The 997,307-nt window shown below is 56.3% G+C and overlaps 343 protein-coding genes and 8 non-coding genes across 351 annotated transcripts; 172 read left to right on the top strand and 179 right to left on the bottom strand.

Annotated features, from left to right (window-relative positions):
• Positions 1 to 96: 96 nt before the first annotated feature.
• F5144DRAFT_592533 (uncharacterized protein) lies at positions 97 to 1,114 on the top strand (the record flags this gene model as incomplete). The annotated part of the gene is made up of 2 exons (XM_066790371.1): positions 97 to 447; positions 578 to 1,114. The coding sequence occupies 2 exons, from the start codon at positions 97 to 99 to the stop codon at positions 1,112 to 1,114; spliced, it is 888 nt and encodes a 295-aa protein (XP_066642684.1).
• Positions 1,115 to 1,335: 221 nt separating this feature from the next.
• On the bottom strand, positions 1,336 to 2,184 carry F5144DRAFT_602359 (glycosyltransferase family 2 protein; the record flags this gene model as incomplete). The annotated part of the gene is made up of 2 exons (XM_066791198.1): positions 1,336 to 1,954; positions 2,066 to 2,184. The coding sequence occupies 2 exons, from the start codon at positions 2,182 to 2,184 to the stop codon at positions 1,336 to 1,338; spliced, it is 738 nt and encodes a 245-aa protein (XP_066642683.1).
• Positions 2,185 to 2,720: 536 nt separating this feature from the next.
• On the bottom strand, positions 2,721 to 6,570 carry F5144DRAFT_222031 (uncharacterized protein). The gene is made up of 4 exons (XM_066783148.1): positions 6,214 to 6,570; positions 5,948 to 6,147; positions 5,201 to 5,878; positions 2,721 to 5,144 (listed from the first exon to the last, which is right to left on the bottom strand). The coding sequence occupies exons 1-4, from the start codon at positions 6,415 to 6,417 to the stop codon at positions 2,828 to 2,830; spliced, it is 3,399 nt and encodes a 1,132-aa protein (XP_066642682.1). The 5' UTR covers positions 6,418 to 6,570; the 3' UTR covers positions 2,721 to 2,827.
• Positions 6,571 to 6,910: 340 nt separating this feature from the next.
• F5144DRAFT_592531 (uncharacterized protein) lies at positions 6,911 to 7,857 on the bottom strand (the record flags this gene model as incomplete). The annotated part of the gene is made up of 3 exons (XM_066790370.1): positions 6,911 to 7,184; positions 7,223 to 7,581; positions 7,780 to 7,857. The coding sequence occupies 3 exons, from the start codon at positions 7,855 to 7,857 to the stop codon at positions 6,911 to 6,913; spliced, it is 711 nt and encodes a 236-aa protein (XP_066642681.1).
• Positions 7,858 to 8,290: 433 nt separating this feature from the next.
• F5144DRAFT_221945 (uncharacterized protein) lies at positions 8,291 to 9,162 on the bottom strand. The gene has a single exon (XM_066783145.1). The coding sequence runs from the start codon at positions 8,871 to 8,873 to the stop codon at positions 8,418 to 8,420; it is 456 nt and encodes a 151-aa protein (XP_066642680.1). The 5' UTR covers positions 8,874 to 9,162; the 3' UTR covers positions 8,291 to 8,417.
• Positions 9,066 to 10,555, top strand: F5144DRAFT_648352 (uncharacterized protein; the record flags this gene model as incomplete). The annotated part of the gene is made up of 2 exons (XM_066792951.1): positions 9,066 to 9,087; positions 9,242 to 10,555. 2 exons carry the CDS (start codon positions 9,066 to 9,068, stop codon positions 10,063 to 10,065), a joined length of 846 nt encoding a protein of 281 aa, XP_066642679.1. The 3' UTR covers positions 10,066 to 10,555.
• A 1,425-nt stretch (positions 10,556 to 11,980) lies between these two features.
• On the top strand, positions 11,981 to 15,499 carry F5144DRAFT_221949 (uncharacterized protein). Its single transcript, XM_066783146.1, has 3 exons — positions 11,981 to 12,216; positions 12,289 to 12,828; positions 12,883 to 15,499. Exons 1-3 carry the CDS (start codon positions 12,115 to 12,117, stop codon positions 15,460 to 15,462), a joined length of 3,222 nt encoding a protein of 1,073 aa, XP_066642678.1. The 5' UTR covers positions 11,981 to 12,114; the 3' UTR covers positions 15,463 to 15,499.
• A 522-nt stretch (positions 15,500 to 16,021) lies between these two features.
• F5144DRAFT_571436 (uncharacterized protein) lies at positions 16,022 to 16,647 on the bottom strand. Its single transcript, XM_066788830.1, has one exon. It carries the CDS (start codon positions 16,415 to 16,417, stop codon positions 16,166 to 16,168), a length of 252 nt encoding a protein of 83 aa, XP_066642677.1. The 5' UTR covers positions 16,418 to 16,647; the 3' UTR covers positions 16,022 to 16,165.
• Positions 16,640 to 17,213, bottom strand: F5144DRAFT_602355 (translation machinery associated TMA7; the record flags this gene model as incomplete). Its single annotated transcript, XM_066791197.1, has 6 exons — positions 16,640 to 16,666; positions 16,737 to 16,751; positions 16,814 to 16,866; positions 16,948 to 17,014; positions 17,093 to 17,115; positions 17,192 to 17,213. The coding sequence occupies 6 exons, from the start codon at positions 17,211 to 17,213 to the stop codon at positions 16,640 to 16,642; spliced, it is 207 nt and encodes a 68-aa protein (XP_066642676.1).
• Positions 17,214 to 17,838: 625 nt separating this feature from the next.
• F5144DRAFT_489959 (kinase-like domain-containing protein) lies at positions 17,839 to 20,982 on the top strand (the record flags this gene model as incomplete). Its single annotated transcript, XM_066785765.1, has 5 exons — positions 17,839 to 18,545; positions 18,598 to 18,839; positions 18,889 to 19,781; positions 19,836 to 20,204; positions 20,761 to 20,982. 5 exons carry the CDS (start codon positions 17,839 to 17,841, stop codon positions 20,980 to 20,982), a joined length of 2,433 nt encoding a protein of 810 aa, XP_066642675.1.
• Positions 20,983 to 24,423: 3,441 nt separating this feature from the next.
• F5144DRAFT_221958 (uncharacterized protein) lies at positions 24,424 to 25,664 on the top strand. Its single transcript, XM_066783147.1, has one exon. It carries the CDS (start codon positions 24,524 to 24,526, stop codon positions 25,457 to 25,459), a length of 936 nt encoding a protein of 311 aa, XP_066642674.1. The 5' UTR covers positions 24,424 to 24,523; the 3' UTR covers positions 25,460 to 25,664.
• Positions 25,665 to 26,841: 1,177 nt separating this feature from the next.
• F5144DRAFT_602353 (kinase-like domain-containing protein) lies at positions 26,842 to 28,507 on the top strand (the record flags this gene model as incomplete). Its single annotated transcript, XM_066791196.1, has 2 exons — positions 26,842 to 27,490; positions 27,651 to 28,507. The coding sequence occupies 2 exons, from the start codon at positions 26,842 to 26,844 to the stop codon at positions 28,505 to 28,507; spliced, it is 1,506 nt and encodes a 501-aa protein (XP_066642673.1).
• Positions 28,416 to 29,397, top strand: F5144DRAFT_221667 (uncharacterized protein). Its single transcript, XM_066783144.1, has 2 exons — positions 28,416 to 28,980; positions 29,072 to 29,397. Exons 1-2 carry the CDS (start codon positions 28,617 to 28,619, stop codon positions 29,320 to 29,322), a joined length of 615 nt encoding a protein of 204 aa, XP_066642672.1. The 5' UTR covers positions 28,416 to 28,616; the 3' UTR covers positions 29,323 to 29,397.
• A 51-nt stretch (positions 29,398 to 29,448) lies between these two features.
• Positions 29,449 to 30,153, bottom strand: F5144DRAFT_571411 (uncharacterized protein). Its single transcript, XM_066788829.1, has one exon. It carries the CDS (start codon positions 29,724 to 29,726, stop codon positions 29,472 to 29,474), a length of 255 nt encoding a protein of 84 aa, XP_066642671.1. The 5' UTR covers positions 29,727 to 30,153; the 3' UTR covers positions 29,449 to 29,471.
• On the bottom strand, positions 29,960 to 30,833 carry F5144DRAFT_221602 (uncharacterized protein). Its single transcript, XM_066783142.1, has one exon. It carries the CDS (start codon positions 30,687 to 30,689, stop codon positions 30,192 to 30,194), a length of 498 nt encoding a protein of 165 aa, XP_066642670.1. The 5' UTR covers positions 30,690 to 30,833; the 3' UTR covers positions 29,960 to 30,191.
• Positions 30,834 to 31,702: 869 nt separating this feature from the next.
• F5144DRAFT_221595 (uncharacterized protein) lies at positions 31,703 to 32,641 on the bottom strand. Its single transcript, XM_066783141.1, has one exon. The coding sequence runs from the start codon at positions 32,555 to 32,557 to the stop codon at positions 31,931 to 31,933; it is 627 nt and encodes a 208-aa protein (XP_066642669.1). The 5' UTR covers positions 32,558 to 32,641; the 3' UTR covers positions 31,703 to 31,930.
• Positions 32,642 to 36,845: 4,204 nt separating this feature from the next.
• F5144DRAFT_489360 (uncharacterized protein) lies at positions 36,846 to 38,006 on the bottom strand (the record flags this gene model as incomplete). The annotated part of the gene is made up of 1 exon (XM_066785724.1): positions 36,846 to 38,006. The coding sequence occupies one exon, from the start codon at positions 38,004 to 38,006 to the stop codon at positions 36,846 to 36,848; it is 1,161 nt and encodes a 386-aa protein (XP_066642668.1).
• Positions 38,007 to 39,360: 1,354 nt separating this feature from the next.
• On the top strand, positions 39,361 to 41,221 carry F5144DRAFT_592525 (hemolysin-III related-domain-containing protein; the record flags this gene model as incomplete). The annotated part of the gene is made up of 4 exons (XM_066790369.1): positions 39,361 to 39,487; positions 40,189 to 40,697; positions 40,771 to 41,001; positions 41,063 to 41,221. 4 exons carry the CDS (start codon positions 39,361 to 39,363, stop codon positions 41,219 to 41,221), a joined length of 1,026 nt encoding a protein of 341 aa, XP_066642667.1.
• On the bottom strand, positions 41,141 to 43,752 carry F5144DRAFT_221466 (uncharacterized protein). Its single transcript, XM_066783140.1, has 3 exons — positions 43,705 to 43,752; positions 42,383 to 43,632; positions 41,141 to 42,336 (listed from the first exon to the last, which is right to left on the bottom strand). The coding sequence occupies exons 2-3, from the start codon at positions 43,599 to 43,601 to the stop codon at positions 41,372 to 41,374; spliced, it is 2,184 nt and encodes a 727-aa protein (XP_066642666.1). The 5' UTR covers positions 43,602 to 43,632; positions 43,705 to 43,752; the 3' UTR covers positions 41,141 to 41,371.
• Positions 43,753 to 43,971: 219 nt separating this feature from the next.
• Positions 43,972 to 48,335, bottom strand: F5144DRAFT_571399 (uncharacterized protein). Its single transcript, XM_066788828.1, has one exon. The coding sequence runs from the start codon at positions 48,175 to 48,177 to the stop codon at positions 44,410 to 44,412; it is 3,768 nt and encodes a 1,255-aa protein (XP_066642665.1). The 5' UTR covers positions 48,178 to 48,335; the 3' UTR covers positions 43,972 to 44,409.
• A 270-nt stretch (positions 48,336 to 48,605) lies between these two features.
• Positions 48,606 to 50,566, bottom strand: F5144DRAFT_648306 (uncharacterized protein; the record flags this gene model as incomplete). Its single annotated transcript, XM_066792950.1, has 3 exons — positions 48,606 to 50,115; positions 50,215 to 50,257; positions 50,323 to 50,566. 3 exons carry the CDS (start codon positions 50,564 to 50,566, stop codon positions 49,035 to 49,037), a joined length of 1,368 nt encoding a protein of 455 aa, XP_066642664.1. The 3' UTR covers positions 48,606 to 49,034.
• A 529-nt stretch (positions 50,567 to 51,095) lies between these two features.
• Positions 51,096 to 53,102, bottom strand: F5144DRAFT_489302 (uncharacterized protein; the record flags this gene model as incomplete). Its single annotated transcript, XM_066785721.1, has 3 exons — positions 51,096 to 52,012; positions 52,069 to 52,249; positions 52,308 to 53,102. The coding sequence occupies 3 exons, from the start codon at positions 53,100 to 53,102 to the stop codon at positions 51,096 to 51,098; spliced, it is 1,893 nt and encodes a 630-aa protein (XP_066642663.1).
• A 9,046-nt stretch (positions 53,103 to 62,148) lies between these two features.
• F5144DRAFT_547626 (ankyrin repeat-containing domain protein) lies at positions 62,149 to 67,403 on the top strand (the record flags this gene model as incomplete). The annotated part of the gene is made up of 6 exons (XM_066787481.1): positions 62,149 to 62,209; positions 62,403 to 63,490; positions 63,598 to 63,733; positions 63,986 to 64,384; positions 64,524 to 67,292; positions 67,378 to 67,403. 6 exons carry the CDS (start codon positions 62,149 to 62,151, stop codon positions 67,401 to 67,403), a joined length of 4,479 nt encoding a protein of 1,492 aa, XP_066642662.1.
• Positions 67,404 to 68,914: 1,511 nt separating this feature from the next.
• On the top strand, positions 68,915 to 69,782 carry F5144DRAFT_571375 (uncharacterized protein). Its single transcript, XM_066788827.1, has one exon. The coding sequence runs from the start codon at positions 69,109 to 69,111 to the stop codon at positions 69,451 to 69,453; it is 345 nt and encodes a 114-aa protein (XP_066642661.1). The 5' UTR covers positions 68,915 to 69,108; the 3' UTR covers positions 69,454 to 69,782.
• A 2,757-nt stretch (positions 69,783 to 72,539) lies between these two features.
• Positions 72,540 to 74,050, top strand: F5144DRAFT_221076 (uncharacterized protein). The gene is made up of 4 exons (XM_066783138.1): positions 72,540 to 72,792; positions 72,844 to 73,157; positions 73,249 to 73,670; positions 73,749 to 74,050. The coding sequence occupies exons 1-4, from the start codon at positions 72,643 to 72,645 to the stop codon at positions 73,994 to 73,996; spliced, it is 1,134 nt and encodes a 377-aa protein (XP_066642660.1). The 5' UTR covers positions 72,540 to 72,642; the 3' UTR covers positions 73,997 to 74,050.
• Positions 73,668 to 75,776, bottom strand: F5144DRAFT_511153 (uncharacterized protein). The gene is made up of 3 exons (XM_066786548.1): positions 75,223 to 75,776; positions 75,121 to 75,166; positions 73,668 to 75,068 (listed from the first exon to the last, which is right to left on the bottom strand). Exons 1-3 carry the CDS (start codon positions 75,416 to 75,418, stop codon positions 74,120 to 74,122), a joined length of 1,191 nt encoding a protein of 396 aa, XP_066642659.1. The 5' UTR covers positions 75,419 to 75,776; the 3' UTR covers positions 73,668 to 74,119.
• Positions 75,737 to 79,071, bottom strand: F5144DRAFT_629524 (uncharacterized protein). Its single transcript, XM_066792384.1, has 2 exons — positions 77,977 to 79,071; positions 75,737 to 77,871 (listed from the first exon to the last, which is right to left on the bottom strand). The coding sequence occupies exons 1-2, from the start codon at positions 78,828 to 78,830 to the stop codon at positions 76,104 to 76,106; spliced, it is 2,622 nt and encodes an 873-aa protein (XP_066642658.1). The 5' UTR covers positions 78,831 to 79,071; the 3' UTR covers positions 75,737 to 76,103.
• Positions 79,072 to 79,961: 890 nt separating this feature from the next.
• F5144DRAFT_t92 lies at positions 79,962 to 80,033 on the bottom strand. Its single transcript has one exon. It is a non-coding gene; the product is annotated as a tRNA-Cys (tRNA).
• Positions 80,034 to 81,296: 1,263 nt separating this feature from the next.
• Positions 81,297 to 83,209, bottom strand: F5144DRAFT_532296 (aspartic peptidase domain-containing protein). The gene is made up of 2 exons (XM_066786963.1): positions 83,117 to 83,209; positions 81,297 to 83,034 (listed from the first exon to the last, which is right to left on the bottom strand). Exon 2 carries the CDS (start codon positions 83,017 to 83,019, stop codon positions 81,445 to 81,447), a length of 1,575 nt encoding a protein of 524 aa, XP_066642657.1. The 5' UTR covers positions 83,020 to 83,034; positions 83,117 to 83,209; the 3' UTR covers positions 81,297 to 81,444.
• A 1,262-nt stretch (positions 83,210 to 84,471) lies between these two features.
• F5144DRAFT_620596 (uncharacterized protein) lies at positions 84,472 to 85,587 on the bottom strand (the record flags this gene model as incomplete). The annotated part of the gene is made up of 5 exons (XM_066792028.1): positions 85,366 to 85,587; positions 84,773 to 85,269; positions 84,731 to 84,734; positions 84,563 to 84,643; positions 84,472 to 84,528 (listed from the first exon to the last, which is right to left on the bottom strand). The coding sequence occupies exons 1-5, from the start codon at positions 85,540 to 85,542 to the stop codon at positions 84,472 to 84,474; spliced, it is 816 nt and encodes a 271-aa protein (XP_066642656.1). The 5' UTR covers positions 85,543 to 85,587.
• A 448-nt stretch (positions 85,588 to 86,035) lies between these two features.
• F5144DRAFT_648278 (uncharacterized protein) lies at positions 86,036 to 87,206 on the top strand (the record flags this gene model as incomplete). Its single annotated transcript, XM_066792949.1, has 4 exons — positions 86,036 to 86,081; positions 86,141 to 86,277; positions 86,468 to 86,650; positions 86,710 to 87,206. 4 exons carry the CDS (start codon positions 86,036 to 86,038, stop codon positions 86,830 to 86,832), a joined length of 489 nt encoding a protein of 162 aa, XP_066642655.1. The 3' UTR covers positions 86,833 to 87,206.
• On the bottom strand, positions 86,805 to 88,149 carry F5144DRAFT_648276 (CYTH-like domain-containing protein). The gene has a single exon (XM_066792948.1). It carries the CDS (start codon positions 87,748 to 87,750, stop codon positions 86,998 to 87,000), a length of 753 nt encoding a protein of 250 aa, XP_066642654.1. The 5' UTR covers positions 87,751 to 88,149; the 3' UTR covers positions 86,805 to 86,997.
• Positions 88,150 to 88,223: 74 nt separating this feature from the next.
• F5144DRAFT_571363 (uncharacterized protein) lies at positions 88,224 to 90,382 on the top strand (the record flags this gene model as incomplete). Its single annotated transcript, XM_066788826.1, has 2 exons — positions 88,224 to 89,137; positions 89,192 to 90,382. Coding segments are annotated over exons 1-2 (1,324 nt in total), but the record flags the coding sequence as incomplete, so codon positions are not given.
• Positions 90,383 to 90,652: 270 nt separating this feature from the next.
• Positions 90,653 to 92,324, top strand: F5144DRAFT_489301 (P-loop containing nucleoside triphosphate hydrolase protein; the record flags this gene model as incomplete). Its single annotated transcript, XM_066785720.1, has 3 exons — positions 90,653 to 91,038; positions 91,107 to 91,219; positions 91,297 to 92,324. The coding sequence occupies 3 exons, from the start codon at positions 90,653 to 90,655 to the stop codon at positions 92,322 to 92,324; spliced, it is 1,527 nt and encodes a 508-aa protein (XP_066642652.1).
• Positions 92,325 to 92,744: 420 nt separating this feature from the next.
• On the bottom strand, positions 92,745 to 94,066 carry F5144DRAFT_220965 (uncharacterized protein). Its single transcript, XM_066783137.1, has 2 exons — positions 93,466 to 94,066; positions 92,745 to 93,384 (listed from the first exon to the last, which is right to left on the bottom strand). Exons 1-2 carry the CDS (start codon positions 93,824 to 93,826, stop codon positions 92,837 to 92,839), a joined length of 909 nt encoding a protein of 302 aa, XP_066642651.1. The 5' UTR covers positions 93,827 to 94,066; the 3' UTR covers positions 92,745 to 92,836.
• Positions 94,067 to 94,631: 565 nt separating this feature from the next.
• Positions 94,632 to 97,307, top strand: F5144DRAFT_629518 (P-loop containing nucleoside triphosphate hydrolase protein). The gene has a single exon (XM_066792383.1). The coding sequence runs from the start codon at positions 94,690 to 94,692 to the stop codon at positions 97,147 to 97,149; it is 2,460 nt and encodes an 819-aa protein (XP_066642650.1). The 5' UTR covers positions 94,632 to 94,689; the 3' UTR covers positions 97,150 to 97,307.
• Positions 97,308 to 97,835: 528 nt separating this feature from the next.
• F5144DRAFT_220924 (uncharacterized protein) lies at positions 97,836 to 100,339 on the bottom strand. Its single transcript, XM_066783136.1, has 6 exons — positions 99,998 to 100,339; positions 99,216 to 99,927; positions 99,038 to 99,161; positions 98,781 to 98,971; positions 98,621 to 98,706; positions 97,836 to 98,559 (listed from the first exon to the last, which is right to left on the bottom strand). Exons 1-6 carry the CDS (start codon positions 100,206 to 100,208, stop codon positions 98,060 to 98,062), a joined length of 1,824 nt encoding a protein of 607 aa, XP_066642649.1. The 5' UTR covers positions 100,209 to 100,339; the 3' UTR covers positions 97,836 to 98,059.
• Positions 100,340 to 101,526: 1,187 nt separating this feature from the next.
• F5144DRAFT_490062 (uncharacterized protein) lies at positions 101,527 to 104,795 on the bottom strand (the record flags this gene model as incomplete). Its single annotated transcript, XM_066785772.1, has 7 exons — positions 101,527 to 101,616; positions 101,696 to 101,821; positions 101,950 to 102,354; positions 102,759 to 102,911; positions 103,390 to 104,292; positions 104,473 to 104,570; positions 104,657 to 104,795. The coding sequence occupies 7 exons, from the start codon at positions 104,793 to 104,795 to the stop codon at positions 101,527 to 101,529; spliced, it is 1,914 nt and encodes a 637-aa protein (XP_066642648.1).
• A 414-nt stretch (positions 104,796 to 105,209) lies between these two features.
• Positions 105,210 to 105,299, top strand: F5144DRAFT_t117. Its single transcript has one exon. It is a non-coding gene; the product is annotated as a tRNA-Lys (tRNA).
• A 622-nt stretch (positions 105,300 to 105,921) lies between these two features.
• Positions 105,922 to 108,552, bottom strand: F5144DRAFT_592508 (ankyrin repeat-containing domain protein; the record flags this gene model as incomplete). The annotated part of the gene is made up of 2 exons (XM_066790368.1): positions 105,922 to 107,695; positions 107,738 to 108,552. 2 exons carry the CDS (start codon positions 108,550 to 108,552, stop codon positions 105,922 to 105,924), a joined length of 2,589 nt encoding a protein of 862 aa, XP_066642647.1.
• A 170-nt stretch (positions 108,553 to 108,722) lies between these two features.
• On the bottom strand, positions 108,723 to 109,724 carry F5144DRAFT_220803 (uncharacterized protein). Its single transcript, XM_066783135.1, has one exon. The coding sequence runs from the start codon at positions 109,569 to 109,571 to the stop codon at positions 108,870 to 108,872; it is 702 nt and encodes a 233-aa protein (XP_066642646.1). The 5' UTR covers positions 109,572 to 109,724; the 3' UTR covers positions 108,723 to 108,869.
• A 530-nt stretch (positions 109,725 to 110,254) lies between these two features.
• F5144DRAFT_491230 (glycolipid transfer protein domain-containing protein) lies at positions 110,255 to 111,073 on the bottom strand (the record flags this gene model as incomplete). The annotated part of the gene is made up of 4 exons (XM_066785847.1): positions 110,255 to 110,549; positions 110,626 to 110,744; positions 110,807 to 110,865; positions 110,926 to 111,073. 4 exons carry the CDS (start codon positions 111,071 to 111,073, stop codon positions 110,255 to 110,257), a joined length of 621 nt encoding a protein of 206 aa, XP_066642645.1.
• Positions 111,074 to 112,223: 1,150 nt separating this feature from the next.
• On the top strand, positions 112,224 to 115,440 carry F5144DRAFT_648256 (uncharacterized protein; the record flags this gene model as incomplete). The annotated part of the gene is made up of 6 exons (XM_066792947.1): positions 112,224 to 112,366; positions 112,461 to 112,488; positions 112,570 to 112,722; positions 112,790 to 113,127; positions 113,235 to 114,994; positions 115,061 to 115,440. The coding sequence occupies 6 exons, from the start codon at positions 112,224 to 112,226 to the stop codon at positions 115,273 to 115,275; spliced, it is 2,637 nt and encodes an 878-aa protein (XP_066642644.1). The 3' UTR covers positions 115,276 to 115,440.
• Positions 115,441 to 115,957: 517 nt separating this feature from the next.
• Positions 115,958 to 116,854, top strand: F5144DRAFT_511122 (uncharacterized protein). The gene is made up of 2 exons (XM_066786547.1): positions 115,958 to 116,521; positions 116,596 to 116,854. The coding sequence occupies exons 1-2, from the start codon at positions 115,983 to 115,985 to the stop codon at positions 116,774 to 116,776; spliced, it is 720 nt and encodes a 239-aa protein (XP_066642643.1). The 5' UTR covers positions 115,958 to 115,982; the 3' UTR covers positions 116,777 to 116,854.
• A 1,211-nt stretch (positions 116,855 to 118,065) lies between these two features.
• Positions 118,066 to 119,250, top strand: F5144DRAFT_489808 (Endonuclease/exonuclease/phosphatase; the record flags this gene model as incomplete). The annotated part of the gene is made up of 2 exons (XM_066785757.1): positions 118,066 to 119,082; positions 119,191 to 119,250. The coding sequence occupies 2 exons, from the start codon at positions 118,066 to 118,068 to the stop codon at positions 119,248 to 119,250; spliced, it is 1,077 nt and encodes a 358-aa protein (XP_066642642.1).
• Positions 119,251 to 123,759: 4,509 nt separating this feature from the next.
• F5144DRAFT_220657 (glycoside hydrolase family 7 protein) lies at positions 123,760 to 125,949 on the top strand. The gene is made up of 2 exons (XM_066783134.1): positions 123,760 to 124,520; positions 124,583 to 125,949. Exons 1-2 carry the CDS (start codon positions 124,112 to 124,114, stop codon positions 125,749 to 125,751), a joined length of 1,578 nt encoding a protein of 525 aa, XP_066642641.1. The 5' UTR covers positions 123,760 to 124,111; the 3' UTR covers positions 125,752 to 125,949.
• On the bottom strand, positions 125,916 to 128,876 carry F5144DRAFT_511113 (uncharacterized protein). The gene is made up of 6 exons (XM_066786546.1): positions 128,632 to 128,876; positions 127,931 to 128,568; positions 127,813 to 127,844; positions 126,589 to 127,749; positions 126,395 to 126,537; positions 125,916 to 126,280 (listed from the first exon to the last, which is right to left on the bottom strand). The coding sequence occupies exons 1-6, from the start codon at positions 128,703 to 128,705 to the stop codon at positions 126,031 to 126,033; spliced, it is 2,298 nt and encodes a 765-aa protein (XP_066642640.1). The 5' UTR covers positions 128,706 to 128,876; the 3' UTR covers positions 125,916 to 126,030.
• Positions 128,877 to 128,968: 92 nt separating this feature from the next.
• F5144DRAFT_532257 (uncharacterized protein) lies at positions 128,969 to 130,539 on the top strand. The gene is made up of 2 exons (XM_066786962.1): positions 128,969 to 130,191; positions 130,281 to 130,539. Exons 1-2 carry the CDS (start codon positions 129,239 to 129,241, stop codon positions 130,390 to 130,392), a joined length of 1,065 nt encoding a protein of 354 aa, XP_066642639.1. The 5' UTR covers positions 128,969 to 129,238; the 3' UTR covers positions 130,393 to 130,539.
• Positions 130,540 to 130,986: 447 nt separating this feature from the next.
• F5144DRAFT_220613 (uncharacterized protein) lies at positions 130,987 to 133,270 on the bottom strand. The gene is made up of 2 exons (XM_066783133.1): positions 131,410 to 133,270; positions 130,987 to 131,264 (listed from the first exon to the last, which is right to left on the bottom strand). The coding sequence occupies exons 1-2, from the start codon at positions 133,159 to 133,161 to the stop codon at positions 131,169 to 131,171; spliced, it is 1,848 nt and encodes a 615-aa protein (XP_066642638.1). The 5' UTR covers positions 133,162 to 133,270; the 3' UTR covers positions 130,987 to 131,168.
• An 8,125-nt stretch (positions 133,271 to 141,395) lies between these two features.
• On the top strand, positions 141,396 to 143,353 carry F5144DRAFT_511107 (uncharacterized protein). Its single transcript, XM_066786545.1, has 4 exons — positions 141,396 to 141,605; positions 141,680 to 141,949; positions 142,130 to 142,813; positions 142,868 to 143,353. The coding sequence occupies exons 2-4, from the start codon at positions 141,893 to 141,895 to the stop codon at positions 143,042 to 143,044; spliced, it is 918 nt and encodes a 305-aa protein (XP_066642637.1). The 5' UTR covers positions 141,396 to 141,605; positions 141,680 to 141,892; the 3' UTR covers positions 143,045 to 143,353.
• Positions 143,354 to 143,592: 239 nt separating this feature from the next.
• Positions 143,593 to 146,524, bottom strand: F5144DRAFT_511106 (uncharacterized protein). The gene is made up of 2 exons (XM_066786544.1): positions 146,179 to 146,524; positions 143,593 to 146,120 (listed from the first exon to the last, which is right to left on the bottom strand). Exons 1-2 carry the CDS (start codon positions 146,290 to 146,292, stop codon positions 143,748 to 143,750), a joined length of 2,487 nt encoding a protein of 828 aa, XP_066642636.1. The 5' UTR covers positions 146,293 to 146,524; the 3' UTR covers positions 143,593 to 143,747.
• Positions 146,525 to 147,408: 884 nt separating this feature from the next.
• Positions 147,409 to 149,124, top strand: F5144DRAFT_602317 (uncharacterized protein; the record flags this gene model as incomplete). Its single annotated transcript, XM_066791195.1, has 2 exons — positions 147,409 to 148,595; positions 148,776 to 149,124. The coding sequence occupies 2 exons, from the start codon at positions 147,409 to 147,411 to the stop codon at positions 149,122 to 149,124; spliced, it is 1,536 nt and encodes a 511-aa protein (XP_066642635.1).
• Positions 149,125 to 149,685: 561 nt separating this feature from the next.
• On the bottom strand, positions 149,686 to 150,642 carry F5144DRAFT_571298 (uncharacterized protein). The gene is made up of 2 exons (XM_066788825.1): positions 149,819 to 150,642; positions 149,686 to 149,748 (listed from the first exon to the last, which is right to left on the bottom strand). Exons 1-2 carry the CDS (start codon positions 150,473 to 150,475, stop codon positions 149,740 to 149,742), a joined length of 666 nt encoding a protein of 221 aa, XP_066642634.1. The 5' UTR covers positions 150,476 to 150,642; the 3' UTR covers positions 149,686 to 149,739.
• A 279-nt stretch (positions 150,643 to 150,921) lies between these two features.
• On the bottom strand, positions 150,922 to 152,365 carry F5144DRAFT_220476 (uncharacterized protein). Its single transcript, XM_066783132.1, has 2 exons — positions 151,843 to 152,365; positions 150,922 to 151,774 (listed from the first exon to the last, which is right to left on the bottom strand). The coding sequence occupies exons 1-2, from the start codon at positions 151,942 to 151,944 to the stop codon at positions 151,091 to 151,093; spliced, it is 786 nt and encodes a 261-aa protein (XP_066642633.1). The 5' UTR covers positions 151,945 to 152,365; the 3' UTR covers positions 150,922 to 151,090.
• Positions 152,366 to 153,704: 1,339 nt separating this feature from the next.
• Positions 153,705 to 155,081, bottom strand: F5144DRAFT_592496 (glycoside hydrolase superfamily; the record flags this gene model as incomplete). The annotated part of the gene is made up of 1 exon (XM_066790367.1): positions 153,705 to 155,081. The coding sequence occupies one exon, from the start codon at positions 155,079 to 155,081 to the stop codon at positions 153,705 to 153,707; it is 1,377 nt and encodes a 458-aa protein (XP_066642632.1).
• Positions 155,082 to 155,966: 885 nt separating this feature from the next.
• On the bottom strand, positions 155,967 to 157,452 carry F5144DRAFT_571295 (glycoside hydrolase). Its single transcript, XM_066788824.1, has 5 exons — positions 157,092 to 157,452; positions 156,978 to 157,035; positions 156,523 to 156,910; positions 156,252 to 156,444; positions 155,967 to 156,194 (listed from the first exon to the last, which is right to left on the bottom strand). The coding sequence occupies exons 1-5, from the start codon at positions 157,108 to 157,110 to the stop codon at positions 156,088 to 156,090; spliced, it is 765 nt and encodes a 254-aa protein (XP_066642631.1). The 5' UTR covers positions 157,111 to 157,452; the 3' UTR covers positions 155,967 to 156,087.
• A 5,950-nt stretch (positions 157,453 to 163,402) lies between these two features.
• Positions 163,403 to 168,854, bottom strand: F5144DRAFT_629501 (pectin lyase fold/virulence factor). Its single transcript, XM_066792382.1, has 4 exons — positions 168,491 to 168,854; positions 168,177 to 168,428; positions 163,911 to 168,111; positions 163,403 to 163,783 (listed from the first exon to the last, which is right to left on the bottom strand). Exons 1-4 carry the CDS (start codon positions 168,611 to 168,613, stop codon positions 163,512 to 163,514), a joined length of 4,848 nt encoding a protein of 1,615 aa, XP_066642630.1. The 5' UTR covers positions 168,614 to 168,854; the 3' UTR covers positions 163,403 to 163,511.
• Positions 168,855 to 169,208: 354 nt separating this feature from the next.
• Positions 169,209 to 172,010, top strand: F5144DRAFT_532236 (uncharacterized protein). The gene is made up of 4 exons (XM_066786961.1): positions 169,209 to 169,986; positions 170,383 to 171,037; positions 171,100 to 171,660; positions 171,729 to 172,010. Exons 1-4 carry the CDS (start codon positions 169,444 to 169,446, stop codon positions 171,941 to 171,943), a joined length of 1,974 nt encoding a protein of 657 aa, XP_066642629.1. The 5' UTR covers positions 169,209 to 169,443; the 3' UTR covers positions 171,944 to 172,010.
• Positions 172,011 to 172,019: 9 nt separating this feature from the next.
• Positions 172,020 to 173,363, bottom strand: F5144DRAFT_620575 (uncharacterized protein). The gene is made up of 2 exons (XM_066792027.1): positions 173,081 to 173,363; positions 172,020 to 172,999 (listed from the first exon to the last, which is right to left on the bottom strand). Exons 1-2 carry the CDS (start codon positions 173,286 to 173,288, stop codon positions 172,167 to 172,169), a joined length of 1,041 nt encoding a protein of 346 aa, XP_066642628.1. The 5' UTR covers positions 173,289 to 173,363; the 3' UTR covers positions 172,020 to 172,166.
• Positions 173,364 to 175,592: 2,229 nt separating this feature from the next.
• F5144DRAFT_571274 (tRNA synthetases class I, catalytic domain-containing protein) lies at positions 175,593 to 178,478 on the bottom strand. Its single transcript, XM_066788823.1, has 6 exons — positions 177,764 to 178,478; positions 177,514 to 177,704; positions 177,303 to 177,463; positions 177,143 to 177,254; positions 176,113 to 177,095; positions 175,593 to 176,063 (listed from the first exon to the last, which is right to left on the bottom strand). The coding sequence occupies exons 1-6, from the start codon at positions 178,198 to 178,200 to the stop codon at positions 175,983 to 175,985; spliced, it is 1,965 nt and encodes a 654-aa protein (XP_066642627.1). The 5' UTR covers positions 178,201 to 178,478; the 3' UTR covers positions 175,593 to 175,982.
• Positions 178,479 to 179,378: 900 nt separating this feature from the next.
• Positions 179,379 to 180,704, top strand: F5144DRAFT_220364 (uncharacterized protein). The gene is made up of 2 exons (XM_066783131.1): positions 179,379 to 180,160; positions 180,236 to 180,704. The coding sequence occupies exons 1-2, from the start codon at positions 179,502 to 179,504 to the stop codon at positions 180,423 to 180,425; spliced, it is 849 nt and encodes a 282-aa protein (XP_066642626.1). The 5' UTR covers positions 179,379 to 179,501; the 3' UTR covers positions 180,426 to 180,704.
• A 3-nt stretch (positions 180,705 to 180,707) lies between these two features.
• F5144DRAFT_571269 (armadillo-type protein) lies at positions 180,708 to 185,062 on the bottom strand. Its single transcript, XM_066788822.1, has 3 exons — positions 184,509 to 185,062; positions 181,198 to 184,186; positions 180,708 to 181,139 (listed from the first exon to the last, which is right to left on the bottom strand). The coding sequence occupies exons 1-3, from the start codon at positions 184,655 to 184,657 to the stop codon at positions 181,116 to 181,118; spliced, it is 3,162 nt and encodes a 1,053-aa protein (XP_066642625.1). The 5' UTR covers positions 184,658 to 185,062; the 3' UTR covers positions 180,708 to 181,115.
• Positions 185,063 to 186,312: 1,250 nt separating this feature from the next.
• Positions 186,313 to 187,516, bottom strand: F5144DRAFT_220319 (concanavalin A-like lectin/glucanase domain-containing protein). The gene is made up of 3 exons (XM_066783130.1): positions 186,988 to 187,516; positions 186,686 to 186,906; positions 186,313 to 186,618 (listed from the first exon to the last, which is right to left on the bottom strand). Exons 1-3 carry the CDS (start codon positions 187,431 to 187,433, stop codon positions 186,536 to 186,538), a joined length of 750 nt encoding a protein of 249 aa, XP_066642624.1. The 5' UTR covers positions 187,434 to 187,516; the 3' UTR covers positions 186,313 to 186,535.
• A 1,050-nt stretch (positions 187,517 to 188,566) lies between these two features.
• F5144DRAFT_571265 (uncharacterized protein) lies at positions 188,567 to 189,359 on the top strand. The gene is made up of 2 exons (XM_066788821.1): positions 188,567 to 188,811; positions 189,099 to 189,359. Exons 1-2 carry the CDS (start codon positions 188,716 to 188,718, stop codon positions 189,318 to 189,320), a joined length of 318 nt encoding a protein of 105 aa, XP_066642623.1. The 5' UTR covers positions 188,567 to 188,715; the 3' UTR covers positions 189,321 to 189,359.
• Positions 189,360 to 189,883: 524 nt separating this feature from the next.
• Positions 189,884 to 192,019, bottom strand: F5144DRAFT_220274 (O-methyltransferase-domain-containing protein). Its single transcript, XM_066783129.1, has 3 exons — positions 191,005 to 192,019; positions 190,346 to 190,951; positions 189,884 to 190,252 (listed from the first exon to the last, which is right to left on the bottom strand). The coding sequence occupies exons 1-3, from the start codon at positions 191,858 to 191,860 to the stop codon at positions 189,924 to 189,926; spliced, it is 1,791 nt and encodes a 596-aa protein (XP_066642622.1). The 5' UTR covers positions 191,861 to 192,019; the 3' UTR covers positions 189,884 to 189,923.
• An 879-nt stretch (positions 192,020 to 192,898) lies between these two features.
• F5144DRAFT_490351 (fungal-specific transcription factor domain-containing protein) lies at positions 192,899 to 195,206 on the bottom strand (the record flags this gene model as incomplete). The annotated part of the gene is made up of 8 exons (XM_066785792.1): positions 192,899 to 193,137; positions 193,169 to 193,170; positions 193,211 to 193,900; positions 193,952 to 194,557; positions 194,615 to 194,839; positions 194,906 to 195,006; positions 195,059 to 195,078; positions 195,137 to 195,206. The coding sequence occupies 8 exons, from the start codon at positions 195,204 to 195,206 to the stop codon at positions 192,899 to 192,901; spliced, it is 1,953 nt and encodes a 650-aa protein (XP_066642621.1).
• A 1,349-nt stretch (positions 195,207 to 196,555) lies between these two features.
• Positions 196,556 to 199,888, top strand: F5144DRAFT_491482 (fungal-specific transcription factor domain-containing protein; the record flags this gene model as incomplete). The annotated part of the gene is made up of 4 exons (XM_066785866.1): positions 196,556 to 196,732; positions 196,805 to 197,336; positions 197,405 to 198,140; positions 198,196 to 199,888. The coding sequence occupies 4 exons, from the start codon at positions 196,556 to 196,558 to the stop codon at positions 199,886 to 199,888; spliced, it is 3,138 nt and encodes a 1,045-aa protein (XP_066642620.1).
• Positions 199,889 to 200,188: 300 nt separating this feature from the next.
• On the bottom strand, positions 200,189 to 202,107 carry F5144DRAFT_612140 (uncharacterized protein; the record flags this gene model as incomplete). Its single annotated transcript, XM_066791712.1, has 2 exons — positions 200,189 to 201,732; positions 201,768 to 202,107. 2 exons carry the CDS (start codon positions 202,105 to 202,107, stop codon positions 200,189 to 200,191), a joined length of 1,884 nt encoding a protein of 627 aa, XP_066642619.1.
• A 1,765-nt stretch (positions 202,108 to 203,872) lies between these two features.
• F5144DRAFT_571257 (uncharacterized protein) lies at positions 203,873 to 204,480 on the top strand. Its single transcript, XM_066788820.1, has 3 exons — positions 203,873 to 203,889; positions 203,951 to 204,052; positions 204,106 to 204,480. Exon 3 carries the CDS (start codon positions 204,138 to 204,140, stop codon positions 204,369 to 204,371), a length of 234 nt encoding a protein of 77 aa, XP_066642618.1. The 5' UTR covers positions 203,873 to 203,889; positions 203,951 to 204,052; positions 204,106 to 204,137; the 3' UTR covers positions 204,372 to 204,480.
• A 1,192-nt stretch (positions 204,481 to 205,672) lies between these two features.
• On the bottom strand, positions 205,673 to 207,527 carry F5144DRAFT_532211 (major facilitator superfamily domain-containing protein; the record flags this gene model as incomplete). Its single annotated transcript, XM_066786960.1, has 4 exons — positions 205,673 to 205,888; positions 205,949 to 206,855; positions 206,956 to 207,168; positions 207,225 to 207,527. The coding sequence occupies 4 exons, from the start codon at positions 207,525 to 207,527 to the stop codon at positions 205,680 to 205,682; spliced, it is 1,632 nt and encodes a 543-aa protein (XP_066642617.1). The 3' UTR covers positions 205,673 to 205,679.
• A 616-nt stretch (positions 207,528 to 208,143) lies between these two features.
• F5144DRAFT_592482 (uncharacterized protein) lies at positions 208,144 to 209,451 on the top strand (the record flags this gene model as incomplete). The annotated part of the gene is made up of 3 exons (XM_066790366.1): positions 208,144 to 208,544; positions 208,670 to 208,905; positions 209,018 to 209,451. The coding sequence occupies 3 exons, from the start codon at positions 208,144 to 208,146 to the stop codon at positions 209,449 to 209,451; spliced, it is 1,071 nt and encodes a 356-aa protein (XP_066642616.1).
• Positions 209,452 to 209,598: 147 nt separating this feature from the next.
• On the bottom strand, positions 209,599 to 211,401 carry F5144DRAFT_220118 (uncharacterized protein). The gene is made up of 7 exons (XM_066783128.1): positions 211,347 to 211,401; positions 211,069 to 211,255; positions 210,981 to 211,008; positions 210,712 to 210,929; positions 210,259 to 210,617; positions 209,984 to 210,195; positions 209,599 to 209,926 (listed from the first exon to the last, which is right to left on the bottom strand). The coding sequence occupies exons 2-7, from the start codon at positions 211,115 to 211,117 to the stop codon at positions 209,746 to 209,748; spliced, it is 1,047 nt and encodes a 348-aa protein (XP_066642615.1). The 5' UTR covers positions 211,118 to 211,255; positions 211,347 to 211,401; the 3' UTR covers positions 209,599 to 209,745.
• Positions 211,402 to 212,096: 695 nt separating this feature from the next.
• On the top strand, positions 212,097 to 215,530 carry F5144DRAFT_571247 (uncharacterized protein). Its single transcript, XM_066788819.1, has 2 exons — positions 212,097 to 212,778; positions 212,937 to 215,530. Exons 1-2 carry the CDS (start codon positions 212,585 to 212,587, stop codon positions 215,113 to 215,115), a joined length of 2,373 nt encoding a protein of 790 aa, XP_066642614.1. The 5' UTR covers positions 212,097 to 212,584; the 3' UTR covers positions 215,116 to 215,530.
• A 1,397-nt stretch (positions 215,531 to 216,927) lies between these two features.
• Positions 216,928 to 218,402, top strand: F5144DRAFT_219916 (uncharacterized protein). Its single transcript, XM_066783127.1, has 4 exons — positions 216,928 to 217,028; positions 217,082 to 217,179; positions 217,253 to 217,533; positions 217,605 to 218,402. Exons 2-4 carry the CDS (start codon positions 217,092 to 217,094, stop codon positions 218,178 to 218,180), a joined length of 945 nt encoding a protein of 314 aa, XP_066642613.1. The 5' UTR covers positions 216,928 to 217,028; positions 217,082 to 217,091; the 3' UTR covers positions 218,181 to 218,402.
• On the bottom strand, positions 218,253 to 219,011 carry F5144DRAFT_462647 (kinase-like domain-containing protein; the record flags this gene model as incomplete). Its single annotated transcript, XM_066784984.1, has 1 exon — positions 218,253 to 219,011. A coding segment is annotated over one exon (759 nt), but the record flags the coding sequence as incomplete, so codon positions are not given.
• A 914-nt stretch (positions 219,012 to 219,925) lies between these two features.
• F5144DRAFT_219904 (uncharacterized protein) lies at positions 219,926 to 223,867 on the bottom strand. Its single transcript, XM_066783126.1, has 2 exons — positions 223,804 to 223,867; positions 219,926 to 223,632 (listed from the first exon to the last, which is right to left on the bottom strand). The coding sequence occupies exon 2, from the start codon at positions 223,603 to 223,605 to the stop codon at positions 220,081 to 220,083; it is 3,525 nt and encodes a 1,174-aa protein (XP_066642611.1). The 5' UTR covers positions 223,606 to 223,632; positions 223,804 to 223,867; the 3' UTR covers positions 219,926 to 220,080.
• A 2,126-nt stretch (positions 223,868 to 225,993) lies between these two features.
• Positions 225,994 to 227,742, top strand: F5144DRAFT_219873 (ribosomal protein S5 domain 2-type protein). Its single transcript, XM_066783125.1, has 2 exons — positions 225,994 to 226,489; positions 226,542 to 227,742. Exons 1-2 carry the CDS (start codon positions 226,206 to 226,208, stop codon positions 227,638 to 227,640), a joined length of 1,383 nt encoding a protein of 460 aa, XP_066642610.1. The 5' UTR covers positions 225,994 to 226,205; the 3' UTR covers positions 227,641 to 227,742.
• A 368-nt stretch (positions 227,743 to 228,110) lies between these two features.
• F5144DRAFT_602290 (uncharacterized protein) lies at positions 228,111 to 228,979 on the bottom strand (the record flags this gene model as incomplete). Its single annotated transcript, XM_066791194.1, has 2 exons — positions 228,111 to 228,887; positions 228,941 to 228,979. The coding sequence occupies 2 exons, from the start codon at positions 228,977 to 228,979 to the stop codon at positions 228,111 to 228,113; spliced, it is 816 nt and encodes a 271-aa protein (XP_066642609.1).
• Positions 228,980 to 229,660: 681 nt separating this feature from the next.
• F5144DRAFT_219840 (Aldehyde/histidinol dehydrogenase) lies at positions 229,661 to 231,464 on the bottom strand. The gene is made up of 3 exons (XM_066783124.1): positions 230,936 to 231,464; positions 229,986 to 230,870; positions 229,661 to 229,932 (listed from the first exon to the last, which is right to left on the bottom strand). Exons 1-3 carry the CDS (start codon positions 231,338 to 231,340, stop codon positions 229,819 to 229,821), a joined length of 1,404 nt encoding a protein of 467 aa, XP_066642608.1. The 5' UTR covers positions 231,341 to 231,464; the 3' UTR covers positions 229,661 to 229,818.
• Positions 231,465 to 231,885: 421 nt separating this feature from the next.
• On the top strand, positions 231,886 to 232,934 carry F5144DRAFT_547575 (Pre-rRNA-processing protein ESF2; the record flags this gene model as incomplete). Its single annotated transcript, XM_066787480.1, has 2 exons — positions 231,886 to 232,550; positions 232,601 to 232,934. The coding sequence occupies 2 exons, from the start codon at positions 231,886 to 231,888 to the stop codon at positions 232,932 to 232,934; spliced, it is 999 nt and encodes a 332-aa protein (XP_066642607.1).
• Positions 232,935 to 233,050: 116 nt separating this feature from the next.
• On the top strand, positions 233,051 to 234,168 carry F5144DRAFT_648172 (uncharacterized protein). Its single transcript, XM_066792946.1, has 2 exons — positions 233,051 to 233,803; positions 233,899 to 234,168. The coding sequence occupies exons 1-2, from the start codon at positions 233,197 to 233,199 to the stop codon at positions 233,937 to 233,939; spliced, it is 648 nt and encodes a 215-aa protein (XP_066642606.1). The 5' UTR covers positions 233,051 to 233,196; the 3' UTR covers positions 233,940 to 234,168.
• Positions 234,169 to 234,323: 155 nt separating this feature from the next.
• F5144DRAFT_490047 (NMD3 family-domain-containing protein) lies at positions 234,324 to 237,408 on the bottom strand (the record flags this gene model as incomplete). Its single annotated transcript, XM_066785771.1, has 5 exons — positions 234,324 to 235,842; positions 235,897 to 236,083; positions 236,228 to 236,316; positions 236,461 to 237,214; positions 237,252 to 237,408. 5 exons carry the CDS (start codon positions 237,406 to 237,408, stop codon positions 234,324 to 234,326), a joined length of 2,706 nt encoding a protein of 901 aa, XP_066642605.1.
• An 821-nt stretch (positions 237,409 to 238,229) lies between these two features.
• F5144DRAFT_629478 (HAD-like domain-containing protein) lies at positions 238,230 to 239,724 on the top strand (the record flags this gene model as incomplete). Its single annotated transcript, XM_066792381.1, has 2 exons — positions 238,230 to 238,246; positions 238,305 to 239,724. The coding sequence occupies 2 exons, from the start codon at positions 238,230 to 238,232 to the stop codon at positions 239,236 to 239,238; spliced, it is 951 nt and encodes a 316-aa protein (XP_066642604.1). The 3' UTR covers positions 239,239 to 239,724.
• A 652-nt stretch (positions 239,725 to 240,376) lies between these two features.
• Positions 240,377 to 244,696, bottom strand: F5144DRAFT_592470 (uncharacterized protein; the record flags this gene model as incomplete). The annotated part of the gene is made up of 10 exons (XM_066790365.1): positions 240,377 to 241,830; positions 241,887 to 242,327; positions 242,494 to 242,567; positions 242,597 to 242,656; positions 242,716 to 242,726; positions 242,827 to 242,937; positions 243,452 to 243,620; positions 243,694 to 244,048; positions 244,119 to 244,206; positions 244,271 to 244,696. The coding sequence occupies 10 exons, from the start codon at positions 244,694 to 244,696 to the stop codon at positions 240,377 to 240,379; spliced, it is 3,189 nt and encodes a 1,062-aa protein (XP_066642603.1).
• A 944-nt stretch (positions 244,697 to 245,640) lies between these two features.
• On the top strand, positions 245,641 to 247,219 carry F5144DRAFT_488476 (WD40-repeat-containing domain protein; the record flags this gene model as incomplete). The annotated part of the gene is made up of 3 exons (XM_066785664.1): positions 245,641 to 245,867; positions 245,957 to 246,197; positions 246,248 to 247,219. The coding sequence occupies 3 exons, from the start codon at positions 245,641 to 245,643 to the stop codon at positions 247,217 to 247,219; spliced, it is 1,440 nt and encodes a 479-aa protein (XP_066642602.1).
• A 330-nt stretch (positions 247,220 to 247,549) lies between these two features.
• F5144DRAFT_511027 (uncharacterized protein) lies at positions 247,550 to 250,747 on the bottom strand. Its single transcript, XM_066786543.1, has 4 exons — positions 250,311 to 250,747; positions 249,659 to 250,254; positions 248,352 to 249,610; positions 247,550 to 248,288 (listed from the first exon to the last, which is right to left on the bottom strand). The coding sequence occupies exons 1-4, from the start codon at positions 250,469 to 250,471 to the stop codon at positions 247,794 to 247,796; spliced, it is 2,511 nt and encodes an 836-aa protein (XP_066642601.1). The 5' UTR covers positions 250,472 to 250,747; the 3' UTR covers positions 247,550 to 247,793.
• F5144DRAFT_571167 (Rof/RNase P-like protein) lies at positions 250,748 to 251,896 on the top strand. The gene has a single exon (XM_066788818.1). It carries the CDS (start codon positions 250,966 to 250,968, stop codon positions 251,683 to 251,685), a length of 720 nt encoding a protein of 239 aa, XP_066642600.1. The 5' UTR covers positions 250,748 to 250,965; the 3' UTR covers positions 251,686 to 251,896.
• A 620-nt stretch (positions 251,897 to 252,516) lies between these two features.
• Positions 252,517 to 252,616, bottom strand: F5144DRAFT_t91. Its single transcript has one exon. It is a non-coding gene; the product is annotated as a tRNA-Arg (tRNA).
• Positions 252,617 to 252,803: 187 nt separating this feature from the next.
• On the bottom strand, positions 252,804 to 254,697 carry F5144DRAFT_571163 (uncharacterized protein). Its single transcript, XM_066788817.1, has one exon. The coding sequence runs from the start codon at positions 254,491 to 254,493 to the stop codon at positions 253,246 to 253,248; it is 1,248 nt and encodes a 415-aa protein (XP_066642599.1). The 5' UTR covers positions 254,494 to 254,697; the 3' UTR covers positions 252,804 to 253,245.
• Positions 254,698 to 257,863: 3,166 nt separating this feature from the next.
• F5144DRAFT_t90 lies at positions 257,864 to 257,958 on the bottom strand. Its single transcript has one exon. It is a non-coding gene; the product is annotated as a tRNA-Leu (tRNA).
• A 918-nt stretch (positions 257,959 to 258,876) lies between these two features.
• Positions 258,877 to 259,677, bottom strand: F5144DRAFT_491260 (uncharacterized protein; the record flags this gene model as incomplete). Its single annotated transcript, XM_066785850.1, has 1 exon — positions 258,877 to 259,677. One exon carries the CDS (start codon positions 259,675 to 259,677, stop codon positions 258,877 to 258,879), a length of 801 nt encoding a protein of 266 aa, XP_066642598.1.
• A 696-nt stretch (positions 259,678 to 260,373) lies between these two features.
• On the bottom strand, positions 260,374 to 261,186 carry F5144DRAFT_602275 (uncharacterized protein; the record flags this gene model as incomplete). Its single annotated transcript, XM_066791193.1, has 2 exons — positions 260,374 to 261,000; positions 261,124 to 261,186. The coding sequence occupies 2 exons, from the start codon at positions 261,184 to 261,186 to the stop codon at positions 260,374 to 260,376; spliced, it is 690 nt and encodes a 229-aa protein (XP_066642597.1).
• Positions 261,187 to 261,522: 336 nt separating this feature from the next.
• F5144DRAFT_t118 lies at positions 261,523 to 261,603 on the top strand. The gene has a single exon. It is a non-coding gene; the product is annotated as a tRNA-Ser (tRNA).
• A 254-nt stretch (positions 261,604 to 261,857) lies between these two features.
• Positions 261,858 to 262,967, bottom strand: F5144DRAFT_219494 (uncharacterized protein). The gene is made up of 2 exons (XM_066783123.1): positions 262,771 to 262,967; positions 261,858 to 262,659 (listed from the first exon to the last, which is right to left on the bottom strand). The coding sequence occupies exons 1-2, from the start codon at positions 262,782 to 262,784 to the stop codon at positions 261,966 to 261,968; spliced, it is 708 nt and encodes a 235-aa protein (XP_066642596.1). The 5' UTR covers positions 262,785 to 262,967; the 3' UTR covers positions 261,858 to 261,965.
• Positions 262,968 to 263,929: 962 nt separating this feature from the next.
• On the bottom strand, positions 263,930 to 264,003 carry F5144DRAFT_t89. The gene has a single exon. It is a non-coding gene; the product is annotated as a tRNA-Val (tRNA).
• An 886-nt stretch (positions 264,004 to 264,889) lies between these two features.
• On the top strand, positions 264,890 to 265,846 carry F5144DRAFT_219468 (uncharacterized protein). Its single transcript, XM_066783122.1, has 3 exons — positions 264,890 to 265,287; positions 265,347 to 265,445; positions 265,531 to 265,846. The coding sequence occupies exons 1-3, from the start codon at positions 264,965 to 264,967 to the stop codon at positions 265,757 to 265,759; spliced, it is 651 nt and encodes a 216-aa protein (XP_066642595.1). The 5' UTR covers positions 264,890 to 264,964; the 3' UTR covers positions 265,760 to 265,846.
• Positions 265,847 to 266,410: 564 nt separating this feature from the next.
• On the bottom strand, positions 266,411 to 268,080 carry F5144DRAFT_648144 (uncharacterized protein; the record flags this gene model as incomplete). Its single annotated transcript, XM_066792945.1, has 3 exons — positions 267,230 to 268,080; positions 266,702 to 266,829; positions 266,411 to 266,527 (listed from the first exon to the last, which is right to left on the bottom strand). Exons 1-3 carry the CDS (start codon positions 267,705 to 267,707, stop codon positions 266,411 to 266,413), a joined length of 723 nt encoding a protein of 240 aa, XP_066642594.1. The 5' UTR covers positions 267,708 to 268,080.
• On the top strand, positions 267,829 to 269,137 carry F5144DRAFT_219458 (uncharacterized protein). Its single transcript, XM_066783121.1, has 2 exons — positions 267,829 to 267,875; positions 267,976 to 269,137. Exon 2 carries the CDS (start codon positions 268,049 to 268,051, stop codon positions 269,099 to 269,101), a length of 1,053 nt encoding a protein of 350 aa, XP_066642593.1. The 5' UTR covers positions 267,829 to 267,875; positions 267,976 to 268,048; the 3' UTR covers positions 269,102 to 269,137.
• Positions 269,138 to 269,833: 696 nt separating this feature from the next.
• On the bottom strand, positions 269,834 to 273,667 carry F5144DRAFT_490567 (salt tolerance down-regulator-domain-containing protein; the record flags this gene model as incomplete). The annotated part of the gene is made up of 2 exons (XM_066785803.1): positions 269,834 to 272,059; positions 272,126 to 273,667. 2 exons carry the CDS (start codon positions 273,665 to 273,667, stop codon positions 269,834 to 269,836), a joined length of 3,768 nt encoding a protein of 1,255 aa, XP_066642592.1.
• Positions 273,668 to 274,941: 1,274 nt separating this feature from the next.
• On the bottom strand, positions 274,942 to 276,243 carry F5144DRAFT_620544 (uncharacterized protein; the record flags this gene model as incomplete). The annotated part of the gene is made up of 4 exons (XM_066792026.1): positions 276,154 to 276,243; positions 275,366 to 275,625; positions 275,157 to 275,253; positions 274,942 to 274,971 (listed from the first exon to the last, which is right to left on the bottom strand). Exons 1-4 carry the CDS (start codon positions 276,235 to 276,237, stop codon positions 274,942 to 274,944), a joined length of 471 nt encoding a protein of 156 aa, XP_066642591.1. The 5' UTR covers positions 276,238 to 276,243.
• F5144DRAFT_571138 (P-loop containing nucleoside triphosphate hydrolase protein) lies at positions 276,244 to 277,796 on the top strand. Its single transcript, XM_066788816.1, has 5 exons — positions 276,244 to 276,513; positions 276,623 to 276,701; positions 276,768 to 276,773; positions 276,914 to 277,105; positions 277,303 to 277,796. Exons 1-5 carry the CDS (start codon positions 276,476 to 276,478, stop codon positions 277,591 to 277,593), a joined length of 606 nt encoding a protein of 201 aa, XP_066642590.1. The 5' UTR covers positions 276,244 to 276,475; the 3' UTR covers positions 277,594 to 277,796.
• Positions 277,797 to 278,138: 342 nt separating this feature from the next.
• F5144DRAFT_571113 (mitochondrial 54S ribosomal protein mL40) lies at positions 278,139 to 279,265 on the bottom strand. Its single transcript, XM_066788815.1, has one exon. The coding sequence runs from the start codon at positions 278,994 to 278,996 to the stop codon at positions 278,364 to 278,366; it is 633 nt and encodes a 210-aa protein (XP_066642589.1). The 5' UTR covers positions 278,997 to 279,265; the 3' UTR covers positions 278,139 to 278,363.
• A 139-nt stretch (positions 279,266 to 279,404) lies between these two features.
• On the top strand, positions 279,405 to 284,125 carry F5144DRAFT_629462 (CobB/CobQ-like glutamine amidotransferase domain-containing protein). Its single transcript, XM_066792380.1, has 2 exons — positions 279,405 to 281,595; positions 281,643 to 284,125. The coding sequence occupies exons 1-2, from the start codon at positions 279,861 to 279,863 to the stop codon at positions 283,979 to 283,981; spliced, it is 4,074 nt and encodes a 1,357-aa protein (XP_066642588.1). The 5' UTR covers positions 279,405 to 279,860; the 3' UTR covers positions 283,982 to 284,125.
• F5144DRAFT_571110 (uncharacterized protein) lies at positions 284,126 to 285,720 on the bottom strand. The gene is made up of 2 exons (XM_066788814.1): positions 285,540 to 285,720; positions 284,126 to 285,451 (listed from the first exon to the last, which is right to left on the bottom strand). The coding sequence occupies exons 1-2, from the start codon at positions 285,540 to 285,542 to the stop codon at positions 284,444 to 284,446; spliced, it is 1,011 nt and encodes a 336-aa protein (XP_066642587.1). The 5' UTR covers positions 285,543 to 285,720; the 3' UTR covers positions 284,126 to 284,443.
• Positions 285,721 to 286,330: 610 nt separating this feature from the next.
• Positions 286,331 to 287,914, top strand: F5144DRAFT_547555 (uncharacterized protein; the record flags this gene model as incomplete). Its single annotated transcript, XM_066787479.1, has 2 exons — positions 286,331 to 286,900; positions 286,964 to 287,914. The coding sequence occupies 2 exons, from the start codon at positions 286,331 to 286,333 to the stop codon at positions 287,912 to 287,914; spliced, it is 1,521 nt and encodes a 506-aa protein (XP_066642586.1).
• A 2,346-nt stretch (positions 287,915 to 290,260) lies between these two features.
• On the top strand, positions 290,261 to 291,232 carry F5144DRAFT_571104 (uncharacterized protein). The gene has a single exon (XM_066788813.1). The coding sequence runs from the start codon at positions 290,523 to 290,525 to the stop codon at positions 291,036 to 291,038; it is 516 nt and encodes a 171-aa protein (XP_066642585.1). The 5' UTR covers positions 290,261 to 290,522; the 3' UTR covers positions 291,039 to 291,232.
• An 808-nt stretch (positions 291,233 to 292,040) lies between these two features.
• On the bottom strand, positions 292,041 to 293,714 carry F5144DRAFT_490194 (ribosomal protein S5 domain 2-type protein; the record flags this gene model as incomplete). Its single annotated transcript, XM_066785780.1, has 2 exons — positions 292,041 to 292,986; positions 293,083 to 293,714. The coding sequence occupies 2 exons, from the start codon at positions 293,712 to 293,714 to the stop codon at positions 292,041 to 292,043; spliced, it is 1,578 nt and encodes a 525-aa protein (XP_066642584.1).
• Positions 293,715 to 294,883: 1,169 nt separating this feature from the next.
• On the bottom strand, positions 294,884 to 297,251 carry F5144DRAFT_602263 (thiamine diphosphate-binding protein; the record flags this gene model as incomplete). The annotated part of the gene is made up of 5 exons (XM_066791192.1): positions 294,884 to 294,942; positions 295,001 to 296,692; positions 296,762 to 296,829; positions 296,895 to 296,996; positions 297,085 to 297,251. The coding sequence occupies 5 exons, from the start codon at positions 297,249 to 297,251 to the stop codon at positions 294,884 to 294,886; spliced, it is 2,088 nt and encodes a 695-aa protein (XP_066642583.1).
• A 1,561-nt stretch (positions 297,252 to 298,812) lies between these two features.
• On the bottom strand, positions 298,813 to 300,182 carry F5144DRAFT_218899 (uncharacterized protein). The gene is made up of 3 exons (XM_066783120.1): positions 300,063 to 300,182; positions 299,316 to 300,001; positions 298,813 to 299,030 (listed from the first exon to the last, which is right to left on the bottom strand). The coding sequence occupies exons 1-3, from the start codon at positions 300,069 to 300,071 to the stop codon at positions 299,018 to 299,020; spliced, it is 708 nt and encodes a 235-aa protein (XP_066642582.1). The 5' UTR covers positions 300,072 to 300,182; the 3' UTR covers positions 298,813 to 299,017.
• Positions 300,183 to 300,659: 477 nt separating this feature from the next.
• F5144DRAFT_218812 (uncharacterized protein) lies at positions 300,660 to 301,795 on the top strand. The gene is made up of 2 exons (XM_066783119.1): positions 300,660 to 300,934; positions 301,059 to 301,795. The coding sequence occupies exons 1-2, from the start codon at positions 300,752 to 300,754 to the stop codon at positions 301,536 to 301,538; spliced, it is 663 nt and encodes a 220-aa protein (XP_066642581.1). The 5' UTR covers positions 300,660 to 300,751; the 3' UTR covers positions 301,539 to 301,795.
• Positions 301,796 to 302,011: 216 nt separating this feature from the next.
• F5144DRAFT_218796 (uncharacterized protein) lies at positions 302,012 to 302,985 on the top strand. The gene has a single exon (XM_066783118.1). The coding sequence runs from the start codon at positions 302,118 to 302,120 to the stop codon at positions 302,625 to 302,627; it is 510 nt and encodes a 169-aa protein (XP_066642580.1). The 5' UTR covers positions 302,012 to 302,117; the 3' UTR covers positions 302,628 to 302,985.
• Positions 302,986 to 304,119: 1,134 nt separating this feature from the next.
• F5144DRAFT_488930 (uncharacterized protein) lies at positions 304,120 to 305,085 on the top strand (the record flags this gene model as incomplete). Its single annotated transcript, XM_066785693.1, has 1 exon — positions 304,120 to 305,085. One exon carries the CDS (start codon positions 304,120 to 304,122, stop codon positions 305,083 to 305,085), a length of 966 nt encoding a protein of 321 aa, XP_066642579.1.
• Positions 305,086 to 306,218: 1,133 nt separating this feature from the next.
• F5144DRAFT_648102 (uncharacterized protein) lies at positions 306,219 to 309,268 on the top strand. Its single transcript, XM_066792944.1, has 3 exons — positions 306,219 to 308,528; positions 308,582 to 308,980; positions 309,035 to 309,268. The coding sequence occupies exons 1-3, from the start codon at positions 306,396 to 306,398 to the stop codon at positions 309,191 to 309,193; spliced, it is 2,691 nt and encodes an 896-aa protein (XP_066642578.1). The 5' UTR covers positions 306,219 to 306,395; the 3' UTR covers positions 309,194 to 309,268.
• Positions 309,009 to 311,017, bottom strand: F5144DRAFT_218791 (transferase). Its single transcript, XM_066783117.1, has one exon. The coding sequence runs from the start codon at positions 310,808 to 310,810 to the stop codon at positions 309,344 to 309,346; it is 1,467 nt and encodes a 488-aa protein (XP_066642577.1). The 5' UTR covers positions 310,811 to 311,017; the 3' UTR covers positions 309,009 to 309,343.
• A 429-nt stretch (positions 311,018 to 311,446) lies between these two features.
• F5144DRAFT_571073 (SNF2 family N-terminal domain-containing protein) lies at positions 311,447 to 314,833 on the top strand. Its single transcript, XM_066788812.1, has 7 exons — positions 311,447 to 311,866; positions 311,922 to 312,007; positions 312,068 to 312,160; positions 312,219 to 313,195; positions 313,251 to 313,523; positions 313,578 to 313,682; positions 313,729 to 314,833. Exons 1-7 carry the CDS (start codon positions 311,605 to 311,607, stop codon positions 314,597 to 314,599), a joined length of 2,667 nt encoding a protein of 888 aa, XP_066642576.1. The 5' UTR covers positions 311,447 to 311,604; the 3' UTR covers positions 314,600 to 314,833.
• A 94-nt stretch (positions 314,834 to 314,927) lies between these two features.
• F5144DRAFT_571072 (uncharacterized protein) lies at positions 314,928 to 316,173 on the top strand. Its single transcript, XM_066788811.1, has one exon. It carries the CDS (start codon positions 315,070 to 315,072, stop codon positions 316,012 to 316,014), a length of 945 nt encoding a protein of 314 aa, XP_066642575.1. The 5' UTR covers positions 314,928 to 315,069; the 3' UTR covers positions 316,015 to 316,173.
• Positions 316,174 to 316,181: 8 nt separating this feature from the next.
• On the bottom strand, positions 316,182 to 318,251 carry F5144DRAFT_218620 (glycoside hydrolase family 61 protein). Its single transcript, XM_066783116.1, has 2 exons — positions 317,778 to 318,251; positions 316,182 to 317,720 (listed from the first exon to the last, which is right to left on the bottom strand). Exons 1-2 carry the CDS (start codon positions 317,971 to 317,973, stop codon positions 316,657 to 316,659), a joined length of 1,260 nt encoding a protein of 419 aa, XP_066642574.1. The 5' UTR covers positions 317,974 to 318,251; the 3' UTR covers positions 316,182 to 316,656.
• A 1,358-nt stretch (positions 318,252 to 319,609) lies between these two features.
• F5144DRAFT_602253 (chaperonin 10-like protein) lies at positions 319,610 to 320,121 on the bottom strand (the record flags this gene model as incomplete). The annotated part of the gene is made up of 3 exons (XM_066791191.1): positions 319,610 to 319,634; positions 319,699 to 319,757; positions 319,828 to 320,121. The coding sequence occupies 3 exons, from the start codon at positions 320,119 to 320,121 to the stop codon at positions 319,610 to 319,612; spliced, it is 378 nt and encodes a 125-aa protein (XP_066642573.1).
• A 1,131-nt stretch (positions 320,122 to 321,252) lies between these two features.
• Positions 321,253 to 323,882, bottom strand: F5144DRAFT_489520 (kinase-like domain-containing protein; the record flags this gene model as incomplete). Its single annotated transcript, XM_066785734.1, has 4 exons — positions 321,253 to 321,881; positions 321,935 to 323,261; positions 323,471 to 323,727; positions 323,843 to 323,882. 4 exons carry the CDS (start codon positions 323,880 to 323,882, stop codon positions 321,253 to 321,255), a joined length of 2,253 nt encoding a protein of 750 aa, XP_066642572.1.
• Positions 323,883 to 324,889: 1,007 nt separating this feature from the next.
• On the bottom strand, positions 324,890 to 325,815 carry F5144DRAFT_218615 (mitochondrial 54S ribosomal protein uL11m). Its single transcript, XM_066783115.1, has 2 exons — positions 325,432 to 325,815; positions 324,890 to 325,373 (listed from the first exon to the last, which is right to left on the bottom strand). The coding sequence occupies exons 1-2, from the start codon at positions 325,558 to 325,560 to the stop codon at positions 325,038 to 325,040; spliced, it is 465 nt and encodes a 154-aa protein (XP_066642571.1). The 5' UTR covers positions 325,561 to 325,815; the 3' UTR covers positions 324,890 to 325,037.
• Positions 325,804 to 327,607, top strand: F5144DRAFT_629444 (Svf1-like-domain-containing protein; the record flags this gene model as incomplete). Its single annotated transcript, XM_066792379.1, has 6 exons — positions 325,804 to 325,829; positions 325,888 to 325,913; positions 325,974 to 326,067; positions 326,130 to 326,345; positions 326,397 to 327,198; positions 327,248 to 327,607. The coding sequence occupies 6 exons, from the start codon at positions 325,804 to 325,806 to the stop codon at positions 327,350 to 327,352; spliced, it is 1,269 nt and encodes a 422-aa protein (XP_066642570.1). The 3' UTR covers positions 327,353 to 327,607.
• On the top strand, positions 327,608 to 329,187 carry F5144DRAFT_571058 (histone-fold-containing protein). The gene is made up of 5 exons (XM_066788810.1): positions 327,608 to 328,025; positions 328,105 to 328,152; positions 328,464 to 328,551; positions 328,619 to 328,681; positions 328,736 to 329,187. The coding sequence occupies exons 1-5, from the start codon at positions 327,931 to 327,933 to the stop codon at positions 328,835 to 328,837; spliced, it is 396 nt and encodes a 131-aa protein (XP_066642569.1). The 5' UTR covers positions 327,608 to 327,930; the 3' UTR covers positions 328,838 to 329,187.
• On the bottom strand, positions 329,167 to 330,582 carry F5144DRAFT_218461 (uncharacterized protein). Its single transcript, XM_066783114.1, has one exon. The coding sequence runs from the start codon at positions 330,296 to 330,298 to the stop codon at positions 329,426 to 329,428; it is 873 nt and encodes a 290-aa protein (XP_066642568.1). The 5' UTR covers positions 330,299 to 330,582; the 3' UTR covers positions 329,167 to 329,425.
• Positions 330,583 to 332,341: 1,759 nt separating this feature from the next.
• Positions 332,342 to 334,342, top strand: F5144DRAFT_571049 (alternative oxidase-domain-containing protein). The gene is made up of 3 exons (XM_066788809.1): positions 332,342 to 333,133; positions 333,188 to 333,293; positions 333,497 to 334,342. Exons 1-3 carry the CDS (start codon positions 332,754 to 332,756, stop codon positions 334,115 to 334,117), a joined length of 1,107 nt encoding a protein of 368 aa, XP_066642567.1. The 5' UTR covers positions 332,342 to 332,753; the 3' UTR covers positions 334,118 to 334,342.
• Positions 334,343 to 335,581: 1,239 nt separating this feature from the next.
• Positions 335,582 to 338,709, top strand: F5144DRAFT_532100 (uncharacterized protein). The gene is made up of 2 exons (XM_066786959.1): positions 335,582 to 337,172; positions 337,234 to 338,709. The coding sequence occupies exons 1-2, from the start codon at positions 335,927 to 335,929 to the stop codon at positions 338,259 to 338,261; spliced, it is 2,274 nt and encodes a 757-aa protein (XP_066642566.1). The 5' UTR covers positions 335,582 to 335,926; the 3' UTR covers positions 338,262 to 338,709.
• A 750-nt stretch (positions 338,710 to 339,459) lies between these two features.
• F5144DRAFT_602246 (chaperonin 10-like protein) lies at positions 339,460 to 340,622 on the top strand (the record flags this gene model as incomplete). Its single annotated transcript, XM_066791190.1, has 2 exons — positions 339,460 to 339,867; positions 339,942 to 340,622. 2 exons carry the CDS (start codon positions 339,460 to 339,462, stop codon positions 340,620 to 340,622), a joined length of 1,089 nt encoding a protein of 362 aa, XP_066642565.1.
• Positions 340,623 to 340,859: 237 nt separating this feature from the next.
• Positions 340,860 to 341,432, bottom strand: F5144DRAFT_489256 (uncharacterized protein; the record flags this gene model as incomplete). The annotated part of the gene is made up of 1 exon (XM_066785716.1): positions 340,860 to 341,432. The coding sequence occupies one exon, from the start codon at positions 341,430 to 341,432 to the stop codon at positions 340,860 to 340,862; it is 573 nt and encodes a 190-aa protein (XP_066642564.1).
• A 904-nt stretch (positions 341,433 to 342,336) lies between these two features.
• Positions 342,337 to 342,956, top strand: F5144DRAFT_218292 (uncharacterized protein). The gene has a single exon (XM_066783113.1). It carries the CDS (start codon positions 342,584 to 342,586, stop codon positions 342,905 to 342,907), a length of 324 nt encoding a protein of 107 aa, XP_066642563.1. The 5' UTR covers positions 342,337 to 342,583; the 3' UTR covers positions 342,908 to 342,956.
• A 1,369-nt stretch (positions 342,957 to 344,325) lies between these two features.
• Positions 344,326 to 348,047, top strand: F5144DRAFT_218233 (uncharacterized protein). The gene is made up of 4 exons (XM_066783112.1): positions 344,326 to 344,704; positions 344,917 to 346,691; positions 347,195 to 347,315; positions 347,755 to 348,047. The coding sequence occupies exons 1-4, from the start codon at positions 344,510 to 344,512 to the stop codon at positions 347,776 to 347,778; spliced, it is 2,115 nt and encodes a 704-aa protein (XP_066642562.1). The 5' UTR covers positions 344,326 to 344,509; the 3' UTR covers positions 347,779 to 348,047.
• Positions 347,697 to 351,651, top strand: F5144DRAFT_218189 (uncharacterized protein). Its single transcript, XM_066783111.1, has one exon. The coding sequence runs from the start codon at positions 348,057 to 348,059 to the stop codon at positions 351,363 to 351,365; it is 3,309 nt and encodes a 1,102-aa protein (XP_066642561.1). The 5' UTR covers positions 347,697 to 348,056; the 3' UTR covers positions 351,366 to 351,651.
• Positions 351,652 to 352,144: 493 nt separating this feature from the next.
• On the top strand, positions 352,145 to 352,216 carry F5144DRAFT_t119. Its single transcript has one exon. It is a non-coding gene; the product is annotated as a tRNA-Gly (tRNA).
• A 251-nt stretch (positions 352,217 to 352,467) lies between these two features.
• F5144DRAFT_218161 (major facilitator superfamily domain-containing protein) lies at positions 352,468 to 354,265 on the bottom strand. The gene has a single exon (XM_066783110.1). It carries the CDS (start codon positions 354,117 to 354,119, stop codon positions 352,500 to 352,502), a length of 1,620 nt encoding a protein of 539 aa, XP_066642560.1. The 5' UTR covers positions 354,120 to 354,265; the 3' UTR covers positions 352,468 to 352,499.
• A 524-nt stretch (positions 354,266 to 354,789) lies between these two features.
• Positions 354,790 to 356,374, top strand: F5144DRAFT_571035 (snare-complex protein syntaxin-18 N-terminus-domain-containing protein). Its single transcript, XM_066788808.1, has 3 exons — positions 354,790 to 355,063; positions 355,134 to 355,843; positions 355,901 to 356,374. The coding sequence occupies exons 1-3, from the start codon at positions 354,950 to 354,952 to the stop codon at positions 356,139 to 356,141; spliced, it is 1,065 nt and encodes a 354-aa protein (XP_066642559.1). The 5' UTR covers positions 354,790 to 354,949; the 3' UTR covers positions 356,142 to 356,374.
• Positions 356,375 to 356,961: 587 nt separating this feature from the next.
• F5144DRAFT_490795 (ATP-NAD kinase-like domain-containing protein) lies at positions 356,962 to 358,842 on the top strand (the record flags this gene model as incomplete). Its single annotated transcript, XM_066785819.1, has 4 exons — positions 356,962 to 357,115; positions 357,191 to 357,244; positions 357,310 to 358,388; positions 358,474 to 358,842. The coding sequence occupies 4 exons, from the start codon at positions 356,962 to 356,964 to the stop codon at positions 358,840 to 358,842; spliced, it is 1,656 nt and encodes a 551-aa protein (XP_066642558.1).
• Positions 358,843 to 359,220: 378 nt separating this feature from the next.
• On the bottom strand, positions 359,221 to 360,567 carry F5144DRAFT_532083 (nucleolar protein,Nop52-domain-containing protein; the record flags this gene model as incomplete). Its single annotated transcript, XM_066786958.1, has 2 exons — positions 360,105 to 360,567; positions 359,221 to 360,029 (listed from the first exon to the last, which is right to left on the bottom strand). The coding sequence occupies exons 1-2, from the start codon at positions 360,154 to 360,156 to the stop codon at positions 359,221 to 359,223; spliced, it is 861 nt and encodes a 286-aa protein (XP_066642557.1). The 5' UTR covers positions 360,157 to 360,567.
• Positions 360,568 to 361,489: 922 nt separating this feature from the next.
• On the top strand, positions 361,490 to 363,064 carry F5144DRAFT_491103 (pyridoxal phosphate-dependent transferase; the record flags this gene model as incomplete). The annotated part of the gene is made up of 3 exons (XM_066785839.1): positions 361,490 to 361,609; positions 361,686 to 361,745; positions 361,988 to 363,064. 3 exons carry the CDS (start codon positions 361,490 to 361,492, stop codon positions 363,062 to 363,064), a joined length of 1,257 nt encoding a protein of 418 aa, XP_066642556.1.
• Positions 363,065 to 363,354: 290 nt separating this feature from the next.
• On the bottom strand, positions 363,355 to 366,181 carry F5144DRAFT_216877 (NMDA receptor-regulated protein 1-domain-containing protein). The gene is made up of 3 exons (XM_066783109.1): positions 365,079 to 366,181; positions 363,887 to 365,026; positions 363,355 to 363,824 (listed from the first exon to the last, which is right to left on the bottom strand). Exons 1-3 carry the CDS (start codon positions 365,980 to 365,982, stop codon positions 363,646 to 363,648), a joined length of 2,223 nt encoding a protein of 740 aa, XP_066642555.1. The 5' UTR covers positions 365,983 to 366,181; the 3' UTR covers positions 363,355 to 363,645.
• A 201-nt stretch (positions 366,182 to 366,382) lies between these two features.
• Positions 366,383 to 367,643, bottom strand: F5144DRAFT_571018 (caffeine-induced death protein 2). Its single transcript, XM_066788807.1, has 2 exons — positions 367,342 to 367,643; positions 366,383 to 367,262 (listed from the first exon to the last, which is right to left on the bottom strand). The coding sequence occupies exons 1-2, from the start codon at positions 367,406 to 367,408 to the stop codon at positions 366,736 to 366,738; spliced, it is 594 nt and encodes a 197-aa protein (XP_066642554.1). The 5' UTR covers positions 367,409 to 367,643; the 3' UTR covers positions 366,383 to 366,735.
• Positions 367,644 to 367,697: 54 nt separating this feature from the next.
• On the top strand, positions 367,698 to 368,913 carry F5144DRAFT_216824 (uncharacterized protein). The gene has a single exon (XM_066783107.1). It carries the CDS (start codon positions 368,198 to 368,200, stop codon positions 368,837 to 368,839), a length of 642 nt encoding a protein of 213 aa, XP_066642553.1. The 5' UTR covers positions 367,698 to 368,197; the 3' UTR covers positions 368,840 to 368,913.
• A 2,890-nt stretch (positions 368,914 to 371,803) lies between these two features.
• F5144DRAFT_490546 (uncharacterized protein) lies at positions 371,804 to 374,685 on the top strand (the record flags this gene model as incomplete). Its single annotated transcript, XM_066785801.1, has 4 exons — positions 371,804 to 372,712; positions 372,800 to 372,856; positions 373,279 to 373,690; positions 373,775 to 374,685. 4 exons carry the CDS (start codon positions 371,804 to 371,806, stop codon positions 374,683 to 374,685), a joined length of 2,289 nt encoding a protein of 762 aa, XP_066642552.1.
• A 587-nt stretch (positions 374,686 to 375,272) lies between these two features.
• Positions 375,273 to 376,671, bottom strand: F5144DRAFT_489268 (D-isomer specific 2-hydroxyacid dehydrogenase; the record flags this gene model as incomplete). Its single annotated transcript, XM_066785717.1, has 5 exons — positions 375,273 to 375,354; positions 375,413 to 375,675; positions 375,747 to 376,273; positions 376,307 to 376,371; positions 376,616 to 376,671. 5 exons carry the CDS (start codon positions 376,669 to 376,671, stop codon positions 375,273 to 375,275), a joined length of 993 nt encoding a protein of 330 aa, XP_066642551.1.
• A 468-nt stretch (positions 376,672 to 377,139) lies between these two features.
• On the bottom strand, positions 377,140 to 379,387 carry F5144DRAFT_216865 (adenosylhomocysteinase). The gene is made up of 2 exons (XM_066783108.1): positions 378,187 to 379,387; positions 377,140 to 378,089 (listed from the first exon to the last, which is right to left on the bottom strand). Exons 1-2 carry the CDS (start codon positions 379,085 to 379,087, stop codon positions 377,608 to 377,610), a joined length of 1,383 nt encoding a protein of 460 aa, XP_066642550.1. The 5' UTR covers positions 379,088 to 379,387; the 3' UTR covers positions 377,140 to 377,607.
• Positions 379,388 to 380,162: 775 nt separating this feature from the next.
• On the bottom strand, positions 380,163 to 381,376 carry F5144DRAFT_490305 (eukaryotic translation initiation factor 3 subunit H; the record flags this gene model as incomplete). The annotated part of the gene is made up of 3 exons (XM_066785789.1): positions 380,163 to 380,724; positions 380,797 to 381,242; positions 381,296 to 381,376. 3 exons carry the CDS (start codon positions 381,374 to 381,376, stop codon positions 380,163 to 380,165), a joined length of 1,089 nt encoding a protein of 362 aa, XP_066642549.1.
• Positions 381,377 to 382,259: 883 nt separating this feature from the next.
• On the bottom strand, positions 382,260 to 382,993 carry F5144DRAFT_488480 (uncharacterized protein; the record flags this gene model as incomplete). The annotated part of the gene is made up of 2 exons (XM_066785665.1): positions 382,260 to 382,473; positions 382,524 to 382,993. The coding sequence occupies 2 exons, from the start codon at positions 382,991 to 382,993 to the stop codon at positions 382,260 to 382,262; spliced, it is 684 nt and encodes a 227-aa protein (XP_066642548.1).
• An 875-nt stretch (positions 382,994 to 383,868) lies between these two features.
• On the bottom strand, positions 383,869 to 385,209 carry F5144DRAFT_648034 (mitochondrial carrier domain-containing protein; the record flags this gene model as incomplete). Its single annotated transcript, XM_066792943.1, has 5 exons — positions 383,869 to 384,729; positions 384,798 to 384,927; positions 384,965 to 384,988; positions 385,041 to 385,059; positions 385,178 to 385,209. 5 exons carry the CDS (start codon positions 385,207 to 385,209, stop codon positions 383,975 to 383,977), a joined length of 960 nt encoding a protein of 319 aa, XP_066642547.1. The 3' UTR covers positions 383,869 to 383,974.
• Positions 385,210 to 385,684: 475 nt separating this feature from the next.
• Positions 385,685 to 385,921, top strand: F5144DRAFT_570984 (uncharacterized protein). Its single transcript, XM_066788806.1, has one exon. It carries the CDS (start codon positions 385,698 to 385,700, stop codon positions 385,899 to 385,901), a length of 204 nt encoding a protein of 67 aa, XP_066642546.1. The 5' UTR covers positions 385,685 to 385,697; the 3' UTR covers positions 385,902 to 385,921.
• Positions 385,922 to 386,247: 326 nt separating this feature from the next.
• F5144DRAFT_216731 (uncharacterized protein) lies at positions 386,248 to 390,368 on the top strand. Its single transcript, XM_066783106.1, has 3 exons — positions 386,248 to 386,650; positions 386,717 to 387,102; positions 387,154 to 390,368. The coding sequence occupies exons 1-3, from the start codon at positions 386,594 to 386,596 to the stop codon at positions 390,080 to 390,082; spliced, it is 3,372 nt and encodes a 1,123-aa protein (XP_066642545.1). The 5' UTR covers positions 386,248 to 386,593; the 3' UTR covers positions 390,083 to 390,368.
• Positions 390,369 to 393,007: 2,639 nt separating this feature from the next.
• On the bottom strand, positions 393,008 to 395,900 carry F5144DRAFT_570974 (P-loop containing nucleoside triphosphate hydrolase protein). Its single transcript, XM_066788805.1, has 3 exons — positions 393,774 to 395,900; positions 393,434 to 393,677; positions 393,008 to 393,365 (listed from the first exon to the last, which is right to left on the bottom strand). Exons 1-3 carry the CDS (start codon positions 395,637 to 395,639, stop codon positions 393,130 to 393,132), a joined length of 2,346 nt encoding a protein of 781 aa, XP_066642544.1. The 5' UTR covers positions 395,640 to 395,900; the 3' UTR covers positions 393,008 to 393,129.
• A 2,853-nt stretch (positions 395,901 to 398,753) lies between these two features.
• Positions 398,754 to 400,297, bottom strand: F5144DRAFT_488774 (uncharacterized protein; the record flags this gene model as incomplete). The annotated part of the gene is made up of 4 exons (XM_066785682.1): positions 398,754 to 399,098; positions 399,540 to 399,590; positions 399,669 to 399,794; positions 399,860 to 400,297. Coding segments are annotated over 4 exons (960 nt in total), but the record flags the coding sequence as incomplete, so codon positions are not given.
• Positions 400,298 to 403,201: 2,904 nt separating this feature from the next.
• F5144DRAFT_602228 (uncharacterized protein) lies at positions 403,202 to 403,645 on the top strand (the record flags this gene model as incomplete). The annotated part of the gene is made up of 1 exon (XM_066791189.1): positions 403,202 to 403,645. The coding sequence occupies one exon, from the start codon at positions 403,202 to 403,204 to the stop codon at positions 403,643 to 403,645; it is 444 nt and encodes a 147-aa protein (XP_066642542.1).
• A 172-nt stretch (positions 403,646 to 403,817) lies between these two features.
• F5144DRAFT_547519 (XAP5, circadian clock regulator-domain-containing protein) lies at positions 403,818 to 405,029 on the bottom strand (the record flags this gene model as incomplete). The annotated part of the gene is made up of 2 exons (XM_066787477.1): positions 403,818 to 404,141; positions 404,199 to 405,029. The coding sequence occupies 2 exons, from the start codon at positions 405,027 to 405,029 to the stop codon at positions 403,818 to 403,820; spliced, it is 1,155 nt and encodes a 384-aa protein (XP_066642541.1).
• A 228-nt stretch (positions 405,030 to 405,257) lies between these two features.
• F5144DRAFT_216551 (uncharacterized protein) lies at positions 405,258 to 407,067 on the bottom strand. Its single transcript, XM_066783105.1, has 4 exons — positions 406,677 to 407,067; positions 406,485 to 406,608; positions 406,261 to 406,426; positions 405,258 to 406,212 (listed from the first exon to the last, which is right to left on the bottom strand). The coding sequence occupies exons 1-4, from the start codon at positions 406,907 to 406,909 to the stop codon at positions 405,272 to 405,274; spliced, it is 1,464 nt and encodes a 487-aa protein (XP_066642540.1). The 5' UTR covers positions 406,910 to 407,067; the 3' UTR covers positions 405,258 to 405,271.
• Positions 407,068 to 409,509: 2,442 nt separating this feature from the next.
• F5144DRAFT_216528 (uncharacterized protein) lies at positions 409,510 to 413,085 on the top strand. Its single transcript, XM_066783104.1, has 6 exons — positions 409,510 to 410,780; positions 410,832 to 410,999; positions 411,058 to 412,036; positions 412,095 to 412,173; positions 412,227 to 412,537; positions 412,599 to 413,085. The coding sequence occupies exons 1-6, from the start codon at positions 409,735 to 409,737 to the stop codon at positions 412,944 to 412,946; spliced, it is 2,931 nt and encodes a 976-aa protein (XP_066642539.1). The 5' UTR covers positions 409,510 to 409,734; the 3' UTR covers positions 412,947 to 413,085.
• Positions 413,086 to 413,777: 692 nt separating this feature from the next.
• F5144DRAFT_547516 (uncharacterized protein) lies at positions 413,778 to 415,828 on the top strand (the record flags this gene model as incomplete). The annotated part of the gene is made up of 3 exons (XM_066787476.1): positions 413,778 to 413,880; positions 413,952 to 415,213; positions 415,271 to 415,828. 3 exons carry the CDS (start codon positions 413,778 to 413,780, stop codon positions 415,826 to 415,828), a joined length of 1,923 nt encoding a protein of 640 aa, XP_066642538.1.
• Positions 415,829 to 416,931: 1,103 nt separating this feature from the next.
• F5144DRAFT_216323 (uncharacterized protein) lies at positions 416,932 to 419,078 on the bottom strand. Its single transcript, XM_066783102.1, has 2 exons — positions 418,755 to 419,078; positions 416,932 to 418,642 (listed from the first exon to the last, which is right to left on the bottom strand). The coding sequence occupies exons 1-2, from the start codon at positions 418,889 to 418,891 to the stop codon at positions 417,046 to 417,048; spliced, it is 1,734 nt and encodes a 577-aa protein (XP_066642537.1). The 5' UTR covers positions 418,892 to 419,078; the 3' UTR covers positions 416,932 to 417,045.
• Positions 419,079 to 423,507: 4,429 nt separating this feature from the next.
• F5144DRAFT_602222 (ribose 5-phosphate isomerase A-domain-containing protein) lies at positions 423,508 to 424,335 on the bottom strand (the record flags this gene model as incomplete). The annotated part of the gene is made up of 1 exon (XM_066791188.1): positions 423,508 to 424,335. One exon carries the CDS (start codon positions 424,333 to 424,335, stop codon positions 423,508 to 423,510), a length of 828 nt encoding a protein of 275 aa, XP_066642536.1.
• Positions 424,336 to 424,840: 505 nt separating this feature from the next.
• F5144DRAFT_648016 (major facilitator superfamily domain-containing protein) lies at positions 424,841 to 427,550 on the bottom strand (the record flags this gene model as incomplete). The annotated part of the gene is made up of 12 exons (XM_066792942.1): positions 424,841 to 425,449; positions 425,506 to 425,634; positions 425,696 to 425,875; positions 425,936 to 426,072; positions 426,126 to 426,245; positions 426,338 to 426,348; positions 426,388 to 426,411; positions 426,481 to 426,654; positions 426,724 to 426,941; positions 427,003 to 427,193; positions 427,252 to 427,307; positions 427,368 to 427,550. 12 exons carry the CDS (start codon positions 427,548 to 427,550, stop codon positions 425,235 to 425,237), a joined length of 1,638 nt encoding a protein of 545 aa, XP_066642535.1. The 3' UTR covers positions 424,841 to 425,234.
• Positions 427,551 to 429,009: 1,459 nt separating this feature from the next.
• Positions 429,010 to 430,628, top strand: F5144DRAFT_570934 (uncharacterized protein). Its single transcript, XM_066788804.1, has 4 exons — positions 429,010 to 429,401; positions 429,455 to 429,796; positions 429,855 to 430,229; positions 430,278 to 430,628. Exons 1-4 carry the CDS (start codon positions 429,197 to 429,199, stop codon positions 430,433 to 430,435), a joined length of 1,080 nt encoding a protein of 359 aa, XP_066642534.1. The 5' UTR covers positions 429,010 to 429,196; the 3' UTR covers positions 430,436 to 430,628.
• A 31,668-nt stretch (positions 430,629 to 462,296) lies between these two features.
• Positions 462,297 to 463,607, bottom strand: F5144DRAFT_510886 (uncharacterized protein; the record flags this gene model as incomplete). The annotated part of the gene is made up of 3 exons (XM_066786542.1): positions 462,297 to 462,768; positions 462,835 to 463,309; positions 463,406 to 463,607. The coding sequence occupies 3 exons, from the start codon at positions 463,605 to 463,607 to the stop codon at positions 462,297 to 462,299; spliced, it is 1,149 nt and encodes a 382-aa protein (XP_066642533.1).
• Positions 463,608 to 465,226: 1,619 nt separating this feature from the next.
• Positions 465,227 to 465,893, bottom strand: F5144DRAFT_476054 (uncharacterized protein; the record flags this gene model as incomplete). The annotated part of the gene is made up of 3 exons (XM_066785033.1): positions 465,227 to 465,635; positions 465,667 to 465,761; positions 465,786 to 465,893. Coding segments are annotated over 3 exons (612 nt in total), but the record flags the coding sequence as incomplete, so codon positions are not given.
• Positions 465,894 to 471,773: 5,880 nt separating this feature from the next.
• On the top strand, positions 471,774 to 473,469 carry F5144DRAFT_490618 (uncharacterized protein; the record flags this gene model as incomplete). Its single annotated transcript, XM_066785807.1, has 2 exons — positions 471,774 to 472,755; positions 472,817 to 473,469. The coding sequence occupies 2 exons, from the start codon at positions 471,774 to 471,776 to the stop codon at positions 473,467 to 473,469; spliced, it is 1,635 nt and encodes a 544-aa protein (XP_066642531.1).
• A 198-nt stretch (positions 473,470 to 473,667) lies between these two features.
• Positions 473,668 to 475,186, bottom strand: F5144DRAFT_510880 (uncharacterized protein). Its single transcript, XM_066786541.1, has 5 exons — positions 474,520 to 475,186; positions 474,162 to 474,448; positions 474,091 to 474,104; positions 473,868 to 473,895; positions 473,668 to 473,758 (listed from the first exon to the last, which is right to left on the bottom strand). Exons 1-5 carry the CDS (start codon positions 474,880 to 474,882, stop codon positions 473,683 to 473,685), a joined length of 768 nt encoding a protein of 255 aa, XP_066642530.1. The 5' UTR covers positions 474,883 to 475,186; the 3' UTR covers positions 473,668 to 473,682.
• A 790-nt stretch (positions 475,187 to 475,976) lies between these two features.
• Positions 475,977 to 477,226, top strand: F5144DRAFT_510879 (uncharacterized protein). The gene is made up of 2 exons (XM_066786540.1): positions 475,977 to 476,447; positions 476,511 to 477,226. Exons 1-2 carry the CDS (start codon positions 476,200 to 476,202, stop codon positions 477,034 to 477,036), a joined length of 774 nt encoding a protein of 257 aa, XP_066642529.1. The 5' UTR covers positions 475,977 to 476,199; the 3' UTR covers positions 477,037 to 477,226.
• Positions 477,227 to 495,574: 18,348 nt separating this feature from the next.
• On the top strand, positions 495,575 to 497,891 carry F5144DRAFT_570860 (uncharacterized protein). The gene has a single exon (XM_066788803.1). It carries the CDS (start codon positions 495,800 to 495,802, stop codon positions 497,729 to 497,731), a length of 1,932 nt encoding a protein of 643 aa, XP_066642528.1. The 5' UTR covers positions 495,575 to 495,799; the 3' UTR covers positions 497,732 to 497,891.
• Positions 497,892 to 497,942: 51 nt separating this feature from the next.
• On the bottom strand, positions 497,943 to 499,677 carry F5144DRAFT_216112 (uncharacterized protein). The gene is made up of 3 exons (XM_066783101.1): positions 499,068 to 499,677; positions 498,621 to 499,006; positions 497,943 to 498,560 (listed from the first exon to the last, which is right to left on the bottom strand). The coding sequence occupies exons 1-3, from the start codon at positions 499,326 to 499,328 to the stop codon at positions 498,104 to 498,106; spliced, it is 1,104 nt and encodes a 367-aa protein (XP_066642527.1). The 5' UTR covers positions 499,329 to 499,677; the 3' UTR covers positions 497,943 to 498,103.
• A 1,222-nt stretch (positions 499,678 to 500,899) lies between these two features.
• F5144DRAFT_570854 (uncharacterized protein) lies at positions 500,900 to 502,571 on the top strand. Its single transcript, XM_066788802.1, has 3 exons — positions 500,900 to 501,461; positions 501,557 to 502,191; positions 502,243 to 502,571. Exons 1-2 carry the CDS (start codon positions 501,014 to 501,016, stop codon positions 502,138 to 502,140), a joined length of 1,032 nt encoding a protein of 343 aa, XP_066642526.1. The 5' UTR covers positions 500,900 to 501,013; the 3' UTR covers positions 502,141 to 502,191; positions 502,243 to 502,571.
• A 61-nt stretch (positions 502,572 to 502,632) lies between these two features.
• Positions 502,633 to 503,304, top strand: F5144DRAFT_491348 (uncharacterized protein; the record flags this gene model as incomplete). The annotated part of the gene is made up of 1 exon (XM_066785855.1): positions 502,633 to 503,304. The coding sequence occupies one exon, from the start codon at positions 502,633 to 502,635 to the stop codon at positions 503,302 to 503,304; it is 672 nt and encodes a 223-aa protein (XP_066642525.1).
• A 3,515-nt stretch (positions 503,305 to 506,819) lies between these two features.
• Positions 506,820 to 508,179, bottom strand: F5144DRAFT_647986 (major facilitator superfamily domain-containing protein; the record flags this gene model as incomplete). The annotated part of the gene is made up of 4 exons (XM_066792941.1): positions 506,820 to 507,288; positions 507,352 to 507,650; positions 507,702 to 508,034; positions 508,132 to 508,179. 4 exons carry the CDS (start codon positions 508,177 to 508,179, stop codon positions 506,820 to 506,822), a joined length of 1,149 nt encoding a protein of 382 aa, XP_066642524.1.
• A 479-nt stretch (positions 508,180 to 508,658) lies between these two features.
• Positions 508,659 to 511,821, top strand: F5144DRAFT_570846 (fungal-specific transcription factor domain-containing protein). The gene is made up of 6 exons (XM_066788801.1): positions 508,659 to 509,041; positions 509,121 to 509,243; positions 509,319 to 510,000; positions 510,087 to 510,611; positions 510,679 to 511,397; positions 511,479 to 511,821. Exons 1-5 carry the CDS (start codon positions 508,995 to 508,997, stop codon positions 511,393 to 511,395), a joined length of 2,094 nt encoding a protein of 697 aa, XP_066642523.1. The 5' UTR covers positions 508,659 to 508,994; the 3' UTR covers positions 511,396 to 511,397; positions 511,479 to 511,821.
• Positions 511,822 to 512,803: 982 nt separating this feature from the next.
• On the top strand, positions 512,804 to 514,220 carry F5144DRAFT_532017 (uncharacterized protein; the record flags this gene model as incomplete). The annotated part of the gene is made up of 4 exons (XM_066786957.1): positions 512,804 to 513,015; positions 513,120 to 513,352; positions 513,433 to 513,983; positions 514,059 to 514,220. The coding sequence occupies 4 exons, from the start codon at positions 512,804 to 512,806 to the stop codon at positions 514,218 to 514,220; spliced, it is 1,158 nt and encodes a 385-aa protein (XP_066642522.1).
• Positions 514,221 to 514,427: 207 nt separating this feature from the next.
• F5144DRAFT_216002 (uncharacterized protein) lies at positions 514,428 to 515,447 on the bottom strand. Its single transcript, XM_066783100.1, has 3 exons — positions 515,403 to 515,447; positions 515,225 to 515,318; positions 514,428 to 515,119 (listed from the first exon to the last, which is right to left on the bottom strand). The coding sequence occupies exons 2-3, from the start codon at positions 515,249 to 515,251 to the stop codon at positions 514,538 to 514,540; spliced, it is 609 nt and encodes a 202-aa protein (XP_066642521.1). The 5' UTR covers positions 515,252 to 515,318; positions 515,403 to 515,447; the 3' UTR covers positions 514,428 to 514,537.
• A 1,578-nt stretch (positions 515,448 to 517,025) lies between these two features.
• On the top strand, positions 517,026 to 519,041 carry F5144DRAFT_215977 (major facilitator superfamily domain-containing protein). Its single transcript, XM_066783099.1, has 3 exons — positions 517,026 to 517,373; positions 517,461 to 517,540; positions 517,605 to 519,041. The coding sequence occupies exons 1-3, from the start codon at positions 517,203 to 517,205 to the stop codon at positions 518,911 to 518,913; spliced, it is 1,560 nt and encodes a 519-aa protein (XP_066642520.1). The 5' UTR covers positions 517,026 to 517,202; the 3' UTR covers positions 518,914 to 519,041.
• A 374-nt stretch (positions 519,042 to 519,415) lies between these two features.
• F5144DRAFT_620493 (uncharacterized protein) lies at positions 519,416 to 520,398 on the top strand. The gene has a single exon (XM_066792025.1). It carries the CDS (start codon positions 519,507 to 519,509, stop codon positions 520,278 to 520,280), a length of 774 nt encoding a protein of 257 aa, XP_066642519.1. The 5' UTR covers positions 519,416 to 519,506; the 3' UTR covers positions 520,281 to 520,398.
• A 3,507-nt stretch (positions 520,399 to 523,905) lies between these two features.
• On the top strand, positions 523,906 to 524,645 carry F5144DRAFT_647965 (uncharacterized protein; the record flags this gene model as incomplete). The annotated part of the gene is made up of 2 exons (XM_066792940.1): positions 523,906 to 524,025; positions 524,095 to 524,645. 2 exons carry the CDS (start codon positions 523,906 to 523,908, stop codon positions 524,563 to 524,565), a joined length of 591 nt encoding a protein of 196 aa, XP_066642518.1. The 3' UTR covers positions 524,566 to 524,645.
• Positions 524,646 to 524,810: 165 nt separating this feature from the next.
• On the bottom strand, positions 524,811 to 525,862 carry F5144DRAFT_602194 (Alpha/Beta hydrolase protein; the record flags this gene model as incomplete). Its single annotated transcript, XM_066791187.1, has 3 exons — positions 524,811 to 525,104; positions 525,164 to 525,322; positions 525,380 to 525,862. 3 exons carry the CDS (start codon positions 525,860 to 525,862, stop codon positions 524,811 to 524,813), a joined length of 936 nt encoding a protein of 311 aa, XP_066642517.1.
• A 941-nt stretch (positions 525,863 to 526,803) lies between these two features.
• Positions 526,804 to 531,402, bottom strand: F5144DRAFT_647962 (uncharacterized protein; the record flags this gene model as incomplete). Its single annotated transcript, XM_066792939.1, has 7 exons — positions 526,804 to 527,466; positions 527,499 to 527,503; positions 527,721 to 528,061; positions 528,386 to 530,712; positions 530,746 to 530,886; positions 530,926 to 531,021; positions 531,055 to 531,402. 7 exons carry the CDS (start codon positions 531,400 to 531,402, stop codon positions 526,804 to 526,806), a joined length of 3,921 nt encoding a protein of 1,306 aa, XP_066642516.1.
• Positions 531,403 to 532,701: 1,299 nt separating this feature from the next.
• Positions 532,702 to 534,294, bottom strand: F5144DRAFT_215896 (uncharacterized protein). The gene is made up of 2 exons (XM_066783098.1): positions 533,262 to 534,294; positions 532,702 to 533,201 (listed from the first exon to the last, which is right to left on the bottom strand). Exons 1-2 carry the CDS (start codon positions 533,852 to 533,854, stop codon positions 532,820 to 532,822), a joined length of 975 nt encoding a protein of 324 aa, XP_066642515.1. The 5' UTR covers positions 533,855 to 534,294; the 3' UTR covers positions 532,702 to 532,819.
• Positions 534,295 to 535,853: 1,559 nt separating this feature from the next.
• On the bottom strand, positions 535,854 to 537,095 carry F5144DRAFT_488703 (alternative oxidase-domain-containing protein; the record flags this gene model as incomplete). The annotated part of the gene is made up of 4 exons (XM_066785677.1): positions 535,854 to 536,024; positions 536,094 to 536,549; positions 536,604 to 536,703; positions 537,043 to 537,095. The coding sequence occupies 4 exons, from the start codon at positions 537,093 to 537,095 to the stop codon at positions 535,854 to 535,856; spliced, it is 780 nt and encodes a 259-aa protein (XP_066642514.1).
• A 7,678-nt stretch (positions 537,096 to 544,773) lies between these two features.
• Positions 544,774 to 546,090, top strand: F5144DRAFT_592398 (uncharacterized protein; the record flags this gene model as incomplete). The annotated part of the gene is made up of 1 exon (XM_066790364.1): positions 544,774 to 546,090. One exon carries the CDS (start codon positions 544,774 to 544,776, stop codon positions 546,088 to 546,090), a length of 1,317 nt encoding a protein of 438 aa, XP_066642513.1.
• A 372-nt stretch (positions 546,091 to 546,462) lies between these two features.
• F5144DRAFT_620489 (uncharacterized protein) lies at positions 546,463 to 551,997 on the bottom strand (the record flags this gene model as incomplete). Its single annotated transcript, XM_066792024.1, has 8 exons — positions 546,463 to 548,016; positions 548,091 to 549,556; positions 550,020 to 550,189; positions 550,419 to 550,513; positions 550,584 to 550,728; positions 551,036 to 551,226; positions 551,276 to 551,413; positions 551,978 to 551,997. 8 exons carry the CDS (start codon positions 551,995 to 551,997, stop codon positions 546,903 to 546,905), a joined length of 3,339 nt encoding a protein of 1,112 aa, XP_066642512.1. The 3' UTR covers positions 546,463 to 546,902.
• A 913-nt stretch (positions 551,998 to 552,910) lies between these two features.
• F5144DRAFT_570817 (uncharacterized protein) lies at positions 552,911 to 553,886 on the bottom strand. Its single transcript, XM_066788800.1, has one exon. The coding sequence runs from the start codon at positions 553,489 to 553,491 to the stop codon at positions 553,150 to 553,152; it is 342 nt and encodes a 113-aa protein (XP_066642511.1). The 5' UTR covers positions 553,492 to 553,886; the 3' UTR covers positions 552,911 to 553,149.
• A 2,378-nt stretch (positions 553,887 to 556,264) lies between these two features.
• F5144DRAFT_490429 (peptidase family M49-domain-containing protein) lies at positions 556,265 to 556,779 on the top strand (the record flags this gene model as incomplete). Its single annotated transcript, XM_066785797.1, has 2 exons — positions 556,265 to 556,306; positions 556,393 to 556,779. 2 exons carry the CDS (start codon positions 556,265 to 556,267, stop codon positions 556,777 to 556,779), a joined length of 429 nt encoding a protein of 142 aa, XP_066642510.1.
• A 104-nt stretch (positions 556,780 to 556,883) lies between these two features.
• F5144DRAFT_592396 (uncharacterized protein) lies at positions 556,884 to 558,188 on the bottom strand (the record flags this gene model as incomplete). The annotated part of the gene is made up of 1 exon (XM_066790363.1): positions 556,884 to 558,188. The coding sequence occupies one exon, from the start codon at positions 558,186 to 558,188 to the stop codon at positions 556,884 to 556,886; it is 1,305 nt and encodes a 434-aa protein (XP_066642509.1).
• A 748-nt stretch (positions 558,189 to 558,936) lies between these two features.
• F5144DRAFT_647945 (uncharacterized protein) lies at positions 558,937 to 559,473 on the top strand (the record flags this gene model as incomplete). Its single annotated transcript, XM_066792938.1, has 2 exons — positions 558,937 to 558,944; positions 559,020 to 559,473. The coding sequence occupies 2 exons, from the start codon at positions 558,937 to 558,939 to the stop codon at positions 559,405 to 559,407; spliced, it is 396 nt and encodes a 131-aa protein (XP_066642508.1). The 3' UTR covers positions 559,408 to 559,473.
• Positions 559,474 to 559,532: 59 nt separating this feature from the next.
• F5144DRAFT_491745 (P-loop containing nucleoside triphosphate hydrolase protein) lies at positions 559,533 to 561,077 on the top strand (the record flags this gene model as incomplete). The annotated part of the gene is made up of 3 exons (XM_066785881.1): positions 559,533 to 560,046; positions 560,105 to 560,648; positions 560,735 to 561,077. 3 exons carry the CDS (start codon positions 559,533 to 559,535, stop codon positions 561,075 to 561,077), a joined length of 1,401 nt encoding a protein of 466 aa, XP_066642507.1.
• Positions 561,078 to 561,092: 15 nt separating this feature from the next.
• Positions 561,093 to 561,910, top strand: F5144DRAFT_490551 (uncharacterized protein; the record flags this gene model as incomplete). The annotated part of the gene is made up of 2 exons (XM_066785802.1): positions 561,093 to 561,580; positions 561,676 to 561,910. Coding segments are annotated over 2 exons (723 nt in total), but the record flags the coding sequence as incomplete, so codon positions are not given.
• Positions 561,911 to 562,359: 449 nt separating this feature from the next.
• Positions 562,360 to 563,223, top strand: F5144DRAFT_570798 (uncharacterized protein). Its single transcript, XM_066788799.1, has one exon. It carries the CDS (start codon positions 562,503 to 562,505, stop codon positions 562,998 to 563,000), a length of 498 nt encoding a protein of 165 aa, XP_066642505.1. The 5' UTR covers positions 562,360 to 562,502; the 3' UTR covers positions 563,001 to 563,223.
• Positions 563,224 to 563,658: 435 nt separating this feature from the next.
• Positions 563,659 to 564,945, top strand: F5144DRAFT_602181 (Mss4-like protein; the record flags this gene model as incomplete). The annotated part of the gene is made up of 1 exon (XM_066791186.1): positions 563,659 to 564,945. The coding sequence occupies one exon, from the start codon at positions 563,659 to 563,661 to the stop codon at positions 564,943 to 564,945; it is 1,287 nt and encodes a 428-aa protein (XP_066642504.1).
• Positions 564,946 to 564,995: 50 nt separating this feature from the next.
• On the bottom strand, positions 564,996 to 565,965 carry F5144DRAFT_570795 (uncharacterized protein). Its single transcript, XM_066788798.1, has one exon. The coding sequence runs from the start codon at positions 565,824 to 565,826 to the stop codon at positions 565,197 to 565,199; it is 630 nt and encodes a 209-aa protein (XP_066642503.1). The 5' UTR covers positions 565,827 to 565,965; the 3' UTR covers positions 564,996 to 565,196.
• Positions 565,966 to 566,376: 411 nt separating this feature from the next.
• Positions 566,377 to 568,733, bottom strand: F5144DRAFT_570793 (uncharacterized protein). Its single transcript, XM_066788797.1, has one exon. It carries the CDS (start codon positions 568,521 to 568,523, stop codon positions 566,754 to 566,756), a length of 1,770 nt encoding a protein of 589 aa, XP_066642502.1. The 5' UTR covers positions 568,524 to 568,733; the 3' UTR covers positions 566,377 to 566,753.
• A 1,816-nt stretch (positions 568,734 to 570,549) lies between these two features.
• F5144DRAFT_215755 (uncharacterized protein) lies at positions 570,550 to 571,375 on the top strand. The gene has a single exon (XM_066783097.1). It carries the CDS (start codon positions 570,891 to 570,893, stop codon positions 571,254 to 571,256), a length of 366 nt encoding a protein of 121 aa, XP_066642501.1. The 5' UTR covers positions 570,550 to 570,890; the 3' UTR covers positions 571,257 to 571,375.
• A 1,216-nt stretch (positions 571,376 to 572,591) lies between these two features.
• On the top strand, positions 572,592 to 573,339 carry F5144DRAFT_647929 (uncharacterized protein; the record flags this gene model as incomplete). The annotated part of the gene is made up of 2 exons (XM_066792937.1): positions 572,592 to 572,680; positions 572,775 to 573,339. The coding sequence occupies 2 exons, from the start codon at positions 572,592 to 572,594 to the stop codon at positions 573,295 to 573,297; spliced, it is 612 nt and encodes a 203-aa protein (XP_066642500.1). The 3' UTR covers positions 573,298 to 573,339.
• Positions 573,340 to 574,069: 730 nt separating this feature from the next.
• On the top strand, positions 574,070 to 575,481 carry F5144DRAFT_531976 (Alpha/Beta hydrolase protein; the record flags this gene model as incomplete). Its single annotated transcript, XM_066786956.1, has 2 exons — positions 574,070 to 574,470; positions 574,530 to 575,481. Exons 1-2 carry the CDS (start codon positions 574,220 to 574,222, stop codon positions 575,479 to 575,481), a joined length of 1,203 nt encoding a protein of 400 aa, XP_066642499.1. The 5' UTR covers positions 574,070 to 574,219.
• Positions 575,482 to 578,542, bottom strand: F5144DRAFT_215718 (glycosyl hydrolases family 31-domain-containing protein). The gene has a single exon (XM_066783095.1). The coding sequence runs from the start codon at positions 578,411 to 578,413 to the stop codon at positions 575,756 to 575,758; it is 2,658 nt and encodes an 885-aa protein (XP_066642498.1). The 5' UTR covers positions 578,414 to 578,542; the 3' UTR covers positions 575,482 to 575,755.
• Positions 578,543 to 579,001: 459 nt separating this feature from the next.
• Positions 579,002 to 581,143, bottom strand: F5144DRAFT_215720 (uncharacterized protein). Its single transcript, XM_066783096.1, has 3 exons — positions 580,700 to 581,143; positions 580,487 to 580,636; positions 579,002 to 580,427 (listed from the first exon to the last, which is right to left on the bottom strand). Exons 1-3 carry the CDS (start codon positions 580,876 to 580,878, stop codon positions 579,152 to 579,154), a joined length of 1,605 nt encoding a protein of 534 aa, XP_066642497.1. The 5' UTR covers positions 580,879 to 581,143; the 3' UTR covers positions 579,002 to 579,151.
• A 320-nt stretch (positions 581,144 to 581,463) lies between these two features.
• F5144DRAFT_570785 (uncharacterized protein) lies at positions 581,464 to 582,925 on the bottom strand. Its single transcript, XM_066788796.1, has 2 exons — positions 582,273 to 582,925; positions 581,464 to 582,198 (listed from the first exon to the last, which is right to left on the bottom strand). The coding sequence occupies exons 1-2, from the start codon at positions 582,782 to 582,784 to the stop codon at positions 581,574 to 581,576; spliced, it is 1,137 nt and encodes a 378-aa protein (XP_066642496.1). The 5' UTR covers positions 582,785 to 582,925; the 3' UTR covers positions 581,464 to 581,573.
• A 219-nt stretch (positions 582,926 to 583,144) lies between these two features.
• On the top strand, positions 583,145 to 583,791 carry F5144DRAFT_489770 (uncharacterized protein; the record flags this gene model as incomplete). Its single annotated transcript, XM_066785752.1, has 2 exons — positions 583,145 to 583,230; positions 583,293 to 583,791. The coding sequence occupies 2 exons, from the start codon at positions 583,145 to 583,147 to the stop codon at positions 583,789 to 583,791; spliced, it is 585 nt and encodes a 194-aa protein (XP_066642495.1).
• A 678-nt stretch (positions 583,792 to 584,469) lies between these two features.
• Positions 584,470 to 585,963, bottom strand: F5144DRAFT_592386 (S-adenosyl-L-methionine-dependent methyltransferase; the record flags this gene model as incomplete). Its single annotated transcript, XM_066790362.1, has 8 exons — positions 584,470 to 584,501; positions 584,542 to 584,636; positions 584,667 to 584,714; positions 584,750 to 585,271; positions 585,336 to 585,376; positions 585,440 to 585,509; positions 585,569 to 585,753; positions 585,814 to 585,963. 8 exons carry the CDS (start codon positions 585,961 to 585,963, stop codon positions 584,470 to 584,472), a joined length of 1,143 nt encoding a protein of 380 aa, XP_066642494.1.
• Positions 585,964 to 587,910: 1,947 nt separating this feature from the next.
• Positions 587,911 to 589,556, bottom strand: F5144DRAFT_215579 (uncharacterized protein). Its single transcript, XM_066783094.1, has 6 exons — positions 589,235 to 589,556; positions 589,107 to 589,177; positions 588,835 to 589,046; positions 588,691 to 588,772; positions 588,332 to 588,623; positions 587,911 to 588,268 (listed from the first exon to the last, which is right to left on the bottom strand). Exons 1-6 carry the CDS (start codon positions 589,263 to 589,265, stop codon positions 588,018 to 588,020), a joined length of 939 nt encoding a protein of 312 aa, XP_066642493.1. The 5' UTR covers positions 589,266 to 589,556; the 3' UTR covers positions 587,911 to 588,017.
• A 27-nt stretch (positions 589,557 to 589,583) lies between these two features.
• Positions 589,584 to 590,842, bottom strand: F5144DRAFT_570773 (NADP-dependent oxidoreductase domain-containing protein). Its single transcript, XM_066788795.1, has one exon. The coding sequence runs from the start codon at positions 590,744 to 590,746 to the stop codon at positions 589,787 to 589,789; it is 960 nt and encodes a 319-aa protein (XP_066642492.1). The 5' UTR covers positions 590,747 to 590,842; the 3' UTR covers positions 589,584 to 589,786.
• Positions 590,843 to 591,945: 1,103 nt separating this feature from the next.
• Positions 591,946 to 593,844, top strand: F5144DRAFT_215571 (HAD-like domain-containing protein). Its single transcript, XM_066783093.1, has one exon. It carries the CDS (start codon positions 592,178 to 592,180, stop codon positions 593,768 to 593,770), a length of 1,593 nt encoding a protein of 530 aa, XP_066642491.1. The 5' UTR covers positions 591,946 to 592,177; the 3' UTR covers positions 593,771 to 593,844.
• Positions 593,845 to 594,336: 492 nt separating this feature from the next.
• F5144DRAFT_647905 (uncharacterized protein) lies at positions 594,337 to 602,638 on the bottom strand. Its single transcript, XM_066792936.1, has 13 exons — positions 601,808 to 602,638; positions 600,777 to 601,708; positions 599,765 to 600,440; positions 598,504 to 599,458; positions 598,411 to 598,464; positions 598,294 to 598,377; positions 597,997 to 598,260; positions 597,899 to 597,957; positions 597,856 to 597,859; positions 597,724 to 597,822; positions 596,028 to 597,681; positions 595,799 to 595,830; positions 594,337 to 595,593 (listed from the first exon to the last, which is right to left on the bottom strand). Exons 1-13 carry the CDS (start codon positions 602,392 to 602,394, stop codon positions 594,622 to 594,624), a joined length of 6,372 nt encoding a protein of 2,123 aa, XP_066642490.1. The 5' UTR covers positions 602,395 to 602,638; the 3' UTR covers positions 594,337 to 594,621.
• A 415-nt stretch (positions 602,639 to 603,053) lies between these two features.
• On the top strand, positions 603,054 to 606,047 carry F5144DRAFT_531955 (uncharacterized protein; the record flags this gene model as incomplete). The annotated part of the gene is made up of 3 exons (XM_066786955.1): positions 603,054 to 603,281; positions 603,400 to 604,232; positions 604,664 to 606,047. The coding sequence occupies exons 1-3, from the start codon at positions 603,177 to 603,179 to the stop codon at positions 606,045 to 606,047; spliced, it is 2,322 nt and encodes a 773-aa protein (XP_066642489.1). The 5' UTR covers positions 603,054 to 603,176.
• Positions 606,048 to 606,143: 96 nt separating this feature from the next.
• Positions 606,144 to 608,622, bottom strand: F5144DRAFT_620470 (uncharacterized protein; the record flags this gene model as incomplete). Its single annotated transcript, XM_066792023.1, has 3 exons — positions 606,144 to 607,019; positions 607,574 to 607,578; positions 607,722 to 608,622. The coding sequence occupies 3 exons, from the start codon at positions 608,620 to 608,622 to the stop codon at positions 606,144 to 606,146; spliced, it is 1,782 nt and encodes a 593-aa protein (XP_066642488.1).
• Positions 608,623 to 609,524: 902 nt separating this feature from the next.
• Positions 609,525 to 610,696, bottom strand: F5144DRAFT_215435 (uncharacterized protein). Its single transcript, XM_066783090.1, has 3 exons — positions 610,247 to 610,696; positions 610,019 to 610,189; positions 609,525 to 609,952 (listed from the first exon to the last, which is right to left on the bottom strand). Exons 1-3 carry the CDS (start codon positions 610,604 to 610,606, stop codon positions 609,587 to 609,589), a joined length of 897 nt encoding a protein of 298 aa, XP_066642487.1. The 5' UTR covers positions 610,607 to 610,696; the 3' UTR covers positions 609,525 to 609,586.
• An 874-nt stretch (positions 610,697 to 611,570) lies between these two features.
• On the bottom strand, positions 611,571 to 612,481 carry F5144DRAFT_215506 (uncharacterized protein). Its single transcript, XM_066783092.1, has 3 exons — positions 612,312 to 612,481; positions 611,930 to 612,246; positions 611,571 to 611,859 (listed from the first exon to the last, which is right to left on the bottom strand). Exons 1-3 carry the CDS (start codon positions 612,373 to 612,375, stop codon positions 611,608 to 611,610), a joined length of 633 nt encoding a protein of 210 aa, XP_066642486.1. The 5' UTR covers positions 612,376 to 612,481; the 3' UTR covers positions 611,571 to 611,607.
• Positions 612,482 to 612,836: 355 nt separating this feature from the next.
• Positions 612,837 to 614,701, bottom strand: F5144DRAFT_215495 (uncharacterized protein). Its single transcript, XM_066783091.1, has 3 exons — positions 613,699 to 614,701; positions 613,094 to 613,615; positions 612,837 to 613,003 (listed from the first exon to the last, which is right to left on the bottom strand). The coding sequence occupies exons 1-3, from the start codon at positions 614,616 to 614,618 to the stop codon at positions 612,871 to 612,873; spliced, it is 1,575 nt and encodes a 524-aa protein (XP_066642485.1). The 5' UTR covers positions 614,619 to 614,701; the 3' UTR covers positions 612,837 to 612,870.
• A 1,394-nt stretch (positions 614,702 to 616,095) lies between these two features.
• F5144DRAFT_629376 (uncharacterized protein) lies at positions 616,096 to 616,713 on the bottom strand (the record flags this gene model as incomplete). Its single annotated transcript, XM_066792378.1, has 3 exons — positions 616,499 to 616,713; positions 616,293 to 616,432; positions 616,096 to 616,216 (listed from the first exon to the last, which is right to left on the bottom strand). Exons 1-3 carry the CDS (start codon positions 616,538 to 616,540, stop codon positions 616,096 to 616,098), a joined length of 303 nt encoding a protein of 100 aa, XP_066642484.1. The 5' UTR covers positions 616,541 to 616,713.
• Positions 616,714 to 619,495: 2,782 nt separating this feature from the next.
• F5144DRAFT_531946 (uncharacterized protein) lies at positions 619,496 to 620,931 on the bottom strand. The gene is made up of 3 exons (XM_066786954.1): positions 620,691 to 620,931; positions 620,136 to 620,614; positions 619,496 to 620,030 (listed from the first exon to the last, which is right to left on the bottom strand). The coding sequence occupies exons 1-3, from the start codon at positions 620,871 to 620,873 to the stop codon at positions 619,502 to 619,504; spliced, it is 1,191 nt and encodes a 396-aa protein (XP_066642483.1). The 5' UTR covers positions 620,874 to 620,931; the 3' UTR covers positions 619,496 to 619,501.
• Positions 620,932 to 621,742: 811 nt separating this feature from the next.
• On the top strand, positions 621,743 to 623,286 carry F5144DRAFT_592372 (Alpha/Beta hydrolase protein; the record flags this gene model as incomplete). Its single annotated transcript, XM_066790361.1, has 3 exons — positions 621,743 to 621,854; positions 621,975 to 623,005; positions 623,113 to 623,286. The coding sequence occupies 3 exons, from the start codon at positions 621,743 to 621,745 to the stop codon at positions 623,284 to 623,286; spliced, it is 1,317 nt and encodes a 438-aa protein (XP_066642482.1).
• Positions 623,287 to 625,028: 1,742 nt separating this feature from the next.
• On the top strand, positions 625,029 to 626,636 carry F5144DRAFT_547469 (uncharacterized protein; the record flags this gene model as incomplete). Its single annotated transcript, XM_066787474.1, has 2 exons — positions 625,029 to 625,746; positions 625,816 to 626,636. The coding sequence occupies 2 exons, from the start codon at positions 625,029 to 625,031 to the stop codon at positions 626,634 to 626,636; spliced, it is 1,539 nt and encodes a 512-aa protein (XP_066642481.1).
• Positions 626,637 to 626,861: 225 nt separating this feature from the next.
• On the bottom strand, positions 626,862 to 627,316 carry F5144DRAFT_489095 (GTP cyclohydrolase 1 type 2/Nif3; the record flags this gene model as incomplete). The annotated part of the gene is made up of 2 exons (XM_066785706.1): positions 626,862 to 626,916; positions 627,030 to 627,316. The coding sequence occupies 2 exons, from the start codon at positions 627,314 to 627,316 to the stop codon at positions 626,862 to 626,864; spliced, it is 342 nt and encodes a 113-aa protein (XP_066642480.1).
• Positions 627,317 to 627,659: 343 nt separating this feature from the next.
• F5144DRAFT_547468 (uncharacterized protein) lies at positions 627,660 to 628,872 on the bottom strand (the record flags this gene model as incomplete). Its single annotated transcript, XM_066787473.1, has 3 exons — positions 627,660 to 627,669; positions 627,924 to 628,760; positions 628,832 to 628,872. The coding sequence occupies 3 exons, from the start codon at positions 628,870 to 628,872 to the stop codon at positions 627,660 to 627,662; spliced, it is 888 nt and encodes a 295-aa protein (XP_066642479.1).
• A 5,036-nt stretch (positions 628,873 to 633,908) lies between these two features.
• On the top strand, positions 633,909 to 635,410 carry F5144DRAFT_215280 (uncharacterized protein). The gene has a single exon (XM_066783089.1). The coding sequence runs from the start codon at positions 634,083 to 634,085 to the stop codon at positions 635,145 to 635,147; it is 1,065 nt and encodes a 354-aa protein (XP_066642478.1). The 5' UTR covers positions 633,909 to 634,082; the 3' UTR covers positions 635,148 to 635,410.
• A 1,223-nt stretch (positions 635,411 to 636,633) lies between these two features.
• F5144DRAFT_647845 (ankyrin repeat-containing domain protein) lies at positions 636,634 to 638,450 on the top strand (the record flags this gene model as incomplete). The annotated part of the gene is made up of 2 exons (XM_066792934.1): positions 636,634 to 638,242; positions 638,344 to 638,450. Exons 1-2 carry the CDS (start codon positions 636,898 to 636,900, stop codon positions 638,448 to 638,450), a joined length of 1,452 nt encoding a protein of 483 aa, XP_066642477.1. The 5' UTR covers positions 636,634 to 636,897.
• Positions 638,451 to 638,457: 7 nt separating this feature from the next.
• F5144DRAFT_620460 (Fip1 motif-domain-containing protein) lies at positions 638,458 to 640,139 on the bottom strand. Its single transcript, XM_066792022.1, has 3 exons — positions 639,804 to 640,139; positions 639,700 to 639,749; positions 638,458 to 639,644 (listed from the first exon to the last, which is right to left on the bottom strand). Exons 1-3 carry the CDS (start codon positions 639,966 to 639,968, stop codon positions 638,837 to 638,839), a joined length of 1,023 nt encoding a protein of 340 aa, XP_066642476.1. The 5' UTR covers positions 639,969 to 640,139; the 3' UTR covers positions 638,458 to 638,836.
• Positions 640,140 to 640,219: 80 nt separating this feature from the next.
• F5144DRAFT_570727 (nucleoporin FG repeat region-domain-containing protein) lies at positions 640,220 to 641,940 on the top strand. Its single transcript, XM_066788794.1, has 3 exons — positions 640,220 to 640,406; positions 640,489 to 640,971; positions 641,028 to 641,940. Exons 1-3 carry the CDS (start codon positions 640,339 to 640,341, stop codon positions 641,848 to 641,850), a joined length of 1,374 nt encoding a protein of 457 aa, XP_066642475.1. The 5' UTR covers positions 640,220 to 640,338; the 3' UTR covers positions 641,851 to 641,940.
• Positions 641,941 to 643,220, bottom strand: F5144DRAFT_570725 (DNA-directed RNA polymerase III, subunit Rpc31). Its single transcript, XM_066788793.1, has 2 exons — positions 642,920 to 643,220; positions 641,941 to 642,854 (listed from the first exon to the last, which is right to left on the bottom strand). The coding sequence occupies exons 1-2, from the start codon at positions 643,064 to 643,066 to the stop codon at positions 642,126 to 642,128; spliced, it is 876 nt and encodes a 291-aa protein (XP_066642474.1). The 5' UTR covers positions 643,067 to 643,220; the 3' UTR covers positions 641,941 to 642,125.
• Positions 643,221 to 643,362: 142 nt separating this feature from the next.
• On the top strand, positions 643,363 to 644,782 carry F5144DRAFT_629365 (uncharacterized protein; the record flags this gene model as incomplete). The annotated part of the gene is made up of 2 exons (XM_066792377.1): positions 643,363 to 643,676; positions 643,734 to 644,782. Exons 1-2 carry the CDS (start codon positions 643,556 to 643,558, stop codon positions 644,780 to 644,782), a joined length of 1,170 nt encoding a protein of 389 aa, XP_066642473.1. The 5' UTR covers positions 643,363 to 643,555.
• On the bottom strand, positions 644,758 to 651,390 carry F5144DRAFT_570722 (uncharacterized protein). The gene is made up of 3 exons (XM_066788792.1): positions 651,147 to 651,390; positions 649,627 to 651,025; positions 644,758 to 649,574 (listed from the first exon to the last, which is right to left on the bottom strand). The coding sequence occupies exons 2-3, from the start codon at positions 650,893 to 650,895 to the stop codon at positions 645,231 to 645,233; spliced, it is 5,613 nt and encodes a 1,870-aa protein (XP_066642472.1). The 5' UTR covers positions 650,896 to 651,025; positions 651,147 to 651,390; the 3' UTR covers positions 644,758 to 645,230.
• A 715-nt stretch (positions 651,391 to 652,105) lies between these two features.
• Positions 652,106 to 653,555, top strand: F5144DRAFT_592363 (2-oxoacid dehydrogenases acyltransferase-domain-containing protein; the record flags this gene model as incomplete). Its single annotated transcript, XM_066790360.1, has 2 exons — positions 652,106 to 652,417; positions 652,491 to 653,555. The coding sequence occupies 2 exons, from the start codon at positions 652,106 to 652,108 to the stop codon at positions 653,553 to 653,555; spliced, it is 1,377 nt and encodes a 458-aa protein (XP_066642471.1).
• A 1,003-nt stretch (positions 653,556 to 654,558) lies between these two features.
• Positions 654,559 to 655,336, bottom strand: F5144DRAFT_215140 (uncharacterized protein). The gene has a single exon (XM_066783086.1). It carries the CDS (start codon positions 655,196 to 655,198, stop codon positions 654,773 to 654,775), a length of 426 nt encoding a protein of 141 aa, XP_066642470.1. The 5' UTR covers positions 655,199 to 655,336; the 3' UTR covers positions 654,559 to 654,772.
• On the top strand, positions 655,337 to 655,715 carry F5144DRAFT_215141 (uncharacterized protein). The gene has a single exon (XM_066783087.1). It carries the CDS (start codon positions 655,475 to 655,477, stop codon positions 655,673 to 655,675), a length of 201 nt encoding a protein of 66 aa, XP_066642469.1. The 5' UTR covers positions 655,337 to 655,474; the 3' UTR covers positions 655,676 to 655,715.
• Positions 655,716 to 656,196: 481 nt separating this feature from the next.
• On the top strand, positions 656,197 to 659,411 carry F5144DRAFT_215181 (uncharacterized protein). The gene is made up of 4 exons (XM_066783088.1): positions 656,197 to 657,140; positions 657,193 to 658,908; positions 658,964 to 659,212; positions 659,270 to 659,411. Exons 1-3 carry the CDS (start codon positions 656,322 to 656,324, stop codon positions 659,027 to 659,029), a joined length of 2,601 nt encoding a protein of 866 aa, XP_066642468.1. The 5' UTR covers positions 656,197 to 656,321; the 3' UTR covers positions 659,030 to 659,212; positions 659,270 to 659,411.
• Positions 659,412 to 659,998: 587 nt separating this feature from the next.
• F5144DRAFT_215113 (glycosyl hydrolases family 11-domain-containing protein) lies at positions 659,999 to 660,975 on the bottom strand. The gene is made up of 2 exons (XM_066783085.1): positions 660,605 to 660,975; positions 659,999 to 660,518 (listed from the first exon to the last, which is right to left on the bottom strand). The coding sequence occupies exons 1-2, from the start codon at positions 660,886 to 660,888 to the stop codon at positions 660,101 to 660,103; spliced, it is 702 nt and encodes a 233-aa protein (XP_066642467.1). The 5' UTR covers positions 660,889 to 660,975; the 3' UTR covers positions 659,999 to 660,100.
• A 646-nt stretch (positions 660,976 to 661,621) lies between these two features.
• F5144DRAFT_570698 (uncharacterized protein) lies at positions 661,622 to 662,081 on the top strand. Its single transcript, XM_066788791.1, has one exon. The coding sequence runs from the start codon at positions 661,664 to 661,666 to the stop codon at positions 661,862 to 661,864; it is 201 nt and encodes a 66-aa protein (XP_066642466.1). The 5' UTR covers positions 661,622 to 661,663; the 3' UTR covers positions 661,865 to 662,081.
• Positions 662,082 to 667,167: 5,086 nt separating this feature from the next.
• Positions 667,168 to 667,810, bottom strand: F5144DRAFT_570694 (uncharacterized protein; the record flags this gene model as incomplete). The annotated part of the gene is made up of 2 exons (XM_066788790.1): positions 667,168 to 667,188; positions 667,239 to 667,810. A coding segment is annotated over one exon (415 nt), but the record flags the coding sequence as incomplete, so codon positions are not given.
• A 2,150-nt stretch (positions 667,811 to 669,960) lies between these two features.
• F5144DRAFT_592360 (uncharacterized protein) lies at positions 669,961 to 670,851 on the top strand (the record flags this gene model as incomplete). Its single annotated transcript, XM_066790359.1, has 2 exons — positions 669,961 to 670,690; positions 670,802 to 670,851. The coding sequence occupies 2 exons, from the start codon at positions 669,961 to 669,963 to the stop codon at positions 670,849 to 670,851; spliced, it is 780 nt and encodes a 259-aa protein (XP_066642464.1).
• Positions 670,852 to 671,056: 205 nt separating this feature from the next.
• F5144DRAFT_215078 (uncharacterized protein) lies at positions 671,057 to 673,787 on the top strand. Its single transcript, XM_066783084.1, has one exon. The coding sequence runs from the start codon at positions 671,295 to 671,297 to the stop codon at positions 673,626 to 673,628; it is 2,334 nt and encodes a 777-aa protein (XP_066642463.1). The 5' UTR covers positions 671,057 to 671,294; the 3' UTR covers positions 673,629 to 673,787.
• A 280-nt stretch (positions 673,788 to 674,067) lies between these two features.
• On the top strand, positions 674,068 to 675,871 carry F5144DRAFT_592358 (uncharacterized protein; the record flags this gene model as incomplete). The annotated part of the gene is made up of 4 exons (XM_066790358.1): positions 674,068 to 674,442; positions 674,734 to 674,796; positions 674,976 to 675,102; positions 675,168 to 675,871. 4 exons carry the CDS (start codon positions 674,068 to 674,070, stop codon positions 675,869 to 675,871), a joined length of 1,269 nt encoding a protein of 422 aa, XP_066642462.1.
• Positions 675,872 to 676,172: 301 nt separating this feature from the next.
• On the bottom strand, positions 676,173 to 676,738 carry F5144DRAFT_490827 (uncharacterized protein; the record flags this gene model as incomplete). The annotated part of the gene is made up of 2 exons (XM_066785821.1): positions 676,173 to 676,344; positions 676,407 to 676,738. The coding sequence occupies 2 exons, from the start codon at positions 676,736 to 676,738 to the stop codon at positions 676,173 to 676,175; spliced, it is 504 nt and encodes a 167-aa protein (XP_066642461.1).
• A 467-nt stretch (positions 676,739 to 677,205) lies between these two features.
• On the bottom strand, positions 677,206 to 678,357 carry F5144DRAFT_629356 (ferritin-like domain-containing protein; the record flags this gene model as incomplete). The annotated part of the gene is made up of 1 exon (XM_066792376.1): positions 677,206 to 678,357. The coding sequence occupies one exon, from the start codon at positions 678,355 to 678,357 to the stop codon at positions 677,206 to 677,208; it is 1,152 nt and encodes a 383-aa protein (XP_066642460.1).
• A 367-nt stretch (positions 678,358 to 678,724) lies between these two features.
• Positions 678,725 to 680,794, top strand: F5144DRAFT_531908 (cytochrome P450; the record flags this gene model as incomplete). Its single annotated transcript, XM_066786953.1, has 4 exons — positions 678,725 to 678,899; positions 678,988 to 679,409; positions 679,515 to 680,517; positions 680,574 to 680,794. Exons 2-4 carry the CDS (start codon positions 679,059 to 679,061, stop codon positions 680,792 to 680,794), a joined length of 1,575 nt encoding a protein of 524 aa, XP_066642459.1. The 5' UTR covers positions 678,725 to 678,899; positions 678,988 to 679,058.
• A 345-nt stretch (positions 680,795 to 681,139) lies between these two features.
• Positions 681,140 to 682,441, top strand: F5144DRAFT_490612 (uncharacterized protein; the record flags this gene model as incomplete). The annotated part of the gene is made up of 4 exons (XM_066785806.1): positions 681,140 to 681,492; positions 681,551 to 681,603; positions 681,658 to 681,742; positions 681,817 to 682,441. 4 exons carry the CDS (start codon positions 681,140 to 681,142, stop codon positions 682,439 to 682,441), a joined length of 1,116 nt encoding a protein of 371 aa, XP_066642458.1.
• A 183-nt stretch (positions 682,442 to 682,624) lies between these two features.
• F5144DRAFT_620447 (mannosyltransferase putative-domain-containing protein) lies at positions 682,625 to 685,310 on the bottom strand (the record flags this gene model as incomplete). Its single annotated transcript, XM_066792021.1, has 3 exons — positions 682,625 to 683,923; positions 684,300 to 684,453; positions 685,189 to 685,310. 3 exons carry the CDS (start codon positions 685,308 to 685,310, stop codon positions 682,625 to 682,627), a joined length of 1,575 nt encoding a protein of 524 aa, XP_066642457.1.
• Positions 685,311 to 686,685: 1,375 nt separating this feature from the next.
• F5144DRAFT_490165 (uncharacterized protein) lies at positions 686,686 to 688,046 on the bottom strand (the record flags this gene model as incomplete). Its single annotated transcript, XM_066785778.1, has 4 exons — positions 686,686 to 687,447; positions 687,498 to 687,710; positions 687,763 to 687,870; positions 688,017 to 688,046. The coding sequence occupies 4 exons, from the start codon at positions 688,044 to 688,046 to the stop codon at positions 686,686 to 686,688; spliced, it is 1,113 nt and encodes a 370-aa protein (XP_066642456.1).
• A 1,808-nt stretch (positions 688,047 to 689,854) lies between these two features.
• Positions 689,855 to 691,302, bottom strand: F5144DRAFT_214994 (uncharacterized protein). Its single transcript, XM_066783083.1, has 2 exons — positions 690,813 to 691,302; positions 689,855 to 690,754 (listed from the first exon to the last, which is right to left on the bottom strand). The coding sequence occupies exons 1-2, from the start codon at positions 691,162 to 691,164 to the stop codon at positions 689,895 to 689,897; spliced, it is 1,212 nt and encodes a 403-aa protein (XP_066642455.1). The 5' UTR covers positions 691,165 to 691,302; the 3' UTR covers positions 689,855 to 689,894.
• A 1,768-nt stretch (positions 691,303 to 693,070) lies between these two features.
• Positions 693,071 to 701,859, top strand: F5144DRAFT_647796 (uncharacterized protein). Its single transcript, XM_066792933.1, has 10 exons — positions 693,071 to 693,522; positions 693,587 to 693,673; positions 693,740 to 693,797; positions 693,850 to 694,183; positions 694,241 to 694,766; positions 694,842 to 695,583; positions 695,642 to 698,581; positions 698,651 to 700,422; positions 700,480 to 700,806; positions 700,870 to 701,859. Exons 1-10 carry the CDS (start codon positions 693,343 to 693,345, stop codon positions 701,710 to 701,712), a joined length of 7,809 nt encoding a protein of 2,602 aa, XP_066642454.1. The 5' UTR covers positions 693,071 to 693,342; the 3' UTR covers positions 701,713 to 701,859.
• Positions 701,860 to 702,998: 1,139 nt separating this feature from the next.
• F5144DRAFT_570665 (uncharacterized protein) lies at positions 702,999 to 705,042 on the bottom strand. The gene is made up of 3 exons (XM_066788789.1): positions 704,707 to 705,042; positions 703,552 to 704,644; positions 702,999 to 703,455 (listed from the first exon to the last, which is right to left on the bottom strand). Exons 1-3 carry the CDS (start codon positions 704,815 to 704,817, stop codon positions 703,355 to 703,357), a joined length of 1,305 nt encoding a protein of 434 aa, XP_066642453.1. The 5' UTR covers positions 704,818 to 705,042; the 3' UTR covers positions 702,999 to 703,354.
• Positions 705,043 to 705,158: 116 nt separating this feature from the next.
• On the top strand, positions 705,159 to 706,753 carry F5144DRAFT_612017 (uncharacterized protein; the record flags this gene model as incomplete). The annotated part of the gene is made up of 4 exons (XM_066791711.1): positions 705,159 to 705,932; positions 706,011 to 706,095; positions 706,168 to 706,314; positions 706,368 to 706,753. The coding sequence occupies exons 1-4, from the start codon at positions 705,534 to 705,536 to the stop codon at positions 706,751 to 706,753; spliced, it is 1,017 nt and encodes a 338-aa protein (XP_066642452.1). The 5' UTR covers positions 705,159 to 705,533.
• A 528-nt stretch (positions 706,754 to 707,281) lies between these two features.
• On the bottom strand, positions 707,282 to 708,179 carry F5144DRAFT_491395 (uncharacterized protein; the record flags this gene model as incomplete). Its single annotated transcript, XM_066785859.1, has 2 exons — positions 707,282 to 707,863; positions 707,940 to 708,179. The coding sequence occupies 2 exons, from the start codon at positions 708,177 to 708,179 to the stop codon at positions 707,282 to 707,284; spliced, it is 822 nt and encodes a 273-aa protein (XP_066642451.1).
• Positions 708,180 to 708,973: 794 nt separating this feature from the next.
• Positions 708,974 to 710,088, top strand: F5144DRAFT_489466 (uncharacterized protein; the record flags this gene model as incomplete). The annotated part of the gene is made up of 3 exons (XM_066785730.1): positions 708,974 to 709,375; positions 709,440 to 709,524; positions 709,583 to 710,088. 3 exons carry the CDS (start codon positions 708,974 to 708,976, stop codon positions 710,086 to 710,088), a joined length of 993 nt encoding a protein of 330 aa, XP_066642450.1.
• A 61-nt stretch (positions 710,089 to 710,149) lies between these two features.
• On the bottom strand, positions 710,150 to 710,991 carry F5144DRAFT_214811 (uncharacterized protein). The gene is made up of 2 exons (XM_066783082.1): positions 710,659 to 710,991; positions 710,150 to 710,599 (listed from the first exon to the last, which is right to left on the bottom strand). Exons 1-2 carry the CDS (start codon positions 710,688 to 710,690, stop codon positions 710,212 to 710,214), a joined length of 420 nt encoding a protein of 139 aa, XP_066642449.1. The 5' UTR covers positions 710,691 to 710,991; the 3' UTR covers positions 710,150 to 710,211.
• Positions 710,992 to 711,368: 377 nt separating this feature from the next.
• On the bottom strand, positions 711,369 to 713,639 carry F5144DRAFT_489775 (fungal-specific transcription factor domain-containing protein; the record flags this gene model as incomplete). Its single annotated transcript, XM_066785753.1, has 6 exons — positions 711,369 to 711,617; positions 711,714 to 712,202; positions 712,311 to 712,824; positions 712,905 to 713,214; positions 713,243 to 713,398; positions 713,531 to 713,639. The coding sequence occupies 6 exons, from the start codon at positions 713,637 to 713,639 to the stop codon at positions 711,369 to 711,371; spliced, it is 1,827 nt and encodes a 608-aa protein (XP_066642448.1).
• A 4,110-nt stretch (positions 713,640 to 717,749) lies between these two features.
• Positions 717,750 to 719,165, bottom strand: F5144DRAFT_647770 (glycoside hydrolase family 18 protein; the record flags this gene model as incomplete). The annotated part of the gene is made up of 3 exons (XM_066792932.1): positions 717,750 to 718,729; positions 718,804 to 718,952; positions 719,017 to 719,165. The coding sequence occupies 3 exons, from the start codon at positions 719,163 to 719,165 to the stop codon at positions 717,750 to 717,752; spliced, it is 1,278 nt and encodes a 425-aa protein (XP_066642447.1).
• A 3-nt stretch (positions 719,166 to 719,168) lies between these two features.
• On the bottom strand, positions 719,169 to 719,643 carry F5144DRAFT_570646 (uncharacterized protein). The gene has a single exon (XM_066788788.1). The coding sequence runs from the start codon at positions 719,631 to 719,633 to the stop codon at positions 719,304 to 719,306; it is 330 nt and encodes a 109-aa protein (XP_066642446.1). The 5' UTR covers positions 719,634 to 719,643; the 3' UTR covers positions 719,169 to 719,303.
• A 2,093-nt stretch (positions 719,644 to 721,736) lies between these two features.
• F5144DRAFT_214755 (uncharacterized protein) lies at positions 721,737 to 722,815 on the bottom strand. The gene is made up of 2 exons (XM_066783081.1): positions 722,521 to 722,815; positions 721,737 to 722,439 (listed from the first exon to the last, which is right to left on the bottom strand). The coding sequence occupies exons 1-2, from the start codon at positions 722,557 to 722,559 to the stop codon at positions 721,771 to 721,773; spliced, it is 708 nt and encodes a 235-aa protein (XP_066642445.1). The 5' UTR covers positions 722,560 to 722,815; the 3' UTR covers positions 721,737 to 721,770.
• Positions 722,816 to 723,004: 189 nt separating this feature from the next.
• F5144DRAFT_547441 (uncharacterized protein) lies at positions 723,005 to 725,066 on the top strand (the record flags this gene model as incomplete). The annotated part of the gene is made up of 2 exons (XM_066787472.1): positions 723,005 to 724,628; positions 724,987 to 725,066. The coding sequence occupies 2 exons, from the start codon at positions 723,005 to 723,007 to the stop codon at positions 725,064 to 725,066; spliced, it is 1,704 nt and encodes a 567-aa protein (XP_066642444.1).
• Positions 725,067 to 725,340: 274 nt separating this feature from the next.
• On the top strand, positions 725,341 to 729,102 carry F5144DRAFT_214746 (uncharacterized protein). The gene is made up of 2 exons (XM_066783080.1): positions 725,341 to 725,620; positions 725,684 to 729,102. The coding sequence occupies exons 1-2, from the start codon at positions 725,495 to 725,497 to the stop codon at positions 728,939 to 728,941; spliced, it is 3,384 nt and encodes a 1,127-aa protein (XP_066642443.1). The 5' UTR covers positions 725,341 to 725,494; the 3' UTR covers positions 728,942 to 729,102.
• A 704-nt stretch (positions 729,103 to 729,806) lies between these two features.
• On the top strand, positions 729,807 to 730,151 carry F5144DRAFT_602126 (uncharacterized protein; the record flags this gene model as incomplete). The annotated part of the gene is made up of 1 exon (XM_066791185.1): positions 729,807 to 730,151. One exon carries the CDS (start codon positions 729,807 to 729,809, stop codon positions 730,149 to 730,151), a length of 345 nt encoding a protein of 114 aa, XP_066642442.1.
• A 411-nt stretch (positions 730,152 to 730,562) lies between these two features.
• Positions 730,563 to 732,214, top strand: F5144DRAFT_214738 (glycosyl hydrolase). Its single transcript, XM_066783079.1, has 4 exons — positions 730,563 to 730,680; positions 730,774 to 731,126; positions 731,184 to 731,256; positions 731,309 to 732,214. Exons 1-4 carry the CDS (start codon positions 730,591 to 730,593, stop codon positions 732,146 to 732,148), a joined length of 1,356 nt encoding a protein of 451 aa, XP_066642441.1. The 5' UTR covers positions 730,563 to 730,590; the 3' UTR covers positions 732,149 to 732,214.
• Positions 732,215 to 732,882: 668 nt separating this feature from the next.
• F5144DRAFT_547437 (uncharacterized protein) lies at positions 732,883 to 733,743 on the top strand (the record flags this gene model as incomplete). The annotated part of the gene is made up of 2 exons (XM_066787471.1): positions 732,883 to 733,234; positions 733,343 to 733,743. 2 exons carry the CDS (start codon positions 732,883 to 732,885, stop codon positions 733,741 to 733,743), a joined length of 753 nt encoding a protein of 250 aa, XP_066642440.1.
• Positions 733,744 to 733,903: 160 nt separating this feature from the next.
• Positions 733,904 to 734,488, bottom strand: F5144DRAFT_570639 (peptidase S8/S53 domain-containing protein). Its single transcript, XM_066788787.1, has one exon. The coding sequence runs from the start codon at positions 734,347 to 734,349 to the stop codon at positions 734,044 to 734,046; it is 306 nt and encodes a 101-aa protein (XP_066642439.1). The 5' UTR covers positions 734,350 to 734,488; the 3' UTR covers positions 733,904 to 734,043.
• Positions 734,489 to 734,523: 35 nt separating this feature from the next.
• Positions 734,524 to 735,990, bottom strand: F5144DRAFT_461713 (Pro-kumamolisin, activation domain-containing protein; the record flags this gene model as incomplete). The annotated part of the gene is made up of 2 exons (XM_066784981.1): positions 734,524 to 735,330; positions 735,499 to 735,990. Coding segments are annotated over 2 exons (1,299 nt in total), but the record flags the coding sequence as incomplete, so codon positions are not given.
• An 800-nt stretch (positions 735,991 to 736,790) lies between these two features.
• On the bottom strand, positions 736,791 to 738,624 carry F5144DRAFT_647762 (Cation/H+ exchanger; the record flags this gene model as incomplete). The annotated part of the gene is made up of 4 exons (XM_066792931.1): positions 736,791 to 737,987; positions 738,043 to 738,168; positions 738,230 to 738,436; positions 738,576 to 738,624. 4 exons carry the CDS (start codon positions 738,622 to 738,624, stop codon positions 736,819 to 736,821), a joined length of 1,551 nt encoding a protein of 516 aa, XP_066642437.1. The 3' UTR covers positions 736,791 to 736,818.
• Positions 738,625 to 739,733: 1,109 nt separating this feature from the next.
• Positions 739,734 to 740,213, bottom strand: F5144DRAFT_570634 (uncharacterized protein). The gene has a single exon (XM_066788786.1). It carries the CDS (start codon positions 740,049 to 740,051, stop codon positions 739,821 to 739,823), a length of 231 nt encoding a protein of 76 aa, XP_066642436.1. The 5' UTR covers positions 740,052 to 740,213; the 3' UTR covers positions 739,734 to 739,820.
• Positions 740,214 to 742,392: 2,179 nt separating this feature from the next.
• Positions 742,393 to 745,625, top strand: F5144DRAFT_629341 (uncharacterized protein; the record flags this gene model as incomplete). The annotated part of the gene is made up of 3 exons (XM_066792375.1): positions 742,393 to 742,630; positions 743,680 to 743,761; positions 743,832 to 745,625. The coding sequence occupies 3 exons, from the start codon at positions 742,393 to 742,395 to the stop codon at positions 745,564 to 745,566; spliced, it is 2,055 nt and encodes a 684-aa protein (XP_066642435.1). The 3' UTR covers positions 745,567 to 745,625.
• A 2,223-nt stretch (positions 745,626 to 747,848) lies between these two features.
• On the top strand, positions 747,849 to 750,966 carry F5144DRAFT_531859 (P-loop containing nucleoside triphosphate hydrolase protein). The gene is made up of 2 exons (XM_066786952.1): positions 747,849 to 748,350; positions 748,510 to 750,966. The coding sequence occupies exons 1-2, from the start codon at positions 747,898 to 747,900 to the stop codon at positions 750,655 to 750,657; spliced, it is 2,601 nt and encodes an 866-aa protein (XP_066642434.1). The 5' UTR covers positions 747,849 to 747,897; the 3' UTR covers positions 750,658 to 750,966.
• A 2,289-nt stretch (positions 750,967 to 753,255) lies between these two features.
• F5144DRAFT_490140 (uncharacterized protein) lies at positions 753,256 to 754,910 on the bottom strand (the record flags this gene model as incomplete). Its single annotated transcript, XM_066785776.1, has 4 exons — positions 753,256 to 753,296; positions 753,353 to 753,862; positions 753,914 to 754,386; positions 754,582 to 754,910. Coding segments are annotated over 4 exons (1,353 nt in total), but the record flags the coding sequence as incomplete, so codon positions are not given.
• Positions 754,911 to 757,125: 2,215 nt separating this feature from the next.
• On the top strand, positions 757,126 to 757,874 carry F5144DRAFT_214591 (PLAC8 family-domain-containing protein). The gene is made up of 3 exons (XM_066783076.1): positions 757,126 to 757,368; positions 757,427 to 757,544; positions 757,606 to 757,874. Exons 1-3 carry the CDS (start codon positions 757,266 to 757,268, stop codon positions 757,796 to 757,798), a joined length of 414 nt encoding a protein of 137 aa, XP_066642432.1. The 5' UTR covers positions 757,126 to 757,265; the 3' UTR covers positions 757,799 to 757,874.
• A 76-nt stretch (positions 757,875 to 757,950) lies between these two features.
• F5144DRAFT_531853 (beta-lactamase-like protein) lies at positions 757,951 to 759,093 on the bottom strand (the record flags this gene model as incomplete). The annotated part of the gene is made up of 1 exon (XM_066786951.1): positions 757,951 to 759,093. The coding sequence occupies exon 1, from the start codon at positions 759,076 to 759,078 to the stop codon at positions 757,951 to 757,953; it is 1,128 nt and encodes a 375-aa protein (XP_066642431.1). The 5' UTR covers positions 759,079 to 759,093.
• Positions 759,094 to 760,130: 1,037 nt separating this feature from the next.
• On the bottom strand, positions 760,131 to 760,943 carry F5144DRAFT_490499 (glycoside hydrolase; the record flags this gene model as incomplete). Its single annotated transcript, XM_066785799.1, has 3 exons — positions 760,131 to 760,411; positions 760,472 to 760,837; positions 760,892 to 760,943. 3 exons carry the CDS (start codon positions 760,941 to 760,943, stop codon positions 760,131 to 760,133), a joined length of 699 nt encoding a protein of 232 aa, XP_066642430.1.
• A 768-nt stretch (positions 760,944 to 761,711) lies between these two features.
• F5144DRAFT_570610 (malate dehydrogenase mitochondrial precursor) lies at positions 761,712 to 763,426 on the top strand. Its single transcript, XM_066788785.1, has 3 exons — positions 761,712 to 762,040; positions 762,237 to 762,354; positions 762,420 to 763,426. Exons 1-3 carry the CDS (start codon positions 761,987 to 761,989, stop codon positions 763,256 to 763,258), a joined length of 1,011 nt encoding a protein of 336 aa, XP_066642429.1. The 5' UTR covers positions 761,712 to 761,986; the 3' UTR covers positions 763,259 to 763,426.
• On the bottom strand, positions 763,427 to 768,043 carry F5144DRAFT_531846 (uncharacterized protein). The gene is made up of 3 exons (XM_066786950.1): positions 767,414 to 768,043; positions 764,281 to 767,348; positions 763,427 to 764,208 (listed from the first exon to the last, which is right to left on the bottom strand). The coding sequence occupies exons 1-3, from the start codon at positions 767,768 to 767,770 to the stop codon at positions 763,671 to 763,673; spliced, it is 3,963 nt and encodes a 1,320-aa protein (XP_066642428.1). The 5' UTR covers positions 767,771 to 768,043; the 3' UTR covers positions 763,427 to 763,670.
• A 2,697-nt stretch (positions 768,044 to 770,740) lies between these two features.
• On the bottom strand, positions 770,741 to 773,211 carry F5144DRAFT_531841 (uncharacterized protein). The gene is made up of 2 exons (XM_066786949.1): positions 772,275 to 773,211; positions 770,741 to 772,222 (listed from the first exon to the last, which is right to left on the bottom strand). The coding sequence occupies exons 1-2, from the start codon at positions 772,992 to 772,994 to the stop codon at positions 771,128 to 771,130; spliced, it is 1,815 nt and encodes a 604-aa protein (XP_066642427.1). The 5' UTR covers positions 772,995 to 773,211; the 3' UTR covers positions 770,741 to 771,127.
• Positions 773,212 to 775,068: 1,857 nt separating this feature from the next.
• Positions 775,069 to 777,292, top strand: F5144DRAFT_214483 (amino acid/polyamine transporter I). Its single transcript, XM_066783075.1, has 3 exons — positions 775,069 to 775,504; positions 775,570 to 776,456; positions 776,516 to 777,292. The coding sequence occupies exons 1-3, from the start codon at positions 775,234 to 775,236 to the stop codon at positions 776,975 to 776,977; spliced, it is 1,620 nt and encodes a 539-aa protein (XP_066642426.1). The 5' UTR covers positions 775,069 to 775,233; the 3' UTR covers positions 776,978 to 777,292.
• Positions 777,293 to 777,437: 145 nt separating this feature from the next.
• On the top strand, positions 777,438 to 778,572 carry F5144DRAFT_531836 (uncharacterized protein; the record flags this gene model as incomplete). Its single annotated transcript, XM_066786948.1, has 2 exons — positions 777,438 to 777,609; positions 777,691 to 778,572. The coding sequence occupies exons 1-2, from the start codon at positions 777,607 to 777,609 to the stop codon at positions 778,570 to 778,572; spliced, it is 885 nt and encodes a 294-aa protein (XP_066642425.1). The 5' UTR covers positions 777,438 to 777,606.
• A 121-nt stretch (positions 778,573 to 778,693) lies between these two features.
• F5144DRAFT_214386 (thiamine pyrophosphokinase) lies at positions 778,694 to 780,179 on the bottom strand. The gene is made up of 3 exons (XM_066783073.1): positions 779,667 to 780,179; positions 779,528 to 779,604; positions 778,694 to 779,478 (listed from the first exon to the last, which is right to left on the bottom strand). Exons 1-3 carry the CDS (start codon positions 779,860 to 779,862, stop codon positions 778,816 to 778,818), a joined length of 936 nt encoding a protein of 311 aa, XP_066642424.1. The 5' UTR covers positions 779,863 to 780,179; the 3' UTR covers positions 778,694 to 778,815.
• Positions 780,180 to 782,008, top strand: F5144DRAFT_214434 (uncharacterized protein). The gene is made up of 2 exons (XM_066783074.1): positions 780,180 to 781,421; positions 781,485 to 782,008. Exons 1-2 carry the CDS (start codon positions 780,497 to 780,499, stop codon positions 781,748 to 781,750), a joined length of 1,191 nt encoding a protein of 396 aa, XP_066642423.1. The 5' UTR covers positions 780,180 to 780,496; the 3' UTR covers positions 781,751 to 782,008.
• Positions 781,765 to 782,920, top strand: F5144DRAFT_570587 (uncharacterized protein). Its single transcript, XM_066788784.1, has 3 exons — positions 781,765 to 782,207; positions 782,474 to 782,524; positions 782,696 to 782,920. Exons 1-2 carry the CDS (start codon positions 781,864 to 781,866, stop codon positions 782,487 to 782,489), a joined length of 360 nt encoding a protein of 119 aa, XP_066642422.1. The 5' UTR covers positions 781,765 to 781,863; the 3' UTR covers positions 782,490 to 782,524; positions 782,696 to 782,920.
• Positions 782,921 to 783,060: 140 nt separating this feature from the next.
• Positions 783,061 to 784,594, top strand: F5144DRAFT_570576 (uncharacterized protein). The gene is made up of 3 exons (XM_066788783.1): positions 783,061 to 783,393; positions 783,451 to 783,895; positions 783,956 to 784,594. The coding sequence occupies exons 1-3, from the start codon at positions 783,192 to 783,194 to the stop codon at positions 784,161 to 784,163; spliced, it is 855 nt and encodes a 284-aa protein (XP_066642421.1). The 5' UTR covers positions 783,061 to 783,191; the 3' UTR covers positions 784,164 to 784,594.
• F5144DRAFT_602107 (uncharacterized protein) lies at positions 784,272 to 785,992 on the top strand (the record flags this gene model as incomplete). The annotated part of the gene is made up of 4 exons (XM_066791184.1): positions 784,272 to 784,296; positions 785,134 to 785,183; positions 785,334 to 785,815; positions 785,959 to 785,992. The coding sequence occupies 4 exons, from the start codon at positions 784,272 to 784,274 to the stop codon at positions 785,990 to 785,992; spliced, it is 591 nt and encodes a 196-aa protein (XP_066642420.1).
• Positions 785,993 to 787,337: 1,345 nt separating this feature from the next.
• F5144DRAFT_592328 (uncharacterized protein) lies at positions 787,338 to 789,793 on the top strand (the record flags this gene model as incomplete). Its single annotated transcript, XM_066790357.1, has 5 exons — positions 787,338 to 787,451; positions 787,765 to 787,907; positions 788,403 to 788,762; positions 788,827 to 789,156; positions 789,283 to 789,793. The coding sequence occupies 5 exons, from the start codon at positions 787,338 to 787,340 to the stop codon at positions 789,791 to 789,793; spliced, it is 1,458 nt and encodes a 485-aa protein (XP_066642419.1).
• A 670-nt stretch (positions 789,794 to 790,463) lies between these two features.
• F5144DRAFT_547417 (uncharacterized protein) lies at positions 790,464 to 791,445 on the bottom strand (the record flags this gene model as incomplete). Its single annotated transcript, XM_066787470.1, has 4 exons — positions 790,464 to 790,522; positions 790,597 to 790,866; positions 790,943 to 791,242; positions 791,313 to 791,445. 4 exons carry the CDS (start codon positions 791,443 to 791,445, stop codon positions 790,464 to 790,466), a joined length of 762 nt encoding a protein of 253 aa, XP_066642418.1.
• An 833-nt stretch (positions 791,446 to 792,278) lies between these two features.
• Positions 792,279 to 794,021, top strand: F5144DRAFT_570555 (kinase-like domain-containing protein). The gene is made up of 2 exons (XM_066788782.1): positions 792,279 to 793,729; positions 793,783 to 794,021. Exon 1 carries the CDS (start codon positions 792,402 to 792,404, stop codon positions 793,671 to 793,673), a length of 1,272 nt encoding a protein of 423 aa, XP_066642417.1. The 5' UTR covers positions 792,279 to 792,401; the 3' UTR covers positions 793,674 to 793,729; positions 793,783 to 794,021.
• Positions 794,022 to 796,834: 2,813 nt separating this feature from the next.
• Positions 796,835 to 797,756, bottom strand: F5144DRAFT_213995 (uncharacterized protein). The gene is made up of 2 exons (XM_066783072.1): positions 797,144 to 797,756; positions 796,835 to 797,008 (listed from the first exon to the last, which is right to left on the bottom strand). Exon 1 carries the CDS (start codon positions 797,623 to 797,625, stop codon positions 797,164 to 797,166), a length of 462 nt encoding a protein of 153 aa, XP_066642416.1. The 5' UTR covers positions 797,626 to 797,756; the 3' UTR covers positions 796,835 to 797,008; positions 797,144 to 797,163.
• A 131-nt stretch (positions 797,757 to 797,887) lies between these two features.
• F5144DRAFT_592326 (Myb/SANT-like DNA-binding domain-containing protein) lies at positions 797,888 to 800,333 on the bottom strand (the record flags this gene model as incomplete). The annotated part of the gene is made up of 4 exons (XM_066790356.1): positions 797,888 to 798,934; positions 799,006 to 799,506; positions 800,053 to 800,222; positions 800,291 to 800,333. The coding sequence occupies 4 exons, from the start codon at positions 800,331 to 800,333 to the stop codon at positions 797,888 to 797,890; spliced, it is 1,761 nt and encodes a 586-aa protein (XP_066642415.1).
• Positions 800,334 to 800,870: 537 nt separating this feature from the next.
• Positions 800,871 to 801,985, top strand: F5144DRAFT_592325 (aspartic peptidase domain-containing protein; the record flags this gene model as incomplete). The annotated part of the gene is made up of 2 exons (XM_066790355.1): positions 800,871 to 801,818; positions 801,878 to 801,985. 2 exons carry the CDS (start codon positions 800,871 to 800,873, stop codon positions 801,983 to 801,985), a joined length of 1,056 nt encoding a protein of 351 aa, XP_066642414.1.
• Positions 801,986 to 802,557: 572 nt separating this feature from the next.
• Positions 802,558 to 803,549, top strand: F5144DRAFT_570543 (uncharacterized protein). Its single transcript, XM_066788781.1, has 2 exons — positions 802,558 to 803,024; positions 803,105 to 803,549. Exons 1-2 carry the CDS (start codon positions 802,631 to 802,633, stop codon positions 803,287 to 803,289), a joined length of 579 nt encoding a protein of 192 aa, XP_066642413.1. The 5' UTR covers positions 802,558 to 802,630; the 3' UTR covers positions 803,290 to 803,549.
• Positions 803,550 to 803,554: 5 nt separating this feature from the next.
• On the top strand, positions 803,555 to 804,855 carry F5144DRAFT_213662 (uncharacterized protein). Its single transcript, XM_066783070.1, has 3 exons — positions 803,555 to 804,117; positions 804,184 to 804,597; positions 804,659 to 804,855. Exons 1-3 carry the CDS (start codon positions 803,890 to 803,892, stop codon positions 804,752 to 804,754), a joined length of 738 nt encoding a protein of 245 aa, XP_066642412.1. The 5' UTR covers positions 803,555 to 803,889; the 3' UTR covers positions 804,755 to 804,855.
• Positions 804,856 to 805,734: 879 nt separating this feature from the next.
• Positions 805,735 to 808,601, top strand: F5144DRAFT_213635 (glycoside hydrolase superfamily). The gene is made up of 2 exons (XM_066783069.1): positions 805,735 to 807,898; positions 807,984 to 808,601. Exons 1-2 carry the CDS (start codon positions 806,125 to 806,127, stop codon positions 808,388 to 808,390), a joined length of 2,181 nt encoding a protein of 726 aa, XP_066642411.1. The 5' UTR covers positions 805,735 to 806,124; the 3' UTR covers positions 808,391 to 808,601.
• On the top strand, positions 808,602 to 809,526 carry F5144DRAFT_570533 (uncharacterized protein). Its single transcript, XM_066788780.1, has 2 exons — positions 808,602 to 808,851; positions 808,922 to 809,526. Exons 1-2 carry the CDS (start codon positions 808,804 to 808,806, stop codon positions 809,225 to 809,227), a joined length of 354 nt encoding a protein of 117 aa, XP_066642410.1. The 5' UTR covers positions 808,602 to 808,803; the 3' UTR covers positions 809,228 to 809,526.
• A 124-nt stretch (positions 809,527 to 809,650) lies between these two features.
• On the top strand, positions 809,651 to 812,301 carry F5144DRAFT_570529 (uncharacterized protein). Its single transcript, XM_066788779.1, has 4 exons — positions 809,651 to 810,170; positions 810,245 to 811,418; positions 811,474 to 811,668; positions 811,771 to 812,301. Exons 1-4 carry the CDS (start codon positions 809,881 to 809,883, stop codon positions 812,128 to 812,130), a joined length of 2,019 nt encoding a protein of 672 aa, XP_066642409.1. The 5' UTR covers positions 809,651 to 809,880; the 3' UTR covers positions 812,131 to 812,301.
• A 1,863-nt stretch (positions 812,302 to 814,164) lies between these two features.
• Positions 814,165 to 817,751, top strand: F5144DRAFT_570527 (kinase-like domain-containing protein). The gene is made up of 5 exons (XM_066788778.1): positions 814,165 to 815,215; positions 815,289 to 815,632; positions 815,708 to 815,880; positions 815,933 to 817,331; positions 817,391 to 817,751. Exons 1-5 carry the CDS (start codon positions 814,661 to 814,663, stop codon positions 817,482 to 817,484), a joined length of 2,565 nt encoding a protein of 854 aa, XP_066642408.1. The 5' UTR covers positions 814,165 to 814,660; the 3' UTR covers positions 817,485 to 817,751.
• A 25-nt stretch (positions 817,752 to 817,776) lies between these two features.
• Positions 817,777 to 820,219, top strand: F5144DRAFT_570523 (Alpha/Beta hydrolase protein). The gene is made up of 3 exons (XM_066788777.1): positions 817,777 to 818,681; positions 818,759 to 818,914; positions 818,977 to 820,219. Exons 1-3 carry the CDS (start codon positions 818,162 to 818,164, stop codon positions 820,029 to 820,031), a joined length of 1,731 nt encoding a protein of 576 aa, XP_066642407.1. The 5' UTR covers positions 817,777 to 818,161; the 3' UTR covers positions 820,032 to 820,219.
• A 67-nt stretch (positions 820,220 to 820,286) lies between these two features.
• Positions 820,287 to 820,905, bottom strand: F5144DRAFT_629318 (uncharacterized protein). Its single transcript, XM_066792374.1, has 2 exons — positions 820,600 to 820,905; positions 820,287 to 820,529 (listed from the first exon to the last, which is right to left on the bottom strand). The coding sequence occupies exons 1-2, from the start codon at positions 820,824 to 820,826 to the stop codon at positions 820,436 to 820,438; spliced, it is 321 nt and encodes a 106-aa protein (XP_066642406.1). The 5' UTR covers positions 820,827 to 820,905; the 3' UTR covers positions 820,287 to 820,435.
• Positions 820,906 to 822,309: 1,404 nt separating this feature from the next.
• On the top strand, positions 822,310 to 824,778 carry F5144DRAFT_570517 (Tannase/feruloyl esterase). The gene is made up of 3 exons (XM_066788776.1): positions 822,310 to 823,112; positions 823,180 to 823,968; positions 824,078 to 824,778. Exons 1-3 carry the CDS (start codon positions 822,630 to 822,632, stop codon positions 824,423 to 824,425), a joined length of 1,620 nt encoding a protein of 539 aa, XP_066642405.1. The 5' UTR covers positions 822,310 to 822,629; the 3' UTR covers positions 824,426 to 824,778.
• Positions 824,779 to 825,524: 746 nt separating this feature from the next.
• Positions 825,525 to 826,694, top strand: F5144DRAFT_592320 (uncharacterized protein; the record flags this gene model as incomplete). The annotated part of the gene is made up of 1 exon (XM_066790354.1): positions 825,525 to 826,694. The coding sequence occupies one exon, from the start codon at positions 825,525 to 825,527 to the stop codon at positions 826,692 to 826,694; it is 1,170 nt and encodes a 389-aa protein (XP_066642404.1).
• Positions 826,695 to 827,842: 1,148 nt separating this feature from the next.
• On the bottom strand, positions 827,843 to 830,847 carry F5144DRAFT_213356 (sulfate transporter family-domain-containing protein). The gene is made up of 3 exons (XM_066783068.1): positions 829,917 to 830,847; positions 828,719 to 829,856; positions 827,843 to 828,668 (listed from the first exon to the last, which is right to left on the bottom strand). The coding sequence occupies exons 1-3, from the start codon at positions 830,405 to 830,407 to the stop codon at positions 827,937 to 827,939; spliced, it is 2,361 nt and encodes a 786-aa protein (XP_066642403.1). The 5' UTR covers positions 830,408 to 830,847; the 3' UTR covers positions 827,843 to 827,936.
• Positions 830,848 to 831,244: 397 nt separating this feature from the next.
• F5144DRAFT_547403 (uncharacterized protein) lies at positions 831,245 to 833,719 on the bottom strand (the record flags this gene model as incomplete). The annotated part of the gene is made up of 2 exons (XM_066787469.1): positions 831,245 to 832,624; positions 832,682 to 833,719. 2 exons carry the CDS (start codon positions 833,717 to 833,719, stop codon positions 831,245 to 831,247), a joined length of 2,418 nt encoding a protein of 805 aa, XP_066642402.1.
• A 935-nt stretch (positions 833,720 to 834,654) lies between these two features.
• Positions 834,655 to 836,187, top strand: F5144DRAFT_488976 (cytidylyltransferase family-domain-containing protein; the record flags this gene model as incomplete). Its single annotated transcript, XM_066785698.1, has 3 exons — positions 834,655 to 834,807; positions 834,871 to 835,252; positions 835,328 to 836,187. The coding sequence occupies 3 exons, from the start codon at positions 834,655 to 834,657 to the stop codon at positions 836,185 to 836,187; spliced, it is 1,395 nt and encodes a 464-aa protein (XP_066642401.1).
• Positions 836,188 to 836,585: 398 nt separating this feature from the next.
• F5144DRAFT_570511 (3-ketoacyl-CoA thiolase) lies at positions 836,586 to 838,461 on the bottom strand. The gene is made up of 4 exons (XM_066788775.1): positions 838,058 to 838,461; positions 837,807 to 837,987; positions 837,171 to 837,747; positions 836,586 to 837,101 (listed from the first exon to the last, which is right to left on the bottom strand). Exons 1-4 carry the CDS (start codon positions 838,120 to 838,122, stop codon positions 836,677 to 836,679), a joined length of 1,248 nt encoding a protein of 415 aa, XP_066642400.1. The 5' UTR covers positions 838,123 to 838,461; the 3' UTR covers positions 836,586 to 836,676.
• A 1,006-nt stretch (positions 838,462 to 839,467) lies between these two features.
• F5144DRAFT_213349 (glycosyl hydrolase catalytic core-domain-containing protein) lies at positions 839,468 to 841,200 on the top strand. The gene is made up of 2 exons (XM_066783067.1): positions 839,468 to 840,552; positions 840,612 to 841,200. Exons 1-2 carry the CDS (start codon positions 839,918 to 839,920, stop codon positions 840,955 to 840,957), a joined length of 981 nt encoding a protein of 326 aa, XP_066642399.1. The 5' UTR covers positions 839,468 to 839,917; the 3' UTR covers positions 840,958 to 841,200.
• A 201-nt stretch (positions 841,201 to 841,401) lies between these two features.
• On the top strand, positions 841,402 to 843,314 carry F5144DRAFT_570505 (major facilitator superfamily domain-containing protein). The gene is made up of 4 exons (XM_066788774.1): positions 841,402 to 841,626; positions 841,707 to 841,775; positions 841,830 to 842,275; positions 842,347 to 843,314. The coding sequence occupies exons 1-4, from the start codon at positions 841,444 to 841,446 to the stop codon at positions 843,272 to 843,274; spliced, it is 1,626 nt and encodes a 541-aa protein (XP_066642398.1). The 5' UTR covers positions 841,402 to 841,443; the 3' UTR covers positions 843,275 to 843,314.
• F5144DRAFT_570504 (glycosyl hydrolases family 43-domain-containing protein) lies at positions 843,315 to 845,420 on the top strand. Its single transcript, XM_066788773.1, has one exon. The coding sequence runs from the start codon at positions 843,656 to 843,658 to the stop codon at positions 845,267 to 845,269; it is 1,614 nt and encodes a 537-aa protein (XP_066642397.1). The 5' UTR covers positions 843,315 to 843,655; the 3' UTR covers positions 845,270 to 845,420.
• Positions 845,421 to 846,354: 934 nt separating this feature from the next.
• On the top strand, positions 846,355 to 849,173 carry F5144DRAFT_570501 (GMC oxidoreductase-like protein). Its single transcript, XM_066788772.1, has 7 exons — positions 846,355 to 847,019; positions 847,082 to 847,114; positions 847,165 to 847,430; positions 847,493 to 847,619; positions 847,674 to 848,138; positions 848,204 to 848,979; positions 849,036 to 849,173. Exons 1-7 carry the CDS (start codon positions 846,812 to 846,814, stop codon positions 849,063 to 849,065), a joined length of 1,905 nt encoding a protein of 634 aa, XP_066642396.1. The 5' UTR covers positions 846,355 to 846,811; the 3' UTR covers positions 849,066 to 849,173.
• F5144DRAFT_510629 (cytochrome P450) lies at positions 849,174 to 852,981 on the bottom strand. The gene is made up of 5 exons (XM_066786538.1): positions 852,565 to 852,981; positions 852,457 to 852,503; positions 851,616 to 852,389; positions 850,120 to 851,535; positions 849,174 to 850,065 (listed from the first exon to the last, which is right to left on the bottom strand). The coding sequence occupies exons 1-5, from the start codon at positions 852,701 to 852,703 to the stop codon at positions 849,190 to 849,192; spliced, it is 3,252 nt and encodes a 1,083-aa protein (XP_066642395.1). The 5' UTR covers positions 852,704 to 852,981; the 3' UTR covers positions 849,174 to 849,189.
• A 745-nt stretch (positions 852,982 to 853,726) lies between these two features.
• Positions 853,727 to 856,383, bottom strand: F5144DRAFT_531780 (Alpha/Beta hydrolase protein). Its single transcript, XM_066786947.1, has 8 exons — positions 856,235 to 856,383; positions 855,866 to 856,143; positions 855,271 to 855,791; positions 854,759 to 855,203; positions 854,556 to 854,697; positions 854,365 to 854,481; positions 854,147 to 854,311; positions 853,727 to 854,078 (listed from the first exon to the last, which is right to left on the bottom strand). Exons 2-8 carry the CDS (start codon positions 856,019 to 856,021, stop codon positions 853,780 to 853,782), a joined length of 1,845 nt encoding a protein of 614 aa, XP_066642394.1. The 5' UTR covers positions 856,022 to 856,143; positions 856,235 to 856,383; the 3' UTR covers positions 853,727 to 853,779.
• Positions 856,384 to 856,646: 263 nt separating this feature from the next.
• F5144DRAFT_592309 (uncharacterized protein) lies at positions 856,647 to 857,742 on the top strand (the record flags this gene model as incomplete). The annotated part of the gene is made up of 3 exons (XM_066790353.1): positions 856,647 to 856,717; positions 856,835 to 857,425; positions 857,631 to 857,742. The coding sequence occupies 3 exons, from the start codon at positions 856,647 to 856,649 to the stop codon at positions 857,740 to 857,742; spliced, it is 774 nt and encodes a 257-aa protein (XP_066642393.1).
• A 2,010-nt stretch (positions 857,743 to 859,752) lies between these two features.
• Positions 859,753 to 864,517, top strand: F5144DRAFT_592307 (uncharacterized protein; the record flags this gene model as incomplete). The annotated part of the gene is made up of 8 exons (XM_066790352.1): positions 859,753 to 860,211; positions 860,506 to 860,531; positions 860,856 to 861,296; positions 861,394 to 861,890; positions 862,026 to 862,858; position 862,912; positions 863,308 to 863,483; positions 863,600 to 864,517. The coding sequence occupies 8 exons, from the start codon at positions 859,753 to 859,755 to the stop codon at positions 864,515 to 864,517; spliced, it is 3,351 nt and encodes a 1,116-aa protein (XP_066642392.1).
• Positions 864,518 to 865,732: 1,215 nt separating this feature from the next.
• Positions 865,733 to 866,790, top strand: F5144DRAFT_490583 (glycosyl hydrolase family 61-domain-containing protein; the record flags this gene model as incomplete). The annotated part of the gene is made up of 5 exons (XM_066785804.1): positions 865,733 to 865,793; positions 865,845 to 865,902; positions 865,976 to 866,333; positions 866,400 to 866,592; positions 866,687 to 866,790. 5 exons carry the CDS (start codon positions 865,733 to 865,735, stop codon positions 866,788 to 866,790), a joined length of 774 nt encoding a protein of 257 aa, XP_066642391.1.
• Positions 866,791 to 867,235: 445 nt separating this feature from the next.
• Positions 867,236 to 867,835, bottom strand: F5144DRAFT_647673 (uncharacterized protein; the record flags this gene model as incomplete). Its single annotated transcript, XM_066792929.1, has 3 exons — positions 867,607 to 867,835; positions 867,414 to 867,546; positions 867,236 to 867,341 (listed from the first exon to the last, which is right to left on the bottom strand). The coding sequence occupies exons 1-3, from the start codon at positions 867,743 to 867,745 to the stop codon at positions 867,236 to 867,238; spliced, it is 378 nt and encodes a 125-aa protein (XP_066642390.1). The 5' UTR covers positions 867,746 to 867,835.
• Positions 867,836 to 868,898: 1,063 nt separating this feature from the next.
• Positions 868,899 to 870,940, bottom strand: F5144DRAFT_570491 (uncharacterized protein). The gene has a single exon (XM_066788771.1). It carries the CDS (start codon positions 870,559 to 870,561, stop codon positions 869,026 to 869,028), a length of 1,536 nt encoding a protein of 511 aa, XP_066642389.1. The 5' UTR covers positions 870,562 to 870,940; the 3' UTR covers positions 868,899 to 869,025.
• Positions 870,941 to 871,351: 411 nt separating this feature from the next.
• On the top strand, positions 871,352 to 873,899 carry F5144DRAFT_213218 (uncharacterized protein). Its single transcript, XM_066783066.1, has 3 exons — positions 871,352 to 871,715; positions 871,794 to 872,314; positions 872,405 to 873,899. The coding sequence occupies exons 1-3, from the start codon at positions 871,454 to 871,456 to the stop codon at positions 873,611 to 873,613; spliced, it is 1,992 nt and encodes a 663-aa protein (XP_066642388.1). The 5' UTR covers positions 871,352 to 871,453; the 3' UTR covers positions 873,614 to 873,899.
• F5144DRAFT_531765 (concanavalin A-like lectin/glucanase domain-containing protein) lies at positions 873,741 to 875,053 on the bottom strand. Its single transcript, XM_066786946.1, has 3 exons — positions 874,440 to 875,053; positions 873,960 to 874,364; positions 873,741 to 873,899 (listed from the first exon to the last, which is right to left on the bottom strand). Coding segments are annotated over exons 1-3 (693 nt in total). The 5' UTR covers positions 874,727 to 875,053; the 3' UTR covers positions 873,741 to 873,898.
• Positions 875,054 to 876,049: 996 nt separating this feature from the next.
• Positions 876,050 to 877,304, bottom strand: F5144DRAFT_570488 (phenazine biosynthesis protein). The gene has a single exon (XM_066788770.1). The coding sequence runs from the start codon at positions 877,147 to 877,149 to the stop codon at positions 876,121 to 876,123; it is 1,029 nt and encodes a 342-aa protein (XP_066642386.1). The 5' UTR covers positions 877,150 to 877,304; the 3' UTR covers positions 876,050 to 876,120.
• Positions 877,305 to 878,939: 1,635 nt separating this feature from the next.
• F5144DRAFT_647672 (uncharacterized protein) lies at positions 878,940 to 879,821 on the bottom strand (the record flags this gene model as incomplete). Its single annotated transcript, XM_066792928.1, has 1 exon — positions 878,940 to 879,821. A coding segment is annotated over one exon (882 nt), but the record flags the coding sequence as incomplete, so codon positions are not given.
• Positions 879,822 to 881,352: 1,531 nt separating this feature from the next.
• F5144DRAFT_647669 (uncharacterized protein) lies at positions 881,353 to 883,616 on the bottom strand (the record flags this gene model as incomplete). Its single annotated transcript, XM_066792927.1, has 3 exons — positions 881,353 to 881,381; positions 881,450 to 883,234; positions 883,304 to 883,616. The coding sequence occupies 3 exons, from the start codon at positions 883,614 to 883,616 to the stop codon at positions 881,353 to 881,355; spliced, it is 2,127 nt and encodes a 708-aa protein (XP_066642384.1).
• A 1,057-nt stretch (positions 883,617 to 884,673) lies between these two features.
• F5144DRAFT_620400 (uncharacterized protein) lies at positions 884,674 to 886,185 on the bottom strand (the record flags this gene model as incomplete). The annotated part of the gene is made up of 2 exons (XM_066792020.1): positions 884,674 to 885,500; positions 885,546 to 886,185. The coding sequence occupies 2 exons, from the start codon at positions 886,183 to 886,185 to the stop codon at positions 884,674 to 884,676; spliced, it is 1,467 nt and encodes a 488-aa protein (XP_066642383.1).
• A 406-nt stretch (positions 886,186 to 886,591) lies between these two features.
• On the bottom strand, positions 886,592 to 887,957 carry F5144DRAFT_570485 (kinetochore complex Sim4 subunit Fta1-domain-containing protein). Its single transcript, XM_066788769.1, has one exon. The coding sequence runs from the start codon at positions 887,871 to 887,873 to the stop codon at positions 886,917 to 886,919; it is 957 nt and encodes a 318-aa protein (XP_066642382.1). The 5' UTR covers positions 887,874 to 887,957; the 3' UTR covers positions 886,592 to 886,916.
• Positions 887,958 to 888,683: 726 nt separating this feature from the next.
• F5144DRAFT_570483 (FYVE zinc finger-domain-containing protein) lies at positions 888,684 to 891,364 on the bottom strand. Its single transcript, XM_066788768.1, has 3 exons — positions 890,831 to 891,364; positions 889,908 to 890,772; positions 888,684 to 889,858 (listed from the first exon to the last, which is right to left on the bottom strand). The coding sequence occupies exons 1-3, from the start codon at positions 891,119 to 891,121 to the stop codon at positions 888,984 to 888,986; spliced, it is 2,031 nt and encodes a 676-aa protein (XP_066642381.1). The 5' UTR covers positions 891,122 to 891,364; the 3' UTR covers positions 888,684 to 888,983.
• Positions 891,365 to 891,462: 98 nt separating this feature from the next.
• Positions 891,463 to 892,618, top strand: F5144DRAFT_570481 (putative NAD(P)-binding-domain-containing protein). Its single transcript, XM_066788767.1, has 2 exons — positions 891,463 to 891,709; positions 891,793 to 892,618. Exons 1-2 carry the CDS (start codon positions 891,605 to 891,607, stop codon positions 892,465 to 892,467), a joined length of 780 nt encoding a protein of 259 aa, XP_066642380.1. The 5' UTR covers positions 891,463 to 891,604; the 3' UTR covers positions 892,468 to 892,618.
• Positions 892,619 to 892,826: 208 nt separating this feature from the next.
• F5144DRAFT_490277 (uncharacterized protein) lies at positions 892,827 to 895,325 on the bottom strand (the record flags this gene model as incomplete). The annotated part of the gene is made up of 3 exons (XM_066785786.1): positions 892,827 to 893,503; positions 893,559 to 895,221; positions 895,281 to 895,325. 3 exons carry the CDS (start codon positions 895,323 to 895,325, stop codon positions 892,827 to 892,829), a joined length of 2,385 nt encoding a protein of 794 aa, XP_066642379.1.
• Positions 895,326 to 896,319: 994 nt separating this feature from the next.
• F5144DRAFT_592295 (uncharacterized protein) lies at positions 896,320 to 897,133 on the top strand (the record flags this gene model as incomplete). Its single annotated transcript, XM_066790351.1, has 2 exons — positions 896,320 to 897,011; positions 897,070 to 897,133. The coding sequence occupies 2 exons, from the start codon at positions 896,320 to 896,322 to the stop codon at positions 897,131 to 897,133; spliced, it is 756 nt and encodes a 251-aa protein (XP_066642378.1).
• Positions 897,134 to 897,486: 353 nt separating this feature from the next.
• On the bottom strand, positions 897,487 to 898,112 carry F5144DRAFT_488875 (acyl-CoA N-acyltransferase; the record flags this gene model as incomplete). Its single annotated transcript, XM_066785689.1, has 2 exons — positions 897,487 to 898,004; positions 898,076 to 898,112. The coding sequence occupies 2 exons, from the start codon at positions 898,110 to 898,112 to the stop codon at positions 897,487 to 897,489; spliced, it is 555 nt and encodes a 184-aa protein (XP_066642377.1).
• Positions 898,113 to 898,593: 481 nt separating this feature from the next.
• F5144DRAFT_213069 (Metallo-dependent phosphatase-like protein) lies at positions 898,594 to 901,247 on the top strand. The gene is made up of 5 exons (XM_066783065.1): positions 898,594 to 899,136; positions 899,205 to 899,260; positions 899,315 to 900,242; positions 900,316 to 900,631; positions 900,736 to 901,247. Exons 1-5 carry the CDS (start codon positions 898,863 to 898,865, stop codon positions 901,169 to 901,171), a joined length of 2,010 nt encoding a protein of 669 aa, XP_066642376.1. The 5' UTR covers positions 898,594 to 898,862; the 3' UTR covers positions 901,172 to 901,247.
• Positions 901,248 to 903,137: 1,890 nt separating this feature from the next.
• F5144DRAFT_592292 (uncharacterized protein) lies at positions 903,138 to 904,585 on the top strand (the record flags this gene model as incomplete). The annotated part of the gene is made up of 5 exons (XM_066790350.1): positions 903,138 to 903,338; positions 903,401 to 903,623; positions 903,676 to 903,722; positions 903,832 to 904,036; positions 904,137 to 904,585. The coding sequence occupies 5 exons, from the start codon at positions 903,138 to 903,140 to the stop codon at positions 904,583 to 904,585; spliced, it is 1,125 nt and encodes a 374-aa protein (XP_066642375.1).
• A 159-nt stretch (positions 904,586 to 904,744) lies between these two features.
• On the top strand, positions 904,745 to 906,445 carry F5144DRAFT_647623 (uncharacterized protein; the record flags this gene model as incomplete). Its single annotated transcript, XM_066792926.1, has 3 exons — positions 904,745 to 905,331; positions 905,415 to 906,036; positions 906,118 to 906,445. Exons 1-3 carry the CDS (start codon positions 905,016 to 905,018, stop codon positions 906,443 to 906,445), a joined length of 1,266 nt encoding a protein of 421 aa, XP_066642374.1. The 5' UTR covers positions 904,745 to 905,015.
• A 396-nt stretch (positions 906,446 to 906,841) lies between these two features.
• F5144DRAFT_570458 (uncharacterized protein) lies at positions 906,842 to 911,985 on the top strand. The gene is made up of 3 exons (XM_066788766.1): positions 906,842 to 907,122; positions 907,364 to 911,307; positions 911,371 to 911,985. Exons 1-3 carry the CDS (start codon positions 907,016 to 907,018, stop codon positions 911,709 to 911,711), a joined length of 4,392 nt encoding a protein of 1,463 aa, XP_066642373.1. The 5' UTR covers positions 906,842 to 907,015; the 3' UTR covers positions 911,712 to 911,985.
• Positions 911,986 to 912,028: 43 nt separating this feature from the next.
• Positions 912,029 to 915,595, top strand: F5144DRAFT_212960 (uncharacterized protein). Its single transcript, XM_066783064.1, has one exon. The coding sequence runs from the start codon at positions 912,261 to 912,263 to the stop codon at positions 915,348 to 915,350; it is 3,090 nt and encodes a 1,029-aa protein (XP_066642372.1). The 5' UTR covers positions 912,029 to 912,260; the 3' UTR covers positions 915,351 to 915,595.
• A 6,928-nt stretch (positions 915,596 to 922,523) lies between these two features.
• Positions 922,524 to 922,979, bottom strand: F5144DRAFT_489147 (uncharacterized protein; the record flags this gene model as incomplete). The annotated part of the gene is made up of 2 exons (XM_066785710.1): positions 922,524 to 922,715; positions 922,857 to 922,979. 2 exons carry the CDS (start codon positions 922,977 to 922,979, stop codon positions 922,524 to 922,526), a joined length of 315 nt encoding a protein of 104 aa, XP_066642371.1.
• A 607-nt stretch (positions 922,980 to 923,586) lies between these two features.
• On the bottom strand, positions 923,587 to 924,684 carry F5144DRAFT_547375 (uncharacterized protein; the record flags this gene model as incomplete). The annotated part of the gene is made up of 3 exons (XM_066787468.1): positions 923,587 to 923,754; positions 923,995 to 924,297; positions 924,544 to 924,684. The coding sequence occupies 3 exons, from the start codon at positions 924,682 to 924,684 to the stop codon at positions 923,587 to 923,589; spliced, it is 612 nt and encodes a 203-aa protein (XP_066642370.1).
• Positions 924,685 to 926,321: 1,637 nt separating this feature from the next.
• Positions 926,322 to 928,944, top strand: F5144DRAFT_491263 (uncharacterized protein; the record flags this gene model as incomplete). The annotated part of the gene is made up of 3 exons (XM_066785852.1): positions 926,322 to 926,366; positions 926,526 to 926,706; positions 926,780 to 928,944. 3 exons carry the CDS (start codon positions 926,322 to 926,324, stop codon positions 928,942 to 928,944), a joined length of 2,391 nt encoding a protein of 796 aa, XP_066642369.1.
• Positions 928,945 to 932,292: 3,348 nt separating this feature from the next.
• Positions 932,293 to 934,603, top strand: F5144DRAFT_611950 (uncharacterized protein). Its single transcript, XM_066791710.1, has 3 exons — positions 932,293 to 932,657; positions 932,719 to 934,114; positions 934,183 to 934,603. Exons 1-3 carry the CDS (start codon positions 932,596 to 932,598, stop codon positions 934,441 to 934,443), a joined length of 1,719 nt encoding a protein of 572 aa, XP_066642368.1. The 5' UTR covers positions 932,293 to 932,595; the 3' UTR covers positions 934,444 to 934,603.
• A 250-nt stretch (positions 934,604 to 934,853) lies between these two features.
• F5144DRAFT_212798 (uncharacterized protein) lies at positions 934,854 to 936,353 on the bottom strand (the record flags this gene model as incomplete). Its single annotated transcript, XM_066783063.1, has 3 exons — positions 935,988 to 936,353; positions 935,474 to 935,930; positions 934,854 to 935,395 (listed from the first exon to the last, which is right to left on the bottom strand). Coding segments are annotated over exons 1-3 (1,237 nt in total), but the record flags the coding sequence as incomplete, so codon positions are not given.
• A 1,034-nt stretch (positions 936,354 to 937,387) lies between these two features.
• On the bottom strand, positions 937,388 to 938,599 carry F5144DRAFT_212795 (uncharacterized protein). Its single transcript, XM_066783062.1, has 2 exons — positions 937,871 to 938,599; positions 937,388 to 937,803 (listed from the first exon to the last, which is right to left on the bottom strand). Exons 1-2 carry the CDS (start codon positions 938,146 to 938,148, stop codon positions 937,506 to 937,508), a joined length of 576 nt encoding a protein of 191 aa, XP_066642366.1. The 5' UTR covers positions 938,149 to 938,599; the 3' UTR covers positions 937,388 to 937,505.
• Positions 938,284 to 941,018, top strand: F5144DRAFT_212786 (uncharacterized protein). Its single transcript, XM_066783060.1, has 3 exons — positions 938,284 to 938,527; positions 938,586 to 938,973; positions 939,030 to 941,018. The coding sequence occupies exons 1-3, from the start codon at positions 938,419 to 938,421 to the stop codon at positions 940,525 to 940,527; spliced, it is 1,995 nt and encodes a 664-aa protein (XP_066642365.1). The 5' UTR covers positions 938,284 to 938,418; the 3' UTR covers positions 940,528 to 941,018.
• A 193-nt stretch (positions 941,019 to 941,211) lies between these two features.
• F5144DRAFT_t120 lies at positions 941,212 to 941,294 on the top strand. The gene has a single exon. It is a non-coding gene; the product is annotated as a tRNA-Gln (tRNA).
• A 75-nt stretch (positions 941,295 to 941,369) lies between these two features.
• On the top strand, positions 941,370 to 944,030 carry F5144DRAFT_570418 (major facilitator superfamily domain-containing protein). Its single transcript, XM_066788764.1, has 4 exons — positions 941,370 to 941,973; positions 942,032 to 942,135; positions 942,214 to 943,384; positions 943,438 to 944,030. The coding sequence occupies exons 1-4, from the start codon at positions 941,839 to 941,841 to the stop codon at positions 943,612 to 943,614; spliced, it is 1,587 nt and encodes a 528-aa protein (XP_066642364.1). The 5' UTR covers positions 941,370 to 941,838; the 3' UTR covers positions 943,615 to 944,030.
• Positions 944,031 to 945,747: 1,717 nt separating this feature from the next.
• F5144DRAFT_531717 (uncharacterized protein) lies at positions 945,748 to 946,733 on the top strand (the record flags this gene model as incomplete). The annotated part of the gene is made up of 2 exons (XM_066786945.1): positions 945,748 to 946,209; positions 946,301 to 946,733. The coding sequence occupies 2 exons, from the start codon at positions 945,748 to 945,750 to the stop codon at positions 946,562 to 946,564; spliced, it is 726 nt and encodes a 241-aa protein (XP_066642363.1). The 3' UTR covers positions 946,565 to 946,733.
• Positions 946,734 to 948,104: 1,371 nt separating this feature from the next.
• Positions 948,105 to 950,200, top strand: F5144DRAFT_212685 (TAM domain methyltransferase). Its single transcript, XM_066783059.1, has 12 exons — positions 948,105 to 948,511; positions 948,571 to 948,612; positions 948,684 to 948,774; positions 948,827 to 948,849; positions 948,907 to 948,925; positions 948,985 to 949,107; positions 949,165 to 949,187; positions 949,246 to 949,283; positions 949,334 to 949,358; positions 949,421 to 949,533; positions 949,588 to 950,007; positions 950,069 to 950,200. Exons 1-12 carry the CDS (start codon positions 948,218 to 948,220, stop codon positions 950,118 to 950,120), a joined length of 1,263 nt encoding a protein of 420 aa, XP_066642362.1. The 5' UTR covers positions 948,105 to 948,217; the 3' UTR covers positions 950,121 to 950,200.
• On the bottom strand, positions 950,169 to 952,023 carry F5144DRAFT_510556 (histidine phosphatase superfamily). Its single transcript, XM_066786537.1, has 2 exons — positions 951,752 to 952,023; positions 950,169 to 951,689 (listed from the first exon to the last, which is right to left on the bottom strand). Exons 1-2 carry the CDS (start codon positions 951,843 to 951,845, stop codon positions 950,353 to 950,355), a joined length of 1,431 nt encoding a protein of 476 aa, XP_066642361.1. The 5' UTR covers positions 951,846 to 952,023; the 3' UTR covers positions 950,169 to 950,352.
• Positions 952,024 to 953,147: 1,124 nt separating this feature from the next.
• On the top strand, positions 953,148 to 954,134 carry F5144DRAFT_592280 (uncharacterized protein; the record flags this gene model as incomplete). The annotated part of the gene is made up of 2 exons (XM_066790349.1): positions 953,148 to 954,006; positions 954,076 to 954,134. The coding sequence occupies 2 exons, from the start codon at positions 953,148 to 953,150 to the stop codon at positions 954,132 to 954,134; spliced, it is 918 nt and encodes a 305-aa protein (XP_066642360.1).
• A 284-nt stretch (positions 954,135 to 954,418) lies between these two features.
• F5144DRAFT_570406 (Emopamil binding protein-domain-containing protein) lies at positions 954,419 to 955,614 on the bottom strand. The gene is made up of 2 exons (XM_066788763.1): positions 955,108 to 955,614; positions 954,419 to 955,019 (listed from the first exon to the last, which is right to left on the bottom strand). The coding sequence occupies exons 1-2, from the start codon at positions 955,361 to 955,363 to the stop codon at positions 954,559 to 954,561; spliced, it is 717 nt and encodes a 238-aa protein (XP_066642359.1). The 5' UTR covers positions 955,364 to 955,614; the 3' UTR covers positions 954,419 to 954,558.
• A 133-nt stretch (positions 955,615 to 955,747) lies between these two features.
• On the top strand, positions 955,748 to 958,411 carry F5144DRAFT_629275 (uncharacterized protein). Its single transcript, XM_066792373.1, has 2 exons — positions 955,748 to 956,970; positions 957,970 to 958,411. Exons 1-2 carry the CDS (start codon positions 955,798 to 955,800, stop codon positions 958,027 to 958,029), a joined length of 1,233 nt encoding a protein of 410 aa, XP_066642358.1. The 5' UTR covers positions 955,748 to 955,797; the 3' UTR covers positions 958,030 to 958,411.
• F5144DRAFT_488859 (uncharacterized protein) lies at positions 958,110 to 959,567 on the bottom strand (the record flags this gene model as incomplete). Its single annotated transcript, XM_066785688.1, has 2 exons — positions 958,110 to 958,366; positions 958,436 to 959,567. 2 exons carry the CDS (start codon positions 959,565 to 959,567, stop codon positions 958,110 to 958,112), a joined length of 1,389 nt encoding a protein of 462 aa, XP_066642357.1.
• Positions 959,568 to 960,166: 599 nt separating this feature from the next.
• Positions 960,167 to 961,507, top strand: F5144DRAFT_489792 (uncharacterized protein; the record flags this gene model as incomplete). Its single annotated transcript, XM_066785755.1, has 5 exons — positions 960,167 to 960,218; positions 960,286 to 960,337; positions 960,405 to 960,423; positions 960,588 to 960,878; positions 960,968 to 961,507. 5 exons carry the CDS (start codon positions 960,167 to 960,169, stop codon positions 961,505 to 961,507), a joined length of 954 nt encoding a protein of 317 aa, XP_066642356.1.
• A 1,906-nt stretch (positions 961,508 to 963,413) lies between these two features.
• On the top strand, positions 963,414 to 966,017 carry F5144DRAFT_212411 (uncharacterized protein). Its single transcript, XM_066783058.1, has 2 exons — positions 963,414 to 965,002; positions 965,059 to 966,017. Exons 1-2 carry the CDS (start codon positions 963,706 to 963,708, stop codon positions 965,718 to 965,720), a joined length of 1,959 nt encoding a protein of 652 aa, XP_066642355.1. The 5' UTR covers positions 963,414 to 963,705; the 3' UTR covers positions 965,721 to 966,017.
• A 95-nt stretch (positions 966,018 to 966,112) lies between these two features.
• F5144DRAFT_212382 (pyridoxal phosphate-dependent transferase) lies at positions 966,113 to 967,903 on the bottom strand. Its single transcript, XM_066783057.1, has 2 exons — positions 967,510 to 967,903; positions 966,113 to 967,448 (listed from the first exon to the last, which is right to left on the bottom strand). Exons 1-2 carry the CDS (start codon positions 967,667 to 967,669, stop codon positions 966,184 to 966,186), a joined length of 1,425 nt encoding a protein of 474 aa, XP_066642354.1. The 5' UTR covers positions 967,670 to 967,903; the 3' UTR covers positions 966,113 to 966,183.
• Positions 967,904 to 968,137: 234 nt separating this feature from the next.
• Positions 968,138 to 969,559, bottom strand: F5144DRAFT_488956 (uncharacterized protein; the record flags this gene model as incomplete). Its single annotated transcript, XM_066785697.1, has 1 exon — positions 968,138 to 969,559. The coding sequence occupies one exon, from the start codon at positions 969,557 to 969,559 to the stop codon at positions 968,138 to 968,140; it is 1,422 nt and encodes a 473-aa protein (XP_066642353.1).
• Positions 969,560 to 971,341: 1,782 nt separating this feature from the next.
• On the top strand, positions 971,342 to 972,789 carry F5144DRAFT_570388 (uncharacterized protein). The gene has a single exon (XM_066788762.1). The coding sequence runs from the start codon at positions 971,753 to 971,755 to the stop codon at positions 972,599 to 972,601; it is 849 nt and encodes a 282-aa protein (XP_066642352.1). The 5' UTR covers positions 971,342 to 971,752; the 3' UTR covers positions 972,602 to 972,789.
• On the bottom strand, positions 972,732 to 975,488 carry F5144DRAFT_647591 (glycoside hydrolase superfamily; the record flags this gene model as incomplete). The annotated part of the gene is made up of 2 exons (XM_066792924.1): positions 974,864 to 975,488; positions 972,732 to 974,811 (listed from the first exon to the last, which is right to left on the bottom strand). The coding sequence occupies exons 1-2, from the start codon at positions 975,058 to 975,060 to the stop codon at positions 972,732 to 972,734; spliced, it is 2,277 nt and encodes a 758-aa protein (XP_066642351.1). The 5' UTR covers positions 975,061 to 975,488.
• Positions 975,489 to 976,340: 852 nt separating this feature from the next.
• Positions 976,341 to 976,593, bottom strand: F5144DRAFT_602039 (uncharacterized protein; the record flags this gene model as incomplete). The annotated part of the gene is made up of 2 exons (XM_066791183.1): positions 976,341 to 976,529; positions 976,588 to 976,593. 2 exons carry the CDS (start codon positions 976,591 to 976,593, stop codon positions 976,341 to 976,343), a joined length of 195 nt encoding a protein of 64 aa, XP_066642350.1.
• F5144DRAFT_570383 (uncharacterized protein) lies at positions 976,508 to 977,197 on the top strand. Its single transcript, XM_066788761.1, has 2 exons — positions 976,508 to 976,650; positions 976,718 to 977,197. The coding sequence occupies exons 1-2, from the start codon at positions 976,618 to 976,620 to the stop codon at positions 977,006 to 977,008; spliced, it is 324 nt and encodes a 107-aa protein (XP_066642349.1). The 5' UTR covers positions 976,508 to 976,617; the 3' UTR covers positions 977,009 to 977,197.
• Positions 977,198 to 981,528: 4,331 nt separating this feature from the next.
• On the top strand, positions 981,529 to 982,296 carry F5144DRAFT_602038 (uncharacterized protein; the record flags this gene model as incomplete). Its single annotated transcript, XM_066791182.1, has 1 exon — positions 981,529 to 982,296. The coding sequence occupies one exon, from the start codon at positions 981,529 to 981,531 to the stop codon at positions 982,294 to 982,296; it is 768 nt and encodes a 255-aa protein (XP_066642348.1).
• Positions 982,297 to 982,771: 475 nt separating this feature from the next.
• On the top strand, positions 982,772 to 984,210 carry F5144DRAFT_212270 (ADP-ribosylation/Crystallin J1). Its single transcript, XM_066783055.1, has one exon. It carries the CDS (start codon positions 982,911 to 982,913, stop codon positions 984,006 to 984,008), a length of 1,098 nt encoding a protein of 365 aa, XP_066642347.1. The 5' UTR covers positions 982,772 to 982,910; the 3' UTR covers positions 984,009 to 984,210.
• Positions 984,211 to 985,660: 1,450 nt separating this feature from the next.
• F5144DRAFT_212310 (uncharacterized protein) lies at positions 985,661 to 986,554 on the top strand. The gene is made up of 2 exons (XM_066783056.1): positions 985,661 to 986,087; positions 986,211 to 986,554. Exons 1-2 carry the CDS (start codon positions 985,789 to 985,791, stop codon positions 986,530 to 986,532), a joined length of 621 nt encoding a protein of 206 aa, XP_066642346.1. The 5' UTR covers positions 985,661 to 985,788; the 3' UTR covers positions 986,533 to 986,554.
• A 1,593-nt stretch (positions 986,555 to 988,147) lies between these two features.
• Positions 988,148 to 988,900, top strand: F5144DRAFT_592269 (cutinase; the record flags this gene model as incomplete). The annotated part of the gene is made up of 2 exons (XM_066790348.1): positions 988,148 to 988,651; positions 988,724 to 988,900. 2 exons carry the CDS (start codon positions 988,148 to 988,150, stop codon positions 988,898 to 988,900), a joined length of 681 nt encoding a protein of 226 aa, XP_066642345.1.
• A 360-nt stretch (positions 988,901 to 989,260) lies between these two features.
• F5144DRAFT_602034 (cytochrome P450) lies at positions 989,261 to 991,104 on the bottom strand (the record flags this gene model as incomplete). The annotated part of the gene is made up of 6 exons (XM_066791181.1): positions 989,261 to 989,408; positions 989,460 to 989,694; positions 989,760 to 990,042; positions 990,098 to 990,368; positions 990,425 to 990,978; positions 991,033 to 991,104. 6 exons carry the CDS (start codon positions 991,102 to 991,104, stop codon positions 989,261 to 989,263), a joined length of 1,563 nt encoding a protein of 520 aa, XP_066642344.1.
• Positions 991,105 to 992,905: 1,801 nt separating this feature from the next.
• F5144DRAFT_547351 (uncharacterized protein) lies at positions 992,906 to 993,661 on the bottom strand (the record flags this gene model as incomplete). Its single annotated transcript, XM_066787467.1, has 1 exon — positions 992,906 to 993,661. One exon carries the CDS (start codon positions 993,659 to 993,661, stop codon positions 992,906 to 992,908), a length of 756 nt encoding a protein of 251 aa, XP_066642343.1.
• An 889-nt stretch (positions 993,662 to 994,550) lies between these two features.
• F5144DRAFT_647584 (uncharacterized protein) lies at positions 994,551 to 996,003 on the top strand (the record flags this gene model as incomplete). The annotated part of the gene is made up of 2 exons (XM_066792923.1): positions 994,551 to 994,955; positions 994,995 to 996,003. The coding sequence occupies 2 exons, from the start codon at positions 994,551 to 994,553 to the stop codon at positions 995,907 to 995,909; spliced, it is 1,320 nt and encodes a 439-aa protein (XP_066642342.1). The 3' UTR covers positions 995,910 to 996,003.
• Between the last annotated feature and the right edge of the window lie 1,304 nt (positions 996,004 to 997,307).

The following is a 997,307-nucleotide window of genomic DNA, read 5'->3' as shown; positions in this document are numbered from 1 at the left end:
ATTACCGTTCCAATAAGTACCTACTTAATCCATACGCCAACAATTGAGTTTGGAGCTTTAGCCTCGCTCCCAACCGCGCAATCCCAATAGCCCATCATGTCTGAACGGATCAACCAGATTGCCCGCCAACTCAACTACCCAAAGGGGCTGCTCGCGGGCCAGGTCGCCATCATCACGGGGTCCGGCCAGGGTATCGGGGCCGAGTGCGCGAGGCTGTTTGCGAACGAGGGGGCGAAAGTGGTGGTATCGGACATCGACGCCGCCAAAGCCGAAGACGTAGCTTCCCAGATCAGAGCCAACGGTGGCGAGGCCCTCGCTGTGGCCGGAGACCTGCTCAAGGATGAGTGCATCACCGAGCTCATCAAGAAGGCGGCCGAGTTTGGCAACGCTAAGATCCACATCCTCGTCAACAACGCGGGCTTTACCTGGGATGCCGTCATTCATAAGGCAAGCATGACTCCCCCTCTTACCCCTCCATTCCATCCGATTCCATCCCGTCCCATCCCCTTCCATCTCCCACCCCCTCCCGACCCCTCCCCCACTAACCCCCCGCGCACCGCGCACCGCACGCACACAGATGACCGACCAGCAATGGGACACAATGCTGGCGATGCACGGCACGGTGCCCTTCAAGCTGGTGCGCGAAGCGGCGCCGTACTTCCGGGTGCGGGACGGGGCGGCGCGCAACATCGTCAACATCTCGTCGACGTCGGGCCTGCACGGGAACGCGGGCCAGCTCAACTACGCCATGGCCAAGGCCGGCGTGGTCGGCCTGACCAAGACCATCGCCAAGGAGTGGGGCCCCGCCTTCGGCGTGCGCGCCAACACGGTCGCGTTCGGCCATATTGAGACGCGGTTGACGGCGGATAAGGAGGATGGTGCGTTTGTGGAGGTGGCTGGGCAGCGGGTGGCGTTGGGGATTCCGGGGAAGCAGAAGAAGGCGGCTGCGGAGGCGGCTGGGGCTGGTGCTGGGGCGGTGCCGTTTGGGGATATTCCGCTGCGGAGGCCGGGCACGGCGACGGAGGCGGCGAGTGCGGTGTTGGCGATTGCGTCGCCGCTGAGTTCGTATATCAGTGGGCAGACGATTAGTGTGACGGGCGGGAGGAACATGTGAAGTGGAGTGGGTGAGTGAGTGTGATGGGGAGAGGGTGGATGTGACAGTTAAATATTGGATTGCATATGATGAACCACACAACAACGCCTTAGCCCAAATTCCTCCCTGATCATACAACAAGCCCCTTTTCGCTCATGCTCTTGGTATCTCTCAGTATTACCTCCCCTTCCCCCCCACCACCCCATATCCCCTTCACACCTGGCATTCCCCATCTTCCCCACCTAAGTCGACCACCAAAGCTGCAGCACCCCCTTCGCATACTCAACAATCTCCTCCCCACCCAGCTTACTATCCCCATACACCCGGTCCACAAACGAAATCGGCACCTCCCCAATCGTGTACCCCTTCGACTTCGCCGTGACCGCCAGCGCCATCTGCATGGTAAACCCGCGGGCATCGGTGCTCTCAAACAGCTTCTCGAGCACATCCCGCTTATACAACCGAAAGCTCCCCGTCAGGTCACTGACCCCCGGGCGCAGCACGGTATCCGCAAAGATATTCGCGCCCTTACTCGTCAGCTTGCGCTTGAGGTCCCAACCATACACGCCACCGTCGCCGGCGTAGCGGGTGCCCGTGACGATGTCGAAGCCGCGCGCGCGCTGCAGCGCGATCATGCGCGGGATGAACTTGGGGTGGTGGCTGAAGTCGGCGTCCATGATGATGATGCGGTTGCCGCGCGCGAATTTGAGCCCGTGCACGTAGGCTGTTCCCAGGCCCAGTTTTCCCGTGCGGGCTTGGAGCTGGACGTGCGGCGCGTAGGCTTTGATGAGTTGCTTCGCGACGTCTTGCGTGCCGTCGGGCGAGCCGTCGTCGACGATGACGAGCTCCCAGTCGATGTTGCTAGGGGGAGGGCGGTGTTAGTTGTGGGGGGGTTGACAATTGCATACGGCTTGAGGGAGAGGAGGGTATTGGGTTGGGGGGTAGCGAATAGCGCATATGGGATCGACGAACTTCTCGGTAAAGGTGCGGTTCAGCAGCCAGGTGATGATGGGCAGATTTTGGCGTTCGTTGAAGGTTGGTAGGATCACCGAATAGGTGTCCTTGTCGGAGGACGACTTTGCGGGCGCCATTGTGTGTATCACGGGGTGGAATTGGGGGATTTCGAGTTTGGTGGTGCGGGAGGAAGAAATCACAGTTCGATGGAAGCGCAGGTGGCCAGTTTGGCTTCTGGCCAGACGCGACACGACGTTCAGCGACGGGAGCACATGCAAGGGCCCCCTGAATGGTTTCTTGGCAGTGTCCATCTCAAGTGGCCGCCGAATCCCCAACCCCTGCCAAGAACTTTTCTCATGGCCTGGATGCCTGGGCTTCATTCATTCACTTTAACGTCTGACTACCAACTTTCAAAAACATTTTCACGAATATTATTCTCGCACGAGAAGTTTGTTTAGCAAAACTCCAAAAATCAATTTGAGTTCTACGCTCTCTACACAATCTAGCTCGACTTCTCTCCAACATGGGTATCCAAATTGCCAACTCTAGGCCACAACCGATTATCATCCCCTTCTTTTCTTCCTCTCTTCTCTTCCTTTCGTCCTCTCCTCTTTCCTTTCATGTCCTCCTGCTCCCTCCTTTTCCCATCTACTCTTCCTCTCCTTCATAAACCAACTCTAACTCGCCCCCGATATTCATAAATATGGGTCAACGGCGATAGCCTCGCCCAATACCCAACTCTACCATGCAAGACATAAATCATTGCCCTCATAACAGCACTCACACAGGGGGAATACCCTGCGATGTCCCCTGTTGCGTCGTCGCGGGGGTCAACGGGCCCGCAGACTGCGCCTTGGAGCGGGACTCGGTGCGGCTGGCACTCATGGTGCGTCCCGCGCTCAGCCAGTTCTTGATGTTGCCAAGACCCATGCTCTTGTAGAACTTCTTGGTACCTTCCTCACCCTGCGACCAGCTGCCCTGGACCACCTTGTGGTCGTCGAGGATGTTGAGCGTGCGCTTGGTGTACTTCCACGCCTCAATGCCCAGCACGTAGATCACCGTCATGCCGATGACCACGCCCCACTCCCAGCTGATGGCCGTGTGCTTGAAGACGTCACGGTTGAGGTAGGGGATGTACACGGTCGGGAACACGCTGACCAGGCCGATGGCCACCGCCCAGAAGAGGAACCGGTTGTTGTACAGGTCCTTGAACAGCGGGAACCGCGACGTGTCCTCGGGGTTGAGCCGGAACATGGACCGCCGGATGTCCTTGAACTCCCACGCGCTAAGCAGGATGAGCCAGGTGAGCTCGGCGAAGACGGCCGCGCGCGCCCGGAACACGGGGATGCACGAGTCCGAGAAGACGCGGTTGCAGTCGTGGCCCAGCGCGCCGTCGTACATGCCGTAGACCACGATGACGAAGGTCATGAGCGTGCAGGTGCCCATCAGCAGGCCGTATACCATCATGTCGGCGAGGATCTGGTTGGTGAAGACGCCACGGCGCTTGTCGTGCGGCGGCTTGCGCATCACCTCGGCGCTCGCCTTCTCCCGGCCCAGGCCGAAAGCAGGGAACGACGACGTGACCATGTTGATCCACAGAATTTCCAGGGGGGAGATGGGGAAGACGGAAAAGCCCGTCTCGTCTTGGAACCCGAGACCGGCGATCAGCAGAATAACCTCGCCGACGTTGCTGCTCAGGAGGTGCAGCACGAACTTCTGGATGTTCTCGAACATGCGGCGGCCCTCCTTGATCGCCGAAACAATACTGTTGAACTTATCATCCGTCAACACAATCTTGGCCGCCGACTTCGCCACATCACTCCCCGAGCCCATCGCAATGCCCACATCAGCCCTGCTCAGCGACGGCGCATCATTGACACCATCACCCGTCATGGCCATAAACGCATCCCTTCGCCTCAGCGCCTCCACCATGCGCGATTTCGTCTCGGGAGCGCAGCGCGCAATGACCAGGGGCAGCTCCTCGAGGGCGTCGATCTCGGCCTCGGTCATCTTGTCAAAGTCGGTCGCCTTCATCACCACCGTGTTGGCGACGCCCGACGGCAGCACCCCCATGTTGCTCGGCAGGATCCCCACCTCGCGCGCGATCGCCTTGGCCGTCTCCGGGTGGTCGCCCGTCAGCATGTGCACCTTGATGCCCGCCTTGGAGCACTCGAAGATGGAAGGGGAGGTTTCGCGGCGAGGGGGGTCGTAGATGCCGGCGAGGCCGAGCAGGATCAGGTCTTGCTCGACGGCCGTGCGCGCCGCGTCTTCGGCGGGGTCGCTGTCGTCGTCGCTGCCGGAGGGGGTAGGGTTTGTGGCGGCGGCGGCGGCGGCGTCGTACTTGCCGTTCCAGGGGCGGTAGGCCACGGCCAGCACGCGCTGGCCCATGGAGGCGAAGCTAGTCATCTGCTCGAGGATCTTGTCCTTCATCTCGGGGGTCATGGGTTCCTGGTTGTCGCCGGTGCCGACGTAGGCGCAGAGGTCGAGCACGCGCTCGACGGCGCCCTTGGTGAAGACGATGCTGTTGGCGGCGTCGATGCCGGCGTCGTTGTCCTGCGGCGCGTCGTACACCACCGACATGCGCTTGATGCTGCTGTCGAAGGGGAACTCGCCCACCTGCTTCCAGCCGAGCCCCTCCATGGCCTTCTTGTTGCGGTCGAACCGGTGCGTGAAAACCTGCAGCGCGATCTCGGTCGGCTCGCCCGTCGTCTTCCACGCGCTCTCGCCGTCGTCGTACCGCACCGTCGCCAGGTTGCAGAGGGCTGCTGAGAGCATGAACATGCGCAGCTCGGGCGTCATGTCGGCCATCTTGGGCTCCGCGGGCTTGGGGTTGAGCTTCTCGTCCGGCACACCGTCGAACTTGATCGCTTGGGTGGTGCGCTCCTCGTCGAAGTCGCGCTTCTTCTCTTCGGCTTGCGGCTGGTCGCCTACTGTGCCCTTGTAGGGGTCGTTGGGGTCGGTTGAGCCAGAGACGGTGTAGATGTGCGACGGCGGCAGCCAGACCTTCTTGACGATCATGGCGCCTTGGGTCAGGGTGCCGGTCTTGTCCGAGCAGATGTTGGTGACGCCACCGAGGGCTTCGAGCGCGGAGAGATCACTGGTTGAAACGCGTTAGATTCTGTTCACAAAAAAAACGAAAGGGGGATCACATACCGAACGACGACGTTGGCCTTCCTCATAACAGTGGTTGCCACAACCATGGAAATGGTCAAGACAGCAACGAGCGACTCGGGGATGATGGCAATACCAGTCGAGATGGCGTAAATCACGACCTCCTTCGGCAGCGGCTGGACGAACTTGTTGACGCCAAACACGACCACAGCCAGGAGCAGCGCGCAGAAGAACAGAAAGTAAGCCAGCTTCGCCAACTTGATCTGCAGCGGCGTGCCCTCAGTCAAACCCAGAAACTTGCCCAAGAAGTCATACGTGCGGCGCGCACCACCCTTGATGGGCTGGGCCTTGCCGTACTTCTTCCAGTTCATGGAGCGACCAGCCTTGCGGCGCTTCTTGTTGGTCGAGGCGGCGATCTTGCCGACCTCGGTCTGCATGCCCGTGGCGACGACGATGCCGCGGCCGCGGCCCTTGCGCACGATGGTGGTGGCGTAGGCCATGTTGATGCGGTCGGCGATGCCGACCTCGTCCTCGGACGCGGCGGGCTTCTCGGTGCCCGGCACCAGGATGTCGTTGTTGGTCTGCTTGTCCACGGGGATCGCCTCGCCCGTCAGCGACGACTCGTCGCAGTTCAGGTTCATGGCCTCGAAGAGCCGCACGTCGGCGGGCACTGTGTCGCCCATCTTGAGGTTGATCACGTCGCCGGGGATGACTTCGGCGCTGCGGTGGGGGGTCGCGTGTTAGCCTCTGGGTGGGGGGCGGATTGGGGGTACACAGACTACTACTCACTTGGGAATGACGATGGTCTTGCCGTCGCGGAGAACGCTGGCGCTAGGAGAGGACAGCGCACGGAGCGCGTCCATCTTCTTCTCGGCGCCATACTCTTGGTAGAAACCAATTGAGACATTGAGCACGATGACGGCCGCCAGGACGCCGCCCTCGATATAATCAGCCACGCCAAAGCTCAGGGCCATGGCGAAAAAGAGAACCTACGCGAGCGCATGAGTACGAGGCTAAGGGGGTTATAGAGGTCATAGGGGGGCAATGGCACGCACCAGGATCATGGCATTGCATAGCTGTCTGATAAAGATGGTATACCAGGCAATGCTGCCGCCCACATCCAGCTCATTGGGGGGGTATTGTTGCTGCAGCTCGGCAGCCCGGGAGGAAGTCAGGCCTTTGTCGACATCTGTGCCAACGGCCTGCTCAACCTCCCGGACCGAGAGGAGAAATGGATGTTTGGGGAACTCGGCAGCCATCGGACGACGGGGACGAGTTCAAAGCGAGTACACGGGATGAACAAGACCTCGAACAATGGGCACTTTGCTTCATTGGCGTATAGAAAGGGGAATGGATGGAAGGCTTAAATCGCAGAATCAGGGCTGCGATTTCTACGATACCAAGCAAGAATAGAATGGAATGATATCGATTGGAGGGTTGATAGTCAACAACGATGACGACAGACAAGACATCCAAGGGGGGGGGGGTAGCTTTCTTTAAGTAGCCCCAAGAGCATGATCTTGGGTCATCCGTCGCCGCGGAAAACCCTGCCGTCCCATTGCCGCTTCACGCTCTTTTCCTCACCGATAGCTCGGGAAAGCGCACAGGAACCATGTTTGGGCCTGTTGGGCCAAGACCAAACCAAGAGGTATATCCCAGCGTGCCCAGCTCTCTTCCGGTGTTGAGTCGCAGTTCAGCGCGGCGGGTGTTGCTGATGCCCCACTGTGGGGGAAGCGTTGAGCCTCTCAGCATCTAGCCTGGGACTGATAAGCTGCAACGGGGTGGCGATGGCACGTTGGTGGGCTCCGAAGGCGTTGTTCTTTGACTCCGGGGGGCGGCTTGGGGGTTATTGGTCTTTGTCAAGCCGATGCCAGGAGGAGCTGTGATAGGGCGAAGGCCCCGCAAGGAATGCGCAGCGAGGTCATCCCGCTTGGCGCCGAGTCTCGGCATGCCGTGTCTTCCTTGTTCCCCACGCTTGGCGCCGCCGGTTCTCCGGCTCGATGGCGGCCGGACTTGCTCGGCCCTGCTCGGCGTCCCTCATCGTCGGCTCCCCCGTCCCCGTACGCCCCCCCAGACCCCCCATTGTGCCGTTCCTCGCCATTATCGCCCTTTTCTCCCGGGAATGCCGCTGTTGGCGACGCGACACAACATGTTACAACATGACGGGAACGGTGGCTGGGGGTCCAGACTCTCTCTCTTCGCCTATTGCCTCGCTGTTCCTCTCGCCGTTCCTGGGCACGTGGGCCGATTCTGATTGCTCTTGTCTTGGCTGCAGCCTCGGCGTGTATGGTCAGTGGCTGGCGAGGCTGGGCATCTCCCGATGATTTCAAACAAGCCGCCGCATCCCATGTTCCTGGGTGGGGTTTGATGGGATTCGATAGGGTTCGATAGGGTTGATGATGGAACCGGCGCGACTGGGCAGTCTCGAACACTCACCAAGTCTCACCAAGTCTTACCAGCTCAGTGTACAGGTCTCACCAAGACTCACCAAGTCCAACGAGTCTCACAAGTCTCAGTCGGTCTCCCGTTCCGATCACGCAAGCGCGAGGATCTCGTTGCTTGTCGGTGCTTGTTAGTGCTTGTCAGTGCTTGTTATTGCTTGTCAGTGCTTGTTTACCTACACAGCATGCCGTGTTGCCGATCGGCTGCCCGCAATATGCGACTGACGCCATGCCCAGACGGTAGGGCTGCTCATCCATGTGGGGGAAATTGGGGGAATTGGAGAATTCTTAGTTCTTGACACAAAAAAAGGTAATATGGAGGTTTGCGCCTGTCATGTCGGATGTTGGAACACGAAACCGGAGTTTCAATGTGTCGATTCGCTCCAGACCGCCTCCAACCTTAAATCTCCTAGCGCCCGTGTGCTGCACCTTCTCGTGGCGTGGCGGGGCCGGGTAGGGCACCACTGGCGAACCGGATCGCGACGGCAGGGCCTTTCAGTGCCGGCAGTACAGGCGAACTCCAGCGCAGTTTGGGGGGGCTTGGGGGGACCCTTGGGGGGCTAGAACCGCCGGTGCGGTATTATTATCTGAATGAATTGGAGCAACAGGATTGGATTGAAATTCTGGCGGGGTCAATTGGGGGATCCGGGGCCTTGAGAGAGCTGTTGGGGGTGGAAGAAAACCATTGGTCCAGCGGATCATCCATGGCTAGATTTGGTATGGGAGATGTCAACAACGAGGGAGCGGTAAACAACCTGGACACCTCAGCCTCTAAGTTAACAAGTCAACAAGTCTAGAGCGGGCTGCCGGGGGCTGGTTTACGCTACGAAAAAAATCGACTGTTTTGCAATTTGGCAATCTTCAAGTGTCGTCGAAGGAACGGAGGGCAATGGCACAGATGGCGTCATCACGTTGTCGAATATTTTAGGTGGGTACCTTCCATCCTGGGCCGCACACAACCATGGAAAACAGGAACGACTCGCATCGTTTCGCAACCTGAGGAGCCGAGATCCTGCGGTTTCTCTCGGCCCGGCGACCAGACACCATTTGGTGTGTACTGTGTAGTGGAATACCCCCTTCAATCTGCGCCCTCGGCTAAGGTAAAGGATCGATATGGAACCCTTCTGTATGTAGCACACGGATCGCCAATATACATTATTCCGGCGGGGTTGATCCGTCAGTGCGACGGCATACACAGAACACAGAAACATGGATGCTTCGTACCGTGTGCGATGAGACGCTGCCACAGTAATCCGCCGCATCCCCAACCTCATACCTGTTCTCCCGCTTTTCTGCCTTCTCCAATTGCCATCTTGTTCCTGAGTCTGCCATCGAGTTCTCGACGAAACCAACTTATTCCACCACGCATTGGCCAATTCTAATCGAGATATCAGTCCGCCGACCCTCGATCTCGAGCTATTTGAGACTACGACCTAGCGCTATTTTGCCCTTACGTCATTTTCGCGATGCCTGCCGAGGTCGAGAAAGGTGAGATACCACATCGGCGCCGGAAACAAGTCGCGCCATCGCCCTTGAATTGGATTGCGCCCATTAAAACAGACCTCATACACTGAAAGCGTCTATTTTATTATTCGCCAATTCCAAGTTTGATGCTGACATTGATTGGTTCCGCGATGTCTAGCCACTCAGCAGGGCGAATCTGCTGGCCCGCCTGTCGCCGCCGCGACCAGCGTCGCAGAGATTCCGGCACCCGAACCAGCAGAGCCCCTAACCAGCGGCGGAGTTGGGGGTGCGGTTCCGGACCCGAGCGCGCCGCAGGAGAATACTGAGCCGACATCTGCTGATAAGCCTGCAGAATTTGGCGAGCCGGCCGCGCTGCCGACGGCGCCCATGGTGGAAGATTCCGAGCAAACTAACGGCGCCGCCAAACCGGTCGTGGCCGAGCCAGTGGCCGCCGCGGCCGCCGCAGCCGAAGCAGAAAAGGCGTCAACAGAACCCGTCCCCGCCACGACCGAAACACCCGGCGCCAACGGCGAAGCCAAACCGGCCGAAGACGTCGAGATGGAAGGCAGCGCCCCGGTCGCGGACGCCACCGCAACAGACGAAGACAGCACCGCAGCCAACTCCAAGAAGCGCAGCGCCGAAACTGCGCTCGGCCCCGACGCCCACGCCGAAGGGGACGCAGTGGGTGGCAAAAAGGCCAAGACCACCGTCAGCCCGGAGGCGGCGGCCACGGCCGAGATCACCCCTGGCGCCAAGCCGGAGGAGGCCAAGACGGAGGCCAAGACGGATGAGGCCAACAAATCGCCGGCGGAGACCAACGGCGGCGGAGCTGGAGCCGGGGCTGGGGCCAAACCCGCCGACCCTGCTGCTGCCCCACCTGCTCCCCCTGCCAAGAAAGGGGGCCGGCCGAAGAAGCAGCCCGGTAAGGTCGCGGCCGCGGCCGCGGCGCTGATGGGGAAGACGGCGCGCAAGACGAGGAGTCAAGGGCCGGTGGAGCTCTGAGTTTTGGGTGATTTTTGCGTTCCTTTTGTTTTGGTCTTTTTTTTTTGATCCGGTTCGTGAAATGCGGGTTGGAGATGGGGCTTTTGGGGAGGGTTAGTGGCTGCTGACTGGCTCGAAACCCAACGTGGGGTGGTGGTTGATTTCTTGCGTTTCGTCGTTTCGTCGTTTCGTCGTTTCTTCGTTCCTCTTTTCTTTTCCTCCGTGCTTTTTTTCTCCACGAGTCAAGCCGACGAAGCCCCTTCATAGTGGGCCGTGGACTGTATGTACGATAGAGGAATGCTTTCACTATGGCCATCGCGCCATCGGAGTTAACAGGCGTGAGCTGGTTTTTTATTCTTATGCTCCCCGACTGCCCTACACGTGAGCTCAATCCTAGATTGGCAACACACCGGGAAACTGAGATGCGCGTCTTCAAATAGAGATGGTTTGTTCGCTACCCCAACACTTCATGCCTCCCTACCTATCAAATCTCGTCAGCTGCCCCTCCTTATCCACCACTAGCGGTGCTCAAGACATGTGTGTATGTGCATAGGGCGGCCTGGGCTGGCCACGAGGTTCAGCCGCATGACGACACGGACTGGTCCGATCGGCCGAACCATCAGACCCCGAGATGCCCGTGCCCTGAGACTTCTTCAATTCTTCCATCTCGCCGACCTCGTTTCTTGATAACACTCATCAGCCCAGCGATGGATGGGCGAGATGCTCAACGGCTCGCGTGCAACGATCTGCGAAAAGGCGCACGGCAACGTCTGATCTCTCGCCCGATGTGGCAAAGTTGCTCGATCCCGGGGGCGTGGGATGGCGCGCCAGTCCGGCCAGGAACGGGCGGATCGTCCAATCAATGGCAGGGACCCTTGAAATTTATCTTTATGCAACCACTTTCCGCGAAGCAAACATCGATTCCCTCAAACCCTCCGAAGTAAAGGATTGAGGGTTGTTGAGTTTCGTAAACATTTGGGATCAACACTCAGCTTGAAGGACGGGTTAACGTTGCTCTGCTGACTTTCTCGTACCTTAACCTCGACCGTTTGGATGCGACACTGACGTTGTGCACCTCCCTGATTTCGTGCATCCAGAGCTCGTATTGTGAGTCGGCTGCCCCACCTGATGGCTGTTTGGTGGGTCGCCCAACCGGGGAAACGGCTTCCCCGGAGCAAGTGGCAGTGCCAAAATAGCACTGTCGGGCATCATTGGATGGAATCGCGTGCCCATCGCTTTGTTGAGGTCGCAGCATTCTCAGGGGCGGGATGCCTCTGAAAGCTAAACCTGGGGCAGAGAGAGGCGGAGCACCAGGTTTGAAAACCGTTTAACTTGACGACCTTGATTATTTTTTAATGCAGAAGCTGGGTTGTAACGGCAGAAACTTTGGCGTCGGCTCGTTGCTTGGCATTAACCTTGTGCCGGCACCTTGCACCTTGCACCTTGCACGATTCCAGAACTTGGTCCCCTGTACTGTGTTGAGTTACCCAGGTCCCGACCCTTTTTTTTCCTCAGAACAACATTCTCGACCTACCTCCTTCAGATTACCTCCGCTATTCTTCACAGACAACAATAGAGAGATTTCGACCACCGCTCGTTACGGTCGATTTCTTCAGTCACTCGTTTTCTTCAACCACCGACAACCACCTTCCCCCCTTCTACCCTTGTCGATCTCGAACCCCGTCGGCCGGTCATTTAAAAGCGACGCACCATTCGCAGTCTTGGCGCTGATCTTCCCCCGTGCGGAGCATACGTCACTCTCTCGAGCATCAGGTCTGGCAGCCCACGCGACAGGAATCTAGAAACCTCGATCACGCTTTGAAGAAGGTCGGGAATCTTCCAACTGCGGTACAAAGACGACTTTGCCTTTGACGCGTGGGTTCGTGAACAAGAGGAGGGAAATTGCGTACAAAGTAACGAAAGACGAAACAAACGGACTCATCCTCAACTCTCTGACTTCTTCGCCATCTTTCGAGCTCCGATTGCCTCGCTCGGGATCCCAGTTCTCTGGTTACGACTCTGTCCTTGCTGCCCTTCGTGGGCATTATCAACCCCTAACTCAGAGAAACCATGGACATTCTACGGCGCCTTCTCGAGCGCGATGTTGGGCCCAAGGATCCCGCTCAGGTCCTTCTGGAACTTCTATCGGACCCCTTCTCCTCCCAGGCCAAGGTACGTACTCCCCGTGCCACACACCTTTAGCCCTCTGCCCAAGTTCTTGCTAACCAACTAACGCGCCTCTAGCTCCAACAACAAGCTATCTTTGCCGCCTTGGGCTCTTCCCTGGGCGTGACAGCCGCCATCGCCATCTGCTTTTCCTTCCTCCGGCCGTACAATAGCGTTGTATATGCCCCGAAACTCAAGCATGCCGATGAGAAACATGCCCCCCCACCCTTGGGGAAGGGTGTCTTTGCGTGGGTCGTGCCGCTGTGGTCAACATCAGAGCTGGACATGATCAACCTCGTAGGCATGGATGCCGCCCTTTTTATACGCTTTACCAGGATGTGCCGCAATATCTTCCTGGTCCTCTCGTTGCTTGGCTGCGCCATCCTCATCCCGATTTACTGGGTCAACTTCGCGGCCGAGGAAGCGTCGTGGGTGACTAGAATCACACCGTTGAATGTGTGGGCCAGTTCCCATTGGGCGACAGTGACATTCGCTTGGTTGTTGACGGCTGTGGTGTGTGGCTTTCTATGGTGGAACTATAGGAAGGTCTTGCAGCTGAGGCGCTTGTACATGAAGAGCGAGGAGTACCAGCAAAGCCTCCACGCCCGCACGTTGATGGTACGAATCCTAGCCTTCTTCTGCCTTCCCGGGCCTCAGCTAACTGGATTTTAGCTGTACGACATCCCCAAGACCCTTACCTCGGACGAAGGCATTGCCAGAATCATCGATAACGTCGCCCCGAACTCGTCCTTTGCGAGAACTGCCGTCGCTCGTGACGTCAAGGTCCTCCCCGACCTCATCCAGCAGCATGAGAAGGCCGTCCGGAAATTGGAGAAGGTGCTGGCCATCTATCTCAAGGACCCGCACAACCTCCCGTCAGAGCGGCCCAAGTGCCCACCCTCCAAGAAGGACCCCTCATACGGCACCTACCCGAAAGGGCACAAGGTCGACGCTATCGACTACCTCACACAACGGATCAAGGTCCTAGAGCTGGAGATCAAGGACGTTAGGCAACGTGTGGATAAAAGGGGCTCGATGCCGTACGGGTTCTCGTCCTACTCGGACATCGCCGAGGCGCATGCCATCGCTTACGCTTGCCGCAAGAAGAAGCCGCATGGCACCATCATCAAGCTCGCCCCGAAGCCAAACGACATTATCTGGGACAACATGCCGCTCAATTCGTCAACCCGGAGCTCGAGACGGCTTTGGAACAACCTTTGGATGGCGGTTCTCACAATTCTCTGGATTGCTCCAAACGCCATGATCGCCATCTTTCTAGTTAGCCTGTCTAACTTGGGGCAGGTCTGGCACGACTTCGACGTCTCACTCAAGGAGAACCCCGGGATCTGGTCCATTATCCAGGGTATTGCTTCTCCGGCGCTCATGTCGCTCGTCTATCTCGTCCTCCCCATCATCTTTCGGCGTCTGTCCATCAAGGCGGGCGACCAGACCAAGACTGGACGCGAGCGCCACGTCGTGGCGAAGCTGTATGCATTCTTCGTCTTCAACAACCTCATCGTCTTTTCCATATTTAGTGCCATATGGACTTTTACGGCAACCGTTGTTCAGAAGACTGAGAAGGGCATCGATGCTTGGGAGGCCTTCATGGACGCCAACATTGGGCAGACTCTTTTCATGTCCCTCTGCGGTGTTTCACCTTTCTGGGTCACCTGGCTCCTCCAGAGACAACTGGGTGCTGCGATCGATCTGGCGCAGCTCTGGGCCCTGCTGTCCAGCTTCTTCATGCGCAAGTTTTCGAGCCCTACGCCTCGCGAGCTAATCGAGCTCACTGCCCCGCCACCGTTCGATTACGCGAGTTACTACAATTACTTCTTGTTCTACTCGACCGTCGCCCTCTGCTACAGCGCCATCCAGCCGCTTGTCCTACCCGCCGCAGCTATGTACTTTTGCATCGATGTGGCACTCAAGAAGTACCTACTACTCTATGTCTTTGTCACCAAGACGGAAAGCGGCGGCATGTTCTGGCGCATGTTGTTCAACCGTTTCTTATTCGGCTCCATGCTTTCTCACCTCGTTGTCTTCTTGATTGTATGGGTTCGCGGCGATGGGACTCACGTCCAGGCCTATGCCGTCGCTCCTCTCCCCTTTCTCATGATTGCCTTCAAGTTCTACTGCGCCCACGCCTTTGACAAGAAGATGCATTTCTATGCCACGACGTATTCCGCCCAGCAGCGTGCCGAGACCGGGTTCGACGTGAAAGAGCAGAGCGCGCGGAACGACCGGCTCGCTTCTCGCTTCGGTCACCCTGCCCTCTACAAACCTCTCATCACGCCCATGGTGCATGCCAAGGCGCAGAACCTCCTCGCCAGCGTCTACCAAGGCCGACTAAGCGATGGACGAGATGCTACTTACGACGATTCCGTCACGGTCAGCGGCTATAGCGATACCTACGCCCTCGACAATATGTCGACGGGCAAAGCCGGGAAGCTTTCTCCTTCCGTTCCCGGCTTCGAAGTCGTTCCCGAGTCCCGCCTAGACTTCGAGTTCTACAAAAACCGCGATGAGTTCACCGCGGACCACGGCGGCGGCGACATGTATGGCCGACACCCAGATATCAACCGCCCCGGCACTCCAGGCACAATGGGCAGCGGCCACTCCGACTCCCGCCCAGGCACACCCCAAGGCGGGATGGGCTTTGGCGCCGCCGGCAACAGGAGGACGTACTCGCAATACCCGGAGTCATCCGCCGCTGGCTCAGCCTACCCACATGGCTACATGTCCTCGGCCGCGGCACCAGGCGCAAACAGCTACCCAGGCCAGTCACTATACGTGTCCGACCCGCCCTCTCGCTCGCGCAGCCCCATGTACGCCAACGCCAACGACAGCGGCACCAACCTCGTCGCCGGCGCCGCCGGCATGGCCGTGTCCACCCCCGCCTACCCCCCAACCCCGAGCTCGTACAACTCACACCACAACCGTGATATGAGCCTCGACCCCGGCCCGATGCCGTCCATCTCGAGCCGCCACTCGCCCGTCTCCGCCGGCGGCTTGGCCGGTAGCAGCAGCCTCCGCGCGCCGGGGATGCTAGGTGGTGGACCGCACGGGTATGGCGGCCTGCCGCAGACGGACGACCTGGATATGGTGCAGTCGCCGCCGCTGCTGGGGGCGCCGTCCGCCCAGGATCCGGCCCAGTATGATTTCTTCCGGGGGAGCGGTGGGAGGAGTGGCGACCGAAGTGGGACGCCCGGCGCGGCGACCAGGGGGCCTGGGGGAGGCAATTACCGGGGTTGAGGTTAACAGACCGCCTGCTGTGAGGATGGTGGAGATTTGGCGAGATGAAGGGAGATAGAGTGGATTTCACGGGGTTACCTAGCAAAATGGCGCCAGATCTTTGAAAGGGAACGGAACGGAGCGGAGCGGTGCACAGATGTGTCTTTTCTTTTGATCTTTGCGAATTTTTTCCCTCGCATGGGCGGCATTGTTTGGCGTTGGCAGGTTTGGTTGCGCTGCATGGATATGCCCCTTTGCTGTTGGTACATCACGGGCTGGCTATCTCGGTTGGGTGACTGGCAATGACACTTTTTGTGATAGAGGACATATTGTAGAGGACTGCTATGGTTGGTGGTACGTACATATGTACAATTTTGTAATTGGATCGTGAGAGCGGTTTTGGCTTGTCGCGGGATCTCTCCTTTTCTACGTGGGTACATTGGGGAGGCGGTTTTGATATGGATGGATGGCTTAGGGGGGAGGGAGACCTTGCTTGTGTGGATGAGGGGGTTGTATGGAGTCTAGGACAAAATAAATGGCTACAAGTTTTGAATGTCATCAGGCTTCTAATCCAACGGACCCTTCTCGTCGATCTTCATTCTCCGTGTGGTCACCCTTCGTAAACTCACCATCATCCTTTTACCGACACGCTATAAACCGCCAGACACGGTGACCCGCTGCATTGATTCCACACCTTTAAACTCAACATTGCTGATACCCATCTTCACCAGGACGGTTTGTCAACCCCGGCCCGTGGCTCTGACATGAGCTCTCCGTCCCCAACAGGGTTCACATTCCCATTCTCTGAAGGCTTGCCAATCTTGCCCCCGGTCGTAGTTAACCTCCCCACCGTGATATCGTCGGGCGGTGCAAGGAGGGAACGTCGGCCGGCAAAACTCACACAGTGTATTTCAGGGGTAAATCGGAAGCAAGACAGCAGCAGCAGGTAAAGAACGTAGCTCGTCATCCTCATCATCCTCGTTATAAAGACCGTGTCCTAGCAAACATGTCGTCGTCCTACACCCAGGCTGCCCACTGTCTACTAGCCCTATGCGCCCTAAAATATCCCAACCCTGATCCAACACCGATACCAGCACCGGCACAGGCACCAGCACCGGCACCAACCGGCACGGGTGCTCCAAGAACCGCAACGCCACGCGCAACACAACGCAACGCCCCGCTTCCCGATGGGGGGGGTTTATTTCTTGCCCGACTTCTTGATGCCCTTCACTGTGTGTTAGTATCGCGATGTGTGTGGTCAGGGGTAAGGGTGGCGAATAAAAGGTGAGTCGTACCTGGGTACCGGTGTTCTACAAAGGAAGAGGGTCAGCAATGGTCAATCAATGGTGGCAAGAACAGAGCAGAGACTTACCAGAGGGCCCTTGCCTCCGGCCTTGGCCGCGAGATCCTTCTTGGCCTTCTCATCTGCAGGTGTGGTTCGCTACGTTAGGAGGCTGGGTTCGAAGCGAGGGTGAGGTTTTTTGTCTGGGGGATCGGAATCCGTACAGGCACGCTGCTTCTCTTGGAAGGCCTTGTCCTCCTCATCGAGCTCCACCTTCTGCTTCTTCGCGGCCTGTTTTACGCAACGACATCGTTAGTTACGGTCGTCGTGGGTGTCCCTTTCGGGGGAACGTCGTTTTGCGATGCGCACCTTGAGGGGCTTGGCCTTGCCGCCTGTTGCGATGGTGTTAGTCGGATCAGATATCTTCAGGGTATCAGTGGAGTAGGATGGAAACTCTAAAAAACATACCTTCTCTGCTTTGACCACCCATTTTGTGAGTTGAGGAAAACAAAGTCTGGAATTGGTGTATTGGTCTTTGGATGGCAGGTGCACTGTTGCAAGGTGCAGGATAAGGTATGGAAAAGTCGGGTGCGTGAAGTTGTCAGCGAAGAGACCCCACGAAGACAAGCCCAGGCGGCAAAGCCCATGCCAGCCGAGAGCCTGGCTTGGGCGGTGAGTCGGCGAAACACCGGGGAACCTAAGTGCGCTGGCAGGCTGGCAGGCGCTGTCTCTGGGGTCGCCACCCGACAAGGCAGCCTGTCAAATGCGCTAAGCAAATGGCCTGGGGCATCTCTCAACTTTCAGCCTCAAACGTCACTACCAGGGTTTCAACGAGTCAGGCTTGTTCCATCCCACCACCATCACTGCACGACACGACACCCCAATACCACTGGTTATCGACTTCAGCATCAACCTTACCCAGAATACCGTTGCTATTTTCGACCTTTGCAGCCCGTCACCGTTCGAACGAAAGAAAGCCCGCCACTCACAACAGGTCCTGCTCGGGCATCTTTTGAAGATTGAGACGAGGGAAGATCACAGCGTGTCGTCTGGGGGAACCGATAAGCGAGGACAACAACGGAAAAAGGGGGTACACTCGCGGGTCGGTACATACAATGACGTCCTCAGCATTCAGCTCGGATGAAGGGGAAATCGTAGAGGCAACTCCCCTGCCTCGCTCTGAACAAAACGGTGATGTTGACCGAAACGGCAGACATCGAGGCAGATTCCCGTCGCGCACGCCCGAGGGTGACTTGCCATCGAGAGACTCGGCCGACGGATCTAGACGGAGCCGCTCACCTCGTGGCTGGAAGCGGCCTCGTGAGGACCGACGTGACCGACGCGACACACGCCAGTTCCGCGTCCATTACGAAGGCGGCTCACGTGATGACCGCCGCCCATACCGCGATCTAGACCGCCCTCCCTCGCGCGGCTCGGACCGCTACGACGAGCGCTCGAACACTCGCCATGGCAGCCGCGAACCACCACTATCTCGCCCCGGAGGGCACCGCCCTAACGGCTATGACCGCAGCCATGGCCGTGACCGCAGAAATGATGGCTATCAAGACAAGCGGCCTCGGACCCGCAGCCGGTCCCCCCGCGACGGAGACGGCAGGGGAAAGAGAGGCGGAGGCCGCCATGGAGCCGATTTGAGGTCAGGGGAAGACAAGTACAGTGCCCCTACTGAGAGACGCCCACAGGATGGCTCCTTGTCCAAACGGGCCACTCCGGTGGAGGCTCCTGATTCCACGCAAAATGCTAAAAGTGATAAAGGTGCTACGGCTGAACGAGGCATCGACCATGTTGCCATCTCACAGACCAGGTAATACCCCCCGTCACCCGATCATTGGACAAGGCTGACATAAGTTTCAAAGCGCACCTCCCGAACCTGATATGGACTGGGACCCAGATACGGCCCTAGACGAAGAAGCTGCCGTGCAGGCCGAGATTGAGCGTCGGAGGCGTGCGAGAGAGGCGGCTCTGAAGCGGGGCCTCGACGCAGCAACTCCCACAATCCAGACGTTGCAAATCGCCGATAAGCCCGCATCCACGCCAATTTCTACTCGCCAGAGCACGCCGGGGCTCCAGAGGCCTGATGGTGCTACCCCGTTGTCAAGTAAGCCTTTCCTCAGTGTTCGCGGTTGATTCCTTGCTAACCACACCAGATGGCCCTTCATCACCCGGCCTGTCCCCCGGCGAAATCCAAGCGGCTCTGTCTCCCGGGGTCTTTAACTTTGCTGACGATCAGGCACTCATAAATGCCCGCGGTGATGCCAAAGCTCTCGATGAGGATGGCCCCTCAGCTGCTGACTACGACCCCACGCTCGACATGCGGGAGGATGAGCGGCGAGATGAAATGCGCCATGGGAATGTAGGTCTGCATGGTGAGCCGCGTCCTGCCTCTCAGGACGAGGTAAAGGCACCTGTTCCCGAGAAGAAGGAAGACGTGGACACCAAGAAAGATGAAGATGACGATGATGATTTCGACATGTTCGCAGACGACTTTGCCGATAAGTTCGCCGCGCCAGTACCTGCCCAACCCGACGCAGCCCAGGACGTGCGGGCGCCGCAAGGCGGCGGTGGCGGTATCCTGGAGGGCGACGACAAAGAGGGCTACTACAAGATCCGGCCGGGAGAGCTGCTAGATGGTCGCTATCAGGTATCGACGACGTTGGGTCGTGGCATGTTCTCGGGGGTGGCCCGTGCCGTCGATATCACCACCAAGAAGGACGCGGCCATCAAAATCATGCGGAACAACGATGCACTGCGGAAAGGAGGCTTCACCGAGATCAACATCCTCGAGAAGCTCAATGCGGCTGATCCGGATGACAAGAAACACATCGTTAGGTTCGAGCGGTCATTCGAGTACAAGGCGCATCTTTGCATGGTTTTCGAAAACCTGAGCATGAATCTCCGCGAGGTCCTCAAGAAGTTTGGCAACAACGTCGGCATCAACCTGAACGCGACGCGGGCGTACGCCTACCAAATCTTCCTGGCGCTAGGCCACATGCGCAAGTGCAGCATCGTTCACGCCGATTTGAAGCCTGACAATATTCTGGTAGGTCATATCCTGCCCCTAGCAGTATGACACGGGTGCTGACTTGTTCTCCAGGTGAACGAAGCACGCAACATGCTTAAGATCTGCGATCTGGGCACAGCGATCGACCGTTCTGACGCTGCGACGGCGGCAACCGAACCCATGCCGTACCTTGTCAGTCGGTTTTACCGTGCGCCAGAGATCATTCTCGGTGTGCCGTTCGATTATGCCGTCGACATGTGGTCCATTGGCTGCACGTTGTATGAGCTCTACACCGGCAAAATCCTTTTTACGGGCGAGAACAACAACCAGATGCTCAAGAACATCATGGAGATCCGGGGCAAGCTGAGTGCAAAGCTCTACCGGCGCGGCGAACTTGCACACAACCACTTTGACGAGGTGGGCAACTTCATCAGCGTGGAACGAGACAAGATTTTGGGCAAGGTGAGTTTCAACATTCCTTAACCTACATTTCCCTTTCACAAACTGCCACCCCCACTCCCACTCCCCTTGCTTGAAACTATTCTCGGGTCGTTCTATCGTTTCATCGGATGTTCGATTCCCGAGTCTATTTTTCCCAGCCGGGCGGCAGCCAAGATGCAATGCTGTGCCGCGCGCTACTCTGCCGCGGCCGCATGGGCCCCTCCCGGTCAACGGGCGGTCTCCATGACGCGCCCGCCTCCCCCAGGCCTGCATCGTTGTGCAACAGGAGATGCACCCCTCAAACTGCTGGCGCGCATCATCGTGGCCCAGGCGAGGTTACAGCAGTCCAGTTGGAAACCACAGATGCTCGAATGGCGTTCTGCAGCGGCCCTTCACCGGCCTCAATTCCCGCTCCTATTCCTGTCCTGTCCTGTCCTGTCCTGTCCTGTCCTGCGCTATCTTGTCGCCGTGGGAACGTGCTTCCATTCAAAACCCCGTTCCATAATTACCCGCTCTTCCGCATATGCATAACATGACGAGAATAAGGTCTGCCTTACTAACTGACTACCCGCCACAGACAAACATCCGCACCCTCGCCAGCGTTAAGCCGACGCGGGACTTGCGTACGCGCCTCCTGGCCGCGTCTGCGGGCATGGATGACGCCGAGAGCAGGGAGCTCAACCACTTTGTCGACCTGCTCGAGCGGTGCTTGACGCTGAACCCGGATAAGCGCCTCACGCCTGCCGAGGCCCTCAAACATCCGTTCTTTACCCATCGGGTGCATGTTCATGGGCGGTAAGGGCGAGCGGTGGTGGCCCCGCTCGGGTTATTTTCGGGTACCAGAAACGGGTTTCGTTTAGCGCATGCGGGCTGAGGGCGGGCTTTGGGACGGCGTTGTCGCGGTTGGGTGAAGGTGGCGTCCGGGATGAGGAGGCGCATGGCATGGTGTTGGAATTATGGGCGGCTTGACGGGTTGGCTCGGTACATTGGGAGAAATGATGACGATATGGGATACCTAGAGATGAGTCGTGCACATCTATTTCGTCTTACCTCACAGCGTCATCCACGGCAGAAGTTTGTATTGTGGGACCTGCGGCGTTTGGAAGATCCTACGTACCCAGCAGTGTCATCACTGCCTAGATAGCCTGATATGGAAATAATACGTGTTTTGGCGGCCTCGTTTTCTGCTTCGGCATTGCTGTGCCTTTCATCGTCACTGTTGCTACACACCGGTGTTGCCCTCTTTCTGCTGTTTGCCGGTTTCTGTGACGATGATGCATTCACCCGTTCCCCGCCTGCCTGCCACTATGTGTGTACAGGCTATTCGGGGTCTGTACTCCCTCCCCATTGGAGTCCACCTCGGGGGGTGTACGCTGTGGTTTGTTTTGCATCTCGCCCAAGATATCATGCTTGTTGGTGGCGTTTCCCTGCACGATGGTTGGATGCAGTGGATGATGTATGTACATACCATACATACCAACTCCTTTGCCGCCCTCACATAGATGATGCGATGCAGGTGACCCCCGTCCAGCAACATGTTCCCGGCGGTTGCTGTTACCGGGACGGACGGCGCCAGTCAGCCCTAATATCAAATCGCACTCCACGAAAACCGATGCGAGCGGTGATTGAGTGGTTGATGATTGGGGGCTGTGGTGCAACTTCCCTCCGGCTCCTCCAATGTTTCCCCCCTTGCTTATTCAGGCGTGTCCCTGATCCCGATGCCATCGGACGAATAATCCCCTCCCCCCCCTGTCTGGTGATTGATACCCGTGCAAGAGAGGTGACGCCGCAGGGAGGAACACGAAGCTCTCCCCATCAACACCCCCAACCCAGAATCCATCCATCCATCCATCCATCCACTCATCCCCTTTTTCTACACTGCACTGCACTGCACACACACACACACGCACGCAACGAACCGACCGTGCCAGGCGACAGGCGGGTTTATGCACCCGGGTGGCTCAAGCGCACCGTGGACGCAACACACGCCGGGATCCGGTTGAACAAGAAATCCCATGCCGGCCGGCGGCGGGGGGGGTGGGTTTGCAGTTCTGCCTCTCGCCGCGCCGCAGCTGCGCCGCCTCCGCTTTCATGTTGTTTCCCTGCACGGGCGTCCATGACTGATCCATCCATGGCTGGATCCATCTACCTGGATCCCAACCCCAATCCCAACCTCTCTTTCTCAGTTCGTCCCGATCGGCCGCCCGGCCGCGCGCGCGCTTAGGTTAGGTCAGGTGGCCGCCGCGAACGGTGGCCAGTGCGTAAGATCTCTGTATGTAAGATCGGATCGTTGAGCTTGGGGCTGGTTGGTTCCCTGGCTTCCTGCCTGCCTGCCCACCTGCCTCACCAGCCGTGTGAATAAGGCTACACGGCAGATATGTTAAAGGCGATGAGTGGTGGTTGGTGGTTGGGGTCACTTGGGGGCTGGTGGAAGGCCAGCCGCCCGCCGCACGCCCGCCGCATCTCCCCGTCCTGTGGCACGGGCAAGACAAGAAAACAACAAACAAACAAATGGCGGCGCCCTGTACGACGGTAGGTCTGTTACGTTGTTAGCCACCAGTTAGCCAGCCGGTCGGTCGGTCGATCGGTCGGCCGATTGGTTTGTACTTGGGGTTGTTATGTTTGACGAGGCGGCGGGCAACCGGAGGGAGGCGACCTCACACGGGCATCGGCCCCGAGGGGTTGGGTTGGGTTGTGAGATGGGAGATGGGATCATTGGGGGCGGGATAGGTGGCAAGTGGGTATCTTGCCGAGCAGGTTCTGATCTGTGATCGACGAAACACAGGCGCGCACAATGTGTCCAGCTGAGGGGGTTGGCCTACAGTCCATGGCCTCCCCGCCGCTTGGGCTTAAGTTTGGGGCGTGTTGCTCGCTCGCTCGCCCGGTCCCCGGGGCAACGAACGGGCGCGAACAGGCGAACTGCGGCCGCCCGCCGTGGCCGGCCATCTCACTGTGGGCTCTTCATGTTGGTTGCTGGCCGGTCGTCCGGCGTTGCTGACTAGGTTGTGAGATGCTTAATCTGTGTTGATGTGGGTGTGTTGTACGGGGAAGAGGGAGAGATATCGGCCGTTCATCGTACTGCAAATGCTGCCCGGGCCGCTTGAATGACAGCTTGAGGATACCTGGTAAGTATTGATATCATCAATCATCCAATCACACCCATTCACAGCACTTCCGCCAGTCCTGTGCCACACACAAGCTGCTAGCTATGGGGTGTTGTCATGACTATACATGCGCATGCACATATGAAACATATAACATAAGTGAAGGCATATTTGTATGTACCTACCAAGGTGGTAGCAAAATATAGACGATATAGAAACCGAAGGAGGATTAATTATCCATTGGATGTTGTCTCAAAAACGACGTCATAATCTAATTGCGGGACACCAATTGCACCTTGTATTGTCAGTCTCCTGCTCCTGTTTTCTCCTCCAGCCAAGGGTTTCTATATCATGGACGCTCCCGAAAAAACGTCCCAGGCAAGGGTCGGAGTCTGGTTCGAACCTGGGACCTCTGAGCAACTATCACAAAAACGGCGTCGCAATTGCGGGACAGCAATTATACCTTGTATTGTCATAGATGTGCGAGTCTCAGTACTTGTCTGAACACTTGGGACGCTGGCATTGATTCCAGGGCGCGTCTTGTATCAAGCTGTGGCCAATACCGTTGCCGACTGGACTATCACTAAAGGAAAAGTATTGAAGTCGTAAATGTCCTTAGTTCTGACCTCCATTAAATGCGGGTTAGGGTACACAGTACACTCGATTTGACTCAACTACGTCAACGTATGTGTTTTTGTATGTCTTTCTCGTACCCATCTAGCATCTATCCGTTGTTGTCTCCCATACCATATTCACCTGTGACATGTAATTTCAAGCTTCATAGGTCCCTACCTATCTATGTATTTATGGATGATTTTGTTTTAATTATTGATAGATAGGTATTGATAGATAAGCAAGAGTCATGGAATTATGTCTGAATGCTACCGTTTCCCCTAAGCGAAGGGCAAATCCACTAGAATTTGGGACCGAGGCCAGACCTGATGGGCTCGCGATGGAAACAGGGATTAGCTTGCGTGCCTTGTCCCTGTGCCTGTCTGTGCTTCCTGTTTGCCTCAGGCGCCGAGTGAAGTTTTAGCCCTCAGTTGCCACGAGCCACGCAGCCACGGTATCGGGGACATCCCATCAGCGCTAAGCCGATCCCCAAGCTCGCTTGACTCTCGGGCTTGATGAGTTTGGGTGGTTCCACAGCCAGGTGCCCCCGTTTCCACTAATTTCAATTTCGATGACCGCCTTGGCATTTCAAGGTTTGACGACAGTTACCATCGGCAAGCAATCATGGTGATGGACAGATGGGGTCAGATCGATCTTCTTGTGTGGCTCGGAGCATTGCCCGCGAGCCCGCTTGCTTCGCGTCCCTCGCATGCTTCGTCAACGGCGGCTGGGCGGACACGCAGGCGGGCCATGGGATTGATCAAAGCATCCAGGTTTTGCATCGCTTGGATCGGTTTGCCCCGCCACCATGCAGGTTTCGTTGCACTGCTGACTGCCGTACTTTTTCTAGATTGTTGGTGTGAGGGTTGCCTCAAGGAACACGGGCCCCAAGCGGGTTCCAGGCGGGTTCCAGACGAACAGGCCTTGCCCCCTCCCTCCCATCCACAGCCAGCGGCTCAGCGGTCGGTTCCCTCGCGCTCGTCACCCACACCCATCGTTTCCTCCCGAGGTCGGCTGCGATCAGCCGGCCCACTTCTTGCACCGATGCATGCAATTGCAGAAACAAACAGCTCATGGGTGCGCCTGATGAATCACCTCCCAGACCCGAGGTGTGGCAGCCCATCCATGCAGTCTCTGATCTCTGACAAGCCGCGAGGGTCTGGCTCAAACATCCCACAACACCAAGAGAGTCAGTCGGTTTCGGACTCTGCACCCCGGCCGCTGGACCGTCAAACCGTGTCAACAACACAACGAGCCATGCGGGACTTTGTAACTATGTACCTAACTACCGGGAACCCTGGAGCCCTGGAGCCTCTCTCGCCCGTCGTGCCACATACTGCGGTACACATTCACATAACTCCAACAAGAGCGGGTCCTCGTCCGAGTGAAAGAAATCACAGAACCCCCCGGAAGCTGGCTTGTGGACCGGAGAAGTGTACATACGTGGACACGCGTGTGGACACACACCCGACTCACGAACCTCGCCCCTCCCGTCATAGTCATTATGCCCGCCCCCGAGCATGTTTCGCCGGCGCCAGCCGTTGCCCGTCGCTTCAATGAGCACTTTCGGCTTTGCCAGTGCTTGCCAAACGGCAGCGAGGGCAAAGGAGCTGGGCTGCTTGTCACGGGGGCTCGCTTGCATTTGCCCGACATCATCAGCCCACCACACCACCACTCTCTCCTTTGTGTTGCTGCTTGACTCACCCCTCCCGCCAGACCGAAGCAACCGAAGTCCTGCCCGCTGCTTGGCTAGAATCCCAACGGCATGTGGTGGGGGGGGGGGGCGTGTCAAGGGGGCAGTGACACACAAGCCGCTCTGTGACTGGGCGGGCATGTGTCAACTTAGGGCCTAGTCTCGTAATCACACATTGCTCTGGCATTGCTCTGGCCGTTCGTTAGCGCGAAGCCTGTTCTTGGCCGTCGGGGCCAGTCGCAGGACCGCCAAGGGTACCAGGGTCCCGCCACACCATCTGTTTACATCCACACCATGTTCCTTCCGAGCTAGCGCCGCGCACCCAAGATTAAGAATAGGATGGCGCATTGCGGTTCCCATGGTCTCAGCACAAGGATGTGCTGGCCTGTGCCGGTGAAGCCAGGAAGGGGGTACGTACCCCCGGCCCGCCGAGGGGCGGCCACCCATGCTCCCGCCCCTGGGCAATGAAGAGGCGTATCCAAGACTGGGCCCGTCTGACATGGGCCTTTCGAAGCCAATCAAGCCACAGTAGCAGGGAAACCACGCAATTCGAGGCATCGGGCAAGGGGGGGAGGGAAGGCTCCTGGGGAACGGGGCGGTGGTGGACCTGGCCAGTCATGCCGTCGAGACATAACAACGATCTTCCAGCCTGCATCACTGACGCCTCACTCCCATCGCCGACCGCCCTTTTTCTCGACACTCCTTCAAAACCGTCCTTTTCCCTCTTCCCTCTTGGGTCTTCTATCGCATCTGGTCTTCCTTCTCGCCAGTTGCTTGTGGGAACCCTACCACGTCAAAGAAGTCGTCGCCTCCTTACCGCTTCACCACAACACACCGCCTCTAATCAACTGTGGAACCCCCGCTCTCTCCCCGTTGACACCCAACCATACCGTCTCACCAAAGCTGGCTTGACCCGTTCACTCGAGGTCACCTTTTGCGAACCTAGGACTCGGACCCGCCCCTATCAAGAGAGAAGACTCTCTCTCACAGCCCAGGAACTTCCGAGCCCAGCCCAGCCCAGCCCAGAGGGACAAAGGACTAAACCGGCCCTTTTTTTGGTTTTCGAGGACATTGCCAATCCGTCGGGCCTTTGCCAAGGATCCGTTTCCTGCTTTTCGTCTACTTCCGTTTCCTCTTGTCTCTCTGTCTATCTTGTCTCTTTCTCTCTCTCCGCCCCCTTCTGGAACCCGGAACTTCCAATCCCAAACCCAAGGAATCCATCGACAGGAAGAAAGCAAAGGGCTAGATCATGCAGCATGTTCCAGTGTTCGGCTACCCCACTCCACCAGCCTCGCCAGCTTTCGGCCACCCCATCTCAACATATCGCTTCGCCCCGGCGGCCCCTGAGGAGAGGTTAGGAAGATTCATCACCAGCTCGCTCCAGCTGACGGGCATCGTGGGCACTGGCGCGTACGGCGTGGTCTACTCGGCCGTCGACACCAAGTCCAGCGTCCGCTATGCCGTCAAGTGCCTGAGCAAGTTCAACCCGGATGGGACACCACTGGACCGCCGCCAAGTCACCTTCCAGACCCAGGAGATCAAGCTGCACTACACCGCGTCCAGTCACCGCAATGTGGTCTCTATCCTGAAGATCATCGACTACCCGGACTGCATTTACGTTATCTTGGAGTACTGCCCCGAGGGTGATCTGTTTTATAACATCACCGAGCGCGGGCAGTATGTGGGTAAGGACGAGCTGGCCAAGAAGGTCTTCCTCCAGATCCTGGATGCCGTGGGACACTGTCACAGCCTGGGCATCTACCACCGGGACCTGAAGCCGGAGAACGTGCTCGTCTCGGACCAGGGCGAGACTGTCAAGCTGGCAGACTTCGGCCTTGCTACGTCCTCTGAGCGATCCGAGGAGTACGGTTGCGGCTCCACTTTTTACATGTCTCCAGGTAGGTCTTTCATCAACATCTGCTGCGCTCATCTCTTCACCCCCCTCCTCTCTTTTCTTTCCTATCCGGCCCCAGGAGAAAACAACCCATGCGACTTGCATTTCCTTTCTTTTCCCCCCTTCGACACCAACTGACTCTTTCTCTTTTTCCTCTCTTTTAGAATGTCTGGACCCCTCATCAAGGAGGCCGTTTTACTACTGCGCACCAAACGATGTTTGGAGCTTGGGAGTCATCCTGGTGAACCTCACCTGTGGACGCAACCCATGGAAGCAGGCATCCTACGAGGACTCCACTTATGGTGCTTACACCAAAAGCCGGGACTTCTTGAAGACCATCCTCCCAGTGTCGGATGAACTGAACGACATACTGGGAAGGATCTTTACCCGGAACCCGGATGAGAGGATCACTCTTCCTGAGCTGCGCGCTCGGATCTCTGCCTGCTCCCGGTTCACCGAAAACTCGACAGCCCAGCTGCCCACACAGCCTGCATCGCCGGGCCAGACCACTTACGTTTGCGAGGAATCCACTATGGACGACGAGTACGACTACGAGCACGATGCGCCACTCTCGCCCACCTCTTCGGATGGAGACTCGTGCTCGTCCGACGAAGAAGGATCTCTCACCTCGACCTGCCCCAGTGTCGACGACCTGGAAGAGGACGACTTCCTTGAGGACATGCCGGAGGCCAAGACGCCCCCACCCCAGGCACAAGCACCACCGGTAGAGCCGGCCATCTACGAAGCTGAGGAGCCGAGGATGATGCCGTTCCAGCAGCACCATCACCTCCCGCCGCAGGAGTACATGCACCCCTACCACCCCATGGCCGGCCCGCACCCAGCCCAAGGCATGCCCATGCCCGTCCAGGCCTGCGCACCGCCCTCCAAGTTCCCGCTGCATCAATATGTCTGCGATGTCTTGAGGTATGCGCAGCCGACGCCGCTGATGCCACAGCTACACCATCCGGTTCCGTTTCACCAGCAGGTTCTTCCGCTGTTCCACATGCAGGGGTGCTACTAAGCTCTCAAGCCTTCTCCCCATTCTTCCCCAAGATGATGGGCGGCGCTCCTCTTTTGTTGAATCATGCCCTCAACCCTGGATTGCCTGCCGTTCCTGTTTCGGGGATGGAATGTCCGCGCCGGTCGCTGGATCAGCTCGACCGCCGACAAACAACAACAAACAATCAAATCACACGTCGGCCGTGTTGGATCACCCATTTTTTAATCAACGGAAGTCCTCACAGCCAAGCCCAAAGGGCCACGACGAAGAAACGTTTCACCTATCTGACTCCCCAAGGCGGGACGTCATTGCAACAAAACCAAAGTATGAATTTAATGCTTGCGCAAGGTTCTGTTTTATTCCTATCCGACACCCGAGGACCCTTAACGCGGAGCCATCTGGATCACGCCACGGTCTCCGGAGGACGGATCTTCTCTTGTCCATATTTTTAAAACCAAATTCTGTATTTTTTTTTATTCTGTTCTATTTCTTTAGTTTCTTCCCTTTGTTACGCCAAGGCGCTCGGAATGGTTTGGGAGCATATCTTCGGCGCTGGGGGGGACAGGTTGGGGGGGGGGAATACAGGAGTTTCCTGGACCAGGGTCGGTTGCGTCGTCGTTTCTTTCGCAGCTCAACATCTTTTTTTAATACCCCCGGTCTTGTGTTGTTTTTGGTTGGGAGGGCGGCGGAAAATGTGGGACATGGGATATGAAGATGAACATTTACTTGTTAGACATTACCCCTGGGTCAATAACCCATTGCGAGCGTGGGCGCAGTGTCGCCGGCCGCAAGAACTGATTACGTTTTTCTGGACAGGAAAGAGGGCGGTAGCCTGAACCTCGATAGATCTTTCCCTGCCTTTATGGGTGGGAAGCTGTTGATGGGATAACTAGCTAGATCACTGGGTAATACCTGACTGGCAAGACAAATACAATACGATGGAATGCTCGCAAGAGAGACATATCACTCTGAACTTGACTCAGTTTCACACTTGACTTACTTGGGTGGTGGTGACACAGTAAACCAACCCGGCCTCTTTCTCGGGACTTTTGGGAATGATGATGTGATCCAAACCCGCCGAGTCTAGACTCGGTTTAGCTAACTCGCTTTGATGCCAACCCGCCGTCGCCGCCGCCAACGCCATGTTCCATAGGGCGGGCCAGAGCAGCCAAAACGGCAAATCGTCAACAACAAAGGGAAAGCAACCCGTTCCCGGCCCTCCACGTGACGGATCCGCCATGCTGATGATGGGCTTGGCCGCCCCCCGGAATCATTGAAGGAAGCGGCCCCGTTCTTCTCGCGGATCCCAATGCTTGCTTGCCCCTTGTCTGCCTGCTTGCTTGCTTGCTTGCTTGCTTGCTTGCTTGCTTGCTTGTTCTTTCTGGATCGCCAATCCTTCCTTTGCCACTCCTGGCGCTAACTATGTAAGACCAACGATGTACAGTAGCACTGGCAACTCACATTTCAGCGAAAGCGAGTCCAACTGCGACCTGCCAAGGAAGGGGGAAGGGGGGGGGAACCCGGCATCATCGAAAGTGCCATTCTGGAAATCTGGGAATTAAAAAAAAAAAATCCCACCACCACCTCCACCACCACCGCCTGCCTGCCTATCTGCCTATCCATCCCCAGCAAGGCTTCTAGCGCGTGTGAACGACGAGTGTGAGTGTGTGAGTGACATCCTCGGAATTGACGTGCAGCTCCCAACTCACTCACCAACCAACCCAACCAACCAACCCATACCATCACCACCCCTGCCCCCTTCCCTCCCCCCGCTTCTCCCTTCGCGCCGCAGTCGTGCGTTGCGCCCCCCCCCCCCCATCATCCCCCTGCCACCGCCCGTTACGTTGGTTTGGGTGGGACTGGTGTGGTTGCCCAAAGCCGCAATGTTGCCCCGTTTCTCCCGCCCGCTGCAGGTATGTACATAGTAGGCAGGGCCGGGCGGAGAACAGAATGAGGGAACGGGATGCGGTGGTTGGTTAGGAAGTCTGTGAGGGGGCTGCGAGGGCTGCGAGGGGGGATGGGGACGGGCGGGGGGCTGATTGGTGATTGGGTGAGTGGTGATTGGTGATTGGTGATTGGTTGCTGGGGAGCGGCGCCACGTCGCCTCGCTTTTTGGTGGTGGTGTTTTTTTATTGACTGTGTATGTATTATTTGCGGTGGTGTTGACTGACTTGCGACTGTTGTGTTTCGCGATTTGATGCATGCAGCCCTACTTTCAATGCTTGACGGCTTGAGCGGGGGGGTTGGGGGTGTGTGCCCCGTGCTTGCTTAGCCCTGCCCGCCCGTTGGTGAATGATACCCAGTTATTGCTTCTTGTGAATGGGAGCTAACGACCTCCCTAGTATGCTACTTGAACTGTGTATGTCTCACTTGTTGGGCGATGGTCGGTGTTTTTGGGGAGTGTGGATTTACGCTAGTTTGGTGTTTGGCGTTTTGTTTATTGTGACAACTCTCGGCTCTTCTCCTCGTTCAGGTCTCATTCATCAAGTCTCATGTTTCGTCTTCATGGAACGCAAGATTGCAAGGTGACTTTGCATTCGCAGTCAGCCTGGAACGAAGGCGGGTTGCATCGCATCGAATGGACGTGCGTCTATCGAATATTGAGGCCCTGGTTGGCCCTTCGGAGAGTGAATGTGGGGGACTCTGCGGGCCAAACCAGAAACGAGGGAAATGTGAGGCTTGCATGCAGGCATCCCTTTGATTGGCACGCACGGACATTATTTACTCTCCTTCTCCAAACCGGTTGTGCCCAGCCGCCGTTGTGCCGGTGAGCGCGGGGCGGCGGCGTGTCGCTCACGTTTTCGATCGGAATTTGCTCTTGCTTTTTTTTTCCTCTTCGGTTTCTGCATTTCCCTCTTCCCCATCCCCCTCATCCCCCAATTTCTCCACCTGCAGTTGGGCGCCCGTCAGCCTCTCAGGTAATTGGCCCGTGCATAATATTGACTGTTTCTTTGCTCCACTTTACTTTCTCAGGCTTCCGCTTGTCTCTGAAGTGAACACAGTCCTTCGTACACTAGCGCCCTTGTAGTTAGAACTCTCTAGAACCCCGCTTTCGGTGGTTTCCTGCATTTCTCCTCACCCCTCACTCTCAGCCCAACAAGCTCAGAAACCCTGTTGCGTGAGAAAAGCCACTTGCTTTTCAGCTGGTCCCCATTTCGGGCATGGAAATGGTAACATGGCTCGAGCATGGGACGGGACGGACTTCGGGACTCGGCTTCTGGAAGTCTCTCTTTGAGTCCCTGATGATGAATTCACGACCGGATTCTTTGCTGCTTCCGGCTCATCTGACTTCAAGGCCCTGCGAGTCATCTCCAAATCCGCAACCAGACGTTTCCTCCTTTGTCATCGGAGCGTTGCCTCTCTTTCACCTTGAAAATACACATCGGCCGATTCCTCAGTCATTTCCCTCGGAAGTATTCGTACTTGATAAGAGTCAGTCTGATTCTACACCGTGTTTGCCTGGGTTGCCAGGTTGCCTCCCTCTGCCGTGCCCCAGCCGCCCTCGGGCTCATCACCAAAGAGGCGGAGGCCGGCAGATCTCGGGGTCGACTCCGAGCAAGTTTGCCCTTCATTGTCCATCACCACCATCACCACGGGAAGATTACCAAGTTTGCCCATGTGATCAGCAGAGGGTGGCGTGCCGGCACTCTGGGAGGCCACCTCGGACGGCCCGGTTCCTGTCCCTCGGTGACGGTCTAGCCTCGCGAGCTTGGATCGAGAGCCAGGCATCGTCGTCTGTGCCCGCCGCTCGCCGTGATGGATGATGGCGTTCCCGACGATGGCACCCTTTGTAGGCACGCCTATTGGCCTGGCCGGAAATGGATGACGCACCTTTGTCTGCCCTCGCCCAGCTGCTGATCCTCCAGGTTCGCCATCCCTCGGCCGATGGCACCCACCCTGTGGCGCGCGCGCCGACTCGTCGCCCACATCATGGCGCCGCCGAGGATCTACTTTGATGAGTGTGGGTTGTGTGGTGAGTTGAGTGCCTTCGAAGAGGACAGAAACGACAGGACCGGATCGACCGCCGCCCAAGGTGCCATGTTTCCAGGCTGACAGTCCCTCCATCGGCATCCCCACTGTTCCCCCAAGGCCCCCAGGCCCTCCCGATCTTTGGACGATGGCTCTAAGGTCCAGTCAACCTGTCAATGCCATCTCTACGGTGGGCCCGATGCAGGTGAGTGCTTTAAGTGCTTGCATTAGCGCCAGCTTGGGCCACGGCACCAGCACCACCGCTCTGCCGAGCCTCGAAGATATCTGCATGTCTGCCTTCTTGCCTAGCTCCTAGTGTATGTACTTCGTAGTGGCCATACCAACGGCCAGCTCCGTGCAAAGAACTACCCGTCATCGATACCCACTCGCCGACGGGTTTTGCGCCCCGGGATTAACCAGGCGCTACCATGCGCTGAGTGGCGCCGGGGGATTATTTGGGCCACCAGGCCGCATGCCCCTCCCTACCTTGCCTACCCCATCTCCCCAAGCCGCCTTCCCGTTGCCGGCTCTGGGCCCTCGATTGGATCGGACTCGGAGCTGTGAAGGGACTCGGATCTGGCGGTGAGAGAGCAGATCCGGCCACTCAGAGGCCTGCTCCCGATCCCGGCCCATCTGGTTGGCCCACGGCAGAACAACGGAGATGGCCCAGATGTGCTGTCTCCCCCTCCCCTCGATAGCGAGCTGCTTCGTCGTATGGGGTTGGGTGACGGCGCGCGCGGTTGGAGACCCGGCCCCGGCCGGCTGTGTTGTGTTGGGAGAGTGCGTGGTTTCTCCCCCATCTCCCATCTGCCGAATCGGCCGTTGTGATTGTGATCCCACAGCATAATAATAATAAACAAAGCGGCCGCCAAGCTGCGGTGTGCTACGCATTGCATGGTGTGTGATCGAGATTGCAGCTCACATGCTGTGGACGCTGATGGGCCCTTCTGGGGTTTCAGGGTTCCACGGGTCGTTCGAGAACTCAGCTACCGAGTCAGCAAGAGAGAGGTGTCAAGAAGTTGGCCATAGCTCCTAGGTGATCCGTATTCCTCTTAGTAACGAGTACGTGTGCTCCAGGTGTGATGCCGGTGCAGAGCCGCAGCCAGGCATGGAACCCATGAGCAACCCAGCACAGACTTGTTGTTGCCGTGTCACATAGCTGTTGGATACTACCCATATTCCTTGTCTATGGTCCCTGCCTGGCCCTCACAGCGGTTGCCTCGACTCCATGGGTGTGGAGTAGTCTAGGCCAGGCTTTGCCTTCAGTTCAGACACCAGGTTAATGCTGTCTGGCCGGGCAGTGCCGATGACTCGCTCAACTTTTAGGCGAAAACCCCAAGGTGTCAATCGAAGGTTTGAGGAATACCTGACTAGGGTCAATGGAGCTCCATAGTACAAGCTAGAGTCAGCTAACCCTAAGTCGAAGTGAGAGTACTCTTTTCGTCGCTGGGATGCAACAGATTTCTTGCATAGATAATATAGTACTTGATGAGAGACTAGTTGATCGTGGATTGTTGTTCCATATCAATTAAGTGTGCCATTGATGCCTGTCTATCGATTGCCTCTGAATCTGATTTTCTTGACTTCAGAGTTTTGGTCGATTACGTGGCTGATAGGGTATATTATAGGCCTCTACCGTAGTCAAGGTACATCGAATAAGGATCGGTAGATAGAGGTGGCGGGTGGCAAATGGGCCAAGGCCCGATCTTGTAGTAACTAGGGTGATAAGCAATAAAACAGCACATAAAATGATGGATGGCTTGACTTGACACCAGAGATACAACTTGGGTCACCCCGTCGATTCATCTACCGGGTTATCAGTCAACTGACATCACTACAGCATCTTAACACTGAACCAATGTTGTACATAGACGAGCCGAATCTCTCCTTTTGAACAAGCGCGGCGATGTCTGAGCGTGTTATACCGAGGGCCCTCGCAGAAAGCCACGTGGACGGTCTATTAGATGTATGCTATCATGCTAATTATGCTGCCAAACAGGCGTTGCTTGGAAGCCAACCTGCCGACGATACCTATCCGATATATCGTGAGTCTGTTTTTGACCATGATTGAGGGCTCCACCTCGCTGGGTACATTGTTCCTGGGAGGCTATCTTGACCTGCCCGAGACGTTTACGGAACTCCTTACGGAACGAGGACAAACTGATAATATTGGCAGCAGCAGTGGCAGAACATATATTGAAAACAATGGCGACGGGAGATGGGAGTTTTCAACCCTTCAAGGCCTTTGAACGGAGTCGTGTGCATAGCTATTAGTCGAGATAGTTCTACACCTTTCCTCCTTTGTTCATACACTTGACAGTGTGCTTTACCGAGTCTGAGCCAAGGGCCGATGGCATCAGTGGAATAAGTAAGAGACTACCTAGACTAGGCAGTCTGCAACACAACCTCGTCGCCAACCCCCAAACATTGGGTGATGGGTGATGGGTGATGAGTGATGATGGCCCAGCGGCCATGATATATCTCTATTTTCCCGTAAACCCAATCTATCGCGTCCCTGTCTAAGTCTAACCCATATCCAAGTAAGCCCATACGCCCAACAACGTCAACAACCAATCCTTCTCACCACCGTCCAGCCGTATGAATAGAGGCCGGGACTTCCTCCCCACTTAACCTCACACCTCTCCCATCACAACAACAAACACCACCCACCACCTATCACCCGTTCCCATCCTCACCCCCATCCTCACCCCCATCCACCCCACCTACCCCCTACCCCCCTACTCACTCACTCACCCCCTCCTCACTCCCTTTCTCACTCCCTCCCTCCCTCACTCACCCCCTACTCACTCACCCCCTACTCCCTCCCTCCCTCACCCCCTTCTCACCCCCCCCCCCCCTCTTACTCACTAACTCCCACTCATCTACCCCACCACTCCCTCACCAGCACCGGCCGCTGCGCCTCCAGATCAACCTCATCCCCAACCTCATCCCCATCCTCCACCGTCACCGCCCTTGGGTTCGTCTTCCTCGTCCCCGGCAGACTGGACGGCAGTTTGGTGTAGGTGTGCCCGGCGGATGTGTTACCGTGTTTAGAAGAAGAAGAAGGAGAAGAGGAGGAAGGGGCGTTGGTGGGGGACTTGGTGGTCTTGGTGGTGGTCTTGGTGGTTGTGAGTGTGGGTGCTGGAGAGGCGGGGGGAGGACTTAGTTGGTATAGTGCGTTGTTGGGTTTGGGGCTGGGGTGTTTTCGGGGTATAAAGGGGGTGCGTGGGGCGGGGGTTGAGGGTTTGCTCACCTGTTGCTGTGGGGTTGGTCATGTGGGTGAAGAAGCGGTTGAGGCTGGAGACTAGCCTGTTCCACTGGTTGTGTGCGGGTTGGTGAGGACGGGGTTGGCTGGGACGGTGGGGGGAGGTGATGGGAACGCGTACAGCGGAGGAGACACCCATGTTGGGATGTTGAGAGGTGGTTTGATGGGGAGTTCGAGACGGGTTTTGCTGGCGGTTATGCTCTGGTGGGTTTGGTTGGGGTGAGTAGGTTCGCAAAGGGGTGAGTGACCAGACCCTATAAGACGACTCGATGATCGCTCTCATGCAAACCGAAGACAAGCATCAGAAAACCGTTCATTTCGAGCACGGGGTGGCTTGGTTTGGCCCGGAGGATGGCAAACTAGGAAGTCCCCCGTTCTTGTAGACGGCCTCGCCCAGTTCAGAAGGTTCTCCGAACCAACAGCGCCGCCGTAGCGCCGGCGATGGCCGGGATCTTCCCTTTCTCTGCCGACACCGCCGGGCTGTGTTGCCCGGAGTAGGTTTGACCTACGCAATCCGCATCTGCATTTAATACTGGCGACGCTTGACGCGTTGCCATCGGCCCAGTTGGCTGGCACGTCACGCAAGATTGAGCATCAGGGTCCGTACTCAGCCACCGGGATTGTAACGCAAACAGGACCCTACAGTCATTAGGTTACTGATAGGGAGGGCTTCTCGAGTGCCTAACGGAGTAATGAAGGTTGCCTAGGGAGTCAGGTCATCTGTTTGGCCGAGGTCCGGGGAGGGTTCAGGGTTTGCAGATCTTTGGGTGGCAGAGCATGAACAACACAGCGAGGCGACAGCACGATGCAAGTGGGACAAGTTCTTTTTGGAAAAAACGGTTTGGTCAGTCAATCAAGCCTTTGATACTCTGACGCGAGAAGCGCGAAAGGAGATACACAGTACAGGGGGTAAGGGAACAGAAATAAGAAATAAGACAAGATTAACGAGAGGAAGAAGGGGTTTTTTTGCCTCAGCCCGCCCAGAGCCGAGCACCATCTCCTCTACCAGGATATCATCACTCTCCCCATCCACCAACCACACCACCCCACCCCAGGCGGTAGCGTGAGCCATGCCCGGGAGGCGGTCCCCAAGTTGGCGACGCCAAACCAGCCCACGACGACGCTCTAGTCGGAGGGCTTGATGGTGGTGAAGGTGCCATCGGGCGACTTGACGATGATGATGCCGCAGCTCTTGAGGAAGGCGGCCAGCTTCTCCATGATGATGGCCTCCTCGGGCGTGTGCTTGTCCTTGTGCATGAGGGTCTCGAGGGCGATCTGGGCGCCGTTGAGGTTGGGGCACTGCACGAAAGAGCCGCCGTCGCGCTTGCCCGGGGTGAAGGTCGAGCCGGTGCCGGGGGGCGCCGAGATGTTGGTGATGCCGGCCAGGTAGTACAGGGCGGCCTTGATGGCTTCGATGTCGTCGACGTCTTCGGCGGACTTGTTCCTCTTGTTCTGCAGCCGGATGAGCTCCCGTTCCAGGGTCTTGATGACCTCCTTCGTGTTGGTGAGAGCGTCGGACGGGAGGGTGAAGCCGCGCTTGCCGGGGGTGAAGGTGGAGCCGGTTCCGGGGGGCGCCGAGATGTTGGTGATGCCGGCGAGGAACTTCAGGGCAGCCTTGATGGCGGCGATGTCGTCGCGGTCTTGTTGGGTCTTGTTCTTCTTGTTCTGCAGCCGGATGAGCTCCTTCTCGAGGGTGATGATGACCTGCTTGGGGTTCGTGGTGGCGTCGGGCGGGAGAACAAATCCGCGCTTCTTGGTGCTTGGCTCAATCCCGCCCACGATAGGCGGCAGAATGCATGGGGGCTGCTCGTTGAGAGGGACATCGGTCAAGCAGGTGGGCACCTCGCCCTGGCCGGGGATGAAGACGCCTGTGCCATCCCCAATGCTAATTTGCCGCTTCGCCTTCGTGCTCGGTACGATGGGGCCAACGATGGGCGGGAGGAGGCAGGGAGGTTGCCCTTGGAGGGGTTGGTCGACCAGGCAAGGAGGCAGCTCACCCGGGCCGGGGATGAAGGTGCCGGACCCGGGTCCGATCCAGATTTGCCGCTTCCCAACTTCCCTCTTGGTGCTCGGGTTGATGGGGCCGACGATGGGAGGGAGGAGGCAGGGCGGCTGTCCTTGGAGGGGCTGGTCCGTCAGGCAGGGAGGCAGCTCACCCGGGCCGGGGATGAGGACGCCGGACCCAGGTCCGATCCAGATTTGCCGCTCCTCGATGGTTTTCGCTGTGGGCAGGGCCTGAACGGCGCTGAGGCCGATGAGAGACAGGGCAAGGGCGGATCCAACCATGGTTGCGGTGTGGAATGCGTCTGCTCAGGGGTGATTTCGTGGTAGCGGGGGCCCGTGGTGGAATAATGGGGTCGGGTCACTTGAGATATCGGTGGGTTCCGTGTTGTTGATATAGACTTCGTCGTCTCTCACCACCTGTCATATGCACTGCAATCTGCTCCCGTCGTTGCCATTGCCACTAGCTAGAATATTTATAGAAGTTAGCATTTTTGACATGGCGCATCGGCCGGCTCGCAACACGATAGCGTGAGAAATGGTGACATGGACCGGCCGCATCACGATGGTTTGTTTGGTGGCGACAATCTCTGTGCAATATGGAATAGATGAAAGCGCGAGGGCAAGACCCAAAGTTATGATATGGCTCGGCATATTTATCCGGGACCCTGACGGTGGCCGCCGGCCTCCTTCGGCCAGTCTCGGTGACGCCCAGAGTTTGGCGGTTAGTAGGCGAGCCAAAACTAAGGTTGCACCCTCAGAATTGTGCCTATATCCGCAGCTCGAACCAGCCAGTTTGGGTCGACGGCGGTGCAGGGCCGCGATAAACCGAGTCCGTTGGAACTGAGGTGCGGAATTGTCAAGTCTGGCTATTTTTGGACCAACGTGGTGTTTTGCATTTTGTCCCAGGTTCGCATTACCCACGGGGAATTAGGCCATTGCTCGTTCCCTGGTTCACCAACGAGCACGGATGCGCGGCGATATTGCTGCAGTTTGACGGGGAGCCAATATGGTTTGGCCCCATGGCTTGGATGCGATTCTGGAGTTGTATTCGAAGCTCGGCGCGGACTGCCATGGTCGTATTAGGGACAGCCTGGCCAGAGAGCTTGACAGCGACAGCTCTGAAGCTCGCCGGAGTTGCGGCGCGACCGAGGTAAGTCTCGACTCGGCGAGATGCTGCCTTCGTCGTGAGTGGCCGCTGCGCGTTCTGGCACCAGCACCAGCCAGCACTTTATCCGGGTCCAGGTCCTCTCGCTATCGTTCTCTCCGCCTCTACTTTAGTTGACACTTGTCGTACACGGTAGAGTGTCGTTGAGGTGTTTGATGCTGCAGAGACATGCGAGGTTAGAAGAAAGCTCCAAGAATAGAAATAAAGTTGGTCGAGCACTTGGGTGACCCGGGTATCTGGAGTCTTGGGCATGGTGATAAGCGGTTCCAGGTCGATCCAGTTCCGGGAATGAGGACACAGACCCGCCGTGGACGGCTGGGCCTCGTCTGGGGCCACAACCCTATTCGGCATCTGCGGGAGATCTGTCAGGGACCAGGCGCAACGTTGACGTTCGGCCCTTGTGCGGCTTCACTTGAAGGTTGCCCGCCATCTCTGCCGAATTGTGGTGTTGTACCGGGTCGGGTCTCAGGAATGTGCTCCGGCGGCAGGGGTTGTGATAACCCGATTGATCAAGCCATCGGCCGCGGAGTGAAAATTCCTTCGGAGTTGATTGAGGACACCATCATCCATCAACGCAACCTGCAGCTCGACACGGCAAGTCTGCAACGGCGGAGGAGGAAGATCGCATTTGCATGTGAAAGGAAAATCCCGTCATGGCCACGGCAAAAAATTGGAAGATCGGGTCTTGGCAACGGTCGACGCAGTCGATTGAGATAGACGAAGTGCCGATGAGATGGAAGGATGAAGGAATGGGGCGATGATCATCGCGAGTTGGTGTTGAGGACTCAGGCACTGGCCCTGGCACTGGCAGCAGACAACCCTAGCAGCAGATTTCAGACGGCTGTCAGGTGCTGACAGGTGCCTCCAACGTACCTCGGCCAAGCAGCGAAGTGGAAACCTCCTTCCTGCTTGTGATGACAGGAGTCCCAACAAAAAAAGGGCAAAGCCGCAGGGAATGGGGATTGATCCTGCCGTTGTTGGGAAGCATACTTTGTAGGGGCGCAATAATCCACAAAAGCCCGCCGCGGAAGGCCAACAACAGCAGGATTAATTCACCACCAAACACCAACACACCAACGAACACCAGCACGACGCAACAAGTAGAAGGAGGTCTTGCATTTGCACATTCACTAGTCACGCCGCCATAAAACAAAAGGACTTCCCCGGCCAATCATCGCCCAACCCAGCATCCATCCACCATGCCGCCAACCACCGGCAGCACCACCACCGCCCCCCACCGCGGCCCCGACCCGGGACCCCGGGAGCTCCGGCAGCGGCAGCGACAACCCCCCATCCCAGGACCCCCCCAAACCACCACCTCCCCAACCCTATCAACCACCCTCCCCTGGAACGCGCTCCTCCCCTGGGACGCGCTCCCCCCCTGGCGACGCGACAACCCCTCCATCCTGCACGGCTACCGGCCGACCTCTTACTCCCTGCTCCTCTCTTTCCGCAGCCTCTTCCACCTGCACAACGAGAGCGTCAACATCTGGACGCACCTCCTCGGCGCGCTCACCGCGGCATGGTTCTTTTGGGTGGGCGGGGTGGTGCTGCTGGGGGGGGCGCGGTATGAGACCGCTAGCGCGGCGGATGCGGTGGTGTGGGGGTGTTTTTTGGGGGGGGCGGTGGGGTGTTTGGGGATGAGTGCGGTGTATCATGCGGTGTGTAATCATAGTGAGGGGGTGGCGAGGTGGGGGAATAAGATGGATTATTCGGGGATTGTGTGTTTGGTGGTGGGGAGTTTTGTGCCGGCGTTGTGGTATGGGTTTTTTTGTAGGCCCGCGTGGCTGACGGGGTATTTGGGCGCGGTGAGTTCTCCTGTGTGCTTGGTTGGTTGTTTGTCTTGTGGGGTGATGTGATGTGCTGACGGCGGGGTGGTAGATTGCGCTGCTTGGGTTGGGGTGCTTGGTGGTGTCGTGGTTTGAGCACTTCCGCACGCCGGCGTGGCGGCCGTATAGGGCGCTGATGTTTGTTGGGCTGGGGTCGTCGGGCGTTGTGCCCATCTTGCATGCCCTGAGCATCTACGGGTACAAGGAGCTTGATGAGAGGATGGGGCTCAGCTGGATCATCCTCGAGGGCGGCCTGTATATCTTTGGTGCCTTCTTGTATGGGGTAAGTATCTTGAAGGTTGCCGGCGAGCCGCGAGGTACATGGTTGCTAACGTGTGATGCAGGTCCGCTTCCCAGAGCGCAAGTACCCTGGCGCTTTTGACATCTGGGGAAGCTCACACCAGATCTTCCACGTTTGTGTTTTGCTGGCGGCAGCCTCACACGTGTATGGCATGGCTAAGGCGTTTGACTATCACCACAGCGTCCTTGGGTCACAGTGTTGAATGGCGGGCAATATAGACCGGTTTATAGAAGAATAGACGTACAAGATCTCCTGGTTGACTTGCGGGCTGTGTTTGACGCCTGTGATGGTCATAAAGCTAGCAAGCTGGTTTGTTGATTTGCTGGAGATGCTGACCTCACGGCAGGGGCCATCACTCTACCCCGAGATCCATGACTTTGATCAGGCCCGAGGCCATGGCGCACGCCGCCCAGCAGCTAAACTGCACGTTGGGATTCCACAGGATAGTCGTCACGCGGGTTAGCGGCTCGTGGATGATCACCCGGGACGCGAGCTTTTCGTCAAGCTCGGCCTCGCGGTCTTCAGCCTCGTCACCAGCCTTCTTCCTCGCGGCCTTTTTCTTTTTGGCCGCTCGTTTCTTCCTATCCATCTCCTTCCGCTTCTCCGTCCTCGGATCATCGTTCTCTTCCGGGAGGAAGCCCTGCAGAATCCTCGCCGCGCCCCTCAGCCCCGACCCACCGGGCTGACCTGGAGCCTCCTGGTCAATGGGCCTGTACTCGTGCTCAAAAATCTTAAGCTTGCGCAGAGGCTCGCCTTTCTGCTTGAACAGCTTCTGCAGCGCGTTGCACGAGAACACCGAGCCGTCCGCGCAGCCGACCAGGACGAAGGGGTGCGTCGCCCCCGACGATACACAGGTGAGGGTGTTGGGCCCCGTGGTGATGCTGCGTGCTTGGCAGAAGTAGCGGTAGTGGAGGAAGGCGATGGTGGTGTTGGGGGTCGACGACGGGTAAAGCGCCATGAAGCCCTGCATGGACTCGTTCCAGCAGAGCAGGTTTGGCTGGAAGCTGATGGCGGGCACGGGGAAATAGGTGACCTCGGAGCTCGGTTGGGACAGGTCCGTGAGGGTCGCGCAGCCGCCCACCGGGATGGATGCGACGAGGTAGGGGTTCGAGGGGTAGGCCGAGCAGATGTCGATAACGTTAGTGGTGTGGGCGCCCACGCGCTGCAACAGCTGGCGCGGGTAAATGGACCACAGGGTGATGGAGCCGTCCGAGTGGCCCAGGGAGATGCGGTTCGTATTCACCCACGTTAGGCAGGTCACGCTGACGTCGTAGTCTTCTGTCAGGCCAAGAGTTACCATGGGCGCGTCTATCCATTCTGTGCGAAGTTAGCGGGGAACATGGGCCCGGCCGCATCGACGTACCGTAGAGGGGGGCGTCTTCATCACCGACAACCTTGGCGTCAATAACGCGGACGCTTCCGTCATCGTTTAGGAAAGCGAGCAACCCATAGAGATCGGAAGAGTCGAGCGGGACCGGGCAGAAAGCCAGCCGTTTCGGCCTGCCCCAGTCAAAGCACTTGACACTGAGTAACCTCGGAGGTCGTGCAGAAGGGGAGGCGAGCTTCCCGGGAATCTTCTCCGGGACGAGTTCCCAGAGCTGAATACACCCTGTCTGTCTCGAAGCCATCTCCTCGTCCAACTCCTCACGGGGGACCGGCTCCTGGTCGGAGAAGGGTATTGTCGCCACGGCAAGAACCTGGATATCCTCACGGGACAACGCTGCCCACGACATGGCGAGCGGGATGCCGCCCACATTCAGCGTCCAGCCGCTTGGCGTCCTGTCACTTGAGGCGTCTGGGTCATCCACCGGCAACCCCGACGGCGAAGTCGACAGACCCTCACCCTGGCCAAGCCTAACCTCCTTTTGCCTGTCCCAGGGCCCAACGAGGGTGACAATATCACCCTCGACCTGAGGGACCAACCTTTGGCCCTCCTCAGGGGCGAGCACGCGGGACCGCTGAAGCTCGGGGGCACTGATCTGAACGTCGTCGTACCAATGGAAGGCTCTCTTCTCCTGGCCGCGCTCGTGGCCGCTTGGCAACCAGGGGCTCGGCAGGACGCCGTGCTGGTGGTCGGGCGGCAGTCTCGGGGGCAGGACGGGGAAGTCGGCCCAGCGGATCTCGAGGTCCCAGATGACCTTGATGCGCGCGTACTCCGGGCCGTACATGGCGTCGCGGAGGGCGCTGTACCGGGCATAGCGGCGCAGTGGCCCGGCGTAGACACGCGTGACGATGCGTGTCTCTAGGGGGTAGTGGGGGATGTCGTGGAAGGTTTTGCGGCTTTGGATCATGCCGGCCCCCGTGTTGCGCTGCTTTTTGGTAGGCTGGCCTGGGTCAGTTTTTGCCTCGGTGGTGGCACCCCCCCCGGGGTCTGGAACGGCATCGTCGTCATCACTTGTCGCATCACCATCGGCTTCCCTGTCGTCGTCCTCGGCTTGGGGTGCCTCTAATTGCTCATCGAAGTCGTCGTCATCCTTGGACTGGTCGTCGGGGACGGAAATAGGTTCATCTTCATCGTCAAAAGTGGTGGGTTCTTCTTCGACGTAGCGTTTTCTCACACCTCGGGTGCTACGAAGACGCATCGTCCAGGTTCTGCTGGCGGGCTAATTTGTGCTAGGATCCTCGTCAGAGCATTGAGTGTTGAGGGAGGGTGGCCGTGATATGCGAGGGTTGATGGCAGCTAACTAGAGAGGGTTGTTTTGTGAGGGTTGACTTGTGAGGGTTGACTTCCATGTGAGGGTTGGAAATGGCCCCACTATAGCTGTTGCAGTCGATTCGAAGATTTGTGAATCTTAGATGCACTACTACATAATTAGGGGAGCTTGGTCCAAGAAAGAATCCACAGATTATGTTTCCAGCCCCTGTGCCTGTGAGGTGACGTGGGATGTGTTGATGGGAATGGGATTGGCGGCGGGTAACAGCCGCTGGAACTTGGCAATAACTACAACATAACTTTTAGGGCTGAAAATGTGGAATGCTGCTGTGTGGTGCAAACGCCTTGTCCGTCTTGGCACGGCAACACCGCTTGTAAATTTTGCGGGCAGGTGCCCAGGCACCCTCTGGCCAAAAAAAAAAAACGAACTTCCATTGCAAAGGACCCAAGCAGTCGGCACCCACACTTGGAGTTTGGCTTTTTTTGCCCACGGAGCTTGCTTCAAACGACTACAACAGGTCGTAATTGAAGCTATTTACATCGCGATAGCGGTAAGTTTACCACTTTCGGCCATTCCCTCTTGCCTTCTCTCTTTTCGGGGGTTTCCCCCTTTACTCTCTACTTCTGAATTCTGATTCACCTCTTCTACTCTTCTATCCTTCTCAGAGGCGGCTTCTGCGGAGCTCCTGGCCACGCTACCCAACTGGAAGTACAGTAACAACTGGAACCGACTAGTGCTAGACTGAGGTCTGGGATAGTTCCTCCGACACAGAATTAACGGACACGTTGCTTGCCTTGAACTGTTGCCAGCCCTGCAGTTCTCCCTTCAGATTGGCGAGCCCCTTCGCATCGATGGAATCTGGGCCGTGCGACACCTTGATGTGGCCGGCTGCGGCGTCAAGCAGCATTGCGCCTTCGTCGGATCGGCCCTGCACGTACAAGCGCCGCGCGACGTTGGCCATGCTGTCGTAAAACGCCTCCCCGGACCTACCATCGAGGTTTTTGATGATCTCCCGCAGCATGCTCTGCCGTGTTTTCTCATCCTGATCTTGTGCTTCTAGGTAATCCTCGGCAAGTCCTGGCGGCTCCAGGCTTGGAAGAGGTATCGCGCTGGCCGCTAGCTCAATGCCCCTCTCCATGGTGGCCACCGCTTCTTCGTCTCTGCCCTGGCTGCGAAGGCATCTGAAGCGAGTTATATGGAATGTATCACACCTATTGTATGGGAACACGCCGCAAGTCTCGGGGACCCTTTCAACCGCTTCGACGATTCGGCGGAGCAACTCGTCGATTTCTTCTCCTTCTTTGCCTCGTGCCACCGTTGAGATCTCGCCGCCCATGATGTGGATGGCCGTGCGGATGGGGCCATTTCCGTTTTTGTTGACCCAGTGCTCTCGGATTAACTTGACGGCGAGGTCGCCAGCCTCCTGGAACATGTCGGCCTGCACCATGGCAATTACGTGGCGAACCAAGTACCCGAGTGTTCTGTCGTCTCCCTCAGCATACACCTTGTTTATTTGCTCCATCATGGTTCGGATCTCCTTCTCGCCCTCGGCAAAGCGTCCTCGTTTCTGAAGGATGGATGCGCGGATCGACATGCTGCGGTAGACGGCGTCCAAGCCAACATACGAGACTTTGGCGGCCCGATCGCATATGTCATCGCACAAAGTCGTCGCCTCATCGTACTTCTCGCGCTCGCACAGAGACTCCGCCCTGTTTGCCAGGCACCTGAGCGTCACGCTGTGCTGAGGTCCCATCGCCTTGTTGGCCACGGCGATCGTTCGGTCGATCAGCTTCTCGGCGGCGTCAAGGTTGTTCTCGGTGCGCCACACACGGTCGGCGAGTATCACCCAGACGTGCGCCCCAAACGCGTCGTCGGGCCCGGGCTCCTCCTGAATGAGCGGCTCGATGTGGATGCCGAGGCTGTCGGGGCCCTCTCGGCAGACGGTCATGGCGAGCATAGAGCGCTTCTTCCACTGGGCTAGTTGGCCAGCCCGCGTCAACCACATGTGGATGCAGGTGCGCACTAGGGGGTGCATCTTGAGCACGCCCTCGACGGTGCTCGGAGTCACTAAAGAGTAGCCCATCAAGGTCTCAAGATCCGCTGCCAGTTTCTCGTCCGTGCCAGCCTCGGCAGTGTCATTGGCTCTGCCGCTGTCGTCGTCGTCGACGTCGTCGTCGTCGTGTGCTTGCGCGTGGCCAAGCAAGGTGAAGGGAAACACGATGCCTTTGGCCTCGAGTTTGGCCAGCCGCTTGTTCTCCGCCCCCGTCGCGAACACGCCTATTGGCAACTGAAACTTCCCGCGGTATTTGGAGCCGGGCTCCATCTTAACCCACTCAGTCCACAGGCGCGAGTTGTAGTCGGGAACTAGGTTCCAGTGGTAGGTGCCCTTGTGCCACATCTCCCAGAGCTTTGCCTTTACCCTTGTGAGGGACAACGCGTCGCTGTTCTTTGCCGACAGTAGACTTTGAGCGTTATAGTCGTATGCACTCTTGAGAAACCGCACCGGGATGGATCGGGGGTCGAAGAAGCTCATCAGCGATAAGAGATCGGCTGCTCTGGGCTGCTCGCGCTGGATCTTGTCCAGCGTCGCCAGCCACGTGGTCAGGATGGCGTTGGATGCCCCTGCGTACCGGCGGCGCTCTTGGTATTCGGTGCTGAGCAGCTTCATGCTCTTTTGCACATCCCCGCCGCGCAATATGTCGGCGTAGCCCCTGACCGACATCCGAGCGGCGGGGCGGTTGATGTGGGCTGTGGCCTGGGAGATGGCCAAGGGTACACAGCCGAGCAGGTTGACCAGCTCCCGGGCCTCCCTCTCCACAAAGGCGTTCCTGTTGGAGATTTTGTTTTGGAAGAGCTCCAGGGCTTCCTCCTCGCCCATGGGAGGCACCTGGCGCAGGTTCTCGAAGGAGCTCCCGGTCAGCTTGTCAGCGGCCGTCGAGGTGCGGGACGTTATCAGAACAAAGCCGTGGCTCGTCTGTGGCAGCAGTTGCGTCAGGTGTGGGTCGTCGGCGGGGAGGATCGAGGCATCGTCAAAGTTGTCCAGGATGACGGTCCACCGGCCGTTTTCCTCGCGGCCGAGCCAGTTTCCAACCTTGCGAAGCGTGTCAGTGGGCCAATCTCTCCGGCCGGGCGTGGTGAGACCCAATCTCTCGGCGATGTCATGGTACGATGACTCGAATGTTTTCCATGTGCTTGCGTTGACCCAGAAAACGTGAGACTTGTTGCGGATCGCGTGGGCAAACTGGATGGCGAGCTGGGACTTCCCGATGCCCCCGAGGCCAACCAGGGCCACGCGCTCCCCCCCTCGCCGTGACATATCGCTCAGCCACGTAAAGATTTCTGTCCCTCCAACGAAGTGTGGATCCGGCATAAAGGGCAAGATGGACTCTGGCCGGGAGGTATCTATGGCCCTGCGTATCGCCTTGTCCGATGGCGTATGCAGCATGGCAATGCCCTTGGCCGCTGCCGCGGCCGTCGCGGCTGCATAGGTTTGCCAGCTCTTGTTTTTGTGACTGTCAGCGTAGTCACACACCGCCTTGACTACAAGACAGGGCACCTGCTCCCAAATGCCGGCTGCCTCCATCTCAAAGGCGATGACGTTCTCCCGCTTGGCGATGGTATCCCGCCCAACCCCTGACTTCATGACCGTGTCGCCTGTAGCCACCTCGCCAACATGAATGGCCGGCTGAAACACATCGGCATCAAGCTCTGTGCCAGAGGCAGCAGCTTCCAGCCGTGCCGCGACCCGCTCCCTCTCAACCAAGTAGCTGGCATCACATCCCAGCTTGTCGCAAGCGCTTTCCATGGCCTCCTTGCACGCCTCGTCCGAATCCTCGTTGTGCGGCTGGCATTTACAGTCGTGTTCGATATGGTGTATGTGGCGGTAGTGAGAGTGGAACAGCCTGTCGGACGCCGGATCGGGAAAGGCAAACTTTGTGTGGTGTGCCTGTATCGCCTTCAGGAAAGTCGCCGTCCTCGCCTGCAACCTCTCTCTCCCGAACTCCATGCTCAGGTGAGAGAGGACGCTTGCATTCCCCTTGACCGGGGCGCTCAGGCTGTTCTGGGGCCCGCTCTTTCGCTCGAACCCATGGGGATATTGTCTTCCGAAGTCATACTGCACCACCGAACTGCTGACGACGACGTCACCCAGCAAGATCTCCTTGTCCCCAACCTTGGGCACGCCGCCGCAGATGCCCACCAGCAAGACAAGGCTCAGGCCTGGGTAGCTGAGATCTAGATTACTCGCCACGATGGCCGCGTTGACTTTGCCCATGGTGGGCTGGCCTGCTCGGATGCGCAGCGAGGTGAGCACGACATTGTGCGGCCCCATCCGCCCGTAGACGTAGTAATTGTGGTCTCCGGCCGCTTTCCCCAGCCTTGAGCCAACATCGTCGGGCCACGCTTGATCCAGCGCAGCCACCGCGGCATCGAGCTCCAGAGGCAGAGCGCAGACCACGGCGATCTCGAAGTCCTCGCGGGACGAGGGCGGCTCAAACGCCATCATAACGGTAAAGACCTTAAAGCCGTGCTTGGTGCCTGAAACAGAATGAAGACGACTCAAACCATGTCCATGAAAATGCAAGAAAAACAGGAAGAGCCGCCGAGCTGAGGGGTTAGAGAGTTTGGGGGCCAAGCGGGGATCCCGCTGTGCGCCGCAAGGCTATACTCCCGCCTGCAGAAGAGCGGCGCAGCTGAATGGGTCCCTGCTAATTCGATGTGGATTGGACGTATTAGAGTGGTATAGCGCCCAAGACGGGTGGATTACAGGCCAGAAACGGATAATCCATCGAGTTATGTTGGAGGTAAAGTATAGAATATCACTAAACTGCCTCTAGGTACCGAGGTACAGTACCCTAATCTCTATCTCCGGGAAACCCACCACCTACCGATCCAGAGTACAAGCCGCTCTAGCCCCGCTTCATAAAAACCTTTGAAACGTGTCTGGCAGACCCTGACATCGAGAGAATGCCGCTTGAGAAGTAGAGTGTTGGTGGAAAGTGTCAAGGAGGACGTCCTCGCCCAACTCCTCTACCAGCACCTAGGTATTACCGTATTTCCTTTACTGTTTCCTTGAATTTGCGGCGCACGGGGAAGAGCTATTAAACATCTTCCCTAGGCCTGGGACAACTTCAATCAAAACTCCTTGGTGAATAACAGATAAAGGTCGTTTAGATCGCTCTTTCTCTCCTCCTTGCCACGGCGAGCAAGCCTACAACCTCTGGGCCGACTACCCAGACCTGAATCAAACTGCTGAATAAAGCAAACTCACAAATCCTACTTCAACATCTCATCTTGACATGTAACAATTGACATACAACCGCAGATCGGCCCAGCGCCTAACTACCATACCCGCCTCTTCCCTCACGCAGGCAACTCCGACGCACCCTCCTGACCTGTCTTAGAACCCTCCGCTGTCGGGGGCCTGTGACCCTGTACCTCACCCTGCGCTATATGATAGGGTTGCTGACCATGATCGCCCTGAGCCATATGATAGGCTTGCTGGCCATGATCACTCTGAGCCATGGGATAGGGTTGCTGACCATGGTCACCTTGGGCCACATGATACGCTGGCTGACCTTGACCACCCTGGGGCATATAATAACCATATTGGCCATGCTCACCCGGCGACATAGCCATATAATACCCTTGCTGCCCACCGAACCCACCAAACCCACCACTCTGCACCCCCCAACCCCCGGCAACAGGAGTAGCAAACCCACTCCCCAACCCACTCCCCAGCCCACTGCCCGGCGGACTCAGCGGCGGGCTCACAGGCGGCGACACATCGCCCAGCAACTCGGGCCTGGCCACCCACGCCCCACCCCCACCACCCCCACCACCCCCAGCACCAGACAGTTCCGAAAACGCCAACTGCGGCACCTCCGGCGAGGGCATCTCAGCCAGGGGGGGCGACTTATCAGCGCCAGCATGCGGCGGCAGGGCCGGGACGGTACCCGTCTCTGCGCCGGGGAGTGTGCCGTTGTTGGTGTTGTTATCTTGGTTCTTGTTCTTGTCATTGCCACTGCTGTTGCGGCGGCGGCGGAAGACCAGCCAGAGGGCGGATAGTGCGCCGAGCAGGAGGATGGCGCCGATGGAGGCGCCCGTGGCGATGCCTGCGATTGCGGCCGTGCTGAGGCTGCTGGTGGTGGGGTTGTTGTTTTGGTTGGAGTCGGTCGATGGGTTGGTTGGGATGGGGCTCGGGGGGGAGGTTATGGTGGTGGAAGAGTCGGTGGTGGTGGTTGTGAAGGTTGACTTGGACTGGGTGGTGGTTGGCAGGTGGCCTGAGGACCACTCGATCGTGCCTCCTGTTTCGGTCGGCAGAACCCCGATGCCGGGGATGATGGATGGGGCATAGAAGGCGATGGAATCGTCGTCGGAGGGACAGCTGCACTCGTCGCCTTCTCTGATATTAGTCGGCGCGCCTTCTTCTTCGCAGGCCACCCTTATTGATTGGCCGTTAAATTAGTGTTGTCTAGGTGCTATAGCTGGCCCGAGAAACCGAGGGGAACTATAAGCTATGATATTGATAAGTGATACGCACCATTGATCGAATCCGCAGTAGATCAAGCCTGCCCAGGGGTAGTCTGGTTGTGGTTTCTCGTCAGTCATGCAATTCCATAACTTGTGGGCATCGTCGTCATCGTCATACCGCGGTACGACTTCTTATCAGGGCAGCTTGCGTCCTCGTAATATAGGTCGGTGCATCCGGCCAAGTAGGTTGTGCCATATTCTTCGTTGTAGCAGGCGCCTTCCTCGAGGCAGTGGTCGCCTTTTTGACAGCAGTGAATATTACCGAATGCCACATTTCCGTAGGGGATGAGTACGCCGACCATAAAAGTTCTTGCTGCATAGTAGCAGGTGCCATTGCTCACGAATGGGTCGGGGTCGACCATGCTGACGGTGATTTCCAACACTCAGTAAGGTTGGGGCGAGGATGGGAGGAGGTGAATATATTAACTGCCGATGTAGAAATAGCAATAGGTGGGATCGGTAGGGTTTAAGCGTGAGCAACTAAAAGCAGAAATTGCCAGTAAAATGAGTGTGTTTCGGGGACATCGAAACGCAGGAAGGAGCGAAAGGCCGCATTTTCATTTTTCCCATTCTGTGTTTGCTCCCGTCCGTGAAACCAAGCCCGCCCAAGTTCACTACATTGTCCTCTTCCGTGTTCGTTTTGTGTATTTCTTGGATCTTTGATTTTCCTTCGGCCACTTCGCGAAAATAAAGCCAACCGTGAGTCCTGTGACTTCCGAGCTGAACCATTGCCTATTATTCACACACACTTCATCAACTAGGTTATGACATGATCACAGACTCGTGACTCCTTCATGGTTTGCACAACATTATTGAACTATTTACAATAATTCGAGTATAGTGTCACATACCCACCCGGTAGTCGTACTAAACAAGGATGTACGCGGCTACCTACACCTTCCGGCAAAGCCGCCCATTTTGTGTCGGGATCCACGGCAGCTGGTCCGTTACATACCAATCCTCAGAGCCGACCGCCGTCGGGGCATAGAACAGACCCGTTGGATCGTACTTCTTCTTCAGCTTGAGCAGGCGGTCATAGTGCGCACCATAGAAGGCCTGCTGGAAGTCGGGCTCGTTGATGTCGCCCTCGGACATGTACGAGCCCGCACCGGGCGACACCTCGCGCCAGCGCGCCATCCAGTCGTTGGTCAGCGTCTCGCTGGCCTGCTGGATCACGGCGTCGGTCGAGCCGGCCGGCCACCCCGCGCTGAGGATGAAGAAGCCCTTGGCCTTGCGCCACGCCGGGTTGACGCTGTTGTCCTGCTTGGCGCCCGGGTTCGGCGCCGACCGGATGTTGTAGCCCACCAGCGTGCCGCCGCCCTCGACCGCGTGCCGCACCGCCGCGAGCGTGTCGCCCAGCTTGGCCGCCTCGAAGTTCTCCTTGGGGAAGAGCCGCGAGGCCGCGTGGCTGGTGGAGCCGCCGACGCCCTCCCCGTTGGGGAAGGTGTCGGTGTAGGCCTGGTACATGGTCGGGTAGTCTTTGATGACGGGAGTGATGGCGATGCCCAGGTTGGCCAGGTCGTCGAGGAAAGGCGTGACGAGCGAGGTGAACTCCGGCTTCGTCATGTTGGCGCCCCACATGGGCATCATGTTGAAGCTGAACTCGTTGGGGCTTGTTCTCCTCACGAGGAAGTAGCCGAACGCGCCCGCGGAGGTGAAGGTGTCGAAGTAGGTCATGTAGGCGCCGAGGGCATCGAAGAAGGTGTCGGGCGAAACGTCGGGGCCGGTGGTATACGAGTAAGTCATGGTGGTAGTGGGCACCTTGGGGTAAGCCCGGATAGTGATCGACGTCACTACACCGTATGTGCCTGTACTCGAGTTAATAACGGGAATCTTCTGACAAGCAGAGATAGGGCAAACTTACTGCCACCGCCACCGCGGAGGGCCCAGTACAGGTCCGGGTTTTCATCCTCGTTGGCCCTGACGAACCGCCCATTGGGCAGCACCACGTTCAGTTCCAGAATCTGGTCAGCAGCCATGCCCACGAGAGCCGCCATGGGCGAGTGGCCGCCTCCGGCACTGTACCCGCCGGCAATACCCACAGTCTGTGGTGGTATGTTAGTGGTCAGCGGCCTCGTGAGGGGCAAGGCATGAACAACTTACCCGGCACATGCCGCCAACGACAGTGACGTCGTGCTCTTCAGCAGCAGCGTAGATCTCTTCCGTCACAACACCACTGCCTAGCCGGAACGCGGGTCCGCTGTATCCCCTGCAGTTGTAGTCGGCCAAGAACTCAATGTCCTTAAGCTTGTGCGTCCAGACCGAGAGCGCCCCCGCACCGATAGACTTGTCGGCGAAGTCATGGCCCGTGTTCTTCACAACCAGGCGGAGGTTGGAGTTGCGCGCAAAGTTCAGCGCAAGCTGGATATGCTCGACCTTGGTCACGGCGACCGAGTAGGCCGCGTAGCCGCCCAGGGTGCAGTTGCTGGCGGTCGGGTCGTCGGTCGGCAGACACGTCCGGCCCTGGTAGAGCGGCCACATAATCGACGTGGGGTCGTCGACGTGCAGGTAGGGGCTGCCCCATTTTGCCGTCACCTCCGCGCAGGCGGCCGCGTCGTACTCGGGCCGGTTGCTGTAGCACGGCGCCGCGAGGGGCACCGTCTCGATGAGCGCACCGCCGAGCGCCGTGTTGAACTTGGCCCAGGTCTGCTGCGACGGCCACGCGGCGTCGCCGGGCATGGCTCGGCACTTTTCTTTTTTGGCATTGAGGTCGGAGGTGGCCGCCGCGTCGCCAAAGCTGAATAGGGGGTCGCTTTTGGCGACGGTTGAGTCCGTCAGTTGGGCATTTTCCCACGCGAAGCGCGTAGGACACTTTGCTGCGATGGCCGCAGCGCTGGTGTGGTCGGCGAACACGGCCAAGAGGGCTGCGATCGCCGTGGACCGGAGTGCAGAAGCCATTTTGGCGGCTGTGAAAAGTGTCTTGAGGGAGCAGCTTGGGGAAGGTGACAAGAGGCTGCTTCCTTGTCCATCCATGCCCTCGGAAGCCGGCACCTTATATAGGCCTCCTTCCTCCCAATTTAGCTCTGAATGCGCACTACCCTCATGAGGGGAAGACGCGCATCCGGTTACCGAAAAACCCCAGCTAGTGCTGCCGGGCATCCTTGATCATGGCATGGTGTTGAAGAACCAACCATGCCGAAAATGCAACCTCCCGCATGTGAACCTTGTCCGTTCATTGCCAATTGCGAACCGTAAGCCGTCCCCTCCCCGGCATTCTCCCCCTGTAAGCCGTGACCAACAACATGGCCGCTTGGGGTTGAATGCAAGGAACGATTCCGAGCCAATAGGGGGCCCCTGGATCCATGCAGACCGCATGGCAACCGCAGCAAGCCTCCTGCACCAGGGTCGTGTCTCACTTGCCAATGTCCGAAGCGGGAGCAACTTCATCTCTCGCAATGAGGGGACTTTGCTCGGCAGGCAGACCTGACTTCCGTGGAGTTGTGGTTTTCGGAAGAAAGTGAGGGAGTAAATAAACCTCCCTAGTAGCCGGCTGCGGGGAGTCCGGAGGTGGCCTTGGCACGGGCCGGCCGTAGGCATTGTCGGAGGTGCCGTCGGAGGTGCCGGAGTTGGAGATTCTCGTCCCATCGCAAACTCGGTGTATTAAGTCACTGGCCTCCCGTCTCTCTCCGATACAAACACTCACCAGCGACCACGATTCCGACTCATGCTCCCTCAGGTAGAAGCAACAAGCACGGTCAATGCCAAAGAATAGAAAAAAGAAAAAAAAGGAAAAAGAAGCCCTTCAGGCACACCTGGCCCTTCCCAACAACCCAGCTCCCCACTCCTCCCCTCCCACTCCTTCCGAGGATGGTCTAGCCGTCCACCTCCATCTCCGAGCCAACGTCACCGGCGACGTCGTCAGGGGAGACGTACGCCGGATCGTTGGCATCGGCGACGGAAGTGGGGGCAGAGGGCTTCGAGTACGATGGGAAGGCGATGGAACCCATCACCGTCATTGGTTCCCCTTCGATGGCCAAGGGGGGTACATGATTAGAGAGCATGGGCTCAGTAATCGACGGGTATTCGATGACGGCGATGCGGCGAGTGGGAGGGATTTGGACGAGGACGGCAAAGCCAGAACACGATACCTAGGCAGTGAGGGCGAGAGATTTCCTTGTCAACTTCCTGGCTGCTATCGCCGTCCAGATCCAACCATTCGGGCGCAAGCCGGCGGCGCTGATCGACTATGTAACCAACCATCAGTCGGTCCTGCAAACTCCACCTTTGGGCCATGTCGTCTCCAGATTCCTTGATATCTACTTTCTCAACACATTGCAGCAGTCGCCGGGGGGGTTGTGGGTGGAAAGAGTGGTCTCCTCGCCGGTCATCCTTATACGGTCCTAAGCTTGGTGTGTTCAAGGTACCTGAACGAGGAGCATAGGATGGACGGGGAAATGGGATGGACAGGAATGATGGGATGGACAAAGAGGATGGGATGAATGGGGGCAATCAGACGGAAGTTCAGTATGCACTTTCACCCCGGGGGCGGACGCAACAGGACGAGAGGGATGAGGGACTGTTTATATCCCTACATCGCGGACTTGATGGGGCGTTTGATGATTACGATATGGCCCATCGCCAGCGGAGGACACTGGCAAAACCCGCATCAGCCATATAACCAGCGGCAAATCGACATCGATGACGAGGTGCCCAAGCATCTTGATGGTGCTGGCCATCGGTGAAGCGATGTAATCGACCTTCACCGTCCTCTCCATAGGAGTCTCGTGTTCCTCGGGGATGTTATCCACCGGGTTAGGGCGATGGATATATTTGAGCGCTCGTCGCTATCGGTAGCCTCGCCGCGGTCGCCACGTAGGGCTAGATCGCTCATTTCTTCGTGAGGTGGTGGTGGAAGATTGCCAATATTGTTAACGGAGAAGAAAGTTGGAGGCTCGGCTCAGGCGATCGGCCCTCAGTCCAAAAGGACTGCGGGCTCGCAAAATTGGTATAACCATGCCCATACAACCATTCGAAACATACCTTAGGTACACCACCTACAAAGCCCCTCCCTCCCCCAAAAAGGACAAATGCTAAGATATAACAAGAGAAGAGAACCCCACCACTACCTATCCATAGGTAGGTAGGCACCAATTCAGGTCTGTTCTCCTCAAGCATCCACCATGTGACGGCAGGTTCTAACCCTAACCCTGGCCGCAACCCGAGTGGTGGTCTGTGCGCCTCCCACCTGTGTTTTCCCACAGTTGTGCGAATCCTATATCTTAATTCTTTTCTTTTCTTCTCTTTAGCTTTAGATTCACGTAATTGAGTGGGATCATTTGAGCCTTTGTGCCTCTATTCCTCGCTCGCTCGTCACAATCTAAAGCTCATTTTCCATCGCCTGGGAAGGCTTCAACAATCCCAACTGAAGAACCGATTGGGGTCGCTGTCATACGACCGACCGACCGAACACACTGCTTGGCAGTCAACCGAACGAATCAGCAAGACAGCTGAAGATCCACTGATCTGCGGACCAGCCGGCCGAACGAACCGATTGGACAAGATGTCCCAGAACGAAGGTGCGCGTGCGCGCAAGGAAGTCCGCTTCAACGATGCGGCCGAGACCCTGGCGAAGAACACGAAGCGCCGCGACGGCAGACGACTGTCGGCGCCCACGATTGAACATGACGATGAACCCGAGCACCCGGCTCGGCCGACTTACGAAGATTTCAAGCGAGAAGTCACCGATTGCCTGGACAATGTCCGGTACCGTCAGACGACTGATGACCTGGTGTCTGAGACGCGGGTTAAGATTGCCCAGTTTGCGGATATCTACCAGAAGAAGACCCGTACTAGGGAACCCGGCATGCCTCTACAAGTCTGGGTCGATGGGAATGACATTCCTGGTGTGACTGGAGTTGTCGATGCCGACGAATTTGCGAAGCTCGTAGTCTCAAACCCCCACGAAGTGTTCAAGGAAGTCAAGCTGCGTTGTTTCATGGCAATGGCATATGCAAAACAGGTCAAGGAATTGCACGCAACGGCGCAGGAGCTGGATAACAACATGAAGCTTATCCACGACTGGGTTTCTGTCCTGCACGACAGCCCTGCGGTGGCTGCGGGCGACCGAGTTGATGACTGGGCCACCACCATTACCGACCAGCAGGCTACCATCGATCGCTTGCAAGAAGAGGCCCGCGACTTGAATCAAGCCATCGCCGACATGGTGGTGCACAGCCGAATCCACAACCAGGGAGGTCGCCAGGGCAGTGTGGCCTCGAATGCGACCAATCCCGACAACGGCAGCAAGCGTAGCGGCAAGGTCCCTGACCCCCCGATCTGGTACAATGAGGCCGATCGCGACACGCAAGAATTTGAGCACTGGCACCGTGCCATCGAAAACAAGATGAAGGTCAATGCTGACCATTTCCACGACGATACGGCCCGACAGGCCTACATCGAATCGCGCCTGGGAGGCAAGGCTTCTCGCGAACTTGCGCCGTACCTGCGCGATACACACCCTGAACCGATCAATACCTCGACCCGGTTGCTTACCCACCTCTGGGAGAACTACCACGATCCCAACCAGGCCGAGAAGTCGCTGGACGATTACAACAAGTTGAAGATGAAGCCTGGCGACGAATTCAACACGTTCAAGAACGACTTTGTACGCCTTGCTGGTGAATGCGGCAAAACCCGTGCCCAGTGGAAGGCCGAGCTCAAGCGCAAGTTGACGACCGATCTGCAGCGCCAGTTGGCTGCTGCATACGTGGACCCGACGGTCACCTTTGATCAATTTGTTCGTCTGGGTTCAGAGATTGCCTTGGTCAACAAGCAGGCCAAAGAGGAAGCGGCTGCGCGCCGACAGAACGGACCAGTTGCTCGGCCGCCATCCGGCAGAACCAACCCGGCCAAGATTATTGCCAATGGCAATGGTGGAGGTCCAACCGCCGACCGCGGTGGTGCCGCACCGACTGGCCTAACCCCCGACATGGTGCGCAAGTTGTACGAAGAAGGCCGCTGTTTCCATTGCCGCGAGAAGGGTCATCTGAGCAAGGATTGCCCCCAGAAGCCCCCCAAGCCGGCAGCACCAACGGCTAACCCTGGGGATCGCGAGGCCCGTATTCAGGAGATTCAGCAGCGCTGGGCAACGGCCCAGCCGGAGGAGCAGGGCCAATCTAATCAGGACCAGTCGGAAAACTAGAATCCCTGGGTAACGAAGTCTCCCTCCCAGGGGTGATGTCTGTTGAGAGTGGTGGAGCTGGCTTCCTGTGCGGTTATCTCGGTGGTGAACCTCTCCTTACTACCGTTAAGATAGCGAATAATGGAACGTCCTTGACTACATCCGCCGCTCTGATCGATACGGGAGCAAACGGATACCTCTTCGTAAGTAAGAAGTTTGCATCGCGGCTGCGAAAGACCCTGTTTTTGAAAGAATTCACTGCATTTGAGCCCGCGGCAGTTAGCGGGCACGATCGAAAAAACCCCCAGATGATCACGGCTGCGCTGCAGGGCCATTTGACGATACAGAACCGAACTATTCGCAACGAATGGATGATCGAGATCAACACAATTCACGACTTGATTATCGGCCGCAAGTGGTTCGACTTCCACGACGTGATGGTCGATTGTAGGCGCCGTCGCCTAGTTTACCCGGTCGAATGGCTCCCAGATCCGACTTGTTGGAAGGCCAACGACATCTCGTTGGACCATGTGGGCAGCGAGATGATCGTCCCAGACCTAAAGACCATTGAGGATATTCAACGACGCGACCGGTTGATGGAGCAAGAAGATCGTCGTCGCCGGGATGGTCGAGCCTCAGCAATCCGGAACCGGATCGCCGAACTGGAAAGGCGAGAACCGACACCACCCAAGAAGACTGTTACCTTCGCTAGCCAGGTCACAATTTTAGCCCGACCGCTTCTAGACCCAACCGCGCCGACCACGCCTCAGGACGAGGGTCTCCGCAAGATGGAACGGGCCCTAGGGACGCGGTTGCCGCCGCCTCCGCCGCCATCTAACACGACGATCGCCGCGATCCGAGGTCGCCCTGGTCGGACGAACCCGGACCCTTCCAAGCAGGGCACCGATGCCCAAGGTCCGTATACCCTACGACGTGATTCCATTGGCTGGTATAAGCATCGTCCCCTCCAAATGGCGGTGCTGGGAGCGATTGGTTTCCACCGAGCCGCCCGGGACGCCCGGACCAGCTGGATCACTCTGAACGAGCTGGATAGAATGATTGAGAGCAAGCGGATGGAATCCGACGGGTCAGACCTCCGGCAACAGGTACTGAGCCAAGTCCCTACCGCCTACCACGACTACCTGGATGTGTTTAGCAAGGCAGACTCGGATACAATGCCCCCATCCCGAGCCAAGGTCGACCACCATATCGAACTACTGCCCGGCAGGCAACCTGAAGACCTTGGGTATAGCTCCCTGTACAAGCTGTCCGTCGAAGAACTCGAAACAGCCCGCAAGTACATCGCCGAGAACCTCCAAAAGGGATTTATCGAGCCCAGCAATGCTCCCTGGGCCGCGCCGATCCTATTTGCCCTGAAGGGCGATGGGTCACTCCGCTTCTGCGTCGACTACCGCAAGCTCAATGCGATAACCAAGAAGGACCAGTACCCACTGCCTCTGATTGACGAAACCCTCGCCCGAATTGCCAAGGCGAAGGTGTTCACGAAGATCGACATCCGCCAAGCGTTTCATCGAATCCGGATGAGCCCGGACAGCGTGGATTTGACTACCTTCCGGACAAGGTACGGCGCCTACCGGTTCAAGGTGCTACCGTTTGGGTTGACCAACGGCCCAGCCACTTTCCAGCGATTTATCAACAATACGCTGATGGGCTACCTGGACGATTTCTGTAGCGCGTATATCGACGATATCCTGATCTTTTCCGAGAACCAGAAAGATCATGAAGAACATGTGCAGAAGGTCCTACAACGATTACGTGAAGCCGGCCTGCAAGCCGACATCAAGAAGTGCGAGTTCAACGTTGTCAAGACCAAGTTCCTAGGCTTCATTGTTGGGACTGACGGCATTGCCCCCGATCCAAAGAAGCTGGACGCTGTGGAGCGCTGGGAGACGCCGACGACCATCAAAGGTGTTCAATCCTTCCTCGGCTTCTGCAACTTCTACCGTCGGTTTGTCCGCGAGTATGGACGGGTCGCCCGCCCGTTGATCAACCTGACGAAAAAGGAGGCCCCGTTCGCCTGGACAGCCGATTGTCGACGTGCGTTCGAAGAGCTGAAGCAGCGGCTCCTAACCGCTCCCGTTTTGAGCCATTTCCATCACGGAAAGCCAACCCGGGTTGAGACGGATGCGTCGCAGGGTGTAATCGCCGGCGTGATGTCCCAGCTGCAAGAGGACGGCCAGTGGCACCCAATTGCTTACTTTTCCGAAGCCCTGCGCGGGGCTGAACACAACTACCACATCCACGACAAGGAGCTGTTAGCGGTGATCCGAGCACTACAGTACTGGCGGGCAGAGCTGATCGGTCTGCAGACCGAAGAGCCTTTCCTAATCATCTCTGACCACGAGGCATTGAAGTACTTTAGCACTAAGCGGCTACTCAATATCCGACAGGCGGGCTGGGCAGAGTTGATGGCCCAATACCACTTCCAGATCACGTACCGCCCGGGTAGCGAGAACGCAGCGGCCGATTCGTTATCCAGAAAGACTGAAGACACCACGACGCAGAAGGCGAAGCGCGAGGCATACCGTACGATGCAAATCTTTACGACTGCTCGCCCTGGCCGTGAGGCAGACCGGAGCATTACAGCCGTAGCCACAGTCCTGGCACTCGACGAGGATGTCTCACCCCCACAAGGCTCTGGGTTCCAACTGGTAGACGACCTCCTAAACGCCAACCGTACTACACCCGAGCTCGAGGAATATCGCCAGCAGGCTCGAGTCGAGGAGAGCGATTTCAGCTTGTTTGGTGACCGCCTATTACTCCACGCAGGGAAACTAGTCGTACCAACCAGCCTTCGAACCCGGGCGATCCAGGAAGCTCACTGCCGACTGACGACCGCCCACCCGGGCCGGAACAAGACCAAGAAGCTGGTCAAGGCGAGGTACTGGTGGCCCCGGATGACGGGCGACATTGAGACCTTCGTCGACAACTGTATGCCCTGTAGGTCTTCGAAGTATCCCCGCGACAAGACCCCAGGACTGTTGAAGCCGATCCCGGCCCCACAGCGTGGCTGGCAATGCCTGGTTGTGGACTTCAAGTCGATGCCCCTCGACAAGTACGGATACGATAACGCGTTGGTCATGATTGACCGTTTGACGAAGGCATCATGGACCGTCCCATGCAAGAAGGACGCCACTGCACGCGATGCGGCCCGGATGTACTACGAGGGGCCATACAGGATCTTCGGCTTACCGCAGGAGGTCATCAGTGATCGCGGACCCCAGTTCAGGGCCGCTTTTACGGATGAGCTCTCCCGTATCCTCGGAATTGACTGGAAATTGGCTACGGCGGGTCACTCCCAGACCGCTGGTCAGGTCGAGAACCTGAACCAGTATATCGACCAGCGATTACGACCGTTTGTGGGCCATTATCAGGACAACTGGTCGCGGGCGATACCCGCTCTCGATGCAGCCCAGATGGGCCTACCGCACGACAGTACCGGGATACAACCACACGAGGCACTGTTCGGCTTCCCGATGCCGATGCCGTTCGACTGGGAGGCTCGGACTCAGAGCTTCGCCGACCACACCAACGCCGACCAATCGGCTCGGGAACAAGCCCAGGATACGGCACGTTGCATCCAGGGCTACGTCGACTACGCCCGCGAGATGATCCAGAAGGCCCAAGCCAGGCAAACGGAACAAGCGAATCGCCATCGCCGCGAGCCAGACTTTGATGTCGACGACCGCGTCATGATCATCAAGAAAAACGAACTCACCGACCGGCCGAGCGACAAGCTATCTTACCCGATTACGCAGCAGCACTACCGAGTGATCGGGAGGACGGCCGAGGGCGCCTACCAGCTGGAGGTCCCCGAGACATGGAAGGGATCGACAGTGTTCACAGCCGACCGATTGAGGCGTTACCCGAATAACCCATTGCCCGGCCAGGCTGCAGAGAACCCACCGGGCGAAGACGAGACTGGTACGGGTGCCGAGGAATGGGAGGTCGAGAGGATCCTGGCTAGCCGTCTGCGGTACGGCAAGCTACAATATCAAGCAGAGTGGCGCGGATGGGACCCGGATCCCGAATGGTACCCAGCATCGGACTTCAAGAACGCACCAGCGGCCCTACAACGCTACCACGATGATAACCCGGACCAGGCGGGTCCCCCAATGCGTTTAACCGAATGGTTGCTGGCTGCGGCTGAGGATCGTTTCGACGATGTGGAGCACCCGGACGATGACCGGCCGGTTGTTAGATCTGCGTTACCACGGACGGCGCGACGGTTACAACGGAAGAAGGTTTAACTGGGGAGAACGATTACAATCCGGTAGTGGGAAAGCTCGAGGCGAGCTTTTTTGGACCCGGGGGATGTGACGGCAGGTTCTAACCCTAACCCTGGCCGCAACCCGAGTGGTGGTCTGTGCGCCTCCCACCTGTGTTTTCCCACAAGAGGGACCGTGCCGCTTCGCGGCCCGCCAAAGGAAGCCTGGAGGAACGCGCCGGTGCAATTAGCCCACGGCCGCATCACAATGCCGTCGTTCGATTAGTTTTAGGATGGCTGATAAATGTTGGGAAGCAAGCAAGAGCAGTTCTTTGGTCAGTCTCAGAAGTTAGTAATACAGCACAGCGGTGCTCTAGGGCTGGCTGGTAGTTCGGGGATTTTGAGCATGGTTTGGTGACGAGAATGGGTTTCTACTTACAACTCCCACAGAGCCAACTGGTACAAAGCAACTGAAATCTGCAAAAAGAACTGACAACTCAATTAACGTTCTTTAGTTCCTGAGGCAGCCGGACACCCGTTATTCCAACAGATGGCTGCCGCAAAAGGCAGTTTCTTGGCATTGATCACTTCCAATCATGCCATCCGGCGGGCTAGAGGGTGCTGTATGCAAGCGCCCACAGCATCAGGGCCCCCAACGTGCGTGTGTGTAATTGGTGAGAGCCTGTTGTTGCGGCCTGATCCCACCCGGCCTGGTCCTTTTCAGCTTGCTCTCGTTTTTCTATGGCAACTGTTGTACAAGGCTGCGCTCCCCAGTGTGATAAAACAATATGTCGTTGTCACGTCGCCTCTCTCTCCTCGGGTGACTCAATTCCAGCTTCCGTCAATGTAGGCCAACCGTATAATCCTAACATTCTGCTCGTCAATCTGACGGTCTCATCCGCTTTCATCCGCACCATGACATCCCACAACGCTCTCGACAGCCCCGACTACTATGGGGTCGCTTGGATCGCTGCTCTTCCCATCGAGCGGGCCGCTGCAAAAGCGATGCTCGACGAGGAACATGCGCCTCCAACTGGCTTCGTTAGACACCAAACCGATGCAAACGTTTATACATGGGGTCGGGTGGGTGAGCACAACATCGTCATCGCCTCTCTTGCCGCCGGAGTCTATGGAACTACCTCGGCTGCGACCACGGCCTCGAGCCTGCTTGCCTCTCTGCCATCCATCCGTGTTGGTCTTTTGGTCGGCATAGGCGGCGGCATCGCCCGACCGGACGAGGATTACGATATACGGCTCGGCGACGTTGTCGTGAGCCAGCCCGACGGGACCACAGGCGGCGTCTGCCAGTACGACTTGATCAAGGCCAAGTCTGGTGACAGGCGTGAGCGCAAAGGCTTTCTCAGACCACCTCCGACCGTCCTCCTTAATGCGCTTGCCAGCATCCAGGCCGATCACGAGTCGATGTACTCCAAGGTTCCCAACTTCCTTCAACAGATGCTAAAGAAGAACCCGAAAATGAACAGGAGATCCAAGCAAAGTCCTGGCTATATTCACCAGGGCACCGACAACGACCGGCTCTTCCAATCTTCGTGCGACCACGTCCCCGGGCCGGACTGTCGGGGCTGTGACACGGCTGGCGAGGTTGAACGCGATGCTCGAGACACCACCGACCCCGAGATCCACTACGGGACTATCGCATCCGGCAACTCGCTTGTTAAAGACGCCGCTACGCGTGATCGGATTGTTGCCGACATCGGCGAGGACTGCATCTGCTTTGAGATGGAAGCAGCCGGCCTGATGAACCACTTTCCCTGTCTTGTGATCCGAGGGATCTGCGACTACGCCGATTCCCACAAGAACGATCGATGGCAACGCTATGCCTCAGCCACCGCCGCTGCGTATACCAAGGAACTCCTAGCGTACGTGCCGGTTCAGGAGGTCCAGGAGACCAAGAGGGCAGGGGACGTGCTTAATCAAGTTAGTGGTTCTATATCCTCCCATGCCCCGTGGCCTGGCCGAGCGAATAAACAAGACACAGTAATCACCTCACTTCGGAGGCATTCTGACTTACATTAATTAAACAGAAACTCGATAGTGTGCAGCAGACCACTGATTCCATCCAGGCCGACCTTCGTACCGAGAAGATCGAGCGCTGGCTTCGACCCTCTGATCCCTCTACAAACGCCAACCACGCGAGGGAGCTCCGCCATGAGGGGACAGGTGCGTGGCTCCTGGAAAATCCGGTCTTCCAAGAGTGGCACTCGGGGTCGCGTCGATATTTATGGCTGCATGGGCTCGCGGGATGTGGAAAGACGGTTCTCAGTGCGACTGTGCTGGATCATCTCGCAAAGGGAAACGACCGTCGTATCCTCAGCTTCTTCTTTGACTTTAGCGACACGGCAAAGCAGACCGTAGGTGCCATGCTGCGGTCACTTGCTTTTCAACTCTACCGAGACAAGGCTAGTTCTGCAGGTGTTCTTGACGCCTCATTCCAAGCACACCAGGACGGCCGTGACCAACTTGCAACAAAGACGCTCTCAGATGTTCTATTCAAGATGCTTGCCGTCCAGAAGAAGGTCTCCATCATTTTGGACGCCTTAGACGAGTCGACAACGAGGGCCGACCTACTCCTCTGGATTAAGGACGTAGTGTCCAGGCCAGAGCTGGACCACGTCCAGCTGATTTGTACCGGTCGGCCTGAAGCCAAGTTTCTGCACGACATCCCCTCGTTGATAGGGGAGGGAAACTGCTTAGAACTCAACAGGCAGGCTGTCAACGCCGATATCCGATCATACGTCGCAGCACAGCTTTCGCAACGACGCGAATTTCGGGACAAGCCCTTGTCGCAGGATCTCCTCGAGCTGATCCAGAGTAAGGTTGGGGACGGGGCTGGCGGGATGTGAGATATCACTGCTTCGATCGATATGCTGATGGTTTGTTGACACGGTGCTTAGGTTCAGGTGGGCGTTCTGTCAATTGGACAGCCTAGCTCGATGCCGTCATGAGGCAGCTATTGAGGAGGCTCTCGCATCTTTGCCGCGGACCCTGGAAGACACGTACCGACGCATGATTGAATGCATACCGACGGAGCTTAAAAACGACGCGATGCGGCTCCTGCAGTTTCTAGTGCACTCGACGCGACCTCTCAAGCTGGCCGAGGCTAAAGAAGTAATAGCAACGCAGATCGAAAACGAGCCGCGAGGGTTTGACGTCAAGCGTCGACTGTTTTGCGATACTGATGTTTTGGACTACTGTCCTAGCTTAGTGACAGTCGTTCAGGGCACCGACAAAGAGCTACATCTTGCCCACTTTTCGGTCAAAGAGTACCTTCTCGGAGAGGACCAGTTCAACATTACGACTGCTAGCATTCCCATCGCAAGGACATGCTTGAGTTATCTTACAGACATAAACGGTAGCCACAAAGAGATTAAACAGGGTTTCCCAATGGCAAGATTTGCGGCGGAAGTCTGGACAGACTATGCGGGGTTGGCTCAAGCTTCAGAAGATATACTTCGAGCAATGGTTAGGTTCCTAGAAGAGGAAGTGACGTTCCAGCGATGGGCTCGTTTGTATCAGGCTGATAGGGCCTGGGACCATGATCCAGGTCCTCCACGAGGCCCCAGGCTCTACTATGCTTGCTTCGCTGGGCTCGTAACAGCTGCGCAAATTCTTATCAGCAAAGGAGCAGACGTCAACGCGCAGGGCGGCGAATACGGCAACGCTCTCCAAGCCGCCTCATCGAGAGGCCATCAAGAGATTGTCAAACTGCTCTTGGATAAGGGAGCAGACGTCAACGCGCAGGGCGGCGAATACGGCAACGCTCTCCAAGCCGCCTCATTGAGAGGCCATCAAGAGATTGTCAAACTGCTCTTGGACAAGGGAGCAGACGTCAAAGCGCAGGGCGGCAGATACGGCAACGCTCTCCAAACCGCCTCATCGGAAGGCCATCAAGAGATTGTCAAACTGCTCTTGGACAAGGGAGCAGACGTCAACGCGCAGGGCGGCGGCGAATACCGCAACGCTCTCCAAGCCGCCTCATCGAGAGGCCATCAAGAGATTGTCAAACTGCTCTTGGACAAGGGAGCAGACGTCAACGCGCAGGGCGGCAGATACGGCAACGCTCTCCAAGCCGCCTCATTGAGAGGCGATCAAGAGATTGTCAAACTGCTCTTGGATAAGGGAGCAGACGTCAACGCGCAGGGCGGCTTCTACGGCAACGCTCTCCAAGCCGCCTTATCGGAAGGCCATCAAGAGATTGTCAAACTGCTCTTGGATAAGGGAGCAGACGTCAACGCGCAGGGCGGCGGCGAATACCGCAACGCTCTCCAAGCCGCCTCATCGAGAGGCCATCAAGAGATTGTCAAACTGCTCTTGGACAAGGGAGCAGACGTCAACGCGCAGGGCGGCTTCTACGGCAACGCTCTCCAAGCCGCCTTATCGGAAGGCCATCAAGAGATTGTCAAACTGCTCTTGGATAAGGGAGCAGACGTCAACGCGCAGGGCGGCGGCGAATACCGCAACGCTCTCCAAGCCGCCTCATCGAGAGGCCATCAAGAGATTGTCAAACTGCTCTTGGACAAGGGAGCAGACGTCAACGCGCAGGGCGGCGAATACGGCAACGCTCTCCAAGCCGCCTCATCGGAAGGCCATCAAGAGATTGTCAAACTGCTCTTGGACAAGGGAGCAGACGTCAACGCGCAGGGCGGCTTCTACGGCAACGCTCTCCAAACCGCCTCATCGGAAGGCCATCAAGAGATTGTCAAACTGCTCTTGGATAAGGGAGCAGACGTCAACGCGCAGGGCGGCTTCTACGGCAACGCTCTCCAAGCCGCCTTATCGGAAGGCCATCAAGAGATTGTCAAACTGCTCTTGGATAAGGGAGCAGACGTCAACGCGCAGGGCGGCGGCGAATACCGCAACGCTCTCCAAGCCGCCTCATCGAGAGGCCATCAAGAGATTGTCAAACTGCTCTTGGACAAGGGAGCAGACGTCAACGCGCAGGGCGGCGAATACGGCAACGCTCTCCAAGCCGCCTCATCGGAAGGCCATCAAGAGATTGTCAAACTGCTCTTGGACAAGGGAGCAGACGTCAACGCGCAGGGCGGCTTCTACGGCAACGCTCTCCAAACCGCCTCATCGGAAGGCCATCAAGAGATTGTCAAACTGCTCTTGGATAAGGGAGCAGACGTCAACGCGCAGGGCGGCTTCTACGGCAACGCTCTCCAAGCCGCCTCATTGAGAGGCGATCAAGAGATTGTCAAACTGCTCTTGGACAAGGGAGCAGACGTCAACGCGCAGGGCGGCTTCTACGGCAACGCTCTCCAAGCCGCCTCATTGAGAGGCGATCAAGAGATTGTCAAACTGCTCTTGGATAAGGGAGCAGACGTCAACGCGCAGGGCGGCTTCTACGGCAACGCTCTCCAAGCCGCCTTATCGGAAGGCCATCAAGAGATTGTCAAACTGCTCTTGGATAAGGGAGCAGACGTCAACGCGCAGGGCGGCGAATACGGCAACGCTCTCCAAGCCGCCTCATTGAGAGGCCATCAAGAGATTGTCAAACTGCTCTTGGACAAGGGAGCAGACGTCAAAGCGCAGGGCGGCAGATACGGCAACGCTCTCCAAGCCGCCTCATTGAGAGGCGATCAAGAGATTGTCAAACTGCTCTTGGATAAGGGAGCAGACGTCAACGCGCAGGGCGGCGGCGAATACCGCAACGCTCTCCAAGCCGCCTCATCGAGAGGCCATCAAGAGATTGTCAAACTGTTTGAAAAAAGGGGCGGTATGACATCGTCTTTGAAGCGCTCCAGCTCTAGAATTCCAGGCAACCTGAAAAAAAAAGCTTCGTCCTATGGTCCCTGAACCAGTTGATCAAATGGCCAATCGAGAGTAGAAGCTCGTTGCGATGCGTCTTGGGTTCGGGTCCTAGATGTTCGATCACCCAGGTGGAAATGGGGAAGTCTATAGGATAGCCGCCATCTCCTGTTGATACCTCTCGTGTAAGAAGCCAAGAAGGGAATCAGTTTGTACGCGGGCTAAACCGGGACCTTCAGTATGAGCAGCTTCCACTGGCCGTGTTCGTAGGAAATCCAAAGCTGAGGTCAATAGGAGTAGGTTCTTATTAAGCTTAAAGTTGCTGTAGATAGCGAGCTTGGTCTCAGCTAACTATTGCATTTCAGCCACACATGACACTCCAGGTGGGGAACGACGGCGGCGTTGGGGCGAACGTCGAGAGCATCGATCCTCAGGCGCACTACGAAGCCTTCCTGAATGTCCTATCCGCGGCCCGACGTAGCGAAATCAAGGATATGAAGAGGCGAGGGCAGTTGACCCAAACCAGGACGACAACACTGCTGCCCAGCGTGGTCGCCATTTCTATACCATGCTACAGGACCTCCAAGATTCGCCTTTCCGTGGCATGGGACTTCCCAGCCGCGAGGAGATCGACGCGATATTAAAGGTCCAAAAGAAAAAGGATGGTCTCCACACGCTGCTCCTGACGGGCGCCAGCGGCGGACAGAGACTGGACAGCTCGGCAAAGCACCTAGCTGCGCATAAGCTGTTCCTCCAGTTCACGGCCGTCGTCATCCTCCGCGAACAGGTTCGCGCGGCCGGCTGTCCAAGGCTGCGGGGCTTCCTCCGGCGCCTGCGCAACGGCGAGTAGACCAAGCTGGACTTCCAGCGGCTATGCCAACGCCTCTATACACCGTCGTGCAAGTCCTCCTTCGTAGATGGCCTCCGAGCCATCACGCCGCTGAACCAAGACCGGTGGGACCTGAACATGGCGGCCGTCGTCCAGTGGGCTCGTGCCCACGGCAAACACACCTCCATATTCGTGGCCAAGCACGACACTGAGTCAGGGAAGCGACTAAGTGTGGAAGAGTTATGCCACGTGCTCCGCCACGGAGACGACTCACAGCTGCCGACCCCCGGCTTGTTCTTCTACGCCCAAGGCATGCCGGTCGTGGTGACTCGCAACCAGTTTGTCGGGCTGAAGGTGGTCAACGGGGCACCGTTCAAGGCCGTCGACATCTTCCCTGATCTCGCCGCCGGCACCATCGCCCTCGCCAGCGATGTGACTCTCCATCTTGGACCCCCCGTGGCCCTCCTCCTCGAGTCGGACGATAGCGCGGGCCTCGCCATTCCTGGGCTCCCCAACGGCACCACCTTGATCAAGAGCAAGACGGTCGCCATCCCGAACCAAATGCGGGGCAAGGGAGCCAGATGGAGGGGCAAGCCGGGCTTTCGGTGGGTTACCCACAGAACGGGGCCTCTCTGCACGCCGGCCTTCGCCATGACGGATCAAAAGAGCCAGGGAAAGCAGTTCTCGGACGTGCTCGTCAACCTCAAAGGCGTCCACTCCAGCGGTACGGCGACGCGGCCCAGTTTCATGAGCCTGTACGTGCAGCTATCGAGGGCGGAGAGCTGGGACGGGCTGCATCTGTTTCGGAAACCGGCGCGCGGCGATTTTATCGAGCCCAAGAATGTGCTTGACAAAGACATGAGAAACGCTATCTTCAAGCTGGAACGACGGGGCAAGGAGACCAGACGGCGCTTCGAGGAAGACCACAAGCACGAGTCGTGGCTTCGAGAATGGGATGCCATGCCTGAATCTGGCCAGGGCACTGAAACCGCCGACGAAGAGGACGCGTCCCTCTGGACCGAGGCGGGAATCTAACGCAGGTCTTTTTCAGAGTTGCTTCTATAGTGTAATACACCACCTCTTAATGACGTTTTCGTCTTTGTGGCCTCCGGGCGAGAAGCAGGTTCATTGTGATCATGACGGTGTCTGGTTTTGTTTCCGGCGAATAACGAGCCAAGAAACGGGAAACGGCCTCTCGGACGGCGCCAAGCAGGAAGAGAACAAAGGAAACAGACGGCACCTCCGGCCAAGCCAAGCAGGAAATAAACAAAGAAAACAGTCACGAGTGCCTGTTCCATAGGACGAAATTAACGACACTGTTTTCCAAAGAGGAAGGAGAGAGGTCCATCCATTCTCGGCCGTCGGTGAACCTGCCTCGCCGCCTAGGAGTGTGCCATCTCATTGGCCCTAGCCTACGAAGCGGGATAGGCCCCCACAACCGAGTCTAAGGGAGACAGGAGCGGGAAAAGCTTCACAGTAATACAGGTTAGGAATCGGCACTGCTTTTTTTAGAGGGGCCTTCAGCTGAAAGAAGAAGACGAAAACTGGTCTGTGCTTGGAGCATACCATGGTTTTTGTCGGAAAAGGAACCTTTCGGAAGTACTCGTTCCTCGTACGTTCCTCCAGGCAAAAGGAACCTTTCGGAAGTACTCGTTCCTCGTACGTTCCTCCAGGCAAAAGGAACCTTTCGGAAGTACTCGTTCCTCGTACGTTCCTCCAGGCACAGTTGTGCGAATCCTATATCTTAATTCTTTTCTTTTCTTCTCTTTAGCTTTAGATTCACGTAATTGAGTGGGATCATTTGAGCCTTTGTGCCTCTATTCCTCGCTCGCTCGTCACACACCCCAAAGTTCACCCACTGATCCCAGGATTCGACATCCTCGGAATTGCTCAATACCTCCTCGAAAACCTGCGACATGGAAGCCCCTGTCGGTTCCCAGGCAAGTAATGATAATGCCTAGGTAGATCGGGCCGTCGTCGTGTTGGGTTACTGTCCACGAGCAACAACGTGTTCCTGGCCGTTGCGGCAAGTGGTTATATGGCTGATGCGGGTTTTGCCAGTGTTTCCCCGTATCAGATGGCAAATGCCCGCCACCGCTCAAGTAAGAACTACCAATACATATTGCATTTTTAAGGTGGTTGTCGTTCCGTGATTGTGGTGTTGAGTCCTGCAGGTACATGTTTGCATTCGCTTGCCAAATGCTGTGTCTACTGGCTGACCACCGGTACTACCTAAGGTAGGCTATATACTAACACCCTAGGCTACTACCTCCCCACTGATGGCAACCCTCGGCCATACCCTAAAGGTAGTCAATGATAGCAGGTGTTATCCACGACTTTTTGTAGCGGTAAGCTAAGGCTTCTCTAGTCTTCAGCGAGGACGATGACGAGGATGTCTTCTCAAATAGGAGGAGTAAGGTAGTACGTCGCCGGGGACAAGCTTTATCACAACTCGGACAATGAGAAGGCTAGCCCCTTCAGAGGAAGGACAGCTAGTTGGAAAGGGTAGGTAGTGACGGGGATGCCGAGGCTGTAACGACACCCACCAGCACTAAGCGCAACAGCTTTGGCTACATCCCGTCGTCTCCATTTACTTTGCCTAAGAATAAGGATATATCTCCGTGTTCACTCCTACTTAACTTTTGCTAACATTGATTATTAGAGACAAAGCGTACAGCCATCCCCGAGACGCCTACCAAGACACAAACCAAATACGCCGCTACAGGCGCAGTTAAGAAGTCAAAAAACAGGACTCGAAGGTGCACAAAGCCAGTGGATAGAACCGCCGCACCTCGGCTTGGAGACATATTGCTGGAAACGGCAGACCACGAAGGACATGTCAAGGGTGGTGCAGTTGAGGTGGCTGGGGTTGGTGACCAGCACCTAACCAGCAACAGCCTCAGCCCCGCTCGCCCAAACTGCCGGGGACCCAAGGATGGTGACTAGCGGCGCGGGGCAGCGGGGTTGACGAGCTTGAGACATGGCAGACACGAGGACCGAGAGACCGGGGACATGGCAGGGGAGGGCGTCCTGTCATCTTTTCGGTCAGCTGTCCGTTCAATCACATTGGGGTCTTACCGAGACCGAAATCATCAAGTACCTAACCTATGATGAAGGAGTATGAGCTCGGGGTCTCGGGTTTTGAATGACCGAACCTTGGCGGCTCAATCTCTTGAGTCCCATTGCGATTCTTCAGAGGCCAGGGATGGTGCTAAGATGATTGGGACACTTCCTAGGTCGATCTGGCTGCTAGTCTTGCTTTCAATCGAGCCTTGGGCATTCAACCAAGGGAATGGGTTGGGTTAGCCATCATAAAACCCCAGAGTGCACGGGCTAGCATGAGGGCAAATTAGTGACGCCGAGCTCGAGGCCGAGATGAGTGACGAGGCGAAGACCGAGATAACGAGATAGAGATTGACTCAGAACGAGTTATAGAATATTAAGATGAAGGTCGAGTTGAAAACAAGTTAGAGAATTGAAACAAACTATCAAGTTCCCGAATTACATGTCCCGACCTATATGTTGGAAATGATCTTGCCTATTTCAAAGGTGTCTTCAAACCCCTGAGAAGGCTGGGAAGGTATGAGTGGCATCGTTTGAGGACAAACCCAGCGGCAATCAAATACTCGCAGAGTGTCCCGTGGGATACAGACTCATAAGGAATCATGAACTGGAAGTGAGCGTTGTAACGCGACGGAATCAATATCAATTAGAACCCGACACCGGAGCCATCGACTTTCTACGATGTAATGCAATTCATAATCGAATGACAATAATAAACCATGTCCATGGCCGGCGTTATCGGGGGCTCGGCCTCAGCCAAGGACAGGAGTCACCAAACCCCCATGGCTTCTTTCAAATATAGCTTATCTCCGTCCTCGTATATAGGCTCAACCAGTCTTGGATACCAGCTCGGTTTCGCCAGAGAATGGCGTGCTCTCGTTCCCCACGGCAAACCACATGGGGGTCCAAGCACATGCCACCCGAGCGTGTGGACACACACGACCAGCAGGAGCAGTAGAAACCTCCCAAGACGCGATGACGCGATCCGCTCCGCGTCTAGCATCACCACCAACCCACAACGGAAGTCGCCGACACACAGCAAACCCGCAGCATCTCAACGCTCGCACCCATGTCTCCGTCCTAAACCCGCGAAACTGCCTGCCGCCGTTGCGGGGTGTGGAGCAGTCGCGTGGTTATCAGATCGGACCCCTCCGGCCGGAACCAGCTCTTTGCCCAGATCGGCAACCGTACGGGAGGACCTCACTTTGCGCCGGCCGTGATTGGGACAGAGGGGACTCGCGCAATTCTATCCATGTTGCTTGCCATCCTCGAAGCTCCGACCCCGCAAGTCGTGTGGGCGCGGGATGACGTTGCCGAGAGGTTATAAAGGGGGCGCCTGCTGGGTTTTTGGAGGCGTCTGAGACATTCGAGTAAGCGAGGTTCTTAATTCAAACGACTTGCCAGACCACAGCGTCGGTACTGAAATATGGCTCCCTCCGCAGTCGAAGTCGAAACCGTCACGGTCCCGGATGTGACCACTCTGAAGCTCCAGGCCGCCGGCCCGTACAAGGAGCTGGCCGCGACAAAGTATGACGCGGAAGGCGAAGCGGGATTGAAGGGCCACAAGGCAGCCAAGGTTGGCAGCACCTCCTCAACTCACCACCCCAACGCCCGCTAACCCGCCCAGTACCCGCACTACCTCCCGACCTGGAACCCCGCGGAAAAGTACCCACCGCTCCAGCCGTTCCAGCACACGGAGCACGGCAAGGACGCGGACCCGTCGTACCCGAACCTGCTGCCGGAGGGCGCGGTGACGGTGACGAACCTCACGCCGACCATCGGCACCGAGGTCCGCGGCATCCAGCTGTCGACGCTCACCAAGGCCGGCAAGGACGAGCTGGCGCGGTTCGTGGCCGAGCGCAAGGTCGTCGCCTTCCGCGACCAGGACTTTGCCGACCTCCCTATCGACGAGGCCCTCGAGTATGGCTCGTACTTTGGCCGGTAGGTGTCCCACGTCCCATTCCCTGCGCTCGCACCAGGGGCGTTGGCAAGCATCCCCGTGTGAGAAACAGAAACTGACCTCCACATACAGCCACCACATCCACCCGACCTCCGGCGCGCCCGAAGGCTACCCCGAAATCCACCTCGTCCACCGCGGCGCAGGCGACACCAGCGCGGAAGCCTTTTTCGCGAAGCGCACCTCCTCCGTCGCGTGGCACTCAGACGTATCCTACGAGCAGCAACCACCAGGAACAACCTTCCTGTACGTGCTAGACCGGCCGGCGACGGGGGGCGACACGCTGTTCGCCGACGCGGCCGAGGCCTTCCGGCGCCTCAGCCCCCTCTTCCAGCAGCGCCTGCACGGCCTGCGCGCCACCCACTCCGCGGTCGAGCAGGCGGCGGCGAGTCTCGCGCGGGGCGGTGTGCAGCGCCGTGAGCCGGTCATCAATGAGCACCCCCTCGTGCGCACGCATCCGGTGACGGGCGAGAAGGCCATTTATGTGAACCCGCAGTGTACGTCCCCCTCCCCTCTCTCGTTTCCCCACCCCCCGTACCCGCAATACCACAAGCCTGACACTAACCCACCCCCAGTCACGCGCGACATCGTAGGCCTCAAAAAAGAAGAATCCGACGCGCTCCTCAAGTTCCTGTACGACCACCTCGCGTACGGGGCCGACTTCCAGGCGCGCGTCAGGTGGGAGGCGCGCACGGTGGTGGTGTGGGACAACCGCGTCACGCAGCACTCGGCGCTGGTCGACTGGAGCGACGGCCAGCGCCGCCACCTGGCGCGCATCACGCCGCAGGCGGAGCGGCCGTTCGAGACGCCGTTTGAGGGGTGAGTGAGTCGGATTCTGGGGTGGTGGCTGGATTTGGATTGGATTGGATTGGGAGGGGGGGGGGGGTGGTGGGTTGGGCTGGGTGCCTGAGTTGGTGTGTGTTATGTACGTTTTGGATTGATGGTGTTACATGAAGGGAATCGAGTTGATCGCTGCTGTGTTGGTTTCTGAGCTTTTGTTGTTGCTGCCCTGGGCTTTCGTTTCGCGCCGCCGTCGTTGTTCTGCCCTTCTGGCCCGCAACCTGGCGAAGAAGTCGTCGTCCTCGTCTTCATCCTTGGGAGCGGCAACCTCTTGTTTTGTAGACGTTTCCTGTGCCAGGGTCTGGAGCCGTGCGGTGCCAGCTTTTAGAAAGGGATTGCTCAGGCCGTCGGTCTCAGTTTTAATCTTTGCGGGCGGTTCTGAAGCTGGTGCGCGCTGAACCGGGGGCTTCTCGGCCTTTTCCACACGCGGCAAACTGCTGGCATGTTTCCGAGGCCAGGACGGTAGGCCGTCGAGGTCATCGTCTTCGTCGGAGCCCGACGTGGTTTCTTGTTTAACCCTCGTGGAGGGCCTTGTAGGCGGCACTACACTTGCCCGATGGGACAAATCCATGCTGTTGTTCCGCACCATCGTCCGCGCGCCTTGTCCACTCGGTCGGCGCCGGGACGGACTGCCACCTGCCGTACCCCGGTAACTTGAGCTGGGCCGTGAGCCGGGTAGCGAGGTTAACGGCACGGTGGGTTTCCTCGGACTGTCCATCAGCCCCTGTAATGATGATGTAGCCGGCCGCCGGGATGACGCCTCCTCATCCGAGCCGTCCCTGCTGGCCCGCTTACCCAGGGTCTTAGCGACGGCCTGACGCTGCTTAGAGGATGCGTCGAGGGCCACATGGCGCCGTTTAACCAGATCTGTCATCTCCCTCGTAACAGGCCGCGATATGCTCTCGATGGTTTCCGAGTTCCGCGACTTGGCCAGCCCTTTGAGTCGCTGGTACTCGGCGGCGTGCAGGTGCCGTGTGAAATCCCCTGCCACGGCCCGGAACTCGTCCTCAACCATGCGATATTGGTCATCGTGAGCAATGCCTTCGATCATAAGCCTGCGGCTGTTAGCTGTTGTTGTCGCTGAATCGAACTGGGGCTGAGACTCACTCCTCCTTGAGCGGCTCTGGCGGGGGAGAGGTGGATGGCGTTCGAGCTGAAAAGATTAGCCTCGTTTTCGACCGCCAAGAGACGTAGCTGAGGTGAATATACTGGAGGTAAGCCCCAAACTGCGCCTCGGCTTCCTGGACCTATCTGGCGTCGGCTCTGTCTTGCGCGTCGGGGTGGGGCGGTGAGATGGTGCAGGACTGCGGCTGGCAGATGGCGCAGGGCTCGCTGCGGTTTTGAGACGGGATGACGTCTGCTTTGCCGCGCCGGTGCCGACCTTCCATGGGAGTTGTCGAGGCATGTTGAGCCCGAGTCCTTGGATTGTAACGTTGTATTGCGTGTTTAGTTGGTACAGTCTCTTCGATTTGATTTTCAAATTGTTGAACCTTAGGATCCTCGATGATCAGCGATGAGCAGCGGCTGCTGCCTGGCGGACTGGAAAGAACCAGCGCGTGAAAATCGATGAAATCGTCCGACTTATTTGAGAATCGTGGAATGTAGATGAGTTTGCCGGTTTATGAATCTCACTCTACTTGGTAGTCTGATGAAGCTAAATGATGTGCTGTGGTAAAATGAGATGAACTTAGTTTCGAAATAATACCGTGGCTTGATACCGTAAGTATGTAATTATTACCATGATGTTACAGGTATCGTTCCCCGTCATCTTTTTTATATCATGACATTTGAGAACGACGAGGACAGAATGGCACAGAGATGAAGGAAAGTACGCAGGAGACTATGTTACGATTTATCAGGCATGGTTGTATTATAGCAAGTTTTTAAATTTGAATTAAGCTCAAGCAGGTATTAGGTTAGCAGCCCCAAACCCATGCTGCGATAACACAGCACAACCATTACCCTTTCCATGCTCCTCCATGCGCCTCCATGCTTAAGGACCATGCTGTAGAAACTAGGTAAATAAAACAAAACCGAGAATGGAACTCAATGCAAACGCTCAATCCACCCTTCGACCCATCCCCCCCCAATCAATGCCCCCGCCAATGCTGTTCCCAATCCCTCGTAAAACTAAACGCACTCATCCGACTCCTCGCCTTCCCGGGCCCAAACGTCGCCACCCTCGTCCGCTCCAACACATCCCTTGGCGCAAACCCATAATACACCTTCCCACCCACCACCGTCCCCGGATCCCCATGCGGCCCAGCCCCCATCCCCATCCACATCCCCGGCACGGCCCCCCCCATGGCCACCGCCATCGCCGCGGGCGTGCCATTCGGCCCCGGCTCGGCCACGACCCCATACCCCCACTTATGCTCCAGAATCTCGCGCGGCACCTCCCCCCACTTACTCGCCTTCCACGGCAGCGCCTCCAGACACGGCGCGCGGGTCGCCGCAACGACAGACGACACATGCGAGTCGCGCACGTGGAAGTTATTCTGGCGGAGGGCAGCCGAGCCCAACACGACGGCAAACAGCGCGGCGCCGATGGCAGCCGCGTAGGCGATCCACAGGTCGCGGCGGTTGTAGACGTAGGCGTTGGCGACGCGGGTGCGGGTGCAGGGGTAGGCGAGCCCCGGGGCGTCGTTGGGGTTGCCGGCGGGGTCGGTGACGCCGCTGCGTTGGTGGGGTTGGGCCGCCCAGGACACGATGACGAATTGGGGGTTGGAGAGGAGCGAGAGGGTCATGTTTTCGTAGAAGGCGCGGATTTGGTCGGGGAGGTGCGGGTGTGGCAGGTAGGTTTCCGTGTTGATGAGGCGGGTTTTGGCGGCTTCGGATTCGACGATGGCGAAGGGGGCGTATTGGATGAGTCCGCCCAGGTAGGCGCGCATGCGCTTGCCGAGGGAGTGGTAGGCGGCGGTTTCGCGGTAGTTTTCGAGGTCGCTGGGGAAGATGTAGTTGGATTCGGGGGTGGCGGTGGTGTTGTCGTTGGTGCCGTCGTCGGAGATCTCGCCGGGGAGGAATTTGGTGTCGACGATGGGGCGGAGGTAGGTTCGGTTGAGTACCGTGGTGGTTTGGTCTGTGTAGGTGTGGTTGAACTGGACGGTGTAGTTGACGAGGTAGTGCTCGCAGCGGAAGACGACCGCCTCGAAGGCTGTGTCCCAGCCAGGGACCGTCCTGTTCTCGGGAGGCTTGCCCGGCCCCGTGTGGTTCGCATAACCAATCCACAGCACGGGCTCCGTCCTGAAAGCGCCGAAGTGCTTTGGGTAAGGGGGTTCCATCACAGGTATGCCCCCGGCAGGATCCGTCATCACGTCAACCTGCTTGTTGTAGTATTCGCCTTCGCTGGCCTCGGCCAGGTAGCCATAGTTTCCGTTGGGTGCCAACTCGCCCGCGTTAAATGGCACGCCCTGTCGCTTGAGGGCGTCTTCGTCGAGCTTCCGGCCCTTTGCCAAGATGTCGCACTTATACCCCGGGGCAGTGAACGATATGGTGTAGCTGCAGTTCCAGCCGCCGCCGCACGTTTCAAAGGCGGCGCCTTCCCTGGGGATGACGCCCCCTGTGAGCGCGCTCTGGGCTGCCACTAGCTCGACTTGGGCGCTGCTCTCGGTCCAGTAGTCAAAGTAAGTCTCGTTGAAGGGCGTATCGGCTAGTTCTATCGAGTTCGGGACGGTGCAGTTCCACAGGGAAAGAGAGACGCCGCGGACGCCGTTGAGCCGGTCGACCATCCTCCAGTTCTTTTTCCTCTCGGCATCGAAGTTGAGCGTGCGGACACCAAAGCACTGCTCATGCTTGACCTCGGTGAAGGGGGCCACGGTCAGGGTGGCCGGTGTCAGAATGACAGTAAGGGGGAAGAGCCTGTGAGAGTCAGTAACGCTCAATAGGTAGTAGGCAGGAGCAGCGCCATGAAATCAAAGGAATGAACCCAGGGTGGGTAGGTGTGAGAGAAACACAATCACTCACCATGCTAGGACAGCCAAGCACACGGCCACGCGAGCTTTCTTGATAAACTCCCAATTCAGCAAAGCCTGTGGCTCAGTCACGGCGGCAAACAGGCTGTCGATGGTTCTGAGTTGCAGTGAGTTGTTGATAACCGTGACCCAGATATGTTGCTGGTAGGCAAAGACGACGGCGGCCACGAGTGATGCTTTGGCGGCATAGGACAGGAGACCGCCGAAGCGCATCATGCGGATCTGGTCGTCGGCGGGCTTCCCGTCAAGGCCGTGATAGAACGCATGGTGACCGACTGCGAAGGCGAACCCGGCAAGAAACAATCCGTACATGTGCCACGCGCCACTAACCATCTTCCACCCATGCGAATTGGTCAACCCGGCGAAGCGGGGATTCCCAGGGCCATTGGGTGGTGGTGAGCCGCCATATGGATGTGACTGCGGATAGTAGTAGTGCGGAGGGGATCCATCGGGACTGCCGATGGGGTACTCGTGTGATGTGAGGTTGAACTTGGACGGGTCGGTGACCGGCGGGGGACTCGTCGGAGGGCTGTCCGAGTTTTGCTGGAGCGAGTCCCGAGAGATGGAGTAATACCCCGGATACTGGGCAGCATGGTTGGTAGACTCGATGCCCAGGCCCACACTGGACGGGCTAACTGGGCCCGCGGCCGCCGCTTGAGGCGCTCGGGGCGGTGGGCTCACAGGTGCAAAAGAAACCCCCGGACGCGGTGGCGGCGGGGATGGCGAATCGAGATCTGGTGTTGGTGCCATGGGGTTCCACCCTCCATTTCCTGTCTGGTCGGTTTGGTGATGGAAGTAGGGCTCATAATGATCTGGCCCGGCCTGAGCTGATGAGTGTTGATCCATCGCGGCGGTGGGAAGGCGAGAGGTTCATGGGCCGCTGGGGTTGGTGGCTTGGGACAACGGAAAGTTTGTCTGAACCTGGGAATCCTGGAGAATGGAGATCGGCTGGGGATACAGCAGTGACAGTTCAAACACTGGCATGCTTAGAGGAGGGGAATATGCTGCATGCACGTCATGGGGGTTGGGGGCTGGCTTGGTAATAATGGCGACCGTGGCTGCGACCCGAGAGTTGGTGCCAGGTTACACTGGTCGAAGCAACGGTAAATTCGCTTCATTCATTGTTGGGTACTGTTGGCGGTGGGAAACGAAAACACAACATTTTTCCCCACCAAACTGTTGCTTAGCATGTGGGAGCACATCCCCGACCACCCACTGCCCGCGCGACCGCACATCACCTACCACTTGGCACTAGCACAGTTGCACCAGCAGCACCAATGCCACCACCAATGCCAGCCACTGCTCACCAGCTCCCGGATCGGCCCTAAAGTCCGTTTGTTGACAAGGGAGCACGCGAGCCTGATGGGGGCCGAAGACATGGAAATAGAAACACGCTGCGGGGCAGATGCGGAATGCATGGTTATGATTCCTCAAAATCCGGTCGTTGCAAACGCGGCCGGGGACCACAATGACTTGGCACAAGATGAAAGCGGAAGTGAGCAAGGCTGGGTAAAGCTCTGTAAGCTAGCGAGATGGTGGCTGAGCGGGTTTTGGTGGAGCGATGGATGGAAGCTCGGGGGGCGATCATGCAAGCCTGCAGTCGTTGGAACCAACAGCTCAGCAGAGCTGCAGCGGTGAGTGGCTCGCCAGTCGCCGCAGCCAACATCGACTGCACCTTCCCATGCTCGTCCCCGATCTTGGTCGGCAGGCGCGGGTCGAAATCCACGTTCTGCACAGTGATTTCAAAATAACCTTCGATCTGCGGAAGCTAAGCCTAGGCCTTGGCACGTGCTTGGGCCGGGTGGAACGGACCACGAGGTCGCCGAATTTGAGTGGCACGAAGCGGGAAAACGCAGAAATGGGATGAAAGCAAGGGGCCATCCCCAGAATCTTGCATTGGCGGTTGATTACGTTGGCGGGTAGGTAACGAGCGAGATTTTAATGCCCAAAAAGAAAGTGCAAAAAATAACGAGTTACAGGACGAAACGCGATTTGAACGCGTGACCTACCGGACTGCAGCCGGTTGCTCTACCCCTGAGCTATTCGTCCAGGTCAGGGCCGATCATAGACGATGCCGGCAAATTGTGGGTCTATGATGGCCAAAGCGCATTGCGTGATTCAGAGAATTTTGGATAATATGGTTCTGAACCTAGGGCATTTTGGACCCCTGTACCCCTGGCAGCATGGCATGGCAAACAAACAGGTGCGAACTGGAGATACCTAGGTTACTTCCGGAAACAGAACAAATCGAGGGTATGAAGGAGAAGAACTAGATGTTGCTTAGATAGTTCCGTAGTTCTAGGGACCATCAGGTTTTCGAAACACATTCACAGGGACTTGGGGGGTTCAAATATGGAGGTTTTAGTGTTTCACCGTGTGCTATTAAACCTCTCTAGTCTTCCTCTTCTTAAGGCAGACTGTCACGGATTAGGACCCGTACGGTCTTGGCTTGCAGGACGCGGGACGTCCCGTCCAATCATTCACGGAAACATAGACCAATCATAGCACCAGAAGGGAGTGCTCCCGGCGCTCCCTTCAGGGCCCGGGAGCACGGGGAGCATCTACACTCCCAACGCTCCCAATGCTCCCCGGGAGCATAGGGAGCACTGGGATCAACAGCTCAGATAGCAGTATATAGTCACTCGTTCTGGAGAGCTCTGGGAGTTCTCCAGTTAGCAATCACAACTACAGTTCACTACAAGCTCGCAAGCCTACTGTTGAGACAAGTCTATTGTTGTGCACCCTTTGGCTGCACCGAACCTAAGCATCCACGAGAGATTACCTTCAACGAAGCTGAACCCTAACAGGATAGGATCCTGAAGTAGGTTCGTCACACAGACGCAGAACCTCCCCCTTATCTTCCCCTCTTTCCGCCGCTGCCTCGAACCCGCACGCACTGCGATACGCACCCCCCCTGAACGTCGAGGCTGACGCCTGTACTTCGTATAACACTGTGAGGGACGAGCTGTAGAAGGGGATAACGGAGTGACTATAGGTCAGCGTTATCCGGGGGCTGTGGTGGTAGCCCGTATTATCGAGGTTAATTTCTTCGAAGAGCGGGACCAGGCTGTATGAACTCATGCCACTCCCGTATATAAAGATATAAGGTCGTTAAGAAGTGTAGGACCAGAGAGTAAAGAATTGACCATCGTTGGATACTTGAGGTTTGTGCGGCCTTGAGCTTGCTCCGTGTACCCCTTAAAAGGATGGGACAATTATGATTTGGATTGGAAACACAAATATGTTCGAATAGCCGACCCGGGCTTTCTAACTCAACGAATATTAGATTTTAAAGACCTAAAAAAGAGAATAGTTGAAAGTGACAGGGAAGATAGGTACATATCGACAAGCTTTCGGACTCCGACAACCACATAAGGGTGTACCTAGTTCCTCCAAAATACGGGATCATGTCCGCTCTTCCCATCTCGGCATCAACGTACCAGACCCGCCTTTCTCGCCCTTAACGCTCGGGGACGTTGCTAATCGGCAGCTCATACACGGCGGCGGGAGACTGCAATTCGTGGGGAATTGGCTTCCCCAACTCAACCGCTCTACCCTGCCCGTCCATCTCTGGCTGCTCCTTGGGTGCTACCTCGGATCGCAGTGCCTCGGGCTGCTTTACCTTCCGCCTCCAGAAAAACCAGACGGCGACGGCTGCCGCCGTCAGCGCAGCTACAACGCCCAAGACAATGCCCACTACCGATCCCGTAGATAAACCACGGTTCCCATCTTCTTCTAGAACAGTCCAGCTCGGTAACCAGCTCCGCTCAAATTCTTCAATCGGGCTTGTCTGTAGGGTGGTATCGCCCGGGCGTAAGATCTGAACGACCCTCTGCACGGGTTCTGGCCCCGGAGCCTGGGCCAGAAATGTTATGTCCTGCTCAAAGTTGGCGCCAACGAACGCTGCCTGAAGAAAGGCACGCCCTAGCGCCCAGATCCCATCCTCGGTGTTCCAGGGCTTGCAGGGAAAGTAGGGTGTTGGAGTCGGCATAAGGGGCGGCTCGAGCATAAGGTTGAGCAGGCGGAAGGGAACTTTGATGGTGATGTTGGTAGCGGAAGGGTCAGAGAAAACAAAAGAGAGATAGGCGGGCGAGCGTACAATGCGTTGGTACGTAGGATCACCTGTATCCCAGAGGTAGAGGCCGAGCCTGTCGTTCCACCTTACGGGTAGCCGGCGTGCGGCGGCTTCGCACGTCCCCGGGGGGAGGTAGATGTATGGAACCGTCGGGTCAAGTACGACAAGCGCTGTTCCAGACTTAGCCCCTTCCGCCTGCGCGGTCTTTTCTGCCGAATCTCCTTCAGTGTCTTTGGTCCCCTGCCAAACGCTCCCTTCACCCCCGGCAAACGGCGACCCACCGACTTGGGTCCCAAGAAGGACGTCGACGAGGAATAAAATCGAAGAGCCAGAACGAAATCTGTCCAACGGAAAGACGCCAACGGATCCGAGGGCCCGATTCTTCTCGTATCCCCCAAAAACCAACGATGCTGGCTGGCCGAGCGCAGCGCTACCCATGTGCAGGCCGAATGATGTAGACGCTATAACGCCCGACGAGTTCCACGACTGCAGGATGCCCGGAAGCTCGCCAGTAGATACACCTAGGCCAAGTGTACCTACACGCACCGAATAGTTGCTCCCGTCCGGCAGCTCGTACACCCACTCCTCGACAGCGTCGAGCGTCGCGTTGAACCCGGTGCCGCCCGTGAGGAACGATAATATCCGGTCCCCTCTCTCTAGTTTCAAATAATCAACAACGATTTTACCCCGCCAGCACCCGTGGATCTGCGATTTCGTCTCTCTGGCGCCACAACCGCCCTCATCCTGTCCGAGAATAAAGACGGAGGCCGAATCGGTTACCGTGTAATTCCCCCCCAAGGCGGGTGACAGCACTTTGGACCTATACCTCCAATCCGGCCACGCAGCAGCAAGGGTACTATTCCTGGAGACGCCGGCATCCATTGTGACCGCGTGCCACGGCCCATCGGGCCCGTACTCGCCTTCCCACGACACTTGTAACGTACCCTTAACCGAGTTCATGGCCGGCGCAGTCGGCTATACGGAGAAGTTGTTTTGTAAGCTGCGATCTATCGCTGTGCACTACATGTAACTAACGCATTCTTGGGGACATACGTACGTACGTATAATGTAGCTCTATGTGGTGTCTACAACGTCGAGAAAGGCGTGAGGGGACTCCAGGTAGTTGCCGTTGGGTATCTACGCATCCAAGAAACCAGGGAGGGGAAATTGACCTCTATACATCCTCTCCAGCTCCGGCGAACCTCGCGATCGACCTCCATGCATCCGAAGAACCCTGCATAAATTAGGTGCGACATGACGCGTAGTCAGGGCCGAACCGCCGGCGGACGGCAGGATGGATAAACTAGGATTCAGCTTGAATCCGATTCTTAACTGGAATGGCGTCCGTGTTTAAAAGGTTCAGGTATCATCTATAATGGATTCATCAATACCTACCTAGGTAGGTAAGCAGCACAGATTCATAAGGAGCCCCGAAGAGAAAGATAAACCGTATCTATCTGTTGGAAGACCAACAGCCACGATTTCAAAGTTATTGCACATATGATGAGAGCTTACAACAATAATTTGAGGTGCTCATAAGCCATTCAGAAGTGATTAATTTATCTCTGGTTCTATCTTTTTCTCCTCTCAGAGCTCTTGAGAGCAGGTGGCTTTATCCTAAATCTCTCCTTTGTCTCCTTAAGTTAACCCGTGGTTATCCGGATCTTTGTGGTGCCAGATGCCATGAATCCGTTTCCGGTACCTGTCCGTTTCCGGGTGTCATGACCGTTTCCGGTGCCATGACTTTCCAACACTATCTTTTATTGATACAGCTACTATCTTCGGTCTCAATTACGCACAACCGAAAGCCGTATTCAAAGTTCAGGGTGGTAACCGGCACAATTACCTCAATATCTTCGGCCGCTTTCGAAACATCTTGGTGGTACGACTCCCACCCTCCCGTCCTACACACCAGCCGCTCCCATGGTTCTTGCGGGCCGTAAAAAAGATCGACGGCGAGATGCCGGCCTTAGCTAATCGAAGACCGTTATCGAAATTGTAGTAACGTTAATTATGCCCAGAATATTGAGAGGCGGGCACGTGGCGGGTTCTCAATTCGCTCGCTGTCTGCGCACCACCACTCGCGGTCCACTACACCACCTTACTTAGGTAACAGCCACGGCTCTCGCTTGCCTAAGTAGGGCGGGCGGGGGTAGGTTTGGGGGAGATTAGGGGTTGGTGGCGTGTTGGGATCATGATGGAATGGGTGCCCCGAGTTCTTTCACGCGTATCAAGGATTTTGATGTTTGGGATGTCATTGTGTTAAGAATTAGACTCTTCATTACAAATAAGATTAGGTACCCAAGGTAGGTACATGCAGGTAGCATTGTAAGTAGATATCCAAGTGCATACATGACAAGATTAAGAATGCCCTTCACACCACGACAACAAGCACGAAATCACCACAACAAACTACCAAGCCAGCTCCTCCTCACTGCCACCACCACAACCCCCCTTCCCCCCCTCCGGCTTCGCCCAGTCATACAGCCCCCCCCCGCTACACAAAAGCCTCCTCATCCCAGAACACGCTCCCCAGAGCAGCATCCACGCCCACTTCCAAGATCGGCTTCGACGGTTGTTTTCCCTGTCCGATCCAGAAAGCGCAGATACTCATACAGGATGAGATAGCTCCTGGCCATGAGGCGGTAAAAGTTGGGCTCCGGCACCAGACCGGCCTGGCCCACGTGGCGCGCGCAGAAGCCCGCCCTCGAACGCCCCGTCCGAGATGGTGAACTTGTGCCCCCCGTTGCGCAGCGTCGCCGCCGAGTCGTTCTCCCCCGACACGATCAGCACCTGGAAGGCTTTCCACCGGTGCGGACGCAGCGCGGTGATGTGGCTGTTCATGTCTTCGGTGGCGATGAGCTGGTTGACGACGGTGTTGAGCTTGAATAGCACGCCGTACTCCCTGCACCAGGCGGCGAGCTGGTAGAGTTTCGGGACTTGGTCGCTGCTGCCGCGGCCGATGGCGATGTTGGTTTGCTCGTTGAAGGAGTCGCAGCTGACGGCGAGGATGTCCAGGTTGGCGGCGTGGTGGCGGAAGAAGTCCTCCTTGATCAGGCTGCCGTTGTTGACGATGGAGACGGACTCGAGGTTGAGGTCGGTCTTGCAGTAGTCGATCATGGTGCCGAGTATTTTGGGGTAGAGGAAGGGCTCGCCGCCGGCGAAGTTGATCTTGCGCATGCCGGCCTCGGCGAGGAGGCGGAGGGCGGCCTTTTGGTGCGGGAGGTCTTCGATGTGCGAGGTCGTGGCCGTGTGGAAGCATTAGCCGCAGGCCTTGTTGTAGCGGCGTGTGAAGTGGTAGTTGACCGAGACCGGGGCCTTGCCGTTGCGGCTGGGGATGAAAGGAATCCAGGATGGGGGGATTCGGTAGCCATCCGGAAGGTTCTTGTAGGCAAAGACCAGAAAGTGACAAAGCAAGGTCAAGGCAATAAGAACACCAAAGGTAAGAACCCCAAAGGTGCTGTCGAAGATGGTGAACAGCATTGCGACTGAGGTCCAGGAGAAGATGGCATGCCTGGTAGAAGTTGATGCGAGACTTCTGAGGGGGGTTAAGGAAAACACGAAGAGGGAGTTCAGTGTTCAGAAGGCTGCTCTTATAGAATCCTGAGCACATGGTTTCAGTCGTGTTGGTACGGGCCTATACGCCGAGATAGGTAACGACAACAATGAACTTTTGCTTGCTTTTAGGGCCAGGGCTTGACTCTTTGCCCTACTTGACTCTTTGCCCTATTCACAAACGGCTTTGGTTTGGCCACGACTGAGTCAAAGCACCAAACACCATCAAGCTGCTTGTCTAACGATCAAGCACTCCAAGACAACGACAAAATTGCTTGACAACTAGATCTGCTTGGTGATCTTTAAAGTCGCAAACATGAACGCAGGTGAGCACAAAGTCACCATGTTCCCTGGCCTTTCTCAGCGACTCTTAGCTAACTATCCACCTTCAGTCCCCCTCGACAGTTCTGTCCGCATCGACATGGGCAAGGTCGAATGCGGCGACCGTTCTTTCATCTTCGTCATTAGTGAGTAGACACCATGTTCTTCGTTCAATTTATTCCTAGCTGACAAACACCGCGTCTAGGTTCGCCTGGAGCTGGCAAAGGGGCTCTGTCAGCTCGACTTGCGAACGACAATGACTTCACCCACATCTCCGTCGGTGACATGCTCCGCGAATATGGCAAGGGTACCGGCATGATGCATGGGATTATCAAGGGTTTTGTCAACAATAATAACGTCCTGTCCTCGCTGTGGCTCTTCCCCATCCTGGGGGATGCCATCTCCGCCGTCCCCGACGGCCGAACCATCATTCTGGATGGATTTCCGAGAACCTGGGAACAAGCCAGGGCCTTTGAGGAATCGGTAAGTACCTAGAGACTACAAAAAAGTTGAGTTGGTACTAATCCATTAGTTTACCCCCCCGGCTCTCGTTATCTTCGTCGATTGTTCCGTGGACGTGGCCAAGGAGCGGGTAGGGGAGGATGTCGACCCCGAAGATTTCGACACGAGATACTATGAATATGTCAACGACAACCAGAGAATCCTCCTGGAGTACATCGCCGTCTTTCCGGAACATCGGGGCAAGCTGGTCGAGGTGAGTGTGGTCGGCGCCGTGTCGGTCTGAGTTCTTGTCTAATTGACATCGAATAATAGATCAACGCCGACGGCGACAGGGAGACTACGTACGGGATTTTGAAGGAGGCGCTGCGCCCCAAGCCAGAATGGTCGGCGTTGCTCGGCTCTCCGACCTCCCCTCCCCCGTCGCCGTCCTCTTGAGCTCAGAGTGAGGAAGGTCGAAGGAGCGGGCATCGCACCGGTTGATAGATAGTCGCCATGCATTGGTGGTCGGAATCTTTGCCATAAATTGACTATCAACAAAAACCCCTGTCTCAGTCTCTGACATGCACCCGCAACAGTGAGCACCTCCCCCCAAGGGACCCCTCAAACCTCGGCACCCCCCCTCCTCTCCAACATCTCAAAATACGCCGCCAACTTCCCCACCACCTCCCCCCTCTCCCACGCCCACGCATACCTCTGCATAAACTCCTCCACCCTCCGATCCATCCCCTCCATCATCACCCCCTTCTCCCCCTCCCCCACCTCACCCTCCACCTCCACCTGCAACTCCACCTCCCCCACCTCATGCCCAATCCCCCCCCCTAGGCCCACCACATCCCTCACCACCCGAAACTCCCCATCCACCACCCACCCCTCCCTAACCGTAACCAACTCCGCCATCACCCCCAACCCAAAGTCTTCCCCCTCCCCCCCCTCATGTCTCACCCCCCGCCCCAACACCCGGCTCACACACTTCCGCACCTCCGCCTCCCCGCGCAGCTCCTCAAACCGGCTATTCACGAAATCGCCGCCTTTCCGCACTTTGGCCTCCCAGGCGCCGTTGCGGCGGCGTATCCAGGCGCCGGCGAGGGAGAGGGCGTGGTGGGGCGTGTCGTAGTAGGTGTCGTGGAGGGTGAGGCGGGGGAGGGGGTGGACTGTGTGGAAGAGGGGGTGGTGGTCTAAGTGGGGGGGTTGGGGATGGGGGGTGGTGGTGGTGAGGCCGGTTAGGGTGGGCACGGTGAGGCGGCGGAATTTGCGCTCGACTTCGAGGATTGTTTTGGGGGTTGGATTGGGGGTGGTGATTTGGGGGAGGGTGGTGAAGAGGGCGCGGGTTGTGCGGAGGGCGGTGGTGGCCATGGTGGGCTTTTGGTTTGGGTTCGATGTTGTGAAATAAGAGTTGATCGATGGGTTAAGTTCCAGGTTGTTTGCAATCGTGGTTGGCGATGACCAGTCGGATAGCTGTTGGCAACCCGGTGTTAGAGATGCTTATTAAATCAACAGGCAGTTGTTCGTAGAAGTATCGGAAATCTCAATTGGTATTGCGATGCGAGGCAATGTCCCTCTCGGTTTTGGTCAATGAGGGATTGGGTTGGACTGTTGGCAACATAGAAATTGGGTAACTCAGGAGAGAGTTGCCAGGAATAGCACTGTTCTTGCACAACAGATGATAAAAATTAGGAAAACAACCAACACAAGGACCGAGGACGCGTTGTTTATTGTGCACGGTTCCCGTCAACGAGGCCTACAGCTTGTGACACCAAACGCCGAATCACCTGACATTGGAAGCCAGAAATGGGCCGGGAACAAAACGAATTTCACTTGTTTAGGTACTCGAAGGTGAGATTTCATTTGGGTCTTTCCTCTATGTCTTCCATGGTAGGGGCTCATTCCGTGTCAGTCCAGTCTCCAAAGAAGAAACAGTACTGGAATTTAGGTAGAGTCTGGTGTCAAGTCTTCTTTGCTAACGGCCAGCCCACTGTTCCATAGGCCAGCTGCGCCCACTGTGAGAGGTGCAGCCCGCCACGAAAAGCTTCCCGTCCCGAAAGCTATCGCCAAATCGGTTGTCATACCCGAAAATCCAGGCCTGATGGAGTATGTTGATTCTGCAACCCCTTCACATCCCAGCCAATGGTGGTAGGCGGTTCAACTTAATTGCATCGCCCTCTCGGCCGCTGCATGCTGTCTTCCCTTTCTCCTATTCTAATATGGCTCAACCTTCGTATCATTTTCCGGAATCAGCGATACCATGTCCGGAGACGCAGCAGCATCCAAGAAAATGCGGCCTAGTGAACGCTGGGCATCATTCGACGATTGGAACTACAACGGAATGAGGCAGCGTCTCGAAGGATTTATGGCGTCCATCAACAAGGCGGCGCTGACAGAGCATGCCTCAGCCGTACTCGGCTCGCCTGCATCCATGAGCAAGCCCTTCTCTGCCGGCCAGCACTGGTGCTGCTTTGAGCTTGTTGCGCCAGACGACCGCTTGCTCGTCGCACGAGTTCGGCTACCGAAACACCCCGAGAGCAACAGCACGAGCGCGGACGAGGAGTACTTGATCCAATGCGAAGTTGCGACAATGAAATTTCTGCGGGCGAGTGTCAGGACAGTCCCCGTGCCTAAACTCTACGCGTACGAAGCGCCGGGGTCTGTAAGGGCTGTCAAGGCTGGGGCCACCTACATGCTCATTGAAGGATTCTATGGTAATTCTCTCCAAGATATTGACCATAGTATTTACAACCTTCCTGTACGTTCTACTCCGCTTTCGCTTTGGTGATATGCATGATTCTAACCCGTGAAGGTCTCGACCCAAGAGCACGTTTTCGCACAATGGACATCTTTCCAGGCGGAAACTGCCACTTTCACCTTCTCACAGATTGGTTCCATCTCGAAGTTTTCCACAGACACTGGCCCTATCATTGGCGCCATCGCTACATCTTCGACCGACGGCCTTCCAGCCGCCGGCCCTTTCCATTCCGGGTGGGACTACTTCGTTTCCGTAGCAGAAGGTCTTGTCGTTCGGGCAATGCAGAGGAAGCAATCTGACACGGAGAGTAACCGGTTCGCTACCCTTGGCCCTATCATCTTTCGGAACATTGTGCGCGACACAGACATTTTCAAGAGCAGCCACGGGCCGTTTCACTTCAACCACATGGACATGGGCATGCAGAACATTCTCGTCGACGACGACTTCAATTTTGTTGCCATTATTGACTGGGAATTTGCACAATCGGCGCCTTGGGAAGTGAATCACTATCCCATGCCCATCCCGCTCATCTCCTCCGACAGGGAAACCGTAGACATTCTTTACGACCCCCGACACAGGGCCCATCGCAACACGTCGCGGCAGGTTGGGGCGAGATTACTATACCGGCAGAAGTTTGAGGAGGCGGAACGAGCCCTCGAAAAGAGAGGAAACCCACTGCATGCATCGATTGCTGATGTTCTTGAGGGGAAGGCCTCTAGGATCTACGGCGTGGCTGGGAAGATCGGCGTCTTTCATGGCGTGGAGGAGGAGCTCACGTACGAGCTGGTCCGACTCGGGTACGGGCTCACCGGCCAGGAAGCAGAACAGCATATTCAGATGGTGGCGGAAGAGATGGAGGGGGCGATGGCTGCCGGAGTAGATTGAGGCCACCTAGAGCACTTTCTCCTCCCTAAAATGAGGTCGGTGGTTGAATGAATTGGTTTAGTTGTAGAGATGCCATCCGCACCCAGGCAGACCAGCCTGACGTCTACAAATTGGCTTCCGAAAAGGAAAAGGGTCTTGAGGTTAATGTGGCGGCCGTTCGTAAGAGCCTGGCCCCACAAACCAACGACGACAAGGAACATGAACATGAAAACGTACATGTACCGAAATAGGACCTAGCCTTACCTTAGCTCGTGTAGTATGGTGAGGCCGTGAATGTCGGCTAGGTTCCGTCATACATCTAGTGTTCATTGTAGCGGACCAGGGAACAGGTAAATCAGATTCCGTGGGGGTCTTTGCGGGATTGGTCAAGCAAGGGCTGCACGAAATCGCTCGTTTGGTCCAGCCCCCGCCAGGTCTCTGAGGCCTACAGCCAACTAAAGGTGAGCACATGAAAGGAGGGGCAGAGGGGTACTGATTTGCACCGTCCAAATCTGGCTTCAATCTTCATCTCTTGACTTCTCCCGCCCTCACAACTCGTTCTGGATCCTTTGTCTATCGAGGTTACAGACCGTATACCCATTTTCTTTTCCCTTCTGTTTTCCACCTTTCGAGCACCCTTGAGAACGAACCATGAGGCTTCCAGCCACTCCTTACCCCGATGAGGAGGATCGAAGGCAAGAAGCTACTATCGTCTTCAACACCAGCCCTTTGCATTCGCCGACCAGCAGTGATGTCACTTTGCCGGCCGTAGGGGACTCCGACAACGGTTTCGAACTCGAGTACGATGGCAACAACACCGATATCACCGAGGATGCTATCTTTACCGACACCGACACCGACAGCGAAGCTGACAGTGACAACGACGCTGCTGACGGCGCTGGTTCCTATATCGATATCTCATCGCGTGTGGGACGACCAGAAGACTGGTCATCAGGAGCGTACTCGACTTTGAAGTCGCTCGTAAGCGCGGCGAAAGGCGCAGCCTCAAAGCGCGTTGTTCGGTTCATCAAAAAACAGTCAGTACCCTTTGCCGAGTTATTACCTAAATTGTCTGGCCAGCCAGAATCTGACCTGATTGTATTAGTCTTAAAGGCACCAAGCTTATTTTCGTCGTCGGCCAGGCTGGGACTGGAAAGTCCAGTTTGCTCAGCGAAATTACTGGCCAGGACATCAACATTGGCAAGAGTCATAAATCCGGTTAGTGGTCCCCCCAAGCCCGGGAAGCAAACCTGGAATGATGGAACGGAAGTGAAACTAATATTTCCTGTCCTTAGGCACGGAGGAGTACGAAGTCTGTCCAGCCGTCATCGATGGAGAGCAATACCTGTTTGTTGACACGGCCGGGTTCGGAGCCGGTGATAGGAGGGACTTTGACAACTTTTTCGACGTTGTGACCTGCCTGGACGCCCTTGCTCCATTTGTCACCATTGCCGGCCTTATCTTTGTCTACGGTGGCACTCAGGAGCGCATGTATGCCCACGACCTAACGACAACTCAGTGGGTCAAGTGCTTCTGCGGGCCCGAGTTTTACCAATACATCACTATTGTGACGACCAAGTGGGATTCGTTGCAGGAGGAGGCCTTCACAGAAGCCTGGGAGAGGTTCGACGGCGTCATCAAAGACCCGGTCGTCGCAGACATTCTCAGCCCAGCCCCTGTCGGCACGAAACGCTATCACCCGGGTTCAGTTTACCACCACGGCGTCGTGATGGACGACGCCAACCCCGGCACGCCACTGAGATGCCTTCCCAAAACAACCTGCGCCAACGAGCGGACGAAGCGTGCGAGAGCCAAGATCATGAACCGTTACAGCACACGGCCAGAGGTCAAGCCCCAAATCCTCCGGGAAATGGCAGCCGGTGTGCTCTGGTACGAGACCGAAGCCGCCAAGCTACTCAGAAACAGCCATCTCACCATCAAACTCACCTTCGTTGACCACTTCCTCCGTGTCACGGTCATTCCGGACAAGAAGCCCGCGGAACTCAACACAAACCGCAGGGGCCGGAGAACCGCCAGCACCTTACCGCCCGCCCCTGCACTCCTCGCCCTCCCGCCACCAGACCCAACCCCCGTGACGGAGAAGCCAGCCGAACCCAGAACGAAGCCCAAGGTTCGCAAAACCACTAGCACCCTGCCGCCTGTTCCTTTAGTACTCACCCTCCCTCCGGCGGCTAGATCAGGGGATCCTTGGACGGAGAAGCCGAAGCGCGCGTGGTATTCGCGGATCTGGGACTGGCTTGAGAAGGCGAAAGAGATAGCCTTCTTTTTTCGGCGGCAGAAGAGGGATTCAAACACATGTTAACGTCCACGGCCCACGGTGGATGGAGGCTTGTAGGCCTGGTTACTGTAGTAGGGTGGCGACGCGGATCTTGTCTTTGGAAGCCAGCACCTCAATTTTCCCCGTCCCCGTGCCTCTTCCATTTGTTTGCACTTTGCTCCTCGTCTTGGGAATTTTGAAACGTGATCTTCGCATAGTAAGCGCATCGCTTCCCTTGCCTACGTTGTGTCGATACCTTCACCCTGTCTACTTTTACCTTCTCCACCCCACAATGATAACACCCAGTCCTGGTTTCATTGCTGTTCACGGGATCCGGCTTCTTACCCTTAAACCCACAAGTTCTGAAACGCATAGAGCATATAGAAAAGCTTCACAGAGAGGAAAAAGACCATTTATTGCCCAGCCATACTCTTTCCTCCGGCCAGAACCCGATACTGGTATGCCCACGCCTACCTAGGCAGACATGTAAGTAGGTCAGCCGCTAAACTCAACGCCAGTTCCCATCAAGCCAACCCCAACTCATCCACCTCAACCCCCTAAAAGTTATAAACCTGATCCGGCCGATACCCCAACTCAGCCAACACCCCCGTCCCCTTCCTCTTCAACGCCTTCTCCATCGCCGGCGGCCCGCACACCAAAACCTTCACATCCCCATTCCCCTCCGCCCCCGCCGCCAGCCCCACCCCCTCCAGCACCTCCCTCGTGACAAACCCCCTCCGATGCTTCGACCCCACCCCCGGCTCCGCCACCACATAAACCGCCCGAAACCGCCCCGGAAACCGCCTCTCCATCTCCGCAAACTCCTCCCCCAGAAACACATCCTCCTCCCGATTCACCCCCCACACCAGCGTCACGCGCGTGCGGTCGGCCGGGTTGTGCAGGATGCCGCGCGCGAGTTGGTACATGGGGGTGATGCCCGCGCCGCCGGCGATGAGCGCGACGTGGGCGTGCTGGTTGGGGGTCCAGGCCAGCTCTTTGATGGGCGCCATGGTGAGCGTGTCGCCGGGTTGGAGGGCGTGGAGATGGGTGCTTTGTTTGCCGTGCGGGTAGAGCTTGATCAGGAGCTCGATGTAGCCGGGTTCGTCTGGGGAAAGGGGGAGGGGAGGTTAGTTTGGGGGTGGGGAGTGTAGGTTGGGGCGGGGTGAAGGATGGGGAGGCGACGTACTGAGGTCGTTGGTCGGTGTGTACGGCCGGATGACGGGGAGCCAGCGGCCATTGGGGAATGCCACGGTCAGTACGGCGGATGTGAGGCCGAGACCGCTCGGTTTGGTGGCATCGGGCAGAGCAAAGCGCAGCTTCTTGGTGTTGTGGTTGATCAGCTCGGTGCTGTCGAGGCGCAGGCTATGGAAGCCGAAGCTGCTGAAGATGGGTTTCTCGGAGGTGGTGTTGTTGCTGCGCAGGTACCAAGCATACGCGCCAATGCCAGCGACGGCGGCGGCGACTGCGACCTGAGTTGTGCCCATGACGTTTGCGCGCTGCGTCGCCCGCCGCAGAAAGGGTCGGAAAAGAGTGCCCGGAGGAGGCATTACGAGAGACCTGAGATCGGATTGCCGACTTTTGGGGAGAATTTATTTGAGGAGATCTGTGGCTACCCGTTTGGAGGTCCGGACTACCGAAACTCGCGGGTGATGAGAGGTCAGGTACCTAGGTAGTACACACAATATTCGTGGGTATTTCCTGCGCCCGAGCGTATTCGGTAAATCTGGCGACCGGAGTTGGGCTTTGGGGAAGTCCAAGTGCACGGCAGGAATGGCTTGTGCCAATCTTGCCGGAAGTCAGCCCATCCTTTAACGATTTCGGTCCCGACGTGGCCAGCAGCTTTCTTACGGCCAGGGCACAACTAGAGGGTCGGCATCGGTCCGAAGGTGCGAGCCACGGGGCATGTAAGTTCCGGCCCCGACTGCTGGAGGCAAGAGCCGGTTCCGTCATTCATTGTTCCAACCTCAAATGACTTTATTAATTCTAGAGCTACTAGTTAATTGCGCCGCAATCGGCCAAGAAGGCTGCTTATTTCTTGGGCCAGCAACGGCCAGAACCGTCACTGTTGATGAAAGCACGCTCACTGCACTCAATTGACCAAGTGTGGTGGTGGTTGCAAGGAGATAAGATGGGATGAGGCTCGGGCCGGGCGGGCAGCGGACCCTTGGCAAGTCCGAGTGGTGCCTCAAACATCCCGTTGATTCGCGCACAAGCGGGGCACCAAACGCGTTCCCGGACATCACGGACGATGGCGCAAATCAATTCAACCAAACCCCATTTGGCAGGCGGTGAGAAAGCCAAGTGAGGGCCCCACTCCTCTTGGGCTGGTCTGAGGTTTCTGCTTGGCGGTCAACTTTTTTCTGCCGGACTCAACTCCAACACCACCAGTCCAGCCAAACCACTGGCAACCATGGCGGACGATGGCATGCTCCTCAATTTCGAGATTGGCGATGCCCCCTTGAAGAGTCAAGTCAAATTCAAGGGTGGCCGCTGGCGCGATCGGCTCAAGGCGCAGAGGAGCGCCAAACAATCGCACGAAGATGGCCCCTCGTCGACCCCGCCAAGGAACAGGACAACAGCTGGCGGGCATGATGCGGGTAGATTGGGGAAACGGCCTAGGACGGAGGATGGGGAGTCTCACAGATACGCAAAGCAACCGAGGACGGGCGATACAGCCCCCAAGCCACCCAGCCACGCCATGAAAACCGGCCAGATCTCGTCGAGCCTATTCACGTCGAACCCATCGGCCGTTACCGACTTCGACCAGCCACCGGCCGAGGAGGAAGCCGAGCCCGCGAAAGCATCCAACGCGCCGCTGTCCGAAGAGGCCGAGAATTTCCACTCCCTGGGCGTCTCGCGTCGCGTTGCCCAGCACCTGGCGACGAAGCTCGAAATGAAGGCCCCGACCGCCATCCAAAAAAACACGGTGCCGCAGCTGATCAACGGGGATAGCGATGCCTTTCTTCAGGCTGAGACTGGTTCGGGAAAGACATTGGCATATCTCCTCCCGATCGTACACCGGATCATGTCCCTCAGCCTGAACGAGGACGGCACGCCCAAGGATACCAAGGTACATCGGAACTCTGGTCTGTTCGCCATCATCATGGCACCCACGCGCGAACTGTGCAAGCAGATCTCGGTCGTTTTGGAAAAAGTGCTGCGATGCGCCCCGTGGCTAGTCTGCACAACTGTCATCGGTGGGGAGAGCAAGAAGTCGGAGAAAGCAAGGATACGGAAGGGAGTCAACATCTTGATTGCCACACCTGGTCGGTTGGCGGATCATCTCGACAACACCAAGGTTCTCAACGTCGGCACGGTGCGATGGCTGGTACTCGACGAAGGGGATCGCATGATGGAAATGGGCTTCGAAGACGACATCAAGACTATCGTCGGCAAGATCAGGGCGGACAAACTGGAGAAGGTGAATGCCGAGGGTGTTGTGTTGGATGGCGTACTGCCTTCGAGGCGGGTGACCGTTCTTTGCTCGGCAACCATGAAGATGAACGTGCAGAAGCTGGGCGAGATCAGTTTGGAGGACGCCATCCACATCATGGCGGCCAAGTCTGAGTCGGATGGGGATGCCGACGCCGTATTCTCTGCCCCCTCGCAGTTGAAGCAATCCTGCATCATCGCGCCAGCCAAGCTGCGCCTGGTGACGTTGATTGCGCTTTTGAAGTCGACGTTCGCAAGGAGAGGCTCCGTCATGAAGGCCATCATTTTTATTTCATGTGCCGATTCCGTCGATTTCCACTACCAATTACTCAAGGACACAAAAGCGGTAGAACCACCGACTCCAGATTCCTCCTCAACAAAAGACCGCAACCCCCACACAGACACGACCGTGGCCCCAGCTGCCTACATAACATCACCGGCAAACCCGAAGGTGATGCTGCACAAGCTCCACGGCTCACTTGCACAACCGGTGCGCTCAGCAACATTAAACGCTTTTTCTGCCTGCAAAGACCCGGCCGTTCTCATCACCACCGATATCTCGTCCCGCGGCCTCGACGTGCCGGCAGTCGACCTCGTCATCGAATACGACCCGGCATTTGCCGTACCAGACCACGTCCATCGCATTGGTCGTACCGCCCGTGCCGGTCGTGCGGGTAAAGCAGTTCTTTTCCTCCTTCCCGGTTGTGAAGAGGGCTACACCACTATCCTCAACTCATCAACACCCATCGCCCCGCAACTCTACGAATCCATCCTCCAAAAGGGGCTTGCCTCCGTCGTCAACCTCCCCTCCACCCACACCACCTCCGAGACAGACAAACAGACCTGGTCAACGCGCGCCGAAGCCCTCCAGCTACATCTCGAGCAGCGGCTCCTCGCCAACCCCGCCGGCACCGAAGACGATGCAGACGACAACCCCAACCCTTACCCTTTCAAGGGCAACAAGGGAGGCAACCACCACAACAACAACAACAACACCAAACCCAAATCCAAACAATACAAACCCAAAATCGACAACCCGCTACTCGACGCCGCGCGCCAGGCCTTCCGGTCGCACATCCGCGCGTACGCAACACACGTACGCGAAGAGCGCGTCTACTTTGACATCCTGCAGCTGCACCTCGGGCACTTGGCCAAGGCGTTTGCGCTGCGGGAGCCGCCGGGCGGCATTGGTGGCGGTGTGGCAAGGCGGACGCATACGGCGGCGAACAAGGCGGCGGCGGAGAGGAAGGGTAGGGTTTCGGGTGGTGGTGGTGGTGGTGGTGGTGGTAGTGGCGGGGGGAGGGTTGGTTCGGGGAGGGTAGGAGGTGCGGATGATGATGGGGATGGGGTGGGGGCGGTGGATGAGGATGCGGCGAGGAGGATGCGGGAGAAGATGCGCATGGTTATGAATGCGTCGAGTGAGTTTAATATTGGGTGAGTGGAGGAGTGGGTTGTTGGGTGTGGGAAAAGTGTGGTCGAGGTATATACCCCTGGTGTGTTGGTAAATACGAAGAGATGTTTGCAGCTGGTTTCGCTTTTGGGTGACAGAACTGTCTCCGACGTGTATGTCGCGGCGTGAAATACTCAATGCAGATATGTAACGGATGTGGATTGTGATAGCTGGCTCCTGGACTCTACCCACCCCTACTCCGCTCCCTGAAGGTCTTGTTACTACATTTAACGAAGAAGATAAACAATGTACAATAATGTATACAGGAACGTATGATGCAAAGTATCCAACCCCATATAACCAACCACCCCTTCCCTCATCCTCCCGCCAGCCAAAAAAATACCAAACCTGCCCCCATTTATTTTATTCCCAACACCCTTCCGCACTCCCCTCATTTACCCCTTTATCCTCCCCTAAGAACAAATGGTCTACAAAAAGAAGTTCGAGGTAGGAAGGAAGACAAAAAAAAACCAAGAACTCAAAACGAAACCCCAAAAAGCTCACCGCCTAACCTCTCGCTTTTAATTATCCAACGGAAAGGTAGACGGCTACGAAAACTCCCACTCCGAGAAGCGAAGTTTTACTCCGGTGGGATTCGAACCCGCACCCCTAAAGGGGTGTACCATCACGGTGGCGGAACTACGAGCCAAACCGGCGGAATATTTCCGCCCGCACACTCCCCCCGCTTCGCCAAATTGTTAGTTGTGCGTCTCTTTGCGGGGGGCTGGTGCTGTCAGAGGGCAAGGGCCGTGTTTATCAAGGGCCGGTATGTGGCTAATGATGTGGCCAATGGCGGCACGGGTTTCGAGGGGCCCCGGGGGGGGGAAGGCAGAAAGTTGGTTGGGATGGAAGCACACAGTGCAACCAACCGGGCGTGCTCGATAAAGGGTTGAGACTACTACCGCACCGGCGTCGAATCCAACTCAAAATGATTCGCCCCCACCCCCAGCTCGCTCGGCCGTGCATGGTTGCCCAGCTCAACCGGCGGCGGCCCTTCGCTCCCGTCCTTCTCCTTGTACCCGTAGTACCCGCCCATCGACGACATGTTGGGGGTGTTGGTGTAGTAGGAGTAGGGGGAGTTGGGGTCGAGCTCGGACGCGTGCTGGTATTGGTGGTGTTGGTGTTGGTGTTGGTGTGGGTTGGGGGGTTGGTTGAGGTCGAGTTCGGAGGGTTGGGTTGGGTCGTGGGAGGGTGGGGTTTGGGATGCTTGTTGTTGTTGTTTGCGGCGGCGGAGGATGAACCAGGCTGCGGTGGCGATGGCGGCCAGGCCGGCGATGCCGCCTACTACGCCGCCGACGATGGCGCCGATGGGGGTGGAACTCGAGCTGGTGTCGGGGTCGGGGTCGGAGGTGGAGCTTGAGCCTGGGGCGCCGGTGGGTGGGGGGGTTCCGGTTACGTCTTTGGAGGGGGTGGGTGTTAGTTCCAATGCTTGGATGGGGAGGGGGGTTATGGTGCTTACCGGTGTTGGTGGCTGTTGCGCTCGCCGACGCCGCTACGAAGAGTTTCTGGATCTCGTCGGACGACCAGTCGACCTTGTCCAGCGCGCTGTTTGGTTGTGAGGTGTCAGCTGGCAGGCCTTGAAACCCGGTCGGGATACCTGTGGGTAAGCGTGGACTTACTTGTCGCTGTACAAGTCCTGTATAGTCTTGCTCCGCTCGTAGGCGGCCGCGTCGGCGTCATACGAGTCCTTCCACTCCAGCGTGGACATGTCAAACAGCAGCAGCCCCTGGGGCGCCGGGTCCGCTTCCGACGCCGCTCCTTTCACGCCGCCTATACTTAGAACCTGTCGCTTTCCCACGCGAACACAGCTCTAGGGAGGGAGTGTTAGTGGCCGGCGGAGTCATCCGAGTGGTTGGAAGGGGTGGGTTGGACGTACCGCTCCCACACGTGCGCCCCCTGGAGGGTCGGGCAGTTTTGTCCAAACAAATCCCGGCATGCTCAGGATGTAGGCGTCCCCGTAGTTGAACTGGTCGCGGCCGTTGATGCCGCCGAAGAGGAAGCTTGGAGTGGGTCAGCTTGCTGTGTGTTGGCGGCCGTCGGACGTAAGAACTCACATATCGTAGCCGCCGTCAGACGTCGGGAAGACGACAGTGCAGAACTGGCCTCGTGGGGTGGGAGGGACTGTCCCGGTCGCCGTCTGCCAGTACGTCTTCTTCGTCTCCGGGTTGAAGAGGGTTAAGTTCCGAAGATCCAGGGGTGATCCATCCGACTTATTCAGGTCGCTGTCGACCGGCGGAGCATACCCTCCAAACGTGATGATTAAACCGTCCGGACCGATAGACGGTAAATACGCAGCCGCCCCCTTGTTTAAAACGCCAGAGCCGTAGGGGCTGAAGTTGATGGTTCCGTTTTGCCAGATCTTGCTCTTCATGTCGAACGATACCATGCCCGGGATCGGATCCGCCGTGGAATGGTCCTTCTCGGTCCACGCATGCGTCGCCCCGCCGATCACAAATCCCATGCTGTCCGTGTTGACAAAGGTGCCGTACTCGGTCTGGTGCATGCCGTTGAAGAGCGTCGGGTTCCCCGGGTCCTCGACCGCCCAGGAGCCGCCCCCTTTGCCGTCAGCCGTAAACTTCCAGAGCGCGCTCTTGGTGATGTTCTTGCCCCCCGGCCATCTCCCGCCCCACGAGTAAAACGCGCCCGCGGCCGTGTCCGTCCATAGTCCTACGTTGGTCTTTGCGGGCCCCGGTTTCGGTATCGTTCGGATGGTGACGTCGAGAGATTTCCACGACTGGGACATGTCGATGGAGAGCGTCGAGTTCACTGCGGTAATATACACCACAAGGTCAGTTCCGTCGTTCCCGGCTAGCTGCTTTTGGTGGCGATTCCTTACCCACGTCCGCCCCGCGGCTCTTCCCATCGACTATTTGGTTGATCTCCCCTCCTTCGATGTAGACATAGTCGCCGAGGACGGTCGATGCCGCCCAGGCCCTGCGGAGGAAGTTATCTGGGTCCGGCACATCTGGAAACGCGGCGCCCAAGGTGCACCCGAGTCCCAGGAAGGCCAGCAGCCTGAGCGTCGAGGTCCGCTGCCCCTGAGGCATGGTGAACCGGCGGCACTATCACTCGAGCTTATCGGAACATTAAATCGCAAGATCGTAAATTCGCAGGGAGGGTTCGGGATGCGTTCGCGGTGTTAAAATTGACAGTCCCGTTGTGTGCTCAAGGACGCCGGGCGGGAAAGCACCTCAAGAAGCGGGACAGGCACGGCGAGGTGAGAAATGGGATCCGAGACGGAGACGGATCCTTCGCCGTCGCGCGTTCACAATTACAGGGTTGCATCGTAGGCAGGAGGATCGGGTCCATGTCACCCCTCGCTTTTGCCATGCCGAAGACCTGCACGCTTCCCGGCTTTGGATGTAACCCGGCCCAGTTTTTTATTGGAACCGATCGGCCGGAGCGGAGCTAGACGTTTGGGGAGGATCCGTCTTGAAGGCTCGGCATCAACGGGAGGGCAGCACGTCGCCAGCCGGGAGGTGGTGGGGGCGGAGAGAAGAAAAAGGGGTAGAGGAGAGCCAAAGCGTTGTCTACGTCGGGAACAACAACATTTCTGACTCGAGCCAAGTTTGTCGGACTCGCTCAAAAGAGCAGAAATGGCCCCAAAACTTGTAAAGAGCCGATGACCAAATCAGGCAAGGTCGGAAAGGGATCGACGTTTCGTCCTACCCCTGACGGGATTTGAAATCAGAGCTGGGAGGCCCCCAAACGCTGCCTCGGACTTATATGCAAAGGATGTAATTAACCCAACCAAAACGACAGACACGCACCTGCAAGCCTCCCACATTGTTCATTGGCCGGTATTTATGGACGGCGGACACAGCAATACGAAATATATATAAGTACTGCCTCACTGGGACATACCTATAGAGATACTGTCGCCCGTTGTCCAGCCCGGAATGAGCTGAAGTCGGCAAATTCAACCTTGCGCTACATCCATCTTTAACACTTGGTGTCAAGAGCGCACTAATTAAAAAAAGACAAAGTTTGGCTCAGGATGATCGAAACCACGGTACAATATTTGACTACCGGTATGGAGACCGCACATACTGATAGTAATCCTAATCCAGATACAGCCACCATGCTTCCGGGTAGTTAATCAACCGTCTCCAAAATCCTCTTTTAACTCAAGTATTACCCATCATATTAACATTGGAGTTGAAGCTATGGTAAAAACACAACAAAGCCCTCTGTTCCGGCCCCTGTTAAAGCTACACCTCAAGCTAGGCACAGGTAACTACCATGCTACACTGATTACACGCGGGCTCAGAAGCTTCTGGTAATGCAAAAGCTGATTGATGTAGGGCATCCAAGGAGAAATATTAGTCGTTCTTCAATGTATTGTGTATTATGGCCATTGAGGAATCATTCGCTTTCACTATCATCATCATCGGTAGGCTCAACCGCTTCTGTGATGACCCCAAGAGCAGCCATACCATACCCTTCTTCAGGATACTGGAACGGGGAACCTTGATTAGTAACACACTCCCAGCAATAATCCGGCGTGACATGGAATGGGTGGCAAGATGCGTACCTGGGTGGCATAGAAGCCAGTAATGGCCGTCCCCGGAACAGCCGAGACCGTTCTAGTGCTTGTCGCTGCCCGAAACTCGGGATCAGAATTTGAAATGAGGCATGACCTCCCGCGGTTGGTTTGGAGCTAGATGGTGATGAAGGCGGTGGGAGCGAGTGAGCGAGCGAGCAAACAAAACGCCGGCCAACTTGAATTGCGGGCAGAAGCAGAAGCAGCAGGGGAGAGGGAACAGGAAAACCGGGGACAGAACAAACCTTGAACCACCCCATCAACCCGTGTTCCACATCCCAGCGCTGTCCCTCTTCGTCCTGGCAGAACCAATGGCCAATCTCAACCGCCTCAATACGTTCCCCGCCGGCCCCGTCAACCGAGAACTCAACGACACGGCGCCCAGGCTCCGACAACCTCCCCAACCGCCCCAACGACTGGCACTCGACGGGCACATTTTCTCCCCCGCTGAAGAAAAAGGCAATGGTATAAATGTCGTCCCTCCCACTCGTCATTACAACCCGCGTGAGGTCGGGGAGGTACTTGCCCCCTGGGCCCCCGAAATGGCACCAAATCAGGGGGTTGTATTTATATTGGGAGACGAAGTAGGCGCGGGCCGGGAAGAATACGTCCTGGTTGAGGCAGAGGTGTGACGAACCTACTCCAGGATCCTATCCTGTTAGGGTTCAGTGAAGGTAATCTTGCAAAGGATGCTTCGGTTCGGTGCAGCCAAAGGGTGCACAACAATAGACTTGTTTCAACAGTAGGCTTGTGAGCTTGTAGCGGACTGTAGTTGTGATTGCTAACTGGAGAACTCCCAGAGCTCTCCAGGACGAGTGACTATATACTATCTAGATCCTAGGTATCTCCGTACCTCTTCCTTGGGGAACGCGAGGAACGGTGGTCGTTCCTCTCGTTCCCTTATAGGAACCTTGGGAACGGTAGCCGTTCCCCCCGTTCCTCTCCTGATTGGTCTGGGACCCATTCTTAATGATTGGCTGGGGACGCTTCCCGTGCGCCCCCATCGGGACCCTGCATGCGGCCATAACCGTGACAAGAGGGTTGATGGGGGGACGTCTGGGTACCAGAGCGCGTCGCGCCACAGGTCGGCGTCTGCGTAGGCGGGCCCGATGGCGTCCGCCGGCGGCGACAGTGGTGGCGGTGACGGTGGCGGTGACGGTGGCGGTGACAGTTCGACGTTGATGGCAAGGCTGACCATTTTGTAGCCCTACGTGCACATTAGTATGCGTGCGTGTGTGTGTAAAGCGATATGCTCGAAAGAAAGTAAGGAACAACGCAGTCACCCAGCTAAAACTTACATCAAACGCGGCCTTCAACTCCACAACCCGCCCCTCGCCAGCAGCAAGACGCTCCGTCCGGGGTACCCCCTCAGGCGACCCCAGCCAGGGCAACAACACACGCTCGCCCGCCGGCCCCCTCACCACACACCGCAACCCCCTCACCCTCCTGACTCCCACGGCCACACCAAACCCCACCAACCCCCCCGCCTCAAACTCCACAACCCGCTCCCCACCACCACGACAACACGGATGATACCCCAACCTCACCCGCTCCCCCCCCTCCCCCTGCAGCACCAACCCCGCCACATACCCCTCCCCGACCCCCTCATCATCCTCCCCACTATTATCCACCTGCCCCGGCACCCGCGCCATCACCACGCCGACGCTGACCAAGTCCCGCGGCACGCCCACCTCGACGCGCCGGCCCGCCAGCTCGCGACAGCCCTTCTCAAAGGCCGGCGGCCCGTCCTCGCGCGCCGCGGTCGGCCACACGTGCGCTGACACCGGCTGCAGGCGGGTGGTGGTGGTGGTGTGCTGTTGGTTTGGGTTGAGGGGGCGTTGCCAGGGGGAGGGGGGGGGTCGGTTGGTTTTGTTGTTGTTGTTGTCGTTGTCGTTGTTGTGGTTGGGGAGATGGATGGGGGGTGGTGGTGGTGGTGGTGGTGGGATCCAGTGGGTGTGGAGGAGGGCAAGGAGGGATTGGAGGAGGCTCCAGATGCGGACGCGGTCGCGCAGGCTCCGGAGGGTGAAGGCGGAGGGGGAGGGAGCTAGGTTGGTGATGTTGGTGGTGCGGGTCCGGTGGTAGAGCCAGCGCCAGTCGATTGCGGTAGCTTGTTGCTGGTGGTGGCGGCGTGCTTCGAAGAGCCAGCCGCGGTCGGGGGATGCGGTACGAAATCGGGAGGCCCAGAATTGCTGGCTGTGGAAGATAGGTTGGAGGGCCCGCGAGGCGAGACGGGCGCGGAGGACGTCGGCGGTGGGGAGGTGCATGGCGATGGCGATGCGCAGCTCCATGGGGATGGCGGCGAAGGGGTTATATGTGTCCTGCTGTGGTGTGGTAATGGATTCTCCGGTGGTGATAGCAGGTCTGTGGACGGGAATGGAGGGCTGGGGTGGCTCCCCAGGTGCCTCGGTAAGGATATGGGCGATTTCGACGATGCCGTATGGGTAGCTGTACAAGCTGGGGTCGTCCCGCGACAGCCGGTTCTTAAACGCGTATTCCCATGGGAAGTACGTGTAGTTCGCCCTGTCCTCGATGATGGCGTTGTAATAGTCGTGGTCCCGGGTCAAGGCACCGAAGCGGATGGGAGCCGGCTGTGACTGGCAGATCTCGAGCAGCCGCGAGAGTGGGACGGGGACCGGCGACAGGGCTTCCTCCAGTTGGTCCCAGCAGGCTTCGTGAAAGACATACTAATCTATGGAGCCATTCTGTCTTTCGATGGCACCGATCTCAACCAAGGGGAGGGCGTGATAGCCTTCATCGCTCCAGCGCACGTTGCTATCCGGAGACGCGATGTACAAGTCCGACACGGGGTCTCGGTGTATGCCGACACCTGTGAGCACGGTGGTGTTGGATTCGGTGTCGGTATGGACTGCATCAGGGTCAGTTCCATTACTTTTCAATGTCACAAGACCGACGTCGTCGTCGACATGGAGGCAAAGGCTGCGCCCGGCTTACGCCCCCGAAACTGGTTTGACCATCTTTGAGGAGGTTCCAACTCGTCATCAGCGTCCAGTAGTACGGTCCGATACGCCGTCACTTTCCACCCACACAGCGCACAGCGGCAACCAGGTTTGTCCCGTTCCCTCCCGTTCATTTCCAATTTTCCCTTTTGGTGGCTGGGTTCGACCGGCGCCGGACAGCTTCACGTGTAGGTAGCAGAGGTTTGAAAACAAGCTTAACCGAGACGGTTCCCAGTTGTCGCAAAGCGGGGCGTTAATGGCCCAAACAAGACGTTGAATTCGGTACGTTAACTAGGTAGGCAGCGTTGGATTGGTTAGATACCTAAGCCTAACCTAATTCCGACAGGATATAAATATATCTATAATACAAGAAAGTTAGTTGTCTTAGCAAAGCTACTGACTTACCTATACAACTGTCAGCAGCTAATATCATAGCTGTTAGTTCCATGTTAAAAAGGACAACCTCGGTAGGTATTAGTTGGGCAGTTTCCACATTTGCATCTGCCTTGGTAAATCAACAAACTTTCGCGGTCCTCCACCCCGTTCCAGCCGACGTGGCGCAATCGGTTTAGCGCGTCAGACTTTTAATCCCCCATTGAGAGATCTGAATGTTGCGAGTTCGAGTCTCGCCGTTGGCGTCCTTGTTTCTCGAAACGGACACCAGAACGCATCTTGGCTTTTTTGGCTTCCAAAACTGGTGAACTGCAATTTGCCATGTCTTTTTTTTTTGCTTTCACCACACATGAAAACAGGTCACGGGGTTGAACCCAACTGCATGTTCTCAACAACTGAAACTAAGGTAGATATCTAACCTCAACTTTTACAACAACCTCCATCACTACCACTACATAACAAACAGAACAACCAAATGCCCATCATCAAACGTCGTCAATTTCATCAGCCGCCCAAAGTAAACCTAACTGTTGGAGCAAGAATACCATGTACATGTACACCCAGTCCAGTCATGAACCCCACCGCCACGGGCACGTCGGCCCGCACCGCACCGTCAAAAAAAGAGCACCGTGATATAATATCCGCTTCCCAACCCCGGGCCCGTAGCCAATCCGAACCTATCCCACAGCCATGTACTAGACTGTACCGCCGTGCTGGGGTATGCCGTATCGTGATGTAGATATTAAAGGAAAAAATAAAAATAAAAAAATAAAACAAAAAGGAAACCCGCTGACCAATGCAAGAAAAAGACAACAACCGACGACACACATCGGTCCCCTCACAATCACCTCACACACCCGCGACGGGCTACTCCGCCGGCACAGCAATCTCCTCCGACACCAGCGCCCCCGGCTCCTTCGGGCACCTGACACAGCGCACCTCCGCCGCCAGCCCCCCCTTATAATCCACCAGCCGAATCTCCAGCTCGCGCATGACCACCTCGCGCAGCTCCTGCCTCCGCGGGTCCTCGCTGGTGGCGGCGCTAATCTCGCACACCAGGTCCGCGGGCAGGGACAGCACCGGGTACTTGGCCAGCAGCAGCTTGGCGGTCTGCAGCAGGCTGACGGCGACGTCGGGCAGCTGGGGCTGGTCCCACACGCGGCGGATGAGGGCGACGGCGGGCGGGTTGGGGCAGTCCTTCCCGCCGGTGGCGTCGGCGCCCTTTTCGAGGAGGAGTTTGAGGATGGCGGGGTTGGGGTTTTGGCTGGCGCGGTGCACGTAGCTGGATTTGGATTTCGGGGGGATGTCGGGGAGGGCGTAGCGTGAGAGCATGTCCTGGATGATCTCGACGCGGTCGTCGCGGATGGCGAGGTCGAACGCGGTGAGGTAGCGTCGCTTGACGAAGCGCCACTCGTCTTCGTCCTCTTCCTCGCCGAAGAGCTTTTGGAGGAGTTCGTCTGAAGGGGTGATGAACGGGTCGGCAACTTCTTTCATGAGCGCTACCGCTATGGACACGTAGTTTTCGCTCACGGCAACCGACAATGGCGTCTGTAGGTCCCGGTCGAAGACGTCGACGTCGGCTCCACGGTCCAGCAACGCCCTCACCACCTCCACGTCACCCCAGTGGCACGCGAGATGGAGATACGTTTGGTCGCCGTGGAACCTAGGCTCGCTGATGGAAAGTCCGCGGGCCATGACCGCCAGGCTCAGTTCCCGGTTCTGCTGCATGATGGTCTTGAGCAACAGCATTTCGTTGGTGTAGACCGGTCTCCCAAAGTCCATCATGCAGTTAAACGTCTCGATCTGGTTCCACGGATCGCTCTGTTCGATGATACGGCACAGGTACTCCTTCACATCGGCATCGGCCACCTTATACACCCTGTCAGCAAAGTCAAGGAGGAGCTTTAACGCCTTATGGTTTCCGCACGAAGCGCAACTCTTCAGGGCCTCCTTGAGCTTCGTCTCCGTGAGGTTGGTCTCGTCGGCAGCGGTCAGCATCGCCTCGAGGACATCGTCCTCCGCCCAACGGATGTGTTTGATGGCGGTGTCCAGAGGGCTGCAGTTTGGCTCCTCTTCGATGTCCATGCGGGCGCCGCGTCGCAGCATAATCGAGGCGATCTCGGGCACTTCACCGCGATGGTCAACTCGTATGGTCACCGCATAGCACAGTGGAGTTCGCCCGTTGCGGTCTTGCGCGTTGATCTCGGCGCCGCACTGGACGAGCGCGGCAACGGCTCGGGGCTCGGCCAGCTCGCAAGCCAGCATGAGCGGGGTCACGCCACGGTGGCTACGCTTATCAAATTTGGCATTCACGTCAGCCCCGCCATCGACCAAGGCCTTGATCAGCGTGACCCGGTTCCCTTCGAACTCGTCGTGCTTCACCGGGGCATCGTCCATATCGAAAAATTCGGATCGCTGCAACATGCAGTAGTACAGCGGCCGGTAGTCGCGGAAGTTGGGGATGTGCCGGTGGGGGTCGGGATTCGCGCCGATGCTGACCAGGCGGTGAGCTACAGCGTAGTTGCCCCTGAAGCATGCGTTGAGGAGCGGGGTATAGCCGTTATCGTTATGGGCCTCCAGGTCGGCGCCTAGGGCAAGGAGTTTTGTGATGGTGTCGCGAATGTCGGCGGAGTCACGCGCGCTCCAGATTTCCGAGACGTAGTGCAGCGCCGTATTACCCCACTCATCGCGCTGGTTGACGTTGAGGTTGAGGTCGTTTAGCGCAAGGAGTTTGATGACGGGGATCAGGCCGTGGGCGGCGGCCGAGTGAAGGGCCGTGTGCCGGTGTTCGGGTTTGGTATCTAGCTCGAGCGATGCGCCGCGGTGGATGAGCAGCTCGGCCACCGTTCGCTCCTGGCTGCACATGGCGGTGTGTAGGGCGCGCCAGCGAGGCCATTCCGAGAGGCGGCGCGACGGGTGCCGCCCGGACTTGAGGGACTGGCAATCGCAGACCCGGTATGATGGGGCGTCGATGTCGGCGCCGTTGTCGAGGAGCCATTCCACAATCTCCCGATGGCCGTTCTTGGCTGCCAGATGGAGCGGGGTGCAGGATGGCTGGATGGTTGGGTCGGGGGGTTCTTCGAACAGCTCGGGGGCGGGGTCGGCATCAGCATTCCCGTCGACGTCATTATCGGTCTCGGTGGTTTCTGTCTCCCCAGCCTTGCGCGGTAGCGGCCCAGAGGCATTCAAATCGGCGCCTGCGGCCAGCGCATGCTTAAGGGTGCCCAACTGGCCGTTCTCGGCGCCCCAGTAGAGACACGAAGAAGCGGACAACTTGACATTATCGCGATACAACACGGGATTGATGACGGAGTAGAACCATCGGTTTGTTCGTCCGAGAGCGAGGCGGTCTTGCTGATCGAGCAGCTCGTCGATGAGGAGGACGATTTCGGGTGGAAGACCTAGGACCGGCACTGACAGTGCCTTCTTCGCTTTGCCTTTGCAGGCCTTGCCGTCGGGCTTTTTTGTTTTCGCTTTAGCCACGGGCTTTTTGAGCATTCCTGCTTTTCTGTGTGAAGCCATCCGGATGAGAGGGGGGGTATAGGAGGATGGATAGATGGATGATGGCGTAGGTGGAAAGTGAGCCCGGGCGGTTGTTGAAGCCGAAGTTAGGCTGGGATTATAGCTCAGGAAGCGCTGGAGAACAGGCGGGAAGCCGCGGGGCGTTTTTGTGGGGCTGCGGAGGGCGATGCAGCTGGATTAATGGATTCTCCACTGCCAGGCGGCCGGCGGGACATGCACCCAGCCTCGCCCCGGGCTGGCGACCTCCCAGAACATTCACCAAAGCAAGGAACAAGCCTGGAATGCGAGGTTGGTCAGGCAGGCTGGCAGGCTACGAGGCCATTTTCGCACTTTTCCGTCACATAACAGCAATCAAGTTGAGGATCACTGTGAAGGCGATTGCTTCGATTCGTCCAACTGTTCAGTCTCAAGTTGCCGCTTTCCCCGCTAGGTGGCCTGCCCGCCGTCCCCCTCCGCAGCCGCCGTGATTGTGCATAACGGGGCCCCTTTGCAGGCCGCTCCATCGCCGCTGTTCGCGCCGGCGGCCTCGCCACTCGCCTTCCCGGCTGTGCCACCCAAAATCGGACGAAAAGAAATCCACAAAAACCATCACGTCGGATTGGAGTACTGGCACTGACTGAGAATCCCTCGCTTTGAACCTGTCGCCATCGATGGAACAACTGTGCCCATTCAAAGCCAAAATCCAAATGCGCAATTCCTGTCGTACTCTGAAGGCCCGCCATCTCATGACCCAGAGCCCCACTCTTGGAGCCTGGAATTGCAGATTGAGATGTCTCGATTAGGCTTGGGGTCATGCACGCCAGGGACAACTCACTTCTGAGGGACGCTTCAAATAATTTCCAACTTGCGTGATGAATCCTCCTCGGGCTTTCAGTGCTTGGCTCAGATAAGAGCTTTCGCTCCCTAGGCAGACTGATCTCGAATGCGCCAAGCCATGGGAAATCTTGTGACTGCACATCAAGGCTGTCTCTGAAACAACGACCACAGGTCTGCATGTGCCTTCACATCACATATGTATCGAGACTCAGATATGCGGGGTTCCGCCGTGTCACAAATGTCGCTTGGAGACTTTGCAGGCTACACACCAGGTGACAGCAGTCCATATAATTCCGAGAACCCCCGCGGCCGGTGCGCGCCCTGGCGATCTGCGCTACACCAAGTGGCTCGACTTCGTGATCCTAACTGACCAGCCCGTGGCTCTCCGCTACGAAGCATACTACTGGATTCCCGCCGACAGAGAGCCATGGCCCTAACGCTTTTATGGCACCCAGAACCAGAGCTCCGTGATGGCCGAGCAGCGATGCTACCGAGCGGAGAAGTTGATGGTGGACCGAAAAGGAGGACATGTAAACAAGGCCCGGCATAATGGAGAAGGACGGGATCCGTGATTTGTTACTGTTGATGGAACCCAGCCATCCACGACTTGGCAAGCCGCGTTGGTGAGGCGTTGTTAAACCCCAAGAAAACGACCAACTGGGCACTCTAGGCTCTTGTCCATGGGTTAAGAGGTAGCTAGTAGCATCTCTAAGGAAAGGACAGCATTGTGACAATATCGCGGCAGGCTTGAACATACGGAAAGCAATGGGACGGTAACAGGCCCGTACCGCATCCGGCCATGGCATTATTTTATGGGAGATCCGATATCTTTCGTATCCCTCCCGAATCGGGTTTCCCCCCTTTACCACTTAGCCTCCGGGCTCTCGAGGAACCCCTTGAGGATGCCGACGATCTTGTCCAACGCCTCCAAGTACTGGCGCAGCTCCACCTTAACCTTCTCCTGGTCGGTGCCGAGCTTGACATAAAAGTCCTTGCGGTAAGGGCAGGCGCTCATGGCGGCGCTGAAGACGGGCTTCACGATAAAGCTGTGATGGGGCTTGAGGGTGGCGCCGTAGGCGTCGCGGAAGGAGTCGGAGAGCTCGGTCGTCTCCTGGGCCAGGTTCTGGCTGAGAGCGATGCAGGTGAATTCAAGGGCCCTGCAGCGTGCCGGTAGTGCCAGTAAGCATGTATGTCTCTGGCCCTCTGATGTGGGGGTAAGGGAAGGTATCTCACCGGACCAGCCATAGCAAACCCTCGGTAGCGGTGTGGGACTTGGTCTTGAGCTCGTTCCGGACGAGGTCCTGGATGTTCTGGGACTCGAGAGGGGCAGCGAGATAGCGTTTCCTGAGTTTCTGAGCCGAAAGGAACATTAGCTGTTGGGGAGCTTGGAGACTTGGCATCAGGGGCTACGCACCTCGACGTTGCCGAGCACGTCCTTCTTGACCGGGGAGAAGGCAACAGAGCCAAGGAGGTCTTGGAGGTGTTAGGTTAGTAAACCGAAACTCGATTTCTCTGCACAAGGGTAAATAATACCGAACATGGTGGTCAGAGACTCGGACGCATCGAGGAACTCGGCCGTCGAGATGGCGTTGGCATTTTCGGCGTCGATCGGGACAGTGGTGAAGCTGCCCTTGAAGGTATCGATGTAGGTACCACCTTCGGGAATTTGAGTAGCAGCCATGATGTCTAATGTGAAAAGAGTGCAGGCTCGTCGGGAAAGCAAATTTGGATTGTTGCGAGGTTCAGGTTGAGGTTGGGATATGGATGGGAAGCGGTCAGGTCTCTACCAAATAGTTAAAGTACTAGGACCCTCACGAAGACGGGACCCGAGTTCCAGGCCGCTTCACAAGTGCCCCGCCAACAAGTTACCCCGCCCCCGCTGGCACCACCAGAACATTATGCTGTGTACATACTGTGGGGAGGTCATCTAGACCTGCGGGGGAAGCCACATTAAGCTATGGGCATCCATCGAATCAGTCTAGTAATTTCAAGACGGATCAACAACAACCTGCACATGCAAGAATAACGAGTAGTTGTTGTAACAGATGGAAGGAAGACTGAGGGGTCCACTTTCACCTGAGCTCGCCACTCTTCGCCAAGCGGCTTGGCCGATGGAAGCTCGGTCGGTCAGATGGCCCAAGCTCGGCCGGAGTCGTTCCAGAGCGTCATGCCCCACACAAACGGGAAACCATTGGGCCCTGCAAGCCCTTGGCCCTAACTACGAGTAGGTCTCATGAGTTCCCCTGAACGAACTCTCGACCAACTCCAAGCAGAATCCACAACCTAGAACCTTGGAGACAAGATCTGGAAAGGTGCCCAGTCGGGATTCAAGATTACACGCAAACAATGGCCCAAATCGGTCAGGTTCACCGGTTCACCGGTCGACTGGGTCCGCCAGACGGGTCGGGTTTTTTGAAGCCCTGATTTTACCCATTACGAGAATTAACCATTCCATTACGTTAGTTAGGTGGTTATTCCCGGGGCCGCAACCAGCATAAACCAACATCAACAAGCACAGCTGAACACGAAAACCTTGGCTGCATGACGTCACATCCGTCTTTCGGCTCTTTACCCTTTACTTGTCATGACCGTTCGCAGCATTTCACAAGTGAAAAAGGGTGTTCCTCGAAATTCATGTTGGCCACAAAAAAGCCCAAAACCACACGCAGTCACCGTCACATGTACTTACCATCGCGGTGGAGAACCCAATGGCCAAATACCAATCATCTCAATCATAACTCACGGCACTCAACCCGACTATAACTAGTTCGAATCTTATCTACCTACTACACACCTTAACGCCAAAACTCCACCGAGTAAATCTTTTCAGAATGGCGCCTGGATCGACAACTGAGGAACCCAGCAAGCATAATGGCCTGGGGAGCAAGCTCAAGCTTCCGTTCCGCGAGTTGAGAGACAGACTCAACCATAACAACCACCTGAGCAACGCAAAGGTCCATTTGGTTCACCAAAAGTAAGCATCCTTGTGTCTGGATAGTTGCCAAATACAGATATGGCGTAGCGTAGATTACATGTAAATAGAGACGTTGTACTGACTGCACACCAAGACACAAGATCGGCAAGTTTGCCAACCTGGTATGATCACCCCTGAATATGTGATCACCTGCAGTCGACCTGCAGCCCAAAAACGCCAGAACCACTAACCTTTTCTGCTAGTTCAACCCCGAGCATCGCCATGATGAGGAACACGAAAAGGCCTGTGATGAGAAGCGCACCAAAATCGGCGAGTCCCACCGCTTTGATTCCTACTTCCCCGAGCATGACGGGAACATGGTGAAGTGGTATGTTGACGGCAGGGACTACTTTTGGGTATGCAGTTTTCTTTCGCGAGTTCCCTTTTGGCAGGCCTATCTTACAAGTACTGATATGAGAGCAGGCAGTATCAGCCGCTCTCGAAAATGCCAAAGAAACAATTTACATTGCCGACTGGTGGCTGTCCCCCGAACTGTTCCTCCGCCGCCCTCCGTATTACAACCAGGAATGGCGCCTCGACCAGGTCCTCAAACGCCGGGCAGAGGCTGGCGTCAAGATCTACATCGCCATCTACCGTGAAGTCGAGGCCGCCCTCACCTGCAACTCCGAGCATACCAAGCATGCCCTCCAAGCCTTGTGCCCGGAAGGTTCCCCTGGTTATGGCAACATCAAGGTCATGCGCCACCCGGACCACAACGTCTTTGAGAATGCCGCCGATATGACTTTCTACTGGGCCCACCAGTATGTTAAATTCGTTTTCCTTTCGTACCTTCACAGCCACCCGCGGTCCTCCAACAGGGTCCCTCCTCACGCTGGTTCCAATGCCGAAGAGCTAACACTTTCAACAGTGAGAAATTCATCGTCATCGACTACGAGATGGCGTTCATCGGCGGGCTTGACCTCTGCTTCGGTCGGTGGGATGACCATCAGCATGCCCTGTCCGACATGCACCCCGAGGGCGTAACTAACGAGGTGTGGCCGGGTCAGGATTTCAACAATAACCGGATCATGGACTTTCAAAACGTCCAGGACTGGAAGGCGAACGAGCTAAGCAAAGAGGATTCGGGCCGCATGCCCTGGCACGACGTAGCCATGGGTGTGATCGGACCCTGTGTCTACGATATCGCCGAGCATTTCGTACTACGGTGGAACTTCGTCAAGCGCGACAAGTACAAACGGGATAAGCGGTTCGAGTGGCTCGAACTGAGGGGCCGCCAGGGGGACGACGAGGATCTTGTCGGTGTTCAGCGTCCAACTCACCCCGTCGGTGGATATCAACTTCATCCTTTGTCCCCCCTGGAGACCAAGCGTCTCGACAACCGCGGGACCGTTCACGCTCAGGTTGTCCGTTCTAGCGCCGACTGGTCTAGCGGTATCCTTACCGAGCACTCCATCCAGAACGCCTACAGCGAAATCATTCGCAAGGCGGAGCACTACGTCTACATCGAGAACCAGTTCTTCATCACCGCCACCGGAGATCAGCAGGCACCCATCAGAAACACCATCGGCAGCGCCATGGTGGATGCCGTGTTGCGGGCCGCGAAGGAAGGCCGCAAGTTCCGCATCATTGTCCTCATCCCTGCCGTCCCAGGGTTTGCCGGCGACCTCCGAGACGACGGGGCCATCGGCACGCGAGCTATCATGGATTACCAATACAAGTCGATATGCCGAGGCGAGCACAGCATCTTTGGGAAAATCCAAAAAGAGGGCGTCGATCCCACCAAGTACATCTTCTTCTTCAACCTCCGCAGCTACGACCGCCTCAACCGAACCTCCAAAGTCCAAAAACAAGAGCAAGAGTCCGGAGTCAAGTACCGCGACGTCCAGCGCGCCCACGCCGAGGAAGTGATGGGCGAAGGGATCCACGGCACCATCGACGCGCAGGGCGGGCGCGACTCGCACATGGGAAAGCGGCAAGAGCAGGGCGCCCAGCGCGGGACCGTCAACGGCGAGCTCAAGGACAATCTCGACGAGGAGCACATGCCAGACGACGCGGTGCGCGACATGGACGCCCGGCGCAAGTTCGAAGCCGCCGCCACCAACGGAAACAGCACATCATCACAAAACAACCGCGACGCAACAGTCGCCAACCTCGCCATGGCCGGGCAGGGCCCGCTGTCCGAAGTCCCCTGGGACGGCGAGGACGAGGACGAGGTCAACCACTGGATCCAGGAGGAGCTGTACATCCACGCCAAGCTGCTGATCGTCGACGACCGCATCGTCGTCTGCGGCTCCAGCAACCTCAACGACCGCAGCCAGCTGGGCTACCACGACAGCGAGCTGAGCATCGTCATGGAGGATACGCGGCGGTTCCAGACGACCATGGATGGGAAGCCGTTTGAGGCCGGGTGGCATGCGGCGACGCTGCGCAGGTATCTCTGGCGGGAGCATCTGGGTTTGTTGCCGCCGCAGGATTTGGATGCGGGCGGGGATCCGAATGCGCAGCCGCCGGGGGATGACTCGCCGAATGATGTGTGGGATCGGGATGAGTCGTGGAAGTTTGTGGAGGACCCGTTGAGTGATGAGGTTTGGGATATGTGGACGGGGAGGGCGACGAAGAATACCGAGGTGTTTAGGCAGCTGTTCCATGCTGATCCGGATGATCATGGTGAGTTGTTGGTTGTTTTGGTTCCTCGCCCTGGTGCAGGCATCGTGAGCTAACGAGATGTCTTAGTCAAAACATTTGACGACTACAACGGCTTCCTGCCGGCCAAGGGCGTCAAGGCGGGCCATATCTTCGACCGCATGATTCCGCCACAGGAGGTGAGACAGAAGCTGGAGAAGATCAAGGGTCACCTGGTCTGGATGCCGTTGCAGTTCCTCAAGGATGCCGAGATGGCGGAGAAGGGGCTGCAGGTGAATCAGTGGACCGAGAGCGTCTACACTTAGGGTGGGGGATCGGTATGTCCGATGCCGGTGATCCATGTAACTAGTTACTCGGTTTTAGTCTTCGGTGCGTTGATCGGCGTTCATGGCAAGCTGCTTTGGCTCGTTCGAGTTTCTCTCACCGCAACAGAACTCTGAGTTGTGAACCGAGTTATTGTGTAGATCCGAGTTCGAGTCCCGTCTTGGCGTGAGCGCGGCATCCGCTTCCGCGTCTGCCCCGTCGCCGATCTCTCTGCCGATTGGCTTCAGAAAGGGAACGATGCCCCGTTGAGCAGCTCAGCTCATGCAGGAAGGCCAAGCTAACATGGCAGCCGTGAAAGCAGCCATTCAGAAGCTGGGGAGGGTGAGACAACATCCGTGCAGCCAATATCACGTACATGGAGGTTTGTCTCCAGAACAGCATGTCGGCACGTGGAGCGCGGTGAGAGCGGTAGTCTTCAATGTCTCTCAGATGCCTCGTTAGTAACTATGGAGTAGCATGGCAGGGAGGAGGGAGGAGGGAGCAGGGGAGGATATCTAGGGTTATAAAAACCACGCCGCCGCCGCCGCGATGGATCGTGAGACTGGCACTCATCCCCAAGTTGCACATCTGTAACACCAGCCAGATCACACCAGCTTCAAGCCTCAAGCCGACTAAACCGCCCTCGACCTCCTCCTAATCCCTAATACCCCCCTAATAACCCACCACCACCACCACCACCACCACCACAATGAAGCTGACCCTCATCCTCCCCACCATCCTCACCCTCCTCACCCCCCTCACCACCGCGCAATCCCCCTCCGACGACCAAGGCGCCTCCTGCGGCCGCCGCAACACCGAGCGCTACTGCGCCGGCACCAACTACACGACCTCCCTCCTCAAGGACTACCTCTGCGGCGACCCGCGCCTCGGCCCCACCCACCTCCCCCACTTCAGCGACGACACGCCCACCGCCCGCGCCCTCGCCGTCGCCGTCTCCGGCTACGACCGGCTAGGCGGCCTGTGCCCCGGTGCGTTTTTGGAAAGGTGGTATGATAACGAGAAGGCGAGCTGGGTATACCCGCCGCAGGACGGGTTCGTGGTGGCGGATCCCGAGGGGGGGCCCCAGGCGGGCAGGCCGGGAATGCCGATTAAGGGGAATGTGACACTGGCGGTGGAGACGTTGTTGGATCGGTTTGGGAGTGAGTATGGCGCGTTTGTGAGCCCCGCGGGGGCGCCATATGCGCAGAGGGCGTTGCCGCCGGGGAATTTGGTTGGGGGGGATCAGGAGTAAGTGGTTCTTTTTCTGGTTTTGGAATACGGATGTCCTTGATGTGATATGCGGCTGACACTTCTGGTCCTAGGTACCCCTACAACTACCACATCTACAGCGTCGTGAAGCCGCTGGTGGTCTCGGCTGGGCCCATTGCTGGGTGGTTTGGACAGGCTGGTGCTGGTGTGCAGTACAAGCTCTATGACAGGGTCAACAACCTCATCTCGCAGGGATACCTGCGGAGGGAGGACCCGTCGGTGCTGCTTGCTTGAGTTTGGGGAGAAAATGGTGTTTTGATCTAGGGATATTTAATACTTAGTTAATATGACCTGCTGCATTCCCTCGGCGAGGTTTCGAAGTGGATATTGTGACGATATTTATATTGAATACACCGCGTCGTCGCAGAAGCCCTCCCTTCAAGGAGTCTGCCAGAACAGCGAGCAGACTGGAACGATAGGCCACAAAGTCCTTTAAAGCACAAGAACCTTATTCGGACATGTGGCTACCCACTCCTCCTCTGTTTCTCTTTTCTCCTGTCTATTCCTCATCCTCATCCTCATCCTCATCCTCATCCTTGTCGGGTTCGCTACCGATCGTAGAGTCCTCCTCGGAGTCCGTAATTTCCTATACGTTTCGTTCAACACAAGGTGCTGTGGTGCTAGGCCGGAACATAGCACATAGCAACATAGCAACATAGGACAACATAGCATGGAAAGGACCGAGGAGGGAACTAGTATATAGTCACTCGTTCTGGAGGACTCTGGGAGTTCTCTAGTAAGCAACTTCAACTTCAACTTGTATTCATCGGATACATTGAGACACTTGCTTGTGCACTTGTTGTGAACCCTTTGGCTTCACCGAATCTGGCACCCTTGCGTTTACCCAGTACCTTCAGTGAACCCTTTCAGAGTTAGGTCTGAGATATTCGTCACACTAGAGGAGTATATCTGATATATGATGGGAGTCTTGCCTTCGGTGGTAATACTCCGAGAAGAGGCGTGGTGGAAAACGAAGACTTGGGTGTCGTCCTCGACAAGCAGGACATAAGGTAGTTGAGGGTATAATAAAAGTAAGATGAATATTATTTGATATCGATAGTTCAAAAGAAACATAAACTCCAAAGAGTTGGCTAGTCTACATTAAATAGGTAAGGTACTAACCACTCCCCACATTTTCTGACAAACCTGTCTCAGGACCCCGTCCTGTTAGGGTTCAGCTTCGGTCGAAGGCAATCTTTCAAGGGTGCTTAGGTTCGGTGCAGCCTGGATGCAAGTGGGGTTGTGACGGGATTCGTGCGTCACTCATTTCACTGCATTGAATCCATCACCGTCCCTTCACACGAGCCTGTCTTACTTAGCATACGTAGGGCGACGGTTCAACAGCTCTCGAGCTCCTCAATCAACGTTTTCTTACCGCTGCTGCCTAAGTCAATATGAGGGCATTGTCTCTGCCAGAGCTGACCCTTCGCCCGTTGCCAATTCTGTCAAGGAGATTTATGCGCCAAATGACTCAACGCTTCATGACGACGAGGCACTTAACACCGTGGCAGTTGCAGCTATACATGGAACACCAAGACCGAAAGACCCGCGCACCTCCTTCAGCAATCCAGCAAAGAGAAGCCCTGCCACAACGCTGTTTGCCACATGTCTACAGACAAGAGTCATCAAGATGGGTTCTCGCCAAATTCGCAGATGGGGGTCAAACCCTGCGGCACGAGACCATCCTCAAAGTCGTCTGTTGGAATCTAGACGCGTTCAGTCCTGATCCGCGGGCTCGTGGCTCTGCAGCCATGTCATATCTCGGACGTATGTTTGGAGATGTACCAGGTTGTTTGGTGTTAATGCTTCAGGAGGTCTGTCCCGAATCACTGCAAGCCATTCTCGAACATCCATGGGTACAGAGAAACTTCATCGTCTCCAATACGGAACCCCCAGAATCTGTCATCAGGCACCTTCCTGGCGAATCCTTTGTCTTGGTGGATACAGTTTGGAAATGTGCCAGATACTTCACGCTCCTGCTTGTCCCAAGGTCCCTGACAATATCGGACTGTTTTCGTGTCCCGTTTGTTACTACGATGGGAAGGGACGCTCTCGTGGTCGACTTGGTCTTCGATGATAGCCGGTCAAGGCCGAGAACGCAAGGACTTCGGCTCTGTACGACGCACCTTGAGTCACTCTGGGAGGGGAAGGCCTACCGGCTCGGTCAGCTGGCCTTGGTTTCATCATTGCTAAAAGGAGAGCGTGGTGCGGCGACCGAAATTGTTGGCGGCATTGTGGGAGGTGATATGAATGCTATCGATCGGTCAGAACACGAGTTCCACAGAGTTCCTGAAGTGGCTTTGAAGGATGTCTGGGAGGATGAGCCTGCACCCCCTCTACCAGTTCTAAAGCCCTTTCAGAAAGACATCACCTACGGCAGAGCTAGAGGAAATACCTGGGGTTATCAGTCAGCCAAAGCGCGGGAGCGAAAACGTATGGACAAGTTCCTCTATACGGGATCCCTCGAGACAGTTCCGGTGACTGAGGCGCAAGATCTTACTGGTAGGATGGCGCGGCTCGGAATTGGACTCAAGACCGAAGTGGAAGCTTGGGAATTTCAAGGAATCGAGGGGACAACGTACTTGTCGGAGAGGCTAGCCAAGAACCTGCAAGCTAAGCGGCAGCTAACTCAACCATTGACCCGGAAGATGTTAGATTCCTGGGTCAGCGACCATTTCGGAATTGCAGTGGGTATAAGGCCGATGTGAGGCGCCTAGCGGAGGACGATAGGGGCACAATGACTTCAACTGGAGGGAAAAGGTGCTAAAATGCCAGTGAGGATGCGCAGTCAGAGGCCCAGCAAGATTACACCTTTCTCATTTTATAGGTATACTACACCACCTTTGCCTACCTATGGTACGTCAGGGACCCACCTACTCGGCCACCATTTTCTCCCCTTCTTCCCTTCCTCCGGCTTGCTTTTAATGCATGAGGTGTCTTGCGGCAGGAAAGCGGAGAGAGAAGCACAGACGGTACTGCGGGTAGGGAAGGGGGAGGAGGAGAAGGCGGACAGGCCGGGGATGAACAGCCGTTGAAGGTCTCCGTTGAAGACATCAAGGCGCTCCTCCGGGTAGAGAAAGCCGAATGCGCGTACCGCGTCGGTGCATGCATCTGGTGGGAAGTGCTGGATGAAACGACGCTGCAGTATGTGGAGCAGACTCGGCCAATCGAGTACACGAGCACGTCTCAAGATGGTGAGATATTCCCCTCTGTTCCTTTCTCCCCATATGTATTGAGTGAGTCCCGCTGGTCTCGAGGATTGGAAAAGATTGGAGGATGTACAAAGTGATGGGTCTTGGATAATTACTCCCTTGCTGATGGGTACCTTTTCACTCCTTAGGCCGAAAAGCTGAGCTTGCACTCTCTTTTCTTCTTGAAGGAGAGCGAGGCGGATATACGGACGGGCGCTTTGAAATAAATTTGGCATACTCGTTGTTGTCGGGATCCTACAAGAAGAAGAAGGGGACTCGCCAGGCCGTAAAACTCCCGGGTTGATTCAGAATCAAGGCCCTGCATTTGCGGCCCTGCGGGTGCAGCTAAGTCATCTCAGGATTGCTTTTGGAAATAACGCGCAAATAGGTTGATAGATTTGGCGAACATCCGCTCAAGTGAGCAACCACTGTCGTACAACACCAGAGACTTTCCTTTCTGTTCTGTTTCCTGGTGAACTATATTAACAAGGAGCGGAAAACCACCCGCTGTGACCACACGGCAACCGGACTGGGTCAGTGGGGGCGGGCTCGCTTCGAAACGAAAAGGGGCTCCGCTGGCATAATGAGTGATATATGAAGTAGATCTCGCTACGAGCGTATGATGCCGTGTTATTAATTGCGGATGGAGAGGGTCGGTAGTACCCAAATGGCATTGTAGCACACATTTGAGACATTGCCGGGGTTTCCACCGGCAGTTATCGGTGCCTTTGATGTTTCCATATGAACAGAGTAGCGGAAGATGATCCGGAAACGCCGTGTCAAAGGAGATAAGAGTTTTTCGAATTTTAGAGTAACATTGACACGCAGTTTGACGCTTAGGTAGGAGCAACAGATAAATGAGATAGCTGTAGCTTGACTGGCGGGACACTTGGGTTGCCCGTCAAGGAACGGAGCGGACGGAGACAAACAGGTTGGTGAAGTTGAGGTTCGGGAGCACGCGCCATGAACTCTGAAGCCTGGAAGTCTGGGGCCTTCGCCTTCATCGAGCTGATTGAGAAAGTTTGGATTCAGCCTTCCGCTAATGCACTCCATAATATTCTCTGCGTCCTGTTGACTGTTACATCGAGATCAATGGGCTGCTCCGGAGATCGAATCTGACTGAGGCGGTGCTGGGTTGGGTTTCTCTCGCAGGTTTTCTCAACAAGGGTGACCCCCCCGCGAGCCCAAGCTGCCCAACTTGCTCCAATGAGCGCGCAGCCGAGGGTCCATGTAACCTGAGTTCCCCAGCCCGCATGCATGAAGGCTGGGGAGGTCGGGCATCCCCGTCCGGGAGCCGGTTCCCCATCCCGATGGAGCGGCGGCATGCCAGATCCGGATCGGAATCCTCTGGACTGGTCCGGGCCGGGATACTACGCAAGGGCGCGTCAGAAACGCAAAACGGGCTCTGCAAGATCTCTTGCTCAAGCGCTCCCGGGTCCCGAACTTATATGAATGCTACGAGGGACTGCGACTCTAGAGATTGTCGGTTCATCGGGCATGAACCTGTGCGTGGGGGTATTGCAGGTTTGACCGGGGAAGGGATGTCTGAGCGGTGAGAGAACAAGTTGGAAACACTATACGAACGGCTTGGGCGGCTTCAACTCCTGTGATGAGCTGGATGGCCAACGGGTCATTCTTTTTCGGCTCTTGTCAGTCTCGATTTGGCTCGGCGTTCTGCTCCGAGAATAGCACCCTCATTACCACCCCGTCTCCGCATGACACTAAGTTTTTATTTTCCGATTCGAGAATGCAGTTTCGGCCTCAAATTGAAGATATGCTGACGATGCCGATCCGTGTCATGCTGTTATGTTTACGTCTCAACGGACCAGAGGTCCTGGGTTTCAACTCGGCCCGTTTCGAGCTCGTTTCACGATGACTTGGGAGTCGACCAGAGAGCTGAGTGGGATGAGTGAAGGGAATCCGGGATATCGCCCCAAGTGAATACCCGGGGATGGGACCCGGCTGCTCGTCCCGAGACACCTTCAAGGTACTCGTGAACTTTGAAGGGCCTCGGGGAGATACCAAGTGCAGTCCGGTTCCACTCGACTGCCTCCGAGCCAGCACACAATGCATTTTCTGCCATCGTCCGGAGAGGCGGTGAATTAGCTAAGAAGTCACAGCTCGGGGAAACACAGGAAGAAGCAGAGAGCATCAGGAGCAGACGGAAGTTTAATATGAGAATGATTATTGCAAGTAGAGTTTGTGAGTATGAGGGGCAGAAAGCTGAGTTTGGCAAGATACCTACTCAGAAACCCCGAAATGCCGGTCGGTGCCGACTACACCCGACCAATGCAGTCGTATCGTCAACGGATCTCGCGGCACAAAATGAAGGAAGAGGCAGGTGGATCGAGCTGCAGATGCAAGCGCCTTTTGGCGGGGAAATAATCCGAAAAAACTGCCTCAAGGCTCACGCGGAGTCACGCCCCCTCGCGATGAAACTCGGCTGTGTAAATAACCTAGGCTGTGCCTTTCGAGATCATTCGGAGGCAAAAAAAGGAATTACGCGCGTATGTTGCTGGTTTGGTTTGAGGCCCTGAATCCCCTCGACCCGCGATGTTTTGCGCAGAACAGCTAGGTACCTGAGGAGGCTTACCAGAGCATGACGAGTACGAGGTGGAGCACAAGGACGTGGGGCAGAAACGAGACTACCGACGTCGAAAGCCGTTGAGCCAAGGTCGGAGACTTGGCCTGCTTGGCCTGGGGAAGGGACGAGTCTCCGCAGTCATGCCATGCCGTGCCGTGCATGCTATGGAAATCGAAGGAAGGCGCGGATGAAGCTTTTGTGATTTCTTGTCGCGGCTTGGAAGTGGCCAGGGGGCCCAGAACCAGCGAGTCCCACCCCAATCCGTTCTGGGTTACACGCGCTAAGCCTATTCAAGGGACAGCGGAGTGTGATTTGCGGGTTCCTTCCCACCTTCTCAGGCTATTCTCATCGCTCTCCTCAATCCCTTTTCCTGGTTGCACCTGGTGATCAGCGCTCAAGACGCCCATTGCGTCGCGCCCAGGAGGTCAAGCATTGCGGCCGCAATATAGCCAAATTGGAAAACTCCAGCTCCCCGGTTTTACGTCCCAATCGCCTGGAAAGAAGATTCTGGCCCTTGAGCCTCAGGTCTGGGCGCGCCGGTCTCGAACGACAAGGCAAGAGACAAGAAAAAGATCATCGAAACATTGAGGGATCGTCGGACCCTGATCGCCCAGTCGCCACTTACACGAACTCCCAAGACTCCAAGGCTCCAAGACTCCAAGATTCCAAGAATCCGGGGTTGTGGGCCATGCGGACTGGGCGGAATGCGGGGAGAAGCGAGGCCATGGTGGAGAAGCTGAACTTGCCTGAAATCCTGGGGGCGTGCCGGCGTGGACGGCTTCCTCCGTGAGAGAAATCGTCACCTTCTCAACGCTTCCGAGTTTCGTGAAGGGTTGGAATTGAGCCTCGCGTCCGGCACTTCGGATCGCTTTTGCCTTTTGCCTGGAACGTTGGCGGGAGAATGTGGTGGCCGCCCGAATCCAATCGGTCGGTCACCAGCCCTCCACTCATCCACTCATCGGGCCATGAAGCGCCATCTCTCCTTCTCTCGTGGAACCATGGATTCGACCAACAAGATGGTTGTCTCAGAGCGCGAGCTGGACACCCCAAAGTTGTACTCGGCGGACCTCCTCCGTGTCATCCTGGACAACCTGGTTAGCGCACCAAATCCCCTCCAATAAGCGGCAGTTGCCCCTGTCGACCCTCGGCAACCTTAATCCCTTCCATCGCTCGTCTCCGCGCTCTCCACGACGCCCTCAGTCCGTGCCCGGCCTAGCCTCCGCTGTGGCGACCCCCCATGTGACATCGCCGCCCAGTGCACCGGCCGCTATCGACGGTTTGGGCTTGTCGCTGCACGCGCGGCTCCATCAGGCCCTCTCCTCGCTCCACTCCTCGTCAGGCCACAAGCGACAGGGCTCCTCGACTCTCGCCTTAGACTGTCCCGAAAGTGCAAGCCGCGTTGCTGGCTGGCGCCGCCCCCTTTCTTGGTGGCTCTCACGGTGCCCCCAGCGCCGAGATGACCTCGTTGGCACGTTCCCTCTCGGCTCAGGGGCGGCTGAGCATCGTCGCGCTGGAGCGTTGACGGGCCGTGGGCCGTCTCCTCGACGCGGGACATGGTCGTTTCGTTGGTGGCGATGGCGACTGGGGGCTGCGTGTAGCGTGGGCGGCGTTCCCGGCCAGCCGGACGCCGCTGGCTGGCTCCCATGGACTTTGACGATGGGATGAGGAAAGGAGGATGAACATCCGCCGGGGTGAACGGTGCCGGCGACTGTCTATATAACTCGAGCTTCCCAACGTTCACTAGGCCCTCCTGATCTCGCAACCCTCATCATCCATCACGCAACCTCAGCCACCATGTATGCCAAGTTCGCGACCCTCGCCGCCCTCGTGGCAACCGCCTCTGCTCAGGCCGTCTGCTCCCTGACGGCCGAGACGCACCCTTCGATGCGGTGGTCCAAGTGCACGTCTGGCGGCAGCTGCACCAACGTCCAGGGTTCTATCACCATCGATGCCAACTGGCGGTGGACTCACCAGACCTCGGCGGCGACCAACTGCTACGATGGCAACACCTGGGACACCTCGTACTGCAGCACTGGTGCTACTTGCGCCACCAAGTGCTGCGTTGACGGTGCCGACTACACCAGCACCTATGGTATCACCACCAGCGGCGACTCCCTGAACCTGAAGTTCGTCACCAAGGGCCAGTACTCGACCAACATCGGCTCGCGTACCTACCTGATGGAGAGCGACACCAAGTACCAGAGTAAGTCCTCTCACCAGCCAGCCGCCTGGTGGGTGCTAGCCAGCTGCTAACCTCACGATCAGTGTTCAAGCTGCTCGGCAACGAGTTCACCTTCGATGTCGACGTCTCCAACCTCGGCTGCGGCCTGAACGGCGCCCTGTACTTCGTGTCCATGGACGCCGATGGTGGTCTCTCCAAGTACTCCACCAACAAGGCTGGTGCCAAGTACGGTACCGGCTACTGCGACGCCCAGTGCCCCCGTGATCTCAAGTTCATCAACGGCGAGGCCAACGTCGAGGGCTGGGACAGCTCGACCAACGACCCCAACGCCGGGTCCGGCAAGTACGGCAGCTGCTGCTCCGAGATGGACATCTGGGAGGCCAACAACATGGCGACTGCCTTCACCCCTCACCCTTGCACTACCATCGGCCAGCTCCGCTGCGAGGGCGACAGCTGCGGTGGGACCTACAGCTCCGACCGCTACGCCGGTGTGTGCGACCCCGATGGATGCGACTTCAACTCGTACCGCCAGGGCAACAAGACCTTCTACGGCAAGGGCATGACCGTCGACACCACCAAGAAGATCACCGTCGTCACCCAGTTCTACAAGAACTCGGCCGGCGAGCTCTCCGAGATCAAGCGCTTCTACGCCCAGAACGGTGTCGTCATCCCCAACTCGGAGTCGACCATTGCCGGCGTCGAGGGCAACTCCATCACCCAGGACTGGTGCGACAGGCAGAAGGCCGCCTTCGGCGACGAGGGCGACTTCAACGCCAAGGGCGGCATGGTCCAGATGGGCAAGGCCCTCGCCGGCGACATGGTGCTCGTCATGTCCGTCTGGGACGACCACGCCGTCAACATGCTCTGGCTCGACTCGACCTGGCCCCTCGACGGCGCCGGCAAGCTCGGTGCTGAGCGCGGTGCCTGCGCCACCACCTCGGGTGTCCCCTCCGAGGTCGAGTCCCAGGTGCCCAACTCCAACGTGATGTTCTCCAACATCCGCTTCGGCCCCATCGGCTCCACCGTTGCTGGCCTGCCCGGCGGCGGCACCAACCCCGGCAACCCCGGCACCAGCACCAGCACCACCACCAGCGTGGCCTCTAAGACCTCCTCCGTCTCGACCGGCCCTACTGGCGGCGCCAAGGCCCCCCACTACGGACAGTGCGGCGGCATCGGCTACACCGGCCCGACTCAGTGCGAGTCCCCCTGGACCTGCAAGAAGTCCAACGACTGGTACTCCCAGTGCCTCTAAACGACTCGCAACCGGCCTGTGATGAGGTGGAGTAGGGTTGATGATGATGACGAACGGGAAATAATGAACGCGCCGCATGTATCGGCATCCTTCAGCTGTACATAGTTTCTGATGCATCGTGGGGCTTTCGCTTCATAGTATATACATTGCATTCATGGTCTTGACATCCGCTCTAGTGCATTGCCTTGTGATAGCCTTGGTGAACCCACTGTTTTGAAACGGGAGAGCGAGGCGGGCGGTGGTTGGCAACGAGCTAAGACTCTTCACATTATTCCAGGTCTAGGAATTGCGGCGGAAAGCCGGTCTCTCCATCCCAAGCCGCCACGTCGGCGGGGTCCATATCCGGGTTCTGGAAATATTGATCCAAAAGATTCTGCAGCCGATATCAGCAACTGCCCCAACCATCTCTCCAAGCCCAAGCAAACTCACCCAGTCCGGCGCGGTCGCGCCATCGATCACATCAGCCATGAAGTCCGCGTACGGCAGGCCAGGGTCAGCGGCGGGGAGTGTCGACGATGATGTCCCCGAGCTGTCAACCAATACTACTCCCCCGGGCCCCGAAGGAGGCAGCGGCGGCGGCGGCGGGGATAGCAGCGCGTCATGCTGCTGCCCCAGCAACGCCTCGGCATTCTTCTTCTCCGACACCTTACGCAGCATCAAATCCAACGCAAACGTCGCCGTGTGCGCCTCAGGCGACAGCGAGCTCGTCGCCGCCCACACCGCCCGCGACGTCTGCAGCGCGTGATACGTCCGGCCCGCTAAACCACCGTCGCCATCCTCTTCCCCCTCCTCCCCATCATACCCCCCCCGACTGCCCTGACCCCGACCCAACCGCACCCCCAACCGCCGCCCCTCCACCCGCCTCAACCGCACCGACAGATCCAAACACAGCACCATCGCCGCCAACAAAAAATCATGCGCCATCAACGACATCAGCATCCACCGCTCCTGATATAGCCTGCCCCCCACCCGCGACGCCTGCGCCAAATCCGCCTGCCGCGCGAGCATCTCCAGCGCCGCCTCGACGCATGCACGCCGCGACGTCCTCGCCGCGTGCCCGCCGGACGCCATACCATCCCCACCACCACCACCACCACCACCACCCCCATCCTTCCCGAGGTGTGATGGCGTAGTATCATCATACGTAACATACCGCCTGTGCAGGATGACCAAGCTCTTCAGATGCAGCAGTTCGATGTTAGCGCGCTCGACGATGCGCGCGGCGGTATCCAGGCCGCAGCGCGCGACGTCGCGGCGTTGGAGGAGGGGCGGGACCTGCGTGGTGTAGACGGAGCGCGCTTCGAGGTCCAGGGCGATGGTGCGCGCGTAGGATTGGGTCGTGCTGCTGTTGGTGGGGGAGGGGAGGGATTGGGTGTGGGAGACGATGGTTTTGAAGGTGGCCATGACGGCGGACTTGGCGATCATGTAGAGGACGGGGGTGTCGGTGGTGAGGGGGCGGGGTGGGGGGAGGGTGGGCATGGTCGGGTGCAGGTCGGAGTAGTCGAGGTTGAGGGGGGGGCGGGCGTCGCAGTGCGCGGTGGGGATCATGCTGGGGAAGCCCATCTGGAAGGAGATCAGGGCGTCGACTTGGAAGATGTTGATCCAGACACGGCGGCGCATCTCGGCTTGGAAGGGGGTGATGCTGGGGGTGGTGCTGGGGTCGCGGTGGTAGCCCATGCGGATGGCCAGCCGGATGACGGTACCTGCCTCGAACCACAGGTGCACGCTGGCGCGGCTTGATTTGCCCTCGCTGACGTAGCGGCTTTGGAGGTGGAGGATGAAGGCTTCGAGCGCGTAGGCGTTAGCCGTGGCGAACCCGCCGAGGATCAGGCATTGTGCTGTTCGTTCTTGGAGGGCCTTTACGGGCGGCAGCGACTGGCGGTCGGGCTCGTCGGGCCTCGCTAGCCGGAGTAGGATTGTCGCCATGCTGAGGATGGAAAAGAGGAGGGCAACCCAGAGGACGGGGACCTTGGTTGGCGCTTCCCAGAATCTTTCGTACTATACTTGGGTTAGGTAAGGGATACCAACTTGGCCATCGTAGGGGGTATGCATGGCCCATACTTCTTTTTGGAACTCGAACGGATGGACGATGGCTTGAAGATTCTATTTGTCAGTCCTGTGCCGCTGTGCGGAATGACGGGGGATTCCTATCCATGTTTCTAGATGCATTCGTACTTACCTAGAACCAGATATCTGGAGTTGAAGTAGTGGGACAGTAACCGATCACATATCGGCCGAGGCGGCAACGAAGTGAGGATCTCGTCGAGACTTGCGGAGCTGGCGTTCAAGCCGAGCACGGAGCTGACCTCGGGGAGTTCGGGTTCCCAACGGGCCCCGCCAGTCGGTGGGATCTTTTGCTGCAGGAAGTTCCCTTCTGGCGAGAGGTGTTCACGGACTTCCCGAATATCCTCCAAGACGGAGAGCCAGTGGCTGGAGTCGACGTAATTGACGGCCCCGTCATAGGTCTGCCGTATGCGCGGTGCTTCCGGGTCCAGCCCCTTGTGGTCGTTGCTCTGGCTAGACCAACTGCCGTTACTTGGATCTGATCCGGATGCGGAATTGGGCCTCTCGCTTGAGGTGGTGTTGGTGACATGGCCATGGGTGGCATTGCCGTCCTCAGCTCTGTTTCGCTGTTGGACGACAAGGTCCTGAGACGCAAAGGACGACACTAAGGCCTCTAAGCTTTTTAGACGGTCTGTGAGATTGGTCTTCTTGGAATTGGCATCGCCACGCCGGACATTCGCGGCATAGTAGCATGACGATGGCTGGTTTCGCTTTAAGCAGCTGTCGCAAGGGGTGGCGCGGTTGCACTTCGACCTGTATATCGGATGGTGAGCGAACCGCGACTCAGCAGCAAGATGACAGTGTATTGAGACTTACTTGCGAGTGCGGCATGGCTCGCAAGATAACGGTGGCCTGTTTCGTTTCTCTACTCTCTTGGGGATAGCATCCATGGTTGGGGGTTGACGCTGGGAATGCAAGTCGAGTAAGGGGTAAGCTTGTTTTTGGGTTGGTGATGTCCCCCTGTAGACTGCAAGGGCATGACCACCTGGGAATTGTGTGATCAAGTCCGGAGTATGTTTCGAATGGTGTTCTAGATGCCTAATGACGGGGGGAGTAGTGAGATGAAGAGCGGAGCGGAGATATTATCCCCGCCCCGGCGCCATTATCCCCGGCCACGGATTGGGCGTATGGTGGGCCAGCCGCATCCCTTGACCCTTGTTAGAAAGTGACTTACAACAACAGGATATAATAAATCCGGAAGGATTGTGGTTCAAGATAGGAGGCAAGCCGCGGCGTTGTTATTCTATATAATGGGGTCGTTTCCTTACGGGTTCATCTCTCGCTTTCTCAAGTTCATCATCAACACATTTATTCTAACACCTTCTTTACTTCCTCTTCCAAATTCCAACCATCCAGTCACCAAAGAAATCACCACCAGACCCGGCAGTAAACCAACATTCAAACCAACCCTACAACCCTCACCATGCCCGTCCTCTCCGCCGCCCACGGCATCACCTCCGTGATCCTCTCCAACCTCTTCGTCACCCTCCCCCTCCCCCAAGCCCACCCCGACCTCACCAACCAAACCATCATCGTCACCGGCGCCAACACGGGCCTCGGCCTCGAAACAAGCCGCCACCTGCTCCGCCTCGGCGTGCACAAACTGATCATGGCGGTCCGCAACCCCGAAAAAGGCGCCTCTGCCAAAGCCGACCTCCTCACCAGCACCTCCCGCGCCCCCTCCACCATCGAAATCTGGCCCCTCGACATGGCCGACCCCACCTCCATCCAGACCTTCTGCCAACGCGCCGCGCAAGACCTCCCGCGCCTCGACGGCGTGCTCGCCAACGCCGGCCTCATGACCCAGCACTTCACCGTGACCGCCAACCACGAAAACACCCTCACCGTCAACGTCATCCACACCTTCCTCCTCTGCCTGCTCCTCCTCCCCACCATGCGCGCCAGCACCAAAAAGACCGGCTACCCCTGCCGCTTCGTCGTCCCCAACAGCGGCCTGCACTACGTCGCGCCGCTGGGCGAGTTGACCGAATCCACCCCCGGCGATGAGTCCCTCCTGGCGCGGCTGGATGACCCCGCGCGCGCAAACATGGCCGGCCGCTATGCGCTGAGCAAGGTGCTCGTGCTGTGGGGGGTGCGGGAGCTAGCGGCGCGGCTCCAGGGGGGCGGCAAGGACTCCAAGGACAAGGACAAGGACAAGGAGGGTTCTGCGGGGGTGGAGGTGATTGTCAACACGCCCAACCCGAGCTACTGCGTGTCGAGTCTGGGGAAGGAGGGGGATGGGCCTGGGGTGGGGGCGCGCATGGCGGAGAAGATGCTCGCGCGTACGACGGAGGAGGGCAGTCGGGCGCTGTTTCATGGGTTGGTGGCCGGGGTGGAGAGCCAGGGGCAGTATTTGACGAATTGTCATGTGCAAACGTGAGTTGAAGATTTTTGTTTCTTTTTGGGGGGGTTGTTGATTGAGTTGTGTTGAAGTAAGAGCTGACATTTTTGGGTGTTTTTGACAGGCCGGCGTGTCATATCACCAATGAATTTGGGCAGCGGATGCAGAAGAAGTTCTTTGATGAGCTTCTGGCGGTTTTGGAAGAGATCCAGCCTGGGGTGTCGAGTAATATTTGAGCATGGTGGCTGACCACCATGGAGGGAGGAGTTAAAGGGGAAAGGGAGGGTCCTGTAAAGGGGGGTGACAGCTGGGTTTGTGGTTCATTTGTGTGTTGTGCGAGTTTGTAATTTTAGGTGAAGAGTACCACGATCTTTAGATTTATTTCCTTGATAGAAAGTCAACCCCTTATTCTCTCGTCTCCCGCGAGGTAATAATGAACGATCGTGTTCCATGATCGCCGGTGGGCCCTATGGACCATTGCGAAAAGATAACGGTTATTCTTCCGACTACAATCCGTACACAGCCCATCAGCCACCGAACCCTTGAACAGCGCCGAAGCACAACCAACACCCCGTTGCCCCAACAAAAAGGGTACAGTGCCTGCTTACTTACACTTACACGACACGGGCACACTCCATCAGACCTCTAGAACAGACAGATACCAAGAGAGAACCCCTCCATTCTCACATCCCTTCCCTTCCCTTGAGGTTTTCCGACACCACTGCAACAAATCCCGCCCTGCCCTTAAATATAACCACCAACCATCCCACGCCAAATAAAACAGCGCACACCCCCAACCCTCACCACCAATCCACCCAGCCAACCATCACCGCCCAAAAGACACCTCGCGCGCCAGCCGGCGTAGTTTCCGTGGCGTGGGCGGCAGCGCCCCATCATACCCAGTCACCCCTACCCCTGCCTCAGCCACGATCGGCGCCATGGCCGCGGCCACCTCGGGCCTGGCGCCGCCCTTGCCGCCCGCCACGTCCGGCTTGGAGCCCTTGCCGCCCGCCTAGAACGGCCGGGCATCGCCGGCGTGGAGCATCTTGGTCCAGCGGGGGAGCTTGCGGTCGCGCTCGTACATGAAGCCGCAGTTGTTGCAGAGGGTCTGGAGGGGGGGGGGGGGTTGTTAGTGATGGGTTCTCTTAGATGGAGAGGGGGGGGGGGGGTTGTTTGCTGAAAAGGGGGTGGGATGGGAGGGTGAAAAGTAGTGTGGTATGTAAGTGAAAGGAAAGAAAAAATGGCTTGCTTACCCTCGGCCCAAACGGCCCGTCCCTGACCGCCCACACGCTGGTACCCCAGACCCTACAATGGGAGCACCGCCAGGTCGACCTCTCCAGCTCCGACAGCGTCCCACCCCCTCCATAACCCTCCCCAGCAGCAGGTGTGCCCCTTCCCCCGGGGGTGCCCGACCGCCCCCCCGCCGGCGGCGACAAACTCCTAAACCGCTTCTTCTTCTTCTTACTGCGCTCGCCGCGGCCCATGCGCTCCTCCTCCTGCTCGATCAGGCCGGAAAACGCAAAGCCGGCGGGCATCCCCCCGGCCATGCCCGTGTTGCTACTGAACCGGGCCGTCTCGCGGCGCAGGCGGCGGATCTGGCGCTCGCGGTCGCCCTCGCGCTTCTCGATCTCCTCCTTACTGAGCACCTCGAGCTTGGGCTCCCAGTCGTCGGCGAGGTGCTCCGGGTCGTAGCGCCAGCCGGCGCCCTCGCCGCCCGCGGTGACGGCCGCGTCGTTGGGGAACTCGTTGGCACCCGAGCCCGCGGGCAGCGTCCCGCCCGCAGCGGCGGTGGCGGCGGCCGCGGCAGACGCGCCCCACCCGGCCACCAGGCCGCCCGACTCGCAGGCTTCCTTCTTCAGCTTGAGCACGGCCTCGTAGATGGCGTGCGTCATGGCGGGCACCCACTCGCCGTGCAGGCCGAGGTCGGCGCAGGTCTGCTTGGCAAAGATCTCGGCCGTACCCGGCGGGTGCAGGAGCGACCACTCGAACTTGTCCGTGTAGACCTGCGACGAGAGGTTGATGTTGAGGCTGATGATGCAGCGGTAGGTGTCGTCGGGGCTGCTGTCGTCGTCGGCCGCGTCCGGGGGCATCGGGGACGCCGCAGCTGTCACTTCGCCCTGGGCGGTTTGGACGACGGCGGGTGTGGTCGGCCTGCCCCCGAGTCGGGACGGGGTGGGGGGGAGGTGGTTGCTGCCCATCGGGGTGTCGGCGCGGCTCAGCGCCGGGTTGGGTGCTGGCGTAGAGGAATCCAGCCGCCCTAATGGTTTCGAGGGTTCGGGCGCGTTTGTGCGAGTCGTGTGGGAGTGGAAAAGAGGGTGGAGGGCAACACCGGCGTACTCTTCTAGTTGGGTGCGTATTTGTTTGCTTATCTCGGAGATGGCAGCCGCGCGGTTCGGCAGGTCGAGGTCCTGGACCAGTTGCGTCGCAAACATGTCGGTGGTGATCAAGCTCTCGTGTAAATTCCACAGAAAGGTATCCCGTAGTCGGTAGGGTACTGTTGTTTCCTGCGGCTTGTAGAAGGGATGCGTTGGATCCACCGGCCCGGGTGCGACGAGGGCGGGCTGTGGCGTGAAGGCGGGAATGTCGAGGTCGATCCGGATGGGGATCAGGGTAAGCGGGAGGCAGGCCTGTACGTAGTTTTGGGCATCAGACCGGTTAGGGCGCACCTTGCCCATCCAGTCCCGGTAGATCCCCTGCACCTCGACGGGTTCCGCCGTGTCCTTGCCGACCTTCTCACTGGGATCGATCTTGGTGGCGCTGTCGTCGCGGCGCAGGCTACGCAACCCAGTAGGGCGCCGCCTGCTGTCATCGTCATCGTCGTCGTAGTCGTCGTACCCATCTTCGGCATAATTTATGATGGTTGTCCCCCGTTTGGTGGTGCGGGCGAGGGGGTTCGCGGGGGCGGCGCCAGGGAGAACAGGTTGGAGGAGGGCATTGTTGTAGGTGCGTAATCGCGGTGCGTAGGACGAGAATATCGCCTGCTGCGACTCGGACCGTACCGCCATGGTGTAATCGGGAATAAAGTTGGCGCCGTCGCGCTATTTCATATCGGTCGGCCTCGTGCGCGCCGAGTCGAGATGGGGGTTGTGTGTGGTCGCGCAACAACCAGGGAGTGGTGGGAAATGGGTGGGTTAAACGGTCAACAATTGACGGTTTTTAACGGTTGCAGCAATTGGGCAGAATAATTGTATTCAATCGAGTAAAGCAGGTGCAAAAGCGGGGTTCAGAGACGATTGTGTTTGAAGATGGAAATGCAGAGGCGCGATGCGTGAGCTGCTAGGCAGGAGCACTTTCCTCCCTCGACCCAGACAAAACGCGACGCATCTGAATGAAATGTGGGTCGATGTTGAGAAGAGGTTAGCACCCGACAGGGATCCACAAAGCTATGGATTACATAACCATTCTGCCTTTCTTCTGTCAGGTGGTATGGTGCAAATTGTATTTTGTCCCCTGTCCGGGTACCGGTGGGGCGCGCTCAACCGCCTGCCAGCTGCTGCCAAACAGATGCCAAATCAAGGAAACTATCCGTGCAAACCCTGTCGGTACGGTACCGTACCAGGTGACGAAACTTACCACATCCGCCAAGCAAAGCGATCATGGCCCGTGCGTGAACTTTTTATTGACTTCATTCGTGTTAATGTAGGTACCTAGGTGGTTATTAGTCCCAACTCCCGAGGTTGTGGGAACCAATTGGTATGTTTTGCAGAAGAATACTTGGCATACCCATGATCTTGACCATTGTGGAATAGGCATGTATTATTATAAAACAATTTACTGAATACAATTCGTGAATTCGATGGCTCTTAAATTCTTACCTGGTACCTAGGTATTCACATGATACATCATCAGATTCATCACATCCATGGACCATCGACCATCGACCTCACAGTTCGAGTTGTGATTGCAGTAGTTCTTGGAGCAGATGGTGTGCTTGGTCCCTGTTCGGGTATGTAGTGCCAGGAACAACCGAACAACTTGCTGGCGGCAGATTGCTTGTTGGACGTTGGAGGCTTGGAGTTGAAGGCTGGAGCAAACGAGGATGGGGGCAACCATAGATGGAATTCTCAAATTGACACTTAAAAGTCTCTGCCGTGCTTCGCCCCTCTGCCCACACCTCCCGGGTCTTCAGTGTTCACCTGGACGCAACGAGAAGCGCAGCAAGGCCCGTACCACTTCGACGATGGAAGTGGACGATGCCTCCCTGGCTTTTGCCACGGAGCAGGAAGAAGAGCCATGAGATCCATGCCACATCGACGATGGAAGTTGTCGATGCCTCCCTGGTTTTTGCTGGGGGGCGGGCGAGAGGGCAGCGAGAGGCGTGCCACATCGACGATGGAGGTTGCTGACGCCGTGGTTTAATTAAAAACGGCGCTACCGGTACCGACGATCATACTGTGGCAAGATTCTTATTGTTAGTGCTATTTTGGAGAGGTGCCGACTGCCGAGGAAGTTTATAGCCACACCCCTGCGCGGGTCATGCGGATGTTTACGTACGTAGGTATTGACATCACGTCTCAATATTCCCTGGCCACCAGTGATTCGAATTTTCTGCACCGATTTTTTGCAATCAGCTATTTTTGCAATCAGCCATTTTTGCAATCAGCCATTTTTGCAATTAGCAATCAGCGGTGGCGAAAATTGGTGGTCTACATGTATATAGTCTTGCCCACCCCCCTCCTTTTCCCCCTTCTTTCCCTCTTCTGCTTCATCATAACTTTGTTTTAGAGTTCTCCTCCTTGAACTGTAGCGTTTTCCTATTTGAACTGTAATGGTCCGCGCGCCAGCCAAAACGGGAAGGCGGTGGGCTGCATGATTCGCCGCCCTACTTTGGGACACAAATCATGGAACTTCGCTCCAACAGCCACCATTTTCATCCAGCAGAACGCACGAATACCAAGAAGTTCTTGATTCAAGAAAATACGCAAAACTCTCAATTCTGCTGCGAGAAAAGGAGAATAAAGACCGTTGCTTCCAGGCCGAGGTTAGTCTGACCCCCAGACCACGTGAATGCAGTCCTCTACGCTGTCTTGCGTGACTTCCTGTTGCCGCACCTCCTGCCGTGAAATTGGGGCGGTTGCCGGGACGGCCTTCACTGCCGAGCTTTTGGATTTGTTATTCCGGCCTCGCTTGGACGCCGGAGGTCCTTCTACCTCGGCTAGGTTCTCCGATTCCCATTCGGAGGCCCGGCGCCGAACCGACGGCTTCGTTGGCCGGGGATTCAACCCGGAGGACGAAACCGGTCTTCCTGCGGCTACCGGCATCGAAGAGGAGGGCGTTGCGAATGGCCCCGTCCCGCGAGGCCGTCCCTTTACGGCCGTGATTACGTCTGGCTCTTTGAGGCGGAGAAAGGGGTACTCTGCCTCCAGGGATCTCTCCAACCACTAAAAAGGGGCGAAATCGGCCTTCGTGAGAACTCCTTCCGCGTTGAGTTTCTCCTGTAGCTTGTGGGTGCAGGGAAGCCCCCACTGCTGCGTAAAGCGCCCTGAACAAGGAGGGAGTGGTGGCGACCGGCCTAATCCAGCGGCAACCACCCGTTTATTTTGTTCGTTCACCTTGTTGATCGCCTTGTAACAGACCTCCCGAGTTGTGGCCCCCAGCCACTCAAAACTTCTCCCGGTATATTCATAACGCTGGCGGTTCTTCCGGGCTGCGATCTTCTCCGTGAAAGTGACTTTCTTGGCTTGAAGCATCTCCTTAATGACTTCATGGACTTTGAAGAGAGAGGAGAGACCACTAATGGGATATCCCTTCAGCTCCCGATGAGAAGACTCCGTGGGCGACGTGGTACGCTGGCCGAAGTTGCGGTACCGGGACACCCAGGGCCCGGCCCACTCCTTCTTGTACGGCATATACCGCTCTTCAAGGTAGGCAACGATGCTCTGCTGATCAGAGAACGACTCTTTTAACTGGGTCCACGCCTTTTCAAAGTCTTCTTCACTGATTGTATAGACCATGAACTTCCACAAGACATATAGGCCGGCCTTGGTATGGGGCAACTCCTCAGGGCTCGGGAGTCTTATGCCTGATTCGGTGCCGGGAATAGCTTCACCTGTCTCGTAAACCCGGGCAGGAGCGTTGAGGAGAGACAAAGTTAGCTGATCTTCTTCGTCGAGAAGCATCGGGTCCGCCGTGGCTTCATCCCGCGTGTTTGCCGTGTTGGGGTTGGCTAGCTCTTTCCACTTGCGCTTGAAGTTGAGGACAACGTTGCGGTTGACATGAAACAGACAGATCTGTTGCTGAACATGGGGAAAGACTGCTGTGAGGGCGTTCTTTAGAGCCTTCTCACAATCGGTGATGATGACTTCTGGGATGGGGACGTCGTGCTGTAGACGCAATGCCTGAAGCTGATGCGTCAACCAAGTGAAGCCGTCTTCTCTCTCATTATCCACCAGGCCGAAGGCTACGTTGAAGTTGGTAGATAGGTTCGTGACGCCTGTCACCTGGAATAACGGCATCTTGAAGCGGTTAGTTTTGTAGGTGTTGTCCAAATGAAGGACTGTTGAGAACCGTTTCCACATCTCCAGGCACCATGGATAAGTCCAGAATAGACCTATCACCTTATCAACGTCCTCCAGAGAATACCGAACGACATGATCGATATCATGCTCCTCGAGAATCTTGATCAGGGCTTGAGTTGGGTTGTGTCCGTCGAGTTTGTCCCGTTGCAGCCGTTCCCGGTAATTGGTTACATCCTTGGTCGTGAAGACAGTGTGAGGGTAGCGCTTTTGAAGGAATAAGACGATATCTCTAGGACGTTGGGCGGGATTCAGAGACAGGGCTTCCACGTCCTTCTTCATCGCGTCTGACAGTCCCCGATGGACGGCGTGAGTGGTCAGCTCTGCCGGATTCTCTCCGCTGGTGTCGTGATTATGGTACTGGTTGGCGATCTCGAAAGTCCACTGCCGGTCGTTCTCCTTCAAGGCTTTAGCAACGCCTCGCCAGTGGCACCCTGTCTTGGAAGTCGTGGTCTTGCGGACGGTTGCGATAGAAGGTCTGGCTTGTCCCCGGTCGCAGTAGAGATCAAAACGCGTGGCTTGTCCGTTGATGTAGTTCGAAGCTCGCCTCTTCACAAATCCCAGACCATAGGACTTCCCCTAAAAGTTCAGATCAAGCAAGAGATCGTTGCAGGAGGCGTAAGCCGGGCCAGTGAGGAGACGGTGGCCTGGCGGGATGCTTGGTGGTGCGGGTGCACCATAAGGAGACCCTGTCAAGACAGCCTCTGGTTGGAGTGAAGCCGGTAACTCTTCCATGTCCTGCAGACTACCCAATGACATATAATTGATAAGAAAACCTGAAATCGAAGAATCAGCACTTGAATAATCCATTCTAAATGCTTAAATGAGGGGTGTTCTCACTGCGCCGTTGTGGAATCGTAACCCTCCCGGAGGCACTGGGCCTATAGGGCCTTAGCATGCTAACTACATCCGGATCAAATCGTTTTGCCTTTGACTCGTTCAAGCCCCCTACCCTTCCTTCTTTCTCGCTGCACCATTTACCTCTTGCCTTAGGCTGTGGGGGTGTGTTGTCACGATTATGGCCACATGCAGGGCCGCGCGGGGGCCGCGCGGGAAGCGCCCCCGAGCCAATCATTAGGAAGAAGGTTTCAGCTAATCATAGAAGGAACATTTGGAACGATGGGAACGACAGGAACGAGGCATCGTTCCTCGTCGTTCCCAATGTTCCCATCGTTCCTATGATCGCGGAGGCAGGAACCAGATAGGTATATAGTCACTCATTCTGGAGAGCTCTGGGAGTTCTCCAGTTAGCAATCACAACTACAGTTCGCTATAAGCTCGAGAGCCTACTGTTGAGACAAGTCTTGTTGTGCACCCTCTGGCTGCACCGAACCTAAGCACCCTTGAGAGATTACCTTCGACCGAAACTGAACCCTAACAGGACAGGGTCCAGGACAGCTTCGTCACATGTGTGGCAGGCATCAAGCGGCAGAATTAATTAGCCGACGTTTTGCAGTGTGGCGCACGGACCATTACAGTTCAAATAGGAAAACAAGAGGGACCGTGCCCGCTGCGCGCGGGCACGCCAAAGGAAGCCTGGAGGAACGGGCCGGCGCAGTTAGCCTACGGCCGCAATACACGGCCGCAATACAATGCTGTCGTGCGATTAGTTTCAGGCCGCTTGAGGAATGTTGAGAAAGCAAGCAAAGGCAGTTGTTTGGTCAATCTCAAAATCTAGTCATACAGCCGCGCCTTCTTTCTTCCCGCTGTTGATCTCTTGCTTCTGGCCGGTTTGGGAGAGCTTGGTTCCTTTCTTTTCTTTGTCGGGGTACTGCTACTCGAAGCGAGTTGAGCGTCCAACAATTCCTCTGTGTCCGAGCCATCGTTCGAGCCATCGCCATCTAGATCAACAGTTAGGTGAGCCGTGCGTCTGGAAGGCGGCGATACATACCTGAAGATGGAACTGCGAACATCGGGGCAGGGTCCGCCGTGATTGAAGCCACCGGTGCTCCAGGGCTGGCTGCTAGTGCGGTCGTTTCGCGTTCTGCGGTCTTTGGGGCACGGTTTGGTGACGAGAAGGGGTTTCTGCTTGCGACTCCTCCGGGGCCAGCTCGTCGTGGTGTCGTAGGTGACTTGTCGACAAGGTTCGATGATTTTGACATGGGTGTATTGTTGGTAGACAATGAATTCTGCCGAATGAATTCCCAATTGTCGGCTAGGATTACCAGGATTCGAACGCTGGAGTCGACCAGCTGAGGTCCTCGGATCAGCTCGCGGTCTAGGACCCCCAGGAGTCGACCACTGCACGCGATCCACGATGCCTTGGGAAAGGGGTTCGCGGCGGTTCGCATCCACCCGGCCAGAGACTTCCAGGGTTGCTGGTCGACGGGGAAGAGAACGAGGACGTGGCATATGTGTATGCCTTTACGAGGAGGGCGGTCGTTCTCTGGTTGCAAGTAAGAACCCAGTTTGACGAAGACCGAAGTCTTGACCAGCGGCTCCGGCCAGACTCCTTGCTTGATATGGAAGGTATCCAGATCGACGGGGCCGGCAAAGGACACATGTGCTGAAGTGCTTGGCCACGGAGCTGTCTCGTCAGGACCACGGAGCTGCCGTGGGATGACCCTTGAAAGTGTTAGCAGCCAGGCCCTACGCCAGTGCAAAGTGATAGGGCGTACGGAGTCAAGCCGCCATCACGCGGCAGTGCCAGCGCCACCTGTACGGACGGGGTTTCGTCTGTCTCCCATCCACTAACAGCTACGCCTTCGAAGGTGAGTTTGTTTGGGAAAAGTCGGGCAACGATACTGAACCATTTCCCTTCCCAATCCTCTTCCAGGGTCGCTATTTTTGCTTCGGTGTTGAACATGGAGAGTATCAACGGAAGTCCCGAGCCGTCTTCGTCTTCGGTACTCAGGAGGCGCGGGTAGAGCTCTTCAATAAAAGCGGGTTGGATGAATGGTAGGAAGGTCCCGGCCTTGAAGTTTCCTGCACTCGTAAACCGGGAGCCAGATGGGAGAATGTCACACTGGACCAAGTCGGAGTGGTAGGTGACGATGAGGTCTGTACCGATAATGCCTTGATGTCGCTTACTTGGCACCGGGGGTATCGGGTGAACGACAGTGAGATAAGCAGAGGACCATTACGAAGCCTTCTTGGATGTCCTTTCAGCGGTTCGAGGTAGCGAGATCAGGGATATGACAGCGACCTCGGCCCTGAGGCGCTTGGACGAAGAGGCGAGGGCAATTAACCCAAGCTAGGACGGCAGCACTGCCGGCTAACGCGGTCGCCAGTTCTATACCATGTTGCAGGATCTGCAAAGCTCGCCTTTCCGAGGCATAGGACTGCCCAGCCGCGAGGAGATCGACGCGGTATTGAAGGTCCAGAAGAAAGAGGACAGCAGCGTGACGGCGAAGATCCAGGGCAAGCAAACGAACCCTTCTTCTGCGCATTCCGGCGAGCCCCACGCGAGCCCACGGTGGCCCGTTCAGGGAGGCGAAGGATCAGCAGATGGGGTCGGTCCGGGCGGACAGATGCGGCTGGAATTCGGCCGTTATGCAACACACGTCGATGTGCCTTGGGCCTCACAAGGCAGTGGACTCTGAACAAGCTCCCGTCGATGGCAGTGTTACTACCGGCCGCGTTCCTCGACGAGCGCGGCCCGCGGCTGCAGGAAGAGGGGGGTCGGCAGCACTTCCAGTACGTCGGCGGTGAAGGCGGCACAGGCAAGTCCCGCGTCATCCACGCCATCAAGGACATGCCCCGGCTGAAAAATGGCCTCCACACGCTGCTCCTGACGGGCGCTAGCGGTAATGCGGCCGCGCTCATCGGCGGAGTGACGCTGCACTCGGCGGCAAACATTGCGTTCGAGGGCAGGGCCGCGACAGCCAAGAACGTCTCGGAAGAAGAGAAGCTGCGGTGGAAAAACATGATCATGTTGATTATCGGAATCCCAATGGTCTTGTTCTTTGGCGACTTCTTCCAGTTCGACCCGGTCCTGCAGACCAGCCTCCTCTTGCCAACGCCTAGGGACCGTGGCGGACAGAAACCAGAGAGCGCTTCAAGGCACCTAGCTGCGCATAAGCTGTTCCTCCGGTTCACGGCCGTCGTCATCCTCCGCGAACAGGTCCGCGCGGCTGGCTGTCCAAGGCTGCGGGGCTTCCTCCGGCGCCTGCGCAACGGCGAGCAGACCGAGCTGGACTTTCAGCCATCCCGAGCCAAATGCGGGGCAAGGAAGGCAGATGGAGGGGCAAGCCGGGTTTCAGGTGGGTTACCCACAGAACCGGGCCTCTCTGCACGCCGGCCTTCGCCATGACGGATCAGAAGAGCCAGGGCAAGCAGTTCTCGGATGTGCTCGTCAACCTCAAAGGCGTCCACTCCAGCGGTACGGCGACTCGACCCAGCTTCATGAGCCTGTACGTGCAGCTGTCGAGGGCGCAGAGTTGGGACGGGCTGCATCTGTTTCGGAAACCGGCGCGCGGCGACTTTATCGAGCCCAAGAATGTGCTTGATAAAGACATGAGAGACGCCATCGTCAAGCTGGAACGACGGGGCGAGGAGACCAGACGGCGGTTCGAGCAAGACCACAGGCACGAGTCGTGGTTTCAAGAATGGGATGCAATGGCTGAATCTGGCCAGGGTACTGAAACCGATGACGTAGAGGATGCATTGCTCTGGGGAGACCCTGGGGTTTCCGAGCCCGGATCGTAGCACAGCTCTCCACCGCTGCTCTGTTCCAGGGCTCTTTTCCAGCAGAATAAGCTGCTTCAATTAATATTTTCCTGCTCACCTTGTTGCCGTGTTGCCCTGCAATCTGCGTGGTCGTCGGTGAAGCTACCCGGTGAAGCTACCCGGGGGTACGCCATCTTATTGGCCCTTCTGAACCGGAGCTGGCCCCACAGCTGAATTTGGGGCCGGCACGGGCTGCAAGCCATGACTAACAGACCGTCCGTGCACCACCACTGCCAAGCCCAACTTCGAGACGCTCATCGTCAGAGGTAAGTTCCTCCAGGCAAAACAAGATGGCTCTCCTTCCATAATCTTTAGGATAATGACAGTAGAAACTTTACAGTATACAGGGGAAAACGACACGGCTTTTGATGTGGGGATTTGGTCCGTGCTTGAGCAGGCCATGGTTTTTCTCGGAAAAGGAACCTTTCGGAAGTACTCGTTCCTCGTACGTTCCTCCAGGCACGCTACAGTTCAGGGAGGAGAACTCTTGTTTTATGATAACTTTTTTTTTCTTTAAACAACCAATCAGCCCATCGTTGCCATTCTTCCAACCATGGGTTCTGACGACTTGTTCCGTTGGCTCGAGCATGCGATCGCTGACTCCGAAGCTGTGAACTCGCCCAAAACAATCAACGAGGCGAGTTCTTCTGGCGGCTCACCACCAAGCGACCCCCAGCCAGCCGTCGAGACCGAACCCAGCTCGACTTCCTCGTTGGCCACCGTCCGCCGTGTCAACCGCGTGGATGTGCTAGCCAACGACTGGCGCATCTTGACGATCGACGGCTGGAAGGTCGTCACCCACAAGAACCGCCGGTTCTCCAAGGGAGACTTCGTCCTCTTCCTGAAACCCGGGGCCTTCCTTCCCCGCGACGCCCCCGAACAACGCGTCGCGCTCTTCGAACAAGTTGGTCCCGTGACCGAGGTCGACAACCAACTTGGTTACAAGGTCGAAACTTCGGAGTGGTACGACCAGGCGGGCAACAAGGTCGTCTCGGAGGGCTACGTTTTCCACATCTCCCAGTTTCCCCGCATTGACGCCGAGGTGCAGCACGCGCATTACGAGCTCCAGCAAATGTCCGACAAGCTTTTTTTCAAGCATCTCCGCAGCCTCGAAATCTCCGACATCCTAGGCATCAAGAGGTGGGACAGCCCCCGCACGGAAATCCAGCCGCCGAACCAGAGGGAAGAGGCCGAGGAAAATGGCCAGGCCGAGGAGAATGACGAGGCCGAGGAGAATGACGAGGCCGAGGAAAATGACGAGGCCGAGGAAAATGACGAGGACGCTCGGGCGAAACGTGAGCGAGTGAAGGGGAAGCAAAAGATGCCCATCGGACCTGACTCGGAGCCCAGGCCCGACGGAGAGACCAGCAAGGCCAGGCCCATCGAGTCACTCAAGGAGAGGAGAGAGTGGATTGACAAAATCTACAAGTCGAGCAAGTCGATGGAGGAGATGAGACGTAAACTTTTGGGCATGGTAGCGGTGGTGACTAAGTTTGAGGACAGCGACGGTCACGACGAGAACACTGAGAGTGTGGGGATCGATAGTGAGGAGGACAGCAACGGTCGAGACGAGGCTGAGAGACTGGGGATCGACAGCAAGGAGGACAGCTGCGGTCTAGACGAAGATAAGGACGTCTGGTTTGACCCAGGCCTCTATGAAGGCGGGACTGGCTCAGCCTGCGGGTTGGACTTTTCAAGTTGGTAAACACCAGACGGGACACCTCCGGCGCTTGGGGATATCTGGGTTTCATGGCGTTTGGCATCATAGCATGGCATGGTGGATTTTGGAGTTCCTAGGTGGGCACCGGCAAGCATCATTGGGGCGGACGAAAGCGTGCATTATAGCGGCATAGCGTAGCCTGGTTGGGCTCTGAGCATTGAGTTCGTTGAATTTTCCAGCTTCATTTACTTCCTAGTGCATTCAGTTTTAAGGATCAAGGGATCCTATAATAAATTACCCGCAGTTCAGGCACATACTGATAGTCATGCACAATATTAATTCACAAAAACTTCCACTGACTGGTGATCAATGTCTTGATAAAAAGATTTTTCTTCCACTGCCTTGAGCTATCATAAATCCAGCGAGCGTTTTGGGTATTGCTTACAGCCTGTTCACGTCCCTGGGGTCCGTCATGAACCATTACGCCAGAGGCCAACTGGGATGCCAACTGGGACAACCACAACAGCCACCAGACATCATTCGAAATTTCGAATAAATCATTAAATTCACTGCGATGTAGGGGACACTCTGTTTTATCCACAATTGATCGAGTTGTGAATTCCGGTCAAAGCCGGAGCTATCTGCGCTCCCTAAATTACACAGGACCACCGACACAATCTGCCCACACAATAAAATCCCATGTCCCAACCCAACCCCAACCAATCCCACACTGCCTAGTTACCACCCCCTAATAAACCTGCGCAACCCTCTCCCCCGTCGGAAACGCAACCTCATACTGCAACACCAACTTGACACTCCTCCCCGCATTCAACGAGACCTCCCACTGAACCTCCCCGGCCTTCCTCAAACTCGCCGTCGCCGTCCCCCACACCAACTCCTCCTTCCCCTCCCTGCCCGGCACGCCCGCAGGCACCACCCTCCCCCCGCCACTCGCAGTCGCACCCACCCCCGCCGGCTGCAGCACATCCACCCTGATCTTCTCATCCTCCGACACCGGCACCTGATCCAGCACCGTCACACTAACCGCCTTGCCCGCGGCCGCGCGCGTATTCACCAGCGTGATGGTACGCGTGTACACGCTGTTCTCGCCCTTGCTGAACACGCCCGTGGTGCTGCGCGCGACGTCGGGCTTGGGGTAGGACACGCGGATGGCCGGGTCGACGCCCAGGGGCACGTGGAAGCTGTCGCCGGCGCTGCAGCGCGGGAGGGTGGAGCGGCCGAGGAAGGTGCCGTCGAGGGTGAGGCCGGTGGGGCCGCGGAGGAGGGTGAGTTTGCTGGTGTTGCGGAGGCGCGCGCGCAGGTAGGCGGCGGGCTTGTACTTGGCGACGATGGTGCGGGAGAAGGTGACGGCGGTGAAGGAGACGCGGGCCACGCGTTGTTTGGAGGGAGTTGGGGAGGGTTTGAGGGTTTTGGTGTGGGGGAGGTCGTAGGTGGCGGTTAGGCCGGTTTCTTCGAAGGAGGAGTCTTGGAAGGTGAGTTCCGGGGTGGGCTCAAGCATGGTCTGCGCGTCGAAGTCGTCTGGGTGGGTGGCCCCGGGAGCGGAGTACTCCACGGAGATATCCTCCGTTTGGCTGTGGCCGAATGCCGAGGGGTTGGCGGTGGACGGCTGGGCGAGCGCGTTTGTTTGAGGCGGTCCTCCGCCGAAGAGACCACCGGCAGCGGCGGGTCGTGATTGAGGCGCTGGTGCGCCGAAGAGACTGGCCGCAGGAGCGGCACTTGGAGGCGCTCCTCTGCCGAACGGGTTGTCGGTGGGGGCCACGGTATTGGATGTGGCATTGGCGTCAGAGCCCGGCGCGGCCATGAAGTTTCTCATCTGGTACATACCCACACTTTGGGCTTGCGGAGGGATAGAGGCATTCTGTAAGGCCCTGGCGTGGTTCAGCTGCTGCTGGTGCTGTTTCATTTGCAGCGACTGCTGCGGCTGCTGTTGCATTGGCAGCGAGTGGTGTACCTGGCTCAACCCGAAAAGGCCAGCGCGCGGCCTCTGGGCCACCATGGCATTTTGCTGGGCGTTCCAGACATTCTTCTCATTCCGTTCTTCATGGCTGTGGGCGATGTCTTGTCCGTCCCAGGGGCCGCCCCTGCCGACGACTTTGAGGCGCCAAGGAACGAGCGTCGGGGTGTCGTCCTGAAGACCTGAGAAATTGGCTTGCGAGGTGCTAAGCGTCACCTTGCTGTTGGCCCACGTCTCGGATGTCATGTTGGTGAGGCGCGCGTCGAAGCTGAGCGTGGCCGTGTTGGTCGTGGATGATAACGACAGGTCGTAGCTGGGGGCCCAGAACGCGGACGACGTGACATACGAGATTGTCAAGTCGCAAATCATGCTGGCCTCATCGTCCTTGGGATTTTTGGAGGCGACCTGCACGTCGGCAGCGCTGGCGATGGAGCTGCGCCGGGACGAGCCGGGGGTGAAGTTGGCACTGGCATCGAGGGTGATACGGACGCTGTAGCAAGAGCGCGGCCAGAACTGCTCGCGCTCCTTCCGAATGCGAAGCTTTTCCTTCTTCTCCTCCTCGTCACGGCGGCGCTGCTTCTCCCTCAACTTCTCCTTGGCCTTCCAGATCTTGGCCTTCTCTTTGGCAGCTTTCCTGCTTTCCTTCTGCTGGAGCTTGTCGAGACGGGTCGCTTCGCGCTGTAGAGTGGCCATTTCCTTTGTCAGGGCGCGTTCGCGAGCTGTGCCGTCCACGTGGTCCCGAAACACCTTCTCGCGCTCCTTGCGGTAGGTCTCCACGCTGGCCTCGATGTCGACCCCGTCCCTGGCGTGGAGTGAGTTGCTATACGAGTCGATGATCTTCAGACGGCTCTCAGCGCTGGCGATGATCTCCTTGGCGGCCTTTTGTTCGTCCTTTAGGGCTGCCAACTTCTCGCGCACCTCCTCGATGGCGACGTTGATCTTCTCTTGGTCGTCATCGTCTTCCTCGGACTCATCCTCATCCTGCTCAGAGTCGGAGTCGGGATAGATCTCTTGAAAAATGTCACGATTTGGCAGCAACTCAACAGAAATGTCGGTGATGGTAGCAGAGCCGGTGCCCTCGACCTTGATGGAATGCTCATCAGCAGTCGGGGTCACGCCGACGACGGTGATCTCATTGGAACCCGGCTGAATGTTTGTTAGTACAGGTTTTTAGTATGTGATTCGATCATCTGGAGGACCATACCTTGAGGGTGACTTGTTTAATTTCGCGAACGATTTGGGCCCGCGTCGGGAAAAGCGTGACGGACCGGGTAGGCAGGTTTCGGACATGAAAGTCCTGCTTGTAGGGACTGTCCATTTTCAAGGCTGCGACGGTGGGTAGTGTGGTATGATGCGACTTGTTTGATGCCTGATTCTTTTCGCAAGTCACGATGAGATTGTTGGTAGAAGAATCAATTGCGATTGGAATGAATCACAGAAGACTAAACGAAGAAGAGTTGGGGTCCAGGTATCGGGTACTTATACATCAACCTCAGTTAATATACGATAGATGGTGCTGGACCGAGCTTTGGTTGCCTCCGGGTCCTCGCTGCGGGGCGTGTCAGCCTTGGGATGGCTCCCCGGTCTTGATTGGCTCCTACAATAAATGACGTCCTTCATCACTGTTTTCTAGGCAGAAGTGACTCAAATGGCCCTTCGAGTGACTCCCCCATCTGTGACTGGCGCCAAGGCAAAGCAACTTGGGAGTTTTGCTCAACTGGGCAATCAAATCTGGCAAGTGCAAGCCACTCGAGCCACTTTCCTGTGCAGAGCCCTTGGATTGTTGCTGTTTTTTTTTTTTTTGAAGCAGTTGGAATCCACAGTTTCTAAAAGCACGACCGAGCCACAGTTTCTAGAAGCATGACCGAGTTGAGACGCATCTCGGTGTGAAGCTCAAACCCATATTGCCATCTAGGTCGCGGCCCATTGCTTGACCGATGCACAAAGCCTGCAGACGCTGTGCGACAACAGGAAAATAACAGCATGCACCTTGCAAGTGTTAAGGACCGCCATAAAATTACGCTTGCACGCTATCAAACTGTTAGTGCGAGCCCCTGCAATGCACCGTAAAACGTGAACGTAGTACCAGCACGTTTCTTAACCATTTCCGTCGGTAGTCTCATGTGAAGGTCTCACACCTCAAGCATTCGATGGATTGGGAAAAGTGGAGAAGTCCATGAGGTGGTCGGTCTGGCCCCACAAATCAATTGCCACATGCTCTGTCGGCTGTTGTCCCCCGAGAATCCCCACTTCCTGTGTTCAACCCAACATGACGTTCGACCGATGTTGGCATCAAAAGCAACCTCCTTTTTGACCACGCATCGCCATTCTCGTAAAAAGCGCATCTAGAATTGTCTCCTCCATAGTGACCGATCATATCATTTTTCGCCATCGCCATCGCAGCACCACGGCGCCAAGCCACCAACACAACACCATGGAATCCCCCCGCCAATCTCGCACTCGTCTTCGATCTGATTCCCAATCTCAATCTCAGTCTCGCCCTCAAGTTGATCAATCCGATCGACCCGCTGCTGACCGTTATGAGACCAACCGATTGCCGAGTCCACCTGGACCTCGGGTTTCGGATCTCACCATTGACCGATATAATGACCCCAAGCCCGAACCCGTAACTTCTAATTCCCGCCGGCCATTGTACACCGAGGAGGACCGGTCTGACCGACCTCCCCGCTCCTCGACTCTCCCCTACCGGCCCCGTCCCGACGTCCCAGAAACCACCTCCGCCCCCGTCCGGGCTCACCCGGCTTCCGAACCCCCTCCTACCTCGTACCCACACTCGCAGCCCCCGCTAGCACCAGCAGCCAACTACACCGCCGGCTCCCCAACCCTGTACCACAACCCCTTCCAAGACCTCTCCCACGTCTCCCCGCGACCCATGTCCGGACCAGACCCCAAGTTCGAACCCATTGCCTCCGCCCAGCCCTACTACCCAGCCCCCACCTCCAACTACCCCCCCACCAACCAAGGCTATCGCTATGGTGATGGTTATGGTTACGGTTACGACTACAACCAGCCCAACACCTACCCACCCCCCACAACGGCACCAGCAGCATCAGCAGCAGCCGCACCACCACCACCAGTCGCAGCACCACAGCCACCACCAGCAGCGCCCCCAATCATCACCACCACCAACACCTTCCAAAACCCACCCGCCGCCACCACCACCGCCACCACCACCGCCACCACCACCAACAACCCCCCCACGCTCAAATCCACCCGTGAAACAGCCGAAACGGCCCTCCGCGAACTCCTCGCCGTGCGCCGCCAGCAGGCCATGCTCACCACGGTCAACGGCAGCGGTGGCGGTGTTGGCGGCGGGGGCACAGGGCTGGGGATCAACGGCGTCGGAGTGGCGACGGCGACGGTGAATGGGGTTGGGACGGGGGCTACTAAGGGTGGTGTTGGGGTGATGGGCGTGAATGGGGTGGGGATGGTGAATGGGCATGGGAAGGTGGACGCGGCGGCGGCGGAGGTGGAGAATCGGCGGCGTTTACAGACGGGGCTGGTGTTGATGGGGCTGAGGGGGTTGCAGGCTAGGGTGGAGGCGGTGGTGGGGAAGGTGGAGGGGGAGAGGTGGCGGCGGTTTGCGGTGGGGGGGATTGTGTAAGTGGTTTTTGCTCTGTTTTCTTTTTTTGTCCTTGTTTTCCCTTCCCTTGCTGTGGGTGTGCTCCTTCATTTGGAGGGAGGGGGGTCAGGTGAATTTCTCGTGTGCGCGGTGGAAAGCAAGGGAATGAGTTGACTTGACCTGATCGATCCGGCTCTGCTAACCACTCTCCCCACCAGCGCCTCCTTCCTCCCCCTCGTCAAGCGGCTCTTCCGCCGCCGCAGAGGCGAGCACGAGGACGGCGACGAGTCGTCCAACCGGACCGAGTACGCGTTCAAGAAGAGCAAGAACCTCGTCTCGCGCATCCTGGCCGCCACCCACCGCCCGGGCCTGGGCACCATCGCCTTCTTCGTGTTTGCCGTGCTGTATGTCTTTACGAACGAGGTCTCTCTGCGCGTGGCCAAGACGGTGTCGAAGCGGCTGAACCGGCTTATGGCCAAGGTGGAAGGGGGCCGTGAGGAGCTGAGCGAGGACGATGTCAAGATGCTGCAGGGTTGGAGGTGGCGGGTGTTGGTGTGGAGCGAGTGATGCCGTGGGTGCGGTGGCGGTATATGAGGATATGAAGCATAAAGTATGAAGTTATGACAGGGTAGAAACGGCTGGCATGGCGTTGGGCGTGGCATTCAATTACGGGGTCACAAAGCGTTAGGTCTCGAAAGCTTTAGTGAGTCAATGATCGAAAGGCTGTTTGTGACGCTGTCTGATCACATCGTTCCCCGGTAACACACCCCAAACCAGAGCGCTCCAACCTCCTCCTGTTGCTCGTCTGCGTCGCGTTGATCCAAATCGCTGTGGATGTACGTACTCGGCGGTGTTGAACTCGCGGAAACAAGAGGGAGTGAGTCGTGCCCAACTCTTGACATTACCTGAAAAAGCGCGGTAGATAGGAGGTAACACGTTTCTCGGGATCTCCGATGAAAAAAGAATAAGCGCCTCTCGGAGGACCTGTGCTCTGCTGGAAGGTGGTGGCGTGTCCCTGAAGACCTGGGGGCTGCTGAACGGCAGCGCTTCCCGCCGGTGCGGCTCGCTCCGGTACGGCCCCCTCTAGTACAGTTCTATCCACCCTCGGCGTGTCCCCCCATCGGTGCCTAATATCCTCTAGTTGGGCGAGGTTCCCCGAAGAAGCTGTGCTCTACGGTGCTGCTACCTCCGGTACGGCTCCCTCTACTGCAGTTCCCTCCACCCTCGGCATGTCCCCCCATAGGTGCCTAATATCCTCTAGTTGGGCGAGGCTTCCCGAAGAACGTGTGCTCTGCGGTGCCTCCGGTTGGGCGGAATTCCCAAGGACTCCAAACGGAGCGAAACTTCCCAACGCCATTAGCACGGCGGGACTCTCCGCCACATCCGAAGAGGGATGATTCGCAACTATCCATTGGATCCGTTGAAGCGACCCGAGTGCGGACACGTATCTCCTGTACGCCGCCTCCGCCATCGTACGGTTCTGTGCCCTCTGGGCTTCGGTGCTGTGAGGGTTCACCGACAACCGGGCGCAGATGGCCACCTCGGGTAGAAGGAGAAGCGCGCGTACGCGGGCCGTCTTTACCTGCGGCGGTATGTCGATGCGGCGGTCTTCTATGCTGAACAAGGCTTTTTCCAAGAATTCGAAGCACTTCTGGGCGTTATTCCGCACCAGGCCGAACCTCTGATCGATCTGGCACTGGTTGCATAAGAGCGGGAAGTATGGCTTCAAAAAGCCCGAATGGTCCGTGTCGTCAAAATTGCGGTTGGAGCACCCCGTCCATCTGGAATCGTCTCGGTGGGGGCGGATGGTTCCGTTCCTTATTGCAGCCTGGCAAAGCCCGACGATGGGGAGTTCTGTGGGGTCGCAATCCATGATGCTCTCGCAACACGCGTAGCGGATTCTGGTGACGATGCACATGGTTGCTAAAAGCGAGGGAGGTTGTATGGTAGGGTGGTTGATTCGTTAGATATACCTCAAGATAACTGAAGAGAGCATTGTGGAAGAAAGCCATGTATGGTAGTAAAGAGAGTAATGGTGAAGATGAAGATGAAGAAACGGGCACACCGGAATTCTATTAATCTGGGAAAGGGCGGCAGCATCACCGCAGCTTCCACATAGCAACATGAAGCCCTAGTATGGCAGGTCCGTTGTCGTTTTCCCTTTCTAAGCAGGTACATGTACCATTGTGTGTGTCTACGAGCGGAAATAGCAAGCCGGCCATAAGATGAACAAGAAATCATGTTGCAGTGGCGTTGGTAAAGAGTATGAAATCCACATATTTCAACAGGTTACACTGCAATTTCCATTTCAATGTTCATTACAGTGGAATGGATTCGAATGGCCCCTGAAAGGCCGAAAGAGCTCATCCGTGTATGTACATGTATGCAAGTGTACATCATATCAGCCTTGTCCAACCCATCCGCTCCCCCGATCCAGCTAACCTTGAGGAAGGTCTACTCCGCCCCGGCGTCACAGGTCTCTTGGGAAAAGGAACTGGTACTCGAACTAACAGGGTCCAACTTAGTGGACTAACTAGCGAGTAGCATTCGACGAGGCACCTCCTCCGGAACCGCCGGTGATGGCAATGTCTGCGCAGGACAGGTAGATCTGGCCCGTCTGGAACGAGTTCCACTTGAAGGACAGCAGCGTGTGCTCGGACGAGTAGTCGGGCAGCTTGACATTCTTCGTGACCGTGTACCCGCCCGCAATGGTGGTGGCGCACGAGTTGAGGGCCGCGCCGTCAACGCCCTTGCAGCTCCCCTCGCCGAACTTCTCGCACGTGAACCAGTCGTTGCGCCAGCACGCGGCGCCCTCGGAGCAGTCGGGGCTGTACGAGCAGTCCTGCCCGTCGACATCGCCGCAGCTCAGGATGCCCTCGTTGAAGCAGTCCTCGGCCGCCTGCTTCTCCGCCTCGGTGGGGAGGTAGGACGGGTCGGTGAACTTGTCGACGAGCGCCTGGTCCTGGCAGATGCGGTAGGTGAACATGCCGCCGTGGTCACCGTTGTTGTCGACGCACCACTGGACGGTGATGACGTCGCCGGCCGCGTAGGTTTCGACGATCTCGTTGCCCCAGGCCTTGCCGGGCTGGTTGTAGTCGACGCTGACGCGGGCGTTGTAGCCGCAGGGCCCGCTACGGCCAACGGCGGCGGCGTCGAGGTCGGGCCACGATTGGACCGGTTCCAGGATGGTGCACTCGGGGCAGGTGTCAGTGCCCTCCTGTGAAGGGTGTTAGCTTCTGGACTCTCTTTTCCTCGGGGGCCTGGAGTTAACGTGTGGCGGCATACCTCGAATCCTTGACGAGTTCGGCTGGCAGGGCTGACCATGTAGCCGTGCCCTTCCACCGAAGCGGCGAGGGCGATGAGGGAGAGGGCAGTGAATTGCTTCATGATTGCAGGCGAAAGAATGCTTGTGCGTTCGAGTAGGACGACAGGATAGCACGGTTAAGTGAACGGAGGCGGCGTGGAGATGAGATGCTGACCAGAAAGAAGATGGTCGTTGACGGCCACCGCCTAAGATATATTTATACAAAGCCCGGCACCTCTCCAACCTATGTTCCAAGTATCTTGATTAGACCCTGCTCTCTGGCCTTCTCAAATATGGCCGAAAAGCCCGGCCGATCGTTTCCAGACATGACATCAGTACCATCGGCAGAGATACCCTTCCCCTGGACGAATTCCTGTATGTAGCAATGCCGGAAGGGACTACGCGTATACCGCGACGAGTCTCTCCGTAGTACTGCCATCGCATCTGCAAAGACTAGTAGATGATACTGTAGATCCCTACGAGGCGGCTCCCTACATCGAACACAGGGCGCCAGGGGAAGAACGCTAATATGTACCCCGCAAGGCACCCAGGTCCCCAGCATGTCGATCTCCATCCCTCCTTGGCTTCCCCACGGAATTAACACGGGCAGGGGTGTCGGAGCTCTTCCTCATACTGAACTCCGCCAGTAATGTACCCAGGCAGTTTGTCGGTGGAGTTCCCAGACAGAGAACTTGGGGTATTGCGCGGGCCTCGTCCTATCCAAGTCATGGTGTACTTAGGGTTATGTCTATTTCCCCGACTAGCACAGCCTACTGCAATACGGTTGACTTCATCTTCTCCCAGGTACCGAAAGGTGAATCCGCCTCACCTGGCGTCCGAACAGGTTGTTGAGATAAACTACTGGCACAATCTTCACTGCAATCGCAAGTGCCATAGGATACGAAGTATGTCCAGTAATAGTTCAAGTTTTCCCGTGTGGCTGTCTGTGTGGATGGTGCGTTAGCGAATATTATGTATCCTGCCGATCCATTTCCTTGTCGGTAGACACATCCGTCACCAACATGGATTGATGTCGGACCGATCACTTGTAATCCCGCACAGGGGCGTAAGGCCAGATGCGTTTCGTACGTAGGTTGGACGCCATCCATCGCTCACACTTCTCGGGCCGATCACATGCAATTTGGGCAAACATTTGACCTTGGCCCCCCCGTAGTCAAACGGCAGACTCCCCTGCCAACGGCCCTACAGGACAAGGGGTACGGGTGGCTTACCCCATGGGGAACCCTCCGGCACAGCAGATCCACATGGTACCCCAGCCATCAAACCAGCATCATGCGTGGCCTCAATATGTTAGCGTACCTACACACGGGAGGCTGAGCCCATCGGACAACGCGCGGCACTACTCCGTACTAGCTCTTGTTGATCGGCATGAGCTATGTATCACGCTTAGATCCTTTGGCAGAACTCCACCATGGGTCCGGTCAGGCATGTGCCGTCGGAATGGTATCACCGACACCCACGGAAAACACATCAGGTTAGCCGCTGTCGTGGGTGTTGCCCCGTCATCTCAGGGCCCCCCGAACATGGACAGCTTTCACAGCTAGCCCTGACAAAAATCACAGGAGCCGTGTGCGAGCACCGGCCTTCCATGATCCATCGTCTGGTGCTAGCCTTCTGCGACGTGCAAGGACTGGGGGATTGCCAGAACACCTTCAGGCTTCCCAACAGTAGACAATTGAGGCTTGTGAGAGACTCCTTGCTCGAGAAACCCAGAGTTCTCCAGGATGAATATGTGACTGTCTAGCGTATATACAATTAATCTACGACAGCTGTGTGTTCGTGCTGTCTCGGAGCACACAGAGCACCTCGAATACATGTAGACTCAGCACGATGACTTCCCAACATAGATAGCGAGAGCGGTGTTTGAGCCAAGAGTAGCCGTGAACTGGCCGCTCCCGTCGACCGTCACGGCGCTGTTGCCCAGCACATTACAATACGTGCCCGCCGGGAGCGAGGTCTGGAAAGTCCGCGTCAGTGAACTGCCCTCCTTATTAATAGCGACGAAGCCCTTGTTGCCCCGTCCAAAGGCGATCTGGTTGTTGCCGTTGTCCCACCAGTCCGCCACCGCCTGTCCCCGCACGGCGTTGCGGAAGCCGACCATGCCCATGATCTCGGACCAGGCGTGCTGGCACTTCCAGGAGTCCTGCCAGCAGGCGTTGACGACGCCGTTGTTGGGCGGCCCCGCGTCCTTGTCGGAGAATTCGTAGCCAGAGTTGATGTCCGGGGCGCCGTAGGGGTATGCGAGCATGAAGACGGTGGCGAGGGTGTATTTGGCGTTGTCCTTGTAGCTGAGAGTGCGGCCCTCGCGCTCGGTGTCGTGGTTGTCGACGAAGACGCCGGCGACCGAGCTGCTGATGTATCCCCAGCCCTCGCCGTAGTTTTTCAGGTAGGCGAGTTTCTCGTCGTTGAAGACGCGCTTGAGGTCGAAGGCGTAGCGGAACTCCTGGACGTCGCCGTTGCGGATGTATTCGGTGACCTGAACGACTTCTCCAGCGCCGGAAATGAGCTCCTGCTTCCAGTATACTCCCGGATTGGTCAGCCGGCTCTTGATATTAGCAAGGTCTTCGGTTGCCATATGCTTGGCCGCGTCGATACGGAAGCCGTCGACGCCCAGGCTGAGGAGGTCGTTCATATAGCCGGCGATGGCCTTGCGGACGTAGTCCTCATTGGTGTCCAGGTCGGCCAGGCTGACAAGCTCGCAGTGTTGGACGTCCCAGCGGTCACCGTAGTTGGAAATCTCGGAGGTGCAGTCGTCGAAGTCGGGGGCAGAGTAGAGGCCTGGGTAGTTGTACTTGGTATACGACGAGCCGCCGGTCCCGGTGCCGCCGCCCGCCGACATATGGTTAATGACGGTGTCAACAACCACCTTCACGCCGGCCGAGTGGCAGGCGTTAACCATGTTCTGGAACGATTCTCGGTTGCCGAGGCGGCCGGCGATCTTGTATGACACGGGCTGGTACGACGTCCACCACTGCGAGCCTTGGATGTGCTCGGCGGGCGGGGAGACCTGGACATATCCGTAACCCACAGGGCCCAGAGTTCTAGAGCACTCCTTGGCGACGGAGCCATAGTTCCACTCGAAAAGGACAGCAGTGACGTCTTTGTCGCCGGGCGGAGAGGCATTGACGACAGTTGGGGCTATGGCATTGAGGATGGAAGCTATCAGCGATGCTGTCACGGCGAGGGTCTTGGGTGCCATCACTGGCAACGTCGGCGTAAAAGGCTGCGCTCGGAAGGGTAATTTGTAATGAATATACAGAAGAGGTCGAGAACTGCTGCCTGATTATTGTAAGAGAATTATAGGGCATCTATCGGTTATATGTATTCGTCAGCGTCTTCTCCTAGCCCCTTTTCCTGTCGCGGCCGGACGCAACCGTCGGTGCGCCATCACAGTTGCCATCGCAGTCTCTATCAGAGTCACCATCAGAATCCGTCTTGTGTCCCGTCCCTCCATCCTCCGCCCTCCACCCTGCCTCCTGCGCTCCGCCAACCCACATGCCATGGCGCCGGCTCTTAGGCGTTGCACTAGGATCTGTGGGGAAGTACATATGCGGGCTGAGAAGAGCCGAGCGTGGGGAAACCCATGATTTTGCGGAGACGCGGGGGATCCTAGCACCCTCAATGGCACCCTGGCATCCTCCCTTCCCCCTTCTTTCCCTGCCTTATGCAGTTCTGCCTCCGCTGGGAACTCTGGAATCGGGCCGTTCCATGTCTCCATCGTGTTGCCATTACACAGTAATAAGCCCGACATGCGCCCCTTGGTGCCCTTTCACGCCCGCTGTTGAGTTTTAGTATTCTTGAAAAGGGATACCGCTCCGCGTTGCAACCCTGTTTGGAACCCTGTTTCTCAACGGCCACTTGAGTCCGCGTGCGTCTTTTAGGATGGTGCGCCGTGGGCCGAGTTTAGGCCCTGCATTCAAACATGGACGCGGCGCGTAGTCGTACCTTGCCCAGTCTGAAATCACTCATTCCATTGCAACAACTAGTCCTGGGAAAGTGGCTAGAATTGTCACGGGGCTTGCTTTCTCATGCGACTGTGCCGCTTTGCAGTACGGTCACTTCCGGGCAATAAGGTATCAGATTCCCAGAATGCAAGCTGCCACAGCTCCGGCAGAGTCCTGAATGCCACACTATAGGTGTTGCCTAGTATGATCCCATCCCAAACCGGTTGTCCTCCATGCTTGTCAGGGCTGCAAGTTGACCACTCACCCCGTCCATACAGCCGGGCCGGGGGGTGTGTACTCCATCAACTTCATGTCATCCGCTTTCACGGGTCCACCCAGCACGTCTTGGTTCGGGGGCACGAGAAAACCTAATAATCGGACAGTTAGCAGAGTCCTTTGCCATACGGAGCTCGGCGTATTGTTACCTGGGTCTTCGTCTTGATATGTGCCTGGGAACTTGGAAAACTCTGTTGGGGTACCTCCGCCAGGACCGATGATGTTGACAAAAGCACAGTTGATGTAAAACTGGAGGTAACCGGTTCTCGCCGTGGGCATGAAGTTCTCAATGCGCAGTAGGTATTTACCAGGTGGAGTAGTTTTCGGGATGGTGAAGTTGAACTGGATATCAGAGAGAGCCCTGCCGTCAGCATCCGCTACCATTTACGAGCCAGCAGAAGGCGGGGGCGGGGAACGCACGTCGGATACGCTGTGTGGCCACAGCACCCATTCCTGGTTGTTCAAGGGGCCTGCGTAGGCGATCTTGAACCAGTCACCGTCACCCTTGTAGCTCTGGAGGTCGTCGTTCGGGGCGCGCGAGAGGTAAATCTGCGCGGGACCCGGATGCCAGAAGCTCGGGAACTGTGAGTACTCGGCGTTTCTGTTGCCATAGCCGTCGGCTGAGACTCGGAAGCCCACTTCGGAACCCGCCAGCACGTCAGCCGTCTCGGTTTGAGGTGCGGATCTGAATGCTGCCCGGCCGCAGGTTACGTTGGGGTTTGCAGAGCCGATGATGGGATCGAGTTTATATCCTTGATAACCGGGAGGGTAATAACTGGGGTCGAGCGAGGTCGACGGGGCCACATCGCTATGAGGTATTGCCGTATTAGCACTATCAGAACTGGGGCATGTGTGGGTTGGGCGTCGTGACTCACAGGACGTATTTCCACTCGGGCGTCTCGGTGCCGTTCACAAGAAGAATTCCCTGTATATCTAATGGAGTTCATCAGCTGATTAGATCACTCTGTTGCTTTTTGACAAAAGCATACTCACTGTGTCCCAAGACATCTGAAGCAAACAATACGCTGAGGAGTGCGACCCAAGACGTTTTCATTTTGACTATCGTTGACGGCTTACCGCTATCCAGTTGGGGGTGAGGTGCGGGCTGAGTTGAGTGTTGAGTCTCGACGCAGAGGCTCAAGATGTGGCTTTAAATAACTAGAATGACGGAGGTTCCGATCAGCACACTTCCTATTACATCTTCGTTCCGAGCGGATTTAACCGGTTCTGAATGGGCATCATGACTCTTAGGTTTCACTGGCCCGATGTGTGATGTATACCAGCCGTGTGCACAAGTTCCTTGAGTACATGTGTAATAAGGCAAGAATTAAACGTCGGTATGAACTGCGGGGAAATCGACATATTAAGCCACCATCTATCTTGCTAAACGGAGCGGTCATTGTGTCAAGCAGGGTGGTAGCGTCGTATTGGTATGTACGCTGGCGTGATTGGTAAGACAGCTGAGGTTATTAACCTCGGCCTCGGTGAGGGATTAGACGAAGTACAACGCCTGTTTACTTCGAGTAGGAGGCTCTGTTGATTACAAACCTTGGGACCGAGTCAAAATTCGCGAAGCTTTCTTCCCACCGAGTTCCGGTTTGCAACACTTGGCTGATACTAGCCCATCCAAGGAGGTTCCGCAAGAACCAGCTCTTCCGTTGCATCATTAGAAGTTGGTGCACAAGGAGGCTGGTTTACCATGCATGGGTAGATAGTTGGCAGTTGGCGTATAGACAGGGTTAAGGAGAAGGCCATGACACTCGGTCCCTACATTATGTATGTAGCCGGGTAGTTGGGCAATTACGGGCTTTTGGAGGCACTAGTTTCCCGTATCAACGACTATCCATGTACGAACCCCTTCCGGATATTCGCCTCCTCACCTCGCGGCTCGAAACGAGCTATATTACCCCTTTCCATGTACCTATTTAGGTACCTAATTGAAATAGGTCAAGCTGAACGTCCTTGAAATTCGGCCCCAAAAGCCCCAAAGCTTGCGTCGATCGAAAGCTCTCGCAAAGCCCTATCTAGCCACACCACGTGCACCGACGCGCAATCCGCAGCGCGGCTGCAGTGGGCGTGGAAAGAAGGGCGATCCGGGACACGCAGTCGCCCTGGAAATCTCTATCGCCCACGCACGGACCCACGAGCTACCCGACCCACCCACAGTTACCCAGACGACCACGCCCCCCTGAACCCCTGAGTGGAGGCGGGATGGCCGGCCCTACTGCCCCAGTCCAAAGGGGAAGAAGTGGGCTAGAGCAGTCCCGACACTTGCCCCCCACCCCGCCCCTCTCACCCCCACCCTCCGACATAGAGGTTATCAAGAAGATGGTTGACGAGCTGGTGGGACTAGCAGACCCCGAGAAGAAAGGGACAGCCAGAGGCATGGGACAGGACCTGCTAGCAGTCGTCCGGAAGGTGCACAACGCGTCTCAGTCACAGACCGGAAACATCTCGCTTGCCAACCTCCGCAAGGTGGTGGCCGAGGAAATGAAGGCAGCCGTCAACGGAACCGGAGCCCAGGACAGAGGATCCTGGGCCGCAGTGGCCGCTCATGGAGCTGCCCCCTCTCAGCCGCAGCCTAACACGCCGACAAAGATAGTGCCGACCCGCATAAATAAGGAGATTCTAGTCAGAGGCAGAGGAATGCCAGCCGATCTCGCCAAACGCACCCCGCAAGAAACCATCCAGGCCATCAACCGGGTGTCTATCAAGAAGGGAGCAGTTGCGGCCCGAAGGCTCCCCAGCGGCGATACAATCGTCACATTCCAGAACGCAGGCGCGAGAGATTGGCACTCGATGAACACCAACTGGATCAAGGAGGCTTTCGGAGAGCAGGCCGAGGAGAGCAAGAGAACCTTTGCAGTCCTGCTAAAGGGCGTGTGAAAGAAGGACCTCCAGGGGGTCACCGAGGAGGAATTCGGGAAACAAACAGGCCTCCACACAGTCGATAAAGTGAAGTTCAGAGTGCCGAGACACAGGGAGGCGACCCGGGCAACAGTGCTGGTTGCTTTAACCTCCCAGGAGGAAGCACGCAAGGCGTGCGACGAGGGAGTGATCTGGAAGGCTCAACTACTGGACTGCGAGCCTTACTGGGCTGCCCTCAGCCCAACACAGTGCTACAAGTGCTGGAAGTGGGGACACACACAACATCATTGCAAGGCTACCCCATTGTGCCCGCGCTGCGGGACGAAAGCCCATGGAGAGGGCGGCAGGGACGGCGAGAACCAGTGCCCTACTCACAAAAACGAAATCCCGCTCCGATGCCCGGCCTGCGGAGGAAGGCATCCGGCGTGGTCAGGAGAGTGCCCGGAGAAGTCGAGGACCCTCGCCAAGGCCAAGGAGGCCTACCGGTTCCGGCCACGGACTTATGAGACCGCAGCGGCGAACTCTGCCAGCACGGCCCCTACGAGCGCTCCGGCGTTTAACTTCGAGGGCGAGGAGAAGGACGACGACAGCTACCAGGTGGTAGGCAGGAAGAGGTTGAGAGGAAGACCGACGAATGCGGCTGCGGCCCAACGTCAGGCTCTCTTAGACCCCCAGCAGACCAGGATCAACTTCGAGGCTCCGAGGGTGCAGTTCGCAAACCCGGTAGTCAACGGTGTCTACACCGCCGCTCCGCCGCCCCGGGCGCCCGAACCGGCTACCGGACCAACGCCTGCCGTCGCCGCCAACCCTGCGGTCACTGCTACTCCGAACCAACGCGACCCCGAGGGGGACACTACGATGGACTCGATCACCGTCGCAGGCGATGAAAATTAAAATTTTACTCTGGAACACCGAAGGAATCAAGCAAACACTGGAAGTGTTGCTGGAAGAGGCCAAATACGGCCTCTTGGCTGTGCAAGAACCGTGGATTAATAAGGCGACGAAGTCTACATACTGCCCCCGGAGCAGCAGATACCACCTGGTACACAAACTCGAGGGGCGGGCAGCGATATATGTAAGCAAAAGATTTGAAATCAGGCAGTGGGACTCCGAAGCCACGGAGAATTGGTGCCGCGTGTGGTTTCCAGAGGCGGACCTCGGAAGGGAAGACCCCGGATTCGAGCTTTGGTCCATATACAACCCTCCCGGCGGCGAGAACGTACCGAGAGCCCTGCAAGGGCGGCCAAGGCCAAGCCACCCGGTGGTTCTGGCAGGAGACTTCAACCTAAAGAACCCACTGTGGGACAAGTTCGGACGCTACGATAGGAAATCGGAAGACCTACTGCAGCTGGGTTCCTTGTGGGACCTCACCATCAGAACTCCAAGGGGGGCGACAACGCGAGCTCCCCAGGGGCGGCAGCGAGGCCGCCCGTCAACCATCGACCACTTCTGGACTTCGGAAAACCTCCAAACAGCATACTACGGGGAAGAATGCCGTGGAAAGTCAGACCACTACCCACAAGTGCTCGAGGTCGGGGAAGGGCATGGGCCGAGACCAACCCAACCGGATGGCTGGGCCTGGAAGAAGATGGACAGGGAGAGGGTGAAGGCTGAATTAGAGCTGCTATGCAAGGCCATGGGACTTACAGACCCGGGACCGGACGGGCTGCTGGCCAGGACCCGAACAGTCGAGGGTCTTGATAAAGCTTTCGGCAGCCTAGTCGAGTGGCTCACCTGGGTCGCGGGGGAAAGTACTCCAAGGAGGAAGGCGAGCTGTGGCTACAGCTCTCCTTGGTGGACAGTGGAAGTGCAGCAGGCCGCCCGGGAGGCCAGGAAAGCCGAGAGGCTGGCGAAGGAGACGCGGGCAGAGTACTGCTGGGAGGAGCTCGGCGAAAGGCTCAAGGACCTTGCCAGAACAACGCGCGAAGCACGGACGAGGGCTTGGAGGAACAACCTGCAGGAAGCAAGCGAGGCAAAGAAGCCCGATCAGATGTGGAGCTTGGAAAGATGGGCTAGGCTGCGGAGCTTTTTGCCGCCAGAACCACCGAGGCTGCCGGAATTTAAGGACTCTTCCGGACAGGCAACGGCCAAAACGCACGACCAGAAGGCCAGCGCGCTGGCCGAGAGGTTCTTCCCGGACCCACCGGCCGACCTGACGGACGTGGAAGACCAAGCCTTTTTGGGCAGCTGGAACCCGGGCTTCGACGTTGTACAAGCAGTGACGCCGACCGAGATCACGGAAGCGATAGGAAGAGCAAGCCCCTGGAAGGCGCCAGGCGAGGATTTGCTCCCGATGGGCCTTCTGAAGGCGTGCGGAGCACCGTTAGCTGAAGTGCTGGCCCTTCTGGCGACAAGGTGTCTGGAGCTAGGATGGTTCCCGAACCGTTTCAAGAGGGCGAAGACTGTAGTACTACCGAAACCAGGAAAGGCTCCGCCGGTGTATCAGACCCCGGGGGGATACAGGCCCATTGCTCTGCTGCCAACCCTAGGGAAGGTAATAGAGTCAGTGGTCGCCAGGAAGGTCACTCAAACTGCAGAAGTCAACGGCCTCTTACCAGATGAACAAATGGGGAACAGAGCACACCGCTCCACAGAGCTGGCTGTCCGGCTAGTAGTAGCCCAGGTCCAGGAGGCGTGGAGACAGAAGGGTGCGGCGTCCCTATTGCAACTGGACATCTCAGGAGCCTTTGACACGGTCAACCACACCCGACTGCTAGCAACTTTGCGAGAAATGGGCTACCCGAGGTGGCTGGTCCTCTGGACGAGAGACTGGTTGACTGGTCGAGAGGCCACCCTTCTTTTCGACGGCAAGACGGCGGCACCGACGGCAATTCGGGCAGGGGTCCCCCAAGGCTCACCCCTTTCCCCTGTTCTCTTCATCCTCTATATTTCCTCATTATACAAGCAGCTAAAAGACGAGCACCCTCACTTGGCTATAACGGGGTTTGCGGATGACACCAACCTCCTGGTGTTTGGTCGAAACCCCGAGGCCAATGTCCGGCAACTGGAGGCGGCGTGGGAAACATGCATGCGATGGGCGGACAGTCGGGGGATGAAGTTCGCCCCGGAAAAGAGCGAACTGATCCATTTCAACAAGGGACGACGGCAGTGGACAAACCAGCTGGAACTCACTAACCCAGGGGGAGGCACCAGCCCCGTCAGACCGAAGGAGTCTGCCAGGTTCCTGGGAGTCTGGCTGGACCGGAAGCTCAACTGGAAAGCCCACCTTGCGGCGGTGGAGAAGAAGCTGAGGACCCAGAGCTATGCCCTGTCGAGGCTAGCGGCATCGACGTGGGGACTGGGTCTAGCCAAAGCGCGAGAAGTGTACACAAAGTGCATCCGGTCAGCGCTGGCCTATGGCGCATCGTCGTTCCACATTCCCACGGATGTGGGAGGCGAACCGGTGAAGAAAGGCATCACCAAGGCCCTCGGGAAGACCCAGAACAAGAGCCTGAGGATTGTGGCGGGAGCCTTTAAGTCTACCCCCATCCGTAACCTCGAGACAGAGACGTGGGTACCACCGTTGGACTTATACCTAAACAAACGGCTTGCAGATTTCGAAAACCGACTCCAACAACCCGATCTGGACGACGGCCAAGGCGGCAAAAAGACGGCGGGGAGCGTTATCCTTACCGCCTGCCGCAAGATACAGCAGAGACTCAACTCGAGGAGGGGCAACAGGGGCCGACCGCGAACCTTGAGACCTCAAGGGCCCACGGCGGTAGAGAGAGCCGCGGGCACGATTATGCGCTGGACGGGGGGAACCATAGACACGGACAAGGCAGTAGAAGAGGCCTGGAGAGCGAGGTGGTCAAAGGAACGGGACGGCAGAGCAATCACCAGGCCGGCGGACGACTTTGACCATCAGCGGGAGACGCTATTCCGGAACGAAACCCTAAGGAGGCATGACGGTCTCAGCATGGCGAAAAGCTCACTGCTCATTCAAATCCGGACGGGAGCAATAGGCTTACGGGACTACTTGTTTACACGGGAAGTCCCGGAGGTTCTGACGCCTGCCTGCGAGTGTGGCGAGGGACGAGAGACTGCCGAACACCTGGTAGTGTGGTGTTTGGCCCCACCGTTGACTCGAAGATGGGAGAGAACTGGAATTCGGACACGACGGGACTTTTACTCAGTTCTACACGGTATCAATCCCACGACTGCACGGCTTGCGAGGAGGATCCTCGACTGGCTGATGGACTCGGGGAGGCTGCCGATGTATAGCTTGGCCAGGAGGCTCGAGCTGGAAACGGCGGCCTGAAGCGCCCCCGTTCGGAGGCCAGGAGGCCTCCTCTCTTTGTATACGTAGACTCACCAGAACGCATCGTTCCTTGATTGTTGGTAGGGGTTTTTCACCCGGCCCGGGAGGGCACGGTTTTCCTGTACACTAAATAGCAGAGGGTCCGGCACGCCCTAGGGCATAGCGGAGTATGAATAATAATATTACCCCTTTCCACTCACCAGCTTCTGATACCCAGGTTTACAGCACCAACAGACGCCTGGAATATATATTTACTCTCTGAGAAGCAAGTAGTCTACCACTAGTACACAGGCACAAATCGCTTCGCATTTCCCAGCCCATTGTCGACGATAGTAAGACCGTTATTCGTACTGGCGTTGTTGTTACCAGGGGCCGCGAAAACAAAACGACGGCCTTGGCAGCACTGCTGGCACGCCGGAGGGTCGAACGGAGTTCCGCATCCCCTGCAGTCAAAACCGTCACACGGATCGCTGGGAGCATCGCCTCGTGCGCCCTCAAAGGTGTACAACAGGCATCCGACCTGGCAAGAGCCGCCGACGCCTCCGTTGTTGCCTGGGAGAAAACATTAGTTTAGGTACTCTGCTTCTCCAAGCCCGGGGTAGAAGAGAGAGGAAGATGGAGAGAAAGGAAGAGCAGGGGGAGAGGGGCCAAAAAAGGGGGTGAGAACCACACCACTTACACTTAGTATAATCCTCCCTCACCAACAAATACGCCGTAATCAGACTCGGCGAGCCCAACGGAAACCCAAAACTCTGCTTCTCCACCTCCGTCACACACCCGGGCACCCAACTACACGAATAATCATAATTCACCCCATGCCCATCCGTCCTTCTCAACGTCACCGGCGGATCCCCCGGCCCCAGCAAATCATCATCGCCCATCTGCGTACGCAAATTACTAAACGCCGTGGAAAAGTCATCCTGATCCCCCGACTGAATATCCGCGTGCCCGGGGAAATCCGCCTCATCAAAACAATTAATCGGCCCCCTCGTCTGCGGCGTCGTCGGCGTCCCCCCCGGCCCACTCGACGTACTCGACCCGCCCCCGCCAATCGTCGTCGTCGGCGCCTCCCACCCGCCCGAGCTCGGATCCTTCGGGTCGTGATACCCCGGCGGCGGCCCCGTCGGGCTCGGCTCGCACCAGTACCCGGAACACACCGTCCCGCCGCAGGCGGTGCTCGCGCCCCCGCCGCAGGTGGGACCGGCCGTCGGGCCGGAGGTGACGGACAGCGTGGTGCCCCCCTCGGCGGCGTCCTCGCGCGCGAGGCGCGACGCGATGGCCGCGTAGACGGAGTTGGTGTAGTCCTGCCCGAGGTCTTGCGTGGCCCAGCGCTCGGGGCGGAAGTGCCCCACGGGCGCGGGGGTTTGGGTGCCGATGACGGCGGTGGTGGAGTCGGAGGCGGTGAGGGAGCAGCCGGAGACGGTTTCGCAGAGGGTGGTGGAGGAGGTGGTGCTGCCGGAGTCGGGGTCGACGTAATTGGTGGTGGTGCAGGCTTCGGCGGTGCGGGTTTCGCAGTCGGGTTTGGAGGAGGTGGTGAGTTGGTGGTCGCGGCCGATGGTGAGGCGCGGCCAGTCGGGGAGGTTGCCGCGGATGGTGATGCCCGGGGGGAGTTTGAGCAGGCCGATGGGGGGTGGGCCGGGGCCGTAGATTCCTGGGGGGAGGATCCAGTGCCAGGAGCGGATGTGGAATTCGCCCCAGGAGATGCAGAAGAAGAAGAACCAGGCTGTGCAGGGGACGTGGACGCCGTCATCGTCTGGTTCGGGCTCGTCGCGTTCTTGTTCCTCGGGGATGATTTGGCCGTAGGGGGGCCAGGACGCGAAGATGGGGAGGGGGGTGGTGGTGGAGGTGGCGCCGGTTGTCCAGGCGGTGACGAGGGAGCAGTCGACGGTGGCTACGGCTGTGGCGGGGCCGAGGAAGGTGAGGACGCGGGTGGTTGGGCAGGCGAAGTTGAGGGTCAGGGCGGCGTTATTGGTGCAGGTTGTGGCTACGGCGACGGCTGGCGTGGCGAAGACGATGGACGTGGTGGCGGGACACTGGATGGTTATGGCTCCCGTTGAGGCCGGGAACGTCACCGTCGTTATCGTGGCGCTGGGCACTGTGATGGGGATACTGATGGGAGTAAAGTAGGTCGTGCTGGTGGGAAGACCTGTGCCACTGTTGGGCGGTAGGGTGGCCGGGTCTGTGTACACGACAGAAGGGCCTCCGTCAATCTGTGGCCAAGGCGGGAGAGAGACTGTCCGAGTCGTCTCGCTACCCTCTCCATCTGGCAACGTTACGACAACGGGCGGTATGTTCACGCTCGGGAAAATGGTGACTGGGATGGCCCCTGACGTCGTCACGTTGACGTTGGAGAAGGGGATGCCATCGGTAACGATAGAGGGTACCGCGATGGTGATGGTAGTGGTTGTCGTGACGAAGACAGTGGTTTGCACACCGCCGATAGTCGTCGTCTCAAAGCCGCCATACTCCAGCGAGGTGACGTAGCTCTTGGGATGAATGGTGGTGGTCGACCCCAACGAGCTCGTCGGAATTACCAGCATGCAGGACTGGCTCGGGCAGCTCACCGTGGGAGATTCCCACACTTCGGTGCCAACCCACACGATATCAACGTTGTCATCCCCTTCAAGAGGCACCCACACGCTGACCTCGGTGGTGAAGCCACGCTGGTTGCCATCCTGTGGGATGTTGGTGTTGTCGATACCACTAGCGATGTTGATGGTGGCTACCGTGAACAAATTATAGATGACGACCCCCTTCGAGCCCTTGACCTCGAGGATGCGGTCCTGGCAGTTGTGGGTGGGGATGCAGTCCTGGTAGTACTCGTTGAAGAAGCTGTACAAGCCAGCCGAGTGGATCATGATATCCTCCGAATCGATGATCTGCAGGCCCCAGGCGTAGTTGCACCGGTCATCCCACACTTCGGCCGCAATCTCGCAGCGGCTAAAGTCAGGGTCGTTGGGGAAGCTGGCGGCGGCTTGGAAAGGGGCGGGAGGCCTGGGGTTGGGCTGGTAATAGGGCGCCTCGGTTTGGATGTGGCCCATGAAGACGCTCTTAGCTCCGCTAATGAGATAGTTGTACAGAATAGCGTGCTCAGAGCCACCACCGTAGAACCACGACGGGCCCTCGGACTCGATCAACATCCCGCGGGCTGCAAAGATGGAAATCTGCGTTGAGCTGGAGTCGGGCTGGTTGTAGATGGACTTGTCGTTGTCGTGATCGCTGACCCACGCCCACACGTTTTCGAAATAGCCATTGGACTGGGGAGTGATGCGGAACAGAAGAGAGGCGGCAATGCACTCGGCATTGTTACTGAACTTGGGGCATTTGGTCAGGTCAAGGTCAGTGCCTATGGCACCGCCGACGCGGAAGTGCGAATCCCACATGGCCGCCGCCCCCTGAGATACGGCGGCGACATTCCACTCCATCAGTATGGCACCGGCGGTAGCACCGCGCACTGAGAATAGCATTTCGGTGATCTCCATGGTACCGATATCACCCTTGTTGCCGACCTGTACCATGACTTTGGGGTGCTTCATGTCGCTGAAGTAGAAGCCTGATCCAAGGATCTGTGACCAGAGAGAGCCCTGCACAACCGAGCCAGTAGGGATGTTGACGGTAGAACCCACGGCATAGACGCCGGCCGGAAAGTAGGCGATCTTCTTACTGGATAGAGCACTCCGTAGAAAGGCGTTGATGCAAGATGCCTGGTCGCCAGTGGCGTCGTTCTTGCACCCGCCATCCGTGGTCGCAACTAGGAAGGAGTCCGTGCCGTGACCCTCGTACTGCGGCCGCGAGCGTACGTAGAGGAGGCCATTGGGATCATTTAGGCCGTCACCCCGTCCAGGGGCTCCCGTCACGGCGCCCGTCTGTGTCGAGCCCTCGTCGCCATTGTATCGCTTACCCGTAGCCCAGAGATCCGAGTTCCCTGACAAGAGGGTACCGCCGCCCGCAGCAGTGACTGTGGTGCCCACGTTCTCAAACTTGGTGTTGTCGAGGACAATGTTGGGGGCGGTTGCGAGGTTGTTGGTTAAGACGCCAATTTCGACGTCCTTGATGGTGGAATCAATGATAGACACGCTGCCAATGCCCTGGCCGGTGTCGCCGCCGACTCCAGAGATATTGAAGGCGATAGAGCCGCCGTTGACGGTGATCTGCTGCCAGTTCCAGCCCCAGTCCCAGACCATCTGGACGGCCGTGTTACAGTCGTTGAAGACCAGGTTGCGCGCCGTGTACTGCTGCGATCCCGCGCGCCAGCCAATGTTGCCGCCATTGAACTCGAGGTCTGATACGAACCCGCCGCTGCCGTTCTCGGTGAAGATGCCGACGGCGGTGGTGGTGCCCGTGGTGGGCATGTCAAACACCAGGTTCTGCAACGATGTGGCTTGAGAGACTTGCCAGTGGATTCCCGTGGGCACGAGGTCCTGGTCGTTCTCTGCTGTCGACTCGGGCATCTCGGTGAGATCAAAGCGGAAGTTGCGGATCTGACGGAAGAACTGGTTCTGGTTGATGTACCACTGCTGGCCCGAGGCGCCGGGGATGTAGGGGTCCACGTCGAACAAGGCGATCCCCTGAAAATCGTCGCAGCCTTTGATGATGGGCATGTCGTTGGGGTCACCAACAAATTGCGTGTAGTAGTACTGGATCACGGGCGTGCAGATCTTGTAGGTGCCTCCTGGGAAATACACAATGGCGCCTTGGGAGAATGTGTTGCCGCACTTCTCGCCGCATCGCGTCCGGGCGTCGCCGACTGAGTCCTTGTTCCAACTGGCCGAAGCAGCGTTGAGGGCCTCAGTGGCGTCTGTCTCCCCTGAGTTGTCGGCACCAAAGTCCTCCACCACGTTGCGGAAGAACTGGTAGTTGCCATCGCCAGCATGCGGTTGCTTTTTGTTGTGTTAGTTACATACATTCATGAGCAACCTCAAATATATTAAGGTGTAGAACTTACTGTTCCTAGAGACCCCAGGCTAGAGAGCCAAAAGCCAGACGATTGTCGCTTGCGTTCGGCAGACTTGAAGCTTGTCACCTTGGTGTTGTTGGATCCATCAAAGCCGCCGCGGAGTACAACACCGCGCTTAAGATTGGACAAGTAGGTGTCCAGGCTACCAGAGTAGGCCCAAACCGGCCCATTCTGTCTGCCTTTGTCAGGAGCCGTCTTGTAGTAATTGTGTTGGTTGTCAACCATGTAGGATGGTGCCGGCTATCGACGAGACATGTCAGCATTTCAGTTGCTTCTCGACACAGCAGTGAGCAGTGACATACCCGTGGATCATAAGCGGCGGGTTTGGTTGTGTTTCGACCGCGAATTGGAATCGTGCTGGCCGACAGTACGAGATTCCCATGCGCGACCAGCAAGGTCAAGAACAGAGCGAGTAGCGCCGCCATGGTGCTCTACCGCATCAAGCCCGACAGCGATGTGTCGATGAGAGGTAGAGGTGCGCGGTCACTGAGTGAGAAAAGAACATGGCTCTCGGGGGAGGGCGGGAGAGTACCCCCCCATCATTTCATCAGGAGCAACGTTGACCACGGATCCGAGGCTACCATCCATAATCGATGCAGGCACTAGTCTCTATCCTAATTACCCTACTACGCCCTTGTCGCGTATTCCGATATTCGGTCAGACTCGCCCTCCGAAGACGGATATTCTCGGGTTGTAGGTGATCAGATGGTGTCTAGGAGTCACCTCGGGAACCGGCACCAGTGCATTACAATAATCTGACACACATACATAATCCTGCACGGATCTTGATATCACATATCACACCGTGTGGTCACATTCGGGAGTCTACCGTGTCGGCCGTAGCCCGGTCGTTGGCATAAGGCTCATCTTACATGCATACCGCGCCGTGTAAAGCCGATGCAACCTTAATTATCAAACACGGACGGGTAGTCAATAGTGCTGATCCTTCAGAACTACCCAATGTAAATCGATGGGACGCGGGTGCCGTGTTCACGCTTGGCGAACTTCCAGCTTTGATGTGTTGCTACATCACCGGACACCACCGGCTTCACCTTTTGGCTAGTCCTGCACGTATCCATGTCACAGTACGAGGGTTGCTAGATAGCTAGGATCTAGTTGATTATAAATTCCCTTGTGCGCTTTGTCCTTCATTCCCTGTGCCTCTGAACCACCAGCCATCCTCTCTAGAAGACTAGAACAGAAGACGCTAGCTCTCCTGAACTCATTCCAAACTTTGAAGCTATTCTCAGCTAAGATGCGTTCTTCTCTCGCCAACCTTGTCCCGTTCGCCCTCCTGGGCAGCGCCATGGCTGCCCCTGGCTCCCTCCCAGCCTCGGCTAAGGGCCTGTCGCCGCGCACCTGCTACGAGACAGAGACAGCCGCCCAGCTCTGCTACACGGCCCCTGACAACATCCCGCAGGATGTGCTGGTTGAGGACGTCCAGTTCATCGCGTCCTATCTCCGGTCGTACGGCGCGCAGATCCGGACGGGCCGCCTCTTCAACATGGCGGCCGCCGACGCGCCCGACTGCGGCGAGTGGCTCGTGTATGCGCACGGCACAGCGCAGGCCTTTGCCAAGCACATCGACAACACGGTCAACACCAGCGTGCTCTTTGCCGACATTGCCACCACCATTGACGGCGGGCCCAACGCCAACGCCACCCAGCAGGCGGGCTCCCTCATCGGGTGCGGCACCGACGGCGGCTCCCAGGGGGTGCTTGTGAATACTGCCAACCCGACCTACTCGGGCTCGACCTACCCTGCTGGTTATGTCACGGACGGCATCATCATCAAGATTGTGGCTTCGGGGGTGTAGGATTTGGGTCCTCGCAAGGAACCCCCTGATTTTGGAGGCCGGAGATAGATACTTCACATAGTCGAACGAGCATATGATCTCTGTTGTCTGCCAAGCCCTCATCCCGTTCAGCATAATCCTTGTCACTCCTTCTTGTAACTAGCTCGTGATAAGTACCTCCCTAACGCTCGGACTTTGTGTTCTATCCGGTCACAGTTCATTGTCCAATAAAATGGCATGAATCATATCATTCCCCCGTGTAACTTGCATTATATTGATACCGGGCTACAGGGTGGGATTCCCCTGGCATTAAACAATAGGTGGGTGGTACAAAGCTTTGTAGACATGCATGTAAGCTGACCACCCTCCCGAATCACACGCTGCCCCCTGAACAGGAAGGTCCAAATTTGGTCTGGGGTTGCAGTTCCCACGGCCATTTTGCCGGTCCCTTTCGGGGATGACTTCACTCAATATCACATTCGGTTCCGCCGGAGGGAGCGCGGTCTGTCTCGCGTGGTCAGCAGGTCATCAACAGATGAGGATCGTGTGATTCGTGTTGGTCCAGGCAGTCAAGCCGATCGCGCTGCCACGGACACGGCTACGGCCTACCCTCCCTCCTTTTTCGTTCTTCGTCTGGTCCCCGTTCCCCGTCTCGTCCCCTCGTTCCCCGTCCTAGAGCCATCGACGCCGACAGCAGCTAAGCTAAGGCTGCCTCTGGGCTCTTACAGAATGGCAAAACCCTCTTTCCTTCTGAGCTTGATTGCGAGCTTCCTTTCTTTCTTTTCATGTGTCATCGCAGTGGACATCCCTGATATCTTTACTCTTGAACCCAACCTTAGTGATGATGATGGCGGCTGCGATTCCCGAGCGGATGCGTTGGACCTGTGGCTCACGGAAGCTAGTTACAGTATTGATACGGCCTTGGTTGCCATTGACGCCTATCGTCAAGACGTGCGAGTTCGAAGGTCAATCTCGGTAATCTTTGGCATTAGAAATGCAGGACCAAACGTGCGGGAAGGGACACCCACCTGGGATGCTATCCAAGCCATCAGAGGTACGTGATGACCGCTCTGCAAGGTTTCTTTTCTTCTTGTTCACGCTGATGATACCACCAAGACTATATCGAGCATGTCGGAAACTTTTTCAACAACAACCCTCTGTATAACAGGGACAACTACAAGCTCTTTTGTCACAGCACCTTTCTGTCTGAGCACCAACCGGACTGGCCAGCATTGGATTATCGAGGCGTCGAAATCCAGGACCAAAACCAGCAAGACATTCTCATTAGGGATGTTCCCCTTTACCAACAGGAACTCGCCAAGGACCCGGATAACAAGCCATGGTGGGCCGGCGAGCTGACCAGCCTCAAGGGATACTTCTTCTCGGAATACGGCGGTAACTACTGCTACACCGATGACCTCGGCGTCACGGCGGACATTGAGCCGCTCGTACAAGGCGCCAACGGCCAGGCCCAGACAGGCAGCGTTGTAACGACAATGATTATCTGCCCCCACAGCTTTGACGGAAGCCCGCGGCCAGACAACTACCGCGACGCCAACAACCAGATCGCTGTGGGTACAAACCTTGCCGACGTCGTTCCCAAGAGCGCGACCCTCCTTCACGAGGCCTTTCACGCCATCCATGGGGGTATTTTCCTAGCCGGTGACGACGAGGAATGTGGGTAGCCCGCAATCATGCCCCAACTAGATGATATTGGTATGCTGACTCGGAATGGGACTGGGTAGATCGCATCGCCACGTGCCTCGATATGGCAAACACAGACCGTGATTCGGCAATGATAAACCCCGAGAACTACGTCTTCTTCATCGCTCACATGTATCACCTGTTTGGAGAGGCCGATGGCCAGGAGCCGTGGTCCATCAACACGAGGTGGGACTTTGAACTCAATGGTGCTGGACAGAATCGGATTTTTGGGGCCATTGTAACTCCACAGGGGTGATGAGGAATAGAAGCAGTCTAGCGGATATGCTCAATAGCGATCATGAAAATGCAAGTTCCGTGTCTTGACATGTTAAGCACACCCCGACACTTAAGCCCAAACTGAGCAGAAAAGTAATATTCAAAGGGATATACAACTCTGCGTCCTAACCATTGAAACCAACACACCAGAAATTAAGCCTGCTCAAACCAGTGCCATGGAGCTAGACCCTGTTCACGACTCATCACGACCTCTCACCAGCCTCGGGCTTGGAGCGATGACCCTCCAAAAACTCCCCCATCCGCCTCTCCAACTCCCTCTCATACTCCGGATCCTCCGGGTCAAACTCCGGCTCCGGCGGAAAAAACCGCGGCACCTCCCTCACATCCCACCGCTCCTGCACCCACGCCGTCGCCGGCGGCATGACCCTCTCCACCGCCCTCGCCCACGACTCCCTCGCCAGCGGATCCGTCGCCACCTCCCTCTCCTTTTCCACCGCCGCCTCATACTCCTCCACCCCCCCATGACGCGGCGACCACAAAAAGAAATGACAAAAAACCGCCCGCCCCGTACCCTGGCCCCCACCCACCCCCTGATGATCACCCCCCTCCCCCGCCGGCCGCCCAAACCGCTCCCACACCCACCCATCCTCGCCCACCAGCCAATACCACACATGCGTGCCCTTCTGCCAGAAATAGCGCGTGGTGATGAGGCGCTCGGCGCCGGCCGGGCAGAAGGTGTTGAGCGCGGTGAGCTGGTCCTGCCAGAGGGCGTATTTGTCGTCGATGGGGTGGGGGACGAGGAAGGTGGTCAGAGTGACGAGCCCGGAGGCTTCGGAGGTGGCGGCTTCGGTGGCGTGTTGGAGGATTTGGAAGCGGGATGGGGGTGGTGGGGGTGGTGGTTGTGAGGGGGGGGAGGTGGTGTCGAGGGTTAGGTGGTTGAGGGCGGGGATGGGTGAGATGGGGGGTTGGGGGTTGTTGTTGTTGTTGTCAGCGTGCTGCGAGGGGAGGTTATCTAGGAAGGCGGCGCAGGCGGGAGAGGATTGGAATGACAGAAAGTCATCTAGCGTGCGCCATCCTGTGTAAGGAGTTAGTATATGAAGCCAGGTATGTAAGGTATGACACCCGCTGCAGATGCAGCTTAAGACTGAACACCCACGAATGATATAGGCTGCCTGCTCGGGATTGTCGACCATTCTCCCTAGTGAAAGTTTCCCACAGCCTTCCACATCCGTAAGGGGGCCAGCATGGACGTCATCATGGTCCACGGCCCAGGCCGGCCACTCCTGCTCCCGAGGTAGATAAAACCGTGTCCATGTGATGAACGGTTTATAAGTGCGCCTCGCCGTTTGCTTAGTGCGAGCCATGGTGCGGGAAGGAGGTAAATGGGGATGGATGTGATTTTGTCTGGGCTTGGACGGGTGTCAGAAAGTGGCAAAAAAGACGTTGTCAAATGGGAGTAAGCAACTACACTTTATAGCAGGATACCGATCCAGCTGGTCTGGTCACACACAACCAAGAACGGGTTCACGGGCCGCCTATGCCGCCTTCTGCTTGACAGAGGTACCAATCCGGCACTTACACAATGGGTCATCCTATGCCTATCTCAATGGGTCTTTTGGTTGCGATAGCATTCACTGATTTATTAAGATGGAAGTTCACTTGAAGCCAACAAGATCAAAATTTGAGCGAGGGTCTCGTAGGGGTTAAATTGTTTGGATCGAGTATAAGTCTGGCAGAGCCCCTTTCGTTATAGTAGACATCGTCCCTTCTCAAGTTAGCTAGGTACCCTAGTTTGTATCTTTGGGTATTAATTAACCTGGGAATTTAATCTGCCCTCTTATTTTCTAAACCCCATTAAAACTTTTATTCAAGCCCACACCATCCTGGCAGAGCCCGAACCTGCGTTGCAGTACATGTAAGATAGCAACCTGAGTTTCCACAACTATCCCATCACCTCTCAGAAATCGCTTTGCAAGGACAGCGTTTGAACAATTTACCGCATATGTGGCTATCCCATGTCTCGATTCGAATCCCATTGTCTGCCGTTCCCCGACATCTTCCATCCCTTCCCACCAACTTCCATCTGCCCCGTTGCCTCCCATCCCGCCCCGTTACTATTAAACATCCTGTGGGTTCACAACCAGCTTTATCGATGAACCGCGGCGACGGAAGACAATAGCGAACCGGTTTGGCGGTTGGCGGTGAGGAAGAGAAGAAATTTTACTGCAAGGTTTGCGACACATCTCGCGCTGGGGGCGACATGAAGCAGAGGGTCCACGAGACCACGACCACGGAAAGCCGGCCAGACACCATCGGAAAGTCAAAGAGCAGCCCAACCCCAGGTCTTTCTTCTGCAAGCTGTGCGATCTCGGTTATCACAACAAGACCAACCTCACTCAAGAACCGAGAGGCTTGGGTGTGCTTTTGTTGAGTTGAGCAGACGCAATGCCCACAATCCCAAGGGCTTCAAGGCCCCAGCGTAAACCATACCACCCTACCGCGTCCACTATTTCTACTACTTCAACCAGCGTTCCGAGTACCCCGGCTCACACAACCCACACACCACCGTCACCAACCCCGACCGATATGATCCCACCTCAGCAGGGTACCTAAGAACAAAACTCCACGCCCCTCCGTCCTCCCAATCCACCCTCCTCCCTCCTCCCTCCTCCCTCAACCACCCCAACCCCTCCTCCCCACCCCCCCAAGTCCCGACCCCCAACCGTAACCCAAACCCAACCCTCCCCTCCCCTCATCCAAAAGCCACCGCACCTCTCTCCTCTCTCTCTCCCTCCTTTCCCTCTCCCTCTCCCTTTCCCTCCCCCCCTCCCACTCATCCACCCACCCCTCCCTGTCCGTGTACAATGCATACCGCGCCGCACACCGGCAGGCGTGTCTCTCACAGGCGCGGCAGCGCGGCCGGCGGGGGAGAGCTGGAGATGGGCGGGTTGAGGATAATAGTGGGGAGGGGAAGAGGGAGGGGAATGTGCGTTCGTGGTGGTAAATGGTGGTGTCGTGTGTTCTGGTTCGGGTGCGGGTTCTGGGGCTGAGGCTGGGGCTGAGGCTGGGGATGGGGCCGGTTGTGGTTGGGTAGTATGAGGAGTAGTAGTACGGGGTGGTGGTGGTGGTGGTGGTTGCCGGGGGGTAGTTGTTGATGTTGTAGATGGAGCCGGTTAGGGGGTACGCGGGGGAGTGCCGGGGGTGGTAGTGGTGGTGGCACGAGGTGCTGCCGCAGTAGCAGGTGATGTGGATGTAGTCCGGGGTGGTGTGGCGGCGGCGGTGGTGGGGGGTGCGGAAGGACCAAGGGTGCGGTTGGTTTATGGTTATGGAGCACATTGTTGGCTGCGCGGGCGGTTGACTGGTGGTTGTGGGTGGTTAGTTTGTGAACATGATAAGGGGAACTTGGGGAGTTCTCTTCATCTACACACCTTGATCAAGTAATTTGAGTTGGTGTTGGATATGGTATCGGTGCTGAAGTTGTACGAAGGATGATATCAAGCCCAGAAAGAGAATTTGGGAAGAAAGGAGGCCCTGGGAGAAGAGTAGGAGCCGAATCTTAAATAATAGCAAATGTCAGAGCCTCAATCCCCGGGTGACAAACACCACCGCCTGTGCTTCGCGACACTGCCTAACGTCCAGTGCCAACCGCATGAAGCACCAAACGACATCACATGGATCGGCTTGCCCAGTAGCAATCAGTCACCGGGAACCGGGTATCCGGGTCTGGTAACCCAGAGTGGGAACGCGAGCAAGGTGAGACGGCAAGACGTGTAACACTCAGCCTCCTGACGGCCACGAACAACGCACGAGCACCAGGGAGACAAGGCCAAACGGACTGATGCCTATTCTGTGTTGCGACGAGGCATAATGGCCCCGTTGAGATTAGGAGGATGGGTGGAATCCCTCGTCATACTACGCCCACAGTACCCACAGACGTGCAACGCCGATAACATCATTTCAGGAGGGGCTAGAGCCATAATCACGCCCAGGCATTTTGTAGGACAACATTTCATGATTCGTGATGGGCTTACATCGCTATCAAGCACACCATTCCACACTCAGCTCTTCTCCTTGTCCTCCTTCAGCGAGACTATGCGGTTAAGCACAATCTTGTCATCTGTGCTATCCGAGTCCACGGCCTATAAAAAGGTTAGCATAATCCCACTTATCAGACAGCACCAAACTCACAAAGTATGCCACACGCATCCCCTGGAAGCGCACCGACTCCGGGCCGCCCTTGCCGAGCTTGTCCTCGCCAGCAGCCTCGGGCCAGGGCGCCCGTGCCTTGATCTCGTCGAAGCCCGACTCGATCACGGCATTCGGGTAGACCACCTCGCTCTCGGGGTTGAGGTCGCTGAGGAACCCGCCTTCGGCAGCCGCCGGGTTCTCCGACTTGAACAGGGGGTTATAGAGGCGCACCTCGCACTTGCGGGACCCCGAACCTTCGCCCGCGGGAACCCACTGGATGAATGTCTTGGGCTTCTTGGTCTCGCAGTCAAAGACAGCGCGAATCTCAGTGACCTGGCCCGTCGCCTCGTCTTTTGTGAAGCTCGTCGCCTTGATGGGGAACGGCGCCTGGAGCAGACCGACCGACTTCCCGGGAGCTAGACGGAAGTAGTCCTTGCTATCGACCTCGCGGAAGTCAGATCGGTCAATGTAGACGGTCTTGGTGAACTTGATCTTGTGCTCGCCCATGGCGGGGTTCTTTGGTGAGAATGGCGCCGTGAGCTCGGTCCCTTCAAACTCATCAGCATCCTCGATTACGACGGGCACCGGGTCGAGGACAAGCATCAGCCTCGGCACCGTCCGCTCGAGGTAGCGCCGGATGGTCTGATCAAATCGAGAGGCCTGAATGATGCTGTTGGTCGTGGTAACGCCGAGCTCGTTGACGAACTCGAGGATGGCGCCTGGAGGTACACCTTTCCGGCGGACTGCAATCAGCGTGGAGAGACGCGGGTCATCCCACCCCCGTACAATCTTCTTGTCCACCAGCTCTTTCAGCTTGCGCTTGGACATGAGGGCACCCGAGAGGCTGAGGCGGCCGTATTCTCGCTGCATGGGCTGGAACTCCACGAGCTCTTTGTTTAGCCACTCGTAGGACGTCCTGCTAAGGAAGAATTCGACTGTGCAGAGCGAGTGCGTGATGCCCTCGAAGCTATCGCACAAGCAGTCTATCGGAGTCAGCAACTGGAATAAGACTAGGTGGAAGTCTACTAACGGGTAAAGTCGTATGAGGGGTAGATCTTCCATTTCGACCCTGTCCTGTGATGGGGCTTGTCCAGCACGCGGTAAGCGGCAAGATCCCACATCTGCGGGTTGCCATCGGTGATCTGGGCCTGTTAGTCTGGAACGTCTGACTGGTGTTGCCGATAACATACGTCCTGTTTCATGCGCAAGAATGCTTCCCTTGGCTTGTATTTCCCGTCACGCATGTCGCGGAACTTCTGGAGGTTTTCGTCGACTGACTGCTCGGCGTGCTTGCACCGATAGCGCGGGCTCGTCCCCTTCTCACCACCGCGCTGCAGCTTGATTTCCTCGTCTACGGCCATTAGTATCGCGAGACACATGAGTCCTAGGGACACCACATACCCCCGCAATGACAGACGTAAGCCTTGTCGAGTGTAATGAGCTTTTCGGCCAACTCGTAAAGCTTATCAAAGTTGTCACTCGAGTACGTGATCTTGTAGGGCTCGAACCCGAGCCAGCGTACCATCTCCTCGATGGCTGTGAAGTACACTTCTTCTTCGGCCTCGGGATTGGTGTCGTCGAACCTCAAGTAGCTGTAATCACGGCTAGGGTCAGCCCGAGTCTCGATGGCTCACTCCATACGACTACATACCATTTGCCTCCGTGATATCGCGCGAAGCCAAAGTTGACGGCAATGGCCTTGGCGTGGCCAATATGAAGGAAGCCATTAGGCTCAGGCGGGAATCGCGTGAAGACATCCTTTTCGGGCCGTTCGTTGTAAACGTCGTTGAGGAAGCCCTGCTTGAACATGGCGTCGGTGTCGATAGGAGCCTCCTCTGCCTTCTCCTTTGGCTTCTTCGGCGCAGCAGCAGCCTGGGCTGCCTTGGGCGCGCCAGCCGCATCCTTTGCATCTTTATTCTTATCCTTGATCGCCTTCTTTGCGCGCTTCGCCAGCCGCTTCTTCAGCTCTCCCTTGGAAACCCACTCGCCCGTCTCCTCGTCGAGCTGGAGCTTTGCGCCGTTGTCTGCCGGCGCATCGCCGAGCTGCAGTTTAGCAGTGGCATCTGCGACAGCGTCCGCCATGATCATGCAATTAATTGGTCGTTCCGGCGATCGATCGGGGATGGTCGCTTCGGGTTCTTGGTCGCGTACACAATGTTATTCGGAGGTTAAATATCGTTTATCGGCTGTCGAGTTCGGAGGCTGCAGCAGAGTTAAAATGAAGTGAGGGTGTTTCCCTTCCCCTACTACGTGCACTTTAACCTCGAGTTATATTGGCATGGGGTGACTCGATAGCTGTTCTCTGTCTGACACGGCTCCGGTGAGTCAACCCTTGAAACTGTTCCTGTTGGGCCTGACAAAATTACCTATTTGGAGGGGTGGAGGGGCATCGTAAAGGAGGGGCAGGCCCACGCGACAATGACAGGGGTTCGATCAATGCGTCAGATAAGATAAGCTCTCTGATGGGGGGCACTTTCTAGCCATAAAAAGCCGAACTTGAACGAAAGTAGGAAAAAGAAAAGGAGAGAAGGAAAAGAAACAAAGGAAAAATATCAACCACAAGATGGAAGAGTAAAGCCAAAAGTAAATAGAACAATAACGGGCCATTTTATCTTTAGGATCGCTTTCGTTTCGCTCCTATGATCGATATCTGGACATGAAGTTTGACCTTTTTTGTCCATGGGGTGAGGGGTAATTAGCTGAGTGGTGACGGCATTGCTGGGCTGCAACGGATCAATTCCATCCAAACACAACGGCGAGGAAAACGATGACTTTCCTTTCGTTCCTATAGTCAAAGGTTTCGTCGGCATCTACATTTGGAATACGCCTTTTTCCCTATGGGGTCCCAGGGTAGCCAGGCCATTCTCGCAGCACTCGCTGATCTCAAGACCCAGGTAACCAGAATCGAAAATACCCAGCGCAGGACTGATAATTTCCGGAGGCTCTCTGTCAATTCTCGCGCCCATCTTCTTCCTCTTTATGATCTTGGAACCGGACTTGAGATTCCGAATTGCCCTACAACTATTCGGTATATATCGCGGCTTTCCAGCGCAGAGGCCACTCGGATTCTCAACGCGCTGCAAGTGGCTGTGCCGGTTGGTCTGGCGGCACAAAGAGCAGCTGTTCGGGAACGATTCTGCTAAATCATTGACCGTCCCAACTTCATTCAATACCGTAAGTGTGGCAGCTCCACTTTCCATGTGTCTCTTCGTCGTCATAAATTTAATCTGCCGAATGCTTCCTATATATACCGGGCTCACTGACATTATTTGTACCATATTTTCCTCCAGAACTTCCAACGCCGCCCCGAATTAACAACCAACCAACATCGACCCCAACACCACCAACACATCAACCCATCCGCAATCACCAACCTAACCACCTCCACCATGGCGCCCCTCACCCCCTCCTCCATCCCCTCCCTCTCCCTCCTCTACAAACTCCGCAAACTCACCCCCGCCCCCGCGAGCACCACCCTCCCGCCCACCCTCCTCGGCCCCAACACCGGCACCCTCCTCCCCCCGCCCTCCAAAACCCTCAACGACCGCGTGGCCCTCATCCGCGGCGACATCACGCAGCTCGCGGTCGACGCGATCGTCAACGCAGCCAACCGCTCGCTCCTCGGCGGCGGCGGCGTCGACGAGGCCATCCACCGCGCCGCGGGGCCCCAGCTCTACCTCGAGTGCCGCGGCCTGGGCGGCTGCGCGACCGGGTCCGCCAAGATGACGGCGGCCTACAACCTACCGTGCCAGCGCGTCATTCATGCGGTTGGGCCGGTGTATAATTCGTTTGATCACGAGGGGTCGGAGCGGGGGTTGACGGGGTGCTATACGCGGAGCTTGGAGCTGGCGGTGGAAGGGGGGTGTCGCACGGTGGCGTTTAGCGCGATTAGTACGGGGGTGTATGGGTATCCGAGCCGGGAGGCGGCGCCGGCGGCGCTGAGCGCGATTAGGAAGTTTTTGGTGGGGCCGGAGGGGGGGAAGATTGACAAGGTGGTGGTGGTGACGTTTGAGAGGAAGGATGTGGAGGCGTATAATGAGTTTTTGCCGTAAGTGACCCCGGGCTTTTCCCTACCTTCATGATAGCCGTCTTGTGACGGGTACTGACATTGTTGCATCAATAGGCTCTACTTCCCGCCCGTTCCCGAAGACCAGGCCACGACCGACCGCGAGAAGGAGACGAGCGAGACCGAAGCCAAGCTCACGGCCGAGGCAGAAGCGGTCGCCAACGAGCTGCCCAGCGCCCCGACGTCTGACCCCTACGATGTCGGCCATGCCGGCAAGAAGCAGAAGCACAAGCAAATGGAGGATTGATGATAAGGTGGCTGTGCAGGGATAGGCTGGGGAAAACCGGCACTTGTGTTTTCATGGCGTTCGGGATGGTACCAGATCGGAAGGGGGATAAACCGGGTAGGGTGGAGTTGGTCTTGGTAATCCGTGGCAATTCCACGGCGGGATAGGCGTCTTGACTTTGCTCCCGAGGTAGTCATGAATAGACTACTCTTCATCTTCTGGCCAAGCCATGGCCTAGCTCAATCAGGTGGCGTGCCCTAAAAGCATAATGACTTGTCAACCCAACAGGGATGGAACCGCACATAACAGCAGCCCAGCGGGGCTTTCCTAAACGTAAGATGATGCGGGCTATCGAACCAGCTGATTCACGTGGAACTATTCATGACTGACACTCATATAAATCATCTACATTGTCCTCTATCCACGAGAGAACGCCCGCCCATCCATGGTATCTTCCTTCGTGCCCAGCCGATGGAGGACTCAGACCGCCCGTCCCAGGGTCTCCAATCCTGGGGGGGCTAGTCATCCCCATCGCCAGCCGTAGACACAATGCGGTGGGCATCATAGGCGTTACGATCATCCTGACTAACCATGAAAGACATAATCCCATTAAGGCCTGACCATGCAACCCCGAACCAGAAAGAAAGAAAGCAACTTTTGTATACCCGATCGTCGCGCTAAAACCATGAGAAAGTTCAGAAAGCGAGAAGCTTAATCCTCCTCGTCGCTGAAGACCTATTAAACCAGTTAGTATGTGATTGATACTCGCAAGTATGGTAGGTGATTGACATACCTCCTCACCACGCTTCCGGCGAGCCATACGCTCCTTCTTCTTCTTCCGCGCCTCAGAGCTCGTGAGCTTAGCCTTCTTCTTGTTCCCCTCAATCTTGTTGCCCATAGCATCAAACTTGTCTTCCTCATCGCCGTCGTCGCCCTTCAACCGGGGGCCAGAGCCCTGGCCCTGGACCCAGTTGTGGCCTGAGGGCGTCATCTGACCATCACGGACAGACCACACTTCCTCAGTGAGATCCTGGGTGAACTCCTTGCTGTGAGTGATGATGATGACACCACCCTCGAAAGCCTTAAGCGCACCGGACAGGGCACCGAGAGAGTCACGATCGAGGTAGTTTGTGGGCTCGTCCAGAACGATCAAGTGGGGACGCTGCCACGAGCAAGCCGAAAGCACGACCTTGACACGCTGGCCACCAGAGAGACCACGCATGCGCGAGTGAGACACCAACTCGGCATCCAGGCCGAAGTTGGCACAGTGGGTCTCGATCTCCTTGCGAACCAGGGGACGGAACTGACCGGAGGCGAGGGCCTCCTTCATGTCGACGTCGGCAACCATCTTCTGGTGAGAAGCGAGTAGCTCGCTTCGGGGTAGCCAGGCGTTGTCGGCGGTCATCATGGGAACCCAGCGCTCGTTCTTCATGCCAATGTTCTCGCCGAGAGCGAACGAGCACTCGTACTCGTAGCTGTTCTTGAACTTTCTGCGGCTGTGGATGCCGAGAATGCGACGCTGAGTGCCCTCAACCCTGAAGACCTTGTTCATGGCCTCCTCATCGGCCTCGGTGATGATCTTGTTGGCACGGTCCATGGTCTCACGATCTTCGCCGGTCTGGAAACGCCACTGGATGTACTCGGACGGGGTCTTGTCCAAGTGGTTATCGATATGGGCGAACGCATGCTGCTTGATGTAGGCAATGCGAATGTTTTCGTGCTGGTAGATCTCACCGCCGGTGGGGATGAGTTCACCGGTGAGGACGTTGATGAGGGTAGACTTTCCGGCACCGTTGGCACCGATGACGGCAATACGCGATCCCAAGGAGCACTGGAAGTTGATGTTGAAGATCTGGGGCTTAGAAGTACCAGGGTACTGGAAGCTCATGTTGGTGGCACGGAGAATGGCCTTGGCCTTGGTCTTCACACCCTCGAGGAAACCGGGCTCCGGGAACCTGAACTCGACCTCGGAGGCGCCAAGCTCGTAGTAAGACTTGGCCGACGGTACACGGCGAACGAACTCCTTGAGGTTACCCTTGTAGCGCTTGAGCTTGAAGCGCTCGTAGTGAACAATGTGCTGGCACACATTGTCGAGGAAACCACTGTCGTGTGAAACAATGATGGAGGTGCACTTCGAGTTCTTGAGGTAGTCCTCGAGCCACGCGACGTTCACGACGTCGAGATGGTTCGTGGGCTCGTCCAGGAGAAGAATATCGGGAGCCTCGAACACGGCACGGCACAGGGCCAGCTTCATCTTCCAACCACCAGAGAGGGCAGTAATCTCACCCTGCACCATCTCATCCGTGAAACCGAAGTCGTTGAGCTGCTTAGTGACGTCTTCCTTGGTCGTGGTGACACCAGCCTCGGACAACTTCTTCATTGTCCAATCGATAGTGGTCATCTCAGTATCAGCGGCATCCAGGTCGTGCTCGACGAAGACGGTCTTGACCTCGCTTTGCTTGGGGAAACCTTCGACCTGTTCGTTGTTGATGGCACGCATCAGGGTGGACTTGCCGGAACCGTTGGGGCCGCACAGGCCGTAACGCTGGCCGCGCTTGAGACGCAGGCTGGTCTGGTTCAGGAGGATCTTGGCGCCGTAGGCGAGCGAGAATGTGCAGTTGCAGAGGTCCTCGCCCTCCTCTTCGTCGTCCTCGACGGCGTCAGCATCGGCAGCGCCGGGGACAGCGCGCTTGCGGAGGGTGTCGACGACACTGTCAGCCTCAGAGTCGCCGACGACGACGGTGATATACGGCTTGACGCTTTCAGCCCAAGAGGAGGCGTCGGTGGCCTTCTCGTCAACAAGCTGGCCGGCAATAGCAGAGGCGTACTCGAGAACGGGGGCGAACTTCTCGAAGGCGGCGGCGTGCTTGCCGGTAAGAATCTCCTTGAGGTGTCCCATGATGGTGGAGATATCACCGTGGTTGCGCACCTCAGGGATCTTGCCATCGATAACGTTGCCGACACGGGTCAAGGTGTCGAGAGCCTGCTTGGTCTTCTCACGAGCCTCGGGATCAGCAAGGTTGTCGTAGTTCTTTTGCAGGCCTGGCATCATCTTGGGCAAGAAAGGCGCAACGATGTTGGGGTCGTCGACGAGCTTGCACATGTTGTCAACGATGACGGCGGCCTTACGCTTGATGGCAGTCTCACGCTCGGCGAGACCACGATCCAACAGCGGTACCATGAGAGCAAGGGTGGGCTCCTGGACCTCGGTGACGAAAGTGGTGGCACCGAGCAAGTGAACCGTCTCGGGGACGTTCTCAGGCTTGGCGACACACTTGATGAGCTCGGGGATGAAGCGCTCGATATCGCGGTTGACGATGAGTTGGCACACCTTCTCCATGGTCTTGTAGGCGCGGTCCTTGACTTCCTTCTTGGTGTCCCACATGGCCTCAGAGACGACGGGGATCAAGTTGGGGACGAGAAGCGAGGTCTGCGCGGGGCAGGTGCGGACCAGGGTGTCGATGAAGTCGAGGACTGTCATCTTCTCGGGCCACTTCTGGGCGTTCCTCAACGAGTCGATGAGGGCCGGGAGGGTAGCCTTGATGGCATTAGGGTTGATCGCCTCGGCGATGGCCAAGGCAGCGGCGATGGCGGCGTTCTTGACCGCGGTGATCTTGTCTCCGGCGCCGGCCAGGACACCCGGGAGAAGGGCGACGAGGTAAGGCTCGACATTGGCGGAGACCTCAGAGTGTTGTGCGATGGCCTGGATGGCGAGGAGCGCCTTCTCGCGCGCGCCAGCATCCTTCTTGCTGGCTAGCTGTTTCTTGAGAGCCTCGACAGTCCTAAACAAGCGTCACATGTTAGTGCCGATTTTACCCCGAATTTTTGGTGCGACGTTGAAATGCCAGAAATTTCTGCTCCAAATTTTGCTCCGAAAAATGTGGTGCCGCTTGCAATGCATGCCGCCACCTGATTCGAGGACGCGGCTCAGCCCAACCGCTCTCTGGGTGGCAGAGGCGGCGGTGAGCATGGCCGAGTTCCTGATAAGCAGCGCACAAAGCGGCCGCCGTCGATTTTGAAACGGCCACAAAGAAAGGAAGTGCCTGGGAGGGGGAAGGCGGGGGGAGGCGGGGGGTTCAGCTGCAGAGGAGGGCGTTCTCTTACCTGGTGGGGGTCTCGAGGTCCTCGATGCGGCCGTTGATGAAAGTCGCGAGGGCACCGGCAGACTCCTTGATAGCATCGGCCTCCTTGGAGATGGTGAGCTTCTGCATCAGCTCATCGAGAACCTTGGTGCTCGTGGCGTTCTCGGACATGATTGCGGTCGATATCGAAATGATAGGACTGGAGAATGAGACCGGAAGTCTATTGATTGTAGCGATCCGAGAAGGAACCTAATCCCGCCGTCTATCCGGAGATGCGAAATCGGGTATATGGGATATCCGGGTGTAAGGGCGAGCCCGTAGAATTTCGATGGAGGATCGAAATGTCTACTCTATCTTGGCCCTTCTAGATGAAGTCACAAGAAAGTAAAGACTGAGTGGAGTGTGTCCTCGAGGAACGAAACAGTCGTAAAGGAAAGAAGAATATGGAGGAAGGAGACCTGAGAAGCAGGAAGGAGGGAGGATTCTGCGTGCGTGGTGGGTGTGGAAGGTAAGGTTTTTAAAAAGAGCGTGGTGTGCACAGCCCAAAACAGTTGCCCCACTCAGCCCAAATGGAGGGGTAGGCGGCGCCGAAAACTTTTTTTCGCCTTTGCCTCAAAATTTCTGCATTTCGCCGTCTCACCGCTTTCCCGCACAGCCTAACTAGGAATAGCGTGTCTTCTGATAAGCGATAAGCAAGGATCCAACAACCCCTCCGAGTCGACGATACACCAATGACAGGGAGTGTGGCATGCTCACAGGATGTGGAACCAGAGATCAGGACCGTTCTTCGGCCACTTCTTTGTTGGTGTACACTGGGCAACTACAGACGACGACAGCACCCAGACCGAGCCATTTCTGAATTGCGACAACAATTCGTCACCGCTCGTCCCACACTTGGTATTTCTGGTCTTCAAACACGCAATTCCCACAGAAATAGCGGATCGTTGTCGTCGGACCAAGACAGTTTTAGCGCCGCCACCGACATCTGAAGGGAAATTCAACTGCGCCTTTCGTCATGAGGCTCGAGCGAGTTTCGAGGCAAACTCCCGCGGAGGCGAAATCGGAGAATAAATCATGCAACATCCAAAAACATTGGGCGACTTTCACGTTGTCGGTCGAGGCGGCCTTCCGTGAGATGTGAAGTACACGTGGGGCATCTAGTGGGCAACCACGCACGCCCACAACGGAACATGACCTGCCCGAGTCGTCTGCTGGGCGGGGCTCCCCCCGACTGGACCTTTCTCACAAATGGCAAATGAGAACTTTATTGCGACGTTCATCAAAATGAAATTCGGTGGTGACAAGTGGCCCATGTCCATCACAACTCATGCGGCAAGGCCCCTTCCGCCAAAACCCGGGGCAGGTAAACCCTTGTTGTTTCTGATAAGATTTTGGCGGGGTGATTGCAGCCGCCAAGGGGTCGGTCGCTTCACCCCACGTTCGCCAAGTTCGACATCGATCGTGGCGCTGGTGGGTCTCGCCATTTGCCACGGAAGGCTATTTCGAGGGTCTGGAAGGGCTCGAGAACAAAGAAAGCTCCGGCACGCATGGAACAAGATGGAGCTTTCTGGTAAATCACCCGAGTCCAGAGTCAACTGAGTCACCGAAGGATATCCCTGGTGGCTGGGCTCGGCGAGTGGCTCCCCAACCACCTCCTGGTTTCTCCTAGGCCTCGTAACACAGCTGCCTGCTCACTCGCTGCTAATACTGTTCGAGGTGAGCTCGTGAGTTCCCTCGGTGAAAGATCCATCATACATATCGTGATTATAAATGACAAAATCAGGTTGGGGCCAAACAGCAGTATCGAAAAATGATGGTCAACAATGAATGATCATGAATCGTTTCTGGAATTAAAGGTTCGAAATATATGAGTAAGGACTCGATTCATTGAACCCATCTAATTCCGACATTGCCTCATGAAACGCACCACAACACCGGGTGGCCCGATTTAGCTCATGGGGGCATGAATCATTAGCTTGATCCCCGACAACCCGACAGAACTCATCAACGTCATTGACATCCGCCCTCCCAACCCCTTTACATGATCTCTCATGTGATGACGTTGGCTGAAAACTGAGAAACGGTAAAGGTAGCTGGCCCGCCGGTGAAGGCTTCCGTGCCAACTTGAAAAACTTCCGATGGGTATTAGTCAACATCATGTGAGAAGTAAGACAAGCACAAAGAATCGATCGACCTTACCAATAAGATTCTGGTCATCGGCCGGGAAGTCATCGTTATCTTCCAGGTAGCTGAAGAAGGCCTTGACGTCAGCGTTGAAGCTATTCATACTGCTCGTGGCGACGAAGCTGTAGACGACCATTCCGCCATTGTTGCCAACATAGAGCTGCCAACTATAGTCGGCGACCATGACGGTGCCCATTGAGGAACCGATAGGAGCAGGGTCTCCAAAAACGTCAAGCCTGCAGGGGCGATCAGTTGCAGCACATATTCATCACACGTTATTTGGACGGTGATGATTACTGTAGGTCTTTGCCACTCACCAGATCATCAACTCGTAGTCACCGCCAGTACTCGAATGATTCGGGTCTTGAGCAGTGAAGAAATCGTAGGCGACGTTGGCGCGGATATCGCTCGTGTTGTAGGTCCATGACACCCCTGTTTGCATGCTTTCGATGGAAGAAATAGTGTTCCCCCTCGCGATCTGCCTGCCCGAGTACGCATAGCTTTTCACGCGGTTCTCATTGCCTTCCCAGGTCCACGTTGTGTGCCACGATACGCCCGAGTCGGAGCTGCTGTCGACATATGTGCACTGGGAGCCCGAAGTCGCCGACCCTGCACCCCAGTTGTTGTTGTTGACCTCATACCCGTTGCCGGACCAGTAGCCATTCCTCTCACAAAGCGTTGCTGTCTGTCGTCTGTGTAACGGGGAGCATCCCACAGGCGCCATGCCTACGAGGGTGGCTAAGAGGAAGAATATTAACTTCATGGCGATGGTCAAGAATCAACTTAAATGACAAAATCAACGCCTCCTGGGTGTTCCGATTTCCACGCGTCCGTGGTTTTTAGGGGTCCCGGACGTGAGTAAAGTACGCTGTTCCGCTCCAAGCCATGTCTCAGCCCGCCCACCTTCCGCATGCCCAGTCCGGTAAGAGAGTGCGATACACTTCCTGACCAGCACCCGTGGTTACGTGGCCAGATGAGCCCAGCAGTCCGTCCCTTCCCCGCGTCTCACCCCGACCGTCACCGTCTCGGGACTCGTGTGAACCCCAACGCGCCAACCTCGGGTCGGGACTCCCACTCACAGTCCGGCGTCAAGCCCGGTACCACTGACTAGGCCAATAGGCTCGTGGCCCCCGCCGGTCTTTCTCCGTTACCCTCACCCGTCCCACCGGTGTGTAGCTCAACCTTTTCCGAGGCCTTTTTTGATGAGCCCTCTTTATTTGTCAGAGGAACGCTGTGCCCAGTCCCCACGAGGCTGCCACGGGGATCCTATCTTTACTATAACACCTGGTGTATTCACTTTTATTGAAAACCAGCACCACAAAACGAAGCCAAGGCATGTTGCCAATGACAGTCACGCTTCCACGTCAATGTCGGCAATCGCGGGCAGTACCATCGAGCAGCAAAAAACCAGAGTGTCTCGGGATAGCTCCGGGATGGCCTACATTGGTAGCCCGCGCTGTCAAGCCGACGGCTCGGAGCGCTTAAGACTAGCCAGTACCATGGAGCCGAGCTATGCTCTGGCAATGTCTCAAACTCCGTTTCGGGTATTGATGGTTGATACTGCTACTCTTCGCCACACTACATGAATGACTGCAGAAAATGTGACTAATCCCGGAGCGGCACCTAAAGGTCCTACCTCCTTATGTAACTACATGTACGTGATAATACTGCCAGTCGTCTCAGTGGATTGTATCAAGTGAAAATAAGAAATGTTACAAGGGATCTAAGATGTTTTGATGCAAAGCAGTAACTTAATAAAGGAGAAGGTGACTGGGTACCTAATGAACTCCTTGTATTAGCTGAAGAGGCCGAACTCAGGAAGACTGAATGGAGTCCGTTGGGGCTAGAACCAGCTACCTTTCGTGACGTCACATGGTCGACGTCAGTACTCGCTCGAAATCGTCACTCCACACTGATCACCCTCCCGTGCTTCTTGCAGAGCTCCCACAACCCCAACCTCTTGATCAAACCTTCTGCTTACACCTGTGACTCTTATTCTCACAATTATAGCCAACGAAACGAATTACTAGTATCGTATCACAGCCATGTCTTCGCCGCCCAACAACCCCCAAGACCCAAGCCGCCCCAACCAGCCGGGCCTTTGGACCGCCCACGCCGAGTACATCAAAGGAGCCGCCGAGGTGCGTTTTCTGTTTGCTTGTAGTATCCTCTCCTGGAAGGTCGACATCCTCACTCTCAACCCCTTGACTCCTCAACCCCTTGACTCCCTGCCCCTTACCCCTTAACCCATTTACCCCCTACCCCGTACCCCGTGAGCCTTTTCTGCTACCCCCGACCTCCCCCCCAACGCGCAACCAAGCAAATCTATCAAAACTCACCAACACGTCACCACCCCCCCCCCCCCCCTTCCCCTTCCCCAACCACACAACCCACCCCAACAAAACTAACAAACCACCACCATCCCCAGAGCGCAGTCGGCTCCATCACAGGCTCCCAAGCCTGGCGCGAGTCAGGCACGACCGACAAGGAGCGCGCGCGTGCGGCCCTGCAGGCCGCCGCCGAGCGCCGCGACCCGGCCAAGAGCGGCTACGGCCGGGCTGAGGAGCTGGCCGGCAAGCTGACGGGGTGCGAGGGCATGAAGCACGAGGGGGCGGCTAGTAAGGGGGGGAATAAGCCGAGGCGGGATTAGCTGCTTAATTAGGTAGCTACCTAGGTGGTTTATGTGGGGGGGGGGGTTGTGTTGTGGGTTGGTGGAGGCGGGGGTTGTGAGGCTGTTGGGGGGTTGTGGAGATGAGGGCAGGGCGATGGATGGGTATGTCACACATGCTAGGGTTTCCAGGGTGAATTGAAGGCAGGACGGGTAAGTATATGGAAGGTAAATTGCTCGGGTGCAAGTTGATGTGTTTCATATTATTGATGGCTGCCGTGGATGTATGTACAACAGGATAACTCGTCAATGCAAAGGAGAAGTTATGGTATGTCAAACCCGGAAATCACATCATGAAGGTATTGTGGAATAAGTCAAGTTATATTATTAGAAATATGTGCCGCCAGCTTAGACCGTCACCATGTACCATCCAACGATAACCTTTACCCCTGACACCCGGCTAGATTTATCCAAGTACGAAAGTCGTCATGTCTCATCACAAGCCACGGGAGCAAGCTCCCAAACCACGATCCATATCCAACAGCCTTTTCCCAACCGATATCAACCTCCCCCATCACCACCAACCCCCCTACCAACATCCCCCTCCCTCACACACCAACGCGAACCCCCCCGCACCACCCCACTTCAGCCCTTCAACGCCAACTCCACCACCGCATGCCCCGTCGCCGCATGCCCATACACACCCGAGACCCTCAGCCCCGCCGTATCGGCCAGCGCCTCAAACTGCGAGAGCGAGCGCTCCTTGCCGCCGATGGAGAGCATGGAGAAGTCCTTGAAGGCGGCGTACAGGGGCAGCGGGCCATCCGTGCTGGCCACGTCCGGGTTGAGCTGCTCCGACACCAGCACGCGGCTGGCCGGGTCCGTCATGGCGCGCGCGATGTTGCGCAGGATGGTGGCGGCGACGGGGTCCGAGTAGTCACGGATGATGTGTCGGAGGTAGTAGATTAGCGCGCCTGGGGTTGGGTTAGGTTAGTGGTGATGTGTGGGGTTGGGGTTGTGTTGGATAGAAGTGATGAGGGAAAGGGGAAGGCAACGGCTCAACTCACCTTCAACAGGAGGCTCCTTAAAAAAGTCCATCCCCACCCAACGCACCCCCCTCAACACCTCATCATCCTGCCCCCTCGCAGCCTCCACCACCTCCTCCAGATCCTGCACCACGCACTGCTCCGCCCTCAACCCAGGATACTCCCCCAAAAACTGCTTAACGGTATGCCCATCCCCACCCCCCACATCCACCCACACCGTCTCCCTGCCCGCCTCCGCCGCGCGCAGCACCCCCGCCATATCATAGACTCCCGTGACGGGCACGCGCTTGCTGGTCATGCGCATGGCGAGGCCAAAGTTCTTGAGCGCAGCGTCGTCTTTTTTAAGCAGAGAAAAGAAATCCTGCTCGGGCTGGCCGGCCAGGAAGGAGGTGGGGATGTGGGCCGGGCCGGTGGGCTCGGTGCGGCCGTAGGTGTCGAAGTAGGACGGGAGGATGGTGGACACGGCCGTGACGTGGTTGTACATGAGCGAGAACATGGCCGACATGGGCTGGCCGGAGATGAGGAGCGAGGAGATGGGGGTGTGTGAGAGGGATGGGGCGGGATGCGTGGGTGAGGTGGGGTGGTGCAGGAGGATGTGCGAGGAGGTGAGCATGGAGGCGACGCGGACTGCGTTGTGTTAGCTGAATTTATGCCGTCGGTATGGGTAGTTGGAGACTTACCAATGAGTCCCTCGTCGGCGTTGACCTGTGCAGCCAGCTTGGAGTATGCGATGCTCTCCCCTTTGCTAGGCGGGATGATGTCAAACGCACCCCAGTGGATGAACAAACGCACGGCCGAGATGACGGACATGTTGGCAAACCAGCCCATGATGGTGTCACCGGGAGGGCGGAGAGCGGCGGCCAGCTCCAAAGCGTCCGTGAGGGCCTTGATCCGAGCAGAATCATCGGTTGCAATCTGAGAGATGTTCTGTGCAATGTCCGAAGTGAGTTTAAGAAGGCGTTCTTGACTGGGTTGAGGGGGCACGGAAGGCGGCGAGGCTTTGATGTCGGAGCCGTTGGTCTTGCTATCCCCGTGGAGCATGCGCGCAGCTGGCCCCTGGGACTTCATATTATCGGCGTCAAGGGTGTTAGCCGCTGCGTGATTCAGCACACCACGATTGAGCTGGTCGGTTGTCAGGTTTTGGGCGACCTGGGGCGCTTGAGAGGTGATGTTGGCGGGTTCAGGGCCCGTTATCGCCGCCTGTTGCTGTCCGCTCACTGCACCAATGTCCTCCGCCGACCTCCCCGCAAGCACCCCTTTGCTTAACTGGCCTGCGTCTTCCCGCAAAATCTCTGCCTGACCTCCGTTCATACCATTCACTTCTTGTTTGCTAACCTCCAAAAACTTTGGGACTGGACTAGGTTCAGGGGTCGGGATCCGACTTCGTCCACCCGTTGTGCCATTGGCGAGGTAAGTGCTGATAATGCCTTGGACAGCTTTGAGGGTCTCCACGGCATCCATATCTGAGGGCGGAGTTATGCCGGTGCCGTGTACAAGACCTGGCGTGCCATGGTTGCTGGTGAGTTGAGTAGCCATCGTGAGGTGAGAAACGATGTCAGGAATGGCTAAGATCGGGAGGCCGTTGAAGTGAGACACGGAAAACAAGGAGGGTCCCTGAAGACGGCAGCACAGCTCAGGTGCCTTGTTGACGGTGCAAACGGTCAATGGTACCTGCTTTGGGCGTGGGCTGGTTTCACCGACTGATAACTTACCGAGAGGGAGACTTTATGTCCTCACCATTCCCACCCACCTCGTAAATTGGACCCCTCATGTGGATAACTTATGAGTAAGTCATTCCAGAGGGCCGGTTGGTACTCGTGTCCGGGTGCTGTCGTTGGCCGCCACCCTTGGTGGCATGGTTTGTGCTCGGTCTCTGGCTCCGGGACCGAAGCGGCGGGTCGGGGACGTGACGGCTGGATATACCCCGAGAGCCCACCCCTAATCTGTCAGCCAGCCTACATCTGCAGCAGACCGCTTCAAATTCCGCATTTAATCCTTCCATGGGAGCCAATTACGCACATCGACAGCCGAGGCCCTTCATGGCTTCAAATCTCAACATGCAAGCCGAATTTCGCTGCCATCCCGGTTTGGCCATTCGACGGTCCGGGCGTCCGATATATCGCCTGCCGCCTATCCCCACAAGCCTGCCTCCCGAACGGCGCGCTGCAGCCGTCTCAAAAAATCTCGTTTGGTCCTGGTGCCCGCCCACCTTCCGTGCGCAAAAGACAGAAGTTCAGAGGGAGTCATTTTGATCAGAAAAGCCGGCGATATGGCTCGCTTCGTACACCGCCCATACCTGTCCGTGATGGATCGGCAGCGCGCCCACCCGCCCGCCGGCGGCAGACGGCAGGTAAAATCCTGGTCTGCGAGGGGTCAAATATTCCTTCCATGTCGTCAACGGTCGAAAGAATCCCCCAAAGCATTGCACAAAAACCCGGAAGGAGCAGGAAATCGAGCGAGTTGTATTCACTGGTACCCGAGTTCTCCGAAGCTCTGCCAATCTCCACCACCAAAAAGCAAACAGGAGCTAGGGCCCGGAAGGTTGCTTCTGTTCCATGCTCGTTCCCACCCGACTTATCGCATGACGGAACTGAGCCCGCTCTCGAACATGGCGCCAAATCTTCCTCCATATCTCCGATCCCCACTCAGCCCTAAATCTTCATCCCAGCGCGTGTTTCGGTCGCGGTGTTTACTGCACGTGCGCAGACGAGGAGGATCCTTCGGGGCCGGAACCGAACGCACTAAGCTCCCGGCACCGGCTGCCACTGGCCCGTCGGAGCTGCGTTTCTCATCGCCCGTCTCGCCGTGAGATTCTTCCACACCTCAGCTGATACTATCTCGAACTGCTCCATCCACGACAGGGCGCTTTCCCACCTCTCGCCATACAGGCCCAAGGTAAGCTTTATTCTTTCTAAGCATCGCAGACTGCGATCCAAGTCATCACCGGTGCCCCTGTCGAGTCTCACTGGTCGTGGTGGAGGTTGTCTCCCCGGCCCTGGCGGGGGCATGGGTATGGATGATCCTGATAGAATCAACTCGCCAATCTCATGCAGAACCGCGATGAACTGCGATCCCATGAAGAATACCCTGAGAGCATCATGGTAAGTGTAAACGGCACCGTTATCCGCCAGCTTTGCGATGTCATATATCCTGTCAATGTACGAGATGACGTGGTCAAAGATCAGGAGCCTCCCATAAGCCGAGACTTGAGCCCCCCTAGCACTCGAGGCGATGCAGTAAACATAACTGTAGCGCAACTCTAACTCAAGCATCTCGCGGATGGCGGCTGGCATGTCGGATGGCAGCCTCTCAGACCATTCCCACATCTCACGGTACTTTTGCCAGATGAAGGAGGTTATGTCTGGCAGGCGCTCGGTTGGGTTGCCTTGGTAAAGCGTCTGATACCAATCCGACTGCAATTGGCGTAGCCTGAAAAGCGGAATAGAGGCATCCGGGGATCGCTTGGCCGTAGCGTTGCCGGAGAGGGTGGTACTTGTCTGGACCGGCGAGGGAAGAGCCACGCACACGGCCTCGTCGTAAAAGGAGAATGCACGAGCGTGAACCATGCTTATTGCCCTGTACGCTGGTTAGTGGCATATACGCCAAACATGCACATCGACTACCAACCTATCCAGAGCGTAGGTGCAGTAGAAAGTCCTGCGGCGCTCATTAAGGGCATCTTGGCTCATTTGCTGGATGTGAGGTGGATCTTGATGTAAGCCTTGGTCGACCACGGCACGGCAGGTGAAGCCGATCGGATGCCAGCTGTCAAAATGAGCAGGATCGAGCATCGAGTACTGCGTAAGGAGCAACAGAGATTGAACCTGGGTCCCGTACCCCGGCCGCAGCGCCCTATCGGCGTGTGGCAGCGCACGGCCGACGAACTCGACGGCGTTTTGGTAGTGCTCATCCCGCCGGCTCCGGCTCTGGGCCGCAGAACTAATGGCGAGGACCATCCAGAATAACCAGGATTCTGAGCTCCTAATGTGGCGTGGGTGTTCCTGGTAGAGGTCGCTGACGAGAGCATGTAATAGAGTGCCGGGGAACGCTGGATAAAGAGGCAGGACACTGGTCTCGTAGTACTGAACAAGAGTCCGCACGGTTGGCTCGGCCGGCAAATTTGTTGTCTTGGGTTCCGGGACTGGCTCGTTGGTCGACGCCGCCAGGACCAGGCGGGCAAAGGTCATGTTCGACTCAGACGGCTCGAAGTCGCGAGTGGTGGTATTCACAGCTCTGCCACAGAGTTTAGTTGAACTTCACTGGTGCGAAGTCTGCTCCAAGTAGACTTACAAATAGCCAAAGTCTGACACCAGGGTGTTGATGTCTGCATCTTCCTGGGTCCGCACAGCTTTCCGGTGGATGGCGGCCCGAATGAACGCCATGGAGTCTTTCCGGTTCGGGTCACCAGCTGGGGGTTCATCAGGACCATTCAATGCTACTGAAGCTTTCATGGAGCGAGCATAAACTAGTCTCCGCTCCAGCTTCTCTATCCTAAGCTCCAACGCTGCGACATAGCTAGACAGTCAGGCACGGGTTAATCGCGAGGACCGTTGATGTTCCCTGGGGACACCCCTCACGTACCTCCTCTCCTTTCCACGAGCAAACTGGTCATTAGCTGCGGTGCATTCCTTCTCACGGCCAGCTTTTTCACATGCCGTACACGCCGGGAGCTTGTTGTCGCACTGGTCGAGCGGTCAGCCAGGGGGTCCACGTCAGCAAGAGCGTCTAGCCCACCTTGACTTTAGCAGAGCGGCCTAAAGCGGATGAGTTGTCAGCCCGAGCAACATAGCAATTTGGAAGGTTTATACTGACATCTCGAACACGCAGACACCGGCCGAGAAACCTTGAGTAGGGGACTGTCCGCCAAGCTTGACCGGAGCATGGCGACGTCAGCTCCACCAAGGGGAAGCTACGATTCTCCTCCCTTGACAAAAGACCGAAGTTTTCTCAAACAAAATCGGGCACGCAATAGACAGAATTTAGAGCTGCAGTAGGCGAGGTTGCGCAATGTCAACAGTTGTTCTTGTTTTGGTAATTCCTGACCGCACTGGTGGAGCCTCGAGCTGGGGATTCTGTGACAATACTCGGACGAACGTGAGTCGATGACTTCGGGAGTCTGATCTCGACGGACCTATTTTTTGAGGAATGCGTGCGCAGAAAACTCGAAGAAGAAGATCAGTCACGTTGCCTGCGCTCCTGCCCTTGAGATGATTAGGATCGGCTTGGGACATAGGCGGAAGGCGGCATGCTTCTCGAACACCTTCCGTGACCGAAGTGGGTTGGACAAGCAGGTGGTCCGTGCATCATGTGACCTCTTAGGGGTGAGAACATCAGTGTGGGAGCGCAGGTTCTTAGTTTGTGAATTGTGAAGTTCATTCTAGGAATTCGATAGATTATCTCAACACTGTAGCTTTAAACTTAAAATTTCGAGGATATTACACCCCTATTGCTGATATTGACCTTGCTTGATGAGTTCAGAGTTACTTAGTGGGGCAAGCCATTGTGAAGCCGATTTGGGCCCCGCTGAGGAAGTGAGGAAGTGGGGTTCGAACGCGCAAGGTTGAAACGGGACTCGATCGACCCCACTGCGCAGCGGTCCAATGAACCCCGCATCAATTGGGGGTTTCGAGTCCTCGTCTCTCGAATCCAAACAATGTCTGATCTTCCGATAATGATCGCCAGCTAGTAAAGACGGTGAGAGTTTTCAAATCAAGTGATAGCCGGCCATCTTGCTTTTTACATTATCGCCATAACTGTACTTTCCGCTCTAAAAGAACCATTCTGAGTTCCCAGTAGACACTTTCAGGTATCTGGGCCGGCAGGGGTCCAACTGTGGGAACGGCAGCTGGGTAACGAATCAGGGATAGCGCACGAGGCTGTCGAGTTCGTGCCATGCCCTGTGAAACTGCCCTCACCTAACTTCGATATGCTACTTTGCTGGGTCCATTTCTTTCCACCCTCAATGCCTCGATGGAGACCCCGTCCGACCTCATATCAGACGACGACATGGACCCGATCCCGTGAATTTTTCAGATGATTTGGGCAAGACATCAAGTGCCCACACGCAACCACCAATAATATCCTCTTTCGCAACTTCCCCGACGTCGTATTCTTTGGGCTTCAACAGCTTTGGTCCCGTATCTGATCAATTTACGCTACCCCGAGCCTGTGACGCCAGCAACGATTCGGGGCTCTGGCTCCTTGGGAAGAACTGGATTAGTGGCAGCGCCAATGGACCCTGCTGCCGTCTTCCATCAATCTCTGGGCTCAGTACTCCCGCCCCAGCACTTCTTCCCGGGCCGAGTTCCCGTCCCCTCGCCGTATTCGTGGGACAGTCCGGAGCAGGGTACGCAGGATGCACCACACCGCGTCGCCCATACTCTAACAGCATGCCATAGATGCCGCAAGGTAAGCCGACACCCCCTTTTCATTGCACATCAGTCTTCTAGTCTGTATCTTCTGACCACCTTCGCTGCCCAGAGGAAGACGAGATGCGACCCCGCCCTGCCACGATGCCTCCCCTGCGAACGGGCCGGGTCGACTTGCGAGTACTACGACATCACCAAGGGGATTAAAATCAACCGCTCCCATGTCGTCAACCTCCAAAAGCGGGTGCGCCAACTCGAGGCCGAGCTTGCCCAATACACAGACCAGGAGAACGATGAATCACACAACTATGACGACATGGTCTTCCCTGGTGGTATCGTCCGCCTTAACGAGACGGACGAAACCCCGCGCTATCTCGGGCCGAGCAGCGGCACAGCCATGACCCGCCTGTTGATGGAGGAGGCAAAGAGATATGCCGAGTCGCGAAGGATAGCCAACCTGATTCCTGCGGTGCTTGCGAGGCGGGCCGAACAGAGAGACCGCATGCAGAGCGTCGTCATGGGGACCAGCATCAGCGGGCCTTCTGATAGAACGAAGAGCTATCCTGCTCATAGCATCATCCCCGCGTCCGGCCTGCCAAGCAAAGAGATCGTCGACGGCTTAGTCCGGGCGTTTAACGACAGAAGTAGGCTTTCCCTAGCACCCTTCTGCGAACGTGTGGTGATGTTCTAGGTGCTAACTAGGGGACATTAGTTCAAGTATTCACGCCTATTCTTCACGAGAAGGTGTTTGAGGAAGACGTGAATGCTGTGTTTGCCGGTGATGCAGACCCGTACAAGCACTTTGTCGTGAACATGGTGGTAGCTATCAGTTTGCAAAAAGTGGGCAAGTACGCCGGCCTCCCTGATAGCTACTATCTCAACGCCATGCGCCGCTTTGAGGACGTTGTCCGCCCCCAGGATTTGAAGACACTTCAGTGTCTAGTTCTCATTGGGCAATATTCTCTCATGACGCCAACTAGGACCGCCACGTATTATGTGACTGGGCTCGCAACCAGGATATGTCAACAGATTGGTCTCGGTGATGAGGGCACCATCGGCGTGGGGGTGTCAGATCAACGAACTCTGGACATGAGAAGGAGAGTGAGCTGGACCGTCACCGCACAAGAGTTGGGGTTGGCCAACGTTATGGGTAGGCCTAACGGCTTCGCCAAGGCTGATGATTTTATGAACGTCGAGTTCTTCGAGCCGATTGTGGACGAGGACATCACCCCAGAAGGCATCCGCTCCGGCAGGCCTTGCGAGAGGAAGATGGTAGCCATCCACTTTTACAAAATGAGGCTTCTCCAGGCGGAGATCCGCCGGGTGCTTTACGAGAAGAAACGTCCCCAACCTTCTCAGGAGGTCCAGCCTTGGTTCATTCAGATCGAGCAACGGCTCAAAGAGTGGGTCGATGCTTGCCCAGCGAATCCGGCTTGGTGTAAACCTTGGTAAGTCTATCTAGCCCTCCTACGCTTTGAGCATTTAGCTGACGTTTGATGACAGGCTCGATGGATGCTACCACAGCATGATCATATCTCTCTACCGGCCATCTCCACAAGTGCCCAAGCCGAGCGCCAACGCAGCCGCGAGATGTTTTGAGGGTTCACGCTCCATCATCAAGTTGACATATTGCCAAATCGAAGAAGGCACAGTAGATATCTCTTGGGAGTCTTTGCTGACCGTCTACGCCTCATTAAATGCGCTTCTCTGGTCCATTTCATACCCCGACGTACGCGAGCAGCATAGCCGGGAGGACGTTCAGGACCTTGCAGCAACCGCCCTAGAGGCAATCAAAATCTTCTCTGACCGATGGCCCGGGTCTTCATCCGCAGTCCAGCTATACACTGTGATCGCCGATGCTTGTCTCCAAAGCTACGACGTAGGAGAAGAGACCCCTTCCCCACCGCCGGGTAGTCAGCTCGGAACGCCAGTCTCTATGGCCGGCCCCAAGTCTCCCGAGTCGGATACCTCCAGGGACACCCCGACTCGCCAAACCCAACCGCAATCGGCCACATCGCTCTTCAACACCTCATCCCCCTTCGGATACGTGTTCGATGCGGCCAATAACCCGCTAGGTACTCGATATGGTTTTGAGAACGAGTCGTCTCCCTTCCAGCACCAGCCCAACCAGCCCAGCTTCCGTTCCAATTCGATTTTCATGAGCCCATCAACGGACGCGAACGGTCGCAGGTTATCGAACCTCGCGCCCGACTCGAGCGAAGCTTCTGCGCCTAGCCGCATGGGGACGACGCCGCCGCCGCTCCTAGCAATACCTAAACCGGAGCCTGTACCATCCGTTAGCACGCCCTCGATCACCTCATTACCTTCGCCCCCAGAGTCCCTACCCCCCATGTCTGCCCAGCCAGGCATACATCCTTCCCCGAGGTTGGAAAGAGAAGCAACCCCGATGCAGACGCCAACTCTTCATACCACCACCCCAGTTCCGATAGCTCACCATACCCCGGCACCGATAATCCACGTGAAACAGGAGTCTGTAGAATTGTTCCATCCAGGCCAGTTCCAGCAACACCAGCCTCAAGGACCACAACAACAACAACCACGATCACATCCGCTGATGCCCGCGCATGCCGGCCCACGCCGGCCACCACCTCCGTTCGTCACTCCACCGTCACAACCACACCACCTTCCACAACAACAACATCAACAACATCAACAGCATCACCAACAACCCCAGCAGCGGCCGCCACCATCCCATGCACCGGCAGACTGGTACAACCCTCTCCCCCAATTCATCCCACCCCACATGTTCTCGAGCGGCACAGCCGGGAACCCCTCCCTCTGGAACGGCACCGCCAACCCATTCACAAACAATTTCGGACCGAACGTGATGGAAGTGCCCTACGGCGGCCCACGGCACGGGATGCCCAACGGCGGCGGCATGCAACACACCACAAACTGGAACATGGGCGGTTTTGGAGCCGGGCCGCAGCAGGATGGAGGCGGCGGCGGCATGTTTGCTCCTGGACCGGGTCTCGCTCCAGGGCCCGGGCCTGGTGGTCATGGCGCTGGCATGGCGGACGAGTATTATGACTCGTTTATGAATGGGAGGCATGGGAGTCTGAGTCATGAGCAGCAGTTGGAGCTGATGGATGTGCTGGAGACGGAGGGGATGAGTGATATTGACAGTTTTTTGAACTTGGGGATGGGGGGGCAGGGTGGCGTGCATTGGGGTTGAGTTTGGTTTGGGGGGAGGAGGAGGGAACTATATATAACACTGAGGTCAGCGGGAAGTGGGATTGGATTTACTCCACTGCTGCTTCGGTTTCGACATCGGAAGAGGGCCGTTTTGGAAAGGGATTGGATTGATGTGGTATAGATGCTTCAAGGTTGAGAACGACTTGAGCTGGTTCTTTTTCCTTTTTGCTGTTGTCCCTTGTCTGTTCCAGATGATTCCCCCGCCTTTTCGAAAGCAATGTTTTAGCTATGTAGCTGTGCAGCTAGTGGATCAGATCGGATGATGTCAGTGTTGAGCCTTCTAGTCTACTGCAATACGGATGTCCTTAATCTTCCCCCCCGACCGTTGCTTGATATCAGCAATTACATCCTCCAAAGGTGTTACATATATCAAGGAACCCTTATCTGCTTGCTGTGGCGTTTGTCCCCTAAACAACAGCCCGACAGCCCGGCCATTTTGGTCCCACACCACCGATCCCGAGTCGCCAGGCGACGAAAAACGACCAACTATATCACTGGTCTTGACAGCCGAGATAAAAGCAAACTCTTCCGACATTCGCGGACCAGACATGTGTTTATCTAGAGAGATCTTGATGTCCGACTTGACGCAGTTAAACTTGCCAATAGTGAACCGTGTGGTAGCGCCAACCTTGTACACGGTATCGCCTTGCTGGAGTCCGCGAAGCCCTGCTTGGGGTATCTGTCCGAGGCCTGTCCCAAACGTCTCCGGGTATTGTAAGCCTTCGTTTGGGTACTTTTCCATCCAGTCTTCCATGGATGGGAGCTTGTTCTTCCCTACCCGGGTTGCGTCGAGCGGCAAAACCAATCCCCAATCTAGGCGGCCGTTGTTCCTAGTCCGTTTTGTGAAGCCCGAGGCGCAATAGACGGATCCAAAGACCTGTTTGTTCTCGTCGAAAAATGCGACGACTTGGTCGAGGTCGTCCTGCAGTTTTCGTGTCGGCTCTCCAGGAAAGCGGCCGAGGATGTCCTGTGCGGATTGGACGGCACTGTTGTGCTTCAGTCTGGTTGGGTGCTCAACCCTGGGGGCCGATGGATGCCAGCCAACACCTTCCATATCCACTTTGAGGAGAGTTGAGCCCTCAGCTGGTGATAACGGGACGGCGCCCCCTGGGATAGCGTCGAGTTTGAAGCCACTGTATGCCGGCCGAAGGATGTGGTAGTTGGTCAGGGCGACCTTTGTCCAGTCCGGAAAGTCGTCGGATTTCATCTCCAGCCAACAACCCAATGTGCCGACGGCGGGAGACCTCGTCCGACCGTCATTTGCTGTGATGTAATTGCTTGCGCCGATGTCGTCCCCAAGATCAACCGCGGTCTTATATGGCGGTTGTGGCAAAATGTTGTAGAGTCGTTGTTCTTTCTCCCTATCCTCTTCGCTTTGTTGGGACGGGGTCAACGGGAAAGGGAAGCTCTCGACAATGTTGTGTTCCAAATGGAGGCGGAGCTGGGCGTAGTCGAACTGCTTGATGTACTGCTCTATTTCCTCAACCGCAGCTGGCCATCTGGATTCGTCCGAATCGTAATCCACTGAGACGTAAACCGTGGTTGGATTGTTCGTGGGGATGGGGGAGAACCCGAGCTGGAAAAGGCCAATTGTGGTCGTATGCCCTCTCGTGCCACCCTGGCTCTCCATAATCTGGAACACCCGGTCTTTGATTTGTGGCCAGTCTTTTTCTAAACCCCTGGCGAGTATCTCCGCCGGGACTGGCCCCAAGTACTTCTTGGGCGTGAGCTCCTCGGCAATCATCTCCACGGCAATATCGATATCGCGGAGTTTCTCGCGTGTAAGCCGCTTTGAGTTAACGAGCTTCTTCACCCTCCGTACCACTGTTTCCCAGAGAGCCGAGGATCCGTCTTCCCACCGTGCCACGATGAGGATGGTTGACTGGCCTTCGGTAATCGTGTTGCGCCACCGTTGGCGCTTTGGACGAGTCGCGACGTGAGCTCGACAGCGACGACGGCGTCCTGCGCCCCCTCAGCGAAGAGGATTTCCTCGGTTTCCCTTTCCAAAACGCGGTGCCCGAGCTCGTCAGATATCAATGTGCATCGCTCGTCCCACCGGCTGAATAGCGGGAGCGGAAGTGGAGGCGGCGCCCCGACACGGAAACGAACGTTGGAGACATCGAAGTCTCCGGCCTCGCCAGAGTCGGACGAGGTGGGCTGCATGCGGCGATACCGCGAAAGGATGGGCTGGGCGAGCATGGCGAAAAGAAAAAAAAGAAAAAAAAGAAAGGAAGAAAAAGAAGAAAAAAAACAAAACCGACTTGGGTCGGCGATGTTGTTTGGGGGTGGAAACATCAAGAGGCGTTAAGTGGGGGGATTGGCTCCGATGCAGCGGTTTAAATAAAGTGTTTAAGGAAGGGGCAACTATTAGGTAGGCCGGCGCCACAGATCTCGATAAGAACAACATTGAAGCTAGTATACATTTAGATACAAGGCCACCTCCACAGACTCAATCCAGTTATGTACTCTTTCGGTTCCCATTACTCCCCATTCTCTTTCCAACCAAATCGCAACCACGTTCACCGTGTTCATACAAAAGCTCAACACACGGCCCGTTTCAAGCAGACGGCGAGAAGATCCACGCACAGAAAGGCCCCTCGTGTGCCGCTTACGCACAGTGTAAGGGGGCTCGCGAAGAAGTGCCCGTAATCGATAAGAAGCAGCGCGAGCTCAAACCTGCTCTGTGAGTCTACGTGAGACCGGGAGGTACCAGAAGTCGACCGACATGCTCATCACCTTCGCCGATATACATTCTAACTTAAGAATCGTATTTCGACTTCATCGAGCCGATTCTTGGCTCTTTTCTTTGTTTTCTTTTCTTTTCTTTTTTGTTAAAAAGGGTCCTTCTCCTTCTCCTTCTCCTCTTTTTCTTTTTCTTTTTCTTTCTCTCTCCGAATACCTAAACGACTAAATTGTTTCAACGGCATTTTCAGCGTCACATTCACGGACAACCGCTACTCCAAAAGAACCCTTCTACATGCCGCATACGTTTTCAAGCAGCTTCATTCCGAATCCATGTCACCAGCCTTAACCGGCCTGAACAGATAACTACTTCATATGCGCATGTGCTAAGCCGCACATCAACATAACTAACATCCAGACCAGTGGTATAACCAACGCGGCAACCCCCTCCTCCTCAAATCCCACCTCTCTCTCCCCCAACCCAGCCCCATCCCAACCCCCACCCTCAAGACGGCCGCCGCACCTGCACCTGCACCTTCACAAACCCCCCACCCTCGCCCTCGCCCTCGCCCTCGCCCCCTCCTTCCCCACCCCCAACCCCCGAGAGCCGCGCCGCCGCTGGCAAAGACGGTCCAGGCTGTAGAAAGCTCGCGGGTGAAGTCGGCGTAGGAGGGGGGTACTCCCCCCGTCGTCGCCCGTCCACCGTGGTAGTGCTGCTCACGCCGCTCCTTCTCTGGCTCCTGGTGCTCTTACCGCTCGGGCTTCGTGGTGAGGCGGGTGGTTGGAGGTTTCCTGCTCCTTGTCGTTGAGATGATGGCGGTGGCGGTGGTGGGGGTGCGAGGTATCGGGGGTGGTGGAGGGGGGTGGTGGGGAGGAAGGTGCTGTTGGTGCGGCGGTCCTGGCGGGTGACGAAGGTTGTGGGGATGGAGAGGATGGAGGAGTCGGAGTCGGTGTCGGAGGGGGTGCTGCTGCTGGCGCCGATGGTGATGTGTGGGAGGCTTTTTCGGCTGGTTCCGGTTCCGGTTCCGGGTATGTGGGAGTGCCGGAGTTGGTTGAGCCATTGGGAGAGTCGGGTTGTGGGTGGGATGACCTTTTCGGTGGTGGTGTCGGCGGTGGTGTTGAATAGCTGGGGCTCTTCCGCTGTGAGCGGCCCTGCTGTCTCGTGTTTGGTGTGGTGCGTGGGCTGTGGTGTTGCTGGTGTGGAATCGAGCAAGCCCTTCTGACCTGAGTATTTCTTGGCTCTTCTCCTTCGGCTACGAAGCACAAATAACACCGAGGTGATGGTGAGAAAAACAAATGCTGTCGAGGATCAGCTCTGCTCCCAAGTATGTAGCATAGATACCTGGCAAGACAAACGCACCTAGGAGGCCAACCACTATCCCTGCTATTTGGCCAGGACGCAGACCATGCTCGTTGGTTGAAGCTTGGATTGGTGGGATACTTGATGTGGTGGAATATGCAGCTGTGTTGCAAAGTCAGCTATACACGTAGCTCAAGGATTAAAGGGGTTCATACCTCTGTTTGTCGATGACTGCGAATTGCTTTCGATGCGTGTCGTACTATTCCCTGTGGAAATACTGGGAATTCTGATACTACTCGCTGACGTTCTGGTGCTAGTAGTCGGGATTATGCTAGTGGTCGGGGCTATGCTGGGGGTCAGGGTTATGCTGGTGATCGGGGTTATGCTCGTGGTGGTTTGTATGCTCGTGGTGGTTTCGGCACTAATGGTGCTTTCGTTTGTCGTCGTGCTGGTTTCCAAGGTAGATAGAGTTGGAGTTTGAATGTCACTTTGAGTTTCGATATGAGAGGAAGTCTCTGGCGCCGGCGCTGATACTGAAGAACGCGACGTCGACTCAGGAATCTCCACGGAGGGGCTAGTCGTGGGGAGATCCGACGTCGTCTCGTTCGGGGGTGGCGGTTGAGTTAGGGATGAACTTGGGGCGATAGCCTCCGAAGTCGATATTGGTTCGGGAGGGAATTTGTCTGGGTCTCCTTTCCCTTTGCCCCTTCCTTTGCCCAGTCCTGGGCGATCATCCCCTCCATCATCATCTTCTAAAAGAGACTGGACACCGCCGTTCCCGTTGTTGGCAGGAGCCGGCGGTGAAAGAGACCCCGTCGATCTTCTACGCTGTGAACGGCGCCTTATGATGGTGGATTTCATATTTGGGAGTTATTGACACGTCCGTCTGGGGGTAGTGCCAGTGTTGGTAGGGTATCTGATCACCTGGTGGGCAACGCCTTGCCTTTGAACACCGACTGCCAACGATGAGAACTGGACTTGAGGCGGGAAACTTCACGGAATTGGCCCACAGGACTCGTCAGTGAGGTGACTTTTCTCCACATCGTGGAATCGAGACTTCCAGTCAAAAAGCCCGGCGAGCTGTATCAGACTGAGCAGGGGAGGTGAGGGGGCCCGGGGGTTTCAACTTGGCGGAGCTAAGAACTACAAGACATGCATGAAACCCCAAACGAAACGGAACTCGAAAACGAACTTAACTATTTTCCCCGGTACACCGCCTCAAAGTCGTAACCCTTTCGATTGATTGGTGCGCGAGCAGTATGTTTTAAAAAGTTGTGGAATTCAAAGTTGGCCCCCCCACGGTTAAAAACGTCCCAGGTGGTGATGGTGTTGCACTACGCTATGACATTTGTGAGTAACTTCAGATGGTTTTCTCTGGCTCGGTAAATCAATGAAGACATACTTGATGCTGTTAATAACGAGGCGGTGACAACGCCTGCCCCAGCTTATTGGGTTGGCTTTCCGTGCTTACCTACTATCAGCATCGTATGTACATCCATCAACATCGCCGAGCAGACGAGCTACTAGTCCAACAGATCGGCGTAGTCGGCGGCTTGCGGAAACCGAGGTATAGGGTTAAGCCGATAACATTAGGATGGAACCTTACCTACCTAGGTAGGTAGACAAGGGTTCAAGAAGCCGCTTAAACGATTGCGGTGGGGTGAACGACGGTGATGGCTAATATGAAACATCGTAAAAAGCCGTTTCGGAGCAGTTATCTCTAATAGATACGTGGTATCAATTTCTCGCTATTGACGCAAACTGTGTGCGTTCCAGTGTTTTACCACGCTTACTTGTCCTTATCATGACCATGCCCTTCACCACACCCTTCTACTACCACTACCACTACCGATCCAACTGAGGTCTCGGGATCGGATTCCCCGGCCTCAGCTGGTAGATCATCCCGTCGTATTGCCCATCCTCCCGACCATCCGATCCATCCGGTCTCTCTTGGGCCGCGAACGAGACACACAAGAAAGGCAAGAGTTATGAATCCGACTGTAACAATAACGTTAGCTAACGCAGTTTCCACGACGGAGGCAGTGAATCAAGACTTACTGCTGCAACTACCACTATACACCCACCCCCCGAGGGCATACAATCTATTCCCAACCGCCGTGCCCGTCAACTGCCCCGAGAAGGCGGCCACCATGTAGGCCGTGTTGACTCTGTTTCTGGCCAGGGGCTGGATGTCATAGACAGCCGCGCGGTTCCTAATCTGCGTGAACTGCCCACCAAGGTCGATAGTAACCGCTTGGATTACCGGCCCGGCAACGTAAAACGTCCCCGTGAACGTCCCGACCACCACACCGACCAGCTCAACCGACAAGCCCAGGATCGCCGAGGCCAGCGGGACAACCTTATCAATGACCAACCGGCTATAGACAGGCGCCGCCAATATCACCACAATCCCAATCAACCCAAACAACCCAATCACCATACTCCCATACTCAAACGGCGGACTCGCCAACAAAAAGCTCAGCGTCGTCCAAAACGACGTAAACACGGCACTCAACAGAAACGCCACCACCGCCACCTGAAACAGCAACGGCTCGGTAACCAACAACCGCCCAATCCCCAGCAACATCCCCGGATACCCGCGCAACAACCACCACCACCACGACCATCCACCAGCACCCCCTTCCCCGGGGTTCTTACTCGGATAATCCGGCAACCACCACCACAGCCCCGCCCACACCACCCACTGCACCCCCAACCCAAACCAATACACGCCCCTCCACCCCACCGTAATATACGCCGCCAGCACGCCCGACAGCAGGCGCGCGACCAGCACGCCCAGGGACAGGCCCGAGACGATGATGGCGAGAGAGCTGGCTCGGCGGTGGGGCGGGGCCAGGTCGCCGACGAGGGGCAGGAGGAGTTGCGGGGTGACGGTGGTGAGGCCGGTGAGGAAGGAGAGGGTTTGGAAGATGGGGAGGGGGGGGGTTAGGCAGAGGAGGAGCCACTGGTTTGGTGGATGGTGAGTAAGTGGGTGAGTGGGTTGTTTGGGTGCTGGGTTGGTTGTTGGGTTGGGCGGGGGAGGGAGGGGGGGGGGGGTTGCTTACGAGGGTTGCGGTGATGGCTACGAGGGTGAGGATGAAGGGTCGGCGGGGGAAGATGTCGCCGAGTGGGCAGATGAGGATCAGGCCGCTGGCGTAACCGGCTTGCATGAGGGTGGCGACGGAGGAGGCCTTTTCGAAGGTTACGTTGAAGGTCTCGGCGATGTGGTTGAGGATGGCTTGGTTGTAGTAGAGGTTGGCGACGGTGAAGCAGGCTGCCTAGATAGGTTGAATGTGAGTGTTGTCTCCCTTACACGAGGAGGGGGAACACTCACAAACGAGAATAGCATGTTCAGCCATATGGTAAACTTGGGAGGGTTCTCGGGGTCATAGCGAGCTGGTTTGGGCTTCCACTCCCACGCTCGTCGAAGAGCACTCCGTTTGGTTGACTCTGGAACATCCGGGGCCGCAGTATCCTCAATGGCGCTTGCAGTCGGTGTGGTATGATTGCCGGGCTTCTCATCTGTTTTGTTTCTAGGTTGCGGAGTCCCTTTTTCATGCTGTCCATCGTCGGGTCCGGGATTTGACCCCAACCCCTGATCAGGTCCGGGGGTCTGTTGTGTCTTTTCATTCGCCATGTTCATGCGGTGCCAACCACCTTGTAAAAGAGTGTATTTGTATTGAAAGCCGTAGAATATGGCAATTAGAAGTGGTCGGTTTTCGGGACTGCCTAATTCTGACCACCCTGCCTGGTTGACCCTGCTTGACACCGCTCGGCCGACCCTGCCTCGAGCTTGCCTGCTTAGCTGACCATGCTTGAGTCTCTGGCTGACCCTGCTCGACCACATGGTCGCCCCTGGCTTCCCTGTTCATACGCAATGCTTTTTCAGAACTGACTGTCAAGCCATAAATGACCAAAAGTCCTCTGCCAAAGCTGGAATCAGCCACAAGGACGCCAACCAATCGAGCCACAATTGGAGGTCATTTCGGCAATCTGAACTGTCCGAGCCCCGACTGACTTCAAGTGTGCTTACCCTGGTAATTATTTCTTCCTGTACGGTGTCGTCTTTTCTTTCACAACACCAAACCCCCGGTTGTTGCCACTTTACTAATACCATCATGGACTCTCACCTCGCTGTGATCGGGTTCGTTCTCAGCAAGATTCCCGTTCTCTTCAAAACCGTCCTATTCCATGCCTTGTCTCTCAGCCCAACATGCCACAAATGGACCCTCCGCACCGAACTCATCGTCACAATGCTCCGCGAATTCATCACCAATGCTCCGCCCTCGTCGATAACCAAGCAGCAGGCCATGTTCCTCACTGACAACGGCGTAAAGGGCCGTTTGTGGGTTAGCAAGGCTGCCTTCCCCGCGCCACCGGGGGCCGCCCTCCAAAATAGTGTATCCAAGGCTATTAGGGATCTAGGGGCAGGCAGCGAAGAATATACGATGCCTACTCTGCAAGCTGTGGAGGGCGAGTGGGTCGGTTACCGCGCTGGCGTCAAGGCAAACACCCCCGAGCCAACGGGATTGTCCGAGAGGGAGAAGTACGAGCACCTCGTGGGAGACAGGAAGACGGACACGACACTGCTCTACTTCCACGGTGGATCCTACTATCTCATGGACCCAGTCTCCACACGGCCCCTGATGGAGAAGTACGCAACTCTCTCAGGGGGATCTGTCTTTTCGGTACGCTACCGCTTAGCCCCTCAAGGCCCATTCCCGGCTGCGCTGCTGGATGCCCTGGTCGCGTACCTATCCCTGCTCTACCCGCCCCCAGGCTCCTTTCACGAACCCATTCCCGCGTCGCGAATTGTCCTAGGTGGCGACTCTGCCGGCGGAAACCTGGCTTCCGTCCTCCTACAGACGCTCCTCCAACTCCACCGGGATGCGCCCGCCGGAGAACCGCCCACCGTCACCTTCCACGGCACCACGGTACCGCTGCCGCTACCAGCCGGAACCACGCTGAGCTCACCATCCATGGACTTGACACGCTGCATGCAGGGCGGCTCCGAGGTACAGGCCATGTGGGACTACCTCCCCCCACCGTCCGTCTCGCCGGCGCGGTCATCCCCTCCCTGCGCGATATGGCCGTCCGACCCCCCGCGCGCCGACCTCTTTTGCGAAGGCAGCGCCCTCTGCCACCCCCTCGTGTCCCCCCTCGCAGCCCCTTCGTGGGCGGGCGCGCCGCCCATCTTTATCGTTTGCGGCGAGGAGAGACTCGCGGACGAGTGCAAGGCGTTTGCGCAGAAGGCCGCCAGGGACGGCGCGCGCGTGGTCTGGGAGCAGTACGAGGCGATGCCACATTGCTTTCCTCAGGTGCTCGAGGGGAGTGTGGAGAGCGAGGCATGTTTTGCCAGTTGGGTGAAGTTCGTGCGCATGGTTACCGTGAAGCCGAGTGAGGGGGCAACGGGAGGGGAGTTCATCAGCGCGAGGACCCTAGAGAGGACACCGGTTGACGTGTACAATCTCTTGGATATGAGCCGGGAGGATATCCTGGATTGCATGCAGCGTGCACGCCAGGCAATTGTGGAGAGGTTCACTAAGTCCATGGCTTCTTAAGGCGGTTCTTGTCACCGCTCTGCGCCTTAGATCAAGGATCAAGGTACCTAGACGGGGTACCTAGCATGGTAGTAATGGGACACCACACAACAGACGAAACCGTGACGACAACCCTGGAACTAAGTGAGCGCGAGCCGTTTCTCCAAGAGCCATCATGTGGCCTTTTCTGTCAAGGTACGGCCAAAGCATGCATTATGACTTTGATTATATCGTGCCAGGAACCAGCCCAGAGAGGTACCCAAAATTCAAATCATCCCAACGCCTAATTAAAGTCAATCATGCCGCACATGCCCCCTAATTGAAGCCATGGTGATCATAAATCGTGGGCATCTCAAGCCCCTCCTCCTTTTCCTTTCTCTTCTTCTGGATCCTCCACAAGCAGAAATAGACAGGCACCAGGACGATGATGACACCCACTGCCAGCGCCACGTAAGCCAAGATCAACACCATCCTCTGCTCGGAGAGTTTCAAGCCCCTATTCCACGTTAGTCCAACTCACATCCACAACCCCCAGAAGGTCATCAAGACTTACACCCCAACGTTAACCAGCAAAAGCACCCAGATGACCCTGCACACCCATCGATGGACCACGCCCAACATACGTGTGCTCTCGGGGGGCTCTTGACCACGCTTCTTAGCAGAGCGCTTGATCCAGGACAGACCAATGCCCCAGAAAAACATGAGCGTCAGCGCAACAACCGTGAGCAAGCCCAGCACCTGGTGACCGGTGCGAAACTGCTGGGTCTACAACAACACAAGTCAGCCATCACCACCACAAAGAAGATGGAAGAAAAAAGAAAAACTCACCACCACATGCTCCCTCCCCACAATCATCCCCGGCACCATCGCCCCCACCACAAACGCCACATACACCGTCGCGGTAACCCCATGCACCCACGCCCAACGACTCCCCAGCGCCCCGGCAACCAGCGAGTCAAAGGGCGCCACGGCCAGGGCCACGATGGCGTACAGGATGCCGTGGGCGGTCGCGGCTTTGGCGTCGCCGCTTTTGTGGAGGCAGAAGGTCGTGGTTGGGGGGGTGGTGGTGGTGGAGGAGGAGTCGCTGAAGGAGAGGGTGGCATCGGGGGTGGTGGTGTTGGGGTTGGGGGTGGAGGCGGAGGGGGGGATGCCGCCGGGGAGGGTGGCAAGGTTGATGGTGAAGCGGCCTGTTGTTGGGGGGTGGGGGTTAGATGGGTTGTTTATTTGCTTGGGGGTTAGGTTGGTGGTGGGGGAGGTAGGGAGGGAGGGGAGGGGGCGTACCGTAGGCGGAATGCCGGCGGATTCGCGCGTCTAAGTCGTCGGAGCTGAGGTCGAGGCCTGGGCCGACGGCGAACATCATGGGTGCGGCCGCGTCGGACTTGGTGAAAGACTGGCAGCCGCGGCAGGTGGCGTTGACGATCATGTCGAAGTTGTCGTTGATGGTGGTTTCGTGGATGGTGAGTTTGGTATCGGGGGAGTGGACCGGCTCCGTGTTGCCCCTAGCGATGGTGTGAGTTGAGTGAAAGTTGGTGAAAAAGGGGGGTACTTGCGTTGATCTGCGCGGACTGACTGTCACGCCTGCGATAATTCGGCGTTAGACCCACAAGCCGTGAAGGAGATGGATGCGGGTGGGCTCACCCTTGTGGTCTGCAGACGGGTACATGACCAGCATCAAACCATCTGCCATGGATGTCCCGAACCCGATGGCCGTGTACTGATACCAGTCCGGCGTTATAACATGAAAGTTGATGTCATCGGAGTCAGGGGACAGATTGAAGGACACGATGGTGTCTGTGTCCGGGACGAAGAGCGTTGAGACAGCTTTCTGTGCCCCCACGAGTTGGAGTTGTAGGGTTATTATGCCTTCCCAGCCAGTGTAAGCGACGGGGCTTTGTTGAACTCAAGACACCACTTACACAGGACCAGGCATTGCAACCACCCTCCGATGTTCGAATGTCGCCCGTTTAACAACATGTTGAATAAATGGGGCTGCTTGAAGTCCTCCCAACCCAGCTCAATTTGACAACTGCCTCGTCACTTGTGAAGATATCAAAGGATCAAGTGTTTGTGAGGGTGGTATATGCCCGATTTTCAGCAACACCAACACGACAACTGCATTAATGAATGGCTTCTAAGGGAACAAGATAAAAAATCATGAATTCAGGATGAAGTCCATATCTTTGGGAGAACAGAGAAGACACCCCGACATGATTTACCACCGCCACCAAGTCACACGGCAAACCGGTAGCACGGCACTAAATGCGGACTCTGGGCATGCCGGTGATGGTCTGGGCCGGGCGCGTAGAGATGGGGTCCGGCGGCAATTGGTCCTGCAAGCGCCCAAGCAGATGGATTTAGCCAATCAGTGGCAATCACCCTTCCCACAAGTTAAAAATACACAGACTCTCTTCTTCTTGCCATTGATCGGGTGTTGGTAGGTTTGAGGAGAGTCGCATTGACCCTACTTTGTATACATCGCCCGTCTAAAGTAAATATGGATGGATGTTCAATGAAAATGTATTTTGGAAAAGGTGGAGTTGCCGAGCCTTGGGCTGCCCAGGGTTGTTGGTGATAGTGTACTTGGTGTTGGAAGTGCCCGGGTTAGGGTTGTTACGTGCGTTTGGTTGCCTGCAGCTTGGGTTGGCACCTGTTGTCATTGTCATTCACCCAGCAGCCTCTCTGTTTTCATGACCAACCCATGGCTGCCGCCGTCACCGAAGAACCTCCGAATTCTGGGAATTCTCTCTTCTTCCATCGCAAAATGGCGCTAAATCGCATGCTCATATCGTTCAATTCCAAATGTCCACAGTTCGGCACGTGATGTTCTTCCGCCCGAATGCCCTCACAAGTGGTACATACACGCTGTACTCGGGATGATGATGAACACGATCAAGTGAATCCGGTTTGGTGTTGTGGTTCCCTCTCGCCCGGCCGACCGTGTTCTCTTTGTCCGGCACAAGCTTGCTCGGAACCGCTGGTCGCAAATGCGATTGTCGCTGATTGACTAGACCGACCATCCATCCATTTCGCCCTCGGCATCCAGAAATTCAGGCCCTGCGAAATTGCTCGCTGCCAATTGCTCACCCCTAAGCTGCGCCGCCACGACCCGCCAATCGCGCCATATCTCGGCCGACTCTATCTCGAACTGCCGGAAATGCCCGGCAAGAATAGGACCGAGCTCGGTGAAGATGATGGGCATTATAGCGACCCCCTGTTCTCTCCAGCGCTGCCATCATTGTCGCCGTTGCCGTCGCCGTCGCAGTCAGTGGCCGCCACGAAGCAGCTTTCGAAGCCCAAGGTTGCCCCCCCACCACAGTTGCCGCAGGTGCTTGTAATCTGTAGGAATAAGTGCGCTCCCTTCCTGCCTACCCTGTTGCCTCGCTACCCCTGCCATTGGTCGTGTATCCCACTTCCTTTTGCATCGGTTCAGCTTCTTGCGCCCGCTGGACTTGCTGTTCTTGCCCCTTTTCGGTGCTGGCAACAGACTACTAACTTGGATGCCGCAGACATTGGCGGTACATATCGTCCTTCCACGGACCATGGCTCCAGCTACCCCCCGAGGTTCTCGAGACCATCGCGAATGTAAATTACAATGCCCCAAGGCCGCGGCCCATCGACCCGTCCGTTTTCTTCGATCTCGTCAAGATCAGGCGGCTGGTTGACGAGGCCACTGATCTCGCCGTGCGTGCTGCCAGCGGCGTGGCCACCCTGGGACAGCGGAGCGCTCCTCATCCCGCATCCATGCTAGGTTTCGGCTTTGGTCACCGTCCGCCGCCGCAAACGAAGCTCAGTTCGGAGAGGAAACACAGGATGAGGGAGCAGGCGACTCAGAAGCTGATGGAAGCCTACTGTCTGGACGAGATCGCCAGCAGCGTTGCCACGATGCAGGGCGCTTCTACCCTTGAGGAGGTGGCGTCCCTGGTGCTCCAGCGCAACCCCCAGGACCCCGCCGCAAAATATGTCCACTTCTTCCACGAGAAGATCCCAAGCCGCCAGCTGGTCGAGTGCACCAGCATGACGCCGCTCAACGAGGTTGCTGCCGTGAAGCCGTCCGACCCAGCGCCACTGAGGACTCGGGCCATGGTGCGCGTCCTCAAGGGGGATGACCAGGGCGCAGCCGACGACTTGACCGAAGCCCTCAAACTCCATCGACTGTACGGGCCTTCGCATGCGTCGCCGAAATCGACTCAATTGTCGGAGGCTAGTCGAAGGCAGGAAGACATCATTTTAAAGGGGCAGGACCAACCAAGCAGTCTTGAGATGCAGTTACTTTTCCAGAGGGCCGGCATTTACTTGGTCATTGCCTGCCGCCACATTCCCGCCGCTCTCGGGGAGGACTTGGCTACAGCCGAAAGTCATTCTCCTGGCGGTGCCCAGGCCGGGGGGGCTGGGGGAAAGCCCCAACCTATGCCGGCCGGCAAAGAAGCACAGAGCAGAATGGATGAAGCTAGGAAGCTGGTGAGGCAGAACGCAAAGCGGGCATTGCGGGATTACACTGCCTATCTTTCTCACTTCGACTATTCGCCAGACCTGCCCATCGAGCACGCCGAGGATTTCACGCGGCGGGTTAACTCTGCCGTCAATGGCACCAAGGCACCACGGTCCCACAGCCATGCATCTGGGCCACGCTCGCCTCAAGTCAGAGAAGGCGAAGCCGTGGCCATTCCTCACCGTGTCTATGCGTTATCAGACCTCTTCACATCCTCGCAGCCCGCTGGCCTCCCTCCTTATCCCAGCACGGAAATGGTCACGGCGGCCCGCGGGCCACCACCCGCTGGCCCGATACAAACCACAACGGAGACGCTGACGTGCCACCCTCTCCTCGCCGACGCCCTTCACGCTCTTCTGCTATGCCACTGTCTGCTCCAGACATCAGCCAAAGAGCTACTTCGCCACGCCAACATGGTAGCCCGCCTCACCCGCCTCGCCGACGGCTACCCCGTGTTCCAATCCAGCCGATGCCCTACGCGAGCCGACTGGATCGAAGTACTACGAGCAGGCAACAACTGGATCAACCTGGCCGGATCATGGGAGGATCTCTGCGCACCAGCGCCCCTCCCGCTCTTCCAGTCCACCGGAAACGGCTCCACCCCCGTCCCCATATCCCCGTCGCCGGCCGCAAAAAACGACTGCCTAGGCATCACCTCCGACCCCTCAACAACGCTTGCCACCACCACCAGTGGCCAACCCGAAAGCCTTCCCCTGTCCCCCGTCGACGACGACAGCCGCTCAGACGACGCCGCCCTCCGTCTGTCCATCCGCGCCCGCCAAATGCGCGCCGAGCGCGACTACCGCGTCCACAACGCCGCCCTCGCCCTCGACGCCCAGTGGCTGAAAGGCCAGCTGGAAAGCCCACCCACCAACACCAACCCCACAGCCGCGATTGACGCCGCACCCCCCACGGAACTGCCACCATCACGCCCGGTTGCCGCGCCAGGGTCGGGAGCCATGCTGGCCGGCGGCCTCCGCGGTGCGGTGCCGTCCTTCGCGCCCGAGGATAGGGATTTTCACCCGCTCTCTAGCCAGCGTGCGGGTGCGATAGCCCGCTGGGTGACGCAGGCACCGGCCCCTAACGCGGCGGCTGGTGTGGGTGAGGGGTCGAAGAAGCGGAGGAAGAGGCCTGTTAAAAAGGCGACGGTTGGGGATGGTAGTGGTGGTGGTGGCGGTGTGGTTATCGCTACTTAGTGCATGTGCATCTGGGGCTGGGGATCCGGAAGGTACGGGTGTGCACACGAGCATTGGATCAGGTTAAGAAGAAGGTGGGCAAGGAATATGGCCTGTATATCCTGAGATCTGTCATATATATTGCGGTATATGTTTGTTTGCATCAGGATCGTTCATGTCAGCGTTGTATATCATCATGAGAGCACGGCGAGCGAATATAACTGACACTATGTTTTTGGAGACGAGTCCATTGGCGCTCATCCTCCCGTTCCGGCGATCAAACTTCCATAACCTCTCCCTCATATCCCGTCGTTGTTTGTTACTGCCTGCTACTCGGCGATAATTGGGCAGATTGTTTCGTATTCGCCAGGCAATAATAGTTGCACAACGAGACACGGGTCCTGACCCCACAGGCAGGAAACAATATCTCTGCATGGCCACCGGTTGAGAAGCTGAAATGCGAGTGGGTGGCAGATACAAGCTATTAATTGACAGATCTCCCGCTTTACTTGCACTACAGCTGTGGGTCGGAGGGTAAAAAAGCCGAACTCCAAGTGCAGGTGACAAATCCTTTGACTGGAGGAACGAAAAGAAAGCCATTCGGAAGCCCAAAGTCTGTCTTTTGTTTGACTCGGCTTCTTTTATGTGATGTATTTTACTTAGTTCTTCTTACATTTTTTTTCCCTTCGTTTCCTATACTTCTTCCCCTGCTCCTGATTTCTTGCTCCCTCTCGAGTTTAGCTTTTTTTGGCCTGAGGGTGCCGCCGTCTGACGCCTCGCTCGTGTTATGTTACGGTACATGCAGGGCGCAGCAGCAGCCTTCCTTCCTTTATAGGTATTAAAACGACCGATCCCCCTTTGCCCATGGCAATCACCAACCTGTTAGCTTCTTCAAACATTTCATCATTTCCATGAAATCTCCACCACCACTTTTCGCTGCTAGACCTTGTCTACCACAATCGGACACATGTACATGCCCATGAGACCATGGCGGCTTCGTCAAAAACCTCACTTAGCCCGCTCGTCCTAGAATCCTCTAGCCCGCGATCACTGTCGCCCATCATTCCATCGTGGACTGGACGGTTCCGAGGATGGTGGGCGCAGGCGTGGCGAGATGTTCGAGCTGACTTGAAAGCAGCGAGCTGGCGCAATGCTTCGCTATGGCTTATTTTATTTGTGTTCATATCAGCCCCTTTCACTTGGCTACTATATTTCGCTATTCTCACAACAATGTTCTCGTTGTCAGATGACATGGTTTATCCTGGTATGGATGTGTTGTGTCTGCCAGACGGCTCGTTCAGCATAGACCCCAGCTTCAGCTACTGGCAGATGTCTGGCTTTTTCCAGATCACGCTACCGCTCTGGCCGCATTTTACCTTCTCTGAGGCCAAGGTCATTGACATCATCTGGGATCTGGTGAGCAGACAACCGAAATAGGCGTCGTCCTGTGTCCTGTCTTCGTCGGTTGCTGTGGCTGATCATCGCCCTAAATCAGGCCGTAGGGAAAGGCGGACAGGCCGTCTTGGCTTTCTACTCGTGGAAAGCCTTTTCTACCTATGTCAGAAGCGCTATGCATGCAGGCCCTGTTACATACAGCTCGTTCTTCGCTATCTTCCTCGAGAGCGAAGCCTCGTTGAGATCCACATATCGGATCACACGAGACTTTACGACGAGGCGAGCGCTCCCTTCGATACTGGCCATGACGTGTATTATTGCGGTCATGGTCTTCGTTTTAGCATGGCCGACCCTCGCCAGTGCTATGACTGGTTATTCGCCGGCTCTTAGGCCCTTTGTGCTTGATTATGAAAATAATCTCATATCTTACTCGAGTTTCAGTCCGGTAGCTTATGTCATACATGATGGGTGGCGGGTTAACCTCACCGGAAATTACCTTGTCTCCTTCTACCAAGACACCAATACTGATGGCAATGGAGGTAAGCCAGTCAAACCCGTTCTACTCATTCGGTCTAAATCCGTTGACCAAAAGCAAAGTCTATATGGGAGGGTCAGACAAACTTATGATTTCTCCTTGCTGGTATAACACGGGGGTGCCGGGGTGTCGTATCTTGGAGTCCGTCGCCACATGTACGTCAAGGATGAAGTGCTGGCTTGGAGCTGGTCTGATACCATACTAACTACCACTCGACCTATTACCCAGATACTAAGGCATACGGCTTTCTTGCCCTCGATGCCACTGGCAACCTGAACAACATCAAGACGACGTGGACGGACCGAGTCATCGAAAAACCAGCTCTCAACATTTCTGCTTTCTATATACCTTCGGATGCTTACTACGGAAACAACTGGGTCGACCCTCGAACAAACCAAACCCCATACGCTACCTATGTCAACCAAGTTTTCATGACGCCTACGGGCAATAGGACATACAATTTCTCCAGCATTCAGGAGAGAGGCAGCTGTCAACCCTTTGATAATAACGTAAGTCAAGAGAAACTCCCTTTCACTCTCCCCTGCGCACCTGGCTTACCTTGCTTACTTATGGGCGGCAGACATATCAATGGGGTTTCTCGTTCGTGCAACTGTTCATCGTCATGTCACTGCTGTTTCTCTGGTTCGTCGCGGTGTACACGATGTGGCTACGGGGCTATCTCGAGTTAAAGCGGCGGCAAGGGGACGAAGCGCCCACCAGGTACCAAGCCGTGCTCGACCTGGCCGAGGCCCTCAATCACGAACTTGACGGCGTTGATGAGGCTCCCAAGGTCCCGACCAACCGAGAGCTGGAGCGCTGCATCTCGAAACAGCTGAACGGGGGAAGAGTTGTCGTGCAAACCCGGCCACCCTTAGGGAAGGGGTACAGTTTCTGGAAGGGCGCGTGGAGCTGGATCAAGAGGGAGAAGTGGTGCTTTGCATTGGCGGTCTTGGTCTCTCTCGTCCCGGCTGTGGCGCCGTGGGTTCTACCGCTGGCTTTCTTTGTGCCTTTCTCTCTCAGTATGATCCTGGCGCTCATCATTGGGCGGAGTAGGGAGAGTCGAGAGTTGATTGGCATCCTTGGTTTGATTCTTTCCCTGATCCTCATGGCGAGCGTTGGCCCAGTGCTACCGGCTCGGGTTTGGGGTGGTAGCTAAGAAAAGAGAGTGTTCTACGTGTAACTGGTTGCCTGTGAGCTCCTCCGGCGCCACAGACTTGATACATTCTATCAACGCATCCAACACCTCCTTCGCACATTCAAACTCTTCATTCCAGCACTTCTGTATCACCGGACCCTCTACATTGCCTTCCACACACGGAAACTCCTCCCGCGCATACCTCGCCTCCACCTCCTCATCGTCCAGTTCCTCAAAAGGCCGTTTCCACGCCGTAATTTCATAAACCGCCGACCCCAACGCAAACAGCTCTCTCTTAACCGGCGGCCTATCCACAAAGCGTCTCCCACGCAGCGGCAGCTCATACCGACTCTCCTCACAAAACGTCTCCTCAAACCCACGGCCCTGAAGCAGCGACGCCCCAAAATCACCCACCTTAACCCGCCACCCCTCAAACAAAAACAAATTCCGACAACTCAAATCACAATGCTGCACCCCCCTCGCATGAATGTACTCCACCCCCCTCGCCACATCCAGCACCATCCCCAACCGGGTCTGCGGCGACGGCGGCTGCTCAGGATGTTCGGCAATAAACTGCCTCACGCCCCCCAGCGGCGCCAACTCCAGCCGCAGCGCGTGGACACCAGCGCAGAGCTCCTCCAGGCCGAAGCACCGCAGGATGTGCGGGTGGTGGTGGTGGTCGTCGCCGAGGTGGGCGTAGATGGCGGCTTCGCGCGCGAGGTCGGCTTCGCAGGGTTCGCGGGCCAGGTAGGGTTTGCCGTTGCGCCAGACTTGGTGGCTCTTGAGGACGGTTTGGTGGTCGGTTGTTGTCACGTAGCTGGTGGCGCCGAGGCCGAGGAGTTCGTAGGGCATTGGGGGTGGGGGTGGTGCTTGGAGGGCGGGGGAGGACGAGGCTCTGTTGATCACTCGACTTGCCAATTCCCTCCCTGGTACCCGCCAATGATAAAGATGGCGGGCGGTGTTGATCTGTCTTGCGATGGCGGCGCGGATGGCCAAGGTCGACGGGGTCGTTTTGTGGCAGCCGTACGTTAATGAAGGTAGGCAGCGCGCGCAAGTATGTGGGCGAAGGAAATGGAAAGTGGTGACAACAACGCACACTGGGGTTGGCGTGAAAGGTTCGGTGTTCAGGACACCACAGAAACAGTGAGAATGATGGGAGAGACGAACTGTGTGTACAGGCGGCAGCCCCACTTTTCCGGCTGTATAGGTACTTCAACTCTTGGAGGACTACATCTCTACCATACTGATGTGAAGCTTCGTTGCGGTTAGCATTTCACATCAGAGCACCGGTCACTAGCATTCTGAGACCAATCATTGTACAGGGCATTACTCATCATTATTTTCTAGATGTATAATACATAGCCAACAGATTTCACTGCTCGCTATGCAGAGTGGAGATGTGTGTAAGTCTTTCCAGCCGCAAGGCCCGGACCGTCCGCCCAGAAATCCGCTTCCTGTCCCGCCCGTCCGGATCCCAACCGAGGCCCGTTCCATGCATGCTTCCCCGCCAGCACAAAAAAAGAAAAAGGAAAAAAAAAGAGCACAACCAAGCCGCCCGAACCGAGCCTCACGCACACGTAGTCGGGGCCCCCGGTTAAACTCTATCCGATAAACGCCCCCGCTGCCCGACCGATATCCCTCCCACCCATTTTGATATCCCGAGCGACATGCGAAACAGAGACAAAAGAGATAAGAAAAAGAGACTGCCCGACCATCTCCCGTTTTTTTGCCTGCCCCGGTCCTTCCCAGTGATAGTTGATTACCCCATCCCAACCTATACAGCCCAACCGCCGCCAGTTTCGTCGTCGCACAGGGGGTATCATCCAAAACAAAGCGGGCTAGGCTGAAACGTGGGAAAATAGACCAGACAAAAAAGGAAAGTAAAGGAAAATGAGAAAAAAAGGGAGACCGAAGAGAGAGCTTACGCTGCCTCGGCGATGTGCGGGCCACCCAGCAACTCCAGCACCTTGTTGACCACGGCGCACGGGTACCCGCGGGTGAGCATCTCGCTGACGACAGCCTTGGCGCCCTCGCGGTCCTGGACGGACAGGAACGCCCGGGTCATGGCCTCGTAGGTGCTCGGCTCACGCCGGGGGCGGCCGAGCGCGTTGTAGATGTCCTCGGCCTTGCCGATGGCGTTCTCGGCGGCCCAGCCGTGGATGAGGGTGTTGGCGATGTAGGGGGTCAACCCGATGTTCCGGGCGCGCATGTCGGCGAGCACGGGCTCGGTGGCCTGGACCTGGTGGTTGGCGACCATGGCTTCGAACAGGGCCTGGTAGAGGCAGGGGTGCGCAGGGACGATGCGGTCCTTCATGACGGAGTCGAACACCTTGCGGGCGCCCTCCATGTCGTGGAGGATGCAGCCGCGGGCGTGGATCAGCGACGCGTAGTGGACGGCCTCGGGGTGTTGACCGGAAGCACGGATCATGTCGAGCACTGCCTCGGCGGCCTTCATGTCCACAGGCTCCAGGGTGGCGTGAGTGTCGACGAGGAGCTTGAATGTATGGGCGGTCGGGGCGATGCCCTTCGCGTTCATGCGCTCGTAGAACTCCAAAACCTTGGCCTTGTCCCGCTTGGTCGTCAGGAAGAACTGCATCATGCTGTTGTAAGGGGCGGGGCGCGCCTTGTAGTTGGGCATGGCCTCCATCTCGTCAAACAGCTCCTCGGCAAACTTCTCGTCGCTGACACGGCAGAGCGCGTTGACGATGGTGCCGTACGTGACCGAAGTTGGCTTGATTCCCAACCCGCGCATCTCAGCGAAGTAGAAGAGGCAGTCGTCAATGCGGCGTGCCTTGCCGAGTTTGCCGATCAACGCGTTGTACAGGAAAGAGGTTGGCTCGACACCTTCCGTCTTGGCACGGATGAAGATCTTGACAGCCTCGGAAGCCTCGTCGACCGTCTTGCCAGAATCCCGAAGCGTGGTGATGTATAAACCGTAGGTGTTGGCTGAGGGCGTGGCGCCCATGGAGAGCAACTCCTGATGGTAGTCTTCGGCCAGGGCTTTGTGGCCTTGGTTCAGGCACGCACCGATCATGGCATCCAGAATCGAGGACCAGCCGTAGCGAACGACGGGGTATTGCGGGAGCGGCGGAACATCGCTGCGGGCCATGGCTAGGACCTCCTGGCAAACATCGAACTTCTCCTCCTTGCCGGCGGCTGAGATCAGCTTCGCGTACACAATGTAGCGAGGATGACGGCCGGCACGGCGCACGTTCCGGAAGCGGGAGAGCGCTTCATTCAACTTGGACTTGCGGCCAAATGCGCCCTCCAACTCCTGCGTGATGAGGAAGGATCCTTTCGCGTCGGTGTTATGAGCGTATGGGTCGAATGTGTTATCTTCTTGGTGGGCAGCCGCGGGTGTCTGAGGATACGGTGATGCGGGGAACGACTGAGAAAGCTCGGGTGCGGCGACGGAGGCGGTCCGAGGATCGGCGATGCCCCGGAGGGCCATGAATCTTGAAATGAATTGGACACCTTCCTCGATCTCGTCGGTGAGCTGCGAGTTGTGGTCGCGGATCCGCTGGAACATGAACTCAGCCTGAGTGAGGCCGTCGAGAACTTGGCCAGTACCGATCATGGCAACCGCGTACATGGCCGTGGGCTCAATGAAGGACGAAGTCGGCTTGACCTGGGGGTTGCAGAGAGCATCCCAATACCGAGCAGCGGCAGCGACGTCGCCCTCACGAACGCTCATGGCAAGCAGAGCGGCGGCGGAGGAAGCAGCGGCAGCGGGGGCCACGTTGGCGAAAGCAGCCACGGCAGTCTGCTTATCGCCACGGTCCGCTGCTACCGTTGCGAGGTCACCCATGGCTGAGCTTCTCGCTGAGCTCTCGATCTGCTGAGCCCAGTGAAGGGCTTCCACGTAGATTCCACGGTCGATGAAGCCCTTGACGAAGCCACCAGCGATGATGGCGTCCTTGATATCGGCGGGCTTGGCATTGTACTCTTGTACAATCTTTTCGTAGAACTTCATAGCACCCTCGACCTTGTCCGAGACGATATAGGCGTTGATGACAGCAGCGTAGACCTGCGCGTCGAGGCGGTCGTTCAGGGTTTGGTCACCCTTGTCGTTCGCCATGGCCAAGTTGCGGTACTCGTTGTAGCACTCAACAGCGCTGACGAGGTCTCCGGAGCTGGCAAACGCGGTGATCATGGCAGGGAAAGTGGCCGCAAAGGCGACGGTCTGGCTGGACTCCATGTGCTCAAAAAGCTTGAGCATGTCGGAAATCCGGCGGGCGTGGGCGCAGGCCGAGATCAGCTGGTGGTATGTTTCGGACGAGTACGACGCCTTTTTCGCCGTGACCGACGACGCGAACAGCTTCATGGCCAGGTCCAGGCGGTCATCCTCGACAAGCATGGCGTGTTCCAGCTCATGAGATGCGAACATGAACTTGCCAGGCTCGTCCATGCCACCGAAGCGCAGCCGCTTGTCCTCGAGCACCTGCTTGAGCGAGGCAATCTCGAGGGAGCGGGACGCGAGGAGGCCGACGAGGATGTCGTACGTGTCGCTGTCGGGGGAGACCTTGCGGCGCAGCATGTCCGCGTAGACATCCAACGCCTTGGTCACAATCTCCCACTTCTCGAAGGGCAGGTGGATGGCGGCCATAAGCAAGGCATTGTACGCCGACGGAATCGGGTGGACACCGCTGACCAGCATGGCCTCGAAGACGGCCGGGATCTCGGCATATCGTCCAGTCCCAGAAAGCTTGGCGAGATGGTCGGCATAGGTCTGCGACTGAGGGTCAATCGGAGGCGTCAAGGGGGTGCGAGCCACGCTGGCAGGAGTCTGAAGGCTGGAGACGGGAGAGGCAGTCCGCGACCGAATTTCTTCGGCCAGCTGCTCTGCCAGGGCTGGTGAAGTTGCGCGAAGAGACTCGACTTTTTCTTCGAGCTCCTCCAACTCTCTCCGGGCCTCGATCTCCCGTTCGATGGCGGCATCGATGTGGGCCAGCGCTGCCTCGGCCTCGGGCGGGACGGCCGGAGTTGTCGAGACATCATCGTGGGTGGCAGATTCCTCGGCGTCGAGGGCGAGGGTCTTGGCATCGGAGCCGACGAGGACGGAAGCTGTTGACGGCTTCCACTCGATGGGCTTCGGGAACTGAAACTGGACCCATTCCTGTTCGATTTCGGTGCCGTCCTCGGACTTTTGCAGCTGCTCGAAGTAGGCATCCAAGCCGCCATGGTTCCCAGCTTTGTCCGGGCGCTGCTCTAGCGAGCTAGCAGCCGGGAGACTGGAAGAAGTGTGGAAGGCGGACTGGAGCCCGAGGCTAGAGAGACGGCCGACGCGGGCGACATTGCGCCGCCGCGCAAACGACGGCCGGTTCTGTGCGTTTAGAACATGAGGGTGAGTGGCAGCGACGACCGATTGGGCGTAGCCGTGGGTGAAAGACTTTGTAAATCCTTGTCGGATAAAGCTCTGGAAAACCGACGAGTAAACGGAGGGCATTTAGGAAACACCTGGGTGGAAGGGGTTCTAACCGGAGACGGGTTAGTTAGCGAATTGCTCTGACGTAGTCGTGAACGGTCCGTCTGTTGTTCATGCCACACTCGCAAGGAACGAGGCCATGGCACACCCGACTCGAGCACACTAAACTAAAATGGTGGAATTGGAGTAAGGACGGACGGTGCATGGGTCAAGACTTACAAGGGAAGATTGAATGATGCGCACTTGCAGGTTCATTTGACGACAAGGCCGTCAAACAAACGCGCTACCTGGAATGGTGATTCTAAAGTTTGGGGGTTTAGAAAAGTCAAGGCAAGGGGAGGGAGGATGGGAGTGTGGGAGTGTGGCTGTCAAATATGGACGGGGTTACGCAGCTCAATTGTTTCTGGGCCGGAGCTAAAACGGATTGGTGGGCGTGGATTTCGCGCGAAACTTTTTCTGCCGTGGCGGGTGGACTCGGAAGCTCACTTAGTCAGAGCGGCGTGCGCCCAGCAACCCCAAACCGGGCAGCTCCATGTTGCTTCACACGCAAGGAAGCTCGTGGTTGCTGGGTTTTAACTAACACGGTTTTCTTGCTTTCCTTCAACGAGATTCCGGAAGCACTGTTCCATGCGGTATTATCCAGTCATGGACACAAAATTCAAACGAAATCCGCACTTCAATGTTGTCTCTTTCTCCCTCTCTTCCTCCCGCTCTTCTGTGCGGCGTCAGTCTCGAACGTATGTACGAAGTATTCGTAGCGGCCGACGTTATCTCCGTTGAATACCCCTCCAAAAGAACAGATGGCGGGCCAGGACAGGCCCTAGTCCGTTAAGAATGCGCGTCTTGCGACATTCATGCCTCAGCTTCCCCCCCATATCAGCCTCGTGTCAACGACATCCTTCCGCCTGGATTCCTGAGGATGACGAATGAACCCCCCCAGTGGCGGATGCCTCGGAGGCGGGCTGAGCGGGGCGTGCCCCGGGCCACGTCAAAAAACGAAGACAAACCGGACGCAAGGGGCGTCGGGGAGGATGGTGTGGGGTCGGCAATGCAATTCCCACCTGGGGCAACCGGGGTTTGCCAGTGCCCGTGCTGCTCGTCTGTTAGCGCTGCAGCCCTCTGTTGTGTACATTAAAGTCCCTCAAACGGTCAAAAATCCTTAAAAATACCTGGTCCAGTCACGGATTTTACGTCCAGCTAACAGACCGAGGGCTCGGAACTCGCACTTGCTGAACCCCGACCGCAAATTGCGGAGCAAATCAACCCGTCACCGGCGGGCTGGGAACTGGTGCCTGTCACACTGAATCAACAGGGTTCTCGCCTGGGAAATGAGAAAATTCCCGAACACCAAAGCAAGAAAAGGAAGCACAACGAAACCATTCCCGCCCGTTCGAGCCCTCAGTCGACTTTTTGTAAGTGGAGCATTTGCTATCCTGATTGAGCATTAGGGTTTGGGCTGCAGACTGACAAAATGCGCGATACCGCACTATGTATGCAGATGATGTACAGAGCAGGTAGGTTTCAGCAATAGGTGACAGTGTGTGTTGTCCTTGCAGCAAGAGTCAATCGCCGCGGGCGGCCAACTCCTTTGGTGTTGTTTCTCATCTCTCCAAAATCTAAAAATTTGTGCCGCAGATGACCTCGATTTCCAGGTGAAAAAGGCTTGGCTGCGGCGCGACTTAATTATCAGATCGTCGGCCTGAAGAGGAAAGGATGGTGGGGTGCCTAGGAAACAGTCACATGTGCCTGAGCCGACGAGAATTTACCGTGACGAGCCTGTTTACAGTCGCAACCGGGCTTACCAAAACATCCCCGGCCCGGCACCGTGAGCCATGGACATAAGGATCGGACCCGAGAATGCCGACCCACTTCCCCAGCCCGTTCCCTCGGTCGATCGCCGGCAGACCGGCTATGCCCGCCAGTTAAGTTCAGGCATGATGTTAAATGAGACTTCGAGTCGTCTCGAGGCTGAACACATGCGATGGTTACACCTCCACTTCGGCCGCCCGTCTTAGTAGATTTACCTCGACGAAATATCTATCGGTCGGCAGAGTCTGGAGAAAGCGGGCCTTCGCCCTTTCTTCCTTTCTTCTTAACGATGATTCAACCGCACAAGAAAGCCGATGGCAATAGCGGGCGCACGGCGAATGCTCTCGTTTTGTGTTGGGTGTGTCTTTGCGTCTTCGAGCTCCGCTGAGTAAGTGGGCGGCGCATACTGTGTATACAAAGTCTATCAATGCAGACCCCTTTCAGCCCGTTCAGCTCTCTGCCTCGTGTAAAAATGGATCAAAGCTGTCATCGCGGCGTCTGAGAGCCCCGCATTTCCACAGGTCCCCGCCCCGCAAGCGGTCAATTTACCCCTCGCTCAGGGTCAAGAGAAGCTTCATGGCACAAATCCGGAGCTCAAAAGAAGGACAAGTCGGATTGCAGCTGCGTTGAGCAGGGCTGGTTGAATCTAAAACAGCCTCTCTCAATTCCGTGATAAGCTACCTTGTCTGCCATCGGGCGTGGCCCCTGTTCTCTTTCTTTTTTCTTTCCAACTATACATTCCTTGGCTCTTGTTTACCTCCTGAACCTGACCAGTATCGCCACACCCTTAACTTCTTTTTAAAGAAAAAACCATGGCTGGTGGTTCTGACAACCCGGGGAACCGGACCGTCGTCGTGTCGGCCCCCGGAAAGGTGCTTCTAGCCGGCGGCTACATTGTCCTCGACCGGAAACACACAGGTCTTGTCTTTGGCCTGAGTGCCCGCATCCACGTCCTCGCCCAAGAGATACACACTAGCGCCGGCGTCCATCTCAGAGAAATTGTTGTGCAGAGCCCGCAATTCCTGAATGCCACCTGGAAGTATGGCTACCATCTCGCCGAAAACGGCGGTGGCATCAAGGTCACTCAGTTGCAGTCGTCAGTGTCCCCTTAACCCTCTCCTAATGTCACTCTAACTCACACATCACAGGGGCACTCCGGTCGACCAAAACCATTTTGTAGAGACCACACTCAGCTACGTCCTTAGCTACATCTCCCAAGTAGACAAGACCCGCGCCGCACACGGCTTCGAGCCCGCCTCCCTCCTCGTCCTCGCCGACAACGACTACTACTCCAAGCCCAAGGAGCCCACCACCACCACCACCACCACCTCCTCCTCAAACCAAACCTCCCCCCACCCCCGCTTCCTGCACTTCGGCACCACGCTCCGCGACGCACATAAAACCGGCCTCGGCTCCTCCGCCGCCATCGTCACCGCCCTCACCGCCTCCCTCCTGGCACACTACCTGCCACCCCACCTCTTCGACCTCTCCACCCCCGCCGGCCGCCGCGCGCTGCACAACCTGGCGCAGGTCGCGCACTGCGCCGCGCAGGGCAAAGTCGGCAGCGGGTTTGACGTCGCCAGCGCCGTGTACGGGTCGAGCGTGTATCGAAGGTTTAGTCCGGCGCTGTTGGCGGCGTTGCCGGGGCCCGGGGAGGATGGGTTTGCGGAGAAGTTGGTGGGGCTGGTGGATGGGGAAGGGTGGGATTGTGAGGTGCGGAAGGAGGGGGTGGGGTTGCCGGAGGGGGTGGCGGTGAGGATGTGTGATGTGGATTGTGGGACGCAGACGGTCAGTATGGTGAAGAAGGTGCATGCGTGGAGGGAGGGGAATGCGGAGGTGGCGGCGGGGGTGTATGAGCAGTTGCAGGGGAAGGTGGATGAGTTGACGGAGGTGTTGGGGGAGGGGAGGGTGGGGGAGATTGGAAGGGTGATGAAGCCGTTTAGGGAGCTGATGCGGACCATGGGGAGGGAGTGTGGCGCGCCGATTGAGCCGGATAGCCAGGAGGAGATGCTGGATGCGTTGGAGGGGGTGGAGGGTGTGCTGGGGAGTGTGGTGCCCGGGGCGGGCGGGTATGATGCCGCGGCGGTGGTGATGCGGGACGATGAGGAGACGGAGAAGAGGGTGAAGGCGTTCCTGCGGGAGTGGAGCAAGGAACACGAGATTCAGGTGCGGCTGATGGGGGTGAGGGGAGAGACGGAGGGCGCAAGGATGGAAGACCCGAGCGAGTTCAAGCTGTGGACTCAGTAGAGTAGCTTGTGCGTGTGATAAATGGATAGGGGTATAAAGGGGGTGTAACCCTAAAGATATATCAGTAGCAAAAGGAATATAGTATGAGATATGCAACTGGACGTGAGAGGATCTTGAACACACTCTGATATTGTAGTCGCCGGTTTATTTTCTCTAATACTGTTGCTGATAATTGTGCTTTTCTGATTAAGTTACCAAGCCAAATGCCTGCACTCAACAGCACAAGATCCAATCTGCTGATACAATCTCCCTTCCCTCTGTCCCAGATACTTTCATTAATTCCACCCCTTTTTGGTTTCCTAGTTCATACCCAATTCCCTTACACCCTCGCCCTCCGCCGTAGACCAACAGCCCAAGCAGAATTAGATGTCAAACTAAAACGAGCCAACCCCGTATCACACCTAGAGCGGCATAAACCAACGAAGGATCCAACCCACCACCCCATATCCCCTCTCCCAACCTCACAGCCATCACAGGGCCCTCTTCCTCGAAGCCGGCGACAACGGACTCACCGGACTCCCCATCTGGAACTCAAACTCCATCCCCCAATCCACCCCACCACCACCACCCCCCAACTCCCCCCCATCCAACTCCAACGGCGACACCGTCATCGCCGAACCCGCCGACACCACCGGCCCCAAAGGCGGCATAACCAACTCCCGCCCCGCCACCGCCACATGATGGTGATGCTCAACCCCCGACGGATTCCCAAACAGCAACAAATCCAAATCATTCATCGACGACGACACCCTCTCCACCCCACCAGCACTCACACCCAACAACCCCCCACCACTCTGCCCATGATACGGATACCCCTGCACCGTGCTACTGCTCCGCAGCGACGAGGACCCCGAGCCGTGGCGCGAGGAGGAGGAGGCGGGGTTGCCGCCGCCGGGGATGGGGATGGGGATGGGGATGGGGATGGAAATGGAGAGGCGGGGTGGCGGCGTTGCGGCTACTGCCGTGGTGCCTGAGGGAGAGAGGGAGAGGGGACCGCCGCTGCCGCGGGGGCGGAGGCGGTGGTGGTGGTGGGGGAGGGGGAGGATGGTGTCGCTGTAGGTGTCGGCGTGGGCGATGCCGAGGCGGGAGGCGGCGGCTTTTTCGCGGAGGACGGAGATTCTGGAAGGAGGGGGGAGGTGGGTGTTAGTCTTGGGGGGGTGGCGGTAAAGTGGGATGGGGAGGGCGTACTCGTTTTCGCTGATGCCGGGGATGAGGGTGGCTTCTCTTTTGAAGTCGAAGGGTTCGGGCTGGAGGGGGTTGGTTAGAGTGAGAGGGTTGGAGGCGCGTTGGGGAGGCTTACGATTTGCAGCTGGCGCTTCCTGCGGCGGAGACCAACCATCTCTTTGCAGAGAGGAGTAGAGTCTCTTGACTTCCGAGTAGACGGTCATGTTTACCATTTTGATGAAAGATGTGGTAGATTAGGTTGGATTGTGAAAAGAACTGAACAAGAGATGAGAGATAACTTCTAAGAAATATATCAAGGAAGGTATAAGCCGCTATCACGCCCCAGAGACGACGGAAACAGACGATTCAGGCGAGCTTGTGGTGTCTCAGAGACTTGACGGGACGAAGGAGTGGCGATGGCGGGAAGACGACGCCGGCTGGCTGGAACGAGAGGAACAGCACCAAGGTAATCGAAATGAGTGTGGACCGGATTACGAAGAACGACGGTTAAGGAAACAAAGGAGCGGCAAAGAAGTTCGATGAACCCATTGACCAAAGTTCCGGCTCGCCAAAGGTTGGCTTTTTGTAAAGAAGGTTTGGCAGAGGTGACCCGCCAACGACGGGTCCGGACAAAGAAAAGGCTGGGGCGTATAGCCGAGGGAGGACGGGAAATGTCAAAGAGTATTACAGCCCCATGAGATCGCCAGTCCCATACCGTTGGAAGATGCTCCCTACGAGAGCGACAGTGGAGGGTGAGAAGGTTGGAATGTGAGTGGCCGGTGGAAGCGAATCCCGGCGTGGCCCAACCCGTTTCCGCCCCCCCTTAACCATAACCATGGAATGTGTCTCAACCGTCGAAGTTTTGTGTAAGACAATTCGAACACTTCACGTGTCTCAAAGCATTGGAATTGGCTGTCAACGTTATTAGTCTAAAACTTGTCGCGTGCGGTTGGCGATATCCCTTGCCGGAATCCTCCCTGCGTCAACGTGCAGGCTGCCACTAGCCTAGATACACTATTTGGGGTAGTCCTTCAAGTGATAGCTCTTCAGCTTAACGAATTGGTCAAAACCATATTTGCTCAATGTGACGCCCTTTCCGGAGTTCTTCCACCCAGTCCAGGCCAGGTCCTGCATGTCTGTCAGCGGTGTCACAACGCGTAGGGTAACGGCCGTTGACTCACAGGACTCGGGAAATCGCAACGATTGACGAAAACGGTTCCAGCTTCAACCCCATCGCACAGCTCATAGCCCTTGTCAGTATCTTTTGTCCAGATGCTGGCTGTCAGGCCGAACTCGCTGTCGTTCATCAGTTTCACAGCCTCGTCATCGCCCTTCACTTTCATAACCGGGATGACGGGGCCGAAGGTTTCGTCTTTCATGACTTTCATGTCATGAGTGACGTTTGTCAGCAGCGTCGGGACGACAAAGTTCCCTCGCTCTGGGAGCTTGCTGAACGTTTCATTTGCGGGGGTGGCGTTGACGGCGCCCTTGTCCAATGCGTCCTTGACGTGCTGCTCGATGGTCTCCTGAGACCTCTTCGAGATGACCGGGCCAAGATGTGTTTCTTTGTCCAAAGGGTCGCCGAGCTTGTATCCCTTCAGAACGTCCTGGATCGCTGCGACAAATTCGTCGTGGATCTTCTCAGAGACATACACGCGCTCTATTGAGCAGCAGCTCTGGCCCGAGTTGAACACTGCACCGTCGACGATCTCCCCGGCTGCCCATGCAATATCAACATCTTCACGGACGTATGCCGGGTCCTTCCCTCCCAACTCTAGGCCAACGTTGACGATGCGGTCTGATGCTGCACCCTGGACAGCCAAGCCGCCAGCCACAGAACCTGTGAAGCACACCAAAGCGACCTTGGGGTTCCTCACAATCGACTCGATAATCGTGGGTGAGCCGGAGTGGAAGTATTGAAGCACGCCGCTGGGGAGGCCAGCTTCGGTAAAGGCCTTGGCGACCTGCTCGACGATAGTCGGCGTCTGCGGAGACGGCTTGAGGATGACCGAGTTTCCGCTTAGGAGCGCCGGAATCAGGGCATTGACGAGAATCAGATACGGATACTGATAGTGATTTGTCAGCAACTGTCCCTTTGTTTCTTGTGCGCCGCCCCCCCATGAGCACCTACATTCCAAGCAAAGATGATGAGGACCGGCCCCACCGGCACCTTGCGGATGAACCTCTTGAAGCCCTTCTCCGCCTCACCCGGTGTATCCTGGAGCACGTCATCGCTGATCTTGAGGAGGTACTCGGCCCTCTTCAACGCTGTGGTAACCTCCCCACCCGTGTAAGCAATGGGCCGGCCCATCTGGACGGTGAGCTCGGTGGCTAGCTCATCCTTTTTCTTGTCAAGTATGTCCAGCGCCTTCTTGATAATGTCTCGACGCTGCTGTAGCGAAGTCTTGCGCCATGATTCAAAGGCTTGAGTGGCAACTTCGGGAAGTTGTTCTAGCTCTTGCGAGGAGATGCCGTTGCGCGTTAGGATCGGCTCGTTGGTTGTCGGGGAGATGGTCGTGATCGTTTCGACAGACATGCTGTGTGGGGGGAGTAGGCAGGTTTGAGTTCTTTCTGTGAAATTTTTGGAGTTTCTTGGAACGACTCTGTACAAGCTGGGGGTGAATCTTACTTGGGCACTTGGAGGAGAGACCAAAAGATGCCCCCCATCCCCTTCTCACTCCCTGCGTTGCCCCTCTGCCCCTCCTCCGTTGGGATCCCTGGACCGGCAGCCGATAAGATAAGGAAGCCGGCTTACAGCGGCAGGGGTGGGTACTTGTAGGGTACTTATCCCCGCGATGTAAATACGCTTGATTCGAAGCAAAGAGTAAATTTCTTGGATATGGAAATTGATGTAGCTCTAGGTTGGCATATAAGTTAATTCAAAGCAAACTCTTTTGCTCTTTAAATTTGTGAGCTAAGAAAGGTCCATGCACATGCTCTTGTATTGCGGTCCTTGGGACGTACCTCGGTATAGTGCATTGACCTTGCGCTGAGTGCCCCAGATTTTTTTTGGACGAACTCTCGAGGTGCATTGCTCCTCAACCGACTGTCCAACAAACTACCATTTCCCAGCCACCCACCATGTCGACCGATAAACGTAACCAATTTCTTGACGCCGGGGATAGCGAAGATGAGGGAGGTCACGGATACGATTCCGAAGAAGATTTCCAGAAGGGCGGGCGCAGCGCGAAGCGGAGAAGAGTCGACAATGACGACAGCGACGCCGAAGACGTTAGCGACCAAGAGGAGGAACAAGGCGAAGATGGGGGCGCGGACTTGAGAGAAGGCAGCGCGGATTCTGAAGGTGCACGCGACGATGAGGAAATTGCAGAAGAAGGGCCAAAGGGCGACAAAGCGGACCTACCAGCGGAGCTGCCCGGCGTGTCAAAACCGCTGGCAAAAAAGAATCTTGTTGCGTCCGAGGCTGCGATCAAGAAGTCCGGGGTGGTTTATTTGTCAAGGATTCCGCCATTTATGAAACCCGCAAAACTACGTTCACTCCTTGAGCCATATGGCAAGATCAACCGGATCTTCCTCACTCCAGAAGACCCGACCGAGCACACCAGGCGCGTACGCAACGGGGGCAACAAGAAGCGGTCATTCACCGAGGGCTGGGTCGAGTTTGTGAAAAAGAAGGATGCGAAAAAGGTGTGCGATCTGTTGAACGCCCAGACGATCGGGGGGAAGAAGTCAAGCTGGTACCATGATGACGTGTGGGCCCTAAAGTATCTCAACGGCTTCAAATGGTAGGTTCAATCCACCCCTCCTGATGTGATGATTGTTCTAACGATAGTAGGCACCATCTAACTGAGCAAATATCGGCTGAGAATGCCGAACGGACGAGCAGAATACGCGCTGAAATCGCCAAGACCACTCGCGAGAACAAGGAATTCGTCCGCAACGTCGAGAGGGCAAAGGTCATCAATGGAATCCAATCCAAAGCAGCCGCCAAACGGAAGAAGACCGATGATAGTGAGGAAGCAGTGGGCAGCGGAGAGGCAGTCGGGAAGACGGAGGGCGAGTCGGCGCAGGATAAGAGGCGAACGTTCAAGCAGATACCCCTCGCGAAGAAAAGGAAACAGGAGGAACAGCCGGCGCATGTCCAGAGAGTTCTCAGCAAGATTTTTTGATATCTTGTGGGGCGCGAGACAAGGAAAGAGGTTGTTCACGCTTACTTTATGTTGTGTTGCTAATATTTGGTCCTGGGCGTATACCCCTTTATTGACTACAAGATACAGACATGTTCAGCTTTATTCCTCTATGACACTAATGACAATTTTGTATATTTAACATGCCCCCATGTGAGTACAAGTAGTCCTCCAAACTCTCCCCTTGCGTTGATCTCGTCGTTTCAAGTGCCCCGGTGTGTTATGTTACGACTCCACGCCCATAATGTCCAACGTGAAGGCCAAGATACCCGCTGCGCCCGGGGATGAAGTGACTGCCGCGGCCCTTCGGCAGGCCATCCAAGCCCTCGGTATCTCACGCGACCAGCTCGCCGAGCTCCAGGGCTTCACCAAGCGGCTCCTAGACGAAGAGCGGCGAGGCATGAGACACGGCCGAATCGAACCCACCATCATCGCCAAATACCGCAACGAATGGCCCGCCTGGCGGACCAACCCCCCCGAGCAGATGCAACCCGCCCTCCGAAAATGCGTCTCCGCCCTGCGCGCGGGACGGTCTCTCCTCCCGCCCCAGAGCCCACCGCCTCTCACCCGGCAGGACGCCCTACCACGACCAAAAACACCCAACACGGCACCACCCACCACCACCACCACCACCCAGCCAGCATCACCCCCATCACCCCCAACACCACCCCCCCCTCCAACCCACGACGCGCAAACCCAAACCGACGACCTCAACGACAGCGCCGAATGGTTCGCCGGCCGCTTCATCCGGCACTACGACGCGGTGCAGCACCACGAGGTGCTCGAGGTGCAGGAAGTGTCCACGGGCAAGCGGAGCTTTGTGCTGGTGGAGGACAACAGCCACCCGGCGGGTATGCAGGCACGCATTGAGACTGTGGAGGGGGGTAGTGGTGGTTGCGGGAGTGGGAGTGGGAGTGGTGGGGGTGGTGGTGGGTGCCGGCTTCAGCGCTGGAGGGGGAGGTCGTTGCCGGTGAGGGCGCAGGTTGAGAGGGGGGCAGAGGAGGGGGGAATGGGGCGGGGCGGGACGTGGTGAGGTGAGCCGGGACATACATGTCTGGCGGGATCATGGTTGTCTCGGGCACCGAGTCACCTAGCCACCCCTGTTTGCCCCCTTGAGGCGGGTGCTTCGCCCTCAATCATATCATTCATTGACAACACCCACCGTAGTCCCGTCCCTGAGTCCTTCGCATTCATTAGGCTTCGTAGCACAAGCATCAAACCATGTTCTTCACGGTAACAATTTTCACGGCATGAAAGAAAAGCAAAACCACCTTTCTTAGACCATTTGCACAAGTCCCATTCATTGAGAAGTCAAGTCAAGTAATCTATCCCAGCCCCCTAGCCCGCTAGCCCCAACCCAACCCAACGCTCTCAAGCCTCCTCCTCCACCTCCACCACGTCCTCATCCTTTATCTCCAACTCATCAAAGTCATCCAGCAGCTCGTCCATGCTGATCTTGGGCCCCTCATCATCAACGGTCATCTCGGTCTCGGCGATGCTCATGGCATCGGCGTCCTGGGGCTGCTTCTTCTTGGTGTTCTTGTAGAGGGCCAGGGCCTGGCGCAGCTCTTCGTCCTCCTCGACGTCGCGCAGGAACTGCTCGTACTCGGCGTCGAGGCGGGCCTGGTCGGCGGCCTTGGGCAGCAGGTCGCCCTCGTCCTTGGCCATGCGCTTGAGCTTCCAGTTGCGGCGCTTGTTCTTGCGGCGGTTGGCGTAGTGCTTCTTGACGAGCACCACGTCGGGGATGGTCGACCCGTACGCGCGCGAGTTCTCGATGGCGTCGAGCGCGTCCGAGTTGAAGTTGGTGCCCGACAGCATGTACCCCATGACCGAGTCGCCCGGGTGCAGCAGGCTGCCGAGGTGCGTCCGCGCGAAGTAGGTGTTGTCGTTGACGCCGAGGTCCGACGCCCGCGCCACCGTCGCCTCGCCGAGCACCCATTTGCCCTTGCGTTGTTTTGAGGGCTCGATGTCCATGACGACGAATTCGACCATCTCGGGGGAGCCGGCCAGCGGGGCAAACGGTGCGCGCCAGTAGGCATCGGCGCTGAGTTCGGCGGTTTGGAGGGTGTTCGGGTCGAGTAAGTTGACGGATGTACCTATCCTCCAGCAAAGCAGGAGCGGGGAGATGTTGCCGAGCGACTTTGCGATCTTCAGGGGTAGCGCAACCAGGTCGTCTCTGCAAACGGGAACAAGCTCGGCGGAATAGTTGTACTTGTAGGATTTGTTGCCCGTGTGGGTATCGGCTGAAATGAGATGCCTCGACTCTTTTGTGTGCACTGGGACCACGGACTTGAGGAAGTGGATGAAAGCCTCAGCTTGATTCCTTTGGGCAAAGTAAAAGTCAATACCGTCCTTCTCTTCCTTGATGTTTATTGTGTCCCTGTGCGCCTGGTGCTTGAGGATCAATTGCTCTAGCAGCAGGAATGTTCTCTTGTGCGTCACCTTCTGGCGCACTTGTACGGCAGCACGCCAAACGTTGGCGGTATATGACTTTGCGCACTCCCGGCATTGTTGGTTCGCCACGACGTAGACCACCTCAAAGCTCTGCTGCATCATGACGCCGTCGGCGACCGCGTCCTGGACCGTAATCTTGACTTTGATACGACGCGAGTGGGGCTCTGTCCACACAAAGCGGGCGTCGATAATTCGAACTTTGCCCAAGTTTCGTAACCGCTTAAGGCATAGCGACAGTAGTTCTCTTGATTCGAGGGTGGCCGTCACCCAGCTGGCGGGTGGCATCAGCCACCGGTCGCAATCGCGGCAGACATGTAGGACACCTTCGCGTGGGATGCCTTGTGAGATGTCGACGGTCGATTTGATGCAGTCGTAGCAGAGGGCGCCGGCGGAGGCCGTGCCATCGATGGGGGCGCCGCAGTTGCAGCATAGAATTCTACCATGATGTTAGGATTTAGTGACATTTAGAGAGATCTCGTGAGTAACTCACGTTGCGCCTGTGCGGGCAGAACCCAGTTGCTGGGGGTTTAAGGGCACCATGCCCATGTCCGTATCGATATCCATGACGGCCGTTTCTCTGTCTCTTGTTCTCTTATTTGTGGTGTTTATTTCGAGGGGTATTGGGTATCTTCGCAAAAGGAAATTCAGTTGTTTTCTCCGAACAAAACGACCAACAGCTAGGTAACAGCAGAAATCAGTGCTGGTTCGGAGCTGGCGGGGCAACTTTGTATCCCAAGAAATTTTAGGAACCATGCAAGGCCATTGCCCCGCGCTGCTTGATAAGCCTCTTATCGGCTGCTCCGGTGGCGTTGCAGACCCACATTCTGGCTCGGCAGGCTTGGCGGTCTTGGCAGAAACGGCCCAGTTTCGCCACCGGAGCTTGAATTGTGGTTCGTTTGGTACCTGTGAGCTTGTCTTGAGCATCACGATGTAATTCCCGCTTTAGGACGTGCCGTTGTTGTTGATCCCCAGGTCATGTTTATCACCGACATAGTACCCAATCCAAATATCCTCAGGGTTAGGACCAACTGAGAGCTTATCCCTCAGCTTCTACTTACTCCCTCCCCCTCCTCCCTGAAAGTTCATGCTGTATGCGCCCGTCTTCTCGTCCTTCACCATCTGAAAGTTGTCTGTGCTCATCCCAAACGGCTTGAGCAACCCGTTCCCCAAATCCTTGAGTTTCGACCACATTTCAGCCGTTTCCTTCTCCTGGGCGGCCTTGGCCAGGGGCGGCAACGCCCGAAGCTGCGCTTGCACGACCTTCCTATCGGCCGCCGCCAGGTTCGTCATGCCAGCCAGCCGTTTGTAGTCTTCGACAGCGCCCTCCAGGTTTGACCAACCTCCCAACTCACTCCTCGCGCGTGCCCGTCTCATCAAGGCCTTGGCACGTATCCTGGCGATGTCGTCTTGGCGCTTCTGGCGGGCCGCCTCCTTTGACTCATCTTCGGATTTCGTGGGGAGGGCTGGGCCGGCTTTGGCAGCCCCGGCGCTGATGATCTCTTCTTCGGCGTCATCGGTCTTGGCGGCGCCAGGTTCGACGACGTGGGCTTGCTCCTTCTCCTCGTTTTCCTTCTCTTGCTGCTCCAAACGGTCCAATCCGTCGAGAGCAGTCGTAGCATTGCTGACAGCCTCCTTCCATTCTTCTAGCTTCAAATGGCAGGCGGCAATGTTGGATCGTAGTACGGCCAATTCGTAGTCCAGATAGTCAGGGCATACGGCGACGGCTTCGTCATACTTGTTGATGGCGAACTCGTACTTCCCAGAGGTGAACAGCGTGTTTGCTTCCGCTTTGTGCGAGCTAGACTCGGCTACCATAGACTGCGAGGCCCGGCCGTTAGCCACAACTTGTCGTGAGAGGAGGGCTGGGACTACTTGCAGCCTCCTCTTCGGGATCAAACTTCTCCGGCTCGGCCTTGTCAGTGCCGTCGTTCTCCGGCTTCGGGGGAGGGGTCTTTTCGGATTTTGCGGGCGCAGCCGGCTGGTTACTGCCGTCGATTGCCATCTTCTAGCTTCGAAAGTGAGTTGTTTCAGGGGTCAGATCCAAAACAGCTTTCGTACATGAGATAAAGCAGCGGCTAGATGCGGAGGGTTCAACGAGCCCAATCTGATGATGTGGTGATGACACGCGAGGAATCCGTTTTTCACATGTCAAAGCCCAACCCTTGTTAACCGGGCGCCGGCGGGCACTGAGTACCCCGCTAATGTTACACGTGTGACCGTATCTCTGTACGAATACACAGTGGTTGACCGTTCACTGGAACGCTGAAGGGAATTACGTCGCCTCGTCACGGAAGAGTGGGAATGGTGGTTTACTACAAAGGAGAGTAAGAGTCAAAAAATTGGGGTGACCCAATCTCAGCCAATGTAAAACTTGACTAGGTAGTGTAATATTCAGAATCGAGCCGTTGATCATTCTTAATCTCCACATTCCGTTGTCACACTTGGTCGTGAGCAACCCCAAGCAAACCAGAGCGGGAATCCCCGGGATCCTGAGAGGAAGGATGAACCACGGGTATGCCTTCCCAACCGCAGCCCATGTGTTATTACCGTTGGCGTGTTAGCGTTGAGTTCCGACACATTCAAGACCCACCATGCAGGGGCTCCAACTTTTTTCTATTTTCCCCTCCTTCCTTTAACCACTGGGCGATCCCATGTCAGGAAGCTGTTTTGTAAAGTGAGTCAACTTGGCACAGCATATAAATACAAGACCGCCCACCGGTCAAGTTTTGAGAACTACACACATCCACGCTTTATTCCTTACCAGCATACCTTCCCCAAAGGCAATCAATACCCTGCAACCCTCTCACATCTCGAGATATCAACATGGTTCCCAAAACTGAGTGAGTTTTGTACCCCTCGATAACCAAAAGGCCTCGAACTAATCAACACCACCCTCAGTTTCCCGCCCATCCGCGCCTGTCTCTTTGACATGGACGGACTCCTCCTTGACACCGAGGACCTGTACACGCTCTGTGTCAACCTGATCCTCGAAAAGTACCAACGCCCCAGCCTCCCCTGGAGCGTCAAGGCCAGACTGCAAGGCCGCCCCGGTCCCGCCGCCAACAAGCTCTTCCACGAGTGGGCCCAGCTGCCCATCTCCCCCGAGCAGTACATCAAGGAGCTGTACACCCTCCAAGCCGAGCACTTCCCCACCACGCAGCCCCTCCCGGGCGTGCCCGAACTGCTCGCCCACCTCGGCCGCACCCGCTACTGGGACCTCCCGCAGTCCCAAAAGCAAGCCACCAGCGCCCCTCCCCCCCAGCGCGTGCACATCGCACTCGCGACCTCCTCCCACGCGGCCAACTTCCGCCTCAAAACCGCCCACCTCTCGGAACTCTTCTCCGTCTTCCCCACGGCACGCCGCGTCCTCGGCGACGACACGCGCATCGCCCCCGGCCGCGGCAAGCCGCTGCCCGACATCTTCCTGCTCGCGCTCCAGACCATCAACGACTCGCTCCCCGCGGGCGAGCGGCCCATCGCCCCCGAGGAGTGCCTCGTGTTCGAGGACAGCGTGCCGGGCGTGGAGGCGGGGCGGAGGGCGGGGATGCGCGTGGTCTGGTGTCCGCATCCGATGCTGAAGAAGGAGGTGACTGGGAGGGAGCCCGAGGTGTTGGCGGGCAGGACGGGGGAGGCGGGGGAGGTGGATCTGCATCAGCTGGGGGAGGTCGGGGATGGGTGGGCGGAGTATATGCCGACGTTGGTGGGGTTTCCGTATGAGAAGTATGGGATTGTGGTGCCGCCTAAGGAGGTGGAGGAGGAGGCGGGGATGGTGGAGGGGGGGGTGATTGCGGATGGGGAGGTGGTGCAGGTTGTGGAGACTGAGACGAAGTAGATGGTGAAAGGGGGGGCAGTGGTGAGGTTGAGGACGGGCGGGCTCGGAATCAAGTTCTGGGGAAAATTACATAGAAAGGTATATCTGGCGTTGATATTTGAGAAACGTGAAGGGCGCGAGTGGGTTATTTTGGCAGTGGTTTCTGGAACTATATCTCGAACGTCGCGGGTGATTTGGGTTCAAGCAGAGAGGCACTAGAAGACGAAAAGAATATCGGCCATAGACTGGAAAATCATAGAATTACACAACAGGGGGCGAGGTGCCAGCCAGGTGCCGAGCAGCCACTTATATAGATACAGAAAAACGAAAATACAGGGGTATATAGACAGACCACGACACAGAACTTTGCATCTCACTCCCGCTATGCCCAATCACTAAACCCCCTCGGCCGCCCGTCCCCATCACTTCTCCTCAACGCACTCCCCCCAGCCAGCCCAACCACCCCATTACCCACAGCCGACAGCGGCGCCAACACCCCCATCCCCGCCCCCCGATTCAACAATCCCCCAACACCACCACCACTCCCAACACCTCCCATCCCACCCCCCACAGCACCGCCCACAGCACCGCCCACACCCGCACCCACACCCCCAACCCCTGAAGCAGAACCACTCCCACCACCCGCCCCATTCCCTTTAACCCTCCCCCACGCCCCCCTCAACTCCCCCACCACCCTCCCCAGTCTCCACCCCGTCTCCCTCTCAATCCTCTCCAACACCCCCAACACCTCATCCTGCTCCCTCACCTCCACCAACGCCGCACTGACCACCGCCAGACTCCGAATCGCGACCGACACGACCCCCCGGTCGCGCGTGTGCGCGACGATGCCGCAGACGTGGTGCGCGTGTAAGAGCTGCGAGTCGCGGTTGGCGCGGCTGTGGTGGGGTTCGAGGGGGTTGAGTTGCGCGAGGAGGCACATGGCGGTGTGGTAGAAGAGGCGGGCGAGTTTGGAGGAGGGTTTGATGAGCCTGGGGAAGTTGGTTAGTGGGATGGTGGTGATGGTGGTGGTGGTGGGTGGTGGTTTGGGCTTGGTTTGGGTTTGGGGGGGAGGGGGAAAGGGAAGTGTAGAGGGAGGGAAGGGGGGTTAAAAGGGGGAGGGGATGTGAAAGGGGAGGGATGAAAGTCAAAAAGGGGCTACTCACCACACGTTGGGAAACAGAGACTTGGACGACGCCTCGGGGAGGTACCCGTACGGGCGCATCGGGCGCGGGCAGTTCAGATTCCAGGCATTGCACATATTCTGCAGCCGCCGCCACTCGGCAAAGCGGTTCTGCAGGCGCACCTGCTCGTCGTGGGGTGACGGCTCCTGGAACTGCGGCGTGTTGGCGCGGAAGTTGGCCACCTTGGCCATGATGTAAAATATGCGGTGTAAGTAGAGCTCCTCCTCGTCAGCCGTTTCGATATTATCGTTCGCCACCGGGACCCCTTCGGCTCGTGCGCTCCAGACGTCGTCGCTCCCGGCCACGCTGCGGCTGCCGCTCCGGCTTGCGGATCCGAGGGTGGCAAACTCCAGGTCCAGCCCCCATTGATCAGGGTCCCAGGCCGTCTGCCAGCCGAACGAGATGCAGCTGAGCACCTCCATGCCGACGTTGACCCAGAAACAGGCAACCCCGAGGCCTGTCGAGGACGCATTCCAGCCACAGTCGCGAATGAGGGCGCGGGTCGAGGCGATATGACCCATTCGATCGGTGGGCCGGTCGGTCATGACATTGTAGGCGGTGAGAACGACAGCAGTGAGGGCGCTCTCGCTAGGACTGCGGTCCCGTGCCTGCTCGCTGAACAGCTGCGTGGTCGCCAGCTTGTAGTAATAGTCTGCCTTCTCGCCGCTGTGCTGCCCTATGAGTGTCAAGTGCCTGGCGCCGCAAGCCAGCAGGGCGTTGAGCAGCATGGGTAGTTTGAGCGCTAGATATGGCACCGTGTTGGCAAAGTGCTTGTCCTTGCTCAGAGCATCCATCCAGATGGACACCTCGTCGATGAAGACCTGCATGAAGTGGATCTCTTCCTCGGTGCTGAGGTAGTCCCGTTCGCCCGTTGTATTCTCGCTCGACGGCGTCATGAGTCCGGTCGGGGTGCTGAGTTGCGGGTTAGAGTTCGCTTGGGGGGCAGGCCGGAATTCGTGTGGTGGTCCCGCAGTCAACCCGTCGCGGTTCCTGATGTTGAGAGTGTGCGACTTTTGCGCTTTGCCGCCGTCAGGGTCATGCAGCGAAGGGAATGTAAAGGTATCCTCGCCAAACCCCCCAAGGCTCATCTGCGACCTCGGTGGGGGCCGAGTGGCTAGCGACGAAGGCTCGAGACTTAGCCGGGCTGACGGGCTGTTGTGGTGGCTCGGTGGTCCGCTGGGCGGAGGCTGCCCGACATGGTGGGGGTGATATTGGTCTCGGACAGTCGGTGCATCCCCACTGCCGCCGATCCCAGATAGAAAATGGCTGGTGGTTTGAGCCTCTAAATGGCCGGTGGTTTGAGCCTCTGATCGCTCCTCCTCCCGACGTGCGTCTAGGTCTGACTCCGGCGGCGGGGAGACGACTTCAGGATACCGTCCGAGGCCCCCGCGGTACTCGGAAGCAATCAACCGGGATTCGTCCAAAATTTGAACTAGCATTCCAGAGTTAGTCCATATGACATCAAACTAGAAAATGTCCGTGACGAACCTGACCATTCGGCGGTCGGGGGTAGTAGACACGGCGGATCCTTGACCTGGATGTCGATAAAATTAAGCCGTATCCCACGCCTGCATTCGCGATTGCTCTTTCGGCAATTGTTGCACTCGGGCACACCCTCGTCGCACTTCAGATGACGTTCCCGGCACGTCAGGCATCCCGTGCGCACCCGCTTAGACTTGCCCGCGGCGGGACTTGCCGAAGCGGCGACCGGCTTCCCTCCACCTCCCCGGCCGATGCTGCTAGTGTCGGCGGCCCTCATGGGCGCAACCGGCGGCGGCGGCGTGGCTCGGTAGTCTGATTCCGAGAGCTGACTACCGCCGGCGAAAAAGGCCCCCGGTGTGCCGTGGCGTCCTCCGACTGGGGAAGCCTCATAGCGGGTGCCGGGGCTGTAGTTGTTACTGGGCGTGGTGTATGGCTGGTCTCCCTCCCCTAGGCGTGGCATTGGAGGTTGAGTCCGGGCACGTAGGGTGTTCCGTGGCTGGCGTGACCGCGATCGCGGCCGACGGGCGGAACTCATGATCAAATGTGGCGCGGACTGTGCCTCCAGGGGTTGTTTCTCTTTGCCAGGGCCCAACAGAAATAGTAAATGATGGACCTGTCAGCGGTCGGTGGTAGGAACAGAAACTCGACGGACCAAAGAGACGAGAGGGTCCGGACACTGAAGGGATGCTACTGATGGACAATGGACACGGGCGCACAGATTCAAGTCGGACGAGGCCATGGGTCCGAGGCCCTGGTGCTGCAACTCGACCGTGGGCCTCCCATCGAGTGGGTGGATGGATGGATGGATGAATGGTTGGATGAATGTGGTCTGGACACAGACGGCAACTATTGTCGCAGTGTGGATAGAGTTGCTGCAAGCCAAGAGTGTTTCCGTTTCAACTCCCTTTTAAGCAATTGACGAAACAAGCGTCAGTTCCCGCACAACCCCCGTTTCCCACGCCGAGTCGCGCGTTGTTTCTGCAGGCTCAACCGAAATCGTGGGGCTGCAGGCGGCTAAACCTGGCATGGCTCGAGCACGGGAATGCTGTGTTACAGGCTAGTAGAGGAAGGAGGCACGGGGGGCAACGAGGATGCAGGTGCAGGGTTGGGGGTGAAGCACTGAAGCACTGAAGCACCAGAAGCAGCAGTTCTCGAGTTGCATTGAGGCAGGGGGGACCAGCTGCTCCTGGAAACCGAGTGTCACCGAGTGGAACACAACACGTAATGATGAAATCCATCCCATGAAGAAAAAAAAAAAAGAAAAAGGAGTATTCGTACTTCGTCCCAAACCCAAACCCGCGGTTGGAGGTACACGAAATAAACTATACAGACAATGGTACATTCAAATGGAAACATGCATCGACTCCATGTGCCGCGGGACGAGCCGCGTGCGTCTGGCATGTTGCCGGTGGTGGAGGGACTGCCCTGTATTGCTGACTCAGCAGCTAGGTGACCCCAGAACCCTGGCCCCAAAGTTTTGCCAGACAACCCGGAAGATCCACCAACCCTCCAACGTCCACGAACTGTTTCCAGACTTGCACCCAATGGCTACCAGGATGCTAGTCCTGTACCTTGATGACGACCTTGCCAACATGGCTGCCCGAGTACAGATAGTCGAACGCGGCGGGCGACTCGTCAAAGGTGAAGACTCGGTCGATGAGCGGGGCGAGGGATACCTTCTTCTCTTCCAAGAAGCGGTTTAGCTCCTCGAAATCCTCCTTGGAGCCCACGCCGATACCCCTGAATCAACCCCAATCAGTACAACGTCTTTGGCAACCACATGCCTTGGGGGCGCGATGACAGGATGACCTACTTCAACTTTGCCGTCTTGGACAGCAACGCCATGATAGCCGCTGCTGGCCAGTCACCGTTGAAACCGGCCAGGAAGCCAACAAGAGATACAGTGCCGCCCCGTTGCCGTAAGAAGCTGATATCTTGCGGAATGGACCCTGGCCCCGTGTTGTTGACCACAAAGTCGACACCCTTGCCGTCCGTAAGGCGCTTGACTTCCGAGACTTGGTCGGAGACGGCCTTGTAGTTGATGCCGCGCACATCAGAGCCGAGCTTCTTCACATCTTCAAGCTTCTTGTCGGAGGAAGATGTGATGATGGGCCGGATGCCCGCAGCAAGGCATATCAGCAGGGCAAACAAACTGACGCCTCCCGTGCCTGGCGCAGTTGGTCAGTCTCTATCCGCCATTATTGTCTGGTAGCCAGATCGGGAAAGTGAGGCACGAACCTTGCAAGAGGGCACTTCTAGGGTTCGCCGCTTTCAGGCCGTCGAGCGCACTCCAAGCTGTGACGCCGGCACACGCGATGGTAGACCCCTGGGATTTGGTGGCACGTTAACCAAACGAACGGTAATAATAGGACAGAGCTAAAAAGGCTGACCTCTTCCCACGACAAGTACTTGGGCAGCTTCACGATGTACTTGTCCTCGAAAATGGCGTACTCGGCAAGAACGCCCTCAACATCGCCACCCAATGCTTTCCCCGGGTCATCACTATCCCCGGTTAGATGTCCGAGATCGAAAATGACGGAAACGTGGTCTCCGATGGCGAAATCTTTCACCGCGGTTCCCGTAGCGGCAACCTCGGCAGCTGCGTCGGAAGCCGGAATGCCACGCTCCATCACTTCCATCGGGTAGCGCCCGTTCAGCATGCCGACATCACGGAAGTTGAGAGAGACGGCATGGATCTTGAGGAGGACATCGTGCGGCCCAAGCTCTCGCGGCAGCTTCTCGGTCGAGGGAGCAATGGTCCTGGGCAGGTCGCCGGTGGTGCGCCTGAACGCCTTGTAGGTCTCGGGGATCGTCATTTTTAGTGAAGTCTGGCAAATCAATGTTATGATGCTTGTGTACCTCAACAACAGATATCTGAACAAGGGATGACGGGTTTATATCAGAAGCGACAAGATGGGATGGAGAGTCTAGAGCACCGGTAAACGGCGGGGTGCCCATATTGGTCATCAAGTCTCCGATGGCATGGAGCTATGATTAATAATCTCTGCAGTGTTGGAAGGCTTGATCAGTTTGGGGGAAGAAGCTTTAACCGTGTCTAGACTACCGAGGTCCCGTTGATGCAGCGGGGAGGCTGCAGAACGGGAAGACACATTCCTCATGTCCCGAGATGAGCCCAAACTAAGGAGATGGGTATGGCTGGAAATAGGGTAACTACTTGGCTTCTCTAACCGTTTCACGGGGAAAACGGTGGTCATGTGGAGGGTCTGGGAAGATAGAGATAATGAGACAAGACAGACTTGACAGAGAATCCCCAGCTACAGAATGTTGGGGGGATGGCCGGTACATCGTTAATTCAAGGCCCCACCATACACCACCGCCGCTCGTGCAGGTCCGGCCAGAACATGGTATCCACAATGTATCTTACAAATACATGGACGCCATGTGCTTCGTCCATGGGTAGCTTTGTACACTAGAGACTAGTATGCATACCTATGGAGTGGAGTGCCATACATAATTGAAAAGTCAAGAAAGGGAACCGTTGCTTTTTGAGCCCTCAACACTTCCGATGACGTCATTCATGGTTAATGGTTCGGTTCATGGAATCGGAGTCGGGCAGACTTCTCTTACACGGTTCAAATTCGGCTTAGCGTGGCCTTGGACGGCGAAGTTTAACACTTCAATTGCTGAGTGCTGGAAGGAATCCACTTTCCAGGTTAGTTACCTATTTCCAAACCTCGCTTCCCCACAACAGCAGTCACTTCTCAGTTACCTCAGCAGTCACCCTCACTAACATTACAAGATGGCCACTGATGGGCGACCCGCGCAGCCCAAATCCATCCTGCGCGGGCACAAGGCCCAAGTGCACGCTGCAGCCTTCGTGCGAGGAAACGACCGGCTCTTGACCGGCGATGCAGACGGTTTTGTTGTCGCATGGGATATCACTACCATGCGCCCAAAGGCGGTATGGCAGGCTCATGGTAGCGCCATATTGGGAATCGCTGGTTGGGGAAACGACCGGTTGATCACGTAGGTGGATGTTGTGTTTGGTGTTTGGTGCCCGGCACCCGTCAAGCATTGAGCATTGACAGATAAATACTGAGACGAGAATTCGGCAGTCATGGAAGAGACAACAAATTCATAGTGTGGAAATTCACGGCAGAGGAAGAAAGTGGCCTGAGTAAGAAGTTGCCCTTGGACCCGACCTCCGAGACGCGGCCCCAGCCATGGATCCTGTACATGCTCGAGGTCAACACCATGAACTTTTGTTCATTCTCCCATTGCCCCGTTTCTCCCGGGTCGGGTGCTGCATCACCCGAGATCCTAGTCGCAGTGCCCAACACCCTGGCTTCTGAAGCCGTGAGTATCCCAACCACCTGGCCTGGCACAGCAGCTGATCAAGGCACTAGATCGACATCTTCCATCTACCCTCGCAAGCCCGGCAACACACGGTAAAGCTGGGCGAAAAGAACGGGATGGTCATGGCCCTCTCGTTGTTTCACCTAGGCCAGACCTTGACACTCGTCGCCGGCTACGAGAACGGCGCAGCCACGGTAGCGCAGCTCGGCGACCACGGCAACTGGGCCGTGAGGTACCATGCCAAGTGCCACTCCCAGCCGGTCCTCTCACTCGACGTGTCCCCCAACAGGGACTACTTCCTCACCTCCAGCGCCGACGCCATCATCGCCAAGCACCCTCTCCCGGCGCCCTCGCCAACGATCCAAACACCCCAACCCAACACCACCCCCAGCATCCCCCCACCACCAGCAAGAGAACCCAACAACCCAACAACAACAACAACACCGCCAAAATCCCTCCTCACCGCCGCCCTCACCACCAATCCCCAATCCAACCCCTCACCCAACACCCCCCCAAACCCCCTAAGCAACGAACCTCACAGCCAAACCCCCCTCAAAACGAACAACACGCGCCACGCCGGCCAACAATCCCTACGCATCCGTTCCGACGGCCGTGTGTTTGCCACAGCCGGGTGGGACGCCCGCGTGCGTGTGTACTCGGCGCGGACGCTGGCTGAGGTGGCGGTGCTGAAGTGGCATGGGGTGGGGTGTTATGCTGTTGCTTTTGCGACTATGGCTGCGGCTGAGGGGGCTGAGGGCGAGGGAGGGGGTGGGGGTGGTGGTGGTGCTACGGATGCTGATGAGGATGCGGTGGTTGCTATGAAGGGGGAGGGGGGGGGGAAGGTGGGGTCACAACAGCAGCAGGAGCAGGGGAAGCTGGGCCAGCAGAGTAAGGAGGTGGTGGTGGTGCCCAAGCTGGTCGACGTCACGGTGCGGGAGAAGAGGGAGCGGTTGGCGAGGGAGGGGCATTGGCTGGCTGCGGGGAGCAAGGATGGTAAGGTTAGCTTGTGGGATGTGTTTTAGGTGCGGAAATAGTCGTCAAGTCATGGATGAGTGTATAGAAGAAGCCTAAGTTATTGAGAATACCTCAAGCTCCTTCCAGCCTTTTTCTTTTTCATGAAACTCTGTTGTAAAAAATACATCAGAAGATTGCACGACCCAAGTTGAATCGAACAAACAGGATGTGGTCATTCGCCAGCCCCGGTGCCATGTCTTGCTTCCGAGGGGGGAATCGACTAGGTTCACATCCTCACCACCGCACTAAGAACGGTCTGCCGTAGGATCTGTCGGAAACTAGCGCCAACAACGCAATCTATATAGCCTGGTTTGACCATGGCCACCAATTCCCTGCCCCGGCAAAACAACGATCGAAACCCAAGGGCCTAATCCGAGTAAACAAACAGGCAGTTTATTTTAATACATCTACCCTCTGTCCACTTCTCAGCCACCCGCCTTCTATAGCAGACACTAATACATTAGACTACAATATGCAACACAACACGCCTTTGGTATCCTAACCGATATCGAACTCCGCCCACCAAGAAAAAAATACACCACACGTACCCCTACCCTCCCAAACAACCCCGCCACAACAACCCTACAAATGCGCCCTCCCCTCCAACTTCCGCTTCCTCTCCTGCTCCCTCACCGTCCGACTCAGACTCCTCTCATCCTCACTACTCAACCGCGCCGGCACCGCCGCCTTGCCCTTCCCCTTCCCCTTGCCCTTCTTCCCCGTCTCCCCCTCCACAGCCTCCTCAAACAGCTTCCGCCCGAGCTCATTCGTCAGGCGCAGCACGCGCGAGCTGACGGTGGCGCCGTCGCGCCGGTTCTTGCCCTCCCGCCGGCTCGACGCAATCTTCTCGGTGAAGTCCCACAGCCGGCCCGCCGGCAGCAGCTCGCCCGTCTCCGCGTCGCGCCCGGGCCGCCACTCGGGCGCGATGCGCAGCCGTGGTGGGATGCGTGTGTCCTTGGACTTGACCACCTGGATGATCCCTTCCTCGGCGAAGCGCTGGTAGGAGTTTTTGAGGGTTTCTTTGTTGACGGCTTCAAAGTAGGAGAGGTCGCCTTGGTGGTAGAGGGTTTTGCCTAGCTGTGAACGTAACAAGAAATGGTTAGCTAGTTGAATGGGTGTGGTTCAGAGACTCAAACGTACCAGTTGCGCGCTGTCCTGTGCCTTGGACACCTGCACCCAAATATCATCCTTCTGCCCCGCCGGCGGAACCAGGCCCATAAGCGAGACGGCCGCCAGCCAGCTTGCCTCGATGAACGGCCAGATCAGGAAGCAGTAGAAATCAAAGTTCTCCCGCCCGGCGGCTCGCTCTGCGCCAGACAGTCCAACCTTCGTGATAGCCCCCTCCTCATCCCGCTCAAGGAGGATAACGTTGTCGGCTTCGAGGCCGAGGAGTGTCCTTTCAAGATTGGTTGCGAGGCCCTCGCCTGAGTAAATGAACTCGCCGCGGAATAAAGATGACAGGAACAGGACTTGATCAGACAAGTCACGATACGGAATGTCCTGGATGCTCGGCCCGCCTCCCTGCTTCACCTTCGTGTATAACGCAGTCGCGACTAGCGTTTCCGAGATAAAGAGGTGGATGGTCATGTTGCGGTAAAAAGACAGTTGGAAGCGGTCCACGGCGTAGTATGTTGGCTCCGGGAGGCCCTCGACGACGCCCACGAGATCCTTTCCTAGTACGTCCAAACCTCGCTGGACGACGTCCGAGAGTGGTGCATTGCCAAAGTGGGCGACCCTCCCGCCTTTGGCTCTTACTCTGTTGGTCAGCCACTCCACGCGCAAGATGAGCTCCCTTCGCCCAACACCACGGCCACGGAGGGTCAGTAAAACGGTCCCAATCAACGCCGTGGGCATCACCACCGAGACGGCATTGATGTCGGCCAACACCTTGTATCCGAGTGTCCGCAGCAGTTTTTGGCGGAGCATCTGGTTCTTCATGTCCCTCCAGTCGACGTTGATTGCCGACGGCATCTTGGACAACCTCGAAAGCTGTTCGTCGATAAACCCCCTCAAGCTCCATGGCTCGTGGAACCGCACGTCAACCCTTCCCAGCCGGAGAGAGAGGATACTAGACCCCCCCGTGAGAAAGTCGGCCAGGTTCTCCTTCTTCTTTGGTACACCCAGCAGTTCTGTAACGTAGCCCTCGGTTTCGATCACCTTGTCGTATTGGGTGCTGACGGGGCAGATAATGGCGTCCTCGACCCGCCCTGAGAGAAGACTGTCGAGCACAAAATTGAGGATCCCGAACTTGGGCGGAAGCAACTTCCCTGTCCGTGACCGGCCGCCCTCAATGAAGCACTCGAGGTTGTAGCCACCTTGGAGTATGACGTCAATGTAGGTTTGGACTAGAGTGGAGTAAAGCTGGTCGTCGCCAAAGGACCGGCGGATGTACATGGCACCTTGGCATAATCAGCATTAACCAGCATCAAACACGGCGGAGCACTTACCGGCGTGTTGCAAAAAGCTCCCAACTACCGGGAAATTCAGGTTATCACCGGCCACTACAACGGGAAGGGCCAATCCTAGCCTGTAGCAGAGCAGCTGCAAAGAGACGTAGTCGACATGCGACCTATGACACGGCAGAAAGATGATGCTCTGCTTCTTCCGCGCCGCCTCCTCGGCGACACTCCTCAGCCGCAACACCTCCTCGCTCGACACATGGATCCCCTGATGGTACGCCCGGAGCAGCAGCTGCGTGACCAAATAGTACGCGCCCCGGATGAACGGCTTGCTGTCAAACTTGCAGATCATGTTGTCCGCCAGCTTCTCGGCCACCTCCTGCAGGTTCTGGACGAGCGCGGCGCGGCGGCGTGCCTTTTTCGCCGCGAGATCGCTGTCGCTCCCGTTGAGCAAACCTTCTTTCTCCTCGACGGCGACGCGCATGTCGGCGAGCTGCGCGATCTTGGTCTGTAACAGGGTCGCTGACATCATCTCCGTCTTAATATGCTCCGAAAAGCCCGAGTAAAAGATGGGCTGGCCAATGACGTCGTCGTAGGCGCGCCAGCCGGTGCCGGAGACGTAGAGGGATACCTCGCGGAGGAACCTGGGAAGCCAATTAGGTCGGGGGCAAAAGAAAGGTCATCAGGGGTGGTGGCGTACCGCAATGGCTCAGAGCGGAAGCGCGCCATGTTCTTCATGAGGGCTTCTTCCTTGCCCTCTCTAGTGTGTTCTGGCTCAACAAAGCCGCTGGGCTGGAGGGTGATGCGGTCGCCCAATATGCGCAAATCGGGCGCCGAGTCATGGCGGTCGTCTGGAGCCATGGCGCGGTTTATGACCGTGGTTCTGGACGGCAGACTAAGTAGTGTGTTCCCTTTTCTTTCCTCTATCGTTCGATTGATGAGCTGGATGCCGTATCCTTCGTCGACTTCCGTTATCTCGGTAGAAGCGAATCGTGGTGTTGGAAGGCAAGGAAGGTCCGTGGCCGGCGCATTCTGAAGTTGGAAATTGGGAAGACGGATCAAATGCCGGCGCTTTCCTCTGGTTCCCGAGGTTGGACTTTCCAGGGGGACATGGGCAGTCTGCCGACAAGGGTGCCGCATGGTCTGGGGTCGTGGAGGGGTCGTGGGGTTCCAGAACCGAGGGCATCTAGGCCTAAGACAGCCTAGCGCGGGGCGAGGAATGCAGCTAAACAGCCAAGCTCAAAAGCTCGCAGCGCTGTGACCAAACTTTTAGGTGATGGACAAAAAGTCCCAGAAAGCACCAAACACCAAAACACCATCCTCCCAACAACCCACAACCTCCCCAACCCCCAACCATGGACACAAAACGCCCCAAAGACCAGCCCATCGCCGCGATCCTCCTCTCCCGCGCGCACGACCCCGACGACGCAACCCGCATCTTCACCGAAAAGATCCAACAACGCCCTCTCTTCCTGACCCCCTCCTCCCCACCCCCCTCCAACGCGCGCGCCGCCCGCCGCCGCGCCCAAGAAAAGAAAAAACAGCAGCGCAAGAAGGCACTCAAGCCCAAACCACTCTCCGCGACCCAGCGCCGCCGCCTCGGCCTCTACGACGTGCCGCCCGCGGCGCAGCGCTACGCGCTCTTCGAGCCGCTGCACCAGTTGTGGTTGGGGTATGTCCGGGAGATTTTGGGGAGCGAGGTCTACACGGGCGGTGAGGGCGCGGCGGCGAAGTTGGCGAGCGCGGATTTTCATGGGGCCGGGGTGGAGGTGGTGCGGAGTGGGTGTGTGAGTCGGGTGGGGATTCGGGGGATTGTGGTGAAGGACTCGAGGTTTGCGTTGGAGGTGGTCACGAGGAGGGATGTGCTGAAGTTGGTGCCGAAGGAGGGGACCGTGTTTCGGTTTGAGGTGCCGGTGCCGGTGCCGGTGTCGGGTTTGGGGGAGAAGGAGGGTGAGAAAGAGGGGGAGGTGCAGATGTCGACGATGGTGTTTGAGATCCATGGGGAGCAGTTCCAGTTCCGGTCGGCTGATCGCGCGTCGAGGAAGTTCAGGGCACACTTTTCCAAGAAGCTGTGAGGGGTGACGGAGGAAACAGCTTCTTCTTGGGGGGGCGCCATGATCCCCTCCGAACCGAGTAATCGCCGTGTCCGCGTCATCCAGTAACACGAGACAACGGGATATTCATCGGCACACCGACTTCAAGTCAGAGGTAGGTTTGCATCCTCATAAATCTCGTTTCTCGCTTGTATTAACCACAGTTCGTCAGGGCTGCCAGCCGAAATCGCGGTTGACAATTTGAGCATCCATGTGGCCAAGGAGTCAAGGATAGCTAATGCCTAAGTACAGCACCCGCGGAGCCTCGATCTAAGCGCGTGTAATAAAAGAGGGTTCAGCTAAAATGGGGGTTGGTCAAAAGGCCGATCACCAACGGCTTGAGGAATCTGTTTTGTACCGACATAGGGGGCCTGTGTGTGGGTCCGTAGGTCTGTGGACGCAAACCGCAATCATGGTGATGGCGGGTTGGAGGCAACTCGCCACAAAGACACCGTACACAGTTCAAGATCAATAAAAATAATAACGAACACACTTGCCTCCCAAAAGAGAGGGGCCAAGATTGTATTTTGCCTCAAACCTTCAGGTTGTGAACTGAAAATATCTCGAATAATAAGAATGAATGGTGTTCAGGGGGTGAAAGTGAACGAGGCAAACAAATCACTCAGGGGTCGAACTAGTGACCTCCTCGGCCTTGAACTGCCTTCGATGGCAAGAGAAGAAAGAAGGCCGGGCTAGCTCCCTAACACAGGGCTGATTGATACATGGCTAGAAAAAAAAAAAAGAAAGAAAAAAAGACATAAAAGTAAGGAAAAATGTCAAAAGTAACTTTGTGGTCTTTCAACCACCTTCGCTCGATCCACCCAGGGGTCGAACCTGGAACCTCCTGATGTACCTACTTGATCTCCGAAGAGAGTCATCGTAGTCAGACGCTCTGCCATTGAGCCAGCGGACCTGCCATTGCTTTGTTGAAAGCTCTCGGTTAAGTTTCCGGCTATTATGCGAGGAATTGTGCGAGCGGGGTGGACTTGGCGAATCGGATGCTCAGTTCGAGTCGTACAAGGGCCCTCATGCGCGAAATCTTTGTGTGGGCGAAGGTCAAGGGCAGGGGTAGGGTACGACGTTCGGATGGATCGGTTTGGCACGGCTGGCTGGCTTGCTGACTCGCCATTTGGCGGCCTTTGAGATCTCTGCTTGGCATGACTGCCACTGTCTGCTACCTAGGGACAACACTGGATTCAGGAGATTCTGGGTTCGATAGCATGTCTAGTTCCTTCGTCTCACGTCTCCGGGCAAGGACACTGACAGCGAGCCTGGGAAGCCGCGGAGGAACCACTCCTCTAGGCAGCACAACAGGTTCACAAGTATCGAGCTTCTTAGTATCTGTTGGCTTGTAAGTCCATCTGCCAAAGACACGCGAAAGCATATCTAAAGTTCTATTTCATATGCGCATGTACAAAAAAGCACGCCAGTGCCAACCCCTCAGCCCGAGCACATCTATGAGCTCGCTAACACACGCTGAAATAAATAAACCGAATACGCCGAACAATGCAAAAGCCATGCGAACTTGCTGGATGGAAACTCCTACTCGTCGTGTGGGGGGAGGATGATGTTGTCGAGTAGGCGGACGCGTGGTCCCTGGCCGTAGCCGAGATCTTCACCTTCACGTATGCCTTCGAGGGGCAACATCCATATCGCTCCACTGAGGATGCCTCCCTTCGCACCATCCACCACTTCTAGCTCCTCCATCGTGTCGACGTCAGAAAGCGAGAGGTAGTCCACCTGGATCTGCGTCCTTCTCTCCGGCCCCTGCGCCACCTGTACCCCTTGTACCTGCTTGATGTATAGCTTCGCCCGGCCGAGGACGGCAGCACGATCTCGCGCACCACTCTTGTATGCATCCTCGGCAAGCTTGAGCGCGTCGTACAACACCGTAGCCCGCGCCCTCCTCCTCTCGCCCAGGTAAACGTTCCTGGAACTCAGCGCAAGCCCGTCCTCGGCGCGCGTTGTAGGGACCACGACGACTTCCAGGGGAAGCATAAAGTCCCGCACCATCTTCTTGATCAGCACCGTCTGCTGCACATCCTTCTGCCCAAAATACACGCGCGTCGGCTGCACAATGTTGAACAGCTTCATGCAGACCGTGGCAACACCGCGGAAAAAGGTCGGGCGCGACTTGCCCTCCAGGATGTCGCCCAAGGGCGTGATAGTAACAAAGCTCCCCGTGCTAGCCAACTCCTGGCCCGGGAAGCCGGACGGGTACATCTCGCCGGTGGTCGGATGGAACAAGGCGCTGATGCGTCCCAGATTGTTCCCGTCGTCGGCGAGCTCCCGGTCGAGCTTGATCAGCGCCTCGATGTCGGCATCCCAGGTCACCGGATACGACGCGAAGTCCTCGCTCACGCCGAACTGGGCTGGGTTGAGGAAGATCGAGACAACGACGTGGTGGTTCTCGCGCGCAGCGGCGCGGATCAGCGACAGGTGGCCCTCGTGCAGGGCACCCATAGTGGGGATGAAGGCGACGGATCGCTGGTCGAGCAGGAGCCGCTGGCGCCAGCGGCGCAAGGTGGAGACTTTCTCGAAAATGCGGATCGAGGAGGCTCGGAGCTTGCCGCCGTCCGGGATGGACGAGGGTGAGCCTGGAGGGGAACATCGACTAGCCATTGTACGTGTAGGTTGTGAGGTTGGACGAATCGGTGGAGCTCGTGGTGGATAATGCTGTCTAGTAATGGAAACGGAGGGTAGCTGGGCAGGGAGTGAAGCACGCGAGCAAAGAGAGTTGATGATGGAGGGGCGGGCGGTTTGCCGAAGGAGGGGTAGCGTTAGCTGCATCGGGGCGGCTGGGCCCCAGAAGGTGGCTATGTGTACCAGAAATTCAAAAGAGAGGAAAGTCCGAATGGCATGGCCACGGTTGCCGGCGCGATCATGGAGCGGGTTTTATTCGACGAGATGCATCCTGTGATAGTTTCTGCGGCGGAGTTTTGAGGACGATCCCGAAGGTCGCTTCTCCATGCTGCAGGGTCTCGGCGTTGTCAGCTGCAGCCAAGACATCTGGGCAGGGGTTGAGCGACAGGGGCCGGCAGCCGGGGAATCTTCTCTGGGGCCATCCATCAATTCCATCAGAGAAAACCAGCCAATTCCTCCCTTGAATTTGGAGAGGAAAAAAGACCAAAAAGAGAAAATGGAAAAAGTAAATAAATAAATATGAAAGGAAGGCGAAGAAAGATCTAAAAGGATACCTATCCTCAAAGTCGAGGCAATCAAACCCCTTCTCGCAGAAAGAAAAAAACACAACCTAGTGCTTCATACCACTAACCCATCGCACCCATCACCACCTCACGCAACTCCCTCTCCCCTCCCACCCCCATACCCCGTCCCATTCCCAAACCAGCCCGTATACTGCCACCCAGCAGCCCCCCCAACATCCACCGTCCCCTTCCCCAACACCACCCCCTCACCCAACTGCTCCCCTCCCCCAACACCACCACCCATATCCACCGTAAACGGCACCGTACTCTCAAACCCCTCCACCCTCCCCAACAACACCTCCACCATCCGAAACGCCACCGCCGGCTGATCCAACGCCAACAAATGCCCCGCCATCGCCGCCCCAAACCAGGTCAACCCCCTCTCCGCATGACTACTCCCCACCACCCCCGCCCCCGCCGCACCCCCCACCGCCGCCGGCACGAACAACACCCCCTCCGGCCTCTCCACAAACCCCATCCCACCCCCCCACGTCAGATTCTGAATCGTCAACAGCGTGCCCTCGGGCAACACCAAAAAGTCCCTTGACCCATGCCCCAAGATCACGTTCCCCGTGCGCTCGATCACGCCGGGCAGCACGGGCTGGCTGCCGGGGCCGGCGTTGAGGGAGGTGTCGACGCCGCCGACGAAGACGGGCCGCGTGGCCATGTCCTGGCAGAAGGCCCAGGTGGTGTTGGGGGGCGCGTGCAGGGCGGTTTTGACGAGCGGCAGGTCGAAGTAGGGGGTTGGGAAGGTGCTGGGGAGGAGGAGCGTGCCGCCGGAGAAACCGAGGGGGTCTAAAGGGGAGGGGGGTTAGTGAGGGGTTGTGGGGATGGAAAGAAAAAGGGGGGAGGGGGGACTAACCGAATAGTGCGGGGCATTTGGAGGTCACGTCGAAGGGGTGGAGGCATGGGTTGAGCTCTTTCGCGGCGAGGAAGGTGGCGAGGTAGAGGGAGCATTCTGGGCGTGCTAGGCCGGTGGCTGGGTCTTCGCCCGGCATGATGGAGGGTTGTGGGCCCTTCGGCGGGAAGACGAGGAACTCGTCGAGGTACGCCGAGTATCCGCACTTCTCGTCGATGGCCTTGATGCCGGCCCTGAACGTGTCGTTGAAGGGAAGGGCCTCCTTCCACTTGTCGACGAACCTAGCAACGGGGATGTCCTCGACCAGGGGGAACTTGGAGTACAAGCCGTCCCAGACGGCCATGCCTGAGACGTTGAAGTAGTCTGTGTCGTTGCGGTCGAGCATGGCGCTCGAGGTGAACGGAGCGTACATGCCACCGTACGACGAGCCCGTCACGTACACTTGGTACCCCTGGAGGGTGAACGTGTCGACGAAGTTCTGCCAGAACCCGAGAAAGTCCTGAGCGACGTCCGCCTGGCTGGTGGACGTGGGAGCGCCCTGCGAGAATCCTGTCCCAACCGGCTGATCGATCCAGACGACATTGGTGAGGCGGTGCCAGCTCCATTTGTTCTGGACCGGTTGGAAGGTCCCGGGCTGCCAGGAGACGGGGCCGTTCAGCTGGAGAAGCTCGCCGATCGACGAGCAGCCCGGGCCGCCGGTAAGGTAGATCAAGATCTCCTTGTTTTCTTGGGCAGCTGGGTTGGTGGAAGGGAAGAACCAGAAGTACAGCTGGCGACTAGTGTCATTGCCGGTAGGCAGCAGTCCCGCGTAGGACTCGCCCACATCAAAGTCAACTAATGGGATGGCCGAGCCGTTGACGGCAAACCCTGGTCACGTCAGTAAGTTGACCCCGTACTGGATTCGATGACGTATCTTACCACTTGACTGTTTATTGAGGAACGGCGACTGCGTCTGGTTTTGGAACGACGATTGCGTTTGGTTTTGGACCGGCTGATTCTCAACACGGGGTGAATGCCGTTGGTGGCGTGGGTTCAACAACGGAGGTTGAAGGTATCCCAAAGAGGGGACGGCCAAAGCCGTAACGAGTGATGCGAGACCCCAATGCATCTTGGAAGTGCGGTGGACCGAAGCTCGAAAAAGAGGGATCGAGCAACAGGCAAACCGTGGAATGCTCTCGGCAGCCTCAAAAGTGACAGTTGTGCCCTTAACGTTAGACTTCGACGGCCCCAGTAAACCGATATTCTCAAAACATTATTGTCTAAGACTCGAACGCTGGTAAGTCGTGATTATTTGTAGGTCGGGCCTCGAGTCAGTACCTCGACTTCGGTGGCAATTGCGCTCGTGCCGCCACAGCAGGCGATTCTAGAGCCAGGACTCGAAACGTTTCGTCTGATGAGTCTCCTGGGTCCCTACTAATGTTTCAATATACTTGCGGCATAGGAAAGACAACCCAGGTCAAGGACTGCAGATAGCCCGGTGTCTCGAACCATACCACAACCCGAATACGATGGCGAATGTCTCAGGCAAACAAACGCACCACAATGGCGAAGCAAACCAAACAGCCTGAGAATACGAAATAAACCGGGATGGGCAGTGCCCTAGCACCGCTCCGTGAACGCCGTGGGATTCCTGCGAGCCGTTGCCATTGCATCTCGATCGGCGGCCCCTCGAATCCCCTCCTTTAGACACGGCAAGCGGCTTCTGCCGTTTGAGTGGCCCCTTTGAAGCTGTGCTTATTTTGACGTGGCGGGCAAATATCAGGGGTTCAGATCCTAAAGTTGTAACACGAGAAAGGGAAACCGTCAATCACTTCTTTGACTGACCACTCTCCATCCTCATGAGAAACGGCCATGCCGGCTCTCAACACTAGATTCCGAAAATAACAAAAGCTCCATGGTCCTCAAAACAGGCGCTCGTTCGTCATCGTCCGAAGGAATGACGCGCAGTTTACACAGTACACGCCGTGGACACCAGCGAGTCCGCGTACCTGATACGATAACCGCATTTACGACGCAACGCAAAAGGAAGCCAAAGAGAAGCCCCACCACACACACTTCCGGCAAAAAGTGTCGAGAAAATAGTAACAAAAGTTTATGACAAGAGTGGGATTCGAACCCACGCCCTTTCGGACTGCCAAGTTTCTGTTAGAAACCTGAAGACAGCGCCTTAGACCGCTCGGCCATCTTGCCCTGGCTGTTTGTTGAAGTAGTGCATTGGTAATTGCCTCTAGGTGCGCGATCTCGCGACAACCACACATTTGACGTTTGCCTAGGCAGGTTGGCGTTTGGCGGTCGCGAAAATCGAGAAGGAGGAAATAATCCACCCTGTGTTTTAACCGAAGTAAATTGCTAGAATCGTTAGCCTCGTGCTTGAGGCCGTCTTTATAATTTATAACTGGTTACTTTCTTTTTCTCTATTTTTCAAGATTCTTTTTTTTTGTCTTAATGTTTCACTTTTGTCTCCATCAGTAAGACCCAATCTGCACCAGAACACGTGGGGACAATTAAGCGGAAGACGAGCAGGTATCAAGCATCCCCGCTGGGATAAATATGTACCTAGAAGGACCGCTAAACTCCCTAACTCTTACAAGGCAGACATATGTGTTAACAATCGATCCCCCGTCCCTCAATAAACTAGTTGCCAACCTCCCTAAGGGGATTCCTCCGCCCCAAAGTTTCAGGACTCTGCATCCCTCCCCTTGATCAACACCTAAACCAGACTCAACCGGACACCCAGCCTCCGTCCATACAAACTGACATGTGGTACGTTGTAGCATGCTCCCCTTCCCGATGCCCCCAACCGCAACATTCATCCCCAACACCACCCAACCAAGGAAAGTGCTCGGCCCCTCACCCAAAAGCCGACGACAAACCCGGAGTCCAGCTCCCACTCTTGGACGAGGGCGAGCGCCCCCCTCCCGAACCAAAGAGCTCTCGTATACTCCGCCCGCGGAGCCGAGTCTCATCCTCCGTTTGGACTGGGCTGTGATCTTTCGATCCGGACTGACTCTGCCGCCCAACCGGGTATTTCCTCCCCCCTTCCCCCGCTTCACCATCACTACCACCACCACTTTTACTCTCTCCACTCACCCTACAGGCCCGACAGCACTACTCAGAAGGAGAAAACGGAGGAGTCGGCGGCGGCGTGGGGAGGTACTGCCCGCGGCCGCCGGAGAGGGAAGACGGCCGACGCAATCTGGGAGGAGTAACGGGGCCGGCGGAGGCCTTGGGGGGCGTCATGCCGCTGTGGAGGGAGGGATCCGTGTCATCAGCCGTGAAGTGCGAGATGTCCGGCCGCACGGAGCGCATGGTACGGTTGCTACCAAAGGACCAGCGCGAGCTGTGAAGGCTCCCGTGTTGCGTCTTTGTGGACATCCGGGACGATAGCAGGGATATCACCGAGCGTGATGTCTTGGGTTTTGGTTGGTCTGGCTGGTGGTCGGAACTCGACGTTTTGGTTGACGAGGAGGCTTTGGCGGACGAAGATGTTTTGGCCGATGGGGGTGTTTTGGCCGGCGAGCTTTTGGGAGAGGAGCTCCTGAAAGATGAACCTTTGTGGGACAAGGTCTTCAAGGACAAGGACAAGCCTTTGGGGGACGATCGTGTTGGGTATCGCTGCGATATCCCCGACGGCGGGACTGGCAGGGTGAGGTTAAAAGTTGATTGATGTGGCGTATGGTAACTGCGGAGGTTATCTTGAAGGCGAAACGGTGGGTAGTAGTACGACGGTTGGTTCGGCCCAATTTGTATAACGGGGATATGCTGGTCGTTTGGTGCGCAGGGCGCCTGCTGAAAAGGCTGACCGTATGGAGCAAAAGTTGGGCTGCCTTGGATGGGGTACTGGCCTTGCCGGCGAAGAAGGCGACGACGGGCCCTGCGAAGCCGTTCGCGCCATTTTCCTCTAGCCATGGTCGAGGGATGAGACCACACCGAGGTAGCCAGCGTCGGATACCGGTGTCGAGCGGGATACCAACTGTCCTGCCTAACGAACGTATTATTGGCCAGTGGTAAAACGAGAGATACTCTTATTATGAAGAAAATACAAAACTGACAGTCCAAGCTGGCCCGGAAGCCCTTTGGCGCAAACGGGGGTGAAGGACTTGACGATAATAAGACGGGAGATTGAGGGATGTTGTGTAATGGGCTACTCTTACCTCTTAGCTTCGCTTCCTGGCATGTTCGCTACTTCCCAGTCCACGTTTTGAACGGCCCAACGTTAGATTCTACATCAAAGAAGGAACAGGGGTGGCTGCCACAACTATATCCCCGAGGACTCCCCTACTGGAAAAGAAGGAGGTCGAAATGACGAAAAGGGTCTGGTTCTGCCTTGTGTCTGGCAAGACTTAGGAAAAGACAAGAGCATACATCCCCAGTCATTCAAGCATAAACCATAGTGTGTGGAGTTCCATTCCTTCGTAGATACAATCTCTCAGTAAAAGCAGTAAGCAAATCAAAATTTTGCGCAAGACCCAAAATCAGAGCGAAGATGTTTCTCGCATGCAGTAGCCGAAGCTCCCCAACACCCTATCCATCGCAAACCCCCCAATTTCAGATCCCATCAAATAGCCTCACATGCACCCCTCACCAACCAATACCTCTCGTATCCTAAAGCTCGATGACCATAGCCGGCTCATAAATGGGGACGATCCCATCACCCCAGATGCCCACCACGGAGAGCAGGAACCCCAGGCCAGACAGCGCGCCCCGCACAATCTGTTTCTGGAGGAACACCTCCACCTGAGCCCTGACCTGCTCACCATTCACATACGCCTCCTCGGCCTCGTACTCCTCAGCACTGCCCTCGCTGTGCGCCTCAAACCCGCCGAGCACCTCGTAGCTGGCCTCCATGCGGGCGCGAGCCGCCGCGGCGCGCTGCTCCCGCTCCCTCTGTCGCTTCTCCCGCTGCCGCCTCTGGGCCGCGGTGGCGGCCGCCTCGGAGGCGGACGCCGGGCGAACCGGGCCGAGCGAGAGCAGGTAAGGGGCGAGCAGGTCGGTGGCGGCGAAGTGCGAGCCGAGCACGAGGGCTGACGAGTATAGTAGGTAGGGGTGGCGCAGCGCGCGCGGCGAGAAGATGTAGGCGAGCACGAACGCCGAGGAGGAGACTGCGGCGAGCGACCGGGCGTGGCGTGATGCGGTGGTGGTGAGGATGTCGAAGGCCCGGGCGGCGGAGCCGGCGGAGGGGAGGGTCAGGAGGGCGGGGATCGTGAGTGAGGTGAGTGTGTAGGAGAGGCCCTGGAGCACATGGAGTTAGTATTTCTGTGTAGCATGTTGTGGAAAACCTAGGATGTGGCCGCCCGGCTGCCCGCATCATCCACCCATGCTGCGCGGGGAAAGAGAGTGGAAAGGGCAACTCACTGTCAGGACACCGAGCGACACGGTGCCGACAAACTTGAGCACCGAAACGCCTCTCGAGGCCATGATTGCAATGGTCTACTGTTTAGCCGATGCAGGCGTTGAGTTGGCGATATAACGCAGATTACCACAATGTTGTTGGTGAAAGTCGAGAGTAACACATGGTTTGGCATCGATCGATCGTGGGGGAAGCAGCCCGAGAAGGAGGGGCGGGTTCTAGGTCGGGGCGGCCTTGGCACTTTCGGAGCCCAGCTTGGGCGCTAAGCTTAGGCCCTCACACTGCGTCATCATCCAGCAGCAGAGCAAGGGTGGGGCAAGCACATGCCAACCCTAACCCTTTGCACTCGAGTTTGTTGACTCCTTCAGGGGAAGTTTGTGCGCAACAAAATATCCCTGTCGAACGGCAACGTGCCAGAGTGGTTAATGGGTACGCCTCGAAAGCGTATGGCTTCGGCCGCAGCGGTTCGAATCCGCTCGTTGTCGATTACTTTTGCCGGTCCTGATTTTTGGCTCCTTCTTGTTTGCAGGATATATCTTCACAGCTGCGAGGGGCTTCCCGGAGAGAGCCATGGCATCGCTGGTCTAACAATGGAGACTTCAGGAGGATATATGCAGTTATGCCAGCCATAAGGTTGCATCATGCAGCCTACGTACAGCCTACTTTAAGGAACCAGTCCAGGGGAGGGTCCAGCAGGATGGAGTCAACCTGGAAGCCTCCCAAGGGGCGCAAGAATACTACTTCCACAAACCAACACTTCGGAGGAGACGACACAACCCACTAGGACAACGAAATACACAGTTAACTGGCTCGCTCGCTCTACAGCAGACACATACACCCCCATGCCCTATTCCACGCTCAACCCCCAAAGCCCATCCCCTAAGAAATGCGCCTCCTCCATGACCGGCCCCTTCCCCTTCTCCTTGATATCCTTAGTCCCCATCACCAAGATCCCCACCGCAGCAGCCTCTTCCTTGCCCTCAGCCATGATAACAACCGGCTCCCCCTTCTCCAGCTCCCTACTCCAATGCCCGTCCTCATCAGGCCCCTCATTCGGCACCTTCACCGCCTCCTCCCCCTCCTCATCATCACCCTCCTCTCCATGCTCCCCCTCCTTCACAGCCTTCTCCTCCCCCTTCACCTCCCCACCCGCCGCCGCCGCAGCAAGCGCATCCCGATCCACCGGAATGGGCAGCCTACCCCCGGCGCTCGTCAACCCCGGCGCCATGAGCGTCGCCCCAGACAGGACAAAACGAATCGCACCGCGGTCGATGCGCACGGTGGGGAAGCAGTGAGGGAAGCGGTGGACGAGGCGCAGGTGGGGCAGCAGCACGCGGTTGTTGTCCTGCTGGTAGGCGATGGGGTGGCCGTCGATGACGAACAGCGCCACGCGGTCCGGCAGCTTGATCTGCTCCAGCGAGTGCTTCTTGGGCAGCACCTCGTCGATGTGCGGCGTTAGGAGGGGGTAGGTTGTCAGGATGGACTGGCGGATGGAGCGCTGGATGGAGGATTTGAGCTTTTGTTTGGGGGAGCCGTGGAGACTGGGTTTGTTGGTGGAGAGGTTAGTTGGGTTGTTTTGGAGGGGTGGGTGTTTTGGTGTTCGCGTGGGCGGCATGAAAGAGGCTTTTCGGAAGCGGGGAGGGGATACTTACTCTTTTTTGAACATGGTCGGTATGGGGAGGGCAACGCGCCACTCTTGCGATGTACTTGCGATACTTTAGGTTGTGACTTGGGGTATGCTTGCGGTGGGTTGAGCTTTCAGCAGTCGTCGCGATGCAGTGCTTGCTTGCCCCGCGATCGTTGGCTCAATGCAGCAATGGAGGGGAAGAAGCGTGGTGGGGTGACCGCCAAGCACATTTGGCGGGGTCGTTTTACAGCCGCGAGCCACAGGGTGTCGTCACCGCGAGGCGGACAGACAGCATTGATGGCTCAACTACTATGGAAATGTTGAAATCTACGTGCCTTTATATTGACAAAACGAGGCGGGACAGTTAAGTGAAGCAGTGATCTCAATAGTAAGGAAGACTATGGTATCGTCCAAGTTCAACCGCGCAGAACTCCTCTAAACCTCCCGAACCCCGCTCTTGCGGAACCCATTTGGGTATTCAGCCATGATACACATTCTCGACAGTTCCGTCGTCCTTGACCTGGACGTTGAGTCTCTCGGGCTGATAATCCCTAGTCACCATCATGCCTGGTTCGATAACTCGTGTCTGTTGGGGCAGTTCGGTTTTGCAAAAAGTCTATGATGATACAGCTTATCAGCGGGAGCGCTTGACGGAAGACAACTAAGAAAAGAAACCCATTGGGTACCTACCGTCTCAGACGAAGGCCCCTCTGTTAGCGTCTTGCCTGCCAGCTTCGCCATCCACTCCTGCGCCTTGTCGGCGCTCACGTTGTCGGCCGTGACTCCAGGGACGACGAGAGGCATGTTGCTCGTGTGTTGTTTGGCTTCAGTGATTGTGTTGTTGAAACTACGCTGCGCTGTGCTTGTGAAGGCCCTGCGGATTGTTTGCATAGTGCTGAAAAGAATGTTGTCGGGCTTCGGGTCGCGGGGTTGGGATTAAATACAGAGCAGCTGGTGTTCTCTGGGCAGGTGGTAATGACGTAGCAGGTCGGCTCAGCCACATGCCGATGCCGTCTTTCTTAGACTGCAAGACTAAGTTCCAATTTTGCCATTCGGATCTCGCCGACTCCTACTTGAAGCTAGGTACTAACCCCCAGAGGCCGCAAAAGCGGGATCACTGCCTTGTGGGCAAAAATCGAATTCAGAGCAAAGATCAAAGCTGAGGGTGCAAAAGTAAAGTCTTATGATTTCATCCAGGCTCGAACTGGAGACCTTCAGTGTGTTAGACTGACGTGATAACCAACTACACCATGAAACCATTGATCAATTGATGATTGGGAGACTGAAGTAAAACTTTATTAGCTTGACTTGGCTAGACCCACTGACATAATCCTCGTCTCGACCTGTCTGATGCGCTCCAAGTATTGTAGTCAGATATCATTCTGAAGTGTGATTACTGCCTAGATAAGAAAGATAACTGATTAATTTTGTGAAATCGGGCCAATAGTTGGGGGATGGCTGTGTAGTTTGTGCGCACCTTGATGTCCAATGTAAATAATCACCGGGATGCAAGCAGAGAAGTCATTTGCGCTTCTTATTGCCAAAGTCTGCTAGTGATGGGCTCTCTATAAACCACTTGTCATATATTTGTGGTTGTATATTACAAATAACGGGCTTGCATCCGTTTCATTTCACCACTCGTTATGACATGGTGTGATGACTTTAAATAAACTTCCTAAAATGACTGATGACGAGTCTCTTCTTCCATCCCTGTTCACCAAGTGACTCCTCTACAAATGTTGTGAATTTAAAAACGATCGTTCTTGGTCATTCTAAGTAGGTAGTATTAGCTAGCTATCCCTTATTTGACTGAACCACATATTTCATGAGATGTATTGTATTTAGTAAGGAGTTCAATATTCATCCCCCCTGTTCAACGCACCTATCACTTCAGTAGCGTCTGATGCGGCATGGCCTCTTGAGTCTTGTCAGATATCAGTCGGCACTAAGAATCCCAGAACGTTCCTGGGTTCTGACGATTACCCCCGCGAACTGATGTGCCTTGGCCGCGACCGAGAAAGCCCCAGAGCGGATGGGAGCATCATCAGCGGCTGGGTGCCTGGCTTTCCCGCTTGGTTCCAGAACCTCCGACGAGTGATAGGAGAAAATGAGAGAGAATCCATAATTGTACGGCATGATGCATAACGAAATGCCGCTCATTCGTTCGACTGACCCCTCCATGCAAACGACGCATCAACTGCCCAGGGACATTGGCAGCCATGGAAGGGAAGAGATGGGATAGAGAAGAACCCCGAACCCACTCGGTGTTATTCAAATTCATGGAAAATGTGTTGACCGTTTCCCACAATACGATTTTGAGCATATTGCTCCCACAAACCCGCGCTGAACTCCATGACACGGTTTGCTTGCCTCCCACTTCCACTCCAGGTCCACGACACTCTTCATTTTCTTCAACCACACACATCTCACGGCCACAAACTACGTGGTGTTCAGTCTCATACGAATTGCCGTTTGGCAACGGCTGTGGTCTTATTCATACAATGGGTGGGAAACATCATGACCCTGTCATCAAGCACCACTGGTTAGTCACTCGCCCGCTTTGCAACAAGGTAACATCACCTAATATGGTATCGTGACTAGCCCACAGTGCAGATGCATCTGGAGCATCCGTTGCTTCCAGCGTGGGCACTATGTGTACTGCAAAGTCCACGCCGCCTATTATCCCCGACTTGCTTCTTGGTACGAAACTAAACTTGTCCCCATCCTCTCTGGCCATTCACCCCCGGCTTGTGCCCTAGCTAACCCCTTTGCCTTCTCTATATAGTCTGAAGTGCGAGAACGCTGCTCACCGCGAAGAAAGAAGCGCCCGCAATGAGCGCGAGACGAAGCGGAAACTCGAAATAGAGGGAGAAAGCCAGGAAGAGATCAGAACACCCAGAGCTGACGCGAAGCTCGAGGCAAATAAGGCGTCGGCAAAACGACTAGAGATGTCCAGTCCGTCCGCCAAGCTCGCCCTCAGGATGGGGGGTCCCAAACAAACAGTTCCCGATTAGAGCGTCAACTACCACATGGGGCCGTTTGCTGGGTGCCGGTGGTACCTTGCGGCAAAAGAATATTCTGCCAGGTGCCGATACAAGATGGAAACGGGGGACGACGGCGGAAGAAGACGACGGAAAACGATACGGAAAACGGACTGGAAGACGGTGGCTGCAGGTAATGACGGGGGATGAGGCGGAGGGCGGCGGCGGCAGTTATCGTGTTTCGCGGGAGTGCTGACTGGCCTCCCAGAAAAGACACCGGCGTTTTTGGTGGTTTCAGACCCTGCAAAATTCCCAGAGTCTGTTTACCTACTTGTTTGGTTGTTGTGGTATCTAATGTAGGAATGTTTCGGGGTTGTGGTCGAGTGGAGGGGATTGGGAGAACCGGGCCTTGTAAGGGTACGGCTTGTCGTTGCTGGCGAGAATGGTCTTTGCGTCAGAAAGACATAATTTGTATGGAGTCAATGTTAAACCGCTCTTCTTTTGAGATCTTGTTTATCATGCTGGAGGGCCAGTCAACCACTGAGGGCACAAGTGGGTTGAGTTTCAGGCGTTTGAGTTTCAGGCGCTCCACGGTTGCTGTCATGGTTGCTGTTGTGGAACACAGGGGTTGGTTGACCACTGCACTGCAGAGTACCGACATCCCCAGGCTTCGGTCTTCGGTTTTCAGGAGCCGTGCTGCAGACGGTCAGGCCAAGTCCCGGACTGTTTGCTTGCTGGCGGCATGCAGGTTGGCGGCCTGAAGATGTCTGTCCCCTGCAAGTCTTCGGCGGAGCTTGTTTGCTATTCCTGGAGCGAGAGCCAGCAGCCACATAACTTCTCAACGCCGCGGGGTGATGCTGCAGCACGTACTGCACGTGGCTCAGAACCAGAGGGAATATTGATGGGTATCCTCCCAAACCAGAACCAACCAACCACTGGCAAGCTGGAGGAGTCAAGTCGCCAGCGAGCCAACACACGTTTCTTTGGGCCGTCGCTGCCGTGGGTTGCGCGGGTCGCACAGTGTGTCGGGCTGGCCAAACAGTGACAGAGACAACGTCTCAAGGAGCGGTGAACCATCAGGTTGGGGATGGGGAGCCTTTGACCTGGTTGAGAAGAGTTGATCAAGTTGCCGAGATATTCTTCTATTATATTGAGAATATCCGGCCTCTTTTGGGTTCTGCCATTTTATCTCGTTCGCACCATCGAGATTGTGGTTCACCTAGTCCCTTTTCGAGAGGCTTGGTGAGACTCGCATTTGCTGCCTTGAGACCCGAAAACTATGGGGATTCCACATCCATGCTAGGCTCGATTTGGCTTTGCGATTTCGCATGTTAGTCAAGCACCAAATTTATCGGTACTGTGTAAGATATCCGACATCAGCTACCACACATTTGAGGCGTTATTCGTCGGTCTTGGATCCTTTGTGTGTTCCCTAAGACGTCATTCCGCGAATTTGCCTGTTCATTCGCAAAAGAGGAGGGTGTTGTGATGTCGGGTTCTTGCTCTGGCGAAGGATGGAACACCGTTGCGACCCGACAAAATCGACCGAGCTAACGGGGCAGTTGCCGGCGCCGCAGCCCGGCACTGGCTTCGTCGAATTCTGCATCGCAATGAAGACCCCACTGGGAGGGCAGGATCCGCCACAGCCCGTCACATCAACAGGCTTCGATTGGCTGCCACTGCTGACAGTGGAGAAATCAGCCCCAGGTTGCCAAGAGATTCGTCTGTTTCTGGCAGGCCCCTGCTGGGACCCTTGGAGTCTGACTTGCTCAGTTGATGTTCCATCGAGAAGCGCAGCCTCACACCAATTGTGCCCAGCCCACTTCCCGTTTGTGCTTGTTCGTGTGGTCCCCGCTCCTACGGGCCAGGGGCTGGGCTGAGTGCTGGGCAATGCCCGGGGAAAAAAAAGGAGGCCTTGGTAATTAAAGTTGGGCTGCTCACCCAGTTCTTCTCCGTTTGCATTCCTGTGAAGACGACACATATCGACGCGGTTCGCGTTGGATCTTGCTGATCCCTTTGCACTGTGATTTTGCGGGACGAGTGTTTCCTTGGATGCCGGTTCTGTCCTTGAAGAAAAACCCACAGAGCGCCGCGAACCGCAAACGAGCCTTACCTACAGCAAGACGACCCGAAAACTGCAACTCGAGAAGTACAGCATCCCGGAGACACAGGAGTGCAAGGGACGGTCAGCCAGCCATCGACAGCCAGTTGACTAAACAAATCGGCAAATTGGGCAAGTCGCCTTGCAGATAGTTACGCCCCGAACAGAACAGACCAGTCGCGCTTGAAACCGAGGCGACGATCAGAGAACACGACTCCAAAATGCGCAACACTATCCTTGCCTCGCTCTTCCTGGCCTCGGCCACCCTCACATCCGCCAGCCGCCTCAAGTGCCTCCACACCCGCAGCCAGGAACTCTCCATCGCCGCGTCATGCGGCCACGAGGGTTCGCTCAACTACTGCTTCTCTCACCTGCCGGCCGCCCACACACCAGAAGACCTTACCTTCAACCTCGAGCAGTGCTTCGTCAACGCAGGGTGCACCTCCGCCGAGTCCCAGATCGAAACCCTCCGGGTGCTCGAGCAATGCGACAACCCCAACTCCGACCTCCGCCGCGGCCGGCGCCAGTTCTCCTCGGAGAACAGCAACGGCGAGCACTCCCCGTTCGCAGCCGGTGCTAAAGAACCCCTCGGCGCGCGCGACCCGATCGCCGCCGGCGTCACCGCGGCCATGCACCTCCCCCGACACACCGGCCTCGCCGCCATCGTCGGTCGGCAAGACCAAGCCACGGCGGTCACCAACGACCGCCCAAGCTCCCCATCCCCCTGCTTCACCGAAAGCTCCACCGAAATCACCACCTGCCCCACCCAAACCACCGGCGCCGAGTCCGGCAAGAAGCTCTCCTGCTTCCCCACGGCCATGACCACCCCCAAATGCCGCGACGGGCTGATCTGCCAGTCGGACGCGCAGGGCAACCCCTCCTGCATGTACAAGAACTCAGCACTCGGCGTCGACGGCATCATCATCGCAGCCGTGTTCGCCGGCGCCATCGTCGTCGCCATCGGCTCCATCTGCTTCCTGTGCTGCCGCGAGCGCAGCGAGCACCGCCGCACCGAGCGCGCCGCCGAGGCCGCGCGCATCGCCAAGGAGGCCAAGACCCAGGCCACCGTCGCTGCTAAGCGCGCGGGCACGTCGGTGACCGGCGGCGTGTCTGGCCCGGCGGTCGAGGGCCAGCCGCTGATGTATCAGGGTGGTGGTGGTGGGCCCGGCCCGTCGTCGCCTGGCCCGCAGCAGCAGCACTTCCCGCAGCAGGGTGGCTATACCGCGGGGAACCCGTTTACTGATGCTGGCAATGATGGGCATCCCATGCGCTGAGCGGGGAGGGGTGATGTTGGGGTGTGAGGGTGGGGTTGGGGCGCCGGGGTTGAGGGCATAGAGGTTGGCTCGGGAGGTTGGGCGGTTTGCAATCTCGAAGCTGGGCGCGGGGGGTGCTTCTCTTCTCGTTGTGGGGGAGGGGTTTGGAGAGGAGGAGCAGGGGGGAATTAAATCTACAAGCCGCCCTAGGAAAATTTGTGTGTTGATAAACTTGTTTTGGTAATCCATAGTTTGCTGGGGCAAGCGGCGTTGTTTATAGGGCAATAATCTCGCCCTGTTAGTTGGGTTTGGGGCATTGCATTTGGCCATCTCTCGAGTCCCCCTCCATGTGACAATTCAGCTCGTGAATGTCGAGTACAGTCACAATCATGCTCAGTCACAGTCACCAGTGTGGACTGGGTTGGCTTTGATCACACGGAGGCAGCGATGCTGCGCTCAATGAACCGCTCTTCGCTGGATCAAACGCTACTACTGTACAACACACTTCACCTTCGCTGAAAATCCCTAGTAGCTACTTCGCGAAGGATATACCATAGCCATGGCACCCGCCTCCGGATGACCTTTCCAGGATGCCTGCCTGATCTATCTTCCATAGACCCCGGCTTGATGCCACGGCGGCGTGGGAATACTGTCCGGGGTGCCTGCTCGGCTATCGTTGGGTATAGTGTCCCAAATTTCTGTTAAAAGTTTCGCAAACCCCTCCTGCTGGGAGGGTGGTAGAGTCGGCCACTTCTAGCGGCCCCCGCCGATCGGACTTCCGGGGTTGTAACCGACCGCTAGTTGGACCGGCTGCGGCGCCGTCCGCTGGTCCCCCGACACGAATCTGATCGACCTGCCACCGTGGCCATCGTTGACCACGTCGAAGCTGCCGCCACCGTTGACCTCGTTGCCCTCGGTCTCGCAAATGTCGAGAAGATCCTTCTCGTCGATAGGATACCCGTGGTTGAAATTCTCGACCTGCACCTTGATCATCTCCAAGGGGATAAAGGAATCGCGGGTATCAGCGCTGCCGGCATTCGCAAGGTCTTCGCACGCGCGACGAAGCATTTTCCGCACAGCCACCGACCGCGGCTCAATAGGCCGGTCGACAGCGCCCGGTGTCCCAAATGTCGATGCCGACGGCATTGCGTGGCCCCATGGCATGCCCATCGGGGTATGGGTGCTAAGTGGGCTAAAGCTTGGAGGTGGATGAGGGCCGAAGAGGTTGGGTTGTACTACACCTGGAGGAGCCCATGGGTTATGTGAGAACATAGGATCCATCCCGAATGGTGGCATCGGGAATCCTGGCGCCGGGCGGGGGCCTGGTGCCGAACCACCTCGGGAGAGACGGCCTGGGAAATCCTGTGGGCCATCGTCTAGGTCGTCCAGAAGTGCGCGGCTTCCTAGATGCGCCTCTGGTTCTGGTTTCGGTGGCCCACCAGACGGCGACCAGTTCGAAGGCCGTTGGCCTTGGACGACGCTGGCTGGCCTCCCTATCGGCGTGGGCCGACTAATCGGTTGCGATGGGTCGAAGCTTCCCGAACCTTGCCGTGAATGAGGAGATTGGTTGTCTCTTTGTAAGCCCGGAGACATCGCTTGGGCCATGCTCGGCGCTGGAGACTCCATAGGCCCGCCGAGGAAACCTGGAGGCGGATGCAGAGGAAACCCTCGATTTACGCCCGGCCCGTTGAGTCCAGGAGGCATCGGCATCATTCCTGACGCCGGCCTGAACCCGGGCATAGGAGGGAACAAGGGTTCGCGATGAAGGGGACTACCGAAACCAGGCGGCATCTGGGACAGACCTGGAGGGGGATAAGACATAGCACTGCCCATTGGAGGGATGCCAAACGGGCTGTGTTGCGGAGGGAGCAATTTGGCTGGGAAGCTCATCGGAGACGCGGAGTGTGACGGCGGCTGGGCACTGCCTTGCGAGCCGATACCCATAACACTGGATTTGCTCGGAGGCGCCATCAACCCGGGGCTAGCATGTACTGGTGTGATCGGGTGAGGGGATGGGTTTTGGCTAGCCATAGAACCGGAGTTAGAGGCAGCACCCGAGGAGGCCGTAGAGCCATCTTGTTGCGATGTCTGGCGCGCTCGCATAGGCGTCGGCGCCTTGGGGAGGGCTGGCGTGGCTACGGAAACTTTCGGCGAGGCGTAAGAGGTCGACTGCTGCGGCAGCACTGGTACCGGGGCTACCGGCGGCGCAGGAGGTTGCTGGGTAGCAGACCGTTTTGGAAGCGTAATGGGTACTGGAATCGCGGGTGCGAGGGCTGCGGCCTTATGCGCGGCCCTCTCCTCCTTTTTCCGCTTTTCCTTTGTCTCTTTCCCCTCCTTGGCCTCCTTAGCTTCTTTAGCCTCCTTCGCTTCCCGCTCGGCCTTTGCCTTTGCCTCCTTTTCCCGCCGCTCCCGCTCCTGTTGCTCTCTCCTCTCCCGATCTTTACGTTCTTTTTGCTCGCGGGCTTCTTTCTCCCTCAAGCGTGCCTCCTCACGGGTTTTCTTTTCCCGTTCTCTGGCTTCTCGAGCCTTGCGCTCGGCTTCTTCGCGGTCTTGGATTTTGCGTTGGCGCTCCGTCTCCTTCCGTTGCCGCTCCTCCTCCTCCGCCTTTCGCTGGGCCTCCTTCTTCTTCCGCTTCTCTTCGGCCTTGGCCCGTTGCTCCTCCGCCTTGCGGGCTTCTTCAGCTCGGCGTTCCGCCTCCTCGGCGGCCTTCTCGGCCTCTCTCCGAGCCTTCTCTTCGGCCTGGGCCTCCTTTTTCTTGGCGGCTCTGTCTTTGCGTCGCTGCGCGTCCTTGGCTTTCTTGGCTTTTCGCAGCGCGTCTTGTTGATTTTCGGCCTCGATTTCCTCCAAGAGCTTCGCCTGACGTTCCTTGGCGACCTTCTCGCGGTAAGCTGTAAGGACTCTTTGCTCGAACATCCTAGCGGCAAAGATCTGAAACATCCTCCTGCCTTCCTCCATACGTTGTTCCTCGGTCATGGTGTCCTGTTTCTGGGCGTCAGTGATGCAATTTCTCCCTTGGGAAAACAAAAGAAAACTAAAGCCACCTACCTCTTCGTCCTGACTGTCGTACTCTTCCTCGTCATCCTCCTCGTATTCTTCCTCCTCGTCCTCAAATTCTTCCTCGTCGGGTGGTGGTGGATGGCTGTGCACATAACGCTCGCCATTCGCGTGGTCGTAAGCCCGCTCAAACTGCCCCCTGGCATCCTCTTCACGAGCCATGCGGCGCTCCGCGAGTTGTTCCATCATTTCGATGAACTTCTTGCCGTCATTCTTGAGCAGGTCGTCGGCCACCGTCAAGATGCCGCCTAGAGAAGATGAGCCATAAGCGTTATTGCCAGTCCCCGAGAAGGGATAATTCTGTAAGAATGATGGAAGAATGGGGAGTCTGTCCCTACCCTGCACAGTCAGGCTATTCCCGAAATTGAAGAAATCGGCGGCGTAGTCGGATCGGTGCAGTTCTTCCGAGGGCTCTTGCTCTTCTTCGCTGTACATGTCGTCTTCCAGCTCATCCTCACTATAGACATCCTCGCCCTCTTCATCCCCTTCACCGTCGTCCTCGGCCTCGGCCTCGACCTCCTCCTCCTCTTCGTCCCCTTCCAACTCGTCCACGATGCGCCCACGGGACGGTTGATGGTTGGAGAATCGAGAGTGGAGGCCGCGGGGCCGCATCCCGCCCATTGAGCCAAAGGATCTGCGGGGACGCAGCATCGGGGGACCTTCGCCTTGGTTAGGGTGGTTCGCATATTGTTCCAGCTCCTCATAGTAGGCGTCGTAGAGGCCTTCCAGTTCCTCCTCGATGGCGGTCCGCTTCCTTCCACACACAGTACAACTGCAAGTGTGCTTCTGCTGTTCCTTCATCTTTTTGAGAACGGCGTCCTTTTCGACTTTGACTAAAGACTTGCGCTCCGCTTCACTCAGCCCTAGCCAGAACTCTTTGATGCGCTCACGCTCCTCTTGCGAATTCGTGTTCCATATCTTCTCCCTCGACATGCCGGGACGGTCCTGCTGTGGGGGAGGCGGAGGAGGAATTGGTTCAGGTGAGTGATCGCGATCGTCCTGTGCGTACGGGTTGTCGTTTGGAAACCCCCCAGCCGGTCCTGTGGCATTCTTCTTCTTCTTCTTTTTAGTCTTCTTTGACTTCCCAGGCGCACCTCCATGTGCACCTCCATTCAGGTACAACGACTGATTTCCTGAGTCATGGCCCGTGCCCGGCTCGTCTTCATCGTCCTCTGGGTCGGCATCGGCAGATTGTTGGTCGTTGGTGGGGGGCGGACTCGGGAGACCATTGACGGCCGGGCTGTTTTGGGCTTGTTCGGCAGCCGCCTTGGCTGCAGCCTTTGCACGCCGCTTCTGTTTCTTGCGGTTCACAGTTTGAGGGGGTTCGGTCTCAGGGCCGGGTCGCAATGCGGGCTTGGCAGCCGGTGAGGATGGGGTAGGAGAAGGCTGGGCGGAATCGATAGGTGTGTTCATTTTTGGCACCGTGATGAACTTGGACCCGTCCTTGTTTGTGTATTTTGCTGTATTCTTCGAGGTGGGGGAGGGGGGTACGGCGCCGGATGGCGGCGGTGGCGGGTTGCGGTTCCCTTTCATCTTTGTTCGTGCGCTGCAACTCTAGGAGAGAGAGCGTGATGTGGGCATGAATCGGGGCCGCAGAAAGGTGCTGCAGCTCAGGGAACCGCGTAAGGACTAGACGAGAGTATGGTAAGCCGGCCGTCACGGTTCAGGTCGCCAGTTTGTGTCAAGGTTTCGAAGTCAACCACCGCGGTGCGGGGGAGAGCAAACGAGTGAACGGAAATTGGAGAGCAGGCGCCGCAAATATTGGGTAAATTCCAGGTGCCAGGCAGAATCCCGAAGTAGAATCGCAAGGCTGGAAGGAACGCGGTTTTGAAATGGGATGTGACATTGTTGGGTGAATCAAGGCTCGTTCGGTGGCCGGGCGGGAAGGCAGGGTTGGCGGGTTGCGGGCTAATTGACAGAGGGGTCGGAGCGAACTCACAAAGGTCCTTAGGCCCAAGAACAAGAACACTGTGTGCTAGGGATGGTTCGGTTCACCAGTCGAAGGGGCCGTCGCTTCGCTGGATATGTGGTTGGATTTGCTGCGAGGGGATGCGATGCGGCCGAAATCGTGGTTGGCCTCGGAGCTTCGTCGACTTGTTCTCTTCCAAGGTGCCTCTGATGGATTTGTGGTCCCTCGCAGCAAGCCCATGCACCGTTTCCTTCCCCATCGAGCGGTGCCTATTGGCTGGCTACCACACGTGATCCGCCAGCCTCGCGCGTGCCGGCGTTACCAAATTCCACACATTACCAGTATGGATACACTGAAATTCCGGATGAACAGTGGCAAGCCCCGACGCTTGCAGGGCGGATTTTTGCACGAGCTTTGCAAGCGGATGTGCCGGTCTTTAACTAGCCGCTTTTAGGTTATGTCACATACTTGCAATATTCATGATGGGGTTTTAAAGAGACACACCACCTTCTGCTATTGATAAGCATATGGTTTTAATTCTCGGCAAAGACGAAGTATAATTAAGCCTTTCTCCAGTTTTTCTTTAGTTACAACTCGAGAACAATTGCAGCCTTTGTGATCCGATTTTGGCGTTACCTGGAGATGCTCATTGCACTTGAGGCCTGTTGTCTAGAAAGTGAGTAGGGTGTGTGACATCTTGAAAAGTTAAATAGGGATACTACAGATGCATCCTCGGACTGCCGGTTAATGTTGGTTTGAGCTGTCGACTATATCATATTGCAAGCATTGGTTCTTTACCTTATGGCAATGATATGAAGCATTCGTGGTCATCCAAAGACAAGCCAACGAGAGTACCGTGGCCAGGAGATGTTTATGAGACGCCGACCAATGCGGTCTTCTAAATTATTAACTCGGAGCAACCTCTGCCCTACAAGTAATCATTGCGTCTTAAATTTGTTTGATTAGATAAACCAAGTCAGAAAGCTCTTCAAGTCTCCGACTGGGCTAGCGCACAACCTAATGCGCATGCGGTGTTCGTAGACCCCCTGAAACGCTCTCGCAACCGACAACGGGGAGCCAATGCCAAACACAGCGCGATGTCACCAAAACCACGTGGGTCGCGCGGGCGGCATCGTCATCGTTTATCCCAACCATCAATGGGTTGAAACATCGAGGGTTCAGTAACTCGATCTTTCTTGCGTCCCCGAGACTGGGGGGGTTTCAGCTAAAAGAAGCGAATGGGAAGATATCAAATTCACCAGTGATGTCGGTGCTGATGTGTCGCAGCCCATGCAGGTGGTCGGTCAGTCGGAAAGGGCGACAACGCAGTGACACGAGCTTCGGCTGGGTGAGGTTCCGGATCATGGGTCTCCCTCTCCTCTGTTTCCCCTTGTCGGAACTGACAAGAAGTCAACAGTTTACCGGAAACAGAAGCACCACAGGAGCAGAGGTTGAGACAGACGGAAACGATCTTCGCACTCGTCTCCACTTGTGCCTGGAAGCTCGTTACTTCGGCTGCGACGCTCGATTTGGGTTTCATGCACAGCCTCACCCCGCCCCAGTGTTCAGCACTGTCCATGGCCTATCAGACCCCTGAGATCCAGCGCCCTGGCGGCTGAGCACCTTCATGGCTGTCCGACCCACTGCGAGTGAATACGACTGGTTGTTAACATCGAGGAACTGAATGGAAAGAGATACGAAGCGGTTCGGCCTCAATGCGGTCGTAAGAAACATGCTCCTCCAGTCAGAAGGTAAAGGAGTCTGCAATTGTCTGGAAATATTCGAGGATTATCTGCATGCATCAGAGCTGAAGGAAGGAAGACGGGAGGAACCGACCACACACTTTTTAGGTAGGTCGCTTGGTTGGTATGTACCCGGTGGAGACGAAAGGGGACCGCCTACTTCAGCCCGGCGCCAAATCCACGTCACTAAATCACTTTCTCTCCTAAGGGAAAGGGGAAGATGATGGATTAAAAAGCGCAAAGGGAATAAATCAGAATATAATAATAACAAGAAAACCGAAGAAAGTTAGCCAGAAACCATTGGGAAAGCAGTCTCTCAAGGAAAGCTTGAGCATTTCCATAGGTACCAACCGGAGCAGCCGACTTACACAATCCTTCTCCATGACGCAGCAGAACGAGAATCCCGTATCCCGCCAAGGCGAACGAGCGAGGGGAACAGGGGCCTCCAGCATTATGTAATTGGTTGTCAAGCCGTTCCCCTCAAAATTTCTAGGACATGAGTCCTGGGACGAGACGCATCCACACTGTATTAATTACTACTGGCGGTGCCTTCCATCCCCATTTAACGGCCGACACCAAACCCACACCTACCTTCTACTCTCGACAACAATTGCTACCCGTGTCCCCCGCGGGCTGCGCACGACAACAGGATTCCGAGCGAATCGACGCTCACCGGCCCATTTGCCAGCCATGGCGAGTGATCGCAACGCCCAAAATGTCATCCGCAGGTACGCTGCCCAGCCAGCTGAGGACGAATCCGCGATGCCCGACCATGGACCCTCTTTGGAGAGCCACCACGCCGGCCACCGAGCCTTGCTGACTTTCTCGGCTACCCAGGAAACTCGTCATCATTGGTGATGGTGCTTGCGGCAAGACAAGTTTGTTGAGCGTGTTTACACTTGGTTTCTTTCCAACAGTGAGTGCCGAATGATTGCAAGGTTTACTTAACCCCCTACGCATCCAGGACTGACATGGGATGTAGCATTATGTGAGTAGTTCACCATCATGACCACCCGTCGAGACGACAAGACATCTACCGAATTGGCCCGACGCTTCCCCGTTCCAAATACCACCGAAGCCGCGTTACCATCCCCGTTACCCTCGTTCTGACCGACTCTTCCGCCCCAGATACCGACCGTATTTGAGAACTATGTGACGGACTGCCGGGTGGATGGAAAGTCAGTCCAGCTGGCTCTATGGGATACAGCCGGGCAAGAGGACTACGAGCGGTTACGGCCGCTAGCGTACTCCAAAGCGCACGTCATCCTGATAGGCTTTTCGGTCGACACGCCAGATTCACTGGATAATGTCAAGCACAAGGTGGGTACACAATCACAAATCCCGACCCCCTGTCCGCCCAAACGGCTTCCTCGTCGATGCCACCAGCCGCTGCTGTGGCCGAATGCCACCGTCATGTGTGACGGTTGTACGACGCACCCAACCTCCCCCACCGCCTTTTCTTGAGATCACGGATGTTCCCACCGGGCTAGGGACGTTGACTGACCGCGCCGATATAGTGGGTTGTGGAAGCGCAAGAACGGTGTCCCGACGTACCGATCATACTCGTCGGCTTGAAGAAGGATCTGCGGGACGACCCCGTGGCAATAGAAGAGATGCGGAAACGGTCACAGCGCTTCGTTTCTCCCACCGATGGCGAGCATGCGGCCAAGGACATTGGCGCCCGCAAGTATCTCGAATGTTCCAGTCTTAGTGGCGAGGGCGTCGACGACGTTTTTGAGGCGGCCACGAGAGCATCGCTGCTCATGTTTGAGAAGACTGAAGGGAATGGATGCTGTGTGATATTATAAGGCGATTTGGAAAGAAGATGGGGCGCCACTCAGGAATGTTTCCCTAAACGACTCTTGGGCAACCTCCAGCCTTTTAAAAGGGAAAGAGGCCGCCCCTTGGAGCTCTTATCCCCCGGCATGGGATCAACCGGGCTACCAAAGCGGCGATCGTTCTTTGGGCCCGCCTTAAACGCATCTGATACGGGGTTTTGTCTATCGGTCAGCATAAAACGACCCGGAAGCGGAAGTTGGGGGGGGAATCTGTCCATTAATCTGTCGGACGCTCACCGCATAGCGAGCCTTGCGAGGCACGATCAACGCTGTATTAATACGCTATAGACTTTTAGTTTGGGTTTTTCTTTAGTCTAACGGCCTTGCATTTAGCTTTGGATATGGAGCCGGATTGTACCAAGGTAGCAAAGGCCATGCGGCAGCGCTGAGCGTGGGAAGACATCATGGACTGGCGAATTCAGACTGGCAATGCAGGACATATTTTATTCCATCTGTGATCTAGTTGAGTTCGTGGTCAAACGAACGAGTAATACAACGACAATCCTAGCTTGAGCGTCGGTTACCCTTCATGAGCATAAAAGGACGAAGGTCTTAGCATGCTGGCCATGCCATCACAATTCTTGTGGCGGCCTTCAATATGGTACAGTATATTCTACATTCGTAACAAATCTGCCGCTCTAGACCAACGGCCAGCAAGACGACCGTTGGTAAACTGGCCGCAACTCGCTGGCGCGATCCCATCAATTCCCCATCTCCGTACTGCCCCGGCCCATGTCCGCTTACCGCTTCCAATCGTGATTCCACGCCACCCTGGCCGGCGTCTCAGTCTGCGCCCGCGCGTACTCGACCGGCACCCCGTGCAGGCCGTAGACGCCCTTCTTTTCCATGGCCATGCGGTACAGGTACCCCTCGCCCCGGGTGCCCGGGCCCGAGGTCAGGCGCAGCTCCTCGCACGCGGCGCTCATGCTCTGGTGCTGCCGCATCAGGTTGCGCTCGCGCGCCTCGCGCTCCCGCCGCCGGAACAGTAGCCACGCCCGGTGGATCGTCCAGTGCCGCAGGTGCCGGTTGCGGCCCATGCGCAGCGGCGGCGGGATCCGGTTCGGGGATAGGATGGAGAAGTGCGACAGCATGTTGATCATCTTGGGGTCCCGCGGCTCCTCGCCCCGGCCCTTGCCGCCGCCCTTCTTTGTTTTGGCTTGCGGCTTGCCGCCTCGGCTGGGGCCCTTGTTGGAGCCTTTTTGGCTTTTGGCGCCTGGCGGGGCGAGCGTGCTGGGGGTGGTGGAGAGGGGCCGGGCTGATGCCGCGAGGCATTGTGTTGTCGTTGAGGGGTTGGAGAGGGTGGGTGTGAGGGTGGTTGACCGGGTTAAGAACCGGGAGGCGAGGCCTCGGAGTGACGGAATGGTGAACGACATGGTGCCGGGTGTGGTCGGGGTCGAGCCAGTGTCTCGTGGGGGGTTGTCTGAACGAGGGGGTCGATGTTTGAAGCTCGCCCTTCGTCGATTGGGGCAACCCGTCGTCTCCTCCGAGGTTGTGGGGTGGTGATCCCGGTCGTCTATCTGACGGGGCTCTTCAGATGTGGCGGGAACGGCTCGGGGACTAGATTATCACGGGGCCGTCGTGCTCGTCGCCGGGACTCTGGGTGCGCTGTGGTGGATGCTCACGGGAAAATTGAAAAGTTGAGCCAAGCCCAGGTCCGTGCCGCTCGGATCCGGAGCCGTCACCATTGGTCCCCCAGCGGCGGGTCGGCTACAGGGGTCGTCGCCCTGCGTAAAACATCAATCCTCAGCGCCAAATGCATCATCAACTTTTCTAAAAGGTCACTGAATTGAAGAAAGGAACAGCTATTTCCCCTCTCGAGTACAAACCAGGAGACATATGAAATGCGCACTTGCAGCGCGAGTTCATTTTTACAGACCCAGAACTCGTCATGACTTTAAATTTACAATCATAGTACCTCGCCTGGGGATACCACTTTGGCATGTGCAGTGCGTGACCATCGTTCAAATTTCTTTCCTGGAGATTTGAACCCTGAGAGCGAGGGGTGGTGTATCTTTAGCGCTCAATGACTGAAAAATTACACGAAAGAGCGTTCCAGCCAACCAAAATCGGCATAGTCGACCCCAACGCGCGAAATTTCAATCGAGGACCCCGCCCCCGCGTTCCGGTCTTCGCTGCTCGATGACTCTCAACCAGCGAGCCCAGTGAGCTTTGGCTCTCTGTCAACCCATCCACTGCAACATTTTTGACCGGACTCGGTGCCGTCACACGTCGTCACCATGGCGCATCTCACTCTCGCGGGAGACTCGTGCTTCACGGCCGCTGAGGCCCAGAAGCTCAAGGACCTGATCAACAAGGTGGCGCCCATCAAGGTCTCGAACTTGCGAGGCTCCTGGGTCTACTACGCCCATATCGAGGGCGATTCCCAGGCCGCCCAGCAAAAACTCGCTCAACTGCTTCCCCTGGAGGCCGGTGCTGGGAAATCTACCCCTCACTTGACGCACATTGGCCATGAGCGGAAGTGGTACGTGACTCCACGGTACCTCTCGCCATGGAGTTCCAAGGCCACCAGCATTGCCCAGGTTTGCGGCTTCGAGCAACAGATCTCCCAGATTGAGCGTGGCCGCATCATTACCATTGAGTTTGAGCAGCCCTACAACGACAAAACCGTTCCCTTCCGCGATATCCTACACGACCGCATGACCGAAACCCTTTCCACCGATGCGCCCGACCTCAACACTATGTTCGCCGAGAGCGTATCCGCTCCACTCGAAGTTGTCAACATCTTTGAAAACGGCTGGGATCCGGCACAGGTGTTGAACGAATACAACAGGGCTCGTGGCCTTGCCCTGGACCAGTCCGAGGTGGAATACCTGGTGGAAAAGTTTACCGAATTGGGGCGTCCGCCGCACGATATCGAGCTATTCATGTTTGCCCAAGTGAATTCGGAACACTGCCGCCACAAACAATTCAATGCGAACTGGACCATCGACGGGTTGGCCAAGGGGAAGACGCTGTTCGAGATGATCAGGAACACCCACAAGGTCACCCCTGACTACACCGTCTCGGCGTACAGCGATAACGCGGCGGTTATGGAAGGCGAGCATACCAACCTTTGGGCCCCTGACTATTCTACCGGTTCCTGGAAGCTGAACAAGGAACTCCTGCATGTTTTGGCCAAGGTCGAAACGCACAACCACCCCACTGCCATTGCCCCCTTCCCGGGCGCGGCTACCGGGTCTGGAGGAGAAATCCGTGACGAAGGGGCTGTTGGGCGGGGTTCAACGCCGAAAGCTGGGCTCTGCGGTTTCTGGGTTTCGGATCTGCTCATCCCGGACCACCAGGCTCCATGGGAAATTGATGTCGGCCGCCCAGCGCATTTCGCCAGCAGTCTCGATATCATGCTCGAGGCTCCCATTGGAAGCGCCCGCTTCAACAATGAGTTTGGTCGTCCCTGCCTCGCGGGAACCTTCCGCACGCTCCTCACGGCGGATGACACGAACGTCGAAGGGGAGTTCCGTGGTTACCACAAGCCGATTATGATTGCCGGTGGTGTTGGTACCGTCAGAGAGAAGCACGCGCTTAAGCGCCCCGAGGATGTCACTGAGGGCGCGCATGTTATCGTTCTCGGTGGCCCTGCTATGTTGATCGGTCTCGGTGGCGGTGCTGCGTCGAGCAATGCCTCGGGAGAGGGCAACGCGGAATTGGACTTTGACAGTGTCCAACGCGGCAACCCAGAGATGGAGCGCCGTGCGCAGATGGTAATCAACACCTGCGTGGCTTTGGGTGATCAGACCCCCATTGCCATGATCCACGACGTTGGCGCTGGCGGGCTCTCAAACGCCCTTCCGGAGCTTGTCAGGGATGCCGGGTTTGGTGGTAGATTTGAACTCCGCCAGGTTGAGAGCGTGGATAAGAGCATGAGCCCGCTTCAAATCTGGTGCAATGAGGCTCAGGAGCGCTATGTTGTTCTTGTGAACAGCGACGGGATGGAACGGTTCACTAGCATCTGCCGTAAGTCTGATTCCTGCACTGCGCCATCACTCGCTAACGACGGATAGGACGTGAACGCTGTAACTTTTCGGACGTCGGAACTGTTCTCTCCCGAGAGACGGATGGTGTCTCCAGGTTGATCCTTAGCGACAAGGAATCGAACGAGTACCCCCGCCCCATTGATGTCCCAATGGATGTCCTCTTCCCCAAGGGTCGCAAGCTGGAGCGCATTGTCAGCTCCAAGAAGCCTGCATGGCCCGTTTTTAACCCTGTCGCTAGCCTGAAATCAGCTATCGAAGGCTCACTTAACGATGCGGACCTGTTCAAGCAAGCGATTCAGCGCGTTTTCTGGATGCCGTCGGTCGGGTCCAAGTCTTTCCTGATCACCATCGGCGACCGGACAGTTGGCGGTCTTACCACTCGCGACCAAATGGTCGGGCCGTGGCAAACGCCAGTTGCCGACGTTGCCGTAACGGCAACGGCCTTCAGCCTCAACGGGGCAAGGACTGGTGAGGCGATGGCCATGGGTGAAAAGCCCACCCTCGCACTTATCTCTCCTGCTGCCTCCGCCAGGATGGCTGTTGCTGAGAGTTTACTCAACCTTGGGGCAGCAGACATCAAGGGCGGCAGCCACCGTGGAGACCTCCGGCGTGTGAAGCTCTCAGCCAACTGGATGGCAGCTGTGAACCACCCGGGCGAGGGTGCTGCGCTTTATGAGGCCGTGGAGGCGATCGGAATGGATCTTTGCCCGCAGCTCGGTGTGAGCATCCCCGTAGGCAAGGACTCGACATCTATGAAATCATCCTGGAAGGATGGAGATACCAAGAAGAGCGTGACAGCTCCTGTGTCGGTTGTCATTTCAGCGTTTACCCTGGTTGAAAATATCCGGCGTACATGGACTCCTCAGCTTCGCCGGGTGGAGGATGTGGGCGAGACTGTTCTGCTCTACGTCGACCTGGCGCAGGGCCGCAAGGCCATGGGTGGTTCCGCGCTCGCTCAGTCACTGGGCGCCATCGGCCACGAGGCCCCCGACGTGCGGGATGTGGACCTCCTGAAGGACTATTTCGATGCGCTAGCTCAGTTGCACGAGAGCGGCGTTGTCCTTGCCTACCACGACAGGTCGGACGGCGGTCTCATCACCACCATCGCCGAGATGATGTTCGCCGGCCGGTGCGGCGTTGATCTCATGATGGATGGCATCGCTGCCTCTGGCAACTTGTCGGACATGGTCGACGCTTTGTTCAACGAAGAGCTGGGTGCCGTCTTCCAAGTGCGTGCCTCGGATGAAGTCAACTTCAAGAGGTGTTTCGCCACCTGTGGGCCTCCTGCTGGTTTGATCCGCAAGTTCGGCGTTGTCCAGGCGACATCTAAGCAGGTACTTACCATCCGGTACGGCGAGGGAGCGCCGTTTGTCAGCCTCGACAGAGCCGAGATGCAGCAGTGGTGGACCAAGACGTCCTACGAGATGCAGAAGCTGCGCGACACTCCGGCGTGTGCCGAGTCCGAGTACGCCACTATTCTGGACTCGGAAGACCCTGGTCTCTCCTTCAACCTCACCTTCTCCCCCACCGAGAACATCACTCCTCTGACGGCGTCCATCACCGGTTTCTTCGGCAAGATGCCGCGCGTTGCCATCCTCCGCGAGCAGGGCGTCAACGGTTATGCTGAGATGGCGTTTGCCTTCCGCGCGGCGGGCTTCGACGCCGTCGACATCCACATGACGGACATCATCGCTGGCCGGTCGCTGTCCGACTTTGTCGGTCTCGCCGCCTGCGGTGGCTTCTCGTTCGGCGACGTGCTCGGCGCCGGCCAGGGCTGGGCCAAATCGATTCTGCTGCACGACAAAGCACGGCGCGAGCTGGCCGATTTTTTCAACCGCAAGGACACGTTCGCTCTGGGCGTCTGCAACGGCTGCCAGATGCTGTCCCGTCTCAAGGAACTCATCCCCGGCGCCGAGCACTTCCCTACCTTTGTCGAAAACGCCTCGTCGCAGTTTGAGGGGCGCTTCGGCATGGTCAAGATCGAGGACAACCCGGCCCGGCCGTCGGTCTTCTTCCACGGCATGGACGGCTCCAGCCTGCCGATCGTCGTCTCCCACGGCGAGGGCAGAGCCGAGTTCGCGTCGGACGAGTCGTTCCGCGCGCTCGCTGAGGCCGGCGGCATCCCGTTGCGCTACGTGGATAACAGGCTGAACGTCACGGAACAGTACCCGTATAACCCCAACGGCAGCCCGGGTGGTGTGGCCGCTGTCTCTAGCAGGGACGGCCGTGTGCTGGCGATGATGCCGCATCCGGAGCGGAATATCCCTGCGGATGTGGCCAGCTACGTGCCGGACGAGGTGGAGGGGTGGGGTGAGTTTGGGCCGTGGCTGAGAATGTTCAGGAGCGCTCGGAGGTGGGTGGGTTAGTTTTTGCAGAATGATGATGGTGCTTGAGGCGTAAAAAAAAAGGGTAGGTATGTAGTCGGGCGGTTTCTTGTTTTTTTGGGCAATTTTGTTTGTGCATGGCTCGTCTTTAGACCATAGATATCACCGAAAATGGACATTTTAAACTCTCAGGGTATAAATGGCTGGCTTTCAGTAGCTCTGCTTAGTTCTTGAAGTTCTCAGCTAGCAATCATTGGCGTGTGTCCACCTGCGACATGCAGATATTCGATGACTTCATCCCGCTGGCTATTGCATGACTTCCCAACGCCCAATGGTCCCCCTAAATGTCGGCTCTAATATAACTCAACTGAACGCAACTCCGATCACCTCCCGTCACCAGGAGGAGGACCACCAGCTCCACCCCGTCCCGCACCACCCATCAAATTCCGAGCCCTATAAACGCGTCAGTCTTGAGTTGGCACAAAATCATCGCAAGAGGGGGGCTCACATCTCAGCCACGCTCGGGTCCGACATCAGCGAGCCGATATCGGGCATGCCGCCGCCACCACCGCGTCCAAACGAATCAGCCATCTCGCGCAGGCGCGGGTTGTTCATCAGGTTGGCCATCATGTCCGGGTTGCTCATCAGGTTCTGCGCCATGGACGCAAACATGGGGTTGTTCATGATGGACGCAAAGTCGGGCATGCCACCACCACCACCACCACCCGCGCCACCACCGAACATGCTCGCCAGGTCACCCAATCCCGGCGCGCCGCCGCCGGCACCCGCGCCCGCACCCCTGGTCGCAGAGCTGCCGGCACCCGCCTCCTCAGCCGCAATCTCATCAACCCTGCGCTTCGCCGTCTCATACCCCTTCTTCATCGCCTCACTCCCACCATTCCCCTCGTACTCAATCCCCTTCTGGTACGCCTCCATCGAGCCCTTGGCATCGCCCAGCGCGAAGCGCGCCAGGCCCAGGCGGCTCCACGCCTTGGTGTACTTGGGGTCGACGGCGACGGCGGCTTCCGCGTCCGCGCGCGCGGCCTCGTGGTCCCGCGCCGCGCTGTACGCCGCCGCCCGGTTGGAGAGGAAGATGGCGTTGCCCGGGTGTACGGCCAGCGCCTGCGTGTAGAGGTCGATTGCGGTCGGGTAGTCGCGCTGGGCCATGGCCGCGTTGCCCTTGGACTTGAGGGCTTCGGCTTGCTTCTTTTGCTCGTCGGTTGGGGTGGCGCCGGCGGCAGGGGTGGGTGCGGAGGTGGCACCGCCGGCGGGCTTGGAGGGCGAGGCGGTCCGGAGCTTCTCGTAGACCGAGTAGATCTGGAAGAGGTTCTGCGCGCCGACGGCCTGGGAGATGGCGGCTTTGTCGGTAGGGTCGACGCCGAAGGACTCGCCGATGCAGTTGATGGCGATGTCGACCGAGTCCTTCTCCTCCGAGGTCAGGGTGCCGTCCGTCAGCGACGTCGACAGGAAGTCGCAGATGGCCAGCGCAAGGCGCTGCTTGGGTGTTGTGGACTATATTGGGCAGGGGGGTTAGTCTCGGGTTGCACGAGAACGGTTCATGCCCTGTAGAGCGAGGGAGGGGTCAGCAAGCTATACATACCATGGTGAATGGAATATTCGGGATGCCTTCGTATGCTTGGTGGGTTGGAGTTTCTAAAGCGTAGAATTACGGGGAGTTCTCCAGGTCAACAAACGATCCTGGCGGGGCTATTTCGACCAGACGAGACGAGAAGGGGTCGGCCAGATTCTACACCCATCGATGGAGGGGCTGCGGGTGGGAGTGGGGCTGCCGCGGTCTGGATTCAATACCGGCGCCAATTTTTGAGACTTTTACTAGGTAGGTACAATTCAGCATGCCATTAGAATGGGTTGTTTCTGCTAAGTCTACAGTGAGGTATCTATATCCATATAGGTGATACTTAGGAAGATAGTAGGGGGATACATCCCAAGGGTCTTAACAACGGGATATATTCTGAGGAAAACATTGTGTTTGTATGTACCTGCCCGGAAAGGACGATCTGCCGGGTTGTACAGTGTAGTTGTAAATTACCGTTTCATACCGAACTGATCCGCAAAGCCCTGGGAAATAGTGGGGCTGCGCTGATGTCACAGTCTCAATAGGTACGGGACGGCCCTGAGGCCGCGGTGCTCCGTCAAGCGGCTCTCAACAACCACTTTCCCCCTGCTTTTTCTTCTCGGCGGCCGAAACAACGACCGAGAGTTGGCAACAGTTATAACCAAGGTAGAGACTCTTTATGTGCTTCCTCATATTCTATTACTAACGACAGCACATTTAGGGAGACACTAGAAACAGCGCTGCTCTCCCGAGTCGCTGAGGGTTGGTTGGCGCCTTGGACTCGGATCCTGGCGTTCGAACGCCGAGAACTCAGGATGGCGACCCCAAGCAACGGCAACACCGCGCATTCGATTATCCCCGCCGCCCTTGCAACAAACGAACAGCACATATGCTTCATCTGCCTATGCACAGACGTCGATACCCCGAACGCGGTATGGGTGGACCCTTGCCCGTGCAGCCTTGAGGCGCACGAAGGATGCATGCTTCGCTACATCGGGGAGATGGAAACGACGCGGCGGCGGTCAAATAAAACTCCTCTGGCGTGTCCGGCTTGCAAGGTGCCTTTTATCATCGAAGAACCGTACGACCGATTCCTCGCTATTAGAGACAACCTGTACCGCCGGTACAGCCGGGCGGCGCCCGCCGTGCTCGGGTCGTTCGTACTCGGCGGTGGTTTCGCCGGCGCAATGTGGTATGGTGGGACTGCGGTCAGCATATTTGTCGGCCGCGACTCGTTTATCCGCTGGCTCGAGGGAGGAGGGCGCCAACGGCTGCCCTCAACCCTCATCAAGTTGGCGACCCTGTCGGCCATCGGTCCTGGGCTGTTGGTTTTCCGGTGGCTCCCGTCGCTGGGGACCGTCCTATTGCTCCCCTTCTCCGTCCTCGTGAGTGCCTTTTAGCCTTCACCTTCGTAGGTTAACCCCACTGACCATTTCACATTTGTGTAGTATGGCGCAACTCTTGTCGCGCAGGACAATCTTCCCACATGGCCGCCCTCGCCCCAATGGGCCATGACCCTCATGCCAGTTGTGCAACTCAGCTACTCTTATCTCTTGCACGACCTCTTTGGGCCGCTGGAGCGGCGTCTAAACCGTGCCCTGCGTGGGCTTCCCGCGACGGAGGACGAGGCGGAACCAGAAGCCAGGCTCGCCCCCAATAGGCCTGCCGCCCGCCACGAAGAGGAAGCTGATGGCGTCAGGGGCGCGTGGGCTAACCTCACCCGCGCCGTCCGTGGGTTATTTGGCGATGATGACGATGCTGACGAGCCTCCTGCCGTTGACTGGCAAGTACAACATCACGTGGAGGTGAGGATAGGCGGCGGGGGTGGCGGAGATAATGGCGGCGAGGACCATACGGACGAGGAGGATATCAGAGACGCTCTAGACGAGGCAGCTCAACGGCGGCGCGACATCCCCCAGGAACCACAACCCCAGCCCCAACAGCAACAACAACAGCAACAACCACCAGCTGCTCAACAACCAGCGCCACAGGCAGCCGGAAACCAGAACGAGGAGGGCGGCAATGGGGGCGGTAATGGGGGCGGCAATGCAGGGGCCGGCGAAAACAACAACGACCCGGCCTCATTCTTCGGCCTTATAATCAACAGCGTCGTCACGTCCCTTCTTTTCCCCGCCATCTCATACAGCATGGGCGAGCTCATACGCGCCGTCGTTCCCAAGGGATGGGTGTCACCGGCCCGTTCCTGGCGGAGTAGGGCACCTCCGGGGTTGCTGCAACAGCGCTGGGGTCGCAGCTTGGCCGGCGGGTGCCTCTTCGTGGTGCTGCGGGATGCGCTCGCGCTGTATACCAAGTACAGGCGGGTACAGGTGCGGATGAAGAGGAAGATCAAGAACGTGGAGAGGAAGGGGCAGTCCAAGTCCCAAGGGGGGAGACCGTGAGGGGGGGTTAATGTGGTTCGGGGGAGAATGACTTTCTCTAGACTCTTGAGTGGCATTGGGCGCCCTATTAGCAGACGAGCGTGATCGTATTGTTTTGGGCATGCTTTGGCGAGAAGAGATTTGTGTAAGTTTGCAAAAAAGGATAGGTTACAATAGCAAACGGCCCCTGATACCGAGTCTCAGGATATGGAATAGACGGAAGCGATGCGAATCCCATTTCGAAACCACAGTCTACAGCTGCTAGGACACGTATTCACGCACACGGACGGTAAAAGCGAACTGGTTGAAAAATCACGCACAAGATTGTATTTCTACCGCTATTTGCATTCGAAAGATCGCTATCGGAAGAGCACACCGAACTAACTAGTAATATACAGTTCGTAGCATCATTCCTTTCCGTTTTGTTTTTCAGCTTTTTCTAACAAGCACCAAGCAAACGCCGACGTGCCGAAACATGTGTACCACATCCATCAAGAGCAAAGAGCAAAGAGCAAAGCCATAGTAACACAAGACCTAATCAACACCACGACATATCGAGAAGCATTCCCTGGCCATGCGTGCCCTGAAGCATCCAGCTAAGTGGTTTACTTGTGCTTCAGCAACCCCTTGGTGTCAGTCTCCATCGATAAAGATGTTGCAATATTTCATGAAGATGTTGTGCTCACCGGGCACCCATCGCACTTGCAGTCAGCTCCGCAGCCGCAAGATCCACTGGAAGCACAACCGCAGCCGCTCATGGTGATGATTTGAATCGTTGGTTTTTATATTCTGTCGAAGGTGTATCGAATCTCGAAACCCGACAGGCAAGTGTTTTATTGTATTTCGATTTGTTTGTTTATGTGTGCTTGAAGCTTTGTTGCTTGGAGCAAAGGATAAAAAATGCGAGCAGCAGAAAGTGCAGAGAAATGAGAGAAACAAGAAGACGCTGGGGAGAAGAGGGGTAGAATGATGGTGTGCGGGGAGAGGGCTTTATATAAGCGTCATGCTCTCAAGAGACTCGCCTGTCAGTATGAAAAAGAAAGGGGATGCATGCGGGCGGGGTGGCAAGATGACGTCGGACCAGTGTCATTGATTTGTAGGAGTCTGGTGATGATCAGCTCCTTGCTCTATGGTTCCATGTCGGGGGCCACGCCCATGACCCAATCAACGGGCTTCGAGGCGTCTTTCTGTGGTTTCCTTGACTAATTTAACTGATGGTTGTCTTTGTTGGCGTGCTGCAGACCAATCTCGAGTTACTGCTCTTGGCCTAACCTCATCATCTGCCACATCAATTGCCGGCCGGAAGTCCTTTGGGTAACGGTTAAGGCCACAGAACTCGGTCTCAGCAGCATCTTTTCGTGATCTAATCAGCAGGAGATATAGACGACGAGAGTGTATGGCGCATATGTCGGGACCGGGAACATGATACAGTCTAACGATACCCAGGTAGCTTCGGTTCGATTCTTCGTTCCAGCACCCGTCGTAGAGACTCATTCTCATTCATATGAGGTAGCCACTCGGCGCCAAGGGCACCCATACCATGACGACGTCTTTAACTCTGGACTGATTGAGGCTGCCATGAAGTGAACGATATCCCATCACTATCATATCAGTCTTCACTCTGCCCAGTGGTTCTTTTCCAGTTTCTTTTCTAAGTATCTGACCCAATGTTTTGGCTTCGTCCCCCAAGTGAGTGTCTCCCATCTCCATGTACGTCAACCACAGCTTCTCGGTTAGTTTGAAGATATAGAAGTGCTTCGAATTTGTAGTTTGATCAGCTGGTGGGTTAGAAAAACTCTTACAGCCAAACTATGAGCTCGACGAGTTTTGAAAACCGGTTCTCCACGGATTAACTATATATTCAAACCTTGCTTGTTTCGGTCTCTGAATAAATCGTCATTTCTGATGGCTACGCTGCTAGACGGTTTCAAGAGACGACCGACAACTTGGTTAATGCAAGGGCAGTCTGTCGGGTTGATCGTCCGTCTATCCGGCAAATAGGAAAACGAGTTAATACGAGCGGCGTAAACCCCGAGCCCGATATGCACTGGTGACTCACTTACAAGCAAATGAACTGTCTGGTTTCCGCTGGCTGCTGCCTGAGATATCGGCTCTCATCCTCACTTACCATCTCTCTCATGTATTCACAAACACGTTCTTGGTATCAGCTCGACACCAAGAGCCAAGATGACCGACCCTGACCTCGGCCGAGACGGCCCCGACATGCCTCTCGAACCAATATTCAATGGAAAGACCGCTATAGAGACCTTCGAGCCAGAGAAACAAACAACCGATCCCAACAGCTGGAACTCCCCGAGCACCAAAACCACCCAGCCGACCACACCACCACCACCACCAACCCCCTCCCCTCCCCTCCCCACCCCCAAACTCCTCGCCCTCCTCACCTCCCTCATCCTCAGCATCTTCCTCTTCGCCCTCGACCTCACCATCCTCACCAACGCCATCCCCCCCCTCACCACCACCTTCCACAGCCTGCACCACGTCCCCTGGTACGGCAGCGCCTTCTTCCTCACCACCGTCCCCTTCCAATCCGCCTGGGCCAAAGCCCTCCGCCACTTCGACCTGAAGCTCGCCTTCCTCACCGCCATCCTCATATTTGAAGTGGGTAATGCCCTGGCCGGCGCCGCGCCGTCTAGTGTCGTGCTCATCGCGGGCGAGTGTGTTGGGGCCGTTGCTGGGTGGGGTGTTTACCGAGCACCTGTCGTGGCGGTGGTGTTTTTGGGTGAATTTGCCGTTGGGGGCGGTGGCGGCTGGGTTGGTTGTGTTGGTTTTTGAGACGCCTGCTGTGGCTGCGCCGCCGGAAGGGGTGGCTCTCTGGGAGAAGTTCCTCCAGTTGGATTTGCTGGGTTTGGTGGTGATTATGGGGGCGTCGACTTGTTTCCTGCTGGCTATGCAGCTGGGGAGTGAGGTTGGGGTGTGGTCGCGACCGGCCACGGTTGGATTGCTGGTGGCGTTTAGCCTGCTTGTTGTGGTGTTTGTTTTGGTGGAGTGGTTTCAGGGGGAGAGGGCCATGGTCCAGTTCCGGATCCTGAAGCAATGGCGCATACTTGGGAACATAATCTGCATCTTCTTCGTTCCGGCCGTACAGCTCCCTCTGCTCTATATCCTGCCCATCTATTTCTAGGCTGTCACCAACGTTTCTGCCGCGGATAGCGGGTACCGGACCATCCCACTCATTCTCGGCGTGTCCATCTTCACCATCGTCTCCAACACGTCGATGCCAAAGGCCCACTGGGGCGTGTGGCTTATGACCGGTCCCCTCATCATGACGGCTGGTGTCGTCTGTTTGTACACGCTCGGGGTTGGGACGCCGTTCGCCAAAACGATTGGGTTTCAAGTGCTGGTAGGTTCAGGGATTGGCCTTGTCCTGCAGGTTCCCATGGTAGCAAACCAGAAACTTGCGGGCTCCTTCGCCGATATTACCATTGTTACGGGGACGACATTGTTCTTCGAGGCAACCGGAGCTTGACTCTTCATGGCGGCGGCCGAGGCGACATTTGTCAACGGCCTGGTGAACTGTTTGGGAGAATACGCACCGTGGATTCCTTCCCATCAAGTTATCGAAGCTGGAGCAACTGGATTCCGGCAGCGTTTCGGGTCAGATTCGAGCCTTGTTCTGGCCTGTTACATGGACGGCATTCGGACGACCATGATCACTGAGCTAGTATGTTCCGCAATCGCGGCCCTTGTTGCTCTTGCCGTCAGCTTCACCGTGCTGGTGGGGTATTGGAGGAGAAAAGGAGAGGGTAAGCAAACTAGTGTGTAGCTGCTTGAGAAATATTCAGAGCTTAATTTGCTACTGCTGTTGTGACTTTCCACTTTTATCCTTGGCGGTGCTTATTGTGAATAGGGGGCGATAACATGCGCAATAATATCTCTCGTTGTTCGGTTATCTATACACAACGTTGCCCAAACAAGCCAGGCCAGCTTGGGGACACAACTCCCAAGTCAAGGATACCCAGTCCATACTCCCGGGCCTCCCCATCCCTCAAGTGATACTAGACCATACCGAACCACCAAAACGAGCGAGCCCCCCTCTCTCCCCCTCCCTATCCATCAATAAGAAGAAGAAGAAGAAGAAAAAGCCTCAAGAAAAAGACTCTCAGCCCCAAAAAAGCCCGCCCGCTCACCCCAAAACCCCTCCCTCCCGCACCCTCAACACCGCGCTCCCACCCCCCGGCCGACTAACCACCACGGCCGCCTCGCGCTGCTCCGCCGTGAGCGCCAACCCGTCATAGTACCCCTTATCCCAGGCCTCGCGCACGGCGGCCACGCGGCCGGCGGGGACCAGATGCACGCTGCAGCCGCCCCAGCCGGCGCCGGTCAGGCGGCTGCCGTAGGCGCCGGCGGCGCGCGCCAGGGCGCACAGCGTGTCGATCTCGGCGCAGCTGCACTCGTAGGTGGCGCGGCAGGAGTCTTGGGTGGCGTTGAGGAGGGCGCCGAGTTGCGTGCCAATGTCGGGGTTGGTTGTGGTGGTGGTGCCGGTGCCGGTGCCGGATTCGAGCAGCGCTAGGAACTGCACCACGCGCAGCGCCTCGCCAAAGACGTGCTGTGCGCGCTGGGCCAGCTTGAAGCGCTCGGCGCGCACGGGGAAGCGCGAGGTGAAGCGGACTTCCAGCTCGTCGACGGTCAGGCCCAGCACCGTGGCGATCTCCTCGCGCGTGTAGCCCTCGGCTTTGGTGAGCGTTTGCGAGGTCAGCGTGATAAGCTCCTGCAGCTGCTCGGGGGCCGATTGGGCGGCGCGTCCCGCCTGTTCTTGGAGGGCGAAGTAGGTCTCTTGGAAGCCGTGTAGACTGATGCCGAGGGGGGCGGCGTCGGTGGGGAGCGGGGTGCCGGGTGGGTTGAGGGTTGCGTTGAGGTAGGCTGCTGCGAGCGTGCATTCTACCACGCGGAGGTTGTAGTGGATGGGCCCGGTGACGAATTTGTCGGAGGTGACGAAGGATTGGGCGATGAGGAAGACTAGTGCCGGGTCGGTCTCGGGGAACTGGACTGGGCGTGCCTTTAGGGTCGGGGTGAAGGAGACGAAGAGGGCGGAGCCGCGCTCGGAGAAGACCGAGGCAGATTGGTCCATTCTGGAGGTATGTTAGCGGTGGTTTCTTCTCCCTTTTTTCTTCTTCTCCTTTTCTGTTGGCAGATATGCTGCTTGCTGCCGCAACGCAAGAACTTACCCGCCAGAGTTCACGCCTACTGCGCGCTCGCTCACAATGGCCAGCTCGGTCAACTCGGTCTTGTCGACGGTCTCCTCACCGTTGGCTACCATGACAGCTAGAGCGCTGGCAGTCACAAAGGCCGCACTGGAGCTCAGGCCGCCGCCCGTCGGGACAGTGCCGTCGACGAGGATCCTCATGCTCTTAGGCTTGAAGTCAGGGCCCTTCTTCTTGCGGAGCAGCTCTAATGCGCCACGGAGGCCGGACTTGAAGTAGTTGGTCCATTCGTGGACGGTGGCATCGATGTCCACGGCATCGAAAGGAATGTCGAACTCATGGGCGGGAAACTTTGCCTCCTGCACATTGGCGATGGTGATCTTGAAGGTGCCGGCCTCGGTAGGGGTAGGGTCGGTTGACACGGCGAGCAAGGCATCAGCCGTGATGGCCATGGGTAGCACCGGGTACAGCGAGTAGTCGATGTGCTCGCCAATGACATTCACCCGGCCCGGAGCCCGCGAGACGAATTCAGGCGCACGGCCGTGAAGCGACTCAAACTTGGCCAGGAGCCCATTCCACCTCTTAGTTTGAGACGGCAGGGCATCTGAGGTGTAGATGTCACTCAGAGAGTGAGCGATGGGGACAGGACCGGCCATTTCTGGTCAAGTATGTTTTTCTTTTCTGTCTTCTTTTTATTTGTTGAAGTCCTCGTCCAGGACACGCGAAAAAGAGAGAGGGAGAGGGAAAATGAGGGAAAATAGAAAAGGTGTGAAAGGTCAGGTGCGGCAAGAATGAGGTCGAGGTTATGTGGGCAATTCCGGAGTCGCGGAGGTGAAGGTCGGCCGTTGTTGCCCCGCACTGTTTTCTATGTGTAGTCCGCGGTAGTGGGCATCAGAAAAAAGTGTTGGCGGGTCTCGTGCCTGTGAAAGGTAGCCTGATCCGTGATGCTACAGTTACAGTGACAGTCAAACACGCTAATAGCAGAGTTCTGAGAACATTCATGGTTCTGCCCCGGAAAGGCACTTCGGACGAACAAGCTTGAACTTTCTTCTCGCGGGGCCGATGCGGGGAGTGCCCGGTACCCACCCCACCATGATCACCAACACCGCCGAGTATTTCACCGTTGGGCGGAGCCTGGCCTGTTCCTGCTGGTCAACAAACTTGAGTTGAGATGGAAGGTGGTGGCATTGACTGGGACATTGGCTTGTGTTAACGTTGCGTTCGCTATGTCAAGGAGTGGTCAAGGCAAGTACTCAAAACTTCAGAGTTCGAACCCCGCGGGAAAGGGCGAGAACCTTGGGCTCAATGGCATCATTCCGAAAACAACATGAAGCAGGTGACCCCCTTATGGGTTTGGTTGTGGTATAAGCTACATATGGGCAAGCCCTCAGTCAGTCGCCAGATCGCAATGAGATGCTGTTCAACACAGCCGATCATTGGGCAGCGGCCTCCATGCCACCATGATAAGTCACGAACATGAATTGAAGGGACTAGAAACGACTTAGCAATGCCTCCGCGGTGTCTCGAATGCTCAAATTCACATGGTATCGATTCATCCAATATATACAGCCCACCGGCACGGCACGGCGACAGGGGGAACAGCGAGGCCTTACCCCAGGCTCCTCGCAAAATAAACCCAGATCATACAACAGATCTGCAACCAACTTTTGCTGACCCGTGATGCATTGCAAAACATGGCTCAATGCCAACAACAACAACAACCAGATTTTCCGAATTTTTCCGATCCGTTCCGCAAAAAACAACTGGGAAAAATGTCAAGAACTGGACGATTAAGGGGAATAGCGAAGGTATGGTGTTGCATGCTTTAAGAGTGGAGGCCGCCGGTGCGTTCCCGCATCCGCTCTCGCCTAATCTTGTCCTTGGCTGTTGTGTGTGTTAGTCGATGTAGTCTTATACCTAAGTTGTTGAGAAAGCAACTTACCACTATCCCAGGTGATAAACTCGTGCAGACCAGACCCGGCGGGGACCATGGGAAGGACAGGGACCTTCTTGTCCGTCACCACCTCGAGCAGGGCCGGCCCATCGCTCTCAATCAGCCACTTGAGAGCCTCCACGGTCTCTTCGGGCTTAACGAGGCGCCGGTGCTGCACGCCCATGGCGTCGGCCAGCTTCATAAAGTCGGGGTTCTTCTGGTGGGTGTGTGAATACCGGTCTTCGTAGAACAGGTTCTGCCATTGCGTGACCATGCCCTGCTCCTCGTTGTTCAGGATGATGACCTTGACGCCAATGTTGAACTGCGCAGCAGTGGAGAGCTCGGTCAGGGTCATGGCGAACGAGGCATCACCATCGATGTCGATGACGAGCGAATCAGGCTTCGCCACCTTGGCGCCGATGGCAGCCGGCAGGCCGTAACCCATGGTCCCTAGGCCACCAGAGGTGATCATGGACCGAGGGTGGCGCCAGCGGAAATGCTGAGCTACCCACATCTGATGCTGGCCAACACCAGTAGAGATGTATGTGTCGTCCTTCCGGTCGGCCGTCAGCTTGCTCAGCTCCTCGATAAGAGTCTGCGGCTTGATCAAGCCTGAGCGCTCCGCCCGTTCGTAGTCGGAGAGAGGCCACTTCGTCTTCCACTCATTGATCTTGTCAAACCAGTCCTTCCTATCGGTCATCGCCTTGGCCTCAACGTGGGGCAGGAGCATCTCAAGGCTAGCGCTGATGTCGCCTTCGATGGCCTCGGTCGCTTGCACAACCTTGTTGATATTCTTGGGCAGAATCTCAAAGTGGATGATACCTCCGCGCCCCTCGGCCGCAGCGGCCTTAGCAGCCGGCGCAAACTTGGCAACGCTCAGGGTCACGCGATCATCAAAGCGTGCGCCGAGGGCGATGATCAAGTCAGCTTCTTGCATCGCCATGTTGGCATACGCAGAGCCGTGCATGCCAAGCATGTGCAGCGACTTCTCGTCCAACTCGTCAAAGGCGCCGAGACCTTGGAGGGTAGTCGTGACGGGAAGAGATGCCTTGTCCGCCAGCGTCCTGAGCAGTGCCGGGCCGTTCTTGGAGCAGATGACACCATGGCCAGCATAGATGACGGGCTTCTTGGCGATGTTGATGAGATCGGCGACGCGGCGGATCGAAGCATCCTGCTGTTTCTTGCTGATCTCGAGGGCAGCACGAGACGCGGCGCTAGGAATCGTTGGGATAGCAGATTCGGTGGGAATGGCTCGCCTGAGGACGCCGGCCGTGATATCCTTGGGAAGGTCGACAAGAACGGGGCCAGGCCTGCCGCTGGTAGCAATCTCGAAAGCCTCGTTGATCCTTCGGGGGAGTTCGGCGACGCTCTTGACCATGACGTTCCACTTGGTGCACGCCCGCGAGATGCCGATCACGTCGGCTTCTTGGAAAGCGTCACTTCCGATGGCAGCCGTGACGACCTGGCCGGTGAAGACGACCATTGGCGTACCATCTGCAAGCGCATCGGCCATCGGGGTGACGACATTGGTTGCGCCGGGCCCAGATGTCACCAACACAACGCCGGGCTTTCCTGAAGCACGCGCATAGCCCTCAGCCATGTGGCCAGCGCCCTGCTCGTGCCTCGGAAGCACGAAGCCAAAATGGGGTGAGTTGTAAATCGCATCGAACACCGGAAGAATGGCGCCGCCAGGGTAGCCGACTGTAGCATTGTAGTGTTAGCTAAAGAGCTGGGGGTACCGAAACTCATGCAACAAAAGGCGAAACGCACAGATATGCTTTACATCATGCCGCAGCATCATTTCGTGGAAGATCTCTCCTCCAGTCTTCCCGATGAATCTATCCCATGTTTGTGTTAGTCACATGTGGCCATGCGAACAGGAGGGGCATTGCGGTTGACATACGACTCGTCCACGTCGCTCTTCTTCGGGTTAACGAGGGGCTGGACATGGCTTCGATCTTTGGGTGCAGCATTGAATGACGGGCTGGGTTTCGGCCGTGCCTCACTATTGAATACCAAGTTAGCCCTTCGAACTCCAACGTGACTCACCCAACAGACAGGGAGGGGACCGTGGGAAACAGGGGCAAACGTACGTCGCAGTTGGTTTTGTGGCCGCCGTTGTCGATTGATTCCTCACATTGGCTGGGCTGTTGCGCCGTGTTGCTATGGCTGTGACTCTTTGGGCCGTGATGAGGGCTCGTTGTTGCCCGGGCCGAGCTTCGGCGAGGCCCTTGAGGGCGCGCGATGTCTGACGGAGCATCGTGTCTGGGGGGGAGTGGAGTGGAGAGGGCCAAAACCAATTTAATAAACGACAAAAACAAGGAAGGAAAAAAACGACGAGTAACAGAAGACTGCTACCGTGAGAATTGTGCACCGAAAGCAGTGTCTCTCATCTGAAGGCGAAGAGTCAATGGCTCCACGGCTCGAGACACTGGCGATGTGGAAGAAAGAGCGTCTGGCCGTGGGCGGAGCCGCTTTGGGTGTGAGTCGCTGCTGGATCTCAAATTTTTGGCCTTCGATTGTGGGGTAGAAAGACGGTGACAAGGTGTGCACGGGCTGCAGAGCGGTCTTTGGTGGCGATGTCGGAAGCGGGAGGAGCTCAATTGGCTGCCCATGAGCAAGACGTGGCTAGCCACCAAGAGACGAGTCTGGACTTTGCCGCCCGATTTTCTTCGACAGATTGACGAGACGGAAATAAACTTTTTTTGTTTTTCACGGCAAGGGATGAATCGCCGGAGCCCACCACCATCAGCCGGGCTTCTTGTTCCCCCGGCGGTTTGCCTCGAGTCTCACAATTATCGGCAGTTCGCACCTGTACGCCCAAGTGTTTGACATGGTGACACGATGAAGCTCTGTGGCCGAGGATGATCGGCTGTGCGGGTCTACAAACCGCCCAATTACAACTTCCCCGTTGCCAATTGTTTGAACGATTTTCTACCAAACTGATGCCCGAATGCTGTTGCTTGGGACGAAGCCCACCTCTCGGCATGTGCACAACAAACAGTCTGTGCCCGGCCGTTCGGAAGCCATCAGCGGTTCATCCCCAGTATAGAGCGGGGTAGATTACTGCATGGGGCAGGCAACCCCACTAAAAGGTTACAGGATAGCCGAAAGACGGATGGATGTTCTGATGTTCGGAGGTCCTGTCAACGGTTTAGGGCTGTATTCGGTGGCGTTTTTTTGAAACCCCGACTCTTCAGCTCCATACATGTAAGTAGGTTGCCCTATTTTGACGTGAAGGCAAGTCTCGTTGCAGTACCTCGCTTCTGGGTAGGGCGCCTCTTGACCAGCGACGTGTGCTATGGGCTCCCAATCGCGCGGCCGGTGTGTATGGATAGGATTCGTTACCTGCCAGAGCGCGTCCGGCCAAGGGCAAATATTCGAACTTGACGTGGCCGAGAGACGTGGCTATCCCGAAAAGGGTTGGCCGGGTACGGGGGCATCTGGCGACGCTTGCTGCGCCAGAGACCCTCTCATCTTGCTCTCCCACTCCATCTCAACTGGGCTGTTTCACCACGGCCTCAGCTCCGACTCGTCTTCCAGACTCCGATCCGAAGTGGATCCCGCTCCGGTGATGCGGAGTGGGTGGGTCCGGAGACCGGGGCCAGCTCGGTGAATCGGCCGGGCTCAAGCCGGGCTTCAGTCGAGCAAAGTCATCAAGTCTTAAAACCGCTCGGGTAAGGCGAGCGAGGCAAGGTTCACAAATACATTCCGATTAGCGCTGAAGAATAATACCTAGTATAATAAAGAAATATCTATGCTTGATCGCTTGGTAAAATTACCCCTCCACCCATCACCGTCGACAAGGGAATAGATACGAACGCCGCATTCCCTCCTACAGGCATTCGGCATCCACATAATTAGTGCCGTTGTAAAGAGCCAAACCCATATCCCTTCCGCTCATGACAACCCCAGAAACAGCAACGAGTCCAATCTTCAGTGGCACTGTCAACGCCGTGACAACTCCTCGCTTGCCCACGACCGGTGTCGTATAACAGAAGCAAGAGAGGATATGGAATAATTTGATTACATGCCATCCCTGAAAGGCAGCAAAAGACGCCAAGAACGCCATGGTTAGCCCGTGCTATTCTCCCAATAATTGCTCAGTTACTGCATCGTAGATCGGAAATAAGCCTCCGTTTAGAAACTTTTTGGTGTGCGGAGAGGGACAGAATGAGGTATGACGAAGGGCCATGCTTGCACTGACAAGTAGGCGACGTGAGGCTCGCCGTGGCTAAGGGGAAACGGAGGCGAAGAGAAATGGGGTAAGGGGGGAGGGGTGAAAGGGGGTAGAGAAGAAGGGGGGTAAGAGAGGGCTACGTACAGCAAAGCCAGCGTCAAATCACCGTGGATATGTGCCTTGAGCTCAATCTCAATCTCCAAGTTCAGGTCTAGCCGAAGCTTGAGGGGGTTCTTTCCACCACCGTCACCACCCTTCTGCTGCATCTGCTGCTGCTGTTGTTGTTGCATCATCATCTGCTGCTGGCGCTGCTGCTGCTGGTAGGCGATCTGCTCATCGTAGTCCTCGTCATCTTCGGTGTCCTCGTCGCTGTAGCGGCGGCGGCGGCGGCGACGGCGCTCCACTTGCTGGTCTTGGGTCTGCTTCGGCTTCTTCTGCTTCTGCATCCACTTGGGTTGCGGCTTCTCATCATCCTTGGGTGTTGGTGGCTGGGAGAGAGCCGGGCTGTGCTCATCTGCCTCTTCTTCCTTTTGCTTCTTGGGGCGTGGATAGTCTTCGGCATCCTCTTCGTCCTCTTCCTCGTCTTGGTCCTGGTCACGGTCGTCACCCGACTGGTAGTCGTCTTCTAGTACACGCTGGTCCTCGTCCTCCGGGTCCTCCTCGTCATAGTTGTCTCCTTCGTCGTCATTTTGATGCTGAAGGTTGTCGTTGTCATTATCGTCTTCAGCGGCGTCGTCTTCAGCGGTGGCATGTTGTGGTTGCTCAGCCTGGCTAGCTTGTCCGGCTTGTTGCTCCTCATCATCCCGCTTCTGGTTTTGCTTTCTCTGAGGCTAGGTATTGTTAGGCCTAGGTCATTGGTGAAGGGACTTGAACTTCAAGGAGGGATCATACCGATGACATGTTTGCGGTTTGCGGTATAAAGTTTGTCGATCTGGTGTAAGTGTTCTTTGCAAAAGGTTTGGACGAGACGAAATGGTTAAGACTGTTAGTGGAGGTCCAGCTTAAAAGACAACTACTTCAACACAAAATTTCCAGGGATGAACGACAGCTTGGAAGACCCTGCATCATAGCCCAAAAAAAACATGATTCTCAGCCGACTCTCCCCATGTCGGAAGTCCCGTCGTCAAACCCGGTGACGACATAGTGCTGCCCGGGTGGGCAAGCCACACCGTTTCTTTTCCATTCCGACGTATCCCATAAACGGAGGGCAGCGTGGGTAGGTGGCTGGGGTGAGCATAGGGCGACAATGAAGTTGGCCAGCATCAAAGCCACAATGTTCAATGACGTATCCTTGCAGGAGTGGCTTACCAGCCCGGCAAATTAGGGGGCAGGGGCAAGAGAATAAGCCTTCCGGAGGGTGTGATCGTGAGCCCAAACAGGCAGGCAAAAGAAACATGGTTGGTGAAACGGTGTCGGGGTCGTTGAGAAACCGGCCCGGACACAGCCAACTGGGGGACCGTGGCGAGAAGGCCTAGCGTATATGTTGGAAGTTTTCGTGTCATGCAGCAACGGCCAGAACCTTCAACAGACACACTCCAGACACACAAACTCAGCCCACCCTGTATTCGGAAAGACGCGCCATGCCGATCGGTCTGCTCGTCATTGCCGGCATCCCCACGACCATTGGGGTCTGCGAAGCCCTGAGCGCGCAGAAGAAAGCGAATGCAGCGGCCAAGGAAAAGGCCAAGTTCCACCTAACGGCCACCGTTTCACTTGATGGACAGGGCCCAGTCGAGTGCTGGTGTATCCTGAAAGATGGAAATGTGAGTGTTGAAGGGGACATCCCGGGTTCATCGGCTTTTTCGAGATTTCGGAGTCCCGAAGTCTGGGAAGCGTTCGTAAATGTGAGATAACCGAGCCGGGACCGCCAACTAACGAGTCGTGTAGTTGTGGATTGACCACCCCGCCTTCCCGATGCCGGGACACAAGTTCACGGGCTACTACTTCACGTACCCGTCTGAAACACAACAACTAGGGCTGGTGAGCACCATCGCCGACGACCCGCCCATGCTGAACTGGCTTTTCGTCGACAAAGACACCAACATGGTGCGGCACGGGGGTCGGCAAGATACGCTGGGTGGGCACACGATCGGACCCTGGTTTTGGAGCGATGACGAACAGTGGTTAACCCTGGAAGAAGACTCTTTCAAGTTTGTGGCCGTGCAGCAGGATAACAAAAAGTGGGCAGTTGCCTTGGATCGAGATGGAGCCTTCAGCGCGGGTGCGGGGCCGGGGAAGGAGGAGGGTAGCAAAACGGAGGCAAAAACGGAGAGGCCGCGGCGTCCCCGTAAGTGGATTCCCATCATGCTCAGGAGGCGGCTTCAGTTGGGCATGGAGAGTCGATACGTCAAAGGAGCAAATGGATAAACGCCCTGAACATGACTAGAGGTGCATTCTGTGACATTGGTGGTGTGAGCTGTGTTTGAACTTTGCTTGGTTGTCATGCGAGAACTCCTCCTTTTTTCGGTGTTCCTTGGTGTTCCTTGGAGGATTCAGGGGAAGTCCGCTTGCGTGAGCTGTAAGTGAGTGGAACTGACATGCAAGCGAACGGCTACCGCACCGATGATGCTTGAAAATGGTAGTTTATGCAGCCACTCTGGGGCCATGGAATAACAGCCGATTTCTTGGCCGGCACAGCCCGTGTGGATAGTTGGCGAGTCGTGGTTAGTGGGTAAGGAGTCGGTTCCCGGAGCCCAGGCCCCAAACCGTCCGATGACTTCATCGAGAAGTTCATCCCTTTGGATCCGGTTTTGGCCACTAGTGAAGAGACTTCAGTCTTGCCTTTAATAACCCACCGTCTCAACGCCCCAGGACCCTTTGGACACCACTCAACCACAAATCCACATCACCTTCCATTAATCCAGATTGACGAAGACCCTTAGAGTCACAACCAACATCCACTTTACTCCATCTTTCTAATTTCTCCCCGCACAACACACTTCAACAATGGCATCCCGCAGCGGCTCAGAGGAGAAGAAGCCACGGCGCCAGCAGCAGACATACGAGTCTGAAGGCGAAGAGTCTGAAGAGTACCAGTCCCCGCCGCCCCGGAGGAAGCGCAACCAGCGTCAAAAGAAAGGCGGCCAAGGGCCCCTCGACAACCTTGCCCTCGACAATGTTCAGAACACAGCAGGCGGCCTCGTCAACACGGCAACGGGCGCACTAGGTGGCGTGGCGGGTAACGCCGTTCAAAACCAAGGAGGCGGCGACGGCGGCGGCAAGAGTGATACCCTGAGGCTCAGGTTGGACCTCAACCTCGACATTGAGATCACGCTTAAGGCTAAGATCCATGGTGATCTGGAGCTTGCTCTCTTGTATGTGCCTTTTTCTTCCCCATTTTGCTTTTTGCTCTCTGGCTTCCACCACTCCCCCCCTTTCTTTAATCCATACTTCCCAAGCGTCCGCCATGCAAGCAAACCTTCACGCTTGAATGCCGACGCGTGTTTCAGTCTTTAGAACAAGTGTCATTCACCGCCATAAATGCGACTTCACAACTTCTCCCGAGTGTTTTCCTATGTCCGAATCCCGTCTCTTGCACAGGCTAAAGGACGATGCAGAGAAACCTGAGCAGGCGACACAGCTCTCGGGGGGTTCCCACTTCTGCGCACCGTTCCGTTTTATGGATGGGGATGATGTTGTTGTTGTCGTTGTTGCCGTCGTTGCTCTTGGGGATTCGCGGTTCGTGGATAGGTATAAGGGCTAATTCCTTAGGAACTGAAGCAACTAAAACCCACCTTAAGAGCTCAACAAGGGCTCGGCAAGGACTATATCTTTCGTGTACCAGAATCCGGTTCGGGAAACGGGATAACGGCGGTTTGGGCTTTTGCGTTTTAATTGTCACGAAGGGGAAACGGGTTCATGTTTCATGTTAATGTTAGTTGGCAAACGGCCATCATCGGATTTTGGGCGATTTATTAGAGTTTCATGGCCATAACTCGACTATACCAGAGCTATCACCAGTGAATTTATCGCGTTAACTCTACACTCATTTCCTGTGCACAAATTCAGTGTTTGCCGTGATGCACAAATTCCACAGCCCGTTTTAGTCCGTTTTTGTTCCGACATGGGTGTCCCCACAGTGATCGACTGTGGCTCGTGCACGCCGTTGGGACCAAGCCAGGGTCTGCTCTGGTTCAAACTCAATTCCAACATACTTACACAACACCCACACTCCTACACTAGCATTGTTAATTCACTACATCCCAATCTCCTAGGTCGGCACGAGCGCACTTCTTCCTTCGTATAGGCACACTGGAAAACAATAGGCAGCAACCAAATCCAAAAAGTTGGACAGCATGAAAAACCGCCCACTTGGCACCCGAGACGCGCAATCCCGACACGGCAAAACTTCCGATACTTCGCCAAGCACCCGCATTCTGCAGCGCGAAGTTCCTTGCATCCACCCCTGACGGAACACAACCACACCACTGATGTCATGACTATGCCGCCTGCAGACCGAGTCTCCAGGGCGGCTCGGGGATGACTCCTATGTAGGTATTCCTAGTATAGCGTTGTTCGGCTGCCCTCATGCCCGACAGCTTTGTGTATCCATTTTCTCCTGATTTTTTAGCGGGGATTTCGTATTGATGCGTTCCTGAGAGCAAATTAAAACCCCTGTCTCTCATCCCAACTCCCCTCTTAGTCCCCCATGACGTCATTTTCCCTCCCTTCTTCTCCCTCACACTATCTCGCATCCACACCACCACGACACCCTGGAGAGACAAGCGAGACAAGCTTGGATCTAGCAGAGGTTCCAGAATCTGACCGTTACCCATCGATCATCACGCGCCTTGTTTCTGGCGACCCTGTCGAGTCAGTGTACCAAGCTGGAGTCAATCCAGGCCCACAGAGCGCAGCCGACTTCTTTGAAGAGAATCACGAAAAGAAAAAAGACTCTCTAGCCATCAAAGATAGAAGAAGGAGTTCAATAGATAGTCATCCAGCAGTCATGGCATCCAAGTCTCCGCTAGAGCAGGGATCTCAATCACCACCGCACTCTGAGGCAGAAGAATCACGGGTTATCGACAGCGAGAGAGAAGACCAGAGAGGTACCCAAAAGGAAGACACGCCCAAACGGCCGAAGAGCCCTGCCTACGTCGCCCCTATCTCGAGGATAGGCAGCATCTCACCAAAAGTCTCGCCTGGTATCCAAATATCCGCCACGGACCGCCCAGAGCTTCCGTCTTTCGTCGGCACGCTTCTCGTCGGGAAACTGATCGATGAAGACGGCGATGTCATAGACGAAGAGACAGGGCAGGTCCTAGCGCACGCCGCTGGTGACCTTCCCACGATGGTCGGCCGGCGGGTGACCAACGCCCAAGGCGATATCCTCGGTGATGACGGCGAACTCCTAGGATACGTCGCCGACATCGAGTGGCCTAAGGATCGGCCGCGACCAACAGCACCACCACGAAGCCTATTTGACGTGATGGGCCGCGCCACGAGCTCCTTGATGGTCGACCACGCGGGGAACATCCTCGACGCCAGTGGGAATGTTGTCGGCACCTTCCACGACAACAATAACCCGCTCCATCGCAAGGAAAAGGAAGAGAAGGAGGCCCGACAGCGCACGCAGAAGAAAATCGACGAACCATCAGGACAGGAAGAAGAAGATAGGCGTCAACAACAGCCTACTTCCCAGACGCGGACGCCACCGCCGCCGCCGCAGCAAACCGAGGAGCAGGCGGAACCCCAATCACAGTCGACTTCTGGTGGTGAGAGTCAGCCTAAGCCGAGACGCACGGAGGAGGAGAGGAGACAAAATGCGGAAGCGTGGAGGAAGGAGAACCCCAACGAAAGCCCGTCTGATATTTTCTTGGATGTCAAGTCCACCAGGGAGGGGATTCAGCTGACCATCCGAATTCCGACCGTGTTTAATGGTCAGCAGACCACACCGCACATATCGTTTTCGTAGTTGTGGTACGAGAGGCGGGAGCAAGGGTATGACGGAATCTTGGCGGCGATATTATTTTGAGGGTTGCTACAAGTGGCTGTTGGGGAGTTCAGGGCGCGCGATTGGGGAGCGGAATCGGGGAGTTCAGGATCGGCGCGACTTTTCATGTACCAAGTATAGTCTCGAGGCATCGCGGAGGTCGGATCGAGATTCCTGTAGGTTAGATAGGACTAAAGTCTCCGAGTCCAAAATAGACCAGTATAGCACAAGCAGTGACAAGGCATCCCGTGCGGATCTGGCCTGGGGGGGTGGCTAAACGGAGATGTGGTGTGTGTGGGAGAAAAGATCACTGGGGACCAACCCGGCAAAAGCAGGTTTTTGAGCCACACAAGGAGCGCCAGAGAGCCACAGTCAAGCCATACCGACCCCTGACATGACGTCTCAAACGGCCTCGGCCCTGCGAGTCATCCCGCCGCTTTAGCTCCATTGTGGTTAGCCAGTGGGCTGGCTTAGCTGGGCCCCCTTCTTTCAAGACTAGAAGAGCCTGTAGCAGCCACATGGCGAAACGGTCAACGAGTACCAAAACGGAGAAGATACTCGCCTGTATAGCACCTAGGCACATACAAGTTCGAGCAAAACCTGGTTCTAACCCTCCCCAGGCTTTCACCAGCCCCGAGAGACGTGCGTATCACTTGCGTCCTCGGACACCGATCTGCCAGCCACCCATCAAGCCACAACTAGCCGGCCCTTTGAAGCCACAACTTGGAACAAGCAGGCATACCCCCTTTAGATTTAAGTTACTAGGCGGCGGAGCCATCTTATGCAAGAAAATCCGCGTGTCCCTATTGGGGCGGGGAGGAAATATGAAGTCATCCCGTCTCGGTGTGGCAACTCTCGATCCAAGGGTCCTGTGGATCGAGAGCGGTTCTAGCTGAACAATCTTGCAAGCATGAACGCTCGACATCGAAACGCCCATCGGAAGAAATACAGGGCAATTGCCCAATGAGCACACGGATGCTCTGTCCGTTCCTCCCCTTCCTGACGTAAGTTCTTGTGAATGACGTTGAGAGATAGTCAGGTCTTCATGCAAGAGTTGTCGGCTCCTATGTCGTCAGTTCGTCTAAGTTCACCAGTAGAGACGAGATGTGCATAAAAGGATTAAATGATTGGAAGAACCCTCGGAGGGAAATGGTTCCTGTAACCTAGAACACACATCAGATCTACAAAAGTAACATCAGCCGAGCATACCAAGATCAACAGAACAACTTCCCTTGATACTACTACTAGTCTCATTTCATATTATACCATTTTAAGACAACCAATTCTCCACAATGAGTAACATCGCTCAGAAGAATGCGCCGCCCGGCTCCTGGCCCTGCAACAAGGGCGAGGCGGGCGACACGAACCAAATCGACACGGAGCCACGCTCGCCGCCAGCCGTGCCCGAGTATCAGGGCGGCGTTTTCAACGGCGGCAGCTCGGGCGACTGGTCCCAGAGTGGCGAGTACACTCACCGAGATCCCCAAGCCAAGGCCCGAGAGCAGCGGCGGGATCAGCAGGAAGGAGTGGAAGAAGAGCAGCAGGAGCCGATCCAGATGAAAGACGTCGAGCCGAAGCCTGTCGACGAGAATGAAGAGCACCAGGAAGTACTTGGCCAGGAGGAGGATGAGAAGAAGACGGCCAAAGAAGAGGATTTTGCTCCTGGCGTGGAACAGCAGTCTGAGCTGCAAGAGCCCAAAGCAACAGAGACCGGCGACGATGTCGAAGCCCCTGCTGAAGTTGGAACCGACCCTTCACTCACCGAAAAGGCCAAACAGGCATTCGACCAGGCCTCAGAGAACCAGCCAACCGACGAGGCGCGGAACTCATTCCTCAAGGCCGCCCGGACCAACTTGACCGTCCCCAAGTTTGGCTCTCCCAGACCCCAAGAGGAGGGAGAGGAGCAGAAGGCCCCTGAAGTCGAGGCGTCGGAGCCAGCCGACGATATCCCAGCCGAGGCTCAGGAAGCGGTGCAAACAGGCAAGGAGGAAGACAACATCCCCGCCACCGAGGACAAGACTACCACCGAACCCCAGGAAAAGAAGGCCACCGAGGGCGGAGAAGCTCCACCCGCCATCGAATCCCTAGAAGACAAGCAGCAACCCAGCACCGAAGAAGAACAAGCCAAACCCACCACCGAAGAAGAACCAGCCACCAAAGACGAGCCCGCCGCCGCGGAAGACGAACCCACCACCCAACCCGAGCCCGAGGCCGAACCCGCCCCCCAACCGGACCTCAGCATCCTCAAAGACGGCACCGTCAACAAAGGCGGCAACATCATCTCGCGCGACGGCACCGTCATCGGCCGCGTAACCTCCGGCGATCTCAAGCACCTCGTCGGCAAGAAAGTCGACGAGAACGGCGCCATCTGGAGCAGCAGCGGCAAGATCGTCGGGCAGGCCGAGACGATTCCCGACGCCGAGCGCGACGAGCTGCTGCGCGAGGCGGCGCCGTTTGAGAGCTTCCCCGATGCGGTGGTCGATAAGGAGGGGATGGTGCTGTCCGGGCCGGGGGGGGAGGTGGTGGGGCGGGTGGTGGAGGGGGAGAATAGTGTGTTGAGGGGGAAGGCGGTGGATGCGGATGGGGATGTTTTGGATAAGGTGGGGAATGTGGTGGGGAGGGCGGAGCGGTGGGAGCCGGAACCGGAGCCGGAACCGGAGCCGGAGCCGGAGGTGGATAAGTCGGTGTTGGCGGGGAAGAGGGTGAATAAGGCGGGGAATGTGGTGGATGGGAATGGGGCGATTTTTGGGAGGGTGGTGGAGGGGGATGTGAAGAGGATGGTTGGGAGGATGTGTGATAAGCAGGGGAATGTCCTCAGCGAGAGCGGTGATGTTCTTGGTAGGGCTGAGCTTGTCCCCGAGGGTGAGCGTGAGGGCTTGAAGGAAGGCCCCTTCGCTGAGCTCCAGGGCTGTACCGTTGCTAAGGATGGGACCATCGTCACGCCGGCTGGGGATATCGTCGGCAGACTGACTAGTGGCGACGGTAAGGTCCTGTTTGGCCGTGCTGTTGACGAGGACGGCGACATCCTCGACAAGAACGGCAACACGGTGGGCAAGGCCGAGCGCTGGGAGCCTGAGAAGGTGGAGCGCAAGAAGAACCCCATGTCTGGCCGCCGCGTTAACCGGGAGGGTAACGTCGTCGACGAAGACGGTAACCTGATCGGCAAGCTCACCTCGGGTGAGCTCACCATCTGCTCCGGAAAGGACATTGACGATGACGGAGACGTTGTCGACTACAAGGGCAACACCGTCGGCCACTGCTCCCTCCTCGAGGATATTCCCGAGGAACCTAAGGAGGAGGAGTCCCCAGAGGAGAAGGAGAAGCGCGAGCAGGCCGAGAAGGACAAGAAGCTCGCTGTGCAGATGTCCATCTGCATTGAGCAGTGTCTCGACAGCATCCGCCCCATCTGCAAGATGATCACCGAGGTAAGCTACCTCAAGATATTTACCCTCACAGTACCCACTAACAACAAGCACAGAAAATCGACAAGGCCGAGCGCACCCCCGAAGACGAGCGCGACGAGGAGGCGCTCGTGCAGGAAGTCCGGCCGCTCATCGAAGAAGGCGGGCGCATCCTCAACGAAGCCAAGGGCATCATCAAGGGGCTCGATCCCGAGGGCCGCATCTCGGCCAACGCCAAGCACAAGACGGCGGCGCGCGAGGCCACGCCCGAGGAGTACCACCTCGCCGAGGTCCTCAAGGACCTCACCGGCGACGTGACACAGTGCATCGACAACGCCAAGCGCAAGCTCGAGGACATGCCCCATGCGAAGAAGGAGCTGAACCCGCTCTGGGGTTTGTTGAATGAGCCGCTGTTCCAGATTTTGGCGGCTGTCGGCTTGTTGCTGGCTGGTGTGCTTAACCTTGTGGGCAGACTGGTAAGTCTTGTTTGAAGAGATTGGATGAGAGACACGATGCTAACTTTTGGATAGCTGAGTGGACTTGGACTTGGCGGCCTTGTCGATGGTTTACTTGGAACCCTTGGCCTGAACCGTGTCCTTGAGGGCCTTGGTCTCGGATCCTTTACTAAGAGCCTGAAGGGCGGTAAGAAAGGCGGCGGTGGACTGTTGGGTGGTGTGTTGGGTGGTTAAGCAAGTGACGAATTAAGCTGGAGTTTGTTTGACATTGAGTAATGTAGGGAGGTAATGGTAACTGGGGGAAAGTTTGTAATTGAACTGCAATTGTTAGCAATACTCTGATCTATGTATCTCGTTTCACTGCCTCGGCCTCCTCCTTGATATTCATCCCGACGAAGTCTCTACGCCCCTTTTCACTTCATACCCCCTGAACTGGAAATACTCCTTCATATCCGGATCATCCAGGACTGCCTCAACAATCTCGTTTTCCATCGTGACCACAAATTCGCAGCCCTCGTCGGTATCACTCCCAAACATGCGAGGTGGGTAGACCACAATTATCCCCTCGGATACGGCATCGAAAAAATGCCGGAAAGCGCAGGGCCGGGCAAAACCGAAATCAGCCTTCTCGCACACGGCAGCTAGCCGCCAGTCGGTGATAACCACCGTCAGGGGAGGGAACGAGTCAACCCTCGAAAACAGGCAGGTCTTGTCGCGAATGGGAGCCAGCATGGCAAGGGCCTGGTCCAGCGCCGCTTGGTCCATACTGTTGGTCATAGAGCGGATCTTAGTCGCCAGAAGGGAGAGAGGGACCGCGTCTCCTAGGGAGGCAATCTCCTTGATAGTGAGGGGACCCGGGTAGTTCGCTGAGATCGCTGCCCAGAACAAGTTGCGCTGCAGCCGGTTGGCCACGGGCGGGTCTGTTCGAGTCCGCATGTTGATGCCTTCGATCAGGGTGGGTGTTTCCTCAGGGTCCGGGCTGTAAAGAGCAACGCGATGCCGGGTGATGACGCGCCATAGAAGGGCTGAAAAGGCATCGTAAGTCGAAACCCAAGGGATAGTCTGATCTTGCCCGGCCGGCGTAGCGAGCCCCTTTAGCTCTTCAGCCTTGCTCTTGGGGAGGTGGAACAAGAGCGCAGCATGTTCGCGCAACAGAGGATGGCGCTCCGGGGACGTGGGACCGTCAACCTTTGATGCAGAGGGGACGTCTGACGCAGTGAACCGGGTTGCATCCAAGTTTGCAGAGTCCCATGAGGGAGGCGCGGTCCCGTTGACGATGGAATTGCAGTTGTCGGCTAGCTGATAGACGAAGTTGGCCCATCCCATCACGTCGTTGGAGTAGTGATGGGTGTTGGCGACAAAGATGAGCCCGCCAGTAATGAAGTTCGCCTGGAACGCCGAAACAACGGGCTTCGCGCTTGGGAAACACTCGGGTTTCTCGCCGTATGACATGCCCTCAACTACAAAACGGCCAGTGTCTCCGAGGGAGGACGAGGCAAAGTGAGCCCTCTCGATGTCCGACATGGAGGGTGTGTCGTCTTCTGCCTCGAAATATTTGACAACAAGTTTAACGGTGCTGTCTCGCTTCTTAACGAAGGAGTGGTCATCGTCGTCGTCGTTCTTTTCGATCGTCCCGACCAACTGCCTGCATTGTGCCAATGTCCTCTCCAGGCCCTCCTTCAAAACGGCAAGAGTCCGGGGCCTCTCTTCATCTTTCAGTTTAAAAAATAAAGCGTAACTGTTGTAGGTACAGGCAGCAAGGTAATCAAGGCTGGAGAACCTCGACCTCTCCACCTCCGGGTCGTTCTCCCAGCCCAGCGGGCGAAGTTGGTACTCCTCGGTTTCCGGCATGTTGAGCAGAGCAGAGCATAAAGGAGTTCAAGAGAACAAGTAAAGATCAGTTAATTCACAACTCACATCACCTCCTCTTTAATAACATTAAAATGCCCCCTGCTCACTCTCCTGGGCTCTCTGCTTCGCTGACCACCATATCAGCGCAGCGTTACATAGCCAAGCTGCCATGGCTCGTGGCTACCAAGACGGGAAAAAAAGGCCGATCATGGACCCATCAAAAGTACTGTGCAGATATTGTCAAAAAGGCCAGGTTCCAAGTGTACATACTTGGATGTAGATGCTCGATTTAGAGAAACGAAAAAGAAAATATCCGGAAGTTTAAAGGGCTTCGTTTTTAGCCCTCTTTACTCGGCGTTTGTTATCTGAATCTTGTTCCTCCATCTCTATTTTTTCCTGAATATTGCTTTTATTTTATCTTAGGTTCGGCCCTTTTTGGCTAGAGGGTGGTGCGTGCTGGAGGATGGGAAAAGCGTCGGGTCGGATTGGGGGCCTGCTCGTCCCCCGCTTCCCTTCCTCCAGGCTATTAATACTGGTACAATCGGGTTAGGGTTGTATCCCAACCCCAATCTAAATCACGTGCACACGCATCGCCAGACCGGGATCTCGCGTTCCACTTTCCCATTTCAGCCATCAATTCTTTAGCAGCCAATCCACGCTTCCTCGCGTTCCACACTTTCTGCATCATTGCGGGACGCATGTCTCATTGAATCTGGAACGTCTTATTTCAGGAACTGCTGCAGTGATCTGTAATTCTGGTATTTTCATTTTGACCCGAGTTAAACTGACTTGCAATGCCGCGTCAAACCAAGCGGCCCCGCGAGGTCGTCGATTTGACCGTTGGTGACGAGAACACCCGACCCGCCAAGTCACCGCGCCATGCTTCTGCGTCAAACAGGTCGCAACCCGCCGCACCTCAGGGTCAATCGTCATCCAGTGCGACCTCGGTACCGAATGCAACTCAAAGGCATCTTGAAAACGATGAGCCCGAACCCTCAACGCAGGATCTCACCCAAAGTGACGATGGCCCCCAACGAGAGTTGTATGGCTCTTTTGGTATGGTTTTGTTTGCGTTGCCCACTTTAGATGTCGCAAGTCTAACACTCTACAGACGGCAAAATTGTGGGTGTAAGATATTACAATGGCATGGCTACGGGTGGCGAAGTGGTGATCTGTAAAAGAGAGCCCTCGAATCAAGTGCGTTCGACATGTCTCGGTGCCGGCCTCCGCTCGCTCGGCTAACCCCGAAATCCCCAGTATGACCCAAATGCAATTCGGGTAGACAATGTACTCGGAAGACAGATCGGACACATCCCGAGAACAGTAGCTGAGAAGCTTGCTCCATACCTGGTACGTCCAGGTATTGCAATTATCCCCAGCCTGATGTAGGAGTGCTCACAGTCGTCAGGATAACAATGACATCACTATTGAAGCCATACTCACCGGCGAGAAGGGCTTTTACGATTGCCCCATTCGCATGTACATCTACGGAACCGGCGACGCCCTTGGCCGGGCCAGTCTGGAGGAGCGTCTGAAGAAAGACAAACTCGTCAAGGCCACACAGCTCAAGCAGACCCGAAAGGATAACGACCAACAACGGAAAGCTTTGGGTTTGAAGGCCGGCAGAAGTACTGCTGGGTTTGCGCCTGCTGAGAAAGAAGAGGTTTCTTTGGCGCAGCTGGCCCAGACCAGCCAAGCTGTCAACTTCCGTGCCGGCGGAGATATTGCCCAGAGTTTGGCCATGGATGAAGATCAGCTTGCCGGAATGCCTCAGGCCGAACAACCCGACAAAGTGTGCGCTAAGCTGCTGCCGTATCAGCTCCAAGGCCTTGCTTGGCTCACAGCGAAGGAGAACCCCGTGTTTCCGGAGCCAGGCTCCCCAGATTCTGTCCAGCTCTGGAAGCGCGATGCCAAAGGTCGATACGTCAACATTGCCACCAACTTTACCGTTGCGGCGCCCCCTGACCTCCTATCTGGCGGCATCCTAGCCGACGACATGGGCCTCGGTAAGACGCTTCAAGTCATCAGTCTGATTATGACCGGCGGGCCGGGGAGCACGCTCATCGTTGCGCCAGTTGGTGTGATGAGCAACTGGGAACAACAAATCAAGCGCCACGTCTTTGACGAACATCTACCTGAAGTGCTCGTCTATCATGGAGCCTCCCGGCAGACTGCCGCCAAGTCCTTGAAGAACTTTGGGGTTATCATCACAAGCTACAGCACCCTGACTAGCGACACAGCAATGGGCGGGCCCCTGTCCAAACTTGACTGGCGCCGGGTTGTTCTAGACGAAGGCCACACCATCCGCAACGCCAAAACAAAAGCGGCCGAGGCTGCCTGCAAGCTGAAGGCGAAATCAAGATGGGTTCTTACGGGAACTCCAATGTAAGCAAGCTTGAAGCGTGACCCACCTTTATCTTTAACTGACCAAAACATCTAGCGTCAACAATATCAAGGATCTTCACTCCCTTGTCAAGTTCCTCCATATTACAGGTGGCATTGAACAGTCTGATATTTTCAACACCGTCATTGCACGGCCGCTGGCGCTCGGGGAGACCCGCGCCGAGGCCTTGTTGCAGTCCCTCATGAAAGATGTCTGTCTCCGTCGGCGGAAGGACATGAAATTCGTCGACCTCAAACTTCCGGCCAAGACCGAATACATTCACCGTATTACCTTTTGGGCGGGCGAAAAGAAGAAATACGAGGCTTTGCTGTATGTATATGGCTCATGCCAGTAGCCTCTTGGGATGCCGCTAACACTGGACAGTTCCGAGGCCCAAGGCGCCCTGCAGGAATTTCAGAACAAGTCGAAGTTGGGCCAAAAGGGCAGATTTCAAGGCGTCCTCGAGAGACTCCTTCGCCTTCGCCAAACGTGTGTGCCTTTCCTCATTTTAACAGACCAGGGCTGACAAATACAGGTGCAACCACTGGACCTTATGTAAGGAGCGCATTACCGATCTTATGAAGCTCCTTGAGGAGGAGGGAACTGTCCTGCTCAATGACGAGAACCGTGCGCTCCTGCAACAAGCCCTTCAGCTCATAATCGAGAGCCAAGAGGAATGCCCTGTTTGCATGGAACACCTGACGGACCCGGTCATCACTCACTGCAAGCATTCATTCTGCCGTGCTTGTATCTCCAAGGTCATTGAGATACAGCACAAGTGCCCCATGTGCCGCGCCGAGCTGGCCGAGGACAAGCTGGTCGAACCGGCGCCTGAGCACTCTGCCGAAGACGAAGAGGAGAACCTTGACCCAGAGACAAAAAGCTCCAAGACGGAAGCACTGCTCAAGATTCTCCAGGCTACTCTGAAAAACGACGGATCCAAGGTGATCATCTTCTCTCAGTGGACATCGTTCCTGACCGTCATCCAACAGCAGTTAGACGAGGCCGGGTACACCTACACCCGCATCGACGGCAGCATGAATACGTCCAAACGCGATGCCGCGATTCGCGCTCTCGACCATGATCCCGCTACCCGCATTATGCTCGCCAGTCTGAGCGTGTGCAGTGTCGGACTGAACCTGGTCTCGGCTGACACAGTCGTTCTCGCCGACAGTTGGTGGGCCCCTGCCATCGAGGACCAGGCTGTTGACCGTGTCCATCGTTTGGGTCAAACCCGGCCCACGACGGTCTGGCGCCTGGTAATGGAGGGCACCGTCGAAGAGCGGGTGCTTGACATCCAAGGGGAAAAGAGAGAGCTTGTCAATAAGGCTTTCCAGGAGAAGCAGACCAAGCAGAAGAAGACGAAGGAGACACGAATGGCTGATATTCTGAAGTTGCTTGCCTAAAGTGGGATAGATTTTAGAAAGACGTAATTTGGGGATGCACCTGTACAGATATTTGCTATGGCAAGAGGAATGGAGCTATTCTGGTGCCCTACGGTTGTCACCAATACGCTATAACAGTTTATTTGTCAGACATGCCCACACAGAACCCCCGAGCAACATTATTCTGTCCGCATAGCTATACCAGCCTTTACGCTGCTTATAAACTTGGTACTGGTAACCTGGCGGAGACCGGACTGTTTCTGGAAGTAATTGGGGGCCGTCTGACAAATTCCGTGATCTCGGCGATATCCAACGGCAGACTGAGGTTTATGTCCGAAATTCCACGCCCGACAATGAATAGATATAATGACGCCATGTGTCTCCCTTATTTGGGGGCTGGTTTCTGAACCGAAGATTGTACTTCTCAAGTCCCCTTCACGATAAACCATACATTTTTCCCCCCAACCTACTTACCATTCACCGTTGCTACCATGGCTGCAACCATTCTTGTTGTTGGTGCTACTGGCAACACCGGTAGAGGAGTAGTTGAGACTCTTTCCAAGTTGCTGAAAACAAGCAGTGCTTTGTCCGGCAGCCGGATCCTCGCCCTAACACGATCCCTGGAAAACCCCGTGGCACAACGGCTTGCAGGCCTCCCGGGCGTCGAGTTCTTGGAACAGAACTGGGTGGAAATTACTGCCGACTGGTTACGCAAGCAAGGGGTCACCCGAGCCTTCATCGCATCCCACACCGAACCCAACCAGTTCCCCGAAGAATCGGGCTTCCACCTCGCAGCGCTCCAAGCAGGCGTCCAGTACGTCGTCCGCATCTCTACAGCGGCTGCAAACGTCCGGCCGGACTGCGTCGCCTACTACCCACGCACGCATTGGGCGGTCGAGTCTCTACTCAGCTCGCCCGAGTTCGCCGCCTTGCAGTGGACCTCGCTTCAGCCAAACCTCTTCGCCAACTTTGCTGTCGGTCCTGCTGCGGTGCTGATCAAGGAGTATCGCAAAACTGGGAAGCAGGACACGCTACGGCTGATGGTGCCAGAGCACGCCCCGCTGGCCATCATCGACCCATGGGAGATTGGTGTTCTGGCAGCTCACCTTCTTGCTGAAGCAGATCCCTCCCCGCACAACAAAGCGAGGTATGTTGTGAATGGGCCTGAGGATATTACTGGGCCACAGATTGTGAAGCTGGTGGAGGAGTATATTGGCACGCGGGTCGAGAATGTCAGTTTCGGGGATATGTCGTGGGTGGAGACCATGATTGCGGCAATGCCAGCAGCAAAGGGAGTCCTCCTGTCCGTGAAGCATTCTTTGGACTCCATAGAGGACGAAAAATGGTTGGCTTCCGCGACGAGCAGCGAGGTGTTGAAACTAGCTGCGCCGACCCGGACGGTCGCAGAGGCGTTGAAGGACTTGTTGGAGGAGTAACTTGGAAGGCATATGATATGATTGTTGTTGAGCACGGAAGCTGATCCTCCTGGGATTCTATCACGTTATGTACAAGGACGTAACTGTGCCATGCGGCTTTGTATGTTACAGTAAATGGGAAATGAACCGTTGTGTTTAGCTATAAGTGCTACCGTTAAATTTCCCAACCTCGTAGTTTGTAATTCCTTCTGTAGAGACTCTAGACGACAGCCCTAGGAAGTTAAACGAAGCCTTCTGTCCTCGTTTTCTACACAAAACACAAACACAGAAACAGCAAAAGAGCGAAAGAGACGGACACCACTCTCCAACTACCCCCTTCACACTCACACCCCCCTTCTGGCAACCCCGAAGCTAGGTAAAGCCATGCGTCAAAAAGTTCAACATTGTTGGCTAAGCAACCACAGGTTTAACATAATAATACACGCTTGATACTATCCTCTAACCGCTCTTTAAACATTGTAAACAGCGGTAGAGATGAAAGGGGAAGAACCGAACAAGTAGAGGGACCGAGCCCATATCAGAAGCGAAAAGCATTGTCAGGGCATGCTTCGTAAGAATCGAACCGACAGCCAAGCCGTCATCACCACCACACCACGAAACCCACCAACTCAAGAAAAAAACGAATCACATCGTCCATCCTACTCAGGGCAACGCCGCCCTCCTCCCCTCCAACCCACGACACCGCACCCTCTTCCCACCCTCCAACCCCGACGTCTCAGCCGCACCCGCACCCCCAGAAACCGGCGTCGGCGACCCCCCAACACCACCACCACCACCCTCCGTCCCCCTCTGCCCCGCATTCACCGCCTCCGGCAACCTGCCCCCCGGAATCGGTGCATCCACCCCCTCCCCCAGCCCCTCCACCACCGGCGGCCCGCGCACGCTGCCCGCCCCACACCCGTCCGACACCACCGTGCACACGCGCTCCTCCCACACCTTGCACCCCTTGCTGCCCGACGGCGGCGCGCTGTCGTAGCACGCCTCCAGCTGCGTCCAGCAATCCTCCGCCGACGCCCAGCACCCGGCTTCGTCGGTGTAGGCGGGGAGGGCGGAGGCGCACCAGTTGGCGTTTTTGAGGACGCAGGTGGGGGGGACGAGGCCTGAGGATTGTTGGCGGCGGGTTTGGCGGTTGCGGTTGCTGGGGGTGGGTGAGGTGGGGAAGAAGATGGCGGGGCCGGGGATGGGGTAGGTGGATGCGTCGGCCGTGTAGACGTTGAAGGTCAGGCCTGGGTCGGCCGGGTCGCTGATGTGGCCGGGGATGGGGACGGTTTTGTCCGAGGGGATGGGGGAGTCCGAGGGGCCCTCGATGGCGAGCTGGGCGCAGCCGACGTAAAACTGGGCGTCGGTCTTGTCGTTGGTGACGTTTTGCAGGGTGATGATCTCGTGCCGTGCGAGGTAGGAGCCTGTGGGGAGGCCGGAGGGTAGGTTGATGCTGAGCAGGCCGTTGTTGTCGATGAGTTTCTCTGTTGCCCACTTGCCCGCTGCGGTGTCGAAGCCCTCGTCCCAGATCTTGAACCAGCCTTTTCCGGCGGCCGAGTCGGATTGCATGTCGGAAACTTGTTTGAGGTAGATGGCCATGGGCCCGACATGGGACGGGTCGATGGACCCGGGCTGCGCGGCGTCGGCCCACTCGCGAAACTCGAGGGTCAGCTTGGCGCCGGCCGGCGCCGGGCACGAGAAGGCCACGGCGTTTTGTCCATCCCGTCCTAGAAATTCGTGTTAAATCGTGAGAAGAACATGGTAGTCAAGGGCACGCGACTTACCACAAGCCATGTCTTCGGAGTCGAGCCCGCCTGCAAGAGGGTGGGTGGCAAGATTGCCCTCCTTTGCCATACGGATGCAGGTGCCATCACCCTGGTTTACATCGTTGATGAAAAGCGTGGTGAATGCAGTATGCGCTGCTGAAAAGGGGGCGAGACTGGTTGCCAGACCGAGCGCGAAAAGAAAAGGGGAGTGCATCGTGGATCCCAGATTGCACCGGCCAGCCCTTGAGCGAAAGAAAGATAGCAATAAAATATCCCTGCCGGTTTGAACGAAGGAGTAACCTTCCTCCAGGGAAGAATTTATGTTTCCTTTCCTGGGGAAACGGACGCGAGGAAATGGGTATCCGAAAGGGGGGTTCCACGAAGGGACTCGAAGGAGTGGCTAGAATTTAAAGCTGATGAAACTGGAAGAGAGATCATGTGGAGCCCTGCAAGCAGGGCAAACAGAGTTCAGACTGAATATTACCTCTGGTCTCTTATATGAGAAGAGCAGTCAGTCGTAAAAGGGGGCCGAACACAGGAGGCCAGTTCCAAGCAGCCGGAATAGAAACAAAAGGAGGGGGGTAATGAAAGGCGCGGAGGTTCTCACTTAGAGAGCAAACAGCTAAGTAAGCATTCCTTAATTAAAGCCCCAAACCGAAACAAGACAGTTGACAAGAGAAAGCAAAACTGATCAGTCGCAAAAATAAAGTATGTTTCCAACTCCATACTCCCCCTGGCGAGACACCCTGCCAGGGGTTGCGCCGACTTTCATCATCTGTGCCGCATTCCCCGGATCTCACTCAGAAAATCGGCATGTCTTAGTGGCCCAGGAATTAATAGACGAAAGCACCCGCCCAGCTGGCCCTGCATGCTGCGGTTTGAGATAGAGGAATTTGCCGCTCGCTGCGTGTAACGTATCACAAAGGGGCTTGACATCAGTCGGCGCGACCTCACCCTTTGGCCCGGCCGGACCCGACTCTGCAACTCGGGAATAGGTATGAGCCTAGGGGTACCATGCAGGTGGATCATCGACTGCACCGAGTCTCGGGTGGTTTGCCGCTTGCCGCCTCACACTTTCGCGCGCAATGTGAGGACGGCGGTTAGAGAGCGAGTCAGGGGCTTCGGCGTTTGTCAACAACTGAGTTTGTTTGAAACGAAACAATTTGCTGCCAATTACCGGGGGCCGTCATGCAAGACATCTGACAGGTAATAACTTTGTGGCACGGCATCGCTATCATTAGCTCAGATACTGAAATTTGAAGAGTACGGACATGAACGCAACCGCCGTACTGGGTTTTTCTATCATGGCGCCACCGGTGAGTTCGTCATGTTTTGGCATTGTTCAAGGCGGCCAACTGCCAAGCTTCATGTTTGCTAGCAGAGCAAAGCGAAACGGGCAGTGAGTAAAAAGGCTGTTGGGATCGAAGCCCTTCGCAACGACATCCAAAAGGCGCATAGGGCTCCGAACCACCCACTATTTACCCAGCCTCGCACGATCCAAATCACGATGGCACAGCCCGCAGCTGGGACTGTGCCAGCGAGAGACATTGGCCGGATGGTTGAGCAGAACTGCAGCGCGCACCCAACTCAACAGAACCAGGCAACCAGACGAAGAAATGGCAGGAGTGGAGAGGGTTCTATTGCTTCAGTCTGGCACCAAGCCAAACCAAGGAGATGCACCCGAACCGCCTGTTCGATATCTGCGAAATTGCCCAGGTCACCAGATTACGCCGTTGAATGCAGCCGACGACTATTCGCCCTTTGAGATGTCGTACAGGTTTGGTGGATTTGATACATTATATGGTACACATTCGTTGCTTCGTGGGTATCTATTTTCGCTCCATCTCTTTTTACTCGTTGATCTTGGCCAGGATCCTGTGAGGGGCCGTGTTAGTCCCAGGCTGCTCCTCGTACAATAATGCGCTGTGGGGAGACTTACTCGCTGTCCCGGAAGAGGTGGTACTCCTCCTCGCCAACCTTAACGGGCGAGCCGCCGTACTGTATGCGGTGTTAGCGCCCTTGCCACAGCCGCCATATGCTCCTTAGACTATCCGATGTATCCACGTACCTGAGGAATGAGAACCTTGTCGCCGGCGTTGACGCCCATGGGGACGCGCTTGCCGTCACGGTCGAGGGCGCCGGGGCCGACGGCGAGCACCTTGGCCTCGTTGAGTTCTTTGACGCTCGACTCGGGAAGGAAGATGCCGCTGGCGGTCTTAGCCTCGGCCTTGACACGCTGCACGAGCACGCGGTCGAGGAGCGGGACGAGCGCCTTAATGCTGCGGAGAGAGGTGGCCTGTGATGAATGAAGGTCAGCCAGTGCCTCTGTGGTCGGTCGGATGGAGGCGGGTTCTGGCGGCATTAATGCGTTTCGAACATCTGCGCTGTCGAGCCGAGAGCTCCCGCGAGAGCTTCTGGCAGCGTCATCGAGTAGCGGGGAGGGGTCCACTCACCATTGTGAAAGAGTTGGGCGTTGACTGAGGAGTACAACTGAATGTATTGCGTTGGTTCGAGGAAGTGATGAGTCTGGCGAGAGAAAAATCGGGAGAGTATGCGGGCAGGTGAGGAAGCTCCGTTTTCAATCGGTAGGAAAGCGGATCACGATCCGGAGAGCTTCCAAGAACATCTAGAATATCGCCAAATTTTTACTGGGTCCCGGACGCCCGGCGCCAATTGGCTATCGGAGCGCTTTTCCCCCACAACAGTGATGTTTTGGGGAGTGTGATTGGTTGAACGAAGCCGAGTTTGACTGTAACGCCGGACAACAACCTCAGCCGCCCATCATCGACACCACAAACCGAACCGTTGTGATAGGTCGTAAGAGGGGAGACAGTTATGGGATGAGAGGCCTTAGGGAGCCACCTTAGAGGGGTGATGGCTAGTACCTATTGAACAACAGAATTCCCACGCACTATCTCTTGGTGAACTGCCTTGTTACAAACAACCGTTCAAGGCTTCCTCTCCATTGTTGCCCGGGCACCAACCCCTCTATTTTTGCCCCTGAAATCAGCATGTTGACATGAGTTTAATTCTTATTAACAATGAAACGATACTCATCCTATTTAGCTTACAAACATACCTGCTTCCCAAAACATTATAAGCTACCTTCGGTCGACGAAAGACGGGATATCGCAAGGAATTAACTCAATCTCTTGTTTTACTGTGATTCTCCAACGACGCCAATTCTCATATCCCTTGTATCTCGCTACCCCAAGATGACATTCCCAAAACTATGCTAAACTGCCCCCATTATATTACGGCAACCTCTGCATGCCCCGACGGAGGATCCCAATCTATATGCACCCGCTCAAAACTCACGCCCAATCCCACCTGAGATGCCAACGCTCTAGACAAAATCATCAAATGAGGACCGCCCACTATCCTCAAGCTGCCATATCCTGCAGGGCATAATAACAACCATAATAACGACCATGATACCGACCATCGACTTCCTTCCGTTGATTCGCCCTCCTGCACCGCCTCTAAGTTTTCCCTAAGACTTAGCAGGCGTTGCAGGCGGCTCCAACACATGCTTATGGTCGTCGGCATTCACCACATGCCCGCCTTCCTGTCGGCAGATGACCGTGTCCGCCGCCCAGGGGTCGTCCAATATGTCGGCCATGGTGGCTCGCTTCTTGGGATCCAGCTCCAGCATCCGCCCAATGATGTGTCTGCTCTCCCGAGGGAGCAGGCGGAGGATGCGCCACGGGCCTCGGATCACCTCCTTCTTCTCTCCGGACGGGTTCTGCGAGCTGCCTTCGTTTCCGGTAGCCGATGCCGTAGCTGAAGGCCGCTCAGCCTTACTCGACTCTTCGCGATTCACTGCCTTGTTGGCGTCGCTACGAAGGGCTTGCGGGTCAAAGTCGCGAGCCGGGATGTCGTTCAGTGCTGAGGTAGAACTCGCGGGCGGAAGGAGGAGCTTCTTAGGGTCGTGGCCGGGCGTCGGATCCGCGGCGAAGAGCTTGAACGAGTTGTCGGACAACCTGGGGAGCTTCCACGGAAACCGCCTAAGGGTCATGCAGCAGTAGATGATTGCCAACGACCAAATATCGACCGCTTGTGGGTCATATTTCTTCTCGTCGTACACTTCGGGTGCGAGGTACGGATCGGAGCCAACGATGCCTGTGTTACTGTCAGTTCCGCGTTTCCGCCGACGCTTCGAGTGACCAACTCACCGGTTGCAGGTACGATACTGGTTTCAAACGGGTATTTGAACACATGGGCACTCCCGAAATCAATAATCTTCATAATCCCGTGTTCGCTGACGACCACATTGTCGAGTTTGAGATCGCGGTGCGCCAAACCCATGCTGTGGAGATACGTGACACCGCTGAGGATCTGCAAGAAACAGCAGCTGACCTCCTCCCGGGACATTTTGCCAGTCATGACGATGGCAAAGAGATCGAATGGGGCGTACTCCATCACCTCGTACCACTTGCCCTTCTCCTGAACGATATCGAGCGTTTCGATGATGTTGCCATGATGCAGCGAAGAGCCCATGCAGTACTCGGCCGTCAGTTTCTTCACGTACTCGCGCTCTGTTTCGTACGAGTGCCGCGGCCGGAACTCCTTGACGGCAAAGACGACACCATCTTCAGGACGCTTCATCAGCCTCACCGAACCGCCCGCACCGGCACCCAACACTTTCCCAAGCTTCCCATACTTGGCAGAGAGGCCATGATCGTCTCCGAAGGGGATCTGCGCTGATTTGGAACTCGGTGGTGTCTTGCCGCCGGACCGAATGGACGATGCCGGCGATGCCGTCCGTTTCGCCTTGCTGCCGGTGCCCAGTTTGAAGAAGCGTTTCAAATCGGCCATCGAGCTGTTCCTACTATGGACAAGGCTTTCGTCCGACTGCCGTTTCTCGCCCAACGCCCTCGGCAGACTAAGCGTCGACGAGCTGGGTGAAGCACCTGGTTTCTTCTTCCTGGAGAATATGAAGCGCGAATCAATACCCTTCTGTGCTTGCCGCTTACTCGCAGCGTATGGATCATCCGAGTCTCCCGGCGGTGGGGCTTGACGAGAATAAAACAGCGAGGCGGCTGCCGCTCGCGAGGGACTACTATCGCGTGACGGCGGCACCGAGCTGGCAGGTGAGTTCGAACCGCTTCCAGCACCGACCGAAAATAAACCCCTCCGGTGGCTGCCGAGCGTTGCTTGTGTGCTTTCTCTGCCGTCGGAAGTCGCGGGTCTCCGCGAGATTCGTTCACGGTCCGCTGACATGTGGTGCGGAACCGCCAACCGAGATGAACCGGCCGACAGCGGTTCATGGGTCGAGTCTTGAGGGGTGATGACATCAGGTGCCCGGCCTAGCCGCTCGCGGTCGCCAACAGGCTCTCGTTTTAACCCGCCTTCGGTGGTGTCTGTCCCAGCTGGTGTAAGAGGTGGCGAGTGAATATCCGCGCTTCGTCGGCTAGCGCCCAGGCGCGGCGAGCCATGGGCAGTCGAACTTCGGGTGGGTTGTCGGCTCGGTTCCCGGGACTCTTCGTCACGAGAAATGGTCTAGAAACAATTGTCAGTTGGATATCATTGGCGGAATTCAGTGTGCTCGGCGCAGCTGAAACGAGTCGCCGGCTTCAATAAGAACAAAGGACAAGCCAGATGCAATCCCAATGCGACCAACCACCCAAGACACAGCAAAAACAAGACGCCCACCGTCATCACCGCTGACGAAAGGGCCGATTGCGGACGTTGCGTGGTGAAATACGTACCCTCGAAGGGGGTAACGAAACGGGTTCGTATGAAAATATGTTCATTCTGCGCTCCTGAAGCGGGCAGGTCCTCAACCGGTCGGAAAGCTGGCGGATATCCTCAGAAGTCACCTGGCCGGGGTTCCCAAGAGGGTTGCCGTTCGCCAGTGGTAGACTCGTTGAAGTGGCATTATCGGGCGCAATCTCTTCAATGGTAGACTTGAACCGGACTTGTGATTGTTGGTTGTTTTGGTCATCTGTTGCGACCCCGGTAGTGTCTGAATTTGGCAGTTAGCGTTAGCAACAAGGTTTGCGATCGCTTCAGTCAAACGGGTCCGGTGGCGGTTGGCAGACTTCTGTTTGCGTCTAGCGAGGGGTAGCGCTTTTTCTTACCTTCTGTTCGGAGCTCCCGATCTTGGGGATTCGTCGCCATCTTGACCACCAGGGGCTCGAACGAAGCCGTAATCGATGGTTCCTTCGCGAAGATAAAGCGGTGACGGGCGCACGTAGGGATCGTGTAGAATGCAAACAGCAAGAAAAAAAAACAGCAACTGGTCTGAAAGATGACGGCTGCTTGGGCAGCGTGCAAACGAAGCCGCTCCGACGTGGTGGGGCTTAGCTACTTGGCAGGTACATCATGCAGGGCGTTGGCGGGCCGAATGTTGGCTGAAATCTGCGGGAGGCGCGGGTACCGTGAAGGGCCGTTGTTGTAGACCCAGGCCAGGCCCGGCCTTCGTCAGCACTGGGGTTCCTGGGGACGGTTATTTCCGGGTCCCCTGGCTGGCAGGCTTTTCCTGCGGTGTTGTCTTAAATCACAATGACACAATGACTCGCGACAAGACCTCAAGCATCGGACGCATTTTGACGGCATTAATCCATGTTTGAGCCAAAAGAGGGGTTCTTCGGAGGGGCCTAGCCGTGTTGTCTCCGAGGATCCCGGAAGGCTGAAGGCGGAATCTTGGTGGGTTCCATCCATTTATTCCATCAACCCGCTGATGAGATTGGTGGCCCGACATCGGGAAACTCGCTTTCAAAACGAGCCAGGCGTGCACGTGCAACTAGAGGCGACAACTGATAAAGATGCATCTGTGATTCGGCTGCATCTGCGGTGCAGGTTCGGCCTTCGGCATACCCAGAAAGGCCGGGTCGACCGGACCACGCAATCAATTCGCCAAGCCCCGCCCGCCGTGACGGATGGCACCCAAGACCCGGCCCACAATGCCGTTCTTGCGCCGGCCGAGTGGAGGACTGAGAGGACCTTTTCGGCCCCTCCACCCCAAAACCACGCGTAAGACATGTTTCATGTGATACGGTGCATGATTCCAGCCTGACTGGGCTAGTGACGGGAGAATCGATCGCGGGAAGCAGGTCCCGTGTAACGAGCCAGCAACGGCTCAACACTTCAGTGTGTCCTTATGTGCCCTCCGATCCATAGACCAATATGGTACATATTTAATGTACAGAGATAAGAGGAGCGTTGTCCCCTCCCAGCATGCTCGCATCACCGGAAAATGCGCCCCGCCAAAACCGCTTTAGAAACAACCGTAACGCCCTGTCCTCCATCCCAGTCTTGTATGCCAACGGACCTTCATGGGACGACCGCAATTCCAATGGATTTCGACTGGTAAATGATAGACCGGCAGATGCCTTCGAGGGACAGACCGGAGAGTCGGAGCTCGGACTGCTTGATCTTTGCGATTTCGTAGATGTGCTTGAGGCTGAGGGTCCCCACGATTTCCTTCCCTGGGTTGCTCGCCCCTTTCCTCTTGCCCTTCTTGCCCGTCGGCACCTCGGCCGCGTTGAGCAGAAGCCATGATGTCTGCGGTGTCCGAACCTCGAAATGGAATGTTCTGTCTCCCCTAACCGTAACCCGGACAGGCATTGGGGTGCCGGCGATCAAGTGCTGCGTTCTAGCATTGAACTCCTGCGAAGACGCATCAGCCAACTAGAAACAGACCCTCCCCCTATGGTGTCTTTCTAACCTTGCAGAAGTCCATTGACTTGATACCCTTGCTACCCAGCGCCGGACCGACGGGTGGACTCGGGCTTGCTTGGCCGGCACCGACGATGATCTTGACCACCTGATCAGCAACGGACCGTGCCTTCGACATCTTGTCAACCGTATACGCAGGTCTCGGAAATTGGCCGCGTAAAGAATGAATAGAGATCGGAATCGGTCACAGGGACTCGAATCAGGTCGTGTGAGGCTGGGTCGCTGTCGGTCTACCTCCACCGGGAAGCTCCCAAAAATTTCGGAGCTGGCTCTGTGAGAATGGCCGGCACCAGCCACACTTGTCCAAGTGCCGCGAACTTAGCCACAAGCATCCGTCTCGGCACAGTCGGGGTCAAACAAAATGTCCGTGCACTGGTTGACGGCCTGGTGACGTCCAAACAGGACAGGGGTTTGTTAGCGGCAAGCTCCTCCCGCCTTCGGGCAGCGTTTTCGAGGGGTCCCTCGACAGCGGTGAATGGCTCTCCCCAAGTCTTATCTAAAACAACCTCACGTTCACTGTGAAAAACCTAGTGGTTCCCCCTCTGTCCCTTTTTGACGACGGCCTTTTGACCCCCCAACACCGATCCTACGAAACCGACATCATGTTCAAGTGGGCGCAGCAACAGTAAGAATACAGGCGCCCTAAACCCCACCTTCGTTGTCGTAGTCTAACCTGCATTCCTACAGGCTGGCCAACGTCGCCGGCACGCAGGAGCCCATCTATGGCGCCTCTGCCATCAAGTCGGTCGCCGAGGAGGCCGAGACGACGCCTTACTCAGAGCTCACCAGGGACGACCTAAAATGGCAGGCAATGGAATCCACCAGCGTCGAAACCCAGACCTTCTACTTCATGTCCGACAGTGGCCAGCTCGCTTTTGCCCAGGTCATTTATAGCAACGTGGCGTACGCTTCCCGTGCTGCCCGCTCAGGCTTCATGCGCTGACCTTTCTCAAGCGGCATCCGCACTACCTGCCAGTTTAACTGCAAAGTCTTCAGCCTCGACGGGTCGAAACCCCACCTCTGGTCCACGACGCAGCTGAGCAACCACGACTTCAGCGAAGACCGGACCGGTTTCTACGCCGATGATTGCGCTCTAGAGCTCTCGGAGGATGGAACAACATATACAATCAAGTCGATGAACGACGACAAGGCCATTGTGAACCTAACCGTCAAGCGAACGGCCCCAGGTTTCAAGGCGGGAAAGACCGGCAACACGCTTTTTGGCACCGACCTGTCCAACCCTTGGGGGTCCATGCGCCACATCTTTTGGCCGAGGTGCACTGCTGAGGGAACGGTGACAACCAAGGAAGGCCCCATCGATTTTAAGGGCAAGGCGTTCTTCTCCTATGCGCTCCAGGGCATGAAGCCTCACCATGCCGCGGCCAAATGGAACTTTTGCAACTTCCAGGGCCCAAAGTACTCAGCCATCTTAATGCAGTTTACCACCCCGCCGTCGTATGCTTCGACCGTGGTGAATGTGGGTGTCATTGCCAAGGATGGGGAGATCATCGTTGGCGGTTGCAAGAGCGACGTCACCCACATTCAAACCAAGAGTGACAGTGAGAACGACTGGCCAGAGCCGACGACCATCAAATACACATGGGCGGGGACAACCAAGGATGGCAAGCCTGTGGAGGCCTTTATCGAAGGCGGCCTTGAAGAGAGACTCGACAGGATAGATGTCATGGCCGAGGTTCCTGGTTTCGTAAAGAAGATCGTGGCCGGAGCCGCAGGCACGAAGCCGTACATCTACCAGGTTAGTCGTCCGTGGAGAACTCCTTGATCCCCTGCCTAACATCGCATAGTACTCGCCACAAAAGACGAAGCTGTCGCTAAAGCTCAAGATCGGGGACGAGGAAATTTCCGAGGAAGGCTTCGTGTTCAGCGAAGCAACCTTTATTTCTGAATAGACATCTACCCTAGTCGGGTAGCAGGGCTTTGGGTACAATGTCTGGCAAACAGGTGCTAGGACTGGCGTTGGGATGGTACCGTTAGAGACTGGACACTCGTTGTGTGGGTAATACACGTTGCACAGAAGCTGAACCGAGGGCATGGGGATGGCCTAAGCACGAGAGACGGGACGGTCTGTTGAATACGTAATAATAAAATCCCTAGTAACTCAAGGGACTCAACAGCTGCACTAATATAATTGCCAATGTTCGAGATATATGAATCACGGATATTCCTTTACCAGCACCTCGCATGCGAGTAGCTCAATCCCATTTTCATTTTCATTCTTCGATCATATAACTCCTTTGTCTTCGTCCGATGTATTTAACTTGAGCTAAAGCGAAACAAGCCGAAAACGTTCAGAATAAGAAAACTGGAAGGTGCCGTTGGGAGTTCTGAGGCCAACCAAGCCCCACTTTGCATACAAGGGCGCGCGACACCTTCCAGGTTTGTTTTCCGCGAACTTACATTCGATCCAACACCCGAGTTCCATTCACGAGCACAAAGGACCTTATTTGCTCAGAATCGACGAGAAAAAATGCCGCCAACCGTCCCGCAGCGCGGAGGCCCGAGTGGGCTGAAGCGAAGCGTCGCGGGCAAGACCGTCATGAAAACAGGCGCAAAGCGCCACCGGTATGTCGCACATACAGAGCTTCTACCGCCTTCGGCTCTCCGTAAAACCAACCTGCTAACATGGCTTTTCGTGTCACAGGAAAATCATCAAGGATTGCATCCGCGGGATCACCAAGCCCGCGATTCGGTAAGTCCCTGGCAACTATGGAAACTGGAAGTGGGTCGGCATCGCTGTCCTGCCGAGTCTACTGCGAACATCTTGAGATTTCATGCACATATTTGGCGGGTTTGGGACCCGATCGACTTGAGATAGTATATCATCGTCTTTTATTATTTTACTATTGACATTATTCCACTTCTTCGTTTGCCTGTTGGTTCCTTGGATGGGGGCGGAAAGTTTCAGCGCTGGCCTTTTTCTTCTGAAATTCTTGTTATTGTTTACTTCAACATCACAAGGTGCTTTGGATAAAAAGCATGGTCGCTAACTAACGATAACAGTCGCATGGCTCGGCGCGGTGGCGTCAAGCGTATCTCAGCCACCATCTACGATGAAGCGCGCCATGCACTGAAAGCCTTCCTTGCAACAGTATGCTTCAGCGGCTCTCCTCGGGTCTTCCCCTATCCTTTGTACCAGAGTACTAATGCGTCAATAGGTTATACGCGACGTCGTCACTTATACGGAGTACCGTAACGCGAAAACGGTGACGGTTAACGACGTGAGTGAAGCAGAGCAATGGGCAGACTTCTGACCATAACTGACGGGACTTCAGGTCATCTTTGCCCTGCGCCGCATTGGCCGGCCGATCTACGGATTCGATCCGGAGACTTACAGTGCCAAAAAGAACCCAGTGGCTGTCCGCAAGGATGTTTGAGCACGAAACCCGGCCTTTTCCTTTTCTCTCAGTGCTTCAACTATGCCTGTGAGCCGTTTTCTCTCTTTCTATTGGGATTTGGGATCGGGAATTTGGGGTAAATGATAAGCCTAGCTGTTTATTTTCCTTTTCTACGGCCGGAGTACGGACGGGATAGAGATATATACGGCGTCATGTCAGGAGCTGGTGTATTCAGGACGGATCTCAATAATGGACGGAACGCTGGATGGTGTTGTGACGAAAGCTCGGTAATTACTTCCTGAGATCAAGATTCTGTGTCAAAGTGCGGACCTAAACTTTGTCCCGAAAGGTGAGCTTCTGATCCGGTGACAAGCGATGAAACAACAGCAAAACCAAGGTATCATTGAGCGAATGTCTATGTGGTATCTTAAAGGAGAACCGGTTGAAGATCCGCCCCCCAGAGTATTGCCCCCCCAATCCATCGCCAAACCAACGCCGTGTTATCCATACCAAGCCGAACCAGGAAAAAGCCAATCGCTTCCATATGCTGTCGCATGCCAAGGAAACCCTCGTCGGTATCCAAAAGTGCTCGAACCCGGGCCCTCTCCAAACAAGCCCAAGCGCTCCCTACCTCCTCCGCCCGTCCCGCTCTCCGATCATCCTCTCTAGCGCCCGCGCGGCCCGCATCTCCCCCTTCCTAAACGGGCTGTTAAACATCTCCGGCAGCACCATGATGCTGTTGGCATGCTCCTTCGCAAACCCCACCTCGGCATCCTTGCCGCACCGCTCCCGTGCCACACGCACCGCCTCGCGGAGCAGGTCCCCGCCCAGGCCCTTGCCCCGGTACCGCAGCCTGGTCGTCCAGGCGCGGATCACGCCCCGCCCGCCCTTGAGCTTGAAGCTGTTCTGCCTGCTGTGCGCCTTCCGCCGGCCACCGCCCCCACCACCCCCGCCGCCGCTGTTCCCATCCGACGAGGGCGACGGCCGCTCCAGCCGGAGGACCAGTGCGCCGACGACGTCGGGCCCGTACCGCGTGCCGAAGACCAGGTCCTCCTCGTCGCCGTCGCGCCCGGCCGTGAGGAAGTCCCAGGACAGCTCCTCGGCGGCGCGCAGGTAGCCCGAGGTGAGGAAGCGGATGGCCGTGAGGTAGGTCATGATGGCGCCGCTGGCCAGCATGAGGGCGGTGCCGAGGTCGTGCTGCGAGTTCTGCGTCCAGGCATAGCGGTAGATGCCCGCCAGCACGGCGACGATGGCCGCGAGCGGCAGCGGGTGGAACACGAGGTGGAAGGCGGCGAGCTGCCGCTGCTGGGCGATACTGTCGGCGACCAGCTTGAGGGCGGCTGCTTTGTCCTCGCGGGAGGTCAGCAGTTCGAGGGAGAGCGGGGGGATGTTGTCGTTGAGGGCTGCTTGCGCGGGGTTGGCCCCGAGGGGGGACGGCGAGATGGGCGGGAGGGTTTGTGGTGTGTACGGCCCGAGAGTGGGCGTCGAAACGTTGGACATTGTGGAGTCCAGGAGGACGAGGTTGGCGCGGAGGAAGGTTAAAAATGCTGGTCGAGAGATGTCAACACAAGCTCGAAAGTTTAAGCTTGCTCGATGTAACTTGATGTAACGGTGGGTTGTTTGCGTTTATATTGCCCCCCACAACCCTCTGGTGCCTTTGCAGTTCTCAGGTTTTAAACAAGACCACCACCTCTTGGGAGTTGCAAAAGCTCACATGTAGATGGTGGAGGTTGATGAAAAAAGGGCAACAAAAGGAAAGAGAAAAAAACACTAAAACTTACCAGCACTTGTTTTCAGGCCAGGTACGGCATTGATCCTGTCAACAAGGGTGTTCGATTGACAGGTGCTCAGATTGAGCTCAGTGATGGCACCCACGTGCCGAGAGCTCGCCATGGCACAGGTCCAGGCTCGGTCCAAAATCAATTAAGCACTTGCAAGCGAAAATGCCGAATCAGCCGCAACTGCATGGGTTGCAATACCGCCGCTGTGTGTTTGAATCTTCAAACATTCCCTTATTGAGCTGAAGATTCAACAGCTCAGAGATTGGGGAGGGGGATGCGAGCGGTGTTAAAGGACGAAGATGAAACGCTGGGGTGCGAACAGATGCGAAGAGAGGTGCTGGAAGCGGAGGCGGCAGAAACAGGCCTGCAAGATCGGGGCATGTACATCGGGAGATGCCCTTATAGGAGGATGATAAGCACAAGCGGCTCGCAATATGACGACAGCACCCTTTGTGATGTGCATGCAGGAGCGGTTCACAACCCCCAATAGATAGCAACCGTTGCAGATCCTATATACCTCTTGCAACGCCTCATCCCCCCGCGCGCGCTCAGACAACCATCTCGAACTGCGGGGTTCCTCGTCTGTTTGGTGGGCTGCATGTTGGGGATCAAGGGATGACCTGATAAGGTCGGGATACATGAAAGAATCGATTCTGTGGTTGGGACTGCAAGGCCAATGGGGGATCCGATGCAGCAGGACCTAAAGGTCTGCGTGACCCCATCACCAAGCACCCCACCACCGTCGCAAGCCCCTCACCCTGAAACAGCTCAAACCAGCCCAGTGGGTTTGCCTGCACGCTCGCAACAACAGCGACGAGCCCCGCCCGCTCGGGGCATTCGTCTTACGACCAAGGAAAAAAGGCGAGATCGACATGAAGAATTATTACTTCAGCATAACTCTCGCAGTAATAAGCCGCCTTTTCTAGGCCTCGGTGCCTGTGGTCAGCTCTGGACGGTCATGCCTGTGTGTTTTACGCCCAAGAAGGACCCGGGCAAGGGGCTTTGGATGAAAGGAAGAAAACCGTTGACTTTACGGCAAGGGAAGCAAAGTTGTTGATCCCAGTTGCAGGCAAAGCCCCGGGACCAGCTGTGAGGGGATAGGTAAATAAATGGTTGCTTACACAGTTAAGGGGCTAAATACGAAGTCAATCAGTCGAATGCATTGAGACAACGTCGATTCCGATCAGACATCGACGGCGGGGGTGCCCGGTTCCAGATCATCGTAAGAAGCGCAGGGGCCACACCGACCGGCCCAGGCGAGACTTCGTGGTGTTGCAAACATTGACCCTGGTTTGGGGGCGGCGCAGGAGGATGGCAAACACTGGCGCCCGTGTTTCATCCCGCATGCGCTGGGCACACCCGTCAGGGTGGTGCAAGTGAGTCAGAGAGTCGCAAACTGGCACAACTGGGTTACCACAGAAGCGATTCAATCGCCATCGTCCACCCTACGAGTGGACCTCCGCTTGCCTACGAATGGAGTTTGAGGGATCGAACATCGCGCTGAATCGGCAAAATACGGCCTGTAAAGTATTTCTTTACGCACCAGGATTTGCGGCGTTGCTTGTCCCATCGAGGCGTTGCTTCCATTGCTTACTTGTTAGGGAAGATCATGTGTCCCTGTCTGAATGTACAGAAATTAGTTAAACGAAGCTATCTGTTCTGTTGGAGGGAGCAAAATGTCCCTGCGGAACAAAACGGAGATGCGCAAGGGCTGCTGAGTCACGCCCGAAAGATTCCGACGCAACTCAATGCCAAGCACCCAGCTGACCCATCGAACCCTGACATGGCCGACATGAACGAACTTCCGCCCCTCCAACAGGTCGAAAGTCCTTGTTATTCAGGATCTCGTTTTTCTCACCCTTGGCTGAGCCCCGGAGGCACGGAAATGACTGGAGAATGGCAGTTTCTGCTTGTCAGGCTTTGTTGTTAGACCGGACGAGACCGGCCGAACCCGGGCCTTAAGATTTTCGAATGCCTGCCCTGCCCGATCGCTGATCTCGATTCCCTTTGTGTGGCTCATTCCAAGTTTCCAACACCTTGATATAAAAAGACACCAGGCACATTCCTAGAGGCGCCTGATTTTACGTTGATATCAAACCACACACCATAACTCGCCAAACACCACACAACTGTACCCACATACGTAACTGGTTACTTTGTTCACACTCATCCCAATGATCTCCTTCGAAGCAAGCAAGAAGATCTGCTCGCCCAAACAAGCAGCGCAGCTAAGCCGCGCCGTGGCGCCCTTCTTCTATCAAGCCCATACTGTGGGTCTTGGTTATTCTGCCACGGTCCGTGTTGCTGCGATCACTCGCCAGTCCCGGGCTTCTCTCCAGCCCACTCCCTCCGGCAAACGAAGCTTCTCGACGACAAGTGTGAACCAGCTCCGAGATGTCTTCCCCGCCAAAGACACGCCGTTCATACGCAAGACACCGCCAGCATGGGAACACCCAGGCTACACCGAGGAGGAGATGTTAGCTGTCGTGCCTGGCCACAGGTCGCCCGAGACCGTGGGCGATTGGGTTGCGTGGAAGCTAGTCCGTTTGGCCCGGTAGGTGTCACGAGCTCGAAGCAAGCAAGGAAGTACCGCTAACGACAAGCACAGATGGGCAACTGATATTGCCACGGGTATCGGACGGGAGCAGCAGGTCGACATGAAGAACCCGACCACCGCTGTAGCGGCAGAGAAGCCACTGACAGAAGCCCAATGGGTACGAAACCCCACTATTATCCATGTCGTGTGTCTGATGCGGTTTGGGGGTGGTTCAGGATTAGCAAATGTGCTCACAAATGTGGGCCGTTGCAGTCCTTCACCTCGAACTTAAGCCATCCCCAGCCCGTGTCTTGGCGCCTTTCAGTCATCAAGGCGACAACAGTCTGCTTCAAGAGAACTCTGCTAACTTTCATCTACTAGCTTGTGAGAGTCATCTTTCTAGAATCGATTGCCGGCGTCCCCGGCATGGTTGGGGGCATGTTGCGCCACCTCCACTCCCTTCGCCGCCTCAAGAGAGACAACGGTTGGATCGAGACCCTCTTGGAGGAATCATTCAACGAGAGAATGCACTTGATGACGCTGATGAAGATGGCCGAAGTTGGGTGGTTCATGAAGACGATGATCCTTGGGGCACAGGGTGTCTTCTTCAACGCCATGTTTCTGAGCTACCTGGTCTCGCCAAAAATCACCCACCGGTTTGTGGGATATCTGGAAGAGGAAGCGGTGCACACCTACACTCGCTTGCTCCGCGAGATCGAACAAGGTGACCTACCAAAGTGGTCCGACCCAGCCTTCCAGATCCCGGAGATCGCGATCACCTACTGGCGGATGCCCGAAGGGAAGCGGACGATGAAAGACCTGATTCTTTACATCAGGGCCGACGAAGCCGTCCACCGTGGAGTCAACCATACATTGGGCAATCTGAAGCAGAAGGAGGATCCGAACCCTTTTGTTTCCGAGTACCGAATCGGCGAAGAACAGCACAAACCCAAGGCAGCGTTGAAGCCCGCCGGGTACGAGCGACGTGACGTTATTGGCTGAAGTCACTCTCCGGGAGGGGATACTGGGTGGCAACATTTACTTGCGGATACACTTTGGGTTTGCTTGGGCGTTCATGGTTTAGACCGGACCGGTTGATGGCGTTGGGGCTAGATAGACGATATACCCTCTTCTCTCTGTATAAGTAAGGTACGGGCGTAAGAAAACAAGACTTGCAAGATAGCAAGCATGCAATATGACGCTGGATTCAGCGAACCTCACCTCGAACGTCTGTCATGGTCAAAACGGCTAGGCCCTAGCCGAATCCTCATGGACGTCCCAAATCCTAACATACTCGCGTGGCTTTTTTCGTGTCTTCTATTCACGTTTCCTAACCTGGCCATGAACATCCTGCTCTCCCAACACACCAGCATCCACTGGCAATCATCGAAACGAAACCTTCCATGCAGTTATCGCATGGGCCTACCTGGCCCGTCCACTCAGGTACGCACCGAACTCAATGCCAAGAAATTAACTCATACGTGCAGCAGTAGGGCTGCAGCAAGTCCAATTGCTGTCTCGCCGTTTGGGCGCGTTCGTTGGGCACGATGCAAGTAAAATGCCCACTGCTCGGATATTGTCGCACAAGAATCAGGCAATGGACAATGGAATCAACCGGGCGTTTTTAGACGAAGGCGATCAGTAGGATTTCTGACGCTGCGGGTCCAGCTTGTTGATCAGGACTGTGTGAGACTGCTTTGACCAATGCTTTTACTGTGTATGGATGCCTCGACGGGATGGCTACCGTTGACAGTGCGGGTTCCGTCATCTCCGTTCCATCGCCTTGTTTTAGAATTCCAATTTCATGTCTCACTCATCATTCATGCCGTGTCTTTCGCTCTCTTCAGAGCGGAAATGACATATCTTCGTCACTGTGCTCCTTGACTCGAGCCAGACGCCAGTCTTGCTACCCTCGATAGCGGCTTCAAGGCGCCTCTGTCCTTGTGCGGAGAACAGCCCTTGTTTGAATGCCCATGGTGGACGCTCCGCCTCGACTCAGCTTGTTGCGCCAGCGATACTCGGCTAGAAGCTGCTTGAAAGCAGGCTAGTTGACAATGCCGACGCCCAAAGCGCACTGACGAGAAGGCGCGTCGCTCAGACCTGGTTCGAGGGAACGTTGTGAGACGCAGGGTGCTCAAACACAACAGACGAACCCTGTAGTGTAGGAAGACCAGAGGCGAGGATTATCTTAGTCAAAGCCTCGTAGCAGAGCGCTTGTCAAATATAGACGGCGCGCTAGCATAGTCGCAGCAAACAACGTGTGAAGTTGGTGGAGAGTTTGGCCCCTTCCGGCGACCAGCACAATTAGGAGAACCGAAGGGCTTGAAGAATTCCGTTTAAGGAAGCTGTGAGACTGCTTGAGGCTAGCCGAGAACGATTCGCTGCCGGTGCCCCACTCGGCTTGGCGCCTGCCGCTCACTGAGTGGGGCGCGCACACCCGGGCCCCTCCAAGCTCTTGGTGTTCTCCATCCTCATTTAGGAGAGGAGAAAGAGACGGCGGCTACGAAACATCAGATTGCGAACCACCGCCTCCCCGACGGCCGCGCACAGTTCAACGTTCGCTGCCCTATTCGGACGATCCCACCATCGTATTTTCGACAGGGAATGAGCTGCCAGCGAAGCATCTGCACGCTTGTAACAGCCGGAATCCCAGGCGCGTCGTCGTCGCAGCACAGCCTCACAGCACTGCCACTGCCACCGGAAGGCTGATCGCACCTGTCCCCCAGTCTGCCTCGCCTTGCTTCTAAAGACAGCAACATCACGTATCTTCGTACCACGCAGGACCAAATCGCAACGGTCCGGTACCGACCCATGGACCAACAGCATTCCCATGCCCGCGGGCGGTCGCTCTCGGCGACGTCTACCGGTGGGGGTATAAGGAATGCCCACTCGCCGTCGCCTGCTCCTTTCCCTAATCCGAACGAAGAAGCAGCCTCAGCCATCGGTCTCGGCGTCAACCTCGTCGACCCAGCTCTCCAGCAGTTTCCCGTTGCCCAGCCCGACTTCTCGACATATGACGCGAACGCCGGCAGCTTCATGAGCAACCAGCAATCTGCCCCGCAGTCCTTCTCTCAGCCAGGCCTCGCGAACCCCTCTGCCGTCACGACGTTCGACTTGACCCAAGACTTTAGCGGTCAAGTCAAGGGCGAGAATTCACCCTTCGGCCCACCCAGCCCCGGCAGTTTCCCGTCGCAGTCTCAACAGCAGCAGCAACCCGGCCTCCTCGCGCCGACCTTCGGTGACGGCGACTTTACTATTTTCCCGCCTACAGCGGGCGAGCCACAGTTCAACACCCCACTTTTTGGCAACGACGGTCAGCAACAGCTTTCCGTTCCAGAACCCAACATGATGGCTCAGGCAAACCATACACCGACCCCTCCTCACCTCCTCAACCCCGACCCCCAACAGCCGGGCTCCGCGAATCATTCCCCCCGCTTCAACCAGCATCAGTTTTCCTCCCCGCCTGGGAGGCACTCAAGGAATGTTTCTCTTGGCCCCGAGGCGGCACTCCTGCCGGGCCAGCTGGACTGGACTCACGCGGGGCCTCAGTTTCAAGGGCACAGGCGCAGCGCTTCCGAGTACTCGGAGGTTTCCTCGGCTGCGCCCTCACCCAACCTCGTTAGCTCAGACACATTTGAACACCTAGATCATCACCACTCCCCGATGCAACGGCCCCAAGACGCCGCGCTATATCAGGAGTTACACGGGATAGGCAGCTTTAGTATCTCGGACCCTGGCACCCACAGCCCAAGTCATGGTGGGGCAAGAAGCCCATCCCATAGTCCTGCCATATCGCCTCGTATACTTCCCCAGCAGCTCCCTGATATGGGCCAGCAGGGAAGCTTCTTGCTACCGAACCAAAACAACAGCTTTGGTCCGTCATCGTACATGCACGCTCCCCAGGAGGCATTCCCTCAGCTCCAGGAGACCCCTGAGATGCAACAGGGAATGCCTGCCCCACCTTCCATCAACATTGACTTTGCGCCAACTGCTGTTCGGAGCGGCTTCGAGCAACCAAAGAGTCTTGATATAGATTCGCTTACGCCGCCAGAGCGAGGTACGTAAATCGGTTCCCGCGCGGTCTTGGCAAGTCGTGGAACTAACCTCTTCTTAAATAGGGCGCCAAAGGGTGCAACGACCCCGCGCTGTCACGGACCCTTACAACAACAGCGGTGCGCTCTTGGGGGTCCACCGCAGTGTTTCGGCGTCCGGGGGTCTCTCCCCCGACACCGCCGCCGGCACGCGGCCCGAAACATCCCGCTCACTTTCCCCTCTTGACCGCGGAGGCAGCACGGCGGCGAGCAGGAGGCGCCAATCCACTTCGGCCGTCCCCAATAATGTCATGGCGCTCCGTCTCGTCGATCCCGACTATAACGGCGGAGCCCAAGGGGAGGGTGGCGGAGGTAGCGCAAAGCGCGTGCAGAAACACCCGGCGACGTTCCAGTGCACCCTCTGCCCGAAACGGTTCACCCGAGCCTATAATCTACGCTCGCACCTCCGGACACATACCGATGAGCGGCCGTTCGTGTGCACTGTCTGTGGCAAGGCGTTTGCGCGGCAGCATGACCGAAAACGGCACGAAGGCCTTCACTCTGGTGAAAAGAAGTTCGTTTGCAAGGGAGAGCTCAAACGCGGCGGGCAGTGGGGCTGTGGTCGGAGGTTTGCCCGCGCCGATGCGCTTGGCCGTCATTTCCGGTCTGAGGCGGGCCGTATCTGCATTAAGCCGCTCCTCGACGAGGAGATATCCGAGCGGATTAGGCAGTGGGATGAGGATCAGAGGCAGCAAGCTCAGCAAGCCATGGCTCAGGGTCTCGTCATGCAGCCGCAGGGCATGATGATGCCACCCGGTATGGACCCCAACACCGGCGGCTACCCGATAGACGCCAGCGGCAATTATGCGCTACCGCAGGCGTTGTTGGCACAGTATCCCGCCCTGGCGCAAATGAATTGGTCGGGCGCCGACATGGGCGGCGGTGGCAGCGGCATCGAGGACGAGCTGAGCGGCAGAAGCAGCTTCGACGCGAGTGACTACGACGGCGAGGACGATGGCGGTTATGTCAGCGGGCCCGGCACCGGCTTCGGCCAGGGTGGGATGCAAGAAAACTTCGGCGAAATGGGCTACGCCAGTGACTATGGCGGGCGCTGATGTTCTCCTCCTCTTGCGGCTTTGTCTTTTTTTTACCCTTTTCTCTTTCTTCTTGGGCCTTTGAGCACCGTGCAGCAACCAGATTCCTTGGGTGCACTTTTGCGCATGGAGGACCCTCTTCCCAATGTATGATGTTCATACGCTTTATACCTCTTTTGGTTTATACCTATTTGTTAGGTGTGTGGCTTTAGTTTGTGGATGTGAATGGGGTTGTTGTTGATGACATTGATGATTTGGTTGGTATTTTCTTCTCATGACGGTAGATAGGAGATCAACGTATTTGGGGGCAGGCTTTGGGCAATTTAGGAGGGCCGTCATCACGGCCAGGCTTCCGGGTTCGAACTTTTGTAGACTGGATCGCGATGGTTAGACATAAATTAAGCCAGCGTTCGGCGTTTCTTGTCGCTTTTCGGCTGCCATACACATATGACATGTTATAAAGTGCGGCCCGGCTCCGAAAATCTTCTTGCAGGTGTCCGATGGGCTAGCCCGCCCAGCGCTCCGGAACCTGAAGAACTCCGTATCCGAGCGCGGAACCTCGGCTCGGAACCTATTTCACTAATCCAAACTGCACGGGTTGCATTTGTCAGCTCCCCGCTCAGGCACGAGCCAAAGATATAACCATGCTATCCTATTTCGGAGCGATTGAGGCTTTCTCGTCGAAAGGTTTCGGGGAGTGGGCTACCCGTCGAGTGATGAAGAAGTTCGAATCAGGCCGAACGAGCCAACCGGCAACTAAGTTACTCGGTGTCCATGTCACGATAATGTTGATTCCAACACTGCACCTAGACACTCAATTACTAATCTCTCCGTTCGTCGGACATATGATAGCCGCATACGACCAAACGTGGCGTATTGCGTGACGAGCGGGCCGCTGTGATGGATAGGCGGGTGTGGTTAAGCCGAGTCGCCTAGGTACTACTAGCCTTCGGCTTTAGGTTGCACCTGCAGTGTGAAGCGAGCCGGTTACACCTTATCTCCTACGTACAGTCCAGTCTTGACATCATGAGGTGGGGTTTATAGCCTCTCGGAGGGTATATATATAGGGAGGGCGCATGTCCCATTGTTGGCCTTTACTACCCTCAAAGTCTGGACTATATCTTCAACCCTACTTCCCTACCTAGTCATCTGCCCCCGAATCAACGGAAACTTCACGGACTCTGTCAGTCATCAACAAAAGCATAGTCCGAATTGCGCCATGGCACCCCCTTCGCAGGTCAATGCGGTGGTCCTCACCAAACCCGGAACGGCTGAAATCAAGACGGTGCCCCTCCCAGAGCTTCCGGATGACTACATCCTCGTCCGCACCACCGCTGTGGCTCTCAACCCAACAGACTGGAAGCACATCGAAAGAGATGCAAATGCCGTAGGGGCCCGTGTAGGCTGTGACTATGCTGGCATCGTCGAGCAAGTCGGACCCAAGGTGACCAAGCCGTTCGCCAAGGGTGACCGTGTCTGCGGCATCGTTCACGGGGCCAACTCGGTGCGGCCCGACAGTGGTGCCTTTGGGGAGTACATCATCGTCAGAGGCAACATCCAGATCAAGATCCCCGACAATCTCAGCAACGAGGAGGCCGCCACGCTGGGCGTCGCCATCAGCACGGTGGTAAGTTACCCCTGAACAACACCCACCCCCAACCGAAACAACAACCCTAGCCAGACAACTAACTCCCTCCCAAGGGCCAAGGTCTCTACCAGGCCCTCAAGCTCCCCATCCCGGGTACCCCCGAAGCGGCCTCCCCCAGCAACCCGCCCCCGGAGATCCTGATCTACGGCGGCAGCACGGCCACGGGGCTGGTCGGCATCCAGTTCGCCAAGCTATCAGGCTGCCGCGTGGCAACAACATGCTCACCATCCAACTTCGAGTACCTCAAGTCGCTGGGCGCCGACGCGGCGTTCGACTACCGGTCGCCGACCGTGGTGGACGACATCAAGGCGTGGAGCCGCGACGCGGACGCGCTGACGCTGGCCTGGGACTGCATCGCCATCGACGGCGGCGCGGAGATCTGCGCCGCGGCGCTGAGCCGCACCCGGCCGGGCCACTACCGCGCGCTGCTGAGCGTGGAGGATGAGGCGATCACGAAGGTGAATGAGAAGGTGGATAATGGGGCGACGCTGGGGTATACGATTCTGGGGGAGGAGATTAAGAAGGGGGGGAGGGAGATCCCGGCGATTCCGGAGGATTATGAGTTTGGGAAGAGGTTTTGGGAGGTGTCGAGGGGGTTGTTGGCGGAGGGGAAGATCAAGCCTGCTAGGACGGATGTCAACCGCGGTGGGAAGGGCTTGGAGGGTGTGCTGGTTGGGTTGGAGGAACTGAAGGCAGGGAAGGTCAGTGGCGTCAAGTTGGTGTATACTCTCTGAACGGGTTGTTGTCATAAGCGGTGGTGGAGAGGATGAGAAGAAGACGCTGTGCCTGTGATGTATTCAGATCGCAAGCCATCAGACTCGGATTGGTAGATTTGAATGAGAGCACAGGCTGTTGTTGAAGGGTATATCATGATGAATATTACATGGAACAACACAAGTGAGAGAAACAAAAGTTCTGACAAACACATAGACCCTGCTCCCCCGCCACAACCAAGGCCCGGCGGGCTTAGCCTAGGCATTATCGCTTTGCCCTCCGTTCGGCTGCATGAGGTTTTTCACCACCTGCTCCAGGAGTTCCTGGTGGGCACTCGAGAACCGCATCTTGACGAACGGTTTCACCAGGGCGCCACACTCGATGCTGGAGATATCGACCAGCTCGTAGTCTCCGCTGTCGGGCCCAACGACCAGCTCAGGGCCGTCCGTAACCTCTCCTCGCCGTCTGACTTCATAGCTGCTCCGCACCGTAACGCCGCCCTGCGCGTGGGCGCAGCACCGGACGCCGTGCTCAAAGTTCTGGAACACGCACGGAATGGCCACCTCTTTGGTCGCCCAGGACCCGACGCCCGGGATGATGGGCACACGGTCGTAGACGACGAAGGCCTCTAGTTCCTGGCCGTCCTTGGGGAAAAAGGGGTCGTTCGCCACCTCTTCCGGGTCCACGGGGCGCCGTTCGTATCGGTCAAGGTAGGGGTTTGGCTTGATCAGGGCTTCGTAGGTTTGGAGGGATGCGAGAACGACGGCTGGTGGAAGCGATGCCGGGATGGGCACCCGGGTGATAACGATGAAAGGCTCCGGCGGTGACATGATAATAGCTGGTGTGCGGTTGCAATTGGCGACGATGTGACGGATCTTCCGGTGTAGAGGGATACAATGCTTGGCTCCGGAATATGGAGCTCAATGGGAGCCCGGGCGTCTTTGTTCAGACGGCTTTGTTCTTTTTGCTCAGCTAATAGGTACCTCGATGAATCGGGTCGGGTCGGGCCGGGTCAACGAGAGAAGAAAACCCGGGGTAGGTAGAAAAGCAGTGTTGAAACGTTGAGTGCGTGAAGTAACCTAGAAGGTTGGTGGACGACGGCAGTGGTTATCAGTGCGCTCACTAGCATGGAAGGGTGCACGAGCAGCAAAATGTGAGATGGCGCAGGTGGGGGATATCAGGTGTGTGCACGCAGAGTCAAATTCCCAAAAGTAGCATCTCACGTCATCAGGGGTATCCAGGCCAATGTTAGAACTGTTTGCTTCACGAGATGCCTCACTTTGGGACGCGGGTGATCTGAGATCTGGGAAGGCAGGTCTGTGTTTGGGGTCATGATGCCCTGTGATTGCCCCAATGGGCGCATGGAGAGCGGGGCAAAAGACAGGAACATGGAAGCCGTGCGCTGCTTCCTTCTTCACCAATCCTTCTGCGACTAAAGGTTGAGCCCACTCTGGCTGCGTTAAGAGGCCGGAAACACACGGAGTCATCTGAAACAAGCTGCTGCTAATCGCGGCGTGGCTGAGAGGCACGAATACATGCTAAGTTGTCGACGTCTTTTCTTCCCCTTTCCTCGGCACTCGGGTCCCACCCGGCGGCGTCGAGTGCCTTCCTCCTTCATGCCCACGCCCCAGCTGCAAGATGCCGACTGGGTCGCCAAAGACGCGTCAACGGGGAAAAAAATTGCGCAGTCGAGCGGAAGGCTCTGGCCAGTCGCGTGTTGTTGTCTCGAAAACAACTTTATGGCGGTGAGGAAGCAGCATGCTCGTGGCATGCAAGCCAGAGGCCACTTCAGCCCCGTTTGGGCGCCGACCGACCCCACCACGATCCCTAGTGGGGCAACTTAGAAACTGGTGAAGACGTAACCTCCTCCGAACGAGCCTCGCAACAGCCCACCTCAGCTTGGTGGACCATTAAACATACGAATATCGGCCTCGGCATCGTGTTTAGGGCCGGCTCAGGAATTCTAAAAGTGGGCTTTTAGATGAAGCCAACATTATTAGCCCTGACGCAGCTTGCCGCAACCTCCCGCACTTTGGCCTGCGACAACAGTTCGTTCTCGCCCTGCGATGCCATTTTCAGAAGGCCAGAAACAAACCACAACACCGTTACCCTTGCTGCACTTGGCACTGCCTGCACCTCTAACTCAACCTTGTTCGAACAGATAACCAGTTGTAGTCGACACCTTGTTGCAGGCGCGTGGCTGCCCAGTTTGCGACGTAGCAGTACCCGCTCCACCATACTCGAAGACGATTCGCGGAAGCAATCCCCTGTTCTGCAGCTTCATACTAGATCGGGCCGCAGATGACAGTCATGGCCACGACGTCCGACATGTCCTGTCACTGGACGAGATGCCAACAAGATCATGAACTACCACTGCGTGACCGGGGCAACCACCAGCGTTGTTATGCCCGGGCTCTCGGCGCTGCTACTTTTGTTAAACCTCGCTCTGCTCTCAAAGAGAGCCATCGGGCGCGAACGCGGAAATAGGTCAGATAACGTTTACACAATAGACGAGATAACCGCTTTTCCAGGACCTTTACAATCCCGTGGCAGTTACTCCTCCCTCGTGACCCAACGCACGTCCAGAGGGTGTGGAAGGGGGCCACAGAAGTGTTGCAACGAGCCGGCTGTGGGGTAAGGCTGTCTAAGTGGAACTTACCCGGCGTGGATAAGGATGGATGAAGTCTCATCCACAACAACGCCGCTATCCATTTCAGCGAATACCCTGGGCTAAGAGTATGGAATACGCTGAAGATAATTTTATGTGTTGCGCTCGACGATGCGATACCATCTAGCCAGGGAATACCAGCAACATGGAGGATACTTGTCGGGAAAGTCTCCACATCACAGGCGCCCAAGTTCGGGACTGAGACGGACGGTTCGTCCCATTCAGGGTTGGATCCCCCATCCATCCCTGCAGCCGGCCAGCCAATGGAAACCCCTGAGCCCAGCCATCCACAAAAGTTTCTCGTCGCTGATGGTGGTGACAGGGGAGACAGGGACGCGAGCTTGCCGGTATTTACCCCACCTGACACACTCAGGAAGTGGGATGGTGGCAGGGATGAGGAGGGCGGGAAGCCTCGCGGTGAGGGATGGTCCTGAAGTGCCATCCGTCCGTCATCAAGCAACTCTTCCCTTAAGCAGCTCTCCACATCTATCTCGCATTTGTACGTGCGAACTCGAGCACTGGTCATCCATCGAGACCCCTGCAGTGTTTCCGCCCGCTGCCGTCCCGCTGTCCGTGCTTGCAGGTCGCCAGGGAGGGGAGCGTGTGTGTACGGCAGGGTACTGTGTATGCTCGGCCGTGCATGAATGCCTCATTAGGTGACCTCCGCCTTTCTGTTTGACCATCGGCCCCTCGGCCACTCATGCGGCAGCTTTCTTTTTCACCTTCACCCGCTCCAGCTGCTCGAGGCAGCGGCAGCCGATTTGAATAGGACACACATCGGCGGTGTGGTCGCACGACACGGCCAGCCTTGGAACAACACGCCAATCCCCATCCGCCCGGTGCGTGTCTTGCCGGATCTTGCCCGACCATTGGTCCCAGTCACGCAGCCGTCTGCGGTGGCCGACGAATCTTTTCTGCAGCAAGGAGACAGTGTTCCCGAAAAGGGGCGCCATCTGATGAAGCGGTTTCGAAGATTTTGAGAAAAATCTTTCAGTGCTGCAGCAAACCGACCCAGTATCTACTTGGGTTGCGGCGGCGGCGCTCCCTGGAGGAAGACAGGCATCGCGCGCGAACTTGGGAACGCCTGGCCTCACCTAGGGCTTCGTTCACCGCGGTCCAGTACATACATAACCGTGTTCGATTCGCATCTGCCGGCTTCCAACCGCCAGAAGACCGCAGCACCACATGTGTGTTTGACAAGAGCCGGCTGGCCTTCCATCAATCCGTTCGACTACCGCGATGGCCGCCCCCGAGATTTTAAATTTGTTCGAAACTCGGCGGGGCCGCTACGTTCATGGCTTTTTCATAGCCAGGGGCTCGACGAGGAGGACTGGGTGGGAGGAGTGCGCCAGACGGCTCTCGGATAAGGCTAGTTTGGAAACAAGACTGAGCCTCATTGCGCAGACTTGGGTTCAGCTATGCGCTCACCTCAAGGTAAGGATGGGGCGGTTTTCATGTCCAGCGCATTCACTTTTCTCTCTGCTCCGGATTTCAAGCGTCTAGTCGCGACCGAAAACCAGCCAACCCTCCATGTTAGGTTCTGGTCAAGGTTCAGTCTCGGGGGAGACTCCACGACCTGGGCTAGTGAACGTGGACGGACGATCTTTGTAAAGCTTCTATCCTCAGGACTGACAAATTAAACACAGGCTGTGCAACCCCTAACCCGTGCCACCTCGGTCATCCCTGCGATCTCCCCGCAATGGGCTCGCCTTGCGCCCTTCGACGAGGAGGACCTCGACTCCCCGTTCGAGACTCTCGCCGACCCAACCGATAGTGGCGCATGCGCGCGCAGACGCCAGTTCCCATCAGACAACCTCCCCGTCATCGGGTCGGCGCCTATCGCACATAACCCGGATAGAAGACGCCGGAAGGGTGGCCTTCTCAACAACCCGTCGACCGGCCTTCGGATTGATTTTACAAGCGAGGAGGGGTTTCGACAGAATGCCAAGAAAAATAAGAAGAATAATGCGGCGAAGGCCAACAACAACAATAGCAACAAGAACAACAACGTGGACAATGGGGCGAAGAAAGAGGAAGACGCTGGCGAGGCAAACAACGGCGACGCTAGCGGAAACGCCCCAGGCGGAGACGCCGGTAGTGGTGACGGGGGTGGAGGTGACGATAAGAAGGATGACGACAAGAAGGAGGAGGTAAAAGAGGAGGTGAAAGAGGAGGAGAAGAAGGAGGAGAAGGAGGAGGAGAAAAAGGAGGAGAAGAAGGAGGAAGCCGAGCCGATCGATGACTGGGGAGAGTTCACCGGGGGCAGCAAGAAGAAGAAGAAGAAAAAGGGTGCCGTTGTTGTTGACCCTCCGCCTGCGCCGGACCCTCCGGTTGTAGTGGAAGAGAAGGCGGCGGATCCTGCGCCGCCCGCTGTCGAATCCGGACCGGGTGGCTTCCAATCCTTCTCTGACATTAAGTTGGACGACAAACGCGCTGCCGACGCTCAACCAAGCACCACCGGGACCAAATCTTCACCGTTTGGTGGGTGGGCCCCCACGAGTTTTCTCTCCAGTTGGGGGCTGGCCGGCTCAAGGTCTTCCGTTAAGGCCAAGGATTCAGTCGAAGATGTTTCCTCGGACAACAAAACCAGTAAACCCCAAAAGGACGACAGTCCCAGCTTCTCCTTCGGTGCCACCGCCGACGGGGCGGGCGGAAACGGTCAGGAGACGAAACCTGCCGACAACGAAGCAAATGACCTCGGTTTCTCCACGACGAAGACGAAGACGAAGAAGAAAAAGAAAGCGAGCGTCTGGGATGATCTAGAACCTGAGCCAGAACCCGTTGTTGAAGCCCCCGCCCCTGCTCCGGATCCGCCTGACGTGCTAGAAGAGGTTGACGCATTCTCTATATCGAGCAAGAAGAGCAAGAGCAAAAAAGAACCCTCGATCGCCGAGGAACCCAACCTCGAAGGCTTCAAAGGGTCTGACAGCGCATGGGACTTTTGGGGTGCTAAAAAGAAGACGAAAGCTCCCGTTTTTCTTGACGAACCGAAGCCTTCCGACCCAGAACCCGACCCCGAATTAGACCCTCCAGCAGGCCCCAAAACAGCCGGCAGCGATGGTGTGGACAACGGCGCAGACCCTGAATGGGGTTGGGGCGGTGCCACGACCACGAAGAAGTCCAAGAAAAATAAAGGTAAGATTGGAATTGCTGACGAGCCTCCCAAGGACCCCGAGCCGGAGCCAATCCCAGAACCCGATCCTGCGCCAGATGTCACGGGGGACGACTTTTGGGGTAGCGTTGGTACGAAGAAGAGCAAGAAGAAGAGTAAAGTTTCGGAACCCGAACCGAAAATAGAACGGCAGCCTACCCCTGAACCGGAGCCCATCTGGGGATTAAGCAAAAAGGACAAGAAGAGCAAGAAGAAGGTCGCCGCGGAGCCTGACCCGCCCAAGGCCCCAGAACCTGAACCGGAGCCAGAGCCGGAGCCGGAGCCGGAGCCCGAACCAGAGATAGAGCCAGTGCCAGAGCCCGAACCTGAACCCGAACCCGAGCCTGAACCGGAGCCCGTGACGAAGTCATCGAAGAAAGAGTCAAAGAAGGGGGAGTCGAAGAAGGAGAAGAAGAAGAAGAGCAAGAAAAACGACCCTGACCCCGAGCCCGATCTCGAGCCCAAGCCGGCACCTGAGCCCGAAGCTGCACCCGAACCGGAACCGGCACCGGCACCAGAGCCCGAAGAGCCAGCGGATGATGGTTTCTGGGGGTTCTCCTCTAAAGAGAAGAAAAAGAAGAGTAAAAAGGAACCACAACCCGACCCGACGCCCGTCAAGGAGCCAGAGCCGGACCCGGCACTAGGACCCGAGAAGTCGACTGAAAGTTTCTGGGGGTTCGGTTCTAAGGATAAGAAAAAGAAGAGTAAAAAAGAACGGGAGCCAGAGCCAGAGCCAGAGCCAGAACCAGAACCAGAACCAGAGCTAGAGCCAGAGCCAGAGCCAGAGCCAGAGCCAGAACCAGAACCGGAACCGGAACCAGAGCCGGAACCCGAGCCAGTGCCGGAACCCGAAAAAGAGGAGAGCGACCCATGGGGCTTGTCGACCTCAAAGAAAGAGAAGAAGAAGAAGAAGGGCATGGCCTCCGATCCAGAGCCGGTGAAAAAACCAGAGAATGACTTCTTCGGCTTGATTGGTCCCTCGAAAAAGGACAAAAAGAAGAAAAAAGGCGAGGTTATACAAGCGCCCGAGCCGCCAGCGCCCGAGCCTCAAGAGCCCGAAACCAATGACAAAGATCTCATCGATATCGACAAACCGGCAGAATTGGACAAGACCGGCGGTTTTTTTAGTTCCTGGCTCACCGGGGGGACGAAGGGCGCGGCTGATGAGAACCCGGCCGGGGAGGATGATGCTTGGGGATGGGGTACTGGTTCGAAGAAGGGTATGCAACACAGCACGATTGTGATCAACGCCTCTACGATTTTTGAACTACACTAACGCACGCATCTGCAGGGGACAAGAAGACCGAGGAGGAAGAGGAGCAGGCCAGGATAGAAGAAGAGGAGAAAGCCCGGATAGAGGAAGAGGAGCGGCAGCAAAAGGAGGCCGAAGAGCAAGCGGCCAGGGACGCCGAGGATTCTGAGGCGGCTAGGGAGGAGGAGGAACTGGCAGCGCTCAAGAGCAAGAAGAAAAAGAAGAAGGCCGACCGAGACGAAATCGACCGACTGACAGCTAGCATTAGGAGGCGGGCTGACGACAGAGCCGCACGTGAGGCCGAGCTTGCCGAGCAAGCCGAGCAGGACAGGCTGAGGAAGGAGGAGGAGGATCTGGCTGCTCAGGAGGCTGAGGAGAATGCGATGCGCGAGGCGGAAGAGGCGGCCGAAAGAGAACGTCTGGAAGCAGAAGAAGCTGCGGCGGCAGCCGCGGAAGCCAAAGCCGAAGCCGAAGCGGCGGCAGCCGCGGAAGCGGCGGCAGAGGCAGCGGCAGCAGAGGCGGCAGAAGCGGCAGCGGCCGAAGCGGCGGCTGAAGCTGCGGAAGAAGCCGCGGCGGCAGAAGCCGTAGCCGCAGCCGCAGCCGCCGCTGCAGAGGCCGAGGCGGCGTCTTCGAAGAAATTCAAGAAGACTAAGACTAAGGGTAAAGAGAAGGAGAAGGAAAAGGAGAAGGAAAGGGAGAAGGAAAAAATGAAAGAAAAGGAAAAAGAAAAGGAGGAGAAGAAGAAGGGGAAGAGCAAAGGCAAGGAAAAAGACAAAGGAAAAGAAAAGCCCAAGGTTGACGAGGACGACGAGTTCGGGGATCTCGATCTCACACCGGAACAAGTGGAGGAATTGTTGGCTGGTGACACCAAAGAGGCAGGCGGGGAGGAGGAGGAAAAGCAGACGATCTCGAGAGACGAGCCTGCTCCTGCGCCTGCGCCCGCTGACAACGCCTTCAGCTTTTGGGGGGCCGCCAAGAAGGGGACATCCAAGATCACAGCGCGGCTGAACCCGTGGCTCCCAGAGCCTGAGCCTGAACCTGAGCCAGAGGCAGAGTCTGAGCCTGAGGCAGAGGATACCCCTCTCCAGGCAGATGTCCCGGAAATTGCGCATGCTGAGTCATCTGCCCATCTGGGACCTATCGCCGCCGCCGCGATTGGGGCTGCCGCGACCGAGGTGTGGGATGATCCCGTCCCGGTCAAGTCGAGCAAGCCCAAGAACAAGAAGGCTGTCGGCGGAAAGATCGCAGACCGCCTGCGCGCCTTCCAGGTAATTGACGACGAGCCTGAAGAAGACGAGCACCCCCAAGAAGACGAGCACCCCGGAGACGAGCGCCCAGAAGACGTCGAGCCAGAAGACGCCGAGCCAATTGAGCCACCACCTCCACCGCCGCCACCACCGCCCCCGCCTGCTCCTGTCGCGGTGCCCGTGTCGCCGCCAAAAGAGAAGAAGAAGAGCTCCAAGAAGAGCAAGAGCAAAAATAAGGAGCAGGTCATCGACGTCGACACTTTCGCATCTTACGCACCCCCTCCACCGCCGCCGCCTCCCTTTATCCCTCCGCCGCCCGACTCCGGCTTGCCCGGTAGCTTCCCGCTGAGCGAAGAGGAACAGCACAACGATAACTACGGCTACCGTCGCGGCCGCGACTACGGCCACGATGAAGATGAGATAGTCCAAGTTGTTGACATGTCAGCCCCAAAGAGGAGCAAAAAGTCCAAGAGGGCCAAGGCTTCTCCTGAAATCATCGACCTTCCTCCACCGCCGCCGGCGGTGCCTGATCCACCGTCTCCCGCAGTTCCTGATTCACCACCGATGATGACACCAGCTGCAGTCCGCATGGCTAAAAAGGAGCGACCCAGGGTCAACCGTGAGGGCTCGTCATCGTGGAATACATGGACGGCGGCTCCAGATAAGGATCCGAAGCCCCCGTCCAGGCTGAGGCCGGAGAGGGAGCCAAGTTCTAGAAAAAGGTCATCCGCGGAGAAGGCCGAGAAAGTCGAGAACCCACCATCACGAGGCTCCGGTTCAGAGGGGACAGATAAGCCAAGGGCCAGAGACCACCCGGCACGGTTCGCTAGCGTTTTCGCGAGTACTCCGCCACTGTCCCGCCCGATCTCTAACCGGGAGAAGCGCTCCAGCAAGCCGAGTTCGCGCAGGCACTCAATCGACATAGACGGCGGCCTGGCAAGCCCGCCTCCAGAGGAGATGTCAGCTAAAGCCGCCAAGGTTCTTGGTGTCGGCGCTGGTATGGCCGGCGCCGGTCCCGGCCTTTCGAGGTCAGGTAGCAGGCGAAGCAGGAAGGAAGAGGACGATGACATTGTGGTGGTTGGCGCCGACGATATCATACCTGGTCCCGACAGAGCTGAGCGCAGAAGGCCAAGGGTAAGTCGAGTACTTCCATCACAACGGACCTCCTACGAGGAACAGAAAGCTAACGCCGCCCCGCAACAGCAATATTCACGAGAGGATGACGTTATCATGGTGGATGCGGCCGATGCGACACCACGGTCTCCCCTGAAACGTTCCAACTCGACTGCTAAAAAGTCGTCAGCCTTCTCGTCCTTGTTCGGGGGCGTCTTCAAAGGAGAGAAAGCAGACCCGCGTATAGAGCCGCGCGCCGAACCCCGCCGCCGTGGTACCTATCCCACCACAGACGAAGAAGGAGGCAGGCGCGGCGGCGAGGAGACCGACGCAGAGCGGGAGGCTCGCCGCGCTGCTCGCCGCAACCGCCGGGCCGAGAAAGAAGCTGCAGAGCGGGCCGCGGTAGAACAAGCCGCCGAGGAGGCCCGCCGCGCTAAGGACGAGGCCCGTCGCGAGCGACGCAAGAGACAAGTGGATGATGACGAGGTCCGTCGACAGGAAGAGAAGGAGGCCCGCCGCGCGGAGAGACGGGCGCAGCGCGCACAGGAGGATGCTGAGCGCCAGGCTGCCGAACTGAAAGAGGCCGAGCGCGCCGAGCGCAGACGGCGGCGCGCAGAGATGGACGCGGCTGAAGTGGAGGCGGACGCCCGCCGTGCCGCCAAACATCACGAACGTCGCCGCAGCTACCAACCCGAGGAATCCGGCTACGATGACGACGAAGAACGCCGCCGTCGCCGGGAAGCCCGGCGCGCAGCGAAGGAAGGAAGGGAGCGCGAGGAACGACCGTCCCGGCGCAGCAGGCCTGAGGTAGCCGAGCATCCCGTCTACCCCGGAGCATCTCGCGAGAATAACGGCGCCTCCTGGCCGCACTCGGGCACGTCGTCCTGGGTCAAGGAGCACTCCGACGCCCCACCGCCGCCGCCCAACGGCGAAGCCGCAGCGCCGCCCCCGCCGCCGCCCGAGCCCGAGATGGTCGACGACGACGAAGAGGCACGTCGGGAAGCCCGCCGAGCGAGACGCCAGGCCAAGTATGCCGAGGCCGCGGGCATGACCCAGGAAGAGTATGACGAGGACAGGCGACGGAGGAAACGGCGCGAGGAGAGGGAGCGGGACAAGTACCGCGACAGGGAAAGGGGTGCGGATGGTTACAGGGAGAGGGAGAGGGAGAGGGATAACAGGGACAACAGGGATGCTAGGGATATCAGGGACAGGGAGCGGCGCCCTGGCTCGGATGGGAGCGACGGTCGGCGGGACAGCCGACGGAACTCTGCCATGTTCATGGATGCCACGCCGAGAAGCTCCTGGTGGAAGAGGCTAACGGGAGGTGGATGAGTGACGACGATGATAGGTTTCATGGTTTCATGAGTGATGTTTCGGATAATGTTGGGTGGTTCGGTGCCGAAAGTTCCTTATGTCTCGGTCAGTTTCGTGGCGAGGGGGGCTGGTTGCATATATGGTGGATGCAGGAGCATGGGTCGGTTGTCCTTTTAGTTTGATATCCCCTGCATCACGGCGGCGCTGGGTTGGCGCTATGGTTGCCTGCTGGGATTTCTGGTCGACCTTGCCTGCCTTGCCTGCTATGGGGTTACTCTACCGTACTATCTTGTTTCTTTGAATTCAGTTGTCATGATTGCTTTCAAGTCAGTTAGGCAAACATCACTGTTCGTTGTCTTATTCCAGGGTGTTGTCTTTTCCAGGCTGTTGTTGTCTTTCCCAGGCTGTTGTCCTATTCCATAGTGTTACTTTCTTGTTATTAGCCAAACCGCCTTTGTCAACTACTACTATACTTCATCACACCCCTCTATGCTGTGTGAATAAGATGAAAACTCTGGTATGGATTCCCATCCCCTCCCGGTCATAAACGTTTCGCCCTTGGGACGCTTTCTACCCAACAATCACACCCCTTAGCTTTGGTCCCAACCTTGGTACGGGTCTGCGGATAGCCGTCCTAGCAACCAACAACTCTGGCTCTTGGGGCTTTCATCTGCAGTCACCCTTCCTGCCCACACCTTCCTAGCAACCGCGGCCACCGAATAGCGGCCCAAGCCTACATAGCGGCCAGTCTCGAACGGTCCGGGCACACAAAGTCGGCCATGGTGCAGCGGCAGCAAGTTGGAGTAGAGTAGTAGTTAACTCGTCGCCCTTCCAAGGCGAAAACCCGGGTGCAGATCCCGGCTCCAGCAAGATCGGATCGTGGCAGAGGCAGTTATTTTTTGTCTTTATTGCTTCTTTTTATTATTCTCCTTGACTCATCATCTAAACAAGTATCTTCCAAGGTTCATTGCACCCAGTTATTCGTTTGCTTTTCTTTAATTCTGCACAGTAACAAAATCACACACATCGACACCACCATCCTTTGGTACCGAGATAGGGTAAGTAAAGTCAGCATTGAAATGTGTTAATTGCCAGACAAGTATAGTTAATTACAACTAATCATTAACAACCCCCTGCGGAACAAGCTGCCATTTATTTTTCTTTCGCCTTCAGATTCCGGACCCGCCTTTGCTCCCGCCAACGAGGCCCCCTAACAGTCAACACCCACAACATAGGCGAAAAGACAACAAGCACAAGCGCCCAGAAGGTATAGGTCCAGCCCCTCCCTAATGCTCTAAGCATGGATTCGATGACGGCCGTACCAGCTGCGCCAAACAGGCACCGCACCAGGTTATTCGCCGCTATGGCTGTTGCTGGGGCCTCCGGGTACAGATCGACCAGCAGGGTGTTGAGGATACCGAACGATCCTGTAATGCAGAGACCGATGACAAATAGCAAGACAAGGGGACCAGGTAGGGCGGCCCCGGCATTCAGAACCCAACCGTAGCAGATGACTGCGGCAATGCCCGTGGACAGTATGGGGAAGACGGGGAAAAGCCGGGCCTTCTCGATGGGGAAGTTTCGTAGGTCGTCGCCCCGCTTGTAATCGATTGTAAACCCGATCTTGTGGGCTATCCTGCGGTAGTTGGTGTCGAGGATGTAGCCCTGTAAAACGGCCGCCAGGCAACACCCAAAACCGTAGGGCAGATAGCACAGCCCAATTTGTAAGTCGGTGAGGTGGTAAATGTCTGCGAACTCTGTGGACAAGGTAGCAGCAATGAGGATGAACACGAGGTAAATCATGGTGTTGTAGGAGAGAAGGAGGGCTAAATCCTTCTCAAGCACCACCCTCAGGGTATTGAGGGGATTGGGGAAGCGTAGCTCCCTTTTCGGAGCGCCGGCCAACGCATCCGCATCTTGTGGACTGCCACGACGACGAATGAGGTCGACGACGGTCCTGTTCCAACCTTGTGCAGGTACAGAGCCGTTCCCCACTACTTTTCTGCACGTCTCGGGCACCGCCAGGGTGTATGGTATGAGCCACACCGCGGAGTAGATGAGGCAGAACCAGAAGATGGCTCTCCAGCCCAGATATTCGGCCAGGATTCCACCGAGTACTGGGCCGAGCGCGGGTCCAACATTGATCCCCGCCCCGACGATGCCCATGTACTTCCCCCGCTCCGCGCTCACCGCAACATCGGCCACCACGGCAAAGCACAACGACAGAGTCCCACTACTCCCAGCGCTCTGAAGCATACGAAGCACTAGCAGAGCCGCGTAATTGTTCTGAAGAGCAAGGCCAAGGTTGGCAAAGACGTAGACGGAGAAGGACATGATAAAGGCAGGCCTCCTCCCGGCCATGTCGCCGAAATCACCGACGATCGTGGGAGCAATGGCCTGGAAGATCATGTATGTCGTCAGGGTCAAGTTGATGAGGTTGACCGACACGCCAAGATCGTCGGAAATGGAATTCAGGGCCGGGAAGTAGATGTTGGCTGTCATGGGCGAGACGAAGCTCGCAAAGGCGGCCATGGCGATGATCCATCGTTTCGTCGGCTTTGAGAAAGCGCTGTAGGCTGGGCCACTCGACACTGGGTGGAGGGGCTCGGGGTCTGGTATAGTTGTGCTGCTCGTGCCTGATAGCTCGTTTCCGTCGGGGCCACTGCCTGGAGTCCCATCCTCGATAGATAGGGGCGTTGGGCGGTTCTCCGCCGGCTCGCCTCGGCTAGTACCCTCTTGCTTCTCACCCGACGAATCCTCATGAGAACCCATGATAATAAGTGTGATCGTGTTGGGGTTGGGACTGGTTTCTCACACCTTGTGGTTGGGAGGGTAGTGAGCAAAGGAGAAGCAACCGAGACATCGCACCATCGTCCGTCTGCCTGAACAAACCAACGAGGACAACAACCTGCACCTGTGTGCTGGCTGGACCAACAGGAGAAACTGCACCATTTCAAGTACCACCCATGACACGCCCGAGTTGAGAAGTTCTTTTATTCCCGAGCAAACCGCGAGGAACGTGGGGAATAAGCGGGACCTAATGGAAACAGGAACAGGGCCATGGTCACCGGGACATTTGTCGATTGGTACTGACAACGTCGGCGTCATTGCGGTATCGGCCCCGGATGCATGAAATGCCAGGCCTCGTGCTCGGCGGCCGGGGCCGATACCGAGAATGAACCCCTGACAAGGGACACTGAGAATTGACCCGAATTGGTGCCATTGGATCTGGACTTGCACGTTTAACGGTGAGAGATGGGACGGTCCAGAAACCGGGTAGGGACCTAACTACGGGGGTAAAATCGGAGTTCATATGAACAGCTCAATGCACCGTGGAAGTCAAAGGTAGAAATTATCACGATGTCTGTTTATTCGCGGCCGTTGGTGGATGTTGAAGGGATGAATGAAGTGAGCGTCGAACAGGGTTTACAATTGGGTGGGTACCGGGTGTCTCACCCCGGGCCTTGAAGCAACTGCCACAGGCTGTTCGCCACAAGCGGCCCAGCACCAGCCACTGAGTTGTCCAGTTCCGTCATCGACAATTAGACACGTTCGCTTCACAACTTCCACTTCGACCGGCTAACCCCAAGAATGGTACCGGCATGGCCGACCTGACAACGGCGTTTAACGCCCTCCTTAAGGGCCATGAGGCGCCTCCTACAAAGCCGTTTGGCATTGATACGGCCGACGAGTTTCTCAAGGAGGCGTATCGGATAGTACGTCCTCCTTGTTGGCTCAATGCTAGGTACTTAGTGCAGTCCGACTGACTGACGTTTTGCGCCTCAGAACTCCCTCATTGCACGATTGCATTCCGAACTACGCAATTTACGTCAGGCGTACCTCTCGACTGCTCCTGCACGCAAAACACACTTGCGGACCGCCGCATCCCGCTCTGCGCCTTCACAACATGCCGCTCTCACAGACCGGGACCGCGAGGAGATCGACGCCAACGCGAAGATGACCATCCGCGACCTCAATGCTCGTATTCGCGCTCTCGAAGATGCCGAGCAACTCCGCCAAAATACCGAAACCGCCCTGCTCCGGAAACGCTTGTCTCGCGGTTTCGGCGCTCTGGGGTCTTGGGCGGCCGGGGACGAGGCACGCAGTGAGCAAGCTACCCTCGAGGCCGCCGCCCGCCAGCTTGGCGCCCACCGAGAAAGTGTAATCTTGTTCTTGCGGGCGAGGCTGCAGGAGACAGCGCGGACACAACAGCGCATGATGGAGACCCGTTTAACCAGGGAGATGGAGAAGAATAGGAGCGTGCCGGCGAAGGCTAGGGGGCCGGCCGTGCCCATGGGGTTATACGGCGCCATGAATCACGGCGCAGGAGAACTACCAGCCGGAGCCATCTCGAATGGCACGGGGCTGTCAGTACAAGAAGAGGAAGAGAGGAAGAAGCCGGCGGCGGACAACCTCACAGACGACCAGAAACAACTATTTGAGAAGGGCAACCAGGACATGCTGAAGCATCTCGAGGGCACATTGGATAAAGTCAGGTCGGTTTACATCTGTTCGTGGCGCATCACCCGCACATTGCTCTAACCTTAAGACAGGACGGCCGAGAGCTCTCTCATTGAGATTGCCGAACTCCAGAACATGCTCGTCAATAACCTCACTGCACAATCGGCACACATTGACCAGCTGGTCGCCGATTCGTTCGAGACCACCGAGGGCATCGGCAAAGGGAACAAAGAATTGAAGAAGAGCGCGGGCAAGGCTAGTCCGGCCCGCTACACCTTTTTTGCCGCGGCAGGATTATGCACCGTACTCGTCTTGTGGGATTTGGTCATATAGCGGACAATGTGTGTTTGTGTGTGTGTGTTTTCAGAGTGTCGGGGTGACCGTCGTGAATTTCCGCTTGAGATACCCCCTGAAGGAGTAAAGTTACTTGTCGTTTTGCGATCATCAGATAGAAATAGGAGAGATGTGAATTGATGCGGAAATGCGATCCATTTGAGCTAAAACCCTCCGTCATGTTCCTGGGATTCAACAAGGCCTCGGATTATCACATGGTGTTCGGAAAGTTTTACTACTAGGCAGTTAGTTTCATTTCGATGATTCAACCACAACCCTGTCTACTGTGTACGTGCATATTCACAGCAATTACCGAAACACTGGGCCTGTGCTTTGTATTGTGTATTTCACGTTACCCCTAATTCGGCAGGTTGTAACGAGCTGCTTACTGTGTGGGGCAAGTATCAAATCCTTGAACCCGCAGCTCTTCCAAGATCGGACTCAAAACCCGAGCGTCCTCGCACGGTGCCACCCTTCAGTGCGAGCTTCCCAAACGCGACCAGGCGCCGATCCCTTAACAGGGCATGGGGCTCCGTTACAGATCTTTCCAGTTGCTGCCTCCACCCCTTAACGCAGCAAGGTACCCGCTGCCTCCCGTTGCATCCGTTCCGCGCCAGGGTCGCAATTATACAGAGATTCGCTAAGGGCAAACTGGAGTTCCTCCCAACATTGGTTCCCCCAGTCAGCAAATCGTAAACATTCATTCTTTTTACCCAGTCTCCTTTGTGCCGTGTGGATCTTGCCACTACCACATGCAGCCACCACGCGTTCGAAGAATATCCTCCGACCTTGACTGCCGCCGCCAACCCACGGACGACCAATGGACCGAGACGCGCCTGCGGGCCCGGCCGAACCGGTCCGGCCCCAGGCTCCGGAGGGCAGCGCTGAACCCGCACAGGGCGGGGGCGACCAGGTGCTCGTGCTCTCCCCGGGGGTGACATTGACCCTCGGCCGAGATGCTCTGCTCATGTCTGGTATGGAGTCTGTGACAGAGATGAGCCCAATTGCCATTGTTCAAAGCTAATGCTCACGTGTCCCTCCCTATGCAGGCCAACTCGCCACCAAATCTAGCCGTTCGTGTATACCATGTGCTGGGGTCTCAGGTGAGAACCTAAGGATGCCTAGTATGAGTTCTCGCTTCGCCGGCTGTTGCTGATACCACACGCAGGGGCCAGTGGCACGCCCGGCAGCATACCGTATTACAACATCCTTTGGGCAGAGGTCACTGGCGACCACAGGTGGCTTCTGATTGACTATGCAGGCCAGACGGGCCCGAACTCCCTCGAAGTTCGCAGTGCCAAGTTTGCGATCCCGGAGCTTGTTGCTGAGCACACGCCCGCCGGCGTGGGCGACCAAGTGGCACCGTGGGTTGGACGGCTCTTGGACCGCGCCTACGAAGGCTCAGCCCGCCGTAAGCGCGCCTGGGTGTTGGTGAATCCTCATGCTGGTCCCGGCGGTGCTGAGAAGATCTGGGAGAAGGAGGTGAAGCCCATCTTTGAAGCGGCCCGTATGCCGATCACCGCTGTGCGCACCGCTTACTCCGGTGAGGCCGTGACCTTGGCTCGCGACTTGAACATTGAGGACTATGACATTGCTATTCCCTGTTCAGGGGACGGCCTGCCACATGAAGTGTTCAACGGCCTCGCAAAGCGCCCGGATGCCCGCCGCGCGCTGTCCAAGATCGCCGTTTGCCATATCCCCTGCGGTTCCGGCAACGCCATGAGCTGCAATCTGTACGGTACCTACCGGCCAGCCCTGGCGGCCCTGGCTATTGTCAAGGGCGTGCCGACGCCGCTAGACTTGGTCAGCGTCACTCACGGGGGCCAACGCACCATCAGCTTCCTCAGCCAAGCCGTGGGGTTGATTGCGGAGGTCGATCTAGGGACTGAGAATATGCGGTGGATGGGCGCGACCCGCTTCACGGTCGGCTTTCTCATGCTAGCCCTACAGAAAAAGACGTACCCGTGTGATATTGCCGTCAAGGTCGAGATCAGTCATAAGGATGACGTCAAGAAACACTACCGGCAACAGGTCGCATTGAGGGAGGCTAAGGCCTCTAAGAACGCCGATCAGCTTCACGGCGAGGTCGACAAACAATCCGAGATCTCGCCTCCTGCCCCTAGCGCTGTTGTCGACGATGGTGATATGGGGCTTCCGCCTTTAAAATACGGCACTTCCGTGGACAAACTGCCCGAAGGGTGGGAGCTTATCCCTCACGAAAAGCTCGGTAGTTTCTATTGTGGTAATGTAAGTTCTCCTTGGCCGGGGATGGCCAGCACTTCTCTTACCCTCCCGCCCCTTCTTCATCTAGCTCTGTCTAACGAAAATCTAGATGGCCTACATGGCACCTGACGCCAATTTCTTCCCAGCGGCCCTCTCAAATGACGGCCTAATGGACTTGATCACGAATGATGGCGATATCTCGCTCTTCAAATCCGTTAGCATGCAGCTAGGCGTCGAGTCCGGCCACTTCTTCGACAACCCGCTTGTATCTTATCGCAAGATCTCAGCATACCGCATCATCCCGCGGAACCAGGAAAAGGGTTACATCAGCATTGATGGCGAGGCCATCAGCTTTGGGTCCTTCCAGGCCGAGATTCACCAGGGTCTCGGTATGACTTTATCCAAGAAAGGCATCTTCGAAGCGCCCGGCCCGCTCAATTGGGAAACCGAGGCCACTAGCGAGCGGCTTTTGGCCTAACCCTCTTGTTAGGTATGTTGTGGTACCGCTGTTCTTATCTGGTACCTGGTGATACAGGTACGGGATGTCTAGTTTGCCTGCTGTACACATGTATTTATACCCCTGAAAGCGAGCGTGGTGGTCTCATTTGTCCATTTTAGGCGCGCTTTAGAAGACGGGCGGCATTGCGATGAGAGAAACTGCGCTTGGAGCATTTGGGTGGATTTAATTGGAGTTTCTCGTATTTGTCTACATCGTTAGACGTAAATAGATCAGCTATATTGTATGATAGTTGGTGTCTTGTATCTCAAATATGAGTACTTTGCCAGTTCGGGCCATACAAGCCAAACTAGTCGGGGAATCAAATATGCGCAGAGTCTGTCCCGCTCAGCGCCTTGCCTAGTCATCAAAACCGCCCCAATCACCGCCATCGCCCTCGGCGTCCTCTGTACCATCGTCTGCCTGAGCCTCGGATTCCGGTTTGTTGTTCCCGGGGAGACGCTCATCAGCCAACGACTCCTTTGACCTAACCCGCACAGCTGGGCTGGTCGTCGCATCCTCTAGCGCATCGATCTGATCTGAGATCCTTTGGATGATCTGCGCCGCGTCCTTGTCCTCTTCTTCTAGCAAGCCTGCCTTCTCCACCTCGTCAACCCAGATATCGAGAACGTGCAACCTCAACCCCGCCGGGATCTTCTGCTCTATTTGGGCGCCATCCTCCTCTTTCGTGTCGGCAATCTGCTCTATCCGCGCCTCCTCTTCGAGCGCAAGCGGCCACTCCCCCAACAACCCCATCACGTCGTCCACTTTACTCGCATCCCAATTCGAACCCTCCTTGTTCCCCTTCTTCTTACTCCCCTCACCCCCACTCCCCTTCCTCATCCACTTAAACCCCGCCCCAACGACCCGCCTGACGAGGAGCAGAAACTTCTCCATGCGCAGGACATCGATGCTGGTCCACTCGCGCGCCATGGTCGCCCAGAAGCCGCGCATCCAGGGCACGACGGCCTCGCGCGGGAGGACGTAGATGAGGTCGGCCAGCTCGGCGCAGAGGTTCTGCTGGGGGATGGCGCGGTCGCACATCCACAGCGCGTAGAAGAGGCCCTTCCACAGCTTGAGCACGTCGAGCGGGGTGAGCGCGGACGCGACCTGGCGCGCGGAGAGGAAGGCGTGGAGGGAGGCGAGCGCCGAGGTGCGGATTTTGCGGTCTGAGAGCAGAGGTATCCGGTGTTAGTGGCTTTTCTTCATCGCGGCGACGGGGGGAGCGGCGGGGCACAACGGACCGCTCGAGGCGAGGTTCTTGATGAACGGCATGCTCCGTTCTTGAGACGCCATTGTGATTGCGCGGTTTCGGGCCGTTTCTGTCCAATACCGTAAATTCGAGATCAATTCGGGGCTTTACTGAGAAAGAAGTGGTGGTATTCGAGGTTCTAGGCTTGAGAGGCCCTTGTGTTCGTCAATGAGATTGCATGCGCTGCTGAAATTCTGTCCGCCCGGCAGAAAAGACCCCCACCAATGTGGGGCGTTTGTCATGCTGGCTGAGGTGGCTTAGCGTTGGGTGGCCGTTTCGGCTTCGGAGTTCAACGGCAATACTCAAGATTGGTTGCACGAGTTCGTAAACCAACTGATCCGAGAGAAACCCGAAGGACGCCGTATACATGTCACAGCCGTTTCAATGCAGAGATACACACCTACACGTAATCGGCATGAAGTCCTTATCATGGCTTGTTTTAATTCGGCCTCTTGCGAAAGGGAGTTGGACAGCGAAAGGCCTCCTCGGCAAGGAAACTTTCAGAGAAGCCTTGGCATCTGTCAGACACAGCAACGCCGAAGCTTCCATGCATCTCGTGCCCCTGACATCACGTAATTCCAGTGGGCACGTAAGGCACGATGGCACATCCGGGTTTTCCTCCTGACCCGTGTGAGTAGCAGATCATCTCCGCAACCAAGGTCCACAACTCCAGTTACCCCAGAGCCCAGACATGGTCGGGGTGGTCTGACGCTCAGCTTCCCCAGTGTGCCGCAGAAGAAAGTTGCCTCGGCGTGGCTCGGTGCCCTCGGGCTTCACATGCACCCTGACGGTTATCAATTGACTTCATGACCCTGTTTTGTCGAGTACAAACAAGCTAGGCTCCCACCTTTAACTCGCTTCTTCCGAAACCAAAAAAAAAAAGACTTAGCAACTTCTCGGAATATAACACCAATACCATTATTGTATATCATTTGCCGTCTTATCCTGTGGTAACAATCCCTCTCGAACACCGACTCCAGTTACACTAGAGGCTCGACGTTACCTAATGCGCATGCACCACCATCAGACGACTCGTGCATGAATCGCGCAGCCCCTGGAATTCGGATCCCGTCATTTGTCGCCCTACGCTCGAAGCAACGGCCGCAGGCTCGCTAGTTAGCTAATTGTTAACTAATCACCGCAAGTGAGCGCTTTGTCTGTCCGCTGTCGGCTGTCGGACGACGGGTTGTGCTGCCTGTTCGGTCACTGGAGCGGTTACGGTGTTACTGTGCAGGGATAGAAGGAACGAGACCGGAAGAAGTCCCCAAAAGCCAGGCATTGAAAATGGCGTCCAAATCACTGCGCCGCACCACACCTTCCTCACCATCAACCCTTCCCTCCTCTCCCATCACTCGGCTTCAGAGCATAGCAAACCACATGTCGCCGTCATCAACAACAAGCTTCCCCGCCGAGGCGGTCCCTCAGGCCCCCGAGGACCCCCTCTTTGGGTTGATGAGGGCTTATAGGGCTGATACGAGCCCGGATAAGGTTGATCTGGTACGTCAGCGCCCACATCGCACACCCCACTGTTCGTTTGCATTTTCGCAGAACTGGGCTAACTTGTACGTCCTAGGGAATCGGCGCCTACCGCGATGACAACGCAAAACCCTGGGTTCTCCCCGTGGTCAAGAAGGTGCGCGACTTCCCTAACTGCTACCCATCCCGCCCTCCCCGAGAAAGAAAAAAAAAAAAACCAAGATTCCTCCTGCGGCTTCCGGCGGCTTGAGCGTGTAAACTACAGCCACTCGGCGCGTCCATCGTCAATTTACCCGCCCCGCCATCTCCAACTTTCAGGACACATCGTGCCCCTCCCCCGCACAAATTGCCAAGCAAAGCAAGCAGCTAGCAAGCTAACAAGCACCCCCTGAACTCTAGGCCGATGAGATTTTGCGCAACGACCCAGAAGCCAACCACGAATACCTCCCAATCGCGGGCTTGGCGGCGCTGACTAGCAAAGCCGCTGAGTTGTTGCTCGGAAACTCTGCCCCTGCCATCGCCGAGAAGCGCACGGCATCGGTACAGACCATCTCCGGAACCGGCGCCGTGCACTTGGGAGCTCTCTTTTTGGCCAGGTTCTACAAGAACCAGGGCGCCAACCGCACCGTCTACGTCAGCAACCCAACATGGGCGAACCACCACCAAATCTTCACCAATGTCGGCCTACCGATTGCCACCTACCCTTACTTCAGCAAGGAGACCAAGGGGCTGGACTTTAACGGGATGAAGGCGGCGCTTGAGCAAGCCCCTGATGGCAGCATTGTCCTCTTGCACGCCTGCGCGCACAACCCGACGGGCGTCGACCCGACCCCAGAGCAGTGGAGCGAGCTCGCCGCGCTGTTGAAGGCCAAGAAGCACTTCCCCTTCTTCGACACGGCCTACCAGGGCTTCGCCTCGGGCGACCTTGACCGGGATGCCGGCGCCATCCGCCTCTTCGTCGAGCAGGGCTTCGAGCTGGTCATCGCGCAGTCCTTCGCCAAGAACTTTGGCCTCTACGGTCAGCGCGCCGGCTGCTTCCACTACGTAGCGGCGCCGGCGGCCGACGCCGTCGAGACCACGACGCGCGTGGCCTCGCAGCTGGCCATCCTGCAGCGGTCCGAGATCAGCAACCCGCCCATCTACGGCGCGCGCATCGCCTCCATCGTCCTTAACGACCCCGCGCTGTTCGCCGAGTGGCAGGAGAATCTCCGCACCATGTCGGGCCGCATCATTGACATGCGCAAGAAGCTCCGGGCCAAGCTCGAGGAACTCGGGACCCCGGGCCAATGGAACCACATCACGGACCAGATCGGCATGTTCAGCTTCACGGGGCTCAGCGAACCCCAGGTCCTCAAGCTGCGGACTGACTACCACATCTACATGACGAAGAACGGGCGGATCAGCATGGCGGGTTTGAATTCGAGGAATGTCGACTACGTCGCCGCAGCTGTGGATAAGGTGGTTCGGGAAGGTTAGTAGCTGGGATAATATCCGCTGCCGGTTTGTAGGAACCGCGGGTCGAGGGCGGCCGGGAGACGGTCACTAGGACTACGGAGTAAGTGAGAATAGGTTCAAAAGTCCTCTCTTTCTTAGGCTTTCCATGGTCTGTTTCAAGGTTTCACGGCTATTTAGAGGCGAATCCAGCTCAACCTAGGCTTCATCGCGTGCCGCTACCATACCTGGTATCGGCATAACTTGGGGAATGTGTATCCAAACAAATTGTGGTTATCAAGGGTGGTATGCCCTGCGTAATACCCTCTGCCCATCCGGGACCCGAGTAGAACTACTAGAAAGTTGATGGACAAGGGAGCCAAAGGGAATTTTCCCACGCAACTACTACTCCTGGCCATGCTACCCATCTAGTGAACCGTGCTGTTTCTTCTACCAAACCCTCCTTTTTTTTTGTCTCCGAAAACAACATGATGCCATGACACCGACCCCTTAGCCCCCAACGGGAAACACCGAGAAACCGCCGAAGAACCGCCGTGGAAAGGCAGACGGCTCGCAGCCATTCGCCTCAGCTAATGGCCAGGGCACAACAAGAGGGATCATGAAGCCTAAGCCCCAGGCACAGTAGCGAGCTCGGATTCGATGACTTCCTTCGTCTTGGGAGCCAGCGAGTCGACAGCGCCCTCCAATGCCTTCCGCAGCCTAGTCGCCTGTTCTGAGACCTTGGGGTGATCCTTGTCAAGAGCAAGCGACGCCTTAAGGCAGCGCAGAGCCGGAAGGTATTTGTCTAGGAGCAAGCGTTAGCAGATGCGGAGGGAGAAAAGGCCGGCCAAAACAGAGTTGACTTACTCCTGCGGATGTAGACCTCGAAACCGGCGATTTGGCCTTCAATGTTCTTCGGGCTGAACTGCAGCAAGTGCAAGAGGAACTTCATGGCGTCACCAAGAGGATCGGTTGTAGCGGCGAGCTTCACGCCGTTCGGGTCCTCGTCCTTCTTCTTCACCTCCTCGCCGTCCTTGCTCTTCTGGGCGCCGCCCTTATTAGGGTCCTGCTTGGCAGCCTTCTCAGCGGCCTCTCTCTCGGCCTTCTGGGCCTCTTTTCTGGCTTTCTTTGCTGCCTTTTTCTTTTCTGCGGCGGCGTCGTCGCCATTTGTATGGCTGCCTTCCACACCGTTCGCTCCATTCTGTGGTTTGTCGTGCATCGACAGGTAGAGGCTGACGGCGTCCAGAGCTGCCCGGAAGTAAAAAGGGTGCCCTCGTAATTGGTCCTCCCAGCGAACGAGGTCAATGTATGCCCTGATCTGCCCCTTTCGGAGGGAGAAACTGTGGAAGTCGAACTGATCCTCCTGCCAGATGTCGAAAATGTTGAAAATGGTGTGGTAACGCTTGAGGGCCAGGCCAATATCGCCCCGCCGTTGCCACGCCTCGCCGTCCTCGGTCAAAAACCAGATGCACTGCATGTCGGTCAAATCGACCAGGGGCCCTCCGACAGTCTCGGCCCGCGTGAACAAACCCATTGTTGCCAATGCCTTCTCGTTCTCGTCGTTCCGTAGCTGGTACTTTGCGGCCTTGGAGTTGATATAGCGATCCCTGGTGTCTAGAGAGCGGGCACGGTCCATCGCTTCGGCAGCCTTTGCGATCTCGCCCTGGTGTTTGAATATCCTGGCCTTCGTCATGTGGAAATCGACGTTCTTGGGGTCCAGCTCGATAGCCTTCTCGACATATTCCGTGGCCTTGGAGAGGTCTCGTGACATGAAGTAATTGTAGTGCTGCCCCAAAAAGTAGAGAGCTGCCCCCTCGCCCTTGGAGCTATCGCCATTCGTGGACGAGTTGCCGCGGTGCTCTTCCAAATACTCCTCGGCCAAGATAGGCAAGGTCTCCTTTTTGAAGTTGTCCGAGTACAAATGCTTTAAGTTGGCGAAAGTTGAGGGAACCCCCTTGTCGAACATCAGAGTCAAGTACGCCTTGGCGGCTGCGCGAAAACCGTCGCCTACAGAACCAGTTAGCAATATCGTTTAGCGACCAAAAGCTGTTCTACATACCAGACAAGAAATCCAAAGGCAGGCGCTTCGCAGCATCGCAGCGAGGGTTTTTGGCGGCATACTCGTCATACACGGCCTTCAGAGCGGTTTCGTCATCCGCAGCGATACCCAGGGCGTCAACCAAGGCCTTGTAGTAGTCCGGGTGTTCGGAGTTCCTATCAAGCAACGCTCGGTATGCCTTTGCAGCATCCTCTTTCCGGCCCAGTTCAGCCAGGTAGCGGGCCCGGAGCTCCATTACGGCCAGTCGGTCAAGGCAGGCCTTGCATTCCGCCTCCAAATGTTCCAAGGCCCGTTCAAAATCTCCCATTTCGGCAATGATCGAATTCTTGTACAGAAGTGCCTCCGAATTCTCAAAGTCGGTTCTCAGGGGCGCGGCCGTGACAGATTTCTCGTAGGTGCTAAGAATATTCTCGGCCTGTTGAAGATTGCCATCCAGGTGGTATGCGATGGCAAGGGCTGTCCAGTTCTGGCGAAGCTGGGGTCTCGCCTTCAGCATCACCAATCTGCTCTGGATGTAGCCTGGGTAATCGCGCATCTGGACCTGGAGAACGGCTAGATCGCGTTGGATCTGGTGCGAATCGGGCTCGAGCTTCAGAGCGAACTTGTAGGCCTTGATGGCCTCGTCGAAGTTCTTGTTGGTGCGGTAGAGAATGCCGTAGACATGCCAGCAAATGTACGACTTCATGTCAATCGTTAGAGCATCCTTGGCTAGCCCAAAAGCCTCCTCCGTCTTGCCCTGAGCATTGAGAATCAATGCCTTCATCGACATTGTATCTCCATGCTTCGGGTTTTTCTTCAAGATCTGCTCGGCAGCCTTCAAGCCGCGCTTGTATTGTTTGTCCTCATAATGGCGGATAACGGTACGGAAGAGGTTGGCCTCTCTCGTACTGAGTGTTTGCGGCATCGGGTCGGAATTGCGGGGTTGTGAGTGCGCAGAAGGGACCTCGAAGAGGCGACGGATGCGGAACGAGGGAGCGTTGAAAACGTGATGATAATTTTGAGGGAATCGAGTGTAGGTTGTATTCGGCGGTAGCCGTTGTGTCGCGGCGCTGATGCTAGAGTTGGAAGCTAGGGCTGCAACAGGTCGGAGACGCAGAAGCTGCGGTTTTGTGGTGGGCTGTGCTTGGGGTGAAGCCCTGACTGCGGATGCAGATGTGGGCAGTAGGAGGTTGAGAGATTGTAGGTGTCCGGCCCTAATCCGTCAACCAGCTAATTTAGCGGAGAATACACACGCAATGTTCCCGTCGTTACCTTGCGCGGTGTTGTGGTCAAGTCGACGGTGGTGTTGCACCTGGTTTGCAGATGACGGGAGTGGATTGGGGTTGGATTCCATGGAAGCTTGGCAAGACAGAGCAATCAGCCCCACCATTTGGCCGGCCTCGGGGCACCTCGGGAGGAGCCCACGTCCGCCACAATCCTAAAGGTCCGGGCCGGCTTGGCGTGCCGGGAAGGCGCATCAAGCATATGGAGGTATGGAAGGCCGAGTGTAAGATTGGAGAGGGCTTTTCAGCGAAACTATATATACAATATGTATGTAGCAAGAGATTAATAATCCGGAACGAGTTCGTGATATGGCTGGCTTCTCCCTCGCTACTCGCATCGTACACATCGACAGCGAAATCGTCGTGGATGTCTTAAAATGCAGGTGCACGGCACCTCAGCGGCCCCCTTCTGACACTCCCCTCGCCCTCCGCCAGTTCTCTAGCGCTTGCTCCCGGCCCACGTGCGTCGAGTCGCCGCACCTTCGTTGAATTATGTCCCATGTCCTGGACCGAACAATATTTTCTATCCCCATTTCTTGTCGAAGAATGAGGGCCAGATGCTCGGTTCGGGGTTCCCGCGGGAAGAAGCGTGCTGAGTAGGGGTCGAGTCTCTCGTCAATCACACGCTCTCGGTTCTTCTCATTCTCCGCCTCCCTCAGCGCCCGGTCCGGTTCGTCGGGGTCCGGACTCGTAGCAACCAAGGAGCAGTAGCTGAGAACATCGGATCTAGCTTGCCATGACGGGAAAAGAACTTTGTCCTTGAACGCATTGCACGCTTCCGCATCAATCTGATGCGAGAGGGGTCGCGGGCCAAGCCGCGACGTTGATGTTGGGTCAAATCCCGCCTTGGCCGGCATCTCCAGGGCATTCAAGTTCTGGTTTATGGTGTCATCGATGGCGCTTCGCGATAGCCGGAGAAAGTCTACCGCAAGACACAGTCAGCCAAATATCAGCGCAATACTCGGGTGATGAGCCCAAAAGCCGGGATGGGGGTTCCATACCTCGGAGGGCAGACGTCGAGAAGCAAAGCTGAGGTGTTAGCGATGGTAAAGAGGAAGGCTGGGTCATGACGCCAGAACCTGAGGGCTTTGCGGCCTTTGCTGTTGTTACGGCTTCTCCCAACTGAGTCGCCGAATTTATCCACAAAATGCCCGCCACCGTGTCGAATTTTAGGATCACTACCTAGATATGTAAAAAGGGATTTGTGCGCTCTGCGTAGTACGACCCTCGCCTTTCATTAAAATTCGCTGGGGCAGTTGTAAAGCTAAGTTTTTACTTCGCATGTGAAGATCGGAATCCAAGACAGTGGCGTCATTCTTCGCTTCGCCTATTCCCAAGGTAACAAACAAACCGGGTCACGTGTCCCCTAAGAGTTGCGAATACAGTCACGTGGTAGCGATCGGTCATGGATTGTGCATGAAGTTTATCTCCGCAACACATGTCTGCAATACTTCATTCAACACGAGTCGTGACGAGAGCAGAAGGCGTGTGTAATGATCAAAACTTGAGACGCCAAATATTTAGCAAACAACCGGCTTGACGCCCATGGTTAGCGAAAAAAATATCATGACTGCCTACCTACTTACCTACCTACCTAAGGTAGCCAAACTTACTCGAGACCGTCCCAAGGCGCTAGTTAGTGAGTACGATCAGGAGTCAGCCGCCAAAAGAACAACGTCTCACGAAGTATGATTGGAGGAAGCCACTCCCCTGCGGTTGAGGCGCCAATCCCTACCCCGTTCGTTACATGCCCATAGACCGAAGAGCATGCTAAACGGATGAAGTTCAAAGTAGTCATTGGCCCAAGAACGACGAACTGGATGACTTAGCGTTCAAAAAGCTCACGGGGGAGAGTAGATGTTGAAGCCGGAGAGTCAAAAAATGTACTTCAGCGAGGGTGGGGGAAGCCAGGGTGTCTTCTGGAACCAGCAATCGAGTGGTCAGGCTCAGGCACCAAAACCTGTGTCATCGGCGGCCACACGGGTGTGCACGGCCGACGACAAGACGCTTCGGCAATGCTCGGGAGCGCCAGATCCATGCATGTCTGCGCTCATCAGTGCTGGCTTGACAACCAAATGCTTTGGGCGCAGAGAGAGTCTCATGAGTGTTGAACTGCTAAACGCAACGGCAGCGGGCCCGGCACAAACGAAAGCTTCGTCGGCCACATTACGGCGAAGGATGCTGTCAACTGCATGCGCCGAGAAGGCTGCTTGGCGTTCTGTAGTGTTGCAGGAGGAGCCGGCCCGCAAAGCCGGATCGGCCAAACCTGGGTCCCACTACAATCCCCTGCAAAGCTGCCCAGTAATATTGGGTCATGTCCAGTTTCCAGAACTCGACGGTTGCTCCGAGTTGCTTCTGGTGCATACATACCTGGGCTCCGCCCGTGCGTGCAGCGAGCAGAGGTTCCAGAAGGCGAGCGAGCGTCGCATCGTCGGTTCACCAAGGCAAGCCACCCCTTCATTCCAAAGTTCGATTCCCGTCGCCTATGCACGAGACTGAAATAGGACGACGAAGCGCGCCTTGGCGGGCCTCAACCTAACATTGAGGGAGATCCCCGAGCAGCCAGAGTTGCGATGGCTGGGCAGCCATTAAAGCCTAAACTGCCACATGGAAATCAGCCAAAACCGAGCAATTTGTCCGATAGCCCTAAACCCTGGATGAACGAGCGGGAACCGCTGCCATCCCGCGTTGCAATTCCTTGGGCGCTTCCCATCCGCCGGGGAACGGGCGTCGTGGATAGAAAACGAGGATAAATGGCCGCCGGTGATGCGGCCCTCGCTCAGCGGAGGCAGCCCAGGGGTGGATAGCATCCACGAACCTCTCATCGGTGCACTTGTGCCGCATCACAGGGGGCTGAAGAGTGTTGGGTGTGCCCATTGTCAGGACTCTATGTAACGTTGAATACCAGGTACAACCTGCGGAAACAGATTGCATCTTGCACCGACAAGCCTCCCTGCAGAACTGAGGCGCAGCCAATGTTGTTGGACTGCGGCGACCGTAACAGGGCCGTCTGTGGAGGTCGCCGCCGTTCGACGGCCGGTCCGATTGCACGTGAAGTGGGGGAGGTAACAGCGGCGATGGTCGCCGCCGCACCCCACCATCAAATCCAGCGCGTTTGTCCATCAGTGGTGGTCAGGCAAAGCAACCGGCCGCGGCCTTGCCGCCAACGAGGCGCGCGTGCCTCTCTGTTTCATGCTCAGCTCGCCGTCTGAGCTATAAGGGGACAAAGGGTGAGCTTGGGTGCTTGGGCACGCGATCTGGGCGACCAGCCTCACGACCATGGCAAACAACCAACGGGGGAATCGGCGCTAGATCGGGGTTTTTCTATCGGGCATAAGCGATACTGCAAGTCAACATGTTTCATCTGGGTTAAACGGATCATGGCACAAACGGGGGCGAGGGGAAATCCTGGTCATCTTGCAGGTCAAATCTCGGAGCATCTGTCTCCAAGTCTTCCTCTGGGCCATCCACGGACCGGTCAAGATGGCGATCGGGAGTGACTGGCCGGGCGGACCGGCGCTTGCGATCGATGCCAGGTCCGCGCGGCACTTGACAGACGACCCAAGCCGCCCACCCCCATGATAAGCGAACTCGTTAACGAGCTGCTGCGTGGAGGGAGCCGCCTCCGAGTCGACAAGCCCGAAAGCATCACAACGTGCCGACACTCGTCGAAGGTGACAAGCCAATCGGTGAAAGGGAGCAAGACCCGTCTCTTATGGGGCCCCCAGGCGCTTCCAATGACCTCGGGGCCGACACGTTGGTCGACTACTTCAGGAAATTGCTGGAGACGACGACTGGTGGAAGTACTAACTAGTTGGCCCACGAAACAAGGAGCGCGGAGTGATCATCCGTGGATGCTATGTATGTACAAGGAGCCGATGCCCCAGAATCGGACCCACCGTCCGCGGAGGAGAACAAGTCCCCCAGGAGAGCAGGTGGATGTGTGTGTGTGTACTTCGGAACATGTGGTCGAGAACTACAGTATCTTCGGTACCTTGCCTGGGGCTGTCAGGCCCACCTGGAGTCCGACCTGTGCTGGACATACCGGTGTGCCAGTCCATGTCAAAACTAAACATATCGCGCACCAAGCCATATCAAGAAAAATCACGTTCTCCAGCGTTTTATTCCGTGCAACATTGGTTTTCTGGGCTGTTTTTATTCTTCAGCAAAGTGGATGTTCCAACGAAGAAGCTGACGCACTGCCAGGTGCCTCGTCTCCGATTTAGTTCGGGCAAATGCGAATGCCAGATTGGGGGCTGGTTAAAATCAGTATCACCGAACTTCATCTGGTCCGTGCTTTCTCCCATACCTCCCTCGTCTGAACGGGCCCAGGTCAATCAGGTTGTCAACTTATGAAACTGCATAGATTTACTCAGGCAGTAAGGCATTCATTCCCAGGGTTATCAATCGTCTGTTCTTTTGTTGTTTGTTGTAAAATTGTGTGGGTTCTCTCTCAAGTAAGGCACGGGCCATCGGCTGTGCCTGTGAATCCATCCCCTGGTCTCGGCTGGCTTCTCCAGCGATCCGCCAGATGACCCACTTCAGCTTCCACTTTTTCCCTCGCTCGCTTGTGCCCGTGTCGGCTCCAGCGAGGGGAAACGAAGGGGAGCAAAGGAGATAGCCGACCTTCTTGGGCATCTCGTCAATTGTCGATTCGCCATTCATCCACTCTTCAACCCTAAACAGGCACGGCTGGGCCCGACTGTTGAAAAGACTAGGGCAGCTCCGTTCACACGTCACTAGTAAACGTCCAGTGAACGTTGGCCCCCTTGGCCCCCCATGAAGAACTCACTCCCTCCTCATCTTCCATCATGCCTCTGCCGCCCCTCCGAAGATCCAGGCCCACTTCACTTTCCGTCCTCCCTCCTGGCATGGGGGGCTGAAATCAGACCAGACCACCCATGAGACCGCCCTTCGAGCGCCCGTTCCGGGCCGTGTCAAGGGTCAAATTTTTGAAAGAGAGCCGTTAGTTAGGTGCAAGCTCGGGCGCGCAAATGCCCGCGTACATGCAAAACGACAGCCCAGTTGATATCCGCATTCTCCTCGGCTTCTTCTAGGTTCCTTTAGCTCTTGGTATGGAAGCTGTTCATGTCGGGGAATCCAGGGAGGCTAGGATCGTGCATGCGTGCCTGCGGGCCGGGGCCTCCTTAAAAAGCCCCGGCCAACAGTGGTGATGAGAACAGGGGGGTGGTCGAAGTGGCTGCGGGCCTGCGAGGAAGTTACCGGGAAGAGACACCGCGCCTGCACCCTCGCCAATCGAAGTACCTGACCCATGTATCCGTACCTTTTTGGACTTGTGCACACTGCACATCGTTGATGAATTTGAGGGAAGCAGCCACACCAACACCAGGCAGGTCAGTCCACAGGAAAGGCGGCCCCGGGTCGCGTCTCTCCCCTTGTCGCCTTTTTTTTAGGGTCGTGGAATCGTGGCTCCATAAAAAAAATCTAATTAAATTCCCAATCATGGCTCAACCCCCCGAAGCTGCCCCGTTGCGACCGCAGTCGTCTCGAGACTCGGCTCCTGCTCAGCCGCGTGTGCAGCCCACAAACCTTGACGCGCTTGTTGAGCAGAAGCATCCTCGCGATCAGAACCAGCAACCGCACTTGCGACAGCACAAGCAGCAACTACAGGAACAACATCCACACTATCATCAACACCAGTATCAACAACAGAACCCCCATTACCAGCCACAGCAGGCCCCATCGGGCACACATCCGCCTGGAGCGCCGCAGTACAGCGACGCGACCAGCAACAGCGCCAGTAGCGTTGCTCATTCCAACGGCAGTCGGGGCAGACGCAGCCCTAGCATTACCGACGAGAAATCCAAGGCGGATGGTATCTTGCCGGTTGACGCCAACACAGACAATCACGCGTCGGTTGCAAGATCCATAGTCCCTGCTCCAGCCGCCCACAGCCCCCTAAACGACACGCAACACAACGGCGGCGCGACAGGACCAGCGGCCCCTCCGGACATGTCCAACACACAGCCGGGGCCCGGGCCCGCCCGGCAACCGGTAACATATGCGAGCCCGCCAACCTATCCTCAAGCTGGCATGTCACCTGTTTCGCACTACATGTACTCATCACAATCAATCCCGTCCGACCCTTACCGGCCGAACCCGACTACTCTCCCGAGCATGCGAACGCTGGACCACCGGCAGCCGCAAGCACAACCGCAACACGGGATCCCGATGGGAGCGCACATGGCGGGCCCAGCAATGCCGGCACCCGCTTCCGCGCATATGGGTTACTACGGCGTCCACCCATCCCACATGTACGGGCTCCCTGATCCCAATGCAATGCGTTTTGCGCTTGCCCCTGGCATGGCCCATGATCCGCGCATTGCTTTGAGCGGGGGAAGACATAAAAAGGTACCAACACAGTGGCACCAACTTTCCGAATAATCCAACCCAAGGACTCTCGAATTGCTGACCATAGGCCTGGATTCTGGCCGACAGGAGATCAAGCGGCGGACAAAAACTGGGTGTCTAACCTGTCGCAAACGGAGGATAAAGGTGTGTTTTGTTTTTGCTTATCCCCTCTTGCTCTCCTTTTTTCGATCCTACTCCGTTCGCGTCGTCCTCGCCAAAACCCCGACCCACACGGCATCCAGATAAATTTGTTGGTCCCGTCAACCAAATAAGGACCATGTGCTAGGCGACTGCAGCTTGTGGTTGGGGGAGCAAACCAGCCGTTTGGTCGGTTTCACCCCAGGCACTCGCTTGTGGTCGCTTCGATGGCCAGATTACCTAACTGCAGCTTGGGTTTGAGAAGGGCATCGGGACGAAGGAGCTACCTGAGCTTCTCCCCACCCACTTTTTTGCGACCTACCCATTCCACTGCTGCCGCCACACACCCAGCTGCCGGTTCGGCAAAACTCGACAAGCACCTTTTCATTGTTGACTCCACAAGCTCTAACGCACTTATGTTGTCTTAGTGCGACGAAGCGCATCCAACTTGCAACAACTGCAAAAAGTCGAAACGCGAATGCCTTGGTTACGATCCCATTTTCAAACCGCAACAAGGCCCCGCAGCAATCCAACCAGCGCCGAGCACCCAACCCCCAGCACCCCCTCCGGCCTCCGTGCCCGCACCTGCCGTTCCGTCCTCCGGGCCGCATCCGTACCAAACGTCGTACCCCCCTCCTCTTCCTTCAAATATTGTCCCTGAGCCCATCCCATCCACGGCCCCGCAAATCATCAAGACCGAGCCCAGTTACGACTACTCAACTGCTATCGATCCGGCACTGCAAGGGTCCGACATTGCCGGTACACGGGCACCCCGATACCACCAGAACAGCACGGCTACAGGCACGGGCCAAGGAATTGGTGATTCGAACGATTTGCGAGGTGGCACCCCCTCCTCCTCCATTCTGTCAGCTCTCTCTCAACCTCCATCGCGAGAGATCATGTCCACTCATACAATTTATCCAGCAAAGAAGATGAAGGTCGATGAGCTTCTCGCTCTTGGCGACACGCCGCCCCAGGCGTCGACCGCACCACCGTCCCCCGAGATGCTCGACGAGATTACGAAGCTGTATAACGAGATCTACTCGCCGGGCCTCTCCCTCTTCTTTGAGTCGCGATGGTACGACTTCGCGAAACCCCGAGCGACAACAGCCAATCCTGCGGCAGCCATTCTCCACAACAACCAGTCCCTTGTTTCCCTCTTCACTTCGTTTATCCAGACAATATCCAAAATCGAAAGTACCAATTCTGAGGACATGATCTCTTCTGGTTATCTCGAATCATCCGTTGTCTGGGCGCTCGCATGCCTTCCTCTCTCAATCCCATGCCCCCCACGCCAGCAACACCCGGAATCAGCTCCCGCCGAAGACGAACTCGGGGAGGTGCGCGGTCGTCTGCAGGTTTTCGAGGCACTCCTGTCGGGCGAAACACTCGCAGTCAACCCTCTCTCGCCGCCCCCTACTAGCAACGTCCACCCATTGCGAAGAAACGAGTTAGAGTTCTGGTATCATCTTGCCCAATATCTCCTACAGGAAAATGCATCTGTTTTGCCCGCGGGTGTGTCGAGCAGAGAGCATTCCTTGGGCGTGATGAGGGATCTATTGGATGGTCGGGAAAACCGCGATGTTCTCTACAGCATCGCGGTACTTAGAGAGTACACGGCGCACTGGGACGCCTCCTACAGCGAACAAAACGTGCCCTCGCACCTGGAAGAATCGGATTCCCGGAGTAAGCTCGCTGTCGCGACAAGGTTCATTCGAGACGAATCCAACGTGACTGGCGGAACAACCAACGTGGTCCGCCGATTCGCCCAGCTTGCTTACTCCGCGTTCGTCCGACCAGGCGCCAATGTGAATAGGAAAAATAACAGGAAATAAGGGCGGTGGTTCACCGAATGTACTTTTGAACAAGGCGTTATAGCGGAGCTGGTTGGCCCGTTTTTATTATAGAGCAAGCTGGATTTATTTGCATCTGCAGCTTGGGAACATCTCGCATCGGGTTAGATATTCGACAGCATATTTTGCGTTGCTTGCACCGACATGGCTAGGCTTCGAGCCACTCGTACACTTATATAGAGAGGTCGCGCCGAGGTCTCTGGCTCGGTGCTGTGTTGGTCAATGGGAGGGGAAGAGACGGCCCTGGAAATGGCCGAGAATGCCCCTCGTCCTCTACCGAAAGTGACTCGCAACGCTGTTCTTGATCAAGGGTTTTTGGCTTCCAACTGCCTCTCGGCCCCAACGCGGCTTGTAACCGGCTGGTTCAGGTGTCCTCATCCTGCCAATCACCACGACGCCTCAGGCCAAATAGCCCGCTGGGCAAAGGCTATGGTCCGTGGCTACGATCAAGAACCGACAGCATTTACGACATAGCATAATGGAAGTTCGTAGCCAAGAGCGGCCGGTTCGCATTGAAGGGTATGCCATTGACATCTTGCCTCTCCTATCAGTGGGACGGCTGCTCCCCTCTATCCTCGCATATCTCGTTGCTCCGGGACCATACTTCGAAGCCGCCCCTCCTCGATAGCCATTCGAACATTGCTGATAGCCCTAGAAAACTATGTCAGATACCCGACCCCATGTGCACGGGCAAACAAGTGGGACTTACCACTCCTCCATCTTGGTCTCCGTTTCGACCGTCCAGGTGCCCATGTGCGGAACGAGGAGGACACGGGGGTTCGAGAGCAGGCCAGGATGAACAGAGGGCTCCTGCTCATAAACATCGAGGCCTGCCGAGCTGACTTGCCCCGAGTCCAGTGCCTCCACAAGCGCCGCCTCGTCTATCACGGCCCCGCGTGCCGTGTTGACGATCACGATGCCCTTTTTCATCTTGGCAAACTCTTTTTGAGATATGATATGCCGGGTATTTGCCTGTCATCGCGTCAGCGGTCTCGAGACGAGGGAAGGGGGGAGGTAGGGTCGGGGAGTTTAGGGCTACCCACATTCAGGGGCAGGTTCAAACTCAGGACATCACTCTCCGCCAGCAGCTCGTCGAAGCCGACATATTCCGCCTCGAGTTCCGCCTCAATGTCGGATTCCAGCCTCGTGCGGTTGTAATAGCGAATCTTCATGCCAAACGCCCGCGCTTTCGCCGCCATGTTACGGCCGATGCCGCCCATCCCCAGAACCCCGAGGACCTTGCCCTGGGGATCGTGCCCCAGCGCCGGGAGGGTCGACCCCCGCCACTCCCCCGCCCGAATGGCCGCCATGCCCACGGCCAGGTTCCGGAGCGCGCCCAGGAGTAAGAAGATGCCGATATCGGCCGTCGCATCGTCGACGGCCGTCGGCGTGTTGGACACGCGGATGTTGTGGGCGGTGCAGGCGTGGACGTCCACTTGGTCGTAGCCGGCGCCGTTATGGCAGATGAAGCGGAGCGAGTCAGGGAGCGCGTCGAGGAGCTCGCCGTCAATCTTTCCTGTCACTTCGAAGCTGTCAAAGGTGCGGTAGGCCGCAACGCAGCCGTCGAAGGCTCCCGATGCTGCCTCTTCCAGGAAGTCGGCACGGTTGGTTGACTTGGGTGTGAGGACGTCGGCAATCTCCTCGACGGAGGCCCAAGCTGAATGCGCGCTGATTCATGGCGTTGGTTAGTTATGTTCAAGAAATCTGAAATTCTGACAAAATGAGAAGTGCGAGGCACATGGGGGGGAGGTGACGGTTGAAAATATGACTTCTTCCTCCCACCAGCTCCCATTTACCCTTTGCCGTCAATTTTTTTAATTGACCCGGGCAACCCTCTTAGTATTACGCAAGATTGTGTCTGGGAAGCGTAATATATCTTCCAACACGTGGGCTTGGATAAGAACCTACTCACTGTACAATGACACCCAGCCGCAGGACTTTAGGCCGGCTTCCTTCGTCGGCAGACATGCTGAGGGGTGGTTTTCAGATGCTTTTAAGCCTTCTTTTCTTTCAGATCAATTAGAAGTACCCAATGGCTTGGGCGTCATAACCTTGTGTATAAACGTCGTGTGTTGTTGAAGACAACAACACTGTTGTGTGGAGCGGGTTGAGGATGGATCATGGCACACACTGGATAGGCCCCCCGCATCGGCCGGTATCACCACCGGTTGACGCACTACGACTCCTCCACGTCGCGATGCCCGGGTGGGCCGACCGACAGCCCCGATTGGCTCTGCCTTTCACTACGGCCGGTTCGACCCGGCCGGCACCCGGCGAAGTGGTTGGCGAGAGAGATAACTAAGGTATTGCCGACGAGGACTAATCAGCGGTGTCGGCAGGCGAGTCCGGTCCCGCCGCTGTGGTTCTGCCTATAAAGTCCCGGCTTTGACGCTCCGGACAACTTGGGATATATCTGCTGGACCCTGGGCCCCAACACACGAGAGCACAAGTTCAAAAGAAGATTCGCAGCGTGGGTGAGCGACCATTGTCGCTATATATTCTATTGAGCCCCGGTTGACGGGGCCACTTGATCTTCTCTGTTCGCCCGAATCTAGAGAAGTGCTCCGGCGCACCAACGCGACAAGTTCTCTGTTAAACGCCGTCCGGTGGGTGTAGGTGGGATATCATGAGCCAAAGCCAACGCCGTACTTTTGTTGAAAATGTGTACCAGACCCCCTTTGCCTTTTACACCCTGCCTAAACCCAATGTACCATGCAAGTCATGCCTGTTGAAAAACAATGCCCCGAAACCCGTCCTAAACATGCCCAATGAGACGTGTCCAGGATGCAAATTGTTGAAGATCTATGGTAAAGGAAAAAGTCCGCATCACGCAGCGCTCTCTAGGCGCGCGAGCAGACACCGCTTGTGAAATTAGTAGCGGTAGCTACAGTGGGTTAGCTACAATCACGGTACGAGGCGGCTTAAGAGTAGTAGGGGGTGTAAAACGTACTGGTCGGTCTTGTAAGGACCCTCAACATCCAGGCCGAGGTACTCAGCCTGAACGTTGGTCAGGGTAGTGAGCTCAACGTTGACGTGAGCCAAGTGGAGACGAGCAACCTCCTCATCGAGGATCTTGGGCAGGACGTAGACCTTGGTCTCAAGCTTGCCGCTCTTGCCAAACTCGACGTACTTCTTGGCGAACGCCTCGTCGTTGCTCTTGAAAAGCATGATCTGAGCCAGCACCTGGTTGGTAAAGCTGCACGACATAACGAAGGAGCTGTGGCCAGTGGCGCAGCCAAGGTTGACAAGACGACCCTCAGCCAGCAGGATGATGTGGCGACCGCTCTTCATGAGGAAGCGGTCGACCTGGGGCTTGATGTTCTGAACGGATTGGGCGTTGGCCTTGAGCCAAGCGACATCGATCTCAACGTCGAAGTGGCCAATGTCTACCAGGTTGTCAGAGTCAGCGTCTGTTAAGATAAAAATGGGGGAAGGGGGGAGGGGGGGCCTTGTTAGGCCTAAGGTAACGGGGGGAAAACATACTGCAAACAATGGCGTCGTTGGGCATAGCCTCGAAGTGCTTGCCAACCAGGATATCACGGCAGCCAGTGGTGGTGACAAAGATCTGGCCAACCTTGCTAGCCTTCTCCATGGTGGTCACCTCGTAACCAGCCATGGCGGCCTGGAGCGCGTTGATGGGGTCAACCTCAGTGACGAGCACACGGGCGCCCATGTCGCGGAGAGCCACAGCACAGCCCTTGCCGACATCACCGAAGCCAGCAACAACGGCGATCTTGCCAGCAACCATAACGTCGGTGGCGCGCTTGATGCCGTCAACCAGCGACTCACGGCAGCCGTAAAGGTTGTCGAACTTGGACTTGGTGACGGAGTCGTTGACGTTGATGGCAGGAACCAGCAGCTTGCCGTTCTTGAGCATGCGGTACAGGTGGTGGACACCGGTGGTCGTCTCCTCGGACACGCCGTAGCAGTCCTTCAGCATCTCGGGGTACTTGGCGTGCACCAGCTGGGTCAGATCACCGCCGTCGTCGAGGATCAAGTTGAGCTTCTTGTCATCCTTGAAAGCAACGAGCTGCTGCTCCAAGCACCAGTTGTACTCCTCCTCAGTCTCGCCCTTCCAGGCAAAGACGGGAACGCCAGCCGCGGCAATGGCGGCGGCAGCGTGGTCCTGAGTGCTGAAGATGTTGCACGAGGACCATGTGACCTCAGCACCGAGGGAAACGAGAGTCTCGATCAAGACAGCAGTCTGAATGGTCATGTGCAGGCAGCCAGCAATGCGGGCACCCTTGAGCGGCTGGTCAGCGGCATACTTGCTGCGAATCGACATGAGACCAGGCATCTCATTCTCGGCCAACTCAATCTCCTTGCGCCCGAAGGCGGCGAGGGACAGGTCAGCGACCTTGAACTTGTGGGCAGGAGCAGACATTCTGGCGGTGAAAAAGACGGTTTGGGGGTATCTGCTGGTTGTGAGAATGTCGGAGTAAAAGAGAGGAACAATTTCAAGTCGGGCGAGAGAGGAGTGGAGGGGTAGGAAATTATTCGAAAATGTGGGCGGGGCCCTGAGCCGATCTTTAAAGAGGGGTAGAGTTGGCGGGGTGAGGGGGGGGCTGCAAGGTAAAAATGGGTCCGGTTTAGTTTCCGTGGCCGAAGCAGAGCGGCAGTTCCTTTGTAGGCGACGCAGGACAATGGAAAGGAGGGGCACCTCGGGCAGGTATGCAAGAAGCGGTGTCAAATGGCCGTCAAGGTGCGAATTGAGCGTTCAGGAACAGCGACCAATAATTACTTGCGGGGACAGCCGGTCTTGTTTTATTTCCTCTCCGGGTAAGAGATCAATATTTCAGAGCCTACCTTGTTAGAAACTAGTTAGAATAGGTAGTGAGGGAAAGTCCAGGTGAGACAGGCGGCGGAGTGAACAAGAGCACCGCCGAAAAACGGCGAAGGCCCGGTGCCCGCAGCCAGACATATCGGTGAAGAGGTGCAGGCCCGACCCCCCTCAATTAACCCTTTTTGGGTATGACCCCGCCGCTCACTTTCTCTCAGCTTCCAATCGGGGTGTTAAATGCAAAAACGCAGCCGGGAGCCTAGTTTCGGCAGCCACGGCATCCCCCCCCTTGGATCCCGATTCCGAGTACCTGTACTCTGTACTCCGGTCTGTCCGGGGATGAAGATTTAGGCAATCGCCCCCAGGATTGGCAAGATCCACAGCAACAGTACCGCTTCGTTGCATGGTTGCTGGTAAATAGAAATCACTCATTGCGCCCCTTGGAAAACCTAGGAGCGCAGGTTTCATTGTCTATGCCGCTGTCTCGTTTAAGCGAACCGACCTCCTCAGGCCAAATAACGCATATAGTCCGAGGATAGGCATCATGGCTAGCCCGGAAACGAGTGTAAGCTAACAAACAAGCCCATAACCCGGAACGCCAGACCTAATGCACTCGAGATACCCCAGCCGTCGCGCCCAACCGCCGCATCTCCGCCGCCCACTTGATAGAAAACCCCGGTCACTCGGGCAGCAAGTTCCCCCTCACGGCGAACATCTTGGTGGTAATGCTCGCGGTGAAACCATCCACTTGCTTGCTGTACTGCTCAACTTGCCGAGCGTTGAGCATGCCCTCAAGCCGGCTAGGCTCCTGCGGGAGCTTGAAGAGTCTCTGCCACTCATCCTCAGGAAGGGGCTGTTGCTTTGCTGCTAAGCGCGCAGCATTCTCTGCCTTGCGCTTTGTTTGCCATTGTGTGATCTTGAATTGCTCACGGGTAAGCTGTCGCTGGTAGTACTGGTGGTTGTTGAGATCGGAGTAGTGAGATTCGATGCTGTCGAGCAACAAGTCGCAGGTCTTCTCGAGGAAAGGATCGATCGAAAGATCCAGAGTGTCGAAGGACGGGTGCGCGGGCAGTTGAGCGGGATCGCGACGGATGTCTTCGAGCGAAGCCGGAAGCGGGATCTCGGCCGACTTGGGTGGGGCGGGGATTTGGTGCAGGAATGAGGTGAGGAGATGGGAGTTGTGGACAACCACAGGGACCTCGACGAGAATATCCCTGAATGTCAGTTTCGACTTCTGGAGGCTAATCGAGTCCGATTCGAGTCAGTGACAATGATCAAAAGACACAGGGGCTGTGGTCCAAGAGTGCTCTGACCTTTCCGTTGTAAACTTCCCCTCCTTAAAAGCAGCCATGAACTCCGGCGACAACCTAAAAGCGCGTAGGCTCAGGGCGCCCTGGGAACTCCTGCTGACATCGTGGACGAGCGCAACCGTCTTGTCATTGTCGCGCTGGTAGTGGTGTTGGTTCTCGATGAAGCTAAGGTTGATGAAGTTCCCCATGGTCGCACTCGTATACCAGCCGACGTTGTTCGCATCCACATTAACCTCCTTAAGGTGCCTAATCATCTCGTTCTGGTAGGCGATGTTGGCTTTCGCGCGGGGAGCGGCGGCGGCGAGGCTAGATGCGTCCGACTGGTGGCCGTCGGTGCCGGAGACGTCGATGGTGGGGAACGGGAAGGCATTTGTGATTTCGATAACTCCATTGTTATCCATGCCCACAATGGACCCCGTGGCGGTTGTCGGGAAGCTCGCGGAGCAGTGCTTCACAATCTTCATCACCACCTAGCACCACTGTTAGCAATGCGCCCAAGCACATGGCGGGGCACTTGGTCCTTGTCTGAAATTTGGCTGGGTACATACAAGCGACTCGACCTGCGCCGACTTGCACGGCACATCCTTTTGCGCGTCAGCCATGATTTCGAAAGGCGATTGCGCAATATCTCGGAGGATGGGGTTTCGAAAGCGAGCTCTGGCGAGGATCGTTGTCCGGTTGTTGAGGCTGCTGTCGACTTTTGGGGGTTTCGGAAATCTCGTTCGTTTGTGGGCACCGAGCGCAAAAAAAAGTGGCTTGCCAAACAAAAACGAGATGTGGCTAGTGGCGTGGCGCAGCCGCGGGTGCCGCCGGTCCAACCCGCTGGAACCACCCGCTGGAACAGCCCGCAGGAACAACTAACTTGTATGTACTTCGTACCTACTTGTCGGAAGACGCACCCAGCACCCTATCTGCGACTGTACATAGTATCTTGGACTCAACAGAAGGCCTCATGCAGATTGATATTCGACATTCACGATGAATACAGGTTCCTGTTCAATCCATGCTCCCGGCTCTCGTAATTTCTCGCAAGATACAATTCTGCGGTGCTTGTTCGAATAGGTACTAGCTAACGGTCACGAAATTCGAGCACGGGCTGATGATTCGACACCACCACAGCAACATCCCACGTTTCCCCCACGCCGCCGGGGCAGTGAGGCACGCGCCTTAAATTGACAACCACCCGGACGCCACCGCGTATCTCTGGTTCTCATTCAGTCCCTCTTCCTCGTCCACTTCGTGTACTGGGCTTCTCGTTAGAACGAACATTTAGCAGATGGCCGACGCGACAACCCCTCATTCAGCTCTTGGATGGCCTCAGTCCTGAACGCCGTCTTCATTTAACCCTATGCCTTCTATGGATATCGCCGCTGCTGCCTAAGGGCCAAAACAAAACAAACCTCCCCGCCCGAAAAGGGCCAGGTGAACGGATCTCTCTATATCTTTCTTCTTCCCCGCCAACGCTCTCACTCATCCCAGGCCGTGATCGCCCAGTCCTTGACACCATCCTCGACGGTCAGCTTGAGGCGGTCTATTTTCCAGAAAGAATACAAGGACCGAGCAGCGCCAGCCGCCTTACGATGCGCCGGGCCAATTCCTCCTTTCCTTGCGTCATCCTGAGATCTCCAGATGCAGGTCGCCAAGTTGCGGCCCTCGGCGTCGGGAGTCCCAAACCAATACCTGCCACAAGTGTTAGCAGAGTCTCCGGCCAAAGGCCTGATCAGACCTACTTCAAAAAGCCGCCGCTTGCGGTGGCCTCGGCATGTGCCGCCTTGTCAAGCGTACCGAGCTCAGCATACACCGTTGTCGGCGGTATGCGAGAACGGAAAGCAACCACGAAGAAGGAAGTTTTCTTCCAGTTGTGGTTGAGCCTCCCGGCTAGCGTCCGGAGCATCTCGATGATCTCCTCCCAATTGAATGTCTGAACGTATGGCGCCGTGGCATAGTCCTGGCGTAGGCTTTCCATCTTGGTCAAGGAAATGGCGAGAAGTTGGTTCTCGATGTCGAGGGTTTCGAGGTCCAGGAGGTGTTCCTGCTCATGGTATGGCGAGACGACAAGGTATCTGTCCTGACTGTGGTTTGGTACGGAAACCTTGGCCTTGATTTCGGATACCACGACCGAGCTCTTCTTTGTCTCCAAGTCCCGAAACGACTGGGCTTGCATCTCAGCCACAAGTACCGGCCCTTGCTGGACTGTCATGGTGGATGGCGGCGGTCTCGAAGGGATGGTCAATAAAGTGTGGGCGGGCAAGGAAAGAGCAATTGTGATCTTGTCAGCTTTGGTCCAACACCGACTGGCTTCTTTTTTTCAGTGGCGACCAGACTTGTTGCTCAGGACAAATTGGAAGATTTGGGTACGGCAAGTGGAAGGGGCAAGGCACGCTCTTAAGGCTTTCAAAAGCGATGAGCAGTCACCCGCTGGTGACATGACGCGAGTAAATCACGAATCTCAACCATGCTCCCCGAGTTTCCCCTGGAAGGACCCGCCGACCGCTGCGAGGAAATGGCCTCTGGGCATGTTGCTGAAACCACGCGGATCGCGCCATCGGTTACAGGGGTGGTGTCATCGAAATCATCCCCGTCCCAACACAGATTTACCGCAAAATTTGAAAGGCCAACAAGGGAACATGGCTGTTCGGCTGACTGCTCCGAGTCAGATTGTAAGCACAATCCAAGTTGGTGAAACTACTGTCAGTTGCCTCCTTTGGTGGATACTCACCGCCGACCGCGGGATGCCTGCATCTCCGTCTCGGCTGGTGGGGCAATCCTCCGGAGCTCGAGGCACGACTTCCAGATGGATGGAAACGTGGATACATTACCCGACCGGAAGCATACTATACTGTGTAAACCCGGGGAAATCGATGTTCCTACGGATCCGGGGTGGCGATCTCGGCGATCTCGGCCGCACACCTTGCCATTTCACCATCATTGGACGCCGGAAGAGCAATGCCCAGAGGTCAATTATGTAAGTGTTGGCGACACAAGAACAAGATGGGAATTCCATTCAATATTTGTGAAAACTTTCAGTCAAGCGTCGTTCAATCCTGCATTTTGGCGAGAAGCAACAGGCTTACCAGCTTGCTCGGGTACATCGCCCTCCAACCCCCCGATTCCCACTCCCGTTGTGTTGACCCACCCGGCCACCGTGGAGGTTGCAAGCTCAACAAAGCCAAGCGATTACCTATGGCGACCGATGCTTCAGCCAAACTTTCGTTACCTCGTACGAGCCCAGATAAAGCCCACTTCCGAGCGCCGCCCATGCCGCACGCAACGAGCCGCCTCGGGACAAGCCTGGGATTCCGCTCTCACGGAGGACAGCCCTCACAATTTCCACCACGCCGCTCGGTCCCTGTGAGCCATTTCTGTTTCCGAGCATCACCCTCGTTTTAACGACATCCGCCGGTGTCGTTATAGCTGATGCGAAAGACCCAGAAATCGCCGCGGCACTCCCCGTTACCAGCCCTGTCTCGACGAGGAGAGAACGGAAGCTACTGTGTGCTGCCGCACTCATTCCGCCGTCCGTTGTTGTTTCTGGGATGGTCCATGAAGCCATCTCAGAATGGTGACCCTGCCGCCGTTGCGTCCATATCCAAGCCCGAAGGTATTCGAACGTGGGAAACTGAATCGCCGTATACGGCAAATTTCGAGCAACCAGCGTGGTGTATCCTCTCCACAGCGTCCGTGTCACGCCAGCCCCGTTGCGACGTAGCATGTGAAGGGCCTGTAAGGAGGATGATTGGCCGAGAGAAGACGATCCCGATCGTTGCAGTACTTGGGCATTCTGTTTGATCACCTCGGCCGGCGTAAGAACAAGGCATGAGGCCATCTCAGTGCCGGCCGATGCGAAGGCGTGGATGACGGGACCCGGAACTGCGTTGGGTAATGCATGCCTGAGAAGAGGCTTAGTCGATTCGTAACTGGCAAAGAAGACGGCGGCTAGAGGTTGGAAACGATAACTTAGTCGACGACAGTGACAGCCAAGACACACTCGGGGTATGCCTCACCAGCAGGGAGGGTTGCGAGCACGACACTTCCAATCCCTTGGTACAATCCCCTCAGAGCCGTGTATGGTGTTTCCTTTGAGGACGATAGATTATTCTTGAGACCAAGGTAGCCCTGGCTCTGATACCGGGTCTTGATTGCGTCCAATGGGTACACAAGCAGGTCTTACCGTAAAGGCCGCCACGGCACCAGCCTAGAAGCAGATAGTGGTCAGTGAAAGCGCAATCGATGTAATATTCGACTACCCACCGCCAGTATTTCATGCTGCGCGTTGTCTCTCATGTCCTTCGATTATGTTCAGTCGCCGGCTGGCCAACGGCTGAGGTGTTGCAGGGTACATGTAGAATATAGAGTTATTGCCGGGTAAGTGTTAATAGAGAACCAGCAGATTCTCGCCATTCGCCGTGACGTCATTGCAGTGAGGCTTGAGTTTATGTTGGAAACATGAACCCAATTAAAGAGAAAAAAGAAAAACTCATTAAGAGGTACCGGCCGATTAGAGGTCGCGAATTCCATTGCGGTCTTGATTTACTTTCATTTGCACATTTCGACCGAACGAGCTTTCCGTCGTTTGCCGACTCATGACATAATAATAGTACCTTTTTTGCTGGGTTTAGATCGATCTTATTACCTAAGTTAATAAACCAAGGTAGTCCTTTACACTGAGGGCAAGTGATAAATACGGTTTATCAACTGCGAGATAAAACATATCCCATGGCGCGGAGGTAATTTTCCGTTCAGTCTGCCACACTAGAAAAATACATTTCAGCTCATGCGGTTCTGGTGTTACTTGTATGTATCACCTCCATGTCGACGCACATAGCGTAGCATGGTTCCGTTCGGTCTGCTACTGTCTACACTAGAAAAACCCCTTTCAGCTAATGCGGTGGCAGTATTATTATATGTATCATCTCGACGCACTTAGCGTAGCATGGTTCCGTGTCACGATTATGGCCGCATGCAGCCAGCCGGCGGGGTACGCTGGCGGTGCCCCGAGCCAATCACTAAGGAGAAGGACGACCAATGGGACGTCCGACCCATTGCCCGCAAAGGACCCTGCCAAGGGAATGAGCAAGTGCTCATTCTGCTCATCAAGGGAGTCGTGAGCACCCTGAGCACTCTGAGCATCCTGAAGTAGATAGTATATAGTCACTCGTTCTGGAGAGCTCTGGGAGTTCTCCAGTTAGCAATCACAACTACAGTTCGCTACAAGCTCGCAAGCCTACTGTTGAGACAAGTCTATTGTTGTGCACCCTTTGGCTGCACCGAACCTAAGCATCCACGAGAGATTACCTTCAACGAAGCTGAACCCTAACAGGATAGGATCCTGAAGTAGGTTCGTCACATTCCGTCCAGTCTGCTGCGCTAGAAAACCCCCTTTCAGCTGATGTGGTGCCAGTATTATTATATGTATCACCTCGGTGCAATACCGGTAGGCTTACTCACCGAAGCTCTACTGTCGGGGTCTTGGTGGTGTGGCTGTGCGCAAGTCCGTCTTCGACACACCGATTTTGGATTCTCGACGTTGATTCGGCAGGATTACAGCGGTGCCATCGAGGTGCATGCATCCATCTGTAGAGGCCGCCCCAAGGCATTGTGCAAGGCATCAGAAGCGAACCATACAGGTGGATTTGCTACACACAGCGATTTGGAGCAATGCGCAGCCACAGCGTGCGGAGGTTTCAAGGCCTCCATCTTCTGTTTATGTCGGGGGAAGCCTGCTCCTGGCGTCGACGAGTCCTTCCAGCGCCAGGTTGATACCTTACGCTTCAGGTGATAATAACGCAAGCCCGCCTCAATGGACCCTCTTTCAATCACAGCATCGACGGTGACGTTGATTCAAGTCGCCGGCACTGTAAGTACATGTATTCAATGTTGACGCCTGCTGCCAACTCGGGCCATCTAACACAACAATTTGCAGGTCGCGACGTCGCTTCAACGCTTCGTCCATTCTCTTAAGACGGCAGATTCGCGCATTACAGAACTCTGTAACGAATTAGCCAGTCTAACGGCTTTTTTGGGAGCGGTTGAGCGTACATTAAAAGGTTGTCACCCCCTCGACACAACCCATGTGAACGAGGACTTATGGCATCAGAGTGAGCTGTGCCTCGTGGATTGCCAAATAACGCTCAACGAATTGGCTGTTTTGGTGGATAAGATCAAGTGCAGCACCAGCACCAGAACCTTCGGATGGAGACTTCGCGCTGTCGTAGATCTGAGCGCCTATGGCTCGGACATCGGTATATTCAGAGACAGGATTCACAAGTCCAACTGGGCTCTACAGACCCTGCTCCACACCGTCACCGTGTAAGAGATACCCTGCTGCTGTAAAGTTGAACTGGACTGATGTAACACTAGGTCGCTCTCGCTCCGAAACAATGCTTCGCAGGATATGATTCTGTTTGAGCTCGATCGGCTCAAGGTGTCCATTGATGAGGCGCTTCTAGCATCCCGCCAACCACGTCAGGGGTTCAACCACAGTCTCTCTTCAGACTCGCGCGTCGCCCGTAACCTGCGAAACCTCGCCGAAGCAGCCAGGCACTTCCACTCCGCCGCCAGCTCTACCGCAAGCACCATCCGCGACCATAGCGGAAGTTTGCTGGGTGACTTTCCTGCCCACCGCCGGGAACGCGTAGAAACTTTTATCAGAACTGCGGGTAGGCATGCTTCAGGCCACCAAACACCCTCCACAATAGTCTCGGCTCCAGCAGACTCGGTGTCGGTCGTAACTAGCTCCCAATCCCTCCGAGTTTCAACATCGGGCCCCCGATGGCCTGTGGTCGAGGATGACGCAGACGACGAGGCGGAATTTGAGCAACATTTCCTAGACGGCCTTGAAGACCTTGCCAGGGACAGCATTCGCCGCCGGGAGTTCGAGAAGGCGATTGGGTTCCTCACCGAGGCGATCCAGCGAAAAGAGAAAGCAAGCTCCGGCAAGGAGAACCTGCCGCGGCTCCAAACTCAGTTAGCCCTGTGCTACTTATTTGGGGAAGACTGGAAGAAGGCCGAGCCTATCGTTTTCATTTTAGCAAACAGCAAAGAGTCATTCTTGTGCCTGGGCCCGGTGGTCTGGGCCATGCTCCATGCTCTGGCCCTCGCTTATCTATCGACTTACTCGTTCGATGACGCGTTGAAGATGTGCAAAAGGGCCTTCCACGCTCAGGGGAAATGGGCAAAGATCAAGCAGTTGGATCGTCGAGATGTCGAGGGCTGCGCAGAAACGACCGGCTTACTGGCCACCATCTTCCATATGGAGGGAGACTACATCGCCGCCGAAATTTACCGCCGCCAGCTACCTGAGAACTTTCTCTATAACCACTGTTCGGATCCTCGTGAGTTTCTCTCCAGCCAGTACGACCTTTTGGAGGATGTGCTTGGAGACGACGTGCCAGATCCATGTGATTACAGTCCCTGCGATGGCCCGCTCGACATTCCGAAACTCTGGATAAACACGCAGCATTCTATGCGGGCCTCTGTACAGCGACTGACAACTGTACGCAAAACCTTCACCGTTAATGGTGGCGACTTGTCGCCCCTAAGAGCCCGTCGCCGTCAGTGGGAGAAGTTTGAGATGGACACAAACAAGGAGGTCGTTGTTCTTACTCCCAATCCAACTGCCGGGACGGAAGACAAGGCCGCATCAACGGAATCAGATAACCCACGAGACACGACGATCACGAGTGGGTTCCGAGGGAGAGCTACGAGGATGTTTGAAACGGGGCGTGGTCTGCACCGAGCGTGGTGTAGGTGGAGCGCGGAGACCGACTATGCAGCTTCTTCCACCCCGTCTCCAATCCGACGGTGGTTGAAAGGAACCAACGTGCTTTCCACAAAGCCAGTCAGAACCGTGCTTCGAAAGAGGGCTGCTAACGACATAAAACCTGCTGTTCGCCCTCGGTGGGAGGGCCCCAAGACATTCCGGGGGTTGCCGATAAGCCGCCCTATCATTTCTGACTCGTCCGAGTGGTGCCCGACTTTCCGATTGCCAGTCGGGCATCCGGCGACAATCCTCGAAGATGAACCCATCCCAGAGCCAGCTTGCGAAGGTCATCCTGCATTAGAGAATGCTGCGGATAATGAAGCAGGTGTCGCCGTTTGTAGCGATGACCCGTGTACCGACACCATCCAAGCCCACGATTCTGAAGTCGAGCAGGTATTCCCAGTGATATCCAAGGTCCCTGAGCAACCTGCGACACACCACGTCGCAAAGCCTTCCAAATCACCACGCCCAGCAGAGCTTATGGGCACGCCGTCTTCTGCCACCAGGGAGAAGCAAGCCTTTGACCAAGATGACTCTCTCGATGTCCTCCGCGGCTATTTGTTGATCCCTCAGAAACAGGGCACCCATCCCATCTGCGATACGGATGAGGTGTTGCGCTTGGATTCACCTACGCTGGACAGCTTTCCCGAAACGGCAAAAAGTCTCTCATGGCCTACAAAGAACCACTATAAAATACCCCGGGCCACTTCAGTCATTAAGGGAGCAAATGAGAAGACTATTACCACGCAACCCAACCATCCGTCGAAGAAAGCCGGGCCTACTTCTCATCGCGGCCGCAATATGCTGGGACATGGATTCGCGCGGAGGCGGGCAAATCCCAAGCCTACCACGGCAGCTCTCTCACAAGAAGAAACCGCGGCTCTCTCAAAACTCGCAGACGTCCTGGCATCTTTAGCAACTAGGGGTGGGTTGGATGCGGACAAGCTCCATGAAATCAAACTGGAACTCGAAGCGCTGTCAGCAGACCTGGAAATATGGAATGCCGATTCTACCCTCCACTACGATCTGCAGACCGTTATCAAATCCCTTCCCGATCATCCAGGGGGGTTTACCGCGTGGGACGAGTTGCAGGATTCCGGATACTCTTCAGGTTATGGGAGTAGCGAAACGCTGTCAAGTTCTGATGCGACGAGCCCTGGATCGGAGCATGCACCTCAGGAACCGAAACTACAACCGACAGGCCACAAGAAGGACATACAGCCGAAGCAGAAGCAACCTAAACGGCGGCTTTCCTTGATGGCGAGGAGTGGAGCTGGTGATCGGACAACATTTGGAGGTCTCCGGCGGCCCAGATCGCACAGTAAGGACAGCCCAAATATGAGCTCGGGCCCGAGACAATCTATATGGAGACCGACTTTGAGGCATCTATCGGGAATAGGAGGACATGAAAGGAATGAAAGAGAGATGGAAGAACCATTATCGGAGGCCAACAATGGCATCAAACTCGGACTGGCGGCTCTCCCAATTTCTGCGCTGAGAGAGCCGGAATTGGGTAATTTCTTTTGAGAGTCTAGTAGTGTAATACCCAGTCACTAGTAGTAAGGTGGCAAGGTGTACATAAGGTAGGTAGGGAAGACTTCTTATTTGTTGAGGTAGATGGGTAGGAATTCTAGCATGAGGTAGGCAGGTGTTCAATCGAAGCCAAGTTTCAATCCAGTCTGTAATTACTGGGCATCTGGAAGAATCCAAGAGGACATGGTTCGATTTCACGTTATTTACTAGACCTTTTAGTCAGTTTCTCGAGTAGCACCTAGTTGTTATATTATTATTCATACTCCGCTATGCCCTAGGGCGTGCCGGACCCTCTGCTATTTAGTGTACAGGAAAACCGTGCCCTCCCGGGCCGGGTGAAAAACCCCTACCAACAATCAAGGAACGATGCGTTCTGGTGAGTCTACGTATACAAAGAGAGGAGGCCTCCTGGCTTCCGAACGGGGGCGCTTCAGGCCGCCGTTTCCAGCTCGAGCCTCCTGGCCAAGCTGTACATCGGCAGCCTCCCCGAGTCCATCAGCCAGTCGAGGATCCTCCTCGCAAGCCGTACAGTCGTGGGATTGATACCGTGTAGAACTGAGTAAAAGTCCCGTCGTGTCCGAATTCCAGTTCTCTCCCATCTTCGAGTCAACGGTGGGGCCAAACACCACACTACCAGGTGTTCGGCAGTCTCTCGTCCCTCGCCACACTCGCAGGCAGGCGTCAGAACCTCCGGGACTTCCCGTGTAAACAAGTAGTCCCGTAAGCCTATTGCTCCCGTCCGGATTTGAATGAGCAGTGAGCTTTTCGCCTTGCTGAGACCGTCATGCCTCCTTAGGGTTTCGTTCCGGAATAGCGTCTCCCGCTGATGGTCAAAGTCGTCCGCCGGCCTGGTGATTGCTCTGCCGTCCCGTTCCTTTAACCACCTCGCTCTCCAGGCCTCTTCTACTGCCTTGTCCGTGTCTATGGTTCCCCCCGTCCAGCGCATGATCGTGCCCGCGGCTCTCTCTACCGCCGTGGGCCCTTGAGGCCTCAAGGTTCGCGGTCGGCCCCTGTTGCCCCTCCTCGAGCTGAGTCTCTGCTGTATCTTGCGGCAGGCGGTAAGGATAACGCTCCCCGCCGTCTTTTTGCCGCCTTGGCCGTCGTCCAGATCGGGTTGTTGGAGTCGGTTTTCGAAATCTGCAAGCCGTTTGTTTAGGTATAAGTCCAACGGTGGTACCCACGTCTCTGTCTCGAGGTTACGGATGGGGGTAGACTTAAAGGCTCCCGCCACAATCCTCAGGCTCTTGTTCTGGGCCTTCCCGAGGGCCTTGGTGATGCCTTTCTTCACCGGTTCGCCTCCCACATCCGTGGGAATGTGGAACGACGATGCGCCATAGGCCAGCGCTGACCGGATGCACTTTGTGTACACTTCTCGCGCTTTGGCTAGACCCAGTCCCCACGTCGATGCCGCTAGCCTTGACAGGGCATAGCTCTGGGTCCTCAGCTTCTTCTCCACCGCCGCAAGGTGGGCTTTCCAGTTGAGCTTCCGGTCCAGCCAGACTCCCAGGAACCTGGCAGACTCCTTCGGTCTGACGGGGCTGGTGCCTCCCCCTGGGTTAGTGAGTTCCAGCTGGTTTGTCCACTGCCGTCGTCCCTTGTTGAAATGGATCAGTTCGCTCTTTTCCGGGGCGAACTTCATCCCCCGACTGTCCGCCCATCGCATGCATGTTTCCCACGCCGCCTCCAGTTGCCGGACATTGGCCTCGGGGTTTCGACCAAATACCAGGAGGTTGGTGTCGTCCGCAAACCCCGTTATAGCCAAGTGTGGGTGCTCGTCTTGTAGCTGCTTGTATAATGAGGAAATGTAGAGAATGAAGAGAACAGGGGAAAGGGGTGAGCCTTGGGGGACCCCTGCCCGAATTGCCGTCGGTGCCGCCGTCTTGCCGTCGAAAAGAAGGGTGGCCTCTCGACCCGTCAACCAGTCTCTCGTCCAGAGGACCAGCCACCTCGGGTAGCCCATTTCTCGCAAAGTTGCTAGCAGTCGGGTGTGGTTGACCGTGTCAAAGGCTCCTGAGATGTCCAGTTGCAATAGGGACGCCGCACCCTTCTGTCTCCACGCCTCCTGGACCTGGGCTACTACTAGCCGGACAGCCAGCTCTGTGGAGCGGTGTGCTCTGTTCCCCATTTGTTCATCTGGTAAGAGGCCGTTGACTTCTGCAGTTTGAGTGACCTTCCTGGCGACCACTGACTCTATTACCTTCCCTAGGGTTGGCAGCAGAGCAATGGGCCTGTATCCCCCCGGGGTCTGATACACCGGCGGAGCCTTTCCTGGTTTCGGTAGTACTACAGTCTTCGCCCTCTTGAAACGGTTCGGGAACCATCCTAGCTCCAGACACCTTGTCGCCAGAAGGGCCAGCACTTCAGCTAACGGTGCTCCGCACGCCTTCAGAAGGCCCATCGGGAGCAAATCCTCGCCTGGCGCCTTCCAGGGGCTTGCTCTTCCTATCGCTTCCGTGATCTCGGTCGGCGTCACTGCTTGTACAACGTCGAAGCCCGGGTTCCAGCTGCCCAAAAAGGCTTGGTCTTCCACGTCCGTCAGGTTGGCCGGTGGGCCCGGGAAGAACCTCTCGGCCAGCGCGCTGGCCTTTTGGTCGTGCGTTTTGGCCGTTACCTGTCCGGAAGAGTCCTTAAATTCCGGCAGCCTCGGTGGTTCTGGCGGCAAAAAGCTCCGCAGCCTAGCCCATCTTTCCAAGCTCCACATCTGATCGGGCTTCTTTGCCTCGCTTGCTTCCTGTAGGCTGTTTCTCCAAGCCCTCGTCCGTGCTTCGCGCGTTGTTCTGGCGAGGTCCTTGAGCCTTTCGCTGAGCTCCTCCCAACAGTACTCTGCCCTAGTCTCCTTCGCCAACCTCTCGGCTCTCCTGGCCTCCCGGTTTCAGTTAATGAGTCACATGGTCGTATCAAGACAGGAGCTTATGACCATAACTTGCGTCTGGGACGGGCATCAGAAAAGGAATTGCACCTTTGGATACATGGTTGTAGTATCAAGTTGCCATCCATTGTGTCTAGAAACATGAAATCAAACCCCCAACCAGATGGGGCTGTCAGTTGTAGTCAGCCCAGTCAATGCCCTTCTTCTTCTTCTTCGATTTTGTACTGGCCATTGGAGAGGTCCAGAAGTCTTCTGCAGCCTCTTCTACAATTTCACTGTGTTCAAGCTCAGGTTCGACAGACGGGGGAGTGCCATCGGCGTTGTCCGAATTGCCCCAGCTGCCCGAGCTGCTGAGTCCGTCCCTGAGGGTGATGTGAATGGGGCTCCTTGAAGAAACAAAGGCCGAATCTATGAAGCGTTTTGTCATTAGTCGGCCAAGAAGCAGCAGCAATGAATGGGTTATTAGTCGCTCGTACCCCCACTGATCCTGAAACCCACGAAGCGTTTGCACGTCTCTAGGCCGTTTCGAAGCACGTCGAGCTGCTTGTTGAGCTGCTCGCGCTCCGCACGGGTCTCCTCAGACTCCCCAGAAATGCGAGCCACTTCATCGGCAGGCATCATGCAGACGGAGACAGGAGACAAAATGTCGCCCAGAGCGGACATCAGCTTGGCCTCGATCACCTCGACCGCCACATCATCGATGAACCTTTCCAGTGCAACCTAATTACAAAGACAAAATGTTAGCGTTGGTTCTTGGCCCGGCCAGCCCAAATCGGGATCGAGAAGAGAATCAAAGGAATGTAAGGCGAATATTACCTTGTAGTAGGCATCTAAACAATCCATGGCCTCCTTGGCGGCGTGCCGCTTGACGTCTGGCTCATTACTCGCGATCAGAGCGTTAGAAAGACCTCTGAGATCGTAATGCCCGCTGCGTATTTGGGTGCTTGAGGAGAGCGCGGAAACTTCGAGGAATTGGCGCAAAATGACTTCCTGGTCCTCCCTTCGCCTCTTCTCGCGCATCTCCTGGAGGGTCTCTGCAAAATGGTGATTGTACGTAATCGGATGGCTGCTTTGAAGCGGCTTTAGCAACTCTGTGGTCTTGTTGCGCATCTCCTTCAGGATATCCGTCATGGCTGGGCCGTAAACCTCATCCTGGAGCGCCCTGGCCGTCGACCCGTCTGCCGTGTGCGTAACGACAAGCTTCACAAAGTTCGAGGCAGCCTCCCACACGCTCTCGACATGGCGGCGCGCGATTTCCTCCCAGGGGCGAGATTGCTCGCGGAAGAGGTCAATGACAATCATTGGGTTGAAGGTGCCCGGCAGCTCACGGCCCCGCGTCTTGCTCATCAGCTGCTCGATTTGCTTGACGAACTCATCCCTGGAAATTTGCACCACCTCGTGCGGATCGGAAGCGTCCGCAGTCGCAGTTTCGCCATCGATAACCTGGCGGTAATGACCTTGCAGCGACAGCTTAGACGCAAAGTCCTCGTTGAGGTTCTGAACAACCGCCCGGATGCGCTGCTCGTATCCCGATGTTGTTCTGGCATCAGCGAAGAACGAGTTGTCGTAGTTGCCGTCTGCCGCTGACTTGACGAGTGCCTGGAAAGATTGGCTCAAGTGAACCAGGTATAGTCGCTGCTCCTCTGGGCTTGACCGTGGGTCGCCGAGTTTCTGGAGCTGAGCTTCACAAGTCTTGAACCTTTGCTTGATCTCCTCCATCAGGCTGGGAAGTTCTGTAGCGATTTGCCCCAAGAGGACCCTGCTAAGGCGTCCGCGCAGCTTGTCGATTCCGAGAATGGAAAACGGGAGGGTGGCCCAGACACCTGAACTGAAGAAGAGGGACTCCTCAGCATCCCTGGTCGAAAGGTCCGAGGAGCCTTTCTCGGAGTCCATGTTTTTCAGAACGTGCCATCCGTGGCGGAATTCGATCTCCTGGTTCCTGGCGAGCGAGACATAATTGGTTTCGCTGTCGCCGCCAGGGACCAGAGCGTCGGGCTTTGTGATGACACCCAAAGTTCGGACGCCGCGCGGGTCTGCCGCTCGTGCCAGCTTCAAGACCACCTGGTTGGCAAAGTCGTTCTTGGCGGACACCACTGCCAGGATAATGCAGCGTGGCTCCTTCATGTAGGAATTCACGACCTCCTGGATGAGGTAGACGTCTGAAGCCGTCTGGTTCTTTGTCTCGGAGTGGATGAGGCCAGGAAGGTCGACGATGGTGAGATGAGGCCGGTCTGGGCCGGTCACTTCGATGCGGAGAATATCCCTGGCGAAGGCTCTACCGTGGGCTGTAATGCCCATCTCAGCCTTAGCTTTCTCGACCAGCTCGGGGAGGTTTTCGAAGCCATGTAGTTCTTCGCGGAAAGCTAGGAGAGCCGCCCGCTCGGGCTCGGCGCGGGATTCATGGGGTACAATGGACACAGAGGCGCTGGTGTGAGGGGCCTTGCGCAGGACCAGTTCGGTTGGGAAACGAGTACACAGGTTGCTCTTGACAGGAAAAGAGACGCCCGAGATTGCCTCAAGGACCGAACTCTTGCCAGATGACTGGTCGCCGCAGACGATGATTTGTGGCAGGGAGATGTAGTTGTTGATGCCTTGTAAGCGGAGGCGGTCGATAGAATCGAGAAGCGTGAGCTGGTCCTCGAAGCAAAGTTTGCTCAAGGCGTTGCTCGAAAAAGCAACCATTTTGGAGGTTGTGGTGGCGTGAAGGATATGGCTGTGGTAGAGGAAGAGAGTTGAAAGTGGGGGTGAGAATTATGATGGAAAAACTTTGTGGGTGTAAGTTCAACGAGGCGGAATAGATGGGGGAGGGGGGCACATTTAATCGTCCTTGCTGCTAGCCCTGGAGAACTTTTGTGTCAACTAGAACATTATGCAATCATGCCCGAGAAAAGCAGCAAACGGAAGGGTTGCTTTAGGCAAGAACCAATGGAGCGCAGCTGTTGGTTGACTGGACTGGTTTCCTCCCATGTTGTAGGCCTCAAGGCAGGGCAGATTTTGTTAACGAGTGTGCTTGAGTGCCTGTTGCTATCGAGGCGGTGCTGGCCATTCGCTGGGGTCGCGACCCGGTCGGGCCATTGCAGGCAAACTTGCATCCCCAGCTGATTACGAGACTGATAGCCCTGGTCATTAACCGTGCCACGGTCCAGTTTCTGGCGAAGAGGACCGCACTTCTGAAGGCAAACGGAGTTGATCGGCCGAGGCCGAGGGAAATAACATGCAAGTGTGGAATATCGCGAGGAGGAGTCTGCATCGGAATATAAGCTTGTCGACTACGAGATCGACGATGCGAATGAGAATCACATGGCTTACTGGATGACTCTTGACGGGATGAATGATGCTCAGAATGACGGTGATTTAAAAACACCGACGACGAGTTGCCCGGAGACGATAGCCCGACCGCCCGGGAGACGGAAACTTGTGCGGCACCGCCCATGCTCATTCACACCCCCAGCCAACCTCGGCTAATCGGAAAGAGCTCAAGATCCTGGAGGGGATGGTTTCCCTAGACTAGGACGAGCTCGGCGATGCGGAGCGCATACACAAACGTGCGAAGATGCGAGGGTTCGGCAATCCTCCTGACCCCTAGCTTCGCATGACGTCGACCTTCGTAGACCTGCCGAGGGCTTTCTTCATCACCGCGCTTGTATCATCAGCGGTGAGCCGGCCCTCGTGCTGATCGACGAGGTTCTCGAGGTTTTGCGTGCGAGTCGTGAGGTTTCGCAGCTCCTCGTCGAGCATCCTGTTCAGTGTCTTGGAATGCCTTGATCTGATCCTCGTTGAGGTTTTGGTCTTCTCTCCCCTCTGCCACATCCTCTGCGAGTCCATACTGTCTACCGACAGGCAGGCAGACAGGCACCAGATAATCAATGAACTGTAATCACAATCTGGTTGACGACGAAGTTAAACCCGGCATAAAATGGAAAGGTTAAGCCAAGGGAGAACCTGATGGAGAATGCGAAACGAGCAGCGGGAATAGGTAGAGTAGAGGGAAGAAAAGAAGGAGCACATTTATGAGTAAACCAATGTCTCGTCGACAGGATCAAACAGTAGCACACAGGATGTCGTCAACCAGATGAGGGATATCAAGAGACGGTTTACCAAGCTCGAGCAGAGAGTAGCACGTCGCAAAGAACCACAACGAGATTAAGGATATTATGGTTGAGCTGGGCGCTCTCACACCTGAGCGTACGCTGGTATCAAATTCAATAGGTAGGCACTACTTTTCATCGCCCTTCCCCCTCTTTACCTCTTTATTTTCATGACTTTTCTGCTCCTTCCTCTCCTTTTTAACTCTTCTTTTGATGCTTATTATTTCTAATTGCTTCTCGCCCATTGCCTCCTCTGCTATTCTTCTTCCTCTTCAACATTTTTACTATATTTCCACACTTTCGCAATGTTAGTAGGTTGGCGCAACCCACCTGACTTACCGCTTCAAAGCCAGGCGGGAGCAGCGCCAGGATGGCCTCGTTTGGTACCTCACTACCTAAGCAAGCGGTTGCTACTATTCTTTTTTGTACTTAATAACTTACTAACATTATGTTAATTAGGGCGATGTCGCAAACCGGAGGACATATGGATGCGGATTTGACCGCCGAATGAACCTCGGGCTTCGGCCCAATTACCTGTCCATACACACGCTTCAGTGCATCTATTTCAAGCACCAACCGGTCATTAGCCGGCGACTCAAGGCAGCGAATCTCGAGTGGATGCTTAGGACAGATGTTATCTGGGACGGCACCGGCCGTCGACCGAAAAACCCCAAAACACTGAACAATACACTAAGTACCTAGGTACTAAGTAAACTATCTCATACCCCTCTACTTTCCTTTCGCAAGGTTAGCCAGTCTGTGAACAAAGAGCTAATAGATAACTGCAAGAGAAAACTACCTAACTACCTAGCTTAGAATGGATCACCGGCCTATTATACTGACCGCTTCCAGGCGGGAGCAATGCGAAGATGGCTTAGTTGGACCGCCATCTTATGGAGCGGGCAGTGACGAGTATTCCCACAACCTTTTTGCCCTGGTCGTGGCAGCAGGTAGAGGCGTGCATATGCCAACACGACATGCGGGGATGTATATCTAGGTCAGCTTGTTCTTGATTCGTTACTAATTGCATTTTAGATCAACTACCGGCTCGGGTTCGATCGGCCGATGAGCCTTGGGCATCTGCCCAGCTACCTACCTATCAATACACACACTACGCTGTATTTACGGCAGACACCAACCGGTTGTCAGCCGCCGGCTCGGGTCCGCCGGCCTCCAGTGTATGCTGGAGTCAGATGTGGTCTGGGATGCCACCGGCCGCCAAATCAAGAACCCCTCGTGGCAGGACTGCGACGACTGCAACACCCCCCTTCGCTCGAGCGAGGAGGTAATGGTCTAACCCTAACGCAAAAGGTCTTTGTGCGTCAGCTTGGCATCGAAAGCTGAAATCCCAACAGCTCTTGGGATAGACGGCAGCTCTTGGGATGGATAGCAACTCTTGGGATGAACGGCAACCCTTGGGATGGATAGCAACTCTTGGGATGAACGGCAACCCTTGGGATGGACAGTAGGTCTGATGTATGGGAGGTGGTAATGTGTGGATGAAACTGCTTTGTGCAAACACGAGTTAGGTAGGTATAGTAACCAGCAAAATTGGTATAAACATGCCCATGACAACTATTCGAAACATAGGTACACCACCTACAAAGCCCCTCCCTCCCTCAAAAAGGACATATGCTAAGATACAACAAGAGAATAGAACCCCACCACTACCTATCCATAGGTAGGCACTAATTCAGGACTGCCCTCCTCAAGCATCCATCTCAAAGTTCAACCACTCATCCCCAGGTTCGAAGCTCTCGGGATTGCTCAATACCTCCTCAAAAACCTGCGACATGAAAGTTTCTGTCGGTTCCCAGGCAAGTGGCGGCTGCGGAAAAGCCGCTGGTAGGTAAACCAAAGCATCTGGATGGGGCTGAGCGACCGGGTATCCGACATCAGCGGCGCCCATGATGGACATTTGGTGAGCCGATGGGGCGAGGGGTCGCCCCGGGTTTTCCAGCAACTCTCCGGCGAGGTTAGGTGCATGAGAATCTTGAGAAGCCGATGACCATTGATGAGCCAGCGGGACGATAGTTCGGTAACCTGTGACTAACTCTGCAGGAGGGTTTGGTGCACAAGGGTTCCGAGAAACCGATGGCCCTTCCCCAGTCTCCGCTGCAGATAAAGCAGCAGGGCCGCTTGGTATGTTGCTAAGCGGCCCTTTCGGAACGGATGGGGATATCACAGCCGCCACTGCTAATTTCCCCGGAATCTCAATCTTCTGGCGCTTGTAGTCGGTTGACCTGGATATGGTCTGAGGTTTCTCGTCCTCGTCGCTAAGTTTTCTCTTTCGCTTCGAAGATGTCGGGGGATTATCGTCGCCCTTCGGTTTCTTCTCCGCCATGATATCCCGATATCCTTTTAACTGGGCTCCCTTTCTCTCGTTGATCTTCTTGTTTGCAGTCTTTAACTAAAAGTCGGTTAGGCTCACGATTGATCGCTTAACAAATATGTGCCAGTAGATCAATTATTGCGCACAATACTTACTCTACACTCGTAGGCCGGAGCTGCTGTTATCCGGGTTATAAAAGGAGCCAACAGCATGCTATGGACAACCGATTTGAACTTCTACTGTCCATTAGAGTCGGGCCACTTTCGCGGAGAAACTTGGGGAAATGCTTACCCGGCATCCTTCCTTGACCAACACAAAGCGCTCCTGGAAGTTCTTGCACTTCTGGTACCTCTGACCTGGCTTGAGCAACCACTTGGCCCATCCCACGATGCCGTCCTGCGCTCTGCGGGTGGCGAACTGTCAAGTAATTAGTTAGCCATCTCGCCCCGCCCCAGAATATGGGCGTTTCAAGCCGTCCATACCAGAAGCTCCCATGAAAGCAACTCCACCTCCAGGTTGCTGAGTTCCCGTATCGGCTTATAGTGTATGTGCTCGGAGGCGGCCGGGTCCACTTCCAAAATAGCCTCGAAGAGCTGCCGGGCGAGTTCTTTCTGGGCTTTCTTGTCTTCTGGAAAGTCATTTGACCCTGCAACGTCTGTATCGCCCGTTTTGTCGTTTAACGACATGTACTGCCTGATAAGCTCTTGGCAGTCATCATAGTCGCGGACTATGCCCGACCAAGTATGATCCTTGTTGGCGAGGAGTTTATGGATATCGGGGCGCGCTGGTTCCTCTGGATGGGTTGGGGTGGTTGTTCTGCGATTATCTGGCCTTGGAGGAGCTAAGTGCGGAGCACCGGGGGTGTGCTGGGCCTGGAGAGAGCCAGGCTCGAAGGGGGGGAGGTTGATGTAGTCACCAGCCTTTCTTCCGTGGGGCTCGATGGAATCTGAAATTCTCTATGTCAGCTACCGCCATATTGGATTGTAATAACGTCGGAGGAATGACACTGCATGGTTTGCAGGGAAATGATGTGGATCCGCAACGTTTTTTCTTATCCGCCAACTCTTATAGACCTAGACTTGAATGTTATTAGAACGCCGGCTCACTTACCAGAAGACAACTCTTGTTGTTTGACAAAGCTTTTGAGATAACCCCTCGGGTACGGGATCCCCAACCTGGAAAGATACAGGCGCTTGTTGGTGGTAGGATGTGGAATAACCTAAACCTAGCGACGCCGGGAATATTCATGAGGTGAGAAGTAGGAAGTCAGTAGTATTGGGGTGAAGGAAGGTCAGAAATCAAAATGAAGACGCAATGTGCTTAATGAATAAAAAACCGAGGGAGTGGAAAGAACGACGATGGACAAAGTGATGGAGAGGGAAGTGTCCAGGTGTGACGAACCTGTCCAGGATCCTATCCTGTTAGGGTTCAGCTTCGTTGAAGGTAATCTCTCGAGGATGCTTAGGTTCGGTGCAGCCAAAGGGTGCACAACAATAGACTTGTCTCAACAGTAGGCTTGTGAGCTTGTAGCGAACTGTAGTTGTGATTGCTAACTGGAGAACTCCCAGAGCTCTCCAGAACGAGTGGCTATATACCATCTGGTCTACAGGTACCTTCGTACTTGTGCCTACTGGATCGTCTTATCCCCTAGGCGATCCGTACTGGATCGCCTTATCCAATTCACGATCCACTGGATCGTGAATTCCCTTCCACGATCCGTTTCTTATTGGCTGATGCCCCATCTTTAATCATTGGCTCGGGCCGCTCCCAGCGCGGTCCCGCTTGGCCGCTGCATGCGGCCGTGTTCGTGACACCAGGAGAGTGGTCGGAAGTAGATCGCTGCTTGTATTTACGTGGGAGATCTTTGAATCAATGAAATGTGTGTTAGGTGAGCAGATGTTGTTTCAGACTATGCCGGTCCTAGAACTAACAATCTAAGAGCAATCATATCAGGATTGTTTTCCTTACAGCGCCACGGCCACGTCCAATTGGCAGCTGTTTGATCACCAGCTGGCAGTCAGGTCACCTGCTCCAGGGAACTGTTGAGATAAAATAAACACTCGAGAACATCCAGCATGTACTGTGGGTAATTTACAGGCAGCTGCCTATCGAAACATGATTGAGATGCGACCAAGGAGAAAGTTCAGCTGGGTTGTGTAAACCACGCACAAGTAGAAGACAAACGCAGCTTGGGCTGTTTCAAGTATGGTAGCCAAAGTTTGGGATAACTTGCTATCTATGCTACGGATACCAAAAGTGTCAGTTATTACTCGGTAGGCAGCTAAACAAAACATGGTACTTTGGGTAAGTTTGGTCTTTCTAGCAAGCAGCGGAAAGAGTCATGACAAAAGCGGTCATTTGTGTAAGTACAAACCAAGCACGTTGTTTATTATGAAAATCACCAAAACAAGAAAGAGCACGATTGTTTGGTAGTTTGGTGCATGACTGTTTCTAGCTTGAGACAGTAAAGCTCCCCATAAATGCTCTTCGTGTATTCTTTCTTCTTCTTCTTCTCCTTGGAAGATACAGACAGGTACTTATAGGTTTCCATATGGTGGCACAAATGGCAGCCAGCAACACCCAAACTTTCACTACAAATTTGAACGGCCAGTTTAAGAAGCATGACGCAAATAACTTTCTGCAGATGTGTCTTCTCGTGATTGTCATGTCCCATTGTCTAAGCCCTATAGGCAACCCAGTGTTTTCCAATGGCACAATCCCCAGCCATCGGCATATTTGTTCAGAACTAACTAGTCTCTTCTAAGAAATCGTACAAGAAGCCTTCTAGCCTTGTTTGGAGAAGTTGCTTACTGCCTCAGTCACCTGGACTGGTGTTGGCAGGTCACTCGATCGGGAATGGCTTGGCCAATCAATTCCAAGACCGTTGCACGTTCCTGGAAGGAGAAAGCTCCGCTTGCAGCCCCGCCGCCCCACGGCCCCGAAGTGAAGCATGCATGCCCTCTCCGATCCGATCGGATGCGGTTCGAGCAGAGTGCGCGCTCCCGAAGAGAGAGACGGTGTCGGCTTGGTAGAGTGGGATATTCGTATCCGTCGCCATTTTGGAATACTCGGTTCGATTGACATTCATCTAAATAAACTGCTTTGCCAATCAGCATTCCGGCATGCCCTTCTGCAGGCATTGTTCCATTGCCGACGTCGGAAGCATCCATCACATGCAGTTCAAACAACACCAACAGCAACCAACCCTCGCAGACCCCTGACGGGGACCCATCAACCCCTCAGAACGTTTCGATGCACCACGAACCCCCGCGCCCAACCGTTCGACGAATGTGTCACTCCATAGGCTCTGAAGCCTTAGCGCAACACACCAACGACGACTCCCATTTGGTCAACGTCGCGAATCAGGACCCCCACGTGGGTTTATTTTCTGGCGCGGGGTTCTCAGGTCCACAACACCACGATGCGAATCCCAAAATATCGAGGAGGGGGCGAACGAGAGGGGCCGTGGGAGTGTAACGGGCGGCATCGCTAACAAACTGCCGAGAGGTGGAACCAGAGAGTGACATGGCGGACTTCAAACCAGATGCAGCGCATAGCCCTAGCCGGAAGCGGCTCGGCATGTCACAATCATGTATCGGCGCGCGCCAAGCCATTCCAGCTTGTTCCGTGGTGGGGCCCGGGTGGACAGGTGCTTCGTTCGCCTCTCCGTCATACCCGCCGCGAGCGCCACAGTACTTAAACTGGGCCAATTTTCTCTCGGCCCTTCCCACTCCTCTAGAAGAGGCCCTCGAGACTCAGCAGCGAATTCCCCTTTGACATGGAAGTGCTCCCGCAACTATCCCGACAACCACGGCTTCACAAACATGGCCCTCCTAGCTACCTCGAGAACCGCTCCGACCGTTTCACTCAGTCAACGGTCCGAAGTGATATCCACCATTTATCCCCTCGTTAACAGTGCGGTCCAGTTCCAGCATCTTATCGGTTCTGCCGTCTTCCACCTCTTCGTCCGAACCTACTTCGCCGCCACCATCGTAGCCACGGGTTCTCTATGGGCAAGCAAGAGCATTGCTTGGAGGATGTTCCTCGCTTCAAGGGTTATCGTTGCAAGGGCGCTGCTTTTGGCGAGCACGCTCGTATGGACTGCTTGGGACTGCAAGCGTTCTCGACGATTCCGAAAGAGGCTCGAGTTTGAGTTTTTCATTTTGCTCCTCGGGCCCGGCGGCAATTCATTGCTGCTGATGCTATTCTGGCCCGGCTGGCTCATGCTAGCCGTCATGGGCTGGGGCATCTGGCAGTTGGCTGGCTGAACGTAAGCGAAATTTCATTGCTTGCAAGTTGACATGTTCAAGTAAAGCTTACACTGGGGCAGCCTAGGCCAGTCGTCCGAACGGAACCCGAATCAGACCTTCCCACCCTGCCGCTCCTCCTGCAGGGTTACCGCCATGCTAATCAACGCGACGCGACACGCCTGGGGCACCCTTATTTCGAAAAGAAAAAGGCATTGCCTCCCGGGTCTCGCCGTATATCCTTCGAGTAATCCTTCTCGGGGTCGAAATCCTGCCAGACATTGGCTGGGTAGATATGCTTGTTACGCTGGTACCACCGCCGATCGACCACCTTCGTGATGGTGGGGTCATCCGATACCCCTTCGAGTTCGGAAAGACCAGGCGCGCGGCTAATGCCAGCTGCACCTGGTCCGTCGGCTGTCGGGTGTGTGGGCGTAGCTTCGGCGCTGTAGTCGAAGAGGAGCTTGTTGTTTGTGCCCATGGTCTTGTTGATGATGAAGAAATAGAACTCATAATGCTAGACAAATATTAGTACAGCCCTAGCATACCAAATAGAGAAAGCGATTAGACTTACGTGCGGTATGATCATAGTCCCCCTCACCAGCATCAGGTCGTCCACGCTTACGCGGGCCCAATCTCGCCTGGCATTCGCACTCTTATCCGCACCCACCCCAAGCTGCGCGCCCACCTTGCGACTCTTGTCCAGAAACAACCAGACAAAATCGCCTTTCTTGACCCTCACGACACCCCCGGGGATGTTGGTCCCGTCGTAGAAAACGAAGGGGATGGCGATTTCGGTAGCCTTGACGGCGGTTTGTAGAAGGAGGAATTCCTTGCGTAACGCCTCTCTCTCCGCAGCCTCCCTTCGTAGAGCAGCCTTCGTCAGTGGCCGCGGCACAATGCCGACTGAGGAGTTGACCGCGACCTTAGCGGGCACTTTCTGTCGTTTGTCATGATCGTCGCCGGAGGCACTCTCCGCTCCAGTCTCGCCGTTGTTGTCTGCATCGGTGTTCGCATCGTTACCCACGACTTTTTCCTTGTCCTTTTTTGCTACTCCCCGGCCCGTAACAATTTTGGGCCCGGCCACCTCCTCCTCTTCCTCGTCGTCCCCAAACGACACCAGTGCCCTCGCCCGCTTTTTCTTCTTCTTCTGTCTTTCTGGCTCGCTGTTATCGGCGCTCACGTTGTTCGGGGTTGCAGTTAGCGACCGGTCGGGTGTCGAGGCGTTCGCACGTGTCGAAAGAGCTGCCTCGCGCGCTTCGCGCTCTTGCTGTTCGAGGACCTCTGCGCGCCGCTTGCGAAAATCCGAGAGCGCAACTAGGCCGACCGTGTTTGTCGACAGCCGCTCGTGCGTTGTTTGGTTCTGCGGCGTGAAACGGGACGCTGTCTGAGATTGGTCTGACATGTTGGTGTGCGTGGCCAGATCCAGATGGCGAGGGTTATCGGTGATCGTGGGGTCAATTGGAAAGCTGGTTTGCACATGACATGAACTTGAGTTGAGGGAAGCTTGGCTCTGGTACTGGGAATTTATGGGGCATCATCATGAAATTACATGCGTATTATTACGCCACCAACGCCACCCAAACCAGTTTCTTACAGGCGCTTTCCTTCCATTTTTAAACCTCGCAGACATATCAACAGTGTTAGTTAGTTACTCGCCGTATTGACTTGGTCCGTAGCCTTCAACTTCCCCTGGAGATATCCCTTTAGGCTCTCAAAAATCAAGGGATCGCTACCTTCGCGCCAGTGCAGACTGATACATGTTTCCGTCTTACCAACCACGACTCCGACTTCGAATCCGAGCCGGCACTCCTTTGGCCTAGTCGACGGAAGAGTGCAGGTATCACCCTGGCCCCGTTCTCGTTCTTGAAGTCTTTTCCTTCTCCAAGCCCTGCTCCACACGTTTTCCGCCGTTCTCCCTAGCCCTTTCGCCGCTCCCTGTTCCCATTCCCAAGACATCAGTTCCAGGTCTCCCATGATCTTCTGGATCTTAGCGATCACCGGATCGACCGGTTCGTCAGCCGGCAGCACGAGTAAGTCCGTTGTCACAGAGGATGGTAGGATCTTTTTCCAATAGCTCGCCTTCATCCCGCGTGCCACATGCTCTGCCGGTCGCATCTGCCCGAAACTCCATCCAAGCGCCCACCGGCGCGTTTTATTACCCTGCACAAACTCGGTAACGGCATAATTGTCGATACCGTGCTCACGGAGCTGCTCTACGAGAGCATCAAGGCTAGTAAGCTTTCCGAACATTGACGTGTACCATTGGATCCGGCTCCTCAATGCCAGCGATTCGCGCAGCAGCCGGCCGACGTGAGCCACCTCGCCACCATCGCAAACCATCTCCACCGGTGCACCGGTGCAAGCAGACATTGGCGGCCGCGCCTTCTTCTTTGCTGACGATACCATGTCGTCCTCTGAGGTGTAAAATGGCGGGTTCATCATGACAAAATCGATGGACTGGATACCCGCCTCGTCGAGCGGTATCAGGGAATCATCTGGCTTCCGCTCCAAGAGCCGAACCAGGTCTTCTAAGCCGTTAAGCTGGATGTTTTTTCTTGCAAAGCTCAAGTTCTTCATATCGATGTCTGACGTGTGTCAATGCTGGAGCTCTTTGAACGGTACGAGAAGCCCACCTGTTGCCACGAAATGCCATGGCCGCTGAGCAGTGCCGAGCAGTGGGTAGATGCAGCTTGCGCCGGTGCCAACATCGAGCCCGCACAACTTCCGGCCAGGCTGCTCGTATGAGGTTGTATCCATTAAATCTTTTAGCCACAAGATATAATTGTGACGGTTTGGGACCTGACTCTGTGTTAGCCAACATGCCATTAACCGGTATGTTAGTTAAAAGGCGCCAAACTGGAGGGCACAGCCTGTCCTCTGGGAGGTCCAGCTTCAAGCCAAAATCGAGTCCCAAAAGTGTCCTTGTCAGCTGCATGGTAGCCTTTGGGTCGCTGAAGTCTAGCTGCCCGTTATCTTGGAGGCTGAAATTATGTCAGCTTCCAGATTCCAACGGCAGGTTGAACAAAAAGAACAGTGGGCAAATACTTACGCTGCAGCAAAATGAGCGTCTCGCCTTGCAAGACGCCTGAAATCTGGTTCGGAGGCATACAGGTGCCGAAAGTAGTCATCGGCGGCTACCCCAGCCTCCAGACGGCCGGGCTGACCGGGATTCGGCCGATCGCGTTGAGGTCTGTCGGCGGGTAGTCCGAGTCCGCAGTCGGCTCCGGCTCGGCCGTCCATCTCTGCCGCATCGTCCGGTGCCTTCCTCTTTGTGCCTGCCATTACAACGTCTCCCGGCTTGTCCCTTTATTTCCGCACCAGCCACAAGGCATTTTTGAGCTTAACTGTTGTTGCTTTTTTCATGGAAGGAACGTCCTCGTCGAGGGATGTATTCCAGGGTCTGGTCACGTGTGACTTCCAAGCCCTCCCCGCCAGTTTTTGTTTTCTCCCATCCTAGCCCTCTCCTTCCAACCCGCAGTTCAAATGCACCTACCTGACCTTAGATACTTCCGTAAAGCGCGATTCTTAAAATTTCTCCCCTTTTTCCTTCACTCTCACGAAGGCCAACGACCAAAGGTGCTGATCCTAGGGGTACATGCATGCAACCCCGAGAAAGGTTGGCCTGTCCACCCCGACTTCAATCTTTGGCTGATCCCATCCCTTGGTTGCAAAGCCGCCTGCAAGCGCCAGTGGGTGCCAACAGGCCTCACACAGCGACCATGCCACCACGCAGGGGCTGTTGCGGCCGGAAAAGCTGCATGGCATTTATCTACAGAAATTTACCCGTCTTATCTGGGAGACTGACGGGTGGCCACACTAGCGACACGCAGGCACACAGCAACGCGTCTTCCGCCGTGCGCACCACCTCTCGCTGGTGTGGCCTGGATCACGAGCCGGCGAGCTCCATCGAGGGAGACATTTTAAACACGGTTTTGGCACCCAAGTGCCTATTGTCTGCCGACCTTGGGCACCGGGTCCGGCCTCTGTTTCCTCGCGTGTATTCTCCCGAAATACACTTCAGCGCGTCATCAGTCAACAACTGTATGTACTGTGTACATCTATCTGCAGACACCCACGAAAATGCTCGACGCCTCGTGATACCCCTGCAACTTCCCATGTGCACTCTCTTTCCGAAACACGCACGAAGCCTCAACATGCAGGAATAGTCTTCATGTTTCGGACCTCCTCAAGCCAGACTCTCATGCAAAGGTGCTGGAATCTTGTCTTTTGTCGCCTCGGCTGAACAGAACAACCCTCGGTGCAGTAAATACCCCGAGCAGGACTAGCAAAACTTCTGAAGAACCATTCCTACCCACCCAGTTTATCGGCTACCTTCCGCATTAGAAACTCGCATGCCATGTCACATAATGGTGAGGGAGCCCTCCTGTTTAGGTAGCCTTGCACGCCTTGCACGCCTTACGCTGCCTGGTCCCGAATGGCCCCACGGGCCTCATGATTGGAGCACCGTGATGCGTCTGCAATTCCAGCTCAGCGTCTGCTCAACTCGGCTTGGTCGTCGTGGTTGGTCAACAAACTTCCAGGTCAACCAACCAGGCTTTCCCATATGTACCACGCTTGAGAGGCATCCCTCCACGAAGCAAGGGTAGGGCGCCACAAAGAGCCGAATATCGAACCTGGTGCGAAGGCAACCCACGAACCGGAAATGCACACTGCTGCCTCGGTAACTCCCGATAGGTAAACTCGCTGCCGCAAGTGAGGCTTCCCATCGCGTGCCAACCCCGCAGTGTTAGCCAACGATGACCTGCAGTTCCCAGCGTCAATGTTATACTTACTCATCGGGGCCTGCTTGTGCTGCGCTCTCTTTAACCATGCTTCCACAAACAACCCGGCCAGGCCGTGAGTGGTAGCTTCATAAGCCAGTACCAGGACACCAACCCAAGGCCCAGACGGCAGGCGGGCGGTTGCCTGTGCTCTCATGCAGCTCGCTGTCCAGTCAAACAAACAAGGCTACCACAGTGGTCGAGACTGGGGTGCATTCTGCGGCTCACCCTTGCAGGGTGCAGTTGGGCGGAACTCCAAACACCAGTTCGCGTTCCTGGCGGGAAGGGTACTTACATGCATGGCAGTTCCATTCATTCCAGATTCTTGATGTTCCGAGATGCTACACTCCCTTCCCGCCACATTCACCCACTGAATGACATTACGAAAATCGCCAACGGTATTAGCTTGACGGCATTTGTTTCCCAATATTGCTCTAGCACTCTCCTTTTCCCCGCTCTTTGGTGACTCGAACCCTGACAGAACCCGCTTCTCGCCCCCGAGACAGCCAGCGAGTGAGTTGACGAAGCGGAGAAGCCCGCACAAATAGCCAGAACCAACCCGGCGGAACGTCGCCTCGTGGTCCGATCCCAACAGTTTGGAGAACCTGGGAGCTGAGAAAGAAGTGGCGCGCATCCTTGTCGACTTGGCAATTTCCTGCTCTTAACCAACGTCACTCTACAACCATCCCACTCCATCTCACCGACTTCGACGTCCCCACGTGCGACCCATTCCTCGACATCTCCTCTACCACCAACAGTTTTTCCCAGTAGTTCTATATAAGAGACACGCCGGAGCGTGATACAGTGAGTGCGGTCTATTTTCCCTGAGTGGAAGCTGATGTCCCTTTTTTGTATATACATGTCATTGAACCCATCGAACAACCATCGAACTTCCCCAGTTCTCACATAACTATCGTCTCAAGTTTCGTCGGATGCAGCTCTTTCCCACCTTCGCACACCCTTTTCAGTGCCACTTTTTTCTCTTTGAGTTTATCTTCCAACTCTCCACCAACAACCACCCTAGCGTCTGCTGACCACATGCAAGCCTCCGGCACATCACCATCTGTACCCGGCTTACTTCCCCGGTTATCACGCTGCTGCATACTAGGCCTCCCTCAGCCGGCCACGTTGCTGTATGGTCGTCGCACAGCATTTTGAAACCTTTGTTACCTTTTAAACTTGCTGCCAACCTGCCCAAAATCTCCCCCGCGTTTCTCATCAGCACCATCGACCCCGCAACCAGTAAACTACCTTAAAGCTCAGCAACCCGCCACAAGCTCTCCAGAAAAGTCTACGTTCTAGCAACCTCCTATCACATTCACAGCCATGGACACTGAGGACAAGTCTGTTACCGATGTGCGCGAGGGGAATCCCACGGCCCCAGTGAAGACCGACGACCCTAAAGCGCCGGCCGAAGGCGGTGCCAAGACAGTGGAAGGCGAAACCACGACCAACGACAGGTCTGAGGCCAAGAAGAAATCCATCAAAGGGAAGCGCTCCAAGAAACACTCCAAGCGCAAATCGAAGTCCAAAAAGGCCGTGTCGCCCGAGTCTTCGTCTGGCTCCGATAGCGATGACGATGATGATGACGGTGGAACTTCTTCCTCCTCATCTTCGGACGACGACCAGTCCGAAACAGAAGCCCCAAGGAAGAACCGGGTGGCTAAGAAGCGCCAGGAACCCCAGAAACCCAAAAAGAAGGCGCGCGCAAAGAAACATGGCAAGGCTTCTTCCCGGGTGGCAGAGTCCGAGTCAGATTCCGATTCCGATTCTTTGGACAGCGACGGAAGTGGCAGTTCAGACGACGACGAAAATCAGAAAACCCAAGCCAGCCTAACGCAGCAACTCCAACAACTTATTCTGCTGCAGCAGCAACAGCAGCAGCAGCAAGGCGGCGGTTCGTACGGGTACCCATCAGGTCACAGTAACGCCGTCCCCCCTCCCATCTACGACACTGGACTCCGGCGTAGCCCCCCGAGGCCTCGCCGTGGGGGGGTACGCTCCTCTGGGCGAGCAGCCCTCAACCTCGGTGGGGTTGACCCCAACCTGCTCTTGGACGCCAACCAGTCGAATGACAAGAAGAAGCGGCAGAAAGCAACAAAGCTGGACTACAAGCGCGTTGACCAGGTGTGGGACGATGCAATCCACAACTACAAACTCCAGGACACGGCCGAAGGAAAAGTTGACGCGCAGTACGAAGAGTTCATCTTTCATGTCCGCCGGACTTTCGATTGGGAAGGAAAGTACAAAGCTACCGTCGTTGACATCAAAAGCAAGTTGCTTCGAGAGTGCCTACAGGATGTCATAGGGGACATAAAGGGCGTCAGCTTGGTTGACGACACGCCCAAGCTCGACCCTAACATGCTCTTCCTGTAAGTTTGAGCGCGAAATACCCTGTATTCCCACACTCATATGAGCCGCAGGTACCTCGAGGATCTCCGTAAGCACTTGAAGGAGCTAAAGAAGGCAAAGGCGACCAAGGGCGACAAGCAGGAGCGCAAGAAGGAACAAAAGCGCATTGAGCAAAAGCGCCAACATCTGAGAGTGCTCGTCAAGTACATCAACAAAGACTATGCCGATATAAAGAATAGGTATGCAGTTTTAGCCTTGCCCAACCTTCTTTTCGGCGCTCACTAATATCTCTTGTAGTCTCTACCCCATGCTGGAGAACGGGCTGATTACCTTTGACCTTCTTTGGGCCTTGTGGAAGCCCAATACACTGGCGTATACGACCACATACGGCTCGCACGATGAACCCCGCGTCTTCAAAGTGGAAATGGCAGAAAAGCATCACGGCCTCATGAAAGGCGACTACTACTACCTCGAGGGCAAGTACTTTGAGTATGACGGGAAGCAGTACGGGTTCGGGAACGTCGCCGAGGAGATCGGTGATTTCCGCGGTGCGCGCAAGATCACCGGGCTCGCATGCTACCCCCTCAAGTACCACAAGAACGAAGCACAGCTGCGCAAGGACCTGATCGAGCGTGGCAGGAAATTCGTATCGCTGGGCGGGGTGCACTACAAGAGCCACCAGGGCATGGCCTACTACAAAAAGAAGAAGTCCATCATCAAGGTCAACATCAACGGTCGCATCATGGTGGATCCCAGCATTCACCGGCGCATCAACCCCAACTATCCAATCTCCCTTGTACGGCCAAAGGACCATGACCTCCTCTCCGACGATGAGGACTCGGACAGCGAATCTGGTTGCTGCGGATGCGACTCGGATGATGAGGGTAATGGGAGCAGCGGCGGCGAGAAGCTCAAGTATGTCACCAAGGCGTACAAAGACGGGAAGGGCAAGGTGCAGATCATACGCGCGCCCAAATCCGACGATGAAGACGATATCGCAGGAGAGAAACTCGACAATGTGGCCGCCAAGGGCGAGGATGCATCGCAGGAGGACGACCAGGGCACAGCGACGCCTTCATCAGACGGCACCAAAACCAAGCCAGTGCCCGAGTTCAGCGACGAAGAGTACCTAATCGCGTCCCCGGTCGTGCTTGGGTTCGCCTTTGCCGAGAAGCTGTGGTTAGAGTTCACCGTCTCGGGGGTTAAAGAAATTCAGTGGAACGAGACGGCGTACGAGTCGTTGGTTCTGGAGCCAAAGACGAAGGATATCGTCAAGGTACGTTCATCGACAACCCCTCTTCCCTTGTGCGTAGCATCTCTAATCGGGAAAATAGGCACTCGTTGAGTCTCACAAGTACCATGCCGCCGAGAGCATTGATGACGTTATCCAGGGCAAGGGCAAGGGGCTTGTTGGTACGTCGAAACGCCTACTTACCTAGTACAGTTCACCACTGACTTCTTGACAGCTGTCCTCCATGGGCCTCCTGGCACGGGCAAGACATTGACCGCGGAAGGTATTTCGGAGCTACTCAAATGCCCCCTATACATGGCGTCGGCCGGTGAACTGGGCACCGACTCCCGGTACCTGGAGAGCGAGCTCCAGAAGATACTAGATATCTGTCACGCATGGGGCGCGATTCTCCTCTTGGACGAGGCCGATGTTTTCTTGGAGAAGCGCAACATGCACGACATCCACCGTAATGCCCTCGTCAGCATCTTCCTCCGACAGCTCGAGTACTTCCAGGGCATCTTGTTTCTGACCACAAATCGGGTCGAGGTAAGCACAAACCGGCGCTGGCGAAAGAAAGGATATCCGTATACTGATTCATGTCTGGTAGACCTTTGACGACGCTTTCCAGTCCCGCATCCATATCGCCTTGCGGTACGACAGCCTCGACCACCGAGCTAAGAAAGCCATCTTCAAGATCTTTATCGAGCGCGTGCGGGTGCTTGAGAAGATCAACTTGATGCCCTTCACCGAGGAGGACTACACGGCGCTGGCACGGCACGAGCTCAACGGGCGACAGATCAAGAACACGGTGCGTACAGCGCAGGCACTGGCCGTCAACAAGGGCGAGCCCCTCGCGATGACGCACATTCGGCAGGTGTTGGATGTACAGACCAACTTTGAGCGCGATCTCAAGGGCGGCCCTGGGTACCAGGATGCCATGAGGAGCTATTTCTGAAGCTCCCGATCCTCGATCTTAACCCTCTTAGCTTTCGTTTTCCTACACAAGTTCATTACGCCCATCGCTCTGCAAATTGGGATTTCGTGTTTTGGCTGGCGAGTCTCTGAGGCTCCCCTCATTGCGGGGTTTGCATCAGACAGGGGATTCTTATAGGTATTTTCTTTCCTTGAGCGTCTCACTGCTTATACGAATATTTTTCCCGTGCTTCCTACAATCATCTCGGGATATCTTGGGCTTTGTATAATAAAGGAGACGGCTGTGACCCGGGCATTGCAATGGGAATGGGTAACATTAACCTTCCTCAGTTGGTTCATTCCCCTCATGCTGCCACCCTGCCACCTGTTGGCGCCCCGCAGGGCTGGGCCACTGATTCCAGGTTTGCAAGCGATGTGGCCCAGCCAAACCAGCCATTTCCGGGACTAGCTAGCCCACTAGCAATTTAACCTAGTTTATCAGCTGCATCTCGTTAAGAAGTAATCGCCATGTGATAAGCCCCCACCATCAGCGACGTCATCTGATTCCAATGGCAGCTGAAACCCCGAGGTCTCGTTGGCCCGGTTTGGGACACCAACAACGCTAACGCAGTGAACGGCGCGATAGACGAGGAGATGGCGCAGGGAAAGAGTCGTCCCTCCGGGAGCCCTTTATCCTCTTCTTCTCCCCCAACCCATCTCCCAGTCTCCCCATTGATCTCTCGATCGCTGGAACCAATCTCCCTGGTTGCCAAGCCCGACCAATTCGGGGCTCCACCACCCGCTCAAGAAGTTTCTTGACGACGGGCAGCAAAGCACCGAGCCGGTCACGTCGCGAGACTGACAAACCGCCAAAATGCCTGGACCGGCATGGAGCCGCTTTCTCGGCTGGGATCGGCACACAAGCCGAGGACACCATGATCGCAACAGCAGCTGGTGGGATGAGTCCAGACAACGGCGTGCGTGCAACCCAATGGCTATTTTTTACCAATTGACTGTTCTAGAGGCTAACCGTGTATGTGCCCACCAGTTCTCCCGAGCTATCGCGACGACTCCATTCAATCGGCAATTCCAGCCGAGAACGTCACCGAGGTCGCCCTCCGTATCCGCCACTTGATCGAGGAGTGCGTGCCCTGCGAGCTCAAGGAAAACCATATCACGTCCCCGCACAGCAAGGTTATCACCTCCAAGGTGATCAAGGCTACTAAGGAGGCAGGTGGCCGCGAGCATGGTGCCTGTGTGGTGTTTTGCCTGCTGGTCAACAAGCGCTGGTGGCGCCACCAGGCACTGATTGAGTTGTGGGATGCCGACCTCCACTATCTCCGGGCCACTGCCTGCGAGGTCATCGCCAAGAAGATCATCGAATCCGAGGAGGATTCCGAGTACTTGTTGCACTCGGTTCTGCTCAAGCGGTACTCCATCCTAGTCGATGGCCACGCGACCCACCCCGTCAATGTCATCGAGAAAGCGGTCGACCTCCACGCCCTGCGCGTCATCGGGTCCTCGGGCTATCAAAAATGCATCAACTTCCTCTGGCGCGGGTGGCTGGTCCAGGATGAGAACGATCCGGCCACCTTCGTGGACTACAAGGACCGGGACAACACGTCTTACGTTGCCCATCTGGATCCAGACCGCATGCGCGCTCCCATGTATCAGAATGCCACCCAGATGCTCATGTCATTCGCCTACCTCGGCCTCTACACCGTTGCCATGAACACGGTGAACGAGGACGGGGGCATCGACGCTGTCGAAGTTCTTCTCTATCTCTTCACTCTCGGCTTCATCTGCAACGAAATTGCCAAGCTCTGGAAAGCGGGCTATCGCATCCTAAACTTCTGGAACGCATTCAACTCGATGCTGTACAGTCTGCTGATCACCAGCTTTGTGCTGCGCTGCATCGCGCTGAGCCACCCTCAGGGCGATCCCGACGGGCTGCGACACCACTACAGCACCCTGAGCTACAGCTTCCTGGCCGTGAGCGCTCCCATGTTCTGGGCAAGGCTGCTGCTCTATCTCGATAGCTACCGCTTCTTTGGCGCCATGCTAGTCGTACTCAAGGTCATGATGAAGGAGTCTATCATTTTCTTTGCGCTGCTGGCCTTCATCATCGTTGGGTTCTTACAGGCATTTATAGGACTTGACTATGCTGATGATAGGGTTGTTGAGGATATCCTCTTCATCATTCAATCCATGGCCAATGCTGTGATGCAGTCTCCCGACTTCAGTGGCTTTGAGAGGTTTCAGCCGCCGTTTGGCCTGATCTTGTACTACTGCTTTACTTTTGTGGTTATGGTACGTATAGTCACCACAGCCTCCTTTTTATCCTCGGTTTACTGACACCGTCAACAGGTCGTTCTCCTCAATATCTTGATCGCGCTGTACAACTCGGCCTATGAAGACATATACGACAACGCTAACGACGAGTACCTCGCCATTTTCGCTCAGAAAACCATGACCTTTGTCCGCGCCCCGGACGAAAACGTTTTCATTGCACCCTTCAACCTGATCGAGATCTTTGGGCTTGTCCTCTTGCTCGAGTGGTGGATGGACAAGAAGACGTACGAGCACATCAACGACATCGTCATGGGCATTATCTACTCGCCCCTGCTCCTCGTATCGGCATACTTTGAGATGCGCTGGGCTCAGGACATCCGCACGAACCGTGCCCGCGGCGATGCCGACGACGATACTATTGAGGAGTGGGAGCAAATGGTCGGGCAGTTCGACTTCGAATCGGATGGCTGGAAGAAGCAGGTCGACTCCGCCAAGAGTAACCTCGAGGAGGACCCTGCGGTATCTGAGGTCAGAAGGCTGAGGGAGGAGGTAGAGCAGCTGAAGGAGATGATCGTGTCTTTGCACAAGGCCGTGGCCGAGAACAAGCCTAAGACCGAGACCACCGAGAGCTAAGCATAACAGTTGCGCTACGCTCTGCGTGGCTAGCGGTCTGCGAGCTGGCGAGCTCAGTGGGCTGGAAACAATACCCGTAACTACTTTGCAGCTGGAGTTCGGCGTCTGTTGAGCGGGTGGAGGCTCGCCTTGAGGAAGGGGGCGGAGCGTGGGGTCAGTTATTACGAATGCTTAGGTATAAGCAAACTAATTAGTGAAAAGACTTGCTTCCCTGGCTCTGAAATGAGGCTGTTCACGCATACCGGTGATAACAGCGATGGTATCTACAACAATGGTCTACTCTAGTGTGTGGTGATAGTCTCATGGGGGGCTTAACAGCTGGACTGGTAACGTGCAGCCCAAGCTCAACACAACACGCACTTGTAATCACATTCAAAAACCAATGGCAGCCCCATCCAAAACAAACAGCAAGAAAAAACAAGGTCTGGGCACCCCCATCCATCATATTCTCGAGGAGTGAGCTGCGAATCACAACTTGGCAATCTGGGGCAAAAACCTTAATTCTGATCAGGGGTCTGATCAGCGAGGAGCACGATCTGACGGGCCGGCCCGCCCCTACATCACCGGGGTAGAAAAAGGAGCCGAGGTGTTGGACAAGACCTCCAAGCACGGTCACCTTTCCAGATTGCTCAAGCAAGCGGGAACAGGAACATCCAAGCGATCAAATCACCCTCAAGTAGGGTTAAACAATATTGTTGCCGATCTCACCTCCTCGTACATGTCGATGAAGGCGTTTACATACCTAACTAGAACCATGCCGCACCGTATGTCCTTGAGCGCCCCTTCCCGTCAACCCACAGATAGCCAGCGCTCCGAAACTCCTTCCTTGACACAAACCCCAAGCAAATTGGTGCCCATCTTCCCTCCAACAGGAATAGGGCCGCCATACTGAGATATACCCACCCAGGTCCCACGAACAAAAAAAACAATGGAAAGGTAATGTTACAGGTACATGCAGTACCACGCGAGCGCCCGAAGCCAGGCCACATTGTTCCGCGTCAGCGTTTCCTTCCCCCAATAGCCCATGGCCATTATGATACAAGGCCCGAAAGCAACTGATCTGAGAAAAAAATAAAAGGATGGCGAATTAATGAAGTATGAAAGGATGATGACCCATGAAACCGCGCCGCGATCTAACTAGGCGGACTTGGGCATGGTCAACCGATCAATCCATTGGACGCCGGAGAAGCCATGACGAGAGAAAGCAGAGGGGAGACTCACACTCCGCCTCCCATGAATGCGGCCAGGTCATCAAGCTCCAGCAGCTGCCTCTCAAACGCCGCACAAAGCTCGATGGCTGACATGTCAACATCCGGGCCGGGCTGTGGGGGCTGGGGGAGGCCGCTGACGGACGTCGACGACATGGCACCAGGGGAGTCTACCTTGGGCGCAAGGCTAGAGGGCGGAGGGCTAGCCGTGGCGGGAGTCGAAGCGCCAGCAGATCCACCATTAATCGTGGTGATCCCGGGTCGTCTCGGGGCGGGAGGCTCGCTATCTCGGCCCTCCATGCTGGCAGGAGGCGGAGGATGTGGTACAGGCGGGATAGCCTGGTCATAGTCCATGGGATCAGGGTTCGTGTCAGCCTGACTAATAATGTCGTCCTTGACTGAAGGCGAGACACGATGGGCCTGTTTGCTATCCTCGCGCGATTCGTGGATGTCGCGGGAAACATTATTCACCTCGCGCAGGACCTTTGTCATGACAGAGAGATGACGTTGCCAAGGGAGGACCAGCGGCCAAGACTCAGACCCCTCCTGGCAGAGTCTCAGGCTGTCGCGGACGATGTTCCCAGCCGACTCGATGACGTCGGGCGGTGCGAGTCCCTTGAGGGTAAGGTAGGCGACAGTTGAACCCGCGGTGAAGGCGGAGAAGAGCATAAAGATCGGGAAGCAGAGAATGCTATCCTTATCCGCCCCGGTCTCCAGTGCGAGAAGCGAGTGGATGATGCTATGCGACGCGGCAAAAATGCGATCGACTGCCTCCCCGTGAGTATGAGAAGACAAGCGCCAGGCATCAATGGAGAAGTTCTCGTCCGTAACGGCCTGGAGAATTCGGCGCCGGTTGACAAAAATGGTGCCGCAGTTGAGAAGGGCGTGGATCATCGCGTATGTGTAGCCGCTACCCATGGTGATGTGCAGGGTGATTTGCCCAGGTTTGTCGGCGAAATGCAACGGCAGTGACAGGCGGATCGCATCGATCTCGTGCTCCAGGTCCACGCACTGAGCCTCGGAAAACGTCTCGAGACTAGTCGTAGTCATCATCTCCACGACATTGCGCCAAGCCTTGGTTGCCAACACGATGTGACCAAACTCGCCCACTTCGGCGCGAGGGCCGTTGGCGTCTGACATGCCCAGCGGCGAGGCTTCATTCAGGGTGCGGACATAAACCGGGCTCCCAAAGTGATAGTTCATATCGAGGCATGGGAGCGATACATCCTTGACGTCATGCGACGACAGAGCTGGGTGGCGGCCAGGGCTGCTGGTGAGGAAGCAGTCGAGAATGTAAATAAGCCAGAGGGTGCGTCGGAATGACTCGTCCTGAAGGAACTGGTCGGGCTCGGGCTGTTGGAGGTGGGTGTGGACAACCCGGTACATCTGTGCCATACGGGCAGCCTGACCGAGGTAGACGTAGGCACGCACGGCATTGCGGCAGCCCCACTCGTGGACGACAAGCAAGCAGAGGGCTTGGATATCCGCAAGGCTGGGTTGGTCCATGGCCTGCATGATGAGGCCAATGGTCTTGCTAGCGAAGTGTTCAGCGGCGGATGAACCACCGCCATGGGCCCCATACCGACGAATCATGGCTGGAGAATGCCTGTATCCCATGTTAGAATCGAATCACCAATTCAAAACGCCAAGTGGGCCGGGAGTCCCGGATGGCGGCTCCACACCCAGCCGGCAGAGTCGGGAACGGCGACGGCACTCACCGAGCAGCGGTCGTCAGCAATGCATTAACCATGGTGGGGTCCATGGAAGCATTCTTGAGCTGTTGAAGGAAAGACGGCTTGTGGAAAGCCACGCATGCTGGCAACGTCTTTGAGATGACGCGCTCGCCCTCTTGCATCAGCTCCGGTGTAAGTCTGTGAGGACATGGTTGTTAGCCCAGGTTGAAGAACATCATGAGTGCTCTCGAGCCCTCGTAAAATACGGCAAGTCCATCGGAAAGAAAGCAGCACAAACCCCCAAAGATCATGAGCTAAACGCCGTGATGGGTATGGGGATGTGTGAGGATACGGAGATTGTGGCTGCGTGCCAAGGCCAAGACAATCGGGGTGAGACGGGAAGTTGTGCACGGAGCAAAGGAAAATTGCGTGTGCCGGTTTGGGAAATGAGGCCCGGGTGGGGAAAATTGGAGCTGCCTGGCCCTCCGGAGCCAACGCTAAAAATTGAGGAACTCGGAGGGTGGAGGTCGCCCGGGCGCGGAAGAAAAAAGGCGCTGCTAACGGAGCCACCGGAAATCGAGGGGAATGCGCGAGGTGGGCACAAGAAACCACACGCCCACCCATAAAAAAAAAGATTGTGTAATGCGTGCAGTCGCGGGAGATACAAGGAAAGGAAGATGAGACATACTTTTCGGTCGTCGTTGAGACGTGGCGTGACACGCTTGAGGGCGGAGGCGCCTGACGGTCGCCCGATGTGCTAGAGACGGTCCGCTCGCTGGGTAGGGACTCGCGAGCCCGCTGCTGGACGCGTGCCGGTGATACTCCATGGCCGCCGTGACTCATGGACTCGGAGGGCAGATAACATTCGTGCATGCCTTTTGCGCAATTCTTGCACGGTGATCGGCCGTTCTCGTAGACGCATTTGGTCTTGCCTTTCCGACAGCGCACACAGGCGCCGCCGGCACGAAGGGCTGTCGATCGCACGACCGACGCCATGGTTGATGATGGCTGGTTTGTGATCAGGCTCACTGGGTGCTGTGGGTGGGCTGATGAAACCAGGACGCGTCTCGCAAGCGAGAAGGTGTTGCGGGTTGGTTTTATGTGATGGACGCGGGGCACCGGAAAGACCGACAATGCCGGAGGAAAATCAAGTGAGGTCCGGAGCTGCGCCGGAGTCGAAAACTCGATGGGCCGATGCAGCACAAAGGGAAAAGTGATCTTATTGGAATCCGGGATGCGAGCCGGTAAAAGGCCTTTCGGTGCGGAGGGTGAGTCGGTCGCGGAGAGGAGAGAAGGGGGAAGGGAAGGCGAGGGCAGGAAGGACGGGGGGAGCGATGGGGTAAAAAGGGCTCGGGCGGATCTGTAACCTCAGGAAGCGAGGAAGGGAGGCGGCGGCAGCGCTCGCAGAAAAGAGGCCACAGTCGGGCGGATCGGCTGATGGTGCCGGGGGTGCTGAGGGAGACGGGGAGAAAGTGGGGACAATTGATGGAAACCACCATGAGCAACGAGTGCCCCTAGCATCGGCCGCCACAGCCCGGCGCCCGGTAGACAAGATCGCGATCCACTAAGCTAAGTCACCCGCAGACCTCTACTCCGTCATACAACATCATCGAGTCATCGTCTCGTCTCAACTCGTGAATACAAAAGGCTAGTTAGTGAATGGCTCTGACTCGGCGCTCTGGACCCGCCGACTTGTTTGCTTTGTTCCCCTCCGTGGCGCGACACCGAGACACGGATGCCTCAGCCCACCAAGCCCGGCGCGAACAAAGCCGCTGATCGGTACACAACCCGAGACGGCGACGGGCTGGGAACCATGCATTTCATATCGGCCCACAGGTTAAGGCTACTCCATGCCATATCTATCCTGACTCGTAGTTTTGCACGCGGCACCGCTTGCATGTTCTGGTTGCCCTTGGGGAGACAATTGACAAACAATAAGACGGGCAAGCGTTCGAAGGCCGCCTGCCCGGCCGGATCTTCAGCTGCAGCCAATGGTAAGCTGCGCGGCAAGCGGCAGAGGAGCAGGCTTCCGTGCGTGGAAGGCAACTGACGACGACTCTCAATCCGCGACACCGCACCCGAGCTGCCCTTGAGCGCCCGCGGTGCCTCCCGCCCAAGCAACACGGCGCTTTCCTTTGGCCTCCGGGCTGAATGCGGGTCCCTCTGGGAGGGAGCCCCACATACAGTCCGGACGCTCGTGCCCTAATTCACATACGCCACAAATCTATGATCTCATTCGCGCCTCATCGACAAATTCGGACGCGCCCTAGCATCGTATGTTCGCGCTATTGCATTCTTCGGACGGGCATAGTCCAAGTTCCGGACCGCAATGGTGAACAGTCGCGGGCGTCACGCGCAGGAATGCTACGTCAGGCCAAAGTGGGGCCGTGTTCCGGCTTGGGCCGTCCCAAAGTGAGAGTTCCCATTGCCATCCCCGTTCAGTCCTACGCCTCCCTCGTCAAAACTGAGGGACGTATTATACTGTTAACAAGCGAGGTGGCAAAGCAGTAGTTTTTCTCGAGGTGGCTGCGCCTCGCGACGAACCAATCTCCAGGCCGGCCGACGCCCAACAACTTTACCGCTCCCGAACCCTCCAATCCGCTCTCGGACTCCTCGGCCGCCAGGCTTTCCGACGCCGGTTGCTGCGCATCCACTTCCCTCCGCGACCGCGGGAGTACATGTACAGGCATCATAATGCGGAAAATTAAAACCAGCGTGCTGCCGAACATGCCTCGCATACAGAGAACCTAGTTAAAACAACATTCGCACAATCTAGGGCAAAGTCTGCGCGAAAATAGAAAGCGGCAACCGCCCAGGGCAGCAATCTCCGGGTGCGAAGTCCGCCAGTCACGATTGGCACCAGAAAAAATCATCGGGGGACACAGCACCCTCGGGAGCGGGTGGGGTCGCCGGAGATGCAGGACGCACACCACCCACCATGGGCGGGTTGCTTCCGTGGGTGGAACTCAGTTGTAGGGGCTCGGTCTGGCCCCTTGCCCCAAAGACCTACTCTCCGTCACGCCGGCCGCCTTCTGATGAGCGGCCTCCGCATCATGCACATTGTCACCATCCAACCCACCTCGGCTAACGAATGGTTGCGGAAGGTAAATACAAAGACGGATTATTGGTCTTTGCACGCACTCGTGGATCCGGCTGTCTGGGTGGGATCTCTCCGCTCCGGGAAGATCGCGCAGTGTTCTCAATCTGACAGTGCACTCCGGACGGTCACTCCCTTTCCGGCCCACGCCATTTCCGAGTCCTAACGCCATTGCCATGAGGTCGGTATAAAGGGCCTACAATCGACACGGTTATTTCGGATAGTGCAGGCACGGTTTTTTATCTTGAATGATGGCTTTCATCTTGGACGGCGCTCTGTTCTTCGTCCGCGACCCATCCAAAACACCTCACCGGGCGACCGAGCGCAACGCCTGGCCTTAGCGCCCGCCCCCGCGCCGCGATCAGGCAAAATGGTGGCCCCCCGAGACTGGAGAACGCACCATTAATAACCACAGTTTAAAAGAAACACCAAAATTGAAGGGGAATGAAATTAGAATCGCGGCCGCCAAAGCGCCCGATCATACGGAGTATATACATACTTGTAGGCCCTTATGGACTCAAAACATATATGCACATCCTGGCGTCTTTCTACTAACACCACTTCTTCCCCGTTTCTGAGACCACCAGCTGCGTCGTCCACACTCGTCCTGGTTCACCGGGAGCCTTGGTTTAATTTTGACTGCCGTCACCTGTGCTGCCGAAAGTCTGATTCAGGGAGAAACAAACTCAGCGGCGGCAGCTCCGCCCCCACTTCGGTCGGCTGTTCGGTGGGCGACCCACAGGAACGGCCACTTCAAATCGTCCGCGAGGATGGAAGAAGGCAAGAAGGGTGAAAACACCGGCACTTTAAGTGCGGCAGACACCAAAGTAGTATTTTGGCCTACAACGAAATTAGGATTAGGGCAGTAGAAATCCGTTGTTTCTCAATATTGTCCCCCGCTCCCCCAACGCACCGAGTAGATGTCTACTTAGTAGGTAACGGTCTTTCTTCGTTTCTGCCTCGCTTGACCCGGTCTCCAACGCGGGTTGACCTATTTCTGGTCCGCGCTTTCCTTAGCTAAAAAAGGAAAGGTTAAGTGCATCCGTCATCTATCGGAAATGCAATCCGTCTTGTGGGGCGCTTGTGAAAGATGAATCAGATCGGAGCGGGCCCACCACAGTCGGCGACCCTCGAACACCCGAACCATGACCAGGCTCAAGAGCGCTGACCCAAGGACGGGAGTTTGTTAAACATCTCCTGGGCGTAAATTTACAGTAACGACAACTCAAGGAGTGAGGAGTGAAACTATAGGGTCAAGTATTCTAGGTAAGGGGCAGCGGAAGAACAACAACACCCACCCACCATAGCGTATATCCCGGCATTCGCCGCTCCCGGGCGGCATCGAACCGTCCTCCGGATCCAAAGACCGATAAGGTTCGGTGCCAATCATCCGACGGCGGATAATGGCGTACCAATGTCGCCTCCCCGGGTAATGCCATCAGACTCAAAACAAATGAAGACGATGGCGTCCGATTCTATACCCAGCATATAAAGTTCGCTTCAACGGGTCCGCAGAGACCACGGACAATAACTACAGCCTCTCCCACGGGGCCCGCGCCAGGCCCGGACGCAAAGTGCAAGTTCACAACTCCGTCCCCCCGAGCGGTCCTCCCGGCTAGTGCCGAAGTAATCCCTCCGGTAAACAGACATATAGCACAATCCCTGGGGCGTCCGTCTCCATTATAACCCAATTCGTTCCGTTCAAGACGACGGTGTCTTGACCTCAACCGAGCCATCGGCCATCCCAAAGTACGCAGCAACGGGCTTTTGTGCGCCGCTGGCAACCTGCAGCCCGTTCTTCCCGTAAAACAAGCCGATCTCAGCCACCCCGGGAATCTTGATCAACCCATCTGCCAGCGCGTCAACAGTCCAGGCGCCATCACTCCCGCGGTCGGCTTCGGTGTCCTTGGGGAGTAGAAGCGGTGCAAAGGGCGCATCGATAATCCACAAACCGTTGTCTGTGACGATGGCGCCAGCCTTTCCAGGTAAACCGGGGCGTATGCGGGGGGTTTGCGAGCCCATCCGCTGGAGTTCGTCGAGAACTCTCGGGGCAGCCATGGGGAGCACCTCGATAGGAATTCCTTTTTTCCATGCCATCCCCAGGCGTGGGGAAAGCTTGCGGAAGTCGGCGACGCAAACAAACTGCTTAGCGCTGGCGGCCACGATCTTCTCCTGCCACAAGCAAGCACCACCGCCTTTGATCAGATTCAGGTCGTCGTCCACCTCGTCGGCGCCGTCAAACGCAACATCCAGCTGCTGGCCAGCGGGCAGCTTGCTGATGTATTGCAGGGTCAGCCCAGCCGCCTCAATCAACTCCTCGGATTGAGAGCCTGTCGGGTAAAAGGCCATCTTGGACGTCGCCGCGGGTCCGAGCGCGGCAATCGCCTCGACCACGTAGACGACGGTGCTCCCGGAGCCAATGCCTATCCTGGTATACTCTGGGAGCAGGTGGTCCTTGACAGCCTGGTAGGCGGCGAGACGCTTCGACGTCTCGACCAGCTTAGCCTGCTCCTCTGCCGTGGTCGACATCCTGCGGGGATGTGCCGGTGTTGTTGTGCTTGCTGTTGTCTGGAAGCCGATAATAGACGGGATTAAGGTCGTCGGTGGTAGGTGGCTGAATGCGCTAGATGAAGAAATAACACCGGCCCGGGTGGAGAGCTGGACAGCGCTCCGGAAGAACGGAGGAGTGGGCTGAAAAGAAGGACGGCCGACAGCGGACGCAAGAAAGGCACGGTGGAGTCTGCGCATGAACGTGATATTTAGCCTCGCCGCTGGGCCTGCAATCCGCTTATTCATGAGCCCGGGCTTCCCGCTTGGTGTCTCTGTCAGCGGGAACAGTCCCCTTCCTGTCGCCGAGGACAGGAACCCGAAAACGTGTTTGGAAAGCTTCAGTCACGCCCCCACATGGCGGGGTAAAACCCATACACCCAACCCACCTGCAGTCAGTGAGAGTTGTGGAAGGGGCTGCCGAGGCTTGGGGTCACGTGGGACGCAAACCCAGTGCTCACGTTTGCACTCGGCCCAGTCGATAACCAAAGAAAGGAGGTACATGAACAGCAAATATATAGCACTGCACCCCAGTGCATAAACTCGCCGAGACACTGTTACCGAGGGCCTAGTCTCACAAACCAAGTCTTGTTCTTTTTCCTTCAACAACAACTACACAGCCACAAGATCCCGCAAAACGGCGTATCACAGTGAACTCGGCGGCCGATGTCCAACGTCTCGAATCTACAGCTCACGAAACTTCCATATATACACCAGCTTACTACCCTCTCTCAGCAAAATGTGTTTTTCTTGGTTTGAACTTCGAAACCTTGTCTCCCTTGACCTTCCTTTGCGGCCAGACACTCCCGAGTCCCGGGCCACTTGATGTTCTCCACTCGGCCCCTGAAGTGACTGCAATAACCCCCCCGTTTACCACTGGCCTAGTGCTGGAATCTAAAATCCAACCTTTTGTTACCCTCGTCGGTAGTAGTGGCCAGATATTCCAGCTTCTCTTCGGGGGTCATTGCGTTCCATTTTCCGTCCTTCTGCTTGTTCCGGAGCACGTAGTACGTCTTCACTAGACCGTACAGCACGATGTTCATACAAAGTATCCCGAGCAGCTGCCGGTTTCCGCGCTTGTAGTAAGGTGCGTCGTCTAGACCGCAGTCAGTCCCTGTATGTCAAAGCCCATCTGGAATTCTCTGCACATACCAGCTCTATACATGTTGGCAGCGATGACGGAGCTCGCTTGGACAAACATGTTATAGCATGCTGCAGATACGGTACGGGCTCGGACAGTGTTCGAATTGCGGGAGTTCCATCCAACTTGGATTGGGTGTGCTGGTATTTTCGTCGTCAGTCATCGTTGGGAGTAGCGTACGAGAGGGCCACAGCTCCTTACCATTGGGGTAGCTTAGTAGCAAGGTAGTTACCGCGTAGATTACCCATCTGTTTACGTTTGCCAGGTCGGCGGAGTTGAGGTAGATTAGGAACGGGAGAACCCATATCTGTCCCAAGCCAGCTACCAGCGTCAGCTGGCCCGAGACTTCGGCGAGGTAAGCTATTCCGAGCATGGTTATTACTATCAAGCGTTAGTATCATAGGCGCGTCGTAGCTGCTTGTCAAAATAACTGTTGCTTACTGTGGCCGACGGTGAGGGGCATCGTCAGCAAGTTGGTCTGGAAGGTGTCAAAGCCCAAACCCCGAAGGGTCAGGGTCAGATACTGATTCGGCGGTATCATAGGTATCTGAAATGTGAGCCCCAATATGTACAGTGGCCTACAAACACAGTTAGCTTTCACTTGGTTGGCTCCTCGCTTGGGTCCACCTACCAAAGATCGTAGTCCTTGAGACTTTGCCACAGGAGCCTAGGCGTGATGGGCTGGCGGTTATGCATGTCGCTCTTATTTGGGTCATCACGCAAGACCCGGTTCACGATAATCTTCTCCTCACTAGAAGGGGGCAGACTTAGTTAGCATGGCTTGGGTTTGAGCATAGAGGATAGTCATACCGCGCGCTGAACCACCCATTTTTACCGCGAAACTAGCTCGTAGTCTGGCATGGCCCAGCTGGCATTAGGAAAAAGGAAAGAACGCCAACAACCAGCGTCATTAAGCCCTGCTTGGGTGATTAACTGGGTCCAGGCGGCCTCCGTGGCAAGGGGCTACTGGGATCCGGTGTCCATACCTCTAGCAGAAACAACCACCTCCAGCCAGAGTGACCTTGGACGCCCCGCATATGCAAGATGCCATACGCAAGCAGGGACGATAAGATGTCAGCGATGCTCATGGCCGTCCAAAAGAAAGCCAGCCGTATAGTGAGCTCGTGGTGCTTGTAGAAGTACGAGAGGTACAAAATCACCTAGATTTCGTGTGTCAGTGTATCCTACTCCGTAAGGGATGAATCGGGGCGGAGGTGCCATGTGCTCACATCTGGAATGAAACCTCCCTGCAAGATCCCCAGCAAGCAGCGGCAGACGAGAAATGACGTGCGGCCGGACAGAAAGAACTGAAAACTCGCAACAAGGCTCCAGAGCGTCATCTGCGCCGGAATCCAGCGATCTGGCCCCACCCATTTGGATACTAGCTGGGACGGGAGCTCGGCGCAGAGAAAGGAGAGGCGAAAGACAGTGTTGCCGAGATTGTAATCTAAGAGCCTGATCAGCTAGACATCCAGCGCCCCGGCAACCCCGTCATGTCGTCGACTCACCATCGGTGGTCAACCCGAGGTCCGGAAGGAAATCATCCGTCAATGCCTGTCCCAGATTCGCTCTGTCCAGCTCGAGGGCCATAAACATGATGCAAGCCCATACCATGATTCGCAGGTCGATCTTGCGCAGCAGCTGATACTCCTCGCGCCAGGTCCACCGCTCGAGCGGATCAAAACGGTGGGTATTCTCCCTTCGGGTTGGGTATCCGTCAGAAATATTCCCACACCAAACAGATAATGATGCCTTACCATTTGGGTGGTGGCTGATATTGCTTTGCCGTTTCTGGGTCATCGAACACGCTGGCCTAGGCCTTAGTTAGCCACTTTCCGGCATCCTTTGTGAATTATCGACGAGGGAAGCTTACCTGAGTAGCAATAGCATCGGGATCATACGCTCTGGTCCTTTGAAACCAGAACCGCTTCGCTTGGAAGGCCTCCCCGAGAGCTGGAATTGTGTTGATAGACGTGGTTGAAATATCCGGGCCCGACTTGCTGTCTTGATTCCCGTCGTCCTTGGGAGGTTTCCCCCGGGTGAAAACAGTAGCCATTGGCGTCTACTAATTTTGTGGAAGCCCTGCGCGGGTTGGGGTAGTAATCAAAACCAGATTCCCAACTGCCGTGAAATCGATCTATTCGCCGGGGCACCCACAATGTTTCACAGAGCCACCGAGTGTTGGTATTTTATATGGCCCGGGCTGTACAACAGCAAGACGCACGCTCTTATCCGATGGGACGAACGTGGTTTCAGCCGAGGCCATTGCGTATACCGTCCGCATAATCACGTCTTTGGTGTATCGGGGCATTTGGCGTCGATTCGGACCTGCACTGCATGCAGGCGATATCTAAGATAATCCTGCCATAAGGACTTGACGTTCAGACACTTGCTGTTACCTCACGAAAGTACATATAGCGTAATGCCTAACACATGTATAATCAATGGACCTTTACTTGCCTGTTCTTTTCCTGCTTGGCGACTCATCGGTCCTGGGCACATTGGTCTGATGGGGACATATAGCAGAGTCACGGTGTATTTGGCTTCCAGACCGCCGTCTTCGCCGTCTCCTACTGACAATTCGGATCTCGGCACTCTGCCATGCTAATATCCCCCAGCAAGCCATGCATGAGTGGTGGTGACTTCGTGGTGGGGGGACCAGAATCCCGGGAGCAGGAAGAGTCGAGCCAAGAGCGGCACCCCCAACACAATGCCATGAGGTTGGAGTCGAGACCGAGAATGGAAAGCCGGAACCGCGACTTCACTCTCTGGCGTGGTGGAGATGATCCACGCCAAGGTCAGGATTAGGGGGGTGGAATGGCGTGATGAAACGTACTCGACCAAACGACTAACATGACTTTCTGTAGCTGGCCGCCCCGCAGCTGGAGATATACCATTGACCAATGATAATTTGCTGTGATTCCAATGTCGATGGCGGCATACCTGGCCATCCTAGCGCCATATCCAGCCGATAGGCCAACGGCGCCGGCTAGCAGCAAGATGCATTATTTCCGCAATCACCGCCGTCGGTACCAGGCGCGAAAGCGAAACCGAGTGATGGAAGTCCACTCGGAATACAAGGCGTCAATCAAACCGTTACGGAACCCGTGGCGTGGGGGCTTGAGCTTGCGTCATCCTCTAGTCGATCTTGAAAGATGCCGTCCTCGGGAAAATAACCCCGTGTTGTGCCGGGTGTCACAACCACGTTGCTAGTTTCTCCTCACAATGTGCTACACTAGCCGGTTAGGGTACAGGATTACACGGGATGGTGTTTTGTTGTGCCCATCCAGTAGTTGATGCTGGGATGTCCACCGTTTCCACTTGGAATAGCGAGGATGGCGGAATACATGTCCGTGAACTCGCCATTGCATCAAGAATGCCCATTCAATGGTCGGCCATACGCCTCTCCACACTGCTTGCCATTCTTCAAGGTTCATTGCAACATCGAGGGGGTGACGCGGGGTGGAGAGATAGCCATTGGCAATAGGAAAGAATGTGTTACGTTACCTAAATAACATAAACCCATCACGTTAACTGGAGAGTGTCCTTGTGGTTCGTCGGTGTATAAAGACACCGGCATCCCGCCCCTTGAACGAGTATCAGAGCACAACCAGGCGGGCCTTTCATCCTTTTTCAAAGCCAAGTTTTGCATTCCTCTTCCATACATCCCGTGTCCCCTTCTGACTGGCTTACATCAACAACATGGCCCCATCAGCAATCAACGTCGACATTCCGGTGGTCACCAAAAGCGTGACCCGCGAGCCTCTCAAGCTCTCAGGGGCGCTCGATTCCTATGAATCATTCGATGTTACGCCCGTCATTGGTCGAGAGTTTCCCACGGCCAATCTGAACGAGTGGCTCACGGCGCCCAACTCGGACGAGTTGCTCAGGGACCTCGCCATCACCAGTGAGTTTTCCGTATGTTTGACGGATTAAGGACAAGGCAACTAACAAACACAGTCTCCCAGCGTGGCGTCGTGTTCTTCCGCGCCCAGGATGGCTTAACCAACGAGCTCCAGAAGCAGCTTATCCTGCGGCTTGGAGAGCTGGCCGGTCGACCTGCCACGTCAGGGCTCCATATCCACCCTATCCTCAACTCCGAGCGCGAGCTGGGTGGGAATGACCCCGAGATTAGCACCATCAGCTCAATTCAGAACAAGAAGTTTTATTCCAAGACAGTGCCAGACGCGCTCAGCCCCAAGAAGCAGAGCAGTGCCCAGTGGCACAGTGACATTGCATTCGAACCTGTACCGGCTGATTACACGTCCCTGCGGCTGGTGGAACTACCTAGCACCGGAGGAGGTGAGTGATAAGCCATGGTTGCTATGCTAGATGGTGATGGCTGACATACTGCCGAAAGACACGCTGTGGGCTTCTGGCTACGAGATCTACGACCGCATCAGCGAACCGTACCAAAAGTTCCTCGAAGGTCTTACCGCCACGTTTGAGCAACCTCATTTCCGGAAGGTGGCAGAAGATGCAGGGTTTCAGCTCTACGACAAGCCACGGGGCGCTCCTGAAAACGTTGGTAGCGAGCTGAAGGCCATCCACCCCGTCGTGCGCACCAACCCCGTCACGGGCTGGAAGAGTATCTTCCCGGTTGGCGGCCATGTCAAGCATATCAACGGCCTAACTGAAGAGGAGAGCTCCAAGCTCCTCAGTTGGTTCCTGGACCTGGTCTACAAGAACCACGACTTGCAGGTCCGCCTTAAGTGGAAGAACCCAAATGACATTGGTGAGTCCCCTTAGATTGGATACAGGTGGCAGTAGCTGACATGCGAAGCTATTTGGGATAACCGTTCCGTTTTCCACACCGCCACATTTGACTACGTGGAAGGCAACTACGGTGAGCGGTTTGGGAACCGAGCAGTGGGTTTGGGCGAGCGACCGTACCTTGACCCCAACAGCACCTCGCGGAGAGCTGCAGCGAGTAACGCTTGATGGTAGCAAATGGCCTACTTGAGATTGTTCAAAGATATGGTTCTGAATTCTGTTCCAGCTACTTTCCATACGTGATCGTGTAAAAACATATAACCTACTTTGACTTGAGCGAGCTTGAAGACTACTTACTGTATGTAAGACTAGATAAGGAAAGTAAAATGTAGTTCCAAGTAATAGCGAGAACTGTATAGCCTCCTGAGGGTAATAATAATAGTATTAGTATCATTATTTAGATAATCTAATAAACGTAAAGGGAATGTATAAATATAGCCATTAGATAATAAACCTATAGAAAGGAATATAGTGAATATATAATTGAAATAAAATTATAGAAGATAATATAAATCTAAATAAAAGTAAATTAAAAGGTATTACTATATAGAGTTTAAATTATACATATAAGTATATCTTTTTCTTCCTACTATAGTCTTATTATATTAGGTTTAGGTTCTCCTTTAAAGTAGACTTATAATAATTTTAAACTAAGATAGATTATTAACATTTCAATATATCTTATACTATTCCTATATCATTATTAACTTTTTTCATAATAGAAGACCTTAAATATTATTATTATTATTATTCCTACACCGCTATGCCCTTGGGCTCGCCGGTCCAACTATCTAGCTAGTTGTACAGGAAAACCGTCCTGGTTTCCCAGTCGGATTAAAAACCTGTACCGATGTTACCTTGGCCCGTCTCTTCAGAATTCGTCGTGCTACGGTTGAAGGGAGCCTACCCAGCTCCCTGCATTCCGACATCCTGACCGTCCGCCTCCAAGGTATCCGCGGCCTCTGGAGTCGTAACCCCTAGGCCTCCAACACCGTCTCCTCGGTCTCCGGTCAGATCCGTATCGACCTTCCTCGCAAAGGTCAGCTTTCCTTGCCTCGAACTCCTTGCAGCCTCCTCCTGGGCTATGAGAAAGCCGGGGGGTCGGCCCCGTGGTCTCTTCCTTTTTCCGGCTTCTTGGAAGCCATCGTCGGCCTCCTCTAGGGTGGACGCACCCCGGAATGTGACGCTCCGCATCCTCGGTAGTAGTCTCTCTTGCTGCTGTTGTGTTTGTTGCTGCAAAGCAAGCTCAAAGGTTCGAGGCCGGAAATGGTATGCCTCCCTCGCCGCACCCCGGGCCTTCACTGCTTCCGGGCACCACCGTACCCAGGCCGGGTGCTTCCCTGAGCAGCACGGACAAAAGTATGGAATCTCGTTGCCGTGGGTTGGGCATTGGGCTTCCCCCGCCCTCCCGCCTCCCCCATGGGCCGCTGTGCCGCAGCGCGGGCACAGCGCAGACTTCTTGCAGAACCGTTGGGTGTGACCCCATTTCCAGCACCTATAGCACTGGGTAGCCTGCAGCGCAGACCAGTACGGCTCGCAGTTGAGCATCTGGGCCCGCCAAACCACTCCCTCCTCGCAGGCCCTTTTCGATTCTTCCTGACTGGTCATAGTAACCAGTGCCGTCGCTCTCGTGACTCCCTCGATCGTTGGAATTCGGAACTTGACTCGTTCCACCGACTGCAGCCCCAGCTGCTTGCCGAATGCCGCTTCTGTGACGTCCCTCAAGTCTCTCTTCAACATCCCTTTCACCAAAACCGCAAATGTCCGCTTTGCCTCTTTCGCCACCTCTCCAAACGCCGTTCTGATCCATCCTCCGTTCTTCGCGTGCCATTCTTTCGCTTCCGCATCTTGAAAAGTGACGATAACATCCCCGCTAGGGAGCTTGCGTGCTGCCACTGCTCCCTTCCTCTCGGAAACCCCGTTGACCGCCTGGACGATCTCTTGTGGAGACCTCCGGGTCAGCGACGGCTCTATAGATCCCCTCACCAGTATTTCCTTGTTGAGCCGCCCCGGTATGATCTTCTTCGGGAGCTCCCCTTCCCCAGCCACCACTGCAGCCCACGACCGGGCTACCGTTGTTTCTGGTGCAGCAGCTTGCTTCTTTCTCTGATCCTGCAGTTCCCTGCGGGCCTCTTGCAACTCCTTCTGGACCTCCTGCATCTCCTTCCGGACTTCCTGCATCTGTTTTCTCACTTCCTCCATGGCCCTCCCTGTCCCTTGTCCGACACCGTCCACCACGGCGTCCACGATGCTTTCTTGAATCCTCGTAACGTCGATTCCCTCGCTTCCCGTCTCTGGTGCCTTTCCGCTTTCCAGTCTACGCAGCCTCCGCAGCCGTGTCATGATCTCGTCCGCCACTACTTGGGAGACCGCCTCGTTTGGTTCCTTGGCCAAGTGAACTATTGTCCCTGCAAGTACCTCGTCTGATTCCTCGTGTAGAGGGTTGGGGCCATTGTAAATGTCATCTTCCATCTCTTCGTCGCTGTCCTTCGTTGTGATTGGTTGAGCTCCTTCGGTAGGTGGGGCAGGCTCCCCCCGTGCAGCATTTTTCGCTGTCCCGGGCGCGGTCTTGCTCTTTCCTTTGCGAGCCATCGCGACGAGGCGCGACAGATCCCGCAACGGGGAAACTACCGTCGGCGGTTAGAGCTTTCCAACCTCGATCGAATGATGGTAGTTTCAGGCGTTTTGTTGCTTCTTTCGTGCTTTCGGTGTTAGGGTTTTCTTAGACCTTAAATATTAGAAACTCTATATTATATAAAGTTTTCCTGTACACTGAATAGCAGAGGGTCCGGCACGCCCTAGGCCATAGCGGAGTATGAATAATATATATATATTATATAAAGTATCTTAATAGGTAAATGGATTATAAGCTAATATTTATAAATTAGTTATTTATATCTCTAAATAGTATAACGTACTCCACCCCCAAGTCGCGCACTTTTGACCGTGAACCGATAGGAAACATCAATTACACCACCACAACAACCGCAATACACTGAAATTATTTTAAATCATGTACATCAGATGTTTCTCCGTCTCCCTGACACGTGCGCGCATTGTGCCCAGGCTTTCCACACTTGCCACAACGCCGTGGAGCCGTCTCTGTTCGACCCCGCCGACCACGATTTTCCCGCGTTTCACGCTCTACCTGTTCCTGCACCTCTCTCTGGCTTAATAGATCACGTGCATCTCCTACAGTAAGTGATCCTCCAAGACGCACACGTGTCTTTTTGGCCCTTCGGCGCTTGCTCAGTGCCTCATTTGCCTTCTGTAAGGTACGCATCTCACCCGTCATTAGGGCAACCGAGTGCGCCAACGCCTGCGTCCCCTTCGCAAGCTGGTCGACAGCAGTGAGAATTTGCGTCGGCGAGCTTCCCTGGTGACGGGCAATCCGACTTTTGATGTACTCGGATTGCGAGACAGCCCCTGTTAGGTTCCGTGGCGTCTGGGAGGACCAAGGATCGGCAGCGGCGGAGGGGGGACCAGTTGGTGTTGGCATCCGTAACTTGACATCCAGCTTGGATATCACTGAATCGGGGTCAAAAGGTACTAGACCTGCACCTCTGAAACCCCCTTTGTTGTTGCTCTCGGTCATGGCGGAAAAGTGGGCGGCTTTGAAGGCGAGGAAGAACTCGACCTTGGTGATGTGGTTGATATGCGCTCTGACGAAGTGCTCGATTTGCCGACCGTACGCCGTTTTTAGGGCACTGTAACACCCAACATCGAGTGGCTGGGTTATATGGGATGAGTGAGCCGGCAGGCTGATGGTGACAATGTTGTTCTGCTTGCAAAAGGCTTCGAATTCGGCCGACAGGTGACTCTCATGCCCATCAAGCACAATCAGCCGATACACACCCTTCGTACGAGACTTTGTGTGCTTATCGAAGTGTTTGATCCATTCTAGGCCGGTCTCGTTGTCGGTCCACCCATTGGAAGTTGGTTTGATAGCCCAGTCGAGCGGAAGGTTGCTCTCTGTGTACCAGTTTGCGAGGTGGTACATGCCTTGCACGATCAGAAACGGCGGGAGGCACCACCCTTCGCCAATGATGCACTCAATCGCCGTTGCCCATTCCCTATTGCCAGGCTGAACTGCTTTGCTCCTTCCACGTCGATCAGCGCGCGTCACTACCATAGACGCGCAGATGACGCCCATCATGAAGCCGGTCTCGTCGAAGTTGTAGAGGTCGCAGTCGTGGATGCCGTACTTCGCCCTCATGTTGTGTACAAGCTTAAACCACGCGCCAATAAGTTCTGGGTCTTCGCAGAGGGCTCTCTAAAAGTCGTATACACGATTGAAACGCGTCTTGAGTTCTGGTTGTCGCTTGACGAATTTCTCGGCCCAGTGCTTGCCGACCCGTCCCCCGTCGCGTTGCGCGAGCAGCAGATTAGCCGTATCTTTAACACCAGCACGTCGGGGTGCAAATCCTCGCGCATCTAGGTCCAATATATATCGAACAACCGCCTCCTCTTCAATTGCTGTCAATCGATGAGCTGCAGGTCGCGACTCGGACTTTGGCGTTCGTCCGTTCATTCTGTGGCGGAGCGTAGCTTCGGGCACGTTGTAGATTGCTGCAGCTTTCCGGCGACTAAGTTTCTGGTCTCGTCGAATAGCTTCAATTGCCAGGATAACCTGGCTTTCTTTACAGCGAGTTGCCATTGCTGGTCGCGGAGAAATGCTGTGTAGCAGGTGGAAATGTGTGACGCGTGGAAAAGTGCGTCGCTTGGGGGTGTGCGTCGCTTGGGGGTGGATCACGTTAATAGGTTATCGGTTGTTAATAGGCCGAATCTGTTAACCCTAAACCCGAATAGTTATACTAACGGGAAGCCGAAGAATAAATTTTATAGACTAATCTTAAGGTTAATATCCTAAAGAGCTGGAGGATCGTTGTTATATAGTAAATATATTTATATACTATTCGGCTAAATATAATTATATCGTCGATATATACTCGATAGAAGTATCGGAACTTGTAGAGATAACGGTCTATATAGGCGAGTTTTTAAATCCTATTAGGGTAACCTTACTAACTTCTAAATTTCGAGGGCTAACGAGAATTATACGGTTCCTATACTGTCACGATTATGGACGCATGCAGGGCCAGTGGGGATGCGCGGGAAGCATCCCCAGCCAATCGTTAAAAGAACCAGTAAGGAGAGGATCACTCTTGGCAGAGTGATCCCAAGCAGGCGGGATCGTGAGGCTCACCACGAACCTAGTGATCCCGCAGAAGGAGGATCACTTAAGCAACCGCGATCCCCAGGAGGAGGGATCACAGGGAGGACGGTGATCCAGATAGTATATAGTCACTCGTGCTGGAGAGCTCTGGGAGTTCTCCAGTTAGCAATCACAACTACAGTTCGCTACAAGCTCACAAGCCTACTGTTGAGACAAGTCTATTGTTGTGCACCCTTTGGCTGCACCGAACCGAAGCATCCTTTGCAAGATTACCTTCACTGAACCCTAACAGGATAGGATCCTAGGCAGGTTCGTCACATATACTGTTATTAGACCAATAACTAATAGAAGAAAGCCGATACGTTGAGGATAGTAAAGAAGCCTATACCAACGAGACTATTAATAATCTCTTTTAGCTCGGTAGTAGGTATATATCCGGTATAGTTACTTTATTAAGGGGGTATAAGTTAACTACTATCCTACCTTTATAGATTCTATTAACGATTTACTAAATAATAAATACCGGGTATTCGAATAGGGTAGGCTATAATATCTAATCTAGCTTCCTATCCCGGTATATTTTATTATATATCTTATTGAGAGCCATAGACACGGACAAGGCAGTAGAAGAGGCCTGGAGAGCGAGGTGGTCAAAGGAACGGGACGGCAGAGCAATCACCAGGCCGGCGGACGACTTTGACCATCAGCGGGAGACGCTATTCCGGAACGAAACCCTAAGGAGGCATGACGGTCTCAGCAAGGCGAAAAGCTCACTGCTCATTCAAATCCGGACGGGAGCAATAGGCTTACGGGACTACTTGTTTACACGGGAAGTCCCGGAGGTTCTGACGCCTGCCTGCGAGTGTGGCGAGGGACGAGAGACTGCCGAACACCTGGTAGTGTGGTGTTTGGCCCCACCGTTGACTCGAAGATGGGAGAGAACTGGAATTCGGACACGACGGGACTTTTACTCAGTTCTACACGGTATCAATCCCACGACTGTACGGCTTGCGAGGAGGATCCTCGACTGGCTGATGGACTCGGGGAGGCTGCCGATGTACAGCTTGGCCAGGAGGCTCGAGCTGGAAACGGCGGCTTGAAGCGCCCCCGTTCGGAGGCCAGGAGACCTCCTCTCTTTGTATACGTAGACTCACCAGAACGCATCGTTCCTTCATTGTTGGTAGGGGTTTTTCACCCGGCCCGGGAGGGCACGGTTTTCCTGTACACTAAATAGCAGAGGGTCCGGCACGCCCTAGGGCATAGCGGAGTATGAATAATAATATATTTATTATTAGTTTAGTATAAGTTTGCTAGAGGGTAGTAATAAGCTTTACTATAGTTTGGGTATTGGTAGATAGGTATTTGATAGTATATAGATACTTTACTATATATATCTATTTCCAGCTATTATTGTTTAACTAGGTAGTATTCTAAAAACGATCGATATCGGTTATCTTATTTATAAAGCTAGTAAGGCCGGTCTTTTCTATATAATTATAGATTATCGGAGGGATACTAGTCTCCGGCTAATATCCTGAGAATAAAACTACTTTTAAGATAGTAGATAGATATAGCTATAGTATCTTACTATCTATATTAGTAATAATCCATATCTGATATTTATTATACTATATAGTAGTATCCTTTTGTTAAATGTCGATATTATACTAGAAATGATACTCTGCTAGCCTAGTACCGTTAGAACGGTTAAGTTAGCTTTAAGTAAAGTAGAGGGTTTTACTATCGATATTCTATATCCTATACTACTTTATAGGGGCTTCTATAATAGTAACTATATTAACGTTATAACGTTAGAATATATCAAAGTTACTATACCCTTACTATTCGTTATCTATTCTCTACCCTTTATCGTAATATTTAGCTATAGATATCGGGGTAGATAGTATATCTTCTATACTATCTATAGTAGTAAGAATGGGATACCGACTTAACCTAAGGTTATATTTATACTTAAAACCCTTAGGAATATTGGAGATATCCGGTAGAGCTTTTAGGCCCTTTATAGACCTAGTAAGGGTAATATTCCCAGCTCTATTACTAGGTAGCTACTTTTTCCTAGCTAACTTGTAGCTCCTCGTTACTACCTCCTCGGTATATTGGGTCGAATACTTACTTAGTAGTACTACTCTCTCCCGGGGGATATAGTAGAGAAGTAAATCTAGGATATTATTCGGGATAGTAGACTTTAGAGTATTCGGTATAGTAGATAAAGGAGCTATATTGATATAGGACTTTATAATTGATAATTGATATTATAGGTTAGTAAATTATATAAAGTGATAACGTATTTGCATAACGAGTGGGCCACCATAACGAGTGGGCCACTTTTCCCGGACCTCAACCACCTCGTGTAAGTCAATTCAGCCACAACAGCTCAAATCAATTGAAACTACTCGGAGTCACTGTCTTCAGACATGTCGCAAAGTACTTGACAAGTCCGCGCATTGTGGCCGGGCTTCTTGCAGTTGCTGCAGAGCCGAATGCGTGGCCCACCCACTGTTATACAACCACTACTCCCGGACGTTTCCTTGCAGTCCTTATCACCAAGTCCCCGGTCAGCCATCAAACCCTTTGCCTCTTGTAAACTAAGTGATCCTCCTTCCTGCAGACGCGTTTTCTTTGTCCGACGGCGCTTGCTTAGTCGCTCATTTGCTGTACGAAGTTCCTGGGCCTCAGCTCGGAGTAACACCATTTCATGTGCCAATTTTGAGATGCTCTTGGCCTGCAAGTCGATGATGTCGAAAATGGGAGTCGGAGAGCTACCTTGATGGTTCTCGATCTTCCGCTTGAGAGTGATGGAGCTCTTGGTCGCGTCGTACGCATTGGATGGGGTCTTCAAGGCCCAACTCGAGGCTGTTCCGGGACGCGAGTTTGGAGGAGATGAGGTAAGTGGCTTAGGGTCGAGGCAAGAAACTACCAATTCAGGGTCAAAAGGAACAAGGCCAGTTGCTCTAAAGCCCGCTCGTATGTTGTTCGCTGTGATGGGAGCGTGAAATGCCTCGACAAATGCGTCGAAGAAGTCCTCCTTCGTAATGTGGGTGATCTGCATCCGCATCATCTGCTCAATCCGCTTGCCGTACGAGGCCTTGAGCCGACTAAAACACCCAACATCAAGAGGCTGGAGAAAGTGGGAAGAATGGGGAGGCATGCAAAGTGCAATAATGTTGTTGGCCTTGCAGAAATCTTCAAAGTCGATCGAGTGGTGGCTTTCGTAGCCGTCGAGGATGAGCAGCCGATGCACCCCTCTCGTACGGCGCTTGGTAGCCTGGTCGAAATGTTTTAGCCAATCGAGGCCAATCGAGGCCAATCTCATTTGTTGTCCAGTCATTTTCGCTTGTGTGGACTCTCCATTCGGGCTCGAACCGGCTGTCCTGGTACCAGGGGAGGAGGTGGTTTTTCCCCTTGACGACAAAGTACGGCGGCACGACCCAGCCATCCGCACACACAGCTTGGATCACCGTAACCCACTCTCGATTGCCAGGCTGCTTTGTGCGAGGCCGCCCACGTCGCTCGGAGCTCGTCACGACCTTTGCACTCGAAAGCATGCCGGCCATTTCTCGAAGGTCGGAGAGCTGGGGCTGAAATCCTCGCGCATCAAGGTCGAGTACCCTCTCAAGAAGGACTTGTTCTTCCAAGTTGGTCAATTTTCGAAGGTTGGCTGGTATTTCGGGTCGTGGTTGCTTTCCAGTGCGTCGATGTTGAAGCGAGCTTCACGGAATCTCGTAGATCGTAGCAGCCTTCCGTACGGAAAGTTTAGCGTCTTTCTTAAGAGCTTCAAGCGCAAGGATCATACGACTCTCTTTTGGAAGAGGTTGCATTTTGTATTCTGAAGGAAATTCGTCATGAAGTTGGGAGGTTGCAAGAGGAAGAAAAGTGGCCCACTCGTTATGTTGGCCCACTCGTTATGCAAATACGTTAGTCGATATTAGGAGATATTAGTTAGTTAGGAGTTATATATCTGCTGTTTATCTCTAAAGTAGTTAAGTTAAATACGAGATTATATAGTATAGGACTTATATAAGGTAGAAAGCTATACTAATATTATAAAAGTTCTAGTAGTATAGGGAAGTAAGGTTTATTTTAATAAGGGAATTTCGCTTACTGGTAGGTTTATTTACCTTTTATAGATAGTAGGGTTTTAGGTAGTTACCTATTAACCATCGTTTATATATTAGCTACTAGTCCGATTATAGTATAGGTAGGGCTTTCATTTTTCCTAGTAGTATAACTTTAAGATTATACCTGGGGATTATCCGGATAAGCTGGCTAATAGGTTGCTCGGTAGATAGCTATTACTTATTAGCGTTACTATCGGTATTGGTTATAGGGTTCGTTATCTTATACTTATATATGAGATCCGAAGTATTTTCTATAAGGTTTTCGTATAGGTAATAAATATTATATTAGTTCCTATACCTCTTCTACTTAATTAAATACTCGATTTTAGGATTACCAGTATAGATAGTAATCCTACGTTTAACGATATATTTAACCTTATATTATTTATTATTATTATTATCCCCGGCCTCGATTACCCTTCTAGGTACCGGTGGTTAGTAGCTATATAGATCCCTTCTAGCTAGTACTAACGTTAGCTATATAATGGATACTATAGGGTAGATTTTCTATAATAGTAGTAGGTTAAGTTCTATTGTAAGCTCGCCGATTTTTTTGGTAATGGTAAACGGCCCGGTCTACTACTAGGACTATTTTCGGAGTAGCTTATCCGGTAATTAGTAGCTATAGTAGAGGTTTAGGTAGACTTTATTACTAATTTATAGTTGGATAGGTATTCAATATTTATTATATAACCGCTTTAAATTTACTATAGTATATACGATAGCCGTCTCTACCTCCTACTGATATATAAGCTGTGACGGCAGGGTGGTTCTGACCCTAACCCTGACCGCAACCTGAGTGGTGGTCTGTGCGCCTCCCACTTGTGTTTTCCCACAGTTGCGGGAATCCTGCATCTTGATTCTTTTCTTCTCTTTTCTTCTCTTCAGCTTTAGATTCACGTAATTGAGTGGGATCATTTGAGCCTTTGTGCCTCTATTCCTCGCTCGCTCGTCACCGACCGAACACACTGCTTGGCAGTCAACCGAACGAATCAGCAAGACAGCTGAAGATCCACTGATCTGCGGACCAGCCGGCCGAACGAACCGATTGGACAAGATGTCCCAGAACGAAGGTGCGCGTGCGCGCAAGGAAGTCCGCTTCAACGATGCGGCCGAGACCCTGGCGAAGAACACGAAGCGCCGCGACGGCAGACGACTGTCGGCGCCCACGATTGAACATGACGATGAGCCCGAGCACCCGGCTCGGCCGACTTACGAAGATTTCAAGCGAGAAGTCACCGATTGCCTGGACAATGTCCGGTACCGTCAGACGACTGATGACCTGGTGTCTGAGACGCGGGTTAAGATTGCCCAGTTTGCGGATATCTACCAGAAGAAGACCCGTACTAGGGAACCCGGCATGCCTCTACAAGTCTGGGTCGATGGGAATGACATTCCTGGTGTGACTGGAGTTGTCGATGCCGACGAATTTGCGAAGCTCGTAGTCTCAAACCCCCACGAAGTGTTCAAGGAAGTCAAGCTGCATTGTTTCATGGCAATGGCATATGCAGAACAGGTCAAGGAATTGCACGCAACGGCGCAGGAGCTGGATAACAACATGAAGCTTATCCACGACTGGGTTTCTGTCCTGCACGACAGCCCTGCGGTGGCTGCGGGCGACCGAGTTGATGACTGGGCCACCACCATTACCGACCAGCAGGCTACCATCGATCGCTTGCAAGAAGAGGCCCGCGACTTGAATCAAGCCATCGCCGACATGGTGGTGCACAGCCGAATCCACAACCAGGGAGGTCGCCAGGGCAGTGTGGCCTCGAATGCGACCAATCCCGACAACGGCAGCAAGCGTAGCGGCAAGGTCCCTGACCCCCCGATCTGGTACAATGAGGCCGATCGCGACACGCAAGAATTTGAGCACTGGCACCGTGCCATCGAAAACAAGATGAAGGTCAATGCTGACCATTTCCACGACGATACGGCCCGACAGGCCTACATCGAATCGCGCCTGGGAGGCAAGGCTTCTCGCGAACTTGCGCCGTACCTGCGCGATACACACCCTGAACCGATCAATACCTCGACCCGGTTGCTTACCCACCTCTGGGAGAACTACCACGATCCCAACCAGGCCGAGAAGTCGCTGGACGATTACAACAAGTTGAAGATGAAGCCTGGCGACGAATTCAACACGTTCAAGAACGACTTTGTACGCCTTGCTGGTGAATGCGGCAAAACCCGTGCCCAGTGGAAGGCCGAGCTCAAGCGCAAGTTGACGACCGATCTGCAGCGCCAGTTGGCTGCTGCATACGTGGACCCGACGGTCACCTTTGATCAATTTGTTCGTCTGGGTTCAGGGATTGCCTTGGTCAACAAGCAGGCCAAAGAGGAAGCGGCTGCGCGCCGACAGAACGGACCAGTTGCTCGGCCGCCATCCGGCAGAACCAACCCGGCCAAGATTATTGCCAATGGCAATGGTGGAGGTCCAACCGCCGACCGCGGTGGTGCCGCACCGACTGGCCTAACCCCCGACATGGTGCGCAAGTTGTACGAAGAAGGCCGCTGTTTCCATTGCCGCGAGAAGGGTCATCTGAGCAAGGATTGCCCCCAGAAGCCCCCCAAGCCGGCAGCACCAACGGCTAACCCTGGGGATCGCGAGGCCCGTATTCAGGAGATTCAGCAGCGCTGGGCAACGGCCCAGCCGGAGGAGCAGGGCCAATCTAATCAGGACCAGTCGGAAAACTAGAATCCCTGGGTAACGAAGTCTCCCTCCCAGGGGTGATGTCTGTTGAGAGTGGTGGAACTGGCTTCCTGTGCGGTTATCTCGGTGGTGAACCTCTCCTTACTACCGTTAAGATAGCGAATAATGGAACGTCCTTGACTACATCCGCCGCTCTGATCGATACGGGAGCAAACGGATACCTCTTCGTAAGTAAGAAGTTTGCATCGCGGCTGCGAAAGACCCTGTTTTTGAAAGAATTCACTGCATTTGAGCCCGCGGCAGTTAGCGGGCACGATCGAAAAAACCCCCAGATGATCACGGCTGCGCTGCAGGGCCATCTGACGATACAGAACCGAACTATTCGCAACGAATGGATGATCGAGATCAACACAATTCACGACTTGATTATCGGCCGCAAGTGGTTCGACTTCCACGACGTGATGGTCGATTGTAGGCGCCGTCGCCTAGTTTACCCGGTCGAATGGCTCCCAGATCCGACTTGTTGGAAGGCCAACGACATCTCGTTGGACCATGTGGGCAGCGAGATGATCGTCCCAGACCTAAAGACCATTGAGGATATCCAACGACGCAACCGGTTGATGGAGCAAGAAGATCGTCGTCGCCGGGATGGTCGAGCCTCAGCAATCCGGAACCGGATCGCCGAACTGGAAAGGCGAGAACCGACACCACCCAAGAAGACTGTTACCTTCGCTAGCCAGGTCACAATTTTAGCCCGACCGCTTCTAGACCCAACCGCGCCGACCACGCCTCAGGACGAGGGTCTCCGCAAGATGGAACGGGCCCTAGGGACGCGGTTGCCGCCGCCTCCGCCGCCATCTAACACGACGATCGCCGCGATCCGAGGTCGCCCTGGTCGGACGAACCCGGACCCTTCCAAGCAGGGCACCGATGCCCAAGGTCCGTATACCCTACGACGTGATTCCATTGGCTGGTATAAGCATCGTCCCCTCCAAATGGCGGTGCTGGGAGCGATTGGTTTCCACCGAGCCGCCCGGGACGCCCGGACCAGCTGGATCACTCTGAACGAGCTGGATAGAATGATTGAGAGCAAGCGGATGGAATCCGACGGGTCAGACCTCCGGCAACAGGTACTGAGCCAAGTCCCTACCGCCTACCACGACTACCTGGATGTGTTTAGCAAGGCAGACTCGGATACAATGCCCCATCCCGAGCCAAGGTCGACCACCATATCGAACTACTGCCCGGCAGGCAACCTGAAGACCTTGGGTATAGCTCCCTGTACAAGCTGTCCGTCGAAGAACTCGAAACAGCCCGCAAGTACATCGCCGAGAACCTCCAAAAGGGATTTATCGAGCCCAGCAATGCTCCCTGGGCCGCGCCGATCCTATTTGCCCTGAAGGGCGATGGGTCACTCCGCTTCTGCGTCGACTACCGCAAGCTCAATGCGATAACCAAGAAGGACCAGTACCCACTGCCTCTGATTGACGAAACCCTCGCCTGAATTGCCAAGGCGAAGGTGTTCACGAAGATCGACATCCGCCAAGCGTTTCATCGAATCCGGATGAGCCCGGACAGCGTGGATTTGACTACCTTCCGGACAAGGTACGGCGCCTACCGGTTCAAGGTGCTACCGTTTGGGTTGACCAACGGCCCAGCCACTTTCCAGCGATTTATCAACAATACGCTGATGGGCTACCTGGACGATTTCTGTAGCGCGTATATCGACGATATCCTGATCTTTTCCGAGAACCAGAAAGATCATGAAGAACATGTGCAGAAGGTCCTACAACGATTACGTGAAGCCGGCCTGCAAGCCGACATCAAGAAGTGCTAGTTCAACGTTGTCAAGACCAAGTTCCTAGGCTTCATCGTTGGGACTGACGGCATTGCCCCCGATCCAAAAAAGCTGGACGCTGTGGAGCGCTGGGAGACGCCGACGACCATCAAAGGTGTTCAATCCTTACTCGGCTTCTGCAACTTCTACCGCCGGTTTGTCCGCGAGTATGGACGGGTCGCCCGCCCGCTGGTCAACTTGACGAAAAAGGAGGCCCCGTTCGCCTGGACAGCCGATTGCCGACGTGCGTTCGAAGAGCTGAAGCACCGGCTCCTAACCGCTCCCGTTTTGAGCCATTTCCATCATGGAAAGCGAACCCGGGTTGAGACGGATGCGTCGCAGGGTGTAATCGCCGGCGTGATGTCCCAGTTGCAAGAGGACGGCCAGTGGCACCCAATTGCTTACTTTTCCGAAGCCCTACGCGGGGCTGAACACAACTACCACATCCACGACAAGGAGCTGTTAGCGGTGATCCGAGCACTACAGTACTGGCGGGCAGAGCTGATCGGTCTGCGGACCGAAGAGCCTTTCCTAATCATCTCTGACCACGAGGCATTGAAGTACTTTAGCACTAAGCGGCTACTCAATATCCGACAGGCGGGCTGGCTGGGCAGAGTTGATGGCCCAATACCACTTCCAGATCACGTATCGCCCGGGTAGCGAGAACGCAGCGGCCGATTCGTTATCCAGAAAGACTGAAGACACCACGACGCAGAAGGCGAAGCGCGAGGCATACCGTACGATGCAAATCTTTACGACTGCTCGCCCTGGCCGTGAGGCAGACCGGAGCATTACAGCCGTAGCCACAGTCCTGGCACTCGACGAGGATGTCTCACCCCCACAAGGCTCTGGGTTCCAACTGGTAGACGACCTCCTAAACGCCAACCGTACTACACCCGAGCTCGAGGAATATCGCCAGCAGGCTCGAGTCGAGGAGAGCGATTTCAGCTTGTTTGGTGACCGCCTATTACTCCACGCAGGGAAACTGGTCGTACCAACCAGCCTTCGAACCCGGGTGATCCAGGAAGCTCACTGCCGACTGACGACCGCCCACCCGGGCCGGAACAAGACCAAGAAGCTGGTCAAGGCGAGGTACTGGTGGCCTCGGATGACGGGCGACATTGAGACCTTCGTCGACAACTGTATGCCCTGTAGGTCTTCGAAGTATCCCCGCGACAAGACCCCAGGACTGCTGAAGCCGATCCCGCCCCCACAGCGTGGCTGGCAATGCCTGGTTATGGACTTCAAGTCTATGCCCCTTGACAAGTATGGATACGATAACGCTTTGGTTATGATTGACCGCCTGACGAAGGCACCATGGACTGTCCCTTGCAGGAAGGACGCCACCGCGCGCGACGCGGCCCGGATGTACTACGAGGGGCCATACAGGATCTTCGGCTTGCCGCAGGAGGTCATCAGTGATCGCGGACCCCAGTTCAGGGCAGCTTTTACGGATGAGCTCTCCCGTATCCTCGGAATTGACTGGAAATTGGCTACGGCGGGTCACTCCCAGACCGCTGGTCAGGTCGAGAACCTGAACCAGTATATCGACCAGCGATTACGACCGTTTGTGAGCCATTATCAGGACAACTGGTCGCGGGCGATACCCGCCCTCGATGCAGCCCAGATGGGCCTACCGCACGATAGTACCGGGATACAACCACACGAGGCACTGTTCGGCTTCCCGATGCCGATGCCGTTCGACTGGGAGGCTCGGACTCAGAGCTTCGCCGACCACACCAACGCCGACCAATCGGCTCGGGAACAAGCCCAGGATACGGCACGTTGCATCCAGGTCCACGTCGACTACGCCCGCGAGATGATCCAGAAGGCCCAAGCCAGACAAATGGAACAAGCGAATCGCCATCGCCGCGAGCCAGACTTTGATGTCGACGACCGCGTCGTGATCATCAAGAAAAACGAACTCACCGACCGGCCGAGCGACAAGCTATCTTACCCGATTACGCAGCAGCACTACCGAGTGATCGGGAGGACGGCCGAGGGCGCCTACCAGCTGGAGGTCCCCGAGACATGGAAGGGATCGACAGTGTTCACAGCCGACCGACTGAGGCGTTACCCGAACAACCCATTGCCCGGCCAGGCTGCAGAGAACCCACCGGGCGAAGACGAGACTGGCACCGGCGCCGGGGAATGGGAGGTCGAGAGGATCCTAGCTAGCCGTCTGCGGTACGGCAAGCTACAATATCAAGCACAGTGGCGCGGCTGGGACCCGGATCCCGAATGGTACCCAGCATCGGACTTCAAGAACGCACCAGCAGCCCTCCAACGCTACCACGACGACAACCCGGACCGGGCGGGGCCCCCAATGCGTTTAACCGAATGGTTGCTGGCTGCGACCGAGGACCGTTTCGACGATACAGAGCACCCGGACGATGACCGGCCGGCTATTGGATCTGCGGAACCACGAGCGTCGCGACGGTCACGACGGAAAAAGGCTTAACTTACTGCTGTATTGGAGTTAGAAAGCTCGAGGCGAGCTTTTTTTAGACCCGGGGGATGTGACGGCAGGGTGGTTCTGACCCTAACCCTGGCCGCAACCTGAGTGGTGGTCTGTGCGCCTCCCACTTGTGTTTTCCCACAGTTGCGGGAATCCTGTATCTTGATTCTTTTCTTCTCTTTTCTTCTCTTCAGCTTTAGATTCACGTAATTGAGTGGGATCATTTGAGCCTTTGTGCCTCTATTCCTCGCTCGCTCGTCACATAAGCTATAGTATATCGATATTATCTCTATTCTTATATTGAAAAAGGAGATCTATAGCGGTCCTAGGTTTAAAGCTGTGAATAACTTCTAGAGGTAATTATCCGATTATCTCTAAGTAGGTAAGGTTTAGGTTATATTAGAATACCGATAGTATATCTATCTATAGTATATCGTAGTTTATAGCTAACTTGATAGTTTAATTCTTATATTCCGATAATCCGTCCGTTTAAAGGTAGTAGGTTATAGAGAAGAGAAGCTTAACGTTTAATACTTCGAATATCCTATACTATATCTTAGATACGAACTTACAGTTTCGGTTGGAGATAATTTATATCGGTAATCCCCAGTTAGATAACTATAAACATAATAATAACTATCTACTATATTATTCGGCGATCCAATCTATCCTCCCCGGGATGATGATTATCCGTTTATCAAACTTACTAGAGACGGATATAAATATATTAAAACCTCCTTCTAATATAGCCCAGATTTTACTAGTATTAACGACCGGTAAACCTGTAACGAAGTCTAGGGTAATTGTATATCCAGGAATAGGAGGTATATCGATTAGCTTTATCTCGCTAAATATTATTATTATTATTCATACTCCGCTATGCCCTAGGGCGTGCCGGACCCTCTGCCATTTAGTGTACAGGAAACCCGTGCCCTCCCGGGGCGGGTGAAAAACCCCTACCAACAATGAAGGAACGATGCGTTCTGGTGAGTCTACGTATACAAAGAGAGGAGGTCTCCTGGCCTCCGAACGGGGGCGCTTCAAGCCGCCGTTTCCAGCTCGAGCCTCCTGGCCAAGCTGTACATCGGCAGCCTCCCCGAGTCCATCAGCCAGTCGAGGATCCTCCTCGCAAGCCGTACAGTCGTGGGATTGATACCGTGTAGAACTGAGTAAAAGTCCCGTCGTGTCCGAATTCCAGTTCTCTCCCATCTTCGAGTCAACGGTGGGGCCAAACACCACACTACCAGGTGTTCGGCAGTCTCTCGTCCCTCGCCACACTCGCAGGCAGGCGTCAGAACCTCCGGGACTTCCCGTGTAAACAAGTAGTCCCGTAAGCCTATTGCTCCCGTCCGGATTTGAATGAGCAGTGAGCTTTTCGCCTTGCTGAGACCGTCATGCCTCCTTAGGGTTTCGTTCCGGAATAGCGTCTCCCGCTGATGGTCAAAGTTAGGGAGATAATTAGCCCAGTTATACTAAGTAAAGGAGATAACTATATAGAGGATAGTCTATACTTCCTAATTTATATATTCTATTCTTCTATCTATCTATAGATAGTAGATTATTACAACAAGCTATTCTACTCCTACTTCCTTATAGAAAGTTATCTAGAACTTCCTAAGCTAATCCGAGCTTTAATCTATAATAATCTATTTAGGAAACCTATAGAAATACTACTATATATCCCGGAATCGTTTAATATACTCTTCAACTCCTATTAAATATATAGCTTTTAACTAAATAAGCTTAAAGAGGTAGTCTATTATTACTATAAGGTAGTAAGATATAACCTTATCTCTAGCTAGGAGGTTAACCATAAAGTTAATTAAGAACTATTACTAGAAGCGGTTTAAAATAGGTAGAGGTTAGAGGAATCCTTATTAGAGCTATCTTAACTTCTTCACTCCCTAGTATGAATAATAGTTATAAACAAACCTCCTTATATCTAGAGATATTATATCCTGGTAATAATCTCTTTAAGGTATTCTAAATAGCCTATCTCTCCCTAGATAGCCTGTTATAGATAAGGTATAGGTTTTTTAAAGCATTTCGGTAGTTAAAGGTTCCTATATAAGGAGTTAGAATTAGGGAAGGGCTGCCAAGCACCCACGAAATACTATCAAGCACCCAGCTATACCTAATCGGGATAATCGTTTTTCTTTTACCAGTGACGGGCCGTCAGCTCGCGTAACGTATGTAATTCACGTAAAACAGGGCTAACAGCGCCAAAAGTTCCGAGATTCCCCCAATGGCGCAGCAAAATCATCATGTCAATGGACGTTGTTCCAACAATATTGTTTACATGGGAAGGATACTCTTGAGGGACCTCAATCCTCTATAGTACTGTCTTCTTCCTCGCCTTCGTCGTCTTCCTCAAGAGCTGCAGCATCCTCACGAGCCAGCGGAGCATCAGCCTCTCCGTCAGCAAGCAACGCATCATGTGTATCCTCGACCTCGGGATCAACAGAATCGAGGGCATCAATGATGCGCTGATACGCTCGCGGCGGTGCCGTTCCAGGCTCGTATAGATCTTCTTCAACTTCCTGCAGCCGCAGTAACCCCAGCTTTGTAGTTGTGACTGCAGGAGTTGATGTGGCTGCCTCCGTCTCTGATGTAACTGCTACCACAATGCAGTCAGCTTCCTGAGTTTGCCGCTGAGCTTGTAGCTGCGGCTGTTGTTTGCGAGGGCGGCCGCGTGGCTTGCCCGCCGATGCTCCCTTCATTATGGGAGGAGCAGTTGACGGGGGAACAGCCGTAGCTGGTTCATTCTCGAGCTCATATTCGAACGCCGAAGGCAGCCGCTTGGTACCAGTGATTCCCTCACCCTTCTTCTTCGAAGCAGGGACCGAGGCGATGGCCCCAGCAGGGCGGCCTTTACCCTTGACCTTGACGGGCTCAACGGGAATATTTGGCACGACGTTGACTATCTGCTGCTCCTCTCCGTCGGTCACAGGCCGGTAATTCCACCAATGCTTGTGGATTTGCTTCAGCTCAACGGGGCCATCACCGGTAAGATGCTTATAGAGAGCGTGGCGGCAGGGAAGCCCATGGGTAGCCGGCAGCGGACATGTGCAAATATCGCCCTCCCCACCCGGCGCGTCTTTCGCGGGTAGCTTTGCCACTTCAGTAGCAAGCAAATGCAACGCGTAAGTTGAAATCTGGCCCCGGATGTAGCTGTAGATGACGCCATGACAGCGAGTAGGGACCTTGTTCGTGTTCCAGGAAGTGTTGTGGTCAAGGGCGCTGCGTTGGTTCTTCTAGAACAGCATGAGGCGCTCGAAGACGCTCTTGGGGTCACCCCTGGATGTGACCAGGTATTTCTTGATGGAAGAATGGGATGATTCAACTACTGAAGTAGTAACGTGGCCCATGTGAGGCACCTGGTTGGTCCAGCAGCTCACTAGTTTCTCCTTCTCGATGTCAGCGAAGATTAGCAAGCGCCCAAAAAGATCCTTACCTTCCAAGGTGTTAGCCACACATTCACGGCATATTTGACCGCTTCCTCTGGATGCTTCCCGGCCAATCTGAAGCTGGCAAGCGATTGCTCGTACGCTTTGGGAGTACTGGCGGACAGGAGAGCGTTCCATTCCTTCAGGAATTCCTTGAACTTAGGGTGACGGTGGTATTCGCTGCCCTGCTTGATTGCTGCTGGAAAGAATCGTCGGGTCTTGGCAAGCACGTTCATATTAACGTGCCAGCGGCAGAGGAGGTGTGGAATCGGGCGCCACGCATCGCTAGCTTCGAGGGCATTGAGCAGGGCTGGTTCACGATCTGTAACAATCAGACCAGGCAGGCGAATGTTGTGCTTCGTCAGGATCCTCAGCTGGGCATCCAGAGCGCCTTCGTAATGATCCTGCCCCTCCCCGCTCATGAACGTGATCGACCAGTTAAAAGTCTTGTTTTCCTGTGTAAGGCCGCAGGCGTTAAACATTGGCATCCCGTGGCAATTGGTTTTGTAGGTGGAATCCAGTAAAAGGAGGTCGGGATTCTGTTTGAAGAGCTCCAGGCCGCTCTTGGGAGCGATGGTAAGAGAGGTAATGCGATTTTGGTTGTCCCGGGCGTCGATGTACTCGTACTGGCTCTCAGCAGGGACAAGGAAATCCTCGTACAAGGTTTGGAGTGGCGAACGGCCCCGGAGCTCCTGGCGGCGATGTTTTTGAAGAAGATTCCTTATGTCCTTGCCCATGACTCCAACGCGGGCAGCATCTATCGCAGCAAGGATCTGAGAAGGTCTACTGCCAGCGTTGGCCATCTGGATGACCTCTTCCTGATGGACAGCCAAAACTCGGGTGCGGTTCAAAGCAAACGAAGTCGCTTTATTCCAGCCGTGATTGTGACTTGAGAACTCCCCTTCAGGCACCTCTAACAGCCACTTGCCATCAGGTAGCGGCTTGGCTGTCAGTCGGAACTTGCAGCCGGTCATCTGGGTGCTAGACTTCCTCCGCTTGCTCTCGTGAATTTCGGAGGAGCGTTGATCCTTGTACTTGCGAGCCTTGGCACATCTGAACTTGTATTTGAGTCCGTTTTTCCCATTCTTGACGATGCTATAGCCGTGTGCCTGTCCGTGAGTGCAGGTATCTTGAAACAGGTCGTCTAGGCTCTCGTAGATCTTGACGGGTGGCGGCGGGCCGCACGGTCGAGGGATCGGTTCCGTGGAATGCTCTGTCATGGCAAAGGTACCTAGAAGTGCATCGAGAGGGTCAGTTTGAGCCCCTAAGCATAAAAGAAATGGCAGCGTACCGGCGTGAGGGCATTACATGAAGAGATCGGGTTGTCGATGTGACTGGGTCGTCGGCAATTTTGCTGCTGCTTCGGCGCTGTTGATCTCGAAGCGACTTTGCGGAAGTCACGCAACGGTATGGTAAGCTGGCCAGGTGACAGCGGCCCGAAATTTTGGTATTGGTGATTCACTCGGACGTATGGAAAAAACGATTATCCCGATTAGGTATAGCTGGGTGCTTGATAGTATTTCGTGGGTGCTTGGGAGCCCTTCCCTAGAACTATCCCTTAAACTATAGATCTTATAACCTCCGAAGTATCTCTTATATTTATGTTATATACTATTTTCGAATCCCCTCTAAATAGGTTAATATATTATCTAAATAAGCTATTATAAAGTTTCCTAAAGTTAGTTCTAAAGTACTATTAATATACTACTAAAATATTATAGATATCTCTAGTAACTTAAAGGGATAGATAAGCTAGTTAAAGAATTTAAACTAGGTTTAGAAGGTAGTAAGATACTTATTTCCTTTAATAATTTAGATTTAGTAGAATATTGAATAGATATCGAACTTTATAAACCATTTAACCTTATTTAGAGAATAAAGGGTTTCTTTAATAAGAGAGAATAGATAGTAATCCTACTATATAATCTTATTAAATATCCGGTAATTAATATAGAACCTCTACCCTCCTCCTACATTTTTAACTAATAGAATGTATATTATAATTATAAAAGAACTAGCTTAAACCTATCCTTTATCTATTAAATCTATTACCTATTTCTATACATTTAAGACGTAATCTTATAACGTGTATGATAAGCGAATGTCACAGATAAGCGAATGTCACACGGAACCACCCTGCCATGTCTCCTATCCTTTTCCCCATCTTCCTTCACAACGCAGCATGCATCAAAGAAACGACGAGGTCCACGTGCAATTAGCCCTCCAGGCAATGCAAAATGACACAAACCTAAGCGCTCGAGCCGCTGGTAAGATCTACAATGTGGATCACGAGAAGCTAAGCCGCCGGCGACGCGGTATGCAACCACGACACGATATTCCAGCCAACTCGCGGAAGTTGACCGATTCGGAAGAGTCGATTGTTGTTCAGTATATCCTCGACCTGGATTCCAAAGGATTTCCTCCTCGCTTGTGTGGTGTGGAAGATATGGCTAACCGACTGCTTGCCGAACGCGACGCGGGACGCGTCGGGACGCGTTGGGCGTCCAACTTCGTCAAGCGGCAACCAGACCTCACCACGCGTTTCAATCGGAAATACGACTACCAGAGAGCTCTATGCGAGGATCCACATCTTATTCGTGGCTGGTTCGCGCTTGTGCAAAACACAATCGCGAAGTACGGTATCCAGGTGGCTGACATCTACAACTTTGACGAGATTGGGTTTCTGATGGGCGTCATCTCGACTATACTGGTTGTCACGGGCTCTGAACGGCGTGGCAGACGGAAGACAAGGCAGCCAGGAAACCGCAAATGGTCAACTGTGATCCAGGGTATCAATGCCCTAGGCTGGGCAATCCCACCATTCATCATCGTCGAGGGCAGCTACCACCTCTCTTCTTGGTACGAGAACAGCCCATTGCCTAAGGACTGGATGATTTCTACGTCCGCAAATGGTTGGACTACCAATGAGCTTGGTCTGGATTGGATTAAGCACTTCGACAAGCACACCAAAGCTCGAACAACTGGGGTTCATCGCCTCCTCATCCTCGACGGCCATGGCAGCCACCACTCGCCTGACTTCGAGCTTTACTGCAAGGAGAACAACATCATCACCTTCTGCATGCCTCCCCATTCATCCCACAAGCTCCAGCCAGCCGATGTTGGGTGTTTCAGCCCGCTGAAGGCGGCATGCGGCAAGCAGATCGAGGAGATGATGCGGGCAAGCATAACCCACATTACTAAGGAGGACTTCTTTCCTGCATTCCTCGCAGCTCACCAGGCAACGATGACGTACGACAACATTCGGGGAGGTTTTCGAGGTGCTGGGCTTGTTCCTTTTGATCCCGAGGAGGTGATCTCCCAGCTCGACATCCGTCTTAAGACGCCAACACCCCTGAACTCATGGCCAGGCAGTGCCCACGCCTGGGTTTCCAAGACGCCGAACAACCCAATCGAAGCCTCTTCGCAGACCACCCTTATCAAGACCCGGATTGCCCAGCATCAAAATAGCTCTCCAACGTCGCTTTTAGCTGCAGTTGATCAGTTTGCAAAGGGCACGTCGAAGATAATGCATAAGATGGCGTTGATGCAAGCGGAGATACGGGACTTACGAGCGGCGAATGAGGCACTAAGCAAGCGCCGGAGGGCAAAAAAAAAGCGGCTACGGCAAGGAGGATCGCTTACTGTGCAGGATGGACAGGATTTGCAAGCTCAGAAAGATGTTGAGATGCAGATAAGGGAGGAAACACAGGCGGGGAGTGGTCGGAAGCCGAGGACTGAGACACGCGCGCGGCGTTGTGGCAGATGTGGCGAGCCTGGCCATAATGCCCGCACCTGTCAAGGAGTTACAGAACTGCCTGAGGAAGACGATTCCGAGTAGTATCAATGATTTAGGTTCGTTTTGAGAATATTATCTTGGATTTTGTTGTGGAGGTAACGATTTTTGTGACATTCGCTTATCTGTGACATTCGCTTATCATACACGTTAATATATTATATAACGGATCCTAGAGAAGTTCGGAACTTTTACTATTAATATCCTTTTTAAACTTTATATAATAATCGGCTTAACCTCGATAGAGGGGAAGTCTGTTAGCCTTTTCTTTATCGAAGAGTTCGGTAAAATCCTATAACTCTATAGAGAGGTTCCGTTCTACCTCCGGGTTAGAGCTATACTGGGGCTATATTACTTCTAGAATAACGTGGTTGATCACCGAGCGGTCCATATCACCAAGCGGTCCACCTTCCATCCGTGTCGCGACCTTCCACCTTCAAACTCCACCACACTACAACAAAAACCATGTCTATGCAAATGCAAGAAGCCAGAATCATCCTTGCCATCGAAGCAATTCGTATGCGCAAAAAAATGTCGATCCGACGTGCTGCGCAGACGTATAATGTGCCGAAGTCGACCCTCATCGCCCGGATGAAGGGCCGCGTCGCAAAGCCTGAGAAACGCGACGTACAGCACAATCTGACCTTGGCTGAAGAAGAGACCCTTGTACGATATATCCTCGATCTAGATTCGCGAGGGTTCCCGCCTCGGATTGATGGGGTGAAAGATATGGCCGATCTCCTCCTCGCGACGCGTCACGCGCGACCAACTGGCAAGCAGTGGGCATACCGGTTCATACGGCGCCGCCCGGAGCTCAAGACGCGCTTTTCGCGTACGTACGACTTCCAGAGAGCCCTCTGCGAAGATCCAAAGATTATTGGGGACTGGTTCCGGTTGGTGGCCAACATGCGCGCGAAGTACAGCATCCAAGACGCCGATTTTTACAACTTCGACGAGACAGGCTTTATGATGGGCATTATCTGTAGCAACATGATTGTTACGCGTTCCGATCGACGCGGTCGAGGCAAGCAACTTCAGCCTGGCAACCGGGAATGGGCAACAGCGATTGAGTGCGTGAGCAGCGACGGCTTTGTGCTGCCACCATTCTTGCTTGTACAGGGCGTCAACCACCTCCTCGCACATCACCCAGCCTCTAGATGTCGGTTGTTTTGGCGTGTTGAAGCGGATGTACGGCCGCGAACTCGAGGCCTTCATCAAGGCGCACATCAATCACATCACCAAGACCGAGTTCTTCATCGCGTTCAAAGCCGCTCACCTCGCTACAATGAAAGCTGAAAATATCAGGGCTGGCTTCCGAGTCGCTGGCCTAGTGCCGGATAACCCCCAGGCCGTTTTGTCGAAGCTTGTCGTCAAGCTACGGACACCAACACCGACTGGACCCCCCCCCCCTCCCAGAGGCCAACCTATGGGTCTCTCAGACACCGCATAAACCTGGCGAGGCTATTTTACAGTCTGAACATGTACGGACCCGGATTGCCAATCATCAAGGAAGCTCTCCAACTAGCATGTTTTCTGCTGTAAAGCAACTGGCGAAGGGTACAGAGCTAATTGTCCCCGAAATGACCCTTCTTCAAGACCGAGTCCGAACTCTTGAGAAGGCGAACGAGGCCCTTTCAAAGCGCCGGAGGGCTAGGCGTACACGTCTCCGGGCTGGAGGGGCACTTACTATAGAGGAAGGACAGGTTTTGATCGCGGAGAAGGAAACTGGTAGACGGCAATCGGGTAGGAGGTTGGCGGAAGGGGGTACGTCGGAGACTGGGCTATCGACTTTGCGGCGCTGCGGAAGATGCGGCAAGACTGGGCACAACGTACGAACCTGCCAGGAAGATGAGGCGACGTCAGCTGAGGAGAGTAGCATTGAGTGCAACTGATTTTCTTGTATTGTGGTGGAATAATTGCCTGAAGAGGTTGCGATGCGGAGGGAAAGTGGACCGCTCGGTGATATGGACCGCTCGGTAATCAACCACGTTACTATTAAAATAGTTAATTTATAAATAGAAAATATATATATTATTTAGTATTTTATATATATTACTTATTAATATCCTATATTTAGATATTAAGAAAAACAAAAGCCAACACCGAAAGCACGAAAGAAGCAACAAAACGCCTGAAACTACCATCATTCGATCGAGGTTGGAAAGCTCTAACCGCCGACGGTAGTTTCCCCGTTGCGGGATCTGTCGCGCCTCGTCGCGATGGCTCGCAAAGGAAAGAGCAAGACCGCGCCCGGGACAGCGAAAAATGCTGCACGGGGGGAGCCTGCCCCACCTACCGAAGGAGCTCAACCAATCACAACGAAGGACAGCGACGAAGAGATGGAAGATGACATTTACAATGGCCCCAACCCTCTACACGAGGAATCAGACGAGGTACTTGCAGGGACAATAGTTCACTTGGCCAAGGAACCAAACGAGGCGGTCTCCCAAGTAGTGGCGGACGAGATCATGACACGGCTGCGGAGGCTGCGTAGACTGGAAAGCGGAAAGGCACCAGAGACGGGAAGCGAGGGAATCGACGTTACGAGGATTCAAGAAAGCATCGTGGACGCCGTGGTGGACGGTGTCGGACAAGGGACAGGGAGGGCCATGGAGGAAGTGAGAAAACAGATGCAGGAAGTCCGGAAGGAGATGCAGGAGGTCCAGAAGGAGTTGCAAGAGGCCCGCAGGGAACTGCAGGATCAGAGAAAGAAGCAAGCTGCTGCACCAGAAACAACGGTAGCCCGGTCGTGGGCTGCAGTGGTGGCTGGGGAAGGGGAGCTCCCGAAGAAGATCATACCGGGGCGGCTCAACAAGGAAATACTGGTGAGGGGATCTATAGAGCCGTCGCTGACCCGGAGGTCTCCACAAGAGATCGTCCAGGCGGTCAACGGGGTTTCCGAGAGGAAGGGAGCAGTGGCAGCACGCAAGCTCCCTAGCGGGGATGTTATCGTCACTTTTCAAGATGCGGAAGCGAAAGAATGGCACGCGAAGAACGGAGGATGGATCAGAACGGCGTTTGGAGAGGTGGCGAAAGAGGCAAAGCGGACATTTGCGGTTTTGGTGAAAGGGATGTTGAAGAGAGACTTGAGGGACGTCACAGAAGCGGCATTCGGCAAGCAGCTGGGGCTGCAGTCGGTGGAACGAGTCAAGTTCCGAATTCCAACGATCGAGGGAGTCACGAGAGCGACGGCACTGGTTACTATGACCAGTCAGGAAGAATCGAAAAGGGCCTGCGAGGAGGGAGTGGTTTGGCGGGCCCAGATGCTCAACTGCGAGCCGTACTGGTCTGCGCTGCAGGCTACCCAGTGCTATAGGTGCTGGAAATGGGGTCACACCCAACGGTTCTGCAAGAAGTCTGCGCTGTGCCCGCGCTGCGGCACAGCGGCCCATGGGGGAGGCGGGAGGGCGGGGGAAGCCCAATGCCCAACCCACGGCAACGAGATTCCATACTTTTGTCCGTGCTGCTCAGGGAAGCACCCGGCCTGGGTACGGTGGTGCCCGGAAGCAGTGAAGGCCCGGGGTGCGGCGAGGGAGGCATACCATTTCCGGCCTCGAACCTTTGAGCTTGCTTTGCAGCAACAAACACAACAGCAGCAAGAGAGACTACTACCGAGGATGCGGAGCGTCACATTCCGGGGTGCGTCCACCCTAGAGGAGGCCGACGATGGCTTCCAAGAAGCCGGAAAAAGGAAGAGACCACGGGGCCGACCCCCCGGCTTTCTCATAGCCCAGGAGGAGGCTGCAAGGAGTTCGAGGCAAGGAAAGCTGACCTTTGCGAGGAAGGTCGATACGGATCTGACCGGAGACCGAGGAGACGGTGTTGGAGGCCTAGGGGTTACGACTCCAGAGGCCGCGGATACCTTGGAGGCGGACGGTCAGGATGTCGGAATGCAGGGAGCTGGGTAGGCTCCCTTCAACCGTAGCACGACGAATTCTGAAGAGACGGGCCAAGGTAACATCGGTACAGGTTTTTAATCCGACTGGGAAACCAGGACGGTTTTCCTGTACAACTAGCTAGATAGTTGGACCGGCGAGCCCAAGGGCATAGCGGTGTAGGAATAATAATATATTTAGATATTATATAAGTATTTATAATATTAGAATAGCTTAGTATTAAAGAGGTAATAATTTATATTTATTTATACTATTAGACCTACCCTAGTTATAAATTTGTTATAGCTTTCTAGTTTTAATTCTATTTTCATCAGTATAGTATTATTTATAGGTTTAACTTTTATTACTCATATTTTCTATAATACGGCTACCGGACCAACGCCTGCCGTCGCCGCCAACCCTGCGGTCACTGCTACTCCGAACCAACGCGACCCCGAGGGGGACACTACGATGGACTCGATCACCGTCGCAGGCAATGAAAATTAAAATCCTACTCTGGAACACCGAAGGAAACAAGCAAACACTGGAAGTCTTGCTGGAGGAGGCCAAATACGACCTCTTGGCGGTGCAGGAACCGTGGATTAACAAGGAGACGAAGTCTACATACTGCCCCCGGAGCAGCAGATACCACCTGGTACACAAGCTCGAAAGGCGGGCAGCGATATACGTGAGCAAGAGGTTTGGGATCAAGCAGTGGGACTCCGAAGCCACCGAGAACTGGTGCCGTGTGTGGTTTTCAGAGGCAGACCTTGGAAGGGAGGGCCCCGGATTCGAGCTTTGGTCCATATACAACCCCCCCGGCGGCGAGAACGTACCAAGAGCCTTTCAGGGACGACCGAGGCCAAGCCACCCAGTAGTTCTGGCAGGTGACCTCAACTTGAAGCACCCACTGTGGGACGATTTCGGGCGCTACGACAGGGAGTCTGAAGACCTACTGCAGCTGGGTCTCCTGTGGGACCTCACCATCAGGACCCCAAGGGGAGCAACAACACGAGCCCCTCAGGGGCGACAGCGGGGCCGTCCGTCAACTATAGACCACTTCTGGACCTCGGGAAACCTCCAGACAACATACTACGGGGAGGAGTGTCGCGGAAAGTCAGACCACTACCCACAGGTGCTCGAGATCGAGGGGAGGCTGGGGCCGAAGCCAACCCAGCCGGACGGCTGGGCCTGGAACAAGATGGACAGAGAGAGGGTGAAGGCTGAATCAGCGTTGCTATGCAAGGCCATGGGGCTCACGGACCCGGGACCGGACGGACTACCGGCCAGGACCCGGACAGTCGAGGGTCTTGACAAAGCTTTCGATAGCCTGGTTGAGTGGCTCACCTGGGTCGCGGGGGAAAGCACTCCACGGAAGAAGGCGAGCTGCGGCTACAGCTCTCCCTGGTGGACTGTGGAGGTGCAGCAGGCCGCCCGGGAGGCCAGGAGAGCCGAGAGGTTGGCGAAGGAGACTAGGGCAGAGTACTGTTGGGAGGAGCTCAGCGAAAGGCTCAAGGACCTTGCCAGAACAACGCGCGAAGCACGGACGAGGGCTTGGAGGAACAACCTGCAGGAAGCAAGCGAGGCAAAGAAGCCCGATCAGATGTGGAGCTTGGAAAGATGGGCCAGGCTACGGAGCTTTTTGCCGCCGGAACCACCGAGACTACCGGCATTCAAGGACTCGTCCGGGCAGGTAACGGCCGAAACGCACGACCAGAAGGCTAGCGCACTGGCCGAGAGGTTCTTCCCGGATCCACCGGCCAACCTAACGGACGTGGAAGATCAAACCTTTCTAGGCAACTGGAATCCGGGCTTCGACGTCTCACCGGCAGTGACACCGACCGAGGTCGCGAAAGCAATAGGAGGGTCAAGCCCCTGGAAGGCGCCAGGAGAGGATCTGCTCCCGATGGGTCTTCTGAAGGCATGTGGAACACCATTAGCTGAAGTGCTCGCCGTATTGGCAACGAGGTGCCTGGACCTAGGATGGTTTCCCGACCGGTTCAAAAGGGCAAAGACCGTAGTGCTACCGAAGCCGGGGAAGGCTCCGCCAGTGTATCAAACCCCGGGGGGGTATAGGCCCATTGCGCTACTGCCGACCCTAGGGAAGGTAATAGAGTCAGTGGTCGCCAGAAAGGTCACTCAAACTGCAGAAGTCAACGGCCTCTTACCAGATGAACAAATGGGGAACAGAGCACACCGCTCCACAGAGCTGGCTGTCCGGCTAGTAGTAGCCCAGGTCCAGGAGGCGTGGAGACAGAAGGGTGCGGCGTCCCTATTGCAACTGGACATCTCAGGAGCCTTCGACACGGTCAACCACACCCGACTGCTAGCAACTTTGCGAGAAATGGGCTACCCGAGGTGGCTGGTCCTCTGGACGAGAGACTGGTTGACGGGTCGAGAGGCCACCCTTCTTTTCGACGGCAAGACGGCGGCACCGACGGCAATTCGGGCAGGGGTCCCCCAAGGCCCACCCCTTTCCCCTGTTCTCTTCATCCTCTATATTTCCTCATTATACAAGCAGCTAAAAGACGAGCACCCTCACTTGGCTATAACGGGGTTTGCGGACGACACCAACCTCCTGGTATTTGGTCGAAACCCCGAGGCCAATGTCCGGCAACTGGAGGCGGCGTGGGAAACATGCATGCGATGGGCGGACAGTCGGGGGATGAAGTTCGCCCCGGAAAAGAGCGAACTGATCCATTTCAACAAGGGACGACGGCAGTGGACAAACCAGCTGGAACTCACTAACCCAGGGGGAGGCACCAGCCCCGTCAGACCGAAGGAGTCTGCCAGGTTCCTGGGAGTCTGGCTGGACCGGAAGCTCAACTGGGAAGCCCACCTTGCGGCGGTGGAGAAGAAGCTGAGGACCCAGAGCTATGCCCTGTCAAGGCTAGCGGCATCGACGTGGGGACTGGGTCTAGCCAAAGCGCGAGAAGTGTACACAAAGTGCATCCGGTCAGCGCTGGCCTATGGCGCATCGTCGTTCCACATTCCCACGGATGTGGGAGGCGAACCGGTGAAGAAAGGCATCACCAAGGCCCTCGGGAAGGCCCAGAACAAGAGCCTGAGGATTGTGGCGGGAGCCTTTAAGTCTACCCCCATCCGTAACCTCGAGACAGAGACGTGGGTACCGCCATTGGACTTATACCTAAACAAACGGCTTGCAGATTTCGAAAACCGACTCCAACAACCCGATCTGGACGACGGCCAAGGCGGCAAAAAGACGGCGGGGAGCGTTATCCTTACCGCCTGCCGCAAGATACAGCAGAGACTCAACTCGAGGAGGGGCAACAGGGGCCGACCGCGAACCTTGAGACCTCAAGGGCCCACGGCGGTAGAGAGAGCCGCGGGCACGATCATGCGCTGGACGGGGGGAACCGTAGATACGGACAAGGCAGTAGAAGAGGCCTGGAGAGCGAGGTGGTTAAAGGAACGGGACGGCAGAGCAATCACCAGGCCGGCGGACGACTTTGACCATCAGCGGGAGACGCTATTCCGGAACGAAACCCTAAGGAGGCATGACGGTCTCAGCAAGGCGAAAAGCTCACTGCTCATTCAAATCCGGACGGGAGCAATAGGCTTACGGGACTACTTGTTTACACGGGAAGTCCCGGAGGTTCTGACGCCTGCCTGCGAGTGTGGCGAGGGACGAGAGACTGCCGAACACCTGGTAGTGTGGTGTTTGGCCCCACCGTTGACTCGAAGATGGGAGAGAACTGGAATTCGGACACGACGGGACTTTTACTCAGTTCTACACGGTATCAATCCCACGACTGCACGGCTTGCGAGGAGGATCCTCGACTGGCTGATGGACTCGGGGAGGCTGCCGATGTACAGCTTGGCCAGGAGGCTCGAGCTGGAAACGGCGGCCTGAAGCGCCCCCGTTCGGAGGCCAGGAGGCCTCCTCTCTTTGTATACGTAGACTCACCAGAACGCATCGTTCCTTGATTGTTGGTAGGGGTTTTTCACCCGGCCCGGGAGGGCACGGTTTTCCTGTACACTAAATAGCAGAGGGTCCGGCACGCCCTAGGGCATAGCGGAGTATGAATGATATATATTTTCTATAATATAACGATTATATCTATAGCCTTCATACCTAGTACTCTTATATCCTTTATATCTATAATATAGCTATGATAGTATGTAGCAAGGTTAATAACGCTATTATAATTAACAACCTAGCCTAAGCTTTGTAGATAAACTAAGCTCTTTAGGCTAGGGCTATTTATAACAGCAAGCTAGGAAGTTAGCGGCCAAAGGCCGTTATATCATCATAGTAGGTTATTATCTATCCCAACTTACTATAGCTAGTTATCCTATCTAGTGGTTGGTGAGGCCGGTTGTCGGCTTCATGGGGTGGGTGGATGGTATCAGCTTTGCTTCATACTAACTGGCCCTACAAAGCTTTAATCGCGCCACAGTCACCCCCATTTTAGCTGGTAGTCCGAGGCAACCCTGCACAGGCCTTGCCCCGCATACGTCCTCGGTTATTAATTCCATTGTACGACGAAAGCAAGGGTAACACTTACAGCGGCGTCAAGTAGTAGTGCTCTAGCACCAAAACGACGATATGGAAGCCCCTAGCGGCTCATAAAACGTGGAATACTGAAACGTTTGTTTTGTTCTACTTCATACTTCCATATACCCTGTTTTCAACATGTCCTAAAGTCTTCGACTTTCAGTCCTCTGCTTGCAGATTCTCCTTCTGCTAGGGGGACAAGCCCTATATGACCTGTTACGTTGCCCTTGTCCCAGATTGTATAACCAACGGGTCGGTGCTTCAAAAGCTCCTTATTCAACTGCCTCTCCGTGTGCCATGAAGTGTCTGGCCCAAGATCCCGATTCAAGGCTTCGGACAGGTCGAGAACGGTTCTGATGACGCCCGCCGTTGGCCTACCGTGCCTTACGAGGTTGCTCTGCTGTGTTGATAGAAAGAGTAGAATAAGGCAAACGAAACACCAAATAACCTCAAGGGAAAGACCGACGAAGATGAGCGTCCGTGAGAAACCCCACATATATTTGTCGCCGCCGATGCAAAGTTTGTTGGCGTCAAGCCTGAAATCTTCGGTCAACGGCCTACCGTCGTAGCAGATGCACTCTCCCAGCAGTGGGCGCGACCACGAACTGAGTTGCCCAAAACGTAAGTAGGGTTTTTATATTGTCAGGAGTGTTGCAGTAAGGTGAACCTACCAACTCTTGGACCCCAGATCTAAGAAGGGCGCCCGCAGGGCTATCCTAGTCCCGTTGTACCACACCGTTGAATTGTATGGGACAACCTCTGGACCAGAGGGGACTGAAGGGTCAAAGTGGAAGTCGGCTTTGAGAAATTGGGCTGTAAAGGCTGTGGTGTTTTGCTCTGGCTCTCCTTGATATGTAACCAAGACCAATTCCTTCGGGTTTGTTGACAAGTTTTGTCTCACGCCGAGAAACTGCCACCCGTTGATGACTAACGGGAACTCGAGTTTTCCCTGGGATGGTTGTACGGAGGTCGCGTAGATAGACGTGATGTTCTGGAAACCTGTGTGGCCGGAGTCATCAAACCGGCTGTTGACGATGGACGTGCTCCATTCTGCCACTTCGATACGATTCTTCCCTGGGTCCAATTGCTCTTGGATATCGCTGAGCTTTTGAAGAGAGTTTTGCATCGTAACTCTTGACCTCGCGTCTGTGCAGGGTGTGAAGTGACTTAGAACATCTGGCCCAGGCCATAAATGGGATTAAGGCTTACATGAATAAATATTGTTAAATTCATCTGACATACCACCTGCGACGGTGTGGTAGGAGTCCCAGATCCTCCCAGTCCCAGATGATGCGTCGAGGTCGGAGAAGGATTGGAAGACCGATCCAAACCTGGGTCCGAGGATGACACTATCCGCCAGTGAAGGGGCAAGCCTCTTCGAATCTAGCGGCCAGCAAAATCTAAGCGTATCATTGTCGCTAGCGACCCAGGACCCGTCGGGCATTGCGAAGGCGGCCCTGCCAACACCTTGGTATCCCGTCATGGCACTCCACAAGGTGCTAAAGAACAAGACATAGGCGATAGCGTATGTGAGGAATACCACAGGAACAAGAACGCCGGGCTGTCTCCTCCTAATGAGATACTTGATCGAGGACCATAGAGACCAGACCGAATCCGGCCAAAAGAGAAGACTGAGTAAGAAGTGGTATGGTAGAGAAGCGTGCTCCAGTGACCAAGTTATCGTCATGCAAGCAATACGGTAGAGGATCCATCCGTGCAGCAAACGGCCTCCATGCGCTACCCCAAAATCCCAGGCAAGATCTATCATCTTGGCCTGGGCGAATGATAAGCCGCCAACAACAGGAATGTTGATCTGAAACTGCTTCTCGGTAAAAGAAATATTCTCGGTGTTGTCGCATTCGTTGATGAGGGGGTACGAGCCAGAGAGCAACAAAATCTCGGACGTTTTGATGCAGCCCGCTACCGCCAAGATGAGGCAAAGGTGCGCGAAGAGGATATTGCAGGAAGATGACCTCATGAATCCCCTAACCCAAGGCTGCTTTTTCGGTTGTGACTGCATCTGTTTAGCTGCTTGGAGGGCGTCTTGGTTAAGGTAGTAAACCTCGGGTTGGGGCATAGAATCATTCATATTGGATGAAATAGGTGCTAGAGACCGAAGGAATAACCGCATCCGAATGTCAAGTGAATATCTAGATACATTGGGCTCTCTTGTGGGCCTAGATCTATGGGATATTTACTGAAAAATCGCATGTGTGAGGTGAACATTAGAGTACAGCGGCGTGTCGGCGAGTGAGGCTGTGCGGCTCGATATCAAGGTATTTGGCTGTGCCACTTCTGCCTTCGGCGTGGCTCACTAAATGTGAAGCAAATACCACGCTTGCAACGTCGGCCGGCCACCCACTCCGGCCGAACTGGAGACTCATTTTGACCAAGCTCATAAGCTACAACCCACGCCCCCCTATTTGGTCCATCGAGGTGTTCACGAAGCTCATCGCGTTTATTAAAGCAGCCAATTTGCCCACAGACGGTGAATCAAAAGAGAGCAGATTTTACTTCGTTTGGTTATATGACCCCAACCTCGCTGTACCGTCATGCCTAGCCTCCTCCTTACCGGATGTGTGTGCGAGGCGGGTTAGGTATTGGGACTATATATATCATTAGTATCCAGCTCAAGGTCAATACCACCGTTCCACCCCGATGCATTGCAGTGTACTGACGGGTGTAACACTGGCTGTGTGATGATTGTTAGCCTGGCACGGTATAACCTACGTGGTCCAGGTGGTAGACGGTGGAACGCGGCGCAGCAGGGGCGGGCGGGGTGAGGCGTAGCTGGCTGTGTTCAGCGGTGTTTCAGAGAATTGAGGGGTATGAATGGGATATCTTTGATTGCGTTGATCGGATTGATTCGGTTGATGAACTGGACTCAATGGGCAAACACACCCTAGCTGAATAAAAAAGGCCAAACGAACACCAAAGAAAAACAATCCTAAAGCAGAAGAGAATTAAAGTAAAAAGCGCAATAAGATCAGCTGAATATGCTGAGCAAACCGCTCCTTCTAGCCCGCCCGAAATATCTATTCCCCGTCCCCTGACGTCGACTGGATGCGGTACAACTTTCTTATCTGCGAAGAGCTTCGCCGCTATGAGCGCCCATCCGTTCGCAAACTCGAAGTCTTGGGGTGGGGATAGTTTGAGTATGCCAAAACTCACATGCCCCGTTGCTGATGATATGTATAGGCTTGAAGACGGCGTTGACGTCCTCGCGCAGGAACTGGTCTGGGTTGGTGGTGACATGGTTGAGCGGAATTGGAAGGAGATAAGGCGTCGGCGTAGATCTGACCGACCTGCTCTCTCCTGCACGTATCGTGGTTTATTGTCGATGTACTCGCGAATGTCGGACCCGACAGCGGGGGAATTGTGAATGAAAAGTTTGTTTGCGTTGAGTGACTCGACGAAATCAAAGTTGTGAGGCGAGCAAGTGGTAATCACTTCGACTGGTTGCGTCGGCGGCCTGTTCAACAGTTTGGTGCAGAGATACTCACAGTTTTGCTATTATCTGTATTCCCACAGACCCCACTACCATGCTGTGTCTATAAATCAGCGTCGGAAATCTCTCTGCATTCATGGGCGCCGTCGGCTACGGCAGTCTGTCCTAACCTACATACAGCGCCTGGCCCACTGTGTACACCTCCACCCCGAGGGATGCCGCGTCCGAAACCCTCATGTGATCCGAGATCTCCGTTGTGAGATCCTTATTTGCAACAAGATACATATCTACTCGGCGAATACGCCGTCGTCGGGCCTTGGAGTTTGTTTAATCAGAATCGAGAAGACTCCAATTAGGTAGGTATCCATAAACATAATTACAGGCTTAACAATATCAATATAATATCAAAACCACGCTGAACGTCCTTGAAATTCGGCCCCAAAAGCCCCAAAGCTTGCGTCGATCGAAAGCTCTCGCAAAGCCCTATCTAGCCACACCAAGTGCACCGACGCGCAATCCGCAGCGCGGCCGCAGTAGGCGTGGAAAGAAGGGCGATCCGGGACACGCAGTGGCCCTGGAAATCTCTATCGCCCACGCACGGACCCACGAGCTACCCGACCCACCCACAGTTACCCAGACGACCACGCCCCCCTGAACCCCTGAGTGGAGGCGGGATGGCCGGCCCTACTGCCCCAGTCCAAAGGGGAAGAAGTGGGCTAGAGCAGTCCCGACACTTGCCCCCCACCCCGCCCCTCTCACCCCCACCCTCCGACATAGAGGTTATCAAGAAGATGGTTGACGAGCTGGTGGGACTAGCAGACCCCGAGAAGAAAGGGACAGCCAGAGGCATGGGACAGGACCTGCTAGCAGCCGTCCGGAAGGTGCACAACGCGTCTCAGTCACAGACTGGAAACATCTCGCTTGCCAACCTCCGCAAGGTGGTGGCCGAGGAAATGAAGGCAGCCGTCAACGGAACCGGAGCCCAGGACAGAGGATCCTGGGCCGCAGTGGCCGCTCATGGAGCTGCCCCCTCTCAGCCGCAGCCTAACACGCCGACAAAGATAGTGCCGACCCGCATAAACAAGGAGATTCTAGTCAGAGGTAGAGGAATGCCAGCCGATCTCGCTAAACGCACCCCGCAAGAAACCATCCAGGCCATCAACCGGGTGTCTATCAAGAAGGGAGCAGTTGCGGCCCGAAGGCTCCCCAGCGGCGATACAATCGTCACATTCCAGAACGCAGGCGCGAGAGATTGGCACTCGATGAACACCAACTGGATCAAGGAGGCTTTCGGAGAGCAGGCCGAGGAGAGCAAGAGAACCTTTGCAGTCCTGCTAAAGGGCGTGTGGAAGAAGGACCTCCAGGGGGTCACCGAGGAGGAATTCGGGAAACAAACAGGCCTCCACACAGTCGATAAAGTGAAGTTCAGAGTGCCGAGACACAGGGAGGCGACCCGGGCAACAGTGCTGGTTGCTTTAACCTCCCAGGAGGAAGCACGCAAGGCGTGCGACGAGGGAGTGATCTGGAAGGCTCAACTACTGGACTGCGAGCCTTACTGGGCTGCCCTCAGCCCAACACAGTGCTACAAGTGCTGGAAGTGGGGACACACACAACATCATTGCAAGGCTACCCCATTGTGCCCGCGCTGCGGGACGAAAGCCCATGGAGAGGGCGGCAGGGACGGCGAGAACCAGTGCCCTACTCACAAAAACGAAATCCCGCTCCGATGCCCGGCCTGCGGAGGAAGGCATCCGGCGTGGTCAGGAGAGTGCCCGGAGAAGTCGAGGACCCTCGCCAAGGCCAAGGAGACCTACCAGTTCCGGCCACGGACTTATGAGACCGCAGCGGCGAACTCTGCCAGCACGGCCCCTACGAGCGCTCCCGCGTTTAACTTCGAGGGCGAGGAGAGGGACGACAACAGCTATCAGGTGGTAGGCAGGAAGAGGTTGAGAGGAAGACCGACGAATGCGGCTGCGGCCCAACGTCAGGCTCTCTTAGACCCCCAGCAGACCAGGATCAACTTCGAGGCTCCGAGGGTGCAGTTCGCAAACCCGGTAGTCAACGGTGTCTACACCGCCGCTCCGCCGCCCCGGGCGCCCGAACCGGCTACCGGACCAACGCCTGCCGTCGCCGCCAACCCTGCGGTCACTGCTACTCCGAACCAACGCGACCCCGAGGGGGACACTACGATGGACTCGATCACCGTCGCAGGCAATGAAAATTAAAATCCTACTCTGGAACACCGAAGGAAACAAGCAAACACTGGAAGTCTTGCTGGAGGAGGCCAAATACGACCTCTTGGCGGTGCAGGAACCGTGGATTAACAAGGAGACGAAGTCTACATACTGCCCCCGGAGCAGCAGATACCACCTGGTACACAAGCTCGAGGGGCGGGCAGCGATATACGTAAGCAAAAGATTTGAAATCAGGCAGTGGGACTCCGAAGCCACGGAGAATTGGTGCCGCGTGTGGTTTCCAGAGGCGGACCTCGGAAGGGAAGACCCCGGATTCGAGCTTTGGTCCATATACAACCCTCCCGGCGGCGAGAACGTACCGAGAGCCCTGCAAGGACGGCCAAGGCCAAGCCACCCGGTGGTTCTGGCAGGAGACTTCAACCTAAAGAACCCACTGTGGGACAAGTTCGGACGCTACGATAGGAAATCGGAAGACCTACTGCAGCTGGGTTCCTTGTGGGACCTCACCATCAGAACTCCAAGGGGGGCGACAACGCGAGCTCCTCAGGGGCGACAGCGGGGCCGTCCGTCAACCATCGACCACTTCTGGACTTCGGAAAACCTCCAAACAGTATACTACGGGGAAGAATACCGTGGAAAGTCAGACCACTACCTACAAGTGCTCGAGGTCGGGGAAGGGCATGGGCCGAGACCAACCCAACCGGATGGCTGGGCCTGGAAGAAGATGGACAGGGAGAGGGTGAAGGCTGAATCAGAGCTGCTATGCAAGGCCATGGGACTTACAGACCCGGGACCGGACGGGCTGCTGGCCAGGACCCGAACAGTCGAGGGTCTTGATAAAGCTTTCGGCAGCCTAGTCGAGTGGCTCACCTGGGTCGCGGGGGAAAGTACTCCAAGGAGGAAGGCGAGCTGTGGCTACAGCTCTCCTTGGTGGACAGTGGAAGTGCAGCAGGCCGCCCGGGAGGCCAGGAAAGCCGAGAGGCTGGCGAAGGAGACGCGGGCAGAGTACTGCTGGGAGGAGCTCGGCGAAAGGCTCAAGGACCTTGCCAGAACAACGCGCGAAGCACGGACGAGGGCTTGGAGGAACAACCTGCAGGAAGCAAGCGAGGCAAAGAAGCCCGATCAGATGTGGAGCTTGGAAAGATGGGCCAGGCTACGGAGCTTTTTGCCGCCGGAACCACCGAGACTACCGGCATTCAAGGACTCGTCCGGGCAGGTAACGGCCGAAACGCACGACCAGAAGGCTAGCGCACTGGCCGAGAGGTTCTTCCCGGATCCACCGGCCAACCTAACGGACGTGGAAGATCAAACCTTTCTAGGCAACTGGAATCCGGGCTTCGACGTCTCACCGGCAGTGACACCGACCGAGGTCGCGAAAGCAATAGGAGGGTCAAGCCCCTGGAAGGCGCCAGGAGAGGATCTGCTCCCGATGGGTCTTCTGAAGGCATGTGGAACACCATTAGCTGAAGTGCTCGCCGTATTGGCAACGAGGTGCCTGGACCTAGGATGGTTTCCCGACCGGTTCAAAAGGGCAAAGACCGTAGTGCTACCGAAGCCGGGGAAGGCTCCGCCAGTGTATCAAACCCCGGGGGGGTATAGGCCCATTGCGCTACTGCCGACCCTAGGGAAGGTAATAGAGTCAGTGGTCGCCAGAAAGGTCACTCAAACTGCAGAAGTCAACGGCCTCTTACCAGATGAACAAATGGGGAACAGAGCACACCGCTCCACAGAGCTGGCTGTCCGGCTAGTAGTAGCCCAGGTCCAGGAGGCGTGGAGACAGAAGGGTGCGGCGTCCCTATTGCAACTGGACATCTCAGGAGCCTTCGACACGGTCAACCACACCCGACTGCTAGCAACTTTGCGAGAAATGGGCTACCCGAGGTGGCTGGTCCTCTGGACGAGAGACTGGTTGACGGGTCGAGAGGCCACCCTTCTTTTCGACGGCAAGACGGCGGCACCGACGGCAATTCGGGCAGGGGTCCCCCAAGGCCCACCCCTTTCCCCTGTTCTCTTCATCCTCTATATTTCCTCATTATACAAGCAGCTAAAAGACGAGCACCCTCACTTGGCTATAACGGGGTTTGCGGACGACACCAACCTCCTGGTATTTGGTCGAAACCCCGAGGCCAATGTCCGGCAACTGGAGGCGGCGTGGGAAACATGCATGCGATGGGCGGACAGTCGGGGGATGAAGTTCGCCCCGGAAAAGAGCGAACTGATCCATTTCAACAAGGGACGACGGCAGTGGACAAACCAGCTGGAACTCACTAACCCAGGGGGAGGCACCAGCCCCGTCAGACCGAAGGAGTCTGCCAGGTTCCTGGGAGTCTGGCTGGACCGGAAGCTCAACTGGGAAGCCCACCTGGCGGCGGTGGAGAAGAAGCTGAGGACCCAGAGCTATGCCCTGTCGAGGCTAGCGGCATCGACGTGGGGACTGGGTCTAGCCAAAGCGCGAGAAGTGTACACAAAGTGCATCCGGTCAGCGCTGGCCTATGGCGCATCGTCGTTCCACATTCCCACGGATGTGGGAGGCGAACCGGTGAAGAAAGGCATCACCAAGGCCCTCGGGAAGGCCCAGAACAAGAGCCTGAGGATTGTGGCGGGAGCCTTTAAGTCTACCCCCATCCGTAACCTCGAGACAGAGACGTGGGTACCACCGTTGGACTTATACCTAAACAAACGGCTTGCAGATTTCGAAAACCGACTCCAACAACCCGATCTGGACGACGGCCAAGGCGGCAAAAAGACGGCGGGGAGCGTTATCCTTACCGCCTGCCGCAAGATACAGCAGAGGCTCAGCTCGAGGAGGGGCAACAGGGGCCGACCGCGAACCTTGAGGCCTCAAGGGCCCACGGCGGTAGAGAGAGCCGCGGGCACGATCATGCGCTGGACGGGGGGAACCATAGACACGGACAAGGCAGTAGAAGAGGCCTGGAGAGCGAGGTGGTTAAAGGAACGGGACGGCAGAGCAATCACCAGGCCGGCGGACGACTTTGACCATCAGCGGGAGACGCTATTCCGGAACGAAACCCTAAGGAGGCATGACGGTCTCAGCAAGGCGAAAAGCTCACTGCTCATTCAAATCCGGACGGGAGCAATAGGCTTACGGGACTACTTGTTTACACGGGAAGTCCCGGAGGTTCTGACGCCTGCCTGCGAGTGTGGCGAGGGACGAGAGACTGCCGAACACCTGGTAGTGTGGTGTTTGGCCCCACCGTTGACTCGAAGATGGGAGAGAACTGGAATTCGGACACGACGGGACTTTTACTCAGTTCTACACGGTATCAATCCCACGACTGTACGGCTTGCGAGGAGGATCCTCAACTGGCTGATGGACTCGGGGAGGCTGCCGATGTACAGCTTGGCCAGGAGGCTCGAGCTGGAAACGGCGGCCTGAAGCGCCCCCGTTCGGAGGCCAGGAGGCCTCCTCTTTGTATACGTAGACTCACCAGAACGCATCGTTCCTTGATTGTTGGTAGGGGTTTTTCACCCGGCCCGGGAGGGCACGGTTTTCCTGTACACTAAATAGCAGAGGGTCCGGCACGCCCTAGGGCATAGCGGAGTATGAATAATAATATATCATTAACTGAAACCATTTCCGTTGGTTCGATCATATCCTCGTTGTTTATTCATTTCCCAGGGGTTTTTTTGAGGGCTAAGCTCTTGTTGTGCCCCTGGACAACCTTGGTAGGCTTGTCGCTACCCTCTGTGAGATAGTTGAGGTCTCCGTTCAGACCTTCTCATAAAGTCAACCACTCGCAACCGCCCTTAGCAAATCCTAAGCTCTTTTCCACCCCTTTGAGCTAAATTACCGCATTCCGCCGTGCCCGGAAACAGTTCTTTGTTTACAACCGGACGTTGACAAAGGCCCATACAAGTTAAATAATGCACCCTTTGTCCCCTCAGCTTTAGAACTCGGCGATGCAGCTCAGAGGTTGGGACGACAGCTTCGTCAGAAACACTACCAATGGAAGGACAGCCGAAGCACCCTCTCATCCACTTGAGCCCCTACTTCAATCCCGCGTCGGCATCCCGGGGCTACCACGGTCGAAGGCTAACACGCCACGGCTTCTTGAACAATCTCTGGGGCCTCCAAGAGTATCGTAAACCCACGCCGCCCTCGAATTTTATGGATCACCTTCGTAAGATGCCCCGAGCAAAGCCTGATGCCCAACCAACACCCCAGCATGGCTTGGGGGTACCTGATGGGGTACCAGCACATCTGATTCAGGCTACCCTTGACCGCAACCTTGGTGCATTTCACCGCGAGTTTCAAGACGTGGGGCGGGGTATACAGCGTCTAGAAAAGACGGCGGAAGAGATTTCCAACGAGATTGTTCAGGGACTTGACAAGTTCTTTAAGCGACTCGCACCTCCGGAATCCGGGAAACAGCAGGGAGAAGAAGTCGAGCGCGCGAAGAATGTCAACTTGCAACGCGAGCATCAACTCGAGATTGAAGACCTGCAGAAGAAGAGGGAGTTGGATAAAAAACGGCTAGAGGAGATGGAGAAGGACCTAGAGGCCGCAAGCGTGCGTGAACAGGTTGTCGCCGCGGACCTTGCTCGCGTCCAAAGCATGATGGACGGTAAACTCAAGCAACTCGAGGAACAGGAAAACACACAGAAGGATATCACGGCCGCATTTCTGAGCTTGAGGGAAACCATACTGGCTTTTGCTGGGAGCACAGCAATTCAGCTCGGTCCTCTGCCAAATACCCTTGTGGCCAGGGACAATTTGTTTCGTCCTCGGTCATGGAATCACTCAAGCCGCTCTCAGCGGAAATACAGAGTGATGGCCAAGATCTTTCAACTGCTTTTCCAACGCATCTTACGGCCTGGGCTACGCATCTTTGGTGTTCAGGTGTTCCTCGAAAACGACGGGAACTCACCAATCTCCGATGCAGAAGTCCATCTCCGCTCTCTGGAAGAGGAGCTGGAGGCCATCGGAGGTCAGTCCCCCCTTCCAACTCCAAAAGGACAGCTCTACTAACCCAGTACTTCCTTTCTCAGTCGACGACACAAAGCTCAGCAACTGGATAGCCACAACCATTGACACGACGAGCCTCCTGCAAAACATCCCTGGTAATATCGAGGGAACGGCCCAAGAAATCTTCGAAGCGCTCCTCCCAGTGATACGCTTCGCGTTTGTCCGCAACACAGATAAAGTCAGGGACCAGCTCTCGGTCATCTGCGAGGAGGCTGTTCACCTGAAACTAGCCTTAAGACAAGCGCCCGGCAACTACAAGATCGAAGTCCCGTCCCTCGACTCCAAGAAGTGGGGAGAGCCCGGCTGTGATGACGAGACGAGATCTCTCAACACTACGAGATGGCTTCGCATTCTCGATCGTGAAGAGGTTCGCACAAGCACCCAGAACAGGCGTGAAGGATCGATATCCGAGCATACAAAAAGCGATATTGCGTGTATTCCCTTTGGTGCGCTAACCAAACTCGAGGAGGGGCCTGACGGGGAAAGGATCAAAACCGTCGTGGAAAAAGGGTGGGTGACTACATGCACCAAGGCCGGGAGCCACAAGCTGAAACGGGGAGCTTCAGCACTGACTGTTGGAGAGGAGGAGCGCCATCCCCAGAAGAGAGCCACTCCCAATCATGGCATCAATCCTCGTTACCTGGCTAGGGTCAAGGCGTTGGTGGGTGGTGAGTAACAGTAGTTGCGTCGGTCGGGGCACGATCAATGAGGATCTCAGGAGGCATTGGATGACAGGGAGCTAGCTTTTTACAGACTGCCACAGGTATAGCTGCCTCCAATACGGGCTCGGAAATGGCCGAGATGGGGTAGAGAACGTATGGGTAGGTGAACGTAGCATGGTGGGGGTTCAATATCGGTATTTCATGATAAATTCATCATATCTGTCATGCTATCTGAAGCTACAACCCTGTCGGTGCACGCTATCGCCTTTTTTTCCGATCTCCCAAAGATCAGCCTGACACTCCCTAGTGTGATCCGTCAGCAATGTTCTGAAAGACCAGCTGAATGAGCTGTGTCGCCGCGGATGCTATCATATTCTCTCTTCACAGAAGGCATGGGAAAAGGGTGGCTCACCAACAAAACCGACACCCGCATGCGATACCTGTTACAGCCTAAGTGTCAGCAGAGCTGCAAATACCTAAGCCGCGTATGGTTTGGAACATAAAAGCTGGCAACAATATTAAAATATACAAATAGTCAGATTAGTAGAAGGGATATCACAAGCACCACCCCCACTGACAAAATCTCGTAGAATGTGGTAGCAGGTAATGTAAATCGGAAAGAAAACATAGCTTACAAGTCATCCGGATACTGTGGATAATAAATGTCAACAAGGGGCGCCCAAACAGACGGGTCGAGACGACGTACCAGCCGCCGTTCCTCTCAATGTTGCACATGCACCTAGGACACTTTTTGGTCGTCTTGTAAATCATAACTTTGCTGGCCCGCAGCTCTTGAGCTTTTCGTGACTTCGTATGCTCTGGGACGTCATCCGCAGTAGGGGCCATGGACAGGCTCCATTCCCTGCACGTCATTCCAGAATGCCACGGGACCCTACACACGAAGCAGGTGTTCTTGGCACATGAAAAACACTTGACGATGGGCCGTGTGGCACCAGAATCGTGAATCTGCCCGTTACCGCAACCAGCAGCGCACTTGGGGGTTGGTCACCGTCAGCAGAGGGGGGGTCTGAAATCGGCGAGTTGGTGGGGATTAGGGGGGTTACCCAGACGAAGTTCTTGTCCCCTTGCAACATATGGCGCAAGCACAGTTCATCGTACCGATGGCGGGTCTCGGCGTCGGCATACCGCTGGGTATCGGCGAACGACATGGTGCCAGGGCATTCGGGACAAGGGACGTCGGTCGAAAACCCGCGGTCAACGTGGGCGCGGATGCTGGCCGAAAGGCAATCCAGGCAGGCCCCTGGGGTGTGGGAGCAGCCGGCGGTCACTGGGCCGTTGGGGAAGGCCGCTGGCGCTCTGGATTCGCAGCAAATCACACATTCTCGGGTTCCGGCCGTGACGTGAGAGCGACGGGTCGTCCGAGTGGACGACGACGGGCGTGTGAAACAGAAGAGAGCCGAAAACATGGCAAGAAAAGATGGGCGGAAGCCGGAGGTTGAGGGCAATATTGTGCTATACCGTACGCCCAGTCAAAGGGCGTCGGGCTGGGCTTTGCCCTCGTTGTGATAATCAAGCCTTAGTTCCCTCTGTTCCTATAGCAGGTAGCCAATTGTTTGAAGTTCAAGACAAACAGATTCTCGTCGCTTCCAGATTGTCTCAAGCTCGAGGTGCAGTCGGAATATTTGATGGCCAAGGACAATGTATCTCATTGGATTGTGAAGGGTTTTAAATGTAATTTTTACGACGGTCTGTGGGTTTTCGGTTGTGTGTGGAGGAAAGAAGGTGTCAGTTTCGGACGGTGGACGATTGGAACACGCCATCTAATATTTAACGTGCACTAGTGGCGGAAGCAGTCGAGCAGTAAATCAGTATCGTCATCCTCGACCCAGAATGACGTCGTGTTTTGTTAAAGATATCGACCTAAATTTCCAAGCTTCGATGCTCAAATCGGTCCCTTTGGTAAAGTATGGGGGGTTCTGTAGGGCGTAGGAGGGACGTTGAAGCGAGCTAGATGCTGACCGAGCCACGACATATCTATGATGGTCTTTACCGTTCTGGTTGCACACTATTAGGTAGGTACACTACTTTCTAAATAGATGTTTGGGGAGCTCGGAACTTCAACTCAAATTCTACAACAATGATATTAGAGGAACGTTGTTGCCTACATGTACCTTATCTAAAGATGAACCTTGATCGATGTCTTTTCAATGCAATGGGCCGTGCCTGGCAAAACCATTCACACCTCAACCATTCTTATCCCTGTTGTCAATCGGCTAGGGGAACTGTTCTACCAAGTCACTTCGTAGATGTGAAAAAAAAAAAAAAATTGAAAAGAAAAAAGAAAAAAAAAAGAATAAATGAAAAAAAAAGAAGGAAAAAAAAACCGGTGTGCGCAAGGAGTGCCTCCACGGGACAATTCATACGCCGTACCTTAGGTTCAGCTTGGTGTTCTCTTCCCACGCTGAGAAGAAAGTCCCGCGCGCGTGCCAAGCCGGACACCAGTCCACGCCGCAGGTTATGTCCGGGCGTACTTAAATGTTTAAACCCCGAGTAACGCCGTCCAGACTTTAAAAACTAGCACTCTCCGAGGACTAGGCATCAAAAGCTGACGTGCCTTTTTTTTCTCGACTAATGTATACATTTGGAACCGTAGCACATTTACTTTTTCAACACTCAGGTATTCAACAGTCACAAGACCACCAGACACCTCACAACTGACACAACCCATCTCACCCCTTCTACCTACCTCCCCTACCCTACTCAAGCAAGCCAACACCGACAAAATGCATCTCATTTTAACCGGTGCAACGGGCCTGGTGGGCACTGCCGTCCTCGACGCTATGATCCGAACCAAAGACATTACCAAAATCTCCGTGCTCAGTAGACGACCTGTCAAGTTCACCGATGACCGCATCAATGTCATCATCCACAAAGACTTTGCGTCGTACGATCATGGCCTACTCGAGAAACTCGAGGATGCCCAAGGTTGCGTATGGGCACTGGGAATCAGCCAGACGCAAGTTAGCAAAGAGTATGTTTTCCTCCACCGAGAAATCCAAGTACCGAGATCCTAAGCTGACACTATCCGTGTTAGGGATTACGTCAAAATTACCAAAACCTACGCCCTCGCAGCTGCAGAAGCATTCCAGTCTCTCCCCTCAAAATCCGGGACCAAGGAACCCTTCAACTTTGTCTACGTCTCCGGCGACGGCGCAACCTTTACCCCAGGGCGCCTGACCCCAATTTTCGGACGCGTCAAAGGCGAGACTGAGCTTGCACTGGCCGAGATGCAAAAGTCGAACCCTTCCTCGCTCAGGGCATCCACCGTCCGTCCTTCGTTTGTCGACTGGAACGGCCATGAGGAGATCAAGCCTTTTCTACCAGAACTTGGGATGCTCAAGAGTGTTGCGGGAAGCATCATGTCGCCGATGATGAAGTATGTGGGGAAGAGTAGATGGAGCCCAACCGCACCGCTGGGCAAGTTCTTGACGGGGATGGCCATGGGTATGTGGGATGATGCTTTGGATGGGGAGGGTGTACAGAAGTTGCCCGGTGGGTTTACGGTTGTGGACAACCCAGGGTTCAGGAGGGTAATGGGCTTGGATGTTGCGAATAATTGAGCCGTGGTTTGAGTGGCTGGGGGCCTTGTAAATATTTCAATTGTCGCTGGCCTGTACAGTATTGTCATGATATCCCTCCTCTATCTTTTGTCTCCTCTCTTCAGGTTCATCGTAGGTACCGATTCAGGACGTCTCACCCTCGTCGACAGCTAGCTAGCTACCTACCTCCGATAGCTCAACCCAAAACCCGCCACCACTCATCGTCTCATGGTGTCGTTGTTCCCGTACTACACCTGAAGTGTGAGTGTTATACGAGTTGCATGCTTAACCGTAGTATTGCTCATATGGACTGGGTAAAGCATCAACATGTCTGGGCCATCACCCAACACTGCTGAGCAGGTGATTTACGACCATGTGTGGCCTACCATTATATCAATACCTATCAATAGTAAAATCCTCTTGTTCAACCTTCTCTTCCCCAACAAGGCCAATTTCGAGACTGCCTTTACCGAGGCTTCACCAGCCATCGGGCCAGGTGTGACGAACCTACTCCAGGATCCTATCCTGTTAGGGTTCAGTGAAGGTAATCTTGCAAAGGATGCTTCGGTTCGGTGCAGCCAAAGGGTGCACAACAATAGACTTGTCTCAACAGTAGGCTTGTGAGCTTGTAGCGAACTGTAGTTGTGATTGCTAACTGGAGAACTCCCAGAGCTCTCCAGAACGAGTGGCTATATACTAGCTATCTAAGGGTGCTCAGGGTGCTCACAGTTCCCTTAACGAGCAGAATGAGCACCTGCTCATTCCCTTGGCACGGCCCTTTATGAGCAACGGGACTGTTCCTTCATTGGCTGCGCGTTCGTACGCAATGATTGGACCGGGGTACTGCCAGCGTACCCCGCCGGCCGGCTGCATGCGGCCATAACCGTGACACCAGGATTCCTAGAAATCTCCGAATCAGAGACACCGCCAACTATTGAACACCTCGAAGCCTTTGCAACACACGAGGGAACGAAGGATACCTAGGGCGTATACCTTCCTACCCTCGAGCAAGAAGCCTTGCGGCCCCGACCTTATTTTGGTTCTGGAACCCAAACGAGATAGGGAATCAGCTCAAGAATCAACGAATACTATAAAGACAATTCCAGCACGATCCCTTTAGATGTCCGGAAATCACTGGCGGAGGGATTCGAGGTGGCTTATATACGGGGGCTGGATTCTTGATCCCACACCCATCCCACTAGCGATGCATCTCGCTTTCGTGCCGTTGTCCGTGCTGTCGAGGCGTCACTCACCTACATGTTTTGGACGGTATGGTCCGTTCAGGGGGTGGATGAGAATACCTATGCGATGGGACATCTCTGCCCCTGGGGACGGGGTGTAATGGAGTGGGATGTCGACCAGAGATTAAGCAACGCAAACGCACAGCAGAGTTTAAACAACGTGAGAAGGAGTATAAGGAACGACCAGAAGCTAAGGCTCGGGGGAAAGTGCTTTTAGCTCGGTGTGACGAACCTACTCCAGGATCCTATCCTGTTAGGGTTCAGCTTCGGTGAAGGTAATCTCTTGAGGATGCTTAGGTTCGGTGCAGCCAAAGGGTGCACAACAATAGACTTGTCTCAACAGTAGGCTTGCGAGCTTGTAGCGAACTATAGTTGTGATTGCTAACTGGAGAACTCCCAGAGCTCTCCAGGACGAGTGACTATATACTATCTAGGTCCTAGGTATCTCCGTACCTCTTTCTTGGGGAACGTGAGGAACGGTGGCCGTTCCTCTCGTTCCTTTATAGGAACCTTGGGAACGGTAGCCGTTCCCCCCGTTCCTCTCCTGATTGGTCTGGGACCCATTCTTAATGATTGGCTGGGGGCGCTCTCCGCGCACCCCCCCATCGGGACCCTGCATGCGGCCATAACCGTGACACGATGCCCCTCCTCCAGGTCTTTCGTCCCGGAAGACTTGCCAACCTTTTCATCCTTAAGTAGCGCCAACAGCCCTAGTCTAGGTGGGTACATTTCTTCCCTTCCCATCCCATTCGTTCCGTTCGCCATCATGAAAGACCGCGTGAAGAAACCCAGGTCGCTGACCGCTGAAAAGAAAGCCGAGCAGCGCGACGCCCTTCTTGAAGCTATCCTTCGAAACGCCATTACCATGAAGCGTCCCTGCTCCTTTTGCAAATCCCATGGGTATGCCTGTAAATCTTCCCCTTCCGATTCCGCCAGTTGCCACGAGTGCGTCGCTCGTCATGAACCGCATTGTGACGCTCAGGGCGTCACCCTGCAGCAACTGCGTCGCATCACCAGCCAGTACGACAAGTACGAGGCCGAGATGGAGGAAGCGGAGCGCGCGCGGGCTGAGCTTGATGCGAAGATAAATCGACTTCGTTTATTGAAGCGAAAGTGGTCCGAGAGCATGTCTCGTGCTTTGTCTCGTGGTGTTGAGACTGTGGAGGAATTGGAGGAGTTGGAGCGGCAAGAAGCGGAGGAATCAAAACGGCGGGAGGCTGAGAACGCCGCGGCTCAGCCCACGGTGGACCCTGCTCCTGGGGAGTCCTCTCCTGACCCTTCCTGGGTGCCCAGGTTCGTGCTCAGTCTTTTGCCTGTGTGGGTGGCTCTTAACTTGTTTGTCTAGTGCTTCCTTTGCCGAGTTCGTTGCCGAGTTCGATTGGTCTTCGGCACCTCCTTTGGTCGATCCGGGTTCCTCTGGTGGAACTCCTGAAGTTTCTCAGGGCAGTTGAGATTTGTAGCGGGTTGCCATGAATTGTCTTCTGGACCAAAGTCCAGCCACTTGACCAAATATTCCAACTGTCCTTTCGTGATGCGTGAGTCTAGGACTTCCTCGACATCCCACTCTTCTTCTTCCTCGTCTTCTGCCTCGACGTCCTTGTCGAGTTGTGCGTTCTTTGGCGCTGGTTCCAGAAGTGAGATGTGGAAGACGTTAGTCCGTAGTCGCATTGTTGTCGGCAGCGCAAGTGCGTAATTGTTTTCCGAAATCTTCTTGTCGATCTTGAATGGTCCAATTTTGCGAAAATCGAGCTTCCTGCTCGGTCGCCTTGTGCGAAGATTCCGAGAAATGAGGTAGACTTTGCCTCCCTCTTCTAGGCGAGGTCCCTCGAGCCTATTTTTGTCGTAGAACTTCTTCATCCTGGTTCGTACGAACTCGAGTTCTTCCTTGAGCATCGCGTGCAGCGAGCTCATTCTGTCGGCCTTGACTGCCGCTCTGGGCACCGAAACATCGGGCCCTTGTCGCAAATCTGCTTCGTAGCCGTAATTCGCGAAGAATGGCGTGACCTTTGTGGTCTCCGTGACGGTGGTGTTGTAGGCGAGTTGCGCTGTTGGCAACAGCTCGACCCAGTCGTCTTGCTGGAAGTTGACGTACACCCTCAGTGTGACGAACCTACTCCAGGATCCTATCCTGTTAGGGTTCAGCTTCGGTGAAGGTAATCTCTGCAAAGGATGCTTAGGTTCGGTGCAGCCAAAGGGTGCACAACAATAGACTTGTCTCAACAGTAGGCTTGCGAGCTTGTAGCGAACTGTAGTTGTGATTGCTAACTGGAGAACTCCCAGAGCTCTCCAGAACGAATGACTATATACTATCTGAGTTTGCATGTTGCATGCTGATAGTCTAAGGTAGCCCGTCTACCATGATCTACCTGGTAGCCCATGATAGCCCGTCTACCATTATCTACCTCCTGGGTCGTTGTAAATGATTGGCTGGCGCAGCCCCGCTGCGCCCCGCTCGGCCCGTCTCGTGGCCGATTTCATGACACGATGCCCCTCCTCGAGGTCTCTTGTCCCAAGAGACTGCTTATTTCCTCAATACGCGCCAACCTTTCCTTCCTATTGTGAGTTCCCAACTCCCCTTCATTCTTGTCATGGCTAATCGTCTGATTAGTGCTCGTCGCGACATTCAGCGCGAACGCGTCGTTCTTGCATCAGAGATTAATCGTTTGGGTCACGAATTGGCCATGCCTTGCCAACGCTGCTGGGATGCGAAACCTCGGAAGCGGTGCGTGATGATGGAGGACGGGAGGAAGTGTTCGAACTGCGTGCGTATGGGCAAGAAGTGTAGTGGCCCCAACGTGGCCGATACTCGTGAGTGCCGTGCAATCGTGTGTTGTGTTCGTGCTAACGTTTCTGTAGTTCTATCGAATCTGTCCGAGCAGGAGAAGGTAGCGAAGGATATAGAGGCGGCGGAGCGGGCGCTTGCCGAGTCTTTGAGTCGCTTGTCCCGTTTGCGTGCTCAACAAAAGTTGTTGCGCGATCGTGGCGCGGAGGTGTTCCGTCGCGGAATGGAGCGCCTGGAGGCGGAGGAAGATCCCCCGTCTCCTGTCCCTATGTCTCCTCTGCAAGAGGCGGTAGGTCTGGCGCAACAGGCAGGCGGGTTCGGGGTACTGGACTGGGAGGCCATCGGGATCCCGTCCGGCGATGCTGACCCGCCCACCTGGGCGCGGAAGTACGTCGTTCCTCTTTTCTCCTTTTCCCTGCCTATGCTGACCGTTCCTTAGTTTTTCCTTGGACGGCCCTTCCCTCGCCGGGGTCGATTTGCCGGAAGGGGTTCCTTCGGTCGGTCTGGGTTCCTCCGATGGAAGTCCTTCAATTCCTCGGGGCAGTTGAAGTTTGTAGCGGGTTGCCATGAATTGTCTTCGGGACCGAACCCTAGCCATTTGACCAAGTACTCGATCCGTCCCTTTGTGGTGCGTGAATCCAGAATTTCTTCGACATCCCAGAGTTCCTCTTCGTCTTCTGCTTCGACACCCTTGTCGAGCCTCGCGTTCTTGGGCGCTGGTTCCAGAAGTGAGACGTGGAAAACGTTGGTCCGTAGTCGCATTGTTGAGGGTAACGCGAGTGCGTAGTTGTTCTCCGAAATCTTTTTGTCGATTTTGAACGGTCCGATTTTGCGAAAATCGAGCTTCCTGCTTGGTCGCTTCGTGCGAAGATTTCGAGAAATGAGGTAAACTTTGCCCCCCTCTTCTAGGCGAGGTCCCTCGAGCCTGTTCTTGTCGTAGAACTTCTTCATTCGTGTCCTTACGAACTCGAGCTCTTCCTTGAGCATCGCATGCAGCGAGCTCATTCTGTCGGCTTTGACTGCCGCTCTGGGCACCGAAACATCGGGCCCTTGTCGCAAATCTGCTTCGAAGCCGTAATTCGCGAAGAATGGCGTGACCTTCGTGGTTTCTGTGACAGTGGTGTTGTAGGCGAGTTGCGCTGTCGGCAACAGCTCGACCCAGTCGTCCTGTTGGAAATTGACGTACACCCTCAGGTATTGTTCGACGATCTGGTTGAGTCGCTCCGTCTGTCCGTCTGTCTGTGGGTGGTAAGCTGTCGAAAGCTTACTTCTCGTGCCCAGCTTCGTCATCAGAGCTTGCCAAAACTTTGATGCGAATTTCGTGTCTCTGTCCGTGATCCATTCCTCCGGCCATCCATGGACCGAGGTGACGTTGCGGTAGATCACGTCTGCGAGTTGTTCTGCCGACCATGACTCCTTGTAGGGAAGGAAGTAGCTCCATTTGGTGAGTCTATCCACCACTGTGAGGATGCTGTCGTACTTCGTTCCCGTCGCTGAGTCCCTGGATGTCGGAAGCTTGGTGATGAAGTCCATCGTCACCGAGCTCCATGGTCTTTCTGCGACTGGTAATGGTTGCAATAACCCGTATGGCTTGTGTCGTCCTGGTTTGCTTCGTCCGCAGAGGTCACATTCCGCCAGGACTTCTTCTGTCGCTTGCTTGATTCCTGGGAAGTCATAGTTCTGCTTGATTTTTGCGATTGTTTTGCTGATTCCCATGTGTCCTCCGAGTCTCGACTCGTGGATCTTTCGAATGAGCTCCTTCTGGTCGCTGGGCCTGACGTAGGCCTTGTCGTGGTACCAGAGTCTCGTTCCTTCAAGTCGCAATCCTGCGATCTTGGATTCTGGCTCTTCTTGCCATGCTTCGCGCTGGTCGTCCGCGATGATTCCTTGGAAATCTCGTTCCAGTCGTTGTTCTCTGAAGGCCGCACAACATTCTATAAACGGTTGCAGAGGCCTGACTTCGGGATCTTCCGACTGCTGCTGAAGCGCTGCGATCTCGTAGTCTTCAGTCGGTTGGGAAGCGTGCCGTAGCGATCCGTCTGTCTGCTGATGTAGCAATGGTGGTGAGGCTTCAGATGTGTTGTCGTGGTGATCTGCTCTCCTACTCAAGGCGTCCGCTCGTGCGTTTTCCGAGCCTTTCTTGTAGTGGATCGTGAAGTTGACTTCGGACAGGAATTCTGCCCATCGAGTTTGTCGTCCGTTCAGCACCTTCGTGGTGGTGAAGTATCGTAGGTTCTTGTGGTCCGTGTACACCTGAACTTCGTGTGTTGTGCCGCTGAGATATGGCCTCCATTCCTGAAATGCTTCGATAATTGCGAGAAGCTCCTTGTCGTGGATCGGGTAGTTGAGCCTTGGTCCTTCGAGTTTCTTGGAGAAGAACGCAACTGGGTGAAGCTTGCCGTCCTTGTCCCTCTGACCAAGCTGTCCTCCGATCGCGAAGTCCGAGGCGTCGGCTTCGACTTCGAATGGTGTGCTGGGGTCAGGCAGCATGAGTACTGGATCGGCGATTATCGCGTCGCGGATTCGTTGGAAAGCCTGCTCGTGCTCCTGCTTCCACTGGAATGTGGCATCTTTTTTTGTGAGTTCGTGTAGGGGTCTCGCGATGTCGCCAAAGTTTTTGATGAACATTCTGACAAAGTTGGCGAATCCGATGAATCCTCTGACCTCGGTGGCGTTCGTTGGTGTCGGCCACGCCCTGACAGCTTCCAGTTTCTCGGGTTCGATCTTGACCCACCCTGGGGAGATCTCGTAACCCAGAAACACTGTCTTCTTGACATGAAACTCGCTCTTGTCCTTGTTGACTGACAACTTGTGCTCGTGCAGTGCGTCCAGCACCTGCCGCACGTGTTCCTTGTGTTCTTCGAGTGTCTTGGAGTAGATGAGAATGTCATCCAAATAACAGACTGCGAATTTATCGAGGCAATGTCGAATTGCGTGGTCGATGGCGGCTTGAAATGTCGCTGGTGCGTTGGTTAATCCGAATGGCATGACGAGGTATTCGTAGTGCCCGTAGGGTGTTCGGAAAGCCGTCTTCCACTCATCTCCTTCCTTGATGCGGATGTGGGCGTAGGCAGTTGGAAGGTCGAGGCGAGTGTAGTATTGTGCCCCTGACAGCTGATCTCGAAGCCTCGCGATCAGTGGCAATGGGTAGCGGTTCTTCACCGTCTCGTTGTTCAACTGTCGGTAGTCCACACACATCCTGAGCTTCCCATCTTTTTTTGGAACGAAGAGGACTGGGTAGCCTGCTGGAGATGTCGATGGTCTGATGTGTCCGATCTCGAGGTTCTTTTCGAGATAACTCCTCAACTCTGCATCTTGCTTCTCGTTGGTGTGGTACACCTTGAAGAACTTCAACTGGGCTCCTTCCTTGAGTTTGATCTCGTGGTCCCAAGGTCCGTGATCAGGTAGCCCTGTAAGATGCTTTGCTGTGAATGCCGGGTGCCCCTTGTAGTCATCTGGGATCTTCCCCGTTGTTGCATTTTTCGGTGCGCCTTCATAGTACGCGAACTTGCTTCCTGACTCGATAAATGATGCTTCGAGTACTTTGACTTCTTGTGCTGGCAGCTCAATGCTTGCTGCTTCTTTCCGGTTGACCCATGTTTCGTGTTTGAGCTTCCCGTGCTCGTCGACTGAGACGACGGCGATGATTCGTGCCTCCCGTGTCTGCTTCTGTTGTCGTGTGCCGCTTCTTCCGGATTCCAGAGTGCGTTTCTCTGCACTTGCTGCTTCCCGCGGTGGGCCCGTAGAGGGGGTTCGTTCTGGCCCGCTGCTCGTCCGTGGCTCCTGTTCTGCGCGTTCTCCCATCAGGTTGGTTGGATGCTCCCGCGGTTCTCGCGGTCGCAGATGGCCATCTCCCTTCCAACTGATGTCTGGGTCGTAGTCCTTGTGCCATGGGCGTCCGAGAATCATGTCTTTCTCTGGTCCCATGTCCACGATGTCGAATACCACTCGGGTGGTTTTCCCTTCCACCTCCATGTTGAGTGGTTCTGTTTCTCGTCGTGCCCATTGTGTGTCGAATGGTCCCTTGACGATGTATTCTTTCTTCTTGATCCTCCATGGGATTCTGAGTTGATTCACAAATGTGGGCGAGATAAGATTCATCTGCGCTCCTCCATCTACCAACGCGAGGGCTTCGCATTTTCCCCATCGCGCTGTGATCCAGAGCCTGTTGTCCGGCTTGGTGTTTCGTACAGCAGCTATTTCGTATTCGTCTGCTGGGAGATCGATGTAAGGCTTTTGTTTGCGCCAGTTCTTCCTGTACTGCGCGGCCTGTTTCCGTTGTTGTGGAGTTAGAGATCGTCGGGCCCCTTGGAGGGCCCTGAGCCGTTTCCCAAGCTCTCGTGGTACATCAAGGCGTCCCTATCCGCACCTTGGCTTGCGGCGTCGATCGTTTGGTGCTCCTGGAGCCATTGCATCATCTGTGGCTCCATTGGCTGTCTGTTCTCGCGCCGCTGCGTTCGCGTGGGTCGAGGTTGATTGCGTTGCGCCTGTAATCGCGCGTGCTCCTCCAATTTGGCGTCTGCGTGTACTAGGCAATCCGCTTGTTCGCAGTGACTCGTCCAGCGGGGGTCGTTGCATCCTTCCGGCCAGGCGTTCTTAGGGCTGAACCTGAGCCTGCCGTCTGGGATCATGTCTACCTTCCAGAGTAGTGCTGCGGGGGCGCTCCCGTGGTCGTAGACCCAAGTCGTGGGCGCCGGTTCGCCGCGTTCGTTTCGTGGCCTGACGGGCCAGTGGTTTGACTGGAATTTGGTCTGGAAGTGATAGCGACATTCGTGTGCTACACACTGGAACCATGGTAGGTGGGCGTGGTCCCTTCGGTGGGGATCCATTCGTGGGTGATCCTCCTCCATAAGTTGGAACCTCCCGTTCACCCCTCTCAGTCCTGCCGTCTCTAGGTCTGAGGTCGGTTTCCCTCTGCTGAGGTATTGATGCCGGGACCAGTAGTCGTCCCAATCCTGGGCGTCGTGCCCTTGGGTTTTCCTTTGTCTCTGTGCCTCATGATAGGCGTAGTGTGGGAAGCAGACCCTGTCCATGTGGATTTCGCCGAAGTCCGACGACGGCCCGTCCCATGGGAGGTGATCCGTTACGCCCTCCCTGTTAGTTTGTTGGACGTCGTCGTGCAGTCCTTGCACTGCTTGGGCCATTCTGTCGAAAGCTTCCCCTGCCTGCTGCTGTTCTCGCGTAGTCGACAGTGCTTCGTCCCTGAGCATGTCTACTTCCGCAAGGAGGCGCTGGTGTTCGGCGTTCCTTCTTTCAAGGGTTGCTTCGAGTTCCTTCTTTTCTTCCTTGAGCTGGAATACCCTTTCTCGCAGGTCCAGGACTCGGCTTCGTAGAAAAGTTAGATTGGAGCCTGGGATCTCCGCTGTATCCCTTCTGGTGCGCCAGAGTCCGTTGTCTTCCTGGACTAGATTGAGTCCCCAATTGTCTGTGGTTATTGCGATGTGAGGCGGGGGTGCGATTTCCCCCCTCTCGTCGTGCCACAAGCAGAGCGCATACTCGTGCTCGGGGATCTGGTCGACGTCTTCCTCGGGATTTCCTTCATCCGAGTCTGTTGATTCGTCGATTCGTTCGAGGGCTTGGTCAATGTCATCTTCGAGGTCGTCTTGAGTGTAGCTGGCCGCTGCGACCTCTCGGAATCGGACTTCCTTCTTGAGCTCGTCGATGGTGGCGGCTTCCTTTCCCGGAACAGGTCGCCATTCTTTTTTGCTGCGGCAGTCGCGCTTGAAGTGGCCCTTCTTGCCGCAACTATAGCACGTGATGCCTGATTTGTCCTTGGCGCTGTTCTTTCTTCCTGCTCCTTGGATCGCGTCGACGTCCATGGGTCCTGAGTGGGTGCCAGAGGAGGTGCTCTTGTACTGGCGTTTCTTCTTGTCGTTAGCCTTGTGGTAAGCTGCGTCCTTCTTGCCGGTGCGCTCCTGTCGTCTTTCATACTGACGGTTGTCGATGGCGATGGCGCGTGCCATGTAGGTGTCGAGCGTCAGCGTGTCACGTTCTTCCTTGATCAGCTCGTCCTTGACATCGTCCTTGAGCCCGTCGTAGAAGCGTCTCTTCAGGGCGTCTTCTCCCCACTGGACTCGGAACGCCTGTTGGCGGAATTCAGATGCGTAGACGGCTGCTGACTTTTGTTGTCGAAGCTTGATGAGTTTGGACTCTGCCTGGGATCGTTTGTCGAAGATCCCAAAGACTTGCGTGATGGCGTCTTCGAAGTTGACAAACGCCTCGAAGATCTTGTTGGTCTCTTTCTTGCGTTCGTCCTCAATACGCTCGAGATAGTCCCGCTGAGTGGGCTCAAACCACTCGAGGGCCCTACCCTCTAGGTAGGTTGCTGCAAAGAGCACTTTGTCGGCCTCTTCGCTGAATGAGTTGAACCGGAAGTAGGACCGAAGTTGCGTCAGGAACCCCTGGAGCTCGTCTCTCTTGGTGCCATCGAACTTGGGCGGCTTGGCAACCTTGAGATGGTCCTGGCCCCTTCTGGGCGACACGTCCTTGGTTCTCAGCTGGTTGACCTTGGCTGCCAAGTCGGTGAATGCAGTCTCAACCTTGGCGGCGTTGGCGGCAGTGTCAAGTTGCTTGGAGATGCCCTCGATCAGGGCCTTGACTCCCTCGAGTTCTTGCTTGAGGTCGTTGTTATCGACCTCCTCGTCGTCGGAGTCGGGCGTGGGTCTGGCCGGGTTGGACATAGTGCCGTTTGACCTTCAATCCTGAACTGTAACAGAGTTAAAGGGAGTTAGCAACGTGTGACGAACCTACTCCAGGATCCTATCCTGTTAGGGTTCAGCTTCGGTGAAGGTAATCTCTGCAAAGGATGCTTAGGTTCGGTGCAGCCAAAGGGTGCACAACAATAGACTTGTCTCAACAGTAGGCTTGCGAGCTTGTAGCGAACTGTAGTTGTGATTGCTAACTGGAGAACTCCCAGAGCTCTCCAGAACGAATGACTATATACTATCTGAGTTTGCATGTTGCATGCTGATAGTCTAAGGTAGCCCGTCTACCATGATCTACCTGGTAGCCCATGATAGCCCGTCTACCATTATCTACCTCCTGGGTCGTTGTAAATGATTGGCTGGCGCAGCCCCGCTGCGCCCCGCTCGGCCCGTCTCGTGGCCGATTTCATGACACTCAGGTATTGTTCGACGATCTGGTTGAGTCGCTCCGTCTGTCCGTCCGTCTGTGGGTGGTAAGCTGTCGAAAGCTTACTCCTTGTACCCAGCTTCGTCATCAGAGCTTGCCAGAACTTTGATGCGAATTTCGTGTCTCTGTCCGTGATCCATTCCTCCGGCCATCCATGGACCGAGGTGACGTTGCGGTAGATCACGTCTGCGAGTTGTTCTGCTGACCATGACTCCTTGTAGGGAAGGAAGTAGCTCCATTTAGTGAGTCTATCCACCACTGTGAGGATGCTGTCGTACTTTGTCCCTGTCGCTGAGTCCTTGGATGTCGGAAGCTTGGTGATGAAGTCCATCGTCACCGAGCTCCATGGTCTTTCTGCGACCGGCAATGGTTGCAATAGTCCGTATGGTTTGTGCCGTCCTGGTTTGCTTCGTCCGCAGAGGTCACACTCTGCCAGGACTTCTTCCGTCGCTTGTTTGATTCCTGGGAAGTCGTAGTTCTGCTTCATTTTTGCGATTGTTTTGCTGATTCCCATGTGTCCTCCGAGTCTCGACTCGTGGATCTTCCGAATGAGTTCCTTCTGGTCGCTGGGCCTGACGTAGGCCTTGTCGTGGTACCAGAGTCTCGTCCCTTCAAGTCGTAATCCTGCGATCTTGGATTCTGGTTCTTCTTGCCATGCATCGCGCTGGTCGTCCGCGATGATTCCTTGGAAATCTCGTTCCAATCGTTGTTCTCTGAAGGCCGCACAACATTCTATAAACGGTTGCAGAGGCCTGACTTCGGGATCTTCCGACTGCTGCTGAAGCGCTGCGATCTCGTAGTCTTCAGTCGGTTGGGAAGCGTGCCGTAGCGATCCGTCTGTCTGCTGATATAGCAATGGTGGTGAGGCTTCAGATGTGTTGTCGTGGTGATCTGCTCTCCTACTCAAGGCGTCCGCTCGTGCGTTTTCCGAGCCTTTCTTGTAGTGGATCGTGAAGTTGAATTCGGACAGAAATTCTGCCCATCGAGTTTGTCGTCCGTTCAGCACCTTCGTGGTGGTAAAATATCGTAGGTTCTTGTGGTCCGTGTACACCTGAACTTCGTGTGTTGTACCGCTGAGGTAGGGTCTCCATTCTTGGAACGCTTCGATGATCGCGAGAAGCTCCTTGTCGTGGATCGGGTAGTTGAGCCTTGGTCCTTCGAGTTTTTTGGAGAAGAACGCAACTGGATGAAGCTTGCCGTCCTTGTCCCTCTGACCAAGCTGTCCTCCGATCGCGAAGTCCGAGGCGTCGGCTTCGACTTCGAACGGTGTGCTGGGGTCAGGCAGCATGAGCACTGGATCGGCGACTATCGCGTCGCGGATTCGTTGGAAAGCCTGCTCGTGCTCCTGCTTCCACTGGAATGTGGCATCCTTTTTCGTGAGTTCGTGTAGGGGTCTCGCGATGTCGCCAAAGTTTTTGATGAACATCCTGACAAAGTTGGCGAATCCGACGAATCCTCTGACCTCGGTGGCGTTCGTCGGTGTCGGCCACGTCCTGACAGCTTCCAGTTTCTCGGGTTCGATCTTGACCCACCCTGGGGAGATCTCGTAACCCAGAAACACTGTCTTCTTGACATGGAACTCGCTCTTGTCCTTGTTGACTGACAACTTGTGCTCGTGCAGTGCGTCCAGCACCTGCCGCACGTGTTCCTTGTGCTCCTCGAGTGTCTTGGAGTAGATGAGAATGTCGTCCAAATAACAGACTGCGAATTTGTCGAGGCAATGTCGGATTGCGTGGTCGATGGCGGCTTGAAACGTTGCTGGTGCGTTGGTCAATCCGAATGGCATGACGAGGTATTCGTAGTGCCCGTAGGGTGTTCGGAAAGCCGTCTTCCACTCATCTCCTTCCTTGATGCGGATGTGGGCGTAGGCAGTTGGGAGGTCGAGGCGGGTGTAGTATTGTGCCCCTGACAGCTGATCTCGAAGCCTCGCGATCAGTGGCAATGGGTAGCGGTTCTTCACCGTCTCGTTGTTCAACTGTCGGTAGTCCACACACATCCTGAGCTTCCCATCCTTCTTTGGAACGAAGAGGACTGGGTAGCCTGCTGGAGATGTTGATGGTCTGATGTGTCCGATCTCGAGATTCTTTTCGAGATAACTCCTCAACTCTGCATCTTGCTTCTCGTTGGTGTGGTACACCTTGAAGAACTTCAACTGGGCTCCTTCCTTGAGTTTGATCTCGTGGTCCCAAGGTCCGTGATCAGGTAGCCCTGTAAGATGCTTTGCTGTGAATGCCGGGTGACCCTTGTAGTCGTCTGGGATCTTCCCCGTTGTTGCATTTTTCGGCGTACCTTCATAGTACGCAAACTTGTTCCCTGACTCGATGAATGATGCTTCGAGTACCTTGACTTCTTGCGCTGGCAGCTCAATGCTTGCCGCTTCACGTCGACTGACCCATGTTTCATGTTTGAGCTTTCCGTGCTCATCGACTGAGACGACGGCGATGGTTCGTGCCTCCCGTGTCTGCTTCTGTTGTCGTGTGCCGCTTCTTCCGGATTCCAGAGTGCGTTTCTCTGCACTTGCTGCTTCCTGCGGTGGGCCCGTAGAGGGGGCTTGTTCTGGCCCGCTGCTCGTCCGTGGCTCCTGTTCTGCGCGTTCTCTCATCAGGTTGGTTGGATGCTCCCGCGGTTCTCGCGGTCGCAGATGGCCATCTCCCTTCCAACTGATGTCTGGGTCGTAGTCCTTGTGCCATGGGCGTCCGAGAATCATGTCTTTCTCCGGTCCCATGTCCACGATGTCGAATACCACTTGGGTGGTTTTCCCTTCCACCTCCATGTCCAGTGGTTCTGTTTCTCGTCGCGCCCATTGTGTGTCGAATGGTCCCTTGACGATGTATTCTTTCTTCTTGATCCTCCATGGGATTCTGAGTTGATTCACAAACGTGGGCGAGATAAGATTCATCTGCGCTCCTCCATCTACCAGCGCGAGGGCTCCGCATTTTCCCCATCGCGCTGTGATCCAGAGCCTGTTGTCCGGCTTGGTGTTCCGTACAGCAGCTACTTCGTATTCGTCTGCTGGGAGGTCGATGTAAGGCTTTCGCTTGCGCCAGTTCTTCCTGTACTGCGCAGCCTGCTTCCGTTGTTGTGGATTTAGAGATCGTCGGGCCCCTCGGAGGGCCCTGAGCCGTTTCCCAAGCTCTCGTGGTACATCAAGGCGTCCCTATCCGCACCTTGGCTTGCGGCATCGATCGTTTGGTGCTCCTGGAGCCATTGCATCATCTCTGGCTCCATTGGTTGTCTATTCTTGCGTCGTTGCGCTCGCGTGGGTCGAGGTCGATTGCGTTGCGCCTGTGATTGCGCATGTTCCTCTAGTTTGGCGTCTGCGTGCACTAAACAGTCCGCCTGTTCGCAGTGACTCGTCCAGCGGGAGTCGTTGCATCCTTCTGGCCAGGCGTTCTTAGGACTGAACCTGAGCCTGCCGTCTGGGATCATGTCCGTCCTCCAGAGCAGTGCTGCGGGTGCACTTCCGTGGTCGTAGACCCAAGTCGTGGGCGTTGATTCGCCGCGCTCGTTTCGTGGCCTGACGGGCCAGTGGTTTGACTGGAATTTGGTTTGAAAGTGGTAGCGACATTCGTGTGCTACACACTGGAACCATGGTAGGTGGGCGTGGTCCCTTCGGTTGGGATCCATCCGCGGGTGGTCTTCCTTCATAAGTTGGAACCTCCCGTTCACCCCTCTCAGTCCTGCCGTCTCTAGGTCTGAGGTCGGTTTTCCTCTGCTGAGGTATTGATGCCGGGACCAGTAGTCGTCCCAATCCTGGGCGTCGTGCCCTTGGGTTTTCCTTTGTCTCTGTGCCTCATGGTAGGCGTAGTGTGGGAAGCAGACTCTGTCCATGTGGATTTCGCCGAAGTCCGACGACGGCCCGTCCCATGGGAGGTGATCCGTTACGCCCTCTCTGTTAGTTTGTTGGACGTCGTCGTGCAGTCCTTGCATTTCTTGAGCCATTCTGTCGAAAGCTTTCCCTGCCTGCTGCTGTTCCCGCGTAGTCGACAGTGCTTCGCCCCTGAGCATGTCTACTTCCGCGAGGAGGCGCTGGTGCTCGGCGTTCCTTCTTTCAAGGGTTGCTTCGAGTTCCTTCTTTTCTTCCTTGAGCTGGAATACCCTTTCTCGCAGATCCAGGACTCGGCTTCGCAGGAAAGTTAGATTGGAGCCTGGGATTTCCGTTGTATCCCTCCTGGTGCGCCAGAGCCCGTTGTCTTCCTGGACTAGATTAAGTCCCCAATTGTCTGTGATCATTGCGATATGAGGCGGGGGTGCGACTTCTCCCCTCTCGTCGTGCCACAAGCAGAGCGCATACTCGTGCTCGGGGTTCTGGTCGACGTCTTCCTCGGAATTTTCCTCATCCGAGTCTGTTGATTCGTCGACTCGCTCGAGGGCTCGGTCAATGTCATCCTCGAGGTCGTCCTGAGTGTAGCTGGCCGCTGCGACCTCTCTGAATCGGACCTCCTTCTTGACTTCGTCGATGGTGGCGGCTTCCTTCCCTGGAACTGGTCGCCATTCCTTCTTGCTGCGACAGTCGCGTTTGAAGTGGCCCTTCTTGCCGCAGTTGTAACAAGTGATGCCTGATTTGTCCTTGGCACCATTTTTCTTTCCTGCCCATTGCGTCTGGGCTGCGTCGATGTCCATGGCGCCTGAATGCGTGCCGTACGAGGTGCTTTTTTGTTGTCGCTTCTTCCCCGCGTTGGCCTGGCTCCCGTTTCCTTGAGTTCCGGCGATGAACCGTCCTTGACCCTTCCTTTGTTGCTTCCTAGCGAAGAGTCGGTCGTCGATCCGGACGGCCTTGGCGATGAACTCGTCGAGTGTCCCGGGTCTGTCTTCTTTGTACAGTTCGTCCTTGACATCGTCCTTGAGGCCGTCATAGAACAGCTGCATGAGACCCTCCTCGTTGAGTCCCGTCCTGATGGAGTCTTGTCGAAACAGAGTGGCGTATGCGGACGCGGACTTGGTTTGTCGCAAGCGCGCAAGTCGGTCCTGGGCGTGGATTTTTTCATCCTGGTCTCCGAACACCTTCCTAATTTCTTCCTCGAACTTCTCGTAGTCCTCGAACACCTTCTTGGTGAAAGCCTGCTGCTTGCCGCTGTCGTGGTCGACGTAATCCTTGAGAGTGGGCTCGAACCATCGGGCAGCTTGGCCTGTAAGGCGCGAGGCGGCGTATCGGGTCTTGGTGCCTTCGTATGGGAAACGAGTGTCGTAGTGCTCCATGTAGGACGCAAGTTCGGTGAGGAAGTGCGAGAGGTCTTCCTTCTTGCCGTCGTACTTCTCTGGTGCCTCGATCTTGAGCTTTTCTTTTCCCACATCGTCGACCTTGCCGCTGAGTTCGTTGACGAGGTCTTGGTTCACGGCTGCCTCCCTCTCCAGGGCATTGATCTTGTCCTGCAACGCCTTGATGGTGGCGTTGAGGTCCGCTGGAGCCGGGATTGGGGTTGGAGCCATGTCGATATCTGAGCCAGTGGTGCTCATGGATGTATTTTACCTTCAGGCCTGAACTATAACAGATCGAAGGGAGTTAGCAACGTGTGCCGAACCTACTCCAGGATCCTATCCTGTTAGGGTTCAGCTTCGGTGAAGGTAATCTCTTGAGGATGCTTAGGTTCGGTGCAGCCAAAGGGTGCACAACAATAGACTTGTCTCAACAGTAGGCTTGCGAGCTTGTAGCGAACTGTAGTTGTGATTGCTAACTGGAGAACTCCCAGAGCTCTCCAGGACGAGTGACTATATACTATCTAGGTCCTAGGTATCTCCGTACCTCTTTCTTGGGGAACGTGAGGAACGGTGGCCGTTCCTCTCGTTCCTTTATAGGAACCTTGGGAACGGTAGCCGTTCCCCCCGTTCCTCTCCTGATTGGTCTGGGACCCATTCTTAATGATTGGCTGGGGGCGCTCTCCGCGCACCCCCCCATCGGGACCCTGCATGCGGCCATAACCGTGACACTCGGCTAGAGTGCAAGGCTAAGAGGAGGGAGTATACTATAACTAGATAATAAGGCTCGATAAAAGGAGTTATAGGCTCTTCTAGAGATTTAGGCGAAGAATTAGTACAATGCTTACGCAGATATTTGGGCTCGGCAGAAGGAGTACTGGGCTCAACCAGAGTTTTTATATATAATATTTTCGGCTTAGTATATATTGTAGATATAGGTATTCTCTAGTTATAAAAGGGAAACTCTAAATAGAGATACTACTAAAACTGTAACGGGCTGTGCCCGAGGTGGACCTCGGTAACCCTCGGCCAGCTCACGTACAAGCACGGTCCACCGAACCCCTGGATGAAGCTATTCCCAGTTGCCCCACAGCGCACCGAACATTCTAGCAATGCGCTCGGGCCATCGCGCTCGCGATCATAAAGCAGCCCCACGAGCTGCCAGACTCTCTCATCTTTCCTTTTCTTCTTCAAGCTTAGTGTACTCGTAGAGTCGTCACCAGTTAGTTGCAATATACTCCTGGGACCGTTACATTTCTTTTCTTTCTTTCCTTTTCTTTCTTTCTTTTTTCTCCTTTTCTTTCTTTCTTTCTCTTTTTCTTTTTCTTTCTTTCTCCTTTTCTTTTTCTTTCTTTCTTTCTTTCTTTCTTTCTTTCTTTCTTTCTTTCTTTCTTTCTTTCTTTCTTTCTTTCTTTCTTTCTTTCTTTTCTTCTCTTCTCCTTTTTTCCCTTATCTCTCTTTTTTTTTTTTTTTTACTTCTTTCTCTTTGTCACGATTATGGACGCATGCAGGGCCAGTGGGGATGCGCGGGAAGCATCCCCAGCCAATCGTTAAAAGAACCAGTAAGGAGAGGATCACTCTTGGCAGAGTGATCCCAAGCAGACGGGATCGTGAGGCTCACCACGAACCTAGTGATCCCGCAGAAGGAGGATCACTTAAGCAACCGCGATCCCCAGGAGGAGGGATCACAGGGAGGACGGTGATCCAGATAGTATATAGTCACTCGTGCTGGAGAGCTCTGGGAGTTCTCCAGTTAGCAATCACAACTACAGTTCGCTACAAGCTCACAAGCCTACTGTTGAGACAAGTCTATTGTTGTGCACCCTTTGACTGCACCGAACCTAAGCATCCTCGAGAGATTACCTTCAACGAAGCTGAACCCTAACAGGATAGGATCCTGAAGTAGGTTCGTCACACTCTTTCTTTATTTCTTACTCCCCTTTCGCGTTCGGCTTTCTTTGGCCGGCCCCCGTCCTTTGCCGCGGTTTGGATCTTATGGACCCCGAGACCCTCAAGAAACAGCCCCTGTCTGCGAATGACCCCCCTGTCTTAGGAAAGGCTCATCTCAGGGATCGGGGACGTGTGTGGGCCAGGAATCTGCCCAATGGGGTCGGTGTCGATCATGTCTCACTTGGGGAGTTCGCGTTACGCTAACCTGCCACGAGCCTGCAAGCCAGCCAAGATACGGAAACTGGTGCTGCCCAGATGTTGGCGATCTTGGCCGCTTTAACAAAATACCCTAAAATGAGCGTCCCGATTTCGACTTTCCGGGTCGTCGGGTTACTGTGGAGGACAGAGGTTCGGACCGAGACCGAAGTCCGGGGTTGTCTCCAAAGTCAGATCTTCTCCTTTTATTCAGCTGGACCGCCTGGGTCACACTATAGAGGTCACTTGCCTGCTGTACCGGCTTATCGACGTCTCCTTGTCGGCCATCATGTTCTTCGGTAGGCTTCTCGGCCTCGGTGCCGCGTACGTGGCCTTGGTCCAAGCCGTTGACCTCACGGGTTACGAGTACGTTGTCGTCGGTTCTGGTCCTGGTGGTGGTCCTCTTGCCGCACGCCTGGCGTTGGCCGGGCACAAGACCTTGCTCATTGAAGCCGGCGACGACCAGGGGGCAAATATCAACTACACGGTGCCCGCATACCACGCGCGCGTCTCTGAGGATGAGCATTTGTCATGGAACTTCTATGTCCGCCACTACGCCGATGATGCTCGACAAGCGCGCGACTGGAAGACCAGCTACGACACACCCGACGGCGGCGTCTACACGGGCCTCAACCCGCCTCCTGGGTCGAAGATGAAAGGCGTGCTTTATCCTCGCACGGGTAGTTTTGGCGGCTGCTCGGCACACAATGCTATGGTTTCTGTCTATCCGCAGCGGTCTGACTTCGAGTACATGGCTACCCTGACCGGGGACAGCTCGTGGTCGCCCGACAATATGCGCAAGTACTTCCAGCGGCTGGAGAAGAAGCAGTACCTCCCCGGCCTGCCCAAGGGCCACGGCAAGGACGGCTGGCTCACCACGGAGCTGACCCCCCTTACCGTCCCCCTCAAGGACCCGCAGCTCCTCGCTACCATCACCGGTGGCGCCTTTGCCCTCGGCGATCTCACCAACCGAGTCATCAACATCGGCACGCTGCTGGCGGGCGACCTCAACGCCGACAGCGAGCGCCGCGACCACAACCCCCACTACTACCAGATCCCCATCGCCACCAACAACGGCGCCCGCACCGGCGCCCGCGAGTTCGTCGTCTCGGTCCGCGACGCCCGCAACAAGGACGGCAGCAAGAAGTACCCGCTGGACGTCCGGCTCAACTGCCACGTGACGCGCGTCGTGTTCGACACCACCGTGTCTCCACCGCGCGCCACGGGGGTCGAGTTCCTCGACGGCGCCCACCTCTACCGCGCCAGCCCGCTCAGCCGATCCGCGCCCGCCGGCACCCCGGGGTCGGCCACAGCCTCGCGCGAGGTCATCGTCTCGGGCGGCGCCTACAACTCCCCACAAATCCTCAAGCTCTCAGGCATCGGCCCGGCCGCCGAGCTCGCCCGCTTCGGCATCCCCCTCGTCGCCGACCTCCCCGGCGTCGGCACCAACCTCCAAGACCACTACGAAACCGCCGTGACGGCCAAGGTGCCCAAGGACTGGCCCGCGCTGAAGGGCTGCACCTTCCAGTTCAACGGCACGCACGACGCCTGCCTCGACCGCTGGCAGAACCCCGTGCTCGGCGACCGCGGCACGTACGCATCAGCAGGCCTGTCGGTCGCCATGCTCCACAAATCGAGCGCCAGCGCCGACGGCAGCTTCGACACCTTCGTCTTCGGCGGGCCCGTCAACTTCGCGGGCTACTACCCCGGGTACAGCTACGACGCCAGCGCCGAACACGACTGGTGGACCTGGGCGATCCTCAAATCGCACCCGCGCAACACCGCCGGCGGCGTGACGCTGCGGTCCGCCGACCCGCTCGACCCGCCCGACGTGCTGTACAACTACTTCGACACGGGCAGTGGGGACGCCGGCGCGGACCTGCAGGCCATGTACGAGGCGGTCGAGCTGGCGCGGCGGGCGCTGCGGCGCCAGCCGGTGCGCTCCAACGAGGTGCTGCCGGGGGCCGAGTTCAACACGCAGGAGGAGGTCGAGCAGTATGTGAAGGATGGCGCGTGGGGCCATCATGCCAGCTCGACGTGTCCGATTGGGGTGGATGGGGATCCGATGGCCGTGTTGGATAGTCAGTTCCGCGTGCGTGGGGTCCAGGGGTTGAGGGTGGTGGATGCGTCGGTGTTTCCGAGGATTCCGGGGACGTTTACGGCTGTGTCGACGTATATGGTGGCTGAGAAGGCGGCGGATGATATCTTGAGCGCGGTGTGAGAGGTGGGAGGGGTGTCGTCGAGGTGGTCTTCGTCGAGGTGGGATGGATGTTGTCGAAATAGTCTTCGTCGGGGTGGTCTTGGTTGTACATGATAATGTTTACCGGGTAATTATTATTAGTATTATATTAACTAGACTAAGCAATGAATCAGTTAAACCCTAATGTAGGGCCCACGCTCTGTCATACCTAGGTGTCCATTTGTGCTTGGAGGCTCGCTCGTGTATACCAAGGATTGCGAAGCGACGACATACGAAATAAGTGAAAAAAAAGACGTCTTAATTCCTAACACGCTAGAACTATTAGGTCGACATAAGGGCAGCCGGACCAACCTATAAGTGGCAGGCCCAGCGATCTTCCCGTCGATTCCCCCTTTACCCATGCCGCGAGTGGGAACTCCTCTCCGACTCCTTGGACGGCTTCCCGTCCGACCCCGACGGTACCCTAAGCAGTTCCTGGCTCGTGTTGTAGCACTCGGCTGAATACTCCCCGATGACAGGCTGCAGTTTGAGCCCTGGCTGGTCGTACTGGTTGTGGGAGGATGTCCTCGCCTCGGTCCGGCGTGTGAAAGACCTCTTGACGGCGATCGACCCCGTCGGCATGGGCATGCTGTTGCCGTACCCCGATTGAGGCAGCGAAGGGCGGGAGCCGATTCCCAACTTAAACCCGATGATTTTGACAAGGGGCTGTAGCGTGGCGAGGCCGGCTGCTGTGATGGCTAGACACTGCTCGATGGTGGACCAGATGGCGACGTCGACCGTGTCGTACAAGAAGTCGTCGCTGGAGATGAGATGTATGTAGGGTAGGCGAATAATTACGGCGGCACTGGCACTGTAATTCAAACCTTGTGAGCAACAAACGGACGGTCCTTGACGTCGCGGGGCCACTTACATGCAACCGAGGCCCATCAGAACGCACAGAGCTAGCTTGGTCTTGCGCTTCATGTTGAGGTGCGACAGGATCCAGGCAGGCATCAGGGCAAAGGTGAAGTCGGTGATGATATTGATGACACTGAACAGCATGACCAGGGCGATGACGATACGGTCAGGGATGCAGGTGCCCGTTTGGCTATACTTGTCCCAGAAGTAGCTGACCGGCCAGCATTGGAAGATGCCGGCGAAGAAGAAGACCAAGCAGCTGACGACAGTCAAGATCAAGGCTATGGCGAGAATGAGTTTTTGCACGCGCTCGACGATGACGCGGCGGAAGAAGAAGGTGATGGATATTTTGGTCAACGCCATAGTGACAGCGTAGGTCGGATAGCAGCAATACCACCACTGAGACAAACCGGATGTCAGCACACGGCGATTGGTCTTCTGGTTCATAGTATTGCCTTACCTTTTTAGCCTCTGCGTAGGATTCTTTGCTCAGATCTTCCACATGGTAGCCTGTCCCGTTGGCGAGGCCAGCGAGGGAGAAGGAGCAGTAGAAAGCAAAGCAAACCGAGGCAGCGACCATCAGCCAGTCGTCAAGCCCAAATGCTTTGAGCAGCCTGATGCGGACAAAACATCGAAGGGCCGTTACTGTCGTGGCGAGGACCAAGGCGGCGATGTTGACAGCGGTAAGTGGCAAGGCCCGGTTTTCGGGAGAGGACGCCATGTTGAATCTGTCCGATATTGAACCGTTTGAAAGGCTCAAGTCAAGCTTGAGCCGGTCGAGAGGGCTCAAAGCCTAGGTGGTTGGGTAGTTGGTGCCAAGGGTCACCAAGCCTTCAAAACCGGCCCGAGAGGACTGGGGACGGCGTCATGGGATTTTAGTCGGTCACGTCTTATGTATCTCGACAGGACCGGGCAGCTGGATCTCCCATTCTTATTTTTAAGTATTCGAGATGGCGGAAGGAAAGCCGTGGAGTGTGGGTTCCCCAACGATGTTGCAGACCAGATTAGTACCCCTGAGAGTGGGGTGTAAACATGGACCAGCCGAGGCGTCGGGCCCGCCTCCAGTTCCACGGTCCATTGGCGAGCTGTCTTCCCTTCAGACTTCAACAAAAGATCGGCTTTGGCCCGGAGAAAGGCCGTACCTGGCTAGGGCCATGCGAGAGATGGTTTAGTCTGGGTTCCAAGAGGGCGGACCCCTCGTTTCACCGCCCCCCATTTCTGTACAGAGCGTAGCACCCAGGGGCCAGGGCTTGGTATCGCCACGGCAGTTGATGAAGAGAGAGGCTTTTGTGCTTGGCCCAGCAGATGCTGACGTTTGGTGGATTGTGGTCTTTTTACTTAGACTGGCTCGAGGCCAGCTCAAGACAGGCTCAAGACAGGCTCCCACTGGGCCGATTGGGCCAATCTCTTGAGCTCTAATTTGACAGTTCTACACTACCCAGATAGGTAATTTCATCCAGGCAATTAGTTTGTCTGTTGCGGGCTTCCACAGATGTCAAACCAGATGAAGCTGTAATTGTTGCTCACCCTGCTTGCAAGGATCAAAAAGGTTTGTTAGCGGCCGCACTAACAGGCGTGCAACGTCAGGTTCGTGTCTTGCTCCGCAGCAAATTGCCGATCTGCGAGTGCCCAGGCGAGACTCGCCATGTGCTTTGTGGGGCAACTCGTTTCTTTTAACCGGATCGGATGCAGGCAATCGAGAAGGCTTTTCTGAAATCTCCTTTCCCACGAGATTATTCCCCGACACGTGTTGGGGGAAGATGCAGTCGTTTCTTGAGATCGGCTCAGTTGCCGGTGGCGTGCCCGGGGTTGACAAGGCGAGTTTTCGATTTGTTTTTTCGAGTTTTCGATTAGTAGGGGGTGCAACTTCCAAGATTTGCGCGTCACACTGTCTGCGTCTGTGTGGCCGGAAACAGTTACCGGATTTGGCACGGTAACATCCGTGAGTGTGTCTTGCTTACCCGAGCAATGCCGGAGTCCCACCTCGAAAGTAACGGCGGAATTTGCAGGCCTGAGCTTGATTCTTCGTACTTGTTAAAAGTCTGGGGGGAATTCACCGAAACCGAAATTCAGCTGGCACAATTCTTCTTCAACTTTGCAAGCGGAGCAATGTCTGTCTCACTCGTGTCATGACATGCGTGTGCAGCTGGGTCCGGACTGTCATGTACTGTATTTGGAGGGCTGAAAGGGCTTGGCATTCACGTGGCATTCCACCGATACCCTAACCCTAGAGATGGTGCGTGCCAAATGATGAAACCAGCTGGGCGATTGATTTGGTTGCATCATTGCATGATGCATTTGAAGCGTCATATGGGACGTCAATGATCGGTCCAAGCTTCACCTGACCCAACCCCTCAACATCCTAAGCAAGACACACACACACACACACACACACAGTAGACAAATATGGCGGCAACGCAGATCCCCAAAACGATGAAAGCCTGGCAGTACTCGAGTACCACGGGCGGCATCGAAAAGAATCTCGTCCTCCACGACTCTGTTGCGATCCCGGCCATTTCCTCGCGCGTCGGAGATGCCGAATTGCTCATCCAAGTTGTGTCGGCCAGCATCAACCCCGCCGACTACAAGGCACCCGAGCTGGGCCTGGTTGCCCGCGCTGTGATCCACACACCCGCGACCCCGGGAATGGACTTTTGCGGTCGTGTGGTACAGACTACTCGAACCGTCGACGACTTTGCCATCGGTGACTTGGTGTTTGGGCGCATCGATGTGCAGCAGCATGGCACCACGGCCGAATACATCGTGGCCCCTACCAAAGCATGCGCTCCCGTGCCCGAGGGTGTGAGTGTGGACGATGCCGCCGCGGTGGGGGTCGCAGGCATTACCGCGTACCGTAGGTTTCCGCCCGGGTATCTTCTAGATGTATTGATATGGCGTGGAGAAGCGGACCATGATGAGCATCGTACACATAGGCTTACAATAAATCAGAGACCATTGCTCCTAACGTCAAGCTGGGCGACAAGGTCCTCATCAACGGCGGGTCAGGCGGCACAGGCACCTTTGGTATCCAAATCGCGAAAGCCCTCGGCTGTCACGTCACCGTAACCTGCTCACCCGGCAAAGCTGACCTCTGTCGCTCGCTTGGAGCCGACGAGATCATCGACTACACCTCTACCGACGTCTCGCAGGCTCTCAAGGCCAAGGGCCAGGTATTTTCTCTGGTCGTTGACAATGCTGGGCTGCCCGCGAATCTGTACAAGGCCGCCGACGACTTCCTCGTGCCAAGTGGCAGGTTCGTCCAAGTCGGCGGGCCGCTCAACTTCACCGCCATCAAGACGGTGGCATCGAGGCTGCTTGTACCGTCCTTCTTGGGCGGCGGGAGGCGCAAGTACGTCGTGTACAACATCGGCCATAGCCGGGACGATCTGAAGCAGTTGGGGCAGTGGATAGCAGAGAAGAAGATCAAGGTCGTCGTTGAGCAGACGTACGAGTTGGAGGATTTGCCCAAGGCGTTTGAGAAACTGAAAACGGGTAGGAATGCGGGGAAGCTGGTGATTCATGTCGGGAAGTGAGGGAATTTTCAATTGAACTAGGCGTGGGAGTTGAGGAGCGATGGACTTTGAGGTAGGTAGTTTGCTCATACCGTAATTTAAGTGTCAAGCTGATCATTAATTGACTACCTACCTATGATGGGGATCCTCTAGGTTTAACTGACCGAACCCCCTAACCCCACTCCCACACAGGTAAGCCTCATACATACAGGCGGTTGGACCTGGTTGGGTTCATTTTGTTGTACATACAAGACGTGGGACAACAAGCTTGTGTTTGGCGGGGCCAGGTACATACAAACCGTGTGCTTCAAAGGGAACAAGATAAAACTGGAACGAATGACATCCACCTCCCACAATATGAACAGCTCGGTGGCGCTCTAGATACTATATTCATTGAAAAATGGATAGTTATTAGTTGCCGAGAGTCGACAATGCAACCATATAAACCGGGGCAAAGGCTGTGGACACGGCGCAGGGGGACTGTTAAACCTCGACCTCTACGAACGACACAGCATGGACGAACCCCCCCCACCCTATTCCTTGCAACCCCCTCTCACACCTGTCATCAACCCCACGGACTCTTCTGTCACCAACCACACAGACTGTTCTGTCACCAACCCCACGGACTCTTCTGGCGAGGACCCAGGGCCTGTTTACGCAGATTTCTGGCCAGATATCCGAAAATATATTGAGAGCAATGGCAGGTCTGAGTCAGGGGAATGGCCCCGGATTGCTGTTTGCGGCCTTTGCTTCGACGCCAAGCTGGATATCTTGGGACTGTCGCCGTCTTGTGAAGTCACGTCTAGCATCAAACCCGCCGTGATCACTATCTGCGGCCACATGGCCTGTCGTCCTTGTATCGACAGCTGGTATCAGGCTCGTTACAGCGCACATGAACCGCTCACATGCCCATTCTGCAAACACGAGATGCGCTTCGACAAGTGCGCACATAGAATCCTGGGGTTCCGCATACCAACAAACAACGAAATCTACAGCGGGATTTCCGGCCTTGCTTCCTACCTTAGCGATGTTCCTCTTACACTGCCAGAAGGGGGGAAAAGTCCCGGCAGATGTAATGCTTGTGATGGTGGTATTATTATTATTCATACTCCGCTATGCCCTAGGGCGTGCCGGACCCTCTGCTATTTAGTGTACAGGAAAACCGTGCCCTCCCGGGCCGGGTGAAAAACCCCTACCAACAATCAAGGAACGATGCGTTCTGGTGAGTCTACGTATACAAAGAGAGGAGGCCTCCTGGCTTCCGAACGGGGGCGCTTCAGGCCGCCGTTTCCAGCTCGAGCCTCCTGGCCAAGCTGTACATCGGCAGCCTCCCCGAGTCCATCAGCCAGTCGAGGATCCTCCTCGCAAGCCGTACAGTCGTGGGATTGATACCGTGTAGAACTGAGTAAAAGTCCCGTCGTGTCCGAATTCCAGTTCTCTCCCATCTTCGAGTCAACGGTGGGGCCAAACACCACACTACCAGGTGTTCGGCAGTCTCTCGTCCCTCGCCACACTCGCAGGCAGGCGTCAGAACCTCCGGGACTTCCCGTGTAAACAAGTAGTCCCGTAAGCCTATTGCTCCCGTCCGGATTTGAATGAGCAGTGAGCTTTTCGCCTTGCTGAGACCGTCATGCCTCCTTAGGGTTTCGTTCCGGAATAGCGTCTCCCGCTGATGGTCAAAGTCGTCCGCCGGCCTGGTGATTGCTCTGCCGTCCCGTTCCTTTAACCACCTCGCTCTCCAGGCCTCTTCTACTGCCTTGTCCGTATCTACGGTTCCCCCCGTCCAGCGCATGATCGTGCCCGCGGCTCTCTCTACCGCCGTGGGCCCTTGAGGTCTCAAGGTTCGCGGTCGGCCCCTGTTGCCCCTCCTCGAGCTGAGTCTCTGCTGTATCTTGCGGCAGGCGGTAAGGATAACGCTCCCCGCCGTCTTTTTGCCGCCTTGGCCGTCGTCCAGATCGGGTTGTTGGAGTCGGTTTTCGAAATCTGCAAGCCGTTTGTTTAGGTATAAGTCCAACGGTGGTACCCACGTCTCTGTCTCGAGGTTACGGATGGGGGTAGACTTAAAGGCTCCCGCCACAATCCTCAGGCTCTTGTTCTGGGCCTTCCCGAGGGCCTTGGTGATGCCTTTCTTCACCGGTTCGCCTCCCACATCCGTGGGAATGTGGAACGACGATGCGCCATAGGCCAGCGCTGACCGGATGCACTTTGTGTACACTTCTCGCGCTTTGGCTAGACCCAGTCCCCACGTCGATGCCGCTAGCCTCGACAGGGCATAGCTCTGGGTCCTCAGCTTCTTCTCCACCGCCGCCAGGTGGGCTTCCCAGTTGAGCTTCCGGTCCAGCCAGACTCCCAGGAACCTGGCAGACTCCTTCGGTCTGACGGGGCTGGTGCCTCCCCCTGGGTTAGTGAGTTCCAGCTGGTTTGTCCACTGCCGTCGTCCCTTGTTGAAATGGATCAGTTCGCTCTTTTCCGGGGCGAACTTCATCCCCCGACTGTCCGCCCATCGCATGCATGTTTCCCACGCCGCCTCCAGTTGCCGGACATTGGCCTCGGGGTTTCGACCAAACACCAGGAGGTTGGTGTCATCCGCAAACCCCGTTATAGCCAAGTGAGGGTGCTCGTCTTTTAGCTGCTTGTATAATGAGGAAATATAGAGGATGAAGAGAACAGGGGAAAGGGGTGGGCCTTGGGGGACCCCTGCCCGAATTGCCGTCGGTGCCGCCGTCTTGCCGTCGAAAAGAAGGGTGGCCTCTCGACCCGTCAACCAGTCTCTCGTCCAGAGGACCAGCCACCTCGGGTAGCCCATTTCTCGCAAAGTTGCTAGCAGTCGGGTGTGGTTGACCGTGTCGAAGGCTCCTGAGATGTCCAGTTGCAATAGGGACGCCGCACCCTTCTGTCTCCACGCCTCCTGGACCTGGGCTACTACTAGCCGGACAGCCAGCTCTGTGGAGCGGTGTGTTCTGTTCCCCATTTGTTCATCTGGTAAGAGGCCGTTGACTTCTGCAGTTTGAGTGACCTTTCTGGCGACCACTGACTCTATTACCTTCCCTAGGGTCGGCAGTAGCGCAATGGGCCTATACCCCCCCGGGGTTTGATACACTGGCGGAGCCTTCCCCGGCTTCGGTAGCACTACGGTCTTTGCCCTTTTGAACCGGTCGGGAAACCATCCTAGGTCCAGGCACCTCGTTGCCAATACGGCGAGCACTTCAGCTAATGGTGTTCCACATGCCTTCAGAAGACCCATCGGGAGCAGATCCTCTCCTGGCGCCTTCCAGGGGCTTGACCCTCCTATTGCTTTCGCGACCTCGGTCGGTGTCACTGCCGGTGAGACGTCGAAGCCCGGATTCCAGTTGCCTAGAAAGGTTTGATCTTCCACGTCCGTTAGGTTGGCCGGTGGATCCGGGAAGAACCTCTCGGCCAGTGCGCTAGCCTTCTGGTCGTGCGTTTCGGCCGTTACCTGCCCGGACGAGTCCTTGAATGCCGGTAGTCTCGGTGGTTCCGGCGGCAAAAAGCTCCGTAGCCTGGCCCATCTTTCCAAGCTCCACATCTGATCGGGCTTCTTTGCCTCGCTTGCTTCCTGCAGGTTGTTCCTCCAAGCCCTCGTCCGTGCTTCGCGCGTTGTTCTGGCAAGGTCCTTGAGCCTTTCGCCGAGCTCCTCCCAGCAGTACTCTGCCCGCGTCTCCTTCGCCAGCCTCTCGGCTTTCCTGGCCTCCCGGGCGGCCTGCTGCACTTCCACTGTCCACCAAGGAGAGCTGTAGCCACAGCTCGCCTTCCTCCTTGGAGTACTTTCCCCCGCGACCCAGGTGAGCCACTCGACTAGGCTGCCGAAAGCTTTATCAAGACCCTCGACTGTTCGGGTCCTGGCCAGCAGCCCGTCCGGTCCCGGGTCTGTAAGTCCCATGGCCTTGCATAGCAGCTCTGATTCAGCCTTCACCCTCTCCCTGTCCATCTTCTTCCAGGCCCAGCCATCCGGTTGGGTTGGTCTCGGCCCATGCCCTTCCCCGACCTCGAGCACTTGTAGGTAGTGGTCTGACTTTCCACGGCATTCTTCCCCGTAGTATACTGTTTGGAGGTTTTCCGAAGTCCAGAAGTGGTCGATGGTTGACGGGCGGCACCTAGTTGTTATAATACCGGTTTCTCGCTGCCAGCGTCTGGTCCCATAGACCGTCACAAGCAAGCCAGCACCTAGCCGGGCGACTGGAACTCTCGCCAAACTACCTAGTACAATCATGTACTTTAATAGAGACAACTGTAACTAGGTGATGCCGCTAGTTGAATTAGGGGGATGACTTTCAAATGATGATGATTGTAAAGAGTAGCAGTAATCAAAAGACATCAATTAATAGGGAGTACCTAGTAAGGAGTAGGGGCTAGAGAAATACCTAGTTACCAACAAAACGAGAGCGGGACTACCTACCTATACCTAACCTAGGACCTTTTATAAGGTACATGTAGTGTGTATCGATTCGAGGTACTACTAGCAGAAGGAGTGGGAAGACAGCATTGAACGGGGAGGGCAGCCTCCACGGCCACCTTGGCGAAATGAAGACTACATGCCTAGAGAAGCGTCCCTAGACAATGTGCATGCAGGTACGTATTAGCAGAGACAGGGGGCGGAGTGAAGATAACGAAGAGAGGGAAGAGGTCGAGAATACACATATAAGCAAAAGTTGTGGTTGGAGAGGCAGTCGCACGAGCTATTATACAACCTGCACTTGCTCCATATTCGCCGGAGTGCCACTTCCATCCTTCAGTCTTAGGCTTGCCCCCCCGGTCCACCCAAACCAGCCCTTCTCCTTCGGCCCTCTTGATAACACGACCACGGTTGCCCCCGCGGAAAGAGCAATGTTCAACGTCCCAACTTGTGCCCACCCGCCCCTGGCATACACCACGTTCCCCACGCTCGTCCCAACAAGCTGCCCAATAAAAGCGCTAAAGGTGAACGTAACGTTGGCCTTGGTCGCCGGCAGCTCCCTGTACACGGCTGCCCGGTACGCGACGCTGGCCACATGGATCCCAAAATCCACACCCACCGCTTGGATGACAGCGCCCCCAACACCACCACCGATCCGCTCGCCGGCGTACGCATCGAGCGCTACAGTCGCAATCCCGGGGACCATCCCCGCCACAGCCGCGACGTAGATGGCGAAATTTTCGATGACGAGGTAGCTGTACAGCGGAATAGCGGACGTGGTGGCGACAGCCACAAGCGAGACCAGCCCGATTAGCAACGGCCCAAAGTTGCGAGGCGGCGCGACCAAGTGCGCCGTCAACGTCGTCCAGAAGGCCGTCAGCACGGCGTTGGTCAGGAACGTCACAGCGCAGCCATGCGCGAGGATGGGCTTGGTGAAGACCATGCGGACGATGTCGAGCAGGACGCGGGTGTACGTGCGAAACCAGGGCCGGTCCTCCTGGTGGTCTTGGTAGGGATTGGATTCGGGGCTGGCGCCCTGTTCGTAGCGGAGAAGCGGATAGTCCGGGAAGAACAACCACATAGCGGCGATGAGCAGAACTTGGAGGCCTAGCGCAGCCTAGTAGATAGTTCGCCAGTCGGTATACTGTGTGATAATCCCCGTGATGACGCGGGGCACAGCAAGCCCCATCATACCGCCGGCTAGGACGATAGAGACGGCTGTGGCCTGGCGGTCGGGAGCCGTGATGGTGCCGACAAGCGGGAGCAGGAGCTGGGGGCTGACGGTGACGAAGCCAGTCACGAAGCTGAGGGCCGTAAAAACTTGGAAGCTGTCTGTCAGGCACAGACCAGCCCATGCTACCGTGGTGATGGTCAATAGTATGAGGATCATGGGTCGGAGGCGGAAGACATCTCCAAGCGGGCAGAGTAGCAGAATGCCGCCACCGTAGCCTGCTTGTAGGAGCTGGGGGATGAGTGACGCCCGCTCGTAGCTGACGCCAAACTCATCGGCTGCTTTGTTGAGAACCGGGAAGGTGTAATAGAGATTGGCAGCTGAGACGACACCGGCGAACGAGCAAAACAGTACGAGGGGTATGGACATGCTGGGCTTCTGGGTTAAGTCCCGGCGGCAATGTCGTGGCGTCCATTTCTGGCTTGATATGAATCTTTTCCAGGCACTTGGGCCTGGCCTTTCCGGTTGTGGGCTGGGCGAGGGAATGATGTGGTGGAACACATCCGCTTCTTTACCAGCGGAGGGCCCGGAGTCCTCACTTTCATTACCGGCGAGGTGATGGGAGGTGACGATGTGCGCGGAGGGCATGACGACGAACGGATGGGCGCTCCATGTTTTACCTTGAACATCCAAACCCAACTTATATGGTTATTTGTACTGTCGCGTTCTGCGTGCGGCTCTACAGAACACTACGTCTACCAGGTAGGCAGTTCCGATTCCGGACGCAAGATTCCTTGTTGACTTTTAGCATACCCATCCCAGCTTCCGAGTGCTCGGCCGGTACCAGACACTACGCCGAAGCATCTTCAGACCTGGATGATACCTATGGTCTTCGCTCATTCAACGCCCACGTAAGATGTGGGTATTAAAGGGTGCCCCTGACGTTGCCAAGCCGGCAAGGGGCACTATACCGAGGGAAGTATCCTCGGCAAACTGATTTTCGCCGAAGTCAGTGGGGACTCGGCGCCTGATTGGAAAACAAGCTGCCATCATCAACAGTCGCCCCAACGGACGAAAAACAAATAACATTAAGTTCGCGGGAGTAAAGCCCGAGCACGTCGTGACCGCTTTTCTGGAGCAAGCACCGCCAGCATCCCCGGTTTCTCCAAGTGGCTCGGCGGTGTGAGCAGAGAGGCCGAGCATAAGGCAAAGAGCTTCGATCCAGTCGTCCGAGGTCGGATTTAATCCTGCTACCGTACAGGACTTGCCCGCCTCAACGAGAAGAAGACGATGGGCGATCGGAGGGAAACCTCGACACTAAAAATCAAATCGACGGCGTGTGTGGCAGGCCCTTCCTCTCTACATGCAACGGGCTTTGACATCGCTAACTCATTGGCGCTCCCAACCCGAGAGCAGCTGCCAGAGATGTCATTCTAGGAAGGTCAAATGTTCCGGAGGACAGACCTGTGAAAACTGCAGAAAAGCTGCTGTGGAATGCTCTTATCCCAGTCGCAATAGGCGTGTGCGGGTTAGCGAGAGGTCAGCGCCCCCTTTCCATGATTTCATGATTCCCTTGCATGCCATCTTGGTTTGCTTACAACCCGGCCGCGGCAGCTATATCAAACAACTTGTAGCAGAGAACAAGCGTTTGCAGGCCCTAACTGATCGCCGAAATGAACCAACGCACCAGCCTCATGGTTCCGGCGAGAGCGAGACGGATGAAACACTCTCACCAGCCACCATTTCCGAAGCCTCCGTTCCATCAGAGTCCAGTCACGGGGTTCCCCTAGACGGTCAACCCTGGTTTGTCGATATCGACTTACCTCAGACACCGACTCCTATCAACGAAGCCGCCGATACGGCATTTGCAACGAGGTTTCGGCAAGTGCTCTCTGATCATTCTGACCCTCCTTGCGTGCATCTTCCACGCATCGACTACGCCGGCGATGATACCATTATGTCGCTTGCCGATGTGCACTGCCCCTGGCCCAAGCTTTCCCGTGCTCGCCTTCTCATAAGGGTAGCGATGACGCATGCCACCCAAGAGTTTCACATTGTCCGTCGTTCTGCCGTGTTGGACGCCCTGGAGAGGAGCTTTACAGACCCCAATTGGCGAGATCCTGTCATGACTTGCAAGTTGCGGGCACTTTTCGCTATGGGCGATCTCTCCTCCTCAAGGTTCGTGCCCGCGGGCCAACAATTTCCGGGTCTCAGTCACTTTGCCCAAGCGACGAGGATTCTCAGTTACCTTGGTGAGCGACCGACTTTGGACTTGATCGAAATACACCTTCTACTGGTAGGTCTACGTTTTGAGATGTCTTAGGCCTAAGGCGCACTAGTAAGTAAGTATATATGGCGCTAATCATTTTGATGGCCCGATAGTCCCTATATTCCTTTACACTCAACCGTATCCACACAGCGTATACACTAGCAGGCACGGCTGTCCGTATGGCGGTTCTCATGGGACTGCATCTGAACATTCCCGCGACCCAGCTCAGCGACCCAGTTCTCAGAGAACATCGCAACAGGGTGTGGTGGACAGCGTACATCATGGATCGAATGTGGGCTTCTAGACTTGGCTGCCCCCCCGCCATCCAAGATGAGGACGTCAAGGTCGACTTGCCCTCGAACTCTGCCACCAACGGGCGCTTGACGGAGGACTTCTCCGACTCTGGTTATTATGCCGCTCATGTGAGGTTGGCGAGCATCGCCACCAGCGTAGTTCAGTCTATTTATGGCAAAAGAAACCAAATAACGGCGTTCTTAAACAAGGTGCAGCAGCGGCTCAAAGAGCTCAAAGTCTGGGTTGAGGAGTTACCGCCTTACTTACACATAGACACGAGTCTGGTATCGAACCCCAACTACCACAACTACGACATCCTGTCGCTCCACTTGACCCTGAACCAGGTATGTGCTTGATTCCTCTGGGTAACGGATTCCTACAGCCAGATATTTACCGCCAACTCCCTTCCAGACAATCATCCTGGCTACTCGCCCGACTCTCCTGTATGGCCTACATCTGCACACTAGCACATCACCCCCAAAGCCAATCCCGCACTCGGCCAAGACGCTCATAGATGCCTGTATCCGCTGCGCCCGACACTCATGCCGCATTCTCTCCGAGAGCTGGATCAACGGGGCGTTCCCTGCTCTCTACCACGATCTCACCCAGTATCTCTTCTCGGCCCTCACCGTACTCGCCATCTCCAGCCTCTTGGATCATCACGACGACAACGCCAACACCAGCGACAGGGACGGGTTCGAAGATGCCGTGCAGTTGTTGTCACGGGTGAGGGACAGCGGAAACATTCCCGCGCGGGAGTTCTACCGGCACGCCGAGCTCATTGTGGCGGCCGTCACGAAGGCCCGGAAGGGGCGGAGCCATGACTCGTCAGCCGAGGTGGACATGTGCGCGCAGAGGGCTGCTCGCCCGGCAGGGGGGGGGACAGCGGACGTCCTTGATACTCCGCTCGGGCTTGGGCCAATGCAGGTGGGCGACTTGAGCAGGGAGGAACGCGGTGCCACTGGACTGGGAGTCATGACCGAGACGGGCGAGACGGCGATGGCCGAGCCGTCTCTACAAGAGCTGCTCATGCAACCGGCGATGGAGATGCAGTTCCTGGAGCCGAGCTCGGATTTTCTTGATGGGGGCCACGAACTGTACTGGCCGGAGTTTCCACTGCAGTTTTAGGAGTGAGTAACATTTTCTAATATGGTAGGCCACCGTAAACCAACGCCCGATTGCATTCTGACGGCGGAGTGCACATCAACTAGCTATTTCTAAACGAGCCACCAGCACGTACCCGTAACGATCGCTCATAATCAAGAGCTAGGTTGGCGGGGGGGGGTGCAACAAATACATATAGTGACTCAAGTGCTAGGCCGACACCCCGATACCAGGCCAACTTCTACCTTACGAGTCATTTTGATAGGAAACCTCCTCATGTCTAACCTTCTCGGAGGCCGGAGCTTGTTCTACGCCCGCTATCTTTACCTTCCACTTCGCCAATAGCGGGCTTTCTCCTCGCTCGTCTCCTCCCGAGGTCTCGGGCGCATCTACTCCGCAGTCAGTCCTACTATAGTCAAGCCAATAAGTGACTATCCACTTCTTTCCAACAGATCCTAGCAGCAGGGAGGGTCACGAACCCGAATCCTCAAGCGAGTGCCATTAATTAATTATCCCTCAAGCAACGTTGGAGGAGAGAAAATCCCAGTAAGCCCACCCTACAACAAGGATGTTTAAAGCCCTCATGTTTTCCCCACGATGTTATTATGTGCTTGCTTGCCATCGACGGACCACCACTCGGCTAGATAATCAATCTCTTGATTAAAATACCCCTGAAACCAGGCCAGGAGCCTCTCAGTCCGCGACAATGTTGGCTTGGCAAACCAGATCGTCGCTTCTAGAGGGCTTCTAGTTCGTCGCCAACGCTGTTTCCGTATCACGCAAGCACGTATCCCACTTGGCGCCTCAGATCGGCTATCCACTCGGCAGCGCTTTGTCGCTTGAGTAGTGCGTGCGGCCTAGTCTGGGGAACAACTGCCGTGATATACTACCTCGTAGCCTCCTAAAGAAGAAAGTCATGAAATGTTTTTTAGATCCGCTTCACCACCCGTCTTTCCTGTGTATGGCCCTTGTGCGTATGGCGACTGACCAAATGCGGTCGAGAGAGCCGGGGCTAGATTAATAACCTACCTTGTCTGCCTTTTAGAGCAGCAGGATCAGCTTACGTCCTCATTTTTAGCCTGCCTCTCAGTGGCTGTGGTAATCTGCCGGATAGTCCCCAGAACCACTGATCCCAGCTAATTTGTCTGAGACGCATCCCGCGGGCAAGTGCCGGCATCGCAGTGGTCAGCCAAGGCTTCCGAGCAGCACAATAACCGCCGGGTGTCATCAAATAAACAAGTCACTTGAACAAGGGGACAAATGAATGGTGAAATTTTGATTTTCGAGGGTTGCGTAGTTTGTACTAACAGATATTATATAAGTTCAGTGCAGTGGCGAAAGCATGACTGGGTATTTGACTCGTGAGGATTTGGGTTGAAACGCAACGCCACCAGACATCGATCGTACTGTTGCTCTCCAGACGGCGAACATGATGAAGTCCATTGTCTTGCTCGCAAGCGCGCTGCTGACCGGCTCTGCCGTCAGCGCGCCGACCGCCGCGATTCCCTCGTTTACCCAGGCTGAGATGGATAGTGGCAAAGCCATCCGCGAACTGGGACGGATCGCTTACGAGAATGCCATGGCGCGTGCGGCGAAGGCAACGACTGGCTGTACCAAGGAAAACGTGCGAATCAGGAAGGAATGGTGAGTCTACACTCGAGTTTACGGGAAAAGGGGGCGGGGGAAGTACAGCTTGAATACATGATACGCAAAGGGAGGAACAGGGGCAAGGGTTAACACATCACTAGGCGTAACATGACCCTCGACGACCGCCAGGGTTATCAACAAGCCGTGCAGTGTCTAATGGAGAAGCCGGCACGACACAAAGGCCTGGACGGCGTCCGAACGGCATGGGACGACTACGGTGCGCTGCACTACTACCAGACCCCCTATGTGCACAACTCTGCCACCTTCCTCCTCTGGCACCGGCACTACAACTGGGTTCTTGAGCAGGATCTGCGGGATCTCTGCGGGTACAACGGTGAGTCTCTGGCCTACTGGGCAACCCCACCGGAAAGGCCCGAGCAGTCTTCGTGAACGCTGTCCTGACAATATCTGTAGGCGTCTTCCCCTACTGGGAGTGGGGATTGGACTGCGGTAGCGTGGGCTCGATGGACAAGTCACCGGTGTTCGACGGCAGCGAGTACTCACTCGGAGGAAACGGAGAGTTCATTGAGGGCCACCGCGCAGCCATTGGCGGTGCCAAACCCGGCTCCGGAGGCGGGTGCTTGACCTCAGGCCCGTTCTCCAACTACACCGTCAACCTGGGCCCTGTCGGTTCGCGGAACCCGCTGGCTTACAACCCTCGCTGCTTCAAGCGCGACCTGAATACCGATGTCTGCAACCGTTGGGCGACACTTCGCAACACCACCGAGCCGATCGTCAACGGCAAAGACATCGCCGTCTTCCAAGCTCTTGTGCAGGGCGATGGTCGGTGGCCGGAGGCTGCCCGCCTCGGAATTGCTGTGCATGGTGGTGGGCACTACGCCATTAGCGGTGACCCGGGGAGCGATTTCTACTTCTCTGCTCTGGAGCCAGGCTTCTACCTCCACCATGGCAACATTGACCGGATGCACTTCATTTGGCAGAACTTGGACTGGGAGAACAGACAGGTACGTGGAACCCAGCTAGCCCAGGGCCTGAATTTACGCCCGGGAAAGGCTCGAACCGTCTCTAACGTGCGACAGACCATCTCTGGCACAAACACCATGTTTAATCGGCCAGCCACGCCCGAGGCAGTCCTCGGAGACAACATGGGTTTCGAGCCGCTTAACAGGAATGTGACAATAGGGCAGACGATGGACACGGTGGGCGGTACTCCGCTGTGCTATGTCTACGAGCCATGGTAAAGGGCTCGAAACATGATGCTTGGGTCGATTGGATTAACAACGCTATGACGGTGGTTTCTAGGGATGACCAAAGAGGCAATGTAACTTGGGGAGATTGAAACGGTGTAGGGAGTTTGATTACTCCGGTTGAATTCAAGGTGTTCTAAACCTGAAGTGTGCGCTCCAAGGGGCGCTCATTTTGTCGGGCAATGTCTGTCGATTATAGTGTGCCAGTGATCGTAGGTAACGTGCCGTTGATCCGTTGCTGACCCAAACATATCAACTCCAGGTAACTCGGCTATCTTCACAACACCCCTTCTCTTTCCCCCTTTTCCAGATCACTTCTCCTGCGCCGCCACAAGATCCCTCACCGTCTCCGCCACAACCGCGTGGTCATCCTCCTGCTTCAGCCCACTCACAACCACCACCGCAACAATCCCCTCAACACCACGAACCCGCACAGGGTACCCACCCCCATGAATCGCATACTCATCCGCCACAGCCCCACCGCTGGCACTCGCAAGCGAAAACTTCTTCACGAACGCAGCCTCAATCTGGTCCGCCAGGGGGGGGGCCGCGGGGCTTGTGGTCTGGAGGCCGTTGGCGATCTTCATGCGCATGGCCCAGCTGGACAGGCCCCAGCGCAGCACGGTGTTGCGCTTGCGGCGCACCCAGTTCTCGTTGTCCGGGACGGTCCCGGACTCGGTGGCGCTCTGGAAGAGGATGTGCGCGGGGCTGCTGCCACCCTCGTTGCCGGTGGCCGTCGCCAGCGAGATGGAGATGAGCGCCGGCTTGCGCTGGCCGGCCGGGAGCGCGAGGAGCCGCGTGCGCAGGGCGTTGCCGAGCTCCCAGGCTGTTGCCGTGGTGAAGGTGCGGAAGGTGTATTCATCGCTGGTTTCTTGGGCGATTAGGACCGCCGGCTGTGGCGGATTGGGTTGTTGTGTTAGTCTGTGTGCTTCTCAATGGGACTTGGGGGGGTGGGGGGTTGGCGGGATGAAGATGAATGAGTGAGGCAGGAGGCATACGTCTGTGCTAGGAGCGGCGAGGGCCATTGTCGAAGGACCGAGGTTTCTCGGTTATTCTCAGACAAAAGATACGGTAAGGGGGGAAATGCGGCCTCTGGGGTTTCTCGCGAGCAGAATTCAAGGTTAGAACTGAAAATAGAGATTGGAGGGGGCAGGCGGGGAAGGCGGGCTGCTTCACCTGAGTTCCACTTTGTATCCAACCCTTTTCTGCCCGCCTCGTGGATCCACAGATTTCTTCCATTGAGGTTCCCGGCGATACCATCGAAGGCAAAGTCGAGTGTTGTTAGAACGACTTAATGGGCTAGCTGGAAGGAGGAAGGAGGTGGGATAAGTTCAATGAGCCATTATTTGCGCATGAGTTACTGGGTCGCGAGTGTGGCGATTCCGGATGGTCAATTGAATCCCAAGCGACCTTGCCTTCTACCATTAAAAATACTAGGGAAAAGCCAGTTGCCTATATGTACGCCCCGGATAGGGCGAGCACTGCCTTTTTGGTGATTTAGCAACAGGATTGCGGAGCATCGACAAGCTGGAACACCAAGATGTCAACTCAGGGGGGCAAGAGCCGCCGCGGGAAACCTTGAATGGTCTCTCGCCGAGTTCACGAGGTTGAGTGACGAGGATGAACCATGACGAAAAAAAACGCCATACATAAATGACTCAGATAGGTATAGATAGCGAAGTTCTACGTGATTAGTAGTTGTAGTGTGATTGAGGTCGGAGATATTCGGGACGGGTTGATGTGCATCCAACCACGTCATTTGTATGCCTGCAATTTCCTACCTAATGGGCAGGTATCGGTAAGCTGCTTCGTAAGGACATGCATATTTCTCCTTGATTTGTTTACAGGCCAGGATCTCCGTGCTCCGACACAAGAGGCAGGTGCCTTTCATCGGAGAAGTCAGACCAGGGGCAGGGAGAGCATAATTACATGTGGACCTGCTGTGAAAGCAAGTGGGCGGGATGCGGCGACAAAAAACTGGTGATTGTTGCGGCAGAGAATTTAGATCGTGGTTTCGACGGCGAAAGTAAAATCATTAATGCAGGTTCAATCAAGCATTTCCCATCGAGATGTGCAGCGGCTGGCGACCTAGGCCGTGCAATATTGGGGGGCGTGGGGGCTCAGGGCTTCGACTATCGTGACATATAAGTGGACTATCTCCTTTGAACTTGCTGACAACGCTGGTACGCCTTCCGCGGAGATCAAGGCGTCGTGAAATTGACCCACTGCCGGGACAACCCGTTTTTTGGGGGGGTTATGAGAAGCTTTTCGAGAGATAAGACCAAGTCAGTCGATGATAAGCGTCTCCCCATGCCCTTTTTCAATTTGGATTCCTCACGGCATCTTGGGGAAAATTGATGTGAGCTCTTGAAAAGCTGACACGATTAGAACAGAACAAAAGCGTATCGACACGTCCCCCTCCCCCCCATGATGCTTCTACTCGGCCGGAGTTTATCTCCAAGGAGTTATATCCGCCAAAGCTGCGTCGCCGCGATGATGCATTTCCGAACGGGATTAGACCGCCTCTCACTCTTCGACTTGCATCTCCGTGTTCTCGCCCCCCGGCACCTTACCCGCAAATCAGCGCCATGCCCCATCCAAAGATCGTACTGGCTTTTCTGACCGGTGCCCACCGCCGGGGCTCGTATCATGCATTTCCTATCTTTGCCGGGGAGAAAGCCCCTTCCACGCACAAAGTTCACGACCGCAATATTCCGGATTACCATGAAAAAAATGACATTATGTTCCGGAGTCTGGTATCCCGGGCCCGCAACCTCCGTTCCTCCGACGGAGGCAGGCATACCATCGACGGCCCGTATTTTCATATAAGGGCAACAGAAAGGCTGTTCCCACGTCCACTGCGAGCTGGTTCGTTAGCAACAAACAGCCAGGAAGCCGGCGTCACAACCCTATTTCCAGACAGTTGTAGAAACCTTCATGTCCTAACCTTCCTGTCCTCCCATCGAGTCAGCCAGCATGACGTTCAAATTCTCCGATCTGTATGTCGGGCCGGAAGTGAACCCCGTCAACCGCAAAGCCCGGGCTATCCCTCTTTTCAACCTTGTCAATGTCTACGGCCGCGTCTTCTTCTTCTCTTGGTTTGGCTTCATGATAGGGTTTTGGGGCTGGTATACATTCCCACCACTAGTAAGACAAACTATCACCGACCACCCAACTATCTCTCCAGACCGCGTCCCCGCTTTCCCGGTACTAACCTTTGCTCTTTCTGTACAGTTGACGGCCACTATCAAAAATGATCTTTCTCTTACGTCCACCCAAGTGGCCAACTCCAACATCATATCAATATGCGTTACGTGAGTATCATCCGTACTCCGTTCAGACGCAAACAAGGCACTTACAATACTGCTCTTCCACAAGACTCTTGGTTCGTGTTATTGCTGGACCGCTCTGTGACAAATTCGGTCCTCGGAAAGTCTTCGGCGGCCTTCTACTTGTCGGCTCCATCCCCCTCGGCCTCGCCCCTCTTGTCCACAGCGCCGAAGGCCTCTACGCCAGCCGTTTCTTTATAGGCATACTCGGTGGTGCATTCGTCCCTTGCCAAGTCTGGACAACCGGCTTCTTCGACAACAACATTGTAGGCACTGCCAATGCCCTCACAGGCGGGTTTGGAACCGCCGGCGGCGGCATCACCTACTTTATCATGCCAGCGGTGTTCAACTCGTTTGTAGCACATGGCTATAGTAAAGGCCAGGCCTGGCGCCTGACCTTCATCGTCCCCCTAACTATGGTCATTGTTGTTGGGGTCGCACTTTTGTGCCTCTGTCCCGACACCCCCACGGGCCACTGGGGCGAGCGCCACCACACCCTCCCAGAGGATCATGGTCTCCACGGCGACAGCTCCGTAGCGGCCACCGTTACGGACATCCCTGGCTCCATTACCGACAGGTTCCCCTCTGACACACCCGAGGACCTATCCGCCAAGGAGAGTGAGGACAAAAAGAAGAAGGAAACATACATCTCCGCCCCTGTTATCTTTGACCACGAAGCACAGATACTGAGCCAGGGCAGCTCGGAGGCGGCCCACGGAGAGATCATCGCAAAATCGACACTCTCGGATGTCACCTTCTCCCCGCAGACGGTTTTTCATGTCTGTTCGTACATGAATTCGTTCGGTGCCGAGCTGGCCATCAACGCCATCCTCGCGTCCTACTACTTCAAAACATTCCCGTACTTCTCGCAGACCGATGCAACCAACCGGGCAGCCATATTTGGCTTCCTCGATTTCGTCACCCGCCCGTTCGGCGGCGCTGTTAGTGATCTGCTTTACAAGCACTCTGGCCACAACCTATGGGTGAAGAAGGGTTGGATCGTGGGGTGTGGCATCATCGCGGGCACCCTTCTCATTATTTTCGGGCAGCTTAGCCCCCACGACGAGTCAACTGTATTCGGGTTGATTTCACTGGTGGCCATCTTTCTCCAGGCCGGCAGCGGCGCCAACTTTTCGCTCCTGCCGCATGTACACCCCTCTGCAAACGGCATCCTGTCCGGCCTTACTGGGGCGGGCGGTAACCTGGGCGGTGTGATCTTTTCCGTCGTCTTTCGGTCCATGGGGGACGGGACCAACTACGCAAAGGGGTTCTGGGTCATTGGGGTAATACACGTCGGCTTGACCTTGGCATTGAGCTGGATACCGCCATTACCAAGGGGACAGAGAGGTGATAAATGATGGACGTTTTTTGTACCGGTACTATAGAATGGAGGTACGTGGGAAGCTTGATGAATTTACGACAGAAAAATAACGCCCAACTGTAGGTAGGCAGCAGTCTGATTAGAACAATGCGGAGGAAAGATATGCGCCATGGACTAGATCGAGGTTTACTGGTGGGTCCTGGTAGCGTTAGTTGAGCTAGAGAATCGTTATACTTATCTTTTCCCTTCCGAGAAGCGGTTTCGTAGTGAACGCAGACACTGCCTGCTGTACTCAAGTGAGACTCGGAGCGTTGCCGTCATAGTCAGTCACGAGGCAACACAAGGGGTTTGAGGAGTCCAGCTCGCGATTGAACTTTGGCGCGTCACCCGCAGGCAATGTTGTGTTAAAATAAAATTACTCTTCTCGGACTAAACATGCAAAGATCTTGTGCTAGGCAAACGGCGGGACTTTGACAGGCGCACCCCTGCCAGCGGAAATTGCGCTAGCTCAGCTGTCCAATTTAGAAACCCCTTTTCTTCGTCTTCAAAAACACATAAAATAAACACAGAAAGAACACATCTGTCACCACATAACAGCCACACAGCCAGTCAACATCTCACCGTCCAACAATGTACTGTCCACTCTCCGTCGTAGCCCTGTCGGCCTTAGTTGCGCTGTCGACAGCCTCACCCAACGGCTGGTCCTCAGCCAAGTCAGCGCCCGATGGGCCAAACAAGCTCGATGAGTGCGGGTGCTGGCCCATCTACCAGACGATGCTCACCTGCCAAAAGCTCAAGGGGCCGAACAGTGGCGTCCGAGACTGCGCGTGCATCCCCAACCCGGACGGGTGGTACACCTCAATGAACGGCTGCCGGGCATGCCTGTCGCCGGGCTCATTGGACAACGACGACTTCTTCGACAACCTCTCCCGCACCATCACCCAACTCTTTGTCTCCTGCACCGAGGTGGGGGGCGGCATCACCAGCGACGGCGAGAGCATCTGCGCGAGCAACTACTATTTTGAGGCATGCGCGTCGCTCAAGGGCGACGGGCAGTCGAGCTGGGCAAGCTACGAAGTCTTTGCTGAGGGGGAAAAGGGGAATGGAACCTACATGTTGGATATTTCCGAGTTCCAAGAGAATTCATCGGCAACGGGTGCCACAGCGTCGAAGACCACGGGGTCAAGGACTGCGGCGGCATCAAGCGCCACTGCCGTTACAGAGAGCTCGGCAGCCATCACTTCTGGGACATCCGTCACTGCTACGACTGGGACAGAGACAACTCCTACGACATCGACGGCGACAACCACGTCATCCGCAATGGGAAATCCGGGCTACATATCACAGGCTGGACGTATAATGGGGTTGGGGTTTGCGGTAGGAGCCGTAGCGATTGTAGCTTAGGATATGTAAGGTCCAGTCATTCATTGTCTGTGATATAATAAGTGCAAGGTCTGTGTGTGACCGAGGGAACTCATTGTAATTTGATAGCAACCTGAACCTGCGGTTCAATTAAGCCTGTAATTATTATTATTCATACTCCGCTATGCCCTAGGGCGTGCCGGACCCTCTGCTATTTAGTGTACAGGAAAACCGTGCCCTCCCGGGCCGGGTGAAAAACCCCTACCAACAATGAAGGAACGATGCGTTCTGGTGAGTCTACGTATACAAAGAGAGGAGGCCTCCTGGCCTCCGAACGGGGGCGCTTCAAGCCGCCGTTTCCAGCTCGAGCCTCCTGGCCAAGCTGTACATCGGCAGCCTCCCCGAGTCCATCAGCCAGTCGAGGATCCTCCTCGCAAGCCGTACAGTCGTGGGATTGATACCGTGTAGAACTGAGTAAAAGTCCCGTCGTGTCCGAATTCCAGTTCTCTCCCATCTTCGAGTCAACGGTGGGGCCAAACACCACACTACCAGGTGTTCGGCAGTCTCTCGTCCCTCGCCACACTCGCAGGCAGGCGTCAGAACCTCCGGGACTTCCCGTGTAAACAAGTAGTCCCGTAAGCCTATTGCTCCCGTCCGGATTTGAATGAGCAGTGAGCTTTTCGCCTTGCTGAGACCGTCATGCCTCCTTAGGGTTTCGTTCCGGAATAGCGTCTCCCGCTGATGGTCAAAGTCGTCCGCCGGCCTGGTGATTGCTCTGCCGTCCCGTTCCTTTAACCACCTCGCTCTCCAGGCCTCTTCTACTGCCTTGTCCGTGTCTATGGTTCCCCCCGTCCAGCGCATGATCGTGCCCGCGGCTCTCTCTACCGCCGTGGGCCCTTGAGGCCTCAAGGTTCGCGGTCGGCCCCTGTTGCCCCTCCTCGAGCTGAGCCTCTGCTGTATCTTGCGGCAGGCGGTAAGGATAACGCTCCCCGCCGTCTTTTTGCCGCCTTGGCCGTCGTCCAGATCGGGTTGTTGGAGTCGGTTTTCGAAATCTGCAAGCCGTTTGTTTAGGTATAAGTCCAACGGTGGTACCCACGTCTCTGTCTCAAGGTTACGGATGGGGGTAGACTTAAAGGCTCCCGCCACAATCCTCAGGCTCTTGTTCTGGACCTTCCCGAGGGCCTTGGTGATGCCTTTCTTCACCGGTTCGCCTCCCACATCCGTGGGAATGTGGAACGACGATGCGCCATAGGCCAGCGCTGACCGGATGCACTTTGTGTACACTTCTCGCGCTTTGGCTAGACCCAGTCCCCACGTCGATGCCGCTAGCCTCGACAGGGCATAGCTCTGGGTCCTCAGCTTCTTCTCCACCGCCGCAAGGTGGGCTTTCCAGTTGAGCTTCCGGTCCAGCCAGACTCCCAGGAACCTGGCAGACTCCTTCGGTCTGACGGGGCTGGTGCCTCCCCCTGGGTTAGTGAGTTCCAGCTGGTTTGTCCACTGCCGTCGTCCCTTGTTGAAATGGATCAGTTCGCTCTTTTCCGGGGCGAACTTCATCCCCCGACTGTCCGCCCATCGCATGCATGTTTCCCACGCCGCCTCCAGTTGCCGGACGTTGGCCTCGGGGTTTCGACCAAACACCAGGAGGTTGGTGTCATCCGCAAACCCCGTTATAGCCAAGTGAGGGTGCTCGTCTTTTAGCTGCTTGTATAATGAGGAAATATAGAGGATGAAGAGAACAGGGGAAAGGGGTGAGCCTTGGGGGACCCCTGCCCGAATTGCCGTCGGTGCCGCCGTCTTGCCGTCGAAAAGAAGGGTGGCCTCTCGACCAGTCAACCAGTCTCTCGTCCAGAGGACCAGCCACCTCGGGTAGCCCATTTCTCGCAAAGTTGCTAGCAGTCGGGTGTGGTTGACCGTGTCAAAGGCTCCTGAAATGTCCAGTTGCAATAGGGACGCCGCACCCTTCTGTCTCCACGCCTCCTGGACCTGGGCTACTACTAGCCGGACAGCCAGCTCTGTGGAGCGGTGTGCTCTGTTCCCCATTTGTTCATCTGGTAAGAGGCCGTTGACTTCTGCAGTTTGAGTGACCTTTCTGGCGACCACTGACTCTATTACCTTCCCTAGGGTCGGCAGTAGCGCAATGGGCCTATACCCCCCCGGGGTTTGATACACTGGCGGAGCCTTCCCCGGCTTCGGTAGCACTACGGTCTTTGCCCTTTTGAACCGGTCGGGAAACCATCCTAGGTCCAGGCACCTCGTTGCCAATACGGCGAGCACTTCAGCTAACGGTGCTCCGCACGCCTTCAGAAGGCCCATCGGGAGCAAATCCTCGCCTGGCGCCTTCCAGGGGCTTGCTCTTCCTATCGCTTCCGTGATCTCGGTCGGCGTCACTGCTTGTACAACGTCGGAGCCCGGGTTTGATGGTGGTATTATAGTAAAGAGAAACGCTCTGCGGAGCTACATTCCGGGCGCACAGCATGGCACCCTCAAACCCATGATGACGAGAAAGGATCATCGGGAGCATCCGAGCTGGGGATCGCAATGCGATGGTTTATACGAATGAGTGCCTGCCCCATGGTCATAAACTTTACCAAATACTTCAAATACAGATGATGGATTAGGACGCCGTACCATTAACAAAGTAAAATGTACAAGGAGACCGAGCACTAGACTCTATTGATTAAGGGGAGCGATTTTACCCTCTTGATTATATAAATAAAACGTGTTGATTCACCAATGTTTTCATGGGCGCAGCCCAACGTGTGGGGTGGCAGACCGAAGGGCTGACACTGCCGCACTCGGCCATGGATTTGGACTGAGTTCATGTTGGCAAGTGCCAGCAAACAGTGCGGTGAGCCTGCAAGGCAGATCGGATGGGGAATGGCCTGGGGTTATGGGCCCTCCAGATGGCTGTTGGCTGCTACAGCCATTCCCGTGACCTCGGAGGTATGCACCAGCCCGGCTCCATGCATGGCCTGCGGCGAAGGACCCAAACTGTCGGGTCCATATCATTCTAGGGTTAATCTCGTTCGGCATCCTGACTGTGGAGCTCACGATGTCACTGACATAGGTACCTCTTTGTGGCCGGTTGGGCTAGTTGGGAGGCGGGGCTGGGTCACTGGCAAACTGCCAAACCAACTGACCAGTCATTGAGGTTGAACAGATGATAGACCAGACGAAATTTCATTTCGGTGATCTAGTGAATGCCCAACACCCGACATCAGCAGGCGCAGCCAGTGCCACTTTTCTTATCTCCCTTTCTTGTTGCCTTGGTCAAGTGCCTCCACAGCACCTCCACAGCTCTTGTTAGCCCCCTCATTCCAGACCATGACTCGCGGACTAGGTCAAGGGAGGTCATATCTCTTCTATGGGGTCATCCCCCATAGTCTGCATGTAGGAGGTATAGGTACCTTAGTATGACGAGTCACGAACAAAAGAAATATTTGATCTCCACCGTAGGCGTTGAACAAAGAGCAGGAACAATGAAGCCGACGCATAATTAAAAACCACCACTCGACCACGAATCCCCCAACAACTCAATTTTCAATATTACCAAAAGACTGGAGTTAACCTTAAAAACACTTCTGGCTCAACCACTCGATAACATAACCCTCAATACCTAGCTTCTGTCACGTCACCCACACGACCCCTAACGTGAACAACACTCAACATGTCCTCCGCGCCCCCCCCCTACGAGTTCCCACGCCTCTTCCCCACCGGACACACCGACGAGCTTGAACCGCCCCCCCCCAACCCCCCAACCGACAACCCACCGCCCAAGAAGAAAAAAGTCCGCCCCCTCGCCGCCTCCCCCCAGCCCGCCGACTTCTACTGGCAATACAAATGCCCCATCGCCTAGGCCGACGGCGCCGACTTCATCGGCCACGCGCCCTGCCTGCACCGCGGCACCTGCCCGCGCGCGAGCTGCATCCGCGCGTACTACGGCAGCAGCCGGCAGTGGGCGCTCCCGTACGACGGGGGCAAGCCGCTGTTCTGCCAGGCGGCGGGGTGCGGGAGGCGGATTGAGGCGTGGTGCTTTGTGAAGGCGGTGGCGTCGCCGCGGATGGGGCGCGTGGTGGCGCTGCCGCAGGGGGATCCGGTGGTGGAGAAGGCGGAGAGGAAGGCGAGGATGAGGGAGTGGGACAGGGAGAGGGAGAGGGAGGTGAGGGAGGAGCGGAGGGAGAGGAAGGAGAGGGAGAAGAGGGAGAAGGAGAATAGGCAGCCGTTGTGTGGGGAGAGGATGGATTGTTTTCTGGGGACCGCTCTGCTTTGTGGTACCGTCTGCTGCGGTGCGCCTTTATTCTGCTTTAAGGGCGTGCTCGATTCGTAGTAGGTGGTGGGGAGTTAGTTACCACTTCAGGTGGTGGATATGTCGGTAGCTAGGGCGGTGTCGCTGGCGATGGAACCAATTTACAGTATAATAGTATTCACATTGGCTACAGGTTGATATGTGCCTAAATCGACACGGCGAGGTTCCCGAGTACATGTAGATACTTGCATCCTATGCTAACATTGGGCTGGTTTCCTCGCCTTCCTACGACAGCGTTTACCACCACCTTGAACCAAATCTTGACCTCACAGCCCAAAGTACTTCATGTCATCGCTGCCGCGCATCGGCACCGAGTGTCCCACACCCTGCGCATAGACACCCACAAGCTGTCCGTCACCCCAGGTGTAGGTCGTGTAGCGTGACTGGGGGGTGTTGGCCTGCGTGCTGTCGGGCTTGGTGTAGTCGTAGCCGAACACGCCGCACCACTGCTTGATGGTCTCGTTGTAGTTGTTGGCGTTGAGCGTGTTGTCAGCCGACCCGTGGTAGATTTGCATCTTGGGGCGAGCGCCGTCGTAGCCGGGGTACATGTCGGTCACCATCTTCAAGGGGTGTTAGCTTGATACTGCTAAATGTTGTGGGATGTCGAGTTGTTGCTTACCTTAGCCCACACCTCGGGGGTTCCACGGGCCTGGCCGTTGGCGCAGGAGTTGTTCCACGCGGCCGTGCCGCCAGACTGGCTCAAGAAGCAGCCTGCCGCAACGCCCGAGTAGGCGATACCCGCGGCAAACATCTCGGGGTAGGTAGCAGCCATGACGTTCTGAATTCAAAGGTTGTTAGCTAGGCGAGCGAGAACCAAGAAGTGAAGTTAAATTACCGTCATCATGGCGCCCGACGAGGAGCCGGTGACAAAGACCTTGCTGGCATCGCCACTGTACTTGTTGAGCGTGTAATTGACCATGTTGGCGATCGAGTTGCTGTTGCCGCCGCCGTTGTGGCTGAGCGTCGCCCGGGACGACACATCCCAGCAGGTGCCGCTGTATGGGGACTCGGGGTAGATGACGATAAAGCCCTTTTGGTCCGCAAGCTGGGCGTAAGGCGAGCCGCTGTAATAAGCCTGGGCGGTGCCGGTGCAGTAGTGGATGGCCACAACGACAGGCGGGTTCGTCGCCAGCCGACTGGGTACGTAGATGTACATCTTGGCACCCGATGGGTTGGACCCGAAGTTACTGACCTGGGCGAGAGCGGCTTGGGCGCGTTTCAAGGGCGCACTCGGCTCCATCAGCTCGTCAAAGACGGGGTGGGCTATAGCGCTGCCCACGAGGGCAAGCGCAGCCGAAAGCTGGCCAAGAAACTTCATGGTGGACTGCGAGAGAATTGCCTGTTCGTGAGCTTGCGTTGAGATACTGCGAAAGGGTAATCGCCTTGAAGCCGAATCCGAGCTCGAACGTCGGGAATAGCAATATATATATATGTCTGTGGACGGCGTGGTCGGGTGGACCATATCTGACCCCGGACCGACCCCGTGACGATCATATCGATATATGCTTCCCTTCACCCGCTACCACGCTGTCGGTGGCGGCTATCTTACCTGCTGGACGTCTTCATAGCCATGGAGAGTTGCGGATATCCAATCGGGAGATGGAGGGATCTAACCAGGTATTACCCGGACGGAGCCCCTGAGCGCTGCACCCCGGACTTTGGCTCCAGCGAATGGGGACGGCAGGGGAGGAGGGATTCGGCACTGGGATTCGTCAACCTTTGTTGTTGGGGCGCTTCATTGTCTTCCCGCTGCTTCTCCCGCGTAGGTGGCGGAGTCTTCCACGTTGCGTAGCACAATTTCGCCATGTTTGAGAGTAGCCGTTTCCCGAGGGATCGGCTGGTGGGGATACGCGGGCGTAGCTTGAACGCGGTATTGGCATTGGGGCGCATAGGGCGCGGTAGGGGGCCGGGATCAAGGTAGCGTTTGGTGAAGATCCCGCAATCAAGCATTCCCCGCTCAGATCCTAATATGGGTGAATCGACAAGGAGGTCCTCACTCCGCGGCTCGGAGATTTCTTTTGCATCTGCGTCATACACAGCAGTCAGGTCTGGATGCCGGGCATTGCAAATCCACAAATCACAGGCTTGGCTCGGAGCCGCTGTGAAACAGTAACAAGGTGGAAGACCTGCTGGCCTGCTCCTCCATTTCGTATGTACATCAGACCAACATAATGCCGCCTGCAATAGCCGAATCAGAAGAGAGCGTAACTAAGTGCCCCTGCCAAGATTGCAACACAAACACACCACCTTACGTAGCCCTTATTCTTGGTCACTCTCCGTGATTTCCCGCTCCTCAACCACAACAACAGGCGCTGACTTTGGCAACTCCCGAGAGTCCAACTGCATCTCTAGCCTCGCCTTCTCAACAACCTCACTGCCCTTCCGTAGCCTCGCCCGCCAGCCCTCAACCCACATCCACGCCAACCTCGCCTCGCCAACAGCTTGGGTATACATTGGCGGTTGCCGAGCACCCGTATCACTAGCCTCCCGTCCCGGGCCAAAGGCAGGCTTTGCGCGTAACCTGCTCGCCTCCTCCGTTTCTGCCCTCTCCCGTTCTTTTACTACCTCCTCCTCCTCGTCCTCAGAACCCTCCTTGCCTACCGAGGCCGGGGCGGTGACCGAGTGGACACCGAGCCGATCAAAGTTGCTTTCCAGCACTGTAACCCCGTGCTCGTGGCTATCACCAGGAGCTGTAGTCGGAGCTATGGCTGGAGCTGTAGCCAGAGCAGGAGCTGTAGCCGGAGCCGGAGCCGTAGCCGGGGATGTAGCCGGAGCCGCAGCCGCAGCCTCACCCTCAGCCTCCTCCGTACTATCATCATCCTCCTCCTCCCGCCGCCGCTCATCCTCCTCCCTCCCGGGACTCGAACTCGGCACAAACGCAATAACCACCCTCTCCCCCTCCTCCGCACTCTCCCCATCCCCCTCCGCACTCCAACCAGACCAACCCCCCTCACTCCCCCTCCGCCCATACCCCCCATACCCATAACCCCCCCTCCCCCTATCCCACACCCCCAACCTCCCATTCCAACCCCCGCCACCCCCACCCCCAACCCCAGTATCAACACCGTGATCATTATCCTCAGCCCCCGCCACGCCCGAGCGTGGTCAATTCCGCCCCGTCCCCGGATCTGGCGGCAGCGTGGTGGGGCGGGTCGGACTGGGGAGGGGGGAGAAACGGGTGCGTGTGGGCGAGAAGCGTGAGCCGCGGGGGGGGTAGGGGAAGGAGGGGCCTGTGGAGGGGGCGGGGGGGTTTGTGGTCGTGCGGGCTGTGGTGGTGGTGTTGGGGGTGGTGGTGAAGTTGGTGGTGGTGGGGGGGTTGCTAATGTTGGGGGGTTGGTGGTACTGCTGCTGCTGCGGCTGGATGGGCCATGTGCCGGTGGAGGGGGAGCGTGCGGTGTGGGTGTGGATGTAGCTGTGGCTGGGGCTGGGGTAAGAGTCGTGGTAGCGGTGGTGGTGGGGGCTGGTTGGATGTTGGGCCTGGGGTTGGTGAGGGCCGGAGCGGCCTGGCTCGAAGATGCTGCGCATGCGTTTGAAGATACCGCCGCTGCCGCTACCGGTGGCACCGCCGACTTCGCTGGTGGTGCTCTGCCGGTTGGTGGTGCGCAACTGTGGGTCGAAGCTGAGGTCGGGCGATTCGCGATCTTGCCACGGCGCCGAGAGGCTCACGGGGGTTCTGTTCTCCGTATCGTTGGGAGCCTGGTAGGTACCGTAATGTTGTTCGTGTAACGGCGGTGACCGGATGGGTAGACTTCCGCTCATTAGAGGTTCAGGTTTGTGACTGGAAACCCTGTGGAGCGGTGAGCCCGGCGGCGAAGAGAATGGGGTACGGGTACGGACGGACTGGGGCGTCCAGCCGTCATCCACATGGTATCTAGTGTCCGTGGCATCGCGAACGCGAGTGGTTGATTCCTCGGGGGTTGCTTCCGAAGACGAAGCCAGATACTCGTGTCGAGTCGGGGTCTGAGGCCGCTCGATGTTCCGGTGACTGGTGGAAAGGCCACTGCCGGTTGAGACGGGCGATTCCTGATGCACCTCTTCTTGGGCGGAATTACTGTTGCCTTCATGTTGGCCCTCTGTCCAACCACGGGCTCGCGTTGGCGGCGTTTCGGGCTGCGACACTGATTCCTCCTCCTCAAAGTAACTGTGGACCTCCTCTATCCAGCTCTTTCGAGCAGGGTTTTCGGGAGAAATTGGACCCTCGACAGTGACTTCGGGTATCCCTTGTGCCTCGGTGTTCTGACCAACCTGCATCTCCTCGGTTTGCCGTAACACCGGAGTCCCTTGTTGACTGGCAATAGTCTCGGCTTCCTCATCTGCCGGCGGGGCATCGCTCTGGTCCGTATCATCGAACAGGTTATCCTCGCCGTGGACGGTGGTGATATGTTGATGCTCTAGCTCGTACTCCCGAGGGTCTTCCTCCTCGTGGGAATGTGCCCCAATGTAATCGTCGGTAACATCGTGCGGGGGATTCTCCTGCGCATAATATGCCCTCAACGAGTTCTGAGACGGCAGTGGTGTCACGAATCGCTGCGATTCCGTGTCTGTATCGTCGTCTGAATGCCCACGACGGCCCGGGGATTGATGTGGTCCATCGCCTTCTGACAAGCCGGTCCGTTCAGATGTCCGAGGTCTGATGTAGTATGGCTCTGGAGACGGGCGCTTGTACCCTTTATACATGTAATCATCAGATGATTCACGGATAGTGGTCGTGCTATCTTCAAGCCCGGAGGCCCTGTCGTCGTCGTTTTCGTGCTCGCGGCCATCAGGCCCTGGTGGAAAATCACGACTGAGAAGAGGTGATGTATCAGCTTGAGAAGGACCAGAGCCTTCAAGCCCGGACCCAACGTGGCCGCTTTGGATGCCGAGAGCGTCATGCACGCTCCTCTCTGGCACTCCCACTTCGTCATGTTCCTGGTCCGGTTCGTCGTCGTAGCTAGCGGCATCCACGGTCGGTTCTTGCTCAGGAATGTTATGTTGGCTTGCCCCTGGCTCCGAGACATGGTCTTTCTCCTGCTCGGGACTTCCATCTCTCTCCTCGTCTGTTTGTTGGACCACCACACTGCTGGGTTCTGGTGTTACCTCGGGAGTTTGCAATTGGTGAAGGCGAGGGAGATTTTCGTCCAAGCCTGCATCCCTCGTATCCCCTTGCCCTTGGCCCTCAGTTGCGTGGGTCACTGTCCAAGGCCCCGCCCCTACGACTTGCGGTATATCTGGGTGAGAACGCTCCGACTCGCTGATTTCGTTTTCTTCGATGTAACTTTCTCCCCGATGACTGAAGCTGGTGTCCGGCGCATCGTCATTGTCAGACACGTATCCGCTTGGATCAGCGTGAGCTGAGAACGGTCGGGGCCCTGACGCCTCCGAAAGCCGAGAGTATGCATCCCCGTCTGAGTCTTTTTCTCCTGGTGAAGACGCGGAAGAGGCCTCCTCGACGTCGGAGAGGTCGTGGTGGTAGAAAGGGGTTGGTTCCGCTTCAGTTGCCATCATGAACAGCGCTGAGTGGTGTCCTGGTGATTGGTGCTTAGGCGACGGAACGGCCTCGGCGGCAACGGAAGTGTCTTGGCTGGTGGCATCTGACGTGGTAGGGTGAGCCGTAGGGGGATAATCGTGATCGCCTTGGTTCTCTTCTTCGTTCGGCGGTGTAGTATTCTCATTCAACGGCTCAGTGCTTTTCCTGTCTGTTGAAGGCAAAGCTCCTGCACTGCTTCCATGCCGATCGCCAGCAACCTGCCCTTGTGGTACTTCACCCTCTTCCACCTCAGGAATATCAACATCCTTTATGGCGTCGGAGATGGTCTCGGCCTCGCGTGGTTCGGCAACCTCATTCTCCAAACTGTGTTGGCTGTTGGGGCTTTCGAGGTGGCGGTGATTCGTCTCGGACGCCGCCGTAGGTTCCTCGAGGTCCTCTCGGTAATCATGAACAACATCTGCCACCGCATGCTCTTGTGTAAGGGGCCACCCAGTTGCTTCGGGGACCTCAGATTGACTCCCTGCCTTTTGGTGTACAGGGGAGTATTCGGTGTGTTCCACTGTATCTCGATCACCAAGGTCCATCTTGCCTTGCAGCAGTGGACTGGAGTCGGACTTATTCACGTCGTCTGTCAAGGAAGACGTAACCGGTACCTCCTGCGGCCCTTCATCAACTATGTCCGCCTTCTCCTGCTCTGGCTCGGGATTGGCAGGGGCGTCTGCCGTCCTTACGGCCTCGGGCACTGTCTTGTCGGTAAGGGAATGGGGGGAGGTACTAGTCCTTATGGATCTCGTGGACCTCCTCCTCGCCGGCGTAACAGGGATCGTGGGGAGCGTCACCTCCAGTTGTTCCTCGATTAGGCGGTTGAGTTCCTATCAAGTAGGTGCTGTTAGAATCCGGCTGGATGTGACCCGGTCGGGTAACATAATACATACCCGTCGTTTCTCCTGCAATGTTTGGAGCTTCTCCCGTCCCTTTGTGGCGGCCTCGTGAGCCTCTTCTTCTACCTGGTGCATCAACTCATCCGTCTCTTTCTCGACATCTTCAGTCTCTTCTTTAAGCTTCCTGCCTCGGGCTTCGTCTTCCTCGTGGACTTTGGCAGCCATATCCTCGTCCTCTTTAAGTCTCCGCCGCTCTCGCTCTTCATCCTCCTTCCTTCGTCGTTCGATGATTTCTTCTCGTTCGGCTTTCCGCTTCCGTTCCAACTCATCGGCCTCGGCCGAGAATGCGGAAGTCAGAGCTTTGATAGCCTCATCTCGCTTCTTTTCGAGGTTGTCGAGCTTCGCATCGTGAACTTTTGGATCGAGAGATTGAAGAGTACTGTGTATAGCTGCCAACGTGTCTTGCATCTGGAAGACCAGCTCCGAGACGTCCATAACGGTCCCCATCTTTCCTGGCGGCCGGATCGGATCGCGGCTACTCAGCAGAAGCAACGTTGGAGGACTGCAACGGTTTGTGGAACCTAGGTAAGTAGGTAGTTATGGGGGAAAGAGAGCTGCAAGGGATGCTCAATGCTGGTGGCCCGTCGAAACGAAACGGCCATGGACATCGGCAATAGCGGAAAGCCAACAAGCTTTCCCCGGCGTTGGTGGTCCGACGTAACCTGGGGATGGCTTTTGCCCCCGGGGGCGACCTCTAAGCCGGGATGGCCTGTTGTGAGAGGAGCATGGTGTGGAGGGCTGGTGTTGGTCGCCACCGCCGGTTCCAGTCGCTACATAGGTATCGGAGTCAATAGTTACCTAACATAGCGGTCCTATTAGCCGGCCGGCTTTCGCTCTGGAAGCCAGGCCATAACCGAATAAGGCGCTTGCATCTGCATCAAGTGAAGGCCAACGGTGGTAGTTGACTGTATCCTTTGGGTCACGGCTTGGGAACAGTGGCGGTGCATCGCTGTGTGGCAAAACCTGACTCGGACCCCAGGGTTTAACGGGCTTCGACGTGTTTCAGACAAAGGTACTGGAGCTTGGAATGCAGCACCAACAGCACAAGGCATAGTTGGAGAGTAAGGTAAAGGAGGAAAGTTTGAAAGAAAATGAAAAGAACAAGTCAGAAAAGTCAAAAAGCTCACCGCCTAACCGCCCGTCTTTAATTAATTGACGGAGGGGTAGAAGGCTACGAAAACTCCTCGAGGGAGTTTTGCTTCGGCGGGATTCGAACCCGCACCCTTATGGGTGTACCACTGCGCTTTACAGTCTACGGCAGATTAAGTCTGCGCCCCCCCCGCTTCGCCAACCGGAAGTGCGTTTCTTTGCGGGGGGAAGTTGCTGTGGGGAGCGAGGTACGTGTATATTAAGGGCCAATAGGCGGGTGTAGAGGGGGGAGGATTGGGATGGAAGAGACTAAGAGAGGTTGTAGAGAGCGGGTTCTGGCGGGAAGTTAGAATATGGAATCGTAGGGAGGGTTAAAGAGGAAAGTAGGGCGTAGTTATTGGGGGAATAACTTGCTAATATTGTAGTGGATACTATAAGCTTTTATACGACTAGAAGGGGGGAAGGGGGGGTTGGGGTACTTGGTTCGAGTAGCGAAACGACAAGGCCAGGTTATAGAATATCCAATTCTTTGGTATTAGCGGTGGACCAATGCCATTCCGCGTGTTTTTATATACGATTGCCAGTACTATGTAGACCGCAAGGGTGTCGTTGGCGCAGACCTCTTGCGTTGTGAAGAAGCCGAGCCTCCATCAAAGGTGCTCATGGAGAAAAGACGGTGCATAATGGTGCTCACACGGAGCATCGCACCTGGTATAGCGATGATAAACAAGAAGAAAAATCCAAGCCACGGCACACACCCAGCCCCAGAACACATCTAAATCCTCGACATCCCGCTCTTGCTGGCCACGGCCATCCTCCTTCTGTGGGCCTCCCTGAAGTTGTACCGAGCGTACGTCCCCATTCCGTAGGCAGTAAGCCCCAGCACTAGCCAGACGCTGGTGATGATGAGACCGATGGGAAAGATCATGAGCTGGATGCCCGGAAGCACGAAGGCGACGGTGCCGTTTTTGAGGGCGGCCAGTTCAGCCTCGACTGCGAGCTCGGCCATGCGGTAATTGCTCATGACTTCGTCCTTGGAGAACTCGCCCGCTACGAATGCGGCTTCGTTGGATGACACGACGGTGTTGACTGATTGGCCGTTGCCGTTGGTAGCCTTAAGCGTGACGATGGGCATGACGAGTGCTTGAAGTTTGTCGCTGGAATGGAATGTTAGAAGGGTAGGTTTCCTAGGTGCTGGAAAGAGATGGCTGGCTTACACGTTCATTCCACCTGACATCTGGTCCTGGTCGACCTGCCCGATGAACAGGTACGATTGCAGCAGTGGCAGATCCCCAGTATTATTGGCCTGCCTGGCTTTGACGCGCTTCACCGGCTGTTGGTTGACTTCCGAGACCGAGGCGCCGTTGTAACTGAGCTCGACCTCGATGCTCTCCTGCGGTATCCCTTGGAAATCGCCCGTGGGCTCGCTTAGCTGGAATAACCTCAAATCGGCCTCGAAGGTTCCCGTCGAGTTGTTGAGCAGCGGTAGATTGTAGCAAACACAGGTACCCGACGGATTGCTTGCGACGTTCAGGTTCTTCAATGCATCCCGGCATGCCGTGTTCACTGCGGTGTTCCACGCTTCCATGTCGAGGCTTCCGTCACTCTTCAGTGGTGTGTCGTTGCTGAGTCCATCTGCTTGCCTCGTCTCCAAGAACCCTCTGGCTCTGAGGTTTGCCCTTGCCACATCTTCTAACCTCCTCTCTACCCCCTCGCTGTTGCGTGAAAACCCTTCGGCAACGAGGCTCCCAATCCCAGCTTGCGCCCCTGTCGCCAGGAAGGAGGCGGCAAGTGTCCTTTGCCAAAGCATTTTGACTGGTGTGTGTGTTGTGTGTGTATGTGTACGTGTGACTTCCACCTCTTGTTCCTCCAGCCCTGTTGTCCCCCAAATTAAATATTCTCCTGCAGCCTTTCGGTCGAATTCGGGTCGAAAACGGTATTAAAATCGATAACAGGTCGCTGCCATGCAGTCCTACTACCAATACACGCACCCGGCAAGCAGGTGGGCAGTTAGGAGATCGAAGAGAGCGTGGTTGAAGAGAAGCGGGACCCGCCCGATGAAGGGAAGGCGGTTGTCGTCTTGTTTCCTCCGAGTCGACGGCAAGCGCAAAAGTAGAGAAAGGAAGGCCGTGAAGGTGGCGAGGGGGCGAAACCCGGGGATTAAACTGGTGGTGGGAAAGGAAACGGCAAGCTGGAAAAGAACAGAATATGCAAGGTAGATCAGGGCGATCAAGGCGACGAAAAATGGGCTGACTCGAGGGATGTGAGGCCAGGGATTAGAGAAGGAAAACGAAAAGAGAGCATGCCGAAGTCTCAGATGGGAGGGAGTGGAGGTGTCTTAGATGGGCAGAGGGACTTTGGTCGAGGCCTCGAAAGAGATGCACGGCATGTACTCTTGGCGGAGGACAGGGGATGGGAGCTTTCCGGATGGGGCCTTTGACCAATGACAGCTGTGAAAGGAGCCAAGATTGGTCGTTTTGGTTCGGATTGACTGGCTGGTACTGGCCCACACCTGGAGGCCACAGGCTGGGGGAGAAACCTTCTTGAGAAGGGGTCGCGACACACGAGAAGCACCAGGAATTTTGATGCGTCTGGGAGCCAAACCCCGTGTTTGTGTGTGTGTCTCGTACGAGGTTCCCCTTGTTTTCACCGGGGCTTGAGGAGGCCATTGTCTGATCGCCACTTCAAGGATGAACGTGCAGTGTCGGATCGCCATGATGGAACAGCCCGAGCCCGATTGGCCGGGGTCTGTGGCAGAAGTGGTCGGACCCTGTCCCCGCGATTGGCTGTTAGCGGCCAGGGGTGGTCTGGGGATTGCAAGCGAGCAGACCACGCCGCAGCACAGCTGTCCATGGCATGAGACGACGTGGACGACAATTGAAGACGAGCGGATGCCAATGAAATGGATGACTGTACGAGGCAATAATTTGTGCAAATTTGGTCATAATTTGGGCGGGGTCCCCAATCTCGAACCGACAAAACACGCTCTCAGGAAATGGAAAGCAGAACGGAAGCTTTTTCGTTCTTGGGCTTGGAGGTTTGAAACCATCACTCGGCTCCTGTCCCCACTGAGTGTGGGACCATGCCAAGCCGCAGAAGAGCTTTGAGTTCAAATGAGGCTCACCCGCCACAACGTTGACCAGAACAGGTTTAGCGTCACTTTAACAAGCCACATCCGTCCATGTCAAACCCCAATTCGCCTGCCGAAAGCCGGCTTCATTTTCGTGCCGGGCGCCAAAACTTTAAACTCCGGCCAATCGATGCGGATTGCACGACTCGAAGCTCTTCTTCCGCTTCCCAGATTCCGCAACCGAAGAATGGGCCGGGCGCTTAAGCAGCAAAACCCCTCACCCTCACTCCATGCCGTGCAGCTCGACAGCTAAATAAAGTATGTACGCTACATGCAGCCCGGCGCATCCGCTGATCGTGCATCGCACACGTGCGGCCGTCAGAACTCCCCCGATCCCAAGATGCGCGGCTAGTTCGGTATTCTCTTTTCTGCGCAGGGTCTCCCGCGTTTTTTGGGACCTGGGTCTGCGGCCCGCTAAACGTCTGCGGCACAGTCTCACACGACGGCTGCGGGCTTGGCCACCCTCACTTTGACCGCATCCCCAGATTCTTCTGACCGTTGTTGGCCGGGAATACACACAGGCTTGGGATGTTTCTTGGCTTCTAGCGTACTTTAAATCCTCGTGGTGTAAAACTGATCGATTGCAAAAAAAAAAACGAAACGAATGCTGAGTGTGGGCAATCTGATCCGATACCCCTTTCCTTCATAAGTCGTGTCTCCTCTAATGCCCAAGTCCTACTTAACGTGCGTATTTCTCAAGAACTTCCTCCCGCTCTAACCCTGCAGGCTTAGCTGCCGCCAAATGCATGTGGTTTACCCCAGAATCGCTCTCCATGAAGGGGTTGGGGTCCGAGGCTTGGTCAAGATTCCCCAGTGTGTGGTTAACACCCCGATGGGACGCTTCGTCGGCCTAGTATTGCATCAGCAAGTCCCCATCAACAGCAGGGGGAGGGACATTGATAAAGAAAAAAAGACTCACCCGAATGTACAGGATCAGGTCCCTCATCGTCCGCCTCCCCTCAGGCATCTTCCAGTACTTCACCGCAATGTCCGGAATCTTAAACCCCGGATCCGTCCACTGCGGCAGCCACCCCTTGTCCATCTCAGCAAGACACTTCGTGTACGTCGCCACCGCCTCATCTTCAAGGTACCCCACGAGCCTATGACAAAAGCTCGGCGAGATCAGGTACCCAACAAACATGGTGTTGTAAAAAATACCCTGCGCCGCAAACACCATGAACCGCATCAGCCGCCCCGGCCGGTACATGGCCAGGAAGGTCATCAGGTGCATGCGCTCGTTGTACGACTCCTCCAGCAGCGTCTTGATCCAGCCCTGGTCGAGCTTGAAGCGGCGGATGGAGTGCAGGTGGCGCAGGCCGCCGGCGACCGCGCCGGGGATGCCGGCTACCGTTTCCAGGAAGACGAAGCGGACAAGCTGGGGAGGGTTGTTAGGCATGGGAGACAGAAAGGGTGAGTTGGATCGGCTCACCCATTGTGACTCTGTCATGGGCCTGTAAGTGGTCGTGATGGGGTGCTTAGTATCTGCCCCCGGCTCGGATGGCATCCCGGTGAGGAAATCCATCCCCCATCTAGAGTTTGGTTAGCAGCGTGTTGTAGAACAAGGCTAGGAAAGGACGGGGGGAAGAGGGGGCACCCACCGACAAGCCCTGATCATCCGCCATGCGATCCGGTCGCTCAGTGTTCGTGGCTTTCGGTGGCTGGGGACTATCTCCAGGACCACTTTGTCGTCCCATCCTTTGTGTGGCCAAGTTAGTGGCGGTGAGCCAGATGTTGCGGGCTCTTTGGACAGGACGGCCTTCGCGCTTGGGGTTATGGCTGTGGTCGAGAGTCTGATCTGGGCCTGTTGGGTTGCAGATATCGCTAGCCCGGGGGACAGCCGTGATGGTGAATGGGAACTGGAGACTAACGTATATCGCTGGTGCCGGTGCAGCTTGTACGGTACCCGGAGACGATGGGCCATGGTGATTGAGTTGATGTTGAGTTGGTCAAGGGTTCAGCGTTGAGGGGGCAACTGATTTGTCAACGGGCTTGGGCACTCTGGTGGAAACCCTCGCTTTATACCCCATTCGGACTGAAATATGAATCATGCTCATTCCGACTATTCTTGTACAACGGCCGAGGCGAAAGCAGAGAGCTCATCGTTCGGTTACGGAATCACGGACGAGTCATCCATATCCAACGGCCGAGCGCACCCGACGCAACGAGTGACAAAAGAATGAGACGAAAATCACCCGGGTTGACTCTAGAACCACAGCTGATAACAGCCGATGTTAATAGCATGTGGTCGATGGTGGCTGATGAGGAAGTGGCTGGCCCTTGGCTGCATTGGACTTGGTCGATCTTGGTTGACTTGGCTCGGGCCGTTATTGAAAGACAGGTGCTAATGGGGCTGAATATGGGGAAATGGGTTTGGGACATGTGTGGTTTCTGTTAGCGTTACTTCGTCTAGTTTGACATGTGAATGTTGTGGGTTCCGAACTCGGCCCCGGTTCGGGTCAGGGGCACACCCACACACACGCCTTGGTGGGGGGCTTCGTAGGCCAAGCTGGCAGTCTTACCTCGGTAATTCAGACGACATCTAGCTTTCTCCATTATTCTCACGAGGCGCTTAGATTATTCCTATTCTTAGTTTAGTTAACGGGTTGTGGTTGCTTTAAAGCTTTGTGGTGTGGTATCCGCGGTGCTTCCCACATCACATCCCATATTGTCACACTTAGGTATCGAACAGAACTTCATTGACTACCTGAGCTAGAGCCAAACTTAATGAGACCATCGTCTCCTGTAATGCCATAATGATAGACCTCGACCGCCCGATCAAGAGAACGAGGATGGAGGAAACCTAACTAATTAAGCACCGGGGCTTGAACCGAAAGGCGGTGCAAATCTCTAACAAATGATGGGGTTAGAGCCTGGTACTGAGGGATGTGGAGCACAGATGAAGTAGGATATATTGAGGGACAGGTGTTGATTGTTTGGTATGTACAAAAACAGGAAGCAACCCGGTTGTCACAAGAAACAACCTCTATTTTGTGTTTTGTATCATGGCGCCCGCCGGATAGTTTTCAATTGACAAGATGGCAGAAAGGAAATAATCCGAATCTGTTATTCACCTATGGAGACCTGTTATCGGGTTTCTACTTTCCCTACATCGGCGCAAGCTCGTTCCGACATGAGGTATTGACCCTGCCCCTCAGGAACGTCATGTCATTCCGTCGGACAACAGCCCCTCGATCTGCGTTTTGAGGCTCTTCGCTTCGGTTTGGTCGCCGGCATTAATGCTAGCCTGGCTGGGAACCTTTGCGTGTATGGGATGTTCCATTTGATTCTGTTAAATACCTACTTCTTGGCCAGGAGGCCTCCTCTCTTTGTATACGTAGACTCACCAGAACGCATCGTTCCTTGATTGTTGGTAGGGGTTTTTCACCCGGCCCGGGAGGGCACGGTTTTCCTGTACACTAAATAGCAGAGGGTCCGGCACGCCCTAGGGCATAGCGGAGTATGAATAATAATAATAATAATAAATAGCAGAGGGTCCGGCACGCCCTAGGGCATAGCGGAGTATGAATAATAATATATATGTGCCAAATATTGTTAGGGATTTATGGAATATAATATACTGGGCACGACCCTAGGAACGTCCTTGAATTTCGGCCTCAAAAGTCCCAAAGCTTGCGTTGATCGAAAGCTCTCGCAAAGCCCTATCTAGCCACACCACGTGCACCGACGCGCAATCCGCAGCGCGGCCGCAGTAGGCGTGGAAAGAAGGGCGATCCGGGACACGCAGTCGCCCTGGAAATCTCTATCGCCCACGCACGGACCCACGAGCTACCCGACCCACCCACAGTTACCCAGACGACCACGCCCCCCTGAACCCCTGAGTGGAGGCGGGATGGCCGGCCCTACTGCCCCAGTCCAAAGGGGAAGAAGTGGGCTAGAGCAGTCCCGACACTTGCCCCCCACCCCGCCCCTCTCACCCCCACCCTCCGACATAGAGGTTATCAAGAAGATGGTTGACGAGCTGGTGGGACTAGCAGACCCCGAGAAGAAAGGGACAGCCAGAGGCATGGGACAGGACCTGCTAGCAGCCGTCCGGAAGGTGCACAACGCGTCTCAGTCACAGACTGGAAACATCTCGCTTGCCAACCTCCGCAAGGTGGTGGCCGAGGAAATGAAGGCAGCCGTCAACGGACCCGGAGCCCAGGACAGAGGATCCTGGGCCGCAGTGGCCGCTCATGGAGCTGCCCCCTCTCAGCCGCAGCCTAACACGCCGACAAAGATAGTGCCGACCCGCATAAACAAGGAGATTCTAGTCAGAGGCAGAGGAATGCCAGCCGATCTCGCCAAACGCACCCCGCAAGAAACCATCCAGGCCATCAACCGGGTGTCTATCAAGAAGGGAGCAGTTGCGGCCCGAAGGCTCCCCAGCGGCGATACAATCGTCACATTCCAGAACGCAGGCGCGAGAGATTGGCACTCGATGAACACCAACTGGATCAAGGAGGCTTTCGGAGAGCAGGCCCAGGAGAGCAAGAGAACCTTTGCAGTCCTGCTAAAGGGCGTGTGGAAGAAGGACCTCCAGGGGGTCACCGAGGAGGAATTCGGGAAACAAACAGGCCTCCACACAGTTGATAAAGTGAAGTTCAGAGTGCCGAGACACAGGGAGGCGACCCGGGCAACAGTGCTGGTTGCTTTAACCTCCCAGGAGGAAGCACGCAAGGCGTGCGACGAGGGAGTGATCTGGAGGGCTCAACTACTGGACTGCGAGCCTTACTGGGCTGCCCTTAGCCCAACACAGTGCTACAAGTGCTGGAAGTGGGGACACACACAACATCATTGCAAGGCTACCCCATTGTGCCCGCGCTGCGGGACGAAAGCCCATGGAGAGGGCGGCAGGGACGGCGAGAACCAGTGCCCTACTCACAAAAACGAAATCCCACTCCGATGCCCGGCCTGCGGAGGAAGGCATCCGGCGTGGTCAGGAGAGTGCCCGGAGAAGTCGAGGACCCTCGCCAAGGCCAAGGAGGCCTACCAGTTCCGGCCACGGACTTACGAGACCGCAGCGGCGAACTCTGCCAGCACGGCCCCTACGAGAGCTCCCGCGTTTAACTTCGAGGGCGAGGAGAGGGACGACAACAGCTATCAGGTGGTAGGCAGGAAGAGGTTGAGAGGAAGACCGACGAATGCGGCTGCGGCCCAACGTCAGGCTCTCTTAGACCCCCAGCAGACCAGGATCAACTTCGAGGCTCCGAGGGTGCAGTTCGCAAACCCGGTAGTCAACGGTGTCTACACCGCCGCTCCGCCGCCCCGGGCGCCCGAACCGGCTACCGGACCAACGCCTGCCGTCGCCGCCAACCATGCGGTCACTGCTACTCCGAACCAACGCGACCCCGAGGGGGACACTACGATGGACTCGATCACCGTCGCAGGCGATGAAAATTAAAATTTTACTCTGGAACACCGAAGGAATCAAGCAAACACTGGAAGTGTTGCTGGAAGAGGCCAAATACGACCTCTTGGCTGTGCAAGAACCGTGGATTAATAAGGCGACGAAGTCTACATACTGCCCCCGGAGCAGCAGATACCACCTGGTACACAAACTCGAGGGGCGGGCAGCGATATATGTAAGCAAAAGATTTGAAATCAGGCAGTGGGACTCCGAAGCCGCGGAGAATTGGTGCCGCGTGTGGTTCCCAGAGGCGGACCTCGGAAGGGAAGACCCCGGATTGGAGCTTTGGTCCATATACAACCCTCCCGGCGGCGAGAACGTACCGAGAGCCCTGCAAAGGCGGCCAAGGCCAAGCCACCCGGTGGTTCTGGCAGGTGACTTCAACTTGAAGCACCCACTGTGGGACGATTTCGGGCGCTACGACAGGGAGTCTGAAGACCTACTGCAGCTGGGTCTCCTGTGGGACCTCACCATCAGGACCCCAAGGGGAGCAACAACACGAGCCCCTCAGGGGCGACAGCGGGGCCGTCCGTCAACTATAGACCACTTCTGGGCCTCGGGAAACCTCCAGACAACATACTACGGGGAGGAGTGTCGCGGAAAGTCAGACCACTACCCACAGGTGCTCGAGATCGAGGGGAGGCTGGGGCCGAAGCCAACCCAGCCGGACGGCTGGGCCTGGAACAAGATGGACAGAGAGAGGGTGAAGGCTGAAGCAGCGTTGCTATGCAAGGCCATGGGGCTCACGGACCCGGGACCGGACGGACTACCGGCCAGGACCCGGACAGTCGAGGGTCTTGACAAAGCTTTCGATAGCCTGGTTGAGTGGCTCACCTGGGTCGCGGGGGAAAGCACTCCACGGAAGAAGGCGAGCTGCGGCTACAGCTCTCCCTGGTGGACTGTGGAGGTGCAGCAGGCCGCCCGGGAGGCCAGGAGAGCCGAGAGGTTGGCGAAGGAGACTAGGGCAGAGTACTGTTGGGAGGAGCTCAGCGAAAGGCTCAAGGACCTTGCCAGAACAACGCGCGAAGCACGGACGAGGGCTTGGAGAAACAGCGTACAGGAAGCAAGCGAGGCAAAGAAGCCCGATCAGATGTGGAGCTTGGAAAGATGGGCTAGGCTGCGGAGCTTTTTGCCGCCAGAACCACCGAGGCTGCCGGAATTTAAGGACTCTTCCGGACAGGTAACGGCCAAAACGCACGACCAGAAGGCCAGCGCGCTGGCCGAGAGGTTCTTCCCGGACCCACCGGCCAACCTGACGGACGTGGAAGACCCAGCCTTTTTGGGCAGCTGGAACCCGGGCTTCGACGTTGTACAAGCAGTGACGCCGACCGAGATCACGGAAGCGATAGGAAGAGCAAGCCCCTGGAAGGCGCCAGGCGAGGATTTGCTCCCGATGGGCCTTCTGAAGGCGTGCGGAGCACCGTTAGCTGAAGTGCTGGCCCTTCTGGCGACAAGGTGTCTGGAGCTAGGATGGTTCCCGAACCGTTTCAAGAGGGCGAAGACTGTAGTACTACCGAAACCAGGAAAGGCTCCGCCGGTGTATCAGACCCCGGGGGGATACAGGCCCATTGCTCTGCTGCCAACCCTAGGGAAGGTAATAGAGTCAGTGGTCGCCAGGAAGGTCACTCAAACTGCAGAAGTCAACGGCCTCTTACCAGATGAACAAATGGGGAACAGAGCACACCGCTCCACAGAGCTGGCTGTCCGGCTAGTAGTAGCCCAGGTCCAGGAGGCGTGGAGACAGAAGGGTGCGGCGTCCCTATTGCAACTGGACATCTCAGGAGCCTTTGACACGGTCAACCACACCCGACTGCTAGCAACTTTGCGAGAAATGGGCTACCCGAGGTGGCTGGTCCTCTGGACGAGAGACTGGTTGACTGGTCGAGAGGCCACCCTTCTTTTCGACGGCAAGACGGCGGCACCGACGGCAATTCGGGCAGGGGTCCCCCAAGGCTCACCCCTTTCCCCTGTTCTCTTCATCCTCTATATTTCCTCGTTATACAAGCAGCTAAAAGACGAGCACCCTCACTTGGCTATAACGGGGTTTGCGGATGACACCAACCTCCTGGTGTTTGGTCGAAACCCCGAGGCCAATGTCCGGCAACTGGAGGCGGCGTGGGAAACATGCATGCGATGGGCGGACAGTCGGGGGATGAAGTTCGCCCCGGAAAAGAGCGAACTGATCCATTTCAACAAGGGACGACGGCAGTGGACAAACCAGCTGGAACTCACTAACCCAGGGGGAGGCACCAGCCCCGTCAGACCGAAGGAGTCTGCCAGGTTCCTGGGAGTCTGGCTGGACCGGAAGCTCAACTGGAAAGCCCACCTTGCGGCGGTGGAGAAGAAGCTGAGGACCCAGAGCTATGCCCTGTCGAGGCTAGCGGCATCGACGTGGGGACTGGGTCTAGCCAAAGCGCGAGAAGTGTACACAAAGTGCATCCGGTCAGCGCTGGCCTATGGCGCATCGTCGTTCCACATTCCCACGGATGTGGGAGGCGAACCGGTGAAGAAAGGCATCACCAAGGCCCTCGGGAAGGTCCAGAACAAGAGCCTGAGGATTGTGGCGGGAGCCTTTAAGTCTACCCCCATCCGTAACCTCGAGACAGAGACGTGGGTACCACCGTTGGACTTATACCTAAACAAACGGCTTGCAGATTTCGAAAACCGACTCCAACAACCCGATCTGGACGACGGCCAAGGCGGCAAAAAGACGGCGGGGAGCGTTATCCTTACCGCCTGCCGCAAGATACAGCAGAGGCTCAGCTCGAGGAGGGGCAACAGGGGCCGACCGCGAACCTTGAGGCCTCAAGGGCCCACGGCGGTAGAGAGAGCCGCGGGCACGATCATGCGCTGGACGGGGGGAACCATAGACACGGACAAGGCAGTAGAAGAGGCCTGGAGAGCGAGGTGGTTAAAGGAACGGGACGGCAGAGCAATCACCAGGCCGGCGGACGACTTTGACCATCAGCGGGAGACGCTATTCCGGAACGAAACCCTAAGGAGGCATGACGGTCTCAGCAAGGCGAAAAGCTCACTGCTCATTCAAATCCGGACGGGAGCAATAGGCTTACGGGACTACTTGTTTACACGGGAAGTCCCGGAGGTTCTGACGCCTGCCTGCGAGTGTGGCGAGGGACGAGAGACTGCCGAACACCTGGTAGTGTGGTGTTTGGCCCCACCGTTGACTCGAAGATGGGAGAGAACTGGAATTCGGACACGACGGGACTTTTACTCAGTTCTACACGGTATCAATCCCACGACTGCACGGCTTGCGAGGAGGATCCTCGACTGGCTGATGGACTCGGGGAGGCTGCCGATGTACAGCTTGGCCAGGAGGCTCGAGCTGGAAACGGCGGCCTGAAGCGCCCCCGTTCGGAGGCCAGGAGGCCTCCTCTCTTTGTATACGTAGACTCACCAGAACGCATCGTTCCTTGATTGTTGGTAGGGGTTTTTCACCCGGCCCGGGAGGGCACGGTTTTCCTGTACACTAAATAGCAGAGGGTCCGGCACGCCCTAGGGCATAGCGGAGTATGAATAATAATATTTATCAAGGTAAGATGTATGTGGCGCAAGAGAACATATGGCGTGGTTCATAGGTGGCACTAACAGGACCGAGCATGCCAGCTTAAGTTTGAGATCCAGTGTCATATTCCACCTAGTGTTGTGTTTAATCATCCTGTCTTTGGTCATTCCTTGCCAGCGTGGCGTGGGAGCTGTCGAGGTTACAAGAATACAACCATGATCATTAACAACCTGGAGGCCAAGGCTTGCCTAGGTCGCGAACACCACCCAAACCCAATATCGACAGGCCGCTGTGAAGAGTTATCCTAGGCTGGTTCCGGCAATTTATCCAAAAATAGGACTACCACAAAGGTTGTCATACTTACCCGGATATTGGGAAAAGTCTACGCAGGTCTGTCACCTATCATCGGCAAGCTTGGATGCTCGACAACTATTTGCAAGATATGTGCTACTACCCTGGAATTGCTCACCGTGTGGTTTGGCTTTGGAAACGGCCGCAGGAATGCGGGATGGCCGGAGGGGTAACACGATTTTGCGTTGAGCCATGATACCAAGACACCCAGCTATCCCTTGGATCGATTTCCTCCCTCTTTTTCTTTTAGTTCACAGTGAAAGTGGCGCCAACCACGCCAATTTGACGCTATCTAGATAGATATCATCACCATTCACAATGACCCTCCTCTCCATCCTCACCCTGGCGGGCCTCGCCACCGGTAGCGTGGTCATCCTGCCCGGCGGCACACCCAAACCCCTCCTGCTCCCCGCGGTCCCAGTCGCAGCAAACGACTACGACTCCATCCTGCGCACCTCGGCCGCCTCAGAATTCCCCAACTCCACCGTCGACATCATCCTCTCCTCGTACAGCGGCACGCTCGGCGCCGAAACCGCCAACGCGACCGAGATCTTCCCGTCGAGCGACTCTTTCATCCACGGCGCCATCCAGGCCTGGGGCGAGCACCTGCACCTGGAGCTCCGGCCCGAAGAGGTCTGGTTTACCGTGCTGGCGCAGCTCAACTTCTACATGGACGCCAACGCCGAGAAGGTGCGGCATCTGTTTGTGAAGCATGAGGGCCAGGAGACAATTTTTGTCGAGGACACCACCTGGACGCGCGTGCTGCTGCGGTTCAAGGACGAGATACAAGCACGGGTCCAGACGGACTGGCTGCGGGATTGGATCATGCCGGACTTTTCGACGACGACTCAGGATGATGAGATGACGGCGAATATTCTTATGATGGGGCTCATGAAGGCGTACTTCAAGTATGTGGGCGGGATTATCTGTGGGCTGCCGAGTGTCACGCTGTTGGGTGAGAAGGAGGACTGGGAGAAGTTGCAGGCCAAACTGGAAAGGTTGGCTGAGTTTGGGGAGGAGCCGACCGCATATCAAGCGAACCTCGTGCCGATCTTCAAGCGGTTTGTCAAAAGCTTTGACGAGCCTGATTCGGAAGAGACAAGGGAGTTTTGGTCCCACATTGTGTTTGCCAAATCCTCTAACATGTGTGGCTCGGCGCCGCTGGAGCTGTCGGGTTGGATCTCTGGCTTCTTGTTCTGGGATACGGAAGGCAAGCGGTTGGGTGGCCTTGGGGGCCAAGCAGGAAGAGCGGGGCTGACGATGGACGGCGTGGATTACATATGGCATGACATCCGGAAGCTTCCGGTAGGGTATGGAAAGGCGCCCTTTACAATGCTAGATTTTGGCGGCATGAAAGAGTTCCCGGCCTACGTCTCTGCTGGAACACTGGGTAAGCGGATGGTTAAGGGGCCGCCGGCGGGGTATGAGGCTGCTCTCACCCGGGCCGGGCAGGACACGGCTTTGGCGACCAACTCTAGTGCTCACGGTATCATTCGGCCACTCTCGGCGTGGATGGTGTATGGGCCACTCGATTCCGCCGGCGTCAAGGTGACGGACACCTTCGACAGGGAGCTGCAAATGATCGCCAGCAGGGCCAAGGCAAACTTGAATGAGGGCCAGTGTGGAGCTCCGTAGAAACATGACGGGGTTTTCTGTTTGTGATGGGAGGCATAGTGCGATGTAGTTGACCTGTCGATTTCACTGTATGCCATGAATCCCGGGCTCCGGAGTGCTACGCCGGCTTGGCACGGAGCCGTAGTGGGGCCGATGAAACCCCACTTGACCGGCGAGTGCTGGCAACGTTCCGAATCGGGGCGGAGGTGGTTGTACGATAACCGTTTAGTGTCCGGGTTTACATGGTCAAATTACCCAACCATACCATCGTCAAGTTCATATGCAGTCTGTATGCTACTGTCGCCCAACAAACTTGCGGGCATGGTCGGTATTCCGTTGATCGGGCACTCATATCACACATCACACATCACAGTAACCAGGACAAACGAACAGCAAAGGTACACAGCATGTTGTGTATTCCCATTAGGTCAATCTCGACATTATCATCAGCTCATCACCGGTTAACCCGTGCCCAACCGTTTATCCGAACCGATTCATCACCCCAAGGCTACACATGCGCCAGCCATGCCCCGACGCAATGCATACCCGCCGCCCAAGATGCGTATTATGACATGAGGAAGGAAAGAATGATCATAAAAAAAGACCCCAGATTATCAACCAAACGTCAACCTGTACAGCCCAACGAAAAGGAAACTTTTGTGCCCGCCGTGACCCGACCCAACCCAACCACCCCCTCAGGTCAGGGCCGCAAGAAGGCAGATGCAGAGAAGAAACAACAAAACAGACAGGACAACAGAAAGGGGATTTTGGAAGATTACACCCGACACCTTGAAGAGCTTGACTCAGCAACAATGCCGTTCACCCACTTCCGATCAAATGTCGTCGGGGCCATCCAGGTCAGACGCCGTGACCGACTGGGCCAGGAAATGGGTGGTGGTCGGCTTGCCGCGGGTGGGGCTGCTGCCCCGGCTCTGTCCGGGCATGGACAGCGTACGGGCACGCCTCGACCCCGGCCGCGGGATGATGCGCGAGCGCGTGCGCTGCTCCTCCAGCGCGGGGCGCGCCTGCTCCTTGGAGATGACCAGCCCCTGCGTGATGGACATCAGCTCGCCGTTCTCCACAGCGCACATGCTCGGCCACACCACCAGCAGGATCTCATCCGGGTCCACCTCCCCATCCATCATCTCCTCGTCGTGCCCGTGCCCATGGCGCAGGGCGTTGCCGCCACCACCCTCATGGAACCCGGCATCGGCCGCACCCCCGGCCGTGTCGGACGGCGCCCGCCCCACCTCGCTCGCCTCGATAGTCTCCAACCGGTCATCCCCAAAATCATCCCCATCATCGCGCGGGTGACCCGCATTAGCCTCCGCCGCCTCCGCAAACTCGGGCAGCTCCAGCACCTGCCAGTCAAAGTCATCATACGGCGGGCCAAAATACGGCTCAATCTTCATCTGCGCCAGCTGGATGCGCATCCACTGCTCACAGGCCAGCTTACACGCGGCCTCCAGCCCCGAACAAAACGCCTCAAACTGCAGCGCGGTCAACAAATGCTGCACCAGCCACGACACCTCGCGCACGACCATCTTGACGCGGCGGGCGCCCTGCTCGACCTGCCGCTCGGGCATCATGGCCACCAGCGTGGCGCGCATGTGCGCCTCGCGCGTGGGGTCCTCGTCCTCGAGGGCGCGCAGGAACTTGACGAGGTTCTCGTCGTCGTCGTCGAGTAGGTACACGGGCCGGAAGAGGTGCTTGTGCATGGCGCGCGAGAGCACGGCGAGCACGGCGCTGATGCGCATGCCCTTGGCGGCGGGGGTGTTGGATTGGGGGAGGGGGATCTGGAGTTGGGTCGCGTGCTTGAGGTAGGGCGAGTTGCGCAAGTTGGTCCAGCAGGAGGGGTCGTTGAGCGTTTGCTCGTCGATGTCCGGTCGGAAGGTCCCCTCGACGAGGGTCACGATCGTGGTCCAGATCTTGTCGAGGACCGTCACACTGAGAGGGGGGGTGGGGGTTAGTATCTTGTGTGCGAGGAACCAAGTGTAGAAAGGACGCAGGCAAAAACTTACTAGGTGTCGTCGTTCTCGCTGTGCAGGACCAGGCGGTACTGCTCGAGGTTGGTGAGTTTCCGGGTGGTGAGCTGGAGGCTTTGTGTTGTCTCGTCTAGCTGCGACTGGAGGTCCCGGCCGTGAGCCTCAGCGCTGTTTGCCCGCTCGCCCTCGGCTGTGAGCTTGCCGTGGAGATCCTCAATCTCGGTGTTCTTGTCCTCGACCGTCTGCTGCAGCGAGGCGATCTGCTCCTCGGCCGCCCGCAGTGACTCCTGCAGGCTCTCAATCTCGTTGTTCTTCTGAACAATGGTCTCGTTCAGGGAAGCAATCTCTTGCCTCGCCGCCTCGAGCTGCTCCTCGAGGCTCTTCTTCTCGCCCTCCAAAGTCGCAATCTGCTCCTTCAGCGAAGCAATCTCGGCTTCGTTGTCGGCCTTCACCTGCTCGAGGTCCGCCTTGGCAGTCTCGAGGTCGGCCACATTCCCCTTGAGGGACGCAATCTCGGCCTCGTTGTTGGCCTTGACCTCCTCGAGACCCGTCTTGGCCTCGGTGAGGGCCGCAATCTCGTCTGCGGCCTTAGCAGTAGCGGCGGCAGCAGCCTCCTCGCCAAGCCGCTTCTCTTCTTCAACCGCAGCTTTGGCCGCGTCGAGATCCGCATACTCCTTGTCCTTCTTCTCCTCCAAATCGGCATACTCCTTTGCTGTCTTTTCTTGTAGGTCGGAATGCTCCTTGGCCGCCTTCTCTTCTAGATCGACATACGCCTTCGAGGTAATGTTCTGGAGGTTGGCATACTCCTGGGCGGCTGTCGCGGCTGCCTCGGCGGCGGCGGCAATCTTCTCTTCGAGAGCCTTTTGTGTGTCCTCCAGGTCGCCCTCTAACCTTGTCCTGGTGGCGCTGAGCTGGATGATCTCCTGCACCTTCTCCTGCACCAAGAGCTCGAGATCGTTCTTCTCGTCCACGAGCTCGCCCTTCTGCTCCTCAAGCTCGTTCCGGAACTTGCGGTACTCCTCCAAGACTACCTGGTGCGAACTCGAGAGCTTGTTGTTTTGCTCCTTGACGTAGAGGAACTCGCTGAAGACGTCGGCCACCAGCTTGTAGTTGGGATCCGAGGTGAGGTCGCGGATAGCCCGTACTAGCCCGTCAACGGCCTGGGTGGGGTCAGCGTCGATGTGGGAACCCATCTTCGGCTTAGAGGAGGAGGCGGAGGCGGAGGGGGCCGGAGGTTGTTTGGCGGCGCGGCTGGCGGTGTAGTAAGAGGAGGAAGAACCGCGGACCTTGGGGGTAGCCAGCTTGGGCAGGTCTTCCGTGAAAGGAACGGTGCCGGCTGGGAGGAATAATGAGGGGAAGGAGAGCCAATGATGCTCTTCTTGACGATTGTTGGATGGAACGCTGTCGTGGGTCTCACGAAGGTCTGGGCGTCCAATCTTGGGTCGAGGTTGAGAGATGGGGATGGTGTTGCGGTGGTGGAATTGGACGAGTCTTCGGTTTGTCTATATAACCAGAAAGAATACCCTGGTCCCATGTGGCCTTGTTCCCGCCTGAGGCGACACTCATGCAGGCAGGGGCCAGGAGGGGAGGCTGAGGCCAGCGGGAGGAGAGCAGGCGTCCGAGGGGGCTGGCATCGAGTCACCACGCAAGCAATCACCCAAACAACGGATCACCAGACTGGTGTAGCGCCCATTCTCCGATGGCCACCGCCCTCCAAATTGTCAAATTATGGGCGTCAATTGGGCTCGGAGCTGCCGCAACAGGGTGAGAGTGGTTCGGCCGGGGTACCCACCGTAGACCAGCTGGCCCATCACAGCATGCCAGATGTGGCAGCATCAACAGAGCCCAACGTCCAACCACACCAGATGCAGCCTTCCTTGGATCCATGGAATCCAAGGGCCAAGGGGTACCAAGCGGTAACCAGCCCGCAGCCCGCAGCCCGCGAGGTTCCGGGATTGTAGCGACTGCATCCATCGCATCCATTGTCCGTTGGATGGTCCCCATCTCGTCTCGGTCTTGTGCAACCCGCCTCGTCAATCTGCAGCCGTTCGAATCGAAACGGGCTTGGGTTGTTTGGTTGTCGTTGATGGGGCTCCATCGAGGCTTTTGACGTGGCAGCATCGGTTGCCAGCACTCTGTGGGCAGGGGTTCATTTGGCCTCGATTGGCGTTGATTGGTCTTAATTGGCCTTGATTGGCCCCTAATTGGCCCTAATTGGCCTCGATTTGGCAGCGCTGGCCCCGCACCCGTTTCTTCCGACCCCACAAACTTGCAGCACCAACATCTCATTCGAGAAGTTTGAGATGTGGAAATTCCCGGCCATTGAGTTCTGGCTCGTCACTTCCATCGTTTGGATCGAGTGACGCTGGTGATGCTGTCGATGATGCGGGTGCTGGTCATGTTTCCCTTGCCGGTTTCTCTTTCGACCTGCATGAAGAACGCGAAAACTCTCGTTCCAACTGGTTGACGTCGAGTCGTCGACACGACGACACCCGAATTCTCAATTCTCCACCCATCGTCCTGCATCACAAGCGCCCTCGGTGGCCGGCGCCGGTGAGCTGGATCTGACCGTCCCCCGGACCCCGGTCACCGGCTCCGCCCAACCGCGTTACGGCCCGGGCCTCACGCCAAGAGTTGGGCTCGACGCCAACGCCCAAACAGGAGCCAAAGCCAGCTGGCAGTGGCAGTTTGACAATGCCGTCACTGGAGACCAGGTACCCGCGGGATACCAATTGCCAATTGATGAGGCCAGCTGAACGGCAAGCCGTCCATAGCAGCCTGAATCGCCCCCCTGGAGGCCGGGCTGGAGCCGAAACACGCCCACCACCTCCCGGAACCGGCTACTCAATCTTGCCTCCGTGCCACGTCGTCGGCCTCGGATTCTTGGGGTGAACCCCGATCCGCTCCATCCCTTGATGGCTCCGAGTTCGATTCCGCCCCCCCGCCGAGGCTGACACTTTCCGGCTCATTTTGTCACTCACCGCCTTCAATGTTACCCTTCAACCACTCAATCTTTTTCCTCTTTGCAGGTTGGACTGGGATGGAACTCGACTGCGTATTGCTCCCAGCCTCTCCGGTCAGCTGACACTGTTGCATTGAGTCCTTGACACTTCCCGACGGCGGCTTCTTTTCCCACCGCCTTCGAGCTTGGCCCGCGATTGTTTGGAGCCAGCTAGATTATTGGTGTCGAGTGGCAGTGAGGCATTGGCCAATGAGCTCACCGCCCCTTGGAGATGCAATTGATGTTAATTGTCGGCTCCTTAAGCGTGACATCGCGTGTGTGTATGTTTCGGCTATCAACGTGTTGATACCACGTGGGAAGACACTCGGCCACAACAAACAAGTCTGGGCGTGCGGAACTGTGAGAGGGGTAGCTAGACTCGGACTCTATTTATTTCCTATGTCCCGGGTAGCAAATTTCCAAATCGCCGCGGCATGACGGGTCAGTCGTCTGAGGGGTGATTACCCTGGTGCTCCAAGGATAACTCCGCTCTGGGATCTACGGCTGATGCTGAGGAACCTAATCTGTGACAAAGACTTCCCCGTGTTCTGAGACTGCCATTCGTCCAGGGCCCAAGTGTAGTATAAGGTGGATTTCCAGCTAACCAATACAAGCCGATTTGGGTACCGGCGCCCAGTTCGGACGGACGAGTTTGTTGTCAAAAAGAAAAGGCGCCTTAGCAACGTCTCTCGAGTAGATTCTTCATCACAAGCAACCCTCTCCCGCCGCTAAGCCGACTCGCCGGGCACAGGGAAGCGGCTCGCGGCTCAACGGCAGGATTCTCCACCAACAGGTACCTAGCCTTCTATGGGCAGATTCCCCAAAGTATCATCGCGCCATATAGCAGGTGGCACTAATGTCATGCCAGTAACGAAGCCAGCATAGGAAAATGATGTTTTCCGTTCAATTACCTAGTCATTACATTTCCCCAAGTTCGGCCATCCTAATCTTCTGTTAGTCTCCGGGTTAGGAGAAACCAGTAAAGTAGAGCAATGCAAAGTAAAATTGCCAGGGCCATCTAGATAGACTTCCATGTTCTGGACTGAATGGGTAAGGGATGGACCTCGGAGAGGATTTTCAAAGCACGGTTCCCGGGACTCGCGTAGTGCTAGAAGATCATCTGTTCACTAGCATTACTAATGATGGTATAAACAACTGGCTATCTCGCTCTCGCTAAAGCCTGCTGATACTCAAGGGCCTAAACCCGTTGTTCTTACAGAAGTTGGGCTTGTTGCTCACCAGGGAGTCGATCCTATTGCTCATGAAGCTGGCGGCCCAATTCATACCCGTGACAGCTCCGAAGCACTAGCAACGTCTTCCACCTGCTGATTGATCCCACCCCTCGTCCCCTGCTTCCTCCTCAGTCGACTGTAAAGAGGTGGAAGACAATGTTCCACCGATCTAATCGCCACCGTTCATGTCATTCTCCTCATCTATCCCATCCTCTACCTTCATGAACTCTAACAGGTATTAATGCACACCCAGTCTTTCAGAATTATGGTGCCCAGAGATCACCGGCAGTAAACTGACGATTGACCTTTGTAATCGGTAGCACACAGAAGAATTGGTCATGCATTCAATGCAAGATTTAGTTTGACTCGTAATCCAGCGCGCTAGACACATTATATTGCCACCAAGATGTGCCAATTGACATCCAGAAAGACAGGCACCCCAGCGAGGGACTGAGGATTACCGCTAGGGTGACTGGCGTCAGACCGACAAGCGGAGCAGGGCGATGGCCTCCAGGTCATTGGTCAGTGCCAGAAGCTGCCTGGCACTGCAGTTGTAAAGTACCATACAATATGTAGAATATCCTAGAGCGACTACTCCTTAATAGTGACATTAAGCTTCTCTTCCCGGAACTATAGAATCTTGCTAGGTCGAGATAAGACTCTAAACCGGAAGACCTCGACTGACAAAGGAGATAACAAGGGCAAAAGCGGAAGGACAAAACTCAGTTCTGAGAAACCACTGCCTTCGATGAAGCGCGTGCCACCGCGGCGACGACATGGCGGGTGTAGTGGGGGAGGGCCGTGATCGCGAGGGCGCGGGGAGATGATCGCGACGAACTGTCCACGGTTGGTGTTGAGCACTTCAAGACCGCCAGTTTCTTCGGAGAATTTCTCCCATTCGAGAGTAGAGCCTCTCGTCTTCACGTTCCCACGCCGTATTCCCAGGGAAGACTACCTTCCGTAGGCTGTTCATTAATGGCACAAGGGGATGGTAGTACTGCGTGAAGTAGTTGTCAGCCGTCTTCAGGAACATCTCCTCCGACCTCACAACGATGAGCTTGCTCCCCGCTACATCCTCTGTACGCTCGTCCGAATTGACGTAGTTCTGTTTGTCGAACCGTGGAACGACTCTATCTTTCTTTGGCCTGTCGAAGTGAACGCATATCCAGAATAGGACCCAAAAGAATGACTTAAGGTCGTGCATGAATGAGTGTTGCTGGCTATGAAGTGCCCCGACGGCTATGAAAGCCCATATGCCAGTTTTTCCCTTTGCCCCCGAGGTACTGATACGCTGCTCGTTGATAGCGAGATCCAAGTCAAGCAAAAACCCGCGATTTTCTTTATCGATTAACGTGGTTGATCACCGAGCGGTCCATATCACCGAGCGGTCCACTTTCCCTCCGCATCGCAACCTCTTCAGGCAATTAATCCACCACAATACAAGAAAATCAGTTGCACTCAATGCTACTCTCCTCAGCTGACGTCGCCTCATCTTCCTGGCAGGTTCGTACGTTGTGCCCAGTCTTGCCGCATCTTCCGCAGCGCCGCAAAGTCGATAGCCCAGTCTCCGACGTACCCCCTTCCGCCAACCTCCTACCCGATTGCCGTCTACCAGTTTCCTTCTCCGCGATCAAAACCTGTCCTTCCTCTATAGTAAGTGCCCCTCCAGCCCGGAGACGTGTACGCCTAGCCCTCCGGCGCTTTGAAAGGGCCTCGTTCGCCTTCTCAAGAGTTCGGACTCGGTCTTGAAGAAGGGTCATTTCGTGGACAATTAGCTCTGTACCCTTCGCCAGTTGCTTTACAGCAGAAAACATGCTAGTTGGAGAGCTTCCTTGATGATTGGCAATCCGGGTCCGTACATGTTCAGACTGTAAAATAGCCTCGCCAGGTTTATGCGGTGTCTGAGAGACCCATAGGTTGGCCTCTGGGAGGGGGGGGTCCAGTCGGTGTTGGTGTCCGTAGCTTGACGACAAGCTTCGACAAAACGGCCTGGGGGTTATCCGGCACTAGGCCAGCGCCTCGGAAGCCAGCCTTGATATTTTCAGCTTTCATTGTAGCGAGGTGAGCGGCTTTGAACGCGATGAAGAACTCGGTCTTGGTGATGTGATTGATGTGCGCCTTGATGAAGGCCTCGAGTTCGCGGCCGTACATCCGCTTCAACACGCTAAAACAACCGACATCTAGAGGCTGGGTGATGTGCGAGGAGTGAGCAGGGAGGCAGAGGGTAATAATATTTTGCTCCTTGCAGAACTCCTCAAACTGGGCTGATAGGTGGCTCTCGTGACCATCTAGGACTATCATCCGATACACCCCCTGCCGCTGGGTCTCCGTGTGCTTATGGAAGTGCTTGATCCATTCCAAGCCCGTATCATTGTCTGTCCAGCCGTTGGGGGAGGTCTTGATAACCCAGGAGGGGGGAAGATCGCACTCGGTGTACCAGGAGGCGAGGTGGTTGACGCCCTGTACAAGCAAGAATGGTGGCAGCACAAAGCCGTCGCTGCTCACGCACTCAATCGCTGTTGCCCATTCCCGGTTGCCAGGCTGAAGTTGCTTGCCTCGACCGCGTCGATCGGAACGCGTAACAATCATGTTGCTACAGATAATGCCCATCATAAAGCCTGTCTCGTCGAAGTTGTAAAAATCGGCGTCTTGGATGCTGTACTTCGCGCGCATGTTGGCCACCAACCGGAACCAGTCCCCAATAATCTTTGGATCTTCGCAGAGGGCTCTCTGGAAGTCGTACGTACGCGAAAAGCGCGTCTTGAGCTCCGGGCGGCGCCGTATGAACCGGTATGCCCACTGCTTGCCAGTTGGTCGCGCGTGACGCGTCGCGAGGAGGAGATCGGCCATATCTTTCACCCCATCAATCCGAGGCGGGAACCCTCGCGAATCTAGATCGAGGATATATCGTACAAGGGTCTCTTCTTCAGCCAAGGTCAGATTGTGCTGTACGTCGCGTTTCTCAGGCTTTGCGACGCGGCCCTTCATCCGGGCGATGAGGGTCGACTTCGGCACATTATACGTCTGCGCAGCACGTCGGATCGACATTTTTTTGCGCATACGAATTGCTTCGATGGCAAGCATGATTCTGGCTTCTTGCATTTGCATAGACATGGTTTTTGTTGTAGTGTGGTGGAGTTTGAAGGTGGAAGGTCGCGACACGGATGGAAAGTGGACCGCTCGGTGATATGGACCGCTCGGTGATCAACCACGTTATGAGGTTATTGAGAGAGATATCCCTATGCAGGAGGCCAGCCCTGCGCCGCAAAGACTCATACCCTTCAATACAGTCAGCGAACGCGCTGAGTAGTACTGCTCAAGAACCCGTACTATAGATAGGGGTACCGTAGTTGCGAAGGATGATACGCCGATATACTCGATTGGGTAGTGTGTTGGTACTAGTTTTAGTCGGCAATTCTGAACGATATCGCTTGTTGGGCGGTAAGGGGGTATTGGCCTCGTGTCACGAATATGCCAACAGGTGGAACCTCGGGGGCGCGGGACGCCCCGAGCCAGTCATTCAACGGACCAATCCGGAGGACGGAAGGGTGATCAGTGAGCTCAGCCGCTAAGAAGACTGAGCACACTGAGCACCACAATCGGGTCACCAATCAGGAAGCGCGAACTGGTCTAAGTGATCAGTGTGATCAGTATCTGGGGAGACTGAGCACACTGAGCACCACGAAAGTAGACAAGTATATAGTCACTCGTTCTGGAGAGCTCTGGGAGTTCTCCAGTTAGCAATCACAACTACAGTTCGCTACAAGCTCGCAAGCCTACTGTTGAGACAAGTCGATTGTTGTGCACCCTTTGGCTGCACCGAACCTAAGCATCCACGAGAGATTACCTTCAACGAAGCTGAACCCTAACAGGATAGGATCCTGAAGTAGGTTCGTCACAGATTGCGAGGGCTTGCTAATTTCAACCTTGACACAGGAGTAGGTTTCTTCGCGGTTTTGGATCTGAGCTGAGCTGACATGACATGTTCGCGGCAGAAATGGGGACAGGCCCATAGCCAGGTCAGTCCTTCCCACTGTACTAATTATGGAAAACGCCCATGCCTAAGGTGATCCAAGAGACTGACATCTGTGTCGACACCGCAAAGGCCCACTTCACCATTCTGAAATGCCTCCTTCTCCACGGCGGTGGCTGCGTCTCCGTCACCCACGACAAGCCACAGCACAAGCTAACCGTACGGGTCGACCGACCCAAGATCTCGACGCACGGGAAACCAGCCCTCGGCAGGATGCTCCTGCAACTGCACATGTTCCGATGCACGGCCGACGTCGAGGGCTGCCGCACCTACTACAAGGCACTCTCCAAAGTAGAGGGCGAATACGTCGAATGGCGGCAGACGGTATTGGCGACGAAGCCTCCGCCTTTGGTCTTCGTGCAGGCCAACACGTTCCTCGACGGCGACACGGTCGTGCTCAGGGAGTACGAGGCAACAGTCGAGGGCGTGATTCAGAGCTGGGCGGAGAGAGGCGTGTGATTGGGATTCCTCTTACCTAGCCGACATGTGCATCTGTTCGGCTGATCCAGTCGTCATCATTCTTTTGTTCTCTTGTTGGCAGCCTTTTACATTGATTTGCTTCCTCATCCATTACCGGAGTGTTTGACGGCGTCCACGTACTGGAGGATCTGAAACAAGGTTTGCACCAGTGCGAAGAAAATGCCAATTGATCCAAACAAGAGCACACTCCAAAAGGCCAGCCACGCCGGCGAGTTGCGCCGGTCCGTCCACAGCTGCATGATTGACTGCGGCCTCTTGCCGGCCGCGTAGCTACTCAGTCGCACCAGCTTACTTCGGAGGTAAGGGAAGTCGTCGGCCAAGTCGTATTCGTCGCGTTCCACCATCTCCGTCGCACACTCGTCTGGTGGGCGCTTCCGGCCGCAGAGCTGTGTCAGGAACTCGTCGTGCCCATCGGGCGGCATCCGTGCAAACGGGCGAAGGCTTCGAAAAACCTCCCGGGATTTCTTGGTCTGCCCGAACAGCAAGCGGTAGGAAAGAAGCACTTGTTGAAGGAGCTTGGTCACATCCTCCTGGTCTGCCCATGGTATCGAACCGCGCGTCTCAGAGGCGCAGCAGTGTAGGACACACCTATGACCGTTGCCCAGACTATTCCGCTGCTTGCTCTCGGGTCCCACTCGTGCGTCAAGCTGGCGGCGAAGTTGATACATACAAAAGGAAGGATATCGGTAGAGAAACACGGTCCCAGAGCGCGTGTCCATCTCGAGGTGGCAGGACAGCGTGTCCACCCAACAGAACCTGAGACCGCAGATGTTTTTGAGGATGTGGGCGTTCATCTCCTTTGGCGACACTCTTTTGCACTCAGCAAAGGACCTTTGCTGGTCGTCGTCATTGGCGGCAAAGCCTTTGTAGTTTGGCGGTGGAAGCATCATGCCGAACCCGAGAAGAAAGTCCGGTAACGCTTTTCTGCTCGCGTGTGCGGCAAGCTGGGTCAGGCAGGCCCGTGTTTCTCCGTGGGATCCGTCCATTTCGTCGAGGATGCTGAAACGCCCCGGCACCTGCTCCTCCGCCGAGACAAAGTCTGGTTTGTAGAGCATCGTCTGCCAACCCAGGATGGAAAAGACAAGGTCTTGAACAGATTGCATCGCTTCGTAGTTGTTCTTGGCGGACACGAGGCCGAGCTCGAGGAGCGAGTTGGCGATGCTCTCGATGGTCTTTGGCCCAGGGGCCAAGATGAGCTCTCGGGTCTGGTTCCACACGGCCATGAATGCGTCGGTGTGTGCGGAAGCGGCCTTATCATCGCACTCGTCGTTTGTCGGGAGGGAGAGGAGCGGTCGTTGTGGCTGGAGGCTGAGTTGTTGGAGCACCCACCAACGATACCACGGGAGGTCGTCGAAGGTTGGGTCGAGGAGGCGCTGGGCGGTGGTCATGGCGGTTCGTGCGCCAGAGAGGGAGCCGAGCTCTGGATCCGTCACAAGAGGTTGGCTTTCTTGACACTGCATGGTTCGTTTTTGGATTGGGGTTGCTGGGGTGGGGGCACCGCAGGAGGAGGGTGGCGGGGTAGCAGGAGGGAAGATTGGATCTTGATAAAGGTGATCCTGGAGAGGATGGTCCTGATGAAGGTATTACTTACCGAAAACTGTATCGTCCGGGCTCTCCGACATCCCGGACAGTCAGACGGAGGTCTGCGATGTCCATGTAGGGTGACAGAGGTATCAAGAAGCCCATGGGGGCATCCGGTGATTTAAACACTGAAGTCCTCGTCCTGGCAACAGGGGCCAAATTGTTGGCCCGCTGCCCGCCTTCTGTCTGCGTTGTGCTTGGACGCGCCCTGTCGAGGAGGAGATCTCCCGCAGCTCATTGGCGGCTATAATTGCTTCGGCACCTAGCCGACATGAGCTTCCCCTTACGATCGGAGCTGAAAAGCCACTGTGAGAAACCTCAGTTGGTGGTTGTCACCTTGGTCGCCTGCAGTTGGTGAACCAACAGACCCAGCCTCCAAAGCTGGACATGCCCATATACATTGCATAATGTGAAACATGGCGCAAAAGCCATAATTTACCTTGCTTGCGCTGTGCCTTGTGTGTTACCCCGCTTCGTACCACTGGAACCGCACTCCTGAGCTGACTGGAGTTGGGGCAAAACATGTTTGTAACGGAATAACCATTACAAGAGAAAATGACGAGGTAGGCAACCTCGAGTCCTATCTTCTACCGTATCCAACGGGCTAAATGCACTCGAGCTGACTTTATTCGCCCCAGTGGGCGTGGACCTGGCCGAACCCCGAGCCCGCTGTGGCACCGCGCCCTGGAGAGATACCAGGATGAACTCCAGGGCATCGAGGACTATGACAACATTCTCAAGATTCACTCTCTCCAGGAGCTCATCAACTCTTTCTCATCCGTTCGGTTTCCGGCTTCTGAGGACTATTCCGGCGTCGTCTCCCTTCATAGACTTGCCCCTAGGCTCAAGTTCGTCGATGACTTCTCGGCCGTTCTCGCCTTGTGCTTTGGGGCCGACGCGACGTTGACGGCAACGGTCTGGGGCAGCATCAGGCTCATCCTGGACCAAGCGTCTTCGGCTTATCAAGGATATTCTCGACATGCTGGAGGAACTGAGTTTGACCTTGCCGCGCTTCCAGGTTTATGAGGAAACCCTTCCCCTCGACGGCGAGCTTCGACGTGCCTTGGTGGAAGTGTACTCCGAGATCATCTGCTTCTATGCCAGGACCATCCACTTTCTCCGGAGCAACCCCTATCTAGTTCTAAGGAAGAATGCGTGGCAGACCTTCCGGAGCGATTTTTCTGCGTATCAAGCGTATGTCTTCTCACGTCGAGGGTGAGGCCGATGTCCTTCGGATGCGGAAGGATGAGGATCGGTACCACGAGGTCCTGCAGCTGTTAGCTTCCATAAAAGTGGACAAGGAGAAGGAGAAAGACCAACAGCCCGTTCGTTACGACAACATCCCTTTCTCCATGAACCCCAAGTTCAGCGGCCGCCAGGACATCCTGGAGACGGTTCACAACGCCCTCGGTCCGGATGCTTCCTCGCCATCGACCAAGTCCATAGCCTTGTTTGGCACGGGCGGCGTCGGCAAAACCCAGATTGCGATCCAGTACGCGTACCGAAACCAAGACCAGTTCGACATCGTACTGTGGATTGCGGCCGACAACGCCATCACCATGAGCCAGAGCTTCCGTGTTATTGCAGAGGGTCTTGGGCTGTTGAATGCGGGAGAAGAGCCAAAAGACACCATATGGGCGGTAAGAAACTGGCTCAGTACCACAAGTAAGTCGTCTCTGGTTCGTTCTATCCTTCTTCTCGCGTGCTGACCCATCTATCTCAGAGACGACCTGTTTGGTTGTTTTCGACAACGCCGATGATCTCGCGGCGTTGAAGCTCGTGCAGCCAGGATCAACCCGTGGCTCGGTGCTGATAACAACGCGAGACTTCACCGTCGCCACAACCATACCATCTCAACATGTCCAGGTGACCGCGCTGGCTGAGGACGAGGGCAGTAAGATGCTTCTCAAGGTCATTGGGTCGGAAAATGCGTTGCCTTCCGACATTCAAGACGCAATCGCCATCAGCCGAGCCTTTAGTGGACTGCCTCTAGCACTCACCCAGATCGGCGGGTTCATCACGCAGCGAAAGCTGTCTCTCCGCGATTTCTTGCCCTTGTACAAGAAGCATTCTTCCAAGATCGACTCGCGAAAGGCGCCCGGCAGCGATTACGAGTATACGCTGAGCAGCGTCTGGGATGTGTCTTTTGGAAAGCTGACAGAAGACTCAACTCGACTTCTCAATGTCCTGTCCTTTTTTGACCCGGATTGCATCCCTGAGGAGATTTTAACCCATGGCTCGAGCGGCTTTTTAGCCGATGAGATGGAGTTTGTCCCACCTCCGCCCTCTTATCTCAACCCTTTACAAATACCTATCCTTGCGAGCCAGACAACTGACCATTTATTTTTCTTAGCCTTGGCGATGCTTCTGAGGAACTGCTTTGCGCCGCGCTGGTGAACCGCAACAGTGAGTCTGCCGTTCTTACAGTTCACCGTCTGGTGCAGTCCGCAGCGAGAAGGAGGTTGAGCGAGTCCAAAAGCATCAAGTTCTTTGACGCTACGGTACACATGTTGTGCTGGGGCTTCCCAGATCACTCCAAAGTCGACATCGGCCACCAAGTTTCGGCATGGGAGCGATGCGAGAAATGCCTCTCCCACGTCAACCGTCTCGTCGAGCTCTCGGACCAACCCAAGAACAAGTACACGGCAGGAGACAAGCAGAAATATGCCGATCTCCTCCTTCAGTGCAGCTGGTAAGGCTGGCCCGCAACCCGTCTCGGGTCCGAGGACCCCTTCATTGCCTATAGCCTCAACAACATCGCATATAGCCTCAACAACATCGCACTAGCGTACACCGAGATGGGCGAGCTGCAGCTTGCTTACGCCGCACACGAGGAGGCCATCAGACTGCGGCTCAAAGCCAACAGCGACAGAATCGGGAACTCATACAGCAACATGTCAAGTCTCCTGCTGCGACTTGGCCGACCAGACGAGGCCGAGGAGATGCTGGCGCGGTGTCCTTCTCTCCAGGGCTTCACCGACGAGTCGTTCCTCAAGACTGGTAACCCCCGGTTCTCGGGCGATATGGTCTTGCTGTCTCGCATCCGCCGCGCGCAGGGAAGGCCGACCGAGGCCCTGAGGCTGGCGTCCAAGGCGCTGGCATTCCGTCGCAGTCTTCTCGGTAACGGACTCAAGACGTGCGATTCGCAATATGATGTTGCTTCTATGCTACTCGACGACGGACATGCCAGCTCAGCCGTGTAAGTGTCCATGTCCCTGGTAATTTCCTTTGTACCTTCAACCTCGTCACCACAATACTAACCATGTTTTCTCTACCTATCTTGGCATATTTCAGCCAACTGCTCGAGGAGATTGTGAGTATCTGCGAAACGTATTCTGAGGGCGAGGGACAACGGGCTCGTGCCCTTTACAAACTCTCTGTCATCCACGTAGAGAGGGGCATGACTGCTTCGTGTGAGTCGTGCAAAGAGGAGGCGCTCAATTTACGAGCCAAGTTGAAACCGGAGTTGAAGGATAAACCATTTGAGGAGGCCGAGTTTGCCAAGTTGTGTCTTTGGATGCTGTGGTAGGTAGCCATGGAAGGGTTTCCCAGCCATCAGCCCATGTAGTCCAGTCAAACTCATGGAAATGTTATCTGGTGGTAAGAAGCGTTTGAATTAAATATAGGACACTAGGGTAACTACCTACTTTCAGAACGCCAACCGCCGAAACCAGTTTGTCGACTTAGGTAGTTGGTGAACCTTAGCGGAGCGTGTGAGCCGCCACTGGGCCGTGCTGCGCTCCACGTCAAAGCGGGAGGTTCAAAACGGACCTGAGCTCACCCGGACCGGCGGGCAAGCCGGAGCCATGCGCACAAGAGTGAATTATTCCCGGCAGCGACATGGGCGACGGCGGCGAAGATAGAGGAGGAATAATCGAGACTGGAACAAAAAGTGGGATACTGTGTGATGATGTCATCACGGCAACCAAGTTTACCGAGACATTGAACCTTCCTTCCCGCCGAGCCCGCCTATCATGCCGTTCATGGTCACCTGGAAAGCACCCTCGAGAAACAAACTTTGATCAATACTGTAAGGTAGTTTTCGAAACGGACCTCAATAAATTCCATTTTCATTCACAACACTCACCCCAACGACCAGATCATCCCACCAGACAGCAACGATGAATCGATTCACCACCCGCTCCGTGTCAAACATCTCAATGCTCGCCTCAGCATGCCGGCGGCCAGCAGCCGTGACAAAAATCCGCGCAGCCTCCACACCCTCACTTCGGCTCTACAGCAACGGCAAATCCTCCGCCCCCAAGTCCGCCGAGGAGCCCAGCGCAACCAGCGGCGGATCCCGCAGCAAAGAAGCCGTCGAGACCGGCTCCAGCCCAACCGGCGGCATCGTCCAGGACGGGCTAGCCGACGGCGACGCCCGCGGCCGGACAGGAGGCGGGCGCCCGCTCGACAGCTCGGTCCACCCGCCGCCCCGGCCCAAGATCAGCAATGCCAGCGTGCCGGGCGAGCGCCCCAACCTGACCCCTGAGCAGCAGGCTGAGGTGGATGAGCATAATCGGGATTTTGAGAAGAAGCATGGCAAGGCGGAGCCGGCGGGGGATGATAAGGTGGATAAGAGCTTTTGGAGTGGGAAGGGGTCGAGACAGAATAAGGAGTGAGGGTGAGAGCGTTGGAGAGGATGGGCTTGTTCGGGAGACGTGGAGAGAATGGTGATTGTTAGCGGTTGATTGTATTATTATGAGTTAGACGCGGAGGTCTGGAGCCGCTGTACTGTATTAGCAATAATTATGCCCGGCAACGCGGTGTCGATTTTGTCAGTTGCGCAAGTGTTTCTAGTATTCTTTCAAGTCTGTTATGGTAGGTACCTAATTTCAGCCAGGAACACCTCCCATCTCCAACAGTCACTCGTTAGTATTAAGCAAAGCCCTTCTTCTCACTCCCCATAATCTCAATTCAATCTGAGAATTACTGTTTTTGGTCTTCTGTGTAGATGGGAAGGAGCACTCGTACAGGTGCAATGCTGCTTAGGAAACTGCGCCCTGGGTTATGGAGGTTCCTACCTTAACTTGAGGCCTTCCTCTTTGTTCCTCGGCCATCAGGTCGGTTGATTCACTCAGTACCAATTGGCCTTCGATTACCTATTCGAGGTAGCATCGTACGCCCTTCGATCTTGTGTGGGTCCCCGGCCTTGAATCTCCCCGATGACGCACGCTGACACGGCCCAGAACCAATGATTTGATCCAGTTCACGTTCCCTATGAACTCTTCACTCAACAACTTACAACACCAAGGACATTGCGGGTACATCACCACCAACATGGCTGCTGAACTACACCTCCCCCACCAATTTGCAGGTGCATACAAGACTCTCACAGCGCAGTGCCATTGCAAGTCAACGCACTTCACTGTCACCGTCCCGACTTCGGCTCTTCCGCTCCCAGTCCACCTCTGCCACTGCAGCATCTGTCGCTACACTCATGGAACCTTCAGTTGCTTTCACGCCCCCCTTCCAAAGGAAGTCGAACCCCACTTCGTCTCACCGTCCTCCGTCGAGTCATCCGTCACGGGATACATTCACGACAAGGCGGCCTCGGAACGCTTCTTCTGCACTACCTGCGGCTGCCACATTGGCGACCGCGACTTGAAAGTCGACCCAGAAACGGGGAAAACCCCATGGCGCGTGGCAACCTCCATCTTCGACACCCACGACGAAGAGACCTTCCAGATCCGCTCTCACTGCTTCGTCGACCCGGCCACCGAGCCCAACCTCGCCACTTGGCTACCGTCCATCAACGGCCGCGATGTCCACGTCTGGAACCCGGGCCCAGATGATCCCCATTTCCCGTTAGCCCAGTCCCGCCCCCCCAAACCAGACCTCCCAGACCGCAACCACCTCCTCGCGCAATGCCACTGCGGCGGCGTGCGCTTTACCCTTCCGCGCCCCTCCGAGTCCGACGCCGCCGACCCCTTACTCGCCCGCTTCCTACGCACCGGGCCCACCCCCTCCCCTACCCTCAACTCAGACTCAAACCCAAACCCAGACCACAACCCTTCCCCCACCAACACCACCACCCACACGGCCCAAGCCCACCACGCCCACACCCCCGCCACCCTCAAACGCGTCGCCTGCCTCTGCCTCTGTACCGACTGCCGCCTCGTCTCCGGCGCCCACGCCATGCCCTGGACCTTTGCGCCGCTAGCCAGCCTGCAGCCAGCCATCCCCGAGTCGCTGGAGGGCGGGGGCACGACGCTGCGCGCGTATCGCTCGTCGGAGAAGGTGACGAGGGCGTTTTGTGGGGGGTGTGGGGCGAGTGTGTTTTATTTGTTTGATGATCCGGAGAGGGTTAAAGTGGGGGATGGGGGTGAGGGTGGGGAGGGGAGGGTGGTGGTGGTGGATGTGGCGGTGGGGTTGTTGAGGGATTGGGAGGGGGGGTCTGTGGCGGCGGAGGAGTGGCTTGCCTGGCGGACGGGGAGGTTGGCGGGGTTGGAGAGTGGGAGGAGGTTTGATGGGGGGTTTGCGGAGGGGTTGGCGGAGGGGTTGGGGAGGTGGGGGTTGCGGAGGTATGGGCGGAGGGAGGAGTTTGAGATTCCGCAGGATCTGTAGGGGGGAGGGGGAAAGGGTGTGAGGGGGTGGTATAAGTTGGTGGGTGCTGCTGGGTACTTAGCCAAGAACGCGGGCAGGGATTGAAGCTCATTTATTACTGTTCGCAGCGGCGTCTCTCGTTTTCTTGTTGCCGTTATTCGTGGCCGTCATCATCATCCTTCGTGTTCATACTGTTTTGGCTCCCTCCCTAGCACCAACGCCTCCTTTGTTGTCCCATCTCACCCTTCGGCCCCTGACAAGCCCGTGCACCCTTACCTCGACCCTGGCCCTCTGTAGATGTCTGAACTACTCTGTGTGTCCGAGCTGGTATACGTCCCCGACCCAATATGTATCCCTGCCCCGTTCTGAGTCCCCAACCCGGTATGCCTCCCCGGCGCCAGCCCGTCCGTAATCGTAGCATGCGATCCCATCACCTCCGAGTCCTCCTCCTCCCCGCTCCGACTATCATCACTCCGGCTTCCCCGCCGCTCCTGCACCAAATGGGGACTGCCGGGATGAGATTCCACGTACGGCGGTGGCGGGTCGAGCGCCCCCGAGGCTGTCACCGCCGTGGCCGAAACGCTCGCCTCCTTCACGACGATCATCTCGACGTCTCGCCTTGCCTTGCGTCGGCGGTGGGTGAAGAAGACGATGAGGCCGGTGATGACGATGAAGAAGACGACGATGGAGATGACGATGGCGGCTATTGTGCCGGCGGACAGTTTGTGGTTGTTGTCATCACTCGGGTCCTCTGGGTCCAGCCGGAACGGATTCACATCGTCGTCATCGTCGAAATTGTCGGGTTGGCGGAATGGTGGGAATGGCGGGTTTGTGAAGGTGAATGTTTGCCGGGCTTGTATTGTGCGGGTGAGGAAGTTGACTGCTCTAGTTACGGCAGGCATGGTGGGCTTTTGGGGGTGAAGGTTGATGAGATGACTGAGAGACACACACACGTGGAAACAAAATGACCAAGTGGGAGTAAGTGTAACAGAGTCTGGCCGGAGAACCGGGGAACCTGATATATTTTTGCCAACTGGGGTCTCCCCAGACGCCTTCATATTCGGGACTTCCCGAGCCCCGAAACATCACCAATGGCTTGTCCGAATCTGGCAGCAGATCGTCCAAACCTCCCTCAACGAAAACCGTGATACGCCACAATCACCCGCCGGCGCCGAAAAAGCCAGAACCACCGGAAGCCCTCCACTTGGCTTGTCCGCAGCAAATGGGAGGCGTATGTGAAACCTTTTAGCACGTCTATTGGCCGAGGTTTTATGTTGTGCGATGATTGTTGAAACTTCGTCCCGGGCAGGAGTAAGACTCGGGTGTGACATCCACTCCGCCACGGCTGAAGAAGCGGGAGAGTGGCACACCTGCAGATATTACCGCGCTTCGGAAGGATTTAAGAAGGCTTACTTGCGGTGGCCAAATGCTGCAAGTACACTCTATTTTGAATGTAGAGAATCCTGCCGGGAAGGCGGTGAGCCGCCATGATGACTTTTGCTCTCCGAGGCGGTGCCACATTCCTGACCATTTCTATATCAGTCGAGCCCGGTTCGTACGTAGCATTCAACCAAGAATATTTTCTGTACTCATAGAATCACGTCACCTTTGGTTACCTAGGTACCTATTCACTAAAGAATCTGTTTAGGTACTACCTCCGCGCACCATGAACAGGATGCTTCCGATTCGACCCCATCAATATCTTATGTCATTACAAACAAGGCAATATACATATTTGCCGCTGCAAATCTACGCTCACAGTCCTGGAATCCAAACCCCCCGAATACACCCCCCACTCTCCCCGGATGTGATGCTCACGACCACCGTACTCACAAATCGGCCTCATCCATATTCCTCACAAACAACATAAACCACTGCACCGCATTCACATGATTAATCACACTGACCTTCTCATTCACCGTATGGATCGACCCCAGACCCGGCCCATCCTCGGGGTCATACCCCGGCGAGAAACGAAAGATATGCCTGCTCAAATCCCAGTAATACCGCGTATCAGTATTCCCCGTCATAATCCCCGGCGTAACCACCACCTCCTCACCATACAGCGCGCGCGTGGTACCCGCCAAAACCGAAAACGGGCTCTCAACATTCCCATCCGCGGGCGTGACGGGAGCGACCTGCAGCTCGTGATCCGAGGCCGCAAGGACAATAGACTCGGGGGCCTCATCCTCGCCGTCGAAGGCGTGCAGGGCGAGGCCGTGGCGGCGGGCGACGGCGCCGGCGACCGCCGTGAGCCGGTCCTTGACTACTTGCGGGGTTTCGCCGATGTTGATGCGGTGGTTGACGACGGCGGTGGCGCGCTCCGGCAGCGCGTTGACCTTGATGCCGCCCGCGATGACGTCGACGGCCTGCGAGGTCTGCATGAGGTATTTGATGTCGGGGCCCTGCTTGGCGGCCTCGAGCGCGAGGCGGTCGGGTGCGGCGTGGCAGGTGTTGGTGTTGGTGTTGTGGGGCGGGCGGTGGTTGAGGAGTTTTCGGAGTTTGTGGGGGAATTTGGGTGAGTAGGCGGCGCCGCACTGGAGCTGGGTGTAGTAGGGGTTGGAGTCGACCAGGCGGGTGCGGTACTGCTCGGATTCGATCTCGGTGATCAGCTGGCTGAGGATGCCGATGCTGGTGTGGTCCGAGGGGATGGAGGAGTGGCCGCCGGGGGTCCGGACTGTGATGGAGACGTCGGTGTAGCCCTTCTCGGCCGTGCCGGGCTTCGCAAACAGCGTGCCCCAAGCACGCTCGAAGCTGCTGCCCTCGTCGACGATCACCGCGATGCCGTCGGTTCCGTAGCGTTCCTGAAGGAATGCGGACAGCTGGGATGCGCCTTGCAGGCCACTGCACTCTTCGTCCTGTCCGAAAGACAAAACTATGGTTCTTTTTGGCTGGAACTTGGCCTCGAGAAGCAGCTCGAGCGTTTCCATGGTCGCGATGAGCTGGTTCTTGCAGTCGCTGGCACCGCGACCCCAGATGTGCGTGCCGTCGTACTCCCCACTCCAGGGGGGGTACTTCCACGCGCCAACAGTCTCCGGGGGCACCGGCACCGTGTCTTGGTGAGCCATGAGCAGTGTTGGCCGCAGCGACTTATCACTGCCCTTCCATGTGTATAGCAGACCGTGGGTGTTGACCTTCTCCACCAACAGGTGTTTGTGGATGAGAGGGAAGGTCTTCTCCAGAAACTCATGGAAGGTATAGAAGACATCCCATCGCGGATCCTCACCAATGACTCCCAGATCGTCAAACGACTCCGTCTTGATCTGGACGGCGGCGGAAAGACGCTTGATGGTGGCATTCCTGAAAGCGGCGCTGCTGATGTGCTTGTACACCTTGTCAAGGTCCTGGTCCTCGCTCGGACGTAAAGGTTCCGGCTGTGCGCATCCAGCTCTGAAGTCTCGCTCTCGTTGAACCGACCCTGCCAGGACTCGCTCCAGGGAGCCGATGTCAAGGAAGGTGATTGAGAATAAAACCAGGGCCAGAAAAGCGAGCAAAAAGCCTTTACCCCGTGAGTGCCTCGGGGTCCCCTGTTGAGGGCCCGCACCGAGAGGCAGCATCGGGGCCCCTTCTGGCTTCATTTTGTTGTTGATGATAATCATGAAATCCAGGGTTTCAGTTGTTTCGGGGAAGAATTGGCACTGGCGCAAGCCACGACTGAAATGCTGGCACTGAAACCCACTTAAGCGGGGATCTCTGCCGGGGTGCCGAAGCACAGCCGTGGCGTTCCCGCCGACCTGCTGTTTTGGATGATAGCGCAAGTAGCAATCTTGATCATTAGGTAATTACAAATGAGATATGACGAGAAGGGGATGGATATCTGGTTTAAAGGAAGGGAACGTAAAACCGAATTCTTGTGTGAGTTGTGCACATATCAGGGCATTATGTGTGCTTGCACGGCACTCTGGTGAAGTTACCACCGTGGCTGCCATCTCGCTCGCCACATCCTCATTGTAAATGGTCACTGAATGGGGTATGATTCCGTGGATAGTTGTGGTGCTATGTACTCCAGGCCCGTTCAGGTCGAACATGACGTTTTTAAGGAGGGGGTTCATTCAGTATTGGCGTGGGGGAGGCCAATGCTTTCTCCGAGAACGGTTCCAGTGACGGACTCCTTCTTTCAGGCGGGCTCTGTAGATAATGAGCAGTGGGCGGAATAGGTACCTTTCACAGATGAGGCGTCCGAGTACCTCCAAAGATGACAGACTCGCTTGACCTCTGAGAGCAACTCCGGAGGACATAGGTAGTCAGCCGATGTGAAGACCGGACGCGTTAAACTACAAGTTGTCTGGAATTGACTAGTTGGTACCAGGTTTTGGTATCGGCCGGCGGAATCCACCACCAAATTAAGAGAGCTGTAACAGTAATGGAAGATAGGTAGGCAATTTGGCAAGACGGCGAGTCGTTGATTCAACCATTACCGAAGATAGATCACTCGGCTTTTGCACAAATACAAAATCGTGCAGAATAACCGGGCCGCCACTAATTTCTCTATACTTCCGATCCTTTTGGTCTCTCGAAATAGCAAAAGCTCACCGGCTAGCCCCCCGAAGGGAGGTAGCTGGCTACGAAACCCCCTTAGGGGGTTTACTTCGTGTGCTCAGTCGCAGCCGGTTGGTGCCCCGTCGGGCAGCTGCGTAATTTCTTCTGAAGTGGAGGACTCTACCGGCGGCCCGGCCTCCCAGAAAAACCTCGTGCTAGCATCGTGATTCGAACCTTAGCCTTCCCTTAAGTCCGGTAGTGACGAGGGGCGAACCAGATGGCCCGTGGGCCGAGGGCCACCGCCTAACCGCTGAGCTACCCAGCTAGGTGGTGGTCCTCTGTTGGAAATCGGCTGCCCGAATTTTGTTTATATTGCACGAATGGCACGGTGCGCCTACTAGGTTAACTTATACGAGATGTAGCACACAAGGGGGTACATCTCCTTCCGTCCTATTATATGCTAACTCCCCAGACGCAAGGGCCCTAACCTTGAGAGGCTGACGTACACCCAAATCGAGAGACATCGAGGACTCCCGCTTCAGCACTTCTTTCAGCACGTTGGCCGGCCTTTTCGGCCGGGCAGCGCGTTGACAATGTTTGCTCCAAGCTGTTCTTGTACATCTTATCGGTCGTTAGTCTGGGACTCGCTAGTCCAATTCACTCTCGCAAATTTGGAAATCCTTGGATCAACACCACGTGCACATCCTCAACGCCGCGACTCCACCAAGTTCCACATGAGGTTCCATTGAGCGGTTGCCTTGCTGGGGCGTAGTGCTGACGCCGAGTGCTGAGAAGAGCCGCAGCAAATTGGGAGTGGATGCCTAAGGTAACCTTTGGTAGGGCTGAGGTGTGTGGTGAGCCACCGCACAGTCAAAAAGAGGTTTTGTCGGTCGACTTCAACACTGCATCGGCTTGACGAAGCTGTCGTTGTCAAGCAAGGAAAGGTTTATTGAACTTTGGTGGAGCAAGTGCGAACCAACCAATCGGTTTCGAACTGCTGGCGCTGGATTGGGAAAGCTCCCGCCCGAAACAGAATTGCGGGGCCGAATCCCCCCGCATTCCGGGGCCGCGGTGGAAGGCGCAGGCGCTAACTGAAATAGAGTGGTAGTGCACTGGGCGGAATTTCGGCTGAGCCAGGCAGTTCAGGTTTCCCGCGTCGAGCCTTGACCAGAATCGGAAGGGTCAGACTGGGGATGTGCAAAAGGATTGGCTTCGCGAGATGAAGAACGGGACGGACGCACTAGTGATGCAGTGGCATTGTGCTGATGCCGTGATTGAAAAGGTCGTCATCGCCCTGCACAGTCTCATTTTTAAAGAATTGGTGCCGCCCTCACTCGCTCCTGCTTCATGATATAGCCCGGAAGATAAATACAGAAATACAACCACCGGACCTTATCCGCCACTTCCCAACGCGCCATTTCCGTCCCGCCATTTTTCATTGTCACTCGAGACCACCAACCCACACACAACCACGCGGCTGATTTACGATGGCCGGCTGCCTCAAAGCTCTCGGTTTCTGGAAGAAAAAGAGCAAAGGGGCCTCGGCTACCGTCCCGGAAGAGAAGCGCCGACACGCCGAGAGCAACATCCCCAATTCCAACCCCGAGAAGCCAGCGGTCAAGGTGGGGCATGTTCACAACACCCTCCCGCCCGGGGGCGTGCCGGTTCGTCCCCATGTCAACCCGGAGTACTCGGCCTACTCCACCCCGGTAGATACTACATGGGCTGACTCCACGACGTCAACAAAGGCACCGGGCTCCGTCGACGACCCCACGGATCCTGACCATGTCGCCCGCCAAAAGAAGGCCGCACAGGAGGAACAGGAGCGGTTGGATTTCTTTCAGATGATGTGATCGATGGCTTACGGTCGTGTGGATAAGGAACAACAACGACGCGGAACGGCAGGGTGATCGTGGGGTCGCGGATATGCTGTTGACTAGCGAGCTCCCCTTCCTCGCCCTCTCGAAACCGACGACTCAGGGAGCACCGTGAAGCGGCTAGTTTAGGCCTATCGCGCTCACCGCGCCGAGAACCGGTTTCGACCCTACGGCTGCGGGGCTTCTGACGCCTCTCTGCAAGAAAGCATCAAAGATGACGAGCTACGTTCGCGGGGTGCTGGGAGCCAAGGCTGTTGAGCGACAAGCAGAAAGCATTGAGTGGACGAATGTGTGGACTGTTGGATACAGATCTCGGCCGGCAGATCGAGGCTCGAAGAAGGATCCGGAGCACAGCACGAAGCTCTGTCGAAGGTTATGATTAGGAAGAGGGGCCGAGGAGGAAGCGAGCGCAAGCGGAACGCGAGCAGGATAGCGACGCAACTTGAAGAACGGTAGCTTAGATTACGCCCTTTGGCTAAAAATGCCGGGCTCTAGGAGTGAGAGAAATCGAGCAAAATGACCTGATGAGAAGAGATTGAGCAAACAGAAAGCGAATCGAGTAAACGAAACATACCTCGGTAACCCGAGTAAAACAAAAGAGTTCTGTCGCCGGTATCCCTTGGTTTCGTACCATCGTCCGTGCCATCGAAGCATCATTCACATATGTATGTTGTTGGGCATATACTCCGGGTGTACGGTTGGTAAACGCAATTACCACAGATCACCTTTGCCCGTGAGGGCTCCGAGCACTGCAGTGGAATGGATTCTGCTCACACGTTGTTGGTTGTAGTGTCTGACCTCCGTGCACTTACACACATCTTTCATGGACCCGTTACAATCATGCTAAATATCATAATGGGCTGCTAGGCAACCGCAATCGTCTCCGAGTAATGCTGAAGTTTTCCAGCCATGACCTTTGAGCTACCCCCAGCTCGGGTTACTTGCTAGTGCCACGTGTATATCCTCTTCTTCCACCACAATCCGTCCGATATGACCGTAAAGAGAGTCCGGCTGCAATAGAGTGGAATGTGATCTATAACGTATGATATTAACAACAAAGGCGCCATTCCCACCAACCTGAAATACCACGTTCCACGTCACACCTACGCTCCTAGAAAGGCATACCAGAGTCCCCCTACATCCAGCTCAAACATAAATACCGAGGCCTTAGCCCTTCCATATAAGTCAGTTTCCCAGCATGCCAACCGCAGCTCTTACGTATCAGTTACTTTACAAGTACCGCAATCAGCCACCACGGTCCAAGTTACCACATACTAGTCACAATCTTTCAAAAGTTCTAAAGGCAAGAGAATGGCTCGGCAGCTACCCTTCGCAGAGCCAGGGCCCGATTGGCACTGGGGGATGTCCCCAGACGACGACGACGCGAATCCTGGATGGCAGTAAGCATCCCCATGTCTTAACTCTCCCAAAACAGCCAGCAACGGCCATCTTTTTTATAACCCGCATACTAAGGACCTGTTTCTCACCTACCAGCGTTGCCAAAGACAAGAGCTGGTTTGTCTGCTACGCGCCGCTACGTGGAGTCACTGCGTACCCCCACGACAACGAAGATCCGAAGGAAAGATTAGAAGTGGCAGGCGTTGGGACCGTCATGGTTCAACTGCCATCGACTCCCTTCAAGGGTCCCCGCACTGTTCATCTTCTCAAAGTCCTTCATATCCCGGAGATTAAATACGGCATTATATGCAACAAGCGATTGGAGAAAACAGAATGCAAGAAATTCAAGGTCGACGTCGACCACCCTTCCTATCCCAATGGCACGGTGCGCGACACAAATACCAACGAGATCGTGGCTGTATTCGACGGGAACTCGCCCGTGCCCAAGCGGCGCCACCTTATTGTTTCGCTGCATGACCTATCTCGAGGCGACACTCAGGGTTCGGCAGCGCACGAAGATTTGTTCCCTACCGGCGAATGTTGGGCCCAATACGTCACGGTCAAGGAAGAACACTGGTGTATCATAGATGAAGCCTACGAACACGCCCCGCCAGTTTGATAACTGTGCCAATACCCGGCATGTTTGGGGAAACACGGAGTGGTTTTCGTCAAAGAGCAGGTCTCTCAGCGTCGACTGTGCTATATCGGGGATTTTGGTTGGGGCAACAGGACGGTTGCAGCTCAGACCACTGTTTCGAAGCTTTGCAAGTCCGCTATCTCGAGTCCTCGCCCACGGATTGAGTGGTGGAGGCACGGAAGCAGGACTGCATGAGACGTACATCTCCTACGTTAACGCGCATGCCTAGGTAAGGTAGCTAGATAGAAAGAAACAGGGAGTTGAGTTGTCCCCAGACAAGCTGGTTGCTCCTGAAGAATTCGAGTTTGTGTTGGGGTACCATTCGCGTGTTGTTCGATCCGGTCATCGTAACCCTGTATCTCCCGGTGGAAGAGAGGAAGGAGTTCAGGAAGCAATAAAACCAAAAAGTTTACAGAGAACAAGAAGGTGTGAGGGAAGTAATAAAAATTTAAAAGTTTATCGAGGAGCATCAGAGAAGAAGCGAAAAGGGAGGGGAGCAATGAGAAATAAAAGTATACAGCAGCAAAGAGGGGTTGGAAGACAACGGAGGGACTAATCACTGTAGGTGGGTAAAGGACCTACCTAGATATCTCGGAATAGTGTTCCAGCGAGCCTGGCAGTAGTGGTGGCGTGCCCGAAACCGATGAGTCCTGACAGAAATACCCCCGAGTGGTCCGCTTGGTTTCAATGCCCCCACTCCTTCGTAACCCTGCCGCGACTGTACAATATGAATCATAATTACTTATTGAGCAACTAAAATCTTCTGTGGGTTTATTTCCTATTCGGGGTATGGTGGTGGCATGGGGCAGGCGAAGATATAAAGACGTGTATACAGCCATGGTTTCGAGTTTTCAACATAAAAAAACATCATTTAGAGCATCTCCAGTCTCAAGAATTTAACACCATGCCGGACAAAATAGCAACAACACCTGCAATGGACGCCCAGGGCTTGAGCGAGCCCCATCAGCGCGTAATAGCACCGCACCTCCCACTCACCAAGCGCATCAAATACGCCATCCTTGCTTTCCTCTGGTACAGGGTACTCTTGAAGGGCATGCTCTACTACAGCGAAGCCAAAAAGTACTTTGTCTCCCCTGGCGTGAATGAGCCTGACCTGGTCAAGACCTACCCAGTGCGGAAGTCATTAACAATCCGGTGAGTCCGCCCCCTTCCATCCCACATACCCCCGACCCAACTAACACTCCCCCCTCCAGCATCTTCTTCCCACCCTCTCACAACCCCACCACCACCACCACCACCACCCCCAAACTCCCCACCCTCCTCACCATCCACGGCGGCGGCTTCACCGTCGGCTCGCCCCACGACAACGACACCTGGAACCGATCCTTCTCCCAGCGCCACCCCATCCTCGTCATCGCCCTCGACTACACCAAAGCCCCCACCGGCCCCTTCCCCACCGCGATCCACGACCTCGCCGCCCTCATCCCCTGCATCCTCGCCGACCGCACCCTCCCCATCGACACCACCCGCGTCGCCCTGGCCGGCTGGTCCGCCGGCGGCAGCCTGGCCCTCTCCGTCGCCCAGCTCCCGGCGGTGCGCGACCGCATCCGCGCGCTCGTGCCCATGTACCCGCTGGTGGAGCACGCGCCGACGAGGGAGGGCGGTGTGGCCAAGGCGGCGAGGCGGCGGTATAAGCCGGCGCTGGGCGGGTTTCGCGCGAGGGAGGGCGATTTTGTGCTGCCGATGATGAGTTTGTTTAATTGGGCGTATTTGGAGCCGGGCCAGCAGTGTGATGAGCCGTTGCTGAGCCCGTTTTTTGCGCGGCGGGAGGAGTTGCCGAGGTGTATATTCTTTGTGGCGTGTGAGATGGATATGCTGGCGCATGAGGCGTGGCGGATGGCGTGCAAGTTTGCGGGGAGGAGGGTGCCGGGGTATGAGGAAAAGGTTGGGTGCGAGGAGGTGGTGGGGAAGGGGAGGTTGATCACGGAGGGGGATGAGAGGTTTGCATTTGAGGAGATGACGGAGGACGGGTCGCGGTATCGGTGGTTGCTTGTGCCGGACATGATCCACGGGTTTGACCAGGATAATATCGAGGGGTTGACTGGGGATCCGGTCTTTATGGAAGACGCGAGGATCAAGACGGCCAAGATTATTGATCCCATTGGGGACTGGTTGTTGAGCGGGCCGTTGAAGGCGGACTCTTGATGGTAAAGGGGCACATATGAGATAGTTGGATAGAGTATAGACATTAGACAGTCAACAAATTTCGCTGCACTCGCCGCCATGCTCAACAAGGTGCCAAACAGAAAGATGAATTGCCGAACAAGAAACTGAGTACTAAATGTACCTATGTATGTCCATATCCCCCATCCGGAGCACATCCCATAAGAAAGAAACAAGTCATATCACATGACAGCCCTACCGGTATGTACCTTACCTTGCCAATCACCTCCAACATAAGACTCACACTCACACTCCCTCAAACAAAAACATAATCCTTCAACGCCTGCTCAACCTCCACCACATCCGCCTCCTCCACAACCCCCTTCGCATCCACCCACACCTCATGCCCCTTCGCACTGCCCTCCGCCCTCCCATCCGCCGCCCACACCTCCATCAGCGCATTCTTAACCCCCGCCGGCACCCCCAGCTTCACCAACCTCTCCACCCTCGCCTCCACCGCATCCTTCTGATTCGCAATGACATCCCACACGGGATCCTTCGCCTCATACCCCATCTCACAGCGATGCAGCACCTCAAACGCCCTCTTCTTCACATCCACCACATCCAGCTGCAGATCCCGTCCCAGCGCAATCTCGAACCCCTCCGGCTCCCACCGATGCACGTTCCCCAGCGCGATGGTCGTGCACCCAACCCCCCCACCACCAAAAGCCCCGCCCTCCAGAGCAAAAGAGTCGACGACGTCGCGCGTCACGCGAAACCCCGGCACCTGCGCCTGCACGTCGGTGTTGGTGTGCCCAACCAGCTTGACGTGCCACTGGCGCCAGCGGCCGGCGCCGTTCCACTCGGGCCCGATGCGCAGCACGCCGGTGGCTTGGGACCAGGTGATGGGGATGCGGACGAAGGCGTGGAGGGCGGGGTTTAGGTCCGCGTCTGAGTCGGGGTTGGGGTTGGAGGGGTTGGAGTTGGTTTGGTTTTGGGAGGGGGGGTGGAGGTGGGGGTGGTGGTGGTGGTGATGATGGTGGTGATGATGGTGGTGATCTTTCTCGGGCTCCTCGACGAGCTCGAACTGCGCGTCTTTGCCGACGACCAACAGGATGGTGATCTCGGCTGGGCGCGGGGCGCCGTTGGACAGCCGCGGGGTGCCGTCCAGCGGGAGGATGGTGCCCTCCTTGGCGAGGACGGGCAGCTGCGACAGCTGGCGGTGCAGGCGCATGTAGCGGCCGCCGTCGTAGACCAGGTGCGGGTGGAAAAGGTCGATATAGCGGCCGGGCGGCAGCCAGGCGCGGACGCTGCCCGTCAGTGTGGTGTTGTTGTTCGGGGAGGTGATGGGGGCTACGAGCAGGTTGGGGCCGAAGTAGTACTGCGTAGGCACCGTGTAGGCCTCCTTGGCGGTCGGGTGGTTCCAGTACAAGGGTTGGATGAGCGGCTCACTCTCGTAGCTGGCGCGGATGTTCATGGTGTAGAGGAAGGGGATGAGCCGGTGGCGGAGGATGAGGAAGTTCTTCATGATCTTGTGGGCTTCGTTCTCAAAGTTCCATGGCTCTTTGGAGTTCCAGAGGCTCTTGGTAGAGTGCAGGCGCATGATCGGGGAGAACACGCCCAGCTGCACCCAGCGGACGGTGAGCTGGTTGGATCGGACGCCCGCCCAGTGCCCGCCAATGTCGTGGCTCCACCAGCCGTAGCCGATGTTGGAGGCGGTCGCCGTGAACTCGGGCTGGAACTCGAGCCCTGCCCAGGTGATTTGCGTGTCGCCAGAGAAACCGATTGGGTAGCGGTGAGAGCCGGCGCCCGCGTACCGGGAGAAGGTCAGCGGCTGCTCGATGGTCTTTACGTTGCGCTTGCTGGTGAGGTAGTGGTAGTGATTGAGCACCCACAATGGGTCGATGCCGGGGATTTTGGTCTTGTTTCCCTGCTGCCAGTCGATCCACCAAAAGTCGACACCCTGCTTCTCGAGGTTGGCCTTCAAGACGTCAAAGTAGGCGTCGAGGAATTTCCGGTCCGTACAGTCAAATTCGATCGGCGCCTCTTTCGAAGTGTCGTGGTGCAGGGCTTTGGCTACGGCCTCGTACAGGTCCTCATAAGCCCGGATGCCGTCCGCTGGGTGGTCGTTGAGCGTTACTTTCAGGCCCCGCTTGCGCAACTGCTTCATGAACCCTTCCGGATCTGGGAACAAGGCTTTGTTCCAAGAGTAGCCCGTCCAGCCACTGCCGTACTTTGGGTCTATGGCCACCTTGTGCCAGTCCATGTCGATGACCGACGTTGTGAAAGGGATTCCCTCGCTTTTGAATTGGTCCATGAGGTCGAGGTATTCGCAAGCCGTGTATTCATGATACCGTGACCACCAATTCCCCAGCGTCCAGCGAGGGAGAACCGGTTGCTTGCCAGAGAGGCGGTAGAAATCTTTGATAGCGGCCTTGTGATCGCCGTTATAGGCAAAGACGTAACCGTCAATGCGGCCAGAGTGGCGGGTTCCAAACCAGCCGTCGTGATGGTCAAACAACATGGATTTCGTGTCGTCGAGGACGGCATAGGCTTTGCGAGAGAGCACCCCGGGCTCCAGGTCGACGCGGCCCCAGGCGCCATCTAGGGTCCTGGCAGTGCCACCGAGGTCTCCGTAGCTCTCACCGTTATAACGCCAAACATCGTCGCCGACCTTGACGGAGAGGCCTTCGGAGGAGAACTTCTTTTTATCGTAGGTGAGGTGGAAGTATTCCGTGCTGATCTCAATGCTGTTCTTTGTCTCGTCGACTCGGTAGCGCGGGACATCGAAGCACCGGAACATGGCGAATGAAGACGGGCGGTCTTCGAACTCCCCATCTTCAGACCATTCGTAGCGGATCAGCCGGTCAGTCAAGACGCTGAAACGGTAGTGAGAGCATCCCTTGCCGCCTGCGACGACCGCCTTAGGGTTCGCCTTTGGCTTGCTTGGGAAGGAATAGCGGCTGCTGGCCATGGTCGAGACTGAGTGGGAACCAGGGGCAAAGGCTGAAGAAGGGAAGGGGAATGAATTGAGTGCGGTGGACTTGGGGTTTTTGTTGCCGACGCAGCGGCAAGGTCCCAACTCGAGATGGTTTCGAGATGAACTTGAGACGAATTGAGTGGAGGCGGTGTTGGAAACACGGGATTCCGGCACGAACCCGAGGTAGCCACGTCCGTTTCGGGCCGCTGCCCCCCTCCGGTCAGCTGCGACTATCCCTGTCCGACACCACTGGATGCGGGGAGGAGCGGCTCGCCCTGGCACGGGAGCGACAGCAACCAATCAAGGTCGATGTTCACCAACCACCCGCATGTTCCTGCTTCGCAGATCGTCCGCCAAGATGAAGATACTTGGCACCCGTACAACAAATCGAATGCTGGTGGGCGCCAGTAAGATAGCCTGGACTTCCTGGTAGGGTCCAGTTTGACCTGAACAAACAAACAAGACAAACAAACGCTCGCCCACGCAAGATATAGCCTGTGTCCAAGGACTAGGAAACGTGTGAAGTTAGAAGAGTGCCGAGCCAAGGCACTTCCATGCTGAGACAGTGCAGCCCATCGGTGCTACGCTGTGTTGCGAGGTGAGAAGGTGGTACAGGTCCGGTCGCGGACCGGGAGGCATCGGATCATACATCTACTATCGAGCGATGCAGATCGCTCCTCGTGTCCAAGAACATCTGATCGAGGTTGTGAGACTCTCGTCACTCCCCACCTCTCACCACACCCCGGTATTGACGTCGGTATCTAGCGGGCCATCCCACACCTCGCTCAGCTCCGATGCCGTCTGCTTGACGCCCCTTTGTGCCCTGGCTAGCATTTCGGCCTGCACCTGGGTGAGCTTGCTCCGCCAGTGCGCAATTTCTTCGGGCTTTTGCAGGAGCCCGGGCAGGTCGACGAGGGCGAGCAAGATATCGGCAACCGCGGAGCTGTTCGCCCCCCGTGCTTTCTCCAGGGCATAGTATGTCTGCATAAAGTAGTTGACCGCCTCGTCCATTCTGCCGGTGACGTAGCGGAGGAAGCCCATGATGAAGAGGTAGGTTGGGAGGACGCGTTGCGATTGGGAGTCCTGCGCGGAAGAAGTTGGGAGATGCGCCCCTACCAGATCCAAGACCTCCTCGGCTTCCTTGACCCGGCGACAGGTGATGTAAGAAGTTGCGGTTCCAAGGAGCAGGCGGCAATGCGACGCGGCGAGCCCCTTGTTGCTTTTCGAAACCTGTTCTTTCGCCTGGCAGGTGACGCGGTCAATCTCGGGGGCGGCAGCTGCCCCCCCTAGCCTGAGGACCAAGAGATACTCGCGCAATGCAGTGATGGTGCTCTCGTCGTCCACTTCGTCGCTCTGCCGAGACTCCAGCTGGTCAAGTCGGATCTTGGCGGTTCCTTGCAACACAAGGAGGTAATCAGCTTTTGGGAGCGACTTAATCCGAATCCACGCCAGGGTCATGGGGTGTTTCTCCCCGAGCATGACGGCACACAACCTCGCCACAAACTGCACCACCACTCGTCCCAGCTCCGGCCTTCGTACTGAGAGATAGAAACAGCATCGCATGAGCGCCGGGAAGACAGTGAAGTCCTGGTCCTTGATGAGCTGTGGGAGGTCGTCGAGGAGGTAGTTCACTAGTCGGACGGCGTCCGCGTCCTGTCCAGGCCAGTCGGCAACGTTTCGGAGCTTGTCGTACCATATATTAAGACGGGCGCTGGCGTCGGCGCCGCCGCGGCCGAAATATCGTTTATGGTCGGGTGAAAGCTGCCACAGCCCTTGTTCAAAGGAGCCTTCGGTGTAGTCGCGGAAGAAGCGGAGGACTTCCTCGTGGACGCGCAGTTCGTTGGCGGCGTCGAGCTTTTGGGGAACAGACACGGGCAACATCCGTGGGGATTCCGGCGGCGGTGTGGTGCAGGTTATCTCGTGCGCAGATTTACTGACGTCGAGGGTTGCGCAGCCATGCTTGGCCCAGAAATCGGGGGTGCGGGCGAGATATCGCTCGATATCCTCCCTGTATCTGGGTCAACTAGGGGTAACAAATCGCCGGGGGGGCCACTATTGACAACCTACCAGTCGACAGGTCGGTTACGAATCAAGAAAGCGGACTTCTTCCCACTGATATCGCGCTGTTTCTTGAGCTTTAGCATATAGGCCACCTCTGCAGCTTTGTTGTTCTTATCGATCCCCCATTTCCTAATTCTAGTGCGGAACATCTTGACACTAGGGGTGGTTAGGAATTAGCACCGGTCTGCCACGAGGCTCGGGCTTGGCTCGGACACGAACGTAGCAAAGAAGAAATGGTTCACGGCCATGTACTCCATCACCTCCTGCAGGGATCGTTTCTCATGCAGGTACAGGCGAGTAATGGTCTCCCGTTGCGTGTCCCAGTCCTCGGGACTGGCATAGAGCTCCTGCATGCTCGGCTTGGTTTTGGAAGTCCCCATTATGGAAAGGTTTGACATAATAATTCGTAGAACGGCCAAAAAGGAATCGGGACTCGAGAGCGCGGTGAGAACTTTAGAAGGGAAAGACCGTTTTCACTTTCTTGGATTATCTTGAATGTTGAAGCCGGAAAGTTCCCTTTGTGGATGCCCGTCAGGCTCACGGGGGCGGGCTTAGTTAGTCCAAAGCCATGCCGTTGACGTGAGCGAGGAGGCGGTGTTCTTGGACTTTTGACCGTGGCACCGTGACTGATGGAAACTGATTGGCCGTTTGCCAACGTTTTTGGGAACTTTTCTTTGGCGAGCGAGTGGAGAGCGTCGGGATCTCTGGCTTATTGTGGGCCACCGAATGTCCTTGCATATGGCCCAATCCAGTACTGGTTAGTTTGTGCGGATATTACCGTCCCCAGCCCTATTCGTTCCGGGACAGCGGGAGTGCTTGGGGGCCGCTTATTGTTGATCATCCTCTGTCTGCCTCTTGGCACGGTTGGATTCTCGGCGTTGACCGTTGGTATGCATGGCTCTGTCATTGTCAGAACTACATTTATTCATGATCCAAGTCAATGAGGTCGTTCCATGTAGGTGCTTATCAAAATCGACTCTCTAGCTTTGGTCTACGCAACCCCAAATGAGAACCTGCCTAGGGAGGTAAGAAGATCAAATTCTCTTCCAGCAAGCCCAGATTATATTATATTTATACCTAAGGTAACTTACAATTACAATTCTGCCATCTTTGGATCATATTTCAGCTTTCCGTTCCCATACCCGGGGTATACCAGCCAAAAACCTCCGCCATCCGGCGCCAACGTCCCCGGCGACACCGCCAACGGATACCACATCCGAATTTCCCCAACCGGCTGGCCCCGGAAATCCTGCCGCCCTTCCGACCTCTGCCGTTCCAAGAGAAGAAGAGTGAAAAAGATTGGGTAAGGCATCGGTACAACAAACTTCCTCAACGGCGGCATCGTGGCGCTGAGGCGCAACAGCGGGCGCAGTAGTATTTCCTCGAGTTCACCCAACCGCCGCGACGGTAAGAAACCACAAGGATATGTGCTGTCGTCGGGAATCCAAGTCAGACTCCGTAGGTTAGGGAACGCGCGCGGGAGCAACTCGAGCTGTTCGGCGAGCAGGGCGCGGTTTTTCAGCATCCACGCGTCGTCCGCGGGATGCCACAGGATGAGCTGAGACCGCACTTGCAGCGACGTGACGAGGCGCATGCCCGGGCCTATAATCCTGGGCGCGGTGGGGATAGTGCTCTGCCGCAGCAGCCCATTGAAAAAGTGCCCGTTATTGATCGCGATGGTGTTCGTCGTGTAGAGTATTAACAGTGCCTCACCGTACCTGTTATCGCCGATCGGTGAGTTCACAAGAGTTCCAATAGATGTTCGGCCAAGCACTCCGCACGCTTGACTCACGCCCGTTGACATGACCGTAAGAACCCCATGACCCCGACTTTTCTCGCGGCCGAACTCGATGGGGGCTCGTCACACCTCCAGCAACGCGGCCCACCGTCGAAACCATCACCGGGAATTGTGGAAAGATGACGATCCGAGACATCCATACCATCGACCTGCGGTATACCATCGTAACTAAAATAGCGGCTTGATATAGTCCACCTAGGTGGTGGTTTGCCTGTCAGCCGCCGTGCCAGCCAACGCCAGTAAATGAGATATATGTTCATTCTACGCCAAGGCGTGCGGAACTTGACGGGAAGCAAATCAACCAATGGGGGGGCGATGAGGTTGATGTGTATCGTGTGGCCGCCGAAGGCCTCGCGCAGGATGAGGCGTTGTAGTTCAAGCGGAAGCCGAAAGAACCGGGACTGGTTTTGCTGCATGGTATTCGTAGTCCGATTCACTGGCCCGGCGAGGGGTGGCGGGAGGGGAGGGAGGTAAGGGAGCTGCTGGGCGCGCCGGGAATTTGACATGGTGATTGGGATGGATCATGCACCCAACATATTCTTGATGACAGAAGCGATACGAAGTGGCAGGTGAGAAATTGTGGACGAGTCGTTGAAGTTGGATGACCGATTTGGGGTAGGTGCAGTGGTGACGTGATTGTGCAAGCCTGCAAGGGCCGCGAGGTTCCCCCGGTCAGATCGGGGTGCATGCGACAGGTTGACGCGCTGAGCGCGCCTGTAGGGTTAGGGGCTGGCCATTCGCATGCGTGGGATGCGATGGGGGGTGTCGGAGTTTCGCAACAACAGACAACAGTCAAGCGATCGACTGTACTTGTCTCTGTTTCGCACATCGCTTCCCATTCCGATCGATCACCCTGCCGTCGAAGCATGCAGATAAACAAAGAGCGACAGCGAAAAATCCGTAATACATTGCACAGGTCGCTCCCACAAAAAAACACGCCCGAGTTCGCGCTGTCAGTCGGTTCGCTCTCGGTTCAATGCAATCCCCCAGTCGCTGACAATACTCCTGGAACAGATGGACACGCAACCAGCAGCTCTCCCCTCTCCTCCGCCTCCCGCCCGAACTCCGTAACCAAATCTTCGAACTCGTCCTCGCCGTCGGTCAAATCAACGTGTGCTTCAAGAAGTGGCGACGCAGGTTGCAGATCAAGAACGGCCACCGCTATTACGAGACGACCGAGGGCGGTTTCTATTGCCGCATTCTCGGTGAGGCCCAAGACCCATGGGTAGGCCTGAAAGACGACACGACGGAACCGTCGGCTTGCCGTGGCATGACGCTGCTGTCGCCCGTCTGCCGCCAGCTGTACCACGAGACCGTCCTGCTCCCTTTCCGCCTCAACGCCTGGTCCTTCCAGTCGATGCATGTTCTCGATAGATTCGCTATAAAGGAAAAGAGACTGCCTCGGTCGCAACGCCGTGCCATCCGGCTGCTCTATGTGCAGACGCCGTTGCCTAAATCAGCAACAAAATACTTTGTTGGCTTGAAAGTGATAGTACTCGAGCCAGCCCCATGACGGCGGAATCTGTAATAACGACCGAGATGTCCAACTCGCGTCGCTTGAACAAAGATTGGGGATGAAGATTCGACCAACATTCGCTGGAGGAGCACAGGATTCAACCAACAAAAGGAGGCATGCATTTCTTCAGCATCGGGGCGTGCCAGACTCTTTAAACTCTCCATCGCGGACTAAGGTCCATTAGCGGGAGACCCTCCTTCACCACAGGGCGCCTGAAGAGCCCAAGTCCCACATGTGCTCTCCGGCAGACGACCATGTACTTGACGGCAAAGCAGCTGCGTCTCGGGCAAATAAACGCAAAGTGAGGGTTGCAGAGCAACACATCGGTTTTAGATTTGCCCCGGCATATTGCCCGCGCCATCATCTCGCACCTCGCGGGCGGTGATGGGCCGGAGATGGGCGGTGGCGAGCTGGTTCTTCGGGATCCTGTCGTCGCCGACTCCTGACTAAACGGGCAGACGATGAATGGAGGCCTGGGGTAAACCTTCACCACGCGCGGAGACTGCCTATGGTGGGAGGCTTGGGCATGCCATCGCGTCTTCGGGGAGGAGTCAACGGGATACAAGCTACTCTCGTCCGTTCGTCTTTGTGGCAATATTCAAGGTAGTAGGACGACTATGACGCTGAAATCACATGGTCTGGTCCAGACTCCGCAGGGTTGGGGTCATATGAACTCTACCTGTCCACCTGTATCCGCTCCCGCCTCGCTGTCCCAGGAATCCCCAGCCCCCCTCCGCCCCTCCACACCACTACTCCGGTTTCCTCCCATATACCACGCGATGGGGATAGGTTGTGTGGATGGTCTTGTTCCGCATCTCATGCCGGAGGTTTGCCAGGTACACCTGAATCTCTTCATTACTCCAGCCCATCACAGAGGACCAGACGAAGTTGACAAAGCCTTTAGTTGGTTAGTCCGGAAGCTTCAGGGGATCGGGGGGCGGGGTTTGAACTGAACGCACCGGCCAAGTCTGTCTCCAGCACCAGCTTTGCAAATATGCCAATCTCCTTTTGCTTAGGGTCCCTGGGCCAGTCTCCTATCGGACACATGTAGTCCTTGACCACAATGTCCACGAAGCCGGCCTCCTGCATGCCCTTTATTTGCACATCATCCTGAATCAAGCGGAACGTGCGGCCGAACTTCTTGCCACCCTCCGAAAAAACCTTGCCCCACTGGCCCATGGCGCTGTCCTCGGAGATCTCGCCGTTGGCAGCGTGCCACTCGGCCGCCTCGTCGTGGTGCTCCATCCAGCCGCCGGGCTTGCAGCACCGGAAGGCCTCGCGGTAGAAGGCGGGCCAGTCGATGATGGTTCCGATCATGCCGCGGACGTGCACGAAATCAAACGTGTCGTCTCGCCATGTCCAGGGGAGGTTGGCGTCGTCGATTTCGAACTTGACGTTGGGCGGGATCCAGGTGGGCTGGATGGGGGAGATGTCGGTGCCGATGACCTCGGCGTTGGGGAATTCGTCGCCAAAGTCGCTGTGTGATGTTGGTCAGTGCCTGTCCTGTTAATGACCGACCAGTTTGGCCGAGATGAACTTACATGGCCCAGATGCCTGTGCCGGTGCCAATATCGACAACTTTCTAAGAGAAGATCAGTATCGCGGCCCTCCCGAGTCCCCTGTGTCACAACTCCCTTTCACCTACACTGATGGTTTCGCCTTTGATGGGAGCAAGGAACAACTTGCCATCTAATAGCAGCGTGCAGGCGTGATGGCTGGCGAGCTGGTTAGCTATTGATCGAATGGCAGGCTGCCGGGCGCATCGATAACGTACTGAATATCCATAGATTCGGTGTGCTTCTCGTCATTCGGGGTCCAGCCCTCCGACTTGCCAATTTCACTGGCATACGTCCTGCCGAGCACGGTCCTGTACTGGAGAATGCTGCTCGACAGCGAAGCCGTGCTGCTGGCCAAGTCGCCAAGCCCCGAATCACCATCGTAGATAACCTCTTCTTGGACCTTGCGAGCCGGTCAGTGTGAGGCTCTCGGTAATTTGCGAGTGTGGGTGGTGAGACATACTGGTTCCCAATGTGATGCCGGGAGAATGCCGGCGTCGATTGGGGGGCTGGACTCAGCCTGTTCGGCATCTGCGGGCGATTTTGGGGAGACTGGGGACTTTGGGGGCGGAGATTGGGCTGTTGCCTCGGTCGACTTTTCGGCGTCGGCCATGTTGAACAATGAACCGGATGGGCAGGCAAGATGGGAGTGAGTGTGTGCAACAAGGATGGGACCCTGGCGGTGAGGTATGTACCACAAACGGTGGCTTGGTGATGTGAGGCAATGCGACAAGCAGACCAAGGACCGGACCCCAAGGGGAAAGTGCGGGATGTCATGGGTAGTCGTTCGTTACTTTGGTGGAGGTAGGGTTCCTACTTGACATCCGCCCCCGGTAGCCAACTTCGGACCAGCCTTCCATCCAAGGTATGTATGTGCATACTGTGGTGATTTTTTTGTTGCAGCTTGCACGTGTTGCCAATGGGAAGATTGCCAACCCATTTAGCTTGCACCAAGGAGCATGATCCGGTTGTATTTGGGAAAGTGCGGGATGAGGTGACCTGCGTCTGCAGACTGCGTGTTGGCGGCCGTTGTCCCACGCACACCAAGTCCGCAACGGGGACCGATAAACGACAGTGTGTTGATGGACGAGCACGGTACTATCTGCAGGAGCCTTGTCCTAAGGCTCGGATTGGATACAACATCGCAGGCGCGGAGGAAGAGAGCCATGACAGCATTGCAAAAGATTGTGTCCTCTCAGGGCTGCGGGGTAACTCCCGAGGTCAGATAACCCATGTTCTCTCGGCGGGCGGCAGGAGTTCCCGGTGGAAGTTCCGTTGAGCACCCCTGGTTCCAACCGTCCGCGTGTGGCCCGATGCAACGGTCCGGCCCTCGCCTCGGGGATGCGAGCCGTTTCGGCCCACATCCCGCACCACTTGCAGATGGACACAGCCTGGCATGGATTTGGCGTGGCGGTCAAGAGAGAAGGGAAAATATTGTGGCCGGAAGAGATTTTGTTGGCTTGGCTTGCTTGGCCGGGAGCCCGGGATGAAGAAGTCATCTCCCCCGGGTTGGACAACGCTCCGAAGCACCGGAAGGACCACGACCTTTGGGTTACCCCGCCCTTCCGGACCAATACCGGCACCGAAACCTTCGAGCTTACTCGGAGAGGCCGTTGATAGTGCGAATCCGGCCTCGACGAGCCCGTGCAGACCGCATGTTACCCTATCATGGCCCGCATAGGGACAAAGGGTGACTGGTGACTGACCGCCCCGGCCTGTTGGAAGAAGGAACCGACACTTCCTGATACAATGGTGGCTTACATATGACGACTTTGTACACAGCCACTGGGGATGCTAGGATTAATTAAGCGAATGACATAGAGGTGGAAGAGAATTTAGGTAGATGTTGGTTTATAGGTTTGTGTATAAGGACAATATGATTCACGTGTAAAATCACAAGGAATGAAGGCTTCTTCCTCCTTGTAATTGGTATGATCACCAGCCTGCCAAAACCATGTAGCTACCTTCATGTAGGTAGGTAGGTAATCAACCCTGGAGGGCAGAGAGAAATTATCAACATCAAATTCTGAGGGAAAGAAAGACGACCTCATTATCATGCTATTTAGCGAGTTTCTCCAGGAGGTGCAGGAGGTCATCGGGTATGTTCAAACGTGATCGTTTTACGCTACCCGGGCACCACAGTTCCGCCTCGTAACTTAAGTATCGACATCGACGTTAATACCTAGGTAGCTTGTCTTTCGGCACTGGATACATCGAAAATCTATCCATGACGGAAGGGGTAAGGCTGGGTCAACTCGTGGGGGTAGCATCATCGACTTGCTTCAACTACGTCGATTAGGGGCGGCGATGACGTACATTGAGAGGCAGTGATGACCCCCTGGGGCATTTGGGGGGCAAAGTCGATTTTGGGGTATGCCACTATGAATCGGAAAGCTTCCTTCTACCCGGGCCCGGACGCTACAAGATTTACAACAAGTGAATGTGTGTGACATGGCTTTTCTCGTGATTCGGCCAGCCACCGGCTTGAATCCATGCCGAATAACAAGATCGACTGCTTATCAGTAGGACGGTGAGGTCTATCTGCCTATCTGTTTCAAATGGCAACTAGCAACTCTCGCAGTTATCGAAGCAATCATACTCCCAAGCCCTGTTCCCTGCTGCCTACTCCATCGGTGATCCACCCGATCGGGCACGACCTTTGACCGCTCATGCGTCGGCGAAGACGCCAGCCAGGTACTCCTCGGCCTTGGTAAACTGGTAATCCGGGAAGATCTGGTTCCACTCATCCGAAACGGTGCCTGCCCCCTCCGCAGTGTTGATCAGAAGGCTGGCAAGGACCTGCCGGGAGAGCTCCTCGTCGACTTTGGGGAGGTGGTCCAGGGACGGGAGCCACGAGGTCTTGACAATGCCGGCTTTGAGATCCTCGAGTTCCAAATTTTCAATCTGGAAAGACTTGCCTGCGTTACGAGTCAGTGTCCAGTCCCCTACAACCTGAAGCAGGCCTGAGTATTGACACTTACCTCTTACTCTCTCGCCGATGGCTATTTCTTCAGCAAGTGACAAGGTGTTGCCATTGATGCCACCAATGATGGGCCATTCGCCCTCATAGTCAATAGCCTTCACTACCACGTTCACCACGTCCTGAATGGCGGTGTAAGTGACCTTGTGAGAGAGACTGCCAGGAACCCGCGCGCGGCCCTTCTCATAGTCGACTGCGGTGAATCCGGTAGGTTGAACGTGCGTAGCTATCTTGCGATTTCCGGCGAGATAATTCAAGAACCAGCCAGGTTGGAAGAGGGAGTACTCGATAACCTGATTCGAGCCGGTGAGAATTGGAGGGTTAGTAAGGTTTGGCACGATGCGGTATTGGGTGACCTGCCTTGCTGTCTCTGTTCTTCTCCGCCAAGTACTCCCGGATTTTGAGCTTGTTATCGTACCAACCAAAGTGTCTGACCTCGGCGCTGGGGACGTGAGGTTAGGCCGGTTTAGACTACCGCGATGAACGGGGTGAAGGCAGGCTTACAGTGCCCACTCGCTTGGCGCGATACGCTTGACGCCGGATTCGATGGCGGCATCAATCAATGTCTTTTGGGCCACGTTACCCGTATCCATGTGAACCACAATGAAGGAGAGGATGGTATGAACGCCGTGAAGCGCTCTAACAAGGCCTTCCTTGTCCGAGTAGTCGATCTTCACCCACGTCGTTCCTTTGACGAGTTCCTCTGGAGCGGCATCCTAGGTGACCAGCATTAGCTGTAAACATGAACGCCGGGAGTAAGACTGTCCATGGCGTACCCTTCGGGAGAGGATAATGATTTCGTGCTTCTCTGCGGCTACCAGGCCATCGATAATCTCCCGGGCCACCTCTGCAATGGAGCTAGTTAGCAAGATTCGCCTGGGGGAAGTGGGGGGCCTTAACATACGTCCAGCGCCGGCAATGGCGATTTTGACCATAATGTTGAGTCGTGATGGAGGGTAAGAGACCTAATGGTTAGGGGCGTTCCAAAGTAATTCCACCTTGGTACTATTGAACACTGAGACTTGACGGCACACTGGTTGCGTGCTGTCAATGCATGGCTTTTATAGGCATGGTTGTAGTTCGTCGCTGACACAGCGTATCTGTATATCCGCGATGGCGTATTCGCACAGCCCACCATTACCATCTAAAATCTCTCCGAGACGGTTTAACATCGGGGGGTTACGGCGCCGCTTGACGGGGAGGAACTCTGCAAGTCCAAGCACATCATGGCAGTGCTTATTAATTCCAAGCATGCTAACTCCTTATCACCGTCGAAATACCAGGGCAGAGAAATCATGGCCCCCAACTATGTCTGTTGGTTTTGAGATCTCATCTAACAATGTAACATTAACCCCGATCCTTTCCTTTTTCAAAATCAACCCATGCGACCCTCTTCCCGCTTTTACCCTCACCGAGCTTACCACATCACCTCATACATCCCATCGTCTGGCATCCATTACTGGGACTCCTCGGGCCACACATCCCAGCCAAAAGTATCCTTCATGTTTACAAACCGGCAGTGCCTCCCCCGGGCCACATCCTCAACCGCATTAAACTCCTCATCCGTCAGCTCCGGGATCTGGAAGTTGCTCTCGATGCGGCTGGGCGTCGAGCTCTTGGGCAGCACGACGTAGCCCCTCCGCAGACCCCAGGCCAGCAGCACCTGGGCGAGGTTATGCCCGCTGTGCTCCGCCACCTTGTTCAGCGTGGGGTCCGCCCGCACCGTCTCGCCCGTCGACGGCACCTGGTTCTGCGACCCCAACGGCGAGTACGCCGCCGGCAGGATCTGGTGGTCGAGGCAGAACTTGACTAGCTCCGTGTTAGGGAGGAACGGGTGGATCTCGATCTGGTTGACCGTCGGCTTGATGCGCGCGATCTCGAGCAGCTTCTTCAGCCCGGCCACGGTCCAGTTGGACACGCCGATGGCCTTGGCCCGGCCGCTGTCGGCCAGCTCCTCCATGGCCCGCCATGTCGGTTCTGGGTTCTCGGTCAACTCCTTGTTGATGATGTACTTGCCGTCGGGCCCGAGCTTGACCGAGTGGTCTTCGTTCTTCTCGGCCGCGATCGGCCAGTGCACGAGGAAGAGGTCGATGTAGTCGACCTTGAGCTTGGAGCACGAGTTGTCAAAGCTCCACTTGACATCTTCGGGCCGGTGCAGGTGGTTCCAGACCTTGGTGCAGATGAAGACGTCCTCGCGCTTGACGTTGGGGTTCTTGTTCAGGAAGTCGTGCAGGGCATCGCCCACCTCGTCTTCGTTTTGGTAGAACCACGCGCAGTCGAGATGCCGATAGCCGACTTCCAGCGCCTTAGTCACCGCTTTGTATGTCTCCCCCTTGGCGCCCTCGTTGGCGAAGGTGCCAAAGCCCACGGCCGGGATCTTGACGCCGTTGTTAAGCGTGTAAGTCTTGGATGCCATGTTGGAAGTGTGTGTCGGTTGTTTTGTTCTCGCTTGGGGCAAGCATACGGGACAGGAAGGTGGGATATTGCTGATAGCTTGAGCTGAGTAACTGACAAGTGAGTTTCAGTCTGTGTCGAGTGCTGTGCTGCTTGCATGTGGAAGCTCCAAAGTTCCCCCGAGTCCACTTTCCACTTTCCTGGGATGATGCGCCAAATAAACTCTTACAACGCAGCCAAGCCGTATTCACTTGGATTCTTCCCTGGTCACATATCGCGCGGCTCTCACGGCAGCTATTTTCGGGCTCACGTTTGAAAGAATTGTCGGTGACGGGCCATTCAGAGATACGCAATGGTCGATCCACGACGGCGATAAACCCAGTCAGTTCCACAATGTGACGTATTTCAAGGAGGATCTTTTTTTAAGTCTCCACAAGCATCTGATGGTTTTTACTTCGGACGGCAACAAACGGCAACGCCGCATGAATGGCATTCGCGGCCTTGTTCGGTGAGACCCCCTTTTCTGGAGCCTCCAAAACCCACATCTCCTGGCTGATTCGAGCTTCGATCATCAGGGCCCGAGTCATGTCGGGAAATCTCCCGAGTCCCTCCGTGCATATTATCGCCTTGCCAAGGCCGCATGGTCTCACCGACAAGCTTTTCCCTGACAGCCGTATCTGAGTGCACCAACGGGCGATCGGTTTGGTGCCACGGAGGCGACCGTTCAGGGTCTCGGGCTCCGCAAGAAGCCCCTCGTTGTTCAGAGATGTGTATGAGATTTCCGGAGCCGTTGGGGCGTTTGGGACCAGTGACGACATCGATAATTCCCGCCGGCAACTTTGGTGGAAACTTCCGTTTCACACCATGACACGATAAGAAAATGAGGTAAACTCGGCTGACATTCGATGGTATCATCTTCATCAAGCTTTTGCCAACGCATACTAGTACATGGTGTACCTAGTAACGTTCCATCATGATCCGCGAAGGATGGGATGAGCGGCAACAACGACGACGCTTGATGACATGTGAATGCGTGATGCGTGGCTGCCACACGGGTAGCGGCAAAAAAGTACTGGTATCCATCATCGGGTTCCTTGTGGATTTTTCTCGACCGCCACTCCATAGTGTCGTCATACTGGAGCTCAACAGGTGGATATTGATGTTTATCTGACACGATGTTGGCTGATAGGCACCGCCGAGGGCCTCCAACAGTCAAGACAAGACAGGGACACGGCTTCACCGACCAATTCACGTTCCGGGAGTTGTTCCGAGGGCATCTGGAGATTCGCTTCCCATCGGCCCTGATATAAGACAGCCTCCGTCCCAGGGGAAATCAGGTTTAATCCACATTCACCACTCCTGCTCTCACATCACATCATACCCCCAGCTTTCCCCCAGCTTTCAGTATTCTCAATCTCCTCCAAATTCAGTCTCTCCTTACACATCTGCCATCATGTCGAAACCGGGATTCAAGGAAGTCGATTTCGGCTCGTCCCCCAAGCACAGCATCCACACTCCCCCAGACTCCCCTGAGAAGACCACACATCCTAAGGACTTCCCAATTCTTCCCAAGAAGACAGATGGCCAGGTCAGCACTGGCCATGCCAGGAAAGAGAGCCGTGGCAAGGGGTTGAGCCTAGGGAGCCTCGAACACAACCTGACCATCCCGACATCACCAACCTCCCACAACACAATCGAGGTGCCGGCCTTGAGGTCGCCCGACGCGGACACCACACAATTCATGCACCATCTTTCAAACAACCCGTCGACAAAAGAGAGGAGGGTCTCGCGCAACTCCTTCGGCGCTTCGCTACCCATCCCCAAGTCGAAGCGGCAGTCACGGCTCAGCAGCGTCACATACCCGGCCGAGGCTAAAGACGCTGTCTCGGGCGCAAAGCCCGGCGTCCTCCAGGCATCCCGCGAGATCCTGGCCTCGCAGGTGCAAGATGTCTTTGCGCACAAGGTCAAGGCGGCCAAGAACATGGCTTTCGTCTTCGACATCGACGGCGTGCTCGTCCACGGCGACCGGCTCATCCCACAGGGCCAGAAGACGCTCGACATGCTCAACGGCAACAACCAGCTGGGCATCAAGATCCCGCACATCTTCCTGACCAACGGCTCCGGCAAGCCCGAGCTGGCGCGGACAGAGCAGCTGTCCAAGATCCTCAAGAACCACATCGACACCGACCAGTTCATCCAGAGCCACACGCCGATGCGGGCGCTGGCCGAGTACTACGAGACGGTGCTGGTTGTCGGCGGCGAGGGCTACCGGTGCCGCGACGTGGCCGAGGAGTACGGATTCAAGAACATCATCGTGCCCAACGACATCGTGGCGTGGGACCCGTCCATCGCGCCCTACCGCGTCTTCACCGACGAGGAGCGGGCCTCCTCCCGGCCGCGCGACTTCACGCAGGTCAACATCGACGCCATCCTCGTCTTCTCGGACTCGCGCGACTACGCGACCGACATGCAGATCATCATGGACCTGCTGCGGTCCGAGCAAGGGCGCCTCGGCACCACGGCCAAGGACCCCGTCTCGCAGCGCATCCCCATCTACTTCTCGCAGGGCGACCTGCTGTGCCCGACCGAGCACCCCATCCCGCGCATGAGCCAGGGCGCCTTCCGCATCGGCCTCGAGGCCATGTATAAGGCCCTGACGGGGGTCGAGCTGGAGCGTGTCGTGTATGGCAAGCCCGAGCTGGCGACCTACAAGTACGCCGACGAGGTCATCGCCTCTTGGATGGAGTCGCTGCATGGCGAGGAGCGCGTGCCCGAGAACATCTACATGATCGGTGATAACCCGGCCTCGGATATTGTGGGCGGCAACATGTACGGCTGGAACACCTGCCTTGTCCGCACCGGTGTGTTCCAGGGCGGTGACAATGACGAGGAGAACCCGGCCAACTTTGGCGTCTTCCCCAATGTGTGGGAGGCCGTGACTGCTGCCTGCCGCAAGCAGCTGGGCGATGATTTTGTTTTTGAGTGGGATGCCCGCGTCGTCAACCCCGTGTTGCACGACACGGCCACCTCGGCGATCGAGGTTTGAATTGGCGTTACGGATGGATTTGGGACAGGGTTCGGATGAGCTTGGATGCACTGGCAAAAGGGAATCGGTGAACAGGGCCGAGATAAGACAGATAGATCAATACCAGCCTCGCGGCAGCAACCATGAGTTGCCTAGCTTTTACATTATCACTAGGAATTTGAGTTCGTGAACCTCCGTGCCAGTGACATGATGCCAGTTGTGAGGGGAGTATGCCATCAGATCCGGCATGGTATATGATTGGGGTTTGTGAACGGAGGTTAACGGAAGCCACCGAGCTTTCGGAGAGGAAATCCCCGGGAGTTCCGTATTACTCCGAAGATAGAGGGTTGCATACGATCCGGCAGTTGTCATTGTGACTTTACTTGTAGCTATCTACGGTTCGGTTCTCAACCTTACGGGTGACGGCTAATAGTTCCAGAGCCTGCGAACAACTCGGGCGGGGTTTGGCTTGGTTGGCCCCTGATTTGACAATACCTACCTGACCACTTCAATCTAGCTGTCATGGTACCCTACATTTCCACTCTCCGCCTGTAATAGGTATTCGTGAAGTCGCGGCCTTCAGGTGTTGGCTGGGTTTCGTCTATTTCCTGCACGCCGTCACCGCCATGTCTACCTAAGTTTCTCTGAATGATCGGATGATCATCCCTGACGAATACAGGCCCGTCTATTGAGAACCCACCATCTAGTACAACTTAGTTCACAAGTGGCGCTTTTAAAAACAGCCCCCAATGCCGTCCCTCCTCACCACTCTCCATGTCCCTGCTAGAACCACCACCGAATGCACCCGCCCGTTCCCCAAATCTCTCATCACCACCTACATCGCCGCCCAAAAAGCCGGCAACCCCCCCTACTCACGGCCTGGTGCTCGCCTGGCTGATACGATGGCAATACCGTCTCACAAACTGCTCGTCAATCAACGGCACAGGGTACGCATCTCCCCCCAACACGTGCTCTCCCACCATGGATGCACTCTTCATTATCCCGCCCGCGGTCTCAGCCGTAAAGCCATCCAAGACGGCCGTAATGCGGGCTAGCGGGCTTGTCGGATGCTCGGCGGCATAGTCCAAGGCCCGTTGCCTCCAGACACCGAAATCTATTATTTCCTTGGGCTCCCCACCGCTGACGGCCCCGACCAACTTGAAAAACTCGGTCGATGTCGGTGCTCTTGGGTTCAAGAAATCCCAGTCGCGGCCGAGCCGATCCCGACCCCCCGTCATCATGACGTCGACGATCGTCTTGGCCAGGTAGTCCACAGGCAGCACAGCCGACAGATCCGCCTCCAACGCCGGGAACGCGCCCATCTCAAGGCAACCCATAACCAGATTATGCAAAAAGTCACCACGGTCGCGCCGGAAGTTCCCTGTCTCCGCCGACGCCGTGACGTACGGCAGGCGGTACACGGACGCGCGGGCGCCGCGCCACCGCGCCGCCGCCACCAGCCGCTCGGCCGCGTACTTGGACGTCGCGTAGCCGTGCTCGACGTCGGCCTCGCCCACGTCCAGGCCCATGTGCTTGGGCAGCGTGGAGACGGTGGACACGAGGTGGACAGCCACAGCAGCCTTGACGCGTCCGTGTTGTTGTCGGCGGCCTGGGTTGTGCGTGGCTGCCAGGCGGAGGACCTCGTGGGCGCTGACGATGTTGGGGCCCACGTACTCGTCTAGGGGGCGCATCCAGTCGACGAGCCCGGCGGCGTGGCAGATTGAGTCCACCTGGTCGGCCAGGTCGGAGAAGGCTGCGTTGGACAGGCCGAATAGGGGTTGGGCCATGTCGCCGACGATGGGGCGGATAAAAGATGTGAAGCGATCCTCCCAGAGACTGTACCCCTGCAGCGTGCTTACCACGCGTTGCCGGGCCGTGTCTGTGTTGTTCGCGCGCACGAGGCAGTGCGTGGTGATGCCGCGCTTGAGCAGCTCGTGCAGGATGGAGGCACCGACGAAGCCGGTGGCGCCGGTGAGGAATACAGACTCTGGACGGCTAGTATCATCAACATGATCCGAGCGATCGAACGTGAAGCTAGCATCGAGACACCCTCTGCGGACCGCCGCCATGTTTAGCAACCCCTCAGCAGACGCAACTGCAGCCGTTGACATAGACGAGTCCGTATCCTGCAACTGAGCGAGCAAGGACCGGCTGAGCGCCCTCAAGTTTGGATGGAGGAGAGCGATGTTGGCTGAGAGCGCCAGGCCAGTCAAGGTCGCCAGATGGTTCCGGATTTGCACGGCGGTCAACGAGTCGATGCCGACATCCTTCAGCGGACGGTCGACCTCCACATCAAGCTGGTGGCTGAACCCCAACGCCTTGCCAACGACTTGCCGGACCATGTCTAGCAAGATACCGGGGTGCCGTGCGGGTTTGGCATCGCGCAACACATCGCGCAGATGCTTCTGCCCATGGGAGGGATGGCCGCTGAGGTTCTTCGTCGTGGTGACCCCGTCCCGTTGTAGGAGCGAGCGCAGCAACGGCGGTATGCCGCCGCCCTGTTCCTTATAGAAGGCCCCGAGGCGTGCCGTGTCCAGCACAGCGGCCAGGGTTAGCGCGCGCTTACTGACAGCAGCTTGTGCAAGCAGATCCAACCCGTCACTGGGTGCCAGGGGGTCCAGGCCGAAGTTCGCGAGGTGGGCGTTGGTGGCCGGGCCAAGCCGGGACGCCATACCGTCGCCTGCCCAAGTGCCATAAGCTACCGAAGTGGCTGGCAAGCCTTGGGCGTGGCGCAGGTGCGCGAGCGCATCGAGGTAGGTGTTGGCCGCGGCGTAATTGGCAAGGCCCGGCATGCCCAGGACGCCGGAGATGGAGGAGAACATGATAAAGAGGTCCAGGTCCATCCCGCGAGTGGCTTGGTGCAAGAGCCATGCCCCGTACGCCTTGGGAGCGATGGTAGTCTCGCACTGCGCCTGTGTCATGGTTAAGAGGATGCCCGAGTCGATCACCCCGGCGGCGTGCACGACGCCTCTCAGCGGCCGGTCTTTGGTAAAGGTTGCCACAATGGAATCGATACTAGCTGGATCGGCAATGTTGCCGGCCATCACGGTGACTCTGACGCCCAGCTTGGAAAGTTCGGCTGCCAGCGCATCCGCACCGGGGGCTCCCACCCCCTGACGTGAGGTCAGTACCAAGTCGCGGATGCCGTGTTCGCTCGCCAACCACCGGGCCACGCATGCTCCAAGGTTACCGAGGCCCCCCGTTATTAACACAGCACCGTCCGGTCGTACTAACCGGCCTCTGGAGCCCGGTAATGGCGCTGTTATCGCCTTGACGCGCTGAATCCGTGGAACAAGCACCCGACTCCCGCGCACGACACATTCCGGTTCCGTGTTCAATAGCAACGCCGACGAAAAAGAGGCGTCGGTGGTCTCCTGGCCCAGGTCGACCAGCCGCAAGTTCAGTTCCGGGTGTTCGCTCCTGGCAGTTCTCATCAGGCCACAGAGCAACGACCCTGCCCCTGGTCTCATGGCCCAATCATCAGACTCGATGCCGACACCGACAGCATGGCGAGTGACCCATATAAGCGGAGGCGTAAACCGAGTCTGAGCTGCCGTCTGCAACTGTAACAGCGCCTTGGCCATCAGATCTCGCGTCTGCAATATCACGTCGGTATCCGTGTCCCAAAGGCAGACTATACCGTCCAGCTTCGCAGCCTGCTCTAGGTCGTCGACCTGGACCAGTCGAAATCGGGCTCCTGACAGGGCGGCTGTGGCACTTGTTGTCCACGTCGAGTTTTTGGTAGCAACCAACAGGGCCCACGTCCCGCTGGGTTCATGTTGAGGACTGCCGTTGGTCTGGGTTGGCTCCCACTCGATGCTGAATTGGAAGCGGTCATTACCGCCGCCGTTGGGGGCACGGTGGGCGGTATGGTTCAGACCAATGCCGGTGCCATTGGTATCATTCAAACCCGAAGCCCTTCCCTCATGTGGCTGCTCGTAAGTGCGCTGGAAGGCATAGGTGGGCAGTTGTACACGTCGACAACCAAACGGCTTGAAGTAGGCTTGCCAGTCGAGGGGCAAGTGACGCATATGTAAGTGGGAGAGACCCTGTTGCAGAACCGCGACGCCGTCCTTGCGCCGTAAGAGAGACGGCAACCAGGAAACGGGGCTGTCCATGTTGTTATCGCTATGATGGTCTGCCAGACACTCTGCACCCATGCCACAGAGCACCGGGTGCGGCCCTATCTCTAGGAAGACGTTGACCCCCTGACCGGCCAGCATCTGGATGCCGTCAGTAAAACGTACCGGCTCGCGGGCCTGCCTCAACCAATATTGCGCCTGTTCGAGCTGGCCCGGCTTTGCCAACCTGCCGTCCAGGCTGTGGATAATCGGTATCTTGGGCGCGTGGAACTGCACCGTCTCGGCGACGGCTAGAAAGTCGGCCAGCATGGGGTCCATGTACCGCGAGTGGAAGGCATGTCCCACCATTAGTAGCTTCGTCGTGTGGCCCCGGGAAGCGAAATGGCCCGCAATACTTTCCAGGCCATCCGTAGTACCGGATATGACGGTCTGCATGGGCGTGTTATATGCGGCAATATCAACCTCTGGGGTACGGCCCAGCGCCTTGACTGCTTTGGCGACCTCGGCACCGCTTGCTCCGATTGACACCATGCCGTAATCGCCGGACTGGGCTTGCATCAAGCGGCCGCGCGCCGCCACCAGCCGGCACGCGTCGGGCAGGTCGAGGATACCCGCTACGTGAGCAGCCACGAGCTCGCCCAGGCTGTGGCCGAGGACAAAGTCCGGGCTCACCCCCCAGCTCTGCCACAGCCGCCATAACGCCACCTCCAAAGTGAAGAGCGCGGGCTGGGCAAAGTCGGTGCGGTTGAGCAAGGCGGCTTCTGCGCTTTCGGGGTCCGCCCACATGACATCGAGGAGCGGCAGTTCCAACCCGATGCCGTCAAACTCGGCCGCGATCTCGCGGACTGCTTCCCCAAAGACAGGGTACACCTCGCTCAGATCCTTTCCCATACCTGGCCACTGACTACCCTGGCCAGTAAAGAGCATGGCCAGCCTGTTGTCGGGTGCCTCGGCGACATCCATGTCGCTAATAATACCACCAGCAGTGTCAGGCAATGCCGAGCCCAGCTTCTGCACCAACTCGGCCTTGTCCCGGGCCATCAACACCAACCGCCTGCGAAGGTGGTTACGAGTGGTTGCGAGTGAGTAGGCCACGTCACCTAGGCGGTCATCCGGCGAGCCCAAGAGGTGCTGACCAAGCTTCTGGGCCTGCATGCGCAGGGCCGCGCTGGTGTCGCCCGAGATAAGAAAGGGCAACGTGACCGGGAGCAGCCTCACTGGTGTATCCCCGTTACCCACGTACACAGGACGGGCCACCCTCGGCGGCTCTTCGACGATGACATGAGCGTTCGTACCGCCGATGCCGAACGAACTAACGCCCGCCCGGCGTACCCGACCCCCCGCCTTCGTCGACGGCCACGGTCGTTTGTTCAGCACCGGCATCATGTTGGATCGCTGCCAATCCACGGCCGGAGTGGGCTTAGCGACGTGTAATGTTTGGGGCAGCATACCGTGCCGCATGGCCACCACCACTTTGAGCAGACCCACGAGGCCGGCCGCGGCTTGCGTATGGCCGATATTCGACTTGACCGAGCCGACCAAGAGAGGCTCCATATCCTTGCCGCCGCCAACTCGGCCAGGCCCAAACACCTCGGCCAGCGCCGTAGCTTCAATCGGATCGCCCAGCCTCGTGCCGGTGCCGTGCGCTTCAACACAGTCCACATCCTCGGGCAGCAGCCGGGCCGCCGCCAGCGCCGTGCGAATGAGCCGCTGCTGGGCCGGGCCACTGGGGGTAGTCAGACTGGCGGCGCGGCCATCATGGTTAACGGCCGTACCCCGGATCACGGCATGCACAACGTCGCCATCCCTCCGTGCGTCCGCGAGTCGCTTGAGGACCACGGCCGCGGCGCCCTCGGCCCACCCGGTGCCCTGCGCGTCGGCGGAAAACGACCGGCAGCGGCCGTCGGCGGCCATCCCCCCCAGCCGCGAGAACTCGACGTGCAAGCCCGGGTTCAGCAGCAGGCTCACCCCCGCCGATACGGCCATGTCGCATTCCCCCTGGCGCAGCGAGCTGCAGGCCAGGTGGGTTGCGACCAGCGAGGATGAGCAGGCCGTGTCGATGGTCATGGCGGGGCCTTGGAGGCCGAGCTGGTGCGAGATGCGGCCGGACATGGTGCCGCCTGCTGAGCCGGTGACGGTGTATCCGTCGAGGTCGGCGAGGTTCCTTACCGCGGCGGCGTTGAGGGCCTGGTGGGCGAGGATGTTGCTGGTGCCGGCGAACACGCCGGTCTGGCTCCCGCGCAGTTGCTCCATGGTGTAGCCGGCCCGCTCGAACGCTTCCCAGCAGGTCTCGAGCATCAGATACTGGGCAGGGTCCAGCCTGCGTGCCTCTCGCGGTGAGATGCCGAAGAAGGATATGTCGAAGGAGTTGATGAAGGGGGTTTGAAGGAATCCGCCCCGGTGACAGCTCGCGTCCATGTCGCTGATGGTACCTATGTTGCTGCGACTCCAACGATCGTCGGGTACATCGCCGATGGCATCACCACCGCGCTCGAGCAGTTGCCAGAGGTCCTCGGGTGTTGCAATACCACCCGGCAGCCGGCAAGCCATGGACACAATCGCAATGTCTTGGTTAGCGGCATCATCATCCACGCAAGCTTTCTTGCTGGCTTGAGGTTTTTGGCTATTCTTAGGCGTACCCCCCGGCGAGCTGCCCCCGAGATATGCCGCCAACGTCTCGATTGTGTAGTGTTCGAACAGTTTGGGTACAGGAACCGGGCGGCCAAGTTGTGTCTCAAGCTCTTTTTGCACTCGAATGGCCCGCGCCGAGTCACCCCCTATCTGGAAGAAATTATCCCCGACACGGATGCGGCTGTGGCCGAGAACTCGGGACCAAATTGCCAGTATCTGACTCTCCAACTCTGTAGCAGCTATTACAGCGGCAGCGGTACCGGGACTCTCCATGGGAGCCACCGGGTCTGGGAGGGCTTTGCGGTCTATCTTGCCATTAATCGTCACCGGGAGAGCCTCGATCTCGACGATAAATGCCGGCACCATGTAGTCGGGCAGCCGCTCGGCCAGCCAAGGGCGCAGAACCTGGTCAAGCGCCTCCCCTGCCTTACCCGCTGAAGCAGCAGCAGCCTTTGGCACGCAATAAGCAACCAGCTGGTCATCACGGCAGACGACAACCGCCGCAGAGATATCCCCACGTGCCATAATGGCCGCTTCGATGTCCCCGACCTCGATCCGGTAGCCGCGGATCTTGACCTGGCCGTCCATGCGGCCCAAAACACTCAACTTCCCGGGCGCCACCCACCGCGCGAGATCCCCAGTCCGGTACATAACCCCTCCATTAAACGGATTCTCCACGAACCGGGCGCGACTGAGCTCAGCGTTACCCCGATACCCCCTTGCCACGCCCGCCCCGCCGACGCACAGCTCCCCTTCGCTCCCCAGCGGCACGGGCGCCAGCGTCTCCGGGTCGAGCACATACAGGTGCCCATTGGCGATGGGGCTCCCAATGAGCACCCCCCATGCCTCCATGTCACCCGGCTGCACCCGCCAGACGCTCGCGTACACGGTCACCTCGGTCGGGCCGTACAAGTTCCACACGCCGCTTCCATTACCACTACCACACGCCAGCAGCAGGCGGTCCGCGAGCGCCCGGGACAGCCCCTCGCCGCCGCACAGGATCTTGCTCAGGCGCGGCTGCCCGCCGGCGGGCCAGCCCGAGTCCAGCAGCATCTGCCACAGCGTCGGGGTGGCCTGCATGGCAGTGACGGCATGGCGGCCCATGAGGCGGACAAGGGCGGCCGGGTCGCGCACGTCGCGGCGCTGCGCCAGCACGGCGGTGGCGCCGCAGAGTAAGGGCAGGAAGAGCTCCGGCACGGCCATGTCGAAGGAGACGGTGGTGATGGCGAGCAGGCGGTCTGCGGGGCTAAGGCCTGGGGAGGAGGACAGGGACTGGAGGAGGTTGAGCACGTTGCTGTGGGTTACTTCGACGCCTTTGGGGCGGCCGGTGGAGCCGGATGTGTACATTACGTAGGCGAGGTCTGTACTATCCATGTGGACTGCCACGTTGGAGTTTCCGTTGCTGTCGCTGTTGCTGGTGCCGCCAAAAGAGTCCGGGCTGACGGCGGTGGTGCGCAACACCTCCTCGATGGTCAAATAGGACACACCACTCCCTTCTGGAGCGAAGCCGTCTACCATCTTGGCACTGGTAACGAGCAACTTGGGGCTGGCGTCGTCGAGCATCTGGTCGATGCGTTGCTTGGGCAAGTCGGGGTCGATGGGCACGTAGGCGGCCCCTGTCTTCCAGACCGCCAGCAGTGCCGCAACAAGGTCGACGGAGCGGTCCAGGGCCACGCCCACGAGGTCGCCCTTTCCGACTCCTCGCCGTACGAAGGCTTTTGTAAAGTGGTCGGTGAGCGAGATGAGTTGGCCATAGGTGAGTGTCGTGCGGCCGCAGATTAGGGCCGTCTTGTCGCTGTACTCCTCCGCGGTACGCTCGAGAAGTGAGTATATACTTTGTGATGCATGTTTTGTGGAATCATCGGTGCCGTTGGTCTGGAACCCGGCAACGGTCGCCGGGTTTTGGTTGTCTTGGGCTTGGGTAGGATGCATCTTGTTCCCGTACCGATCCGTAACAAGTGCCGCGAGCAAAGGGGTTATGGAATGGCCGGTTGGTGAACCAAGTCCACTGGGTTTAATGGCCAGCCTTTGAAAGGGGAAATATCCGGAAGACCGGAACTGTAAGGTGTAATGTATTTGGGATAGCTTGTCACTTCAACAAGGGTAAACCACCCGTCCACATCTTCATGGCCTCTAGTCAAACTTAGAAATACCTGGAACTGGGCTTCGCTTCCAGGTTTGGGCAAGCACTCGGTTTCTTGAGCTTTGTTATCTTCATTAATCAGCCCGGAACGCGCCGATATACAAAGTTTGGGGGCCTAATGGTACATGCATGTACAACTCGGTTAACTTTGACGCAACGGATTCTTTTAGTCTTGGTGGGCAGTTGCATGGAGGAACTCGGATGTGTGCGAAGCACTTCCGATGAGTCCCCGGACATGCAGGGGCCGGTATGTCCGGGTGGGTGTGATGACAATCCTGGCGGATGGCGTGGTGACCGTTTAAGGGATGGGAATACCTGGTAGACAGAGTCCGAGTCATATACGAAGTACGAGGTCCAATGATACCCAATATTCAAACTAATGTAAGCCAAGATCTACGTCCGGAGTGAGACAGGGGATGGAAGCTGGGGGGGGGGGGGGGGGGGCGGCCTCCGATCTTAACCACCACATGAGGCAACAGAGCGATTTGTAGCCGAGCCCTTCAAACACATTGCGCTGATTTGACGACGTACAGAGTCCAGCGCTTGTCGTGCCTCGAAATCGCCATCTACCATGACTATTGTTGCAGTCGCTGGCGGCTCCGGCGATTTGGGCCGTCTCATTACGGACGCGTTGTTGAAGACCGGCAAGCACGAGGTTTACATCACATCAAGAAAGGTAAGCAACATATCCACCCTTGCTGTCTTGTAAAGCTGTTGACACCTGGATGTAGAATGTGAACACCACGTCCCGCATATCGCCGTTGACCGGCAGTCCCTACCTGCCTCTCATCCAGACCGACTACTCGTCTGAGGATGCTCTGGTCGAGCAGCTCACGGAGAGGAACGTCCGGGTCGTCATCTGCACCTTCATCATGGACTGTGATTCCGCGTCCGACGCCCAGCTCTGCCTGATCCGAGCCGCCAACCGATGCCCCTGCATCGAGCGCTTTATCCCCTCGGAATTTAACGTCGAGTACGACGTCGGCGACAGCATCCTCCCCTACCCGGAGAAGCGATTCCATGTGGCGGCTCGACGCGCGCTTGAGAAGACAACCACACTCGAGTACGCATACATCTACCCGGGCATGTTCATGGACTACTTCGGCCTACCGCGCGTCCCGAGCAGCCTGCGCCCGCTGTGCTTCTTTGTTGACCCGGAAAACGGGCTGGCCGTGCTTCCCGGTAACGGAGAGGCGAGAATGAGCATGACGTTTACGACAGATGCGGCGCGGTATGTAGCACTGGCGCTCGAGCTGGACAAGTGGCCGCGTGTCATGACCACGGCGTCGAGCACCGTCTCGTTGAACGAGCTCGTCGCGCTTTTTGAGAAGAGTCTCGGTCGTAAAGTCCAGGTGCGGTACCAGCCAGTGGAGAAACTGCTCAAACACGAGGCGGTCGACCTCCCCACGAACGTGGACATAGCGGGTCGCTTCCCTGAGCGGTTTCCCGGGGGGTTGGAACAACTGCGGGGGCTTATCGCTGATCTCGAAGCCGGCGTGGCACTTGGGGCATTTGACTTTGGCAAGCTGAGGGGGCAACTTGACCTGGTTGAAGCGTTTCAGGAAACGGCCCCCAAGCCAAGGTTGATTGAAGACTTGGTGGAGGAGGCATGGAAGGATTCGAGGGAGTGAGCAGGGAGGCGGGGGTGGGGGCCGGGGACGCGTCTTGTTCCTTGCGCCCAGCGAATACATGCAGGTACCTAGGTACCTAGGTAACCTTTGTGACCCTGGGCCCTGATACTACCACGCATGTATTGCTGTTACCCCAGATGGCTAGGGTATGAAGGTGGTCCGAGTGCGTAGTCCGAGTGCTCGCTTACATCCATGATACATGAGATCTTCCTCCGAGGCGGATCTTGTCTCTGTCTGGGCACCCCGCCGCTTGGATACATGTGCAGGAACTTGCCCGGTGCCGATATAATGACATCCACCTCTACTTCTGGCGAGGCCGTACCGTACCTCGTAGTCAAACGGTCTTGCCAAACACGTCCACAATGGCGCCCACAGACAAAGCACAACCCCACCCGTCATGGGTCCAGACAGGCCCTAACACCTACAGGCAGCCGTACGGCTTCCAAGAGGTGCTTTACAACGCCATCTCGGTACCCCCCGGATCACCAGCCCTCTTTCTGATAGGCTCGTCTGTCACCTTCAGCCACACAGCTTCCTCTCCCCATGGCGAGCTCTCCCCTCACGCCCTAGCCCCTCTGCTCCGCACCGCCTGGCTACAGGTGCGCCAGCAATACCCAGCGCTGGCGGCCCAGAACCCTCGAGATGGCAAGACATACACGTCTCCGACATCCCCAGCGGACCTCGAAGCCTGGCTCGCCGCCACCTTCATCGTAATCCCCGACAACAAGACATGGCAGGATCTCTGGAAGACCCTGGTCAAGACGGCGCACATGACCATGTACTACCTCCCCCAAACACGCCAACTCTTCCTCCAAGGCGAGCACCACACGCTCGACGGCCGGGGGATCATGAACTTCTGGGACCGCTTCTTCCGCGCGCTCGCCTCCCCAACCCCCACCCACTCCCTACTCCACCGCACCGACGGGTCCGAGGTGACTCGCCTCCCCCCCCGCTCCGACGACCTCCTCAACACAACCGAACTCCGGCCCGGCCGCGGCGAGCAGCGCGCCCTCGAGCTCCTCGCCCCGCTCGCCGCCATGACATCGCCCATCTCCCTACCAGTCCGCACCCCGCTCCCGCCGCCCTCCCCGCACAACGCGGCGTCCACTTTACAAGCCCCCGCCCACACCACCGCCGCCATCCGCGCCGCCTGCAAGGCCCAGCGCCTCAGCGTCACCGCCGCCTGGCACGCCGCCGCGGTGCTCGCCACCCAAACCATTCAAGCCAAACGCTCCACTACCAGGGGCACGCAGTTCGCGTGCTTCGGCAACTTCGACCTGCGCCGCTACTTCCCCGCGTCCCCATCACAATCAGGCGAGGAGGAGGACGCGCCGACCGCGCTGAGCAACCACCACGGGGTGCTCCCGCACGTCGTGGACGCGTCGCCCGGTCGCTCCTTCAGCGCGATGGCGCGCGAGCTGGGCGCGTTCTACGGGCAGGACCTGGGGCGGGTGGACGCGGAGGTGTGGAGCGCGCTGGGGCCGATGGTGCGGCGGCTGGTGCCCGAGTTTGCGGCGCTGGCGGCGGGGGCGGAGAGTCAGGAGACGACGCCCGCGCTGTCGAGTCTGGGGGTGGTGGATGAGTTTGTGAAGGGGCGGTATGGGGATTGGGGGGTCGAGGAGGTGTGGTGTGGGGATACGGTGACGGGGCCGTGGTTGGAGCATTTTATGTGGGCGTGGAAAGGGCGGTTGGTGCTGAATTCGTGCTATAATCCGGCGTTTTATTCGGCTGAGGAGGTGGGGGAGTTTAATAAGACGGTGCTGGAGGTGTTGTTGGACGGGTTGGGCGTGGCGGAACGCGGTAAGCTTTGAGGTCTGCTGGTAGGGAGGTGCGGTACGGTCTTATCGTTATGTGATTTACTCTTGTTTCTGTGGCTTCAGAAGAAAATACATAGTAAACCCGGCACCCTAACAATACGCCTCATCCACCTCCCCGTAGTCACGCTTCCACACGCCGGGGCTGTCCTTTAGGAACTGAGATCGGAACCCGATCATACGCTGCCCCCGTGGGCTGAGCGTCTGGGCAGTCTCCTTGGAGACGATAAACGGATACGCCTCTTCCGGCGTGAGATAGGAGCACTGGAACACCAGAGTGATAGCCCTCCTCGTAAAGTCCGTGGTGCGGTTGGCGCCGCCGCCGTGTACGACCTTGCCGGTGATGAAACAGGCGTCGCCCACCTCCATCTCGGCGGGGATGGTGTCTTCGGGCGTTCCGTTTTGCTGCAAGTCATCCCACCTGTGGCTTCCGGGGATCACTCTGGTCGCGCCGTTCTCGTCGGTGAACTCGGTCAAGGCCACGACAAAGTTGACGCTCGCCTCGGGCGCGTCGGGGCCGCTGTACGTAAAGATGGGGAATTGCCATTGGTCCCGGTGCAGCGGCTGCGCCTTGCTCCCTGGGCCGATGTCGATGACCTGGGCCGAGTTCATCCAGTACCCGCCTGCGTCCTTGAGATAGATCTCCTCGCACAGCTGGTGGATCAGGTCATTCTCGAGGATCTCGTGGCGAAACGTCTCACTGAGCGCGACCACGCCGTTCAGCCGCTTTGTCTTGTCGCCGTGGAAGTCCTTGAGCCATTCCTCGGACTGCTTGGAGCCCACACCCATGTTGTCCATGGCAGGTTGGATCTCACGGTTGAGCCGGTCGACCTGGTCTTTTGTGAAGAGGCCCTTGATGATGACGGCACCATCCTCGCGCAGGGCTCGAAAGACGGCGTCGAGGCCCTCGGAGGGCTTGACTTGCTGCAGCTTGGGCATGGTGGGCATTTTACCATGAAGCGAGGGTAGCTGACGTGAAACCGTTCGTGCCAACTAAATCTCATCCAGTGTCTGTTATCTGCCTGCAGTGCGATCTGCGGATGAGACATATGCACGACTGGGGACGTGATGACATGACGCAACATTGAATCCTTCCACGCATGCGCCTCCACGCTGCAGGGTACCGGTTTCTGGATAGGTAAACTCGGACTTTGCAGTGCGAAGGATCCTATACTGCAACAATCTTCTCCGAGTCCAGATCCGCTAGCGCGCCCTTCGTCGGTAGACAGGGGCAAACACGAGACCAGACCAGTCCATTCTCTTAGTCACGGCTTGCGTGAAGGAAGTAGACAGTGCGAAACTCTGTATTGTCACAGGCTCCAATGCTAAAGTTTATGGAAACCTCTTTGGTCGCCGCTCCTGGTGGGGGCGAGAACCGGTGGGGGCGGTATATGCCCACGTCGACTAGGACGATGAGGTATTCATCAACACCTGTGATGTGTAACGTTCAGCTCGAAATGGCGGCTTGACTGGCGAGTAGGCTTCCGGCCACGGTGAGTGAAAGGACGGGCGAAATGAGATACGATATCTGGGGAATGTCAGTTAGTGGACACGCCAACCCAAGTTAACGAGGCCAACTTGCCGTTAGTAACCCCGCGGTCATTTTTTCACTCTCCTTGGTTCCCTCGGCCACTTGAACTAGGGTGATGAGCTTCATGGCGTTTGGTCCACTCGGCATCATCATCAGGCAAAACCACAGAACCGGATCGGAACCGAGCAGGCCGGTCTTGGCGGCGAGGACGTAGATAACACTGATGGAGACGGCCGGCCAGGCGATGAAGCGGACAAACAGAATGTACAGGGTCGTCCCCAGGGGTAAATTCATGCCACTCTCGTCGTTGGCCCTGGCCTCTTTGGTAGAGCAGAAGAGGGTGATCCCGGCGACGACAACGGGCAAGCTGACGAATAGTCCCCCGATTTGTTTCAACGCTGAGGTCAGCCAGGCGGTAAATATGCCGCCCTCATCCGAGTTGTTGAAGAAGGCGCGGTGAAAGGGCGGGACTAAGCCGAAAACGGCGCCGACGATAGCCCCAAGTAGTGGCGCGTTGAAGAAGTCGAGGATGAATAAAAACCACCATTTGACCTGAGGGGACAGACGATTCCATCTCTGACGTGACATAAACCAAGGCCGTCGGTGGTCGGGTTTCGACGTAGGCTTTCCGCTCTCGCTAGGGATTGAAAAGGAGAATGAGCTACGTCTTCGGGGATGTGGCGAGTTCGGTAAATGGCCGTCCAACAACCGGGTGATTTCGTTGGCTTCCATGTCTGAGGTTGAGGCAGTGATGTGGCTATCTCGGTCCCCATTGCCATTCCCGGTTTTGTCGTCTTCGTCGTCATCCTCGGCGGCCTGCTCCGAATCGATCAGGCGTGGGCCTACGGCGAACGTGACGCAGTTGCTGATGGTCGAGTAGACCAAGAGGTAGGCCTTGGCTCGTTCGATGGCTTGTTTCGTGGTCTCGTCAGTCACGAGGAGCGAGTCCAAGATGCCCGTGTCCTCGAGGGCTGTGATGAGGAGCAATGGGTAGCTCGTGCTATTGTTGATCAGGATCGCCGGTGTGACAAAGCTCGGCATGCCCAAAATGCGATGACCCCAGAGACCAACCAAGAAGGAGACGATATGAACAATTATGCCCCATATTACGATAACCAAGTACCGGCTGGCGGAGGCGGCATGAAGCTCGGAACCGACTTTGGTGAACAGGAGAGCTGGAAGGAAGATACGGACGCAAATCTTGGATATAGACTTGGTGTCTGCAGGGTCGATGAGCTTAAGGTGGGCGGCTATTCCTCCAGAGAGCAAGACGAGGAGGACCGATAAGCTGGCCTGAATCGCGGCTAGAAAGGATTGTAGGAAACCGGTGGACATGCTGACGGCGGTCGTGTATGGTCCGGGAGGTATTATTGCGATGTTGAGTGGTTGTTCGAGCTGGTATCGCCCCAGTGGTGTCGATTGTTCGTGATCGAATTGTGGTGAAAATTGTTATTTACGGCCCGGCCCGCCTGGTGATAGATTTCTTAGCTCCCATCACAACAAGATCAGGTACAGAAAAGTACCTCAGAATGTGAGCACACGGGCAATTTCCTCTCTTGGCAATGACGTTTCGATGTGGCAAAAAGGGGGGGGGAGAGCAGGGTACGCACCTTGAACATGTGAAATCCGGCTCTTGGAGCTAGAAATGTGGGCACATTGGGGTACCTCCATTTGGCTGGCTGTACTACTTACATGAAAATAAGCTTAAAATGGTTTGAGTATGTTTGCGGCGGTTAGTGGTTGTATAAAACGGAAGAATGCCTCTCCGTCGGCTGCCGGGGCCTTTAGTCGTCAAGATCGGTGCGGGAAAACCTGGGATTGACAATAGAATTTGCTGGTAGGGACAGAGATGGTGCTTGTAACGCACAATATAACAAGTGAAACAGACTGGAAAACAGAAAAAAAAACCCAACGACGCAAGCAGCACCTAGCTACAACCCCCAAACACCCACCCAATCCCAAACCCGAGCCCTCACCAAACCAACCCAACCCGTGCAGCCACCCCTCAAACCCCAGCAACCAACTTCTCCACCACCTCCCGCAACTCCGTCACCCCAAACCTCGTCACCCCCTCCGTCGGCAGCGGATTCACATCCAAAACGCCCCCCGGCAAATAACTCCTATTCATCTCCGCATAATACCCCGCCACCAGCGGCGGGAAGACAGCCGCATAGAAATCGTCCAGGCCCTCCTTCGGCACGGGCCGCAGCTCGATGCTCTTGCCCGTGGCCTCCTCAAAGAGCTTGTGCACGTCCGCCGCCGTGTAGGGGCGCGGGCCGTGCAGCTCGAAGACGTGCGGGTTGGCGGGGAGGGGCGTGCCGGTGGCGAGGAGCTCGGCGGCGCAGGTGCTGCCGATGTCTTGGACGGCGATCTGGGAGGGGGTTAGGGATGGGTGTTTTTGTTGTGGTGTGTGGGGGGGGGAGGGGTTGTTGCTTACCATGGGCAGGGGGTGGTCGATGGGGGTGAGTGTGGTGTAGAGGAAGCCTTCGGCCAGCGTCTCAAGGCCCATGCCCCAGTTCTCCATGAAGAAGCCGCAGCGGACAAAAACAACTTCGGGCGCGACATCCCGTAGGACGACCTCGGCCTCGTGGTTGCTCAGGATCTCGCCCTAGATGGGTTTTTCATAAATGGACGGCCACCCTGAGTGGTTTTCAATGTGACTTACAGTTCCGTGGTCATACTGCGCACCCATGCTCGACACGAGGACAAGGCGTTTCACGGAGGCCTTCTTGATTGCCGCCTTGACATTCTCCGACACGAGGCGGGCATGCTCCACGACGTCAGTGTTCTCGTAGAGGGGCGGGGTGATGTGGAAGACGGCGTCGGAGCCGGAAAAGTCCAGGGTCGCTCCGTCGTCGACGTCGCCCTGCACGGCCTCAAAACGGGGGTTGGCCTTGAATTCGGCGGGGACTTTGGCGAGATCGCGGTAGTAACCCTTGATGGTGGGGTTGGAAGCGTCGGCGAGGAGGGTGCGGATGGCGGCCTGGCCCGTCCTGGGAGAAGCTGGGACGACGGTGATCTGCATGGTGGAGTTTGGGTTGGGGATGTGTGTTCCTTTGTTGGCGCTGGGCGTTGAAGTGTAGTGCGATGGTTGAAGTTGAGAGTGCGAATTGTATGATGTTGGAGGAGTGTGTGTGCTTTATGATGTCAAGTATCGACTGATCGACTGAGATGTGACGGCGTTAATCCATGGTTTATAATCCGCATGCAGCCGCAAATTCCAACCCAATGCTCCCCTCACTTCATAACGCCGCGCTATGCACTCAATCAATGGCATCCTGCCGCCTCGTCAACCTCAATCGATGGTCTGACGACAACTTCGTCGTGGGCCTCGTCATCAAAGTGTCCTCTTAGGTGCTGAAACACAAGCTAGTACTCAATAGCCTCAATACTTGGTGTTGAATTAGTCAACAACTAAGAGAAGGGCACCGACTTCCAGAGCAGTCTGACAGAGTGTGCTTCTTGGCAACCCCCCTTATTTTGGAATGTGAAAGTTGCTGTTGACTAATCAGCCAATTAACAGTTCACAGGCCGCGTGAAGAGACGCGTTAACCCGCTTGGAATGGCGAAGGCAAGCGAGGCCAAGGAAGCTGACGTTTTCTGGCTTTGGTGCCTGTCAGGGCGGGGGAATCTCAACCAACGTGATTAATAATGCTCTCCGTCTAGGCTTATCGATTCTAAGAACGAGCACTATGCTAAATCACCGCCATCCTTTCCTTGTCTGTCGCGTCCCTTCAATCCCTCATGATTCTTATTCCGTTAGATACTCCGATGGAAGATGGCGCCGCATCATTCTCAATCAAACCCCCCATTCTATGGTCGGCCCGCTCGGACCGATCCGACCGAGCGAGGGCATCTTGCCCGGCCGCCAAGTCTCACCCGCGATCCATTCATCCTCGCCGAGATCACGCCTTTCAAAGTTCAACCCTCTCAGCGGACCGGGGTTCGGCTGAGAAAAGGTGAACTCGACCCGGATCATCGTTCACCCCAACTCTAAAATCAAGATCATGCCAAGGCTAATAATGCTTAGGGAGAATAGTGTAGGAGTAGGCTGACATCGGGCAGCAGCGAGAGCTGTTCGTTGATCTGGTTGGCGAACAGGGGCTCGGAATTCCGAACCGTTTTAAGCCCTGGCTCAATACCGTGAACTTGAGGCGTGGTTTGGCAATTGCATTGAAGCAGCCAGGTTCGATATTTCCAGTCCTTGTCTGGCAAAGGAGGATGGCGCCCCGGGAGAGGGCATATCTTGGGCGAAACCGGGCGGCCAGGGCTAGCCAGGTGAGGATATTGTCGGGTGTAGAGCCTCATCTGTTTAATATGCCTCGTCCCTCGTGTTGACCCCATTTATGTCGTGCCGCGACTCGCGGGGCATGTTCCACGGCCGCCGCCTTCCTCGGGCAAGCCCTCGCCAACTCGTTGCCCTATCGATGCTTGGTGGCATCGGACCATGCACGTGCGCCGCCCAGGAAGGCTCAACTTCTTCGCAGTCCGGACACCTTGCCCTCCTGGACGCAATACCCAGGCTGTAGTTATCCCTCGGCCTGTCGCATTCAAGCCGCCCTTCAGTTCCTCCCCGGCACCTGATGATGTACGGTAGCTGCTCAACTTCGTGCAGGCAGCTGTATCTAACTCTTGGGTAAAGTTGCTGGCACATGACGGATCCGGCTTGTTGAGGGGATGTTAGTTTAGTCGAACGAAAAAGAGAAACAATAAGGGCACTGGAGCTTTACCTGTAGGTGTGCTTATGTTTTGAATGAAAGTTGAAAGTGAAACGGGCAACATCTCATGCGACATACGAATTAACGACGCATTTATGGACCGTCTACACACCCACGATTACTGCCCAGTACACTAGATGTGCATGGGAAATTAAGATGACGCAGAATTGCCCAAGGCATCGAGCCGAAAAACCACAGGTGACCCTTTCCACCAGTCAACACCGCCCAAATGGAAACTATTGGCTGGGGAAGAGGCAACTTTTGCATTAGCCCCGCAATCAAGACAGAAAGCCTCCTCAGCGAGTGTCGGTGAGCATGACACGCGATGGAGTAATTACGCCGGTTTTGTATGGCCTTATTTATGGTGCGCGCTCCAAGTGTAGAGAATGGCAGAGCAACCCGCCATGGGGAAGGCGAGCTGCGGTGTTTTACTTTCCTAAACATACCTTAATGATGAAACGACTGCAGCAAATATGGTCATATTTCTCTAGCAATATCAGTTGAGCACGAACACGGTTCCCCCGAACCCTCCACCACACCTTACATGCAGTGTCCAGATCCGATATCACCCCTACTTCCAAGTCAACGACGTGACATTTGCCCTCCACGGCTCTACAACCGGCGAAGCACAGCGTATATCCGTCCCCGTTGTGACGCAGGTGAGCTCTGGCACCAGAGTGCGCACCTCTCCACCGAACAAGACTCTGTAACACACACCACAGTTAGCATCGAAGCAAACCAACATCCCCTCCCCATCTCCCACAAGCAAGAACTCCAGTCAAGAATCAACTTACGGACTCCCCCGATCCAAATCCGCACACGTCCAATTGACCCTCAACCCCAAAAACCGACTCGCCACATCATACCTGAACTCACACCCCGTCGGCGCCAACGCCGCATCCCCCACCGACTCCAACACGCACCGATTCCACGGCAGCTCCGCCGAGCTATTCCCCGCCACAACCACCCCCTCCGCGGCCACAATCGCAAAATTCCCCGACGCCTCCCCCGCCGTCTGCAACTCCATCCCAAACCGCGCCGTCACCGCCTCGCTGTGCGCCGTGGTGGTGTTGGTCTCGAAACCGTTGAACCACCAGGCGGGCGAGACGATGGACGAGATGGTGCAGCTTTCGGCGGTGGGCAGCGGGTCGTTGAGGGAGAAGGGTGGGAGGAGCGCGCGGGCGGTGGCGTTGCCGGGGATGGAGCCGTTGGTGCCGCCGGAGCAGAAGGTGGTGGTTGTTTCGGGGGTGGTGGTTTGGTTGAAGATGGTGCATTCGAGGGGGAGGGGGGTGGTGGTGGTGCCGGTGATGGATATGCTGGGGGGGAGGGGGGGTGGTGGTGTTAGTGGTGGTGTTGGGGGTGAGGAGGTGGAAAGGGGGGAGGGGGGTTGGTGGCTTACGGCTGTGCTGGGCCTTGGTCGTCGCAGAACCAGGTTTGGTTGATGTCGAGGGTGAACTTGTCGGGTTCGAAGGAGAGCTCCGTGTGGATTTGGTACTTGTCGGGGCGGCGATATGCGATTTGGCCTTCGCATGATAATGGATGTGGCCCGCTAGCAGCGGTCAGAGCCCCACCGCAGGAAGCCGTGTACCCGAGGTGGTCGTTTTTGATGATGACGAAGGCGTTTCCGGATTGGCGCACCCCTGACACCTTCCTGAGGTTTATCTGGCTGGCTACCACCTCCCAGGCCGGCGCCCCCGAGCCGGCTGTGCAGCCTGGAGCGTCATGCCCAGGCGGCCCACTCACGTATGATGGGGTTATCTTGACAGGAGAGGAGAGGGCAGCTTTTACGAGCAGCGGTGTTGCGGAATGGCATGTCGTGGTTTTGCTCTCATCAGTTGTGCAGTTCAGGGCGACTGAGCTGTTACCAAGGGCCGAGAAGGTGAGCCTGCAGCATTTGTGGGTTAGCGAAGCAGCTCGGTCGGAAGGGAGGCTAGATGCGTACGGTTGACTTGGGGTCAGGTCATTGCAGGGCCATGTCTCATTGAACAGAAACCAGGCCGTCGAGGTGTCGGCCTGGAAAGACGCAATAAGCGGCTGCTCGGTCTGATTCCTGCCCCGGCAGCTTTGCCATCCTGATGTTGGGGTCGTTGAAGTGCATCTCAGTTCTGTTGTAACGTTTGTAGCCCTGTTGAGCGCGTGGAACGCGGCAACCGTCAGGTCCCCTGCTATCTGAGAAGTGAAATCTTGGACAAGCCAGCTCGGTGTTGTGAAGGAATTGGCGGTGCAACCTGCGGTTATTTGTGCCCAAGACAAGCCATTCCAAATCACTGGCCCAAGGACAGCAGTCAGCGCTGCAACTGACAGAAATCGTGCCGCCATTATCTCCCGCTGCTGTTCTCGTTGCTTTCAAGTCATGCTGCGAAACGAAGGATGGGACCCAGCTTCCGGAAATTGGGCATTTTGAATGTTTGTAGGACCTCGCTGTGTGCTGTCAGTGACCCCGCAGCCTAAAGATACCAAAAAGGTCCAGAGTTTGGAGGTATATTTAGATGAATCTATTCCGGCTGTAATGGCGCGGAGAGATGCACCTCTGGCTGAAGAGCCGGCAGTTACCCTGATGGTCGAGTATGCAGTCTGGGCTGCCATGTTGACCCGGAATTCGGAGATTTTAGACGATGGCATGTTATTATGCTCCAACGCAGCTCATTTTTGGAATGTAGCGAGTGTCCAGTGCAAGGACACTTCGTGCCGTTTAGTCACAGGAAGAAGAGTTTTCCATTTCCTTTCACTTTCACCACACCTGAGATCCAATCGAGTCCCATAGGGTAAGCCAAGTCCTCATCAAATGGGTTCCTTACCGCAATCACTTTTAATGAAAGATCCCTGGGCAGCAGGACGGTTTTAGTGTGATTTAAAATTTGATGTAATAGCCAAAACTTGCTCATGGTACCCTCTATTCCCCAGCCTCCCACCCGAATTAGCTCCTGTGAACCCTTTGTGAAACTCCATGTCCCACCAAAACCTGAACTCCAGAATCCTGTATGAAACGCCGTTCCTAACTCCAAACTCCAAACTGAAACCCCATTCCCAATCCCCAATCCCCGGGGGCTCACCCTTGCTTAGGCCGGTGAGCGAGGCCATGTCGCTCTCTGCCACTCGCCGCAATGTCTTCCGGGATGGTTCGGGGCTGGGCCCGCGACATTGCGGCGAGTGTCTTCTCGAGCAGCGGCACGTCTCGAGCTTCGCCACTGAAGGGAGGTGCATCTGGCATGGCTTTGTACTTTAGCCAGCAGATATCCTTCGCGAGCAGCTTCGCTGAGCCCTTTGATGTCCCGTTCCTCCACCTGGAAAATGCCGACCCAGGTGCCCAGTCCCTTCTCCATGTCGCACTTTTCGGCTGGACCATCCAAGCTAGAGCCCCAGACCGGACCATTATCGCGATGAAACGCAGAGGAGGCGACGACGCCCGGCTGTGGTGCCTTGACCTCTAACGCCCCCTCCGCGTATCATCGCGAGTAATAGTGCCGGTCTGCCAAGGCATTCACCATGGACTGGCCTCAACGACCATAGGTAAACAGCGAACCGGATGCCCCCGACTGGTTCTGGGACCAGCCTGGCCCCAGGAGAGGCGGGCAGATCCTCTTTTCTTTTTTCTTTTTTTTTTTTGTTTGTTTTTTTGTTGTTTTTGGTGGACCACCCCCCCCCCCCCTTTGTTTTTTTTTTTTTTTTTTTTTTTTTTTTTTGTTTTTTTTTGTTTCTGGTTTTGGTTTCTGGTTTTTTTTTGGATGTCGTCGGTATCGGTCTTGGTTGCCAGAGACACGCCCGTGAGGACCTGGCCGGTGGCCTTGCATGTGGGTTAATGACCAGGACCCAGCCGGGCATCCTTGAACCGGGCGAACCCGTATTCTTGGGACCGACCGGACAACGGAATGAGCACAAACTCGTTGACCTCCGGACCGAGGTCGCCCTCAAAAATGCTAAATTCGGGCCCCGGTCATCCCTGTATGGTTGGTTAGCAAGAGCTCCAGGCAGAGTAAGGTTGAGACATCCTACCGTCTGTCGACGAGGCCACCGCCGGATGCCCAGTTGAGCTTAAATACCCGGGTTGGGTTTGGCACCCCGGCCGCCGAAGCACGAGGAAGAAATAACTGGCACAGCGCGAATCGAAGTGGCAGGGCCGCTGATGTTGCGGCCTGTGATTGTGAGGTTAGTGAGTGACACAACAAACGACGAGGATGGTGTGAGTGAATTGGACATACCTTGCCAAGTCGAAACGGCTGGCCACTTTCTTCTTCCTTCATGCTTGCCGCAGGTCGCAGAGGACCCGAAGGAGCCTGGCCATGGTCAGCACATGGTGGGAAGAAAAACAGGCAGAAAGTATGAAACGGAGTGAAGAAGGAATGACATACCTCATGCTGGCCTTTGGCAGGGCCGCCACCCGACACCAGTGTGAATTACCCCACCCCCCCCTCCCTTCCCCTCCCCTCCCCTCCACCGCCATGTCCTCTTTCTGCCAGCAACGGCGGTTAGGGGGTGCCGGTTTTTATGGCATACCCGCGAGGGCCGCCCCGACAACTGTTGATAAGACCGGGTTAATGTCATGTTCTTCAAGCACAAGCACGCAAAAGCATGTACCGATAACTGAGTTGAATGATGGTGGATACAAGAAGGTCCAGTGAGCGAGGAAAGAGACAGGCAAATGTGAGGTAGGGTGGGAAGATGTAAGAAAAGGTAAAGAAGAACAGGAAAAAGTGCCAACGGAGAGGGAGGACAGGAAGGGAAGGGAAGGAAAACAGAGAAGAGGTAGGGGAGGCAGAAAACCCACAAAATAGAGAAAACAGAAACGAAAAAAACAAAACAAAAACAACTAACCCCGCAACCGCAACTCGGACACGATGGCATTATACCATTGTTCCTCGTTGCTGGCGTGCTCGGCCCGCCACGACTTCCACGAAGCCTCCTGGTGGATCTTCCCCCAGCAACTACCCGACGACACAAGGTGGTCCACCAAGTGCCGTGCTTGGGCAGTTACCGGGATGAAGCTCACCGATTCTGGTTGAGAAGTCAGCACAGGCAGGGTAGCGGCGGATGGGGGCCGGCCAAGAGGAGAGGTGAGAGAGAAAGACTTACGGCTGTGGAAGTCGAGAAGGTTCGAGTTTCCGGAGCTGAATGGGTAGAAGAAATGTCAGTTCCCGGAGCCAGCGACAGCGCAAATCGTCGGGAGAGAGGCCGACAATGGGTAGCCAGGGCGGAGGGACAGCAGCGAAGAGGAAGGAAAGTCGAGGGCAGCAACGGGGACTCGAGAAGGACAAGGAGTTAAACGATGAAGGGATGAGGAGAACTCACGACATCTTGGTCTTGTTTGGATTTTGAAAAAAAACTCAAAATTTTGGTGGTGTGATTTTGAGTTTGTGGATGAGGGAAGAAGAACGAGGAGGGCCAGAGGAGATTTATAGACCAGCAGGAGAGTGACTGCAGCGCAAGACTCAGTTGAGGAAGGCAACGCCCCACTGCACAAGTTGAAGAAGATGGTTATCGCACTGTCAAGAACAGGGCAGGAGTGAAAATCTCTGCTGTGAATGCTTCCGCTCCCTGGCAACCAACTTGGAGATGGGACGAGATTCTGGTCACAGCCGATCCAGGCCAGAAGTTGCCCCAAAACAACATGGAAGGGTGAAACCTGAAATGATAATGTGATAGACACTTGTAAGTTACTTCCTTCACTTAACTGTTCTACCCTCAGTGATGCTTGTCGGCGTGTTGTCAAAGAGTCAGCGACTGGTCACCAGACCTAGACTTAACAAAGTTACATTAGAGGCTTCAGTTGTGGTCATTGTTCCTCCAATACTCTGGCGTTTTCATACACACTCAAGCATCTACAAAGTCAAGGCCTGCTTCCTACCGATGGCTTTGCTGGCAATGAGAGGACCTACGTCCTAGCCCTAGCGGTGAGGCTGATTTGAAAGAGTTATGAGCAAGAATTGGCTAGAAGCAATTGAACAAGGGAGTGAAGCCATGGCCAGAGGCTGAAAGCAGTGTCTTGCTGAGTCTAACAGGTGCTGTGAGGCTCTGAGCAGGACAATCATCGTTTGTCGATGACAAAAGGCTATGATAATTACTATCCTGGGCTACCCACCATTGACTTACATCAGGCTAACGTATTTGTTAAACAGCATTACATCTTGTTACTCATCGATAAAGACATCTTGACCTCATGGTCCTGCCTCCTGGCAAAACGAAAGACAAGCATGAAAGTGGGGGCCGACTCCAAGAAAGATTCAAAGAAGACGATGGGAAAGGCTTGGGGCACATTCTCAGTCTCCTAGCCAAGAAGTTCCCTTGGTCTTTGAGGATGTTTGTGGCCGACATTCAGGGGCTAAATTGGTTGGTCGGCGGGGAGACGGAACCCAGGGTCACTAGCACACGTATACTGGGTGAAAGTTTCACGGGCAAGAGGAGGGTGCAATGAAGAAGAATATCGCGAAGAGGAGCATATTATGAATCAAGGGATAAGAGAAAGAGCAGGCAATCAATACCAGCAAATTCCAGTTGGGCGACAAAGGAACAGAAGGGCATCAGCAGAACGAACCCACTTTCGGGACAGGTTTAGTGTCAAGAGATGGATATAACTATAAGCACGGAGCTGAATCACGGCGTGGAACTACGGCGGTATTTGGCACTGAGAGACGCAGGGGGAATGCAGACAAAGCGGATAAAGTTGGCAAGGGAACAAGAACAACAAGCTGCTTTCTCAGACACCACCAACAATCGGCAGGAAATGAGAACACCATCAGAAGGTCGTCACAAGCACAGCAAAGAAATTGATAGGCACAATCCCTCGTTTCTAGGCGGAGTGTGGCAGGCGGATCACTTTGGTCAATCGTAAGTCACAACGTTCAACCCCCCCCTCGCATTACGAGCACATGTCTTGAACGGTGTCTTGTTAGTTTCTATTTATTCAGTTGATAGCCCTAGGTGTTACAGCTCAGTCTAATCTGGTTGCTAGCATAGATCAGTATCCAAAAAGCCGAAGTGAATGCCTATTCTAAAACGCAAGGCATGTCCAGAAAGATTGGTATTAAGCATCCAAGATGGCATTACCCTCCGAATATCTAAATGTATGTAACGCTTCGCTAATGCAGACGCTTTTTCAGTAAAGTAATACAACACGCCGTTAAGAATCGCAATCAAGATCGCAGCCTCCCGCCCGTCATCCACATACATGCAACCAGCCAGCCAGCCAGCCTTCTAAGATACCAGTATCAAACAGCACTCTGCTTAAAGTCCTTTTGCACGCGGATCCCATGCAGCGGGACCTCATCCCCACTCAAGCTCGCGCCGTCCGCCTTCGCACCCGCCGGCCGACTCGTCACGGTATACCCATACCCATGCTCCGGGCGGAGGTCAGCGTCCACCCCGCGCGACGTATCCCCCGAGACCTGATCATCCGGCAGACGATAAAACGTCCCAGCGTTATCCTTCTTCGTCGATTTCTGCAACTCCACCTCTGTACGGTCGCTCAGCGACGGCGTGGTGGACTTGCCGCCAAAGTTCCTGGACGAGGCGCCCGTGGTGCCGCCGCCGCCGCGGGAGGTCAGGATGGTGCGCTTGATGCCGAGCTTGGCGGCGCCGAGGGCCATGACGGGGCCCAGCGTGGGCAGGCAGGCCGAGACGATGCCCGCGGACATCTCGATGGCGGTCCACCCGACGGTGGGGGCCAGGCTGTAGCTGGGGTCGTCGTTGGTGTAGGAGAAGAGCACGCTGAAGCGGTAGGCGGAGGCGAAGACGACGCTGGGGGTGGGTTAGTACCGGGGATATGGGGAGAGGTGTTGTGGTGACGGCTGGGGGAGAGAATAGGCTGGAGAGGGTGGGGGATAATAACGCTGGTGCACTTACAAGAAGCCCAAGCAAAAAGCGATGGTGACACCAATCTTCTCGGGTCTCCGCAGCTGCAACTTCCACACCTGGGGGATGGGCAAGAAAAGGATGGCGACGTCGGTCAGGATGGTGGACGCGGCGTTTGCGATCCATGTGCCGACTTGGTCGATGCAGTGACCCGGGAGGTCTGGATACCAGAGCTTTTCCACGGGCACACAGATAAAGATGAAGAGGAAGGTACATGTGATGCACCAGGCCACAACAAATCCGCCGATGCCGTAGGCCATCTTCTTGAAATAGGGGAAGTGGAAGATGCGGTAGTACATCAGCAGGATGGCAATTTTGGTCCACACGAGATTGAAGATGTAGAGAATCTCGGCCACGACGAGGAACTTGGCCATCTGGACAATCTTTTCCATTGGAACTTTGTCTGCGTGAAGGCCCATGCCGGCGTCATGCATGGCAAAAATGAATCCGACCACGATGAAGTTCCATAGCTGGCCGGGGCTGGGGTTAGTGGTGTTGTCACCGGCAGTGGGATGCTGTCGCCCGAGCACGCTAAGAACGACATACCAGGGAAAATATGATCATGTAGTCATCCCACCACAGCTTTTGTCCTTTCAAATGCCGGCTGTACAACCTCAGCGCCACTGACACAATGGCCAGGACGGTTACTGACACCATGACCTCCACGGTCCATGGTTGGATGTTGTGAGGATCGTATCCCGGAATCCCGGGCAACACAGAGTCCGCCATGGCCGTTCTGGTGTTGTTGATTTTGAGTAGAGGTGCAGGATCGAAGGATCAAAGGCTGGTCGCTGCAGGGAAGTTGCTGGATTTTGACTTGTGGATTTCGCCATGCTCTGCAACAACAACGTGGGCGCCACGCCCAGGGATACGACAAAGTTTCGCTTGACAGTTGCTTCTGCTGCATGGGTTGTGTGGGGTTGGCCGATCGCCCAGACACCCAAGGGTCTCTCGCCTCGAGGCGATTTCACTAGGGCGAGAGACGACATTTGTTGATCAGCCCGAGCACGTCACTCTCCTGCAGAAACCTTGCCATGGTGAAACAAAAAGCAAACTACGCCCTTGGCGAAATCGAACATCGCGAGTCCGCGCTCGTTGCCCTAGAAGGGGAAACGAAGGGGAGACATATTCCAGACAGCCTCAGACAAGTCAAAGAACCGTTATCTTCCCCTTTTCTGGTTCTCCAATCACAACGGTTCGGGCCGGAGAGCTTGTGGAGGGAGCTATAGGGGCTGAGTGGAGGTCGTGGAGGACAGGCCCACCGTTCAGACAACGGTTCTGTTCAACGAACTGGAGGGAGATGGGGCCGTCAAGGATGACAGAGTCTGCAAATGGCTCCAGCTCGAAACGGGCAATACTTCCCTATCTGTTGGGGATGTGCAGGGCTCCTTGGCGAAGGGGAGAGTATCCGCCGAAGTCCCACCCCTTCGGCACTTCCACGGCACTTGAGGGCGGCAACAGCCTGTCATTGAGGTTAGTTCATGATACCATTAGGTAACTGAGGGCTGACCAGTAAGGCAAGCATGGCAAAGCTGTGTTGCTTTTGGACATTAGCTTTCTCTGATCTCTGGACTGGTTTTAGAATTCGAGGTGGCGACATGGACCTGTGGACCGCCACCCATGGCCATTACAGCGAGCATTTCTCCTGCATGCCCGCCCATTTCCGGCGACGCCGACGAGTTCCCGAAGGCAAAGGCACTAGCGAGACTAGTACCTATGTGTATAGACCCGGAATCGCGGAATGAAGCCGAGCTCCATTAGGCCGGAGTCAAGATGGCCAATAACCAATCAATAACATTGCCGATCGGGGCGTCTTTGATTCGGGCCTAGCCGCACGCTCCCCTCGGCCCCATCCCGTATCTGGAACTATTGGCGTCTCGCGCTGGAGTCGGGCATCCACTTTGCAAGGAACCCCTCACCCAAACCTTCACCAACAAGCTCACCGAGGGGGTCCCCAGCTATCACTGCTCCAGTTGTCTCCAAGGTCGAGACGAACCTCTTGGTCGATCAGTGTTTGCTTCTCCGCATCCTACCCACGTGGAAAACCGAATCGTCGCCAGTCGAAGACAGGATCACCCGCCGACTGGAGCCATCCTCTCCCCCCCCGAAGAACGAACACCACCAAATCCCATCCCATCACGATTCGTGCACCCACCCACCAAGCCATCAACAGCACCATGGCCGCCACCGCCACCATCGACGTCCCGCACCTGGGGGGCATCAAAGCCGGCTACGCGCTCTCCGGCGGCGTGTACGACCCGTCCAAGCCGACCTGCGTGCTGATCAACTCCATGTGCACGACCGTCTCCCTCTACCGGTCGCAATTCTCCGACCCCGCCCTCACCGGCGCGCTCAACCTGCTCGCGATCGAGCCACTCGGCCACGGCGCGACCAGCTGCGCCCGCGAGCACTTCACCTACTGGGACACGGCCGTCATGGCGCTGCAGGTCATGGACAAGCTGGGGGTGGACAAGGCGTTCGCGCTGGGTACCAGCCAGGGCGGCTGGATGGTCGCGCGCATGGCGTTGCTGGCGCCCGAGCGTATACAGGGGTTGGTGTTGCTGGGTACGTCGATGGATTATGAGTCGGCGGATTCGAGGAGTAAGGGGTGTTGGGACCCGAAGACGCTGTTGGAGCCGTTTTATGAGAAGTGGTGCAGTTCGGTTCCGACGCCGGAGTTTGTGGTGGATGATGTGTGGTGTGGGATGGTGGCGTCGCTGGGGTTTGGGGCCGGTGGTACGGCTGAGATGGTTGCTTTTTGGACCGAGACGCTGAAGGGGGTGTACACGGGCGACGAGGGCAGGAAGAAGCTTAAGATGGCGTTGGCGTGCCTGCTGGACAGGGATGGGCTCTGCCGTCGGGTCAGGGATGTCACTTGCCCCGTGTATTGGCTACAGGTATGTGATGCGGCGGTGCATCGTGGATGTGTGTGCGCGATATGATATTGTGGAGGCTAACAAGGCCAAAGGGAACCGAGGATGCGCCATTCAGCACGACAGTCCCCGCTGAGCAGATCAAGCTGTTCACTTCCTCCAAGGAGGCCACTCTTACCATGATTGAGGGCGGCCACCACTACTTGAATGCGACAAACCCCAAGGAAGTCGGCGCCAGTCTGCTCCAGATGGTCAACAAATACAAATGAATCACCCTGCCATAAATATTCCCGAAGCTCGCCCAACCCTTTCGAGGACGATACAAGACCGCGCCGTGCGGCAAATACTCTGCTGGTCAGAGGCTCGGCCGGCGTGCTCGGGCTTGCCCACGCCCGGTCTTGGTGCTGCCTCCCGCCGGAGAGCAGCTGTTCCTCTCGGTCGCTGGGCGGCTGACATTATCCCACCATTCTAGATGGTAGTGTGGGTTAGAGGCATATACTCAATAGGAACACAGGTTCAGCAACCCAAAAGGCATACGAATAGATAGCCACGTTTAATGGGCTTCCGGGTCCGCGGTCCTAGTACGGCCCCCCGCTGCGCATTAGCGCCAGTTAGCTCGTTCCGGGCTGCTTCTCGCTGTGAGGTACCTTACAACACTACAGTAGCGCAGGTCGGGGGGTAATTAACCGGCACCGTGTACAATGCAGTAGGCATTCACCTTGTGTCTCTATGTGGGTGGCTTTGGTCCATTATGCTGTTCAGTCCACATTTTTTAGAAGTACGCCCAGCCCATCTACACGATACGCCCAAGATCCGCCTGGAACGGCTACCCAGTGCAGCCCGTTTCCAGACCCCGCCAGAGGACATAACAGTCCGCAGCATCGTATTGGGCTTCCGTCGGGACCGAGAGGTTCCGCAGAAAGGGGGTCCCTTGTTGGAAGGTACTTCGATAAGGCCGAGGAGGTCTCGGACCAGGCAGGGTGGAAATGTCGCTGCCGGTTGGGGGAGAGGAAGGCAGTAGCGAAGATCGAAAGGGGGGAGGCTGCTAAGAAAGACGCTAATAATTGAAGGCGGTGCTCTGATGAGCGAGAATGGCATTGTGGCGAGAAGGCGAACAACAAGGAGGACAATGCGGGCGGCGTAACCCTGGTCGTAGCGACCGATCCTCCCGGTAGCGTTATGAATTCCATCACATCCTATGGCACTTATACAACTTAGCTAGAAGAACATCACCTAAAAGCAGAACTCTGGGTCCATATACATACTCCGCGGCCCTAAAAACAAGCAATACCTAGGTAATCTTTCCGTTTGAGGAGCTAGTCGGCGTTTCCGAAGTTTCTGTGCATGTCACATCTCTTGCTATATCCCAACCATATTGTTGTAACGCTCAGGGCTTTGTTTCGCCTTGTACAATGTTCGGCGGCTAGTCGAGCAAGCCAGACGGATCATAACAGGCTATGTGAGCATGGCCCTTGGCCTAGGATGTACGGCTGTATGATCTTGTAGGAGGCATTAGTGTATATCTGTAATGATATACATGTATCTTTGGTTTCGGCTGATGCCAAGCGCATGGCATCTTCAGCGTCCGGATGAACTCAAACTCGCCACGTTTACACGCTGTGACGCAAGCACTTGACCAGCACGAACAACCCCCGATGGGCCGGCCAGGCCCGCGAGCCAGCCTCGGACTCGCTCTTTTGAGCGTTACTACATCCAAAATTGTATTGGAGCACATTAACAGTCTATTTTTTCCCCGAACAGACATATGGCTCACAAGGTCCTTTATCTCCACTCCCCTGCTTCCTTCGCTTATTAAAACGCTTCTCGCACCCGAGCCTCGCGTTTTGCTGTCCACTGGTCTTGTTCTACTGACTATATATGAAGGCCACCATCTAGACCGAAAACAGCCGGCTCGATTATGTGGCTTTTCGCTAATCGGTACCCCAAACCTCGTCCACAAGAGCCCCATCTCCCAGAGATCGAGAAAGCCCGCTCCCCATCGACCGCTACAATGGATCGTATGCCAAACGAAATCCGGCTTGGGATCGTCCGCCAGTTGCGCGACGAAAACGACAGGAAAGCCCTAGTCGCTGCCTTCCCAACGTGGAATAAGATCGTCGAACATGCAGACAAACTCCGGGTGGTAACCATCGACGAAAGTAGATGTTACGGCGTATCTGTGGAGGACTTTCTCGCCTCCTTCGAAGGCACCGGGCTCCGGCGGCGGCAATTCCTCGACGAAGTCAGAGTGGAACGCTTCGTCGACACTGCCGCGTACTACGAGGCTTGCTGTACCATCACGGCTGAGAAGCACCTGGGCGATTATCTCCTCGCCCATACCTTGCGAACATTAATGGAAGCAATCGACAGTATCACAAAAAGGTCGGTCAACGCTGGCCTCAAAACGCCAGCAATCACCCTTTCACTGCAGGCCGGCGTCAACGATCTGAAGGGTTGGAAGTCATGCTCCGGTAATCACACAGACAGACAGGTACTGAGGTCGCTGGCGCGCACTCAGGACGAAACGTTCGAGCCACACAACGAAATCGACCGCTTCAAGTGCAAGGGGGTAGATGAGTTCCGCTTCAAAAGCCAAGGCTTGTTCCAGCGCACCGATATAACGAAGCTCGGGGCTCTGATCAAGAAGCTGGTTGGTCTGCGTGTGCTCCGTCTCGACTTCAAGGAGGAGTCGTTCTGGTCTCACTCGCAGAAAGCTTTGTGGCAACAAGGTACGTTAAAACGCCCCCATCTGCCTTCAGACGCCATGGCGGCTTAGCTAACACCGTTACACATTTTAGTGATGATCAATACGATCTCGGGGTTGAACAGGAGACTACCTCTTGAAGAGATCCACGTCCATGCGGGCCGTTACTCACCACGCAACGAACTCGAGTGCATTGACAATGCCGCTCAGCACGGGTTCAGCTTTACCCCACTCATGATCGAGTTCCTATCGGCATTCTCCTCCCTCACCGTCCTCCGACTATCCGGTCAGTTCTGCGTGCCCGTCCGCTTCTTTGACAGATTCAACTTCCCGTCTGGGGGCTTCCGCTCCCTCACCACCTTCTACCTCGGCATCCAGCCCAACACCGACTCCCTCTCGTGGTTTTTCGTCAAGGATACAACCGAGCACGCCTGGACCGCGGCGGCACGGGACCCTAAGTGGGCCGAGACGGTGGCGCTCACGAGAGCCGGCCTTCTGCCGCAGGATATCCTTCCGGGCCCGGAGGACACCGATGGCAGCAAATTCTACAAGACGTTCCATAAGGTGCCCGCCAAGCGCAACCGCACGCTACCCTACAACGGGAGACTGGGGCCGCTGCTGCTGGGCGCGGCCCAGGCGGCCCAGAGGATGCCTCGGATCGAGGCCTTTTCGATCTGCCTGGAGGACGACTTTTCCGACGACGACAGCCCGTATCCGTTTACGCCGCCGTTCCTAACGCGGGTGTTTGAGATGCACTTTGCGCTGTCGCCGAGTGGCGGGGGGAACGCGACGCTGACGTGGAAGCTGGGGCAGAAGGTCGACTACTGGCGCCCGGCGAGGATTTGTTTGGATGCGTGGAGGGAGGTGGCGAGGAAGAGACGGGGGGTGGAGCTGGATATCAAGTATATTGAGTGATGCACCACACCGTCAACCCCGACCACCGTTGAAACCGTCGCCGGGCTTTTAAGAAGCCATCTGCACCAATCACCCATATCACGTTACAGGCGGCGAGAACACTGAACCAGTGCTACCCCATTATTCGTAAACTCTTCATACAGCATAGACTAGGTAAACAGATTGTTCCTCTCACCCAGCCCCTGTTGACATCCAAGCTCTCAATTTGACCCAACACTGCTAACCTCAAAAGTCCTCCATCTTGAACACCGAATATGCCGGCTCCTCATACGGGTGCGCTCTACAACCCAGTCAGCCAACATTGAACATGACAAGACATGAACCAACCCCCAAAGCACCAACCAACCAAAACACCCAACAATAACACAACCATGCACAATAAAGAATACTCACCCCTTCAACGCCTGCACCGCTCGCCTCACCACCTCCTCCCCAACGCACAGCGTCTCCACCCGCGCCTCCTCCACATGCTCCAGCGTCCCGGCCTTGCCGATGTGGGGGTTGGCGGTGGCGCCGGGGCGGAACTGGCCCGTGCCGAGCGTCGTGTAGCAGACCTCGGTGTAGTTGCCGGGGCCCGGGTAGCGGCCGGCGCCGGCGGCGAAGATGGCCGCTTTGCAGGCCTCGAGGGCGGCGGGGGGGACGTGGAAGACCAGTTTGTAGCGGGTGAGGGCGGCGGCCATTTTGGGACGGAAGGGGGGTTGTTTATGGTGCTTGTGGGCGGTGGATGGTAGGGGTCAGTTTGGTGTCAGGTTTGGGTTTGTTGCTGGTTCACTGCCGGATTCAAGTTCTGTTTTCAGTTGGAGGAAAGGAGGAGATTGAGGAGGGGATGCGGGGCCGGCTCCAGCCGGCGTTGATGGGGTCGCACAAATGCTCCGCTGTTCTCTTCGAGCCTTCTCCCACCCCACCAACATTGATTTCAATGTCGTACGAAGTAAGGGGGAAACTAACGAGCAAATAAAATCAACTAAAATTACCAACTACCAACTATAACTATTGAGATAGATCCCAGACATAGGCCCAGGCTCAGATACCACTGCAACCATCCCATCATCAAGCTAACACATCATATTATTCAGGTTCATTCCGTCATCAACCCAACCATTGACACCCAAGAGATAGATATCGACCTTAACCTCTCGCTGCATCCAACCCGTCCATCATAACCAAATAAGAAACCGACCACAACTTAAAACCCCCTTACCCATTGAACCAACCCCCTGAATCACCAAACTCACACACTCCCCAATACTCCCACTCCCAACCCTCTCCCCAAAACAACCAACTCACCAAAACCGAAACGGCCGCACCCTCCCCGCCGCACCAATCGCCACACTACTCGTCACCCCCGGCGGCGGCGGCACCTCCGAGCTCTCAGGCGGGGGCGGCGGCGGGGACGTGGTGGTCGACTCCGGCGGCGGGGGCGTCGGCATGGTATACGTAGACTCGGGCGGCGGCGGCGGCGAGTGCGTCTTGGTCTTGGTGTGGGTGTAAGTCTTAGTCTTGGTCTTGGTCTCAGTTTCGGTGCTGTCGCAGGGCGGCTCGCTGTCTGTCTCGCTGCTGGAGGGCGGGTGCGTGTGCGTGCGGGTTTTGGTTTTGGTCTTGGTGTGGCTGGTTATGGTGGTGGAGTCGTCGCAGTCGTCGGTGGTGGAGGAGGAGTGAGGGGGGGGGCTGTGGGTGTGCGTGCGGGTCTTGGTCTTGGTGTGGCTGGTCGGCGGGATGGTCACCGTCGTGGAGTCGCAGTCCTCGGTTGAGGATGATGAGGGATGGGGGCTGCTGCTGCTGCTGCTGCTGCTACTGGTGGTGGCGCTGCTGCTACTGGTGGTGGCGCTGCTGCTGGGGGGTGGGGTGGCGGTGGATGTCACGCAGCCCGTGGCCTCGACGACGGCCCAGGTGGTGGCACAGCCTAGGCCCTTGCATTGCTCGTGGCAGGGGAAGGACGTGTACGACGTGGCCGGCGGGTTCGGGCAGCCGCACTTCTGCGTCACCGTGCTCAGGACGAGACAGGCCGGGACAGGGCAGGTGCGGCACTGGTTGGTGGTCGCCGTGATGGTGGGACAGCCAGTTGGGTGCGTGGGAGGCTCCGTGGTGTGGTGATGGTCGCCCGTGGCCACGACAGGGGCGATGCTATGTAAGTGGCTTGTGTTAGCAAGATGAAGGGGTAGGGCTGAGGGAGACAGGTAGCCTGGCACACTTACACCGCAGCCCCGACGGCAAACAGCACCGCAAACGAGTGCATCTTGATTTAAACGAGTGTCAAGTTGAACAGTGTACGAAGTAGCGATTGTGGTTGAGGAGAAAGGTCTCGTGTCTCCCACTTCTGGGCAGACGACGCATCTTATCATCCAACCTTCCACAAAGGAAACATGACCAAGCATCTCGCCGAACTGGGCATGGCCAACCCAGAACGTCGGACTCGAGAGAAGGACTTTACGAGCTGGCTCACCAGATAACCAGCCATCCTCTTGCGGTCATGGTATCGTGGGGTGACAGCAGAAAGGGCCCCGGAAGCGGACGGCGCGGGGTACCGGCGCCGTCATTGGCCGGCATGCACCGAAACGGCAGGCCGGATCTCGTATTGGAAAACGCCACACCTCGTTGATTCGCTTCCATGGCTGGCGGTTTCTTGGCATTGACGTCGTGCATGTAACGGTTTGAGGGAGGACAGCATGGTGTCATGGTCGGGTGCAGTCTGGTGGCGGGGCGCCAGTGCCTTCTTGGGACACGGTCACCGCCTCTATTTCTTCTGGGCCCCGATGGCGTCAAGAACAAGGAATTCAGGCGCGCCTTGATTCGTACTCGCTTGTTAGGTGGCTGGTCAAGAAGTTCGCGGTGCTCCTGGCCGAACTTGAGAGGATGCGAGGGATGGGGTATTCGAGAGAGTTGAGCCGTAGCAACTCTTCAGGCCTGCTAACTAAATGGTGCGATGGTCCCGTGGTTGGGCAAGTTTGGAACTTTTACCATGCCTAACCCCAGTTTGGGTCCAGTACCTAACTTACATGGGACTTGTTAGTTTGACAGACTTCGCCAATGATAGCCAGTTTGTCCACGACTCACAGGCGAGAATCTCAAGTGACTGATAAGCTCTCCTCTCCTCTAGGAATACCAGACTTGCGGTATCGGGCATTGACAACGGCGAAGCTCCTTGTTGTGAATACGAGGACTGGAGCTCGCCTTCGATGGCTTGCTTTCTGAAGCCCGCCCACCACCCACAAATCGACTTGTTGGATGCTTCGTGGGGCTGATGGGATTGAGCTATACTAGCGCCTTGAGAGGAAAAAGAGGCGCTCAAGGTGATATTCGTATTCAATGTTTCCCACTTCGGGGGGTAAGGGTGGCGTCAATAATTGCATCTCTCCCCTTCGAGCAATGAGGGATGCGTTTCTCTTAGGCAAAATTAACTCTCACCGGGCCTGGACCCATCCATGCGTCTTTGGAGTCATCAGTTATTAGTGCGGTCAGCATTCCTCGGATATCAGCCTCGAACTACAACTCTGGGAGCCTGTACTCCTCGTGTAGAAACTTCAATCTGGCGTCGGGTTCGCTCAGGTGATAGAAGGACAAGTCCATACGCCAGTCCCATAGGGTTAGTTTCAAGAAAATATCTAGTCGACAATTGCGATGGGTATGCTAAACCCGTATAGAACGGTAATGGTCCCCATTGCGGATGTATGCCAAGGTTGGCGCCGGGAAAAGAAGGAAAAGAGAAAAGGGGATGGGTTCGAGCGAACTCGACGAACTGGTACATTGGCATCCATTGAAATCCAGATCATGTATCTTGACGTCTGAAACCCCAGCTCCTCTCCAGCTGCCGCTACTCCGATGGCCGTCTTAGAAGCCATCGCAAACAAGAAGGCCGTCACGATTGTGGATGTTTGCTAGGTGAAAATAAATGCTTAGACAAGGATTACAGAAAGAACACTATGACAAAGGAGGGAGACTCACTCAAGCGAAACGCGATCACCACACGCCCACCGTCGGCCCGCGTGCAACTGGTATTGATATACATGTCACCATCAGCTTCTCCAACTCGAAAGTCCGAGCAGCTGCGAGCAAAGTTCCCGCTACATGGGTGAAAAGAATTAGGTTAGACCTCGGCGATTGCGGAACGAAGTACGGAAAAGCTGGTACATACTTCCTCACCCAGCTCAGTGATCCGTTACGGTTGGCGAGACAAGTGTTGAGAGCCAACTGAGCATTGACCCACAAACCGCCCGTTCTGCGGCACATACACATCAACAAAGGGTTGACGGCGGTGGTACCACCGACATAGCACTCGGTGCACGAGTTCCCAAAGCTGCGCGTCTCCACGGCGTTGTGAGCGGCGCGAGTTTCGACTCCATTCGACATGGGGGCGGCTAGCGGAGAGGCCGAGGACTGAGTCGCTGCTAGGGCAACAACGAACAGTTGAATGGGAGCCGTGAGATGCATTATGAAGACCACAAATCGGATGGGGTAATATCGATGCTGGTTCAAGATCTCCTGTGGGTGTGTCGTTGCGGGATGTCCCAGGTCTTTCGTTTTCGTCGCAAGAGGGATTCCTTGTGTGCTTATAAGCTTCACGCAGGCGCATGGTTCCCTTTGGCGAGCACACCGAAGCAACCCTGGAGGAGGGTAGAAAGGTTCGTGGAGCAGACATCCCCTCCCTGAAACCTGGTCTCTGTCCTGTGTACTTTGGGGGCCATCACACTTTAGACTGAATCCTTTCTTGTCAGTGCAGTAAAACAACCAATGCCGACTCGTTGTCTTTCTACTGCCAAGGTAAGTCATGGGGATGGACAACAGCGGCTGAAGCTGGGCATGAGCGGAATCCATGCAATAACTATTGCTTTTCAGCCGGCTCGGTATACAAGGACCTCGTCGTTAAAGATCGCGTCCGAGGTAGCTCGTCGCTTTGTGGCTAGGGCATCCAGGCAGCTCGTCTCGGCGCTGCAATATGAATCCTCCAAACCGAAAATTCACTCTCATCACACAACTGTTCGCCCTTAATTTGGGGGCTAGAGTCTGAGATGGGCTCGGTTACCAGAACCGCGGTGGGATTGTAGTGCGTCACGCATTTAACGCATGGTAGGATGCGATCTAGCGCGAGTAAGACGGCGCAACTTTGCTCATGGTCGACGGAGCTTGCGGAGACTTGCAATTCATACGAGTGAAGTTGTTGAGTCCTGTCTTCATGTTGTCACTGCTTAAATAACAACACCGGCCTCTCCCTTCTCATATTCGCCCCATTCACCCTCACAGACTCACAGACAACCTCTCACAGCCCTGAGTTCTATTACCCAACACGAACCACAACACGGCTAAGACTCGACGGCGTTTAGAAGCCAAGCTATGCGCCTAACATTGGTCCTGGCCCTATTCGCGGCCTCTGTGGCGGCGGCCGCGAGTAATATCCCTACCGAGGATACCGTGGCGTCGAGTCCGGAGCTTAACAAACGGGCTTGCCCTTGCGATTGTGTGAGTTTGTCCTGTCATCCTGTTCCACTCTGATCGTGCTTTGCCATGCGATGGGAGAGAGGTTGCAATACATGTGCCAAGGACTGACCCCTTGCGTCTAGAACAACATGGTGTGTGGAGGTAATTGCAATAGGTCTGGTTGTAATACCTCTGCCTGTGCAGAGTGCGCGGTTTGCTGTAGATTCGGTGGGTGAGGGCTCGAGACTGGAGGCCGTCTGTTTACGATTGTGGATCGGTCATATGTATTTGGCATAGGGATCAACCGGAGACGAGGCGTCTCCGAAGCATGAAAGACAAATCGGAGTCTACGTGTAAACTAACCACCTGGGGTTAAATATCAGCCACGCATTCTAAAGTAATTGTATTCCATCCAGCTCAATGCTCGCTCGCCCAGGCTTCATGTGTAGTTCGTTGCAACGCTATAGGTTTTAACCAGCCGGGTTAGTGAGGGCGTTTTGGGTTACGCTCGGAACTTGAAGTGTTCCTCCATGTCGAAGTTGGGCTTGGCCTTGAAGTTTAGAGTCCGGAGCAGGTCGCCGGGACAAAAAGCCAGCCTGATTCCAGACTAGGAGTTCAGGAGAAACGCAAGTCCCTCGCCAAGGATTGCTTGTCCTAATCCATGGCGTGGGGGCTGGAAACTCTCTGCTGATTGTTGTTGGGAGCTGTGGGCAAACTGCTAGATTTATCTGAGCGGGCGAGTGAGCATCACTGTACCATTGAGCGAATTTGCTAAAAGGTTGTGGGTGTTGTCAAAAGGAAGGAGCTGACAGCAGAGGTGGGCAGTGGTGGGCTTGAACCTCGGACCCACCGACGATCCCCACGAAAAGAGGCGGAGTTTGCCGAGTTTTGACAGCAACTCTTGCATTCCAGAGTGTATTTATGGTGTTCAGCGCGTGTGACACAGTGATGTTTGCGTGTCTCATTTCCAAAGCCTCGGGGCTTTGGCCGTTTCTTACGCTGCGGCCGAAGATGTCTCACTCCTCCGACTGACGTGTTCCGCAATGACGGAGGGAATCGGGCCCTTCCATTTCGTCGGGACCAGCGCGACAGGCGGCAGTCGGGGAATCCCCTTCATCTAGCTCCCTCCTGGCTGCACTTTGACCAACACCTTTCCCATCTATCCTCTCTTTGCCATCCGCCTGTGGCCAACCGAGGGCCCTTCACTAAATTTGGTGCAGTGCTGCGTGCCCTAAGCCCGAAGAGCTCTAACCCCACACCAACTCGCACTCGTCGAGCCTGGTCTTGTGCCTCATTCGCTACTTTAGTCCACGCGACGCCATCGTGGTGCACCAAACCTGACGCCGCCGGAAAACCGGTTCTCGAGCGGCAAACGAATTCCCATTTTCCGATGGCGGCATATCATGCCACGAGGCCCTGAGACTAGAGAATCAACTCAGGCTTAAAGCCAAATCTAAGACCAGCCAGCATCTAGCCGGCGCAAATGCAGACGCAGCTCAGAATCACACTTCATCCGCCCTGTAACCACGATTACCTTCTGTAGCCAAGACGGCTGATGCATGGGAAACAGGGTTTGGCGACAAGGTGCAACGCTGTTGCAGCAGGTACCGCTCTGCCGCTGCGGCATTCGAAGCGACTCCGCTCTGAAACCGGGGCCCCGCCACGCCAGAGCTTGACACGAGCTCATAGTTCGCTGGTGGCACAGGGGGAAGGAGAGTGGCGGTTGTTGCTATTAGAAGCCCGGTCTCTCCCGACCAGGACGACATCCCAGGCTTCCTCGGCCGATTCCCGCACCGGACGGTAGAGACCCCAAAGGCGAGCAAGCGTTTCTCGAGGAGGAGCACTGGAAGTGGTGTCGCCCTCAAGGAACTGCTCCTGAGCGAGGCGGACGAAAGCCCGCTAGTCTCCGCAAGCCTGATCCCGCATCCCGGAGGTTGCAGCAGACCACCAGGGCCCAGAAGCACAGCACCGGACGCAGGCGACATCGCACAACCTCAGCCGCAGCAGTGCCCAACAGGAGCACCACATCACGAAATGCCAAGTGCAACCCCGCAACCCCAGCTCAAAAAGAAGGCGAGCTTCAGGGACCGCCTGAAGGCCTGGCAAAAACCACTCCAGCCCTTGGAAATCGTGACCGAGGAGTTGAAACCGCGGTTCGTCTACGAGCCCACGCATGCCGCCGCCGATTTTTCGCGGTTGGCGGTATCGCCCCTGAGCCCAACGAAGCCGCGGTTACCACCGGCCGCAACTTATACAGCACCCGAGAAGGACTCATCAACTGCGGTTCGCAACAAACAGCCACTGCCGGTATATCGGGACGAGGTCCGAGATGACGAACCGACAAGACGACACTCCAGATCTAGCGTGAACCGTCATTCCTACACGCTGGTGGAAGACCCTTTCCAGGCATCCAATGCCGCCGCTCACGTCCCGGTCAACCCCCGGCCGGTGGCATGGAGCCCGGGAGAACCGGCATCTAGCACAAGGGCAGAGCCGCCGCCGCCACCACCGGCCCAGCCTCTCTCCGATTTCGAACTCTTCCTCGCGCGCGCCGAAGCCGAAGACCGCGAGAAGCGCGAACAGCTTCTGCGCAGCATCTCACAGCGGTCTACGGCATACGCAGCGAACCGCGTCAGGCCAGACCCGCACCGCCAGTTCGCGGCAGTAGTGCCGTCAACAACTGAGAAGACAGCTAAGAGGCCAGTCGAGAAGGGCGAAAGGCCAGCGCAATACAACAGCAAGACTCGCCACGCCCTAGTCCCCAGAGCCAGTACCGAAGCCGAGCAGCAGCAGCCGCAGAACCGACAACAGCGACAGGACAGCGGCCGCAAAGGGCACGCTCGCAAGTCGAGCTGGGCGGCTAGTTATACGACTGGTAGCAGCGCGGGGGAGAAGGGGCCTGTCATCCTACCTCCAAAACGACAGGCACGACCGCTGCCGGAGCCACCGCAGCCGGCACGAGCGGCCGGGGCTGGTGAGGAGTATCAGCCGCAACCACCTAGGACGCTACGCAGACAGGCCAGTCTTATGCAACGCCTTGTTCAGTATATCCGGCCACCGAAGACGGGGTCTCGGCCCATTGAAACGCTGGTTGAGTGAGCGGCATGTGAATTGTGTCGTCGACGGCGGCACACTTAGTTGGGCTGTCCGGAAGACGTGTGCGAGGGCCCTGGTATCCTCGCTTATTGGGGATGCCTTGCGCCTTTCGGCTCCTCCCTGGACCTTGATTCGTTGGTGATTGACGCTCGCGCTCTATTGCCGTGCTCACGCCATCACCTCGAACACTCGTACACTCGCACACACAGACGCACTCACGCACGTACGCACGTACGGACGCACACCACGTTGACCCTGCGTACATTCTCTCGAGCGGTCACCAGGGATTGGCAACCGCCAGCAGATCCTGGAAATCCTCCCCGTCACGCTCCACACACCTCGCCCTCCCGCCGCAGGTGCCTACAAGGCAAGGTGGCCCCCCACAACGAAAGACGAGCCGAAGAACATCCCAGGCCACCCCCCGACTTACTGCGGCGCCTTCGCGGTGAAGCCCTAGATCGTCGTCGGCCATCTCGCCTACACACGAACCGTGCCGCTGATTCTTACCGAGAACCTGCCCGGCCCGTTCATGGAACGGATGCTTACCGTCAAGAACGTCAAACGTCGGCCGAAGAGGTTTCAATGGCACGTCCCCAGCACAACACGCACGAAGCCACGTCGTATGTACCTGGAGTTATTTACGGGCGTTGGACAGGGCAATTTCCCGCCGCGCAACATATGCTTGCTGGGGGATTTGCGGAGCCCGTCGCTCCGTTCCGTTCTTAGTTTATGTGGCTTTCGCGTGGCTGCGGCGTTGTCGCAGATGAACCCGTCGTAGCCGCCCCCAAAGCTTTGTGTAGATCGGGGTCGGGAGGCTGCTTTGGAGAGGGGATACAGCCGGCTGAGGGTTGAGTTTCCGAATGGGGAGCTTTAGGAAGAACCACGAGCAGGACGGTATTACGTGATGAGCGCCAGTCAGGAGGGGCTCAACAGGCTACATGATGTCTCGGTTTCCTTTCGATGCCCCCCTTCTCTCCTGTTCCGATGATAGGATTGGGGTTCTTCTGTAGGGCCCAGCTATTGTCAGGAGGCTGTTTTACGCATTATCATATCCATGACCTTTACAAGGAAAGGACTACGACATGAAATATTGGCAGTAGCATCAAAGCACCACTTCCTCGTTCCTTACAATCCGGTGAAGTTGGGCAGGGCACATGCAAGTCCCTGCATCCGTATTTGCCCCTTTTCCCCTTGTACTCTTGGGCTACTCATTCCTCATTTTTAGCCATTTTTCTGTCTCGGAAACTCCGAATCGGAGAATTGTTGTTGGGTGAGGGAGGAGGTTCCCCAACAAGGCGGCTCAGCTCCACTGGTCAGATGGACCCCTGCCCTGGCTCACCCGGCCCGCTTAAAGCAGCCGGAGCGGTGCCCGGAGCCAACCGCGAGAGAGCGATGAACGATGGCTTGGAAAATAAATTGGGATTGCGACTCAGACCTCGATGAGATCAATGCGCCCGCGGTCAGACATTGTTCCGTCAGGGGAATGGTCCGAATGGAACTTCTGGGCTGTGAGGCTCGTCCCGTCCCGTCGTCACCCTCCCGCTTGTAGTTTCCTTTTTTTTTCCCTTGCGACAAGTGCTGGAGGAGTTGGGACGAGTGTTACCATCCGGTCTTTGAGGATTTCCCCATTGGCTGCAGCAACTGGGCGCTGGCACTGGCACCGGCACTGACTGGCACTGGCGCGATTCGCGACGGGAACCACTGAAGAGCAGCCAGCCGCAAGCCGCCCACAGTGGGTCACACCTTGCTTAACATGGCGTTGTCGTTGTCCTCACAACCACTCAACGGGTTACCAATCGAGTTACTCACCTTCATCATCGATGGTCTCGACCGTGTCGAAGACATCGCAGCCCTCGCCTTGACGAACCGACGCTTGTACAGCACCGCGAACCCCCACCTTTACAAGCGCGCCGCGCGATGCGACGATGCGCGTGCACTGGCATGGGCCGCCAATCGCGGCTTGGTGTCGACGTTGAAGATGGCGCTGGTCGCTGGTCTCGACCCTAATCATGAGTTCATCGAGTGTCTGCCGCCAGATGAGTGGGACAGGGTCACCGAGGAGGCCCGAGTCGATGCGGCGGCAGGCCGACCCAAGGCGCCGTGGGCCATGTGGGACTTCAACAACCGACCAAGAGCCCCCAACCTCGACAAATGGTCCGCCTCCCCCGACCCCGCCGTCGAGAGCGACCACGCCGACACCCCCGGAGGCAGCGCCTCCACCGTCGCCCCCTCGCCCCGGGCGCAAAGCACCTCGGACCAAGATTCCGTCGTCTCGTCCGAAGAGGACCTCTCGCGGCGCAGCGACGCGACCCCGGCCACCGAACCGTCACCCACACCCACACCACACCAACCCCTAACGCGCCGGTACTATGCCATACACCTCGCTGCGCGGGGCGGCCACGACGACATCCTCGAGATCCTAATCAGCAACGGCGCGACCGTCAATGTCCCGTCCGAGCGCTTCTGCGCCTGCATGCCGCTCTACGGCCTCCTCAACACGCTCGAAGGCCCCAAGCCCGATCCCGACCCGCCCCTCTGGACCCCCCTCCACGCCGCCATCTGCCACGCCCACGCCTCCACCGCCAAGCTCCTCCTCTCCCACAAAGCCAGCCCCTTCATGCAACTCACCCCCGCCTCCGACCACTACCCCTCCGACCCAACCATCACCACGGACTTCGGCTTCGGCGCCACCGCGCTCCACCACGCCGCGGCCATGGGCCTCTCCTCCCTCGCCACGCACCTCCTCACCACCGCCACCACCCCGGACATCAACACCCAAGACACCTACACCCTGACCCCCTTCTACCACGCCTACGCCAGCCGCCGCTGGACCACCACCATCCCGACCCTCCTCGCCCTCGGCGCCGACATCCACTGCGAAGTCAAGATGTACATCCCCTACACCACCATCACCCCGCTCGGCGAGGCCTGCCGCCTGGGGGACTTCGACGCCGCCGACCGGCTGCTCTCTCTCGGCGCGGACGCCATGCGGGGGTTTGTGGCCGTCGCCGCGGGCGGGTGCCTCACGCCGCTGCATATGTGCTGTATGCGCTCGGCGAAGAAGGCTGGGGGGCCGGTTGGACCCGGGGGGGCGGGGGGTGTGGGGCCGGGGGATGAGGATGATGATGAGGAGAGGGGGAGGGCGCGGATGCGGACGATTAGGGGGTTGATTGCGAGGGGGGCGCGATTGGATGCGCAGGACTGTTTTGGGGATACGCCGCTTTCGGCGGCGGAGAAGGCGAGGAATACGTTTGCTTTGGAGGCGTTGGCGAGGTTGAGTATTGGGGGGGATGGTGGGGGGAGTGAGGGGGGTGGGGAGGAGGGGGGTAAGGGGGTGGATGGGGAGGTTGTGAAGGCTGGTGTGGAGGGGCCTCTGGCGGGCAAAGTTGTGAGTGGATTGTAGCTCTTGTTGTTTTGGTTTGGTGGGCGTTGTAAGAGCGGCTGTCCGGCTTATTGAAGATTGTATATACCCCTCTTTTATGTTCGCATTTACTTATCTTTTGTTAGCCATAGAGCAATCTATGTAGAACCGTTAGTTGTTGGCTTATTTGGATAGGCATAGGAGAGGCTCGGCAATGGAACAGATATTGAACGGAAACACAGGTGACCATCGGATCGATGTCTTGTTGCCCGTCAGTAGGGTCCCGCTTTTGGTATCAACGCCCTTACACAGTAAAAATGCTACCTGATGCCTACCACCTCCTACCTCTTCCTCTGCCTCCCCTCCCACCACCGCCGCCACCTCCCATCTGCTGCCCATACCCGTACCCTTGGCCCTGCCCGCCAAAGTCACCCCCAAAGCCCTGCCCCTGCCCACCCTGTCCCGGCCCGCCGGCACCGGCACCTCCCCCATACATGGCTAGAGCCCCCATATCCACCTGGCTTGGATCCATCCCGCTGGCCATCATCTGCTGCATCAACGCCTGCTGCATCTCCGGCGTCATGCCCTCCATCCCCGGAATACCCGCCCCAGCGCCCCCGGCCCCAGGTACAACACCACCCTGTCCACCCGCAGGCCCACCCGCACCACCAGCCCCCTGCATGCCCATCCCACCCATCATCATCATGTTGGTCATGTCCTCCATCATTTTCTTGTTATTCAGCGCGATGGCGTCGGCGTTGTACTCGCTGCGCAGGGCCTCCTGCTTCTGCGCGTACAGCGCCCACGTGAACTCGTCGAAGCCGTAGTTGAAGTAGTCCGACAGGTCGGTGCCGGGCTTCCGCCACGGCTTGTCCTGCTCCGCCGGCAGGTCCTTGTCGATGTCGACTTGCGTCAGCGGCTTGCCCGTGGGCTTGTGCACCGGGATGGCGTGGACATCGATTTTTGATGTGGAGGCTGGGATGTTGGATGATGCTGCTGTTGTGCCGGGGCCGGTTGGTTGCTGGGGGGAGGCGGCGGAGGATTTCGGGGCGGTTGATGTTGATGCTACTGCTGGTGTGGTTGTGTCCGAGGTCGCGGTTCGTTGGGGGATGTTCTTAATCTCGCTGTATCGGGATTGGCTAGAGAATGATTAGTTGCATGTCCTTCTGTGGTGGTGGGAGGAGCCAAGCTCACGGTGGAGGGGCTGGGTTCGAGTCTTTCCGCTCTGTGATGATGTCGATATCCTGAATTGGTGGTCAGTGGATGCGGCAGATCCTTGTCACATGATAGGCGCCTACAGAATCCTCGTCTTCATCCATCGCGCCGCCCTCGTCCTCCTCCTCGCCAGATTCGAGTTCTTCGCTTGCATCTTTCTTTGTTGGTGGTGCTTCCGTTGCAGTTGGCTGCGCGGCCGCTTGGGGCTCCTCGGGGGCGTAGAAATCGTCTTCGTCGTCGATATCCATTGTATCGTGGGTGTCTTTGACGATTATGCTTTCAAAAAGGTATGCTGTATTCTAAGAATTGTTGATGTGGAGGTTGCATTCTTGTGAACTAGGAGATTGAGTTGAAGCTGCAGCTGGGCAGCCGCGGAATTGTCTTGGCTTTCCTGGGGCCCACCCACCAGAGCATTTCCGGCAGGCGGTCAAATGCTACCCCTGCACATTCAATCGCGAAGCTTGCTGCAGGCGACGCGGTGGGGCTGCAGCAGCCATACAAAACACGGCAACCAAGGCCCAAGAAAGTGAAAGCGACGACGCCAAACACTCCACAGCTGTATTCCAGCTGTTTGCTCTTCATACCATCCCCCATCCCTTGCATCAGCGCGCCGTGAACATGTCTCTCGCACGGTCGGCTAGTGGCCCCGGCGGGCTCAGCATCAACACGGGCTCGGCCAATCTCTTGTGAGTTTACACGAAAAATCAGGAATTCCCGACTGAGACACGCAGACAAAGCAGACAAAGCAAAGCTAACGCCCTCGCACAGTGGAAGTAACACCCCCCAGCAGCCCCCAGCGGGAGGTGGACTCTTCGGAGCGGCGACTTCTCAGCCCGCCCAAGCAGCCCCTTCGCAGCCGGCCGGATCCCTCTTCGGCTCGACAGCCACCCAGACTCCCGCTTCACAACCTCAACAAGCCGGCGGACTGTTCGGGCAAACAGCGGCAGCCACCCAACCACAGCAAGCAGGAGGCTTGTTTGGGGCAACAACGACCCAACAACCTCAACAGTCGACGGGAGGGCTCTTTGGAGGGACAACGACTTCACAGCCAGCTCAGGCAGGGGGACTTTTTGGCGGCACCCAAACACAACAGCCGCAGCAGCAGGCGGGCGGACTGTTTGGCGGCGCAGCCACGCAACAACAGCAGCAGCAACCTCAGGCAGCCGGTGGACTATTCGGAGGTTCGACGGCGAACACAGGCGGCATGTTTGGGACCAAGCCAGCAGCGGCGACCACGGGCGGCGGGTTATTGTAGGCGCTCCATACATAGATGTCACGCCAGAGTGCACAGCTAACCATTCTCCCAGCGGCCAAACGCAATCCCAACCGCAGCAATCCCAAGCCGGCGGGCTCACCCTGGGCCAGTCCACCGCCCAACAACAAACCGTACCCGGCGTGCGCATCGACCTGAGCAACATCAAATCCACGACGCGCTTCAACGACCTACAGGAAACCCTCCAAAAAGAGATCGCGCAGATCGACGAGGCGATCCAGCGGTGCATCAAGGACAAGGACGCGGTGGACGCGTTCCTGCCATCGCACGGCGAGCAGCTGGCCGCCATCCCGACCGACGTCGGCTTCGTGACGCGCAAGTCCGAGGGCGCCCACAACGCGCTGTCCAGCGACATCCGCGCCATCGACCAGCTGCGCGAGCTCGTCAAGACCGACGCCGGCCACGCCCGCCTCTCCTTCAAGGCCATTGATAACCTGAAGCTGCCGAGCCAGTACCACCAGGCGGGGCTGTGGGCGAATCGTGGACAGCAGGTCGGTGGTGCGGGGGCGGGCGGCCAGGGGGGTGCCGCTGATGCCCAGAGTAACACCGATTTGATCAGCTTCTTTTCGGCGACCGCTGGCGAGATGGATGATATGATGAAGAAGTATGAGCAGAACCTGGGTGAGATTGAGGTGCACTTGCATGGGGTGCAGGGGAATATGCTGGAACAGATGCAGAGGGTGGCTGCCCAGTCCAAGAGCACCACGCCCGGCGGCGTGGATCAGAGGGTTGTTGAGCTGGCGGCTGTGCTGCGCGACTTTGAGGAGAGCATTTTGAAGGTTGCCGGCGTGGTGGGAGGTGTCAAGGAGGGCGTTACAGAGTTGCAGCTGAAGGACTTTTTGGGCCATGGCAGCTGAGCGGGGGATGTAGACAGAGAGTGAGGAAATGCGACCGGATGCTTGTAAAGTACTGTAGCGAGTGGGCGCGGTAATAGATGACTGTGGCATATCCAGCCATTCCAGGTTGTATTGATTGCACGCTATATGCTAGGCTGATTTTTTGAAGGTATCACGCGCTATGTCCAAGTTTCCCCCCCCCCCATGCATCTATCCCGATATATCGTACGCCGAAAGTAAAATGTGAGCAGTAGTAGCCACAACAACCTCGAGTTTCCCTCCATTTTGCCCCGAGATTAATAGAAATCACCCCCTTCATCCCCACCTTCATCGTAGTCCTCATCATCCTGGTTCCCGTCAAAGTACGCCTCCGCATTGTAGTCGTCCCCAGATTCGTCCTCGTACACATCATCCTCATCCGCCACCGCATCCTCCCCATCCTCCCCAGTACCCTTCACCCAGTCATCATCGTCCTCCCCAGACAAGAACGCCTCCTCGCCGTCCTCATTCCGCTTCTCCACCGCACTCAGCAGCTCCAACGCCTTATTCAAATTCCCATCCCCATTCAACAACGGCGCATCGGGGCGGAACATCTCCTCAGCGGTCTTGTACGACGTAATATTCGACAGCCCCAACGTCTTGGGCCCGACACGGCGGCGCTTGGCCGCGGAAGGCTCGTCGTCGCCCTCGAGGGTGGGGTGCAGCTCGGCGGGGAAGAACTCGAGGGCGAAGGGGCGCGACCCGAGGTCGGGCAGGGTGCGCGGGACCTTTTTGAACTTGTTGGAGTACACGGGCACGGCTGTGAAGGGGTCCACGGTGGCCTTGGTCACCTGCCCGTAGCGCTTGTTGACTTGCTCTTGGCCGTAGGTGCGCCCGGTGCTGTTGTTGGGGCCGGTCGTCGACATGCGGCTGCGCGCTTGCGTGTAGAGGGGGCTGTCTTGGCATTGTTCGCGGAAGAGGAGGAAGTAGGAGACTTGTTTGTCTTCTTTTTTGGTGAGGAGGGGTGCTTTGGGGACGTTGTAGGGCTGGAGATTGCGGGTTAGCGACGGGGAGGCTGAGGTAGGGAGGGAAGAGGTTGGAATCGGCGTACGGGAAACTGCTCTGTTGGCTTCCCGTCTAATACGATATCGCCGTCCATCGCCCATGGGACACTGTTCTGCGCAACGGCTCTCCTCCCATTTGTTGGCAGCCCGCCACGCCCGCGCCCGCGCCCTCCTCGGCCGCCTCTCCCAGACATTGTTGATGTTTTGGTAATTGAATTGGTTTCGCGATGGACTAATTGCCGCGATTGGTTGACTCGGAGGCTGGTTCTAACGATTGGAGACGCGTTTGGGGCGAGTTGGTTGCAGGTGAATGATGAAGCGTGACTCGAGCCTGGAGATGGCAAGATGATGCCTCCAAAAATTTAGCGGGGCATCAGCCTTGCAGGCAAACGACCCACACAACCCACTCGGGTCCCTGGGAAAGGCCTGTGGAGAACCCCCACCATGGCTGCCCCGCATCGACTTGCAGCTTGCATGTTTCCCGGGCTCCTGGCTCCCGTCGCTCCAGGCTCTCGAACATCTGACGACTGCTTTGCTGCCTTGTGTTCCGTTTTGATATTTAAAATTATCAGGAGACGCCATAGTCCAGCATTTCCCTCCTTTTCTTTTTCTGGCTTTCGAACCACAACGAACCCCACCACTGAACCACACCACTGAACCAACACTAGATCCCAGAAGCAGTCATGGAGACAACACCAATTACCGGGCTGGATGAGCTTGACAAGCACCTTGACGACCTCATCCAAGACACTAGCCTAACACTCAACCCAAAGCTGTTCGACGATATCGAACTTCAGCTTACCGGTAAGACTGTTCCTTTGGGCTTCATACCCTCCCTCATCAAGCTAACCCAAGCAACAGAAAGTAACATCCTACCCTTGATTCCTCGTTTCCTTCCCCGTCTCACAACGATCCTCAAACAATACACCGAGGACCCCACAGCCATCGTCGACCTCACCATCAAGCTCCTCCGACCTGTCCCATTCGAGGATGTATTCTCATTAGCCCAATCCGAGGAGCTCATCACGGCCCTGGAGTCGCCCGCACCCGCCGCCAACCTGCTCGGCATCGCCATCCTCCGCAAAGCCGCCGCAGCACCACGACACATCAGCTTCCTCTGCACCCACCCCGACCTCGTCGCCGCTTTCATCCGCTGCTGGCTCGTCTCTCCACAGGTCGAAGTCGGCCATAGAGGCAGCAGAGTCCTCGGCGACCTCCTCGACATCGACTCGGCCCAACCACCCCCACCACCGCCCACCCGGCCCGTCGACCCCACCACCGTTCTCAGCATCCGCCGCGAGCCCGGCCACGGCGCCCTCTGGGACCTGCTCTTCCGCAACCGGCCCATGTACACCCTCCTCCTCGACCTCATCTCCGGCCACCACCCCGACATGCTCGCCAACCCGCCCCAGGTCTCCCTCGCCCAGCACCGCCTGCTGCGTCTCCTGCCGCGCCTAGCCTCCATCGACTTCCCCACCGTCAGCCGTTCCGACTTTCTGCCGCCGGCGCCCGCGTACCCCGTCAACGGCCACGCCAACGGCGGTCCGGAGGGGCAGGGGGAGGCGGTGGAGAATGGGCAGACACCACCCCCACTGCGCGCCCCACAACCCGGCGAGGGCCTGCTGCAGTACGCGGCACTGCGGTTGGTGTCGCGGGGGGACTTCCTGATGCACATGGTGCTGGTGGATTTCTTCGTGACGCTGGTGGCGCTGATGCGCGTGACGGCGCCGTCGGACCTGAAGCTGGCGACGCTGCGGGCGGTGGTGGGGGAGGCGGTTGCCGAGGACGAGGATCTTCGGAAGGCGCTGCTGGACTTGCCGGATCGGACGGCGGAGGAGGAGGCGGAGGATTTGAGGCGGTGGGTGGGGGAGGTGATGCCGGGGGAGGAGGTGCGGGTGGTGGTGCGGTGAGGGAGTGGGTGCTGAGGTATTGCGCACGGTGCTATGAGTGCACAGATGTACGCGGTATTCACCCGGCTCGATGACGGGTTGACGTTAAGTGATTGATATCCAGGGATAGGCATACCGTCTTTCCATTTAATGGTTCCATGTTCATGTTTTGTTCCCATGATGGACTTAGTAACCCAACACGACACGGCGTATTGCGGACTAGGGTGGACGAGGAAGCACAATTTTGTCCTATTCCTATTCTACACCACTGCTTCCATGAGCCAAGCCGACCTCTTAAAAGTGACCTGCTGGCAGCAGAACAGCACCCGAAGGAAAAAATATACAATACATCGCCCGCTGATGGCCATGATGTCTGACGTCTAAGCAGTCCAAGTCTATATATCACAGCGCAACTCCCCTCACCCCCGGTAACCCCACCTCACCTCTCACTACACTACACCCACAGGCATTACGCCCTACCCATAAACTGCCTCGACGGATCATCACTCAAGCTATCCATGCTTGGCGACGGGCGAACCGACGGAACCGACAAGACACTATTCCTCCTCCCATCCTGCGCCGCACCATTCCCGCCCGCCGCCGTGGCACCCCCAACCATGCCCTCAATCCCCAGCCCAACCTCCCCCACCCGCCTCAGCACCAGCAACAACGCCGCCCGGAGTTCCTGCCCCAGGTCCTTCCCGAGCAGCTCCACCACCAACGGATAGAAGCTCTTGATATGCGCGACAAACGCCTCGCGCGGGAACGCCGCATACCCCTCCAGTACATCCACCACCACCGGCCGCCAGGCCACAATATTCCTATGCTGGCTTTCCTCGTCCAGCCCGATATACCCGCGAATAATGTCCTGGCACAGCGGGACCAGGGCACTCTCAACATCCGCCTTGGAGCCCTGGCGCTCGGGGGCGGTGTCGCCAAACATGCGAAACAGAATGGACACGTAGGTGGCGGCGCTGCCGGATTCCTGCTTGAGCAGGTTGGGCGGCTGCTTCATGAAGCCCTCTCGCCAGAGGCGCATGCGCAGGTCCTTGTCGGCGTTGAAGCGCTTGGCGAAGAGGAAGGACTTTTTGAGGAGGGCCATGAGCCGGAGGAGTTCGGGGGAGGGGATCTGTGCGTATACGGCGTCGTTGCTGAAGAGCTCGTTGACGGTCTCGATCATGAGGAGTTGCAGCACGCAGCGCGAGATGATGCGGTTGAAGAAGCGGCGCCGGGCGGCTGTCACCACGACGGGCTGTTGCTGGAGTGATGTGGCTGGCTTGAACTCTTCGAGCTGTTGGGACGGGGTCTGCGGTTGCGGCGTCGCGGACATGGCGGCCGGGTTGGCTGTCGCGGGGCCTGTGATGCTGTCGGGGTCGACTTCGGTTGACTCGAGGGGGGGTGAGTGCCCGTTTGTTTCCGCGCCGTTGATCTTGAGCGACTTCTCATTGACTGGCCCAGTCTCCGAGGTCGGGCTGAGCGCGACACCAAGCTCAAGTCCACTCGGCGGCGGTGAAAGTGACGCAGTCGAGTTGATGGTTGTCGCTGAAAAGAGCTGGTACGCCGTCGTCCGCTCAAACAGTTCGCAAAAGGCACCGACAATCTTGGCCCAGTGCTCAGGGGTAAACTTGGTCACGTTCTGGAGGATGAGCTGCTGCAGACAGTTACTCCCTATCCGAGCAATGGTGTCGTTTTCCTGGCAGATGCAGAGCGCGAGCAGCTCGAGGAATCTGTCCAACATGTACTCGAGAGCCTCGAAGTAGTGGGTAAAAAGGGTGATCATGTTGCGGAGCGCTTGAATCATGGTCGTGGAGAGCCATACAGACAGCTCCTCGTGGTTCAGCGCATTGGTCATCTCGGGCCGCGACCGAAGAACCATGAAGATGGGGTACAGCTGCTGTCTCCAAAGAATATCCCAAAACTCCGAAGGGAAGTCACCGCCGTATCGCAACAAGGTTTCGAAGAAGTAGTTGAGGGCGTTCGACCGCACCTCGAGATCCTCCCCGGTCATCAATACGTCGTGGAATGCGAAGAGCACCGGAAACCAGAACCCTTCCTCAACCGACGTGCGAGTCTGTTGGGCGGGCGACTTGGGGTTTGGCTCAGAGTGACCAGCACCCCCAGCCGACTTCTGCGACAGCGGACACTCGGGCGTCTTGAGCATCGTCGGGATGATCGACTTCAACATCTCCATAGCCTGCAAGCTCTTCTTCTGGAATCTCATGTTCTTGGAGAACTCGGTGAGACAGACGATGAGATCGGTGAACGCACCCTGAGAGATGACGACACCGAACCTGGTCTTGTAGACCTGCGTGACGTTGTCGTACGCAAGGTTAACGATGCTCTCGTACTGTTCCCTCGCCGCCACGGTAAAGACGCCGAACATGGTCCTCCAGCCGGAACGGATGTTCTCGCCCCGGGCCTGGATCATTTGGATGAGACAGCGGAGGATCATGTCCTTGACCGTCACGTTGCTCGAGTTCGACATGACATGTTCAAAAGGCTTGAGAAAATCCTTCTGGAACTTGAATCCAGCTAGCTCTTCGATCTCCATGAAACGCATCGACAGCTGGCGGAGGGAATCAAGCGCAAAGAATACGATGGCGGTGTTGGCATGACAGCCAACCTTGTTGAAATGCTCCCCGAGAACGTCCCAAATGTGGCTCCATTCGAACCTGACACGCGTCATGTTGTAGTAGCTGATCTCGACAATCTTCTGCAGACTGTACGTGCGCGGCGAGTCGTTCGACCCAGAGACCCTGATCTCGTCCCAACTTACTTCTGTCAAGGCACGAGCAAAGTGGATGATGGCGTCCCTTGACAGGTTGGCGGTGTTCGTAAAGATCCTGTCAACACTCTTGATCACGTCGTCGGATCTGCTCTCAAGGGCAATCTCAAGCGAGACGCCCTGTGGCCCTGTGTGGGCTCGTGGTCGGTTTTTCCTTGCCGAGGATGTAGACTTGCGAGGGTCAGTGGCCTCTGTCCGCTGTGGCGGTGGCACGAAACGGGCCCTTGAAACATCGGGCACGGCGCTCTCATCCACACCTCCCGATATCAACTGCAGTCGATCGAGCTGGCTGATGCACATGAGCACATCCTTCCATGACTCCTTGAGGTGGTTGCCTTCCGTTTGGGCAAGCTCAAGCAGCACTTTTAGGGCTTCGACATTCTTCGCCTGCATTTCGCGGGGGTTGTTGAGATTGGCTGTGTTCTTGAAAACGGAAATGAAGGCTTCCCTCGGGGTGGCAAGCTCGAACAGGCAGGCGATCTTGGTGGCCAGCTTCATGCCTTCCAGGCACAGTTTGTTCACGTCAAGGTTGTGAGTCTTTTGGGTCAAACTGGAAAGGGCTGAAAAGAAGGACATCCAAGTGGCGTCAAACATCGGACCGACGTGCTTGAACGAGGTGGCCGAGATAAACTTGACACCTGCTTTCTCGGCACTCTTGCGTTGGCTGCGGTACAAGTCACGGAACAGCTGTTCTGATCGCAACGAGATTTCCTCCGACTGTTGGACATATGCCTCCCGCTGCAGATCGCGGCCGACGTTCGAGAAGGCCTGCCCGAGCCCAGCAGCGAGTCCAGTTGATTGGGCCTGCAGCATCCCAGAAGCCGCGGCAGCCTCTCGTTCGCTTTTCAGGACGATTTCATTTTTCTGGATATCCTCGTAGATGCCAATGAGGTATTCATCCGGAAGATCGGCGTTGTCATTGATGCCACGGTTGTTCTTGATGAAATCGTCTTTGGTCATGCGCTTCACCACCTTGCTGCTGTGAAGATCCGTGTTGAGCAGGATGACGGAATATGCCAACACGTACGGAGTATCAGCATTGGCAAATGCATTCGGATTACCCGTCACGTAGCGGTGGGCAAACTTGAGCATAAAACGATCGATCTTTTGGGCCTCGCCAGGGAGACGGAAGGCCTGGAGAAACTCGCGGAGAGCATCAACAAACCGCTTTTTGGTAAAGTCCATCATGTCGACGAAAGCGTGCATAATGTCAACATTCTTTTGATCCCCTTCACCAAGGTATTCGCCGATCTGAGCCTTGTCAAGTCGGTCATCCCGCAGTAGGAACCGAGCAATATCTTCAGAGCTATCACTGCTGATAAAGCCTTCCTTGAGGAGAAGTTTGATGCCGTGCTTTGGTTTGAAGTTGAAGACCTTGATCGCGTTCGTCATGGCCGTCTTTCTCGCCTTCTCCTTCTCCAACTGGTCCGGGTCGTCGTCAATGACCGGAGTTGATGGCGCAATTGGTGTTTCCATGCGAGATGCTGTTTCGCTAGCCGACGGGTCGATCGAGTCCCTGAGGTCGTCGCTCGAAGCGCGCCTCTGCACGTCAACAACCGCCCCGTTGGCCTCAGGCCTCCCGGGCTGTGACCAATGAACTAAGGACCTCAATGTCTCGACGAGGGAGTCGAGGGCCACACGCTTCATAACATATTCCTTGGGAATCTCGCCGTCTGTTTCATGGTGCGTAGCGATCAAGGCGACTGACAGTGCCGGCGGCAATACACTCTTGATCTGCCACTCGCCGCCCGGCCCTGATTTCGAGTGGTGGTCCTCATACTGCTGCTCCTGGATAGAGTTGATCGGTACCGAAGCCGTCGCAAACCTCGAAAGATCCTCCACTATCCTCTGAAAGATGTTGTCCACGTTGCGGTCACAGTCGTAGTTGAGATACATCTCCACCAGCGCTCGCGGATCCTCGCATAATCTCTTGAGTACCCCTACAAAGGTGAGTTTCTGCGACAATGGGGCGTTTTTTCGCGCAAGGAGAGCAAGATAGATCTCGTTCAAAAAGACCTCGATCTCGTTCTACAACTCCGGGTCAGCATGGGAGCTTCGCGCAAAGGTAATTCTAACCAACCTTGAAGGACGACCTCATGTATTTCAACATCAGCCAGAATATGTCACAGCAGACATCGAAAACCCTATCCACCGAGCTCGCTCCATTGCGGGTGATGCTCAGGCAAAGATAGTACTTGATAGCCTGAAGAAAGTTCGTGGGCTCGTTGTTTTTGGTGTTCCTAATGGTGCACAATGGCGACGTGAATACCGTAATGTTGTTGTTGAGCAACGTATGAATTAGGTGGAGCGAAATGAGTTTGGACCGCATGGGCTGACCGCGAACGTCGTAGAGCTGGTCTGGCGGCAAAACTTTTGTCGACAAATTGCAAAAGGAACGGAAGACAAGATACGCATCCCGTACGTAGGCCTCGTCTTCGGCATCGAGGGATTCCGGTGTCTCCTCCTGGGAGCTTTCGGGAATGCTCTGCTCGGACACAGACCGCGGCGTCTTCTTCACAGGCTTCACCTGGCTAACCATGGTGGGGCCGTCACCCATGTGAGAATCATCGAAGCTCTTCCGGTGCTCCAAATCCTTCAGTGTGAGCTTTCCTGCGGTTTCGTCGACTGTATTGGAGGGGGAGGTGTCCGAGACGGTCTCCGACGGTCCCTCGCTGTCCGCTTTGTCGGTCTGCGAGTCCTGGTCATCCTCATCATCCTGATCGTCTATGCGGTCGACAGCCAGGTTACTCCGGCTAGCCTTGAGTTTATTAAGGTTTGCGCGTGCCTCTTTCATGTGTAGCCTGGTCTTGACCCTCTCGAATACCGTCCCCACCATCTGAGTGAGTGTCCCCTGAGCCACCTGCTGGTTTGCCGTGCTCCGTGACAACAGAAAGATGTTGTAAACCTGGCGCACCGCCTTTAGCAACCCGGCACCGTGTACAATTATCTTGTCGTTGAGCACCGCGGCGAGCAGTGATTTGACGATCTGGAGCTGAACCTCGACCAGCGTCGCCTCGCCTTGGAAGCAGTCGCAGATAGTGTCGATGGCCCGCTCGATGAGGGGCGCCCTCTCGGCGCCATCCTGGTCTGCGGATGACGAGGGCGAAGAGAAATATGAGTATGAAATAAGCTTCCCGATGCAATCGAGAGCGGTTGTGGCAAGCGGGATAGTGCCGGACTTCGTGGCTAGTTGGAGGGGCGCAAAAACGACTTCGGCATCAGGGAGTTGTTGGTCGTTCTCTTTGATAGCAGCGAGGGCCTTCTCGGCCAGCTCGGCCAGCTGCTTGTTACGGCCGGCATGTGCAGCGATGATGTCCAACGAGGACACCACAAATTTGAGGGAGCTCATGGCGCGCCGGCGTTCTTCTGGGAGCAGAAGGCCATTCGGGGACCGGTCAGCGCATGGGGGTTGTCGAGGACTTCGAGAGAAGGTGTTGGATATTATGTCGGTAGAGCACGGTCGGTTGCCCTGTGCCTTTCTTTGTCCCCCTTGTTAGTTAGATGCTCGTCGACCCGAATTCGCGATTGGGGTATCTTCGAGGGGTCTGTGCAGGAGAACCGGAAATGGGAATTAAGCTGCCGAAAGAGAGATGCGCATACCCAACAATCGAGATGATGCGGAAATTTCAGAAATCCGGCTCGGGGGGGAAGTGAATGCCGTCTCTTGGGGAATGCTGCGCGCAATCCGAATCTCAAAATGTTTCGCAGAACCCGGAAAGGAGTTCGTGAAGATGACAGCAAACCTTCGCGGTCGCTCACTGTGGGACCCGATCTCCTAACTGACGCGGCTCCGCCAGCTGGTCAGCACGGTCCCGCGTCGGCCAGCTTCCTGGTCCGTAAAATGGGCTTCCGTCGCATGGCGGGTTCCCAGCCGCACTCCACTGCCCAAAACAGGCCAGCAAAATGTCTCGTCGATCTACTTGTAACTGTGGCTGAGAAGAGACCCACCATGATTGTGCTTATCACAAAAAGGCAAAGTCAGGGAAATCGGGCGTTTTCAACTCGTTGAGTATACAAAGGCACAGAACAATACATCATACATATTCTCCTTCGAATTATCTTTAGTCCTTGATCCTCCTGTAGAATTATCTTTAGTCCTTGATCCTCCTGTACGTTGTAAAAGTGATCTAGACTCGAAACATTCCTCTTCGTTGCCTGCGCTTTCCGAATTCTGAGCTCGCTGATGTGGCTCGCGCTTGGCCAGTGCATCGTCGCATTCTCGCGCTGTCAACGCTGATTGGTGTGGAGGTCCCGTCCCATCCCGGCTCGTCCAGATTTTGGTGAACGGAAGCTAGCGAAGCTTCCCAACGAGTTGAGCCCGTCAAAAAAAACTGGTCCCCAACCCGCATCACGACCATCATCGCCCTCCGGTTTCCGGCTCCCGCCTTTTCTTCTTCACCCTCTCCATACTCTCTGCCCTTTTCTTCTCAATTGGCGATACGCCGTTGCGAGGGCATTTTCTGGGCACAATCCGGCACATCCGTGGCCGTGTTTGAGAACCTTTCTTGCTTCTTTTCCCTGCGCTCAACGCTTTTCCACATTTCTCTTCCACACCCAAAATGCTCGTCCCTGCAATTCGGAGGCAAGTCCTCCAACATGCCCGGCTTGCACGCGTTGCAGTCCCCAGCTTAACAAGATGGTACGCCTCATTCCCGCCGCACACCGTCGTCAAGATGCCGGCCCTATCGCCGACAATGACGGCGGGCAATATTGGTGCATGGCAGAAGAAGCCGGGCGACAGCATCTCGCCTGGTGAGGTTCTTGTTGAGATCGAAACCGACAAGGCCCAGATGGATTTTGAGTTCCAAGAAGAGGGTGTCCTCGCCAAGGTTCTGAAGGACAGTGGTGAGAAGGACGTTGCTGTTGGCAATGTAAGTTGCGCGGATTTCCCCACAACATCCTGACGGAGCACACCGGGTAGCTAACTTGGCCTCTCTCTCTCAGCCGATCGCCGTTATGGTCGAGGAAGGAACCGACGTTAGCGCCTTCGAGAACTTCACCCTCAAAGATGCCGGTGGTGAGGCTGCTCCGGCGCCTGCCAAGAAAGAGGAACCCAAGTCCGAAGCTGCTCCGGCCCCGGCGCCGACCCCTGCCCCCGAGGCCGAGGAAACCGGATTCAGTGGCCAACTACAGACCGCCCTCGACCGGGAGCCCAACATTTCTACTGCGGCCAAGAGGTTGGCGATCGAGAAGGGCGTGTTGCTGAAGGGTCTGAAGGGAACTGGTGCCGGTGGCAAGATCACCGAGGAGGATGTTAAGAAGGCGTCGTCTGCCCCCGCTGTCGGTGTTAGCGCCGTCGCCGGTGCCCTTTACGAGGACATCCTGATCAGCGGTATGCGCAAGACCATCGCCGCGCGCCTCAAGGAATCGGTCTCCGAGAACCCGCACTACTTCGTCACCTCATCCCTCTCAGTTTCGAAGCTCCTGAAGCTTCGCCAGGCGCTGAACAGCACTTCGGAGGGCAAGTACAAGCTCTCGGTCAACGACTTCCTGATCAAGGCTATGGCGGTGGCTTGCAAGAAGGTCCCGGCCGTCAACAGCTCGTGGCGCGACGGTGTGATCCGTCAGTTCAACACAGTTGACGTCTCGGTTGCCGTGTCGACCCCCAACGGTCTCATCACCCCCATCGTCAAGGGTGTTGAGGGCAAGGGTCTCGAGGGCATCTCATCAGCCGTCAAGGAGCTTGCCAAGAAGGCCCGTGACAACAAGCTCAAGCCCGAGGAGTACCAGGGCGGCACCATCAGCATCTCCAACATGGGCATGAACCCGGCTGTTGAGCGCTTCACCGCCGTCATCAACCCCCCGCAGGCGGCTATCCTCGCCATCGGCACCACCAAGAAGGTCGCTGTCCCCGCCGAGAACGAGGACGGCACCACCAGCGTTGAGTGGGATGACCAGATCATCGTCACTGCCAGCTTCGACCACAAGGTTATCGACGGCGCCGTTGGTGCTGAGTGGGTACGCGAGCTCAAGAAGGCCATTGAGAACCCCCTCGAACTCCTTCTTTAGAGTGTCGTCTCGATAAGAGAGTGTTTGACTAGGGCAAGGATGGGGCGCTGTGGCGGATGATATCAAGTAACCTGGAATCGACCCCGCGGCGGGGCGTTATAGAGGGATACGGAAATCCGGTGCGGACGGTGGGAGGGCTACTCGGGAATCTTCACGCGGGGTTGTTTTGGGCGCGCCATCTGTTGGTCGTCATTTTGGCATGGCAGCCCATCAGAGCTTGCAAATAACACAACCTGGATGGTGTGGTCACCCCACGCGCTTCTACGTCTCGGCGCTGGGAATACAGGATCCGTTTGTCTTGTTATTTGTACATTGACCCCAGATTATTCGCGTTCAGGGTTGTTTAATTGAGCATGGAGTTTCAGGTCACATGGTTGGTCCCCCATGTATGCATGTATGTGCCAGATAATAACCGCAAACGCCCACGCTTCCTCGGAGAAACCTAATACTTGACCGGGTGCGGTACCAACCAATGTGGTGAAAATATGAGGAGGTTGTTGTTTATTTACTAGGCTAGGGCCTTGAGTTGTTGCTTGTGCCAACTAATTGTCACAAACCCCTCGCGCCAGCAAGTCAAAAGAACCGCACAGTCGGACGGGCGAATCACTTTGCCCTCCTGTGCTGCCCGGGGTGTTTCGGCGCAGAGGCGGTTTCGGCGCAATAACGCACCAAGCAATCTATATGTACCATGTGGCTGTCCCGACACAGTAAACAGGGCGAACGAGGGTACTACGTTAGGTAGTGTATCTCTGGATGTATGTACTTCGGGACTGCTCTCAGAACGCACTCAACAATCGGGGACGCTCGGGATTGTCCCAAAACGCCCTGCAAAAGTCAGCCCGAGCCTCCCGCAGGAACGAACCGGATGCCCTGGAGCGGCCCGGACTTGGGTGGGGGAGTGGTTGTGGAACACCGTGGCGGTGGGAAATCTGTCTTTTTATCTCCGAAAATCCCGGCAGGCTGCAGTGTGGTAGTCTGGACGAGTTGGGGATACGAGCCGACCAAAGAGTGACGTTGGCTAGGTAAGCAGGCACCTACATAGTTACTGTGATGGGATATGTCCATCATGTTCCAGCACATCTTTCGTCAAATCATGGGAGCATGGGTAAGGGTAAGATAACCCTGTCAAGTATCCGATTTGGCAACAATTAGCGGGCACAGTGGACAGGCAGTCATCTTTTTTTTTTGTCGAGCTCCCTGTGTGGGTCTTTTTCAACTCAAGCAATCAATCCATCGATCAATCGATCCATGGGTTCCATCGTTGCACAGATTGCGTCGTTTCGAGGATCGCAGCAAGACCCAAGTCCGGGCTTTCCCCCGAACCCGATACAGGTTACACAGTCCGCGATGGATCGGGTGCCCACCCCAAAGTCCGTTTGGTACTGTGTCAAAATCATCATTTTCTCGACAACGCCGTAGCATCGCATCGGACTGCTGCTGTCCCATCTGCATATCCATGACCTGTACATGCATCTGCCGTACAGAGGGAAGATAAGGGCCAAGTATGCACCCCTGAAGACTGACTCGGGCAAACACTGCGAATTAGTTGGCAAATTGCGTCGAGATGGAAAGCAGCATCCCCGTTCAGCCATAACGTCGAGTAAAACAGACACGGTAGCTAGGTACCCAGTTGGGACACACATCCCTCGGAATTACCTGGTGCGATCAGAGATCAATCAGACAGAGATCAAAGCACCTGCAGTGTCTGCCCACCCACACCTCACCCTCCCGCAGTCCCAAAAGTAAGGACCCTGCCTCGGAACCCCTGATCCCGCGTCTCCCAGCCGGCCGGCCGCGGAGATAATGGACCCACTGACGCTAATCAGCCTTGGCACCGAATCCGGGCGCCGTCGCCGTTGGGAATTTGGGGGCTCGAGGTGCGAAGGGCGGGTGCTTCCGAGACGGGAGCTTGGACTGAGATGGTGCCGCAGCTCGTTGTCCGATCAAAAAAAGCAACACATGCAAGTCAGCGGCGCCAGCCCCTGTTTTGCGGATTGATTTTGCTCCCGCTGACAGCTGACACGCTCCAAGAACACCCGACGGCCTGGGTCTGCGCTGAAGTAACCCCGTCAGTGCCTGTCCACCCTCTTATGTTTCGAAACTACTTCGGTTCTGGGTAAAATCGCCGCCCGCTTGTGACTTCCACCTGCAACGTTCCCCGCGAAACACTCAACCAATACCCGGAATTTTGTGCCCGACGTTAGCCCAAAAACGGCAAGTGTCGGTGATTAGCTTTCCCAGCCCCCGCATTCCGCCCGAGATGCCGATCTGAAGCCAATAACCTCGTGGGCAGGTGCAGCCCACCAGCACGCACTTGGGACGAAAAGCCGCGGAATTGGAAGCGTGGAAAGTGGGTTGCTGCAGCTAGTCCCTCCCGTGCCTGCCTGCTGCTGTTGCTGCTGCTCCCGCCGGGACGGCCAAAGGGGAACTCAGGACCGAGGAGCACTGACGCGATCGCCCTGGAATCGTGCACCTTCCTACCCAGGTTCTTTCCTTCTTTTTCTTGTACATACATACATATCTTACCTACACATACTGGACCTTACGGAAGGAACGCAGAGCGCCGCGGGAAACCTTGCTTCGGCTTTGACCTTGTGGGTTCTCCCATTGCACCGCGTTCTTCCGTTTTCTCCGGTCTGTTCCTCCCCCAGCCGACGAATTCAAGATTCTTGTTCCTTCAACAACCCTCGCCATCGCGCTCGACCTTGCCTGCCCTTCCGGGGCCCCACCGGGACACCGACTCTCGACGAAGCCGGGTGTGCGGATATGGACGTGGACATGGTCACGGACGCTGCGCAACCCGCACCGGTTCCGGCACCAACCACGCCCGCTTCTGCTGGGAGTCCGGGGACCCTTAAACACGGAGAGCCCCGGCGGCGTAACCGGCCTGCGCTGTCGTGCATCCAGTGCAGGACGCGCAAAATTCGATGCGATCGCAACGAGCCATGCGCCAGTTGCATGAAGTCTAAGATCGTCAATTGCACCTACGAGGAAGCTCGTCGCCCAAAACCCCGGCTATGGCGATTATCCCCGGCCCCGGCCGCCGGCCATCACCATCCCGAGCTGTCCCCGACGTCAGCCGACGAGCGAGCGGCCGCGAATTCGGCTTTCACCTTCCGGGACATGGCATTGCCGGTGCCGCCCCCAACCTCAAATCCCCCGTGTGCAGGTTCCGGCTCTGGTGCTGCGCCACCGCACGGCAAGACCCCGGAGCCCCGTCAAGCCGCCAGTCCGCGCTCACTGCCACAAATGCACCATGCCGAACCCGGCGCCGGGACCTCGGGCCCACTCGGCAACACGACGGCCCTGGCGGAGCGGGTCCGGCAACTGGAACAGCAACTCGCCGATGCACTGAAACGCCCAGATTACGGCTCACCTTCGGCCCGCTCGGCCCACCAAACGTTATCCCCGGATCTTGGGCCCTCATCCCGGCCGTCCAAAGTGAACTCCTTGGTGAATGGGGAAAAGCTCGTAGGTCACCCTTTTCAAGCTCCTCCATGCCTCAGCGATTCGGCCGTCGTCCCCATCGCGAAACACCCTATTCCCATCTCCGTCAGTGTTGCCATTGATTACTGGCTTGAGCATGTGCCACCCCCTGCGTTTGATGTCATGAGCTGTCGGGCTGACTGTCCGACAGTTTCCTCTCGCTGTCAATATCGCCGCGCGCATTGAATCCGATAAAAGCTCCGAGGCGTATTTTACTCTTCAAAGATGCCGAGACCTAGGCAACACCATTCAGTCGACAAAAGCTTGGTCGTCAACCCCCCCTCAGCTCGGAAAATCCATCCCTCCCAAGGACGCCGCTCTTCAGCTAGTAGACGCCTACTTTAGGACCTTCGAGAGCGTCTATAGGATTATTCATCGGCCCACCTTCTGGCAGGGTTGTCAGGAATACTGGGACAACCCAACCAACGCTGACCCGGCGTTTGTGGTGCAACTCCAGCTTTGCATGGCCATTGGGGCCTGCTTCCAAGATGATGTAGTGGCGCTCCGCCGCTCGGCTATCCAATGGGTACGCGAAGCCCAAGTCTGGCTCGTCTCGCCCACTGAGAAGAGTTTGGTCAGCTTCGCGGGTCTGCAGGTCATGTGCTTGCTTCACATGGCGAGGGAAACATGCGGCATCGAGGGTGACATGGTCTGGATAAGTGCCGGTTCATTGTTGCGGACGGCCATGTTTCTCGGCCTCCACCGTGACCCTGATAACCTACCTCACACGTCCGTTTTTAGCGCAGAAATGAGGAGACGGCTTTGGGCATCCGTCCTCGAAATCGTGCTGCAATCCAGCTTGGATTCCGGGGCCCCGCCTCTCCTGAACTTGTCTGACTTTGACACACGCCCACCCTCCAACTATGATGACGATCAACTCGCTGAACACGCCAAATTTCCATCAATACCTCGGCCTCCCAACGCATTCACCGAGACCACCGTCCAAATCGCCCTTCTTCGGTCATTCCCCGTACGGCTAGCCATTGCACAATATGTCAATCATTTCAGCTCGCCTGCCACTTTCGAGGAAACTTTAAAATGGAACACCGAGTTGACAAACGCCTGTCGGGCGCTCTCGGCTACCTTCCAGCCATTTTACGACCCCGCCGGAATCCTTCCCAAGCGCCTCTCGTTATTCCAGCTGCGCCTGGCGGAGCATATGGTACACCGCTTCTTCCTGGCACTGAATCATCCCTGGTTATGGTCCGCTCACAATAACCCAACCTACTACTTCGCCCGCAAGATGTGTGTCGAAACATCGCTCAAACTCTACCGCGCTATTGCGACTGGTTCTCCTGCTGGGGACTCTGGGACGGCAAGTCAGTCTGACGACTTTACCCGACTTGCTACCTGCGGATACGGCGCCTTCCGGGCGGTTCCGACACTAGCTGTGCTGACTATCTGTCTCGAACTTCTATGGCAAGTCCAAGAAGACCGCTCCTTTCGCCAAAGTATGAACATCGACCACCCACCAGATCGCCCAGCGCAACCCGGAAGCGAGGCGGATGTGGGCAACTCCGTGGGAATGGGCATCGGTAGTGGTGCCGCGCCGCGGTTGGAGCTATTGGAGGCGGTGAAGTATTCTATCGGTTGGACTGAGCGGCGGGTACGGTGTGGAGAGACGAACGTCAAGGGATACATCCTGTTCTCTGCGCTGCTTTGTCAGGTGCAGGCGCTTCAGCGTGGTGCTTCAGACGCCGAAGTAGAGCGGTCAGTGTTGACTGTCGTTGGAGAGGAATTAAACCGCTGCCTGCTGCTTCTGCGGGACGCAGCTGGCCGGGATCCGTCTTTTGCTGTGAAAGGTGGCGAGGCAACGCATGATAAGAAAGGCTCGGGATGGGGCGCCGCTTGGGGACCCGAAGATGCGGTGAGCGCGAACACCCTGAGGTTAGCTCCTTGCGCCATCTGCTAAATGTTCACAGCAGCGAACACGTGGATTCAACTCCATTTTCAACATACACGATGCCGACTTCTTTATCGGCACTTGATCTCCGAACCAAGTACGCACCAAGCACTCACGCGCTAATCTCCGTGGCAACAACGCGATATTTAGGAATCAGGCCGCTAGCGGTTGGCGAATTACGAACAACTGCCGGCTTGCTCGCCCCATCTCACCACGCCAGGAAACTAATCCCTCCATGTGTAATCAGTGTCTCTGAAGCCTCGACAAGGCAAGCGACGCCGTCCATGATTCAGAGACCTGGGAAATTGATTAACACCGTCATTAGACCACCCCAACCCACGCGTAATACGCAACCAGCGGAGTGAGGACTTTGAACACCGAAACCTAAAAGGGGGGGAGGAAAAAAGAGAAAAAGACAATAAACTTGACAGCAAGACTGGCGGGCCACCCGCGGACCATAGCAAGGACGAGAAGGGTGCCCCTTGATACCGAACGTCTCAGTTGCAACTCATCCGACGATGTTCAACACGCGCGTCGACATCGCTGCAGTGTATCATATCTTTGGAACCTGGCCGGCGACCGGGATTGGCTTTGATACACAATTTTGAGGTCATCATTGCATCCCCGCCGCGGCTTAGGTTCACAAGTTACCATAGTCAGCCAATCAACAAAACATTTGAATCCAAATCACTTCTGTATGCCGATTCCCACACCATATGCGTTCAAATCAACCAACCATCGCGGAACAGGGGAGGCCGAGGGCATCCACTTCAGGCGAGAATCTTTGGAGGCTGTCAGAGCCCGGATGGCGTCGTCCAACTTATAAAAAGGGGGACGGGACAAGATATGACGAGCAGAAGCATGATAGGGGACAACAAAAGCCGTTGTATATACGGGCCTATGGTGTTCAACGCTGGTGCACCACACACACACCTAAAAAGAACCGCGGGTAACTATGTACAGAGGTCCGGAGCTCGAAGAAGAAACAAGAAACTGAGAAACCTCGCACGATCGGAAAGGCCCGATCGTAAGCTCCGCCAGGCCCACCCGTCCAAAACCCCCCGATACCCCTTGTTCAGCCCCCTCGCTTAGGCAAGGAATCCGGTTCGCAGTACCGCCCGGGGCTGATCCCCCCTCAACCATCACTTTACTCCGCCTACCAGACGGTGATGGAGGACGAACCAGAGCTCTGGTAGCCCTCGGTGGCGACGATCTGGTAGTTGTGCTGGCCCAGCTGGAGGCCGCTCTGGGCCCAGCGGGAGAAGTGGGCGCCGACGTTGACGCTGCCGCTGGAGCGCTTGTTCTCGCGGACGGACCAGAACTGGTCGAAGGTGGAGGTGCCGAGGATGGAGGGCTGGTTGTAGCGCGTCGTCTTGGCGATCTTGTAGTTGCTGCCGTCGATGTAGCTCGTGCCCAGGTTCTGCGCCTGCGACGACGGGTCGTACGTGCCGAACGATTCCACAATGTAGTACTCGATCAGCGGGTTCGTCGTCCACCCGTACACCGCCAGGTACCCGTTGCCTGATGGGTTGAACTGCCCGCTGTAGTTGATCGTCCGCGACGCGCCCGGGTTCCTGGATGTGTGTGTTAGTTTCGTTGAGTTTCCTCACGCTTCCCTCACTATTCAGCCAGCGGAGGAGTGGGTTTTTATGTTACGTACCAGCCCTTGCCACCGACAAAGTTGCCGCAGTTTTGCCAGTTGACGCCGTAGTTGCCGTTGTCGCCGTTCCAGTAGTTGACGGTGCCGCCGTTGTCGGTCCAGAACGAGAAGTAGTAGCCGCCGTGGTAACCGGTCTGGCTCGGGGTGCCGCCACGGGCCATGAGCAGCGCCGTCACATTCTCGCCACGAGCGTGGGCCTCGCTGAGCTCAGTCGTGTTGAGGGGGAAGGCGAGGGCGCCGACGGCACCGAGAGCGCCAACGAGGAGAGTCTTGAAGGAGACCATGTTTACGGTGGAGCGAGAATGTTCAGGTTCCGAGTACTGGATGCTGGATGCTGCTGAGGATGGTGATGAGAAACAAACAGAGACCGAGGGGTGATTGTGACGGGCTATATATGTCGTTTCCCGACAAGCATGGCCCACTCGTGCACTGTTGTCCACCCTCCGCTGGCCGTTGTATCATGCCCGCTCGGCTGCTCGTTCGGCTTCTCGTTCGGCTTCCTGACGGCTCATGATGTTGGTGTTCGCGGTTCTCCGTGTCCACCTCCATATCACCCCATTACCCGGTAGCCAGCCCACTGACCAGGAGTGCCCCGGTTTCCGGGGCCACACCATCCTTTCCGTAGATCCCCTTGCACATTGTCGATCATATTCCTGTCTCGGTTTAAATGCGCCATCATCACCCACTCTGGCGTGGTGTTGTTGATACCCTTGACACCTTATGAACGAACTCATTCTCCCTCGGAGCGTGCGGCCTGAGGTTTGTCTGCTACTTTTATTATCAACGACCGGGTTTCGGTGCACCCCCAGATTTTGCGCACCAATAAAATGGTATCATGGTTTAGCCTGAAGCATCTCCCGAGATCTGACAGGCCCCAGAACCCGGAACACAGAAGCCGCTCTTGGCTGGAACCGGGTCGACTGCCGCACTGCTGGGTCCGAGATTCCCACTTTTAGAATGAAGGGGACCCCAAGGTAACATTGTCCATCCCTTAGCTTCGGTGCAGACCCGCTTCGACGGGACTCGGCGTCTCAACTCTCAACCACCAACAGCCCCTTGATGCCCGAACTGCAAAACTCGCCCATGTCGTGCTCACGATTGCTTCGGCCCCCCCGGTTACTGGCGGAGGTGCCGAGTACTTCGATGCAACGGTGGCGCCGGCACATTTCAGGCTGTATTATCTGCTGTAACCACATCGAGGAAGGTGGGAGAAGAAGAAGCTTCTCGACGGCGGTTTCCGTCAGTGCCAGCGCGAGCTAAGACGCAACAAGTCTTCCTTGCGACAAGCTTTCGGCACTCGAATAGTGCGGAGGCGGCAATACTACCTGGGTGAGGGGGTTAAGGGGTTGGCTAAACTTCACAGTCGCGTTAGTTGGACGACGAGCGAGTCAGTTGCTTCCGTGATGTGTTTTTGATAGTTGCCGACCTGACTAAGGTCCCACGCCGGCCGCCTCCGAGGAGACAACTTAGGCCGAAGGGGGCCAGGGCTCTCGAGTGCGAGCTCCGGCCGGGAAAACGACCGGAGCATACTGGGTTATTTTCGTCCATCCGAGTAATATACCTCCTACAAAGTCACCGTTCGAGACCACCAACCAACCCTGCTAGCGGAGTATGACGGGTAATTCAGGCTCTCCCGCTTGCGGGCCGGGTCGAAAATGACGGAACGGAGGGGTTCCTTTCCCATTATACGCCAGCCTTCACGTCCTCGTTCCCATACAGCCTGTCGAAGACTTGCCACCCGCGCTCCGCCGGTCCGGATGATGAAACCCGGCTGGGGGAAACGGCTAATAGAGGCTGAGATTCGATATTCGATTCTACTGTCTCCCAAAAGCCGAGCCGGAGAAAAGGATGGCGATGGTTTGCTGAGGGAGACCCATCGTCGAGCGTTACAAGATGACATCCCGCGAATGTGATGGGCTTGATGATCTCAATGAGCCGAATATCCCACGCTCCCACCCACGATACTGATAGGAAGAAGGTGACTTTTCACACCCTTTACTGGCATTTCGAGGGTTCCGACCTCACCCCGACTTTGATCAAGCAAGCAGTAAGTCGAGCAGCACCTTTAGGTAGGTTCCAACTCCGGTGAAGAACGGCGCCACGCCCGACCAGTTGTCTGTCAATCGTGGGTACATACCTATATAGTACAGCTGTGGAGGGAACAATATGGTCCCTATACCCTTGCCGTGTCCGAAGATTGCAAAGACTTCGCACGGCCCTCATATGATGGTTATCAAGCCAACGTAGATGGAGGCACTCAGCTACAGCTTCGGTTCGGATGATTGGAGCGGAACGGAATCCGTTACGCATGAGTTGATCTGATTCTAGGGACCTGATTTCTTCAGGGGTCAGGAGTTGGGGCGCAGATATGCCCTGATTATCACATAGCTGATAGCACTGAGGCGAGAAATCCAAGACCACTACATGCATATGATGGACTATCAAACAAACAATATATGTAGTCAACAGTGTGGTGGAGAGCCACCCCCACCCCGCTTTCCTTGCCACGAGGAGTGACACAAGACCAACAATCCGTGTTAGCGAAATCTTTACATCTTCTTTGTAACCTTCAAGTTACTCAGCCTTGGTTGCTTCCATGGTCTTTCCACTTTCTCAAACCTAAAGATCTGAATTTGGTCAACTCATATTGGACTGGAAGGCGACCTCACTGCCAAACAATAATTAGGTAATTAAGCTAGCAAACAGAAGGGTGCGGCGTCCCTATTGCAACTGGACATCTCAGGAGCCTTTGACACGGTCAACCACACCCGACTGCTAGCAACTTTGCGAGAAATGGGCTACCCGAGGTGGCTGGTCCTCTGGACGAGAGACTGGTTGACTGGTCGAGAGGCCACCCTTCTTTTCGACGGCAAGACGGCGGCACCGACGGCAATTCGGGCAGGGGTCCCCCAAGGCTCACCCCTTTCCCCTGTTCTCTTCATTCTCTACATTTCCTCATTATACAAGCAGCTACAAGACGAGCACCCACACTTGGCTATAACGGGGTTTGCGGACGACACCAACCTCCTGGTATTTGGTCGAAACCCCGAGGCCAATGTCCGGCAACTGGAGGCGGCGTGGGAAACATGCATGCGATGGGCGGACAGTCGGGGGATGAAGTTCGCCCCAGAAAAGAGCGAACTGATCCATTTCAACAAAGGACGACGGCAGTGGACAAACCAGCTGGAACTCACTAACCCAGGGGGAGGCACCAGCCCCGTCAGACCGAAGGAGTCTGCCAGGTTCCTGGGAGTCTGGCTGGACCGGAAGCTCAACTGGAAAGCCCACCTTGCGGCGGTGGAGAAGAAGCTGAGGACCCAGAGCTATGCCCTGTCGAGGCTAGCGGCATCGACGTGGGGACTGGGGCTAGCCAAAGCGCGAGAAGTGTACACAAAGTGCATCCGGTCAGCGCTGGCCTATGGCGCATCGTCGTTCCACATTCCCACGGATGTGGGAGGCGAACCGGTGAAGAAAGGCATCACCAAGGCCCTCGGGAAGGCCCAGAACAAGAGCCTGAGGATTGTGGCGGGAGCCTTTAAGTCTACCCCCATCCGTAACCTCGAGACAGAGACGTGGGTACCACCGTTGGACTTATACCTAAACAAACGGCTTGCAGATTTCGAAAACCGACTCCAACAACCCGATCTGGACGACGGCCAAGGCGGCAAAAAGACGGCGGGGAGCGTTGTCCTTACCGCCTGCCGCAAGATACAGCAGAGACTCAGCTCGAGGAGGGGCAACAGGGGCCGACCGCGAACCTTGAGACCTCAAGGGCCCACGGCGGTAGAGAGAGCCGCGGGCACGATCATGCGCTGGACGGGGGGAACCATAGACACGGACAAGGCAGTAGAAGAGGCCTGGAGAGCGAGGTGGTTAAAGGAACGGGACGGCAGAGCAATCACCAGGCCGGCGGACGACTTTGACCATCAGCGGGAGACGCTATTCCGGAACGAAACCCTAAGGAGGCATGACGGTCTCAGCAAGGCGAAAAGCTCACTGCTCATTCAAATCCGGACGGGAGCAATAGGCTTACGGGACTACTTGTTTACACGGGAAGTCCCGGAGGTTCTGACGCCTGCCTGCGAGTGTGGCGAGGGACGAGAGACTGCCGAACACCTGGTAGTGTGGTGTTTGGCCCCACCGTTGACTCGAAGATGGGAGAGAACTGGAATTCGGACACGACGGGACTTTTACTCAGTTCTACACGGTATCAATCCCAAGACTGCACGGCTTGCGAGGAGGATCCTCGACTGGCTGATGGACTCGGGGAGGCTGCCGATGTACAGCTTGGCCAGGAGGCTCGAGCTGGAAACGGCGGCCTGAAGCGCCCCCGTTCGGAGGCCAGGAGGCCTCCTCTCTTTGTATACGTAGACTCACCAGAACGCATCGTTCCTTGATTGTTGGTAGGGGTTTTTCACCCGGCCCGGGAGGGCACGGTTTTCCTGTACACTAAATAGCAGAGGGTCCGGCACGCCCTAGGGCATAGCGGAGTATGAATAATAATTAAGCTAGCAACGACTCAAGAGTCATTTGGTAGTGTTAAGACTACCCATTGAGGACTATATGGCCCTTTGTATCCATCACTACAAAGCGACAATAAACGAATAGTCGAGGGAGCGGCGCTCATTTACCCAATACACAACGAATGTCCACCCCAAAAGCGGCATGAATGTTAGTTCCCCCGGTATAGGTGGCAGTCTCTTAGGGTAGAAGCAATCCCCTATTGCCTTTGAACTTGTGGGATTTGGTTATCGAGATCTAACAGCGGTAATTCTAGAGCTCAGGACAACTGAAAACAAACAGAAGTTAAAAAAAGGGAAACGGAGAGAAACATCAACACATCCACCCTAGAATTTGTGTGGCAGGTTCATAATACTCGTGACAGGCTCATGGTACTCATGAACCAGTGTGATATGGCCCCGAGCATGCTTAAGGTGTTGATACATACACGGTGGCTCCTAATCTTTTACGGTCCTGCTACAAAATCCCCCTCAGCGCTTGTTGACCTACACCCATACCAACTCTTGCTAGGTAACTTCCACAATGTTGGTGCCAAGCGGCAGGTAAACTGTTTTTGCCCTTATCTTGATTCGTTCTTCAACCCTCTAACGTTTATACGCTTCCGCTTCGTGATGTTGTCATTTTGCGCAGGATGTTGTCATTTTTCACAGCACCCACCCTCGTCTCCTTTGATTCTTAACCCCTGACGGCCGAAGCTGTCAATTTTAGGACGAAGTCAAATGCGGTCATGCAACGAACAAGAGAGATTTGGGGGTTGGGTTCAGAAGTCACAGTCACAAACTAGAAATGGTCTTTGAGTTAAGAGAGGCGGGAATAAGAACCAGGCCCCACCACCAAACCTCTACGGTGTTGTATTCGTGATAGAAATCGCACCATGCATGCGGAGGGCTCGCTTCCGTGGACGAATTCTTGATGGTGTATTCATTTTGATTGGCTGTGGTGACTGAGAGACTCTGATCCGCGGAGAAGAAACCTGAATTGGGAGGACCGGGATGTCATCGGACTCTCGGGACTTCAAAACTCCTTCAAAATGTTAGAGTTGGTTGGAGTCTTGACTGCAGGTGAGTGCGGATCCTCGAAATCCTTCGAATCCTTTGAGAATATATCCTCCTATCTTCTCCTATTGTGACTCGCTTAGAATATTAACCGCTGTCTGTGCCCCTCGTGCTTCTCCTTGTCTGAACGTTTTCGAAAAAAATGACCAATTGTAGACCGCCGCTGTTACATAGAGGATTGCTAGACCAGGTGATTCCGTTGCATGTTTATATTGCTCACGCTTGGCTTGTGGGAGGGAAGCCTTGGTTGTTGTCTGGCATAGAGTGATAGGAAGGCGCCCGAGGATCGGAATGCCTGGCTAGAGGAAGACGAGGCGTGGTGAAACAAGTCTATAAATCACCCGTCCACCAACTCTGTGATCAGTTCTTGTTTCCTCCTTAAAGCTCCCTTGACACCAACACACACACACACACACGCATCTTTAAGATCACTCCGGTAAATTCACCTGTTCTCTAAGTCAGCCACCAAACCTACGGTAGCATAAGTAATCTAACTACAAGAGCCTCCAGGTCACAATGCAGTTCACCACCATCTTCACCGCCGCCGCTCTGCTGGTCGCCAGCGCCATGGCTCTGCCCCAGCCGGCCGCGAACCCCGAGGCCGCCCCGCAGATCTGCTCCTGCGTCCTGGGATGCTACGACACTTGCGGCGCCAAGCTCTGCTGCTAAACGATGCGATTGAGAACAACGACCAATTCTAGCTTGGTATCTCGGGATGGCAGGGATTTGTTGCATGTTACAAACCATTCTCTTGTAACCGCTGAGGCCGTGGTCATGTTTATCTACGTACCTACGCTCCGTACCGCATCTCTAGCCAGCAACGGGAATTGAGAGTCGTTCCGGCCGTGATTATAAGCATCCTTTCGCACCCCAGGCCGGATTGTTGTCTCCTGTCTTCCCAAAAACTCTGTGCCAATTCCCCTCTCAATGATCATATGTCCTCTAAGTCCCTGCCAGTCATCCGTCTTTCCCGCATTGCTAAAAAGATCTCAACCAAATATTGAGAAGCTGGAGCTCAAAATGAGTCAACTTAGCCTTACAAACAGATGTTAATGTACCTTGCCTGGAGTGATAAGGCGATGACAAGCGGCCGTGATTAAAACAAGTTCAAGTACGATGCCATTTGATATGGTATGACTGAATCCTGTCTCTCGACACGCCAGCGACATTTCTCTCGCAACAGAGATGCGCCCGGATATTCGAGTGCGCCATTGCTCATGCCTCGAAAATTGTCGGTTGTACCGGTCTCGTCCTCCGACTCGCGGCGTTGCCGCCTTTGAGGTTGAAACGACTGGATTCGGTTTCTGCCCGTGAAACTTGGGAGTTTACGTCTGTAACTCGGAGAGGCTGTTTCGTTGGCTTTTGAGAAGCTTCTTCCACAAAGGTGCATCCCGGATAGGCGGTTCGGGCTGCGGACAGGCTGCTGAGGCGACTGTCGAATGTCGCCAGAGCGTAGGTTGGAACTGGGGTGATGGGGCTATCCTCCGCTGTTTTTGTTTGCGGCAATGCAATAGTGGAAATCGGCCCCGGGCTAACAGTGCGTGCGCCAGCGGGCGGTGGCAACAACCATGGCGCGACCAGGAGCATGCCAAAGAACATGGTGTTTAGGTAGGTTGAGGTTGAGGTCATCCGAATCTCTGCGAAATGGCCAATGCTTAAATGCGGGGAAGCAAGCATTTTGAGTCTTTGTCGGCTGTTCGGATGATATCACACATACGAATAGTTGCCCGACCTTGTTTGTAAACGTGTCCATCCACCCAACTACAGCTTCTGACATAGAGGTGTGACTACTAATCCGCGTGACATCAAACATGTACGCCAGGAGAAGGGGAGAATGCCGAGGCACTTCAATTTTACACCCTGGAATGTGAAATCGGCAGGAGTGACGAGATGGATGTATCTGGAAAATATGATTGGAAAAAAGCCGGAATATGAGACGATAATTCGCAGTCAACTTGAGCCAGTAACTTAGATATCAGGGTGTTCGACATCGAAGCCGTTGACATGATTGAACCCACCACTGTAGGCTGCCTGACTGGTACAATAACTCATCTGCATCGCCACCTTAACTCTTAAAGGATTGAGGGACTTGGCCTTAAACCTTGGAAACACCTTATTTTTCCGAGCACACTACATTTGTGTGGACGCGAAAGTACCGTGGTGACCGTGGACGGAACTCCGTGTCGTCGGGATGAGGTTTGACGGGTTTGCCGGCGGAGGGCGGAATCAGCCCGAACCAACCACGGCTCGGCGACCTCCTCTCCTGCATGGCCGTTGCAGCACACAACGGTCCCAGTTTGGCGAGGGCCACTTGACTTCCTTCCGTGGGCCAAACCAGGTTTTGGGGGCCGCAAGCTGCCCCGCGACGAGAGAGGAAGGTGTCGCCGATGGCGTTCAGCCCCAATGCGGCTTGCACTGGCAAGAGTGGGTTCCAACCCGGGCTTTCTTTATCTGTGTGGAAGTGAAAATAGAGCTCAAAATGAGAGGCTTCGGAGTTGGAATGCAAGGGCACCTGTGAACGCCGAACCTGCAGTGGACGAGTTTTTCAGGTGCGGGTGGCTCTTTCTATTTTTGGCGACCTTGAACTCCCGCGGTGGGGTGATTAATTCCAGGGGTCACACCCACCCAGCCCCTTCTTGATTCAGGTCTTTACCAGCTTTCATTTCAACCCGGAACCATCAGGAGAAATTGTCTGTCAGTTGTCTTCAATCAACGATGGAGACATGTGTCTGCAGCAAGAGCCTATGTAATTCGGCCAATCCTGGAACTTTCCACGTCCACGCCGTGAACGCACCTCGGTGAAGTCTGGTTGAACACTTTCTTTTCTGGATTCGACTCGACCGGAGTGGGAGTGGCGCACGGGACGACCCCCCCGATTTGGAGCACCGCGGAGGCAATTCCAATGGAAGTAATTCTCGGCATTAGGCGCGTCAGAACTGGCCCGACACGGTTTTCGTGCCATTTATCCACCCAATCGTCGAGACGGTCTCCTTGGCTCACTTGCCGGAGTTTGTTATCTTGTCTCGGCCACCTTGCCAGAATATTACAATGCGACGCCTGTTATTCCTTCAGCCGGGCGGCTTTGGGCAATTGGGTGACTGGGGTGACTGAAAACTTGTTCTTTCTCTACCGCATTGCTGGGATAGCATTTCTAACGGGCAAGCCTCGCAGCTTGATGGGGCAATAAATTCGTGGCCCCGGGCCCGGAATTCGCGCTACCTTGGTTTCCAAAAATTGATTCGTGTGTCTCACCGAACTGAGGGAGGTTGCCCAGCTCCAAGAATCCGGTCCAGCGCGACGTCAATCCATCGGTCCAGAAGCTTGTCTCCCTTGACATCCACACAAGGCTTAGCGTACCGCACAACGTGCTGCCTCCAGGCCCGCCACCCAGGATTTCTCACCATGCCCCGAGTCTCACTGGACGCCGACACCGTTGACGTCGCACTGGCAACGCAATACTGCCCCCATCTGAGGTGCGTTGCATAAACCGCTGCAGCATCCAAGAACTCTCTTTTCGCCGTTATCCGGTTGCCAAGCGGACACTACGACGCATCTTGTTCTTTTAAACTGTCTTCTGACCCGGAAATACATGCCTGATCGAGAACCGTGAACTTGTCTGGGGCTGATCGGCTCATAAGAACCCCGGGCTGACGTGAACCCTCACTCCACTCCCTCCACGGCTCAATTTAAACGCGGCTCACCCGAAACCCAGCATCGGACAAGCTGACTCCTCGTTTGACGCCGACTCAACCTCCAACATTGGTCCCTCGTTCGCTCGCCATGGAACTGCTTACGCTTTTCCTTCTTTCAACGGCCCTGGTGCCTGTCTCCAGTTCCCCGGCGCGCCGCGCAGACAGAAGCGAACCCTTCCACTTGGCAATATCAACCACCGTCACAGGCGGGTCACCAGCCGGCCATGGACCATCGACGCCGACAGTGGCGCCGGCGATAGAGCTGAGAGCCGGCAACGGCGCGGCGGTGGAGCCGGTTCTTGACCGCCGCGAAGCCCTCAACATTGGTGACCCTAATGCGTCGCCAGCGGACACAGTTATTCTCCACCCATGGCCCGGCCAAGCATGCACGACGACGCTGTCCGAGACGTTCGGATATCCGTGCTCCTGGGACGGAACGTCGACCATGTACCCTTCCACCACGGTCCTGTATCAACAAATAAACTGCAACGGGTGCAGCAGCGTCTATGTTTCCAGAGACTACTATTATTGCCCCAACCAGAGCATCAACGCGACATTGAGGGCGGGGATCCCAAGCACGTACTGGAGCACCATATGCCAACAATCCGCCGGGGTCGCGAAGCGCACCGAGGTGGACGCGCCCGCCACCACGACCCCCAGCGCCGAATCCGGAGCCAAGGCGGTGCGTAGTCCGGAGGACGGTGTTCACCCCGCGGCATGCCCGACCACGCTGGTCGTTCAGCCGGTGCGCTCCGCTGGCAAAACGGCAACGACCTATGCGAGCTTCACGACAACTACGTCGACTGTCAACTGCGGTGGTTGCTCCCTCGTGGTCAGCACTGCGCTGGCGGGCTACGGGCCGCCGGGGACGTTTGAGACGACCACCACGCTCCCTGTTGGCGCTGTCACGACCTATGCATGTGAATGAGGGAGGGTGGGTCGGGTTAAAAAAGGGGCGGTCGAAATCCTTTTCCTGTAGATTCGAGGTGTTGGGAAGTTGTTAGATGATTGGGACACCCAGGTGAAGTTCTCGCAAGGGCGCTGGGCATGGTTTCTTTTGGCCAAGGTAGCTAATTTCTGAAAGGATGACAAAATATGGAAAGCATCTAGGACATGTGGTTTGTAGGTGCATTGGCGTGAACTGTTTGGAAGCATCGTGACCGTGATGGTGATGTGATGTGGTTGCAGGTTGAACAAACTCCGTCCGAGGATTCACCGCCTCGCTTGTTTACCGTTCCTTTGCATCCACGCTTCCTTGGATTCGACCAACCCCAGTGAGAGAACCCCACTCTCGAGTCGCCACAAGAACTAATTCCTTGGGCGTCAATGGTTCAACGCGTCGACCCACACATGCGACAAGCCTTAATTCAACTTCAATTCGACGCTGCGCAACGCCTCTGCGCCGCATAAAGTTTGTCCGGGATGGAGAGACACAGTAGGGGTGGCGACTTCTATAGACCACCCCCGACATCACCTAGGGGCCATCCTAAGAAGAAATTACGTCGAGAGGGACCTCCGAGATGGCAGGACGACACCGAGTGGGCGCGCCGGCCACGCTCAGTGTCGCCCCAGGCTGACCGGTTCCGTGGTGATGATGATGCCCGCGAGTCCAAACCGCTCCACCTGGGTGGGTATCTGATCGAGTCTGATTTGAATATCCGCGGTAAATCCCACATGCCGCCTGAATCTGAGACGGGATCCGACAACGACCCCGACTCCAACTCACTGGGAAACCTCGAGAGGACCTTCGTATCCACCGCCCAGAGCATCTTCGCCCATGTGCAGAACATCAAGTCTATCGCGACTAACAGCGGCTATTCACCCACGCACCCCATCCCGCGCGCGGTGCTGAGGATCCAGGAGCAGTTGGACCGGCTGAACGATGTCTACGACGCCATCGGCGATGAGGTTGACCGCATGGTGGGCGAGCTGGACCAGTCCGCAGAACGGGAAGAGTCGTTGCGCAAAGAGCTGGATGATTGCAAAACGACCAACTTCAAGCTTACTTGCGGTAAGAAGGATCTAAGCGAGGAGGTCCGCGATTTGAAATCGGCAGCGGCTGAGACGGAGGTGGAGTTGCGCCGGCTGAAGAGCGATAAGGAGGATCGTGAAGCGGAACACGCACGACTCGAAGCCAGTGTGTGCGAGCTGCAGGAGGAGCGCAGGAAGACGGGCGCTGAGAAGCTCTGGTTAGAAGATACCGTCCGCAAACGGGATTTGAGCTTCGAGAAGGCCTCGGCAGACAACCGCAGGATGGAGAGCTTGGTTAAAGAAAGGGACGAGGAAGTGGAAGGGTTGAAGTCTAACAACCTGGGACTCCAAAGCTTGGTGCAACAGCGAGAGGCTGAAGCTGAAGCGGCCAGAGCCGAAAGTTTGCGACTACAGGGCCTTATACGCACAAAGGACGCTCAGATAGCGTCGCTGGCTGCGGCACCCATCACACCGCTGTCACCACGAGCGCCGTCGGGGCAGTTTTTCTACTCAGCAGGCCCAGCCCTGACGACAGCCCCACGGGATCACGCCCTTCCTCCTCGCACAAGCTCCCCGCTTCCATACATTAAACAGGAAGCACCGGACTCCACACCGCCGGGAGTTACCCAAGTTCCGCCCGTCTTGCCAGCCGAGAAGTCACAGGCTTTGATACAACCTCTCTCCCATCTCGGGGCCGGTGCCGCAGACGTCCTTGGCAGGCTATTTGATATCGACCAGGCCACCCCCTATGACAACCCGCTCCTAACGCGCTTCCTTAACCACCTTGGCGCCGCCCCAGAAGCTTCCTCCATCACCATCACACAATCAACAACAACCCAATTCTGGACCCTCAGCGACCCGTGGACAACACACTCCCCGCCACAACCCAACCTCCGCGGCTCCCTCGAAGAGCAGTTCACGCACCTCTGCCTGCTCTTCCCCGACCCCGACCCCGACTTCGATTCCGATTATGACGACGTTCATGAAGACAACAACAACGACAGCGACAACGAAAACGACAACGACACCCCCAACCCCTTCACAGTCCACCTCCTAACCTCCCTCCTCACAGCCCTCACCAAAGCCGATTACTCCACCTCACCCCGCGCCGCTTGGGCATTCCTGCAAGCCATGTCCGTCCCCCCTCCCCTCCTTCCTCGCCCACCCCCCGTTCCCGCTTCCGCTTTTCCTTCTACTTCTACCCCCCCTCCGACGACGGCAACACAGACCGCTCTATTACGCATGATGCTCGCCGAGCTGTGCCGCGCGCTAGCAGCAGCCCTCCAGATGACTCCTGGTCCCATGGCCGCGCCGCTGTGGTGGCGGCAACGGCAACAGCAACTCGATGGGATTGAGTGCCAGGTTTCGCCGGTTCCTCGGCTGGCGGGTTTGCTGCGGGACGTGGATCGGTTTGTGGCGGCGGACGGGGGGTTGCGTGCGCTGAGGGATGGGTTGGGGGGGTGTGGGGATGGGTTTTGTTCGTTCCCTTATAGTGATGGGCAGAGTGGGGAGAGGGAGAAGGAGGTGGGGTTGCTTCACTGCGGCGGCGGGAGCAGCAGCTTCTTGATGATTGATTTTGGGGAGAGGAGTTTGAGGGTGGTGGAGTGTCGTTTGGCGGGGATGAGGCCGAATGCGGCTGAGCCGAGGAAATTAGATCTTATTGTTGTGAGGGAGGGTCATGGGGAAAATGATGGTGCGGTGGTGGAAGAGGAGTTGTTTAGGCTCGCCGCGGCACCGCGGGATGTGGCGGCGTTTTGGGTCAAGTATGCTATGGGCGATGATTGATTTCAGCGGTTAGAGAGGGCATATTGTGGGACTGTCTGATGTGATTATAGCGGTCTATGACATCTTTCCTTGTAGTAAACAACAAACGCTGCCATCTGCTGCTGTTGTTGTGTTAATAGTCACGTACCTCGATGAATAAGCATAAATTCATTCAATCACCTCGAAAGAAACCAGTTCCCAAATTAGGTTTGTTCAGGTAGTGTGAACAGACTCAAAATTCCTTGCGGACGGAACTCTCCATCCTTCCTTCCGTCCCTTCTCGACCCTCTTCCAAGCTCTTCACATGCCTGAGCACAGGCCAAAATTTGTTACATTTGTGGCAGTTCAATTTCGAGCGAGCGACTTGCCTTTCCACCACACCCCAAAACCACAAGACTGGTTCGCGATCTTTGCCACCAACCCGCTCAATTAATCGACGGCTGCATAGGAAATCGCCAAGATGACAGTCAACGCTAGCAATAACAGCGGCGCTCGCCCGTTTATTGACGATGACCTCGAGCCATCGCGACGAGAGTGCATCCACGACGACGAGAAACTCTGCAAATGGAACCTCAATCGCCTCGTGTCGAGCTTCCCGCTGGAGATTCGATCGTCTACCATCTGCAAGGGCTCCGGCCTGTTTACCAGCGCCGCAATTCCCGAGGGCCACGAGATTTACCACGTCCTCCCCACCATGGATAATATTACTGCCGACAACCCTTCTTTTTGCTCCTATTGCCTGAAGAATACGCAGGAAGTTCTAGGCGGCCCTTCCAAAGCCAATGAAGAAACAAAAGCCTGCTCGAGATGCAAGGTTGCCAGGTACTGTTCAAAGGTACGTTTCGGCCGGCCCCTGAACCCTCGTAAACAAGAGCCAACCATGGGGGTTACCAGGAATGCCAAAAGTTGGCTTGGTCTATGTACCACAAAGATGAATGCAAAATACTTCAGAAGACGCCAAATATGACCGCCCAAACGCTATTCACCCACCGCCTGGTGTTCTATCAACCACGCCGCTTCCTCTCGCACGAATTGATGCGCAGCGTCTCGTGCCTCGAGAACCACTTCCATGAATACAGCAAGGACCCCGAGCGTTCTCAAGTTATGTACGATATTGCGTCGGCAGTTTGTGAGGCAGCTGGGAAAAAAGTACAGATTGTGGTTCCGTGGCGGCTCCTCCCAACGGTACGTTTAATCTTGAATCGCGAGTGGTGACCAAGTCTGACCTGGAAACAGATGCGTATCAACTGCGTACCGGTCGTCACTGCATCGTCGAAGAAGCCCGTCGGATACGCGTTTGATGTGGCCACAGCCATGATCAACCACTCCTGCGACCCAAACGCGTTTGTCTATTTCGAAAAGAACCAGCTTCGTGTTCGCTCGATTAAACCGATTGCCGCTGGGGAAGAAATCACCATTTGCTATGTCGATCCGGCTCTCACCTTGACTGCACGCAAGGCTTTCCTCCAGCACGAGTACTTCTTCGACTGCTCCTGTAAGTCGTCGCGTGACCCCTATTTTCCCCTCATCCTCATAGGTCGCTAACCGGGAGTCAAACAGGCAATCGATGCAAAGCCGAACGTAAAGAGTGCTCATCCCTACTCGGAGGGACCGAAAAGCTCTCGACCCTCCCACAATACCAGCAGGATATCGTCCAGCTCATCGGCGCTGCCGTCAAAGCCGCCAAATACCCCGGCGTTTTCCCCGATTATGAAGACCCTGCCGCCATCGAAACTAGGCTACGCACAATTACCGTAAACGCATTCCCCCCCGGCAAGAGCTGGCCGGAACACATGGAACCACTACCCTCTGCTCGCCTTTCGCTGGCCATGCTGTATCTCGGAAAAGGCCAGCCCGTCCCCGCCCTGCGTAACGCTCTCAAGGCGCAACTTCTTAGTAGCCGGAGGAGAGGGCGCGAGTGGGTCAACGACATGATGGACGTCATTACCATTCTTATTGTCGCAGCGAGCCTGCCGCCGGACTCGTCCGCGTTCATGGACAAGAAATTCCCCCCGTCCAGTGATATCCACAACGTGACGGTCGGGTATTTTATCGCGGCTGCTGATCAGGCCAGTGGTGTGTTCGGCGCGGAGGCGGAGTATGCCAAGGGGATTTCGCACATGACGAATGTCATGGCTAAGCAAAAGGGACCGCCTATGCCGGGAAGCAAGGAGTTTATCGAGGCGTTTGTCTCGGCACAGCGCAAGCTGCTGGAATGGGCAGGAATTCCGGAAGAGAATGCGGTCGTTATTCGTGGGATGTGACTACAGTAACGAGACAGACAGCCGCAAGCGGAGGTCTTTGCAATCATTGATTTCATGAAATTCTGAAGACACAATGGCATGGGCATGATAATACTGGATTTGTTACATCCGCAGGACCTGTTTGTGTAGTATGTCTGGCTATAATCACAGGTATTGATCGTCATCAACAGCATCTAGCTGATCCCATTCATGGAAACTCAAGGGTGTTCAATTCATGGTTTACCAAATATAGGTTGCTACAAGTTGTCATTGATCCCTGGGAAGGCGTCAGCAGTGGTAACTCGGTAATAGATGAAGTATTTTAATTGACTGGAACCCAGTTCCGTGCAGTTAAGCTTAACAAGGCCTGAGCACTGGGTTGTTGTTGTCGTCGTTGTGGTGCAGGTAGACGAGACATTGGACTTGGCGCTTGTCGATGACGACTTGGCGCGCGGTTTTGAACAGCCGTGAGCGGTCGTAGCGGTAGGGGTGGCCTTGGGTGTCGCCGAGTTTGAACAGGTGGACGAGGCAGCGGTGGGCGTTGGCGTTGACGCACAGTTCGAAGAGGTCGTGCGCGGTCTCGTCCATCAGGCGACGGCCGTTTGGGGAGGTCATGGCTTGTTCGCGGGGTTCAAACTCGCCTAGGTCGAGAGCCTCCTGGAGGAGGTTGGGGCGGTCGGCCGTGATGGCTTGATGGATTGGGTTGTCTGGGTCTTTGAAGGGAATGTTCTTAATCTTGTAGCGCATGGATTCCTGCAAGACCAGTTTGGAGATGGCCTTGCTCGTCCTGCCAAGCTCGAGCAAATCCTCTTCAGAAATGCTTTGCGAGCCGACAAGCGGGCGGACGACTTCGGCGCATGCGAGCGGATGCTCTTTAGGAGAAGACATGGCGACAATGGTTGGATCAAGGACCGGCTTTTAAACAGGTTGTGGCGAGTTTGGGATCTGGGAAGGGGGTTCAAGCGCGGCAGAGGGAGAACTAGTTTTATACGTAAGAGAAGACGTCTAGGAATTGTTTTTCTCGGAGGAAACAACCACGAATATTCTACCATTGTATTACTATTATTACTATTATTATTACGGCTCTAAAAGTCTTGTATTGAGCGCACTAGTCGCTGTACGCCGAGAAACAATCGCTTTGTCGACCCAGGATCCCGCCTTGGGTTGTTTTCCAACCCCCCCCCCCCCCTTTTTCCAGCAAACAAGGCGCCTCCTCGCCACCGACACGACAATGGCCTTCACGATTACACCACAACGAACCCCAAAGACACAGCCAGCGCTTGAAGCCAAAAACAAAAACATAGGCGTGTATGCCGAAAACCACACCAGCTTGGGCAGCGGTCTCCCAAATCACCTCAGTTTGCCGTTCCCCCGGCTCCCCGCACCAGCGCAGGTCCCAACTCCACCGGCTGCTCCAAGATGACCGCAGGCCCGGCCACGACAGACTCCATGACGGGCGCGCCGGGCTGGTCTGCAATCAAAGCAACAATGACGCCCTTGGTCTCAAAGGCGGCCGGGATGGTGACCGTGATCGGGCGCTCTGGGAAGCCCTTGGTGTCGATGGGGACGCTGATGTTGTTGACGCAGTGGGTGAAGACGGCATAGTACTGTGTGTCGGGGTCAAACACGGGCTGGTTGTCGGCCTCGGTGAAGGCCAGAGTGATGGTTGCGCCGGGCGCAAGGCTCTTTGTATCGGGGGTCGCGAACAAGGCTGGTAGACGCTGGAGGGGATATGGATACTCGGGGTTTTCGGGCGGGCAGCTGCCGGGGACAACGAGACCATGGGTGCTGTAGAGGATCTGGTTGGCGTACGGAAATACGGTGTCCGCCGGCCCTGCAAAGGGGTTCATCTTCCAAATGTCGATCAAAACCCAAGCCTCATGCCGAGCTTCGGTTTGCGAGATGCCCGCAATTAAGCCCTGGTTCCACTCGTTTTCGGCCATTTGAACGAGTCCAGTCAGGAATGCCATGCTTGATATCTCGATCACGGTCATGAAAGTGAGATAGGACAAGGGGTCCGTGAGTGGAAACATGTATTCGCAGGGCCCTGGCTTGATCGATGTCGGCGAGATTTGGTTCTGGAAGATGCGGAGATGGCCAGCCTCGTTGTTGCGAATCTCCAACAGGCGATGGCGCGTGTTGTCGGGCATGCCTATCTTCTTGAAGTCCTCGTCAGTGAAGCGCTCGATGCCTTGCTGATAAAAGTCGAAGATGATCCATTCGGCTGCCAGGAGGTTTTGCCACACGAAGTCGTCTTCGCCGGGTGGGCCATCCTCGGTTGGGAAGATGGGATCCCTGATGTTGCTAGGGAAAGGTCTCTCGGTACCCCAGTAGCTGCTGTAGAGGTCCGACTGGCCTGGAATGGGGCCATATTCCGGGTCTGCCAACTTCTGTGCTTCACCAGAGTAGTTCGAGGGGACCCTGAGGGGCAAGAAAGATGGGTCGACGAGCGAAAAGAGCGCTATGAGCCAGATGAGAAGGGCGTAATGGCTATTCGCTGGTGACATCTTGAAAGAGTGATAAATATAACGGAAGATGAAAGGGTAAATATTAAGGGGGATTGAAGGATCTGGATGTTCGGTGGGTGTTTGTCGAAAGGAGAGAAGAGGAGGGTTAAATAGGTAATCTTAATCGGGTGTCTGGGTAGGTCTTTCCTCAAGCTCTTTCTTAGTGCTACGGTGCGGTGGTGGTCAGGAAAGTACGATTTCCCTTCTAAATCCAAAACTCAATGGGTCGAAGGTTTTCTTTTCCCTTTTAATAGCTCCTTCCCCGGACAATTGACGACGCAGGAAACACTCACTCTCTCGTGTCAGCACTGCCCTATCTTTGGTACCTACCAATTGGCCACAGAAGGCAACGCCCAACCAGAACTAAGCCCAGGCACCTGCTTCACCCACAAAAATGGAGGTCTTGCCCGGTGTTGAGGTCGTTTCCCGGCTTACTTCAGTCGATCAAGCCGCCCCCAGGGATCTGTGATGCGCCGCCGCTCAATACCTTCTACCACTCAATTTTTAGCCCGGGCGCGGTTATTCCCTCCAAGTCGGCCAACGTAAGTCTCGTTTCCATCTGTCCGTTCAGCGGGGGCAAAGTTAAAGCCCGGCGAAGATGTGCATGCATGCGCTGACGACTGACCAAAGTCCTGTCAGGTTCCCTGCTTCTCTGTGCCTCTCTACGAACCGATAGGACTTGTGACACCGCCGTCGGAACGATGTTCTTGGCCATCTTCGCAGTAACCTGGCTGTCCATTTGGATATTTCTCCGCTTCTACCGCTATCCAACCTCGCCGAGGCGCCTCAGGCCGGAAGCGTTAGCCCGTCTAGGATGTCGTCCGGCTCCGAGGATGCGCAAGAAAGGCTTCCTAGGCTTTGGCTGGTTACTTGAGGGTCTCAGGGCAAACCGAAACGATAGAGGGCCCCAGCATGTGATCGAGGCCATCGACAGTGAGATGGGGAAGCACGTGCACACCGTCCTTGTGCCCATGTCTGGATACAACCTTCTCGTATCCCGGGATCCTGAGAATATCCAAACCGTTCTCGCTAAAACGGCCTCTGACTGGGACGTCAGCGAATACCGCACTGCCAGCTGGAAACCAATGCTCGGTCAAGGAATTTTCACATCGCGCGGCGACGACTAGAAGCACTCTCGTGCCCTTGTTCGGCCGCAGTTTGCCATGGACCAGATCAACGACTTGGATTTGTACGAGCGCCATGTCCAGGCCCTCTTTGCCGCCATCGACCGGCACCACGACGATTCCAGCACTGATGGGTGGACACATGCTTTTGATTTGCAGCCACTGTTCTACCACCTAACTCTCGACGTCATGTCCGAGATGCTCTACGGTTACTCGGTACACTCCCAGGATCCCTCAGAACGCATGGAGCTTCCCGAACTTCCCGGGCATGCGCCTCCAGACCGCGAGACTATCGGGATGCACATGGACGCCGGGAAAGCCTGGATCGAGACGCGCGGCGCGTTGTGGAAATACCGTTGGTTGTTGCCGGTCAAGCAGTTCAATAAACACTGCGCAGCCATCCACAAGTACGCCGAGTGGTTTGTGCAACTTCGTCTCGCGCAGGGAGACAAGTACTTGGCAGGGCTACAGCACCAGAGCGCTACCGATCGCTACGTCCTCCTCCACGAGCTCGCCAAGGTGACGTCGGATCCGGTAGAGTTGCGCAGCCAAACTCTGAATGTCCTCAGCGCCGGCCGGGATACGACCGCTGCACTTCTCGGCTGGATCATTTATTTCCTAGCTCGCCATCCCGACGTCTGGAAAGCGCTCCGCCATGAAGTACATTCCAATTTCGGTCCGTACTGGCCGGGGCGGCCGAGCGGCATCGGGTTCAGGGAGGTTCGCGACTCCTTGCCGTACATGAACGCCGTAATAAACGAGACCCTCCGCATGGCGCCCGTTGTGCCTCTGAACGACCGTATCTCGCTCCGCGACACAGTCCTTCCACGTGGGGGCGGCGACACTGGGGGTCATCCCATATTTGTTCCCAAAGGGACCCAGATCTTGATCCCGACGTACGCCCTAGGCCAGCGGCCGGATCTATGGGATTCTGACCCGGACCAGTTTAGACCGGACAGATGGAGAGAGAACGGAAAACGCAAGTTTGGCTTCGAGTTTGTGCCTTTTGGGGGAGGAGTTCGGCAGTGCCTAGGACGTAAGCAAAGCCACTTCTAGCAATAGTGAATGTCTCAGTCACTGACCGAATCACAGAGCAACTGGCGCGAATCAAGGCCGCCTATATCATCATCCGAATAATGCAGCGGTACGACTGCGTTGAGAACGCCGAGTCGCCACCGGACGCACCCATACGATTTCACCACACCATCGAGAACAGGAGTGGCAGTGGCGTTCAAGTCAGGCTTCACAAGTCGAAGATATTCCAAAGCACGGGGAGCAACAAGCGTAAGCCAGGTAGGAGACGTCAGACATGAGGAAGCACAGTATAGACGACAGGGATTGCGAGATATCGTTTGAGGAAATACTACCTTGTCAACACCGGATAGCCAGCGCAGCAGTTTAGCGTCTCTTTATCGACATAAATGCAATCAGAATCCTTCCCTTCCCTTGTTCGTTCGCAGCTTACGCTCTCTTGTGTCAAGACCCCGCAGTATCGCGTCGCGTGCTCTCCACCTCACCCCTGAAATCTTGAGTCAGCAATGTTACGACGGAGTGGAATCGTGGTACAAAAGTCCGAGGCCCCCGCCTCACCGTCCCTCACCGTGTCACCGCCCTGCATTGCACACAAAGTAGGACAAAGTCAGCCACGAGAGACAACCATGTTGGTCAAGACGGAGAGCAACAAGACCCTCCAGGGGCACAAACTCCTCGTCATCGCCCCCTGGCCTGCCCCTGATGGGTTCGTCGAGAAGCTAGCCTCCGCATTCCCCGATTTGCAGGTCGTGTACCATGTGCAGCGCTGGACCTCGACGCCGCTCCCACTGATCACCCTCCCGGCCGGGACATGGGATGATGTGACCATTTTGATGACGTTCAGTACCCTGCCGACTCCAGAAGAGGCTCCTAAGTTGCAATACGTGCAGCTGATGAGTGCGGGGGTAAACCATGTGCTCGACAAGCCCATGTTCAAGGATACCAAGGCGGCGTTTTGCACCGCTAATGGCGTGCACGGGTGGGTTGGCTAAAGAGGGGGACGGAGATAAGGGATTGGTTGCTGACGCTATCCGTAGACCGCAGATATCGGAATGGATTATCAGCACTTACCTCGCGTTTGAGCGTCACCGTACAGTTGCCCCCTCAGTTACTACATATCCCGTGTCTGCTAACTCCCATTCAGTCCCGCAATACCTCGAACGCCAGAAACAAGGCTGCTGGGACACCAGCGGCATGGAAACCATTGAAGACTCCGCCAACAAAACCATGTACGTACACCCCCCCCCCCGCCGCCGACTCCTCTCCATCACCATCCCACTAACACCCCCACCCCCTCCTCCAGAGGCATCCTCGGCTACGGCAGCATCGGGCGCCAAACCGCGCGCGTCGCCACGGCGCTCGGCATGCGCGTGCACGCGTACACGCTCCACGCACGCCCGACCCCCGACTCCCGCCGCGACCGCTCCTGGGCCCCGCCCGGCCTGGGCGACCCCGACGGCACGCTGCCGGCGAAATGGTTCTCGGGCGCTGAGACCCAGGATCTGCATGCCTTCCTGGGGTCGGGGCTGGATTTGTTGGTGGTGGCGGCGCCGTTGACGGGACGGTCGAGGGCGTTGGTGGGGAGGGCGGAGTTTGCTGTTCTGGGGGGTGTTGGGGAGGGGGAGGGGAAGAAGGGGAGGACGTTCGTGGCGAATGTGGCGCGGGGGGAGGTGGTGGATACGGAGGCGTTGGTGGAGGCGTTGGAGGGGGGGTTGGTCAGGGGGGCGGCGCTGGATGTCACGGATCCGGAGCCGTTGCCGGAGGGGCATGTGTTGTGGGGGATGCGGAATGTGATTGTGACGCCGCATGTGTCGGGGGCGTCGACGAGGTATTTTGAGAGGGTGTTGAGGATTTTGGAGGGGAATTTGGAGAGGCTGGGGAGGGGGGAGGCGTTGGTGAATTTGGTGGATCGGGAGAGGGGGTATTAGACAGACGGTCAAGGGGGATAGGTGTAGGAGGAGGGTGTGGGTGGGCGTATAACGTTGTGTATGTTGTTGTACAGCAGTCCCTCCTAGAGTATTACTCACGTTGCTTCATTCCTTTCACATCACAGTCGGAGAACCCTGGAATTCACCATACAGTAAAGTAACAACACTACCCGTCGGTCACCCCTACTCATAAACCCTCTCCCAAATCCTCCTCATCTCCTTACACACTCCCGCCCACCACTTCACCATCCCCGGCTGGCAGTACACTCGTATCGACGCCTCCCACCACAGCTTCTCAACATCCCGCCCCGTTCTAGCCACAATCCAGTCCGAATCCCCCCACATCCGCAACGTCTCCCCATCGTCCCCCTCCGCTTGCATGCCCACGCTCGCGTCCAGCAGGCGTGTAAAGTCGGGCTTGATGCCGTTGTGGTGGAAGAACATGAATCGGGAGGTGTCCGGGGTGATGGTTAGGTTGCCGCTGGTGGAGAGGAAGGTTGAGTTGGTGAGGTAGGTTGCTATTGCTGGGTCGGGTGTGGTTCTTGGTGTTTTGGGAGGGTGGTTCAGGTTGCTGGTTGTCTTGGGGGAGGGCGTGTTGTCAGCGGTTGCCTTTTCGACGGCGGCCATCACTGCCCGGTAATCCTCCGCTGGGTCCATCTGCTGCATGAACATGCCCCTCCATTTCTTTCCCTTGGCTGTTCGACCGTGTGCCTGTGGCAGGGTCTTGACATCCCAGTATCCTTTCTTGACCCCCACGCATGGTCTCATCCACTCCGTCGGTGGGTTGTAGATCCCCTTTTCCCGCAGCGCGTCCAACACCAACGCGGCCTGGAAGAATGTTTCCTTGTCCCCCTCCCCCGGGCCGTGTTGCGTCAACATGGTATAGTACCGCGCCGGCCCGTTGTAGTTGTAGTATACCGCGAGAAGCAAGGTGTCAGCATGCCGCGCTTTGTTGTAGACCATGACGCCGCTTTCTGAGGTAGCCCGGGACGTGAGGGGTGGCACCTCGACGTCGCCTGCTATCTTGTAAAATAAGCTCGAGGCAGTAGACGCCCAGAAATCAGGCCAGGTGATGAAGCCCGCGGAGGTAAACGGCTCGACGCCTTTCTCGAAGATGGAATCGGGATTGAGGGCGGGGAAGCAATCGGCATCGAGGAAAAGGACGTTTTGGAAGGTCGAGGCGACAAGGGCAATGGATTTCCACTGGAAGCGCTGAAATCTGATGGTGATGAACGGGTATAGCTTTGTCCATATGTCGCTGGTGTAAAGGCAGGTCGCGTTGTGAAGGGGCATTTCGTGGGCACAGAGGAAATCCACCCATGGTGCCGTCGAATCGAGTACGATCTGTATCGGGAGCTGCGACCCTGTTTGTCGCGTGAGGAGGACGAGGGAGACGGCTTGCCCAAAGTTGGAAGCACCGGCGGTCGTGACAATGCCAGTAGTGCCAACTTCGTAGGGAAGATGGCGCGCAAACTCGGGCAGCTGCTTAATGAAGGCAGCATGGGACTGGCGGAACTTTGCTTCTGTCTTGGTCGTTAGCCGAAGTAACTCAGGCCTCGGGGAGTCGATGTCGGGTCGCCAGTTACGACCAGTCGCCGCCCCTTTGACAGCGACTGGAGGCACATTGACGTAGGTCGTCGTCAGTCGCGTGAAGAACTCGATCCACCAATCGGTCGGCTCATGATGGCTTGGTCGGTGACCGGGCGCACCGAGGATGGTAGGCACAATAGGTCGGGTTAATTCTGCAGGAGGTCGGCTGTGATTGCGGTGGTTAATGTGGATGAAGACCAAAGTAAGAAGGGGAACGAGAATGAGGTATTTCGCTCCCCTCCTAAGAGAAGGGCTCATTGGCAATGACTGCGTGGTTTGGAGTCCTGTCAACGGCTATCGAGTATTGACTCCAGATGTCCTCCAGCTGGTCTGTCCTGCCGTGGTCATAAAATGTAATCGGGGAAGTCGGGTGCGCGATCTCATGGCAAGTGATGAAGTTGGAGTCGGTTGGAACGAGATCGCTGTGAAACCAGACTCAAAAGTAACTGGCAGAGAGGTTTTAGGGAATCTAGCTTGTGCCAGCTCTCACAAAGCCAAGTAGAGAACGGACGGAATTCATGATTCTTTTGCCCGACGGCGTAGCACAGCACCGGTTGTGTGTAACTTTTGAGTACTTTCGAAAGTGGTGAGGGATGAGATGAAATAGGCTCTCTATCCCGCTTTTACATTCCACTGGGAAAATGAAGGGGGTAAACCAAGTCCACTGTTTACAGTTTGCCGTTTTCGCTGGCTTTTGGATGGTAAAAGTGACTTGAATTCTAGCAACACCAGACCGCATCCGGTTCAGTTGTGAACGCTACCATCAACCATTAATACCATAGCTACCGCCAACAAATTATTGTATTTATTGTGAGATCTGTCCTGTTTTGTGGGTAAGCTTTTGGTGATGTCAATTCACTGCCCTTTATTGCCTTGCCCCTTTTCCTTGGCTTCAAAGATGGGACGAGTTGTGAGCCTAGCCACATGGCCTTTCGGACTTAGATACCTGTTATCAGCGGCCTTGCAAATTCATGCGACACCTTCCACAAACCAATGGCCGGTTGGCCAAGCTCCAGGCCGCCACACCTTGCTCACCGAAGGATAGAGGTCGGCTGACAGACTCAAGTTAGTCATTCTGGTTTTTAAGCTAGGTCTTCAGAGCAACCAACTATGCAAAGAAGAATATAAGAGAAACAAAAGACCAAATTAGTACCTACATACTACTCTTGGCAAGATAGCCGGCAGTGGCAGGGCGGTGGTGTGAGGCACAGCTGATGTCGACACGCGCCCTCTCTCCTGTCAAATCGTGGCGGTGCTCCAACCTCTGCTCCGGTACCATGTGTGCAGCACATGTTTGGATTGTTGGTAACTTCCCGCCAATGGCAGAATGATCTTCCCATCTCGCTAACGCAGGTACGAAAACGTGAAAAGCGTTTTGTCTCAGCCTCGGCTGCTTCCTTCGGATAGGGCATCCCACTCAGCTGAGCACCCTAAACGAGTGCGAGCCAGCCTTGAATTTTTCGATGTTTGCAGCCGACAGCCTTATTCAATTCTAGGACTATTTTGGCCACGGGATGAGAAAAGCCTTGTCATACCTGTGAGATTAAATGTTGTGTGAGGCCACCGCTAAGCTCAGCCAGGAAACCAAAATGAGATCGGGCTGGTTTTTTCGGCTACCTACATGTAGGCTTTGTAGGACTAAATCCAGACACCGCCTGCATGTTCCTTTCTAGTCATGAGTGTCTCTGTTTTTGCTTGACCGAGATCGGTGAAACCATCTGTGGCACATCGGCCGCAGACCGGTGACCATGGCGATGGCAACTCGGAGAGCATGACTCAAGCAGGTCTGAAGCTTCTCTGCCCCCCCCAAAAGTATAAAGCCAGCACGTCTCCCATCTCTTCTGAACTCTGGCAATTGTCCTTTATCCTCTCTCCAAAGCTCTGAATCTTCAGATTCCAAACTCCAAACCAGATCCAACACATCAACAAAAACCAAACTCACTTCAAAACAACACGAACACACCCAACCCCAAAAACACCGCGCAACCCTTCGAAAGGCCGTACGATGTGCCACAAATACACAGACTACTACCAATGCGGCCACCCCCGCCGCACCCGCCTCCTATCCTGCGACCGCTCCTACAGCCACTTCATACTCAGCGAGCGGGGCCACACCTACGAGGGCGAGTGTGACCGGTGTGTGAGAAAGGCGAGACTGGTGGAGCTATGGCACTATGATCGTGGCTACTCGTACCGGTATCGGTATTATTCGAGGGAGAAGACTGTTTGGTAGGGAGGATCGAAGACAGGAGAGGGGAGGAGAGGGGAGGGGAGGGATCGGATGTGGGATGGGGGTTGGGAGATTTAGGTCTGGGGCTTTAGTTAGTTCTTTTGTGATTTCCGCTCTTGGTATTGCTTTTTTGGCGGCTTGATTTGGGGCCGTTGGTATTTCTTTTTAGTGATAGATGATAGAACGGGGATGGCGGGTTACAGTTTGGCTTTAAGCTTGACGGCACATCTTAGGAGAACGGACGGAGTCAGGAGAGAGCATGTTTTGGTTTACACGGAGGATATGTCAAGTGGGGGAAGGGGTCAACATCTCAATAGACAATAGATGGCTTAAACTTCCGGTAACAACTGGTCACTACGTGTCCCACGACACACTGCCCTTGTAAATATTTGCTTTCGGCGTATTGTTCAACCTATTTCTTGTTTTACCACAGGCCATTCTGCCTAATCGCTGGACTGGGGAGCAGCGGCGAGATTACCGGTTCACTGTTCGGCCTCGGCCGTGTGACTGTGTTCGTCCGTGAAGGTATCCCAATATCGACAAAATCCCAATCATCGCTCTTCGTTTGGCGGTTCCACGGTATTGCCACCTTCAAGTCCTTCTTGGCCTTTTCCACATCGTGATCCGTTCCTCTTGACGACACCGAGTTTCCACGGAGCCGGAGCAGCGGCTCTTCTAGCAGGCCACTAATTGTAGTACGCGAAGGCGGCCTGATTGTGCCCCGGCGAATCTCTTTCCAGTTCAAGGCCAAGAATATTCCAGCAACCCACAACCCCTGGAGCGGAAGCATTATCGCAACCACAACGCGGAATCCTAATGGGGTAGGCAACTCCGGATGAGTTAGTTTCCAGCCAAGGCTAATCGTCCCTGGTAGCCATGTGACGAGCAACGATCCCGCCAACATGAGGCCGGTCCATAAATATTGGTCCTCGGCTCTAGCATGCCACGACATATTCCTCACGGAAAGCCCCTTGGGCGGTGGCGGTGTAGGGGCCGGCCGGGGACAAGCGGCAAAGGCACTATGGAGCCAAATGTCTGTCGCCAAAGTTGACGGCATATATGTGGGTGATGGATAGGTGACAGGGCGAGGACGGCCACTTGCTTTCGCTTCAGCGCATTGTGCGCCGAAAAAGACACCCCCAGAACTCGGAGAAAGGGGCCAGTCGCTAAGTGAGAGAACCGAGTCCTTGCAAGGTGTCAATGTGGGCCTTTACCTAGAGGATGTGAACTACTTACTCTGGATGTGACTGCGTTTCTTGTGACAGGGCCTGTTGAGCTCATTGAGCACCGAGCAGAAAGAGAGCGTTGCCACTTCTCAGTGTTGTAACGGGTTCTCCTAATAATGCGTACGACTGCCCCAAGGTATATGATAAGTGAGGCGCCAATGCACCCCCAGACGGGGATGTAAACCTGCAGCATCTCCTGCCCAGGAACCTCCCAGCACCAACCCTAGAGGATGGTGAGAAAAGACCTAATCCACTGTTCAATAGAGTAGACATACCTCAATATCGCTATGCGGTGCAGCATCATTTGGTCTCTTCACATGCAAGTGCGTGAGTGCAAGAGCCAGCGGCCCCCCGTAACAGACAACGCAGTATGCCCAACCCAACTGTCGAAGTCGGACTTGTCTTGAGCCTCTACTTAAGGTGAGTAGCATGTGGATTGCCAGTGCTAGGGACCACAAAGGGCATGACAACGCAAACCTGGTTTGGGATGGTTAGCGTGGAGTGTAATGGGGCCGAGAGTAACACTTACACATCTAGCAGAAAGTGTTGACTTAGACATAAGGGGCTTGATACCCCCTGCCGGACACCGTCGCTGCCGACAATACACGCGATGCAACCCAGTATACTGCTAATAGACGTAAAGACTAGGAACGTGTTGGGCCCCGTCCGGATACGCGCCATGAATGCATATGAGCCGAAGACTAAGCAGATTGGAAAGAAGCAAATCAACCCTGCCACCCTTCCGAGGAGTCCTAGGAGTTCCACCTCCTGATGTGAGGTAGGGGTATCCATGACGAAAAAGGAAGGGGTATCAAGACAAGAACGCTGCAATAAGGGGAAGGACAGAAAAAGGAGAGAATACAATCGCAGGGGTCCTCAAGGCATCCTGGCCGTTCGTCAACCGTGGAAAGGAGACCGGATGAGAGAATGAACGAAAGGCATGTATGTACAAGAGGAAATTGATGGCGAGCCGAGGTAACAAATGAGCTGGAGGAGAAACTGAGCGACAGCAACAAGTTTTAACACACCTGATGCTGACCATCTCGATCTCGCCTCCCTGGCCGGACAACACATGCCCTCAGCAGATGGAGTCAGTGTTGCTGTCATACCTAAACTTGGGGTTCCATCGAAGTCCTTGGGGCATGCAGAACTCCAAAAGTCAAGCTGCCATCAGCCACTGACGTAGCACTAAGCCCGCCGCATGCAGGTGATGGCGGCACAACAGATTGGCCGCATCTGGCTTGATGATTTCTTGGCGAGTCGGAGTGTTTTCACCCCCTACAAAATGCGTCGGTCTGCGGCGCTCAGGGGCGTAAGCAGCCGGCTCGGCGCCGAGAATATCCCCTAACCGTGATCGCCAAAGCCTGATTTGACTTCGCTTGAGCTATCAATAGATTCTTGCACTGCAACCTTCCAGGTCCCACATCGTTGCTCCCAGCTCCAAAGTTCCTCCTCCGATATCAGGTGCTGCATATATCATAACTTAACCCCACTAGGACAACAATGGGAAATCGCCGAGAAGCCGACATTTTGCAACAGGGAACACTCGGATTGCCGCTGACCACAATCCGGACCTCGGTTCGACATACTCGCCAACTTTGGGGCACCTCAGGGCTCGCTTGCGGTCATCAACGAGAACGGTGAAGCCGGAAAAGGCCATCGAGATAAAAATGAAACTGAACTCGACCAGATAAGTGGAGTTAGGCTGAGCGAAAGTCCACCGAGAAAGGGAAAGTGAGTTGAGGATAAAGCCAAAGTCAGAAAAGCCAGGTCTATCTAGGAAACTGTTGTAAGGTGCTGAACCATTGAGCTTAACGTTGGAGTAATTGTGTTCATTTAGCTGTTGGACAATCTCGTTCCGTTTCCGCAGTCAGAGTGTCCGTCTTTTCATTATCCTACACCCAGAGGGCGGTGAGGTATAATTAATGTGTACATACAATACACTGAGCGCAGCCACATTTGAGGAATCGAGCCGCCTGCCTCCGCGATACGCCTGTAACAACAGCCTCATCTTGTGGTTGACTTGGACGGAAAGGAGATGGATTTGAAGACTCCGAATTGGTATGTTGAACTGGCTTATACGCCTGACGGCCTCGAGGTACTGGCAGCAACGTAAGACTGAAAGAATTTCCTGCAGAGACAGCCAGACGAAACCACCGTCATCGAATAACTACTCCCTGTGTGAAGTAGATTGGAGAAAGAAAGCCGGACTATCAAACAACTCTTCGCAAAACTACACGGGATCCAGAGTACCTGACCCAGCAGCGCCGAATCCCAAAATAAACCCCACTGACATGCAAGGAAAGAAACCAATGAACGAGTTCTAGGGAAGCCGTCCGTTTCCCAGTCCCATCCCTAGCCGAGCTAAACCAAATCATGATCTCGTCAACCCACCCCGTCAAAACCATTACACAAACTCCGTCCCCGTCACCCTCACAAACTCCCCCACAGTATGCAACCACAACTTCCGCACCAGATCCTCATCCCTCAACTGCTGCACCGCCTCCTCCACCTTCACACTCTGCGGCTCCGCATCAAAACTCACCGAATACACCCCACCCCCCACCTGCCCATCACTCCCCCTCGCAACCGCAACCCCCTCCCCTTCCACCAACCCCACCCCCGCCGTCACCGACACATTACTACTCGCACTCCCCATCCTCCCACTCCCATCCACCACCGGCAGCAACGGGCCCCAGCCACACCTCGCCGGAAACCGCCCACTCGTCGCCACAAACAACTGCCTCTCGCCCGCCTCCGCCACCGGCACGGTCACCATCGGCCCGACCACCCTATTCAGCACGACCTGCACCAAACCCACCGCCGACGCCGCGCGCACCTCGCGCCCCGCGTGCGAGCGCACGAAGCCGGGGAAGGCGTGCACGAAGCTGACGTCGGGGGCCTCGAGGGCGAGGGATTCGAGGGCGAGCGTCATCATGGAGGAGGTGTGCGCGCGGAGTTGGAGGAGGTGCGCCGGGTTGGGTTTGGGTTTGTTGGTGGTGTTGTTGGGGGAGGTGGGGGGGGAGGGTTTGGTGATTTTGGTGGTTTCTTTGGTGGTGGTGGTGCCTTTGGTGATGCGGGGGGGGAGGGCGAGGGAGCGCCCCTGGAGGTCGCCGACGCAGACGGGGCCTTCTTTGGTGCCGCCGAAGACGGAGACGACGCGCCGGAGGGAGGGGGCTTTTTGCAGGAGGGGGAGGAGGTTGGCGATGAGGCGGATCCGGGCGTAGTAGGTTACTGCCGTGGGGTAGTAGAGGTTTTCAGGGGTGTCTGGGTTGGTGTGTCAGTTCACGTCCTGGTCCATCCTTCTCCTCGGGGCGGGTAGTACCTTTGCCTGTCACCATGGTGCCGGTTGTGAGAAAGAGCAGGTTGATGAGTTCCTCATGGCTCTTGATGTCGTGGCAGACGGCGTCCACGTTTTGCAACAGGGAGAGGTCGGCTTGGATGAAGTGATACTGGCCCTCGGGGTTGATGGTCGTGAGTTCCTTGATGATGCGCACAGCGGCCCGGTCCGACCGGCCGACGAAGTAGATACGGGGCTCGACGGCGTGCTTGGCGAACAATTTCATGGTGGCCTCGCCAATACCGCTAGTGCCGCCGACGAACACAGCAACCATGCCCGCGGGGAGAGACTCCGCGATCCGGGCGTTGGAAGTCCGCATCTGCTCGAGAGTAACCATCTTGGCTGTGGATCGTAGTCGGTGCTACGCTGTGAACGGGGAATCGAGATGGTCTGACAAAGGGAGATTGGTCCAGACGGCAGCAACGAGTCACACACGGTAAGGAGAAGGAAAGAGGGCAAAGACGGGAAGGAGAGGAGGGATCTGGGATGACAGAAAAGCCCGGAGGGCTTCGGAGGCTTGCGCCGTGATCAACATGACCGGATACATATGCATGCATAGGATATACAAGTAACTCCTGTCAAACTGCAAGATGCACCGGAAGACGGGGAAACCCTACCGTGCAGGAGGGACTTGTGCTGCTTGTGCACGGCTCGCGGCCGCGGGCCGACGGTTTTCGGCGGAACCCTGCTCGGCGGGGAGCACAAAAGGAGGCAAGTGACCTGGATGAGATGCAGGCCCGTGAAGGTGCTCGAAACAAGCTACCGATCTTTGCTGTTTGTGTCAGCCGTTGGCATGCCCGTTTAGCCCCCAGGTTGCCGCTGTCTGCAGAACGGCATCAGATGGATCGACGGCACCTTTCCCGGTCTGGACACTGGTTGCTGCGCCTTCCCGAGATCCCCAAAGCTTCGATCTAGATCCGCTCTGCGGAACACCATCGATTGGCTGCAGCCCTGGGGGGGCTGCCTTTGAGGAACCCTCCGACAAGTCCCGGGCTCTGGGTCGACGCTGACTCAAGCCACTGCAATTTTGACAGCGTGCTTGGGCTGTTTTCGGGGGCCAAAAACGAAGACTAAGGGCGAGAGCAAAACCTCCGATAAGCCAGTTACCCCTCTAGCGGCACTGGCTAACATCGTCATCGGCATCGGCATGTCTCACTGAAAAAGGGGGGATATGGAGAACTGCCCCTCTATAAATACCAGGGAGTGGGAAATATCTGTCTCGAGTCTGGTCGCAGCCCTGGTCTGCCCAGCGCGACGACCCAACAGTCAGAAACACAAGCAGTGTTGGTCATCATGGGACCAAGGGACCCCATTCCGATCGAGACAGGAAGGGTCACACAGACAGCAACACACTGATGCTGTTGTGTGACGCTTCACCGCCCGACTCCGACTGGATCGAGAACGCACGATCAACTTCGACACAGTGTTAGCGTCAACTATCGAGCCTCTCATATGCTCCGAGACCCCGACGGCCCTGAACGCCTGAAAGCCGGGAAATGGGATCCCCAAGAAGCACACTGTGGCGGCTGCCGGCGCGGGTGGTTGTGGGCGAGCTTAGTGAGTTGGTAGGGCTGTTGCCGCAAGGATCTGCACGCCAAGCTCGCTAAAGGGACGCACTATTCGTCAAACGACCAAAGATCACCGCGGTCCCGCCGGCAATCGCCGTATTTGTCTCGAACCTCCAACGGGCTCCAGAGGCGAGTCAGTCGACCCCCACGGCGACACGGGAGGGGGATCAGAGGGATCTCAATAGTCGAATGCAAGTTCGCAGATCTCGTCAAGATTGCTGTCTCAGCTCGCTCGGTTGGTCGACTGGCATTTTCAAGAGGGAAAGGAATAGCGCCCGGGTGCCTCCCCCGGCCCGCCCCCCTGAACGGCTCGGAGTTAAAGTGGGTCATCCCCCGGGAGTCCGGAGTTTCTCAGCGGAGTGGGCCGCCGTCTACCCCGGCACCCCCGGCAACATCGTACGGCCAAGCCGCTTCGGAATGGACAATGACAGGCCTCTCTCAGAGGCTTCTCAGTAGTGAGTCCAACGTCGATGACGTGCGTTCCCCAGGTCTCGGGTACCCACTCTCGCTCAGGGTTCCCCGGTCTTACTCTCTGCGAACCTCCCTAGCTGAGTGGATTCAAGAGCTGAGTCGGAGTTTATATGCACTAGATAAGGCGGTCGGAGTAACTTGGCCAGCTGTTCGGCCAGAGGATGCGCAATCACCAACAGCAGCACTGGCATGCGGCCGACCATCAATGCTGCTTCGGGAGCGGGAGGAGGGGGGACCGAGAGGGGCAAGTAACACGAAGGCGATGCCGAGCAAGTCAGCCGTAGGTGTGCGGCCCAGGCATCGCGATCTGTTTCCACTCGATGAGTGATCAAAGAGGTGGAGTGAGAATGGATCCGTACATATAGCCTCCACCAAGCACACCTCACCCGGCACTTGACTGGAACACTCCGTATCTCCTGTGAGGACTCTTGATTCTGTTTCAACAACACCCGGGCAGAATACACATATTTGTAAGAATGGCTGCCAACACTCCTATCGCCATCATTGGCATGAGTTGTCGATTCGCGGGCGACGTCGATAACCCCGAGAAGCTTTGGAATCTCCTGGCCGAAGGGCGCAGTGCGTGGTCCGAGATTCCCAAGGACCGGTTCAATATTGACGGGTTCCATCACCCAAACTTTGAGAAACTGAATGGGGTGAGCCTGGATAATTAGCACCCCTGTCTGGCCTCGGACAAAATGCTGACACAGCGTGAAATAGACAAATGTTGTGGGGGGGCACTTCCTCAAGGAGGACGTCGGCCTGTTTGATGCCAACTTCTTCAGTCTGTCTGCCGAGACAGCAGCAGTACGTGCCATATTCCTTCCCCTGAATCAGGGCAGCCACGTCAAGATCTCTTCTGACACCAAGCAGGCATTAGATCCTCAGTTTCGGCTCCAATTAGAGTCAACATACGAAGCGCTAGAAAGCGGTATGATCACGCCCTTGAACAATCACCGGCATGTTAACTGACACGATCACAGCTGGCATCTCATTACAAGATGTGGCAGGATCCAACACATCAGTATACGCGGGGTCTTTCTTCCGGGACTACCACGAGAGTCTCGTCCGTGACCCCGATGCGTTGCCCAGATTCCTCCTCATGGGGACAGGAGCCGCCATGGCCTCGAACAGACTTTCCCACTTCTTTGACCTGCGTGGGCCCAGTATGTCGGTCGATACTGGCTGCTCCACAACACTCACAGCGCTGCACCAGGGGTGCCAGAGCTTGAAGACAGGGGAATCAAACATGTCCATTGTGGGCGGTGCCAACGTCATGTTCAACCCAGATATGTTTCTCGCCATGTCATCTATGACGTGAGTTGTCTCCGAACGCACGTGTCAGGGTCACCACGTTTTGTTAACAGCCTCCAGATTAATTTCCAAAGACGGCAAATCATATGCCTTCGACAGCCGCGCCAATGGGTACGGGCGCGGCGAGGGATCCGCGACGGTGGTCCTGAAGAGGTTGGACGACGCTCTCCGGGATGGTGACCCGATTCGCGCCATCATTCGAGATAGCGGCGTCAACCAGGACGGCAAGACAGAAACCATCACGACGCCGAGTGGCGAGGCACAAGAAGCCCTCGTCCGGGAATGCTACCGGCGAGCTGGCCTCGACCCGGCGCAGACGACATACTTTGAGGCGCACGGCACCGGGACACCGACGGGAGACCCCATCGAGGTGGCTGCGATTGCTTCTGTCTTCAAGGACACGAGGACGCACGGCGAGCCCCTTCGTATCGGCTCCGTCAAAACAAATATCGGCCACACTGAAACGGCGAGCGGCGTTGCGGCCATCATCAAGGTGGCACTGGCGTTGGAAAAGGGGCAGATTCCACCCAGCATCAACTTCGAGAAGCCCAACGCAAAGCTGCACCTGGATGAGTGGAACCTCAAGGTACGCTTTAGCACACCCTTCTCCCTGAACGCTCAAACAATAAATACCCCAGACTCGTTACTAATTATTTGCCAGGTGCCCACATCTCTCGAGTCCTGGCCCGAGCCGGACGGCGTTAGGCGAGCATCCATCAACAACTTTGGTTATGGTGGCTCCAACGCCCATGTCATCATGGAGAGTCTCGACTCTTTCGTAGCCGCTTCTGCCAGCGCCGTCCGCGTCTCTGCACCAACAAACGGCAACGGCAATGGCGTTACAAACGGGTACAGGAACGGCACAAATGGTCACACCCATGGCCACACCAATGGCATGAATGGCACCAACGGGCACACCAATGGTACAAACGGCCACTCCCATGGCCATTCCCGCAAGGACAGCGGTATCAGCATGGTAGAGGAGGAGGAGGACCAAGCCCGCTCCCGCATCTTCCTCCTCAGCGGGAAGGACGAGCGGGCAACCCAGGCCATGGCGGATAACCTCAAGAACCACCTGTTATCGGTCAGCCCCGCCGACGAGGAGGCCTTCCTCGACAACTTGGCTTACACGCTCGGCCACCGCCGTTCCCAGTTCCCCTGGATGTCGACGTTTGCCGCCAGCAGCATCGCAGGCTTGGTGAAGACGCTCGATTCGGGGAGGAACAAGCCTGTAAAGAGGGAAGCCTCCTCCACTCCCAGGCTGGGGTTCGTATACACCGGCCAGGGTGCCCAGTGGTGGGCCATGGGGAGGGAGCTGGTTGATGTTTACCCCGTCTTCAAGGCTGCCCTGTTGGATTGTGACGCGCACCTCAAGAAGCTGGGAGCGCGGTGGAATATGATCGGTATGTTTTGCGGGAATGGCCCCTTTTGTTGTCGGTAATTAACAGAACCGTTTTACAGAGGAACTCAACCGCGACCAGGAGACATCGCGGGTCAACCAGCTCGACTACAGCACACCAGTCTGCGTTGCCGTGCAGATCGCCCTGACACAACTCCTGCGCGCCTGGGGGATCAACCCCACCGCCGTAACCAGCCATTCCAGCGGTGAGATCGCCGCTGCATTTGCCGCCGGCGCCCTCGACCTCGCCTCCGCGATGACCATCGCCTTTGCGCGCGGAGGGCTGGCCTCGGAGGGAAGCCGCCAGTTCGCCCGGAAGGGCGGCATGGTGGCCGTCGGCCTGGGCGCGAAGGACAGCGAGAAGTATCTCCCGCGGATCACGGACGGCAAGGTGGTGCTGGCGTGCGAGAACAGCCCCAGCAGCATCACCGTGTCTGGTGACGTGTGCGGCCTCGACCAGCTCGAGGCGCTCCTGAAGCAGGACAACATCTTTGCGAGGCGCCTCAAGGTCGATGCCGCCTGGCACTCTCACCACATGGAGGCTGTGGCGGATGCTTACTACGCCTCGATGGAGAACAAGGTACGCCCTGCACAGAAGCGTCTGGATTTGGTCTTCTCGTCGCCGGCTACCGGGACTCGGCTGGATGATGTCGACGAGATCGGCAGCCCTGGTCACTGGGTGAGGAGTTTGACGGGACCGGTCCGCTTTGTGGAGGCTTACCGCAGCATGTGCTTTGAGACGCCTGGTGGCGAGCCGGCTGTTGATATGGTCATCGAGGTTGGCCCGCATGCTGCCCTCTCCGGCCCCATCCAGGACATTATGGGATTGCCCGAGTTTAAGGACGTTGACATCCCCTACGCAAGCTGCTTGATCAGAAAGCAGAATGCCGTGGATACGATGCAGGCTCTGGTCAGCAACCTCATGCAGAAGAGCTACCCGCTCAACCTTGGCGCTGTCAACTTCCCCTATGGGAAGCACGGCCTGAAGGTCTTGCACGACTTGCCTCGCTACCCCTGGAACCACCAGACCCGGCACTGGAGCGAGCCGCGGGCGAACAAGGCGCTCCGGGCCAGGGCAGAGAAGCCCCATGACTTGCTGGGCTCCCTGGTGCTCGGTACCAACCTCAGTGCGCCGTCGTGGAGGCACTTTGTCCGCATCAACGATGTCCCCTGGATCCGGGATCACGTTGTCCAGAACACCATCATCTACCCGGCCGCGGGCTACCTGTCGATGGCCATCGAGGGGGCATCCTATCTTGCTTCCCGACAGTTTCCGGACAGGAAGCTCCAGGGGTACCAACTACGGGATGTTGACATTCTCAACGCCCTGGTCGTGCCCGAAACAAGTGAAGGCATTGAGCTGCAGCTCTCGCTCCGTCCATGCGGCGACAGGGCGCTTGATACCAAGGACTACTCCGAGTTCCAAGTCCAGTCTGTCAGCTCAGACAACAAGTGGACTGACCACTGCAAGGGTCTTATCATGGTCGAGTATGCCCCGGCAGGCGGTGAGCAAGATGCCCGCAAGCCACGATGGAATGTCACTCCCGCGGCAGACGACTCCGCATACCGAGTCCGCATCAGCCCCCGCGACATCTACGCTAGCTTGAAATCAGGAGGCATCTCCCACGGTCCCATCTTCCAGAACCTCAAGACCATCCGTGCCAGGGGCAAGCAGTCGGTCACATCCTTCACCGTCGTCGACTCTACAGCCACCATGCCCAAGCAACACCAGCACGAGCACGTCGTACACCCAACAACACTCGACTCGGTGTTCCAGGCCGCCTACACCGCCCTCCCCGGCGCAGGCAACACGGTCGGCACGCCCAAGGTCCCCCGCTCGATCCGTAAGCTCTGGATATCCCACGACATCACCTCCCAAGCCGGGCACGCCTTCAAAGCCTACACCGACCTCAACCACGCCGACGCCCAAACAATGACCACCTCCATCACCGTCACCAACACCACCCCTTCCCCCACCCCCCAAACAATCCCCCAAACCCCCGTCCTCACCATAACCGACTTCCTCTACCACTCCATCGGCCCCTCCTCCCCCCCCTCTTCCCCTCCACACACCCACCAAAAGTTCAGCACCGCCCTCTGGGCGCCCGACACGCACTTCCTCCCGCCCTCCTACCTGCGCCGCCACCTCGGCAGCGAGCTCTCGCCGCACGAGGCCGCGCAGCTCCTCGACCTGCGCCGCGCCTGCCTGCTGTACATGCAGGACGCGCTGGCGGGGCTGACAAGCGCGGATGTGGGCGCGTTGGAGGGGTTTCAAAGGAAGTTTTATTTGTGGATGCGGTTGCAGGTGGAGGTGGCGAGGACGGGGGGGTGTGAGAGTTGGGTTGGGGATGGGGTGGGGGAGAAGAAGAGGGTGAGGGTGTTGGAGAGGGTGCGGGAGGGGTCGGCGAATGGGGAGATGGTTTGTCGGTTGGGGGAGAGGATCGTGGGGATTTTGAGGGGGGAGTGTACGGCGTTGGAGTTGATGTTGGAGGGGGGGCTGTTGTCGAGGTATTATTTGGAGGGGTTGAAGTGGGCGAGGGCGAATGCGAAGCTGGGGGAGCTGGTGGCGATGCATGCGCATCGGAATCCGAGGGCGAGGGTGTTGGAGATTGGAGGGGGGACGGGGGGTGCGACGACACAGATTCTGGGGGCGCTGGGGAGGAATGGGAGGGGGAGGGAGGCGGTGGGGAGCTATGACTTTACGGATGTGTCGTCAGGCTTTTTTGAGAAGGCCAGGGAGAAGTTTGGCGGCGAGTGGGAGGGAGTGATGCGGTATAAGAAGTTGGATATTGAGATTGATCCTGTGGAACAGGGGTTTGAGGAGGGCGGGTATGATGTCGTGGTGGCCTGCCAGGTGCTGCATGCTACGCAGTCCATGGAGAGGACCATGGCGAACGTCAGGAAGCTGCTCAAGCCCGGTGGTAAGCTGTTCATCATGGAGACGACCAAGGACCAGATGGACATTCAGTTCGTCTTTGGTTTTCTCCAGGGTTGGTGGCTGAGTAAGTCTCCTTCTCTCCTGGCCCATGGCATATGGCATGCCCCTACGAAGTTACTAACATGTTATGTAGGCGAGGAGGAGGACCGCAAGTTCAGCCCGTCCCTGACCGTTCCTATGTGGGACCGCGTGCTGCACAAGACCGGCTTCAGAGGCGTGGAAGCCGAGGTTCGGGATTGTGACGATGACGAGCTCTACTCTTTCAGCGTCGTATCGTCAACCGCCGTCACGAGCGCGCCGAAGTTTGACTTTGACATCGCTCTGGTCACGGCCGGCACATCGGCCCCAGACTCCTGGGTCGACCAGCTCCGGCTCTCCATCGGCATTCTTACCTGGACGGTTCCGAATGTGCACACCCTCGAGGACGCATCGGTCGATAACAACAAAGTCTGCATCTTTATCGATGACCCGGAGAACCCCATCCTAGCCAACGCAAACCCCATACAGTTCGAGGGGCTCAAGGCTCTCTGCACGAGATCCAAGGGTTTGCTCTGGCTGACCCAGGGCGGCGCCGATACCTGCACCAACCCCCTGGCCAGTCTCGCCTCCGGCTTTCTCCGCTCTCTCCGGCAAGAATACTCCGGAAAACGCCTCGGCACGCTCGACATGGACCCCTCCCAACCCATGTGGACCCCCGAGGCAGTCAAGTCCATCACCGAAGTCTTCAAGGGCTTCTTCGACGAGTCCACAGGCACCGACTCCCCCAGCGACTACGAGTTCGCCGAGCGCGACGGCATCATCCACATCCCCCGCTACCTCAAAGACACCGACCGCAACAACACCGTCTTCGGCCCGGCCCCGGAGGCGCCCGCCCCGCGCCTCGAGCCCTTCCTCCAAGCCGACCGCCCCCTCCGCCTCACCATCGGCACCACCGGCCTCCTGGACACGCTGGCCTTCGACGACGACCCGACCGCCGCCGAGCCCCTCCCGGACGACTTCGTCGAGGTGGAGCCCCGCGCCTTCGGCGTCAACTTCCGCGACGTCATGGTCGCCATGGGCCAGCTCAAGTCCAAGGTCATGGGCTACGACTGCGCCGGCGTGGTCAAGCGCGTGAGCCCGGGTGCGGCGGCGATGGGCTACCGGCCGGGGGATCGTGTGTCGGTGCTGCTGCGGGGGCATTATGGCAGTAAGACGCGGGTGCACTGGAGCAGTGTGGTGCATATCCCGAACGAGATGACCTTTGAGACGGCCGCGTCGCTGCCGACGCAGTATGTGACGGCGTATTTGTCGCTGTATGATATGGCGAGGTTGCAGCCGGGTGAGTCGGTGTTGATTCACTCGGCTACGGGTGGCGTGGGCCAGGCTGCGGTCATGCTGGCGCAACGGGTTGGTGCGGAGGTGTTTGTTACAGTCGGCACGGAGGAGAAGCGCCGGTTTGTGATGGAGCACTATGGCATCGCCGCGGACCACATCTTCTCCAGCCGCGACACGGCCTTTGCCCAGGGAATTATGGATGTTACAGAGGGCAAGGGCGTGGATGTGGTGCTTAACTCGCTGGCCGGCAGTCTCTTGCAGGAGAGCTTCAACTGCCTGGCGCCGTTTGGCCGCTTCGTGGAGTTGGGTAAGCGGGACTTTGAGCTCAACAACAGTCTCGCCATGGAGGCCTTTACCCGGGCCGTCTCCTTCTCTAGCGTTGACGTGATCACGCTGGGCGAGCGCAAGCCGATGCAGGCGAACCGGATCCTGAAGCACGTCGTCAAGCTGGTGGCGGCCAAGGAGATTGACGCGGTCCATCCTGTCACGGTCTACCCACTCTCCGATGTTGAAAAGGCGTTCCGCTTGATGCAGGCCGGCAAGCACATGGGGAAGATTGTGCTGGCTGTTACCCCTGAGACGTTGGTTCCGGTATGTGCTGTCACTCACACCCTGACGATGACTGTTCCTTTACTGACTTTAATTCAGGTGATCCCCCGAACGGCTACCACCAGGCTCCGGCCTGATGCATCCTACATGGTCGTCGGCGGGTTTGGTGGCATTGGTAGGTCCATCTGCCACTGGCTCGCCGAGCACGGCGCACGGCACTTGGTTGTTGTGTCAAGAAGCGCCAACACCGGAGGCAAGATTAACAGCCTTCGAGAGGAACTCGAAGCTACAGGACACAATGTGGATGTCACGGCCATCGGTTGCGACATTTCAAAGATGGGCGAGCTGAAGCGGGCACTGGATGAGCATGCCCGGGCCAGGAGGCCGCCGATCAAGGGAATCATCCACGGCGGAATGGAACTCAGGGTAAGTTGCCACGTCCCATGAATCAACCGACAAACCACATGCTAACCACAACGACACCCACAGGACTCGGTCTTGGAACACATGACACTCGACGACCACAACGCAGCACTAGCCCCCAAGGTACAGGGCAGCTGGAATCTACACCACTACTTCGCCGAGCAGGACGACCTCGACTTCTACATCATGCTGTCCTCCCTCATCGGCGTGGTCGGGTTCGCCAGCCAGGCCAACTACTCTGCCGGCGGAGCCTTCCAGGACGCACTCGCCCGGCACCGGGTCGAGCAAGGCCTCACCGGCGTATCCATCGACCTCGGCATCGTCAAGTCCGTCGGCTACCTCGCCGACGACGAGCAAGGCAAGACCATCACCGCCCTCGAGCGCCACGGCTTCACGGCCCTCAGCGAAGACGACGTGCTCGCGGCCATCGGCTCGGCCATCGCCACCCCCTACGCCGGGTCCCTCGCCCTCGGCCTCAACACCGGCCCGACCAAGTCCGAAGACTCCCCCCTGCAGCGCGACCTGCGCTTCGCCAGCCTCGCCTACCAACAACCGGCAGCAGCAGCAGCATCCCAAAACGGAGGCGGCCCCAAAACGGGATCGACGCCCAACGACCTGCCCACCCTCCTCTCCAACTCCACCACCCTCCCCGACGCAACCGCGCACGTGGCGGGGGCGCTAGCGCGCAAGCTGACCGACATCTTCATGCTGGCGGAGGGCGACGTGGTGGCGGACAAGTCGCTGGCCGCGTACGGGGTCGACTCGCTGGTGGCGGTCGAGCTGCGCAACATGCTCGCCCTAAAAGCCGGCGCCGACCTGTCCATCTTTGACATCATGCAGAGCGCGAGCTTGGGGGGGCTGGCGGGGACGGTGGCGGTGAGGAGTCGGTTTGTGGAGTGCTCCTCCTAGGAGTCCAGGGTAACCAACTAACTAAAACGTGTGTGGTATGGATGGATGGCATGGGATCATGGATGGATGGTATGGCGTGCCGCGTGTGTGGGCCGTGTGTGGGTTGGTTGATCCAACGGGGAACAAACACTATTGCTACAAAGTACAAGATGTACATACACTAGTTGGCGTCGGCGGGTTTGATGGACGGTGGGGGCTAGAAGGGATTTCGCGGGTCTAGCGTTGCATTGTCTGACCTGTTGGTTCTTTCTTCAGCATGTGTTGTCAGTGGGTTGGGGTTGGTTTGGCTTCTTTTCATTGGGTACCGTCAGGGGGGAAGTCTGCGGCGTTCGGGCGTTCGGGATGCGGGAGGGGCAGATAGACTCCGCTGTATGCGGTTGGGGTGGCTTGGTCTTTGCATAGCTGCAAGTTAGTCAGGTTTCTGTAACTAGTTCGAATAGTCTGAAGGGCCTCGACGGTCGATAAGCAATAGTTGGGCCTGTTCGTGCATGCTGCAGTGGAGGTCCTAAGTGATGAGCCCGCCGCCCAACTGCCCTGGATGGTGTTGATCGGCAGCGGGTCCCCGATCGTGGATCGTCAGTCGGGGCTGCTTTGTTGTTGAGCCATCACGGGCCAGTCAAAAAGAGGTCAGGGAGGAGCCGACGGGGGGAAGCGAGACAGGGGTTGAGATCGTCAGTCCGTTGAGCTGTCTCTCTCTGTTCATCATGGTCCTTGCAGAGCAAACTCGCTGACCACCCCTCTCAGTGTGCAGCTTCAATGTAACCTGAGTCAGGGTGAGAACAAGCCGTCGGAAACGAAGAATTTTCTGATCCAGGATAGCCCGGGTTATCGTGAGGGAACTTAGCTGTCCAGGGGTCTATGCGATTCCTCTTCCGTTTTGTATCACTGTCCGTTCCCCGTCCGCGCCCGGCCGTGGTATTACCAGCTCAGTCACACACAGTTGCACAGCTTATGTTATTTCCCGAGTGCTACTGTCTAGAAGTGGCGTCTCACAGAATCACTTCGCTACCGTGCTCTCGGGCGCTCGGGTTCAACGGTACACAACAAATCGTAAGACAGGAACTCGCTTAAGCTATTCCAATCGGCTGGGTGGCGGGCGCTTTGTGCTACGAGTGGTTGAAACTCGGAAGCGAGGGTCTTGTGCGTCGTACTAGTTGTGGCTTCATGTTGTGAGCGCGGCTGAGTCTGACCACCATGTTAAGCAAAAGGTCCAAGCAAAGCTGGGCTTGGTTTCAACAGCAACGGCAACGCTGGATTGGTTACTCATGTCGGAGCCCAAACGTAAGGACCGAAACAAGTCTTTATTTTTTACGCAACCCGTGACGAGCCCTCGGGAAGAGTACCTAACCAGGGGGTATTGTGACTGCAAAACGGTTCGATATCTGCATAGCTAGATACTTGCCCAGGTACCTAGTGCAATGTTATTGAACACTCGGTCTTTTTTTACAATCTTCCCTTGTAAGCAATATCCTGCCTCAACGGCACGGAATACCACACATGGTTGAAATTGAACCCCGAACGGAATGTGGATAGTCTTCCAGGACTTGTCATCAGTTGTTCAACGTCGTATGATGCTCGCCACGGGAACTGCCCACTCTGGTACGTGTGCGGTTTATGGGTGACCGTGTTTTGCTGACATTTGTCAGATCGTCCTGGCGTTCAACCGTGTCCTTGAAAACTCTCGCAGGCCAATTTCTGGAGCATTCAACTCCTGATGCTCGCGTTGTGCCTCTCTCGATTCCGCTGTATCCGTGATGTGGTTGGCAATAAGTCAGCTCCGACTGTCCGGCACCGCTTCTCCCCCTTTTCCCCTGGATGCAACAACATGGATAAACTCACCGCAGTACGTCTCCAGAATCTGCAAGAAAGGAAGCCCCAGAAGTAGAAGAGGGACCAACTGGCCAAACCCCTCCACATCATTCTCCTTTTCAATATCCGAGTAGTCCTTCCACCCTCTATGCATACTGTTCCTGTCGTCAAAAGTCCAATACACGCCTAAGGCGAACCATAAAAACCCATCCACGGCGACCTCCATGGTTTCTGACGATACGACATACCAGACCCAGGCGAACACCTTCCGCTGCGAATTTAACCTCCGATCTCTGTCTGTTCCTGGAAGGCCTTGGTAGTCAACGATCCGATGCCTCGCCTTGTCAATCCACCACTCTCCCACTGCCGGCCATAGGGCCAGGCACCTCTGCGGATAAGTCAGAAGCACCAGCATAAAGTTTACCACCATCCATGCAAGAGGGCTTCCTCCCTTCTCTTTCCCAGTTGCACAGGCAGCCGGGCAGTTGTAGTTGTCGCCCCACCCCTTGGCCCCAGAGACATACGAACAGTATAACAGCAATGCCGCCAAGGTGAGCATAGCAACAATCCGCGCGATAATATCCCCTCCCCGGCTGAACGCGGACCTGGCCCTCCTCGACATCGACAACCCCGTCTGTGACGTCGACGGCAACCAACGGCGCCCTTTCTTCAAACTCCCAATATGCTCCGTCCGAATCGCCAGCAGAGCAAGCAGATGCACGTTGCTGCTGAACCACGCGAGGTTGGTCACCATACTGAAATGGTACACGGTGATACTGCCCCGCTGCAGTTTGATGACGGCGGCGGTGAGCATGGCGACGCCCGTGACGAGTTGCATATCGGCGAGGGACATGACAAAGGAGAAGAGCGTGCGCCGGATCCTGTCGATGCGGTCATCTATCCACCGTGCCCTGAGGACGAAACGGACGGATGGGGTGCAGATGTGTTGGCGCACCCAGCGGTCGACCAGGTTGAAGCTCCCGTCCGCGGGGGGTGGGCTGCGCCCTCGCCCGTCGGCCGGGTCGAAACTCCCGTCCGGGACAAGACCGGAGCGGATCAGCGCGAGGTAGAGACATGTGCCGATGATTGCTAGGCAGGATGAGGCGATAAAAGAACTGATGACCTGCGGCGTATTTATTAGTTTACGCCAGTTGAGAAGAGCGGAGTGAGCTGGTGGCACAATACCCCTATCCCGGCAATATCTGGGTCTGCCATGAGTGTATCGTCCGGACACCAAACCACGGCGTTGGGATCTGAGCTGCATCCGTTTAATGATTCTTCCATAACAGCAGACATTGCGAAACAACAACGGTATTTTACACGCGCACTCGTTTGATGTATACTGTATAGCAAGGTGGTATGTAGAGACTGCTCTCCAAAGTTTGTCTTCTCCGCTTAATGTTATGACGCAAGGGGGTTGATGTCAGCAGCTCAGTGAACAGCCTCGGCAGCCTCCCAAACCCTATCACGGCCTAAGGTTGCCTCCTGCGGGGCGTGGAACGTCAGGAGGATGGCGCTGTCAAATGATAAATCTGTGGCACCCCATGTTCGCTGCGGGAGGCCGATCTCGCCTTTTAAAAGCAGAAGGGGGCTAGGGGCAACCGGACTCTCCATCTAGACACTCACTACCGACCCATCCCCAATAAAAATGCAACTAGCTTACTCGATTTATGTTTTTATATGAAGTAGAGCAAAGCAGATTATTTGAAGCCTTCTATTAACTCATTCCATGGCTGATGGTTCCATCCGTGCAGTTTCTCCCTATTAAGCAAGGACCCATGCAACCATTTCACCCGTTTGACCAATCATGGCGCCCCTACTCCGGTGTGCCCTTCCTTCGAGGCTGAAGAAGGAGGCATATATTTACTCAGCAAGCGGGGCATAGCTTTGCACTTCTTCATCCTGCGAGCCTGTTTTCCTCTTTTCTCCTCTCCGACTTCTCCCCCCACAAGCGTCTTTACCCCTTCTGTTTGAATTAACCATTTAAGGTGGAAGCCCGTCCAAGATTCAAGATGGTCACAAGATCACGATCAAAAAGCCCTGATATATGGGACCAGTTCTACAGGCCAGGGTGGTTCCGGCTGGTGAATCACATGGCACGGCACTTGGGAGGCCCACAAGAGAGGTTCCAATCCATAGTCGCAGCCATGTTCAGGGCATACCTGCTTTCCGACAGCGAGGGTGCCCCTGCCGCATATGCGCTACGTTTCGACGACCTCCTGTTTCGTGATGTTTACGTGGCAAAAGACTGGCTTGAACGAAGACATCCGTCTGACCCCCTCCAGGTATTTTACGAGACAGTGCTTCCCGTGACTGGGGAAATGGACTACGATGATCCGACGCAACTCAAGGTTATCCAGCTACTCTTGGAGTTGCGGAAGCTGCCTACCCATACGGGCAGAGTAAGGGTGGCAAGTTCATCCTCGTCCATAGATATATACGGTCCCTTTCTATACTATATATGTTAACGGGTTCCTTACATTTAATAGGCATCGGAATGGATCGACAGTGAGACTTGGGTTCGCGATCCGCTTTTACCGTATATGCTTCACGTGTTGCAACCGAATCCATCCCGTTGGTTACCACCTTCTCCTCTCTTCGATCCAACGATTTGTAAGCGTTAACTAATTGTGCCAACGCTTGCAGGTTTTACGGCCAAAGAAGCCAAAGTCCTGCCATGTCGGGAAGATGTCCTATTTTTCGAGAGCGACGTTGCTGCTTATATCAGCTTTTCAACCTTTTCGGCTCGTTGCACAGCCGTCGGACTAGACACCGACGACTGTTATAGGGCCGGTTTTGATTGGCAAGGGTCCCCTTCATTTCATCAACCCTGCAACCAAATGAAGAGGTTCTGGACTGCCAAATCACGGCCGTTTCTCAATGGATCCTGATTTCCGGACACGTCATCCACGCTGAATGCATGACGAAGCAACTCTCGCCGCTAACCCACCCCCTATGTGGCTCGCGCTGGGGCGGCTGGGACAACGGCAACGGCCCCGCCGTTTGGAAGTGGTGGGGGGACAGACTCACAGAGATTTCGGCTGCCCTTGAAGCAGGTCAAGACCCGGGCTTCACACTCTTGGAGAGGAACAGGGAGGCGTTGACAAGGATGGTGGTGGAAGCCAGGGACAAGGTGGTGGCGCTGGAACCGGGTTTATTTACTCCATCGGGCCCGGAACCGGGGACGGATCCAGCCAACCTGGTCCCCGAAGAGACGAACCTACCTCAGTAAGGTGCCTAGGTAATTGGGCCATCAGCATAGGGGTTCGAGGTATGTGCAGAAGACACAACATTGCAAACCAACAGCCGTCCTTTTACACGTGCACTCGTGGCATACAGTATAGCAAGGTGGTACGTATGGAGTGCTCTCCAGAGTTTGTTCAGCATTACGCAAAGTGAGGTTGATGTGAGCGGCTCAGCGAGCAGCCTCCCAAGACTTTGGATGCCACAAGCATGCCTGCGGCGGGGCGTGGAACGCCAGTAGCAGGACGCCGTTACCCCCATGTCCGCTGCAGGAGGCCGATCTCGTCCGAACAGCGCAATGGGAGCTGCTATTCACCACCAGCGCATCCCAATATCGTCATCGAATTCCTCACGGCATGTAGTTCGAATCACGTAGGAAAACAGGTCACTGAAAGCTGAATTCCTGAACAAAACATTTGATGCATCGACTCCATGCTTCATTGGTGTTCGCCGCCCCCTTTATCCGTAGCCCGCCAGACATTCACTATTAAGATCCGACATAATTAATACATGTAGTCTACAACACGCCGTGTCCTCCATCCGGGCCTCGTTGAGGCCAGGTGGTCCGCCCCGTTTGCTGCTGGTCATCGTAACGCGCTACCTCACCACGCCCCTTTCCATCCAAGGGCTCCAGACGGGCGCGCTTATACGCACTAGTGTCGCCCTCGGGGTGGTATATGGCCCCGACAAGTTGATGGTCCTTGTTTACCACCGCGCGAATCGGCCCGGGGTCATTAGGCGGCCTATTCCAGCGTTCTTCATATAACTCCCTATCGTTGGGTCTTATTACCGCATTGACCGTTCGGAGACCAACCGGCTTTTTGGAAAAATCAGACTCGGACGTGGATGCTGGTTTCTCGGGCACAAGCGTCTTCACGGGGTACTCGTATGCCTCCGTGCTCCTGTGATCAGCGGGATCTTGCTGCTGGCGGATCTCCCAATCACTGGAGTTATGTGTTCGGTTATTGGGCGGCCCTTCGGTATTCCGGTACTGCTTGGGAAATTTCCCCCGGAGAGGCTGGTGTGGCGGTGGAGGACTTTTCGCCACGATGTTCTCTACCCTCTTTACCGGGAGATTCCCTCTTGGTGAAACGTATTGCTAGGTAAAAGATGGCGTATCAGTGTCAGTGGTGGTGTATGAGGCATGGGGTGATAATTTGCAGGTGAAAGCTTACAAATGAGGTTTTGGGGTTGGCTGAGTTCACTCTACCGTCCGGTTGCTTGGGTTTTGAGACTTGGACAGGGGCGGGGCGTGTGGGCGGTTGGGCATGCCCTGCTCGGCTGGGGGCCACAGGCCGGGTACTGAGCTCAGAGATTGTATCGCTTTCCTCGCCGGACTTTTTTGACTGTCTTGGGCCCGTTGAATGTCCATGGTACGGCTTCGTAGATTCCTCCTTGGAGCCACCGCACCCCATGATGGACAGGGGTAAGAGGAGGTCGATGCTGAGGCTGTAAGGGGCGATGTGATTTGATGTGTAACCGCGTTAGATATGGGATTGACCGGCACTTTGATGTCGTTTCCTCGAGATTCGACAGCCACGAGCCTACTCCGGCTACTTATCATGACCCAGGACCTTGCCCTTACGGACACAGGGCCTTTCCCTTGGGGGTAGCGTCATCCCCAGTCAATCGTTTCCGAGGCCAACAAAGTATCACAGAGCCCTTGGGCAGTTGGGCCTGAAGGTTTCAAGGAGCTGGCCGCGGTCTGCCACAGCCCAACAATGGCCTCCATCCAGAGTCGTATCGGGGGCTAGAGAAAGGGGGTGATGAATAGCCCCCAATACTATCGCCGCTTGCTGTCGGCATTTTCTGTGTTTCTCATGCCAACCTGAGATGGAGGCCCGTCTGGAAAGGCTTGTTTGAGGTGTTTGAGATGTGAAGTTAGGCCAACACCTGGGCGGCGTAGAACATCCCAGTGTGACCTGGAAATTTGGCCATGCGTGGTTCCAGCTGCGGTTCCATCTTCCCCGCCCCTGAGGTGCTTAACCGCCAACACCTTTCCATCGGCCGAACCAATCAGTGGTGCTTGTGCTCCCGCTTGCAAGGCTCAGAAACACGGGATACAACCAACAGCAGAACCAGTTTGCAGTTTGCACGCTCCCATCTGCGGTCCATTCGCCTCTCCTCTCCTCTCCAATTTCTCTCACCACTTTTCGTCGCTTCTGCTCAACCCAATCGTCCCTATTATCCGACTCACCCAAGGTCCAAGATGGCCACAAACGCGCCGTCGGAAACCTTTAATGTGCTGGATCAGCTGAGGCCGGGGTGGATGCCGCTGCTCGATGACATGGTACTGATCCGAGGGAAGCCAGAGGAGGACTTTGAATCAATGCTCGCGACAATTTACAAGGAATACCTCCTTTCTGATGACGACAATGCCTCTGCCACATTTGCCCGGCGTTTCGATGACCTCTATGGGGACGTCTACGAGCCAAAGTTCAACGGATTCAACGGCAAAAAGAGAGGGTGGACCGGCTACCTCGACGTGTTTTACGAAACGGTGTTCTCAGTGGCCGTAGCCATGGACTACGACGAACCGAAGCAGATCAAGATCATCCAGCTGCTCTCGGAGTTGCGGAAATTGCCCACACGTGCCGTCAAAATATTCGTGGTAAGTTGCTCGTTTATTGGCACTGGTAGACGCCGCTCTCTGACAGTTATCTTACGTTCAATAGCAAGGCGAATTCGCATGGATCGACAGCGAGATATGGACCCGCGATCCTCTCTTCCCGTGGGCGCTTCGCGAGCATGACCCTGGATGTAAGAGGTCCACCCTCCCGTTCATGTGTTCCAAGCGCTGACTTTCCAACCCCCACAGCTATGACGGTCAAAGATGCCGAAAACTTGAACTCTCAAAAGGATATCGACGAGTTCGAGGACCATTTCGCCGCCTATCTCAGTTACCAAACCTTCTCGGCTCGCTGTACGGCCGCCGGACTCGACAAAGGTGACACGTCTCGTTTCGAGTCGCCGGGGTCCTACATTTCGGCCTGGCTACAATCAGATTGGGAGCTTCTGGACTGCCAGATCGTGGTCATTTCTCAGTGGATACTGATTGCCGGGGACGAGATCCATGCCGAGTGTGTGAGGAAACAGCTGCCGCGGCCGGCCCGCAGACCCGCTTGGGACGGTTGGTATGACGGTAACGGCCCTATCATCTGGAAGCAATGGGGGGATAAACTCGCCGAGTTTGCCGCTGGTCTTGAAGGAGGCGGAAATCCGGGCTTCAGGCTTTTCGAAAACCACAGGGAAGTGTTGACAGGCATGGTGGTGAAGGCCAGGGACAAGATGATTGCGTTGGAACCGGGTTTATTTACTAAGTAAATACCTGGGTAAGTGGGTCATCACCATAAGGGTTCGCGGTGTGATTAATAACGGTTTTCAACTTCTCATTTGTATCCACTCACATCTCCTACTAGGTACTCAAATCTCCCCATTCCCCCACACTCAAGCCCACTCCCAACCGGGATCAATCTCCGTAATAGCCGCATACCCCTTCTCCCCCTTAATCTTCTCCGTATCAATGACCAACACCACAATCGCCTTCATCGACTCGGTCATGCTCGCATTATCCGAGACCGTATGATGGCAGCCCGGCAGCTCGAGGAACTTCTCACCCGGCTTGTACACCTGGGCCGGGTTCCCGTTCATGCCGCTCAGGAACTCGCCCTCAAGCACGTAGGCGACGGCCTGGGCGCCGTTGTGCGTGTGCGGCGGGCTCCAGCCGCCCGGCTTGTAGTTGAGCTCGAGCGCGACGAGGGACTTGCCGGGCGCGTTCTTGAGCTCGTAGTCGTAGAGGATCTTGACGTCCTCGCGCGGACGGCCGGCGTACTTGCTAGATGGAAAGGTTAACCTCAACCTCTCTTTTTGATCATGGAAGGGGGGCTAGCTTACATCTTAGCGGCTTCAATGTCGGGGGTTGCCATCTTGAAATTGAGTTTGGTGTTTGGGGAATTTAGTTGGATGATGGTGTTGTGGGCTTGTGGATGAGATGATTGTATTTGTTGCAACAGCACGGAATCGAGGCGAACTTATATACTCGATAACCCAATCTCGTCGTCACCTTCCCCAAGCCATAAACGCACAACATAACCTCACATGATTCAACGGATTTCGAAGCCGCGTCACTCTTTCCGCCATTTCAGCAGGTTGCTGAGTCAGTCTAAGACCCCAAGCCGAGTGAAAGCGAACCCTAGTTGAGACTGGTGCTGTGTTGATGCTGCAAAGGCAAGCAAACCTGGTGAAGATTTGCGGGGCACGATGAATAATGTTACGCAACAACTCTCATTCCCAAAGCGGTATCCGAAGCATCCACCACTGGGCATTCCCCAACAAAACCAACATCCACATTCAACCAAGTCCTGCTCAGGTCATTTTGAGCTCGCCTTCCTTGTCCCTTTCCCTACCTTATATCTCAGACCTTCCCCCCAAGCCTGAGCAAGACAAATTTGGCTTCAACGGTGACAGTTGTTTGGTTTATTATGCCAAAGAATATGCTGAAGTCCCTTTTGCGCCGGGTATGAAAACAAAGAAACAAAAGGCAAGTAAACTGATTAAGAAATAAATAGATCTAACCTGGGTATATTGCATGTGGCTGAAAACACTTAGAGACCTCCGACAAAAACAAACTCCTGTGACTCGAGTACGGCCACGTGCTCCTTCGCGAGATGGTTGAAGCTCTGTACCTTTCTCAAGGCATTCAGGCAAACCTGAAACTCGTCGTCAAGCGATGACTCGCTTTCGGTCTCCAAAACGTGGCTATGAAACTGATAGTGCCCGTCTAGCCGTCGCTTGCGGTCGGATGCCAGGTGCGATGCACCAAGGTAGACGGCTAACGGCAGGAATATGTGGGCCTAACCTCGTGGGTTCTGCATTAGCTTCGTGCGTGTAACACAGAACACAGACGGGGCCGTGTTTATGTCAGCTCTCGAGGTCGAGTTGTGTCTCACCTTGAAATACCCAATGTGTTCATGTGCCTTGGCCATTCGAGCAATTTCCCGCGCTGCCTGTGTCGCGCGACTTTGACAGTCCGCCACCGTCGGCCGACAATGGCTGTCTATCCCGGACGCCTCTGCAATCTGGGACATGAAGATGGTCGTTGCGTGTGCCATCATAAAGGCGAAGAAAACCATTGGATCGGCCATGGCCGAGGCGATTGGCGAATTCATCGTGAGCGACTCGAGTGTCCGCCCCAACATCCCATCCAGCCATTCGTGCCGGAGCCAAAAGTCGAGCGACGCAGTCCCGAATGCTCTTTCTACCCCAGACGCTTGGCCGTGAGAGAGCGCGCGGCCACAAATGCTGATGACCATCACGGACCCGGCAAACGGTGAAATGAAGTTGTGATCGCCAGAGGCGAGAGCTTCTGGTAAGAAGCAACCTGGGATGGGGTGACCGCTCTGGAATGCTAGCTCTGGCGACGGTAGTCGAGTACAAATCTGTCATGGCGCAGTTTAATGAGCGAGCGTGTTCCAGTCAAAGATGAGGATCATCATATCTCGGGTGTGAGGGCATGATGTAGCCAATGGCTGGGAGGAACGACGTACCACTTCTTCCGTCAGTGTCAGAGGACAACGACTCCTCATACATATGAGCCGATCCAGGGAGTAGGCCATCCAGAATGTTCTCCTTCTCTCTTCCCTGACCACCGGATCTTCCTCTTCGACCGAGTTCCCGGGGCCGTCGACCTCGTGCAAGCGCGCCAATTGCACCAACCGAAACGCCCGGCCGGCGCTAATCAAAGCTCGGCGGTAGCTTGCGCGCGCCAACTCGTAAAAGGATACCAGAAGCCACGCTTGTGCCTGCTCGATCCGCACCGGCTGCAGATCGTCATCGGCTAGGTCTAGCGCCTCGAGCATCTGCCGGGTCTCGTTGTAGAGGAGCTCCCGAGAGCTTTCAAACTGGGACGACAGCGCCATAGCAAGCGTCCACATGGCGTACTGAAGACAGAGCATGTAGGTGGGGCCCTCAACACAGGGGTTCTGTCGGGCCCTGGCAAAGTATCGCGACTGGTTGAAGATGGGAACATTGGGATGTACTCGGTCAAAATACAGCTGGTCACTTGGTGGCGGGGGGCCGTTAGCGACTAGTACTGACGCCAAAGAGAAGAAAGGGAAACCAGAGAGGGATGGGTAACGTACAGATCTGCGCGCATCAAGTCGTCGACGAAGGTGGTCCTCGCCGGTGACGGCGGCGTGGGTGGAAACTTGAAGGTCGAAAAGCTCAGAGGGGCAGATGTGGGGGTCATCGGAGGTACCTGGACGTGGATTTCGCCGTCCCAGAGCGGCGAGCTTTGCTGACATGGCGAGACAAGCGTGGGAGATCCCTCTTCCGAGGCCGAGGCAGTCGTAGCTCGAGTCTCGGATGCTGTCGCTAGAGCAGAGTCGTCGCCCGTGAGAATGGACAAAGCGGCGGCGCCGTGGTCGACGCTCAGCCGGCGTTCCAAGGCCACTGCGTGGGTTCAGTTACGAAAAGAAACTCGTGGGTGTGTAGTATCGGGTCCGCGACTTACCGATCCGGCTTCGCAGAGCTTTGAGATCGCCCTTCTTGGGACCTCTCGCGAGCCGGTTGTTGTTGATTTCGCACACGATGCCGGCATCGGCACATGTCCCGCATTGCGGTCGTTGCCTATCGCCTGGAGATGGCGGAGTTCATGTCAGCGTCGGCGCTTGTTGGTGATCAGACCACCCACCCTCCGCCATGGCGCCATCTTCTTCTCCATGGCAGGGCAGTGGCTCAGAGTCATCGACCCATCATGAAATCTTACATCGCAGTTTCCTTTTCCGACACTCTTCACACGCCGACCCTGGCAGTTGCCGTGGCTGTCCAGTCGCGCCTACCCCGTGACTGCTGCCTGTGCGCCTATGTGCCGCCATGGGGAAATGACGATGGGCTGAAGTGACTTTGGGGTTTTAGGTAAGGCAGGTGCGGGAGGGACGGACCGGGTCTGGATTGCGTGAACCTTGCAGGGTTTGGCGGTCTATAAATCAGACATGAGAGAGGATCGTTCCTTCCTACCAACCTGAGTACACGCTCTCAGGTTCTCCCTACCTGCAAGGTTCAAGTTTGCGAGATGGGAACACAGTGGGAGCACGTCAAACTTCTTCTGCCGGACACTGCCGCCCTTTTCTTACCTCATCCAGGTACCTTGCCCGCCGGCTGCTGGCTGTTGGCATGCCCCAGCTGGCTGGCCCTGTTGAACCTGGTAGGGCTCCAGGGTGGGAGGGCAGGCATCCCGTCCCCCCCCCCCCCCTCGGCCTTGTGCATACTTGTCCCCACGCCAACATCTTGCATCGCTCGCAGTTCGCACCTCGCACCTCGCAGCGGAGGTCTGGGCCAGGATCCCCGGCTGCGGCCTGTCACCGATCCTCAAGGGCCCCCGGCCCATCGGACCCATCCCGTCTTCCCCCGTCGATCGAGTCGGGCTCCACATTGCGCCGTAGCTCGGCGGGGGGCTTGTGGGACGGTTGAGATGCCGGTTCTTGTGTGTTCGGCAGGTGGGAGAATGCGACGCTGACGAACTTAGCTTTCCCAGCTTTTTCATGATAAACGTGACGCGGCACCGCGGCGGGTAGACTGTGTGCTAACGCAGAGGAACATTACACCACACACGACCTCTGCATTTCTCCCGCCCCCCCTCGACATACATGTGGCTATTTTTTGTTCTGGTTTGTGTTGTTTTTTTCTAGCTTTTTTTCCTTAGTTAGCCGCAACGTTTTCTCGACGGGTCCTTGCGGATGCTGCATGTTTGTCTGACCATGGCTGTCGGATTAGAAGGAAGTCGCTGCCCGGCCCCACGCTCTTGTCCCCTTGCGGGTGATCGGCAGCCGGGATCCTTGCTAGGCGTACCCCTAATCCCTGCTGTCCCAAAGCGGGAGCTCGATTGCGCACTCAGTTGAAGAGCCCACCCGCAATCGGATATCCTTTCCTCGACAGGTTCCCCCATTCAGCTCGCAGCTCCCGTCGCACAAATTTCTGCCGCAGAGCATTTCCAGAAAAGGCACGGACAGGCACGAACCACACCCCCCCAGCTCCCTCCCCAGCTCATTGCATCGATAACCGCACCCGTTCGTCTGGTTCGTCTGGTTGTATCCGCCACAAAAACGCTTGGGCGGGCCACGCAGGCAACGGTACGCCCAACCATTGGCTTATCCTCCACTGCACTCGACCCAACACAAAAACTGCCCTAGCTCGACGCCGGCCAACCAACCCGGACTTGACTCCGTCCCAAATCGTCCGTTTCGTCTCCGCGTAATCCGTATGTACTCTCGTACCCTCAACCTCTCCCGCTGTCCGTCACAATCATGTTTGCCGATCAGCCTCGGCGCTTCACCGCTTTGGACGGGATGCTCACGCGGGAAATCCTCCGCCCGTCACTTCTCATTTTTCACCCGCACCTCGCTAACTAGTTACCACGACGCCTCGATCTCTTCGATCCGCACCTTAAGCTTAACTGGGCACTCGGTGCTGAAACTCGGATGGACCGGACTCGTGGAAGACATGGTGACTCTCGGGAGGTCGTCGTATGTCTAACCGAGGCAGGTGAATGGTGCGCACGCCACGCACCGGGGCCACCCACGCTTTCTCCGTGCATTGCGCATGCGGCATGAGGCGTTGTTGGCCGACTCATGCGTCTGGCTGCAGAATTCTGGCTGCAGAAGTCTGCGTCGATCTCCGTTGACTAACTCTCCTCTTCATGCACACTCGTCTCTGCGTAGCGTCTTAAAAGCGCGCCGCAAAGCCAGTCGCGTACCTCGTCCTGATTCATTAACCTCTACCGCACTCACCCCATGGGGAATGGTTGATCAACATCCCACTCCTTCGCCTTGAAGCTCCTACGGCGCGACTTGTCCTTGGCGTTTGCGCCATTCTGTGCTCCGATCGACCGACTCAGCCGCCCGCCTCGGGAGTCCAGGTTCGCCAGGGCGAACACCCTGGTCGAGCCGACGCCACTCCCTTCCGAGTCATCGGGTATTTGCTCCGACGGAGACTACGATGTTGACATGCAGACGATCAGTTGCAGGGATGTGCACAGTGGGATCTGGGCCCATCCCGTGGTCGGAGGACGAACTCGCGTCCTCTTGTACTGCCTCCTCCGCGGCGCAGTCCTTCAGCAGGCGTTTCAAGAAGGCTGAGACAATGGTCTTCGAACAACCCTCGGGGCAATCTGTATGGGCGCGGGGGACGGCCACACTTTTGCGCTTCGTGATGTGAGCATGATGGAAGGCCATCCGAAAATTGCCGGCTTCCGGCCCGGAATTTTGTCGTAAAGCCCCCCTACCTTGCAGTAGCACAGTGTCTATGAGACTACGTAAAAGGTCGGCTCAGCTTCACTCTGACCCGACAAAGTACTCCAATATTAGATGAATCGGGCCGGCTTCAATAGTCTTGCCGCCGCCGACGGCTGATGACGACAAACCTTTCCCCTCCCCAGTCAGCCTCCCTCCAGCTGGGCAAGGAATTGAGCTGTCTCGGGGCCCAAATCTATCAATATCACACGGCCCAGCACAGGACAAGCGTCACAAAATACCGACCCAAGTCCCTGGTTCTGGGTCACACTCTGGTAGCAATTGTGTGGAACCGCCGGTATGGGACGGGATGTTCAGATCGGCGACCACGGTGCAACGTGAGGTACTGGATTGGTACCCGTGCTTGGGTTGAGCAGACTGAGAGGTCAACAGAGGTGAACCCCTCCGGAGCTTCGAGCAATCTGCCGAGGTTACAGTCGGATGACACCTGGCAAGTGTCGATGGCAGCCCGTGCCCTGTGTTCATGTGTGTTGCGCGAGTATTGGCGTCCACGTTATCGGCCGAACCGGGGACAGCATACCATGGCCAGTGCCACCACCGAGAAGCTGCTGGCCCGGGTTTGACTGGACATTTAACAACGCTTCCTCGCCGTGGTTCAAGTGCAGAAGACCCCTGACATAATGAAATGTCTAAACATAGTGCTGGTCTGCGCTAATTAGGTACCGTTCCTTTGTTTAGCATAGAGCTCAGGGCCCCCCATACTCCGAGTTCAGGGGTCCTCCGTCACCTTGCCCCAAGGCAAGACTAATTGCGTAACACGGCCCGTTGCCGACAATTATTCACGAGGCTCCAGGCCTAACATGCGGCCAACCATGTGCTCTATGACAGCCAAGGGGGCGTTCCCGTGGGACGATCGTAAGACAGCAGGGCGAAGATCCCAGATAGTGCAGGGCCAACCGGGGCTTCGTGGCTAGGATGCTCGAGAGACGCACTGAGTCGTGTCTCACTGTGCACATGAATTCATCGTCGCATCTGGCATCTTCCATAAGCGAGCGAACATTCATAGCCTTCGACCAGGCAGGTCTAGGTCTACCCGGACATACTAACATTCTACACAGTACCACTGTCTTTCTAGGGATGGTTCCCTTGTGCACGGGCGACCAATGTGGTGGCGAGATAATTGGGTGGCGTACAGTTTCCTTGAAACCGCCATCGAGTTCCTGGAAGGTTAGGTGCCGAGGATGTTCGGTAACTTTATGTTTGCCTTTAGTGCCATGGCTATGGCAAGCATAGGGCCGTTCATGCATGTTGGAAGTTTCTACAGGCATTGCGCAGAGTGGTGTACGCAAATGCAATGAATTGATACCCTGGGCCCTGTTTCTAGAATGCCCGAAGAGTTTCGAATCAAACACGCAGACATAGAAAGTATGAGCCGTGATGGGCTCACTCCCATCTCCAACCCCCCAATCCAGCCCCTTCCACCTACCCAACCTAGATCCCTAGTGAGTGAAGGAATGAACGAAATGAAGGAAACTAAAAGAAGATACAGAGAAATATGTGGCAACGAATGGATACCGCCCTCCTCCTGGGGCTTCCCCAATGCAATCCTCCTCCTCACTGCAAACATCCATCCATGCATCCCACCATGTCGAGTCCTCATCCCTCCTCCTCCCTTCTCCCTCCCCCTTCTCCCTCCCCCTTCTCCCTCCCCCTTCTCTCAACTAACCCACTACCTCCTCACGCAAACCCCGCCCTCATATTATCATACTTACTATCCGGATACGTCAAACAATTCCTCGACGCATCCAACCCCCCCAACGCCCCAAAGCTCGCCGCAATCAAACTCCCCTCCCCCACCCGATCCGCCGACGCCTCCCAAAACATACTCCCGCCCATCCCCTTCCCCTTCACATACCCCACCTTCCTCTGCACCATCTCCACCGTATCAAAGCTAATCAGCTCCTGCGCCGCCGCATCCCAGCTATAACTCGCCCCGGCGGCCTCATCATACCTGACCTCGGCCCCGGCCTTCGGCAGCGCCTTATAGTCCCACACGCCCTTCTCCCAAGTGCCCTGCCCGACCCCCGTGTACGGCTGCCCCAGCCCGGCCGTGCCCGTGAACCCGCGCCCGTAGATGGGCATGCCGAGCACGATTTGCGCGGCGGGCACGCCGGCGGCGACGTAGTCGGCCACGGCGGCGTCGGTGGAGAAGGGCGTGGTGGTGTTGGGGGTCAGCGGGTGCAGGTTGGCTTGGTGGGCGGAGGTGGTGGACCAGGAGCCGGCGTAGTCGTAGGCCATCAGGTTGAAGAAGTCGATGGTGTGCGCGATTTGGGCGAGGGGGAGGTGCGCGTAGTTGGTGGGGCCCGCGGGGGAGGCGATGGTCAGGAGGAAGTGGTAACCGGGGGCGTGTTGCGCGGCGTAGGCGTCGAGGGCGGAGCGCACCGTTTGGAGGAGGAGCACGAAGTTGGCGGCTTCGGTGGGGTTGGCGGGGTATTCCCAGTCGATGTCGAGGCCGTCGAAGCCGAGGTCGGCGAGGATGCGGACGGCGGAGGAGGCGAAGAGGGCGCGCCCTTCGGCGGTGCTGGCTGCGGCGGGGAAGGTGGCCGAGTAGGTCCAGCCGCCGATGGAGAGGAGGGTTTTGAGCTGGCGGTGGGATTTCTTGAGGAGGAAGAGCTGCTTGGCGCAGCCGTAGACGTTGTTGCCGACGTCATTCCATGCTGGGGTGGTGTTAGTGAGGGTGTCCGTAGTAGATGGGTAGGTTGAGGTAGAACGGGGGGAAGGATGCACGTACAGTCTGTGGGGTAGTGCTTGTCTGTGTCGGCCCAGGTGTCAGACAGGAACACCTCCCCGGTGGTGCGGACGTTGGCGAAGGAGTAGAGGATGTGGGTGAGCTGAGACGCGGGTAGCTGGTCGGGTTGGTAGTTACGGCCGTAGATACCCCTAGGTAGTCGAGTCAGCAGAGGCCTAAGGATAGGTGTGAGTGGCATTGTAATTGTGGTCATACCAGTTGGTGAAGTACACAATGTTCTTGTAACCGGACGACTGCCGAGCCTGGATGTTTGTCTCGGTGGACGGCAGAGGGGATGCTTGACCGAGGAGTGTCCATAGGGACACGGCAGCCAGTGCTGCTCTCTTGAGTGACAAGGATACCATGGTTGGAACTCAGATAGTGGTTCAAGTTGAGGATGTTCGAGAAGCTGGTGATCCGATCTCTGGGATCTACTATAGATGATACAGGATATCAGACGTCTTATATCCACGCCAGACACTCTTGCCACGGCACATTGCTGCTCACGGGTGACCACCCCATTCGGTCTCCGGAACAGTGGTTTGATTTTCCCATTCAAGGTTGGATGGCCTTAGGCTCCCGCAGAAAGCCATCCTTCTGCCCTCAACGTACAATGTCCCCTGACATTCAACACCAGTAACGTTGCCGCCGGAAACATGGGAGTGGGCCTTGATTTCCAGCATGGAAGCTGAGACCTTTGCCCGCGTGTCTTCTTTCCGCTCACGTTCTTTACCTCGGGGACGTTGGCCCCGGAAGCTCACAGGTCCCAGCACTTCCCCGTGATAGAGCACTAGGACTCCGAGGGCGGAAACGCGCGGGTTTAACCAGGTCATCCCCAGGAAGATGCAACATTAGCGAACACCATCTCGGTCGTTATCGGACCTACCAAGATGCTCATATCGGCCGCTTGTGATAGCCGCCAAGTTGGGGGCCAATAAGATCTGGCATCTGTGGTCAAGCTTCGATTTGGGCCCCGCGTGCCCGGCACTGGCATGCAACAGGATCACCAGGCACCCGCCACGAGCGGGAGTTCCCCAAGATTTGGACGGATGCGGAAGGTCGAATCCCTGGACAGGAGGATCTGATTCGCTGTTGGGGAGGAAGCTCCAAATTGAGGGGTACCTCTCACGGGGACTGGTGCCCGATAGGGCCAGGTCTGGGGGAGCCAGGGATATGCCGCCGGGCTTAGGGGTCGTTAAGCGGCCGGCCCGACGAAGAGAATCTGTCATCGGCTCGGAGCCGTGGTTGGCACATGGGAATGGTCTGGGCAGATGACGATCCGATCGACAGAGGCTCTGGGGAAAGAGGAGTCTGGTGAACAGGACAATGAAACTTCTGGAATATTCAGAGAATATGGACTCTACAGAACCATCTTCATTCAGTCAACACGTGCGAAACCCTTAGCATCCGCGTTTCAGCAGATCGATGTGTGTGTGTGCCCACGAGTTTAATCAAAAGTTCCTTTTTGAATGTGGGCTGTTGGGTTACATCCCCTAAAATGAGGGGCCGAGCCGCCACATTTATTTCGGAAGGTCTTGATCGAGGACCTTAGTTCCGGGCGTAGCAAGTCTCGGCGGCTCCAATAATGAAACGGTAACAGAAAGTGCCCACCGCGGTTGTCGAGGGGTAGTGCCATTGAACGTGGTAGTCTAAGGGGTGCAGACGCACAATCCAGGGGCGCGTCACAGTGTTGGACTGTTGGACGATTGGTGACAGACGTGGAAAATGCTACGGGTACCCAAACTATGCCGAAGATAGGGGTTACGTGGGGTGTACAAGACTTGTATGTACCTGCAACGTTACAAAGTGCTGGAGTACCTACATCAACGAGGAGAGGCATTTAGTGTCTGTGTGTGAGTCCTGTTATCTAATGGCACCGCTCAAGGGGTGTAGCTTGAACCTCGCTTTATTTCGGGGTTTAGACGCTGGTACCCTTATCAGCCACACACTTTTGAGAAGAGCGGGGGGGATAGAGCTGCATTGAAGCGCATGGCATTCAAATCACAAGTTCCCGCGGGAGAATAGTCTAGGTAGTCATGCACCACTCAGCCGTTTCGCGAATACTGTCCTGTGCGGTCTGGTAACCACCAGACGCCAACAACCCCCCAAAGCTTCCTACGAGCGACCACCTAAATCCCGCTCGATCGCGGCGTCGAGCACGTCGCCGACGGTACGTCACAACCAGGCCATGTGCCACCTGTCGTGGTAGGGCAGGTTGGCGTTGACGGAACCGTGCAAGGGCGGGGCCCCTCTGAAAGAACTGAACGACCTACTAGAGGCATGGGCTGTATCATCGTAGACTGTACCATAACGGCATATGGGATCGGAACCGAGGTGGGAGCTGCGATGCTGAATGAACAACGGGGAGCCGGGCCATGTTCGGGGAGATGGTGCCCTGAAATCAAGTTTATCTTAGAAAAGGTGAGTCCGCAGGGAATCCCACACGGAACGAATCATGTAGTATCAGTGACGGACAAACCACATCCTCGCCAAATCCATCCTTTACCTTGATAGTATTTCTACACCGCTAGAAATGGGTCAGGCGTCGACGTAACGACAGCTTATTCATCCTCGGTACCGTCATCGCGCTGGTGAAACAGCATATGGCGGTTTGATATTGCCAACCGGCGCGGTCAACCTGGATTCAGAGAGAACCGGGGAACAACTAACGCCTTGTAATGTCTAGAAAGTATTGCCCGAGACTGTTAGCCACTAATAGCTGGCCATTCTCTGATCGTTTTGGGGGTCTGGGATTTCTTGCTCATCGAGTAGCAAACGCCTTTTCTTGTAAACTAGCGCAACCCTACGTTGACTCCGAACAACTGGCTTTCTCCACGTGTCTTGTCCTCCAGACCACCCGAACAGATAAGAGAAGTGTCGTTATTAGGTACCACGATGGATGAGGATATCTACGCCCTCACAATGTAAGGCCGATCAGTGAAGAGGGTGGATAGGAAGGCTAAAGCAAGTTTATAAAGCCTCGAAGGGTAGGCGCAAGCCGTCCCACTGCAGACATTCGAGGTCATCTCGGTAGGCCCGCATCAAGGAGTTAACATCCCATTGCACAATCTGCTCACGGTCTTTTTCTGGCGCAATTTCGTTGACACGTTCCAGGTCCACGACCATAATCGCCCTGCCGGCACTGTTCCTCACGAGGTGAAAATTATCGAGCTTCACGTCATCGTGCGAGATGCCCTGGCTCATCAGGGCGCTAAGTGCCTGGCGAAATAGGGGTCGGAGATCTTCTTCCCTGAGAACTGCGCCCTTGGGCTCGGCCACGCACGCTCCCCCAATATCGGACAGGATCAAGGCAGGTTTCCCTTCAAACCGGACTTGCCCGTAGTAGATTGGGATTATGGTGCCCTGCAGACCCCTCAGCTTTTGATAAGTGGCTATTTCAGTGTCGAACTCCTCGTCCCATCCTTCCTTTTTCTGCTTCAGGACGATGTTGAGTGGTAGGAACCATTCTGGAAACGAGCGTTCGGCCCATGAACGGAGCGGCGATGGGAGCCAGCGGACTAGCGTTTGTATGGTGCGCTGCAGAACCGAAACATGCACCCGGAGTCGTAGAACATTGGGGTGTTCACGATCGTTCCGGGCACCTGTGGCGCGAACGAAGCGGGTGCCAAAACGGAAGGACTAGAAGGTCGAATGGGAGAAGTTAACACTTTGATCACGAACTACAAGTAAAATTTCCTTTGCCATGTAGGGGAGTTGTACTATTGTTCGTGCTGATGAAGCCTTGGCTGTGGCCTCCATATCCGGTTTTCACGATCGATGTTGAATGTTGTTTTGTTAACGCGTTAAGAAGGCGTGTGACCCTCGCTAAACTTCCTTGCCAGCCGAACCCGAATGGCCAAAACCTAGACCGTGGAAACAAACTATTATGTAAGGGGAAAACACTGCCTAGAAAAATGACATCGACAAACAGTTTCCATGTTTACATTCCCGCAATTGACGACGTTTAGTCGGCATTCTACATTTAGAATCCGGCTGTTCCTGAATGTGGTGCATTGGCCGGATGAGTCAGTGGGGTGAGGTGGTTACAGGGGAGCAGTGGTCATCTCCGTGGAACCATCGGGTACATCTTCCCCACCAACGATTTCAGGGTCCGTCACTCCTGTCCTTGATCCGTTACTTCTAGCTCTACCCGTCCCCGAAGTGCCATCCGCCACGCCCGAACCTCCAAGAGCTACGGTCTGCGATGTCTAAAGAACAATTATTCCAGCTGCTGCCGCTGCCTGACGACGGGTTGCAGCAGGTGCTGGACCATGGGGCAACACTATCCAAGGTCGAAGCGATCGAGTACTTCAGCACCCTGCTCGGCGACTCGTCGCAGGTTATCGATTTCATTTCCACCTTCAACGCCCGCCGGGTAGAGCCGAAGCCAGCACCACCCAACGCGCCCGTCACCGCGCCCAGCTCGGGCCAGACCTCCGAAGCTGATGTCGTCCCAAAGCAACGCCGCGGTCCCAAAAAGAAAAAGGCCGCGATACATACCCCGCCTCCTCGACAAGTCGCATCGTTTGAGCTAGCGCCGGGGACAGTGTATAACAAGAAGGGCCAACAAGAGGATTACATGTCTGGGAGGCCAGGTACATCAACTCCGCCGAACAACAATGCGCACCGCACCAACCTAGGATCGTCGCTCAAGTCCGCGACACCACCTCCCCAGTCATCCAAACCCCCCCCGTCCGGGGTAGGCACTCTGGTCTCCGACCTTGGCCTCCCCAAACCCAAGCCGAAATCCACCCCCGTCTCGCGCACCTCCACTCCCGGCCCATCCTCCTCCCGCATCACCAACAACCCCCCGACGACCACCACCAAAATCTCCATCACGGGCGGCACGCCCATGCACGGCAGTTCCACCGCGCTAAGCGACCTCGACCAAGCGATCCGCTCCCTCGAAATCACCACCAACCCCTCCCACACCTCCAACGACGTCGCCGCCCGGCGGTGCAACTGCGTCGCCACGCGCCACCCACTCCTCGAGGCGGCGCCCAACTGCGTGAGCTGCGGCAAAGTAATCTGCATCAAGGAAGGGCTGGGCCCCTGCACCTTCTGCGGCGCGCCGCTGCTCAGCGCGGGGGAGGTGCAGACACTCATCCGCGAGCTGCGCGCGGAGCGCGGCCGCGAGCGCCAGGCGATGGACCGCGAGGCGCACCGCAAGGCGGAGGCCGCGGGGCCGAAGAAGCCGTTTTCCCGGCCCGGCGTGGACAAGGCGGATCTGACGGTGGCCGAGGCCATGGCGCTGCAGCATCGGGATCGGTTGCTGGGGTTCCAGGAGCAGAATGCCAAGCGCACGACGGTGAGGGATGAGGCGGCGGATTTTGATGTCACGGATGTGGGGGGCATGTGGGCGAGTGCTGAGGAGCGGGCGCTGGCGCTGAAGCGGCAGCAGAAGTTGTTGAGGGAGATGGAGTGGAACGCGAAGCCCGAGTATGAGAAGCGGCAGCAGGTGGTCAGCATTGACTTGTCTGGGCGGAAGGTCTTTAAGAAGATGGCTAAGATAGAACGGCCGGCGAGTCCTGGGGAGGAGGAGGATGATGGGGTGGGAGGGGGTGGTGTGTCAGTCACGCCGCGGGCGGATGGGAGCAGTGGTGGTCAGGGCGGTGGAGCTTTCAGCAAGAATCCGCTCTTGGGTGGCTTGATCAGGCCGGTTTACGATATCAAGGGGAAGGGGGAAGAGTTGGAGGGGAGGAAGGACAGGAGTGCGCGTTGGCGGAGGGTGCAGGATGACCGGGATGATAATGAGGCTGTCATCCTTGACGGCGGCGTCTACGGGAAGAGTACTGAGGTACAATCAGGGGCTGGGGATGAGCCTGCGTGTGGGTGATGATATTGGGGTGAACTGGATCTCAGGAATGTTTGGGCCTTGGGTCCAACCACATGACATGCCAACGTCACCAAACCGTTCTCGAGTGTTTCCAGAAGCCGAAACAATGGCGTTTGTGGGGCCATGCCAGGGGACGGTAGTGGGGCCGCCTTGGCGTTGACGAGATCGAACGCGAACCAGGCAAAATGACACAGCTTTGGTCCTCATTGAGAAGCGATTGGGACAGTTGCAAATCTCAAAATTGCTTAGATGATGTTCGGGTAAACTCTGGCTTCCCCAAGGGCCACTGCACAATCATCTAATATGCCTTTCCATCATGTGTTTTGAGCATTTGCAACGGTTGACCCCAGGTCTTGGCATAAACCGCGTTACAGGGATCCTCGAGGTCCCTGCGAACTTGCGGCGCGTCGTTGTCTCCACCGTGACCTGAGCACTCTGCAAGCTTCAACATCCGCCATCGACCCTCTTTTGAGAGAAATAACAACCAAAACAAAGGGCCCCTTTGCCTTTCCCGCCCAATGCCCTTCTACCACCGCCAAAAGTCAATAACCGGATCCTTTTTACGCGAGATAACCTAACCATTGAGACGAAATACCCCGCCATTCTCCGATTTCTAACGCGTCTTAAGACCGAATTGAGTCCAGGGTTCGCAACAGCACCGGACTTGCACTCCGTTGCGCTCGATCGCCGGACCGGCCATCCGTGAACTCTGGATTGGCAGGGGAAACATCGACGCGCCCAAGTCGCAGACTCCCGCCTGTCCTTAGAGCGATGACCCCATAAACTCCGGCTGGTTTCCTCCCGCATCATCGATCCTCAAGACTCTCCGATGCTCTCCCAATCCGTTACGCTACCACGATGCCGACAACCCACGTTGAACCGGGTTGCGACCCATTGTTACAAGATATCGCGAATACATTATGGAAATCACGGAAGGTTGTTGTCATCACGGGCGCCGGTATTAGCACCAACTCCGGCATCCCAGTAAGACGCGTCCCTCGCCCGCTGACGGTTCCCACGACCCCCCAGTTAACCATGTTACTGTAGGACTTCCGCTCTGAGAACGGTCTATATTCCTTGATACAAGCTCAGTTCGACGAAGCCCAACAACAAGCCACCGACAGCAACAGCGATGCCGACCCATCTGACGCCATCGAACCGAGGCCAGCCAAACGGCAACGGAGGACATATGGCGACTCCAGCCGCCAATCCCTTGGGGTGCCCGAGATACCGTTTCCAGGGCTCCGCAATGCGGCGGCAAAAGAAGTCGAGCCTGGTATTCAACAACATAATGCGACGAAAGAAGAGCAGCCTCGCAGCACGGTGGTCGAGAATGTCAGCATAGAAGTAGCTCCCTTCGCTTCCTCTCCCCCAAGCCTAGCCTTTGCCACTCCACGCCCTCGGCCACCCCACCTCCTCGATACTCTTCCGGCGAGCTCTTCGCCTCTTTCGTCCCCACCACAAGTTACGTACGACCCCTATCAAGAGTCGACAAACGGTTCGAGCCAGGACACAGAGTCAAGTCGGTCGCAAAGCGAGGAACCCTCCTCGGTAACCACGCCATTACTCTCCTCCCAAAATTCTTTCATCTCGTCTCGGAATTCTCTCCCGGTCATGAAAGGGCGCGATCTATTCGATTCCCAAATCTGGTCCTGCCCAACCAAAACATCAGTGTTCTACACCTTCGTATCTACCCTTCGCGAGAAAGTGCGAAGCGCCGAGCCCACCAGCAGCCACCGTTTCGTCAGCGTTCTGCGCGACAGTAGGAAACTGGTTAGGTGTTATACCCAAAACATCGATCAGTTAGAGGAACGCGTCGGCCTCAGTACCTCGTTATCGCTAGGGGTAGGCAGCCGGTATCGCTTTTCTACCCGGTCCGGCCGTAACACCGCTGGGGCGAAGGGTTCGGCGAAGGGCGCTGAAGGTATCCCCGACGCCAGCCAGGGGTCGTCACAGAAGGATGGGGAGCAGGAAGAAGTGGCACAATCACAGGAACAGCCGCAGCCGGGGCAAGCAGGTGTTGACGCTGCTGCAACGGGAGACGCCAGTGGCGGGCTCTCGTCTACGGGTCCAATATCACAATCACAAACATCATCGAACCCAGCTGCCGATTCGGAGGACGCCCCATCATCTACGCAGCCCGCATCGCAAAGCACGGCACCCGCTGCCCCTAACCGCGGCGTCGAATGCGTGTTTCTCCACGGGTCCTTAGCTGAGCTCCGCTGTTTTGTGTGCGCCCGCACCGCGTCGTGGGAAGAAGACACCCGGCTGGCAGACACCCTCGCCGGTCGGCAGCCTACTTGCCCACATTGCGCCGGAGCTACGGCTGCGCGCGAGGAACGGGGCAAGCGAGCGCTCGGGGTGGGCAAACTGCGGCCCGACATCGTCTTGTACGGAGAAGACCACCCGCATTCCCACCTCATCAGCCCCCTCGTCCAGCACGACCTTTCGCTCGGCCCCGACATGCTCCTGATATTAGGAACGAGCATGCGTGTGCACGGTCTCAAGGTCCTCGTCAAGGAGTTTGCCAAGGCCGTCCATGATCGGGGAGGCAAGGTCGTGTTTGTGAACTTTACGAAACCTCCCGAGAGCGTCTGGGCCGATATTATCGACTACTGGGTCCAGTGGGACTGTGATGCCTGGGTCGGTGACCTGCAAGCAAGAAAACCCGCCCTATGGCTCCCACCTGGAACTTCACTCCCAGAAGAGGACAAACCGAAGACTTCCAAGTTATCACGTCGGCAAAGCGGCGCCGAAGGAAAGCGGAAAGAGAGTGCTGCTAAGACGTCGAAGCGAGGAGGGGAGAGTGACAGCGACGGGTTCATGAACAGCCAGAAGAAAGAACCCGGACCGTCGCTTCAGCTACAAGGGCCCGAGCAAGGGTTGGAGCAAGGGTGCAAGGAAGAGATGCCGCCACCCCCGGCGAAGGCCGTGCCCAAGAAAGCGGTCAAGGTCCCCAGGGAACCCAAGTTAAATCCCGACGCGAAGCGCCCTGCGTCTGTTCGGGATCACAAACAAAACGGGGCGTACCTGGTTTACAAAATCATGGATGATCTGCGGCGCATCACCGGGGGAAGCCTAGCGCGATCTGCTGCCTCATCTCCGACCACCACAACCAGACCAAAAGCCAAGCGGCCTCGGAAGTCAGCACCGGCGACACTGGGTCCCCAAGATGCGCCGACGGAGCCGAGTCGCGTCGTCGAAGCGCGTCACACTCCGACTGTAGAACACCCGACGGTGCCGGCATCATCCCCGGCCCCGAATGCGCCCTTGAGAGGTGATTCCCCCGTCCGCGACAGCGCAAGTTCCATTTCTGCTGCGGTCAAGAGCCGCAAGCGCAAGTCGGCCGTCACATGGCGCATGGTACGCGGCGTCGAGACGCGTGTCTCGCTCAACGACGTGGGCGAACCACAGCCGCGCACGACGCCTGTCCCTGTCACGCCCGCTGTACTCCCACCCTCGCCTGTGCCAGTACCCGACTCCCGGCGCCTTCCCCCACCGACGCCGACAACTCCAAAACCACCTCCCCAGTACCACCCCGACCCGCAATACAAGTCCGAACCACAACCCGCAGCCACGGCGCCGGCCACCTCAGCCATCGACATGGCGATAACCGCCGGCTTCCGCGAGACCGACCGACTCATCGCTCAAATCCACCAAGAAACCCGTCTCTCCCGACCCGCGACCCCGTTACAGCTCCCGCCCCTGATCGTCCCGAACGCGTCCAGCCAACAACAACCGGCACACACCACCCACCCCCATAACCGTAAGGAGGAGAGCAAACAAAAGCAGGAGGAACAATACCAGTACCACACCGCGAAGCTAGTCCCCATGGAACCCAAAGTCGACTCGCCCGGCCCGCGGAAGGGCATCTCCTCCAACGTCGGCAGCCCCGTCGCACCCGGACACAACCCCTTCTTCATGGCCGACCCGTTGGTCGGGTGGCTGGGCTATCCGCCCGTGTGGCTGCAGCAACAGCTCGCTTCGCAGGCCTGGGCTGACGGGAAACAGCAGCCCGGGCAAGGACAAATACAAGGGCAAGGGCGCGATGCAGAACGGGGGGCACGTGGCCTCGGCCGGCCTGCGCCGCTGCTGATGGGGGGGAAGCAGGCGAAGGGAAAAACGAAGGGGATGGGGATGCCGCAGCTGCAACCGCAGCCGCAGCCGCAGCCTGATCAGCGGGCGAGGATGGGCGGCAGCGGTGCGGTGTCGCCGTGGTGTCCGGATGAACAGCTGAGGAAGGAGCAGGAGGCGGCGATGATGCTGTCGGCTATGCGGGGGACGGGGACGGCTGAGTTTCGTTGAGTTCGGCTGGGCTGTTGTTGGAAAGTCTTCGGGATGATCTCTTGGAGAGGGTCGACGTTCCAGTGTTATATATAGCCACGCACGGCTCCATGGTGGTGTAAAGGTGTGGAGAGCTTTTCTTGGATTAGGGCGGTTTGCTTCAAGGGTGCATTGTCATGCATGGCGGGATATCATGGGTGTATATATGTATGATGGGGCTGTTACTTGGGTGGGCATAGTAGCGGCGTTGAAGGGTTTCAATACGGGGGCAGGGCCTGGCGTTCTGGCTTGGTAAAGGCATAGTACCGGCGCTGATGGTGAGTGTACATACTATACTGCTATTCAGCAACGGCGAGATCCATCAGTTGTGGGGAGTTTGGGGGCATTTGAACTACAGTCTTCCGTGGTGGTTTCTGGGTGAAATGGTGATGCCACGTCCAACACCGGATGGATATGAGTGTGTCTGAATACCGTCGGGGCTTCCTTCACACATGTCATGACTCCGACAGCCGCAAGTCCGTCCCTTTCAACTTCTCGTGGGTTCAGACTGAAGTTCCAAGGGACTAACTATTCACCAGACCATTACTGAGTCCGATAGACCAGAATACACCCGGTGCCTTAGGGTTACTTGCCCAGATGCTGCCCTAACTTTGGCAATTAAAACCCAAATCGCACCCGGTGTCTACACTCCCTGCACTCTGCACCGAACAACAAAAACAACCTGATCCACACACCTTTTCTTTTTTCTTCCCTCATCGCAGGTTAAGAGCCTTCGCTAGGTAGGCAACAACATCACTCAAGATGGATAGTAACGCCCCTCTCGGCATGCGGCCCCAGCTTCCGCAAGCCCAACAAGAGTTTCGTTTCTCCATGAGTCTTAGTCAACATGCTCGTCGATGATCGGAACGACAAGCATAACATTATCAAGCCCATCAGAAGGCTCGTGAGGAAGGAAGATTTCTTCATGTGGCGCCATGAACTCCTCAATTCCCTGAAGAGGCATACGCTCGACGACTACATCCTCAGGGGCGTTCCGGAACCCGTCGACAAAGCCGACAAGCAAAAGTGGGAGAAGGATAGAGTGGATGTCGATTTCTACATCCAGCATTCCGCCCCCGACTATGGGTCTGGACGGCTTTGGGATATGGGTTGGGACATCGCCGCGCGGGATCCGAAGGCTACCCTCGACAAGTTGACCAAGTACTTTTTCACCCTTGGCCGCGGGCGTTAAGAATACCAACCTCATAACGACTCAAGAGCTATCTGCAACCGAGACAGTGAGTGGCTGTGCAACAGCACCCACGGCGGGTAAATGGCAAATGCTAGGCGGGCCGCGGGCCGGGTATGGGAGGATGTTCCGCTTTGGGCAGCACAGAAGGTTTCATCTGATATCAAGCGCTAGTTATGGTATGGGCCTCCAACCCTCCGAAGGGAAGGCAACTCATATTACGCTCGGGGCCTATTAACCCACTAACAACTAGGGCCTCCCAGCCGTTGCATTTGTCCACCAATACCGGTCCAACCCAACCCCCGCAAAGCTACTGTTGCAATGAGTGATATTAGTGCGTATAAAAGGGGAATGTCGGCTTTATCTCGAGCCCGCATTCCCGGTTGTCTGTTGGCCGACTGAGTGAGTAATTCCCTACAATCCGTCCCAAGCTTCAGCAACGATGCGCTTCCTGAAGGTCGCGCTAGCGGCAGCGCTCTCGCGCGTCGCGACGGCATCATTGCAGGTTGTACCGGGAGGAACATGGACAACGGTAAGCCAATCCAAGCAATAATTTACAAAAAGCACGACACAGCACCTACTAGAGCAAACCCAACAACTAACTAACCCCTCCCCTACCATCCAGCCCAACGGCGAGCACCTCCAAGCGCACGGCGCGGGCCTGATCCAAGTCGACGGCGTCTACTACATGATAGGGGAGGACAAGAGCGGCGGGCACTCCTTCTCCAACGTCAACTGCTACTCGTCGACCGACCTCGTGCAGTGGAAATACGTGGGCGCGCTGCTGTCGCAGACCAGCTCTGGCGACCTGGGGCCTAACCGCGTCGTGGAGCGGCCCAAGGTCATTTACAATGACAAGACGCGCAAGTATGTGCTGTGGATGCACATGGATAGTAGTTCGTATGGTGAGGCGAGGGTTGCGGTGGCGACGGGTGATACCGTGTGTGGGAAGTACCAGTATCTTAGGAGCTTCCAGCCGTAAGTACCGTTTCTTCAAGGTTCGGTGTTCGTGACTGCTGACTTGGTGCTTTGCAGGTTGGGGAGGGAGAGCCGTGATATGGGATTGTTCAAGGACGACGATGGAAAGGGGTACTTGCTGACTGAAGACGTTTGTACCCGCCCCCTTTGAAGCAGGTTGAACAAGCACTGACACAAAACAGCGGAACTACGGCCTTCGCATTGTTGCACTATCGGATGACTTCACGTCTCCGACCAGCGACGTGTTTTCATGGAAGCTCGAAGGCGGCAACCGTGTCGAGGCTCCTGCTATGATCAAGCTGGGCAACACATACTTCATGTTTGCGTCCATGATGACGGGATGGGATTCCAACGACAACCAGTACACGACGTCCACCAACCTGCGGTCCGGCTGGTCGAGCTGGAAGAAGTTTGCCGACAGCGGGACCAACACCTACAACTCCCAAACCACCTACATCCTCAAGACCAGCGAGAGCAGCGCCATCTACCTCGGCGACCGGTGGATGAAGGACAACCTCATGGCCAGCACCTACATCTGGCTGCCCCTGAGCATCAGCGGGACCAGCGTCAGCATGAAGAACTTCGTCAGCTGGGTGCCCACGTCCAACTTCGCCTCGTGGCAGAACCCCCCCGCCGAGACCAGCTACGAGGCCGAGCAGGCCTCCTACGGCGGCAAGGCGCGCAACGTCGACTGCTCGGGGTGCTCAGGCAAGGTCGCGGCGGGGTACATTGGCGGGCCGGACCGGGGCAGCGTCACCTTCAACAACATCCGCAGCGACATCGACGGGCTAACCACCATCCGCATCAAGTTCCTCAACGGCGACACCGGCCCGCGGTACGCCAACGTGAGGGTTAATGGGGATGGTGGGCGGAAGGTGGCCTTCTTGCAGGCGACGGTGAACCCGGCGAGCAGCACGCTGCATGCTAACTTGAAGAAGGGGTCGTCGAACACGATCGTCATTGAGGGGATTGATGGTGGTTGGGGCCCTGATATTGACCGGTTGATGGTGCCGGTTCAATAAGGTAGGTAGTTATGGGCTGTTGTTAAGGCTCGATGAATATTAGGGGGGCACCCCTTTTTGAAGTTGACCGTCCAAGGCATTTTGACATGACCTATCAAGCATGCAAAAATGGGACCTTTGCTCAGAGCCACTTGCCTTCACTTCCCTGAGTTCTCTCCTTGTAACTCCTTTCCTTCCATCCCAGGAAAGTTGTGACAATAGCACTATATGCATGTTCCGCCCCTTCCACATCGGCTATTCCGCCACCACTGCTACCACTGTTGCGTTCACAAATTACCTAGGTAGGCATGCTCGTAGCTGCCTTCCAATTTGTTATTAGTAGGCATCACCCAGGGGGTACCTTTCGCTGCCTATACCCTTCCAGCCCCCCCTCTTCTTCTTGCCTACGACACCAGCATATCGCGCAGACTGCAGCTACATTTTACTACTGTTTCTATCACCACCTTGATCACAACCAAAAAAATAGGGTACCATAAACACACCTGATTTACAACGCATCGGCACGACCAACAACCATGGACGGAACACCAGGGGTTGGTCAAGATCCTCCGCCCCCTCCACCGCCGGGCACCCAATTTCATCTCTTCTCAAGGCTGCCCGTCGAGCTTCAACGCACGATTTAGGAGTCTGTGCCGCAGCCGGCGCGCATTATTACGCAGCTGCCCTGCATCGATTGTGTCAATGCGAGAGGTGGGTTGGGGTCTCAGTGGCAGTCAGCAGACCACCATGCCACCATGAAGCACCCAACCTGGTATGTCCGCTACGTGGTGGTACACCCAAAAGGATCAGAGCTCTTTGGGCCTCTACAGGCATGCTACGAGTCACGGCAGATATGGCGGAAGAAGTACGACGACACGAGAGGTTATATGGACCTGGAGGGGTTAAGGGGGATTAGCATCCGGGCACGCGTACCCGATAAACTCCGTTTTGATATGCCTTGGATTTGCTATGAGACCGACATCTTCACAGTTTCTAAGGCCTGGAACAAAGGACACACGTCTGATCGGGGTCAATCATACACCTTCCTGCATTGCTGGGATCCCTTTCTGTACCTTGACCGAACCCGCATCAAGCACGCAGGCTTGCGTCTGTGGGATAAGCGACAGCCGTTTTCTTAGACGGTGACAAGTCTCGATATCCCACGACTCGAAAAGCTATGTACCCTGGCCCTGTTTATGCTGGGGCCCGACCCAGGCCTTGACCCCGGTATCAAGTCCGGCCGCCCCGGTTGGGTGCAGATGTCTCCGCTAGTCCTACAGCGAGATTTCCACTTTGAGCTGCGGGACATCTCGCCCAGTCAGCTCGAGCACCATCCGATGTTCAGGGACTATCTCATCAGCAGACGCAGCACTACGGGGCGTCTTGACAGGCCGCTTAGACACCTCGTGCCGTGGACTAAGGCATGGTTATGGCATTCCGCTCACTGCGGGGAGGCCATGGACAACGACGTGTTCCTGGAGGATCTAGGACCCGATTACATGATGGACCCTTCGGGGTGGGCGGGAAGGCCGGGCCCTTTGGATTTGCCGGGATGCCAATCCGAACAACATTATATGCATTCCCAAAGAGATATCTGGGACTGGAACCCACGGTGAGAGGTAAAGACTAGATTCTTGTGTGAGAAGGAATGGCTAGAAGATCTGGAAAGGTCGGACTGTTCGACGAAAACAAAACTGCCGCCGGAGACTTCGCCGCCTTCTACAGGCTCCGACAAGAGGAGATAGATTGCGCCGACTTGCGCTAGGTATATAAGATATTCGATAGGATTGCAAAACAGAGAAAAGCCACCGGAGAAGCGAATATCGTTTGGTTTCTGTCTCTGGGAGGATAAAACGCGGAGGGCTGTTAGGAGGCTGGTTTCAATAGACGATAGAAGCACTACTCTCCCCCCTACATCACATCAGCGCTTCCAAGAAGTCATTGAAGTCATCAACCACCCCCAGCCCAGTAACCAAGTCATACCCCTCCCCAGCCGACCAACCCGGCGACCTGCTGTTGTCCGGAAACCAGCACCCAGCGCTCTCCCCCACGGTAACATCCCTCAGCACGCTCTTCACCTTCGCCGAGTACAGAATCGGGTTCAACCACCCCAGACTGGGCTTGCCCGCCCTCATCCTCGCATCATTCACCAACGCCACCATAGCCGCCACCACCGGCGTACTCGCGCTCGTCCCCAGCACCTGACTGACACTTCCCCCCATCACAATCTGAAACGCCGACCCAATCGCACTAATATCCGGCACCGCCCTCCCGCCATGATTAAACAGCCCCACCCTTGTATCATTCCCCTTCACCAACCCCAACACATACTCCCCGACCGCCCCATCCTGCCACTTCGGCCGCCCAAAAAAATCACTAAACCCCCCCGAACTAAACCCCGCCCCGGCCACCGGCGGCGCCACATTCTCCGTCGCCCCCACCGCCGTCACATACGGACAACTCGCCGGGAACGTCGGCACATACCGCTTCTGCCCCGTCTCCCGGTCCACGCAATCCGTCTGGCCCGTCCCCGCCGCCCCGCCATCCCCGGTAGCCGCCAACACCGTGGTCCCCCTTGCCGTCAGCGCCGCAAACAGATCACACACGCGCAGGGCATACGCCTTCGGCACGCCAACCTCGTCGTCGGCGTAGCTGATGCTGAGGACGTGGGGCAGCTGGGCGTCGGGCTTGGCGAGCAGGGTGGTGAGGAACTCGAGGAAGGGCTCGTTGTCGCTGTGGTGGGTGGGCAAGGGCTGGCCGGTGACGGCGTCGAGCTTGGTGCCGCGCCCCGCGGTCAGGTAGTAGATGATGTTGGTGGGGTGGCCGAGGGAGAGGGCGTATTGGATGTCGAGGGAGGCTTCGAGGCCGGCGAGGGAGGGCGGGTGTTGCGGGTTGGTGGCGTTGTGGAAGAGTTCCGTGGTGAAGTTGTAGGTGGGGGGGAGGTTGGGCGTGAAGGTGTCGAGGAAGTGGTCGACGTCCGAGTGTTGGATGTATTGCTCGAGGAAGCCGGCGACGCCAAAGCGCACGGGGCTGGGGGTGTTGCTGTCGGGGGTGTAGGTGATGTTGTAGAGCTTCTTGATGCAGTCGGGGACTGTGGCTGCGAGGCAGGGAAGGTTGGGGAAGATCTCTTCGGGGGTGGGGTTGTGGACGAGCGCGGGGCTGCTGCTGAGGGCGGCGGCGCTGGTTGTGCTACTCGTGTTGGGCTTGGGTGTGGTGGTGGCGGGGGTGGTGGTCGTTATGACTGCGCCAGGGGGCTTGGTGGTTGGCTTTGGTTGCGGCCAGTGTGGCTTCGGCGGGTTGGGTCTCGGCTTCGGGCGTCTGCGGTGACCCTTGTGCGGGCGCGGCGGCATGAAGTTGGTGATGGGGTGCACAAACTCGATGTAGTCGCGCAGCCACGCGGGGATCTTGTACGAGGTCGCGCGCAGCACCGGGCCTTCGTCGCTGTCTTGGTAGCCGTAGTACGCCAGGTCCGCCTCGAACAGGGACTTGACCTTCTCGGCGGATGCCTCAAAGCTGATGAGGCTCCCCTGGTCGTGGACATCGCGGATGCCGTTCGCCTTCAGCCAGGCAGAGACGGCAGCCGGGTCCGCGGGCTTTCGGTGCTGGATGACTTCATTTCGGCCTAGATGCCGGCCGAACGAGGGATGCGCCGGGTTCTGGCGCTGGTGGAGTTTGGCCTTTAACTCCTCGAGTCCAGGCTCCTTCAGGGCCACAAACAGGGTGATCTTGTCTGAGGCACTGGCGTTGCCCTGGAAGCTCCAGCCAGGCGGTATCCCCTTGGTCTGCTCGAGGATGACAGAAGGCGCCGCCTGAACTGAAGTAATGACCAACCCCAGGAGGGCGGGAAGGAGGCTGTACCGCATGGTTGACGATGGCAAAGAGTGAACGAACGAGTGGTAGTCCTTGAGGCCAACGAGTACTGCTGGGTGATCAGCGAGGGGGGCTAGGGAGGGGCACCATCACGGTTATACGAGATCGCCGCTTAACCCCACATGTTGGCGACGATCCCTTCATGTTGTCGGTACCGGATCCTTCGCCGGGACGGCTGACTTGGTGATCTTTTTTTGGGTACGGCCATATCGATCTCATAGAGTTAGTGGGGCGACCCAAAGGCTCATGATCTCGTGAGACTCGGCACAATATGTAGGGGGCGTCTGGGGAACGGAAGGACCACGATTGCGGGTGGGGGGTTGAGTAGGAAACAAAAGAGGTTTCCTTCTCGGACCACTTCCGTACAATATGCCCATTCAGCCGCGATCACCGAGCCGAATCTCGCCCGGCCCGGCGCCCTCCTTGATTGGCTGTTTATGGTTACATTGTCCCTGTCTCGATATTGGACGCAGCCACAAGGGCTCCGTGCTGTTTCTGTTCCTTGTCAGTATGGGATTTGTTGCCACGTTGTGGCAGGCTACCCTGCAATATCTGCATTCTTATCAAGCGCACATCGTATTGTCCCGAGTTGTCCTTCCCCAGAGAGCAGGCGTGGGTAACACCCGCACCACTTGGCTACCGTTGCACTGGTTCTCGGAAGTCGCCATCACACTTGGGTCCTCGAGTTCTAGACTGAAATCGACATCTATTTTAAGTACTGGGTCCTTCACGGTCATTGCGGTGTTAACGAGGCTGACCGCATGAGTCGCCATCCGCGCGCCCCGGCATCTGGCTACGATGGGACCACGATGCGGCCGAAATCAAGCCAAGCGGAGAGTAGGACTTGTCCCGCCTGAGGTACCCGTCGGTTCGGCCTCCGTAGTGGTTTCTGTGTCAGACCCGTGCTTTGCTTGAACACCCCAGCGGGCATCCTCGGCGATGGTCGTCCCGGTCCTCTTCAGTAGGATGCCCACCAGCACGGGCCCGATGATGGTGTTTAGCACGATGGCCCAAACGCCGATGATGAACGCCTTGTGAGTTAGGAACGGCGTCTCATTGAGGCCAATTTGGATGATGAGGAGCCCGATTTCACCGCGGGCTACCATGCACGCCCCCAACAGCGTCGCCGGCGCCCAGCTAGCTGTAACTGTCACTGGCACTGGCATCTTTTCCGAGTTCCTTGTCCGGATTCGGGGCGAAATGAAATCCCAGGCAGGGACCACGATCCCCACGATGAGCTTTGCAAATACCATGAGCAGCGTGTAAACAACACCCTTCCAGATGACCTCGCCGGTCCACAGGTCCAGAAACGGGATGGCAAACCCGATACTCGCAAAGAACAGCGGCTGGAAGACATACTTCTGGGGCGCTCCCAAGTAGTGCTCAAACGAGTCCACAAAGGCCAGGACACCCGCCTCTCCCGGCGTGTCCCTCACCTTACTCCCCAGCAAGCCGCTAACAAACGCGCCAGCCAGGAACGCGCCAAACAACATCGACGCACCAGCGTACGCCGCAATAGCCAAAAACGCACACAGCACCACCACCATGAGCAGGATATTAAACACGTGCCCCACGCTGGCAAAGCACAGCAACCACGGCGCCACGAACCGTCTATACAGCGGACCGGCGGCAAACTTGGTCACAATGGGCGTCAACAGCGCCATCAGGCCGCTGGCCAGCACCGGCCGCCCAATAATCCAGCCTAAGCTGGTACTCCCGGTTCCGCCGTCGTCGCCGGCAATGTCGCGCAGGTTGTGGATGACGCTGACGAGCACCAGACCGCACACGTCGTCCAGCACGGCGGCGCTGACGAGGACGGTGCCGATGCGGGTTTGCGAGAAATCTACCGCTGGAGTGCTGACTTGGGCATGGGGTGGGAGGTTGTGGTTGGGCTTGGGTTTGCTTTTGGAGGCGCTGGAGAGGACGACGAAGGTGGTGCCGAGGGAGGTGGAGCAGAGGGCGGTCCCGACGATGAAGGCTTCGAGGGGGGCTGGGGTAGGGTTAGACAGGGTTCGGGGGTAGGGGGCGCAAAAAGTGAGGCTGACTGTGGTGAAATCCTGCGTAGAGGAGGGCAAATGACAGGGCAATGGGCGTGAGCACACCGAGCAGGGCCGCGATGACGCTGAGCATGAGGTTCTGGCGGAGCAGGTCGAGACGAATGGTCAAGCCACCTGGAGCCGTTAGTAACTGGGACTCGGTGCTCACAGAGAATCAGCATTGGACACAGCATACCTTCGAAGATGATCAAAATCAAGCCAATGTACCCCAAGGCAAGAAACGTTGCTTGCCAGTCAAGGCCTAGGATATTGGCAATGGGCACGCCGTAAATAAGGCCGACGATGATATGTCCGATCAATGACGCGCGGACAATCTTGTCAGCCAGCCATTCTGCAATGGCGAGGAAAAGGAAAAATGAGATGAGCGTCAGGATGCTGATGACTGTGGTTAATGATGGTTAGAACGGACTAGTTTCGTAAGAGAGAAGATAAGAGAGGAGAAATCCAATTTCATTTTGATGAGAGAAAAAGAAGAAAAGAAACGAAAAGAGGGACAGAGAACAAGGTTGTGCAAGGCATACTGTCTGGCTCATGATATGCGAGGAACCCGCCGCTTGCGTCGGCGGTCATTGTGATTTCGTTGAGACTTGGTGGACTCCAGTTTCAATGTTATCAACACCACAAATTGGTGCTGTCAAATCTTAGTGAGTTGTTGGTAAAAGGTGGCTGAGTTCGTCAATGTTTGGGGTTTAGAAATCACGGATGGATGTGCTTGGTGAAGATGAAGTGATTTTAATTTTCGTGATGGATTGAATTGACTTGGCACCTTGGCTGCTTGTGACCGAGAACAGAATGAAACCCTAACCCTTATTGGAGAACAGTAACTCCTCCCCTCCTTTACAGCCTTGAAATATCCGTGATCTTCTTTTCTCCATTGTATAATACTCTGCAACAGTCAAAAAAGGTGCTGTTGTTGTCGGTTTATCCCCCCGGGTGGACCCCCAGTTGCCTAATGCCTCATCTCATGCCTAATGCCTAAAACACATGATGCGCTCAGACGGAGCTCGGACTGATATAAAAACCTGCTTCACACATGACTTGAAAACCCACTGAGCGTTGGCCTAGGCCTCGTCATTGCCGTCGATCTTTCGGCCGACGAATTCTTCATGTTTCGATCTCCAACCAGAATCACACTGGCGCCCTGTGCTCTCGAGCTTCGCCTGAACGCACGAAATCGTCGACGACTGCCTACGCTCAAGGCAATATAATCAATACAGCCTTGCTGATTGCCTGGGTTCCGAGGAATGGTGTTGAGTGTGTTCGGTTGATGACTGAGGCCTGAACCTGGTTGTTTGCAAATTCTGAGGTGCTTTACATGGGCTCAATGAGCGCCTCAAGCTTCTTTTTTGTCTTAGTAAAAACACATTCCAACCAAATGACTCAAGAGAAGCTCTCTCTACGCCTATAGACAGACTCAATATTTAACTTATAGTGTCCTACAATAGTTTCATGCCTACTTCTACTACCATGCATTTTTCAAAAAGATACGTGTTCATCAGACGTTATAACCCTCAATCTTTGCCCCCCCTAGTTGCCCACCATGAGTTGATAGGATTCGCATTGGTCACTAGTTGCTATCAAATTAATCTCGTGAATATTGTAAGAAGTGAACGTAATTATATTTAGTAGGTGCTAGGTGCGAGTCAAACCAGCTACTCACTCCATGCCGACCACCATCCGTTGACGCCTTAGAAGGTTTGTGTACCTTCTTACCGTTTCGATGTATGTATGTATGTACGCCCCCATGATGCAGCCCCCGGTGCCCTCTAGAGTTGACCCCTTTTATCTCCCAGATCTATCTTTTCCATCCTTTCGTTCGCCGCTTCCAACCACTCCAAAAACTCCGAGTGCCTTTTTTCCTCTTCCTGATGCAACCTAGCAAGCCGCTTCTGATTCTTCCGCTTCAACGCCTGCGACGACCTGCGCAGCGCCGACGTCAGCAGATGATTGAAATATGCCATCGTATCACGCCACAGCTCCTTCGCCGCCATCCCCATCGTGACCTTCTTCAACGGCACCCGACCAACCAACGCCCTCGCCAAACCCTGCTGGTCCACCACCCCCGGAACCTGCTGCGGCCCAATCTCTTGTTCCTGTTGCCGCTGTCCCTGCTGCTCCTGCTGCTGAGGCGGCTGCTGCTCCACAAACGTCACCCGCCTCTCCCTCGGCCGTTCCCTCCCCCCCCGATCCCCCCTCTCCCCCCTCACCGCATTCACCCTCCTTAACCCCACCCGCACCCCCCCGGGCAACTCCTCCCCGGGAACGGGAGCGGGACCATCCTCCGCCACGCACCGCCCCAGCAGCTCCATAACCCTGTTGACCAGGCCGGGCGGGTACGCGGGAGCGACCTCGCGCAGCGCGTGCTGGAACAGCCGCACCGTGCCCGGCGCGTCCCGCAGCAGTGTCAGCTCGTGCTGTATCTGCTGCTCGCCGTCGGGCGTTTGGACCAAGGCGAGGTAGTGCCGCATGAGCTGGTGCTCGCGCTCGGTTGGGGCCGGGGTGGGGGCCGGAGCGGGGCCCGAGACGTCGGCTGGCTGTTGGGGTTCCGGCTGCGGGTGTGGCTGGGGCCGGGGCTGCTGTGGTTCCTGCGGTGCCTGCGGCTCCACATGTTCCTGGGGCTCTAGATCTTCGTGCAGCTCTAGATGTTTCCGGGGCTCTAGATGTTCCTGCGGGCCTAGATGTTCCTGCGGCTCCAGCGGTCCCTGCGGCCGCGCCTCCTCCAATTGTGCCTGCTGGGGCAGGATCAGTCGCTCGGTTCGTAGCGTCAAGCACGGTCGCTGCTGTGCCTGGCGCTGTGACAACCGGCGCAGTGGGATCGGCACGGAGATGTGTCGACGGATGCCAGGTGACCTTCTCAAGTTTCCAACCCGGTTCCCTTGTGAGTTTGCGTTGTCGAAGAGGGGTAGTTTGGGGAGGTTGCGACTATTGCCGGCCGGAATCGGAGTCGGGAGCCTCGGGGCCGGAGACGGGGTGGTGATTATTGGGGGGCCGTAGATGGGGACGGGGCGGCGCGAAAAGGGGAGAGACGTGCTGACGCTGGATAAGGGAGAGACGTTGACAGGAGATGACGTGGAACCCGAGAAGGACCCCTGTCGCCTTGTGGAAATGGGGCTGACCTCCGAGTATACAGACGAACACGGCCTCAGCGTTAGCTCCAGGTCTGGAGCCGAGCGCCACTTTGGAGATGACTGTTCGTCAATGCTCTCACCATACATGGTGGTGTAAGAAGACGCGAGTGACGCTGCTGACGTCTGCGGTCGCACGCCGTATTGCCTCGCCGACCACTCCGAGGCAAATGCCGCGGGAGTAGTTGCCGACCGACAAGAAGGGCCCAGCCGTCTCAGTTCGCCAAATCGCCGCCCAGGGGAACTGTGAAATTCCTCGCCCTCTGCAGTCGTGAACGTATATTGCTGACTCGTATGGTCATATCCGCTCCGCGTCACACCATGCGGTAGTCGGTCCGCCTCGTCCATATCTTGCCACTTGGTACTTCTACCCATGGTATGGTGGTCGTGATTTGCAATGTGATGGGTCTTCGATGCCGCTATGGTGTGTGCTCGGGGGTATCTGAGAGTCCAGGATAGGGAAACTGTTTGAACTATTGCGAATCATAGTCAGTCCAATCCATGTTGTATTTTTATACAACGTGATTCACTCCCGGCTTGCACGTAAAGAACGATGAATAGCCAACATGTTTCTAGCTTACTGCGTTCATTCAGTGCTGTAGAACCTGCCAGTGACCAACTTCCGTCTTTAACCAAGGGATCCATCCAAGTACAAGACATTATAGTTGTGCTGCCGTCTTCAGAGTTGTTTATAGAAGTTACGATAAAGAAAACAGAGTAACTCATATAGGATCAAATAAAGGGTATCCAAGTGTGGCGAAAAGGGGAAAAAAAGAGAGACAAAAAAAAGAAGAAAAAAGACAAAAGACGAAAAGAAAAAGACCGCTGCCGCCACCACCACCACCACCAACGCCCAAGTTCCCATCTCGTCCCATGATTCGACTCAACAGACCCAAACCTCAAAGCCAAAGAAGTGGGAACAAAACCAAGGCAAGATATGGCAGATTGACCTGAAGCCCCCAAGCGCCTGCTGTCGCGATTCCTCCGGTGGTTGTAGTGTTAAGACCCTGGAAAAAAATGTTAGTTCGACCAAATACGAAATGGCCTGCAGTAGCAACTCACTGGTAGCCCATAAGATGTCGAGGATGACAACGGGGGTTGAGTGATGGTGCCCGAAAATGAAATGTCGGAAGAAGGTTCGCTGGCCGACAACGAGGTCGACCCGGAGTAACATCCACCGCCCGGTCCTACTACCGTCACAGTGGTTGCCGCGATGCTGACCGTTGAAACCACGGTTGTTGTTGCCCATGAAGTCACAGTTGTCGCGGGGCATTGTGAGCCGGTTACGGACAAGGTACCACTCCCGGTCACCGTTCCGCTGGACTTTGTGGAGGTCGAAGAGCCGGGTGTCTGGGAGGACGGCCCGCCAGAGGATGTCGGGGAGCCCGTTGCAGATGAGCTCGTCTGCGGCACACCACATTCTTCCAAACTTTGGCCCTTTGCAACAATTAGTACGAGTAAAGTCAGAAATTGGTGGAGCACACTTACATCCTCACAACACCAAACCTTCCCTCCAAACTCTTGCCAAGCGCAGTAGTAGCCTTCCTCACAGGCACCTGTTGGCTCACGTTAGCACCGGCATCTGGCGACTGAGGGATCAATAAAACTCACGCCCTGACCCATTCTCACAGCATGTCTGCTTCAGATCGACTTTATTGTAGCAGAAGAGCGAGAGAGTCGTCGACGCCTCGCAGGATTCCCAATTCGGTCCGCAGGCGTCTTGGCAAGTCGTTCCAGTGCCGCACAGCCCAAAGTCGGGGCTATAACCGGGAGGTGTTGATGTTGATTGACGGCGGTGAACATGACCGGCCTCCAAATTGGCCCGAGGTGTGTTTTTGAAGACTTGGTGCTCGGAAGCTGAACCCAGAGCCAGCAACAGCTGGAGGGCCGCAACCGAAATCGTCAGTTTTTGTCTCCACATTTTCTTTTATCTTTCTTTTTTTTTGAGAGAGATGCTGCATGCATCAAGCAGGAGCGAGGGGAGATGGAATTCTGCCAGGAACAGGATGCATACTTGATAAATTCAGGGCTTCCCCAGTTCCAAGAGGTTGGTTGCACTCTTGACTCCCTGAGCCGAGAACCGTCATGTTCCCAGTGCCTGACAGGCGTCTTCCGTGGCGGCCTTTGATAGGCTGCATGAAAACTCGAGCATGGCAGGAACGCCCCAAATTTTCACCAGCGGTGAGTTGTTCACCACTTCCGGTTACCAAACTGGCACTCGACTGGTTGGGCACTCGGCCGATCGGGCAATATCACGCTAAGCCATGTGAGTCTATTGTCTCGATGCCCAATCATGACTCTGGCGCATGCAACTCAATCCCCGCCGTCACCTACATCGGCGTCGCATTGGGCTGCAGATGTCACACAGCACGTTGTCACTCCTCCCCGCCTTGTGGTTGGAGAATGCAAAACCTGGAATCGCTACGATGCCGGCACTTATTGAAGCCTTGCGCCCAGTCATGCACTTCATTAATGCCCTTGTCGAGCCACGTCCCCTCAGTGGCGTCTGTCCTCGACGACTCCGCCGTCCTTATTGTGTTTGGCTTTTTCGACCACGGTTCACGGGCATTTGACCTCGCTGGGTCCTTGGTGTTTTGTTCCAAGCTCAGTGATAGCTATCGTGAATGCGCAGGTTTCGCTGCCCTGACGAAGATCCATCATCAACCACATCTCCAAGAGGAGAGCACCCGGCACGATGGGGAAGTTTGTGGGCGTCACTAACACCGGCTTTGTCGGCACCGGCGAGCTGAGTGCTGTGACCTCATACATGCCCTGCCACATCTTTGGTGACCAGAGGCTCATTGGCACCGGCATCCGCGTCGGGTTCTATCTACTGTATGCCGCCGCCATCATCGCCGTGCTGTTCGGCGTCGACAAGCAATTCCGTTTCTGGCATGGAGCATGGGGCATTCTCACCTTGTCGCTCTTCACCACCATGCTCCTAAACGTCGTGGATTACAATTTGATCATCATCGACTACGCTGTCCTGATTCAACTCGTCCTCTGGTACCCGGTCTATTTTGTCTTCACGGTCTTGTTCCGCCAAGCCCTCGTCGTCGATGGAAAAAACCAATCCAAGGCAGACGGCGAGTACCAGGCACGTCTCCAACAATTGCGCAAGGCAACAGTCACGCAGCTTGACGTGGCCCGAGCGCGCTCTTATTCTGAGGTCCTCAAGGCCTTTGCTCTTTACGCGGCGGCCGAAGAAGCAGAGCGCGACCACGGCGCGGCGCAAGTGGCCCTCAGCCGCGCAGTCCAACACTACGTCTCACACTGGCACGAACAAATCGAGGTCCGCGACGGACGCCAAAGTGAAGATGTACAAATCGACGGCGGCGCAGTGACGACGGTCTACAACACCGAATTGATTGAGGAGATCGCGGCGGCCCCGACGCGCGCCGACATCGACAAGCTCCGCGATCTTTACGTCGCAGCGCTGGTACACTCGCAACAATCCGTTGCCGAGGCGCGAGCCACGGAGCAAGAAGTCGCGCTCATCGCATCCGAAGAACTGCGCATCCGACGGCGCGCGCGGGCCCCGAAACAATCCCTCCGGCACTTTCTCCTCACGACCAGCTACAAGGACCAGCTGACCGCCGCCGTCGGTCTCCTAATCTGGTCCGCCTTCATGTTTGGCACGGCCGCGTTGAACTGGCCACTCCTACACAACGGAAGCAAGCCCGGCGGAGCCTGCGACGCCGTGCCGACCGTCTACTTCGTCCTCGCACCCAAAAAGCCCTTCGTCGACCCGGGGTTCACCACCTTCCTGAGGGTGTGGACGGTGGGTGTGTGCATTTTTGCCGTCTTTACCACCGCAGTAGGATTGTTCATCCTCACCGTCAGCGTTCTCGGGCCAGCCGTGGTCGGTCTCCGGCCCTGGCGGCGCGGGAGCAACAAGAAAAAATCAATCGAGGCCGGCCCGGGTGACGACCATGTCCACGACCCGCGCGCGTCGCGCGGGTATTCGCACAAGGCCCGAGGCCGGCACACGCAGGAGATTCTGGCGTGTCTCCACCACAGCGAGACAAGATCGGTTCAGCATCGGTACAGGAGCAGGACGACGGCGCCGGCGCGGTTCAGTCTGTGGAACATCCCGTGGGCGGTTCTGTTGGCGGTTCTGTTGGTGATCACCATCGTTTGCTCTGAGCTGACGGTGGTTCCCTTGGACTTTGCCCGCCCGCCTCTGCACGAAACCGCCGAGGTTTTGGCCTTTTTGATTGGGTTGTATTCGTTGGTTTTGATATTGCTGAGTGTCGTTGGCGCGTTTGTGGCGGCCTTTTTGCGCAGTCGCCGCCGCAAGAACCCAGGACACGGTGGCGATCACAAGGTTAACCACGAGAAGGAGAAGTACATTGAAAGGTCGGGACAGACTGGTGTTGCGTATTAGAAGGCGTGTTTGTCATTTTTAGGGATAGCAGAGATTTAAATATTATTATTCATACTCCGCTATGCCCTAGGGCGTGCCGGACCCTCTGCTATTTAGTGTACAGGAAAACCGTGCCCTCCCGGGCCGGGTGAAAAACCCCTACCAACAATCAAGGAACGATGCGTTCTGGTGAGTCTACGTATACAAAGAGAGGAGGCCTCCTGGCCTCCGAACGGGGGCGCTTCAGGCCGCCGTTTCCAGCTCGAGCCTCCTGGCCAAGCTGTACATCGGCAGTCTCCCCGAGTCCATCAGCCAGTCGAGGATCCTCCTCGCAAGCCGTGCAGTCGTGGGATTGATACCGTGTAGAACTGAGTAAAAGTCCCGTCGTGTCCGAATTCTAGTTCTCTCCCATCTTCGAGTCAACGGTGGGGCCAAACACCACACTACCAGGTGTTCGGCAGTCTCTCGTCCCTCGCCACACTCGCAGGCAGGCGTCAGAACCTCCGGGACTTCCCGTGTAAACAAGTAGTCCCGTAGGCCTATTGCTCCCGTCCGGATTTGAATGAGCAGTGAGCTTTTCGCCTTGCTGAGACCGTCATGCCTCCTTAGGGTTTCGTTCCGGAATAGCGTCTCCCGCTGATGGTCAAAGTCGTCCGCCGGCCTGGTGATTGCTCTGCCGTCCCGTTCCTTTAACCACCTCGCTCTCCAGGCCTCTTCTACTGCCTTGTCCGTGTCTATGGTTCCCCCCGTCCAGCGCATGATCGTGCCCGCGGCTCTCTCTACCGCCGTGGGCCCTTGAGGTCTCAAGGTTCGCGGTCGGCCCCTGTTGCCCCTCCTCGAGCTGAGTCTCTGCTGTATCTTGCGGCAGGCGGTAAGGATAACGCTCCCCGCCGTCTTTTTGCCGCCTTGGCCGTCGTCCAGATCGGGTTGTTGGAGTCGGTTTTCGAAATCTGCAAGCCGTTTGTTTAGGTATAAGTCCAACGGTGGTACCCACGTCTCTGTCTCGAGGTTACGGATGGGGGTAGACTTAAAGGCTCCCGCCACAATCCTCAGGCTCTTGTTCTGGGCCTTCCCGAGGGCCTTGGTGATGCCTTTCTTCACCGGTTCGCCTCCCACATCCGTGGGAATGTGGAACGACGATGCGCCATAGGCCAGCGCTGACCGGATGCACTTTGTGTACACTTCTCGCGCTTTGGCTAGACCCAGTCCCCACGTCGATGCCGCTAGCCTCGACAGGGCATAGCTCTGGGTCCTCAGCTTCTTCTCCACCGCCGCCAGGTGGGCTTTCCAGTTGAGCTTCCGGTCCAGCCAGACTCCCAGGAACCTGGCAGACTCCTTCGGTCTGACGGGGCTGGTGCCTCCCCCTGGGTTAGTGAGTTCCAGCTGGTTTGTCCACTGCCGTCGTCCTTTGTTGAAATGGATCAGTTCGCTCTTTTCTGGGGCGAACTCCATCCCCCGACTGTCCGCCCATCGCATGCATGTTTCCCACGCCGCCTCCAGTTGCCGGACATCAGAGATTTAAATACCAAGTTTTTTTCATTCCTCCCATCACCCATTTGTTCCCAGTTGAAGCGGCTGGGGTTAGGTAGGTAGGTACCAATTCGTTCTGTAAAGCTCAGCTACCTTGATGGGCACGAATACTTTTTTCAATTTATTGTTCAGTTTATTTCGGCTGGGCTACCAGCATTGTCATTGGCTACGAAGAATATTGAAATCAATTTCCCCTCGGGTGTCCTGCTGTTTCACTGTGATTGAAAAAGCAGCGAATGCTGCCCATTAATCCGACAGGTTGCCTGCGAGTTCTTCTGGGAACTTCTTTTCCTTTCTCCGCCCTTCCAGACTTAGGTTGAGTTGCAATTTGAGTGTCCGTGTACTCAACGATCTCAACCTAGGTTGGAGGTTGCCTGTTGCCTTACACGTTTCCTGCCTCCTGACACGTGAAGCGCTCAGACATCACCAACCTCGTGACCCAATATTTAAGGCTACCTAGGCAAACCTCACCTAAAACTGGATCAACTACCTGTCGATATTTCACGCAATGGCAAGAAGGCAACAGTTTTCTAATCAGAAAACGGTATGACCTCTGAAGTCCTGTCTTTATAAACCCCTCCATCCCCCCCAAATCGCTCCTTCCTCTCCCACCCACTTACCTGACATTCTGGCAACCGACTTTTCTGCTCATTCTGGTTCACCCTACTTCAACCAAATTCACTTTTGCCACCAATTCTGGTCTCCTTGTCGCCCCTACTGGCACTCAATCCTCCTCTCGACCTGAATTAAACCCATTGACAATTGTTGTTCTGGGAATTCCAAGTCTACCCAATTAATCACAATCACCCACTTGTTGTCACAATGCACTCTCCTCGTCCTCTGAAGCCGCTTTTGTCCTTCACCACCATTGAAGAATTTGCTGCGCGCCATAAAGGCGGCACCGAAGCCGAGTTTGCGGCCCACCAGAAGTTCATCGACGAGACGAATAAAGAAGACAACAAGTTTCAGGCTTGGATTATCTCGACAGTTCGCCAAACCACCAAGCGGACCGAATACCTCATCGCTGTCCAACCAGGCAAACATGGGGAGCAGAAGATGCCTCAACTGGGGGAGCCAGCCATGATGAGACTTATCTTCGGTGATGATGCGTCTACCAGATACTGGGACTGTTTTCGCATCGAGAGCGTCTTGCCTCCAGAGGTGGTCGTCACCGTGGCCTCTAGGGGACTCGCTACCTTCAGAGTGACCGCCCATGTTGCCGACTCTTACGAAGGCATCGTCCCCCTCGTCGCACACCAGACGAACAAGTTCGAGGTCCCGGCATTGATCGACTTTTCGGAGTGCCCCCAAACCACCAACGGCCGCAACACCAAGGCATCTAGCAACAGCGGTTCCGACAGTGGAATCGGTGATTGCGCCAGCGATCGTTCGACCGCCGCGCGAGCAAACGGCGGCGTCGTGCTTACCACTGAGAACGCGGTCCGGGCCAACTTTCTCTTGACCGCTTCAGAGGCAACCAAAAATGCCGAGCTCAATGCTCTGGAGAAGCTGTGCGGCAGACATGTCAAAGTAGTTAGCGAGCGCCAGCTATGTGCATTCCACTATTTCGTCACCCTGCGGAACCCGGACTTCTTTGTCGATTTGCATGAGAAAATCCCTCATTTGACCACCGCCATGAAGCAGCCCTCGTGGCCTGGCTCTCCTCTGGCCAAGAAGTTTGACATGCTGAACCCGCAGCAGAAGGCTGCGTACATGCATGGCTTCCGCAAACTGGACTGCGGTATCAGCATTTTGCCTGGCGGTCCCGGTGCTGGAAAAACGCATTTCAATCTTTTTACAATCGCCATGGCCCAGTCACAGCAGTTGCCGCGTCCCGTCATGATTAAGGGCCGGCTGGAAAGGCGCTGCCCAAGAGTTCTGTTCATCGTGGACATGAACTCCCCTGTTGACGATGTGGCAAACAGAATGGTCGCGCTGTATAAGGAGTTGGGGATGAAGAAGAAGATCATCCGCATGAAGGGGTGGGGCACCGAAGTCAGTGCCAGTGACCGTCTCAACGCGGCCGAGGATGCGGCTACGAATGGCGTGATGACTGTGGACTTCACCAACCAGTTCCTCCGCGCCAACAATCTCATGAAACAGAAACAAGTTGGGTCCTGCCACGCCCCCAGCCTCGACGAAGCGGCCTGGCAACTCTACGACGAGCACCGGCTCTCCCGCTACAGTGACCTCACTCAGTACCTGTCTGGTGACCTGTGGGAGGAGAGCCAGGTGGTCCCCATGCGTCTCCGCCGCCTGGTGTACAACTTGTACCGGGACACACTCGCCGACACTGACTTCATTGCGACCACGCCGGTGGCAGCCAGCAATCACTTCAATGGCATGTTCAGGCCAGAGTTGGTTTACTTCGACGAAGCCCCTCACGCAAGAGAGCTGACCAACCTAGTCGCCATTGCGAACTTCGAGCCTATTGCCTGGATCTTTTGTGGCGACCACCGCCAAACCGTGCCCTACGTCGGTTCGGCGACTCCGGAGTGTGTCAATATCTACCGGGAACAGATGCAAGTCTCCATGATGAAGCGTGCCTCTGTTGCCAACGTCATCCGGTACGAACTCCTAATGAACCATCGTTCCTTCGGTGGCCTTCATCAATTGGCCTCGACAATGTGGTACGATGATCGGATGGTCAGCGGCAATACCCACACGCCGGCGGCGCTGACGCACATGAGATCATATTTGGGCGGCTTCAAGGACGGCCAGGCCTGCATTGTTCCACGGCTCGTCGTCCACCTGAAGAACTGCGGGCAGGAGAATCACGAGGGCACCTCGGCGTGGAATCCCACCCATACCGCGTGGGTCATGAAGCGCGTTGTCGAACTTCTCAACGACAAGCAATTTAAGCACGCCGAGCGCGACCAGCCTGGAACCATCTTGATCATGTCGCCATACAAAAAGGCGTTCAACGAATACAAAAAGGAGATCAAGAAACTTCCCCTGTGTGCCCAGAAGAGGGTCGAAACCCGAACAGTTGACGTCGCACAGGGTCACGAAGCCGACTTTGTCTTCCTCGACCTGGCCAAGAGCAACTCGACCCGCTTCCTGGACAACCCCAACCGGCTCTGCGTTGCCCTCACCCGCGCCCGCCTGGGCGAGATCATCATGATGCACCCTCACATGGTGCGATCCAACACCTTCCGTGCCAACTCACCCAACCTGTGCCGCATCTACAGCCTGTGCACCCAAGGCGGCCAAGTCGCCCATGTCGACCCGACCGCGCCCGCCCGCAAGCCATCCCCCGCCAGACTGCCCCTGCCCAGCCCGGCCCCGCCCGTGCTCGCCCCCAAGGCAGCACCCGCGGTTAGCAAGGCGCCGTCCGCGGTGAGCACCGTGGACGTGGACTCTGTTTACGGAGATGTTAGCGTGCTGGAGGACGTTGATGGTTGGTGGGACAAGGCGATGGCTATTAGCAGGGGTCCGAGTGTTTGCGCTCCTCAAGAGCGCAATGGGGAGGTGAAGGTTGATGTGGCCAAGAAGCCTGAGACAGAGGTGCGGAAGGATGAAGAAGGGAAGTCGGGTGAGGTTGTGGACTTGTTGAATGGCATGTTTGAGCTGAAGTTCTGAACGTTTGGTGGTGTCTTCGGGAATGGTCTTGTGGTATAGAATTGGCGGATCTTGTGCTGGCAAAGATTTGTTTATGGTTTGGGGGTTTGGTGACATTTCAAAATGGGGGTTGGTTCTCTGCATTTACCAGACGGGGTTCTGTGTACCAAGGCCGTGATGGCATCAGCGGAGTTTCATTTGGTATTCATGTAAGATGGGGATGATTTAATGAGCTGAGTGGTTAGGCATAAATTGCCTGTTCGAATGATGAGCTGAATGGTTAGGCATAAATTGCCTCTTCGAATGAAGATAAAATAGCGTATGGGTGGAGTTTACTGTACATAATGATAATAACTTCTTAAACATCCAATGTGCCATGCAGAACACTGTTGTGTCCGTCCCGTCCTGTAAATGGAGGTCTCCTCTCCAACCTCCTTAGCCTTGGACCGTCGGCTCTCCCAATGTTTAGAGTGCTTCAACTTGCAGTTTAGGTATTACTCGCATCTCTACTGTCTTCACCACTCCCACCCGAGACATTCTCAGCCTTTGGCGGTGCATGTATTCATCAGTTGCAACTCCTGACTCGATTCCAACCCGAACTCGAGCTTTTTCTCCGTTTGGAGCCTCTCAAACACCCGCTTGGTCCAATCATCTTCTCACTTGGCCCATTCTCCCGCCCTGCCTGCCACAATGCCTCCATTCCCGCATGATTGGGATCCACAATTGCCTGCCAGCCCCCCCGGCCCCCATACACAATGATCTTGAGCTACGGGTTGCCTTGAACCACGAGATCATGTTGTCTTCGACCAAGCGGCCGTCTTGAGTAATAAAGGAGTCTTTGGTCAGCCGTAGCTCCAAGTAGATGTCCCACAATCCGTATATCGATTACCCCCAAGACGTGCAAACCTCCGTACCAGCTGCGGATGTGGCCTCGCCGGAGAGCCGAGGACGGGCTGGGACTCGCCGACTGTGGTGGCATGTGCTAGTTGCCGCGGGGTTGATGTGGGTGGGTTTGAGGCCCCTCCCCCTCATCCCTTTGCGTTCAAGCTATATGAGTAACGAGTCATGGCTGTTGTATTCACCACCTCAGACTTAGCCAAAAGCAGCAGTGCATCTCGATTCCAACGCTCGACCACCAGATGCCTTTAGGGTTTGTGGAGCACGCCATGGCCGGACTGGCCGCGCAATGCTTCCATTCTTATAAAACGGCCCTTTGACCCTTTGTCTCATCGATCGGACAATGCCTGCCTGTATGGTCGGCCGAATCCCAGACAAAGAAGCCACACACGCACCGAGGTCAGATTTACCACTAACTCCGTTATGGCATGATCTTCTAAACCGACGGTAACAGATACACAAGCCTTTCCTAGCAGCAACTATCATCAGGCGCACCACATACACACACACCCCTAGGCAAAAAAGAAACAGACAGAAACCAACCAACGACGTGAGATCAACCAACCATGCCTCTCACGAAACAGCCCACCCCAGCACAATTCGAACGCCACAGAAAGCGGATGCTCAAAAAGGGGATACAGATCGCCAACAATCACGGCAGTGGCAGTAGCGGAGGTGGCGGCGATGGCAGCATCGACAGCTTCTCGAAGGAGCGCCTCGACCGGATCCGTGACAGCATGCACCCAATTCTGACTAAGCATGCGAGTGATGAGGAGATTAGGAGTCTCTTTAAGGACGGGGGTGGGGATGGGGATGGGTTGGGGATGGGTGGGTGGCGGCGGCGGCGGCGTGGGTTGGGGGAGTGGGTGCGGAGGTGGGTTCGGCGGCTTAAATTTTGATGGATACGGGCGGGCACCCGGTGAGGTGGGGTTGAACTTGTTGTAAAGGGAGGAGGAGTGTCGGTGGAGGATTAGTGTTGAGTGCTCTATGGATGGGGTGATGGATGGGATACCTCGTGGAATGACTGGGTAAACCTCGCTTCCGTGGCGTGTTCCTCCACCTGCGCTGAGACAATGAACAGTTTGGTCGATGGGGATTCGGCCGTCGAGTCCCTGGCGCAACATCATTCTCCCTAAGTTTAGGAGGTTCCTGGGAAGTCTGAACTCGGGAATCACAAAATTGATGGTGCTGCCCCATGTGGTTTGCGCTTCCTGACGCGCAAGTCGAGCGGCGCGGTCATGAAGACCTTAGATGATGACGCGACGCAATAGTGTCCATCAAGACACCAGACATACAGAGATTATGTTCTAAAAACGTCATTTCCTGGGTGAATGACGTCGATAGAGAGAGATACTAGGTGGGCTAGTTACTCTGTGGATTGTCTCCCAAACTTTGGCCTGGCTGCACAGGAGCCGTTTTACGTCGACGGAGGGCGAATCAGGAGCGCATGGCGTCCTTGTCTGACTGCTAAGTGCCGGGGTGAGCTTGCCTGCCGCCGCTCTTGCTTTGGGTTGGGAGACGACTGTGGTATCGTTCAGCCTCGAGCCAGCCCTTCCAAGGAATATCCAAAAGTGTCATTAGCTGAGAGCTAGCGGTCTTTTCGCCTGCCGTAGTGGACTGGCCTATTCACACGTAATCCTCCGTACCTTCTCCTCTCTCCCCCCACCCGAGTCTGACTCGTGCGGTCTCTTCGTCGTCATTGGTGGAGATTCGGGCGGAGAGTCAGATACATATGCTAGGTTGAAATCGATGACCATGATCCGCTTCAGTTCGTTGTTCCAGACGAGGTTTGCATCCCGCACATCGCCATTGGCGACACCAGCGGAGCCCAGCTCTCCAACCGTGCTGTCAATCTCGTAGTCCAGATCTATCCCCTCGGGTATGTGGGACTTGAGGCTTGTCCCCGCCCACGACATTAGCATCATGTGGGTGACGACGGCCAAGCTTTGCGTGTAGTACGGCACGACGAGTTCGATGGCGCCGAGGTGAACCGGTATGTAGACGCCCTGGAAACGGCTGCAGTGTGAATAGACGGCAGCCTCTGCCACGAGGGCGTGTGCATCCTCGACCTGGACTCCCTTCGCAACCAGGGTGTATCCATACGCCAGCAAGGTGATCTTGAACAAAACACCCGTCTCGCCAAACATGCCGTACTTGTCTAAGCATTCGCAACCGTGGTCGAGGTCGTAAGCGAACTGGGACCGGAAAAGTGAGCACAGCTCAGCCTTAGAAATGGCGTGGTACGGCGCGCGGTCCTGTCGAGTATGGCGCGGTGTGTTGGGACAGCGTGGGTCCAGAGCACCGCCAGAGCTGAGCCCGAGCAAGCAGGCTTGAGTACAGTAAGGGACAGCCGATACGGGGGTGTATGCACCCCACCCACGGCTCCGCTCCTCTCCCTCTTCCTTGGTCTGTTTGGTGGGGTGTCGATTCTGTGGCGATTGGCGCGAGCTCGAAGTTCCTCCTTGTTTGTCATTATCGCCAGATGGTGATGGCGGCGGGAGTGTGGGCGGCGACCGAGGGGGAGGGGAAGGTTGAGGAGATGGGGGGAGTGAGGATGGCCCTCCTGTGCCCAAGATTTGTGAACTTGACCTCGTTCCGCTGGATGGCCACCGCGGGAGGGTTACAAGGGCTTCTTGGATCCATTTCTGAGGCCGGATGTCTGCCTCCAATGCGAGAAGGGTCAGGGTTGTGAATGCGGCAGCAGGCGTGCATTTTACGGTGTCGGCGGTCGGCAGGTCTTCTTCGATATCTGCCAAACTAGAAACAAAATGGAAATACAAAACGTTGGCGGCATCTTTGATAGCCAGAACAACCAAACATTCTCCCGATGCAACGTATCCATACGATAACCCGCTAGTAACCATGTAGTGATACGCTTGACAGAGGATGACTGCCAACTGATCCTGGGCAAGAGTAGACGAGGGGTTTTCTTGAATGGCCAAGGGGGCTTGAGTGGCCGGGGGTTTTCGCCTAGCGTTTAGGCGGTTAACACAGTCCACGAACAGCGAAGCCGTAGGATAAGCATGGTTATCCAGGACATGGCTGAACTGCTGCGTTCTGGCTTTGTGGGCAGCCTTGTACTCTCCGATTAGCACAGCCGTAGAGACCTTACGATCTGTAACACGGACTCCCCACCGGTCTGGGGCCAGGCTCGATGGTATTTCTGGTGACTGCTGCTCTCCTGGCGGCTGGTCCTCGTCGCGGTACATCGACGGCGTATTGTGCCTGAGGCCATACGCGTCATTTCTGAGCTCGAGGGCGACCGTCGAGGAGCCCTGGTGTGCCTTGAAGTAGGCATTTGCAATCTTTCGGGCCGGTAATTCTACGTGAGCCCGAATAAACGGCCGTACGTCGAGCTCGTCGAATCTTGGGGTGGGCCCTCTCCTCGAGCCATGCCAGTTCCAGCCCTCACCTCGTATCGGTCGGCACGTGCCCTCGTTTGCTCCAGCTCCCTCTCAAGCCACTCCAGCTTGCGCCGTATATCATCCTCATCCATGGCGACACAGGAGGAACCGAATAAGGTGTGTGCGAGTCTCTCGACCTTGAGTTGTTTAGATTCGGTCTTTGGTTGGCGAGACAACCCCCTGCAGTTTCCATGACCCATGACCCACAAATCGAACCCCTGCTGCTCGCCACTCGCGTTCTGGCCGAATGAAACAAGAAATCGAGAAAAAAGAAAAAAGTCATAACTAAGAAAACGAGAAAAAGAGATAACACTGAAGAAACTGCGAGTGAGAGGAGAAGTAAATAGAGCGAATACAGAGTTTTTTTTTTCTCTTTTTTTTTCTTTTCCCCAACTTTTTTGGATGGTTTTCGTTTCCACAGTTGAGGTCTGTTTTATCCAGCCAACACCTCCTTCCATCGAATTGTCCTGCGCAAATCGGCAGGTAGTATTGAGCTGGCGAACTGGACAGGCATCAGTTTGGTCACCTCGCTCACGTCTCCCTCTTCGTCATGGTTGAAGCTGAATTCGGCGTGGTTAGCAGAAATCCAGTCCAGGTCGCGACATACAACCCTGTCCTGGCGGGTGCCACAACCCATGAGATCGAATCTCGAGTCGCAAGTTGGGAGAATTGCGTGATGGGGGACCCTCGTCGCTCGGGGAACTTGAAAAGATCTATCTCACAGTCACGCCTCCAAATCACCCACTCACCCAGCCACTGAGTGGATGGAATTAACATTGGCCGTGAGATAGATCAATCTCGTTGTGTAGCCATGCATTTGCATGTCCATCTTTAAACTCTTTCCAATCTTGCGGTGGCCCGGGGTCTGGTAAAAATTACTACGAAAGGTGTGTGAGATGTCATTGACTGGGCAAGTTGCCAACCCCGCCCCGCGATGCTCCATGTGATACGGCAGCTCCCGCCCCTGGGAATACTGAAAGAAGCAGTGAATTGCGACGCCCCCAGGTTGTGTCGTTGGTTCTGCAGCTCAAACTTGAGACGGCTAAAAAAAAAGGCCATGAAACGGGTGACTGACCGTCCACCGAGACGGGCTGACCGCGGCGCTCAAGGTGCTGTGCCGTCCAGGTCGGACAAGAGAGCGTGGACAGATCCCAAAAAACCCTCGGTTTTCTGGGTGTGCCGTTAATCGCGGCCCGCGGGGCCTGGGGTGGTTGGAGGAATTACTCGGCATCTAATTGTCATCCTTCAGATCCGTCGTATACCAGGATACGGAACCCGGATCACTGCAGTGCTCAATGATGGTTTAACAATCAGCAGATAAATTATGGTCCCAACTGGAAGTGTAGGTACTCATCAACTCAGTGACTACAGCTTGGGATTTTGGGCTCCCAGCGACCCAGCCTCAAAATCGAAGCTGAAAGCTGCGGCAGACTATCGCCCCCGCTGAAGCGTTCGAAACGTGGGATGGTGTTACACAGCACTCGTCTCCAGCCAACGCTCAGTTCTACGCCTATCCCCGTGGGGGCAGGCCAGATCCTCGGACTCGAGACAACGGGATGAATGGCCAAACCGACGGCCAACCTCCGCTGTGCCGCTGGACCAGGTAATCGATCCACCGGTGATAGACTATTCCACGCCCATCTATTCTAACTGAATTATGTACCAGGAGACGGCCAGATACTGCGTGTGGCTTAAATTCTTGACAACACTAAGCCCCTGCCTGGGATGCCCGGTGCCGAAAGAATCTCTCAATTACATGCAGTCAGGTAGCGAATAATGAAGACCGAAAACGTCCGCACCCCCAACCTTGTGCCACATGGGCCGTCTTGTTTAATCCCAAACAGCACCGAATCCGACCTCCTTCTGAAATCGCCCCCAACAATGCCATAAAATGGGTAAAGGGCTGGGCCGATACAAGACGGCCACCCACCACTGTTGGCTTCCGCTACATGTACCCGCCGCAGACGAGACCACCTAGCTTAAAATATGGAGGAGATGAAGCAACCCGAACCCCACGACCTGCCCTTTGGTTTATGACCCCAGTCTGAGGCAGGCGCCGACCGCCACCTAGCTGCCTCCCTGGGCCGCAGCCTTCCCATACCTGTCCCCCAGCAAGCCAACGAGGGGCACATCTTTCGTCAAGTTACACAGACTGACGGCACGTTGAGGGATAAGTACATACAAGACACACAAGGTTCCCTCAGTGCTGATATCCTCATCCCCAGACAACTCACCACAGTCCTTTCGACGCATTCTTCCCTCGCTTTGCAAACATCAACTTCTACACACGTTCGTTACTGCTTTTCATCTACTCTTTCTTCTACCACCATGTCTGAACATATCCAGATCAAGCAGCACGAATGGCAGGACGGCCTCTGCAGCTTCTGCAGCGGCGGCCATTGCCTCATGGGCTGGTGCTGCCCGTGCGTGCGTAAGTAGACGGGACCCAACTTTCCTCCCACCAGCAGCTGACTGACCATGTCTCCCAGTGGTTAACAAGACGGCCGAGCTGATCGATGACCCCGACGAGAAGGACCCCAGCGGGTGCGGCTGGACGGGCTGTGGTTGGTGCGTGATCAACATGGCCACTGGCGGCTTCGGCTGCATGTAAGCTCCCTTTCAATCCCTTCCAAGTCATCTGCAACATCACCTTTAACGGCCTCTGTAGTATCAGCTTGCTGCAGCGCAAGGAAATCCGCAAAAAGCACGGCATCGAGGGTGGAACGTGCGGCGACCTGTGCTCCAACTGGTGCTGCCCATGCTGCGCCGTCGTCCAGCAGTACAAGGAGGTTGAGATGCGCCGTGATGCTCGACAGGTGAACAAGACGGGCTACCAGCAACAGGCCCCCATGCGCCGCTAATCGTTGTTGGGTACGGACGACGGAGGCCCGTGATGGCAGGAGTTACGGACTTACGAGTTAACTTGGGATGCACAGAGGAGCATACTGTGTAGGGGTAGCAGGCGCCATGCTTTTGTCTTTCATTTTGAAGCGATACCGAATAGACCACATCATCATTCCTCCCCTCGTCTGACCGTGAACCGGTACTCTTCCCCGCGATCTAGATACACCACCTTGTCTCCCAACCCAGCAGCATCCACTTCCTTCTTGAAGTCGTCGAGCGGCGAGCAAAACACATCGTAGTCGTCAAAGTGAATCGGCACCGTCACGTCCGGATGTATCAACTGCATCAGCTGCACTCCCTGCTCCCCATCCATCGTGACCATCAGCAACGGCAAATTCGGGCCAGGAAGCGTCGTGCCACCCAGATGCACCAGCATCAAATCAATCTTCTCCCCCCTCAACCGCTCCGGAATCTCCTTCAACTCGTCCACCATCAGCGTATCCCCCGAGATATAAATCCGATACCCCGTCTCAAACCGCTCCTCCGCCCTCTCCTCCCCCCTCGTCCACCCCAACTCCACCAACCACCCATTCGTCGGCGGCACCGCCCCCAGCAACTCATTCGCCTTCTCCACCAACCCCGGCGGGACATGCTTCCCCGGCAAGCCCGTAACCCTCACCGCCGCCATCCTCCCATCCTCCCCCCTAAACCGCCCTCCCAACTCCTCGTCCCCCGCCAACGGCATAAACACCCCCTCCCACGCCCCCACCCCCACCACCCCCCGAAACGGCTCCCCATCCCTCTCCAAACACCCCTTCGCATGCCCCGTCGTCAAAATCCTTACCTCCCGCCCCAACGCTTTCTGCACCCCCGCATCAAAATGATCCTCATGATAATGCGACAGCAGCAGCACATCCACAGGGGGCAAGGATCCCAGATCGGGGACGGCGGGGTCGGTGAGGCGGGTGGCAAGTACGCCGGGACCGAGGTGGATGTGCGCGCCGGAGTGGAGAAAGTTGGGGTCGGTGAGGAGGCGGAGGGGGGGGTGGGAGATCAGGGTGGTGGCGGTGCCGATGAAGTAGATGGAGGCGGTGTCGGGTTCGGGGGCGGGTTGGTTGGGGGGGTTAGGAGGAGGGGGGGGTTGGGGGTGTTGGGGGTGGTGTTTGCTGTGGGTGATGGGGAGGGTCGGTTCTGGGGAGGGATGGTGGGTGGAGGTTTTGAGGAGGGGGATGCGCTTGAGGGGGTTGAGGACCAGAGGGGGGTGCGTTGTTTGGCGGAGGGGCTTGGGGCTGTCCATTTTGGGGTGGCTGCTGGGGTTGCTGCAGTTGAAACTGTCGAGTCGCTCGGGGTTGTCGGGCCTGTCGGGGTTTTGGGCTCTGTTGAGCTTGTTGAGGTTGTCGTTGTGGAGGGTCTTGGTTGTACTCCTCGAGTCGTTGCTGCTCGAGTCTGCGCTCGTGTTCCTCCTGGGACATAAAATACTCCATTTTTGCGTGATCAAGTTGTCTTTTGCTTTGCCTGCAGATCATGGCGTATTTATTTCGTTGCTAATGGCCACCGGGTTGTAATGTGGGCATAAAAAAGACTCATTGTCGTCATCGACCGAAGCTCTGACCTGTGACTACGCTCAACCATCACCTGATTCTTGGGTTCCTTCAACCAGCAATATCCCTACTTTCCTTAGTTGTATCATAAGATCTACTAGTCCCTTTAGTGACGTCACTCTAACGGCAAAGTCTGACTCGAAAGATGGAACGTGTATTTCCAACCTCAATTAAACCTTGATAGCTTCGCCTTACCCCTTTATTTGAAGGCCACTAAAGAAACTGTCGGTTGTAAAATACGTCTAGTTAGTACTAACCACCAGCAACTATCGACGACAGGACTGTGTTCTACGTTTGGTGGAGTGACACTCTGAACTCGAGTCTATAATTAGCCCTGCCGTTTTGGTACTTGCAGGACAGGTTGGGCGTTCAAAGGAGACGAGACTCAGGCTGGGCTTCCAGTTCGCTGGGCTAGACCTTTCCGGTCGTCCGGAAGATGGAGCCAAGATATACTAATTGCTGCCAGACCAGGAGCCAACCCAACACCTTGGGAACCACACTGCCGGGCTTGGGTGGTAATATCTGGGGTGCAGATGACCGGATAATGTCGTGCTCCCCCGGCAATGAACCGTGACCCAATGTGAAGCCACGGGGCATCGCAAGCCACACGAACCAGGGCTCAGCCGCGCTGCTTTTTACGAAAAAGAGAGAATGGTCAGGGGTCTGATCCGTAACTGTCATTGTCCGCATCCTACAGACTTCGAAGACAAAATTACAGATCGATTTCTGATTTCACAACCACCGTGTCTCAGCCCTGCCAGACATTCGGCCCAGGAGCCTTGTAGCTCGTTCGCACGGGATAATACGACCACAGAAGACCGGGGTCGTTGGTGCCGTACGCGCCCGGGAACGAAACCAGCGGCCCGGGAGAGCCATTTCCGCCACCCGTCAGCTCGATTTGAGCACACGACAGATAGATCTGGGCGCCGCCCGGGTTTTGGGCTTGGTGCAGCGCAATGCTCTCGACACGGACGAGGTACTTGCCGTTGGGGATACTTTTGGGGACGGTAAACTCGACGGTTTGCTTGTCTGTACGGCTTCCAGTCAGCATCTTTGTCTTTGCTTGGAAGGTAGGAGCATAAAACGTACTGTACGCAGGCCAGGTCGCTTCCCCTGAAGTGAGACCTCCGGCGCCCGCCACGGCCGAGATCTCGGCGACCTTAAACCACACGTTCCCGGCCGCCTCCCAGGTGTTGATGTTGGCCCCCTCAGGCACGCGGGCCATGTAAAAGGAGACGGGACCGAAATGAGTGATGGATGACATGGCGACGAACCCCAGCTTCTCGCCGGCCTTGACGGTGGCGGTCGACGTGCCAGACCTCATCTGGAAGCAGCGGATGTCCTGGGAGTTGACGTCGGTCACGCCAAAGTTGCCCTGGTAGTTCTTGGTCTGGCGGACTGAGATCCATTCTTGCGTCTCGGCAACGCCGTTGACGATGAGCTTGGAGAAGCGGTCTAGTAGGGTCAGTTGCCGTTGTGGTCATGGAGGAAGCACCTTGGTAGGCTCACAGTGGGCATCGGCAGTCGCCGCCATGAGCAGCAGGGAGGGGAGGACCTTCATGTTGGGCGTGGCGTGTCGGGAGAGAGATAGTGTTTAGAAGGAGGCTGACTTGCTGGGTCGAGACCCCGAGAACAACTGAAGGTTAACCGGGAAGATATAACCTCGTGGCCCACGAGCCAAACCAGCCACGGAGTGTTTGACTACCTACTACCGAAATTCAAATAAGAGCCAAGAATATAGACACTACATGCAATCACCTGGACCAATTCCATGCGGCCCATAGACAGATTGTGACCCTGGGCCCCTTTAGCCTGTTTGTGTGAATGAACCAGTTGATGATGCGACTAAACACGACCATGGCGACCGTGGATGGAGGTGTTATGGGTCCAGCTCGGCACAGTTTGGGGGGCAGGAATGTGCTAAATAGAGCGAGTGACTCCGGCGTCCACAGCCTCGCAGTGACTCCTGTGAGGTCCTTGGCATTGAGGTTTCTTCATTCCCTTCTGCGTGGTCACTTAACTTTTGACTTCACTATGGGCCTTTTACCGCAGTGGCAGGCGGGGACTCTGGAATCGCCTATCTATGCCTTTTAGATGGCAGAGCACACCCATCATGGCACCATTCGCCGACGCGGTCCCTAATCTTCTTCGCGTTCAACAGGACACAAGAAGTACACGATAGTGGGGTTGGTGTTTTAAGAAGGCCATTGGTGGTGTGATTTGTGACGAGCGTGGGATGTGCCAAGCCAACACGCCACAAAAAAAAGAAACAGATCCAGTTCAGAGAGTTGGAACATGATGACCCTTTCTCCCCGAGGCAGGCGCATGTTGACACTTGACACGCACCACCGGAAAGAACGCGGGATTTTCCGAGGTCCGACCAAACCGAGCCGCCGGCATCGCCTTGACGCTCGGGCCACTTCATGAACGCTAAACCGAAAAGGGAAGATCAACTTTTTTTAACGCAACGGACCGGCCAGCTGCCACGACCGAATTCCACTCACCAAGACCACTTCAGGTTCCTTTTGCCGTGTTGATTTCTCTCCACTACCTTTTTCTACCTCTTTAGTAACCCCGAGCTTTACTACGGTCACTACTTTCAAGATGTTCATGGCCTCTAGGATCCAGACCCGCGCCTTCTCGGCGTCGGCGAGAAACGTAAGCACCACTTGACGGCATGGCCCCGCGATCTCTCATTCTTTCCGATTTCCGGGGTGCTTTGTCCTCACGAGCTAGACTAGCCTGGGGCCTGCACTGCACAAGCTGGCTCCAGGGCCGGGGTCAATACAATTGAAGCCATTGAGGGCATTGGCATCGTTTATATGCAGCTACTGACTGTCCCCGCGCTTTCCAGCTCTCCAAGGTCACCGTCCTCGGTGCCGCCGGTGGCATCGGCCAGCCGCTGTCCCTCCTCTTGAAGCTCAACCCCAGAGTGACCGAGCTCGCCCTCTACGACATCCGCGGCGCCCCTGGTACGTCGCCCGCATGCGAGCACATATTTTTTCCAGAGTTACTGACACACCTTCCCCCGCCACAGGCGTTGCCGCCGATGTGTCGCACGTTAACACCAAGTCCAACGTCAAGGGCTACGAGCCGACCGCCAGCGGCCTGGCTAGCGCGCTCAAGGATGCCGAGATTGTCCTGATCCCCGCTGGCGTGCCCCGCAAGCCCGGCATGACCCGCGACGACCTGTTCAACACCAACGCCTCCATCGTGCGCGACCTGGCCAAGGCCTGCGCCGAGTCGGCCCCCAACGCCAACATCCTGGTCATCAGCAACCCGGTCAACTCGACCGTGCCCATCTGCGCCGAGGTGTTCAAGGCCCGCGGCGTCTACAACCCCAAGCGCCTCTTCGGCGTCACCACCCTCGACGTCGTGCGCGCCTCGCGCTTCGTCAGCGAGATCAAGAAGACCGACCCGGCCGACGAGAAGATCACCGTCGTCGGCGGCCACAGCGGCGTGACCATCGTGCCGCTCTTCAGCCAGAGCAACCACCCCGACCTGTCCTCCAACGCCGAGCTGGTCAAGCGCGTGCAGTTTGGCGGCGACGAGGTCGTCAAGGCCAAGGACGGTGCCGGCTCCGCCACCCTGTCCATGGCCATGGCCGGCGCCCGCATGGCCGAGTCGCTGCTCCGCGCCTCCCAGGGCGAGAAGGGCGTGACCGAGCCCACCTTCGTCGACAGCCCGCTCTACAAGGACCAGGGCATCGACTTCTTCAGCTCCCAGGTCGAGCTGGGCCCCAACGGCGTCGAGAAGATCCTGCCCATCGGCAAGGTCGACGCCGTCGAGGAGAAGCTGATCGAGGCCTGCCTGGCGGACCTCAAGGGCAACATCGAGAAGGGCAAGAAGTTTGTTGCTGAGAACCCCGGCAACTAAGTTGTGGGAGAGGAGAGTGGGTAGAATTTCACCATGCGGATGACCGGCTAAGCTTCAGGCCTAGATTTGCGTCTCCTACCGCTTACATTATGAACAAGCAAGGGACGCATGCTTTGTGATGTATACTAGCAACGCGATGAAAAATTTATTGTTCGGAGATGGAACCCATGTCTGTCTTGATGTATCAACCACCCACTCGCCATGCCGTATACGTACATAAATGCACACCCACCGCACAATCCCTTCTTTCCCGTGCTATATATACACAACGTGATCAACACAGACAAATCAACACGACCAAAAAACAATCCCATCGATTGCACCCTTCTATCAACAACCGCCCACAATTCTAATTAGTCTGCCCCCCCCCCCCCCTTCACCTTCCCACGCTCTATCCCATTGACACCCCCCCTCACGCCGGCGCCTGCACGCCAAACCTCGCCCTCACCGCCGCCTGCTTCTCCTGCACACGCCGCTCAAACTCGGCCACCTTCTCCAGCGCCTTGCGCTCCTCCTCCTCCGCCTTCTTCAGCGCCTCCGCCGCCTTGCGCACCCGCTCCCTCTCCAGCTGCTCCGGCCTCCGATCCGCAATATCCCGCGCCTTGAGGTCGCTAAACAAGAACTTGAGGACGATCTCGATGAGGTAGCAAGCGACGTAGTCGAGCAGCATGACGGTCGTCATGGTGGTCTTGAACTCGCCGGAAAAGGGCACCAGCTTCATGGCCTCGTTGAGTTCCGGGATGAGCTCGGTCGAGCAGGCGAAGGCGATGCCCGTCACGCCGAGGATGCCGTAGAACATGCCCTTGTTTTCGGAGAGGGACTCGCGGAAGGGGCGGCCCTGGTAGTTGACGGCGAAGGTGGAGATTTGTTGGATGAGTTGGAGGAGGTAGACGGCGGAGTTGAGGAGGGAGGGGGCGAACTCGGCTTCGAGGTCGGGGGATTCGGACCGCCTGTGGGGAGGGAGGGGTGTTAGTAACCAACCAGCATGATCTTACGAGGGGAGGGGGGAGAAAATAACATACGGAGCAAGCCGCTCGCAGAAGCGAGCAATGTAGATCAGCGTCGCCACGTGCACCGCAAACTGCCCCAGGATGGAGCCGATGATGTAAAAGTTGAAGATGTTCGGCTGGGGCCGCTCCTTGGACAGGCCTTCGACTGACTTGGCGCGCGAGATGGACAGGAAGCACACGCTCATGAGCATGCCGCTGATGGTGATCTGCCCGTCGCCGAACTTGATGCCCTCCAGGTACAGCACACTCAGGCTGTACGCGCTGATCAGGCAGTTGAGCGCCAGGATCTTGTACATCTGGATCGTCGCCACCAACGTGCACCGGCCCTGGCGGATAATGTTGGGAATGGCGATGACATTGCGTAGCTTCGAGGTGAACGGGGCCGCCACGGACGCGTCGCCCAGCTTCAGCGAGGGCGGCTCGTCGTCCATCTCGGCGTCCATCATCGACTGCGTTAGCTTGTCGGCCAAACCGGCCGCTTTCTGTTGTGCGGGGTTCTGCTGGGCGCCGCGGGGGTTCGCGTTGATCAGCTGCTGGGCAGCGGGAGAAGTGACCGTTTCGATGTTGGTGCCGTTGGCCCGCGCCAGCTGCTCGACCGTGACGCCCTTCTTCTGGGCTTCGCGCTCCATGGCCTTCTCGTAGTGCGGGTTGGTGGGTCCAGGAGGGTACATGTGGGCGATCATGGCGGGAACGGGCGGTGCGGGCTGGTTCCAGCGCTGCATCATGTCAACTTGCTTTTGGTAGAGTCCCTTCATCTTGGTGTTCCGCGAGTGCTCCGCGATCCGGGTGAGGTCCTCCTGGGTACCGTTGAGCAGGGCAACGCCAATATGAGCCTGCTTCAGGGCGCCAACGTCGTTGGTGCCGTCGCCTGCCATGAGCGTGTAGTATCCCATGTCCTTCAATCCCAAAAGAATGTCCTCCTTTTGCTTGGGCGAGACACGGGCATACACCCATGTGTAGCGAAGAAGCGACTTCCAGCCGACCTGGCCCTGGAACTTCTTGAGCGCATAGCCAGTAACGCAGAGATCCTTGTTCTTGATGATTTCGGGGTCGATGGGCAGAGTGGGGTCGACATCGATCCGGACCTTGTCATCAACGCTACGCCAGACGAGCGATTCCTCTCCGTGCGCGCTGTGCTCGGGGGCATCCAAGATGAGAACATCACGATCCACAATCTCGACCTCCCTGGCGACGTGGACGGCGGTGAGCGGGTTGTCACCGGTGATCATCACCACGCGGTGGCTGCTTTCGTTGAGCATCCGGACGGCCTCCTTGGCGTCGTCTTTGAGCGGGCACTGGAGCACGAGGAAACCGGCGAAGTGGAGATCAGCCTCAACCTTCTCACGCTTGAGGTCGTTAATCCTGCTCGCACCCAGTTCGCCCTCGGTGGTAAGGTGCTTGTAAGCCAGGGCGAGAACTCTGGAACCGCGGCGGGTGAAGTACTTGAAAGTCTCCTCGTAATCCTTGGGGATGGTAACCAGCATCTTCATGATTGTCTCGGGCGCACCCTTGACAGCGACAAAGGTGCCTCTCAGCTTCCGGCCGGTCTTAGCGTCGGTGGCATTGATAGTGGCGACGGAGCTCTGGCGCTTGAGGGCGGACGAGAACTGGAAACGGCGCTTGACCTGAACAGTACCCATGGTTCCAGCAGCCGCCGCAGTCGCTGGCTTGCTCGTCAGAGTGTCATTTTTCCCAAGGATCCAACCCAAGGCGGAGAGTGTGGCCTTCTCCATTGGGTCACCCACGATGTCACCTTCGTCAAGTTTCACCAGGGCATGAGCGGATGCGAGGACCAGGGTTGTTTCCATCCCAGCGTCGTGAACCGGGGTCATGCGGCTGTGGGCGCCATCGGAATCCTGGGGCGTATCAGTGCCAGAGTGACCGAGGCCGAGGCCGGCAATACCCTCAACAACCAGGTCCTCGCCAGTCAGGGTACCGGTCTTGTCGAAGCAAGCCACATCGATGCGACCAGCGAAGGGGATTCTGAAAGGTTCGGTGCAGAAAATGGCGAACTTGGCAAGGGCGGCCAAACTAGTGTTGACGGCCAAGCTGAGTTCCATGGGCAGCTCGGGAGGGACGACGCTCGTAACGATGAGGATGCAGTCCAGTAGCAGCTTGGAGCGCTTGCGGTCCTTGCGGACACCCTCATCCCAAACATACCACGACGCAGCCAGGGCGAAGATGAGGAGGAACAGGATGAAGAGCAGGGCCTCGACGTTGTTGGCCGACACGCGCTCTGTCGAGTAGATCATGGTCCGCACGAGGCTGCCCTGAGAAGTCTCGAATCCGGTCTTGGTAACGATAGCCATGGCGCCGTTGTCAGGGGGTGGGGGAACGCCCGAGGCGAGCTTCGGCTTCTCCTCCTCAGCATTGCCATGGGTGATCTGGAGAATCTTGGTGCCGCCCCACAAAAACGAATTCTTGTCCAGACCGTCGGTGTCGATCGTGGCCTCGCCAGGACGGAGCTGGATGGAATCCTTAAGGAGAGGCGTGCTCTCGCCAGAAAGCATGGCCTCGTTGACAATAGCCGTCCCCTCCACCAAGAGCATGTCACAGGCCACACCGCCATCCTCCTTTGTCCGCGTAACAGACGCCAAGTCACCCGGCAGCAGCTTGTCGCTCTGAACTTCAATCCACTTGCCCAAGCGATAGACATAGATATTGTATGGCTTGATGCTCATGCTCCGGAACTCGATCAGGGTGCGCTGGCGCTGCCACACGACGGTGCTCTCGAACATGACAAGCATGAACAGCGTGAAGAGCGAATAGTACCAGTACTCGTCCAGCAGCCACAGCCCGACGCAGAAGATCTGGAAGACAAAGAAGGGTGCCACGGCGTGCTCCTTGAAGAGCTCGGTGAAGGTGGGGACGGGGATGTCGAACGTGTTGGTGCCATAGTGCTGCTCGAGGCGTTCCAGCTCGGCGGCAGTCGTGATACCCCTGGAGGTCTGGAATTTTTCGAGCTTCGACTTCGGCTCGGCGTCGATATCGTAGACAAGGGTGCCAAAGGTCTTTGACTCGGGATTGTAGAGAAACCGACGCTTCTGGAAGAGGAAGGAAAGGTTGGTCTTGGCTCCGGCCTACTCAAGTTGGTCTCGTTAGTATTCGGTATAGGCGGGAAGGAGGAAGGGCGACTGAGGCTCACATTGTCGCGCACCAGCTTGCAGATATCAGGCGAACCGGCGTTCGCGGCCGGGATCACCTTGATCAGCAACGCATCCTCAACAGAGCGCGCCTTCTTGGCGGTGAAGGTAGCGTTGAGGTTGACGCTCCAGTGGGTGCAGAGCCAGACTAGGGTCTGGCATGTGATGATTGTGCCAACCCAGACGAAGGTCCACTCCGAGGCCTGGATGTATTGATCATAGAGTTCGGGGGTCAAGTAGTATCGCAAGAAGATGGGCCAGATAACGGCGAAAGGCCAGACGTAGGCGTGCTGGTACAGGGGTAACGGGCGCAGAAGTTCGGCGCTCAATATCTGCGGGTTATCGACGAGCGGCGCCATGGCTGGTCGAGCGGAAGGAAATTATAAGGGAATCGTCTATAATGCCCACATTGAAGAAGAAGGCGGCCGGGCCAGGACGATACGAATCGGCGCTGATGAAAACCCAAAGAAAACAAAAAGGGGCAGGGTGGCCGATGGAAAAATGTCCAGAAGGGAATGACGACGGGGAGCCGGGAGCGCGGCGGATTGGATGCGTGGGATGCCATTTTTGGCCCCAATTGGCTGGGTGGCATCTTCTTGGCGCAGCGGCCCTCGCCGCCTCAGCTGCCTGCCTGGAGTTGTGCTGCTGTGGCAGCTGTCGCCATGCCATGTGGAACCTGGCTGACGTCCATGGATCCATCACTTTGTTTACGAAACATTCTCACTTTCAACTGTGTAAAATCTCCGCCAGTTTTTCACTATGTTAGAGGGATGATTTCAAGGTATCTAGATACTTCATCTCTTTCTTTTTTTTTTTTTTTTTTTTTTTTTTTTTTTGCAGATCTACTCTTCAAGCAACTGTCAAGGTAATCTTGGAGTGGGGAACGTTCTTCTGATAGATTCCGATCTCAGTACATCAGACGAGTATCATGTGCATCATTGGGTTCCATGATGATCCGCCATACTTCCCAGTCCGTAGTGCTTGCCCGGCACCCAGCCCAATTATTTAATCCCTCCCACCCCCTCTCTCCTCCCCAATTCTTCTCCTTCTCTTAGTCGTAGTATCAAACTTCGGTACACACCCAACCAGGCCTATCGACCCGGCATCCTCTTGAACTGCTGTAGTATCGATTAAACCTTTGGAATCAGGGAACTACAACGGCGGCATTGAGGAATCGGAGCCCTTCCCCGACACCCGGCCGGAAGACAGCAGCGGGACAGCGATCCGGTTTCGTGTTAACCTCGTGGTCCCCTGACTGAAGTCTCCTTCTCTGAGCCATCACCGACTTCTTCCCTCAGGTGTGTACCACAAATTCCATACGTCAAGCGGGTGCCGGGAAAGGGGGACACAAAACATCACAGCGAGCCGGCTTTTGGTGACGGGTTTAACACACCAAAGCCAAACAGACCGTTCAGATGCCCCCCTCAAGTGACAAGGGGAAAATGGCACAAATCCTTATGGACGATACTGCAAATTACGGTCTGCGCGGTCATCTCATGGAATTATACCACATCCAGTAGCAACACGGGGTTCTCCCGCTGCGCTGCCGCCCTGCTTGGTGAACCAAGTGGCTACTACCACCACAACTCCTATTACTGTCTCTCAATCCTACTATCACCACCACCGCACCTCAGTCGTAACCGGTGGAAATGCAGGAGCGTGAGCATGACCGCGGGGGAGGCAGTCGTCCGAATGCAATAACGAACGAGGTCAAGGCGGCCTGTGATGAATGTATAACCCCCCGGCCATCGGATTACACCGACAGGCGCCGAGTTGATCAACATGTATGTTGGGATGCTAGGTAGAGGGGGGCTGAGACTGCCAAACAGACCAAGGGGTGTGCAACGGCTCAAGTGGGCTCGATATGCGTCTTTTGTTGATGACGGTGGGTGATGACCCACGAGGGGAAGTGGGAATGGCTTTGTTGATCACACTTGCAGCCAGGGATCCGGATAGTCTAGGTAAGTTGAAGTTTAGTCAGAGGCAGCGGGTAATTTAGCTCTATAAATATCAACGGGCCATCAGCCGTATAACCTCCTCCTTTGTGGTTTCTCGCTTACCCCGGTGACGTTCTCTCCCTCAATGGACACTGTTCAGCAACTCATACTCCATAAACAACATTATCCGTTTTCGCCATCTGCTTCCCGTGCTGCACCTACACCAACCTGGTGTTGTCCCTCGCTGAAAATGCACCACCAGCTTATCAAGAAGCACTTACGTGTGGTGCAACTGCCCCCGTTGCCGGCGCACGTTTTCGATGACGTGACTCAGTCGTAACAATCTTAATAGTTAGGTAACTATAGCATATTTTGAAAGATGCTAAAAGCGTAGGGATACTCTTGCGCAAGCTGTTTGTAGTAAGAAACACTACCGTAGGAGTCTATCTACATCGTCCTGACTCCTTGAGCGAGGCTCCCCTCTTCCACCACGTATACCACCTTTCATCCTAACTGGTTGCATACCACATATGCGCTCCTTCCCGCCAGTGTTATATATACAAATTCCCGCACGCACACTGTCACCGCCTCCTCCCAATTGAACTAAACACCGGTTTAGCTCAACGGTATTGGGAGGAGGACCGGTTGGACACCAATCGAAAGAGGACCGGTTCGACTCCCCCTCGCGGCGTAAAACTCTAAAACAAGAGTTTTCGTAGCCACCAACCACCATTCCACCGGGGAATGGGGCTTGGTGGTGAGCTTTTTGTTTATGCATAGAACACCCGTTGAATGGCACATTTTATTCCTCATTTCTCCTTTCTTTTACCACGCCATAATAATACAGATCCAACGGCTTCTTCACAGTGAATTAACAACACTCTTCAATCCTCACGTCTCAATTATGCAAGCAACATTTGAGCCCCCAAAACCTTCCATTCCGACGGGGCCGGGACAAGTTCTTCGCCGCCCGTGTTGGAATTAATCGAGCCGACCATCTTCCCGAACGGCTAGAGGCTTTCCCTCGGGGTAACAATGGTGGAGTCGATGTCGATGTCTGGAGGGCGAAGCGCGAGTGTGGCTTCCCGGACGTGTTGTATCAGTTTACGCTAGAGGTTGGCGCCGAAAGGCACGTTGCGAGACCGGCCTTGGTGAGGTAGATTTGGTCGTTCTTCAGAGTTGGGTCCAGCTCCAGGTGGCGGAGACGTTGGAGGGGGTTCAGATGTTGGAGGGGGGTTGAGATTCTCCACGGCAGTTCGGAGAAGCAGCCATACGCGTCGGCCGGTGAGCTGAGTAGGTAGTGACTGTCTCGAACAGAATCCGGGACGACTCAAAGCCCCTGGGGTAAGCAAACACGAAGAGAGTTCATCACTATCAGCCCAAATTACCATAACCTCTTCCATTTGTTACGGGATATCGTACTTAAGGTAGGCACGGCCACGGCCCCAAGACGTGGGTTGCAAGGGGCGTTCATGGCTACGGTAGTGCCTGTTTATATTGCTACTCGATGCAGAGTGGGCTACCGATATGATAAGGTGCTGACAGGGCCGCTGTTAGCCCGTACGTGAAAGGATATATGCCTAACCCAACGCCGTCTCCAAATGCAGGTAATCCAACACAACGCAAAAGAGACGCAGGATGAAAAGCGCTCCATGTCCGTTCCAAGAAGTTGAAACCCTATATATGTGATCGAAAAGAAACGCCGTGAACCCTCTGCCCATGACCGTACTAACCTAGCCAGGGCAGCCAGTCCCTCGCAACGTACAGTTCCGCGGGCCCTCAGACGCCCACGACCCCCGCGTCGTCCCGACGCCCCCGCCCTACGACCGGCAACTCGATCTCGCCATCGGAATCCGAGTCCCCGTCGGCCGCGGCCCTATCCAGCATGCGGTCAATCTCATCATCGGCCAGCGCCTGCCTCGGTTTCGACGATACGGTTAGGCCCGTTGAAACGGGTAGCTGTTTCAGCCTCGGGGTTGGCACTGGAGCGGGTGCCTGAGCATGGGCGTGGTGGTCGCCGTTCATCTTCCTTCGTGGCGTGCCCCGTGTTACCGACATGGGCGAGCCGCCCACGAACGGGGGTTCGTCAATATCCATGGCTGACGGGGACTTGTCGAAGACGACACGCTTTTGGGTGTGTGGTTGAGAATGCGATTGGGAGCGGGCGTGATGCGGCGGCCGCCCCGTGGGTAGGCTCTTCCGTGGTTGTGAAGTCGGGAGAGCGGTGCGCTGCGGTGCCATGTGGCTTGACGGTAGGGGTTGGGACGCGGAGCTGGGGAAGGCGTGCTTGAGGTTGGCCGAGTTGCCTGGGCTACTCATGAAAAGGAGTGATTCGATTGCGTCTTGTTCGCGGACGTTGGTGTGCGGCGAAACGAGCATGGCGTCCGTGGTGGCGCTCCTGTGTCGGCCCGGGGCGGGATAAGGGCGGGTGTGTAGCCCTGCACCCGGTGAGGTATGGCGGGAAAGGAACGGGGGGATTTGTCGTGGGTTTGGTTCCCTGCGGGGGTTCCCTACGTGCTGTGACGGTTGGATGCTTACGGGCGGTGCGAGGCCATGGCTGCTCTTCACAGGAGATGCCGAGTCTCCCCGGGATGTGGATTGCGGAGACGTCCTCCACTGGGGATCCCCGGGGTGGCCAAGAGGGTGGTGCTGTGGACCCGTGGCTGGGGTCGTGTTATTACTGCCACGATGCGAGACAGTGGAAAGTTGTGGGCTTGCTGAGGAGCCGTTCCTCAGGTGTATCGTCGACCCGGAAGATGCAGGGGAGGGCGCCTGCGAAGCTAATGTCTCAACCTGCTCTATGGAGTGAGACTGCCATCCATGGTTGACCTTGACCATGGCGTACGACAGGCGCGCTTTCAGTTCGGCGGATAGCTGGAGATGAGTTAGCACACAGAACGGCCCTTCGTCCCGACTGGAATCGTACCTCTCCAATTCGGCTTCCCGCTGTAGACGCCACGCTAACGGTGCTGGTATTCCTCGAGTGGCCAACCATTTGCCGCGGGGATACGTTCGACTTGTCGCGCGTATGCTTCACCACGCCATCGGCCATTCGCTTTTTTGACGCGCCATGGCCCATGTCGGTCGCGTCCTCGGGTATCCTCGCCTGGGCTGCAGCGATCTGAGATAGTTGGTGTAATTGAGACCCCTGGCTTGAACCCTGGGCGGTGCTAGTGCCGGGGCTCAACCTCCCTCCACTCGCGGGCGGGGTAAACACGGGGTCGGCGCCGTTGGTGGTGTTGGTGCCCTGCGAATTGCTCCGCGAAAGTGGTAACGGGTGTCGATTTGGTATTTGCGGTGGATAGCTGTTCTCGGTGGGGGGACGGTGTTCGAAGGTGGACGATGTGGAATAGGTGTTTGGTCGGGAGTCCCAGCCGCCGCGAGCTGTCCCGGCATGGTCGACGCGACTCAATAAAATGCCGCCTGAAGTGAGGGTGGGAAAGCGAGGCGCGTCGTCTCCGGCAGAATGGCGTGTTTCGAGGGCAGCTCCCCTTGGTACTGCGGCGAATTGGCTCATATTGGCTGAATGCGACCCGGAGCCAGTGTAGGTGTAGGGCGCTGTGCGCGACACGATTGTTGACCCTTTGTCCCTGGCGAGACCGGAATCGAGTCGATGCGGAACCGTGGTTGGTTCCGGGTCTGTCATTGCGCGAGAAGTTGTGATGTGTGCCTCCAGAATCGGCGAGCGGGAGTACCTGGTAGTCAATGTTCAAGTGGGAGGTAGATGTGGTGGGGTGGTCCGATTGGCGGAGGGCTGGTTTGGGACAAGCAAGTTGGGAGATTTGGCGAATTTGGTGGTGGATGTGCAGGCCAGTTGGTTACGCGGTTTGCGCGACGCCGCCGCGGCTCAGCAAGTGGACAGTGCAGTGGGCGTGCTGTGCACAAACAGGATTGGAGACGCCCCCCGGAACCAAGCCCCACCCACCAACCAGCAGCCCTGAGAATGAGTCTACGCGGCCCCGTTCTACCCGACGTCACGGAGAGAAGGCCCGACCAGCAGCCACTTGACGTCTGCCGCGTTCAATTTGAAGACTTTTAAGGTTGTAGACACGGGGCATGCGAACTGCGGGAGAGCCATGATAGTTAGATCCAGGAATGTTGAATTGATTCAGGTTCCAAAGGATAGCCTAGACCCATCCCAACTTGCGAAACCGCATTTCTGTCGCAAGCACATCTTAGGTAAGATAGCTATTTGGCTGGCTAATTCACGGCTCGCTCCCTATAAGAAAATTTCATGCCGCAAGCCCCAAGTAAGAGAACGGAGCTTTTCTGACCAACTGGTTGGCAGAGACAAGACGATTTTTGGATGAGGACGCGAAGTCACGTGGCTTGGTTGGTGGACAACGCGCTGCAAGCCATCGAATCACCCTGGAAAGGGCTTGTTTTTATTTTGACCCAAGTGGCAGCCGTTTCAGGCAGGGCTTGGGTCAGTTAGCGCCTGGCACTCATTGAACACAATGGCAAGGTGTGCGATCAACGATGCGATGCACAATGCCATTCATCACTTCCTTTGCACCTCTGATTATCGTCAGAATTTAATCTTTTCTAGCTCGATCATCGGTGGGGCTTTAGGACCCCGACTCTGAGACACACGGGGTGCCAACGAAAACTCCCGATCCGGCTAGGACACGTTTCCAACTTTATTCTTGCCCGAATCTCGGGCCGGGCCTTTTACTGGAATGTGTTATGCACCCTATCCGGAACAATATGACCCGATCAAGGATTATATCATTAAGTCTGACCCGAGCCGTTCGTGGTATTCTTGATCTTCGAAAGCCTAAGCGAGCACCCTGGCTTCTCCCTCAACTTCAACATCCGAACCTTGAATTGGAGGGGATCATATGGAACTCGACGATATGTAGACAGACGGTGAGTGCAAAAGCCGTGTGAGACCGGATGATTGTATTTCAGGAGCAGATGAGTTCCCCTTGGATCGGAACCGGCCCGGTGTCGACCGAGTGCCCGTGCTCTCAGCAGTTGAACCTGTGGTAACGCCCAACGGCAAGTTGAACTTTATCAACGACCAACCCCCTCCGCATCCCGGGACTCTGGACCTTCTCTTGTCTCACAAGCACGTGGGCGCCGCCAGGATGGTACCAAAACTTAAATCATCAAAATCGACACCCCACGCTGCAGCGTTGATATTTGACACTCGAAAAGCCGATGAAAACCGTTGGCCGTGAATCCTAGCCGCGGCAGTGTGTGCGGATGCTGCCGTAATTCTTGGCCGAGAGCACGACATCGGCGGACTCGACCGGTTTGTGAACGCCCAGGCCGGCCGCTGACGACCTTCCCGTTTTGGCGCTTGCAGGCGATCATGGCGGCCTGCCGTTGGCCCCGCGGGGGTCCTGATCAAGCAGTTGACAGCCTACCCTGTGCTGGTTACCGCAACGGACCGAATCATGGCTGTCATGTTGAAAAGATTTCCTCAAGCAGCACCGACCCCCAAGGCATCCTTCACGGCATGAAATACCAGGGTCCAATCAGCTCATCGGATATGGCTCCCAAAAGAAGATGCCGAGCTGTGCTTGACGAGATCAGAGGTCCGAGATGACCATCTATGCAGCCTGTATCTCGGGAAGCCCGACCGTGACTTGCCTCGTGGCGCCAGGGTCCAACCAGGCAAACGAGGTTCAAATCCGAGAATGCTGAGGGTGCATACCAAGACGCCGAGAGGATTTGCCATCGATGGCGCCAGTGTCGTGTGCGTGTCACGTCACGTCGCACCGGGAACTTTGTCTTTGGAACTGCGATGAACCTTAAACGGCGCGGGTGCCAGCACCCTGCAGGCTGGGCTTCATATAAGATCGGCACGACTGCTGCAACTCCGGGTTGCCATCTCTGCAGCTTCTCCCTCCACTTCGGTTCCCAGGCAATTCGCAACCATGGGCGCCGACAACTCCTCCAACGAGGAGGTAGCCCCCAAGGAGGTTCACGTCCATGATGACTCCAAGACGCACACAGGCGACGATGTCGAGGTCGGCGAGGTCAAGGAGGAGAACAAGTATGCTTATGACGACTCACAAAAGCTGGGCATCACAGGTGCCGTGTTCCTCATCCTCAACAAGATGATTGGCACGGGTATCTTTTCGACGCCCTCAAGCATTTTCGCAGCGACGGGATCTGTCGGTGTGTCTTTGATGTTGTGGGTTATTGGTACGTCACGATCAACCCCCTTGTCTCGGATGATCCCCCGCATTGATTGCTGACAAGTCGAATAGGCGGTTTCCTCACCTTTTGCGGCCTCAGCGTGTGGCTCGAATTCGGCCTGGCCATTCCCCGGTCCGGCGGCGAGAAGAACTATCTGGAATACATCTACCGCCATCCCAAGTACCTCGCAACCTGCATGCTCGCCTCTCAGATGATCCTGCTCGGCTTCTCGTCCGGCAACTCGCTCGCCTTTGGCCGTTATATCCTCTACGCGGCCAAGGGCGAGCTCAAGGATACCTACGCGGCGCGCGGCATTGGCGTTGCATGCGCCACCTTCGCCGTCGTGCTGCACGCCGTGGCGCCGAAGTGGGGTATCCGGCTGTTCAACGTCCTGGGTATCTTCAAGGTAGCCGTGTTGATCTTCATCGTCTTCTCCGGCTTTGCTGCGCTGGCAGGCCGCCGCTTGGTGCCGGACCCCGGCAACTTTGAGAACGCCTTTGCCATCGAGAGCGGCGAGGGATACGGAGGCGGCGGCGCGTATGCCTACTCCAACGCTCTACTCAACATCGTCTACAGCTACAAGGGCTGGGAAAACGCAAACTACGTGCTCAGCGAGATCAAGAACCCGAAGCGGACCCTGACCATCGCTGCACCCCTTGCGGTCGGCGGCGTGACCATCCTGTACGTCCTCGCCAACGTGGCCTACTTTGCCGCCATCCCGAAATCCGACCTGGCGACCTCGGAGGTGATTGTGGCGGGTCTCTTCTTCCGGAACGTCTTTGGCGACAGCGCCGGCGCTCGCACCCTGCCCGCTTTCGTCGCGCTCAGCAACCTGGGCAACGTTCTAGCTGTCAGCTTCGCCCACGCGCGGCTGAACCAGGAGCTCGGAAAGGAGGGTCTGCTTCCGCTGAGCCGGGTGTGGGGCTCTAACAAGCCGTTCAACTCACCTGCTGCCTCTGTAAGTTTCACTCTGCCTGTTCAACCCCTCCCCCGACACAACAACTAACCACGACACAGCTCTTCCTCCACTGGCTCGTGACCATCATCGTACTACTCGCGCCGCCCCCCGGACCGGCCTACAACTTCATCGTCAACCTGTACACGTACCCGGGCGCGTGGATCAACAGCTTCGTGGCGGCGGGGCTCATCTACCTGCAGTACCAGAAGAGGGAGCCGTGGAACCCGGGGTGGCGCACCTTTCTGCCCGTCACCGTCATCTTCTTGCTGTGCAACGCCTTCCTGGCCATCGTGCCCTTCATCCCGCCGGCGGATGGCGACTTCTGGGCGGACGGCTACCCGTACTACGTGTTCCCCGTGGTGGGTGTGGGTGTTTTGCTACTGGGCGCCGTGTACTGGGGGCTGTGGACCAAGTTCTGGCCGGCGGTGCGCGGGCACAAGGTGGTGGCGGAGCGCATCATTGATGAGACGAATGGGGAGGAGGTCATTCGGTATCGCAAGGTCAAGACGCATGTTGCTTGAATGGGGTTGTTTGTAATGTACAAATCTGGTGTTTCAGGGGGTTGTAGGGGGTTAGTGGATGGGGCAGTGATAGTATACCCGGTGGTTTCGTTAGTCGGAGGATGAATCTTGATGCGTTAGTATCCAGGAACGTAAGAGGATGAGGCAAACTGCTGCTGTTCAGTCAACTGGTACCCCCACCCCTGTCCAACGAGGTTGATATCGTCACCGTCTGTACTTTGGGAGATCTCGATCGATGACCCCATCATGTGGGTTACGTCTCATGGCTCCCTCGATCTGGGCTGACTCTTCGTCTCAAGACTGAAGAAAAGTTGCCCCAAATCGCACAGTGCTGTGGGCAAATCGGGAGATGGTCTACACTAGATTGGGCCTGAAGCTAACAAATGGCCCCACCAAATGTGATGTGGGGCCCATTAACAAACCCCCGTCGTACTTTGCGCCACGACTCCAGATGCCAGCTTGCAAGCGCGATCATGACCGCATCGAGCCAAATTCACAAAATTTACAGACGATAGCACAGACCCCGTGACGGCGAGATACACCAACATTTCCACCCGCTGCGATCTAGTCGTCATACCTTTCGATACCATCACTCTGAATTCTCTGGATGACGCACACATAGCTGCAAGATGGTAAGCTTTTCCCGTCGCATTCCCCCTTTCCATCACGGATCATACGGACTCTCAACTTACCATCCCAAACCAACCCTCCAGAACACAACCTTCAACTCGGCGCTAAAACAGCGCACCACCATCCGCAAAGACCTCTCCGCCCTCTCCACCCACCTCCCAACAACCAGCAACAGCAACGACCCCCACCAACCCACCAGCACCACCCCCCCATCAACACTCACCCCCGCCGCCCTCGGCTCCCTCTCCGCCTCCCTCACGGCCTTCGCCCGCACCGTCGACGAGTACAACGCGCTCGCCAAACAAGAGCTCAACGCGACCAAGCAGGACAAGGCCTTCGAGCGGATCCGCGACTTCCGCGCCGAGCTGGCCGACTTCCGCGCCCGCTTCGACGCCCTCAAGGCCGCGCGCGACGACGCCGCCCACGCGGATAACCGGGCGGAGTTGTTGGGGCGAAGGCCGTTTGCGGCGGCGACGCCGGAGAATCCGTATGCGAATGTTGGTGCTGGTGCTGGTGCTGGTGGGGGGGGTGGTGGGCTGGGGGTGACGTCGTCTGCGTCGGGGTATGGGATGAGTGGCAGGGGTCATGCGCGCACGACGAGTAGTGCGGAGGCGGGATCGGGGGCTGGGGTTGGATCTGAATCATCGGGGGGGTTGGGGATGGGCAGTGGCGATGTCACGCGCGAGGGCCATGCCCTAAGGGAGCAGCAGTTCTTTGCGAATACCCACTCGGCGCTGGACGACTACATTGCGCGCGGGCAGGCCGTGCTAGGCGACTTGGGCCAGCAGCGCGAGATGCTGAAATCGACGCAGCGCAGGCTGTACTCGGTGGGCAACACGCTGGGGATTTCTGGGGATACCATCCGCATGATTGAGCGGCGGGCGAAACAGGATAAGTGGATCTTTGGGGCGGGCGTGGTGGTCTTTTTCCTGTTTTGCTGGCTGGTTCTGCATTTTCTGCGGTAGCCTGGCTCGAGTGTGAGTGTGGGTGTTAGAAGAGTGCTTGCTTGTCATCTAGCGCGGAGTTTGGGCGTCGTCGGTGGTATTTGTTGGTTAATTGAAGTCTATCAGGCAGTTGATGCCAACCGTCTTCCCATCCTCCAACCCCTGCTTTCTCTTTGTACAGTATGCAATCCATCCCCGAAAAACATGATACTTTAACCCTTTCCCCCCCTTCTCTCAAAACCCCTTCTCACCACCCATCCCCCCTTACGCATGCCGCAACGCAATAGTAAACAACACCTCCTCCGTAGTCTCCACCTCCACCACCTCCGTCGTCGGCAAAACATGATTACTCGTACTCACCCGTCCCCCAAACCGCGTCTCCCAATCCTCCACATCCCACTCCAACCCCCTCGTCGTAATCCGACTCGCCGCGCCCACAGGCAAAATCCCCACATGCTTCCCAAACACATCCCCACCACCACCATTCCCACCACCACCCCCACCACCGCCAGACACCACACTGCCCTCCCTCACCCGAATGCGGTGCCGCCCCGCCTTGAGCAGGAAGGTCAGGCTCTCCCCGCTGAAGAGATACATGCGCCCGTCGGCGTAGCGGGCGTCGGTTTGGAACAGGTACAGGTGGTGCAGCTGGCTCAGGCCCTGGTCGACGCGTCCGCCGAGGCCGCCGATGGCGACGATGTCGAGGGGTTTGGGGTTGCCGTCGGGGATGCTGCTGTTGGTGGTAGTGGGGGTGGTGGTGTGATAGTGTTGGCGGATGTAGGCCACTGCCTTGCCAAAGTCGGTGGACTCTTGGTCCGGGTCGCGGATGACCTGCGTCTGAGGGCCGCTGGTTTTCTGGGACTCGTAGTACGACTGTACGGCAGGGGTGAGCGAGTCAAGGTCGCCTATGATCACGGCGAGGTCATCCTGGGAAGGTGTTAGAGGGGCAGAGTCAGACGGGATATGCGTCCTTTACGAAACATGAGTCGCCGTGCTGGCCGGCTGCCTCGTAGAGGGCGTTTGCCCCGCCATCTGCCGCAATGCGGACTTGGGCTGTTGTGCTGTTAGGGCTGATGCGCATTTTTCATGTTGTTTGGTTCGGTCGGTGGACTGACCGTTCTCCCACAACCTCCGCGTCACATCAAGATAATGGAGGGGCTGGTTCAGCACGATCAAAGCGAATTCGTCCGAAGCTGGCTCTGATGCAGTCTTGTCGTCGATTTTTGAACGGGCCTGGATCAAATCTGCGGGGTTCCACTCAAATGGTCTAGATCGCTGAATCGCCGTGGTATCGTCGTGATGTTCGATCATGATGCGTATGAAGGCCCAAGTGGGGCGCGTGTGGGGGATGGAGTTCTTTGTTCTACGAATATGTTGAGAACTTTCCGATCTGATGACCTTTCCGAGACCTAGTTAATACAGCTGGCAACGACTGAACAAGTGGGGCTGAAGGAAGCCGCCACAGTCTGTTGCGTGAGGTTCGGATTGTATCAGCCAACACACAGAAATAAGTGAATAGTGACCTCACCAACGTCATGAAGTTGTGTCTGTAACCGTGTTTGTTCCATTGGACAGATGTACTGTATACGCCACATAATTCGGACACAGTAAACACAACAGCCCATGGCCACATCATAGACATGTACCCACGCCACGGCCCCGTCAACACCCCATTAACCCTGGTTGGAGGGGCCCGTCATATCTGATGTTTAACTTCGTAGCTCTTGGTGCCCAGGAATGTAGCTGACTCGACTCATGATGGACCGCGAACTGGACGCTAGAGTGCCCTACCCTGACCTGCTGATTTCCGCACCTATAAATTCCTGTCCATCCGTCCACCACCGCAACCCGTCTCTTCCCCATCTCGCCATCTTCGTTTCCCCTGTGTCGTTTCCTTTCTCTTGTCCATAGTCCCTCAAGCAACTCGACTTTTGGACGACACACAATGCCCAATGAACAGTACAGGGACGCAGCGCAGGAAGTGTACCGCTTCCTCGAAGCCTCATGGCGGGGAGCCATCCGGGTGGGCCAAGCTACTGTCCGGGTGAGCCGAACTACCATCCGGACTGCACGGCGCCTGCACGCCGTGTTGACCGAGACCCACGGGGCCACCGACGACCTCGCCGGCTGGGAAGTCGTCCTCCTCACATCGCTGCAAGAGGCAGGGCGGCTGGGCCGGGTTGCCCTCTACCGCGCCCACCAGATCCGCCTCGCGCTGGCCCAGAACCCGCCACAGCCCACCGACGAAAGGTGGGAGGTGATCAGCGAGGGCGACGCGACCAGCAGCGTGGGTGACGCGGCCGAGCTCGACGATCGTTGGGACGATAACGGCGCGCTCTTCGACGACGAGCCCCTCTCTGGCACCTACACCCTGGCGGACCTGCTGTCCGACTCCGACAGCGACGCCGGCGACGGCCACCCCTCTTCCGGCTCCTCCTCCTCCTCCTCCCTTCTGCCCCTCCTCAACGGCCCATCGTGGTCGTTGCCTGCCCCCCAAGCCTCCGCGCGGCGAGGCGCCTCACGACACTCCTCCGCCGCGGGCGCCGCTCGACCCCCAGCAGCGCCCGAGCCCGCACCGCACGCCCCCCACCCCCACGGCCACCAGTCCGACGACCCCGGCACGTCGTCCACGGCGCACAGCCAGCCGCCCGCGCCCACGGCAGCGCGTCAAACCAGCCCACCACCCGCCACACGACCGCCGCCGCCGTCACAGCAGTCAGCCCCGCGGCAGACCCCACCACCCGCAGCGCCCACGGCGTCTGCCATTACCGACGACGACGCCGCCCCGGCCGCCCGCCCACCCTCCGACTCCCGCGCCCCCGACGACGGAACCGTCGCCCCAGCACCGACCTCGGGGCAAAGCAGCGGCGGCGGTCCGTCAACACCCACACCCGGGCCACAAGCGCGTCAACCGCCGCCGCCGCCGCCGCCGCCGCCTTCAATCCGCGACATGCTGGTGCCGGCACGGATACGCGAGGCCAGGCCCCGGGAAGGGACAGGGGCAGGGGCAGAGGCAGGCATACAGAGTTGTGCACGCTCGGGCTCGGGATCGGGATCGGGGGCGGAACAGACGCCCAGACCCGCGCCAACGCCCGCGCCCGCGTGGACGCCAGAGGCGGGGTACGACCGGGTGGATGACGAGGTGAGGGCGCGGATTGCGGACGTGGTTCGGCGGGCGCGCAGTGGTGGGGGGGAGTAGGTAGGGCGGCGAATGGCGGGGAGGTGCGATGGGGGGGACGATAGGAAAGGCCTAAGACTTGAGTTCTCGGTCGGTGCAACGGGAGTTGTGAGGGGGAGATCTCTGGGTGGCTGATGCGGGCGAGGAGGGTGTGTGTGTTGGTGGTAGTTGTTGGTTTGGGGAAGCTTCGTCGTGGAGGAGAGGGCCGGGCGCGGTGCGGAAGGCTGTTGGGTCGGGGCTGGCTTCTTGTCGGCCGTTTATCGTTGGTCGTTTATCGTTGGTCGTTTATCGTTGGTCGTTTATCGTTGGTCGTTTATCGTTGGTCGTTTATCGTTGGTCGTTTATCGTTGGTCGTTTATCGTTTTTGGAAAGGATGGCAGGTTTGTCAAGACGGCGTTTTGGTTAAAGGAAGATACCCTGGGTACGGATACCAAGCAAGCAAATGGAAGTGTCTGTTAATCGCATGTGAACGGGTCTTCTGTGATCGGTCAGTTATGGGTGATCTTGGATCCCACTACCAATAACGGGCAGGTTGACATGAATAATAATATCGAGACAGGGATGGAAACTAAGAACAAGGTCGGCTTTGACACCGGAGCTCGACGCCCGCGTGCCGCTCTTCCAGTTCAACTTGCGCTCCTCGTCGACAAGTCCGTCATCCACGAAGCCAACTGCGGATCCGCTGCGCCGGATTTATCGACGGCTGAAGACCGAATATCCATCGGGCGCTCCGGGTTGCCTTACTGTTCACTTTGCATAATCCATTCGGAAGCGATGTCAATAAAAGAGTCTGTTCTGCAATCATGTCAGGCAAGGGCTTGGGCATGCCAGGCTGAGACGCTTGAGCAGACTGCATCGTCCTCGATGGCGGTCACGTAGTCGGTGACTGGGTCTGAGGTGGGAGAAGAAAATATCGCCTGCCACGTGGAGCATGGCGCCGCAGTTCTTAGATGAAGTTGCACCTGCCTGATCGAAAAGATGGCGAGCGACAACCACAAGCTCAGGCTTTGTCATGATTCCTAGCTGCCGGTGCTGATTCGCGTCTTGCTCTTTCCATAAAGTGTACTCTTGGATGCGCCATTTATCATGGTAAAATCCGGTGCCCTTCCGGAACTCAGCTGCATCTTTACGAGTTCGATTCGCTTCTCGTTGTGTAATGGGGGAAGCCTGGCTTGTGCCCGCAGGCCTGGGTGTCTGGAGTCTTGGGGAAGCACAGCTTGATTGAAGGCTGCTTTGGGAAAGTGGGACTCTACTACCCCTGTCATTGGCCAATCCCCTGGCCCGGGAAATCCCCGGTTTGGCGGCGACGGCCTCGCCAGAAATTTTGGCGCATCCGAGAAGCTGCTTACAAAACATCTGGGAGGGTTGCGGCGGCCACCTTCGTTTCGCGTTTCGTGTTTCTGTCTCGTTTCCGTTTGCTGTTGCATCTTTTACGGCTTCTTGTTCCTGGAATCTGGTCGAAATGTACCGCACAGCCCTCAGGTCAGCGCCTAGTGCGTTGCGCGCAGCAAGGCCGACGCTCTCTTCCGGCTCCCGGCGATTCGCATCGACTACCGCCACCAGCAAGAAAGGGACATGGAAGGGCACAGGGTTCCGATGGGGTCTCGCCATCGCTGCAGTCTACTTCTACAACACCAGCCCCATCTTCGCTGATGAGCTGCCACGTGCGTCACGTTCGCCCTGACCAGCTTGCTCTCCCTCCCCATACTAACGAACCCCAGCCCAAGTCGGCCCCGCGCCCGCCCACTTCTCCGATGCCGACCTTCCCACCATCGAGGCCATGATTGAGGAGAAGCGTCGCCAAGTAGCCGCCGCCGCCCCGCCACCGCCCCCACCAAAGCCGACGCAGCCGGTAGAAGCGAAGCGAGACGAAGCGAAGTCGGAGACGGCCCAGGAAAAGAAGCCCCCAGTAACGGAGAAACAGGCGGATGCGGCGGAAGTACCGGCTCCGGCGGACGCTCCGGAACCCGGGTCGCCCGAGGCGTTGGAGCAGGAGGCTGCGCAACAGGGTGCCTTTGACCCGGAGACAGGGGAGATCAACTGGGGCTGCCCGTGCCTGGGTGGCATGGCTGATGGTCCTTGCGGCGAGGAGTTCAAGGCGGCCTTTAGCTGCTTCGTCTACTCCAAGGACGAGCCCAAGGGGATGGACTGCGTTGACAAGTTCCAGTACGTATTCGGTGGGCGGAGATGGCCGAGCCCAACGGTTGGCTAACATATCATTTCCAGGCACATGCAGGACTGCTTCCGGAAGTACCCCGAGATCTACGGCTCCGAGCTGACCGAAGACGACGAGGAGGAGAACGCCCAGGCTCAGGAGGTTGCCAAGGAGATCAAGACAAACGAAGAGACAGCAACCCCGCCTCAGAAGACAGCAGATATCGCCCCGAAGCAAGCCGCAGATGCGACCGAAGCGAACAAGGGGAAGAAGCAATAAATAATACTAAAGGCAACGTCCCTGGACGTACGACAACCCGGATGCGGGCCGGGCGAAGCAGCAGACCGGTGTTGAGCTGGGGCTGCGTGAGCTTTGAGCGCACCCTGAATGACGCTTATGTACTTTATACCATGTAAAACCGTTAGAGCCGTTGCTGCATAGACTCCTCTTCAGTTTCTGTCATCAACCATCAGGAGCAGGTTTGCGTGTCTTTGCTCGAGAAGAGAACTCTTGTACCCATCCACAGTACCTAGACACATGGGTAGGTACCTAAGTAGTATGGGAGTCACAACAAAAGACTCGAGGTCGTCAACGGTTTTCCCCAGATGGATATTCAGGGGAGACCTCCAAGCCCACGCGAGCCATGCTAAAACCCTCAAAAAAGCATCTCACTTATCTCTTGGCATTCGGCTTTTCAGAGCTTGCGAGCTCGCTAAGCCAGCCGCCGACGTCATTATTACTAGGGTTTTTGTGACAGCCCCGCTCGACAACTCAGAGCCTTGGCTGCAACCATCTGGGTGCGAGGGGTCGAGTTCTATGCTCTGAGGTCACCGGCCGGGCAGGCAGTCGGGTTCGGGTCAGTGGGTAGGGCAGCTGGTACCCAAGCCCGGTTTTCGGTTTTATCCATCACATGTGGCCGTCACCCGCCTGGCTATTTCTTTCGTTTTGTTCGGTTGAACACCGTGACCTTGCCCAATCCCATCACGAAATCACGAAATCTCGAAACCTCGATTGATCATCATCGAGTCCGTGCAACAACAAATATTTGTTGCATTTCCATCAGCTTGCGAATTCCTTGATCGCAGGTATCAACAAGACAATACAGAGTCATCCCATCTCTCCTCGCAAAAATTAGCAAAAGTAAGTCAGGCACCGATTCCCAGAGTTCCGAATTTGCATTGGCGGCGTTTACACTCGTGCCTGCGTCTACCACCAACAACAAACCCACTAACCCACCAACCCCTCACAGTGTCTTACGCCGAGGTTGCGTCGAAGGGAGCCAAGCAGTCGCCAGAGGAGGTAAGCCTACACTAGCCCAGCCCTTGACCCCTCCTATCCCCCACCCGGTCCCCTCTCTCCCCCCTTACCTACCCGGTACCTCTCCTCCCCTACCTACCCAACCCAACAACCTCAACTAGGTAACTAACCCCCGTGTCCTCACCCATACAGGCCGCCGCCCCCCAACCGCCGCAAGTGCAAGTCGACGCGGGCGTCGCCTCGTCCACGGGCTCGCTGATCGACGTCGACACGCCCTCGGTGCACACGGTGCCGTCGGACTTTGAGTCGCAGGAGATCAAGACCGAGACGCAGGCGTCGCGCGTCGAGCGCGAGGCCGAGCAGGAGGAGGCGGCCGCCCGCGCCCGCGCCGAGGCCGAGGCGGCCAGCAAGAAGAAGAAGCGCGTCGCCGAGGAGGCGGCGGCCAAGAAGAGACGGGCGGAGGGCTGGTTGGCGAGGCACTTGGATGGGATGAAGGCGGGTGGTGCTGGGGCCGCGGTGTCGCTGGCGAATATTGTGGCGGTGGTGGGCTTGAGTGGTTGGTTGGGGTTCCGCGCGTGGGGTTTGTATGACCGTGGTCGGTTGGGGTGGAAGGAGGCTGGTGTTGGGCTTGGGGTGTTGAGCGCTGTGGGCGTGGTGGAGGGCGTGTTTCTGAAGTGAGTTCTCCGTCTCCGTTCCCGTCTCTGTCTCTGCCTCCGTCTCTACCTCCGTCTCCTTTTTCTTTCATTTCTTTTTCTCTTTGTGCGTTTCAGGTTCGTGGACCTTTCTTTTCGAGGTTGAGGCTAACAGTTCGGTGTAGCTACTTCTCCAAGGCCAAGGGCAAGGACCACTAGTCGCGGCAGAGCCCACCGACACAACCGCCCTTTTCGATGAAGATGACGAATAAGGATAGTTTATACCAGTGACCGTTCGTTCGGTTTCCTGGGTTCGGTCGACGGCGGCGCGGATTACGAATATCTCTTCGACACTCTCACCTCTTCCCGGGCGTTTTGTGATTTCCGTCTTCAGCCGTGTATCTACCCTCGCATCGTGGCGTTGTTAAGCTCGGAATTTGACTTCTTACATGACCCACAAAACGTGCGTGCTCCAACGGTTGATGCGAGGCAGGCTGTGTCTAGGCCCCCCACATCCGACCTCATCGGGTAGGAGCTCGACCAGGGAAATGTAGTGCCACCATGCGGATTACATGGAGATGCTGATCTGGTCCATTAATAAACCCACCTAGGTCGATCCCAGGCACTGGAGGATGATCTCTAGGTGCTCCTAAGGCACGGACCTTTCGACACAACACCTACCTCTATCGCCGATACCAAGTTCAGCTATTCGTCCTAGCACTCAACTCTAAAGTCCTCCCGTTAACATGGGGAAACCGGGTCAGGGACGAGGAACTTTTACACGTCAGCTCGGCCCCCATCTAGCCCGACACGGCACTACGACATCGCCGCCGGTGCCACGGCTCCGGTGCCCGCGGTGAAAAGGTCCCCGGATCGACAAGATAATTCCTTGAAATGGTTATTTTAACGTGTCTGTTAGTAATCATTAAAGGTTCCTTACTGTGTTCATCGGACTCGCATATGATCCTTCAGCACGCGTTGCCAAGATCTCGGCCATATACCAGATATTGTTTACGACAGGATTTGTTGGCACATGCGCGAAGGATCAAAAAGAGCGGCACTGAGACACCGTTTGCTTCTACTGAGTGGTGACACATTGTTCTATGATGACAGAACCGCACTTTGACAAGGGCGGTAATGGAACACAAACAGCGGCAACCACGCGGCGCGGGCCTAAAACTCTCCGGGAAACTCAGCATGCCACGCGCGCCGTTTTGGTAGTACGACTGGGGGTTTGGCTGTGAACTAAATTGGGCACGACTAAGTTGACTGGCTGGAGCCATGTCGGCGGCTTTGACGCCTGGGCGCGCATGAGGGGATGAGGGGATTGATGACCACCATTTCTAATTCGCTGATAAACGGAGCTACCGCAGCCAAGGGGCGCTCTGTTTCTCCGAGGCTTTGAATCTTTGGTATACTCCTGGCAAGAAGAAGCTAGGAACGAGAACTAGCAGCCCGCCTTCGGTATATGAGCGAATGGTCTATTGTTCGCGCTGATGTCCGTTTTGGGCCCTCAGGGGTGGCGGATGGCCGTCTGCACCGCTACGGTTAGGGTTGTATGAACATGCAGCAAGGGGAGCTACTTGGGTTCGAGCGCAACCCTAAAGGGGGCTTCCCATTGAAACGCGGTGTGCCCGAGGGGGGGGGGACCCGCAGGCGCCAGTCCTCGGCGGACGCGGTTCCGGACAAATCATTCGTTCCCTGCACGGCAACTGCCGAATAAGACAGCTCTTCCACCGGGTCAGAGACATCCAGAGGCGCATGCGGCCGAATCCACGGGCCCGTCGCTCTCAGCCCTATGGGGCAGGAGGCGGAGCCATAGGACGATTCCGTTTGCGCTCGGTATTAGCGCACCCCCTGGCTCAGTCATCGCTTTCACTTCCCCACGAATCACATTGGTACGGTGCCATTGCGTGGCATGTATGTCTTATAGCCCCACGCGGGCTCTCTTTTCACTTCTGATGGTCCCCGGACTAGACACGGATTCACAGATTCTTGCCCTGCCGTTCCAGTTCGCCAGCAACCACCCCGGACATGATGTCTACGGAGAAGCCTCCCCGCCCTCTCATACGGCCGATGGCCGAGAGACGAAAGAGATCATGCAGCGAGTGCCGGCGGAGAAAGCAAAAGGTTTGTACCACTACTCAGGCAGCCTACACGGGCAGCATCGATCCACATTCCCCTGCAGTTGCCGGTTGACACGACTCACTAGTGTGATCAACGACAACCCTGCCGGAACTGCTCTCGGCGCATGCCACGGCCGATCTGCCACTACGAAGGCGCCCCGTATGGCCCTTAATTGATTAGAACCTTTGATTCGGGCTAAGTCTAACACAGGCCGTTATAGTCTCCATGGGAAACCCCCATGCCCAGCTCCGAAACTCGAACGGTTTCCCCCAGAAGAGCCTTTTGTTTCCTCGACTACCACAGTTCTGTCTCCTAGTACGCCGGGGCACTTGAATGGCCAGCTATGCTACACGCCGTTGACGCCCGGTATAAGCTGCGGCGAGGATGCATCCGCCAGCCCCTTGATGACAATGCCAACGCTCCCTTTCTATCCAGTCCAGCTGGACGATGTTGTACCTTATGCGAACAACTGGTTCCCATTCTCACCGGGCACCCCCACCAGCCCCTGTCCATCAATATGTACGTTCCCGACTCCCCCTTATCAACAATGGATTGCGAGAGCGCTGATGGGAAATCAACAAGTCATAGAGGCATGCCAACGAAGTACGAAGACGCTGAGCAGGAACGAGATCCTCGCAGCACGATGCGCCGCTATTCAGGGGCTGCACAAGATGATTGCCGACCCAGCCACCTCGACTAGCGATGAGGGCATCACAGCGGTTGTGACGCTGGTTCTCAACGATCTATGCTTTGGGGAGAGCCAGGCGCTGCGGGTCCACGTCGATGGCGCTCGTGAGATGGTCATGGCACGCGGCGGCCTGGCGGCTCTGGGCCAACAAGACCTGGCCAAGATGGTGCTTGTGTAGGCTTGCCCACCCATCAGACCAACTCCTTAATGGTCGAGAACATGTCCTAACAACGCACAGCGCAGATCTCGCCACGGCCGTGGCCGTTGACACGACACCTTCCTTCTCCGAAGCCAACCTCTCGGCATACACACAATCCCTCGGCACCTCTTCGGCACCCACACTCCACGAAGCGAACTCTCCAGATCTAGCACCCCCGAGGCCAACGCCCCGAAGATCAGTACCGCTTAGAAGCAACAACCTCACCCCCATCACCGTACATACGCCACCCAACACAACCCTTGACCCCGCCACCGCCGCCATGCTAGCCGACACCAACTTCCTCCTCGACACAGTCCTCAACCTCCCCCCGAACCCACCCCGAGCCCAACTTCACAAAGTCCTCGTCATGTCCAACTGGCTGCAGGGGCGCCTCGCCGCTGCCGCAGCAGTAGCCAATATCCATCCTTCAACACCCACAGCCTACACAACCATGAGTAACCCAACCAGTCCCCCAAATACCAGCCCGACTATCAGCCCCACGCACCCGAACATAACCCCCAACCAAGCCCTCCACCGCGCAATCCTCCTTTCCTCCCAGCTCTACTGCCGCGCCATCCAAACCCGCCAACTCCTCGCCACCGTAGCACATACCCAAGACGCGCTGGACCTGCTCGAGGCTGTGCGAGCGGTGCCGTGGGACGTGTGGGAAGAGGCTCGGGGCCGCCACCCTGGGGAAGATGGAAATAGAGATGGAGATGGGATGCTGCAGACATTGGTGGCGGTGCTGGTGGTGGTGTTGCCTGTGATGATGAGGATGGGAATGGGGATGGGGGGTGGTGGTGGTGGTGGGCACAACAACAACGGATTGAATTCGGGGGGGTCTGGGTCTGGGTCTGAGTATGGGTATGGGCATGGGTATGGGGGGAGGGGGATGGTGGTGGCGGCTGTGGTGAGGCTTGCGCTGATGGACTGGGAGGGCGCGGTGCGAGTTTTGGGGAGGGTGGTTCGGTTGCAGGCGTGGCTTCGCGGGGTGGATGGCGGGTGATGGTGAAACTGAATGGGGTGCGGTTGGTTACGTAGGGAGTGACCCCTTTTGTCAATATTGACAACAATGAATGTGCTTGGGCACTTTTGGACCAGCTGACAAGACTCCCTTTAGTTTCCATACTCACACAGATTGTTCAACCATGCTGTTGTTTAAGTTTCTTCGCGCTCTCCGCCCCTAAACCTATAATCGTCGTCTTCGGTGAAGTCTGCGGACTCTCAAGCCGCCTGCAAACGATTCTTGACTGGCTTCCAGGTTGTCTCAGGCTTGCTCTGTCCTTACTAATGTTGCCATACTACAACAGCCCCGACGGCAGGCTAAGTTCAGTTAATCTAAGAATCAAAGCACGGTGCATGCGTCTAGTGACGTTAAAGTTGCGTCCGAACCAAAAAGGAAAGAAAAGAAAGAAAGAAGAAGAAAAGAAAAAAGAAAAAAGAAAAAAAGAGAAAAGAAAAAAGAGAAGAAAAGAAAAAGAGAAGAAAAGGCTGGACTGGTTTGCACCTCTTGTGCCAATGAATCGACCGTTGTCCAAATGCGGACGGTGTTTCCATTGAATGCTGAGTCGTATTCGGGAGGTCTTTACCACGAAGGGGCGATAGGTTCTAACATTGGGACTTAATTATCTGATAGTAGCTGTGATCAACGATGTATAGAGCTACACAATTTGAAACTATGCGGGACTTGTTACCTCCTTGATGGGGTGGCCATTTACCCTTCGGCGGACGCAACCTTTCACGACGTTCCGCCCGTTTCCGTCCGGCGTCCAGGGACAGAACGCGGCCGATGACGGCGCGTTGACTCACACATAAAGAGAAATTCGTGGCCTTCGGGTAAGTCACCAAGAGGCCATTCGCTATGGGCGCGAATCCATGCAAGAGCGCTGAGCGGCTCCTCGTGGTCGACATAAAACTCAGTGTCGGCGCCGGAGATCAGCCCTTCAGTATCCGTAGCGGAGTCGCTGAAGAGGGCGCCGCGGAGCTTGGCATCGCGAACGTAAGGGATGGCCGAGCTAGCCATGACCTCCTTCGCACAAGACTGGATAAAATGGCGGGAGATATGCGGAAGGGGAAAGCCTAATGGCTCGGGTCAGAACTCAGGTGGTGACGACAGGAAGTGGGGTAGAAGTAAAAGGTTCAAGTTGTGACTCACCAGCGCACGCCTTGGAACCAGCAATGCAAGCGGCCGGATGGGAGCTCATGATGCCGAAGATCTCATCGTCGATATCTCGGAGTTTCTCAATGAGCCGAGTCGCGAGCCGGCGCCCCCGATACTCGCGGTGGACAACAAGTTGGGTTATCCAGCAGACCTGCCGGCCTTGGTACTCCCAGCGGCAAGCAAATACATTGCCAGCAAGGGCTTCGTCGACATGGACACTGACGTAGGAGCAGCGGGCACCAGGCGGCAAATGCTGGCTCCGCAGCCGAGACACGTTCAATTTAACACGAGTCCCTGACGAAGGATGACTATATCAGAAAACCAAGTTCATAAAATATCTATTGGAAGATGAAAGAGACTATACCTGGCTTGCCGCCCGGGCGGCCGGCAGGCGTGTTCCAGATGCCGTAGTGGTTACTGAAGAGCTCGGCGGCCTGGACGAGGACCGTGTCTGGAATGTCGGGGGAGTGGAAATCCCTAAAGATCTCGGTCGTCATCCTGGGAGGTTGGGAAGGTAAGGCATCAAACTGAGCTGTCGGGGTTGTGTGGTCGAGTGTCCCACTCGTCGGGTGCTGTCAAGACTGGGATGCAAGGTGCAGCATGCAAGCCGACAATGATGTTGGGCGGAACTTTTCTTTCCCTTTAAGACGGGGTTCCCTACCTAGGTAGTTATGTGATTGATTGGCCACATTTGTAAGGGATGTCCCTGGCTGGCCGTTCAATCACAAGGCCCTCCAAGCATCGGCGCGGGGAAAAGACAGAGGACTGAATCACTGAACATCCCAGCTACCTATACTGCACACACTCAATGCTAACCTTAGGTACCTAGGTAGGGGGGGTAGATGTGTTGGGGGGGAATGCGGGTGTGTTTTTGGTGGGGTTGAGCGGAAGGGTGTAGGAGGTGGTAGGGAGGGAGGGGAGGAAGATGGGGATGAGCTGACCGCCGTGGTGAACGCCATCAGTTATATGCTGCTGGCTTTGTTGTTGCTGCCCAAGATGAGGGCGACGGCGGTGGCGAAGGGCAGGCCCATGCAAAACAGTGGAGCAAGTTTCTGGGTCAACACCTACCTATGTGTGTTTTCCGTTCATGTATTAAATTGAGGAAAGACCGAGAGTTCTCTGACGGTCCAACTCTTAGGCCGACCATTAGGTCCATGTTGAATCCTGAAGTTCAGATTGCAGGCGCTGTAGCCATCTGGGGGGCTCTACAGCATGTACTGAAATTGAATTAGGTAGGTCGGTGGCCCTGTAACTGCAGTGCAAGTGGGCCTTTGCACCGCGTGGCCGCCAAGAGCTGTTTTACGCGACGAGGAATGGCGCTGGGGGGTTCATTCCACCAATTGCCACGACCGCCTCAAACCGGGAAAAACACCCGACAGCACCGACGATTCCACCTATTCACCCCACCTCTGTATACTCTAATTGCCCAGATCCGATCTCCCCACGATCCACGATGGCCATGGCCTTGGCCCTGGGGTTTGCTGGCAGCATTCGCCGCTTCTTGGTTTCTGCCACGCGCCGGGCCTGGGGTTGGGGCTTGCCAGAACCAACCGCCACACAACAACCTTTGACCCAACCTTTGACCATCGAGTTCTTGCCGAGGACGTACAGCGCCGACAGCGCATGTGGCAAGAAGCGCTGCATAAAACTCATTCTGCATTCCCCTCGCTCCCAGTGGCACCTCAAGTTTGCCTTCTCCGGCAGTGCTACTAAGGGAATGAAGGCACGGAACGATCTCCGGGACCTCTGCCGCTGTATCGACTTTCGCCGGATCCCACTCCTGGATGACACGGTTACTGAGGTTATCGTATCGCTTGACCCCAGTCCAGAGAGCGTCAAGCTGCCTTACACAACACAGCCAAGCCCAGATAGCGAATACGCCTCCATCATTAGCGACCTCTGGGTCCGCACTCGAGAAGACCCGCTCCGAATCCGCTTTCCTATTTTCAACCGTCACAATGATATCCCAGTTAGACAGCTCTCTGAAATCCAGGAGAAAGAAGAGCTAAACGGCGATTCCGTTTACAAGGTGATCCTACAGGGCGACGAGACACCACACGTCTATAAGGAGCTTGAGCGAGCCCATTATATCCCCCGAGACACCGAAGTGCTGGAACAGGAGCTGTGGAACTTGGGCATGTTTCGCGGTACTACCGTTGGCATTGTCCAGCTTGTCGCGGCCGTTGTCTCGCAGAACCCGTACCAGACCACTCAGCCCAGCAAAGAGTACGATTCTCTCGTCTTACGCGGGTTCCTTCTTGAGCACCATTCAAACGGCACACTGGAAAGTGCGTTGAAATCGCCAACCCCCGACGCCCGAGAACGGTGGCGCGAGTGGGCGCTCCAGATCGCGTCGGCCCTTGCTGAAATGCACCACCGCGGACTAGCTCACATGGATTTGAAGCCCTCCAATGTTGTCTTCAACAGCGAGTCCGACGCAGTACTAATCGATATCAGCGGCATCGGAGGCGTCACTCGTCAGTGGCTCTGTCCGGAGATGCTAGAGAGCAAGAAAGATCCACTGTCGTGGAGCATCGGGGCGCAGCAACAGAATGATATCTGGGCCCTTGGCCAAATTATGGGAGCCATGGCGGATGTCTGCCGCTCTGGCGAGGAAAAGCAACTGCTGAGGAGCGTTGCGCTAGCTACTACACGCCCCTGTCCACGCCCCCCCCTCAGCGAGGTCATTTCGGTCTTGTCAGGACGCACCCATCCCATCGTTTAATTAGAAATCCTCCCATTCGACCTCACTGGCGTCAAATCCGCCATTCATCCTGTTTCCTATAAGGAGATCAATAAAGCTCCCCAGAAGAGATAGTATGGTATCTCGTTACCTGGGCCTTCGCGAACACCCCCAGCCTCTCCGTCACAAGAAGTGAAGTAGCAGAATGCTCCGGTTGTCGACGAAGTTTCATTACCGCTATCGCACACTTCCTCTTTCTCTTTGGCATCATTACAGGGATTTCTCAAGCTCTTTTTGTAATGTCCACAGCTATACACTCGAAGCGTAAAAGTACACATGACGGGGATTCTTGTCGCTGAACTGCGGAGAACAATGTTGTGGGCCGAGGGTGAAGCACTTGGGTTGGGTCAGCCTGGCCCTCCTGGCCCTCTTGGTCTTTATACATTACCTAGGTAGTATTCTTGTCTCGCCTCCTGAGGCCTGTGCGGGTTGCCTCGGCTTGATGCCTGCAGGGCAATACACAAAATCTCGCATACTTAACACCCTCCCAGACCGGAGGCCCTGCAACGTTTGAGCCAGGAAGGTCGAAACGATTGGGCGGGGATATTGGGTGTGGCAGGCCTCGCGTGCATGTGCAGTCCAGTCAGTGGGAGCACTGTGAACACTGCAAGCAGGTCTTGCTAGACGGAGATAGGGCACTTGAAACACTCAGGGCTCTCTCCCACCAACCGAGTTGTCTCCAAAATCTAATAGGGAGTGAAACTTTGGTTACCGCAAGAGCGTGGCGTCCTACATACAAACTTGTAGGGACCCAACCCGAGAGCCAAGGAGTGCCCCCCTACATCCTACCTGGCACAAAGCTTTGAATCTGTGGGCTTTACAAGGTGCAGTACTTGTCTGTAACTAAGCACCCCGCACCGTCGGGTGTCGGGGCTGGAAATGGCGGCGCTGTCCCGCCAAATTCGGTGGCCAGAACAGCAGGTTGTACCCTTGAAGTGCAATGAGAAAGAGAAGATACTAGTACCTAATTAAGAATATAAAGAGCAACGAGAAAGGGGGAAAGGATGTACTATAAGAGGGGAAAAGATCATAGCGATCCAACGCGGCTCACGAGCCGGAAGATATTAGCTTACATGTCTGGTAACAAGCCCTCTCTGTTCCCTTCACAAACCTGAAGCTTGTTTTGTTTTTTCGTTCCTTCCTCCAAGCCGTAGAGTAATCGCTTTCGAATGGTGGAGCGGGCTGTAGATCGAGCGGATTAGAGGCTCCAAACCGGCAACATACCGCTAGCCTCTCACTCACTAGCCTAGATATGCTCTTTTTCTTCAAGCGGGGTGATAATAACTTAAGGGCGAGTCGTCAACAGTTTTTCAGACTTAGTATGCGGCGATAAGGGAAGGACACGCCCCTGTCCACATACCCCCTTAGCGAGGTTATTTCTGCCTTGTCGGAACGAAGGGTTTTTGAGCTAACTAAAAACTTGAGTCTTTACTAGGTAGTTAGTCTATTTTATATGAAAATCCCACCTTTTAAGTTATTTCTTATGTTAGAAAACCTAAACAATACAATCATACCTACCTAATTTTGCCATGGTCACGTTTACCCCCCTTACAGCAACTACAGCTTCTAGCAGTGCCATCCCGGCCGTTGTTGAAGAGGACCGGTTTCTTGTGCTCATAGCCGCCAGCTTGGAACCTTTCCGAGCAAACAGCTGGGTTTTACGAGTATACGTGATCCGGGGCCAATAGCCTCAGTAAACTATTCTTAGCCCTGACAAAGCGACTGACGGACCCCAGACGCCCGCTTACCCCCTGGCACCTCTTCCCCACGGGGAAGTTGGATCTATCGAAGCCACCCCCAACTCACATGACGACCCTTGGAAGCGTTGGCACAGCTGTATGGTCCGCCCACGTGGATCCCCGCCTCGCCCGAGTTGTCACTCCAATAGTTTCTTCCCGAGAAACCTATCCCGCGGGAGAGGCCCGAGCCGGTACCAGGCATTGCTAACTTGAATGCCAGTTGGTTGGTTGATTTACGTAAGTATGCCCACGGAACCTCAGGGATGGTCAAGCCACGAAAAGAACCTGTGGAACAGGCAATAAGAAAGTAGTGTTCCCTTGAAACAACGCGGTTGGTTCAGGTCACCGGAAAGGGTTGACGTTCACGATTCGATTTGACTGCCAGAGCATCCCAAACCGAAGGTGAGTGAAAACAACTCGCGAGTCGGGCTGTCTTGAATCTGTAGAGGCTATTGGTGAGTATACCTTACCAAGACCCTGGTAGCGTCAATGTCGGTGTCGTTATCTAATGCACCGGAGAAAGCGGGTTCGTGAGAGTTTCCACCTCCCCCAATGGATGCCATTTTCTCCAACAGCTGCAGCCAAGCTCAACTGCCGTGGAACCGAACAATCGACGATGGCACGGTTTCCGTTTACCTCATGCATGCAGCCACATCCCTTTCCAGCCATCGCAGCCTCCTGAAGAGCACCTCCCCAGACAGATTCCCGGTGGACATCGGCTAAGCCGGCTTCCGAGGTCCATCTTCCGCAAACAGGACGGGGGTTCTCCAACCTCCAACACCCGGGCAGTTCCCGTCCACCAGCCGCCAGTGAGTGATATGAACCCCAACCCCGACCAGACGAAACTCGATCAAGAACTAGTCAACCAACTGAGAAGGGAGGTGGTTGCAAAGGGCAGGTCACAACAAAAGGAAAACATGCCGATTCACCGGTCCCTCCCAGCAGCAGCAACCCCAACTCCCTACAAAGTACATGTGCCAAATAAGCGTCGGTGTCCACCCTCCAACTCCGTCCTCCCACACCCCTGTATCACCACCGGGTCCCACCCCCACACCCCAAAATATGCGCGTAAACTTGCTCGCCCAGGCACCAGGGTCTTGCGGCAGGCGTCTGTCTGCCTTTCATTCCCCCAACCCACCCGCCACGCCCACGCCCACCAACCTGGCGAAGCGGGGCAACTCTGCCGAGGGGGGGGTTTCGAGCGTGCGTGACAGATGAATGGGAAAAAGGGGTTCGGCGTGGAAATTGGGGTGAGGTCAGCTGGCCCCTCCCTGGCGCCACCGTGGAAGGAGAGGGGGTGCTTCAGGGTGGTGGGAACATTCAAGACTAGGGGGGAGAGAGGGGGGAGACTAGTGTAAGCGCTGAGAGAGAGATAAGTAGTTAAATACTCCCGTGACCCCTCTCTCAGTTCCCGGATCTCTCTTTCTTATCTCCCATCTCGCAACAGACTTGATCAAAATCTCAACAGCGAAAGCAACACTTACAAACCATCTATCCACCACCAACCCAAACCACCATCACCATGTGCGGAAACGGAGTTTGCAACTGCGGCGACAGCTGCTCGTGCACCGGTTGCTCCTCCCACCCCTAGAGGGGGAAGGTATCTCTACTCGGAATGAGTATGGTCTCCCACGTCAACTTCCTTTTGCGAGAGCCATTGGGACTGACGTGTAATCCCAGGTCAGGGTGATTAAGTGATACGGCGGTGGCGGCGGCAGGTTGAGGCGTTTGGTTCAGGGGAAGGCGGCTTTTCCGGTGGGCGGCTGTTGTGATCGAGCATGAGAACACCTAGCATCAATCGAATTCGTTGACGCATCATTTCTGTCTGCTGTGAAAGTGACAACGCTAGGGTGTGTCCATGCTGGAGCGTGACATGACATGACCGTGACGGGCAATCCACACTCCCACAAACCAAGCAAGATCATGCCATTACTAGAAGCCGAGTCCGTCCCAAACTCGCGGCCCAAGCGCGTATGAATACAGGTGGTATCAGAGCGACGCCGTGAAAGACAACCTTTGAAGAACAGAGAGCAACCCACAACAGGCAGAAACAACATGATGGACCGAGTACGGCGCATCCACGTACATACCGGCCATCCCCCCACCGCCCCGCGCCCCGCGCCCCCGAGCAGAATACAAAGAGCACAGCACATCCCAGCCGGGGCGATTACCAGAGAGCCCATTAACGCCGCCATGCAAATCAGCAAACAGAGCCCCGGAGCAAGGTATCGTATCAAGCAGATAGTCCCAGTAACCCACGCCCACGTCTCTCACTCACCCCATGGTCATATCATCATCTCGCTCTCACTTCTCACTTCTCACTTCTCTCTTCCCTGCTTCAACCCTCACCCTCTCACCCCCACAACACCGACCTCACTCTCACAACACCAACCTCACCCCCGCAAGCCCCGCCAACCAGCCCCGCCAACCAGCCCAGCCCAACCGCCCGAAGAGAGACTACGCAATCCTATTGTGCACCTCCCTCAGCCGCTTGACCCAGTGCCGTCGCAGGACATCCGGCATCTTGCAAAAGACCATGGCCTTGTTCTCGTCCGTCAGGACCTTCTCCGCAATCTTGAGCTGCAGGTCCATGTCCTCGGCGACAAAGTCGCGGAAGAACATGTCCATGGCCTGCTCCTGCCACCCGGGGCTCGGCTTATTGGCGCCGCCGCGCCCTGCTGTGTTGCTGCCGCCGTTGTTGTTGCGCAGCGCTTCCGCGAGTAAGTGCAGCGCGTCGGCGAGCGCTGTCGAGCTGCTGCCTCCGACGACGCCGGCTCCGGCTCCGGCTCCCCCTCCCCCGCCGGGGGCTGTGGTCGGTGGGAGTGTGGGGGGGTTGGTGGAGGATGGCGGGAGAGTCGTCGGGGTTGTGGTGTGTTGTTGAAGCGGCTGCTGCTGCTGCTGCTGCTGTTGTTGCTGTTGCTGCTGCTGTTGTTGTTGCTGTTGCTGTTGCTGCTGTTGTTGTTGTTGCTGTTGTTGTTGCTGTTGTTGTTGCTGCTGCTGCTGCTGTTGTTGAGTCAAGTCGAGGTAGCCCGGGGCAGCGGTACGACGGCGCTTATCGGGGGGGTGGCTGGCCGAGGAATTGTTATCTGGCGCCTGCAAGCGCTTGCGAGACTGGACGGCTGTCTCCTCGGGCGGAGTTAGCGCTGAAGCGGAGGAGACCGAGGACCGCGCCGGTTGCGGTGGCGGCGGCATCGTATTCGCCGGGGGCCTGTGCTGTTGAGGCGGGGGGTGGACGCCCATCGGAGCGGTCATGGCGGGCTGCATCGGCGGCGGGATGTGTGTCTGGCTGGGGTTGATGTAGGCCGTGTCGGTGAGCAGGTCCATGATGGCAGTCCCTGGCGCCTCGGGCTCTTCTGTCCCATTGACCGTGTCGGCCCCCTTCCGGCGCGGTTTCGTCAGTCGTTTCGGCGCGCCGCCGGAGCCGATGACGTCGGGGAACAGGATCTCGTAGTAATCTTCATGCTCGAAGGGTCGGGCGCGGAGGGAGCGAGCGAGCGGCTCTTTCTGTAGTCACCAAACGTGGTTAGCCTTGGCCCCGTCCCCATGTCCCACGACAGTGCGCTGCTGCTGCATACCTGGAGGTGGCGCGACCATGCGTCATCGGTGGCCGTCACGGTGCGGGTTTGAGGGTTGTAGTAGAACTCGGGGTCCTCGCGCAAGCCGCGCCAGAGGCGATACTTCTTCCGGGCATTGTCGGTCTTGTTGATGAGATGGCCCTTGTTGGCATATGCGTTGTGCTTCTCGATGAGGGCGGCCATGGCATGCTCCCACGCTTCGGGCTTGAAGGTACTACCATCACGCAGGCCGAGCGAGACAGACTCGCAGAGGGAGCGAAAAAAGGTGGCCTCGTACTGGGGATTCCAAGTGAATCGGGGCCCTCGATGCTTGCCTGGGCCGGCCACCCTGCCGGTGCCTCCGCCGGCGGCCGAGAAGTCCTCGTCGGACATGGCGGTCCGCGCGGGTGGAACCCTCCGGGCCAACGTGGCGGTGATCGCACGGTTTTGGGGTTTTGGTCGTGCGACTCGGAACGAAGGCGGACGGGTGTGGCCGTCGTAGCGGGCAATGGAGTTTGGCGACTGACTGGGGGGGCGGCACCCAGACTGAAGCGGAAGGGTGTGAAACGGAGGGGGGCGATCCCCAGCGCTAAAAGTTAGTGCGCTGAACTCTCAGAAGCAGTGCAGACCGCGATTTCCCGAGCTCCAAGCGAGAAAAAAAAAGCCCCCAAAACTTGGTCTCTCTCGTCGCGATGGAAAGTGCGCCGACTCAGGATGACGCGATCAGAAATCTTCCTATGAAGGACATCTCCAGATTAGACATGTCTTTTCTGCACCCGGCCGAGATGTTGCAGGCTGAAAGGGACACCGTTTTTTTGTGGCACTGAGCATTGATGATGGCGCGGATCATTCGCAGAAAGGATGGGACGGTGAAGCGGGGACGCCCGTATGCTCCGAAACGGACGGCCAGGCCACCCATAGAGTCACGTGTTAGACGCGCCATTGCAGTTGGGGGCGAGCGCGGGGTTGTCAGCGGCGAATGACGCGTCTGCCAGGCCTTTTTTTCCGGATCCTTTCAACATGCGGGCAGCAATTTCCATCATTTGGAAGAGTTGCAGAGTCTTTCACAGCTCTGTCGACCATCAAAGACTCAGTTTTGTGATTTGGCCTTTTTGAGAAAGGCAGTGGGTCAATGACGTTCAAGAGATAAGGGGAGTTCCTGCACGTATCCCCGGTATCGTACATGTACCAATGTACCCGACCTGCATCTTTCCTTTGCGCTCCCGCACATCCATTCCCTGTGCTTCCATTGTTTGGTTGCTTGGCTTTGTGGCTTTGGGGCGAAGAATGGATGTGCTGTCTCAACAAGGTACCTTCATTTGGACACACCACTCTGCTTTCTTGGCCATTCTTTCACCTGCCTGGGCATTTTCGACTTCTGGATTTACATTCCATTCAGTCTTGCGACATGCGATCTCCCGATTGATCTGCCACCCATTGAACCGCGATCCATTGATCTGTTGAGTCTTTTACCATGTCCCAATGGTAGGTTAACTCTGCTGGAACGCTGAAAGTCTTGTGTATGCCCATGGAATGACAATGACGAGAAGCCAGGTTGGGGAATCAATTCATTATTATTTTTTGTCTTTCGCGCTCAAGAAGTTGATCAAAAAGTTTTGATCTAATTTGCTTGCTTCTTTCTCACCTTCTTTTCTTCCCCCTTTGGCCTTGTCCTTGGTGACTGCTTCTTCCAACCGACTCTCTCAACGCTCTTTCCAAAGGTCATTCATTCATTCTCCGTTCATCGCATCTCCCAACTTGGAACTTGGGTGAAGTCCGAACTCTCATGCCCATGCCTGCCACTCTTTGATCTTAATATGTGCCTGTCCTAATCCTAATGGTACCTTTACCTCGCTTTCTACCCCTATTTGTCTTTGGCTGTAGCCATGTCGTTCTTTTTCATGAGATTCATTCTCATCTTGCTTTGGGCACCGTCCCTTCTCGCCGCACCCTCCGTCAGGAAACGGTCCTTCAAGGTTGAAAGAGTCAAGAACCCCAACTTCAAACGCTACGATGGTCCGAGGGAGCTGTTGAAAACGTACCGGAAGTACCGGATGCCCATCCCGCAAGAGTTGCTGGATTCCTTTGACGACCAGCCTGAGGATGGTGCCCCGTCTGACGACGCTCATCCAGGCGCGAGCCCCCAGGCATTCAAGCTCACCCACGTGGATACCACTGCTCGCCCGGTAGCCGCCGTCGGGTTGGTCGCGGCAACCCCCGCCAACGGAGGCATTGAATACATTTCGCCCATCGAGATAGGCGGCCAGATCGTCAACGTGGCACTCGACTCCGGCTCGGCCGACCTTTGGGTCTTCAGCACACAACTCCCCGCGTCCTCCAGGGCCGGGCACCGCACGTACGACCACTTTCTCTCGCCAACCTTCAAGCAGCTCCCCGGAGCCAACTTCTCCATCCTCTACGGCGACGGCACCAGCGCGTCCGGGAACGTGGGGACCGACACGGTCGATGTCGGCGGCGCCGTCGTGGCCAACCAGGCCGTCCAGATGGCCACCGCCGTGTCGCCCGAGTTTGTCACGGACACCAACGTCGACGGGCTGCTCGGCCTCGCCTTCTCCCAGCTCAGTACCGTCAAGCCGACCAAGCAGAGCACCTTCTTCGAAAACGTCATGCCCTCGCTCGCCCAGCCGCTCTTCACCGTCGACCTGCGCAAGGACACCACCGGCGCCTACGAGTTTGGCCGCATCGATGCCTCCAAGTTCGTGAGGGCGCTGTCATGGATCCCGGCCGACACGAAGAGGGGGTTCTGGCAGGTTTCGTCGACGGGCTTTGGGGTCGGCAGCACCTGGACACAAGTGCCGGCCGCGCAGGCTATTGTTGATACCGGCACGACTCTGATGCTGGTCTCGAAGGAGCTGTCGGACGAGTACTACAGCCATGTGGCCGGCGCGAAGCGGAACCCGGCCGCTGGGGGGATGACGTTCCCGTGCAACAGCACGCTTCCGAATCTGCTGGTCGATGTCGGCGGTGTGTACACTGCTAGAGTCAGGGGGCCGGATATCAACTTTGGGAGGTTCCAAGACGATGGTAGGCTACCCTCCCGCTTTGGTACATGGTTGCTGACCCGAGAACAGAATGCTTCGGGGGCATCCAACGCACCACGTCGCAATTTGAGATCTGGGGTGACATCTTTTTTCGATCGCAGTTTGTTGTCTTTCACGGGGGCAACCACTCGCTGGGCATGGCGCCCCATGTTTGACCTCTGGCTTTCTTTGAGTAATAACCTACTCCAGCGTTGTTTTGCCCAACCCAAGCATGCATGCTTACAACGATACAATTTCCAATATCTGATCCATGGTCTCGGTGTCGTGATTGTGCATCTGGTTGTTTGCCACCACCATCCATGACGCCCTTGTTTCGTCCGAGACCCAACACCTCAACACTCTTGAATTCCTATGCCAAGGGCAGAAAATATAACATAAAAACGCGAACCGAAAGAAAAGGATGGCATGTGGTTTTGATCATTGGCTATTAAAAATAGCAGGGCGCAGCCACAGCGGCAAAAGTGGAACTAATTGCTAAGGTTTCAGCTCGAATTCCGAATTTTGTTCCTGAAATAACTGAGTGAGCCTTTTGTCTTTTTTGGCTTCTCACTTATTTGGTCTGTCGTATCCTATCGTCTACCAAGATGCCATTTGTTCCCCGCATCAACTTCTCACTTGAGAGAGAGAAGACTGGCATCGAACTCATCGATTCAGTCCTTGCTAAGCGCGACGCCGACCTCTATGAAGAAGAAAAGACCGGATCATCCGTCTTTATCATAAAATGGGGCAAAACCCCGCGCTCGTCACTCAGCTTCCACTTCGCCCTCCTTCTCGTTGATGATAGCGAGGATTCTTATCCGACAACTGGCACCATTGGCACAACCTTTAGCTGGGGTTCGTTTGAAGACAACCAGCTCGTGAAGACCGGAGGTTCTACAAAAGTAAAGGCTTATAATTACCGCCGTGAGATGGAATTTGGCAATACGTACGAGTGGGTTGGACGAACAAAAGCACCGGCCGAATACATTGAGTCAGTGAGTAAGTAAAAGGACCGGAAATGCTGAGCCCAAGCAAACATCTTACACATTTGATGCAAAATGTCTGACTTACAATGATAGTGAACGATTTCGGTGACCACTACAACTTGGTTACCAATAACTGTCGTGTGGTGACATCCAAAGTGGCCAAATTCATCACAAATAATAAGTATAGGGAAGAAAGACGGGACCGGAATATCCTGAACACTCTCAAAGGGCTACAACAATTGTCTGCACTCGGTCGGGCAGTAGGTACAGGAATGTAGTCAACCAACTCGAAGGAAAGGACCACCGCACAAGATCTCGGGCGTCTGGGATTTCGTGGACATTCTATATGAGGGATCTCTTGTTGAGCATTGATAGACAGGCAGAGACTATGCAACGGCAATACGGAAGCTCCCCTTGCCTTCCCTTTGGATTACAGACTGTGCCTCCAGTCGAGCCAGCGTTGACTTATTCTTGCTCCCACGAGGCCGGCCCCAGTCGCGCCGTGGCTGAATGCCATTTGGTAAACTAACCCCTAAGCGCCCATCGGCTTGTCTGTCAAATGTCCTAATAATGATTGGGTCCCGCAAGTAGCGCTTCAAGGGTGAGCTGCCTACCAATCAAGTTGGGTTGCTTGAGGCCTGCCTGCATGCAAAAAAGGGGCTCAGCTGGCGGGAGAGCCTGTAAAGTCGCCGCGCAGGATGCCCTGTGAGGCTTAGAGGTGAAGACTTTATAATAATGTCGCTCTGCAACTGAACGAGCGACGTCTTTACTTTCTGAGACAGAGAACTAACTAGTAACCCAGGATCTTTTCTCGAGCCAAAGTTTGACTCTTCATACGACTTCGCAGTGCGAACTAGTCGCGGGCTCGCGGCTTCAGCATGCAAGCTCTCTCTTCAAACGCCGCGCCAACACGAATTGGCCAAAGCCGCTTGAAAAGCGTATTCGGATTTGCTCAGAAAACATTATTTATCCATGCAGCGGCCTGGAAAGTGGTCTCTGAGCCTATAAATCTATTCCTTAACGAACCGGATGCCGCCAAACGGGACGCACTCACGGCGAAATGGAGAGACCAAATGCTGTCCCAGCTGAATATCATTCTCGTCACAGTGAGCAAGACCCAATCTGCAGGAAACTCCTGATGCCCTAGTTAGACTAACCTTGGCCCTCATCAGGCAACTCTGACAAGCAGTGTCACGTCAAGTTCTTTGACTTGGAAACAGTTTACCTCGGATACTATCGGCGACTCGATCGCTCTCGATGTGGTCAAGAGTTTGTGGTACAGCGCGCTCGCCGCGTCTCTCTGCTCAATCGGGTCGTCTACTCAGCAGCTTATAGCCCTAAGCCGCCTCAGCACGTACGATGAAGAGGGACTCTTTATGATACGCAGGCTTCTTAGCGGTTGCCCCGATCCTGATGCCCAAATCACCACTGGAGGGTCGGTTCATATGACCGTTGTCCAGAGTTATACATGGCAGATCCCGGTCACTCTTCTGAACGGGAGCCTGTATTTGTTCACGACAGGGTTGTGTATCCTGGTGTACGACTGGATAAGCTCCTTGGTCTCTACTCCAAGGCGTGGTGTGCTGGTTAGTTCCGATTTCCTTATGGACGCTATGGCTGCAATTAGTTCTGATTAGGTTCTTACAGGCCGCCATTTTCACATCCGTACTCGCGGTCTCGCTTTTGAGTTTTGGCCTTTGCTCTGTCGGGCTCTACAATGAGGTCCGAAAGCTACGGAGGTAATACTTGAATGCAGGGACTCCGCTTTGAAGCTGTGGTAAAAAGCTCCTCTTAAAGCCTCGAAACCAATAGACCATAGTGGTTGATACATACCAATCCACGGCATTGCTGCTTTTGGTTGAGCTTGAAGCGTCCCTGTATGGAATTCCGCCTTCGCTAGAAGCAGAAAATGGTCTTCTGGGGTATTCTATAGGTTTTAGTTCCATGCTTTCACCCCTGTTGCTCCCGTGGTGGTCGTGCAAGCGGGTGAACCAAAGGCGGCGAGTGCTCACTCGGGATGGATCGGCGGGCGGACCGCAGCCATGTGCGCAAGAGTGCGGGCACCATTCCCCATATTCGATATGTTCTTTTACTCGATGCTGCTCACATAACCCACGTTGAAGCCCGCGAATCGTGCTTGGCCCGCAACGTGACATCCGGGACGAGGAGATCCGAAACTGCCTCACTTCGCCCTTTACAGATCTTGGTATGTCGGTATTACCCAGGCGGGTTTGCGGGGTTATAGGGGACGGTCCACCTGCCACAGCGGGAGATATAGGCGGTCCAATTAATAGCGGGCAATGCGGCCCGGCGGTGATGGGCGGTCTCCCCATCCCCTGACCAGTCAGTGCCAGTCTCTGTGTCTCTCCCCAGCATCCCCAGTGAAGTTGACCAGTCGCCTGCCGCGAAAACTGGGACGGGTCAACGGCATGGTGCTCGCCGCGCCGGCCTCATGCCGGCAAGCAGAGCGTCATTCGGCAGCGGCCTTGCATCGTCCAGCGTCCCAATGGCTCCCCCAACGGGCCCAGGGACCCCAATGCCGATCCCGCCTCATGCACCCCAGCTTTCTTAGCCAATGCTAGCGTCATTTATCCCAGGCCGCAAAAAGATTTTCCCACTCTTGCGAGCCACTTAGGCCGTCACGCCACCGCGCCCGCGGACGTACTCCGGTATTCAGTCACGAAGTGGCACTGGCTACTACTGTACCTGACGGCGACAGCCCGAGCTCCCGCCTGTCCGCTTCGGGAAGATGGTGCCGAGCGCTGCTTGCCCTGATTAGGGTCGCAGTCGATGCGCGGTTGATTCGCAGACGCTCTGCCAGATCTGGGGCAAGATGGACGGGTGCGGGGCCGGATATCACTGAGAGGATTAAATCTCGGCGCTCGCTGAGGGGAAGCTAAGAACTGGGGTAATGCGGAACGAGCTAGAGAGGGAAGGGTTCGCCTGCCCCGAACGATGGCGTAATATAAGATGGCCGTGGCTTGCCTCTTCAGGACTGGGCCAGCACGGTTCGGACGACATCGGCCAGGGGCAATATCCCACCTCCCCCAGTTACACGACGTGGACGACTCCGAAGTTCCACCACCAGGTACCACCGGACGACGTCGCCCACCATGACAACGCTCCGAAACTTTGCGCTGCTCGCAGCGGCGGTGCTGGCGCGGGTCGAGGCCATCGAGGCCGCCGACTGGGCTGCCGCTGAGGCCTCAGCCAAGACTGCCTTGGCTAAGATGTCACAGCAAGACAAGGTCAGCATTGTGACGGGCATTGGCTGGGACAAGGGTCCTTGCGTCGGCAACACGGCGGCCATCAACTCCATCAACTACCCGCAGCTGTGCCTGCAGGACGGCCCGCTCGGGATCCGCTTCGGCACCGGTTCGACGGCCTTCACCCCGGGCGTCCAAGCCGCTTCGACTTGGGATATCGACCTGATGCGCCAGCGCGGCGAGTACCTCGGGGCCGAGGCCAAGGGGTGCGGCATCCACGTGCTGCTGGGCCCCGTGGCCGGTGCGCTGGGCAAGATCCCGCACGGCGGGCGCAACTGGGAAGGGTTCGGGACGGACCCGTACCTGGCGGGCATCGCCATGGCCGAGACGATCGAGGGGCTGCAGTCGTCGGGAGTGCAGGCGTGCGCCAAGCACTACATCGTCAACGAGCAGGAGCTCAACCGCGAGACCATCAGCAGCGACGTCGACGACCGCACCATGCACGAGCTGTATCTGTGGCCCTTCGCCGACGCCGTGCACGCCAACGTGGCCAGCGTCATGTGCAGCTACAACAAGATCAACGGCTCGTGGGGGTGCGAGAACGACCACGCCCAGAACGGCCTTCTCAAGAAGGAGCTCGGCTTCAAGGGCTACGTCGTCAGCGACTGGAACGCGCAGCACACGACCAACGGCGCCGCCAACAACGGCCTGGATATGACCATGCCGGGCAGCGACTACAACGGCAACAACGTGCTCTGGGGCCCGCAGCTCAGCAACGCCGTCAACAGCAACCAGGTGTCGCGCGACCGGCTCGACGACATGGCCAAGCGCATCCTCACCTCATGGTACCTCCTCGGCCAAAACTCGGGCTACCCCAACATCAACATCAACGCCAACGTGCAGGGCAACCACAAGGAGAACGTGCGGGCGGTGGCGCGCGACGGCATCGTGCTGCTCAAGAACGACGAGGGCGTACTACCCCTCAAGAAGCCAGGCAAGGTCGCACTTGTCGGATCGGCGGCCTCGGTCAACAGCGCGGGCCCCAACGCGTGCGTCGACAAGGGCTGCAACACGGGGGCGCTCGGCATGGGCTGGGGGTCCGGGTCGGTCAACTACCCGTACTTCGTGGCGCCCTACGACGCGCTCAAGACGCGCGCCCAGGCCGACGGTACCACGCTCAGCCTGCACAACTCGGACTCGACCAACGGCGTGTCGGGCGTGGTGTCGGGCGCCGACGTGGCCATCGTGGTGATCACGGCGGACTCGGGCGAGGGCTACATCACGGTCGAGGGCCACGCGGGCGACCGCAACCACCTGGACCCGTGGCACGACGGCAACGCGCTGGTGAAGGCGGTGGCCGCGGCCAACAAGAACACCATCGTGGTGGTGCACAGCACGGGACCCATCATCCTCGAGACCATCCTGGCGACCGAGGGTGTCAAGGCGGTTGTGTGGGCCGGTCTGCCGAGCCAGGAGAACGGCAATGCGCTGGTTGACGTCTTGTATGGCCTGACCTCGCCCTCGGGCAAGCTGGTCTACTCCATCGCCAAGCGCCCTGAGGACTATGGCACATCCCCCTCCAAGGGCAGCAACGACAAGTTCACCGAGGGCCTCTATGTCGACTACCGGCACTTTGACAACGCCAAGATCGAGCCGCGGTACGAGTTCGGCTTTGGTTTGTGTGGGTACCGAGTGCCCTCCCTGCCCTGACATTCTCCTAGATCTTTTGATTAGCAGCAAAGTGACTAACACCAACCGCTCACCAGCCTACACCGAATTCACTTACGCCGACCTCTCCGTCACCTCCACCGTAACCGCCGGCCCCGCCTCGGGCGAAACCATCCCCGGCGGCGCAGCCGACCTCTGGGAGACCGTGGCCACCGTCACCGCGTCCATCACCAACAGCGGCGAGGTGGAGGGCGCCGAGGTGGCGCAGCTGTACATCACGCTGCCGTCGGCGGCCCCCTCGACGCCGCCCAAGCAGCTGCGCGGGTTCACCAAGCTCAAGCTCGAGCCGGGGGCGTCGGGCGTCGCGACTTTCAACCTGCGCCGTCGCGATCTCAGCTATTGGGATGCCGGGCGCGGGCAGTGGGTTGTGCCGGCGGGCGAGTTTACGGTTTCGGTGGGTGCGAGTTCGCGGGATGTGCGTTTGACGGGGAGCTTGACTGCTTAGTGCCCGGGTGCGGTACATGTATTGTGAGGTTGCGCGAGTTCTGGATTTACAAGTATGCTGTCGGCCATTCTGATGGTGTTTTGAATAAAACAAAATTTGATGAAAAGCACAATCATAATAACATTTTGCATATGCTGGAATCAAGCCGTGGCCTGATGATTGAATTCGGCTGGTTGATTGCTCATGTTCCTCGAGTGCAGAGTTGGCGACGTGTGCAAGATGAGTCTAGGGAAAGAAAGAGATCATTCAATGGATCGCTCCGGCTTCCCGGTGTGCCCGAGGAGCGGCCCAACCCTAACCCACTCGTTCGATATCCGACGAGAGGGACCCGGGCACTCGGGAGCCTTGTCGGCTTGTTGGTCCCGGGAATGGGACTGCAGGCTGCGGCGGGGTAAGAAGCGAAGAGTTAAATAATGAATCATCAGGCTGTGTGTCTCATCTCATCACTCCCTTCTCGCAACCTTTTCCATTCAGCAGCGGCCCAGAAGCGGGACAAAAACGACCATGGTCCGAGGCTCAATTTCCACGTACCGCCTGCGCAGCGACCTCCTCGAGGGCTATTTGCGGAGAGAGTTCCCAGGCTACAAGGATTTCGATATCCAAGTAAGACCCCTCCGCCCCAGCCGGTCTTACTCTTCCTCTGGGCGAGTGCTTATTGTTCGTGCACAGCTGTCGGTAGACGGCAAGGAGTTCTACACCTTCGAGACCCCCAAGGCCTTGACGAGGGTGAGTCAACTTTCGTCTTCGTTGAAACCTTCAGGCTCTAGGCCGCCGTGGGTAGGGCTGACTTTTCATGGGAACCACAGAGTCAAATCGAGTATATCGAGGAGCATGTAAGGCTGAATAGCGACGACGCGGACTTCCTTGGGGGTTGATTTCGCGGCTCTCAGCTTTCCCCATGTTGGGTTCGGTGTTGGCGCCCGTTGGCAGGTGGCGGCCGTCCTTGTGTGGATAATAAATCAGACTGCCGAAATTCAATGCATGCAATTGGCGCGTGATACGGCCCATCATCCGGGCACCCGGACAGGCATGAGCTGCATGAGGTGAATTGCTGGCCAAAAGTGCGGGTTACACAGTTAAATCCGCGCCACAGGAGAGGCCTCTTGGGTGCCTTTGGGGGATGTGAGCAGCTGGGGCTCCATGGCAGGCACGCCCAGGTAGGGTGGCTTAGCGATTATCCGCCACTCGTGTCAGGCGGCCCGGTACCGCGCTAGTTCGTTATGGGCTGTGGTTGGCTGGGCTCAGCGGTTCGCCCGAAATCTGCCTCGGCGGAGGCCAACTCACGCTTCTCAGGAACACGCGTGTTCAGCGTGTGCAACCTCCTGATCACCGGGGTTTTGTCTTTTGTTTATTGACGGAGCCGCACATTCTAAAAAGCTGGCAACGTCACGGCGCTGGTTGCTTGCCCAATTCCCCGCAGCCCTAACCTAATCCAACCGCCAATTAGAATCGTTGCTGCTGGTTCAGCACTCACGAATTTACGAACCATCATGACGACCCAAGTTGACGACCATCTTGCGGCAGAGTTTGCTGCGTGCTGCCAACGATCAAAGGATTACCCCTTAACTCTCTTGAGGACAGAGGCTTTTGGCCATACCCAGAAATCGTACCAGACACGTCTGAGTCAAGGAACCGTATTTCACAAATCACATCGGTCACTCTACGTCCGTGATCTTCAGTATGATGCCGTGGCGTTCGATCGAGGGCGGCTGCTTGAGAAGGTGGACGATGTCGAGGCCCATCTTGACCCTGAAGAAAAGGACCCGTGGTGGCGGTTCATGTTAGTTGGCCCGCTAGGTTCTTCTTGCCATTTGTTTCCGTAGACTTTTCAGAATGGCTAACCCAGTGCAATAGCTTCTTGCACTCAAAGACCTCAAGAGACCCCCTGAGCTGTTCTAGAGAACAACTCGCGATGCTCTTGACCTACCATCAAGTTATGCCCTCGTTTCTAGATCTGGTGTTTACCTTCAGGTCCCGTAGCCGACCACTCAACTATGCCATGTTCCGGCACGAAAATTACCTCGATGAGAACGCCCCATCCCTCCAACTATCGCACTTGGGGAGGTCGGGCATTCAAGTGCAGCACGCCTTCAACCTCCTCACGGTTGAGAAAAGCAATATGCCTGATGAGAAGAATCAATGGCCGCTACGCCACGCATCCATGTATCACTCCCTGGATTTGGAAACCGGCCGCGCCGTCTACATCCTCCTCAAAGGCAACAGCGAGCTCGCGAAGCGCATCAAGGACGCCACTGATACGGACAGGCACTTGCGACCTGATGCCCCGAAGACGCCAGAGCGCTCTTTCGTGGCAAGTCTGCAGGTGCACCTCATCATGCTCGAGTGGGCTGTCGAGTATTGGAGCGAATACATCGACGGTATGGAGGACACGCTCCGGACTCGTTCCGTCGATGCTAAGGTTGCGCCGGTGGAGGGCGTTGCCAGCCCGGTCAGACTCGCCGAGAGCTTCCAGCGCCGCGGCAGCGGCTTCTCCCGACGCGGTACCGTAAGAACGATCTCCCGGTTATCCTCCACGAGCCGCGGAAACGGGCAAGACAATCTTCTCGAGGATGTCCCCTCAGAGCCTTCAACCCCTCGCGAACCCCCAACGCCAACTCGCATGACCAGCCGAACGCTTTCGGGGTTCCTGCGGCGCGCTACCGGAGGACTAGAAAGCCCGGTGCCAGAGAAAGCTCCCGTGCCGGAGCGGGATGTGCTGATGGAGAAGCTGACAGAACTGGAGGAGCGGTTCTCCTTCAACGAACTGCAGCGGCTGGGTCTGATCGGCGATGAGATCGACCGGTCCCTTATGGCGCTGGAACAGAACGACGATGTCGTTTCCCAGGTCCAAGAGCAGTACCAGACGGTCATCGCCTCGCACGCCTTCACTACGCTACTGAAGGGAGACCAATGCAAAGCAGAGCTAGCCGTCTTCTTCCGGAGGGTGCGCACCGTCCTCCGCGACCTGGCTGCCCACCGCCGTCGCCTCCTGGATCTTTCTCGCACCGTGGAGAACGACAAGAACATGGTAAGCAACAGCGGCCGAGCTCCCGTCCCCCGGGTCCCTAACACGACCATCACAGTTCGAGGCCCTTAGCCAACACACCAGTATTCAAACATCCAAAGCGTTCCAGGTGGTGGCCCAAACATCAAGCGATGAGATGATGAAATGGACCCACAAGATGCACGAGATCGCCGTCAAGACCAAACAAGAGACCCTCTCAATGCACGTCATCACCATCTTCACCCTCATCTTCCTGCCAGGTACCTTCATCGCAGTAAGCATCCCAGCTCTTCTCTTACTAGTCGTAGTATGCAGCCCCTCCAAGTCAAACCACCCACCCCACCCCAGACCCCAACTAACACCCTCTTCCCACCAGACTTTCTTCAGCAGCGGCGTCCTCCACTGGGACGACGACGGCACGCTGGGAACCGACTGGGTGGTGCGCGGCGCCGGCGTGCGCCTGTTCCTGTCCATCTGCCTGCCCCTGACCGTCATCACCATCACCATCTGGGCCGTCATGTACGCGTTTGCGCGCCGCTGGGCCCGCCGCCATGCCAAGGCACTGGGCCTCGGGCTCGACGGTGGCCCCGGCGGGGGGTATGCGGATGAGAAGGGGTTGGGTGGGATGGCGTCGACGTCGACGGGGTTGGATAGTGCTTCGCAGCGGCAGCAGTCCGCGGTGGTGGTGAACGGCAAGGAGAAGTCGGGGTTGGGGTTCCCTTGGACGGGACCATGAATGTGGGGGGTTTTTGTTAGCGGTTTCTTTTTGGCGTTTTTGACGATGGGAAATGGGTCAATCATGACGAGGCGTTTGGGAAAGCGGCACGGAATCTGGAGTTTGGACAAATACTTGGAGTATAACAATACATTTAACGTATATTATAAGCGAATGACCCATATAAGCGAGTGACCCAGTCTCCACTACCTTGCAACAACTATCTACAATTACAATACAACAGCCCTAGGAACTAACTACAATTACATCGGAAATAGCTGTATCAGCGACTTCTACAGCCTCCTGGCAAGTGCGCGCATTATGGCCAGGCTTGCCACATGTACCACAGCGCCGAACCTTCGTACGAGCCCCCCCTGTACCACTACTATCCGGCTGTGTTTCCTGCAGTGCCCCCTTACCCACATCCCTCTGGTCCAGTAGATCCTGTGAATCTTGTACAGTAAGTGCCCCTCCAAGCTGTATACGTGTTCTTTTGGCTTTCCGGCGCTTGCTTAGTGCTTCGTTGGCCTTACGGAGCGAAGAGACCTCTGATTGAAGAAGAGCCACTTGGTGCATTACAGCCGTTGCACCTTTGGCAAGCTGGTCAACTGCAACTAACACCGAAGCTGGGGAGCTATTTTGATGGCTGGCAATCCGGGTCTTGATGAAGTCTGACTGCGAGTGGGTTTCCTGGGCATTATACGGGGTCTTAGAGACCCAAGGTTGTGCAGTACCAGGCCGGGAGTTTGGGGGTGTTGGTGTATGAAGCTTGACATCCAGCTTAGAAAGCACCCTCTCTGGATCGAATGGTACGATGCCAGCTCCTGCAAAGCCGCCCTGGATATTCCTCTCTGTCATGGAAGCAAAGAAGGCTTCGCGAAAGGCACAAAGGAACTCGAGCTTGGTGATATGGTTGAAGTGTGCGCGCATCAGCTCCTCGATCAGGCGACCGTATGCCTGTTTCAGTGGCCCGAAGCAGCCAACATCAAGTGGCTGGCACTTGTGGGAGGAGTGTGCAGGAATGCAGAGTGTGATGATCTTGTTGTCCCGGCAGTAGAGCTCGAACTCGGTGGAGTGGTGGCTTTCGTGGCCGTCGAGAATCAACAACCGGTATATACCCTTTGTCCGGGGCGCCGTATGGTAGTCGAAGTGCTTGATCCACTCAAGGCCAACTGCATTGGTAGTCCAGCCATTGTCGGTAGTCGCAATGCGCCAGTCGAGTGGTAGATTGCACTCGCGGTACCAGTTGGCGAGGTGGTATTGCGCGGCCAGGATGATGAATGGAGGGATGGCCCAGCCAAGGGCGTTAACCCCCTGGATCACAGTCGCCCATTCGCGATTACCAGGCTGGGCTAGCTTTGCCTTGCCACGGCCATCTGAGGTCGTACCTACCATACCTGGGAAGATCATACCCATCATAAACCCAGTCTCGTCGAAGTTATAGACATCGTCGTCTAGGATACCGTACTTGGCCTTCACATTCCGCACAAGCGTAAACCAATCGCCAATAACCTTTGGATCTTCGCACTTGGCCCTCTGGTAATCGTATCTACGTGTACGACGTGTACGGAGCTGTGGCTGGCGTTTGACGAAGTTGTGGGCCCAGAGCTTGCCGACAGGGGGCGCATCGCGTTCGCGGAGCAGGTGGTTGGCCATATCTTCCACACCACGCAGTCTAGGGGGAAATGCGCGCGCATCCAGTTCAAGTATATACTGAACTATCGTACGCTCTTCGAGATCTGTGAGCTTACGCGAGTTGACTGGCATATCGCGTCGTGCAGGCTTGCCGGCGCGACGACGACCTAGGGTTCTACGGTCGACGCCATATATCTTAGCTGCGGCTCGTTCGGTCAGATTCTTGTCGTTCTGAAGAGCTTCGAGGGCCAAGACTATCCGGTCTTCTCTTAAAGTAGGTGGCATCTCAGATGGTTGAGGAAATTGATGTTGGGTGCAAAGGTATCGCGTCGCGTAGAAAGTGGGTCACTCGCTTATATGGGTCATTCGCTTATAATATACGTTACTGGTGGATTATACCCAGCCTTGCCAGTCCTGTGCCAGATGTCGGTTTCATCTCCTTCAGCTTGTCGTCTTCCTTACTCAGCTTTTGCATTTTAGGGTCGCATTGAAGCATTTTTGTGCAACTCCAAAAGGGCTGAAGGTTCCTTCCGCCTCCCGCGCCGCAGGCCGCAGGCGACCAGCGAATGGGGGTCCTGGCGCTTAAGCGACGTTGGGAAGGTGAGGTCGCGCCCTCCAATCCGGGTTGCCTCCCCCGAACCAACAGTACCAGCGGGTGAGGCTGCTAAAAGACATGCAGATGGCGCTTTTCTTCAAACCATTTTTGTTCCGGGATTGCCATTTCGTTCAATCGGGCATCCTCGGTTCTAATCTTCATCAACATCGCCCTCCGTGCCCGCCAACCCGCCAGCGACGAAGGCGGCATTGCGACATGGGTTTGTCCAGACGAAGCGGGGGTTAACGAACCAAACAGCGCTTTCATTTTCTAACTGGTCCTGATTCACGTCTGTCCCCGCCAATCCGTCGCGGCTCTGCCATGGCCCTTGGCGTCAACCTCGAGCCGTTCTCGGGGTTCGCCGAGTTCGTCGCCGACACCAAGCCCAAATACACCGGCTGCGATATCGTCGGGAACCCGAAGCAGTACATCCCGCTCAGCGAACTCCAGAGGTACTGGACGAGACCACGCATCTCGAGGGTGCTCCACGCCTTTTCCGAACGCCTCGACATCGACGTCGACCTCATCAAGCGGCAGTACCTCCGCATCTTCTCCACCCTCGTCTACACCCACCACGATACCCTTCACCTCCTCGCCCGCTTGTTCATTAGTCTCAACCTCACCGACGAGAGGCTGCCGTTGCGCCGCCGCCCAAGCGAATGGCCCGACGCGACCTTCTACCGCGACTTCTTCACCCGGGTCGTGGAGAACCAGTGGCAGTTCTTCCCGCTGCAGTTCGATGCCGATCAGCTATACGACCGCTTTCTGGACGATAAATGCATTCTGCCCATCACACTCGGCGATCAGATTGCACACGGTAGCGCGGCCATCATTTATCGCTTCGACATCCATCCCGAGTATAACCGCATCGGTTTGGTATGCTTCCCCTTCACCCGAGGATTCTTCGCCTGCTCGATCCTAGTGCTAACTGCTTGCCGCCTCGCTCCAGGATAAAAACAAGCGCCTCGTTTCGCAGACATTTGTCTTCAAAATCTACCACAACAAGAAATATGAGGATTTCTACACGAACGAACGCCGTGCCCTACAACGTCTCAGCGCCGCCCCGTCGCCGAACGTAGTCAAGTTCCATGGGTCATTCCGGCAACTCGGCTCGTACTGTTTGATACTGGAATATGCAGACGGTGGAGATCTAGGCGAGTTCTTCGGCAAGCACAGTCCGCCCTCTGCGGTCGAGGACGTGGTGCTGTTTTGGAGGAGCCTCTTCCAGGTCTTCTCCGGCCTGGACAGGATCCACCAACTCATGTCGTACAACGATGATGAATTCATCAGGGGGTAAGTCCCTCTCCATCCGGTGATCTGAGACACATCAAACCACAGCAGTGCTGACATCAGTCCCCCTGTGTGCAGCATTCACGAAGACATTCGACCGGAAAACATCCTTATCATGAAGGGGCCGTCGGGATCTCCCTATGACTTTACACCCAAAGTAGCCGACTTTGGCCTGTACAGTCGCGTCAGAACAGCCAAGGCGAGATCCGGCGGGCCGATGGGACTTGACCATCAGGGCAATCAGCGATTCAGTACGTCCATACCTCCGGTCTTTCTGTGAGAAGAAGCTAACATCCCACCCAGGCTCACCCGAGTGCTGTCGTCATACGATCCAACGCAACAAAGGGACAAACATGATCACCACGAAGGCTGACATCTTCTCAATGGGAGCCCTCCTTAGTCACACCGCCGCTTGGGTAGTGGGCGGGACCGAGGAGCAAATAACCTACTTCCGACTACGCAGGGTCTACCACGAAGAAAACCTCCCCCGCTTCAAGAACAGCGGCTATGAGGGCTGCTTCCATAATAGCATCCAGCCACTGCCCGTCATCGAGCAAGAGCACAGAAAGCTCCGAGAGCGCTGCCACGCCTTGGACGACGTTACCCCCCAAGTGCTCGACTGGGTCGAAGCAAACATGCTCGTCCAATCCCCGAAGGACCGTCTACTGGCCAGGGACATCGGAGAAAAGTTCGAGCAGTTTATGGACAGCCGCTTCCTGGCAACCCCTTGTACCCAACCGCCGTCCGGCGCTACCGATTTGACAGTGCAATCCCAACTCTGGTCCGAGTTGGGATCCCCGCAATCGACCCTTGACGGTGTGTCGCCGGGCTCGCCTCCGCTACCAAACGGCACTTTTCCGGGTGTCGGTTTGGGAGTTGATTGCCCGCCTTCCATGCCAGATAACCCAACACGTCCGCAACTGACACGAGACGATCCCGAGCCAACCACCCGCGATGCTCAGCATACCAATCCAGATCGACCGTCGGCCCCCTCATCGTTAGAACCTCGGCAAGCGGACGCCTCCCAACGCACCTCTTCCAGCGCATCCCCCAAGATCGGCGTCTCCCAAATCCACCAATACAAGGACGCCATGCGCCAAGGGAAGGCGGCTGACCCAGAAACGGCGCAGCTGGTTGACTACCTCGAGCACAACCTCGGCGGGCGGGACCAGCTCTTCTTGATCGATGATTCGTCCAGCATGGCTGCTGAGAAGGCGACCATCTCAGACGGGTTCAAGGCGCTGGCCTGCATAGCTAAGCGGCTGGACCCGAACCAGGTAGAGCTGGCGTTTGCTTCGCGGCCTCACAAGGTCTTCCGGGCGCGCCGCATCCGCCGCCTACACGATCTTGTCAACAACTGTCTGTACCAGGGCGATGGCCACCTCATGGAGGGCCGTCTCGGCGAGCTGATCGACAACACCATCATCCCACGCCTGCCCTACAAGGTACTTGGAGTCAACGTCATCCCCTGGGCTCGCAAGAAGGTCAGCGTCTACGTCTTTACCGACGGCAACTGGGGACACGCCGACAACAGTGCCGATGCGTGCGGTGTCGAGAGGCCGGTCCGGCGTCTGATTGAAGAGCTGAAGAAGCGAAAGCTTGATCGGACGCAGGTGAGCTTGCATTTTGTCAGGTTTGGACATAAGGAGAATGGGAGGCAGAATCTGGAGCGCCTGGATGATTGTGGCCGGGCTGATGGTTGGTATGTTTTTGTCCATTCTACGCAAGCTCTTCAGGATGTGCTAACCATGGGTGCTCTAGGGATATTGTTGATGTGAAGCATATCAAGACGGAAGTTGTGGGCATGTTTATTGGCCCGTTGACTCGTTCCAACGACGATATCCCGGCTGGCTAGCGGCGAGCCGGGACTCGGATGGCGAGAGCGCAACGGTGTAAAGTTATTGTTTTGAGCACACACATCATTTGGGCGGCGTCATATACCAGGGGCTTGATTGTTTTGTTTTTGTTTGTCAGGGCGTATACGATGGTTGATGTAATTTGGTATATACCCTGTGACCTACTTACAACTAATCTTGGACACGGCTTGCCCGGCGACACGGTAATCTTGAATCTTGGTTCTCTCATCATCACCGTGCATGTGGCTCCCCACCCCTTCAGGCCGACGTTACATGGGTGCTCACCGCACCAGAACCACATCCATTTAACCAAATCTTCCGTTCAACATATCAGCTCTTCATATTCCAATGTAACTCATCTTGTACATACACATCGCCCATGTGAGACATTCTTTCCACTTGATCATCAATCACACGAACTGAGTCAACACCCACGCATCTTGTTTTGTTCTTTCTGGATGCGGTTGTGATTGGCATCAGTAGTTGCATTAGCGTCCCACTCATGTCTTACAGACGCAAGGTCATAAAAGTCAGGCACGCCGCCGATTTCGCCGACGATTCCCGTCACAACATATTATAAAAACTCGGGGCCGACCCGCAGCTCCCACATACTGGAGTATATCCCTTTCAAATCCCATCAACTCCCCTCATCCCCCGTCGCATACAGCCACCCACCATGAGAACAACGAGGTTCCTCCTCAGCACCTGGCTGGCCACCTTCGGCTCCGCCATCGCATATTCCCGCGCCCCCGTCGTCCACGCAAAAAACAACGTCACCTACCACGGCTTCCCCCGCGGCAGCATGGATGTCTTCCTCGGTATCCCTTACGGCCAAGACACCAGCGGTGCCCACCGCTTCCAGCCCCCGCGCCGATACCACCCCGCGCCCGGGAGCCATGTCGACGCCACCGAGTACGGCCCCAGCTGTCCGCAGGCGCTGGGGAAGTGGGCGCCGCCGATTTCGTTGGGGGAGATTACGGAGGTGTCGGAGGATTGTTTGCGGTTGAATGTGGCGAGGCCGAAGGGGATGACGGAGGGGGATGGCTTAAAGTTTCCGGTGATGGTGTATATTCATGGGGGGAGCTTTTGGGCGGGGAATGCGCATGATCCGACCATTTTGCCGGATGGGTTGGTCAGACAGTCGATGGAGAATGGGATGCCGGTGGTGCATGTCGCGATGAACTATCGGCTTGGGTGTAAGTGGGGGGGGTTTTCGGTGATGTGTGTTTGGGAGTGATTGGACGACAAACGGCGGATGCTAACTTAGGCACAGTCTTCGGGTTTGCACAATCTGACGCCCTCCAATCTGAAGGATCGGAAAATGCCGGTCTCAGGGACCAACGGCTTGCTCTGGAGTGGGTCAGAGACGAGATCGCGCAGTTTGGAGGTGATCCGGACAACATCACCATCTTTGGACAGTCGTCAGGGGGTTCGTGGCCCCCCCCCCGAAACTAGCCCCTGAACGATACTAACATACACATGTAATTCCAGGCCTTTCTGTTGGCATGCACATCATGGCCTATGGTGGTACTAAACCCGCCCCTTTCCAACAAGCCATCTGCCAGAGCCAAGCGCTGGAACCTGGAATCACCGGTACCTACACCATCGATGCCATGAAGGCGGTGGTTGACCATGTCGGCTGTGATGGAGCCGCCCTCCACTCAGACGAGACCATCGCTTGCCTGCGAGAACTCGACACACAAACTCTCCTCAACGCCAGCCTGGCAACCTACCGCTCTGACCTCAACATTGGAGATATCTGGCTCCCTGTTGTCGACGACGACTTCCTCCCAGCTGCCCCCTCGACGCTGATCCGGGAAGGGCGCTTCGCCAACGTAACCACCATGCTCGGCTGGTGCGACGACGACCTCACCTTCTTCACCGACTCCAGCATCCAAACCGCCGACGAGACCCGCCAATTCATCTCCGCCTACATCCCCAGCGTATCCAGCACCAACCTCGACACCCTCCTCTCCCTCTACCCCGTGTCCGACTTCACCGCGCAGTCCACCCCGACCCTCTCCCCCGAATTCTTCCGCGCCGCCCGCATCTTCCGCGACATCCTCATGACGTGCGAGCCCATCTGGTACGGGGAGCACCTCGCGCGCGCCGGCAACACCGTCTTCCTGTACGACTGGAACCAGACGGTGCTTGAGCCCCTCCTCGAGCGCGCCACCAACCAGAGCGGCTGGGGCCCCATCCACACGGCCGAGTTCGCCTACATCTTCTCCAGCTTCTGGCAGTACCGCTTGCCCGACCAACCGACCGCCGCCGATTATAGCCTCGCCAACCGCGGGTCGCGCTCTTGGTCCATGTTTGCGACTCTCGGATGGTTGGGGATAGAGGGGCATGATACTTTCCAGGGGTTTCGACCGGCGTTTGCGAAGGGGGATGACGGGTTTTCTGTTTTTGTGGCTGGCGGACCGTCGGAGGGGCTGTCGGCTGTTGATGGGCCGTACGCGAAGGAGGCGGTGCGGGCGCAGAGGTTGAGGGAGCGTTGTGCGTTTATCAACTCGGATGAGATGATTGAGCAGCTGGAGTATTAGGGGGTTGACATTCGTGAGCTTGTGTTGTGGTGGGCGATAGGTAGCGGAAGAATCGCGATGCGTATTATAATTTATATACCACAACACAGCGCAGGGGACGTACATACCTAGGTAGTTAAGGTTGTGCTCCGAGACTTTGAGCCGCCCTCTTAATTAGCAACTTGGAATATTGAACCTGCAACAGAGACTGATGATATCATCACTATTTCAAACCGCGTGTCTTGAGAAGTCTGGCTATATCAATCCGAAAGTGGCTGGCTCGTCTATCTGGCTGGCCTACTCGCTTCAATATCAAGTTATGTACATACGTTAATTACACTAGGTGGAATAGAATTGCTTCCCAACCCTTGCTTTCAGGCGCTCGTTTGTACATATCCCATTAGATCTCAGTCGGGTGCTGTCCTTTATGAACAGATGTATTGCGCGCCGCACTTGTCCAAGTTCGGTGTCAGATAAGCGGCCGACACGTAGTATCCTGACGGGTTCCTAACCCAGGCGCTGCACGACATGGATTGGATCAGCTTCACATCCTGCCAAAGACCAGGGTGCACTCGAATTTTGAACTTACGTCTCGCCCTTGATGGACTGGCCAGACTTAACGCAGGAGACCTTCACCTTCGCCCCCTTCGCGTATTGCCCAACAGCAGTGCAGCTCGTGCTGGCGCACTTCCGGTATTTGACGGCGGTCGTGGTCTTGAGTGTGCAAGACTTGACGGCGCGGTCCTCAAGGTCGGGGCTCGGTGCGGCGAGGGCAACGACGGCCAGAAGTGGTGCAACGAGAAACGAGGGAAGCATGGTGAATATGGGAAGCACGGTAGGTAGGCTTGCTTTGGTGGATGTTGAGTGTTCGTCTTGGAGGATGATGCCGAGTCTGGAATGCAAAGAACAACAGCAGGACCTATGCTTTCTATACCTGACCGTTCTCGAATTGCTTCTCAAAATAGCATGGAGATCGTAACTAATAACTTCATGCTGCAGGGGTTGCGATCCTCTTGTCGCGTAAGCGGAGGAATAACCTCACCGTTAGGCTCTTGGAAAGTGGTATCGGTAGTGGGTTTTGGTGGAGAGGACCAGCTCAGCCCTAATCGTCAGCAGAGGAATTCCTTACCAACCTTACAATGCGAGGGAGTCTCGGCCTCAATTCTTTTTAACAATGAACCCTAAATGGAACGGGGGAATGTCCCCGGACTATCGAGCCCCGGGCTTGGCCTGCAAGTGCCATGTGGTTGCATTCGATTTGATGGCGGATGGATCCAAATTCGGACTACACCCTCCCAACATGTTTAAGAAGCGTATCCGAATTTGTATCAGCTTTGGCTCCCAGCAGGGGACTAGCTGCCAGTTTGTCTACCAACGTGGACTCGGCCAGACCCTGGCGGCTCTGACGAGACTACTCCCGCAGTAACCTTAACCAGGCAGATGCGAACTACCGCTAACTCCTCTCCTAACGAATCATGGATTTCGTAGAGTAGCCGCCTCCTAAGAAAGGCCCTCGGCTGGAATCATACGTTAACTTCTACCTCCTCATATAGGTTAGCGCATAGCTGGTGGGAGGTGAACGATATTTGGTTGAAAAGCAAAAGCTCACCGGCTAGCCCCCTTCGTCGGTCGAAGGGAGGTAGTTGGTTACGAAACCCCTCGGGGTTTACTTCGTGTGCCCAGTTGCAGCCGTTGGTGCCCCGTCGGGCGACTGCGTAAGTATTTCTGAAGTGGAGGACTCTACCGGCGGCCCGATACCTCCCAGAAAAACCCCGAGCTAGCATCGTGATTCGAACCTTAGCCTTCCCTTAAGTCCGGTAGTGACGAGGGGCGAACCAGATGGCCCGTGGGCCGAGGGCCACCGCCTAACCGCTGAGCTACCCAGCTAGGTGGTGGTCCTCTGTTGGAAACCAGCTGCACAAACCGAACTTATATTGCGCCCACGGCCTCTTTGGGTATGGGCACCCTCTTTGAGCCAACCACCACCGTACGCGAAACATGCCCCGCCAAAATAATGTGGTGTTCAATGTTGTTTGTGTTCTGGGACATCCATGACCGCGCCTGGCGGTGAGCAACACTGTTCTAGCAACTTGTTACTCAGCAATTGAATCTGGAGCCCGAACTACCTTTAACTCTCAACACTCGGCCTCGCTCGGCTTGCCCAGTTGAGCCGAGCTTTCCCATCATTTTGCCCTGATATGGATCTCAACGTATGCCGAGAAACTGGAATCTATGTCACTTGGTAGCACATGTGGGTTGCACATGTGGCATTAAATACCAATTGACGGCGTGGGATCAACCCGAGCCCAAGGTTCGGTATGCCAATAAATTACGCCCCGTTGAGGCGCAGATGCGCATTGTTGGCAAGGCCCCGAAATCGCCCAGTGAGATGTTGATACGACGAATACGGTGGGGAGCGAACGCCTATGAACGCTGGGCAACCCGATCGGCAACACGCCAACATCGGGTTCCTCGGATTCAAATTTTCGAAACCAAGGATGAAATGAAATTGGAATGATTCAAAATACGGGGCCGGCGCCCTGCGGGCTGTGGCATTCTCAATGCCGTCTCAACATCCTTTTCTTTTCACATCTTGGTGGTACAATTTGAACTCAAACAATGACACCGGCAGCTCTCTCTGCCGCCTGTGTGCCAGCAAGCTTCAGCGGCCTCTCGCTGTTCGGCGCCGAATTCCTCTCCGTCGACACCAAACTCGTCACCAACTACAGCGGGTACGGCGTGGACGTCGCCCGGTTCACCCAACCCACGGTCGTGATCCAAAACGCCACTTTTTGCAACGTCACCGTATCCTACACGCACCCAGGCCAGGACGACGAAATCTTTGTTGAGACATGGCTCCCCATCGAGAACCCTACCTGGAATGACCGTCTCCAGGCCGTTGGCGGCGGTGGGTGGCAGGCCGGTCGGTTCTTGCTGTCCTGGGAGACGATGAAGGGCGCGCTTGGCGATGGCTACGCGACGAGCACCACCGACGGCGGGCTGGGGAGCGCTGTGACGCCTGACGAGTGGGCGTTGACCAGCCCCGGCAACGTCAACTGGTACAAGCTGAACAATTTCGCGTCTGTGTCGCTCAATGAGCAGGTGAGAGAGGACCTGCTCCAGACCCGGCTCTGGTGCTATGCTGTGTTGTCAGCTAACCCAGGAACAGGCCATTATTAGCAAGGACTTAATCAAACGCTTTTACGGCAAGGGCCCCGACTACTCGTACTGGAACGGCTGTTCCCAGGGTGGTCGACAGGGCCTCATGCTCGCACAGCGGTACCCCGACGCGTACGACGGCATCTCAGCCGGGGCACCGATTCTCTATTCAACCCTCACAGGGACGGGACTGTTCTGGCCCCAACAAGTGATGAACGTGCTCAAGACGTACCCCTACGGCTGCGAGATGGATGCCATCACCGCGGCAGCCGTGAAAGAATGCGACGGGCTGGACGGCATCACCGACGGCATCATCACGGATCCCGACGCCTGCCTGGCCTCGTTCGACCCCTTCAAGCTCGTCCGCACACCGGTCCCCAGCTGTCCCCAAGCTGGCAACCGAACCGTCGAGATCAGCCTCGCCGCCGCGGTGGTCGTCAACGCCACGTGGCACGGCATGGTCAAGCCCAACGGCGGCGCCCCGGTCTGGTATGGGCCGGGACCCGGCTCGCTTATCAGCGCCGAGGGCGACGGTATGTTGGTCCTCACGGGCACCGCAGCGACCAACTGCAGCTCCGGGACGTGTGCCAGTAACCCAAGCCCCTTGACCACAGGCTGGATCGAGAAGTTTGGCGCTCTCGGCGACCCTGCGTTCGACCTCAGCAAGATGTCCTACACCGACTTTGACGACATGGTGTACTACGGGCGGCAGATCTACCGCTCGGCCCTCGACACCGACGACCCCGACCTCTCCCGGTTCCGTGACGCCGGCGGAAAGATCATCAGCTTTCACGGTCTTGTAAGTTGTCCCCCTCCCACCACCCCCTTCCCCTAACCCCCCTATCACCCAACCCCCAAACAAAACAACAACAACCCCCCAAAATCTAACCACCCCCCCCTCTCAACAGTGGGACCCCTACATCCCCCCCCACGCCACCCGCCACTACCTCCGCACCGTCCGCACCACCACCGCCAACACCCCCTCCTTCTTCCGACACTACGAGGTGCCCGGACTCGGCCACTGCGCGGGGCACGCGAGCGGACAGCCGACGAGCTTGTTCGCACAGCTGCGCGCGTGGGTGGAGGAAGGACAAGCGCCGGGGCCGTCGCCTGTTAATGTTACCGCGCCGGTGGATGGGTCGGTGCGGAGGAGGGTGTTGTGTCCTTGGCCGGGGGTGGCGAGGTTTGTGGAGGGGTGTGAGGGGGTGGGGGAGGAGGGGTGTTGGAGTTGTGCTGATGAGGAGAGGGGAGAGTGAGGTTGTGAGGGGTGGTTGTTTATCGCGGTATGGTATTCGTATAATAAGTAGTACATAGTAATTAGTCGGAGGTGAGGACCGGGAGTCGGTCCCTGCCGTTGCTGGTGGGTGTCGATGAAATTTGAAATTGAATTGGGGAAGGTCGCAGTTGTTGTATGGTTCAGAGGGGATTAAACTGCGCGGAATAAACATTGGTTAGCAAATCGCTGTTTCTCTCAATCTCGCAACCTTTCCTCTCCTCCCTTTCATATCTCTTCATCAAGCACCAAGGGCGTTCATAGTGTTCATAGTGTTCATGGCAGCCCCCACGCTCCAGTGGTGGGGCGCGTGGAGTTTTGCGGTTTGGATTTTTGCGACATGCCCAGCCCGGATTGTGCAGGCAAGTGCCAGGGCGGCATCCAATTCGGGTTCGCATTTCGCGACCTTGTGGGGAATTCCCGAGAAACCGAGAACTTGGCGGGTGCTTGGTTCCTTGGCAGTTCTTATCATGCATGTTTCAGACTTTGACACAGACTTGAGATATCTTTTTACATTTACATGTGTTGACCAGTTGAACGGACTCGCATCTGGACTCATCAGTTCAAGGCCGGGGATACTAATTCCAACGGCTAGGCACTAATCAAGATGGGAACTGCCAACAACCAACAACCCGTTCGTCAAATAACCGAGTATCCGAACATTCCAGTTGACCTCGTATCTCTGCGCAGCCCCGGTGATTGGTTTGTGTGGTGTGTGGCACACTGTCGAGTCGAGTTCTTGTGTCCCCAGTCAGCACCAACTGTCAGCCCCTGACGCCATGCAGTACTTGGTATTTCTTGCGGAGCGAGACATGCAGGCAGCGATCTTAAATTCTTGTCGCTCCACAGCCAAACCGCGTCAGATTTGCATCTTCTCGTTTATTCTGCTTCTCCTCCATTGAACTTCCCTTTGATGTTTTGATACCAGCGTCGTCCTCTCTCTCCTCCGTCTTTTCCCGCCAAGATCGACGAGGCTCTCGTTCAGCGTCCCTTGTCCAGGCTGCTGATGTTCTGTTCCTCGTTCCTTGCTTATCCCTCAACCTTATCCCCATGCTGTGGGTAAAACAGCACTCCCTCTCCCCATGTTCGCCCAAGGCAAGCCCTTGACGACGCCCTCGGTCCTCAAGCTCGCCGCCGCCGCCTCCCTCTTCCTCGTCGTCCTCTTCTTCTTCCTCCCCCACGACGCCACCTCCCGCATCATCCCGACCCCCCGCGTCGACCTCACCCCAACGCACCGCCCCTCCTCACCCTCCTCCCCACCCCGCGACGACATAATCCCCAACCAAGTCCACTTCGTCTACATCCTCCCCAACACCACCACCAACTTCCACTTCCAATTCAGCCACTTCCTCTCCCTCTACGCCGCCTGGCACCACTTCCGCCCCGACTCCATCCACCTGCACACCAACACCCTCCCCACCGGCCCCGAAATCACCCGCGCCCGCAACGGCACCGCCGGCAAATGGAACGCCCACATCTTCAACACCACCCTCATCCCCCTCCAAATCCACACCGTCCCCGTGCCCACCCACGCCGGCAACGGCCAACCCCTCGCCAACATGGAACACCGCTCCGACTTCGTCCGCGTCCAGGCCGTCCACGACCACGGCGGCGTCTACCTCGACTGGGACGTGCACGCCCTGCGCGACCTGCGGCCCCTGCGGGAGAGCGGGTTCAGAGCGGTGGCGGGCCGCCAGCTGGGCGGGCAGATCAATAGTGGCACGTTTATGTCGGTTAAGGGGGGGAGGATGGTGCGGTTGTGGAGGGAGCAGATGCATGTGGTGTATACGGGCGGGTGGACGACGCATTCGAATGAGGTGATTACGCGCGTGGGGCAGAGGTTGGTGGGGGAGCCCGGGGGGAGGGAGATGTTGATTATGGAGAGGGAGGCGTTTGCGCCGGGGAGTTGGAGGGCGGAGGATACGGATGCGTTGTTTGGGGTGCGTGGGGATGTGGAGAGTAATTTGGTGGGTTATGTGGAGGGGGTGGCGCTGCCGGGGTATGAGGAGGCGTTTGAGGCAAGGTGGGAGCGGCCGGAGGAGTTTAAGGAGTGGGAGAGGGATTGGTCGTTTACGTATTTGTTGCATGCGTTTACCCCGGATAGGTGGTCGCATAAGGTCGCGGGGTTTGAGCACATCACGCCGAGGTATGTGTTGGAGAGGAGGAGCAATTTTGCGAGGGCTGTGTATCCGATCGCGAAGATTATGTACGACAAGGGGCTGATCGGGGTGGACGACTCGCATGAGGGGTGATGGGTTGTGGGCACTGCTGGTCGGGGTGGAGGGCGTTTGTATTATCTGTGTAAAGTTAGGTCGCCCTGCTACGGGCCGAGGCCGCCGACCTCCGCACCAAGGGCTATAGGGGCGGTAAAGCCCGAGGTATTGCTCAGGGGGAACGCCATACCTGGCAATGTTAATATATATCTCAGCATGGTCTTCAATGGGATACGAACCGTCCCTGAGCCAAATTGAAATCCCAGCGAGTCAACCCCGATCAACCCCTTCGCGATGGGAGCCGGCATGGCGTTTGGTTCAATGCCTTTGCCCTCCGCCACCGACGTCGCCGCGCGTCAGAAATACGTGTGCCCGCATGTTCCTGTGGCACCTGGAGTTCGGCCTGGGCGAACCAACTCCGATGGTGAAGGGTTACCCCACCGCGTCGACGAGGTCTGGTCCTCCGCTATCTTGTCTAGCTCTTCGGCGGCGCCCTCCTGCTTGCGTTTGCTGTAAGGACATCGCGCGTTTTCGCAGAACCAGTCTGCGAGGTGTCGGGCTTGCATGACCCGGATGGAGGGCGACAGAAGGCTGTACTCAGTCAGGACCGCCATGGGGCGCCTCATCTCTGAGTGTCCGGAGTCTACCTCGCAGTGCTTCCTTGTGCTCCTTGCTGGTCTTGTGCGTCAACAGGTTGATCGGAGTCACCGACGTAGTCGCAGACTTTGTGGTAGAATATCTTTTCTGCAATCGCCGCCGCTTTCCGCTTGGCGTTCACCAGCCTTGGAATTCGACAAATCTTAAGATATCCAGCTGCAGGCAGTCAGCCATGCGGACAGAATCATGTTGCCTTGTTCACATCTGGCCAAGGGGTGAGTGGCTGTGCACCAGCCATGAGAAGCAGGAAATCGGGCAGGAGCATGCAGTAAGACACAATGAAAGGATTGGATTTTGCTTCGATCAGATGTTCTCTGGTGACAGGAGGTTCAGACCGACATTAACATGTTCAGACCAACCTCAAGGAGCTTCAGACCGACTTCAACAACTTCAGACGGACATCTTCGTCCGAAATCTGGAGCCGTGCACGGGATGAAAGAAAAAAGAACTGCACCATCAATGAAAATAATGAAGTGCCCCAGAAATGTTAGTGGGATGGCACATCCTAGTCCATTCCCGGTAGGACGGCCGCAATGAGGGACAGAATGAGGATTGTTGACAGTCATCGAAGCTCAGTCGCCGCACAATTAACTTTTGATAGAACGCCATGCTCCTGGATTGTGACTACCGCGACTCCGTAACATGGCCATCTGAGCCCCCGAGCTCGCTCTGTTCCTCAGCCTCGGTAAGCTTCAACGCCTCGTGAACATCATCCACAAAGTGGTGTTCCCCGCCCGCGAGCTCAATGATGCCACTGCTCCGTAGCAATTGCCCGACCTTGGAATCGTGTCCCGGCCCCCGGCTGAAAAAGATACGGACACCTCGTTGCCGGTAGTCCCGCACAATCTCCTCGAGCACCTGTGTTCCACTACCGTCGAGCGACGTCACGCCGTGGATGTCAAATATGATGTTACGGTTCCAGTCCTCCCTCCTCAGCCGCGGCAGTGCCGGGTGAGCCATGCTTGAGCCGTACAGCTCCAACCGCCGGAGCCGTGTCTTCATCTCCCCAGTGTTGGCAAACGTCAGGGGCTCTGGGATCTTGACAATCAGGCACCCCTCGATGAACTCGAGACGGTCAAGATTTGCCTCGGCGTTCTCGAACCGGTTAGTGCCGGGGATGCGGCCGAGAATTTGGATGCGCGGGCGTGTCGCGTGGCGGATGACCTGTAACAAGGAAAGCCCGACGCCAATGGCCATGCCGAAAGAAAGGGAAAAGAAGATGGTGGCAACGACGATGGCGGCCATAAGCCCCAGTTCTTGCCAAGCACGGATCTTAAGGAAGAACGAGATGTCGTGCGGGCATTCTTCAATCAGCGACCAGGCTACAACACTGATCAGGGATGATAGTACGGGTTTCTGGGGCGACGTTAGACTCATATCACAGACCGGCGGAGGGGCAAGCAAACCGGAAGGTAGTAAAGGTACGGCAAAAGGAAGAGGATGCAAAGCAGCGTTAATCCACTCAAAATGATGGAGCTCACGGGCGTTCGGCCTCCCGTCGATTTGTTCACCTTGCTCCTGCCATAGCCGCCAAAGGAGGGTAGGCTCGAGAAGCAAGCGCCGACGAGGTTGGCCGTTCCCAGCGCGACTAGCTCGCGATTGGGGCTCAGTTGAATACCGGCGAAGGCTTCGCCGCCAAGACTCTTGGCTGCGACGGAGGATTCGAAGAAGCCGAGCAGGGCGATCAGAAACGAGGTGCTCATGGCCTCACGCATGTATCCCAGGTTGGCCGGCTGCAGCGGCCAGCGGAAGGTGAACAGGCGCCCGCTGGCCGCCTCGACTTTGCCGAGCACGGCGACGCCAGCCTTGTCCCACTCATACCAATAGGCGAGGAACGCGGACAGGACAACGACGAGGAAGCGGTCCGGGATGTAAGCAACGCCCGGGTACCGGGGCTGCATACGGCGCTTAATCTCCCGGCAAACCATGATGATGACGAAGCTTGTGGCGGCCACCGTAAAGGTCAGCGTGTGGGTTTTGTCTAGGTTGCGAAAGATAAAGGTGAGCTTGTCGACGCTGCTGGCGTGGCCGATGTGGGCTTGATCGGCTAGTTTATTGAGCCCGAGCTCAGGGATGAGCTGGTCCACGGCCACCACGACACCGATGGCGCTGATGAAACCTCGTAGGAACGGGCGCGATAGCACGCTATCCAGAAACCCTACACGACCAACACCGGCAATGAGGACCATGGCACCCGACATTCCGGCTATGATGCCACAAAGCCTGGCCTGCAGCGTCGCGTCATCATCACTACCACCCCGGTCGACGATGGATTTAATCACGGTACCGACGAGAAGCGAGCCTGCCGCCTCGGGGCCGACAATCATGGCGGGACAGCTCCCGAGAAGGGCGTAGATGAGCGGGTTGAAGACGAAGGCGTATAAGCCGTTCAGGGGAGGGACGTGGGCCAGGTTATCGGCGAGGGACAGCGCCATGGGCACGTACATGCCGGCCACGGTGAGAGCGCCGACGAAATCGCCCTTGAAATACGACCAGTTGTATTCCTTGGCCCAGACCATGACGGGCAGGTAGTATGAGAGGTACCTAAAACGGGGCCAGTTAGTATGAGCAGTGCAATCGTTGTGCACCGCGCAGAACGCTTACATCAGGGCAGAGTCCTTCACGCCATGTTGCTCGGCCAGCGCACTCGACGTGCTCATCTTCTTGCTTCTCATTTTGGACGCCCAGCGCCTTTTCCAGCTCCTACGTCTCGAGCCCTCCGAAACTGTGCCGTCAATACCGGGCACCGAGGCCTCCGTCTCGGATTCGGAAGGGCTAAGCCAGTCGGCCGGAAGACTCCCCGAAGGACTTGCCGGCCGTGGCGAGAAGGTGCCGTGGTTACAAGGCCCTTCATGTGCTTCTTCCCGGAAGTCTAGTGTGGCGCCAAGAAGAGACGTCGACTCTGTTGCATGCTGCCTGCTCGGCCCCGCCACGGGGCGGTTCGAGGGGCCCGCATCGCGTCGTGTGGAAGAGGCTTGGCCCGCGGTGTCGTTGACGGAGCTGGATGAGGAAGCGGTGTAGGTCTGGCGGAGACCGCTGGGGTGTGCGGGTGTATGGTCTTGTCCCGGGCGTGGGGAGTTCGGTTGGGAAGACATGGTTCGATGCTAGGTGGCGTCGGTATCGACGAGAAATCACCTGTGGCAGCGTTGAGACAAAAGCATTGATCAAGAACGGAGAGGACCGGGATTCGCAGCGGGTAACAAACGCGTTGCGGGCAGACAAGAGCAATTGGGTTTCCCGTCCAAGGCTCGTCAACATTAGGGAATTAGATGTGAGGGTACAATGCAAAGCGTCCTTCTTTGTTTGCACTCCTAGCCATGGGTTTGGCGAAGACCAGAGTGAAAAGTCAGAAACAAAGAATCACAAGTCAGAAAGAAGTGGTGTCGCGGCTTCGGTGCGTCCCGCAGTTGGTTTTCCTGGGCGGGCACTGGCGGGCTGGCAACAACCGAAAGTATCGTTGGTGACAGGGTCGGTCGAGGCGGCTTCGAGAATGGCCAGGCTTGGCGGATTTAAGGCAGGGCTGTTGACTCGAGAGATGCAGAACCCATCACAACCCCGCGATCCACGTGACTCCACTCACCCCACGTCAGCCAATTACAACACCAATCTCTGTTTCCGATTGTTCAGCTTCGCCGCAGCCCCACCAAAGATCGGCTGGGAGGGATCCTGTTGGTGACCCTGACTGCCTGAGACCTCCTGAGCCTCCCAACACCAGACTGTTCCAGGCCCCCGTGGTCAGGCGACGTTTGTGAGGTGCTCGAGCAGTTTGGGATCAAGCAGAGCAACCGGAGGCTCAAAATAACTATTCACTGCGAAACATCCATAGTCTATTTTAAATGCTTTTTCTCAACATGTCAGAATGTCGCCCTGCAAGAAGCACATCCGGGTATCAACCTCCATCTGCCAGCCTCGTCCACCTTATAAACACCATGTCAATCAAACATATCGCTAATTTCCTCGCCTTCATCTGGCGTAACGGCTAGCTCTAGCAGCTCATGGGCCAATTCCACTGTCTCAGCGTCAATCCCGGCCTCCATGACCAGATCTTCCTCGGCAAAGTTGAGCCTCGCGAGTGCTAGAAAGTAGCGTTGCGAGCCGCCGTGAGAGGCAGCCAGCTTTGCGGACGTGTTGGCAGCGATCGATGTCCTTGGGTCCGTGATAATAAAGTGGAGCAATCGTGTTGCCAGCGAGATGATGTGGTAGAGGAGACTTATAGGATCGGTGATCACATCCAGTGTCGTCTCGTCGGTAATACCCAAGGGTTCGCTGTGCGACTTTGCGCCATCTATCTCCATGGCTTCGGCATCGTTTGGAACCTGTTGATCCCCTCTGTTACCCCGAGAGTTCCCCGTGCCCGTCTGCTTCTCCACCTGCACGGGCAGGTCCGAGTCATACAAGCGATCGATAGCCCAGCACAGCACCGTAACAAGACGCGGGATGGCAACGTCACTCTCTGCGATCTGCAGTGTACCGAAGTGACTTGTGGCAAATATTGTCAGAGTCTCCAGTGCCGCCGACCTCACCATGATTTCTTTCCCGGACCCGTGGGCTGCCCACCGCGGCGGCTCGCAAAGAAAGGAAGACACACAGTCAATTACCGTAGCCGCAACTGCACGAGGGTTTCTTGCTTCGGTACGGCCGCTCGACGGTTCGGTTGTCGACGACGGGATAGGGCCGATACTATCACACGTGACCGACGTTCGCAAGATGGACATCATGACCAGCCAATCTGTTTCCGGATGCTTCGGGGAGAGCATCGTCAAGACAAAGTCAAATTCCATTGTCCTCCAGAACTCCAGTTGTGGAGAGGCGTCAGACCCTTGGAGGGGGGCTGGCAGGCAAGCCAGGGCGGCGAGGTATAGGAGGGAGAGACAATGAGTAACGTCGATGTTGAGATATAGTTGTCGAACTACCGTGTCGGGGTGTGTTGACAGATCGCCGCCAACACTATTGAGCCGGGGAAGGGCCACAAGGCGGCATGTTGTTATACAGACCGGAATCAGTAACGAAATAATGTGTGACGCGACCTCGGTCGCGTTAAGTTCGAGAGTATATACGATTAAGGCGACAAGGTGGTATATGGGCCCGTAGTATCGCTGCGCAAGACACTGGTGCCACATCTCGATCAGCATATCCGCAAACTCGACCAAGAGCGTTAACGGCTCGCCAGGTACTCCCATCTGGGGCAGCCTCTGAAGGATGATGGATGCCAGCGAATGCTTCGGGTCCGCGGGGAAGGCGTAGTGCGAGAAGACATCGAACGTAGGGGGCTGGTCGTAGATTGCGGTGTGATCTAGAAATAGCCTCAGGAACTTCAGGGTGGTTAGCGGTGGTATATATATTGTGATAGAAAGGCTCGATGGGCTTACATCGAGGGGGAATATATTTGACGGTATGGTTGGTATGTTGACCGTACGTGCGTTATCGAAAACCTCTCCTCCGTCTGTCTCGAGAGCAAACGTTGGGCTATCAACAATAGGACGCTTTCTCTTTCCCCTGGTCGGCGTACGCTCCCCCGGGGGTAGCGCAGAGGGGCCCGAATCCTTCCGTCGCAAGGTTTGGGTTTTACTAGGGCTGGACAGGACCTCGATTCCGTCGAATCCATCGGCCATTCCCCACGTCCTATCCTTCCTAGGTGTTGCCGGGCCACCTCCATCTTTCCGCTTGGGCTTTGCCCGTCCCAGTCCCTCTCTAAGGTCTTGACGGGCAAATTGTAGCTCGGTAGCTGTGCTGCGCTCTGCCGCACGGGCTTGCTCGGCGATGCGCTCTTGCTCGGCAAGCTTCTCAGTCGTTTCCCTCTTTATACGCGCGATCTCGGTTTCGAAAGTTGCGCGGTCTTTGCCGCGTGCAGAACGGAGGATGGAATTCTCTCCATGTGACGCCGTGAGGTGTGACTCTAATTCTGACACACGAGCCCGCAGCGTTGCGATGATCTCATTCTGACTTGCCGGTCCGGCACCATGGTGGGCTTGCGATGGTGGGACCGCATATGGGCGGGCGGCTTGCAGAGGCGGGCGGGTAAACTGCGACTGCCGTGGCGCTTGTTGCGGGCGCGCTGATGAGACAGGAGGTTGCACATACTGCGGACGCTGTGGGTAAACCGACCTCGAGGGCGGCAGCTGAGGATTCCATCGTTGTATGCCTGTTGTAGGATGGCGGGGTTGCTGGGTTGGAAGGGCGGTTTGTTGTGGGGGTCGGGGTGGCGGGAGAGCGTGCTCGTCAATCACGACGGTATCATCAAGATCGTCATCGTCAAAGTCGTACTCGAAGGCATTATCTTGTACTGGCGGCGCAGCCTGCGATTGAGCCAATTGTTGAGCTTGGGTGAACTGAATGGCATTATTTTCGAGCTCCTGCAGCACCGTATCGTTCAGGTCGTCGAAGCCGTCGTCGGAAAAGTCATCCATGGCCGCCAATTGTCGACATGACGCCATTGACGCTTTGCCAGAGCATGGTAGGGCAATGCGCCCGGGCACAAAACGTGTGTTTGCCCGTCTGGAAGAGGTCAAGGGGCCGCGTCGTTTTGAGATGTGGTTTCGACCTGGCATATACGCGTTTAGGCCAAGTTCCAGGGACCAAAACCCCCGCCTCACCGGGCTTTCGGTGTGAGAGCACTCCGATGGGTGGGGCAAATGCTTGACATGTGATTTGCGACAGCCTCCAGATTCTGTCCTGCAACCCGACCTTTTCAGAGTGCCAAGCCCCTCCATTGAACTCGCGGCAGCTTGATACCAGGTTTAATTCTCAATCACAGCTTTCTCCAAACATCAAACTTAAATTTCCAATCAATCTCCGGCTACATATTCATATATGTTCGGGCAGAATTTCGTCTGATACACCTGCCCCTGGTTGCTGCCAATCGTGTCCGAGACCTACCTGGACCATCCCAATCGCCGGTGATAAATCTGCCCCACTCCGCTCCCGAGTCCCTGTTGCGGAGCCAAGGAGCCAAGGTCGGGCGGATTGACGTAGGGCCTCCAAACCTCGAAATTTCAGACGCCAATCCGCTTTACGGCTGGCACTTCTGGGTTACCCAGGATTTCCAGGTTCTTTCTCTCAACTCCCCAAGGTTGTGAGTTGGCCCCAAAGCAAGCCCAACACTCGTTGTCCACCACTCCTAGGAATTCACGATAGGACGATTGGAGAACACCTGTCCTTACGCCGTTCCTCCGCAATCCTGCGGCCAACCCGCGACCCCCGAATCAGCCGAGCCCAAGCTTCCGACCGAGCTGACGCGCGCTCATCCTGCCTCCCCCTTTGTCAGCCACGCTTCCTCATAATCAGGGCCGGCTTCGATCGAGCGGCGACCTAGCAACCGGGGAACAAACAGCCTACCTTCAGCATGACGGGCAGATCGCGCCGGGGAGTTAAATTCTCCCACAACAACAAGCACTCCAACGGTCAAGATGGGCGTCGTGCCAGCTTCAGCGATGTGAGCGAAGAGGGGTCGCCGAACAAGGCGAGGTCCAGTGGGACGCTGGAAAACATCCAAGAGGTAAATACCCCTTGCGCCGGGTTGTTGGACGCGGATCCTCAAAGCTGACGATCACGATCGCAGAAACCCCCTACCCCTGAGGAGCAACAACAATCCGACTATGAGAAGAAGAAGGCCAACTTCATCACACGAACCTTCTGGACCTTTGTCATGATAGGCGGTTTCTTCGCCGCGCTGTTCATGGGCCATGTTTACATTTTGGTCATTATCACCGCAATCCAGATCGTCTCGTTCAAAGAGGTCATCGCCATCGCGAATGTGCCTAGTCGTGCCCGAGATCTGCAGTCAACCAAGAGCCTGAATTGGTATTGGCTCGCGACAACCATGTACTTTTTGTACGGAGAGAGTGTCGTCTATTACCTCAAGCATATCGTTTTGGTGGACAAGGTGTTGCTGCCGCTGGCAACCCATCACCGTTTCATCAGCTTCATTCTCTACGTTTTCGGTATGTACCCCTGCTAGTCTGTTTCCCGCCATCTCTGGTTCAAATGTGCTGATAAAATACCCACCTTGTGCTTAGGCTTTGTCTTTTTCGTCGGCTCGCTCAAGACCGGTCACCTCAAGTTCCAGTTCTCGCAATTTGCCTGGACTCACATGGCCCTCTTCCTCATCGTCGTCCAGGCCCATTTCGTCATGAATAACGTCCTCGAGGGGATGATCTGGTTCTTCTTGCCGGCGGCCCTAGTCATCACGAACGATATCTTCGCTTATATTTGCGGTATCACCTTTGGCCGCACACAGCTCATCAAGCTGTCCCCCAAGAAGACCGTCGAAGGTTTCGTCGGCGCGTGGATCATGACCGTCCTCTTCGGCATTGTCCTCACCAACATTCTGCTGCGTTCCCAGTACTTCATCTGCCCCGCGACGAACCTCGGCGCCAACATCTTCAGCGGCTTGGACTGCGACCCCAACCCCGTCTTCATCCCCCGCACCTACTCCACGCCGCAGCTGTTTTTCCTCCCTCCCAACTACACGCTCAGCATCACCACGTCTCCCATGCAGATCCACACCTTCTTCTGGGCCAGCTTTGCCTCCCTGATCGCGCCGTTTGGCGGTTTCTTTGCCTCCGGGTTGAAGCGGACGTTCAAGATCAAGGACTTTGGTGATTCGATCCCTGGCCACGGTGGCATGACGGACCGGATGGACTGTCAGTTCATCATGGGTCTCTTCGCCTTCATTTACTACCACACCTTCATTGCCTTCAAGCGGTCCTCGGTCACCCACGTCATGGAGCTGGCCATCATGGAGTTGACGGCCGACGAGCAGCTCGACGTGATCAAGGGCGTGTTGAAATACCTGACAAACCAGGGCGTGGTTAAACCTGAGGTACGTTCCATTTTCGATGCCTTCAATGTTCTGCGGCTAATATACAATCCTTAGACTCCGGCGTCGTTCGAGCAGTTCCTCTCGACTAGCCTTGAAGTATGAGCTGGGTAGTCACAACCCGATGGCTCCCGGGTCGCGATTGGGGCAGTGCATTTCCCTGGCGTTCGGTTTCGACAAGCGGACTTATTCGGATCCTGCGTATGTGTTACGAGACATCATTCTCATCCTTTATCGAGCATGGCCTCCAACGCTGGGTAGCCCCGAGTAGTCGTACGAGGTCGTAGTTGGATTCTAATTGTATCTTGTTCGATGTTGTGCACTGTATATACCCGCGTCTGCTTTTTCGGTTCCAGGGAAGGAACCAAACCCACCACAGAGAAAACCAGCCCATCTAACTTCAGGGACTTAAAAAAACACAAGGATGGATCAAAGTAGTGGTGAAGGAATGATATGATCTATTCCAAAAATGCCAACCAAGATTGCGCCGAGGTATATACACATTACACAGCAGTTTTCATGGCATCATCCCCCTCTCACCCCTGCTCATTGTTCGTTCACAAAAAGACCAGCCATGCCCATCCCCGTGCCGATGCACATGCTCGTCAGCAGGAGCTTCTTGCCGTTCTTCCGGCACTCGCTCAGGCCCGTGACAATCTGGCGGGCGCCGGTGGCGCCGAGCGGGTGGCCCAAGGCGATGGCACCGCCGCGCGGGTTCATCTTGGCCCAGTCCAGGCCGAGGGTGTCCCGGCAGTAGACGGCCATGCTGGCGAAGGCCTCGTTCACCTCGACGACGTCGATGTCGGCGAGCGTGATGCCGTGCTGCGCGAGTAGCTTGGGGATGGCCACGGTCGGGCCGATGCCCATGATGCGCGGCGCCAGGCCGGCCACGGTCGAGCCGACGTACTTGGCCATGATGGGCTGGCCAAGTTTGATGGCCGTAGACCGCTTCATGAGGAGGACGGCAGCCGCTGTGTTTATGACGTTAGTCCAGTGTCGAGAAGGTTGGGGGACAGATACTGATGCTCAAAATGACTTACCTCCATCGGTAACCTGGCTGGCGTTGCCGCCGGTGGTGGTGGGACCCCACTGCGGGAAGGCCACGCGGATCTTGGAAAGGCTTTCGGCGGTGGTGCCGGGCCGGATACCGTCGTCCTTGGAAACGGTGATCTCCTTCCACTCACCATCCGGGCCCTGGACGGTTGTCTTGATGGGCACGATCTCATCGTCGAACAGGCCGTCCTTTTGCGCTTGCTCGGCGCGGCGGAAACTCTCGGCGGCGTATTTATCCATCTCCTCGCGGGTGATGCCGAAGTCGCGGCTGACGTTCTCACTCGTCCAGCCCATGGGCTGCATGCAGTCGGCGGCCTCCTGCGACCGGCTGGTGACCTTCTCATCGAAGGGCTTCTCAAGAGCATCCCCACCGATCGTCATTTGCTCGACACCGATGGCAATGCCAACCTCGATGGATCCGCTGCTGATAGCGTGGGCGACATCGGCAACAGCCTTGAGCCCTGAGGAGCAGAAACGGTTCAGACTCGAGCAGGACGTGGTGTTGGGGAAACCGGCGGCCAAAGCCGAGGCCCGCAGCTTGTAGGCGGCCTTGCCATCGGAAACCTGTTACCCAGCGAGTTAGCTGTGTACTTGTTTCAGGCGGACATTGTAACGGGCCGCACATTTCCAAGGCAGATATCTTCAACGAGAGCAGGGTCGATGTTGCTCCGCTTGCGCACTTCATCGAGGAGCGCGAAAGAGATGAATTCGAGACTGCTGTCCTTCAGGCCGCCCTTCCTCGCCTTTGTCAGGGGTGTTCGGAGGGCGAGAGTAATTACGATATCGTCGGCATTCTTGGAGGTGCTGTTGCGTGCGGCTTCGTTAGACCAATATGACCATGAAGAAAAGTCCAAACCAGGGGAGGGAAGCGTACATGTGAGAGAGCGAGTTGCTCGGGGAGAGGTGCTTGAGAATGGATCCGAGGCGTTCGACGGCCATTGTTGCGGTATGGCTCGAGTGTGCGGCGGGAAAGTGGTTGCTCTAGTCCTGGAACGTTGTGTTGACGTGGACGGTGCAGAGGTCGACAATTGACACTTTATCAAATATAAGGGCGACGTCGGCGTTGGAGGGCGACAGAATGGTCAAGATGGTCGCTACGTTGACGGCGGTACCTTCATACTTAATGGTGTGGGGTTCGGTTTGCCGAGGCATCCCTCGGTTTCCGTTAGGTACTGAGCGATGCGCTGGGGTAAACTGACCCGAGGCGGATCTTCCCTGTGCCGTCGCATCTCTGCGGGGAAACCCGTCCCTGACCCTAACCGCGGAAGGGTTGATGAACTTGCGGCTCCACTATCGGCAGTTGCAGGTCGAAACATTAAACATTGAACATTCCATTCCAGATCTTCCACTTTGCAGTGATGATAGAAAGCAAAGACCGCTTCGAGTCTTATTGCTTGCGCTGGATGCAAACAAGGGCTTGCTTGCTTGACCAACCTGCTTTTCTCAAAGGCTTGGACATACCTATACAGTATACAGTACAGTATTCACCAACCGTGCCCCGACAGATTCATCTCGGCTTTGGGAGTCCAGATCATTTCGCCCGTTGCTGTCCCGCAGGCGACCCCTCCCTGCATGGGAATTGAAGAGCCAACGTCCTCAAAAGTTCGACATTGGCTCAGCGAAAGAAAGCTTCTTGACACGCACCCAGCGACATACGGCTCAATGCTTTCCTTTTTTGCCACGGCCAGCGGAAGACTTCTTGTTCCAACCAGTCAGTGCGCCCTACATCTCAGACATGGCGCCAACGCCCCCAATTTGCTTGGTCTCATTGTTGCCGAGTTGGCGAGCTTCTCTTGCTCGAGGTCGCCGCCGAAATCAGCCCTCACTCACTGAACGCTCCGGCCTCGCCCCTCCCCTGTTGAGCATGGTCAGCCACAGCCCGGTGATCTCCTGATCGCCGCTACCTGCATCGAAGTTATGTAAATCCAACACCGCGACGGGAGCCTGTCGATGCTCAACTTGCCGTTGTGCCGGCCATTCACCTCTTAGATACTCGACACGCCTTGTTGAGCGAAGGAATCCACATCCTCCGCGAGAAGCAGAGCAGTGGTCCGATGGGAAAGGACCCAGCGGGAGCCGGAAACTTCGGCCCCCTGAACCCCTGGCGCATATCACCGATGAGTGGGCCGCCCGATCCAGACCAGCTCCATCAAGCCGCGAAACACGGGAAAGCCACACGCTGAGCGTCGTGTTCGCTGCGTCGAGACGTCATCCCGGACCGACCTCAAGAGTCTCCAAATGCCCACCATTGGATGGCGCTTGCTGGACACTGCTTGGCTTGCTTCTGGCTCTCGATTTATTTGCTCGCTAAGCCCGAAACAGCCAAGTTCCCATGCAGCCCGGGTCCACTGAGGCTTTGCACGGCCGGCCTTGAGCCAACATCTGGGCGCTGGCTGCAGTGGGTTTTTTTGCCAGTCGTTTTCAGCCCTCGCGGCCAAGATGAGGGAAACCAATTTTGGCTCCCAGCTCGACGTTCCTCCAAAGTGACCATGTTTCCTCCTTTGCTTCTCGCTTCTCCCGTCCCTTGACGCTCTCTCGTGAGGATTAGTTTGCCGACGAGTCACTCGTTTTCCCTCAAGTCGGCGGCAACCACCGGAACGCGAGACAAGATTCGACAACTTGACCCCTGTGGCTCGCCGAAGTGCCGACAGTGCCGAATTCGAGGACGACTCTCTCCGAGTCGCCAACTTCCCATCACTCTTGCTCGAGCCACCGCGCCCAACAGTTTGCGGCCATGCTGCTGTACACGGCAACTTTTGCCGTATTGCTAGCGGCCGCCCCTTCATTCATTCTCCCAGTATCAGCCGCCTCCTCCAAGCGCGGCCTCGCTTTCACACCGAATGAAACTTCGCGGGCAGACGACAAGATCTGGGTCGAGAAGCCGACAAGTTTGACGTGGTACTATAATTACGAGCCTAGGCCCGAGTCTACGTACAACGATGTATCGCAATCCGACTTTGAGTTTGTGCCCATGATGTGGGGCGCCCCGGACAACATCGATGATACCTCCTTTCTTTCGACCGTGCAGAGCCTTGTCAAGGACCAGGGGATCAACATCACCAACGTGCTCTCGTTCAACGAGCCCGACGGCCCGTTTGTCTACGGGGGCAGCAACATGGAGCCCTCTGCTGCCGCCCAGATCTGGGTCAATAACATGATTCCTATTCAGAAGATGGGTATCAGGGTCGGCCTGCCGGCTTGCACGGGGGGCTCCTCTGGCCTGCCCTGGCTGCAGAACTTCCTAACCGAGTGTTCCAAGCTTGTCAGCACCGAGAAGAGCCAGCAGAACTGCACATACGACTTTGTGACCATCCATTGGTACGGCAACTTTGAAGGTTTGGCCAGCCACATGGGGCAATATTCCGCTGCGTAAGTTCAAGACATGCCCGCCCCCTGAAAGTGCCCAGACTCACCTGCCGGCTTCGCAGTTTCCCGAATAAGACCATGTGGATTACCGAGTACAACCTCAACGACCAGGACTTGGAGACGACGCAAGAGTTCTACAACATGTCAGCTGAATACTTTGACCGCCTCGAGTCGGTCGAGCGCTACTCCTTGTTTGGCGCCTTCCGCAGCGACGTGTCCAATGTCGGCCCCAACGGCGCCATGCTCAGCGTCAACGGCAGCCTGACCGATATTGGTGCCTGGTATCTAGGCCGGGAAGCAACCGGTATCCTGCCTGGCTCATCGTCATCGGCCTTCCGCCCCGTCCTCCCTCAAATGAGTGTCGCCGCGTTAGCCGCGTTGGTCGCTGTCACTATACTACTCACGTAAAACCGCATAACGAGGACGGCTTCCTCATTGTTCCCATTGATGCATTATCCATCAGCGCGGCGATGAGGTGCTTTCTTTGAACGTATCTAATACATGTATATCGACGCCAATATCCGCACCTCGTCTTGCATCATCCCGTCGCATCTACACCATCTGGACCGCTCCCAGAGCACTGCTCTTAATGTCCGAGGCGCTATGTGATGAGTGGAACGGTTCACAGATCTTCGTAGGCCTAGATTGGTCCCCACGTGGGGGCAGAGGGAACACAAGTAGGATATGGAGGATCTTTTTTTGGTGCGGCGCCGATGAGACTCGGAACAGGGCCATCTCCGTGTCTGGCTCTCTACGCCACCTTCCGAGTTTGAACCGGATAGAGTAAGACATTTGTAGCCAGAATACGCCCACCTTGGCCAGATCTCCGAGAATCTAGATGTGCCCCCGTAGACATGTCCCCTTATCTTCCCCGGTGCCGCCAGTTCTCCGGCCATGCTCTCGGTCCTGCTCCCCCGCATACGATCCTCTCTCCCCTACCACCTTCATAGTTGTTCTCGGTTTAGGACAACGATGCGCGGTGACCTAAAAAACGACGTCGAGATCAGTTGTGTTGCGGTCGAGGATGCCACATCCGAGGCAGCCACGGACCCAAGGGTGGATCTAACGGAAGAGGATGTAAGACTTGACTTGCCTTTTTATCTCGACTATCGAGCTCAGCCCAGTTACCCCTTGGCCTAACTCGAGAACCACAACAGAACAAACGGATTCTCCGGAAAACCGACAAGGCCATTTTGACGATCCTTATTTGGGTTTACTTTCTGCAGGTCATCCTCTCAAGGCCCCGTATATCCAGGAACTAGCATTGACACAATTCCTAGGTTCTCGACAAAATAACGCTGGGTCTCAGCGCGCTCTTCGGGCTGAGAGAAGACACCCACCTCGTGGGAAATCAATATTCGATCCTCGCAGCCACCGCGCCAATCGCACAGTTGGCATGGCAGCCCGTCTCGTCCGTACTCATCGTCAAAATCCGCCACCGGGTTTTGATGCCGGCCATGATCCTGGGCTGGGGCCTCGCTCAGGTCTGCATGCCGGCTTGTCACAACTTCGCCGGCCTACTCGCCGACCGTTTCTTCCTGGGCTTATTCGAGGCCGGTTGTCTTCCGTTATTTTCCATCATCACGAGCCAGTGGTATCGGCGGTCTGAACAGCCCATACGGGTTGCTCTATGGTTTGGCACCAATGGGCTGGCGACTATGGTGGCTGCCATTCTCTCCTACGGGCTCGGCCAAATCGAGTCTACCGTCTTAGCCCCATGGCAGTGGTAAGTACCATCCTATTTACAGGCCCGATCCAGCCACGATGATGACAATGTTAATATACCCCCTTCTTTAGGATCTACCTCGTCACCGGCCTCTTGACAATCATCAGTGTCCCTTTCATCTACTGGAGGTTGGACGATGACATCCGCACGGCCCGTTTTCTGACAACCGAAGAACGAGCTCAGGCTCTCGAGCGCCTCCGTGCTAACCAGACCGGCACAGGTACCCAGGAGTACCAGTGGAAACAAGTGCTTGAAACATTTACCGACATCAAGTGCTATCTTTTTGGTGCCATGAGTCTCGCCATCTGTATCGGCGCCCAAATGGCCGTCACCTTTGGGCCTCTCATCTTGGAGAGTTTCGGGTTTGATAAATACAGAACGACGCTGCTCAACCTTCCCTTCGGAGCCCTCCAATGCATCGTCGTTCTATCCGCTGCATGGGTGACGGTACGGACACGGTGGAAATCGCTTGCGCTGGGTTTTATGTTAGTCTTCATTCTGACCGGGCTTGTCTTGCTATACACCCTTCCCCGGGACAAGTCGCATATTCCGGGTCTGCTTCTCGGTTATTATTTCCTGGCTTTTATTTTCGGCTGCGTCAACCTCATCGTCTCATGGATTTTGGCCAACACGGCCGGACAGACGAAGAAGTCAACCATGATGGCCGTGTTCAACGCGGCGGCATCGGTCGGCGCCATTGTCGGCCCACTGCTTTTCGACGCCGCAGACGCGCCGGAATACCGTACTGGAATCCGGAGCACTATGGGCGTATTTGCCGCCATGTTTGCCATCGTCCTACTGCAGGTCGCCAACCTCATGTTGCTGAACAAGTTGCAGGTACGACGGCGGATTGCCAATAACAAACCCGCCCACATCCACGACCACTCGATGGATGACAAATACGTGGATATCCGCACGGGTAATGCTGGGACGACTGGAGACCGGGCGTTTGCCGGCCTGACGGACCGTGACAACGACGAGTTTGTTTACGTCTACTAAGGGGTGGGGGTTGCGTGGATAGGGGGCTGCTCGGGGTGGATAGGGGAGTTGGACGCAAGGATTTGTTGTTTGAGATGTCCTGGAGTCTTGGGTCTTGGCCCTCCCTCTCTCTCTCATCATCCATCAATCACATCAGTCACAGTTCCAGACCCCGCCCGAACACTGGAGCTTCCCCAACCTGTGCATGGCGGCTAAATGCGGGAGTGGAGTTTCGTGTTCCCTGGGGACGCCTGACCGGCGCATCCCCCTCATCTCCTATCATCGGGCATCGGATGTAAGTGAGGAAATAGCCCGAAGCTTCATCACTTATAAACCGCATTTTACCATCCGGTTACTGTGACCTCAGGCAAGCCAGTACACGCAACTGACATTCTGAGAATCATGCCGCAAGTCCGCAACCCTATTCTTCCTGGCTTCAACGCCGACCCCTCGGTCCTCCGGGTCGGGGATGACTATTACATTGCGACCTCCACCTTTGAGTGGTATCCGGGTGTCCAAATCCACCACTCCAAGGATCTCGCCAACTGGGACCTAGCCATCCGTCCTCTGAACCGCAAGAGCCAGCTGGACATGCGCGGTGACCCAGACAGCTGCGGTATCTGGGCCCCATGTCTGACGCACGACGGCGAGAAGTTTTGGCTTGTCTACACAGACGTCAAGCGCAAGGACGGTTCGTTCAAGGACTCCCACAACTACATCGTCAGTGCCCCCGCCATCGAGGGTCCCTGGTCGGACCCCTTTTACATCAACTCCTCCGGTTTCGACCCCTCGCTCTTCCACGACGATGACGGACGGAAGTGGTTCGTCAACATGCTCTGGGACCACCGCCGCCGCCCCTTGACCTTTGCCGGTATTGCATTGCAGGAGTTCGACCCCAAGGCCGGCAAGCTGGTTGGGCCGCGCAAGAACGTCTACCAGGGCACCGAGCTGGGCCTCGTCGAGGGCCCGCACATGTACAAGCGTAACGGATGGTACTATCTCCTGACAGCCGAGGGCGGGACGGGCTACGAGCACGCTTGCTCACTTGCCCGATCGCGCAACATCTGGGGTCCGTACGAGGACCACCCCCAGAAGCACATCGTGACGTCCAAGGACCACCCGCACGCAGCCCTGCAGCGAGCTGGCCACGGCGACATTGTCGACACCCCCGATGGCCGCACCTACATTGTTCACCTTACCGGCCGCCCGATCACACAGTTCCGTCGCTGTGTTCTGGGCCGTGAGACTGGTATCCAAGAAGCGTACTGGGGCGAAGACGACTGGCTCTACGTCAAGAACGGGCCCGTTCCCAGCCTGTTTGTGGATCTACCCGGCGCCCGCGACGAGGACAAGTATTGGGCCGAGCAGCGCTACACGTTTGAGTCCGGCCTCCACAAGGACTTCCAGTGGCTGCGCACACCCGAGACGGAGCGGATTTTCAACACTGACGGGGGGAAGCTGACGCTTATCGGCCGCGAGGCCGTCGGGTCTTGGTTCGAACAGGCCTTGGTTGCCCGGCGCCAGACACACTTCTCGTACGATGCCGAGACAGTCATTGACTTCTCGCCCACCGACGAGCGCCAGTTTGCCGGTCTGACGGCCTACTACTGCCGTTTCAACTTCTTCTACCTTACCGTCACGGCGCATTCCGATGGCCAACGAGAACTGCTCATCATGGCATCCGAGGCGTCATGGCCGCTCTGCAATCTCCGGTTCCCCTACCCAGATCCCGTCCAGATCCCGAACGAGGGCAAGGTCCGGTTGGCACTCACCATCAGGGGGAAGGAGCTGCAGTTTTTCTACGCCATGGAGGGGGAGGAGCTGAAGAAGGTCGGCCCCGTCTTCGACGCGAGCATCATCTCAGATGAGTGTGGTGGACACCAAAAGCATGGCAGTTTCACGGGTGCTTTTGTCGGCGTTGCTGCCTCCGACATCAACGGGACTGCTGCCCAGGCGACCTTTGACTACTTTACGTACAAGCCGGTGCATCACGAGAGTGATCGGTATGAGATTTAAGGAAGGGAGGGAATCACTAGCAACGGTGTGATTTTGTAATTGTGTACCTACTACCAGTCCCAATAGCTGCGATATAACCCAATGGTCGCCGCACCGTGATTCCATGAGGCCTACCTTAGGTAACATGCAAATGTACCCAACCTCTTCCGCTTGACACTTGAGTCAATTCTCGGGGGTTCATGTGCAACACCCCTCAACTCCGAAATGCCAACTTTGTGTCCTACTTAACGAACCTCCAGGCTGATGATTAATCAAGCCAACCGGAGGGATCTGGAGGTTAGACTGTCTAGGTCAAGGTCCTTTCGTCACAGAACTTTGACCTTCGAACCGTACTAACCGTAATATGGAACTAAAGAGTTACGGTTCTGTTGTCCTCGACCAGAGGCTCATAGATTGCCATCTGAAAAAAGGTACCAATATGTGGCTGCTCTTTCTTAGCTCCATTTGACAGTTTGCAATGTTGTCTGACCCCAGCACGCTGCACATGTGCGTGGCCTGGCACGCCTCCTTACCTGCCCCTTTACCTGCGCGTTCCCTTGCCTTGTTCTGTTACAAAATAATCTGTCAACACACCCACACCTGCTATATCAGCTAACCTAGGGGAGCAACAGGACCAATCGACACGCGAGCCCGTGCTTGAGAGTTTGAAACAATGGTGAGCGACTGAAGCGTCACTTTTATAGACAGCCCTCTTGAGACCGGCCTGGGGGACCTCAATGACGTGGAGGCTGGGGACCTGGGGTTGGAGTTGAGAAACACAAAAGTGAGCATGTTTTGGTTGAGCCTCTCCGTAAGGCCCGGAACAACCAACAACCACATTCGACAGTGTGCTGATGTTTCTCGGTTGGCCATTTCGTGTTCTGCATAGTTACCAGGGTCAAAGGCCGTGGCACCGCTGAAAACATCCCGGCCCGTGCAGATGGTTCCATGGATTTGTTGGTGGCGGTTGTGTACCCTATTGGACCAAGCTCCCCTGCTCTTTCGTCAATGCCACTGTGGAGGTTGCACTCTGACGCACCTCATCTTCTGGTCATCAGAGCCATTGTTCTCGTCTGGCGCTTTCCATGGAACAAGATTGCCGGCCACGTTGCCGATCCGTCCTCCTGGGACGAAGTATGCATGCAGTAGGCATGGGGCGCGCGGGCTCTTCTGGGACTGCGGATTTGGGATGTACTCTAGTGTGGCCCAAGTCCTGAATATGCTTCCAAGTCACACCCTCGCATCCGCATACGGGCGGGAGAGCCGAGGTGAGGGGAATTGTCCATGAATGGTATGGTTCCCCTGCAGCTGATCCGGGATCCGAGCTCGAAGGCTCGTTGACCCTAGCAGCAATGGCATGCTGGACGCGAAACCTTCCAGAACACGTTAGGAAATATTGTCTCTTGCATCCTTGGCCGCAAAGCGGCAAGCTTCGAGAAGAAAAGTGGGAGTGGGGGGCCGTCTCAAACGTAGTTATATACTTGGACCTTGTTCCCGTGTATTCTCACTATTGTCTGCTTCTCAGTTTCTAGAAAGGAGCGATTTGTCCTGCCCCGGAACACCATGGCGCTTTCTAGAGTCTCACTCGTGGCCGTTGGTTTGCTGCAACTGCTCGGCACGGTAGAGGCTTACGTCCCGGCTGCTCGCTCAGCTGCCCACTCGACAATCCTGAGCAGAGCCGATGACCTCTTGCCTGAATATGACTACATCATTGTGGGCGGTGGCACAGCGGGATTGACCGTCGCAGACAGGCTTACCGAGGATGGCAAGCGTATGTTGGCAGCTGCGTTGGGTGATACTGAGCCAGTAATATAGCGAACTGACATGTTATAGATTCTGTGCTTGTTTTGGAACGTGGTGTATTCCGTAAGAACCCTTCTCCGCAATCTGACTGCGTTGTGCTAATTTGTAAATAGAAAACTCTTCCTCGGTAACGACGGTCTCGGGTGGCTTTTGGGGCCTTATCGACCCAACCCTCACCTTCAACATCAGCTCCGTGCCCCAAACTGGGTTGAATAACCGCAGTATTGCTGTTATCGGCGGCCTAATTCTTGGAGGTAGCTCCGGAGTCAACGGTATGCAAGTACTTCGAGGACAAAGGGAAGACTACGACCGCTGGGGATCCTACTTTGGGAAGAAATCCCACTGGAGCTGGGAAGGTCTCCTGCCGTACTTCCAAAAGGTACAACTTCCCGGAAGCCGTCCGGGGCCCTCCCGGCAAACGGAAGGCTGACCTTCCTATAGGCATGGAATTTCCACCCGCCCAGTGCTGCGCTGGTCGACCAGTTCGACATCAAGTACGACACCGACTACTGGGGAAGCTCTTCCACCGTCCACGCTTCCTTCCCAAGCTTCTCTTGGCCAGTCCTCAGTGAGTTGCAACCCGGATGCTATTATTCATATGGTTAGGCTCATATCATTTTAGAGATGGAGATGGCTGCATTCGGTGACATCCCCGGCGTCGAGTTTCCGTCTGATTCGGGGTCTGGCGAAACCGGAGCGTATTGGCACCCGGCATCGGTTGACCCGGCCACGGTTCTCCGATCCTTTGCGAGACCAGGTCACTGGGACGGTATTGAGGCAACACGCATCAACTACCATACACTGACTGGACAGAGGGTTCTTAAGGTCGGGTTTCATGGCAAGCGCGCAACTGAGGTGGTTTTCGTCCCGGGCGACGCAACGGACCAGAGCCAGGCCCGGTCGGTCAAGGCAAAGAAGGAGATTATCATGGCCGCTGGTTCCATTCACACGCCCCAGATCTTGCAAGCAAGCGGTGTGGGACCCAAGAATCTGCTAAAGAAAGCAGGTGTGCCGCTTGTTGTTGATTCTCCTGGTGTCGGGAGCAACTTCCAAGACCAGCCGTTCATGATCGCTCCCAGCTTTAACCGTAAGGTCATAGATACACCCCACGGTCTTTTGGTTTGGCTGGCTGACTCGACCATCAACTCATAGTCACGAACTTCCCCTTCCACCCCGACTTTTACGATATGCTCCTTAATCAGACCTTCATCGCCGAGGCACAGGCGCAGTTTTCCGCCAACAGGACGGGGCCAATGTCGATTGCGTCTGGAAACTGCGGTAGCTGGCTCTCGTTGCAAGTCATTACCCCTCGGTCCTGGAAAAACATCGCGAAGCGGTATGAAGCCCAGGATCCGGCGGCATACCTACCCAGCGGCACCGACAAGAAAGTGGTTGCCGGGTACAAGGCGCAGCAGAAAGCGCTAGTAAAATCCATGAAGAGCAAAGACTCGGCCACTTACAACTTCTTCCTGCGTGGTGGGTATGAGGAGGGTTCCGTTGTCTACCTGCACCCGGCTAGCCGTGGCACCGTTCACATAAACCCTGCCGACCCCTTCTTCTCGCCACCCGAGGTCGACTACCGGGCGCTGAGTAACCCGACCGACCTCGACGTGCTTCTTGAGTTTACCCCCTTTACACGGAAGTACTTCTTGGAGACGAGGATGAAAACCCTCGACCCCGTCGAAATCTCTCCTGGCGCTGATGTGACGGCACCGGCCGACATCGAGGCTTGGCTCCGGTCCGTCATGATTCCATCCTCATTCCACCCCATAGGCACCGCCGCCATGTTGCCTCAAAACCTAGGTGGTGTTGTGAGCGAGGATCTATTGGTGTATGGAGTCAAGGGGCTCAGCGTTGTCGACGCTAGCGTTATGCCCGACTTGCCAGGATCGTACACGCAGCAGACGGTGTATGCTGTCGCAGAAAAGGTGAGCTTGTCCAACCTCATGCCATGTTTCTCCAAACCTCTACTAATCACATGCAGGCGGCCGATCTCATCAAGGCTCGGGCGTAATAGGCTAACAGCGTGGGCATTGGGGTCGGTTATCCCAAAAGGTTGTATGTAGATGTGAACGTTGTGAAACTCTATAACCTCTATGGAAAAAAGACGTCGCTCCCAGGCTTCCTTGATCCCCTCCTTAGTCAAACACATCCGTGGCGTAGCGGTCATTCCGGACCCCCTCATACCAGCGCGTAATCTCATCCTCGGTGGCCGCCTCGCCGAGCACGATCTTGCCCATCGCCCTTTTCACTCCTTCGCCAACATGCCTTGAACCACATACATAGACCCTGGCACCACCTTCCCACAGGGCCTTGACTTCCTCCCCGTCATGCAAGAGTCTATCCTGCACGTGCTTACACTCGTGCGCCTCCTCGGCCTCCTCGGGTTTGGCACGACTGAATGCCCTTCGAACATCGACCGCACCTAGCTCTTGCCACTTGTCAAACTCTTCACGGTAGAGGTCATCCATTTGTGGTCCGCGGCAGCCCAGGAACAGTAGGGCGGGCGCAAGCCGGGATCCCTTGGAGAGCAGTGCAGCCCGTTCTTGGATGAACCCGCGGAAAGGGGCGAGTCCAGAGCCGGCGGCCACGCAAACAATGGGCGTGCTATCCCTCTCTTCCTCGTCCGGGAGCCGGAATGCGGTGTGTGTAGGGCGCACTGATATTAGAAGCTTATCGCCGGCGAAGAGTGATGAGAGGTATGAAGTGGCGACGCCCATGTACCTCCTCTCGGGGTTGGCTAGAGACGGCGAGTCGAGCAGCGAGTATGTCAGCGTTGCCTGGTTGGGGTTGTTGAGTGGCGACGAGGAAATGGAGTATTGCCTCGGGCGGATGGGCGGCAGTAGCGACAGGAAGGTACCGAATGGAAGTGAGATGGAGGGGAATTTGTCTAGGAGGTCGAGGATGGAGGCCCGTTTGAGGCTGATTTCGCTGGCGTAAGAGTCACCAGCAAGGTCCTTGAGCTGTTGTCTGACGCTGTCATCCTTGGTAGCATCCGCCAGTTTTAGGATCCCCTAAACCACCTGTTAGCAGAAAGTCCGGAGCAGTTCGACGTTCATATGACCTACCCTCTTCGTCGCGGGTTGAGAAAGTTCCACGTAAGACCCGAGCACATCGTATACCGGGACGGGTGTGCCAGTCGGCAGAGCGGTCCACCTGTCGGATCCAATGGTAATGTGTGAATCCCAAGAAAGTTTGAACTGGCGCATGACGCGGCTAATACTGTCCTTGGAGTTGACGGGAAGCACCGCTAGATAGTCCCCGACCTTGTAAGTCACCCCGTCTGGTAATTGAACCTCGATGTGTTTCTTCGGCGAAGTGTCAGCCGAGGTGAGAAGCATCTCCTCAAGTACTGTTGCCTCCTTAACATCCTGTCGGAGGGTGGAGGATCGGGGGCTGGAAAATTGGACGTCGAGGCTGTCTGAGTTTGCCGCTTCGTCAGTCTCACCGGTCCCATCTACAGCACCGTACTTGGCCTCCACGGCCGGCCAAAAGACGTCGTCTTCCCACTGCTCAAAGTCGGTGAACATGTCCCCTTGAGCCACGTCGGTCAGGCCAATGTCACAGAGAGGCGAGGCCCCACGGGCCTTCATGGTCTGACCAACGAGTTTGGGAACCTGGTGGAAGGTCTGGGTCCAGTCGTGGTGTCCACAACCGAAAATCGCGTAGGAAACATTCTGGAGTTCATCGGCGTTGAGCCCCTTCAGCCACGAGCAAAACTTGGCTGCGTTGTCTGGCGGTTGGCCCTCAAAGGAGGCAGTGATGATCACCACCGGCCGGTCTGTGGGTAAGTTGTTTGTGGCCGTGTCCATCGGGTCAACCACCGTAGCCACATACCCGTGGGCTGCTGCGTCGGTTGCAAGCCGCTGAGCAAGGCTTTCGCATGTTCCTGTGTTGGATCCGTAGAAAATGCTCATGGGCTTGGCTTCCCCTGAGGGAGTAGTAGCCTTGCGTGCTGTTGGTCTGGGTTGACCATTCGGCCGTGTAGCGGAAGTGACGTCTCCAGCGAGCCGGCGCTCCAACTCGGTCGCGGTTAGTCCGTCGCGAAGAGCAGCCCGCATGTAGAAGTCTTTAGGTTTGGTGGTTAAGGTTTGCTTGTAGTGCAGCTCGTAGTTCGGGTCGTCCAGGGTGAAGTTGAAGTTCTGGAGCAACATGGCCATGACCAGGACGGCCTCCTGCCACGCGAACGGGCGGCCAATGCAAGCCCGCATGCCTGTGCCAAACGGCTTCCAGCAGTCGGGGAACTCCTTGGTCAGACGCTCAAAGCTTTCGTCGAGCATACGCTCCGGCACGAAGTCGTTGGCCGTCTCCCCATACACAGCGGGGTCCAGGTGCGACTGGGCCAGGAGAAGAGCGAATCTCTGATCCTTTGCGACAAAGTACTTCCCTCCGATCACGGTGTCCTCTTTAGCTGCACGAGTGATGATTGGAATCGTGGGGCATAGGCGTAGTGACTCGCGGAGAACGGCGGCAATGTAAGGGAGCTGCGAGGACGGCGCCGGTTAGTAATCTACATGTATAGTAGTCTCTGGGTACCCTCATGCTTGAGGGAGGGGATCCTTACCTTCTTGATGTGCTCCGTCTGAATTGGCCCTTTGCCTATCACATTATCGACCTCTTCCTGGGCCTTCCGATAGGCGTCCCGGTGCTTGATCAACAGATAGAATGTGAAGCTCAGCAGACCCGAAGTCGTTTCGTGGCCGGCGATGAGGAATGTGATGAGGTTGTCGATAATGGACGAGTCACTGAGCTTCTGGCCCGTCTTCGGATCTACGCCGCTTAACATGGCGGAAAGCAGGTCCTTCCGGCCGGTGGCGTGTTTCCTCCGCGTGTCGAGAACTCCCTGGGCTGTCTTGCGCAAAACCTCGATGTCTTCAAAGTACTTCTTGCCGGCTTGTGGATAAAATACCGAGGTCAGGGCCGGTCGCATCGCACGAGCGCCTGATTCGGACAGAAAGTCGCCCATGGCGTTGATGAACGGGTGCAAGTCGTCGTGATAGTACGAGTTGAAGCGAAAGTCCATGGTGCACAGGGCCAGCGTGTCCAGTGTGAGGCGCGTGAAGTCGTCCGTCACCATGATCGGGGCGTCCGGGCCATGGCGTGCCCATTTGAGAGCTAATTGCGACGCGATCTCGTGCATCTCGGTGAACATCCCCTGTATTGACGTTGGGCCAAAGGCCGGCATCAGGATTCTGTGGGCGACTCCCCAATTCGTCTCCTCTTCCCGAGCGGTGAAAAGGCCATCGTGGACACCGTTTCGGATCTCGGCGAGGGCGCCAGCAACAGGCTTTTTGAATCTCTTGTCGTCACATAATTCGTGCACGAGTGCTTGCGAGCTCTGCACGGCCGAGTTAGCAGCAGTCATGGGGTAAAGAGCCAGGGACTGGCGGTTGGTATGTACTTACCACAACCACTGAGGGGCCGGCGGGCAAGTTCAGGCGGTAGATTTCCCCTGGCGGATTGGTCAGTCCTCTCACCCCTTGTGAATCAGCAATGCTTGCTTGTTAACGTACCATACTCGTTGGCGAAATTCTGAAAAGTGCGAAGAGGGAGCTCCGAATCAAAATCGAAAGCATTGCCAACAAGCGGCAGGCCTGGGGGGGTTGGTATCGGCGTTGTGCCTTTACTCATGTCGCTTGTGTCCCCCATCATGAATGTCGTGGGTATTTGGGTGCACTAAGGGCTGATGTTGTGCTGAATGGGCTGGATAGATACCATGGTTAGGTAGGTATGGATCATCGCCTTGCGGGACACGTCTTTTTATATCTTCCCACCAACCCATATTCCCATATTTTCACACCCCTTTCTCGCTCGTTCGCCTTCCAGGATCCCTGCGAAGTGGCATTGTTGAACCGCGCTTCCCGTCATCATCGCACATCCGTGTCTCCGCTGCGAAACAGTCTAAGGACTTTTCCATGCCCGTCGACCCCTGGTCCCTGACAGCCAAATCTTGGACCGCCATTCCAACAAGGGCCGACCTGGGTGGCGCCGGGATTCGGAGCCCGGCTTCTGATCAATCCCGACTCTGTGGATCGTGTGGAACCTCGGCACTGCTACGTCGGCTTGGCCGAAGACCCCCAATTGCTGTCCGCTGGCCCAATGCCGTCCCGCTCCCGTCCCGTTGCCGCGTGTCACAGCAGCCCTGGGCCTCTTCTTTTGGCCCGATGACGTTTGAAGTGACAGTCGCGTTCTTGGGAGGTGGTTGTGGCAGAGAAAAAGGGGCTGCAATGTCGGTGTGATTCGTGTCCGCGAACTGTTCTTGCCCTGAGCATGAAATGCATTCCCTCGCACCGTCACGGGTTTAAGACGCAGATGTTCGGGATTGCCATCCTTCATCATCTGTAGGTAGGCAAAACCACCTACGTTTTGAAATGTCATAAAACGAATGCGCGTTTACGGTCTATGCTGTGCATCTGCGCATGAGAGCAGGCACTGGCGTTAGTCAATGCGATTCACTCTCTCCATGTTAATATTGCCCGAACCCTGCTGCTAGCTCATCACATGGGTGGTCTATCCTCCACGATACCGAGCTTCACACATATCAGTTATGCTGGGAATCCAGGGCCCAATGCAGCCAAACCTTGCAGTGTTTCAGCGGCGGTTCGGTGTTGTGTACGTTTCAATGTTTTCCGAAGCAGCAAGGAATGATGGAGCCGTGCAAACAAACTACCCCGTGCTCTATTATTAGCTACCTACACTATTTACATGATGCCTATTACCCATCTCCCCTAATAATAGTGAATCGTCCCATCCGCCGCATGGTACCCAATCATGATGAAGTCCTTGAGGATTGCAGTACCGTTCCGCAATAAGTCGGTTTGCAACTCTGTGCAAGTCTGGAAAATATTCCAGAGATAGCATTCCGACACGGGATGCGAAGGGACTGCGCTTGTGATGTCGAAGACGTTGTCGGGGCCGTCGGTTGAGTATCCGTCGTGCGAAGTGGACTTCTGCCCTGCCGCAACGTCTTTGTCGAACATGACTCTGTTGAAGATCTGGTATGTGGTTTCGGGCTGGTACCAAGGGGCTACAATCACAACAGTCAGCATTACTAGTACGGAAACCGATCATGTCCGCAGGCTTTAAAGAAGCTACCTTCGTGCCCAGCTTGAAAGACACGAGAGAAGGACAGGTTCCCATGTTGTCGAACGTATCCTCCAACATCGTTCTTGTTGGTCTGAATTTTTGTGTAGCCAGCTTCGTGGAACTTGCTGCTCAACTTCGACTGGATCGCCAAGCTGATCTGCTCTCCGCCGTACCCTGAAGAGAAGTCAGATGGACTGAAGAACCCGTGTTAAAGCTACTGGACTTACAGTTGCACTGATAATCGCGGTCACCGTACACGAGGGCAACTTTTACCCCTTGGTCCAAAAGCTTGCCAAGGATGTCGAGGTTTTGTCCCAAAACAAAATCGCCAGTTGACATAAATGCTAATTGGCACTTTGATATCAGCGGGGGTTGCTAAGTTGAACGGAATCAATGGGTATGTAGGTTCTCAACTGACCACTGAATACTGCCGTTGAAAGACCGGTAATGTTGAGCGGGACTCCTAACTCGCGCTGAACCTTTTCAGAGTTGAGGAACCCACCCGCATATCTGGGCGGGAATGAATGGGGCATCAAGGCAGTGATGTCGAAAACGTTCCTCTGCGTTTGTAGTTAGTGACAAAGCCGTGGAAATTCAAGGGTCAAACTGGGAAACACTTACACCGCGGCTCTCTACCCATCCCGACATCTTTGCAAAGCAAAAGTTGTAAGCGTCACTGCACGCCATGTTGATTTCCTCCACGTTGCCGAGTCCGGTTGGATCTTGTGTCTCGGCGAGGGATCGGCAAGCCTCAACCCGGCTGCGGCATTCGGGGAAGCTGTCCATTGCATCATTGTACTCCGTCTCGTTGATGACTTGAATGCCGTACGTGTTGTTGTATGCCATATGCGGATAGGAGGGCATTTGTGTAATGATGTCGATGCAGCCGTTGATGATGCCCACAGTACCGATTTGAAGGGGAATAGGGGCAGTGTCGGAATGTGAGCCAGATGCCATATCCTTGCTTTTCTCAGCAAAGAAGTTGGCGAAGGTAGGGCCGTAATGTCCACCATATGATTCGCCCCAGATGCTGACTTTGTTGTCTTGGGGCTCGTATTTGGGAAAGCTGTGGATAAGGCAGAGTCAGTGAGGGCCTGTTTTGGGCGGAGCGAAGCAACGAGGGCATTCATTACTGTTTCATCCATATCTGCATAAAGTGCCACGCGGCCAATGCTGCCGTAGAAGTTGTGTTCGGAGCTGACATCGGATCTTGCGATGAAAAGGTGCCGTGAAGGAAAGTCGAGTTCAGCTCGGGAACCTGTGCGTCACTGGGTAGAGGTGACACCACGTATGGTAATAAGGTTTCGTCGATAGTTCCATTGACCAGTTTGTCATAGGAAAACCCTACTTGGACGGGCTGGTCAATGTAGAGAAGGTTCACCTCGTTGTTGAGTGACCATGGGTTGAGCGTTGTGTCGCGAGAGTTGTCGGCAACGTAACATGGCCCAGTCCCTCCGACAGCACTCGGCGTAGAGGGAGCCCCAGGACCTCCCTGAAGCCACAAGGACAACGGGGCTCTGCTTGCATGATTTCGAGCTTCGAAGAACCAGAAGAAGGTGTGAATATCGTAGGGCCGCCCTTCAGTCGTGTTCGCAGGGAAGTTGATGTAACCGCTGTAGGACTTGACTCCCGGAGTAGTTTCGCAAATCCTGGTCTTCAATTCAGCAAGTTAGCTCGCACTGTCTTTGTGCTCCAAAGTTAATCATGTCTATGAGACAGGACACCCACCCGTTTGTAAGTCAGGCTGATCCGTGGGTCGAGGAACGATGCAACAGTTTGATGGTGGACAGGGTCGAGACGCGGCGAGACAGTTATGGAATTTACCCCGGCGGCTAGCAGACTGATAATGGCCACAAGCGTAAGAGTCCACAAGGACAGCGCCATTGTGACTCAGGGGCAGCTGTGACGCGTCGTCGTGGGATTGGATATAAGCGTAGATCCGGCCCCTTTATTATCCCACTTCTTGGCGGTTGCTGTCGGTTGTTGTCGGTTGCTTCTCAAATTCTCTAATCTCATTAATACATGCAGACAGCCAGCCTTTATAATCCCCAAGCGGACGAGAATAGATAGACTCTAGGATTATGTCTAGGTACCTACGTGTATTCAGCCTATTCAGACATGTATCGAGAATCCCAGGCTGCCGATGACGTTCGGATAGGTGTTTGATTCGGTATTTATGGAACAGCATTCCTTCAACTCATTCATTAACCCAGTTGTCGAGTCTACCAGGTTTGCAGCCCCTGGCTGAGTGGCTGGGCGCCTGTTTTCATTCGCCCCTCTCCCGGCCCCTGTACTATCAAATTAGGTAGTCTGCGCCCCAGTCTCACGCCAGTAAGTTTAGCTGCCTGCGCTGGTGTCTCGCAAAGTCACGTTATTCATCCGAGTCTCGCTGGTGTCTCGCGAAAGTCACGTTTTTAATCCGAACGTAGCACACAGGAAGTCTCTGAGTCCTCGTCCGTCCCCTGACGGTCCACCCCGATCAGGCTCAAGCGGTCAGACAAACGCTAGGATGGAACCTAATAAGGTTCAGCGCACCGTTAAATTTTACAGCAAGGTCAAAACAGGATGCCTGACGTGCAAGTAGGTGCGGCCCGGGGTCGGCACCGTCCGCGGACCGTGGCACTGGCTGTCACTGGGCCATGTTGACTGGACTGGAGCCATGCTTGCTTGAGGCTAACATTTGTGTGCATTAATTAGGAAGCGAAAAGTAAAATGCGACGAAGAAAAACCGCATTGTCGCCGTTGCACCGCCTCCGGCCGCGAGTGCGATGGCTACCCCCAAGATCGACAGACCGCTCTGACGACCGTGGATGCTAGCCCCGAGTCCCACGCAGTGCTCTTTGCCTCCCCTGCCGAGAGAAGAAGCTTCTTCTACTTTCAGTCTCGGGCGTGCAAACCCCTGAGCGGGTACTTCAACTCGTCGTTCTGGGGACGGGAGGTGCTGCAGGCCGCAATTCATTATCCGCCGGTTCGACATCTCGTCATCGCCATCGGGTCTGCATACGAAGCTTTCGAGACCGGTTCACTCGGCCAAGAGCCAGAGTTCACCCTGCAGCAATGCAACCAATCTATTCGGCAACTTACCGTCCTCAGTCGGGCCACTAACCCACCATCAACCGAGGCCACTTCCTGCATTCTCACAGCGTCTCTGCTGTTCATCTACCTCGCGAGCATCCGCGGAAACCACGCCGAAGCCATCCAGCACGTCCGGTCTGCGGCGAAGCTCTTGCAAGACTTTGAGCGTTCGGCAGCGTTGACTCAGAAACCTGGTGATGCCGTGAGCCCTGGGTACCCTGTCCCGATTTCACGCCTCCGCTCACTTCTCGCCGCCGTTTACGGCCAGCTTCGTGGCATTGTAAACGACACCTACCTGGAAGCAGGTTCCCCTGATATCTTGGTGACCGATGTGAAACCGGCAACTGTTTTCCACTCGGTTCAAGACGCCCATTCGTACGTCGAGGCCCTACTCAATAACACGATGGCCTACCTACAGGCCAGTGAGTTTCTCTCGTCGTCTTTGGCAGAAGGACTCCAGGAAACAGTGGCCCGGCACCGAGAATTGTGCCAAGCGTTGGAGAGCAGCCAAAACGCCTTGGATGTCCTAGCACAAACCCTTTCCGCGACAGGACATTCACAAGATCGAGAAGGAACCTCCATCTTGCGCGTTTACCACTTAATGATTGCGATTTGGTTGCGGATCGACATTTTCCGACCCGGCGAGCGCGAGACGGTCTACGACGACTGGGAGGCTCATTACGAAGAGATGTTGCGACATTGCGAGGCCTTGGTGAAGAAAGACGAAGAATCCGGGAGCCCGTATTCATGCTCATCGGGTCTGGGCTACATTAGGGCCCTCCATATGGTTGCCGCTCGATGCCGCAACTCTCGCCTCCGATGGCGAGCCACGGAACTGCTCATGTCCTGCACACGACGGGAAGGACTGTGGGACGCGAAATTGGCGGGGCAAATCGCCGCTGAAACCATACGACTGGAGGAGCAGGCTGCTGACTCGATTGCGGCAGACAGCATGCAAGTGCCTGCGGATATGCGGATACGGGAGGTGAAGTTTGAGATCCAGGGGGAAAAGGCGGCAGTTATACACTTTATCACTGTCGATGACTGGAAACAACGCCGACCGGGACTTCAAAAGGCCATGGAATTGTAATGAAGGAGGGTGTTAAAATGGTTGTTTGATACCATCAAGACGGCCAGCAATCTTCGCACCGGGGAGGGAGACTTGAGGGCTGGGACCGAATATCATAATCTTTTCTAGCCTTCGATCATTGGTGTCCGGTCTCCAACAAGCTCATAAATGATCTGCTCTTTCATCTCGACGCGGTGACCCGAAATTAACCCCCTGCCCAATCCATCATGCTCAAGTTTTCAACTACCTGCCCACGATCTTCAGTTCCCACCATCGCATTGGCGGGTACGACACGATAGCAAATCCGCAACCTACCCAAAGCCCAATATCACTCATGCCGGCTTTCTGCGCCAAGGGCCCAACGTACCATGCTTGATACATGCCGAGAATGGCACCCACCCATCCCAGGAGAAACGCGAGGAGGGCCGAGATGCCGACAGGCAGGTACTGTTTCCTCTCCCACATTGACCAGTCGAACCCACGGTTCCGTCGAAACAATACATGCTCCTCAATAACAATAACAATCATGATCTCAACCCAGTATCCCATCAGAGCAAGGAAGTTGCCAAAGATGACGAGGAGGTTATCCCGTCCTGCCAAAGCGAGAACAAGGGCAACAATAACAACGAAACATGTCCACGCCCATCGCGGCACGGCTTTGCCGTACCGTCCCAGAACCTGCACTCCCAGGGCGGCCGAGTAAGCCCCTGGGATGCTGTTGGCGATGATGCCCAAGGCGATGATGACACTGCAGAGCTTCCCAAAGCCGGCCAAGCCGTCGAACGCCTCCACAATCAAAGAGCCTAGAGAGATGGCGAATGCCTCGGCCCATGTTGTGCGGGAAGCAACCCCCGATCCGAGTCCAATCCCAAGGAGATAGACCAACGTAAACGAGAAGAACAGGCCGGCGAGCGTGAGCAAGAATATCTTGAGTTTGGAAGTAGTCTCGGGATAATAGACGTAGAAGTCCGAAGCGGCGGCAGCCCATGAGTTGGGTACATAAAAGCACAAGGATAAAAAGGAGAGTCGGTTGGCTGCAAGAGTGGCCGCATCACCGGTGGATTGGAGCGTCGAGTCGAAGTGCGGCCCAGCACAGCCGAACAAGACGAACAAGGCCAGAATCTGGGGGATCCATGCGTATCTATAGGAGGTTTTAAAGTCAGGAACGCTGCGTGGGATCATGTACAATGGTACGGTGCATTTCGGAGGATAGCATGTGTCTGTAGGGGCCCAAACTGGGAGCTCGTCTGGAGCTATTATCACTTACCTCTCGTAGGTATGGAAGATAAACATGCCAAAAACGGCAACGATCCAACACACGAAGGCGACCACAACAATGCCAACGGATATCGACATGATCCCACCGCTCACGGCTGACAGGATCTGGCCCGAGATGATCATATTGAGCGTGATGTACCCCACCATGAGGACAATGTTCAGAAAGCACGGCAACTTGGAGGGCCAGTAACCCATGAAGAACCGCAGCACTACCATTGTCCGGTTCCCGCTGCATGGTCCCCACATGGCCATGTATCCCGTGGATGCGCAGCCCAGAAAACAGCCAAAGATGGCGCACAAGACGCTGTCTCGGAATCCCAGGTTAAATACCAGCGGGCCAAAGAGGCCGGTCGTCATGTTGTTGGCGGAAATGTTGGCTCCGAACCAGAGAATGAAGACTTGGAGGTCAGCCAGTGTCGATGCTGGCTTTCGTTCTTGTGGGAGAACGCGCGTAATGCCGCGTGCTTCAAAGCCGGATAAGCCTTCAATCCAGTTATTGATACGGCGGAGTGTGTCAAGCATAGGGAATCGCCTGTTGGGTGGTGGTGGAATTACCGCGACCGATGTCGAGGTTGATGTGACTTCGGTCATCGGAACAGTCGTAGCAACGGCATTCTCGCCCTTTTCGAGGTCGGAAGTCGGTGTCGCCATCGTGAGGTCAGGTAGGTTGTCTCGCCCTACTTCTATCTTGATCTTTGGTTCAAGTCTGTCGGCCAAGGCAAATATGTCTTGGGAGGATAGTTGGGGGCAGAGGTGACCCTGAACTTCATGACTTGAGCTGTACATACATGCTTCCGAAGTACCTACATGTATTGGGAAGTCGTGCGGCATCCCGCAAGGGCACACCGCCCCGCCGGTTCATGCTCCGCAAAGGACCTACTGTGGTACACTACCATGACTTGACGCGGGGAGCTAGGACCCCTAAACCTTTCACATTTGCCACAAGGACGCAACCGCTTGGGATCAAGGCCCGTGCATAAGCCTATCTCATGCTGTGTAACAGCCGTAAGCGACGACCCGAAGTCGGGAGGGTACGCAAAGTGTTAACGCAGGGTCTGATTGGGCCCATGGGAGCTGGGGTCGAACATTGCTCGTGGAAACCCCGCATGCTTCATGCTCTCTGTGGCTGTAGCGGTGTCGGGAACCCACTAATATCGCATGAGGTGAGCAGGGCAACCGTCTGCTTATTCGAAAGAGGCTCAATAAAAGGTGTTTATTGTTCGTTGATCCCGCCACCAGCCAAAGTGAGCCCTAGCGCCGACTGGAGTCTCTCATTTTGGCGACACCGCAGTTTAGCCCATCTCTACCATTTCATCCATTGGTTGTTCCAACTTGGGGAATCATGGATTGTCCACAACTTGCGCCTGAGGACTTTGCAAAAAGGGCATTCGATTTCATCATTGTTGGTGGTGGGACCGCCGGTCTAGCTGTGGCTGCCAGGCTGTCCGAGCACTCAGGTTTTACGGTCGGCGTCCTTGAAGCTGGGTCGCCGGCAGTTGGTGATAACGCCGTGGAACTTCCTGGGCTAGCTGGTCGGGCACTTGGTACCCCTTTGGACTGGGGATTCGAGACGGTGCCGCAGAAGTCTCTGGGCGGGAGAACATTGCCATGGGCCCGTGGAAAGGTTCTTGGGGGTTCCAGCGCCCTGAATTACATGACCTGGAACCGTGCCGCACGTCAGGACTATGACGACTGGCGGGACCTTGGTAACCCGGGTTGGGGATGGGACGACCTCCTGTGAGCTATTTCGGACCACCTTCCCCATCAGAATGCACTCCCCCTGAGCCCCACGCACCCGCACAGCGTGGATAGAACTCAGGCTAAAACAGTACAGACCGTTCTTCAAGAAAAGTGAATCTTTCCACGAGCCGAGTGACAGCGTCCAAAAAGAAACCCCCGTGTCGCTCCACGATGGAGACGTTGGGCACAGCGGTCCTGTCCAGGTCTCCTACCCGCGTGAGTTTACCGCATCTCACAAACTTTGGCACCGTACCATGAACTCGCTCGGCGTCGAGACCAATCACAGCCACCTCGCGGGCAGCAATACCGGATGTTGGACTAGTGTTGTCTCTGTCGATCCCCGGGATATCACAAGATCATACGCTGCAACAGCGTATTACAAACCGGTGTCGTCTCGGCCAAACTTGTTTCTCTTGACAGCGGCCGAGGTCCGCGAGGTGTTGTTGGCCAGGGATGGAAATGCCCCTAACCCCTGGAAAGCCGAGGGCGTCCGGTTTTCCCACGGCGGCGCAGAATTTTCTGCTTTTGCTTCCCGAGAAGTCATTGTTTCTGCCGGCTCCGTACAGTCCCCCCAGATTCTGGAGTTATCCGGTATCGGCGGCAGCGCCGTCCTCTCCGCCGCCGGGGTCAATGTGAAGGTCGATAACCCAAACGTGGGCGAGAACCTCCAGGACCATTTGAGTAAGTCACTGTGTTCCATGACAGTTACAATCTATGCCTGTTGAGGTGCAGCTAATACCCACCAAAATAAAGCCACAACATCTGTCTTCGAAGTCGACCCAAGCTTGGCTAATCCTGATGATCTGCGGATCGACTCGGTTCTTGCTGCAGCCTGCCGGGAGTACGCCGAAACGAGGACCGGCCCGTTAACCGTTCTCCCTGTCTCTGTCTCATACATTCCGGCTGCCCGGTTTATCCAACCAGACGCTCTGAATACGCTGCTTTCTTCGGGTGCGGCAGACACTTCAGGTAGCGCAACAGCAGAACGCGACCGCTTGCTTCGCCGCCGCTTTCAGAGCCGGTCCAATATGCTGGGACACGTCGAATTCATCTTTGACTTGGGTAACTGGGGTATTGACAAGCCTCCTATGAATGCAAACGGGAAAAAGTACGGGAGCTTGCTGCAGATTTTGCAGTACCCATTCTCAAAGGGAAGCGTTCACATCCAACCTCCAGTCAGAGACAGCAACCCAAGGCCGCACCTCGCCATTGACCCCCAGTATTTCAGCGGCAGGGAGGGCCATTTGGACTTGGAGATTGCGCTCCGGGCCCATCGGTTCGCCGAAAAGATCTGGTCGGCTCAGCCGCTGGCATCCATCATCCAGGCGCAAGTGCAACCGTCGCTAGCTGAAACGGAGACCGACGAGGGTCTTCGCTCGTGGTTGAGGCGTGTCGCAACAACAGATTGGCACCCCGTTGGAACTTGCGCCATGGGAGGGAATGCGGGATCAGCTGGAGGGGTTGTCGATGAAAGACTTCGTGTCTATGGGGTCAAAGGGTTACGGGTTGTCGATGCCAGCGTGATGCCGTTGCAAATCAGCGCACATCTGCAGGCAACGGTGTATGCCATTGCTGAAAAGGCAGCGGCGATGATTATTGAAGACAATACTAGTGTTAGCTGGTGAGCTATCAGAAACGGGGACACTGCTGTAGATACATGTATGTACAACCGTGGATATTGCACAAAGGCTCGGGGAAGAAGCACAGTCAACCTTTCGACATCGAACCTGTGATGTAAATCTTGAATACTCCGGATCCATGTGAGGGAAAAGGAGATCAGAGATCATATTCACTGACGCTGGGAGAACAAGGTTACATGCGCATCTCGGTTAAGCGTGAGACAACCATGATCATCCGTCTCGGCTCCCAAGTCGGCAATCGGACCCAGATCCAGGGCGGATTTGGTTCGTCGGCAGTGTCGCTATAGGAGCGCATGCACCAACCAACTGTAATAGGGTTGTCATTTCCACGTATCAAGGGTGGTAAATGATTGTACCCCATGTTCCAGGTTTCAACTTCCCTGAATCACCATATTTCAGCAAGATGCGCTCAAATCAGATCCAACGACAAGTGCCAAGCTTGCCATATTCTTCAGGTCACTGCCCTCCGGCGCTCCATTGGGAGTCGACAGCAAGGCTCCGACGGAAACGCTTTTCTCCTAAAGCTCCGAGAGCCATTCGCGGCGTGAGGATGTGGTGCTTGAACACTAATACGGATGACGGAGTCTGCTTGATAAGTATATTAAGCTGGCATTGCTTCGGTTTGTTCAGGCCTGCCCCTGGAACTTATGACAAGCAAAGGCCGGCACCATGCTCCCTCACCACTCCCTTTCACTCTGGCTCCTGGCCGCCTCGTCGGCCCTGGTACACGCTTCCCCGGCCAGTACACGACCCGATTCCAGCAACATCATCGAACGGGCTGTGGCCGCAACCTCTTCCTCAGGATGCGGCAAGACCCCATTTTCCTCGGGCACGAAATCGGTCACGGTGAATGGCAAGCAACGACAGTTCATCGTACGTGTCCCGAACAACTATGACCAGAGCAAGCCGTACAAGCTCATCTTTGCCTTCCACTGGGTTGGGGGGACCATGCAAGACGTTTCGAGTGGCGGTACCGACAAGGAATTGTGGTCGTATTACGGCATGCAACGGAAGGCTGGTGAGACGGCCATCCTCGTGGCACCACAGGGTATCAACAACGGTTGGGCCAACTCGGGAGGCGAGGACATTGCATTTGTCGACGCCATGTCCAAGTATATCGAAGACGCACTTTGTGTCGACCAGCAACAGCGTTTCAGCGTCGGCTTCTCATACGGAGGCGCCATGACCTACGCCATTGCATGCGCGCGAGCCAAAAATTTCAAGGGCGTTGCTGTCATTGCCGGAGGCCAGCTTTCTGGATGTGATGGAGGTAACGATCCCGTCGCATACCTCGGGATCCACGGAATCAGCGACGGCACTCTGAACATCGCAGGGGGGCGTGGCCTGCGTGACCGCTTTGTAAAGAATAATGGCTGTGCAACGACAAACGCGCCGGAGCCGGCGCAGGGCAGCAGAACACACACCAAAACCGAGTACACTGGGTGCAAGGCTGGCTACCCTGTGACCTGGATTGCTCACGATGGTGGTCACTGGCCCGGTGCGGTGGACAATGGGCCTGAGAGCGGCGCGAACTCTTGGGTTCCCGGGGAGATTTGGTCGTTCTTTACAAAGACTTGAGACTGACAGCGCAATGGAACGGCTACTTTGAAGTCCAAGATGGCGAACAAACCTTGGTACCTCCATGCAGGAGTATGGGTGATTACCTACATATAGCAGGGGAAATGGTGAAAAGAGATTCTCCTATTTGGCGAGTAAAGTTGCATTGAGAAAGGTTACTTCATATCTAACCCCTCTGGCGCCCGTGATTAACTCCCTACGTAATGGTGTCAAGCATTTGATATATTGCAGTTATTCAAAGTGATAGTCCTGTGTAGGTACCTATCAAGTGACATTTCTAAGAGGAACTGGAGACAAGGAAAACGGTCAGGAGCTTGTCAGGGCTAGAGCTTGTAATTACTGGCTACCTCGGGAATTGCCAGTTAAAGTGCTAACGCTGTGTTGAATCGGGTTCCTGCTAACACTGATGAGGTAGAACCTGAGTAGGTAGGTAGTATCATGTATGGGACCAAGGCTAGGGTTGCTCCCGTCTTGGTGAGGTTAGGTGTGTAACTGTTTACAATCTCCTCTCAGAAGTTAACACTGTTCATTTCTTAGTACATTAATACCGAATATCTAATATCTTTGGCTTCTTCTACTTTCTCGATTTATTACATTTCGGGTCAGCGATTGTTTTTTTAAGAGTGGTGAACTGCCGACGAGTTTGACTGTTCGATGTTGGCTCCGTTGTTCGAATAGGAATGGAAGCCACGTTCTCGGGTGGGTTGCTTGAAGACAAGTCACTGAAACCAGGTGAGAAATCGATTCTGTTTCCCGCCCTTGCATGAATTCAGGAAAGGTAAACGGAGGCGGAGATACCGGTAGGATCACAGCAGCCAGCGGCAATATATTAAGCAAGAGCGCAGCCAGCTCTGTCACCGAAGGAGGCCTTCTTCTATGTCTATATTACCCCCCTCCTCTACCGTGATGCATTTGGAACGGCACTCCAATTGTTGAAGGCCGCCCCCGAGCCGCAGTGTCAACTGCAACCCTATCAGAGGGGAGCGTCCATCCAATTCTACACAGCCCATATTAAGCCAGAATCCTCTGATCCTTCTGCAGACACGGGAACAAATTAGTAGTCTCCTTGACGTTGGCCAGTATGTGACACAGCCATCAGAGCATTGCTCCTTATTTAATAGTGCCTGAGTCCCATGTAATAGAATAGGGTTAACAGGATAGATACCCCTCCCCAACCATTCTCTCGCCGCCTGCGTACGCACTGACTGACCCACGATGATGCTCTCCCTCGCTACAGCTCTTGGTGCCATTTTTATCTCAGGAGTATCTTGTCACCGTAAGCGATACTATCATGCCCTTAGAGCATCCCTAACTGAACTTTTTCAAGAACTTACAGGAATTCTGTTGGTGAATGGCACTGAGTCACCAGAATGGAAATATGTCCGGTATGTCTGGTCCATCTATCTACCCAAGTACCAAGTCAACAACATGTTTCCTCTAACATCGTCGGTACTTTAGTTACGTATCTCCTATTTTTGCGTACGACCCAGTGGAGTGGGAGGGAAGCCAGTTTCCCAAAACGCCGCCAATCATGGAAGTCGACAGCACGAACATTACCTGCGATAGAAACGCGTTTTACTGGGCGGCTACAACCGAGACTGCAGATGTTCTAGCTGGCTCTGAAGTCGGCTTCCGCGTCTCGACAGATGGCAACGGGAAATACGGATACTTCTGGCACCCCGGCCCTGGCATGATTTACCTGTCACGGGCCCCCGATGACGACTTGGAGCATTACCGGGGAGATGGTGACTGGTTCAAGATTGCGTATGGCGGTCCGGTGGCCAGCAACAAGTGGTTACTTTGGAAAGGATCCGACGTATGTTCTTTTGGTTATCCCGATTGCACATCTCAAGAGAAGCTCGGCTAATCAGGTTACCACAAGTTCAATTTTACTATCCCGGAAACGACGCCACCGGGGAAGTATTTGTTGCGAATTGAGCAGTTCATGCCCACTAGTACACGCAACTACACCCAGTGGTATGTGCATTGCGCACATGTGAACATTATGGGCCCCGGCGGAGGGACACCCACAGAATTTGCAAGGTTCCCAGGGACGTACGTGGTCGATCAGCCTGGTAAGCAGCTCTTTCCTTTGCTTGACAACCACCATAGACAGTACCGTTTTGAAATGCTGAAGTATGCTAAACTGTGTGTCCTTGTTATCGTCAGGAATCCTGATTCCGGAGAACCAATTTCTTTCTGGGAGTGGGCCGGAAGAAGGCTTCAAACTTTTCGACTACCGGCCTCCAGGGCCTGCGGTCTGGTCGGGCTGAGGGGAAAGAGGGGATTTTCAGGGGAGGTGGCCCAAGATATTGTGTTATCGACCTAGTGCCTTCACTATAGTGAACTTGGTGGCCGCAACGCACCCTGGAAAGCGTAGCAGGTTGTCGACTTGAGAATTCGGCGACGTGCCGAGAAGCCTTGCCCCTCTCTTGCGGCACCAGGCAACTCCCCATTACTCCCAGCAAGGAACCGGAGGATATGGATAGCGGGAAATGTGTTTATTTAATCCATTTGTGTACAGGCTGGGATGACGACGGAATTCGGTATATGTCCCGCATATGACGCCTTTCACTCCATCAACCCAAGCAAGCCCTCCAGGTCACCTACAACGCAAACGATTGAACACCCTACATTGCAGCTTTCCAAAACACTGGCTTCACTCATCTCCCAACCAATACTGAGAGTTCCAGATCCTCGTTCTCCTAACCGGAATACCTATTTCCTGCCCAGGACCTCCTGTTCGATCTGTTTGATACGAGTAGTCTGGAGGTGCTTGGAAATCTCGTTCTTGAGCTCCTGGGGTAAAGTAGACCCAATCTTCCTAAAATACGATAGCGGTTAACATCTGGACGCACCAGTAGCATACGCTATTCCTATCAGCCGTTAAACTCACCCATTCGCAACAGACTCCTGCGCAAGGAGCCACCGTTTCAACTCGGTCTCATAGGTAGCAGGCCATCCCGCTAGTTCTCCCTCGAGCTTTCGGATCTTGGCCGCGTTCCGGTCCCTTTCAACTTGAGGGGCATCTAGGGTTGACGAGGTCAGCTAAAATACGTCACTTCGTTGCAACAATATGAGCGGCTTACTCTTTTGTGTCATCTTTTCGAGCTCCTTTTTAGTTTTTTCAATGTTCTGCTTCGTTTTAGTCCTTCTCTCGACAATCTTTGCCATTGCCCCAACGAGGACTGTAGCATTGGGGGGGTTGATTTGTTGTCCCTGGGGCATGTTGGCTGAAGGTTGATGTATGTCGGGTGTGAGTAGTTAGGTGTTTGTGTAGATTTGTGAGTATAAATGTGTGTTTATAGTTGTGGAAATGTCTTTGTCTGGTGAGATTCGAAGGTCGGTAGGATAGATGGGGATTCAAGGCTATATAAGTAGTTAATTAGGTAGATACCTGCTTCGAAGTTATACCTCTCGGGTTACCCAGTAAGGTAGGTTTACCTTTCAACCTATGCCCTTTCAAACTCATTCAGGCCAGCCTGAAACTGGCAATCATCAATAGGCATGGCTGAACCTGATAATCTGGTGTATTCGGAGCCTAAGGTGGGCTGGACCCACACTCTCAGCATTGAGAGCACAAGGCAGAGAGATATGGCTAGGCAACCGATACGCAAAGTGAAACAGTAGCCAGGCATCACGATGGGCAGTCCAATTTGGGTCAAAATAAAACGCAAAGACCCATCTCGTCGTTGAGACGAGTGGATTTCGGAGTCCTCGAAAGCCATGGAACATAACGTCTCGACAGAGATAAACACAAAGTCGACATAACGGATGGTGACCTTGTCCCTCTTGATAGCCTCCACCTACTTCAAACATGTTCGACGTAGAAGGTTAGATGTAGGGGCTGAATGAAAGTTGTTCCGTTTGGCGTGTCCTTCGTCTGGCACTTGAGGACGGGACCCGGCATATTACTCAACGTTACCTAAATATTGCCAGTTTCCCAGCGCGGGAATTCAGCACTAGCGCGTAGGTACTTTGGTGAACCACCTAGCTTAAATCAACCGCACTACATGCCAGTATTGATGCTTTGCAAGAACTTGTCACGGTCATATGATCAGGAATTAGCACAGAGGGCAGAGGCTGGTACGAAGCCAAGAAGGGATTTGGTCGGTGGGTTTTGAGTATTGTAACAGTCATTAGGTACGGTGCCCACTTAAGAGTTGGCGCATTCTGAAACGAGATGAAAGATTGAATCATGCCACCGTCAGCACAAGCCAAGGCCATGTGGTCCACGATTCATCCCAACTAACTTGTTGTGGTGATAGTAGTCGGGATGGGATTGCAGCTATGGGTCTTGACACGGCCGAGATGTCGGATGACTGGCCATGCCATTAGTCCTCGTTGGTAATTAAACCCATATCACCAAGTGTTATAAAGGCTGAGTTAATTAGTCAGGTACTAGGGTGTGGGGGTCCTGAACTCTACTACAGTTAAGCTCGCGCAGGTCTAAATACATTCCCCTAAACACATGATGGTCACATAGAGACGAATGCGTTCCCTCGCAATCATGTTCCATACCGGGGCAAACAGCGCGTCGAGGCGGCCTTGACCCAGAAGCCGACTTTAATGAAGACTAAATATGCCCCTACAACGACCCAAGTCAGGGAGATGGCGACCATCCCAGCCGCAAGCCGCGCATTGGCAAGTTGAGCTTGCAAGATGTTTGTCGGCATGGACCGCTTTAGCAATGGCGTCGTCGCTGTTGCTTCGAGACCCTCTTCTGCCTGTGCCTGGGAGCTGTGGTTTTGCGGCAACCCAGCCTGGGCTCTCCCTTTCTGAGTCTTAGCAATGGTTTCCACCATCCGCCAGGCAACTTTATTATTGATCCTCTCCCATGTCGCCTGCTCAGCCTGTGCTCGTGCATTTCTCCCCAATTTCTCACGTAGGCCGGTGTCCTTGGCTAGAGCCATGACTCGATCCACAAAGGCCGTCAAGTCAGCCGGCGGCGTCAGGTACCCGGTCTCTCCGTCTCGCACAATGTCGCTGGGGCCGCCTTCGTCTCGTGCCACGACGGGCACCCCACTGGCCATAGATTCGAGAACCACGAGGCCGAAGGTTTCAGTGGTGGAGCAATGTAAGAAAATGTCCGCCGACGCGTAGGCAGCAGCGAGCGCTTCGCCAACGCGGAACCCCGCAAAGATGACGGTCCCTCGGCCTGTCGATAACGGCCCGAAGGAATCCTTGATCTCGGCCTCGACCGCCGCATTGCGGTTCCCCCCGACAATGTACAGCTTGAACTTGAGGCCACGTGCATCCAACGCCCTCGCCGCGTCGGCAAGGAATCCGAACCCCTTCTCGCCGGCTAGACGAGAAACGCAGATCAAGACGACCTCGCCGGCTGGTGCGATCTCCTCTCTTAGTTTGTTGCTGCGTCGGGCCGGATGGAACAGCTCCGTGTCCACCCCACGTTGCAAAACCTCCAGCTTGTCGCTTTGTACGCGTTGCTCCTCCAGATATCGTCGCACGAAGCGACTTGGATAGAAGATGGTCTGGACGCTCTTGTGGTTGAAGAGAAAACTCTGCACCCCAGCAAATGCAAGAACGGCCAAGTTGCTAAGCGGCCAGGGGAAAAGGATGGCGCAGTAGCCTGCGAGGTCGGTTTGAAAGTTGCAGATGATGGGGATTTGCCTTTGTGCTGGCTGCTGTCTCAGTTGAAGCATTACCTGGAACCCCAACGATGCAGGCGAGGCCAAGTAGATCAGGTCAGGCGCGGAACCAAAGGACTTTCTATAAAGAGTGGAGAGTCTGGCTGGATAGACAATGGACAGCTCTGGATTAAACGGTAACGGATAGCCGTGGATCCTGATGATCTCAGGTCTCTGGCCCGAGGTTTGTGCGCCGACAAGTGCTTTTGGCACGAATGTTGATTCCGCGGTGTGAGGAGCAACCACAACGACGTTTGCGCCGTTTGTTCGAAGGTGGTTGACTAGCATCATGGTGGTCCTGGAAACGCCGTTCACAGGACCAAAAGATTCGGTGCATAGTAGGATCCGTTTGCCCCGAAGTGCATCCGGAAATGTTGAGAATGGGGCAGCGTCCATGGTGTGACAGGTATGCACTGTGAATATCGTACTATATCAGACCATCCGTATTCCGTGGTGAGAGTCAAAGAGTCAAGATGGTGAATACGGACTGTAAGTCGGGGGGGTTGTGGTTGTTGACGGGACAAGATCTTTTCCGCCTAATACCTAGCTAGCGGGAAAACAGCTCAATGATACCGAATATACAGTGAATGATGCAAGGGACCAGACAAAAGGTGAACTCTTGCACATGGGCATTTTTGGAATGGCATCTGAGGAATTACCTAGGTGAGCTTGTCCAATGGCAAGTCATGTTGCATCCACATGGGCCCCGGGAGATGGACCCTCTCCCGAGACGGAAACCGGGGGAACGTGTGTTAACTGCTCGTTGAGATGCACGGTTGAACCCTTGATCTGCGAGAAGCTTAGTCCCGAGGCAACCTAAAAAATAAAGTACCTTAAACCCGCGACTTGATGCGCGAATAAGCAAGCGCCTTTTCGGCAACGTGCACGTCCATGACCATACAGTTGGATCTACCAGTTCGACTCGTTACGACACATGATCTTCCCACCCCTGGGGGGAATTGGTCAGGCACATTGGAACTCAATGACACGAGCCACTTCCTCACATGCTCTGGGTGCGGAGCGGGCTCCCATGACCGGCTCAGCACGGTGCCCGCAAGGTATGTACATGTACACAGTATGTGATGCGGGAGATAAGGCGAACGGTCGCGGGCGGAAATCCTTCTTCTCGGCCGATCTCGGGATATGCGAGTCTGTCGCAAGCGACCAGGATAATCTTTTTATCATGGCTAGGGTGTATTAGTCCCTTTGGATCCCCTCCTGCCACAATTTCCCAGCCTCTCCCTTATCGCATCAGGTATACGCACTCATCTGCTCATCCAGTTCATGGATGAGGCCGACTGGAACTACCGCAGTCATGATACCCCTGACGCCTACAACGCCATCCCCGTTCCCGGTGCTTGACGCCGAGGATATCACGACTCTAGACGATTCTACAGCACCAACTACACCTGACGGAAGCTCTTCGTTTAGCCCCAACCTCCGTCCCCAAGACGATGCTGGCTATCTTAACGTCAGTTCCCTTTCTGCGGCCATTGCAGCTGCAGCCCCAGCTGTCCGTAATATCTGTTGCATCGGGGCCGGCTTCGTTGGTGAGTTCGTCTTGGGCATCGCAACCTTACCCTCGTGAACACGGCCGGTCGAAAAGAGCGACTGACGATTTGAGATAGGCGGGCCGACCGCGGCAGTTATTGCGCTGCACAACCCCGATATCCGAGTCACCGTCGTGGACAAGGATGAGGCCCGTATTCGAAGATGGAATTCAAGACACCCCCCGATCTACGAGCCGGGCTTGAATGACATCTTGCGGGTTGTGCGAGACGGGTCGGTGGGGTGTGGGATGAACAGCGAGCTTACCAAGCCCGGCGAGCGAGATACCTCTCGCGGCAAAGCCGTTTCCTTTGGCAACTATGGCGGAGTGCGCACGGGGTTGCCGATCAAGAGCGATACCCCCAGGCAGCCAAACTTGATCTTCACGACCGACGTGGCCCAGTGCGTGAGCGAAGCCGACGTGGTTCTCATCGCGGTTAATACTCCGACCAAGGGACGCGGAAACGGAGCAGGGTCCGCGACTAACATGGCCGCGTTTGAAGCCGTCACGGCTTTGGTCGCCAGGCACGCGAGCCCAGGCGCCATCATTGTCGAGAAGTCGACAGTCCCTTGTCGGACAGCGCAACTCGTGCAGGACATGGTAAGGCCCTCTCTTGATCTCCTCCCGGTTGTCGAGATGACGATGGAGATGACACTGAAGAGACTTCCCTTCATCTAACACTCGAGGCAGCTTGCGATGCACCGACCGGGAGTCCAATTTCAAGTTCTCAGCAACCCAGAGTTCCTCGCGGCCGGGACTGCTATTAAAGACCTCCTGTACGCCGATCGCATCCTCATCGGATCCAACAATACCACCGCCGGGAACCAAGCTGCCGCCGCCCTAGCGTCCGTTTACGCGAGTTGGATTCCTCCCGCGCGCATCATCACTACCAATCTCTTCAGCTCCGAATTGGCGAAGCTAGTAGCGAACTCAATGCTCGCTCAGCGCATCAGCAGCATCAATTCCATCGCTGCCGTGTGCGACGCGACGGGGGCAGACATTGACGAGGTGGCTCGCGCGGTTGGAGCGGATCCTCGCATCGGCAGCAAGTTCCTCAAGGCCGGTATTGGCTTTGGCGGAAGCTGCTTGAAGAAGGATGTCCTGAGTTTGGTTTACCTAGCCGAAACTCTGGTACTCCCCGAGGTTGCGAGATACTGGCTGGCCGTGGTCGAGATGAACGAGTTTGCCAGAAACCGCCTCGTGGCGCGGGTGCTCCGGTGTCTGAACAACACGTTGACGGGCAAGAAGGTGACAGTGCTTGGCTTTGCCTTTAAGAAAGACACAAACGATACTCGCGAATCACCCGCGATGGATATCATTCGGGCGCTGGAAAAGGAGGGCCCGAAAGAGATCGCCATCTACGACCCGCTGTGCACGCCAACGCTAATAGCCGAACAGATCGGACACTTCGCTGGGTCGGACGTGCTTCAACACAATGGTGGCCCCGTAACTGTTCACACGGATGTGTATGCGGCCTGCCATGGATCCGACGCCGTGCTCATCACAACCGAGTTTGACGAATTCAAGAATGGCCCCGTGGATATGGAGAGCGGAACTGGTGGAACCGAGGGCACGCCAAATCAAGTCTTAACCGACGATGTCGACGACTACCTGGGGGTCCTTAACCCCATGCCACCTTGCGATGAGGATTGTCCCGAGTGCCAGACGGAAGACTCCGGTATTGCAACGGCGAGTTCCGGAACCGAGAAGCATGACGGCCCCGTTCGTAAGGCCCGGCTCGACTGGACGAGAATTTACTACGACATGAAGCAACCGCATTGGGTGCTCGACGGGAGGGGGATTCTTGATATCCTACGGATGGAGCAGATTGGATTCCGCGTTGAGAGTGTTGGCCGGCCAAGCGGTCTGGTAAGGAAGTCATCCAGGCCAGGGACATAATCATGGTTGGTCGGGAGCGCAATCTCGGTTTGCATATTCTACATTACGTTGGCGGTGTTCAGGTTCAGGGCGAGACAAAGTTTTTTTATTGTCTGGAATGGAGCTGCCTCAAGGGCGACAATTCACATCTTCGAACTATGAACCTTGCTTGCTGTATCCGAATCCGCTGTGTGCACCCGGGGTCCATAAGTTTACCGTTCCCTCATGTCCGGGATCACCTACTAACTGCCCGCCGGAGCAGACCGACAAAGCCTTTTCCGTTCGGCGATCGAAAACGTCTAACGTTCTGAATTTGTCAGCTCGTCCACGTTTTGTAGGGTCGCACATCAGAATTGGGGAGACTGACTAGTGGGTTTGCACGTAAATGTCGGAAGAACCGCTGCTCTGGTACCCCTCGGTGGCAACGATCTGGTAATCGTGCTGTCCAAGGTTCAGACCAACACGAGCCCAGGCGTTGAAGTGGTTCTGCATGGTGACGGAGCCTCCGACGCGCTTGGAGGTGCGGACGGACCAGTACTGCTGGAAGGTCCGGGTACCGTCGATTGAGGGCTGGTTGTAGCGAGTGGAGACGTAGATGTTGTAGGTACCGCCGTCAGTCTGAACCTGACCCTTGTACTGCGCTCCGTCGCTGGGGTTGTAGGTGCCGTAAGACTCAATGACGTAGTACTCGACGAGAGGGTTGCGAGTCCAGCCGTAGACGGCGAGGTATCCGTTGCCGCTCGGGTTGAAGGCACCGCCGTAGTTGATGGTCCTAGAGTAAGAGTTAGAACGAGTCAAACTCAGAACAGGCTGGGTGGTCCCGCAGCATAAATTTCATAAGTCTTACCGGCCGTTACCGGGGTTCCAGCCCTTGCCACCGACAAAGTTGCCAGTGTTTCTCCAGCTGACCTGGTACCGGCTGCCGGCACCCATGGTGTAGGTGACCTGGCCGCCTCCATCGGACCACCACGAATAGAAGTATCCATTGTGGGTGCCCTGCGAGTTTGGCGTCACCTGGCGCCTCTCGAGGACGTCGGTCGAGTTGCCATTGTCGCGCTCGACGAAGTCGAAGGGAGCACTGAGGACCGAAGTCACCGTGGCAGCAGCCACAAGGAGAGACTTGAAAGACACCATGATGAAGAAGCTGTGCTTGATAGTAGCAGTAGACCGCGATGCTTGAGACTGAGGCTGCAGTGTGAGGGAAGTTAGGAGGACGTCTCTGGGAAACTCTACTGCTTTATATATTCAACCACATCGACGTCTGAGGCTGTTGTTTCCTAACGCCATAGCTTGCAATCGTTTCCCGCGCCTATGGGAGTGAACCCAGATTCTGGCTAAATCAAAAAATGGGGATATGTACTTGGCACGTCCCTAGGTATCATGAAGGGGCTTTGTTTGGCGTTGAATCGTGGTGCCCACATGATACCCTGCCCTCCAAGCATGAAGAGTCCCCGCCTTCTCTGCTCCCTTCTGTGGTATTTATAACAACTGGCTCCCTTGGCGAGCAACCGAGGAGACTAGATAAGGATAAAGAAGTCGGTTAAGCGCGCTTGTGGCCGGCGTTCCCGTGCGGCTAGAGCGAGCACACTCGCGAGAGCAGGGATGAGGGGAAAGGGAAGAAGTCTTTGTAATCGACAAGCCCACATCTTTTCTCCGGCGCTGGACCAGGGGTAAGAAACATTTGCACTTCTAAGGCCCAGAGGGCTCTGGTTTAGGTAGGTGACAGTGGCATCTCGTTGACCGTTTTCTCATTGAGGCAACCCCAATTTAGAGGAATGTCGTTGAGTTGGCGATCGGGAGCATGCAAGGCAGCTGCTCTAACCGGGTTCTCGGCGCTCGCAAGGGCGGCTCTTGTTCGTGGAAAGATCCACTATGGAAGCTCATTCCCCGGATTTCCATAAAATGGCGGAGAATCACTCCCCGGATCTCGGGACATGGCATTTAGGCTAAGGGAGATGTGGAGATGGACCCGTTCGCATGAAGCCGTAGCGTACTTGGCATGTGCTTGGTTCGGGGCACGAGAGCCTCTCAGTCGGCGAGATCTCCCCCTGCATTGCGCCGAGCCATCGCAAGGTCCCGCGCCCGACGTCGCCCCGAGCTATTTCGTTGCATGGCACGAGTCGTTGCCCTAGACTTTTTCCGGTAGCCACCGCGATAGCCGGCGACTCGAGCACAAGTCCGAACACCACCAAGTTAGACGCTCGAAATGCGTCCCTGGGCATCAGTATCATAAGGTAGTTAACCCTAAACAGCCGGCAACAAAAGGGTTGCTTACGGTTACTCTGCCCTCCCCAAGATCCCACTGTCAGGCGGCCAGCTCTATCACAACCTTTGACGTCGTTCCCGCCGACAGGAGGCATGATGACCATGCCACTTATACCCTTCGCTTTGAGGCCATTACCAGAATGGCGGGCTTGGGTAGATCAAGGTGGATAGAACAATCCGCAGTTCCCATCTCAGCAGGTAAGTAAATGTTTATTACAATAGATACAAAGCTGGGACTACTACCAAGGATTCGTTACAGTCCCCTAAAACACTATGTCGTCTCTAGGAATCAATACCTCCCCTTTGGCAACCTGAACACCGCTCCCCACAATATCAACGTCAACAGCCCCCTTGTCCCCTCCCTGCGGTAGGGTCACCTCGACGTTAATGACACACCGCCGGCCAACTCTGAGTCCCTGGTGTACTACGGCCTTGCCCCTACCGTCGCCGTCAAGCCGCAGAACGCCGTGATTGTGCAAGTACGCCGCCAGCGGGCCCGCCGCGCTTCCTGTAGCAGGGTCCTCGCCGGACATGCCAGGGCTAAAAAAGCGCGCCTCAAGCGTCGGGACCCCTCCCGTCTCCACGGCGGCAACGGGCGTAAACAGGTAGAGCCCGTACGACTTCTCGTCGACAAGCCTGAGCTGTTCCAAAAGCTTGTCGCGCTGCACCGTCGCGTGGTTCAGTGCCGCAACTGACGATACAGGGACGAGAAGGTGACGGGTTGTCGACGTGGACATAACCTGTGGTGGCAAGAGAGACGCGGAGTTATGCGCGGCAAAGCCAATGTCATCGACAGACAGCCCAAGACTTGCCGCCAACGCGCCGGGATCCGGATGCACGGCGTGAGCTTGGGGGCGGGCTTGCCGGATAGCGACGGCGATTTGTTGGTTCCCCGTGGTGGGCTTCGCCACTTGGAGAGGAATCACCTCGCCGCCCAGCTCTTGGTGAAAGATAAAGTGTTGCGCGCTGTCGTGTTCTTCCACCTTTTGCGCTGTGGAGAAGTCAAGAAGGCCGGCGTTGGCGAGATGCCACCACACACCGAGAATGTTGTGGCCGGCGCCGAAGACTTCCTTGCCGTCGGAAAGAAAGGAGCGAAGCGTGTAGTCGGCTTTCGAATTGGTTGAGGCGGGGCGGAAGAAAAAGGTTGTCTCGGAGAGGTTGAACTGGCGCGTTAGGAGCTTCATTTGCGTGTCACTGAGCCTGTGATCTCTAGCGTCGACGACTGCGAGGGGGTTGCCTTGGAAGGGAGTGCCAGAGAAGACATCAACAATGGTAAAGGGGAGAGAAGACATGATGATAAATGTGCACTGTAAATGCTCCTTTGGTTTCTGATGGGTAAAGCTCTAGGAAGTTGGATTGTATAATGGGTTTGAACTTGGGCCCCTTTTATCATCGTGGTCTGCTCTATCGACGAGCAGCTTTGTAATGGCTGCGTCTGACAAATGTAGTTTGTGCTTACATTATCACTAACTGGAGCCAAGACTAACAACACCACATCTCCTCCTCAAGAGTCGGCCCAAAATCACCCCAGGCTTATTTTCATAATTAGGTAAAGTGGGTATCTAAAAGCGTCATTCACTTACCACCTTGGCAACACACCTATTCAAACGGCTGCAACTCTGGGATTTTCTTCTCCTTGTATGTCATCTTCCGCGTCAACTGGTAGCACTGAGCTCGTTGCATAGGTACTTGGGGCATTCACAGTTCCCTCCCCCGTCGAATGGATCGAGACTGGCCTGCAGAAGTCCGCTCTCGGACGCATACAGATCCGCAGCCGCTCGCGCCGCCTCTCCTTTGCTACCTCGACCTCGAGCCACTCGACATCCGACATTGCTTCTTCTTAGGAGGCGGCCGGGGGCGAGTTTCAAAGTGCGAGCCGCATCTACCGCTGCCACTGCGCCGCCGCTGGCCGATACAGTGCTCTCTAGCGTGGCCGCTGGATTGGATGTCCAAAGAGATACTCTTCCAAGTTCTTGATCAGCAGATCAAGCTCGATGGCATTGAGGAGTTTCCCATTACGGCCTGCGATGGAGATGCCGAGGACGTAGATACCCGGGCTATCATTGGACAGCCAGTTATCCTATTCTGGGTCTCTCACGATTCATTCGTGGGGACATGGTGGTCAAGACCCAGCACCCGAGACCTTCTCCTATAACGCTTCCGCCAACCGTAGCCTCATGTTACCTAGTGAGGAGAGGAATATGACCATTAGGCTCGATCGGAGATGGAAGATGATTCATAGTGCTTCTAGTGCTCAGCGCAGTTACCGTTGTCTGAAAAGTTGTGGCCGGGTTCAATGACGGCCTTGCCCTAATTAAGCACCAACTCCACGTTCAGCTCCCACCGTATAAGGAAGTCGCAAGGATTGACGGGCTCATTACTACCTAGGTATGTAAGCGTCGTTGTCGTAGGCGTGGCTTTGCAAACCTGCTCGAATGGAAGAAGCAACCTTTGGACGTGAGGTCACATGCAGTAGTTAAGGACCCCAAAAGAGCAAATGACCCCCACGTCAAGCTAGGTACCTTGTCACTTTGGGCATTGTGTACTTTGGTCATTATGTGGCTCGACGAGCAGGAACACTGGGGCATTCAATTCAAGGTCAAACTAGGTGATAGACAATGTATTTCAATTATGGTGTCTATCGAGAAAGCCGGCCTTTAACTCTGTCAGGCATCCTCCTGACCATTGCGATGTTCACGGCTTTCTCCTCTTCGTGCCAGAGGATATTGTAGACCGGATCCATGTTGCTCCAATCCTGAACAGCGTCCTTTTCGTTGTAAAATGCCAGGACTTGGGCAAATACAGCCTTCCCAGCGGCGTGGTCCCTGACCGGGAGGTCGCGAGTCTCGACGTCCTGGTTAATCCGGACCTGTTTACCCGCCATCTCGCCATCGGGGTCCTCTTGCTTGATGATGAACTTGGTGACGTCAACATCAACCCGGGGGATGGGTGTATTGTCCGCGTCAATCGCCTTGTAAAAAATCATGGCCTCCCTGACCAGGCTTTTGATTTGTGCCATAGAGAGGCCACGTGCTGGGGCTTTCTCGGCGGCTGCGTTTTCCCTGGCAGCTGCTGGAACGAAGCGATCGTCGTCAAACTTGCCTGCCTCACGCATGGCCAGGATCCCGGCAATAGTCTTACCGTGGACGAGAGGGTCCGCCGGGAGGTTGCTCAGCTGGTGCTGGGCGTGGTCGAACTGTGATGGGTGGAGTTTGCCCTGTAGAATCTCGTCGCCAGGCTTGGCGGCGGCAACCTCCTTGGCGAACTTGTTCGTCCACGGCCAGAGGTAGTTCGCGTCGAGAGGCAGCTTGAGAAAGCCGAGATCGATTCCGAAGGCCAGCAGGTCATAAAATGGCCACCTTGCGCTCCGTACCTGGGGCCTATTAACGCGGCTATCCAGCAACAAGTCGCATAACTCGACGATGTAGTCATGCTTGTTGAGGTCCTTGCCCTCGAGAATGGGGCAGCTATCAAAGCCATGCGTCTCTGTTAAGCATACCGGGCAGAAGCTAACGGAGCCATAGTTGCGGTCTGGCACCACGCAATATTGGGCTGAGTGGCCAGGCTTTCGACAAAGCACACAGAGATCCACATCGCCGAGGTTCACCTTGCGGTCCTCACCGACATCGTCGGCCTTGGCTGACGCTTCTGCAGCCTTGTGTCGAGCCGCCTTCTCGGCCATTTTTGCGAATTGCTGCCGGTGCCTTTCGCCCACCCGGGCAGGCTCGAACTCAACCCTGACGTGCATGAATGGTGCATTGCCCAACGCTGCAAGGTTCAGCATTGTGGATGCCATTGCCTCGACAGAAGGCCTGTCAGCAAGCACCTTCATGAGGCGCCCGCCGACATGCGAGCGGTGACTATCCGCCGTATCGAAGTTGATACTGTTGTTGGGTGTCTCTAAAAGGGACGACTCATTGTTCCGGATCTGGTATTTGACAGTCCGATGGTCGAGCGTCTGCAATATAATGGGCCCCATAGCACAGGTAGCCACGTCGGGCGTCCAGTTGACGACGGTGGGGTCGTTGTGAGTTGTAGGGAGCTCGTGTGAGCTCTGTGTCTTGACAAAGTCGAACACGTTAGTGTCCAACCTGCGTCTCTTGCCATGATGCTCGCCAGTGGCCAGCGCGGCAGTATATGTGCTCGTGAGAGCGGGTGTGCTCAAGGGAGCGGGTGTGCTCAAAGGAGCAGGTGTGGGAGCAGCGTTGCTGCCCGCGGTGGGAGTCCTCGTAGTAAACGGAGGCTTCGTTGAGCGGCGAGATGTGCCGCCGGTATTGGGCGTGCCCTGGCCGAGTGGTGCCTTGGTATCCATCGAATTCTGCTTCAAGAAGAACAAGTTGGCAATATTCCGTTAAAGTCGCAAGTAACTCGACATGATTATACTTCTCTTGTTGCGATGTTTAGTTGATCGCGGTGCAGAGTTCGATGTTTGGAGGGGAAATCAAAAACTTCAGGCGATAATTCTGAAATTGAAGAAATAAGTCGGCTGCAGATAGTGCAGAGACACGCTCCAAACAGTAAGTTACCTCTCTCGCTGCACACCGAAGGCCTTGGGCCGTGTGAAGATGGAATTTGCTACCTTACCGTTAGGCCCAGTGCCAACACACAACCACCGAACGATCCAAGTCGCTGTCAAGTCGGCCCAAGTTCACACAATTATTAATTCATTCTAACACGACTAACCACATACGAATCAGCATCTATCGCCACATGATGCTTCCATCCGATACGCCGGGCGCAAGCGCCGATGCCGATGCCGATGCTACCAAACTCGACGCAGCGATCAACTACCTACCGAGCAAAGGCTCTTGAGCTCTCCCTTGCCGCATGGCCTATTTTCGGCCCGTCAACCGGCCACAACACGTCAGGTCTAGCCTGCATAATCGTCGTTCTGCGACACCTGCTCTGTCATTTCCCGCCGAACGTCCGCGAGGCTTATCTCGCTGAGTTGGGCGCGGAAGCTGTCGTGGGGAACGCCCTGCTTACAGCGGCCCTCAGTACCGACCGAGCGGACGTGTCAGAGCTTTGCCGGCATCTCCAAGAATCACTCGATCCTGAAGAGCTTTCATTCGAGCGCTTGATGAACAGCGAGGGAATGCAGGCCACCTGGAAACATCGGTACTTTTGGTTCTTTGGCGCTCCGTACGAACGGGATTTGGAGCAATAGCCCTGGCGTGCAGCGCCGGAGGGTGCCATGCCGGTAACGGAACAATACTTCTTCGCATGGGATGGAGCCCAAGGAAATACACTCGGAGAATACCTGAGTGTTTTCAGCTATTCTCATCCACCGCGCAACCCATCACGAGATAGTTGGACTTCCTCTTCCTCCTGTGGTACGTACTGCGCATCGTTTTCACCAACGAGAACCCGACTCTGGCCTTCTACCGCGACCTATTCCGGTCCGCATTGAGAGTGGCGGAGCGAGGGGATGGCCCTGCCCGATCCTACGCGTATAGATGTGCTGCGGCCGTCGAGGTTCGGGCCACGCCCCGCGGCTATCGGGCCGGGGTGAACGAGGCCTGGGCTGGTAGGAGGATGAGTAATCCCGAAAGTCAGACGTGCCCGAACGACGCTGCGGAGGGCGACTCCGACTATCATTGCTAGGATCGCCGAAGGACTCGCTGGTCGAGGCTTTCGCCCTCCGAGCGGCTTCGGCACGGAGGCTGTTCGGCGCTCCGGCCGAGTGACCAAAGAGGCGATCCCATTCACCACTAGAGCTCTCGGTCGGAGGTCTCAATCCAAGCTGATTTCCTGGGGGGCCCTCACCGCTTGGAACCTCGTTGCGGGCGCGTTTCTGTGCGGTGTCCGGAGAAATGGACTCCGCTTCGGAGGGCTGTTTCATCTTCTGGCCGCGAGTAGAATACTGGGTCTTTGGGATAGTTTTCCCGCGGGAGTGAGTATAAGCTTCCCCGTTTTCGGAGGTGCTGGGAGCCTGAGTCTCGGGTTTCTTGCTTGCCTGAGTTACGGGAACCGTAGGATCCTCCCGGGTCTGAGTCTCGGGTCCCTTGCCTGGCTGGGATACGGGAACCTCAGGTTCCTCATCGCTCTGACTCTCGCTTGCCTGGGTTACGGGGACGCTAGTTTCCTCATGACTCTGAGTCTCGGGTTCCCCGCTCGCCTGGATCTTGGAAATTTCAGGTTCCCCATGAGGCTGAGTGTCGAGATCCCCGTGGGTTTCCATCTCGTCAGCTGCGGGGCCGTTGGTTTCCTGACCAGCTAAAGCCAACTTTGCTTTATAGGCAACTCTTTCACGCTCGCAGAGGAGGCTATATTCGCGCAGGGCCACTATCTGGTTTGCCTGCGGATAGTCCCTGACAGACCGCCGACCGCTAATACCGCGATACATAAGTTCGAGCGGCATGAACATAGGGAAACCCATGTGGGTCATGGAGTTAAGCGCCTTAGTGAGCAGCTCGAGATGCCGGCGATGGACCAGAAATGGCTCAGAGGCACCGCGGGTTTGCCGTGGCAGTGGGGGAGTCTGGTCCGAAGGCTCGGCATCCAATACCGTGAGGTTTTCGATGGTCTGGAACAAGATGTCCCAGCGTGAATGGCAAATGCCAGTTATACGGCCATAGATATCCTTCTCGGGGACGGCCATTTCGACGTGGAGCTGCCGGCGCAATTCGGCGGTGTTCTTGTCGGGTTGCTCGCGTTTGCGGCGGAGTAGCTCGGCCAGGAACGTGTCGAACCCGGGCACCTCCATAGCCCATGGGCCGTCATTCTTAGTTTCGACAATGACGGTGTACTGGGTTGCAGCAGCCAGCGGTGCGACGGCGCCGTCCCACATGGGGTGTACCAAGAGGGCTGCCAAAGATTGACAAAATGGCCCACTCCAGAGCAGGCTCTGGCCTCTTGTAAGAGCGCGGTTCTGGTCGATATCGTACTCGAGGTCAAATCGGCAGCTGATGATATCCTCTGGAAGACAGCGCATTAGCCGCAGGCAGCACTTATAGAGCGTCAGCATCTCCTTGTTCTTCGCGACATCAAGGAGCTTCTCTCTATGGGCGCTCTTGTCCCAGGCGCGGTCCACTTCGTCGCGGTCGTTGGCCGTCCACGTGGACCCGATACGAAGTCTGGGAAGCATCCGTTGGACTTCGGAGAGCCCACTGATTCGTGGAAGGTTCTCAGCCATCCAACGCTGCGTCTCAGCGATTACCTGTGGTAAGCCGCTTATAAAGCGGTCCACGCTGGCGGCCAGCCCATTAGGAACGCCGCAGACACGGCGGCGCCTTTTCTGTGAGATCGGCGTGTTGTCCGAGTCGTCCTCATTGAGATTCCGACCGTGGGACGCTGCCTTTCGCCGTTTTTGCCTGCGGCGGGGTGGCTGATGGCCGCCCTCATCGCTCTCATCGGACCGACGCTTCACTTGGCCATCTTCGTCGTGTTAGTCATCGCTGACGAAGTCGGATGACTGATAGCCGCCCTCGTCGCTCTCATCAGAACGACGCTGCTCGCCATGTTCGTTGTCGCTGATGAAGTCGAGGTCGTTGGCTTCGGGCTTGACTTCGGGCGACATCCTTCGAAACTCGGCCCGGGTGGCGGCAGGTATTTCCTCGAGTTGGACTAGCAGCATCAGCTCGCCTGCATTTAAGCTTTCGGCGGGTGGCTCTTGGGCCGTTTGTTCTTGGGCCGTCGGCATGTCGGCCGCCAGCAACTCGGTTCGACTCTGGGTCGGATTGCGCTCCTCGTCGGAGTCAGGGACTTTCTGATCTCGTTCTCGGAGTTTCGGAGAACGGTATGTGATGAGCGGATTCATCTTGTCGGCCGTGGGTATAACCGCGATTGAGCGTTGATGGGGAAGTTTCTTTTTTTTTTGAAAGTCGCTGGCCGTTGTGGGAAGTTAAGTTCTCAAAATAAAAATGGGGCCGCGACAACAACTGCTGTCTTCTCATTTGCAGTGACATGTTGCGAAGGGCGAGGACAACAATTCTTGGGATGGATAAACACAAAGGCAAGAGACTCCCGTGCTGTTTTGAAACTGATCGTCCCACTGGACATGCAACTCCTAGGCTTCCAAGCTGGACCATAAGATACTAAACCCCCTTGTTTTTCAAGCCTTGCTGATCGAAGCTGCATGGGTTATCGAACCGTCGGACTTTCCAAGCCCTGGTTAGTTCGCCTGAATACAGTCATCGAGTGAGATTTTCCATGACCCAGTTTGGATCAGCCCTGGAAAACAGTCGTGAGGGTACAGCCCGGATGCCTTCCTTTTACGATCACATCGCACAGCTCCCCAAATACCCCCAACACCGTGACTTGCGTTGCGCGATAGATTACGGTCAGGCCCCCATTGCAAAGTACAGATGCTTTGGGTGTTGGACTTTAAATAAATTCCTTCTCCTTCAGCCTTGTCCCGAGGTAAGCGATTTCAGCTCGCAACGATTGGTTGTCAGTGATCTGCATCGTTGGATTAGGAAAGTGGGGTATTCTGTGAGCAGCTACTGGGGGTGGACAGGAAAAGCGGCGCAGGAATCCGGGCAAGGTCAACAGCTTTATGTTTTAGGATCAAGCAAGGTCTTTAGGAACACGTGGCTCAACTTATATTTGCTAGGGGATACCGACAAACTGGAATCAGGGGTAGTACAATGAGATACTTTACTTTTAGACTTGTTGAAATTAACTTTTTAAACTATCCGACCCTAGCTTTATCAAACTTTAGAAAATTGAAACTGTTGGAATTATTGATTTCTTGGAACTTTGTTGGTGCTAACATGGCCACCACCCTGTATAACATTTAGCTTCCTTGGTTGCTTGCATGTGGATTGCCTTGGAACTTGCTCTTTTTCTCCACCCCTCTTTCACCCTGACATAACCTACACGGCCGCGGTCGTGGGTATTTTCAGACAGTGAGGACACGGAGCCTCTTCCCCCTCGGTCCTCGCGAAGTCGATCAAGTCGCTGAAACATTTCCCTCCCACCACGTGCCCACACCCGAGAATAATAGACGGCTCGCGCCTCCCATTGTCGCTCTGCAGACCCCGAAACACCAACTTAAGTGGGCAAGCCCCAAAGCATCTCGCAACGGGCCTGGGCCCCTCCCGTGTCCGGAGCCAGCGGTAGATTTGGGCCGCTGTGGGGGGTACTTGAACTTCCAAATCCCGTTTCGGCTCCGGGATGGGATTTTGCGCAGGGCGGGGGATCCCCAAGGGATGGTTGATAGACTTTCCTGCGGTTTGGTTCGGAGGGCAGTCGGCGTTGCGGGGTCTGTTCGCGGGGTGATGAATGGTGACGGGGGCCCTGTCCGGGGGGGGATCGACGGGGCGAGGTCTTTCTGTCGGACGACCAGCGGTGAGGGTTCTGTCGGGGCGAGGGTCCACGGGACGAGGGTCTACGGGACGTGTTTGAACTGGACGAGGGTTGGCAATGCGAGTTCTTTCCCCGCGAGGGTCGACGGTCTGAGTTCTGTCCGTGGGACCACCCGTGGCGTTGGGTCTGTCCCCAGCTACGCGCGCCTCCTGGCGCGGTCTCGGGTGTGCAAGGTGTATGGGAAGTACCAAGGTCCGAGTTACAGTCGTCTGAATGGAAGGGCGGGGAATGACTGGGCTGTGTCCTTCGTTGTGCCGCGGTCGAGTCTGCTTGTTCGTGGCCGCCGTCGAGATTTCCCTTGTGTGACGAGGTCGTTTGTTGGTTGTTTCCCTCACTGATGCATCAAGCGTTTGTTCCAGTTGGGGCTGTTCTAGCTTACTGCGGTCCCGTTTTCGGTCACGGTGAGGCCGCGGGGTTGTCTTCCTGAGCGATGCCACAGATGCTTGTTGGGGTTGCCCTCGGTCCTGGCGGTCACGCTCCCGGCGATGAGGCCGGGTGTTGGTTGCCTCTTTTAATAATATATCGCGATAAGACGGTATGGTAGTTGTCTCTGTATACGACTCGACATAGAATTCTCCGGTTTTGACTCGTTTGTGGCGATCAAACTCTCGGGGAGGAGGCCGTTTGTTGGTTGTAGCCCTTAACGATGCCTCACTTGCCTGTTGAACTTTCGCTGCTTCATCATTATGGCCACGATTCCGTCGCCGGTGCCGTGTGGTAGTTGCCTCCATTAGCGATGCAGCGATGGCTTGTTGAATTTCGAATTCTTCACGCTGGCCATCATACTGACGACGAAGTTGGATCCAACTGGCCTCCAGGCGAGACTCCTCTATCGCACGTTCCAGTTGAGCTTTCTCGAGTTCCTCCCCCTCAAATGTCGACGGTGCTTCAGTCATGGGGGTGTCCGAGGCCGCCGTCAGAGAGTCCTGAGCGACTATCCTCACCAACAGTTCTTCAAGCTCCCGTGCCGCCTTCTCACTCACGGGAAGCGCCCCCTTCATCTTACAGGGAGAGGCCATTGGGGCAAAGCATCTGGGAACGGGTGGGGATTGAAACGGAAAGCGAAGGTTGAAAATGTGTTTGGGGGCTAAAATCCCAAAAACAAAACCGGCCAGCCTAGTTTATTTAAGGACACCCGCAACGTTCTTACTTTTATCGGTTTCTGTTCCACGGTCCACTCGTTGGCACCAGTAATAAGTTAGGCTAAGTTTAACAAAGCCGTTGTTCCAACTCACAGTGCCTCCCATTTTTGTCTTGAGTGTTGAATGATGTAGGTAGATATTATTGAAAGGAGGCCAAGAAAGCAGTGATATGTATGATGTGACTGTCCCCCACAGCGGCCAGGTTAACATGTGTATGTGTGTTGGCTACGTTGAGATGCCTTTAATGTTGGATTTTGAGGTTTGAAGTATTATGGGTGGGATTAAGATAAGTTTAGCGTTTTATGTTCAAAGCTACGCCGAGTAGCAGATAAAATTTACCTTTGTTGTGAATGTGGCAGATACACAAGGGAGACCGCGGGACAAAGAGCAACTGACCAGCAGTCTGTAGATCTTTTAGCCACATCTGGTCGCAAGACGTTATGCAGCGAAGACGGAGCAGAACCGGCGTTGGGTTTTCCCATCCTCGACACCGGCGATTTCATGAACTCGTGGTTCATGCAAGTTTGTTCACAGGCCATGCAGTGTCTCTGTTGATAGATCTGGGTATCATATTCATCCCACCAAAACGCCGGCTACCAAAGGCATAACTACATGAGGCGAGTCATACCTGTTAGTTCCCCAGACCGAGTGTATAAAGTCACTGGTTGAATTTGAGCTTTGCCGACCAGGCTGCCGAGCAGTTCCAGGGCGGCGCCCTTGTGCGCAAGGAGGGGCGAACCTTCGTCCTCGCCAGCCCCTGAGCCCGATGGCGCGAACAGCTTCAGCCGTGATTCGGACATGGCAAAACCACCGCAGGCAATCTTGATGACCCTGACGCCTGGGTGGAAAAGATTTAGTGCGAGGTGCTCCTTTACGTAGTGGGCCAACGCCTCGGTGAACGGCTGGGGACTCGGAGGACCCCCATCCTCTTGCGACTCGCCCCGCCACTCCCATCCCTCTTCATACAAGCGCCCCGCCAATCTCCGTCGCTTTCTCAAGTCACCTTCCCATCCCCATCTTGCTGGTGAAGTTGCATCCTTCCCCTGTGTTGTGGCCGCGCTTCCACTCACATCCACAAACTTCCGCAGTGCTGCAGCGGGAATAATGACGTCGATGGACTTGAGACCCAAGGGGCGATGCTGCTCCGCCGTAACTTCCTCCTTCGAAGGCGGTACCGGCGTAGGTTCAGGTGGCGGGACATGAAACCCAAGCGTAAGCACCAGATCCCTGGCAAGCGGCCCTCGGGACGGCATACCAGCTGACTTGATCCACGCCTCCCAGATGCCCATCAGACTCCGCGTACCCAATCGCATGGGGCTGACGCGACAGTCAAAGGTTGTCGACAGAAATTCGCCGACGATAGCCTTTAATGGGGGCGGCATGCGTACGAGAAGGAGCGGAAGAGAGAGAAAATTGGATGCATCGGCCGAGTGTTCCCAGTCCATGTCATCCTCGTCGCCACGGCTGTGACCGCCACCGACGGAAAACCGCACCTCCGGCTTGTCCAACCCATTCTCCCCATCGCCCGCCAACGGGGGCAGCAGTAACGCAGTGCAAGACGCCATCTCATACCGCAGCGAGATATGCAGCGCCTTCTTCCCCTCCAATCCCCGCGCTAGCTGGCGCCACCCTCCCCCATGCTCCCCCTCACCACCACCACCACCACCACCCCCTATCCCCTCCCCCTCCCCTGCCTCAAACCCCAACACATCCCCCACCCCCACCCACACCACATCCACCCTCTCCAGCGCCCCCGCCCTACCCACCACCGAGCCCGCACCATCATCACCCGCCGCCACAACCGCCGCCGCACCGACGTGCACGCCACGGATGACGTCCCCCACGAGGCTGTCTCGCAGGCGCTGGGCGAGGAGCTGCAGGCGGGTGGGGGTTAGGGGTTCGGGGCCGAGGTGGAGCGGGGAGAGGCGGTGGGCGGAGAAGGTGGTGTTGTAGAAGGGGAGGGGCGAGGAGGAGGAGGGGTCGGAGTCGGAATCGGAGTTGGGTTGGTTTTCTTCGTCTTCTTCTTCTTCTTCTTCTGCTTCTGCTTCTTGTTCTTCTGCTTCTTGTTGTTCTTCGTTGTGGTCGGGTTCTGGGCCCCGGTCTGGGGGGTGGGGTTGGCGGCGTTTGGGAGGCATTGGGGTAGGTTGTTGGGTTGTTGGGTTTGTGAGCCTGGGAGTTAGGGAGGTTGGGCGATTTCGGCGCGTCGGTGTTGGATGGGTATTGGGAATTGAGCGGATCGTGTGCCTGCTCCAGGTAGGACTGCAAGAGCAGCGCGTTAAAGCAAAAAGTAGTTTGATGACAGATCCGTTGCACTTTGAGGACAGAGGGATGTTTGTTGGGATGGAAGGTGCACTCGAACTCTCAGGACAGAGGCATGACGGCAATGGTGGGGTTGATTCGTTGAGACTCGTAAATAACCCTAACCCTTCGTCATACAAGATGATCCCCGTCTCATCGCCCTCAACTGCCCTGGACAATGTGTCAAACTACAGTAAAGGAAACCCTGCAATATTACATGTTCATATTTGGCTAGTACTCAAGTAAGGCGTCGATATCCGGTGCCTCTCATATCCGATCCCTTCCAAATGTGGTGCTCCAAAACTCCATGCAATGCCAAACCCGTCTGCCATAATACAACTGACCCCTAATAAGACTTTTGACAGTGCCGGGACAACTCAAGTCCCCGCATAGAGGCCTTCCCATCTCTCCTCAACCCCCGCTACCAACCGCCTTGAAGCTTCAATCTCCTTATCCAATTCCTCCAAGTTCTTGGTCAGCGCGCCCGCTTCCTCGAACCGCCGGGCACCCCTCGCCCTGTTGAGCATGTCCTGCACCATGAACCGCTGCTCCTCCAGCACAACCAGTTTCTCTCTGGCTTCCTTCTCCTCCGTCTCCAACGCCATCGAGACGGCCGTGCTAACTTCGCTTGCGCCACCCAGACTTGACGTTTCAGCATCAAATCCCGCTGATTCACCGTTGCGCAGCGGAGAAGATAACGAATGCGATGACCCGTTGCCGGCGGAGAGTAACCTACGGTGGTTTGAGCTTTGTGACTTGTTTGAGCTCTGTGACTTGAGCATGGCCGGGACGCTCTTTAGGGGTATAAGGTTGGCGTGCAAAAAAGACGAGGCGGATGCGTGGATGGCTTTTTGGAGGCGTAGCTGGGTCGGGCTGTCGGTTTTCATGTTGCGTATACGTCTGGCAGCTAGGTCGTACTTGGCAAAGGAGTCGGTCAGGCGTTTGCGGATCTTGGCCGCGTCCTGGATCTGTACGTGTGTGGGTGGCGGCTTCTCAGGCCCGTTTCCGTTCTCGTCGGGCGGTTGAAGGGCGAGTAGTGATTTGTGGAAGGAGGGCATCAGCATTTGGATGCCGCGTTCGAATTGGCGAAGTGTCTCGTAAGCGCGTTGATCTGGCGGCCGGTGCTTGATGGACTCGACGAAGTCGTGATGGGAAAAGATCGTTTGTTTGCACTCGCAGCACATCCGTACATCGATGCCGACTTGTCCGTTGGCCGGGTGTTCGAGCTTTTCGGTCGTCGGTACCGCAATTGCTTCTCCGCGTTAGTGAAACCACCCAACCGGACCATACATGCTACTTACGATTTGCGACGTTCAAGCCCACCTCGCTCGAACAGTTGGTCTGCGGATCGGCGCACACAACCCGGCCACATATCCTGCAGTGATGTCGCCTGAATGTCCAAGCCCCAAACTCCTGCTTGCAAAAGGGGCATCTGGCGACAGCAGCATCATCCTCCCACGTCACGACGAATTGCTCGATCATCTTCCTTTGATTCCTCTGCCCGGCCAGCGGTGACAAGAGGCCCGGGTGCACACCCGTTTCTGGCGGCGCTTCCGCAAGCAATCGTGTCAGCTTCGTCAGCCTCTTCTCCAACCTCTGTACCTCTAGTCGTTGTCTTTCCACCTTCTTCGTTCGTACCGCGGTGAAGTATGCCGTGTGGTCGCGAGCTAGGCCCGTGGTGTCGTTGTATCCTTCCCTAGACTTGTAACATGTCTCGCACACCCGGCACCACACGCCCCTGACCGGTTCGTGGTGGGCCGCTCGCGAGAGTTTCATCTGATACATGGTGTGCTCTTCGCAGAACAGCCGCCCGCACTTCCGGCAGTTGACGCTGCCGCCGAGCGGCCCCAGTCTCCTGTCGCATAATGGATCCGTACATATGTCGTTCCCTGTCGGTCGTTCCCAGTGTTTCCTCGAGACAAGTTCTTCGGGGTCGATTACGGTTTCGATGGCTCGCCCGGGCGCAATTCCGACTGATACGGGCTGTGTCTCGTTCGATTCGAATACTTCCAGGCCTCGTAGTTTTTGGTTGATGAGAGACAGGGGTTGGAACCGTTTCGCCTTAAGGACCTGCTTGTCGAACCACGACTTGACTTCGTCTTGCTCGGCTTCGGGCAGCTCTTGGTGGATATCGTCGAGGTGTCGGTTCAGTTGTAGTAGCGTGACCTGCGGCGCCAGTCAGCACAATAATCCCGCCCGGTCCTCTTCTTATTCCTTGACGAACCATCTGCTCTTCGCATATTGGGCATGCTAGCTTGTTGCCGGGCGAGGTCCCATTGGACGGCCCTGCAACGGTGACATTGGAGGCGAGGTCCTGTGAGAAATCGGGAAGCGGACTCGACGAGGACGGAGAGAGGGAGGCGGGTGTCGAGTTCCGCGAGTGAAGGGATCTGGTGCTGCTGTCGGATGGAGGAAATGGGCTCGAAGATCGGGGGGCGCGAGCAGAAGAAGGCGGAGGGGCAAGGCCCTTGCCGCTGCCTAGGACCCTGCCGCCTCCAAGTTTCCGGGCAGACATGATCGCTGTTGAAAGCGGTCTACCCGAGGTGGGTAATTCAACACCCCCTTGGGGCCACTACGCTGTCGTGGGGTGGAATGGTAGCATGGACATGATTTCTCAATCGAAGTCGTTTGGAAAAGGCGGAGGCGGCGGGCGTCACGAAGGATGATGAAAAGCAACCTGCAAGGACCAAGTACGAAGCAGCTCACTGGAATGCGCTGCAGGCGGTCGAGTCGAAGCTGCAGGGATGGGATGGATTGGCAGTGTTGGCTTGGCGCAGCATCCACTGCGTTGCGTGCCTGCTGTGTAGGTCGTAGGTCTCGGTGGGGGTGGGTCCTGTTCCTTATTGATGGCGCTGTTAAACCAAGCACAATGGCGGCGGGGGCTCCAGAGCTCTGCGAGATCGGTCCAGAAGGCAATCCACCATGTAGCCGTGCTTTAACAACTCACGGCTTTCGCAGCTCAATCTAGTTCCAAAACAGCTGCCAGGTACAGCTAGCGATGGCTGAAACACCGGCAAAGTTCCCCGAGGTGCAGGGCGGGGGGAGTCTGATCGTTGCGTGGCAGATCAAGGGCAAACATGTGCTGGTGGTTGGCGGAGGCGAGGTGAGCAACGAGCATCTGCCATCTATTGCGCTGAAGCCGGATACTTGGGTACACTGAGTTGACTTTTCCCATCCCATCCGTAGGTCGCCGCAGGTCGCATCCTCCACTGCCTCAATGCCGACGCCAACGTAACGGTCGTTTCCCCCGCCGCCCGCCTCAACCCAGAGGTAGCCTACCGGGTCGCCCAGAAGCAAGTCTCGCACGTCAACCGCAATTTCATCCATTCGGACCTCGACGGCGCTGACATGGTGCTTGTTGCGGTCGACGACCCGGCCGCCTCGACCGTCATCTGGAAGCTATGCAAAGAGCGGCGCATCCCCGCCAACATCGCCGACGTTCCCCCCGAGTGCGACTTCTACTTCGGCAGCGTACACCGTGACGGCCCGTTACAGATCATGGTTAGCACCAACGGGAAGGGGCCGAGGCTGGCGAGCATCATTCGCAAGTTCATCGCGAAGCACTTGCCGTCCAATGCTGGGAGGGCCATCGACACGGTGGGACAACTGCGGGTGAAACTGCGCGAGATCGCTCCCCGGCCAGAGGAGGGACCCAAGCGGATGGCGTGGATGACGAAAGTCAGCGACGCCTATCCCTGGGATGAGATGTGTGACTTGACCGAAGAGGATATCGGCAACCTCTTGCGCTTCTACCCCGCTGGCACCGTCCCGCCGTTGGACGATCTCAAAGCCATGCGGGCGAGTTCTACTGCCGGGAATGATGGATTTGACGGCTCGTTTGGCTTTAGTGTTGGGGCTTAAGCTGGCAGGCTTGAAAATTTGATTTGCATCTCATATGTCATCCAGAGGTTGGGTGTTGGACCGGCGCGATACCATAAGTCACAAGCAATGTGAGCAGGGAACTGTTAGCCTTGAAAACATGCGAAGTTTCTATGCGAAGATAAAAATAACATTGCCATTATGACGCACCACAACCTCCCGTCCCAAACGCCAGGCTGAAGGTGCAAGCAACAGCCAACAAGGTATCGACCCCCTAACCCCTTTACAAGGCGTGAGACCGCCAACCCAAAATGTTGGGTGCAGGTATGAGCCACGCACCAATATGTACAACAAACACCAGACGACCGGGACTGCAAAGTACAGCACCACGGTTTCAACCCTCACGCAACACCTTCGACCCCACCGAGAAATCTCCTGACCCTCGTGATCTCCAGCTCGCCCTTCTCCGACTCGACCGCCCTCGTCAGCGTATCCAGCAGCGTGTCCACCTCGCTCTCCGGCCGCCGCGTGCACAGCGCCACGAGCCGCCGGTACCCGAGCTCTCTGTCCTTGCTCCGCGCCTGCAGCGCCTCCACCGCCTGGTGCGTTTGCCCCGACTGCTCGCGCAGGGCGTTGACCCGCGCCCGGAGGACCGCGGCGCTGGGTAGTCGCGCGAGGTGTTCCTCTGCCAACCCGGAGAAGTACCCGTTGTCCGTGGGCTGTTGTTGCTGCTGCGGCTGCTGCTGTTGCGTGTTGGCCGCGGCAATTCCGTCCAGTACCATCTCCAGGTCTATCTCCCATGCGTTCGCGGAATCTATGTCGAGTCGGCCGTGGCGCTGCTCCAGTTGGAGGAGCTCGTATTCTTCCTCGTGGCAGGCTCGTTTGAGGTTCACCACCTTCTGCCGAGCCAACTGCTGCGCCTTGAGCTTTTCCTGCAGGGACTCCAGCGTGCGGCGGGCCTCGCCGACTTGCGCTGATGTAGTGCGGAGGGAGCTGTGGAGTGTGTCGATAGATTCTTGCTTCTTCTTCAACTCGTTTTGGAACAGTGATGATGACTCGGTGATAAGGTGAGTGATTGCTAAAACGTGTCAATACGCAGTAAAACAAGGGGTGTAAAAGTGTCCAGTGCTTACAGTTCACCACCTCGTCGCTATTCTCCTTATTCTTCTGGTTGGAACCGCCCTGCGAGGCACCGTTCTTGTCCGACACCTCGCCGTTTCGATTGTCTTCGGCATCTGTGCCAATACCGAAATCCACGGGCCTCAGACCCGCACGATTGGCAATATTCGGGTCAGCGCCAACCTCGAGGAGCTGCGACACGATGCTGCGGTTGCCGATCCTCGCGGCGATGTTCAGTGCAGTATCACCGCTGCTGTCCTGCGCGTTGACGATCTCGCTCATAAACCGGCCGATACCCATCTTTGCCGGCGCGCTGAGACCGCCAGGGATGTTCTGGCTACTCGGAGCGCTACCCTGCCGCACGACCCATTCCAAAAGACTCTCGAGGTAATATCGGCTGGCCGAATTCCTCCCCTTCACGGCGCTTGTCACGGCGATGTGGTGCAACACGGTCCTGCCCTTGTCGTCCCTTACATCGATGGTGACGCCCAGAACATCGAGGAGCTCGGGGAACGAGTTATGGTCCATCGAGTTGGTGACGATGCAAGCCCGCATCAGGGCCGTCTCCCCCGACGAGTTGACGCGGAATGGGCTCGCGCCGGCCTCGATAAGGGCCCGCAAGAGGGGCATCCTAGACAAAGTTGCGGCCCAATGCAGGGCGGTGTGGCTCTGGGTATCGATCGGAGCGTCGAGTTCCTGCGGGATCATGTTGCGGAGCACATTCCTCTTAGCTTCATCCGGGCCACTGGGGTCCATGAAGAGCCCCATGAGCATGCTCCGCTTCGCCTCAGCCTCCGGAGACATGTCATACGGAAGGGGCCGGAGCGGCCCTGGAGCGTAATTGGGCTCCTGCTCCAGATGGACGCCCGCCTGGGAGTAAATAAACGACTCATTGGGTTCCGTCGGCGACCCCGGGTAGTTAGCCGCGTAGCCGTCCAACTGAGGGTACGTCGGGGTCAAGCCACCAAAGCTGTTCGCTGGCGTAAGGACCCTTTGCCGTTTCCTTGGAGGCTGTTCGTTATCCCCCGGCGCCACTTGTGTGGTTTGTGACCCAAAAGCTGAGTCGGCATGGTTGTAGTCGGAAACGAAGCTTTGTTGTGAGTTCGGAGGAAAGTCGTTCGAAGAGTCCTGCATTGAGGATTGACGGTGGAAGCTGGGCGCGCGACTGGGACCGTTGCGGTTTCTGGGCCCGGGGGAATCGAATCGAGCCTTGCTGATTGCGTTTATGGCGTGCGACGCCGTGGAGGAGATGTTCTTGAAAAAGGTGCCAGACAGGCCATTGGCGCGGTTCTCCTGCGAGCTCGCGTTGTACATTCGCTTCCTTTGAGCTGCCATGGCCTGTTCTTTGGTTGGCGTGTCGACATCGGCTAACCCCCCTTCCTGGCCTCGCTTGTGGGTCAAAAGCCTCATCAACACCTCCTCTACGCCGTACTGTCGGCAGACCTCAAACCCTCGCTCAAATGGGATCCAAGTGCCCTGGTATTTCCCGTAGCCTCCCTGGACCTTCTCGTGCTCCCCTGTCTGGATCTCCTTCTCGAGAATCTTGGTGCGGCGGCCCTTATCCACCCCCGCAACTTTGAGAATTTGTGTCGCGTTGAGCCACCCATCAGTCTGGCGCCGCATGACAGCGACGTTGTTGACTTCCATCTCGTAGACATTGACACCCGAATAAACGGCCTGGAAGAAGGTCATTGTTAGCAGGACGCGCAAGGTAAGGATACAGCGTTCGCGCGCACCGAATAAATTCCCATGTCTGCGTCGTTCTGTGCCTTTTGGGGCATGTCGGCGTATTGGCGGTACCCTGTTGTTTGGGACGAAGGCTGGCTCATGGAGAAAGACTGCTGTGAGGAGGGTTGGGATTGTTGCGGTTGCTGTTGCGAGCCAGCGGGCATTTGTGGCGGTTGCATAACGGTTTAGTGCGCCCGACGAGGGCGAAAGTGTGGTCGCGTATCGACAGACGAAAGATGTCGGAGGAGATTGTGGGAGTGCGATGACGATTCGGCGCAGAGGGGCGCGTGGAGGGGAACGCAGAGGCGGTGGCCGATATGAAAGTTGTTGATTAAATGTGCATTCAACGAATACCAAGACGTAAGTCGCTCGGATAGAATAATACGGGAGCTTGAAGTCCGACAGTCAAACGACTACCACCAAATTCTTAGTTGTGCTGTGGCTGGTTGGAGTGAAGGTAGGACGATGCGGTCGGAATGATGCGGCGTTGCGCTCACGAGAGGACGGACGAGCGCACAAAACCCCCCAGTATGCGTTGCAGTGGACCACGGCAAAGGGAAAATGGGGTTGGTCCAGGGAGTCGATGCGCTTGCCGAGTCGCCTGCAGGAGAATGCGTTTTGTTGACGAAGCTGGCGCCGACAAGAAATATAAAAAATAAATATCAAGAAATATGTCCAGGAGACACGACAGGGAGTGAAGCTCTGTCAACCTGATGTCAGACTTCCGCAGCGAGAAGCTCCCCTTTCGGAACTTCAATTAAGACACGGGTGGTCGACGTGTGACTTTCGTGTTCTGGTATGCCCGGGCGTGTCTGGAGCACACGAAAGACGCGCCAGAAATTCCCGGGGTGTGGAGGGGCGGAGCGACACCCGAACCCAGGTGCACAGACCCAGGAAACCCAGACAGATTTGCGGGCTCGGCGGGGAGTCGCAAACAATCCCGAATCGTAGCCTAGAATTTATTTCCATGTGCCGGCGGCAACCGGGTGATCCAACAACAGCGAACAAGGAATAACGGAACTCGATCTCTCCCCGGGGCATTCGATAATGTCGCAACCTCTTCGTATCCCCAAACCCGAAACGGCGCTTCATCTCTACCGCCATATCCTCCGCGAAGCGTCATATCTCCCCCCACTCGCCCGGCGGCCAATCGACAAGCAAATCAAAGACAAATTCCGAAGAAACCAGGACCATGAAGAGAAAACTGCGAAATATCTCCGCCAAGCGAGCCATGACCTTCGTGCTCTACGGGCAGCCAACGCTGGCGACATGGGCCGCATGCGCCGGGTGCTGCTCCGGGCGTTCGGCCGCATTGGCCGGCGACGCCGAGAGTTAATCTCCCAACTAGTGCATCGCGACACACCTACCAACACAGAAGAGCTGGAAAAATACTCCATCGCGATGGCTGATATTGGGGCCAAGAAAAACACGCCGGACTGGATGGATGACTGGGACCTGGACAAGCTGCGCGCCCTCGCCCGTTCTCAGGCGCAAGCCACTTTGGTCAACACCCCCAAGGCGACCGTCACTGAGAATCAGGCCGCGCCGGAGAAGAACCTGCCCAAGGAGAATTCCTGGGGCCGCCCGCTCCCCCTCAAGCTCGCCCGGACAAAATTGAAGAATCTGTGGAAAGCACTGGCGGACAAGGTCCTACCACCACTTCCCATGGAGGAGTGGAAGAAGCTCGAGGCCATCGCCAACGGAACGGTCGTGGGCAACTGGCTTCCTCCTCCCCGGCGGTCTTTGGCACAATCTACATCTGAGGACCTGCAACAAGGCCAGGCTTGGGACTGGCAGTCATACGCTGTCAAACCCGTCGCCGCTGTCGACCGGCAAGCCAACCGGAGGAACAAGCTTTTAAGCGGGGCAGTGGACGACAACACGCCGACAGGAGATCCGCCGGCGATTGGGCGCCACAAGTACACCGCGCGGTCCTGGCGGCGTCTACTCGGGAGTATCTGGCAATTAAGCCCAACCATGAACAAGAAGCCGGGTGGTAAGGGGTGGGATATCACCTGGGGCGGTTCAGAAAAGCTGCTGCCGCCGCCAGCGACCGCAAGCAGCATGGAGTTCTTCATGGATTTTCCGGTCCTGGAGCACCCCGCATCTCAACGCAAACGCGGAAAACGAGGGGGCGGTGCATCGGGGTGATGGACATGCCAAAGTGTAACCAATGCTGTATCTGCACTCGGGGCCCTGTCCTTCTCCCTCCCCTTAGTCCAGCATGGTCGCCAGCTTGTTCAGCGCCTCCCCGTCCACCCGCATGCCCACCCACTCGCTCATTTGCTTCGCGCCGATGCTCTCGTAAAACTGGATGGAGGGCTCGTTCCACTTCAGCACCACCCACTCGAGACGGCCGCCGCGCATAGCCACCACTTCCTTGGCCAGCTCGACCAGCAGCCGCTTGCCGTAACCGTTCTTGCGTTCACTCTGCTTGACGTACAGGTCCTCGAGGTAGATGCCCGGCCGCGCGCGCCAGGTGCTGTAGTTGTAGAAATACAAGGCCATGCCGGCGACGACGCCGGCGGGCGTCGTAAGCACCAAACAACGCGCTGGCTTAGAGGGTGATGTGGGCTCTGTTTGGGGAAGAACACCGGTAGTGGTGGCGGAAGACGGGTCTGAGGGCGCAAAGGCGATGGTCTCGAGGAGTTTGGCTTCGGTCGCTTCGACGCTGTCTAACGCGTGCTCGTAGTCGGCGAGCTCACGGATCAGTTCGAGGATCGCCGGGACGTCTAATCCAGGGGTTTGTCAGTCCAAGGGGGGGTCAACAATAAATAAGGGGATCGCGGCGCAAGACCTTCACGGCGCGCCTGCCGGACAGTGGGGGTATTGGAGGCCATAATTGTATATCTGTGAGTTGGTGGCGGGTGATCCAAACGCGTATATCCCAGGAAAAATGCCTTGTCTGGGGATTTTGGCTTTTATCTCTAACGTCCCTGTGGCCCCTTTTATCGTCCCCGCCGAAGATCGCAGTCGCGTGTGGGTAAACAGTTTGCCCCGCGACTCCAACGAATGGCGCGGGGTTATTCCCAGTCGCGAAGGGCGCGCTCATGTCAAATTCTGTGGATAATTCTACTCAGGGCCGAGGGGCGATACGAGATGGGCTCCCGGGAAATCCGGGCACACCGAGGAACCATGATAGCGCCAGATATCTGAAGTTTTGAACTGAATAGCAACGAAAGAACAGTATCAAGCACTCCCGCGTGCCCTTCTCCCTCTCTCTCTTTCCCGTCGTTGATGGAGCAGACTTGGCAAATGGAAGGACGATGGAGACCTGAAGAAACAATCCTGCAGCCTCCCGACCGTTGGGTAGCACCGCCTGCCGATCGGGAGCCGCCAAGGGCGTTTCAGCTCCATGCTGACTTCTCATGGCTTCCCGCTGCCCCCCATTCTCGCGTGACAACAACCAAGAAGAGAGGATCACTTCCACACTTTCCAGTTTTGAGAAATTCGGGTGATCTGCCGGAACACACCGAGATCTCGGGAAGATCAAGAATATCTCCAGGCCCTGATTTCCAAAAATATCCCTCCCCAACAGGTAACCGGTTTATGAGAAATACCCGTTGGGTTCCCCTTGTTCACTGCACAAAATGAGCCCCTCATCTGTCTCGGCATCCGCCGAACCGACGGTCACCTTCAGCTCAGGCCGGGATGTAAACACGCCCCCTGATCTCAGACTGTTGCATTACAACGACGTCTATCATCTCGACCCCTCGTCATCTGAACCGGCCGGGGGAGTTGGGAGGTTCGTGAGTGTTTGCAAGGAGTACCGCGAAGCCAAGCGATACGAGGGACAACCCGAACTGGTCACCCTGTTTTCTGGCGATGTCTTCAACCCGAGTCTTGAAAGCTCTATTACCAAGGGTTAGTTACTTCTTCGTGACAAGTTAGATACAGTGTGATACTTGACATCCTGCTCACAACCCAAACAGGTAGCCACATGGTCCCTCTTCTGAACCTCATCAAGACCGACTGCGCCTGCGTCGGGGTATGTTAGACTCGCTCTTGCCGCGACGTTGGCTGATACTGACCTGCCCACCAGAACCACGATCTTGACTTTGGCGTCAGGCAGTTCCGCCACCTCACTTCCAAGTGCAACTTCCCCTGGTTGTTGGCCAACGTGCTGGACCCGGCCCTGGGCGATGGCGTCCCCCTCGGCAATGCCAAAAAGACCCACATGATCACCACCTCCAATGGCATCAAGATCGGCCTGTTGGGGCTCGGGGAGCGTGAGTGGCTCGACACCATCAACCTGCTCCCGCCCGACATCATCTACCGCTCGGCCAGTGAAGTCGCACGGGAGCTCGTGCCGCAGCTGCGCGCCGAGGGCGCCGACATCATCATCGCCATCACGCACATGCGCGAGCCTAACGACAACAAGCTTGCCACCCAGTTGGGCGGCGAGAACATCGATCTCATCCTCGGCGGACACGACCACTTCTATGCCCACAGCTTCATTAATGGAACGCACGTCCTGCGGTCGGGGTCGGACTTTAAGCAACTCAGCTATATCGAGGTGCGCCGGGCCTCGCCGTCCGGAGATGGCACTAACAGCGGTCGAAAGTGGGATATCGACATCTGGCGGCGCGACATGGTGCGGTCTATCCCCGAGGACCCCGAGACCCTCGAGCTGGTACACCGGCTCACGGCCAAGCTGAAGAAGAGCCTCGAGAAGGCCATTGGGTGGACGGCAACACCGCTCGACTCGCGCTTCACCACGGTGCGCCTCAAGGAGAGCAACCTGGCCAACTTCGTGTGCGACATCATGCGCCACCATTACAACGCCGAATGTGCGCTCATGGCCGCGGGGACCATCAGGGGTGACCAGGTATACGCTCCGGGGCCGATACGGATCAAGGACATCACCGACTGTTTCCCGTTCGAGGATCCTGTCATCGTGATGAAGGTGTCGGGCCAGGGGATATGGGATGCGCTGGAGAACGGGGTGTCGTTGTATCCCGCCCTGGAAGGTATCACGCGATTCCCTTTACCACATGTACCCCTACCACGACGGCTTATCACTGACGCTTGATTCGATCCCAGGCCGCTTCCCTCAAGTCTCAAATATCATTTACAAATTCGACCCCTCTCTTCCCCCCGGCTCCCGAATTGTTTCTGTCAAGATCGGCGGGCAGACTCTCGAGAAGGACCGACTCTACGTCCTCGCCACACGGGGCTACATGGGCCGCGGCAAGGATGGCTACCGCAGCTTGCTCGTCCAGCCCGAGGGTGGAGAATGTGAGGAGGTCGTTTCGGAGGAGAACGGGATGCTGATCTCGGCTATGCTGCGCCAATACTTCATGTCCCTGACCGTGCTCGCCAAGTGGAAGGGCTGGGGTCCATCGCTAGACCGTCACTGGTATGTACCTTGCCTTTGGTTTCACCCACGTCCCATTCCTACTTATCCGGTCGGGCAGTCTGGCCGTGACCGAGTGACTGACTGTCATGTGCTCGACGGAACAGGTCTGAGGTGGCGAACAGCGTTGCTAAGTACCACCCCGTCGGTGTGCCGTCCGCTTCCGCCCCGGTCAGCCCATCCGGGGTGAGGTCGTCACAAGCCGGTCCAACCCCGGGCCAAGAGAGCGGTGGCTGGGCCGAGTGGACTCAAACCCGACTCAGGCAGAGGCGCGCCAGCGTCCCGCCGATGCTGGGCCCCAACGAGGACGAGAGCGACAGCGACTCGGGCGAGGAGCTGGAGCGGGCCCGGGAGAACGCTCGTGTGCTCGACAGCGAGCTGGCGGTTATGCGCCGCGTCTTTCACAAGTGGTGCCGGCTAGCGGGCGTTCGTGGGGCGGCCTGTGACGAGCTGACCGAGGGCGAGATCGAGGTGACGTGGACGAGGCCCATTGCTCCCCGCGTCGAGGGCCGCATTCAGATGGTTACCCGCCCCGCTAGCTGAACGGTTGGTTGCTGCGAGTCAGGCCCTCTGCACCTCTGTTTTGAGCGGTCCAAGCGGGGTGGGACTACGGTGGACGAGAGGCATATGGACAAAGAGTATCTGACTCAGGCATGGGAAAGGGGGCTAGGAGAGAGGTCCAGGAGAATAGTCGGTCATGGACAGCCGACTGTTTGGGGTAGCGGGTAGAACAAACATGTTTCCGCATGACCAACCGTTTTGCATCTCCTCCCCAAACCTAAGCATCTCCGGGCTTCTCGAGTCACTATGTGATCCTCAGCTGTTACTTGGCAGGCAAATTCCCGGGCTGGTACGTACTTTTTGCCACCCGGCGAAGCTAAGAGGTGATAACACAATGGAAACGGAAACAAGGCTTCCCCCAACCGTCGAACCCCCTGCTCTTCCATATATGACGAAAGTTTGTGCCCATCCGCTGGAGGGCCCACACAGCTCACGCCATCAAGGTGCCGAATGGAGATGAAACGGAGTTTTGTTTCCAACTTCAGCAAGAGGCAACCGGATGGATGTGGACAGTGCAATTTCGCATGGCTTCTAGTTGTTTTTCCCCGGCCCATATCGTCGCTCAGAAGCCACAATGGGAAACTCACCCAACCCAAAAATACCTATCTAGAGTTCACTTAACCCAACAGGGTAGAAGACGACGCCTTACCTTTTTTCACGAGGCTCCCACAGCCCTGGCTTAAACATCGATACTCTGCTGTCTAAATCCCCCGGATCTACGTCAACCCCTGAATGCTGAGCGGTGCCTATGTCTAAGCGGCAGCCTTGTCGGATATGATCAGCATGTTGATAGCAACACCAGGAAAATGGGCTGGGATGCTGCTTGGCGGACAATCCAAGCTTTCACTCCGCCATGCGGGTTTGTTTCTTCCCGTGGAACCCCCAAGCTTCTCGAATAGGTATGTTCGTTGGTCTTTATTCAGGATATCCCACGTATCCCAGACTTGAACGTTCGGGCGGTAGAGGGGTGCTTTATGCGGTGCAGCCTGCCCCCCTCTCCGAGTCCTCCCAACTCTACCTGTGAGACGTGTATGCTCAAATCTGCTTCCCAACCCAATAGACGCGTCTTCCGCCCCATCAGGAGGAGAGAAAGTTTCGAGAAAAAGAAACAGTGTTCTGGGCCAAACAGGCGTCCCCGCAGATTTTCGCGCCAGCGCTCTCCACAAATGGGTGACAAGTGGGTGTGTGTTTTGCGGAGAAGTGGAGATCCGGGGCTTTAAAGCCATGACAACAGTTGGCCGTGGGCCGACGACGTACTGTAGCTGGTAGATTCACCGTTTTCCAATGGGTGCTCCGGGATTTCTTTGTTTCAGTTCCTCCCTAGCCCCCTGGGGATGGCATCATGATCTGCTGTACACACCCCAGCACGTATATAGTGATGGATCGCATATGTGTTGGTATCGTCTACGTTTCGGGCATAGCCAATTGTTGATTCTATCGGCCGACTATGAACGAAATGGCAGCTCACAAACCGGGGGAGCCCAACTACCACGGATGGCGATTGATAACGGTGGAGTCAGTTGGCCGTCGAAGAAAGCTCGAGCTTCCATGGGTCGAAAGATGTTGGTCTGCGGAGCTGGTGAAGACGCCACCGCCGCAGAGTTGCGAAGTACCTAGCAGCTCACCTCCCACCTGCAAAGAACGAGCCGCGGAACTACATACAAAAACGGTTTCCCCAGCATGCCGACTTGTATCGAGAGCCATACTTCCAACTCTTGACCACATAATTCGTATTGACCGTCTCTCGATCTCGTTTCGTCAGCTAAGTGATAGCCAGTTTCGGGACAAACCTTCCGCACACGCTCCCTTTGGCGAACCGAGGTTTCGTTGACACTTGTCACACTAGCACGATTCACGGATACGCATGCCCGGTTCTTCGAGTCTCTCTATCGGCCCTTGCGGTCGATCACTCACGTTCTCAACAACCCCCTGCCCCCAAACGAAAGCAATGCGGCTGCCACCCCCAGAGGTTGTGGCCTCGTGGCCCGCCCCCAACTACACCAACCCAGAGAAGCAAGGGCCCACGCTCATCATTGTCGAGCTTACCACGCTCTCGATTGCCCTCATCTGTCTCGGCTTGCGGCTCTATGCACGGAAACAAAGGCTGCAGGCGCTTGCACCGGATGACTGGTTGATGATAGCCGCGGCGGTACGTGTCGGCCCTCCGTTATCCTACTGTGTTATTATAACGGCTGATGCTGGGTTGCGTAGTCCTTCGGTATCGGCGTCACTACCTGCGTCATTCTGGCCTTTGTCCGGTATGGTTGGGATATCCACGTTTGGGACTTGACCTTCGAAAAGATCCTGTCCGGCCGCAAAGTCTCCTTTGCCGCTCAGGCCCTGTTTGTCCCTGCTACCGCGTTGGCAAAGCTCTCGATCCTCTATAGCTATCTCCGCTTCGCAGAGTCTGAACCCCGGTTCACACGCGCGATTTGTATGTTTCGTCACATAAGCCCCCCTGGACGTGTAGCTGACGAAATGTGCAGATGGCGCTATGGCTTTCGTCGTGGCCTTGAACGTCTGCTTCATCTTCGTCCTTTTCTTCCAATGCAGGTAGGTCAGCCATGTTCAAGGGAACCGTGAGATAAGTAGCCGCAGTCGCGATGCTGACCGTCACCGTGCCGTGCTAGACCTCTTTGGAGCTACTGGAACCTTCTCGATGGCCATCGCGATTGTGTGTCCGAAGCGGCGACGCTGCTGAGCCAAGCCAGCACAACAGCCGTCGCCGACTTTGTCGTGTGGGTGTTGCCGATACCGGTATTCTACGGCATGCGGATGAAACTGCGGAAACGACTCGGCATCATCGCCCTCTTCAGCTTCGGCATGGTCGTCGTCATCGCGGCCTGCGTCCGTGCCTACTATATCCATTATGTGGTCCAGGAGACGTATGATGTCACATGGTATGGGTTCAATCTGTGGTTGTGGACGGCCCTCGAGGTCCATCTAGGCATCATCTGCGGCTGCGTCCCTTGGATCAGGTCCCTGTTCACCCTCAAGCGGGACAAGAAAAATGCCAGAGAGCAAAAGGGAACTGTCGGCAACGTTAGCAGCGTCGTCGAGCTCATCGACATGGACAGAAGCCGTCGGCGTTCCCCACGGCAGGCCGCAAAGGCAACTGAACGGGACCCCGTGGTGAGGGTGGCCAGTATCGCGTCCACGTCGACGAGGCGGGGCGGGGGTTCCGAAACATTAGAGGACCTAGTCAGGGGATATTGGGAGGACATTGAGAGAGGTTCGATAGACAGCGTTCCGCCTCCGCCTGTGCCGGTGGAACCAGCTACCATGTTGCCGGTCAACACACGGGTGAGACCAGCCCACGCCGAGCTACGAACCGACAGGCCGGTGGGACTGGCAGTCGACCGGCCCCCCCCCGACACGCCGGGATTGGCATTGTGAAAATACCATGAACGACACGACAGGAAAGGGAAAGGATATAGACATAAAAGTAGATAGAGTTGAGTCCGGGTGGGCATCATGCCTCGCTATCCGGGGTAAGGGGGTTCATTAGTAAACTTGGCCGATAGTTGCAGCTAGACCTGCATGTGAATAAACAATGTCTTGGCCGTTGCTAGCAAAAGGTGAATGTGCAGAGTGGTGGAACGTTGGACACTTTTGAACTAGGTAGACGATCCATTGTTTCTCCGGTTTGGTCCGGGGGTGGTGGTGGGGACAGGAGCGGGATGGATCCGGCAAACGGGACCCGGGCGGTGGTGATTCAGGTTATGCACCACAAAGCTGGGTGTCTGTGAATCCAGGACTTCGAAATTGCCACCCCACTAAATGAACTGACCATCACACCGATTCGAAGGGGAGAGACTAGAGGAAAATGGACGCCAATGCATCGACGCCTCAGAGACCTTCGGCGCCTAGCGTCCAAGTCACGCCGGAGATCTCGCTTCAACCCCCGCTCTCTCGGCGGGGGAACGGCCCAGGACTGGTGTTGGTTGTTCCGCAACATCTCGATTTGAGCCGGCACAAGAAGACGCTGGACCCCCCGCCTCGACAGAAGTGGGCTGAAGAGGGTTATGCCGTCGCGCAGATACTTGACGACGGCAAGTCCAACATGGCAGACCTGCTCCGCATCGCGCTTGCAAAGCTGGAGGAACTGCCGGAGTGCTCGGGTGACAAGCTTGGATTGGTTGGTATGCCCTCATCGCGCTTCGTCTGAACGGTGTTCCGATGAGCATGACCAGCCGTGCTGACTGGATTGACTCGTGGTGACAAGTGATGCCTGCGGAGACCACATCCGGCCACGCCCCTCTCATCGACGCCATCGGGGCTCACCCCAAGATAGTGGGTACAGTCTTCTATGGCAGTTACCTCGGTGGTGAGTTTCCTGTCCCGGTACTTGCGCACGTACCGCCTGGCAACACCAACGCAGCTTGTGATGGCGGTGGCGGGCGCGATGATGGCGGCGACAAAGGATTAAGAATCCACACCTACCCAGCAGCGGCCGGCCCTTTCTTCGCCGTCCCAGCGCACGCAGATTACCGCGCAAGTGCCGCAGCTGTCGCACATACGCGCTCGCTGTCGTTTCTGAAGCCGCTGATGGGGGGCCCCTACTTTGACCTCGAGGCCATCTGGGAGGAGCACACGCGCTACGAGTTCGCCGAGCGCAGCGTCGAGGAGACAATGGCCACCATGGTCGAGGAGCCTTACGTCAACCATGTGCCCACTCTCACGGGCGGCGTCGGAAGGGAGGAGCTGACGGCTTTTTACCGGGACCACTTCATCTTCAGCAACCCGGACGATGTGGCGCTAGAGCTGGTCAGCCGGACCGTGGGGATAGATCGAGTCGTTGACGAGTTCCTCTTCAACTGCACGCACGATCGAGTCATAGATTGGCTGTATGACCTGACCCTCTAACCCGTTTTAACCCGGTGGCAACTGTGAAGAAAAACAGGCTGACAACCGTGCGTGCGATACAGGATCCCTGGTGTGCCACCGACGCTCAAACCCCTGAGCATACCATTTACGAGCATCGTCAATATCCGCGGTGACCGCCTCTACCATGAGCACATCGCCTGGGACCAGGGAACCGTGCTCCGGCAGTTGGGCTTGCTCCCGGAATACTTGCCCTTCCCGTACCCCCTTCCGAAGGACAGGGAGCAGGTCGTCGAAAAGCATGTCGAATATCGAGTGCCTGTTGCGGGCGGGGTAACGGCGAAGAAACTGCTGGACGAGAAGACGCTGCTATCGAACAGCATGCTCGCCTTCGAGGCCCGGGAAGTGTCGGGACTGAAGGACGAGTGTTGACGGACTCGACTCGACTTCGAATGGGGAAGTCAACTGCGTCAGTTTCTCGCATGTGAATGGTAACATGAGTTCGGATGAAGGGAGAAGTGGGCAAATAAAAGCGTCATCCATCGACAAAATGCCGATGCATGTGCAAAAGTCACGATTTCTCCATTTTCGATTTCTCGATTTCTCGATTTCCCACCGTGGAGAACGCGCACAGTGTTACTTTTACAAAATTTGAAATCTGACCGGGCAAAACCCCTCGCGCCCACACTGTGCTGTGCCAAATTTTGCTTGAAATTTCATGGGCCAGTCACGGGTTAGGTCACGTTCCGGTCCAGTAGGTCTAACTCTTGGCACCTCACCTGCCACGACCGGTCGAAACTTTGCGTACCTTCAAAAGGCAAGCCCACCCATCCCGTTCCCAGCCAAGTTCACCTCAGTCAACGAAACCTCGTCACACTAACCCAACCACGAATCACTTTCACCTACGCAATTTACACCTGCATAACACTATCAACAAACCTTCTATCTTATCCTGCGGCAATTGCATACTCCCTCCAGTTTTTGCCAGCAAGCATATCCACCATGCCTCATTTAACATCCAGCTTTGCCTCCGCCGCCGCGGGCCAGAATCGGGACTCGAGAGGAAGTGGACGGAGCGATTCTTCTCGCGGGGCTGGAAGTGGTGAATGGTGAGTCCCGTTCATTCTTTTCGGTCTGCCCGTCCCGTCCTTCCATCCCTCAGGGTTTCCCACCCTCCTTGTCGCCAGACTCGAGCGGGACTCGGATCGCGTGTCAGATGAACAAGAGTTTTTCCCACCCGAGTCCACCACAACACCAAGCCGTGCGGGCGACGAATAACACGAAGAGCGTGGCGGCATAATGCGCGTCATGTTGCTCGCGATATTTCGTCAATGCTAAACTTTGCAACAGGCCTCGCTCGAACGGCACTCGGACCTTTCGCCGACCCTCCACCACCCCATTTAACCAGCCCTCTTCTACAGACTCGGCAGACGTGTCACAACACACCGCCAACGATCCCGCAAACATGTCCTCCCACACGCCGCCAACCGCTCTCGACTCGCAGAGCCCCCGTCAATACAACAAGGACAAAATGTTGGAAGTTTACAATAGCTACGACCCGTCCCAATTCGATACAGCCGCCATTATGCCCAACTGGAACCCAGAGCAACTGAACGGGGGCCATGCGCGGCCATGGGGCAAGTCTTCCGACTCCCCTCATGTACCGCAGGACCCCAGTGTGTGTTGGGACTCGAGCGGGACGCAGCAGCCGATCAGTTTCGAGGACATGTCGGCTGAGGAGCGCGAGATGTTCGCTACGGATGTCAACTCGACACTCAAGCCGCCCCAGCAGAACAAGGAAGGGGCTCATCCAGGCCCCGGAGGGCTCAACGGGCGGAAGGCTTCGATCAGTGTCGGAAACCAGACTCACCACCCGAACTCGTCGCCCTCCACCGCCTCCCGACCCGGCACCCGCCGACGGGAGACGGCCGATACGAATCCCTTTCCCGGCCAGTCGACTGCGTCTCCGACGGCGAACCGGTACGGCCGGGAGGAACCCTGGCTTCCCCGTCGGAGCACCGAGCTGAAGGAAACGGTATCCGACGAGCCGGAGGAGGAGACGAGCGCACGCGACGCCGCGCCCGGCAGACCTCAACAGCCCTTCGGCCTGCCACGCAGCAACACCACGGGTACCTCTGGTTTTGGTGGCCAGAGCTCTCTCTGGGGCCCTGCGCCCGCGCCCGCGCCGACGAGCACCGGAATCGGCGCCTTTGGTAATTTTGCTCTCACGGCCCCAGGCACCGGCGACAAGCGTTTCGGTGCTGCAGGGGGCAGCCGCCTTGCCCACCTCATCCCCAAAGACTCGGTTGACGGTGCCGGCCCCAAACCAAGCGATGCTCCGAGCTGGCGGCCCCGTCAGCGGACGGATACGGACCCTTTTGCCGCCGACGACGGCTCTTCTGGTGGTGCCATGTTGGGCGGCGGCCACGACAATAGCCCGCCCGCCACGGTTGGCCATCATCGGGGTGGTCTCTTTGACACCCCCGTCAAGGGAAACGCCGGCGATTTCGGAATGGCTGGCCTCAATCTAGGCAATCATGGAGACGGCGCCGGCCCGGCGAGCCCATCCGAAACCAACCCGTTTCGGAGCCCCATGGCTGACCGCAGTGGAGACGGTCACATTGACTCCGACGTGGACCGGCTCGTCCACCCCGGCCCCGGTTCTGATCATCAATCAAACTTCGGCACGTTCCCCCGCTCCTTCAGCACGGCCGCGTTCGATGGCAGCGACCGAAGCCAGACCTCGAGTGTCGGAGCTAAGGGCTTCGCCAACGTCATGCCTCTCTCGGGTTGGCCTGCCGGTCCTTCGGCCGGCACACCCGACCGCGAGCGCGCCCCTTTCCAGCATCCCTTTCCTGGGGGCTTCCTCAATTCGTTCAATGACCTTCCATCCCCCGGTCTGAGCGGGCTGAGCGGCGTGTTTGGCCCCCCCAGCGCTTCAAGGCTGGGACGTGGCAAGCTGGAGTCCCTTTTCCCTCCGGCCATGCAGGCTCAGATGCACAACCACGACCAAGATAGCCTGAGCGATTCGATGCCCGATCTTCGTCAAGCCAACCCGCTCGGCGCCATCGGCCGAAGTACCATCGGCTTACAGCGCGACACGGACAGTCCGGCGAGGTCCGGGAGGGGCGGCTTCGAAGACTTGATCCCAGCATCGGACTCGGCCCGATCGCCCTTCTCGACGGTCGAGCATGGTCCGAGCGGCCTCACTTCGACGGCTCAGGCCCAATCCTTCCCCACGACTGCCGGCGGTGCATCATTCCCCACCAGCCAGTCTGCCGACCCCGCGGCTGCTCGGACTATGGTGATGCCAGACAGGATGCGTTGGGTCTATCTGGATCCCCAGGGCACAGTCCAAGGGCCGTTTAGTGGTCTGGAGATGCACGATTGGTACAAGGGCCACTTCTTCACCCCAGATCTCCGCGTTAAGCGTCTTGAAGATAACGACTTTGAGCCGCTTGGCCAGCTCATCCGGCGCATCGGGAACTCTAGGGAGCCATTCCTGGTTCCACAGATGGGTATCCCCCACGGACCCCCTCCTTCGGGCGGACCCTTTGGCGGGCCTACCACCGAGGCTGTCCCGCCGCTCCCGAACGCATTCCCCTCCTTCGGGCGAACCCTCACCGCCCAGCAACAAAACGACTTGGAGCGCCGTAAGCAGGAAGAGCAGATGCATCAGGCTCGGCAGCGGGAGATGCACCACCACACCGGATTCGGAAGACTGCCACCCATCCAGCCCGGTGGCCTGCATCACCACTCCAGTGCCCACAGCCTCCAGAGCCAGCCTAGCTTTGGAAGCATGACGTCTCCGATCGGGGTCACCCCCCAGCACTCCCTGGGCCCCATTGCCCCGGCAGGCGGCTTTTTCGACTCAGCTCTTAACATGGCTCCCGGCCCCGCCCAAGCACCGATGGGGCCCGCCAGCGGCCACTACCAGGAGCTGAACTTCAACGAGCGCCAGATGCTCGCCAACATGCCGTCGACCGGAGATCTCTCAGGCGCCTTTTCTGGGGCTCAAGCCCCTGGTGGCCCCGTAGGCGAGGGCAGCGGTTTGCGAAGTCAGCTCCCTAGCGTCGATCAGCTCCAGAGAGACTCCGAAGGCTTTAGTGAAAGACTAGAAGAGTTCCACGAGCTGCGCGCTCAATTTGACGCCGAGCAAGCCGATGCTGCCGCCGCCTCCGAGTCGAGGGACAATGGCGCAGAACAGGGGGAGAAAGCAAGCGTTGAGGCCACAGTGGAATCCACACAGGAAGCTGGCGCTGCCGGCTCAGGGTCTGCCGAAGCGAGCATGACTAGAACGCAAGCGGAGCTCACCCTTACGGAAAAGGTGCGCAAGACGCAAGCCGATAACGCCAGGTCAGAGCCGGCGCCGGCTTCGGACCTCCCGATGCCGTTCCCTCCGCCAGCACAGGCCACACCGCTCCCAGCTCCCACGGCCCAACGCCTGGCCTCCAATCTGCCAGCTCGATATGGCGATCGTTCCGGATCGGGCAGCCCAGACACGACTTCGGATGGAGCCGCCCTCGCGCCGCCCCCTACCGCCCCCTGGGCCCCCCAGCCTGGCGCGGAGGCGCAAAAGGGCCCGAGCCTGAGAGAGATTCAGGAGGCCGAGGCCAAGAAGGCGGCCAAGAAGGAAGAGGCGGCGGCCGCGGCGAGAAGGGCAGCTTTGGAGCAAGAAGTCGCGCTTCAGCGCGAGCGCGAGAAGGCAGCAGCGGCTGCGGCCAGCTCCGGCTTGCCGGCGGCGAGCACTTGGGGTACCGGATCGCCGGTGGGCGCCCCCTCCGGTAGCCCGTGGAAACAACCTGCCACGCTCAAGACGGCCGTGGTTGCGGCGGCCTCGGGAAGCACGGCGTCCAAGAAGACGCTCGCCGACATTCAGCGGGAGGAAGAGCTGCGGAAGCAGAAGTCTGCGAAAGAGGCCGCGGCTGCCGCCGCCGCCACGCAGGCCAACACTACGCCGGCGCCCTCTATCGGAAAGCGATACGCCGATCTCGCCAGTAAGGGCTCGGGGTCGCCCGGCCCTATGGCGTCTGCCGTGGCCGCGCAGCCCGTCCAGAGCGGTGGTTGGGCAACGGTTGGCGCGGGCGGCAAGGTGAAGGCTCCGACGGGCCCTGCGGTTCAGAGCCGTTCCCCAAGCGTGGGCAACGCCAAGGGAACGTCGTCTCCCATCCTGGCTAAGCCGGCGGCCAGGCCCGGACAGACCACGGCTCGGGACGCCAAGGACTGGGCGATGGAGGAGTTCAAGAAGTGGCTGCACCGCGAGTTGGGTCGTGGCCTTATTGGGGTCACCGACAGTAAGTTTTACTCCTACCCCGTTCCGCCAGTCCGTCCTGCATACTAACGAGTCGGTCTCCTAGTCGAGCAATTTGCTGTTGCCTTGTTGGAGATGCCCCTGGATCCCGCGATCCTTTCCGAGGCTGTGTACGGGAATAGCAAGACCATGGACGGTCGGCACTTTGCTGAGGAGTTTGTCCGGCGCAAGAAGCTCGCCGACCGAGGCGTCGTAGAGAAGGAACCGGCTAGTGCGACGACCGAGGGCAAGAACAGCGGCTGGAACGAAGTGGCCAAGAAGGGCGGCAGCAGCGGCGGCAGCGGCGGTGCTAGCCTCTCAGCCGGCGGCAGCAGCGCCACCGCTCCCAAGGACGACATCCCTGGCTTCCGTGTGGTCGCCAGCAAGAAGAACAAAGGCAAGAAATAGGCCGGTTCCCTGCAACTAGTTTTCGTATATGAAGGAGGATCAAGCTCCGGGGGCACATGAGGGCGGGTAACCCAGAATGGATAACTGAATGTGAGATTGGCTTGGGCAGTGGATTGGCTTGGGCGGTGGTCATGTTGAGACGGCATGTAGTATGTAACAGTGTATGGACCTAACGCGCTGTATTCTGGTAGCAGCTATATGTAACTGAACAGCAGACTATGTAGCTATCGAGTGTAAAAAGAAACAAAAAAGAAATATATTCGTACCCTTCGCTACTTCATGTGTGCATGGCTTTCCCTCCTTGTTTCCAGGACTGATGGGATTCCTGAGCGGGCCAACCAATCTCTCTTATCTAATCGCTGGGCTGCATCAACAACCCCGCCATCAGATGCCCCACTTTATTTTCTGTGCTGAAGAATTTCGGCTGCCCCTCCATCGAATCGCACAGCATCCACTGAAGAAAGAAGGTGGGCATCATCATCGTGAATGGAAATTGGGTGAATACATCTTCGGGTCTTTATTTTCCATTTTTTTTATATCCATTCTACGATGGCCTCCACCCTCACCAACTGGCTCAACGCCGGGAGGTACCTCGATGTTCTACTCAGCGATGCCGCGGGGCATCTGATCGATGACTTTGTCAGCTCGTTACCAACAACAATATCGGCGCGGCAAGAACCCAACGGCGCCAGCACAACTACCACAGATGTCTCGTCCCAGGACAGGCTGGCTGTCGGCCTGGCCGCGCTGAATGCCTTTTTACAGGGCAATGTCACGGGGCCGGTGCTGGATGAGAAGGCCCTGCGCCGCGTGGAGGGGCGGTTTTGCTCGACGACGGGCGACCAACAGCGGAAGGATGTAAGGAAAGCGTGTCTGCGCTCGTTGGATGTGGATGGCGTGTCGGTTTATGAGTATGTGCCGCTGGTGGAGTTGTTTTGCTTGGCTCGGCATGTGTTGGTTGCGTCAGGGGCACAACCGACGGGGGATGAGGTTGCTGCTGGGGTTGCGGACGCTGCGGCTAGGTCGCCCGAGTGGCTGGCCCTGAGGGTGCGTGTCTGGCACTACAAGCTGTTGACCCAGCCTAGCTTGGGGCCTGGGTCGGTGTTCAACAAGGCCTCGCAGTGGTGTGATGTGCCGAGTTTGCAGGGCGCTATCGAGGAGGGGCTAAAGGCGTTGGAGGAGGAGATTGTGGGTGGTGGGCAAGGATGGAGTGACCTAGAGAAGGTGCAGTTTTTGGTGGAAAAGGCCAACGTCTGCATCTCGCTGGGGCTGGACCGCGTGGCCAAAGAGGCGCTGCAGAAGGCAACTGAGCTGAGCGGGTTTGTCTACGCTCTTTCTGGTGCGCTAGGAAAGAGGACAAAGTTCCAGGAGAAGAGCACCAGCCAGCTTGTGGTGTTAGCGAAAAGTGGGGAGGGTGCGAAGGCCGACGACGAGCAGGCGAGACCACAGGCGCTCGCGCTTAACGACGATACACTACTGGAAGATCTCGAGTTCTCCAAGGACAAGACGGAGGATGACCCGAAGTCGGGGCTACCGGCACCCTTGAAGGACCTGTCGCCAGATGAGCAACCACAACTGTCTCCCATGGATCAGATCATCCTCCTCGCCGAGGCGACAGTGAAGGATGCTTTCTCACCAGCCGACACCCTTACCTCGGAGGAGGTCCTTCCCTTCGCTGTCCGCGTCATCTCGGACAAGTCCACCAACTGGCAAATTTACACCCACGCACTTCTAGTACGGTCGAGGATTGAGATGCACCGCAGCAGGACCATCGAGCGAGGCGTGCTCCAGATGCAGGCCGTGGTTGACCAAGTCATTGTGGACACCACTCAACCAACTGCCGAGGACGCCCCTGAGCCCGTTCAGGAACTGGAGGCCGCTGTTCCCAAGATCAAGATCACGGGAGATCGCGACGAAGCCCCCAAACCCGACAACAAACCCACGTCTTTCTTCCCCGCTGCGAAACCAACGGAATCGGCCCCGGCACAGGTCCGCCTCGAGCACCTTCACGCTCTGAGCTCGCCTCCCAGGTGGCATCTCGAGTCAGAGCTTGCCTACTCGTGGGCTGGCGTCGGTTCGTTGGTTTCTGCTCTCGAAATCTTCAAGCGGCTCCGTCTGTGGGCCGAAGTCGCCCTGTGCTATGCCAGCAACGCGGCCAAAGAGGACGAGGATGGACGGGGGAGCAGCGGGGAAGCTAAGGCCAAGGCCATTCTACGATGGCGCTTGTATCAAAAAACCGGGACGTCGCCGGAGCAGCAGGATCAGTCGGGCGAGATAGAGGAGGTGGATGTGGATGAGTTAAAGGAGGCAGATTACCACGGGCCAGAACGCCAACCCGCTCCACCCAACGCGCCTCGTTTATGGTGCATCCTCGGCGACATTGAGGATGACCCCGCTCACTACGAACGAGCCTGGGAGCTTTCCAAACACCGGTTCGCGAGGGCACAAAAGTCTCTCGGCGAATACTACCTGCAAAAGAAGGACATCGAGCGTGCAAGGGACGCCTACCGAAAGGCGGTTACCTCCAACCGGCTCAGCTCAGAGCTATGGAACCGCATGGGCGACATCAGTCTACGACTTGGAGACTTCTCCGACGCTGCAGAGGCATTCAGCAGGGCCATCGCCTCCTCCGATAACATCACCGGCGGTGAGGACGCCCGCACATGGAGCAACCTAGGTAGCGCCTACTACAGCCTCTACGTGGAACGTGTCAAGGAAGTCAAACAGCAAAAAGAAGCCGGCAAGGCCGACGAACTCACCACCGCCACCACCGCCGCGCCGACAGCAGCGGCCGGTGTCTACGACGACGAAGAGGAAGACCTAACGCCCTCCTCCAAGAAGAGCACACAATCCGACCCCTCAGCGCTCCTCACTCAGGCCCTCGCCGCCTACAAGCGCGGCGCCACCATCGCTCACGACAACTGGCGCATCTGGGACAACGTCGTCACCCTCGCCGCCCGCCTGCGGCCCCTACCTGTGTCCGACCTCCTCCTGGCCCTACGAAGCGTCGCGCGCATCCGCGCCACCGAGGACGCACTGGATATCGACATCCTGCGGCTATTACTGAACGAAGCTGTCCTGGGACCGGAGAAGCCCGCTCCTTCTTCCTTTTCTTCTTCCTCTACTACTACTACTACTACAAACGGCGGGGAAAAGAAAGCGGGCGCGTACGAGCCGCCGCGGGGCACGCCGCAGAGGAACGTGTGCGACTTCCTCGAGGGCACCGTCGTCCCGCTGGTGACGGCGCGGTCGGAGCTGTGGGAGCTGGTGGCGCGCGAGCGCGTGTGGCGGGCCGACTACGCGGGCGCCGTCGATGCTTCGGAGCGCGCGTGGCGCGCTGCGGTGGGCGGAGGTGCGGGTGGGGGTGGGTTGCTGCCGTCGAGTGGGAAGGGGGATGGTGCTGGTGGTGGGGGGCGGAGCTGGTTGGAGGATCGTGAGGGGTGGCAGGCGGTGGTGGAGCGCACGGATGATTTGGTGTCGATGCTCGAGAACTATGGTGAGGAGGTGCCCGAGATCGGCACCAGGTGGAAGGGCAAGGCCCGGAGCGCCGTCCGGAGTGTCATGGGCAAGGCCAAGGAGAACTGGGAGGGGAGTGAGGAGTGGGAGAAGCTGGTGGCGCTGCTGGAGGGGTTGAGATGATCTCGGGGTTTCGAAACGGGTAGCCATGTTGCCGCGCCCCTTTGGTTTCGTTTCGTGTCGCTTTGTTTCGTTTCGTTTGGCTGGCTCAAAAGCAACAGGGATATAGAGAAACAACTGCAAGGATAGAGGGAGTGGGTTGGTAGAAGGCAGGCTGCCTTGTTGGGTATGCCTGGTGTCGGGAAGGACAATTGCCGCACGCCACTGACCAGTCATGGTCAGACAAATCAACACATGTCAACAGGACTTCGAGAACCTTGCTGACCGGGTCGGTGAAAGTGGGAATGGAGGTCAACAGGAGAGCAAACACGCAGAAACAGCTCCTCGTCGTCGCCACTGGCAGGAACTTTGCTCTCCCAGCAGCCCGATGCGTTACCCGATTTGCTGTCAGCCCTCACGGCCTCTAGTTATGGTTGGCTACCATCTCGGACGGTGATTCCTAAGAGGTTGAGGTCGGCCGGCAGGCCTGGTCGAGAACGTGGGACGTCTTCCGATGGTACACCTTGCCTCGACGAGAGGCGTTCTTCTTCCGCGGTGCTCTTGCCGATGGTGGCCCCGTCGGGAAGGGTCTTCCCGGCGGACAGGGGCTTGCTGTCGGGTGTCGTCTGCATACTGGCTTGGGACCCGACTTCGAGGTGAGGCTACTACCCGTTTGTTTGTACATATCCTAAGCGGGTTGCTACCCTACCTGGTGTACTTATTCGATGGCGAGAGACCGATTTGGTAGTTGATATCCGAATATGAAATAGATAATCTTTGATTTTGGGGTTGTATCTAATTATCACCTCCTTTTCGGAAGCGGGCGACCTTGGGAAAAAGACTTCTGCACCAGCTGCGGCCTACGTAGCAGCCTGTAACGGCGTCACGTTTTGAGGATGTATTTGTGCGCGGCAGTGCCCTTTTGGGTAACATGGCCGAACATCAGTTTGCGACGTGGTATTGCTAGTCGATAGAGTTTCCAGGTTAGGACGGACGTCCGTTCCGGTTCTTTTTTTGTTTCCATGCCCGACAACTCCCCTCTCCCGCCATGTCCAACTAATAGATCAACGCGGTGGTGATCTACTCATTTGTGTAGGCATGGGTGGTTCATGGCAATACTGTTTTACTCGGCGTTCGGGTTGGATAACTAATCCGTCGGACTGGTAGCAAACATGTCATGTCATGGAGTCACACATGATTTACAGCCTCTTCTCAAGAGACATGGGTATTTCAAAGTCATGGCAGTCTGTCATCGCGAATGGAAGCACAAGCATGATGAGTATGGCAAGTTACAGTGAAAAGAGGTGAGCTACGACTTCATACATAGTAGCCTACTCTTGTCTTGAGTCTTGCTTCGTAGACTCTCCCTAGAACTCATTGTTATTCCAGTTGGCCAATCAAATTGTCCTCGGACGGAAGACATTCCGCCCTTCGAGCAAATCTCTTATTGGGGGTGGGGGCTGTCTTGAAGATGCCCTACCAGTCGGGCTGTTCGGAATGCTAAGACACGGAGAAAAGAATTGCGATCTGTCTAACATTCTTTGCAGGAGAAACAGCACCGGAATGGTAGGGAAGCCCTGGGTCACGATAATATTTCCGATATCAAATTGGTTCAGTTGCGGTTCTCGACGCCGATTTGGGGCTGGCTCTCGCTGTCCTCGCCGCCCCTATTCGGATCTGTCGGGTCGTCGGGCAATCCATCGCCCGCGTGTCATCTTCCCCGGGTTGGCGATCGCCCCATTGTAATTGTACACTAATTCCCTGGCTTGGCCTCGATACCGATCCGAGTCCACGGCATGGGCTATCGTCATCCTAATCCTCATCTGGCCGATCCGCGATCTGGCCCGGTCTGTCTCAAAGACACGAAAACTGCTTGGCTGCTCCATTCTTACGTTGGCAACAGCCTCGAGTGATCGCCGCCAGGAGCCTCATGAGTGGATGTTGGTTACGAGATCTCGTTCGTGACGAGTTGCTAATGCCTGTTTTTTGCTCGGCAAACTTCACACCTCTCAGTCAGACCCAGTCCGATCTCGTCAGATGAGCTTCGGTACCGGTACATGGGGCGGACGTGGACAATGCGGGATCTTCCGCCAGCAAGGCCCCCGTCACGCCACAGTCGCGGAAGCAGGTGGAGGACGGACAGACGGGAGAAGTTGAGGCCGGTGGTACTACCAAGAGCCACCAAAGCAGCGATTAGCCAGTAACTGGGCGTCGAGGAGTTCACCCCAGCGCTCGTTGGCGAAAACATGAAGTAATTTAGCGCCAAAAGGCCTCGGCACTGCACATCTTCGCCAGGGCATGCTGAGGAGGCTGTGGGCAAGGACAACACCGGTCTCGTTGTTCGTTAGCCTGAGACGAGCGGTGATGTGACGATGGGCACGCACGCTCTTTTCACACCAGAGAGCCTTGGCGTGGGACTCGACCCAAGCAGGGACTGCATAACAGCAAAGGAATCCGAAAAAGGGAGGTCCCAGTGAGAGGGAACGCAAATCCTCCGGCAGATCACTGACCAGGGGCCCAGATTGGGACATGGCGCCAAGAGGGATCAACAGCCCGACCTGCCCGATGGTGTCCGCACCGGCCCTATTCCCTCATCGCCGGGCAGCGAGAATCCCCGCTGACAGTGCCGTGAATGCCGTCACATTCTCCCTGCTCCTGCCCTGTTGGGTCTCTTGCATTGGGCGTTGCTTGAGTTGTGTGTGGGAGAGGAAGTGAGAAACGCGAGTTGGTTTCAGGGGGGGGACCCAGGGGAGGGTGGTTGGGAAGCAGCAGACGACCAACAAAACGCGCTTCCGATCAAGCGGGTGGCGGCGAAGAGGGAAAGCAAGCCACAATACGCAAGAATCCAGACCGTCGAATTGGGCTGCCAGGATCACGGCGGAGGGGGGTACCCTTTTTGGCCATTCCGGGCTTGCATCTCTCAGCCAACAAGAGCGGGACGCGGTGCGCCACTGTGCCAGTCCCCCCAGTTGCCAGTCCCGGAGATTCCAACTGCCTGTTGAGGCGTTGGGAGGCGTTGGGAACTGGCGTCTTTGCTTCGCTGGCCTGCGGGTGGAACAAGCCGGCGCCGCCAACAGTGGGGGAGTGTGAAAATGTCTGACTGCGGGCCGTTGAGATCGTCTCAGGCGGTCAGGCCGCCCTAAAAACGAGATCGGCGAGCTGCCGGGCCGCTAATCCACCGATGGCTTTGTGCCCAGCCCGATAATTGCGAGGATTACTAGGGGTAAGAGGCCAGGTACCGGATACACGTGTCCGGTCCGCGATGGAACGCGAAATTTCTTTTCCTTTCTCAGCGCCCTTGAGATTGGAAAAAGCTTGACGATACCGAGTTGGAAATGTTGGGAGGCCGGAGGATCACGACGCTAGGATCGGAAGAGCAAGGGCTCAGTCCTCAAGGGGACTGGTCCGCCTATCCTGGTCGGCGATCACTGCAGCCCCGGTCTTCCTGGGTGCTTAATCACACTCCAGGGGTGCGGGATCGGCTTGGGATCGTGGATCAAAAGAAAGGCTCATAACTAACGGGGCTCCTTGGGTAGATCAGAGCCTGCATGAAATGACACAGGGACCGCCAGGCTCATAACTAACGGGGCTCCTTGGGTAGATCAGAGCCTGCATGAAATGACACAGGGACCGCCAGGCTCATAACTAACGGGGCTCCTTGGGTAGATCAGAGCCTGCATGAAATGACACAGGGACCGCCAGGCTCATCTGGTCCCCGCCTCACTGTTTGCAAACTGGCCTCCCTTTTCGTTTGCACGGTACCAGACTTGCTTGCCGGTTGTGGCTAATAACGATTATTGGCCGCTGCCGTGGCCAGCTCGGCCTTCGTTAACGATGACAGTGAAGTTTTGAGCCTGCTTCCCTCCCGAGGCAATGTCGGATATGAATGCATTGCTTGTTGAACTGGGGCTTGCTGGGCACAACGCCGGAACTCCTCTGCCGGTGCCGCTCCCTCCTCGCAACGGAACAGCTTCCGCAAGCTTGGGAAGAAAGAGGGAGAAAGCGGTGGGCATGTGGTGACTGCGGCGCCGCACTTCATCGGGGCAGCTCCGCGGAAGTTCCATGACGAATTAGATCGGGGCGGTTAGGAACGCCCAACATGGCACGAATCATCCATGAGGCCGGAAAAGTTAACCGCTCAGGTACATCCATTTTGCTGATCGGAGCGAGGTTGGCCCTTCTCCTCCGTTAACGATCCGCAAACAGGGTGGACGTTTGCATCGGGCATGCTGCGCTTCGCCGAGATGCCCGGCTTCCTGTTGGCCGTCGGCGGGTCAGGCCATGGGTATCTGCATTTCACTACGGGACCCGGCATGATCGCGATCGAGCTCCTGATGAAATCCCAATACTCAAGGTGCCAGGCCGAAGGAAAGCATTTGCCATTTGATCCCGCTCGTGGAGAGGGCGCACTGTTCGTACTTGGAGTCTTGACTGGGGGCGGACCGTCCCACTGGACTCAGACATGTCGTCACGTCTAAGGGCGGGATGTTGTAGGTAAGCAAGAGCAACAGAGAAGCTGAATCAGGATCTCAATGCTCCGCCCCTCTTGATGGTCCAAAATAGCTGCGACGCACGGGATGCCAGTGAATCTGTAGCATGGGATGGGCGAGAACCCACGATGGTCGGTCAACACGTGGTCCCTTGCCCCTGGTGTGAGACGTTTGGTTTCTGGTCCCAACTTTCAAGCGACCCGGTCCCTGCACGCCCAAGTTGGACACGCAGTTTCGCTTGTTGTAATCCACCTGCCTGCTCCATGTCTGAGATCTGGCACTGGTTCGGCTCCCATCAACCATCCCGTTTCACCGTATGCATTCTGGTTCGACCGTGCTAAGTTCGCCATAAAGATCTTGAATCGTGTTGATCGAGTCCCAGAGGAGATGATGGCTGCATTACATGCTGTTGCGATAAGATTTCTCTTCTGCCATACCGCAATATCATCCAGCTAGAATCTGAATGTTCGCCTGGCTGGCGGTCAAGGGCGGTTACGGGCGTAACGGTACACATTCCGCAGCACACGACTGGCTGAGATGGCCCGAGATGATGCGCCGTTTTCGCCTTGCGGCAGGATCGAGGGATCAAGCAGGAGATGGTGCGAGGTTGCGGCATCCCGCAGGCCAGGCACCTACCCATAGCAGAAAAGCGGTGTCGGTTTACCCTCGAGTGTAATTCAAACACATTGCCAGGAAACCCCAACCATTCAAGGGCCGATTCCGGGTCACCAACCAAACTCCTTTCTGTGATGGTGGGTTATGCATCTGGTACCGGCCGCCGTCGTCGCCAACTGTACTATGCAATGATCGACCATGGTGCTTGTTGACCGAGTACGCACAGCGACGCCCCCATCAGGCGAGCATTCATGCGTGAACGGTGTCAACATATCAGAGCCTGAACTCTGAGGAAAACACCCTCAAGACCTCAACTACGGCCGTTGAGGTACCGCAAGCAGACAGACGCCCATGGCGATCTCTGCGGAACACGGCGGCTAAATATGCGTCAACTAATGGCATACTTCGTACACGCTGCGCAATGTTTTGGTCACTGAGACGGGAAAGCTGCTTTTCGCCCTTGGACCTGCGTTTGGGAGTCAGATGAGATGCGTTTGTGGGGCCCCCTAATTACACCACGATCATGCAGCAGAAGTGAGACGGGGGGTCTGCTCCAGATTCAACTCCTACTATTCCACATTCCACACTCCCGCAGGAGGAACGGCGTCAGCTCCAAACCACGTAGCATTTCATGCAGGCTCACTTGGACAGCGTGTGGGCGAAAACATTGTCTCAATCCTATCTCGATTATGGGCACTGCTTGACTGTGCCTCGACTGAAGCCTGGTGGCAATTGATGAATGGGTAGGAGTCTGTTTAGAAAGGGCCAGGTTAGACTTCATAAAATGCCTCAGTGAGCAAAGTGCGGTTCAAGCGAGCTCTCGCTTCACTAGCCCTGCGGCGAGCTGAGCCTGGAACACAACTGAGAATGGGTCGAGCTTGAGATCTGCGACATGTTTGGTGGTGGCGCGGATGGACTGCCGAGATCCTAGTACCTAATCTTGGCCCAGATTCCGCACCAGCTTTTTGTGCGAGCTTGGTTGGAGACTCGGGAGGGGATGATGGTGCACATTTGGTACATTGTGGCACACGAACGAGTAGCCACTCCTTGCGCGGGTACCCGCACCTCCCGGAAGCCGTCTCGATGGGTCCGTCGACGCAAACGTTGCACCAGGGACAGGCAAGTTCGCGGGAGGCCGTCAAATCTGGAGATGCTTGTACGGCCGTAGATCGCGCGTGTTGGCGTCGTGACCTGAGTTGAGCATGTGCAGATGCTGCAGGTGCTGCAAATGCTGCAACGCCATCTCTGAAAATCCCAGGTCTCAGCTGGTCTCAGCTGACGGGATGTGGTCCAGAGATTGATGCAGGCGACCCTCATCGCGTGCTGTGTCACTGATTCCCAAGTGCTTACCCAGGTACATGAGCGGAGCTCGTCTGGGTGGACTGCTTCCCGCATGATCTCGATTCGCCGGGTGAGAGGGCGATCGGATCTAAACCCATGCGGTGAAGCCGTGGAAGGAAGCGGGTGCGGACAGGGAGAATGCGGTCAGAAAACAGACCTCGGGATTCAAGAAATGCAACTTCGAGCAATCGCTAACCTTGGAGAGATTGAAAGCGGCACGCGGGCTGAAAGATGATGCAAACCAAAAGTGCATCCATTATCGTCGCTACAGAACTTGAACTCGGAAGGCAGCTAAATCATTGTCGCTCAACAATTTTTAGGGTTGGCCCTGGGAGGTTATTATTATTCTGGTAGGAAGGGACGTGAAGTTGGCTGACTTCGGAGTCGAGGCAGGCACGATTTCCACTCAACTGCACTTTATTTTTATCTTTTTTTTCTCTCCACCCACATTTGGATCATGTGTTTGGGGCTCGACATCTGAAAATCTTCACTTCCAATTTTACCTGATTTACGAGCATCGATAAAGATGACAATGAAAAATCCCACACGGAGGGTGCATTGACGACGAGAGGCAACATTTTCACATGATCGTTTTAGTCACGATGGGTGCTATCATAATGCTGCAGTTTGGGGCCGTTCGACGCTGGCCGTGAAGTGCCTGTTGAATGCCACATCGAAGCTGAAGGTTGCTCGCATGTTTTCGGGCAGACTCGGCTCTCCCTTGCTCGCCTACCACTAACGGTATAATACCCTAGACACCACGTTTCACGGCGCTCAGCCACTCGCATTGTTTCCCCGCGCCACGGTCCAAGGCACGACACGTCGAATTACAGGGCCTGAGTTCACCCAACGGCGGACAGAGATCGGGGACCCTGGTTCCCGTGGTCGATCTCGGCTTGTCGATGCAGACACATGTGCAGCACGCCAGCTTGACAGGTATGCACTACGTCCGTAGTTGCCACAAAGCAATATTCCTGTTCAACCACATCTTCGCGGATGTCTAGACAGCATCTAAGTGTCTCCCCCTCCCCGCAGTTTTCCCCTTCGACCATGCCTGATCCCTGGAAGAAACACACGCAGTCACGCACTCATCCACCAGTGCTCCCTCGGGCCAGCGCCTGGCTGCACAATCGGTGATGCCTCGGCCTCCAACAGGCGTGCGAACCCGCCGGGATACTCGCTGTTTCTGCAGTTTATCTGCGGCCATGCCTGCTGTCGTGATCGAAAAGGGTGCGGCGAACTTGCGCAGCTGTGAGTGAGGCCACAGAGTTAACGACGGTGTCGTCGTATCAACATGGCTGGGCGGCCCCCTTCAACCTTGGCTTTATATGCGCCGTACGCCTCCGTCAACATGAGCATCCTCGCCATTCTCAGGGAACCATTCACCTGGGCCGACGTCCATACGAGTCCTTTGCCAGCCCCTTCACCGCATCACATATATAATTATCGAACTTGGGCGAATCGCATTTCTGGCTACTTGTTGCAACTGGGTCCTCTGCCAGCAAATCTCTTCATCACCCGCTCTCCGTATCCCGCCTGTCATCAATTGGAGGACAAGAACCCCGCGTCACAAAGCACCACCTGTCCGTCTTGGCTTGGATGCTCCATTGTGGGAAGGAATCCGACAAAGACACGACCTGTTTTGCCATATCGGTAACTTCTTGTCAGAATATCAAGGGTTGGATCAGGGGTCCTGGTAAGTGCTGCCAAGCCATTCACTGCGACCCTTTTTTTCAGCTTTGCCTTGCCGTCTCCTGCTGCTACGCCACTCAGCTGGCTCGAGGCTTCCGTTCTGCACCGAACGCCCGGCCGGTTCAGCTCGCTGTCGAGCCATTGGTCGCGGCATTCGCGAACCTCGGCCAGCACTGGTCCCATCCCAGCGTGCCGAGCTGCGGGTGCTGCCGCCCCGTGGCCTGCTTTGCCCGGGTCCGGGTCCACAGGGGGGTGTTCACGATTTGGCGAGCTGGGCCGGTGAACGTTAGCTTGAAGATTTCCAGTCACTGCACTGCCGTCACTGCCGTCACCGCCGTGGGCTTCTGGGAACATGACAGCTGCCATGTAACCCCATGACAGCAAACCACGGAGAGCGTCGTGAGGGTGCTCGGATCTGTTTCCCCCCCACACGGCAACCTTCAGACGCTTGAAGCGGCAGCTCCCTAATTGACGGATCGGCGCCTAGGTCACTCAAATACCCGCCCCCAGCTCCGTCTACTCAGCACTACCGCAGTACCGCTGCCAGGGCCGACCGGGCTGCACCGCCGATCTGCGGCGTTGGTTCCGTCCGAGCCCCTCCGGTATCCCTCCTCGGGGTAGGTGGTTAGAATCGGAGATTTCCTCGAGTTTCTGCGACTGTCGGCGGCATTCATATCTCGTTTCCGACTGATCGCCACTAACGCGTCAACCGGCGACCGTGGAAGTGCCGTCCGGCGACCGAGCGTCGCATTTTCGATCACAGGGATCAGAGGATTGCCGCGCAGCTGATCTGGGGTCCCAGATCCGCGAAAGACGATCTCTTTCCCCCTGTGCTTGCAGGTTACCAGGTCTCGCTCCACACATCATCCAATAATAAACTCCGCTGACCAGCCTTGCAGGTGGGCCAAGCCATTTCTCTCTGCTCTTCCTCGCCCTCATTCGGCCAGACAACCCCCTGTTACTTTGCCCAGCGTTCCACAAACCACCCCATCGGCGTTGGGATATTCTCCTAGCTTCCCCCAGGGGAGTGAGCGAGTACAGGTACCTCCCGCCCACCGGCCATCGCCCCCTGCACTCACCATTCCGCTAGGCTTTGCTTTTCTCTCTGTCTGGCCTTGCGCTTCGTTCCGAGATTTTCGGGGCTCCCACCGGTGTCGCGTCTTGCCCATATTTGTCTTGATCTGCCATTTGGGCTCTCTCACCATGTCTTCGTGGTCCATGCCGCGCGCCGGGCCTTGCTGGCAACCTCGTGTTCCCTTTTTTCCAGTTCTTTCTCAAACAAACTCTTGGAGACATTCTCTCCCACCTCTCGACATCTTTCCATCCTTGCAACCTGACACACACACACACACACACACACACATGTCGGCGCCGGTTCCCCACCCCCCAATGACCCTTGCATGATCCACATCTCTCTCCCGGAGACCATGGAATCTTGCATTCAACGGCTGGGTCAGTTCCTATCCCTGTTCTCACCCGCACGCCATCCCTCCTCCTTGCTCGTCGTCGTTGTCACCTGCTGGTATCCCGAGTGCTCACAGAGTCTCCGGACTTTGCCCGGGTGAGAGACGCTTGAGTCGCCTTTCACATTCTTGGCACACCGTTCCGCGGGGCAGTCGACAAGACCGAAGGGGTTGTCTGTCTGTCTGTCAGGGAACTAAGGGCGAGACGGAAGGCTTGCCGGTGGGCGCGCCTGTCCTGATCTCAACCTCGCAACCCACATTCCGGAGCCTGCTGAGCGCTCGCCGAGCTGATCCTCCAACCCTCCCCAGATATGCAAGCTGCTGCTGGTCTGTGTTGCCTTGTCCATTCCACCACTCGCGGTATTCCACTTCATCTTCCCGTCCGCCCTCAGAACATCAAAGGCGTAGTGTTTGTTGTCTTGACTCTGTCTTGAACACAACTCGCGTACCGCTCCTGCTCCCTCATCTTTGCTCCACTCAGGGGTTCAGTTCATCCTTTCTTCTTCGCCGCTCCACCACTCGGGCTCACGTACACACCAGACGAACCGTTCACGGATACCCGCTGCTGGCGACTGCAAACGTTCTGACATATCATCATGCGAACAGGTTCAGGATAGCTGCATACAATCAAACCTAATCTCCACCATCCCGGCCCCGAGAACCGTTCTTGACACCTGAGGACGAATAGGCCTTTTGTGCCAATCAGCAGCCGAGTAAGTGCCATTTCGTGCCCCTGCCCCCATCCCCCCGCGGCTTCAGGCTCCGCGCCCATCATCGGAGGAGCTTTGTTGCTGGAAGCTCAGGGCCCATGGGCTTGATCTAATCCCTGTCTTGTACTCAAAGTTGATGCTGACCGACATTTTGCGCAGTTTTATGCAAATTGCTTTTGTTTAAGCACGCCTGCCATCTGGGCCAAGCTAAGATATCAGTGCCTGAAACCCATTTTCAGAGTTGGGTTCGCCGGCTTTCCCACGCTGCAAGTCAGAGCCCCCACCGCGCAGCAGTCCGTGGCCCAGATTTTGTCCAAGACTTGATCTGGCTGTCTTGAACGGTCTGTTCGGCACAGAGGGAAACTTGACTTCAGAGAGATAGAAATCTCAGCATTCGGCTTTGCCTTGTGTGTCAGCAGCGCGTGCGAAGGTGAGTCGATAATGGCATTCCCCCCCCCGCAGTGGTCCACTGAGGCTTGGCCCATATCCGAGCCAGTCTCCTGGATCTAAGCGACAGCTACTGTGGGACCGTGATGGCTGACAGAGTTGGGTTATCAGATCTCAGATTTGGCGCCCAGATCGACTTTGGAGGGGCTCTCAAACGACGCTGTACCCACGCCCGACACCCTGGTTGACCCCGGAAAGCGATTCGATACCCACAGATTCTCGGAGAAATCAGCTTGAATGTCTGCGACCAAGATTCAGCAGCCTGTTTACAAGGTGTACGAGGTTAGTGGAAAACTGGGAAACTGGGCGCGGGTCTTTTCTCTTGTTCTGTGGTTCAACTTGATCCTGCCGGCTGCCAAGGGACTTGCTGCTCCATCGAGAGCGCATTTCGATGGCGTTTGTTTCTGGCCTTTGCCAAAGTAGCTAACCCTGCGTTCACAGCCCGGCTACCATCCTCACCGGACCATCATCCTCGACGAACAGATCGAGTCACCCGAAACACTGACGATCCGGTTGGAGGAGGAAGCGGCTCGAAACGGAGGAGACCTCAGCGGGGGATGCCCGCCTGGTCTCCTGCCAATGCCCATGTCTGCGTATAAGCCCCAGCCGGCTCAGCTGCACGGTACGTTTCGTCTTTTGCCATGCTTGTGAACGAGGTTCAGAAACTGACTGGTGTGTTCATGGTCTTCCTCTAGGGTATGCAGACTCAAACTACTCGCCTTACCCTTCCCAGTCCTTTTCCCAGCAAACGGAGAATGCGGCCTCACAACTCAACCAAATAGCCTTTGCAGCCAACAACGCGGCAGCGGGGCAATACCTCGCAACACAAGTAACACCTGGCGCCAACATCAACATCCTATCATACCACCCCAGCCGTGGCCCGCCCGGGACTAAGGTGTCCTTGAAGGCGACGTGCCAGTATGATCTTGTTGGCAATAGCGTGACCGCGCCTCCGCCGTTCGTGTCGCTGGTTTTCGGGTCGCAGCGGTGTTCTGCACAGGTGTCCAGGGATTCGAGAGATGCAAACGGCGTTTGCACTTACACCCTCACAGCCGAAGCTCCTCAGTTTTTGAGCACGGGCTGCCCATCTCTTAGCAACGTCCCCGTGACGCTCCTGCTGGAGAACGGAAACGGGGACGAAATGACACGGGTGGGAAATGTGGGTGTTTTCTCATACCTTGACGTGCAAGGCGGCGCAGGGGCAGGGGCCGCTGCGGTGCCTGATGACAGTAGCCCGCCCGACTTGGGGTCTCCCAAGACCCGATCACCTGTCCACCGAACCAGCCCACCGCACCAAGCTTCACAAGGACGGAGAAAGTCTGACAGCCCTGCCACCCAACATGGCCTTGCCCATGAAACATCCTCAAATACATACGGCTTCTCCCCCAGCGTCTCGACCGCGAGCGCTGCGGCGCAAATACAGTCCCAGAGCCATGCACACGCCGACTTCTCTCCTTCTGCCACTGGAGCCTACAACCAAGGAAGTAACACCATGTTGTCATCATACCGCGCCAATTCCTTCACGGACCACTACCCGCGAAATCCGTCCATGCTCCGGTCACCGCATGGGGCCGGATGGATGTTCGGCAACCAGCTCGATCCCCTTCGGGCACCTAATTCAGGCCTCGCACACAACCCTCACAGTGCACACGGTTCCGTGTCCCGCTCGATCTTGACCCCGCTACAACACCAAACATCAACTACACCACAGCTCATCCGAACTAGCACTTTGGCCCAACCCGCCGGCGGGTTCCCCGGCTATGGCGTTTACCAAGAAAAGGCAACACTGAAAATCGCTGGCGACCTCTCCACCATGGCCGAGGGCTGGAGCCAGGAAGAATGGGAGAGCAAGCGCAGACTGGTACTCTTTCGGAAGCAGCAGACCGGGAGCGTTCTGACTGTCAGCTTCAAAGCCGTCAGCGCGGCAGAGCGGCCGCCCCACAGCATCTGCATCAGCTGTATCTGGTGGGAGGAGAAGCAGGCGTGCTACGTCACGTCGGTCGACACTATCCACCTGCTTGAGCAGCTTCTCGCCGCACCAAACAGGTTCGGCGTCGACGAAAAGAACCGCATCCGCCGAAACCTCGAGGGATTCCGCCCGGCGACCGTCAGCAAAGCCCGCTCGGAAAGCGAGGAATTCTTCAAGGTCATCATGGGCTTCGGCAACCCAAAGCCGCGCAACATCGAGAAAGACGTCAAGGTGTTCCACTGGAAGGATCTCTCGGGGGCCCTCTACAAGATTATCTCCAAATACAGCGCCTCGACGACAGCAAACGTCATGACCCCAACCACATCACCTCACGTTGCCACGACCATGGGGCTCGGCGGAAGCTACCCAGCCCTGCCACCAACACCAGTCTCCACGACCTCGAGCACCACAGCCGACCCGGCCGCCGCGGGTGTAAGTTATGCCGGCCACCACCATGCAGACACCCTCACGAGTCCACGGACTCTCTCTGGCGGACCTTCCTCTTGGGGTCCGACGTATGGCCCAGCCTCGAAAGCCATGTCGCCGGCTCTCAAAACCAGCTCACCAGGGACCGGGTCAAGTTTGCGCCTTTCCACAACCCTGCCAGTGGTCTACGATCACCGCAACTCGACACACGGCGTGTCATCGGTCACATCGCCCTATGGTCTATCCGGACCTTCATCTCATCACACCCCTCACAGCACACACGCACACCACGGGCACAGTGGCAGCTACGCTAGCCACTCCGGCGTCTCCGCTCCGCCAGGCCAGTCCAGGAATTGGGAAAGTTACTCTGTGGCGGATGGTTACCAAAGCCAGACGAGCAGCGGCCACAGCCACGGCCAGGTGTATGGCAGCAGTGGGTACGGTGAGGGGCCACCCCGCGCTTGAGTGCGTGACCCTCCCGAAACTCATTCTCCTTTGATGGAGTTTTGAGGCAGTGGAGGGGGAGGCGGGGTGGGTGGCGCCCTGCCGCGCTCGCTAAGGGCCACGGGTGGAAAAGGGCGGGCAACAGTGGCTACGCGAGGGGGCAGGTAGAACAGGCCGGAATCTGGCCGCTGGGCCAGGGGTGTACGCGGGAGATGCGGCGACGCGTGAACCTTGTCATCTGTGTTCTGGGTGGCAGCCGACTGGTTTGGCGTGAGTCACGGCAGACACGCGGGTGGCGGGCAAGGGGAGCTGAACACGGTGGGGGATACCCATTTAGCCCTCCCCTTTCGACCCTCGTCTGATCAGACACACACACACAACACGCCAGGACACGACAATGCGGGAGGGGCCGGGACAGACAACATGGGGACGGCGAGTAGGTGGTCCTTTAGCAACCGGGACGATCCCTGTGGTTTTGATATTCGAACCCCGCCGAGGAAAACAAAAAAGAAACACGACGCCTCCGCAACGTAACAAGACGACGACATGCCGTTTCAGCGGAGAGGTTGCTCCCAACCCGGGCGGCCCCATGGTGGTGTGCCCCGCGTGGGGACCGTTGGAGGGAGTGATCAGCTGCTTGTTGCGTCAGCCAATCAGGGGCAAATCGGCTCCTCCATCACGACCGCTAGGCACATCCCGAGACCACCCCAACACTACCGCAATGCGACATGTCAAAGTCTCCGACCCGCATCCTTTGGCAGATCTCTACGACTCTGTTTATCGACTCTCGGACTCGCGACTGGTTCATGCGGTGGAATCTTGGATTCATATGTCGCCCATCTCGAACAAATGCTACCCTGTCGTCGTACGACATGACATCGCTTCGACCTTCCACGGGGGAGTGTTTGTATCCCGTCACCAAGTTTGTTGCCTTCGACTCACGATTTAACCGCGGAGAAGAAACGACAAGCATGCATGGGCCGTCGGGCGTCATTTACTGCGGCCACATGGTGGAATGTCTCGGTTGGGGGTAAAGGCCGTTCACTGCGGAGTTAACGATCGATCGACCTGGGTTGCATGGCCGCATCGACGAGACCCTCGTTGACCCGGAATGTGCCCTCTACACCCTTGCAACGAAACGAAACCTGCAGCAGGCTCTCGTACTCCCCCAGCCCCCCTTGGCCGCGCGCCCCGTGCCCTGGACTCTCACCTGAGTGGCCATGGTCTCGACGTCGATCCATGTCCCGTCAGTCCCGAGACCTTTCCCACCGGCAGGGTTGCCTTGCGCGCCCCCCCACACACACTCCTATACATACATCACCACTGCCGGTCACGGAGTCCCTTCGCTTGGCCATGCAGCTCGCCGTTTTAACGTTGATCACACCTTCCTGTCCGAGGACTCCCGGGGCACGCAACCATTACCTATCCGCCGCCGGTATCAACGTCCATCCACCAGACCATCACCGTCATCATCATGCGAATGCGATGTCAGACTTGTCTATTTTCAATTGTCCTTGGGAATACCGCCCTGATATCATTCTCCAAGGTGGACGCTGATCAGTCATGGCGACGGACGGCTGACACTCGTTCGCCTCCCGCGGCAACGCCGGATGGGACGCGTAGTCTTGAGGGTTGCCGTCGGCAGGTTGTGGCTGTGGCAGGTAACCCGCTATCCGGCCCTACCTCAACAGCCCGCTCGCCCCTTCTCGCCCCGCCTCCCATCTGGTGACCATCACCAAACTCTGCGGTGCCGGTTTCCCGGCCGCATCTAGAGGGGTTTCCACCCCATTCACTCCTTGTTTCGTATTTCATCATCTCATGGTAATCCTGCATGGCGAAATCGGGTTGACTTCGGATTCCTCTCTTTTTCTCCTTTTTCTTTTTGGGATGGGTTCAACAACGGGTTTAACAATCTTGGCGGGCATGATGATACTGTTGTTCATGGGCGGATATCACGGTATACCCTTCGGTCCAGGCTTCATGTTTGCATTATCCTTATCACACACTACCGCTACTTACAGCTCCTTAATTCTTTCTTATCAACCATCATCCACTAACTCACCACTGCATAACTTGTATCTTTTAATATCTTTATTCAACACCTTCCGTGTGATGACTGGACGAAAACGACTTGGGGTTTTGCACTTGAAGTGCCGACGGCCGGGAAAACTGGGAAAGGGATATGCCTTGGATGCATGGTTTGTTTGTTGGACATTGATATTCACCGATAGATCTTAATTAATACATTGCTACAATATCCTATCTCGGTGCTATTTTCGTTGGTTGTGCAGTTTGCGTTCAATGTGATCGAGGCCTCCCCCGGGGGCGCCCAGCCATGGAATATGACCGGTCACGCCGGTATCCAGCTGAGTTCTAGCGAAATTGCCCTGTCACATATTTCGAATCCGAGAAACCTCAGCAGGGAATCTGGCACGAGGTCACCGATACTTGCTTGTCTCGAGCTGGTACCACAGTGTCACAGACGGGTTGCTGTTGTGGCTGTGTCGGTTTGTGGGATTTCAGAAACAGGGCACGAACGAAGTGTTTGGTGTGGCAAGTCGAAACGGTGTGTGTGCAAGTCCAGGAGTAATACGGCCCGTGCCATACGAGGAGCGGCTACACGAGATCTGGTGCTCGATGGGCAAGGGTGAGTGCATCTTGTGGGATTTGCTGGGTTTTGTCTTGTCAGACCAGTTCTGAAGCTGTTGGATTTGGAAGTACTTGTATTGGGGTATGATATTGTGGTGATGAAGTCTGGGTTTGTTGATCAGATAATGCCCGCTCTGGAAGTACATGGAGCTCTTTCCATCCCTAACACATGTACATACCTAAGCGAGTAACCGGATACCAACTGCATGTATCCTTCCCTATGACTGTGAGGCAGGTTTTAATGCTCTTTATTATCTTCTTGATATAACTACAAGGCATGTATTACTCAAACCAGCAAGATATCAGGCTAGATCTACTTTCAACCGTCGCTTTGTCAACGGGGGTGGGTGTCAGTTACCTCGGGCCGCCTTCTTGGGGGTTCTATCCTACTATTTATCTTTTTTCCTTCCGTTTCTTCTTCTTTGTCTCGAGTCATCTTACCGAGTAGTGCAAGTCAAATCCCCAGTTATTGCGATGTTAACATTTTAGTGGAAGCAGGAAACTTCAGCGCCGAAAAACGTGTCGACATCTGGGGCGAGGCCATTGTTGCATTGTTAAAAATAAACAGCCACTGGGATTTCAACCTGCATATCCGGTGCATATTGACCCCTCTATTGGTTGTTAGAGCCACAGAGTCCAGTGGCTTTTCATGGTTTGCATTTATCTTATCTAATGGGGGGTCATTTTCTTGTCTTATTGGCACGGAATATGTCACTATACGTTCCCAACCATCCAACATTCGTTGGATTCTTGCACTTTCAGCGAGTACAACAAACAGGCACGCGCCACTGGCCTTCGCCGGGGCATACACGGATTGGCTGAAAAGTTGGCTTCTCCAACTTTCACTGAGTCGGGCATACATGCAGCCGCTGGAGTGGCCGAGGGGCTTCTGGCCCGATGGGACCAGGAACCTGAAACTTATCCCTTAATGATGGGGACCAGTTACCACCTGGTTTTCCAATTTTTCACGGTCTAAACTGTATCGGAGTCGGTTGGCTTCGAGGAGCTCTCCGAGACGTAACAATGGAAGGCCCCAAAGAAACCCGAGATGGCGGTCGGAGGCTTGATACCGGGTTTGAGATATCGTACGTTTGTGTTTGACCTTTTCTTATCCGTTTGACTTACTGACTCGCGTTGTATTTCCAGACCCTTCAGCAGCCCTGTTATCAGCGTCCAGCTCGCTGATGGGTTTCCGCTCACCATCCATCGCGCAGTCCTTCTCCAATGCTCGAAACTTGTCCACCTCCTCGACCCGTCCACTGAGAGCATCGACCTTCGCCGGTTTTCCTGCACGGCGGGCCATGCGCTGGTCCAGTACCTCTACAGCAAAGAGTATAGACTCTTGAAATGGACAGGGCCCGTCGACCCTTCGTTCGACATTGAGTTGTGGGAGCTCAAGCTCAAGTTCGAGATCTACACTTTGGCTCGGACGATCGGGTTGGATGGCCTTGACGAAAAGGCCAGGAGCGATATCGAGTGGGTGGCACGCGACCTAGAAGTTTGCACCGTCATCGAGGTCGTTCAAGCAGCCTACCCTGTACCCATCGGCAACGACACTTGGTTTCCGCGCTGGATCCGTTCGCTGGTCAAGCAGACTTTCCAGGACCACCGGAAGCTGTCCAAGGCCGTCGCCCCTTCTGGGTCCAGCAACGGTACTTCTGTGGTCAAACTCCTGTTTGAATGTATGCTTGAGACATACACGGATATGCTCGAATCACTCAGTGGCCGGGACGGTGCGGCTGGCAATGTCGCAGCTGCCGAACCGGACACGCCGGCAACAGGAAGCGATTGGAGCGATATTATGACGAGCCGGGCTGATAGAGGCGTGGACGATCCATACGGCGTGGGCTCGCTGCCGGCGTCCGATCACGAGGAGTATCACGGGTTCCTTGGGACGCAGTGCCCCGAACCTCTAGCGGAGCCAGGTCTAGTGCCAGAGCTAGAACCGGAGCCAGAGCCAGAAATAAGGCCGGCAGAAGCGCTCATACTAGAGCCAGAGCCAGAAGTCGAGCCAGCGCCGGAGCCAGAACTGGATGCAGCGCTTGCACCTGAACTTGACCTAATACCAGCGGTACAGGATGAGCCGGCGTCGGAGCCGGAGCCTCGAGTTTATAAACGGAAAAAGAAGGCCAAAAAGATCATTGAGCCTGAACCTGAGCCCGAGGATGAGCCACTCCTAGAACCGGAGCCAATGGCTGAGCCAGAGCCGGTGCCCGAACCTACGCCGGAGCCGGAGCCGGAGCCGGAGCCTCAGGTCCTTAAGCGGAAAAAGAAAGTTAAAAGGTTGGCAGAGCTTGAGCTGGAGCATGGCCCACTCTCAGAGCCAGAACCAGAACCGGAACCGGAACCGGAAGAGGAGCCTGTCCCCGAGCCGGAACCAGAGGCTGAGCTGGTCCCTGAGCCTCCTCGAGAACCAGCTCCTGAAGCACTCCCGGAACCCGTGGAAGAACTGGCGCGCGCGGTAGATGAGCCACCGGCGTTACGGAGTCCAATGGCGCGGCCTTTACCACTTAACAAAAAGAAAAAGGGTAAAAAGATGAAGGCAAGTATCCATGTAACTACCCCAGGGCAGATCTTAGTATAGCAGCAGCTAACGACCCTTGAAAACAGAGATCCCCGGAGCCGCGTCCGGCCGAGGCCGTGCCCGCACTGGTACCTCAGCCAACGCCAGAACGATATCCGAGGGGATGGGAACCCCAATCCCCGCCCCGGCCTCAACCCGAGCGCCAGTTCTATGCTTCCAGCTCCGGGTTCACGACATGGGCACCTACTCCGCCTCTACAACCCATGCGGAGTGCCGAGGCAGAGGTGGAACGCCCGCGGGACTCATGGGATTTCTGGGGGGTGAGGAAGGAGAGGAGGTCACCGTGACTGGGGATGTGGCCGGTTTGGCTGTCTTATACGTAAGGGAGAGGGGGTAAGGTGGATGCAAGCAGTAATCTCACGGAATAATATGTTCATTGTTGAAGCATGTCTCATGAGTATCTAAAAAGCAATCTGGCCGCCCGAGGTATCTAAGCCATTAATGACGCCTGGATAGGACCTCGCTAGATCCCGCATATTTGTTGAGGTGATGTAAAAAAGAAAACACCTCAACCCACGCCCTTTTTCCACCCATGGTATATCCAAACAAGCTTTTCTCTAAAAAAACACCCTCCCTCCCTCAACTCACAAAGTCCTCTTCTCCACCTGCTCCCTCCCCCCGGCCTTCAAATCACTCGACGCGCGACTCGACATCTCCACATCCGTGGTATCCCCCCCACCCGCACGCAGCATATCATGGCGATGAGCCGCGCGGCTATCGCGGTCGCCCTCGTAATGCACCTGCACGTCCGTGGTGCGCATGATACCATTGTACGTCATGATCTCCTCCTCGGACCCGCTCGGGCTGATGCTGCGGCACTCGGTGTGGCCGCCCTTGCCGCCGGGGCTGCGCAGGTTCTTGAGGCGGATGTTGCTGTGCGGGTTGCCGCCGCTGACGAGGGAGGACTCGTTGGCGTCGCGGCGCGAGCCCGTGTGGTTGTGGGAGGTGCCGGCCGCGGCGACGGAGCCGCCCGCGCCCGAGAAGACGTAGGGCGAGTTGCTGTTGGGGTAGTTGTACTTGTTGTGGGCGCCGTAGCGCGCGCTGCTGCCGCCGAAGAGGCTGGGCAGGAGGGAGCGGAAGAGCGGGCGGAGGGCTGGGGCTGAGGCTGATACGATGGCCACGTTGGCTTCGACGACGGAGAGGGTCACGGTGATGTCGTAGTAGGGGTCTTTTAAGGTCTGCTTGACGTAGAAGAGTCTGATGACGCCCTGGAGACGGACGATGCCGATGATGGTGACTCTGGGAGAGGGAAGGTCGGGGTTAGTGGTAATGTTTTGACTGGGGGCCGAAATAAAAAGGGGGAAAGGGGAAACATACGCAAGACCGAGCATAAAGATACCCAGCACGGCAACTTTGGCGGCCTTGGGCATCTTGAGGCCCAAAAAGATCCAGAACGGCAGGGCGATAACGGCAATATCGGTGAGGATGGTGATGCACGAGATGGTGACGTGGAACGAGTTGTCGACGCATACCGTGCTGGGCTCCGCCCTGAGGGCAAAGTCCCAGTTGGCCGCAATGGGCAAGCACTGCAAGGCGGCGACGAGGAAAATGGCAATGGCCTGGAGGGCGTTGAAAGCGTTCAGGAAGTGGATGGCGAACTTCACACCAGGCTTCTGGCCACCCAGACGCAGCAGGAAGCACAGCACCGAGGCCTTCACAAACGCCAGGATCGGGTTGTAGAAGAGCTGGGCAAGGTAGAACCACCACATGCCGGGCGCCGGATCAAACTCGGGCACATCCACCGAATGCCAGCCAAAGTAGCCGAGTTTGATGTCTGTTTCCAAATCTATTTAGTTGTGGCCCGATTTCAAAGTGGCAATAGCCTACTTACACATATAGAAGGGCCCAATCATCATCAGAGAGAAGATCATGGCGCAGGTAACCAGATAGTCGTCGATGCCCCATGTTCGCGTCCGGAGCCGTGTGTACGCCCTCAAGCTGTATGTGACAAAAGCGAGAGCAGTGAAGAAAAAGATGACGAACAGGGCGGCCTGTTGCAGAGGCGGCGTCGGGATGGTGAGCACATCGACATGTTCGGGGCGGCGAGGTAGAATGGCCATCTTGACCATCGTCGAGGTCTTCTTTGCAGAGATCGACACACCAGTGGAACGCCTAAGACCTGGGGAGGCCGGGGGATCGATCGGCGGAGACGAATCACGATCTTTCAGAGATGGATCGACGGCGGCGGAAGACGAGGGGCTTCGCGGCACGGCCGGTATCCGTATACCGTCATCAATGGGAGTGGCCGGTTATCATGAGTCCTCGACGTCGACGGGAAGGCAAGAGGAGGATCAAGGGGAAACTCGGCATTCTTGAGTGCCGCTGCTAAAGGCGGGCACGGGTGGCCGGGCCTAAAAACGACCAAGGCAAAACCTTGATCTCTGGAGGATCGAAAGGGGGCAGGGACCACAAAGATCGAGAATCCCGGGAGACTGGTCGGTCGCTGACTCCCCGACGCCTGGAATCTGCACCGAACCTCCACTTACACCCATGCATTTGTGTCTTGGCTACGAGTCTGAGAAGGTCGTGGACTCCTTCGCGCTACGCTTTGACAATTTCCTGACTAGTGCGTGCTAGTCAAGCTAGTCTAGCTGGTCTTGAGCAGTGCAAGAACTTGGCCTTCCTGTATGGGAACTCGAATTGCCACATTACTACACAGGCGGGGCGTCCGATGTCTCAGCGAGCAAGGTGAACCAAGCTGCCGGCTCTTTCGTTGACACCATGTTAATGATTGGCACAAGAACTTTGCGCCGGTGGAGGCGTGGTGGACCTTGGTGTTGAGGGTTTTTCATTTCCCCTGGATCTCGTGCACCCTAGGATATCCCTGCGACACATCCCATGGCGTATCGAAGCAGCCGATCACTGCCGTTTAAGGTGCGTCCGAGCAGAATGCTTCGGAGACGAGAATAGTAATTCTGAGGAGATCGGCCCTCTGGTGTTTACACATGACGTGCTGGAGCCGAAACCGAAAGCTCGCGCAGCTTGTTCTACTCGGCACGTTCGCCTTTCCGCCCTCGCTATAACTGGTGGGAATCCGGTTAAGCTGTGAAGTTTGAGAAGACTAGCGTCGGAGGGTTGCGAACTCCTCTTCAATCTCCGATACGAATGGAACATGCCGTGATGGAGACGTCGATAAGGGGTAACCCCTACAAGCACAGCGGGCCTCGACTGCTGATACTGGGTGAGTGGATGGGAAAATAGAACAGTGTCCACCCGACCCCTGAGGAAAGTCCCATCTTTGACAGCTTGAATGGAGACAAACACAAGGACGGCGACCCATCAACATGATTCCATTATCCTCCAAAGTTCAGCTCTTGATGGAGGGCAGGTATATCCTTCGAGTTTGGCATCAATAATCTCGTGGGTTGCGGAGAATACACAGTATGGCAGGGCGGTCGTTGTGGCACAGATTGCCGAGGCCAGCGGCATTGGAACCGAGACAACTGCCGTGCCGCTCCCAAGGTGGCGGAAGCGCCAAGGTTACCGGCGCCAGAGTTGGGGGCGAGTTTCTGATGCAGAAACTACCAAGAGAATAAGCGATTGTCTCGGAGTTAAGCGAGGCCGACGAGAGAAGAAACGGTTTGTGGCGCGTCCGGATTGAGAGAAGTGTTGTCTTTTTCATGAGGTTGTGTTGGAGGAGAGGCGGCCTGGCAACCCGGATATTAACTTCCCCTTTTTCCCGTGCTGACCGCAGCTTGCTTGAGGTGTACCCACATTGCTGGATCCTCAATAATAAATTGGCCTGCTAATATCAGTGGAGGGGGCACAGGGGCCGCTACATTAAAATGGAACAACGCTGGGCCGACTCTACCAGGCCCCCTTGCTTCGGGGGATCTTCTGCTGTTCCCCCACCCACACCGGCTGCTTGGTGAGAGAGCACGAACCCGACTCATGGCTCTCGCCAAAATGGACCAACACCAGCTCAGCGAGCGGCCCACGCCGCGCCAGCTCGCGCCAGACTTACCAGATGTGAAATGACTTGCCCCCGCCATCGATTTCTCAACCCCACACGAGGGAACAATATTGCTTCTTCAGCTCCAGTGCAGGGGTGCAACGTGGGATAAGACAAGGCTCCCCGAAACACCGGGGTACTGATTGGCGGTTCGGCAGCTCATCCGACCCGGGCTCCGGAGGAGGAGGGAGGGTGCCATCATTTCAGACATATAACCATGGCGCCTCGTGGGAAAAACGTGGTTTCCTCATTCTCCTTCTCCAGTTCGTAGACCAGTTCGACAAGCCTCTCGTTCATCTTGTCGATCATCATGGTCGTCCTCTCTCTTCAGCGGGCCCTGCTCCTGGCAGGCGCCGTGCTTCCGCTCGCTCAACAGGGCCTTGCCCAAACTATCCAGAACGCCGAAGGCGAGGTGATCCGTGAGTTGACCTGGAGTCTCCTTGACGGGCGCGAATAGTTTGGCTGATGAAGATGCAGCCGCGAATGAGATCACCGTTGCCCCGGCCTCCGGCCCCCCTACCGACGTTTCGGCGGACCCCGAGTCGCGTCAGTTGACCGAGACCGTGTTGGCCAACCTCACGGCCCACCAACTGAGCGACATCGAGTACTTCCTGTTTGCCGCCACGGAGGGCGAGGATGCCGGCCAGGTCTCGAGGCGCACGTGGGCTAACGTCGGCGACTGCAAGACGTACCCTGGTGACTTCAAGTACCCTTCGCGCCTGACTTGGGGCGTCTTCAACCTGCTGACGGGTGGCGCCCTTATCGAGACGGTGCCCATCGGTGCCGTCTGCTACCCCAACAGCGGTGTGTACGACGCCGCCAAGTGTGCCGATATCCTCGAGAACTGGACCCAGTCGGACACCCAGTAAGTTGCCGAGCTCATGCGAGCCAACTTCGCGTTCTGAAACTAACTCTACCCAGCGCCAGGGACCCCACCTCGGTCATGTCGCCGCTCTACACGGGCGAGACGTGCATGCCGCAGAACGGCGCCACCTCCCAGTGCACGCTGGGCGGGTTCCCCTCGTACGCCGTCAAGGCCGAGAGCATCTACCAGATCCAGCTGGCCGTCAACTTTGCCCGCACGCTTGGCCTGCGGCTGATCGTCAAGAACACGGGCCATGACTTCCTTGGCAAGTCTTGCGGCTCCGGTGCGCTCTCCATCTGGACCCACAACCTCAAGAAAATCAAGTTCGTGAAGTCGATCAAGACCCCTTCGTACACGGGTGCCGCCCTTGAGATTGGCGCTGGTGTCCAGGTCGGCGAGCTGTATGCTGCTGCCAACAAGTACGGCGTCACTGCCGTCGGCGGCGAGTGCAAGGGCGTCGGCGTTGCTGGTGGCTACTCTGCCGGTGGCGGTCACTCGCCCCTGTCGAGCAAGTACGGTCTCGGTTCCGACCAGATCCTGAGCCTCGACGTCGTGCTGCCCAACGGCCGCTTCGTCACGGCCAGCGAGACCAAGAACACCGACCTCTTCTGGGCTCTCCGTGGTGGTGGCGGCTCCACCTTCGGCGTCGTCACGGCCATGACGGTCAAGGCGCACCCCAAGCTGAACATGGCCGGTGTGACGTGGACCATCACCTCGGGCAACGATACGGCCAACTCGGACGCGGTCTTCTGGGAGGCCATGTACGCCTACTGGGCCAAGTTCCCCGAGTACGCCGAGGAGGACGTGTACGGCTACTCGATGATCTTCCCGCGCGGGCCCGGCGGCGGCTACGTGTGGACCATGAACCCGTGGATGGTGCCCGGCATGTCGCTGACCGACTTCAAGGCCATGGTGCAGCCGCTCTTTGACGAGTGGACGGCCATCGGCTTCGAGTTCGAGCCCGTCTTCTTCGAGCACGACAACTTCTACGACGCGTGGACGCGGCACTTCCCCACCGAGGGCGTGGCCAACTCCAACCTGCGCACGGCGTCGCGGCTCTTCCCGCGGTCGGCCTGGGACGACGTCGCGCACCGCAACGCCATGTTCGACGAGGTCCGCTCCATCGTCGACGAGGGCTCCGCGCTGATCCAGTACAACATGAACCCGTCGGCCCCCGCGGGCACCCCCGCCAGCGGCGCCAACTCGCACTGGCGCGACGCCATCTGGTTCGGCATCATGGGCACCGGCTGGGCCCCCGGCATCTCGCAGACCGAGCTCGAGGCCGTCCAGCGCAAGATCACCGACAACTGGATGGGTCGTCTGCGCGTCTTTGGCCCTGGTGGTTACCTCAACGAGGGCGACGTCATGGAGCCTGACTTTGCTGATGCCTTCTACGGCACCAACTACGACCGCCTGCTGCAGATCAAGCGCAAGGTCGACCCCTATGACCTATTCTGGGCCCCGACGGCTGTCGGCTCGGAGCGCTGGAAGATCGCCGGCCAGCCTGACTGGTTGACGCTGCAGACTGGCAAGCTGTGCAAGGTGGCTAACTAATGGTTGGATGAGTGGCAATGGTGTTCAGGAACGGGGGGCGGGGGCGGTGTGAGTTCGAAGTCATTCGTTATTGTTCCTATACTCTTGGTGTGATGTGTGATGAGGTAGTTAATGATGTGGTGGTGGATTGGAGGAACCTAGAGGCAGTTAATTAATTCATCGGGTTCTGGGTCGAATTTTGCCGTTCCGTGTCTTGCAGGTGAACGTGGAGTGAAGGTCACTGGATGCCCAATTCGTTGCAGTCGTCATGCCATGATGATGAACAAAGAAAAGAGGGAACCTAGGGTTTCGATTCTTAAAAGAGAAACTGAGTCGAAGTTAGGTAGGTAGTGCATTATTTGCCTGATGGATTGTTTGCCTTGAGAGCTTCCAGGTTCAGAAGTGGCGCCTTCTCTCTCTCAGCGATTGGAAGCTTCATCAGTGGCGGGCTTTGTGGATTTGCAAACCTGCAACAACCAACAACAACCATCACACTTTGTATAACTTAAGTAGTATCTTTCGTGGCATCTGCTGTTGTAGTCCATCTGTGTATTCGTAATTCTAAATTGAACACTTCTCGACCTTCTCGACCACCCATCCTCGACGCTCTTTTCCGTCGACTCGTCGCGGCTTGCATCGACCCACTCCAAGTTCCATCCTTCACAGCGCCGATCTCGGAACGGCGAATTCACCAACAAAACAAACGGTTGTATAGTGTAGTGGTCATCACTTCGGATTCTGATTTCACGGATATTCCGGCGACCCCGGTTCGATCCCGGGTACGACCTTCAAATTTCTCTTTTTGCGCTTCCATCGACCACTCGTCTCGGGTCTTTGGTGGAGGTGTTCAAATTTTTAGTGGTGGAGCTGGGGCTGCACTTTTTCACTTGCCCTGCTCGAGGGGTCCTCCCCACAGAAACGCACCGGCTTTATTGGTTATTGGTGGCGGCAATGGTCTGGGACCTCGGGAAGGGAGCACCGTGGATCATACCCAAACAGAAATGAAGAAGCTCAAGACCATCGCTCGGGACGTCATCCCCTCCAACGTCATGTCAGATGTGTAAAATGGAACCGTGAAGCCGAGGGACGCCGGGAACCCAACCCCGTTACTCATTTCAACACATTCTCAACAACATTTTCGTTACCTTCTTATCACTACAACACGATTAGACGATATGAGTTCTTCCCGAGTCGCCTCGGATCACCTGGGTTAACTTCCGACGGACCCCGCAGCCGCTGACTCCGTGCTCGGCAAGTGGCCGCGTTACCAACACCACCGTTTTCAACGTGTGAAGCCCATGTTGGCGTTCAAGAAGGCCATCGATTAATGAAATGACGGTGGTTACATCCAAGCTAAGGGATTACTTCTCGTCGACTTGGCGGACTGATCCGGCGGAGCGTAAACTCGTCCGGAAAATCGACTTCTTCATCCTCACATTTTGCTGTCTGAGCTACTTCCTCAATTACGTGAGCCAACTGACTGAACCCTTCTATCGAACCAGCCAACTTAACTTAGCACTTCCAGCTTGACCGCACCAACTTGGCCAATGCCTATGTTTCGGGCATGAAAGAGGACCTGGGCTTCCAGGGAGACCAGCTGAATCAAATCAACACTTGCTTCACCGTCGGGTATGTGTGAGCATCGTGGGCATCCGGCTACACCATTTCAACGAGTCCTGGTATTGACATAGCTACTTACCTGCCCAGCTACGTCCTCGGCCAGGTCCCTTGCAACCTAAGCCTCCACTATGTCAAACCGCGCCACTTCTTCCCGGCCATGATGGTCATCTGGGCGGGCCTAACCATGGTCACAGCGTCCGCCCACTCCCCCCAGGCTATCATGGCCATCCGATTCTTCCAGGGCATCGCCGAGGCCAGCACATTCGTCGGGACGCACTACATTCTGGGGTCGTGGTACACGGAGCGCGAGCTAGGCAAGCGCAGCGGCATTTTCACCGCATCCGGGCTCGCCGGCACCATGATCGGCGGTTTCATCCAGAGCGGCATATACACCAGCATGGACAACAGGCACGGTCTGCGCGGCTGGCGCTGGCTGTTCATCATCGACGGCATCGTCACCCTGCCCGTGGCCGCCTACGGCTTTTTCCTGTTCCCAGACACCCCTGCGACAACCACCGCCCCCTACCTCAGCCCCACCGAGCGCGAACTCGCCATCTCCCGCCTCCTACCCACCGACGGGGAGGATCTCCTCGAGCGTGAACCCGACCCCGAACACGACACCACCGCCACCGCCCCTACTGCAACCCACCACGCACACCAAGAACCCAAACCCCTCCCCACCTCCCCTCTCAGCTGGGCCTTCGCCAAACGCGTCCTGACCTCCCACGAGTGGTGGGGCTTCGTGATGCTGTGGGTCATCGCCGGCGAGACCGAGTCCTTCTCCTCCAACGCGCTGCTGGCCCTCTTCATGAAGAGCTCGCCTCGATCATCTTCCGCCAACGCGCCCTACTACACCGTGCGCCAGCTCAACGACTACCCAACGGGGGTGCCCGCCGTGGGGATCGTGTCGACGCTGTTTTGGGCGGCGCTGACGGATTTTCTAGGGGGGAAGAGGTATCTGGTGGGGTATTTTATTGGCGTGACTGGGGTGGCGACTAGTGCGATGATTCTGGCCGCGCAGAAGGCGATGGATCCGGCTGGGGAGCGGGCGACGGCCGTGGTGTTTGCGGCGTATTATTGGGCGGGGGCTGTGTATGCGTGCCAGGCGACGTTCTTTGCGTGGGCGAATGATGCGATGAGGCATCGGGAGCCGGTGCTTCGGTCGGTGGTGTTGGCGGGGATGAATCTGGGGAATAATGCTGTTAATGCGTGGTGGAGTATTGTGTTTTATGGCGCGAGCATGGCGCCGTGGTTTGAGGTGAGTGTTTCCATTCCTCGGTTGTTGGCGGTTTGGCTAACTGGCGGGTGCAGAGGGGAATGTACGCCATGATCGCCACGTCGGTGGCCCTCGCTATCTGGACGGCTGGCTTGTCGTACGTGACTTCAAGGGATGAGAAACAGCGGCGCCTAGTGGGTGGCCGGGAAAGACATTTCCATGGGGAGGCAGGTTCCGCAGGGGAGGCGGGGAAGACAGAGAAGTCTGGGTAGATGTTCAGTGTTTAGGCGGTTGTTCAGGATGCAGCTGTGTACTACCGTCACGGACGCGAGGAAATGTCTCCGCGGGATATTCTTCTCGCCACCCATAACCCTAAGCGGGCTTCAGACGGGCCGAGTGCCAACATGCTGCTCGCTGAGGCTGTTACCGTCGGGCTCGGAGCTACTCGGAGATCGGGAATCTTGACAGCCCACCGAACCCCTTAATCAACTTCCTTGGCAGAAAGGGGGAGGATATGGGTAGTCATGTAGGTTACCCGAGCCCCCTTTCCGCTCGTAAGAGACTGGAATCGGTGCCGGGGATACGAAGAATACGGACAGGGCACTCCGAAGTCGGTTGGATAGGGGATTGCTCCAATAGAAACGCCATATTCTCCGCAGCATCGCATCACTTAAACGCAGAAAACCCCTCAGATTTGGCCCTTTCGCCGTGACTTGACACGCATATTCGACGTTAACGGAGCTTGGGCATGATTCAGTATTGATAACACCACATGCAGTTTCGGCGAGGGTCATACGACATCCCAAGCCATACCAAGCTGCTTGTTGTGCCACAAACCAACAGTCGTCAGCAACACGAAACCTCGCCCGTTTATTGTCTGAAAATAGGCCTTGCTCTTGCTGCCGCTGTTATGTTGGATGGTGGCCGAGATTACCTCCGTGTTACAAAGTCCCTACGCATCTCTCAAACACGCATCGATCATTGGCTACCCAGACGGCAAGACGTGGCAGCAGCCAGACCAAGGACCATGTTCTCCGCGGCAGAAGCAGTCCGTCAGGCTTCCCGCGCCGTTGACCGCGCCATGCCGAGAATGGCGTGCGCGGATGACACCACGAAACAGGGCGGCCCACGGTCACGGCCGCGGCGACCTACCTCATAGCTCCGAGCTGCAGAGTTGCATCGGCCACAGCGGACTCTTCATCTATGCAGCGGCAGACGGAGGTTGGGGATGTGTATGCCCGTCAACGGTCATAATGTGACAGTATTATACCCTCGTTGGTATAACAACCCGGACTTTAGGGCAACATCCGTTCCTGTGTTGTGTATGTCACCTGTACATACAGAATGCATGGCTTGTGAGGTAATGGGAACTTTCCCCAGTTGTTATGTTGAGACCCCGATTATGGAATCACCATCTCCGCATTTGGCTTCGGTAGCAGGCGATGTCTGGGCGAGCCACCGTGTCCATAATCTGGGTAGCAACCTGACCCAGTCCCTTCTATTAGCTTGAGCCCGGGGGTTTCCGCCTTTGAAAAGAGACTCAATAGTCAGTCACCAGAATAACTCCCAGACGCCAGAACGCTAAGTGGTCTACTACGAAAACAGCTGTCAGACAATCGGCCAGACCATTTATATCAATACTAGTCCCTGCCTAGTGTCTTTTGCTCCCATGACTGTTCCCCTGCCGTCAGCTTGGATCCTTGTGGTTGCCTTGTTTAATTCGAATTCGACTCTCACCCGACTTGACTCCCAAATGGCACTCTTCGGGAACTTTACTGTTGGGAGTTGTCTGTTGGAACTTTCTTTTTATCCGGCGCTTGGCCTGCATGGCCTCTGCTCGAGCGTGCACTGCAGATCTTCCCTGTCAAAGGAGTCCGAGCTCTCGGACTCCATGTTAACTTGGCTCTGAAGGCGCCAGTGCAGCAACTGATGCAACGGTGCTGCAGGAAGGCCGGCTGGAGACCACACATGTTTGACGGGACATATATTAACATACAAGACAGTGGCTCGCCGTGGATCGATAAGGCAACGGATGAATCTCTCCTGGGCCTTTTTGAACCGCGTAGCCGGGAGCCCGCCCGTGAGCAAATTCTAGGGAGCATTCGGGCCCTGTGCCTCCGGTTTCTGCCATAAACCGGCCATCCAACACGATGTCGACGCGGTGTAACATCTCTCCGGGACCCTGTGAGTGCCCGATCACCGATGTTCCCCAAACAAGTTGACAGGAGATCGAGATTAAGTGTAGATTAGCATGTAACGAAGTCCCGATGCGCTACCGGGAGATCGTAAATAAGCTTAACGGTCTATAAAGTGGTGCTGGACGACGTCCGTTTTCCATGTCTTGACACCCAGACTTCACTCGCCGCTCGATTCTCATCACAGCTTACAGCCCCTATTCAAACAACATGCTGTCCGGTCTTTCTGTCCTCGCCACCCTCGTGGGCACGGCGGTTGCTCGCCCCAGCCCGCTGGTCGCTGACACCCCGGTCCGCATCCTCCCGTGGAGCTGGAACTTCGAGATCACGGCGCTCGAGGGCCCGGGCTGCCCCGACTTTGGCGCGACCGAACCGCGCGTCACCAGGCCTACCTTTGGCATGAACACGGTTGACGGCAGCGAGATCTACTACTGGCACTTTGCCTACCCCCACATCCACCTCAACGTAGATGCCGCGAACCCCGAGGCGTCCATCTGGTGCGAGACGACGCTGAAGTACACCGAGCTGGTACAGAGCGGCGAACCGGCCGACCCCGCAGAGTACCGCCTGAAGCTGCACAAGAACGGCACGCGGATTCTGGCGAACTACGACCTCGAGGAGGGCGTCGAGGCCAAGTGGACGTTTACCTACGACACGGATGGAGCGGACAAGGTCAGTTAAAAAAAGAAACACGGGAATACCAACACACTTGCCAGTCCAAAAAGAGAACCAGCTAACCCCTTCCATTTCCCCAAACCCACAGATCGTCGACAGCATCACCGTCGCCGGCCCGCGCGCCGCCAACTCCTACACGGACAACTCGCCCGCCGCCGCCGAGCTCGTGCAGTGGCCGCTGCCGGCGTGTGGCTCGGGCACCATCAAGTACCGCACCGAGCTCACGCTGTCGGCCACCAAGGAGGGCGCCAAGGGCTCCGTCGACTCTGACCTCACCCCGCAGGGCGACGAGGAGCAGTACTATGGCATCCAGCAGGGCGTGAGCTATGATTGGGAGAAGTGCGCTGCTTAGGGGGGGTTGTGGTTGGGGGTTAGGTTCGTGGTTGGGCTAGGAGTTGAAGGTTGTGTATGTACATATGAAGGGGCCTAAGGGGTGTTGAGCGAAATACTTCACACCTTTGGACAGGGGTTGGTTGACTGGGGCTGCGGTTTCAAAATGAAAGCACCTAGTTTTGAGTGAGACATGGACCAACTGCTCTAGTCTTTGTGCACTAGGTCCACACATCCATTATCTGCCCTCCTATGGGCATCAATTTGGTTGCTGCAGACCGGGGCTAGCCCTGGTTGTTGGCCCCATGTTGGCTCCTCTACCATCAGGTGGTGCCAAGTGCTGCCCAAGCATAGAGAAACACGGCATCTTACCCAATTTGTTACACAGTACATACATCACACACGCGGAGAAGAACTGCGGTGCCGCTCAAACCGTTTGGCAGGGGGTCGAATATTGGCAGCGTGCTTGTGCCTCGGTTAGGGCTTGGAGAACCAACGTGGCGTGGGGGGTCTGCGGAGCAAAGAAGGGGGTCACCGTCGGCGACTGGGGGTGGCCGGCATATCAATTCAACACGAGGGGTAGCAGCATCCCCCCTCGGCCCGTCCCGCTTCCTGGGGGGTAAGGACTGCGATGAAATCTTGCGTTATCTCTGCGAGATGTTGAGTAAGATGGCGGTGCATATTGAGTTTAGGGGAACGTCCGGCGCGGCAAAAAGCACTGTTCCCGGTGTTGCTGGCTGGGGGCGGGAGCTCAGCCACTTGTTGGGAGACGGCCTGAAGGATCTTCAACTTACAACACCAGATCCGGCAAGGCTCTCACGGCTATTCCAATTTCAACGGTTTTGTTCGAATCGACAGGATTAATGCTGTCATGGTGTACTTGGCCTCGTTGAACCCTGACAAGCCACTTTTCGGCTTAACCAGCGCGACTCGAGTTCGCCAGTTCGCCAACTAGTCTCACGCCATGAACCAATACTTGTGGCCCGGGCTGGGACACCATACGCTGTCATGTTGTGCCCACGGCCCCATGATTATCGATTATGAGTCCTGGTATTGGCGAGATCAAGGCCTGATCACCGGCAGCCCAAGTACGAATACCTCCTCGACTTCCCACGGTGCCTCTAGTTTTGCCGAGTTTTCCGTGCCGCTCCTGGAGTTTGGTCCTTGTGTCTATCAGCTTTGAGAGAGCGGGTAAACGGAAAACTTGAGAGCGTGTGGGGCAAAAGAGAAGAGAAAAAGGAAACTTAATAGGAGGCTGCTTGTGATGGATATCAAGCTAGTACTGCACCGATCCAAATTCGTGCACTCGGCACCCAACCAGGCAAGGTCGAACAAGCCACAGGGGGTCTCCGGGGCCGCGACATGCTTCCCCGCGCGGCTACTTCCTTGGTCCCAATCGCGACGGCCCGAGTCGTTATGATGCGCGCTATGGGTGACCCATCGGGCCATGTGGCATGCGTCTTAGACGGTCCAGGCCATAACTATCAGTTCCAAACTCGCTTGCCGCGGCTTGGGCTGTGATTTAAATTCGCCCCCATGGGCCCATGTTTGCGCACACAGACAGCTTTGGCACCCGTCTCGCCCAGGCTTTCTCTTCTTGACTTGCTTGCCTCCCGGCCGAGAGGAACCCCCCTTTGCGCACCTACTCTTCCGCTACTCGGGCAGTGTCAAAACCATGTCTACTACTACGCCACCAAAAGCGCCCGCAGCGCCAGCAGCCTCAGCGGCGCCAGCAGCATCAGCAGCGCCAGCAGCATCAGCAGCGCCAGCGCCAGCATCGTCAGCAGCGCCAGCATCGCCAGCAGCTCCAGCAGCGCTAACAGCAGCAGCACCAACAGCAACAGCAGCACCAACACCGGCAGCGCCAGCTCCTGCAGCTCCAGCTCCTGCAGCTCCTGCAGCCCCAGCAGCGCCCACGACATCAGAGTCTGTGCAGGCCGCCGGCCCGCAGCAACATGGCGTCGAACTCGTGGGTCTCCCTTTATGCATTCCCATCCAGGCTGTATGTTAATCAATGTGTGGTTTTAGGTGGCCGACGAGCATCAAGAAACCGACTCAGGACTTTCTGTGGTAAGTTTACCAAAGAGTGACCCTACAACACGTTGAATGGAGGGACTTACGGGAGTTCGTTTGACTGCAAGCCCCTGACGGAAAGTCTGAGTTCGCTGCGATCCAGCATCATGAACTACCAGACAGAGAATGGGCGCACTTACCATTCCATGAGCGCCGGAAGTACGTCTTCCTACCGTTTCTTAATGAACTTGGATTCGCTGACCAGGAATAGAATACCTCTTTCCCAACGACAACGTGCGTATGAACTGAGATCACTTTGTCCATCGTCCGATGCTAACCAACCGACCACAGGCGGAGATCGAGAGACTAGGTAAGCCTAACAGAACTAAGACGGAGTGTTACCACCCGCTGACCGTCTTTCTACGACAGACTTGCAGCACCACATCTTCAGCCTGACGCTCGACGGCGGACTCTGCGTATGCCCAAAGAATGAAGGGGCTAACAGGGTCCTCGACCTTGGCGCGGGGACGGGGATGTGGTGTATCGACTACGGTAAGGATCTCAGTCTTCTTTTAGGAAGAAGGAAGCTAACTCGATGGCTACCTGCAGCGGATCAGCATCCCGAGGCAGAAGTGCGGTGACCTTGAACCTGTGGAATACAAAGTGCTTGCTGACGTATTCTTTCTTCAGGTCATCGGTGTAGATCTCAGTCCTATCCAGCCGCGCGTGTTTGTCTTTCACGAATCCCAAGATCGCGATCTGTTGCTAACCATAACAGACTGCCGCCGAACTGCAGTTTCGAGGTAAATCAATTGCAAACTCGGGAGATGTTCGAACGAAGCTAACGGTCGTCACCGCATGTCAGGTTGATGATCTCGAAAAGGATTGGACGTGGTCCAAGAAGTTTGATCTCATCATGGGTCGCATCATGAACGGCTCCTTCAGCAACCCCAAGGAAATCGTGCGGAAAGCATTCGAGTATGTCAATCACATTATGATGATCCATCCCTTACTAACAACTTCTTCCGTTAGCCAACTCGAGCCTGGCGGCTACCTGGAGATCCAGGACATGGCCTGCCCGCTCGGCTGCGACGATGGCACGCTCAAAAAGGACTCTGATCTGTGGATCTGGGTCATGACGGTGATGAAAGCTATGGAAACCGCCCAGCGTCCTCTGATTTTCGCGCAACAGTGGAAGTCCTTCCTGGAGGAGGTCGGGTTCGAGGACGTCGTCGAGATCGTGCACAAATGGCCCATCAACACCTGGGCGCGTGATCCCAAGTACAAGACGCTCGGTAGGTGGTCGCTGCTCAACACGGACCAGGTCATTGAGCCGGCTATTCTCGCGCCGGCGACGAGATTCCTAGGCTGGAGCCATGAAGACGCGATGGCGCTCGTGAACAACGCGAGAAAGGCGATCAAGGACCCCCGGGTGCACTCGTATTGGCCCATGTGAGTTTATACTGAAAGCCCGGAAAGCAGTGATGGGGAGTTTGCTGACTTGGTGTTGCAGGCACTTTGTGTATGGCCGGAAGCCGGGCGGGAAGGCGGCAGCGAGTGCTTGATATTGATGTTGAAGCCCAGGCATTCCGGGTACGGGGGTGGGAGACAGCACGCGCAACAAAAGGTCTCATCGTTGTGTCTTAAACAAAGCTGAACCACCAAAATACATGTTTATACTTTCCCACTGAAGCGGAGTTCACCCCTCGGTCCGAACTTGACAACATGGTGACCACCAAGCTCACCACGACAAGGCCATTTCCATTCCCGGCCTGCCACCCCAAAGTCAAAAACACATTAGACGCTCTCCTTGTCATAGCTCTTCACGCTCTCAGACCCCCGACCAACAGCCGCCACCGCAGCCACCCTCTCCTTCTTAGCCCGACGGCTCCTAACCAGCGACATAACCGCCCACACCAAGTTCCCAGCAATAGCCACCGCCATCACCACCAGCACCGCAACCCACGACCCCCGGCCCACCACCAACCCGCGGTCCCCACCAGTCAAGCCATACACACCACCATCCCCATCACCACTCCGGTACGCCGCGCAAAACACCGCCTCGCTCTGGCACAGCCCACACCACTGCTCCGCCGAGCTAACCCCAATCTGCTGCATCTCCTCAACAAACTCCACCCACGGCAGCTCGGCCTTTCCGCTGCCAAGCAGCGGGAACTGCTGCAGGCGGCCGGCGGTGCCGTTGCGGAAGAGGAAGCGCACGTGCAGGTCCGCCGTGGCGTCGCTGTTATCGTTGTCGCCAGGGGTGAACAGCTCGAAGGCCATGGTGCTGGCATACGCGGGCAGGCCGAAGAACTGGGCGGATACCTCGGTCAGGCGGGCGCGGCCGAAGAAGGCGAGGAAGGTGTCGTAGCTGCCGGCGAGGACGGTCAGTTTGGGGGCGGAGGAGGTGCCGGCGGTCTGGTTGAGGTGGTTGAGCACGGCACCGGCGAGGGTGCCTGCGTGAAGTGAGCGGGTGGGCTGCGAGGCGTTGTAGTTGAGCCCGAACTCGGCGCTGTCGGCGAGGGTGCGCAGCTGGTCCAGCTGGGCGGGGGTTACGGCTTGTGCCGGGGAGGATGCGTTGTGGATCTTTTCGACGTTGATCACGTCGAAGATGTCGTAGGCTTTGGCGTAGCTGAGGTCTGAGGCGGAGGAGTAGACCTCGTGCACGAGCGGGTACAGGGATTGGTAGAAGTCGCGGGTGGCGGCCAGGCGGGATTGGTACTCGGAGGACTGCTTGAAGTCGGCAGAGGCGGCCGTCACGGCCGGACAGTCGTCGTCGCCCTTGATCCAAATGGCCTCGGGGGAGTCGTCGTTGATGCCGTGCAGGGTGACATACTGGTAGCCGGTTAAGGGGCTCGAGACGGAAGAGCCATTGGCGAGGTCCTGGGTTGAGACAGTGTTACCGAGGGGCGGGTATAAGGCCTGGAGGAAAGAGGTGGCCGTGTTGAGGAGGATGGGTTCGTCGGGGGCGCTGGCGTAGATCTGGGCCGGCACATACTCCGTCTCGGAGATGCCCTGGATGTGGTGGGGGGAGGACGAGTCAAGGTAGCGGGCGCGGTAGTCGCTGCCGACCTGGAAGACCTGCTGGGCGCCGAGAGGGGTGAGCACTTGGGAGCCAAAGTGCTTGGTGGTTCCTGGTTCGGTTAGTCATTGTCGTTCATGATGTTCAAGTTGGCCTAGTTCGAGCTGTACATACGGTCACCGTGGCGGGTAAAGACGAGGGCGCCGTGGATGGTCTCGGCCGCAGCCGTGGCAGCCAGCCCGGTAAGGGCCATGGCGGAAGTGTGCATGGTGCGTCAAGGTCGTCAAGATCCTCACAGATGGCAACCTTCCTGTTCAATGGGAAATCAACTGGAAATCAAAACAGCTTCCCGTGGTGAAGTAGTTGCAAGTTGTAAGCGTGCCAAGGAGGGGTAACGAAGGTGATGACTCTTTTAGCTGCACATCCGTCCCATGTGGGCCCACCACACTGTTATCTCTGTTCTGATCTCTTATTCATCGAATGGCCGGGGATTTCCTCGGAAACGGGGTTTTCTGCATCTTGCACGATGCCCATTGGACATTGGACACCGCTGCAGCTTGTTGCGGGGTGATTTACATTCCCGGTCATGGCTGCAACTTCCAGACATCAAGTGAAATATTAAATATTACTAGTTAAATATTGAAGAAATGTACAATAATATCAAGATTCGGTTATCTTCTTGGGGTTACAATAACTTCCAGGAACACCAGCAAACAACCAGAAAGCAAGAAAACAGACCGTGGTGTAAACAGAGAGGTAAGGCACCAAGGGGACCGAATTGAGGTTTTCATCTCGTAAAATGGCCATCTTCTCACCTTCCTCCTGTGTTCGACAACCCCTCATTGGACCCCCCCACCGTGCCCTTTTGAAGGAAGGAAGGCGCCGGCTCTTATCAATTTTTATGGATTCTTAGAACTCCGTGGTCTCCGTCGGCGGGATCGGAGCGGTTCTCGGCACTTCACGGCCCTTCCGATATCCGCGCCCTCATCCCTCTGATCGCCTGCGCCTTATCGAGCGTATAAAGCACTGCCAAAGCAGGAAATCCGCAGCCTTTCCGTTCCATTCTCTGTAAAGGCCACGCCAAGGCATCCCGTCGCCGAGGTTGCAATTGCCAGCCCCGTGATCATTTCTTGGCAAACGCAGACAGCGACGCGATGCCCAAAACACTGATGGTTACAGGCCCCGAGGAAATCCGAAGAGGCATTTGTTTGAGCCAAGCCCAAGAGCGCCTAATGAGGCAAATACGCAGCAGAATAGAAATGCAGGCTGACCTGGGCTGTGCACTCAAATATTAGCCATGAAATGGCTCAAGAACGGCTCACGGCACGCGAGTCGCGAGTCACGGGCCACGGCAATGAAATAAATCCTCGATCCCTTGAAATGACCCCATTCGCCTCCATCTCACGACTGACATCATTTTGTGTTTTCACTCAATGGCCGCCACAGCTCTCATCTCTCACCTTTCCATCATCGTAATTACCTAATCCAATTATCGACAACAAACCTCAACAGACAGCATAATACATAAATAACAAAATATTAATAACCGCAACAGACGTAAGAACAGAAAATGGGCATCCCAAAAGACCAACCACCTCCCTTCACCCCAGGATCCCCGCCCGCCACCTCCAGCCAAAACAACAACCCCCAAAACACCTCCACCACCACCACCACCACCACCACCACACCCGCCGACGACCCACCCCCCTACGAACCCCCCGCCTACAACGCCCGCCCGGACACCACGGCCCCCGATCCCGACGCCCTGCTCGACCCCTGCACCCTGGTCATCCACGGCCGTTTCATCTACCCGATCCTGCCATCAGGCGAGCCGGACTCCGAACCCATCTACCAGCTCTCGCGCGCCATCCACGAGCAGGGCGCCGCCGCCGAGCGCATCGAGTTCCAGCGCCTGGACCTGCGCATCCGCAATAATAATGATCCAGATGCGGTGACGGGCCCTTCGCTTGCGCGCCGCCCCAAGGATGTCTACTGGCTAGAGCACCGCAAGCCGCTGCCGCACGCGGGGATCCCGTTCCAGGCGTGGCTGGAGCCGCAGACGAGGAAGGCGCTGGGGAAGATTGTGGTGGAGAAGAGCCCGGTGTTTCGGCATGGGTATCGCGCGGTGAAGGTGGTGTCGGATGCGGAGAAGAGGTGGATGGAGAGGGAGGGGAAGAAGGTGAGGAAGGGGGAGTATCACTTTGTGGTGAAGGAGGGGGAGGGGAGGGATTGGGAGTGGAGTGATGCGGAGGGGAGGGCGGTGGCGGTGCAGGTGAGGGAGGCGGTGGAGGGCGGGGAGGAGGTGTTTCGGTTGAGGGTTTTGGTGCCGTTGGCGCGGAGGGCGCGGGATAGTCTGGTGGCGTTGTGGTGTTTGTGGATGTGGCATATCCGGATCGAGGAGAATATCCCCAAGAGGACGTGGGAGGACCGTGAGTGCCCCTCGGAGTAGTCATGATATTGTCTGTGAGAATGCTGCTGACCTGGTATTTCCCTTTTAGGCAAACGGATTATGCAGATGCCGAGGATATATCCAAGTCCGACGCCGTTGGGGAAATAGTGGTGATACTCGAGGCGGACGGGACGTCTAGAAAGCTTGACGCGCACGAATCGTGTGGTGAGATTCGACTTGGATGAGTGCCTCACACGCGTGGCAACTGGACGGCCCCTGGGAAGTGAGAAGGCATCAATGATATTAATCAAGGGCGAAACACCTATAGTACTTCCTTTTGCAGCTTCAATCCTTTGCATTAACACTCAGCATGACTCCTCACGCCTTATCCATATCGAGTTTGAGTCTAATATGGGCACATCATCGTCCGTGGCCCAGATTCGATGTTATCAAGGCCTGGATAATTAGATGTATTATTATTATTATCTCGTTAAACCATCGATACCCCCCACGGTCAATATCTAGCTACAATGCGACGGCCGTTGGAATAACCACGAGAATCACCTTCTATAACCCCCTTAATCGCCGACAGTCATTGCGACTTTGGCGACGCCCGCTTCGCAGTCTCCTGCGCAAGGCGCAACGCCTTGGTGCACTCAACAACGGCCTCAAAAAGCAACCATCCCGGGATGACGAACCAGAACCCGTTCATCATGACGTAGTAGACCCAGAAGTAAAACCGCTCGGGCCGGCAGTAGACAGCACCGTGGACGGCCTCGTCGAAGAAGAAGATCCCCATGTAGAGAACGTCGCCGTAGATCTGGCCGAGGCTGACAATGAGTTGCAGCGGGTAGCGGAGGGGGTGATCCTTAATGGTGAGCCAGCCGATGAGAAACGAGAGCGGGCCCCAGGCGACCGCCGTCACCGTCTCCATACAGACGGTAAAGCCGTCGCGTGTCAGGTAGCGGTGGTCCGACTTGGAGTACTCCTTCCACAGCTGCCCGAAGACGTCGATCCGTGCGGGCATCTCGGCGCTGTGGTAGGCAAAATAGCCTTGATTCGTGGGAGAAGTGTCAGTGGAAGCCCAAACAGAGAGGGGAAAAAGGAGAACGGATAAGAACAGTCCGAGTCCCGCACATACCTTCAAAGAACAGGTGGATGCAACCACACAACATGAACCACATGACCGTATACAACTTGCCCTTGGATAAGTTGGGCTGAACCACGCGCGCCAAGATGATGGTGGCCGAAAAGACGAAGCCCACGCCGGCCGCGAACAAGGCGAGGAGAATTGGTACTGAGGTTGGGTTCGCCATGTAGCCGGGCAGCTCCAGATCCGGAGGGAAGTAGGGATGACTAGCCATGCTGGCTTCAGGGTAGCTATCGGCAACCGACATAGTTGCAAGTTGTAATACGTGTAAGTGGTATTGCTGTCAAGTGTGGTGGAGTGTAAGTAACTGGGACTCTTGGGGCGAATCGGGTTCCGGTATCCGGCTTCGAAGAGACGAACGGACGAATAGGAGTTGAAGTTTGAGAGCTGAACACGGGTGTGTGTGGGCACCGAATACTAAGTTGTCAACTGCAAGCAAGAAGGGGCTGATTGTCTACACATAATATGTGCGGCTGCGTGGGACGGAACGCGCGGCCGCCGCCCCCTGCCCTTGGCGGGCCTGGTGTTTTCGGGAAGCTGAGAGCCGGATCAGGTCATCCCGACTCCTGACGCTCTGATTGGCGCCGGCCACCCCAGCCGACCTTCAGGTCCCCTCCACAATCAACCACTCTTCCTGTTCACCTTCCGGCTAGACCGGCCAGTCCAGTTGACATCCACAACATGACGGACACGGGCCACATGGGACATGCCGGCCCCAGCAGTCTCACTCTCCCCCCGGAGCTGTGGTTAAAGATCTGCTTTTTACTTGACCTCCCTGACGCGGGCAATTTCCGCCTGGTCTGTAAGACGTTCGGCGGCATCGGCGCCCGCATTGTGTTGCGCCGTCTCATCGTGCACGCGGACCCGGATAACCACTCCCTCCTTCGTATCCTTTCCCGGGACCGGGCAAAGTCCAAATACCTCCAATCGCTTATCTACACGCCCGCCCCGGTCCGGAAGAGCTGGACGGGTGACTGGCCAGCCGGCCATGTGCTGAGCAACGATGGACAGACCCGACAGCAAGCCTACGCCAAACTTGACCAGCAGCGTGACGCCCATTCGCGTGTCCAAGGCAACCCGCTGATCTGCGACCTGCTCCCCGCCGTGCTGCCCAAGCTGACGGGTCTACGAAGCGTCATCATCAACTGTGAAGGATGGCACCAATGCTCGAATAGATACGGGGCGAGGGGTAGCTATACCCCATTGACGCTTATCCACAGACAGCACGGCAAGCCCGGCAGCCGCCTTCTGGTAGCGCTCCTGGGCGCTCTCGAGAAAAGCGACACAAAACTGGAAACCCTCAAAGCCGGCAGACTAGAGTGGCGATCCATCGGAGACCTCCCACAAACGCCGGCCCAGCTTGCTCCCTTCTCCAACCTGACCGATCTAAACCTACACTTTTGCGTGTGCGGCATCGACCGCTTCGGGCTCGGCGCAAAACACCCCGACCTCGCCGAGTACGCCCGCGTGAACGAAGCCAAGATGCTCCCCAACTTCTTAGCGGCCTTGCCCCGCCTCCGCGCCCTCGCCATCGCCTTCTGCTCCCTGTCCCCCAGGGGTCCCGGCGTGAGCGAGGGATGGCTGCGAGACGTCGTGCGCCGGGGCCAGCACTGGCCGCACCTGGCCTCGCTCAGCTTCGGCGGCATGAACCTGACCAAGTCGCTGCTCATGGATGTGCTGGCGCGCCACAAGGACACCCTGCGCCGGCTCGAGCTGTTTTCCGTGTGGCTGGATGGTCATTGGCCTTCTGCGCTGGCCGAGATGCGGGACATGCTCACCTTGGAGGACGCTACCATCTGGAGCGGGCTATGCGGCGACCAGGGAAGGTGGAAGATCTTGGATCACCCCGAGCCTGTCCGCTCGGGGGATAGGGAGAATCTTGTTCATGCTATTAGGAAATATATGGTGCAAGGGGGTTCCTGCCCCATTACGGATGAGACCATGGCAAGGGGTCCACCAGAAATGTTTGGAGGATGTCGTGGGAGTTGTTGGTATTGAATGGCTGTCGTTTGGGATGGCAAGGTCGGAAGTTGACATGATTACGGCTTGAATGAATGTTATGACGGAATGATGGTAGTTGAAGTTATGCCTGGGAACGAAATATTTGCCGTATTTGCTTCCAGCTTTCTGTCCCCTGAGCAGTTACAGGGCCCACTCCTGCCTGACGATTAAAACGTCTGTCGCTTTCCTTTCTCTAATATTCCCCCCCCCCCCCCTCTTGTCTTCTCCCTTCTTCAACCACATGGTTCAGCTTCAAAGAAGGAAGGCGGGAAACCCGGCATAAAAGTCGAAAAAGAATGCTTGCCCGCCGACACCAGGAATCGGACTAAATGGACTGGGCCTGTTCAACGGTGCCTCGCAGTACTCCGCAAGGGAGGTTAATCGGGTCGGTACACACTCTGACCATTGCCTAAACCAGAACGATCTGCAGTGGGATCTGTTGGAAAGTGACGGCCATAATACAGGTTAGGTACCTCTACATAGCGCGGATCCGATGTGGTTTAAGGGAAGATCTCTAAGATAATACTTCCTGTCCACGACGAATGATTTGAGTATCACTGAATACAATCCATCATATACAGTAGCACGAGTTCCATTCTTGAATATAGACTGTGGCGATGCTCATTGATGATGGAGTGCCCGAAGTTCCTTCCAGCCTGTTATTTATGTTCGAGCCGGGCAAGGAATAGCTACTAAAGCTCGATTGGGAAAGAGAAAGAGAAAAAAAGATTGCCCGACCCAGCTCGGGTCGAACAAAGAGGCTGTGGTCATTCATTCACCAGGCCCGGGCCATGTTGAGCTTCTGAGGGGGAATTGACTACCTAGTTCACATCCTAACTACTGCACCACCAGCTCGGCTTGCAGTGGGATCTGTCGGAAATTGACGCCAACAACGGAATCTATATAGCCTAGACGTGATCATGGCCACTTATTGGCTGCCCCCGGCAAAGTAGCGATGGAAACCCAAGGTTTGATCCAAGTATACAAACAATCTAAGGGGCCGCCGCACGCAGCTTCACCAACACCTCCTCCACCATCCCATTCACATCATACCCCCAAACCCGATGAAAGCGTTCAGTAATCTCGCGGCCGAACTGCTCCGAGTTTCTCGCGACTGCCTCATCGCGCCACTGGAACAAATCACACGCCTCCCTAGTGGCTTGCACCACCCACTGCGTCCGCGAATACCTCACCTCGTTGTACACCTGCAGCGCTCTCTCCAGCAACTTCTTTCTATCACCCTTTTCTCCTACCTTCCCCTCGTGGCCATCCTCCCCCTTTTCTTTTCCCTTCCCCCCCCCACCATTACCCTCACCACCACCCTCCCCCCTCTCACCAACCACCCCCAAAACCGCCGCCAAAACCAATGCATCCTCCACCCCCATCCCCGCCCCCGCCCCCAAATGCGGTCCAGCCGCGTGCGCCGCGTCACCCGCCACACACACCCTCCCCCGAGCATAGTAGGGCACCGGATGCTCCGCCATGTCAAACAAACCCCACTTGTCCATCCCGGCCTCCGGCAGCAGCCCCACGATGGCGCGCGCAGTGGCGTTCCAGTGCGAGAAGGCCTGCTCGGCTTCGCGTTTGTGGCCGGGGGCGGTGTGTCGGGGGTGGGGCCAGGGGTTTTTGGTGGTTTTGGGATTGGTGTTGGAGGTGGGGAGCGGGTCGGAGATGACGGCGAGGATGTTGAGGAGCGTGTTGTTGCCGACGGGGTAGGTGACCAGGTGCGCGCCGGGGCCGTTGTACATGAAGCGTGTGGTGGCTTTGGTTTCGCCGAGCGCGGCGATGGCGGCGGGCATGGGGGCCAGCGCTCGGAAGCAGAACTTATGCGTGTAGGTTAAGTGGTCGGTCACGGCGGGGGTTGGGTCGTCTGAGGGTGGGGGTTGGTTTGGTTGCGGTGGGTTCGTCACGGGAGGGGACAGGAGGAGTTGCCGGACGCGGGAGTGGAGGCCGTCGCAGCCGATGACAACGTCGGCCGTGGCGGTCGTGCCGTCGGTGAAGTGCAGCCGGAGTTTCGATGAGTCGGGGGTGGTGGGCTCGGTGATGTTCTCGAGTTGCTTGCTGAAGTGCACCGCGGTAGGGGGGATCAGCTTCGCCCACTCCTCGAGAAATGTGCTGCGGAGGCCGCCCTGGAACCCGTCTTTCCCGACGTGCAGCTGGAATATCAAATGGCCCGTTTCGTACCCGTCTATCCACCGGAAGTAATCCTCGCCGTTGGGGTTAGCCAGACGTTTGAAGCTGGCGAGTATGTCGGGGTTAAGGGCGGCCATGGCACGCTCGGCGTTGGGGCTGAAGCCAATACCCGCGCCAATCTCCCGGAAACCCGTGGAACGCTCGTAGATGGTATATGAGATGTTGCGGGCTTGGAGGCCAAGGGCGAGGTTCACACCCGTAACACCCCCGCCGATAATGGCGACATGGAGGGGGTCGTCTGAAACCGCTGGAGGCATGTTGTATTTCGGTAGTAGCCGGCCGTTGCTATACGAAGAGAGTATCTGATCTTGTAGGTAGCTGCTGATGCGCAATCCTGAACCTGCAACAGGGAGAAGAATACGCTGGTAATCTGCCTCAGCTCACGAGCGGGGAGGGTTGACTCGCGCAATGCTGACCCCTGAGAACGGTCTTTTTTTGTTGTTGTCTTATTGACAACGACAAGTCTTGGTGGTACGGAGAGTGCTTCGGTGCCGAGGTAGGAGTGGCTCGCTCCGTCCCTTCTATTGCGTCTTGGATGTCGGAACGTCTGTTGGGCTTGCCGTCGGGTTACGTTGGGGATTGCCGGCCACATGCTGTATCTGCATGTCTCACTAAGCGCGATAACTGCGGCAACACTTATTAAAGCTTTTTCCTGGCCTCTTCGTCAAGCTCATCGACGGAAAGCCATATTCTTACCGATAAATCGGACCACGGTCAAAATATTCAATTCAAAACGGTACTCACTTACTACGCATTTGGCAACATACCTCGGAAGCTCAAACATTACTTCCCCCCTCGCACTCGCCACATCAGGTCTTGGAACTGATTGAAGAGATTCCACCCTGGCATCAACATAATGTCGACGAACGACACTCAGCCGCCTTCCAAAGGCAAGGTCCTGCTAACTGGTAAGGCGCGTATTGCCATGTGCAATGTTCAATTGTAACATGTCATTGACTAGCTACATTTCCTTAGGTGGGACTGGTTTCATTGCCTCACATGTTCTGGATTGTCTGCTGGACCATGGGTAAGCCAGAGATCATGGATGGGTGCGAAGGAAACAATCACATCCAGAACTGACCACACCGTCCTAGTTTCGACGTTGTCGTAACGGTGAGATCCTTGGAAAAGGCGACACGCATGGTCAACGTTATCGATCAGGCATTGAGACGGCAGGTGTCGTTTGCCGTAATCGAGGATATTGTAAAAGAGGGCGCATTCGATGAGGTAGGGTGCCGGCATCCCAGAAGAGGGTTCTGCTGATTGATATAAACTAGGTCGTCGTGTCTGATCCTCCGATCGACTACGTTGTTCACACGGCCTCGCCGTATCGGATGCATTGGGAAGACCCCAAAAAAGAATGCCTTGATCCAGCCATCAAGGGGATAAGCGGCCTCCTCAACTCATTATACCGCCATACACCTGGTGTCAAACGCGTCGTTTTCACTTCCTCGTCGGCTGCCATACTCGACCCGCCCAACCACCCCAAAGTGTACGACGAGTCCTACTGGTGCAAAGTTACCGCGGAGGAGGCCATGGACCCAGCACACACTTACAGGGCCAGCAAGGTAAGGCCCTCTCCGCCCAGAGCAAACATCCTACAGAAGGCCCTTGCCCCCGAAGCTGGCTAACATATCACCGCTTTGATCCATCTCAGACATTCGCCGAGATATACGCCTGGGACTTTTGCAAGAAACACCCCGACAAGTTCACCCTCGCCACCATCAACTGCACCTACACCTTCGGCCCGCCCCCGCGCAGCCTGGACAGTCTGGACAACCTGAACACGTCCAACCACCGCATCCGCGACCTCGTGCAGGGCCGCATGCGTGGGGGAATCCCCCCGACGGCGCCCGTCTTTACCTTTGTCGACGTCCGCGACGTGGCGCTGGCCCACGTGCGCGCCATGACGGTCCCCGAAGCCGCCGGGAAGCGCTTCTATGTGGTGGGGGGCTTCTTCTCGAACTACTTGATCGCGAGCATTGTTCGGGCTCGGTTTCCGCCGCTGGAGAGGTTGCTGCCGCCGGTGGAGGATGGAAAGGATGATTTCCCCGAGGATCACTGGGCGTTTGATAACTCGCGGTCGAAGGAGGTGTTGGGGCTGGAGTATACTGGGCTGGAGAAGACTGTGGTGGATACGGTTGAGTCGATCTTAGCGTTTAACGGCGCGGGAGGGGGGAGTACAGGCCGGTTCTAGGGGCCGGTCTAAGACGGTTCATGATCACGATACTGGCTTGCGCTGTGCTTTCCTCTCCTGGCTCGTGGTGTTGGTTGGTTTGTCGAGCTGGGCGCCGGGGTGTCTATGCGGAGATGCCGAGAGATGTCCGTCCAAGGAGAGGTTGTTGAAGATTGTAACTAGCGAATTGTGCCCCTGAATCGACGGGCACAGGAAGATAGGCAGATCGGGCTTGGGTCTTGGGGCCGGCCCTCCGAAGGATTCAGATGGTCCAAACTTAGACTGACACTCGGGCCTCAGTCCTTTTCCTAATCCAGCGGTTCCTAAATCGGTAGTTTAGCAGACGACTCGCGACTGTCCCCTTTTGACACTCGGCAGCCTGAAAGATCCCCCCTTGGCACCACCCTGTGGGTTCACCGAGGTGTATTTGTCGTTAGTCACCAATCCAGACCCAGGCCCTTACTCATCCACCATCATCCTCAACCACCCATCGCTGTCCGCGATTCGGCCTTGACAAACAGAACAAATGCTGCGCTCGACGGATCGATAGTCAACTCGACCAAAGTTCAAAACTGTCGCGAGAAAGGGGAAGGGGGCTCCACCCCCGCAAAGTCAAACTGCTGGCGTCAAGAACCGTCCCGGCGCTGCCTGAATCCTGCTCCCGGATCGATCCTGGAGATCCGAGCGGATCGGCGGATCAGTAGCCTGCTTTTTATTGCCTGGAGTTGGCCAAACTTGCTGTGCCGTTGTTTGATGTTTCGTTTTCATCTTGGCAATGGTGGGACGACTTCGTTATTCTACATACGGTCGTGCAAAACCACAAAATTCAGACCGTGCCGCGGAGCGGCCCATCGGCGCGACCTGCTGTCGGTGGGCCGTGATCCCGGGTTGCGGGTAAAGGGGGGAGGGAAGCTCGGTAGCCATCCTCCTCCCATCGTGCATAAACTGTGGTGAGAAATGAGTTGCATGCGGATCGGATGCGGTGTGCGTGTGTGTGGGTGCTTGGGTGCTTGCACGCTGGAAGCGATGTCGCGGTGGTGGAGTGCCCAGGTGGTCCTGGGAGGGTGGTAATCCGCGGCACAGCCGATGCAAACCTGCATGTCGAGGACTCTGTCGTTCAGATACTCGAGCCTGGGATGTTTGCTTTCGACATCTTGCAGATGGATCGCATGGGAATGCGCCCTAAATCTTAGTGCCTACCCAAAAAAAGAAAGCTTGGTTTGTACTTCCTCCATGAAGAATTAAGGGATTTTTGATGCTTTTTTCCCATAATTTTTCTCAAAAAGAAGGAACTGTCGGTGGCGTTCTCTTCGGCCAAATTCCAGGAGAGAACCCCTCGTCATGGATACGACGCTGGTTGCGATGTTGTTCAAGCCAGGGCCTGGGCGAAGAAAACACCCCGGGATGTCCCATCGGCCCCTGAAAGATCCAGGATTGGGGAACGGTCAGCAGGCACTCGCAAGCTTGGGGGGCAGAGCACAGCGTCGCAGTCATCCTGAAACAAGCTTAGCTGCGTGGAGTGGCTTTTTCATTCCTGCCTGGAAAAGCACCTGCGGGGGTGTTCGGGGGACGCGGGGGACCAACGGGAACCTGGAGGTCCTGGTTGTGCGTGGAAGGAGCGCAGAGAGACGGTGAGTAAATTTTTGAATGCCCCGGTGGGATGGGATGGGATGGGATGGGATGGCATGGCAGCAGGAGCGTTGAGGGGGTGGCAGGTGGGAAGCTTGTTATTGAATTAGGCCTGCCTGGCCCCGCAATTGCTTGCCGGCTCTTTCCCTCCATTTCTCTAATCTGAACCTTTTCGATGGTGATCTGACTTCGTCTTTTTCGTTTCGGTTTGTTTTTGTCCCGAATCTCAGATCGCCCAACGGTCAACCCAACACGGACGGAATCCCCGCGCTTACACCTGGGGACCTGGACTCAACCCCCGGCCGTCCCACGGAACCCCCGGCCGAGCTCCTCGGAACCGCTGCACGGCACGGGCCCCACCCTTGCGCCGCTTGCTGCATTCGGGCACTCGAAACGGCACAATCACTAACATTGCGGCCAGGGCACACGCATTCTCAAGCATTCTCCTGCAGCTCTGCAAGCGACGAGAGACGATCCGAGCGACCATCACTGTGCAGCATGCGAGAGACCCAAAACCAACCTCACAACGCCATGTCATGACCCCGAGGTGACGGACAGCTCAGCGGAAGGGATATTACGACGTTGCAATCATGAGCGACATCCTGGACGATGGCTTGCGGGAGCAGTTGGCCGCCGCCATGCTCGGTTGGGGTGGTGGGGGAGACGGAACGCAGCGCATGTCCAGGGACACTATCGGTTCAGCTGGTGATGACAGCGGCCGGGCGACCCCAAAACCAGCGCCGGCCCCCAACCATCGACAGGGCCAGATCCGGGGGGTGGTAGTGGGTTTGACAGATGAGGAAGACAGAACCAACGACGATATCGACGCCGATTCCGTGGTTGACTCGAGCGACGAATTAAACGGTTGGTCCGACGGCAACACGCATCCGCACACCCACCACACCCAACAAGCGAGACGCCCGGCTGAACAGCCAACAAACCTGGTTGGCCAGAAGGCATTGCCGCCGCTCCCCGTCGAGCAAACTGTCGCTTCAGCACAGCCTGAAATGTCGTGCCGGATTTCACGATTTCCCTTCTCACACCCATGCGAGATGCCCGAGTTGATGCCAGACCAGGAGGATAACTTTGGAATGGGGCCCAGCCCGTCCGTCTCCGGCCCGGTGACCCCAAGCGTCGCCCCTGACGTCTTCCGCCCGCTAACACAGCTCATGTCTCCCGACCTCGAGCTTGGACGCCACCTTAACCCCGCTTCTGAGCCCGGAGCGCAAGACAGGATGCGCAAAATGTCCATCAAGTCCATCGAGACGGCCGGGTCAGATGGACTGGGCATTATCCACGAAGAGGACGCGAATACGGACGGCGTGTCGCTCCTGACGCCCACGGAGGTGTCATATGGAAACAGCACCGCTGACGGCGGTGACAGGCCGCTGTTCCTCACAGTGGACGGCGGCGGTCATTGTCGGAGCGTCAGTTCCTTGGGAAGCGGCAGTTCGGGTGAGTGGCGGCCTAGCCACGCGAATTCTGCTGTACGGAAGTCCATCAACCTTTTTTCACGGATGCGCAACAGTCGTGTCGAGGATCCGGCGCTGGAAAAGCGATCGTTGACTCCCATGCAACTTACTACCCCGCCGCGGGGGCAGAACTATCACGATGATGAGGCGTCAACACCAGACGCGACCACGCCTATTTCGCCTTTACCTATGACCCCCCGGACCGAGGCCAGCTCAACCAGCAAGTTCTTCCAGCGCATGCCATGGCTAGGAGACTCGCAGGCAAAGAAGTCTGAGGTGGTCTTCGGCGTGGATCTGAAGGAAAGCATCCGCGTAGCGCCCATGAAGATTAGGATATCTCACAAAGGACGGAGCACGTCGCATCGGACGTTTCCCATTTCGGTACACAAATGCTGTGAATTTATTCGCCGCGCAGGTTTGTCGCCCCATCTTTTGGCATGGCCGAGCAGCACAACTAACCGGTGCGTCTAGGTGGCACGGACACCAACATCTTTTCTTCTCCCGGCAACCTGTACAACGTCACCAACCTCCAGGCCATCTTCAGCACGCCACCAACCTTTGGCGAGCAGTTCTACTTTGAGGGGAGCGACTACACGGTTCACGATGCGGCGCGCCTCATTCTGGTGTACCTCGAGGCATTGCCGAAACCCCTCATCTCCCCTTCGGTCGTCAAATCCTGGATCCTGCTTGCGCGACAAGAAGGCGCCATCGAGCCGCCGTGCCCGCGCATCGAAACGGGCCTCGACTTCTGGACCGAAGCGCTCAACCGACTGCCGACTGCCAACCGCAACCTGACCAAGCACCTCCTCACGCTGTTCGCCGAGGTGCTGATCGCTGCTACGGGGGCGATTACCGAGGCTGATGCGAGACACTTGGCGGCGGCCGTGTCGCGGGCCATGTTCCACCACGATGCGGACGGCGTCAGTCTGGAGAGCAAGGGGAAAGACCCGAAAAAGAAGCCCACCAGAAGAAACGTGCAGCCGACGCTGGCACTGGCGTTTTTGATCAAGAAGCGCGGCGAGTATGCCGTATCGCTCAGCGAGGCGGCAAAGAGCGACGCGGCGAAGAGGGACTCCAAAATGTTCTTGCCAACCACCAAGGAGATGATGGAGTGGAAGGGGATAAGCCAGTAAGTGTGTGGGAACGATGGACGGAGCAAATCGCGTTGAGATACCCCTTTTCTTTGTCGATTCTCTGTGCTCTCTGCGCTCTGCTGTTTCTTGCGGTCTGTTGGCGGTTTTTTCTTTGGTCTGTTGGTGTAGCTTGGGCGGCATCTTTCTGGCGTTTTCTTTTCGGTCGTACATGATTGTTTGTTCGTATCTACACATTTTGGGAGGTAATGATCTGCGCATACGGGAGGGGAAAAGGGGTAGCTGGCATTGGGGTTATGGTTTTGGGGAGCGCCGTGTTCTAGTACGTATCGTAATCAAGCTTTGGATATCTTGGGCCTTATGACCTTTCGTTCTGTTTCTTTTACACCGCTACGCAACGTCAGGATCCGACGAGGGTCGGTCATATGCACCACCAAGTGAGGAGAACAACAGTACAGCGAGAGGATGGCGATAACGGAAAAGAGATGAGCTACGATATGAACACCTACTCCTGCTTATACTCTCCCTTCGCCACGCGCTCGCACACCGATTTGAGTGTTTCGCCCGCCCACTCAAAATCTTCCAGCTCCAGATAGACCTGGGCGCTGAGCCGGGCCCACCAGCGACCACCATAGATGTACAGCGCGATAAACGTATTGTGGTCGTCCAGCAGCTTTCGCAGAATCCAGTGTGTGATGGTACCGGCGTCACTGTTTGGGAAAGACGGCAGTGATACCAGCTCGCCCTCCAACGCCTTGCCGTCCTCGGGCTGCACTGCCAGCGGCAGGGCGACGTTCACCATGGAGCATCTCGTCAAGCTCTGGCTGGCATTGTCCATCACCTCGGTGCCCAGGATCTCCGCCACCCTCTTGCCCCCTTCCCTCGCCAGCGCCGTCAGCGCATCCCGGATCCGCGCCTCCCCGCCCAGCACCTCCTCCCGCCACTTGATGCTGTCCTTCACGCAGAGATACGGCGAGTTGTCGAGGGTACCGACGAACTCGAACGCCGTGACGAACTCGGACTTGTCCGACGGCGGCAGCGGGTTGAGCCTCTTCACCCCCCCGTTCGGGACAAACCCGTGCGACGTCGGCAGTGTCGACCGGATCATGGCCTGGTTGCGCAGTGGCACGTAGAACACCGCACACCCCCGCGGCACATGCAGCCACTTGTGGCAGTTGCTCACAAAGAAATCCGGATCGACCTTCCCCAAATCAATATCCACCATCCCCACCCCCTGCGCGCCATCGATCAACGACAACACCCCCCTCTCCCGACACGCCGCCGTAATCGCCTCAAACGGAAACCGCACCCCGGGCAACGACGACACCACATCAAACACACACACCCGCGGCCGCTTCCCCTCCTTCACCGCCGCCTCCACCGCGCCCACAAGCCGCGCCACCACCTCGGCATCCTCGCACGGGTACGCCAACGGGATACACCGCCCGGCGACTTTCCCGGCCCGGTCCTCCACCACGTAGTCCACCGTCTTGGCGCACCCGCCGTACAGCGTGTCGAAGTACAGGATCTCGTCGCGGCCGTCGGGGTGCCAGGTCAGGTTGCGCAGGACGGTGTTGACGCCGAGGGTCGCGTTGGCGACGAAGACGCAGGTGGAGGGGGGTGCGTTGAGAAGGGTGGCGATGGCGTGGCGCGAGGCGTCGAGGAGGGTGGGGTAGTGGTAGCGGATGAAGCGGTCTGGGGCGGCTTCGGCTTGGGTTTGGTAGTGCCGGAGGAGGGTTTGGATGGAAAGGGGGATCGTGCCGAATGAGCCTGGAGGGGGTGTCAGTTATAGGGGTGGGTGATGGGGATCAGAAAAGGGGCTATGGTTTACCGTGGTTGAGGTTGCGGTAAGAGGGTTCAAAGAGGAATTGCTCGTCTCTTAGGGCGTGGCCAAAGGCGACGGGGCCGCTGAGCTTGGTTTCGGTCTGGCTCGCATCGCCGTCGGCTTGGGCCTTGTCCCGCAGGGGGAGCTCAACTTGTGTGGGAGCCATTGAATCGTGAAGTGAAGATGGTGGATTTCAATGTTTGAGAAGGATATCTATGTATGAGTCTCACCTTTTTATACAAATATAACGACCACTGAGTCAGTCATCAACCCCTTCCCCGATGCCCCGCCCGAGAGCCAGGGTTGTGCCGATACCAGTCATTTAGCCATGCCCACTGTGCCAAGTGGGTACTACGACGAACTAGATCTGCGATGGAGGTCTGTCCGGAAAAGGGCGCGGCCTCGGAACGGCGTGGGCCATGGCACGCGGAAGCATTCACAAGGCCTCGGCCAACCGCGACAAGCCGAGTCGAATGCAAAGCTTCGGGATGGCGCCATAAGATGATAAGCGAAGGCTTCTTTGCAGAACCCCGGGCCATGTTACACGGTTGTTGAATCCTCCTGAATCCGATTTGGGATGCTGTCATGCTGAAGTCCGACACCTTCAAAAACCACCCCTTGGGTCTAGGTTGACTCACGACGAGGCTTTCTTCAACACCGTAATCCTCTCCTCCAACCAACTCTTATAAGCCGCAAACATGCCCACCGACTTCCACAGCGTACAATAACTCATCAACTTTTCATACCTCTCCAGCAGCACCTCCCCACCACCCTCGCCCTCCCCATCGCTACCCAGATCCTTCATCGCCCTCGCTAACTTCGCCTCGCACACCAGACACAAATACGGCGGCTGGCGCAAATCCTCCGCCATGCCTGCCGTCCCCTGCATGACGCACGCGTAGTACGAGCAGTGGTCCAAGCACAGGCAATGACCCAGCTCGTGGGCGACGGTGCGCACTACCCGCGCTAGCCACATGCCCGCTGGGTTGTGGTTCGGTCCGGGAGTGCCGAGGCCGGCCTGGACGACACGAGTCATGGGATCCTGCGGCTCCTGGGGGGGTTGGGGTGAGGGTTGTGATGCTGATGGTTGGGGAGCGGGGGCAGGGGTTGTGAGTTTGCGTCGCTTTGGGTTGCTGCTGCTGCTGGTCGTGGAGGCTGAGCCCCCGGGTTCGTGATCCTCCTCCGCATCCCTGCACAGACGCTGCACGTAGGCGTCGCAGTGCGAGAAGGGCCAGGTATGTTCGCGGTCGATCTCGGTCGGCTCGTCCAGCAGCGGGTGGTACCGGGCCGACGAGACGACGGCGACGCGGCTGTTGCCGTACGCCCGCCCGCAGCAGAAGTCGTCGTCGTCGTCCTCGTACAAGTCGTGGTCGGTCAGCAGGACCAGCGCGTAGGCGTCCGAGGGCAGCGCCTCGATGGCCGCGTCCAGCATGTCGTTGAGGTTGAGCTGCCGCGGGTAGGTCTCGTCCGGGCAGGGCCGCGTCGTGATGCGCGTGACGTTGTCCCCCAGTTGTAGGCCGACGTATTGCGGCGGCTCTTTGGGGTTGGGCTTGGATTTGCCCTCGGTCCAGGGGACGAAGCTCGCCGTGTTCGGTAAGGTGCGGACTGGGATTGGGTGATAGAAGGCCTCAAGGTAGTTGCGGATGTATTTGGCCTTGGGAGCATCACATCCTCCCTTTAGAGGCGCCTGTAGCACAAACGGGAGGGTCCATCCGTTGAGTGTGCGGGAGAAAGCCGTGCCCGAGGGAATGTCTGGCGTTGGGACGACATATATGGTCTTCCGCTCTTGTGTGAAAGGGTTTCTCAACTTCTCCATGGTCCATGACCGCAAACTCTGGGGTGGCTCTTTTGGGTCGATAGCCAAGCAGTCATCGGGCAACACCAGGGGCCCTGGGAAGAGTGACTCGAGTTGGAGATGGTCTGATGTCTTTCCTGATGCCCGGCCCGATGCTGTTGTTGCTGCCTTTCTTTTGGCCAGCGACGGCCGAGAAAACCCAACCTCGGCTGCATGAGGGGAAACATCAAGATGGAGGGTCTCGTGCTGACAAGACGGCATGGTGGTCTGGAGGAATTTTCAATATGTGGTTTTGTGTGAATAAAGAAACACAAAACGGGCGAGAATTGGAGATCAGGATTCTCCAAATTGTCATTTGATGTCAATAAACAACAAAAACACTCCGTGCTTATCACCAGGCAGCAGCGGCACTTGGCACGCCCCTTCGCTGTTTAGGGTTAGGGTCACAATTCGGAGATCTACACACTGATCAACATTTATTCAACAACTTGTTGTGATGCAATGATAATGATTCGCAGATTTTGTTTCGCTGAAATACATGTGCCGAGTGGCTGGAGTCTACGCGGCCGGACTGGTCCTTAGACTCCTCACCGAACTCATATGCTTGAGCCGAAGTGGGTTCACCCGGAAATGTTGACAGCAAGGGGCGGCCTGGGACTTTATATCACGATTCAAGGTCGCCGAGGCCAACTGAGAGTTGTTTCAAACTAGACTGAAACAATTACCAGGCCTGGGCCAGCCAGGCCGCCTTAATCCCGACAGAACAATACCAGGGCCGGGTCTTGAGCCCTGGCCTCGGCCGACCACGCCGCAACCCCAGACACGGAAACTACCCAACCATTCAACGGTTTAATGTTTTGGACTCAAGATGGCCTTCGTTTAACCATACACGGCATGCTTCATACACAGCCGGGAGCGGCCAAGCGGTGCGGGCTGGGTCCCAGGGGCTAACCCGTAAGGTGACAACCAGCTGACATTCACCATCCACTGTTAACAATCCAACAAACTCACTCAAATCTACTCCCACCAGAGTCCAGCTTTTAATGCAATAGTCATTCCATTATGGCAACCCGCAGGCACCACGCCTGGCCGCGATCCGCCGGCATCCCCGGAGATGGGGCACCTCACTCCTCCAGGGAGAACCATAGCGGGCGGCATCAAGCTCCGCCCCCAACCACCGCGCACGACGACCCTCGCCTTCATTTTGCTACGAGATTTTGGGGCCGCCGTCGCTACTCGGACTCGGTGTCAACAGAGATACCGCAACATGCGCCGACTTCACCAGCCCTCCGAGACCTCGACCACCAAACCGGCAGCAGCAATCACGGCCGTTATCCGCCACGCGATGACCGCGAGCTACCTCCAACGCCGACATCAACCCGTAGCCTCCAGTTTTCACATCGGCCACCGCCGTCGCCACAACAATACCAACAACAGCAACAGCAGCAATACGAACATGAACGCTCCCACCATCACCATTACCGCCACCACAGCGTGACTCCAACCACTCACACCTCCTCCCTCCGCTATTCCACAGCCCCTTCACCCACAACAAGAACGCCACACGCTTACACTCTCTCTCCTCAAAATCCCCTCTCTCCCCACCACCGCCAACCCACCCCCAACCCCCTAAGAAGAAGAAGCACCCAACCCCTCTCCCCCCTTTCCCCCCACCATACCCCAACCCCCCTAACCCCCCTCCTCACCACCACTCCCCTCCTCACCCCCAACCCATCCCCCCCAAAAGCTACCCCTCTCCTCCAAATCCCCGGCTACAACCCCCACCCCATACAACCACGCAATCCCTCCGCCCTCCCCACCCGCCGCGACGAGCTTGCCGACGCCCTCTCCAAGATTGACGCACGTGCCGGACCGGTCACGTTGCAAGGCGTCGGGGGATTGGCGAGGCCTGTTTTGGGGGTTAGGCGGAGTTATACTGCGGGAGCGGCTGGCTCGGGGTCGGGTTCTGGGAGTGGGGGGTTGGGGTGGTGGTTGGACTTTGCAGGGAGGAGTTTGTTGCTGCCGAAGGGGGGTAGTCACGGTGGAGGGGAGGGGGTGGGAGGGGGGTTGGGATTAGGGGGTGTGCCGGTGGTGTTGGGGACGGTTGTGGAAGGGGTTGGGGTGGTGGTGTCGACGCCGGTGCAGGTGCAGGGTGGGTTTGCTGCTCCAGGTTGTGGTGTTGGGGGTGGAGGGGTGAGTCCCTGTGGGAGTCGCCATTGTGAGGATTGTGTGCCTCCTCAGAGTCCGGTCGTGGTGGTGCCCCTGGGGGTTGGGGGTGGGACGCCAGATCCGGATCAGAGGGAGCTGCGGAGGCTGGAGAGCGAGCTGTTTGATACGGCGAAATATGTTGGTGGTGGCGACGGGAGGTGCCTGACCGTGCTGACTTGGTCCGAGGACAGCGCGTTCGGGACTATCACGCTGTTTGAAGTGGACGTCGAACGGCCGGTTTCTCCGATGACCACGCGCACACCTGGGCTGGCAGCGAGGCGCCGACACGCTCCAATGACGCTCTACCCCGGGAAGGAAAGGGGGAGGGTAGTCAGCGTGAAGCCGGTGGCAGCCATGGAAGACGTGCCGCGGCAGGTTCTCGTTAGTATGCGCGTTGATCAGGGAGTGAAGAAGACGGTACTGCACCACGACAGGGGGACGGGAAGATTCCGGTGGAAGGCGCACCATACGACACGGGGACAACCCAGCTTCGCCCGGGCCTGGGGTATGGAAGAGTTCCAGGAAGTCCATACTGCGACGGCGACCGTGTTCGACGATGGTCGAAGAGCCCGCAGGAGAGACCCAAGTCGACGGGAGCGAAGCTCACTGCGGGCGGAACACGCACAGGATGCCACCACTCGCCGCCCCCGCATCAGGGCCGAGTTGCCTGTCATGCAAGATGCCGACGGAGTGGTGGCAACAATCCCCCAAATCCTTGCTCTGTTCCACGCAACCAGGTCGATCATTGAGAAGGCGTCTTCTACGCCAGCCACATCCCAGTTGGTGGAGACAGATGACGGCGAACGAGTACGGGCGGTCTCTTTGGGTGGTGAGCCAAAAGGTATGCGGCACCGAGGGAGAGACGTGCATGTCGTTGTGCTGGTGCCAGACGGCGCAAAGTGGGCAACGGAGCGCATATTTTGGACGGACGACAACGGGGGGCTAGCGGAGCTCAGAAAGAAGAAATACCGCCATGCCATTGACGGCGGAAGAGCGAGCACTAAACGGGGGACTAGGTCTTATGATAGAGACTGGGAGATGGATATTCTGAGTCCAGGGACCCTTCCGCCACATCCCCAATCGGCGAGGTGGTGATTCAGCGTTGCATTAACTAGAAAAGATTGGGACTTGACATTTCTGGTTAGAGACAGCGGCTTTTCTTTCACGTCGTAGAGAGAAGTAATAATTCACCTAATATTTCCAACATCAAACACCTCCAAGCCTCTCACGGCTGCGGCCACTGATCCAACACTGTCTCATCCCCCGTCAAGGTAAAGGTGATGTTTGCGAGAGTGGGTTGGTCCAGAAGCAGGGTGTACGTCCCCGGATATAACACCCTATTCCCCTTGCCATCCACCCTCGCCAGACTCTCCAATTTCCAGTCAAGCTCCGCCGTTTCCGTCTTCCCAGGCTGCACCTCAAACACACGCTTATACGTTGCCAGTGACTTGATTGGACGGGGTGTTGGCCCAAAGTCTCCGGCCAGAAATCCCAACACAACATAATCGGACGCCCGGGAGCCGGTGTTGGTCACGCTGACCGAGACGGCCGGGAATGGACACAGCTCAAGGTATGTGACGCCCTTGCATGGCGCGAGGAGATCCGCGATAGAAAATGTTGCCGGGAAGTCCTGCGGCGCGACGCTGAAAGTTGTATAGTGCAGACCATGGCCAAACGGAAACACGGCATCCTTGTACCACCGGTAAGTGCGCCCCGGATAGGACGACGACGGTCTCAGTGCCATGTTGGTGTATGGTGCCTGATTGGTGTATGACGACGGGTATACCGTGACGGGCAGCCTTCCTGCTGGGCTCGCCTGTCCGGTAATGAGGTTCATAACCGCGGTCCCACCATCCTGCCCGGGGTATCCAGCCCACAGGATAGCCTTCACGTTGGGGATGCTCAAAAGTGGTGTGTCGTCGACATGTGTTCCCATCCGCACTACAATCACGGGCTTTCCGGTCTGGGCGAGCCTCTGAATCATGGTGAGCTGTCCCGACGGCCACGCAATCGACGTGCGGTCCTGGCTCTCCTTCTCGACCGTGTTGTCGATGCCCCCGAAAAAGATCACCACGCTAGACTTTTGGGCGGCGTTGACGGCGGCGGAGGTGTCCGCGTTGGTCTGCATCAGGGGCCCGTTGACGTAGTTGACGGTGATGCCCATTGACCGTGCCGCGGTGACAGGGTCGTGGTTAAACGGAGGACTGCCACTGTAACCCCCAAGCATCTTGTCGGTCGTGTTGGCCCAAAAGCCGATCATGGCAACCTGGGTATTGGAGCCGCTGAGCGTCAAAGGGAGAATGTTGTCGTTTTTGAGCAGCACAATGCCTTCTTCTGCCGCCTTGAGTGCTGTATCTCGGGCAACCTGCGTGTTGACATCTGCCGCAGTCAAGTTGCGGTACAGGCTGTTGGGGCCGTCAAAGTATCCCGCTCTGACAAGACCCTGCATCTGACGGAGCATGGCTTTGTCCAACGTGGCTTGGGTAAACTGGCGGGAGTTGAAAGCCGATGCGGGATCTGGCGTCGTGCCGCCCGTGGCCCAGCACATATTGTCACAGCCAGCCTCCAGGGAGGCCCCGATAGCGGCTGCGTAGCTCGACTTGTACCGGTGGCCGCCGTTCGCATTGCCGAGATAGTACACGGCATCACAGTCGCTCACGACGTACTGGTTTTGATCGGTCCAGTTCCAGTGCTTCCGGAGAATCGTGTCCATCAAGTAAGGGCTCGCGCACGCGGGTACGCCGTTGACGGCGTTGTAACTGCACATAATAGATCCCACCTTGGAATCCCGAGCGCATTGCTGGAAGGGAGGCAAATAATACTCGGCCAGGTCTTGGGTAGACACCTTTGCGTCGAAGTTGAAGCGCGTCGTGCTCCCCGAGTTCTCGAGGTCGTATGCTGCGTAGTGTTTGCAAGTGGCTATGACCCTGTGTGTCGACTCGGTCCCTTGCATGCCCTTGACAAAGGCTTCGGCCCACTTCTTGTTCCTAAAGGCATCTTCTCCGGGCGTTTCGTGTCCCCGTCCCCAACGCGGGTCACGGAAAGGGTTGACGTTGGGGGTCCAGAAGTCGAGATGAGCACGCCCGTTGTTTGCGAAGGCGCGGGCTTCGGTGCTGATTATGACACCGATCCGCTCAATAAGAGAGTCGTCGAAAGCTGCCGAAGAGGTGATGGCCTGTGGGAACTGAGTCGCCGCACTGAACTGGCCGCCCCAGGTGATGCCGCGGTTGTGGGCTACTCCATGGAGTGCTTCGTTCCACCACTGGTAGGCACTGAGCCCAAGTCGGGAGACACCAGGAGAATTGCTAGCGGGGGTGGTCAGTCTGTGGGGGTTCATGACACACGTGGGAAGGCTACTTGATGAGATTGGCGAGCTTCTCGTTGTTGTTCATGGCCGCCACGAGGGCAGCAGCCCGGGCCGCAGGTGCGGCGGACGTATCGCACACGAGATTTGACTTGAGCGGTCCATTTGCGCAGTTTGGGTATGTCACGCCGCCCTGGACTGGAATAACAAGAGCCCCGATGGAGAGAGCGAATGCAGAGAGGAAGACCATGGTATTTGACTTTGCGTGCTCTTGACAGCTACGGTCTTGATCTGCAAGATGCCCGAAGTGCCCATCTTGTAGTCGTTGTCAACGTCGTCATGGAAAATCCAGTTTCCGGGTTTCCGGTGTATATATTAGCCTTGATGCCGCGGCGCCGCCTAATGAAGGTAAGCAGCTGGAGAGTTATAGCTTTGGCCGCTTCTCGCGAGCCAACGCCGCCGTTTGTCGAAAACTCCGATTATTGCGCCCGTTGTGATTCCACCAATTGACAACGGTTCATCATTCGATCCGTGAGCCAAGGTGCCATTTTTGGCAGGGACGCATACGGGTGGTTGAAAAATACCCGGGTATACACTATAAATTGGTGAACCCCCCGGAGAAGACAAAGGCAACAAATTGCCGGTTGCTCGGGCCATGCCCCTGTGTTCGTGTCAGGGTTACGGTCCAGGTTGAAGAGTGGGAACTCGAGGGCAACTGCCGCTGAGCAAGAGCCCATATGTACCATCAAACCTCCTCCAATCGTCACGAGACAAAGGATGCCTACAGTTGCAATCGGCAAACACGACTTAACATTCAGCCGCCAATGGCGCACCCCTCGAGGCCACAGTGGCTTCCATCTGAATCAGGAAGGACCGGGCCCGCTACACCACCTTCTTTTCTGTTGTTACCTTCAAGCTGCAGTTCGTCAAACTTGAATTGAAATCGTAACTAGGCCCCTCTTATCTTACCTAGGTGTATGTGTGCGTTATCTGTTCCCGACTTATCCTTCCTTCGTCTTGTTGTGTTCCCAACTCTCGAAAGTCCGAATCTTCATTCACTTTCCAAGCGAATCCGGGCTTATTCCTCAGAAATGACAACCAAGTTCTCTCAACTTCCCTCATCTCGAAACCGCCCGCAGAAGGGGATCTTCTAAACACCAAGTTCCTCCGGATGGTAGTCACATTCCCAAAAGTTGGGTCGACTGCCCAATACCCTGCGACCCGTGTCCGGCATCAAATCCTCCCCTGATGGAACGAAAGCGTGGTGAACGAGTGAAATAACCTTCTATAAGTATTCTATGAGTCCCCCCGTGGTACTTCCTCAACCAACAAGATGGGTATGCGCTAAAAACGATGTGAAGGTTGCAAAACAAATTCCCCCAGCGCCGCGCTCCGAGTTCCACAACAATCCAATGCATGCATCCTTCTAAACTTCAAACGGGAAACCGGGATGTCGATCGATGGTGGCCGAAAAGAAAACGGGATGAATGCCACCCAACCTAAGAATTCTCTGCCGAGAAACACACTCCCTCAATAGACGTCTTCGGCTTTCTCAAGTCGGGACTCGTCGACCGTCTGCAGCGCAGTCGGGGTAAACGGTAAATACTGGCCATCGGGCTGCGGATTCGAGACCAAGATGGTGACCAAGTTGCTGTTCACGGCGACGACTTTGTAGACCACGCTCGAGCCGCGGACCCGGACTGCTTCGCCAGACTGAAACTGCAAATCGGTTTTGTTCAGCACCGGGAAACACGGCACCGGGGGCAAAAAGACCTACCGCCATCTTGAAGGGGCGTCGAGGTAAGATATGTCAAAAACTTGTCTAACTTTGTGCGTTGCCCTAGTTCCTGTCAGCCTTCCTAGAATTATTCTTGGATGTAGGCGCCGAGGCCCATTGGAGCGCTTACCTGCTTGGTGCGACGATCTTCGCCGAGAGAGTTTGCGGTGTTACCTATTGTCTGGTTGTCGGCCGTTACCAGAGGAGTGGGCGGCGCAATACGCAGAAGGGCCGCCAACTATTTAAACCTCCCGCGAGACACGATCGTCAGGGTGCCACCTCACTCGCATCTTCATGGCAGCGGCCTAACGCTCGAGCCGTTGTGGAACCCAGGGACCATGTGCTCGCGTTAGACATGTGGGAGAAAGTGCTATCGGTCTCCGGATGTCCCTCTTGGGTCGTCATAGCCATCCGCCGCTAACCCGTACGGGGTGCAGGAGGAAAAGACGCCAGCAGGCATCCCCGACCCCACATGCACACCACCACACATGCCTATACATGCCGGTGGCGGATGGAACCACCAGCTCGGTTGCCGGTGGCGTGACCGCACTGGCTGGCTGGTGTTCGAGGTGCCATTCAGGGTGCGCCCCGCTATTGGAGAACTGGCAGAAGGTGGTTACATTGCACAGCGTCCACGGGAAGCCCCTATTGACGGGTCGTCGGTCCTTGTCGTCACTCGCGGCCCATTTAGGAGCCAAGCAACCCTCTCCAACGTTTCCACCACGCCAACCCACTAGAAATCACCGAACAGCACGCACGCCTTTGATCCTTCCATACGGCTTCCTTGCTAGGTACAGGATCGACGGAACCGTCTATTTTCTGGGGCTCCTTCCCGCGCCTAGAGCCGTGACTCCCCACGAGCCGCCAGAAACCGGCGGAATTCGTTGTCGTTTTTTGCCCGTCTCACGCTTCTGAGCTGTCACTGTCTCTGTCTGCCAAGGTTGTGCAGTCGGGCAGAGAAATGGCTCGCCAAGCAAGTACGCTTCCGGGACTCGGCAATATCTCAGTTCTGGTTCTGGCGCCCGAAGGGTCTTGACTCCCAGCAGTATGGTGCAGATCGTGGATCCCTGGAAATTCCAAAAGTTCCTGGCCCCTACTCCCGATTCCTGACTCCTGACTTGGTTTGTTTCCTGGGTGTGTGAATCGCCGCCGATGCCCTCTGCATAGCGGCAGGCTTACCCGGGGACGGCATCGTTTTATCGACCTGTGTTCCCAGAGCTGGGGTTGCACGGCGGCAGCCGACCTCATGCAGAACGCCGTATCAGGAGCACACAGGCTGCTCGGATGCACTCTCTCCACATGTGCAACCCCAAATCGTCACAAAACTTATCATTTTGATCTCTCTCGGCTTACAACCCACACCCAGTGGCCCAAATGGGCAACCCAGCTGGAGAGGCTTCTCCTTTAGGGCCACGGTTCGCTTCCTCGGGGGCGCTGAACCGATCTGTGGCCTGGCTAATGCAACTAACCACACCGCCCTCGAGAGTCGAACCTTGATGACGACGATGGCTTCGGTCTCGCAAGCGCCGGCCTCGGAGTGCAAACTTGCGCTTTGGGCACCAACCTGCCATATCTCGTGCTCCCACACAGCCCGCTCGTGGTTTACCGCAATCGGGTCTGCCGAGCGAGCCCAACAAAAAACGATGGCGAGCAGCCCTGCCCCAGCCAGTACGGAGGACTCGCCTCCAGTCGAAGTACCGGGAGCACCGTCGCTATCGCCAGTCACATCTTCAGCATCCGGCACGAGCCGACGGCCCCTCGTTGGGGGACGCGGGTCAGCAAAAAGTGCGCGGGCACCTAGTTAAATCCGGTTCAGCTCACTCTTGCTTCCCCCCGCGGCATCCCTCAAATGGAATAGGAAGCCGTCATTCCATTGTGCCACGTCTCAGTTCATCGGCTCACCAGACGGACGGCCCCAGCCCTAGCGTGTCGGTCGCGTCAAAATTCTCCCTTCTCCCCCTCTGGAAAAGACACGCTAGTGCCAACTCCCGCGCGCCCGATGCCGCCCTCGATTGGTTGGTGCTCTCTCGGTTCAGGGATGGGGCCCCTTATCAGATTAACCTCTGCCGCAGCAGCCGCTACGGCCACACACGTCAAACCCGAGGTCCCTTTCCCCTCATGATGCGACGCTGACCAACGGCCTGCGGCCTGTTCGCTCTGCCCGCTCGTCTCCAATCCGTCGGCTTGGGCACTTGCCATGAATGGGGGGAAACAGCAAGAGAAGTTGGGTTTTCCTCTCGGCTCACGACACACACTCTTGGGCTGGGATTGCGGTTACCGTCCCTCCGAGAGGGGGTCGTGGTGGAGCTACTCCAACGGGATCCCCCCCCCTCGTGCAACGGCGAGGAGGGCTCGCATTCAACATGGTGCTTCCCTGTCCCCGAGTGGGCTCAGTAACGGAGATCGCTCCGCCAACCCCTCCGGCCCCTTTTCCCCCGACTCCTCCTCCCCCCGCGTCTTCTCCCATCCGTTCGTCAACACCCACACCAACTCATTGCACATACGTCATCATCTTGTGAGAAAATGTAAAGAGGGTGCTGCGAAAAGTCTGGAGGCTTCACATGTCGGCATTAAACTACTTCAGGCTGTTTTGGGGCTTATTTAGTGCGTGGGGGTTGCCAGTTTTAGTCCAAGTCCGACGCTACCAGTTTGGTCGGTCGGGCGACACGGGCCCCTGATGTCAACACCAAGCCCCTGGTTTGTTCCCTGGGTTAGCGCCTAACTTGGAGACCAGGGTCCGGCGCAAAGTCGTCAACCCAACGGTAGAACGGTGCATTGTCCAACAAAACGTAGATCTTGAGCAGTCTCACCTTTACAAATTGCCCTAAATATTCCTCCTTTTTTACCCAATTTAATCGGTCGTTGGGCTGTCAAAGTGGTGGTTTTCAGCTGTTGAGCCAGGGCCCCTGTCAAAAGTGTCGTGCTAACAAACACAACCCAGAACCGTCCTTTTTTGTTTACATTATGGACAGGGAGACAGATGGTTGATGTCGTCAATAAATTTGAGCCTTCTTCTATCTGGGATATGACGAACCCCTTGATCACTAGCCACATCTATCTGACAGACTTGACAAGACCTGTCTCTTTCCACAACATTGGAAGTGCCACAGCCCTCTTGAGCTTGCGTGCTCTTACATCCTGTCATTTGTGCCATCATTAGCAACAACAAGCAAGGACTCAAAGTCAAAATGGAGTTCACAACTTGAGTCTTATCAGTGTTTATTGTTACATCCTCACACCTTTCATTAACCGTAATTTCAGCGACAAAGCATTTTGGTACAGCTCATGGTCTGCATACTAATTAAGCAATGGCAATGCCAAGTCGTTCACAGATACACTTCACATTGCCCGAATATTGTCTTCGTACCAATTAGGTCCTTTTCAACGAGGCTGGGACCGGTGTTTTCCCCAGTGACATTTCTCAGTGTCTCTACCACGCACTCAAAGTCAAGATTGCCACAGTTGTCTGGAACAGTAGTCTGTTAGTGAGACAATCTAGATCTATCTGACTGTGAATGGTGAACGAAGGGCGGGTTGGACTGTCTGTCACTGAATGGGCTTGAGTTTGATGTTAAGCCTACAGTCCCATGCATGGTAAAACTAAACGCCATGTCGAAGAAAAATGTACGAGTGTTCGACCCAAATATCGTATCACTCGAATAACCCATTTACAAGGCAAGTGACTGAGCGCAGCATGTCGAGCCGCCTGAGTTGTTCAATTTGGTTCTCATATTCACGGGTCAACGTTAGAGATCCCGGGCATTCTTTGACTCAGAGCCCGAAGGCTCGCCACGTTACAAGAATATCTTCACCTAGTGTCCTGCGTGATGGGCTCCCGTGAACCGTATGTTGTATCAATGCGATCTTCCAAGTGTTTCCAGCCCATGATTGATTGCCTTGAAACAAGACCAGCCTATAGGTGGAGTGGGAGACAACCCGTCAGGCAAGTACCTGAGTGCAGGCCACGGTTTCCAGGACCCTCGCCGGCGTGAGTGATGTTCTCGGCGCACTTGTGCTTGGCCCCAGCCCTAAATTCGATCACCCCCGGCAACAACATCCTCGCGATCCCATCTCTTGAGGGCCTGCACTTCCAGCGAGGGCAAGAACCCTAACCTGCGGTTTTGTCAAGCTGCTTTTTCCTCTTCCTCCCCCACTGACTTCCGTTCCGTTCCCGACCACTCCCCGCTCCGTTAGTCTTCCTGCCTGCCACGACCGGAAGCCTCGCTTTCTGTTATCCTCTTGCCACGGCCTCTTACCACACCCGGAAGCATCGCCTTCTTGCTTCTTCTTCTCGCCGACAGAGCGATCGTTCTACCCTCTTAGCTGCTTGACGCGCTTCGGAGCTTGGAAGTCGCTCAACTCACTTCTCAGCTCAAACTTCAGCAGGCCAGGTACGAACATTGTTGCTCGTTCTCGGCAGTCCCTTCGAGTCGATTCCCTTTCCTAGACACAGAGGCCGACCCTAATCTAGCTCGTTCTTGCCCTTGTTCATGAGCTGACGCGAAACATTCTTAGGTAGCCAAAGTTAACTGGCCTCCATATCGTTTCACGATACCTACTTAGAGTAAGAATTTTCACCGTTCCTTCGCTCTCTTCCCCGACGCGTGTGGCGCCGCCTTCCTCTTTCCATCAAGCTAAAGGGTTGTACTTCCAACCAGTTAACACTCAGTACTCTTCCGCAGTCTGTCGACTGACATCCGCCCCTCCTCCACGTTCTGCCGAACGACACGTCGAAGAGCGCGACTAGAGTATTCGGACGCACACCATCACTTGCTGTCGCAATTATCGCAGCAGCGACTTGAGTCCGTTGGTTTGAATCCAAGGTAAGAAACCCGCTCGACGCGTTAGAGTCCGCGGCCGGTTCTTAAGCTGACCCGAACCTCCCAGAACCGACTCGCGACCCAAAAAGCACAACTAGCACAACCTCAAGCGAAAGGCACAATGGCACCGACCAGACCCACGCCCGGCGGCTCTTCCGCCAACCCCATCGACCTGACCGCCGCCCGCCCCGCCACGGCCACCATCGCGGGTTCCGGCACCGACACTGGCACTGGCATCGTCTCGGGCCCTGCCGATGGCTCCATCCCCGGCACCGCCATCATCACGGGCATGGTCAACAACCCCGGCCCTGTCCCCGGCATCTCGGGCATAAGCACTCTCTTCAACTCTGCCCCTCCCACCGCGCTTGACCTTACCATTGACCGTATTCTCAACCAGGGCCCTGCCGGCATCACCGCCCCCGCCGCAGCCGGCGGTGTCCTCTCCGGCCGCGTGACTAAGACCACGCCCAAGAAGGCCACGCCCAAGAAGGCCACGCCCAAGAAGGCCACGCCCAAGAAGGCGACCCCCAAGAAACCCACCGCCGCTGCCCCCAACAGCCCCACCCCCACCAGCGCCGCCGACACCCCCAACCCGCCCAAGCGGGGCAAAGCGTCGGGCCTCCCGTCCTGTATTCCCTGTCGTCGGTCGAAGGCGCGCTGCGACCGGGTCGTGGCTTGCGAGCGCTGCATCAAGGCCGGGAAGGAGTGTGTGAGTGGGGAGGACGCCGCCGCTCCTGGTGGTAGTGAGGGTGCCGGTGGTGGTGGTGGTGGTGCGGGGGGCAAGGCGGGCAAGGCGTGTGAGCGCTGCCGTCGGATGAAGGCGGGTTGTGTGCGCAAGGAGACGTGCGTGCGCTGTGAGAAGAAGGGCCAGGAGTGTGTTATGGCTTGAGGGGCCGGGAGGGCGGGGGTGTGTGTTTGCTGCTTCCCCGGTCGGGGGAAAGAGGGAGAGAAGGGGATTGGGGGGCCGCGGTCCTGGCACCGGCACTGGGGGTGTGGGTGCCGGGGGATAGGGGGATGCGGAGCTGGGGAGCCTCGGCCATGGGGATGAGCGGGGGACTTGGGCGTTGCGTTTTTCTTGCGTTTTCTTCCGGGGGGCGCACCTTGCCGGCCTCCGGGCTCTTCGGTCTTTCGGGGGCTCCCCCCTCTGCGGGGTATGTGGCGGCCGTGCGTTCCTCCGCGGCAGAGATAACTAAAACCATTCCCTTTCACTTGACCTCCGTGCATTGTCCATTTTTCGGGCCACGAGCCTCGACTTGCTTGGGTCAGTCGCGGGGCTATGCTCTGGGCAATGCTCGGAACTTACCTCGGACTGGACTACTGTGGGCTCAAAAGGGGTAAAGGTTGCGATCCGAACGAACCCTAACCCATTTCCTGCCTAAAATGCGGTCGGGCTGTGTGACTGGAGCCCACCTGTGACCTGTCCAACAAACACAACAACAACTTGGATCGACGACTCTGCCAACTCCAATCTAGTCCATAAAAGCTATTCGAGAACAGAGAACCATGTCAACCCCACTCATTACCGCCCGCCATGAGCGCGTTATCGGCGCGTTACTTGGCGTACACGCCGGCGATTCCCTCGGTGCTACTGTTGAGTTCGACGCCTGGGAAAACATTCAAAAGGATTATCCACGCGGCGTGAGAGACATCGTCGGTGGTGGCCCATTTGACTGGCCGCCCGGGCATGCAACCGACGACACAGACCTCACTCGCGCCGTTCTGCTCGCGTACCGTGACGTCGAAAAGCTGAAGCGATCACAGTCCCCCAAATCACCAGACGTGGTCAGGCTTGCTGCGCAGTACATGGTCGACTGGTACGATGGGCGCTCCTGGCCCGGCCGTGACCGAAACGAGACACCCCGCGACGTCGGCGGCGCAACGGCAACTGGCATCTCAAGGTTCAAGAGGACGGCCGATCCGCGGGCTTCCGGGGCCGGGGAGGGCCGCGCGGGGAACGGTTCACTCATGCGGTGCATCCCCACCGCCCTGTTCCAGCCCGATATGGCCAAGCTGTTGACGGAGTCTCTGGAGATTTCGGCTGTCACGCACGACGATTCCCACTGTATCCTCGCTTGCGCGGTTTACAATGTGATGGTATGGGCACTCGTCGAGGGGAAGTCAGCCGACGAGGCTTGGCAGGCGGGGAAGGACGCGGTGGCGCAGGCCACCGCTTTGGCTGCGGCAGAGACGACGGCAGCTCGCAAGGTCCAGCTAGAGCGTGCGGCGAATAAGGTCGAAAACGCTATGGACGCAGGAAAGTCGCTCGTGCAGGTTCGGGACCTCGCCGAGAACGGACCGAAACGAGCTGCAAACGCCACCAAGGCTCTGCCCTTCAAGGCGTCTGGTTACGTCCTCGAATCTCTGACCTTGGGCGTCGCTGCCCTCCTGGACCCCCGCCCATTGGAGGAGGTGCTTATTGATGTGGTGCGGTTTGGCCAGGATACTGATACGAACGGTGCCATCGCCGGGGGGTTACTGGGAGCACGGGATGGTGTCAACGCCATCCCACAGCGGTGGAGGGAGTTGCTGCAATTTGGGGACGAGTTTGCCGAGGTTACGGAGTATTTGCTGTCATCCCAGGAGAGCGGTAATCAGACATAGGTAGCGAAATCATCCAACTGTCGACCACTTTGATCCATTGCCCAATCTTACTAGCCAAGGACTTTGAGACCCCGGTTCTCTCCTGCAGTCGCCAATGGCTCGGTCGATAGTAGGGGCGATATTGAAAGGCACCTCCGCGGCAACACGAGACGCAGTTTAATTTCAGCGGTGCTACCCGCGTCCCCGGATGCTGTCTGAGTGGCCGAATGTGATGCCGCACGGCGGCGACACAAGATGGGCAACCCGGCAAACGGTCCCCTAAGAATCTGCTCGCCGTGCTTGTACGTAACTTGAGATGCGGTCAGCGCCTGGGCTTTCACCCATCCGGGATCCAGCCAATGCACGAGAGTGCGGAGTATCACCAGACAAATGATGCGCCAAGCCGTCGACACTTTATCCATATATGAAGTCTTTCGACCTGGACTCTATAAGCACCAAGCGATGCCACCTAACTACCCGGTCCTCCCGCTTTTACATCCCGGTCGTCGCCGAGCCCAAAACCCGTCGCTACGGTTTTCTTTCCCATCATTTCCCGAGCCAGAGAGGATCAACAAAGGTAAAACCCCACAGAGCGAGCGTGAGATCTGCGCGCTCAGGGATATGCACGCAGGGTTTGCACTGCGTAGTCCGTAGTCTGGATAAGCTTCCTGGGGACTCGGATTCCACCGTGACTGGCTGAGAAAGGTAGCAGTGTCCTTGCCAATCTCCCGAGGCACGGGGTCGGGGTAACCACCTCCTTGGTATCGCCCAGATCCCCACCAATCGCCTGCGCCCATTATCGCAACATCAAGACCAGTGAGGGTGTGAATCAGTCCCAAGGACGCTATCTTGGCCAAATTCCTTGGCAGCTCGATGTTCCGGGTCGGGCTCGCGTAACAATGTGTTGGCCAATTTGGAGCCGCGACTTGGTGTTGCTGCCGCGGCCATGTTACTGGCCATGTTCACGCCACCACCGCAGCCCAGGCGTGTCCCTTCGGGGGCAGATAGCGTTGGAAGCAACCATTTGGCTAGTGTGGAAAGACGCAACTGGCAAGAGTGATGGCATTGTTGCATTGAGGATGCTACAATTAGGTTTGGCACCTGTATGAGCGTCCAGACGGTCTCCCAGTGCCCACACCTCCGACACACTCGAGGGGGTTCCCTGGACCACATCCTCGGATCACATGAAGATAGCAAGCGATATGAATGGATGCCGGCGACCTGGTCAGAGAAGCTACCAAGTTGCGAATTAATATCGGCACGATATGAATGTCGACAAAAATAGCTCCCCGACAGCTGGAAACCATACTCTTTCCCGTCCTGGGAATACCTTTTGTGGTCTGCTCAAGGATTCCTTCCGTCCGTCCAACCTTATCCCGACTTCCCCTCGATGTCGAAAGCGATAACTCCAACGCTAGCGGCGTGATGGGCTGTTGCCAACATCACATCGTGGGCTTGGTGAGGCGGGGATGGCAGCATTGGTTGCGACGTGATAGCTGAGATGGCGAGATTGTCACAGTCTACTCCCTCCGTGACTCGGGCCATCTCCTCTCCAGGTGGCGACTAGGTTGGCGTGATGGTGCTTTTGGACCTCGGAGTCAAGGCCCGGAATTTCAAGAATGTCTTGGGAGCCAGGGAAGTAGTCTCTCGGTCTGGCACTCGACCTGTCGTTGAAGCCTATAAAGGGACCGTCAACTGGCCCGACCTCAGGACACAACATCACCACCCTCCTGACGAACCTTCACTCATCTTCAGGTTATTCATATTGACTCCTTATACTTGAGCAACCTCGCCATCCAAGATGCGTTTCACCAGTCTCCTCTTTGCTGGCGCTGCCGCCGCTGCCGTTATCACCCCCAACCCGAGCGAGTCCCTGGGCTTCTCGGCACCCGCTCCCGGGGAGATCAAAATCATTAACGTCACCGCTATCGGCTCGGGCTGCCCTGCTGGCCACGCCTACATCAACGTCGATGCCACAGGCACCATCTTCGACGTCGCCTTCGACGAGTACATCGTGAGCGCCGGTCCGGGTAGCAGCGTCTCGGATAGCCGCAAGAACTGCCGGATTAGTATCAACCTGCAATTCCCCTCCGGATACCAGTGAGTTCGAATCCAGGCCTAGCCCTGAAACTGAGCAGGCCACGAGTCCCCAAGTATCGCCCAACGCAAACAAGCAACGAAGAGAAGAAGAAAGAAAGGTGTGATACTGACACGGGGGAACAGGTTCTCCGTCATCGAGACCCGCTTCACCGGCTATGCTAGCCTTTCGGAGGGTCAGACCGGTACCTGCCGCGCCGGCTACACCTTCGCTGGCGACAGCACCCAGGAGGTTGTCTTCCAGAAGAACATCCTCGCGCCGTACGAGGACAACTACAACATGATCGCCGGTGTCGGTGTCGAGTCCTTCTCGCGCTGTGGCGGCACGACGGCCATCCTCAACGTCAACTCGGAAATCCGCATCACGCCCATCTCTACCCCGAACCGGGGCACCATGACTGTGAGAAACCCCTACAAAGTGGCGCTGCAATGGCGCCGCTGCGCTTGAATTTGACGTCGTTACTGCCTTTGTTTCAAGTTGCCCTGTTGTATTATTTGTTTCTATTACCCAAAAACGGCGAGAGAGAAAGACACAAAAAGGGGAGGAAGACAGCAAGAAGAAGAGTGGAAATCAAAAGGAAAACAAAATCGAATAGATGGGCTAATGTAAGGGCGAACGCGATGAATTACTTAGGTGGACGCTTTCGATGGAAGCCTGCACGTCATCTTCCGCACCAACTGGCAGCCCTGCCGTTAAGATCAAGACTAAGGAGGTCTGGAGGTACTCTCTATGGCCTGGGGATATTACGGCTCGGGGGAAAGGAGGTCGGAGGAGGAAGGGTAGGTTCAGGTTTTGCGGGGGCGATATGGATGACGCGGCAAAGCCGAACGGTAGGGTTATGAGGAGGGACGGGGGAGGCTGACAGGTTGATCACCTTGCACATTCTTTTACTCCCCCTATGTAGTGAGTTTCATTCGGATAGCTGGAATTCAATTGATTCTTGGCTCACTTTTCGTTGTTGCCATCCGGCTGGTGAATGTTGCAAGCAGCTGAGTCCGGCTTTGCAAAACTCAATAGCGCCAGCCCCTGAATCAGGAGCCCCGGCAGTTTCAAAAGGGACATCTTTCGAAGCCTAACCATTACGGCATTCATGATCCATGGGTCAAGAATAACCTGCTCCAGAATCAGTCAGGTGAGACCTCAGCTCCAAACAGACGACGGCGCACCAAGTCTGAGGTTTCCTTAAGATTCATCATTCGAGGTCCCATCCCAGCCTTCAACCCCAGATTGGTGTTGGTTTAGCATGAATGCGCCTTGCTTTCCCCATGGGCAGCATTTAGGCAAAAGACATTCCCCACAGATCAATGGCAGGTCGAGCATGCCGATCATCGACAGTGCGACGCTTGCTCGGTATTTCACCCGCGTTTATTGCCTATTGCCGCCGGCTCAGACCTTGACAGCAACACTATGCCAAGCATCAACATAGGTGAAACAAAGCCTTCGATTCGCCCCGGCATTGATCGACAGGCCCATGTACTATCGGCTATAGCGCTTTGCGGGGAAGGCCCCGACCACTCACTCGCATGGCATTCCAGAAAACGCCCCATGACGATGAACTGGAAATGCTTGACAGTGGAAGAGGGCCGCGCCGCTTTAGGATCGACGCTGCTCTGTTTGGCCCCGGCCTCTGGTCGATCATTGCCTGCTATAACGTTGGAGACCTATGGCGAGGCACGGTCTAGAAGGAAAAGAGAAAGACTTCCGTAGGCATTGGGTCCCGTATCCCCGGTCCACGGCTTATTTTAGCTTGGACCCCGTACCCGGTGCTACGTAGTAGGGGGTTTATAGCAAGGACGAGGTACGCAGCAATAATGTCCGAAGGGCTCTCGAAAATTAAGACAAGGTTCCGGCGTGGCATTCGGCGGGCTTCCGCCGAACCCTTCTCCGTCTTCCCTTTTTCGACCACCCGTACGTCCGGACCGGGTAAGGGTACGAAACACTGCGGAGTGAGATTATGATATAAGAACAGCCGACGTTCCAGAACTATCTCAACTGTTTCTACACATCCCCACCTGCCAAATACATCCCTCGAGCCTTTCCACGACCCACGCCAGTATCCAACATGAAGGTCTCCGCTGTTGCCGTCCCGGTCCTCGCCGGCCTTGCCAGCGCCAGCCCCGTCGACGTCGAGGCGCGCCAGTCCTGCCCCGGCGTCCACATCTTCGGAGCTCGCGAGACGACTGCGCCCGCGGGCTACGGCACCTCGGAGGGCCTCGTCAACATGGTGAAGCAGGCCTACTCGGGCGCCACCAGCGAGGCCATCAACTACCCGGCCTGCGGAGGCCAGTCCCAGTGTGGCGGCGTCAGCTACGACCAGTCGGCGAGCCAAGGCACGTCGGCTGTGGTCTCGGCTGTCACGAGCTTCAACCAGCGCTGCCCGGACACCAAGATCGTCCTTATCGGCTACTCGCAAGGTGGCCAGATCATGGACAACGCCCTCTGCGGCGGTGCCGGTGCCACGCTTAGCGGCAACGCCCTCAACGCCGTTAAGGCCGCCATCTTTATGGGTGACCCGCACAACGTTGTCGGGCTCCCGTACAACGTCGGCACATGCCAGGCCCAGGGCGTAAGTTGTTCCACTCCCGTTTCAGGGACGCACAGATCTTACCGAGAGCAAACAACTAATAACGATACATAGTTCGCCGCCCGCCCCCGTGGCTTCCAGTGCTCGCCGGCCAAGCCGGCCATCATCAAGTCGTACTGCGACTCGACCGACCCCTACTGCTGCAACGGCAACGACGCCAACTCGCACCAGCAGTACGTCAACAAGTACGGCCAGCAGGCGCTCACTTTCATCAAGAGTCTCCTCGGTTAAGCGCGGGTTGGAGGACGAACCAAGAGTTTTGTTTCGAGTCGTACATAGTGCATGCCCCGGTTCTGTATCTACAAATAGCCAAAAAGTCACGCTCAGGTCAAACATTGTTTCCTCCGCGCTAGTGATCTTGGCTGCGAGTATCTTTCCAGGGTAACGGGAGGAGGGCTATTTGCCCATCGGGAGTAACGTGCGGATCTTCCCAACTACCTAGAGGCTAGGTAAGGTACTAGAGTATGTAATAATAAACGTGGTTACTACATCCCAGTGTGCGATTCCGAGGGTAGAAAGTCAAAACTAAAGTATATAAACATTGTTACAGTATGCGTGCCCCTGGTGTTTCGGGCAGAGGCACCGTTGCACTTAGTTTGCCGCTGCGGTGTATCGCCTCAACTCTCCACAGGCTTCCTGGAACTCGTTCTCGATCACATACGCATGCCTTTCTGACCGGGGCTTGATGGAGCATTCGAATGGTAGTGGGCTCGAGTTGAACCCGTCCGAAAAGGCGAAGCTATAATCTATTAGTCATTGAGAACAACCGTCGCCCTTTTCAACAACTTACATGTCGACATCAACCACTTCTCCTTTGGCATTCTGAGCGGGCCTGACATCAAACGCCCACAAGATCCGGGCAATATTTATGGCTACGGAAGCGGATCCGAGGTGCAGGCCAGGGCAGATGCGGCGGCCCCAGCCAAATGCGCTGTGCCCCAGGTTGCCGGGATACTCGCGGTCCCCGAGGAAGCGTTCCGGTTGGAACTTGTGCGGGTCTGGGAAGTCTTCTTCGTTCAGATGGACTGAAACCGGCGGTTAGTCTATGCCATCAAGCCCCACCAACAAAGCGTTGTTTATTTGCACTTACTGCTCCACAACGGCGCAATGATGGTGCTGCCCTTTGGAATGAACATGCCCTTGTACACGTCGTCGGCTGTGGTTGCATGTGGTGTGCCCCCAAGAACAGCCACAGGTCGCCATCGGAGAGTCTCCGAGACAATGGCCCGCACATACTCTAGAGAAGCCAAGTCATCAAACGTGGGTAACCTATCACCACCTACGACCCTGTCGAGCTCGGCCTGTGCCTTGGGGATGAAGCTGTCGCCGAACTTGACACACGCCAGGAAGAAGCTGGCCAGCGAGCCTGCAGACTGCGGGGTGTTAAAGCTATGCGGCAAGAAGAGGATTTGCCAGGGGTGGACCTACTGTTTCCACGCCCGCACCAAAAGGGGTACCGGCGGTGTAAGCTACCTCCAGGTCGGTCATGCCGAGGTTTTCCTGCTCGTCGAGAAGATGCTTGGCAAAGCAGTTCGGCAGTGAGCCCGCCGCCAACCTCTTCTTAACATCGTTCATGAGACCGGTGTACATCCGGATATCCTTCTTCCGCTGCTCCAGCACCTGGGCCTTCCACGGAGCAAACATGGTGGGCATGTATTTGAGTGCTGGGTAGCGCTCGACGGCATACTTTCCAGGGATACTATGGTGTCAAATGTCAGCAAGGGCTCGGTCTGCTAGATAACCGCGAGACCATACTTCACCGATGTCAGCCGTTCCATAGCTTCAGCATTCATCTTCACGACGGCATCTGTCCGGACGTCCTCGACTCGTCGCCCATACGTCACCGTCACCACAACCGACGCGGCATACCGTTCGAGATGCGTCCGGTAGTCCTTGGGGTTAGTCAGGAGCTCATGCATGAGCACCTTCGACTCAAGGGCCTGGATTGGCCGGTACGTCTCACTCTGGCGCTGCATGAACCCGCTGTGCAGCAACTTTCGCCAGCGGCGCCAGAAGTTGGAGTAGGGGGCCATCAGCCCACGCATGCCGTTGGATAGGAGCTCGCCGCCCATAATGAAGCGGGGCCGGGACGAGTAGATGGCACCGCGCTTCTCGAGCAGATCCCAGGCCGCCTGCGCCGAACCCAGGATGATGGTAGGGGTTGGGCCCATCTGCAGGTATACCACGTCGCCATACTGCTTGTTTAGTTCGAGGAACCACAACCATGGTTTTCGAATACCAGTCTTGAGTATTTTGGGTCCCGGTGGGAGTTGCGAGCGGTGAGACCACAATCGCCAACTTTGGTGCAGCTGGTTGGTGGTTAGCACACTCCTCGTTGTCGGCGCCGGGGCGGAGTTATTTACCCGGGGGAACTCGAGCACCAAATAAGAGAGGGCAACAGCCAGCCCTATGCTGAGGGCAACAAGGCCGAACATGGTGTGAAATTTGCCAATAATCTCGTTTCGATCTTGGCCAAGAGAGGAGGCTGCTTTTGATGACGGTGTCAGCTGAAAGAATAAGTACTTTGATCCCTTGCAACGTAACCCCCTTTCTCGGAACGCCATCCTAACTGCCGTGGTCTTGGCGGTGCGCTAGGAATAACAAGCTTTCTCTCCGCATGAGACATTCCGAGATGCCGGGTCGGTTCTTCGAGAGAGTCTTGGGATCGGAACATGTTTCGTACGAGAGGCCGTGGGCTTTGTATTCGCCAATTTAACGCATCAATTTCATGTTAACAATCAAGAACTTTCCTCGGGTTGCGGCCAACGCCGGGACGGCCTTGTGCAGGGAGCAGATTTCCGAGGAACCGGCGGCTGCGCAGCGGAATCGGAATTGGTGGAGGGAACAGGGGAAGGGTAATGCTATGGAGTTGGAATATCTTAGTCGTTGGCTGTCGGATGTCATACTGCACGCAAAGCCTCCCTGATATCTCTGTTACCTGGCGGTGGTTGGGGACTGCAACGTAAGCCCGCCTAATGCATATCTGGTTACCGAGAAGATCTCCGGTCATATTTCCTTGTGAGAAACCCTGTGGGAGACTTGCGAACTGGATTCCTTGACTGGCGGGCAGCTTCTTGTCTGGGTGTGAGGCCTGGGTTAGCTCGGGTTGGTTTAGGACTCAGGGGAAGTCGGCCATTACTTGCACATATGTTTATAGCAACCACACATGTTTAAGAATTGCCTCGACAGACGGCCATCACAGTGACCATTAAACTTAGCTTGTAATTATCATTTACGTGGATTTGAGGCCGAACATCAACGGCCATTTACCCCTGAGAAACTCTCAGCGTATCATACCATTCCCTACCCTCAGAACCCGGAGGGTTCGGTATCCCATGGCCCAGCTTGGACGTCCAGCTCGGAAGCCCAAGGGGGTTGATGTTAACTTGGAATGCTAGAGCTTAGATTAGCTAAGGAAACTACGACAGCACGCATAAGACCTTGGACAGGCGGCATACTAATACAGATAGAAAAAGTCACACAGCATAGTAATATCACCCAGGCAGCAGAGTAAACACCAATTTATTACGCTGAAGCGTCGTTCATCTCCGCTGGCTATAGTTCGGATTGGCCGAATCGTAGCCTCGTGAGCTACGGTCGTCCGGCCTACTGTTCCTTTGCCCGCGGCTCTCGGGCCGAGGCGAACGAGGCCTGGGCTGGTAGGAGGATGGATAATCCCGAGAACCAGACCTGCCCGAGTAACGCCGTGAAGCGTCGCTCCGACCATAATTGTATTGCCGGGAGCTGCGTCTTAGGCTGAGAGACCTCCGACGGAACTCGGGGTTACCACGTTGCGGGGAGAACAGAGGGGATCTTGTCCCGCATGGTGGTTCCCAGTTGGCCAACGGAGAAGTCTGGGGCGGTACAACACGCTCTTGTCCGCCGTTGCCCGAGTTCGGCAACGCCAGCCTAGGGTTTATGATGGGCTCTTGGTTGGCGTCGGTAAGATTCCTTTGTGGCCATCGGCTGCCTCGGTAGGTTCGTCAGGCATGAGCGTTGCTGGATGAGGAAAGGGGCGGCTCTCGATCCGTACTGGAGGAAACGGGTCGACTACGCATACTGGCCGGGTTGTTACCCAGTGATTCTGCATGCGCCGCTTGGGTGTCCAAATCGACACTGCCAGGGTGCTGGAGGGACTCGCCGGACGAGGCGCTCGGTTCCACAGCGCTTTTGGCTATGATAGCACCGAACGGGTCAACCGTCGGGGTAGTACATCCGGTCGAGAAAACGAACGGGTCAGTTAATCGCTGCATCGTCGAACCGTTGTTTGCCATGGGGGCAACCCAGCTCGATGCGGCCTGTGGATATAGGGTTTGCGGGCGAACTCTCTGCCCTAGGCGGCACATCAACTGGGTTGACTTGGCTGTTCTCGACGGCGCGATTGTGGAGCGCAGGAATTGGGTTGAATGAATCCCATTCGCCACTCGAGCTCTCCGCTAAAGGTCTCAACGCAAGCTGGTTTCCTGGAGGCCCCTCAGGGCTTGGAATGACCTCGATGCGGGCGCGCTTCTGTGCAGTATCGGGAGAAACGGACTCCGCTTCAGAGGGCTGTTTCCTCTTCTGCCCGCGAGTAGAATATTGGGTCCCTGGGACGGTGTAAGCTTCCCCGCTTCCGGAGGTGCTAGGAGCCTGAGTCTCGGAAACCGCAGGTTCCCCATGGGGCTGAGTGTCGAGATCCCCGTGGGTTTCCGTCTCGTCGGCTGCGGGTCTTTGGGGCGTTGGGGGCTTAGCATCCCGCGCGGTGGTGGCCTGGGTCGACATTGACCTGGACGGCAACGGGCCTGGCTTCCCAGATACACCACGTGATGCGGCCGGCTGAGCATGGGAGGCGGCCCTGGGGGCACGGAAAAACTCCAAAGGGTCCCCAGAAATGGGCCCACAGAAAGGAGTTGATCCCGAGAACATGTCCTGGGAGGCGGCCCTGGGGGCACGGAAAAACTCCAAAGGGTCCCCAGAAATGGGCCCACAGAAAGAAGTAGATTCCGAGAACATGTCTGGGGTAGCGGCCTTGGGGGCAGGAACCCCGCTGTGACGGCAGGTTCTAACCCTAACCCTGGCCGCAACCCGAGTGGTGGTCTGTGCGCCTCCCACCTGTGTTTTCCCACAGTTGTGCGAATCCTGTATCTTGATTCTTTTCTTTTCTTCTCTTTAGCTTTAGATTCACGTAATTGAGTGGGATCATTTGAGCCTTTGTGCCTCTATTCCTCGCTCGCTCGTCACAGGGTCCAAAAAAGCTCGCCTCGAGCTTTCCCACTACCGGATTGTAATCGTTCTCCCTTACTGGTACGAGGGGACGGCATCGCAGCGGCGCCATTGGGGGTTAAAATTTTTAGAGTGGCGGCGGTGGGGCCCGCGCTCGGGCCATATGTGCGGACGCGATTGCGGAGCTGAACGGGCAATCGCGTCGCCCAAGATAGCTGTTAAAATGGGAAAACAGCGGTTAGGATAGTAGAATCGAATATACCAATTCCAGATCGGCCAGCCGCCGGCCGTACAACTACGTAGTTGGCTCAATGTAGGCAGCAATCTCATTATAGAAAGTGCGAGTTAGGGTTACGATTAGGGGTTAGGGTTATCGGAATCCCAACTAGTTGAGTGGGGTAGGGTTGGGGTTTTCGCTCGGGTTAGGGTTTCTTTTCGAAATGGGTGTAACAGGGGGTAAGAAGGGCGGCAGGGTTGGGCTGAAGGGGTCAGGGGAAAAGGCAAGGGAAGGGTAGTAAGGAAGAAGCAAAGAGGAGTAAAATTAGGTGGCTTGGGAGAGTTTGTTCGACCGTTCAACCAAGGCGTAGCCGCAGCAGCACCGGCGAGGCAAGAAGATATAGCAAAACAAATAGAAGAGAAGCGAGCAGAGAGCGATACAGGGAACAGCAGGCGACAAACCATGGTAACGTTCAGCGAGATCTTTACGCCATTGCCCGCATTTCGCACGGCAGTTTGCCACGAGCATGGAAGCGTGGTGACGGCGCGATCGGTTGCGTCGCATATGAATTCGCGGCATCAACATTTGGCCGCACGGGTTCGCCAGCGGATTGTGGCCGAAGCGTTGGTGTTACGGGACGCCGGTTCGTTGGCCGCCGATACGAACAATATCCGCTTCCCCGACGAGGTGGTGCCGGCGATCGATGGATTACCCGTATGGAGCGATGGCAAGAAGTGCATCGAGTGCGGGTATATCCAGCGTGGGAGGAAGCATATCCAGAAGCATTGCCGGTTAGAGCACGGTTGGGCGAATCCCAGAGGCCGCGGCGGCAAGCCCGGGGCCCACCCAGCAGGCGGGTTAGGCGAGGTATGGGTGGATGGGGTGTATTGCCAGCGGTTCGGGTAGGCCGGCGCGTTGCAGCGGTTGTTCGAGGTGACGATACCAGCCAACGCGGCCGCAAGCGGGAGCCGGGGAGAGGCGGCCGATTTCCAAGCCGCCATCCGGGCCGAGTTCGAGGCGGCGGCGTGGGCCATCAAGGAGGAGGACGAGGCGGCAGCGGCACTGATCAGCGACCAATCGAGGTTGTCGGCCAATAAGTGGCTACGGCGGACGGGTTGGCCGCGGCATCTGCGCGGTTTCGACCGCGAGTGGTTGGTAACGACTACGCGGCGGCCCGCGGCGGCGGAGAAGGAGGAAGAAGTGGAGGAAGGGAACGGGGAGGGGGACGGAGAGGATGAAGAGGATGGAGAGGAGGCTAGCGAAGCCGCGATGGCCGTCGTATTGTTAGCCGTGGAAAGGGTGATTTGGCGGGCGCAGAAGGCGTCGCAGGTCGAGGTGGTCGGGTCGGCGGCGGTCAATTACATCGAGCGGCGAGAGGCCGGGGGCGAGACGAACGAGAAGCCGTTCAACGCGGCCCAGAAGGGCACGACGATGGTTAGGTACAGCGAGTCGTGGAAATCGCTGATGGCGTATATATGGCGGACGTGGCGTCTGGAGCCGGTCGACGACGGAGACGAGGACCAGCGAGAGGAGGGAGAGGAGGACGAAGGAGGCGAGGACGAGGGGGACGACGGAGCAGGAGGGGACGGCCAGGAGCAACAAGCCGGCATCCGCGACCAACGGCCGGCGTACCATTTCACCGCCCAGCAGGCCAGGACATTCGACCAGGTATATACGGCGGCGTATACTATAGAGTTTTGCTATCCGGGCTGTGTCATCTGGCTATCCGGGCTGTGTCCCACTTTTCCGGCCAATCAGACAACATGTATTTATGCGAGCATTCACAGGCAAACCAACGCTACAGCATTAGCCACCGCTTAGGCAAGGTTCGCTCAAGCTGTGCGGCTCTGTCTAATCTACAATTTCTAATTACCCCCATTGATCGGAGCTAGGGTTACACCGGCGCCGACGAAAACGGAGCAGTATCACGGCGTCCACCACGTCTCTTCTTTGCCGCGGGCGACGGAGGGCCCGATGCTACCATAATCGTATCTTGAGTACTCTGCTGAGATGCCGCCGGCAGCGCCAATTTGTCCTCGTCGTACTCAAATTCCGACCGATTTCGACGAATGCTCTGCTTCACGGGTCTCGGCGCCGGGTTCTTGGACTTCCGAGGTGCCTTTGCCTTTGGCTGGGGGGCACTTGACGATGGGGCCTGGTTCTCCTCGCGGTAGGCGATGTGCTTATTGCGTGGGCGGCCTCGTAGAGTCTTCACAATGTCGGGGTCCTTGATGTTGAGTAGCGTATTGGCGATATGCTTTTTGTCGCTGTAAGTCAGTATAAATCAGGGAAATAAGTGTGATAAGACTAACCAGCGGCTGCCGCAACCACCAGCGTGGATGAATGTGTTCCTTTGTAAGCGGCTGCTAGCCCTTCATGAGCTCGAGGATCTTATGGCTGCAAGGGAGGCGGTACTGCTTAGTGAAGCTACCGGTACAAGGCGGGAGATCCGGTGGGTGAGGTTGACGGTCTGTTGAGAGCGACGGCAAGGCTATGCGGTGCTGTCTCGCAATAAGGTCAAGGGCCTTGTACCCAACCTCTTTTGATACCTGGCCGAGCCATTCCTGACCAAGATATCTTCGTCGAACCTTATTCTCCTGTTCAGCGATGGATTGAGTATAGGAACGACTCTTGTTCCTAATCATCTCCTCCAGAGCTTGAGAGAGACTGTGGAGATCCGTGTTGCCGTTAATGACGTATGACTTTATATCCTTGTGTGCCGTCTCGGTAGGTGAATTCGTCCTAACGCCGAAGTTCTCGTACTGTGAAATAAAGCAGGTGGCCCACTGATACCGCAGTGGAATGTAGGTGGTGCGGATGTATTCGAGGAGAGGTTGTTGGTCGTCGAATTCCTTCTGTAGGCATGCCCATGCAGCATCAAAGTCTTCTTCTGACTTGGCGTAGATGACGTAAGCCCACAAGGAGCAGAAGCCAGAGACGGTATGGTCAATGGCCTCTTCTGGAAGCTGGCCACGGCTGAGAACCTCGTCAATGCGGACCTGGTTGTTGAGAGCCTCGGCCTCGGCGGCTTCTTTATCCCGGGCAACGTCAAACTCATCAAGCGGTGGACCACCGGCACCCTGCCACTTCTTCTTTGCGTTGCTCGTGATGTTCTGGTTGATGTGGAAAATACATAGCTGCAGCTGGGTATCGGGCCAGGTTTCTTGGATCGACGATCGTAGGCCCTCTTCGAGGTCGGTGATAGCGACCTTGGGCTTC

Source organism: Chaetomium tenue, assembly GCF_020726465.1.
Source record: "Chaetomium tenue strain MPI-SDFR-AT-0079 chromosome Unknown F5144scaffold_4, whole genome shotgun sequence".
NCBI classification, from domain to species: Eukaryota; Fungi; Ascomycota; class Sordariomycetes; order Sordariales; family Chaetomiaceae; genus Chaetomium; species Chaetomium tenue.
The sequence above is the reverse complement of the archived record's forward strand: the minus strand, read 5'-3'. Positions and strand labels throughout refer to the sequence as shown.

What these genes read in the sequence shown, in the direction of transcription:
- F5144DRAFT_222031 (XM_066783148.1), bottom strand. Translation starts at nt 6,417, where the DNA reads ATGGCTGCCGAGTTCCCCAAACATCCATTTCTCCTCTCGGTCCGGGAG. An exon ending in AAGACCATCGTCATTCCCAA is followed by an intron (nt 5,879 to 5,947) that starts GTGAGTAGTAGT and finishes CCCCCACCGCAG; the next exon opens with CGCCGAAGTCATCCCCGGCG. An exon ending in AAGGCCAACGTCGTCGTTCG is followed by an intron (nt 5,145 to 5,200) that starts GTATGTGATCCC and finishes CGTTTCAACCAG; the next exon opens with TGATCTCTCCGCGCTCGAAG.
- F5144DRAFT_221945 (XM_066783145.1), bottom strand. Translation starts at nt 8,873, where the DNA reads ATGAGGTTGGGGATGCGGCGGATTACTGTGGCAGCGTCTCATCGCACA.
- F5144DRAFT_221949 (XM_066783146.1), top strand. Translation starts at nt 12,115, where the DNA reads ATGGACATTCTACGGCGCCTTCTCGAGCGCGATGTTGGGCCCAAGGAT. An exon ending in CCTTCTCCTCCCAGGCCAAG is followed by an intron (nt 12,217 to 12,288) that starts GTACGTACTCCC and finishes ACGCGCCTCTAG; the next exon opens with CTCCAACAACAAGCTATCTT. An exon ending in TCCACGCCCGCACGTTGATG is followed by an intron (nt 12,829 to 12,882) that starts GTACGAATCCTA and finishes ACTGGATTTTAG; the next exon opens with CTGTACGACATCCCCAAGAC.
- F5144DRAFT_571436 (XM_066788830.1), bottom strand. Translation starts at nt 16,417, where the DNA reads ATGATGAGGATGACGAGCTACGTTCTTTACCTGCTGCTGCTGTCTTGC.
- F5144DRAFT_221958 (XM_066783147.1), top strand. Translation starts at nt 24,524, where the DNA reads ATGGTGATGGACAGATGGGGTCAGATCGATCTTCTTGTGTGGCTCGGA.
- F5144DRAFT_221667 (XM_066783144.1), top strand. Translation starts at nt 28,617, where the DNA reads ATGTCCGCGCCGGTCGCTGGATCAGCTCGACCGCCGACAAACAACAAC. An exon ending in TATTCTGTTCTATTTCTTTA is followed by an intron (nt 28,981 to 29,071) that starts GTTTCTTCCCTT and finishes GGGGGAATACAG; the next exon opens with GAGTTTCCTGGACCAGGGTC.
- F5144DRAFT_571411 (XM_066788829.1), bottom strand. Translation starts at nt 29,726, where the DNA reads ATGGCGGATCCGTCACGTGGAGGGCCGGGAACGGGTTGCTTTCCCTTT.
- F5144DRAFT_221602 (XM_066783142.1), bottom strand. Translation starts at nt 30,689, where the DNA reads ATGCATCAAATCGCGAAACACAACAGTCGCAAGTCAGTCAACACCACC.
- F5144DRAFT_221595 (XM_066783141.1), bottom strand. Translation starts at nt 32,557, where the DNA reads ATGCCGATGGAGGGACTGTCAGCCTGGAAACATGGCACCTTGGGCGGC.
- F5144DRAFT_221466 (XM_066783140.1), bottom strand. Translation starts at nt 43,601, where the DNA reads ATGCGTCTTCGTAGCACCCGAGGTGTGAGAAAACGCTACGTCGAAGAA. An exon ending in TGAAGACGCCCCCCTCTACG is followed by an intron (nt 42,337 to 42,382) that starts GTACGTCGATGC and finishes AACTTCGCACAG; the next exon opens with AATGGATAGACGCGCCCATG.
- F5144DRAFT_571399 (XM_066788828.1), bottom strand. Translation starts at nt 48,177, where the DNA reads ATGATGGCGTTTGAGCCGCCCTCGTCCCGCGAGGACTTCGAGATCGCC.
- F5144DRAFT_571375 (XM_066788827.1), top strand. Translation starts at nt 69,109, where the DNA reads ATGCCATGCCTGAATCTGGCCAGGGCACTGAAACCGCCGACGAAGAGG.
- F5144DRAFT_221076 (XM_066783138.1), top strand. Translation starts at nt 72,643, where the DNA reads ATGGCTCCCTCCGCAGTCGAAGTCGAAACCGTCACGGTCCCGGATGTG. An exon ending in TATGGCTCGTACTTTGGCCG is followed by an intron (nt 73,158 to 73,248) that starts GTAGGTGTCCCA and finishes CTCCACATACAG; the next exon opens with CCACCACATCCACCCGACCT. An exon ending in CATTTATGTGAACCCGCAGT is followed by an intron (nt 73,671 to 73,748) that starts GTACGTCCCCCT and finishes ACCCACCCCCAG; the next exon opens with TCACGCGCGACATCGTAGGC.
- F5144DRAFT_511153 (XM_066786548.1), bottom strand. Translation starts at nt 75,418, where the DNA reads ATGCCTCGACAACTCCCATGGAAGGTCGGCACCGGCGCGGCAAAGCAG. An exon ending in CAGTTTGGGGCTTACCTCCA is followed by an intron (nt 75,167 to 75,222) that starts GTATATTCACCT and finishes TAATCTTTTCAG; the next exon opens with CTCGAACGCCATCCACCTCT. An exon ending in CCAGAGCCGCTCAAGGAGGA is followed by an intron (nt 75,069 to 75,120) that starts GTGAGTCTCAGC and finishes TAACAGCCGCAG; the next exon opens with GCTTATGATCGAAGGCATTG.
- F5144DRAFT_629524 (XM_066792384.1), bottom strand. Translation starts at nt 78,830, where the DNA reads ATGGATCAACACTCATCAGCTCAGGCCGGGCCAGATCATTATGAGCCC. An exon ending in TGCTTGGCTGTCCTAGCATG is followed by an intron (nt 77,872 to 77,976) that starts GTGAGTGATTGT and finishes TGACTCTCACAG; the next exon opens with GCTCTTCCCCCTTACTGTCA.
- F5144DRAFT_532296 (XM_066786963.1), bottom strand. Translation starts at nt 83,019, where the DNA reads ATGAACTCGGTTAAGGGTACGTTACAAGTGTCGTGGGAAGGCGAGTAC.
- F5144DRAFT_648276 (XM_066792948.1), bottom strand. Translation starts at nt 87,750, where the DNA reads ATGGCCACCACCGCCCTCCGCACAACCCGCGCCCTCTTCACCACCCTC.
- F5144DRAFT_220965 (XM_066783137.1), bottom strand. Translation starts at nt 93,826, where the DNA reads ATGCCTCCTCCGGGCACTCTTTTCCGACCCTTTCTGCGGCGGGCGACG. An exon ending in CACACCGACCAACGACCTCA is followed by an intron (nt 93,385 to 93,465) that starts GTACGTCGCCTC and finishes CCCTTTCCCCAG; the next exon opens with ACGAACCCGGCTACATCGAG.
- F5144DRAFT_629518 (XM_066792383.1), top strand. Translation starts at nt 94,690, where the DNA reads ATGGCGGACGATGGCATGCTCCTCAATTTCGAGATTGGCGATGCCCCC.
- F5144DRAFT_220924 (XM_066783136.1), bottom strand. Translation starts at nt 100,208, where the DNA reads ATGCCTCAGGGGCAGCGGACCTCGACGCTCAGGCTGCTGGCCTTCCTG. An exon ending in TCTGACGGCGGCTACGATAT is followed by an intron (nt 99,162 to 99,215) that starts GTGAGTTCTTAC and finishes ACCCACTCCAAG; the next exon opens with CTTCCTCTTCGGCGGCATCA. An exon ending in GGGGCGCACGTGTGGGAGCG is followed by an intron (nt 98,972 to 99,037) that starts GTACGTCCAACC and finishes CTCCCTCCCTAG; the next exon opens with AGCTGTGTTCGCGTGGGAAA.
- F5144DRAFT_220803 (XM_066783135.1), bottom strand. Translation starts at nt 109,571, where the DNA reads ATGCAGACCTGTGGTCGTTGTTTCAGAGACAGCCTTGATGTGCAGTCA.
- F5144DRAFT_511122 (XM_066786547.1), top strand. Translation starts at nt 115,983, where the DNA reads ATGAAGCTGACCCTCATCCTCCCCACCATCCTCACCCTCCTCACCCCC. An exon ending in TTGGTTGGGGGGGATCAGGA is followed by an intron (nt 116,522 to 116,595) that starts GTAAGTGGTTCT and finishes TTCTGGTCCTAG; the next exon opens with GTACCCCTACAACTACCACA.
- F5144DRAFT_220657 (XM_066783134.1), top strand. Translation starts at nt 124,112, where the DNA reads ATGTATGCCAAGTTCGCGACCCTCGCCGCCCTCGTGGCAACCGCCTCT. An exon ending in GAGCGACACCAAGTACCAGA is followed by an intron (nt 124,521 to 124,582) that starts GTAAGTCCTCTC and finishes CCTCACGATCAG; the next exon opens with TGTTCAAGCTGCTCGGCAAC.
- F5144DRAFT_511113 (XM_066786546.1), bottom strand. Translation starts at nt 128,705, where the DNA reads ATGGATGCTATCCCCAAGAGAGTAGAGAAACGAAACAGGCCACCGTTA. An exon ending in GAGCCATGCCGCACTCGCAA is followed by an intron (nt 128,569 to 128,631) that starts GTAAGTCTCAAT and finishes TCCGATATACAG; the next exon opens with GTCGAAGTGCAACCGCGCCA. An exon ending in GATTTGATGCTGCGTAAGGT is followed by an intron (nt 126,281 to 126,394) that starts GTCGGAGAAGAA and finishes ATTGGTTGACAG; the next exon opens with CTCGGGGACATCATCGTCGA.
- F5144DRAFT_532257 (XM_066786962.1), top strand. Translation starts at nt 129,239, where the DNA reads ATGCCCGTCCTCTCCGCCGCCCACGGCATCACCTCCGTGATCCTCTCC. An exon ending in ACGAATTGTCATGTGCAAAC is followed by an intron (nt 130,192 to 130,280) that starts GTGAGTTGAAGA and finishes TGTTTTTGACAG; the next exon opens with GCCGGCGTGTCATATCACCA.
- F5144DRAFT_220613 (XM_066783133.1), bottom strand. Translation starts at nt 133,161, where the DNA reads ATGGCGGTACGGTCCGAGTCGCAGCAGGCGATATTCTCGTCCTACGCA. An exon ending in ACGGGCCGTTTGGGCCGAGG is followed by an intron (nt 131,265 to 131,409) that starts GTAAGCAAGCCA and finishes CCCCCCCTCCAG; the next exon opens with ACCCTCTGCAACAACTGCGG.
- F5144DRAFT_511107 (XM_066786545.1), top strand. Translation starts at nt 141,893, where the DNA reads ATGGGTTCTGACGACTTGTTCCGTTGGCTCGAGCATGCGATCGCTGAC. An exon ending in CGATCGCTGACTCCGAAGCT is followed by an intron (nt 141,950 to 142,129) that starts GTGAACTCGCCC and finishes GACGGCTGGAAG; the next exon opens with GTCGTCACCCACAAGAACCG. An exon ending in GACGTAAACTTTTGGGCATG is followed by an intron (nt 142,814 to 142,867) that starts GTAGCGGTGGTG and finishes GAGAACACTGAG; the next exon opens with AGTGTGGGGATCGATAGTGA.
- F5144DRAFT_511106 (XM_066786544.1), bottom strand. Translation starts at nt 146,292, where the DNA reads ATGGACAGTCCCTACAAGCAGGACTTTCATGTCCGAAACCTGCCTACC. An exon ending in TTAAACAAGTCACCCTCAAG is followed by an intron (nt 146,121 to 146,178) that starts GTATGGTCCTCC and finishes ACAAACATTCAG; the next exon opens with CCGGGTTCCAATGAGATCAC.
- F5144DRAFT_571298 (XM_066788825.1), bottom strand. Translation starts at nt 150,475, where the DNA reads ATGTGCATCGTCACCAGAATCCGCTACGCGTGTTGCGAGAGCATCATG.
- F5144DRAFT_220476 (XM_066783132.1), bottom strand. Translation starts at nt 151,944, where the DNA reads ATGAAGCAATTCACTGCCCTCTCCCTCATCGCCCTCGCCGCTTCGGTG. An exon ending in GAACTCGTCAAGGATTCGAG is followed by an intron (nt 151,775 to 151,842) that starts GTATGCCGCCAC and finishes CACCCTTCACAG; the next exon opens with GAGGGCACTGACACCTGCCC.
- F5144DRAFT_571295 (XM_066788824.1), bottom strand. An exon ending in CCCGAGTGGAAATACGTCCT is followed by an intron (nt 156,911 to 156,977) that starts GTGAGTCACGAC and finishes AATACCTCATAG; the next exon opens with CGATGTGGCCCCGTCGACCT. An exon ending in GGCCACACAGCGTATCCGAC is followed by an intron (nt 156,445 to 156,522) that starts GTGCGTTCCCCG and finishes TCTGATATCCAG; the next exon opens with TTCAACTTCACCATCCCGAA.
- F5144DRAFT_629501 (XM_066792382.1), bottom strand. Translation starts at nt 168,613, where the DNA reads ATGGCGGCGCTACTCGCTCTGTTCTTGACCTTGCTGGTCGCGCATGGG. An exon ending in CCGCCGCTTATGATCCACGG is followed by an intron (nt 168,429 to 168,490) that starts GTATGTCACTGC and finishes TCTCGTCGATAG; the next exon opens with CCGGCACCATCCTACATGGT. An exon ending in GAGGGAGGATTATACTAAGT is followed by an intron (nt 163,784 to 163,910) that starts GTAAGTGGTGTG and finishes GTTTTCTCCCAG; the next exon opens with GCAACAACGGAGGCGTCGGC.
- F5144DRAFT_532236 (XM_066786961.1), top strand. Translation starts at nt 169,444, where the DNA reads ATGCGTTCTTCTCTCGCCAACCTTGTCCCGTTCGCCCTCCTGGGCAGC. An exon ending in ACGGCATCATCATCAAGATT is followed by an intron (nt 169,987 to 170,382) that starts GTGGCTTCGGGG and finishes CTGAACAGGAAG; the next exon opens with GTCCAAATTTGGTCTGGGGT. An exon ending in AGCCGGTGACGACGAGGAAT is followed by an intron (nt 171,661 to 171,728) that starts GTGGGTAGCCCG and finishes GGGACTGGGTAG; the next exon opens with ATCGCATCGCCACGTGCCTC.
- F5144DRAFT_620575 (XM_066792027.1), bottom strand. Translation starts at nt 173,288, where the DNA reads ATGGCTCGCACTAAGCAAACGGCGAGGCGCACTTATAAACCGTTCATC. An exon ending in GCAGGCAGCCTATATCATTC is followed by an intron (nt 173,000 to 173,080) that starts GTGGGTGTTCAG and finishes CTCCTTACACAG; the next exon opens with GATGGCGCACGCTAGATGAC.
- F5144DRAFT_571274 (XM_066788823.1), bottom strand. Translation starts at nt 178,200, where the DNA reads ATGATCATGGCGGACGCTGTCGCAGATGCCACTGCTAAACTGCAGCTC. An exon ending in CGATATCACGGAGGCAAATG is followed by an intron (nt 177,705 to 177,763) that starts GTATGTAGTCGT and finishes CCGTGATTACAG; the next exon opens with CTACTTGAGGTTCGACGACA. An exon ending in TCTTGCGCATGAAACAGGAC is followed by an intron (nt 177,255 to 177,302) that starts GTATGTTATCGG and finishes TAACAGGCCCAG; the next exon opens with ATCACCGATGGCAACCCGCA.
- F5144DRAFT_220364 (XM_066783131.1), top strand. Translation starts at nt 179,502, where the DNA reads ATGGCGCCCCTCACCCCCTCCTCCATCCCCTCCCTCTCCCTCCTCTAC. An exon ending in GCGTATAATGAGTTTTTGCC is followed by an intron (nt 180,161 to 180,235) that starts GTAAGTGACCCC and finishes TTGCATCAATAG; the next exon opens with GCTCTACTTCCCGCCCGTTC.
- F5144DRAFT_571269 (XM_066788822.1), bottom strand. Translation starts at nt 184,657, where the DNA reads ATGTCCGAGAACGCCACGAGCACCAAGGTTCTCGATGAGCTGATGCAG. An exon ending in GACCTCGAGACCCCCACCAG is followed by an intron (nt 184,187 to 184,508) that starts GTAAGAGAACGC and finishes ACGCTTGTTTAG; the next exon opens with GACTGTCGAGGCTCTCAAGA. An exon ending in GCCGGAAGCGTGGTGAGGAG is followed by an intron (nt 181,140 to 181,197) that starts GTATGTCAATCA and finishes CTGGTTTAATAG; the next exon opens with GTCTTCAGCGACGAGGAGGA.
- F5144DRAFT_220319 (XM_066783130.1), bottom strand. Translation starts at nt 187,433, where the DNA reads ATGAAGTTAATATTCTTCCTCTTAGCCACCCTCGTAGGCATGGCGCCT. An exon ending in GACTACGAGTTGATGATCTG is followed by an intron (nt 186,907 to 186,987) that starts GTGAGTGGCAAA and finishes TCGCCCCTGCAG; the next exon opens with GCTTGACGTTTTTGGAGACC. An exon ending in CGATGACCAGAATCTTATTG is followed by an intron (nt 186,619 to 186,685) that starts GTAAGGTCGATC and finishes ACCCATCGGAAG; the next exon opens with TTTTTCAAGTTGGCACGGAA.
- F5144DRAFT_571265 (XM_066788821.1), top strand. Translation starts at nt 188,716, where the DNA reads ATGTCTTCGCCGCCCAACAACCCCCAAGACCCAAGCCGCCCCAACCAG. An exon ending in ACATCAAAGGAGCCGCCGAG is followed by an intron (nt 188,812 to 189,098) that starts GTGCGTTTTCTG and finishes CACCATCCCCAG; the next exon opens with AGCGCAGTCGGCTCCATCAC.
- F5144DRAFT_220274 (XM_066783129.1), bottom strand. Translation starts at nt 191,860, where the DNA reads ATGGCTACTCAACTCACCAGCAACCATGGCACGCCAGGTCTTGTACAC. An exon ending in CGCCGACGAGGGACTCATTG is followed by an intron (nt 190,952 to 191,004) that starts GTAAGTCTCCAA and finishes AACACAACGCAG; the next exon opens with TCCGCGTCGCCTCCATGCTC. An exon ending in TAAGGAGCCTCCTGTTGAAG is followed by an intron (nt 190,253 to 190,345) that starts GTGAGTTGAGCC and finishes ACCCAACCCCAG; the next exon opens with GCGCGCTAATCTACTACCTC.
- F5144DRAFT_571257 (XM_066788820.1), top strand. Translation starts at nt 204,138, where the DNA reads ATGCGTGTCGTACTATTCCCTGTGGAAATACTGGGAATTCTGATACTA.
- F5144DRAFT_220118 (XM_066783128.1), bottom strand. Translation starts at nt 211,117, where the DNA reads ATGGCAGATGGTTTGATGCTGGTCATGTACCCGTCTGCAGACCACAAG. An exon ending in TGGGGAGGGAGCATGTGGTG is followed by an intron (nt 210,196 to 210,258) that starts GTGAGTTTTTCT and finishes GTGTTGTTGTAG; the next exon opens with ACCCAGCAGTTTCGCACCGG. An exon ending in TTGCTGGTTAACGTTGGGGT is followed by an intron (nt 209,927 to 209,983) that starts GTAAGTCTTGAT and finishes AACGTGGAATAG; the next exon opens with GGGCTTGAAACTCTCCGAGC.
- F5144DRAFT_571247 (XM_066788819.1), top strand. Translation starts at nt 212,585, where the DNA reads ATGCCCGGCAAGAATAGGACCGAGCTCGGTGAAGATGATGGGCATTAT. An exon ending in CTTGTAATCTGTAGGAATAA is followed by an intron (nt 212,779 to 212,936) that starts GTGCGCTCCCTT and finishes TGGATGCCGCAG; the next exon opens with ACATTGGCGGTACATATCGT.
- F5144DRAFT_219916 (XM_066783127.1), top strand. Translation starts at nt 217,092, where the DNA reads ATGGGAGGGTCAGACAAACTTATGATTTCTCCTTGCTGGTATAACACG. An exon ending in CTTGGAGTCCGTCGCCACAT is followed by an intron (nt 217,180 to 217,252) that starts GTACGTCAAGGA and finishes CCTATTACCCAG; the next exon opens with ATACTAAGGCATACGGCTTT. An exon ending in GTCAACCCTTTGATAATAAC is followed by an intron (nt 217,534 to 217,604) that starts GTAAGTCAAGAG and finishes TATGGGCGGCAG; the next exon opens with ACATATCAATGGGGTTTCTC.
- F5144DRAFT_219904 (XM_066783126.1), bottom strand. Translation starts at nt 223,605, where the DNA reads ATGCCCTCCGTTTACTCGTCGGTTTTCCAGAGCTTTATCCGACAAGGA.
- F5144DRAFT_219873 (XM_066783125.1), top strand. Translation starts at nt 226,206, where the DNA reads ATGGCTGGTGGTTCTGACAACCCGGGGAACCGGACCGTCGTCGTGTCG. An exon ending in AAGGTCACTCAGTTGCAGTC is followed by an intron (nt 226,490 to 226,541) that starts GTCAGTGTCCCC and finishes CACACATCACAG; the next exon opens with GGGCACTCCGGTCGACCAAA.
- F5144DRAFT_219840 (XM_066783124.1), bottom strand. Translation starts at nt 231,340, where the DNA reads ATGTCTGTCGAAACGATCACGACCATCTCCCCGACAACCAACGAGCCG. An exon ending in TCATCATCTTTGCTTGGAAT is followed by an intron (nt 230,871 to 230,935) that starts GTAGGTGCTCAT and finishes AATCACTATCAG; the next exon opens with TATCCGTATCTGATTCTCGT. An exon ending in GTTGCGATTTCCCGAGTCCT is followed by an intron (nt 229,933 to 229,985) that starts GTGAGTCAACGG and finishes ACAGACATGCAG; the next exon opens with GACCTGGCCTGGACTGGGTG.
- F5144DRAFT_648172 (XM_066792946.1), top strand. Translation starts at nt 233,197, where the DNA reads ATGTCCAACGTGAAGGCCAAGATACCCGCTGCGCCCGGGGATGAAGTG. An exon ending in GGACAACAGCCACCCGGCGG is followed by an intron (nt 233,804 to 233,898) that starts GTATGCAGGCAC and finishes TGCCGGCTTCAG; the next exon opens with CGCTGGAGGGGGAGGTCGTT.
- F5144DRAFT_511027 (XM_066786543.1), bottom strand. Translation starts at nt 250,471, where the DNA reads ATGGCTCCAGACGACCGCCATGACTCGGCGCCCGATTTGCGCATATTG. An exon ending in GAGCTTTTTGCAACACGCCG is followed by an intron (nt 249,611 to 249,658) that starts GTAAGTGCTCCG and finishes GATTATGCCAAG; the next exon opens with GTGCCATGTACATCCGCCGG. An exon ending in CACAGGACAGCGCGCAACTG is followed by an intron (nt 248,289 to 248,351) that starts GTACGTTTGAGT and finishes TTACGTTCACAG; the next exon opens with CTAGGCAAAACCCTCTACCA.
- F5144DRAFT_571167 (XM_066788818.1), top strand. Translation starts at nt 250,966, where the DNA reads ATGGACACAAAACGCCCCAAAGACCAGCCCATCGCCGCGATCCTCCTC.
- F5144DRAFT_571163 (XM_066788817.1), bottom strand. Translation starts at nt 254,493, where the DNA reads ATGCAGCTAACGCTACCCCTCCTTCGGCAAACCGCCCGCCCCTCCATC.
- F5144DRAFT_219468 (XM_066783122.1), top strand. Translation starts at nt 264,965, where the DNA reads ATGGAAGGGAAGAGATGGGATAGAGAAGAACCCCGAACCCACTCGGTG. An exon ending in CCTGTCATCAAGCACCACTG is followed by an intron (nt 265,288 to 265,346) that starts GTTAGTCACTCG and finishes TATCGTGACTAG; the next exon opens with CCCACAGTGCAGATGCATCT. An exon ending in TATCCCCGACTTGCTTCTTG is followed by an intron (nt 265,446 to 265,530) that starts GTACGAAACTAA and finishes TTCTCTATATAG; the next exon opens with TCTGAAGTGCGAGAACGCTG.
- F5144DRAFT_219458 (XM_066783121.1), top strand. Translation starts at nt 268,049, where the DNA reads ATGCGCAACACTATCCTTGCCTCGCTCTTCCTGGCCTCGGCCACCCTC.
- F5144DRAFT_571138 (XM_066788816.1), top strand. Translation starts at nt 276,476, where the DNA reads ATGGCGAGTGATCGCAACGCCCAAAATGTCATCCGCAG. An exon ending in GCCCAAAATGTCATCCGCAG is followed by an intron (nt 276,514 to 276,622) that starts GTACGCTGCCCA and finishes TCGGCTACCCAG; the next exon opens with GAAACTCGTCATCATTGGTG. An exon ending in TGGATAATGTCAAGCACAAG is followed by an intron (nt 277,106 to 277,302) that starts GTGGGTACACAA and finishes GCGCCGATATAG; the next exon opens with TGGGTTGTGGAAGCGCAAGA.
- F5144DRAFT_571113 (XM_066788815.1), bottom strand. Translation starts at nt 278,996, where the DNA reads ATGTCGTTCACCATTCCGTCACTCCGAGGCCTCGCCTCCCGGTTCTTA.
- F5144DRAFT_629462 (XM_066792380.1), top strand. Translation starts at nt 279,861, where the DNA reads ATGGCGCATCTCACTCTCGCGGGAGACTCGTGCTTCACGGCCGCTGAG. An exon ending in ACGGTTCACTAGCATCTGCC is followed by an intron (nt 281,596 to 281,642) that starts GTAAGTCTGATT and finishes AACGACGGATAG; the next exon opens with GACGTGAACGCTGTAACTTT.
- F5144DRAFT_571104 (XM_066788813.1), top strand. Translation starts at nt 290,523, where the DNA reads ATGCCCTGGCCGGCGCCGCGCCGTCTAGTGTCGTGCTCATCGCGGGCG.
- F5144DRAFT_218812 (XM_066783119.1), top strand. Translation starts at nt 300,752, where the DNA reads ATGCCGATCGGTCTGCTCGTCATTGCCGGCATCCCCACGACCATTGGG. An exon ending in GTATCCTGAAAGATGGAAAT is followed by an intron (nt 300,935 to 301,058) that starts GTGAGTGTTGAA and finishes CGAGTCGTGTAG; the next exon opens with TTGTGGATTGACCACCCCGC.
- F5144DRAFT_218796 (XM_066783118.1), top strand. Translation starts at nt 302,118, where the DNA reads ATGGCATCCCGCAGCGGCTCAGAGGAGAAGAAGCCACGGCGCCAGCAG.
- F5144DRAFT_648102 (XM_066792944.1), top strand. Translation starts at nt 306,396, where the DNA reads ATGAGTAACATCGCTCAGAAGAATGCGCCGCCCGGCTCCTGGCCCTGC. An exon ending in TCTGCAAGATGATCACCGAG is followed by an intron (nt 308,529 to 308,581) that starts GTAAGCTACCTC and finishes CAACAAGCACAG; the next exon opens with AAAATCGACAAGGCCGAGCG. An exon ending in TTAACCTTGTGGGCAGACTG is followed by an intron (nt 308,981 to 309,034) that starts GTAAGTCTTGTT and finishes ACTTTTGGATAG; the next exon opens with CTGAGTGGACTTGGACTTGG.
- F5144DRAFT_218791 (XM_066783117.1), bottom strand. Translation starts at nt 310,810, where the DNA reads ATGCCGGAAACCGAGGAGTACCAACTTCGCCCGCTGGGCTGGGAGAAC.
- F5144DRAFT_571073 (XM_066788812.1), top strand. Translation starts at nt 311,605, where the DNA reads ATGCCGCGTCAAACCAAGCGGCCCCGCGAGGTCGTCGATTTGACCGTT. An exon ending in AGAGTTGTATGGCTCTTTTG is followed by an intron (nt 311,867 to 311,921) that starts GTATGGTTTTGT and finishes AACACTCTACAG; the next exon opens with ACGGCAAAATTGTGGGTGTA. An exon ending in AAGAAATACGAGGCTTTGCT is followed by an intron (nt 313,524 to 313,577) that starts GTATGTATATGG and finishes AACACTGGACAG; the next exon opens with TTCCGAGGCCCAAGGCGCCC.
- F5144DRAFT_571072 (XM_066788811.1), top strand. Translation starts at nt 315,070, where the DNA reads ATGGCTGCAACCATTCTTGTTGTTGGTGCTACTGGCAACACCGGTAGA.
- F5144DRAFT_218620 (XM_066783116.1), bottom strand. Translation starts at nt 317,973, where the DNA reads ATGCACTCCCCTTTTCTTTTCGCGCTCGGTCTGGCAACCAGTCTCGCC. An exon ending in CTCCGAAGACATGGCTTGTG is followed by an intron (nt 317,721 to 317,777) that starts GTAAGTCGCGTG and finishes ACGAATTTCTAG; the next exon opens with GACGGGATGGACAAAACGCC.
- F5144DRAFT_218615 (XM_066783115.1), bottom strand. Translation starts at nt 325,560, where the DNA reads ATGTCGAAGGCACGGTCCGTTGCTGATCAGGTGGTCAAGATCATCGTC. An exon ending in AGTCAATGGACTTCTGCAAG is followed by an intron (nt 325,374 to 325,431) that starts GTTAGAAAGACA and finishes GCGTCTTCGCAG; the next exon opens with GAGTTCAATGCTAGAACGCA.
- F5144DRAFT_571058 (XM_066788810.1), top strand. Translation starts at nt 327,931, where the DNA reads ATGCCGCCAACCGTCCCGCAGCGCGGAGGCCCGAGTGGGCTGAAGCGA. An exon ending in ATCACCAAGCCCGCGATTCG is followed by an intron (nt 328,153 to 328,463) that starts GTAAGTCCCTGG and finishes TAACGATAACAG; the next exon opens with TCGCATGGCTCGGCGCGGTG. An exon ending in TGAAAGCCTTCCTTGCAACA is followed by an intron (nt 328,552 to 328,618) that starts GTATGCTTCAGC and finishes ATGCGTCAATAG; the next exon opens with GTTATACGCGACGTCGTCAC.
- F5144DRAFT_218461 (XM_066783114.1), bottom strand. Translation starts at nt 330,298, where the DNA reads ATGTCCAACGTTTCGACGCCCACTCTCGGGCCGTACACACCACAAACC.
- F5144DRAFT_571049 (XM_066788809.1), top strand. Translation starts at nt 332,754, where the DNA reads ATGATCTCCTTCGAAGCAAGCAAGAAGATCTGCTCGCCCAAACAAGCA. An exon ending in AAGCTAGTCCGTTTGGCCCG is followed by an intron (nt 333,134 to 333,187) that starts GTAGGTGTCACG and finishes CGACAAGCACAG; the next exon opens with ATGGGCAACTGATATTGCCA. An exon ending in CACTGACAGAAGCCCAATGG is followed by an intron (nt 333,294 to 333,496) that starts GTACGAAACCCC and finishes TTCATCTACTAG; the next exon opens with CTTGTGAGAGTCATCTTTCT.
- F5144DRAFT_532100 (XM_066786959.1), top strand. Translation starts at nt 335,927, where the DNA reads ATGGACCAACAGCATTCCCATGCCCGCGGGCGGTCGCTCTCGGCGACG. An exon ending in GCTTACGCCGCCAGAGCGAG is followed by an intron (nt 337,173 to 337,233) that starts GTACGTAAATCG and finishes CTTCTTAAATAG; the next exon opens with GGCGCCAAAGGGTGCAACGA.
- F5144DRAFT_218292 (XM_066783113.1), top strand. Translation starts at nt 342,584, where the DNA reads ATGAAGCCAACATTATTAGCCCTGACGCAGCTTGCCGCAACCTCCCGC.
- F5144DRAFT_218233 (XM_066783112.1), top strand. Translation starts at nt 344,510, where the DNA reads ATGGCCGCCCCCGAGATTTTAAATTTGTTCGAAACTCGGCGGGGCCGC. An exon ending in GAACCTGAACCGGAGCCAGA is followed by an intron (nt 346,692 to 347,194) that starts GCCGGAGCCGGA and finishes AGCTAGAGCCAG; the next exon opens with AGCCAGAGCCAGAGCCAGAG. An exon ending in GGCTTGTCGACCTCAAAGAA is followed by an intron (nt 347,316 to 347,754) that starts AGAGAAGAAGAA and finishes AGGCCAGGATAG; the next exon opens with AAGAAGAGGAGAAAGCCCGG.
- F5144DRAFT_218189 (XM_066783111.1), top strand. Translation starts at nt 348,057, where the DNA reads ATGCGCGAGGCGGAAGAGGCGGCCGAAAGAGAACGTCTGGAAGCAGAA.
- F5144DRAFT_218161 (XM_066783110.1), bottom strand. Translation starts at nt 354,119, where the DNA reads ATGGGTTCTCATGAGGATTCGTCGGGTGAGAAGCAAGAGGGTACTAGC.
- F5144DRAFT_571035 (XM_066788808.1), top strand. Translation starts at nt 354,950, where the DNA reads ATGGCCGACCTGACAACGGCGTTTAACGCCCTCCTTAAGGGCCATGAG. An exon ending in TCAAGGAGGCGTATCGGATA is followed by an intron (nt 355,064 to 355,133) that starts GTACGTCCTCCT and finishes TTTGCGCCTCAG; the next exon opens with AACTCCCTCATTGCACGATT. An exon ending in GGCACATTGGATAAAGTCAG is followed by an intron (nt 355,844 to 355,900) that starts GTCGGTTTACAT and finishes ACCTTAAGACAG; the next exon opens with GACGGCCGAGAGCTCTCTCA.
- F5144DRAFT_216877 (XM_066783109.1), bottom strand. Translation starts at nt 365,982, where the DNA reads ATGCCGCAAACACTCAGTACGAGAGAGGCCAACCTCTTCCGTACCGTT. An exon ending in GCCTTTGGATTTCTTGTCTG is followed by an intron (nt 365,027 to 365,078) that starts GTATGTAGAACA and finishes CTGGTTCTGTAG; the next exon opens with GCGACGGTTTTCGCGCAGCC. An exon ending in CGAGGTCTACATCCGCAGGA is followed by an intron (nt 363,825 to 363,886) that starts GTAAGTCAACTC and finishes GCTTGCTCCTAG; the next exon opens with ACAAATACCTTCCGGCTCTG.
- F5144DRAFT_571018 (XM_066788807.1), bottom strand. Translation starts at nt 367,408, where the DNA reads ATGACCCAGCCTTCCTCTTTACCATCGCTAACACCTCAGCTTTGCTTC. An exon ending in CTCGACGTCTGCCCTCCGAG is followed by an intron (nt 367,263 to 367,341) that starts GTATGGAACCCC and finishes GTCTTGCGGTAG; the next exon opens with ACTTTCTCCGGCTATCGCGA.
- F5144DRAFT_216824 (XM_066783107.1), top strand. Translation starts at nt 368,198, where the DNA reads ATGTTGAAGCCGGAGAGTCAAAAAATGTACTTCAGCGAGGGTGGGGGA.
- F5144DRAFT_216865 (XM_066783108.1), bottom strand. Translation starts at nt 379,087, where the DNA reads ATGTCTGCTCCTGCCCACAAGTTCAAGGTCGCTGACCTGTCCCTCGCC. An exon ending in CAACGACGCCATTGTTTGCA is followed by an intron (nt 378,090 to 378,186) that starts GTATGTTTTCCC and finishes ACAACCTGGTAG; the next exon opens with ACATTGGCCACTTCGACGTT.
- F5144DRAFT_570984 (XM_066788806.1), top strand. Translation starts at nt 385,698, where the DNA reads ATGTATCATCTCGACGCACTTAGCGTAGCATGGTTCCGTGTCACGATT.
- F5144DRAFT_216731 (XM_066783106.1), top strand. Translation starts at nt 386,594, where the DNA reads ATGGACCCTCTTTCAATCACAGCATCGACGGTGACGTTGATTCAAGTC. An exon ending in TGATTCAAGTCGCCGGCACT is followed by an intron (nt 386,651 to 386,716) that starts GTAAGTACATGT and finishes AACAATTTGCAG; the next exon opens with GTCGCGACGTCGCTTCAACG. An exon ending in CTGCTCCACACCGTCACCGT is followed by an intron (nt 387,103 to 387,153) that starts GTAAGAGATACC and finishes ATGTAACACTAG; the next exon opens with GTCGCTCTCGCTCCGAAACA.
- F5144DRAFT_570974 (XM_066788805.1), bottom strand. Translation starts at nt 395,639, where the DNA reads ATGGTTGCTTTTTCGAGCAACGCCTTGAGCAAACTTTGCTTCGAGGAC. An exon ending in GTTTAGATGCCTACTACAAG is followed by an intron (nt 393,678 to 393,773) that starts GTAATATTCGCC and finishes CTTTGTAATTAG; the next exon opens with GTTGCACTGGAAAGGTTCAT. An exon ending in GGGTTTCAGGATCAGTGGGG is followed by an intron (nt 393,366 to 393,433) that starts GTACGAGCGACT and finishes AACGCTTCATAG; the next exon opens with ATTCGGCCTTTGTTTCTTCA.
- F5144DRAFT_216551 (XM_066783105.1), bottom strand. Translation starts at nt 406,909, where the DNA reads ATGGCAGGCACAAAGAGGAAGGCACCGGACGATGCGGCAGAGATGGAC. An exon ending in GACGCTCATTTTGCTGCAGC is followed by an intron (nt 406,609 to 406,676) that starts GTAAGTATTTGC and finishes ACATAATTTCAG; the next exon opens with CCTCCAAGATAACGGGCAGC. An exon ending in AGGACAGGCTGTGCCCTCCA is followed by an intron (nt 406,427 to 406,484) that starts GTTTGGCGCCTT and finishes ACACAGAGTCAG; the next exon opens with GTCCCAAACCGTCACAATTA.
- F5144DRAFT_216528 (XM_066783104.1), top strand. Translation starts at nt 409,735, where the DNA reads ATGGACACTGAGGACAAGTCTGTTACCGATGTGCGCGAGGGGAATCCC. An exon ending in TATGCCGATATAAAGAATAG is followed by an intron (nt 411,000 to 411,057) that starts GTATGCAGTTTT and finishes TATCTCTTGTAG; the next exon opens with TCTCTACCCCATGCTGGAGA. An exon ending in CAAGGGCAAGGGGCTTGTTG is followed by an intron (nt 412,174 to 412,226) that starts GTACGTCGAAAC and finishes ACTTCTTGACAG; the next exon opens with CTGTCCTCCATGGGCCTCCT.
- F5144DRAFT_216323 (XM_066783102.1), bottom strand. Translation starts at nt 418,891, where the DNA reads ATGCAAGAGGGCGAGCGCGTCATCTCAAAGACGTTGCCAGCATGCGTG. An exon ending in TTGCTGACGACCGCTGCTCG is followed by an intron (nt 418,643 to 418,754) that starts GTGAGTGCCGTC and finishes CATGGGATACAG; the next exon opens with GCATTCTCCAGCCATGATTC.
- F5144DRAFT_570934 (XM_066788804.1), top strand. Translation starts at nt 429,197, where the DNA reads ATGGCCCCATCAGCAATCAACGTCGACATTCCGGTGGTCACCAAAAGC. An exon ending in ACTACCTAGCACCGGAGGAG is followed by an intron (nt 429,797 to 429,854) that starts GTGAGTGATAAG and finishes TACTGCCGAAAG; the next exon opens with ACACGCTGTGGGCTTCTGGC. An exon ending in GAAGAACCCAAATGACATTG is followed by an intron (nt 430,230 to 430,277) that starts GTGAGTCCCCTT and finishes TGACATGCGAAG; the next exon opens with CTATTTGGGATAACCGTTCC.
- F5144DRAFT_510880 (XM_066786541.1), bottom strand. Translation starts at nt 474,882, where the DNA reads ATGTTTTCGGCTCTCTTCTGTTTCACACGCCCGTCGTCGTCCACTCGG. An exon ending in GGGACAAGAACTTCGTCTGG is followed by an intron (nt 474,449 to 474,519) that starts GTAACCCCCCTA and finishes CCAACCCCCAAG; the next exon opens with TGCGCTGCTGGTTGCGGTAA. An exon ending in TGCGGGTGTCGGTTTTGTTG is followed by an intron (nt 473,759 to 473,867) that starts GTGAGCCACCCT and finishes GGATCACACTAG; the next exon opens with GGAGTGTCAGGCTGATCTTT.
- F5144DRAFT_510879 (XM_066786540.1), top strand. Translation starts at nt 476,200, where the DNA reads ATGCATCTCATTTTAACCGGTGCAACGGGCCTGGTGGGCACTGCCGTC. An exon ending in CAGACGCAAGTTAGCAAAGA is followed by an intron (nt 476,448 to 476,510) that starts GTATGTTTTCCT and finishes TATCCGTGTTAG; the next exon opens with GGATTACGTCAAAATTACCA.
- F5144DRAFT_570860 (XM_066788803.1), top strand. Translation starts at nt 495,800, where the DNA reads ATGTTCTTCGGTAGGCTTCTCGGCCTCGGTGCCGCGTACGTGGCCTTG.
- F5144DRAFT_216112 (XM_066783101.1), bottom strand. Translation starts at nt 499,328, where the DNA reads ATGGCGTCCTCTCCCGAAAACCGGGCCTTGCCACTTACCGCTGTCAAC. An exon ending in CCTACGCAGAGGCTAAAAAG is followed by an intron (nt 499,007 to 499,067) that starts GTAAGGCAATAC and finishes GGTTTGTCTCAG; the next exon opens with TGGTGGTATTGCTGCTATCC. An exon ending in CTGATGGGCCTCGGTTGCAT is followed by an intron (nt 498,561 to 498,620) that starts GTAAGTGGCCCC and finishes TTTGAATTACAG; the next exon opens with TGCCAGTGCCGCCGTAATTA.
- F5144DRAFT_570854 (XM_066788802.1), top strand. Translation starts at nt 501,014, where the DNA reads ATGGCGGCAACGCAGATCCCCAAAACGATGAAAGCCTGGCAGTACTCG. An exon ending in CGCAGGCATTACCGCGTACC is followed by an intron (nt 501,462 to 501,556) that starts GTAGGTTTCCGC and finishes ACAATAAATCAG; the next exon opens with AGACCATTGCTCCTAACGTC.
- F5144DRAFT_570846 (XM_066788801.1), top strand. Translation starts at nt 508,995, where the DNA reads ATGGGCGATCGGAGGGAAACCTCGACACTAAAAATCAAATCGACGGC. An exon ending in CGTGTGCGGGTTAGCGAGAG is followed by an intron (nt 509,244 to 509,318) that starts GTCAGCGCCCCC and finishes CGGCCGCGGCAG; the next exon opens with CTATATCAAACAACTTGTAG. An exon ending in TCGAAATACACCTTCTACTG is followed by an intron (nt 510,001 to 510,086) that starts GTAGGTCTACGT and finishes ATGGCCCGATAG; the next exon opens with TCCCTATATTCCTTTACACT.
- F5144DRAFT_216002 (XM_066783100.1), bottom strand. Translation starts at nt 515,251, where the DNA reads ATGGCCCTCGCCGCTCCTAGCACAGAC. An exon ending in TCGCCGCTCCTAGCACAGAC is followed by an intron (nt 515,120 to 515,224) that starts GTATGCCTCCTG and finishes AATCCGCCACAG; the next exon opens with CCGGCGGTCCTAATCGCCCA.
- F5144DRAFT_215977 (XM_066783099.1), top strand. Translation starts at nt 517,203, where the DNA reads ATGACGTTCAAATTCTCCGATCTGTATGTCGGGCCGGAAGTGAACCCC. An exon ending in GGTATACATTCCCACCACTA is followed by an intron (nt 517,374 to 517,460) that starts GTAAGACAAACT and finishes CTTTCTGTACAG; the next exon opens with TTGACGGCCACTATCAAAAA. An exon ending in ATCATATCAATATGCGTTAC is followed by an intron (nt 517,541 to 517,604) that starts GTGAGTATCATC and finishes CTCTTCCACAAG; the next exon opens with ACTCTTGGTTCGTGTTATTG.
- F5144DRAFT_620493 (XM_066792025.1), top strand. Translation starts at nt 519,507, where the DNA reads ATGTACTGTCCACTCTCCGTCGTAGCCCTGTCGGCCTTAGTTGCGCTG.
- F5144DRAFT_215896 (XM_066783098.1), bottom strand. Translation starts at nt 533,854, where the DNA reads ATGCTTTGGCAAAGGACACTTGCCGCCTCCTTCCTGGCGACAGGGGCG. An exon ending in ATGTCAGGTGGAATGAACGT is followed by an intron (nt 533,202 to 533,261) that starts GTAAGCCAGCCA and finishes ATTCCATTCCAG; the next exon opens with CGACAAACTTCAAGCACTCG.
- F5144DRAFT_570817 (XM_066788800.1), bottom strand. Translation starts at nt 553,491, where the DNA reads ATGCACGACCTTAAGTCATTCTTTTGGGTCCTATTCTGGATATGCGTT.
- F5144DRAFT_570798 (XM_066788799.1), top strand. Translation starts at nt 562,503, where the DNA reads ATGAATCGATTCACCACCCGCTCCGTGTCAAACATCTCAATGCTCGCC.
- F5144DRAFT_570795 (XM_066788798.1), bottom strand. Translation starts at nt 565,826, where the DNA reads ATGCCTGCCGTAACTAGAGCAGTCAACTTCCTCACCCGCACAATACAA.
- F5144DRAFT_570793 (XM_066788797.1), bottom strand. Translation starts at nt 568,523, where the DNA reads ATGATTATCATCAACAACAAAATGAAGCCAGAAGGGGCCCCGATGCTG.
- F5144DRAFT_215755 (XM_066783097.1), top strand. Translation starts at nt 570,891, where the DNA reads ATGGCCGGCTGCCTCAAAGCTCTCGGTTTCTGGAAGAAAAAGAGCAAA.
- F5144DRAFT_215718 (XM_066783095.1), bottom strand. Translation starts at nt 578,413, where the DNA reads ATGGCCAGCAGCCGCTATTCCTTCCCAAGCAAGCCAAAGGCGAACCCT.
- F5144DRAFT_215720 (XM_066783096.1), bottom strand. Translation starts at nt 580,878, where the DNA reads ATGTCAAACCTTTCCATAATGGGGACTTCCAAAACCAAGCCGAGCATG. An exon ending in AACCATTTCTTCTTTGCTAC is followed by an intron (nt 580,637 to 580,699) that starts GTTCGTGTCCGA and finishes AACCACCCCTAG; the next exon opens with TGTCAAGATGTTCCGCACTA. An exon ending in CGTAACCGACCTGTCGACTG is followed by an intron (nt 580,428 to 580,486) that starts GTAGGTTGTCAA and finishes ACCCAGATACAG; the next exon opens with GGAGGATATCGAGCGATATC.
- F5144DRAFT_570785 (XM_066788796.1), bottom strand. Translation starts at nt 582,784, where the DNA reads ATGTCAAATTCCCGGCGCGCCCAGCAGCTCCCTTACCTCCCTCCCCTC. An exon ending in TTACGGTCATGTCAACGGGC is followed by an intron (nt 582,199 to 582,272) that starts GTGAGTCAAGCG and finishes CGGCGATAACAG; the next exon opens with GTACGGTGAGGCACTGTTAA.
- F5144DRAFT_215579 (XM_066783094.1), bottom strand. Translation starts at nt 589,265, where the DNA reads ATGGTCAAAATCGCCATTGCCGGCGCTGGAC. An exon ending in CGCCATTGCCGGCGCTGGAC is followed by an intron (nt 589,178 to 589,234) that starts GTATGTTAAGGC and finishes GCTCCATTGCAG; the next exon opens with AGGTGGCCCGGGAGATTATC. An exon ending in CATCGGCGAGAGAGTAAGAG is followed by an intron (nt 588,269 to 588,331) that starts GTAAGTGTCAAT and finishes CTCGTAACGCAG; the next exon opens with GCAAGTCTTTCCAGATTGAA.
- F5144DRAFT_570773 (XM_066788795.1), bottom strand. Translation starts at nt 590,746, where the DNA reads ATGGCATCCAAGACTTACACGCTTAACAACGGCGTCAAGATCCCGGCC.
- F5144DRAFT_215571 (XM_066783093.1), top strand. Translation starts at nt 592,178, where the DNA reads ATGTCGAAACCGGGATTCAAGGAAGTCGATTTCGGCTCGTCCCCCAAG.
- F5144DRAFT_647905 (XM_066792936.1), bottom strand. Translation starts at nt 602,394, where the DNA reads ATGCATCCTACCCAAGCCCAAGACAACCAAAACCCGGCGACCGTTGCC. An exon ending in AGCCGTTTGGTTGTCGACGT is followed by an intron (nt 597,682 to 597,723) that starts GTACAACTGCCC and finishes ACTTACGAGCAG; the next exon opens with CCACATGAGGGAAGGGCTTC. An exon ending in GCTTGATGTGGAGGTCGACC is followed by an intron (nt 595,831 to 596,027) that starts GTCCGCTGAAGG and finishes GCGTCTGCTGAG; the next exon opens with GGGTTGCTAAACATGGCGGC.
- F5144DRAFT_215435 (XM_066783090.1), bottom strand. Translation starts at nt 610,606, where the DNA reads ATGCAGATCACCGTCGTCCCAGCTTCTCCCAGGACGGGCCAGGCCGCC. An exon ending in CGCAGTATGACCACGGAACT is followed by an intron (nt 610,190 to 610,246) that starts GTAAGTCACATT and finishes AAACCCATCTAG; the next exon opens with GGCGAGATCCTGAGCAACCA. An exon ending in TCGACCACCCCCTGCCCATG is followed by an intron (nt 609,953 to 610,018) that starts GTAAGCAACAAC and finishes ACCCCCTCCCAG; the next exon opens with ATCGCCGTCCAAGACATCGG.
- F5144DRAFT_215506 (XM_066783092.1), bottom strand. Translation starts at nt 612,375, where the DNA reads ATGTCGCATGAGATGTTGCCCGTTTCACTTTCAACTTTCATTCAAAAC. An exon ending in AAACATAAGCACACCTACAG is followed by an intron (nt 612,247 to 612,311) that starts GTAAAGCTCCAG and finishes CCCCTCAACAAG; the next exon opens with CCGGATCCGTCATGTGCCAG. An exon ending in CCCGCGAGTCGCGGCACGAC is followed by an intron (nt 611,860 to 611,929) that starts ATAAATGGGGTC and finishes CAATATCCTCAC; the next exon opens with CTGGCTAGCCCTGGCCGCCC.
- F5144DRAFT_215495 (XM_066783091.1), bottom strand. Translation starts at nt 614,618, where the DNA reads ATGGCGGCACGATTTCTGTCAGTTGCAGCGCTGACTGCTGTCCTTGGG. An exon ending in GACCAAGGCCCAGCACAGCC is followed by an intron (nt 613,616 to 613,698) that starts GTAAGCCACCAA and finishes CCTCCCCCCCAG; the next exon opens with CATATCCATCACCGGCACCA. An exon ending in GATTTGGATCGGGGGAGTCC is followed by an intron (nt 613,004 to 613,093) that starts GTAAGTTGATTC and finishes TGTGTGTTACAG; the next exon opens with AGTCTTGTTCGGTGGAGAGG.
- F5144DRAFT_531946 (XM_066786954.1), bottom strand. Translation starts at nt 620,873, where the DNA reads ATGGCGGACTCTGTGTTGCCCGGGATTCCGGGATACGATCCTCACAAC. An exon ending in ACATGATCATATTTTCCCTG is followed by an intron (nt 620,615 to 620,690) that starts GTATGTCGTTCT and finishes AGCCCCGGCCAG; the next exon opens with CTATGGAACTTCATCGTGGT. An exon ending in GCTTTTTGCTTGGGCTTCTT is followed by an intron (nt 620,031 to 620,135) that starts GTAAGTGCACCA and finishes ACCCACCCCCAG; the next exon opens with CGTCGTCTTCGCCTCCGCCT.
- F5144DRAFT_215280 (XM_066783089.1), top strand. Translation starts at nt 634,083, where the DNA reads ATGCCAAGTGCAACCCCGCAACCCCAGCTCAAAAAGAAGGCGAGCTTC.
- F5144DRAFT_620460 (XM_066792022.1), bottom strand. Translation starts at nt 639,968, where the DNA reads ATGGATATCGACGACGAAGACGATTTCTACGCCCCCGAGGAGCCCCAA. An exon ending in TGGATGAAGACGAGGATTCT is followed by an intron (nt 639,750 to 639,803) that starts GTAGGCGCCTAT and finishes CCACCAATTCAG; the next exon opens with GATATCGACATCATCACAGA. An exon ending in TCGAACCCAGCCCCTCCACC is followed by an intron (nt 639,645 to 639,699) that starts GTGAGCTTGGCT and finishes ATCATTCTCTAG; the next exon opens with CCAATCCCGATACAGCGAGA.
- F5144DRAFT_570727 (XM_066788794.1), top strand. Translation starts at nt 640,339, where the DNA reads ATGTCTCTCGCACGGTCGGCTAGTGGCCCCGGCGGGCTCAGCATCAAC. An exon ending in ACGGGCTCGGCCAATCTCTT is followed by an intron (nt 640,407 to 640,488) that starts GTGAGTTTACAC and finishes GCCCTCGCACAG; the next exon opens with TGGAAGTAACACCCCCCAGC. An exon ending in ACCACGGGCGGCGGGTTATT is followed by an intron (nt 640,972 to 641,027) that starts GTAGGCGCTCCA and finishes CCATTCTCCCAG; the next exon opens with CGGCCAAACGCAATCCCAAC.
- F5144DRAFT_570725 (XM_066788793.1), bottom strand. Translation starts at nt 643,066, where the DNA reads ATGTCTGGGAGAGGCGGCCGAGGAGGGCGCGGGCGCGGGCGTGGCGGG. An exon ending in AGCCAACAGAGCAGTTTCCC is followed by an intron (nt 642,855 to 642,919) that starts GTACGCCGATTC and finishes CGCAATCTCCAG; the next exon opens with CCCTACAACGTCCCCAAAGC.
- F5144DRAFT_570722 (XM_066788792.1), bottom strand. Translation starts at nt 650,895, where the DNA reads ATGAGCTCCCTCAAATTTGTGGTGTCCTCGTTGGACATCATCGCTGCA. An exon ending in ACATGAGGTCGTCCTTCAAG is followed by an intron (nt 649,575 to 649,626) that starts GTTGGTTAGAAT and finishes CCGGAGTTGTAG; the next exon opens with AACGAGATCGAGGTCTTTTT.
- F5144DRAFT_215140 (XM_066783086.1), bottom strand. Translation starts at nt 655,198, where the DNA reads ATGTGTGTCCCAACTGGGTACCTAGCTACCGTGTCTGTTTTACTCGAC.
- F5144DRAFT_215141 (XM_066783087.1), top strand. Translation starts at nt 655,475, where the DNA reads ATGGTGCCGCAGCTCGTTGTCCGATCAAAAAAAGCAACACATGCAAGT.
- F5144DRAFT_215181 (XM_066783088.1), top strand. Translation starts at nt 656,322, where the DNA reads ATGGACGTGGACATGGTCACGGACGCTGCGCAACCCGCACCGGTTCCG. An exon ending in TTGATTACTGGCTTGAGCAT is followed by an intron (nt 657,141 to 657,192) that starts GTGCCACCCCCT and finishes ACTGTCCGACAG; the next exon opens with TTTCCTCTCGCTGTCAATAT. An exon ending in CTTGGGGACCCGAAGATGCG is followed by an intron (nt 658,909 to 658,963) that starts GTGAGCGCGAAC and finishes AAATGTTCACAG; the next exon opens with CAGCGAACACGTGGATTCAA.
- F5144DRAFT_215113 (XM_066783085.1), bottom strand. Translation starts at nt 660,888, where the DNA reads ATGGTCTCCTTCAAGACTCTCCTCGTTGGCGCTCTCGGTGCCGTCGGC. An exon ending in TTTGTCGGTGGCAAGGGCTG is followed by an intron (nt 660,519 to 660,604) that starts GTACGTAACATA and finishes ACACACATCCAG; the next exon opens with GAACCCGGGCGCGTCGCGGA.
- F5144DRAFT_570698 (XM_066788791.1), top strand. Translation starts at nt 661,664, where the DNA reads ATGCCCGAACTGCAAAACTCGCCCATGTCGTGCTCACGATTGCTTCGG.
- F5144DRAFT_215078 (XM_066783084.1), top strand. Translation starts at nt 671,295, where the DNA reads ATGGAGAGACACAGTAGGGGTGGCGACTTCTATAGACCACCCCCGACA.
- F5144DRAFT_214994 (XM_066783083.1), bottom strand. Translation starts at nt 691,164, where the DNA reads ATGGTTACTCTCGAGCAGATGCGGACTTCCAACGCCCGGATCGCGGAG. An exon ending in CACCATGGTGACAGGCAAAG is followed by an intron (nt 690,755 to 690,812) that starts GTACTACCCGCC and finishes ACACCAACCCAG; the next exon opens with ACACCCCTGAAAACCTCTAC.
- F5144DRAFT_647796 (XM_066792933.1), top strand. Translation starts at nt 693,343, where the DNA reads ATGGCTGCCAACACTCCTATCGCCATCATTGGCATGAGTTGTCGATTC. An exon ending in TGTCTGCCGAGACAGCAGCA is followed by an intron (nt 693,674 to 693,739) that starts GTACGTGCCATA and finishes GACACCAAGCAG; the next exon opens with GCATTAGATCCTCAGTTTCG. An exon ending in ACGGCGGAATGGAACTCAGG is followed by an intron (nt 700,807 to 700,869) that starts GTAAGTTGCCAC and finishes CGACACCCACAG; the next exon opens with GACTCGGTCTTGGAACACAT.
- F5144DRAFT_570665 (XM_066788789.1), bottom strand. Translation starts at nt 704,817, where the DNA reads ATGTCTGCTGTTATGGAAGAATCATTAAACGGATGCAGCTCAGATCCC. An exon ending in CAGATATTGCCGGGATAGGG is followed by an intron (nt 704,645 to 704,706) that starts GTATTGTGCCAC and finishes AATACGCCGCAG; the next exon opens with GTCATCAGTTCTTTTATCGC. An exon ending in GATTCTGGAGACGTACTGCG is followed by an intron (nt 703,456 to 703,551) that starts GTGAGTTTATCC and finishes TCACGGATACAG; the next exon opens with CGGAATCGAGAGAGGCACAA.
- F5144DRAFT_214811 (XM_066783082.1), bottom strand. Translation starts at nt 710,690, where the DNA reads ATGGCAACCCCCGACATTGAAGCCGCTAAGAT. An exon ending in GACATTGAAGCCGCTAAGAT is followed by an intron (nt 710,600 to 710,658) that starts GTAAGCTAGCCC and finishes CTTTCCATCTAG; the next exon opens with CAAGTACGCCGGCCGTCCGC.
- F5144DRAFT_570646 (XM_066788788.1), bottom strand. Translation starts at nt 719,633, where the DNA reads ATGACCTGGTTAAACCCGCGCGTTTCCGCCCTCGGAGTCCTAGTGCTC.
- F5144DRAFT_214755 (XM_066783081.1), bottom strand. Translation starts at nt 722,559, where the DNA reads ATGGAGGCCACAGCCAAGGCTTCATCAGCACGAACAATA. An exon ending in CTTCATCAGCACGAACAATA is followed by an intron (nt 722,440 to 722,520) that starts GTACAACTCCCC and finishes TCGACCTTCTAG; the next exon opens with TCCTTCCGTTTTGGCACCCG.
- F5144DRAFT_214746 (XM_066783080.1), top strand. Translation starts at nt 725,495, where the DNA reads ATGCCGACAACCCACGTTGAACCGGGTTGCGACCCATTGTTACAAGAT. An exon ending in GCACCAACTCCGGCATCCCA is followed by an intron (nt 725,621 to 725,683) that starts GTAAGACGCGTC and finishes ATGTTACTGTAG; the next exon opens with GACTTCCGCTCTGAGAACGG.
- F5144DRAFT_214738 (XM_066783079.1), top strand. Translation starts at nt 730,591, where the DNA reads ATGCGCTTCCTGAAGGTCGCGCTAGCGGCAGCGCTCTCGCGCGTCGCG. An exon ending in CGGGAGGAACATGGACAACG is followed by an intron (nt 730,681 to 730,773) that starts GTAAGCCAATCC and finishes CCTACCATCCAG; the next exon opens with CCCAACGGCGAGCACCTCCA. An exon ending in GGTACTTGCTGACTGAAGAC is followed by an intron (nt 731,257 to 731,308) that starts GTTTGTACCCGC and finishes GACACAAAACAG; the next exon opens with CGGAACTACGGCCTTCGCAT.
- F5144DRAFT_570639 (XM_066788787.1), bottom strand. Translation starts at nt 734,349, where the DNA reads ATGGGGGGAAGTGTCAGTCAGGTGCTGGGGACGAGCGCGAGTACGCCG.
- F5144DRAFT_570634 (XM_066788786.1), bottom strand. Translation starts at nt 740,051, where the DNA reads ATGGGGATGGCGGCGAAGGAGCTGTGGCGTGATACGATGGCATATTTC.
- F5144DRAFT_531859 (XM_066786952.1), top strand. Translation starts at nt 747,898, where the DNA reads ATGCACTCTCCTCGTCCTCTGAAGCCGCTTTTGTCCTTCACCACCATT. An exon ending in ACCAGACGAACAAGTTCGAG is followed by an intron (nt 748,351 to 748,509) that starts GTCCCGGCATTG and finishes CTTACCACTGAG; the next exon opens with AACGCGGTCCGGGCCAACTT.
- F5144DRAFT_214591 (XM_066783076.1), top strand. Translation starts at nt 757,266, where the DNA reads ATGTCTGAACATATCCAGATCAAGCAGCACGAATGGCAGGACGGCCTC. An exon ending in CTGGTGCTGCCCGTGCGTGC is followed by an intron (nt 757,369 to 757,426) that starts GTAAGTAGACGG and finishes CATGTCTCCCAG; the next exon opens with TGGTTAACAAGACGGCCGAG. An exon ending in ACTGGCGGCTTCGGCTGCAT is followed by an intron (nt 757,545 to 757,605) that starts GTAAGCTCCCTT and finishes CGGCCTCTGTAG; the next exon opens with TATCAGCTTGCTGCAGCGCA.
- F5144DRAFT_570610 (XM_066788785.1), top strand. Translation starts at nt 761,987, where the DNA reads ATGTTCATGGCCTCTAGGATCCAGACCCGCGCCTTCTCGGCGTCGGCG. An exon ending in TCTCGGCGTCGGCGAGAAAC is followed by an intron (nt 762,041 to 762,236) that starts GTAAGCACCACT and finishes CGCGCTTTCCAG; the next exon opens with CTCTCCAAGGTCACCGTCCT. An exon ending in CGACATCCGCGGCGCCCCTG is followed by an intron (nt 762,355 to 762,419) that starts GTACGTCGCCCG and finishes CCCCCGCCACAG; the next exon opens with GCGTTGCCGCCGATGTGTCG.
- F5144DRAFT_531846 (XM_066786950.1), bottom strand. Translation starts at nt 767,770, where the DNA reads ATGGCGCCGCTCGTCGATAACCCGCAGATATTGAGCGCCGAACTTCTG. An exon ending in GCAAGCTGGTGCGCGACAAT is followed by an intron (nt 767,349 to 767,413) that starts GTGAGCCTCAGT and finishes CAACTTGAGTAG; the next exon opens with GCCGGAGCCAAGACCAACCT. An exon ending in TTCTGCGAGCGGCTTGCTCC is followed by an intron (nt 764,209 to 764,280) that starts GTATGTTATTTT and finishes CCCTCCCCACAG; the next exon opens with GCGGTCCGAATCCCCCGACC.
- F5144DRAFT_531841 (XM_066786949.1), bottom strand. Translation starts at nt 772,994, where the DNA reads ATGACAGACCCGGAACCAACCACGGTTCCGCATCGACTCGATTCCGGT. An exon ending in CGGGAAGCCGAATTGGAGAG is followed by an intron (nt 772,223 to 772,274) that starts GTACGATTCCAG and finishes ACTCATCTCCAG; the next exon opens with CTATCCGCCGAACTGAAAGC.
- F5144DRAFT_214483 (XM_066783075.1), top strand. Translation starts at nt 775,234, where the DNA reads ATGGGCGCCGACAACTCCTCCAACGAGGAGGTAGCCCCCAAGGAGGTT. An exon ending in TTTGATGTTGTGGGTTATTG is followed by an intron (nt 775,505 to 775,569) that starts GTACGTCACGAT and finishes CAAGTCGAATAG; the next exon opens with GCGGTTTCCTCACCTTTTGC. An exon ending in TCAACTCACCTGCTGCCTCT is followed by an intron (nt 776,457 to 776,515) that starts GTAAGTTTCACT and finishes ACCACGACACAG; the next exon opens with CTCTTCCTCCACTGGCTCGT.
- F5144DRAFT_214386 (XM_066783073.1), bottom strand. Translation starts at nt 779,862, where the DNA reads ATGATCGAACATCACGACGATACCACGGCGATTCAGCGATCTAGACCA. An exon ending in GCGGAGGTTGTGGGAGAACG is followed by an intron (nt 779,605 to 779,666) that starts GTCAGTCCACCG and finishes ACAGCACAACAG; the next exon opens with CCCAAGTCCGCATTGCGGCA. An exon ending in AGCACGGCGACTCATGTTTC is followed by an intron (nt 779,479 to 779,527) that starts GTAAAGGACGCA and finishes ACACCTTCCCAG; the next exon opens with GATGACCTCGCCGTGATCAT.
- F5144DRAFT_214434 (XM_066783074.1), top strand. Translation starts at nt 780,497, where the DNA reads ATGCCCAATGAACAGTACAGGGACGCAGCGCAGGAAGTGTACCGCTTC. An exon ending in CTCGGGGCAAAGCAGCGGCG is followed by an intron (nt 781,422 to 781,484) that starts GCGGTCCGTCAA and finishes CGCCGCCGCCGC; the next exon opens with CGCCTTCAATCCGCGACATG.
- F5144DRAFT_570587 (XM_066788784.1), top strand. Translation starts at nt 781,864, where the DNA reads ATGCGGGCGAGGAGGGTGTGTGTGTTGGTGGTAGTTGTTGGTTTGGGG.
- F5144DRAFT_570576 (XM_066788783.1), top strand. Translation starts at nt 783,192, where the DNA reads ATGTACCGCACAGCCCTCAGGTCAGCGCCTAGTGCGTTGCGCGCAGCA. An exon ending in CTTCGCTGATGAGCTGCCAC is followed by an intron (nt 783,394 to 783,450) that starts GTGCGTCACGTT and finishes AACGAACCCCAG; the next exon opens with CCCAAGTCGGCCCCGCGCCC. An exon ending in GACTGCGTTGACAAGTTCCA is followed by an intron (nt 783,896 to 783,955) that starts GTACGTATTCGG and finishes TATCATTTCCAG; the next exon opens with GCACATGCAGGACTGCTTCC.
- F5144DRAFT_570555 (XM_066788782.1), top strand. Translation starts at nt 792,402, where the DNA reads ATGGCCATGGCCTTGGCCCTGGGGTTTGCTGGCAGCATTCGCCGCTTC.
- F5144DRAFT_213995 (XM_066783072.1), bottom strand. Translation starts at nt 797,625, where the DNA reads ATGGCGGCGTTAATGGGCTCTCTGGTAATCGCCCCGGCTGGGATGTGC.
- F5144DRAFT_570543 (XM_066788781.1), top strand. Translation starts at nt 802,631, where the DNA reads ATGCCATTTGTTCCCCGCATCAACTTCTCACTTGAGAGAGAGAAGACT. An exon ending in CGAATACATTGAGTCAGTGA is followed by an intron (nt 803,025 to 803,104) that starts GTAAGTAAAAGG and finishes TTACAATGATAG; the next exon opens with TGAACGATTTCGGTGACCAC.
- F5144DRAFT_213662 (XM_066783070.1), top strand. Translation starts at nt 803,890, where the DNA reads ATGCAAGCTCTCTCTTCAAACGCCGCGCCAACACGAATTGGCCAAAGC. An exon ending in TGAATATCATTCTCGTCACA is followed by an intron (nt 804,118 to 804,183) that starts GTGAGCAAGACC and finishes GGCCCTCATCAG; the next exon opens with GCAACTCTGACAAGCAGTGT. An exon ending in CTCCAAGGCGTGGTGTGCTG is followed by an intron (nt 804,598 to 804,658) that starts GTTAGTTCCGAT and finishes AGGTTCTTACAG; the next exon opens with GCCGCCATTTTCACATCCGT.
- F5144DRAFT_213635 (XM_066783069.1), top strand. Translation starts at nt 806,125, where the DNA reads ATGACAACGCTCCGAAACTTTGCGCTGCTCGCAGCGGCGGTGCTGGCG. An exon ending in CGAGTTCGGCTTTGGTTTGT is followed by an intron (nt 807,899 to 807,983) that starts GTGGGTACCGAG and finishes ACCGCTCACCAG; the next exon opens with CCTACACCGAATTCACTTAC.
- F5144DRAFT_570533 (XM_066788780.1), top strand. Translation starts at nt 808,804, where the DNA reads ATGAATCATCAGGCTGTGTGTCTCATCTCATCACTCCCTTCTCGCAAC. An exon ending in CATCACTCCCTTCTCGCAAC is followed by an intron (nt 808,852 to 808,921) that starts CTTTTCCATTCA and finishes ATTTCCACGTAC; the next exon opens with CGCCTGCGCAGCGACCTCCT.
- F5144DRAFT_570529 (XM_066788779.1), top strand. Translation starts at nt 809,881, where the DNA reads ATGACGACCCAAGTTGACGACCATCTTGCGGCAGAGTTTGCTGCGTGC. An exon ending in GACCCGTGGTGGCGGTTCAT is followed by an intron (nt 810,171 to 810,244) that starts GTTAGTTGGCCC and finishes CCAGTGCAATAG; the next exon opens with CTTCTTGCACTCAAAGACCT. An exon ending in TGGAGAACGACAAGAACATG is followed by an intron (nt 811,419 to 811,473) that starts GTAAGCAACAGC and finishes CGACCATCACAG; the next exon opens with TTCGAGGCCCTTAGCCAACA.
- F5144DRAFT_570527 (XM_066788778.1), top strand. Translation starts at nt 814,661, where the DNA reads ATGGCCCTTGGCGTCAACCTCGAGCCGTTCTCGGGGTTCGCCGAGTTC. An exon ending in AGTATAACCGCATCGGTTTG is followed by an intron (nt 815,216 to 815,288) that starts GTATGCTTCCCC and finishes GCCTCGCTCCAG; the next exon opens with GATAAAAACAAGCGCCTCGT. An exon ending in GATGATGAATTCATCAGGGG is followed by an intron (nt 815,633 to 815,707) that starts GTAAGTCCCTCT and finishes CCCTGTGTGCAG; the next exon opens with CATTCACGAAGACATTCGAC.
- F5144DRAFT_570523 (XM_066788777.1), top strand. Translation starts at nt 818,162, where the DNA reads ATGAGAACAACGAGGTTCCTCCTCAGCACCTGGCTGGCCACCTTCGGC. An exon ending in GATGAACTATCGGCTTGGGT is followed by an intron (nt 818,682 to 818,758) that starts GTAAGTGGGGGG and finishes ACTTAGGCACAG; the next exon opens with TCTTCGGGTTTGCACAATCT. An exon ending in CTTTGGACAGTCGTCAGGGG is followed by an intron (nt 818,915 to 818,976) that starts GTTCGTGGCCCC and finishes ATGTAATTCCAG; the next exon opens with GCCTTTCTGTTGGCATGCAC.
- F5144DRAFT_629318 (XM_066792374.1), bottom strand. Translation starts at nt 820,826, where the DNA reads ATGCTTCCCTCGTTTCTCGTTGCACCACTTCTGGCCGTCGTTGCCCTC. An exon ending in CAGTCCATCAAGGGCGAGAC is followed by an intron (nt 820,530 to 820,599) that starts GTAAGTTCAAAA and finishes CATGTCGTGCAG; the next exon opens with CGCCTGGGTTAGGAACCCGT.
- F5144DRAFT_570517 (XM_066788776.1), top strand. Translation starts at nt 822,630, where the DNA reads ATGACACCGGCAGCTCTCTCTGCCGCCTGTGTGCCAGCAAGCTTCAGC. An exon ending in CTGTGTCGCTCAATGAGCAG is followed by an intron (nt 823,113 to 823,179) that starts GTGAGAGAGGAC and finishes ACCCAGGAACAG; the next exon opens with GCCATTATTAGCAAGGACTT. An exon ending in TCATCAGCTTTCACGGTCTT is followed by an intron (nt 823,969 to 824,077) that starts GTAAGTTGTCCC and finishes CCCTCTCAACAG; the next exon opens with TGGGACCCCTACATCCCCCC.
- F5144DRAFT_213356 (XM_066783068.1), bottom strand. Translation starts at nt 830,407, where the DNA reads ATGTCTTCCCAACCGAACTCCCCACGCCCGGGACAAGACCATACACCC. An exon ending in GTGAAGGACTCTGCCCTGAT is followed by an intron (nt 829,857 to 829,916) that starts GTAAGCGTTCTG and finishes GCCCCGTTTTAG; the next exon opens with GTACCTCTCATACTACCTGC. An exon ending in CGTACCTTTACTACCTTCCG is followed by an intron (nt 828,669 to 828,718) that starts GTTTGCTTGCCC and finishes ACGTCGCCCCAG; the next exon opens with AAACCCGTACTATCATCCCT.
- F5144DRAFT_570511 (XM_066788775.1), bottom strand. Translation starts at nt 838,122, where the DNA reads ATGGCCGTCGAACGCCTCGGATCCATTCTCAAGCACCTCTCCCCGAGC. An exon ending in AGCAACTCGCTCTCTCACAT is followed by an intron (nt 837,988 to 838,057) that starts GTACGCTTCCCT and finishes CGCACGCAACAG; the next exon opens with CACCTCCAAGAATGCCGACG. An exon ending in CAGCCAGGTTACCGATGGAG is followed by an intron (nt 837,102 to 837,170) that starts GTAAGTCATTTT and finishes TCATAAACACAG; the next exon opens with CGGCTGCCGTCCTCCTCATG.
- F5144DRAFT_213349 (XM_066783067.1), top strand. Translation starts at nt 839,918, where the DNA reads ATGCTGCTGTACACGGCAACTTTTGCCGTATTGCTAGCGGCCGCCCCT. An exon ending in ATGGGGCAATATTCCGCTGC is followed by an intron (nt 840,553 to 840,611) that starts GTAAGTTCAAGA and finishes CCGGCTTCGCAG; the next exon opens with TTTCCCGAATAAGACCATGT.
- F5144DRAFT_570505 (XM_066788774.1), top strand. Translation starts at nt 841,444, where the DNA reads ATGCTCTCGGTCCTGCTCCCCCGCATACGATCCTCTCTCCCCTACCAC. An exon ending in TGGATCTAACGGAAGAGGAT is followed by an intron (nt 841,627 to 841,706) that starts GTAAGACTTGAC and finishes GAACCACAACAG; the next exon opens with AACAAACGGATTCTCCGGAA. An exon ending in GTCTTAGCCCCATGGCAGTG is followed by an intron (nt 842,276 to 842,346) that starts GTAAGTACCATC and finishes CCCCTTCTTTAG; the next exon opens with GATCTACCTCGTCACCGGCC.
- F5144DRAFT_570504 (XM_066788773.1), top strand. Translation starts at nt 843,656, where the DNA reads ATGCCGCAAGTCCGCAACCCTATTCTTCCTGGCTTCAACGCCGACCCC.
- F5144DRAFT_570501 (XM_066788772.1), top strand. Translation starts at nt 846,812, where the DNA reads ATGGCGCTTTCTAGAGTCTCACTCGTGGCCGTTGGTTTGCTGCAACTG. An exon ending in TTTGGAACGTGGTGTATTCC is followed by an intron (nt 847,115 to 847,164) that starts GTAAGAACCCTT and finishes ATTTGTAAATAG; the next exon opens with AAAACTCTTCCTCGGTAACG. An exon ending in GATCGCTCCCAGCTTTAACC is followed by an intron (nt 848,139 to 848,203) that starts GTAAGGTCATAG and finishes ATCAACTCATAG; the next exon opens with TCACGAACTTCCCCTTCCAC.
- F5144DRAFT_510629 (XM_066786538.1), bottom strand. Translation starts at nt 852,703, where the DNA reads ATGATGGGGGACACAAGCGACATGAGTAAAGGCACAACGCCGATACCA. An exon ending in CCGGCCCCTCAGTGGTTGTG is followed by an intron (nt 852,390 to 852,456) that starts GTAAGTACATAC and finishes TCGGCCGTGCAG; the next exon opens with AGCTCGCAAGCACTCGTGCA. An exon ending in AGACGGAGCACATCAAGAAG is followed by an intron (nt 851,536 to 851,615) that starts GTAAGGATCCCC and finishes CCGTCCTCGCAG; the next exon opens with CTCCCTTACATTGCCGCCGT.
- F5144DRAFT_531780 (XM_066786947.1), bottom strand. Translation starts at nt 856,021, where the DNA reads ATGGCGCTGTCCTTGTGGACTCTTACGCTTGTGGCCATTATCAGTCTG. An exon ending in GATGGGTAGAGAGCCGCGGT is followed by an intron (nt 854,698 to 854,758) that starts GTAAGTGTTTCC and finishes CTACAAACGCAG; the next exon opens with AGGAACGTTTTCGACATCAC. An exon ending in TTCAACGGCAGTATTCAGTG is followed by an intron (nt 854,482 to 854,555) that starts GTCAGTTGAGAA and finishes AGTGCCAATTAG; the next exon opens with CATTTATGTCAACTGGCGAT.
- F5144DRAFT_570491 (XM_066788771.1), bottom strand. Translation starts at nt 870,561, where the DNA reads ATGGACGCTGCCCCATTCTCAACATTTCCGGATGCACTTCGGGGCAAA.
- F5144DRAFT_213218 (XM_066783066.1), top strand. Translation starts at nt 871,454, where the DNA reads ATGAGGCCGACTGGAACTACCGCAGTCATGATACCCCTGACGCCTACA. An exon ending in CATCGGGGCCGGCTTCGTTG is followed by an intron (nt 871,716 to 871,793) that starts GTGAGTTCGTCT and finishes GATTTGAGATAG; the next exon opens with GCGGGCCGACCGCGGCAGTT. An exon ending in CGCAACTCGTGCAGGACATG is followed by an intron (nt 872,315 to 872,404) that starts GTAAGGCCCTCT and finishes CACTCGAGGCAG; the next exon opens with CTTGCGATGCACCGACCGGG.
- F5144DRAFT_531765 (XM_066786946.1), bottom strand. Translation starts at nt 874,726, where the DNA reads ATGGTGTCTTTCAAGTCTCTCCTTGTGGCTGCTGCCACGGTGACTTCG. An exon ending in TGGAACCCCGGTAACGGCCG is followed by an intron (nt 874,365 to 874,439) that starts GTAAGACTTATG and finishes CTCTTACTCTAG; the next exon opens with GACCATCAACTACGGCGGTG.
- F5144DRAFT_570488 (XM_066788770.1), bottom strand. Translation starts at nt 877,149, where the DNA reads ATGTCTTCTCTCCCCTTTACCATTGTTGATGTCTTCTCTGGCACTCCC.
- F5144DRAFT_570485 (XM_066788769.1), bottom strand. Translation starts at nt 887,873, where the DNA reads ATGGCGTCTTGCACTGCGTTACTGCTGCCCCCGTTGGCGGGCGATGGG.
- F5144DRAFT_570483 (XM_066788768.1), bottom strand. Translation starts at nt 891,121, where the DNA reads ATGTCTGCCCGGAAACTTGGAGGCGGCAGGGTCCTAGGCAGCGGCAAG. An exon ending in CAATATGCGAAGAGCAGATG is followed by an intron (nt 890,773 to 890,830) that starts GTTCGTCAAGGA and finishes CTGGCGCCGCAG; the next exon opens with GTCACGCTACTACAACTGAA. An exon ending in GGGCTTGAACGTCGCAAATC is followed by an intron (nt 889,859 to 889,907) that starts GTAAGTAGCATG and finishes AACGCGGAGAAG; the next exon opens with CAATTGCGGTACCGACGACC.
- F5144DRAFT_570481 (XM_066788767.1), top strand. Translation starts at nt 891,605, where the DNA reads ATGGCTGAAACACCGGCAAAGTTCCCCGAGGTGCAGGGCGGGGGGAGT. An exon ending in TGGTGGTTGGCGGAGGCGAG is followed by an intron (nt 891,710 to 891,792) that starts GTGAGCAACGAG and finishes TCCCATCCGTAG; the next exon opens with GTCGCCGCAGGTCGCATCCT.
- F5144DRAFT_213069 (XM_066783065.1), top strand. Translation starts at nt 898,863, where the DNA reads ATGAGCCCCTCATCTGTCTCGGCATCCGCCGAACCGACGGTCACCTTC. An exon ending in TGAAAGCTCTATTACCAAGG is followed by an intron (nt 899,137 to 899,204) that starts GTTAGTTACTTC and finishes CAACCCAAACAG; the next exon opens with GTAGCCACATGGTCCCTCTT. An exon ending in CCGACTGCGCCTGCGTCGGG is followed by an intron (nt 899,261 to 899,314) that starts GTATGTTAGACT and finishes CCTGCCCACCAG; the next exon opens with AACCACGATCTTGACTTTGG.
- F5144DRAFT_570458 (XM_066788766.1), top strand. Translation starts at nt 907,016, where the DNA reads ATGCCTCATTTAACATCCAGCTTTGCCTCCGCCGCCGCGGGCCAGAAT. An exon ending in GGGGCTGGAAGTGGTGAATG is followed by an intron (nt 907,123 to 907,363) that starts GTGAGTCCCGTT and finishes ACTTTGCAACAG; the next exon opens with GCCTCGCTCGAACGGCACTC. An exon ending in CCTTATTGGGGTCACCGACA is followed by an intron (nt 911,308 to 911,370) that starts GTAAGTTTTACT and finishes TCGGTCTCCTAG; the next exon opens with TCGAGCAATTTGCTGTTGCC.
- F5144DRAFT_212960 (XM_066783064.1), top strand. Translation starts at nt 912,261, where the DNA reads ATGGCCTCCACCCTCACCAACTGGCTCAACGCCGGGAGGTACCTCGAT.
- F5144DRAFT_611950 (XM_066791710.1), top strand. Translation starts at nt 932,596, where the DNA reads ATGGAAGGCCCCAAAGAAACCCGAGATGGCGGTCGGAGGCTTGATACC. An exon ending in GATACCGGGTTTGAGATATC is followed by an intron (nt 932,658 to 932,718) that starts GTACGTTTGTGT and finishes TTGTATTTCCAG; the next exon opens with ACCCTTCAGCAGCCCTGTTA. An exon ending in AAAAGGGTAAAAAGATGAAG is followed by an intron (nt 934,115 to 934,182) that starts GCAAGTATCCAT and finishes CCTTGAAAACAG; the next exon opens with AGATCCCCGGAGCCGCGTCC.
- F5144DRAFT_212795 (XM_066783062.1), bottom strand. Translation starts at nt 938,148, where the DNA reads ATGGCGGGGGCAAGTCATTTCACATCTGGTAAGTCTGGCGCGAGCTGG. An exon ending in ATTATTGAGGATCCAGCAAT is followed by an intron (nt 937,804 to 937,870) that starts GTGGGTACACCT and finishes CCGGGTTGCCAG; the next exon opens with GCCGCCTCTCCTCCAACACA.
- F5144DRAFT_212786 (XM_066783060.1), top strand. Translation starts at nt 938,419, where the DNA reads ATGGTCGTCCTCTCTCTTCAGCGGGCCCTGCTCCTGGCAGGCGCCGTG. An exon ending in CGCCGAAGGCGAGGTGATCC is followed by an intron (nt 938,528 to 938,585) that starts GTGAGTTGACCT and finishes ATGAAGATGCAG; the next exon opens with CCGCGAATGAGATCACCGTT. An exon ending in TGGACCCAGTCGGACACCCA is followed by an intron (nt 938,974 to 939,029) that starts GTAAGTTGCCGA and finishes AACTCTACCCAG; the next exon opens with CGCCAGGGACCCCACCTCGG.
- F5144DRAFT_570418 (XM_066788764.1), top strand. Translation starts at nt 941,839, where the DNA reads ATGACGGTGGTTACATCCAAGCTAAGGGATTACTTCTCGTCGACTTGG. An exon ending in AACACTTGCTTCACCGTCGG is followed by an intron (nt 942,136 to 942,213) that starts GTATGTGTGAGC and finishes TTACCTGCCCAG; the next exon opens with CTACGTCCTCGGCCAGGTCC. An exon ending in GCATGGCGCCGTGGTTTGAG is followed by an intron (nt 943,385 to 943,437) that starts GTGAGTGTTTCC and finishes TGGCGGGTGCAG; the next exon opens with AGGGGAATGTACGCCATGAT.
- F5144DRAFT_212685 (XM_066783059.1), top strand. Translation starts at nt 948,218, where the DNA reads ATGTCTACTACTACGCCACCAAAAGCGCCCGCAGCGCCAGCAGCCTCA. An exon ending in CCGACTCAGGACTTTCTGTG is followed by an intron (nt 948,613 to 948,683) that starts GTAAGTTTACCA and finishes TTTGACTGCAAG; the next exon opens with CCCCTGACGGAAAGTCTGAG. An exon ending in CGCCGAACTGCAGTTTCGAG is followed by an intron (nt 949,359 to 949,420) that starts GTAAATCAATTG and finishes ACCGCATGTCAG; the next exon opens with GTTGATGATCTCGAAAAGGA.
- F5144DRAFT_510556 (XM_066786537.1), bottom strand. Translation starts at nt 951,845, where the DNA reads ATGCACACTTCCGCCATGGCCCTTACCGGGCTGGCTGCCACGGCTGCG. An exon ending in CTTTACCCGCCACGGTGACC is followed by an intron (nt 951,690 to 951,751) that starts GTATGTACAGCT and finishes TAACCGAACCAG; the next exon opens with GAACCACCAAGCACTTTGGC.
- F5144DRAFT_570406 (XM_066788763.1), bottom strand. Translation starts at nt 955,363, where the DNA reads ATGTCGGTTGCCGATAGCTACCCTGAAGCCAGCATGGCTAGTCATCCC. An exon ending in CATCCACCTGTTCTTTGAAG is followed by an intron (nt 955,020 to 955,107) that starts GTATGTGCGGGA and finishes CCACGAATCAAG; the next exon opens with GCTATTTTGCCTACCACAGC.
- F5144DRAFT_629275 (XM_066792373.1), top strand. Translation starts at nt 955,798, where the DNA reads ATGACGGACACGGGCCACATGGGACATGCCGGCCCCAGCAGTCTCACT. An exon ending in TCTTGGATCACCCCGAGCCT is followed by an intron (nt 956,971 to 957,969) that starts GTCCGCTCGGGG and finishes CTGCACCACCAG; the next exon opens with CTCGGCTTGCAGTGGGATCT.
- F5144DRAFT_212411 (XM_066783058.1), top strand. Translation starts at nt 963,706, where the DNA reads ATGAGCGACATCCTGGACGATGGCTTGCGGGAGCAGTTGGCCGCCGCC. An exon ending in TGAATTTATTCGCCGCGCAG is followed by an intron (nt 965,003 to 965,058) that starts GTTTGTCGCCCC and finishes CGGTGCGTCTAG; the next exon opens with GTGGCACGGACACCAACATC.
- F5144DRAFT_212382 (XM_066783057.1), bottom strand. Translation starts at nt 967,669, where the DNA reads ATGGCTCCCACACAAGTTGAGCTCCCCCTGCGGGACAAGGCCCAAGCC. An exon ending in TTACCGCAACCTCAACCACG is followed by an intron (nt 967,449 to 967,509) that starts GTAAACCATAGC and finishes CACCCCCTCCAG; the next exon opens with GCTCATTCGGCACGATCCCC.
- F5144DRAFT_570388 (XM_066788762.1), top strand. Translation starts at nt 971,753, where the DNA reads ATGACCACGCGCACACCTGGGCTGGCAGCGAGGCGCCGACACGCTCCA.
- F5144DRAFT_570383 (XM_066788761.1), top strand. Translation starts at nt 976,618, where the DNA reads ATGTCAAAAACTTGTCTAACTTTGTGCGTTGCC. An exon ending in GTCTAACTTTGTGCGTTGCC is followed by an intron (nt 976,651 to 976,717) that starts CTAGTTCCTGTC and finishes TGGAGCGCTTAC; the next exon opens with CTGCTTGGTGCGACGATCTT.
- F5144DRAFT_212270 (XM_066783055.1), top strand. Translation starts at nt 982,911, where the DNA reads ATGTCAACCCCACTCATTACCGCCCGCCATGAGCGCGTTATCGGCGCG.
- F5144DRAFT_212310 (XM_066783056.1), top strand. Translation starts at nt 985,789, where the DNA reads ATGCGTTTCACCAGTCTCCTCTTTGCTGGCGCTGCCGCCGCTGCCGTT. An exon ending in CAATTCCCCTCCGGATACCA is followed by an intron (nt 986,088 to 986,210) that starts GTGAGTTCGAAT and finishes ACGGGGGAACAG; the next exon opens with GTTCTCCGTCATCGAGACCC.